We start from the raw sequence: 1,153,433 nt of genomic DNA, 5'->3' as shown, positions 1-1,153,433 counted from the left end.
TTTTCTGCCCGACGACAATCAATCACGAAAGCCGTTGTAGCCAGATTAAACCTAATTCTATTTTTGGGAAGCGACAGTGAGTGGCGTCTTGTTATTTTGTCAATAAAAAGTAAAATAGAAGTAAATAACATATAATAAAAGCTAAGATCATTATTTTGGGCGTTTTTTAAACATGATTAATATTTTTTTTTTTCGCTACTGTTTACTGTAATTTATATTGGTGGCTGCCGCTTTCAAAGTAATTAAGAAGCCAATGCTTGGCTACGATTGTCGTCAAGCTTTGCTTTATTTTGATTGTGATCTGTAGACGCCGTGTTGAATGTAATCAGCCCTATTGGCTGTTTTATATAGGAGCTTACGATTTCTTCTGGAGCACAAGCGAAAATGTCTACAAAACCACAAGTAAAAAACACCGAAATATATAGAATACTGCCAATGCAGCGACTGAATTAAAAGTTGAGAAGCTCGCGAGTATTTCGAGATTCGAGAATCTCGTGAAAAGCCGTGTTCTCGATGTCCTGTTAAAAAAATTAAATATTGTAAACAAAATTATATATATGAGTTAAATATCATTGGAAAGCAAAATAAGTAATAATAAAAAAAAATAATTACAAGTAAACAAAACCAAGTGTATAAATACTGTCCATACAGCGAATAAGTTTGTGTCGAGAAGCTCGCGAGATTTACGGGTCTCGAAGACCCGTGTGTTCGAGAAGAAATCGTAACTTCTAGTTACAATCCACGAAAGCCAAAAACCTTAAATTTTAAAATTTGTTGCTTTCGAATTGAATGGAGGCGCAAAATGAACGTAGTCTGTTCAACGTGACTAGCATCAGGTGTAGCATCAACGATAATAGCATAATACTTGGCTTTCTTGCGTTGATCTAATATAGTTTCCCCTCACGTGTTTTGCACAAATTTATAAACAGCGTTTTGAGCCAGCTGCCAATGAAATATTTATTCTCAGATTTTAAGGAAAAGGAATTTTCAAACTGTTTTTCACACTTCACTATAATATTAAATGCATATATTCGTTGCTTTTGAAATTCGCCTTAAAAATTCCACGTGGAACAACTAAAACCTCTCCTAAATTAAAAAAAATGTCTTAGTACCTCTAAATCGCGGGCCCCCTCAGAAACCCCGGGCCCGGGGAATCCCCCATGCCCCCTCCCAATCGTAGGTACCCATTATTTTTGTTTGTGTAGTTTGAATTAAAGCCAAGTGTCTCATATTCGTTATGTTTATTAAAATTGTATATAAGAAACCATGCAAATATCCTAAAATGTTTACATTTTAAAACGAATTCAACACTCTAGTAAATGGCCGAACTCTATGTATATCAAGAAAGTAAAACTAAAATTTGGTCCTTTTTTTAGATTTTGTCTTTTTTTCGATGAATTCTGCTCCCAAATTAAAACATGGTGTGGCAACCGTGGTTTGCAGGACGTGTTTCCCGATATTTTAGAATTTCTACGTTTAAGTAATTTTCGAGAGTAATTCCTCAAATGTTGATAAATTAGAGGGAATAATATAATATATAGAACCCAAATAAATAAATATAGTTTAAAACAAGTAAGGAAGGCTAAGTTCGGGTGTAACCGAACATTATATACTCAGCTGAGAGCTTTGGAGACAAAATAAGTGAAAATCACCATGTAGGAAAATGAACCTAGGGTAACCCTGGAATGTGTTTGTTATGACATGGGTTTCAAATGGAAGGTATTAAAGAGTATTTTAAAAGGGGACCATAGTTCTTTAGTTCGAGATATCGCCATAAAGGTAGACCAGGGGTGACCTTAGAATGCGTTTGTACGATATGGGTATAAAATGAAAGGTGTTAATGAGTATTTTAAAAGGGAGTGGGCCTTAGTTCTACATCTTGACGCCTTTTCGAGATATCGCCATAAAGGTGGACCGGGTGTGACTCTAGAATGTGTTTGTACGATATGGGTATCGAATGAAAGGTGTTAATAAGTATTTTAAAAGGGAGTGGGCCTTAGTTCTATGGGTGGACGCATTTTCGAAATATCGATATAAGGGTGGACCAGGGGTGACTCTAGAATTTGTTTGTACGATATGGGTATCAAATGAAAGGTATTAATGAGTATTTTAAAAGGGAGTGGGCCTTAGTTCTATAGGTGGACGCCTTTTCGAGATATCGTCATAAAGGTGGACCAGGGGTGACTCTATAATGTGTTTGTACGATATGTGTATCGAATTAAAGTTATTAATGGGGTTTTAAAAGGGAGTGCCCTTAGTTGTATATGTGAATGCGTTTTCGAGATATCGACCAAAATTTGGACCAGGGTGACCCAGAACATCATCTGTCGGGTACCGCTAATTTATACGAACATACTGTAAGAAACACATTAAACCATTAGGGAATAACTATTCGGCCCAGGATGCCGCCCTAGAAATTATAAGCAGTCCAAGTGGGTATTATTGCGTAACTTATAGGTCAAAATAGTATAATCCTACATAATAAATTTTACAAAGACTCTGGATAATTTTTTTTAATGTAGACCCAAATTTGCAGACGTTTGTGCTCGTAACATTGATTTGAGAATTCTTCGTTATAATATTTAAGAATGAAAGTCGAACGATTTTAAGTTGAAAGATGTTAATGTTAGGCTCAGTCCAAACTGTTGTTTTCCTGCCTTTTGATACAAGAATTCATTATAAATAACTGCGTAGCGTCAGTTTTCAGCCTAGTTTGACTGTACACTACGTTAGGGTAGTAGCACACGCGGTCACTTGGTAATTATATATGCCTACGTATACACATATGTAACAGGAGCCGTAACGTGTAGGTTATATTCAAACTTGATTGGTAGGCTATAATCAATGTGATTCACTCCACTGGGCTAGTTGAGGATATGTCTACCAACTTTAAGGAGTGTCAAACCAAGAGACTTGGGTATTGAATGATGAAGTATGAAAATCAAAATTAACATTTGAGATTCGCAAATAACAAACAGGAGTTGAGTATAAGGCCAAGTGATTTTTCAAACCCTTCTCATAGGTACAAAAATCTTCAACGTAAGTATAACGTGAGAATCATTCAAAGGAGTGCTTAACCCCCTGAATCCTACTATAGGATTTTGCAGCAATGATTTCGCTTATTATTTAGCCAATCGGAATATAGAATTTTTGAAAAAATTTTAACAACTTAAGGACAATTTGAAAATATGTTCGACTTGGGTCATTTTATTTGCATTCATTGTTTCTTATTAATTTTAAAATTATGCAAAGTGAGCATTAAATTTTTTATATAACATCTTTTAGTGATTTGTGTTAATAACTTGGTGAATGGGGTTATGCAAAATCCATGTGAAACTGGCATTGAAAGCGATTGGATTTTTAAATAACTTCTCCATGGGTGAAAAGAGTTAAATTTCGCAATTGAATTCTTATAACTGGCAGTGATGCGCATCCGTTGATACCCCTTTCGACCATATCGGACCAATTTTCGATATGAACAATAAATGGCCTAGACAGTCTTAAATGAGTAGAAAATATGGTAACGCGCCAAACGCCGCCGCCGCCGCGCCGATATTTTTGACATTCGGCGGCGGAGTGCGAAAAACGACGAAAATCGCGGCGGCGGCGGCATATATCTCTAATATACACTGTGTGAAAGCAAACGGAGTTGGTTGACCACCGAATAATATAAAAAAATGTGACAGCTCATTACTTAATACCACTAAAACGATGAAATTTGATACGAGGGTTGAGTTTGTGACAAAAAAAGAAATTTGGTAAAATTTTTGATTTTTGCAAGTCTCTGCTATTATATACTCATAAACATATTGGCCTGGCGGCCCCGCCCACTTTTGAAAAAATCAATATCGAAATTTAAAAAAATGTAAAAGATCGTATAATTCAATACCAAAGACCTATAAAGTGATGAAATTTGATACGTAGGCTAACTTCAGAATAAGAAATTTTTTAAATTTGGGAATATGGGAGTGGGATCGCTCACATTTATAAGACGAAAATTAACCAGTTTTGCAAGTGTTGAAATTTAGCTAGAGGTTGTCCTAGCTTCTATACATACGCTTTATGGAAATAAACAACTTTTAAAAAACTGTTTTTCAAAATATAATTGTAAGAAAAATTTAATAACTTTGCTGAACGTAACTAAATTCTATTGATTTTTTACGACAGTATTGATATGGTGTAGCAAGGTACGATTATAAAAAATAATCTATCTATATACTATTCATGCCATCTAATCGAACAATTAACTAAAGCTAAAGAAATTTGCTATAACGATTACCTTTAAACCAGAAGCAGAAGAGAGATATAAAATTTTGGAAACTGGGCGTAACACCCCCCACATTAAGGAAAGGAAAATTTAAAAGCTTTACAAGCCGTAAATCAGAAGCCATGAGTTTCACTTTGCAATTTCAGATAACTATTTGTCTTTGTATTATATATTTATGTAGATCTGAGAAAAATTCGGTTGCCCAAAAAATTGGCAATGTATTTATGGCACGCTAGCTCGTTACCAATGTAGATTATTACCAATGCAAAGTACGAAAACTGAAAAAAAGATTGTATATTGTCCTGCGACTAAATTTAATGAAATTCGGTAAGAACATTGTTTCTATGACCGTAACGGTTTTATAGGTACTTACGGAAGATGATATTTACAAAAGTAAATTTAATGTTCTTAAAATTTTCCTTTAAATGTATCCTAAGTATATATTTATATGAGAACACACGCTGGATATATAATGTTCGGTTTCGTCCGAACTTAGATTTTTGAAATTAATTGTTTACGTTTAGCTAGACGATCCTCTGGATTGTTATTGGGTGAATATCCAAACTCGTCCTGAATTTCTGCTGCGGTTTATCAGGAGTATATTCGTGAATTTTTATTCACACCGTTTCACTATCTGGCTGCGTTGGCGGTCATTTAAAGCCTTAGGCCTGCCTGTACATTGGACTCTTTGCAAGGATGAAGCTCCTTTAAAGCGTTGAACAATGCTTCGTATGATGTAGCGGATTTTGTCCATCATTACCAATGCATATGATTTGCTCTGATTATGTAAATATAATATTATTTTCCGCTGAAGCTCGACGGTTTAATTTTTTTTGCTTCTCATTTTGCCAAAATTTAAGCAAAATTCACTATCAGCACAGTTCTAAATATTCCCTCGGAATTTTGTTCTCGCGGATTTTTTCATTCCCGCGGAAAAATTCCTCCAACTCTTTTCTCCTGGGGAGAACAATAATTGGGGAATGGGAGTTTCGAATTATCGAAGTGAGCTGATTTGCCTATTGAAATTTTGTTGCGCATTTGTATTTTTGTTTAACAAATTGAAAAGTTTAGTTATTGGTGCAAATGTCTTGAAAATTGAGAAATAAAATATAAACAAAGCAGAGAATTTCATTTCATATGGTATTGACTGAAATGAGTGACGAATTGGTGCCATAGCAACACCAACAGAGGAGCATAAGAAGAAAACTTCGCGATAACACAAATCCGCTGGAGTTGCCTGTATCCATTCAGCAAAAAAATATTCTGGCGGCCAATTTGAGTTGAATTCCGCTTTCGTATATGCCAAAATCGATTGAAGCCTTCTTAAAAAATTCTTGGGCAATTTCCATATGACTGCATCAAATTCGCTAAGAACTCTTCCGTTGCTTATTTTTATAATACTTTTGGACTGTAACAAAAAGTTTTATGGTAGAATGTTAATGTAATTTAGCACATATTTGTACAAATTAGTGTTTTTTCGTAAAAGAAACAGTAAAGTTAAACTATTTTTATGCATTCCCTTCAATTCAACATCTGAAAAAACTCCTAAAAAACGGCAGAGAAATCTCCCTTTCAATCCCATTCATAATACCTACTTTTCTCCATTAACCGGGTTTCCCTTTTTCGAACATTGTTCAGAATAAGATGAAAGGGAGAATTGAAAAAAACTCACAAAGCTTTTTAATTTAGAATACGAGGAATGGGAGAAGGGAAAAAACTTGCAAGGAATTTTTGTTTAGAATTGGGCTGTATAACTTACATGGGCGGATTCAGAGAGGCATTTTGGGGGTTAACTTCTGGAAAAAATACGATTTTTTCGGTAGACACTATCGACTTATTCGGCGGAAGTGCCTAGCGAATTCTTTAATATCCTACAAAAGTCAACCGGAAAAATCGATAGTCTAAACCGAAAAAAAAGTTTATGTTAACGTTGCCCATCCATTCATTGGTCTTTTCGTAAGCCTACTTGTCGGTGAGGTCACCATCACAATTTTTCTTGCAATAACTTTACTTTAAAGAAATGTATTGGGATGAAATTTAACACACTACGTTTTCTGACCGCGACTAATACACACATACAAATTGGAGATCTGTAGTCTCTACCACTTCTTTCCATGTATTTGGCGATAAAAAATGTACATATATTGTTCATAAAAATACATTTACACAGCAATTTCAGATAATAATAAAAGGAGTGGAGACGATCTACTATCTACTAAACACTATTTCCAGAAATGTTTTTATACCCAGCTAAAAATTTAAATATTTAAAGATCCATAAAAATTTAAAATCTTACCGAAAATTCAACGAAACACGGAAGGTTCTCATTTGTTTTACTTTGTCATAGAAACACCTGTTGATATTCAATTTTTAAATTTCAAGAATATGTTTGTCTTAAATTTTTTGTATATGGTATGAGATTCATTCTTCAAATAAACTTTATATTGAACATTTTATTTGGCGATGAGAATTTTTTTTTATATAATGGAAGCCTCATTGCGGAAATCCTACAAAGGCAACAAGAATTCACGCAAACTATATTTGCTCAACAGCAACATTTCTTTACACAACTATTGAATCAGGGGACAGGGAGTCCTAGTGTGAGCATCACACCGACTTCTACATCAGTTCCCAAATTTCATCCTTTCGAAGATGACAAGCACAAATTCGATGCATATAAGAGGCAGTTGGAGGAACATTTTAAAGCATACTCAATTGATGACATAGAAAAAAAATAATTTTTCCTAGCATGGGATGGTGACACGACGTTTCGTTTAATTCAGAAACTCGTTGGAAAGCATAACATTCAACTATTATCCTTAGATGAGCTGGTTAATAAGTTGCAGGATCATTTCAAGTCAAAAACGCATGTTATTAAATCTAGGTATGAATTTTATAAGAGAAATAAAAGGCATATGGTATCTTATACTCAGTGGGTAGCTGAATTAAAAGGCATGGCTAGAGAATGTAATTTCATATGTAAAAATGAAAATTTTAATGAGGAATTTGTTGACGAACTAATTCGTGATATTATTGTTTTATATGCTCCTGATGAGTCGGTCCGGACAGCAGCGTTACATAAGGATGAGCCAACATTAAAGGAAGTTTTGCAGATAGCAGAAACATATGAAGCAACTCAGAGCACAATTAAAGATATCAAAAATAAATGTGATGAAGTGGAAGTGGAAGTGTATGCAGTAAAGCAGCAAACACAAAAAAATCTGTATTTGAAGAAGTTTCAATCACAGCTTCCAGTTAATCATAAGAAGACTGAGTTACCGTATTGTCCGCGATGTTTTAAAATACACAAAAAAATCAACTGTAAGTACAGAAAAGTGAGATTTCATTTATGCAAACGGATTGGCCATATTTCTACGGTTTGCAATTCTGGTTCTAAAGCAAACTAATTGAGGAAAATAGCGGTGAGTTTGTTAATTGTAATACAATTGACAATATCATAACTAGATCAGCAAATAAAATGCTGATAAATTTACATATAAACGAGTTTCCAGTAGATTGTCAGTTCGATACAGCAGCGAACGAGCAGCGTTCTATAATTGGGTTAGAAACGTATGCTTATTTAAAAAAGCCGAAACTTTATCCAACACTTTTTAAACTATAGCCATATAGTTTCGGCTTATGCCTATGGACCTGCGTGGGTATCGGTCTTCTACCGGGCGCCTCCTCAAGTGGTGGATAGAGGAACGTTTCCCACAAGACGGGAGGTACTGAGTGAATTAAGTACTCAGGGCGAACCAAAACGAGCAATCCAGTAGAAAAATGGGATTGTGTTGCAACACAACCCAAATTTCCGGTGGAAGGGCGATAGGATGCCGCCCTAAAATACCCCATCAAGCATCCACAGGATCGAGACCAGTAAGATCCTGTTGACCAGAACTGGAAATATGATTATGAAATAATTGCTACGGGCTGGCGATGACGATAGGATACTACCTTAATAAGAAATGATGACGCCTTGCCGAAACGACTGGTAGGTTAATATCGTCACCGTCTCCGTCTCGTTAAAACTTTGGCAGGTCTTCAAGTACGTTCGAAGCACGTCGCCATTAAGTTGGTGGTGCAGGCTCAGTTGAGACGACTCCTGACTAACGCTGCATTCTGGCTCTGTACACAGACTCCCATAAGGACCTGTGTCAACCCACGCGTGGCCTCCCTGCTTTTGCAAAGATAACCACGGGAATTGAAGACGGTGACTGCACATCGTGCGGAGATAGCGGCTTGAAGCGGAGACCCAATAGAGCAAACGAACAACAAAATAAAAACAACAAACGCAGATAAAAGTAAAGAAAGCGAGAAAGAAAGGGGCGATGAAGCGGTGTTCAAGACGAGCACTAAAGTGCTGAGATCGCCGGTTTTAACAACCCCCGCTAAAGCGACTTTGTCCGTAATGCCCACACAAGGCATCGAATCGGCGGAAAGGACACCGGCAGCGAAAACACAGCTGCGCGACAACCCCAGCCAGTCAACACCTGCTACTGCAAGCTCCGTTCAGCTCACCCAGTGTCGTTGAACAGCGCGCTGTTGGGAAGGACAAACGTGCTACTCCGCTAATAGGCTCACTTTCATACATAAGCTTCGAAGGGAATAGCCAAGACGAGCTGCTGGAGTACGCGGTATTAGTGCTGCGCGAGATGCAGGAAACCGCTCTCAAACAGAAGACTGTGTCCAAGGACATAAAAACCGGTATGGCTCTTCTCGAAGAAGCGTTAAGCTGCATGGAATCGTTAAGGGCCCAAAAGGTAGATGAGAGCAGAGAATCGGGCCGAAAAAACAAGAGAGCATGAACGAGATCAGATTCCCATTCAGAGGACTTGGAAGCCAAAAAGAAACGAGATGAAAGAACAAATACGCTTTCACAAGGTGAGTCTTGGTCCAATGTAGCGCGCCGAAAGCTGAAACAGCGGGCCCAGCCAGCCAAGCAGGCAACCCCCGTCCAAGCTCCTAAAGCTCAAAAACGGGCGAGAAAGAGGAGACAAGCAGCAACTTTTGTGGTAAAGCCTGTGGAAGGCAAAAGCTATGCCCAGGTACCAAGGGCTATACGCGACCAGCTCCGCCCCAATGACACAGGTACGGTGGTACGGTCAGTACGAAAAACCAAATATGGTAACGTACTGATTGAAACGGCGCGCTGCAGTGACCAGACGGCCTTCAGAGCAGCTATAGGTAGTGCAGTAGGAGAGGTCGGTGAAGCACAACAGCTTTCCAAGCGGATGAAGTTGGAAGTACTTGGCATGGACTTTCTCACAACTGAAACAGAAATCCAAGACAGAAACAGAAGTCTGGGAGATTAATAAACTTTTATTCCAAGCTTGACAGAAGAATCATAGTAAACACGGCAAAGAACTTTGTCGGAAAAGTTCTCTCTATTAGCGGCGCATGTTACCATGAAGAAAATGTTGCCCTCATCAAACAAATATTAACAGACAACGATTTTCCTCTATCTTTAATCAATAGCTACATAAGAGATTTTTACGCAAAAGCGAATACTACTGAGATCAGACAGGATGCCAAGAAAATATTCAAGACAGCCACATACATTCCAGGCTTGTCAAACAGACTGAAGAATTCAAATATGTATGACCAGGACAAGCTCCAAATAGCTTTCACGTACGACAACACTCTACGACAAATATACAGCAACATGAAAAGCAGGATTGAAAAATACGAGAAATCCAACGTAATATACCAAATTAATGCAATGGTGACGGGTCCCACTTATGCAACAAAGTATAAGTGGAGACAACTACATCTTTGCTTAAGACAAGGATTTCCGGACACAAGTCGCATATAAAAAACAGAAATAATTTGAACGATAACAAAACAGCCTTAACACATCATTGTAGCGCTACGGGATATTGTCCAGATTTAGACAATGTGAGAATTTTGCAACAAGAGAAGCAATATAATAAGAGATACATACTTGAGAAGCAATATAATAAGAGATACATACTTGAAATGCTTCATATTATCAATATAGAGAGCGAAAAACGGATAAATTTTAAAACGGACACGGAAAATTGTGCTTCGGCCTATAGGCAGATAATAAGCAGAAACAAAAAAGCGCTTTAAGAGTAATTTGTTAGTTTAATGTCCCACCAATATTCGTATTATAATGTTAGACAACAACAGTTTACCTGTAGCTGATATATGTACATATATATGTATGTATGCTGAGCGCGACGTACAGCTGGAGAAATTTGTACATGGTTGTTTTTGTCAAAATTTGTTTATATTTACGGTATTTATTTGTTTACATTATTTTGGTTATATTGGTTTGATATGTAATCTTTTAAAATTAGTCGATCAGGTACAGCAAAGAGTGTAAGTTGTGTTATGGGGATGTACTTAAAATGCACTTTTTGATGTTTTTATTGTTTTGTAATCTTTATAGTCCTGAGGATGATCTCAGATTGAGGTCGAAATATCGATTAATCATTAAACAAATATATTTATTGAAATATATAAAATATTTTGGTTTTATTTATGCGTGGCTCGAAAAATCTAATAATTCAAATATTGAAGGCCGAAAAACAACAAATAAAAAGTATGGATGGGAGAGCACACCGAAACGACAACAATGCGATTGGAGTCTACAAAAACATCAAGAACAGGTATAACATGCAGACCAGGAGGTGCACAAAACGTTATCAATATAACACACAACAACTGATTGGGCTGACGGAGTCGATAAAGTTTTTGGGTAGATGCAGTAAAAGCGGCATAATACCAAATTTCACCAAAAATGCCAAAAAAAACATTGTATACACCCTTGAATGCAACATCAAAAACGAGAGAATTTCATCAAAGATCAACAAAGCAGCGTCATCATATTTGGTAACAGTCCAAAAAAATTATTAAATATAATTATCAAAATCAAGCACGAACTTCGGAAGAAAAAGGACAAGGAGGTAAATAAACTAACAACAAATTTAAAACAACAATTATATGAGGAAGATTACGTCGTATTTTTCGAGAGTGAAACTCTGCTAACTAACAAACTTACAACAAAAATCAAGAAAACACAAACGAACAAATTTTATAGACTAAAAGACGAACAAAAACAACTACTAAACACCAAACACATTTGTTTCCGCATAACCAAATAAAAACACAATACGCTTATGGTTTAATTTATTTCATTTATTGTCGCCTTGCGGGCTTTCATTTTATTACCGTTCTGATGTACACTCAAATCGCAACTAACTCAAATGGGTATCATCTCGCTCGAACATCCTCCGGCCTTGAGGCTCGATGCATTTCGAGGCTCAACAGGTTCCAATGGTAGGATACAAAGTTTCTGTACTGGTCGACTTATGGTATTTTGCCCAGCCCAAATAGTGACATTTCGAACTAACCCATCACTGCCTGGATGCAGTGCAGTAACCCGCCCCAATTTCCATAAAGTTGGTGGTGTAGCTTCATTTTTTACAACTACCAAGTCGCCTACCTTCATATTCTGCCTAGCTTCTCGCCACTTTGGCCGCTGCTGCAGTTCATGGAGAAACTGTTGCTCCAAAATTTCCAAAATCTCTGCGTTATGAGCTGCCGGGATTGCCAGTAGCTAAGTCGATTCTCCGGCCGTTCCACTGGTATTTGCTCTCCCAATGCTGGGATCAGAGCTTCTCCTATTTTTAAGTGCCCGGGTGTTAAATAGTTTAAGTCCCGTGGATTTGCGCTTTGAGCACACAATGGTCGTGAATTGAGGACTGCCCCTATCTCTGCTAATAGAGTTTGGATGGCTTCTATAGTTAATAATCGAGCTCCCATCACCCGGCGCAAATGATGCTTAGCCGCCTTCACCGCCGCTTCCCATAAACCACCCTGGTGAGGAGCGGATGGAGTAATAAAATGCCACTCGGTTTGCCGTGCTGATAACTGGTCAAAGAGATCGGAGCCGCGCCATGTCTCCAATATTCGGCTAAGCTCGCGCTCTGCACCGGCAAAATTAGTGCCGTTGTCGCTCCATAAATGCAGACAGTGCCCATACCGGGAGGTAAAACGAATGAACGCCATCAGGAAAGCGTTGGTGGATAAGTCGGATACGAACTCAAGGTGAACCGCTTTGGACACCATGCAAACAAAAACGGCAATATAACCCTTCAGAACCACGTTGCCCCTGCGACGGTCTGGGCGTACTTGAATGGGACCTGCGTAGTCTACTCCCGAGTTCAGAAATGGTCGCGCTGGACGCACCCGACAAGCCGGTAAGTTTCCCATCATTTGCTCGCACGTTCTTGCCTTCAGCCTTTCGCATACTATACAGTTCTTTATCAACGACCTTGCTAATCTTCGCATCCCTATGACCCAATACCTTTGCCTTAAGTCAGCTATCAACTGCTGTGCCCCGCAATGAAGTAACTTCAAGTGTGTCGTCTGTGCTATTAGCCAAGCTAGTCTTCCCTTTCCTGGAAGTATGGTTGGGTTCCGCTGGCAGTAGGGTAAATCGGCTTCTTGTAATCGGCCCCTCATACGAAGTACCCCACATTGAAGAAAAGGGGACAAACTCCCGATGAAATTCGACAGACGAACTCCTTCCGTTTTACCTTTCCCCTGCTCAACATGTTTTATCTTAACCCGTTACCCGAGTTAAACGAGTTAAGGATGAATACCGCTCCAGTAAAGACTGGTCTTTCATTAATAATACGCTGACCTCGGCTATAGGTTTACTACGTGCCCCCTTGGAATCTCGACGAACCTTGACTTGGCATTCATTATCCACCTCTGTCCTTACCTTTTCCTGCATGTTGTTGTTGTTGTTGTAGCGATAAGGTTGCTCCCCGAAGGCTTTGGGGAGTGTTATCGATGTGATGGTCCTTTGCCGGATACAAATCCGGAACGCTCCGGTACCATAGCACAATTAAGGTGCTAGCCCGACAATCTCGGGAACGATTTATGTGGCCACATTAAACCTTCAGGCCATTCCCTCCCTCCCTACCTCCAAGTTCCATGAGGAGCTTGGGGTCGCCAGAGCCTCGTCTGTTAGTGAAACAGGATTCGCCGCGGATAGGTGAGGTTGACAATTGGGTTTGGAGAAGCTATATATTGCGCTGGCAACCTGAAAGGTTGCGCTACACAGCCCCTTGAATCTGGTATTTTAGTCGCCTCTTACGACAGGAATACCTACCGCGGGTATATTCTGATCCCCTAACCCGCTGGGGTTCTTTTCCTGCATCTCATTTGGTGGCTGCGGCCATGCTGCTTCCGGGAGACGTCGAAACTCCGGCCCACTCCACCGAAGTCTGGAAGCAATTAATTCGTCCATTGACATACCTCTGGAAATAAGATCGGCAGGATTCACTTCAGTGGGCACGTACCTCCACTTACAAGTCATTGTGTTTTTATACTCAGTTGAGCAGAGCTCACAGAGTATATTAACTTTGATTGCATAACGGTTGGTTGTACAGGTATAAAGGAATCGAGATAGATATAGACTTCCATATATCAAAATCATCAGTATCGAAAAAAAATTCGATTGAGCCATGTCCGTCCGTCCGTCCGTCTGTCCGTTAACACGATAACTTGAGTAAATTTTGAGGTATCTTGATGAAATTTGGTATGTAGGTTCCTGGGCACTCATCTCAGATCGCTATTTAAAATTAACGATGTCGGACAACAACAACCCCCACTTTTTCGATATCGAAAATTTCGAAAAATCGAAAAAGTGCGATAATTCATTACCCAATACGCATTAAGCGATGAAACTTGGTAGGTGAGTTGAGCTTATGACGCAGAATAGAAAACTAGTAAAATTTTGGACAATGCGCGTGGCACCGCCCACTTTTAAATGAAGGTAATTTAGAAGTTTTGCAAGCTGTAATTTGGCAGTCGTTGAAGATATCATGATGAAGTTTGGCAGGAATGTTACTCTTATTACTTTATGTCTGCTTAATAAAAATTAGCAAAATAGGAGAACGACCACGCCCACTTTTAAAAAATTTTTTTTTTTAAATTCAAATTTTAAAAGAAAAGTTAATATCTTTACAGCATATAAGTAAATTATGCCAAAATTCAACTCCAGTAATGATATGGTGCAACAAAATACAAAAATAAAAGAAAATTTCAAAATAGGCGTGGCTCCGCCCTTTTTCATTTAATTTGTCTAGGATGCTTTTAATGCCATAAGTCGAACAAAAATTAACCAATCATTGTGAAATTTGGTAGAGGCTTAGCTCCTAGGACGATAACTGTTTTCTGTGAAAAAGGGCGAAATCGGTTGAAGCCACGCCCAGTTTTTATACACAGTCGACCGTCTGTCCTTCCGCTCGGCCTTTAACACGATAACTTGAGCAAAAATCGATATATCTTTACTAAACTCAGTTCACGTAGTTATCTGAACTCACTTTGTATTGGTGTAAAAAATGACCGAAATCCGACTATGACCACGGCCACTTTTTCGATATCGAAAATCACGAAAAATGAAAAAATGCCATAATTATATACCAAATACGAAAAAAGGAACGAAACATGGTAATTGTATTGATCTATTGACGCAAAATATAACTTTAGAAAAAACTTGGTAAAATGGGTGTGACACCTACCATATTAAGTAGAATAAAATGAGAAGTTTTGCAGGGCGAAATCAAAAGCCCTTGGAATCTTGGAAGGAATACTGTACGTGGTATTACATATATAAATAAATTAGCGGTACCCGACAGATGATGTTCTGGATCACACTGGTCCAAATTTTGGTAGATATCTCGAAAATGCCTTCACATATACAACTAAGGGCCACTCCCTTTTAAAACCCTCATTAATACCTTTAATTTGATACCCATATCGTACAAACGCATTCTAGAGTCACCCCTGGTCCACGTTTATGGCGATATATCGAAAAGGCGTCCACATATAGAACTAAGGCCCACTCCTTTTTAAAATACTCATTAACACCTTTCATTTGATACCCATATCGTACGAAAAAATTCTAGAGTCACCCCTGGCCCACCTTTATGGCGATATTTCGAAAAGGCGTCCACCTATAGAACTAATGTCCACGCCCTTTTAAAATACTCATTAACACCTTTCATTTGATACCCATATCGTACAAACAAATTCTAGAGTCACCCCTGGTCCACCTTTATGGCGATATTTCGAAAAGGCGTCCACCTATAGAACTAAGGTCCACGCCCTTTTAAGATACTCATTAACACCTTTCATTTGATACCCATATCGTACAAACAAATTCTAGAGTCACCCCTGGTCCACGTTTATGGCGATATCTCGAAAAGGCGTCCACACATAGAACTAAGGCCCACTCCTTTTTAAAATACTCATTAACACCTTTCATTTGATACCCATATCGTACGAACAAATTCTAGAGTCACCTCTGGTCCACCTTTATGGCGATATTTCGAAAAGGTGGCCACCTATAGAACTAAGGCCCACGTCCTTTTAAGATACTCATTAACACCTTTCATTTGATACCCATATCGTACAAACAAATTCTAGAGTCACCCCTGGTCCACGTTTATGGCGATATCTCGAAAAGGCATCCACCTATAGAACTAAGGCCTACGCCCTTATAAAATACTCATTAACACCTTTCATTTGATACCCATATCGTACAAACAAATTCTAGAGTCACCCCTGGTCCACGTTTATGGCGATATCTCGAAAAGGCATCCACCTATAGAACTAAGACCCACGCCCTTTTAAAATATTCATTAACACCTTTCACTTGATACCCATATTGTACAAACGCATTCTAGAGTCACCCCTGGTCCACTTTTATAACGATATTCCGAAAATTCGTCCACCTATAGAACTAAGGCCCACTCCCTTTTAAAACACTTATTAACACCTTTCGTTTGATACCCATATCGTACAAACAAATTCTAGAGTCACCCCTGGTCCATCTTTATGGCGATATCTCGAAACGGCGTCCATCTATAGAACTAAGGCCCATTCCCTTTTAAAATAGTCATTACCATCTTTCATTTGATACTGTAATGAACCAAGGTGAAAGTGGGCCTAGGTGAGACTCCGCCAATATAGATCCTTAGGAACTCAACCATGAACCAGGGCACCGACTAATCAACATCTTAGTTCTCCGAGTACATATAGAGTTTAAGGAGCGGGTACTCTGTTTGCTACTACCAGCTAGTCTTCAGCGAATGAGGGTGGGAACTTGCTCCTACACTGACTTTTTCTCGGCTTCACATAAAAATTTCAAACAGAGATTTGAAAAAAAAATTATTTGTGGCCAACAAGGGTTACACCTGCTAAAAATTAAATTTGCCTAATCCTTACCAAATCCTACAAACTCCAAGTTGAAACCTGCTTACCTCCGTTGTCATACCAATAGCCTGGTTAAACTCTTCCGGCCGCGCTGTGGAAGGCTGAAGGTGTTGTTGCCATTCCGTCATAACCCACCCAACCTGCTAAAAGAAATCATATACGTTTGCTCTTTTAGCCCAAAAGAATACCTACCATTGCCTCCGCTAGCAACTATAGAAAAAATTTACACCATCATGTCCATATTAAATTTTTCGACTTAACTTTATTACAAAACTGATGTTATTTCCATTCCCTGATTTCATTCTCCACAACTTACTATTCGATATACACCTACATAGATAAGTAACCTAATAGTTCATGTTAGTGTGCATCATCATACCAATTTTGACACAATATGGTCTCAGCAAATTTCCAGCAAAATAGTCAAATCAAAAAAAATATGTACCATATCAAACAACTTCTTAATATATGTATACACTAGCCTTTACCCGCGGCCCCGTCCGCAAGGAGAAAATAAAATATATGTGCTATTCACGTTAGCCTGCTTATCAAGTTGTCTGTTTAAAAATTTTTTCTGTCAATGTATTTTATTTTTTAATACAGTAAAAAAAAAGAACTAACTGAGCTGATGGGCACGCTTACATGAATAGTACAATACACTTTTTTCGAATTAAAAAAAATACATTTTGTTTCTAAGTTAAATTAATTGATATGACAGGGGTGAAAGAATTACTACTCATAGAACAAAGGAGTGAAACTACAATTAGCTAAAACCAAAAAGAAGTTTTTAAATGAAAGCAGTGTTCCTTTTTCGGGTATTTAGTTGGTTAAAATATTACAAAAATTTTAATTATAGTTGTAATAGTTCGTTACAGGATTCATTTAAAAATAGAACGAAAAAGCTGTGATATATTAAAGATAAAACATACCGAATTTTAATTACGAATAATTTGCCGTAAATCCACGGCCATGTGTACTGAATTACCGGTTTCGAAGAGACCTAAAATGATCCCGGAAGTGTCCATAAATGACACCAAATAGTCACGAAATGATGCCGACGGGATCCTGGACAAATCTCGAAAACTATCCAGAAATGATGCCGGAAGGGTCCCAAAATAATTCCGAAGTAGTCACGAAAAGTCCCGAAATGACCCTGACGGGATCCCGGACGGATCCCGAAAACCATCCAGATTTGATTCCTGAACAGTCCGCAAATGATCCCGATATAGTCCGAAAAAGTCCCGAAAAAACTCTGACGGGATCCCGGACAAATCCCGAAAATCGCCCAGAAATTATCCCGGAGGAGTCCCAAAATGATTCCGAAATAGTAGTCACGAAAAAGGCCCGAAATGACCCTGACGGGATCCCGAAAACCATCCAGAAATGACTCTGGAGGGATCCCCAAATGATCCCGGAAAAGTCCACAAACCATCTAGAATTGATCTCTGAAGGTTCCGCAAATGATCCCGAAATAGTCCCGAAAGTCACGAAAAACTCGGACCCATCCCGAAAATCATGAAGAAATTATCCTGGAAGGGTCCCAAAATTACTCCGAAATAACTCTGACGGGATCCCGGACAGATCCCGAAAATCATCCAGAACTGAGCTCTGAAACGTCCCCAAATAATCCAGAAATAGTCCGGAAAAAGTCCCGAAAAAACTCCGTCGGGATCCCGGACAGATCCCGAAAATCACCCAGAAATTATGCCGGAGGGGTCCCAAAATGATTCCGAAATAGTCCCGAAAAAGTCCCGAAATGACCTTGAGGGGATCCCAGACCGATACCGAAAACCATCCAGAATTGATCTATAAAGGGTCCGCAATTTATCCCAGATAAAGTCGCGAAAAAACTACGAAGGGATCCCGAACAGATCCCGAAAATCATAGAGAAATTATCCCGGAAGGGTCTCAAAATGATCCCGAAATAGTCCCGAAAAGGCGCGAAATAACCCTGACGGGATCCCGGATGGATCCCGAAAACCACCCAGAAATGACCTTTAAGGGCAACTGACCCCGAAATAGTCGTGAAAAAGTCCCGAAATTACCCCGACAGGATCCCGAAAACCATCCAGAAATTATCCCTGAAGGATCCCCAAATGATCCAAGAACAGTTTCGAAACTCCCTGACATTTTCCCGAAAAAGTAAAAAAAAAAACCCGACGGGATCTCGGACGGATCCCGAAAACGATCCAGAAATGATGCCGGAAGGGACCCCAAATGATCCCGAAAAATTCCCGAAATTCCCCCGATGGGATCCCGGACGGATCCCGGACCATCCAGAAATGATGCCGGTTGGTACCCCAAAATGATCCCGAAATAGGCCAGAAATGACCCCGTCGGAATCCCGGACGGATCCCCAAAAGTATACAGAAATGATGCTGGAAGGTGAAATGATCCCCTTAAAGAAAGATGAAAAATGAAATGATCCCCTTATAGTTCCGAAATGATCCTGACGGGATTCCCGACGGATACCGGAAACTATCCAGAAATGATGCCGGAAAGGTTCCCAAGTTATCCCCAAATAGTCCCGAAATTTCAGGGTAATCCGGGTATCCCGGACGGATCACGAAAACCATCCAGAAATGATGGCGAAAGGGTCCCCAAATGATCCCGCATTAGTCGCGGGTTCCGAAATGACCCTGACGGGATCCCTGAAGGATCCCGGAGACTATCCAGAAATGATGCCGGAAAGGTTCCCAAGTTATCCCCAAATAGTCCCGAAATTACCCTGACGGTATCCCGGACGGATACCGAAAACCATCTAGAAAAGTGGCCGGAAGATACCCCAAATGATCCCGAAAAAGTCTTGAAATGATCCAGACGGGATCCCGGACGAATCCCGAAAACTATCCATCTAGGTACCCCAAATGATCCCGAAAAAGTCCTGAAATGACCCCGACGGGATCCCGTACGGATCCCGAAAATCATCCAGAAATGATGAAGGTAGGTACCCAAATGATCCCGAAATAGTCCCGAAATGATCCCGACGGGATCCCGGACGGATCCCGAAAACCAACCAGAAATTATGCCGGTAGGTACCCCAAATGGTTCCGATATGACCCCGTCGGGATCCCGCACGGATCCCTAAAACTACCCAGAAATGATGCCGGAAAGGTCCCCAAATAACCCCCTAATAGTCCCGAAATTACGCCGACGGAATCCCGGACGGATCCGGAAACCATCCAGAAATGATGCCGGAGGAGACCCCAAATGATTCCGCTAAAGTCCCAAAATGACCCCGACAGGGTCCCGGACGGATCCCGTAAACCATCCAGAAATGATGCCGGTAGGTACCCCAAATGGTCCCGATATGACCCCGTCGGGATCCCGAACGGATCCCTAAAACTATTCAGAAATGATGCCAAAAGGGTCCCCAAATGATCCTGTATTAGTCGAGAAAAAGTTCCGAAATGACTCCGACGGGATCCCGGATGGATCCCGAAAACCATCTAGAAATGATGCCGGAAGAGACCCCAAATGATCCCGCAAAAGTCCCAAAATGACCCCGACAGGGTCCCGGACGGATCCCGTAAACCATCCAGAAATGATGCCGGAAGAGACCCCAAATGATCTCGCAAAAGTCCCAAAATGACCCCGACAGGATCCTGGACGGATCTCGTAAACCATCCAGAAATGATGCCGGAAGAGACCCCAAATGATCCCGCAAAAGTCCCAAAATGACCCCGACAGGATCCCGAACGGATCCCGAAAACCATCCAGAAATGATGCCGGGAGAGACCCCAAATGATCCCCCAAAAGTCCCAAAATGACCCCGACAGGATCCCGGACGGATCCCGTAAACCATCCAGAAATGATGCCGGAAGAGAACCCAAATGATCCCGCAAAAGGCCCAAAATGACCCCGACAGGATCCCGGACGGATCCCGTAAACCATACAGAAATGATGCCGGAAGAGACCCCAAATGATCCCGCAAAAGTCCCAAAATGACCCCGACAGGATCCCGGACGGATCGCGAAAACCATACAGAAATGATGCCGGAAGAGACCCCAAATGATCCCGCAAAAGTCTCAAAATGACCCCGACAGGATCCCGGACGGATCCTGTAAACCATCCAGAAATGATGCCGGGAGAGCCCAAATGATCCCGCAAAAGTCCCAAAATGACCCCGACAGGATCCCGGACGGATCCCGAAAACCATACAGAAATGATGCCGGAAGAGACCCCAAATGATCCCGCAAAAGTCCCAAAATGACCCCGACAGGATCCCGGACGGATCCCGAAAACCATCCAGAAATGATGCCGGAATGGACCCCAAATGGTCCCGAAATGACACCGACGGGATCCCGGACGGATACCGAAAACCATCCAGAAATGATGCCGGCAGGTACCCCAAATTATCCCGAAATAGTCCCGAAATGACCCTGACGGGATCGCGGACGGATTCCGAAAACCATCCAGAAATGATGCCGATAAGGTCCCCAAATGATCCTGTATTAGTCGAGAAAAAATTCCGAAATGACTCCGACGGGATCCCGGACGGATCCCGAAAACCATCTAGAATTGATACCGGAAGGTACCCCAAATGATGCCGAAATAGTCCCGAAATGACATCGACGGGATCCCGGACGGATCCCGAAAACCATCCAGAAATGATGCCGGAGGAGACCCCAAATGTTCCTGCAAAAGACCCAAAATGACCCCGACAGGGTCCCGGACGGATCCCGTAAACCATCCAGAAATGATGCCGGAAGAGACAAATGATCCCGCAAAAGTCCCAAAATGACACCGACAGGATCTCGGACGGATCCCGTAAACCATCCAGAAATGATGTCGGAAGAGACCTCAAATGATCCCGCAAAAGTCCCAAAATGACCCCGACAGGATCCCGGACGGATCCCGAAAACCATCCAGAAATGATGCCGGGAGAGACCCCAAATGATCCCGCAAAAGTCCCAAAATGATCCCGACAGGATCCCGGACGGATCCCGTAAACCATCCAGAAATGATGCCGGAGACCCCAAATGATCCCGCTAAAGTCCCAAAATGACCCCGAGAGGGTCCCGGACGGATCCCGTAAACCATCCAGAAATGATTCCGGAGGAGACCCCATATGATCCCGCAAAAGTCTCAAAATGACCCCGACAGGATCCCGGACGGATCCCGAAAACCATCCAGAAATGATGCTGGAAGAGACCCCAAATGATCCCGCAAAAGTCCCAAAATGACCCCGACAGGATTCCAGACGGATCCCGTAAACCATCCAGAAGTGATGCCGGAGGAGACCCCAAATGATCCCGCTAAAGTCCCAAAATGACCACGAGAGGGTCCCGGACGGATCCCGTAAACCATCCAGAAATGATTCCGGAGGAGACCCCATATGATCCCGCAAAAGTCTCAAAATGACCCCGACAGGATCCCGGACGGAGCCCGTAAACCATCCAGAAATGATGCCGGAAGAGACCCCAAATGATCCCGCAAAAGTCCCAAAATGACCCCAACAGGATCCCGGACGGATCCCGTAAACCATCCAGAAATGATGCCGGAAGAGACCCCAAATGATCCCGCAAAAGTCCCAAAATGACGCCGGCGGGATCCCGGACGGATCCCGTAAACCATCCAGAAATGATGCCGGAAGAGACCCCAAATGATCCCGCAAAAGTCCCAAAATGACCCCGACAGGATCCCGGACGGATCCCGTAAACCATCCAGAAATGATGCCGGAAGAGACCCCAAATGATCCCGCAAAAGTCCCAAAATGACCCCGACAGGATCCCGGACGGATCCCTAAACCATCCAGAAATGATGCCGGAAGAGACCCCAAATGATCCCGCAAAAGTCCCAAAATGACGCCGACGGAATCCCGGACGGATCCCGTAAACCATCCAGATATGATGCCGGAAGAGACCCCAAATGATCCCGCAAAAGTCCCAAAATGACGCCGACGGGATCCCGGACGGATCCCTAAAACCATCCAGGAATGATTACGGAAAGGACCCAAACTGACCCCGAAAAAGTCCCGTAATGATCCCGGAAACCATCAAGAATTTATCTCTCGAAGGTACGCAAATGATCCCGAAAGTACCCCGACGGGATCCCGGACGGATCCCGAAAACCATCCAGAAATGATGCCGGAAGGGTCCCCAAATGATCGCGAAATAGTCCCGAAATGATTCCGGAATAGTCCCGAAAATGTCCCAAAATAACCCGACGGGATCCCGGACGGATCCCGAAAACTATACAGAAATGATCCCGGAAGGGTCCCAAAATGATCCCGAAATAGTCCCGAAAAAGTCCCGAAATTACCCCGGCGTAATCCCGGACCGATCCCGAAAACCATCCAGAAATGATCCCGGAGGGTCTCGATATGACCCTTACGGGATTACAAATAAGGTGAAGCTAATTATAAAACCATGTTAATAAGGCAGCAAGCGCATTGGAGCGAATAAAAAGTTACATAGAAACATACAGGTAAAGCTAATAAAAGCGTGCTAATAAAAACAATTGATGGAGGGCGGATGGCGGGAGTAGAGGAGAGGACCACTGATCGTTCCTCCAAAATTGTCTAAATCTCGTTCTGTATGTACCAGATACCAAAAACTATTGATTTAGGAGAAAATTTATATTGAGTTATAACAATTTATAGATTTTACACCAGAGGTGGAGATAAAGGGGGGTGTCACTGCTTACTTTGTAAGCCCTCGACTTATTTGACCCCTTGAGTCTGTGATATTGGTGAAGGCCAGTATACGTAAAGTTATAATGTGTAAAAATTATTGAAAAATAATTTCTCGAAGGGGTCGTGGGACCCCCACCCCTCTTTCCATGTTCGAAAAAAATTTCGCTAGTAGACTACTGTCTGTGTCCCAAATTTCATCAAAATCCGTGTAGCCATTCTGGCGTGATTCAGTCGCAAAGACGAAAAAATATAATAATTAAATTATAACTGTTCCTAGGGGGCGGGGACCACGCCCCTTTTCAAAAATATATAGTTAGTAGATCCTTCTAGACTATTGGCTATATGTGTGCAAAATTTCATCCAAATCGGTCCAGCCGTTTTTGCGTGATTGAGTCACAAAGACAAACGTCTGGACAAACATCCAAACATCCAAACATCCAAACATCCAAACATCCAAACATCCAAACATCTTCACATCCAAACTTTGCCATTTATAATATATATTAGATATGAGTGTCTGAAGTCAACATTCTCTGTTTATATTTATAACAGCTTGCAATCCATCTCTCTGAATATAACATACATATTTCTGTTCTCATTCCATCTATGAATAATGCTGGTTCGAGAGACTCTCAATATTGCCAAATATTTTACTAGTCGCTCTCTATTAAAATTCATACATACTAGAGTATTAAAGTAAAGCTAACAGCTAACATTCCTTTTCCCATTGTTAACATTTCTCGTATCTACAATATATTAAGAGTAGCATAGTCTCTCTATATTTAACTTCAAGTTCACAACATTCATGCTACAGTGTGGTAATTACACATACATTCTAATGCAAAATTTAAACGGTTGTCGTTGAGAGAGTGAGCGAGTGAGCGAGATCAATTACTCCGATTCATTCTCTACGGCTAATAATCTCCGAGTTCTATTACCAAGCTCTCGTTTGCTCACTATATGGTAATTAAAACTTTTAGTGCTTGAAGCGAGCAGACAAAAACAAAAGGCACTGTTAACAGCTGAAGTTAAAGCTACGGCCTTTACGTACTAAGAAAATAAACGACTATGTAAAGACAAAAGGCATATGTTATCGTAGCATACAAACTTGCTACACATTTAATGGCTATGTTGCCACTGGCCTTATTAGATTGGATAGGATACAGTTTAATAAATAATTCAATTTGAGACACAAATTACATTATTTAGTAAACTCTTCCATATAGACTTTTTCTTTTAGATGTTCTAAGTGCCTTTTTAAGCGGTAGGTGTGAATAAAGAAGTTTTCATATATATACATGTATGGTCATCAAATGACTTACCCACTTATCCTCCTTCCACTGGCCAGTTGATGGGGATGATGGCGGCTAGGCATCAGCTAATAAAACTGAAAAAAAAATATAGGAAATCACTTTCACCATTCACCACTTCCGTACGTCGGGGCTATTTGGCTCTCGGTGCAAGCATTCTTCCCCTGTTATGACCGGTCTTTCGATTTTCGATCGCCAATCTTTTGGTACCTTTGGTACGTTACTTAAATTTTACTCCCTTTTTCCCTATTTTACACTCACTCACTCTGACATTACATCTCTCTTCCCTCTATTACTAACTTCACCTTTGTTTTCTAAAATAAAATTTATAATTTATTATTAATACAAAAATTTTTTTTTTCCTTTACAACTTCTAGACATTATGAAATTATGCCTATTTAATTTAAATCCATGACCCCGATCCGCTCGTTTCCGGCTCCTGCGACTGCTTCCTGTGGCTTAGGTTTCAAGTTTCTTCTTCCGAATTACACCCTCCTTTACAAAATAAACTTAACTTTTGGCGATTATTCACGTCTTACGCAATTTTCCCCCTTTTTTTTTTCTTTTTTTTTTTAGTTGCTATTTGTTTATGTATTTACGAATGTTCCTTAATAGCATCCTTCTTTTTCGCAGCACAATGCTCGCAAAATTTTTCTTCGGAAAACATTTTAAAGGTCTTATTTAATTTTTTTTTTTTCCTCTTTTTCGTCACTGAAAGCTTAGTTAACTTTCCTATCCGAATTCTACAAACCAAAACTTTTTAATAGGTAAGCATTTTAAAGTTTTATTTCTTTTTTTTTTCTAAATCCAATCCACGAAAATTCTATGCAAGATTATTGCATAACTTATTATTAATTTAATTAGTATTTCGTGTTTCAAAAGGGTTTTTTTTTTCTCTTTTTTTCTTGGTTTTTTCTTGTTCGTCAGAAAAATTATGTTCCTTCCGCGGTTGGTTTTTTCTTCAAAAAAAAAGTTCACTTTTCTTTTTTTTTTTTTTCTAACTACAACTCAAACAACTTTATTGGATAATTTATTAATTTATTATTAAGTTATCATTTCGGGTTTCAAAAAGGTTTTTTTTTTTTCTTACACCACTTTTTTTTTCGAAAGTTTTTGGTTTAGTTTAAACCTTATATTTATTTTAGTTTCGCGTTTGGTTTTTTTTTTTTTTTTTTTTCCAAAAAAAATGTTCCTTTGTTTTTTCTCTCTCGGACGGCAAAAGCGTTTCTTTTTTTTTCAAATTTTCTTAAACTTTATTATTAAAATGCTTGACAACCGCCCGAACTCACTTATTCACCAGCACGACTTTCACTATTAGATCTCCAACATCAACTGTTCTAAGCTTGCGTTAATATTCGTTTCCTAAGCTAGACTTCAACCGCAATCCCGCTATTTCCTTAAAAAAATTTATTTACGAACTATTTGACTCCAAAAAAAAATTGTTTGCGAACTATTTTATATGCTATTGTTGTTATAATTTTATATCCTATACCAACTTATTGGATCGAACCCTACTCCAATGCTTCTCGCCGTTATTTTCTCATTTTTTCTCGAAACTATTCATCTCACTTCTTCGGTCTCATTTGAGACATTCTCAACCACAGTGCTAGTCCCGCTGTTAAGGTATCTTCTATAAACTGTTCCCACTTTTCGAACTCATCTTCGAGCGTGTACCCTAACATAGCCGAATTCGCTCGACCGCTGTTAACGTACGCGGTCAAATGTTGTTCAATCGTACTGTTAAAGGTATTGGGGAATATCAACATTTGTAATCTATTCCTATTTCCTATGGCGACCGGATGTAAGCAGTAATAGGACTGCCACATAAATCTCCCACCCTACACCACAGGTTCTTTGATATTGCTTAATGGGATGAGCACAAAGCAAAGGACCTGAAAACATGGAGATTTATGAGGGGTAAATAAACATAATCAAGGTGAGCTGTTAGGGTAACTTCAAATTTTTACCATAGATCTTTTGCATGGTAGGTTCCTATCACTTTGCCATGCAGGTCTTCTAAGACATAGTAGCATGATCCTTTAATGGCCTTAATTTTGGCTTTTACTCCGGTTGGTGCAAGCTTCGCGCTAAAATTGTTAGCTAGGTTGCTCTGCACAAAGTTTCGTCGCGTAACGATTTGGCCTACTTGGAAGTTTCTACTACGGCTTCGTAGATTATACGTGTTTGTATTTCGGATATGTGCTTTTTCCAAATTCTTCCTTATGGTATCTCTTATGAGGTGGACGTTGTCGGGGCGGTCTAGTCTTGCAGTATTGTCATTTAACAGTTGTAACTTTCGGAGTAGTCTGTAGTCTGTTCCGTGGGTAATCATGTGTTGTCCGAACACGGCAAAGTATGGGGTATATCCCAGCGATTGGTGTAAGCTATTACGCAGAGCACAGTTAATGCTGCTGGTGTATGCATCCCATTCCCTCTGATCCTTGCGTATGTAACTTCTAAGAGCCTCATTGATTGAACGATTCACTCTTTCTGATGCATTCGACTGTGGCGAATAAACAGCAGTAGTGATATGTGAAACACCATATTTCGTCAAAAATCCCTCGAACTCCTTACTTTTGAATTGGCTACCATTATCCGTGATAACGCTTTCAGGGGTCCCAAAACAATCAAACACATTTTCCTTTAAATAGCCTATTATCAAGTTGGAGGTAAACCTTTTTAAGGGTTTTAAAAATACAAACTTCGTCAAATGATCGAGAATAATCAATAAGCCGATGTTACCTCTCTTTGAACGGGGAAACGGTCCTATCAGGTCCATATATAGTATTTGGAACGGTCTATCTGACACAATTTGTTGTCCCATTGGCGGTCGTAATGTAGTTGTTGGAGCTTTAGAAGTTTGACAATCTTCACAGTTACGTATGTACTCGCGAATTTGTGTAACCATACCTGGCCAATAGAACTTCCGCCGAAGGCGTTCTACCGTTTTGGCTATCCCACCATGTCCTGCAGATGGTGGATCGTGGGCCGCGGATATTACATGTTGGCGTAGTTCGGCCGGCACATATAATTTCCACGCTTTGTCATCTGAATCACTGTTACCGGTAGCAAAGTCTGTACGATGGTAGATGTATCCGTCGATAACCTGAAAGTCGGGTAAATTCGAGTTCTGGAACTGACGCTTCAGTTCTTCGTATTCAGGCGAGTTGAAAGCATCGGAGCCTAAATCAATTTCTGGTAAAATGGTTAGTTCTAATTCATTGATTTCGGTTTCAGACATGTCTTCGGGTATACGCGATAAAGCATCCGCGATTACATTTTCACTTCCCTTTTTGTGTTCAATAGTAAAATTAAATCCCTGTAATTTGATCGCCCATCTGGCTAGTCGACCGCTCAAATCTTTTTGTTGCATGAGCCATCGCAGACTAGCATGGTCCGTCACCACCTTAAACTCCATCCCTTCGATATACATGCGAAATTTCTTTATCGCTAATACTACAGCTAGGCATTCTAACTCCGTCACCGAATAATTTCGCTGGGCCTTATTTAGCTTCTTCGACATATAGGCTATAGGGCGCTCTTGACCGTTATCGTCTTCTTGCAACAGACACGCGCCTATCCCTACTTGACTCGCATCGCATTGTAGTATAAAAGGTTTGTTGTAATTTGGATGAATTAGTACGGGGGCGGAAGTTAATTTCCTTTTGAGGTCATCAAATGCTTTCTGTGTGTCCGGATTCCACGCGAAATGTTTTTTCTTGGAAATTAGTTCTGTTAGATGAAAGGTTACAGAAGAGTAGTCGTCGATAAATCGTCGGTACCATCCGGTCATGCCGAGAAATTTTCGAAGTTGACGTACGGTCTTTGGAACAGGGTAAGTCTCAATCGCAGCAATTTTATCTTGATCTACCTGAAGAGTTCCGTTTCCAACTATAAAACCAAGGTAATTGACTTGGCTTAAACAAAATTTACTCTTTTTGATGTTGATTGTCAAGCCAGCCTTTCGCAATAATGTGGAGACTTCGGACAAATGGATCAAGTGTTCATTAAATGTGGATGATACTACCAACAAATCATCCAAATATACAAAGACCTGAGTTTTTAAATTGTATGGTATTACTTTGTCCATCAGTCTACACATGGTTTGGGGCGCGTTGCATAATCCAAAAGGCATTCTTTTGAACTGATACAGGGGCCTGTTAGGGACGGTAAAGGCAGTCTTCTCCCTCGATTGCTTATCAAGACTAATTTGCCAGAATGCATCCTTTAAGTCAATCTTGGAAATGCAATGAACGGGAGGAAGCCTGCTTAGCAATCCCTCAATATTTGGGATGGGATATGCATCCTTCAACGTCACCTCGTTTACTTTCCGCGAATCTAAACAAAAACGGACCTTTCCTGGTTTCACAATTAAAACTACCGGCGATGACCATGCCGAGCAAGGAGCTTCTTCTATGACTCCTAGTTCCAACATTCTATCTATTTCTTCACATAACAACTTCTCGACTGCAGGGGAGATAGGATAGTGCCTTTGTTTGATTGGCTTTGCATCCCCTGTATCGATAACATGCTCCACTACTTCTGTCAAACCTAGCCCATCTCTCTCAAAACTTGGAAACGAATCTATTATTACTTCTAACTGTCTCTGTTGGTGAGTATTCAACGGCACAACTTCATTAGAATCGTCCTCAATCGCACTTACGTGACTAAATTGAGAATCGAGCTTCACCCCGATGCCAAACTCCTTCCAAAAATCCATACCGCATATGGCTGACTGTACAATCGAGGGTACTATCAAAAATTCTATTGTTTTCCGTTGTCCGTTGAAGCAAACTGGTATAAAAACTATTCCACTTATTTGTTGTCGTTGGCCATCCGCTGTTTTCACGTATCCCTTACCATCTAAAGCAGACGACCTTTTGGCTAACACCGCTTTCGCCAGCTGGCCTCCTATCACGCTTTTGTTTGCACCGCTGTCTAGTAAAGCAAGTACTTGCTCATCGTTAATCCCTATCTGTATAAACGGCCTGTTATCGGAAGGTTTGTATGCGATAGATGAAATAACTATCTTACGCAAACTCTTCTTCTGGTTCCAAAAGTTTTTCATTCGCCGCGTTGAACGAGGAACAACTTTCGGAAGGGTGGAGAAGATGTCGGCGCGGCGCTGTTTGTATTCCGCCAACCGAACATGATAAGGTTTTAGAGGACTTAACTTAGGCAGAACTGTAGGACTTGTGGCAGAGGGTATGGGATTAGTTAAAAGTTGAACATTTTCTACATCCGAGGCTGATGGTTCGGATATCCTCGACGGCGGACATCCTGACCCCCGTTTTCCTCCCTCCTATTACAATGTTGACAACTGGGCTTGTAGGTGTCTAATCTTCCACAGCCGTAACAAAATACCCGTCGCACTGGGTTTGTGCAGTCTTGGTACCTATGCCCCCTATCGTCACAATTCCAACACTTGAGGTTTTCCGTTGACATTTCGGCGATGGCTGCATGTTCCGTAAGGTCCTGGTCATAAGTACCTTCCGTTACTTCGGTTATATTTCTTCTGGCTGGGAAACTTCGAGTTGGATGGCTGGTCACCACGCTAGCCATGAAATTTTCATGCCGGTGGCACTCCCTTCGAAGAATCGATAAATTGGCAATGTCTAAATGTAATAGCTCATACCTAAGATCAGGCTTTAAATTCCTAACCATGGTTTCAATAAGCTCCTGATCTGCCATGGGGTAACGCAGACTGATCTTTATATTTCTGTCTCAAACCTTCACATAACTCCCCCCAATATAATCGTTCAGTTTGGCGATGGTGTCGCCAAAACCAAGCTTCCGCATTATCGCTGAACAACATATGTACGTATCGGCATAATAAAACGAAGTCCCCGTTCAAGGACTGCCGTGTTAGCGCATTAACCCGATATATAAAGTCTTCGACAGACATTCCATTTGGTTTGCCTGTGAAACGCACATGCCAGTTAGAAATAAGATTGGAAATTTTGTTAGCCTGTAGATCGCTGGTCCGGGGTAGAGATCCTCTGTCACGGTACGGTCGGGTATGAGGCTCCTCCGGATCATTCAACGGCATGTCCTGTGACCACCTTGGGATGTCTTGATTCGATGGACGCTCGCGATTCCTTCCTAAATTTAAGTGCTCGAGTAGGGCGCTTAACTCACTGCCGATTTGAGCCGTCATTTGTTCGCGGAAGCCATTCAGGGATTCTTGAATTAAGCCCCGTACCATAGAGTCGTCTACCGCGGTGACCTGCGTTTGAGCACTAGCCGTCGGTCTGGCGATTTATCGCGGTGATCGGTTAAAATTTGGTCTGTTCAAATTTGCTGCCGCGTTTCTAGACGTTTGCGTTACCAAACGCGTGATTGGCCTGTTTCTAGCTACCGCACCCCCTCTCGCGCGGAATGAAGTATTCGACGGTGAAACAGCCGCCTCATTCATACTAGACACGTTTGGGAAATCTGACACTGTAACTGGTTCTCTGCAGGTCGGACAAGAAGCATTGGTTTCTATCCACCTAACTATACATTGCCTGTGAAAGTTGTGCTTGCACGGAGTCTCAACTCGGTCGTGTCGCACAGTATCGCTACAAATGGTGCAGATTAGTTCTTCCTCTGCATTTGTGAGATTCAGATTCTCTGGACTATGACGAACTGCCATTGCAAAAAAAATCTCAGACTTGTTAATTAAAGATAAAAAAAAATTGTAACGTCGCTGTAAAATTTCGAAAAGTATTTATTATTTATATCAATAACCTACTCTTATTTGGGTTTCTTTCTAGAAACAATTTTAATAAAAAAATAAAAAAAATTTTTATTTTATTTTTTTTTTTCCTCCACGTAAAGAAAATTCGAAGTTATTTGTTTGACATAGTTGCTGCATTTGAGGACTTACATGGGGCATTAAAACTGTAATCACTGCCGGTTGAATTCACCCCGGAAATGGTATGACAATCGATAACAAAACAAACTACCTCTTCTGCAAATTCGAGTTACGTGGCGAGAGTTTAGGTACCAACTAACTACCTCTCCAACCACCTACACCCGTATTGCAAAAAAAAAATGATGCGGTGAACAACGCGAGTAGTCTACCGAGGTAACCCAGTAGAGAAAATCTCGAGCGAAGTTTTACCAAAACCAAAAAAAATAAAAGTTAAGTATTTATGTATATCACTTTCTTCGGGTATGACTTCGACATAAGCCAATTGTCATCAATATCTCCGACTAAAGTGCAGTTGGAATCTAATGCACTCTGCTAAAATATCTCCGGTTCACCTCCGAAATAATCCAGATCATGACACTCCAAGAAAGAATCTTTTGGCAGATGCGAAATTATAGAACAAAAAAAATATATACAAAATTTTATGGAAACGTAACCTTCGTTGGCCCCACGTTGGGCGCCATTTATGTAATGAACCAAGGTGAAAGTGGGCCTAGGTGAGACTCCGCCAATATAGATCCTTAGGAACTCAACCATGAACCAGGGCACCGACTAATCAACATCTTAGTTCTCCGAGTACATATAGAGTTTAAGGAGCGGGTACTCTGTTTGCTACTACCAGCTAGTCTTCAGCGAATGAGGGTGGGAACTTGCTCCTACACTGACTTTTTCTCGGCTTCACATAAAAATTTCAAACAGAGATTTGAAAAAAAAATTATTTGTGGCCAACAAGGGTTACACCTGCTAAAAATTAAATTTGCCTAATCCTTACCAAATCCTACAAACTCCAAGTTGAAACCTGCTTACCTCCGTTGTCATACCAATAGCCTGGTTAAACTCTTCCGGCCGCGCTGTGGAAGGCTGAAAGTGTTGTTGCCATTCCGTCATAACCCACCCAACCTGCTAAAAGAAATCATATACGTTTGCTCTTTTAGCCCAAAAGAATACCTACCATTGCCTCCGCTAGCAACTATAGAAAAAATTTACACCATCATGTCCATATTAAATTTTTCGACTTAACTTTATTACAAAACTGATGTTATTTCCATTCCCTGATTTCATTCTCCACAACTTACTATTCGATATACACCTACATAGATAAGTAACCTAATAGTTCATGTTAGTGTGCATCATCATACCAATTTTGACACAATATGGTCTCAGCAAACTTCCAGCAAAATAGTCAAATCAAAAAAAATATGTACCATATCAAACAACTTCTTAATATATGTATACATATGAGTGTCTGAAGTCAACATTCTCTGTTTATATTTATAACAGCTTGCAATCCATCTCTCTGAATATAACATACATATTTCTGTTCTCATTCCATCTATGAATAATGCTGGTTCGAGAGACTCTCAATATTGCCAAATATTTTACTAGTCGCTCTCTATTAAAATTCATACATACTAGAGTATTAAAGTAAACCTAACAGCTAACATTCCTTTTCCCATTGTTAACATTTCTCGTATCTACAATATATTAAGAGTATCATAGTCTCTCTATATTTAACTTCAAGTTCACAACATTCATGCTACAGTGTGGTAATTACACATACATTCTAATGCAAAATTTAAACGGTTGTCGTTGAGAGAGTGAGCGAGTGAGCGAGATCAATTACTCCGATTCATTCTCTACGGCTAATAATCTCCGAGTTCTATTACCAAGCTCTCGTTTGCTCACTATATGGTAATTAAAACTTTTAGTGCTTGAAGCGAGCAGACAAAAACAAAAGGCACTGTTAACAGCTGAAGTTAAAGCTACGGCCTTTACGTACTAAGAAAATAAACGACTATGTAAAGACAAAAGACATATGTTATCGTAGCATACAAACTTGCTACACATTTAATGGCTATGTTGCCACTGGCCTTATTAGATTGGATAGGATACAGTTTAATAAATAATTCAATTTGAGACACAAATTACATTATTTAGTAAACTCTTCCATATAGACTTTTTCTTTTAGATGTTCTAAGTGCCTTTTTAAGCGGTAGGTGTGAATAAAGAAGTTTTCATATATATACATGTATGGTCATCAAATGACTTACCCACTTATCCTCCTTCCACTGGCCAGTTGATGGGGATGATGGCGGCTAGGCATCAGCTAATAAAACTGAAAAAAAAATATAGGAAATCACTTTCACCATTCACCACTTCCGTACGTCGGGGCTATTTGGCTCTCGGTGCAAGCATTCTTCCCCTGTTATGACCGGTCTTTCGATTTTCGATCGCCAATCTTTTGGTACCTTTGGTACGTTACTTAAATTTTACTCCCTTTTTCCCTATTTTACACTCACTCACTCTGACATTACATCTCTCTTCCCTCTATTACTAACTTCACCTTTGTTTTCTAAAATAAAATTTATAATTTATTATTAATACAAAAATTTTTTTTTTCCTTTACAACTTCTAGACATTATGAAATTATGCCTATTTAATTTAAATCCATGACCCCGATCCGCTCGTTTCCGGCTCCTGCGACTGCTTCCTGTGGCTTAGGTTTCAAGTTTCTTCTTCCGAATTACACCCTCCTTTACAAAATAAACTTAACTTTTGGCGATTATTCACGTCTTACGCAATTTTCCCCCTTTTTTTTTCTTTTTTTTTTAGTTGCTATTTGTTTATGTATTTACGAATGTTCCTTAATAGCATCCTTCTTTTTCGCAGCACAATGCTCGCAAAATTTTTCTTCGGAAAACATTTTAAAGGTCTTATTTAATTTTTTTTTTTTCCTCTTTTTCGTCACTGAAAGCTTAGTTAACTTTCCTATCCGAATTCTACAAACCAAAACTTTTTAATAGGTAAGCATTTTAAAGTTTTATTTCTTTTTTTTTTCTAAATCCAATCCACGAAAATTCTATGCAAGATTATTGCATAACTTATTATTAGCTTAATTAGTATTTCGTGTTTCAAAAGGGTTTTTTTTTCTCTTTTTTTCTTGGTTTTTTCTTGTTCGTCAGAAAAATTATGTTCCTTCCGCGGTTGGTTTTTTCTTCAAAAAAAAAAGTTCACTTTTCTTTTTTTTTTTTTTCTAACTACAACTCAAACAACTTTATTGGATAATTTATTAATTTATTATTAAGTTATCATTTCGGGTTTCAAAAAGGTTTTTTTTTTTTCTTACACCACTTTTTTTTTCGAAAGTTTTTGGTTTAGTTTAAACCTTATATTTATTTTAGTTTCGCGTTTGGTTTTTTTTTTTTTTTTTTCCAAAAAAAATGTTCCTTTTTTTTTCTCTCTCGGACGGCAAAAGCGTTTCTTTTTTTTCAAATTTTCTTAAACTTTATTATTAAAATGCTTGACAACCGCCCGAACTCACTTATTCAACAGCACGACTTTCACTATTAGATCTCCAACATCAACTGTTCTAAGCTTGCGTTAATATTCGTTTCCTAAGCTAGACTTCAACCGCAATCCCGCTATTTCCTTAAAAAAATTTATTTACGAACTATTTGACTCCAAAAAAAAATTGTTTGCGAACTATTTTATATGCTATTGTTGTTATAATTTTATATCCTATACCAACTTATTGGATCGAACCCTACTCCAATGCTTCTCGCCGTTATTTTCTCATTTTTTCTCGAAACTATTCATCTCACTTCTTCGGTCTCATTTGAGACATTCTCAACCACAGTGCTAGTCCCGCTGTTAAGGTATCTGCTATAAACTGTTCCCACTTTTCGAACTCATCTTCGAGCGTGTACCCTAACATAGCCGAATTCGCTCGACCGCTGTTAACGTACGCGGTCAAATGTTGTTCAATCGTACTGTTAAAGGTATTGGGGAATATCAACATTTGTAATCTATTCCTATTTCCTATGGCGACCGGATGTAAGCAGTAATAGGACTGCCACATAAATCTCCCACCCTACAATACCCATATCGTACAAAATAAATTCTAGAGTCACCCTTGGTCCACCTTTATGGCGATATCTCGAAAAGGCGTCCACCTATAGAATTTAGGCCCACTCCCTTTTAAAATTATCATTAACACATTTCATTTGATACCCATATCGTACAAACAAATTCTTGAGTCAGGCCTGTTCCACCTTTATGGCGATATCCCTAAATGGCGTCCATCTATAGAACTATGGCCCACTTCCTCTTAAAATACTCTTTAATACCTTCCATTAGATACACATGTCATACAAACACATTCCAGGGTTACCCTAGGTTCTTTTTACAACATGGTGATTTTCCCTTACTTTGTCTCCACAGCTCTCAACTGAGTATGTAATGTTCGGTTACACCCGAACTTAGCCTTCCTTACTTGTTATTTATTTGTCGTACGCGATTAGCCACGAACTGCTTTAGGGTTGCACTATCGCGCCTTAACCAACACAAGACTACCATCGAATCCGACCAGCAGTAGGCCGAATGGATTTGGATCTTATGATGTGCTTGGCACGTCGTAATCACGCGGTGCATTAACTCTCCAATCAATGTTGCTGCGCGCAATTCAAGCCGAGGTATAGTTTCCTTTTTTAGAGGTGCCACCCTTGATTTTGCCAGCAATAGATTTGATGTCACCGATTTATTATCGTATATAACTGCGTATACAGCGGCTCCAAATGCTAGAATGGAGGCGTCGGCAAACCCATGCAACTCTATAACTACTAGTCGTGAGAATCCTATCGAACGTGGAACGCGAACATTGTTGAATTGTTGTATTTGGGAAAAGATTTCCTGCCATGTAGTTTTCAGAGGGTCAGGTAAAACTGCATCCCAATCCAACTTCTGTTGCCATATTCTTTGAAGTAATACCTTAGCATTTATTATAAATGGCGACGTCAGCCCATCAGGGTCATAAATCCGGGCAGTGATACTTAAAACCATACGTTTAGACCAAGAGTCGGGATCTACATGTGATAACGGTTTTACTGCAAACGACAACTCGTCTGTGGACGGGATCCATTTAAGGCCCAGTACTGATGTCTCGTTATGGATGTTAAGCCAATTATCATCATATTCAGATTTAAGATGAAGAGAATGTTGAACATAGCTCGAATTTGACCGCCACTTACTGAGCTCAAACCCACCAGCCGCTAAGAGTTGCTGCAACTGCATACATAAAGATAGTAACTCTTCTTCCGTATCAGCACCAGTCGTCCATGTAAAAGTTGTTAAGTACAACCTCAGGCGCTCTAGGCCATTTGAGCGCATTATCCCTGGCACACTGCTGCATTGCCCTAACAGCACAAAAGGGAGCCGATGCCATACCGAATGTCACTCGAGTAAGCCAATATTCACGTATTTTCTCCGTCTGGACTCTCCAAAATATTCGCTATAAGTCCCAATGATTTGGGGATATTTTTACTTGAGGAAACATTTGCTTAATGTCCGCCGATACACCATAAGCATACATGCGAAACCCCCAAAAGAGATCTATCAAGTCTCGCTGCAATTTAGGCCCTACCATTTGGACATCATTCAAAGAAACCCCAGAATCTGTTGAACAGGAAGCGTCGAACACCACTCGAAATTTCTTCATAATTGCGTGATGGGGAATGTAATATGCCTTTCCTTCTGGTGGTCTCGTTGCCAATTTTAACCAGCCTTTAGCTATGTAGTCCGTTACGAAGGCCTGATATTTCTCTTTCAGTTCTGGTTCCCGATTAAATCGTTGCTCCAACCGTAAATATCTTTGAAGCGCTGTCACGCGATTTGACCCGATACGATCCCAATTACGTCTGAGCGGAAGCTGCACAACATATCGTTTCTCCTGTGGTTCAAAGTTGTGAGTCTCCAGAAAATGATTTTCGCACTCTTGTTGTTCTTCTGTCCAATTTGAATCATCGCCTGCTAAAGCTTCCGACTCGAACAGATTTCGTACTAATTGCTCCAGATGATCATCAGCTTCCGTAGAATTTCGATCGATTATGTTAATGCCAACCACGTGAGAATTAATGGGAGTTTCGCCAAATAAAAGCCAACCCAGGCGAGTCTCCTGTGCTACAAAACCCGAAGCTAGACGACGCATATTCTCCCGCATCAGCTGAGCCCATGCACTAACCCCCAGTAATAACTTCACAGGTGCTGGCTGATAGAAAGCGGGATCTGCTAAGAAACTGGATATGTCCTCCGGTAATTTTTGCGCCTGTATTCGCCCATTCGGCAATAATTTCCCACCCAAGACCGATGGCACCACTAGACATGTGATTGGAATCCGAAATTCATAATCGTAAAGTGACACTAAATCCCCCGAAATTGATTTGTTACAGATATGGGACTCGGTCCCTAAAGCAGAGGAGACACCGACTCGGGCTCGATACATATGAATTTGATTATGAGTGACAATGTCTTTATTAATTAAATTTATTTGTGCACCCGTGTCGCATAATGCTCGCAGTATTACCACCACTCCGTTGTGAGTTACAAACCGCACTTGAGCGGTGGCCAACAAACTATAATGGGGGTTGATCCCTTCTTCCTGCATCCTACTAGAATCATCCAGTTGTATGCCAGATTTGAGCGTGCTGAAAACCCCGACGACGGCTTCCGCGTCGAGCGTTGATTGTTGTGGCTCGGCATCCTGCTCATCTGAAGTTGTTAACATTGATGCTTGAAGAACCTCCCCTTTTGAGGTTGTGCCTAACTTTGGACAAATAATACTATTATGGGGTGCCCTTGCGCACCTAGGACAAAGACTGGATAAGCAGATTTTAGCGATATGCCCCTTTCGCAAACAATTCTGACGCAAACCCAGTTCCAAAATGCGCTTCATTTTCTGTTCGCGATTTAGACGTCCAAGAGCAGGAAATTTATGTACTGCATTATCCCCAGCGCATCTTGCGCATGGCCTATAGTTAAGGTTTGATGAAACGTTCGCTCTGATGTGCTGATTTGTTTGAGGATTATTGGCTTGATTATGTCTGTAGTAAGTGATAGGGTGTGTAGAGTTACTTAGTAGCCCACTACTTCGACGCTCGAGCCATGTAAAAAAATCATCTGTAAATCTGGAATGCGATCTATAGGCCGAACCATTTCCCACTGTAAACGCGATGCGCTATCTAATCGTGACTCCAAAAAGTTTAATATAAAGAGGTCACGTTGCTCCTCGGGTCCCAATTGTCTGGCCACCATGCGAATACTATTTCGCGTTACATCAAGCATATTTCTTATAAGGACATGCGTAGACTTGGGCCAGGATGGCAAGCTGTATATTGCTGAACAATGTGCTGCATAAGATAAGTATTCGTTATCATATGCCAAACATAACGTTCGCCAGGCATCATCAAAGCTGTCGTTTCGCTGGGGCCAATACCCTAGCGCTCTGGATGCATCGCCCCTAACACAGCTTTGGAGTCGACGAAGCCTCTGCAGATCTGTGAGGTGTGGGTTTTGGAGAACTTCAGCTGTAAATATGTCGCGGAATTGCACCCACTCCCGATGATTTCCAACAAATGTCGGAAGACGATCTGCCAACGGCAGCTCTGCAAACGGATATTGCAACGACCGACTAGTGGCAGGTACGCATACAGCTGTAGAGCAACTTGGTTCAATCACTTTTATTTTTGTGCATAACTCTGCCCTAACCCTAACATATACATCCTCAACTTCCTGCTGGCTTACAAACCGAAATCCTTGGTGCGATTCGTCCTGATTTGCCTGCCGAAACTCATCTATCTGATCTATTCCAAGCCCTATTTAGGATATCTAGACGCGTTTTCAGAACCTCAATACTCATTTCATCATAAGTGGCCGAAACCAACCAATCAGACTGACGCTGGATTTGCGCCACAATAAAATCTATTTCCGCTTGAATATTCTTTTCACCACCAGAAACACCGCTCTGTGAACATCTTCCGCGGTCACTGCCGAGTTCCGTTCACCAACTGCTTGCTCCATTAAATCTTGCTCACAATCTGAAAATATAAGAATAAAGTCACAAAGTAAATTGTAAAAATCTAGTGTCCAAAGCTGTATATAATAACGATGCATTCTAACAACAAGAAGTGCATAATTCGCAGATTCCCTTATTTTCAGATATATGTATTTGGAATTAACATAAAGCTATATTCGCAAGATCTTCTAAGCCGTAGATGTGTCAAGGATTATATAAACATCTCAAGTCGCCGATAATTTACGAAGGAAGTTGCAACCCTTTCGCAGCCACAAAAATTATCTAATAGCAATTATGTTTGTTCAGCAACAGCAAACAAATACTTCAATTTGCAGGTATGCAAACAACACATCGAATATACGCACCATCTTTCTTGCTTTTCTTCTTTGCCGCAGATGAATTTGCTTCTCCTGCCCTTTTCTTCCCTTTTCCAGTTGAAGATCCACTTTCCTTCGTTTTTGGCATGCTTTCATCAATGAATCCAAAAGATAATATTGAAAATTTACCCCAAAATGCTAAACGTTTGTTAAACCTCTTGTTATTTTTATTGCAGCCAAAATTTTACGATACAGTTTAAAATTTTCTTTGCCTTCACGACACCTGTACAAGTTTTTAAAGAGAAGCAAAGTCTTTCTTCTGCTACAGACCTATTAATGCGCATCTATTTTCGCCTCGTACATATACATATGCGGCGCCGTTTTCGAGAATATTCTGCTGAATCTTTTGCTTCTATTTGCAAGCACTTTTGTTTCGCCGTACATAGTACGCTGCTAATATTCGCTTTATTTTCATACATACTTCCTCTTCACCGTATGCTATGCGCAGATCGAATAAGTATTACAGTCATACAAGCACTCCAAATATACGAAACGCAGTAATGATACAAAGCCGCTGGTACAAAATATTCCACTCTCACACGAAACGACTCAAATATACTCCGCCGCGAATATATAATACTACAATTCTACTCATGAAACAACTCAAACATGAGACGACTATGCAGAACCCTCTCACTTTCGCATGAAAAACTCAAACACAATGCTAAGCCATCGCACGACGCTGACGATACACATTTATACATATTCGCCGTTCGCCGTTCGCCATTCGCGAAACACAACGCCATCTGGATTAATCAGTTTCTCTTCGCTCAGATCTTTCAAGCAATAACTATATTGTGTTCGCTCAATATTGTCACCACTTTAACGCCATACGCAGTCGTCTGAGCAAATTTGTGACTCTCAGCAGAAACAAAACTCGTGCGCAATACATTCGCACGCTTACGTATTTATATACCCACATAGTCATGAATGTAAGACGCAATACATTATACTAGCGATGGAAGCAACATAGATGAAATATCAATACATCAATGCTTGATTTCATTTAGATTTTCGCCGTTATTTTTATCGGTCTACTATTACCGAGGATTTCTTTATCTTTCTATAGCAAACGAAATATCGCAGCTCATCTCTCTTTTATCATGATTGTAACCCTATTGGCGCAGATTCTTGCCATATTCGAAAACAGTAAACAAGATATTCGATTGTTGCAAGTTTGATACATCGATGTTCCAACAAAACATCGTATAATCGATGTGCTAACATCGAAGTTTTCCACCACTACACAATACACATTATTCTTTCACGATTACGCAAGATGTACAAACTCGTTTGCTTTAGCCCGTTTTGTAATAAGCTTGCACCTTTCCGCAGAAATTTCGCAGCTAATGGGCTGTAAATCCATAACCTTCGGCTCGATGGACCAAAATGTTTCCGCATAACCAAATAAAAACACAATACGCTTATAGTTTAATTTATTTCATTTATTGTCGCCTTGCGCGCTTTCATTTTACTACCGTTCTGATGTACACTCAAATCGCAACTAACTCAAATGGGTATCATCTCGCTCGAACAACATTTCCCAGTGGTTTTGTAACACGACATCAACAAATATACCAGCTGACACTCAGTGGCTTCTCTCGTTAGGTCCAAAATATGCTTTGCCAACAAAAACGAAAAATTTTCCACTTTTTAAGATAATAGCAGACGGAGAGGACTGTATACAAACCATCGGAGACAGAGAAAGGCAAGAGACAGAAAGAAATAATTTAACTACATTAATACGGGATCACCTGAAAACACCAAATTATAATCGAGAGATAATATTGTTTTAGACATCCTACATTCAGAAAAAGAGTTCCTCAATGCAGATAAAGGTAATGTAATGAATGTTACAGTGGTTTTGGAAAAATCTGAATATGAAACCAAGTTAGGGAAAATAGTTAATGACATCACGTCATACAGAGTTCTGAAAAGAGATCCCACCAACAAACTCCAAGAAAAGAATAATGAATTTGTCGAAAAGATGTTTAAAAACAAAATGATTAGTCTGAGTGAAAAATACCGTTTGCTAAGCAAAACAGGTAATGCGCCGAGACTCTATGGTCTACCGAAGATGCAAAAGGAAGGAATTCCATTGAGACCAATATGTTCGTCAGTAAATTCGCCATCATATAGTATGTGTAAATACCTCACTAACATACTTAAGAACATAACAAAATCTTCCGTTTTCAATGTAAAAGACTCAATTGAGTTTAAAGACAAAATAAACAAGTAAGGAAGGTTAAGTTCGGGTGTAACCGAACATTATATACTCAGTTGAGAGCTATGGTATGTTTGTATGACATGTGTATCAAATGAAAGGCATTAAAGAGTATTTTATGAGGGAGTGGGCCATAGTTCTATAGGTGGACGCCATTTAGGGATATAGCCATAAAGGTGGATCAGGGTTGACTCTAGAATGCGTTTGTACGTTATGGGTATCAAATGAAAGGTGTTAATGAGTATTTTAAAAGGGAGTAATCCTTAGTTCCATAGGTGGACGCCGTTTCGAGATAACGCCACAAAGGTGGACCAGGGGTGACCCTAGAATTGGTTTGTACAATATGGGCATCAAACGAATGGTGTTAATGAGTATTTTAAAAGGGAGTGGGCCTTAGTTCTATAGGTGGATGCCGTTTTGAAATATCGCCATAAAGGTGGACCCGTGGTGACTCTAGAATGTGTTTGTATGATATGGGTATCAAATTAAAGGTATTAATGAGGGTTTTAAAAGGGAGTGGTGGTTGTTGTATAGGTGGTCGCCTTTTCGAGATATCGCCATTAAGGTGGGCCAGGGGTGACTCTAGAATGCGTTTGTACGATATGGGTATCAAATGAAAGGTGTTAATGAGTATTTTAAAAGGGAGTAATCCTTAGTTCCATAGGGACGCCGTTTCGAGATATCGCCATAAAGGTGGACCAGGGGTGACCCTAGAATTTCTTTGTACAATATGGGTATCAAAAGAAAGGGAGTAATCCTTAGTTCCATAGGTGACGCCGTTTCGAGATATCGCCATAAAGGTGGACCAGGGGTGACCCTAGAATTTCTTTGTACAATATGGGTATCAAAAGAAAGGTGTTAATGAGTATTTTAAAAGTCAGTAATCCTTAGTTCCATAGGTGGACGCCGTTTCGAGATATCGACATAAAGGTAGACCAGAGGTGACCCTAGAATTTGTTTGTACAATATGGGCATCAAACGAAAGGTGTTAAAGAGTATTTTAAAAGGGAGTGGGCCTTAGTTCTATAGGTGGACGCCGTTTCGAAATATCGCCATAGAGGTGGACCAGGGGTGACTCTAGAATGTGTTTGCACGATATGGGTATCAAATTAAAGGTATTAATGAGGGTTTTAAAAGGGAGTGGTGGTTGTTGTATAGGTGGTCGCATTTTCGGAATATCGCCATAAAGGTGGACCAGGGGTGACCCTAGAATTTGTTTGTATAATACGGGTATCAAAAGAAAGGTGTTAATGAGTATTTTAAAAGGGAGTAATCCTTAGTTCCATAGGTGGACGCCGTTTCGAGATATCGCCATAAAGGTGGAGCAGGGGTGGCCCTAGAATTTGTTTTTACAATATGAGTATGAAAATAAAAGTGTTAATGAGTATTTTAAAAGGGAGTAATCCGTAGTTCCATAGGTGGACGCCGTTTCGAGATATCGCCATAAATGTGGGCCAGGGGTGATTCTAGAATTCGTTTGTGCAATATGGGTATCAAACGAAAGGAGTTAATGAGTATTTTAAAATGGAGTGGGCCTTAGTTCTATAGGTGGACGCCTTTTCGAGGTATCGCAATAAAGGTGGACCAGGGGTGACTCTAAACTTTGTTTGTACGATGTGGGTATCAAATGAAAGGTGCTAATGAGTATTTTTAAAAGGGAGTGGGCCTTCGTTCTATGGGAGTTCGCCTTTTCGAGATATCGCCATAAAGGTGGGCCAGGGGTGACTTTAGAATATGTTTGTACGATATGGGTATCAAATGAAAGGTGTTAATGAGTATTTTAAAAGGGCGTGGGGTTTAGTTCTATAGGTGACCGCCTTTTCGAGATATCGCCATAAAGGTGGACCAGGGGTGACTCTAGAATGAGTTTGTACGATATGGGTATCAAATTAAAGGTATTATTGAGAGTTTTAAAAGGGAGTGGTGTGAAGGCGTTTTCCAGAAATCGACCAAAATGTGGACCAGGGTGACCCAGAACATCATCTGTTGGATACCGCTAATTTATTTATATATGTAATACCTGCCAAGATTTTAAGGGTTTTTTATTTCGCCCTGCAGAACTTTTTCATTTTCTTCTACTTAATATGGTAGGTGTTACAATCATTTTATAAAGTTTTTTCTAAAGTTATATTTCGCGTCAATAAAACAATCCAATTACCTTACCATGTTTCATCCCTTTTTCCGTATTTGGTATAGAATTATGGCATTTTTTTCATTTTTCGTAATTTTCGATATCGAAAAAGTGGGCGTGGTCATAGTCGGATTTCGTTCGTTTTTCATACCAAGATAAAGTGAGTTCAAGTAAGCACGTGAACTAAGTTCATTAAAGATATGTCGATTTTTGCTCAAGTTATCGTGTTAACGGCCATGCGGAAGGACAGACGGACGACTGTGTATAAAAACTGGGCGTGGCATTAACCGATTTCGCCCATTTTCACAGAAAACAGTTAGCGTCATAAAATCTATGCCCCTACCAAATTTCAAAAGGATTGGTTAATTTTTGTTCGACTTATGGCGTTAAAAGTATCCTAGAAAAATTAAATGAAAAAGGGCGGAGCCACGCCCATTTTGAAATTTTCTTTTATTTTTGTATTTTGTTGCACCATATCATTACTGGAGTTGAATGTTGACATAATTTACTTATATACTGTAAAGATATTAAATTTTTTGTTAAAATTTGACTTTCAAAAAAATTTTTTTTTTTAGTGGGCGTGGTCTTTCTCCGATTTTGCTAATTTTTATTAAACGTACACATAGTAATAGGTGTAACGTTCCTGCCAAATTTCATCATGATATCTTCAACGAATGCCAAATTACAGCTTGCAGAACTTCCAAATTACCTTCTATTAAAAGTGGGCGGTGCCACGCCCATTGTGCAAAATTTTACTAATTTTCTATTCTGCGTCATTAGTTCAACTCATCTACCAAGTTTCGTCGCTTTAGCTGTCTTTTGTGATGAATTATCGCACTTTTTCGGATTTTCGAAATTTTCGATATCGAAAAAGTGGGCGTGGTCCGATATGGTTCATTTTAAATAGCGATCTGAGATGAGTGCTCAGGAACCTACATACCAAATTTCATCAAGATACCTCAAAATTTACTCAAGTTATCGTGTTAACGGACGGACGGACGGACGGACGGACGGACATGGCTCAATCAAATTTTTTTCCATCCTGATTATTTTGATATATGGAAGACTATATCTATCTCGATTCCTTTTTATATGTACAACCAACCGTTATCCAATCAAACTTAATATACTCTGTGAGCTCTGCTCAACTGAGTATAAAAAGACATATATATATATGACGATGACAGTCTAGTTTCTTTTGATGTGGTATCTCTTTTCCCTAGCGTTCCAGTAGACCATGCGATGAAAATTATTATTTCGCTTCCCAAGGCAGTCAGTTCTATGTACCGGAGCGACTCGGGATTTTTCCCGACCAAGGACTGTCATTTCAGTGTGACCCCATTTAATTTGTTGCGTCCCTCCCACAAATTGTCATGCTCTCAGCAGCTCCTTGGAGCAGGACTGCTCCATATTCTCTTACTCCGGGAAGGCATCGAATCCAATTCGGGTCCGTCTCCCGACCCCGGTCCTGAGAAATGGTTTTGCTGCATCTGCCGTAAAAGAATCTTTTTAGCACGGTCATACTCTGTTCAGTGTGTCTCGTGCAAGGGATGGTTGCATCGGACAGGTTGTTCTTGGCTTGATCCCAAAACCCGACGTCCACGTAACTTTTATAAATCTTTTGTGGCTCCTTGCTGTTCACGCCCAAGGGCGTCCCGTAGTCTACGCCTAAGCGCCCCCCCCCCCCCCCTACTACCTTCCAGCAGCCCCGCTGCTCAGCAAGCCACAAAAAGTACCCGCTGCTGCTCGCGCCCCACGGCGCCAACAACTCAAACAGCTGCTACCACTCATAACTACTACCTTCGTAGTAGAGTCGGTAGCAATGCTGAGCATCAGCCCCTGCCCCCGTTTTCTCCCCACCCCCCTCTTTTCCGTCAGCAATCGTGCAGGTCAGGGAAACCGACTCTTAGTCCCTACCCCGTTTGCACTGTTTGCCAGCACAGAATATATAGGTTTGCGACACCCACTTGCCACTTTCCTAGATATTCTGGTCTCCGCGACGGCAACCCCCCAACGGGTTTCATCGCGCCATGTTGCCAGGTCGCAAACCCAAATCATCCGGGTACCCCAATGCTTGCCCAAGGACGCCCAGTCCCAGTGCCACAACAGCAATTGCGTCCTGGCCTTCTACAACCCAGGCGTAGTCACCCGTCACTTACCCCCAGATTGGCGGCGTCTCCCCTTATGCACTTCAGAATTCTGCAGTTAAATTGTAATGGACTAACTGGGAGGATTACGGAGATAGTCGATTTCATGAAGCGGCACAACATCCGCCAACTTTGGTCCACCGTAAAGTCCCTATCGAATTCGACTAAGCACAAAGACAAAGCTTCCATCGCATTTGGCGACAAAGTGCTTTCGGATGCGAAAAAATGCGCGAGCGCTTTCTGCCGACAATTTATAATGCATCTTACGGTCGACAAAGATAGACGGAGAGCCAATAGACACGCACATAAACACAAATTCAGCGCGTCACCAATCACCATCACCGCTAAAGAGGTTGAGGACGCCATTGGTCGCGCTAAACCATCCAAAGCAGTGGGCCCAGACGGCATAGCCATGCCGATGCTTAAAAGCCTAGGGTAAGAGGGTTTCAAATACTTAGCGCATGTCTTCAATCTGTCTCTTTCCACCTTTGTCATACCCGAGAAGTGGAAAATGGCCAAGGTGGTCCCGCTACTAAAGCCTGGGAAACCAGCTAACATAGGTGAGTCGTATCGTCCGATATCTCTCCTATCGCCAGTAGCAAAGACGCTTGAAACCATTTTGCTCCCTTATTTCCAAGCAAATTTGCAGCTAGCCTTTCATCAGCATGGCTTCAGAAAGCTCCATAGCACTACCACCGCGCTAAATGCCATTAGCACCCAGATAAATTGCGGTTTAAATCAATACACCCACCACAGAACAGTACTTGTAGCGCTTGACCTATCAAAAGCTTTTGATACGGTCAACCATGGCTCGTTACTGCAAGACCTGGCAGGGTGTACCCTTCCCCCATGTCTTAAAAGGTTGACCGCAAATTATCTGGGTGGTCGGCAGGCATCGGTGCAATTTAGAAACGAAACATCAAAACCAAGGTGAATTAAACAAGGGGTGCCACAGGGTGGTATCCTATCCCCACTTTTGTATTGAGGAAATACGGCACCTGAGAACCCAGCCGTATGAAGCGAAAAAACACAAGCAAGTCCTTGGTGAACTCCATAAACAGGCGTTGGACCTTTATGCCGGGAATTGCCCGGTGAATCCAGTACTTAAAGAAAAGTATCCAAAACTCGCGGAAGAGGAACGCATAGTCCCCAGGGAAACGCGTGTCACTCTTGCTCAACTTCGTTCTGGATACTGTAACAGGTTAAACTCCTTCCTATCCAGAATCAACCCCGACATACAAAATGTATGCCCCGCTTGCAATCTGTCCCCACATTACACCAACCATCTCTTTAATTGTAATGTGGAACCAACGGCTCCTACACCCCTTTCCTTATGGTCCACCCCTGTTGAAACGGCAAGTTTCCTTGGACTTCCGTTAAAGGATATTGATGACAATTTGTTATCGGTCGCGGCTGTTAGGTGGGGCGATGCATTGCTACAACAACAACAACAACATGAAAATTATTGAGAATAAGTGGGATTTGATAAAAAGCCACACTTCGTTAACGAAGGACTTATTTTTTGGGGTAGTACGATTCTGCATAAAGGACAACAGGTATTTTAAATTTAGAGACAAAATATACGAACTGCGCTATGGAATGCCTATGGGATCCCCAGCATCGCCAGTCATTGCGAATATTGTAATGGAGGAATTGCTGAACAAATTCATGGAAGATTTTCCACATAAACCACGTTTGCTAACGAAATATGTGGATGATATATTTGCTATCGTCAAAACAGATAAAGTCCAAGAAACGGTGACCACTATAAATAGCTACATGAAGTCTATAAATTTCACGTCAGAGATGGAAGTTGACGGAAAATTACCATTCTTAGATACGATGGTAATAAGACATTACAATAAACTTACATTCAAAGGGTACAACAAACCATTGCGTCTGGGAGATTAATAAACTTTTATTCCAAGCATGACAGAAGAATCATAGTAAACACGGCAAAGACCTTTGTCAGAAAAGTTATCTCTATTAGCGACGCATGTTACCATGAAGAAAATGTTGCCCTGATCAAACAAATATTAACAGACAACGATTTTCCTCTATCTTTAATCAATAGCTACATAAGAGATTTTTACGCAAAAGCGAATACTACTGAGATCAGACAGGATGCCAAGAAAATATTCAAGTCAGCCACATACATTCCAGGCTTGTCAAACAGACTGAAGAATTCAAATATGTATGACCGGGACAAGTTCCAAATAGCTTTTACGTACGACAACACTCTACGACAAATATACAGCAACATGAAAAGCAGGATTGAAAAATACGAGAAATCCAACGTAATATACCAAATTAATTGCAATTGTGACGGGTTCCCCTTATGCAACATATACTTTGAGGGAACAACTAAATCTAAGCTTAAGACAAGGATTTCCGGACACAAGTCGAATATAAAAAACAGACGATAACAAAACAGCCTTAACACATAATTGTGGCGCTACGGGGCATTGTCCAGATATAAGCTGGAGTCATTGGTGCCGTATATCGTATCGCTGTATCTGTATCCCTAACGTAATCAGCTGTTTATCGTTACGACGGTAAACCAAAACCCAATTGGTTAGCTACGATACGGTTACGACCTTAGCGGCACCAATAATCGATTGCATTGATTCTCATAAGGTTGGTCGAACCAGCTGTTAAAAGGTTACCGATACGGTTACCGATAAAGCACCAATGTCTGCAGCTTTAGACAATGTGAGAATTTTGCAACAAGAGAAGCAATATAATAAGAGATACATACTTGAAATGCTTCATATTATCAATATAGAGAGCGACAAACGGATAAATTTTAAAACGGAAACGGAAAATTGTGCTTTGGCCTATAGGCAGCTAATAAGCATAAACAAAAAAGCAGTTTGACAGTAATTTGTTAATTTAATGTCCACCAATATTCGTTTTATAATGTTAGACAACAACAGTTTACCTGTAGCTGATATATGTACATATATATGTATGCTGAGCGCGACGTACAGTTGGAGAAATTTGTACATGGTTGTTTTTGTCAAAATTTGTTTATATTTACGGTATATATTTGTTTACATTATATTCGTTTGATATGTAATCTTTTAAAATTAGTCGATCAGGCACAGCCAAGAGTGTAAGTTGTGTTATGGGGATGTACGTAAAAGGCACTTTTTGATGTTTTTATTGTTTTGTAATCTTTTTAGTCCTGAGGATGATCTCAGATTGAGGTCAAAATATCGATTAATCATTAAACAAATATAACTATTGAAAGATATAAAATATTTGGTGTTTATTTATGCGTGGCCTTGAGCTCGAAAAATTTAGTAATTTAAATATTGAAGGTCGAAAAACAACAAATAAAAATTAGAAATCCAAAATAGAAGCGAGGTCGGGAAGAAGAAATTACTAGACCTCCCCGTGTCTCTGTGTTCGCAGCAAACTAAAGATGGCAGAAAATGGCGGTCGTCGAAGTGGACGAGAATATTGGCAGCGTCCTACTCAAAAGAGGTAAAATTCCTATCGGATGGATACAGTGCCGAATCAGACAGCGAGCAGAAGTGCAACGCTGTTTTGGGTGTCTCGGCTACGAACACCGGAAGGCTGAATGCAAGGGTCCAGACAGGAGTAACGCCTGCTGGAAGAGTGGGCAAAGCGGCAACAAAGCTTCGGCCTGTACCGCAGCTCCAAAATGTTACATGTGTAATACACAGAAGCTCGATCATGTCCCTGGATCTGGAGCATGCAGCATTTTTAGAGCGGCACTCGCTGTTGCAAAGGCCAAAATCTCAATTCAATAGTGATTAGTTTTATCCAAGGCAACCTAAACCGGAGCAGACTCGCTGATGAGCTACTACAACAGTTGGTCTTAGACCATAAAGCTAACTTCGTTATCATCAGCGAATCTTAGATATAGAGCCCGAAATGATTGGCACATAGACAACACCGGCACCGCCGTAATCTGGATGACAGATGCAAACGCTAATATTGTGAATCGTGTTGCCGGACAAGGCTACATCCGCCTAACTACGAATAATACCACAATAGTAAGCTGCTACTTGTGCCCGAATGATCCCATTCAAAAGTTCAGGGACAAGGTTGAACTTATTGAAGACAACCTGAGGGAAATATGCCACAGGATGCGAAGGCTAGCAACTCACGCGCGCGGCAGGTCTGACGCTCTGGAAAAGTCGGAAGCGTACAAAGGAGCGAAGGAGTGCTGCCATTAAGCAAAGCAAGCTTACGTGCTGGAAAGCGCTTTGCGCGGAAGTGGATAGAGACCCCTGGGGCAGGGATATAAGATATTAATGAAGAAGTTCCGTTCGCCAAACCAGCTGATGGACGAGAACCAAATAAGGAACATTGTGGATGTCCTGTTCCCAACCAAACTACCTAGGGAGGACGGGTACGTTACCCATGAAGTCTGAAACGTGGAACCATTCCAAGAAGAATAGCTTAAAACTGCCGTGCGAACTATGAAACATAGGAAAGCACCTGGGCCCGACGGAATACCTGCGGGGGCAATTAAGCTAGCTGCAAATAACTGCCCAGAACTTATGTTGCACATGTACAACAAATGTCTCGAAGAAAGAACTTTCCCTACCATATGGAAGACAGCACGACAGGTTCTCATTCCAAAAGGGAAAGTAGATCCCAACTCTCCATCATCCTACCATCCCCTATGTATGTTGGACACAGCAGGGAAATTGATGCAGAGTCTCCTGAAGCAACGCCTCACAAGAGCGTTACAGGACGCCGGAGGACCGTCTCCCAGATAGCATGGTTTTCGGAGGGGGCACTCCACAATCGATACCATAGCAGAAGTTATAGACGCAGTCAAGAAAGCCCAGACAGCGTGCCACAGAGCAAGACCTATAGTATTGCTGGTCACGCTGGACGTCAAAAACGCTTTTAACTCAGCTAGGTGGGAGGAAATGCTTGAGGCACTAGAAAGCAATTTCAAAGTACCGCAATATTTGTTAGAAATTTTAAGGGACTACTTAAGAGACAGGTATCTAATATATGAAACCACTCACGGTCAAAAAAAGGTAAAAATAACAGGTGGAGCAGCCCAGGGTTCGGTACTAGGTCCCGATCTCTGGAATATAACTTACGACAGTCTTCTTCGATTAGACATGCCAGAAAGCACCTTCCTCATTGCCTTTGCAGACGACGTGGCAGCTGTGATAACAGCACGAAGCTGCGAGTTGACACAGCTAAAATTAAACCAGGTCATGCGTAATGTAAATAGGTGGATGGCTGAGCACGGTCTCCAGTTAGCAACAGCAAAAACGGAGATCGTCATCTTCACAAAGAGACGTATTCCCCCTACCAGAACCATGATGGTTGGGGACCAGCCAATAGAAACACTCGCTTCAACGAAATATCTGGGAGTGAGGTTAGACAGCAAACTCAACTTCTCGGATCACATAAGAAGGGCCTGCGAAAGAGCTGCGCGCACAATAGCACATTTGAGTAGATTAATGGCAAACACAGGTCGCCCTAAGCCATGCACAAGGAAGTTGCTTGCATCAGCCTCGAATTGTATACTCTTATATGGTGCAGAAATCTGGGCGAACGCAATGAAATACCGGAAGAACCGAGTCGCCCTCACCTCGGTCCAACGCAGAGGGGCGCTGCGAATATCTTCGGCTTACCGCACAGTAACAGCTGAAGCTGTCCTGGTCGTTGCGGGTACCATACCGATATATCTTCTCGCTGAGGAAAGAAAAGCAATATACTACAACGGATCGCAAGCAAGTAGAGCTGCTGTTGCCATGCAGGCGCGAGAAGAATCGATCCGACGCTGACAAGATCAGTGGAGCAACAGCATCATAGGAAAATGGACTAGGGGACTAATCCCTGAACTGAATCCATGGTTGAAGCGACCACACGGAGAGGTAGACTTTTACCTGACCCAGTTTCGAACGAGACACGGTTACTTCCGCAAATACCTACACAGAATGGGTAAGGTTGATAACCCGAGCTGCCTGTACTGTGGGAAAATACACGATGTACGCCACACCTTCTTCGAATACAGACACTTCTCCGATCAGCGAAGGAGGGTAGAAGAGGTACTTGGCGACCTATCCCCGGGCAGTGTCGTCAATAACATGACCTGTTGAAGAGATAGATGGGATAGGTCAGCACATAAGTGAGGCATATATTTATCAGTAAACGAGAAGACGGATGCCTAGCCCATTAGCGTGCGAGTACCTATAGAGCTCACTTAGCGCGCACCCGTACCCGAAGTAATGCTAAACGCGGTCCCAGGTACGGGGATTTGCGTGGGCCGTGGGAGGTTAGGTTTTAGTGGGTAGGCCTTCATGGAAGAACGGAGCCCTACACTCGGAGAGTGTCGCAGTTAGGCTTAAATATCACGGTCAGTGTATAAAGCATTCCACGAAACACAAAAAAAAAAACAAGTAAGGAAGGCTAAGTTCGGGTGTAACCGAACATTACATACTCAGTTGAGAGCTATGGAGACAAAATAAGGGAAAATCACCAGGTAGGAAAATGAACCTAGGGTAACCCTGGAATGTGTTGTTTGTACGATATGGGTATCAAATGAAAGGTGTTAATGAATATTTTAAAAGGGCGTGGGCCCTAGTTCTATAGGTGGACGCCTTTTCGAGATATCGCCATAAAGGTGGACCAGGGGTGACTCTAGAATTTGTTTGTACGATATGGGTATCAAAAGAAAGGTGTTAATGAGTTTTTTAAAAGGGCGTTGGCCTTAGTTCTATAGGTGGACGCCTTTTCGAGATATCGCCATAAAGGTGGACCAGGGGTGACTCTAGAATTTGTTTGTATGATATGGGTATCAAATGAAAGGTGTTAATGAGTATTTTAAAAGGGAGTGGGCCTTAGTTCTACAGGCGGACGGCTTTTCGAGATATCGCCATAAAGGTGGACCAGGGGTGACTCTAGAATTTGTTTGTACGATATGGGTATCAAATGAAAGGTGTTAAGGAGTATTTTAAAAGGGAGTGGGCCTTAGTTCTATAGGTGGACGCCTTTTCGAGATATCGCCATAAAGGTGGACCAGGGGTCACACTAGAATTTGTTTGTACGATATGGGTATCAAATGAAAGGTGTTAACGAGTATTTTAAAAGGGAGGGGCCTTAGTTCTATAAGTGGACGCATTTTCGAGATATCGCCATAAAGGTGGACCAGGGGTGACTCTAGAATTTGTTTGTACGACATGGGTATCAAATGAAAGGTGTTAAAGAGTATTTTAAAAGGGAGTGGGCCTTAGTTCTATAGGTGGACGCCTTTTCGAGATATCGCCATAAAGGTGGACCAGGGGTGACTCTAGAATTTGTTTGTACGATATGGGTATTAAATGAAAGGTGTTAATGAGTATTTTAAAAGGGAGTGGGCCTTAGTTTTATAAGTGGACGCCTTTTCGAGATATCGCCATAAAGGTGGACCAGGGATGACTCTAGCATGCCTGTTTAAGCCGCCTCCTTCATAATTTATACGGCGGCGAAATCCTTATGCGCAGCCGTGCGCGGCGAATGGAAAGGCGCCAACGCGCATACACTACCATCGTCAACAATTATATATGGCATTCGTCAGTCAAGAATTATTACTCGGCAACCGCGGACGCGCTCCTTCTACAAAGTCGTGTATATATATGTACATATTTAAATACTTTGATTTTTTCCAAGTTTGAGGAAAGTGAATAGGAAAGAAATAAAATTAATATTGAATAACAAAATAAAATTTTGAATTTGTAACGTTTATAAAAAAAAAACCAATAAATCTTTTTATTTCGGATTTGAGTGTAGCGAAGAGAGACCAAGTGAAAGTTATTCATGGTCCTTCGCAGCCATCTTTGGCCCAACCCCTAGAATTATAATTAAAATATTAGTGAATTTTAATCGAAAAATTCGTTCGCAAATAAAATATAATATAAAAAAAAAAAACTACATATAAGTGCTATAAACAAAACTGCACAAAAAACAACAGTGTGCTCAAAAATTTACATACGAAAGAAAAAAACCATAACTATAGAACAAATATAAATTTAGTGGAAAGAAAAAAATTTTGCAAAAAGCAAACAAGAAATAAATACATACTTATACATTTCAAAAAAAAAAAAATTTTTAAAAATTGAGAAAATTTTTTTTTGTTCGAAAATTGTGGGCGCACAAATCATAAGTCCCACCTTGGAAACAATTTTGTAAAGATCAACTCGACCCAACATTCAGCTAAGCAGCATCATCACCAAGAGAGCAACAACAAGCAGACCAACATACATAAATAAGGAGGAACAGAATACAACAATCGGTGAGTAGGCAGGTTTTTATTTTTCATAAAAAGTATATAAAAAATAATAAACTTTTTTTTTCACAAAAGTTATATTATTTTGTGTAACTGCAAAAACATATATATATATATCCACATATATACTTGAATATTGCGAATTTTCTTACCGTTGGTTTTACTGCAACTTTTTTGCAACCAAAAATGGTAGAAAATATTCCGCTATACCAATAGGCAAAATCCGCCAATTATATATATATATATGTATACATATTTCTAGTGGTATTTAACCAACAAAAAATTGCAGTTTACTTGCCTACTAAAATCCACTGTGCAAGAACAACATCGGCAAAATCTTCTTCTACAGATGAGTTTACCCAGTTGTTCGCACAGAGCGTTGAACTTGTCGATACAGTTCAACTTCTTCCAAGTGATTTTTTCTTGCTGCCAGCATATACAAAAATCGTAATATTCATACGTACATACTTACATACATGTACAAATAATTTCAAGTTGCTTTTCCAGCATTCATACTTTGAGAACATCATACGTGTTTACTCACACGTTCAAGTCACTCTTCCAGCGACATTCTCCGAGCACATATAGCTACATTAGCAACGAGAGCTGTGTACTGCTGATCAAATTTCTCAACCTCTCTCATATTTGCAATTTTTCATCTTTTTTTGCTGCACTCTCCCAACAGTGCATTCAAGCGCACTCAGCTTCACAAAGACACGCGACATTAAAGCGACGAAGAAGCGAATCAAAACAAACTCTTCTGTTTGTAAACATAAACAGAGAAGCTCATCTGATTCACGTGCATACGTTCGCACAAACAAACATATATACATACGTTTGTATATTGCGCACGTACGTTTGTACTTATTCTGTCGTACAAAAACTAAGTTTGAGATATTTTCGTCCTATAGGAACTTTCAAAAAAATATCCATACAAACTTCAAGTACATTTATTATTTTCTAATATATACATACCTATATATACCAGTAATTTACAAATACACGTTTATTTCCACACGTATATTTACACGTATATATAAGTGAAAAGTGTTTGTGATTTTTTGTAAATTTTATACCTTTTGTTTTTACAAAACAATATACATCCTATTAAATTCCGAATTTTGCGGATTTAAATAATTTAAGGAACGTCCCGTTGTCCGTGCTTGACTCTATTGTTCCAAAAAAAAAAACACAAACACCGCCACCAATTTAAATCCCCTTTTCTAAATTTCTGTGGCACGAAGAGTTTTCCATCTTCGAATTTTGCGAACGTTCTCTGAGCGGACAAATATTTTATTCGGTTTTGAAAACCCAAAAGTTTGCATAAAATGCCTCTCAGTCCCCCAAAAATGTCCGAAACCGGGACAAAACCAAAAGGTGGCCCAAAGGAAGAAACGGCCAAGGAAAGGTCAACATCCCCTCGCCGGAAATCCAAATCAGTTGACCCATCCGCGCAAAAGTTCATAGCGGAAAGTGACAATCTGATGAGATACTGTGCAAAATTCAACGAAGCACCGATTCAGGATCACACTGAATCGTATCTCATGATAAAGGACAAATCACTAGATGATTATTGGGCACGACTCCAATCGGTTTACGATCTGGTTTTTTCGAAACCAGACGAAAGTTTCCCTGAAGACTTCAAGAGTTCAGTGCAAGGCAATCAATGCGCCTGCCTTGATACGTATGAAATGACTAAAGCAAAAATTGCCGATCAACTTTCATTGATCAAAATGATGGCAACGCCGAGTCCACCACCCCGCGTGGAACAACCCCCGGCTGAGGCAAATATTTACCTCAAGGTCCCAGCCTGCGACACGGAGACCTTTTATGGTGGCTATGAAGAATGGCCCGCTTTTCGTGACATGTTCACAGCGGTGTACATTAACCACCCAAGGCTCTCCCGTGCTCAGAAATTGTACCATCTCCGGTACAAAACGCAAGGCAAAGCCGGCTCCATCGTCAAACAATATGCGTTGAGCGATGATAACTTTGACCTTGCCTGGGAAGCTTTACGGTCACGATACGAAAACAAGCGTATCTTGGTTGATAACCAGATAAAATCCTTACTGACTCTTGCCACTATTCCATCCGGAAATAGTGAGCAACTTCAGAAATTGCAAAATACAATAAACAACTGCCTATCCGTCCTTCACTCCCAAGGAGTTACGACAGACAGTTGGGATCCGATTCTGGTGTACATTTGTTCATCAAAGCTCCCAGAAACAACCCTGTCACTTTGGGAACAGTCTCTCTCTTCTCGAAGAGATCTACCCTCATGGTCACAAATAAACGACTTTCTCACCTCGAGATATGAAGTCGTTGAAAGGGTCAATAGGCTTCAACCAAGCAAACAAAAACCAGTCGCTCATCAAAATTCTACACAAAACAGGTCCTTCAACAGGACGCAAACCCTTGTGGCAGAATCTAAAAAGGAAACTTGCCAATGTTGCAACTCCCCGCACGTTATTAGATTCTGTCCACGATTCAAACGAATGTCTGTGCAAAACCGGACACAATTCATAAAACAAGCTAAGCTGTGTACAAACTGCCTTAGCAGCACTCATATCACCAATGAGTGCACGAGCAAGTGGTCATGTTCGACATGTCATCAACGGCATCACACGCTGTTGCATGCGAGCCCACAAGCTCAACGTTCCACCCCGCGAACGAATGCACCAAACGTGCAGCACACAACTGCTGAGTCAACATCTCCCGTTCGACAAACGCAGAATAGCTCCGATTCTGGCGAGCTACCGTGTTGTTCAAAACACGCACCGGTTCAATCATTGCATGCAGCCAATGATAACCAAATTCTCCTTCCTACTGCTATGGTCGCAGTCGAACACGAAAGGGGAATTATTTCAACTGAGAGCCCTTATTGATCAAGGCTCGGAAAGAACTTTCATTTCCTCGAAAGGGCAAAAACGGTTGAAACTTCCATTCCAACATTCAAAGTTCGAAATCTCTGGCATGGGTGGACAAGTCGTACAAAAGTCCTCCAAGCTTTGTCCTTTGACACTGGTTGCATCCAAGGCCATGAAAAGGATAAAGGCTCATGCCATTGTGTTGCCGCAACTGACAAAAAATCTACCAACATCCACCATTAGTCGCAAAATCTGGCAGCAGTTGAAACTCCTTGAGCTCGCTGATCCCAGTTGCCACATACCGGGTCAGACTGACATGGTCATTGGCAGCGACATACTTCCACAAATTCTGCTGGAAGGTATAAAAAAGGTGTGCGGTAGTATACTTGCGCAACAAACCATTTTTGGTTGGATTCTCAGTGGTCCAATAACTGAAAATGTTGTGTCATTCTCGACACAAGTCCGAGCGTCAAACGAGACACTCAGTTCTCAACTGAGAAAATTTTGGGAAGAGGAGGAAATTCCACAACCTCCACAGATATCCCCCGAGGATCAAACGTGTGAGCAGATATATGCAACAACCACGACACGTGCACCAAACGGTCGATACATTGTGCGACTTCCATTCAAGGAAGAGTTTCCTGAAAAACTCTCCCTCGGCAAATCCCGCCCGGCTGCTCTGCAGCAGTTTTTCAGCATGGAGCGATCGCTTCAGAAAAAGGGGGAGTTAGGTACAATGTACAACAATGTGTTGCAAGAATATCTCGACCTTGATCACATGGAATCTGCCGACCCATGCGAAATAACTTCGAAAGGCAAGGTCTTCTCATTTTACTTGCCACATCATGCGGTAGTCAAACCAGATAAGGTCACCAACAAAGTTCGTGTGGTTTTCAACGCCTCTAAAAAATCTGGGTCAGGAAAATCCCTGAATGACGTGCTATACACTGGTCCAACTCTCCAACCAGATCTCATGCTACTAATTCTACAGGGGCGCATGCATAAGTATATGTTCAATGGAGACATTGAAAAAATGTACCGTCAGATCCTTATACACGAGGACGACAAAGATTTTCAGCGAATCCTATTTCGCAAATCGGCCAACTCCAATGTTAGCGATTTCAATCTAAAAACGGTTACATTCGGCGTCAATTGTGCACCATATCTCGCTATCCGTACGTTGCATCAACTATCCGATGACACGAAAGCAACACTCCCGTTGGCTGCAACAATTCTCAAGACGCAAACATATGTCGACGACATCCTATCCGGAAGTCATACCATCGATAACGCCACTGAATCACTCGTTCAAGTGATAAACGCCCTAAAATCAGCTGGTTTCATACTAAAGGAACTAACGGCTAATCACCCGGCCATATTAGAACAGTTTCCGAAGGAGGATCTCCTAGACTCCAACTTCTTGAAATTCGAGAGCACTTCCAATACCAAAACTCTTGGCATTCGATGGAACGCGCTCACGGACAAATTTTCATACACCATTCTGCCGGAACACACCCAAAATGCGGTCACAAAGCGACAAATTTTATCTTCTGTTGCAAAACTGTTTGACCCGGCAGGATGGCTGTCGCCAGTTATGATCCAGGCCAAGATGCTTCTCCAAGAAATCTGGCTGGATGGCAACGATTGGGATGAAAGCGCCAAACCCGCAACATTATCAAAATGGCAACATTTCGCAGAAAATCTGCCAGCCATTTGCCATATCGAAATCCCTCGATGGGTTAATGTCGTTCCAGGTCAAGACACCCAAATCCACGGGTTCTGTGATGCCTCGGAAAAAGCATATCCGCACACATGTGGGCAACCAAATAAAATCTTCGAAAACAGCTCGACTTACAAGCATGCAACATATTCTTATGGTCAGATTCTGAGATTGTACTAGCCTGGCTAGAGAAATCTCCATTGACCTGGAAGACTTATGTGGCCAACCGTACCTCTCAAATTCGAGAATATCTTCCCAGCGGCACCTGGCGCCATGTATCTAGCCAAGACAACCCTGCTGATCTTGGCACACGTGGTTGCAAGCCGCATGATTTGATAGGCTCTTCACTTTGGTGGCACGGACCACAATGGCTTTCTTGCCACGTTTCGGCATGGCCAAAGCCGAAAGCAGGTAGTGCTTCTCCACCCGAGAAACGCAAGGTCGAAGCATATCACGCACTCGAGGAAGAGGACGATATTCTCCAACGCTTCTCCTCATACTCTCGAGCTCTCCGTGTGATTGCATACGTGTTCCGCTTTGCGAACAATGGCTGCAGCAAATCCAAATCGGTGGCAACACATAATCCCCATCTGACGTACAAAGAGTTGCAACATGTGAAAACGCGGCTTGTGGCAATGGCACAATCTCGCCATTTCGGGGCGGAAAAGAGCGCCTTACAAAACAATATGCCAATAAGCAAAAAGAGTTCCCTTCTGGCTCTTGACCCATTTCTGGATGGATACGGGCTCCTACGTATCGGTGGAAGATTGGAACATTCTACAATGCAGTACAACGAGAAGCATCCAGTAATCCTTCCTCCGGATTCAAGGCTCTGCCAGTTGTATCTGGAGTTTTTACACCGCCTGCTTCTTCATGCAGAAATGCGGTTAATGCTCCAAATGGTGAGGCAAGAGTACTACGTACCAAAACTAAAGCCTCTTATAAAGAAATGCATTTTTCAGTGCAAATCTTGCACGCTTTTCAAACAGAAAACGCGCACGCAAATAATGGCAGCTCTACCACCTGAGCGCTGCAATTTCTCACTCCCCTTTTCCACAACAGGAGTAGACTTTGCAGGTCCATTCCAAATAAAAGCATCGGTTCTGAGGTCGACCACTATCATAAAAGGGTACGTGGCTGTATTCGTCTGTTTTTCCACAAAGGCAGTACATCTCGAGCTATGCTCGGACCTTACTACTGAAGCCTTTCGCGCAGCATTCGCCCGATTCGTTGGCAGACGAGGTTATCCCTCAAAAATAATGAGCGACAATGGTAAAACGTTCATTGGCGCTCAGCGCGCACTCGAACGCGACTTCGTTAAATTTCTTAACGAATGCTCTGCGGACATTGTGCAAAAATATGCCCCCCAGGGAATAAACTGGCAGTATATTCCACCCAGCGCTCCTCATATGGGCGGCTTGCGGGAATCCGCAGTAAAAAGTTTTAAAACCCACTTCAAAAAAACCGCTGCATCCCACAAGTTTACATTCGAAGAATTCACGACGCTGCTGGTGCGTATTGAAGCAGTTCTCAATTCAAGGCCTCTAACCTCACTATCCCAGGACCCAGCTGACTTCACAGCGCTCACTCCGGGTCACTTCCTTCGAGGTGCACCGCTATTAGCCATTCCTGAGCCAAACGCGGAAGACCTCTCCTGGATAAATCGATGGGAAAAACTCAAATCGCTTCATCACCAATTCAGTCGACGCTGGAAAGAGGATTATCTGAAGGACCTTCAGAAGCGCTATAAATGGCAAACGCCACAGCGAAATCCTCAACCAGGCGACCTTGTCGTAATTAAAGAAGATTCGCTCCCACCCACCGAGTGGCGTCTGGGACGAATCGAGAACGTTCGCCATGGACCTGACAACCATGTTCGGGTTGTAGAGGTTCGCACCCAAAATGGGCTTGTCATGCGCCCCTTAGTTAAACTGTGCTTTCTTCCAATGGAGTACTCTTCGAGCACAGCGCTCTAACTTATATACGTTTCCCCTGTATAATTAAATTTCCGTATCATCCGCTGTATCCAACTACTTCTCGTTTCTCTCTCTGCTCTTGTACTTTCAGGACGACACCATCATGGCATCTCGACCAGCATGCCCACTGGCTCCCACAACAGAAACCGATAACTGCCTCCAGTGTCGGCTCTGCCACCGCTACCACGCGCTGCGGACCTGCCCGGCTTTCAAGGCGATGCGGCCACCGCAGCGTGCTACAGTGGCCAGGGCACAGGGCTATTGTTTCAATTGTCTGGCACTCACGCACACCACGGGGGAATGCGACTCCCGAGGGTCGTGCAAAATTTGCGGCCTGGCACATCACACCCACCTGCACGAGAGGCCAAAAGGCCGACGTGGGCAGCACAAAGCCCCTCCACAGAAAACCCCCCAAGCACCCCGCAAGCCGAAACCCAAGCCGAAGAAGGAAAAAGAGAGGATACCGACCTGCGCCTGCACCGCCCAAAAGGCGCATCCTGCATTTAAAACAGCGGCAACCCCCAAACTCGCAAAGACGGCCAAGCGCACGATCGCGCGCACCCCTCAAGGCCTGCAAACGGCGCAATGCCAACGGCGCAATACGAATCGCGCCTTAGATACTACCATCCGCGCCCTGCAGGAACTGCAGAAGGTGCTTACTGGCACCTCCCTGCAGGGCGGGCAGGATGTTTGAGCCGCCTCCTTCATAATTTATACGGCGGCGAAATCCTTATGCGCAGCCGTGCGCGGCGAATGGAAAGGCGCCAACGCGCATACACTACCATCGTCAACAATTATATATGGCATTCGTCAGTCAAGAATTATTACTCGGCAACCGCGGACGCGCTCCTACTACAAAGTCGTGTATATATATGTACATATTTAAATACTTTGATTTTTTCCAAGTTTGAAGAAAGTGAATAGGAAAGAAATAAAATTAATATTGAATAACAAAATAAAATTTTGAATTTGTAAAGTTTATAAAAAAAAACCAATAAATCTTTTTATTTCGGATTTGAGTGTAGCGAAGAGAGACCAAGTGAAAGTTATTCAATGCCTTTATACAATATGGGTATCAAACGAAAGGTGTAAATGAGTATTTTAAAAGGGAGTGGGCCTTAGTTCTATGGGTGGACGCCTTTTCGAAATATCGATATAAGGGTGGACCAGGGGTGACTCTAAAATTTGTTTGTACGATATGGGTATCAAATGAAAGGTGTTAATGAGTATTTTAAAAGGGAGTGGGCCTTAGTTCTATGGGTGGACGCCTTTTCGAGATATCGCCATAAAGGTGGACCAGGGGTGACTCTAGAATTTGTACGATATGGGTATCAAATGAAAGGCGTTAATGAGTATTTTAAAAGAGAGTGGGCCTTAGTTTTATAGGTGGACGCCTTTTCGAGATATCGCCATAAAGGTGGACCAGGGATGACTCTAGAATGCGTTTATACAATATGGGTATCAAACGAAAGGTGTTAATGAGTATTTTAAAAGGGAGTGGGCCTTAGTTCTATGGGTGGACGCCTTTTCGAAATATAGATATAAAGGCGGACCAGGGGTGACTCTAGAATTTGTTTGTACGATATGGGTATCAAATGAAAGGTGTTAATGAGTATTTCAAAAGGGAGTGGGCCTTAATTCTATAGGTGGACGCCTTTTCGAGATATCGCCTTAAAGGTGGACCAGGGGTGACTCTAGTATTTGTTTGTACGATATGGGTATTAAATGAAAGGTGTTAATGAGTATTTTAAAAGGGAGTGGGCCTTAGTTTTATAAGTGGACGCCTTTTCGAGATATCGCCATAAAGGTGGACCAGGGATGACTCTAGAATGCGTTTATACAATATGGGTATCAAACGAAAGGTGTTAATGAGTATTTTAAAAGGGAGTGGGCCTTAGTTCTATGGGTGGACGCCTTTTCGAAATATCGATATAAGGGTGGACCAGGGGTGACTCTAGAATTTGTTTCTACGATATGGGTATCAAATGAAAGGTGTTAATGAGTATTTTAAAAAGGAGTGGGCCTTAGTTCTATAGGTGGACGCCTTTTCGAGATATCGCCATAAAGGTGGACCAGGGGTGACTTTATAGGGTGTTTGTACAATATGGGTGTCCAATTAAAGGTATTAATAAGAATTTTAAAAGGGAGTTGTGGTAATTGTATATGTGAAGGCGTTTTCGAGATTTCGACCAAAATGTGGACCAGGGTGACCCAGAACATCATCTGTCGGGTACCGCTAATTTACTTATATATGTAATACCACGAACACTATTCCTGCCATGATTCCAAGGGCTTTCGATTTCGCCCTGCAGAACTTTTTCATTTTCATCTACTTAATATGGTAGGTGTCGCACCCATTTTACAAAGTTTTTTTCTAAAGTTATATTTTGCGTCAATAAACCAATGCAATTACCATGTTTCATCCCTTTTTCGTATTTGGTATAGAATTATGGCATTTTTTTCATTTTTCGTAATTTCGAAATCGAAAAAGTGGGCGTGGTCATAGTCGGATTTCGGCCATTTTTTATACCAATACAAAGTGTGTTCAGATAATTATGTGAACTGAGTTTAGTAAAGATATATCGATTTTTGCTCAAGTTATCGTGTTAACGGCCGAGCGGAAGGACATCTACTGTGTATAAAAACTGGGCGTGGCTTCAACCGATTTCGCCCTTTTCACAGAAAACAGTTATCGTCCTAGAAAATAAGCGCCTACCAAATTTCGCAAGGATTGGTAAATATTTGTTCGACTTATGGCATTAAATGTATCCTAGACAAATCAAATGAAAAAAGGCGGATCCACGCCCATTTTGAAATTTTCTTTTGTTTTTGTATTTTGTTGCACCATATCATTACCGGAGTTGAATGTTGTCATAAATTACTTATATACTGTAAAGATATTTAATTTTTTTTAAAAATTTCACTTTAAAAAAATTTTTTTTTAAAGTGAGCGTGTTCGTTCTCCGATTTTGCTAATTTTTATTAAGCATACATATAGTAATACAAGTAACGTTCCTGCCAAATTTCATTATGATATCTTCAACGGCTGCCAAATTACAGCTTGCAAAACTTCTAAATTACCTTCTTTTAAAAGTGGGCGGTGCCACGCCCATTGTCCAAAATTTTACTTACTTTCTTTTCTGCGTCATAAGTTCAACCCACCTACCAAGTTTCATTGCTTTAGCCGTCTTTGGTAATTAATTATCGCACTTTTTCGATTTTTCGAAATTTTCGATATCGAAAAAGTGGGCGTGGTTATGGTCCGATATCGTTCATTTTAAATAGCGATCTGAGATGAGTGCCCAGGAACGTACATACCAAATTTGGTCAAGATACCTCAAAATTTACTGAAGTTATCGTGTTAACGGACGGACGGACGGACATAGCTCAATCAAATTTTTTTTCGATACTGATGATTTTGATATATGGAAGTCTATATCTATCTCGATTCCTTTATACCTGTACAACCAACCGTTATCCAATCAAAGTTAATATACTCTGTGAGCTCTGCTCAACTGAGTATAAAAAAATATGGCTATGGAAATATAGATATACCTGTACCTTGTGCACTTCGTGTTAAAGTTAGTTTATATAATGAAGATAAAAATCTTGAATTAATAGTTGCAAATTCTACAAAATGTGCTAATATATGTATTTGGATTCAACTGGTATGATGAATATAAGTCAGTGCAAATTTTTCGTGTTGTAGATATTCAACCATTACAATTGCTCTGCGTAGAGTTCAAATCACTTTTTAGTAAAAAACTAGGTCATTGTACTAGTATGAAAGCTCATATTTATATGAAGTCAGAAGCTATACCCAAGTTGTCAAACCAAGGCCGATTCAGTACGCACTTCATAAAATATTTGAAGAAGAGGCTAAAAGATTAACAGATTTGGGGATTTGGAAACCTGTCAAGTCAGTCAATGGGCTTCACCACTTGTAATAGTACCCAAGCCTAATGGGCGGATTAGGATATGCGCCGACTTCAAGATAACAATTAATAAAGAAATGGATGTGGAGCAGTATCCCATTCCTCGTATTAGAGATAAAATACGTAAAGGCAAGTTTTTTAGCAAAATAGATTTATCAGATGCTTATTTTCAGGTTGAAGTTGACGATGAGTCAAAAAATTTGCTTGTTGTGAATACACCTTTAGGCCTTTTTCAGCGTTTGATTGAACAGACAATTAGTGGTATTCCTGGTTGCGTTAATTATTTAGGCGACATGATTTGCCCAGGTGTTACTGACGAGGAACATATTAAGAATCTTAGATTATTATTTCAGATATTATACGAAAGTGGTTTTTCTTGTAATCTTGAAAAATGCTCATTTATGCAAAACAAAATTGAGTATTTGGGACATATAATAAGTGCATCTGGTATTCAACAGTCGAAGGATCGAAGAGAAGCGATACGGAAAATTCCGTATCCGAAAAATTTGGACGAATTACAGTCATTTATGGGTAAAGTGAATTATTGTTGTTCATTCATTAAGAACTATTCTCAGATTGATGCTCCATTGAATGCACTACGAAAGAAAAATAAAAAGTTTCTTTGGGGAAAGGAGCAGGAAGATTCTTTTAATGAGTTGAAATGTCAAATAGTTCAAATGACAGAGTTAGTTCATTTTATTGATTCATTACCTATTATATTAGCAACCAATGTATATTCATATGGCATTGGAGCAGTTTTTTCGCATGTGTTTCCTGATGGTAGCGAACGTCCGATAGCTCATGCATCAAAAACTTTAAATAAACATCAAATAAATTATAGTCAAATTGAAAAGGAAGTACTTTCAATAATTTTAGGAGTTCATAAGTTTCATAACTATCTATATGGTCGAAAGTTTACTCTAGTGACTAATCATAAGCCTTTGGTATCTATCTTTAATCCAAAGAAGGGTATACCAAGTTCAACAGCTCATAGACTACAGAGGTGGGCATTAATCTTATCAGGATATAATTATTTAATTTCATATAAAAGCACAAAATTACACGGAAAAGCTGACGCACTTTCACGTCTTCCATGCGAAGATAATTATGGTTTTAATCAGCATGAATAAGTATATGAAATCAATTTAGTAGAGGACATAAACAATTTTCCAATTGATGCCACTATGATTGCAAAACAAACAAGAAAAGTTTTTCGTAATTTTTATAGCCTTATGCGTTTACGTTATTTTAATAATAATGAGCTTAAAGGCCGTGGTTAAATAAAACACAATGTTTAAAATTTCATTCGTTTTTTTATAATTTGTCAATATTTCGGCTTCAGTCTCAAGCCATCTTCAGGACTGTAAGTACACACAAATGTATAAAAAGGGGGCATTCATTTCAGATACATGGTCATTAAAATTTACGTTATGCAACTAGGTATACATTAAACGAGACACAACTTACACTTGTGGTTATTCTTTAGCGGCTGATAATATGTTCGGAAAACAAAAGTAAAATAAACATCAAAAATGTATACAATTTTAAAGTACAGTAAGTGTAAACTAAAATATGCACAAACAAATATATAGGGATACAAACAATAGAACAACGAATATGTCGTCATCCAACATTATGATTTGTTGATCCCAAGTATGCTGCTAGCGGAATAATTTCTGTACGCTGCTTTCTTTCATGTGCGCCGTGAGACTTGCATTTTGTGTTGTTGCTTAAGCAATAAATTGCGATATGCATATGCGCATTGGTCTGTGTCACTTTTAAAATTAATTCTCTTATCATTAGGCGTGTTCATAATGTGGAGCATTTCCATGGTGAAACGCTTATTATATTGTTTCTCTATGTCCAATATAGTAACATTCTGGAAATCGGGAGAGTGGCCCGTATCCTTACAGTGGGCCGTTAAGGCCGTTTTATTTTCCGAAGCGTTGTTCCTAAGTTTAATATTGGACTTATGGCCGGAAATCCTTGTCTTTAATTTTAATTTTGTTGTCCCCACATATACCTTCTCGCATAAGTGAGACCCGTCACCGTTGCATGGGATTCTGTATATTAGGTTGGATTTCTCATCCTTTGGAATTCTGTACTTTGTATTACTGTAAATTTGTTTCAATGTATTGTTGTATGTGAACGCTATTTTGACCTTTTCTTTGTCATATAAATCCGATCTCTTGATCCTCTCTGCTATTCTTGGGACATAGGTTATCGCTTTGTATATTTTGTTATTTGCTTCTTCGGGTTTACGTTCATTACGTGCTCTGGTATAGAAATTTCTGACCAGTTTATTGACCAAGCTACTTGGAAACTCATTATCCTCTAGAGTTTTTTTGATGATCGTGATATTCTTCTTGTGGTACGTTCTGTCGCTTATTGTAAGTACCCGTCTTTTGAAGCTTTTGGCGGTATTTATTACTGTACTTTTTTCGTGTTTTGAATAATAGTTAATTAGTCTTCCCGAAGCTGTGGGTTTTCTGTACCAGTCAATATATAATTTGTTGTTTCTCCTATTGATTAACGTGTCCAAGTACGGTAGTTGACCATCTTTCTCAACCTCTATTGTAAATTGAATGCTTCTGCTGTAGCTATTGAGTTCAGTGAGAACGTTTCCAATTTCTTCAGTTTTTACAATGGCAAATAAGTCATCTACATACTTTGTAAGTAGGCGTGGTTTGCTAGTAGTTTCATTTTCGAATCTTGTTAGCAGCTCCTCCATGACAATGTCAGCTATGACTGGGGAGGCTGGTGAGCCCATGGGCATTCCTGTACGTTGTGCGTATATTTTTTCATTGTATTTAAAATATCGATTCTCTTTTATGCAAAATTTCACCATTGTGATAAATAGTTCCCTTGTTAAGGATGTATATTCTTGGTCAATAAACTGGTCCGAAATTTCTATACCAGAGCACGTAATGAACGTAAACCCGAAGAAGCAAATAACAAAATATACAAAGCGATAACCTATGTCCCAAGAATAGCAGAGAGGATCAAGAGATCGGATTTATATGACAAAGAAAAGGTCAAAATAGCGTTCACATACAACAATACATTGAAACAAATTTACAGTAATACAAAGGACAGAATTCCAAAGGATGAGAAATCCAACCTATTATACAGAATCCCATGCAACGGTGACGGGTCTCACTTATGCGAGAAGGTATATGTGGGACAACAAAATTAAAATTAAAGACAAGGATTTCCGGCCATAAGTCCAATATTAAACTTAGGAACAACGCTTCGGAAAATAAAACGGCCTTAACGGCCCACTGTAAGGATACGGGCCACTATCCCGATTTCCAGAATGTTACTATATTGGACATAGAGAAACAATATAATAAGCGTTTCACCATGGAAATGCTCCACATTATGAACACGCCTAATGATAAGAGAATTAATTTTAAAAGTGACACAGACCAATGCGCATATGCATATCGCAATTTATTGCTTAAGCAACAACACAAAATGCAAGTCTCATGGCGCACATGAAAGAAAGCAGCGTACAGAAATTATTCCGCTAGCAGCATACTTGGGATCAACAAATCATAGTGTTGGATGACGACATATTCGTTGTTCTATTAATTGTATCCCTATATATTTGTTTGTGCATATTTTAGTTTACTCTTACTGTACTTTAAAATTGTATACATTTTTGATGTTTATTTTACTTTTGTTTTCCGAACATATGATCAGTCGATAAAGAATAACCACAAGTGTAAGTTGTGTCTCGTTTAATGTATACCTAGTTGCATAACGTAAATTTTAATGACCATGTATCTGAAATGAATGCCCCCTTTTTATACATTTGTGTTTACTTACAGTCCTGAAGATGGCTTCAGACTGAAGCCGAAATATTGACAAATTAAAAAAAAAACAATGAAATTTTAAACATTGTGTTTTATTTAACCACGGCCTTTAAGCTCATTATTATTAACATAACGCAAACAAGAAAAGATTTAATTTTAAGTATAGTTCATCAGTATATAAAATATGGTTGGCCTGATATGGGGAATTATAAAGACATTTTACCTTATTTCATTATCGTTTTTAGTATACTACTATTAAAGATGTTGTGGTTCTACAAATTGATTTTAATACAGTAGTAATTCCAAAGCAACTCCATGGAAAGGTTTAAAAATTTCTTCATGAAGGGCATTGGGGTATTGTTCGCACAAAGCAGATTTCTCGACGTTATTGTTGGTGGCCTAAAATTGATAAGGATATAGAAGAAACTGTATCAACATGCCCATCATGCAACAGTTATAAATCAGGTCCTCCAAAAGAATTTTCTACTTGGCCTACAGCATCATCACCATGGGAAAGGATACATTTAGATTTTGCGGGTCCTTTCGATAATTGTATGTGGTTGATATGTGTTGACTCTTTTTCACAGTTTCCATTTGTAAGTAAAATGAAAAAAATGTCTACAATTTCAACTATTGAAGCTTTGCAAATCATTTTTATACATTTCATGAAAATGAAATGGTATATTAATTTCGTCACGAAATCCAAAATTGTAAGTCCTTAAAGGAAAATTAAACCATTAAGTATACCGAAATAATCAGGTTGAAGAGCTGAGTTTATTTAGGCATGTCCGTCTGTCCGTCTGTCTGTTTGTATGCAAACTAGTCCCTCAATTTTTGAGATATCTTGATAAAATTTGGTGAGCGGGTGTATTTGGGTGTCCGATTAGACATTTGTCGGAACCGGCCGGATCGGACCACTATAGCATATATCCTCCATACAACCGATTTTTCAGAAAAAGAGGACTTTTGTAATATCTTACTCAATTTAACAGATTGAAGCTTCAAACTTCACCATATACTTTCGGATATTGCACATATTGTTGCCTGAAAAAATTGATGAGATGGGTCGTATATATAGTATATATCCCCCACAACCGATTGTTCAGATAAGACACTTTTCGTAATTACTGCCCTATTTTAAGAGCTAGAGGCTTCAAATTTCAACGAATGCTTACGTACATAACATATATTGTTGTCTGAAAAAATCATACAGATCGGTGGTATATATAGTATATATATAAAGTATATATATATATTTTCGCAATTTTAGCCCCATTTTAACAGCTAGAAGCTTCAAATTTCACCGAATGCTTACGTATGTATATGGCATATATTGTTGTCTGAAAAAATCATAGAGATCGGTTGTATATATAGTATATATCTCATACAACCGATTGTTCAGATAAGAAACTTTACGCAATTTCTGCCCCGTTTTAACAGCTAGAAGTTTCAAATTTAACCAAATGCTTACGTATATAGCATATATTGTTGTCTGAAAAAATCATAGAGATCAGTGGTATATATATTATATACTTCATATAAACAGTCATTTTTGCCCCTTTTTTACGGATAGAAGCTTCGAAATTCATCAAATTTCATCAAATAGTTGCGCTTACGTCATATATTTTTGAAATACGTGATTTGTAGTCATGATTTTTACATGCAGACCACAAAAAACGTGAAGCTTTGCATCCTCACACAGAGTACCTACCTATTTTTATATCTTTCATGAAAACGAAATGGTATATTAATTTCGTCACGAAACCCAAAATTGTAAGTGTCTGTTTGTATGCAAACGAGTCCCTCAATTTTTGAGATATCTTGATACAATTTGGTGAGCGGGTGTATTTGGATGTCCGATTAGACATTTGTCGGTACCGGCCGGATCGGACCACTATAGCATATATCCTCCATTACAACCGATTTTTCAGAAAAAGAGGATTTTTGTAATATCTTACTCAATTTAACAGATTGAAGCTTCACACTTCACCATATACTTTCGTATATTGCACATATTGTTGCCTGAAAAAATTGATGAGATCGGTCGTATATATAGTATATATCCCCCACAACCGATTGCTCAGATAAGAAACTTTTCGTAATTACTGCCCTATGTTAAGAGCTAGAGGCTTCAAATTTAAACGAATGCTTACGTATATAGCATATATTGTTGTCTGAAAAAATCATACAGATCGGTGGTATATATAGTATATATATGGTGGTATATATAGTATATATATATATTTTTGCAATTTTAGCCCCATTTTAACAGCTAGAAGCTTCAAATTTCACCGAATGCCTACGTATATGGCATATATTGTTGTCTGAAAAAATCATAGAGATCGGTTGTATATATAGTATATATCTCATTGTTCAGATAAGAAACTTTTCGCAATTTCTACCCCATTTTAACAGCTAGAAGCTTCAAATTTCATCGATTGCTTACGTATATAGTATATATTGTTGTCTCAAAAAATCATAGAGATCGGTGATATATATAATATATATAAGATGGTATATATAGTATATATATTGTTTTTTTGCGATTTCGGCCCCATTTTATCAGCTAGAAGCTGCAAATTTCTCCAAATGCTTACGTGTATAGCATATATTGATGTCTGAAAAAATCATTGAGATCGGTAGTATACATAGTATATATCTCATACAACCGATTGTTCAGATAAGAAACTTTTCGCAATTTCTGCCCCGTTTTAACAGCTAGAAGCTTCAAATTTCACCAAATGCTTACGTATATAGCATATATTGTTGTCTGAAAAAATCATAGAGATCGGTGGTATATATATTATATACTTCATATAACCTGTCATTCTTGCCCCTTTTTTACGGATAGAAGCTTCAAAATTCATAAAATTTCATAAAATAGTTACGTTTACGTCATATATTTTTGAAATACATGATTCGTAGTCATAGATTTTACATGCAGACCTCACACAAAGTACCTACCTATTTTTATACCTTTCATGAAAATGAAATGGTATATTAATTTCGTCACGAAACCCAAAATTGTTAGTCCTTAAAGGAAAATAGATAGACCCACCATTAAGTACACCGAAATAATCAGGTTGAAGAGCTGAGTTGATTTAGCCATGTCCGCCTGTCCGTCTGTCTGTTTGTATGCAAACTAGTCCCTCAATTTTTGAGATATCTTGATAAAATTTGGTGAGTGGGTGTATTTGGGTGTCAGATTAGACATTTGTTGGAACTGACCGGATCGGACCACTATAGCATATATACTCCAAACAAACGAATTTTCAGAAAAAGAGGATTTTTGTAATATCTTACTCAATTTAACAATTTGAAGCTTCAAACTTCACCATATACTTTCGTATATTGTACATATTGTTGCCTGAAAAAATTGATGAGATCGGTCGTATATATCCCCCACAACCGATTGTTCAGATAAGAAACTTTTCGTAATTACTGCCCTATTTTAAGAGCTGGAGGCTTCAAATTTCAACGAATGCTTACGTATATAGCATATATTGTTGTCTGAAAAAATCATACAGATCGGTGGTATATATATAGTATATATGATGTTATATATAGTATATATATATTTTCACAATTTTAGCCCCATTTTAACAGCTAGAAGCTTCAAATTTCACCGAATGCTTACGTATATGGCATATATTGTTGTCTGAAAAAATCATAGAGATCGGTTGTATATATAGTATATATCTCATACAACCGATTGTTCAGATAAGAAACTTTTCGAAATTTCTACCCCAATCATAGAGATCGGTGGTATATATATTATATACCCCATATAAACTGTAATTTTTGCCGCTTTTTTACGACTAGAAGCTTGAAAATTCATCAAATTTCATCAAATAGCTACGTTTACGTCATATATTGTTGAAAAACGTGATTCGTAGTCATAGTTTTTAACGCAGACCACAAAAAACCTGAAACTTTGCATTCTCACACAAAGTACCTACCTGTTTTTTATTTTATATTTATCTTAAAAATCGTTTAGGTATGTAGATCTGTTCACTATATATTTCTTATCTTATACATCCGATTATTCGGAGATTACGAACGGGATAAGATTATTGTTCAGCCCCATTCATGAAAGGTATGAAGTCTTCGGCACAGCCGAAGACATTCCCGTCCTTACTTGTTTCTATTGAAGTATTGCCTCAAACAATTGTTACAGATAATGGAACACAGTTTACTTCACTGCAGTTTGCAAATTTCCATAAAGCTCACGGCATTCAACATTTAACATCTGCCGTTTTTCATCCAGCTTCAAATGAGCAAGCGGAAGGATTTGTAAGGTCATTTAAAACAGCCATGAAAAAACAACTGGCTGATGGTAAAAATATTAACAGCGCTTTAATAACGTATTTAACATCGTATAGAATGACACCCACTATTAATGGAAAATCGCCTTCGGAGTTATTACATAATCGTCAACCTAGAACTATGTTATCTTTTTTACAGTCATCTGGAGTCAATAAATCTACACCTTTGAATAAAAAACCAAAATTTTTAATTAATCAAAAGATCTATTTTTTTTATTTTTCTAGAAAAAACAAATCATGGAATAAAGGAAAAATTGTGAAAAATATCGGAAAAATGATGTATCTTATAGATACATAATTGGGAAGAAGTATAAAACGTCATTAAAATGAAATTCGTTCACAACATGTAACAGACCAAAGTTCAGATTTCGTTGAGGCTTCTCAACTGCATACATCTATTGCGGAAAAATCAAAGCGATCTTCGGTTTTAAAATCAACGACATCTAATACACCTGAAAATTCAAATTCTGCATTTCAATCCGATTCTTCACACGATTCTTTAAAGCCAACTGTAATACGGAAATCAATTCGACTTAAACGTAAACCAGACTTTTATACACCACAAATTTGTAAAAAATTGGGGAGGAAAAAATGATATGTTTTACTTTGTGATAGAAACACCTGTTGATATTCAATTGATCTTGTTAACTTTCAAAAATATGTTTGTCTTACATTTTTTATATATGGTATGAGATTCATTCTTCAAATAAACTTTATATTGAACATTTTAGTTTCAAACACGGGTCAAATTTTTACCAGAACGAGAAGGGCGATCTGGTAGTGCACAGATTCAACAGGGATGACGTCTAGGTCTTCTTTAACAAAGGCAGCGGTGAAGCACCCAATGATATTGATAATGTTTCACCCGTTCTTCACAATAATTGCTACTGGAGCATTCCACGCTTGGTACGGGTCAAACAGCGGTGTTGATAATGTTTCACTCGTTTTTCACAATAATTGCTACTGGAACATTCCACGGTTGGTATGGGTCAAATCGTACAAATTTTTTTAATTTTTAGGCCTTAACTAAAAAAATGTTTTTTTAGACAGAGGTATTGGTGCAATATGATTGATTGTATGGTATATGTGTAACTAAAAACAGAAATCTGCTCTTGAAATATTTGTATATATGTGTGAAAAATCGCAAAAAACATCCATTTGTGCGGGACACTAATCAGTCAGGTGAAACTTCGGCGAAACTATTAATATAAAAAAACAACAAATATATACTAAATTTGGTAATAGTTGTATCAAGGTTAGTTAAAATAAACAAAGAAAATTTAAAAATTGTGTTAAAAAATAATTTTTTTTAAGGGAACCGTGTGCAATTCACTTTTCAAATTTCGATTTTCCCTGCACAGCCCCGGGAAAAGCAACTTCAAAAATTTATAAACAAGTTTTCTCAATTAAAAAACTTTCTCTAAGTGGAGTCGCTCCCTGGCAGTGATTTCCAGTGTATTTGTTCCTGGAAAATTGCTCAGCGAAAATTCATCTGCCTTGCAAATGTCGTTCGGAGTCGGAGTAATACATGAAGGACAAGTCCCGCCAATTTGTAGGAAAAAGGAGAGTTACCAACAAATAAATATAATTTGAAAAAAAAAAACAAAAAACATGCTTTTAAATTATATCGAACTAAAAACTTAACAATAATTTTCAAAAAGAAGTTTAAAACAATAATGAATGGAAAATATTAGTATTATTGTGAAAAAAGCGTGGGCGCTTTGTGCCATATTACTTACATAATTGGCGCTTGACCGTTTAAACGGTGCATATTATTTCCTTTATATTAGGCCGGTTGAATGTTTGTAGGCATTTTCAATACAAATCTTGCAATCGTTTTTTAAGTAACTTCTTATTAAGCTACAAAAGTGAAACTTCATATATACATAGGTCAGGACACCGAGACAATGCAACAAAAGGGGAAAAATTCCGTTAGGTGACGCACGGATCGAAATAATTTGATAAGACTTCAAATTGGGAAATTTGAGATCGATTTTTAAATAACTTCTCATTGAGCTACAAATGTGAAACTTCAAATATAGGTTAAGCCACCGTGACAAAGGAACAAAAGGGGAAAATTCCGTTAGGTGGCGCATGGATCGAAATAATAAGATGATAATTTGGAAATTTGAAACCGGCTTTTAGGTAACTTCTCGATGAGCTACAGACTTGAAATTTCAAACTTAATTCAGAGGCCAATAATAATAATAATAATAATAATAATAATAATAATAATAATAATAATAATAATAATAATACCCAACGGATTAAACCCTCCAAAGCCCGCCCGACCGGCGCGAGGGGCGCATCCGCATGACGCACGGATTTGTTATTGCCGAGTTGTTGATAGGCGGAGGTTTGTTAAGCGTCGAGATCTAAAACTGCTCAGCTACAGAATAAAAATCATCAGCTGAGTACTATACATAACAGTTAGAAATTACATAGAAATTATACATATATATACTACATTGTTAAATAAGTGAACATTTTTAATTTATTTGATTTTTTTTTTTTTTTTGTTAAGAGTTAAGATAGGATAAGACAGTTTTCTTTATGGTAAAAAGTGAATCCGTTATATCAAATGAATTAGAATGAGTGTTAAAATCATGACACAAACACCGAAAAGATTCATTTAATTCGAAATTAGTTCTACACTGCCTCAAAAGAAGAGGTTTGTAATGTCTTGACACCCGTGATGGGACGTTGAAATTTACTTCGTTCAAAAGAATTGGACTAGAAATCAGTCCATTCAGGAGTTTAGCCATAAATATAACGCCTAGCATTTCTCTACGACTTGCAAGAGTTGGAAGATTGATAAGCTTTAACCGACTAGTATAAGGTGGAAGATTATACGCAGAGTCCCACTGAAAATTCCTTAAAGAGAAAAGTAGAAATTGCTTTTGTATTGATTCAAGTCTATCTGCATGAACTCGATATTGTGGATTCCAGACTATTGATCCGTATTCTAGTATCGGTCTAACTAAGGTGATGAAAAGGGCTTTAGTTACATAAGGGTCACTAAATTCTTTGGACCACCGTTTCACGTATGAAAGAACACCTCTAGCCTTATTGACAGTAGCATTAATATGAAGGTTGAAACTAAGTTTAGCATCTATCGTGACTCCCAAGTCCTCAAAATAGTTTACTGATAGAAGACAAAAATTATTAATTACGTAAGAGGCTGCTGGCAAAGATCTTCGAGATAGGCACATGAATTTGCATTTATTGAGGTTCAGCGGCATTGAATTTACGTTGCACCAAGCAACTAGGCAGTTTAAATCCCCTTGAAGCAAGGGACGTTCTTCGATAGACGCATAAGACCTAAAAAGTTTTACATCATCAGCATACATTAAGATTTTGGAATATTTTATAGTGGTACAGATATCATTAATAAATAGCAAGAACAGAATTGGACCAAGGTGGCTGCCTTGTGGAACGCCAGAGGGAACATCGATGACATTTGAAAAAGTATTTTTAAAAATAACTTTTTGCGTTCGACCGCAGAGATACGACGAGATCCACTGGGTGAGACCAGGTTGGAAGCCAAGCCGATCCAGCTTGTAGATAAGTAAGGAGTGGGATACTTTGTCAAATGCTTTACTGAAATCAGTATAAATAACATCTGTGTGAAGATTTTCTCTAAATCCCTTAGAAACATGAGTTGTGAATTCAAGTAGATTAGTAATGGTAGACTTGCCTTTACAGAATCCGTGTTGCGGTTCTGCAATCAAAGTAGAAATGGAAAATGTTAGCTGATTGGTAACGATAGCTTCAAACAACTTTGGGATGGCCGACAACTTTGCTATTCCTCGATAGTTCTCTACACACGACCTACTACCACTTTTGTGAAGGGGTATGAGAAAAGATTCCTTCCAAGCAGAAGGAAAGACTCCACTTTTTAGGGACATATTGAATAAATCAGTTAGAGGCTGATAAATGTGCTCAGCGCATTTTTTAAGAAAACAAGTGGGAATTAAATCAGGACCGTACTTGTAAGATTCTTTCAAAGACGCTAAATATGAAAAAACTTCATCCGGATATATTTCTGGAATATTAATGGTGTTAAGTGAGTTAAGCTGAAATGGATATTCATTTGAAAAAGTATTAAATTCATTGGAATAGTTGGACTTGAAAAATTGTGCAAAGAAGTTAGCAATATCTTGATCGTCGCTAGACAAATCACCCTGGTATTTTAAAGCAGAGGGAAACCCTTTAACCCTACGTTTAGAGTTCACGAAATTATAGAAAGCTTTCGGATTGCAAGTTATTTTCCTTTTCATCTTACAGATGTACGTATTATAGCACTTTTTGTTTAATTCAAAATATTTATGACGCAAAATAGAGTAATGCAAGTAATCGGAGTGAGAGCCCGACCTTTTGTATAATTTGAAGGAGCGAGATTTTCTGTTTTTTAAGGACTTCAGCTCTTTAGTGAACCATATTTGGACTGAATTGGTAGACACACGTTTTCGCTTAGGTACGTGTTTTTCCAAAATACCGTAAATGGTGGTATAAAAGTCAGAAACATTTTTGTCAATATCAACACCATATTTGGGCCAAGCCACTGTAGATAAAGTTTGATTAAGTTTACTAAAATTAGCCTTCGCGAATTGAAATCTGAAACTAGAGTCGTATTTAGTAGCAATGCTACTCGGAGAATTTCTTTCGAATTCGTATGCTATTTCCAGGGAAGGATGGTAAGGGTCTTCAGGTACAGTAAGAGGTTCACCCCGGCTTAGAGTATATTTTGAAGTATCATCGACAAATACCAAATCAAGGGTCCTCCCGAACATGTTAGGAATTATATTTATCTGTTTAAGGCAAAGTTCAGGTATTTCGGCTAAAAATTCGTTGTTGGACAGGTTAGAAGAAATAGGTACAATATTCTGATCAGATATGGTCCATAATACATGCGGGATATTAAAGTCGCCCAGGACTATCATCGAATCAATGGGCTTCATCAATGAATTAACAATTTTGAGCAGGGAAATATGATCCATATACACCGAAGGATCAGAAGATGGTGGGATATAGCAGACCGCGATATAGACACAACCCATTCCGAGATTGATTCTAATTCATTTGAATTCTGTAGAATCAATAATGGGTAAATTAACCTCAGCTGAAGGTACAGAAGAATGTACTGCAAGCAAAACTCCACCTCCAATTCTGTTCAAGCGGTCATTTCTGTATATTTGGTAATCATGGCAAAGAATCTCTGAATTAAATACATGAGGTTTTAGCCAAGTTTCAGTTAAAGCGATAATGTTGTAATTGCAGTTAAACGATTTCAAATACAATTCAGTTAGTTTAGTGTTTAAACCTCTAACATTTTGATAAAACAAATTTAGGACCGATTTAACATTCAGTTTTTTGATGCAATATTGTTATGTGGAAGTGTAGCAAGATTTTAAATATTAGTATTACGCCTACGCTCGAATTCCCGCACAAAAGCACCGGGCGGCCAAAAAGAATTATTTAATATAGTATCAAAATGTTGTGCGGATACATCAATCCTAAAAGACGAAATATCCCTAGGATAGTTAAAATTGAATTTTCGAACTGTCACGTTTTCAAATTTAAGCTTAGCGATGATGTACGACTTTAGGTCCTCTTCTGTGGTGTCTTTATCAAATCTTGACACAAAAACAGATTTTTTAATAGGGACAACAATAAGATTGTTAGACGGCGGTTCGGATTCCGTAGAAGGGTTTTGTGGATCTTGATTATCTTTTGCAGAATATTTTTTAGGTTTTGTTAAAGAAACCTTGGATGAAGGTGGCTGAGCTGGTAAGGGATTTGGAGATGCCAGATTTATTAATTCGATAGTTGGGGGTGCTGTAACTACGGGTGGAGGAACTTCAGCAACGGCATTAAGTGTCGGAGCACTTGAGGAGGCATTACAATTTCTATGTTGGTTTACGTTAGTTAAGTCATCCGGATATTTGAAAGACTTAAATAAGTTTTCATACTGGATGAATTTCTTGGACAGTGCGTCAATTTCCCTGCCTATTTCAGAGAACCCATCACGAGCCTGTTTGAAAACTTTGAAAAGATCAATCTCAGTTGGTCTACATTTCAAACAAGCCCAACGAACTCCCTTATCACTATCGTTGAGAGCGTCAACCACTCTTGCTGACAAACCGGCACATTTCATATGGGCGAGCCCGTCGCAAAGCCAGCATGACACGAAGGGATGGGAATCACTTTTTATCAAGCAGTTCGCATATAGGCAAGACATTTTAATAAAAATTAAGAGACAGAAAAAAGAAATTAATAAAATAGTGAGAGTAAGTTGATTAATTGAAAAATAGCACAGCGGGTTATATAGAAAAAATAAAAAAAAAACAGTTTGGATGCACTGTATGAGCAGTTTGAGATGCACTGTGATAACACTGAACAAACCGCGCAAACAGCTGTGACACTAAGAAAGAGAAATGAAGTGTGCGCGCAAAATCAAAAATAAAAACAATTACACTATTAAAACTGATGCCTATCAACAGCAACAACACAATGCAATGCAGAAAACACTCGGCAAATCAGTTGTATGTAAATAAGTGTGTGTATATGCAAATTAATGAAAAATTAGTTTTTTTATATTAAATATTTAACTAAAACAACTGAAATTAATTGAATTTCTTTAATTAGCACACTCAATGAATTCACTTCACTACTTATGTCAACAATAAAACTATCTTTAACAATATTAAACAATTTGTTTATCAAAAAAGACAAGAGCACAGATACAAAAGAAACTATACAGCTTGACGTTTGCAAAGTTAATGTGCAATGACAGTATAAAACATAATAAAAAAGTCTCGATAGGGGCGCACATACTCACTTGTAACAATTCACGTTTGGCATATATGAACAATTTGCAAGTAGCTTAAAAACTAATGTAGCTTTGCGTATTTTTCTGATATGTACTATATTTTATACACTCTGAATTAATAAAAATATTTATGACAAATATATGTAAATATAAAGGTGGATCGCAATTAATTGATAAGTTGACTTGTTTAGTGTTTTTAAACTATATTTATTTTTTGCAATAACTTTAATTTAATGACATTAATTGTAATGAAATTAAACACAATTTTTCTTGACATCCACTGTCTAGTGGACGAAAGCTAGTTTTTTAAACTATATTTATTTTTTGCAATAACTTTCATTTAGTGAAATTAATTGTAATGAAATTAAACACAATTATTCCTCACGCCCACCGTCTAGCCGACGAAAGACGGCTACAAACACCGGGTGTCGGATATAGAAGGAAACCTGGCCAATATGGGTTCCCAAAAGATCCCGTCACGTGTACAATCTAAGTAGGGATACAATTTCCACACTAGTAGGGGCACTAACTGGGCATTGGCTTATAGGCACGCATGCAAAGGTTAGGAGCGCCTTATCGCCGATGCTGCAGAAGTTGTAAAGAGGAAGAGGACGAGGAAACTGTGGTTCGCTTCATTTGCAATTATCCGCCGCTAAGGCAGCGCTTTCCGGGTGCGCCATTTCCAGACAATTTGAGCCAGGTGGTGGAGCATGACTTCAAGGACCTGGTAGCTTTTCTCACGTCCTCAAAATGGTTCGAAGAGGAAAGGCAATCCTGTATTTTTATGACATCACAACGGGCCTAATGTCACTGGCCTAAGTGTGCCCTCGGGCAGCCACCTATCTTCTGACTGCGATTAATAATCCTGTAAAAAATAAATATTATTACAAAATGAAATATAATTCGTTATAATTCAATACTTAACGGGATATTTCACGTCATATACAATGCTACAATGCTAAAACTTTATTTTATCAACTTCTAAAGGTTGACTTAAAAACTGTATTTAACTTTCTATATAAAAGTTAAAAATACACATACAAATTCGAGATCTTTAGCATCTACTGCTTATCCCATGTATTTGGCGATAAAAACATGAACATACATATATTGTACATAAACATGCATTTAACTAGACATCTCAAATATTAATTAATGGAGTGAGGATGATTGACTTCGCTGTTTTCTGAAATACTTTCATACCCACCTAAAAGTTTAAGCATTAAAAGATCCATAAAGCTCAGATTCTAGAGGAATCTCGTCTACGTCATCTTAAACGGAGGTAGCGTTGAGGCACCAGCGAAGGTGATAATGTTCCACCTGCTGTTCAAAATAATTGCTACTGGAGCATTCCACGCTTGGTATGGGACAAATCGTACACAGTTTTTTAACGGTACAGGTGAAGAATCACAGAAACTATGTAAGGTGTCGGGTGTAACCGAACAATATATACTCAGCGTGAGCTTCAATTGTACATTTCATTTCAGATAAATTAATAAATAAAATGTCTCCCCATTTCCTTTTACAATAAAACTTGATAAGTGAAATATCATTGATTGATTTCTTCGAGTTATGGGTCCCGAAACATCGAAAATTGCTTATTCATAAAAGGGGCGGTGCCACACCCATTTTCAAAAATTTTAGTGTTTTCCAATTTAATGTTATAATTCAATTTAGAAAGTAAAATTCTATTGATACAAAGCTTTTTTCCCTAAGATGAGCTTATTATTTTCGTCTACGACCCTTTTAAAAAACTTTTATATAAGTGGGCGTGGTCTTTAACCGATCTCGTCCGTTTTTCCTAGAAATATTTCCTGCTATAGGGAAAATTTGTGTTCCCAATTTTATTACGACCCGTTAATTTTTCTTCGAGTTATGGCTCCCGAAACATAAAAAATTGCTTTGTCATAAAAGGGCGGTGCCATGCCCATTTTTTATATTTGAAGTTTTTCCGATTTATTGTTATAAATCCACTTGGGAAATGAAATACCATTGATATAAAGCCCTTTTTGCAAAAATATAGCTTATTTTATTCGTCCGCGACCCTTTTAAAAATCTTTTATATAAAAGTGGGTGTGGTCCTTAACAGATTTCGTCGATTTTTCTTCAAAGCATTCACTCTGCTGAATTTTGTTACGATAGGTTTAACGATTTTTGATTTATGATTAATAATATTTGTAAAATTGATTTTAGCACAAGTGGGCGGTGCCACGCACAATTTAAAAAATTTTTTCAAAATTTTTATGAAGAGTCTCAATATCAGTCCACATGTCAAACTTCAACATTCTAGGTGTATTATTTACCAAATAATCAGGTTTTTTGTGTTTTCCAAAATTTTATATATATAAAAAGTGGGCGTGGGTCGGGATAAGCTCGTGTACCAAATTTGGTGAAGATATCTCAATACTTACTCAAGTTATCGTGCTAACGGACGGACGGTGGAGGTGTAAAATTCAGTTTTCTTGCAAACGTCGTTCATAATCGGCAAGACCAGTCCTTCCAATTTGTAGGAAAACTTAAAAGGAGCACGACGCAAATAGGAAGAGAAGGTCGGCCTTAATTCTCTTCGGAAGTATATCGCGCCTTAAATTTTATATAGAAAAATCTATGCAGTGGTTATCTAAAGCAATGTTTATCTATGGAAACTTATTTACTTATATTCACAAACATATGCTAGGTATAGGCTGAGTCTGTTTTCAAAAGTGAACATTCTGGAAAGTGCCATGGGCCCGAGAGGCGGTAAAAGTAAGATGAACGCAGTTCAAGGGTTTTGTCGCGAAAAACCTTCGGTACAGCAGCCAGTATGAGAAGCAATTATAACTATCCAAACGGCAATAAAACGATTCTTTTCTGCTACTTCTGATGCTTCCAACGAAAAACAACGTTTGTCACACTGTGAACTGTTTAAGATAACTCCATGTTTTATCGGTCTCTTGACGCTTTTACGAAGTAAAAAAAAAGCTAAATAGATAAAGTGGCAAATTAACATCACTTTTACCTGTAGTTTAAATTCGCACTGTAAAAACTGGCATTAAAATTTAACCAACTGATTACTCCGCCGCGTAAAACAACTCTCCAATCAAAAAACAATACAAGCCTCAGAAAAAGGCAGCCCTTAAATGATGTCGACCATTGCAAACGTTCAAAGGACTTTGATGTGAGATCATGCACTTGGAATTTCCATTCCTTTAATGGGATTTACGCAGATGCCTGGTTGATGTCTTCGTGAAGGCAAAAGCCTGCACCACCGCCTTTCAAAATATGCGATGCACGAATTAAGGAAGAAAGACAGTTAGGGGTTATCCCAAGACATTTACTTGAGTGATCTAGAAAGGACCTAACATCGACTCGGAGCAACCAAAATAGGAACGGCCTCTGAGCGACTAAAAGTAAGAAAATAAAATCACAAAGAAATTTACACTTCGTAAGGCTGCAATTGTAACGGACTGCCAATGACTCCGCAACTCGAATCTCACACCTTCTCTCCGAGAGCACAAGTTACCCCAAAGGACCGCGGAGCACATCTCTATGCCCTTCCTACCGACGCGGAAGAAAAATGGGCTACCGGCGACCAAGAAAAACCAACTGGTATGATGAAAAATGCCGCATTGCAACAGAAAAAAACGACGCCCGCAGTGTTTGAGCGCTACCGCAAGTGGAAAAGAGAAGTGCGGCGCCCTTACAGAAAGAAAGAAAGCAGAGTCATATAGGCGTCCCTCACTAGGGTAGGCACCTTGTCGTTGGTGTGAGGGCTTAGCCGATCTCCATAGCGTCCGACTATAAGGCGAAGCTGTTTAGGATTGGCATCTACGCCGTTTCGCCTCATAGAAGGGCGGCGGGATGTCGGTGACCAAGAACTGCCAACCCCCTAATCCAGGGTCTTATGCGGACCATGCCTACTGGACGATTTGCAGCCAGGGGACAAATTCGGCTGTATTCGAATGGAGCCTTCCCGATACCGGGCCGCCTTGGGAAGTATTGATGGCCATACCACAGTAAGGGGCTCTGCTGTGGCTGACGGTTCTTTCCCCGTACTTAATACTGGACCGCTGAGCCCGCCTTGTCGGGCAGGTGGTCGTACGACCAAGATGAACAACTCATAACCTAATTGTAATAAGGAGGATGATAAGAGGAGGACTGAGTCGCAAGCCAAGGACGACAAATACGAATTAAGCGATGCGTCGGACTCGGGGAGCGAGAGTAGTGCTGATTTAATGAACTCCGTATTGGAAAAGCACACAAATGAAAACGGAATAAAAGGGTGGAAAAGGGTACGGAGTAGAGGAAGTAAAAGAGCTCTCTCGCAGTACCGCGCAGAACTAAGAATTGTCCAACGCCTCGGAGCAGTGGTCGACCCAACAGAAGTGGAGATCGAGCACTTGGAATGGGCCCATGAGGCGGTAGAAGTAGGTCGAAGGCAGTTCAAAAGGCTTGCTGCGAGAAACCCTCGGTTCTGCAACCGGTACGAGGAGGAAGAAGCGTAGAATGGCAGAATGAAGAGGCAACGTTCGGCGGAAGGCCCCAAGGCTTTCAAAAGGCAGAAAGGCTCCAATCCCAGAGCCGCGAGGCAGGGAAGTCCCATAGACAAGATAAGTAGGCCCAATAGCGAGGTACCAACTACCTCAAAAGCTGCGAGTCAGAGGGAATTCCCAACTACTGAAGTAGGAGATAAGCCAAAGGGAGATAACGATAAGACTCCCGCTTTCTCGGAGGTGTTAAAGGGATTTAAAGCTAAGGCTCCGGCTTTCTCGGAGGTGCCAAAGGGAGTTAACACTAAGACTCTGGCTTTTCCCGATATGAGTGATGTGGCGTGTGGATGGTGTGAATGGTGTGAAGATGATAGCGTGCGATAAGATCGCGAGGTTGCAGTGGCTGGAAGAAGTGGTTCCAAACCTCCAAAGCCAAGGCACGAGCGCGAGGTTTGAGGTGTTGGATAAAGCGCAAGTCCCCACGGTACCAAAAGTTAAGGTATGGATACCATGCGTAGTGAAGTCGGAAGATACACTGCGAATTCTGCAGAATCAGAATCCGAAAATACCGACACAGGATTAGAAGGTACTTACTGTATCTCGGCCTACGGAGGAAGGTCAGTTCTACATCTTCCAAATAAAGAAGCAGGGAGAGGATATATTGTACACGCAGCGTGGAAAAATGTCCTTTGGTACAGGCAAAATGTATATGCGACTCAGAAAAAGAAGTCCTGAGGATAAAAATCCTAACACGCTAGAAGTGGGCGAAGTCGAAAAGGACATCAAAATCCTAAGGGAAAAAAGACAGCTGGAGGTAGCCGACGTCACCACGAAGGTGTTAGAAGAGGACCAACAGCCAAATGGTGCTGTGAGTAGCAAGAGGAACACCCGGCAAAACAGTTACAAGAGGCTGAAGGGGGGTTAGAACACTCTAAACCAAAAGGGCAAGGGGAGGACCACGACGTCGCGGCGAAGGTGATGGAGTGGGGCAAGCAGCCCAATGGTGCTGCGAGTCCTACAGATAAACCTCCAACACAGTAAAGTGGCGTCGAGTGAACTCATCCTAACCCTTGGGGAGGGTTCGTTTGACGTGGCGCTGATCCAGGAGCGGTGGCTCTCATCGGGGGGAAATGCTTCTTGACTTAGCGCGCGACGATTTGGCGTTTACTACGCGCGAACGGAAGGACGGGTGCGAGCTGTAGTAATGGTAAGGAAACAGCTGCATTCATATATGCTGCCTAATTACAACACTGAGGACCTCGTAGCGGTGGCCGTTGAGTAAAAGAATAAGCAGGCATTTATCCTGGCGTCCTGCTACACGGCCCATGCTGCGGAGGTTCCACCGATGGAGTGCAAAAGGCTAGTACTGGAGGATGGGCGCAAAGGGTGGTTGATCATAGGCGCGGAAGATACGAACGACAGAGGCGAATCTCTATTTTGTTACATCCTGCAAACCAATTTACAGACAGCCAAAAGAGGAAATGTCCCTACATACATTGATCCAACATCCAGCAATATTCTGGATATTACATTGAGCTCCGAACGTGATATATCAAGGTATGATTGGATGGTTCTTGATAGACCATCCTTTTCCGACCCTGCGTATATCAGCTTCAGCATCCCCCTAAAGAGGGTAGAGAAGGGAGGAACCTTTAGAAACCCTAGGTCAACGAACTGGACAAAATTCCAGAAACAGGTAGAAACAAAATTGGTACAACCCAAAGAGGTTGCCAATATGGAGCAACTGGAGGAGTCTAATGAATTCCTAACAAAGACGCTTATGACTGCGTATAACATAGCTTGCCCTCTAAGAAGATTCAGAGGAAAAGCAAATCCGCCATGGTGGAGCAATGAGCTGAGTCTTCTAAGAAGACAGGTAAAAGAAATGTTTAAGCTAGCAAAAACCGCGGAAAGCGAAGCGTGTCGGGACGAGTACAGGGATCTACTGAGGATCTACAAGCGTGAAATTTCCAGGGCGAAGAAAATCTCATGGAAAAGTTTCTGTATGGACATAGAGTGCTCCAGCGAAACAGCACGGTTGAAAAAAGTCCTAGCAAGGGGAGCCATAGTCCAGGGACTGATAAAGAAAGAGAACGGGAAATGGTACCGTAATGGTGAGGAATCCTTTGAGACGCTTCTCGATACACATTTCCCATCGGGAGATGGTTTAGAAGAGCCAGCAGAAAGCACTCACTCTTTGATAACGGAGCGAGTAGTGCCGGGCTTGGTGACCGATACCAAGATCGAATAGGCAGTGAAGACGTTTTTTAAGTTTAAATCGCCGAGTCGAGATGGTATATTCCCGGCCATGCTACAACATTCAAGTAGGGCGGTCGTGGAATGGCTTAAAATAATATTCGATGGGTGCATAAGACTGATTTATGTACCGCACTCTTGGAGAACTGCTCGTGTAGCTTTCCTACCAAAGACGGGGAAGATCGCTCACGTGTATCCCAAAGACTATAGACCCATTAAATAAATAAATAAATGTAAGGCGCGATAACCTCAGAAGAGATCTAAGGCCGAGCTTCTTTTCAAAATTGCGTCGTGCTCTTCTTGATTTTCCCTACAAATTGGCCGGACGGGACCTACATGTTTTATGCCGACTCCGAGCGGCATCTGCAAGGCAGATGAGTTTTCACTGAGAGCTTTTTCAAGGCAGAAACACCCGGAGCGCTTGCCAAACACTGCCGAGGGGCGACCCCGCTTAGAAAATTTTCTTCTAATTGAAAAACCTTATTTCTAAAATTTTGATGTTGCTTTGTCCGGGGTGCGAACCCAGGGCATACGGTGTGGTAGGCGGAGCACGCTACCATCACACCACGGTGGCCGCCCATTAGCTTACCATCATTTCTGCTCCAAACCTTTGAGAGGCTGATAGATGTGTACATAAAGTCCAACGTGGATGAAAAGTTACTCTCCACAACACAACATTCGTACATCAAAGGCAAGTCGGTAGACACCGCATTGCATAGGATGGTAATAAGCATAGAGAAAGCCCTGGAACATAAGGAATATGCTCTAGGAGTCTTCTTAGACATTTCCGGGGCTTTCAATAATGTTTCTAAGTGGGCTACTATAGATGGTCTTAATTAAATTAAAGTACATCCAGCCTTAACGAGATGGATCGGCTGCATGTTAAATTGCAGGAAGATTACATCACAATGGGATTGTACGAGGCCACGAAATCAACGGACAGGGGAGCGCCGCAGGGAGGGGTGCTATCACCTCAATGGCACTACGCTACCGACTGTCCCACACCCCAAAATCTAGGGTGCGACGTTTGATCAGGATCTACATTTTGGTGAGCACGCAGCCGCAATTGTTCCGAGAATTCAGAGCCGTAAAAAAATCCTCAAATCCCTCGCTGGCAGTACCTGGGGAAAAGATAAAGAAACGCTCATGACCACATACAAAGCAATTAGCCAGCCGATTACGTGCAACGCGTCACCCATATGGTCGCCAAGCCTAAAAATTACCCACTGGAAGAAACTACAGGCCTGCCAAAATACTGCTCTCAGAATCGCCACGGGCTGTCTTCTTATGTCCCCAGAACACCATCTGCATAATGAGGCAAGAATACTCCCCATCAGGGAGAGAAATGAGATGCTGACCAAACAGTTCCTGTTGAATTACCATAAACCTGGGCATCCCAACAGACATCTGATTGATGAACCAGCACCGCCTAGGGGCTTAAGGAGTCATCTCCGTAAGCATTTTGAGGAAATACGGCACCTGAGAACCCAGCCGTATGAAGTGAAAAAACACAAGCAGGTCCTTGGTAAACTCCATAAACAGGCGTCGGACCTTTATGCCGGGAATTGCCCAGTGAATCCAGTACTTAAAGAAAATTATTCAAAACTCGCGGAAGAGGAACGCGTACTCCCCAGGGAAACGCGTGTCACTCTTGCTCAACTTCGTTCTGGATACTGTAACAGGTTAAACTCTTACCTATCCAGAATCAACCCCGATATGCCAAATGTATGCTCCGCTTGCAATGTGTCCCCACATGACACCAACCATCTCTTTAATTGTAATGTGGAACCAACGCCTCTAACACCCCTTTCCTTAGGGTCCACCCCTGTTGAAACGGCAAGTTTCCTTGGACTCCCGTTAGAGGATATTGATGACAATTTGTGATCGGTCGCGGCTATTAGGTGGGGCGAACATTGCTACAACAACAACAACAACAACATCAGCTCTGCTCTGGACGCTGGTCATCAACCAACTGCTCAAGCGATTCGGTGAGGGACCCGTAAAACTTGCAGGTTACGCAGATGACGTAGCAATTGTCATAAGTGGAAAGTGCCTTCCAACGAGCTCTTTGATGTATCGGGCGCTTCGAGATATTCATACCTGGGCATCAAATGTCGGATTGAAAGTCAACGTGGATAAGACGGATATGGTCTTGCTTACAAAGAGGTGCAAGGTCCCAAATTGGATCAGACCTAAGCTAGGAGGGGTGACCCTACAGGAGAAACCTTGCACAAAATATCTAGGAATCATCCAGACAGTAAGCTGTCATGGAAGCTCAACATGGAGGAGAGGGTGGGGAAGGCTTCAACGGCACTTTATGCATGTAAAAGAATGCTGGGGTGTACGTGGAGCTTATCGCCCTCTCTTTCTCATTGGGTTTTTACAGCGATTGTCAGCCCTATTCTATACTATGGATTTCTTGTTTGGTGGAAAGCCACACAAAAAGCAACCTCCCTCAAAAAATTAGAGGGCGTTTGCAGACTATCAATGCTTAGCATTACAGAATCCCTGAAAAAAACCCCGGCAGCTGCACTGTATGCCATTCTGCACATTTCACCTGTAGACCTGGTAGTAAAGAACATAGCGTTAACAACCGCAACCAGGCTCGGTGCCGACCATACGGCCATAGTAGCATAGCGGCATCAATCACAAGACGAACAGACTACCTGATTCCCTATCTGCGCTTCGAGGGCGATCTTAAGGCCGCAATAGGGGTGGACGGTTGGCGCAAGGGTGCTCAAATGGCGGACGAGGCGATACATGTGTACACAGATGGTTCCAAAGTAGTGGAAGGAGAAGGGCCTGCGGTATACTGTGCTCATCCGGAATAAACAGATCCTCCAGGCTGCAGGATTACTGTAGCGTTTTCCAAGCGGAAATAGTAGCCGTAACCAAAGCAGTAGAAACCCTGGAAGAAAATAGCTCAAGCTGCAATCTTGTTAACTTTGTATTCACGTTCAAGCAGCAATTAAGGCAATAAGCTCGCATAGCACAGCATCTAAATGCATGTTAGAGTGTAAGCAGTCCCTTGAGAGAATCGGGACAGGGAGAAGTATACATCTATATTGGGTCCCAATATAGGCTCCGTAGACGTCCCAATTAGACCGGACGAGATTAGGCGAAGGCGAGAGGTGCACATGATCAAACAAGCCGGAAGGGCGTGGGTTCAAGTGCGGGGCTGTAAAGTGTCGAAGATTATGTGTAGGTCTTACAACCTTTGACTAAGAAAGTTGCTTCTATCATTAAAAAGAGAGCACTGTATACTCATGACGGGTATTCTGACTGGACACTGCCTTCTGACGTCACATGCCTTTAAATTAGGCTTGGTCAGTGATAGCAGATGTAGGAAGTGCGGGCTGGAGGAGGAAACGATCGAGCACATTCTGTGCTCGTGCCCTGCGCTTACCAGGCTAAGACTCCAGCTATTAGGAGTGATACAGCTGTCAGATCTAGAATCAGCAAGTGGCTTAAGTCCTAGGAAGCTTCTAGCATTTGCCAGAGAACGGAGTTATTTTATAACATAGGTCCGGGTTTTTGATAGGTCGTTAAAACAAACTTCTGGTAACACTACCGACTTATTCAGTCTATGTGAGGTCCTGATGGACCGGCCAGTTCAACCTAACCTACCCTAACCTACCCTAACCTAATAATTTGTGGTCTAATAAGCAATTTGGCTTTAAACAGCAAACGTCGACAACCGACTCGTTATACAACGCAATCCATCATATAAAAGAAAGAAGAAGCAAGAAATACCAGGTGATTTGCGTCTCTCTTGACATCAAAGCCGCTTTTGATAATGCTTGGTGGCCCATACTTTTTAAACAGCTGGAATGCCAACGTACTCCATCAAATATTTATAACTTAATTAAAAGCTATCTAGATAACCGATCGGTTAGATTAGAATATGCTGATGCCACTGCCAAAAAGTCAATGTCAAAAGGGTGTATCCAAGGTTCCATATGTGGCCCTACATTTTGGAACATAATTTTAGATAGCCTATTTACCATGCCACTACCAAATGGATGCCAAATTCAAGCATTTGCCGATGATGTGCTCCTTACCGTGGCCGCAAAAACACGCGCGGAGCTCGAATGTATAGCTAATGCTGCTTTATACCAAATACATCAATGGGGAAACGATGTAAAACTACAATTTGGTGATGATAAAACGAAGGCAATAGCGTTTACACAAAAATCAAGAACAGCAAAAATTTACTTAAATGGAACTAACTTGCCGTTCGTAGAGTCTATAAAACTTCTCGGAGTTATAATAGATAACAATTTAAATTTTATCAGCCATGCACGCTATATCATTGGAAAAACGCAACGAATTTTTAATAATATATGCAAATATGTGAGACCTACATGGGGAATTCATGCCGAAAATGTTGCGATAATATACAGACAAGTTGTCGAGCCCATGATTACTTACGCATCAAGTGTCTGGGGAGGAACAACTAACTACTACTGCGTCCGTAAGCTTCTCCGATCTTTTCAAAGAAGTTTTGCTATAAGAGCGATACGTGGCTTTCACACTGTGTCCGCAACTTCTGCACTAGCACTAGCTGCGTTCACGCCACTCCATCTTAAAGTTGCAGAAATAAGCAAAGTATACGAGGTAAGAAAACAAGGCGGAAAACCTGGGTTACCAGTAGAAGTTGATTTAGATAGAGATATACATCCGAAAGACTTGCTACACTCAGCCGATCGGCAAACCATTGAATATAGCAAAATCAGTAGACAGGTCGAAATTCATAGCTTAATAGCACATCATACCACACAGATCTTTACAGACGGAAGCAAACTAGAAACGGGAGAATGCGGATCGGCCTTTGTTATCATCCATCCAGATGGAACTTCTGAAAAAGAAATATTTAAGCTTCACAATGTATGCAGCGTGTTCCAAGCTGAAGCGTACGCAATCGATTCTGCGCTATTCTGGGCTCAAAGGTACTTGGCAACACAAAACCTACACATTTTTAGTGATAGCCAATCATGTCTTGAAGCTATCAAAAATAGAAGCAGTACGACGCCATTAATAGCGTCAATACATAAGCGGTTGTTCTTTCTACGTCGAAAAAACAAAATTAAATTCTCTTGGGTAAAAGCTCATACTGGTATCGACGGAAATGAGCAAGCAGATAAAGCAGCCAAGGAAGCGGGAGGTCTGACAACAAGTCCTGTTTACAAAAAGTTTCCAATGAGCTATACTAAAGCAATTATACAACAAGAAACGCAAGAAGCATGGCGTCGTGAATACACAGACGAATCGACAGGCAGTACCACAAAAATGTTCTTCCAGGCGCCAAAAGAAGCAGAGATATATAGTGAAAGATTTGGAATTTCATTCGAAATGACGCAGTGCTTAACTGGTCACAGTTTCTGCAAAGCCTACTTGAAGCGCTTCCATATTATTGATACAGACTTATGTCCATGCAACGAAGGAGAAGCACAGTCAATTAGTCACTTAATCTACTCGTGTCCCAGGTACCAGAATGCGAGAAGAATTCATGAAACCCTTTGCAAGGAGCTCAACATACAACCATACAACATAATAGATATTTCACGGAATCAAGAATTGATCGAGTCTTTCAAGAAATTTATTAGTAATATATTTAGTACACTAAAAATCTTTAATTCATTGCAATAACAAATATTCATTACTGTATGCTAAGTTAAATACCTCAAATTTAAACTTACGTCTGTATCCAGTTGCAGACAGTATTGTTTCATAAAATCATATCACCAACTATACTCACATGCATGTATATATTAAGTTATAATAATTTTAAATTCAAGTTATGTACATGAAAAGATACAAGAAAAGAAATAATACACTTTCTCGAAGCGCGGCTAGCGTGTAGAGACCTAAGGAAAAAAAAAAACCTACCCTAACCAAATAGGCGTGAGTTCGGAGATTGAGCTACTAGCCAGCAGGAATAACTCCCACAAACTATACAAAAAAAGTCGGCGATAGACAGAAGGTTTTAAGCCTGGTGCTAGCTCCTGTAAAAACGAAACCTGGTAACAGATGGAGTGCTTGGAGGGAACATTTCTCCACTGCTCCACTAGTCACTTATCCTACCCATCCTAATATATGATGCAGAAGCATGGGCACTGACAACATCTGATTAGGCGGGTTTGGGAGTATTCCAGAAAAACTGTTTTCGAAATGAACCCGCCTGCTGAAGGAGAAGAGGAGGGCGACCCCCACTCCGCTGGAAGGACCAGGTGGAGAACCATTTAATTTCCCTTGGCGTTACCAATTGGCGCCAACGAAGAAGAGACTTGTGTGACTTGTTGGACGGACACAGCAGTTTAAACGGATAAGCACCAACAAAGTAAGTAATTTAAATATAAAAGTTTTAAAGATTCGGAAGCCATACACATATCTTATATATAAAAATTTCTCACAGTGTTAGTGGTTGAACTCCTTTGAAACGGCTCGACCGATTCTCAAGAAATTTTTTGACCATATTAAGTAGGTCTGAGAATTGGATCATATCTATTTTTCATACTCCAAAATGGTAAGGGTGGTCCGCTCTTTTTATTTCTTTTTTAAACAAAATTGTATGTTTTTATTTTTAACTATGTGAAACAGCATTCAAAAATACATACAACCCTCTGGAACTGGGACTGGGACTAGGAATAGGGTTAGGACTAGGATAAGAATAAAAATGACTAGAGAGAAAACGAGGGCAACAGAAAGAGACTGGGAAGTAATGGAGTTAGGCGAAGATAGAGATATAGTGAAATATGGAACGGAGGGGAGAAGGATAGGGAGCTAGAAAAAAAAGAAGGGATGGACAAGATGGAAAGGGCGGAATAGACGCAGAAGCAGGAGTGAATAAAGGGATAAAAAATTTTAGAGAGGGGGAGCGAGAATAAGAGGTAAAATGTTATTAAAAGTTATGCAGCTAGACCAAAGTTAGGGCAGAAGCCTTGGAAAGCTTCACAGCGAAAACTCATATGCCTTGTAGATGCCGTTCGCAGACGGCGTAAAACGTGTAGGTCGCGTCTCGCCAATTTGTAGAAAAAAAGAGAAGCTCGGCCCAAAATCACTTCGGTGGCTATCGCACCTTGAATTTATCTATTTTTAACGTCACTTAAAGATGAGGTACGTTTTCGGAGCACCCTAACGAACAAAGGAAAATTTTCTGATCCAATACTTGGTATAACTTTTATACTCAAAAGAGTATTTCAAAGATGGAACATCCGTAACGTTGGAAACACCCATGTGTCTATATGTACGCGCATACGTATGTAAAAATATGTACATATATACAGCAGCTTATGATTATAAGAAAAACCGGGTTTACAAATTCCTAAAATTTTTTAGTGAGAATAGGCGGCATAACGCAATCGGCTTTTGAAAATTTTGAACGATGTTATGATGCCACTTCAAGCTTTGCGTTCCTCATCAACTGCGTCTTCGGTAACGTCACTTAAAAAGTGCACTGCAGTTTTGCTTCTTGTCGGTTGCCAGTTGCCAATCACTTTAGGGCAATCGTGTTTGATCTCGCGACTTTGTAATATCGATAGAATCATACAGCTTATAATAGTAGTAATATTTTGTATAGTGCAATGCACTACAGATTTTATAATCACAGGGTTAAAACGGAGACGTTATGGAAAGAAAAAAATTTGCATGTTGTTGGTGTGTTCGTTGCAATATTTATCAGCTCGTTTTAGGATTCAGCAATGTTTTTTAAACGCTTAAAGTAAAAATATATCTGAGGTGTAGGCGACTCCTCAAAAATCCCACTCTGCATTAACGATGCAAAATTGCGTTGGTGAAATATTCCAAATGCGACAGATTTCGCATTTTATCGCATATAGTTGTCTGGTGTTGCATCTATCTATCATTATGCACATATGACACATGTTCAATGCAAGGCTAGGTAGGGTTGAACTAGGCGGACCCTGAGGACTTCACGTAGATTGAGTGAGTCCATAGTATTATCAGAAGAAAGAAAACCAGGACCTATGTTATATAATACCTCCTCCTCCCTCCCCAGTACTAGAAGCTTTCTAGGACCATGCCACTTGCTGCTTCTAGATCTGATAACTGTGCCAGTTCTTATACCTGGAGTCCTAGCGAGCGCAGGGTACGAGGAAAATACGTACTCGATCGTTTCTTCTCCAACACGCACTTCCTTCATCTGCTATCACTAACGAGGCCTAATTTGAAAGCATGTGACGCTAGACGGCATTGTCCAGTCACAATACCCATAATGAGCCTACAGTCGTTTCATTTTGATGATAAACTGTGTATATAACTCTAAGGTTTCGAAACCTGTACATGATCTCCGGCATTTTGCAGTACCGCGCTTGATTCCACGCCCTTCTGACTCCATCGCTCATGTACAACTCTCGCTTTCCTTTAATCTCACCCAATCTGATTGGGACGTTTACGGTACAAGCTTCAAGGGATACATCCTTTTTTGCTACCCCATTCACTTTTTCCTTTCCATTATTTACAAAGCAATTGGTCAGCCACTCATATGCTACGCGTCGGCAGATCTAAAACACACACTTCTTGGCCCCTAAACATCATCTGCATAGTGGGGCAAGAAAGCTCATCATAAAAGAGCATAATGAAAAAAAGACAGTTTTTGATGAATTGTCACAAACCCTGACAACCCAGCAAACAACTGCTTGATCTAGCCCCGCCACCAAGAACGATAAGAAAACATCTCTGATCCAAACAAGCATAAGGAGGCCCTGAACCTAATTCAGGGACGCAATATAGATGTATATTTCTCCCTATACCAATCCTTTTAGTGTTATGCTTTGCGAGATTATTTCCTTGACTGTCAATGTAAGAGACAACGCTGTTGTAATCTGGCAGCTGGTAGCATCTGTTTATTTTCCGACCAGCACAGTTGCAGCAGACCCCACCCTCTCTGAAAGGCCGATTTTTTTCCGAAATGAGAATAATATTGGTAAAAATTTCAAAACCAAAAATTTAAAACTGTTTTTAAAAAAAGTCATTTTGCGTTTTTTTTTAACTTTTGTTAGTTATGAAAATAAACTTAAAGCCTGTTTTTTCTAAAAAATCAATCCTACCATAAATTTCGATTTGCTAATCTCAAATATGTGAAAAAGGTTGCCAAAGTTCATGCCATTGATGGGTTTTCAGTGCATTTTATATGAGCGAACACGTAACTCGTTACAAATTAACAAAACCGCAAAAATTTCAAACACGTTTCTCAATACTAATTTTTGGAACTTTGAGTTGTACTATTAAACCTTTTTTCATATTGAAAACTTTGTGAGTTTTAAAAAAATATTTTAAAATTTTTTAAAGTTAATATGTAATTTGTGACGGAATAAAAATTCGGTCAAATAAATTTTACCTCAGACTAATAGCTTTAACCTTATTTGTATTTAAAACCAACATTTTTATTGGGGGCTATACCGTTTTTTACAAATCACAGTTCAGCATTTCAAAATCGGCCGAATGGTTAGCGGATAGAAGCCTAAAAGTCACTGAAGTTTGTGGTCTAGCAATCTTTAAAATGGATCTATGAAATTTTCTTTCTTTTAATCCAGTTTAAACATTTTTTCAATTAAGAAAAAATATAACATAACAATAATAATGACCAAAAATTATCGATAAGGCCTTCAGCTCATTTCGAACCAATGATTATTTAAATTTGAATTTTATTTTAATATCCGATTTTTCTTATAAAAATAGGCATTTAGAGTGTTTTTTATTTTATAACCGTAGCTCTGCCCGTTTATAAAAAACTTGATCTTGATGCAACTTTTTCAGCTGAAGGCGACAAGCCTTCTTAAGGAGACTGAAGGAATCTTGTCTCAGAGCCGCCATGCAAGCAACAACCTCGAAAGTTAAAATTCTGAGAGAGGACGTGAAAAGCTGCGATTTTTCAAGAACGGATGTGAAAGTAGGGTAGAGATAGCGCTAAGACTCCGGATTTCTCGTAGGGGCCAAAGAGAGGGGCCAGCTCTTTCCGAGAGCATGAAAAGGCAGCTTATTAGCTTAGTGTAAGATGAAGCGGGAAGAGCCGTTCCAATGTGGAGCCCCCAAGCCCGATGCATCGCTTGTAGCGTTTTTATTTTTCTTGGCTTGAGACAAGAAGTGCTGAAAAGGCGGGCTCAGCGGTCTTAAAAATGGTATTAAATATGGAGAAGAACACCGTTCACCACAGCAGCGCCTCATTGCTGCGCTAAGGCCTTTGTTACTTTAAGACGCGACCCGATGAGATGGTTCCGTTGAAAATGGACTTGAATAACACCATGGATGCCTAATCCATGGGGGGGGGGGGGGGGGGGGGGGGGGCTGGCAGTTCCCGCTCACCGACGTCCCGCCGCCCCTATGGGTCGGAACGGCTAAGTGCGACTAAGCCCCCTTCGACGATGTACCAATCCTAGTGAGAGATGTTCACTGCAAGTTCGTAGATTACAAGATGAATTTTATTTTGTTTAGTTTTTTTATTTGGGATACGAAAAGTATTTAAGACTTATGGTGATTTCTTTTCTACACGAAAATGTCGCCACTTTCAGGGGCAAACATTTTTAAGATTCTCACTTCGCCCTGTGAAATTGTAGCCACTTAAAATGTTCAGTGCTACCCTGCGTGACTTGAAAAGAACAAAAATTGTAATCATTTTTACAAAAAATGCAGTTCGTGTGGTTGTTCGCTGTGAGTGAGGCATGATGCGACACATACGTACATATATAGCATTCGCTTCAGCTTCGTGTGATTCATCAGCTAATTGACAGGGCTGTTTTCTGCACCGTCAATGGCAGCGAGGGCAAGTAATTTTGCATTTTTGGCCATTTTTAGGGGTAGGTTGTTGAGAAAAGATAATGATGCCCTCTATTGAGGCTAAGCTGATTTTACAACAGAACACAACCTTTTGAAGGGTTGGCGTTAAGGCGACATTTTCGTGTAGAAAAGAAAACACCATTAAAATAACAATTCAAAACTTAAAATAATATCAGGCTTATATCGGAAATAAGCGCAGAAACCTGCTTTAAATTTACTTTAAATAAAACTGCTTTTTACATTCGCACTCAAAATACGAACACCGAAAAATTGCCTGGCTGAGGCCAATGCTTCAAACTGACGGTCACTGAGTCGAGCTGATCCCTTTAACTTTCCATAGAGATAGCTAGGTATTTTAAGAGAGAAATTCAAAAAAATGCAGCTTTTGACTATGAGGTATTACAAAAAGTTATAGACCAAGAGGCTGTTCCTCCATCGCGAAACGAGTTCAAACATTGAACGGATAGACATAGGCCGTTCTTTGCTAAATAATACGCTTATCTTACGTGAGCAATGGCATACTATATACAAATTCGGCGTATGCTATAATTGGTAAGATAAGCTGTAGAGCAGCCGCCGTGGTATAGCGGGCTCCGCCTACCACACCGAAGATCCTGGGTTCACGCACCGGGCAAAGAAACATCAATATTTCAGAATAAAAAGTTGTTTTTTTCAATCAGAAGAAAACTTTTTAAAGCGGGCACAACTCCGAGTGTACTTCTTCCATCAAAAGCTTCTCAGTGAAAACTCATCCACACAATAAAGAGTCGACCAGTCTTAGAAAAATTGCTTCAAATTAAAAACACGTTTTTTTTAGTCATCGACTAATACTCGTAGTATTCCGTTGTGTTACGAGTATACTCTTCTCTGTGCTTACAACTAATTCTCAGTAAAGTGTCACCTTGTGATCATATTGCTTTTGCTATTTTGTGAGATTTTTTCTTTATATAGAGGTGCTTGTTTAACCTACTAAATAGGCAGTGTAAAATAAGCGAAAATGCCCCAAAAGGGGTCCCCTCTGGGGGATAATAGGTTTTCTATATTAATGGAAAGCCGAAATCGAAAGCGAAAAAACGCTCAACCATTAACGAAGGAAAAATTCCCACCTCTACCTACGGGTAAAAAAGACAGTACAAAATTTTTAGTGGCAAACTCTTTAGATCCTAACAAACCATTAAACAATTACTCTTGTTTTGCTGTGCATAAAGTTTTGAAAGATATCAGCTCGGAAATAACGATCATATCCGAATTAAGACATGGTTCTCTATTCCTACTTGTGAAAAGTGATGATGTGGCAAAGAAGTTTCTAGCTAGTAAGCAACTGCCTGGTGTTTGTGAAGTAAAAATTGATCTACACGATAACCTTAACTCTGTCAAGGGCACTGTATACGCCCCACGCTTTAACAATGTTTCCGAGAGCGAAATTGTTGACAATTTAAAAGAAAAGGGTGTTACAGCTGTTTATAAATTTATGAAACAAGTTGACGGCAAGCACTTCCCAAGCGGAGTCTTGCTCTTAACTTTTGAGCGGTACTACCTACCAGAAAATGTGAAATTTCATGGTACAAAGCAAAAGTAAGACCTCTTTCCTATGAGATGCAAAAACTGCCAAATACTTGGTCATACACTAAAACGGTGCACTAATACTACAATATGTGAATCGTGATACCTCCCTCCACACTTCCCAGAACCTTGCTCACGTATATTATGCGCAAACTGCTCTGGCGCTCACACTGCATCAAGCAAAGCTTGCCCGAAATTTGTACAGCTGAAAGAAATATCTTCTGTATTTGTATATAAAATTCAAATTATGTATGTATGTAGGTATAGATCGAGTTGCGTCCTAAACGGATCGACCGATCACAACCAAATTTGCACAACCCACTAGAAACCTTCCAAGGATGGTCATAGGCTAAAAATAATATCGATATATAAAACGGGCGTGGCACCTCCCATGCAAAATGAATATTTGGAACTACATAACTCTGAAGGTATTCATCCTAGAATATTGAAATTCAGTAAGGAGTTATATGAGGTCAATTCCTAACACCCCAAAAAAAATATGGGGTGAGGAAGAAGGGGCGTGGCACCTCCCATATAAATGGAATTTATCATAAAAAGGGGGCGTGGAACCTTCCCTACAAATGGGATTTTTCAGAACTATGGCTGCCGTACAAACTTAGGTTATTATAACAGTAAAGTTTGACTACAAAGTTGTTTGGCTGTTATTCCTTTTGGATGTTTAGTAATATTCTGCTGTTAAAATTGTTTGTTAACTTCAGTCTATCCACATCTTCTATCTATATATGTATATATAAAGTTAAAATTATGAATGTTTGTATGTAGGTATAAATCGGGTTGCGCCCTAAACGGATCGGCCGATCCCAACTAAATTTGAATCACCCTCTAGAAACCTTCCCAAGATGGTCATAGGCTAAACATAAATATAAAATAAAAAAAGGAGTGTCATCTACCATACAAATGGAATGTTTTATACGGGCGTGGCACCTCCCATACAAATGGAATAATGAAAATTGGAAATTGGAGCTATATGACGTTAAGTCCCAAAAGTACCAGTAATTTATGGAACAGAAAAAAAACAAGACAAATGGGTCTTTCAGAACTATGGCTAGCTTAAAAACTCAGGTTATTTCAACACGTAAAGTTTGATTGCAGAGTTGGGTTTGGCTGTTATTCCTTTAGTACTCTTTTTTGTTATCTTTAGGGTTGGTATTTTTGGATACGCCTGGAGGAAGCGGAAAAAAATGTTTGTTTAATTTGATACTAATTGATGTAAGAGCAAAAAGAGAAATCACTATGGCAGTTGTTTTCTCAGATACCGCGGATACCCTTTGTGTGGTGGACGTACAACTCAGCATTATCACTATCTGCAAACATCTGATACACCGATGTGCAACATAAGCAAACAGTCAGGCCAAAGGAAGGGTGTGCGGGAGTCGCTGCAAGAGTTATACCAAACCCTTAAGAATTTAGGGTGTAATGATCATCCAAAAGTGGTGCTTTCCTGTTACTTGCTGGAACAGCCGCAGTTGAAGTAAATGCGTGCGCTTCGTCTATAGACAGCTTTACGTACAAAAATTTACTTTCTTTAGAAATATGAGAGGGCATTTTGGCGGCAACACTTCAGCAACAGTTTTTGCTAAACAACTTCTTGCAACTAATTATCGCAAAATTCCTATTTCTTTACTTAGAGATTTGATTTCTTTTCCTGCAAGTTTTTGAGAAATTATGACATAACCTGAAGTTTTATTAGCTAACGTTCCTTCCAAATATTGAATCTATCTCTATAAACTTTAAATGCCTTTGAGAAAAGGCATTTTAGGCACCTTAAAATGAGGATGTTAATATCACTAGAACCAAGACAACTTATCACTCTATTAACACAGTCGTGGAAGAGTCCTAAGCTGTGCATATCCGATTGAGTTTATTAGCTCTTTTGAGGCACCAGAAATTTCTCCTCATCGATTGATCCTTGAAAAAGGGCTCATAATATCATAATATTTATGATTCGTTATTTCGATCTCCACGCTTATGTAGTGGGACAAGGCTTTTCATCACAAAAATTTTACGAATATCATTGAAGCAATTCATTTTATCGGAAAATTTCAAAAACAAAAAAGTTTAAAAACAAAGATCCTATTGATACCGATAGATTTGCTTTTTCAAATTTAAATGCCTAAAATTTCCTATCCCTATCAATGAAGCTCAAGGACGAATATTAGCTGCGAAGGGATTGATGAGCGCAATACAAACTTTTATAGCTTCAGAGCTTCTGCAACTCAATTGTCAACCTCACCTACGCGAGGGAATCCTGTTACAAATATGAATATATCATACAACAACAGTCATTAGCTGTAGCAGAAGTCCATCTTACCAACTCATGTTTTACCCATGGCCAGTTACGCGTAGCCTGCATATTTTTATAGAGACGTGGGGTAGAACCCACGGGCATAAGCTAGTTAATTATAAAAACTGATAACAGGTGCTCCATTCGTGAAGCTATTAATCTCCACAAACAAAAAATCCCTCAAAAAATTAACGCACACTCAACGCCTTTTGCAGACAAAACTAAAGAAAACATAAAACATGCTCAAACCAACATAATCCCATTCTCCTTTGCCGATAAAGCAAAAGAAAATACAAATCAAACACAAAACGACCTATACCTATTTCCATATGCCGTAAATACGAATGAAAATTTAAGGGTCTAAATATACTTACAGCGCAAATATTTCTAACAATAAATTAATTCTTCATGCAATGCAATGCAATGCACTGCGTAGTCTAATCAAGTACACGCAAATCCCATTGAACAGATATTGTTTCTGAGAGCAATGTTGCTGTTCCCTGCTATGCTAAGTAAGTATAATTGACACTTAAAACAAACGCAAAGCAATGTATACTCTCTGTCGTCTGCTGAGAGAACAAAAAATGATATCAAAGAACAACAAAACACTGAAAGCTCTCGCTTAGAGAACTCCATCGTTAACAACGAAAAAGAAACACAAAATAACACAAGTAATGTAACAAAAACAAATATTTCTAAAGATACAAATTCATTAAATAATATGCAAACAATAAACTTAGTCGATGACTGGTCATCAAGTAACACCTTTGTTTCTAATTTTATTTCCCAACTTCAGTATATCCCTTCGGACTACGTCCCCCACATACCACCTCTCCTTACCCCCACTTTACATCCATACAAAATAAACTTATCCCTGTGACATCAAATATTCAATCACTGGTAATAGAAATAGGCATAGGCTTCAAGTTAACAATTATCTCTTGCTACATTCCTCCAGAGCAAGTGATTTCAAGTATAGACATTACTTAACTGTGTCCCATCGCCCATAATCTTCTTAGGGGACGTTAATGCCTGGAGTCCCCTCTGGGGACTAGCTACCTCCTATTAGAGGGGAGAGATATTAGAAGACATAATTCAGTCCCGAGATCTGATAGTACTGAACGACGGCCTCCCTACGCACTTTTCAACCCATAAAACCTTTACCAATCCTGACGTTACGTGGTCGTCTGCTTCTGTAGCTGTAAACCTAACATCCAAAACTTTAGAGGACTTACCCAACAGCGACCACTTCCCGATCAACACCACCCTCCACACACCAAAGTCCTACCAGGTCAAACCCCGTCCCAAATTCATGTTAAAAAAGCCGATTGGTTAAATTTCTGCACGATCTCTTCTAATATTTCTGAACAAATTGTGTGCAGCAGCAACATTAATGCCGAGGCTGCCACAGTCAAGCGCATAATCCGCTTTGCAGCTCACCTAACAATACCGCACAGCCGTACCAAAATATTCTCAACGAAACTGCCCTACTGGTCAAACCTTTTAACTACTCTCAGAAATAACAAGCAGTCAGCCTGGAAAAAGTACAAACGAAATGTGTCAGATGGAAACCTTGTAAGTTATAAAAGAGCCAACTCCCAATTTAGAAGAGAACTCAAATCGGCCAAACTATTGTGGAACTCAGTGGAACCTGCGTGGAACATGCGTTTGACACTGAACGAAGTATCAAAATTACCGGGGTTGCTGTCGTTGGAAGCGACGCAGGGAAACAAAAAAAGGAACGGAATATCAGATATGGGTTGCTGTGATGGTAAATTTTTTGAACGAATTTAGTATGTAAATGTAGTGCACCTATATGGGTCCTACAGAAAATTATACAAAAGTCTTGAATTGGGATATCTGAGGACGCGTAGTTATTACAATCACGGGTGCCAAGTTTTTCTACCCGCTCAAAAATTCTCGGCGAAAAACAGTTTGAAACCGAGGTTGACTGCAATAAACCGTCCAAAAATGTGGAAAGAGAAATGAAAAGACGCGTTTTGTCCTGTTATCAATAGTCCAAAGGAGAAAAAGTATTCGAATTATTGGAAGCGAGGCAAAAACGCGTCTATTAATGCCTCCCCCAATGGTTTTGGTCGTGTTTTAGCAATCGTCCCGGTAATAAAGTATCACAATTTGTTAATTAAAATTGTCCAAAACATATGGATTTTAAAGAGGGATGTAATTAAGTGCTCGTTTGAAAATAAATGAGGGCATTTCTTTGTAATCTTACGATAAAAATTTTACGCAGTTTTCGTTAGCAACTACTACACTTTTCTTGGACCTAAGAAGTGCAACAGTGCCAAATAGCATCCACAAAAAAAACCAACAAGAACAAGAATTTTATCAAGTGAGCGAGGCTGTGTATGTGCGTGCTGCTACATATCCTACTTGTAGACCTGTACTATGTTCAATAGATTGATCGAGACCAACTATTATATTTTAAAGTAAAACTTTTATTGAGAAACGCCTAACAGTATATTTTTAACCGAATAAAAATTTTTGATATTTACAAATTCAAAATAATGAAAATAAAATTATCGAACATAAATTATTGAATTCACAAAGTATATAAAGTTAACAGGTAAAATGTATAATATAATAGAAACCCTACATTCTCCCCCTTCCAGAGAATTAACACTAAATAAATTAAATGTGACTTGCGTTTTTGTTCTATTGTTATTGTGATAAGTGTTATAGTTGTTAGGTAACGCTTCAATAATTGCTGGTTTTAGCCTGTCAATTGGAATAGTTTTGATTTCATTATCAATTTCAATTTTAAAATACTTCTTTTTTTTTTCAAGTACCTTGTATGGACCTTCATACGGTTGTTGTAAAGAACGCTTATTAATTAAACGAACAAAAACAAATTTACATGTTTGCAAATCTTTCGGAACATAAAAACCAACATTATTAGACTTATGATGATTTAAACTCGAATAAACATTTCTAAATTTTCCACGTAATTTACCCGAAATTTCATGTCACGATGAATTTTCAGATGTTGGAACAATAAGTTCAACGGGCAATTGTAAATTTTTTCCAAGAACCATTTCAGCCGATGTAGCTGAAATTTCTTCTTTAAATGTTGATCGCAAACCTAACAGTATTAGAGGTAGCTCACCAAACCAATATCTGGTTCCATTTGTAGCCATTAAAGAACATTTCAATTGTCTATGAAATCGCTCTACCATGCCGTTCGCTTGAGGATGATAAGCTGACGTTGTAATTTGATGACTGCCTAATAACTTTGTTGATTCTGTAAACAATTTTGAAGTAAATTGAGCACACTGATCAGTAGTTATTTCTAGAGGTGCACCAAACCGCGGTGTATATCCACGTAAAAATTTATTTGCAATTGTTTCTGCAAAAATTTCCCTTAATCCGTATGCTTCTGGCCAACTTGTGAACCTATCGATAATAGTCAAAATATAGCGATGTCCTTTTGAAATAGATAAAGGTCTTACAATATCTAAATGAATATGTTCGAGTCTTTTCTTCGGTATTGAAATTTTACTCACTGGTGACTTCGTATGTTGATAAACTTTAAATTTTTGACAACTAATACACTATTTTGACCATTTATTAATCTCTTTATTCATATTTGGCCAAAAATATTTTTTAATAATAAGGCGAGTATCTTTAGTGCCCGGATACACTATCCCATGTAACTTATCAAATACTATTTTGCGTAAGTTATTTGTAACAAACGGCCTAGGACATTCTCCGAATTATTCACGCCATATATTGAAATTTAAAAGAGGAATTTTAATTAATTTTAAATTTTGAAACGATTGTTGAGATAAAAGATTGTTTTGTTCATCATCTTGTTGCTGTTCTTTTTCTAAACTTTAAAAATTAAGTTCCGAATTTTGAATTGCCTCTTTTTCAAATGCCCTAGATAAAGTATCAGCTACCACATTTGCTTGTCCAGTAATATGCTGAATATCACTTGTAAATTGTGCAATAAATTCAAGAAGTTCGTCGTTGACTTCGTTCAGTTTTTGAATTGAGAGCGAAATTTAAAGGCTTATGATCAGTAAACACAGTGAATTCTCGTCCTTCTAATAGACATCGAAAATGTTTAATATTAAGATAAATTTCTTATAGTTCTCTATCAAAAGCACTATATTTAATTTCAGCTGGAGAAAGTTTTTTCGAATAAAATGCGAGAGGCTCAGATTTATTGTTGAAATTTTGTTGTAGAACACCACCGACTGCCGTCTTGGATGAATCTACAGTTAAAGTTAATTTTTTATCTTTGCTAAAATGATTTAACAAGACCTTAGATGCAAATTTATCTTTAACGCATTCAAACGCTTTAACAGATTTATCATTCCAAACTAGAATTTTGTCTCGGTTTTTACTTGATTTATTAATTAAATCATATATAACTCCACTAAATTCTGCTAATTGTGAAATATATCTATGGTAATAATTAACAATAGCAATAAACTTTTTTGTTTGTTTAATGGATTTTGGTAGTTCAAAATCTCGAATAGCTTTTATTCTACCTTCAGATGGACATATTCCTAGTTCAGTAATACTGTGCCCTAGAAAATCAATTCCAGTAAGATTTATTTGGTTTAGCATTAAAACCATATTCAGACAAACGTACAAAAAGTATACGTAGATCTTTAAAATGTTGCTCTTCACTCTCACTTGCACCTAAAAGATCATCAATGTACGTGAAAACAAAATCTAATTCACAACTTCATTGATGAATCTTTGAAAAGTTTGTGCTGATTTCCTCAAGCCGAAAAGCATTCAAATGAACTCAAACATACGAATAGGAGTAATAATCGCTGTTTTATAAATAACTTCTTCTGCCATTGGTATTTGGTGATACGCTCTAACAAGATCTAACTTTAAAAATATCTTTTTATTTCTTAGTATCACGTAACCTCTATCCAACACTAAAAATGCCATTAAAATACGACATTGATCTAAACCTACGTCAACCCTACATACGCTACAATTGTCGTTGATGTACAAAGACGAGAGAAGAGTCGAGTAGTAGCCGCCGTGAAGAAAAGTTGAACCTTCAGCAAACAAAGATCATAAATTTTCACAATTATTCAGAAGTAGGGATCGAACTCCCCCACAAACGCAAACGTTTAAGAAAATAAGAAAAAATGCTATTCATGTAAGTGAAGTGAAGTGCTGTAGTGAAAAGTTCGATAATTGCATAAACATTTGTTATATTATTATTTGTTATATGTAATATATATTTGTTTCTAATTTTATTTCCCAACTTCAGTATATCCCTTCGGACTACGTCCCCCACATACCATCTCTCCTTACCCTCACTTTACATCCATACAAAATAAACTTATCCCTGTGACATCAAATATTCAATCACTGGTAATAGAAATAGACATAGGCTTCAAGTTAACAATTATCTCTTGCTACATTCCTCCAGAGCAAGTGATTTCAAGTATAGACATACAGAACTTACTTAACTGTGTCCCATCGCCCATAATCTTCTTAGGGGACGTTAATGCCTGGAGTCCCCTCTGGGGACTAGCTACCTCCTATTAGAGGGGAGAGATATTAGAAGACATAATTCAGTCCCGAGATCTGATAGTACTGAACGACGGCCTCCCTACGCACTTTTCAAGCCATAAAACCTTTACCAATCCTGACGTTACGTGCTCGTCTGCTTCTGTAGCTGCAAACCTAACATGCAAAATTTTAGAGGACTTACCCAACAGCGACCACTTCCCGATCACCACCACCCTCCACACACCAAAGTCCTACCAGGTCAATCCCCGTCCCAAATTCATGTTAAAAAAGCCGATTGGTTAAATTTCTGCACGATCTCATCTAATATTTCTGAGCAAATTGTGTGCAGCAGCAACATTAATGCCGAGGCTGCCACAGTCAAGCGTATAATCCGCTTTGCAGCTCACCTAACAATACCGCACAGCCGCACCAAAACATTCTCAACGAAACTGCCCTACTGGTCAAACCTTTTAACTACTCTCAGAAATAACAAGCAGTCAGCCTGGAAAAAGTACAAACGAAATGTGTCAGATGGAAACCTTGTGAGTTATAAAAGAGCCAACTCCCTATTTAGAAGAGAACTCAAATCGGCCAAACGGCAGTCCTTTCAAAAGCTGACATCTAACATCACTCCATTATCTAGCGCAAAAAAGATTTGGTCAGATATAAAAAGTATAACCGTTAAATTATCATACCTGTAGTACTCGAAACCGTATTAACAAATTCAATAGATTGATCGAGACCACTATTATATTTTAAAGTAAAACTTTTATTGAGAAACGCCTAACAGTATATTTATATTTGATTAAGATTTTTAACCGAATAAAAATTTTTGATATTTACAAATTCAAAATAATGAAAATAAAATTATCGAACATAAATTATTGAATTCACAAAGTATATAAAGTTAACAGGTAAAATGTATAATATAATAGAAACCCCACATTACTCCCCCTTCCAGAGAATTAACATTAAATAAATTAAATGTGACTTGCGTTTTTGTTCTATTGTTATTGTGATAAGTGTTATAGTTGTTAGGTAACGTTTTAACAATTGCTGGTTTTAGCCTGTCAATTGCAATAGTTTTGATTTCATTATCAATTTCAATTTTAAAATACTTCTTTTTTTTCAAGTACCTTGTATGGACCTTCATACGGTTGTTGTAAAGAACGCTTATTAATTAAACGAACAAAAACAAATTTACATGTTTGCAAATCTTTCGGAATATCAAAAACCAACATTAGACTTATGATGATTTAAACTCGAATAAACATATCTAAATTTTCCACGTAATTTACCCGAAATTTCATGTCACGATGAATTTTCAGATGTTGGAACAATAAGTTCAACGGGCAATTGTAAATTTTTTCCAAGAACCATTTCAGCCGGTGTAGCTGAAATTTCTTCTTTAAATGTTGATCGCAAACCTAACAGTATTAGAGGTAGCTCACCATACCAATATCTGGTTCCATTTGTAGCCATTAAAGAACATTTCAATTGTCTATGTAATCGCTCAACCATGCCGTTCGCTTGACGATGATAAGCTGACGTTGTAATTTGATGACTGCCTAATAACTTTGTTGATTCTGTAAACAATTTTGAAGTAAATTGAGAACACTGATCAGTAGTTATTTCTAGAGGTGCACCAAACCGCGGTGTATATCCACGTAAAAATTTATTTGCAATTATCTCTCAAAAAATTTCCCTTAATCCGTATGCTTCTGGCCAACTTGTGAACCTATCGATAATAGTCAAAATATAGCGATGTCCTTTTGAAATAGATAAAGGTCCTACAATATCTAAATGAATATGTTCGAGTCTTTTCTTCGGTATTGAAATTTTACTCACTGGTGACTTCGTTTGTTGATAAACTTTAAATTTTTGACAATTAATACACTATTTTGACCATTTATTAATTTCTTTATTCATGTTTGGCCAAAAATATTTTTTAATAATAAGACGGCGAGTATCTTTAGTGCCCGGATACACTATCCCATGTAACTTATCAAATACTATTTTGCGTAAGTTATTTGGAACAAACGGCCTAGGACATTCTCCGAATTATTCACGCCATATATTGAAATTTAAAAGAGGAATTTTAATTAATTTTAAATTTTGAAACGATTGTTGAGATAAAAGATTGTTTTGTTCATCATCTTGTTGCTGTTCTTTTTCTAAACTTTAAAAATTAAGTTCCGAATTTTGAATTGCCTCTTTTTCAAATGCCCTAGATAAAGTATCAGCTACCACATTTGCTTGTCCAGTAATATGCTGAATATCACTTGTAAATTGTGCAATAAATTCAAGAAGTTCGTCGTTGACTTCGTTCAGTTTTTAAATTGAGAGCGCAAATTAAGGGCTAATGATCAGTAAACACAGTGAATTCTCGTCCTTCTAATAGACATCGAAAATGTTTAATATTAAGATAAATTTCTTATAGTTCTCTATCAAAAGCACTATATTTAATTTCAGCTGGAGAAAGTTTTTTCGAATAATATGCGAGAGGCTTAGATTTATTGTTAAAATTTTGTTGTAGAACACCACCGACTGCCGTCTTGGATGCATCTACAGTTAAAGATAATTTTTTATCTTTGCTAAAATGATTTAACAAGACCTTAGATGCAAATTTATCTTTAATGCATTCAAACGCTTTAACAGATTTATCATTCCAAACTAGAATTTTGTCTCGGTTTTTACTTGATTTATTAATTAAATCATATATAACTCCACTAAATTCTGCTAATTGTGAAATATATCTATGGTAATAATTAACCATGGCAATAAACTTTTTTGTTTGTTTAATGGATTTTGGTAGTTCAAAATCTCGAATAGCTTTTATTCTACCTTCAGATGGACATATTCCTAGTTCAGTAATACTGTGCCCTAGAAAATCAATTCCAGTAAGATTTATTTGGTTTAGCATTAAAACCATATTCAGACAAACGTACAAAAAGTATACGTAGATCTTTAAAATGTTGCTCTTCACTCTCACTTGCAACTAAAAGATCATCAATGTACGTGAAAACAAAATCTAATTCACAACTTCATTGATGAATCTTTGAAAAGTTTGTGCTGATTTCCTCAAGCCGAAAGGCATTCAAATGAACTCAAACATACCAATAGGAGTAATAATCGCTGTTTTATAAATAACTTCTTCTGCCATTGGTATTTGGTGATACGCTCTAACAAGATCTAACTTTGAAAATATCTTTTTATTTCTTAGTATCACGTAACCTCTATCCAACACTAAAAATGCCATTAAAATACGACATTGATCTAAACCTACGTCAACCCTACATACGCTACAATTGTCGTTGATGTACAAAGACGAGAGAAGAGTCGAGTAGTAGCCGCCGTGAAGAAAAGTTGAACCTTCAGCAAACAAAGATCATAAATTTTCACAATTATTCAGAAGTAGGGATCGAACTCCCCCACAAACGCAAACGTTTAAGAAAATAAGAAAAAATGCTATTCATGTAAGTGAAGTGAAGTGCTGTAGTGAAAAGTTCGATAATTGCATAAACATTTGTTATATTATTATTTGTTATATGTAATATATATTTGTTTCTAATTTTATTTCCCAACTTCAGTATATCCCTTCGGACTACGTCCCCCACATACCATCTCTCCTTACCCTCACTTTACATCCATACAAAATAAACTTATCCCTGTGACATCAAATATTCAATCACTGGTAATAGAAATAGACATAGGCTTCAAGTTAACAATTATCTCTTGCTACATTCCTCCAGAGCAAGTGATTTCAAGTATAGACATACAGAACTTACTTAACTGTGTCCCATCGCCCATAATCTTCTTAGGGGACGTTAATGCCTGGAGTCCCCTCTGGGGACTAGCTACCTCCTATTAGAGGGGAGAGATATTAGAAGACATAATTCAGTCCCGAGATCTGATAGTACTGAACGACGGCCTCCCTACGCACTTTTCAACCCATAAAACCTTTACCAATCCTGACGTTACGTGCTCGTCTGCTTCTGTAGCTGCAAACCTAACATGCAAAACTTTAGAGGACTTACCCAACAGCGACCACTTCCCGATCACCACCACCCTCCACACACCAAAGTCCTACCAGGTCAAATTCATATTAGAAAAGCCGATTGGTTAAATTTCTGCACGATATCATCTAATATTTCGGAGCAAATTGTGTGCAGCAGCAACATTAATGCCGAGGCTGCCACAGTCAAGCGTATAATCCGCTTTGCAGCTCACCTAACAATACCGCACAGCCGCACCAAAACATTCTCAACGAAACTGCCCTACTGGTCAAACCTTTTAATTACTCTCAGAAATAACAAGCAGTCAGCCAGGAAAAAGTACAAACGAAATGTGTCAGATGGAAACCTTGTAAGTTATAAAAGAGCCAACTCCCTATTTAGAAGAGAACTCAAATCGGCCAAACGGCAGTCCTTTCAAAAGCTGACATCTAACATCACTCCATTATCTTACGCAAAAAAGATTTGGTCAGATATAAAAAGGCTAACCGTTAAATTATCATACCTGTAGTACTCGAAACCGTATTAACAAATTCAATAGATTGATCGAGACCACTATTATATTTTAAAGTAAAACTTTTATTGAGAAACGCCTAACAGTATATTTATATTTGATTAAGATTTTTAACCGAATAAAATTTTTTGATATTTACAAATTCAAAATAATGAAAATAAAATTATCGAACATAAATTATTGAATTCACAAAGTATATAAAATTAACAGGTAAAATGTATAATATAATAGAAACCCTACATTCTCCCCCTTCCAGAGAATTAACACTAAATAAATTAAATGTGACTTGCGTTTTTGCTCTATTGTTATTGTGTTATAGTTGTTAGGTAACGCTTCAATAATTGCTGGTTTTAGCCTGTCAATTGGAATAGTTTTGATTTCATTATCAATTTCAATTTTAAAATACTTCTTTTTTTTTCAAGTACCTTGTATGGACCTTCATACGGTTGTTGTAAAGAACGCTTATTAATTAAACGAACAAAAACAAATTTACATGTTTGCAAATCTTTCGGAACAGAAAAACCAACATTATTAGACTTATGATGATTTAAACTCGAATAAACATTTCTAGATTTTCCACGTAATTTACCCCAAATTTGATGTCACGATGAATTTTCAGATGTTGGAACAATAAGTTCAACGGGCAATCGTAAATTTTTTCCAAGAACCATTTCAGCCGGTGTAGCTGAAATTTCTTCTTTAAATGTTGATCGCAAACCTAACAGTATTAGAGGTAGGTCACCATACCAATATCTGGTTCCATTTGTAGCCATTAAAGAACATTTCAATTGTCTATGAAATCGCTCTACCATGCCGTTCGCTTGACGATGATAAGCTGACGTTGTAATTTGATGACTGCCTAATAACTTTGTTGATTCTGTAAACAATTTTGAAGTAAATTGAGAACACTGATCAGTAGTTATTTCTAGAGGTGCACCAAACCGCGGTGTATATCCACGTAAAAATTTATTTGCAATTATTTCTGAAAAAATTTCCCTTAATCCGTATGCTTCTGGCCAACTTGTGAACCTATCGATAATAGTCAAAATATAGCGATGTCCTTTTGAAATAGATAAAGGTCTTACAATATCTAAATGAATATGTTCGAGTCTTTTCTTCGGTATTGAAATTTTACTCACTGGTGACTTCGTTTGTTGATAAACTTTAAATTTTTGACAATTAATACACTATTTTGACCATTTATTAATTTCTTTATTCATGTTTGGCCAAAAATATTTTTTAATAATAAGACGGCGAGTATCTTTAGTGCCCGGATACACTATCCCATGTAACTTATCAAATACTATTTTGCGTAAGTTATTTGGAACAAACGGCCTAGGACATTCTCCGAATTATTCACGCCATATATTGAAATTTAAAAGAGGAATTTTAATTAATTTTAAATTTTGAAACGATTGTTGAGATAAAAGATTGTTTTGTTCATCATCTTGTTGCTGTTCTTTTTCTAAACTTTAAAAATTAAGTTCCGAATTTTGAATTGCCTCTTTTTCAAATGCCCTAGATAAAGTATCAGCTACCACATTTGCTTGTCCAGTAATATGCTGAATATCACTTGTAAATTGTGCAATAAATTCAAGAAGTTCGTCGTTGACTTCGTTCAGTTTTTAAATTGAGAGCGAAAATTAAGGGCTAATGATCAGTAAACACAGTGAATTCTCGTCCTTCTAATAGACATCGAAAATGTTTAATATTAAGATAAATTTCTTATAGTTCTCTATCAAAAGCACTATATTTAATTTCAGCTGGAGAAAGTTTTTTCGAATAATATGCGAGAGGCTTAGATTTATTGTTAAAATTTTGTTGTAGAACACCACCGACTGCCGTCTTGGATGCATCTACAGTTAAAGTTAATTTTTTATCTTTGCTAAAATGATTTAACAAGACCTTAGATGCAAATTTATCTTTAATGCATTCAAACGCTTTAACAGATTTATCATTCCAAACTAGAATTTTGTCTCGGTTTTTACTTGATTTATTAATTAAATCATATATAACTCCACTAAATTCTGCTAATTGTGAAATATATCTATGGTAATAATTAACCATGGCAATAAACTTTTTTGTTTGTTTAATGGATTTTGGTAGTTCAAAATCTCGAATAGCTTTTATTCTACCTTCAGATGGACATATTCCTAGTTCAGTAATACTGTGCCCTAGAAAATCAATTCCAGTAAGATTTATTTGGTTTAGCATTAAAACCATATTCAGACAAACGTACAAAAAGTATACGTAGATCTTTAAAATGTTGCTCTTCACTCTCACTTGCAACTAAAAGATCATCAATGTACGTGAAAACAAAATCTAATTCACAACTTCATTGATGAATCTTTGAAAAGTTTGTGCTGATTTCCTCAAGCCGAAAGGCATTCAAATGAACTCAAACATACCAATAGGAGTAATAATCGCTGTTTTATAAATAACTTCTTCTGCCATTGGTATTTGGTGATACGCTCTAACAAGATCTAACTTTGAAAATATCTTTTTATTTCTTAGTATCACGTAACCTCTATCCAACACTAAAAATGCCATTAAAATACGACATTGATCTAAACCTACGTCAACCCTACATACGCTACAATTGTCGTTGATGTACAAAGACGAGAGAAGAGTCGAGTAGTAGCCGCCGTGAAGAAAAGTTGAACCTTCAGCAAACAAAGATCATAAATTTTCACAATTATTCAGAAGTAGGGATCGAACTCCCCCACAAACGCAAACGTTTAAGAAAATAAGAAAAAATGCTATTCATGTAAGTGAAGTGAAGTGCTGTAGTGAAAAGTTCGATAATTGCATAAACATTTGTTATATTATTATTTGTTATATGTAATATATATTTGTTTCTAATTTTATTTCCCAACTTCAGTATATCCCTTCGGACTACGTCCCCCACATACCATCTCTCCTTACCCTCACTTTACATCCATACAAAATAAACTTATCCCTGTGACATCAAATATTCAATCACTGGTAATAGAAATAGGCATAGGCTTCAAGTTAACAATTATCTCTTGCTACATTCCTCCAGAGCAAGTGATTTCAAGTATAGACATTACTTAACTGTGTCCCATCGCCCATAATCTTCTTAGGGGACGTTAATGCCTGAAGTCCCCTCTGGGGACTAGCTACCTCCTATTAGAGGGGAGAGATATTAGAAGACATAATTCAGTCCCGAGATCTGATAGTACTGAACGACGGCCTCCCTACGCACTTTTCAACCCATAAAACCTTTACCAATCCTGACGTTACGTGCTCGTCTGCTTCTGTAGCTGCAAACCTAACATGCAAAACTTTAGAGGACTTACCCAACAGCGACCACTTCCCGATCACCACCACCCTCCACACACCAAAGTCCTACCAGGTCAAATTCATATTAGAAAAGCCGATTGGTTAAATTTCTGCACGATCTCATCTAATATTTCTGAGCAAATTGTGTGCAGCAGCAACATTAATGCCGAGGCTGCCACAGTCAAGCGTATAATCCGCTTTGCAGCTCACCTAACAATACCGCACAGCCGCACCAAAACATTCTCAACGAAACTGCCCTACTGGTCAAACCTTTTAATTACTCTCAGAAATAACAAGCAGTCAGCCTGGAAAAAGTACAAACGAAATGTGTCAGATGGAAACCTTGTAAGTTATAAAAGAGCCAACTCCCTATTTAGAAGAGAACTCAAATCGGCCAAACGGCAGTCCTTTCAAAAGCTGACATCTAACATCACTCCATTATCTTACGCAAAAAAGATTTGGTCAGATATAAAAAGGCTAACCGTTAAATTATCATACCTGTAGTACTCGAAACCGTATTAACAAATTCAATAGATTGATCGAGACCACTATTATATTTTAAAGTAAAACTTTTATTGAGAAACGCCTAACAGTATATTTATATTTGATTAAGATTTTTAACCGAATAAAATTTTTTGATATTTACAAATTCAAAATAATGAAAATAAAATTATCGAACATAAATTATTGAATTCACAAAGTATATGAAGTTAACAGGTAAAATGTATAATATAATAGAAACCCTACATTCTCCCCCTTCCAGAGAATTAACACTAAATAAATTAAATGTGACTTGCGTTTTTGTTCTATTGTTATTGTGATAAGTGTTATAGTTGTTAGGTAACGCTTCAATAATTGCTGGTTTTAGCCTGTCAATTGGAATAGTTTTGATTTCATTATCAATTTCAATTTTAAAATACTTCTTTTTTTTCAAATACCTTGTATGGACCTTCATACGGTTGTTGTAAAGAACGCTTATTAATTAAACGAACAAAAACAAATTTACATGTTTGCAAATCTTTCGGAACAGAAAAACCAACATTATTAGACTTATGATGATTTAAACTCGAATAAACATTTCTAGATTTTCCACGTAATTTACCCCAAATTTGATGTCACGATGAATTTTCAGATGTTGGAACAATAAGTTCAACGGGCAATCGTAAATTTTTTCCAAGAACCATTTCAGCCGGTGTAGCTGAAATTTCTTCTTTAAATGTTGATCGCAAACCTAACAGTATTAGAGGTAGCTCACCATACCAATATCTGGTTCCATTTGTAGCCATTAAAGAACATTTCAATTGTCTATGAAATCGCTCTACCATGCCGTTCGCTTGAGGATGATAAGCTGACGTTGTAATTTGTGACTGCCTAATAACTTTGTTGATTCTGTAAACAATTTTGAAGTAAATTGAGCACACTGATCAGTAGTTATATCTAGAGGTGCACCAAACCGCGGTATATATCCACGTAAAAATTTATTTGCAATTGTTTCTGCAGAAATTTCCCTTAATCCGTATGCTTCTGGCCAACTTGTGAACCTATAGATAATAGTCAAAATATAGCGATGTCCTTTTGAAATAGATAAAGGTCCTTCAATATCTAAATGAATATGTTCGAGTCTTTTCTTCGGTATTGAAATTTTACTCACTGGTGACTTCGTGTGTCGATAAACTTTAAATTTTTGACAATTAATACATTCTTTTGACCATTTATTAATTTCTTTATTCATGTTTGGCCAAAAATATTTTTTAATAATAAGACGGCGAGTATCTTTAATGCCCGGATGCACTATCCCATGTAACTTATCAAATACTATTTTGCGTAAGTTATTTGGAACAAACGGCCTAGGACATTCACCGAATCATTCACGCCATATATTGAAATTTAAAATAGGAATTTCAATTAATTTTAAATTTTGAAACTATTGTTGAGATAAAAGATTGTTTTGTTCATCATCTTGTTGCTGTTCTTTTTCTAAACTTTAAAAATTAAGTTCCGAATTTCGAATTGCCTCTTTTTCAAATGCCCTAGATAAAGTATCAGCTACCACATGTGCTTGTCCAGTAATATGCTGAATATCACTTGTAAATTGTGCAATAAATTCAAGAAGTTCGTCGTTGACTTCGTTCAGTTTTTGAATTGCAATTGTTTCTGCAGAAATTTTCCTTAATCCGTATGCTTCTGGCCAACTTGTGAACCTATCGATAATAGTCAAAATATAGCGATGTTCTTTTGAAATAGATAAAGGTCCTACAATACCTAAATGAATATGTTCGAGTCTTTTCTTCGGTATTGAAATTTTACTCACTGGTGACTTCGTATGTCGATAAACTTTAAGTTTTTGACAATTAATACATTCTTTTGACCATTTATTAATTTCTTTATTCATGTTTGGCCAAAAATATTTTTTAATAATTTTTGTTGTTATATCGGCCTACTGATTTGTAAGATCGCGAGTTTGAATCGAGCTCAAGGCCTAACAATAATTATTTTATCATTATTATTGTTATAATATATTTTTTCTTAATTGAAAAAATTTTTAAATTAGAATAGAAGAAAGAAAAAATTTAGACAACTGCCAAAGCTCGTTGTATAGATCCATTTCGTGAACTGCTAAATTCCTTCATCGGCAACGTTTAGGCGCCGCTGCTATAACCACTCAGCCACCACAGCGGTTTTTTGTTTGTAATGTAATGTAATGTAATGTAATGTATTTATTTATTACGGCTTTCCTAAGCCTAACTTAAATCTATTTTACATGTTTATAATTGTCTTCTGGACTATGCAATCTAGAATAGTTACATCTATGTCCTACCTTGGAGTACTATGAATGGGAGACTTCCAGATCATGCGAACAAAGCGTTGTGATTATGTAGTATGTAGGCATTTTACGCATGTTAGTAAAGCGCGAAGGCAACATCTGCACGGCGATGCACTGAGTTAATCGAGTGATGCGTTTCAGTATGTGCTTCGGCAACCTTTTTTGTATGCGCACAAGAGCTTGGAAGTCTTGGCGCTACACAGCAGTATAGTTTCGCTGCACTTCTATCGATGCTATGGAAGTCCGCCTGTCCAGCACTAAATTGGTAGTGTTCTGCAATAATTGTACAATTTTTGTTTAAATTTATTGGAATGACATGATTTAATATCAATCGGTAGTTCATTATATGATTTAAGACCTTTATAATACAGATTACATTTGTCTGCTTCAGTTTTATAAGCCGGCAGATTAAAATCATTTTTATTACGAGTATTTACAGAGTGCACATCTTTTACATATTTTATATTAGTCCTCAAATACGCAGGCAAAGTTCCTTCTATTATGCTTTTAATAAATTTTATGGTATAATAAAAAAGTTGCTGTCTAATGCTAAGCCAATTAAGAGAGCATAGCATGTCTCTGATAGGTGTGTCATACCGTTTTTTGAGAATGAATCTCATAGCGCGGTTCTGTTGCTTTTGTAGCTTGTATATCTGACTATCTCGCAAGATGAAAAATATAGTTGGGCAATAAATAAAATTAGGTTCGATTATAGATCTGTAGACGATGATTTTATACCTTCTATTTAAATATTTGCAGGTTCGTTGTGTAAAATATAACTTTTTCGCTATTTTTCCTACCGTATAATCCACGTGCTCGTTGAAATTCAGCTTATCATCTATTTTTATTCCCAAGTATTTTATAATGCTGACTTTTTCAATTAGTTCGTTATTTATATTTAAGTTTTGTAGCTCATTGTTTTGAAAATTGCGTCTAGATATAACCATAAATTTCGTTTTATTAACATTCACTTTTAGTCTGTTTACGCATAACCAACCATATACGCTGTTAAGATCTTCTTGTAGCTTAGCATATATTTCAGTAATATTGTTCCCACTTATCATCAGCAATGTATCATCAGCAAACAATTTTATTTCACAGTGCTTAATGGAGCTAGTTATATCATTAATATATATATTGAACATTATGGGTGCCAGCACAGACCCTTGAGGTAGACCAACAGGTACCTCCCTTTTATCCGATACGGACGTTCCAATCACTGTTCTTTGGTATCTGTTAATTAGGAAGTCTTGAAACCATTTTAGTTCTATACCAGAAACGCCAATGCAAGAAAGCTTTTTCAGCATTAATTTTTGGTCGATCGTCTCGAATGCACGCTTTAAATCCAAAAACACAGCTAATATGTGTTTTTTCCTGCTTAAGTCTTCTTTCCAGTTAGCTAAAACCAAATTCAAAGCACTTTCACATGAATGTTTTCTTCGGAAACCAGATTGTTGAGGTATAATAATTACATTATCTTCTAAATATTTTACCAGCTGATTTTTTACCACTGTTTCCAAAATTTTTTCATCACATTGTAACGTGTTAATAGGTCTTATCTCCTCAGCTTTGATGGTATTTTTCACTTTTTCTAATGGCACAACTATAGAAGATTTCCATAAACTAGGAACGAGACCTTTATCTAAGCTCTCATTAACAAGCTGAGAATAGAAAAAACCTGTATACGTTATGGAATCTTTAACGACTCCTTCCGACACAAGTTTCTTCCCTCCAATTTTATTTTTAAACTTACTTACTATATCAACTATCTCTGAAGTGGAAACTTTCTGAAACTTAAAAACATTACGGCCATTTTGCTCATCTATAGTACCTTCATTACTAAAAGAAGTAGGAATATTCATGCTAATCTCCAATATACTATCAATGAAATAGTCATTCAAAGACTGCGCTATTTCATTTTCCTCTGTGTAGAGTTGGTCGTTTATTTAAATTTTTTTAATACCATTATTTTCTTTAGCCATGCTTATGGAATTTTTTAAGTTTTTCCACATGACCTTACTATCACCAGCACTATGGCTGATTTTGTTTTCCATGTACTTGGCTTTTTTTATCTTAATTAGCCGTTTATATTGGCGTTTCGCAATATAATATTCACACCATTCTCCAGTGGATAGGCTGATCTAGTAAAGATTTAGCTTACGTTTATTTAAGTTAGCCAGCTCAAAATCATACCACTTGTTCATAAGTTTGACACTGACTTCTTTAGAGTATGTCAGGGTGGTCACTGCGCTTGATAGCGTGTTACATAGGAATGTTGCCTTATTTTCGATGCTCAGATTTTCAAAGTCAGTGTAGTTAAGCTGTCGTAATTCATTAACAAGGCTGTCGCTTGTATAATTTTCCCAGGAAATTATTGTTCTCTTCGTTCTCATCTGAAATAGCTTATGTAATTTGATTTTGAATTTAATCGTTTCATGATCTGAAATCTGAAACTCTTCTAATTTTAAACATGATATAGAGCTACTATCTGTAAATAACAAGTCGATCAATGTATCTGTCTTATCGCCCTTTCGTGTATAAAAATCTATTTTTTGCTCCATAGCAAAGGATCGAAATAAGTCAACTAACTGTTTACTATAAGTTGTGCTCTTGTAAAGGTCATTATTCCTACTTCAATTGTGGTTCTTGCCAATTGATATTCACAGCACTGCGACATCTGTTACAGAATAGTTGTGAACATTGGACTTTGTTTATGGCGATGATGCCATAGTGTCATATTTTATTGACACTTTTTCCCCGTGCTCTGGGATGTATTAACAATTTTTGTTGTTATATCGGCCTACTGATTTGTAAGATCGCGAGTTTGAATCGAGCTCAAGGCCTAACAATAATTATTTTATCATTATTATTGTTATAATATATTTTTTCTTAATTGAAAAAATTTTTAAAATAGAATAGAAGAAAGAAAAAATTTAGACAACTGCCAAAGCTCGTTGTATAGATCCATTTCGGGAACTGCTAAATTCCTAAATTCTGCTAATTGGCGGCCACCGTGGTGTGATGGTAGCGTGCTCCGCCTATCACAACGTATGCCCTGGGTTCAACTCCCGGACAAAGCAACATCAAAATTTTAGAAATAAAATTTTTCAATTAGAAGAAAATATTTCTAAGCGGGGTCGCCCCTCGGCAGTGTCTGGCAAGCGCTCCGATTGTATTTCTGCCATGAAAAGCTCTCAGTGAAAACTCATCTGCCTTGCAGATGCCGTTCGGAGTCGGCATAAAACATGTAGGTCCCGTCCGGCCAATTTGCAGGGAAAAATCAAGAGGAGCACGACGCAAATTGGAAGAGAAGCTCGGCCTTAGATCTCTTCGGAGGTTATCGCGCCTTACATTTATTTTTATTTTATTTATAAATTCTGCTAATTGTGAAATATATCTATGGTAATAATTAACCATAGCAATAAACTTTTTTGTTTGTTTAATGGATTTTGGTAGTTCAAAATCTCGAATAGCTTTTATTCTACCTTCAGATGGACATATTCCTAGTTCAGTAATACTGTGCCCTAGAAAATCAATTCCAGTAAGATTTATTTGGTTTAACATTAAAACCATATTCAGACAAACGTACAAAAAGTATACGTAGATCTTTAAATGTTGCTCTTCACTCTCACTTGCAACTAAAAGATCATCAATGTACGTGAAAACAAAATCTAATTCACAACTTCATTGATGAATCTTTGAAAAGTTTGTGCTGATTTCCTCAAGCCGAAAGGCATTCAAATGAACTCAAACATACCAATAGGAGTAATAATCGCTGTTTTATAAATAACTTCTTCTGCCATTGGTATTTGGTGATACGCTCTAACAAGATCTAACTTTGAATATATCTTTTTATTTCTTAGTATCACGTAACCTCTATCCAACACTAAAAATGCCATTAAAATACGACCCTGATCTAAACCTACGACAACCCTACATACGCTACAATTGTCGTTGATGTACAAAAACGAGAGAAGAGTCGAGTAGTAGCCGCCGTGAAGAAAAGTTGAACCTTCAGCAAACAAAGATCATAAATTTTCACAATTATTCAGAAGTAGGGATCGAACTCCCCCTCAAACGCAAACGTTTAAGAAAATAAGAAAAAATGCTATTCATGTAAGTGAAGTGAAGTGCTGTAGTGAAAAGTGCAATAATTGCATATACATATATAAGATTATATCTACAAACGTTAAACATGTGCAAAATGCTTTAAAACGAATATACATATGTACGTATATACATATGCATTTGTGATTGAGACTCCCATGAACGTTTGCATGTGAGACTTGCAATAAACGTTTCGAATCGTGTATTTATGCTGTTGTGGGCATACGCTTTGTCCATCGCCAATGCAGTTTTGTCGTGCGCGATTTGAAATAACGTCGGTATGGATCCGAACTTATGAAGTAGCAGCGTTTAAGCTACAAAACGAACTTGGTCAAAGTTACATCGGTTAATTTAAACAAATTTTCACTACACGCATATTCGTGCATAATAAATAAATTCATGTAAAGAAAAAAAACGACCTTACCACATGTTATACCACACGACGTTAAAATAAGTTAGAGAGAACAAAATAGTGCTTTTGTACGAATGAAGTTAAAGCAAACGACGAAAGTAAAGTAAAAGCTTGTGATCTCTTTTATCCCCTCAACAAGTTAAAATAAGTTAGACGGAACATAGTAGTGCTTTTGTACGAATGAAGTTAAAAGCAAACGATGAACTGAAGTAAAAGCTTGCGATCTCTTTTACATTCTCATATGAAAGACAAAATTCTAATTAGATTTTGTGCGAATAAGAAAAAACAAACAAAACAAAACAAAAAACAGAATTGATTATCAGAGTAACAGTGTTCACTCTGTTTAATAAGTGCATTAGCTACCACGATTGAAAGTGGTTGATTTTACGTATTATAATAATCAAAACAAAAGTGCAAATGTCTTTACGAAAAATGAAGGTGCAATAATTGAAAAACGAATGTAAAAAATTTGGTTTGTCTACGTCCGGACGGAAAAACGAATTGTTAGAACGTTTAATGCAGCATACGAATGGTGAAAATAATGAAGGCGATGAAGAAACGTTAATGCAAAACGATTTCTCGGTAATACAGCGCGTTTCTAATTTAGAAAGGACAATGGCGGAATTGCATTTGCAATTATCTACTCCAAGGCCGAATGCCGTGTCAAGAAATTTGGAGCGTTTAATATCGTCGTCTCCTGTACCAGCAGTGTACACTACCGCGTCAAATTATATACCACCCCACAAATTATATACAAGCCATTCCTTCGCAATGGGAATCGGTAAATACGGGTTATGCAACAAGTGCTGTGCCAAATCAAAATATACGAAATAATGCAATATATACCAGTGTGCCAGTGTCATACAGCAACGTGCGTAATGCTGTGCCACCACAAAATGTGCCATATGCTTACTGGCATTACACTCCCGGTTTATATAACAATTCGCCTTATCAAAGTCATATTCGTGACATAATTGAGCTGTTGCCAATTTTTGATGCGACTTCAGATAAATCGTTGAATTCGCGACAATTTGTTAAACGTGTAGAACTATTGAAAGAAACGTACAAATGGACTGAAAGTGTTTTACTTTTTGCATTACAACAAAAAATGCGTTTTTGTTTCGTGGCCACAATTTTTGAACAAGTTTTTATTAGATTTTCCGCATATCGACAACGAAGCCGACGTGCATTTAAAAATGTCTCAAACGAAACGTCAAAACGCGGAGACACCGATGGAATATTATTATCGAATGTTGGCGCTCGGAACAAAAGGTGGACTATCGGAGTCATGTATTGTGCGCCATATTGTTAATGGAGTTAACGATATTGATTTAAAAAGAAAAATTTCTAACGAATATAAGTGTTGTCAAGACTTACTCCGTGATATATTAAGCTATTGTATTTATAATGAACAGAAGACAATAGAAAAGAAAACGAAAAACTTTGCGCAACCGGCGCGAAATAGTACGAATACGCGTGAATCGAATATAAATGAAAACAAACAAAAGACAACGCCGCGTGTAAAGGTAGCATTGGTAAATGTAAAGTGCTATAATTGTGCAAAATTCGGGCATTATTCTACTAATTGTCCAGAGCCGCAGAAAAAGCTACGTTGTGCTAATTGCAATCGTACGTCGCATATCACCACTTAAGATATTAATAAAATTTTAGAAAATACAATGCGGTGTGAAAAATCTGAAATTATCATTAAAATTATGTTAGTAAACGGACAGGAAACGAAATCCATCGTGGATCTGGGTAGTACATGTACTCTAATAAAGAAATCGTTCGCGGAAGAAGTAGGAGTGTGTGAAGAATATAACACCAAACTACACGGTTTTGCGGGTGGTGAATACGTTTGATCGGGAAAAGTAAGAGTTCCTCTTGTGATCGATAACAATCAAATTGTTTCTGACTTACTAATAGTTGACGATAATTTAATTAAAGAAAATGTGCTTTTGGGTAAAGACGTTTTATGTCGCGCTGATAAACGATTAGTTATCGAAGGTGTACAATTGAACGTATACAATTGATTAACGCGTGCGGCGATTTAAACGAAAATGAACGTAAAACGCTTGATAAACTGATAAACATTTACGGCGATGTGTTCGCGAATAATGTTTCCGAAATTGGAAAATGTGCTATTGCTAAAATGAGTATTAAATTGAATACTGACGTACCTATATGTCTCAAACCGTATCGCGTGTCGTTCGCGAAAAGACCTATAATTACGAAAATAATATCGGAATTACTCGAAAACGATATTTTACGACAAAGTGAATCGCCATATTCTTCACCGGTCGTGCTCGTTGACAAGAAGAGTGGTGATCATCGGTTATGCATTGATTATAGATGTTTAAATAAAATAACCATTAAACAACCGTTTCCCATGCCGAACATGGAACAGCAGTGTGCTCAGTTAGCCGGTAATACATATTTCACAACCCTCGATTTAAGAACGGGGTACCACCAGATCGAAATTGAAGAAAATTCAAAAAAAATTTACCGCGGTTGTTACGACAGAGGGACATTATGAATTTAATAGAATGCCCTTTGGTCTCGTTAATGCGTCAGCTGTGTTTCAGTGCGTAATGAACAATATAGTGTCGAAAATGTCAGCAAACGAAGTGCTTGTGTATTTAGATGACGCTATAACCTCGAAGTTCTAGCTGTTGTAGAAACTTTAGAGCGATTCTTAATATACCTATTAGGTAAGCGTTTCCGTGTAGTAACAGACTGCTCTGCTATTGCACACATTAAAGAAAACAAGGAGCTTAAGCCAAAAATTGCTCGATGGTGGCTTAAGCTACTTGAATACGATTTCGAATGTGTTCATCATCAGGGTTCCCGACTTCAACATGTTGATGCGCTTAGCCGCTTGCCAAACGAATCCAGTAGGGAAATTGAACCAGCCGGGTTAGTACTGAAAGTAACCGCAAACGTAGAGGATTGGTTGCTAACGATGCAATTACAGGATGAAAAATTGCACAACATTATATCTGTTTTGAATGGTACAAATAAAGCTGCTGAAGCGAACCAAATTAAACTAGAAACTACTGAAAACAGCCAGATGGACTTAAGTTTGTAGTGCCAAAAGCTGTATGGTGGCGTATATTACAATACTGTCATGACAAAGTAGGGCACCAAGCAGTAGAAAAAACGTTAGAGCGCCTTACAAGCCAACCTAATAAAACCGCACTACGTTTTTTTAGCGCACGCAAACAACCGGCGTTTTTTGCCCTAACCCAAATAAGCATGCGTTGCGACTATGTAAAGCATGTGTGCAAACGTCAAATCTAAATGTCACGCAGAACAAAAATTGGAAATCAAGTTAGGTTTTCACGCAGCATATTCAATTTGGGTTGCTCTCATACAAGTTGTATGTGCATGAGACATTTTTGACAGAAAATGACTTGCGTGCGTTTATATTAGGTTGGCTTGTTAAGCAGGCAAATGCGAAAATATGTAAATCAATATATTTCCGCATGCGTCGATTGCTGCTATAAGAAACAACGCTCAGGAAAAACCGAAGGTAGTCTCCATTACAGCCAAGTTAAACCAATTCCTTTTTATCGAATACATATCGGCCACATGGGTCCACTTGTAAAAAGTAAACGTGGAAATTGCTACGTACTCGCGATTTCCGATTCATTTAGCAAATTTCTCATAGTTAAAGCCGTTAGAGATACAAAAACGGTTCACGTACTTAAAACACTCAACGAAATGACTAGCTACTTTGGACTTCCATCGCAGATCGTATCTGATCGGGGTACGGCGTTCACGTCCAAAACATTTGAGTCTTATTGCGACAACAACAACATACAACATATAAAAACCGCAGTGCGCACTCCAAGGGCAAACGGTCAGGTGGAGCGCGCCAACCAGCTTATACTTTCATTTATACGAACAACAACAGAAGAGCCTAAAGGCTAGGATTTCACGCTCGATACCTGCAATGGTCCGTAAATTCCCAGAAAAATTCAACAACGGGTTTTACCCCGAATCAACTTGTATTTGACTTCAACCTTCGAGACGTTATCCAGAATCAAATTATAGCCGCAATTCAGGATGATATAGAAACAAAACCAACAACGACAATCACCGATAAGCACGAACAAGCCGCAATCAATATAAGCAACGAACATGAAAAGTGGAAGCAGAGATTTGATGGAAAAAATGCAACACCGAAGATATACGTCGAAAACGATATCGTCGTTATTGAGAACGAACCATCGTCTAGGCGAATCACGAAAACTTGAGCCGAAGTATCGTGGCCCCTATATTATTCGAAAAGTTTTGAGCAAGGATAGATACCTCATCGAAGATATACCTGGTTATCAAGTCACGTCAAATAAATTCTGTTCAGTATACACCGTCGATAAAATCAAACCGTGGTGTAACACTTGCCCAGAATTAGATATCGACGATTCAAGCGACGAAGACATCGAGGCCGATATCTAGTCAGGAAAGGCCGAGCTGTCACGTAACCTCTATCCAACACTAAAAATGCCATTGTAATAGATCCTGATCTAAACCTACGGCAACCCTACATACGCTACAATTTTCGTTGATGTACAAAAACGAGAGAAGGGTTGAGTAGTAGCCGCCGTGAAGAAAAGTTCAACCTTCAGCAAATAAAGATCATAAATTTTCAATAAATATATAGTTTTCTAAAATATTATTTACTAAACTCTGTGAATTCTTTTGAACGTTAATTAAAAACACAAACTTATATTATCCACGCTTACATGCGTAGCCATCCATGAATTCAGTGTTACTTTATTTTATACATGAAGAGGTGTGTGGTAAGGTAAGTGCGGAAACTACTGCGTGACATTAGATTCATATTAAAATCCTGAATATGTGGTAAAGTATAGCGGTCAGGAACATTAAAAGTATTAAGTCTTCTAAAATCACTACAGGGACGCCAATCATTACTCTCTTTTTTGATACTAAATTAAGTGGTGATGGTACAGAGGAATTTGTTGGTCTACAAATTCCAGTTTTTACAAGAAAATCAAATTCAGTTTTAGCTACCTTAAATTTGATTGGGTCCAAACGTCTGGGCTTTGAGAAAGGGAGATTACCTTCTGTAACTAGTCTATGAACTGTTGTATGTTTAACTGGTTTTGAATAATTGATTCTTCTATAAGGAAAGGAAACTTTTTCAAGAATTTTGTGTATTGATCTTCTACTGAAAAAATTTTTGGAAGAGAGATGTTACAAAAGTACGAAATTGTGTTAACTGATAAATTTGTTAATGGATCTATTAAACATTTGTTTTTAATATCAATCAGAAGTCCATATTTGCATAAAAAATCTGCACATATAATCGGTTCGCTACATCAGCGATCAAAAACACAAAAGGAAATTCCCGCCTTAAACCTAAATTAACATTTACAATATTTTTCCATATGTAAAAATCGTTGAACCATTAGCTGCTGTTAAAATAATATCTGATGATTTTTTTTGTACACGAGGATTTCGAAGCTGGAAGCACTGAAATTTGTGCCCCACTATAAATCAAAAATTTTAACTTGTTTTCTTTGTCAAATATAAATAAGCGACGAGTTGATATTTCTGAAATTCCGTTATTTGTTGCTGAAACAACGGAAAATTTTAGTTTGTTGGATTACTATTTTTCACAAACGCACATAACAGGACTTCTAAAACTATTTCTTCTTGTTGAACGTTATCTTCAATAATTCTTTCTTAATTCCAAAGATAATTTTTGAAAATTTTCACAAATTAAATATATTGTCTTAACAAGATTAGTAATAATAGAATTTTCTCTTATAGAATTTTGAGAACCGTTTATCAAAGCAATTTCATTTTTACTGATGACTTCCCAAACATTATCAGCTAATTTAGTTAAATCATTTATGTCATTGAAATTCGAACTTGTTAAAATTACATTCAAGTTTTTGGGTCATTTTCGCATCCAAAGTTTCTTTGAAATTTCTTGGCTAAAATTAGAACCAGAAAGTAGAACTAAAGATCGGTAAAATTCCGAAGGTTTACGATCACCCATTTCAGAATCGAACAACACTTTATCTAACTTCGCATTCTCAATCAAAATTTGTTTTAATGCAGAATATTTATTTATTTCTGGTGCATTTTGAATAAAATCTAAAATGGTCATTATGACCTCCTGAGGTAATGCAGTAATAATATACTCGTATTCAGTTGTTTCTTGAGTAATTTTTTTAGTATTAAACTGCATTTCAGCATGTATTAACCATGCTTCAGGACAATTTGTCCAAAACTGAGGAAGTTTTACTGAAGTAGAAAAAATGTCGTTATTGTTTTGATTCGCATATGGATTTATTATGTCATTTTGTGTAATTTCTAAATCAATAAGTGAATCGTTAACCTGATGTGTTGGTGTGGATGTGTTTCTTCGTTTGGTGGTGCGCGAAGCATAATTAAAATATAATATCGAAATTTTAAAAATAACGGTTAAAATTCAACGTTATTAAATATAAAAATATTTTTCTAAACCTCAAAAAGAAGTTTACAAAAATAATAATAATAATAATATATCTATATATTAATATGCATATATAAAAGATGATATCATTATAACAATACTTGCGAATATTCAGTTTGTTTCCGTAATTGATATTTATGCAATGGCTTTTAATTGTGTTGTATTTGTAGTTGTTGCTGTTACTGTAAAATTTGCTGTTGTTGTTGTTGCTACTGCACTTGCTGCTGATGATTATTTTGATGGAAAGATTGATGTTGATGATGCGGCGGTAACGCCTGAAACAATGACACTTCAAATGGAGGCTGTTGTAAGATTGAAAAATTGGTTGTGTATTTAAATTGATTAGATGCTTGTATTTGCACTGATGTGCCACTATTTGTTGTCACTTGTTACTACGTCGGATTCGCTCTGTGACTCTAAAGATTTTGTAAATTTTGAAAAACGTTTTGTATAGGATTATTTAATGCCAATTGTTGTTGCGTCACTGGTAATGTATTTGGTATGTAATTGCTGCTACTGCCGCTTAGTGCAAATTTATTGGTATTATCATGTAACGATAATTGTTGTTCGACAGGAAAAGTATTGAAAATTTTTTTTGTACTTTGTATGCCCGCATTGGGTGTGAATACCACGGATGGACGTATGGTGAAGCTAACAGCTTGTGATTATTGCTGGGTTCGGCAAATTATAGTTGTCGCAAAATCAATTCTTGTTGTGATTTATTGCCCCACTGCAGTGCTACTTCATATGCTAATTTAGCACACACACACAAATTTATTATTTTATTTGACTATTATTTTAACGATTCACAATTTTTGTTACCGGCAGGATCGCCAATGCAGTATTCGAAACCGTATTAACAAATTCAATAGATTGGTCGAAGCCACTATTATATTTTATAGTAAAACTTTTATTGATAAACGCCTAAAAGTATATTTATATTTGATTAAGATTTTTAACCGAATGGAAATTTTTGACATTTAAAAATTTATAATAATGAAAATAAAATTATTGAACATAAATTATTGAATTCACAAAGTATATGAAGTTAACAGGTGAAATGTATAATATAATAGAAACCCTATAATACCCATCCTGAATCCCAATAAAAATAACACAAATATTACAAACTACCGACCGATTTCCCTTCTCCCGTGCATATCCAAGGTACTAGAAAGAATTATTTCCAGACGACTCGTTTGGTACATTGAAACGAAAAGCCACAACAATTCACACCAGTTTGCATTTAAAAAAGGCTTAAGCGTAACGATCCCCTATTAATCTTTGAATACTTTGCCTCAAATGCACTTGCGTCCAGAAACCACGTGTCAGCCCTAAGCTTAGATTTGGAAAAGCTTACGATCGTATAGGTTTGTACGTTATTATGTCAGAACTCAAACGCATGGAATTAGGAGACAAAATTTACAGCATCGCCAAATCATTCATTTGCAACAGAAAATTCCTCGTCCTTTCCAACGGTAAACTATCTAAAACCTATTCTCTTCAAAACGGCATCCCACAAAGGTCCCCGCGCTCTGTCATTTTATTCTCCATTGCGTACGCTGACGACATCTTAATCTTTTCTGATGTTAAAGATTTGACGCAAATAAAAGCCATATTTTCCAGAATCCCAAACGATTTAACTGAATGGTCCCAGATATTTGGTGCCAAACTTTCACCCTGTAAAAGCGAATTGTTTCATATTTGTAGAAAACACAAATGCCTCTCCCCACCCTATCACTTTCTAACCACTCAATCCCAAATACTAACTTCCTCAAAATAATAGGTGTAACATTTGATAAAAAATTTATATTTAAGCAACATTGCGAATATGTAAAAACAAGCTAATTGTCTAGAATAAACATTATTAAATATCTATCGTCTAAGCACTCGTTGGTTAACATAACTACGCTTGTTCATGTTACTAAAGCACTAATATATGTTATGTGCACTAATGTTGGGAAAAATTGACTTTGGGCTCGCAATTTACGGACACTACGCAAAAAAACATATCAAACGCATACAAACACTATACCATGCTGCAGCCAGAAGAAGCATTCGTGCATTTCGCACCTCACCAACCAACCTACTCAATTTCGTGAAGGCCTGCCAGAAAACGCAAAAGGAAAATATGAAACCATCCACAATTTTACGCATGTTAAACTACGTCAAAGAGCTCGAGATCATCTCTGCACCAGCTCTTATGACAACGAGCCACCTGCCACACTCTTACCTGCCTCACTCTATGCTTATAGACGATCTGCTTAAGCATCCGAAACATAATACTAACGCACAGGAATATAAGCAATATTTTCACGCAACGGTTAAGCCTTTAAAGAGAGTGTTGCCATTTTGGTGCTTTTGGAGCCAGATCTAGCCCTTTTTTTTGCGTTTAGCTCCAAAAATTCCGGTTTAGCTCCTAGCTGTTTTTTGGCTCCAAATCTATTTCGGCAAGACGTATTGTGAAATTTGTAATGTGTTTTATTTGTGTCGAAGTTTTATTTTATTTGTTTCGTTATGTATGATGTGGCAACTCGGTAATCAACTGATAACAAAAACTTTAATCGATAAACAATGTCATGAGGTTGTACATTTCAGGCATGCTTAACCAACGAACCGATATCATGTCGTTACGATAATTAACGTTAATAAACGAAACAAAGACATTTCGTTTCGTTTATTAACGTTTAGAACGTCAAATTGATTATTAATTTCAAACTATGCTGGCAAAGCTGATTGATGGCGGAGTCATTAAAGGTGAAATCATTAGCCAAGCTGATTGCAACTTTTCTCATGAATTTTGACAGTACGTACATTTCTCAGAGTATTTTTTACATTACCACCAACGAATTACACAAACAAATTACATGGAGTTTGTGTGTATGTCCGCTCGCTGTTACCACCTTACGGCTTCACCATGGCTATAGCATTGCCAGCACAATTCAAACATAAAGTATCACGTTTTTGTTAACGTTAACGAAAGCTTTTCGTTTCGGTTAAAAACGAGATACAATTTATCTTTATAATTTCTTTATCGATAATATTTCGAAGCGTTTCAACGGAAACGGTGGGAATTTTTGGCTAAACGATTAGCTTAACGTTAAGGTGCATCCCTGTTCCAGCTTGTGCAACAGCATAGTGTCACCTTCTAAGAGTTTCGACCTTTTAACTTCAGATTATAATAAATTTTGGTCTCCCGTACCATATTTTCATTATACCTTTGAAGAACATATACGAATTAAAAAATAAGATAAATTTATAGACGATTTCATTGAAAGAAAGATACGTAATATATGTCGCGACTTCATAATTAAATTAATACAATCATTAAGAAAACGCTTCCCGCACAATATAGAAACGCTTATCAAAATAGATTTCTTTTCGGTTGAAAACACATTGAGAATTGTAAAACCTCAAAAGTTTTCATATTTCACAAATGAAAAAAACAATTATAACACTGATGAAATAGGTTAGGTTAGAGTGGCTGCCTCCGCTGTCCGAGCGGAGACTCATGTAGGCCGTTGTGGCCCGTTGTGCTACCACGCGGGGCCCCTATTTCCCGTTACCCTACTTTCGAAGAAGAGGAAAGTTTAAACCCCAGTGAGGCTAAACCAGCGCGTTTGCCTAATAAAACGCAAGATGTCGTTTGGGTTTATAGATTCAAGCTCCGCAAGGCATCCAAAAGAGTGTCTGTAGAGGCATTGGTACCTGGTTTTTGACAGTGCGGTACGGTGGCACAGATAGTGCTCAGCGCTTTCTATCTCCTCCTCGTCCCTACAGCTGCGGCAGAAGTCATTTGTCTGCAGACCCATATAGGCACCGTGAGTGCCCATGAGACAGTGACCTGTAAGAAGGCCCACTAGTGGGCTTATAGAGATACGGTTTAACAATATCACCGATCGCGATCTCTTTTCATCCAGCTTAGGCCAGATTTGCTTGGATATACTATGCCTGATCCGTGAAAAGAGATCGCAGGTAGTATTTGCAAGTGTTTAGAGGAGGACTGACCCAACCAGCGGAGGTTATTGTTTGCAGGTTGGTGCCTTCCCTAGCTAGCTCATCCGCGGCGCAGTTTCCTGAGATGTCACAGTGACCAGGAACCCATATTATGCTTAGGTTGCAATTTTCAGCTAGTTTGTTGAGGGTTTCTCTGCACTTCAATGCCACTAGTGACGAGGTGTTACTGCATTGCAGGGATTTTATGGCAGCTTGGCTGTCAGAGAAAATTGAAATAGAATTGGTCACCTGCAGGTTAGCAAGATAGCGGGCTGCTTCCCAGATAGCTATGAGTTCATCCTGAAAAACACTGCAGTGATCGGGTAAGCGAAAGCTCTCGCTTAGATTGAGCTTCTCCGAGAATATTCCGCTGCCGACTTTTTTTAGTTTAGAGCCATCTGTAAAAACGGAGATTTCGTGTGATCCCGGCTCCACGCCGTTTGCCCACTCGTTCCTCTCTGGTATTCTTGTGGAAAATTTGTTGTCCCAGCAAGGGGACGATGTTGTATGGTCCAATTTAAAGAAGGTTTCGGGGACTTGCTTCAGGATCCGGGTGTGACCAAACCTGCAGTCCCTCCATTGTTCGATAGCGTTGAGCCTTGCCGCATTGCAGGAGGCACAGTATCTACCATATAGATCAGTTGGGAGAAGGAATAATATGGTTTCAAGAGCTTTGGTGGGAGTGGAGGGAAGGGCACCGCTGGTGAGCATTGCCGCCATCCTCTGCACTCTCGTTACTTTGCTCTTGTTAGATTCGATATCGAGTGCCGTCCACCATATGGTGACGGCGTAGAAGAGTATGGGTCTCACCACTGCCGTATAGATCCAATGGACTATGCGTGGCTGGAGACCCCACCTTTTTCCGATGGCCGACTTACAAGCGTAGAGAGCCATTGTGGCTTTCCTGGATCGTTCCTCCACATCTCGCTTCCAGTCAAGCTTCCTGTCTAGAATAACTCCGAGATATTTAACTTCGTTTGATTTCCCTTCCGTTTAGGGACGGGAGGGTAAATTCCGGTATAATGTGTTTGCGGGTAAAAAGCACCATCTCAGTTTTTTCACTGCTGATGCTGAGTCCGCATTTGTTAGATTAAGAGCATTTTGCAAGAGTTCGCCAAGCACCGGAAGGTGTTTGCCGGTAACTGTCAAGGCTATGTCGTCGACATATGCAATGACTTGGCATCCGGTGCGCTGTAGTATAGATAACAGAGCGCTCACCTTCAGGTTCCATAGTAGAGGAGAAAGAACGCCCCTGGGGGTAGCTCTGTTGGTATACCTTATTAAAGATGAGCTGCCCAGCTCAGAGATAATGATTCTCTTGTTTAGAAGGAGCTCGACGAATTTCACAAGAGGCTCTTCCACTCCTAGTGAACGTAGAGATTGTGTGACCGCTGCGTGGTTGAAGGCTCCTTCTATGTCGAGAAAGATACCCAGCGTAAATTCTTTAAAGGCAAGACCCTTCTCTATCTTATTAGTGATAGCATGTAGAGCTATCTCTACGGATTTGCCCTTAGAGTAGGCGTGTTGGTTGTTGTAGATTAGTGCATTATTTGCCGATCGTCTAATATAGGCGTCCAGCAATCGTTCTAGAACTTTTAGGAGGAAGGAGGTCAGACTTATTGGTCTGAAATCCTTTGGACTGTTGCCCGATATCCTGCCTCCTTTGGGTATGAAGACTACCTTTGCCTTGGTCCATTCCGTGGGGATATAGACCAGGTTGAGGCAAGCCTTTTAGATTTTAGCTAGCAGCGGGCTTATAAGATCGCTTGCAGCTTGAAATTCAGCGGGAAATATTCCATCCGTTCTCGGAGATTTGAAGGGTTTAAAGGACTTGATTGCCCAGATAACTCCTTTTTCGCTTACAATGTGGTTCAGGGGTTGAAACGGCCCTGGGTTAGATTGCGTGTTTAAGAGGTATGTTTGAGATCTGCAGCCTGGAAAGTGAGTGCTGATCATGGTTTCCAGAATTTCCGTACTAGAAGTGGCCCATTCTCCGCTCGTTGTGCGAATGCAGCTTGGAGGTATGGGGTTTTTGGAGAGGACCTTTCGTAGGTGATTGTCCTCTGAGACTTCTTAGATATCATTGGTGAAGTTCTTCCAGGAGTCCCTTTTGGCCTTCTGGATTAACTTCTTAAAACATTTTGAGGCGTCCCTATAATGGGACTAGATTCAAGTGCGCTTAGCCTCGTTAAAGAGTTTCCTGCTGTATTTCCTCTGCTCGGAGATTTCTTGGTTCTCTTGATCAGAGTAGGAGTTTTCGTTGGAAACTCTCCAATTTTTGACAAGGTCAGAGAATGCCCCAGAAACTAGAGTAACATCTAGAACCTCCTTCCTGTTTGAGGTGATGAAAGTTGGTTTGTCTCCAGAGTTGCATATACTTAGATTGTTACTTATAATAGAATCAAAAAGAGACTCACCCCTATTGTTAATATCGGTAGAGCCCCAAGCAGTGTGATGTGCATTGGCATCGGCCCCAAATTATTATCGGGAACCCTTAACTGTGGGCCTCCAGTACCGCTTTGCAGAGCCGGTCCTGTACAGAAGTTGGGCGATCGTGCGAAAGATATGCGGACATCAGCCAGATTGTTTGACCCTGTAGCTCGATGCTAATACAGGTAAAGTCCTCGTCGCTAAAAAGAGATAGTAAAATAAATACTAGATTTTTCTTTATTAGAATACAAAATCTGATTCTACCTGTCACGGGCGGTGTCACCAGCCGGTAGTCCTTAGAAAAGAGTCCACAGACCTTACTGCCAACGACCCAAGGCTCCTGGACTCGAATGACGTCCTCATACGTTGTGCTGAGGCGTAAGATTAGGGCAGCCGATGCTGCCTTAGAGTGGTGCAGGTTTATCTGCAGGACCTGCGCGCCCGTTACGGTTCGTTTGCGGCATCGACGTCCATCCTCTGCTGATCTGCATCGTCGGATGCCTCCTCTACGATAGTATCGTCTAATTCGGCATCCGACGGGTCGGATTCCATCAGAAGCTGCTCGTTCATGCCCGTAAAGAACTGGCCCGCAAACTCAGATACCGAGAGTGTATCGCTCTCGGCATCTGGAGTACTGCGTGCCAGTTCGATATCGGACCCATGTCCACTCAAGGTGTTGCATGGGTCCATGAGATTCGTTGTGGCGGTTGCGGTTTCGCTCGAGGCGGTATCCCCAATCACCAGATCCTCCGGCGCGGTGGCGGTCCCTTCTCCAGTGCCATGGGCAGCAGATCCACTCGGGGTGTTTCTGTCTGACCCCTCGCCCTGAGGTACAGGCTCACCCTCGTCCGGTGTTTCCTCCTTCGTACCATCGCTTCGAATTTTCAACGAGATGTAGTAGAAGCCGTAGCTTAACACTCCACCACATTCGTCAAGCTAAGGGAGAGAAGCCTCGTTTATGATGAAGCCAACGTAAGGCTCCTTCGCCCTTGTCTCGCCGATCCGGACTATCCTCCAATCGCTCGAAGGTAGCCCCTTTATTCGACTCCGCGATGGTATCCAGGATCTCGCCAGGATCCGCTATGCCGTCTGGGACCCAGGCCCAAGCTCTCGGTCTGTTCGGAATTTCTTCCACACCGACCGCATCCAACCTGGCCCCAACCCACAGCTGTCCTAGCGAAGCTATGGCGAGTTTGTAGAGCTCGCACGAGCGTTCGTCGGCGCAGGAAACAAGCTTGACCCTACCCTGGTACCAGCCGGCATCACGGAAAGTGGGAGCCGGCCCCGGATACTTGGTCACGATGTCCTTAAAGATCTTGAGAAGGCCGTTAAGGACATCCTTCCAGTTATTCAGGGTTATGTTCCCATCCGGGTGACCGCGAGTCAAAACCGCCACTGATGAAATAACGATATTACAAATGAAGTGAAAAAAAATAATATCTCCAAAATTGGAAAAAATGTGAATATAATTCCAAAAGCTTGTCCATTTTGTGCTGCCAGTAAGTAATGCTGAAGTTGCAAGAACGTTTTCAAACATGAGTTTGATTAAAGCAAACACAGAAACAAAATGAGTTTAGTTATGTTGAATTCGCTTCTGACAATAAGAAGTGGTCTTAAACGGCGGCATTTTAGCTCTTTTTTCAGCGGGTTTTGGAAATTCTTGAAGAAATTTAGCTCTTTCTAGCCCATTTTTTTTCTAGAATCTAAAGAAATTTTTTTTTGGCAACACTACTGCGAATTTATATTTACAGACGGTTCGAAATTTGACACAGCACATCTTTTGTTGTAACAAATGCGCATGGTGCCACTATAGCCGACGCCAGCCTGCCCATGTACTGATCAGTGTATACAGCCGAGACAACTGTATTGCTAGAAGCGGTACTATATGTTTCCCAAAAAAACTGTCATCTGAACAGACAGCAAGTCCCCTATAGCAGCCTTATTCAACAGTGACAACGATTCATTCATTCATTCATTTCATTTATTTATTTATAATGCAGTAGAAAAATTTCATCTTATATAAAAGCACTGAACACAATTAGTCATATTAAAAATGATTACATATATCGAATATAATATCAGATATACGTCACATTTTATTTCGCAATCTAAACACCATAAAAATAATGTGGACACCCGGACACGTCGGAATAGCTGGCAACGAACATGCTGATGCAAGAGCTAAAAGGGCCGGGAGAGAATCATTGCACACATCCAGTCATATCTCCAAAAGCGATCTTAAACTACTAGCAAAACAACAGATGGAACACAATACCTCAATCTCTTGGAGCATATATCAACCATAGCTATAAAAACTTCAACCCCAACAGAATTAAACCTCTATATCCGCCAAACATATCATGCCACAAGGTAAAAACTTTCGCTTGCCTAAGAATTGGCCACACAGTAACAACCCACTCACACCTGCTCAACGGCTCAGCCATGCCTCCATGCATATATTGCAAGAACTCACAGTAATACATCTACTCGACAAATGCGTGGGACTAAATCAAACAAGAGCTTCCATTTTAAGCACTAAAATACCATCGGATCTCCTTAAATCGACAGATGAAAGCAATATAAATATCATATTTGAAATGTAGTTTAAGTATTTACATCAAGTAACCAGTGCTCAGATATTTTCTTCCAACCTCCTTTTAATTTACGTACAATTAAATTTAAGTAGAGCCGAAGGCCTTGGTAGCCAGTGTTTTTTAGTTTATAAGTAGAATAATCATTTATGATTGTTTTTCTTCAATATATATATGTACATAAATAAAAAATAAATAAAATAAAAACACGTTATTTTAAATATTTTGATGTTTTTTTTTGCATGCTTTGAACCCAGAGCCTTCGGCGTGGTAAGCGTAGCACGCTACCACCACACCACAGCAGTCGCTGTAGAGAAATGGGAGTATAAAATCCAAATCTCAAAAACTTGTCAAAGTTGCATCCGAATTCCAGTAATCACCATCCCCTAACAGCTGAAGCAAATTGGCTCTAGGAAATTTATGAGATTTCGCTTAGTTACGATTATGAAACTAAGGCCGCGAGCTTAATTTAAGTAACGGAATCTTTTTGTTTTGGTGCTAGTGAAGCAGAAAAAGCTGTTAAAATTAGGTTTGTTGGAAACCACAAAAAATTCAAGATTTGTTAGGTTGCTGGATTTGACAGGTTACATTTCTAAAGTATTTCAGCAGACAGTAGCTGGATATAATAAACAAAAATATGTAAATACAAGTAAGTAATAAAGAACAAACACATAATTGAAAACAACATGTCGCACACCTAGATCAATCAAGACTCTTCAAATGCTGAAATGTATGCTCAGTTTACTGCGGCCGCCTACCACGCCGAAGATCCTATGTTCAAGTCCCCGGCAAGGTTAGGTTGAACTGGCCGGTCCATGGGACCTTCCATAAACTGAATAAGTCCAGGATGAAAAACCAAGACTTATGTTATAAAATAACTCCGTCCGCTTGACAAATACTAGAAGTTTATAGGACGTACACCACTTGCTGCTTCTAGATCTGGAATCACTCTAATCTGGAACCTGTATCACTCCTAATAGCTGGAGTCTTAGCCTGACAAGCGCAGGATACGAGTATAAAATGTGCTCTATCGTTTCCTCCTCCAACCTGAACTTTCTACATCTGCTATCACTGACCAAGCCTAATTTAAAGGCGTGTGACGCCAGAAGGCAGTGCCCAGTCAGAATACCCGTCATGAGTCTACAGTCCTCTCTTTTTAACGATAGAAATAACTTTGTTAGTCAAAGGATGTAAGACCTACACACAATCTTCCACACTTTACAGCACCGCCCTTGAACCCACGCCTTTCCCGCTTGGTCGGTCATGTGAATCTATCGCATTCTCTTAATCTCGCCCAATCTAATTGGGACGTCTACGGAGCAAGTTTCAAGGGATGCGCCCTTTTTAGCTAGTTCATCTCCTTATTCATTCCCATCTATTCCCATATACCCTGAGACCCAATATAGATGTATGCTTCTCCCTGTCCCCTTTCTTTCCAGAGACTGCTTACACTCTAACACACTTTTAGTTGCCGTGCTATACGAGATAATTGCCTAAGTGCTGCTTGGCTGTGAATATAAAAGTTAACACAGCCAAAGAGTCACAGGCTCTTCTAAATCATCTCCCGATGGGAAATGTGTATCGAAAAGCACCTCAAGGGATTCACTATTATATTCTCTTTCTTTATTAGTCCCTGTACTATATTTCCCCTTGCTAGGACTTTCTTCAACCGTGCTGTTTCGCTGAAGCACTCTATGTCCGCACGGAAACTATTCCATGATATTCTCTTCGCCCTGGAAATTTCACGCTTGTAGATCAATAGATCCCTGTACTCGTCCCGACGCGCTTCGCTTTCCGCGGCCTTTGCTAGCTTAAACATTTCTTTTACTTGCTTTCATAGAAGACTCAGCTCTTTGCTCCACCATGGCGGCTTTGCTTTTCCTCTGAATCTTCTTAGAGGGCAAGCCCTGTTATACGCAGTCATAAGCGACCTTGTTTGGAATTCATTGCATTCCTCCAGTTCCTCCACATTGGCAACCTCTTTGGGTTGTCCCAGTTTTGTTTCTACGTTTTCTGGAATTTCGTCCTGTTCATTGACCTAGGGTCTCTAAAGGTTCCTCCCTTTTCTACCCTCTTTAGGAGAATGCTGAAGCTGATATACGCATGGTCGGAGAAAGATGGTCTATCAAGAACCATCCAATAACACCTTGATGTATAACGGTCGGAGCTCAGTATAATATCAAGAACATTGCTGGATGTTGGGCCAATGTATGTAGGGACACTTCCCCTGTTGGCTATCTGCAAACTGGTTTACTGGATGTAACAGAATAGAGATTCGCCTCTCTCATTCGCATCTCCTCCTCTGCACGCATTGTGGTGCGCATTTGCATCCGCGCCTCTGACCAACCGCCCTTTGCGCCCTTCGTCCTGTACTAGCCTCTTACACTCTATCGGAGGAACATCCGCAGCATATGCCATGTAGCAGGATGCCAAGATAAATGCCTGCTTATTCTTCTGCTCAAAGGCCACCACTGCGAGGTCCTCAGTAGCGTAATTAGGCAGCATATATGAATGAAGCTGTTTACTTACCATGACTGTAGCTCGCAGCCCTACTTCCGTTTGCGCGTAGTAAACGCCAATTCCGCAAGCGCTGTGCCACAAATCTTTCCTCCCAATGAGAGCCACGGCTCCTGGATCAGCGCCACGTCAAACGAACCCTCCTTAAGGGTTAGGAGGAGTTCACTCGACGCAACTTTACTGTGTTGGAGGTTTATCTGTAAAACTCGCAGCTGTTTGTCCACCTCCAGCACCTTCGTTGTGACGTCTTCGTCCTCCCCTTGCCCTTTTGGTTTAGAGCTTTCAAGGCCCTCGTCGGCCTCTCCAACTTCTTGTAAATAACGATTGGTATCCTCGGCACTTCTTTTCCCGGGTCGTAAATGCTGTGCCGGGTGATCCTCTGCGGGACTCGCAGTCACATTTGGCTGTTGGTCCTCTTCAAACACCTTCGTGGTGACGTCGGATACCTCCACCTATTTTTCTCTTAGGCTTCTGAGATCCTTTTCGACTTCGCCCACTTCTAGCGTGTTAGGATTGTTATTCTCGGGAATTCTTTTCTGAGTCGCATTTAAATTTTGCTTGTACCCCAGGACACTTTACCAAACTGCGTGAACAATATATTCGCCGTCTGCTTGTTTATTTGGAAGATGTGAACTGACCTTCCTCCGTACGCTAAGATACAGTAAATACCTTCCAATCCTGTGTCAGTATATTCGTATTCTGATTCTGCAGAAGTCGCAGTGTATCCACCGACTTCATCACGCATTCTTTAACCGCGCGTTTGTACCTTGCCTTTGGAGGTTTGGAACCACTTCCTGCAGTCACCGCAAGCTCGCATGGTTGTCGAATGCCATTATACAGCCCGCCATTATACAGCCGAATTTATCCCCTGGCTGCAAATCGTCCAATAGGCACAATCCGGAGCACCAAAGGAGATCAAGTCTTATTCTGCCTTTCTCTGCCACACCAATAGGGGTCCCCACCCTCCGCTATAAAATGTGGGTGTCTTCCGGAATAACTTCTGGACCGGAGCGTCTTTACCTATTTCTCAAGCCATGGCCTAGCCTTTAAAGGCTCAAAGGTTTCTTAAAGCTCCCCACTAAACCTGCTTCGACATGCAATTATGTTAAATCTAAAGCCTACGTTCATCACTGAAATAACCTTGAAACTTATTGGTAGATATAAACACATCGGTAAGATTAAGCCCTTTTAGAAGCTGCCGTTTAGTTCTCATATTTTCCAGGAGGAACTTATTGTTATGCAGGTTTACAATCTGGCTGATATCTGTCAAACAGGTTGGGACTTCGTAGTGCAATTTTCTCTATATTAAAACTCTCCTAAACAATGTTTGTTTGTTATCCTTACCGTATGAACACATCTTAGGGCTATCTCTAGTCCACATTGTGCGCTTGTAGCGCCAACTTCTGAAATTGGTCTCATAGGTTCGTATTCTTTCCGCCTAGTAACAGTTTTTTCTTTGATGCCATTGCAGGCGCAGAAATTATTAATACAATTTAATCTCTAAGTAACTCTATTTCAAGTGGTAATAACAACATATCAAATGGAATGTTAAAGAGCATACCATTTAACATTGTTGATATTTTAAAACATTTATTTAATTTAAGTATAGCCTCCGGAATTTTTCCTGCTCACTTAAAATCCGCTGCGGTTATACCACTTTTTAAAAAGGGGAATAAAAATGACAAAAATAACTACAGGCCCATGTCTCTTTTATCTTCAATCTCAAACATTTTTGAGAAAGCAGTGAAAAATAGGGTGCTGTCGTATTTAAAAAAAGTAAAATTTTTTAGCCCTAAGAATTTGGTTTTATGTCCGGGCTTTCTACTGAAGATGCTCTTCTAGATTTTTCTTCCTTTATTTATAAGTCAATTGATGATAAAAAATGTTGTGCGAGTCTTTTTGTAGACATAACTAAGGCATTTATTTGATATGGTTGACCATAGTATTCTAATAAGCAAGCTTAGCTTCGCAGGTTTTCGTGGTAACATTATTAATTGGTTTACGTCATATCTATAGAATAGAGTTCAGAGAGTTAAATTTGAGAATGGTCTAAGTGAACCCAGGGCTATAACCCTAGGGGGGTTCCACAGGGTTCGGTTCTTGGACCAATCTTATTTTTAATATATATTAATTCAATATTCTCTATGCCTTTTATTGGTAAAGTAACAGCCTTTGCTGATGACCTTGCCATCGCATATGGATCTAAAAAAGAATTTAATATTTTTGCTGATATTAATCACGATGTTTACCTTTTAACAACGAAGTTGATGTATTTCAAGCTTTGCGGGAGGGAAATACCTAAGAACGAGGTTGTTTTTCATAGTTCTATATGTATGCGCATCGTTTGTGTTTAACTACTAGTACTCAAAATAAAAAACTGTCAGTTTTGATGAGAAAATAAGTTGTGACAGTAAATGTTTTGAGATCGAAGTCGCCTCTAATTTCAAATATTTGGGTGTTCTTATATGTTATCAGCTCTTCGTTCTTTCTATAACTTAAGACAACTGTGTTCCAATAGAATATTGTCATTGATGTATCTTGGACTAATCCATTCAAAATTACAATACGGAGTCAGTTGTTGGGGTGGGTCCTTCGGTAGTAAGATCCATCCGCTTTTAATCCTACAGAAGTGTCTAATCCGAAGAATATGTAAAGCTGGTAGCTTAACACACACTATTCAAAATATTAAATATTCTTCCTGTGCGGCACTTATACTATTTTAACATTTAAAACATTTTTTTTATAAGGAGCGGGTATACGCAAAGCCTAATATACAACCTTAAAATCTAAGAAATAAGACGTTATCTCAAACAAAAGTTCCTAGCTTTCGCACCACACTTTTTCGTAACTTCTACACCATCGTATCATGTAAGCTATATAACAAACTACCTGCTGAAATACGACTCATTAGAAGGCTACCAACATTTCTGAGGGAAGTGAAGCAGTGACTACTTGGTTTCAATCATGAGGGAATTGAAATTCTTTTGAGACCTATAATATCGAGGTTTTTTTTTCTTTTTCCATTTGATGAAAGTACCATGACATCTGTAATTTTTAATTTTTTTTTAATATACATACATACATTAGTTATAGTTTTTCTTTATACATATTTATATCTTATCAATTGTAAGCAATTATAATTTGTTATTATTATGCGCCCACAAGCATTTATAATACTAAGCGAATGAAATGGAATTCCCACTGCTCTTTGAATGAGCATCTAATTTCATTATCTATTTTCTTATTTGTATTTTTATTTCATATTGTAATACTCTAAAATTTTTTAAATATTTACGAGAAAATAAAGATTATACAATACATACAATACAAGTGTCACGGGCCAGAGTCCATCTTTGGCAGAAACACTTGTGTAAGACTAAGAACTAGAGGTTTTTTGATGAGCATTATATCAAACTTGGATTGTTAGCTTTGTTTAAGCCGTTTTTGGAATGCTTCAGTTTCGAACGTAAGGTTTCTTTAACTCAGTGTGAGTGTTAGTTTGTGCAGAAGACGAAAATGCTTGTTTTTGTCCAGGCCATTTTCCATAATCGGTTTAAAACTAACGAGCTTACTCATCTTTTAAAGCAAAAGAAGGAGTAATTTAAATACCAAATTGAAATCCATTTTTATTCAAAATTTGGTTTAATTCGTACAGTCCTACAGGAAAAACAGCATCATCTCCCAGCTACCCGAGGGCGATATTCTTACAATTATTGATTAATCAAACATATACATAGCAGGCGAGGCTCTGATGACCCCGAGCTCCTTATAGAAGTAAGGCGGAGGGCAGGTTGGCCTAGAGGGTTCAATGTGGTCATATTAAATCATTCCCGAGATGTTCGGGCCATACCTTAATATTGTTGTGTTAACAGTGCTTCGCCCCATTCAGCAGATGTACCAAGCCATATAATGCCGACATCGAGTATTCGTGTGGGAGCACTGTAGTATTGATCCAATTAACGGATGGTAAATTGAAATAACCCAGAACTACTAGTCGGTCCTTGTATTTCAGTTGAGAATACAAACTAGAAATTAGTAAGCCCCAGCCAGCATTTTTTGAAAATTTTGATCAAAAACTGTTTAATTATCATACACAAAGATGATTAAAAACCTTCAAATTTTAAAATATTTTCTGTTCGAAAATTAATGTATCGTCGGTAGAAAAATGTACCCTAATTGTTGTTATTCTTGAATAATCGTTTATGATTCATATTTCGAAACGCTTTTTATTCATATTTGATATCATTATAAAATTGAGCTGGAATTGTTTTGGAGTAATATTTGACTTTTCACAGTCATTTTCTGATCATATTCGTGAACATATTTCAACGGTTTTGGTAGAGATTTTTGAATGCGATTATCGTGCATTTATTCCTCATATCTCATTCAAAATAAGATACTACATGATCATTTTTTTTCATCGGGGGAAGACAGCACGCGAAAGTGAACTATTTGAAGCACAAGTAACTCGCAAACAAACTTGACCGATATATGTACACCTGCGACTACAACATCCAATATCAGCTAATATCGTCAATATCTTAAAATACGATACGATACGGGATGTTGAAGCCGTATTCAGGAATGTCAAGAGAGTTTCACTTACCTGGGGTTCAAATACATAGTTCACAACTTTTTTATTATCCAACCATTATGTATTTTCTGGGAAACCGAAGGTGGAGAAATGGTTTGGGAAATCTTCGATCACGAGCAGCATTTACATAGTACAAATATATGTACATTATTTCTTGTTTTAAAGAATATCTCTTGTATAAATAATACAATTTTTATATATATTTATGATTGAAAGAATGTGTGTATGTGAAAAAAATAAGATTTTCAATGAAAAGACAAATTTTAACAATTATAAAATTCAATATTAAGTCAACAAATATAGTCAGAAAAGATTCAGAAAGCTGAATTAAAAATGTCTATAAATTTTTGGGTGCCCCCCATAACTTCAGAAAAAAAAATTAAGAAACACATTTTTACAGAAAACATTAGTCAGAACTGTAGCATTACAGCATTGCTTGGAATGCACCTCACTTCAAATGCTTTTAATAACACTAATATACATACAAACAAACGTTCATATTTTACTGATTCACAGTTCATTTACATTTGCCAAACTGTCCAATTTATCGGTCAGCCACACCAACCAACTTATGTGCGGATCATATTGACAGTATGTAGGTCAATACAATAATATGCTGACAAACCATTATTCATTGTGATTCATTATGAAATCATGTACTTTAATATGTAAGCATTAATGTAAGTATGTATGCGTAGGTTAAGAACTTTCAAGATCATTCCTGGATTGATTTCGGGATCTGTCCGTGATTCCGTTAGGATCATTTAGGGATCCGTTCGAGATCCCGTCAGGGTTATTTCGGGACTTCTTCGGGACTGTTTTGGGATTATTTCGGAATCCGTCCGGGATCCCGTCGGGGTCCTTTCGGGATTTCATTTCGGGATTTTTTTTGTTAATTTTTCGGGATTATTATGGGGCCCCCTTCCGAGATCATTTCGCGGACTATTCGCGAATAATACGGGATCATTTGGGGACCCTTTCGCCATCATTCTGCAAGGTTTTCGGGATCCATCCGGGACCTTGTCAGGGTAATTTCGGGACTATATGGGGCTCATTTGGGCACCTTTCGGTCATCATTTCTGAATAGTTTCCGGGATCCCTCGGGGATCCCTTCAGGGTCATTTCGGGATCATTTTGGGGTACCCACCGGCATCATTTCTGGATGGTTTTCGGTATTCGTCCGGGATCCGTCCGTCATTTCGGGACTATTTGTGGATCATTTGGAAACCTTTCGGGCACCATTTCTGGATAGTTTCCGGGATCCCTCGGGGATCCCTTCAGGGTCATTTCAGGACTATTTCGGGATCATTTTGGGGTACCCACCGGCATCATTTCTGGATGGTTTTCGGTATTCGTCCGGGATCCCGTCGGGGTCATTTCAAGAATTTTTCGGGCTCATTTGGGGTACCTAGATGTATGGTTTTCGGGATTCGTCCGGGATCCCGTCTGGATCATTTCAGGACTTTTTCGGGATCATTTGGGGTAACTGCCGACAACATTTCTAGATGGTTTTCGAGATTCGTCTGGGATACCGTCTGGATCATTTGAGGACTTTTTCGAGATCATTTGGGGTATCTTCCGGCAACATTTCTAGATGGTTTTCGGGATTAGTCCGGGATCCCGTCTGGATCATTTCAGGACTTTTTCGGGATCATTTGGGGTATCTTCCGGCAACATTTCTAGATGATTTTCGGGTTCTGTCCGGGATCCCGTCGGAGTTATTTCGGGGTAATTTTGGGACCCTTCCCGGATAATTTCTTCACGATTTTCGGGATCTGTCTGAGTTTTTTCGTGACTTTTTCCGGGCTATTTCCGGATCATTTGCTAACCCTTCAGAGGTCAACTCTGGATGGTTTTCGGAATCCCGCCAGGGTCATTTCGGGCTTTTTTCGGGACTATTTCGGAATCATTTTGGGACCCCTCCGGGATAATTTCTGGGTGATTTCGGGATCTGTCCGGGATCCCTTCGGAGTTTTTTTGTGACTTTTTCCGGACTATTTCGGGATCATTTGCAGAACCTTCAGAGATCAATTCTGGATGGTTTGCGGACTTTTCCGGAATCATTTGGGGACCCCTCCAGTCATTTTTGGATGGTTTTCGGGATCTCGTCAGGGTCATTTCGGGCCTTTTTCGTGACTATTTCGGAATAATTTTGGGACCCCTCCGGGATAATTTCTGGGTGATTTTCGGGATTTCTTCGGGATCCCGTTGGAGTTTTTCGGGACTTTTTCCGGTTTTCGCGATCCGTCCGGGATCCCATCAGGGTCATTTCGGGACTTTTCGTGAGGACTTCGGGATTATTTTGGGACCCTTCCGGCATCATTTCTGGATAGTTTTCGGGATTTGTCCGTGATCCCGTCGGCATCATTTCGTCACTATTTTGGTGTCATTCAGGGACTCTTCCGGGATCATTTTAGGTCTCTTCGAAACCGGTAATTCAGCACACATGGCCGTGGATTTACTGCAAATTATTCGTAATTAAAATTCGGTATGTTTTATCTTTAATATCTAACACAGCTTTTTCGTTCTATTTTTAAAGGAATCCTGTAACGAACTGTTACAACTATAATTACAATTTTTGTAATATTTTAACCAACTAAACACACGAAAAAGCAACACTACTTTCATTTAAAAAATTCTTTTTGGTTTTAGCTAATTGTAGTATCACTCCTTTGTTCTATGAGTAGTAATTCTTTCACCCCCGTCATATCAATTAATTTAACTTAAAAACAAAATGTATTTTTTTAATTCGAAAAAAAAAGTATTGTACTATTCATATAAGCGTGCCTATCAGCTCAGTTAACTCTTTTTTTTTAATGTATTAAAAAATAAAATACATTGACAGAAGCAATTTTTAAACAGACAACTTGATAATCAGGCTAACGTGAATAGCGCATATATTTTATTTTCTCCTTGCGGACGGGGCCGCGGGTAAAGGCTAGTTTATTATAAATGGGAAAGTTTGGATATTTGTGCAGACGTTTGTCTTTGTGACTCAATCACGCAAGAACGGCTGAACCTACTTGGATGAAATTTGGCACGCATATAGCCAATAGTCTAGAAGGATATACTAGCTATATTTTTTTGAATATGGGGGAGGTCGCCGCCCCCTAGGAGCAGTTATAATTTAATTATTCTATTTTTTCGTCTTTGTGACTGAATCACGCCAGAACGGGTACACGGATTTTGAAGAAATCTGGGACACAGACAATAGTCTACTAGCGAAATTTTTTTCGAACATGGAAAGGGGGGTAGGGGACCCACGACCCCCTTCGAACAAATACTTTTTAATAATTTTTACACATTATAACTTTACCTATACGGGCCTTCACCAATATTACAGACTCAATGGGTCAAATAAGTCGTCCTCCTCCCCTCTTCTCAGCCCCCCTGATGTAAAATCTATAAGTTGTATAAGCTTCACCTTATTTTTACTCCCCTTAGGGTCATATCGAGAACCTTCCGGGATCATTTGTGGATGTTTTTCGGGATGCGTCGGGGATCCCGCCGGGGTAATTTCTGGACTTTTTCGGGAATTTTTCGGGATCATTTTGGGACCCTTCCGCTATAATTTCTGTATAGTTTTCGGGATACGTCCGGGATCCCGTCAGGGTCATTTTCGGGACTATTCCGGGATAATTTCGGGACTATTTCGCGATCATTTGGGGACCCTTCCCGCATGGATGGGTTTCGCGAACCATCCGGCATCCCGTCTAGGTATTTTCGGGATCATTTGCGTACCTTTGAGAGATAAATTCTTTATGGCTTCCGGGATCACTACGGGACTTTTTCGGGGTCATTTTGGGTCCCTTCCGTAATCATTCCTGGATGGTTTTAGGGATCCGTCCGGTATCTTCCGGCATCATTTCTGGATGGTTTTCGGGATCCGTCCGGGATCCCATCGGGGTAATTTTGGGACTTTCTCTCGACGAATACGGGATCATTTGGGGACCCTTTCGGCATCATTTCTGAATGGTATTCAGGATGCGTCGGGGATCCCGTCAGGGTCAATTCGGGACTATTTCGGGATCATTTGGGGTAACTTCCGGCATCATTTCCAGATGGTTTTCGGGATCCGTCGGGGTCATTTCGAGAGTTTTTCGCGACTAATACGGGATCATTTGCGGACCAATCGCCATCATTTCTGGATGGTTTTCGGGATACGACCGGGATTTCGTCAGGGTCATTTCGGGACTATTTGGGGATCATTTGGGGTCCCTTCCGGCATCATTTCTGGATGGTTTTCGGGATCCGTCCGGGATCCCGTCGGGGTCATTTCAGGACTTTTGATGATCTCGAATCCGGGATCCATCCGGGACCTTGTCAGGGTAATTTCGGCACTATATGGCGATCATTTGGGCACCTTTCGGGCATCATTTCTGGATAGTTTCCGGGATCCCTCGGGATCCCTTCAGGGTCATTTCGGGATCATTTTGGGGTACCCACCGGCATCATTTCTGGATGGTTTTCGGTATTCGTCCGGGATCCCGTCGGGGTCATTTCAAGACTTTTTCGGGATCATTTGAGGTACCTAGATGTATGGTTTTCGGGATTCGTCCGGGATCCCGTCTGGATCATTTCAGGACTTTTTCGGGATCATTTGGGGTATCTGCCGGCAACATTTCTAGATGGTTTTCGGGATTCGTCCGGGATACCGTCTGGATCATTTGAGGACTTTTTCGGGATCATATGGGGTATCTTCCGGCAACATTTCTAGATGGTTTTCGGGATTAGTCCGGGATCCCGTCTGGATCATTTCAGGACTTTTTCGGGATCATTTGGGGTATCTTCCGGCAACATTTCTAGATGATTTCCGGGATCTGTCCGGGATCCCGTCGGAGTTATTTCGGGGTAATTTTGGGACCCTTCCCGGATAATTTCTTCACGATTTTCGGGATCTGTCTGAGTTTTTTCGTGACTTTTTCCGGGCTATTTCCGGATCATTTGCTAACCCTTCAGAGGTCAATTCTGGATGGTTTTCGGGATCCCGTCAGGGTCATTTCGGGCTTTTTTCGGGACTATTTCGGAATCATTTTGGGACCCCTCCGGGATAATTTCTGGGTGATTTCGGGATCTGTCCGGGATCCCGTCGGAGTTTTTTTGTGACTTTTTCCGGACTATTTCGGGATCATTTGCAGAACCTTCAGAGATCAATTCTGGATGGTTTGGGGACTTTTCCGGAATCATTTGGGGACCTCTCCAGTAATTTTTGGATGGTTTGCGGGATCTCGTCAGGGTCATTTCGGGCCTTTTTCGTGACTATTTCGGAATAATTTTGGGACCCCTCCGGGATAATTTCTGGGTGATTTTCGGGATTTGTTCGGGATCCCGTTTGAGTTTTTTCGGGACTTTTTCCGGACTATTTCGGGATCATTTGCGGACCGTTCGGTAACCAATTCTGGATGGTTTTCGCGATCCGTCCGGGATCCCGTCAGCGTCATTTCGGGACTTTTCGTGACTACTTCGGGATTATTTTGGGAACCTTCCGGCATCATTTCTGGATAGTTCTCGGGATTTGTCCGGGATCCCGTCGGCATCATTTCGTGACTATTTTGGTGTCATTCAGGGACTCTTCCGGGATCATTTTAGGTCTCTTCGAAACCGGTAATTCAGTACACATGGCCGTGGATTTACTGCAAATTATTCGTAATTAAAATTCGTTATGTTTTATCTTTAATATCTAACACAGCTTTTTCGTTCTATTTTTAAAGGAATCCTGTAACGAACTGTTACAACTATAATTACAATTTTTGTAATATTTTAACCAACTAAACACACGAAAAAGCAACACTACTTTCAATTAAAAAAATTTTTTGGTTTTAGCTAATTGTAGTATCACTCCTTTTTTCTATGAGTAGTAATTCTTTCACCCCTGTCATATCAATTAATTTAACTTAAAAACAAAATATATTTTTTTAATTCAAAAAAAAAGTATTGTACTATTCATGTAAGCGTGCCTATCAGCTCATTTAACTCTTTTTTTTTAATGTATTCAAAAATAAAATACATTGACAGAAGCAATTTTTAAACAGACAACTTGATAAGCAGGCTAACGTGAATAGCACATATATTTTATTTTCTCCTTGCGGACGGGGCCGCGGGTAAAGGCTAGTATATTATAAATGGGAAAGTTTGGATGTTTGTCCAGACGTTTGTCTTTGTGACTCAATCACGCAAGAACGGCTGAACCTACTTGGATTAAATTTGGCACGCATATAGCCAATAGTCTAGAAGGATCTACTAGCTATATTTTTTTGAAAATGGGGGAGGTCCCCGCCCCCTAGGAGCAGTTATAATTTAATTATTGTATTTTTTCGTCTTTGTGACTGAATCACGCCAGAACGGCTACACGGATTTTGAAGAAATTTGGGACACAGACAATAGTCTACTAGCGAAATTTTTTTCGAACATGGAAGGGGCGTAGGGGACCCACGACCCCCTTCGAACAAATACTTTTTAATAATTTTTACACATTATAACTTTACCTATACGGGCCTTTACCAATATTACAGACTCAATGGGTCAAATAAGTCGAGGGCTTACATAATGAGCAGTGACACCCTCCGTCCCCCTCCCCTCTTCTCACCCCTCTGATGTAAAATCTATAAATTGTTATAACTCAATATAAATGTTCTCCTAAATCAGTAATTTCTGGTATCTGCCTCAAACAGATGGAGATCTAAACAATTTTGGAAAAACGATCGGTGGTGCTCTCCGTCTCCTCCCGCCATCCGCCCTCCTTCAATTTTTTTTATTAGCACGCTTTTATTAGCTTTACCTGTATGTTTCTTTGTAACTTTTTATTCGCTCCAACGCACCTGCTGCCTTATTAACATGGTTTTATAATTAGCTTCACCTTATTTGTACTCCCGTTAGGGTCATATCGAGAACCTTCCGGGATCATTTGTGGATGTTTTTCGGGATCCGTCCGGGATCCCGCCGGGGTCATTTCTGGAATTTTTCGGGAATTTTTCGGGATCATTTTGGGACACTTCCGCTATAATCTCTGTATAGTTTTCGGGATACATCCGGGATCCCGTCGGGGTTATTTTGGAACATTTTCGGGACTATTCCGGGATAATTTCGGGACTATTTCGCGATCATTTGGGGACCCTTCCCGCATAATTTCTGGATGGGTTTCGCGATCCATCCGCCATCCCGTCGGGGTATTTTCGGGATCATTTGCGTACCTTTGAGAGATAAATTCTTTATGGCTTCCGGGATCACTACGGGACTTTTCGGGGTCATTTTGGGTCCCTTCCGTAATCATTCCTGGATGGTTTTAGGGATCCGTCCGGAATCTTCCGGCATCATTTCTGGATGGTTTTCGGGATCCGTCCGGGATCCCATCGGGGTCATTTTGTGACTTTCTCTCGACGAATACGGGATCATTTGGGGACCCTTTCGGCATCATTTCTGAATGGTATTCGGGATGCGTCGGGGATCCCGTCAGGGTCAATTCGTGACTTTTTCGGGATCATTTGGGGTACCTACCGGCATCATTTCTGGATGGTTTTCTTTATCCGTCCGGGATCCCGTCTGGGTCATTTCGGGACTTTCGGGACCATTTGGGGTCCCTTCCGGCATCATTTCTGGATGGTTTTCGGGATACGTCCGGGATCCTATGGAGATCATTTCTTGTCTTTTGCGGGATCATTTGGGGTCTCTTCCGGCATCATTTCTGGATGGTTTTCGGCATCCGTCCGGGATCATGTCGGGATTATTTCGGGACTATTTCGGCATCATTTGGGGTAACTTCCGGCATCATTTCTAGATGGTTTTTGGGATTCGTCCGGGATCCCGTCGAGGTCATTTCAGGACTTTTTCGAGATCATTTGGGGTAACTTCCGGCATCATTTCCAGATGGTTTTCGGGGTCCGTCGGGGTCATTTCGAGAGTTTTTTCGCGACTAATACGGGATCATTTGGGGACCAATCGCCATCATTTCTGGATGGTTTTCGGGATACGACCGGGATCTCGCCAGGGTCATTTCGGGACTATTTGGGGATCATTTGGGGTCCCTTCCGGCATCATTTCTGGATGGTTTTCGGGATCCATCCGGGATCCTGTCGGGGTCATTTCAGGACTTTTTCGAGATCATTTGGGGTAACTTCCGGCATCATTTCCAGATGGTTTTCGGGATCCGTCCGGAATCCCGCAGGGGTCATTTCGAGACTTTTTCGCGACTAATACGGGATCATTTGGGGACCCTTCGTTATCATTTCTGTATGGTTTTCGGGATCCGTCCGGGATCTCGTCATTGTCATTTCGGGACTATTTGCGGATCATTTGGGGTCCCTTCCGGCATCATTTCTGGATGGTTTTCGGGATCCGTCCGGGATCCCGTCGGGGTAACTTCAGGACTTTCTCGGGATTTGGGGTACCTTCCGGCATCATTTCTAGATGGTTTTCGGGATCCGGTCTGGGTCATTTCAGGAATTTTTTCGGGATCAATTGGGGTATCTTCCAGCATCATTTCTGGATGGTTTCCGGGATCCGTCCGGGATCCGGTCGGGGTTATTTCAGGACTTTTTCGGGATCATTTGTGGTACCTTCCGGTATAATTTCTAGATGATTTTGGGGATCCGTCAGGGATCCCGACGGGGTCATTTCGGGACTATTAGGGGATCATTTGGGTATCTTCCAGCATCATTTCTGGATGGTTTTCGGGATCCGGTCGGGGTCATTTCGGGACTTTTTCGCGACTAATACGGGATCATTTGGGGACCCTTTCGCCATTAGTTCTGGTTGGTTTTCGGGATCCCATCGGGGTAATTTCGGGACTTTTTCGCGACTTAATACGGGATCATTTGGGGACCCTTTCGGCATCATTTCGGGATTGTTTTCGGGATCCGTCCGGTATTCCGTCCGCGTCATTTCGGGACTATTAGGGGATCATTTGGGGACTTTTCCGGCATCATTTCTGGATATTTTTCGGAATCCGTCCGGGATCCCGACGGGGTCATTTCGGGAGTATTTCGGGATCATTTGGGGTATCTTCCAGCATCATTTCTGGATGGTTTTCGGGATCCGTCCGGGATCCGTTGGGGGCATTTCAGGACTTTTTCGGGATCATTTGTGCTACCTTCCGGTATAATTTCTATATGGTTTTGGGGATCCGTCCGGGATCCCGTCGGGTTATTTCGGAACTTTTTCGCGGCTAGTACGGGATCTTTTGGGGACCGCTTTGGCATCATTTCTGGATGGTTTTCGAGATCCGTCCTTGATTCTGTCAGCGTCATTTCGAGACTATTAGGTGATCATTTGAGTACCTTTCCGGCATCATTTCTGGATGGTTTTCGGTATCCGTTCAGGCTCCCATCAGGGCCATTTCGGGACTTTTTCGGGATCATTTGGGGTCCATTTCGGTATCATTTCTGGGTGGTTTTCGGGGCCGTCCGGGATCCCGTCGGGGTCATTTCAGGACTTTTTCGAGATCATTTGGGGTACGTTCCTGCATCATTTCTAGATGGTTTTGGGGATCCGTGCGAGATCCCTTCGGGGTCATTTCGGGACTTTTTCCCGACTAATACGGGACATTGGGGACCCTTTCGGCATCATTTCTGGATGATTTTCGGGATCCGTCCATGATTCCGTCAGCGTCATTTCGGTACTATTAGGGGATCATTTGGGGACCTTTCCGGCATCATTTCTGGATAATTTTCGGGATCCGTCTGGGATCCCGACGGGGTCATTTCGGGACTATTTCGGGATCGTTTGGGGTACATACCGGCATCACTTCTGGATGTATTACGGTATCTGTACGGGAACCCATAGGGGTAATTTCGGGACTTTTTCGGGACTATTTCAGGATCAATTGGAGATCCTTTAGGGGTCATTTCATGACTTTTTCTGTATTATTTTGGGATCATTTGGGGACCCTTCCGGCGTCAATTTTTGATGGCTTGCCGGATCCATCAGGATCATTTCGGGACAATTTTGGGATCATTTCGGAACTTTTTCGGGACTATTTCGGGATCATTTGGGGTATTTTCCGGCATCATTTCCAGATGGTTTTCGGGATCCGTCCGGGATCCCGTCGGGGTCATTTCGGGAATTTTTCTCGACTAATACGGGATCTTTTGGGGTACCTACCGGCATAATTTCTGGATGGTTTTCTGGATCCGTCTGGGATCACGTCGGCGTCATTTCGGGACTTTTTCGGGATCATTTGGGCTATTTTTTCCGCATCATTTCTAGATGGTTTTCGGGATCCGTCCGGGATCCCGTCGGGGTTATTTCGGGAATTTTTCTCGACTAATACGGGATCATTTGGGGTCCCTTTCGGCATCGTTTCTGGACGGTTTTCGGGGGATCATATGGGAACATTTCCGGCATCATTTCTGGGATCGCATCGGGTCAATTCGAGATTCGTGATCATTGAAAGATGGTTTTCAGCATTCGTCCGGGATCCCGTCAGGGTAATTTCTGGACTTTTCCGGGACTATTTCGGGATCCTTTTGGAACACTCCTTAAATCATGTCTGGATGGATTTCGGGATCTGTCCAGGATCACGTCAGGGTCATTTAGGAATCCGTTCGATATCCCGTCAGGGTCATTTCGGGACTTCTTCTGGACTATTACGGGTTCATTTCTGGATGGTTTTCGGGACTTTTTCGGGGCTAATGCGAGATCATTTGGGGACCCGTCCAGCATCATTTCTGGATGGATTTCGGGATCTGTACGGGAACCCATCAGGGTAATTCCGGGACTTTTTCGGGACTATTTCGGGGTTAATTTGGGAACCCCTTAGGGGTCATTTCGTGACTTTTTCTGTATTATTTTGGGACCATTTGCGGACCCTTCCGGCATCATTTATTAATGGTTTGCCTGATCCATCAGGGTTTTTTCGGGACCTTTTTGGGATCATTTGTGGACCCTTCCGAGATCATTTCTGGATCCGTCCGGTATGCCGTAGGAGTCATTTCGGGTTTTTTTGTTACTTTTTCGGAATAGTTTTGGGACCCTTCTGGGATCATTTCTGGATCCGTGCGGGATCCCTTCGTGGTCATTTCCGGACTATTTCGGGATCATTTTGGGACCCTTCCGCAATCATTTCTGTATGGTTTTCGCGATCCGTCGTGGATCCCCTCGGTGCCATTTCGGAACTTTTCTTGTCTGTGTCGGGATAGTTTAGGAACCCTTCCTGGATATTTCCTGGATGGTTTTGGAGATCCGTCGGGGAGCCCTTCCGGGTCATTTCGGAACTTTTTCGGAACTATTTCGGGATCATTTTGGTAATCTTCAGGGATGATTTCTGTGTGGTTCTCTGGATAAGTCCAGAATCGTGTCGTTGTCATTTTTGGAACGTTGTTTTTTGGGACTATTCCGGGAACTTTTGGAGACCTTTCCGGGGGATTTTTGGATGGTTTTCGGGATGCGTCCGCGATAGCGTCGGGGTCATTTCGTGGCTTTTTCTGGATAAATTCGGGTTCATTTGGGGATATTATCAGGTTATCAGCTCATTTAGTTATTTTTTTTACTCAATTATAAAAATAAAATGCATTAGACAGAAAAAATGTTTAAACAGATAACTTGATAAGCAGGATCAATAGCCCATATATTTCATTTTCTCCTTGCGGACGGGGCCGCGGGTAAAGGCTAATCTATCTATATATGGGGTATTCCAACCCATTTCGACCAATTTTGAACCCGACCCCTTTAAAATTGGCTGAAAGTTTTTCTTCTTTTCTAGCTTACGAAAGACGTTTTTCAGAATTTTTTCAAATTTTTTCATCCAACTCAAAAAAAGTTATGAATTTAAAAAAAAAAACCGGTTTTGTTTTCAAAATGCTATAACTTTTTCAAAAATTTACCGTTTTTTTTTTTAAATTGTTTTTAAATGTACTTTTCGGAAAAATACAAAAAAAAATTTTAAAGCTTTTTTTTAATTTTTCAGTATTTCGAGGTTTTTCGAATTTCGGCATTTTTTTTTCTGATAAAAAACTTCAATCAATTCTGCAATCATCCCCACTAATCCCGGAGTGGGGCGATTTTTTTTATATTTTTTTTATCAATTTTATTTATATAACAAAAAAAATATAAGAAAATGATTTTTAAGTATTCTTTTCTTTATATATTATGGTAATCTACGATTAAAATAACCAGGATTAATGAAAAGAATACTTAAAAATCAGAAATCAATACTTAGAATCAGAAAAGAATACTTAAAAAAAAAATCGGCCCACTCCGGGATTTGTGGGGATGATTGCAGAATTGATTGAAGTTTTTTATGAGAAAAAAAATGGCGAAATTCGAAAAATCTCGAAAAACTGAAAAATTAAAAAAAAAACTTTAAAAATTTGTTTGTATTTTTTCTGAAAAGTACATTTAAAAACAATTTAAAAAAAAAAAGATCCCAAGCGGTCAATTTTTTAAAAAGTTATAGCATTTTGAAAACAAAAACGGTGTTTTTTTTTTTAAATTTATAACTTTTTTTGAGTTGGATGAAAAAATTTTAAAAAATTCTGAAAAACGTCTTTCGTAAGCTAGAAAAAGAAGAACAACTTTCAGCCAATTCTAAAGGGGTCGGGTTCAAAATTGGTCGAAATGGGATGGAATACCCCATATATAAAACGAATGTTTGTATATATGTCATCGATTAACTCAAAAACTACTGGACCGATTATTATGAAAATTGGTATATATATGTATTTTTCCACGGGAATGGTTTGTATAATGAGTACTTTGATACCGGGTGACTAGGGTCTGGAGATATAGGCCAAAACATGGACCCGGGTAACTCCAGGAAGTGTTTGTACAATATGGTTATCAACTGGAAGCTGTTTATGAGTACTTTGATACTGGGTATTTTTCGTATTTTTCGTACCCCTGGGTGACTAGGGTCTCCAGATATAGGCCAAAACGTGGACTTGGGCACCCTAGAATTTGTTTCTACAATATGGATATCAAATGAAAGCTGTTGATGAGTGCTTTAGTACAGGGTAGTTTTCATACCTATTTGTGACTAGGGTCTCGAGATATAGGCCAAAACGTGGACTCGGGCACCCCTAGAACGTGGTTATACAATATGGATATTAAATGAAAGCTGTTGATGAGTGCTTTAATACAGGGTAGTTTTCATACCTATTGGTAACTAGGGTCTCGAGATATAGGCCAAAACGTGGACCCGGGCACCCTAGAATGTGTTTATACAATATGGATATCAAATGAAAGCTGTTGATAAGTGCTTTAGTACAGGGTAGTTTTCATACCTATTGGTAACTAGGGCCTCGAGATATAGGCCAAAACGTGGACCCGGGCACCCTAGAATGTGTTTATACAATATGGATATCAAATGAAAGCTGTTGATAAGTGCTTTAGTACAGGGTAGTTTTCATACCTATTGGTGACTATGGTCTCGAGATTTAGGCAAAACGTGGATCAGGGTGACAATAGGGTGTGTTTTGACATTATGGGTATCAAATTGAAGCTGTTAATGTGTGCTTTTCTACAGATTATTTTTTATACCGCTGGGTGACTTGGGTCTCGAGATATAGGCCAAAACGTGGACCCGGATACCCCGAGACAATGTTTATACAATATGGATATCAAATGAAAGTTGTAGATGAGTGCTTTACTACAGGTTAGTTTTCATACCTATTGTTGACTAGGGTCTCGAGATATAGGCCAAAACGTGGACCCGGAAACCCTAGAATGTGTGTGAAATATGGATATCATATGGAAGCTGTTGATGAGTGCTTTAGTAGAGGGGACTTTCATATCCCTGGGTGACTAGGGTCTCGAGATATAGGCTAAAACGTGGACCCGGGCACCCTAGAATATGTTTATAGAATATGGATAACAAATGAAAGCTGTTGACGAGTACTTTAGTAGAGGGAAATTTTCGTACCTCTGCATGACTAGGGTCTCGAGATAAAGGCCAAACGTGGGCCCGTGAACGCCTAGATAGTGTTTTTATATTATGGGTATCAAATTGAATTGATGACTGCTTTAGTACAGGGTCGTTTTCATACCTATTGGTAACTAGGGTCTCGAGACATTGCCCAAAACGTGTATCAGGGTAACAATAGGATGTGTTTTTAAAGTATGGATATCAAATTGAAGCTGTTGATGTGTGCTTTAGTATAGAGTAAGTTTTATGTCGCTGGGTGACTAGGGACTTGATATATTGGCCAAAACGTGGAATCGGAAACACCTAGAATGTGTTTTTACATTATGGGTATCAAATTGAAACTGTTGATGTATGCTTTAGTACAGAGTAAGTTTTACACCGTTGGGTGACTAGGGTCTCGAGATATAGGCCAAAACATGGACCCGGATACCCCTAGAATGTGTGTGTATTATGGATATCAAATGAAAGCTGTTCCTGAGATTTTTAAAGTAATTTTCATTGTGATATTCGATTTAGTCGCATTAACCTGGCAAAACTGATAAATATGCATGCGAAGCCGAAATAAAGACATGAATTAATAATACCCACATACCTATTTACATACATCCTATTCGATTTGCCTGAAATATGGTATATAAATTTGCCTATATTAGTATTTACGATGCTTTTTTCCGGGAAGTAGACCAGAAACGGACTGGGACTGTGATTAGAACTAGGACTGGGACTGAGACTGAGCCTGAAACTGAGACTCGGAGTGTGAATGGGACTGAGACTCGGAATGGGACTGGAACAAAATACATACCACCATACCTCTGGGACTGGCAATAAGGTATGAAGAAGAATGAGAAAAACTTTAGAGAAGAGAAAAGAGAGAAGGAGACTGAGAAAGAGATGGAATGAGGCGTAGTCGGAGATAGATGAAGCGAAAAATATGGAGGGAGGAGTGAATACAAAGATTAGGAAAAGTGTAGACGGACGAGGACAGAGTTAGACCGAAAAAGCTTATGAAAATGTATGCAGATAGACCAAATTTAGGGCAGAACAACGTCTGCCGGTGCTCATAGTTCTTCATAAATATCATGACGATGCTGTCTTGGTGGCCACCGCAGAAATCTTATGAAATTAAGATTAAAGATACTGCTGGAAAATGAAAGAGAACATTTAAATATATGAAAACTTTTTGCATCCACTGTACCTTCCAGTTACCCATTAGCTGAACTCGCTCTTCCATCAATTATTAAGTTAAAAAAAAAATTCTTGTTTTATAAGAATTTTATACGGCATTAGGGTAAGAAAATAAAAGCAAATATAAACCATTTCATTTCATTATTCTCTTTTAATTGTTAGAAATACCATTTTAAATAAATAAATATAGGAGAGTTAGCTAGAGAAGAAGCAGCTCATAAGTCAGATAATAGATATAAAGGAAATTATAAGGTAAAAAGTATCGAAAAAAATAATAACTATACGTTAATTGCTAATAGAATAAGAAATAGTGATAGAACAAATAAAATCAAAGAAATAGTAATCCATAAAATAGGCTTAAACTAGTATAAAACGTGTACTTAAATAATTTAAAAAAAAAAGGTTTACTATAAGCATTCCACTTTACTCATAATTATAAGTATACACACAAGATATACAAACACAAAAAAAACGAAACCAAAGTCAAAATAACAATTTAAATTTAAAGCAAATGTAAATAAATACAAAAACAAGGAACACATAAACAAACACAGATATTATTTCAAATTATCAAAAGTAAAATGAAACAGCATGGCACACTTTTATGACAATGGGATGACCGCATGTAGTTAGGCGACAAATTATATACGTTCCGCCCTTAAAAGCATATAAAAAGTGTACACATTAGCAAAAGAAAAAAAAGCAAACAACAACAAGTTATATTGAAAAAAAAAGTCAGCACAAAATCACACATGTGAAACAATTGTAAGCGGATATAAGACTACGTAAACAAACTCTTCACTCTCAATATCAAGTTACCGATATGCAATAAATTACAATAGAAAACAAAACCAACTAAAATTTTATAAACTCAAACAAACCTTAAGTAGGTCATTAAGTCTCTTTAAGAGTCATATACATTTGTCTGCAATTATACACGACTCTTTTTCTCAGGTGGATGGTGTAGCATTACAGCATTGCTTGGAATGCACCTCACTTCAAATGCTTTTAATAACACTAATATACATACAAACAAACGTTCATATTTTACTGACTCAGAGTTCATTTGTAAAAGTAGCACAATCTAAAATTTTAAATTAAGTGCAATGGCAAGCATGTAATTAATTAAATCCTTTTCGGGTTAATATTTTTCAAATGAATTTACTTAGATTCAAGAGGTTTATAAGAGCAATATACAGCTTTATAGCTTTAAAGCTTTCGCAACCCAATTGTCAGCCTTACCTACGCGAGGGGAATCCTGTTACAAATATGAATGTATCATTCACATATTTAGCAGGCGAGGCTCTGGCGACCACAAATTTCCCATGGAACTAGGGGGTGGGAGGGCGGTATGGCCTAGAAGGTTTTATGTGGTTATATTAATCATTCCCGAGATAGTTGGGCTAGTACCTTAATGGTGATTAGTTACCGGAACGTACCTATCTATATCCGGAAAAGGACCATCAACATCGATAACATTCCCGAAACTCACTTCGAATGACGTTGCACATAGGTAGGTTTTCAAGTTTTAGGCGGCAAAAAATATTTTATTGCCTATATCTTCTTAAAACTGTTTAGTAAATGAAAAATTATAATAATTTGTGTAATTAATCGGTTATATATTAAAAAAATAGATATTACACTGTGTAACACTAAAAAGTACTTGCTCAGTGAGGCTATTTTTCTTGCTGTGCAGCGAGAAGTGTAATAATTTAGTTCTGTCTTTATCTAGGGTAAATTTTTAATTGGTTTTATGGAAAGTTATAATAATACAGCAATATACACCCTCTATCTAACCCCCTATCTGCAAGTATCTGTAGTTAAATTTAATGCAGTTAGCAAGATAATTGTGCCAAGTACCATATTCAAAACTAATTTTCATTTGGACGGACTTGGAAACATAACAAAACTGGTTTTGAACATCAAAAATTAAAAAAAAACTGTTATTTTATATTTTTGAGCTCAAGGCCGGATTAAATAAAACACTTTAAATTTGATTTGTTTTATTTTAATTATTTGTCAATATTTCGACCTCAGTCTGAAGTCATTATCAGGACTGACTGCAAAAAACAATACGTAATTTTAATAATAAAATAAAAACATTCATTTATGCATCAACACCAATTACATCTTCAAATGCGCTTTCAAGACTAACATTTAACATAACAATTATAAAAAGAAGCAGCGATTAAAAATCTAAACAAACAGAGTAAACAAATGAAAAACCGTAATTGTAAACAAAAAATTGTTAGACGGCGAATAGTACATCGATACATACATATATATTTGGCATTACAGTGTTGTTGTGAAACGAAGACGACAACTTTTTATGTTTGTGCGGGTATGTAAAAATGCATCACGCGCTTTTGTTGTTTTTTATAAGGTTGCGGTAGACGTGAGAACAATTCGCGATGTCCGTTCACCCTCTTATTATTAGGGGTTTCCACTATATGAAGCATTTCTAATGTGAAGCGTTTGTTATAATTTTTCTCTACTTCTAAAATGGTTACATTGTCAAAGTCTGGATAATGTCCTGTTTCTTGGCAGTGGGATGTTAAAGCCGTTTTGTTGTCTGAAAAATTGTTCCTTAATTTTATATGAGATCTATGTGCTGATATCCTTGTCTTCAATTTTGTTTTTGTAGTCCCAACATATACTTTCTCACATACGTGGGACCCGTAGCCATTGCAAGGAATCTTGTAAACTGCATCCGATTTTTCATGTGTTGAAATTTTATCTTTAAGGTTGCTAACAATTTTTCGTAGGGTGTTGTCATATGTGAAAGCTAATCGCCCGTTCTCTTTATCGTATATGTTTGAATATTTTAATCTCTCCGATAATTTCGGGACATACGTTGCAGACTTGTAAATTTTGGCATCTCTAGTCTCTTTATTACCTACATCACTGGGTCAGGAATAATAATCACGAATTATTTTCGATGTTAACTTTATGGGAAATTTGTTGTTTTCTAGAATCTTTTTGATAGTTTTTATGTTTTTATCGTGATAAATATTGTCGCTGATGGATAGAACTCGTCTGACGAAGTTGTTGGCCGTGTTCAAAATTGTTCTCTTTTCATGTTGTGAGTGAAAGTTTATAAGCCTCCCCGAGGCTGTTGGTTTTTGATACCAATCTATAGTTAAGAAATTATTTCTTTTGATTACCAATGTATCTAAAAATGGTATTTCCCCGTCTTTTTCTATCTCAATTGTAAATTTGATGGATCTGTGATATCCATTCAGTATGTTAAGCAATTTGTTTGTATTTTCTGTTTTTACTATAGCGAATATATCATCCACGTACTTTGTAAGTAATCGTGGTTTGTTAACCGATTCAGTCTCAAATCTGGTTAATAGTTCTTCCATAACGATAGCCGCTATTACCGGTGACGCTGGTGATTCCATTGGCATCCCTGATCGTTGCTCGTATATTTTGCCTCTGTATTTAAAATAACGATTTTCTTTGACACATAACTTAACAACACTTAAGAAAAGCTCTTTCGTGATGGATGTGTACTCTTTTATCTGGTTCCACTTAGAATCTGGAATACTGGGAAACAAGGAAACAACATCGAACGACACTAGACTCTCATCATCATACACATAAGTATCTTTTATCTTTTTCTTGAAATCTATCGCGTCTATTACATTAAATTTGGATGTCATTGTTAGCTTTTTTAATATTTGAACGAGTTTATATAGACTGTAGGACGGAGTGTTAATAGACGAACAAATAGAACGCAGCGGAATCCCTGCCTTATGGATTTTTGGCAGACCATAAATTCTGGGTGGGTTCGCTGTTTTAGAGGTAAGACGGTACTTTTCTTTAAGGTCGGTGGATTTGTTATTGTACAGTTTTTCCACTGTTTCATTATTTTTCTGTTGTAGTCTACTAGTGGGATCACGCTTCAATACTTTGCACATAGAAATATCATTTACTATTGTCCGCATCTTTTTTTTCATATTCGATTTTATCCATCACTACTGCAACATTTCTTTATCTGCGTTGAGAATTAGAAGCTGTTCCTTGTTCTTTAAAAATTGTTTAGTGGAGCGCAGGGTGTCTTTTGTAAATTTATCTCTAACGGAAGTTTTCGTCATATTTAGGTGATTTTGCAGAAGTGTCGTCAAGTTGTTCCTTTCTATCTCTTGTTTTTCTTTTTCTTTAATCGCCTGTATGTAATTCTCTCCGTCCGCTATCATTTTAAAAAGAGGAAAATCACTCACTTCCGTCGGCAGAGCAAGTTTAGGGCCTAGTGAAAGAAGCCACTGAATATTTGTAGGTATTTGTACGTCTGTCGTGTTACAAATCCATTCCGGTATCACCCTAATTTTCAACAGTTGTTCTTGTTTCTGTTTTAGATCTTCATATTTGTTGACTTGTGTAGTTTTTATGTTCGTTTTAATTTGTTTGTCAGTAGTTCTTCACTTATAAAAAATGCCGTAGAGTCTTTTGTGGTGAGATGTTGTGTTATTTGTGTCTTTAATATATTTACCGCTTCTACGTAGAAGTTCGCGTTTTATTGTGATGATTATATTTAAAAGTTTCGCTTTGATTTTTTCAATGTATGTACTTACACTATGTATAAGAGTTTTGTTGGTAGTTTGTGGTTGTTGCTGTTGTTGTTGATGATATAAATAATGTTTTTAGTAGCATTATTGATGAATTTTGGTGTTATTCGATTTCTCCTACACCTCTCCAGAAACAACGTCGACTATGAAAGCCTCGTGGACTGATGTGTATAGCGTTGGTATTGCTTTATCTGATTTCGGGTTTTGCTGTCATAACTCCTTTTTATGTTCTTGTAGACGATGGTAGCATCTTCAACTTCTCGGTGTGCTCTCCGTTTTTGCATGATTTATTTTCTTTTTTGGCCGTCAGTATATACCGCTATTTTATATTTTTGGGCTCAAGGCCGGATTAGATAAAACACTAATTTTTAATTTAATTTGTTTTATTTTTATTATTCGTCAATATTTCGACTTCACCCTGAAGTAATCATCAGGACTGACTGCACAAAGGAATACGAAATTTTAATACCAATATATACAAATGAAAACATTCATTAACGCATCAACACCATATACATCTTCAAATGCGCTTTCAAGACTAACATTTAACATAACAATTATAAAAAGAAACAGCGACTAAAAATCTAAACAAACAATGTAAACAAATGAAAAGCCGTAATTGTAAATAAAAAACTTAAAAAACAACAATACATTAGACGGCGAATAGTACATAGATACATATATATTTGGATTTACAGTGTTGTTATGCCACGAAGACCAAACCTTTTATGTTTGTGTAGGTCTGTAAAAATTCATCACGAGCTTTTGTTGTTTTTTATAAGGTTGCGATAGACGTGAAAACAATTCACGGTGTCCGTTTTGAAATTCATCCTCCTATTATTTGGGGTATCCACTATATGAAGCATTTCTAATGTGAAGCGTTTGTAGTAATTTTTCTAAAATTGATGTTGTTTTTATTTTTATTTTCGGCCTTTCAAAAGTTATATCAAGAAGAATTTCCGAGCTCTAGGCCACACATATATATTAGTAATAAAAATTCAATTGATTATACCATATATGTTGTATTTATTTATTTTGTCGATATTTCGATTTCAATTAGAAATCATCTTCAGGGCTGTAAAAAATACATTTTTCTTTAAAAACCATAAATGCACAAACATAATCTGACACTTACACTTGTGAATGCACCTTGTCGACTAATTTAAAATTTCAATGCAGAACACAGAATATCATAAACAGAAACAAAGATGTATACAAATAATAAACAGTAATAATAAACAAAATATCTGCTAACAACAACGTATATATTAACTTATTGGACACCCTCAGCATTATTGTTGCTAACTTCTCTTCATTACCAAATATCTGGTACATATCTGGGGCTGAACAATAATCTTATCCCGTTCGTAATCTCCGAATAATCGGATGTATAAGATAAGAAATATATAGTGAACAGATCTACATACCTTAACGATTTTTAAGATAAATATAAAATAAACAAGTAAGGAAGGCTAAGTTCGGGTGTAACCGAACATTACATACTCAGTTGAGAGCTGTGGGGACAAAGTAAGGGAAAATCACCATGTTGTAAAAAGAACCTAGGGTAACCCTGGAATGTGTTTGTATGACATGTGTATCAAATGGAAGGTATTAAAGAGTATTTTAAGAGGAAGTGGGCCATAGTTCTATAGATGGACGCCATTTAGGGATATCGCCATAAAGGTGGACCAGGCCTGACTCTAGAATTTGTTTGTACGATATGGGTATCAAATGAAATGTGTTAATGATAATTTTAAAAGGGAGTGGGCCTAAGTTCTATAGGTGGACGCCTTTTCGATACATCGCCATAAAGGTGGACCAAGGGTGACTCTAGAATTTATTTTGTACGATATGGGTATCAAATGAAAGGTGGTAATGACTATTTTAAAAGGAAATGGGCCTTAGTTCTATAGATGGATGCCGTTTCGAGATATCGCCATAAAGATGGACCAGGGGTGACTCTAGAATTTGTTTGTACGATATGGGTATCAAACGAAAGGTGTTAATAAGTGTTTTAAAAGGGAGGGGGCCTTAGTTCTATAGGTGGACGCCTTTTCGGAATATCGTTATAAAAGTGGACCAGGGGTGACTCTAGAATGCGTTTGTACAATATGGGTATGAAGTGAAAGGTGTTAATGAGTATTTTGAAAGGGCGTGGGTCTTAGTTCTATAGGTGGATGCCTTTTCGAGATATCGCCATAAACGTGGACCAGGGGTGACTCTAGAATTTCTTTGTACGATATGAGTATCAAATGAAAGGTGTTAATGAGTATTTTAAAAGGGCGTAGGCCTTAGTTCTATAGGTGGATGCCTTTTCGAGATATCGCCATAAAGGTGGACCAGGGGTGACTCTAGAATTTGTTTGTACGATATGGGTATCAAATGAAAGGTGTTAATGAGTATCTTAAAAGGACGTGGGCCTTAGTTCTATAGGTGGACGCCTTTTCGAAATATCGCGATAAAGGTGGACCAGGGGCGACTCTAGAATTTGTTTGTACGATATGGGTATCAAATGAAAGGTGTTAATGAGTATCTTAAAAGGACGTGGGCCTTAGTTCTATAGGTGGACGCCTTTTCGAAATATCGCCATAAAGGTGGACCAGGGGCGACTCTAGAATTTGTTTGTACGATATGGGTATCAAATGAAAGGTGTTAATGAGTATTTTAATAAGGAGTGGGCCTTAGTTCTATAGGTGGACGCCTTTTCGAAATATCGCCATAAAGGTGGACCAGGGGTGACTCTAGAATTTGTTTGTACTATATGGGTATCAAATGAAAGGTGTTAATGAGTATTTTAAAAGGGAGTGGGCTTTAGTTCTATAGGTGGACGCCTTTTCGGAATATCGTTATAAAAGTGGACCAGGGTTGACTGTATAATGCGTTTGTACAATATGGGTATCAAACGAAAGGTGTTAATAAGTGTTTTAAAAGGGAGTGGGCCTTAGTTCTATAGGTGGACGCCTTTTTGGAATATCGTTATAAAAGTGGACCAGGGGTGACTCTAGAATGCGTTTGTACAATATGGGTATCAAATGAAAAGTGTTAATGAGTATTTTAAAAGGGCGTGGGCCTTAGTTCTATAGGTGGACGCCTTTTCGAAATATCGCCATAAAGGTGGACCAGGGGCGACTCTAGAATTTGTTTGTACGATATGGGTATCAAATGAAAGGTGTTAATGAGTATTTTAAAAAGCAGTGGGCCTTAGTTCTATGTGTGGACGCCTTTTCGAGATATCGCCATAAACGTGGACCAGGGGTGACTCTAGAATTTGTTTGTACGATATGGGTATCAAATGAAAGGTGTTAATGAGTATCTTAAAAGGGCGTGGACCTTAGTTCTATAGGTGGACGCCTTTTCGAAATATCGCCATAAAGGTGGACCAGGGGTGACTCTAGAATTTGTTTGTACGATATGGGTATCAAATGAAAGGTGTTAATGAGTATTTTAAAAGGGCGTGGACCTTAGTTCTATAGGTGGACGCCTTTTCGAAATATCGCCATAAAGGTGGGCCAGGGGTGACTCTAGAATTTTTTCGTACGATATGGGTATCAAATGAAAGGTGTTAATGAGTATTTTAAAAAGGAGTGGGCCTTAGTTCTATATGTGGACGCCTTTTCGAGATATCGCCATAAACGTGGGCCAGGGGTGACTCTAGAATGCGTTTGTACGATATGGGTATCAAATTAAAGGTATTAATGAGGGTTTTAAAAGGGAGTGGCCCTTAGTTGTATATGTGAAGGCGTTTTCGAGATATCTACCAAAATGTGGACCAGTGTGATCCAGAACATCATCTGTCGGGTACCGCTAATTTATCTATATATGTAATACCACGTACAGTATTCCTTCCAAGATTCCAAGGGCTTTTGATTTCGCCCTGCAAAACTTTTTCATTTTATTCTACTTAATATGGTAGGTGTCACACCCATTTTACCAAGTTTTTTCGTCAATAGACCAATACAATTACCATGTTTCGTTCCTTTTTTCGTATTTGGTATATAATTATGGATTTTTTTTTTCACTTTTTGTAATTTTCGATATCGAAAAAGTGGGCGTGGTCATAGTCGGATTTCGGCTATTTTTTACACCAATACAAAGTGAGTTCAGATAAGTACGTGAACTGAGTTTAGTAAAGATATATCAATTTTTGCTCAAGTTATCGTGTTAAAGGCCGAGCGGAAGACAGACGGTCGACTGTGTATAAAAACTGGGCGTGGCTTCAACCGATTTCGCCCTTTTTCACAGAAAACAGTTATCGTCCTAGGAGCTAAGCCTCTACCAAATTTCACAATGATTGGTTAATTTTTGTTCGACTTATAGCATTAAAAGCATCCTAGACAAATTAAATGAAAAAGGGCGGAGCCACGCCCATTTTGAAATTTTCTTTTATTTTTGTATTTTGTTGCACCATATCATTACTGGAGTTGAATTTTGGCATAATTTACTTATATGCTGTAATGATATTAACTTTTCTTTTAAAATTAGAATTAAAAATTTTTTTTTAAAAAGTGGGCGTGGTCGTTCTCCGATTTTGCTAATTTTTATTAGGCAGACATAAAGTAATAAGAGTAATGTTCCTGCCAAACTTCATCATGATATCTTCAACGACTGCCAAATTACAGCTTGCAAAACTTCTAAATTACCTTCATTTAAAAGTGGGCGGTGCCACGCCCATTGTTCAAAATTTAACTACTTTTCTATTCTGCGTCATAAGCTCAACTCACCTACCAAGTTTCATCGCTTAATGCGTATTTGGTAATGAATTATCGCACTTTTTCGATTTTTCGAAATTTTCGATATCGAAAAAGTGGGCGTGGTTATTGTCCGATATCGTTCATTTTAAATAGCGATCTGAGATGAGTGCACAGGAACCTACATACCAAATTTCATCAAGATACTCAAGTTATCGTGTTAACGGACAGACGGACGGACGGACGGACATGGCTCAATCGAATTTTTTTTCGATACTGATGATTTTGATATATGGAAGTCTATATCTATCTCGATTCCTTTATACCTGTACAACCAACCGTTATGCAATCAAAGTTAATATATTCTGTGAGCTCTGCTCAACTGAGTATAAAAACAGGTAGGTACTTTGTGTGAGGATGCAAAGTTTCAGGTTTTTTGTGGTCTGCGTGTAAAAACTATGACTACGAATCACGTATTTCAACAATATATGACGTAAACGTAACTATTTGATGAAATTTGATGAATTTTGAAGCTTCTAGCCATTAAAAGGGGGCAAAAATTAGAGTTTATATGGGGTATATAATATATGTACCACCGATCTCTATGATTTTTTCAGACAACAATATATGCTATATACGTAAGCATATAGTGAAATTTGAAGCGTCTAGCTGTTAAAAAGGGGCAGAAATTGCGCAAAGTTTCTTAACTGAACAATCGGTTGTATGAGATATATACTATATATACCTCCGATCTCAATGATTTTTTCAGACAACAATATATGCTATACACGTAAGCATTTGGTGAAATTTGAAGCTTCTAGCTGTTAAAATGGAGAAGAAATTGTGCAAAGTTTCTTATCTGAACAATCGGTTGTATGGGATATATACTATATATACCACCGGTATCTATGATTTTCTCAGAGAACAATATATGCTATACACGTAAGCATTTGGTGAAATTTGAACATATCTAAACGATTTTTAAGATAAATATAAAATAAACAAGTAAGGAAGGCTAAGTTCGGGTGTAAGCGAACATTACATACTCAGTTGAGAGCTGTGGAGACAAAGTAAGGGAAAATCACCATGTTGTAAAAAGAAGCTAGGGTAACCCTGGAATGTGTTTGTATGACATGCGTATCAAATGGCAGGTATTAAAGAGTATTTTAAGAGGAATTTATTTTGTATGATATGGGTATTAATGAGTATTTTAAAAGGGCGTGGGCCTAAGTTCTATAGATGGACGCCTTTTCGAGATATCGCCAAAAATATGGAATTGGTTTGTACGGTATGAGTATCAAATGAAAGGTGTTAATGAGTATTTTAAGAGGGCGTGGGCCTTAGTTCTATATGTGGATGCCTTTTCGAGATATCGCCATAAAGGTGGGCCAGGGGTGACTCTAGAATTTTTTTGTACGATATGGGTATCAAATGAAAGGCTTTAATGAGTATTTTTAAAGGGCGTGGGCCTTAGTTCTATAGGTGGACGCCTTTTCGAGATATCGCCATAAAGGTGGACCATGGGTGACTCTAGAATTTGTTTGTACGATATGGGTATCAAATGAAAGGTGTTAATGGGTATTTTAAAAGGGAGTGGGCCTTGGTTCTAAAAGGTGGACGCCTTTTCGGGATATCGCCATAAAGGTGGACCAGGGTTGACTCTAGTATTTGTTTGTACGATATGGGTATCAAATGAAAGGTGTTAATGAGTATTTTATAAGGGCGTGGGCCTTAGTTCTATAGGTGGACGCCTTTTCCAGATATTGCCATAAAGGTTGAACAGGGGTGACTCTAGAATTTGTTTGTACGATATGGGTATCAAATGAAAGGCGTTAATGAGTATTTTAAAAGGGCGTGGGCCTTGGTTCTAAAAGGTGGACGCCTTTTCGGAATATCGTTATAAAAGTGGACCAGGGTTTACTCTACAATGCATTTGCACAATATGGGTATCAAACGAAAGGTGTTAATAAGTGTTTTAAAAGGGTGTGGGCCTTAGTTCTATGGGTGGACGCCTTTTCGGGATATCGCCATAAACGTGGACCAGGGGTGACTCTAGAATGCGTTTGTACAATATGGGTATCAAATGAAAGGTGTTAATGAGTATTTTAAAAGGGCGTGGGCCTTAGTTCTATAGGTGGACGCCTTTTCGAGATATCGCCATAAAGGTGGACCAGGGTGACTCTAGAATTTGTTTGTACGATATGGGTATCAGATGAAAAGTGTTAAAGAGTATTTTAAAAGGGAGTGGGCCTTAGTTCTATAGGTGGATGCCTTTTTGAGATATCGCCATAAAGGTGGGCCAGGGGTGACTCTAGAATTTTTGTGTACGATATGGGTATCAAATGAAAGGCGTTAATGAGTATTTTTAAAGGGCGTGGGCCTTAGTTCTATAGGTGGACGCCTTTTCGAGATATCGCCATAAAGGTGGACCATGGGTGACTCTAGAATTTGTTTGTACGATATGGGTATCAAATGGGCGTGGGCCTTGGTTCTAAAAGGTGGACGCCTTTTCGGGATATCGCCATAAAGGTGGACCAGGGTTGACTCTAGAATTTGTTTGTACGATATGGGTATCAAATGAAAGGTGTTAATGAGTATTTTATAAGGGCGTGGGCCTTAGTTCTATAGGTGGACGCCTTTTCCAGATATTGCCATAAAGGTTGACCAGGGGTGACTCTAGAATTTGTTTGTACGATATGGGTATCAAATGAAAGATGTTAATGAGTATTTTAAAAGGGAGTTGGCCTTAGTTCTATAGGTGGATGACTTTTCGAGATATCGCCATAAAGGTGGGCAGGGGTGACTCTAGAATTTTTTTTGTACGATATGGGTATCAAATGAAAGGTGTTAATGAGTATTTTAAAAGGGCGTGGGCCTTAGTTCTATAGGTGGACGCCTTTTCGAGATATCGCCATAAAGATGGACCAGGGGTGACTCTAGAATTTGTTTGTACGATATGGGTATCAAATGAAAGGTGTTAATGAGTATTTTAAAAGGGAGTTGGCCTTAGTTCTATAGGTGGATGACTTTTCGGGATATCGCCATAAAGGTGGGCAGGGGTGACTCTAGAATTTTTTTGTACGATATGGGTATCAAATGAAAGGTGTTAATGAGTATTTTAAAAGGGCGTGGGCCTTAGTTCTATAGGTGGGCGCCTTTTCGAGATATCGCCATAAAGTTGGACCAGGGGTGACTCTAGAATGTGTTTGTACGATATGGGTATCAAATTAAAGGTATTAATAAGGGTTTTAAAAGGGAGTGGCCCTTAGTTGTATATCCGAAGGCGTTTTCGAGATATCGAACAAAATGTGGACCAGGATGATCCAGAACATCATCTGTCGGGTACCGCTAATTTATTTATATATGTAATACCATGAAAAGTGTTCCTTCCAAGATTCCAAGGGCTTTTGGTTTCGCCCTGCAAAACTTTTTCATTTTCTTCTACTTAATATGGTAGGTGTCACAAACATTTTAACAAGTTTTTTTCTAAAGTTATATTTTGTGTCAATAAACCAATACAATTACCATGTTTCATCCCTTTTTTCGTATTTGGTATATAATTATGGAATTTTTTTCTTTTTTCGTAATATTCGATATCGAAAAAGTGGGCGTGGTCATAGTCGGATTTCGGCCATTTTTTACACCAATATAAAGTGAGTTCAGTACGTGAACTGAGTTTAGTAAAGATATATCGATTTTTGCTCAAGTTATCGTGTTAAAGGCCGAGCGGAAGGACAGACGGTCGACTGTGTATAAAAACTGGGCGTTGCTTCAACCGATTTCGCCCTTTTTCACAGAAAACAGTTTTTGTCCTAGAATCTAAGCCTCTACCAAATTTCACAAGGATTGGTAAAATTTTGTTCGACTTATGGCATTAAAAGCATGCTAGACAAATTAAATGAAAAAGGGCGGAGCCACGCCCATTTTGAAATTTTCTTTTATTTTTGTATTTTATTGCACCATATCATTACTGGAGTTGAATTTTGACATAACATCCTTATATACTGTAAAGATATTAACTTTTCTTTTAAAATTTGAATTTAAAAAAACATTTTTTTTAAAAAGTGGGCGTGGTCGTTCTCCGATTTTGCGTAACGTTCCTGCCAAATTTCATCATGATATCTTCAACGGCTGCCAAATTACAGCTTGCAAAACTTTCAAATTACCTTCTTTTAAAAGTGGGCGGTGCCACGCCCATTGTCCAAAATTTTACTACTTTTCTATTCTGCGTCATAAATACAACTCAACTACCAAGTTTCATCGCTTAATCCTTATTTGGTAATGAATTATCGCACTTTTTCGATTTTTTGAAATTTTCGATATCGAAAAAGTGGGCGTGGTTATAGTCCGATATCGTTCATTTTAAATAGCGATCTGAGATGAGTGCCCAGGAACCTACATACAAAATTTCATCAAGATATCTTCAAATTTACTCAAGTTATCGTGTTAACGGACAGACGGACGGACGGACATGGCTCAATCGAATTTTTTTTCGATACTGATGATTTTGATATATGGAAGTCTATATCTATCTCGATTCCTTTATACCTGTACAACCAACCGTTATCCAATCAAAGTTAATATACTCTGTGAGCTTTGCTCAACTGAGTATAAAATTAGGTAGGTAATCTGTGTGAGGATGCAAAGCTTCACGTTTTTTGTGTTCTGCATGTAAAAACTATGACTACGAATCACGTATTTCAAAAATATATGACGTAAACGTAACTATTTGATGAAATTTGATGAATTTTGAAGCTTCTAGCCGTAAAAAAGGGGTCAAAATGACAGTTTATATGAAGTATATAATATATATACCACCGATCTCCATAATTTTTTCAGACAACAATATATGCTATATACGTAAGCATAGTGTGAAATTTGAAGCTTCTAGCTGTTAAAACGGGGCAGAAATTGCGCAAAGTTTCTTATCTGAACAATCGGTTGTATGAGATATATACTATATATACCACCGATCTCAATGATTTTTTCAGACATCAATATATGCTATACACGTAAGCATTTGGTGAAATTTGAAGCTTCTAGCTGTTAAAATGGGGCCGAAATCGTAAAAAAAATATATATATACTATATATACTATCATATATATATTATATATATCACCGATCTCTATGATTTTTTGACACAACAATGCATACTATATACGTAAGCAATCGGTGAAATTTGAAGCTTATAACTGTTAAAATGGGGTAGAAATTGCGAAAAGTTTCTTACCTGAACAATCGGTTGTATGAGATATATACTATATATACAACCGATCTCTATGATTTTTTCAGACAACAATATATGCTATATACGTAACCAATCAGTGAAATTTGAAGCTTATAGCTGTTAAAATGGGGTAGAAATTGCGAAAAGTTTCTTATCTGAACAATCGGTTGTATGAGATATATACTATATATACAACCGATCTCTATGATTTTTTCAGACAACAATATATGCTACATACGTAAATATTCGGTGAAATTTGAAGTTTCTAGCTGTTAAAATGGGGCTAAAATTTGCGATAATATATATATATATACTATATATATATACTAAATATACCACCATATATATACTATATATACCACCGATCTTTATGATTTTTTCAGACAACAATATATGCTATATACGTAAGCCACTGTTGAAATTTGAAGCCTCTAGCTCTTAAAATAGGGCAGTAATTACGAAAAGTTCCTTATCTGAACAATCGGTTGTGGGGGATATATACTATATATACGACCGATCTCACAACTTTTTTCAGGCAACAATATGTGCAATATACGAAAGTATGTGGTGAAGTTTGCAGCTTCAATCTGTTAAATTGAGTAAGATATTACAAAAATCCTCTTTTTCTGTATGGAGGATATATGCTATAGTGGTCCGATCAGGTCGGTTCCGACAAATGTCTAATCGGACACCCAAATACACCCGCTCACCAAATTTTATCAAGATATCTCAAAAATTGAGGGACTATTTTGCATACAAACAGACAGACGGACAGACGGACAGACGGACATGGCTAAATCAACCTGATTATTTCGGTATACTTAATGGTGGGTCTATCTATTTTCCTTTAAGGACTTACAATTTTCGGTTTCGTGACGAAATTAATATACCATTTCATTTTCATGAAAGGTATAAAAATAGGTAGGTAATCTGTGTGAGGATGCAAAGCTTCACGTTTTTTGTGGTCTGCATGTAAAAACTATGACTACGAATCACGTATTTCAAAAATATATGACGTAAACGTAACTATTTAATGAAATTTGATGAATTTTGAAGCTTCTAGCCGTAAAAAAGGGGTCAAAATGACAATTTATATGAAGTATATAATATATATACCACCGATCTCTATGATTTTTTCAGACAACAATATATGCTATATACGTAAGCATTTTGTGAAATTTGAAGCTTCTAGCTGTTAAAACGGGGCAGAAATTGCGCAAAGTTTCTTATCTGAACAATCGGTTGTATGAGATATATACTATGTATACCACCGATGTCAATGATTTTTTCAGACATCAATATATGCTATACACGTAAGCATTTGGTGAAATTTGAAGCTTCTAGCTGTTAAAATGGGGCCGAAATCGTAAAAAAATATATATATACTAAATATACCATCATATATATATTATATATATCACCGATCTCTATGATTTTTTGCCACAACAATACATACTATATACGTAAGCAATCGGTGAAATTTGAAGCTTATAACTGTTAAAATGGGGTAGAAATTGCGAAAAGTTTCTTATCTGAACAACCGGTTGTATGAGATATATACTATATATACAACCGATCTGTATGATTTTTTCAGACAACAATATATGCTATATACGTAGGCAATCAGTGAAATTTGAAGCTTATAGCTGTTAAAATGGGGTAGAAATTGCGAAATGTTTCTTATCTGAACAATCGGTTGTATGAGATATATACTATATATACAACCGATCTCTATGATTTTTTCAGACAACAATATATGCTATATACGTAAGCATTCGTTGAAATTTGAAGCCTCTAGCTCTTAAAATAGGGCAGTAATTACGAAAAGTTCCTAATCTGAACAATCGGTTGTGGGGGATATATACTATATATACGACCGATCTCATAAATTTTTCAGGCAACAATATGTGCAATATACGAAAGTATATGGTGAAGTTTGAAGCTTCAATCTGTTAAATTGGGAAAGATATTACAAAAATCCTCTTTTTCTGAAAAATCGGTTGTGTGGAGGATATATGCTATAGTGGTCCGATCCGGTCGGTTCCGACAAATGTCTAATCGAACACCCAAATACACCCGCTCACCAAATTTTATCAAGATATCTCAAAAATTGAGGGACTAGTTTGCATACAAACAGACAGACGGACAGACGGACAGACGGACATGACTAAATCAACTCAGCTCTTCAACCTGATTATTTCGGTATACTTAATGGTGGGTCTATCTATTTTCCTTTAAGGACTTACAATTTTCGGTTTCGTGACGAAATTAATATACCATTTCATTTTCATGAAAGGTATAAAAATAGGTAGGTAATCTGTGTGAGGATGCAAAGCTTCACGTTTTTTGTGGTCTGCATGTAAAAACTATGACTACGAATCACGTATTTCAAAAATATATGACGTAAACGTAACTATTTAATGAAATTTGATGAATTTTGAAGCTTCTAGCCGTAAAAAAGGGGTCAAAATGACAATTTATATGAAGTATATAATATATATACCACCGATCTCTATGATTTTTTCAGACAACAATATATGCTATATACGTAAGCATTTTGTGAAATTTGAAGCTTCTAGCTGTTAAAACGGGGCAGAAATTGCGCAAAGTTTCTTATCTGAACAATCGGTTGTATGAGATATATACTATGTATACCACCGATGTCAATGATTTTTTCAGACATCAATATATGCTATACACGTAAGCATTTGGTGAAATTTGAAGCTTCTAGCTGTTAAAATGGGGCCGAAATCGTAAAAAAATATATATATACTAAATATACCATCATATATATATTATATATATCACCGATCTCTATGATTTTTTGCCACAACAATACATACTATATACGTAAGCAATCGGTGAAATTTGAAGCTTATAACTGTTAAAATGGGGTAGAAATTGCGAAAAGTTTCTTATCTGAACAACCGGTTGTATGAGATATATACTATATATACAACCGATCTGTATGATTTTTTCAGACAACAATATATGCTATATACGTAGGCAATCAGTGAAATTTGAAGCTTATAGCTGTTAAAATGGGGTAGAAATTGCGAAAAGTTTCTTATCTGAACAATCGGTTGTATGAGATATATACTATATATACAACCGATCTCTATGATTTTTTCAGACAACAATATATGCTATATACGTAAGCATTCGTTGAAATTTGAAGCCTCTAGCTCTTAAAATAGGGCAGTAATTACGAAAAGTTCCTAATCTGAACAATCGGTTGTGGGGGATATATACTATATATACGACCGATCTCATAAATTTTTTCAGGCAACAATATGTGCAATATACGAAAGTATATGGTGAAGTTTGAAGCTTCAATCTGTTAAATTGGGAAAGATATTACAAAAGTCCTCTTTTTCTGAAAAATCGGTTGTATGGAGGATATATGCTATAGTGGTCCGATCCGGTCGGTTCCGACAAATGTCTAATCGAACACCCAAATACACCCGCTCACCAAATTTTATCAAGATATCTCAAAAATTGAGGGACTAGTTTGCATACAAACAGACAGACGGACAGACGGACATGGCTAAATCAACTCAGCTCTTCAACCTGATTATTTCGGTATACTTAATGGTGGGTCTATCTATTTTCCTTTAAGGACTTACAATTTTCGGTTTCATGACGAAATTAATATACCATTTCATTTTCATTAAAGGTATAAAAACAGGTAGATACTTTGTGTGAGGATGCAAAGTTTCAGGTTTTTTGTGGTCTGCGTGTAAAAACTATGACTACGAATCACGTACTTCAACAATATATGACGTAAACGTAACTATTTGATGAAATTTGATGAATTGTAAAGCTTCTAGCCGTAAAAATGGGGCAAAAATTAGAGTTTATATGGGGTATATAATATATATACCACCGATCTCTATGATTTTTTCAGACAACAATATAGGCTATATACGTAAGCATATAGTGAAATTTGAAGCGTCTAGCTGTTAAAAAGGGGCAGAAATTGCGCAAAGTTTCTTAACTGAACAATCGGTTGTATGAGATATATACTATATATACCACCGATCTCAATGATTTTTTCAGACAACAATATATGCTATATACGTAAGCATTTTGTGAAATTTGAAGCTTCTAGCTGTTAAAACGGGGCAGAAATTGCGCAAAGTTTCTTATCTGAACAATCGGTTGTATGAGATATATACTATGTATACCACCGATCTCAATGATTTTTTCAGACATCAATATATGCTATACACGTAAGCATTTGGTGAAATTTGAAGCTTCTAGCTGTTAAAATGGGGCCGAAATCGTAAAAAAAATATATATATACTATATATATATACTATATATACCATCATATATATATTATATATATCACCGATCTCTATGATTTTTTCAGACAACAATATAGGCTATACTCGTAAGCATTTGGTGAAATTTGAAGCTTCTAGCTGTTAAAATGGGGCCGAAATCGTAAAAAAAATATATATATACTATATATACCATCATATATATATTATATATATCACCGATCTCTATGATTTTTTGACACAACAATACATACTATATACGTAAGCAATCGGTGAAATTTGAAGCTTATAACTGTTAAAATGGGGTAGAAATTGCGAAAAGTTTCTTATCTGAACAATCGGTTGTATGAGATATTTATTTATTTATTTATTTATTATTTAAAGTCGACGACAAACTATGGTCGACTGCATAATATAAAAGATATATAAATATACAACTCAAAAGATAAAATTTAAGATATATCGAGATTTCTACAATGTTATATTACAAACAAAGAAATATTAATGAACATTACTATTTAATTTCAAAATATAATAATAATAAGAAATATGAGTAGAAATAAGATCTTATGCCGAAATCTTATACTGGCGGAATGCATCAGATTCCGCTCAGCATGATTTCGGAATGCAGTGGATTCCAATCTCCCTGTTGGAATGCAACAAGATTCCAATCAGCATGTCATGGGAATCCGCCAGTGCTAAGAGTAGTGTAATGAGGATACGCCATCACAAGGCATAAAAAAGTAACATGACCTGTGTTGTTGGAATGCACCGGATTCCAATCAGCTCGATGCCTGACCCATAAGATTATACTGCCGGAATGCATACGATTCCGGTCAGTGACTCATGAAAAAGCATGTTTTTTACGTTGCTGGAATGCACCAGATTCCAATCAACACAGTACTGTCTTGTTCCTTCTTAATGATACATGTTGATAAATGTTCCTCCATCCTTAAGCGAGATAGTTCCTGTTTTTTATCGAAGGAATAAAATGCCAGCAAATTAAATTAGCTTGTATCTCTTAAATTAGATAGGCAAGTAATGCATTACGTATAGTGGCAAAAGTACATTCAAGACTGATGCAGCTATACAAGTCATTGTAGTGCGCGCACCAGATAAGAAGAGGATTATTTTTAGCAAAGTTTCGTCGACAAAGGGGTAAATAGAAAAGAACGTAGTGTCTGGATACTCTAGGGGGAACCGCAAAAAACAAGCGGCTGAGGAGGTCCGCGGAATCAATTTCTCCAATAATGAGCTTATGGATGAACAATACCCCCAGTAATATTCTCCGATTTTCCAGAGTGGGTAAGTTAATAAGAAGAAGTCTACTTCTGTATGGAGGAAGGTGGAGACTTGAGTCCCAATTAAGGCCGCGCAATGCAAATATCAAAAATTGCTTTTGTACTGACTCAAGACGCTTTATATGCTTTTGAGAAACAGGGGACCAAACGCATGAGCAATACTCGAGTATTGGACGAACCAGCGATGTGTAAAGAACCTTTTCATTGAACTCTTTAGCCCATCTTTTAACAAATCCAAGTAAACCCAACGCTTTGTTGGCTATGATGAGAAATATGCATGTTAAAATTCAATTTCGGATCAAAAAGGACACCTAGATCATTGCAATAGATATACGCTCCAAAGGCGTACCATCTATTACATAAGATTTCAATGCTGGCTTCACTCGGTGAAATGTCATATGCTTACATTTAGAGCAATTTAAAGCTAGTAAATTTGTTGTGCACCAACATTGGAACGAGTCCAAGTCGGCCTGAAGAAGATCCAAGGAACTCAAATCGGTAGGACAGTAAGTGTAGCAAAGTTTTACATCATCCGCATACATTATAGTATGGGAATATAATATTGTCTGTGGCAAGTCATTAATGAAAAGGGCAAAGAGCAAAGGGCCTAGATGACTTCCCTGGGGTACGCCGGAGGAAACTCCGAACGATTCCGACAGATTGCACTTGAACAGGACTTTTTGGGTCCGGTTAGAAAGATAGCTTTTCAGCCACATTAATAGGTGAAACGGAAAGCCCAGTAAATCAAGCTTATGAATAAGCAACTCATGGTTGACGGTATCAAATGCTTTGCTGAAGTCCGTGTAGATGACATCCGTTTGCTTGTTCGCTAAAAATCCTTCCATAACTATAGAGGTGAATACAAGCAAATTTGTAGTGGTTGACCTTTGACGAATAAAACCGTGTTGGCATGCAGATAAAAGACTATAACACTGATATTGCAGTTGACTGGTGACAATCTGTTCAAAGACATTAGGAATGACTGAAAGTTTAGCAATACCCCTGTAGTTTTCAACTTTATATACAACCGATCTCTATGATTTTTTCAGACAACAATATATGCTATATACGTAAGCAATCAGTGAAATTTGAAGCTTATAGCTGTTAAAATGGGGTAGAAATTGCGAAAAGTTTCTTATCTGAACAATCGGTTGTATGAGATATATACTATATACAACCGATCTCTATGATTTGTTCAGACAACAATATATGCTATATACGTAAGCAATCGGTGAAATTTGAAGCTTATAGCTGTTAAAATGGGGTAGAAATTGCGAAAAGTTTCTTATCTGAACAATCGGTTGTATGAGATATATACTATATATACAACCGATCTCTTTGATTTTTTCAGACAACAATATATGCTATATACGTAAATATTCAGTGAAATTTGAAGCTTCTAGCTGTTAAAATGGGGCTAAAATTTGCGAAAATATATATATATATACTATATATATATACTATATATACCACCATATATATACTATATATACCACCGATCTTTATGATTTTTTCAGACAACAATATATGCTATATACGTAAGCATTCGTTGAAATTTGAAGCCTCTAGCTCTTAAAATAGGGCAGTAATTACCAAAAGTTCCTTATCTGAACAATCGGTTGTGGGGGATATATACTATATATACGACCGATCTCATAAATTTTTTCAGGCAACAATATGTGCAATATACGAAAGTATATGGTGAAGTTTGAAGCTTCAATCTGTTAAATTTGGTAAGATATTACAAAAATCCTCTTTTTCTGAAAAATCGGTTGTATGAAGGATATATGCTATAGTGGTCCGATCCGGTCGGTTCCGACAAATGTCTAATCGGACACCCAAATACACCCGCTCACCAAATTTAACAAGATATCTCAAAAATTGAGGGACTAGTTTGCATACAAACAGACAGACGGACAGACGGACATGGCTAAATCAACTCACCTCTTCAACCTGATTATTTCGATATACTTAATGGTGGGTCTATCTATTTTCCTTTAAGGACTTACAATTTTCGGTTTCGTGACGAAATTAATATACCATTTCATTTTCATGAAAGGTATAAAAATAGGTAGGTAATCTGTGTGAGGATGCAAAGCTTCACGTTTTTTGTGGTCTGCATGTAAAAACTATGACTACGAATCACGTATTTCAAAAATATATGACGTAAACGTAACTATTTGATGAAATTTGATGAATTTTGAAGCTTCTAGCCGTAAAAAAGGGGTCAAAATGACAGTTTATATGAAGTATATAATATATATACCACCGATCTCTATGATTTTTTCAGACAACAATATATACTATATACGTAAGCATTTTGTGAAATTTGAAGCTTCTAGCTGTTAAAACGGGGCCGAAATCGTAAAAAAAATATATATATACTATATATATATACTATATATACCATCATATATATATTATATATATCACCGATCTCTATGATTTTTTGACACAACTATACATACTATATACGTAAGCAATCGGTGAAATTTGGAGCTTATAACTGTTAAAATGGGGTAGAAATTGCGAAAAGTTTCTTATCTGAACAATCGGTTGTATGAGATATATACTATATATACAACCGATCTCTATGATTTTTTCAGACAACAATATATGCTATATACGTAAGCAATCAGTGAAATTTGAAGCTTATAGCTGTTAAAATGGGGTATAAATTGCGAAAAGTTTCTTATCTGAACAATCGGTTGTATGAGATATATACTATATATACAACCGATCTCTATGATTTTTTCAGACAACAATATATGCTATATACGTAAGCAATCGGTGAAATTTGAAGCTTATAGCTGTTAAAATGGGGTAGAAATTGCGAAAAGTTTCTTATCTGAACAATCGGTTGTATGAGATATATACTATGTATACCACCGATCTCAATGATTTTTTCAGACATCAATATATGCTATACACGTAAGCATTTGGTGAAATTTGAAGCTTCTAGCTGTTAAAATGGGGCCGAAATCGTAAAAAAATATATATATACTATATATATATACTATATATACCATCATATATATATTATATATATCACCGATCTCTATGATTTTTTGACACAACTATACATACTATATACGTAAACAATCGGTGAAATTTGGAGCTTATAACTGTTAAAATGGGGTAGAAATTGCGAAAAGTTTCTTATCTGAACAATCGGTTGTATGAGATATATACTATATATACAACCGATCTCTATGATTTTTTCAGACAACAATATATGCTATATACGTAAGCAATCAGTGAAATTTGAAGCTTATAGCTGTTAAAATGGGGTATAAATTGCGAAAAGTTTCTTATCTGAACAATCGGTTGTATGAGATATATACTATATACAACCGATCTCTATGATTTTTTCAGACAACAATATATGCTATATACGTAAGCAATCAGTGAAATTTGAAGCTTATAGCTGTTAAAATGGGGTATAAATTGCGAAAAGTTTCTTATCTGAACAATCGGTTGTATGAGATATATACTATATATACAACCGATCTCTATGATTTTTTCAGACAACAATATATGCTATATACGTAAGCAATCGGTGAAATTTGAAGCTTATAGCTGTTAAAATGGGGTAGAAATTGCGCAAAGTTTCTTATCTGAACAATCGGTTGTATGAGATATATACTATGTATACCACCGATCTCAATGATTTTTTCAGACATCAATATATGCAACACACGTAAGCATTTGGTGAAATTTGAAGCTTCTAGCTGTTAAAATGGGGCCGAAATCGTAAAAAAAATATATATATACTATATATATATACTATATATACCATCATATATATATTATATATATCACCGATCTCTATGATTTTTTGACACAACTATACATACTAAATACGTAAGCAATCGGTGAAATTTGGAGCTTATAACTGTTAAAATGGGGTAGAAATTGCGAAAAGTTTCTTATCTGAACAATCGGTTGTATGAGATATATACTATATATACAACCGATCTCTATGATTTTTTCAGACAACAATATATGCTATATACATAAGCAATCAGTGAAATTTGAAACTTATAGCTGTTAAAATGGGGTATAAATTGCGAAAAGTTTCTTATCTGAACAATCGGTTGTATGAGATATATACTATATATACAACCGATCTCTATGATTTTTTCAGACAACAATATATGCTATATACGTAAGCAATCAGTGAAATTTGAAGCTTATAGCTGTTAAAATGGGGTATAAATTGCGAAAAGTTTCTTATCTGAACAATCGGTTGTATGAGATATATACTATATATACAACCGATCTCTATGATTTTTTCAGACAACAATATATGCTATATACGTAAGCAATCGGTGAAATTTGAAGCTTATAGCTGTTAAAATGGGGTAGAAATTGCGCAAAGTTTCTTATCTGAACAATCGGTTGTATGAGATATATACTATATATACAACCGATCTCTATGATTTTTTCAGACAACAATATATGCTATATACGTAAGCAATCGGTGAAATTTGAAGCTTATAGCTGTTAAAATGGGGTAGAAATTGCGCAAAGTTTCTTATCTGAACAATCGGTTGTATGAGATATATACTATGTATACCACCGATCTCAATGATTTTTTCAGACATCAATATATGCTATACACGTAAGCATTTGGTGAAATTTGAAGCTTCTAGCTGTTAAAATGGGGCCGAAATCGTAAAAAAAATATATATATACTATATATATATACTATATATACCATCATATATATATTATATATATCACCGATCTCTATGATTTTTTGACACAACTATACATACTATATACGTAAGCAATCGGTGAAATTTGGAGCTTTTAACTGTTAAAATGGGGTAGAAATTGCGAAAAGTTTCTTATCTGAACAATCGGTTGTATGAGATATATACTATATATACAACCGATCTCTATGATTTTTTCAGACAACAATATATGCTATATACGTAAGCAATCAGTGAAATTTGAAGCTTATAGCTGTTAAAATGGGGTATAAATTGCGAAAAGTTTCTTATCTGAACAATCGGTTGTATGAGATATATACTATATATACAACCGATCTCTATGATTTTTTCAGACAACAATATATGCTATATACGTAAGCAATAGGTGAAATTTGAAGCTTATAGCTGTTAAAATGGGGTAGAAATTGCGAAAAGTTTCTTATCTGAACAATCGGTTGTATGAGATATATACTATATATACAACCGATCTCTATGATTTTTGCAGACAACAATATATGCTATATACGTAAATATTCGGTGAAATTTGAAGCTTCTAGCTGTTAAAATGGGGCTAAAATTTGCGAAAATATATATATATATATATACTATATATATATACTATATATACCACCACATATATACTATATATACAACCGATCTCTATGATTTTTTCAGACAACAATATATGCTATATACGTAAGCAATCAGTGAAATTTGAAGCTTATAGCTGTTAAAATAGGGTATAAATTGCGAAAAGTTTCTTATCTGAACAATCTGTTGTATGAGATATATACTATATATACAACCGATCTCTATGATTTTTTCAGACAACAATATATGCTATATACGTAAGCAATCGGTGAAATTTGAAGCTTATAGCTGTTAAAATGGGGTAGAAATTGCGAAAAGTTTCTTATCTGAACAATCGGTTGTATGAGATATATACTATATATACAACCGATCTCTATGATTTTTTCAGACAACAATGTATGCTATATACGTAAGCAATCGGTGAAATTTGAAGCTTATAGCTGTTAAAATGGGGTAGAAATTGCGAAAAGTTTCTTATCTGAACAATCGGTTGTATGAGATATATACTATATATACAACCGATCTCTATGATTTTTTCAGACAACAATATATGCTATATACGTAAGCAATCGGTGAAATTTGAAGCTTATAGCTGTTAAAATGGGGTAGAAATTGCGAAAAGTTTCTTATCTGAACAATCGGTTGTATGAGATATATACTATGTATACCACCGATCTCAATGATTTTTTCAGACATCAATATATGCTATACACGTAAGCATTTGGTGAAATTTGAAGCTTCTAGCTGTTAAAATGGGGCCGAAATCGTAAAAAAAATATATATATACTATATATATATACTATATATACCATCATATATATATTATATATATCACCGATCTCTATGATTTTTTGACACAACTATACATACTATATACGTAAGCAATCGGTGAAATTTGGAGCTTATAACTGTTAAAATGGGGTAGAAATTGCGAAAAGTTTCTTATCTGAACAATCGGTTGTATGAGATATATACTATATATACAACCGATCTCTATGATTTTTTCAGACAACAATATATGCTATATACGTAAGCAATCAGTGAAATTTGAAGCTTATAGCTGTTAAAATGGGGTATAAATTGCGAAAAGTTTCTTATCTGAACAATCGGTTGTATGAGATATATACTATATATACAACCGATCTCTATGATTTTTTCAGACAACAATATATGCTATATACGTAAGCAATCAGTGAAATTTGAAGCTTATAGCTGTTAAAATGGGGTATAAATTGCGAAAAGTTTCTTATCTGAACAATCGGTTGTATGAGATATATACTATATATACAACCGATCTCTATGATTTTTTCAGACAACAATATATGCTATATACGTAAGCAATCGGTGAAATTTGAAGCTTATAGCTGTTAAAATGGGGTAGAAATTGCGAAAAGTTTCTTATCTCAACAATCGGTTGTATGAGATATATACTATATATACAACCGATCTCTATGATTTTTGCAGACAACAGTATATGCTATATACGTAAATATTCGGTGAAATTTGAAGCTTCTAGCTGTTAAAATGGGGCTAAAATTTTGAAAATATATATATATATATATATACTATATATATATACTATATATACCACCACATATATACTATATATACAACCGATCACTATGATTTTTTCAGACAACAATATATGCTATATACGTAAGCAATCAGTGAAATTTGAAGCTTATAGCTGTTAAAATAGGGTATAAATTGCGAAAAGTTTCTTATCTGAACAATCGGTTGTATGAGATATATACTATATATACAACCGATCTCTATGATTTTTTCAGACAACAATATATGCTATATACGTAAGCATTCGTTGAAATTTGAAGCCTCTAGCTCTTAAAATAGGGCAGTAATTACGAAAAGTTCCTTATCTGAACAATCGGTTGTGGGGGATATATACTATATATACGACCGATCTCATAAATTTTTTCAGGCAACAATATGTGCAATATACGAAAGTATATGGTGAAGTTTGAAGTTTCAATCTGTTAAATTGGGTAAGATATTACAAAAATCCTCTTTTTCTGAAAAATCGGTTGTATGGAGGATGTATGCTATAGTGGTCCGATCCGGTCGGTTCCGACAAATGTCTAATCGGACACCCAAATACACCCGCTCACCAAATTTTATCAAGATATCTCAAAAATTGAGGGACTAGTTTGCATACAAACAGACAGACGGACAGACGGACATGGCTAATCAACTCAGCTTCAGAGTGAAGTCGAAATATTGACGAATAATAAAAATCAAAAAAATTAAATTAAAAATTAGTGTTTTATTTAATCCGGCCTTGAGCCCAAAAATATAAAATAGCGATATATACTGACGGCCAAAAAAGAAAATAAACCATGCAACAACGGAGAGCACACCGAGAAGTTGAAGATGCTACCATCGTCTACAAGAACATCACATCAGTCCACGAGGCTTTCATAGTCGACGTGGTTTCTGGAGAGGTGTAGGAGAAATCGAATAACACTAAAATTCATCAATAATGCTACTAAAAACATTATTTATATCATCAACAACAACAGCAACAACCACAAACTACCAACAAAACTCTCATACATAGTGTAAGTACATACATTGAAAAAATCAAAGCGAAACTTTTAAATATAATAATCACAATAAAACGCGAACTTCTACGTAAAAGAGGTAAATATATTAAAGACACAAATAACACAACATCTCACCACAAAAGACTCTACGGCATTTTTTATAAGTGAAGAACTACTGACAAACAAATTAAAAACGAACATAAGAACTACACAAGTCAACAAATATGAAGATCTAAAACAGAAACAAGAACAACTGTTGAAAATTAGGGTGATACCGGAATGGATTTGTAAAACGACAGACGTACAAATACCTACAAATATTCAGTGGCTTCTTTCACTAGGCCCTAAACTTGCTCTGCCGACGGAAGTGAGTGAGTTTCCTCTTTTTAAAATGATAGCGGATGGAGAGAATTACATACAGGCGATTAAAGAAAACGAGAAACAAGAGATAGAAAGGAAAAACTTGACGACACTTCTGCAAAATCACCTAAATATGACGAAAATTTCCGTTAGAGATAAATTTACAAAAGACACCCTGCGCTCCACTAAACAATTTTTAAAGAACAAGGAACAGCTTCTAATTCTCAACGCAGATAAAGGAAATGTTACAGTAGTGACGGATAAAATCGAATATGAAAAAAAGGTGCGGACAATTGTAAATGATATTTCTATGCACAAAGTATTGGAGCGTGACCCCACTAGTAGACTACAACAGAAAAATAATGAAATAGTGGAAAAACTGTACAATAACAAATCCATCGACCTTAAAGAAAAGTACCGTCTTACCTCTAAAACAGCGAACCCACCCAGAATTTATGATCTTCCAAAAATCCATAAGGCAGAGATTCCGCTGAGACCTATTTGTTCGTCTATTAATACTCCGTCCTACAGTCTATGTAAATTCGTTGTTCAAATATTAAAAAAGCTAACAATGACATCCAAATTTAATGTAATATACGCGACAGATTTCAAGAAAAAGATAAAAGATACTTATGTGTATGATGATGAGAGTCTAGTGTCGTTCGATGTTGTTTCCTTGTTTCGCAGTATTCCAGTTGATTTGGCACTTGATATCATAGATTCTAAGTGGAACCAGATAAAAGAGTACACATCCATGACGAAAGAGCTTTTCTTAAGTGTTGTTAAGTTTTGTATTAAAGAAAATCGTTATTTTAAATACAGAGACAAAATATACGAGCAACGATCAGGGATGCCAATGGGATCACCAGCGTCACCGGTAATAGCGGATATCGTTATGGAAAAACTATTAACCAGATTTGAGACTGAATCGGTTAACAAACCACGATTATTTACAGAGTACGTGGATGATATATTCGCTATAATATAAACAGAAGATACAAACAAATTGCTTAACATACTGAATGGATATCACAGATCCATCAAATTTACAATTGAGATTGAAAAAGACGGGGAAACACCATTTTTAGATACATTGGTTATCAAAAGAAATAATTTCTTAACTACAGATTGGTATCAAAAACCAACAGCCTCGGGGAGGCTTATAAACTTTCGCTCACAACATTAAAAAAGAACAATTTTGAACACGGCCAACAACTTCGTCAGACGAGTTCTATCCATCAGCGACAATATTTATCACGATAAAAACATAAAAACTATCAAAAAGATTCTAGAAAACAACAAATTTCCCCCTAAAGTTAACATCGAAAATAATTCGTGATTATTATTCCTGACCCAGTGATGTAGGTAAGAAAGAGACTAGAGATGCCAAAATTTACAAGTCTGCAACGTATTTCCCGAAATTATCGGAGAGATTAAAATATTTAAACATGTACGATAAAGAGAACGGGCGGTTAGCTTTCACATATGACAACACCCTACGAAAAATTGTTAGCAACCTTAAAGATAAAATTTCAACACATGAAAAATCGGATGTAGTTTACAAGATTCCTTGCAATGGCGACGGGTCCCACGTATGTGAGAAAGTATATGTGGGGACTACAAAAACAAAATTGAAGACAAGGATATCCGCACATAGATCTAATATAAAATTAAGGAACAATTTTTCAGACAACAAAACGGCTTTAACATCCCACTACCAAGAAACAGGACATTATCCAGACTTTGACAATGTAACCATTTTATAAGTAGAGAAAAATTATAACAAACGCTTCAGGTTAGAAATGCTTCATATAGTGGGTACCTGGTCCACATTTTGGTCGATATCGCGAAAACGCCTTCACATATACATCTAAGGGCCACTCGCTTTTAAAACCCTCATTAATACCTTTAATTTGATGTCCATATCGTACAAACAAATTCTAGAGTCACCCCTGGCCCACCCTAATGGCGATATCTCGAAAAGGCGTCCAGCTATAGACCTAATGCCCACTCCCTCTTAAAATGCTCAGTAACACCTTTCGTTATTTACCCATATCGTACAAACATTCTAGAGTCACCCCTGGCCCACCCTAATGGCGATATCTCAAAAAGGCGTCCACCTATAGACCTAATGCCCACTCCCTCTTAAAATGCTCAGTAACACCTTTCGTTTGATACCCATATCGTACAAACATTCTAGAGTCGCCCCTGGCCCACCCTAATGGCGATATCTCGAAAAGGCGTCCACCTATAGACCTAATGCCCACTCCCTCCTAAAATGCTCAGTAACACCTTTCGTTTGATACCCATATCGTACAAACATTCTAGAGTCACCCCTGGCCCACCCTAATGGCGATATCTCGAAAAGGCGTCCACCAATAGACCTAATGCCCACTCCCTCTTAAAATGCTCAGTAACACCTTTCGTGTGATACCCATATCGTACAAACATTCTAGAGTCACCCTTGGTCCACCTTTATGGCGATATCTCGAAAGGCTTACACCTACAGAACTAAGGATTACTGCCTTTTAAAATACTCATTACCACCTTTCATTTGATAACCATATCGTACAAACACATTCTAGAGTCAACCCTGGCCCACCCTAATGGCGATATTTCGAAAAGGCGTCCACCTATAGATCTAATGCCCACTCCCTTTTAAAATGCTCAGTAACACCTTTCGTTTGATACGCATATCGTACAAACATTCTATAGTCACCCCTGGCCCACCCTAATGGCGACATCTCGAAAAGGCGTCCACCTATAGACCTAATGCCCACTCCCTCTTAAAATGCTCAGTAACACCTTTCGTTTGATTCCCATATCGTACAAACACATTCTAGAGTCACCCCTGGTCCACCTTTATGGCGATATCTCGAAACGGCGTCCACCTATGGAACTAAGGATCACTCCCTTTGAAAATATTCATTAACACCTTTCATTTGATACCCATATCGTACAAACAAATTCTAGAGTCAGCCCTGGTCCACCTTTATGGCGATATCCCTAAATGGCGTCCATCCATAGAACTATGGCCTACTCTCTCTTAAAATACTCTTTAATACCTTCCATTTGATACACATGTCATACAACCACATTCCAGGGTTACCCTAGGTTCATTTTCCTACATGGTGATTTTCCTTATTTTGTCTCCATAGCTCTCAACTGAGTATGTAATGTTTGGCTACACCCGAACTTAGCCTTCCTTACTTGTTTATACTCAGTTGAGCAGAGCTCACAGAGTATATTAACTTTGATTGGATAACGGTTGGTTGTACAGGTATAAAGGAATCGAGATATATATAGACTTCCATATGTCAAAATCATCAGTATCGAAAAAAAATTTGATTGAGCCATGTCCGTCCGTCCGTCCGTCCGTCCGTTAACACGATAACTTGAGTAAATTTTGAGGTATCTTAATGAAATTTGGTATGTAAGTTCCTGGGCACTCATCTCAGATCGCTATTTAAAACTAACGATATCGGACTATAACCACGCCCACCTTTTCGTTATCGAAAATTCCGAAAAATCTAAATAGTGACATAATTCATTACCAAAGACGGATAAAGCGATGAAACTTGGTAGGTGAGTTAACCTTATGACGCATAATAGAAAATTTGTAAAATTGTTGACACCGCCCACTTTTAAAAGAAGGTAATTTAGAAGTTTTGCACGCTGTAATTTGCCAGTCGTTGAAGATATCATGATGAAATTTGGCAGGAACATTACTGTTATTTCTATATGTATGCTTAATAAAAATTAGCAAAATCGGAGAACGACCACGCCCACTTAAAAAAAAAAAATTTAAGTCAAATTTAAAAAAAAAAGTTAATATCTTTACAGTATATGAGTAAACTATGTCAACATTCAACTCCAGTAATGATATATGGTGCAACAAAATACAAAAATAAAAGAAATTTTCAAAATGGGCGTGGCTCCGCCCTTTTTCATTTAATTTGTCTAGTATACTTTTAATGCCATAAGTCGATCAAAAATTTACCAATCCTTGTGAATTTTGGTAGGGGCTTAGATTCTGGGACGATAACTTATTTCTGTGAAAAAAGGCGAAATCGGTTGAAGCCATGCCCAGTTTTTATACACAGTCTATCGTCTGTCCTTCCGCTCGGCCGCTAACACGGTAACTGGAGCAAAAATCGATATATCTTTACTAAACTCAGTTCACGTACTTATCCGAACTCATTTTGAATTGGTATAAAAAATGGCCGAAATCGAACTATGACCACGCCCACTTTTTCGATATCGAAAGTTACGAAAAACGAAAAAATGCCATAATTCTATACCAAATACGAAAAAAGGGATGAAACATGGTATTTGGATTAGTTTATTGACGCAAAATATAACTTTAGAAAAAAACTTTGTAAAATGGGTGTGACACCTACCATATTAAGTAGAATGAAATGAAAAAGTTCTGCAAGGCGAAATAAAAAACCCTTGAAATCTTGGCAGGAATACTGTTCGTGGTATTATATATATAAATAAATTAGCGGTATCCAACAGATGATGTTCTGGGTCACCCTGGTCCACATTTTGGCAGATATCTGGAAAACGCCTTCACATATACAACTACCAACACTCCCTTTTAAAAGCCTCATACCCATACTCATACCCTTTAATTTGATACCCATATCGTACAACCACATTCTAGAGTCACCCCTGGTCCACCTTTATGGCGATATCTCGAAAAGGCGTCCATCTATAGAACTAAGCCCCACACCCTTTTCAAATACTCATTAACACCTTTCATTTGATACCCATATCGTACAAACATATTCTAGAGTCACCCCTGGTCCACCTTTATGGCTATATCTCGAGAAGGCGTCCACCTATAGAACTAAGGACCACTCCCTTTTAAAATACTCATTAATACCTTTCGTTTGATACCCATATCGTACAAACGCATTCTAGAGCCACCCCTGGTCCACCTTTATGACGATATCTCGAAAAGGCGACCACCTATACAACTACCACCACTCCCTTTTAAAACCCTCATTAATACCTTTAATTTGATACCCATATCGTACAAACACATTCTAGAGTCACCCCTGGTCCACCTTTATGGCGATATCTCGAAAAGGCTTCCACCTATAGAACTAATCCCCACGCCCTTTTAAAATACTCATTAACACCTTTTGTTTGATAGCCATATTGTACAAACACATTCTAGAGTCACCCCTGGTCCACCTTTATGGCGATATCTCGAAAAGGCGTCCACCTATAGAACTAAGCCCCACGCCCTTTTAAAATACTCATTAACACCTTTCGTTTTATACCCATATTGTACAAACGCATTCTAGAGTCACCCCTGGTCCACCTTTATGCCGATATCTCGAAAACGCGACCACCTATACAACTACCACCACTGCCTTTTAAACCTTCATTAATACCTTTAATTTGATACCCATATCGTACAAACACATTCTAGAGTCACCCCTGGTCCACCTTTATGGCGATATCTCGAAAAGGCGTCCACCTGTAGAACTAAACCCCACGCCCTTTTAAAATACTCATTGACACCTTTCGTTTGATACCCATATTGTGCAAACGCATTCTAGAGTCACCCCTGGTCCACCTTTATGGCGATATCTCGAAAAGGCGTCCACCTATAGAACTAAGGCCCACTCCCTTTTAAAATGTTCAGTAACCCCTTTCATTTGATACCCATATCGTACAAACAAATTCTAGGGTCACCCCTGGTCCACCTTTATGGCGATATCTCTAAACGGCGTCCACCTATGGAAATGAGGATCACTCCCTTTTAAAATACTCAATAACACCTTTCATTTGATACCATATCGTACAAACAAATTCTAGATTCAACCCTGATCCACCTTTATGGCGATATCCCTAAATGACGTGCACCTATAGAACTATGGCCCACTCCCTCTTAAAATACTCTTTAATACCTTTCACTTGATACACATGTCATACAAACACATTCCAGGGTTACCCTCGGTTCATTTTCCTACATGGTTATTTTCCCTTATGTTGCCACCATATCTCTCAGCTGAGTATGTAATGTTCGGTTACACCCGAACTTAACCTTCCTTACTTGTTTAAACTTGTGTTACTCAAATAACAAATGCAAAAAAAAGAACAAAAAGAAAAAATTCATTTCAGAATGGTTATCACCGTATAACATACATACATATGTACATGGTGAATTTTAATTTTTGGTCTATCTTTCGGGGCACTCTCCTAAAATACGCCAATAGATCAGAAATGATTATTGCAAAGTTTCAGGTCAATCCGATAATGTTAACACGTACCTCATTGCGGTCAAAATTAGGAAAAACAGCGATTTTTCCGGAAAAGTAAAAGCGAAACCATTTATGCCAGGAACTTCACTTGTATATCATTCGATAGGTAATTTTATTTGCATTAATTTTGATCTTAATAATATTTAAAAAAACGGTTATTTTTAGCAGTATTTGGGATTTATCCGATCAAGGTGGCCGCATTAAGATTAAATTTTTCGTTGCTTTCTTGGAAACTCGCCACTCTTAATTGTCATTCTCTTTTTAGAGTTTATGTTTTCTGCATTTTTGAAAAGGTTTTCTTTTTTCTTCAAGATAATTGAAACAGTAGAAAGTTTTAAATTAAACAATTTGCACAATTCAGAAACGCGTGCTCCTTTTTTGAATTTATCAAAAATTTTTAATTTATCCGCAATGTTTATTTTTTCTGCCACCCATTTTCACGATTTTTGTTAACACTTTAAACGTCACGCCACAAACGAAGAAAATATTCTTTACACATTAATCTTGTCCCCACGAATTGTGAATTGAATACTTTTTAAAGCAGTCATATGTTTTGAATGAAAACTAACGGTTTTTAGTTATTATTTTCGTTTTCTTTTATGTGCAGCTTTGTTTACCTCATTTTTATGATACAAAACACAAAATTTGTTAATTGTTCGTACAACCAAGTACTGTCGATGCACGTTTGTTCATACTATAAAGTACTCAATGTACAAATTTTGAATGTTCGTAAAATCGAAATTTCGTAGAATCGAATGTTCGTAATATTAAGAAACTGCTGTACTTGTAAATTACCAGAATTTGAAGTCAAACTTTAGGGAATGTTGCAAGAAACTACGCCGGAAAATACAGGGATATTTTCATGTAGGCTACGAAAAACCTTCCTCTTAATGTTAACGTGTTGTTATGGTATAATACACGAAAATTAAAAAAAATTACTGGGTATACTCCAGTTTTGGTATTTCCTATTGTACTTATATAAATTCACATGCACATGAAGTATATAGGGTAATTCTATCCCGACGCCAATTCTGTTTAACTGAAGAACTACTGGTAAATTATCTGATAACTACCGAATAAATACGAGGAGTATGTTTGCAGGGATTTGATAATTTTTTTTTTTTTTCAATTGTATGATAACTCATTATTTAGTCAGAAAGAGTAATCAAATCGTATGGATATGTAGGGAAATTCAAAATTTAGTCGCCTAAATGCTGAGTGGGCTATGACAAGTATAAGCATGTATGTATGTACATATATCTGATCGTGCCGGTATATACGAGCAGCAGATAAAAAATTGCGCAATGAGAGCTTCACTGCCTTGCATTCAATGTAAGCTCCGATGTCCAAAATCAACCATTCAGATGGAGGGGTTCAGTCGTCAGCAATGTGGACACCACCTGAAAAGGTGGAAGTAATTGACTGGCGCCTTGTTGGACGGCCATAACCGTTTAAACGGTTAAGCGCCAATTAAGTAAGTAATTGATTAAATACACTACTCAACAAATTTTGATCTACTTTAGTCTCCAAGAATAAAATAGGCCTTTCCTAAAGTGAATTTTTCTCCTGATTCCGAATATGACTTCCATTTTCCTGTGGCAGGTCTAGTTTCCGAGATATATGAAAATTCCCATTTTTGCAGAACACTACTTCATATAGGTACGGCAAGAATTTGTATTTTTCATTTTTTCGTTTTAAGCTGTTGAATTATACATTATACTAATTCCCATAAACATTTCTTGCCTTCACTTCCTTTCAGTATCTTCAGCAGTTTGGCCACTATGCCAAAAAACGTTGAAAAAATTTTGAGAAAAAAAAGAAATTTTTACAAAATTTCAGATTTAACCACTTTAAAATCGGAAAAATTCTATGGACGAAAAAAATTTAGCCCTCCTATGTTGTAGGTAATTTAACTACGAAAATTTTAAGCATACCAGCACAACAATAGGACGTGCCGTTGAGACTATAGCCCCGTTAACTTGTCGCTCTACCTTAGGGTGTAATAAATTTAAAAAGACATCAATTATTTAATTGTCACTACTGTTTGTTGTAAATTTTGTTTTGCAAATTGTAGTGCAAATTTGTGTAGATGTGTTTGCGAAATGGCTTGTTGCAAAAGAGATTTTAAATGTAAAAATAATCCGGATGATTTTTGCTTTATTTGCGGACATTATATTTTCGGAATCTCAGCTCGGAAAATAACTAAGTAATTCTGTCACCGGCCGCCGTGGTGTGATGGTAGCGTGCTCCGCCTACCACACCGTATGCCTTGGGTTCGCATCCCGGGCAAAGCAACATAAAAATTTTAGAAATAAGGTTTTTCAATTAGAAGAAATTTTTTCTAAGCGGGGTCGCCCCTCGGCAGTGGTTGGCAAGCGCTCCGGGTTTTTTTTTAGCCATGAAAAGCTCTCAGTGAAAACTCATCTGCCTAGCAGATGCCGCTCGGATTCGGCATAAAACATGTAGGTCCCGTCCGGCCAATTTGTAGGGAAAATCAAGAGGAGCACGACGCAAATTGGAAGAGAAGCTCGGCCTTAGATCTCTTCGGAGGTTATCGCGCCTTACATTTATTTTTATTTATTTTTAATTCTGTCAAAGATGCATACTTTCATTATTTCGTTTCCGTGTAAAAAATCTCGATAAATCTTGGATACCTCATTTTATTTGCGCCTCTTGTGGATTAACTTTAATGAGATGGGTATCGGGTAAAGATCATAACATGAAGTTTGGTGTTCCAATGATGTGGACTGAACCCTTTAACCACGACCAGTGCTATTTTTGCGTGATAGACCTTAAAGGTAAAACGAGAAGAAAGAGGAAATTAATAAGTTATCCAAATGTGGCTAAAAAACGAAAACTACATGACCATAACTTACCCATACCTAGGCCGCCTATAAGTTTTGAAGCCTCAAGCGAAAGGACTCCGAAGCAGATAATTCAGACAGTGAACAAGAACGAGAGCTCCACATCGAGTCTCACAAGCCGAACTTAATGACTTGGCCAGAGATTTGAAATTATCGAAATTTGATAGCGAAGTTCCAGTATCTCGTTTGCAGCAATGGGGCAGCCTGGGCCCTTCGACAAGTACTTCCAAATTTCGAAATAGACACAAGACTTTCTCTTCTTTTTTACTAAAAGTGAAAATATTTGCTACTGCAATGATGTTGAAGGTTTATTTGAAGCACTAAAATTAGAAAATAAAGTGGATGATTGGCGCTTGTTTATAGACACTTCAAAGCATAGTTTAAAAGCAGCATTATTCCATAAAGGAAATTCGTTACCGTCAATACCAGTGGCATATTCTGAGAATACTAAAGAAAATTATTTAAGCATATCCAATTTACTTGAGCTCATTCAATATAAGCAATTTAATTGGAAAATTTGTGCGGACTTAAAGGTAAGCAGGTTGTAGCTATAATTCTCGGACTTCAAGTAGGTTTCACTAAATATTGCCGTTTTCTCTGTCTTTGTGACAACCGTGCTAGAGAAAACTGGCCACCAAAAGCTGAGTACCAACCAGGTGCCTTCAATATCGCAAACCCGCCTTTAGTAAATCCCGAACGAGTTATTTTGCCAGCACTTCACATCAAATTAGGATTAATGAAAAATTGTGTAAAGTCTTTAAATAAGGACGCGCCATCCTTCCAGTACGTAACGAAATTTTTCCCTAAAATAACTCAAGCCAAATTAAAAGAAGGTATATTTGTTGGTCCGCAAATTAAAAAGTTGCTGAATGACGAAAATTTTGCGAATCATTTATCATCAGTAGAAGCAGCGGCTTGGGACAGCTTTAAGCAAGTCGTTAGTGGATTTCTTGGCAACAACAAAGATCCCAACTATAGAGAGATGGTCAAAGCCTTGTTGAAAACCTACAGTGCTTTAAAATGCAACATGTCCCTCAAAATGCATTTTTTGCATTCACATTTGGATAACTTTCCCGCAAACCTAGGTGCTGAAAGTGATGAACAGGGTGAAAGGTTTCACCAAGACCTCATGATTTTTGAAAAGCGTTACCAAGGTTTTTGGAATGAAGAAATGATGGGAGATTATTGCTGGACAATAATACGGGAGACAAACCCAGAAAATTATAAACGGGTAGTTAAAAGTACCCACGTCCCTCACTATTGACCACCACGGTAAAATCGCTCAATTTGACTTTTTTTAGATGTAGATATGTATGTATTTAATGTTGTTGTGGTTGTAGTTTTTTTACTAAATTGCTGATTTATACTCATATGACTCAATTGAATACAGTTTAACGTGCAAAAATATGTCTATAATAAAACGTTATAAAAAAGTAAAAACGTAGTTTGAATAAAAATTTTCTCTATAAAAAATTTTAGGATAGACACTTGCAAGTTAACGGGGATATAGTCCCAACGGCACGTCCGATTGTCGTACTGGTATGCTTAAAAATTTTCTAGTTAAATTGCCTACAACACAGGAGGGCTAACTTTTTTTCGTCCATAGAATTTTTCCGATTTTAAAGTGGTTAAATCTGATATTTTGTAAAAAATTTCTTTTTTTTTTCTCAAATTTTTTCAACGTTTTTTGGAATAGTGGCCAAACTACTGAAGATACTGGAAGCAGGTGAAGGCAGGAAATGCTTATGGGAATTAGCATAATGTATAATTCAACAGTTTAAGACGAAAAAATGAAAACTAAAAATGTTTGCCTTACCTATATGAAGTAGTGTTCTGCAAAAATGGAAATTTTCATATTTTCGCCGATATCTCGGAAACTAGATCTGCCACAGGAAAATGGAAGTCATATTCGAAATCAGGAGAAAATTTTGCTTTAGCAGAGGCCTATTTTATTTTTGGAGATTTTTTTGTCGAGTAGTGATATTGGAATTTGTAGGAATAAGCGATTCATTTTGTTATAATTAATTACGCTTAATCTGAAATACACATTACCATTGGGAAAAAAAGATCATAAAAGAAACATTCTGGATCACCTGTTAAATCGCTGTTCGATTACTTAAATCATTGATCAAAAGTGTTTTTCAAACATTTTTGTAGACATATTATTTTAAAACTAGCAGGCCCGGCAGACATTTTCCTGCCCTAATTTTAGTCTATCTGCATAAGTTATAGAAGTTGTTACCTCTTACTCTGCTTTCTCTTTCTTCACTTCTTTTATTTTTGGTTCCCTCTCCTTTTCCACCCTTACTCCATCTTTCTCTAGTATATAGATCTCTACCTTCGTGATTACGTGTAGTTCGGGAAGATGGGGATTCGGTCGCACGTAACACCAAAAAGAAAGATAAAAAGGAACTAGTTAGTATCTTAAGGAAAAACCAACACTTTCACTAATCTAATTAATAACAAACTTTCTTTATTAAATAATTCAAAAGTTAGTGGAAAATTTAAATTTGAAAGTATTTGCTGAATCACAGTAGCTTAACTTTATCGATTTTTACACTTGAAAAAAAGGAATTCTTACCTTCGGTTTGGTTGCTGGAGCTCACTTGCAGACGTTCAGAAAGAAAGTGACGTGAAAAGAAAAGAAAAAGTCCATGGCACCCGCCGATTACTAACTTTCATCGAGTTTTCCCCTACTCAATTAGTTCTCGGCGGTGCAAGGACAGTTACCGGTAATAACCAAAGTACGGGTGACCCGAAAGTCGGAAAGAACGTGTTTCAGAGCCACCGACGTGTGATATCTGCTTGCTCCCAGTTGGTCGTACAGCTTCGGTTTCTAATTGCCGTTGTTGTTCGTGCCTTAATAGCGGTCGGAAAGGACGTGTTTCAGAGCCGCTCTGTTGTTTAGGAAGGGTAGCTAATGCCGCTAATCTTGCTTCTTCTTCTTCTTCGGCATCCTGGTCATCCATTTGTTGCGCCCAAGACTTGGTTCTTTCGGTGAGGGCCAGCGATAAAGCCCCGTCTGAGCTTTCTCCGTCATCGAGAAGGTCGCTTGTGGTTTGCCTCCATTCCTTGGTTTCGTCCAGGTGAAGGATAGTATGATGGTGCTCGTTGCATCGATAGCACTTGTCCTTACTTGTGCATACCTCGTGACTGTGGAAAGGTGACAAACAGTTGATGCAGTAGTTATGTTTGCGAACCGCCTGCCACCTCTCTTCAGCGGACATCCTGCGGTATTGTGCGCAGAATCGTACGCCGTGATTTGGAGCGCTCCTCTGTCTTGACGCGAGTTGCCGTGAAACGAGTCATTCTAAAAACATAATCGAGCGTTATTACATTGATTTCGTCTACATGGATGGCTAGTGGGTTTATGTATGAGGACGTTTTTAAATATTTGCTATTATTATTATAAAGAAGGGGCAAAGGGAAAAACCGCTAAACTGATTTTAGCACCCATCATCCCATGTAGATGGTGCTTTAGTATTTTACCTTACATATTTCAGCTTTTGGTCGGTCGATGTCGCTGAGCTGGCGCTACATAATTTGTGGTGTGTTTTAATTTTACCACAAGTGGTGTGCCACCACACATCACGAATTCCGAACTTGACTGTTGTACGTGTATGAAAAAAAATGCTTGCGAAGTTGCGATTTCACCATTCAACCTTATTTTTCGACGTGTATTGTCGATAAAGCTAAGGCCACACTGAGCTGCACTACACTGCGCTGCAAAATATTCTTCGCATGTATTCTTATGGAACAATTCACACCTAGCGGCAGCAGCACTGCGCGGCGCGGCCATGAGCGGCAATGTTGATCAAATAGGCAAAAAAGTGAAGCGCCGCTGCCGCTACATGTCGCAACGCTTAGTGTGCACGCACTTTAATTGCCGTCTTCCAGTGAGTTTTACAGCTCCACCTCACGCTCAACTCTCCCGGGAATGCTCTGGATCATTGGGAGACTTGAGAAGAGATGGCGTGAAATTTGTGCACACGCGAGAGGTGATAGTCAGATGCCGTCGCTGTTTTTCGTTTAACTCATACGGCGAAAGGCCGTGAGAAGAAAGGGGGAAAAAAACACAAGAGCTGAAGGAAAGTGACGTAAAAATTGCCCTTAAAAATTTCGGAACTAATGTTTACATGCGCAGTGCCCCACCTTCGGTAATTCCATCATGGTCAAGCATTGCAACACAGACGTTAACCTCAGGCAATAATCACTTCGAAAACCCCATGTCGCGCTGCCACACTACATGTCGCGTATAAAATATCTCTACCAATCATTCGCTGAAGCAGTCAAGTGTGACGTAGACGCGCAGAACGAAGCAATATTGAGCTCGTGAATGCACAATCTTCTGTGTGTGATTTGTGATGCTTGACTGTCAGAAGTGAAGTGTAGAAATTTTGACATTTACTACACTTTTCCACTTCCTGAATGAGAAAAATCATGAATGTAAAACAAGCGGTGGTGAGTACATACTGATCGATTTTATCTTTTTGTTTAGTCATTACTTTTCCCTTTTTATTTCCAGGAAACGCAGTGGTTTTCTTGGTAGCGTCGCTTGCTCCGGTTTAATCGCCCGAATTTGTTGTGACATTTTTAACATTAAATTTCAGGATTTTATGTGAAGGAAGGGTATAACTTTTAAAAAATAAGACTCATCCAAGCCAAAAACAAGACTAAAAGGTGAGAGTAAAAAGAATTTTATTTTGAAATCTACGGCACCGCTTTTGTTGTACCCGTTTTTTTTAAATTCCGTGTACCAAGCGAATAAAGAATACATTTTTTTTTCGTGTAGAAGTACAATATCTATCCATACATTATCTTATTAACAAGCGAATAAAGAATACATTTTTTTTTTTCGTGTAGAAGTACAATATCTATCCATACATCATCTTATTGAAGAATAAGCACTATGTCTGCAAAACGTAAAATTGGTGGAAACGGTGCTGGCCCTAACAAACGTCGCCCAAAAAGCAAGAGGATTTCAAAGCTGTGTTAAGCGATGCTTCCAGTGAAGACGGCAGTCTACCGCAGACCAGGGGGAGGTTTTAATTCCTAATGAGGATTTAGATCCCCTACGAAATTGCCAGAAGATCTACTTGCATCCCTGGGCAAAACTCCGGGCCAGTTGCTAATTTCCGGAATGGTGACATGGGATTTGACTGGCAAAGGGGATCGCAAAAAATGTGGCAAAAGTTGGACCCAATCTTTATTATAATTTTCATCGATTTACTGATGATAAGTATCGTTATTGTGCAAGTAGTCCGACTTCTGCTCACACCCTTCTACTAAACATGGATCGTAAGGCGATTTCTTTTGGCTGCAATCCTTTCGGTCACTTGGGATTACCTGATGTGAACATATACGAAACACCTACTATTATGCCACGCCGAGTGGCAGCCGTGCTGGTGCTGAAAACGAAATTTTGTTTCGCGCACTCCCTTGCTCTATGCAAATTTCACTCTTTTAATTTGTGTATTGGAATTTTTATTAATTGAGGCTTTTTTATTATGACTGCGTTGGCTTTTGAGACGTTCTGTGTATATACCTTGTGCCTTTGACCACTTCGGAGTTTGAACGCTTTTTATCTCCAGCCTTTGACAATCGTGTTTTCAGTTGATTTAAATTTCGATTGCTACTTTTTTCCTTGGTTTGTGTTTGCGATTGCGTTTGCTTATATGCGTATGCGTTCGATTCTTTGCTTTCTGTGTTATGTCCCAATTGACCGTATTCGGGTAACCCAAATATATGCAAATTACCTTTAATGCCGGGCATCACTGAAAACTCGGCTCCACAGCATATACGAATAATTGGCGGACCACGGTAGTTTATTGGGGTTGGGATACTTACCACCAGCCTAAATATTTTTATACTCAGTTGAGCAGAGCACACAGAGTATATTAACTTTGATTGGATAACGGTAGGTTGTACAGGTATAAAGGAATCGAGATAGATATAGACTTCCATATATCAAAATCATCAGCATCGAAAAAAAATTTGATTGAGCCATGTCCGTCCGTCCGTCCGTCCGTCCGTCTCTCCGTTAACACGATAACTTGAGTAAATTTTGAGGTATCTTGATGAAATTTGGTGTGTAGATTCCTGGGCACTCATCTCAGATGGCTATTTAAAATGAACGATATCGGACTATAACCACGCCCATTTTTTCGATATCGAAAATTTCGAAAAACCGAAAAAATGCGATAATTCATTGCCAAAGGCCGATAAAGCGATGAAACTTGGTAGATGGGTTGACGTTATGACGCAGAATAGAAAATTAGTAAGATTTTGGACAATGGGCGCGACACCGCCGACTTTTACAAGAAGGTAATTTAAAAGTTTTGCAAGCTGTAATTTGGCAGACGTTGAAGATATCATGATGAAATTTGGCAGGAACGTTACTACTATTACTATATATGTGCTAATAAGATTTAGCAAAATTGGACGAAGAACACGCCCACTGTTTAAAAAAAAATTTTTTTAAATTCAAATTTTAACAAAAAATTTAATATCTTTACAGTATATAAGTAAGTTAAGTCAATATTCAACTCCAGTAATGATATGATGCAACAAAATACAAAAATAAAAGAAATTTTCAAAATGGGCGTGGTTCCGCCCATTTTCATTTAGTTTGTCTAGAATACTTTTAATGCCATAAGTCGAACAAAAATTTACCAATCCTTCTTAAATTTGGTAGGGGCATAGAATTTATGACGTTAACTCTTTTCTGTGAAAATGGGCGAAATCGGTGGAAGCCACGCCCAGTTTTTATACACAGTCCACCATCTGGCCTTCCGCTCGGCCGTTAACACAATAACTTGAGCAAAAACCGATATATCTTTACTAAACTTAGTCCACGTACTTATCTGAACTCACTTTATCTTGGTATAAAAAATGACCGAAATCCGACCATAACCACGCCCACTTTATCGATATCGAAAATTACGAAAAATGAAAAAAATGCTATAATTCTATACCAAATACGAAAAAAGGGATGAAACATGGTAATTGGATTGTTTTATTGACGCAAAATATAACTTTGGAAAAAACTTTGTAAAATGGGGGTGACACCTACCATATTAAGTAGAAGAAAATGAAAAAGTTCTACAAGGCGAAATCAACAGCGTTTGGAATCTTGGCAGGAATACTGTTAGTGGTATTGCATATATAAATAAATTAGCAGTACCCGACAGATGATTTTCTGGATCACCTGGTCCACATTTTGGTCGATATCGCGAAAACGCCTTCACATATACATCTAAGGGCCACTCGCTTTTAAAACCCTCATTAATACCTTTAATTTGATATCCATATCGTACAAACACATTCTAGAGTCACCCCTGGCACCCCCTAATGGCGATATCTCGAAAAGGCGTCCACCTATAGACCTAATGCCCACTCCCTCTTAAAATGCTCAGTAACACCTTTCGTTATTTACCCATATCGTACAAACATTCTAGAGTCACCCCTGGCCCACCCTAATGGCGATATCTCAAAAAGGCGTCCACCTATAGACCTAATGCCCACTCCGTCTTAAAATGCTCAGTAACACCTTTCGTTTGATACCCATATCGTACAAACATTCTAGAGTCACCCCTGGCCCACCCTAATGGCGATATCTCGAAAAGGCGTCCACCTATAGACCTAATGCCCACTCCCTCTTAAAATGCTCAGTAACACCTTTCGTTTGATACCCATATCGTACAAACATTCTAGAGTCACCCCTGGCCCACCCTAATGGCGATATCTCGAAAAGGCGTCCACCTATAGACCTAATGCCCACTCCCTCCTAAAATGATCAGTAACACCTTTCGTTTGATACCCATATCGTACAAACATTCTAGAGTCACCCCTGGCCCACCCTAATGGCGATATCTCGAAAAGGTGTCCACCTATAGACCTAATGCCCACTCCCTCTTAAAATGCGCAGTAACACTTTTCGTTTGATACCCATATCGTACAAACATTCTAGAGTCACCACTGGTCCACCTTTATGGCGATATCTCGAAAAGGCGTCCACCTATAGACCTAATGCCCACTCCCTCTTAAAATGCTCAGTAACACCTTCCATTTGATACCCATATCGTACAAACACATTCTAGAGTCACCCCTGGCCCACCCTAATGGCGATATCTCGAAAAGGCGTCCACCAATAGACCTAATGCCCACTCCCTCTTAAAATGCTCACTAACACCTTTTGTTTGATACCCATATCGTACAAACATTCTAGAGTCACCCTTGGTCCACCTTTATGGCGATATCTCGAAAAGGCTTCCACCTAGAGAACTAAGGATTACTTCCTTTTAAAATACTCATTACCACCTTTCATTTGATACCCATATCGTACAAACACATTCTAGAGTCACCCCTGGCCCACCTTAATGGCGATATTTCGAAAAGGCGTCCACCTATAGACCTAATGCCCACTCCCTCTTAAAATGCGCAGTAACACTTTTCGTTTGATACCCATATCGTACAAACATTCTAGAGTCACCACTGGTCCACCTTTATGGCGATATCTCGAAAAGGCGTCCACCTATAGACCTAATGCCCACTCCCTCTTAAAATGCTCATTAACACCTTTCATTTGATACCCATATCGTACAAACAAATTCTAGAGTCAGCCCTGGTCCACCTTTATGGCGATATCCCTAAATGGCGTCCATCCATAGAACTATGGCCTACTCTCTCTTAAAATACTCTTTAATACCTTCCATTTGATACACATGTCATACAACCACATTCCAGGGTTACCCTAGGTTCATTTTCCTACATGGTGATTTTCCTTATTTTGTCTCCATAGCTCTCAACTGAGTATGTAATGTTTGGTTACACCCGAACTTAGCCTTCCTTACTTTTTTAAAATAACTTTTAGTTCACCCTAATGCGGCCCGTATACTTAACTATTACCGGTAACTGTCCTTGCACAGCCGAGAACTAATTGAGTAGGGGAAAATTCGACGAAAGTTAGTAATCGGCGGGTGCCATGGACTCTTTCTTTTCTTTTTACTTCACTTTCTTTCTGAACGTCTGCAAGTGAGCTCCAGCAACCAAACCGAAGGTAAGAATTCCTTTTTTTCAAGTGTAAAATTCGATAAAGTTAAGCTAGTGTGATTCAGCAAATACTTTCAAATTTAAATTTTCCACTAACTTTGAATTATTGAATAAAGAAAGTTTGTTATTAATTAGATTAGTGAAAGTGTTGGTTTTTCCTTAAGACACTAACTAGTTCCTTTTTATCTTTCTTTTTGGTGTTACGTGCGAACGAATCCCCATCGTCCCGAACTACACGTAATCATTGGGTTACCCGAATACGGTCAATTGGGACATAACACAGATGCAAAGTATGTCGTCCATGCGAACAAATTATCTTTTCACTTTGAAGCGTCTCCAAAAAAAAAAAATCGTACTTTATATGGAAAAGAGCAAAGAAGGACATGTAACACCTGTAGAGAGCGTTCAAATTGTCGACTTCGCCTGCGGTAATAATCATACGGTCGCCATTGATTCTAAGAAGCGTGTGTATAGCTGGGGATTTGGCGGCTTTGAATTCCTTGGTCATGCAGAGCCTACGGACGAGATGGTACCTCGTTTAGTAAAAGTTTTCGACATTCAAGGACGTGGTGAACGTAATGTATATTTATTTATTTATTTATTTATTTATTATTGTCTACCGAATAGTTCTAACAGACTCATTAATTAAAAAGTATAAAGAGACTAGTCTTAAAGCTACTTATCTCTAAACTGAAATTCAAATTTTTAGCATATGAATTGCATATTCGAACGCATCTTGTGAGTGGCTCATTGAAACCATAATTGGTTGCATGAAAAATTACATCGAATAAACGAGTTGTCCTTAAATTAAGACTTGATGAGTGAACATGTATTAAATTAGAAATGAGTTCACAGCTGATTCTAGAATTCATCACATTATACACAAAAATAATAGAAAAATAAGACCTTCTCTCTTCCAAACTTTGTAGACCTAGCAACTTGCGTCTGCCAATATAGTTTGGAAGCCCATCAGGCCATGACAAAGGACGCAAAGCCATTCTAGTGAACACCCTTTGCACCTTTTCAATTGTAGAAGTAAGATTTTGATAGTAAGGGTTCCAAATTATACAGCAATAGTCCAATTGACTACGCACTAAAGATATGTACAGCGCTTTGAGAGTAAGTGGGTCAACAAAATCCACAGTGTTTCTGCGTATAAAACCAATCATAGAAAAAGACTTCGACACCACATGGTCTACATGGTTGGTAAAGGTCAACCTAGAGTCGAAAATAACCCCTAGATCCTTAATAGTATCTTTACGGCACAATTTTTGTCCATTTAGTACATAGTCGCAAGTCACTGTCTTAGACTTTTTAGCAAACGTGATGACGCAACATTTACTAACATTTAGATGGAGATGATTTAATATACACCAATTAGAAAGATTATTTAGATCAGACTGAAGACTAGAACAGTCAATTGTATTTTGAATTTTTAGGAATAATTTAACATCATCCGCAAACATAAGACAATCCGCAGTTGAAAATTGATCAGGAAGGTCATTAATAAATAGTAAAAAGAGGAGAGGCCCAAGATGTGTACCTTGGGGGATACCTGACCAAGCATGTATGTAAGTTTGAGATCTAGCGGATTCCATTTGGACGAAAAGTTTTCGTCCCATAAGAAAACTTGAGAAAAAATCTAGAAGGTTTCCGTTAATGCCGAATGCTTTGAGTTTTTCCAAGAGAATGGAGTGGTCTACCTTGTCGAATGCCTTAGAAAAGTCAGTGTAAACTACATCTAACTGTGCTTGGCTCTCAAAGGCGTTAACTATTTTGTTTGTAATTAAGACCAGATTTGAGCAAGTTGATCTCGAGGGTACAAATCCGTGTTGATGTATAGAGATATATGATTGAACGTGATCGTACAGTTTAGCTTTGACCACGTGATCGAAGATTTTTGCAAAATTACTTTGTTTCACAATGGGTCTATAGTTAGATGCGTCATTTCGGTTACCCGATTTGTAGACTGGCAATATTGTGCAAAGCTTCCAAGAGTCTAAAAAGATACCTTTACTTAAGCACTTATTGGATAATTTAGCGATGGGAGTAGATATGATTGAGTTAAGTAGCCTGAAAAATATTGGAGGAAACCCCTCGTGAACAGCTTTTGAGCTGTTTTTTAGAATAGATATTGCGTTCGCAACATCCTGTGGCGAGACGCTAAAGCCATCAACTTGATCCAATGTCAAGGCATTGGGCGTTGCATAGTCACTAGGTGCATGAACTTTTGAAAAAAATTTGCGAAGAGATTACAAGAATCAACTATGTTGTCGGATACAGTACCATCGTAGGACAGGGTAGTTGGAAACCCACAACTTTTCCGTTTCGTGTTGATGTATTGCCAAAAACTTTTAGGATTTTGTCTCAAGTTGGATTCAATTCTAAACATATGTTGCTTGTAGAGAAAATTATTCAAACAATCAAAGTCCTTTCTTAGACTGATGAAGACTGAATGGTCGGCCTCTGAAGCCGTTGTTTTATACTTTTTGTAGGCTTTATTTTTTAAATTTTTGAGGTGACACAATCTGTGATTGAACCAAGGAGGCTTATTGTTGGACCTTAATTTATGTTTAGGAACAAAATTTGAAATCATAAGAGTAAATATCTGGGTTATCTTGCTGTATAATAACTGTGGATCATCTAGGGAGTCTAGAAATGACCAGTCAACATTATTAAGATAATTATTAATTCCAGTAACATCTGCTTTATTATAGTTATATGACTTGGTATCATCAACGACATTCTTATCGAATTCGTAGAATTAAAATTCTATGGTTAGTGCTTTGTGATGAATACTATTATTTAATAATGGTGCAATGCATTCCCCACAAGAAAAATTCAAATCAGCAGAAATAAAAACTAGGTCTAAAAAGCGATTTAAATAATTAACAATAGAATTAATTTGATTAAAGTTATAAGATAATATATTGCTCACAAACAGTATATCGATATCTGATCTCAAATTGGATGGTGAGGTTAAATTATCAGTGGATATCCATTCAATATTACCTAAATTAAAGTCACCAAGGTAAATAAGTTCATCGAATTGAGTTAAATTATTGTATACCAAGATTAGGTTGGCTAAATGCTTTTCATAAACATCAATAGTACTATTGGGAGGAATATAAGACAATACAATGAAAATACATTTTGATTTAGAAAATTTAACTTTAACACAGATCTGTTCAATCTTATTGCCATATGAGTTAAGATCCACAGCACTACTGCACAAGTCATTTCTAATAGCAATCAGCACTCCACCGCCCCGCTCAAGCCCTGAACTTTCAGGACAACGATCCAAGCGATAAACATGGTAGTAATCATCAAAAAATTCACAGGATGAAATATGTTGATTTAACCACGTTTCACATATCACAGCAATATCATAATCATGAGCACATACGTTACGCCGAAATTGCGTTGATTTTGTTCGCATGCCGCTGACGTTGTGATAATACATTGTATACTTTGATGTCATGTTAGTTGAAGAAGTAGACGCATTGTGGTTGTCATTGTTCTTGGACACTTGGTTTGGCGGGTCGAAAAACCCGAAATGGTTGGACCCTTACATTGTTAGGCCACAACTTAGCATTAAACAATGATTCATACTGAGATTCATAAATACCCAGTTTAAAGCTTATTCTGTTGGGAGAAGCCTTTTCGGTATTATTGCTACTATCACTATCGGCGATTTTTTTTACTAATTTAAAGCACCGCAAAGAATTCTTATCCAGATTTGTTTATTGTGGCGCAACTTTTAGTCTTGTCCTCAACGAGCTTGGCGTACTCTCTCTATTTGGGCAAAATAAGAAGACGGGAGAAGCAAATAGGTACCCAAAACCTGTTCAGGACTTATCTGGGTGGAACATTACGGATATCGGATGCGGAAACACCTCTATTATCATATCAGCTGATGATACCTTAATTGCATGGGGCGCTTCTCCCACCTATGGGGAATTGGTTATTGGCGAGTTCCCAAAGGTCGTTCCCAAAATGGATAATATGAAAATACCTCAGGTCGCTGTGGGTTATTCTCATGCTATACTACTAATAGATACTTATCACGAGTCAACTAAGCAAAAATATGATAAGTTACTAGGATATACTATCGGTGACTGAGTAATGGAGTTGCAAAAACCGTATTTATTTAAAACTTATCCAACATTTATTAAACATATTCAGGGTGGCGTAGAAAAATAAATAGACAGTGACGGAGGAAAGTCTACATACACCCCCTTTTTCCGCTGGATTGAAAGGCTAATAATTTTTCTAAAAAATGGGATGATACAGTTGTATAACTGACTCTTTTTGTTTTATTGATTTTCATAATAAACTACCAAAAACCTCACTTTAACATAAAATAGGAAAGTTATGGATAAGAAACAAAAACCAACGTACATACAGTACACAAATAACTTGTTTTAGTGTGAATAGCTTCACGTAACTATAAGTAATATTGTTTTTTAATAACATCTTGAAACCGTCGTGACGTTGAGGCTACTAAATTCGTTAACAGGTGTTATACTGTTCTAAATTTCTATGATGCGTTCTTTGAGGATAGCAGCGCTAGAAACCGGGTTTTTTCCATTTCTAAAGCCATTTAGTATGCTTTGGAGCCTAATTTCGGAAAACATAAGTTCCCCAAAATTATCGTTTTGCTCCAATACCCTAATCGGTGCTTCATAGGGTAATTTTCCTTTTTTTTGGAATAAAGTTAAAATAAAAAATGACTGGAAACCTTTTGTGCTCCACGCACGTGAGAAAAAACTTGGTGCACTAAGCTATCAGCTTTTAAATTTTAGGGAAAAAACTTTTTTTGTCAGCCATGAAAGTCTTAGAGGAGCATGTTGAAGATGTTCCATTATCATGAGTAGAATTTTGGGAACGTGTTGGTTTGGCCCCCATTTTGTTTGTTTGTATGAAGGTGACTCCGCCAAATAGGAGGTGTGTGAATGGCTCCGCTAAACATAGGAGCGTATAGTTCACTCATGCCAAAACATAGGCAGTTGTATGAATGTGACTCCGCCAAATAGGAGGTGTGTGAATGGCTCCGCTAAACATAGGAGCGTATAGTTCACTCATGCCAAAACATAGGCAGTTGTATGAATGTGACTCCGCCAAATAGGAGGTGTGTGAATGGCTCCGCTAAACATAGGAGCGTATAGTTCACTCATGCCAAAACAAAGGCAGTTGTATGAATGTGACTCCGCCAAATAGGAGGTGTGTGAATGGCTCCGCTAAACATAGGAGCGTACATTTCACTCATGCCCAAAGCAAGACCATGGGCGCATGAAAGCAAGTCTTGCGCCGAGGTGAATTAGTTAAGTTGTATATATAGGTATGGCCTAACCCACGCGTTCCCACTTGAGCTCGTATTCACCTTTATAACTAAACATTAGACAATATTAACCCAATGCCATCTGCAAAGGTGTACTACTGTTTAGATAAAATATAGGTTTGCAGACAGGAAATTCTCCTGTTGTATAATAATTTCATGGCTGATAGGAAAAAGCTTTTAAACCTAGACCTATTTTAAAGAGCAATGCAATTGGCCAACCGCATCGTTGTTTGAAATTTGTTCCTAAGGGGTGTTGCATGAAGGGTTTGCTGGTCTTGGATAATTTGTAATAGGAGAATAAGAATTGTAGACAAGCTTCAGATCCCTAATTTGGTGTCACACCCTGACTAGAAAAGAAGTGGAATTAGGGAGAATGAGAAGTGGGATATTAAAGATCTCCGACCCTCTCCTCGCAAGGAGGAAGCAAGACCAACTTTGTGATTGGTCTCGTCGTGTGCCCTCTCGCCGTATCAAGCTCGACGACTCGAACTCGATTGTCGGCTCCATAATGGAGTTTGGTTATTCGTCCTAATCTCCATTCGTTCGGAGGTAAATTTTCCTCTTTTATGACTACCAGGTCCCCTTGTTTCAGATTGGCTTGTGGGTGTTTCCACTTGGTGCGTTTTTGCAATTCGGTGAGATATTCGGACTTCCACCGTTTGCAAAACGTTTGATGTAATGCCTTCAGCTTCTCCCAGCGGTTGACAAGTGAGGCACGATTTTCACTGACGTCAATCTGTGGTGGGACTAGTAGATGACCGCCAATGAGGAAGTGTCCCGGAGTGAGTGGCTCCAGGCTGGACGGGTCGTTGGAGGAGGGATCAGAGGCCTCGAGTTGAGACAAGACTCAACTCTGCAAAGAAGGGTACTGAACTCCTCCATAGTAAATTTATAGTCCAACGCTATCTTTTTTTTTTAAACTTTTAACTCCAGCTTCCCACAGTCCGCCCATATGAGGGGCGGCTGCAGGTATGAAGTGCCATTGAAGGGTTTGGTGAGGGTACTTCGATACGGTTTGGTTACGCGCATCGGCGAGGAAAGCTTTGAGTTCGGATCGAAGTGCTCGAGAGGCACCGACGAAGTTTGTTCCGTTGTCGGAGTATATGTTCTTCGGACATCCTCGCCTGGCGACAAACCGATCGAAAGCTGCTAAGAAGGCGGAGGTACTGAGGTCACTCGCGACTTCTAAATGAATCGCCTTGGTGGCAAAGCAGACAAAAAGGCAGACGTAACCCTTTGATATGCGGCATCCTCTTCCGCTATAAGATTTAATGTCAAACGGTCCGGCAAAATCTACCCCCGTATTGGTGAAAGCCCGGGAAAAGGTGGTTCGCTCTGGAGGTAGATCTCCCATCAGTTGGGTTTGGGTCCGTTTGCGGAATATGGTGCAGGTTTTGCAATTATGTATGACCGATCGGATCATATTTTTTACCCTAGGGATCTAATATTCTGTGCGTAGGCGACGAAACATCAGTTGGTTCTCACCATGCAGGGTATCTTTGTGGATGAACTGGACAAGAAGTCGTGTGAGCCGGCAGTCATACGGCAGAATGATCGGGTGCCATTCACTGTAGGGAAGATCCTTGGCCCCTGAAAGACGACCGCCCACCCTCAATATGCCCTTTTCATCGACAAGGGGGGTAAGAGGCAGGATTTCACTTTTTGAACCGATGAGTTTCCCGGATTTTAAACTCGAAAGTTCCTCCGAATAATGCTTCCGTTGGTAGAGAGTTATTAAACGACTTGTCGTGACCTGAATTTCATTTGGTGAAATGAAGTACGATTCCGCTTTAAAGGAGGATTTTGTTTTAGTATTGGTTCTTTGCGAAAACCTTATAATATATGATATGACCCGCAAGGCTCTTGAAAGTTCTGAAAACCTTTCTCGGATATTCTCATTTCCATTTATTTTTGATATGGTAAAGACTTTTACGCGCTTTTGCTCAATATTCGTCTGATACTCCTTTTCTTGATTTGGCCACTTTGAATTGTCTTCTTGTAACCAAGAAGGACCCTGCCACCACAAGGAGCTTGCGACTAGGTCTTTTGCTGACATCCCTCTGCTGGCCAAATCTGCTTGGTTTGATGCAGACTCTACGTGGTGCCAGGCACTGTTCCCTACCTTTTCTACGATTTTGGTTACTCGATGAGCCACAAATGTTGACCAATAGCAGGGAGGTTTTTTAATCCACGCTAAAACGATCGTTGGGTCAGTCCATAGATGTGTATGGAATTTTCCCAAGTTTATGTTTTCGCGCACTGATTCTAAAGTTTCGGCTAACAAGACTGCTTCACAAAGTTCTAATCTGGGTAGCGAAATTGTTTTTACGGGAGCTACTCTTGTTTTCGCCATTAGTAGACTGACGTGGACCTCCTCATTAACCCTTGCCCAAAGAAATATTGTAGCTGCATAGGCTTTTTCGGATGCATCGCAGAACCCATGTAATTCAACGTCCGCATTTGGTGTAAAATTTACCCATCTTGGTATCTGAATATTGTTAATATCCGGGTAGTCCTCCAGAAAGGTTTGCCATTTATCTAGGGTACGCGTGGACACTGTCTCGTCCCAGTCAGTTCCTTCCAGCCAGATGTTTTGCATTATGATCTTGGCTACTATGATGACTGGCGCGAGCCATCCCAAAGGATCGAAGAGTTTGGCGATCGCTGAAAGTATTGCCCTTTTCGTCAGGACCTCACGATTTTCGATAGGTTTTGCGGTAAAATAGAAATAATCCGAATGCGCGTTCCATCTGATGCCTAATGTTTTGACTGTACTCGCATCCTCGAATTCCAGAAAATCTTCGTTTAGCAAGTGGGATTTTGGGATTCCTTTCAGTATTCGGCTGCAGTTCGATGTCCACTTTCGCAAAGAAAAACCTGCTGACCGTAGTGCGTGGGAGACTTCCTCCCGAGCTTTAATTGTTGACTCGATGCTGTGGCCTCCTGTTAGCACGTCATCGACGTACATGCTTGTACGCAGAATGCTGGCTGCTATGGGTGATGAAGTCTCTACACCATCTGCTAGTTGGTGCAGTGTCCTTATTGCCAGATAAGGAGCACAGTTAACTCCAAACGTTACTGTCTTTAATTCATAGACGTTGATAGGATCCCCTTGATTATTGCGAAATACTATTCTTTGAAACTGGGTTTGGTTGGGCATTACCCATATTTGGCGATACATCTTCTCTATGTCGCTGTTAAAGACATATTTGAAGAATCGCCAACGAAGGAGCAGAATTGTTAGGTCGGCCTGCAGTACTGGGCCGGTGTATAACACGTCGTTCAAACTAGTGCCATTGGCAGTGGGACACGATGCGTTAGAAACTACTCTTACTTTTGTAGTCGTGCTCTCCTCTTTTATTACCGCATGATGAGGCAAAAAGTAGCAATTTGTTGAATGGGGAGGGATAATTGTGGGAACTTTTGTCACATGCCCTAGTGTTTCGTATTCCGATAATACTCTGTTGTATTCTGTTTGTAGGGCTGGCGTTTTCGATAGGCGCGTCTCGTTTCGGTAAAACTGAGAGCAAGCGCTTTTCAGAGAGGGCCCTAATGTGATGCTATTTGGAAACCCCTGCTTGAATGGTAGGGCTACGATGTATTTCCCATCGGTATTCCTTTTTGTTGTCGCTTTGTAAAGTGCCTCGCAATAGACATTATCCTCAGTGAGGGACCTTTTCTTAGGGATATCTTCTAGCTCCCAAAAGGCAGTCAATTGTTTCTCGATGCTGATTTTATTAAAAAAAGATACTCGGTTATTAATTGGCTGAGTTGCTTCTGTGCGACCGGTTAATATCCAACCGAAGACGGTTTCTTGGGCGAGAAGCGTATTTAAGACGTTCTTCCGTATGCCGTCTAGAATTGCTTGAGGATAAATGTCGCCTCCTAGGATTAGGTCAACTGGTTCGTTAACGAAGAACCTTTTATCCGCCAGAACAAGATCAGGGAACTCTTGTCGAGTCATTGCGTCAACTTGACATGTTGGAAGATCCCCTGTTAACTGAGGTAAGACCAGAACGACTGTATCAATGCATACTAAGGGGTCTATAAGGGAACCCAGTCTTATGAAGCAGGATTCTTTCACCTGCGCAGATGGTGTATTATTAATGCCTGAAACTTGGACGTGCAATCGTTTCGATGGCAGATGTATTCTGTTTTTGAGTCTTTCTGTTATAAACGAACATTCAGACCCAGAGTCTATAAGTGCTCTCGCGGAGAAATCCACTACATTATAGTTTATTTTCACTCGTGCTGTGCCTAGTAATACCCCCTTTGTTGTATGTGCATGACAGGAAGAGACGCTATTAATATTCTCTTTTCAGAGTCCATCCTTGCCCTTGCCTGTTGTGAAGTGGAGGGTACGTTATCATTGTTATGTTGGTTGCCCCTTTGGGACGTTGTTGATGTTGTTTTTGGATTAGCTGTCGGAAGGTGGAGCAAGGTGTTGTGCCTTGAGTGACATCAGTTGCAGTTGAATGGACTCGTGCATCTTGTCACTGTGTGCCCAGCCGACAAGCAGTTCAGACAACAGTTGTTGCTTTTCACATAAGCTATTTTGTCTGCCGTGGACAGCTTACGGAATTTTTGGCAGTTTCGTAATTTGTGCTCCTTACTGTTGCACATCTTACATGCCGTTTTTGGAACGGCTTGGTAGTTTTGTAGGCATTTCCTTTGAACTATTCGTGTGAGTTTTGGGCGGCTTGGATGGTTTGCTACCCTTTATGTCAGACACAGTTTCTAGAGTCTGAAAACGGCTGGACAAGAATTTGTCCATATCTTCCCATTTTGGGATGTCCGTTTTCTTCATCGGTATCGCAAGGGGGCAGCCGGATTTTATGTCCATGATTCGGATTGGTTTCCACTTTTGTGGCAGGGGCATTTGCAGGTGGTGCTAATTTTTCCACTTCAGCAGCGATTGTAGCCATGCATTTCATATAGCATGCGAAACAGCTTTTATTTTTCTGCTTAATGGATTGCAGGTCCTCTTTCATTATATCTGTAGAGTTGAGGAGACCTTCATAAAGTGACTTTGTCTTCTTCCATAGTGATTTCAGCTCCTCTTGCTGTATTGCAAGGGTGTGTTTGTTTTGTTCAGCGATTGGCTTCGCATTGAACTACTGCTCAAACTCCACTATGGAGTCTGTCATTCTTATGTAGGTCTCCATTTTTTTTATTATTTTAAATATCTTGTCTCTTTTAAGGAACGAGAGCGGAAGTAATGACTCTGGAGTATTGTGCTTGCAAGGAAAGCGAAACTATAAGAATTGACACAGATACAAATCTGTTTCAAGATTTAATGTGCCTAATTATTTGTGTATTGTCGTTGAAATTTCTAAGAGTGACACAGATAGAAATTTGGATGCAAATTTAATGTGTCAAAATTGTTTTTTGATGAAAAAATGAAGTGGGCTAATTGTGCCAAACCAAATTAGTATTCCAAGAAAAAAGGTATTGAATGCAATTGTGTACTTCTTCGACCGTGAAAAGCGTAATAAACTTATTTATTTTGATTTGTTTTCCTGTTTGATACACAATTTTGAAAATAACTTTATATGGACTGTAAGTAAATAGTGTCTGCTACCAGCCACTAGCCATCCAATGGTGTATATAAGTCGCAGTGGCTTGGATATTGTGTACAAGTGTATAAATTGAAGTGAATTTGTGACAAGTTTACAAAAAACATCAACCAGGTGGAAATAAAGGTGTTTTGTACTTCTTATCGAAATTTGGAATGAAAGGAGACTATCCCTAAGTCTTATGTTGCTTAGTGCAGTGGAGGTGAGGAGAAAAAAAAAATTTTTTTTGTATCACTGCCTGTCTGCCTTGAGCTGTGTCGGAGGACTCTTACCACTGGTGGGGGAGTCAACCGATAGTCAAAAGGCGATTGGTGTGTTTAAAAAACACGAAATTTCCACCTACTTCCAATTACAAACCTATCACAAGTTCACTTCTATACGTTCACGTATTGCAAAAAAAAAATGGTGGTGCATGAACCAATAAAACCAACGTACCTTGTGTCACTTAAGTGATGATGTGTTTTATGATATGTGGGTAGATGTGCGGACTGTATGAAGTGTTGACTGTATGAAGTGTTGACTGTATGATGTGCGGACTGTATGAAGTGTTGACTGTCTGATGCGATGACTGTATGATGTGCGGACTGTATGAAGTGTTGACTGTTGATGCGATGATGATGTGATGTGCGGACTGTATGATGTGATGACTGTGCGTATATAATGCTCGCTATTACCACTCGTCGCTCATTAATGGCTGATCGCTGGTATTTCTTTTAATTCCCACTTATTTTCTTGCAAATTTTCACCATCGATTCTAAATAATTTGTTGACAAATTTGCACTTTAAATTTTAATGCGCTGGCTGAATATTGTATTCACTTCGGTTTTCCTGGCGCGATAGGACCAATGATTACGTGTAGTTCGGGACGATGGGGATTCGTTCGCAGGTAACACCAAAAAGAAAGATAAAAAGGAACTAGTTAGTGTCTTAAGGAAAAACCAACACTTTCACTAATCTAATTAATAACAAACTTTCTTTATTCAATAATTCAAAAGTTAGTGGAACATTTAAATTTGAAAGTATTTGCTGAATCACAGTAGCTTAACTTTATCGAATTTTACACTTGAAAAAAGGAATCCTTACCTTCGGTTTGGTTGCTGGAGCTCACTTGCAGACGTTCAGAAAGAAAGTGATGTGAAAAGAAAAGAAAAAGTCTATGGCACCCGCCGATTACTAACTTTCGTCGAGTTTTCCCCTACTCAATTAGTTCTCGGCGGTGCAAGGACAGTTACCGGTAATAATCAAAGTACGGGGCGCATTAGGGTGACCCGAAATTTCTTAAAAAAATATTTAGGCTGGTGACCTAAACACTTCGTCTAACTACATTCTTCCTCAGTCCCTTTCTCCTTCCCTGTTCCCGCTAGTTCTTCTTATCCTTCTCCATCCCTTATTTCTCTCCCAGCCTCCGTTCCAGTTCTAACCCGAGGCTAAGTCTCAGTGTCTAAAATAAAGTTAGGTGGTGGTCCACCCTTACCATTCCGGGGTATGAAAAGTAGATTTTGGCCGACTCTACGACCTAATCAATATAAATAAAAATAAAATAAATGTAAGACGCGATAACCTCCGAAGAGATTGTAGGCCGACCTTCTCTTTCAATTTTACGTCGTGCTCCTCTTAATTTTTCCTACAAATTGGCGGCACAGGACCTAAATGTTTTATGCCGACTCCAAACGGCATCTGTAAGGCAGATGAGGTTTCACTGAGAAGCTTTTCATGGCAGGAATACACTCTTAGTGCTTGCTAAATCACTGCCGAGGGGCGACCCCGCATAGAAAAATTCTACTCTAATTGAAAAAACTAGTTTCTAAAATTTTGATGTCGCTTTAACCGGGGTATGAACCTAAAATTTTCGGTGTGGTAGGCGGAGCACACTACCACCACACCTCGGCGGCCACCTAAACAATATGCTCGCAAAAATGCATGAGAATCAGTCGAGCCGTTTCGAAGGAGTTCAACGACACTGTGACAGGAGAATTTTATATGTAAATAGATAATACCCCCTGAACCACATTTTAGGCTATGCCTCGTAAACAGGTTGAGATATCGCAATAAGTTTACCTTTGTATTAAACCTGTCATCAATGTTTCTAAATTTTTGATTCTTCTTTGCCCGGGGCGTGATTTTCGGTGTGGTAGGCAAAGCACGCTACGACAACACCTCGGCGCCGCCTTTCGATTTCGGCTCTGAGTCCAACTCCGGTCAAGCAAATTTATAAGTTCCGACTTCGGTTGCGGCCAACTCATATTCGTTACATCCCTAATATATTTATGTAGATTTTTCTGCAGTGCAAGAGATAAACTAAGTATAGAATGCTTACATTGGCTAGCTTATATATGACGTGGAACTCATATTCGCTTGCATTTCTGAAAGTATTATCCTGGCATACGTGATTAGAATAATAAATCTGTCGAATACTCAAAGCGCAGTAAAATTTGAAGTTTATGCAAATTTTCTAGATTACGCTGTTATTATGAGTTGTTACGAGATGATTGAACACCCTTTTCAAATTTGCGATAAATTTCCGCATTTAGTTATTTACATAGCAAACCCACCAGCAAAGGCTACACGAATATGTGTAACTATTTTTCCATACAAAACGTATTTAATTGCCGTATTACTGTTTAAATACCAGTAATTTCGACTCAAGATAGGACTTCGATATTTATAGAACTTCACTTCGTGCTTTGGTATTATCCCGTTTCCTTCATGGAGTGATTGCGATGGTAATACCTTCTGAGCTAGACCATCTTCATCCATTTCCATAACATGGCCTAGCCAAGGCATTGGCTTTGTTTTGATGTAATCCCGGTCGCCAACACGTTGAGCTCCATAAATCAATAAATCATAGTGGTATTATCTGATGTTGTCAGCGTCCATGTATCTGTACGACGTAGTAGGACAAGTATGGGAGCTTGGTTTTCCTTTGCCTAGAAAGTACTTTACTTTTCCTAGTAAATGCAAAAAAGATATGTTAGGCAGAGTAATCCTTCGCTGGATCTCTAGGCTGACACTTTTGTTTGTATTAATACCGGTTCCTAGATAATAAAGTCCTTCATTATTTCGAAATTGTGACTGCCCTATATTAAATGACACTATACTGCTAGAGTGCTGAAAAAAATGTGATCACATAATTTAGAAATGAGAATTTGCCGCTTGCCTTACAATAGCGCTGCAAAACTATCGATGCACGGTGAGGTATTTGATCAATGTAGCTGGCCAAAACTAAAACGACAGTTATTTCTGTTAAAACAGTAGTTGTCCCACTTCATTGTTACGAAAGGAAATATTTGACAGAAAATTCACGGTGTTCCCCGCAGTATTACTATGGAACGAGCCCCCGGTTTCGGAGGGACCCGGCGTAATTTTTTGGCATGACATGATATATGTATGTCAATATGGGTATCAAACGAAATGTATTTTACCCCGAATTTCTAATGACACTTTTAAGTAGGGTTGCCACTTAGTGTTGCCACCTCACCTTCTTTTTTATATTTCTTTGTATATCCACTACCATCTCGGAAACGGCTTAACCGATTTTAATCAAATTTGGTACGTCGATATAGTTTTACATTTTAAGACTTTTGACCTAGATGATGCCACTGAGGATGTTTTCACAAGGTTGCCACCTTTTGCCAATAGGGGTATCACTCTCTCGCAAATTGATCACCACTCGAAAAATCGCGGGTATGCGCAGCCGTTTTTGTTATTAAACTTTGAAACAAACACAAGCTTATGTATTGCCAAAAAATTATAGACAAGATATGCCATAAAAAAAATGTTTTTTTTTTTGTTTGCAAGGTTTTTAAATAATTTAATATTGAAAAGTAGTAGTATTACAAGTAGAATAACTCAGTTAAACATGCGGTAGAAAAAATCTAACATATGAATTAAAAACACATTTAATTCAATTCAATTCAATGCACTTTATTAAGTCTATGATTACATAAATTTTACAGACTAGCAATTCTAAATTATTGTTTACAAAGAAATATATTTCAATATATGAAGATTAAGTATAATATGATTCAACTTTAGTTCCAAAACAAGAGTAGAGAAAATCTTGTTAAACTCCGCGAGAGCCCTTGAAATAGTGTCATAATTAAAATAGTTAGCTCTGATTACTTTGACGTGAAATGGATATTGCGTACGAAGCGTTCTGCACGGAACATTGAAGGTAATTTTCCCCAGAAGTTCCGGGCAGTCAATCAAACCACAAACTAAATCATAAATAAACATGAGGGATTGGCTAGACCGTCTAGACACAAGTGACTTCATGCTTATGAGGGCGCATCGAGCACTATACGAAGGTATAGGATCAGAAAAATGAAGGGGTTGAAGAGCAAGTCGAACGAATCTCTTCTGTACTCTTTCCAGTCTTAGTGAATGAACAGAATAAATTGGATTCCAAATAATAGAGGCATTTTCCAGTTTTGAACGCACCAATGAATTTTATAATGTTTTTCTTGTGTATGAATCTGTAAAATCTTTGCCATAGCGCCGTATGAAGGCCAGATTCGAATATACCTTGGGCAAGATGTAGCTGATGTGATTAGCAAAAGTGATGATATGATTAGCCCACAGATCGATGAGCTTTGCAACAGAATAAACGGCTACTTCCCTGATCTCTCCAGTTTTTTCGCCTCGCGAAACCTGGCATTATCTCCGACTAAATCATCCGCGACCTTATTTACAACTTGGACGTCCCAAATGTCGACCATTTTGAACATCCACGTCAATGGCACTACGCTACCGACTGTCGTACACCCCACAATCTTGGGTGTGACGATCGATCAGGATCTACATTTTGGTGAGCATGCAGCCGCAATTGTACCCAAAATCCAGAGCCGTAATAAAATTCTCAAATCTATTGCTGGTAGTACTTGGGGAAAAGATAAAGGAATGCTCATTACTACTTACAAAGCAATTGGCCAGCCGATTGCATGCTACGCGTCCCCTATATGGTCGCCCAGCCTTAAAACTACTCACTGGAATAAGCTACAGGCCTGCCAAAATACTGCTCTCAGGATCGCAACGGGCAGCGCGAGTCACTCTAGCGCAACTTCGATCTGGATACTGTAACAGGTTAAACTCTTACCTATCCAGAATCAACCCCGACATACAAAATGTATGGCCCGCTTGCAATGTGTCCCCACATGATACCAACCATCTCTTTAATTGTAATGTGGAACCAACGCCTCTAACACCCCTCTCATTATGGTCCACCCCTGTTGAAACAGCAAGTTTCCTTGGACTCCCGTTAGAGGATATTGATGACAATTTGTGATCGTCCGCTCCTATTGGATGAGGTGAAGCACTGCTACAACAACAAGGCCAGATTCGAATATGCCTTGGGCAAGATGTAGCTGATGTGATTAGCAAAAGTAAAGCCCTAATGGAACATTACACCAAGATCAACAAATTCGCTTACGGTAGAAAGGCTGTCACCAAAAAGGGTGTACGTGGACTCAATTGTATAAAGGTTTTTCGAAGTTGTCATATGAAAGCACTTCTTTATATTCAGTCGTAGGTTGTTTTTAATACTCCAACTAATTAGATTATTAAGATCATTTTGCAAAAGAATTACGCCAAACACACTCGCAATGGTTTTGAAAACTTTCAAATCATCTGCATTTATAAAAAGAAGAAAGAGAATCGGTCCAAGAATGCTCTCTTGTGGAACGCCATAAGTGGCTTTAAAGGAATAAGACTTGAGATTATCTATTTCAACAAAAGAATTTCTATTAGAGAGATATGATCTAATCCAGCACAAAAATTTTGAATGGAAACCCATCAATTCTAGCTTACGCAATAAACAGTGTCAAACGCCTTTGCGAAATCGGTGTAAACAACGTAACAATCTTAAATGCACTGACGCAAAATTGGGAGAATGATGCAAGGTTCGTAACAGTGGAGCGCCCACTGAGAAAACCATGTTGGTATTCATCAATGGTACCCTTTATTGCGAAGGTAAGTTTTTCTTTAATGACTTTCTCAAAGAGTTTCGAGCAAGTAGACAGTTTAGAGATGGGTCTATAGTTTGTCACATCGCTTTTATTGCCTGACTTAAATATTGGGGAAATCGAGACTATTTTCCATTTGTCAATAAACTCACCACTTGATAGGGAAAATATAGTTTAATGGAATACAGAGAGACGACCTGCGTTTCTTTAAAATAAATGAGGACAGACCATCAATGTCACTTTTTAAAGAAGATTGTAGAGCGGTGATGCCTTTAATTACATCTGTCATAAAAGAAAATGTAACTAGATTTGATTAAGGCTAAACAAGTGAACAAGTATTTAGGTTAGAAGGGTATATTGCTTTTTAGTCCAAAAATACATCGAACTGCACATAATTTTTATACAAATTTATATGTGCGCGGTTAGTTCCTTTGAAGTTGCAGATGGGTTTTGGGGTATGTATACTATTCAGTGGACGTATAGGAACCCCAGGGAGTATATTAATATTGGAATATTTTGAAAATTCGACTTTCGCCAGCTAGATTGATAAAATACCCCACCGTGCGATGGCACTACCGATAGTTTTATTTTTGGAAAATTGAGTTTTTCAGGAAAAGATTTTTAAGTATACTTTCATGTATGTAACCTTCTTTCATTTCTCGAACTATATACATATCTATACCTTTCATGAAAGTGAAATGGGGTATTAAGTTTATCACGAATCTCAATATTGTAAGTCTTTAAAGAAGAAGAGATAGACCCAGCGATAAGTATACAGAAAATATCAGGATGACGAGTTGAGTAGATTTAGCATATATTCCTCATACAACCGATTTTTCAGATAAGAGAATTTTTGGTTATGTCTTCCCAATTTATCAGATTGAAGCTTCAAACTTCACCATATGCTTTCATATATAGCACAAAAAATCGAAGAGATCGGTCATATATCAAGGCATTCATTGTTGTCCGAAAATATTGTATAGATCGGCCGTGTATATAGTATATATCCCATATAAACGATTATTCATATCAGAAACTTTTCATAATTTCAGCCCCATTTTAACAGCTACTTAACCCCAATGATACCGACGAAACGATTATACCGGAGCTCCAGTCTCAGATCTTGATAAAGTTCCGGACATAGTACGCAGTATCCGATATTTCAACGGAAACCCAGGCGAATATAGCTCCTAGAAGAAAAGCGTAGATAGGTTCTTAAAGATTTACGATTCATTAAGGGGAACCCCTAGATATTTTGGTATTCTATCAGTTATTAGAAATAAAATTGTCGGCAGTGCTGGCATTGCCCCTTGACTGGAAAGCAATTTCCAGATATTTATCACAACACTATGCGGATAAGAGAGATATTACCACTCTCGAATGCCAACTCACATCACTGGTACAAGGAAATTGTACGATCCAAGAGTTCTATCAAAATGTTTACAAGGACAAGTTCGTCCTTAATCCTAAACAAAGTAACAAGTCTGGAAATGAGCCAGCCGTCGCAGCCAGGAGTCACATAGACATAAAGCCCTTTACACATTTATTAGAGGTTTAAAAGGCGATCTCCCTCGACTCCTAGAAATAAAAGATCCCGGGGATCTTCCACAAGCCCTACATTTATGTCTCAAACTTGTGCCTTTACACAACCAAGCACGACTCGAAAGCCTAATCCCATTATCACACCTCCACTGCCACCAAGAAACCCGCAGTACAAACCTCAACCATTCTATCGGCAACTAGCGTATATCCCAGGCCTGCACATGCAACCTCGACAGCAACAGTTGCCCATATATTACCAACAACTCACCCAGCCAAACCATCAACTTCAGCAACCTTAGCAAAACTAAGACCAACGGCTCCGAAGCCGCAACCTCGTCCAGAGCCTATGGACATCGATCGCTCCACCTAGTCGAGAGCACTCAACTACATGAATAGGCCAAATTTAAATAAACCAGCAGAAAAAAAGACGGTAAACCTTTCGTATAAACACAGACGCACAAGACGAACAATATTCCCAATTGTTTAGGTCAGGGAAACAGACTCTTAGTCCTACCTCCCTTTGCACCGTTTGCCAACACAGAATATATATGTTTGCGACATCCGCCCAATGCAGCTCCTGCTATGGATGGTGCCACTTTCCTAGATATTCTGGTCTCCGCGACGGCAACCGCTCGACGGGTTTAATTGCGCCATGTTGCCAGGCCGCATACCCAAATACACCGGGTACCCCAAAGCTTACCCAAGGACGTCCAGTCCCAGGGCCACAACGGCAGCTGCGACCTAGCCTTCCACAAACCAGGTGTAGTCACCCGTCACTTACTCCCAGAGTGACGACGTCTCCCCCTATGAACTTCAGAATTCTGCAGTTAAACTGTAATGGATTAAATGGGAAGATCGCGGAGATAGTCGATTTCATGAAGCGGCACAACATCCGCATTTCTGCGATTCAAGAGACTAATCTCACAGCAAGATCTGCACTGCAGATCTGTTCTGGGTATAATGTCCACAGAAGAGATCGCGAGAGCGGAAGTGGAGGCGGCCTCGCGTTTATCACACACCACTCTGTGCAATATCATATATTTGATCCCGACATCGACCGCAGGGACAGTGTCTTAGAACGTCAAGGCATATCTGTCCGGTCAGGCAATGCAAACCTAGAAATCATCAACATCTACATCCCTTCTTCCACCTGTTGCCCCGGTGGATACCGCCCTAATATCAGCGCCTTACTGGCAACAATCGCATTATCTTAGGCGATTTCAATGCCCATCTCGATCTTTGGCATTAAAATTTGCGGGCGGACAGTAGGGGTGAGATGTTGGCGGATCAAATAGAACAAGCGGCGTTCTGCACAATAAACGGAGACGCCCCACCCGTATGTTAGGAAGCTGTCACAGTTCGCCGGATATTTCAATCGTGAGCAGAGAACTCGTAAATTGCGTCAACTGGCAGCCGATTGTAACATTGGCATCCGACTACCTGCCTATACTTATTTCGCTCGAGCGTACCGCCGATTTTATCGTCACAGAAATACGCACTTTCATAAACTTTAAAAAAGGAAAGTGGGACGAATACAAATCCTTTACAGACAACCGCTTTGCTGCCCTCCCTATCCCGACTGATGCCCGCCAAAGAGAGTGTGCTTTCCGCAAGGTCAGTGAATCCGCCGCGGTTCGTTTCTTTCTCGAAGGTAGAATTCCCGAAATTCGGTTTCACTTCCCAGCGGAGGCGGCAAATTTAGCGAGAGAACGTGACTTTATAAGACAGCTCGATCCCGGCGACCCCCAAATAAGAGATATAAACCAACATCTAATGCGGATGAACACAAGCGGGCGAAATGGGAGGACCACCTGAGCGGTTGTAACCTCTCTGCCGGTGTAGATAAACTTTGGTCCACCGTAAAGACCCTATCGAATCCGTCTAGACACAATGACAAAGTTTCCATCGCCTTTGTCTATAAAGTGCTGTCGGATACGAAAAAATGTGCGAGCGCTTTCTGCCGACGATATATAATGCATTCTACCGTCGACAAAGATAGACGGAGGGCCAACAGACACGCACATAAACATAAATTCAGCGCGTCACCAATTACCATCACCGCCAGAGAGGTTGAGAATGCCATCGGTCATGCTAAACCATCCAAAGCAGTGGGCCCAGACGGCATAGCCATGCCGATAATAAAAAGCCTAGGGAAAGAGGTTTTCAAATATTTAGCACGTGTCTTCAACTTGTCTCTTTCCACCTTTGTCATACCCGAAAAATGGAAAACGGCCAAGGTGGTCCCGCTACTAAAGCCTGGGAAACCAGCTAACATAAGAGAGTCATATCGCCCGATATCTCTCCTATCGCCAGTAGCCAAGACGCTTGAAGCCATTTTGCTCCTCTACTTCAAAGCAAATTTGCAGCTAGCCTGTCATCAGCATAGCTTCAGAAAACGCCATAGCAGCACCACCGCGCTGAATGCCATCAGCACCCAGATAAATTGTGGTTTAAATCAAAACCTCCACCATAGAACAGTTCTCGTTGCGCTAGACCTATCAAACTCTTTTCATACGGTCAACCATGGCACGTTACTACAAGACCTGGAAGGGTCTACCCTTCCCCCCTGTCTTAAAAGGTGGACCGCAAATTATCTGGGTGGTACCACAGGGTGGTGTCCTATCCCCATTTTTGTTTAAGTTCTACATATCTAAGCTACCTTCGCCACCAGAAGGAGTTACTATCGTTTCCTACGCCGATGACTGCACAATAATGGCCACAGGCCCAGGCCCACAGATCGATGAGCTTTGCAACAGAATAAACGGCTACCTCCCTGATCTCTCCAGCTTTTTCGCCTCGCGAAACCTGGCATTATGACCGACTAAATCCTGCGCGACCTTATTTACAACATGGACGTCCCAAATTCGACCATTTTGAACATCCACGTCGATGGCACTACGCTACCGACTATTCTACACCCCAAAATCTTGGGTGTGACTTTTTATCAGGATCTACATTTTGGTGAGCACGCAGCCGCAATTGTTCCGAAAATCCAGAGCCGTCATAAAATCCTCAAATCCCTTGCTGGCAGTGCTTGGCGAAAAGACAGAAAAACGCTCATTACCACATACAAAGCAATTAGCGAGCCGATTGCATGCTACGCGTCCCCTATATGGTCGCCAAGCCTAAATACTACCCACTGGAAGAAGCTACAGGCCTGCCAAAATACTGCTCTCAGAATCGCCACGGGCTGTCTTCTTATGTCCCCCGAACACCATCTACATAATGAAGCGAGAATACTACCCATCAGGGAGAGAAATTAGATGCTATTTTGAGGAAATACGGCACTTAAGAACTCATCCGTATGAAGCAAAAAAACACAAGCAGGTCCTTGGTGAAATCCACAAATAGGCGTCGGACCTTTATGCCAGTATTTTCCGGTGAATCCAGTTCGCAAAGAACAGTACCCAAAACTTGCGGAAGAGGAACGCATACTCCCCAGGGAAACGCGAGTCACTCTAGCTCAACTTCATTCTGGATACTGTAACAGGTTAAACTCTTACCTATCCAGAATCAACCCCGACATAAAAATGTATGCCCCGGTTGCAATGTGTCCCCACATGACACCAACCATCCCTTTAATTGTAATGTGGAACCAACGCCTCTAACACCCCTTTCATTATGGTGCACCCCTCTTGAAACAGCAAGTTTCCTTGGACTCCCGTTAGAGGATATTGATGACAATTTGTGATCGGTCGCAGCTGTTAGGTGGGGCGAAGCACTGCTACAACAACAACAACAACAATATTACCAGGAAGATCAGCACCATCGCCAAAACTGGACATAAACTGAAGAGGAATACGAAGGACACGTGGCCAATGCAGAGCACGAAGAACTACTGCAGGAACACCGTGATGATAACCAAGCAGACTACATTGGCGATAATTTTTTAGGATGAAGACTTCTTCGCTACCCTACGTTGAGTTTAGAACGAAGACGAAAAAATCCTTAAAATATTGGTAGACACCAGTTCAAGCAAAAACTATATACAACCTCAATTTGTCTCGAAACCCATCCCCAACATAAAACCCTTCTTCGCAAATTCAGTAGCGGGTCAAATTAAAAAATTGGAAAAGATAATGCAAATTTAAATTTTTCATTTTTCCGGAATTAAAATACCTTGATGGTATCATCGGCAACGATAGTATCAAAGATCTCCATGCAACTATTAACGTTCGTGATGATATAATGAAGTTAGGTAATGGTAAAGAAGTTAAAATTAAACAAATGCTATCCCCTGCAGTAAACAAAATCGAAGTTAGGACCTAACATATGACATCCTCTCAAAAATTGTATATGCAACAACTTGTAAAAAATACGATGAATTATTTACTGATCCAAACGAAAAGCTAACCTACACCACTACCGTAGTAGGCGAGATAAGGACGTTTTCCGACATGCCCGTATACACTAGATATTACCCATATCCTGTTGGAATGAGAGAATTTGTCACCGATGAAATTCAAAGCTTAGTTAATGATGGCATAATAAGGCCATCGCGTTCCCCATATAACTCACCTGTATGGGTGGTCCCAAAAAAACTAAATACCTCTGGGAAAAAAGTGTAGACTCTTAATCGACTACAGGAAACTGAACAACGTAACTGTGACCGATAGTATCCAATACCCGAGACTAACGAAATAATCGCGCAACTAGGAAATAAACAATACTGTTCAGTACTGGACTTAAAGAAGCCAAACGCCGTGCTAACATACGAGCTCATAAACATAAACACGACGTGCCACCCATTCATAACACCACAGAGGTTGAAGCAGCCATCCACAAGACTAAGCCCTCCAAGACAATAGGCGCAGACGGAATAACCAAGCCAGTACTAAAACACCTTGGCGCTGAGGAAATAAAATACCTAACACATGTTTTCAACCGGTGGAATCCTTTGTCATTCCCGAACAATGGAAAATGGCAAAGATAATTCCTCTACTAAACCCTGGCAAACCAGCTAACGAAGGCGAGTCGTATCGAACGATATCACTCCTTTCGCAAGTAGCATAGACATTGGAAACCGTTTTACTCCCTCATTTCACGGCAAATTTTCGCCTAGCCACGCACCAACATAGCTTCCGCAAAATGCACAGAACCACCAAAGCGCTCAATGCCATAAATACTCAGATTACTTACGGACTAAATCAGGAAAAACCCCTATAATAGGACCGTGCTCGTGGCACATCGACAACAGCAAGGACCAAATTTCCAAAAACAGGACCATATATGTGGTTTATTTTATGTTTACAAACAATTCGGCAATGCACAAGAGTATCTTATTCGTTGTAAAATATCAAATTTTAAAATGTTTCCATGGTTGCCTATATAAAATTTTATATCTTCCAATTTGCGTCGTGCTTCTTTTAATTCTTCCAACAAGTTGGCGGGACGGTACCTACTTGTTTTATGCCGACTCTGAACGGCATCTGCAGGGCAGATGAATTTTCACCGAGAACTTTTTATTGCAGAAATACACTCGGAGTGGTTGCCAAACACTGTGAGGGGTGCCCGGGACGTGAACCCAGGCCAGGATCTTCGGTGTGGTAGGCAAAGCACGCTACCACACACCACTGCGGCCTTCTAACAAAAATAAAGTGCACTATTAGGCATTACTTTGCACGTTTCTAGGATTGGCCTATCTCTTTCACCAACCAAATGTTTTGGACATAGTTTTGCTCAAAAAGCTCTGCTTCCAGCATTATGTTGTTTATTGTAATTGAATAAAATTTATAGCGCAGTCAGGTTTTAGCAAAGTATATTAAACAAAGTAATAGTGAACTTGACAGTTCTCTCTTTTCTGTAGGAAGGAATTTAATCCTTGGATTTCATGGCGGAACCATACAAGGTGGCAGCACTGTGACATACCTACAAACATAAATAAAACTTCCATGTACTTTGGTTTTGTAAATCGATGCACACTAAAGTCAAAATCGTACTGCGCCGGAAGTTGATATTTGATATAATCATATTAAAAAAGTACAAATCAGCTGTCACCGTGCTGCCACCTTGTATAGTTCCGCCTTGTTGTATTTCAAAGATATTTGAATTTTACATCAAATTTTTCGTTTGAAAAATTATTTTCAAATATAGCGCGGAAATCATATACATGTACATTGTAAAAGTCGACAAGTAGGATATGTAGCAGCACGCACATACACAGCCACGCTCACCTAATAAAAGGCTTGTTCTTGTCGTTTTTTTTTTTTGTGGATGCTATTTGGCACTGTTGTACTTCTTAGGTCTAAGAAAAGTGTAGTGCTGCTAATGAAAACTGCGTAAAATTTTTATTGTAACATTACAAAGAAATATCCTTATTTACTTTCAAACGAGCACTTAATTACATCTCTCTTTAAAATTCGCATGTTTTGGACAATTTTAATTAACAAATTGTGATAATTTATTACCGGGGACGATTGCTAAAACACGACCAAAACCGTCCGGGGAGGTGTTAATAGACGCGTTTTTGCCTCACTTCCAATAATTCGAATACTTTTTCGCCTTTGGACAGGACAAAACGCGTCTTTTCATTTCTCTTTCCACATTTTTGGACGGGTTATTGCAGTCGACCTCGGTTTCAAACTGTTTTTCGTGTTTGTATTCTTAATACTGGAATAACTACGCGTCCTCAGATACCCCAATTCAAGAATTTTGTATAATTTTCTGTAGGACCCACATAGGTGCACTACATTTTCATACTAAATTCGTTCAAAAAAATTTACCATCACAGCAACTCATATCTGATATTCCGCTCCTCTTTTGTTTCCCTGCGTCGCTTTCCACGACTGCAACCCCGGTAATTTTGACACTTCGTTAAGTGTTAAACGCATGTTCCACGCAGGTTCCACTGAGTTTCACAATAGTTTGACACTGACCGAAGTGTCAAACAGCAGTGTGTTAGAAAGAGAAAGGAATTGTTTCCTTCTCACACATATCATACTTGTAAACCTGTACTACATATGTACATGTATTCGAGTGTAACGGTCCTTGGTGCATACAATAAATGGAAACTTGATTATTTTTATTAAAAAATATGTTATGCGTATTCGTAAACAAAATTAATTAACATTGGCGCGTTGTGCCGTTTGCGGAGTTTTCTAGTATATAGCAGTCGTTTGTCGCTTTTAAAAACCCAGTTCTTATTAAATGCGACGCCGGTGGAAAAAGAGCTGTGGTTAGCGCTAGGCTACTATTTTGCGAAAAACATTTCAGTTCAAAAAATTTTATTGACTTCCCAACGCAGAAATTGATTTTAAGAAGGTGGGCTTATTCCCCAGTGCGGTACCGGGACTTTGTCCATTGTATAAAGACGCGCGTACGAGTACTATCTAGTTATCTAGTATGGTTTTGCACTTGTGGACTCCACTCCAACGACTTTGTTCAAATTTTAATTTGGATACGCATATCGTACAATTTAAGAATGTCGGTGCATTTTTAGACGAAGGTTTCAAAACTTCGTTAAAAAAATATTAGCACAAACGCATTAAAAATGGCGACTTGGTGGCAAGACTGTTTAAGTGGGTTCCCAACTAGACAAAAGGGCCCATTACTGATACGTAGCATAGACTTGACTTGACTTGGCGTAAACTTGGCTGTAAGTGAAAGTTCTCAAGTCAAGTCAAGTCTATGCTAAGTATCAGTAATGGGCCCTAAAGTGTTAGGCAAGTACGTCGGCTTGACCTTATTCACTGCATGACCTACTTTTTTCGCCCCTTAACCTTACGGTAAATATGGCATTGGTTTATTCATTTTTTATTCTATCGTAACATAGTAACCTAAGTTAACATCATTTGAATGAAAATGAAATATAAGAAAAAAGGTAAAGCATTCTATACATTATGATATAATAGTGTAGAATGCTATACTCGTACCTATATCAATTATTAAATCTAATGTATGGGGTTATAATGACACTTAAAAATCAATTAAATATAGTATTGTCACGGATATTAGCATCACTAAATTATCCCATCACTAAGGCGATGCTAAGGCCATGCCAAGCAGTATTTACGTTAATAATCAAATCAAGTATACACATATATAAGGCAGCCCAGAGAGATGTCACACACAGATGCATTTACTTATATGCCTATGTGCGCGCAAGAGACTGTAAACTACAAACATTCACATCAATAATTCAATCTTTATGTATCTACATAAACGAATAAATAATTCCGTCTACACATATGTACGTATACGAGCAGCGGAGCGGCAATGCACAAACACATGCATATATTTTATCTGAGTTGTCACAAGAGAGAGCAATAATTTGTGCACGTAGTTGTGGCTGGCGATTTTGTAGCCGAAACAACTAGTAAGTTCTGGAAATCGAAGAGCCTAGAAGTATGCAGCGTAAACTATAAAAGCGGGGCAAGCGAGTAAGAAGTAATTCAGTTTGATTTGAGTTATCAATCAGTTTGGTTATTAAGCCAGCGAGTAGCAAAGTATAAGTGTTATTGTGAAGTACTTTAATAAAGGCCATTTTTCCATTATTCAATATTGGAGTTATTTATTCAACAGTTTAGTGATTCGAACTTAGCAGAGGATTGCAAATAAGAGGATTTGCAAGTAAATTCGTTACAATTGGTGTCAGAAGAGGAATTGTTGAATAAATTCCAGAAGACAACAAGGACATGGCAAAGTTCAGTGAATTAAAGATCCAGCAACTGAAGAAGGAGTTGGAGAGCCGAGGATTGAATACAAGCGGCGTTAAACTCGAACTTCAGGCACGGCTACGAGAGGCAATGGAAGCAGAAGAATTGATGTGGAAGAGTATGTCTTTCACCTTGATGGCGAGGAGACAACAAAAATTGAAGAGAAAAACGAAATATCGCAGACGGTTACCAGCACAGACTTGAACATGATATTGGCTGCAATATCTGCACAAACATCGACAGTAGCATCAATGTCGTCGCAAGTGTCATCTCAACTGGAAGAACAGAAGACATATATGGCATCACAATTGGAAGAACAGAAAACACACATGGCGTCACAAATTGCAGAACAATTAAAAGAACAAGAGGCACGCATAACATTACATCTCGAAGCACAAGAAGAACGTATCTCAACAAAGCTGGAGGCACAGGAAACAAAATTCTCATCGCAGCTGGAGGCTGTTAGTGAACGACAAAATAAAGTGGAGGCCGAGATGGATGCTTTGAAAGATCGGATTCAGGAGTTACAATTGAACCGCCCAATCACTTCAACGTCTACTCTGAAGGTAAAATCCCCAACGTTTGATGGTTCTGTTCCATTCCAGGTATTTAAGCTCCAATTTGAGAAGACGTCGACAGCGAACAACTGGAATGATGAAGATAAAGTTGCAGCTCTGTTCGTGGCATTGAAAGGGCCAGCAGCCGAAATCCTACAGACGATTCCCGAAGGAGAGCGGAACAACTATGAAGCATTGATGGCCGCTGTCGAGAGACGTTACGGAAGCGAGCATAGGAAACAGATATTCCAAATTGAGTTGCAAAACCGCTACCAAAAAGCAAATGAGACATTGCAGGAGTTTGCTTCAGATGTTGAAAGGTTGGCTCATCTCGCAAATGCGGACGCACCCGTGGAATACACCGAGAGGGTAAAAATCCAGAGTTTTATAAATGGCATACGAGACATGGAAACGAAGCGAGCTACATACGCGAACCCAAAACTGACATTTGCTGAAACGGTATCACATGCATTGACTCAGGAAACTGCCTCCCTATTAAGTAAACCAGCATATAAGGCTCATCGTGTAGAAGTAGAAAGGCCAGAATGGGTAGACACAATTTTGGAAGCACTGAAGGGATCACAACAGAAAAATGGCGGAGTTATTAAATGTTTCAAGTGCGGCAACCCAGGTCATATTGCACGACATTGCAGCACCGGTCCCAATAGCTCCAACAATGTGGGTGGCCGTAAACGCAGAGCTGAAGGAGATGAGCAAATTTCCAAGTCCACTCAATCGTTAAACTAAAGCGAGTCAGCCGCAAGGGGCGACAGCTGGCTCCCTCAATTGAATGCCCCATAATCTCTATCTCACAAATTGGAAGAAGGTCAAACAATCTTACTGTCGGAGGACATGTGGATGGAAAGGAACGTTTACTGACTGTAGATACGGGTGCATCTCATTCCATCATTCGAGCGGATTTAGTCAACAAGAAGATAACACCATTGCATGGAGCAAGATTGCGTACAGCCACTGGAGAAGACAGCACGGTTCTAGGAGAAGTATCATGTGAAGTCGCAATTGGGAACGTCACGGTAGTACACAATTTTATAGTGGCAGAGATTGTTGATGAAATCATAATTGGAGTGGACTTCTTAATCGACCAGGGCATCAAGATCGACATGCAAAGCAAGACGATGCGATATAAGAACATGGATGTACCACTTAATTTCGGCTACGAGAGAGGCTACAGCAGTAAACGAGTGCTGGTGGAAGAGAGTCAGCGAATACCACCAAAATCCGAAGCAGTCATCTGGGCAAAGGTTGATGGAGATTGTGGGACAAACAAATTGTGGATTGTCGAAGCAGCAAACAAATCAGCACTGAAAATACTTGTAGGAAAAACCCTGGCTATGACAAAACAAGATGGACGTGTTCCGGTAAGAGTACTCAATGAGTTCAATTCACCACTCAAACTGACTAAAGGAGCTATTTTGGGAAGATGCCAAGAGGCTGAAGTAGTTATTAACTGTGAACAGCTCCAGGAACACGTTTCAGCTAGTAATACTAATCTTTCAAATGAAATCACGGCATGGACGCAGGGGCTAGAGGAAGCATATCAGAGTAAGGCAAAACAACTGCTCCTAAAGTACGCGAACATATTTGACCAGGATGGTTCTAAACCAGGCCGCACCAACGTTGTGAAACATCAAATTGACACTGGAGATGCGAGGCCGATCCGTCAAGCTCCCCGTAGTGTTCCACTGGCGAAGCGGGAAGTTGTGAGTCAAATTATACAAGAAATGAGCGACATCGGCGTCATCGAACCATCAGCTAGTCCCTGGAGCTCACCGGTAGTACTTGTAAAGAAGAAGGATGGAAAAATGAGGTTTTGCGTGGACTACCGGAAGTTGAATGACGTTACGAAAAAGGATAGCTACCCATTGCCAAGAATTGACGACACTCTGGACTCGCTCTCTGGTACGAAATGGTTTTCCACATTGGACTTGAAAAGCGGCTACTGGCAAGTGGAGGTAAAGGAGGAAGACAAAGAGAAAACAGCCTTCAGCGTCGGAGATGGTCTTTGGCAATTTACAGTAATGCTCTTTGGACTATGTAATGCACCAGCTACTTTCGAGAGACTCATGGATCAGGTATTGAAAGGACTACATTGGAAAACATGCTTGGTGTACCTGGACGACATCATCGTATTGGGCAAGAATTTCGATGAACATCTTAAGAACTTGGAGGAAGTTTTCCAAAGAATAGCTGGCGCTGGTCTGAAGTTAAGTCCCAAAAAGTGTGCGCTGTTTAAAAAGGAAGTAAATTATTTGGGTCACAAGGTAACGACAGAGGGCATCTGCACTGCGAACGAAAAGATAGAGGCTGTAAAGGATTGGCCAAGACCACAGAACCTACATGAATTAAGAAGTTTCCTTGGGCTGTGCACATATTACCGCCGATTTGTACAAAATTTTTCCAGCGTAGCCCATAGCCTCCATGAGCTTACAAAAAAAAATAAAGCTTTTGAATGGAAGAAGGAGCAAGAAGTGGCTTTCCAAACATTGAAGGAGCGTTTGTGCACTGCCCCAATGTTAGCATATCCGATTCCAGGAGCAACATTTATTCTAGATACAGATTCGAGTGGATATGCTATAGGAGGCGTTTTATCACAACTGGTCGATGGACAGGAGAAGGTAGTTGCATATTACAGCCGTTCGATTGGAAAACCAGAGAGGAACTACTGCGTTACGCGGAGAGAGCTGTTGGCATTGGTAGAGTGCGTTAAACATTTTCACAAATACCTCTACGGCCAGCGATTCCGTGTCAGGACAGATCACGCAGCTTTAAAATGGCTACTGCAGTTCCGTAATCCGGAAGGACAATTGGCACGGTGGATCGAGCGACTACAAAGCTATGACTTTTCCATTGAGCATCGAAAAGGTAGTACCCATGGAAATGCCGATGCAATGTCACGAAGACCATGTAGTTTGGAATGCAAGCACTGTTCAAAAGCCGAGGCTAAAGAAGACATTATAGATGTCCGGCTAATGACTATAACATGTACAGATGAATGGGACAAGGAACAGCTAAGAAAGTGCCAGCTAGAAGATGCAGATCTGTCACGTGTTATGCAAGGGCTCGAACGAAATGAAAGACCAAACAGAGAAGAGATGTCAGCAGAGAGTCCCATTGCGAAGTCATATTGGGCACAGTGGAACAGTTTAGAATTGATATCCGGTTGCCTTCATCGAGTATGGGAGAGTGAGGATGGTAAATACAAGAATAAACTGATAGTTGTTCCCAGAAAGAGGATTCCTGATGTGCTCAGAGAGCTGCATAATGGTCCAAGCGGAGGTCATCTTGGAATCACGAAGACGCTCGAGAAGATTAAACAGAGATTCTATTGGGTTGGTTGCCGTCAGTCGGTCACTGAGTGGATTGCGAACTGCGAGGTTTGCAGCAGAGCGAAAGGGCCCAGAACACGAAGTCATGGCCAGATGAAGCAATATAACTCAGGTGCGCCATTTGAAAGGATCGCTATGGATGTCGCCGGTCCATTTCCTACTAGCAACGGCGGAAACAAATATGTACTGGTAGTTATGGATTATTTCAGCAAATGGCCAGAGGTATACCCAATCCCAAATCAAGAAGCGGAAACGGTAGCAGAAGTGTTTATAAACAATTGGGTTGCAAGGTATGGTGTACCAATGGAGTTACATTCTGACCAAGGCAGGAATTTCGAATCAGCTGTGTTCCAGGAAATGTGTAAGTCATTGGGCATTCGAAAAACACGGACAACTGCATTGCATCCTCAATCCGATGGTATGGTAGAACGATTCAATAGAACATTGGAGGAGCACTTAAGGAAAGTAGTGGACAAGTACCATAAAGAATGGGATACCCGCATACCATTATTCTTGATGGCTTACCGATCAGCAGTGCATGAGACAACGGGCCGAACCCCTGCAAAAGTAATTATTGGCCATGACCTTAGACTTTCAGCTGATTTGAAGTTTGGGATAGATGCCAATGCGGAGAGAAATGTCAGGAAATCCACTAGTGATTTGGAAGAAGAGCTAAGAGAAATACATGATCTGATAAGGCAACGAACAAAGATTATGAGTGACAAGATGAAAGCCAGATATGATAAAGCAATTAATTCAGAAGGTTTTCAGGAAGGAGATTTGGTGCTGTTATACAACCCACAACGTAAAAAAGGTTTGTCCCCGAAATTGCAGTGTAATTGGGAAGGCCCATACAAAGTTGTAAAACGGATCAACGATGTAGTGTACCGCATACAAACCATCGGTAAACCACGAACCAAAATGAAGGTGGTCCATTTGGAAAGGCTAGCAACGTTTAGATCGAGAGATTTGTCTGATCGGGACGATCAGACTTAGGTGGAGGGCAGTGTCACGGATATTAGCATCACTAAATTATCCCATCACTAAGGCGATGCTAAGGCCATGCCAAGCAGTATTTACGTTAATAATCAAATCAAGTATACACATATATAAGGCAGCCCAGAGAGATGTCACACACAGATGCATTTACTTATATGCCTATGTGCGCGCAAGAGACTGTAAACTACAAACATTCACATCAATAATTCAATCTTTATGTATCTGCATAAACGAATAAATAATTCCGTCTACACATATGTACGTATACGAGCAGCGGAGCGGCAATGCACAAACACATGCATATATTTTATCTGAGTTGTCACAAGAGAGAGCAATAATTTGTGCACGTAGTTGTGGCTGGCGATTTTGTAGCCGAAACAACTAGTAAGTTCTGGAAATCGAAGAGCCTAGAAGTATGCAGCGTAAACTATAAAAGCGGGGCAAGCGAGTAAGAAGTAATTCAGTTTGATTTGAGTTATCAATCAGTTTGGTTATTAAGCCAGCGAGTAGCAAAGTATAAGTGTTATTGTGAAGTACTTTAATAAAGGCCATTTTTCCATTATTCAATATTGGAGTTATTTATTCAACAGTTTAGTGATTCGAACTTAGCAGAGGATTGCAAATAAGAGGATTTGCAAGTAAATTCGTTACAGTATGTATGTATATGGCGAAATAACAAAAAAAATTTTATTCAGGGGCAATTAAGTAACAGGGTCCAGCAAATTTTTCATATCATTGTGTGAAAACTCAATAAGATAGGGTTTTATGTTTCGTAAGAATATGTTCAAATTTCTAATGAGGCGTATATTAGCAGGCAGAGCATTGAACAATTTACAAGAGACTATGGTGAAGAAGTTACCGAAATGAGTTGTTCGATACGCAGGGATTTCCACTAAACCATGAGTGTTTATCCTCAGATTATAATTATCAGAAGCTAGGCTATGTAAATAACCGCATCGAATGAAAAATATTCTTAAAGTCTTATAGTAGTACATGTGCCTTATTGGCAGAATTTCTATGTTCCTAAAAAGCTCCATGGAGTGATGACATCGGTTAGCATTGTAAATTTTTCTGATAAAACATTTCTGACTGATTAAAAGGGGCTGTATTTTATTGTTAGTTGCACCACCCCAACAAATAATGCCATACTGAAGTCTAGAGTGAACTAGCGCGTAGGACATAGTTTTAAGGGTTTTATTTGTATACACCTTCCTAAGGTTATAAAAGTAACGAACTGGTGATCGCAAGTATATCTCCAAGCGGGATATGTGTGACGACCAATTTAGACTTTGGTCCTGGGACAGACCTAAGTATTGGAATTCCTTCACTTTATCTATTATGAAGAAGGAATCGCTACAAGGAGCATCGCAACCGAAAAATCTTTTAGGGCAAAACAAGCCATGTCGGAGAAACAAGTGCAATTGGAATGCATTTTTTACTCACAATGAGCTTATGCTTAGCAATCCTTGCCCTTAGCAAGTACACGTCATTATTGATGTATAATACAGTTATAGATCAAAAATATGCCACCTTACGAAGAGATTAAATACCTGGAAGCAAGTTTTGCAGATCTTTAAGCGCAGCTAGTCATGAAGGACATCTGTGGAGAAATTGTTACTTTGAAAGTTCAGAATCTGCTGTAGAGAAAATTAGCAATTGTTGGCAATAGGGATTTTCCATTATTTTGGCTTGTAATGTTGGGGCCAAGGAGACAAAGCCGTTTTTCTTTCTCTAAAAAAGGAGCTAAAATAAACAAATATGCTACAATTTATTGTTCTCTAAAAAGCTGCATCTACTTCAACCTCTTTTGGGGGATTTATCATACATAATCTGGGTTTTGAATAAAATATATATGTATATACAAAGGGTTTATACGATTTTGTACAATTTTTTGAAGTAAAAACTCCTACAAAAACAAAATATTTCAGTTGTCACTTCTACCTTGTTTGATTTGCCTTAGGTTTTACATGGTGGAATCACCAGGCGAAGTAAATAAAAACGACAGAAGATGTACGCTATCTGAAACGGTAGGAATGTATTTTCAACTGTAAAAAAACAGAAAAAATTTTACCCGCTACGAAAGCCATTACAGAAACTGTTATTTTCAGCATATCAGTGCCACCTAACGCCAATGCAAAAGGGATACACAGGATCAGTACTAGTTAACTTTACTTTAAACACCGAATAAAATTAAAAAACTCAATTTGGCCACTTAAAGCGCTGACACATAAGCACTTTTTCATATAGATGGGTTTAACATATGCTTATGCATAATGAGTAACGGTAGATTGAGCGACACTAGCGCCATCTGATATGAAAAAGTAGCCAACTCTCAAATTTTGTTGGGTGTTGGCACATTCTGCAAGTGAAATTATTTTTCCCACTCGTTGGTAGGTTAGGTTAGGTTGCAAGGGCTGAGCTGAACACTATGGTAACAGCTCACTACTTAGGCCACCAATGGGCTCATTGTAATACCCTATACTGTCTCAAAAGAGGACCCCTACCCTGCCTAAAGCGGGTCAAACCACCTCGTGGAAATTATAAATTTTGCCAGAGCCTTTACTTCATAGCAAGAGACCTCAGCGAGGTCATGTAGAAAAGGTTTACCAAGGATAACCATGCTACGCCTACTAAGCGCTGGACAGTGACAGAGAAGGTGCTGGACGCTCTCTTCCTCTTCTGTACATCTGCAGCTGCGACAATAGTCGAAGGTCGTTACCCCCATTCTAGCACTGTGCGTGCCTATTAAGCAATGCCCTGATAGAACCTTATCAGGGACGATAGAGCTTATTTGTTTAAAATCAGAAGCGCTTCTGTGCGCCCCTTGTCATATGAGGGCCAGGTTTGCCTGGATGTCTCACACGATGATATGGCTGACCATAGTCCATTTGCGATTCTTATAGTGCTTGTGTTCACACGAAGCCTGAAAGTGGCCATGGGTATGCCTACCGAATCATTTCCCGGAAGGATATCGTCGGTGGTGCCTCTTCTGGCCAGCTCGTCTGCCCTGCAATTGCCTTCGATATCCCTGTGCCCAGGTACCCATATAAGGCTGATACTTAAGTGCTGAGCCATCTCGTTAAGAGATCTGCGGCATTCAGTGACCGACTTTGCGTTGTCGACGAATGAGTCCAGGGCCTTTAAGACGGCCTGGCTGTCTGAGAAAATAAACACCCGTTTACCATCCTTAGGCACAGCCCTGTGTATCGCCAGCATTTCCGCTTGGTAAACACTACAGTAATCTGGTAGGCGAAAAGAGACCTCTAGACCCAGATCCGGCGAAAAGAGGCCTGCTCCCACCTTCCCGTCAAGCTTAGAACCATCCGTGAATATGCTGATGGCACCCGGTACCGTATGTTGTCTGGTATTCCAGTCCTGTCGCGATGGTATATATATACTATAATTTTAAACGAAGACGTTATTTGGCGTGCAGTAGTCAGTGCGCACCGGTATTGGGACTGGGGCGCTCGTGGCCAGGATTGTTGCGTGTCCACTAGATCCATTTGACCAGAGACCTATTTCCCTTATGCGTAGAGCGGCGATGACCGCTATTTGCTTCGCCATCAGGTCAAGAGGTGGAAGGTATAGCATTGTGTTGAGTGCTTCAGATGGAGTGGAGCCGAGAGCTCCGGTGATGTAGAGCTCCGAACTCCTTTTGAAGCGTCTTAAGATAGGTAGTTTTAGCTAGTGCAGGCCACCAGACCAAGGCACCATAAAGAAGAATCGGGCGCACAATGGGTGTATAAATCCAGTATGTCACCTTGGGGGAGAATCCCCAGGAGGTGCCAATTGCCCTCTTGCAGGTGAACAGCGCTGCTGCTGCCTTCTTGCATCGCTCCTCTATATGGTCACTCCATAATAGCTTCCTATCCAGAATTATTCCCAAATACTTGACTCGATCGCTAAACGCTAAAAACGTACCCCCAATTCTTGGCGGTGTTAGATTTGGTACCTTATACCTCCTCGTGAAGAGGATAAGCTCGGTTTTATCCGGGTTGACTTCCAAGCCTGTGGCTGTGGCCCAGTGCGAGATTTTGGATAGTGACCCTTCCATTAGGTTGCAAAGGGTTTGCGGAAATTTCCCCCGCATGGTGAAGCAGATGTCATCTGCATACGCGATCACTTGGTGACCTTCCGATTCCATGAGGCGGAGTAGTTGGTTGACGGTAACCACCCAAAGTAGCGGAGATAGAACACCTCCCTGCGAAGTGCCTCTGCCGACCGGTCTGCGGATCACGCATCCACCTAGCTCAGTTTTAATCTGCCTACGCGTAAGAAGATTGTATATAAACTCCACCAGGCTCGCGTCCAACCCCAGATCGGTCAGCGCCGAGGTGATGACTTCCGGGAGAACGTTGTTGAAGGCACCCGCTATATCTAGAAATGCCACCAATGTGTATTCCTTGAGGTCTAGTGACCTTTCGATAGCTGATACCAGTGAGTGCAAGGCCGTGTCAGTTGACCTGCCCTTAGTATAGGCATGCTGTGCTTGCGAAAGAAGCGACGGCTCAATCCTCCTCCTGATATGGTCCTCTACAAGTCTTTCGAGCGCTTTAAGCAGAAAAGAAGATAAGCTTATAGGCCTATAATCATTTGGTTTAGAGTGGGAGGGTTTCCCTGCCTTGGGGATAAGGACCACGTTGACTTCCCTTCACGATACTGGTACGTAATTGAGCCTAAGACAACCTATAAATATCCCTTTAATCCAGGGCCTTATAAGTTCGGCAGTATACTGGAGCTAAGCCGGAAAAATTCCATCCGGCCCCGGCGATTTATAGGGCTTGAAGGTCTGTAAAGTCCAATCTATCCTTTTATCATCTGTGATTTCGCTTATCAGCTGATCATTAGGTGACCCTCCGCTGACAATAATTGAAGACACGCCCTTACTTGCTGGGAAGTGCGTATCCATTAGCAAGTTTATGGTTTCAGCGCTGGAGTCCGTCCAGTACCCATCCGGCTTTTGGACGTAACTTAGCTGAGTTGGAGATTTCGATAGCACCTTCCTTAACCGGGAAGCCGCGGATGCGGATTCAATCCTGCCGCAGAAATCCCTCCAGGAGGGATTCCATTCCGGATTGCTTTTTATATATATTTATCTTCGCTTTATAAGCAGCCCATGAGGATTCATGTCCATCATGCTTTGCTTTATTGAAGGCCGCCCTACATGACTTCCTAAGTTTATCAAGATCAGACGACCACCATGTTGGTTTGTGAGTTTCCAAAACCTTTTTAGCAGGGCAAGCCCTGTCTAAAACATTCCTGCAATTTTGTCTGAAATTATTTACAAACACGTCCAGCTCCTCCTCGCTTTCTGGGACTCGTACCTCCTCAGATAGCTTTTTACCTATAATCTTCTTATAGTAGCCCCAGTTAGTTCTTCTAACATTTTGTATATACTAAGGACTTGCGTGCGCCTGCGATATAGAAAAACTTATATATCTATGGTCAGAAAAGGAGTGCTCCTTAAAACCCTCCATGAAACGATCAGGTCACTGAAAGGGGCTGTCTGACCAGTGTTATGTCAAGAACTTTTTCGCGGTTCCTCGTAATGAAAGTGGGATCATTTCCCCTATTACATATACTCAAATTAGTGCCTAACAGATAGTTGAATAGAGACTCACCTCGGTCATTTGTATCTCTGCTGCCCCACTGGGCGTGATGAGCATGGGCGTCGCCTCCGAGTAGGATAAAATCGTTTCGTGGATTTGCCGCTCTCACGAACTCCTTGAAATTATCCGGTGGTAATGAGCCTTGGTGATCGTGCGCTAGGTAGCAGAAGGCAAGTTTAAAGCTCCTCCCTAGCACCTCGACGCTGACCGCTGTCAAATCCCCATCGCTATAATTTTATTTTTTTTTTATTTTTTATTTTAAGAGTAGACTTAGCCAATATACATGTGCGAGGCTTACCCTTTTCCTGAGCGCTATAAAGCTTATACGTTGGTGTCCGCAGGCCACAGATCCTATTGCCAGCGATCCACGGCTCCTGGACTAGAACGATGTCTACCGCACCTGAAGACAGGTGCAGTAGGAGTGCAGCTGATGCTGCTTTGCAGTGATGCAGGTTTATTTGGAGGACCCGGATTACTGCTTGTTTGTGCTCTCCTCCGTGAGCGTCGCGTCGGAATCGCCATCCTCCAGAAGCTGACCCTCAGAGTACAACCCTCTGAGAGCCAAGCTTCCGCTCGAACCTGACGAAGCATAGCCACCAGCTTCTTCGCCCTCGTCTACCTCCATCTCGTCTTCACTGGGGGGAGTTCAGCCACCTCCGTGCGAGATGCAAGGTTTACCAAGGCTTCGACGTCAGCCTTATAAACCTTAAGGCTTATATTTTTGAAGCCGTAGCTTACCCTGAAATCCTGCGTTTTCAACGCTTCGACGCTTGCGCTGTCGAGCAGCAGGACTATCTGCATCGTGGCCCGTTCAGTCTTCTCCACGTTAACCACCTTCCAGTTTTTGGTCGGTAGACCCGGGTTGTACTCCTGGAGCAGTTCCAAGATATCAGCGGGGTCCGTTGGCGTCACTGGAACCCAGGCTCTCGCCCTTGGTCGTGAGGGGATATCACACGCCTCCACTACCTTGAGGTGCGCGCCCGGATACACCTCCCCTATCAGCGAAACGGCGGCTTTATAAAGCTTCGCCGAGCTGGCGTCATCACACGCAATTAGTTTTATATTGCCCTGGAACCACCCCGCATCGGTATAAGAAGGCGGCGGACCAGGGATATCTTTTTTGACCTTAACGGCCACAGTAGCGAGCGCTGCCTCAATCCAATTACACTGCTGTTTCGGGATCCTGCCATCTTCGCTGCTCTCGTCCATAACACCAATGATCTGCCGATCCTTGGCTATTTCGGCAAAAGACCGAGTCCAGTCTCCCTGCATCTTGGCTCTTTTCGGCGCCGTAGGGTTGGATTCATCCATAGACCGCTGGCGCTTCGAGGCTTCATCGCTCTCGACCCAGTCCGGCCTGAACTCCGGCAACATCTGCTTCGCCCAAGCAAGATCGCGCTGAGCCTTCGCCCAGTTCTCCGCGGAAATTTCCCCCTCCCTTATCGGCGAGGAGGCATTCCTACGCAGGATCCGGGCAGCCCAGCGCTTGTCCTGATGACTGGGCTTTTTGACTCCCTTGACCCTAGAGCCGCCCCCACACCCCTGGAGCCCCCATCAGCCAAGCCGCCAGACGCTTGACGCTGAGTGGCAGCGGCGCTGGTGGCACCCCCCCCCCCCCCCCAGAGGTACCGGCCTTTGGAATACCCTGGCTGGATTTTCCCTCAGCCCGTTCCTGCCTAGATTGGCCCTTGGCCCTATAGCGGACCCCCCCCCCCCCCCCCCTCTCCCTGAGGCCCCCAGCAGTTGACCCACCAGACGCTTGTCGCTGGCTGGAGGGTTTGCTGGTGGGGCCCAAGGGAGGGGCGGTAGTGGCACTGATGGCCTCCCGGTCAGTACCTCCTCCATGAGAGGTACTGGCCATCGGACTGCTCAAACCGGATAAACTCTCGGCCCTTTTCTGCCTATCTTCCGCTGCAGCAGCGAACCTCTGAGGAGTTCTCTCAGCTAATTTTAGGCCCAGCTGAGCCGTAGCCTTTGCGGAGCAAGCTCCTAACGACTTCTTATTTGGAGAGTCGCCCTCCTTACCAATTTTTGAAAATTTTTCCTCCATACTTAAAATCCCACGAGTAGCGGAGAAGGGGAAAGGTACACCCGGACAGAGATCCGCGATGTCCGGGTAAGGCTTAATAGCATCGAAGGTCGCCCGGTATTCGATGCACTCCGTTAACGACTGGGCTATTTATGGGCCCCCATCCAGGCTGATCCTCGGCACGGGTCGTATAACACCTTGATCCAGCCCATTAAGGAGAAGGGGAGAGAAAAAGGAAAAGGAAGAAGAAGGGAAAATAGGGTTGAGGGTAGTGGGAAGAGAGGTCGCCGCTCGAATTAGCCGCCGAAGCGTTACCAGGTGCCACCACGAGGAGACTCCGCCCCTACATGAGGGAGGGAGGGTGTAAAAACACCTACGAGTCGACGGTTTGGGTGACGCCGGTGAGTGCAAGGCGCAAACACCCCCATGAAAGGCACCGTTGGTAACTTTTATAACATTTTTCACAAGTAAAATCCGCAATATAACAAATCCGTCATTCGGCTATCTGAAAAATTTAAACCAGTGCTGTACCTGCAAAAGTGTTGTTTTTTGCATTTTTCAGGAGTGAAATATGCTACTTTTAGTATTTTTTTTTACATAAACTATGAGGTGAATATCGTTGGACCTTTACTGTATTTAATTACAGAGACTCATTATTTGGGTATCTTTGTTGTTGGATTCCACAAGTAAGGCCGTTCTAAACTATTACGTCTATATTTTTGATGTTTACATTAAATATGAATATTGCCATAAGCCTTCTGGCTAAATGAAATCAGCCTTATTAAGGTTCTAATTATTTTATGGGAATCTATGTATGTACTTCATATTCTGCAGATTACGATTAATGAATTTGGCATATGGCGCTGCAGACTACATCTTCATAAAGTACATATGCAAACATTCGAAAAAAAGAATTGAATTTAAGATTGACAGATTCATTTGCTAATTCTCTTATTTTTAAATATATTAGCAGGTACATACGTCCATACATACATAAATATCTATGAACATTTTTGTCGACTGATTATAATAAATTTTGAAAACAATGTTTGCTCTACCTATTCTAAGTTAAAAACTTTTTCAAATATATTTGCTACATTTACTACGCTTCCTGAGATAACAGGTCTAAAGCGGGAGTCATTGGTGCCGTATGTCGTATCGCTGTAGTCGTATCCCTAACGTAATCAGCTGTTATCGTTACGACCTTAGCGGCACCAATAATCGATTGCATTGATTCTCATAAGGTTGGTCGAATCAGCTGTTATAAGGTTACCGATACGGTTACCGATAAAGCACCAATGTCTCCAGCTTAATGATAAAAAAGTATGTTTGGGCCTAGAGCTCGATTCGAACCCACGATCTTATAAATCTTGAAAAGTTCCCAAGGTCTGTGCTATTTTTCTGCTACCACTTTAATACAAACTGTTGTACGAAGACATTGGTGGCACACTGTAAACTTTTCCTGAGTTGACAAGCAAATTCATCAATTATATCGCAAAAGTTTATCATTTAAAATTTGTATCTTTCCATACTTAAAAATGTCAGGACACTTATGCGATCTTGTACCATCGTTGATCATAGATACGGCAAATTTGTGGAGGACACAACATATTAAATGGGGTTACACTGAAATGGCAGCCCTTGATCGGAGAAAAAATCCAGTACAAAGAACCGGCTGCCGTGGAAGGGGCGCAGCCCTTCAAGCTTGTATTGTAGACGCCCAAATTCCAATCATACTGCACATGATCAACCAGGACGTAGAGACAAAGAACATTCTATCTATTTTTCAGTCTATCAGTCCATGTGACGCCCTTAAGGACCGTGCAATGCGACCTAACCCATCCATAAGGTTAACTTTTAGATAAACCTTATGCCTCTTCATTTGACTACAGAAAAACAAGATGTTATAAAAGGAATATTGCGAACAATTTATAGATTTAAAGCCTCATGCCATAAGCCTTCTGGCTAAATGAAATCAGCCTTATTAAGGTTCTAATTATTTTACGGGTATCTATGTATGTACTTCATATTCTGCAGATTAAGATTTATGAATTTGGCAGATGGCGTTGCATACTACATCTTCATAAAGTACATATGCAAACATTCGAAAAAAGAATTGAATTTAAGATTGACAGGTTCATTTGTTAATTCCCTTATTTGTAAATATATTCGCAGGTACATACGTCCATACATACATATCTATGTACATTTTTGTCGACTGCTCACTTTATTGTCCGCGATGCTCATTTTGCGGTATTCCCCTCAATACATTCGTATTCGGTAAGCATAAGTATTAGAACTCAGTAAATAAATAAAGGGCAGTTAACAATACAGGGATTATACTTATGAAACACCACATACACATTTCCTGCATCGGCTACAATTAACAGCCTAGCAAGTTGAGTGGCTATATCTGTATTATTATCATGTTTATCCTGTTACGCAAGCGGTTGAAATTGCATAAAGATGAGACCCTTTTTAATTTTATTACCTCCACTTGACTGTGTGAATTCACGTTTCTCAACGTACAACCTTATTATGTATCTACATAAATATCTACATGTTTGTATGCATACGTTTTTTACTTCGTTTATATAAGTTTCGTTTCATGTTTTTCAAGATTGCAATAGATTTTTGAGTAACTTCCTGTTGAGACTTGGAATATACTTCAGTACCCGATTATAGTTTAACATGAGTCAAAAAAATTTAGCTAGGCCGCGTAGGGATCGTAAAAATTTTAAAAATCTTCTGACTGGAAATTTTACTTTCTAGTTTTAAGAAAGATCTAAAACTTTGACACAGCTTGGGTTCAACTGTAGAAAAACTGTAGAAAAATTAAAATAAACAAAAATAATTATCATAAAAATTATTGTTATAGGCCTTGATAGCCGATAAAACAAAAATTATCAGGGAACCCAATGACAATGTAACAATTGAAAATTTATACAAAGTTCAGGTCACCGTGACAATGCAACAAAATAAAAATAAATGTCCGCTAGGTGATGGCGCAGCGTCGAGATAATTCATACGAAATTTCCTATCTTGAGATCGGCTTTTAGGTGACTTTCCGATAACACAGGAACCTGAAACTTTAAACATAGCTTCGGGCCCTATTTTTCTGTAATACTTAGAATACAAAATTCTTTTAGATGCAGCAGCCGCCCAGAAGTTTAGAGGTATTAAGAAATTCCATTTAGAGCATGTGGAATCTTGCGATCGATTTTGAAGTACCGTTTCATTGAGTTAGATAATTGACACCCTGCACAACGCACTGTGAGAACGCAATAAAATGAGGAAAACTGTTCGGTAGGTGGCGCATGCGTCGTGATAATTGAAAAAATGCATACGAGATAACAATAACGCAATAACAATACACACTGGGAAAGGTGGACAAGCTTCAAAAAAGGATTTTTTACGGTTCTTCCTACCAGTCAGGTATTTCGAGCGTCTCGAGGACGACATACGCCAACGGAGGCAGCATAACAAGGAGAAGTATGAGGACTACGTGCTAGCGATACGGAGCTTGATGAGACACGTAGGCTACACCAACCAACAGCGGTTGGAACGAATCTTCCGTAACAGCCGCCCCGATTACCAACTTTACATCCGTCGGAGGGACTTAACCAATCTCGCGGATTTTTTAACCCTTGCCTAGAAATACGAGAGCATACGTGAGGACTATCGAAGACCATCAGGCGGGCACCACCGCGAAGTTACCCGACACATCGCAAGTGACACGACCCTGGTATCACCACCACCACCGAACATACCGCACCACACGCCTCCCGGCAATCAGGGGTTCGACCCCAACAACGTATGCAGGAGGTGCGGCGAACAAGGACACTACGCCAATAGATGCCGAAACCAACGGAAAATTTTTTGCTGGGAGTGTGGCCGCGTATATATGTGGCTGCGTATATCACTACGCACAATCGAATGCTGCCGTCGACGACAGGGAAACGACAGAGGGCTTCACGAAGAACAAGGCGCAGTGAGCCCAAAGAACCCAGCGCCGAATCGGCAGTGGTAATGTACGAACAGCATGGGCGCCTTTACGCCGTAGCCAGGCTCGGCGCGGAATCAGCCGAGGCGGTTATCGACACAGGGGCATCGAGAAGCTTCGTTTCAAGCAGCCTTTCAGAGCGTGTAGTTAACTCTGGAAACGAAGAAATGGAGCGACGTCAGAAACTATTCAGAGTATAACACCAGCGAGAACGAGTACGAGTAACGCCAGGTACGACACCCCTGGGACTATTCAGGGTATAAAACCAGCGAGAACGAGTAACGCCAGGTACGACACCCCTGGAACTATTCAGAGTATAACCCCAGCGAGAATGAGTACGAGTAACGCCAGGTACGACACCCCTGGGACTATTCAGAGTATAACACCAGCGAGAACGAGTAACGCCAGATACGACACCCCTGGAGCCACGTCAGGAACCATTCAGAAGGTAGCACCACCGAGCAGTAGTAACCACAAGCACAATAACATTGATGATAGGATCAACGAGGCGGAGCGAGTGCGCGGTTTTCTGGCAAAAGAGCTCCGGAAATGCGAGAGCATGAGTCGGGTGACGACAAGAGCCGAGCACAAGATTTTCCTGAAGGACGACCACCCTATCAAGCAACGTTACTTCCCACGCAACCCAGTTATGCAGACCATCATCAACAATGAAGTCGACGAGTTACTGCAGAAAGGATGCATCGAGCCGTCCCGTAGCCCACACAGCGCACCGATGGTCCTAGCCAAGAAGAAAAATGGGAAGTGGAGGTTACGCATGAACTATCGGCAGCTCAAAACCCGATCCGTACCCAATGCATACGCCCTAACCAGAATACAACATATACTGGACAAGCTACTACGAGCGAAGAACACAGCAGCTTGGACTTGAAAAATTGCTACTGGCAAATACCCCTGTAGCCCCAGAGCCGTCCCTACACAGCTTTCACGGTACCGGGACGCGGGTTATTCCAGTGGCGCATTATGCCGTTCGGCCTACACTCCGCACTTGCAACATTTCAAAGAGCACTAGATCAGGTTATTGGACCGGAGATGGAACCCTACGCTTTCGCATACCTCGATGACATAATCGTCATACTCGTCCACCTTGGAGGAGCACATTCGCAACTTGAAAGAAGTAATGCTACGACTGCAGCGCGCCAACCTCAGAATAAATCCGGAGAAAAGCGATTTTTTCAAGAAGGAAATCCGATACCTATGACACGTAGTAAGCGACAGGGAAATTCACACAGACCCCGAGAAAGTTGTAGCCATCAAAGGCCTGAAACCATCAAGAAACGCGAAAGAGGTGCGTCAATACCTCGGTATAGCATCTTGGTACCGACGGTTCGAACCTGACTTCGCCACGATCAGCCAGCCACTCACATCCCTGCTGAAAAAGGGCAAACACTGGAAGTGGGGGGCCGAACAACCGGAGGCATTCGAGGCCTTAAAGCAAAAGCTCACTGAAGCACGGATACTTGCCTGCCCGGACTTCACCAAGACCTTCACCTTGCAAACGGACGCAAGCAATTTCGGGCTGGGCGCCGTATTGACACAGGACTTGGAGGGTGGAGAACGCGTGATCGCCTACACCAGCAGGAAACTAAACAAGGCGGAAACCAACTACTCGCCCAACGAGAAGGAATGCCTCGCGATAGTCTGAGGCCCTACTTGGAAGGATACCGATTCAAGGTAATCACGGACCATATGTCTCTAAAGTGGCTAAACTCCATCGAAAGCCCCTCAGGCCGTATAGCACGATGGGCCTTGGAACTTCAGCAACACACTTCCGACATCGAGTACAGGAAAGGGAAGTTGAGCCTGGTAGCGGACGCAATATCACGACAGCCACTGGAGACCCTACGACTGACAACGACAACAGAGCCACAATGCAAGTGGTGGCACAAGCGCGTCGGCGAAGTACGCACCAACCCGGAAAAATACGCCGACTACATAATACAAGGTGGACAACTGTACCGCCATATTCCCTGCCGGTCACACGATGAAGAAGCGGTCCCTTGAAAATTTTGTGTACCCACACCACTGCGACAACGAGTATTAGAAGAAAACCACGACATCCAAGCGCTGGACACATGAGCATCCACGGGACGGTAGCGCGGATTGCCAACCGGTATTACTGGCCCGGCATGTTTCGGGACATCAGTTGATATGTACGACAGTGCGAGTCTTGCCAGAAATACAAGGAAGCACAGCAAAAGCCAGCTGGAAAGAATGGGTGGAATTGGTCCCCATGAGGCGTGCTACAGCAGAGGGCCTTCGCCGCGCGTTCAGAGAACGCATCCTCGCAAGGTTTGGTGCTCCCAAGATACTGATATCGCACAACGGCGTTCAGTTCACCAGCACAATATGGCAACGTTACCTCAGGGAAATGGGGATACGACAACAATTCACGGCGCCCTACATACCGCAAGAAAACCCAACGGAACAGGCGAACAGAATAGTCAAGAGGATCATAGCGCAACTCACCAGATCACAGCACAACAGATGGGATGACTTTCTCCCAGAGAACGAGCTGGCCATCAACACCAGTGTGACCGCGTCCACCGGATACAGTCCAGCTTTCCTCGTACAAGGACGGGAGCCGCGACTACCAGGGGCATTGTTTGACGAAGTCAACCTGGGGACGGGCACAGCCCCCACCACGGCTGAAGAAAAATCCGACAGAATGCAAGAGGCATTCAGAATAGTGAGGCAGAACCTGGAACGAGCGGCGGCAGACGAAGCACGGCATTACAATCTACGACGGAGAAAATGGACCCCCGTAGTCGGCGAACTAGTGCTCGCAAAGGAACACCATCTCTCCAAGGCCGGGAAAAATTTCGCGGCAAATTTAGCCCCCAAATATGACGGACCCTACCAAATCCTAGGATATGTGTCCCCAGTGATACTTAAAATTGGAAAACCCAACGGAGGAAAGGAGAAAACGGTGAACATCGCAGAAATAAAGGCATATCATACAGTAGATATTATCGCGGGAAATTAAAATTATTTCAGGGAGATTAATTTTTAAATTATTAATTAATATCAAGGATAAGCAAGCACCGGCCATCCTATCGCAAACCACCGAGGTGACAACACCGTTTACTTTTGCTGCGAATTTTTTTTTTCATAAACCAACAATCTACAATGCAGAGCTATAAAACTAAACTGACCAACAGCGTCAAGCGTATGCGCCAGCGCTAAAAGGAGGAGGAAGCAAAACGCCCTAAGGCCGTACTGCTGGAAGGAGCTACTGGCGCCGACGTCAGCAACATGCGTGTAACTCTACGCGCGAACACGTATGCTGACGTCGCACGCATCATTACACCATTAAACACTACAGGCAGCGACGTCAACAACATGCGTGCAACTATACGCGCAAACACGTACGCTGACGTCGCACACATCTTTACACCATTAAACACTACAGGCGGCGACGTCAACAACATGCATGCAACAACACGCGCAAACACGTACGCTGACGTCGCACGCTTTGCACACAGAGTAAACTAACTTTGATTGGATAACGGTTGGTTGTATAGGTATAAAGGAATCGAGATAGATATAGACTTCCATATATCAAAATCATCAGTATCGAAAAAAAATTTGATTGAGCCATGTCCGTCCATCCGTCCGTTAGCACGATAACTTGAGTAAATATTGTGATATCTTTACCACATTTGGTACACGGGCTTATCTGGACCCAGAATAGATTGGTATTGAACATGAGCGCAATCGGATGACAACCACGCCCACTTTTTATATATACAAAATTTTGGAAAACACAAAAAACCCAATAATTTAGTAAGTAATACACCTAAAATGTTGAAATTTTGACTGATATTGAGACTCTTGATAAAAATTTTGAAAAATTTTTTAAAATGGGCGTGGCACAGCGCACTTGTGATAAAAGCAATTTTACAAATATTATTAATCACTAGCAGACCCGGCATACGTTATTCTGCCCTAAATTTGGTCTATCTGCATACATTTTAATAAGCTTTTTCAGTTTTTCTCATTCTTCTTCATATCTTATTGCCAGTCAAATAGGGTGGTATGTATTTTGTTCCAGTCCCATTCCGAGTCTCAGTCCCAGTCCCAATCCGAGTCTCAGTCTCAGTCACAGTTCTAGTCCTAATCCCAGTCCCAGTCCGTCTCTGGCCTCCTTCCCGGAAAAGAGCATCATAAATACTAATATAGGCAAATTTATATAACAAATTTCAGGCAAATCGAATAGGAAGTATGTAAATAGGTATGTGGGTATTATTAATACATGTCTTTATTTCGGCTTCGGATGCATATTTATCAGTTTCGCTAGGTTGATGCGACTAAATCGAATATCACAATGAAAATTACTTTAAAGCTCTCAGCAACAGCCTTCATTTGATATAAATAATACACACACATTTTAGGGGTATCCGGGCCCATGATTTGGCCTATATCTCGACACCCTAATCACCCAGCGGCATAAAACTAACTCTGTACTAAAGCACCATCAACAGCTTCAATTTGATACCCATAATGTAAAAACACATCCTATTGTTACCCTGATCAACGTTTTGGCCTATGTATCGAGACCCTAGTCACCAAAAGGTATGATGAAAACGACCCTGTACTAAAGCACTCATCAACAACTTCAATTTGATACCCATAATGTACAAACAAATTCTAGGTGTATCCGGGTCCACGTTTTGGCCTATATCTCGAGCCCCTACTCACCCAGCGGCATAAAACTTACTCTGCACTAAAGCACACATCAACAGCTTCAGTTTAATATCCATAATGTAAAAACACTTCTTAGTGTTACCCTGATCCACGTTTTGGCCTATATCTCGAGACCCTAGTCAGCAATATTTATGATAAATCTCATGTACTAAAGCACTCATCAACAGCTTCAATTTGATACCCATAATGTACAAGCACATTCTAGGTGTATCCGGGTCCATGTTTTGGCCTATATCTCGAGACTCTAATCACCCAGTGGTGTAAAACTTACTCTGCACTAAAGCACACATCAACAGCTTCAATTTGATACCCATAATGTAAAAACACATTCTAGGTGTATACGGTTCCACGTTTTGGCCTATATCTCGAGACCCTACTCACCCAGCGGCATAAAACTTACTCTGCACTAAAGCACATATCAACAGCTTCAATTTGATATCCATAATGTAAAAACAAATTCTAGGTGTATCCGGGTCCATGTTGGCCTATATCTCGATACTCTAGTCACCCAGCGGTGTAAAACGTACTCCGTACTAAAGCATACAGCAACAGCTTCAATTTGATACCCATAATGTAAAAACACATTCTAGGTGTATACGGTTCCACGTTTTGGCCTATATCTCGAGACTCTAATCACCCAGTGGTGTAAAACTTACTCTGCACTAAAGCACACATCAACAGCTTCAATTTGATACCCATAATGTAAAAACACATTCTAGGTGTATCCGGCTCCATTTTGGCCTATATCTCGATACTCTAGTCACCCAGCGGTGTAAAACGTACTCTGTACGTAAGCATACAGCAACAGCTTCAATTTGATACACATAATGTAAAAACACATTCTAGGTGTATACGGTTCCACGTTTTGGCCTATATCTCGAGACCCTACTCACCCAGCGGCATAAAACTTACTCTGCACTAAAGCACACATCAACAGCTTCAGTTTGATATACATAATGTAAAAACACTTCTTAGTGTTACCCTGATCCACGTTTTGGCCTATATCTCGAGTCCCTAGTCAGCAATAGGTATGATAACTACCCTGTACTAAAGCACTCATCAACAGCTTCAATTTGATACCCATAATGTACAAGCACATTCTAGGTGTATCCGGGTCCATGTTTTGGCCTATATCTCGATACTCTAGTCACCCAGCGGTGTAAAACGTACTCTGTACTAAAGCATACAGCAACAGCTTCAATTTGATACCCATAATGTAAAAACACATTCTAGGTGTATACGGTTCCACGTTTTGGCCTATATCTCGAGACCCTAGTCACCCAGCGGCATAAAACTTACTCTGCACTAAAGCACACATCAACAGCTTCAGTTTGATATCCATAATGTAAAACCACTTCTTAGTGTTACCCTGATCCACTTTTTGGCCTATATCTCGAGACCCTATTCACCAATAGGTATGATAACTACCCTGTACTAAAGCACTCATCAACAGCTTCAATTTGATACCCATAATGTACAAACACATTTTAGGTGTATCTGGGTCCATGTTTTGGCCTATATCTCGATACTCTAGTGACCCAGCGGTGTAAAACGTACTCTGTACTAAAGCATACAGCAAACGCTTCAATTTGATACGGTGTATACGGTTCCACGTTTTGGCCTATATCTCGAGACCCTAGTCACACAGGGGTATGAAAATCACCCTCTACTAAAGCACTCATCAACAGCTTTCATTTCATATCCATATCCTATAAGCACATTCTAGGGGTACCCTGGTCCCCGTTTTGGCCTATATATCGAGACCCTAGTCATCCAGGGGTATGAAAATTACCCTCTACTAAAGCACTCTTCACCAGAGTTCTTTTGTTATCCATATTCTATAAACACATTCCAGGGATACCCGGGTCCACGTTTTGACCAATATCTCGAGACCCTGTGCGTCGATCCTGAATTTTCTTTACTATAAACCTCACGGTGCCAGAGACCTTTCTTACGAATGCAAAACCGTGGAAATCGGTTCGGGCGTTCTGGAGTTATAGCGTCACGAAGGAAAACCCGACTTATTTTTATATTATAGATAAATCAAAAATCGTTAAACCTATCGTAACAAAATTCAGCAGAGAGGTTGCTTTTACTATAAGGAATGCTTTGAAGAAAAATTAACGAAATGGGTTAAGGACCACGCCCACTTTTATTTAAAAGATTTTTAAAAGGGTCGTGGACGAATAAAATAAGCTATATCTTTGCAAAAAAGAGCTTTATATCAATGGTATTTCATGTGGATTTATAACGATAAATAGGAAAAACTTCAAATTAAAAAAATGGGCGTGGCACCGCCCCTTTTATGACTAAGCAATTTTCTATGTTTCGGGAGCCATAACTCGAAGAAAAATTAACATATCGTATCGAAATTGTGTACACATATTTTCCTTACAACAGAAAATTTCTAGTAAACATGGACGCGATCGGTTAAAGACCACGGCAACATAGACAAAAAACAAGTTTAAAAGGGTCGTAGACTAGAAGACTAAGCTATAACTTAACAAAAAATAGTTTTCAATCATTGATATTTCACTTATCAAGTTTTATTGTAAGAGGAAATGGGGACACATTTTTTTTAAACGGGCGGTGCCAGGTGTTATGTAGAAAATTAATTTATCTGGAATGAAATGTTCAATTGAAGCTCACGCTGAGAAATTTTTTGAATAAAGAAATCACTTTCCCAATTATCACTAAACACTTTTAAATTTTACGTATGTATTTCTTTTACAACGCACGGATTTGACAACTTGCACGAATGAAAAGCTATAGAATTTGTTCTTGATATACAATGTCGCCCTACTAATGCGAAAAAATTTTGCTACGCAATTGAGTAAAGCTTAGGTAAGAGTAATGGCGATTGCATCGAAATCAAAATATTTTTATTTCGGTGTATGTGATTTACTCGCAATTCTATTTCATACATTTTCGAGGAAATCAAGCCTTTGCATACACACAAAAATATAGAATTTTTTCCCGGCATACATACATATGTATGTACATATGTATGTATGTTATTTACTCACCCATAAGAAATCTGTGGGCATCGTTAATTTATATTGAATTTTTATACTCAGAGTGCTTTGCACACAGAGTATATTAACTTTGATTGGATAACGGTTGGTTGTACAGGTACATATAAAGGAATCGAGATAGATATAGACTTCCATATATCAAAATCATCAGTGTCGAAAAAAATTTGATTAAGCCATGTCCGTCCGCCCGTCCGTCTGTCCGTTAACACGATAATTTGAGTAAATATTGAGATATCTTCACCAAATTTGGTACACGAGGTTATCTGGACCCAGAATAGAATGGTGTTGAAAATGAGAGAAATTGGAATGATAAACGCGCCCACTTTTTATATATACATAAACACAAAAAACCTGATTATTTAGTAAATAATACAGCCAGAATGTTGAAATTTGACATGTGGACTGATATTGAGACTCTTGATGAAAAATTGAAAAAAAAAAATTTTAATAGGCGTGGCATCGCCCACTTGTGATAAAATCAATTTCACAAATGTTATTAATCATAAATCAAAAATCGTTAAGCCTATCGTAACAAAAATCGGCAGAGAGGTTGCCTTTACTTTTTGTGCTTCCCAACAAATGATGGTCATCAAGTGTGCGATGCTTTTAAAGTGAGTAAATGCGAACAGCTGAGATTTAGTACTCATTCAGTTGTTGTTGTTGTTGTTGTTGTTGTTGTTGTTGTTGTTGTTGTTGTAGCAGTGCTCCGCCCACCTAACAGCCGCGACCGATCACAAATTGTCATCAATATCCTCTAACGGGAGTCCAAGGAAACTTGCTGTTTCAACAGGGGTGGACCCTAATGAAAGGGGTGTTAGAGGCGTTGGTTCCACATTACAATTAAAGAGATGGTTGGTGTCATGTGGGGACACATTGCAAGCGGGGCATACATTTTGTATGTCGGGGTTAATTGTGGATAGGTAAGAGTTTAACCTGTTACAGTATCCAGAACGAAGTTGAGCAAGAGTGACACGCGTTTCCCTGGGGAGTATGCGTTCCTCTTCCACAAGTTTTGGGTACTTTTCTTTGAGTACTGGATTCACCGGGCAATTCCTGACATAAAGGTCCGACGCCTGTTTGTGGAGTTCACCAAGGACCTGCTTGTGTTTTTTGCTTCATACGGCTGGGTTTTCAGGTGCCGTATTTCCTCAAAATGCTTACGGGGATGACTCCTTAAGCCCCTCGGCGGTGTTGGCTCATCAATCATATGTCTGTTTGGATACCCAGGTTTCTGGGTATTCAACAGGAACTGTTTGGTTAGCATCTCATTTCTCTCCCTGATGGGGAGTATTCTGCCTCATTATGGAGATGGTGTTCCGGGGACATAAGAAGACAGCCCGTGGCGATTCTGAGAGCAGTATTTTGGCAGGCCTGTAGTTTCTTCCAGTGGGTAATTTTTAGGCTTGGCGACCATATGGGTGACGCGTAGCACGTAAACGGCTGGCCAATTGCTTTGTATGTAGTAATGAGCGTTTTTATCTTTTCCACAGGTACTGCCAGCAAGGGATTTGAGGATTTTATTACGGCTCTGGATTTTCGGAACAATTGCGGCTGCGTGCTCACCAAAATGTAGATCCTGATCAAACGTCACACCCAAGATTTTGGGGTGTAGGACAGTCGGTAGCGTAGTGCCATCGACGTGGATGTTTAAATTGGTCGACATTTGGGACGTCCATGTTGTAGTATCAAATATTTGATAAACGTGTATAATACCAGCTCTAAAATAAAAAAAATGTCTGAAAAGAATGTGAAACAATTCTGCAATCGAACTTTTGTTTTGTGTGCGCTAAATTTAGTATTTAACAAGTAAGGAAATCTAAGTTCGGGTGAAACCGAACATTACATACGCAGCTGTATACTTGAAATGCTGCTGTTGTTTGTTTTGTGTGCTCAATAGTGTTACAATGCTGCGCAATAATACATATACATATGGTTCTATTCTGAACTAATTTTTCTTCGAGTTATGGCACCTGAAACATATTTGTAGTTTTTCCTATTTGTTGTTATAAATGCACTTGGGGAATGAAATACCATAGATAAAAAGCTCTTTTTTGCAAAGATATAGCTTATTTTATTCGTTCACGACTCTTTTAAATATCTTTTATATAAAAGTGATCCTGGTCCTTGACCGATTTCGTTAATTTTTCTTCAAAGCATTCCTTATAGTAAAGGCAACCTCTCTACCGAATTTTGCTACGATAGGTTTAACGATTTTTGATTTATGATTAATAATATTTGTAAAATTGATTTTATCACAAGTGGGTGGTGCCACGCCCATTTAACCCATTATTAAATTTAATTTTTATATACTATATTTTATTATTTATTAATATTAAGTATTAATTTTTAAAAATTTTAAATTTAATTATTTTATTTTATAAAAAAGAATTAAAATTTTAGAATTATTGATCTTTTTTATTTAATATTTTATTACGAAATTGATTTTTATTAAAAATTTTATAATTATTGATTATTTTTAATTTTATTGAATAATTAATGAGGGGTTAATTATTAATCATTTATTTTATTAAAAATTTTAGAATTATTAATTATTTTCATAGTATTTATATTTTTATTATTTTTTATTAAGAGCCTCAATATCGGTCCACATGTCGAATTTCACCATTCTGGGTGTATGATTTACTAAATAGTCAGGTTTTTGGTATTTTCCAAAATGGTTTATATATAAAAAGTCATCCGGTTTCGCTCATTTTCAATACCAATCTATTCTGGGTCCAGATAAGCTCGTGTACCAAATTTGGTGTAGATATCTCAATATTTACTCAAGTTATCGTGTTAACGGACAGACGGACGGACGGACATGGCTCAATCAAATTTTTTTCGATACTGATGATTTTGATATATGGAAGTCTATATCTATCTCGATTCCTTTATACCTGTACAACCAACCGTTATCCAATCAAAGTTATAATACCCTGTGTACAAGTACAGCTGGGTATAAGCTGGTTGGAGTTCCTGCAATTTGGTATAAACCAGGTAATTATGTACTTAAATCAATGGTCACCATTTAGTTGAATAATTATTGGCGCCACTTCACACGCATTATTATTCTCTTTCGTCTTTATTCGGCTTTAGTTGTCGCTGAACAAGCCATTGTACAGGTCTACAAGCATTGTACAGGTCTACAAGTAGGATATGTAGCAGAACGCACATACACAGCTACGCTCACCTGATGAAAATGCTTGTTCTTGTTCGTTGTTTTGTGGATGCTATTTGGCATGATTTGGCACTGTTGTACTTCATAGGTGCAAAAAAAGCGTATTAGCTGCCAAAGAAAACTGCGTAAAAAATGTTGAAATATTGGAATAAAGTTTTTAAAAACTATAATTTATAGTAAATTCTTACAAGAGATATAGTTTGTGTCAAAAATTTCCATGTTTTCTTAAATTTTTTTGATAATTATATAAAATTTGTTTTAAGTTGGCGAAGTACGGAAAAAGCAACCATGTACGAAGAAAAACAATTTCTCTTGTTCTTGCTTGTTTACAATAAAATGTCTTAAAGATATTGATTGTTGTGGATTGTAAATTAAAATAAATGCATTTTGCGAGTTGCACCAAGAAATGCACCGAAATTCGGGAATTTTGCACTGTCCGGCTGGTAATTGACTCAGGCGCTTGTTATGAAGTTACATATCCAACCGGTGCTTCGTACTTTTTAGAGAAGTTAGCGTTTAATGTAAGTAAACAATATATATTGGCAGACCTTTATTTCATTAAAATTTTTATAGTCTACCGACAAATTTCCAAATAAAGATGCAGTCTTGAAGGAGCTTGAAAAAAATGGAGGTATATGTGATTGTTAACGTTCACGAGACACTCACGTATGTAGCAAGTATAGATAGCAGAGCTATTGAATCAGCGACAAGATTACTTGCCGATATAACTGCGTCCAATATAAAACTCGTCTATATCGGAAGGGGTGTCAAAAGACCTAGGAACACGAATCCGAAAGCGGAAATTAAAAATTGTATAACTTTCCGGAGATATTTGCAAACAGAATTGCAATTTTCATGTGGTTGAAGTAATTTTGATTATTTTGGGTAGTAGTGCAGTTTACGGTACCCACCCTAAAGTTGGGCCAAGATTTTCGAGTGAGGTATCAAAAGACGCGTATTAATCTCGAGAATAATACTACGAAGGCGGAAAAGAAAAATTTTATCTCTGTCCGGAGATATTTGCAGTTGAAGTTGGTGATTTTAATGTGGTTGTTGTTGTGTTTATACCCACAAAAAAATTGTGCATCACCGTGGCGGTAGCCACGGTTATACCACACACCCGGACTTGGCATGGCGTAGCCCAGGGTTATTTTTTATAAGCGCGGCCGAAGGCCGCCAACGCAGAAAGGTGTTCTGCGCAAAAATACTATGGATCCCACCCCCGGTTTCGGAAGTACCCGCGGGTCTTTTTTCGGTTTTTCGTTAATATCTTTTGAACGGGTAAAAAAAGTTCACTTCCGCTTCCGAATTCTTGATCTAGATGTGAATACGCGTCTTTTGATACCTCACTCAAGAAAAAAAGGCCCAGTTTTAGGGTGGGGCCCCTAAACTGCACAATTACCATATATCTTTATGTATAAACCTTATTAACTGCAAGTAGACGTATTTATCAATTAAGTAATTATTTTAAATCTTAATTGGCTCAGAATAGGTAGTCCATTTATGCACGTTTGTACAGTCGGCCGTCATACAATGCCAGTGGCACAGATAGGTTTGCTATTGCTCATTTTTTATTGTTTTTGAATAGTAAGTAGATAGGTTTAATGTAGGTAGGGCGGCAATGTCTATTCACAGCTGTTGTGGGCACATTAACACTGCAGCAGCAGCCATGGTGGGCGAGGCAAGGTGTTTGTTTTAGATTATTTTGGATGCCGTACTTTATAGTTTTGTGCACAGTTTTATGTACTTGAGTATTTTGTACGATCATGCATGTGGAAATGTCCTGTTACAAATATGAATGTGTCATACACATATTTAGCAGGCGTGGCTCTGGCGGGCCCAAGTTCCTCATGGAACTAGGGGATGGGGGACGTTATGGCCTAGAATGTTTAATATTTTCATATTAATAGTTCCAGAGATGGTCAGGCTTTGTTACCGAAACGTTCCTGTTCTAGATACTGCAAAGGACCACCAACATCGATAACACTCTCCAAAACCTTCTGGGAGTGTCTTTATCGTTAATACAACAACAACAACATGCATACCGTTAAAACAATTTCAAATATATATTCTAATTTTGTTATGATTATTCTAGGTCGCTACAATCCCCATACAAATACTTGGAGCCCAATAGTAGCTATGACTTCGCGTCGCAGTGGCGTAAGTTTGACTAAAATCTAGGAAAAAGTAAGAAAATTAGGATTTACTTAATTGACCTTCTTTTAGGTTGCATTAGCCGTAGTTAATGGTCAGTTGTATGCAGTTGGCGGCTTTGATGGCTCCGCAATTGTTGTATATGATCCTGAAACAAATCAATGACGTTTGTGCGGTGTGGTAGACGTTTAGGTTAGGAGTTGGTGTTATGAGGGCACCACAGACCGAAAATTATATGTGGTAATTTTAATAGCATTTCTTAATGTTTACACAAATGAATAAATAAATTAATAAATCATTTTAGGATACGCAAAGATTCTGTGGTTTGATTAGATGCCGCAGAGAAACGTTATTAAAGCCATAACCATGTCATAAGCAAGCTTAAACTGAAAAAATCGAATCTGAACGAGATGCATTGTTTAATCTGTGATGATGATGATGTGGATTGTATCACATCCCAAGATTCAACTACAAAAAGCGCAGTCATATATCATGTTATTAAATTCTTAATAAAACACTTTCACATAGTATGAGTTGTTGTGAAGAGCTATATATCCTGTGTAGTGTTATATCAAGTAAAACAAGAAATTTTGAACATTTGGTTGCTATTGCAATGCACGGGACTAGACGAAAACTTACTTACATATTTGTAAACGAACAAAATAGGCAAAACATAAAAATACTATGAATAAAACTTGATAAATCCACAGTAGTTAAAAAAAAGTTTAACATATATGTATGTAATACCATACTACTATATTAAATAAAAAACTCAGATTTTATCAATTATCGCTTTATTTATTATAATTGCTTTTCCACACCACCCAGGAGGTTGCAATTTAGGCGCGTTACCGATTTTTTTTGGGTGTTCGGTTCCCCTGTAGGCCAATTTTCACCCGTATAAATAATATACATAATATTTACATTAATACATAAAAAAAACAAAACAAAACAAACTACTTGTTTAACAAAAATTGCACATTTCAAGCAAATAAAACTACTTAATAAAAACAAATCAGGTACATAATCCAAAAATGAATATTTACAATATATACAAAATCACCCACAGCGAAACTCTATATTGGGTGGGGGCTATTGCTAAAAAAAAATACCCGAAATCTGCTTAAGAAAAATTTAAGGTTAAGGTTTAGAATTAAAGATTCAAGGTTCGATTCGACAAAAACAATTGTTTAGAATTAAAAGTAAAAAATTCAAGCTCTTTCAAATGTTTAAATAAATATATAAAAAAATACGATTCTATTAAATTATTTCTCACAAAACTTCTCACTAAAGCAGACAGACCCCAGACTGAAAGCTGGAATTAATTGCGTTTTAAAACATCAAATTCTCTATTTTTTAAATTTGGCTCATTAGCCTTTTTATTAAAATAGTTTACTAAAAAGTATGTTCTAATTCTAATAAAAACTATTTTAATTACGTCTGGTTTGCAATTTTCGCAACAAAAATAAGGCTCAACATCCACCATCTTCTCAAATAGTATTTGGGAAAATCCGACTCTATGGCAGGTGGAATCGAAATTCTCTGAAAAAATTTGCTCTATCTTTTTGATAAAGTCAATAAACTCGGACGGAGGCTCAACAAGTTGACAGTTACTAAACTGCTTACCCATCGTGAAGAGGAAGTCTTTTTCACTTATATCACCATCGAATCTGGGTAAAGGCATTAAACAGTTATGCATTTTGAAATATTTGAAATATAAATAACCGCAAAAATATATAAAGGCACTTCGATGAAGAAAACTGCTTTCATCTATATCAACATATACGTCAACTTGAACATTTTGAAAAGAGCTTGGGGTGCGCCTAGGAAGACCTTGAAAAGTCTGCCAGGAGGTGTGGAGGACCAAATCGTCATTACATGCTTGCTCAAGGGTGCTAGTCGAAAGTGACGCCCCCAGATCTGGAAGCAATTCGCAATTTCCTTTATCAACACATCTTATGTATCCTACGCCCCAGGCTTGTCTAAAAAGGTATGTAAAACGCTGTGGAGTTATTTTTGGATTAAAAGACCCACCTCTACGGATGTGTCCGAAAAAATTCTCTAGTTTGTCCTGATTTAATTTCCGTGTCATTAAATGGGTAAATCCCTCACGTGACCAAAATCGCCAAAAATATCGCAAGCTACTTATATTGAGGAGCCACCCCTTAATGAATTGAAAGCTATTTGTGATATCATGATCTACATTACTATTATCGGTTTCATAGACTCTCATGGATTTTAAAAAAAGTTCAGCTTCGTCAAGGAATCTTAGTTGCTCCGCAGACGCAGTGAAAGGTTCTTTGAAATTTCCAGTTGCTCCAAAAACAAGACTGTTAAAAATATTAAATAATTTATCAAAAAAAAAGTACAAATTCGGCTGTATTAAAAAATGAAGAAGATTCTGCGGAATTTAAAAGCCCGGAGCTATAAAGGGCGAACATTGCACTTGCAACTGAGTTGCTGAAAACCTGTGAAGCTAATTTCACACTCGTTTTATTTTGATTTTTTGGTCTAATATGTACCGATGTCAACTTATGTGTGCATAAGAAATCGCTATTTTTCCCCTGATTGTACAAATGGATGATGTCCTTCCAATTTACAGGACGTCCTTGAAAACTGACGTGGTTTTTTTTTGTTCTCTAAACAGTTTCGGGTATTTTTAAGAAGATGGTGAGCGTCAAAGAAGTAAACGATCTCTTGACCATTTACTTCGAAGAAAGGCCTATCATTGGTCACACCAACTAACCTAGAAAACCCTACGAAATTTGCTCCTTGATCGGAAACAATTTGGCACGGACGCAGACCAATACCCTGGAGCTGTCCAATGGCTTCGAATATATATTTTTTCACAATATCTCCTATGCACGTTTTGTGGACAAAAAAATAAGCTAGGGGGTGAGTCCAAGTCTCCCCACCGATACCTTGGACCAATATCGTCAAAACACTTGAAGCAACTCTGGAGGTGCGATTTTCGTCACCATAATCTTCCAGACCTATAAATACATCTCTACTTCTCTCATACTGGACATGGGTTTTCAGAGACATTTCATCAATGCATATTGAAACATATCTCTGCGCGTCCGTGAAGCCACGGCTTTTAAGCTCCAGGGCTTTAATACTGCTAGAGTTGCAGCCAGGATTTCGAGGCCATCCTTGAACAAATAGTTCAAGAGTTTTCCTCGAAGGAAAGTTTAGAATGGGCCTTAAATATCTATATACGATAGGTGCTAAAAACTTTACGACCAGAGCTAAGGTTTTTAATTCCCTATCAAATCTATAACCTTTCGGAGTGCGGGGTGTGTTTATCAGGCAATTCTTCACACATGCCTGAAGATGTTTGGGCAAATTGCCAATTAGCTCTGTTATTTGTGTATCCCGATCAAGGACAGCAGCACTTCTACTCCCTTCTAAAGCTTCAACCTTCTCTTCTAAAAATTGCACCTTATTGTGGAGTCGAACATTTTCCTCAACTAATCTATTTATCTCTTCCCGATACTTTCGTTTTCTAGGAGTGCCATCGCTTAAATATTTATTTGTCTGGGTTTGTCGACTATTAGCCCATGTCCTCATCAAAGTAGAATTTTCTAAAGTGGAAGCATATGGATGCTCTACATGGTCAATTGGTTGATTAGCCTCCTCCAAGGATCCCTCAGATTCAAATTCGTTACTATTTGAAGCCAAGAGCTTGCTATTAGTACTGTAGAAGAAAGTACCGGGGCGAAATCATCACTACCGATTTCAGGTGGCCTATCAACTATCGCTATGGGTGAACATAAACTTAAATTTATATCTGGAACCGCGTTTTTCCTTAGGAATCGTCCCAGTCGCATGCGTTCGGAGAAATGCCTCTGGCATGCAAAAATATTCTTAGCTGTTGGGCCAACCACACCCAACAAACGAAGCCATTCAAGCCGCCTGTCGAAAAAAAAGCTGGAATTAGTAAGATTAATTACATGCGTACTCATAATATAATTCAAGATTTAAGCCGTTTTAAGTTAAGCGGTTAGTTAAAAAAGTATTGTGTTGCTTATATCAACCTGAGCTCATGAAACATGTTAATATATGAATGAAATGAAAAATTGAAGTAGAAAACAAAGTGAAATTTTAAATAAAACAGGAAAACAGTGCGGGAATATTAAGCAAAAAAAGGAATTGTTATAATACCCATTTTTCTCCGCTTGGAATAACATCTGTTCTGGAAAAAAAACAACAAACGTTATTAAAAAACAAACTTAGATGTTAAAATTATTTAATCTCGGGACAGAGATAAAATTTTTCTATTCCGCCATCGGATTATTGTTGTCAAGGTCAATACGTGTATTTTGACACCACTTCAGATATTTTTGGATGCGTATTAGTAGTTTTATTTTTTTTTTTAACGGGAAGTTGCGTTTTGGGATCATTTACATGACACACCAGCATATGATATACATATATATTGTAACGAAGGTATGGTAGGTACAATGGAGATACCATTACCTACAAACCCACAAATTTTGCTTAAACCAAATCCATATCTGCGCAAAACACTTTTGTATTTGGTATTTTATTAAGTTTTTCCTAGCACAACAATTTGGCAAAATTATTTTATAGTGCTAGTCAGAACAGTAACAGAACAAGAGCGAAAAATTCAATAATTTACAATAACATATAAACAATAAATAATTTGTAAACTAAGACATTATAAATTTATAGAGCTTAGCCTAGCTTTTACCCACAGTGTTTGTTTTTTTTTGGGTACCACGAAATCATCAAAATTACAAATACCACATGAAATTTTGAACCGATTTTTTGCTTATATCTTTTAAAATTTTACATTTTCGGTTTCGGGTTCTAAAAACAGAGGTCAAGACGCGTTTTTTGATATCACATTTGATAATTTTTGAGGTAATTCTATACGACAGCATGACACTGCTAATACGTGTCCAAAAATATCGAGAGAGGTGTCAAACGACGCGCCTTGACATCAGTATTAATAATCCGAAACCGGAAGATAAAAAATTTAACTCGTTCAAAAGATATTAACGAAAAACCCAAAAAGGACCCGCGGGTCCCTCCGAAACCGGGGGTGAAATCCATAGTATTTTCGCGCAGAACACCTTTCTGCGTTGGCGGCCTTCTGCCGCGCTTATAAAAAATAACCCTGGGCTACGCCATGCCACGTCCGGGTGTGTGGTATAACCGTGGCTACCGCCATGGTAATATCCTTCTGCGTTCACATTTTTTTTGTGGGTACATTTACAACCACATGAAAATCGTCAACTTCAACTCCAAATATCTCCGGACAGGGATACAAATTTTATTTTCCGGTTTTGCATTATTGTTGCCGAGATTAATACGCGTCTTTTGACACCTCTTTCGATATTTTTGGACGCGTATTAGCAGTGTCATGCTGCTGTATAGAATTACCATTTTTAATAAAATATAAGGTGGTGCACCGACTTGTAAAACGTTACCAAAGTTTTTTCTACTCACCTGGGCATTTCATCCTCCGCCGGAAAAGGGTACCGGGGGACTCCTAATCCGCATCCCAAAATACAGCAGTGATCCGGCATTTCTGGAAATAATCAAATGGATTAGTTAAATGTATGCACATATGTATATATAACGTGTAAATTATACTGAAATGTTACTTACCAAGTTGGTTTCTTCAGTCTTCTTGTACAGCAATGTCTGAAATAGAGAATTATATAAACTTTATTGCGTAGAAGGCAGTATAATTGTTATAAATCAAAATAATTGGTTAAAAACTTACGATATCCACAGAAATTTTGTTTTAAAATAACTGTTTTGCACATAAAACATACATATATTTGCGTACAGGGATGATTGCGAAAAGTATCATTCTCAGCAAAAATTCAAAAGGAGCCCTCATTCCTCAATTTAAATATTACAAAGAAATATCCTTATTTATTTTCAAAGGAGCAGTTAATTACATCTCTCTTTAAAATCCATATGTTTTGGACAATTTTAATTAACAAATTGTGATACTTTATTACCGGTATAACGATTGCCAAAACACGACCAAAACCGTCGGGGGAGGTATTAATAGATGCGTTTTTGCCTCGCTTCCAATAATTCGAATACTTTTCCGCCTTTGGACTATTGATAACAGGACAAAACGCTTCTTTTCATTTTTCTTTCCCCTTTTTTGGACGGGTTATTGCAGTCGACCTCGGTTTCAAACTGTTTTTCGCGGAGAACTTTTGAACGGGTAGAAAAACTTAACTCCCGTGTTTGTATTCTTAATACTGAAATAACTAAGCGTCCTCAGATATCCCAATTGAAGACTTTTTTATAATTTTCTGAAGGACCCATATGGGTGCACTTTAAATTTCCTACTAAATTCGTTCGAAAAAATTTACCATCACAGCAACCCATATCTGATATTCCGATCCCTTTTTTGCTTCCCTGTGTCGCTTTCGACGAAGCAACCCCGGTAATTTTGACACTTAGTTCAGTGTCAAAACTCATGTTCCACGCAGGTTCCACTGGGTTCCACGCTAGTTTGACACTGACCGAAGTGTCAAACTGCCGTGTGTTAGAAAGGGAAAGAAATTGTTTCCCTCTCATACATATCATACTTGTAAACCTGTACAATGTCTACAAGTAGGATATGTAGCAGCACGCACATACACAGCCACGCTCACCTGATAAAATGCTTGTTCTTGTTCGTTTTTTTTTGTGGATGCTATTAGGCACTGTTGTACTTCTTATGACCAAAAAAAGTTTAGTAGCTGCTATCGAAAACTGCTTAAAATTTTTTTTTCTTATATTACAAAGAAATATACTTATTTACTTTCAAACGAGCACTTAATTACATCTCTCTTTAATAACCATATATTTTGGACAATTTTAATTAACAAATTGTGATACTTTATTACCGGGGACGATTGCTAAAACAGGACCAAAACCGTCGGGGGAGGTATTAATAGACGCGTTTTTGCCTCGCTTCCAATAATTCGAATACTTTTTCTCTTCGGACTATTGACAACAGGACAAAACGCGTCTATTCGTTTTTCTTTCCGCTTTTTTGGACGGGTTATTGCAGTCGACCTCGGTTTCAAACTGTTTTTCGCGGAGAACTTTTGAACGGGTAGAAAAATTTAACTCCGGTGTTTGTATTCTTAATACTGAAATAACTACGCGTCCTCAGATACCCCAATTGAAGACTTTTTTATAATTTTCTGAAGGACCCATATGGATGCACTTAATAATTCCTACTAAATTGGTTCAAAAAAATTTACCATCACAGCAACCCATATCTGATATTCCGATCCCTTTTTTGCTTCCCTGTGTCGCTTTCGACGAAGCAACCCCGGTAATTTTGACACTTCGTTCAGTGTCAAAACTCATGTTCCACGCAGGATCCACTGGGTTCCACGCTAGTTTGACACTGACCGAAGTGTCAAACTGCCGTGTGTTAGAAAGGGAAAGAAATTGTTTCCCTCTCATACATATCATACTTGTAAACCTGTACAATGGAACAAGCATAGTAACAACATCGAATGAGGCTATTGTTTATTTGCGCATTTGCGAAAAGATATTTTGCAAACAAACGCTCATTCGCAGAATGTTTTCATGGTTTAACGTTAGTAATTTATTTTGTTTAAATTTTCCCTTAGACTCAAGCAATAAAGTGGTATTTATATGGCATATTTACGAATTATTTTTTGCGTGCTAACAAACATGCGTGCATACCTCCTACTCATTGATTTTTCATCAACAACTAAACCACCACCAATAAGATGATTTTAGTTTTACTCACACAGCCACAGTTTTGATTTCGGCGACCCCTGGCTTAGATACGGTATTGTATATGACCATGATTAAATTGTGGTATGGCCAAGAAGGCCGCAGGTGGTCATAACAAATCGTTCCCGAGATGGTCGGGCTTGGTACCGGAACGTACTGGATTCCAAGGCCTTCGGGGAGTGTCCTTATCGCTACAACAACAAAAACAACACAATGATATAAAAATTTTTTTAGATGTACATAACATAAGCACTTGTTATGTATGTTTAAATTACCATATTGGTGATAACCGGATAAAACGCTACAAAAGAGAGGGCATTGAAAGGTTGTATGTACGACTGCCAAGACCACATAGCCATAACATTCCCGCACCTCCCAGAAGAAGCCCTTGTCAAGCAACGCTGGAAACAGCTTCTGTGAATATTCCATACGAAGGTGATGAGACATTTGTTCCATCTGAATCAACTGGATTAGTGAGGAAGTTAGATGAACTGGTGAGAAAAGTCGTATACCAAAAAGATAATCCGAAGAATTGGCACAATTTTTAAAGTATGGAAACCACTTGGCAGCAGATGTAAGAACGTCGGGCGATCGTGACAGGCAAGCATCTATTAAACAATACTTTACTGTAAATGATGCTAACTCGTTTACCTATTGACATGATGTCGCCAGATTGATGAAAGAGATGAGTATAAATCATAATCTACCCGATTGGCGCCTCTTCATAGATTCTAAAGTCAAAAGTTTACCACCATTCCCACTAGCGTATAATACAGACAGACTTGAAACATACAACAACTTGAAAGTCCTTCCCAATTATATACAGCACGAGCAATTCCAGTGGAGAGTATGTGCAGACATGAAGTGGTAGCCACTATCATGGGACTGCCACCGTCTAGATGGCCAAGGAATATATGCTTTATTTGTTTGTGGGATACGCGTTATACCGGAGACCAATACAATAAAAAAGATTGGCCACTTCGATACGAATATACTGTTGGTAAAGCAAACATCATAAACAGTCCTCTAGTAAGTCCTGAGAAGATTTTGATTCCGCCACTACATATAAAATTGGGACTAGTAACAAACTCTATCTCTGAATGACTTATTAAAACTAATGATGCCTCAAAAGCGTGCCTGAGACAAATGTTTCCTAAACTTTCTTGCGCCAAAATTGAAGCAGGTTCGTATTTAAATTACATATTCACATGGCTTTGATTTATAGATTTTTATATATTTTAAAATATTAGGTATTTTTAACGGTCCGCACATTCGAAAGATGATAAAAAAGCGAAGATTTCACTAAAACCTTATATACTAATGCTGCGATTGCTTGGGGTGCGTTCTTGGAAATCAGCGTGATGACAATTTTCGAAAGTATGTCAACAACCTAGTGGAAGCGTTTTTAAAAGAACACGTTCATATGTCTTTAAAAGTGCATTTGATGCATGCTCATCTGGACTCGTTAGAGAGACAACTGTGTACCGAATCCGATGAACAGGGAGAATGCTTCCACCAAACAGCTATACCAATGGAGTCTCGATACAAAGGCAAAAAGCTAAACGCCATGATAGCTGATATATATTGGTGGCTAAAGATTTCTGAGGAAAGCTTGAACAAGAATGAGAACGAATTGACGGTGACCAAGGCCTTAACGGTGTAGATTAAAAAAAATAATCTTGTTTCAAACAATCACCCCTGTTACGGTTGTCAATAGTGAGAAAATTAGTGTCGTCGCTTTGAATTGGTATCGGCGTTGTCAAGGTCGATAACTATTGACGGGTGTTGACGCTTTTTTGGTATTGGCTAAAACAATGTTGAAGTTGTGTTGACGTGACGCGACACAAAATTTGTCAACACAGTTTTTGGTGACGACGAGCGCGGTAATACAGAATTCAGCTATTAAAAATTCAAAAAATAAGCCTTTTTTTATGCTTTTTATGCTCTTAATTTATTAATTTTTTATTCAATTTCAGAAAATAGTTAAAATAACCAGCAACAGTCAGTTTAATAGAATTGTGGTAATGTTCTAGGGCAGAGGTCGACTGCTAAAACACGTCCAAAAAACTCAAGAGAGGTATCAAAAGACACGTATCGACCTCGATTTTAATAATCCGAAGGCGGAAAATAGAAATTTTACTTGCGTTAAGAAATATTTGCAAAAAAAAAAAAACAGTTGCAAGCTTTCTAGTGGTTCATTAAAAGGTGTTTTGTTAATATTCAAGGAGGTATTTTTATACCTATCCCGAATTCGATTCAGTTTTCCATTTGTGCACCACGCTCTGGGAGGTAGAGGAGTCGCTATGGTGTACTAAACAGAAATGCAATTATATATATATATTCACTAAAGTTCGTAAACAAATTCCTTGTGTGTATTTTACATGGAATGCTTATTTGTGCACTAATAGATTTCAGCAATTATTGAGATCCCCAAATTGTTCACTAAACCATAGTACAGGTTTACAAGTATGATAAGTATGAGAAGAAATAATTCCTTTCTCTTTCTAACACACTGCCATTTGACACTTCGGTCAGTGTCAAATTATTGTGGAACTCAGTGGAACATGCGTGGAACATGCGTTTGACACTGAACGAAGTGTCAAAATTACCGGGGTTGCTGTCGAGGAAAACGACACAGGGAAACAAAAAAAGGAGCGGAATATAAGATATGGCTTGCTGTGATGGTAAATTTTTGTGAGCGAATTTAGTGTGAAAATGTAGTGCACCTATATGGGTCCTACAGAAAATTATAGAAAAGTCTTGAATTGGTGTATCTGACGCGTAGTTAATCCAGTATTAAGAATACAAACACGGGTGCTAAGTTTTTCTACCCGCTCAAGAGTTCTCCGGGAAAAACAGTTTGAAACCGAGGTCGACTGCAATAATCCGTCCAAAAATGTAGAAAGAGAAATGAAAAGACGCGTTTTGTCCTGTTACCAATAGCCCAAAGCGAAAAAGTATTCGAATTATTGGAAGCGAGGCAAAAACGCGTCTATTAATACCTCCCCCAACGGTTTTGGTAGTTTTTTAGCAATCGACCCGGTATCAAAGTATCACAATTTGTTAATTAAAATTGTCAAAAACATATGGATTTTAAAGAGAGATGTAATTAAGTGCTCGATTGAAAGTAAATAAGGATATTTCTTTGTAATTTTACGATAAAAATTTTACGCGGTTTTCGTTACCAGCAACTACACTTTTCTTGGACCTAAAAGTACAACAGTGCCAAATAGCATCCACAAAAAAAACGGACAAGAAAAAGCATTTTATCAGGTGAGCTTGGCTGTGTATGTGCGTGCACATCCTACTTGTAGACCTGTACTATGCACTAAACAAAAAAAAAGGACGTGTGGCACTCGGGGACTGCCGCGGTAAAGCTATTGCATATTAACAACTTATGCAATTATAATATTTATGTAACATTTTGGTTTCTTTGATATTAATTCAAGTTTTGTCTTTGATATTAATTCAAGTTAACCCTTTTAAGCGTGGTGACCGATAAAAAAACAAATTTTTTACTTTTATTGAATAAACGAGAAGTTAATATTTAACTTTCACTTTAACTTTAGTTTTAGCTTCAACTTTAACTTTCACTTTAACTTTAACATTCACTTTAACTTTAACTTTATTTTTAACTTTAACTTTAACATTCACTTTATCTTTAACTTTAACTTTAACTTTAGCTTTAACTTTAACTTTAACTATAACTTTAACTTTAACTTTAACTTTAACTTTAACTTCAACTTTAACTTTAACTTAAACTGTAACTTTAACTTTAAATTTAACTTTAACTTTAACCTTAACTTTAACTTTAACATTAACTTTAACTTTAACCTTAACTTTAACTTTAACATTAACTTTAACTTTAACTTTAACTTCAACTTTAACTTTATTTTTAACTTTAACTTTAACTTTCGCTTTAACTTTAACATTCACTTTAACTTTAACTTTAACCTTAATTTTACCTTAAACTTTAACTTCAACTTTAACTTTAACTTTAACTTTAACTTTAACTTTAACTTTAACTTTAGCTTTAACTTTAACTTTAACTTTTACTTTAACTTTAATTTTAACTTTAACTTCAACTTTAACTTTAACCTTAACTTTAACTTTAACTTTAACTTTAGCTTTAACCTTAACTTTATCTTTCACTTTAACTTTAACTTTATTTTTAACTTTAACTTTAACTTTCGCTTTAACTTTAACATTCATTTTAACTATAGCTTTAACTTTAGCTTTAACCTTAACTTTAACTTTGACTTTAACTTTAACTTTCGCTTTAACTTTAACATTCACTTTAACTTTAACTTTAATTTTAACTTTACCTTTAACTTTAATTTTAACTTTAACTTTATTTTTAGCTTTAACTTTAACTTTCGCTTTAACTTTAACATTCACTTTAACTTTAACTTTATGATCCGGGGTGGGCGTGAGCTTAGCACTTGCTAACAAGCCAACCTAATATAAACGCACGCAAGTCACTTTCTGTCAAAAATGTCTCATGCACATACAGCTTGTATGAGAGCAACTCAAATTGAATTTGCTGCGTGAAACCCTACCCCGATTTCCAATTTTTGTTCTGCGTGACATTTAGATTTGACGTTTGCACAAATGCTTTACATTGTCGCAACGCATGCTTATTTGGGTTCGGGCAAAAAATGCCAGTTGTTTGCGTGCGCTAAAAAAACGCAGTGCATAGCGCAATGATACAAGGTGGCAGCATGGAGACATACCTACGAACATAAATAAAAATTCCATGTACTTTGTTTTTGTAAATTCGATGGACAAATGTCAAAATCGTACTGCACCGGAAGTTGATGTATCAAATCAAATAAAAAAAAGTTTATAATCAGCTGTTCAATGCTGCCACCTTGTATCGTTGCGCCATGCTTGTAAGCGACCATATATGTATACGATAAGCGATAGCACAATGGCTACTTCGTGAAAATCAACGACAGCTCTTTTAGTTTGATTTCGACGGTCGTACGGTGAGGAAGTGTCTCACGCGCGCTTAAAACAGAGTACCAAAGAGTGCGTGTGACACGTGTTCACCGTTCAAGCATTGAAATCAAACTAAAACAATAATTGATTTTGCTTTCGTGCTCGCTACGCGTTCGTGTTTACTAACACATTCTCAATTTGGTAACCGTGTAAATGTAGTGGTGCCCACCGCTGTTTATGATAGAGATCCAATTTTATGTATTTGGCCTGTTGCTAACGCCGAACCTTTACGAACCTTTTCGAGCCTTTTCGAACCTTTTTTGAAAAATACCCGTTACGGTTTTTTTTTTGATTTAGTCGCCAAGCCCGCGATGAAATCTATGCAATAGCTTAAAAATAAGCTCAATACAAATTGTAAATAAACAACTGTCAAAAATTTAGGGATCGTAGTTTTATCGATATCACGTCAACATCAATACATTGCCTTAAGCGCCAAATACACAACACGAACATTTCCGCGAATATTCCCGTTATGTCATGTTTCTGCGACCTTTTCTGTTGTGTATGGTGGTGTTTGCCAGTTCGCGCAAATGTTCGCCAAAAATCAAAATATTTAAATTTTTGGCGGACATTTGCGCGAACTGTTCGTGCGTGTATTGCGAAATAGCGTAGTAATTTCTGAACGGAACAGACGTGCGCGGAAAAGTAAAATGGACAATAAAAAATTTCTGAGTGAATTTATTGAAATGTATAAATCTTTGCCATCATTGTGGCAAGTAAAAAGCAAAGATTATTGTAAAAGAATTAAAAAGAATAATGATTATGCGATTTTAATCGAAAAATTAAAAGAAGTAGATCCTGATGCCACAAAGGATACAGTTATAAAAAAATAAGTAGTTTGCGGGCGCAATACCGGCGTGCGATCTTCTCTCTTTTTTACGCTTAATTGCCACAGCGAGCAATATTGCTGCAGCACAATCGTTGTCCGTATTCATCGCTGTCTGAAAGAGAACTAATGTTCGGCAAAAAGTTCGTATGGTGTATGGCCAAAGCTGCGAACAAGATTGCGGAATGTTCGCGGAAATGTTGTGTCGTGTATTTGGCGCTTTAGTAAATATCAATTATGCATTTACGTGACATTGATGTTGATACGACATGATGTCGATGTCGATACGAAGTGATGGTTGACGTTGGCAACCGTAATAGGGGTGAATATGTAAAATCATTTGTAATATGTATATCTTTTAATAAATTTAGCTTAAAAAAACACAAGTTAAATTGCATTTCTACTGTGTAGCCAAGCTTTTTTTGATTTAGTTGTACAAAATTTTTATGTAGGGCTTAGTTGTCGTTTTTACACACATTTAAATCATTGCATAGATGATCGTCATAATTTGTTGGGGAGCACAGTGGACATAAGTACTGTTAAGAGCTCAAAAGTTTAAAAACGCAGTGCTTTCATTTGAAAATAGCACATTTAATGCAAGTTTATGATTTATTTAATATTCAATAGTTTTACCTGCTAGAAATTGTGTTGTTTAAAATAATTTTTTGGTAAAAAAAACGCATTTTTTCGCTTAAACAAGGGTTTTGAGAAATTTTTCTTTAAAGATATGCATATCAAAATAAAGGCCATTTAACCACCTTTACAGCAATATTAAGATTTTTTATATGGGTTGCGAAAATTCGGCAATATGAAGTTAATTGATAAAACGAAGAAGAGATATGTTTTTGTATGTAGAGTTGATTGTGTTCGTAGCGTTAGAGTATTGTGTTACTCCTGTATTAAATATATATTTGTGTTCCCTTGTGCTGGACAGTCTCTGACTGTTTCTTGGGGTACGGGAACAGACTGAACATATCATATGCATTCCAATTAATTTCTTTTGTTCTATTGTCAGATCAAAAAGGGATTGTATCACAGCGGCATTGCCATCAACTTGGCGAAAATGCATAGAGTTATCAAAGAAATTTGAAATCAGGGAACCGAATTTGCCGCGTCGACGAAAAATTTCAAAGCGAAATGACAGTAAAAATGATAACGACCATGTTTTCAATACTCCAAAATAATATTATAGTAAAACTTACTGTGAAATTTATGACCAAGTACTTTGCTCTTGGAAAAGTAGATTCGACACAGATTCAGCCAAATTTTTTCGAACATTGGAACAACTTGCAGTCGGTAAAACAGTTGACGTGGAAAAAATCATCCTGTTTTTAAGGGTGATTTTGACGAGTTCAGGTTAGTCAGTGACAGAGATGTGACATTGAATTTAATAATTTTTTTTATGAAAGAAAATAATTGGTGTAGAGGACTTTTTCCTGGATATTTAAGTTTTATACAATTACTCATTACTATTCCGGGGTTAACTTGCTCTAACGAGAGAAGTTTCTCTGTTTTACGTAGAGTAAAAAATGATTTGAGATCGACTGAACCATGTCGCGATTCTACATTCGTACTCAAAGGAAACTGACGAGCTTGAGCCTGAAATCCTCATGAATAAATTTATTTCTAAAAATTCGAAGCGAGCAGCAATATTCGCGCTTCAACAATGAGATAAGTTTAAATTGTAGTTTTACGAAAATTATTTTATGTAACTTAAAGTGATGAATAAAGTTGGTTGAAAAGAGTATAATGTTACAATTTTATAAGAATAACAGAAAAAGTCAAAATAAGGAGAAGTTTTTCCGGTTCGAAAAATGACCCACCCGAATTTTTTATGTTTCGCCGGCCCTGAAGTATAGCATAATTAAACATGTTTTTTTTTTTAAATCATTCTGTGTGTGAACAACTGGCCAAATAAAAAATTAGCGTGTCAGCATTTAATATGCATACAAAGTGGTTTGCAGTTCTTCAATGATGTTAATTGATTATATGTTTCAATGTCATGCGTGACAGTTTCGTAAAAAGTGAATTCATGATTAAACCTTAATGAAGAAGGGAGTACCGCCCACAAATCACACCTAACATGTGGCAACCGATAATTTGGGTAAAACGTAATTTTTTTACGAGCATTACACCCTCTTAGGAATTTTTTATACTCTAGACGATAAACGAATTTATTATTGCGGTTTTCATACATTCATTAGATGTACCTTGTGCGTGGCAGCAGGTTTTGTTTGCTTAATTTTTGTGAATAAATGTACATACATATACATACGAAATGAAAGTCTGCATATAATAAAAACAAAACTTTTCTTTCTGTCCTGCTTGCGATATTCCATAATACACATAATAAAGATATTAATTTTAAAGTTTCAATAAACGAGATGTTTACACATTAACAGGGGTTCGCTTCCCCTCTTCATTCTCTTCTATTGATTCCTATTCTTGGTCATCCCTAATGCCGTTTATCTTTCCACTTCTACTCCAACTATCGCTCCTGTCACATTCCCAGTTCCACTAATAATCCTTTTTTCGCTCCCACTCCCCCTTTCATTTCTAATCATCATGTATGGAATCTCTATACCAAAAGTTGAATATCTGCTTCACCTGACAGATAGACTTCACTGTTTTTATAAACGTCCCACTTTTAATTTCCTTTCTTTACCTCACCCTCTCTCTACTTATCTTCCTCTTCTACTTCTCTTTCTAAAGAACAGAGAGGGGCAAATTTTTATTCGAATAACGAATAAAAGATACATATATTTTCGATTTATCGCAATTTTTTTTCAAATAGGAGCGTCAGGGAAGTACCCTTTTAGCAAATCGTCCTATAAAAAGGATTTAGTACAGTAGGATTCTTGGATTTTTTGAGAAGGTCGGTCCCTAGTGTCAGGAATGTCCAAATGGATTAAAATGAATAGTCTCACAACGTTTATAAAATTAATACAGGTAGTTGTTTATTTAATTAACAAAAGGTTTAGGTTAAATTATAATTCAAATAATAAGAAAAATGATTGTACCACGAACTGGCTACCGTTCTGCTTCAACGTCAACCAGCGAATGCCCTCAATGCTCTCACAAGCAAACTGTCGGTGACAGCTCCTGACATTTCGTCCTGCATGGACGAATCATCGTCGTCATTGATACCATAAAGTTCAGGAATCAATGCACACCACGGTTTTATGTTGCATTTGTGTATGTGTTGAGTCTGGTAGATCTTCGATAATGTATCTGTCGTAGTTAAGTACTTTCGTAACAATGTATGGTCCTTTAAATGCGGGATCCAGCTTATGGGGGAGACCTGTTGCATTTGGAACATGATCAATGACCACTAAATCGCCAACATCATATTTCTCTGGAGTTTGGTGTTTTGTTATAACGCTCTTTCCACTTATGTCTCTCTGCTATGATATTGTTTGCTGCTTCATCACGTTTCACCTGGATATCTGGATTACCTTTATCATCATCGTTTATAGCTTGTATCATTCGGTTGTATGTTACATCTCTAGGATTGAAATAAAACACAAGTTCATTAGGCGTGTATTTTGTTCTCATTACGTTGGGAATTAATCGTCCATTGGATGTTTGGAAGCATTTTATCCCATGTTTTGGCCGTTTCGTTCATACATTTCAAAGCGTTGATAACTGTTTTATTTACGCGTTCGGCCTGTCCGTTAGCTCTCGGTGTTCGTACTGCAGTTTTGTTGTGTTGAATACCATGATTGGAAATGAATTCTTCAAATTGCTTCGAAGTGAACGCCGTACCTCGGTCTGATGTTATTTTAAATGGTTGACCAAAAATGGCCATGATTTCTTCTAATGCTTTTACGACTGGTTCAGTTTTCATAGTTCTGACTGCCTTTAGGATTACGTACTTACTGGATCCGCATACAACTATTAATATGTACGAAAACCCTGATTTGCTGCGTTTGAATGGATCCACATGATCAATAAAGATGTGCCTAAATGGGATCGGCAACACATCGCTTACGTGCAATTGGCTTTGCGGTTTACCTCACGTCATTTTATTTAAGCACCACTCTTCACAAGCTGCTATGTATGATTTGACATACCTCATATATGATATACCTGACATAACCAAAAATGTTTGCATAGTCGCTGTAATTTTTTTTCTAAAGAAAAATGTCCAGAGTAATCATGACATGACTTAACAACTCGCCATCATACTGCCTTTGGTACCAAAATGGCCAAATGGCATTACATTGTACTCGCATAATCCATCAGGGTTGAAAAACGCTGTGAACTTTTTGCTCTCCTCATGTAATGGAATTTGAAAATATGCTGCAGTCTTATCAAGGGTGGTGAAAAACGTATTACCCCAAGCTTTGACAACTGCTCTTCTACTATTGGCATTGGGAATTGTTATTTTTTATGGTAACCGCATTAAGTGTCCTAAAGTCAACGCACGTTCTATCTTCCCCGTTTGACTTCTTCACTATTACAACTGGAGCTACGTAAGGTGATGAACTCTGACGAGTTATATTGTGCTTAAGCAAGTTGTCAATTATCGTGGAAAGTACAGGTCTTTAGATAAAAGGCACCTGGTACTGCCTACATGTAATTGATTTCTCAGTGCTGACAAGGATTTCCATAGTTGTTCTTTTACAACGTCCAAGCTTTCCTGACTCTTCTGCAAAACAATCATCGTATTTTTCTAGTAAATGAAGTACTTCTTGAATTTCATCTTTGCTTAATGATACATTAGTATTAAAACCCTATTCCGAATTTTTCTGTATGCGCATATTTCCCGACTGTATAACTAGAGATCAGTCTTTTCGACACAAAACATCTCGTCCAATGAACAGATCGTATGGCATAAACTCATCGGGTACTACCTGCAATTTCGTATTCAGTACGCTGCCTTCTATAACTAATTCTATATCAATCTCTTCTTTGATTTCAAACCTTGCACCCCCAAATCCCTCTAACTTTCTAACACATACTTTCTTTTCCGCATTGGTTGGTACTTTGGATTCGGATATGATTAATGTGTCGCTGCCAGTATCGATAAACGCCGAATACTGGTCACCATTCAGCAAGACACTTGACATTAACGGTGGATATAAATTTATGTAAATAACTACCTTCGCAACCGTTGATTTTTCATAGCGGCAAAACTTAGAATCGTGTCCCACCTTGTTACATTTTGCGCATTTTTCCTTTCTTGGAGGATATGGACATTTTGCTGCAATGTGTTCATACTCGTTGCAATTAAAACTTTTGCAGATTTTTTCTCTGTAGTAACATTTCTTGTTCCCTCGTTTATATTTCTATTACCACTATCTGTACCTTTGAACGCACAATATACATTCGCTAAACTATCAAGATATCGCCATAAATCGTTGTATGTTGATAATTTCATTGCCATAAGGATGCGTGTTGAATTATTGTCATTTAACCCCCCAATAATATATGTATTGATTGATTATTCATCAACCTTACCTCGCCTATCAATATTTAACATAGCGTAATAGTATTGACTAAAAGATTCATTTGTTCGCCTCTTTCTTCGTGATAATTCCGTGTGCACTTCTGCCGTACACATTGTGAAAGGAAAATCTGTTTGAAATGCTGATAAAAAAGCTGACCATCGTTGAAATACGGTTTGTGCATCGAGCCATTCTTTGGCCACCCTTTTCAACTTTGATTGAGCGGCTAACAAAATTTCATGCTCAGACCATCCGTATGCTTCTCGTAGCTGTATAACTTTATCAACAAATTCGATGTTAAACTCCGTTTTAATGGATCAAAATCAGGTAATACTGCGATGATGTCGTGTACTACGCTTCTTTTCCATTCACGTTGCGTCATTGGCACTAACAATGGACGATCTACTGCTATTGGTGTACTATTAATATCATGTTCCGATGAACTCCTTTGTATTTCAGCGTGAACCTCAGTTGTGGCAGTTGAATGGTTATCGTGGCAACTAACTTCTGCTGGAATCGTTATGGCGTTCGACGGTGTTAACGTTTGCCTTGTCTGTACCGTCACCAAATCGTTTACAGACTTAGCTAGCCCCGCAATAAAGCCACGCATTTCTCCCATTTGCTTCTGCATAGCTTAGGGATACCAGGTTCCCATGAGGCAAAACCGGGACACTTTGAAAATTCAAGAAATATACACCCCCCCCCCCCCCCCCCCCCACAAAAAAAAAAACATTAAAATGTTTTTTTATTTACGCACATAAGTATTATTTTTTATTTACACAGCACAAAAATAAAACCATAAACAAATGATATACCTTCCAGGTACTCTAAAACAGCTAATCACAACTACTATTCAAAATAAATACTTCTAAGGTAAAAAAAAAAATGTAAGGCGCGATAACCTCCGAAGAGATTTTAGGCCGAGCTTCTCTCCCAATTTGCGTCGTGCTTCTTTTAATTTATCCCACAAATTGGCGGGACGGGACCTACTTGTTTTATGCCGACTCCGAACGGCATCTGCAAGGCAGATGAGTTTTCACTTAGAGCTTGTCATGGCAGAAATACACTTAAAATTGAACACTCATATATTTTCGTTGCACAGAACTTGTTCCAAAACTTCTGGCTATTTTTAATATAATTGTAAAATCCTGTGCAAGTCAGTCCTAAGTTGAATTTGCATTGAATAATACGGTCTAATGTGCTGATATTCAACGAATTCTTTCCTTTGTCCATTGAGATGAAACAAGAGAAAAAATTCGTTCCGCATTAGCATTATAACCAGGTATCGCATATAGATATTGAACTATTTTAAGTAAATTGTTTTTCTCTCCTTTTCTTTAGTTATGTTAGCTAATTAGGAAGAATACTTTACATCTATATAATGTGCTATTAATGTGTGTACTACATAATGTGCAACTATCTAGCGACGCTAGATTTTTACAATTAAAGTCGGTCGTTGGTACTTGTATTCAGACTAGTTGGAGCGCACATTATAAGCAAACCGAATAGTTGGTAGACTTCATGACTCTTTATTTAGATTTAAAAATCGGGACACCTAAACGAAAACCGGGACATATTAGGGTTGGACCGGGACACCGGGACAAATGGCCTAAAACCGGGACGTCTGGCAGCCGTAGCATAGCTGTAACTTCGCTGCTTACCTCCAAATCTTCAGCATCAACTTCATCAGCGCCGTACATTTCTGCTAATTTAAGAATTTTTGTTGCTTTATTGCCCATTACCGTCGCACCTTGGTTTTTTAGCAATTTGTTGATTTGATCAACCCTTAAAGTGTTTAATTTGATCATTTTTCCCATATTATAGTGTAATTAACTTTTCTGCATGCAATTGTCATCCAAAAAAATGAAAAATTTACTTGCTTTTTTTTTAAGTTGTGCAGATATTCACTTGTAATCACGTTGGTTTTTCTTGAACGTCTCGCCGTTGTTCAGCCCGTATGGCTCACAATAATTCTCCTCAATAGAATTCCAGAACATTCTTCAATATTGCAGCTATAAACACCACTGCCCCTTGTACGTTGCTATTAAGGCTAAGTTTATGGTCGAACGTAATCGCATCGCGCGATGCGACGAGAAACGCTCCATCGCTTATTACATTTTCGCTAGCGTTATCGCTGGCGATTTTGTGTTTATAGTAAAGCGAAATCACAAGCGATGGAATGCTCAACAATATAACTCAACATCTTTTTATTCACGTTGTGGCAGTATAGAGAAAGCAACATGCGTACATTAACTCGTAAAATTTTATTATTAGAAAATATCATTTGTTACGAAAAAAATATTTAAAAAGTATACATAAGAAACAAAATATCAAGTGCATCCAACCGCCAAGGAAAGAAAATATTGTGGTGAATTCCATAATTTACATGTTCGCCTTTTTACATGTACGCTTTTTTAATTATATTACGATTGTGGTAATCTGGATAACGCAAATTCCATAAGCTCTGCTTGTCACGTACCCTCTCAATAAAAACAACCATATTGTTTCACTAATTTCGCTCAACTGAATCAAAATATTTTGGTTGCAAATTTTCGTCGCTTGTAATCGCTCAATTCGCTTTACGCTAAATCGCTTTGTCATAAGCATCTCCGTAATATAATATATCGCTGACAGTGATTCTTGTCGCATCGCGCGATGCGATCACGCTCGATCATAAACTTAGCCTAGGCCGTTGCAAAAAACACAAAACAAAAAAATCTACTCTTGCTTTTGTCTTGTTTTTGTTGTTGCGTTCTCGTCGTAACAAGAATGACGCTTGGACGATTTTGTAATGAAAAATGACGATTTAAGCATGCCTTCTATGTAAGATTTATTCAAACACCAAGGAGTAGATCCAATAATGTTTATTTTAGATGGACACTACAGTAATATATATTGAAGTGATCAACTTATCTCGAGAAAACGGAGTGGTGATGATATCATTGCCTCCGCTTTCCACTCATAAAATGCAACCGCTAGACAGAGCATTCATGAGCCCACTCAAGACTTATTACAGTAACGAACTAAAGCGTTTTATGAGGGAAAATGGACGAAAAGTTACTAAATTCGATTTAGTTTGTCTCTTTTCCAAAGCGTGTTATAAGGTTCAGAATGGCCAGGTTGCAGTTAACGGTTTCAGGTGTACATTCGATCCAAATATTTTTACTGATGCAGACTATATTGGTGCAAAGTTTCCGCGCAAAATAATGCAACTTCGGGGACTGGACGTACTCTTACTTCACCGACATCTAATAAAAATCGAGTGACTCCTCCAGAACCTGTGGCATCAACTAGTAAATGAGTCGTTTCACCATGCCAGATTTTACATTGCCAAAGATTAGAAAGCCAGTTGCCAGTTGGAAGAGGAATAAAGTAAAAAGAAACAGTATTAAAAAATCACCATATAAGAATCAGTTGGAACAAAGCATTCGGGAAAAAGTGAAGTCAAAAATTAAAAAAGAAAAGCAACCTTCAAAAAATCAGCAGCGAAAGCTAGAAAAGCTGAATGTGAAGAATTAACCAGCGACTCCGAAGTAAGCGTCGTCTACGCAGAATCGAACCAAAGGGATTTTGTTGAAATACCTCCAGACGGAACAATTTGCTCCTTTTGCGAAAAGTTAGGGAAGGACGAAGGAAATATATCAGAATCGAGTGCTTTTTTACAGTGCGAGACGGTTTGGGCTCATAACGTCTGCATTCCCAAAAAAAAAAAGTTCAATTTTTATTTGCGAGTCTTGCACAAAATGAATTTTTTAAGCAATTTTGATATTTCCAATAACACGCCTCTACAAAAAAAATGTCGTTCCTTGTCCTAAAGTTTATTTCATGATTGTCTATTATAAACAAAAACGAAAAGAAAATAGCTTTTTTCGGTATAACGTTTGTTTTCGTAATAGTTATTGAAACAATACTAAACAATGATCAGGTGTTTTGTACAAATCTAGAATAACCTAAAATGTCGTCGCGGTATGTGCATAACGTAGATGACATTCTAAAAGATATGCAGATGGTAGTGAGCAAAAATGGCAAACAACTATCTGAGTACAGGAATGAAATTGATACTGCTCTCAAGAAACATGAAAGAGAAATAAAGCAAGTTTTAAAAGCAGTGGAAGTTGCATTTAGCGACAGAATTAAGGCAATGCAAAAAGCGCAAGAATCATGCGAAAAGAGTGTTGTAGAAGTGAACAAAATACGGGAAATTGCTGAAGGCTTCAAGCGAAGCAGCGAGCAGGTCTGTGATGAGTTGAAAACAAACAAGGATGACAATAAGAAAATGATTGAAGAAATAAGTAAAGAGAATAAAAAAATGTGCAATGAAATAAAGAAAAATGTTAATAGTGTTGAAGCCAAAGTGTCATACGCAGCGATAACAAAAAATGATGGACAAAAAAAAGAAGTTTACCAGACATTAGAAAGAATCATCCCCTAATTGTCAAGCCGAATAAAAAGCAAAATATAGAAATAACCAAAACTGACCTAAACTCGAAAGTTGATCCTAAAGGGCTGCAAATAACTAATATAGTAGCAAGGCAAAGCGGAGTTGTTATTGTTGAAAGCGAAAATGACCATGAGCGTGACAAAATAAAAAATGCCATTGAGAACAATCTGGGAAATAACTATGAGGTTAAGATTCCCAAAAAAGTGAAACCAGCAGTCATGGTGACTGGTATAAATTTTAAATATAGCGACGAGGAACTGGTGCAAAGAATTAAACGACAAAACATTTGTTTAAGTGAAACGGACATCAAAATTGTTAAGCAATATGAAGTGAAAAAGAACGCGAAAAACTATTATAATGCTGTGATAGAAATGAATGTTGAAGCGCTCGCAAATGTACTAGCTGGAGAGAGGCTTAATGTAGGTTGGGAATGTTGCCGAGTATATGATGCAGTGCAGGTATTGTGTTGTTTTAAATGCAAAGGCTTCAATAACAAAGCGGCTGACTGCAAGGAAAAGGAAGTATGCACAAAATGCTTGGGTGAGCATAAACATACACAATGCATAAAGAATGCAGTAAACAAGTGCATTAACTGCATACGAACAAACAAGGAGCTGAATCTAGGACTTGACGAAAACCATGATACTCTGGATAGAACTTGTCCCGTATACCACCGTGTCCGTGTCCCGTGTAAACAAAAGCTAGATGCAAGGAAAAGGAAAGTTGTTTATTAGCAACCAAAGAAAATCCTTACTGCAGCGCAAAAGTCAAAATATTATTTTAATCGAGATAGCAATATATTCAACTTGGAATGCATTTATTTTAATATTAGTAGTATCATAGCAAATAAAATCAAGCTGGAACGTCTTATTGAAATAAGAAGACCAAGTATTGTGTTATGTACGGAAACGTGTACAAAAGAACATATCTTGGATTCTGAACTTAGTATTCCGACATACAAATGCATTCGTTGCGACTCTCAAAGTAGGCATACTGGCGGTGTTGTCATGTATGTGAATGAAAATATACAATTTAGCATAGTTTGTAATAAAGCTATCAACATGAATGTGTGGTGCATTATTGTAAAAATAAACAAATGCGCGTTAAAATGGAAAATCGGTGTACTATATCACTCACCAAGTAGCAGTGACTCCACCTTTATTACTTATCTAAATGAAATCATCACTGAACATCTCAAGGAGGCAGATAATAATTTAATAATTGGTGATTTTAATATCAATGTAAAAGTATCGTCAACATACTCAAACCAGCTAACAAGTTTATTTGCACAAATGGCAATGATACAAAGGATAAACTTCGACACAAGGATAACAGAGTACTCGTCTACAAGAATTGATTTGCTATTCAGTAACAATGATAAAGTTAAAGCAGTAAATATAGGTGAACATCGCATTTCTGACCATGAGACAATCTACTTCGAAGTGCCAACAACAAAGCTTTGTAAAATGAGAAGGTATGCTACTGTTACATGTTGGGAGTACTATAGTGCTGAAAATCTTTTAACTTTGCTACGAACATGCGATTTCAGCTTTATGTCAATTTCCGGAGTAGAAACTAAAACTAAAGCCCTAAACGAAGTTTTAACTGTGGCTATGCAAGCACTGACTTATATAAAGAGGACCCAAATACAGATAAGAAATAAGTGGTACGACCGAGAATTAACAAACCTGCATAAAAGAAAAATAGAATCTTATAAAACTGCTCGAAATACTGGATTTTGGGACGAATATAACGTCATTAAGAAAATATATAAAAGAACCATAATTTATAAAAAAAAGAAATACATGGAAGATAGAGTAAATCATAACAATGGCGATATGAAACGTATGTGGAAGTGTCTAAAAGACCTCGTCGAGCTTAATGATGTTAAAAAACATATCACTAAAATTGTAATTAACGGTGAATGCCTGGAAAATGAATATGATATAGCTAATGCCCTAAATAACTTTTTTATACAAAGTATTGTTGAAATTAATGATAGCATCGAAGAAATTGTAAATGGGGATGAAATAAGCGCAAATCATAGTAATCCATTTGAAACATTTAAATTTACTGACATTGTAGTGGACGATATTATTATTATCACAAAATCACTTAAAAACAAATATGGCGGCGACAAGCTTTTATCGGAGGGTGTCGTTAAAGATGCCATGACATATACTGCTAATTTCTACAAAGACATAATTAACGAATCCTTAAACAGCGGTATTGTACCTAGTTACTGGAAAATTTCAACAATAATACCTGTTGAAAAAGTAAAAAATATAATGAAACCTGAGGAACTACGTCCAATTAACACGTTACCTACAGATGAAAAAATTATGGAGACAGTGGTAAAGGATCAACTTGTGGCATACTTAGAGAAGCACAATGTGATTATCCCAGAATAATCGGGATTCAGGAAGAGCCATTCTTGTGAAACAGCGTTGAATATGGTAATTGCAGATTGGAAAGAAGACATGGCGGACAAAAAATTTACGGTGTCTGTCTTCTTGGATTTAAAACGGGCTTTTGAAACTGTCGATAGATCTGATCTATTGGACGTTATGTTTAAAATTGGTATAAGAGGAAAGGCTTTGGAATGGTTGCGGAGTTATTTGGGTGACAGAAAACAGAGAACGATAATTGGAAAGGAGGTTTCATCAGTGGTGGATGTTAACATTGGTTTACCACAAGGCTCGGTCTTGGCGCCAATATTGTTTACATTGTATATCAATGATATCAAAAGATGCTTAAAATATTGTAAAATACGTCTATTTGCGGATGATGCATTGCTTATCATAAGTGAAAAATATGCAGAATGTGCCATGCTGAAAGTACAAGAAGACCTGGACTCGCTATACAAATGGTTATGCCTTAGAAAACTGAAATTAAATGTCGAAAAAACTAAGTTCATGATATTTTGTAAAAACACTAATATCATAAGTAACAACAGTTTAAATAATATTACGCTGATGGTAAAAAACATGGAAATCCAAAGAGTAGACAAAATTAGGAGTTTTGATTGATGATAATCTAAATTTTGGAGAGCATGTAACTTATCTGGAAAGGAAAATTGCACAGAAAATAGGCTTCATGTATAGAACATGTAAACATATCAGTCATAGTCACAAAATATTGGTATATCGTTCAATTATTGAACCACACTTTATTTATTGTCCTACTATTCTGCTATTAAGTAATGATATATATTGTAACGAATTTCCTGCAAATCCTCTTATTTGCCCTTTTGCTAGGATCGTATCGCTAAATTGTTGAATAAATAACTCCAATATTGAAAATGGAAAAATGGCCTTTATTAAAATACTTCACAATAACACTCAAACTGTGCAACGAATAGCTTAATAACCAAACTGATAGCTTAAAGGAAACTGACTTTCAGAATAATAGTGCTATTGCTCGCTAGATATCGTCTTACTCGTAACTGCTTGACAATTCAAATCAAACTGAATTACTTCTTACTCGCCTGCACCGCTTTTATAGTTTACGCTGCATACTTCTAGGCTCTTCGATTTCCAGAAGTTACTAGTTGTTTCGGCTACAAAATCGCCAGCCACAACTACGTGCACAAATTATTGCCCTCTCTTGTGACCACTCAGATAAGATATATGCATGTGTTTGTAGTTTACAGTCTCCCGCACACACATAAGCGTATAAGTAAATTCATCGGTGTGTGACATCTCATCTCTCGCTGCCTTGCATGTATATGTTGCTTGTCGGAATGTGTACATATGTGTAGACGCAATTATTGATTCGTTTATGTAGATACATAATGATTGAATTATTGATGTGAATTCACGTCACTGCTTAGCATCGGCCTGGAGATGGCAGCACTCCTCAGTTTTGCTAATATTCGTAACACTGCCCTCCACCTAAGTCTGATCGTCCCGATCAGACAAATCTCCCAATCTAAACGCCGCTAGCATCTCCAAATGTACCACTCTTCTAATCCGTGGTTTCCCAGTGGTTTGTATGCGGTAGATGGTATCACTGATCTTCTTCACAACCTTGTACGGGCCTTCCCAACTGCACCGAAATTTGGATGGAACACCTTTCCGCCGGTGAGGGTTGTATAACAGTACCAAATCTCCATTCCGGAAACCTTCCGAATTATTTTCCCTGTCGTACCTGTGTTCCGTCTTACTACTCATTATTCTGGATCGTTCCCTCGCAATCTGTTTCTTGGCCAATGAAGAATTACTTCGCAGAGCTTGCGCTGGACGGATTTCCTTTGCATAATCAGTATCGTTCCGACGCTTCACAACAGTAGTGTGCCTTGGCTTGAAACCACCATTGCATTCTTTCTTGGTTTTAGTACGTCCGTTAGGGCTTTTCAATGCCAGTGTTTCTCTCGCAGGTACTTTTGATTTTGATTTATTTGGCCCATTCGATCTATCAACCTTTACCTTTGAATTTCGTGGCCTTCGTTGAGTATTCTCCACCAGTACCCGATTACTGCTGAACCCTTTTTCCAAACTAAAGTTAAGTGGCACATCTTGGTTCTCATAACGCATCACCCTTCTCTGCATAGCGATCTTGATGTCATGGTCAACCAAGAAATCCACTCCCAATATAACTTCATCAACAATCTCCGCCACAACAAATTTGTGTAGGACCATGACCTTCCTAATCAATACTTCACATATCACTTCTCCCTGAACTTGGTTATACTCGCCAGTGACTGTACGCAACTTTGCTCCAGGTAACGGTTTTACTCTCCTGTTGACCAAGTCAGATCGGATCAAGGAATGAGATGCGCCCGTATCTACAGTCAGTATTCGTTCTTTGCCATCCACATTCCCTATGACGGTAAGACTGCTCGATTTTCTACCAATTTGCGACACAGATATCACAGGGCATTCAATAGCTGGATCTAGCTCTCTACCTCTTACTCGCTCTTGCTCATCTCCTCCAGTTTTGCGTTTACGGCCACCCACATTGTTAGAACTATTAAGACCAAGATCGCAATGACGTGCTATGTGACCGGACTTCCCGCATTTGAAGCATTTGATAACTTTTTCACTTCGCTTTTGCGATCCTTTCAGTGCCTCCAATATTGCGTCTACCCACTCTGGCCTTTCTACTTCCACACGGCGTGCTTTGAAAACTGGCTTACATAGAAGCGACGCCGTTTCCTGAATCAGAGCTTGTGACACCGTTTCTGCGAATGTTGGCTTTGGGTTCGCGTATATGGCTCGCTTTGTTTCCACGTCTCGTATGCCATTTATAAAACTCTGGATTTTTACCCTCTCGGTGTATTCCACGGGTGCGTCCGCATTTGCGAGATGAGCCAACCTTTCAACATCTGAAGCAAACTCTTGCAATGTCTCATTTGCTTTTTGGTAGCGGTTTTGCAACTCAATTTGGAATATCTGTTTTCTATGTTCGCTTCCATAACGTCGTTCTACAGCAGCTATCAATGCTTCATAATTGTTCCGCTCTCCTTCGGGAATCGTCTGTAGGATTTCGGCTGCTGGCCCTTTCAATGCCACGAACAGAGCTTCAACTTTATCTTCAGCATTCCAGTTGTTAGCTGCCGGCGTCTTCTCAAATTGTAGCTTAAAGACCTGGAAAGGAACAGAACCGTCAAAGGATGGTGTTTTTACCTTTGGATTGCTTGCTGAAACAGCTGGGCGGTTTAATTGCAACTCTTGTATACGACCTCTCAAAGCATCCACCTCGGCTTCGATTTTTTTTGTTTTCTCGTCCCCATCAGGATAAAAGGCATACTCGTCCACATCAATTCCTTGCGACTCCATTACCTCTCGTAGCCGTGCTTGAAGTTCGATCTTATTGCCGGTTGTATTTAATCCACGGTTCTCCAACTCCTTTTTCAGTTGCTGGATCTTCAATTCACTGAACTTTGCCATGTCCAAGTTGTATTCCCAATCTTCGGAATTTATTCAACAATTCCTCTTCTGACACCAATTGTAACGAATTTCCTGCAAATCCTCTTATTTGCCCTTTTGCTAGGATCGTATCGCTAAACTGTTGAATAAATAACTCCAATATTGAAAATGGAAAAATGGCCTTTATTAAAATACTTCACAATAACACTCAAACTGTGCAACGAATAGCTTAATAACCAAACTGATAGCTTAAAGGAAACTGACTTTCAAAATAATAGTGCTATTGCTCGCTAGATATCGTCTTACTCGTAACTGCTTGACAATTCAAATCAAACTGAATTACTTCTTACTCGCCTGCACCGCTTTTATAGTTTACGCTGCATACTTCTAGGCTCTTCGATTTCCAGAAGTTACTAGTTGTTTCGGCTACAAAATCGCCAGCCACAACTACGTGCACAAATTATTGCCCTCTCTTGTGACCACTCAGATAAGATATATGCATGTGTTTGTAGTTTACAGTCTCCCGCACACACATAAGCGTATAAGTAAATTCATCGGTGTGTGACATCTCATCTCTCGCTGCCTTGCATGTAAATGTTGCTTGTCGGAATGTGTACATATGTGTAGACGCAATTATTGATTCGTTTATGTAGATACATAATGATTGAATTATTGATGTGAATTCACGTCACTGCTTAGCATCGGCCTGGAGATGGCAGCACTCCTCAGTTTTGCTAATATTCGTAACAATATATTAAGAAACTTCAAATACAGCAAAACAAGGCAATGCGATTTATTTTAAAATGTCCTCCAAGAACGCCAAAAATTGTAATGCTCAATAAATTAAACTGGCTTAGTATTAAACAGTCAGTTAGTTATTTCACATTGAAATTTATACACCAACTTAGGTTAGGAATGTTACCGAATTACCTGAGTAGTAAAATACATTATAATCATGAAATCCACAATTAAGGAACAAGAAATTGCAATAATATAAGACTGCCTAGAATAAGAACTGAGTTCGCCAAAAGGTCTCTTGAATATTTAGGGTATAAAATGTATAATAAGTTACCTTCTGATTTGAAAGACTGTGAAAATATTAGTAAGTTCAAAGAAAAATTGTTTTTATATTGTACGTCACTAAATGTGACATGAGTATTTATGTTTAATCTCTTATTTTTACCTAAACTAGGTCTTAAAGACCGTAATATTAAATAAATAAATGAAAGTGTAAATATGAAGCTGTTGCTTTTTGCCATATGTGGGCAATTTATTAAAGTTCGAGATATTAAATATGAATTAAATATATTTCTCAGCCTCTGTGAAGCCTACGAAGCATATTTTGGCTGTCCTGTTTGGAATCAGTACAAGACACATGTTGCTCGTAGTTATTGTAAAAGATGTTTGGAAGGTATGCAAATTTTATTTAAGTAGTAAATTAAATAAAGTAGACATATTGATTTCTCTTTCTATATTTTAATTTGGTATCGAGTTAAGAAAAGACCTAAGAAATTTGCAACACCAAGAATCTGGCGAGAACGAAAAGACTACGTTAAAGACTGCTACTTTTGCATTGTGAATCCGAGTAAAAGACATAGAGGTAAAAATTCTATCGAACATCCTGATCTTGAATCTTCTTCTGCTCCAGTCGCACACGATCTGACACGACCAGTACCAGAGCCACCGAAAAAATTATCGCAGAGAATTGGATCATTTCTTAGTTCTTATAAAAGCTATGCCGATAAGGAGTTTTTACCGACATAAGAACAACCAAAACACCATTTCATCACTACTGAAGATTTTAATGATTTGATTAGAGATTTAAATTTACCAAAAAGTAAATCAGAGCTTTTAGGCTCTTAAATAATTTTCCACTTTTTTGTAAGTTATTTCGATATTAAAACTTAATAAAAATATTTATTTGAATTGTTTCATTTCCAAGTAAAAATTAAAATCACAGATTTTGAAAAATTTCATTCAAGCGGTTTCCTAAACAGGAAAGCAAACTTTTTAATGCCATATATTTTTTTCGTCAAATTACGACCTAAAGAATTGAAATTTGATGCTTTGAAGTCAAAGTCAAATTTTGTGTTGACCCGTGTAACTTATTCATTTTTAATATCAACCAGCCAAGGAGGCATTTTATTTTATCTTTTATTAATAAAATGGGTAAGTTTTAAAAGTTATTTAATATTTTCTTTAGTAAAACTGATCTGGTTATTATTCGGGTTAAATGGTATATTATACCAAAATATCCTACATTTGCGTACCACATTACCCGCCAGTATTTGGGGAAGCGGCATTTCGGGCTCACCCGTATTTCGTCTTATAAATTGTAAACTGTTGGTGGTATACAACTTTTAATAAAGTACGCTATAGATGATATTTCACAAAATAAAATGTGACGAAAAATAGGTGAATTGGACTTTTGGCTAGGCCAAAATTACCCAAACAACAAACGCTATACCACAAATGGCGCAGTTCCTCTATTTTGAAGACATTTCTTCCTCCAGAAGTTTGTTGGAAAACTACTTCTACTATCAAAAGAACTGACTCTACATACGCTTTTTCTAATTTATGTGCATTCGTTGCAGATTTAATGTAGAACGAATTTTTTCTAAAATAAATTTAAACCGTCTGGAAACTGATACATTAAAAGGAATATTGTTAGCCCGAGATTATTTAAAATTGAATAGCTTTTCCTGTCAAAATATTGAACCGCATTTAAATAATAATAAAATGTTTAACTAAGAAACTAAAATGATATAGGTGGTTCGATTCGAGCACAAAGAAAACAAACAAAAATTGGTAAAATGACTGAAAACATGTATGTAATACAAAATTTATGTTTTAAGACGCTTTTGTTATTTATAAAATAAAACGAAATGAATTGAAGACGATTTTATATGTTCTATGTGGCAACAAAAATAACAATCAAAGCCAATTTTCAGAAAAGCGCTTTTAAAGTTAATATTGTCGAATGAAATCCGGCGATCTCATTTTGCTTTTCGGCGCATTCGCTTTACGCTACGTACGTCCCCTGGTAATAACCCAACATCGTCCTAACTCAACTTTGGTTTTTATTGGTTGTTGCCATAGATATGACGATTTTTGATGATTTTTTTTGCAACGTCTGACGACTTGAAAAAAAAATATATGGCAACGCTGTTTGCGTTTACCTTTTGTTGTGTACGTATACAAAGTCACTCGCCGTTGTAATTTTCCGTATGTAACTGTTGCAAATGATCTCTTAAATATGTTAAGAAACGTTTGAAGCAATTTCGTTTGCTCTTTTTATACTCAGTTGAGCAGAGTTCACAGAGTATGTTAACTTTGATTGGATAACGGTTGGTTGTACAGGTATAAAGGAATCGAGATAGATATAGACTTCCATATCTCAAAATCATCAGTATGGAAAAAAAATTTGATTGAGCCATGTTTGTCCGTCCGTCCGTCCGTTAACACGATAACTTGAGTAAATTTTTAGGTATCTTGATTAAATTTGGTATGTAGGTTCCTGGGTACGCAACTCAGATCGCTATTTAAAATGATCGATATCGGACCATAACCACACCCACTTTTTCGATATCGAAAATTTCGAAAAACCGAAAAAGTGCGATAATTCATTACCAAAGGCGGATAAAGCAATGAAACTTGGTAGGTGAGTTGAACTTATGACGCAGAATAGAAAATTAGTAAAATGTTGGACAATGGGCGTGGCACCGCCCACTCTTAAAAGAAGGTAATTTAAAAGTTTTGCAAGCTGTAATTTGGCAGTCGTTGAAGATATCATGATGAAATTTGGCAGGAACGTTACTCCTATTACTATATATTCGCTTAATAAAAATTAGCAAAATCGGAGAACCACCACGCCCACTTAAAAAAAAAATGTTTAAGGTCAAATTTTAACAAAAAATTTAATATCTTTACAGTATATAAGTAAATTATGTCAACATTCAACTCCAGTAATGATATGGTGCAACAAAATACAAAAACAAAGTAAAATTTCAAAATGGGCGTGGCTCCGCCATTTTTCATTTCATTTGTCTAGGATACTTTTAATGCCATAAGTCGAATAAAAATTTAGCAATCCTTGTGAAATTTGGTAGGGGCTTAGATTCTAGAACGATAACTGTTTTCTGTGAAAAAGGGTGAAATCGGTTGAAGCCACGCCCAGTTTTTAAACACAGTGGACCGTCTGTCCTTCCGCTCGGCCGTTAACACGATAACTTGAGCAAAAATCGATATATCTTGACTAAATTCAGTTCACGTACTTATCTGAACTCACTTTTTTTGGTATAAAAATTGGCGAAATCCGACTATGACCACGCCTACTTTTTCAATATCGAAAATTACGAAAAATGAAAAAATGCCATAATTTTATACCAAATACGAGAAAAGGGATGAAACATGGTAATTGGATTGGTTTATTGACGCAAAATATAACTTTAGAAAAAAACTTTGTAAAATGGGTGTGACACCTACCATATTAAGTAGAAGAAAATAAAAAGTTCTGCAGGGCGAAATAACCCTTGAAATCTTGGCAGGAATACTGTTCGTGATATTACATATATAAATAAATTAGCGGTACCCAACATATGATGTTCTGGGTCACCCTGGTCCACATTTTGGTCGATATCTTGAAAACGCCTTCACATATACAACTACCACCACACCCTTTTAAACCCCTCATTAAAACCTTTAATTTAATACCCATATCGTACAAACACATTATAGAGTCACCCCTGTCCACCTTTATGGCGATATCTCGAAAAGGCGTCCACCGATAAAACTAAGGCCCACTCCCTTTTAAAATACTCATTATAACCTTTCGTTTGATACCCAAATTGTACAAACGCATTCTAAATTCAACCCTGGTCCACCTTTATAACGTTATCTCGAAAAGGCGTCCACCTATAGAACTAAGGCCCACTCCCTTTTAAAATACTCATTATCTTCTTTCGTTTGATACCCAAATTGTACAAACCCATTCTAAAGTCAACCCTGGTCCACCTTTATAACGTTATCTCGAAAAGGCGCCCACCTATAGAACTAAGGCCCACTCCCTTTTAAAATACTCATTATCACCTTTCATTTGATACCCATATCGTACAAACAAATCCTAGAGTCACCTCTGGTCCACTTTTATGGCGATATCTCGAAAAGTCGTCCACCCATAGAAATAAGGTCCACTCCCTTTTAAAATACTCATTAAAACCTTTCGTTTGATACCCATATTGTACAAACGCATTCTACCTGGTCCACATTTATGACGATATCTCGAAAAGGCGTCCACCTATAGAACTAAGCCCCACTCCCTTTTAAAATACTAATTAACAACTTTCATTTGATATCGATATCGTACAAACAAATTCTAGAGTCACCCCTGGTCCACCTTTATGGAGATATCTCGAAAAGGCGTCCACCCATAGAACTAAGGCCCATGCCCTTTTAAAATACTCATTAACACCTTTCATTTGATACCCATATCGTACAAACAAATTCTAGGGTCACCCTTGGTCCACCTTTATGGCGATATCTCGAAAAGGCGTCCACCTATAGAACTAAGGCCCGCTCTCTTTTAAAATACTCTTTAATTCCATTTGATACACATGTCTTACAAACACATTACAGGGTAACCGTAGGTTAATTTTCCTACATGGTGATTTTCCCTTATTTTGTCTCCATAACTCTCAGCTGAGTATGTAATGTTCGGTTACACCCGAACTTAGCCTTTCTTACTTGTTATTTTTGAACTTATTCGTTGATTCACTTACTGGTGGTATTTTTCCCCTCACTTGTGTCGTTGATTGAAAATTCAATTCGTATGTAGGATAGAGTTGGCAAATATCCGTGTACCTGTGATTTTGTCACAGCTACTGAAAAATCACAGTACAGCACAGCGACAGCTTAGAAGGAAAAACCGTGACAGATTGCCGGTGGCAGCATTTATTTCCCGTTACCAATCACGCTTACCAATAAACTCAATCATAGACTAAAATAAAGCTCAGCACAGGAACAAATTGCTTCTATGCTATGAACCAATAAAATGAGCGTATTAGTTTAGCTGTGACTGAATAGCAGTACATGTCGCAGAAAATGATACAGAGGCGGCTATAGAAACACCCTCGCTAACAGAATATATCCACTGTTGAATCGATGGTCGCAGTAATAGCAATGTTATGTATGTATATATAAGCTACTACCGAGTGAGTTAGTACAGGCTGTTCCTTAGAGTTTTTCTGTGACATCTGCTACTTATTCGCAACACAATCCGCAGGGAAAAATATAAATTAATTTTCGTTGTTTTTGTTTTGTTACAGTTACAGTCACGAGTAAAAACCGCTGTGACTGAGAGGTCACAATCACATATAACGTTGTTCCTCAAAAATCACGGGATCGGCCAACATTAATGTAAGAATGGATGTAAAATATGTTCATCTCACATCTGAGATGTCAGGAATGTCCAAATGGATTAAAATGAATAGTCTCACCACGTTTATAAAATTAATACAGGCAGTTGTTTATTTAATTAACAAAAGGTTTAGGTTAAATTATAATTCAAATAATAAGAAACTTGATTGTACCACGACCTGACTACCGTTTTGCTTCAACGTCAACCAGCGAATGCCCTCAATAATCTCACAAGCAAACTGTCGGTGACGCTAGTCCAAATCCTGGAAAACAAATCTTCTAAAATAATTTGCTAGTCACGGAGGTATCCCTTCGGCAAATTTTAAACAAATCGCACCATACACTATTTTTACTTAGAACAGGTCGGCTCCTGGTCCACTCACTGGAATGAAATATTTCTCAAATATTATCTTGGCCAAAAATGTACCCCTTAACTAAATTTTAAGCGAATCACACCAGAAATTAGATTTTATGGATCAGGTCGGTCCCTAGTCCACTTCCTGGAAAGAAATGTGTCTCATTTAATGAGTTAGTCACGGAAGTACCCCTATGCCAAATTTCAGGTAATTTTTGTTTAGAATAGACCAGCCTCTGGTCCACTTTCAGGAATGGAAATTTTTTTAAATTATATTTTGATCAAAAAGGTACCCCAATACCAAATTTCAAGCCAATCGCACTATACACTATTTTTATTTAGAATAGGTCGCCCCTAGTCCTCTTCCCGGAATGAAAAATGTCTCAAATATTACTATCTTGATCCAAAAGGTACCCTTCAAACGATTGAAATTCGTCCTCAGTCCAATTCCCGGACCTCAAATAATCTTGAACACACACACAAAACTTCATTAAAATCGGTTCAGTCGCTTAGAAGTTCAGCCACAAACATGCGGACAGAAGAAATACATATAATAAAAAACGTATGTTGAAAACTTTTGCACCCCTTTTGCGGTAGTTTATATATTTAAATCTAAATAAGCAATAACCATACGTATCGATAGGTCTTCTCAAGGAGCAGTGCAGGCCAATAAAAACAGTAGGCTAAAATATCAATTCAAAACCGCCACTCTCCAAGTTTCAAAGACGTATTTAAACCACAGACGCTCTTTTTCTTGCCCCAGGACTAAGCTCTAAGCGTACAGATACTCTCTCTGTACTGTCAGATAAAAGGTTATAATTGGGAAATAATTATTTTTTAACTATTGAAAGTGAAACTCCTTAAGTTAATGTGTGTGCGATTAATATTAAAGGGAGGGGAAAGCTTTGACTTAAATAAATGTATACTATTTACTGATTAAGTGCCCGTACTTTGATCGTTAAATTTTAGCAGTTTTTTAAATTAAACAAGTAAAGAAGGTTAAGTTCGGGTGTAACCGAACATTACATACTCAGTTGAGAGCTATGGTGACAACATAAGGGAAAATAACCATGTAGGAAAATGAACCGAGGGTAACCCTGGAATGTATTTGTATGACAGTGTATCAAATGAAAGGCATTAAAGAGTATTTTATGAGGGAGTGGGCCATAGTTCTATAGGTGCACGCCATTTAGGGATATCGCCATAAAGGTTGATCAGGGTTGACTCTAGAATTTCTTTGTACGATATGGGTATCAAATTAAAGTCGTTAATGAGTATTTTAAAAGGGAGTGGGGCTTAGTTCTATAGGTGGACGCCTTTTCGAGATATCACCATAAAGGTGGACCAGGTAGAACGCGTTCGTACAATATGGGTATCAAACGAAAGGTTTTAATGAGTATTTTAAAAGGGAGTGGGCCTTATTTCTATGGGTGGACGCCTTTTCGAGATATCTCCATAAAGGTGGACCAGGGGTGACTCTAGAATTTGTTTGTACGATATGGGTATCAAATGAAAGGCGCTAATGAGTATTTTAAAAGGCAGTGATCCTTAGTTCCATAGGTGGGCGCCGTTTCGAGATATCGCCATAAAAGTGGACCAGGGGTGACCCTAGAATTTGTTTGTACGATATGGATATCAAATGAAAGGGGTTAATGAGTATTTTAAAAGGGAGTGGGCCTTAGTTCTATAGGTGGACGCCTTTTCGAGATAGCGCCATAAAGGTGGACCAGGGGTGACTCTAGAATGTGTTTGTACGATATGGGTATCAAATTAAAGGTATTAATGAGGGTTTTAAAAGGGAGTGGTGGTAGTTGTATAGGTGATCGCCTTTTCGAGATATCGCCATAAAGGTGGACCAGGGGTGAGTCTAGAATATGTTTGTACTATATGGGTATCAAATGAAAGGTGTTAATCAGTATTTTAAAAGGGCGTGGGGCTTAGTTCTATAGGTGGACGCCTTTTCGAGATATCACCATAAAGGTGGACCAGGGGTGACTCTAGAATGTGTTTGTACGATATGGGTATCATATTAAAGGTATTAATGAGGGTTTTAAAAGGGAGTGGTGGTAGTTGTATATGTGAAGGCATTTTCCAGATATCGATCAAAATGTGGACCAGGGTGACCCAGAACATCATCTGTTGGATACCGCTAATTTATTTACATATGTAATACCACGAACAGTATTCCTGCCAAGATTTCGAGGGTTTTCTATTTCGCCCTGCAGAACTTTTTATTTTCTTCTCTAAATATGGTAGGTGTCACACCCATTTTACAAAGTTTTTTTCTAAAGTTATGTTTTGCGTCAATGAACCAATCCAACTACCATGTTTCATCGTCCTAGAATCTAAGCGCCTACCAAATTTCACATGGATTGTTAAATTTTTGTTCGACTTATGGCATTAAAAGTATCCTAGACAAATTAAATGAAAAATGGCGGAGCCACGCCCATTTTGAAATTTTCTTTTATTTTTGTATTTTATTGCACCATCCATTACTGGAGTTGAATGTTGACTTAATTTACTTATATACTGTAAAGATATTGAATTTTTTGTTAAAATTTTTTTTTAAAGTGGGCGTGGTCGTTCTCCGATTAAGCTAATTTTTATTAAACATACATATAGTAATAGGAGTAACGTTCCTGCTAAGTTTCATCATGATATATTCAATGACTGCCAAATTACAGCTTGCGGAAATTTTAAATTGCCTTCTTTTAAAAGTGGGCGGTGCTACGCCCATTGTCCAAAATTTTACTAATTTACTATTCTGCGTCATAAGTTCAACTCACCTACCAAATTTCATCGCTTTATCCGTCTTTGGTAATGAATTATCCCGCTTTTTCGGTTTTTCGAAATTTTCGATATCGAAAAAGTGGGCGTGGTTATAGTCCGATATCGTTAATTTTAAATAGCGATCTGAGATGAGTGCTCAGGAACCTACATACCAAATTTCATCAAAATACCTCAAAATTTACTCAAGTTATCTTGTTAACTGGCGGACGGACGGACATGGCTCAATCAAATTTTTTTTCGATCCTGATGATTTTGATATATGGAAGTCTATATCTATCTCGATTCCTTTATACCTTTACAACCAACCGTTATCCAATCAAAGTTAATATACTCTGTGAGCTCTGCTCAACTGAGTATAAAAAATGTTTTAGCTGATACTTAAAAACGGTTTGACCGATTTCAATAATGTTTTCTTTCCTTTATTCAATTTAAAGCAAAAAAAAAATGTATGTAAGTATATGAGTCAGAGTGGATGAGAATGATTTTGTGAGATGTCGCCCTTAATAAATTTCTTCTATACAACTGCTTTGTATATACAACATAAATTAAAATTTTTCCCATGTCAACCTTTGAGAATTTTACAAGACTTTTGTAATCTATATATACATACGTACATATGCATATAATTGAATTTGTGGCGTACGTTCAAAGCTGAAAACCGGCTATCCTATTTTAATAAATTTTTCTCTGTTCTTCTCGATCTGATTCAGGGATCATTAACGGCAAACAATTTTTTTTTAAAACATCAATTGAAAAATATTTCAGCTAATACACAATAATTTTGTCTTTCTTTTATTCATTTATAAATATTTTAGCTAATAGAACTAATTTGGCTGTTATTATTCCTGTTGCTTTGGTTATTTTTATGCCTGCTGTTACACCCCTTTCCTATATGCAACATTTCTCCATTTCGTATATGCAAAGAAGTGATATAAATTTAAATTTTTCCTATGTAACAAATGTTGGCGCTCACATATTTTTCTTCGTGCTAAGAAACGGACCAAAACGCTTTAGAGAACACCAAAATAATTTTTCCCAGTGTAATCTTAATATACGTATACAAATTTCGTGTCACGATGTTTGTCCGCGATGTACTATTAAGCTACGATTTCAATCAAATTTGCACACCGTGTGCAGTTTGATCCAAATTGATAGATAGGATAGCGTTCCTGTGAAGTTTCTTTCCGGGAAGTGGACCGATATATTCGAACAAATTTTATTCACGGTTCGATTTGCCTGAAATTTGGTATATAGGTAGCCTTTGCCTAGATTAGTATTTACTATACCTTCTTTCCGGGAAGAGGACCAGGGACCGATCTCTTCTAACAAATTCTGTTCTTGGTTCGATTTAACTGAAATTGGGCATATAGGTAGCCCTATGCCTAGATTAGTATTCATGCCTTTTTTTGGGAAATTAAGCAGGGGCCGACTGGCAATGGAAATGAAACTTGGAATTGGGGTGGGACTGGAACTGGGGAAAAGGGATGAAGGAGGACAATAATAACTAGAGAGAAGAGAAAAGAGGGAAGGAGGAAAGATAGAGTTGTACGAAGATAGAGAGATATGGATAGATGGAGAGAACATTTATGATACTCACTGACCCTTTTAACATTAAAAATGTTAAAATTTACCACATAACCAATTTAACCTTGTGAGCATCCCTTTATACATCAACAGTTTACGATTGACAATTTGAAACTATTAGCATATTGTAACGAATTTTGAGAAATTCCTGATAATTATGTACCTTCTGTTAAGGTTCGAATCGCTGAACTGTCGAACAAATATCTCAAATTCAGTATGGCAAATTGTTCTTTATTTACAAATCTACTGTGGCAGTAGTACAATTACAATATTCGCCTTTTTGAATTATAGCGTTTAAAATCAAACTGATTGATCATTCCTCAGCTTGCGCTGTCTTTATAATTTTTGTTGCCTCGTTTGCATTTCTCTCCAAGGATCTAGCCTTTTCACGAACAACCTTCCGAACAGCTGCCTACTTATTCCTCCTTTATGTATCTGGTATTCACTTTTGTCTTCTAGTTTTATGCCTGTGTATGTATGAGTATTTACTTCCGCTCTTAGGTGATGACTACATGTGTGTAAAGCGCCAAATACACGACACGAACATTTCCGCGAACATTCCGCAATCTTGTTCGCAGCTTTGGCCATACACCATACGAACTTTTGGCCGAACATTAGTTCTCTTTCAGACAGCGCTGAATACGGACAACAATTGTGCTGCAGCAATATTGCTCGCTGTGGCAATTAAGCGTAAAAAAAGAGAGAAGATCGCAAAAAAAGAATTTGGTGCAAAGAATGGTTTAAAAAACGAGCAGTTCTTGGACAAAGTGAGCTTATTAAAGAACTGGAATTCACGGCACAAAATGATTTTAAAAATTACGTTCGTATGAGCAAGGCAACATTTGACCAACTTTTACAAAAAATTTTCCCACTCATAACGAAACGGGATACAATAATGAGAGAAGCGATTCCCCCTCATCACCGCTTTGCTTTAACTTTGCGCTTTCTAGCTAGTGTCAATAGCTTTGAAGACTTAAAATTTTTGAGAGCAATTGCGCCCCAAACGATTGGGAAAATAGTTACAGAGTTGTGATGCCATAATAAGTCAATTGAAAGATTTTATTAAGGTAATTATTTATTGATTAAATTATTTGTTTTCGACTAAACAAGAAACGTTTCATGTGTACATATGTGTGTCTGAAAATTATTGGTTTTTTGAAGTAAAAATAAAAATAAATTATTCGTCCGTTACAAACGATGCAAAGAAATTTTGTAAGTTTTCTACCGAGCTCGAATTAATGGATGATGTATATTCCACGATTCGTACGTTTTGTGTGACTTGAGGTGACATTCTACTACTGTTTATGGACGAGCCGCTACTTAAAGGAGTCGGAACTCTTATTGTATAATTCTGCATGTGTTGGGGCACCGCGTAGTTAAGTTGCGTAGACGTGCGCATTGGGTATTGCGGAATGACATTTGGTGTTAATATTTGACTTGGGTTAAATGAATTTTGGCTTTGAATCGCATGTCTAAATTCCAATGCTCCCAAGCAACCTTGAAATAAAACATCTGATATGATTTTTCGCGTAATCGTTTTCTGGGAGGCCTCCATTTCACTATATTGCGAAGCCCACGATTGAGCCAAGGAGTCACCTTCTGTGGGTTCGCGGCTGTTGGCAAGTCTCTCGCATGCAATTTTAATAAGTGTATCTTCTTCAGAAACTTTTCTTTTGCTTGGTCGAACAGTGAATTCCTAAAAAGAAAGATTTATAAGTTTTTCATTACTTTTCAGCTTCCACAAACAGAAAAAGATTGGAAGGTAGAAGCGAAAAATTTTGATGCACACTGGAACTTCCCAAATTGTATAGGCGCAATTGATGGGAAACACGTCCATATAACAAAGCCACCTGGATCTGGATCTTTTTATTATAATTATAAAAAAAATTTTTCCATCATTTTAATGGCAGTGGTTACGAATTTTTGATGGTGGATGTTGGCACAAATGGAAGAGCGTCTGATGCCGGTCTTTTTAGCGAAACAAAATTTTTTTCATCTCTAAAAAATAAAACATTGAAAATTCCTGACCCTCAGCCGCTTCCAAACTGCGAAGAAAAACTACCATTTGTATTCGTAGCTGACGATGCTTTTCCCCTGTTAGAAAATATCATGAAGCCATTTACTCACTCAAGGAAGAAGAAATTATTTTTAACTACAGGCTTTCTCGGACGAGAAGAATTGTTGAAAACTGTTTTGGCATTTTAGCATCAAGATTTAGAATTCTCCTAAAAACTATTAATTTATCACCAGTAAAAGTCACGAAAATTGTGTTAACCTGTTGCTACTTGCATAACTTTTTACGGAGGGAAAATGAGGAGACGTATTTTGAAGGTGGATTCGATGTTGAAGAAACAGATCCCGGAGCGATAGAATACGCCGATTGGCATAATGACCATGGACTTACAGCTCTTCAAGCTTCAAGTGCAAAGAATGCATCCAATTTAGCAAAAACTACTCAAGAAAAATATTGTAATTATTTTAATACATTGGGAGCAGTTCCGTGGCAGAACAATATATTAAATATAAGAAAGTGAATCATTTACGGAATAAAAACAAAATGAATGTTTGTGTTCACAAAAAAAAAGAAACAATAAAATTTTGACTTTTTTTCTTAACTCAAATGTGTTTGTATTTTCATCCTGCATTGTGGTAACGCCTGCCAAAGGTTCTTCTTGATCTTTCAAAAACATAGCAAATCATAGCACCAAAGAGTAAGAACATATTCATCCTCAGCACCAGCACCAGACTTCAAATTATCTCTCTTTTTTTTTTGATTCACGCCGGTATTGCGCCCGAAAACTACTTATTTTTTTTATAACTGTATCCTTTGTGGCATCAGGATCTACTTCTTTTAGTTTTTCGATTAAAGTCGCATAATCATTATTCTTTTTAATTCTATTACAATAATCTTTGCTTTTTACTTGCCACAATGATGGCAAAGATTTATACATTTCAATAAATTCACTCAGAAATTTTTATTGTCCATTTTACTTTTCCGAGCACGTCTGTTCCGTTCAGAAATTACTACGATTATGAGCTATTTCGCCATACACGCACGAACAGTTCGCGCAAATGTTCGCCAAAAATTAAAATATTTTGATTTTGGGCGAACATTTGCGCGAACTGGCAAACACCACCATACACGACAGAAAAGGTCGCAGAAACATGACATAACGGGAATGTTCGCGGAAATGTTCGTGTCGTGTATTTGGCGCTTAAGTGAAATAATCTCTTCGATGTTTGCATGTATGTATGTGTGGCTGCTTGCTTTAATGTTTACATGCCCATATGTGTGGTTCCTTACTTTGCTGTTGTTGTGTATTTATTTACTAGCAGCACAGTGACGCATCGAAACTGATAACATTCGCCACACTGACTTTACCTAAGTCTGATGGTTCCCATCAGACAAATTTCCCGATCTAAACACTGCCAGCCTTTCCAATTGAAAAACTTTCATTTTTTTCCGTGGATTGTTAATGGTTCGTATGCGGTAAACAACATCGTTGATCTGGCACCAAACCTCCTTCCAGAAAATCTTCCGAATTAATTTCTTTATCGTATCTGGCTTTCATCTTGTCACTCATAATCCTGGTTCGATGTCTTACAAGATCTTATATTTCTCTCATCTCTACCTTCAAGACACTAGTGGATTTCCTGGCATTTGTTTCCGCATCGACATTTATCCCAAACTTCAAGTCAGCTGGCTGGCGAAGCTCGTTTCCTTCAATTGAGTCCTTCCACCATACCATCGCACTGAGGATGCAACAGTTGTCCGTGTTTTTCTAATGCCTAATGTCTTACACATTTCTTGGAACACAACTGATTCAAAATTCCTGCTTTGGTCAGAAAGCAGCATCACCGGAACACCATACCCCAGCGGGTTAGGGGATCAGAATATACCCGCGGTAGGTATGCCTGTCGTAAGAGGCGACTAAAATACCAGATTCAAGGGGCTGTGTAGCGCAACCTTTCAGGTTGCCAGCGCAATATATAGCTTCTCCAAACCCAATTGTCAACCTCACCTATCCGCGGCGAATCCTGTTTCACTAACAGACGAGGCTCTGGCGACCCCAAGCTCCTCATGGAACTTGGAGGTAGGGAGGGAGGGAATGGCCTGAAGGTTTAATGTGGCCACATAAATCGTTCCCGAGATGGTCGGGCTAGCACCTTAATGGTGCTATGGCACCGGAGCGTACCGGATTTGTATCCGGCAAAGGACCATCACATCGATAACACTCCCCAAAGCCTTCGGGGAGCAACCTTATCGCTACAACAACAACAACAACACCGGAACACCATACCTTGCAGCGCACTTTTTTGTAAACAGTTCTGCCACTGTTTCCGCTTCTTGATTTGGGGTTGGGTAAACCTTAGGCCATTTGCTGAAATAATGCATAGCCACCAGTACGTATTTGTTTCCCCGGTTGCTAGGAGGAAATGGACCTGCGACATCCATGGCGATCGTTTCAAGTGGTGCACCTGAGTTATATTGCTCCATATGATCATGACTTCGGGTTTTGGGCCCCTCTGCTCTGCTGCAAGCCTTGCAGTTGGCAATTCACTCAGTGACCGCCTGACGGCAACCAACCCAATAGAATCTCTGCTTAATTTTTTCTAGCGTCTTCATGATTCCAAGAATACCTCCACTTGGGCCGTTATGTAGGCCAGTGAGAACGTCAGGACCCCTTTTCCATGGAACAACTATCAGTTTCTTCTTACATTGACCATCGTCGCTCTTCCATATTCAATGTAGGCAACCAAATATCAATTGTTAACCGTTCCAAATGTCTCAATACGACTTAGCAACAGGACGCTGCTCGTCGCTCAACTCTGATCTCGGTACTGTAACAGGTTAAACTCTTACCTATCCAGATTTAAACCCGAGTTACAAAATATATGTCCAGATTTCCATGTGTCCCCACATAACACCAACCATCTCTTCAATTGCAATGTGGAACCAAGGCCTCTAAAACCCCCCTCACTATGGTCTACCTCTGTTGAAACTGCAAGTTTCTTTGGACTCCGTTAGAGGATATTGATGACAATTTGTGATTGGTCGCGGCTGTTAGGTGGGGCGAAGCACTACTACAACAACAAAGCAACAGGGCTTGATGGTTCGCGGACTTGTGGACACGGGTGCCGCTCTGACCTTTATTGACGGCAGTATACGCCAACACCTGACATACCGCTAAATACGTTCCCATCCGAACGTTCGAAAAATCCTGCTCCATTATATACATATGTATTGTGATATTTTAATTAAGCAATTAAATTTTTACATGTCTCGAAAAATTTGGTATTCCAAAACTCAACACTGCTTTATGAATGAAGCGATGTACTTTCAGACAATTCTAAGTAAAAGGCTCTTGGTATTCGGTTAGTCGAGTAACCGAATTATTCGAAAATGTTATTTGTCGACCATTAAAAGTCGACTACTACTATTCTTGTAGTGAAAATATTTAGACTATTCTGTTAGCCGCCTACTTACGCCTAGTCGAATAGCTGTTAAATTACGGCTAATCGATTTTTTTAAGCGTCGACTACAGGCCACGTACGTACATATAAGCACAGCAGTATCTGCCATAACTCAGTTCAATGTACTAGGAGCTCAGAATTTATATGTAAGCGACTATAAACCAAAGTCAATGAAGTCAGTTTTACAGTATGGTGCAAAATACTTAGATTCCATCCGGAATTTTAAATTTCATAAACTAGTGATACAATTGTGTAAACTTTATTTATTTATTTATTTAACAGGCGAATCTCTATTTTGTTATATCCTGCAAACCAATTTTCAGATAGCCAAAAGGGGAAGTGTCCCTACATACATTGGTCAAACATCTAGCAATGTGCTTGATATTACATTGAGCTCCGAACGTGATATATCAAGAGGCTGATAGATGTGCACATAAAGTTCAACGTGGATGAAAAGCTGCTCTGCACACCACAACATGCGTACACCAAAAGGTAATTCGGTAGACACCGTATTGAATAGGGCGGTAATAAGCATAGAGAAAGCCCTGTGGTTAAGGGGTAGGCGATATAAAATTTACTGGGTGTTCCTGGCGGGATGTAGCTATGGTGGATGCGGCGACGATGTCGATGATGTGGTGGTGATGGTTGATTTTGGTGGTTGGACAATTTCTCCTGAGAACTTGTCAATGGTGGAGGTATGTCCACGGAGTTTAAATACCTTTGGATTGTGTTGCTTTTTTCAGATGGATTTTTAATTTATAATAAGCACTAGAACCGGCTGCAAAAAAGAGTACACTTTTTTCTTTAAAGAAACTACTTCTTCAATAAAAAGAGATTTTACAAAACTTTATTTAGTTTTCGGCAATTCAAATGCGCACACACGAGATGAGATAAAATTTCGAAAGTAATAAAATAATGAAATGTCAAACCAATAATAAATATATGTATGTGTGTACATAGTCACATCTGTCAACCCATTCTTGGGGTTGCCAGAGAGGTGAAATACGCTTGCGTGTTAGGGTACAATACAAACACTTGAAATACTTAAATTTAATAAAGAATATGTACTTAATATAGGATATTACGTATTTGTACATGCAAATAATTCAGGATGCGTACTTATACGTAAAAGGTACATATGTAAATAAATTCAAAATTAAATATTCAAGTTTTCTAAGACTAATTTCTATTAAATAGACGAGTTGGCTGTTGGCGACTACGACAGTCGCTCAAACATCGTCCCCGCCCTAGGCGCGTTCAGCGGCTAGAGCCTCTTGCAGCTCTTGAAGAGTCCGTAACGCATCTCGCACGAAGATTTGGGACACCTTTCCTCTAGCGTTGGCGGTCTGCAGCCCTTATGCGGTGCATGGAATGGTGCGTCGTGCGATGCTGGGTGCTGCTGAGGGAATGTTGTTTCCCGGGCGAGAACGGGGTTACCCGGCGGCGGCAGGGGGTGCCGGTACGGCGGATCTGCCAGGCTGGGGTGCGTGGATGGCGCGTTTGGCGCTTGGGGTAGCGTCCCGCCCATGGAGTGGGGAGTGATGTCGCGCTCAACAGATCCGGCATATGTCGTACGAGCTGCACTCGCTGGTGACGTGAGATAATGCCAAGCAATTTAGGCAAAACTTATGGGCTCGTGCAAGCATCCATCTCTGGGGTGGTTTCATTTTTTTGAATATGACGCAGTTCCGAAGAGCGTGCTGATGGGTGCATATGCGGCACCGTCGGTAATCGGTTATTAGTGTCGAGCTGCGTGCTTCATTGGCGCGGTTGGGAGCAACGATCTCCGACCGCACTGGTCTTCGTGACGACGATTGATTTGCACGATCCATAGCGATCTGTAATTACAGTTGTAAAAGTATTTTAGTGGAGAGAAATACTGATACAGGGGATTTCAGCTGGCATTATGTTGCGAAATACGACATATTAGTGACGGTGATGTGGTAATAGTGGACAGAGGTGGTTTGAGAATATCTACGAATTCTCCGGGTTTGCCCGAGATGGTGGGCTTTCAGTCTGAGTGAGGAAACAGAGCTTAACAAGTGGTCGTGTTTGCGTACGAACGTCAACAACACTTATATGGCCGTCAGGACCTGGATGTATTTTTCCAAGGCGCCATTCAGTCGGGGGAAGGGAGTCATCGTGAATGCAGACACACTCACCGACCTTGGGTTCGGGTTGTGGATTTTTCCACTTCTGCCTTTTCTGGAGATCCTTTAGGTAGTCTTCCTTCCACCTTTTGCTGAATTGATGATGTAAGCCTTTTACCCTGTCCCATCGGTATATAAGAGATATCTCCGCGTGATCCACTTCAGGGATAGCGAGGACGGGGCCACCTCTGAGAAAGTGGCCGGGGGTCAGCGCGGTAAACTCGGTGGGATATTGGGACAAAGGTGAGATAGGAAGAGAGTTTAATACGGCTTCAATTCTTACCAAGAGGGTGGTAAATTCTTCAAATGTGAACTTGTGGGCTCCTGCAGTCCTTTTGAAGTGCAGTTTGAAACTCTTCACTGCAGACTCCCACAAGCCGCCCATGTGGGGAGCTCCGGACGGAATGAATTTCCAATTGATGCCCTGGGGAGAGTATTTCGCGATTACTCTTTTGAGAAGCAGTTTCATGAATTGATCGATGCATCTCTTGATGAGGGGTTTGAGTCGTGGAATATAGAGATCCTGTCTGAGGCATTGCTGCATTAGACATATTTCGGCGTGGAGGAGAATTTCGTGGAGGTACTGTATATAGAGGACAGCGAATCTAGATTTCTCCGATATAATAACGGGGTGTTTTTCATTGTATGTCAACGTCGAATGAACTAGTCTACCATGAACCCTGAGGAGCCCGTTTTCATCGAGGTATGGGTTGAGGGTTAGTAGAGAGCTTCTTTTATCAATGGGTTTTGCATTTTCCAAGCATGCTCTTTCGCGAGGAAAATATCGGGTTTGCGTTAACGTCACAAGTTTATTTTTCATTTTGCGGAGATCTTCATGAGACAGAGAGGGAGTGTAAGCGGGTTTAATGCGTCCAATTGGGTGCTTGAGATTATTGATGAACCTGAAGGCATATGCCATGACCCTGAGGGTGCGAGGAAAAGAGGAAAATCGATCCAATACATCAGGGCCATCTTCAGTTGAGTGTAGTGCTTAGACTCGGCGCATTTCAGGCGGGTTGATGCTGTGGGTAGATGGTTTTGGCCAGGCTTCGGGGGGGCTGGGTCAGCCACGCAGGGCCATTCCACCACAGCGAAGAATTTGCCAAGTCCATGGGTTTGCATTCTCTTGTGCCCATATCTGCTGGATTGTCGCGACTGCCTACATGCTTCCAGGAGGCGCTTCCGACGAGATCCATAATTTCAGCTGTTCGATTGGATACGAAAGTTTTCCAAGCGTGGGGAGGCTTTTCGAGCTATGCTAACACAATTTCCCAGTCAGGCCACATGTAAAGATTTTGAAGAGAAAGCTCGAGTTGGGATTGTACGACGGCGATTACTGGGGAAAGGAGTAGAGCTGCACATAGTTCTAGTCTTGGAAGACTGGTAGTGCGAAGAGGGGCAACCTTGCCTTTAGCGACCAGAAGGTGGGACGACGTGGTGGCACCGTGGGTTGTTCGCAGATATATAGTGGCGCAATATGCCTTTTCTGACGCATCGCAGAAACCATGCAGTTCAACCTGCTGGTTCGGGATGTAGTCAACCCATTGAGGTATCTTTATGTTTGAGATGTTGGGTAAATTTTTTGTGAACTGCGTCCATTTAATGAAGCGGAGGGCTTCACTGGTTCGTCCCAGCCAGTTCCGTCTATCCATAGCTCTTGGAGTAAAATCTTGGCCTGAATCATAATCGGCGTAAGCCACCCTGCGGGGTCAAAAAGTTTTGCGACCGAGGAGAGAATTTGTCTTTTTGTACTAGCGGACGAGAAGGGTATTGAGTCCACTGTATACGAAAACGTGTCGGTCAGGGCGTTCCACTGTATGCCGAGTGTTTTGGTGTTGCTTGCTTTCTCGAATTCCAAAAGATTGGTGTCCAGCAAGTCCTTTTCTTTAATATTTTTTATTATGTTGGGGTGATTGGCCGTTATTTTCTGTAATGGAAATCCTGCTGACGCTAACACTTGGATGACTTGGGAGAGAGATGTTTCAGTAGAGAGAATTTCATGGCTGCCAGAGAGAATGTCATCTACATATGTTTCTTTCGTCAAAACAGGGACGGCTTTGGGGAAAGTTTCTGCTACATCTTTGGCCAGTTGGTGAAGAGTACGTATGGCGAGGTAGGGGGCACAGTTTACACCAAATGTACCTGTTTTCAGACGATAGTCTTTTATGGGGTCGCTCGGAGATGAGCGAAAGACGATCCTCTGATAGTCTCTGTCGTCTTCGTGCATTATAATTTGACGATACATTTTTTCTACGTCTCCGTTGAAAACAAACTGGTATGTCCGCCACTTGAGAATCAGAAGCATCAGATCGGGCTGGAGGGTAGGGCCGGTATAAAGAACATCATTAAGCGCATATCCAGATGCCGACTTTTTTGAGGCGTTAAACACGACCCGCACCTTTGATGTCTTTTTCTCGGGCTTAATAACTGCGTGATGGGGAAGATAAAATTAGACGCATTTACCTCCGTCAAATTTTTCATAGGAGCCGGTTTCCTCCATATGATCTAGGGTGATGTATTCTTCTAGGACACTATCATATTGAATCTTTAGATCCCCCTTGGAAACTGGCGTAGAGCTGAAGACCGAGAGTGGGATAATGAGATTGACTCTGGGAAGCTGGGTTTAAACGGCAGCCTTACGATGTAACGACCGTTATCATCGCGTGAGGTTGTGACTGCGTAGAAATTCTTGCGAAACTCGTTTTCTGGGGCTATTTGGGGTTTGGTGGGAACTTCCTCCAATTCCCAGAATTTTCGCAATAGAGAGTTAAGATCTTCGTTCGTCACTTCTGACACTTGCATACAGAAAGCGTTGACCATCACAGGGGCTCTACCGCTCAGAATCCATCCAAAAATGGTTTTCTGCGCTAGAAGATGGGGGGAAAGTTTCTCAACGCCATTTTGGATGATTTGCGGTATTACATCACTTCCTAGGACGAGATATATTTGCGAGGAGGAGTGACAGTTCGAGTCTGCGAGGTTGAGGTGTGCCCATTTTGCTTGAAGCTCGCTAGTGAGCTTAAGCGAGGGGAGCATTTTTGTTAGCCGGGGTAATACTATTGCCTCTGCACTTATTCTGGTTTTAAAATCGGGGGATACCAAAGTCAGAGAGCACAATTTGTTTGAGGTCTGAACTGCCTTGCCGCCCATCCCTGATATTTCAAATCTAGAGGGTTTGAATGGGAGTTTGAGTCTATCTTGGGCTCTGGTAGAGATAAAGGTTCGTTCAGATCCCTGATCTACAAGCGCTCTGAGTTTGAAAATTTCTTCTCTATGCTCTACGGGTACGATAGCCGTTGGTAAAATTATTTCACAATCGTTTTCGGAATAAAACGATTAGACTTGGCTTTTCTGCGAGCATGAAGGGCTTTCATCCAGGGCATTGGCTTGATCGGGAGTATTGCGGGTGAGACTGTGGAATTCGTGGTCGTGGCTTGTGAGGCTGTCTTTTGCAATCGTGAGGGTTGTCTTTTCGGCACTTGAGATGTGTCTTCGTGAAGAACTGAGTTGTGCCCATTTTGACATTGATTGCATGTTTGAGTACTGGAACAGTCTTTCAATATGTGTGACTGAGAGAGACAATTGAAACACATATTGTTTTCTCTCACAAACCTTCAGCGATTAGAGGTCGACAGCTGCTTAAATTTGAAGCAACTTATAAGGGGGTGAGATGAGGTTTTACACATAGCGCACTTGTACACTGTCCGCTGCTCTGTCATATGAGACTGGGTGTGGGAGGTCGATCTATTTTGAAAGAGATGCGACTGCTGGGGTTTAAATGATGGCCTAGCTTGTGGGGTGGCTTTAAATTTATTTGGTCGCAATTGATCGACTCGCTCTACGACTTCATATCGAGTTGTGAGGAACTGGTCCATTTGGGCCCAGTTAGGAAGTTCTCTTCTTGAAGTCAGAGACTGCACCCATAACGTGACTGTATTTTCAAGGAGTTTAGAAGTCACGAGATAAATAAGTATGGGGTCCCAGTTATCTGTGGATACTTGTTGCGTAGCGAGAATTTGAAGGCAATTATTTACCGACGATTGCAACCTTTGTATATCCTCACTGTTTTCGGTAGTGATGGTTTTTAAGTTCATCATGGCCCGTATTTGGTTATCTATGAGAACTCGTCTGTTCTCGTATTGAGACTTTAGGGCTTCCCACGCTAAGGCAAAGTTGTCATCAGTCAAGGGAAATTGGTTAAATATTTGAGCTGCCTTTCCTTGGGTTTTGTATCTGAGGTGATACAATTTTTGCGCTTGGGAGAGTTTGGGGTGGTTAATATAAACCGCTGTGAACAAGTCACGAAATGAGGGCCATTTTTCATAACCACCATAAAATATTTCGGTATCTCAGGGAGGGAATTTTAGCGAAATACCGGAATTGTCGGGTGGACCTGGTGTGACGGTAGGGGGCGCGGGTGCATTTGCTTGTTTAAGCAACTGAAACTGGTCTTTTGTGTCTGGGCTTTTGTGTCTTCATACGCTATTAGACATGACCTGTATTTGCTATTAGCAGATGTTGGAAAATCTTCGTGCAGTTCCTGATCTGGGGTTTCGACAATTTTATCGAAGACGTGTTGGACTCTATTCCAAAATTTATCTATATTCGAGTTTTTTATGTTGAGAGAAGACTCAGTGTTGTCTTGGAGGGACATCGACCTGAAACGAGCAAAATATTCCATGAAATTGTCCGTTTCGGATATAAATTTTTTGGGGGCAGACGAGAGTTTAAATCTTTTAACTCCTTGAGTTTTGGAGCCACTTTGTTTGGTTTCATCGTCACTCATTTTTGAGCTTTGTTTTATGACGCTTAGAGTTTAGAATTAATAAAAAATTAACTTCAGAGAGAAAAAAGCTTTTTTTTTGAATAGAGAGTATTTGCTTTTAACTATATGAGGGAGTTACGTTTAAATATTCACGTTAAATGCAAGAGAAAATAATTTTCAAAACCAAAAAAGTTTTTAGATAAATTTATTTGAGGGTGAGACTGAGCAAATTTGACCACTGTGCTGCGTTTGCACTATATTTAATACATTTAATATGTATATGAGGGTGGTTTAAATATACGGGAAAAATTATGTGAGATATATGTATATATGCGTATTAAAAAGTATATCGGGGGTAAATTATTATAATTTTGATACGGGAAATTAATTCATATGAGATTATCTAAAAAATGTGTTTTTTTTTTTTTTGTGTTTTCGGTGTGACTTAGAGGAGTCTTATTTAGCTTCGATTTGTTGGACTGTAGAGGCTTTGAGAAAGAAATTAGTAGCTTATCGAAATTCTTAATGGGGATTGAGAATTTATAGCGTGCAAATTTAATTCGAGAAAAGTGCTATTACACGCACTGCACCACTCTTGTACCACTGTGCACGAGATTTTATTCTTATGTCGTTTTCTTTCTTTTGTATATCTGTATGTATGTATACGCAAGTATGGAGATGTAAAAATATTTTTTGCGTTTTGTATTAATTTAAATAGGGATAAATGAGAAAACTTTAGAGGTTTTGCTATGTTTAGGGGAGCTGTCAATACAAAATTTACCTTCCTTTTTTTGGAATGCGGATGGCACGGCTGGGATGATGGTGGTATTGCTTGGATGATTGTGGTGGCGGTAGATCCTGTTGAATTCGGTCGGATGATGGCCAGAGCTATTCTCTTTGATATGTACAAAACACTTTGCGTATAACCTTTTGCACAACCTTGTGGCTGCCTTTGTATAGACACAAACCAATATTAATTTTGGACTTTACACAAGAGAAAAGGCACTTGGGGTTTGTTTAAACTTTAAAGCAAATTTAATTTTTTATATATAAAGAGGTTTTACAATTATAAACCGATTTTTTACAAATTCAAGTCACACCGCGAGATGAGATAAAATTTCGAAAGTAATAAAATAATGAAATGTCAAAACAATAATAAATATATGTATGTGTGTACATAGTCACATCTGTCAACCCATTGTTGGGGTTGCCAGAGAGGTGAAATACGCTTGCGTGTTAGCGTACAATACAAACATTTGAAATACTTAAATTTAATAAAGAATATGTACGTAATATAGGATATTACGTATTTGTACGTGCAAATAATTCAGGATGCGTACTTATACGTTAAAGGTACATATGTAAATAAATTCAAAATTCAATATTCAAATTTTCTAAGACTAATTTCTATTAAAAAGAAGGGTTGGCTGTTGGCGACTACGACAGTCGCTCAAACACCCTGGAATATAAGGAATATGCTCTAGGAGTCTTCTTAGACATTGCCTGAAAGTCCCAATGTTTCTAAATGGGGGATTATGGATGGTCTTAATTACATTGAAGTATATCCAGCCTTAACCAAATGTTTCGGGTGCATGTTAAATTGCAGGAAGATTACATCACAATGGGAATTGTATGAAACCGCGAAATCAGTGGGCAGGGGCACGCCGCAGGTAGGGGTGCTTTCAGCTCTGCTGTGGATGCTGGCTATCAACCAACTGCCCTGGCGATTCGATGAGGGACCCGTAGAACTTACGGTTTCAGCATATGACGTTGCAATTGTCATAAGTGGAAAGTGCCTTCCAACGATTAGCTCTTTGATGGACGGGCGCTTTGGGATATTCATACCTGGGCATCTAAAGTCCGATTGACAGCCAACGCGAAGAAGACGGATATGGTCTTGTTTACAAAGAGGTATAATGTCCCAAATTGGACCAGGCCTCCACAGGGAAACAAGTTGTGAAGCGATGATTAATAATGTGCGTGAAAGTCCCTAAAATGAATCGCAGAAAAAGTTTAATATACTTCAAGGAGATTTGTATTGACTGTAATGAAGTATATAATACAAATATACATAGTAGTTTCTTATCACAAAACGGATTTTTACTAATTTTTAATGTTTCTTGCTTTTAGGGGGGGGGGGGGGGGGTGTGGACTTTTTTAATATATATAATAATAACGTAAAAAAGCAAGAAAAAATAAAAATGAGTAAAAATCCGTTGTGTGATAAGAAACTACTACCTTGCTACCTTTATACCACGTATAATAATATACATGTGTGGATTCTTACCTTTGTCACCCCTGTTTCTCCGTATTCCAATTAAAGTTTAGCACTTTTGATTTAACAATATAGGTAAGTTTAATAGATTTAAGGTTTAAGTTTAGTTTATATTACACTTGCAATAAAGTTAAATTTAGGTTATTCGCAGTAACATAAGTAATTACATTAGTTATTAATAGCACAAAGGCACAGAAAAACGGCGCGGTAGTGGAGCGTTTCACTTTCGATGTTAATGGTAGCGGATCTTGTAAAAAACTAATTATTCAAATGTTCTGTTGGGTTTGCGGCGATGCGAAAAGCTCCCATTACTGATACTTAGCATAGACTTGACTTGACTTGGCGTAAACTTTGCAACTTAGCCGCGATTATACTCCACTTGGCGCATACAACCTGGCATCATAATCAGCGTTGAAATTTATTTTTAAATAAATGTCAATTTGTATGACAAAATGTCAAAATGAAATGGAAACAAACAAATGGCATCTCAAAATGTAAACGTCACTTAGAACTTACGTAGAAAATCAAAATTCAACAGACTTCTAAGTCAAGTTAAGTGTTGCCAAGTTTTGAGTAATCAGTAACATGCAATGTTCATTTAACAGAACTGTAAGTGACAGTTCTCAAGTCAAGTCTAGTCTATGCTAGGTATCAGTAATGGAGCCTAAAGCTGGAGACATTGGTGCTTTATCGGTAACCGTATCGGTAACCTTTTAACAGCTGATTCGACCAACCTTATGAGAATCAATGCAATCGATTATTGGTGCCGCTAAGGTCGTAACCGTATCGTAGCCAACCAATTGGGTTTTGGTTTACAGTCGTAACGATAAACAGCTGATTACGTTAGGGATGCGGATACAGCGATACGACATACGGCACCAATGTCTCCAGCTTAAAGGGTCGCGCAAGTGGTCAACCAGTGTTGATATGATTGGCACGTATGCAAATGTTGCCAGATATTGATAGCAAAGCACGACACAAAGGTGTTGCCTACATATGACCATACAGTCGCTGCCGCTAATATTATCCTACAAACTCGGCTATCCTGACTATCGTTCGTCCTCGGACGATGGCTCCCATCTCTTCATCTGCTCAGCCACAGTTGAAGTAGACCTCGGACCCTCATGTTCGCCTACCTTGGTCACTTCATACCTACCGTGACGTAAAACTCTGGTCACCTTATAAGGACCTAAAAACTTTGGTCTCAATTTAAGTCCTGTTCCGAACTGTGTTCGTTTAATAGCTACTAGGCCATCTCTTTTGACATCAATTTCGAAAGTTTTTGAGAACGCTGTGAAGTGTAGGGTCATGGCTTATTTGGAAAAAATTAAATATTTCAGTCCTATGCAATTCGGTTTCCGGTCAGGAGCTTCTACTGAAGATGCTCTTGACCTATGTTGCTTTATGTATAAGTCCATGGAGGAAAGAAAGTCAGGTCAGAATTGAGGGTCAGAATAGACAATTCTTTAAGCACAGCTAGATCGATGGATTTGGGGGTCCCTCAAGGTTCAGTCCTTGGTCCAGTTTTATTTTTAATTTATATAAATTCTATATTTTCAATACCTTTCCTGGGTAAAGTCACTGCTTTTGCAGATTACTTGGCTTTGCATATGCGACAAACAATCATTCAATCTTTTTGCGTATATAAATCATGATGTGTACCTGCTGAGTCAATGGTTCGCTTCTCATAAGCTGATTGTTAACAATAAGACCAAGCTGATGTATTTCAGCCTCTCAGGCAAGGAAGTGCCAAGCAGTGATATTACTTTTCGTTCTGCAAGTTGTATGCGGTATGAACTTTATACTCATACTTGTATTGATCCGGGGTCTCGAGTTGGCTATGCACCTGAATTTTACTGCTACGGAAAATGCTTTAAGATCGAAGTGGTATCCAATTTTAAGTACCTGGGTGTTATAATAGATCAAAATTTGAGTTGGTCGTCCCATATCTCTACTATGAAACAATATCTGTTATCAACTCTGCGCTCATTTTATCGTCTTAAAAAACTAGGTTCACGCAGTGTGCTGAAAATGGTGTATTTTGGACTAGTACAATCTAAATTACAATATGGTATAAGTTGCCGGGGAAGTGCGTATAATAGTAAAACTCGTCCGCTCTTAATTCTGCAGAAGTGTCTCATAAGAATAATATGTAACGCGAACCGCCTATCGCACACTATGAACCTTTTTAAACGGTTAAATATTCTGCCTGTGAGGCAGTTGTATTTCTATAAAGTTTTAAAAATATTTTTTATGAGGTGTGGGTATCTACGTAGTCCAGTTTGAATCATGATGATATAGAAGTTCTGTTGCGGCCTGCTACGTAAAGTGTTTCCCTTTAAAAATTTTAAAATTTAACAAATTTTATAATTAATTAATATAATATAATTACTAGTATTTTCATTATATTTTTTGTCTTTCACTACCTCTGTATAATTCTTTCGTAGTAAGCACACTTGTAAATTGGAATTTGTTTAATTCTTCAACTTCTGTAACTATTTTACTTCATTACATAGATTTTGTATTGCACCCCACAATGTACAACAAAGATTTATAGTTATTTAAGGAAATGGTGTTGATCTCTGTCCTATTATTTGGACACTAAACACCATTAACTGTTATCTTTTGCTAATTTTATATACATAAGTATACTTCTGTTTTATAAATTGTATAAATTTAAGATTGCACAAGATAATAATGAATAAAAATGAATGAATGAATGAATGCGGTACTTTGTATCTGCGTGCCTCTTTGAATTAAATGTTTTCCCGATTTTCAGCCTGAATCTTCTCAATATTCTCTTTGGCTTTCTTACGTATACTTTCCCTCTCATCCTCAAACTGCTTAGTGGCGTCTTCCTTCAACATCTCTGCAAATCTGTAATACCCTGAATGCGCATATCAACCCCTGTTAATAGCTTAAATTGAGAAACCTTCATACTCCTTGGCGCTGTATTATTTATTGTTTTCTGCACGTTGTCTACATACTTGTACCAAGAGCTCGGACTATCACCACAATTTTTGGCTAACATTGGTACTACCACTTTATGCATCCGTTCTACTTGACCGTTTCCTCTTGGAACCCCAGTAGCTATGAGAAGATGCTGTATATTTTCTTCTTCACAGTACCTTTTAAATGCATTAGACGTGAACGCTGCTCCCCTGTCAGAAATAATACGCCTAGGGTTACCAAATACTGCTGCCTGTTTTCTCAACTTATCAAGGACTTCGTCGGTTCCCGTTGTTCTTGTTGGGTAAAGCCACACAAACTTGGAGAAACCATCTACAATTACGAGTATGTAACTATAACGCTTGTTTGTTGCCTCCATCGGCCCGACATGATCTATATGGTAAGTTTCCAACGGTATGTCTTGTTTCTGTATTGGTGAAAGAAATCCTTCTTTCTTACCTTTTTTGCTCTCTGATACTATACATTCTATGCAACGCTTTACAACTTCTACAACTTTAGGAGCTAGATTTGGAATATAAAAATTCTTCTCTACTGCCTCTTGGGTACGCTTGGCTGCAAAATGACCCTGCTTATGCGCTAGTCTGATTATTTCATCTTCCATAGAGCTCGGTACAACAACAAGTTCCTTGATTGAATCCTTAAATGATACACCCTGTTTGACATAAAAATCTTCGTACTCCTCTCGTCCTACGACCTTATACACTGCCCTAACCCAGTCGTCACTTAACTGTGCCTGCCTTAGCCGATGTTGCAATGAGTCCTCCAACATTAGACAGGAAACCCTGCTTAACGCGTCCACGTGACGCGTTTTGCTACCTGCTCTATGCTCAATTTCGTACTCAAAATCCTGCAAAAATAATGCCCACCGCGAAATCCTTGATAATTTTGATTTTCATACCCAAAAGGTAGACTCGCCATTTTTTCAAAGCCTCTACAATAGCTAGAATCTCAAGCTCGTAAGAATGATAACGCTCTTCTGCTGGCTTTGTTTTTCGGCTCATGTACTGTATGGGATGAAACTCTTGATCGTCGCTGCATTTTTGCAATAGCACCGCGCCGTAGCCGTATTTGGATGCATCTGCGTGAACTTCAGTCTGAGATTTTGGATTGTAAAGGTTAAGAACAGGTGCGTTAACTAATGCCATCTTTAGTTGCTGGAATGCTACAACCTCTGGTTCCCCCAAACAAATTTTTTTATCCTGCCTAAGAAGATCTGATAATGGCTTAGCTATTATTGCATAACCAACAAAATACCGCCTAAAATAAGAAGTTAGTCCCAAAATCGTTGAACGGACTATAGTGTTAACTACTTTGTATTCTTTACTTTAATTTTTAAAATAATTTTTAATTGAGTGTTCGTGTTAACTTAAAATTTTTGAATAACTTCAAAAAAAGAAAATTCTAATTAGTTGGAAAATATTTAAACTCAAAAATAAATAACATAATATTTTTAAAAAATAAATATTTATATATTTGGTTAACTACCAAATATATTGGCGATTCTACCAACGGACCTAAATTTTTTTATAAGTCCATATGTGATACAATTGCTGAATGTGACGCTTTACGTATCACAAAGCTATTGACCAATACAATACCGCAAATAAAAGTGCAACTAAGTGACGTACTACCAAAGAAAATTTGTTTAAAGTTACATGGACCAATTACAAACTATCTAGCGATTTCAGCAAATGTGCACATGGTCCTGCTCCGAATCATCACATCCTTGAATGCTGTTTAATATAAATTTTAAAAGTATATTCAGTGTATTTTCATACAACAAGAACAACCATTAAAATTTAAATAAAAAATCAAAAACCGAAATTCACAGAATAGAAACAAAAAGTATTTTACCATTTTTGAAACCCAAACGTCTTGATCCAATCAAACTTAAAATTGCTAAAACTGAATTTGAATTTTTAGTTAAAACTGGTACATGCAGACCCTCAAATTCTCCTATTGCATCTCCACTTCATCTCGTTCCTAAAAAAGAACCAAATGATTGGAGACCTTGAGGAGACTATCGAAAACTTAATTTTATTACTATACCAGATCGGTATCTTTACCACATATTCACGATGTAACAATTGATTTAAAAAACAAACAATTTTTTTCCAAAATTGATCTTGTGCGTGCCTACCACCAAATTCCAATGGCAGAAGAATACATTCATAAAACTGCAATAACTACCCCTTTTGGAATGTTTGAGTTCGTAAGAATGCCTTTCGGTTTACGAAACAGTGGTCAAACTTTCCAACGCTTTATTAATGAAGTATTTTCTAATTTCGATTTTGTATTTACATACATTGATGACATTCTTATTGCCAGTGATAACGAAGATCAACATATAAATCATTTAAAATCAGTTTTCAAAAGACTTGAAGAATATAATTTAAATATCAAACCTTCAAAATGTACTCTCGGTTTAAATAAATTAAATTTATTAAGTTAAGAAATTTCAGGCGAAGGTATTAAACCATCTTTAGATCGAATTGAAATTATAACAAATTTTGAAAATCCAATTTCTATAAATAAGTTACAAAAATTTTTAGGTATGATAAATTACTATCACAGATATATTAAAATGTTAGCAACAGAACTTAGTCCTCTGCATGAAATGTTAACACATGCAATTAAAAACAAACTCAAACAAATAAATTAGACAAATGAAACCACAACAGCTTTCGAAAATGTTAAAAAACTTTTTGCTAAAAATACTTTACTTACACATTTCGACAAAAATGGTACTTTATCATTAGCAGTAGATGCATCAAATGTTGCTATTGGAGCAGTTCTTCAACAAGGTAGCAATAATATACTAGAACCTTTAACTCATTTTTCAAGAAAACTAACTACAACAGAAACTAAATATTCAACATTTGATCGTGAACTTTTGGCAATTTATAATTCAATTAAACCTTTTAAACATTTTCTTGAAGGTAGAACTTTTACTATTTATACTGATCATAAACCTTTAATCCATGTTGTAAATTCTAAAGTAGATAGATCTCTTCGTCAACTACGTCATCTTGAATATATTGCTCAATTTACAAATGATATTCAATATATACGTGGAAAAAAGACAACATAGTTGCCGACAAACTTTCCCGCATTCCAGAAATAAATGCAATTTCAACTCAAGATATAAATTTAGAAACTTTATATAAAGAACAACAAACTGATACATTTTTACAAAAAACCATTTCTGATCCAAATTCTAAAAATAACTTAAAAGAAATTCATATTCCAGTTATTAATTTAAACATATGGTGTGATGTTTCTCTACAACCTTTTCGACCTTATGTTCCCCATTCTATGAGAAGAATTATATTTGACAAAATTCACTCATTATCTCATCCAAGTATAAGAACAACTAGAAAATTAATTCAAAATAAATATTATTGGCCTAACATGCGTAAAGAAATTAACGATTGGACTTCATCTTGCATCAATTGTCAAAAATCCAAAATTTCAAGACATACTAAATCTCCTATCCAAAAAATTCAAATACCATCAGGCCGTTTTGAACATATTCATATGGATATTGTTGGACCTCTTCCAGTTTCAAATGAAAATTGTTATATTTTAACAATTATTGACAGATTTTCACGTTGGCCTGAAGCTTATCCAATTAAAGATATTTCAACAAATACTATAGTAAAAACTTTTATTCAAAATTATATACCAAGATTTGGTATAACATTGAATATTACAGTAGATCAAAGTTCACAATTTACCTCAAAATTTTTTACGGAATTACCTAAACTTTTAGGTTCTCATAAAATGCATACATCTCCTTACCATCCCCAAGCAAATGGCATGATAGAGAGATTTCATCGATTATAGCATCAAACGACTCGGTTCATTGGTCTGACATTTTACCATTCATTCTACTTGGTTTACGAACTTCTATTAAAGAAGATTTAAAATGTTCATCTGCTGAACTTGTTTATGGTCAAACACTTAGAATACCTGGTGAATTAATTATTTCAAATAGTAATAAAGAACATGATTTTTCTAATGACTCTCTTCATAAAATAAGAGAATATTTTTCGCTTGTTCGTTCTAAAGTTTTTCATCATAACAAAGAAAATTTTTTCGTTCCTAAAAAATTAGAAAATTGTGAATATGTTTTTGTTAAAATTCTTCGTAAATCTAATTTAGAATCACCATATGAAGGACCTTTTAAAGTTATTTCTAAGAAACATAAAACATTTACAATTCAATACAAAAATACTATTAAACATATTTCAATTGATTTACTTAAACCAGCAAACATACTTATTAACACTAATTTAAATACAAATACAAATACATTAAACAACAAAAAACAAAAAAATGTTACATTTAATATGAAATAATAATTTGTTTTTTTTTTTTAATTTTCTTGGAGGGGGAGTAAATATAGTGTTAACTACTTTGTATTCTTTACTTTAATTTTTAAAATAATTTTTAATTGAGTTTTCGTGTTAACTTAACTTTTTTTAATAACTTCAAAAAAAGAAAATTCTAATTAGTGAGAAAATATTTAAACTCAAAAATAAATAGCATAATATTTTTAAAAAATAAATATTTATATATTTGGTTAACTACCAAACGGACTTACGATCGTGAGGTAATGGAAAGTTATCTACGGTACGTGTTTTCTCTACCGAAGGTTTGATAGTGCCGTTCTCTATACCATAACCCAAAAATTCCACCATTTCCTGTAGAAACTGACACTTCTTCCACTTTATTTGCAAGTTATATTCTTCAGCTCTTTTTAATACCCTTCCCAATTTCTCTATACCCTCGTCTATATTTTTTGAAGGAATGATTATATCATCCATATATGTGATTAATGTACCGTCTTGAGCCAAATCTCTCAGAACTGCAAAGATGTACCGCGAAAATACTGCTGGCGAGTTCGAAACACCGAAAGGCACGTATCGAAACTCGTACTGACCACAATGAGTCACAAATGATGTATATTTACGCGAATTAACTTCAACAGGTACATGAAAGAAACCATTTGCTAAATCAAGTGTTGTGAAAACTAACGAACCTTGTAATTTGTCGACTACATCGTCTATGAGAGGCATAGGAAAATTATCTCTCATAATCTTTTTGCTGAGACGCCTGTAATCACAACAAAGTCGTTTAATCCCGTCTCTCTTTTTCACTAAGACGATTGGGGACGCATACTCTGACGTGCTTTGCTGAGTTATACCCTTCTCGAGCCATTCCTGTACTTGGTCATCTACCTCACATTTCTCACTATAAGAAATTCTTCTTGGTCCTTGATAAACTGGTATATCATCTACTAACGTAATCTTCATCTCTACCGGTGATTCGTATTGCATTTTCGGTGAATAATTATTTATCAAATTTTCTACTTTTGCTGATGTCTTTTTATCGAGATGTTCTAGATTAGGTTTTGTCAGCTTACTGTCGCTAATATCTTCAGCTATGCACACACTTTCAAACTCTTGGAGAACTTCAAGCCTCTGCTCATTTTTAGCTGTATTAGCCCATGTCAACTACTTCAGTACTTTGTTTTTTCCGAAAAACTACCTCATCTTCTGTTACTAACAAGTCCACAAATTTTAATACATTGTTCCCTATAACGGCTGCATAAACGATATCTTTTTGCTTGACGACATGGATGGTAATATTCAGTCTCAAGCCGTTGACTACTACATCCATTACAAAACTACCCATTGTTGCGGTTGTTCCTTCGCCAACATCCATCAACTGTCTTATATCCTGTTCTAATTCGATATTACCAAACCTTTTCCAAACATCTTCCCTGACCAAAGATAAATCGATACCTGTATCTAACAAGGCTCCGAAGGTGACCCCCTTGTACGAAATGTCCTTAAAAATCGAACAATTTCCTTTACCAAAAACCCAACGGTACCATTCGCTACTCATTATGTTGGTCCTGTTCTTCTCGAGTTTTGTTTCTTGTTTAACGTCTTTGCTATTTGATGTACATGCTGAAGCAAGGTGTCCGGTCTTGTCAGAAGTTGACTGATTACTGCCAGTTCGTTGGAATTCCCCTGCCTTAAAACCCTGTTTACCCACCTGAATTTTTTCATAAATTTGTATTTGATCTTTAAGTTCCTGCAGGGTGCGTGCTTGGTATAAGTTACTTTTGCCCATTTTTGAATCAGGAATACCTTCGATAAAATATTCGATTAAGCTTTTCTCGTCTAATCTGATTGGCGCACCTATTTCCATTAAGCTGTACAAATATTCCCTATAATCTTCGTTTGCTCGCTTACGGCGATTCCTTAATGCCCGATGAACATCTATAGAGGAAACATACACCCCAAATTCCTGACGCAGTGCTTCTTTAAGCATGTTCCAATTTAAGACGTTACGTTGACTCCTAATAAACATCTTGGCTGCTCCCTTCAATAACTGTTTAGAATAAACGTATTTCTGCAGCTCATCCCAACCAACAGCCGTAGAATTGCTTTCAAACTCTAAAAGCCACTCCTCGATTGATTGGTTACTATTGCCACTGAATGCGGTCAGTGAGTCTTCAATATCACGCAAAGTAAAATTGAACCCCCCTAATACTGCCTGAGGAACTGCGCTAACACATGAATGAGCTGAAGCATCATCGCACGAGTCCGAGCTATCATCATTTAATAAGCCGTAATATTCGCAAAGCCTATCTTGAAGAGTTGCCTTCCGGCCGGTAATTGAGCATCCTAATTCTTCTAATTTTTTCTTAAGCCCGTCTACCGTCAATCGAAAAATTTCTTTACGCTCCATTACGACCAGTTAAATTTAAAAAAAATTTCAATTTTAAATATTCAATTATATTTTAAATGATAAATCAGTTAAATTACTAGTAAACTATATAAATTCAAAATATTATTGTACGGTTATTTTAAGTTAATCTAATTTTATCTTTTATTTATTAGTACTTATTATTCAGAGAGTACTGTAGAATACACAACAGTAGAACTGTGCTAAGCGACAGACAACAAACAATTTCACTCGAGAATGCTTCTTTAAACATTTTGTATTTCTTTTAAATCTTTGCAAACTGTTTTATATTCTTTTTTCCTCCTTATTAATTTCATATAGATTTATTCTTTCCTTTACATTAGCTCTAGACATTTTCGTTTTAATTTATGCTTTGCTTTAGCAAATTTTATTTAATCAACTTTAATTAGTTTTATGTATTTGTTAAAAAAAAAATTAAAAGGTAAGTACTATATACATAGAATTAATTTTCTGTACTACAAAACATGCATTATTTACCCATACGAATCTTATATATTTTGCCACCAACTGTATCCGCTGCTACTGTTGCTTTTGCTGATATTCTTCCTTTGCTTAACCTCTGCTCGCTGCTTACTTCGCTTATGATTTCATATGTTGATGCTTATATGACGCTTACATTACTGTACACACAGCACAGTCAAGTTGATTTTTGATATTTTATTATATTTTGTTTTTGTATGAGAATATTTGCAATGGCGTATTTGAAATTTTTGTTTTTACTCTCACTATCTCGCTCACACCACTTATAGTGCTTTATCCTTCGAACTTAAGTCGACAAATTCAAGCCGAAACCTTTGTTGTTATGCACAGTTTTCAGAGAGTTGCTATTATTTTTGAATTGCCGCTGCCTACTATCTCTCTCTTATGCACTAATTATTATTTTCGTTTTTCTTTTTCTAAACGACGCCACAGTTTGACGCTCGGTTACCGTTTTGTGGGCTCGAAGCCTACTTTTCCCGTTCGTGACCTGATGCCACTTTTTAAAACTGTACTTTCGAAAGTATAGAATTTTCACAATATGACCGCTTTTTTACGTACAGGCACTGTAGCTACTATCGTACTTGCTGAGAATTTACAGCACTTTTCCCTCTAACAGGAAATTTCAAAATTATTCACCGCACTTTGCATTTACATATATGTGCTTACACGTCCACTAAGGACTATTCTTACGCATATTTATTTGCCACGTACCGTATGCTCGAAGTATGCCGGCACCCAATTGTAATATGTTCTTTTACATGTATTTACCGCGCACAATCTTACTTTTTTGCACGCCACTGTCTCTTAATACACTGCAATTTGCGCATCAAATCTGCAGCTGTACATTTATATATTTTCTCTCGCACGCTCAAATGCATGCCCAGCCTACAACAACTGCAAAATGGTGGTTATCGCCAACCAAATTTTCCACTTCATGAAAAATTATTTTTTTCGTACAACTTTTCCGCACTTTCACCGCACAAACTATTTTGAGAAATTTTTTTAAAATGTTTCTTCTATTTGTTCTCATTTAGTATTTTTATTATACCTTTCATGAAAATGAAATGGTATATTAATTTCGTCACGAAACCGAAAATTGTAAGTCCTTAAAGGAAAATAGATAGACCCACCATTAAGTATACCGAAATAATCAGGTTGAAGAGCTGAGTTGATTTAGCCATGTCCGTCTGTCCGTCTGTCTGTCTGTCCGTCTGTCTGTTTGTATGCAAACTAGTCCCTCAATTTTTGAGATATCTTGATAAAATTTGGTGAGCGGGTGTATTTGGGTGTCCGATTAGACATTTGTCGGAACCGACCGGATCGGACCACTATAGCAAATATCCTCCATACAACCGATTTTTCAGAAAAAGAGGATTTTTGTAATATCTTACCCAATTTAACAGATTGAAGCTTCAAACTTCACCATATACTTTCGTATATTGCACATATTGTAGCCCGAAAAAATTGATGAGATCGGTCGTATATATAGTATATATCCCCCACAACCGATTGTTCAGATAAGGAACTTTTCGTAATTACTGCCCCATTTTAAGAGCTAGAGGCTTCAAATTTCAACGAATGCTTAGGTATATAGCATATATTGTTTTTTGAGAAAATCATAAATATCGGTGGTATATATAGTATATATATGGTGGTATATATAGTATATATATATAGTATATATATATATATTTTTGGCAAATTTTAGCCCCATTTTAACAGCTATAAGCTTCAAATTTCACCGATTGCTTACGTATATAGCATATATTGTTGTCTGAAAAAATCATAGAGATCGGTTGTATATATGGTATATATCTCATACAACCGATTGTTCAGATAACAAACTTTTCGCAATTTCTACCCCATTTTAACAGCTAGAAGCTTCAAATTTCACCAAATGCTTACGTATATAGCATATATTGTTGTCGGAAAAAATCATAGAGATCGGTGGTATATATAGTATATATCTCATACAACCGATTGTTCAGATAAGAAACTTTGCGCAATTTCTGCCCCGTTTTAACAGCTAGAAGCTTCAAATTTCACAAAATGCTTACGGATATAGCATATATTGCTGTCTGGAAAAATTATAGAGATCGGTGGTATATATATTATACACTTCATACAAACTGTCATTTTTGCCCCTTTTTTACGGCTAGAAGCTTCAAAATTCATCAAATTTCATCAAATAGTTACGTTTACGTCATATATTTTTGAAATACGTGATTCGTAGTCATAGTTTTTACATGCAGACCACAAAAAACGGTAAGCTTTGCATCCTCACACAGATTACCTACCTATTTTTATACCTTTCATGAAAATGAAATGGTATATTAATTTCGTCACGAAACCGAAAATTGTAAGTCCTTAAAGGAAAATAGATAGACCCACCATTAAGTATACCGAAATAATCAGGTTGAAGAGCTGAGTTGATTTAGCCATGTCCGTCTGTCCGTCTGTCTGTTTGCATGCAAACTAGTCCCTCAATTTTTGAGATATCTTGATAAAATTTGGTGAGCGGGTGTATTTGGGTGTCCGATTAGACATTTGTCGGAACCAACCGGATCGGACCACTATAGCATATATCCTCCATACAACCGATTTTTCAGAAAAAGAGGATTTTTGTAATATATTACCCAATTTAACAGATTGAAGCTTCAAACTTCACCATATACTTTCGTATATTGCACATATTGTTGCCCGAAAAAATTGATGAGATCGGTCGTATATATCCCCCACAACCGATTGTTCAGATAAGGAACTTTTCGTAATTACTGCCCCATTTTAAGAGCTAGAGGCTTCAAATTTCAACGAATGCTTAGGTATATAGCATATATTGTTGTCTGAAAAAATCATAAAGATCGGTGGTATATATAGTATATATATGGTGGTATATATAATGTATATATATAGTATATATATATATATTTTTGGCAAATTTTAGCCCCATTTTAACAGCTATAAGCTTCAAATTTCACCGAATACTTACGTATATAGCATATATTGTTGTCTGAAAAAATCATAGAGATCGGTTGTATATATAGTATATATCTCATACAACCGATTGTTCAGATAAGAAACTTTTCGCAATTTCTATCCCATTTTAACAGCTATAAGCTTCAAATTTCACCGATTGCTTACGTATATAGCATATATTGTTGTCTGAAAAAATTATAGAGATCGGTTGTATATATGGTATATATCTCATACAACCGATTTTTCAGATAAGAAACTTTTCGCAATTTCTACCCCATTTTAACAGCTATAAGCTTCAAATTTCACCGATTGCTTACGTATATAGCATATATTGTTGTCTAAAAAAAATCATAGAGATCGGTGGTATATATAGTATATATCTCATACGACCGATTGTTCAGATAAGAAACTTTGCGCAATTTCTGCCCCGTTTTAACAGCCAGAAGCTTCAAATTTCACAAAATGCTTACGGATATAGCATATATTGTTGTCTGAAAAAATTATAGAGATCGGTGGTATATATATTATACACTTCATACAAACTGTCATTTTTGCCCCTTTTTTACGGCTAGAAGCTTCAAAATTCATCAAATTTCATCAAATAGTTACGTTTACGTCATATATTTTTGAAATACGTGATTCGTAGTCATAGTTTTTACATGCAGACCACAAAAAACGAGAAGCTTTGCATCCTCACACAGATTACCTACCTATTTTTTATTTTATATTTATCTTAAAAATCGTTAAGGCATGCAGACCTGTTCACTATATACATATTTCTTATTTTATACATACGATTATTCGGAGATTACGAACGGGATAAGATTATTGTTTAGCCCCATTCATGAAAGGTATGAAGTCTTCGGCATAGCCGAAGACAGTCCCGTTCTTACTTTTTAATGTAATTTTCGTTTTCTATTAATTTGCAAAATTTGTGTATCTATTTTTGTGCACAGTAATGTATTGCTTCTTAGAATCTTTGATTCTTTTCTAAAATTACTTTTTTAAAAGGCTTTCAAGTTATTTTCTTTTACACAAATACCTAGATAGGCTCTTTTTAGAAAATTTTTCTTTCTTTTTAAACTTTTTCTTAACTTTTCTTTCACTTCTGACACCACTGTGGGGATTCTTACCTTTGTCACCCCTGTTTCTCCGTATTCCAATTAAAGTTTAGCACTTTTGATTTAACAATATAGGTAAGTTTAATAGATTTAAGTTTTTAGTTTAGTTTAAATTACATTTGCAATGAAGTTAAATTTAGGTTATTCGCAGTAACATAAGTAATTACATTAGTTATTAAAAGCACAAAGACACAGAAAACCGGCGCGGTAGTGGAGCGTTTCACTTTCGATGTTAATGGTAGCGGATCTTGTAAAAAACTAACTATTCAAATGTTCTGTTAGCTTTGCGGCGACGCGAAAGGGTTGCGCAAGTGGTCAGCCAGTGTTGATATGATTGGCACGTATGCAAATGTTGCAAGATATTGATAGCAAAGCACGACACAAAGGTGTCGCCTACATATGACCATACAGTCGCTGCCGCTAATATTATCCTACATACATATGTACATAGTTATGTTCAAAAAAGAAAACGTATAAAATAAGTTCTATTACCGTCCTTATTCCAAAGCTATGATGGAAGAAAGTACCACACTTAACAAAATTTCACAAGTCTTCCTCTTCTTTTATTCCCCTTCCTCTCATCGTTTGTATTGCAAGGGGCGCTGCAGTAAAAATCCAAAATTTTCTGTAAACATTCTAGTTCATTGACTAGAATTTTCTAAGCTTATTTATACTGGTTAGTTTGTGACAAGAATTGGAACCAGTCGCAAAAAAAGTGTAAGCCAACATTTTTGTATTTACATATGTAGGTATATGATAAGCAATCTCACGCTTTTAGCTGTTAATTGATGTGTTTGGTTTTGATGAACATTTCCTTATCTGACCATCCAGTAGCATGGCTTATATGGTAAATATAGCTCAGACCTAGATGATTTTCTTGTTCAGTTGTTTGATTTTCACCAAAAAATCTTGCATGTACTATTTGTTTTACTACGAAGTATTTCTTTTCTATCGGTGAACATGTATAAGAATAGGCCAAATCATCTTATGTGAGGATTTAACTACATATATGGGGAACATATTGTGACGAATATTAGCAACACTAAGGGATACTATCATCTCTAAGCCGATACTATGCAGTGACTTGAATGCACATAACCAAATCAATCATCATTTCTACACATATGTACGTACACGCAGCGGAGAGACACAAACTCCTGCATATATCTTATCTGAGATGCTCACAAAAGTATGCAAGTATCACTCACATATACCCGCGTATATGAGAAGCTATAAACGTAGTTATAGCTGGCAATTTTATAGCTGGTGACTAACTAGTAAATTCTAGAAATAGAAGCGCTTAGAAATATGTCAATGAGGAAACCGAACACTATAAAAGCAGTACCAGCTGAGGCACTACCTTTCAGTTTGATTTAAGCACGCTATCTGTCGAGAAGTTAAAGTGTTATTTTGAAAGTAGTCTAATAAATACCAATTTGCATTATCGAATATTGGAATTATTTATTCAACAGTTTAGTGATTCGAACGTCCGCAGAAGGTTGCAAATAAGAAGAATTTCAGTAAATTCGTTACAATTGGTGTCAGAAGAGGAATTTTTGAATAAATTCCGAAGATTTTGGGTACAACAGGGACATGGCAAAGTGGAGTGAATTGAAGATCCAGCAACTGAAGAAGGAGTTGGAGAGCCGTGGATTGAATAAAACCGGCAATAAACTTGAACTTTAGGCACGATTACGAGAGGCAATGGAATCAAAAGGATTTAACGTGGAAGAGTATGTCTTTCATCTTGACTTGAACATGATATTGGTTTGCAATATGTGCACAAACATCGACAGTGTCATCTCAACTGGAGAAACAAAAGACATATATGACGTCACAAATGGCATCTAAACTAGAATCACAGGAGACACGCATAACATCAAAAGATTGAAGCACAAGAAACGCGTATTTCAGAAATGTCGACACAGATTACACCAAAGATGGAAACACAACTGAAAAAGCAAGAGGCAGGCATAACAGTACAACTCGAAGCACAAGAGGCGCGTTATCAACAGAACTCGAAGCGCGTATGGACGAGAAAATAACGCAGTTTGAGGAAAAAATCCAAGCCGAGGTGGATGCTATGAGAGGTCGTATACAGGAGTTGCAATTAAATCGCCCAGCTGTTTCAGCAAGCAATACGAAGGTAAAAACTCCATCTTTTGATGGCTCTGTTACTTTCCAGGTCTTTAAGCTACAGTTTGAGAAGACCGAAGCAGTGAACAACTGGAATGCTGAAGATAAAATTGCAGCTCTATTCGGAGAGCGGAACAACTATGAAGCATTGATGGCCACTGATGAGAGACGTTATGGAAGCGAGCATAGAAAAGAGATATACCAAATTGAGTCGCAGAACCGTTACCAAAAAGCGAATGAAACTTTGCAGGAGTTTGCGTCGGATGTTGAAAGATTGGGTCATCTCGCAAATGCAGGCGCACCCGTGGAATACACCGAGAGGGTTCAAATTCAGAGCTTTATAAACGGATTACGGGATGTCGAAACGAAACGAGATACACATGCGAACCCAAAGCCAACATTTGCTGAAACGGTATCCCATGCACTGATTCAGGAAACTGCCTCACTTTTGAGTAAGCCAACGTACAAAGCCCATCGTGTGGAAGTAGAAAGGCCAGATTGAGTGGACACAATTTTGGAAGCTCTGAAGGGACCACAACAGAAAAACTCTGGAGCTATGAAATGTTTCAAGTGCGGAAACCCAGGCCACAATGCACGTCATTGCAGCACCGGTCCTAATAGTTCCAACAATGTGGGTGGCCGCAAACGCAGAGCTGACGGAGATGAGCAAATCTCCAAGTGCACTCAATCGTTGAACTAAAGAGGGTCAGCCGCAAGGGGCTCCCTCAATTGAATGCCCATAATCTCTATCTCGAAAATTGGAAGAAGATCAAACAATCTTACTGTCGGAGGACATGTGGACGGAAAGGAACGTTTAATGACTGTAGATATGGGTGCATCTCATTTCATCATTCGAGCGGATTTAGTCAACAAGAAGATAAGACCATTGCATGGAGCAAGATTGCGTACAGCCACTGGAGAAGACACCACGGTTCTAGGAGAAGTAGCAAGCAGTCAAGGTAGTACACAATTTTATAGTGGGAGAGATTGTTGATGAAATCATAATTGGATTGGACTCCTTAATCGACCAGGGGATCAAGATCGACATGCAAAGCAAGACCATGCGATATAAGAACATGGATATACCACTTAATTTCGGCTACGAGAGAGGCTACAGCAGTAAACGAGTGCTGGTGGAAGAGAGTCAGCAAATACCACCAAAATCAGAAGGAGTCATCTAGGCAAAGGTTGATGGAGATTGTCGGTCAAACAAATTGTGGGTTGTCGCAGCAAACAAATCAGCACCGAACATACTTGTAGGAAAAACACAGGCTATGACAAAACAAAATGGACGTATTCCGGTAAGAGTACTCACTGAGTTCAAGCCACCGCTCAAACTGACCAAAGGAGCTATTTTGGGAAGATGCCAAGTAGTTATTAACTGTGAACAGCTCCAGGAACATGTTTCATCTAGTAATACTGAGCTTTTAAATGACATCACGGCATTGACAGAGGGGCTAGAGGAAGATTATCAGAGTACGGCAAAGCAACTGCTCCTAAAGTACGCAAACATATTTGACCAGGATGGTTCCAAACCAGGCCGCACCAATGTTGTGAAACATAAAATTGACACTGGAGACGCGAGGCCGATACGTCAAGATCCTCGTAGTGTTCCACTGTCGAAGCGGGAAGTTGTGAGTCAAATCGTACAAGAAATGATCGACAGCGGCGTCATCGAACCATCAGTTAGTCCATGGATCTCACTTGTGGTACTTGTTAAGAAGAAGGATGGAAAAATGAGGTTTTGCGTGGACTACCGCAAGTTGAACGACGTCACGAAAAAGGATAGCTACCCATTGCTAAGAATGGAAGACACTCTGGAGTCGCTCTCTGGTATGAAATGGTTTTTCACACTGGACTTGAAAAGTGGCTACTGGCAAGTGGAGGTGAAGGAGGAAGACAAAGGGAAAACAGCCTTCAGCGTCGGAGATGGTCTTTGGGAATTTACAGTAATGCCCTTTGGACTATATAAGGCACCAGCTACTTTCGAGAGACTCATGGAAGAGGTATTGAAAGGACTACATTGGAAAACATGCTTTGTGTACCTGGATGACTTCATCGTATTGGGCAAGAACTTTGATAAACATCTTAAAAACTTAGAGGAAGTTTTCCAGAGAGTAGCTGGCGATGGAGCCGTGTGTAGAAGTCCACGAAAGTGGGGAAAGCTTCTGACCGCCTTTCACCTGGCAATGGCCAGAGCGATTCTTTTGCATGCGGTTCAAGCAGCTCACTACTGCCGGTCGCTTGTGGCCAAGTATCATCTGGGTAACCGCTAAACATCCATTTAGCGGTGAGCTAATTTGAGAAGGCGACAACCTGGCTAGACCTAATCGGTTTAAGGGCTAGCCGGGGGTATACCCCTAGGTGCGGCTGCAAGCGGGCGTCTGTCTTGGAGCAAGCGGCTCGCTATATAAATATGCCAAGTAATTTTTTCACCCCCGCTGAACGGGTTGTGCGCTGGGCTTGGGACCCGCCACGTAAAACCATACTCCAATGAAATATAACAACAAGCCTCAGATAAATACACTCTCTATTTATGACCATGGCAAATGTTTGAAGGACAATGAATTGAGGGCATGTACCTGGAACGTCCGCTCCCTGAATGGGATTGGATGCTAGTTGATGTCCTCGTCAAAGCAAAATCTGACATCACCGCCATCCAAGAAATGCGTTGGACGAAGCAAGGAAGAAAGAAGATCAAAACTTGTGACATCTATTGGAGTGGCCATACGAATAAGCGCAGTTTCGGCGTCGGATTCGTGGTGGGAGAGAGACTTTGTCGCCAAGTTCTGACGTTCACACCTGTGGACGAACGTCTCGCCGCTATCCGAATAAAAGCAAAATTTTTTAATATAACATTCATCTGCGCCCATGTGCCGACAGAGGTGAAAGACACTTTTTATGAACAATTAGAACGCACATACGAGCGCTGCCCCCGCCATGATATAAAACTCGTGCTTGGCGACTTTAACGCCAGGGTGGGCAAAGAAGGTGTTTTTGGTTCTACAGTCGGAAAGTTCAGCCTACACAATGAAACTTCTCCTAACGGACTAAGGCTGATTGACTTTGCCGGTGCTCGAAACATGGCCATATCCAGCACGAAGTTCATGCATAAAAAGATACATCAAGCTACTGGCTGTCTCCTGATCGAAATACTAGCAATCAGATCGATCACGTTGTGACAGACGGACGGCATGCCTCCAGTGTTTTAGATGTGCGCACGATCCGAGGACCTAACATCGAAGCGGACCCTTATCTCGTTGCAGCCAAAATACGCACCCGCCACAACGCGGCTAAAACCAAGGAACAAAAAACACAAGGAAAGCTAGACGTCGAAAAGCTTCAATCACAACAGACTGCCAATGATTTCGCAACTCGACTCCCACACCTGCTCTCTGAGAGCACAACTCATCCTGAAGGAATACAGGAGCAGTGGGAGCATATTTCCAAAGCACTTTGTACTGCCGCCGAGGAAAAAATTGGTTACCGGCGACCACGAAAAAACAACTGGTACGATGAAAAATGCCGCGTTGCATCTAAAAGAAAAGACGCTGCCTACAGGGCTACGTGAAAAGCGAGCGCGACAAGAGGAGTGTGTGAACGCTATCGTGAGTTGAAAAAGGAAGCGAGACGCCTTTTCAGGAAGAAAAAAGCAGCAAACAGAAAGGTGTGAGTGCGAGTAGCTTGAGCTGCTAGTCACCAGGAATAACGCCCGAAAATTTTACCAAAAAATACGGCGACAGACGGAAGGTTTTAAAACCGGGGCAAACTCCTGTAGCAACGAAAACGGCTACCTTGTAACTGATGTCCTGAGAGTGCTTAGATTATGGAGGGAACACTTATCTGTTCTCCTAAATGGAGGCAGCAATTCACCGCGCAGAGATGAAGAACCCGATCCCGCTATCGATGATAATGGAATATATGTCCCCCCGCCCGATTATGACGAAGTTAGAATAGCAATAACCAGATTGAAAAACAACAAGGCCGTGGGCGCTGTCGGATTGCCTGCGGAGCTATTCAAAAACGGCGGCGAGGAGTTGGCAAGGCGCATGCAGCAGCTTCTTAGCAACATATGGGCGGAAGAGTGCATGCCCGACGGTTGGAATCTAAGTGTTCTTTGCCCAGTCCACAAGAAGGGGGATACTGCAAAATGCACCAACTATGGTGGAATCAGCCTTCTTAATATCGCATATAAATGTATTGTGAACCGGCTGATTTGACCTTATCAGTGCGGCTTCAGACCTGGTAAATCTACCATCGACCAGATTTTCACAATGCGCCAAATCTTGGAAAAAACCTGTGAAAAGAGAATCGATACACATCACCTCTTCGTCTAATTTAAAGCCGCCTTCGACAGCACGAAAAGGAGCTGCCTATATGCCTATATGCTATGTCTGAATTTGGTTTCCCCGCAAAACTTATACGGCTGTGCAAAATGACGTTGAGCAACACCATCAGCTCAGTCAGAATTGCGACGGACCTCTCCGGGCCGTTCGAAACTAAACGAGGTTTCAGACCGGGTGACCCCCTATCCAGAACTTAACCGCACTGGAACAATATACTATAAAAGCGTGCAATTATTGGCATATGCTGATGACATTGATATCATCGCCCTAAACACCCGCTTTGTTAGTTCTGCTTACTCCAAACTGGAAAAAGAAGCGGTAAAGATGGGTTTGATGGTGAATGAGGACAAAACGAAGTACCTGCTGTCATCGAGCAAAGAGTCAGAGCATACGCGCCTTGGCAACCACGCTACTGTTGGCAGCCATAATTTCGAAATAGTAAAAGACTTCGTTTAGTTGGGAACCAGCCTCAACACTAGCAACATCAGCACTGAAATCCAGCGAAGAATCACATTGCCAATAAATGCTACTTTGGACTAGGTGGGAAATTGAAAAGTAAAGTCCTCTCTCGACGAACGAAAATCATAATCTACAAGTCACTTATCGTACCCGTCCTGCTATATGGGGCAGAAGCGCGACAACAGCAGATGAAGCGGCTTTGGAAGTGTTCGAAAGAAAAGTTCTTCGAAAGATTTATGGACCTCTACGCGTTGGCGATGGCGAGTACCGAAGAAGATTTAGTGATGAGCCGTACGAGCTATACGCAGAAATCAACATAGTCCTGCGCTGGCTAGGCCATGTTATGCGAATGAGAGATGATGCTCCGGCCAAGAAAGTGTTTCTATCGGAACCCGCCTATGGAAGCAGAGGTAGAGGGCGGCCCCCACTCCGTTGGAAGGACCAGGTGGAAAACGATTTAAACTCCCTTGGTGTGACCAATTGGCGCCGGTTGGCGAAGCGAAGGAGCGACTGGCGCGCCTTGTTGGACGGCCATTACCGTTTAGACGGTTAAGCGCCAATTAAGTAAGTAAGTAAGCTGGCGCTGCTCTGAAACTAAGTCCCAAAAAGTGTTCGCTGTTTAAAAAGGAAGTAAATTATTTGGGTCACAAGGTAACGACAAAAGGCATCTGTACTGCGAATGAAAAGATAGAGGCAGTAAAGGATTGGCCAAGACCACTGAACCTGCATGAATTTAGAGTTTCCTTTGGCTGTGCACATATTACCGCATATTACAACAAAAAATACAGCTTTTGAATGAAAGAAGGAGCCAGAGGTGGCTTTCCAAACATTGAAGAGGCGTTTGTGCACTGCCCCAATGTTGGCATATCCGATTCCAGGAGCAACATTTATTCTAGATACAGATGCGAGTGGATATGCTATAGGAGGCGTTTTGTCACAACTGGTTGATGGACAGGAGAAGGTAGTTGCATATTACAGCCGTTCAATTGGAAAACCAGAGAGGAACTACTGCGTTACACGGAGAGAGCTGTTGGAATTGGTAGAGTGCATTAAACATTTTCACAAATACCTCTACGGCCAGCAATTCCGTGTCAGGACAGATCACGCAGCGTTGAAATGGCTTCTGCAGTTCCGTAATCCGGAAGGACAATTATCACGGTGGGTAGAGCGACTACAAAGCTATGATTTTTCCATTGAGCATCGAAAAGGTAGTACCCATGGAAATGCTGATGCAATGTCACGAAGACCATGTAGTTTGGAATGCAAGCACTGTTCAAAGGCCGAGCCTAAAGAAGACATTATAGATGCCCGGGTAATGACTATAACATGTACGGATGAATGCGACAAGGAACAACTAAGGAAGTGTCAGCTAGAAGATACTGATCTGTCACATGTTATGCAAGGGCTCGAACGAAACGAAAGACCAAATAGAGTGGAGATGTCACCAGAGAGTCCCATTGCGAAGTCATATTGGGCACAGTGCAACAGTTTAGAGTTGATATCCGGTTGCTTGCATCGAGTATGGGAGAGTGAGGATGGTCAAAGTAAGAGGAAACTGATAGTTGTTCCCAGGAAAAGGATTCCCGACGTTCTCAGTGAACTACATAACGGTCACAGTGGAAGTCAGCTTGGAATCACGAAGACGCTCGAGAAAATGAAGGGTTGGTTTCCGTCAGTCGGTCACAGAGTGCATTACCACCTGCGAGGTTTGCAACAGAGCGAAAGGGCCCAAAACACGAAGTCATGGCCAGATGAAGCAGTATATTTCAGGTGCATCATTTGAAAGGATCGCCATGGATATCGCAGGTCCATATCCTACTAGCAACTGCGGGAACAAATACGTGCTGGTGGTTATAGATTATTTCAGTAAATGGCCAGAGGTATACCCAATCCCAAACCAAGAAGCGGAAACAGTAGCAGAAGTGGTTACAAACGATTGGGTTGCAAAGTATGGTGTACCAATGGAGTTACATTCTGATCAAGGCAGGAATTTTGAATCAGCTGTGTTCCAAGAAATGTGTAAGAAATTGGGCATTCGAAAAACATGGACAATTGCATTGCATCCTCAGTCCGATGGTATGGTGGAACGTTTCAATAGAACCTTGGAGGACCATTTAAGGAAAGTAGTAGACAAGTACCATAAGGAGTGGGATACACACATATCATTTTTCTTGATGGCTTACCGATCGGCAGTGCATGAGACAACGGTCCAAACTCCCGCAAAGGTAATTTTTGGCAATGACCTTCGACTGCCAGCTGATTTGAAGTTTGGGATAGATGCCGATGCGCAGAGAAATTTCAAGAAATCCACTGGTGTCTTGGAAGAAGAGCTGAGAGAGATACATGATCTTGTAAGGCAACGAACAAAGATTATGAGTGACAAGATGAAAGCCAGATACGATAAAGCAATTAATTCGGAAGGTTTTCAGGAACGAGATTTCGTGCTGTTATACAACCCACAACGAAATAAAAGGTTATCCCCGAAATCGCAGTGTAATTGGGAACGCCCATACAAAGTTGTAAAACGGATCAACGATATAGTGTACCGCATACAAACAATTGGCAAACCACGAACCAAAATGAAAGTGGTTCATTTGGAAACGCTGGCAACGTTTAGATCGAGAAATTTGTCTGATCGGGACGATCAGGCTTAGGTAGAGGGCAGTGTGACGAATATTAGCAACACTAAGGGATATTATCATCTCTAAGCCGATACTGAGCAGTGACTTGTATGCACATAACCAAATTAATCATTATGTCTACACATATGTCCATAGAAGCAGCGGAGAGCAACGCACAAACACATGCATATATCTGAGATACTCCCAAAAGTAGGAAATTATTTGTGCAAGTATCACTCACATATACACGCGCATATGAGAAGCCAAACACGTTCACCTGTAGTTATAACTTTATAGCTGGTAACTAAGTAAATTCTGGAAACGCCTAGAAGTATTAAACGAGGAAATCGAAGAGTGTAATAGAGCGCAATCTGAGCAATCAGAATTAGTTTGATTTAAGCACGCTATCTGTCGAGAAGTAGTAGTGTTATTTTGAAAGTAGTCTAATAAATACCAATTTGCATTATCGAATATTGGAGTTATTTATTCAACATTTTAGTGATTCGAACGTTATTAGAAGGTTGCAAATAAGCGGAATTTCACTAAATTGGTTACACTATGAATGAACCTATTGCTAGGACTATACATCTAGCAAATCGATTCAGTAATGTTATTAATTTTTATAACACCTTATACCTAGTACCTTAAAAGTGCTTTGTTACCGGAACGTACCGGATCTATATCCGGCAAAGGACCATCAACATCGGTAACACTCCCCAAAGCCTTCGGGCTTAACACAACAACAAGAAAGCATGTACTTTGGACTGAGTGAATTAAATAAATAAATAAAATGCGCGCACAAAGAAATGACTAATAATTCAGATTGATACACACGTTATTTTTAACAGCTGACGACTTAGCACATTTATACATCATTGCCCACAGAACGTAAAAATGAAAAATTAAAATATTTTTATTTTGTGATCGATGTATTTTGAATTCAGTTTTAAAACTGCATTAAAATAAAATAAAAAAAGTGACTTAGCACATTTTCACATTAAGCTAACTATATGTATGTATATGTCAATAATCTTAATGATTTATGTTGAAGATACCCAAAACACAATACTGAAATATAATAAATTCGAGTATTTATTAAAGTATATTTGAGCAGCAATTTTCACACGTTTATTGAATTCAGATGTCTATAAAGAATTGAACATCAGCTTATTATCATTAGTATGTATATCCTCTCTCGGATTCAGAGGCTGGTATATCTTAGGCGATCCACCGGTTTCTTATTTCGTTCGGAACGTTGCAACTGAGGGGTCTGTGGCGGTGCATCATCTACTTCGGTACTCACCGGTAGACCTGAAGTTTGATGGGCTTGCGGTCCTTGGGTTGGTGACGTAATTGGCTTGACACTGGGTGCCGAAGACTCGATATCCCAATCGGGCGATTGGGGTTGAAAACTTGTATTAGGTTGTTTTTTGGAACTTGTACTGGTGCTCTCATTTTCGTTCCTCCTTATTTGGCTTTGGTGACGACGAATGGTGTATTTAGGTGTCTCTATGACATACATCATCCTACCGCAAGTTTCAATGATTTTACCTTGTATCCAGCGTTCTCTCCCTGCATAATTACGAGCGTAAACGAGTTGTCCCACTTGAGACTTGGATTGCTTGGTTTTACTATGGTGTTCCTTCGGTAGTAATGCTGAGAAAAAAGCGTACGTGGTTGTCTTCCATGTAATAACTCCGCTGGTGATTTTCCCGTGCTCGGGTTTGGAGTGGCTCTATAAGTTACGAGATATTTTAAGAGGGCTGATTCGGTGCTTCTTGTTTCTTTTAACAATTTCGTTATCGACTCCTTGCAAGTCCTCACAAACCGTTCGGCCAAACCGTTAGATGAAGGGTGGAACGGTGCGCTTTTCAAATGCTCGATATTATTTAGCTCACAAAATGTTTGGAACTCCGATGAGGTCAACCGACTACCATTATCTGAGACTAACGTCTGAGGTAGTCCTTCAATTGCAAACATTTTTTGTAGCGTGGAAATTGTTGCGTCGGTTGTGGTAGAGTTCATTTTTACTACATACGGAAACCTGGAGAACGCATCTACCAGGATGCACAAAAAGGGCCAGCAAAGTCTACATGTACCCGTTCCCACGGTGTTGTGGCCTCCGGCTATGAAGAAAATTCACGTTTCGGTTGACTAGCCGACGACTGGCAAACAGTGCATACTCTACCAACTTTTTCGATAGCCTTTTCAATTTCCGGGAACCACACATAACGACGCGATATCTGCTTCATACGCGCAGTGCCCCAATGACGATCGTGTAGCATGTTTAATGTGCACTGCTGTAACTTAAAAAAAAAAAATCATTCTTTTAACGAGTTTAAGGTTTTCGTCCTTTTCAATATGTTCCGCTATGACGGCAGCACTAAGCGGAATAGACTCAATGACGACTGAGTTTATTTCTTGCACATATTGCATTGCCAATTCCTTGGAATAGAAGTCCTTGTCGCTTCCCGCTGGTAATCTTGAAAGAGCGTCTGCGTTTCCATGTAGAGACGTGTGTCGATATTTGATAGAATAATCGTAGGCCTGTAAGAGAATCGCCCATCTTTGAAGACGATGCATGGTCATAACAGGGGTTTCTTATTCGGACTGAAGATCGTTGTTAAGGCTTGGTGATCGGTGAGTAACTCGAAATGCCGACCGTAAAGAAATTGATGGAATCTAGTAACCCCGAATATGATGGACAGGGCCTCTTTTTCAACTTGCGAGTAGTTCGCCTGACTCTGTGTAAGTGTTTTGGACGCAAATGCAATTGGTTTTTCTTGGCCATCGGGGTAGCGGTGAGATATCACTGCCCCAATGCCATTTTTAGAGGCGGTGGTTGCTAAAATGATGGGCAGATTCCCGTCATAATGCACTAATAGTGTGGCTTTAACAATTTAATTTTTCAAGGTTTTAAACGCTTCTTCTTGCTCACTGCCCCATTGGAATTTCGCTGTCTGCCTACGTAAGACATTCAATGCGCTAGACTTTGATGAAAAGTTAGGAATGAATTTGTTATAATAATTAAGTTTTCCAATGAATGTTTCCACTTCTCTAACACTCGTAGGCCTAGGCATCATTTTAATTGCTTCAAGTCTTTTTTCGGAAGGTTTAATACCCTGACAACTAATTACGTGACCCACATATTCTATATGTTCGCTTGCAAATACACATTTATTGTATTCGCAGCGAAGCCCATATTTCACAAATCGTGTAAAAAGCTCACGCACGTTTTCGACGTGCTCCTTATGTGTACGTCCTGTAACTATAACATCATCTAGATACGTGGCACAACCTATCATTCCTATCACTCCCTCCATAAATCTTTGAAAAATGCCTGGAGCGCTGGCAATCCCGAATGGCAGTCTTTGATACTGATATAACCCGAAGGGTGTGCTTATGACCAGGAATTTCTTAGATTTCTCACTGAGAGGTAGTTGATGATAAGCTTCGCTTAGATCAAACTTTGAAAAAAATTTTCCTCCACGGACCTTCATAAACAACTCCTCTACTTTGGAGATTGGATACCGATCAATTTCGATCTGAGGATTTATGCCTTCTTGAAAATCTGCGCATATTGGGTTTTTCCCATTAGGTTTTCGCACGGTGACAATAGGAGCAGCCCATTCACTCGCATTAATTGGTTTTAGAACACCTACTGATACTAATCGTTCGATTTCGGCACGTACCTCATTAGCAACGCAAATGTTATACCATATGGTTTATTGAACTTCGGTGTGGCGTTTGGTTTGAGGGCTATATTAGCTTCGAACAACTTACACTGCCCGGACGGTTCTGATTTGAATATACCTGGAAACTCCATGCTGAGGTGTTTTAATGTTAAGGCTAACGATTCGGTACATTCCTTGCCTGTGTGAGAAAGCGAAAGGTTATTGCATTGCAAATTTGTAGGTAACGATATTTGAAAAATTAGTTTACGAAACCAGTTTAAACCGAGAATATTGGTTGCGTCTTCGGAATCCGCAACTAGCAGTGGTAAGAACTCGTCAATATTCTTGCCCTGGACTTGAACTGTGGTTGCTCCTCTAACAAGAACGATAGTCCCCCCCGTATGCTTTTAGGTGTTGATTTGTAGGTTGGCACGGTGGTTGGCCGATTTCCCTATAGCCAGCAGATCCAATAACCGAACACGACGCTCCCGTGTCTACTTGGAACGTGAGTTTTGTTTTATTTACGTGTAAGTCCACCATTATTTTCTTTTTGTCATTTTCAAAAGTATGTACTGTATCCAATGTACAGATTTCTTCCATATTTTCATCTTCACCGGACTCGATGGCATTGATGTTGTTGTTTCGAACAGGTTTCTTTGCTCCCATCGCCGACTTACATACCGAGGCTAGGTGCCCAATTTTTGAGCAGCGATTATATTTAGTTTTGTTCTTATAATGATAACAATCTTCTCGTTTATGGGAATTGGAGCATCCGGGACATGATTGTAACATCTGCTCACTTACTTTGCGAGTTGATGTTCGAGACAGCTGTCCGGATTTCGTTTTTTGAACCACATTGACGGTGGCTGCTTCGGCTCCCTGAATTTCGTTGCATGTACGTACGGTGGCTTCGTATACTGTCGCGATATTAAGTATTTCCTCTAGAGTTGGATTTACTTTTTGTAACGCAGCTGTTCGCACTTTCTCATATGGAGCATGGATAACGATCATATCACGGATTTTACTGTCCGCGTATGATTCTTCACAGCCCTGCTTAGCACACTTAAATAGGCAGTCTTTTGCTGCCCCTTTTAGTTCAGCCACCCAGTCACTATACGATTGCTCTGATTTCATAAGGGTACGATAAAATTTAAATCTTGCGCTTAGAACGTGTACCTTTTCGACGAAGTGCTGAGTCAGCGCGGAAGTTATTTCTTTGAACGTTTTCTCCTTCACCTTCCCATCAAACAACTTCTGGAGAAGCTCCACGTTTTCAGCTCCGATCCAGCTTAGGATACAAGCGCGTTTTGCGTTATCGTCATTAACCCCATGAGCTTCAAAATGTTGTTCCAACTGTAATAGGTATGTACTCCAGCGATCTTGTGTTTTGTTGAATTTAAAACAAATGGGTATAGCAGTGTTTTGCCTCTCGCCACTAGAATGCCGCTCCGCAATCAAGTCCTGCATCATTTTTGTATTTGCTTCTATTACGCTTTTGATGAATGCTTGATTGGACGTTTGTAAGTTCTCCATAATAGCTTTTTCGTCCACCATGTTAATAAATTGTGGTTGTATTGTTTAGCGTGTGTATACTTTTCTCGAATTTGCATAAACTCGTCGCCAAATGTTGAAGATACCCAAAAGACAATACTGAAATATAATAAATTCGAGTAAAGTAAAAGGAAATGTTAAAAACAAGAGTTGCCATTAGTGTACTAATTTGATTATACATAACAATTTATCAAAAGAAATTTGTATTATCTGTTGGCAAAAAGCTGCCGAAATTCCAAGGTTGTAGCTTTCTAAACGATCAACAGGCAGGATGACGTATGAGAGTTATTCAGGGTTTCCCCGAAAAAAATCAGACACTCATGTTTGGCTCTTAACGGTCTAACACGCTCCTGCCTCTGCTTCCTCTACGCTTGTAATTGGACGTCCTTTTTAAATATAAAATATTGTCCTAGAGCGGTTTAGTTCACAGTTTATATTATGTTATCCAGTATAACTGCCTATAGCAAAGCTGAGGAGCACACGTATAACGGCTGCCCATTCATATACCTCTGAATGACTTAATGTCATTTCTTTATAAACAGTCGACTAAATAAAAATGTTATGTATCTGGATCGAAAGAAGCAATTCACGTGAGGAAACGTCCCAATAACGAGCGCAGTTTAATTCCTAAATTAAATTATCAAGGAAGACACATAATGGTTTGAGGTGCGTGACTGCCTTGGGCCTTGTTGTTGTTGTTTTTGTAGCGATAAGGTTGCTCCCCGAAGGCTTTGGGGAGTGTTATCGATGTGATGGCCCTTTGCCGGATACAGATCCGGCACGCTCCGGTACCACAGCACCATTAAGGTGCTAGCCCGACCATCTCGGGAACGATTTATGTGGCCACATTAAACCTTCAGGCCATTCCATCCCTCCCCACGCCCAAGTTCCATGAGGAGCTTGGGGTCGCCAGAGCCTCGTCTGTTAGTGAAACAGGATTCGCCGCGGATAGGTGAGGTTGACAATTGGGTTTGGAGAAGCTATATATTGCGCTGGAAACCTGAAGGGTTGCGCTACACAGCCCCTTGAATCTGGTATTTTAGTCGCCTCTTACGACAGGCATACCTACCGCGGGTATATTCTGCTACCCTAACCCGCTTGGGGTTGGGCGTTGTTGGTTGTTTGTATATTATCTACAAAGCAGACGCGAAAACAATTTTAACACCCTCCAGCATAATCCAGGTCCAACCTTGAATTAACTGGGCTTAAAACGCAACCGCTTTATTTGAAAAGAAGATGACGCCCCAAACATACGTCGTTTTAGAGCCGTCAATGGCGTTTTTATAATAGCAAACAACTAGATAGTTACATAGTTAGAGCACCTGTGGGATTTGTTGAACAAAAGTATCCAAAAACATAATATTTCGTACAAGGAAGCGTTGGATGACTAAATGGAATCCTATATTTTAGTAAAAACCATGCGCGGCTGTTTGCTAGCCTGTTTTATTTAAATTTTTTACAATGAATATTGACCTTACAAAAACGAACCATTGGTGTGGTAGGCGGAACATGCTAACACCACACAACAGCGACCAAGGCGAAACGTATGCACCACAAAATTTACAAGCGTACCTACAGTGAGATTTTCTGAATATGAGTTGTAACTTTCTGAATATGAAATTTAAATTCTGAATGTTAATTGTAATTTTCTGAATACTAAATGGAACTTTCAGAATATTAATTGCAATTTTCTAAATATGAATTGGAGCTTTCTGAATATAAACTGGAAAAGGTGAAGAAAACATGGAATATTTTCTACGTTTACTACGCTTCCTAGAAAGAGATTTTACGTGTTTTTTTTTTATTATGTTTGGTAATAGATATCACCAATCCATCTGTTACAGATTGATGCAACAGTTTTACAGCTTTTATTTGGTAATGTACTAGTTCCATATCAGTTGAATGGTAAAATGAAGGATAAGCACGAAATTACCGTTGTGGCATAATTTTGAATGAAGTTCAACTGCTGTGTACTAGATCCTGCAGCTCATCAGATTTTGCGTGGAAACAGAGCTGGTGGAAACGGGCGACCGTTGCATGAGTGTGTTTCAAAAATAACACACATATGTACATTTATGTAAGGTAGTAGTGCCGTTTATGGTAGCCACCGAAATTTGGGCTAAAGTTTTCGAGGAAGGTATCAAGAGACGCGTATTGACGTCTATTCATTTAGATGTGTGTTCATTGCAACTTGAATTTCTTTGCAATATTTGTTTTGATCTGTTATGAGTAAATGGTGAAATTTAGCATAATTTGTTCGTTAATTCTTGTAAATTAGATTATATTTATATACTAAATATCGAAAGGGAAGTGATTTGTGCGGTTAAAAGAACGTCAATTTGCGGAAACAAAATGTACCCGAAGAACCGGTTTTGCGGATAACTTTTAAATTAGTAAAAAAAGTTATAACTTCCGCTTTCGGATACTTGATCTCCATTTTTTTATATTTGAATTTTTTACCTCACTCGAAAAAGGCTCAAATTTCGGTGGGTACCATAAACTGCATGACCTTATGTTATACTAAAATAAAATGCAATCATTGAATTGTGTCATCAATATTCTTATATTGCCCAAGCAGCTGACCTTCGACGCTTAACTGCTCTTCAACAGCTAACGAATTTTCTTGCTTGTCAATTGATGACCAGTTCAATTATTCAATCTCTCAGCCGTCCTTTTTCGCAAATACAAGGGCGAAAATTTGGTAATCAGCATATTTTACGTATTTGCATTTCGTCTGACACAGGTCATACATATATCCTCCGAAATTGCTGGGTTAAGTATCTAAATTTTTTAACTCTGCGTTAACTCGCAGTTTAGCAAGGCAGTTTATGTTTTAGTCCCCCATGTCAAGTTAACTCGTGAGTTGAAAAGGTAGCTTGCCGTTCTTCAAGGGGGTCAATAGTATCAAATACTTTTAATCAGTAAAAGTCGAAACGAAATTATTACTTTGCAATATGAACAAAAAAATGTTGTTTATAATAATGAGTGACGTACAATTGTATGAATCATCAATAATTATTTTTCTAGGTCTTTTTAAAGTAACTAATAATTATCAAACAATTCATATTATAAAAGTCCCAATTGTGTCATACATGCCTCTTTAAAGCGCTTTTCATGAAATTGTGGTGGCGATTTATCCAGATACTTTATACATATACATAGCAAAGGGGCGTGGTTATCTTGGGATATTTATTAGTTTTTGCTAGAACAGATCAACCCTAAATAAGGAATCTGCACACCAAATTTCGCAGATTTTACCCTTAAGCGCTCCGAAGATATCGCCGGCGAAAGCAGACCAAAATTTTTTTCAATAAGTAGGCGCTGCCACGTGCTTTTTTCAAAGTTTTTATGTTTGTTGAGTTAGCTTTATGTTGCGAAGCTACATGCCAAATTTTAAGACAATAGCACAGTTAGGCAACTACACTTGGTTTTCCGATGCTTACCCGGGGACACCCAGGGCCAGGTCCCCAACAGCACTTGCACCCTAGCCTCCCTCAACCCAGGCGCAATCACCCGTCACTTATCCGCAAAGTGACGATGTTTTCCTCGTTGCACTTCAAAATACTGCAGTTAAACTGTAATGGGTTGACTGGGAAGATCTGGGAGATAGTCGATTTTATGAAGTGGCACAACAACCGCACTACTGCTTTGCAGACCTGCTCTGGGTACAACGTTCAAAAGATCGTGGAAATGGAGGCGAACTCTCTAATATCACCCACCGCTCAGTGCAATATAATCTATTTGATCCCGACATCGGCCGTAGGTACAGCGTCCTGGAACGTCAAGGCATATCTGTCGGTCAGGTGAAACAAATTTACAAATTATCAATCTCTACATCCTTCCTGTGAACTGCTGCCCTAGTGGATATTGCCCTGACGTCAGCGCACTATTCACCGGTTAAAATCTCATAATTTTAGGCGATTTCAATGCCCACCACGATCTGTTGAATTCTGAGCTACAGGCGGACAACAAGTGTGAGATGCTGGTGCACCAAATAGAAGAAACGGCGTTCTGTGCGATAAACGGGGACGCCCCCATGGGTATGGTAGGAAGCAAGACCATATAAGACAGCACCACCCTGGCGACCCCCAAATTAAGGACATAAACGAACGCATAAGACAACTTGTAGATAAACACAAGTGGGCGGGAGCTCTCTTCGCCACCAGAAGGAGTCACCATTGTATCCTTCGCCGATGCTAGGTAATAAAATAAACAACTATCTCTCTTATCTCTCCAGTTTTTTCGCGTCGCGAAGCCTGACATCGTCACCGACCAAATCATAGGTGAAGTTATTCACAACATGTAAATGGCAAATATCGACCATCTCGAACATCCAGGTTGATGGCATTACGCCACAGATTGTCTTATACCCGAAAGAAATGGGTGTGACGTTTGATCAACACCTACATTTTGGCGAGCAAGCATCAGCAATCCTACTTAAAATCCAGAGCCGTAAGAAAATCCTCAAATCTCTTGCCGGCAGCACTTGGACTAAAGTTAAAGAGGCGCTCATTACCGCTAACAAAGCAATTGGCAGGCCACTCGCCTGCTACGCGTCCCCGCTATGGTCGCCAAGCTTAAAGGTTACTAACTCGAAGAAAATACAAGCCTGCCGAAACACTGCTCTCAGGTTTGCTACGGGCTGTCTTCTTATGTCCCCAGAAACCACCTACACCGTGAGGTGAGAGTACTCCCAATTAGGAAGAGAAAAAAATGCTGAACAGACGGGGTATCCCAACATACATCTACAGGGACTAAAGAAGTTATCTCCGCAAGCATTATGAGGAAATACGGCATCTGAGAACTTAGAAGAAAAATACAAACAGGTTTCCGTGGTATCCGCAAAAAGGCGTCGGGCTTCAATACCAGGAATTGCCCGGCGGGCCCCGTTCTTAAAAATAAATACCCTGAACTCGCAGGAAAGGAAAGCAGTCTCCCTAGGGAGACGCGCGTAACTCTAGCTCAACTTCGATCTGGATACTGTAACAGGTTAAGCTTTAACCTATCCAAACTCAGCCCCGATATACATAACGTATGTCCTGCTTGCAACGTGTCCCCACATAACACCAACCATCTTCTTAATTCCAATGTGGAACCAACGCCTTTAACAACCCTCTCACTCTGCACCGCCCCTATTGAAACTGGAGGGATCCTAGGATCACCTATTGGAGGGGCCGAAGCACTGCTACAACAACGACAACAACAACAGCAATAATTATAGCCAAAGGTGGGCCTTAAAGAATATTTTTAAAATTATTGCCTGCTGTTTTTAAATAATTTTCATTTCTGAGCCAAACCTTGTTCTAAATTATCGAGCTTATCATATTTGTAATTAATTCATGTTCCGTTTCAATAAAATAATTCATTTTATTTATAAAAATCGACTAATTGAAATTATACAATTCAGTTACTTCAGATAAAAAATTACTTTTTAGTATATTGAATGAAAATATTGTTACGAATATTAGCAAAACTAAGGAGTGCTGCCGTCTCTAAGCCGATGCTAAGCAATGACGTGAATGCACATCAATAATTCAATCATTATGTATCTACATAAACGAAACAATAACTGCGTCTACATATATGTACCATGTACGTATACGAGCAGCGGAGAGTCAATGCACTAACACATGTATATATCTGAGATACTCCTATAAGTATGCAATGAGAAAAACTATAAAATTGTGCAATTGTAGTTACAGCTGAGAAGTTTGATAGCTGCTGGACTAGTAGATTCTCGAAGCGACTAGAAGATGCGAATGTTAAAATCAAAGAGTATAAAAGGCGATAGATGTAGAGGCGCTGTAATTCAGTTTGATTTGAGTTGTCAAGCAGTTACGATTAAGACGATATCTAGAGAGCAATAACAGTATTATTTTGAATAGTAGAGTTTCATTGAGCTATCAATCAGTGTGGTTATTAAGCAAGCTATTCGTTGCACAGTTTGAGTGTTATTGTGAAGTACTTTAATAAAGGCCATTTTTCCATTATTCAATATTGGAGTTATTTATTCAACAGTTTAGTGATACGAACTTAGCAAAAAGGCAAATAAGAAGATCTGCAGCAAATTCGTTACAATTGGTGTCAGAAGAGGAATTGTTGAATAAATTCCAGAGGACAACAAGGACATGGCAAAGTTCAGTGAAGTGAAGATCCAGCAACTGAAGAAGGAGCTGGAGAGCCGTGGATTGAATACAAGCGGCGCTAAACTCGAACTTCAGGCACGGCTACGAGAGGCAATGGAAGTAGAAGGAATTGATGTGGACGATTATGTCTTTTATCCTGATGGGGACGAGACAACAACAAAAATTTAAGAGAAAAACGAAACATCGCAGACAGTTACGAGCACAGACTTGAACATGATTTTGGCTGCAATATCTGCTCAAACATCGACAATGTCATCTCAACTAGAAGAACAGAAAACGTATATGTCATCTCAACTAGAAGAACAGAAAACGTATATGTCATCTGAACTAGAAGAACAGAAAACGTATATGTCATCACAGATGGAATCCCAAGAGACACGTATTACATCCAAGATGGAAATTCAACTGGCAGAACAGAAGACATATATGGTATCCCAAATGGAATCACAGGAGATACGTATATCCGAAATGTCGTCACAAATAACATCCAGGATTGAAACACAGGAGGCACGTATATCCGAAATGTCGTCACAAATAGCATTCAGGATTGAAGCACAGGAGGCACGTATATCCGAAATGTCGGGACAAATTTCAGCACAGGTATCATCGCAGATCTCTGTACAACTAGAAGCCCGTATGGACGAAAAAATAATGCAGTTTGAGAACAAAATCGAGGCTGAGGTAGATGCTTTAAAAGGTCGTATACAGGAGCTGCAACTAAATCGCCCAGTTATTTCAGCAAGCAATACGAAGGTAAAAACACCATCCTTTGACGGTTCTGTTCCTTTCCAGGTCTTTAAACTACAGTTCGAGAAGACCGCAGCAGCGAACAACTGGAATGTGGAAGATAAAGTTGCCGCACTCTTCGTAGCATTGAAAGGACCAGCTGCCGAAATCTTACAGACTATTCGAGAGTACGAACGGAACAGTTACGACGCGTTGATGGCTGCTGTAGAACGGCGATACGGAAGGGAACACAGGAAACAGATATTTCAAATAGAACTGCAAAACCGTTACCAAAAAGCTAATGAGACTTTGCAAGAGTTTGCTTCGGATGTTGAAAGGTTGGCTCATTTGGCAAATGCGGACGCACCCGTGGAATACACCGAGAGGGTAAAAATCCAGAGTTTTATAAATGGCATACGGGACGTGGAAACGAAGCAAGCTACATACGCAAACCCAAAGCTGACATTTGCTGAAACAGTATCACATGCATTGACTCAGGAAACGGCCTCACTATTGAGTAAACCAGCATACAAAGCACACCGTGTGGAAGTAGAAAGGCCAGAATGGGTAGACGCAATATTGGAGGCGCTGAAAGGATCGCAAAAGCGGAATGAAAAAGTTATCAAATGCTTCAAATGCGGGAAGTCCGGTCATATTGCACGTCATTGCGATCTTGGCCTTAATAGTTCCAACAATGTGGGTGGGCGTAAACGCAAAGCTGGAGAAGAGGAGCAAGAGCGAGTAAGAGGTAGAGAGCTAGATCCAGCTATTGAATGCCCTGTGATATCTGTGTCGCAAATTGGTAGAAAATCGAGCAGTCTTACCGTCAGAGGGAATGTGGATGGCAAAGAACGAGTACTGACTGTAGATACGGGCGCATCTCATTCCTTGATCCGATCTGACTTGGTCAACAGGAGAATAGAACCGTTACCTGGAGCAAAGTTGCGTACGGTCACTGGCGAGTATAACCAAGTTCAGGGAGAAGTGATATGTGAAGTATTGATTAGGAAGGTCATGGTTCTACACAAATTTGTTGTTGCGGAGATTGTTGATGAAGTTATATTGGGAGGGATTTCTTGGTTGACCATGACATCAAGATCGATATGCAGAGAAGGGTGATGCGTTATGAGAACCAAGATGTGCCACTTAACTTTAGTTTGGAAAAAGGGTTCAGCAGTAATCGGGTACTGGTGGAGAAGACTCGATGAAGACCACGAAATTCAAAGGTAAAGGTTGATGGAACAAATGGGCCAAACAAATCAAAACCGAAGGTACCTGTGAGAGAAACACTGGCATTGAAAAGCCCTAACGGACGTACTAAAACGAAGAAAGAATGCAAGGGTGGTTTCAAGCCAAGGCACACTACTGTTGTGAAGCGTCGGAACGATACTGATTATGCAAAGCAAATCCGTCCAGCGCAAGCTCTGCGAAGTAGTTCTTCATTGGCTGAGCAACAGAGTGCGAGGGAACGATTCAGGATAACGAGTAGTAAGATGAAACACAGGTACGGCAAGGAAAATAATTCGGAAGGTTTCCGGAAGGGAGATTTGGAACTTTTATACAACCCTCACCGGCGGAAATGTGTTGCATCCAAATTTCGGTGCAGTTAGGAAGGCCCGTACAAGGTTGTGAAGAAGATCAGTGATACCATCTACCGCATACAAAGCATTGAGAAACCACGGAGTAGAAGAGTGGTACATTTGGCGATGCTAGCAGCGTTTAGATCGAGGGATTTGTCTGATCGGGACGATCAGACTTAGGTGGAGGGCAGTGTTACGAATATTAGCAAAATTAAGGAGTGCTGCCGTCTCTAAGCCGATGCTAAGCAGTGACGTGAATGCACATCAATAATTCAATCATTATGTATCTACATAAACGAAACAATAACTGCGTCTACATATATGTACCATGTACGTATACGAGCAGCGGAGAGTCAATGCACTAACACATGCATATATCTGAGATAATCCTATAAGTATGCAATGAGAAAAACTATAAAATTGTGCAATTGTAGTTACAGCTGAGAAGTTTGAGAGCTGCTGGACTAGTAGATTCTCGAAGCGACTAGAAGATGCGAATGTTAAAATCAAAGAGTATAAAAGGCGACAGATGTAGAGGCGCTGTAATTCAGTTTGATTTGAGTTGTCAAGCAGTTATGATTAAGACGATATCTAGCGAGCAATAGCAGTATTATTTTGAATAGTAGAGTTTCATTGAGCTATCAATCAGTGTGGTTATTAAGCAAGCTATTCGTTGCACAGTTTGAGTGTTATTGTGAAGTACTTTAATAAAGGCCATTTTTCCATTATTCAATATTGGAGTTATTTATTCAACAGTTTAGTGATACGAACTTAGCAAAAAGGCAAATAAGAGGATTTGCAGCAAATTCGTTACAATATGATATCTTTCTTTGAGTAAAATAACGACAAGTATTTAAACGTACTGAATCCGAATCAGAGTTCCACAAACCTCGTACACATCTAAAATTTATAAAAGTAGACATTTTAAGATAATTTTGCAGTTTATGGAATCTATTTATTTAAGAAATCGAACGATTGTAGGACCGTGATAAACTTTTTATGTGATATTCTTGACTTTGATATTATAGTTTGAGGGGTGAGACTGACCTGTTACGCGTCCCCGATATTGTCGCCAAGCTTAAAGGTTACTAACTCGAAGAAAATGCAAGCCTGCCGAAACACTGCTCTCAGGTTCTCTACGGGCTGTCTTCTTATGTCCCCAGAAACCACATACACAGTGAGGTGAGATTACTCCCAATTAGGAAGAGAAATAAAATGCTGAACAGACGGGGTATCCCAACATACATCTACAGGGACTAAATAAGTAATCTCCGCAAGCATTATGAGGAAATACGGCATCTGAGAACTTAGAAGAAAAACACAAACAGGTTTCCGTGGTATCCGCAAAAAGGCGTCGGGCTTCAATACCAGGAATTGCCCGGCGGGCCCCGTTCTTAAAAATAAATACCCTGAACTCGCAGGAAAAGAAAGCAGTCTCCCTAGGGAGACGCGCGTCACTCTAGCTCAACTTCGATCTGGATACTGTAACAGGTTAAGCTTTAACCTATCCAAAATCAGCCACGATATACATAACGTATGTCCTGCTTGAAACGTGTCCCCACATAACACCAACCATCTTCTTAATTCCAATGTGGAACCAACGCCTGTAACACCCCTCTCACTCTGCACCTCCCCTATTGAAACTGGAGGGATCCTAGGATCACATATTGGAGGGGGCGAAGCACTGCTACAACAACGACAACAACAACAGCAATAATTATAGCCAAAGGTGGGCCTTAAAGAATATTTTTAAAATTATTGCCTGCTGTTTTTAAATAATTTTCATTTCGGAGCCAAACCTTGTTCTAAATTATCGAGCTTATCATATTTGTAATTAATTCATGTTCCGTTTCAATAAAATAATTCATTTTATTTATAAAAATCGACTAATTAAAATTATACAATTCAGTTACTTCAGATAAAAAATTACTTTTTAGTATATTGAATGAAAATATCATATCTTTCTTTGAGTAAAATAACGACAAGTATTTAAATGTACTGAATCCGAATCAGAGTTCCACAAACCTCGTACACATCTAAAATTTATAAAAGAAGAAATCTTAAGATAATTGTGCAGTTTATGGAATTTATTTATTTAAGAAGTGGAACGATTGTAGGACCGTGACAAACTTTTTATGTGATATTTTTGACATTGATATTAAAGTTTGAGGGGTGAGACTGAAAAAAAAATCGTTTGGCTTACTTATAAGAAACACGCTAATGTACATACCCAACAAACATTTATGTTAGAGAACGATTAGAAGTCGAATCGAGCTGTAATGTATTTTTCTAAAGTAGAAGGTTGGCGGCCACCGTGGTGTGATGGTAGCGTGCTCCGCCTACCACACCGAATGCCCTGGGTTCACACCCCGGGCAAAGAAACATCAAAATTTTAGAAATAGAACACTTTTCTAAGCGGGGTCGCCCCTCGGCAGTGTTTGGCAAGCAATCCGAGTGTATTTCTTCCATGAAAATCTCTCAGTGAAAACTCATCTGCCTCGCAAATGCCGTTCGGAGTCGGCACAAAACAAGTAAGTCCCGTCCCGCCAATTTGTAGGAAAAATTAAAAAGGAGCACGATGCAAATTGGAAAAGAAGCTCGACATTAGATGTGCGAAACTGTCAAAAATTATAGCATTCTCGACAAAGAAGAAACTTTTTTCGCGATATCGAGAAAAGGGTTAGAATTCTATTCGAACTTTAGCGTCAAATTCAATTTGTTTTTTAATGTAAATTTTAAATTGAAGATAAATTAATTTCAATTATTTAAAATCAATTAAATTTTCACTGTTTTATGCCCCCTTGCAGAAGGTTAATTCTACAAATTTAGAGTTCAGTATCACAAAGTCAAGTAGCATTTTTTTTAAATCGAGCAGTTTCTTGCAGAACAGACAATTTTAAGAGTTTAACTAACGCGGGCCTTTATCAATTTTTCTTGCAACATTGAATTTTTTTCGACGTTCACTTTTGTTTTTATATCAGTTTATTAATTCATATATTAGAAAATATTCCATTTTACTGTCAAAAGTTTACTACGCGCAGCAACAACAAAGTACATTTGTTAAAAATTGTCCAAGGCTTCTATATTTTCTATACCCAACCCTATGTATGTTTGAATAGAAAATTTATAAATTTGACAGCAACGTTTAAATTGAATTCTTAATTAAAACAAAACAAAAAACTTATGTCTGCCGCAGCTCTGTAAATATTTTGAATCTATAAAATCAAATAATTCGCCGTGCAGAAGAATGTCAAGTCAAAAGAAAGTTTTCATTGATTTCGATTAACTGACATATTGCTGTACAAGGCGTTGTATGGAAAATAATCAAGAAAAATAAATCAGCTGTTGTGATAACAATACCTGATACTGAATTCGCCTTGCTATAAAATATAAATTTTTCATTCAACTTTTGGCGTTAAATGCATGAATAGATCGAAAGTATATGTTTTTTGTAAGTGTTCTCTAAGTGTTTAAGTTTTGGTTCAGTTCACATTCAGAAAATTGCGATTCCCATTTATAATTTCCATTTCATATTTAGAGAAAAAACAATAGAATTGTCAATGACATGTACAAGACCCACAATATTGATGCAAAACTGAAGCAGTATTTAACATGCTCGGCTGCCACAGCCCCACGACTTTATGGCTTACCGAAAGTGCACAAGGAGAACACACCACTTCGCCCAATTTCATCCTCGATTAATGTTCCCTGCTCGAAACTATCCAAATTCGTGGGAAAAATTTTAAAAAACATTATTTCCGAAAAATTCAATATTAAAAATTCAGTTCAATTAAAAGAAAAAATAAAAGCGGTAACCATTGACGAGGAGGAAATACTTATATCCCTAGACGTCGTATCATTATTTACGAATATCCCCATCCATCTAGGGATCAGCACAATTATGAAACAATGGTCGAATCTAAAAAGTCATACTAAAATTACTAAAACCCAATTCCTCAATATACTAGAGTTCTGCCTGAGAGAAAACAACTACTTTGTATACGACAATAAATATTACCAGCAAGTTTATGGGATGCCGATGGGAAATCCTCTATCACCAACAATAGCAGATATAGTCCTCGACAAAATTATTGACGACAGCATCATTGAGCTAAAATCTAAAGACATAAATATAAAATACATAACGAAATATGTAGATGATATTTTCGCTATTGTTAGGGCAAAAGACGTAGACGAAATTCTAAAAACTTTCAACGAGCAACACAAAAAATTAAAATTTACACTAGAAAAAGAAAAACATCACAAATTAGCTTTTCTGGACTTGGAAATCCACAACATCGGGAACAAAGTAAAAACGGATTGGTACAAAAAAGCCGTGGCATCATCTAGAATGATCAATTACCAATCAAACCACCCATGGAATCAAAAAAGAAATACAGTAATCAACTTTATTAACAAAGTTTACTCCTTGAGTGACCAGGAGTTCATGGAGGAGAACAAGAAAACGATTCAGATCATACTTGAAAAAAATGGATATCCAAATAAAATAATACACGGTTTAATACGCACGGCGAGAAACAAAACTAAACAAAAAACGAGCAACAATACGACAACACCAAATGAAGAAAACAATAGAAAAATATACACAGGCGTCACATACATACCAAAACTAACTGACAACAATACATTACATAAAATTATTAAAGCCAACAACATAAGCTATGCACACAAACCAAATCACACAATCCAAAACATATACACAAAAACCAAAGACAAAATCAAAAAGGAGCAACTACACAACGTAATCTACGAAATACCATGTGGGGGAGGAAAAGAGGGGGAATTTTGCGGGAAGGTATACATAGGACAAACAAAAAGATCGGTCAACACGAGAATAAATGAACACAGGTTAGACGCAAAAAACAACAAAAACACCACAGCTTTAGCGCAGCACCTGACGGATTGCAAGCACACAGCTGATTTCGATAATGTAAAGATTTTGGACGTGGAGAACAGAATAAGAAGAAGGTTGACGTTAGAAGGGCTGCGCATACAACAAAATATATCGAAAGTTGTAAATTATCGAGAAGATGTAGACAGCATAAATTGCGCGTATGAAAGCGCCATCACATTAAATGTTTAGCTTTTGAGAGGGAATGATGTCACAGTGTTTTTATATTGTGTGGTTATTATCTACTGATGTAATGATATTATATTTAAATTTCATACAAAATTTGTGCATTAAGTAGCAAAAAGATGTAAGTCCAATATGTTCAAAACTGTGTATCGTCTTATGACTAAGCTAATTTCAAACAATTTATATGTTTTTCGTTTTTGTGTAATAAATAGAAATCCCTGAGGAAGACGCAATACAGCGTCGAAACGCGTAGGATGAAGAAGTAAACATTTGTTTTATTTTAAAGGAAAGCCGGCCAGAAAGCTCCAAAAAGTACTATTTAGAAAATTACATTTCATGTTCAGAAAGTAACAATTCATATTCAGAAACTTTCAATTGATATTCAGAAAGTTGCGATTGATATTTTGAAACTTAAAATTCGTATTCATAAGTTCCATTTTTAAACGATTTTATTTAGCTTGAGTTGACAGGCAAGCCGCATGCACGGCCGTACGGCCGTAGTGAACGAATCTTGTAATTGAAATTTAAGTAACTTCCCGATAAGCTACAAGCTTGAAACTTGGAATATATTTCAGAACCCAATGACAATGCAATAATAAGAAAAACATCGCCGCTAGGTGGCGCATGGATCGAGATATTCGCAAAATTCGCATTTGTGGTCCGATTTGGCTCACATTTTGAACACATAATACATGCAAGAATAGAAATCGACCTATGAAAAAAAAATCGCCGCTAGGTGGCGCATGGATCGAGATATTCACAAAAAACGTATTTGTGGTCCGATTTGGCTCATATTTGGAACACAAAATACATGCAAGAATAAAAAGCGACTTATGAAAAAAAAATCGCCGCTAGGTGGCGCAAGGATCGAGATATTCACAAAAATCGTATTTGTGGTTCGACTTGGCTCATGCTTGGAACACATAATACATACAAGAATAGAAAGCGACCTGTATAAAAAAAATGCCGCTAGGTGGCGCAAGGATCGAGATATTCACAAAAATCGTATTTGTGGTCCGATTTGATTTGGTCCATATTTGGAACACATAATACATACATGAATAGAAAGCGACCTATGATGCCCGATTTGGCTCATATTTGGAACAAATATTGCATACAGTCCAGTAGAAGTGACATCAAAATATTTTGGAGTTGGAGGAGGGTAAAGTCGAGTAAAGTCTTTGGAAGGATTATGTATTGAGGACTTAGGTTGTAACAAATTGTCAGGAAAGAGTCCTTGTAATAATGAGTCACTAAGTGAACTAAATAGAATGAGAAATAATAGTCAATTAAATAAAGACTAAAAACTTGAAAATAAAATAATTTTAAAAAAATGTTTAAGTTAAACGGTTTTATTGAAAACAATACTTACATGAAATAATAATAATACGAAAAGCTAGAAAATAATTAGGTAGGTCCTAGGTACTAGTCATCACACTCCTTGTCAATCTAGGGTGTTGATCAGACCATTAAATAAAAGCGTTGGACGCTTCATATTTCTATTGATAGTCATAAATAAAGCCAACTGAACCTTAATCAGGTTATGCTACGCCTCACATTTTTAGAAATTTCACGCACCCAACGCTTTTGTTTAGTTGTCTGATCAACGCCCTAGATTGATAAGGAGTGTGATGACTAGTACCTACGATCTACCTAATTATTTTCCAGCTTTTCGTATTATTATTATTTCATGTAAGTATTGTTTTCAATAAAACCGTTTAACTTCAAAAATTTTTTTAAATTATTTTATATATTCATAAGCTTACAATTAATCATATATGTATGTATGTAATACTCCTATATTGGTAATAGAAAATGCTCGCAATGTGTTTTGAATTCGGAATCAAAAAAAGACAGCCTATAAAATGTATGTCATTGTAGCAGCATAAGTGTGACAAGAAAAAATTTAAATTTAGGTACATTAATCGAATGTACATACAAAATCAAAAACGTTATACACATTGCAATATATCGGCACTCTGATGTTTGGGAATGTACCCAGCCTTTTGTAGCAATATAGGAGTATTACATACATATATCCAATTAATATTTAGAAAATAGATTACATATTCAGAAAACTACCGTTCTTATTCAAAAACTTTCAATTGATATTCAGAAAGTTACAATTCTTATTCAAAAAAACTTTAAAGCATCTTTTTATCTTACATTCAGTGGATATTTAGACACTGAGTACTTAGAAATTGATGCAGGCTCTTAATGATCTTAAAGGACATGGCGGACCACCGTGGAAAACAGTGTTATATAAATAAAGTCTTCCAATTTGGACGTTTTTGCAGAAAGTGTTAGAGTAGGAGGGTGGTGGAGAAATAGGGGGATAGAGAGAGGGAGACGCAGAAGGATATGGATAGAAATAACTTTATTTTATACCATATTGCTTTACTGGGATCAACATTAGGGAAGATGGTCCCAGACGAAGTATATTTGCTACATAGTCCATTGGAATACTCGTTAAAAGCAGTTTGCCTGTTTAATTTTAATTTTTTACAATGAATGTGGACCATGCAAAAACCACAGAACCATCGGTGTGGTAGGCGAAACACGCTACAACCACACCACGGCGAAATGTATGCAACATAAAATTTACCAGCGTACAGTGAAATTTTCTGAATATGAATTACAATTTTATGAATGTGACATTAAAATTCTGAATCTTAATTGTAACTTTTTTAATATGTGTTGGAACTTTCTAAATTTCAAATGGAAATTCTAAATATTAATTGCCATTTTCTGAATTATAAATGGAGCTTTCCGAATATTAATTGTAATTTTCGAAATATGAATTGGAACTTTCTGAATATAAACTGGAAAAGGTGAGGAAAACGTGGAATATTTTCTACGTTTACTACGCTTCCTAGAAAGAGAGAATTGCCCTATTATTTATGGAAATTTTACGTGTTTTTGTTGAATTTCATTTCACTTCGTTTCAATTCAGTTATTTGTTTATAATTCAGTCCAAAGATTTCATCCTATACTATCAAGTACCTGGCTTACTTCGTTATGCCGCAAAAAGTAAATCTATTGAGTTTTTGCTATATGGGTATAGGTTAAAAGAAGAAATACACATACATATGTCATGTATTTTTTTGCTGCGATATTAATAGTGCATAATATCTACCCTATGTTTTATGAAATGCAAACACGTTAGCGTTATAAACGATTTATTAATGAACAACTTTGAAAGAAATCAAAACGCAAAAAGATAACAATTCAAATAACAAACAATTTATTAATGAACAACTTTGAAAGAAAACAAAACGCAAAAAGATAACAATTCAAATAAAAGAGTCAAATTCTCAGGTAGGAGGTTTTTAAAAACAATTTTGAATAGGGTGCTATTCAACTCAGCAGTAAATTGGATTGTAGAACGTAAAAAATTAATACATAAAATAAGGTAATTTTTTTCATTAATTAAAAACTTGCGGGAATATAACATTCTTTGTTCTATTATCATTTCCAGGAATGAGAAAACTTTGGTTCTGTGGGAACCAATTCTTGAAATAGCGACATACAGTTGACCGTGAGAAAACACATCACTACGAAGGTCTACGCCAACATAACTAAATGTTTGTCCTTGCGACTTATTAATTGTAATTTATTAGTCCAAGTGTAATAGACGGTTACATCGGCGTAAAGCGTAAAGTCTTTGCAAAATCGTCAACTGAACAAAGGGAAAAAAATGCTGTCAAAGTGGTTTGTAGTGGTTCCTGCAGTACCATAAACCCTTTGTCCATTTTCTAAGTGAACAGATAAATGTACAACCGTTGGTAATTGCTCATGGAGCGAAAATCCCAGTAATCTTCAAATACCTTCTGATGTGCTTAAATATCTGCCATTCAAAAAATTTTGCACTTCGTCCTTATTATCTTGATCGGAAAATGTTGCTGCGTCGCTACCTTTGTTGATATACTTACAAATATATTTTATTGCTTACACTGAATGACAGTACTCTACATTTATGTGAGCGGAGAAACTTCTGGAAAGAACGGGGCAATATGGAACGATCCGTCGTTTGTCGACGTTGTCCCATTAGAAATTACATGGGTATAGCCACCGTCCGCTGAAAACCTTCGTCTATGTTTTGGATATACATCTTCCCCGGTCTGCGTATGTTGCTGGAGCTCGCGTGGGTATCGTTTTGAGCATCGTCCATTCAACATGCTGGGCGATGATAAATTATCAACCCCACATGGGCCGTGGGATCATATTTTTAGTAATTATATCATACAACATTGGATCTTCGTCTTTATTTGGAATTTCCGCTGATATAATGCGATCCATGTCATCGGGAAGAATTGTATCTATTAGCCAAATTAAAATACATATGCGCATGAGGTAAACCTCGCTTTTGCCATTCAACAGTAAACATATGGCATCTGGTATGCAAACATTTTTTATAAGCTTTTCTGATCTGATTGCTGATAGTGCGAATAAAAGAGACTTATTCCACCTTTTAACTCAACGTTTCGCCAAATTTCCTTGGCATCATCAGGAGTTAAGATATCTCTATTTATTTAGTAAAAGAAAGCGAACATTACTAAAAACATAAATAAGTTTTTTGTGTTTTATTACATACATATATATACAGATATGTAAGAAGAAGGTGAACATGATTACACATAAAAGAAAAATTACACATTACACAAAATACATTGATAGTGTATGTTTGTTTGCATTTATGTCGACGTGCCACCACCTTATAATGTTCTACCAAGATAAAAAGATATTGTTGCGGAGCTGGCAACACTATTCACCACCTTCATTTGTTTTCGTTTGTTTAATTGCAACAATGAAAAAAGCGACAATAGTACCGACGGGTTTTCGGCGAATAACTTTTAAACGAGATAAAAAAATATAGTTTCTGCTTTCGGATTCTGAATCTCGACGCAAATACGCGTCTTTTGATACCGCTATCGACATGTGCGACCCGAATTTTAAGTGCAGGGCTTAAGTTAAAATTTTACTAAATTTGGAAATTAAAAAGCTTATATTTCATAAACTAAGAGCTTCCTAGAGTTGCGGATGGTAATTTTGTGATTTTTGGGACTCCCGCTACCCCTCAAAAAAAAAAGTTGGAAAATCGTGGCACCTTATTCAAAATATTCCCCAACTAACGAAATACAAGAAAAATACAACGTAGTTCATTTAAAACAAACAAGCCAGTTTGTATTTCGATAGGATTTTTTAACATTAGGCCGTTTTTTCTTTATTTTTCTCACAAATGAAAATTTTGTTTTTAATTTCGAAATTTTGTGCATAAAAACACAACTAAATTCAAAGTGTAAATTGTGTGTGCAAATGAGTTTTCAATAAGTGTACATTTTGCAGTTTTTCATAGTTAAGGAATTGACCTCCAGATTCTTGTGTTACACAAATATAGTGGACTTGAGTACAGAAATTGAAATTAAAAATTTTTCACAATAATTTAAAAAACTCTACGTTTTCTCTGCTTTTTACACTTGAAGGAGTAACCCTCCACAATAAATTAAACTTTTAATGAAATTCGATAACTCTGAACTGAACACTTTTCGCCATGATATAAAATTAAAATGCTGTGGAACAGGAGATATACTTTTGTGACTACATAAACCCTTTTCAATCTTTTGCGTCTCTGCATAGAACCCTAATTGACCGTTTTCAACCGAAACAACAATGGCAACCCAGATTTTCCCGTTATGCTCACTTAAACGAGTGCCTGTCAGAAAGAACATTGTGTACAGTACCAGTGTGTCAACTTAGCGATAAATGTCAAAATTACAAACAGCCTCGCTCACCTGATGCAAATCTCAGGTCTAGAGTTGCATTTTTGGTACCTAAGAGTACTTTAAGCTGAGTTGAATTTGATAGTTTACAAAAACTTTTGTAGTTTTAACAGATGAAATAGTTGCATATATTTCCGCGGAAACATAAATAATAGAAGATTTGTAGCCTCCAACAATGCGGAAAGATACCAAATGCAAAATTTATTTAAATTAGAGTCAAAAAGGTTTAGAGAAACCTAACAAAATATAAAGTGTGAAAATTTGAAATGGCAACCCAGATTTTCCCGTTATGCTCACTTAAGCGAGTGCCTGTCAGAAAGAAGTCAACACACTTGTACTTGTACACTATGGGAACGCTTTCGTTTTTCTATATGTTTCTAATATGAATTTTTCCACAAATGGTGCCTGATGTTGCACTTAAAATTCACAATTCTGTTGCTAAGTTTATTTCTTGCTACTTCCTTTTCTTTTCCTATTTCTAAAGTCTCAAAAACTTGTTCCATTTCGGCTATTGTGTGGACAGAGGAAAAATTTGTTGTTGTAGTTGGCAATGTAAAATTCTATATTTGTAGCGTTGAAAAACCATTCGGAGTTAAGGCTGATGCCTAATTTCCGAATTTGCTCGTGTTTGAGAGGAAATGGTTGTTTCACTTTGTTTACTGATCTTATTGCTTAGAGAGTTTTGCTTGACGACGACTGCCTTAAATTCATCTTCGTTGAGAGTCCTGCGTATTTGTTGATGTGCGTTATATATCGCATCTTTAGTTTCTTTTATGTTCATGTTTCTTTGTGTGATTTCAATATTGAGAATTTTTAAGAAAAATTGGTGTTTTGTTTTTTCTATTTGTTGCTTTACTTTGTCGGATGTTGTGTCTATTAGCCGCTTTAGTGTTTAATTGTCTCTTTACTAAATTGTCTTAAGTACATGCAAATATGTTCACCGTAATTGTATTTCATGTGATTGTAGAAGTTCTTCATTTTCAGGTTTCTTATGTTGCTTTCTGTTGTTGTTGGTTAAATAAATAGATAGTACTAATTGTATTTGTACGGTTGGCTTTCCGTGATTGAAGTTCCAAGATTTTGTTACCGATCAGTTTGTTTGGAATGCAAACATTGGGGGGACTCGTGAAAGCATATAAACTTATAAGGTGTAAAATTATATCCATTTACACACGCTGTTATATGAACGCACCTAGAAATACTCTTGATAAACTTGATTGTTTATCAGCTGTAATATTGCCAAACAAAAATTTTTTGATTGTTATACAAATTAAAAAATGCCAAGATTAAGTGCAAATTCAAAACTAAAACGTCTTTACTAAGATATTCTTGTAAATGACTTGCTGATGTTGGAGAGTTCTGATGAAAATGCCTGCTGTAATGTCTGCAAGGTTGCAATCCTTTGAGTTTACCGCGTTTACACAATGAAATGTGCGCGTAAATTTATACAAATTGTGTAAATGATTTTTCATACAAAATTTGACAGTTCGTTTACGCACTAGATAAATTTATACGTTTACATACTTTATAAGGCATTTATACGGTTACATGAGTCCCCGTATTTTTTATAAGCTTTTCAAGTAAGAGCAAAATTAACATTATTGTCAAGTGTGTAATTTTTCTTTTATGTGTAATCATGTTCACCTTCTTCTTACATATCTGTATATATATGTATGTAATAAAACACACAAAACTTATTTATGTTTTTAGTAATGTTCGCTTTCTTTTACTAAATGAATAGAGATATCTCCTGATGATGCCAAGGAAACTTGGCGAAACGTTGAGTTAAAAGGTGGAATAAGTCTCTTTTATTCGCACTATCAGCAATCAGATCAGAAAAGCTTATAAAAAATGTTTGCATACCAGATGCCATATGTTTACTGTTGAATGGCAAAAGCGAGGTTTACCTCATGCGCATATGTATTTTAATTTGGCTAATAGATACAATTCTTCCCGATGACATGGATCGCATTATATCAGCAGAAATTCCAAATAAAGACGAAGATCCAATGTTGTATGATATAATTACTAAAAATATGATCCCACGGCCCATGTGGGGTTGATAATTTATCATCGCCCAGCATGTTGAATGGACGATGCTCAAAACGATACCCACGCGAGCTCCAGCAACATACGCAGACCGGGGAAGATGTATATCCAAAATATAGACGAAGGTTTTCAGCGGACGGTGGCTATACCCATGTAATTTCTAATGGGACAACGTCGACAAACGATGGATCGTTCCATATTGCCCCGTTCTTTCCAGAAGTTTCTCCGCTCACATAAATGTAGAGTACTGTCATTCAGTGTAAGCAATAAAATATATTTGTAAGTATATCAACAAAGGTAGCGACGCAGCGACATTTTCCGATCAAGATAATAAGGACGAAGTGCAAAATTTTTTGAATGGCAGATATTTAACACATCAGAAGGTATTTGAAGATTACTGGGATATTCGCTCCATGAGCAATTACCAACGGTTGTACATTTATCTGTTCACTTAGAAAATGGACAAAGGGTTTATGGTACTGCAGGAACCACTACAAACCACTTTGACAGCATTTTTTTCCCTTTGTTCAGTTGAGGATTTTGCAAAGACTTTGCTTTACGCCGATGTAACCGTCTATTACACTTGGACTAATAAATTACAATTAATAAGTCGCAAGGACAAACATTTAGTTATGTTGGCGTAGACCTTCGTAGTGATGGGTTTTCTCACGGTCAACTGTATGTCGCTATTTCAAGAATTGGTTCCCGCAGAACCAAAGTTTTCTCATTGCTGGAAATGATAATAGAACAAAGAATGTTATATTCCCGCAAGTTTTTAATTAATAATATTTAATAATTTTATGTCCTTCTGCGTAGTACACCCTTCTGCGCAGCACCCCAAATAACATTAGACTACAAATTATTAAAAGTGTTTTACAAAAACAAAATACATTGATAGTGTATGTTTGTTTGCATGCATGTCGACGTGCCACCACCTTATAATGTTCTACCAAGATAAAAAGATATTGTTGCGGAGCTGGCAACACTACTCACCACCTTCATTTGTTTTCGTTTGTTTAATTGCAACAACGAAAAAAGCGACAATAGTACCGACGTGTTTTCCGCGAATAACTTTTAAACGAGATAAAAAAAATAGCTTCTGCTTTCGAATTCTGAATCTTGACGGAAATACGCGTCTTTTGATACAGCATTAACATGTGCGACCCGAATTTTAAGTGCAGGACTTAAGTTGAAATTTTACTAAATTTGGAAATTAAAAAGCTTATATTTCATAAACTAAGAGTTTACTAGAGCTGCGGATGATAATTTTGTGATTTTTAGGACCCCCTCTACCCCTACAAATCAACAAAAGTTTGAAAATCGTGGCACCTTATATAAAATCCAACCCGTTAGTTTTTTTAAATATAGTTCACACACTTACACCAGTACTGAAACCTTATTGGCTCCCTCGACAAAAAATATAAGAGAAAATACAAGAAAAATACATAGAAAATAAAGTAATGTCATATAGGAGTTTGATTTGTTTGCACTAACAGCACCATTTTATTTGCAGGAGACTTTCACAGCTACAAAAATTAAGGCGGATTTACACAGATGCTTTGGTTGTGTTGCATTCATTAATTCATCTGTCGGGCGAAGTATCGAAAAATTTACATAAATGCTTTAGTTGCGTGCCTACACTTTGAAAACGCCATACGAAAAAAATGAAACGCCGTACGTTATCTTTGCTTTGAAGTGACCAAAGCCTTTATATAATTTTGCCCTTATGCATTTGTGTAAACAGCCCTAGAAGTGAAAATTTTCCTTGTTACACGTGTGGCGCTTCATATTTTGACTCTAATTTAAATAAATGTTGCTTTCCGTATGTTTCCGCATTGTTGCAGGCTACAAATCTTCTACTATTCTTATTTCCGCGGAAATATATGCAACTATTTCATCTGTAAATACTACAAAGTTTAATTAAACTATCAAAAGCAACTCAGCTTGAGGTACTCTTAAGTACCAAAAATGCTACCAAAAATGCTAGACCTGAGATTTGCATCAGGTGAGCGAGGCTGTTTATAGTTTTGACGTTTATCGCTTAGTTGACACACTTGTATAGGTACACTATGAGCGTTCCTTAAGATACACAAAGAGGACATAGTCATCACAGACACCGACAAAGGAAACAAACATAGCGGAATGATACAAGGTGGCAGCATGGTGAAATACCTACAAACATAAATAAAAGTTCCATGTACTTTGTTTTTGTAAATTCGATGACCAAATGTCAAAATCGTACTGCGCCGGAAGTTGATGTATCAAAACAAATAAAAAAAGTTTATAATCAGCTGTTCCGTGCTGCCACCTTGTATCGTTGCGCCATGGAAACAAAACAGTAGCACTCTACAAAATGGACTACAACACTAAAATGGAAAATCTACTAGGAGACAAGAATACTTACAAAGTAGTTAGAGGCGATCCAACAAACACACTACAAAGGAAAAAACAATAACATACTATACGAACTATATAAAGGCAAACACATTAACTTAAGAGAAAAACAACAATTGCCCAGCATAGCAGCAACTGCCCCTCGTTTATATGGGCTACCAAAAAATCCATAACCTGAATGTCCACTACGCCCAATTCTTTCGTCCACCAATGTCCCATGTTATCATCTGTCCAAATTTATAGGAAAAATACTCAAATGTTGTTATTGTTGTGGCAGTGCTTCGCCCCACCTAACAGCCGCAACCAATCACACATTGTCATCAATATCCTCTAACGGGAGTCCAAGGAAATTTGCTGTTTCAAGAGGGGTGCACCATAATGAATGGTGTGTTAGAGGCGTTGGTTGCACATTACAATTAAAGAGATGGTTGGTGTCATGTGGGGACACATTGCAAGCGGGGCATACGTTTTGTATGTCGGGGTTGATGCTGGATAGGTAAGAGTTTAACCTGTTACAGTATCCAGAACGAAGTTGAGCAAGAGTGACACGCGTTTTCCTGGGGAGTATGCGTTCCTCTTCCACAAGTTTTGGATACTTTTCTTTGAGTACTGGATTCACCGGGCAATTCCTGACATAAAGGTCCGACGCCTATTTGTGGAGTTCACCAAGGACCTGCTTGTGTTTTTTTTGCTTCATACGGCTGGGTTATCAGGTGCCATATTTCCTCAAAATGCTTACGGAGATGACTCCTGAAGCCCCTAGGCGGTGTTGGCTCATCAATCATATATCTGTTTGGATGTCCAGGTTTCTGGGTATTCAACATGAATTGTTTGGTTAGCATCTCATTTCTCTCCCAGATGTAGATGGTGTTCTGGGGACATAAGAAGACAGCCCGTGGCAATTCTGAGAGCAGTATTTTGGCAGGCCTGTAGCTTCGTCCAGTGGGTAATTTTTAGGCTTGGCGACCATATGGGTGACGCGTGGCACGTAAGCGGCTGGCCAATTGCTTTGTATGTAGTAATGAGCGTTTCTTTATCTTTTCCCCAGGTACTGCCAGCAAGGGATTTGAGGATTTTATTACGGCTCTGGATTTTCGGAACAATTGCGGCTGCGTGGTCACTAAAATGTAGATCCTAATCAAACGTCACACCCAAGATTTTGGGGTGTAGGACAGTCGGTAGCGTAGTGCCATCGACGTGGATGTTCAAAATGGTCGACATTTGGGAAGTCCATGTTGTAAATAAGGTCGTGAAAAATTTAGTCGGTGATAATGCCAGGTTTCGCGAGGCGAAAAACTGCAGAGATCAGGGAGGTAGCCGTTTATTCTGTTGCAGAGCTCATCGATCTGTGGGCCTGGGCCTGAGGCCATTATTGTGCAGTCATCGACGTATGAAACGATAGTGACTCCTACTGGTGGTGAAGGTAGCTTAGATATGTAGAAATTAAACAAAAGTGGGGATAGGACACCACTCTGTGGCAGCCCTTGTTTAATTCTTCTTGGTTTTGATGTTTCGTTTCTAAATTGCACCGATGCCTGCCAACCACACAGATAATTTGCGGTCCACCTTTTAAGACATGGGGGAAGGGTAGACACCTCCAGGTCTTGCAGTAACGTGACATGTTTGACCGTATCAAAATCTTTTGATAGGTCTAGTGCTGCAAGTACTGTTCTATGGTGGGGGTTTTGATTTAAACCGCAATTTATCAGGGTGCTGATGGCATTTAGCGCGGTGGTGGTGCTATGGAGTTTTCTGAAGCCATGCTGATGACATGCTAGCTGCAAATTTGCTTGGAAGTAGGGGAGCAAAATGGTTTCAAGCGTCTTTGCTACTGGCGATAGGAGAGATATCGGACGATACGACTCTCCTATGTTAGCTGGTTTCCCAGGCTTTAGTAGCGGGACCACCTTGGCCATTTTCCATTTTTCGGGTATGACAAAGGTGGAGAGAGACAGGTTGAAGACATGTGCTAAGTATTTGAAACCCTCTTTCCCTAGGCTTTTAAGCATCGGCATTGCTATGCCATCTGGGCCCACTGTTTTGGATGGTTTAGCGTGACCAATGGCATCTTCAACCTCTCTGGCGGTGATGATAATTGGTGACGCGCTGAATTTATGTTTATGTGCATGTGTGTTGGCCCTCTGTCTATCTTTGTCGACCGTAGAATGCATTACATATTGACGGCAGAAAGCGCTGGGGCATTTTTTCGAATCCGACAGCGCTTTATCGCCGAAGGCGATGGAAACTTTGTCATTGTGCTTAGACGGATTCGATAGGGACTTTACGGTGGACCGAAGTTTACCCACACCGGCAGAGAGGTTACAACCTCTTAGGTGCTGCTCCCATTTCGCCCGCTTGTGTTCATCCACAAGCAATCTGATGCGTTTATTTATATCCCTTATTTGGGAGTCGCCTGGTTCGAGCTGTCTTATAAGGTCACGTTCTCTCGCTAAATTTGCGGCCTCCGCCGGGAAGTGGGGCCAAATTTCGGGAATTCTCCAGGCGGGAATGAAACGCGCCGAGGCGGATTCAATGACCTTGCGGAAAGCACGCTCCCCTTGGTGGGGATCAGTCGGGATAGGGGGGCAGCAAAGAGGTTGTCTGTAAAAGATTTGTATTCGTCCCACTTTCCTTTTTTAAAGTTTATGAAAGTGCGTTTTTCTGTAACGATGAAGTCGGCGGTACGCTCGAACGAAATAAGTATAGAAAAAAAAAAAAAAGTGTGAGGCAAGCTTCACAAAATTCTAGTAGGTCACATTCGCCACTTACCACAGCAGAATTTGTTAAACTACCACTGTCTGTATTTGTTATTTAATAATTATTTGTACACTTTTTATTCAACTAATGTGTTCAGAATTTTAACTTTTACTCACTAAAACTCCAATCAGTGTATTTCTGTGCTTAAATTATGTTAAAAATTGTGTTAAAGTTTTTGGTGTGGTGAAAGTGACCTACTAGAATTTTGTTACGCTCCGCTGCTTTCCACCGAAGTTCGCGCATGCAATATCTTTATATTCCAAAATTTTTGGTATAGGCAGGTAGTCGGATGCCAATGTTACCATCGGTTGCCAGTTGACGCAGTTTACGAGTTCTGCGCTCACGATTGAGATATCCGGCGAACTGTGACAGCTTCCTACCATTCGTGTGGGGTCGTCTCCGTTTATTGTGCGGAACGTCGTTTCTTCTATTTGATCCGCCAACATCTCACCCCTTCTGTCCGCCGCAAGTTGAATGCCATAGATCGTGATGTTGTGCCGCTTCATGAAATCGACTATCTCCGTGATCTTCCCAGTTAGTCCATTACAGTTTAACTGCAGAATACTGAAGTGCATAGGGGGAGACGTCACCACTCTTGGAGTAAGTGACGGGTGACTACGCCTGGTTTGAGGAAGGCCAGGACGCAACTGCTGTTGTGGCCCTGGGACTGGGCGTCCTTGGGCAAGCATTGGGGTAGCCGGTAGATTGGGGTTTGCGACCTGGCAACATGGCGCAATGAAACCCGTCGGGGGGTTGCCGTCGCGGAGAACATCTAGGAAAGTGGCACCGCCCAAGGCAGGAGCTGCATTGGCGGATGTCGCAAACATATATATTCTGTGCTGGCAAACGGGGTTAGGGACTAAGAGTATGTTTCCCTGACCTACACGATTGCTGCCAGAAAAGAGGGGGGGGGGGGGGGGGAGAAGACGGGGCAGGGGCTGATGCTCAGCATTGCTACCGAATCTACTACGAAGATAGTAGTTATGAGTGGTAGCAGCTGTTTGAGTTGTTGGCGCTGCGGGGCGCGAGCAGCAGCGGGTACTAGTTGTGGCTTGCTGAGCAGCTGTGCTGCTGGAAGGTAGTGGGAGCGCTAAGGCGTAGACTACGGGACGCCCTTGGACGGGAACAGCAAGGAGCCACAAAATATTTATAAAAGTTACGTGGACGTCGGGTTTTGGGATCAAGCCCAGAACAAGCTGTCCGATGCAACCATCCCTTACACGAGACACACTGAACAGAGTATGACCGTCCTAAAAAGATTCTTTTCCGGCATATGCAGCAAAACCATTTCTCAGGACCGGGGTCAGGAGACGGACCCGGATTGGATTCGATACCTTCCCGGAGCAAGAGAATATGGAGCAGTCCCGCAGCAAGGAGCTGCTGGGAGGATGACAATTTGTGGGAGGGACGCAACAAATTAAATGGGGTTGCACTGAAATGACAGTCCTTGGTCGGGAAAAATCCTGAGTCGCTCCGGTACATAGAACCTAATGCCTTGGAAAGCGAAAAAAAAAAATAAAAATACTCAAATCGCTGATTTCGCATGAACTCAACATTAAAAACTCATATGAATTAAAAGAAAGACTAAACGATATAAATGTTTGTGAAAAAGATGTATTAGTGTCGTTCGATGTTGTCTCCTTGTTCACCAACATACCAACGAATTTAGCGTCAAAAATCATAATGCGGAAATGGGCATTCCCATGGGCAACCCCCTCTCCACCACTATTGCCGACATAGTCATGGACGATGTACTCAACTTCACATTCATGGAACTCCAAAAACAACACAGCATACAAATCAAATTTCTAGTCAAATACGTAGACGACATCTTCGCTATTACTAAAAAGGACGACGCAAATATAATTTTAGATACACTCAACAAATACCACAAGTTAAATTTCACTGTCGAGAAAGAAGTAAATGACAGTATCCCTTTCTTGGACACCCGCATTCACAGCAATACCAATAATTTGATTTTAGATTGGTACTCTAAACCAACGGCTTCTGGGCGCCTAATTAACTATTTTTATTTTCAGCCCTTTAAATATAAAACTAATGCAGCAAAGAATTTTATACATAAATTATTATCAATCAGCCATCAACAATTTCATGAGGCCAATGTATGCAAAATTAAAAAGATGCTTAAAAAGAATAACTATCCTGACTACTTAATAACCAATTTAATGGACATAAAAAACACAACAAAACAAACCCCAAATATAGACAACCGAACAAAGCGATACTTCAGTGTCACATGCATTCCCAGGCTCACAGAAAATCTCGCACATGATCGTAATAATAAGAAAACATCCCACACAACACCCCCAGCGAGTTAGGGGGTTAGAATATACCCGCGGTAGGTATGCCTGTCGTAAGAGGCGACTAAAATACCAGATTCAAGTGGTAGTGTAGGGCAACCTTTTCAGGTTGCCACCGCAATATATAGCTTCTCCAAACCCAATTGTCAACCTCACCTTCGAGCGGCGAATCCCGTTTCACTAACAGACGAGGCTCTGGCGACCCTAAGCTCCTCATGGAACTTGGGGGTGGGGAGGGAGGGAGGCCTGAAGGTTTAATGTGGCCATATAAATCGTTCCCGAGATGATCGGGCTAGCACCTTAATGGAGCTGTGTTACCGGAGCGTACCGGCAAAGGACCATTACATCGATAACACTCCCCAAAGCCTTCGGGGAGCAACCTTATCGCTACAACAACAACAACATCCCACACAACATTGGCATTTAAATCGAATTCCACTCTAGCGAAGTGTTTCACAAAAACAAAAAGCCCTATAGATATCCAACAACAAAGTAATGTGGTATATGAAATACAGTGCAAAGGCAATTTTGTATATGAGTATTTATTTAATTAATGAAATAAGTTAATTGTTACATTCTAAAGTTAATGCGTAAAATTATATCAATTGAAAGATAAAAAAGTAATAAAGAAGAAGATAAAGAATGTTCTGGCAACACAGTTGCCAGATGTATATATAAATAATTTATTGTCGTGGCGCTGCCATCTCGTTTCATACATAACATTTTTCCCTCCTCTGCAAGGGCTAAAATGAGTATCCGACAGGTGCCCTTCTCTGTCTGGTTGATCTCCGTGGAATTTGAGGTATCCTACTTGTTTCGGGTGTTGTATGCGGTGTCGATGTAGGATTTTGCTCTATTGTACTATTGGCCGAAGCAAAGCCTTCAAAATCTTCCGATCCCCACGATTCGTTTTGCGCCGTTTCAGTAACCACCGGTTGCGTTATTGCTTCAGTGCTATCTGCTTCAGTTGATGCCTCGGTTTCATTAGTGTTGTCTTCGGTTGACAGCCTCGCCTTGTAATAATCAACTTCCCGAGCTGTTTTATCAGGTCCAACCGGGGCTTTGCGTATTTGGTCCACATTCCGTTTTACACTTTTCCCATTGAAGAGTATTTCATAGTGAAGATCACCTAGACGTGCGTTTATGGTTCCCCTGAGTCACTTACTAATTCGTGGATTCCCAGACAAAAAGTAAACATTTTGATTTAGTTCAAACTCTCTAATAGTTTTCTTGGACTTTATGTATTGCTTCTCTTCTACCTTCTTTGAAATTTCCTCTGTTCGAATCAGATTCAACCTTGTGCGCAACTGTCACCCCATAAATAGTAGTGCTGGTGATGACCCTGTGGCTGCATGCGGTGCGTTTTTGTATTGCCTCAAAAATTCATTCAAATTTCTCTTTAATGAACTACTCGTAATACCCATCGCTTTCAATGCTTTCTTGACTGTTTGTACGCTACGCTCTGCTTGTCCGTTAGTTGCTGGGTGATACGGCGCTGAATATTTGTGATATTTAACACCAACTGCTGTCAAAAAGTTGTTGAATTCTGCAGAAGTGAAATTTGTTCCATTATCAGAAACGACAGTTAGCGGCACGCCGTAAGCCGCAAACACTTCATCCAACAACGCAATTGTCGCCGTTGCTGTTATAGATTTAGTAACTCTCACTTCTAACCACTTACTGTATGCGTCCGAGATTACCAGCAACATCGCTCCCTCGAAAGGTCCCGCATAGTCGATATGAATACGTTCCCATGGTCCCTTGGGGTATTCCCAATGATGATCCTCACTTTTTGCCGGTTTGTTTGCTTGTCTTGCACATGCATCACATTGGTTCGCAATATTCTCGATATCATTGTCTATGCCCGGCCAGTATATGAATGAGCGAGCAATCCCCTTCATCTTAACAATTCCTAAATGCCCCGTGTGTAAATTGTCAAGCAGTTTGTTTTGATATTTTGGTGGAATAACAACACGATGTTCGAACGTCAAACATCCGGAGGACAACTTATAATTGATTTCTGGGGATATGTACCCTGCCCTCTTCAAGCACTGGTCACTTTCCAGTAGTTTAATTATTTTACCCATTCGTTCATCTTTTCTGGACTCTCTTGCTATGTGTTCTGAACTTAGCGGTAATTGGTTGATTTGGCGAATCATGAAGTGGTCGAACTCATCATACTCGTCTAGATTCGCCATTGCTGTCTGTTGCAATTGCTTAATTTGTAATGATTTCGGTGGCTGAAAGTGGACGCGTGAAAGATAGTCGGCATTCGCGTTTGCCTTTGAGCTCTTGTACACTACCTCGAAATCAAATTTGCTTAAAAAGTCTGCGTAGTTCGCCATTCTAATTATGCATAATACTGGAAGTGATTTGTCAGGTTGTAATATTTGTGACAATGGCTTATGATCGGTGATTAGTGTCCAATGACGTGCGTACAAATATTTGAAAAATTTCTGAACCGCCCACACAATTGCCAATGCCTCTTTGTCAATCTGTGGATATCGTTGTTCTGTAGCATTCAATGTTCGACTTGTTTATGCAATTGGTCGTTCGGTCCCGTTCTCTAAACGGTGTGAAAACACGGCTCTTAGTCCTGTTGGACTCGCGTCTGTTGCCAGTAGTATAGGTAGTGTTGGGTCGTATGGAATCACGAAACCAACGTCTCTTTCAATAGGGCAAACGCTGCGTTTGCCTCCATAGTCCAGTAACATTTCTCTCTTTTCAGTATATCCCGCAATGGCAGTGCACTTGTGGCCAAATCTGGAATAAATGCTCTATAATACGTGGTTTTTCCTAAAAACAACTGTAACTCTTCGAAAGTCGTTGGCTCGGGAACGTTTAGTACCGCTTCAATGTGTTTTTCGGATTTATGTATGCCCTGTTCGTCGATGCGGTGGCCAAGGAACTCCACCGATGGTGTCGCAAAGATACACTTGGACTTGTTCAAATGCAAACCATGTGATTTAATGCGATTTAGTGTCGTTTCCAAAACTATCAGTAGCTGCTCGAAGTTTTCAGCAAACACCAAGATATCATCAAAAAATTTTAAACATTTGGGACTCCCTGTAACACAGTCTCCATTTTACTTTGCCAGATAGCTGGAATATTTGCTGCTCCATATACCGCACGAGTAGGTCGTATTAATCCATGCGTCACTGTATTTAATGTCAATACATGCGCAAACTCCTCGTCAATTGTTAAATGCGTATATGCATCTGTTATATCTAAGTGACAAAATATTGTAGCGTTTTTCATTTTATTAAACAAATCTTCTGCTTTTGGAATCGGGTGTTCGTCGATGATCATTTTTGGATTGACAGTGGGCTTATAATTACCGGTAATGCGAATACCCCCATTCTTTTTTGCTACTACGTGTGTTGTTGAGACCCATTCTGATTGCTCCACTCTCTTGTAAAAACCTGACTGAATTTTACGATCTATTTTCTGGGCATAATCCTCTCTCAGCGCCATCGGTACATCGCACGCTCGCGCGAAAACTGGTGTTGCTCCAGCTTTGAGCTTTACTTTTGCAGGTGGCCCACTCAACTTCCCAGCTGTCGTACTGAAGATGTCTTCAAAACGCGTAATGAGATGTTGCAGTCGCGTTTGTTGGTTTATTGATAGTTTTGGTGCTGTTGAATTTATAGTATTGATTCGGTTAGACGATGAAAACAGTTCAGTGAAGTTTATTTCTCGTGCGAATTGCGATATCCGTTCTCGGCCGAAAAGTGTTTCACAATCTCCTTGAACGACATACAAATTAAGTCGTCGTTAAGTTTTCCCCATTGTCGCACTTACCACGACCCGTCCAATGCAGTTCACCATGTGGCCCGTATAGCTTATAAATCGTCGATCTGTCTTTAACAACCTAACATTTGGTTTAATCGAACGCAACGTTTTGCAATTCATTACTGCACATGGTGCACCCGTATCTAATTCCATCTGAATTTGTTTCCCATCTATATATATAGGAACCATTTTTCTATCTACTGCATTGCATGCATTAACACTGTTTAGTTTTTGAACTGATTCAATTCATCCTCTGAAATCTTATCTAATTTGGTCTTACACACTTTGGCGATGTGGCCCACTCTTCCACATGCAAAGCATTTGGAATTGTTAAATTTGAAGTTTTTTAAGCCGCCTCCTTCATAATTTATACAGCGGCGAAATCTTTATGCGCAGCCGTGCGCGGCGAATGGAAAGGCGCCAACGCGCATACACTACCATCGTCAACAATTATATATGGCATTCGTCAGTCTAGCACTATCAATCGGCAATCGCGGACGCGCTCCTATTTTAACGTGCCATAAGCATATATATATATACAATTATAATATATATTTTTTATATGATCAGCCAAAGTTGTTTTTAAAGTTTAAAGTTAATTTACTCAACCAAGTTTTCTGTGCAAAGTGAATTTTGTAAAATCATGGACAATTAAAGGAGAAATTAAAAATTAAAAATTTATAACGTTTTAAGAAAAACCCAACAGCTTTTTATTTAGCGAAGTGAAGAGTGTAGCGAAGGAAGGCCCGGTGAATTTGTTCATGGTCCTTCGCAGCCATCTTTGGCCCGCCCTAAAAACTTAATTTTAATTATTAAAATCGAATTTTTCGTTCGACAAAAACATTCAAAAAGCAAAAAAAAAAAGTGACAGTGTGTGTTCAAAACATAAATTGCAAAAAAAAAAATATTGACAAAACATTATAATCGAAAAGTCGTACAGTCTCTGAGGGGTTTCACAGTGCTTAAATATATATATACACATACACTCGTATTCAAAAACAAAAAAATTGCGAGAGCATTAAAAATTTAAAAACAATATTTTTGAAAATAGTTTTCGCACAAGCACTTACATATATTCACAAAAAATTGCCAAAAAAAAATTTTTAATTTGTTTAAACAAAAGAAAGAAATCATTATTTTTCATAAAAAATATATTAAAAATAATAAAACTTTTTTTCCACAAAAGTTATATTATTTCTGTAAACTGCAAAAACATATATATATATATCCACATATATACATGAATATTGCGGAAATTTTCTTACCGTTGGTTTTACTGCAACTTTTTTGCAACCAAAAATTGGTAGAAAATATTCCGCTATACCAATAGGCAAAATCCGCCAATTATATATATATATATATGTATACATATTTCTAGTGGTATTTAACCAACAAAAAATTGCAGTTTACTTGCCTACTCAAATCCACTGTGCAAGAACAACATCGGCAAAATCTTCTTCCACAGCTGAGTTTACCCCGTTGTTCGCACAGAGCGTTGAACTTGTCGATACAGTTCAACTTCCTCCAAGTGATTTTTTCTTGCTTGCCAGCATATACAAAAATCGTAATATTCATACGTACATACTTACATACATGTACAAATAATTTCAAGTTGCTTTTCCAGCATTCATACTTTGAGAACATCATACGTGTTTACTCACACGTTCAAGTCACTCTTCCAGCGACATTCTCCGAGCACATATAGCTACATTAGCAACGAGAGCTGTGTACTGCTGATCAAATTTCTCAACCTCTCTCATATTTGCAATTTTTTCATCTTTCTTTGCTGCACTCTCCCAACAGTGCAATCAAGCGCACTCAGCTTCACAAAGAAACGCGACATTAAAGCGACGAAGAAGCGAATCAAAACAAACTCTTCTGTTTGTAAACATAAACAGAGAAGCTCATCTGATTCACGTGCATACGTTCGCACAAACAAATATATATACATACGTTTGTATATTGCGCGTGTACATTTGTACTTATTCTGGCGTACAAAACTAAGTTTGAGATATTTTCGTCCCTATAGGAACTTTCAAAAAATATCCATACAAACTTCAAGTACATATTATTATTTTCTAATATATACATACCTATATATACCAGTAATTTACAAATACACGTTTATTTCCACACGTATATTTACACGTATATATAAGTGAAAAGTGTTTGTGATTTTGTGACGGACTTTTCCTTGCGCCGGGGTATGCTCAGTCCGTCCAGGATCCCTGTGGAATTAGAGAAGAATCCCTATCGTCTCCTTTTAAAGAGAAAGATCCCGTTTTGTTGTTAAAAAGAAACGTTATAAACTCTATTCCGAAATATTCAAACTACCCTTAAAGCTATGGCGACGGAGGTGGGAAACCACCGTCGGTTCTACGCCGATGGGGTTGGGAAAACCCCCACCGGGACTACGCTTAAACTAAAAATCTCAGACTACTTCGTAAAGAAAGTGGAGGTGGAGAACCACCACTTCCTCCCAGTCGGTGGAGTTGGTAAAACCCCAACCGAGTATATAGCTTAAGAATACCCTGCTCTTTCTGAAGGTTGCGGAGGTGGAAAAACCACCACAATCCCTCTAACGATGGGGTTGGAAAAACCCCCAAAGTTGCTAAAATAAAGAACTCGTGAGATGGAAAAATCCCAGGAGTCCCATTCACCGCTAAACAAGGCGTTAGCAGGCTACTATACCTAGCTGGCTACTGTCTCAATTCGCGAAATTTGTCGCCCTTTTATACTTGTCCACGCGCAGGTGGACAGTTAACCTGCAACAATAAATTTTACTTATTATATGTATTTACTTAAGGTATCTTACATTTAACTGTATTATTCTACCCATATATCGCATTATAAGTATTTATCTCCAAATTGCGTATGTAAAAATGCCTCTTGTACTGCCCCCCTAACATGTGAGTTCGTTGGTACGCATCTCCAGTTAGCTAGCATAGTTATTTTTGTTTTCCCTCTGCTGCTTGCTTATTGGGTATTGTTGTTGTCGACGAGTTGGTTGCCCTTCGTAGGTAACTTATGTCTAGTACCCACGCTGTGTTGTTGGTATGCTAACGTGACCGCTTCCTAGTACATTGCATTTTTTCGTTTCTCTTTGTGCGATGTCCGCCCCGACGGTTCGCTTTAATGCCTGCTGTGCTTGGTCGCAATGGCTTGGTATACGTATGTTTGTATGTTTTTGGTGTTCTTGCAATGGGAGCTTATGTGTGTTGCTTATTGCATTGCTGTATTCCCAGCATTATTTACAATTCCAGCCGGTTATGGGTTATCTGTGGAAATTATAATGTTCAACCGAAATATTTACCGTATGCGGGCAGAGACAATTATTTAAACGAAGAAATTAGATGTTGTCATGAATGTTCATATGTATATTAAGGTAATTCAAAAATGATTATTTTGTATGTGTAAATTTAATTCATATAATTCAGTTTTGTACATTTTACATGCTATATGTATAAATTCATTGTAATTCAAGTAGGATTTATACACGTTTTAATGAGTTTTGATAAATATTTGTAGGTTCGAATATGTGGGCTCCAAAGCCGGTGGATTTGGGTCCTCACACTCTCCCCTCACCTGCCGTAAGCAGGGTTACCGTTACCAGGCCCGTCCTAGTGATTCTCACTCGGTACGTGTGACCGTCTATGTTCCGATGGAACGTCCTCTTCCGCCGCTTCGTCCGTACTACCTGTACGTGCTCCCTGATGTCTCTCGCTAATTCCTCGGGGAGGGGTTCGACTCCGGTTCGGTTGGCCCATGTCTCGGTCGCCTCCGCTGTTGTCTTTTCGAGCCACCTCTCGATTTCTGTGAGCACATCCTCACCTTCGCCTATGTTGCCATCACTCGCGTTGAGACTTAGTACGTCGCTGTCGTTGAGGCTGCCGTTGACCTCGTTGGTCAAACGGCTAAATATTTCTTTGTCGTCGTTGAGGCTGCCGTTGACCTCGTTGGTCAAACGGCTAAATACTTCGTCGTCGTCGTTGAGGCTGCCGTTGACCTCGTTGGTGGTCCCATTACCGCCTCCAAGATCCTCCACTTGGTCGGTTTGGCGTATGGAAAGCTCGCCCTGTTGCTTCGGTGGTGGTTCGTCGCCTTCTTCCTCGCTGTCTGAGGAAATGGGAATTGGGGTAGAGTCCCGGACCACGGCACGCTCCTCGGGTTCATATCCGTACTCAGTACTGTATGTCGGGCTCTGGATCTCGTTACCCATGTCGATGAGTGACCCTGCCGACTCGCACTCCGACACCGTCTCGTACCTCGGGCTAAGTATCGGGCCGCCCTCGTCGCCCCTGAGATACCCGAAATTTTCCGTGCCCTGACTGTCGGTCTCGCCGTCGTAGGCAACTTCCTCCTCTTCTAGTGGCACTGGGCCCGTCGTATGGTGGTTTTGCTGGCTTAGGTCCCGCCGGATTCTGATACGGAGTGAACCGTCCTTAGCACTCTCGGTGGTATAACTTGCGTTGTCGCTTTTGTCCATGTTTAGAAACTTTTGATTTATTTTCGGTGTTGTGCTCCCTTTTTATAGGAGTCCTCGCGGATCGTCTAACGGTATTATTCCCGGCAGCGCTCATCATGATTACCTGGGTACGTTGTCTTGTTGTTGCAGGATATTTGGATCTCTTTATGTGCTTTGGATTTCGCTGTATATGTGGTCCTACTGCTGCGGAATGATGATGTACCAATATACGAATGTAAATTCAAAGTTATACGTATATGTACATTAGGGTATTTCAAAAAAATTATGTCGGTAAATTTAAATATTGTAAAATTTGAAAAATGTGGTTTTGCGTGTGTGGCCCCAAGGCCGATGGATTTGGGTCCTCACGCTCTCTCCTCACCTGCCGTAATGTGACTTACTGTCACCATTGTAAAATTCAATTTCTCGTAGCGGTCAATACTTGCGTTATTTATAGGGTAATCTCTCGCGATCTGGGTCTTGTTCTAAAATGAAATGTTATGCAGAATTCCGTCACCAGGTTATAGCATTGGCTGGCTATGTGGTTGACGTAGTTCATCGTCGTCAGGATCCCGTTGTCTAGGGTTGGGGCTTGCGCGCGTGCTGTGTGCCACCCACTCCGGTCTTCATCTACTACCTGTTGGTTGTTGATTATGTCTGCGCGTTCGATTCCGAAACCATTTGCACCTGAATTGGCGAGTGCTAGTGAACCACACGTCGCTACCGTGCTGTAATCCGTCTGATCTTCTTCCGTGACCTGGACTGTTTGCGATGTTGGCGCGCGTGGCGTTGCTCTTACCACGGCCAGTTCTCTGTGTGTTCCTCGGTGGAATGTTGGTTCGAGGTTCTACTACACGATGCTGATGATGGCGCGCGTCGTGTTGTTGCTATCGTCGTCAGTCGTCCCGTTTGTTCCCCGATGGGAACTTCGGCGAAGCCCCCATTCGGGGCTTGGCGGGGCGCTTTTGACTTACCACGTTCGCGGGGTGAACGTATTCTTCTTTCTGTTTCTGGACTTGCTTCTTCTTCGACTGTCGCTTGATGGTATGCTTTTAGCTCGCTTATGTGTGCCGTCCTCCTTTTTCCGTTATGCACCTTGTCTAGCTCGACGATTACGGGCGATACGAAGTTTGTTACACGATGAGGCCCACTGTATCTTGGTGCTAACTTTGCTGCGAAATTGTCCACTGCCTTGGACAGCTGATGCTCTTTTACTAGTACCAAGTCGCCCACCGCCGGTTGCCATTGTCTCCTACGTAAATTATAATGCCTTGCCTGCTCCGCTGAAGCTTGCTGTTGTCTACGACGTGCCATCTGATATACCTCTCGCATTTTCGCCATCTTTTCACTGAGAGCCACCTTCTCCTCGCCTGTGCCAAGTGTTTGCTCATCGTAGAGGGCGTTGGGAATCCTCGGTTCCCTACCCTGTACCACGAATGCTGGACTGTAGCCTGTTGACTCGCATACGCTCGTATTCAGTGCTAGTGTCATCTCTGGCAACAACTCATCCCATGTCTTATGCTCCTTCCCAGTGAATTGTGCTATCATCCTCTTGATGTTACGATTCGCTCTCTCCGTCGGGTTCTCTTGCGGTGTGTACGGTGCCGTTAGCTGGTGCTTTATGCCGGCTTCTTGTAAAAACTTCTTGAAATTCCTGCTTGTGAACTGTGCTCCATTGTCTGTGATTAGAATTTTTGGCGCGCCAAATCGGGCCAAAATCCTCTCCCTCATACCTCTAATCACATTCTCCGTCGTCGCCTTCCGTATTGCTATGATCTCTACCCATTTCGAGAATTTATCCACGAAAACTAATGCCATCGTATTACCATGCTTCGAACGTGGGAGTGGTCCAACGAAATCTGCACAAACGGTAGCAAAAGGTTCATCTGAAATCTGCGTTAGCATCTTGTTGCTGGCTGGGTTTGTAGACTTGGCATGCGTGGCATTGTTGCACGTACTTCCGTACGTCCCTGAACATCCCAGGCCAGTAATACCGCATCATTGCACGCGCGATGGATTTCCGTATCCCCATGTGCCCCGCGCTTGGTGTGTCATGAATCTCGTTAAGCACTCTTCGCCTCTCCGATTTCGGTACGCATAACTTCCACGGTACCGCGTCCTCACCATCCATTTGACGTCCAATTCGTCTGTATAGTCTTCCTTCCTCTATGACGTATTCGGGAAACTTCTCTGGTGTCCTCGTTACTTCAGCCATCTTTGACGTGTACCACTTACAACTCAAACTTTCTTCATGTGCCGTAAGGCTACCCAGCTGTTCCTCCAGTGGCTGCCTCGACAGTGCATCTGCGACCACGTTCATCTTGCCCTTCCTATACTGCACGTCGAACGAATACTGCTGTAACTCGAGCGCCCATCGAGCGATCCGGCCTGACGGACTTTCGATCGCGTTCAACCATTTCAAAGCCAGGTGATCGGTGATAACCGTGAAATTGTACCCTTCTAAATACGGTCTCATTTTCCTTATTGCCCACACGATTGCTAAACATTCCTTCTCAGTTGGTGAGTAGTTCATCTCGGTTTTATTCAGCCGGCGGCTAGCATACGCTATTACTCGCTCTTCGTCATCCAACCCCTGTGTGAGAACTGCTCCGAGACCATAATCGCTCGCGTCTGTCTGTAATCGAAATCTTTTCGAAAATCCGGGCAAGCTAGTGCTGGTGCTTGTATTAGTGCATTCTTCAACGCTTCGAATGCCGCCTGTTGTTCTTCGGACCATTTCCACCTACTTCCCTTCTTCAACATTGACGTCAGTGTGTGCGCAACTTGTGAAAAGTCGGGTACGAACCTCCGGTACCAAGAAACTATCCCCAGAAATCGCCTTAGCTCTCCTATGTTGTGTGGTGGCGTCAGCTCCTTGATAGCCGCAACTTTGTCGGGATCCGTGTGTATTCCTTCCTCGCTGACGACGTGGCCTAGATATTTCAAACTTTTCTTAAAAAACTCACATTTCTCTGGGTTGATCTTCAGATTCGCCCTCCGTAGCCGCCGAAATACCTCTCCTAGGTGCTTTATGTGCTCTTCCAAAGTTGTGCTGGTGATGATGATATCATCCAGGTAGGCAAACGCATTTGGTTCCAACTCTGGGCCAATAACACGGTCGAGTGCTCGCTGAAACGTAGCCGGAGCGGAATGTAGACCGAACGGCATCACTTTCCAGTGATACAACCCTCGGCCGGGCACGGTAAATGCTGTATACTTCTTGTTATCTTCTTCCATCGGGATTTGCCAATAACCATTTTTGAGGTCCAGACTGCTGATAAAACGCGCGCTACGTAGCCTATCTAAGATATGCTGTATTTTTGGGAGTGGGTACGCATCTGGCACTGAGCGAGCGTTGAGCTGCCGATAGTCAACGCAGAGTCTCCATTTACCGTTCTTCTTCCGGGCTAGAACTATTGGTGCACTGTGTGGGCTGTGGGATGGTTCGATGCAACCCTTCTTTATTAGCTCGTCTACCTCCTTGTTTATGATCTCCTGCATATTTGGGTTCTTAGGGAAATACCGCTGTTTGATTGGACGGTCATCTCGCATCACTATCTTATGCGTGGCAATGTTGGATACTCCTGTCATCTCTTCGAAAATCTGTAATTCGCGCTTTAGAAACGTACTCACCGCAACGTCACTCCTCACGTCTTTCTCGATACTTGCGCTACCTTCGTCCTCCATCATGGTTGTACACGTCACCATCTCCTGCGCTCTCTCTTCTGCTCGTAACGTCATTGTTTCGTTGCCACACCTCAGCTCAAATTTAGCCTTTGCCAGATAATCTGTCCCGATCACCACGCTGTCGACTAACCCAGGCAGAACTAACAACTCACTCTGATGCACTTGATCCCCCAGTTTTACCTCTGCGTCCACTGCCTCCGCTATCCATGCTGCGCTGCCATCGCCCATCACCACTCGTGTATGTATCTTCTTGAGCTTCCGTGCGTCTATTTTCGCCGCTGTCTTCTCGCTGATGAAACTTCGTGTCGCCCCCGTATCTACTGACGCCATGACTTCCTCTCCATTCAGGGTTACTGCAGCCAAGATTCGCCCTTGGGTCTGCCTAAATGTACTTACTGAGTACGAGGTTGGGTTTGTTGAGACGCCACCCCTCGATACCAATGGGGTCTCTGTCCGTTTCCCTGCTCTCCACGACAGCAGTCACGCGTTAGTATACCTACTCGGCCACACTGCCAGCAGAAATCTCTTCGTTCGTTTCGACACCCATGTGCGTAGTGTCCGCTTTCCCCGCATCGCCTGCATGCGTTCCGTGGATCGATGGGCCCTTGGCGTGGTGTCGTCGCATGCTCTGGCGTGCTCGCTTGTCGTTGCGCCTCCGTTCTCCGATATCTTTGCTTCTCATCTTCGTGTATATATTGATAATGCTCGGTTGGCCGTCGCGGCACAAAAGGTTTCGCCGCCGGCCTTAGCGGTTCTTTCTCCGGTAAGATGTTCTCGTAATCCTCGGCCATGCTTACCAGTTCCTCTAATCTGGCGAACTCGCTCCGTTTGATGTAAAGTTGGTACTCTCGTCGACAATTTCTGTAAATCCGGTTCAGCTTCTGCTCGCCGTTGTAGTCAGCGTGACGCATGAGTGCCTGTAACGATAAAACGTAATCCTTAAACTGCTCACCTGCGCGCTGCGTACGCTGACGGATCTCGTCATCTAGCTTCTCGAAATACCTCGAGCTCAGGAAAAATTTTAGAAAGTCCTTCTTGAAAGCTTCCCACTCTTGCCACTGCCTGTTGTTGTTCCGGTACCACACCAAGGCCTTGTCCTTCAGCAACTCAGGTAGCGCTCGTGGGATGGAATCGCGACCAACTTCGTAACTGTCGGCCAGCTCCTCCACCCGTTCAATAAAACATAGCGGGTCCTTACCACCGTCATATTTCAGACCCCACTTACGTACTCGGTCCATTATATTTGTTTGTGATGCTGGTTGGTACGCGATGGCGGTGTTCGTGACCCCTCTTCGTGCCTGGTTGTTTCGTTGACATTTTCCTGTGTGTTGCCGCCTGGCGATGTTTGCTCGGCGTTTTCTATCGGAGTTGGTGGTCTTACCGTGATTACTGGTCGGACGTGCTGTAGGGCTAATTCTGTGAATCGTTCCTGGAATCTTGTGTCGGTACCTTTCGTCTGGATGAAGCCTGCTAGGCGCTTGCGTAGCTCTTCCACCGTTCCGCTGTCCTCCAGCCCAAACTCGGATGCGTATTTGAGAAGTTCCTCACGATTGAGGTAATACAGCCAAGTTACCTTCACCATGCTTGCTAGGTATTTTGCTTTCTCTCCGTGCCTTACCTGTGGATGTTTTGTATCTCGCAATCCTCTGTGGTTTGTGTCTCGAAATCCTCTGTGTGGTTATCCTCGTGTTGTTACTTGTTTACCATGAGTCTATGTATTCAGAGTCCCTGCTCGGGCGCCATTTGTGACGGACTTTTCCTTGCGCCGGGGTATGCTCAGTCCGTCCAGGATCCCTGTGGAATTAGAGAAGAATCCCTATCGTCTCCTTTTAAAGAGAAAGATCCCGTTTTGTTGTTAAAACGAAACGTTATAAACTCTATTCCGAAATATTCAAACTACCCTTAAAGCTATGGCGACGGAGGTGGGAAACCACCGTCGGTTCTACGCCGATGGGGTTGGGAAAACCCCCACCGGGACTACGCTTAAACTAAAAATCTCAGACTACTTCGTAAAGAAAGTGGAGGTGGAGAACCACCACTTCCTCCCAGTCGGTGGAGTTGGTAAAACCCCCACCGAGTATATAGCTTAAGAATACCCTGCTCTTTCTGAAGGTTGCGGAGGTGGAAAAACCACCACAATCCCTCTAACGATGGGGTTGGAAAAACCCCCAAAGTTGCTAAAATAAAGAACTCGTGAGATGGAAAAATCCCAGGAGTCCCATTCACCGCTAAACAAGGCGTTAGCAGGCTACTATACCTAGCTGGTTACTGTCTCAATTCGCGAAATTTGTCGCCCTTTTATACTTGTCCACGCGCAGGTGGACAGTTAACCTGCAACAATAAATTTTACTTATTATATGTATTTACTTAAGGTATCTTACATTTAACTGTATTATTCTACCCATATATCGCATTATAAGTATTTATCTCCAAATTGCGTATGTAAAAATGCCTCTTGTACTGCCCCCCTAACATGTGAGTTCGTTGGTACGCATCTCCAGTTAGCTAGCATAGTTATTTTTGTTTTCCCTCTGCTGCTTGCTTATTGGGTATTGTTGTTGTCGACGAGTTGGTTGCCCTTCGTAGGTAACTTATGTCTAGTACCCACGCTGTGTTGTTGGTATGCTAACGTGACCGCTTCCTAGTACATTGCATTTTTTCGTTTCTCTTTGTGCGATGTCCGCCCCGAAGGTTCGCTTTAATGCCTGCTGTGCTTGGTCGCAATGGCTTGGTATACGTATGTTTGTATGTTTTTGGTGTTCTTGCAATGGGAGCTTATGTGTGTTGCTTATTGCATTGCTGTATTCCCAGCATTATTTACAATTCCAGCCGGTTATGGGTTATCTGGCTCCATCGTCAAACAATATGCGTTGAGCGATGATAACTTTGACCTTGCCTGGGAAGCTCTACGGTCACGATACGAAAACAAGCGTATCTTGGTTGACAACCAGATAAAATCCTTACTGACTCTTGCCACTATTCCATCCGAAAATAGTGAGCAACTTCAGAAATTGCAAAATACAATAAACAACTGCCTATCCGTCCTTCACTCCCAAGGAGTTACGACAGACAGTTGGGATCCGATTCTGGTGTACGTTTGTTCATCAAAGCTCCCAGAAACAACCCTGTCACTTTGGGAACAGTCTCTCTCTTCTCGAAGAGATCTACCCTCATGGTCACAAATGAACGACTTTCTCACCTCGAGATATGAAGTCGTTGAAAGGGTCAATAGGCTTCAACCAAGCAAACAAAAACCAGTCGCTCATCAAAATTCTACGCAAAACAGGTCCTTCAACAGGACGCAAACCCTTGTGGCAGAATCTAAAAAGGAAACTTGCCAATGTTGCAACTCCCCGCACCTTATTAGATTCTGTCCACGATTCAAACGAATGTCTGTGCAAAACCGGACACAATTCATAAAACAAGCTAAGCTGTGTACAAACTGCCTTAGCAGCACTCATATCATCAATGAGTGCACGAGCAAGTGGTCATGTTCGACATGTCATCAACGGCATCACACGCTGTTGCATGCGAGCCCACAAGCTCAACGTTCCACCCCGCGAACGAATGCACCAAACGTGCAGCACACAACTGCTGAGTCAACATCTCCCGTTCGACAAACGCAGAATAGCTCCGATTCTGGTGAGCTACCGTGTTGTTCAAAACACGCACCGGTTCAATCATTGCATGCAGCCAATGATAACCAAATTCTCCTTCCTACTGCTATGGTCGCAGTCGAACACGAAGGGGAATTATTTCAACTGAGAGCCCTTATTGATCAAGGCTCGGAAAGAACTTTCATTTCCTCGAAAGTGCAAAAACGGTTGAAACTTCCATTCGAACATTCAAAGTTCGAAATCTCTGGCATGGGTGGACAAGTCGTACAAAAGTCCTCCAAGCTTTGTCCTTTGACACTGGTTGCATCCAAGGCCATGAAAAGGATAAAGGCTCATGCCATTGTGTTGCCGCAACTAACAACAAATCTACCAACATCCACCATTAGTCGCAAAATCTGGCAGCAGTTCAAACTCCTTGAGCTCGCTGATCCCAGTTGCCACATACCAGGTCAGACTGACATGGTCATTGGCAGCGACATACTTCCACAAATTCTGCTGGAAGGTATAAAAAAGGTGTGCGGTAGCATACTTGCGCAACAAACCATTTTTGGTTGGATTCTCAGTGGCCCAATAACTGAAAATGTTGTGTCATTCTCGAACCAAGTCCAAGCGTCAAACGAGACACTCAGTTCTCAACTGAGAAAATTTTGGGAAGAGGAGGAAATTCCACAACCTCCACAGATATCCCCCGAGGATCAAGCGTGTGAGCAGATATATGCAACAACCACGACACGTGCACCAAACGGTCGATACATTGTGCGACTTCCATTCAAGGAAGAGTTTCCTGAAAAACTCTCCCTCGGCAAATCCCGCCCGGCTGCTCTGCAGCAGTTTTTCAGCATGGAGCGATCGCTTCAGAAAAAGGGGGAGTTAGGTACAATGTACAACAATGTGTTGCAAGAATATCTCGACCTTGATCACATCGAATCTGCCGACCCATGCGAAATAACTTCGAATGGCAAGGTCTTCTCATTTTACTTGCCACATCATGCGGTAGTCAAACCAGATAAGGTCACCACCAAAGTTCGTGTGGTTTTCAACGCCTCTAAAAAATCTGGGTCAGGAAAATTCCTGAATGACGTGCTATACACTGGTCCAACTCTGCAACCAGATCTCATGCTACTAATTCTACAGTGGCGCATGCATAAGTATGTGTTCAATGGAGATATTGAAAAAATGTACCGTCAGATCCTTATACACGAGGACGACAAAGATTTTCAGCGAATCCTATTTCGCAAATCGGCCAACTCCAATGTTAGCGATTTCAATCTAAAAACGGTTACATTCGGCGTCAATTGTGCACCATATCTCGCTATTCGTACGTTGCATCAACTATCCGATGACACGAAAGCGACATTCCCGTTGGCTGCAACAATTCTCAAGACGCAAACCTATGTCGACGACATCCTATCCGGAAGTCATACCATCGATAACGCCACTTAATCACTCGTTCAAGTGATAAACGCCCTAAAATCAGCTGGTTTCATACTAAAGAAACTAACGGCTAATCACCCGGCCATATTAGAACAGTTTCCGAAGGAGGATCTTCTAGACTCCAACTTCTTAAAATTTGAGAGCACTTCCAATACCAAAACTCTTGGCATTCGATGGAACGCGCTCACGGACAAATTTTCATACACCATTCTGCCGGAACACACCCAAAATGCGGTCTCAAAGCGACAAATTTTATCTTCTGTTGCAAAACTTTTTGACCCGGCAGGATGGCTGTCGCCAGTTATGATCCAGGCCAAGATGCTTCTCCAAGAAATCTGGCTGGATGGAAGCGATTGGGATGAAAGCGCCAAACCCGCGACATTATCAAAATGGCAACATTTCGCAGAAAATCTGCCAGATATTTTCCACATCGAAATCCCTCGATGGGTTAATGTCGTTCCAGGGCAAGACACTCAAATCCACGGGTTCTGTGATGCCTCGGAAAAAGCATATTGCGCAGCGATTTACATCCGCACACATGTGGGGAACCAAATAAAATCTTCTCTTTTGGTTGCGAAAGGCAAAGTTGCCCCCATAAAAACTGTAAGCTTACCCCGCTTAGAGCTATGTGGTGCAGTCCTACTCGCAAAACTGGCTTCAACTGTTCGAAAACAGCTCGACTTACAAGCATGCAACACATTCTTATGGTCAGATTCTGAGATTGTACTAGCCTGGCTAGAAAAATCTCCATCGACCTGGAAGACTTATGTGGCCAACCGTACCTCTCAAATTCGAGAATATCTTCCCAGCGGCACCTGGCGCCATGTATCTAGCCAAGACAACCCTGCTGATCTTGGCACACGTGGTTGCAAGCCGCATGATTTGATAGGTTCATCACTTTGGTGGCACGGACCACAATGGCTTTCTTGCCACATTTCGACATGGCCAAAGCCGAAAGCAGGTAGCGCTTCTCCACCCGAGAAACGCAAGGTGGAAGCATATCACGCACTCGAGGAAGAGGACGACATTCTTCAACGTTTCTCCTCATACTCTCGAGCTCTCCGTGTGATTGCATACGTGTTCCGCTTTGCGAACAATGCCTGCAACAAATCTAAATCGGTGGCAACAACACATAATCCCCATATGACGTACAAAGAGTTGCAACATGTGAAAACGCGGCTTGTGGCAATGGCACAATCTCGCCATTTCGGGGCGGAAAAGAGTGCCTTACAAAACAATATGCCAATAAGCAAAAAGAGTTCCCTTCTGGCTCTTGACCCATTTCTGGATGGATACGGGCTCCTACGTATCGGTGGAAGATTGGAACATTCTACAATGCAATACAACGAGAAGCATCCAGTAATCCTTCCTCCGGATTCGAGGCTCTGCCAGTTGTATCTGGAGTTCTTACACCGCCTGCTTCTTCATGCAGAAATGCGGTTAATGCTCCAAATGGTGAGGCAAGAGTACTTCGTACCAAAACTAAAGCCTCTTATAAAGAAATGCATTTTTCAATGCAAATCTTGCACGCTTTTCAAACAGAAAACGCGCACGCAAATAATGGCAGCTCTACCACCTGAGCGCTGCAATTTCTCACTCCCCTTTTCCACAACAGGAGTAGACTTTGCAGGTCCATTCCAAATAAAAGCATCGGTTCTGAGGTCGACCACTATCATAAAAGGGTACGTGGCTGTATTCGTCTGTTTTTCCACAAAGGCAGTACACCTCGAGCTATGCTCGGACCTTACTACTGAAGCCTTTCGAGCAGCATTCGCCCGATTCGTTGGCAGACGAGGTTATCCCTCAAAAATGATGAGCGACAATGGTAAAACGTTCATTGGCGCTCAGCGCGCACTCGAACGCGACTTCGTTAAATTTCTTAACGAATGCTCTGCGGACATTGTACAGAAATATGCCCCTCAGGGAATAAACTGGCAGTATATTCCACCCAGCGCCCCTCATATGGGCGGCTTGTGGGAATCCGCAGTAAAAAGTTTTAAAACCCACCTCAAAAAAACCGCTGCATCCCACAAGTTTACTTTCGAAGAATTCACGACGCTGTTGGTGCGTATTGAAGCAGTTCTCAATTCGAGGCCTCTAACCTCACTATCCCAGGACCCAGCTGACTTCACAGCGCTCACTCCGGGTCACTTCCTTCGAGGTGCACCGCTATTAGCCATTCCTGAGCCAAATGCGGAAGACCTCTCCTGGATAAATCGATGGGAAAAACTCAAATCGCTTCATCACCAATTCAGTCGACGCTGGAAAGAGGATTATCTGAAGGACCTTCAGAAGCGCTATAAATGGCAAACGCCACAGCGAAATCCTCAACCAGGCGACCTTGTCGTAATTAAAGAAGATTCGCTCCCACCCACCGAGTGGCGCCTGGGACGAATCGAGAACGTTCGCCATGGACCTGACAACCATGTTCGGGTTGTAGAGGTTCGCACCCAAAATGGGCGCATGACACCCTTAGTTAAACTGTGCTTTCTTCCAATGGAGTACTCTTCGAGCACGGCGCTCTAACTTATATACGTTTCCCCTGTATAATTAAATTTCCGTATCATCCGCTGTATCCAACTACTTCTCGTTTCTCTCTCTGCTCTTGTACTTTCAGGACGACACCATCATGGCATCTCGACCAGCATGCCCACTGGCTCCCACAGCAGAAACCGATAACTGCCTCCAGTGTCGGCTCTGCCACCGCTACCACGCGCTGCGGACCTGCCCGGCTTTCAAGGCGATGCGGCCACCGCAGCGTGCTACAGTGGCCAGGGCACAGGGCTATTGTTTCAATTGTCTGGCACTCACGCACACCACGGGGGAATGCGACTCCCGAGGGTCGCGCAAAATTTGCGGCCTGGCACATCACACCCTCCTGCACGAGAGGCCAAAAGGCCGACGTGGGCAGCGCAAAGTCCCTCCACAGAAAACCCCCCAAGCACCCCGCAAGCCGAAACCCAAGCCGAAGAAGAAAAAAGAGAGGACACCGACCTGCGCCTGCAGCGCCCAAAAGGCGCATCCTGCATTTAAAACAGCGGCAACCCCCAAACTCGCAAAGACGGCCAAGCGCACGATCGCGCGCACCCCTCAAGGCCTGCAAACGGCGCAATGCCAACGGCGCAATACGAATCGCGCCTTAGATACTACCATCCGCGCCCTGCAGGAACTGCAGAAGGTGCTTACTGGCACCTCCCTGCAGGGCGGGCAGGATGTTTAAGCCGCCTCCTTCATAATTTATACGGCGGCGAAATCCTTATGCGCAGCCGTGCGCGGCGAATGGAAAGGCGCCAACGCGTATACACTACCATCATCAACAATTATATATGGCATTCGTCAGTCTAGCACTATCAATCGGCAATCGCGGACGCGCTCCTATTTTAACGTGCCATAAGCATATATATATATACAATTATAATATATATTTTTTATATGATCAGCCAAAGTTGTTTTTAAAGTTTAAAGTTAATTTACTCAACCAAGTTTTCTGTGCAAAGTGAATTTTGTAAAATCATGGACAATTAAAGGAGAAATTAAAAATTAAAAATTTATAACGTTTTAAGAAAAACCCAACAGCTTTTTATTTAGCGAAGTGAAGAGTGTAGCGAAGGAAGGCCCGGTGAATTTGTTCAGAAGTCTTTTCTAAGGTGCTGCCCCACACATCCGTAACATTTGGACCCTTTCTCTTTTGCCCTCTGCATAGGTTCTTCGCCACTCGGGTTTTTCGAATTTGTGTTTCTTTTTGTTTTAACTCGTGCGTATCCCAGTTTATACGTTGGCTCGCTTGTTTGTATCACTTCTGTGCACTTTAGGTCTGTTGTGGCGTTTTGTGTTAATTCGATTGTATGCGCAATTTCGTATGCTTCAGCAAAATTTTTTGGTTTCTTTGCAATAACTTCATTACAAATTACTCGTGATTCTACGCCATACAACAATTGCTCTAGTAGCATTCTATCTAAGAATTCTCCATACTCACAGTGTACAGCCGCTTCTCTTAACCGAATTGCGAACTTGCAAATCGGCTCTCCCTTTTCTTGTTTGTTTTGCCGGAACTTGATACTTTCAGCATACTTTTACCTACAGCCATAAAAATGGCGAATCAAGATATTTTTTATTTCGCTGTAGTTGAGCGAGTCTGGTGTTTTTGGGCTAACAAGAATTTTTAGCGCTGTATTAAGCTCTGTCCCAATGTGTACACGTACGAACTTGTGCTGTTCCGCTTCTGGAACCTTGCTCAACTGTAATGCCCAATCTACACGTATGAAATAATCCTGTACTGAGGATTTATCTTCCGATTTGTATTCCGTAATACTAAACGGTGGTGGTTTGGGTGACAACGAACGATTTACATTTGTATTTGCCGCAACATTCTGTGCAGCCTCCTCCACAGCTCCTCGGATTGCTCCTGCTACCGCATCCAACACTGTTTTTAAATCCTCCGGTGTAAGGCTCATTTTTAAATACACTTCTGACACCACTTTTGATTATGAGTATTTATTTAATTAATGAAATAAGTTAATTGTTACATTCTAAAGTTAATGCGTAAAAGTATATCAATTGAAAGATAAAAAAGTAATAAAGAAGAAGATAAAGAATGTTCTGGCAACACAGTTGCCAGATGTATATATAAATAATTTATTGTCGTGGCGCTGCCATCTCGTTTCATACATAACAGGCAACGACAGCGAAAACTGCAACAAAGTGTATATCGGCAAATTTAAAAGTACTCTAGGTACGAGATTAGCTGAACACGAAGCCGACATACGCAAACAAAAACAAAGCACAGCTTTATCTCAACACGCGGTAACAAACAACCACACAGCTGACTTTGCAAATACAAGAATAATGGACAAAGAGAAAAGAGAAAAAACGCGATACACCATAGAGAGCCTTCGAAATCTTCAAAAAAGGGAACAGACGATTAACGGAAGAGAAGACACTGACAATCATTGTAAATTTTACCAAGTAGCGCACCTAACAGATGATCGGTGAAATTCGCACATTCACACGCACAGTTCTCGACTGAATTTCAAAAAAAAAAAAAACTTTAGATTATTTAGCTTAAATTTTAAAGTGAGATAAGCCTTACCAATTGATTTATAAATAGAATATATAATGCGTATTTGTTGTATTAAAAGCAGCTTTTTATTTATATTAAAGTTTTTAACATTTTTTTTCAACTTTAATTTAACAATTTCATGCGTTTTTAAAGCATTTTCGTGCATTGAAATACAACCATGTGCCTATACGTTTTGACATTATATTTCATACTCGTTCGTGTTTGCCATTCTCATTGTTTCTAAATTCGTAAACAAGGACTGCAGTTATTCGGTGTGATTTTCAAAAAATTTATTATTTTTGTGAAATTTTACACTTAATCTGTGGTATTGTGGTGGTCAAAAAGGTTTTATGCAAAAATACTTTGGCTTACAACGCGACAATGTATTTCGTAATGTCGAAGTACTTATATGTGTATGTATTTGATGTGGAAGCTTGCATTTGAGAACACGGTTGCCACCTCAGTCTATTTGGATAAAAAATGGCCCTTTTCAACCCCATATGGTCCGCTGGTCCCTTTTTCTCAATTTTGGTAATTTTTCGCCACGGATTTGGTACTTTTATTTCTTTTTCACTGAAACAAAAATTCAAAATGCTGCTAATAAAATATTCGGCAAATCGATTACACACACACAATTTTCAATTTACTTCTGTAAACCCATTATGTACATGTAGCTTAAGTTATTAGAAGTTAAGCAACTCTATTGTAAATATTGTAAAACTGTCGATATAAAAAATAAAAATAGAGGGCAACCTTGAAAATAAATATGGTGGCCGGCACTTCCGGTAAATCTAAAGACTAGAAAAGTCGTATTTCAACTTAATCATTAACCATCGTATAAAATAATTGAAATACCTAACCAATTTACACTTCAATGGAATTCTTACCACGAAAATTGCTCTATCTATAAAATTTAGCAGAACAATCACATTTCACCCGGTAGATAATTTAGGCAAGGCATCAAAAAGGGAAGTGTTGAATGTTCGGGCAAACACATTGTCATTAATTTTTGATGAAACAACTGACTTATCAGAGAAAAAGACTTGTTTTAGTGGTTAGATATTTCGATCGGTATTCAGTTATTACACAGTTGAAACTTTTAAGACGCTTGATTTTTAGTCTGAGTTCCAACTCACACTTACTGAATCTAGGCTTTGGTATGAAGTTTAAACTGTTAGGGAAAAAGTAAACATCGGTAAAAGTCTAGTTGAGCGGTCGACTGCTAAAACGCGTCAAAAAATATCGAGAGAGGTGTCAAAAGACGCGTATTAATCTCGAGAACAATAATCCGAAGCAAGAAAAATTGTATCTCTGTCCGGAGATATTTGCAGTTTGGACCATTGAAGTTGGCGATTTTCATGTGGTTGTTGTTGTGTTGTGTACCCACAAAAAAATTGTGAACATAAGTGTTTTGTGCTGATATAGTTTTGGTCTCCGAACCGGTGTTGGACCCACCCAGGGTAATTTTTTATAAGCGCGGCCAAAGGCCGCGAACGCAGAAAGGTGGTCTGCGCAAAAATACTACGGATCCCACCCCCCGGTTTCGGAGGTGCCCGCGAGTCTTTTTTCGGTTTTTCATTAATATATTGTAACGAATTTGCGGCAATCCTCTTATTTGCCCTTTTGCTAGGTTCGTATCGCTAAACTGTTGAATAAATAACTCCAATATTGAATAATGGAAAAATGGCCTTTATTAAAATACTTCCCATTAACACTCAAACTGTCCAACGAATAGCTTAATAACCAAACTGATAGCTTAGATGAAACTGACTTTCAAAATAATACTGCTATTGCTCGCTAGATATCGTCTTAGTCGTAACTGTTTGACAACTCAAATCAAACTGAATGGTTTCCTCGTTCGCATCTTCTAGAATCTACTAGCATTGTCCATGAGCACTAAAACTTCTCAGCTATAACTAAAATTGCACAATTGTATACATCTTCTAGGCGCTTCCAGAATCTACTAGTCCAGTAGCTCTCAAACTTCTAAGCTGTAACTACAATTGCACAATTTTATAGTTTTTCTCATTGCATACTTATAGGAGTATCTCAGATATATGCATGTGTTAGTGCATTGACTCTCCGCTGCTCGTATACGTACATGGTACATATATGTAGACGCAGTTATTGTTTCGTTTATGTAGATATATAATGATTGAATTATTGATGTACATTCACGTCACTGCTTAGCATCGGCTTAGAGACGGCAGCACTCCTTAGTTTTGCTAATATTCGTATCACTGCCCTCCACCTAAGTCTGATCGTCCCGATTAGACAAATCTCTCGATTTAACCGCTGCTAGCCTCTCCAAATGAACCACTTTCATTTTGGTTCGTGGTTTGCCAATGGTTTGTATGCGGTACACTACATTGTTGATCCGTTTTACAACTTTGTATAGGCCTTCCCAGTTACACTGCAATTTCGGGGACAAACCTTTTTTTTCGTTGTGGGTTGTATAGCAGCACCAAATCTCCTTCCTGAAACCCTTCCGAATTAATTGCTTTATCGTACCTCGCTTTCATCTTGTCACTCATAATATTTGCTCGTTGCCTTACCAGATCGTGTATCTCTCTCAGCTCTTCTTCCAAGACACCAGTGGATTTCTTGACATTCCTCTCCGCATCGGCATCTATCCCATACTTCAAATCAGCTGGCAGTTGAAGGTCATTGCCAAAAATTACCTTTGCGGGAGTTTTGCCCGATGTGTTATGTACTGCCGATCGGTAGGCCATCAAGAATAATGATATGTGTGTATCCCAGTCCTTATGGTACTTGCCTACTACTTTCCTTAAATGCTCCTCCAATGTTCTATTGAAGCGTTCCACAATACCATCGGACTGAGGATGCAATGCAGTTGTCCGTGCTTTTCGAATGCCAAACATCTTGCACATTTCTTGGAACACAGCTGATTCAAAATTCCTGCCTTGGTCAGAATGTAACTCCATTGGTACACCATACCTTGCAACCCATTCGTTTTTAACCACTTCTGCTACTGTTTCTGCTTCTTGGTTTGGGATTGGGTATACCTCTGGCCAATTACTGAAATAATCCATAACCACCAGTACGTATTTGTTTCCGCGGTTGCTAGTAGGAAATATACCTGCGACATCCATTGCGATCCTTTCAAATGGTGCACCTGAAATATACTGCTTCATCTGGCCATGACTTCGGGTTTTGGGCCCTTTCGCTCTGCTGCATACCTCGCAATTGGCAATCCACTCGGTGACCGACTGACGGCAACCAACCCAATAGAATCTCTTCTCGAGTGTCTTCGTGATTCCAAGATGACCTCCACTTGGACCATTGTGCAGCTCGCTGAGCACGTCAGGAATCCTCTTCCTGGGAACAACTATCAGTTTCTTCTTGCATTGACCATCCTCACTCTCCCATACTCGATGCAAGCAACCGGATATCAATTCTAAGCTGTTCCACTGTGCCCAATATGACTTCTCAATGGGAATCTCTGCTGACATCTCCTCTCTGCTTGGTCTTTCGTTTCGTTCGAGCCCCTGCATAACATGTGACAGATCTGTATCTTCTAGCTGACACTTTCTTAGTTGTTCCTTGTCCCATTCATCCGTACACGTTATAGTCATTAGCCGGATATCTATAATGTCTTCTTTAGCCTCGGCCTTTGAGCAGTGCTTGCATTCCAGACTACATGGTCTTCGTGACATTGCATCAGCATTTCCATGGGTACTACCTTTCCGATGCTCAATGGAAAAGTCATAGCTTTGTAGCCGCTCGATCCACCGTGCCAATTGTCCTTTCGGATTACGGAACTGCAGAAGCCATTTCAACGCTGCGTGATCTGTCCTGACACGGAATCGCTGGCCGTAGAGGTATTTGTGAAAATGTTTAATGCACTCTACCAATGCCAACAGCTCTCTCCGTGTAACGCAATAGTTCCTCTCTGGTTTTCCAATTGAACTACCAATTGCAACTACCTTCTCTTGTCCATCGACCAGTTGTGAAAAAACGCCTCCTATAGCATATCCGCTCGCATCTGTGTCTAAAATAAACGTTGCTCCTGGAATCGGGTATGCCAACATTGGGGCAGTGCACAACCGCTCTTTCAATGTTTGGAAAGCTACTTCCTGCTCCTTCTTCCATTCAAAAGCTTTATTTTTCTTGTAAGCTCGTGGAGACTATGGCCTACGCTGGCAAAATTTGGTACAAATCGGCGGTAATATGTGCACAGCCCAAGAAAACTTCTCAATTCATGCAGATTCTGTGGTCTTGGCCAATCCTTTACTGCCTCTATCTTTTCATTCGCAGTACAGACACCTTCTGTCGTTACCTTGTGGCCCAAATAATTTACTTCCATTTTAAACAGCGTACACTTTTTGGGACTTAACTTCAGACCAGCGCCAGCTATTCTCTGGAAAACTTCCTCCAAGTTCTTAAGATGTTCATCAAAATTCTTGCCCAATACGATGATGTCGTTCAGGTACACCAAGCATGTTTTCCAATGTAGTCCTTTCAGTACCTGGTCCTGGTCCACGAGTCTCTCAAAAGTAGCTGGTGCATTACAAAGTCCAAAAGGCATCATTGTAAATTGCCAAAGACCATCACCGACACTGAAGGCTGTTTTCTCTTTATCTTCCTCCTTCACCTCAACTTGCCAGTAGCCGCTTTTCAAGTCCAGTGTGGAAAACCATTTCGTACCAGATAGCGAGTCCAGAGTGTCGCCAATTCTTGGCAACGGGTAGCTATCTTTTTTCGTAACGTCATTCAACTTCCGGTAGTCCACGCAAAACCTCATTTTTCCATCCTTCTTCTATACAAGTACTCCGGTGAGCTCCATGGAATAGCTGATGGTTCGATGACGCCGCTGTCACTCATTTCTTGTATGATTTGACTCACAACTTCCCGCTTCGCCAGTGGAACACTACGTGGAGCTTGACGGATCGGCCTCGCATCTCCAGTGTCAATTTGATGTTTCACAACATTGGTGCGGCCTTGTTTGGAACCATCCTGGTCAAATATGTTCGCGTACTTTATGAGCAGTTGTTTTGCCTTACTCTGATAGGCTTCCTCTAGCCCATGCGTCCATGCCGTGATATCATTTGAAAGATCAGTATTACTAGATGAAACGTGCTCCTGGAGCTGTTCACAGTTAATAACTACTTCGGCCTCTTGGCATCTTCCCAAAATAGCTCCTTTGGTCAAATTGAATGGTGACTTGAACTCATTGAGTACTCTTACCGGAATACGTCCATCTTGTTTTGTCATAGCCAGGGTTTTTCTTACAAGTATGTTCAGTGCTGATTTATTTGCTGCTTCGACAACCCACAATTTGTTTGTCCCACAATCTCCATCAACCTTTGCCCAGATGACTGCTTCTGATTTTGGTGGTATTTGCTGACTCTCTTCCACCAGCACTCGTTTACTGCTGTGGCCTCTCTCGTAGCCGAAATTAAGTGGCACATCCATGTTCTTATATCGCATCGTCTTGCTTTGCATATCGATTTTGATGCCTTGGTTGATTAAGAAGTCCACTCCAATTATGATTAGACACTTGAGTGAAGTGGTCGTGTTTTCTTTGTGCTGTGGGGTGCGCGCTTGGTAAACACAATCAGTTAACTGTACAATCTAAATATTCGTAAAACAAATTTAACTAAAAGTATTAATTTTTATTATAATCAAATTAAAATAATGAATTGTGTTATATGCAAAGGAAAGGTTGAGCGTGCGGATTCAACCAAAGTTGTGTGCATCGAATGCAAATTCTTTTTCCACGGAACTTGCGTAAAAATTACAACAGCGGAAATTGATTATATGAAGGCGAACAACGTTAAATATCGCTGCAATCAGTGCACATCTGCCCGACGAGGTTCTATGCATCGAGATGCTTTCTCAGCAGTTCAACCACCGCAGCAACAACTTTCATCAAGATCGCAGCAACAATGTAAGTCTAAAGCAATACAATCAGACATAACAAATGCGCAAAAACCTGCTCAGTCACAGCAACAACAAAACAAATCAACAAGCAACAATAAAAAACCGAATAGCAATGACAATGCAGGTACGGAAAACGAAAAGTCTGTGAGCAGCGACGAGAATGGAGAAGGTGTAACTCTTCAGCTGCTATACAAAGAAATTATGAGCCTAAAAGCAATCAATATTGATTTTTTGGCGACTATTAACACCTTGAAAGATGAGAATAAAGTATTAAAAGAGAAGGTTGCTAAGCTTGAACGTCAGGTGAATTTCAATGCACAAAAGCAGCTGGAAAATGATATAGAGATAGTTGGTGTACCTAATGCAGAGGCGAATAACTTAAGCGAATGTCTTGAGTGTATTTTTACGAATGCACTAGGCTTATCAGTACCAACCCATCAAATTGAGCGAAGCTACATCAAGAAACTAAAACCGATCAGTGCTTCCTCTGCCCCGCGCACCGCTATATGTGTACGTTTCAACTCACATCTTATCAAGGAGAGTATAATGCGCGCGAAATCGTTAGCAAAGAAAAAACTCACGTCTGGGCTTTTCTCTTCCGATAACAGTAGGCAAAAAATATACATTAATGATAGCCTTAGTTATTATAATAGAGCTCTGTACGCTGCTGCCTATAAAATTAAGAAAGAGAAGCATTACAAATATCTGTGGGTTAGAAACTCAAAAATAATGTTAAGAAAGGCAGACAAAAGTGATGTTGTTGTTGTGAGATCTTTTGATGATTTGTCTGGGTTACCAGACTAGTTTTTTTTTTTATTATTATTTTTTTTTGTGAATATCCTTTTTAAGATTTAAATGATGAATTTATTGCTCCCTCTCAACAGCAACAATCCTTTTGTTGACAGCCCTATTAACAGTATCGATTTTCTAACTCCATATAATAATTGTCTTTACATTGTCCATCAAAATATTCGAAGTCTACGGCAAAACTTTGATTCCTTAATATGTAATTTAGAAGCATTTCCAACTTTTCCTGATCTAATTTTTGTATCGGAAATATGGATTTATTCCCATGAGAGTGAATTGTTCCATATACCCAATTTTAATTTTTATGCAAGTAGTAATGATGAATACTCTGCAGGTGGTGTTGGAGTTTTTGTACGAGACACATTTGATTGCAACATAGAGAGGTTTATTCTGCGAAGTGCAGATGTTGTAAAAGTTCTTCTAAAAAATAATAATAAGAATGTGACCATAATATTCGTTTACAGACGACACGCTGAATCTAGTCAGAGTTTTCTGGAAGAATTTTCCAACTTTTTAGATGATGAGAGATCAAGCAATACAGTCTTATTAGGTGACCTAAATCTGGATATACTCCAGTCAAATACAACAGAAAACTATCTAACCCTTATGGCTAGTCATGGTTTTATTCCTTATCTCAACGAACCAACCAGAATTTCTTCGGAAACCTGTTTGGATCATGTCTTTTGTAGATTTACTAGCATGTGTACTTCCAGGGGTCTAAACTTGGATCTTCAAATCACTGATCATACCATGACCGGGATTAAAATAGAAAACTTATACCAGAGAAATAAACAATCAAAAAAACTAGGTACTATACATAAAATAAATTATACGTTGCTGAATGACAGTCTTCGTCACGAAGATTGGGTTGTGGTGTATACGGAACATGATATCTCAAAAGCGTACTCGCTGTTTATAGGTATATTGCAATTTCATATAAGATGTGCAAGCTACACTTGTACCCCGCGAAGACACAAAACCAAACTAAAACCCTGGATTACCCTGAATTTAGTTAAAAAAATTAAACTTAAAAATAAGTTAGGCAGTAAATGTCGTAAACATCCATTCAATCGGGAACTCCACTCTCGCTTTAGCAAATTATGCAATGATTTAAGGAAAGATATCGCTGTACAGCGTGATAACTATTTCCGGAATAGATTTGTAGATTGCCAAGGGAACTCGCAAAAAGAATGGAAACTTATTAATAGCGTTGTCAATAGGAACGGCGCAAGTGATGAGCAAGTAATTTGTTTAAACGAGCTGGGCAAAACTATTTCAGATCCGTCCGGCGTTTCCGCGGTACTTAATGAGTTCTTTGTAGCAGTAGGGCAGTCGCATTCTACCCCATGCAATTGTATTTTGTCGAGTAATGACGTATCCGGTTCCAGAAATAGTTTTTTGTTTGAACCCATCACAGGGTTAGAGATTCTAAAAATTACTAAAAATCTAAACAACTCCAGTTCGTGTGGTTTTGATGGGATATCAAATAAACTGCTTAAGAACACAGCCCTTAATTTAATAGACATTTTGAAATATCTTTTTAATACCAGTGTTTACACCGGTGTCTTCCCTGACCAGCTGAAATGTGCGATAGTTTTACCCCTATTTAAAAGGGGTGACAAGAAGGATAAAAATAATTATAGACCGATTTCTCTGTTGCCATCGATCTCTAAAGTTTTCGAGACAGCACTAAAAAACCGTATATTACTATTTCTTGAAAGCAAAAATTTCTTTAGCTCGAGGCAGTTCGGGTTCAGGTCGGGCCGTTCATTCATTTGCAAAGGGTTGGATAGCAAAAAAAGCTGCGGGGGTCTCTTCGTTGACATTACGAAGGCTTTTGATACAGTTGACCATAAATATTTACTGAATAAATTATACTGTGCCGGTTTTCGTGGGTTTATACACGACTGGTTCAGATCTTATCTAACAGGTAGGGTACAAAGGGTAAGAATTCAAGACTCTCTCAGTGATCCTAAATCAATAATAGTTGGGGTTCCACAAGGTTCCGTGCTGGGCCCTATTCTTTTCCTAGTTTATATAAATTCCATTTTTGACTTACCCTTTAAAGGAAATGTTACTGCATTTGCTGACGATCTTGCATTAGCATATGGCTCAGGTAGTTTTTTTGACCTAATTGCTAATATAAATTATGATGTCTCTCTATTAAGATCTTGGTTCGCAAAACATATACTCGTCATCAGCAGTAAAACTAAGTTAATGTTTTATAGCTTGAATTCAAGGCAACCTCCAGATGTCAACATAACTTTTCACTCTTCAGATTGCGAACGCTTCACCCTTCATCAGCATTTATGTTCTGAGCTAAAGTCTTGTACTTTCAATTCTCTTACATCCTGTAGCGCCAATTGCTTTGTAATTGGCATAGTAGAGGAATTTCAATACCTAGGTATAATCGTTGACTGTAATATGAATTGGTCTAGGCACATTTCCCGTTTGAAAAAATATTTGCAATATTCACTACTCTGCTTCTATCAACTCAGGAATTACTGCTCTAGTAAAACTATGAAAACAGTTTACTACGCATTATTTCACTCAAAATTGCTACATGGAATCACCTGTTGGGGAGGCGCCAGCTTGAACAAAATTCAACCACTTATAACATTGCAAAAGTGTGTAATACGGAAAATATGCAAGGTGAACCGAATGCACTCCTCAAGGGAGCTTTTTAGAAGGTTACTCATTCTTCCAGTGAGAGACCTATATTATTTTAAAGTTTTAAAAGTTTTTTTCCTTAGATGTGGTTATCTGGAAAGCATGGCATCTGAAGTATATAATCTGAGGAGAAACACAAACAACACCGTCGCTGTGCCTTCTTGGAGAACCACACACTCTAACAAATTTTATACAATAGTTTCTCGTAAACTATTCAATGCACTACCAGCAGAAGTTCGGGCTTTAAGGAATCTTCGCCCGTTTTTAAAATATGTGAAATCCTTCCTTCTAAGCAGGTCGTATCTCGAAATCGAAGTTTTGCTTCGGACAGATAATTAAAAATTTGATTTCTTAAGAGTTGTAATTTAATTAATTTCTTCTGTTTATTTTTGAATACTATTCACTTTTACGCAACCCACCTTATTTATGTACACAATTTTGTTATGAATTTACAAGTTTTGTTATTTTGTTATCTTTATAACCTCATGTAAAAATTTACCATTAATTTAACAGTCCACCCCACTGTATTATTAACAAAAATAGGATTGGCATTTGACGCTATGTTCTGCATATCATATAAAATGCCCTAACTTTTCTTATATCTTGAATTTATATTAATACTTTGCCTTATTGTAATTATATTTAAAATTTGTGTAGATATAAGCAAAATGAATAATAAACTACTACTACTACTACTACTACTACTACAATATCTGCCACTATAAAATTTTGTAGTACCGTGACGTTCCCAATTGCTACTTCTCATTCTACTTCTCCAATTACCTGGGTGTCCTCTCCCGTGGCTGTACGTAATATTGCTCCAAACAATGGTCTTATCTTCTTGTTGACTAAATCTGATCGAATGATGGAATGGATGCACCCGTATCTACAGTCAGTAAACGTTCCTTTCCATCCACACGTCCTCCAACAGTAAGATTGCTTGATCTTCCAATTTGCGAGATAGAGATTATGGAGCATTAAATTGAGGGAGCCAGCTGTCGCCCCTTGCGGCTGACTCGCTTTAGTTTAACGATTGAGTGGATTTTGAGATTTGCTCCTCTCCTTCAGCTCTGCGTTTACGGCCACCCACATTGCTGGAACTGTTAGGATTGGTACTGCAATAACGTGCAATGTGCCCTGGCTTTCCACATTTAAAGCATTTGAAGGCACCATCGTTTTTCTGCTGCGTTCCTTTTAATGCTTCCAAAATTGTGTCTACCTAGTCTGGCCTTTCCACTTCCACGCGATGAGCTTTGTATGTGGGCTTACTCAAAAGTGACGCTGTTTCCTGAGTCAGCGCATGGGATACCGTTTCTTCGAATCTGGATTTTGGGTTTGCATATGTTGCTCGCTTCGTTTCTATGTCCCGTATGCCGTTTATAAAACTCTGGATTTTTACCCTCTCGGTGTACTCCACGGGTGCGTCCGCATTTGCCAAATGAGCCAACCTTTCAATATCTGAAGCAAACTCTTGCAAAGTCTCATTAGCTTTTTGGTAACGGTTTTGCAATTCTATTTGATACATCTGTTTCCTGTGTTCGCTTCCGTACCTTCGTTCTGCAGCAGCCATCAATGCGTCGTAACTGTTCCGTTCGTACTCTGGAATAGTCTGTAAGATTTCCGCGGCAGGCCCTTTCAGTGCCACGAACAGAGCTGCAACTTTATCTTCAGCATTCCATTGGTTCACTGCTGCGGTCTTCTCAAACTGTAGCTTAAAGACCTGAAAAGGAACAGAACCGTCAAAGGATGGTGTCTTTACCTTTGGATTACTCGCTGAAACTGTTGGGCGATTTATTTGCAACTCCTGTATACGACCTCTCAAAGCATCCACCTCGGCCTCGAATTTTTCTTCAAACTGCATTATTTTTTCGTCCATGCGCGCTTCGAGTTTTGATGATATACGCGCCTCTTGTGCTTCTAGTTGTACTGTTATGCGTGTCTCTTGTTCTTTCAGTTGGATTGCGATATATGTCTTTTGTTCTTCCAGCTGTGATGACATATTTGTGGATATTTGTGATGATATTTCTGTTATACGTGCCACTTGTGCTTCAATCTTCGCTGTTATACGGTTCTCCTGCGATTCCAGCTGAGCTTCCATCTTGGCTGTAATCTGTGTCGACATTTCTGAAATGCGTGCCTCCTGTATTTCCAATTGTGATGCCATATATGTCTTCTGATCTTCCAGTTGAGATGACGCCGTCGATGTTTGAGCAGATATTGCAGCTAAAATCATGTTCAAGCCTGTGCTGGTAACCGTCTGCGATGTTTCGTTTTTCTCTTCAATTTTTGTTGTCTCCTCTCCATCAAGATGAAAGACATACTCTTCCACATCAATTCCTTCTGCTTCCATTGCCTCTCGTAGCCGTGCCTGAAGTTCAAGTTTAACGCCGCTTGTATTCAATCCACGGCTCTCCAACTCCTTCTTTAGTGCTGGATCTTCAATTCATTGAACTTTGCCATGTCCTTGTTGTCTTCTGGAATTTATTCAACAATTCCTCTTCTGACACCAATTGTAACGAATTTGCGGCAATCCTCTTATTTTCCCTTTTGCTAGGTTCGTATCGCTAAACTGTTGAATAAATAACTCCAATATTGAATAATGGAAAAATGGCCTTTATTAAAATACTTCACAATAACACTCAAACTGTGCAACGAATAGCTTAATAACCGAACTGATAGCTTAAATGAAACTGACTTTCAAAATAATACTGCTATTGCTCGCTAGATATCGTCTTAGTCGTAACTGTTTGACAACACAAATCAAACTGAATTCCAGCGCCTCTACATCTGCGGCCTTTTATACTCTCTGGTTTCCTCGTTCGCATCTTCTAGAATCTACTAGCATTGTCCATGAGCTCTCAAACATCTCAGCTATAACTAAAATTGCACAATTTTATACATCTTCTAGGCGCTTCCAGAATCTAATAGTCCAATAGCTCTCAAACTTCTCAGCTGTAACTACAATTGCACAATTTTATAGTTTTTCTCATTGCATACTTATAGGAGTATCTCAGATATATGCATGTGGTAATGCATTGACTCTCCGCTGCTCGTATACGTACATGGTACATATATGTAGACGCAGTTATTGTTTCGTTTATGTAGATACATAATGATTGAATTATTGATGTGCATTCACGTCACTGCTTAGCATCGGCTTAGAGACGGCAGCACTCCTCAGTTTTGCTAATATTCGTAACAATATTTTGAACGAGTTGCAATTTTTATTTTCCGCCTTCCGCATATTAGCAGTCGACCCCTAAACTAGACTATTACCTAAACATCTATAAAAAGAGCATTAACACCACTGCTTAATTTTATTTACGATTTACTGAGTTTGCCACAACGCAAATTTTTTAAACGTTCTTTAATAAAAGCTAACTGCGCTATGCACTTTATTCCATTGCAATCAAGCAAAACTAGGTTCACAACGTTTGGTTGGTGAAAGACATAGACTAATCCTAGAAATGTGAACATATAATACTTACACTTTATTTTTGTTTGTGCAGTTTGAATTAAAACAAGTTTCTACTTTATAAAAATTTTATATATTTAACCATTGAAACATCCCAATTGTTTGTATACCAATAAAAAACCTAAAATTTGGTCCTTTTTTTTGAGATCTGGTCTTTTTTTCGATGCATTTTGGTCCTAAATGAAAACATGGTGTGGCAACCGTGTTTGAGAACGCATGTGACAAGGTTGCATTTTTCAGAACTAATTTTTTTTAAATAATGAAATAGTAGTATGTAAGCGACAGCCATAGTAGTAGACATGTATGTGAATATTAGCAAAGTTTAAAAAACAAAGCATTTTTTCTTTGAAAATAATCCAAGGGAAGCTGCACACGAGGCGTATCTTCATAGACGCGTATTAGGTACAGCATAAGAAATCTTGAGGCGTAGAAAATCGTAGCTGCATTCCATATTTTGTACGCATCTACGAAGCTATGTCTCGTATGTATCTTGCCTAAGTTTAGCTTCTTACGAGATCCATCATTTTTAATTAATAATGATAACTAACACGTGAAGCAACTAAGCTTAAGGTGACTTTTGAGTCGTTTGGCACTTGCGTTGCGTCTACATCTGACTTTGAACACACGCGCTTTAATTGCTTCAATCTATAAGCAACGCACCGCCAACGTCAAAGCAAAACACAAATAATTAAAAACTTAGGGTTCTTCTTGAAGTTTCCTGGATTTCTTGAAAAATATAAGAATTTCTATCGCCGTTCAACTAAATAAAAAACATAATTTTGTATTCATGTCGATTTTGTGATCGATCAGGAGAGACGGTGGAACATATCCACCTGGAACGCGACGTAATCTGATGAGGGCACAATAGATCAACGGTCGCAGTGCAATCCCCAATAAATTTTTGTAAAAAAGGGGCTTCAATATATGTATATTTCAACAAGCCGTCTTGCTGCTATCAATATTATACATTAGGCTATTTCGTTCTCCAAATGAAAAAGGAAGCTTTTGTTTTCCATTAGTATTATACAATTTTTATTGTTTTAAGAACTCCGCAGAATAGCATTACCGAATTGTGTTGAGTGCGCAGATATACGTATGTAAATGAGCCCTTAGTGACCAAAAAGCGACAAAAAAAGCAAATAATGCCAACTGGCAACTACGAATTTCTCATGCAAAGAACTAAAGGCTCCATTACTGATACTTAGCATAGACTTGACTTGGCTTGCGAACTGTCACTTACAGTTCTGTTAAATTAACATTGCATGTTACTGATTACTCAAAACTTAACTTGACTTAGAAGTCTGTTGAATTTTGATTTTCTATGTAAGTTCTAAGTGACGTTTACATTTTGAGATGCCATTTGTTTGTTTCCATTTCATTTTGACATTTTGTCATACAAATTGACATTTATTTAAAAGTAAATTTCAACGCTGATTATGATGCCAGATTGTATGCGCCAAGTGGAGTATAATCGTGGCTAAGTTGCCAAGTTTACGCCAAGTCAAGTCAAGTCTATGCTAAGTATCAGTAATGGGAGCTTAACAGTTACAAAATATGCGTAGGCGCCACGAATGGCATAAATTGAAAACAAATCTAGTTAGCGGCCGCAAGAGCTGATATAAGTAAAATTTACAAAATTGATATTATTTCAACACCAATAGCAGCCAACCCAGTACTCATATTTTGTTTACTTCATCAAAAATCTACTTCGTTAAAAACTTGAAATAAGTAAAATTTTGAAAAGGTTTATATATGGCTTGTTCATGCTAATTCACTTTAAATTATTTTTAAAAACGTTTAAAGAAATGCTTGTTGGGATGTATGTATAAGTATATTTTTATACATGTTTATTTGAATTTTTTTCATTTCAAAAATATGAATTCTTCGCCTTGTTTTTTTTTTTTACTATTTATGTAAATAATGTACTTTGTATGGCTGCAGCCCATGCTTAAATAATAAATACATCAAGCCTTGTATTGTATTTGTTGTCCTTTTCATTGTTTAGTCGACTAAACTGAGATTTTATAACAATGAATATGCAGAAGTTGGGTAAAGGGGATAGTGACCCGTTGTAACCCCTTTAATACTTTTTTTACACACGCTACTACAATTCACTAACACTAACAAAACCCGCGCATGCGCAGAACATACATTTGCACAGTTTCAGCAAATAATGATTGACAGAAAATTTGCACATTAGAAAGATTGGAAGGTATTGATATAGAAGTATTATATATATGGTTTACCACAAAAAACGATGGTATCGGTTTTTGATTCAGTTTTAATAGTTTAATTGTTTTTACATATTTGAGTAGTTAAATCAACACATTTTTATATAAGTAAGTGCAAAATTAACATTATTGTCATGTGTGTAATTTTTGTTTTATGTGTAATCATGTTCACCGTCTTCTTACATATCTGCATATATATGTATGTAAAAAAACACACAAAACTTATATATGTTTTTTGTAATTTTTGCTTTCTTTTACTAAATAAATAGAGATATCTTAACTCCTGACGATGCCAAGGAAATTTGGCGAAACGTTGAGTTAAAAGGTAGAAAAAGTCTCTTTTATCAGATCAAAACAGCTTAAAAAATTTTTGCATGTGGCATCTAACTTTTCCAAAAATATCTTGCTTTGTAATTAACTACAAACAATTTATATTATAAAACTCCCAATATAATAACTATAGGTGAAGTTCATTATGGGAATTCAGAATATTGTGTATTTGACTTTGGAAACGTTGCTACAGCAATTATAAGCTTTGGATCGTGAGCAACTTTTTATACCTTTCATGAAAATGAAATGGTATATTAATTTCGTCACGTATTGTAAGTCCTTAAAGGAAAATAGATAGACCCACCATTAAGTATACCGAAATAATCAGGACGAAGAGCTGAGTTGATTTAGCCATGTCCGTCTGTCCGTCTGTCTGTTTGTATGCAAACTAGTCCCTCAATTTTTGAGATATCTTGATAAAATTTGGTGAGCGGGTGTATTTGGGTGTTGGATTATACATTTGTCGGAACCGACCGGATCGGACCACTACAGCAGATATATCCCCCATACAACCGATTTTTCAGAAAAAGAGGATTTTTGTCATATCTTCCTCACTTTATCAGATTGAAGCTTCAAACCTCACCATATACTTTCGTATATTGCACATATTGTTGTCTGAAAAAATTGGTGAGATCGGTCGTATATATAGTATATATCCCCACAACCGATTGTTCAGATAAGAAACTTTTCCTAATTACTGCCCTATTTTAAGAGCTAGAGGCGTCAAATTTCAACGAATGCTTACGTATATAGCATGTATTGTTGCCTAAAAAAATCGTAAAGATCGGTGGTATATATAGTATATATATGGTGGTATATATATTATATATATATATATTATATATATATTTTCGCAATTTCAGCCCCATTTTAACAGCTAGAAGCTTCAAATTTCACTGACCACTCCCACTTTTTCGATATCGAAAATTTTGAAAAACCGAAAAAGTTCGATAATTCATTACCAAACACGGATAAAGCGATGAAATTTGTAGGTGAGTTGAACTTATGACGCGGAATAGAAAATTAGTAAAATTTTGGACAATGGGCGTGGCACCGCCCACTTTTAAAAGAAGGTAATTTAAAAGTTTTGCAAGCTGTAATTTGGCAGTCGTTGAAGATATCATAATGAAATTTGGCAGGAACGTTACTACTGTTACTATATGTATGCTTAATAAAAATTAGAAAAATCGGAGAGCGACCACGCCCACTTTGAAAAAAAAAATGTTAAGTCAAATTTTAACAAAAAATTTAATATCTTTACAGTATATAAGTAAATTATGTCAACATTCAACTCCAATAGTGATATGGTGCAACAAAATACAAAAATGAAAGAAAATTTCAAAAATGGGTGTGGCTCCGCCCTTTTTCATTTCAATTGTCTAGGATACTTCTAATGCCATAAGTCGAACAAAAATTTACCAATCCTTGTGAAATTTGGTAGGGCTTAGATTCTACGACGATAACTGTTTTCTGTGAAAAAGGGCGAAATCGGTTGAAGCCACGCCCAGTTTTTATACACAGTCGACCGTCTCTCCTTCCTCTCGGCCGCTAACACGATACCTTGAGCAAAAATTGATATATCTTTACTAAACTCAGTTCACGTACTTATCTGAACTCACTTTGTATTGGTATAAAAAATGGCCGAAATTCGACTATGACCATGCCCACTTTTTCGATATCCAAAATTACGAAAAATGAAAAAAATGCCATATTTCTATACCAAATACGAAAAAAGGGATGAAACATGGTAATTGGATTGGTTTATTGACGTAGAATATAACTTTCGAAAAAAACTTTGTAAAATGGGTGTGACACCTACCATATTAAGTAGAAGAAAATTAAAAATTTCTGCAGGGCGAAATCAAAAGCCCTTGGAATCTTGCCAGGAATACTATTCGTGGTATTACATATATAAATAAATTAGCAGTACCCGAAAGATGATATTCTGGGTCACCCTGGTCCACATTTTGGTCGATATCTCGAAAACGCCTTCACATATACAACTACCACCACTCCCTCTTAAAACCCTTTATTCCTTTAATTTGATACCCATATCGTACAAACACATTCTAGAGTCTCCCCTGGTCCACCTATAGAACTAAGGCCCACTCCCTTCTAAAATACTCATTATCACCTTTTTTTTGATATCCAAATTGTACAAACGCATTCTAGGGTCAACCCTGGTCCACCTTCATAACGATATCTCGAAAAGGCGTCCACCTATAGAACTTAGGTGCACTCCCTTTTAAAATACTCATTTGCACCTTTCATTTGATATCCATATCGTACAAACAAATTCTGGAGTCACCCCTGGTCCACCTTTATGGAGATATCTTGAAAAGGCGTCCACCATTAGAACTAAGGCCCACGCCCTTTTATAATGCTCATTAACACTTTTCATTTGATTCCCATATCGTACAAACAAATTCTAGAGTCACCCCTGGTCCACCTTTATGGCGATATCTTGAAAAGGCGTCCACCTATAGAACCAAGGCCCACTCGCTTTTAAAATACTCATTAACACCTTTCATTTGATACTCATATCGTACAAAAAAATTCTAGAGTCAGCCCTGGTCCACCTTTATGGAGATATCCCTAAATGGCGTCCACCTATAGAACTATGGCCCACTCCCTCTTTAAATACTCTTTAATACTTTCCATTTGATACACATGTCATACAAACACATTCCAGGCTTACCCTAGGTTCATTTTCCTACATGGTGATTTTCCCTTATTTTGTCTCCATAGCTCTTAGCTGAGTATGTAATGTTCGGTTGCACCCGAACTTAGCCTTCCTTATTTGTTTATTTTATATTTATCTTAAAAATCGTTTAGATATGTTCAAATTTCACCAAATGCTTACGTGTATAGCATATATTGTTCTCTGAAAAAATCATAGAGACCGGTGGTATACATATATAGTATATATCTCATAAAACCGATTGTTCAGATATGAAAGTTTTCGTAATTTCTACCCCATTTTAACAGCTATAAGCTTCAAATTTCAAAAATTGCTTACGTATATAGTATATATTGTTGTGTGAAAAAATCATAGAGATCCGTGTTATATATATTATATAGATATATATACTATATATATATTTTTTTTTTGCAATTTCAGCACCATTTTAACAGCTAGAAAAATCATAGAGATCGGTGATATGTATAGTATATATCTCATACAACTGATTGTTCAGATAAGAAACTTTGCGCAATTTCTGCCCATTTTAACAGCTATAAGCTTCAAATTTCAACAATTGCTTACGTATATAGTATATATTGTTGTCTGAAAAAATCAAAGAGATCGGTGGTATATATATTATATACCCCATATAAACTGTCATTTTTGCCCCTTTTTTATGGCTAGAAGCTTCAAATTTCAACAAATTTAATCAAATAGTGACGCTTACGTCATATATTGTTGAAATACGTGATTTGTAGTCAAGTTTTTACATGCAGACCACAAAAAACCTGAAACTTTGCATCCTCACACAAAGTACCTACCTATTTTTATACCTTTCATAAAAATGAAATGGTATATTAATTTCGTCACGAATCCCAAAATTGTAAGTCCTTAAACGAAAATATATAGACTTACCATTAAGTATACCGAAATAATCAGGATGAAGAACTGAGTTGATTTAGGCATGTCCGTCTGTCTCTTTGTACGCAAACTAGTCCCTCAATTTTTGAGATATCTTGATACTGAGTGAGCGGGTGTATTTGGGTGTCCGATTAGACATTTGTGGGAACCGACCGGCTCGGACTACTATAGCTTATATCCTCCATACAACCGATTTTTCAGAAAAAGAGGATTTTTGTCATATCTTCCTCAATTTATCAGATTGAAGCGTCAAACTTCACCATATACTTTCGTATATTGCACATATTGTTGCCTGAAAAAATTGATGAGATCGGTGGTATATATAGTATATATCCCCACAACCGATTGTTCAGATAAGAAACTTTTCGTAATTGTTGCCCTATTTTAAGAGCTAGAGGCTTCAAATTTCAACAAATGCTTACGTATATAGCATATATTAGTATGTAAATATTAATGTAAGTATGTACATATGTATAAGTTAAGAACTTGTTTATAAATAGTAATGAATTTCGTCAATAAGGAACAATTGCTATCCAACGCTACTCATCAGCGTTCGTCTCTTAATCATTTGTTTAACATTTATTATTAAATGGCGATCTTGCCAGCCTAGATCAGAATTAGCAAAATTGCTAAAGATCTATCTGGTCAAAAGAGCCTGTCGCGTTAATAACCAAGCAGGATTCGCCTTATTACATGGTGATCCTGCCAGTTTAGATCAATAATTAGCAAATCTGCTAAAGATCTAGCTGGTCAGAAGAGCTAGCAGCTCACGTTGAAAACACAAAGGACTAATTTTTAAAAGGCCTCGAAAACTACACATTGGCAACAAAAACAGAACATTTTTGAGAAGTTATTATAAGCTAAAGGAGATACAATGAACTACTACTTTCGCACAGGCACTTTGTCGTATCGCAGCAAAAGTATAGTGATGGCAAAAAATTAAATCAAAAGGAAGCAAGTTCAACAGAATAAAAAGCAGTGGAGTATTACATTCACAGCAAAAGCATAGTGCTGGCAAAAAATTAAATCAAATGGAAGCAATTTCAACAGCATAAAAAGGAGAGGAATATTACAATTGACTGGAGGCAGTAAAAAACAACAACTGAGACTGACAGCAATTAGTTTAAGAGTAAATATAACCAGAATAAATTGAGCGGCCTCGAGACGCTTCATTATTCTGTTTTTGCTTAGGAATTTGTTTTATGAACAAATTCTTTTTACAAAAGTTTGATGTCAGCTTTGAAAATGGCACAAACTCAAACTAAAAATAGAGAAAAAATTAAAGCCCAAAAGGGCATAGAAAAAAAAAAATAACAGCATAAAATTTAATTTTAAACCATACTATGCAAAAAAAAATTTTCAATTTTAGGAAAACTAGAAATGTCAAAAATAGTAACTTTAGAAAATTTTTTTAAGAAAACCAAAAATTTTAGAAACAAATTTTAAACAGTATTTTCTATAATATTAATTAAATAAGAAAAAATAAAGTTAGATTTTTTTTTTAAGGAAACATTTTAAATATCTAAATTAGAAATAAAAAATACCAAAGTAAAACAAAAATTGTTAAAATAGCTATTAATTAAATAAGGTAAATTTATTAAATGGCTGCCACCGTGGTGTGATGGTAGCGTGTTCCGCCTACCACACCGTATGTCTCAATTGACAGTAAAGTCAGCTTTATTAGTCCCGCCTAAATTCAACGGCAAATCAAGAATTTGCATAATTTCTATGAGTGCTCCTGATATCTTTAAAAACAAAGATAATCAGGAAGCAATAGCAGTAATACACAGTATTTCAAATGAAAATACCAACCACAAAAGCTATAGCGGTAGAAAATTTATACCAAAAATAACAATCCTTTCAAATTACATTTGAAAAGAAACTCCATGTCGGTGGAAGTATGCAAAATTGAAAAATAAAATAATAATATTACCAACAACAGCAAAAATGAAGACTTGGTCACTTAGGTCAATATTTGACCACGCATACAAGAAATGCCGGCAATCCAGGACTTGAAAGTTATAAGGAAAAACACATTTGTCCTGAAGGACAAATTGGTGAAAAATAATAGGCAAATTTAAAATAATTAAAGTAGGTACCCAAGTTCTCTAAGATCAAACAATTGCACAAACCCAAAAGGTTGTGAAAGTGACAAATCCCGGTTAAAAATAAAAATAATTCTTCATAAAAGTCATGACGATTCTGCCTTGGTGGCCGCCGCAGAAATCGTATGACAAATCGCAAGTTCAAAGAAATTGCTGGAAAATAGAGAAAATATCAAAAATATAACAAGAACATTTAAAGATACGAAAATTTTTTGCATCCACTGTACCTTCCACTTACCCATTAATAGAACTACTACCAATGCATAGCTACCCGCTCCTCCGTCAGCAACCCCTCAATAGTCAATGCAATTTATTACAGATTTACCTTATTATGAATGAAAAAAGATCAAGTGAAAAAAAAAATTTTTTTTTCTTGAATAATATGTGGAATTAGTTTAGGAAAATAAAATAAATACAAACATTTATTGATTGCCTGGGTCCCATTTAAGAAAACCTCACAATTTTACATATAAGGAAAAATACTTTTACTTTAACCACCAATAGATATAAGTATGACCTGTTTCAGTTAAGTAAACCTATTTCTTTTAGAGATATCATAATTTTAAAGAAAATATCTTTAACTTAAACCTCAATAGAATAGGAAACACAAAAAAAATATTTTCATTTTAACCCCAAATCGATTAGAAAATGGTAATAGGAAATATTTTTACTTTAACCTACCTACAAAATAAGGAAATAATAGACCATAAGAATAGGCTTACCCAATATAAAAATATGCCAATGACTCACAATAATTTAAAAAAAAAAAACAGTTTCAACAATAGCATTCCACTTTAGTCGTCATTCAAAAGTCAGCACATAACAAATACGAAAATAAAAATGAGAAAACAAAAACAAACAATTCATATTGGTATCCAGTTACCATTAATTCAAAAACGTTAATTTTTAAACATAAGCCGATTTTTAAGTGAGTCGACCCTCTTAAGGTACGGCTGTGCAAAACATTACTCATCATAGTAAATATACGAAAAAAATAGCAAAAGTCAGCTTATTATGAAAAAGCGAAAATCAGCATAACGGGCACTGTATGTGAAACAAATGCAAGCGAATAAAAACAACAAGAAAGCACATAAGCAAAAAGTTCACTACTTATAGTATAACGTTACCATTATGACATAAATTACAACTAAATTCAAAAAAAAAAAAACAATTTTATTTGGTAACACCAAGCAAGTTGACTGGGTCATTCAACGTAAAATGAAACAACACGGCCCACTTATAACACTGACATTAGAGTGACCGTCTATAGTTAAGCATAAAATATATACGCTCACTTAAAAGGCCGATGGTGTAGTAGTGCGTGGAATTCACCTCACTTTAAACACGCTTAACGTTACAAATATACTTACAAAAACATTCATATTTAATTGACCCAGATAACCACCATGAGTTGATTCGCATTTGCCAATATATTGATGCGTCAATGCGTCATACCAAACTGTTCAAGGGGAATCATATTGACAATATGTAGGTCAATATAATAATTTGCTGACAAACCATTTCTCACTATTGAGTCATGCACCTCGAGTATGTAAATATTAATGTAAGTATGTACATATGTATAAGTTAAGAACTTTTGTATAAATAGTAATGAATTTCGTCAATAAAGAACAATTGCTATCCAACGCTACTCATCAGCGTTCTTTTCTTAATCATTTAATCAACTCAACATCTCATCGGTTCCTGAGCGCGATCGCATCCTGCAAACCTATAATGCGGACCATCTACAAGTCAGAAATGCAGTAAAAGGATATAAACGAAACTTTGCCGAAAGCACAGCAAACGAAACAGAAATAGCAACAAACAGCAATAACCTACGCGGCGTGTACACTGCCATTAAGAAGCTAACAAACTCAAAGCCTAACGTACCCCCCATCAAAGCAGAAAATGGCACCATTTTAACCTCAGTTGAAGACCTACTGAACCGATGGGAGGAGTTCTTTAAATACAACTCCTCCGCGAAGAAGTGGCATCAAACTCACTAACAATGCAGAAAAGAAACCCCAACAAAAATATTCCACCAGCACCGCCGTCATACGAAGAGTTTCTAGAGGCGATAAACAAATTGAAAAACAATAAATCTCCCGGTCCCGATGACCTTCCAGCAGAACTTCTCAAGTATGGTTCGGACGTTACTGCTCTTGTCCTACATCCTATTATACAGTCAGCGTCAGGGCATTTTTTAAGTAATACGAACGTGGCCAAATGGCCACGTAGTAGTCCGCCGTGGCCACGTAGTAATCATAATCTGGCCACAACTAAATTTCGAAAATGCGTGAACAGCACCTAACTGAAATAATGTCAGAAATTTTCTGAACATACATGATTTCCCCAAAATGTCAAAAAATATATAACTTGCTAATTCTAATGAAGTTTTTGGTACTAATCGAAGAAATTTATCAACGAATGAATGATAGTTAGAGATGGGAAAGGGGTAAATACCCAAATGGTAAATACACGGTAAATTGGTTATACATGGTAAAAATGGGTAAAGTCCCAAATATTTACCCAAAATAAATACCCACGACGGCCACCGTGGTGTGATGGTAGCGTGCTTCGCCTACCACACCGGATGCCCTGGGTTCAAACCCCGGGCAAAGCAACATCAAACATTTTAGAAATAAGGTTTTTCAATTAGAAGAAATTTTCTCTAAGCGGGGTCGCCCCTCGGCAGTGTTTGGCAAGCGCTCCGGGTGTATTTCTGCCATGAAAAGCTCTCAGTGAAAACTCATCTGCCTTGCAGATGCCGTTCGGAGTCGGCATAAAATCATGTAGGTCCCGTCCGGCCAATTTGTAGGGAAAATCAAGAGGAGCACGACGCAAATTGGAAGAGAAGCTCGGCCTTAGGTCTCTTCGGAGGTTATCGCGCCTTACATTTATTTATTTATTTTTAAGGGTAAAAATTATCTTTTGGAAAATATGGGAAACCAACACACAAATTCATTCCAAAATGTATCCAATTTGTCCTATATTGGTGGGTAGTTATCCATTATGCTATCGGTTGAATTAGTTTTAATCTGTAATCCAGCGTTTTTCAAAAATATTTAGCCAATAATGCATGCCGTTGCAAATATTTAAGTTTACCCAGTAAACATTTTGACTCGAAAAAGAGTCGGAAAAATATCTAAATTGGAGCCTTTACAGCCGGTATGTGCTCATTTGGGAGGCCGAAACCAATGTATTTCCTTCTTGCAATGGTCGTCCTATATGAGCCTATTAACGTAAATCATTTGAGCCTAAAAAAGATGCTTATACAATAGGGCGGGTCGATTTAAAAATCGCTCATTGCTCTGTGAAAATCGTATTCTAGGGATCAAAATAAGGAACTTTGACGAAGGAACCATACCTCTAAAACGAATTCTGATGTCCCCCCTTTGGGTCGAACTTTTGGGTAGGGGCAATTTTAATTCTACCTGCTGTGTCTTGTGGTGGCTTAAAAACAACAACACAAGTAATTTTACGATCTGCAATTGTGTCACAGTGATACCTTCATTTTTTAAAATGGTTGAATAAAAAACCCACACAACTATGTTTACGACATGTAAATGCATCACAGTGATGCCTTGCTTTTAAAAGGGGGTTGTAAAAACGCTAATTTCTAATAATTTTTTAATTTCTTTTCTATTACTAAGTTAAATTCATTTTTTCATTTACATATGTTCTGACTAAATAAATTTCTAAAGAGAAAAATAAACTCCAAAAAGAAAAAAAAAACATAGGCATTTCAAAGTGGGATTTTTCAAAATTTGCAAGTTCGACCCAAAGGGGGGGCATCAGAATTCGTTTTAGAGGTATGGTTCCTTCGGCAAAGTTTCTTATTTTGATCCCTAGAATATGATTTTCACAGATCAATGGGCGATTTTTTTGCCTCCCCATAAATCGACCCGGCCTATTATACAATAAAAGAATAGGAAGGGTAAAAATAATGTACAAATGTAATTCATTTTGTATTAAAATGAACAGTGATCGTAACAAAGTTTCAAAATTTGTTCCAAACTCGCTGTGACGAACATAAATAGTTGATAAATGATAATTTTTGCATGCAAGATTAGGAGCTTTTAGGCCGTTAAATAAAAGGCAAAAAATAAATTTTCTTTTACCCTCCTACTCGTTTCGACGCTTTTCTGATTCCTATATTGCCCACTTATTTTGGATTCGTTTCGGATTCTTAAATTATGAGCGCCGTGAGCCTGTTTGTTTGGGAAAATGTGTGTCCCTTATAAATATTCTCTTACAGTTCTGGAGTTTAATATGGTTCAAAAGCTTCAAAAATGCTATCACCTTAGAGTCTTTTATGACTCCGATTTGATGAAATTATAAACAAACGAAAAATATTAGAATTAGTAAACTAGGCAGCTCCGGAAAAAAACTCTGAAATTTTTCTGCGACAATTTATTCTAAATAAATAATTAACTCAACTAATACTTATTTCATTTCTATCTTATCCTCATGTGAGTTTTATCACATTCTCCCCTATGTTTTCCGCTTCGGATATATGTCAAAAATTCTTCCTAAAAGCCCTGAAGTAGTGTCATTAAAAGGCTCAAAATTAGCAGTATATGACGCCAATAAGGCTCATATATGATATCGGAAGGTCTGTATAAGACTTATGTTAGAGACAAAATATAAGCATATAGCATTCGCTTCAGGTTCCTAAATGAGTTCATAACGAGTGCAAACGATCCAAAGTTTGGACTCCTTTCAGACTAATTGTTGACTCCGAGTGTTTGCTGGGTTGTTTGTTTAAAATAAAAACGAAATTTTTTTAATTTCAAATGGCATATAAATTTAATTGCTGAATTGTAATTCCAAGCAGCCTCGATTCAAACGATTTTTAAATACGCAAAAAAAGATACAAAAAAGGAATATTCCGGGTATTTTCCCGGTATTTACCCATAAAAATGGTAAATACCCGGTAGAATCCCAACTCTAATGATAGTTCATCAAATATACTATCAATGAGGATTTATATGGAAAAGAACATAGGTACTCACGACTTCCGTGACATATATAAATTCTACAAATTCTGCACGTGCTCGAGGGTTTTTTGTCAGCATATAATAAAAAATTTTTGGCCAAGTATATAATAAGTTGGATATGAAAAATAACTATTCCTGGGATTACTTGTTTTATTGCAAATGTTTTGGTATGAGTGAGTCACAACCACGGTTGCCACAGCATGTTTTTTTTTTTGACCAAAAATGGCAATATTCAAAAGCTGACCGGTATGGTCAGTCATGTCGAGGAGATATTTTTCTTTTGGCCACCTAGTGAAAAATCCTTAAAAAATGCCCTGGTCAGCGTGGACAGGCTCCACAATTCCTGGTGAATGGAAAGAAGGAGTTATAATCACTATCCCAAAAAAAGGCGATCTGAACCAATGCAAAAACTGGAGCGGCATTACATTGCTAAACACAATCCATAAGGTTCTAGCATTCATCATACTGGCAAGAATATCGCCCACGCTCAATGCACAATTACGTAAAGAACAGAACGGCTTTAGACCAAATCGATCTTCCGTGGACCACATCAATACCCTACGAATAATCATAGAATAGTCTAATTAATGGAGATCGTTACTATATCTTCTCTTCGTTGACTTTGAACGTGCGCTTGACACAATCTTCCGTGACGCGATATGGAGTGCGCTGCAAAACTGCGAGGTCCCAGAGAAAGTCATACATGATTAAGGCCCTCTACAAAGATGCAATGATCAGCGTACGCTTCAAAGGAAAAAACAGCAACAAATTTAGCATAAACAAAGGCGTACAGCAAGGGCACGTCCTATCACCGCTGCTTTTCATAGTGGTGCTGGACGATGTCCTGAAGCGCGCAAACGCAGAAACCCCATATGGGTTACAATGGAGGCTGAATCAGAAACTAAGCGATTTAGACTACGCTGATGATATCGTCTTCACTACTCACACACTAGCTGCTGTTGCCGCAAAACTCCAGCGACTCGAAATCAACGCTCGCGTAGTCGGTTTGAAAATCAACTAAGGTAATGAGACTGCAAACAACGAACACATCTCCTCTCTAACTTGTATCAAATGGCGGCACTACCGTCATTGAGGATGTAGAAGAATTCTGCTACCTTGGTAGCCAAATTACTAAAGATGGCGGCGCAGAATCGGATGTATCTGCAAGGATCTGTAAGGCACGAACTGCAATCCACAAGTTAGGCCGAGTATGGCGCTCACGCATACTGTCGATGAAAACAAAACTGAGGATTTTTAACACCAGCGTGAAATCAGTTCTGTTATACGGATCCGAAACCTGGCTTGTCTCTGACCGCATTAACCGACGACTGCACAAGTTTTTTTAAACAAGTGTCTGAGAATAGTCTGCCGTATCTTCTGGCCAAGAACAATCAGCAACGCCGATCTACTGTCACTTACAAACAACCACCCCCCAATCTACACTGAAATTAAAAAAACGTAAGTGGGGTTGGATCGGTCACACTCTCCGCAGAGAAGATGAGAACGTTACCAAAATGGCCTTCCAATGGAACCCACAAGGAAGCCGGCGCAGGGGACGTCCTCGACAAACTTGGATGCGTACGATTTTCAATGAGAGCTCTTCCACCAGCACATGGAATGAAATAAGATGTTTAGCGACTGATAGAAATCGCTGGAGAGCGTTTGTCTCCGCCCTATGCTCCGACTAGGAGCGATAAGTTGTGCTTCTGGATGGCTATGGTAGTAGTTTTAACTTTTGCGATTGTCAACTAGATGTTCAATTCTATCTAGGAATATAATAATAATAATATATATTAGGGCGGTCGCTCATTGCTCTGTGAAAATCGTATTCTAGGGATCAAAATAAGAAACTATGCCGAAGGAACCATACCTCTAAAACGAATTCTGATGTCCCCCCCCTTTGGGTCGAACTTTTGGGTAGGGGCAATTTCAATTCTACCTGCTGTGTCTTGTGGTGGCTTAAAAAAAACAACACAAGCAATTTTACTATCTGCAATTGTGTCACAGTGATACCTTAATTTTTTAAAACGGTTGAATAAAAAACCCACACACCTATGTTTACGACATGCAAATGCATCACAGTGATGCCTTGGTTTTAAAAGGGGGTTGTAAAAACTCTAATTTCTTTTGTATTACTAAGTTAAATTCATTTTTTCATTTACATATGCTCTGACTAAATAAATTTCTAAAGAGAAAAATAAACTCCAAAAAGAAAAAAACATAGGCATTTCAAAGTGAGATTTTTCAAAATTTGCCCCTACGACCCAAAGTGGGGGACATCAGAATTCGTTTTAGAGGTATAATTCCTTCGGAAAAGTTTCTTATTTTGATCCCTAGAATATGATTTTCATAGAGCAATGGGCGATTTTTTGCCTCCCCACAAATCGACCTGGCCTAATATATATTGTTGTCTGAAAAAAGATCGGTGGTATATATATTATATACCCCATATAAACTGTCATTTTTGCCCCCTTTTTTACGGCTAGAAGCTTCAAATTTCAACAAATATCATCAAATAGTTACGTTTACATCATATATTGTTGAAATACGGGATCGCAGTCATAGTTTTTACATGCAGACCACAAAAAACGTGAAGCTTTGCATCCTCACACAAAGTACCTACCTATTTTTTATTTTATATTTATCTTAAAAATTGTTTAGATATATTCAAATTTCACCAAATGCTTACGCGTATAGTATATATTGTTGTCTGAAAAATCCATAGAGGCCGGTGGTATATATAGTATATATCTCATACAACCGATTGTTCAGATAAGAAACTTTTCGCAATTTCTACCCCATTTTAACACCTATAAGCTTCAAATTTCAACAATTGCTTACGTATATAGTATATATTGTTGTGTGAAAAAATCATAGAGATCCGTGGTATATATAGTATATATATAAACTATATATATATATATTTTTTCCAATTTCAGCACCATTTTAACAGCTATAAGCTTCAAATTTAACCAAACGGTTACGTGTGTAGCATATTTTGTTGTCTGAAAAAATCATAGAGATCGGTGATATATATAGTATTGTAACGATTATTAGCAACACTAAGGGGTACTGCCATTTCTAAGCGATGCTAAGCAGTGACTTGCATGCTCATCCATAAATAAATCATTATGTATCTACATAAACGAATCAATAACTATGTCTACACATATGTAAATACACACAGGGAGAAGCAACGCACAAACACATGCATATATCTTATCTGAGGTGCTCACAAGAGAGGGCAATAATGTGAGCAAGTATTACTCACGCACATATGAGAAGCAATAAACATATTTAGTTGTGGCTGGTGATTTTGTAGCTGATAACTAGTAAATTTCGGAATAGAAAAGCCTAGAAGTATGCAACGAGGAAATCAGACAGTATAAAAAGGCGACAGTAGAGGCGCGAGAGTTTAGTTTCATTGAAGCTATCAGTCAGTTTTGATTAAGCACGCAATCTGTCGGGCAATAGTAGAGTTGTTTATTGTGAAGTACTTTAATAAAAACCATTTTGCATTATTAAGTATTGAAGTTATTTATTCAACAGTTTAGTGATTCGAACTTAGCAGAAGGTTGCAAATAAGAGGATTTGCAAGTAAATTCGTTACAGTATATATCTCATACAACCGATTGTTCAGATAAGAAAATTTGCGCAATTTCTGCCCCATTTTAACAGCTATAAGCTTAAAATTTCACAAATTGCTTACGTATATAGCGTATATTGTTGTCTGAAAAAATCATAGAGATCGGTGGTAATATATTATATACCCCATATACACTGTAATTTTTGCCCCTTTTTTACAGCTAGAAGCTTCAAATTTCAACAAATTTCATCAAATAGTTACGTTCACGTCAGATATTGTTCCAATACGTGATTCATAGTTATAGTTTTTACACGCAGACCACAAAAAACCTGAAACTTTGCATCCTCACACAAAATACCTACCAATTTTTATTTTATATTTATCTTAAAAATCGTTTTGGTATGTACATCTGTTCAATATATATTTTTTATCTTATACATCCAATTATTTGGAGATTACGAACGGGATAGGATTATTTTTCAGCCCCGTTCATGAAAGGTATGAAGTCTTCGGTAAAGCCGAAGACATTCCCGTCCTTACATGGTTCATTTTAAATTTTTTCTTTCCATTTTTTGTTTTGTATTGACCATTCATGATTTGCTATTCAATATTGAAAAAATCCTGAACTTCCTCAATGAGGCTTTACAATTTTTCATTGCAACTGAATATACACAAGTCTAGTCTGCGGCTGTATTGAAAAACGTTTTAGGACTTGTTACAAAATTCGCTGGTACTATTTCCAACATTTTCCGAATCAGTTCTGCCCTAGTTTGTAGCAAATCTTTTTGAGTTATATCGACGTAAATAGCATATTCTAGTTTAGGATTAGTGTTTATGCGGTACCGCTAGCGGTTCAGCAGCTATCGACCCAATTTGGACAACAAAAAGCTAAGAAGTCTTAGTACAATTTGGGTATAAGAGTAGAGAAGAATATCAGTGCTTCGGCATGGGTTCGCGATTTTTGCGAAACCTCAAGCGGTTCATGGACTATCGACCAAGGTTTGAACCACAAGAAGCTAAGAGGTTTTTGTACAATATGGGTATCTACCAAAATGCCTAATTTGAAGATGATAGAGCAATTAGGTATGGGATCATCGCGGAAGTTTTTTTACTTTTCCTTTTTACTTCTAAACTTATCGTGATATTTCTGCAACATTTACATTTGTATATATTGGTAAAATATTAGAGGGCCAAGCCGGTAAGTATACCTAAAATAAATATTAAACAATTTTGAACAAGTAAGGAAGGCTAAGTTCGGGTGTAACCAAACATTACATACTCAGCTGAGAGCATTAAGATACCTCAAAATTTACTCGAGCAGGAATGCTGTTCGTGGTATTACATATATAAATAAATTAGCGGTACCCGACAAATGATGTTCTGGGTCACCCTGGTCCACATTTTGCCGATATCTCGAAAACGCCTTCACATATACAACTAAGGGCCACCCCTTTTAAAACCCTCATTAATACCTTTAATTTGATACCCATATCGTATAAACGCATTCTAGAGTCACCCCTGGTCCACCTTTATGCCGATATCCCGAAATGGCGACCACCTATAGAACTATGGCCCACTCCCTTTTAAAATACTCTATAATACCTTCCATTTGATACCCATGTCATACAAACACATTCCAGGGTTACCCTATGTTCATTTTCCTACATAGTGATTTCCCCTTATTTTGTCTCCAAAGCTCTCAGCTGAGTATGTAATGTTCGGTTGCACCCGAATTTAGCCTTCCTTACTGGTTTTTTTTTAAGTGGGCGTGTTCGTTATCCGATTTTGCTTTTTATTTGGAACACATATATTAATAAGAGTAACGTTCCTGCCAAATTTCGGAAAAGTGGGCGTGGTCATAGTCCGATTTTGTTCATTTTAAATATCGATCTGAGAGCCCGGATCTCATTAAGATAACTTCAAATTTTCTCAAGTTATCGTGTTTACGGACAGACGGACGGACGGACGAACGGACATGGCTAAATGAATTTCTTTTTTCGCCCAGATCATTTTGATATATACGTTACGGGGTACCGTTGTGCGAACAAAATGAATATACTCTGTGAGCTCTGCTCAGCTGAGTATAAAAATTGTTGTTGCAACGTCTACTAGTGTCATACATGCCTCTTTAAGAAGCTTTTCATGAAATTGTAATGGCAATTTATCGAGAAGGGTTGAAGATATACATAGCAATGAAGTTTGGTTTGCATCTTCGATATTAAAATAAAAATACCTTTGACTAAAAATAATAAAAATCGGTTGATAACGACCAAGTTTACCCATTTCTCAAAATTGTTTAATATTAATTACAGGTCTATCTACGGGACTTGTCTTCTAAAATGTCAGCCTTGTATCTTTATAGCTAATAAGAGATGTCACGGTATGTGCCCCAACACGGATATTTGTACTTTATATAGAAAAGGGGCGTGGATATTCCAAGATTATTTTAGTTTTTAATGGGACAGATCAACCTTAAATAAGGAATCTGCACACCAAATTTCGCAAATTTTGCCCTGAAATATCTTTTTTAATAAGTAGGCCCTGCCACGCCCATTTTTCAAAATTTTTATGTTTGTTGAGTTAGCTTTATGTAGCCAACATACATGCCAAAGTTGAAGATAATAGCTCGATTAGGTATCGGAATATAGAACAAAACAGTTTATAGGAAATATTTGATTTATAAAAAGTGGGCGTGGTCATAAACCGATTATGCCTACTCGTAGTACAAACCTTACTCGTTTTCAGAAGAAGTATTATGTCAAACTAGCGGCCCGGTACGTGCTTCGCTACGTATAAAGTGAAATATTATCTCAAACTCATTTATTACAAAAAAATATTTTATTATTTGCTAGCTATTTTAAAACTTAATCCAAAACATTTGGATAAACAATATTTTTTGTTTTTCCATTTTGAGCATGAATAAACAAACGGCTGGGGGTACCGACTCTGGAACAGTCAACATAAAGTTGGCCATGTGAAAAACATGATTCCTCCAAATTCACACCACAAACGTTAAGTGTTTGCCCTTGGGCTTTGTTGATGGAGATCGCAAATGATAAACGCACAGGATATTGTAATCGTTTGAATTCAAATGGTATATCAGTTGGGATCATAGGGATACGCGGTATTAAACAAACTTCTCCTTTTGATTTACCAGTTAAGATCGTAGCTTCAATCAAATTTTTACTGCCAATCTGGTGCCATTACACAGTTTTGGTGGATTAATATTTCGCAATAATATAATCAAAGAACCCACTTTCAGATTCAAACAATGCGGTGACATTCCAGCCGGTTCTAATGAATTTAAAAATTCAATTGGATAATTCATTGCCTCATCTTGATTCATAGCACTGTCAATTGATTTATATGTCGTGACTACAAAAAATGTTCGGTACAGTGATCAATCCATTGGTTCTGTCGATTTGTATTTTGCCATCACCAATTTCTAACAATTGTTTTGAAAACTCATGAGCAGCTGGATCGTTTTGTAGGTGAATACGCATATTAGTGTTCAGTGTCAATTTTGGTACATATCTCCAAAGAACTGATGACTTCAAACAGTCATTTATTTCATCAGAAGGAGTTGATCGAGGAATGACAGGCAATGTTTGTCGAAAATCCCCTAACAGTAATATCAAAGCACCACCAAAAACTGTTGATTACCACGTAAATTTTGCATTGTTCGATTAAATTCCTCTAGTAATTTTTTATTCGCCATTGTACACTCATCCCATAAAATAATTGACGTTAATCGCAGAGCTTTTGCCATAGAAGAATTTCTTGAAATATTGCAAGTTGTAGTTTCAATCACCTGTACATTCAATGGCAATTTTAATACAGAGTGTGCTGTCCGACCACCTTCTAATAATGTGGCAGCAATCCCCGAAGATGCAAGTACCAATGCAATTTTATGTTCCGACCGAATAATCGCTAAAATCCGTGATATAACGAACGTTTTGCCTGTACCACCAGGTGCATCCAAGAAATATAATTCACCTGCATTATTGGAAATGGCTTGCATGATTGTGTCATATACATGTTTTTCATGAATATTAATTTTGGTTGTATTCGATTGAACAAATAATCGCAAATCATTAGAATTGAATTCCTGCTCACGTTGCAATTCACGATCAAAGAGATCATGCATCTCACGATTTGGTGCGATCATACCCAATTGTACTAATGTTTTATTTGCAATCGTTAGACACATATCTTCAATTATTATCAAAGCTTCGTTGTACATTTCCAAAGTTATCAACAAATCAGGATTTCTTGCAGGATGACGCATACGAATTAAAATATCTTCTGCAATATAATGTTTATATTTGTTCCATAATTGAAGTGGATTTTATGGCATACATGTTGATAATATAATGGCAAATAGCATTCGTATTTGTTGAGGATGAGCCGAAATAGGTGCATCATGAAGTGTTGAATCCCAACGTGCATCATCCTCCAACAAATGCAAAGTTGGCATGCTTCACGGTATGTTTGACACAAATGACCGTTGACTGTTCTCAATTCTTGAAATGATTTTGGGCCATTGACGTTAACTAATAACAATTTCAAATAAAAATACACAACATTGTTTGGATGTATTGTATATATTCTCTCAACTGCATCTGTTTGGAAAACGCCAGGATGCCGATGTACTGCTGTTCCTTGTTTACGTCTTTGAAATTTTTTCGAAGACACATTCCATGTGTAATACTGAGGCATTTCAGAATATAACAAAGTTATCGCAAATGTATCAGTTTCGCATAATTTGAAAAAAACTGTTAACGTAGTTGCTGGTGGTTGTGCTGCTCTTTCCAATACATTTGGTACATTAAAACGTTGGCCATTCTCAAGATGTACAGCCAAGTGAACAACCGCAGGATGTCTTTCGTGCATTGGAAACGACATAATCCTCCAGACAGCTTCATTGCTACTAATATAGCGCCCCATTTGATACTGAGTAATTTCGTCATTTGTATTATCACCAGCAACACCGAAAATTGCCATATCGCTCCCTTTATTTATATATTTAATATATTTAATGGATTTGACAGAATTACAATATTCCAAATTTATATGAGCATTGAATCTTTTCGATAATAATGGACAATACGGAACCACCCAACGATTATCAACTTCAACTTCCTGGTTATGCATTCTAATGGTTGCCGTTTTGCCATTATCATGAGGTGATCTACGTCGATACAACGGATATCCGTCATTGCCCGTTATTGTGTCTGAAGTAAATTGCCTTGGGTATCGTTTCGAACACTTTTCATCAATCATACATGGTGAATTCACATTTAGTTCACCGCACGGTCCATGTATCATGTTTTTAACGACAACTTGAAATAACTCAGGGTCAGCAGTGTGATCAGGAATTTCAGCTGATATAAGGTTATCGATTTGACCCGGAGTTATTTTATGTACCACCCAAATTAGTATATATGCGTGCGGCAATCCCCTTTTCTGCCATTTGATGGAGTACATATGGAAACGCACCTCCCCAAATACACATAATTTCACAATTAAATTCATAAGTGCTTTACATTTTTGCAGAATTGTCATGACGATCGGTTGTCGACTGTCCTGCAAGTAAATTGTTTTTGATGTCATCCCACTGCGGATTACATGTAAATGTAATGAGCAGATCCAGTTGACCGTATTTTCGTACATAACACATTGCGTCTTGTGCATATTCGCCCTTATTACGATTTTGTGATGATCAGATGGCATACGAGAGCAATTTTGAACAATTGAACTAATGCGTTATGCTGATGGAAACACTTTTGTAGCTCACAAATAATTTCTCGTCTTGTATTCAAAGCAATTACACAACGTTGAAAAATAATCTATACTATAGCAATCATCAACAACTCCCATTTGCTACCCATATTGTACAAACACATCCTAAAGTTATCCGGTTCCACGTTTTGGTCTATATCTCGAGACCCTAGTCACGGAGGGGCATGAAAAATAATCTTTACTATAGCAATCATCAACAGCTCCCATTTGCTACCCATATTGTACAAACACATCCTAAAGTTATCGGGTCCACGTTTTGGTCTATATCTCGAGACCCTAGTCACGGAGCGGCATGAAAAATACTCTATACTATAGCATTCATCAACAGCTTCCATTTGATACCCATATTGTACAAACACATCCTAGGGTTACCCGGGTCCACGTTTTGGCCTATATCTCGAGGCCCTGGTATCCGATTCTTAAAATTTCAAACCACAAACCAACTACTGAATAGTCAGAACAAAGCCTAAAAATTTGGTTTAGATACGTGAGCCCGTTCATGAGTTATAAAATCACAACGAAAAATGGAATTTATTTATATTGTAACGAATTTACTGCAAATCCTCTTATTTGCAATCCTCTGCTAAGTTCGAATCACTAAACAGTTGAATAAATAATTCCAATTTGTAATAATGCAAAATGGCCTTTATTAAAGTACTTCACAATAACACTCAAACTGTGCAACGAATAGCTTGCTTAATAACCACACTGATTGATAGCTCAATGAAACTCTATTATTCAAAATAATACTGCTATTGCTCGCTAGATATCGTCTTAATCGAAACTGCTTGACAACTCAAATCAAACTGAATTCCAGTGCCTCTACATCTGTCGCCTTTTATACTCTTTGGCTTCCTCGTTCGCATTTTCTAGAATCTACTAGCATTGTCCATGAGCTCTCAAACTGCTCAACTATAACTAAAATTGCACAATTTTATACATCTTCTAGGCGCTTCCAGAATCTACTAGTCCAGTAGCTCTCAAACTTCTCAACTGTAACTACAATTGCACAATTTTATAGTTTTTCTCATTGCATACTTATAGGAGTATCTCAGATATATGCATGTGTTAGTGCATTGACTCTCCGCTGCTCGTATACGTACATGGTACATATATGTAGACGCAGTTATTGTTTCGTGTATGTAGATACATAATGATTGAATTATTGATGTGCATTCACGTCACTGCTAGCATCGGCTTAGAGACGGCAGCACTCCTTAGTTTTGCTAATATTCGTGACACTGCCCTCCACCTAAATCTGATCGTCCCGATTAGACAAATCTCTCGATTTAACCGCTGCTAGCATCGCCAAATGTACCACTCTTCTACTCCGTGGTTTCTCAATGCTTTGTATGCGGTAGATGGTATCACTGATCTTCTTCACAACCTTGTACGGGCCTTCCCAACTGCACCGAAATTTGGCTGGAATACCTTTCCGCCGGTGAGGGTTGTGTAACAGTACCAAATCTCCCTCCAAGAAACCTTCCGAATTTTTGTTCTCATTGTACCTGCATTTCATCTTACTACTCATTATTCTTGATCGTTCCCTCGCACTCTGTTGTTTGGCCAATTTCGCAGAGCTTGCACTAGACGGATTGACTTTGCATCATCATTATCGTCTGGACGTTTCACAACAGTAGTGCGCGCTGGCTTGAAACCACCCTTACATTCTTTCTGAAAAATTCTTTCAGTTATTTTAGTGCGTCCATTAGGGTTTGTCGATGCCGGTCGTTTTCTCGCAGGTACTTTTAATTTCGCTTTATTTGGCCCATTCGATCCATCAATCTTTTCTTTTGACTTTCGTGGCCTTTGTCGAATCTTCTCCACCAGTACTCGATTACTACTGAACCCTTTCTCCAACTTGAAGTTAAGTGGTATATCCTGGTTCTCATAACGCATCACCCTTCTCTGCTTGTCGATCTTGATGTCATGGTCAACCAAGAACTCAACTCCCAATATGACGTCTTCAACGATCTTCGCCACAACGAATTTGTGTAGAAACGTGACCTTTCCAATCAAGACTTCACATATCATTTCTCCCTGAACTTTGTTATACTCGCCAGTGACCGTACGCAACCTTGCTCCAGGTAACGGTTTTATTCTCCTGTTGACCAAGTCAGATCGGATCAAGGAATGAGATGCGCCCGTATCTACAGTCAGTACACGTTCTTTACCATCCACATTCCCTCTGACGGTAAGACTTCTCGATTTTCTACCAATTTGCAACACAGATATCACAGGGCATTCAATAGCTGGATATAGCTCTCGATCTCTACTTCTTACTCGCTCTTGCTCATCTCTTCCAGCTTTGCGTTTATGGTCACCCACATTGTTGGAACTATTGGAATTGCTACTGCAATGACGTGCAATGTGACCTGGGTTACCGCACTTGAAACATTTCATAACTCCGGCATTTTTCTGTTGTGATCCCTTCAGAGCTTCCGAAATTGTATCTACCCACTCTGGCATTTCTACTTCCACACGATGAGCTTTGTATGCTGGTTTACTCAATAGTGACGCCCTTTCCTGAGTCAATGCATGGGATACCGTTTCAGAAAATGTTTGCTTTGGGTTCGCGTATGTGGCTCGCTTCGTTTCGACGTCCCGTATGCCATTTATAAAGCTCTGAATCTTCACTCTTTCCGTGTATTCCACGGGTGCATCCGCATTTGCAAGATCAGCCAATCTTTCAATGTCCGAAGCAAACTCCTGCAAAGTCTCGTTAGCTTTTTGGTAGCGGTTTTGTAATTCTATTTGGTAAATCTGTTTCCTGTGTTCGCTTTCGTATCTTCGTTCTACAGCAGCCATCAGTGCTTCGTAACTGTTACGTTCGTACTCTGGGATGGTCTGTAGGATCTCAGCAGCTGGTCCTTTTAAAGCCACGAACAATGCTGCAACTTTATCTTCGGCATTCCAGTTGTTCACTGTTGCGGTCTTCTCAAATTGTAGTTTAAAGACCTGGAAAGGAACAGAACCGTCAAAGGATGGTGTTTTTACCTTTGGATTACTCGTTGAAACTGCTGGGCGATTTAGTTGCAACTGCTCGATACGTCCTCTCAAAGCATCCACCTCGGCCTCGATTTTTTCTTCAAACTGTAAAATTTTTGTATCTTGCGCCTCCAACTTCGAGGAAATACGTTCTTCTTGCTCTTCCAGTTGAGCAGAGATCTGCGATGATATCTGTGCTGAAATTTTCGCCGACATTTCGGATATCTGTGTTTCTTGTGCTTCAATCTTTGATGTTATACGTGTCTCTTGGGATTCCATCTGTGATGACAGTTGAGATGTTATTTCTGTCTTTTGCGATTCCAGTTGGGATGCCAATTGTGACGACATTTCGGACATTTGTGCCGATATTGCAACCAACATCAGGTTCAGGTCTGTGTTCGACATTGTCTGCGGTGTTTAATTTTTCTCTTCAATTTTTGCTGTTGTCTCGTCCTCATCAGGATAAAAGACATACTCGTCCTTCTGCTTCCATTGCCTCTCGTAGCCGTGCCTGAAGTTCGAGTTTAACGCCGCTTGTATTCAATCCACGGCTCTCCAACTCCGTCTTTAGTTGCTGGATCTTCAATTCACTGAACTTCGCCATGTCCTTGTTGTCCTCTGGAATTTATTCAACAATTCATGCATGTGTTAGTGCATTGACTCTCCGCTGCTCGTATACGTACATGGTACATATATGTAGACGCAGTTATTGTTTCATTTATGTAGATACATAATGATTGAATTATTGATGTGCATTCACGTCACTGCTTAGCATCGGCTTAGAGACGGCAGCACTCCTTACTTTTGCTAATATTCGTGACAATATATATATAGATTTCATTACCGTACCTTCATTCAAATAAAAGTTATTGCAAAAATCGATGTGAGGATGAGCTTTCGGACGAATAGGCGGAGGGATAGGCGAATGAATGAGTATTGTTTATATTTAATTTCTTTCAGTAAAGGCTACCGTTTCTCGGTTGACTTAAATCGCTGAAGGCGATGAAAAAATCAGATTAGGATACCGCGAAAATTGGATGACGCTACCAAAGAAATGGTAGGGGCTGCCGATTTGAAATATATAAGTATAGTCAAAGACGAATACGACATTCATTCCAACAAATACTCGAGTTCGGTTTAGATAATGCAAAAAAATTAACTATTACTTGTCCATCTTGATCCCTTAGGTTCTGGCTTCGGTACCTACTATAAGTCACTACCAGACCGGTTCAATATTCCATGAAGCACACTGTAATAATTATTTTTGTAGACCCAAACAAAGTACGAATTTATAAAAATAATATCGGATGACTTAAAAAATATTTATTGGGCAAAAGGGCAAAACTATTTTGAAATATGTTTTTCATATTTAGATATTGAAATTTGATTATTATTTTGGGTGTCTGCTTTTAATGGGTTACAAACTTATATACTTAATATTAATATAATTCAAATGCTTCGTTTAATAATTCAAAACCTAACTTAAACGACATTTTTGCCACCACTTTTAGCTTCAGTAGTCGGCTCTGCGCTGATTTGACGTTTGGATGAGAGCAGGTTTTCTTCATAATGCCAGTCAAGTAGCATTACAACAGTTTGCTCACTTTCGCTCTTTAACTTTTTTTTTATTAATTTTTACATACTAATTTAAATTATTACTAATGAAAAATTGATTTGCATCTACCAATATTTTCGTACAACTTTTCGCGATTTTTATTACTTTTGTATAACACTAAGGATGCGAGGATGTCGTACAAATAATCGATAACTGTGACAACATCGCATTTCTAGTGTCTCTCATATCCAATTTTAACCTAGTTTTGGTTAGAGATGCATGGGAACTACATTAGAATTCTAATGTAAAATCACGATATTTCTCTAACGTGTTTGCTGGGTATTTAGTACCCATCCTATACTTTGCTGCTGAGGTAACTGCCGACGAACAACCAACTCAATCAACAAATTGTTTGAACTCTTTATTGGAACAAAGGATTCTAAAGATTACAAAGTATATTTTTCTCATCTGTAAAGGATAAATCGTAACAAGACTCTTGCACACATTCACGTCTGCCTACCTATGAATGCTTGTATGAGTGTGTGTCGATTCATTGCACATAGGAAGGTACTTGTTATTGTAAAGTGGTGTCGTGAATTTTGACAGATGGTTATTTCAATTTGTGTTTTTTGATCCGGCAATTTGCGTTTTCTCTTTTCTAAAATTGTTGTTCTTCCCAAAGTGGGGTAATTTAAATTAGTAAAAAAAAATATAACTGAATCGATTAAAGGGTTTGTCAACATGATGTAGTTATGGAAACGATAATAAGCTGTAAATTTTAATTGACATTTAATGTTGGCGAATGTAAGTCTGTCAAAATATTGTTACATAAGCTGTGAAAAGCTTTAACAGTATATAGGAAGAGCACTTTGTTAAATTGATTTGTTTTAAAAGGCCGGGCAATTTCCGATTGTGCCAATAATCGTGAGCCTGTGATGTTGGCGGCTTTAGGACTCTACTTGAATTATGGAGGGAACTCTTCTCCTCAATGTTAAATATGATCGACCCGATATTACGACGAAGTTGAAATTACATATGACAAATCGAGAAAGAATCGAAGCGCTAAAGGGAGGCTCCATGGGAAAGTCAGCCTTGGTGCGGAGATTATTTTTCTTATCAAACTGGAGAGAGTGTGAAACCTTCAATGAACTTAAAAATATTAACTTTGATCTTTTAATGTATTTTTAATACCTTTTTTCTCTTAAAATAAAGTGCTTATTAACCTATTTCAATTAGGTTGAAATAGATTGTTTTGAATAAGCTGTCAAACAATTTGTGATTTACCAATCGAGTGATTAATAAAAATAATAACCACTCTAACTCATATTTATTTAATAAAGCTGATTAAATACCATTTTATATAAGTCCTATATTCTTATTATTAGATGTATCGAACAGTATTGCTAATACGCCTTATAATCCTAATAGAGGTATACCTGATATAGTTTCGCCCAGTAGAAATTTTAATCAAAATGCGACATCTATGAAGAAGGTTTTTTCATGGTCCATGAATCTAAGTAAATGCCTTAGAGAGGGAAAATTCTTAAAAATCTCCGTAACTTAAATTTATCTAACCCGTAAAATGATTCCAACGCGTGAACCATATTTTGAAATAGTTTGTTAACTATTAATAAGTTCATCAAAGGCTTTTAATTCGAACATGTCCCACGCGTGGCAAATGCTGTCCCACCCTTGACTGTTTTAATTTACATTATAGTAATAAAATCTTTAAGGAAAAAAACCTTTACGCTGTTGGATTCCCCAAATATTCCTTTATCTAAAAGCTAAACAAAACAAGCTGCTGCCATATATTAGCAGAATTTTTATAATTAATAAATTCACTAATGGAAAGCGTCTTTTCTTTGTCCTACCCGTGATAACTATAAAACTTATTATAATTTTCATTTATACTAAGATATTTTTTTTTTTTTTTTATATAACAGTACTGATTTAATGTTGAGTGTCTAAACCTATCTATTAAAACCTGAAATCTCCATCTGGTTTTATCAAAATTCTTCAACAAATATGAAACATTGCGTACAACTGTCCCACCCGTGACGATGAACCATCCCTAAATTATGACTAACTTACAGAATGCCGGAAGAGGAAACAAATTGTTCGGCGGTGAAATTTTTTACTTACAAACTTAAACTTGAATTAAGGAGTAACGAAAGTGTACCGCACCGATAAGAGAAATGAATTCAAACGTTGAAAATGTTTTGATGTGTAAACATCTTTGCTCGCTTCATTATTTATTTATTTAATAGTCTACAAATGGAGCTATTTAAACAGACTAAATAGCAAATAGCAGTACATTTACAAATAGTATGTCTTATACAAAACGAATGTGGAGTGTAAAACATTAAGTAAACGATCTTAAGACTTATAGTTACATATTTGATATTAAGAGGTGACATGTATACTTATATGTACGATAACTTAAATAAATAACATAACTTTACATGAGGGTATGAGTTTTGTATACGTATGCCCAGTAAGGTGCAGGCGAAGGTGCTCAGAAGGGAGCTGACGCGAATTGCTCAGAAAGGAGCTGATTGCCAAATTGGGGGCTTACGATAGGTGCTCAGAAGGGAGCTGACGCGAACCGCTCGGAAAGAGCTGCCATATTATATATACACAAAATGGAGTAACAGTAAGTTATAGTTAGTTATTTGAAATATGTATACATATATACTTATTTAACTCAAATAAAATACACCTCCTTATTTTCAAAAGCCAGTCCGACGTATGAAAATTACGATAATGCTTGTTAAAATCCAGACACAAACAACGAAGAGCTTCGTGCATTTCGAGATTCGACCTACATGTGCTCAAAAAAAGGATGGAAATGCCTTGATAGCCTCATGGGAACATTAAACTTGATTTCGCTAAGTAAAAACGGTCTATTCACCGTTCCTCTCAATAATTACACCATAAACAACACACCACGCATTTCCCTGCCACTCTCGAGAGAAGGTAGGTTTATAAGCTTTAACCGACTGTTGTAAGAGGGAAGATTTCTTGTTGGATCCCACGCCATATGACATAAAGCAAAAAGTAAGAATTGTTTTTGAACCGATCCAAGCTTGTCACGATAGATTTGGTACCGCGGGTTCCAAACGATTGATGCATACTCCAATATTCGTCTCACTATAGCAGTAAAGAGAGACTTTGTAACGTAGGGGTAATTAAATTCCTTATACCATCGTTTAACAAAAGCAAGAACCCCTTTCCATCGGGAGACGCAATTTTCAATATGAAATTTAAAGTCAAGTTTTGGGTCAAATGTAACACCCAGGTCAATAAATCTAGTGACTTGCTCCAGCCGGTAGTCACCAACCGTGTAATTGTACACTTGAAACGATTTTCTACAAAAACTCATGAATTTACATTTATTTAGGTTAAGGTTCATATCATTAATGTTGCACCACTTGACTAAACTATCTAGATCTTCTTGAAGGAGCAATCTGTCCTCCGGAGTGAGTATAGGTTTAAAAAGCTTTACATCGTCGGCATACATCAAAATCTTGGAATGAGATAACGCGCTTGGAAGATCATTAATAAATAGCAAAAATAGCAAAGGACCAAGGTGACTACCTTGCGGTACGCCAGAAGTAACCCTAATGAATTGCGATTCGCTGTTTTTAAATAACACCTTTTGTTTCCTTCCTTTTAAGTAAGAGGAAATCCAACTCAGAAGTTAGGTGGAAACCCTAAACCATTAAGTTTATAGGTGAGAATAGTGCGGGAAACCTTATCGAAAGCTTTGTTGAAATCCGTGTAAATTACATCGGTATGTAGGATATTTCTAAAGTTTCTGGAGACATGAGTAGTAAATTCCAACAGGTTCGACTCAGTTGACTTGCCTTTGCAGAAGCCATGCTGAGCTGGGTTAATGATAGGAGAAACTGAATGAGCTAGTTGTTTAGTTATAATGGATTCGAAAAGCTTAGGTATTTCGCTAAGTTTTGCAATGCCTTTATAATTTGCAACACATGATTTACTGCCACTTTTGTACAGTGGTATAATAAAAAACTCTTTCCAGAAACAGGGAAATACACCTTGCTTTAGAGAAGCATTAAAAATATTCGTTAAGGGCCGATACAAATATTCCGCGCAACTTTTTAGAACAACAGAAGGAATGCTGTCGGGACCACTAGCATAAGAAATTTTTAGGTTTTCTATGTGTAAAAGCACGTCGTTACAGGATATCGAAAGGGCTCGTACACCGCGAAGCAGTGGCGAGCTAAAAAGAACATTCGGTTCGACGGGCGCGCAATTTTCTGCGTATTTGATTTAAAGAAATCAGCAAACATATCGGCAACTGTGGCATCGTCACTTGAAACCACGTTTGGTGTAAACAAAATTGAAGAAAGACTTGGGATTAGAGGAAAGTTGCAGCTTAATCTTATTAACGTAGTCTTTGTAACACTCTTTTCAAAGAATTATATTTATGACGTAGAATAGAATATCTGCTATAGTCATTTGCAAGTCCAGATTTTTTATATCTCTTACACCAAAGTGTTTTCTGATTTTTTAAGCAGTTTAGTTCCTTGGTGCACCAACCAGTATTTACTGAAACTCTAACGCTATTAGTTTGGGGGCACAAGCACGGAATATGAGGTGTAAAGCACTAGTAAAATGATGAACGCTCTCGTCAACATCTCACAATAATCGGGCCAAACTATAACGGAAAGCTCATTTCTTAACTTCCTGAAGTCAGTTTTCCTAAATAAAAACCTAGCAGCAGACAAATTATTATAGGTGTTACGTTGTTTTGGAAGGCTAAAGGTTTCAGCAATTAACTCCAATGCAGGGTGATATACATCTTCAGGTAGTACCAACGGGTCAGTTCGGACTAAAGAGAATCTAGAATTATCACTGACATATATTAGGTCCAAGCATTTACCAAACTTATTCAGAATGCCGTTAATCTTAAAAAGCCCACTATCTGCAAGGTTGTTTAAGAACTCGTTAAAGATTTCTCGAGAGGAACAGGGAACCAAACAACCGTCAATCATATTCCACCCTACACACGGTAAATTAAAATCACCGAGAACTACAATCAAGTCAGAAGAAGTAGCCAAAGAAGTCACAGACATTATAATCGAAGCGTGTTTGTTGTATAACTGTAGGTCAGATTGCGTAGGAAGGTAGCTAATATTAATGTATAAATGCATAGGTAATAGTTTGAGACGAACGGAAAGAAATTCAATTTCATCAGCTTCAGTAATCAGAATTTCTTCAGCAGATAGGATAGCATCTACGGAGATTAAGACACCACGACGGACTTTACTTTGACGATCTTTTCTAAAAACTTCGTATCTATTACATAGAATTTCAGAGTTGAGCACATGAGGTTTTAGCCAGGTTTCGGTAAATGCCGGTACCTTAAAAGTAAGGCCATGACTGCTAAGAGAATGATATATTAGGTTCAAGCCACTCACATTCTGGTAATAGAAGTTGATGCCAAGGTCTACAACTAGTTTTTTGAGGCAGGAATAGGTCGTGGAGTGCGAGCGACATTTCGAGACCTAGACGTAAATTCGTGGAGATATGGAGCGTTAGACAGACTTATCCAAAAGCATCTCGAAACAATCTGCACAAACATCTATCTTGAAAGAAGAGATGCATCTTCCATGGTCAAATGTAAATTTTCTTATATGTAGTTCATTCGGCTTCATTTTTGACGATATAAAAGAATTCATATCATCTGCAGTTGTATCACTTGAGATCGGGATACAAAGATAGCTTTTCTTGGACGAACAACTATAAGTTGTCTTCTAGCCATTATTTCCGCATTATTAGGGCTTGGTAAATTATGAGTTGATGGCGCCATCAAAGTAGTCATATTTTCTGAAACGCTGGGTCGTAACAACTGATTTCCAAAAGTTATGGATGAAATAGGAGCAGAGGAGTTCGACGGCGTCATCGTTAACGCCGTCGTAGAAGGTGTAAGTAGTGGGGATACCCCTGATTAACATCTGATTTAGACCTTGTGGTAGCCCCTGAAGTTTCTTGTTGAGTGCCTGGCGAATTGAAGATGGTCAATTCGTTGCCAAGGCTAGAGGTAGAGACAGGAATAGGTAAAGCAGCGAGCCCAAGGCATCATCCGCAAACTTCCGCTTTTTAGTAGTTTGATTCCCCTTTCTTGCCGGTGATGTCTCTAAACATTTGAAAGATTTAAATGCCGCTTCGTAAGTCTGAAATTTTTGGTTGAAGATCTCAAGCTCCTTACCGATTTCAAGAAACCCGTTTCTTGCTGTTTTAAAGACCCTGAAAAGATCCACCTCAGTAGACCGACACTTTGGACAGGACCAGCGAACCCCCTTACCCTCATTCAAAGCGTAAGCCACTCTACATCATCATACCATCCAAAATCTATCTCTGTCTCACTTTATGATTTCATAAAGCTTTAGCTGAAACTACGCTAAAAACTATATTTATAATTCGTACGTGTAGCATGGCTGTGATTTTTTGCAGCGTGGCAGTGGCCAGAAATACTGCCATAAGATATATAGAAATTGGATTATAACGAAATAGCAAGTCTCTGGCCACGGCTTGATATCTTGTCTGCGGAATACAGGAGAGGGAATCGTATCCCTTGTACCAGTTCGCAGATTTTTCCGAAAAAGTGTAGTAACATCTTAACACTCTTCCAAAATTGCGTAGCGTGGCAGTGCAACAAAATCCACCATTACTTTAAAGCCATGAACGGCACATCGAAATTTAAATAAAAATATTAATGCCTTTTGGAATCCTTTCGAAAGGCGCTTAGAAAGTCCTACTTTAGTTAAATAGTTTAAAAGATATGCGCAAAATCAGTGTACGAATGTAGCGTGGAAGTGAAAAATATTGGCCATATGTAAATATATGAAAAAAAAAACAAAAAAAATACGCTTTAAAATAATATCGAACTAAAAAGTTAAATATAATTTTAAAATAAGTTTAAAACAATAATGAAAAAAAAAATACCAGTATTAAGGCCGCGACACAATGACATTTTTCATACAGATGCGTTTAACATTCCAATAACATCGCCACAATCAACCAAGATGTTGCGTTCGTAAATATTGAAGTTTATTACGCCTTGCCCATTCACATTCGATTGTTATATTGCAGTTTTTAATTGCGAAAAATGTTAGAAAATTTACCAACCAATGGGAAAAATAATTTCACTTGCAAAATGTGTCAACACCCTTAGCCAAAGCAAATGTCAAATTCTTCTTCTTATGACTTGCTTGCAACAAAATTTGGGAGTTGGCTACTTTTCAATATCAGATGGCGACAGTGCCACTCATTCTACCTTTCTCCATAAAAATACGTGCAATCTACTCAAAATGCATAAGCTTGTGTTCTTACATACTTACTTACTTAATTGGCGCTTAACCGTCTAAACGGTTATGGCCGTCCAACAAGGCGCGCCAGTCGCTCCTTCGCTCCGCCAACCGGCGCCAATTGGTCACACCAAGGGAGTTTAAATCGTTTTCCACCTGGTCCTTCCAACGGAATGGGTGCCGCCCTCTACCTCTGCTTCCATAGACGGGTTCCGATAGAAACACTTTCTTGGCCGGAGCATCATCCTTCATTCGCATAAGATGGCCTAGCCAGCGCAGCCGCTGCGTTTTAATTCGTTGGACTATGTTGATGTCATCATTAAATCTTCTTCGGTACTTGCCATCGCCAACGCGTAGATGTCCACAAATCTTTCGAAGAACTTTTCTCTCGAACACTACCAAAGCCGCTTCATCTGCTGTTGTCATGGTCCATGCTTCTGCCCCATATAGCAGGAAGGGTACGATAAGTGACTTGTAGAGTATGATTTTCGTTCGCCGAGAGAGGACTTTACTTTTCAATTGCCTACCTAGTCCAAAGTAGCATTTATTGGCAAGATTGATTCTTCGAAGGATTTCAGTGCTGATGTTGTTCCTAGTGTTGATGCTGGTTCTCAAATAAACGAAGTCTTTTACTATTTCGAAATTATGGCTGCCAACAGTAGCGTGGTTGCCAAGGCGCATATGCGCTGACTCTTTGCTCGATAACAGCAGGTACTTCGTTTTGTCCTCATTCACTATCAGACCCATCTTTACCGCTTCTTTTCCAGTTTGGAGTAAGCAGAGCTAACAGCGCGGGTGTTTAGGCCGATGATATCAATGTCATCAGCATATGCGAGTAATTGCACGCTTTTATAGTATATTGTTCCAGTGCGGTTAAGTTCTGCAGCTAGTATGCTTGTGTTAAACTCATCTATATGAAAAACTGCTTATGTTTCCGGGCTTTTATTGTGAAAAAAGCTTGGGCACTTTGTGCAATATTGTTCGTATATCGAGCGCCCGGCGCTTTTTTCGTTCATTATTATTTTAAACTTGTTTTGAAAATTATTTTTAACTTTTAAGTTCGATATTATTTATATCGCGCCATCGATTTTTCGATAGGATTTGGGCTCAGGAACAAAAAGTTCCACTACGGATACCCAATAAAATAATTTTTGAGCCTCCAAAATTTCAACGATTTTTTATGCATTTTTTCATTTTCAAGGCTCCAAATCATTTTGTATGTATTTTTTTTCGTGTCAATTGACAAATGCAAAATTGGTAAATGCAGTTTTTTGAAAAAAATTTCTTGTATGGAGATTTAGAAGAATTTGGGTCGAAAAATCGATTTTTTTTTGCAGACTCATAAATTATTTTTGTGGGTATACAGAGTGGAACTTTTTTTCCCTGAACACAAATCCTATCGAAAAATCGATGGCGCGATATAGGTTAACTTTCGTCCATACAAATCGACCCAGATTAATGTATACTCATTTGATTTGATATCTAAGTCAAGAACCTTAAGTCTAGTTTTTCGATTTTTTGAAATATTTAAGTAACTGATAGCGTTTTCTTTTCTGGCTATAGTGTTACGCTTTTTGTACGCCGCGCAAGGGTTGATGTTCTATTCTAAAAAACAGGCAACGCCTTTAGGGGGTATTTCGTTCTTTTGTGAAAATTGTTGCCTGCTCGCAACGCAAAAGCGTTACACTTTTACCCTGTAAAAAATGGCGGTGTGGAATTGCAACTCTGTGAAACTCTCAATTCGCTCTTGAGTTCCACATATACTCTGTTAAGATGAGTGCATATCACATACCAGATTGCGCATTGACGAGTTCAAAATTGCTTCGTTTTGCGCAGCTACGTCACAATTGACTGAGCGAATGTAAGTTTTTTCTTAAGTTTTGTATTGACTGCTAAGTGTTAAACTTTATCTACACCACTGAAATTGTTGCGCCGAAAATTAGTACTGCAAAATTTCAGCATGCATTATACTCAGTTGCAACTGAAATGTTTCTCTCCATTTTATCTCTACACTATTCTCCACTATTGTGTGTGTCCACGATTCACCGATCATTCCGCTATAGGTTATACATTATGGCCAACAGAGGTTCGTGTCTCCGCTATTAATCACAACTCGTTTTGTAGCTAGGTATTTAACCACTGTCTATAAACACACATACATACAAGTGGAGCTAGTATAAAGGCTCCATTACTGATACTTAGCATATACTTGACTTGGCTTGCGAACTGTCACTTACAGTTCTGTTAAATGAACATTGCATGTTACTGATTACTCAAAACTTAACTTGACTTAGAAGTCTGTTGAATTTTGATTTTCTATGTAGGTTCTAAGTGACGTTTACATTTTGAGATGCCATTTGTTTGTTTCCATTTCATTTTGACATTTTGTCATACAAATTGAAATTTATTTAAAAATAAATTTCAACGCTGATTATGATGCCAGATTTTATGCCAAGTGGAGTATAATCGTGGCTAAGTTGCCAAGTTTACGCCAAGTCAAGTCTATGCTAAGTATCAGTAATGGGGGCTTTAGGGTGTTAAAAAGAAAAAAATTAGTAAGTACAAAATACCAGTCTAGAAAACAAGCGTTTTGTCATTTGACGAGATCAAAGTCCGGGAAGAATGGACATTTGGTCGCAATTTCGACACCTTCGCGAAAGGTTTCGCTGCGAGATTGGTGAACCTTTTTTCAAACATTCGTTTGTTCAAAATAAGTTTTGTGCGTCGTAACAGCATAAACGAAACGTTAACGATATAAATGATATAGACTTCTATGGGTTGAGGTGCCATTATTTTATAAATATTTCTCAAATTACATGCTTTACCTTATTCTCAACAGATAAGTGTACAAATAAAATGCTTTAAGCATACAGTTATTGTCACGGTATGGCAACGTTGCTAGCAAATCAAAAAACTCTGTGCAACTTCAAAAATCCCAAAATACGTCAAAAAATTTTAATTTTTTATACCATGAACAAAACAGTTGTTCTAAATTGGCTCATAACAATTTCTCGCGTTAATCTCGAAATAGCTCATAAACGGTTAGTCTGGGCCCGTATTACGTGTTAGGATCAGTGACCGAAACTAAATTTTTAAATCACAATAGCTCTGAAATGGTGGATCGAATTAATGGCATATTTGAACTAGCGACAAGTAGTACTCGTTAGATCCATAACTTATGATAATTTTTATAAAAAGTTTAACAGTTGCATAGTTATCGCTTGAGTGAAAATGGTTTTCAGTCACTGATCGTAATACGTGATACGGGCCCTGATTGAAAAACATTATGTGGCTGGATGTTAGGGCTATAGAAAGTCTTGAATGGGGTGAAACTCGTTTTCGCAATTGTTATTGAAAATCAAAAATGGTTAGATTTTATTTTTATTACTTCGCAATGATATGGATAAAAAATCATTAATTAAAAAAATAATAATAAATACTTGGTGCGATTCCCCTCGAGGACGGCAGCTGCAATGCAGGGTCCGTATCACGTGTTACGATCAGTGACTTAAAACCATTTTCACTCAAGCGATAACTATGCAACTGTCAAACTTTTTCTAAAAGTTATCATATCGCTAGTTCAAATATGATATTAATTCGATCCGCCATTTCAGAGCTATTGTGATTTAAAAATAAAGTTTCGGTCACTGATCGTAACAAGTGATACGGGTGCAGATAAATTTTCACTAAAAAACCTGAAGGAATAATATCGTACTAGAAGCAATATGTAAAATTTCGGACCAGTTCAGAACCAAAGAAATAGCGCCAAGAAAAGAACTAGATCTTAGCTGTAGACTTGTACACTAGTTCGGAACTATCGAAAAAGTGCCATTAGACAACTTGTTCTAAAGTGGAAATTTGTATCTAGTTTGGAACTAGAAGGAAAGTAATGTAGCGGGGACAACTTCCACCGCCTAAGGCATCGCCATGTTAAATTCGCAAGTTGAAAGCATGTAAAAGAGATAGAAGGTGCACTAGTAGTGGTTCCCAATGCACTAGAAACCCACCGGTTTTGGGCTAGAGGGTTTCCCTACAGGGAAGCTTTTCATGGCAGAAAAGCAGACGGAGTGTTTGCCAAATCCTGTTAAGGGGCGACCCCGCTTAGAAAAACTGTTTTTTTTTTCATTTTTGATGTTGCTTTGTCAAGGACATGAACTCAGGGTCTTGGGTGTGGTAGGGGCAGCACGCTTCTATTACGCTACGTTGGAAGCCATTTATAGTTGTTGTTGTTGTTGTAGCAATGCTCGCCCCACCTAATAGCCGCGACCGATCACAAATTGTCATCAATATCCTCTAACGGGAGTCCAAGGAAACTTGCCGTTTCAACAGGGGTTGACCATAAGGAAAGGGGTGTTAGAGGCGTTGGTTCCACATTACAATTGAAGAGATGGTTGGTGTCATGTGGGGACACATTGCAAGCGGGGCATACATTTTGTATGTCGGGGTTGATTCTGGATAGGTAAGAGTTTAACCTGTTACAGTCTCCAGAACGAAGTTGAGCAAGAGTGACACGCGTTTCCCTGGGGAGTATGCGTTCCTCTTCCGCGAGTTTTGGATACATTTCTTTAAGTACTGGATTCACCGGGTAAATCCCGGCATAAAGGTCCGACGCCTGTTTATGGAGTTCACCAAGGACCTGCTTATGTTTTTTCACTTAATACGGCTGGGTTCTCAGGTGCCGTATTTCCTCAAAATGCTTACGGAGATGGCTCCTTAAGCCCCTAGGCGGTGCTGGTTCATCAATCAGATGTCTGTTGGGATGCCCAAGTTTCTGGGTATTCAACAGGAACTGTTTGGTCAGCATCTCATTTCTCTCCCTGATGGGGAGTATTCTCGCCTCATTATGCAGATGGTGTTCTGGGGACATAAGAAGACAGCCCTGGCGATTCTGAGAGCAGTATTTTGGCAGGCCTGTAGTTTCTTACAGTGGGTGATTTTTAGGCTTGGCGACCATATGGGTGACGCGTAGCACGTAATCGGCTGGCTAATTGATTTGTATGTAGTCATGAGCGTTTCTTTATCTTTTCCCCAGGTACTGCCAGCGAGTGATTTGAGGATTTTGTTACGGCTCTGAATTCTCGGAACAATTGCGGCTGCGTGCTCACCAAAATGTAGATCCTGATCAAACGTCACACCCAAGATTATGGGGTGTAGGAAAGTCGGTAGCGTAGTGCCGTCGACGTGGATGTTCAAAATGGTCGACATTTGGGACGTCCATGTTGTAAATAAGGTCGCGGAAGATTTAGTCGGTGATAATGCCAGGTTTCGCGAGGCGAGCCATTTATAGTGTTCCCTATCTATACAGTGGGGGTGAGGATCTGGAACTTATAAAATTATAAAAGTTTGTTTTAATTACATATAAAATTTTAAAAGTTTTTAGCTGTTATGTATGTACAATCTATAAGATCGTCTTAATCGCCCCCCCCCCCCCCCCCCCCCCAAGATCTGCAAGTTATAATACTTCGGTTGAAATATTTTATGAAATTAATATTTTAGCTATATATTCATTTCCAATTTCCATTTGTTTCGCTGTGGGTAAAATCAGCAGAAAAAATGTACCATTCTGGTATTTGCTTACCGAAAGTTGTTGTGCCGTGGATTCCATTTCGTTCCGCTTTATTCTCGTTTGAGAAAAAGTTGAGAATCCAAAAATTATCAATTTGAAAATAAAGAAAAATTCCATATTAAAAATATGCCTTTTAGCTTAAGAATGCTATCAACGGTTATTTGAAATGCATTTGAAAACTAACGTTTGAAATGTGAGAAATGGAGTGATTCTCAAATGTATCTCTAACTGAGAATTGACAAAAATCCTTGTGACAAATATCTTAACGTTCAATATGAAATAAATATATGTAAATATACAATCACACATTAAATAGCGATAAGGTAATTGTGCAGTTTAGGGGCACCACCCTAAAATTGGGCCTTTCTTTTTGAGTGAGTTATCAAAAGACGCGTATTCACATCTAGATCAAGAATCCGAAAGCGGAAGTTTACTTTTTTTACCCGTTCAAAAGATATTAACGAAAAACTGAAAAAAGACCCGCGGGTACTTCCGAAACCGGGGGTGGGATCCATAGTATTTTTGCGCAGAACACCTTTCTGCATTGGCGGCCTTCGACCGCGCTTATAAAAAATAACCCTGGGCTACGCCATGCCAAGTCCGGGTGTGTGGTATAACCGTGGCTGCCGCCACGGTGATGCACACTTTTTTTTGTGGGTACAAACACAACGACAACCACATGAAAATCGCCAAATTCAACTGCAAATATCTCCGGACAGAGATAAAATTTTTCTTTTCTGCCTTCGGATTATTGTTCTCGAGATTAATCCGCGTCTTTTGCTAGCTCACTCGAAAATCTTGGCCCAACTTTAGGATGAGGCCCCTAAACTGCACTACTACCAGCGATAATATACTTACAGCAATACCAAAGAAAGTCTTTCTTCAGGATCAATCCTTTGCTTTGGTTTCCGCAGGGAACTGCTGACCAAATTTAGAAGTAATTCAAACACCTCAGGTGTCATTCTTGTATGGGAAAAGACCTCCGCAGGCTCCAACGTTTTTATTTGGCGAAACACTTGCAGTTGGTAACCACTTGTGGTCCAATTTTGATTGATTGGACGCACAGCATATCGTCTTTGCCTTTTGTTGCTATTGTTGTACTCTTCGTACAATTTGTACAGCTCACATAACTCCATAAATAAATCACTTATTTCTTTGTTTTCACTGTTAATTTTCACAATTTATCTTCACTTTCGTTTTTAGCAAAACTTTCGTCAACGTAAATTTTGCTTGTCAAATGTAAATAAAAGAAAACAGCTGATTTCTGCGTTGCCACTACGGCATGGTTCAATTATGTACAGGTTGGCTCATCTCATCAGCTGATTTTATTTATGTTATTGCATGGTCGAAGGAATTGTCAAAAGGAGATTGCAAACTCAAAATGAAACCAACACATTGGCAACATTTTACTTACGCATACAAAAACTGCTAAGTTTTATGTTTCCATTCCATACCATTCGCACCAACACCAATACACAGATTTTGACAATTTGAACAGACATATTTTGTTGCTTTACAGATGAGCCAACCTGTATATAGTTGAACCATGCCACTACGGGCATAAATTTCGCTCAAATGTGTATACGTACGGCATACGTATACGTACGTTATACACGTTGGTGGGTAATTAAGGCTTAAGTTAAGCTAAATAAAACGGTCGAAAAAAGGAAAGAGACGAAAGGGAATGAGAGGAGAGGAGAGAAATACAAAATTATTAACAATAACTCCTTCACTGTTATTGGGAAGTAAAAGGCAGTTTTTTATTGTTGTCATTCCTAAATCATCTCTCTATTTGCGTTATTGAGGGTAAAAAATATCATGCGATTACTCAGAGGTGGATATGGTGTACTCCGGTGCTACTGGAAGAGTAGATACTTCCCAATTCAACTAAGCTTAATTAGGAGCTATTCGTAATATTTAAAAAAGTTTTTCCATCAAAATGATAAGTTTTATACAAAAATAGAAACTCTTAGAGCCCTTTTCCAAAGGGGAACTTGCCTGAAACGGCCCTTACTCATTCCACAGAAATTTTCCTTAATTCAAACAATTTTTTTTTTTGAGAAATATTTACCTAATTAAGGTCTGCCTTTTCTGAGTGTTTGCGTCAAGCGTGACTATTATTTTTGTGAAAACACTTTAAGTAGAATTTTTTTAAAAAATAATATAATAAATAAATATATGACGCGATATACCTCCGAGGAGATTTAGGCTTAAAGCTTCTCTCCAATTTGCGTCGTGACGGGACGGGACGAAGCCTTTTTTTTTTTTTTTTTTTGCGGGGAGGCTGAAAAATGCCTAATGCACCATAATTGCTGCCGTCGCAGCAACCGTGTGTCCGTAGACTAAAAAACAGCCCCGTTCTGGAACCGTCGCCCACCCCGGCACCACTTTCGCATTACTTCAGGATGGCGTTCCATATTTCTCATTTTTTAAGAGCCTACTGTTGTCCCTGCGTCCAGGTTCCCGCTATTTGCTCTGAGTGTCCATTTAATCGCCACTGCTTCGCATGCGCATTTCTCTGCGCTCCCTCTCAGCATCCATCAGGCGTGTCATTACTATAAATGCCATTTTGCTCACTGCAGTCCAGCATTCTTTCCTGCTGCACATATGTGAAACTAAATTTCTCGTGGTAGGTTCCTCCCAAAAGACTCCATGCAAGGTGAGTCTTTCTTCGTGGAAACGGGGGCAGTAGAACATGACGTGTTCTGCGTTTTCTAACACATTGGGCAATGAGGATCTTCCTCTATCATACGCTTCCATAAATACTCTTTGAAACCGCCATGTCCACTCATTATCTGCGTGAGATGGTAGTTCAGTTCGCCGTGCTTCCGCTCATTCCATTGAGCTACGTTCCAAACTAGTGTGAAAGTCCAACGCCCTTTACTCGGGGCCTCCCACCGTTCTTGCCACTTAGCTATTGTTTGTGTCCTTGCTCTTTTCTTGTCTTCTTCAGATGGTCGCTCGATATTAGTGTTATACAGATGGCCATTTCGCTTGCCAGTAAGTCCACTGGGATTTTCCGGGTTAGAACCAGGATCGCGTCGTCGGACACCGTCCGATAAGCACTTGCTATTCTTAAAGAAGCAAGTCGGTACGCTGCTAATATATATTTTTGATGGGTCTGTTTAGATCCATACCACACTGGTGCTGCGTATAGTATTATTGAGCTGGTTACTGTGGACAATAGCTGACGTATAGCTTCGCTCGGACCACCAATGTTAGGCATTATTCGCATAAGTGATCCATTAACTTTGGTTATTTTCTCCCCCAACGCTCTGAAGTGCTCTTTGAAAGTTAACTTAGAGTCAATGTGCACTCCTAAGTATTTTAAGGAATCCTTTGAGGTGATTTGATGATCCCCGACAGTTAAGACTAACTCGTTCGCCGACCGTTTGGAGCTTACTAATACCACTTCCGTCTTTTGGCTAGCCAACTCCAGTCCTGTATTGGTCAGCCATTCCTTTATTCTTGCTACGGCGTCATTACATAATGCTTGAAGCAGGTCCAGTTTCTTGGCCACTACTACCACTGCAATATCATCAGCATATCCCACAATTTGCGTGTTTTCTGGTAGATCAATCTTAAGCACCCCGTCATACATTACATTCCAAAGCGTTGGACCGGGAACAGATCCCTGTGGGACGCCTCCTGTGATTTTGTACTCTTTAGCTCCTTGATCCGTGTCAAAAAGAAGTACTCTGTCTTTAAGATAGCTACCTATAATTCTGCCTAAGTAAGCTGGAGTGCCGAAGCTTTGCAGCGCTGCCATTATCTGCATCCAGTTCGCAGTGTTAAAAGCATTCTTGATGTCCAACATAATCAGTGCACAGAACTTCCTTTTATTTTGGCCTCCAGAGATAGCTTCTCTAGCTATATTGACGACTGTTTGTATTGCATCTACGGTGGATCTTGATTTGCGAAATCCATATTGACTATTCGATAAGCCACCTGGTCTTTCTAGAGTCAGCTGTAGGCGCTCACTAATTATACGCTCGAAAATCTTCCCTAGGGAATCCAGCATACAAAGTGGCCTATATGAGGATGGTTGGTCCGGCTGTTTACCACGTTTCAGCAATAGGACAAGTCTTTGTCGTTTCCACGGGCGAGGGAACACGCCTTCTTGCATACAGGCATTAAAAAGATCAGTAAATAATGTAGCCCTAGTTGTAATCGTGGCTTTAAGGGCTATGTTTGGTACTTCTTCGGGTCCTGGGGATTTGTTATCAGCAACTGTTTTTGCAGCGTCCAGCACATCTTGCTCTGTAATTTGCGGAATTTCCGTACTTTCTAGATCCTCGCTTGGATAAGTCCAGCGATCTTGCGCCGGGAAAAGTGTTTCAACAATAATATTCATCAGTATCGGGCACGTAGGTTGCTGTGATATCGGTCACAGTTCTGTAGGCTGATCCCCAAGGATCTAGGTCAACATTATCCAGCAGTTCCTAAAGCATAACTTCTTGCTCTTTTTTATGGTATTTTTAAGTGCCTTTCTTTGTGCGACATAGGTGCTGTGTAGCTCTGCATATCGTGGTGATGAGCGTGCCCTCTGCGCTATTCTTCGTGCTTTGTGGCATTTTCTACGCTCTTCCGCAATTTCGTCATTCCACCAATATACCGGAGTGCGCTGTGCTTTTCCGCGACTTCTGGGCATGGCAGCATCACATGCCATACATAGCAACTTAGTGATTTGAACCGAGTGGTCTTCCGCATGCGATTCTCGTACTATGGCGTCCTTCCAGATAATGTCAAATATTTGTGGGTCGAAAAGGTGCTGTTTCCATTTCCTACTTTGTCGATGTCTTGCTGCTACCGTTCGTGGAGTTTCGAGCAGCTCTACGCTAATAGCTTTATGGTCGCTGTGTGTGTAGACGTTGCTTATGGACCATTTTGTTGTCTTGCTATTTCGCTGCTAGCGAAGGTGAGATCTATAATCGATCGTCTGGTACCTGTATCGAAGGTATATATCCCTGGTTCATTTAGCAGTTCTAGCCTCAAAGAAGTAAGACTTTCGAGGAGAACTCTCCCTCTTTCGTTGGTTCGTCTACTTCCCCACACAGATGACCATGCATTGAAGTCTCCACACACTAAAAGTGGTTGTTTACCTCGTGCTTCAATGGTGATCCCGTATATCATGTCTTCGAACTCGGCGATGGTCATGCTCGGAGGGGCATAGCAACTGAAGACGTATATACCGTTGATTTTTGCCCACGTGAATCCTGCTACCGTTGGCGTCATAATTTCCTGTGGGAGAAATTTCCCTGGTGCCCAAATTGAGGCTTTCCCTGCTGAATCTGAGAGCCAACCCTGCTCCTGGCGATTTTTGTATTGTTCAGAGAGTACCACTATGTCATATCCTCCTTCATAGACTGTTTGGGATAATAGCTCTTGGGCTGCCTCGCAATGGTTTAAATTGAGCTGCAATACCCTCATGAGACAGTCATTTTGCTGCCCTCTCGTTGTGGGCATTTAAAACTGCCTGCTGAATGTTGTCCCCCACATAGCGCGCATTGCGGTGCATTTTCGCAACTTGCAGCCTTATGACCTTCCTGGCCGCATTTCCTGCATAGGCTAGACCTATCTACAGCCGTTTTTCTTGCTTGAGCTCTCTAATTCGGCAGGAAACCCATCCTACCCGGATTCTTTGCGTATTAAGAACCTCCTTGGCATCATCCGCTGTAAGGCTTATAAGTGCCGACTTCGTGCCACTGTACCCTGTGCGTATGCTTTTTATGGCAGCCACATCTGGAAGTTTGATGTTGCATTGCTGGTGGAGGGCGTTGCAAATCTCCTCGGGCGTAGTAATCTCATCGAGATCTCTGCACTAACTTTAGCGGAGTCCTTTAGTACCGCTTCAATTTCTGCTTGGTACGCGCTTGTTTTCCCATCTTGCGATTTTTTCAGCTCTAGTAACAGCTCTCCTTTCGCCGTTCTTCTAATCGTTTTGACGTCATCACCCAAGGATTTTAATTCGTCGCATCTTCTCCCTTTACGCAATATGTCGGCGTACGTCGCATCCCCCGCCTTGGAAATGATGATTGCATCCGGCCTAGCCTTAAGTGATTTTTTCTTGCTCTTCTTTTTGGCTAACTGCCACTCTCCCGTCTTTTGGGCTGCAGTTTCCTCTTTCCGCTCCGTCTTCTCTTGCGTTTCTTGCCGTCGTTTGTGACCACCCACGTGCCCTGGTAAGACATCTTTTAGAGTAGTAGTGGGTTTTACCACGTTGTTCTCCTTGGTTGAGTACGAATTATTCCTCGGTCGCTTTCCTGGGGGTGATGGACTTCTATCCTTGGCGCATTCGCTTGCACGCAATTTATGTTCTAAATTCTTTACCTCTAGGGCCGACTCGATGTACAGCACTTTTATTACGGAGGCCAAGCGCTTGATTTCCGCGTGTATATTATTACGCCCTATGAAGAACTGCATCAAGTCCTCAATCGCCTTGCCTAGCTTGGTCATCTTTTTTTCTCCAGGGGGGTTTTGCTGATTTAGCGCAGCTGACGCCTGCTTAATTAGCTCACTTAATAATGGTGTGCCCGTTTGAGCCTTGCTGTCGGAGTTCTTTTTGCAAAGCTTCGGTGTAGCACCCGGCGACAACGCTCCTTGCTTGCTTTCGGCCTCCGCTCCTTTGGGTTTCGTTACTACTTGCGACGAAATGTTAAGGCCCCCAGCCGATGGGCCACGCCCTTCTGGAGAGCGAGCTAGCTTCCTTCCTACAAATGGATTGAACGCCATTTCATTCTCCTGAGTTTGGTTTTTTATTTTAGTATTGTTGTTGCTCATCATTTATTTAATTGGGTCCCCACTTGAGGCCGCTATCTTGGTCCGAGTGTGCAGTTACCTATATAGATCCCGTGGTTGTCTATGCGAAGGCAGGGAGGCCACGTGAAGGTTGACGCAGTCCCTCATGAAGACTGCGTTCAGAGCCAGATCAGTATTAATCGGGAGGATCTCAACCGAACCTGCACCACCAACTTAATGATGACGGACTTTGAACGTACCCCAAGGCCTGCCAAGGTTTTAACGGACGGAGACGAATGGGACATTAACCGGAAAGTCATTTCGACGGTGTGTCAAGCCGTGTACTGAGATTTCCGAATGCCAATTCGCCAGCCCTTAACAAACATATCCGAGTCGTTGATTCGAGTATACCTTAATTAAGACCTTACTGGGCTCAGTCTTATGTGACAATCACCTTAAATTTACAAATAATTTACCTCTTTACCTTCCTGAGTGTGTATCCCACGTCGTATAGTTGCCTCTCTATCTTGGGTAGGTATTCCCTCGAAGCAACCCCGCACTAGGCTGTGGATGCTTAATTCAGGGCGGCATCTACTCGCCCTGCCACTGGAGGTTCTCAGGGTGCTTTAGGCCTTTTAAGCCAAACCCTCCTCACCAGCCGCTCTTGGTCGAGGGCTGCTTATTTGATATTCGCAGCTAACCTAATTAATAGGCCGTTCACTGTCCGCCAGCAGTGACCCCCTTGGCCTGAGCTCAGCCATGAGCTGCACGGGACGGAGCCTATGTACTTATTTTATGCGACTCATAACATCATCTGCAAGCAGATTTTTTAGCTGCGAAGATTTCATGGCAGAAAAACAGTCGGACCGTCGGCCAAACCCCTGCCGGAGAGCGACCCTGTCTAGACAAACTTCTTCTACAATTTTTGGGTGTTTGTTTTTATCAAGGCTTGAACCCAGGACCTGAGGTATGGAAATGCTACCACCACACCACGGCGGCGAATTACCAAGTACCTAATTTTTTATGTAATCTTCGTTTCCCAAATGTCCCAATTGTACATATGTACATATGTAGATGCGCGGTTAACGAAGAAACGGGACGATATACAGACGCAAACACCAATGCGAGCAATTAAGTTTCGGCGTAGGTAATTATTTATTTTATACTTTTCTCCCTTCCTTCAATTGGTTTTTAGATAGAGTGTAACATGTTAAAGTGGTCTAATGTCAAATGAATGGCATGTGGATATCTGATTATATGTACAATACCATGTAGATATGTGTATTCAACGACATGTTATTGTTTTCCGGAGGGTGGAGGATTTGCGTATTATTTATTTAAAGTTCGAATTGGTGTTGCTTTTAAATAGCGCTATTACACCCCCAATTAGTTTGCAAACGGCCAGCCACTCAAAGGAAATAATGGGGTGGGCAATTTTCAAGATTAGTATTGTTGTTGTTCCATTCTGTTAAGCATATGCATAAATATTTTTTTTATGATAGAGGGTAACCAATCTTTTTCAGAATTGAAAATTATGATCTCCCATCGAAGAAATGAGTTCACGTACATATATTTTTTGTTTAACAAAGTATAGGCAAAACTGCTAAGGTGTTAAAAAAGAGTTTTTAAAATGAGGGATTCGTTGTGCCTTTGTAGCGATAAATACACTCCCCAAAGGTTTTGGGGAGTGTTATCGATGTTGATGGTCCTTTGCCAGATATACATATGTAGATACGGTGACAAGCACATTAAGGTACTAGTCCGACTATGTCGGGAACGATTTAATGTGACCTTTTAGGCCATCCCGCCACACCCCCTTGTTCCATGGGGAACTGCCAAAGAAACAGGTTTCGGCACGAATAGATGAGGTTGACAACTGGCCTAGAGAAGCTATACATTGCGCTGGCAACCGCTTGAATCCCATAAAATCCATAATTAGTAATTTTTTTATGAAAATATTTTTACCCTGTGCTGGAAAAATTGTTTTTAAATTTTCATCAACATCAATTGAAAGTTCATAAAAAAAATCTGAAGAAAAATTCCTTTGTCGAAAGTGCATTTTGGTATAAAAAAAAATTTCCAAAATTTAATTTGAATTTGATAAATCTAAAGCGCGGTATCCATATCACAAGAAAACGCACAAAATTTTTTTTTAATTTTCCTCTTGTAAGCATGGAAGTACTTCTTGAGCCTTTCTTGAACCCTTGTAACAATATAAATAATAGGAACAGTTGATTTTTTTATGACAATTTTCAGTTACTGAAAGCCAATATGTGGGTGTTAGTTTTATTTCCAGAAATATTTGATAAATAGTTCAAAATAAACTGAAAACTTTTAATTTTTTTTTTAAATTTTCATTTTGAGCAAATTGTCGGGAAAGTTCACACATATTCTTACTCTCCATCGTCAGTCGTTAGCGAGACAGCTAGCTACCCAGCGGACGAAGTTTGATTAATTTGCGAAACTGTCGCAAAATGCTTAGAAGTGAGTTCATATGTGAACTAAAGAAGATAGAAACTTTATTTTTTATCGCAAAAAGCCTGCAAAAAAACTCCTACGCGAACAAAAAGCGATAGAAAATTTATTTACCGCATATTATTCGCTTAATGTTTGCAGGAATTCTGGAAAGTGAGCAAAGAACCATGCTCATTTTTGTGGCGCAAAACACTTTCTTATGAGCATTGCAACATGTGTTTTGTGACAAAAACCAAAATGCAGACAAAATAACGGTTCATAATTTCGTATATAGCGTCAACATAGATTTTTGAAGAATAAATATGTTGCATGCGCGAAAAATAGTGTGAAGCAAACTTCACAACAAAACTCTAGTAGGTCACATTCACCACACACAATAGCAGAATGTGTTAAACTACCACTGTCTGTATTTATTATTTAACAATTATCTGTACACTTTTTATTCAGCTAATGTGTTTAGAATTTACATTTTTTCACTCTAAAACTACAATCAGTGTATTTTGTGTGCTTAAATTATGTTAAAAATTGGGTTAAAGTTTGTGGTGTGGTGAAAGAGACCTATTACATTTTTGTGAAGCTCCGCTGATTTCTTCAAAAATCTTTGTAAGAAATAAAACAATTTTTAATTCTATGATATCCGTGAAAGTCAATACCTGAGTGCTGTGTTTTAAAAACTATTTAATATTTATTATATGCAAATAAGTACTGTACAACTGCGCTTCAATGTATTTGTGCCCCTATTTCGGCTTACAACTCAACTTACTGGGATTGTAATTAAAACAACTCAACTCGGAGACAACTCCACTCCTGTTTGGTATAAAGCATTACAACTTATTGCAGTCGAAGTTGAATTGATGTTGCCAACCTAAAAAAGTGATGATTTGACAGATAAATGAAAAGCTGATCAATTTGTGGTGGAAATTTAAGCATTTGCAAAAGTGATTTTTTTATTAATAGAAAAATGGATATGAGATTAAATTTATTTTATAACGACCAAATTTTTGGTGACAAAATTGACATGTCGCGAAAACGGAAAAATTCACATGAATATTGCTCGAGGGACGGCTGTACCCCTATTTTAAAACTACACTCCTTGCTGACGGCAGCTATCAAAAATGCTGTGGAAATGATTTTAGTGTTGGACTGGACAACACCTACAGTTAATAAAGAGATAGATATTATAGTATGCTCAAAAGACACGTTTTGATATCCGTTTTTATAATCCGAATGTGGAAATTAAAAATTTTATTTCTATCGAAATATATTTACAAAAACCCACAAAATGGCCCCGATGGGGTCTGAAATATGGGGCCCGATCCATAGTTTTTTTGCACAGAACACCTTTCTACATTAGTGTGTACAACAAATCTGGCAAACCGCATGAAAATCTGAACCGAAATAAGACAGAAATGAAATTTTTAATTTTTGCTTTCGGAGAAAATTTTTGTTAAAAATTAGGTGGTGAACCGCCTTTTATAATTTTACTTTTTTTCCATACAACTGCAAAATTTTCTGAGACAAATGCTAATAATCAGTTGTCAGATTTTGATGTCTTTGACAACTACACCAACACAAGGTTGTAAATGGTAATGCCATAAAAAGTTGTTAGACCAGGGGCCCTATTCAGTAACTATGAGTTTTGAAATGTACATTTTTCTTTCATACAAATTATACGAAGAAAAAGTGTACATTTTAAACCTCACAGTTACTGAATAGGGCCCAGGCAACTTCAACCGACACTGTTTCTGACAGGTTGAGTTGTAATCTGTAATACCAAATTGCAAAATTTCAACTCAAACAGAGTTAAGTTGTAAACGGTAATAGGGGCATTAATATAGAGGAACACAACGGGAAACGGAACAACTGAAAAATTCGCTCATCCCATTCTTGTGATCATTTTGCAATATCCTTTTTATACCTATATAATATTGTTCCCGACTCGGGGCAAAAATTATTTCAGTATCTAAATTGAGTCGAAAATGTATCAAATGAAATATTTTATCCGACTACGCAGAAGTATCAAAAAAGTCTATACAAAATATTACTTAAAATTCGGTAGCCTTTTTTTGTAAAAAGTGTAGTACCCGCTAACGAAAACTGCATAAAAATTTAATTGTAAAATTACAAAGAAATATCCTTATTGTATTAACTTGGATTTTTTGTTAGGCAATTTTGACCATTTGGCGTTTGGTGAAAATAAAACAACTTATTTCACCTTTCAACCCCGACTAGTCTCTCTAGCTTTTTCAAGGGTGATCTCTGTATTTAATAACAAAAACAAAATACAATACATTAATATGAGAAATATAACATTCAAACAGTATTGATCACAATATTACATACACCCAAATATCACAAAAAAGAGGAAAAAAACCCTGAATAATTGCATTTTATAACACATAAAACATTACATAAAACATTCACTTAATTGGAATATTTTAATTTTTAAAACCTTAAAGCTAATTCCGGTACCAATTCATAGTAATTTGTTTATTGGTAGAGACAGAGGGTGTAGGCGGCAGCAACGTCATCTCTATCTTCCTTTTTGTTTATCTCTTTGTCTCTCCTTTGCAATATTCTCAGGCTTTCCAATGTGTACCTGGCTTTTCCTCGTTTGTTTTTGTCTATTATTTTTGTGTTACTTAGATCAGTTGCGTGCCCAGTTTGTGTGGTATGTTGACATAATGATGTGCTTTGTTTTTTTATTCCGTATGTCTTCTTCATGTTCTGCAAGCCGAACTCCTAGTCATAGTACAGGTCTACAAGTAGGATATGTAGCAGCACGCACATACACAGCCACGCTCACCTGATAAAATGCTTGTTCTTGTTCGTTTTTTTTGTAGATGCTATTTGGCACTGTTGTACTTCTTAGGTCCAAGAAAAGTGTAGTAGCTGCTAACGAAAACTGCATAAAATTTTTATCGTAAAATTACAAAGAAATGCCCTTATTTACTTTCAAACGAGCACTTAACTACACCCCTCTCTAGAATCCATACGTTTTGGACAATTTTAATTAATAAATTGTGATACTTTATTACCGGGGACGATTGCTAAAACAAGACCAAAACCGTCGGGGAGGTATTAATAGACGCATTTTTGCCTCGCTTCCAATAATTCGAATACTTTTTCGCCTTTAGACTATTGATAACATGACAAAACGCGTGTTTTCATATCTCTTTCCACATTTTTGGACGGGTTATTGCCGTCGACCTCGGTTTCAAACGGTTTTTCGCGGAGAACTTTTGAACGGGTAGAAAAACTTAGCACCCGTGTTGGTATTCTTAATGCTGGAATAACTACGCGTCCTCAGATACCCCAATTCAAGACTTTTGTATAATTTTCTGTAGGACCCATATAGGGCACTACATTTTCATACTAAATTCGTTCAAAAAAATTTACCATCACAGCAACCCATATCTGATATTCCGCTCCTTTTTTTGTTTCCCTGCGTTGCTTTTACGGCAGCAACCCCGGTAATTTTGACACTTCGTTCAGTGTCAAACTCATGTTCCACGCAGGTTCCACGCTAATTTGACACTGACCGAAGTGTCAAACTGCAGTGTGTTAGAAAGAGAAAGGAATTATTTCCTTCTCATACATATCATACTTGTAAACCTGTACTATGTTACTGTGTTTAATGCGAATTCAATATTCTATGTATTCATTTTCCAAACGTTATTTTAAAACACAACACTTGCCTTGCAAAATGAATATTTAGGTGTGCGAAATGTCAAACATTTAGTTCGAATTCAATATTCTATGGATTCATTTTTCAAACGTTATTTTAAAACACAACACTTCCCCATGCCAAATGAATATTTAGGTGTGCGAAATGTCAAACATTGACAATATTCAGAACCACAGTAAGGATGAATTTTTCTTCTTTACAGAGTAGCATGCAATATCCTAATAGCTGAATACAATCGAAGGCGCAAATATGGCCATGTTTCGTAGCAGATTATAATTTATTAATTTTGATATTGTGAAAATGACGGGAGATATCATTTCCCGGCGGGTCACTTTAAAATTTGTGATAAATACGGGATGTCCCGGCGAATACGGGACATTTGGCAACGCTACTACCAACTTGCTTGAATTTACGTCTTTTGTTATGAATGGTTAGAATACCAATAACCAGATTCAAAAACAACAAGGCCTTGGGCGCTGATGGATTGACCGCGGAGCTATTCAAGTTCGGCGGCGAGGAGTTGGTAAGGCGCATGCAGCAGCATCTTAGCAAAATATGGGCGGACGAAAGCATGCTCGACGGTTGGAATCTAAGTGTTCTTTGCCCAGTCCACAAGAAGGGGGATACTGCAAAATGCACCAACTATCGTGGAATCAGCCTTCGTAATATCGCATATAAGGTCCTTTCAAGTGTATTGTGCGAAAGATTTAAGCCCACCGTGAACCGGCTGATTGGACCTTATCAGTGCGGCTTCAGACCTGGTAAATCTACCATCGACCAGATTTTCACAATGCGACAAATCTTGGAAAAAACCCGTGAAAAGATAATCGACACACATCACCTCTTCGTCGACTTTAAAGCCGCCTTCGACAGCACGAAAAGGAGCTGTCTATATGCCGCTATGTCTGAATTTGGTTTCCCCGCAAAACTTATACGGCTGTGCAAAATGACGTTGAGCAACACCATCAGCTAAGTCAGAATTGGGAAGGACCTCTCCGAGCCGTTCGAAACTAAACGAGGTTTCAGACAGGGTGACCCCCTATCGTGCGATTTCTTTAATTTGATGCTGGAGAAAATTATACTAGCTGCAGAAGTTAACCGCACTGGAACAATATACTATAAAAGCGTGCAATTACTGGCATATGCTGATGACATTGATATCATCGGCCTAAACACCCGCGCTGTTAGTTCTGCTTACTCCAAACTGGAAAAAGAAGCGGTAAAGATGGGTTTGATCGTGAATGAGGACAAAACGAAGTACCTGCTGTCATCGAGCAAAGAGTCAGCGCATATGCGCCTTGGCAACCACGCTACTTTTGGCAGCTATAATTTCGAAATAGTAAAAGACTTCCTTTATTTAGGAACCAGCATCAACACTAGCAACAACATCAGCACTGAAATCCAGCGAAGAATCAATCTTGCCAATAAATACTACTTTGGACTAGGTAGGCAATTGAAAAGTAAAGTCCTCTCTCGGCGAACGAAAATCATACTCTACAAGTCACTTATCGTACCCGTCCTGCTATATGGGGCAGAAGCATGGACCATGACAACAGCAGATGAAGCGGCTTTGGGAGTGTTCGAGAGAAAAGTTCTTCGAAAGATTTATGGACCTCTACGCGTTGGCGATGGCGAGTACCGAAGAAGATTTAATGATGAGCTGTACGAGCTATACGCAGACATCAACATAGTCCAGCGAATTAAAACGCAGCGGCTGCGCAGGCTAGGCCATGTTATGCGAATGAATGATGATGCTCCGGCCAAGAAAGTGTTTCTATCGGAACCCGCCTATGGAAGCAGAGGTAGAGGGCGGCCCCCACTCCGTTGGAAGGACCAGGTGGAAAACGATTTAAACTCCCTTGGTGTGACCAATTGGCGCCGGTTGGCGGAGCGAAGGAACGACTGGCGCGCCTTGTTGGACGGCCATAACCGTTTAGACGGTTAAGCGCCAAGTAAGTAAGTAAGTAAGTTATGAATGGTTTTTTAAATTGCAAACGAACATATGTATGTCATTTACACCGCCTTTAGTAAAGCGGTTGACTCTGTTAATCACGAGCTCTTAGTTCACAAACTAGATCTTCTGGGCTTTCCAATGCCTTTATTAAGTTGGATTTCAAGTAATCTGCGAAATAGGACTCAACGAGTTTTCTTCGAAGTCATTGATGTAACTTCTGGCGTGCCCCAGGGTAGCCATTTGAGTCCATTACTTTTTACCCTGTTCATTAATGATTTACCACAGGTTATCTTACATACTAGAGTTTTTATGTACGTAGATGATGTAAAACTTTGTTACACATATCTGCCGTCAAACTTGTCCTATTTTGATCAGCTTCAGGCCGATCTTGACTCATTTCAAAGCTGGTGTACTGCCGTGGGTGAAGCCGGTCCTGACATCGTATATACTTAACGGCAACCCTTTGGAGCGGATATCTGTTGTAACTGATCTAGGTGTTATTTTTGATCCGAAATTAAGTTTTACCATACATACATATGTATTTCAACCACTATAAATAAAGCAACTGGTGTAATAGGATTTATCAAACGTTGGGCTAAAGAGTTTCATGACCTGTATTTCACCAAGATTATTTTTACCTCGCTGGTACGTCCTATTCTCGAGTACTGTTCATGTGTTTGGTCTCCAATCTATCAAAGCCATATAGATCGGATTGAGTCGGTCCAGAGACAGTTTTTAATTTTTGCTTTACGAGGTCTCAACTGGGAATCAAGTGCTCATCTTCCACCATACAGGAATAGGCTTCTTCTAATTAATTTGCCATATCTACAGAATCGTAGAGTATTACTCGGCGTTATGTTCATTCACAAGCTCATCATCGGCGTGATTGACTCCCCTGACCTAATCAGTCAACTAAATTTTGCTGTTCCTGCTAGGGCCTCCAATTATTTTGTGCCTTTTCATTTACCTCTATGCCTCTTGGCTTTGAATGTTCGTTTGCCGCTTTACATACTGCCATACTCTTAGGTTTAGCCTGATATTTCAATTTTAATTTTTCTTATGCAGTCAAAGTTTTATAACATATTAATTTTCTATGTATCTCTTTTAAACTCTTTAATTATGCTCAGTTGAGCAGAGCTCACAGAGTATATTAACTTTGATTGCATAACGGTTGGTTGTACAGGTATAAAGGAATCGAGATAGATTTAGACTTCCATATATCAAAATCATCAGTATCGAAAAAAAATTCGATTGAGCCATGTCCGTCCGTCCGTTCGTCCGTCCGTCTGTCCGTTAACACGATAACTTGAGTAAATTTTAAGGTATCTTGATGAAATTTGGTATGTAGGTTCCTGGGCACTCATCTCAGATCGCTATTTAAAATGAACGATATCGGACAATAACCACGCCCACTTTTTCGATATCGAAATTTTCGAAAAATCGAAAAAGTGCGATAATTCATTACCAAATACACATTAAGCGATGAAACTTGGTAGGTGAGTTGAGCTTATGACGCAGAATAGAAAACTAGTAAAATTTTGGACAATGGGCGTGGCACCGCCCACTTTTAAATGAAGGTAATTTAGAAGTTTTGCAAGCTGTAATTTGGCAGTCGTTGAAGATATCATGATGAAATTTGGCAGGAACGTTACTCTTATTACTTTATGTCTGCTTGATAAAAATTAGCAAAATGGGGGAACGACCATGCCCACTTTTAAAAAAAAATTTTTTTTTATTCAAATTTTAAAAGAAAAGTTAATATCTTTACAGCATATAAGTAAATTATGCCAACATTCAACTCCATTAATGATATGGTGCAACAAAATACAAAAATAAAAGAAAATTTCAAAATGGGCGTGGCTCCGTCCTTTTTCATTTAATATGTCTAGGATGCTTTTAATACCATAAGTCGAACAAAAATTAACCAATCCTTGTGAAATTTGGTAGAGGCTTAGCTCCTAGGACGATAACTGTTTTCTGTGAAAAAGGGCGAAATCGGTTGAAGCCACGCCCAGTTTTTATACACAGTCGACCGTCTGTCCTTCCGCTCGGCCTTTAACACGATAACTTGAGCAAAAATTGATATATCTTTACTAAACTCAGTTCACGTACTTATCTGAACTCACTTTGTATTGGTGTAAAAATGGCCGAAATCCGACTATGACCACGCCCACTTTTTCGATATCGAAAATTACGAAAAATGAAAAAAATGCTATAATTATATACCAAATACGAAAAAAGGAATGCAACATGGTAATTGTATTGGTCTATTGACGCAAAATATAACTCTAAAAAAAACTTGGTAAAATGGGTGTGACACCTACCATATTAAGTAGAAGAAAATGAAAAAGTTTTGCAGGGCGAAATCAAAAGCCCTTGGAATCTTGGAAGGAATACTGTACGTGGTATTACATATATAAATAAATTAGCGGTACCCGACAGATGATGTTCTGGATCACCCTGGTCCACATTTTGGTCGATATCTCGAAAACGCCTTCACATATACAACTAAGGGCCACTCCCTTTTAAAACCCTCATTAATACCTTTAATTTGATACCCATATCGTACAAAAAAATTCTAGAGTCACCCCTAGTCCACCTTTATGGCGATATCTCGAAAAGGCATCCACCTATAGAACTAAGGCCCACTCCCTTTTAAAATACTCATTAACACCTTTCATTTGATACCCATATCCTATAAACAAATTCTAGAGTCACCCCTGGTCCACCTTTATGTCGATATCTCGAAAAGGCGTCCACCTATAGAACTAAGGCCCACGCCCTTTTAAAATACTCATTAACACCTTTCATTTGATACCCATATCGTACAAACAAATTCTAGAGTCACCCCTGGTCCACCTTTATGGCGATATCTCGAAAAGGCGTCCACCTATAGAACTAGGGCCCACACCCTTTTAAAATACTCATTAATACCTTTCATTTGATACCCATAACGTACACAAAAATTCTAGAGTCACCCCTGGCCCACCTTTATGGCGATATCTCGAAAGGGCATCCACCTATTGAACTAAGGCCCATTCCCTTTTAAAATACTCATTAACACCTTTCATTTGATACCCATATCGTACAAACAAATTCTAGAGTCACCCTGATCTACTTTTATGGAGATATCTCGAAAAGGCGTCCACCTATAGAACTAAGACCCACGCCCTTTTAAAATACTCATTAACACCTTTCATTTGATACCCATATCGTATAAACAAATTCTAGAGTCACCCCTGGTCCACCTTTATGTCGATATCTCGAAAGGGTGTCCACCTATAGAACTAGGGCCCACACCCTTTTAAAATACTCATTAATACCTTTCATTTGATACCCATAACGTACACAAAAATTCTAGAGTCACCCCTGGCCCACCTTTATGGCGATATCCCGAAAGGGCATCCACCTATAGAACTGAGGCCCACGCCCTTTTAAAATAATCATTAACACCTTTCATTTGATACCCATATCGTATAAACAAATTCTAGTGTCACCCCTGGTCCACCTTTATGGCGATATCTCGAAAAGGCGTCCACCTATAGAACTAAGGCCCACGTCCTTTTAAAATAATCATTAGCAACTTTCATTTGATACCCATATTGTACAAACGCATTCTAGAGTCACCCCTGGTCCACGTTTATGGCGATATCCTGAAAAGGCGTCCACCCATAGAACAAAGGCCCACTCCCTTTTAGAACACTTATTACACTTTTCGTTTGACACCCATATTGTACAAACGCATTCTAGAGTCAACCCAGGTCCACTTTTATAACGATATTCCGAAATGCGTCCACCTATAGAACTTAGGCCCACTCCCTTTTAAAATACTCATTAACACCTTTCATTTGATACCCATATAGTACAAACAAATTCTAGAGTCACCCCTGGTCCACGTTTATGGCGATATCTCGAAAAGGCGTCCACATATAGAAATAAGGCCCACGCCCTCTTAAAATACACATTAACACCTATCATTTGATACTCATATACTACAAACAAATTCTAGAGTCACCCCTGGTCCATCTTTATGGCGATATCTCGAAAAGGCGTCCACCTATAGAACTAAGGCCCACACCCTTTTAAAATACTCATTAATACCTTTCATTTGATACCAATAACGTACACAAAAATTCTAGAGTCACCCCTGGTCCACCTTTATGGCGATATCTCGAAAAGGCATCCACCTATAGAACTAAGGCCCACTCCCTTTTAAAATACTCATTAACATCTTTCATTTGATACCCATATCGTATAAACAAATTCTAGAGTCACCCCTGGTCCACCTTTATGTCGATATCTCGAAAAGGCGTCCACCTATAGAACTAAGGCCGCCCTTTTAAAATACTCATTAACACCTTTCATTTGATACCCATATCGTACAAACAAATTCTAGCGTCACCCCTGGTCCACCTTCATGTCGATATCTCGAAAAGGCGTCCACCTATAGAACTAAGGCCCACGCCTTTTTAAAATACTCATTAACACCTTTCATTTGATACCCATATCGTACAAAAAAATTCTAGAGTCACCCCTGGTCCACCTTTATGGCGATATCTCGAAAAGGCATCCACCTATAGAACTAAGGCCCACTCCCTTTTAAAATACTCATTAACATCTTTCATTTGATACCCATATCGTATAAACAAATTCTAGAGTCACCCCTGGTCCACCTTTATGTCGATATCTCGAAAAGGCGTCCACCTATAGAACTAAGGCCGCCCATATCGTACAAACAAATTCTAGAGTCACCCCTGGTCCACCTTTATGGCGATATCTCGAAAAGGCGTCCACCTATAGAACTAAGGCCCACACCCTTTTAAAATACTCATTAATACCTTTCATTTGATACCAATAACGTACACAAAAATTCTAGAGTCACCCCTGGCCCACCTTTATGGCGATATCTCGAAAGGACATCCATCTATAGAACTAAGGCCCACTCCCTTTTAAAATACTCATTAACACCTTTCATTTGATACCCATATCGTACAAACAAATTCTAGAGTCACCCCTGGTCTACTTTTATGGAGATATCTCGAAAAGGCGTCCACCTATAGAACTAAGACCCACGCCCTTTTAAAATACTCATTAACACCTTTCATTTGATACCCATATCGTACAACAAATTCTAGTGTCACCCCTGGTCCACCTTTATGGCGATATCTCGAAAAGGCGTCCACCTATAGAACTAAGGCCCACACCCTTTTAAAATACTCATTAGCACCTTTCATTTGATACCCATATTGTACAAACGCATTCTAGAGTCACCCCTGGTCCACGTTTATGGCGATATCCCGAAAAGGCGTCCACCCATAGAACAAAGGCCCACTCCCTTTTAAAACACTTATTACACTTTTCGTTTGACACCCATATTGTACAAACGCATTCTAGAGTCAACCCAGGTCCACTTTTATAACGATATTCCGAAATGCGTCCACCTATAGAACTTAGGCCCACTCCCTTTTAAAATACTCATTAACACCTTTCATTTGATACCCATATAGTACAAACAAATTCTAGAGTCACCACTGGTCCACGTTTATGGCGATATCTCGAAAAGGCGTCCACATATAGAACTAAGGCCCACGCCCTCTTAAAATACACATTAATACCTTTCATTTGATACTCATATCCTACAAACAAATTCTAGAGTCACCCCTGGTCCATCTTTATGGCGATATCTCGAAAAGGCGTACATCTATAGAACTTAGGCCCACGCTCTTTTAAAATACTCATTAATACCTTTTATTTGATACCCATATCGTACAAAATAAATTCTAGAGTCACCCCTGGTCCACCTTTATGGCGATATCTCGAAAAGACGTCCACCTATAGAACTTAGGCCCACTCCCTTTTAAAATTATCATTAACACATTTCATTTGATACCCATGTCGTACAAACAAATTCTCGAGTCAGGCCTGGTCCACCTTTATGGCGATATCACTAAATGGCGTCCATCTATAGATCTATGGCCCACTTCCTCTTAAAATACTCTTTAATGCCTTTCATTTGATACGCATGTCATACAAACACATGCCAGGGTTTCCCTCGGTTCATTTTCCTACATGGTTATTTTCCCTTATGTTGTCACCATAGCTCTCAACTGAGTATGTAATGTTCGGTTACACCCGAACTTAACCTTCCTTACTTGTTTTAAGGATGGCTTTGTATTTACATTCTATTACAATAATTAGTCGACCGCTTTGTGTTTGCGACGACTTTAAATAAATAAATAAATAAAAATAAATAAATTATACGATTATGAGATGATAAGCGTTTTTTTTTTTACCCGCAAACGTAGACGTACATATGTATATACGTGTAAAAAAAATCACGGCTATTGTTATGTTCAACACTGTACGCAAGTACTTATGGCTTATTACTTCTTTGAAGATTATGAGAACTGAGTACTAGGAGAGGAAGTTATTATGTTGAGATATTTTCTATATGCGGTACAAAGTAGTAGTACTCGCCTGTTGAACTATTTGAGTCGTTCAGTGGATAAAGGGAATGAGTCCATTTTTGGCGTTTTTGAGATTTAGCATGGATACACTTCCTATTATAAATAACAATGTATGGTAAAAATTTTGCAAGTAAAAATTTTGTAAAAAAAAATTTACTAGTAGTACCAATTTTTCTATCGATATATAATTGCTAGTGTACTATTTGTGTGCACAATTACTGTTTTTTAGTTGTTTACATTTTTTCTATCTATTTTAACTACTTGTTCTTGATTACTCGCCTTGTGCAATCCACAGTCGCAATTTATGTGGTGTTGATGCTGCAGAATGTTGTACGGCTGCAATTACTTTCTTCGGAGGTGTACAAAAATGTTTTACTATTTTCAGCAGCTCTCCAAAACGATGAGACATCCTAAAAAAATATACCGAGCTCTCTTCATAGTTTTTCAGACAAAAACCAAATTTTACTGCGCAAGCATACGGAGATGTTACCGGTATTCTCAAGTAGATCAACAAGTTCGAATGTATCTTGCTGTCCTCAATTTGGTTCAAAATACTGACTACCATTAATGAAAGAAACCTGGTCCTCCAAGCTAGAGACGCCACTATAGATGTTGAGGTCCGACATCTAGATGCCTTATTAGCTGATTCGAAGTTGATCAGGAACCAATGGGAAACAATTTTAAACGAATATGAAACAGTTGCTGTTCAATTGAAAATCTCGCCAAAGTTTCCGGAAAGAGAAAACCCAAAAGACGTTCTGAAGATAATTTAAATGAGATGTTTACAGATGATTCAGATCAGATTCAGATGATCAAAGCCAGGAAAGAAGTAGTCGTAGTAATGGACTATGCAGGATTTTCGCTCTTGAAATCGACAGACAACTGCGACGAGGTATTACAGGGCATCCCAAGATCCCATCTCCTTAATGAAGACTTCCTGGATTTCGAAGACGGGAGAATGGTCAAAGCATTTGGCATTCGATGGAACGCTCTTTCGGATAACTTTTATTTCACAGCGAACCCTTTCGAGGAACAGGCTAGCAATTGTGTTAATGCTATTTTTATAGATGCTTACTTCTTCCCTAACAGTTGTGAGTGCGAGTCAGTAGAACTAAACAATATACGTATTGTGATATTACTGAGTAGGTACTTTGAGTTTGCTTTGCTTAAAATTTGTTTGTACTGACTTGTCCACCCTGTACAAACATCTGCAAGTGAGGTGAAATATTAACAGCTGATATGTCAATTGAAGGCGGTTGGGCGATGTCAAACGGAATTTCCGCTATAGATCGGCCTTTTTCTACTTGGAGCATTGATGGAAGCAGACATGAAAATTTTATCGCGCGGAATCGGAGAAGCTAAAGTTTATTTGCAAACGCAAAAGTTCAGGTCAATGTTTCGAACTTAAAATAAAGTAATCTCGCGAAATATATTTGTGTATAATCGCCGGCGGATAATATTCCGCAATCACGTACAAACTTTAAAAATATCGGGAGGTTCGCAAATCATATACCGTTCCTGTATCCAGCTTCAGGGACTGTTAGCACAAATTGGTTCCTGGGCGTCATCAATCAAAAAGAAGGGCTTGGAGATACCATCGATATCAGCTTAAAATACATGACCCTTTAAAGCAATTAGGGATCTGATGAAACGGCTATTATTTCTGCCTAAAACTTGGTGCACCTAACCTTTTAATCCACGTGGACCAATAACTCATTGACTTGGTGGCCACAACAATTTTTTCACAGTCAAATTTCCATCAGAAGTTAAAGTGATAAAATTTACTAAGTTGGATAGTTTAGCCTAAATAACTAAAGTAGTGATTACATACTCGCGAGCGAAGGAAAATATATGTATATACATATATGGATATTTATATAGGCTTCATACTTATAAACAGAGATGCCCACGAGACCAGTGAGCTTAAGCAAAATTTTATAGATATCATGAAGATACGTTGGGAAGCTATATAATTGCAAAATACAGAAAAACCAAAGTGCAGAAAAAAACATTGGATTATCAATAAAGGGAAAGTTTTTCTTTGCTATAAATCACATAGGCTGTAATAACTCAATTCGGGTTTTCATATTAGAAACTGTTATTATTTAAAGAAACAAAAAAAAAACATATTTTTCATTGCCTTTGTAAAGAATAACACCTAAAGATGTATCGAGGGTAATGGAATACTTATAATAAAGTTTGTAGGTACTTACCCAATAAACATTTTTGTCCATTCTCAGTTTGAGATACATTTGAGAATCAGTCAATTTCTCAGATTTCAAACGTTAGTTTTCAAATGCATTTAAAATAACCGTTGATAGCATTCTCAAGCTAAAAGGCTCATTTTTAATTTGGAATTTTTCTTTATTTTCAAATTGAAAGTTTTTGGATTCTCAAAGTTTTCTCAAACGATAATAAAGTGGAACGAAATGGAATATAATCACTCTAATTTAATTGTTTCTTCAGTTTTACCTATGCTGTAAATGAAATACCCAGTTATACCCAATAATAAGAGTTCTTTTTTATGAGTTTTGACAAATTTTTTAAATTTTCTTTATTCAGTTAATTCAAAAAAGTATATCAATGCAAAAAATTAGTTACATACCAGTTTTTCAACCATCTTTCTATTGTATTAAAATATACTGTAACAAATATGTATACATTTTATATTATTTAATGTTGATAGATACGTGAATAAAAAAATTAAAATTATATTATAAAAAAGTTATTATTTCATGAAAATCCAAAAAATAAGCATTAAATGCAAGGTTACAAAAAAGCATAGGATGTAGAGAAACTCTCACTAGGTATACATATATGGTGAGTACATTAAAATATTATTTCTTGTTGATTAAGTACACATATAGGTAAACAAAAAACTTAAGCACAATAATTTTAGGTTGCAAAGGAAAGTGCAGATGAGGTACAAAAGTTCCCATTAGTGACATGTATACAAGCCTAACATATTAAGTCTGTTCATCTACAAAAAAATTAGTACTGGAAGTTACGAATTTCTGTCATTGCTCATACAAAACATTAACAATTAGTAAATTCCAGCAACAATTTTTTTGTAAAGAAAATGGCCTATTATTTCACATAAATAAAAAAAAGTACATAAAAGGTTACAAAAAATGCATAAGAGCTAGAAAAACTCCTACGGGTTACACATATAAATGTTCTTTCAATTTAGTTGAAGAAGTGAAAAGAATTTAATATAAAAATTCAAATTGCATTTTTGTAGTTCAAAAATACAAGAGAAATATCCTGTGTTTTTAAGAAAAAGAAACATTAAATAATAAATAAATAAAATTCATCTAATAATTATTATATATAGATTATAATCTATTGCAAGCTGGTATTCTTCTGTTTTTCTTATTCAACCTCTTTATTTAGCCTAGTACTAGCGTGTTGGAAGAAGTTGATTGTCGCTCGTTCAAACTCACTGTCGTTGGCCACATTAAGAAACTTGAGATAAAAGGCTTCTAAATATAATCAACAAAATAACTAAAGCCACACCATAAGATCATACGCGTAATTAAGTTTCAGTGCTCCTGTTACACTTAGCGCCATAGCTGGTGTCTTTGTTTTAGTTCCTTGCCAGGAATACGATTGCGCAACATTGTCAGTTATTATTTTGCGCCAAGCCATTTTCATGAATTTAGTTGTACTTGCACAGTCTGCAGTTCGGCCACCTGGAAAAAATAAACATGTATAAAATAGCTGCATTTTAATTGAATAGCTAAATTGTTAGGATATTCACCAAATCGTTATATTTATTCTCAGAGCTTTGAATTTTTACTTCAAATTCATGCACTTCTGAAAAATGTTTTTGCGGTAAAATATGTTTCCTTTTTACAGTTGCAGAACTAGAGCATAATTTAACTTCTTCCAATACCCTCTTTAACAACTATTATGTTGATTGATTTTCTGAAATTATTGAATTTATAGATATGTATGAATATTAGAAAAATAATTGCATGAAATAAATATATATATGGAAAGCACGCCTCGTTTCAAGATTTTCTACTGGGGTGCCACAAATTTGATTTTTTTTAAGTATTCAGCAAGATATGCCATAGGGGTATCAAATGAAAGGTATTTTAAGTCGTATACCAACTAAAGTACTTTCAAGGAAGCTTATCATTTTATATACACGGTTTGACTGATTTGGAGTAAGGATAAAATTCTTCATTCCAAAATTGTTTTAACTTTTCAATCAAATTTTTCACAATATTTTCGAGTATTCCATTTATTCCATACAACGTAAGGACAAAATTTAAACTTTGTATACTAAAGTTATACTAAAAAGTGCATACTCGAAAATGTTATGAAAAACCTGACTAAAAATATAAAAAAATTGGGTATTCAAATTGAACATATCGCACACTAATTCAAAAAATTATAATAAATAAGTAAACAAATATTGCCCTTTGATAAATTTGATCTCCATTCGTCTATTTCCTTGTCTAAGGCATCACTATTCCTCTTCAAATTATCCAAATCTGAAAAATGAACTGTAATAGACTATTAGTTTAAACAATTTCAAATAAACAATGAATAGTCAAAAACCTTACCTTGTTTGGTAACTTGGTTATCTCCAGTAGACAAAAATGTGCTGTTAAAATCCATCTATGAGCGAATAAGTGGTAAAAATGGGAATTCGTTATTTTCACAGTTATGAAATAAAACAACTTTTTTTAATATTTCATCTACAGAATGCTCAAATCGATAACTGGAAAAGTCTAAAGTGGCGCAACAATAAATATTAAAGTTTGATGCCTTTATTGGTGTAATAAAAAGATAATTTAAATTTGCTAGTGGAAGGCCATCAATATTTATGTTGAGGTGGATTTCAGAATATATGAACGATTTTCTCATTAAAGAATCTGTAAGGAATCTTCAACACCGTAGTGGAAATATTCTCCTGACCCCATTTTTTACACTGGCGGTATTTTGGGAGTACATTTCAATGTCCTGCCATCTTTTGGAATGCTAGTAATATATTTCCGAAGTATTCCTAACAAACCATTAGTTGCATCAGTGGAAATATTAAAATGGACGGCCCATCCAGCTAGCTCTTCTCGTATAACACTTTCCATTTCACTTTCTGCATCAATGTCAGATTCCGAATAGTCGCAATCGACACTTTCGGACTCACCTCGATCATAAATAACACTATTGGAAATAGAAGAATCTTCGCCCAAGTTGGCGCCTATTCCTGAACTTTCTATTATTCCTGGTGCCTCTGTTGTGCCACTTTCGGTAAGCAAATTTATTATTTGCCTCACTTCACTTTTCACTCGTTTAGATTTATGCATAATGTAGTACAATATCACTTAATATTATTAAAATGTATAAATACTTCCTTATTTTTTTACTTTATGTCCAACTTCGCTCAATAAAATCGCTTGTTTACATTTCCAACTAAAGTATGCAAATTAGAGATCGACGAATATCCACCGATTCGACAGATTTCGATATCTTTGCTATGTTAACATTTCAGGGATGGAACGAAATGCAAGTATATCTCAAAACATTCTCAAGTTGAAGAACAACGTCTGAGAAAAAGGAGAGAGAATATTTAGTTTCAAATGATTAATAATGCTAAATATCAAACTGAGAATTAATGTTTTCTCAAACATTTGAGAGAAAAAAAATTTTCAAGTATGTCCCAAATTATTCTCAAGTTGAAGATCGACGTTTGTCGAGAAAATATTTTGTTTCAAATGATAAATAATGTTGAATATCAAACTGAGAATCAATGTTTATCTCAAATATTTGAGATTTTTGGTTTCAGTGCTTGTTGGGTATATAAAGTATACACAACCACAAGCAAGCAATATGTGCTACTCTGAGAGTGATGCTCATTTTTCCACTCTTTGCAATAACAATGTTAACAGCACGGTTAGTGAGAGAGTCGCGCGCATAGCACATACATGAAAATCAAAATTCAATAGACTTCCATGCAATGCAATGCAATGTACTGCATAGTGTAATAAAGTACACGCAAATTTCATTGAACAGATATTGTTTCTGAGAGCAATGTTGCTGTGCCCTGCTATGCTATGTAAGTATAACTGACCCTTTAAGGTGTCTAAGTTCGGTTGTAACCGAACATTATTTACTCAGCGTGAGCTTTATTTGTATATTTCATTTCAGATAAATTACTTTTCCACATAACACGTGGCATCGCCCGTTTAAAAACAATGGGGCATATTCATAGTCAAGTTAAAGTATGCACTAAAAAAGTTAGAGCATATTTCAATAAAAAGTACACTTTATCTTTATCATAGTCGCAAAAAAGTCGGATACATCGGTTAGAGCCATCGCTAAAGTTAGAAAGGCGAAAAGCTGATACTAAAGCTATTACTAAAATCTGTCAAATGAAATGAAATTTCAATTTATGTGTATAGTGTATTGTTTTTTATCTAAGTTTCCGTGGTCTTTAACCGATCCCGTCCATGCTTACTAGAAATATTTTCTACTATAAGGAAAATATGTGTACACATTATTGCGATATGTTAATTTTTCTTCGAGTTATGGCTCCCGAAACATAGAAAATTGCTTAGTCATAATAGGGGCGGTGCCCCTGCCATTTTCAAAAATTTTAGTTTTTTCCAATTTAATGTTATAATTTAATTTAGAGAGTAAAATTCTATTGACACAAAGCTCTTTTTCGCTAAGATATAGCTTATTATTTTCGTCTACGACCCTTTTAAAAATCTTTTATATAAAAGTGGGCGTGGTCTTTAACCGATCTCGTCCATTTTTCCTAGAAATATTTCCTGCTCTAGGGAAAATTTGCGTACCCAATTTTATTACGATCCGTTAATTTTTCTTCGAGTTATGGCTCCCGAAACATAGAAAATTGCTTAGTCATAAAAGGGGCGGTGCCAGGCCCATTTTTTAAGATTTGAAGTTTTTCCTATTTATTGTTATAAATCCACTTGGGAAGTGAAATACCATTGATATGAAGCTCTTTTTTTGCATAGATATAGCTTATTTTATTCGTCCACGGCCCTTTCAAAAATCTTTAATATAAAAGTGGTCGTGGTCTTTAACCGATTTCGTTAATTTTTCTTCAAAGCATTCCTTATAGTAAAGGCAACCTCTCTGCCTAATTTTGTTACGATAGGTTTAACGATTTTTGATTAATATTTGTAAAATTGATTTTATCACAAGTGGGCGGTGCCACGCCCATTTTAAAAAATATATCCAAACTTTTATCAAGAGTCTCAATATCAGTCCACATGTCAAATTTCAACATTGCAGGTGTATTATTTACTAAATTATCAGTTTTTTTGTTTTTTCCAAAATCTTATACATATATAAAGTGGGCGTGGTTATCATCCGATTTCGCTCATTTTCAATACCAATCTATTCTGGGTCCAGATAAGCTCGTGTTTTTGGTGAAGATATCTCAATATTTACTCAAGTTATCGTGCTAACGGACGGATGGACATGGCTGAATCAAATTTTTTTTCGATACTGATGATTTTGATATATGGAAGTCTATATCTATCTCGATTTCTTTATACCTGTACAACCAACCGTTATTCAATCAAACTTAATATACTCTGTGTGCAAGCAGGCTGAGTATAAAAATAGCGGAATAATTTGTAATTTTGTAAAGCCGTGAGTGAGATTTCTTTTGGTACATATTTATCTTCATATTAGCATACATATCAACTTAGTCGGTCACAAGAGTGATTAACAGCCCACCAACAACTCAACAGCGCCAGCAGGAGAGTATTGCGATTAGCAGAGATTTCGTAGCGTTTGTTATTGACATTGTAGGTTATTTTGCAAAATCAAGCTGCTCTCCTAGGTTAGTTTTTTTTTTATTTTGTCTCTACAATACATTATCAATAGCTTTCAATTATCATTAGTAGGCTAAGTTAATTATTAGTTTTATCCCATTTTCTTACGGGATAACCATATGTTTATGCCTTTTCACTTTAGTGTTACTTTGATACGAGGGCTGCCTAACAAGTCAAGAGTTTTGTAAATATTTAAAGTAAATTATGCCATTTTCTTTTAAAAAAACATTAAATAAATGAATTGTATGTTTTGAAATTAAAATAATGTGGTAGTGAGTTTTGTTTATGTTTGATGATTCAGCCTTAGACCGGTTGTTTGGTTGAGTTTGGCGATGCGAAAAACCTATATCTCTAAGGTTGGGTAGGGAAGAGGGGAGGAGCAACTCCCAGGGGTTAAATAACGTAATCTCTACTCCGCTTAGTGTCGGTGGGCTTTAAATAGATGGGTATTTTAAGTCACTTCGGTAGGTTAAAAAATAAATAAATGTAAGGCGTGTTTGCGTCGTGCTCCTCTTGATTTTCCCTACATATTGGCCGGACGGGACCTACATGTTTTGTGCCGACTCCGAACGGCATCTGCAAGGCAGATGAGTTTTCACTGAGAGCTTTTCATAGCAGAAATATACCCGGAGCGCTTGCCAAACACTGCCGAGGGGCGACCCCGCTTATATAATTTTTCTTCTAATTGAAAAACCTTATTTATAAAATTTTGATGTTGCTTTGCCCGGGTTGCGAACCCAGGGCATACGGTGTGATAGGCGGAGCACGCTACCAGCACACTACGGTGGCCGCCAGGTAGGTTGCTTTTGGTTAATCTACGGTTTCATTTTCCTAATAATTTTTATGTATGTCTATGATTCTTTTGTGTGGTCATTTTCGTGCAAAAAGGGTAGCGGGCAAGAACCACTCCCGATCCGACGAACTAAGATCCCGGCTAACGCTAACATGCACAAAGCCCTGCCAGCACGCTCCAAGTTGATGACTTTATCACACAGCTTAAACTTCATACCGGAGCTTAGATTCAGAAAGTGTCGGTTTTGAACTCAGACTAATAATCGAGCGTCTTAAAAGTTTCAACTGTATAATAACTGAATACCTACCGATCGAAATATCTAGCCACTAAAACAAGTCCGTTGTTTCATCAAAAATTAATGACAATGTGTTTGCCCGAACATTCAACACTTCCCTTTTTATTGTCTTGACTAAATTATCTGAAATGTCATTGTTCTGCTATATTTTATTGATAGAGCAATTTTCGTGGTAAGAATTCCATTGAAGTGAATTGAAAATAATATGCGTAAAATAGATTTGCGGACTTTTATTAGCAGTATTTTAAATTTTTGCTTCAGTTGCGCTACTTGGTAAGATTTACAATAATTAAAACTACCCACGAAAACGCAACGTTCGCCTAATTATCGTCCGCCCGCCGTCGCTCCAATTTTATTTTCTCCATTTTTTAGTTATTGTATTTTTTATATCTAAATTAAATAAGTGAAGTAAATAAACAATCAATATATATATTTCAATAAACGAAGGGGGACGTTCATAAATAAAGTGCATTGTGAGAAATTAGACATAGTCCTTTTTTGCTAAAATGGCAACCAGCGGGAAAAACAAAAAAAAAAAATAAATAAATAAAAATTATAGTTTTAATACCTACATATATATTACAAAGAACGGATGCAAAAACAACAAAAAAGTGTCACAAACCATGAATAAAAATACTTAATTTATACAAAAAAAGTGTTTAATCGAAAAAAAGGAAACAGGAAAAGAAACATACAAAAATACTTACATATATACATACACCCAAACGTGTGTACCCAAAAATAAAAAATAAAACAAAGATTAAGGTGTGAAAAACATTTTTTTTATTTTATTTACAAACATCAAGTGCTAAACCTGAGGGTAGTGAAAAAATAAAATTTTAAGAAAAATAAAATTGAGAAATCAAAAAAAAAATATATAAGAAAAAAGTGGAGATTTATTTGAGGAAAGAAATAAATTTTATTTATTAAAGTAATTAAATAAATTTAATTTATTTTTTTACAAAAAAAGAAGAAAGCTAACAAAGAAAAAATAAATAAAAATATAAAATAAAATGTTTGAATATTTAGATACACAAAACTTGTAAAAACACATGTATATCTGGTGGTTAACCAAATATTTAAATATTTATTTTTTAAAAATATTATGTTATTTATTTGAAGTATAAAATATTATTTTTGTTTATTTTTGAGTTTAGATATTTTCCAACTAATTAGAATTTTCTTTTTTTGAAGTTATTCAAAATTTTAAGTTAACACGAAAACTCAATTAAAATTATTTTAAAAATTAAAGTAAAGAGTACAAAGTAGTTAACACTATATTTACTAATTTAATTTAATATTAAAATAAAAATTGTACTTACATAAAATTAAATTTAATAAAAAAATATTAAAATTAATAAGTAGTTGATTGATGATTGGCAATGGCATTTACGTTATTCGAGAAATTTTGATTGTTGATAAATATTTTCGTTTTGATTGTAGTTGGAAGTCTGGCCAGTCTGGTGACTAGAAGGTCTATTGAGTTATGTATATCGATTTCTTTTAACATTTTTTTTGCTTTCGCAAATCGCAAATCAGTTCGTGCACTTAAAAATGTTGTATGTACATAAATAACTGGTTGTTTGCAATTTTGTGTATTGCATAAAATGTTCTAGTTTACGAGTTACACTGGATTGTTTTCATTTTTCTTCATATATTTTTAAGTTGCGTTAAACAATTCATGATAACTTGAACCACACGTGTCTTTTATATTTTAAGTTTTGCATTTAATATTGGCAAGATGGCGGTTGATATCTGGTGGTTAACCAAATATTTAAATATTTATTTTTTAAAAATATTATGTTATTTATTTGAAGTATAAAATATTATTTTTGTTTATTTTTGAGTTTAGATATTTTCCAACTAATTAGAATTTTCTTTTTTTGAAGTTATTCAAAATTTTAAGTTAACACGAAAACTCAATTAAAATTATTTTAAAAATTAAAGTAAAGAGTACAAAGTAGTTAACACTATAACATGCTGACATAAAAAAACACTAACATTAAAACACAACATATCAACGAGGAGCACACTACAACAAATGATAAAGAACAGCAGAAACTACTTTTGTACATTTTACATAAAAAGACCGTAAACACCTGGGGATTGTACCTCTTCAAGTCCCACAACAAGTCTCACAACAAAAGAGGATCACACTTCAACAACAACATAAAGAACAGCACAAACTACTTTTGTACACTTTACATAAAAAGACCATGAACATCTGGGGATAGTACCTCTTCAAGTCCCACAACAAGTCTCACAACAAAAGTTCGTGTTGCCTTTAATGCGTCTTCAGCAACATCAAATGGAGTTAGCCTCAAGAACGTCCTCCACCCCGGTCCAGTCCTACAAAGCGAATTAACCATTTTAATACTACGATGGCAATTTTTTATGTATGTTTTCAAAGCGACATTGAGAAAATGTACGGCCAAATCCCTTTAAATCCCGACCACGCGAATAGTATTTCGAACAGGCCCCTCACAGTCCACGCAACTCTACGAGCTAAAGACAGTCACTGTGCCACCTACCTTGTTATCAAGATTCTACTTCAATTGGCAGAGGCTGTGGAAAGCGAATACCCAATTGCAGCCGACATACTGAGGAGGACCATGTACGTGGATGACGTGCTAGCATGAGGACACACCATCGACGCAACGATCAAAGCCAGGAAAGAAGTAGTCGTAGTAATGGACTATGCAGGATTTTCGCTCTTGAAATCGACAGACAACTGCGACGAGGTATTACAGGGCATCCCAAGATCCCATCTCCTTAATGAAGACTTCCTGGATTTCGAAGACGGGAGAATGGTCAAAGCATTTGGCATTCGATGGAACGCTCTTTCGGATAAATTTTATTTCACAGCGAACCCTTTCGAGGAACAGGCTAGCAATCGTGTTAATGCTATTTTTATAGATGCTTACTTTTTCCCTAACAGTTGTGAGTGCGAGTCAGTAGAACTAAAAAATATACGTATTGTGATCTTACTGAGTAGGTACTTTGAGTTTGCTTTGCTTAAAATTTGTTTGTACTGACTTGTCCACCCTGTACAAACATCTGCAAGTGAGGTGAAATATTAACAGCTGATATGTCAATTGAAGGCGGTTGGGCGATGTCAAACGGAATTTCCGCTATAGATCGGCCTTTTTCTACTTGGAGCATTGATGGAAGCAGACATGAAAATTTTATCGCGCGGAATCGCAAACGCAAAAGTTCAGGTCAATGTTTCGAACTTAAAATAAAGTAATCTCGCGAAATATATTTGTGTATAATCGCCGGCGGATAATATTCTGCAATCACGTAAAAACTTTATAAATATCGCGAGGTTCGCAAATCATATACCGTTCCTGTATCCAGCTTCAGCGACTGTTAGCACAAATTGGTTCCTGGGCGTCATCAATCAAAAAGAAGGGCTTGGAGATACAATCGATATCAGCTTAAAATACATGACCCTTTAAAGCAATTAGGGATCTGATGAACCGGCTATTATTTCTGCCTAAAACTTGGTGCACCTAACCTTTTAATCCACGTGGACCAATAACTCATTGACTTGGTGGCAACAACAATTTTTTCACAGTCAAATTTCCGTCAGAAGTTAAAGTGATAAAATTTACTAGGTTGGATAGTTTAGCCTAAATAACTAAAGTAGTGATTACATACTCGCGAGCGAAGGAAAATATATGTATATACATATATGGATATTTATATAGGCTTCATACTTATAATCAGAGATGCCGACGAGACCAGTGAGCTTAAGCAAAATTTTATAGATATCATGAAGATACGTTGGGAAGCTATATAATTGCAAAATACAGAAAAACCAAAGTGCAGAAAAAAACATTGGATTATCAATAAAGGGAAAGTTTTTCTTTCCTATAAATCACATAGGCTGTAATAACTCAATTCGGGTTTTCATATTAGAAACTGTTATTATTTAAAGAAACAAAAAAAAACATATTTTTCATTGTCTTTGTAAAGAATAACACCTAAAGATGTATCAAGCTTCACGTTATTATCGAGGGTAATGGAATACTTATAATAAAGTTTGTAGGTACTTACCCAATAAACATTTTTGTCCATTCTCAGTTTGAGATACATTTGAGAATCAGTCAATTTCTCAGATTTCAAACGTTATTTTTCAAATGCATTTAAAATAACCGTTGATAGCATTCTCAAGCTAAAAGGCTAATTTTTAATTTGGAATTTTTCTTTATTTTCAAATTAAAAGTTTTTGGATTCTCAAAGTTTTCTCAAACGATAATAAAGTGGAACGAAATGGAATACAATCACTCTAATTTAATTGTTTCTTCAGTTTTACCTATGCTGTAAAAGAAATACCCAGTTATACCCAATAATAAGAGTTCTTTTTTATGAGTTTTGACAAATTTTTTAAATTTTCTTTATTCAGTTAATTCAAAAAAGTATATCAATGCAAAAAATTAATTACATACCAGTTTTTCAACCATCTTTCTATTGTATTAAAATATACTGTAACAAATATGTATACATTTTATATTATTTAATATTGATATATACGTGAATAAAAAAATTAAAATTATATTATAAAAAAGTTATTATTTCATGAAAATCCCAAAAATTAGCATTAAATTCAAGGTTACAAAAAATCATAGGGTGGTTTTTAAGTCCTATACCAACTAAAGTACTTTCAAGGAGGCTTATCATTATATATACACGGTTTGACTGATTTGGAGTAAGGATAAAATTCTTCATTCCAAAATTGTTTTAACTTTTCAATCAAATTTTTCACAATATTTTCGAGTATTCCATTTATTCCATACAACGTAAGGACAAAATTTAAACTTTGTATACTAAAGTTATACTAAAAAGTGCATACTCGAAAATGTTATGAAAAACCTGACTAAAAATATAAAAAAACTGGGTATTCAAATTGAACATATCGCACATTAATTCAAAAAATTATAATAAATAAGTAAACAAATATTACCCTTTGATAAATTTGATCTCCATTCGTCTATTTTCTTCCATTCGTCTATCGTCTTGTCTTGCATCACTATTCCTCTTCAAATTATCCAAATCTGAAAAATTAACTGTAATAGACTATTAGTTTAAACAATTTCAAATAAACAATGAATAGTCAAAAACCTTACATCCATCTAACCTGTTAACATCCATCTATGAGCGAATAAGTGGTAAAAATAGGAATTCGTTATTTTCACAGTTATGAAATAAAACATCTTTTTTTAATATTTCATCTACAGAATGCTCAAATCGATAACTGGAAAAGTCTAAAGTGGCGCAACAATATATATTAAAGTTTGATGCCTTTATTGGTGCAATAAAAAGATAATTTAAATTTGCTAGTGGAAGGCCATCAATATTTATGTTGAGGTGGATTTCAGAATATATGAACGATTTTCTCATTAAAGAATCTGTAAGGGAATCTTCAACACCGTAGTGGAAATATTCTCCTGAACCCATTTTTTACACTGGCGGTATTTTGGGAGTACATTTCAATGTCGTGCCATCTTTTGGAATGCCAGTAATATATTTCCGAAGTATTCCTAACAAACCATTAGTTACATCAGTGGAAATATTAAAATGGACGGCCCATCCAGCTAGCTCTTCTCGTATAACACTTTCCATTTCACTTTCTGTATCAATGTCAGATTCCGAATAGTCGCAATCGACACTTTCGAACTCACCTCGATCATAAATAACACTATTGGAAATAGAAGAATCTTCGCCCAAGTTGGCGCCTATTCCTGAACTTTCTATTATTCCTGGTGCCTCTGTTGTGCCACTTTCGGTAAGCAAATTTATTATTTGCCTCACTTCACTTTTCACTCGTTTAGATTTATGCATAATGTAGTACAATATCACTTAATATTATTAAAATGTATAAATACTTCCTTATTTTTTTACTTTATGTCCAACTTCGCTCAATAAAATCGCTTGTTTACATTTCCAACTAAAGTATGCAAATTAGAGATCGACGAATATCCATCGATTCGACAGATTTCGATATCTTTGCTATGTTGACATTTCAGGGATGGAACGAAATGCAAGTATATCTCAAAACATTCTCAAGTTGAAGAACAACGTCTGAGAAAAAGGAGAGAGAATATTTAGTTTCAAATGATTAATAATGCTAAATATCAAACTGAGAATTAATGTTTTCTCAAACATTTGAGAGAAAAAAAATTTTCAAGTATGTCTCAAATTATTCTCAAGTTGAAGATCGACGTTTGTCGAGAAAATATTTTGTTTCAAATGATAAATAATGTTGAATATCAAACTGAGAATCAATGTTTATCTCAAATATTTGAGATTTTTGGTTTCAGTGCTTGTTGGGTATATAAAATATTATTAGTGAGAGAGTCGCGCGCATAGCACATACATGAAAATCAAAATTCAATAGACTTCCATGCAATGCAATGCAATGTACTGCATAGTGTAATCAAGTACACGCAAATCTCATTGAACAGATATTGTTTCTGAGAGCAATGTTGCTGTGCCCTGCTATGCTATGTAAGTATAACTTACCCTTTAAGGTGTCTAAGTTCGGTTGTAACCGAACATTATTTACTCAGCGTGAGCTTCAATTGTATATTTCATTTCAGATAAATTACTTTTCCACATAACACGTGGCATCGCCCGTTTAAAAACAATGGGGCATATTCAAGTCAAGTTAAAGTATGCACTAAAAAAGTTAGAGCATATTTCAATAAAAAGTACACTTTATCTTTATCATAGTCGCAAAAAAGTCGGATTCATCGGTTAGAGCCATCGCTAAAGTTAGAAAGGCGAAAAGCTGATACTAAAGCTATTACTAAAATCTGTCAAATGAAATGAAATTTCAATTTACGTGTATATTCGGTAATTTAAGCTGGATTTTTGATTCAAGAAGAGTGAAAATGTCTTACTTTGAGGAAATCGAAAAAGATTTTGAAATTATTGACGATGCGCGATTAATGAGAAACCAAAAATATATAAAGAACGATTTGATCCATTTGTTTTAGGGTACAAGGTTTCTTTAAATACTAAAAAACATAATTCGTTTTGCGAGCAAAGCTCATTATTTAATACAATTTGTATTCTTTTTGGTATTAGACAAAAAATGCACACGGCGATGGTTACTAGGGCATGTTTCTGAATTTCACTTCTTCATCGGATGGCGAGCTTCGAACCCAAGTACCTGCATTTGAAAAACAAGCTGATACCGAAGTGAAATTCAGAATCAAGTCCTTGTAACCATCTCTCTAATATGAATAACAAACGTAATTCAATTTAAATATTTCAAATATACTACATGTTAAAACCGTTCTATCATTTGGTGGTAACCACTTCCTATTGTATTTGTATCTGGATTTGTGTATTAAATGAATAATAAAACTAATTACTACAAAATACTTAAATGGAATCATTCTTCCAAGCAGATATGAGTATATATACATATAAAGCAGCGAACAGAAAAATAGCAGTGCAATTTTTATTAAATTTCGTCAATTTTCTATAATATCTATGTGGGAGTTTATTAGTTCCCGCAAGCAGTCTTTCTCGCGGTCACTCCAGTTTTGTTCTTTTATTGTTCTATAGTAAAAAATACAAATTTTAATTAATTAACGAGGTTAAAATACATTTTTTATTAATAAATTGCTTACTTTTTGCATTTTTAGCAATCAGGCGCAAGAAATGAATAACAACAAGCAAACGTCCAGACGAGTGATTTGACAACATTGCGTAATAGATTTTTTTTTATGTAATAGAATTTTGCCTAAAGTAAGCTCTCGTTACAGCATGCCACTAAACTGACTATAATATACTTAGATTTGAAATGTACTCTATCTTTTTAGTGCCGTACCAAGTGAAGCATACTCTAACTCAAGACTATGAATATGCCCCAATGTCTCCCCATTTCCTCTAACAATATAACTTGATAAGTGAAATATCATTGATTCAAAACTATTTTTTGCTAAGTTATAGCTTATTATTCTAGTCTACGACCCTTTTAAACTTGTTTTTTATCTAAGTTTCCGTCGTCTTTAACCGATCCCGTCCATGCTTACTAGAAATATTTTCTGCTATAAGGAAAATATGTGTACGCATTATTGCGATATGTTAATTTTTCTTCGAGTTATGGCTCCCGAAACATAGAAAATTGCTTAGTCATAATAGGGGCGGTGCCCCTGCCATTTTCAAAAATTTTAGTGTTTTCCAATTTAATGTTATAATTTAATTTAGAGAGTAAAATTCTATTGATACAAAGCTCTTTTTCGCTAAGATATAGCTTATTATTTTCGTCTACGACCCTTTTAAAAATCTTTTATATAAAAGTGGGCGTGGTCTTTAACCGATCTAGTCCATTTTTCCTAGAAATATTTCCTGCTATAGGGAAAATTTGTGTACCCAATTTTATTACGATCCGTTAATTTTTCTTCGAGTTATGGCTCCCGAAACATAGAAAATTGCTTAGTCATAAAAGGGGCGGTGCCAGGCCCATTTTTTAAGATTTGAAGTTTTTCCTATTTATTGTTATAAATCCACTTGGGAAGTGAAATACCATTGATATGAAGCTCTTTTTTTGCAAAGATATAGCTAATTTTATTCGTCCACGGCCCTTTCAAAAATCTTTTATATAAAAGTGGTCGTGGTCTTTAACCGATTTCGTTAATTTTTCTTCAAAGCATTCCCTATAGTAAAGGCAACCTCTCTGTCGAATTTTGTTACGATAGGTTTAACGATTTTTGATTAATATTTGTAAAATTGATTTTATCACAAGTGGGCGGTGCCACGCCCATTTTAAAAAATATATCCAAACTTTTATCAAGAGTCTCAATATCAGCCCACATGTCAAATTTCAACATTCCAGGTGTATTATTTACTAAATTATCAGTTTTTTTGTTTTTTCCAAAATCTTATACATATATAAAGTGGGCGTGGTTATCATCCGATTTCGCTCATTTTCAATACCATTCTATTCTGGGTCCAGATAAGCTCGTGTTTTTGGTGAAGATATCTCAATATTTACTCAAGTTATCGTGCTAACGGACGGATGGACACGGCTGAATCAAATTTTTTTTCGATACTGATGATTTTGATATATGGAAGTCTATATCTATCTCGATTTCTTTATACCTGTATACAACCAACCGTTATCCAATCAAACTTAATATACTCTGTGTGCAAGCAGGCTGAGTATAAAAATAGCGGAATAATTTGTAATTTTGTAAAGCCGTGAGTGAGATTTCTTTTGGTACATATTTATCTTCATATTAGCATACATATCAACTTAGTCGGTCACAAGAGTGATTAACAGCCCACCAACAACTCAACAGCGCCAGCAGGAGAGTATTGCGATTAGCAGAGATTTCGTAGCGTTTGTTATTGACATTGTAGGTTATTTTGCAAAATCAAGCTGCTCTCCTAGGTTAGTTTTTTTTTATTTTGTCTCTACACTACATTATCAATAGCTTTCAATTATCATTAGTAGGCTAAGTTAATTATTAGTTTTATCCCATTTTCTTACGGGATAACCATATGTATGTTTATGCCTTTTCACTTTAGTGTTACTTTGATACGAGGGCTGCCTAACAAGTCCAGAGTTTTGTAAATATTTAAAGTAAATTATGCCATTTTCTTTTAAAAAAACATTAAATAAATGAATTGTATGTTTTGAAATTAAAATAATGTGGTAGTGAGTTTTGTTTATGTTTGATGATTCAGCCTTAGATCGGTTGTTTGGTTGGGTTTGGCGATGCGAAAAACCTATCTCTCTAAGGTTGGGTAGGGAAGAGGGGAGGAGCAACTCCCAGGGGTTAAATGACGTAATCTCTACTCCGCTTAGTGTCGGTGGGCTTTAAATATATGGGTATTTTAAGTCACTTCGTTAGGTTAAAAAATAAATAAATGTAAGGCGCGAAAACCTCCGAAGAGATCTAAGGCCGAGCTTCTCTTCCAATTTGCGTCGTGCTCCTCTTGATTTTCCCTACATATTGGCCGGACGGGACCTACATGTTTTGTGCCGACTCCGAACGGCATCTGCAAGGCAGATGAGTTTTCACTGAGAGCTTTTCATAGCAAAAATACACCCGGAGCGCTTGCCAAACACTGCCGAGGGGCGACCCCGCTTATACAATTTTTCTTCTAATTGAAAAACCTTATTTATAAAATTTTGATGTTGCTTTGCCCGGGGTGCGAACCCAGGGCATACGGTGTGATAGGCGGAGCACGCTACCATCACACTACGGTGGCCGCCAGGCAGGTTGCTTTTGGTTAATCTACGGTTTCATTTTCCTAATAATTTTTATGTATGTCTATGATTCTTTTGTGTGGTCATTTTCGTGCAAAAAGGGTAGCGGGCAAGAACCACTCCCCATCCGACGAACTAAGATCCCGGCTAACGCTAACATGCACAAAGCCCCTGCCAGCACGCTCCAAGTTGATGACTTTATCACACAGCTTAAACTTCATACCGGAGCTTAGATTCAGAAAGTGTCAGTTTTGAACTCAGACTAATAATCGAGCGTCTTAAAAGTTTCAACTGTATAATAACTGAATACCTACCGATCGAAATATCTAGCCACTAAAACAAGTCCATTGTTTCATCAAAAATTAATGACAATGTGTTTGCCCGAACATTCAACACTTCCCTTTTTATTGTCTTGACTAAATTATCTGAAATGTCATTGTTCTGCTATATTTTATTGATAGAGCAATTTTCGTGGTAAGAATTCCATTGAAGTGAATTGAAAATAATATGCGTAAAATAGATTTGCGGACAATTTTATTAGCAGTATTTTAAATTTTTGCTTCAGTTGCGCTACTTGGTAAGATTTACAATAATTAAAACTACCCACGAAAACGCAACGTTCGCCTAATTATCGTCCGCCCGCCGTCGCTCAAATTTTATTTTCTCCATTTTTTAGTTATTGTATTTTTTATATCTAAATTAAATAAGTGAAGTAAATAAACAATAAATATATATATTTCAATAAATGAATGGGGACGTTCATAAATAAAGTGCATGGTGAGAAATTAGACATAGTCCTTTTTTGCTAAAATGGCAACCAGCGGGAAAAACAAAAAAAAAAAAATAAATAAAAATTATAGTTTTAATACCTACATATATATTACAAAGAACGGATGCAAAATCAACAAAAAAGTGTCACAAACCATAAATAAAAATACTTAATTTATACAAAAAAAGTGTTTAATCGAAAAAAAGGAAACAGGAAAAGAAACATACAAAAATACTTACATATATACATACACCCAAACGTGTGTACCCAAAAATAAAAAATAAAACAAAGATTAAGGTGTGAAAAACATTTTTTTTATTTTATTTACAAACATCAAGTGCTAAACCTGAGGGTAGTGAAAAAATAAAATTTTAAGAAAAATAAAATTGAGAAATAAAAAAAAAATATATATAAGAGAAACGTGGAGATTTATTTGAGGAAAAAAATAAATTTAATTTATTAAATTAATTAAATAAATTTAATTTATTTTTTTACAAAAAAAGAAGAAAGCTAACAAAGAAAAAATAAATAAAAGATATAAAATAAAATGTTTGAATATTTAGATACACAAAACTTATAAAAACACATGCTGACATAAAAAAACACTAACATTAAAATACAACATATCACCGAGGAGCATACTACAACAAATGATAAAGAACAGCACAAACTACTTTTGTACATTTTACATAAAAAACCATAAACACCTGGGGATTGTACCTCTTCAAGTCCCACAACAAGTCTCACAACAAAAGTTCGTGTTGCCTTTAATGCGTCTTCAGCAACATCAAACGGAGTTAGCCTCAAGAACGTCCTCCACCCCGGTCCAGTCCTACAAAGAGAATTAACCATTTTAATACTACGATGGCAATTTTTTATGTATGTTTTCAAAGCGACATTGAGAAAATGTACGGCCAAATCCTTTTAAATCCCGACCACACGAATAGTATTTCGAACAGGCCCCTCACAGTCCACGCAACTCTACGAGCTAAAGACAGTCACTGTGCCACCTAACTTGTTATCAAGATTCTACTTCAATTGGCAGAGGTTGTGGAAAGCGAATACCCAATTGCAGCCGACATACTGAGGAGGACCATGTACGTGGATGACGTGCTAGCATGAGGACACACCATCGACGCAACGATCAAAGCCAGGAAAGAAGTAGTCGCAGTAATGGACTATGCAGGATTTTCGCTCTTGAAATCGACAGACAATTGCGACGAGGTATTACAGGGCATCCCAAGATCCCATCTCCTTAATGAAGACTTCCTGGATTTCGAAGACGGGAGAATGGTCAAAGCATTTGGCATTCGATGGAACGCTCTTTCGGATAACTTTTATTTCACAGCGAACCCTTTCGAGGAACAGGCTAGCTTTAACAAGCGATTGATACTTCCAGCTATCGCCAAATTATTCGACCGTATATGCTGGTTAGCGCCCTTCGTAGTAGTTGCAAAAATTTTAATGCAGGGCATCTGGTTATAAGGTACAGGGTGATGAGGATATATCAACTGTCTCCCTTGAGCGTTGGCAGAACTTAATGGAAATCTACAGATATATTGAAGAAATACGTATGCCACGGCGGGTACATTTTTTCCAAGCGCTAAAGTAGATATATGTGGGTTCTGCGACGCCTCGGAGAAAACGTATGTAGCTTGTATTTATCTTCGCGCTGAGATAGATGATACAATCTTCGTAGGTTTGCTACTTGCTAAGTCTAGAGTAGCGCCAGTAAAACCCGTTTCCTTACCTAGGTTGCTGGGCAGTGTTACTGGCAGAAACTTTAGATGCAATTAATAATAATTTCAACGTAGGCCAACACCCAACCTTCTTATGGACGAATTCCACTATTGTTCTGGCTTGGATGCGAAATCCTCCTTGCTCGTGGTCAACTTTCGTAGTTCACCGTATCACAAAAATAATTGACCTCGCGTCATGTGGACACAGCTTCGAACCCCTCAGACATCGCTAGCAGGGGTTTACCAGCCGAAGAACTGGTCAACAATTTCCTGTGGTGGGAAGGCGCTTCTTGGCTACAACAAGATGTGACCGAATGGCCAACTCAGGATACAGTTAATGTCACGAATATAGAGGAAAAAATGGTATAAGTACACATCGCAAAAACCAGTCCTCAGTCCTGCTGAGGAAGATGCTTTAGACAGGTTCTCCGACCTCCCTCGGGCCTAAAGGGTCCTATCGTATATTGGGCGTTTCTGTCTCAGAACGATCTACTGATAACGTGCACAAACGCAGCTCATGGGGATTCTTCCGAAGGAACAAACCTCCTTTTCTCGCACTTTTACGAATACTGGCACCAATTTTGCACGACCCATTGAAATTAAAAATTACTACGGATCTAAGCACTCAGTATTTCCTAGCAGCTTTTGCCAGATTTATTGCACGACGCGGTTGTCCGAAAAACGTTTATTCCGACAACGGAACTAATTTTCTAGGAGCGCCTCCGTCACTAAGGGCAGAGTTCAAGGCATACTTATCCGACGCCCGACCCTCGCCTTCTACTCCCATCAGGAAATAACGTGGAATTTTATTCCCGCCGCAGCTCCTCACATTGGCGGACTGTGGGAAGCGGGAGGGAAAAGTTTTTAAAGCCACTTTACCAAAATAGATTCTAATAATAAATATACATTCGAGGAGTTCGCTACATTATTGTGCAGTATTGAGGCTTGCCTCAACTCACGACCGCTAACTCCCTCATCGAACAATCCAGCAAATCTGGAACCACTAACGCCAGTACATTTCCTAATTGGAGAACATTTCCTAATTGGGAACCTACTTGATCCTCCATAACCCGACGCTAGTGGAAAATTCCAAAGACTAACATTGAGGTCGGGGATTTGGTTGTTGTTAAAGAAGACAACATCCGACTTAACGAATGGCGATTGTGAAGGGTTATTAAGGTACACTCCGGACCCGACGACAGAGTACGAAAGGTCAATATCAAGACCTCTAAGGGCCAGGTTGAATGGTCGGTCCATGAGGACCTCACATAGACTGAATGAGTCCGTAGTGTGACCTATAAGGGCCAAGTGACAAAAACCCCTCATGAAACTCGTTTTGCTCCCATCCGGCAATGAAAATCAAACCTTCACAACAACACAACAATAAACTTTCTCGGCTTTTGCTAGTGGCGGAATTCCACTTCATTAATCACCTCATCGAAATTCCACTTCACAAATTCGTTAGGAGAAGTCGAACCATCAAATACAGTCCACTAAAACCTCGAAGAAGCCCGGTCTCTAGAGGAAAATCGTCAAACCTAGAACCTAGGAGCCATTCCCACCCCTTTAGTCACATGGGCCCCCCAGCTTCAAAGCAACATCCCCATCCACTTCAATTATTTCTTTATTTTTCACAATTCATAATATTTATAAAGAATCTTACATGCTAAGACGGTGACTACATACTATATGCGCAGATGTCCATGCCTAAGCGCAGTACAACCTGATCCAAGGGTAAACGGGGAAACGAGGCCCATACCCCCGATCAGGGCCGATTCACTGTCAACCGAACCGTTCCGGAGAAGACGGTAACTGTCGCTGAGCGTCGCGTCGGCAGCCGCACTTCCGCGAACGGTGGGGCGTCATTGGCCGTGCTATTGATCGGAAGGGACCAGGAGGCCCCGCTTGCCGCAGCCTGCGGAGGAAAAACCTCCTGGGACCCAATAAATTCGGCCGCCCGTTTGGAAATGCCATAGTTCGGCGCTTTCGCTGCTATCGGCGCCGCCTTGAGTTTCACGGGGTAGACCTCCCGCACCTGTGGATACTCATAATAGAGGACGTACAACTTCCATCTCACCCGGTCCTGGATCATGCCATCCTGAATTACGTCGATGCCCGTCGCGTGCGCATATCCGTGAGGATGGCGCGCACCGTCCGCTCCCAAAAGATCACCTCCATAAAGCGGTGGAATGGAATTGGGAACCACAATACAAACGTATTATAGCTGTAATGTTAACACTATGTATGTATTTGCAAAGCAATTTTTGGCTAAGGTAAAAATTTAATGTTGAATAGGTTTGGCGTTAATTACTTACTTGGAGGAGTGTGGCTGCTGATCCGCGTAGATGCTGAATTAGAAGTGACGAACGACTTCTTCCTAAGGTGCCGCAGGTCCCTTAAATCTGCGGTCGGCAGACGGAAACCGTTTTGAGGGGCAAATTTAAGCTCAAAGCCAAGGCGAATTCAGTAGAGGTCGTGTTATCCCAACAGCTCATTGCTTCTTCTTGATAATTTTCCATACAAAGCCTTGTACAACAATATGTGAGTTAATCGAGATCAATGAAAATTTTCTTTTGACTTGACATTCTTCTGCACGGCGAATTGGTTGAATTCGCTTTGCCACCACCTGGTATGGATTCGCCTTGCTCAAAACGCATAAGAAAGGGAAAGAACCGTACGTCTGATATATACGTATATCAGGATATGTATCTTCATGATTACTGGCAGAATATGCAGAAAAAAGATCCGTATCTTTGATATCTACGATTATCGGGATGTATATCCCTACATGGGTACTGGCGGAATATGCCAGCACATGAAGATATGGAATTCGTACGAACGGTATGTACGTACCCATACATCTGCTGGCAGTAATCAAGCGCATATATGCTATTATAATAGTTTATGCAAAACCAAAGAGGATAGAAATAATAAGAGACGTCAGTTCGTACTTTTTGCAAGTTTAATTTGTAATGTCCCAACTGAGGGGTAATTTTAAATTGCTTCAACACATTTTCATGAGGTATAATTGTTTGTTTTAAGGGATTGTATTAATTAAACAATTCATCCTCTTTCCAACAATCACAATATATATTAATATAAACTTCTTGAAAATGTCGAACTGATGCCTCTTATTATATCTATCCTCTCTGGCAAAACCAAAACTGTGCGTACAGTTCAATGTTCTGCGCTTGCTTATATTTGTTAGTACTAGACCTGTTAAATTGGAATTAGCATTAGTAATCAATCAATAAGGCGCCTATTTTAATGGCCAATGATTATTTCAATTGTTTTCCAAAAAAAACAATTACTAATTGATTACCATTAGAAAAAAATCAAACAAAATCATGATTTTTAACGATTATTAAAAAAAATCTCTAATAATCAGAAGTAATAAAAAAGGCGTTTTTGATTACTTTTAAGTAATTTTGATTTTTCGATTTTTTTACTTTTTTTCGCTTTGTTGAAAGAAAAACTCTCGTTTGTGGCATGCACGGGATAATTTCTGCATACAAGTACATTTAGGATGCAATAGTAAATCGTAAGCGTTGATCGAGGCGTATAGATACATTGATAATCTACAGTGCGTGTATGGAAGGAGTCTGAACAAAGAGGATTTAAAATCTTTGAAAGTACTGGTTACAAATCATCCAATAGGCACAGTCCGCATAACACTCTAGATTAGGAGGTTGGCAATGAATTGTCACCGAAATTCGCTCAGTCCCACAGTCGGGCGCTTTGGAGTTCAGCTAAGCTACGACAATGTGATGGCAATAAAGAAAGCAATTCGAATAAATAATAAAAAACTCGAATAAATATTATTATTCGAAGTAAGCATACATGGCGATTAAAAGAGTTTACTCTTCGAATAGTCCCACCCACAGTCAGTAAACGTTTATTTCCTTCCAATTTGCGACACAAAGATTATGAGGCATTCAATTGCGGGAGCAAGCTGTAGCCGCTTCTGGCTGTCTCGCTTTAGTTTAACGATTGAGTTGACTTCGAGATTTGCTCATCTCTTTCCGCGCTGCCTTTACGCCCACCCACATTGTAGGAACTACTAGGGTTGGTAGCTACTGCAATAACGTGCAATGTAACATTGCTTTTCACATTTAATGCATTTGACGGCACCATCGTTTTTCTGCTTCGCACAGATAAATTTCGGATTGAATCAAAAGCCTCACCCCAGAACAGTACTCGTAGCGCACGTAACTGCAAGGCTTGGAAGGGTTCCCTCTTCCTCCTAGTCTCAAGAGGTGGACAAAAATCATGTGTTTGTTCGGTAAAATTCGGGAACGTAATATCTAAGCCCAGAACAAAGGTTGCCACAATGTGGTGTCCTATCCCCGCTTTTGTTTCACTTCTTTCGAGGTTCCCTTCGCCACCAGAAGGAACTACCATTGTATCCTACGCCAATGACTGCACGATAATGGCTACAGGTCCTGACCCACTCTGTATGGGCGGGACTGTCTTCTTATGTCCCCAGAACACCATCTAGACAGTGAGGCGAGAGTACTCCCAATTAGGGAAAGAAATAAAATGCTGAATAGTTTCTGTTGAGTACCCTGAGACCTCAATATACCAACAGACATTTGATTGAAGAACTCCCGCCTTCCAGGGATTTAAGAAGTAATCTCCGCAAACGTTATGAGAAATAACGGTACCTGATAATTCAGCCCTATGTAGAAGAAAAACTCAAAAACGTCCTCAGTGATATCCACAAAAAGCCGTCGGACCTCTATACCAGGAACTGCCGTCGAACCCCGTTCTTAAAATTAAATACCCTGTGCTCGCAGAAGAGGAAAGCAATCTCTCCAGTGAACACCTCTCTCTCTCTGGTACATTCCTGTTGAAACTGTAGATTTAATTGGGCTTCCGTTAGAGGATGAAAATGTGAGTAGTGGATGGGGCGAAGAACTGCTACAACAACTCAAAGGCGCGTTCAGAAAGTTATCACTCAACAACTGCTCAACATTCGTGTTTGCTGACAGCGCCCAATGACATTATTGGCCTCAACAACACCGCGAGTTCTGCCTTCTACGGATTAGAAAAAAGGCAAACAAGATGTCTTGCTTTCAATGCGGACAAGACGAAGTACTTACTGTCATTCAAAAAATAATCGGTAAATTCGCAACCTGGCAATTATGACCCCCTTGACGGATATACATTCGAGGCTGTGTATAACTTCGTCTATCTGGGAACCATATTAATAGCGAAAACAATTTCATCTAATGAATCAAACGGAAATAACTATTGCTAGTCGTGCTACTTTGAACTGAGTAGCCAATTGAAAAATAATATCATATCTTTACGAACACAAATTACGCCCTACAAGTCGCTCATCAAAGCTCTCCTGATGTATGGTTCGGAATCATCGAGAGAAGATGAGATGGCTCTAGGAGTGTCAAGAAAAAATTTCTCCGGAGGCGAGGCAGGCGAAGGCAGACTTGACTTTTCCTGGTGCTGCTAACAGGGATTTCTAGCGTTATTTGTTACGAAACGTCAATGATCGCTTAGGTGGGTAAGCGCCAATTACTCCTTATGATGTTTCCTTCTTTATACTTTAGTGATAGGCGTAAAAAATGAGAAATAAACAAATAGTTTTCATTTTAAATGTGTTTATATTAAAGATAAATAAATATGTGTATCTAAAAAATAATATAAATAAATCGACATAATAGACAGAAATTACTTAAGGCAAGTGCATGAATCAAACACCTTGCCAAATTCTGATTTCCAAGAAGAACAATTTGGTTTTGTTTGAGTTTCTGTGATGGAGTGATTTGGTTTATTCTCAGGTCGGAAATTCCATATTGTCAAAGTTTCATCATTGCCACAGGTTGCCAGTTTAGTACCATCAGGGCTCCACACAACAAATCGTGCACCACTTCCCGGAATATTTATCAAATCTACAACGCGATTTAATGAAGCCATAACGAGAATTTTGAAATCCCAACGGCCATCGTCAGCTTTCATAAAAAAAGAAAATACATATATGTATAAAATAAAAATATCTTTAGACTTTCGAGATTTGGCAATAACATAGTATCTACGTCAATAATGAAGTTAAGCATCGTAAATTTATTGCCAATTTTATGATGGTTAAAACTTAAAAAAAAAAAAAATGGAGTGGTCGTTGACGAATTTTCCTCAGATCTACATACATAATACCAAGAATCAAAATTCTGCAAAATTGCAAATTGATTCCACTCACAATTTTAAAAATTTTATTGAATTTCTATTTGGCTTTTTCTTAAAAGCAGTCCTTATCTCAAATTTCGTTAGGATTGTTCGATGTATGGCATTATTAAAGAGTGGTTACCTAAAAAAGGCTTCTAGATTTTATCATTACTGACGTGAAACATAAACAAATGAGCCAAGATCACGCATTCCGGAATTCTTGTATTTGTAATTGAATTTGAAAAAAGTTTGATGACGTAGCGTTTTTGAAAATTTTCTATTTATTACATTTCTCTCATATTTCGATACCAGTGTTCGCAGTATTTAAAACTGTTACCTGAGTAAACGTCTACGCTGGAGTAAAAATTAAATTTTAGGAGTATATTTTCTTCCTTTTTGGAAAAAGGGCGAACAACTAACATTAAATTGATTTGGTGGCTTGGCAAACCCTTCGATTGTGTTTCTGCCATGAAATGTTTATCAGCAAAAAAGTTATCTGCCTCATCAGATGCACATGGAGTCGACCTATGACCAATTAATGTTCCCATTAGCACACCACATTCTGGAAGGAAAGTGGACTCTATCTCCCCGGATATTTATCGCGAAAAATATTATTATTTTCGGTTTACCATACATATTTCATGCCCCTTTAATGTCGGAAGGTGTCAAGACTATTTCGGGATCATTTGGTGACCCTTGCGGGACCGTTTCTGGATGGTTTTGGGATCCTTCCGGCATCCCATCGGGGTAATTTCGTAACTTTTCATGGACTATTACAGGATCATTTTGGTATCTTTCCGAGATCATTTCTGTATCCTTCCCGTATCCTGTCGGGGTCATTTCGGGATCATTTTGGACTCTTCCTGTACACTTCTGAATTATTTGCGTTATCCGTCCGGGATACAGTCGGAGTCATTTCGTGAGATTTTCTGGACTGTTTCAGGATTATTTTGGGACACTCACAAGATAATTTTTGGATCCGTCCGGGATCCCGTCGTTGTCATTGCGGTACTTTTTCGCGACTATTCCTTGATAATATGGGGAGGGTCCCGGATCGTTTCTGGATGGTTTTCGGGATCCCGTCGGGGTAATTTATTTAATTTTTTTGGACTATTTCAGGATCATTTGGCGACTATTCCGAGATCATTTCTGGGTCAATCCTTGATCCCGTCGGGGTAATTTCGGAACTATTCCGGGATGATTTGGGGACCTTTCCGGGATCATTTGTGGATGGATTTCGGGATCCGTACGGGATACCTTCGGAGTTATTTCGGGACTATTCCGGGATCATTTGGGGACCCTTCCGAAATAGTTTCTGGATGGTTTCCGGGATCCGTCCGGGATCGCCTAGGGGTAATTTCGGGACTATTCCGGGATCATTTGGAGACCCTTTCGCGATCATTTCTGAATGGTTTTCGGGATTCGTCCGGGATAAGCAGGCTTACGTGAATAGCCCATATATTTTATTTTCTCCTTGCGGACGAGACCACGGGTAAATATGCTGATGATAATGGCCGCTTTCAGATAACACAATTTTTGTTGATACGTTGCAAACATGTTTCCGTCAATTAAGTGATAGAAATTTTGATTTATGAACGGCGAGTTGAGCCAACTGTCAAATGAAATTACTATCCTTAAATTTTAAGGAAAAGGACTTCCTTAAAAATTGTTTGTTGAGAGGAAAAAGTTTATTCATAACCAACACTTTAAAATTTCAAAGAACTGCCAGATAGACGAATAAACACGTTGAGCAAATTTAGCGGAACATATTGTGACGAATATTAGCAACACTAAGGGATACTATCATCTCTAAGCCAAAACTAAGCAGTGACTTTTATGCACATCATTAAATCAATCATTATGTCTATACATATGTCCATACAAGCAGCGGAGAGCAACGCACAAACAGATGCATATATCTGAGATACTCCCAAAAGTAGGCAATAATTTGAGCAAGTATCACTCATATATACACGCGCATATGAGAAGCTATAAACGTAGTTATAGCTGGTAATTTTATAGCTGATAACTAACTAGTAAATTCTAGAAATAGAACCGCCTAGAAATATGCCAACCAAACCAAAACGGTATAAAAGCAGCAACAGTTGAGGCACGACCAATGAGTTCGATTTAAGCACGCTATCTGTCGAGTAGTAGAAGCGTTATTTTTAAGTTGTCTAATAGAGGCCATTTTGAATTATTGAATAGTGGAGTTATTTATTCAACAGTTTAGTGATTCGAACGTTAGTAGAAGGTTGCAAATAAGGGGAATTGCAGTAAATTCGTTACAATTGGTGTCAGAAGGGGAATTGTTGAATAAATTCCGAAGACTTCGAATACAACTTGGACATGGCAAAGTGGAGTGAATTGAAGATCCAGCAACTGAAGAAGGAGTTGGAGAGCCGTGAATTGAATACAACGTCAATAAACTCGAACTTCAAGCATGACTACGAGAGGCAGTGGAATTAGAGGGAATTAACGTGGAAGAGTATGTCTTTCATCTTGATGGCGAGGAGGCAACAAAAATTGAAGAGAAAAACGAACCATCGCAGACAGTTACGAGCACAGACTTGAACATCATTTTGGCTGCAATATCTGCACAGATATCGACAGTAACATCCAAGATGGAAGCACAGAAGGCACGCATTGCAGAAATGTCGTCGCAAATGTCATCTCAACTGGAAGAACAGAACACATATATGCAGGGCCATAGAGAGAAAATCCGGGACCGGGACTAAACAATTTACGGGCCCCCTATAAAAAATCCACTAATACATTTGATTAACGTGAATTAATGACATCTCATTCATGAATCATTATTGATGGATTACATCAAAAAAAAATGTTTGCCACATCAACTAAATGATTTTTGGACTAAGAGCTGAAAATAAAATTAATACAGAATATTTACTGTTTATACTATTTTATTGAAACGTAGAAATAAAATTCTCTTTTAACAGCCACATATTGTTTAATAATCATATTGTAATAATCTTTTCTAGTTATTTGGTAACATTTTAATACATTTCTGATAAGTTTAATGATGATTATCAATTTTAATTAATGCGGCCAACGTGGTGTGATGGTAGCGTGCTCTGCCTACCACACCGAATGCCCTGGGTTCACACCTCGGGCAAAGCAACATCAAAATTTTGGAAATAAGGTTTTTCAATTAGAAGAAAATTTTTCTAAGCGGGGTCGCCCCTCGGCAGTGTTTGGCAAGCACTCCGAGGGTATTTCTGTCATGAAAAGCTCTCAGTGAAAACTCATCTGCCTCGCAGATGCCGTTCGGAGTTGGCATAAAACAAGTAATTCCCATCCCGCCAATTTGTAGGAAAAATTAAAAAGGAGCACGACGCAAATTGGAAGAGAAGCTCGGCGTAAAATCTCTTCGGAGGTTATCGCGCCTTACATTTATTTTTTTTTTATAAATTTTAATTATTCAATATAGAAAGTTCGGATATCAAAGGGTGGCTTTACTTGCTTTTTGCGCTGCAAAATTTTTATAATAATATCAAAATTTAACTGTCTGGCCAAAACGGATTCAACACAAAGCGTGGCAAGTCCTAAAACTCGCTCTTTAGATGAACACGATCTATGCAAGTTTTCGATTCTTGAAAGGACGATGAAGGAACGTTCTGAACTAGCTACAGTGACAGGTATAGTGCAAAAGATACATAAAGCAACACAAATGTTGGGGAAAATTGTATACAGATTTTGAACATATGAAGATAAAATTTAGCAATTCCAATGGTGACAGACCTTTATCGAAATTTGCTTCGTAAATGTGTTTCAAGTGAATTATTTCGCATTCTAAGCTTTGAGAAATGTCCGACTTGTATTTTTCGACAAATTTTGCTGCGCTCGCCCGAACAGTAGTTTCATCCATGTCTTCAAATTACCACAAAAAGGAACACGTCTCGCTCAAATTTCTCATAGCTGCAAATCGTTCAATAATGCCATTGATTACAGAATCAACGATCACCAGGAATGTGTTGTTTTTAAAATCAGACTCTGAATCATCCGTAATCATCTCATTTAAATTATATTCAGAACGTCTTTTGGGGTTTCTCTTTTGAATGTCCGGAAACTTTGGCGAGATGTTCAATTGAATAGCAACTGTTTTGCATTCGTTTAAAATTGTTTCTCATTGGTTCCTGATTAACTTCAAATCAGCTAATAAGGCATCTAGATGTCGGACCTCAACATCTATGGTGGCGTCTCTAGCTTGGAGGTAGGCCCAACGAACGGGGGAAGGGCTTAGGGGTTCATTTGCCCCGGACCCGGGCTTTGGAGGGGTCAGGGAATCTCAAAATGCTATCCAAGCTTTTTGCTTACAGAAAATAAACAAACTACACCTTTAATCACCTTTCGTAGATAGCAATCATTTTAAATTTCGACAAATTTTATAAATGTCTTAACGTGTCTGCACCCCGCATAAGGTGTTGTTGGTTTTTGGCGTCGGCTTTGTCGGCTTTTGAGAACGAGACGATCAACGACAATAATGAGATTGATTTCAAAAACAACACCTTTTTGGTGACAGTTGATTCGGTTATTGCAGGTATTACCGAACGGTTTGCTATCATGAAAAGTTTGAATAACACCTTTTCTTTTTTGTGGCAATTTGGATACATGGATGAGGTTTCAATACGAGAAAATGCCGTTCAATTTGTCAGCAAATACAATTCAGACGTTTCCGAGAGTTTAGGAGATGGAATGATCCACTTGAAGTACATTTGCTCAGCAAATTTTAACCAAAATCTGTCCCCATTTGAATTGTTGAATTCTATCTGTGCTCTAAATCTAGCTACAATTTTTCCTAACATTTTTGCTGCTCTACGTATTTTTTGCATCATGCCTGTTACAGTAGCTAGTGCGTTCCTTCAGTGTTCTTGCAAGGATAAAGAACTTCCATCGATCGTATTCAACTCAAGAACGCCTTACAGGACTTGGCATGCTCTGTGTTGAAGCACCAACTGCGAGGCAGTTGGATTTTGACACTATCATAGATAATTTCGCAGTTAAGGTCAGGAAAGCCCACTTGTGTTAATTAAACTACTTTAATATACCAAATTACTACCAAAAAATATTTGTATTGCAATCTAAAGAAATTTATTTCATACAATTAATGCAATGTTTAAATAAAACTCTATAAGTAATAAACTGTACTTATTTTTTCATTAGTTTTCACACCTCTATTTACCGATTTTTAAAGTGTAATATTTCTCGCAATCAATATAATAATTTATTTTCTACAAATATATTAATAATTTATGAAGAATATGTATATTTCTATGTAAACATATTTACTCATATGTTGATCTGTATGAATGTGTAGATAAATTAAAGTTCGTAACTATATATTCATTGAATATAATATACATATATGCATGTACACGCTTAAATATACATGTATATACAAATGCATATAAATATGTAAAATATGGTAATTTTGATTTTGAGAATTTGTTCATTTTAGTATGGCGGCCCGTATTTTTTTGCCCCCGGGCCCGGATTTTCTCTCGGCGGCCCTGTTTGGAGCACCACGTTTCTTTCATTAATGGTGGTCAGTATTTTGAACCAAATTGAGGACATCAAGATATATTCGAACTTGTTGATGTACTTGAGTATGCCAGTAACATCTCCGTATGCTTGCGCAGTCAAATTTGGCTTTGGTCTGAATGAAGAGAGCTCGGTACATTTTTTTTGAGGATGTCGCATCGTTGTGGAGTGCTGCTGAAAATAGTAAAACATTTTTGTACAACTCCGAAGAAAGTAATTGCCGCCGCACAACATTCTGCAGCATCAACACCACATAAATTGAGAGTGTGGGTTGCACAAGGCGAGTATCAGCATTTGAGTTTTTATCGAGAATGTGACGTAGTGCTCCGTTGTAAGCTTCTTTCACATTGCCGTCGTTATCGTACCATGTGCACGACCATCTTTTAATGGGATTTCATGTTTGCCTAGAGTAAGGCAAATTAGATCAGCGATTTCCTGACCAGTTTTTTGGTTACGATCCACGAAAGCCAAAAACCGTTCTTGAATTATAAAATTTGTTGCTTTCGAATTGAATGGAGTTAGCGCAAAATAAACGTAGTCAACGTGACTAGCATCAGGCATAGCATCAAAGATAATAGCAAAATAATTGGCTTTCTTGCCTTGATCTAATATAGTTTCCCTCAAATGCTTTGCACAAATTTCTATAAACTCGTTCGGAATGTCTGGGGAAAGATAGTGAAGTTATAAACATTTGTGCTGCTGTTGTGAAATCCTAACTATCTCCAAATGATCTCTAAGTATCGGATCATAATGGCTTATTAGATCTTAGATGCCCAAAAAATGTCCATTGTTTCCTTCACGAAGATATACATATACTTTCGCCTTTGAAAGCTAGGCCTCGTTGACCGAAAAAAAAAATAGTGTCCAAAATTCGATATAAAATTTCTTTCCACTTTTGAATTTTACTGATTAGCTGTTCATTGATAGGTGTATCAATTGTAGCTTCCTTTTGAATTAGATTTTGTAAAGATCGCCATTGAATATAACATTTAATGTGATCTTGAGTATTTTCGTGTGATGGCAGTTTATCGTATACTTCTTCAATACCTGGAATTTCGAATATACGCGAAGACAACAAATTTTAGGTCGATTTAAATTATTGGTGCTTAACAGACGACATGGTAGGCAATAAAAATCATTGCTACTGACACTCCACACTAACCAGTCACGTTTCACTTTCTCTCCATTTGGCAAGATTATGTTACGAGGTAGGAAATGCCTCGTCATGACAATCACGTGGAAAAATTACAGGACACTTTTGATGATCTCGACGAATTATTTCGTTGACTTCTTCAGATCGCAAAAACTCATTATTCACGGTACCGATATCGAAGTCGTTTAAATAATCTGGACTTTGATACAGAGTTGGTGGCATTGTTGGAAGACTTTTTGAAGATGAACCTTCATCAGTGTCGCCACGAAAACTTTACGATTTCGGATTCACGTAAACATACATTTTAGTTTCATGTTTTTATTTTCTCGTCAGGTCCAGGCAAAAAATCATTATCAATATTCGTTACTTTTGAAATTCTGCTTAAAATTTGCACATGAAAATAAAGACTCTCCTGAATTAAAAAAAACATATTTTTGTTTGATGTTTTTATCGTCTCCTCAGGACCATGTAAAATATCATTATCAATATTCGTTGCTTTTGAAATGGTAAAAACACCATCCTTTGACGGTTCTGTTCCTTTCCAGGTCTTTAAACTACAATTTGAGAAGACCGCGACAGTGAGCAACTGGAATGCTGAAGATAAAGTTGCTGCACTCTTCGCAGCATTGAAAGGACCAGCTGCCGAAATCTTACAGAGTATTCCAGAGTACGAACGGAACAGTTACGACGCATTGATGGCTGCTGTAGAACGAATGTACGGAAGCGAACACAGGAAACAGATATATGAAATAGAATTGCAAAACCGTCCCAAGAAGCTAATGAGACTTTGCCAGAGTTTGCTTCGGATGTTGAAAGGTTGGCTCATTTGGCAAATGCGGACGCACCCGTGGAGTACACCGAGAGGGTAAAAATCCAGAGTTTTATAAATGGCATACGGGACGTAGAAACGAACATACATAGCTGAAGGAGATGACCAAATCTCCAAATCCACTCAATCGTTAAACTAAAGCGAGTCATGCGCAAAGGGCGACAACTGGCTCCCCCATACTTTCTATCTCGCAAATTGGAAGAAGGTCAAGCAATCTTACTGTTGGAGGACATGTGGATGGGAAGCAACGTTTACTGACTGAAGATACGGGTGCATCCCAATCCATCATTCGATCAGATTTAGTCAACAAGGAGATAAGACCATTGCTTGGAGCAAGATTACGTACAGCCACGGGAGAGGACACCCAGGTAATTGGAGAAGTAGCATGTGAAGTAGCCATTGGGAACGTCACGGTACTATACAACTTTATAGTGGCAGAGATTGTTGATGAAATCATAATTGGAGTGGACTTTTTAATCGATCGAGGCAACAAGATCGATATGCAAAGCAAAACGATTCGATATAAGAACATGGATCTGCCACTTAATTTCGGCTACGAGAGAGGCTACAGCAGTAAACGAGTGCTCGTGGAAGAGAGTCAGCAAATACCACCAAAATCCGAAGCAGTCATCTGGGCAAAGGTTGATGGATATTGTGGGACAAACAAATTGTGGGTTGTTCGAGGCAGCAAACAAATCAACGCCGAACATACTTGTAGGAAAAACTCTGGCTATGACAAAACAGGATGGACGAATTCCGGTAAGAGTACTCAATAAGTTCAAGTCACTACTCAAACTGACAAAAGCAACTATATTGGGAAGATGCCAAGAAGCTGAAATAGTTATTAACTGTGAACAGCTCCAGGAACATGTTCCAACAAGCAAGATTGATCTTTCAAATTACATCACGGCATGGACGGAGGGGCTAGATCAAGATTATCAGAGTAAGGCAAAGCAACTGCTCCTAAAGTACGCAAACATATATGACCAGGATGGTTCCAAACCAGGCCGCACAAATGTTGTGAAACATCAAATTGACACTGGAGGCGCGAGGCCGATACTTCAAGCTCCTCGTAGTGTTCCAATGGCGAAGTGGGAAGTTGTGAGTCAAATCGTACAAGAATTGAGCGACAGCAACGTCTTCGAAGCATCAGCTAGTCCATGGAGCTCACCGGTGGTACTTGTGAAGAAGAAGGATGGGAAAATGAGACTTTGCGTGGACTACCGCAAGTTGAACGACGTCACGAAAAAGGAAGAGCTACCCATTGCCAAGAATTGACGATACTATGGACTCGCTATCTGGTACGAAATGGTTTTCCACACTGGACTTAAAAAGCGGCTACTGGCAAGTTGAGGTGAAGGAGGAAGATAAAGAGAAAGCAGCCTTCAGTGTCGGTGATGGTCTTTGGCAATTTACAGTGATGCCTTTTGGACTTTGTAATGCACCAGCTACTTTTGAGAGTCATGGATCAGGTAGCATTGGAAAACATGCTTTGTGTACCTGGACGACATCATCGTATTGGACAAGAACTTTGATGAATATCTTAGAACTTGGAGGAAGTTTTCCAGAGAATAGCTGGCGCTGGTCTGAAACTAAGTCCCAAAAAGTGTTCGCTGTTTAAAAGGGAAGTAAATTATTTGGGTCACAAGGTAACGACAGAAGGTATCTGTATAGCAAATGAAAAGATAGAGGCAGTAAAGGACTGGCCAAGACCACAGAACTTGCATGAATTAAGAAGTTGCCTTGGGCTGTGCACATATTACCGCCGATTTGTACCAAACTTTTCCAGCGTAGCCCATAGCCTCCATGAGCTTACAAGCAAAAATAAAGCTTTGAATGGAAGAAGGAGCAAGAAGTGGCTTTCCCAACATTGAAGGAGCGTTTGTGCACTGCCCCCATGTTGGCCTAACCGATTCCAGGAGCAACATTTATTCTAGATACAGATGCGAGTGTATATGCTATAGGAGGCGTTTTATCACATCTGGTCTATGGACAGGAGAAGGTAGTTGCATATTACAGCCGTTCGATTGGAAAACCAGAGAGGAACTATTGCGTTACACGGAGAGAGCTGTTGGCATTGGTAGAGTGCATTAAACATTTTCTCAAATACCTCTACGGCCAGCGATTCCGCGTCAGGACCGATCACGCAGCGTTGAAATGGCTACTGCAATTCCGTAATCCGGAAGGACAATTGGCACGGTGGATCAAGCGACTACAAAGCTATGACTTTTCCATTGAGCATCGCAAATTCTGATTCAATGTCACGAAGACCGTGTAGTTTGGAATGCAAGCCGGGGCTAAAGGAGACATTGTAAATGTCCGGCTAATGTCTATAACGTGTACGGATGAGTGGGACAGGGAACAACTAAGGACGTGTCAGCTAGAAGATACAGATTTGTCACATGTTATGCAAGGGCTCGAACGAAACTAAAGACCAAGCAGAGAGGAGATGTCAGCAGAGAGTCCCATTGCGAAGTCATATTGGGCACAGTGGAACAGTTAAGAATTGATATCCGGTTGCTTGCATAGAGTATGGGAGAGGGAGGACGGTCAATGCAAGAATAAACTGATAGTTGTTCCCAGAAATAGGATTACTGACGTGCACAGCGAGCTGGATAATGGTCCAAGTGGAGGTCATCTTGGAATCACGAAGACGCTCGAGAAAATTAAGCAGAGATTCTATTGGGTTGGTTGCCTTCAGTCGGTCACCGAGTGGACTGCCAACTGCGAGGTTTGCACCAGAGCGAAAGGGCCGAAAATACGAAGTCATGGCCAGATGAAGCTGTATATTTCAGGTGCACGATTTCAAAGGATCGCAATGGATGTCGCAGGTCAATTTCCTACTAGCAACCGCGGAAACAAATACGTGCTGGTGGTTATTGATTATGTCAGTAAATGGCCAGAGGTATACCCAATCCCAAACCAAGAAGCGGAAACAGTAGCAGAAGTGGTTACAAACGATTGGATTGCAAGATATGGTGTACCAATGGAGTTACATTCTGACCAGGGCAGGAATTTTGAATCAGCTGTATTCCAAGAAATGTGTAAGAAGTTGGGCATACGAAAAACACGGACAATTGCATTGCATCCTCAGTCCGATGGTATTGTGGAACGTTTCAATAGAACATTGGAGGAGCATTTAAGGAAAGTAGTAGACAAGTACCATAAGAAGTGGGATACACACATATCATTATTCTTGATGGCTTACCGATCGGCAATGCATGAGACAATGGGCCAAACTCCCGCAAAGGTAATTTTTGGCAATGAACTTCGACTGCCTGCTGATTTGAAGTTTAGGATATATGCCGATGCGGAGAGAAATGTCAAGAAATCCACTGGTGTCTTGGAAGAAGAGCTGAGAGAGATACACGATCTGGCAAGGCAAGGAGCAAAGATTAGGAGTGACAAGATGAAAGCCCTATACGATAAAGCAATTAATTCGGAAGGGTTTCAGGAATGAGATTTGGTGCTGTTATACAACCCACAACGCAAAAAAGGTTTGTCCCCGAAATTTTAGTGTAATTGGGAAGGCCCATACAAAGTTGTAAAACGGATCAACGATGTAGTGTACCGCATACAACCCTTGGCAAACCACGAACCAAAATGAAAGTGGTTCATTTGGAGAGTCTAGCAGCGTTTAGATCGAGAGATTTGCTGATCGGGACGATCAGACTTAGGTGGAGGCTAGGTGACGAATATTAGCCACACTAAGGGATACTATCATCTCTAAGCCAAAACTAAGCAGTGACTTGTATGCACATCAATAAATTTATCATTATGTCTATAAATATGTCCATACAAGCTGCGGAGAGCAACGCACAAACACATGCATATATCTTATATATATCAATAATTTGTGCAAGTATCACTTACATACACAAGCGCATATGAGAAGCTATAAACGTAGTTATAGCTGGTAATTTTATAGCTGATAACTAACTAGTAAATTCTATAAATAGAACCGCCTAGAAATATGCCAACCAAACCAAAACAATATAAAAGCAGGAACAGTTGAGGCACGACCAATGAGTTTGATTTAAGTACGCTATCTGGCGAGTAGTAGAAGTGTTATTTTCAAGTAGTCTAATAAAGGCCATTTTGCATTATTGAATAGTGGAGTTATTTATTCAACAGTTTAGTGATTCGAATGTTAGTAGAAGGTTGCAAATAAGCGGAATAGCAGTAAATTCGTTACAATATTTTTGCTCGGTAATATGACGTAAAATTCCAACCGTTGGACGGGAAAAATTCTGAGTCACTTCTGTACATAGAACCGGCTGCCTTGGGAAGCCTGCCTAGCTATCCTAACTCATTCCCGTACGGTTCGTTGAATCTGCATCGTCTTGTTATGTTTACGCTGGAAGAATCCCGGATATCGAACCATACTTTCCTGAGGGACGCAACTTTACAGAGAAATCGTGACCTTATAAGATAGTACGGCCCTGGCGACCCCCAAATAAGGGACATACACCAACGTATCAGACAGCTTGTGGACAAACACAAGCGGGTGAAAAGGGAGGAACATTTTGAATTGTAACCTCTGCCGATGAAGGTAAACTATAGTATACCGTAGAGTCTTTATCAAACCCAACTAACTACAATGACAAAATAAATATGGGATTCAAGGGGTTGTGTAGCGCAACATATAGCTTCTCCAACCCAATTGTCAACCTCACCTTCGAGCGGCGAATCTCGTTTCACTAACAGACGAGGCTCTGGCGACCCCAAGCTCCTCATGGAACTTGGGGGTGGGGAGGTAGGGATGGCCTGAAGGTTCAATATGGCCATATAAATCGTTCCCGAGATGGTCGGGCCAGCACCTTAATGGTGCTGTGTTACCGGAGCGTATCGGATCTGTATCCGACAAAGGACCATCACATCGATAACACTCCCCAAAGCCTTCGGGGAGTAACCTAATCGCTACAACAACAACAACAACAAAATAAATATCGCCTTTGGCGATAAAGTTCTGTCGCATGCGAACAAATACGCGAACACTTTTTGCCAACAATACGTAGTTTATTCTATACAACTTTCACAATTTAAGAAGTGCAATGCTGCCTCTAGTAACAGTTCCTAGATTTCGCACCACACTTTTTCGTAACTTCTACACCATTGTCTCGTGTAAAACCTGCTGGGATACAGCTTATTGGAAGGCTACCAGGGCTTCTGAGGGAAGTGAAGAAGTTGCTTTTTGGTTTCAATCATGACGAGATAGAAATGCTGTTGATTCCGATCTCATAATTCTTGCTGTTTATTAAAATCTGATGTATTTCATAGTAAAAAATAACTTTGTATCTCTAATTATTGTTTTTATTTGTAATAGTTGTATCACTGAATTCTTTATTCATGTTTATCATATAAATTGTACCTTTTTAATATACATTGTGATAGCAAGAAAAGGAAGTCCTAAATGTTTTTAATAATACCATCAAAATTTAACACGCTTTTATTAGAACAATTAGGACTGTGATATAAACTGTAAGATTTAATAATTTAGGTGTAAAGTTTTAATGTTAAAAATATATAATTATGTAAAATATGGAATCTTTTTGTCGCAGACGAAGAAGCCTAATTATCGTTAAAAGTTACAATGAACTTATAAAGTGTTATACTTCTTTACAGTCAATTTATTTTTTACTTTTTAGTTAATTTTATTAACTAATAATAAAAGCTTATTTTTAAAATAGTTTTTTTTTCTTTAATTTTATTTACTTTTTAGTTAATTTCATTAACCAATAATAAAAGCTTATTTTTAAAAAAGTTGTTTTTTCTTTAATTTTATTTGTTCATTTTGTTCCCACGAGTATAGGACAAAAACGGTCCATCCCCCAGAGGTCCATTTTAGAGGGATAAGGGCTTCGCCCTGGTACCCTGAAGCGCAACGTTAGCGATATGAAATTTTTATACACCCTCATATCATTCAGCCCTCGGCACGTGCTCACTTCGGCATAGGGTCATAAATACTAATAATGAATCAGAAAAAATCTACATTCATAACCGACAAATTTTCTCTGTGGCAGAGATCGGCATCAGGTAACTTTTTTGATACTCTAATATATCCGCAGAAATTTGAGTATGAGTATGTATAAAGCAACCAATAGCAGATAGCCTGATATATTCGTTTACATACAAAAATTGTTGTGTAAGTATAAGCTATGATGCATATGGATAAAAGCGACAACGGTCTCTCACGAACTATTCTCGTGTTTGGTCTGCTTTCGTATGAAATTTTAATTGAAATACGAGGCAAAAGTTTGCTTCAATGGGGAATTTCAAAGCGCAACTACTAGCTCAGCTAATCAGTTATCAGCTGAGTGAGAGAAATTGTGCTTTTGAAACGATACGTTGAGCCAACTGTCAACAACCAATCGATAAAAACGTTGAGTGAATGGAGCGGAATATTTTTATGCTCACCAATTTGTCGTAAAGTTGCTACTGTGCGTTCCAAGAAGTTATCACTAATCAACTTCGCCAGCAGTTGTGCTTTTGGAATGCGCCCCATGCTTTGTTCAACTTATTCAAATGAATTTGTATATATGTGCATACACATGTTCACGTGTTCTTGCAACAACAAAACGTTAAATACATACATACATACATATGAATATACAGATTTTCGAGAAAACATATCGTATGTGTTTGCCAAAAGTGGCTTCACTTCGGATATCAGCATCTTCGGTTGTCAGATCTTTCGCGTTCAACGCTAACGCGGTGTCAGGATGAAAAAGACTCTCGCAAGTATACCGCCGAAGCAGAAACATCGTTTTTCTCTTAGAGATGTCCGCGTAACTATTACATAGTCGTTTTTATGTAGTATGTGTTTGGTTAATAAAATGTGAATTGTGTGACTTAAAAAACTATGTTTTGTCTGTTTAAATAAACTTTCGTTTATAAAAATAAAAATTTGAAATTATGTGCAATATAAAAGTTGAATTTACCTAAATCACCAAAGTCGTATGCTATAACTGAGATACAAAATGCAAAATGTTGCCGTATTGCAAAACAAATTTAGTATAATTGATATATAAGAACTGTACCTAAAACGTATTATCATTGTTGTTTGATATAATGGAGGAGCTACAAAACGGGAATTACCCAAAACGGTGCATGATATAACGGAACTATAAAAATGTAAAATGAAAACTAATTGTGTGGATAATTCGACAATCATTTAACACAAATTTAAAACAAATAGAATTAAAACAATAAATGACTTTTATCAAACAAATACATTAATTGCAAAATTACTCTAGTTTAGCACACATATATTATATTAAAAAATGTAAAAGTAAATAAGAAATGAACTGAGTGACTAGTTATGGACAACATTTAATACAAAATCTTTGCATGAAGCTACATGGATAATTAAAAGAGATATTACATCTATTTCACTGGAACTTATTAAATTGTATGTGAATACAAATTGGCATGAGACATTAACTATAAATTGGAAAAATATAAACAAGTTAAATTGGACAAACATACAAACAAACGTAATTGCAAACGAAAATTGAACATAATATGATTTTGAAGATTGGATACGACAAAATTTTGTGACAATATATACATACACTCACTAGGGTAGGCACCTTGTCGTTGGTGTGAGGGCTTAGCCGAACTCCATAGCGCCCGACTATGAGGCGGAGCTGTTAAGGACTGACATCTACGCCATTTCGCCTCATAGGAGGCGCCGGGATGTCGGTGACCAAGAACTGCCAACCCCCTAATCCAGGGTGTTATGCGGACCGTGCCTATTGGACGATTTGTAGCCAGGGGATAAATTCGGCGGTATTCAAACGGATCCTTCCCGATACCGGGCCACCTCGGGAAGTATTTATGGCCTTATCACGGTAAGAGGCGCTGCTGTGGCGCACGGTTCTTCCCCGTATATAATACTGGACCGCTGAGCCCGCCTTGTCGGGCAGGTGGTCGTACGACCAAGATGAACGACTCATTACCTGATTGTAATAAGGACCATGATAAGAGGAGGACTGAGTCGCAAGCTAAGGACGACAAATACACATTAAGCGATGCGTCGGACTCGTGAAGCGAGAGTAGTGCCGATTCAATGAACTCCGTGTTGGAGAAGCACACAAATAAAAACGGAGTAGAAGAGTGGAGAAGGGTACAGAGCAGTGGAAGTAAAAGAGCTCTCTCGCAGTATCGTGCAGCACTAAGAATTGTACAACGCTTGGGAGCAGTGGTCGACCCAACAGAAGTGGAGATCGAGCGATTGGATTGGGCACGTGAGGCGGTAAAAGTAGGTCGAAGGCAGTTCAAAAGGTTTGCTGCGAGAAACCCTCGGTTCTGCAACCGGTACGAGGAAGAAGCGTCGAATGGCAGAATGAAGAGGCAACGTTTGGCGGAAGGCGACAAGCCTGATTTCAAGAGGCAGAAAGGACCCAGTCTTAGAGCTGCGAGGCATGGCAGTCGCATAGACAAGAAAAGTAGGCCCAAACCTGTAAAACAGATGGGCCCCAATAGCGAGGTAGCAAATACCTCGAAAGCTGAGAGTCAGAGGAAGTTCCAACTGCGAAAGTAGGAGATAAGCCAAAGGGAGATAACGTTAAGACTCCGGCTTTCTCGGAGGTGTTAGAGGGAGTTAACGCTAAGACTCCGGCTTTCTCGGAGGTGCCAAAGGGAGATAACACTAAGACTTTTCCATGAGATTCTCTTCGCCCTGGAAATTTCACGCTTGTAGATCCCTGTACTCGTCCCGACACGCTTCGGTTTCTGCGGTCTTTGCGAGCTTAAACACTTCTTTTACCTGTCTTCTTAGAAGACTCAACTCATTGCTCCACCATGGCGGCTTTAATTTTCCTCAGAATCTTCTTAGAGCGCAAGCTTTGTTATACGCAGTCATAAGCGCCCTTGTTAGGAATTCATTCGTCTCCTGCAGTTCCTCCACATTGGCAACCTCTTTGGGTTCTCCCAGTTTTGTTTCTATATGTTTCTGGAATTTAGTCCAGTTCGTTGACCTAGGGTTTCTAAAAGTTCCTTCTCTACCCTGTTTAGGGGGATGCTGAAGCTGATATACGCATGGTCGGAGAAGGATGGTCTATCAAGAACCATCCAATCATACCTTGATATGTCACGCTCGGAGCTCAACGTAATATCCAGAACATTGCTGGATGTTGGACCAATGTATGTAGGGACATTTCCCCTGTTGGCTATCTGCAAATTGGTTTGCAGGATGTAACAAAATAGAGATTCGCCTCTCTCGCCACGTCAAACGAACCCTCCTCAAGAGTTAGGAGGAGTTCGCTCGACGCCACTTTACAGCATTGGAGGTTTATTTGTAGGACTCGCAGCACCATTGGGCTGTTTTTCCCCCTCCAGCACCTTCGTCGTGCCGTCGTCGTCCTCCCCTTTCCCTTTTGGTTTAGAGTATTCGGGGCTCCCTTCAGCCTCAACATTTGGAACCACTTCCTCCAGCCACCGCTAATTCGCGATGTTGTCGCACGCTATTATCTTCACACCATTATACCATCCCCCCGAATCAAAGGTTGGAAGGGGCTTACTTGGTTGTTCCCGCATCATGTTAAGCACTAAGCTTGTAAGCTCCCTTTCAACACATCTCTACCTTTCAGTAGTCATTTGTCCGAAAGGACTGTTCGATCAACCAGCGCCACAGTCAATGACTGCTTTGCCACATCACTCATCTTCTCCGTAAAAGTCTGTACGGATATAGAGTGCTCCAGCGAAACAGCACTGTTGAGAAAAGTTCTAGCAAGGGGAGACATAGTCCACGGACTAATAAAGAAAGAGAACGGGCAATGGTTACGTAATAGTGAGGAATCCCTTGAGGTGCTTCTCGACACTCATTTCCACTCGGGGGACGGTTTAGAAGAGCCAGCAGACATCACTCACACTTCGATCATGGAGCGGGTAGTACCAGGCTTGGTGACCGATACCAAGATCGAATGGGCAGTGAAAACGTTTTCTAAGTTTAAATCCCCGAGCAAAGACGGTATATTCCCAGCCATCCTACAAGTTTCAAGTATGGCGGTCGTGGAATTGCTTAAAATAATATTCGATGGGTGCATAACGCTGAATCATGTACCGCAATCTTGGAGAACTGCTCGTTTAGCTTTCCTACCAAAGGCGGGGAAGATCGGTCACGTGTATCCCAAAGACTATAGACCCATTAGCTCAACATCATTTTTGCTCAAAACCTTTGAAAGGCTGATAGATGTGTACATAAAGTCCAACGTGAATGAAAGGCTGCTCTCCACAACACAGCATACGGACACCAAAGGCAAGTCGGCAGACACCGCATTGCATAGGGTGGTAATAAGCATAGAGAAATCCCTTGAATATAAGGAGTATGCTCTAGGAGTCTTCTTGGACCTTGCGGGGGCTTTCAATAATGTTTCTAAATGGGCGATTATGGATGGTCTTAATTACATTAAAGTTCTTCCTGCCTTGGAGTTCCTGTTTGGTGGAAAGCCACACAAAAAACAACATACCTCAAAAAATTAGAGGGGGTATGCAGACTATCGATGCTTAGCATTACGGGAGCCCTGAAAACAACCCCGGCGGCTGCACTGTATGGCATTCTGCACATTCCACCTTTAGACCTGGTGGCAAAGAACATAGCATTAACAACCGCAACCAGGCTCGGTGCCTCGGGGCAGCTTGAACGCCGACCATACGGCCATAGTAGTATAGCGTCATCAATTACAAGACGAACGGACTACCTAATTCCCTATCTGCGCTTCGAGCGAGATCTTAAGGCCACAATAGAGGTGGACGGTTGGCGCAAGGGTGCGTAAATGGCGCACGAGGCGATACATGTGTACACAGATGGTTCCAATGTAGTGGAATACTGTGCTGATCCGGAAATAAGCAGATCCTGCAGGCTGCCGGATTACTGTAGCGTTTTCCAAGCGGAAATGTTAGTCGTAACCAAAGCAGTAGAAACCCAGGAAGATAATAGCTTAAGCTGCAACCGTGTTAACTTTTATATTGACAGTCAATCAGCAATTAAGGTAATAATCTCGTATAGCACAGTATCTAATTGCGTGTTAGAGTGTAAGCAGTCTCTGGAGAGAATCGGGATAGGGAGAAGCATACATCTATATTGGGTCTCAAGGCATATGGGAATAGATGGGAATGAAAAAGCGGACGAACTAGCTAAAAAGGGCGCATCCCTTGAAGCTTGCTCCGTAGACGTCCCAATTAGACTTGGCGAGATTAAGCGAAGGCGAGAGTTGCACATCATCGACCAAGCGGGAAAGGCGTGGGTTTAAGCGCGGGGCTGTAAAGTATCGAAGATTATGTGTAGGTCTTACAACCTTAGACTAACAAAGTTGTTTCTATCTTTAAAAAGAGAGGACTGTAGACTCATTACGGGTATTCTGACTGGACACTGCCTTCTGGCGTCACATGCCTTTAAATTAGGCATGGTCAGTGATAGCAGATGTAGGAAGTGCGGGCTGGAGGAGGAAACGATCGAGCACGTTCTGTGCTCGTGCCATGCGCTTTCCAGGCTAAGACTCCAGCTATTGGGAGTGATACAGCTGTCAGATCTAGAAGCAGCTAGTGGCTTAAGTCCTAGGAAGCTTCAAGTATTTCCCAAGAGGGCGAAGTTATTATATAACATAGGTCCTGGTTTTTGATAGGATTTTTCAGTTTGGTTGTTAAAACAAACTTCTGGTAACACTACGGACTCAATCAGTCTATGTGAGGTCCTCATGGACCGGCCAGTTCAACCTAACCTAACCTACATACACGTTTTTACTACCCTTGTTGTATGGGTGGCCTGCCCCAACCATCTCAAATCTAAAACCAAAAAAAAAAAAAGACTCAACCAAATTACTGATACGAATCGCTTCGTTTAAATAACCCTGACTGAGTATGAGTACACGATTTTTTATATCATGATGCGAATATATTGGGGCATATTCATAATCGAAATAAAATGTGAATAAGTTAGTTGAAGCATTTTTGACGGAGAACACATATAAAATTGTGTCAAACAGTGCTAGCTAACTTAAAATCATATTTTATTGTGACTTTGCCTATGTCGCGTTCAGGCTACAACTACTCATTACAGAGATCTGCTCTGTGGGTTAAATCTGTAAAACAAAATCAAGTGCGCATAACAGCCCAACTTCTACGTTCGTTGTATACACAAACAAAGCGAAGTTACCTGCGTTCTTGAGCCGCTGTAGGTTATTAACCATCCCTCTAAACAAAGAACATGGGAGTAAGCGTGGGATTCACCACGTGGTAAGAAAATTTTCTCATATAAAATGACATGGTGAATCCCATACCCGCGTAGTAATGGCATGGAATTGCTACAGCGGTTCGTGTCCGTGGTTCTCGCAGTTCGTTAATATGCAATATAAATATCTATGGTTACAAGCAACAATCAATCGCCTAAGTCTGAGACTCCACGGATTGGTACCGCTGTAGCTAGGCCGGGTTTGTCTGGGACATAGGCTTTTATTGCTTGTGAGCACAAATTTTTACCGATAACTCTGTTATCGATTAATTTATCGAATTCTCGCAAAGTAATATTGCATTGTCATCGGAGTTATACATGCGTGCAAAATTTCAGCTCAATCGGACACCGGGAAGTGTATCAAATTTAATTTGCAAGATATGATTACAGACATCGGCCAAGTAGAACCAAATAAAAGCTTATAAAATAGCTAATACAAAATGGAGGAAATGATTGTACACTGCTCATAAAACGAGCTTTTAATGTCGTTATTTATTTTCTTATTTAATTATTAATTTAAATTATAATACTGCATAATTATTAATTTTTATAAGAAAATAAAGAAAACAAACAAACAAACAATTCTACGGTTGACAAATCTAGACGGCATGCCAACAGACGCGCACGCAAGCATAAAAAGAGCTCGTCCACTATTACCATCTCCGCCAAAGAGGTTGAAGATGCCATCGAACATTCTAAAATACCCAAAGCAGTAGGCGCAGACGGTATAGCCATGCCGATGCTTAAAAAACTTGGCAATGAGGGATTCAAATATCTAGCCAAGACACTTGAAGCCAATCTTCAGCATGTCTTTCGAAAACTAAATACATACATAGCACTACCACCGCGCTAAACGCCATCAACGCACAGATAAATTGCGGATTGAATCAAAAGCCTCACCCCACAGTACTCGTAGCGCACGTAACTGCAAGGCTTGGAAGGGTTCCCTCTTCCTCTTAGTCTCAAGAGGTGAACAAAAATCGTGTGTTTGTTCGGTGAAATTCGGGAACGTAATATCTAAGCCCAGAACAAAGGTTGCCACAGGGTGGTGCCCTATCCCCGCTTATGTTTCACTTCTTTCGAGGTTCCTTTCGCCACCAGAAGGAATTACCATTGTATCCTACGCCGATCACTGCACGATAATGGCTACAGGTCCCGACCCACTCTGTACGGGCGGACTGTCTTCTTATGTCCCCGGAACACTATCTACACAGTGAGGCGAGAGTACTCCCCATTAGGGAAAGAAATAAAATGCTGAACAAAAAGTTTCTGTTGAGTACCATGAGACCTCAATATACCAACAGACATTTGATTGAAGAGCTCCCGCCTTCCAGGGATTTAAGAAGTCATCTCCGCAAACATTATGAGAAATAACGGTACCTGATAATTCAGCCCTATGTAGAAGAAAAACACAAAAACGTCCTCAGTGATATCCACAGAAGAGGAAAGCAATCTCTCCAGAGAACACCTCTCTCTCTCTCTGGTACACTCCTGTTGAACCTGTAGGTTTAATTGGGCTTCCCTTAGAGCATGAAAATATGAGTAGTGGATGGGGCGAAGAACTGCTACAACAACTCAAAGGAGCGTTCAGAAAGTTATTAGTCAACGACTGCTCAACATTCGTGTTTCCTGAAAGCGCCCAATGACATTATTGGCCTTAACAACACCGCGAGTTCTTCCTTCTCCGGATTAGAAAAAAGGCAAACAAGTTGTTTTGCTTTAAATGCGGATATGATGAAGTACTTGCTGTCATTCAAAAAATAATCGGCAAATTCGCAACCTTGCAATTCTGTCCATGTTGACGGATATACATTCGAGACTGTGTATAACTTCGTCTATCTGGGAACCATATTAATAGCGAAAACAATGTCATCTAATGAACCAAACGGAAATAACTATTGCTAGTCGTGCTCCTTTGAACTGAGTAGGCAATTGAAAAGTAATATCCTCTCTCTACGAACAAAAATTACGCCCTACAAGTCGCTCATCAAAGCTCTCCTGGTGTATGGCTCGGAATCATCGAGAGAAGATGAGATGGCGTTAGCAGTGTCGAGAAAAAATTTCTCCGGAGGCTTTGTGGCCGTGTCAGTGATGCCAATGGCGAAGAAGATGATGATGCTGTATGCAGCTTCACGCTGTGGTGCAGCGAATAAAGTCCCAAAGACTTCGCAGGCAAGGACATGCTATGCGAATGGTTGTAGATCCTCCGGTCAAGAAAGCATTTCAATGGATACCACAGTATGGAAGCAGAGGAACGGGGAGACCTCCACTGAGTTGGGCGAGGCAGGCGAAGGCAGACTTGACTGTTCCTAGTGTTCCTAACGGGGATTTAAAGCGTTATTTGTTACGAAACGTCAATGATATCTTAGGCTGGTAAGCGCCTTATGATGTTTCCTTCTTTATTCTTTAGTGATAGGCATAAAAAATGAGAATGAAAGAAATAGTTTTCATTTTAAATGTGTTTATATTAAAGATAAATAAATATGTTTATATAAAATAGAATATAAATAAATCAACATAATAGACAGAAATTACTTAAGGCAAGTCCATGAATCAAAAACCTTGCCAAATTCTGAGTTCCAAGAAGAACAATCTGATTTTGTTTGAGTTTCTTTGATGGAGTGATTTGGTTTATTCTCAGGTCGGAAATTCCATATTGTCAAAGTTTCATCATTGCCACAGGTTGCCAGTTTAGTACCATCAGGGCTCCACACAACAAATCGTGCACCACTTACCGGAATATTTATCAAATCTACAACACGATTTAATGAAGCCATAACGAGAATTTTGAAATCCCAACGGCCATCGTCACCTTTCATAAAAAAAGAAAATGCATATATGTATAAAATAAAAATATCTTTAATCTTTCGAGATTTGGCACTAGCATAGTATCTACGTTAATAATGAAGTTAAGTATCGTAAATTTATTGCCAATTTTGTGATGGTTAAAACTTAAAAAAAAAAATGGCGTGGTCGTTGACGAATTTTCCTCAGACCTACATACATAATACCAAGAATCAATATTCCTCAAAATTGCAAAGTGATTCCACGCACAATTTCTAAAATTGTATTGAATTTCTATTTGGCTTTTTCTTAAAAGCAGTCCTAATCTCAAATTTCGTTAGGATTGTTCGATGTATGGCATTATTAAAGAGTGGTTACATTTTATCATTACTGCTGTGAAACATAAACAAATGAGCCAAGATCACGCATTCCGGAATTCTTGTATTTGTAATTGAATTTAGAAAAAAGTTTGATGACGTAGCGTTTTTGAAATTTTTCTATTTATTACATTTCTATCTTATTTCGATACCAGTGTTCGGAGTATTTAAAACTGTTACCTGAGTAAACGTCTACGCTGGAGTAAAAATTAAAATTTCGGAGTATATTTTTTCTTCATTTTTGGAAAGAGGGCGAACAACTAACATCGAATTGATTTGGTGGCTTGGCAAACCCTTGATTGTGTTTCTGCCATGAAATGTTTCTCAGCAAAAAGTTATCTGCCTTATCAGATGCACATGGAGTCGACCTAAAACGTGTAGGATGACCAATTAATGTTTCCATTAGTACACCACATTCTGGAAGAAAAGTGGACTCGGGGAGATATTTATCGCGCAAAAATATTATTATTATTTTCGGTTTACCAAGCATATTTCATGCTTTTTTAATGACGGAAGGTTTCAAGACCGGGCAGATTCCTGCAGGAAAGATAAGGGCGACCTGGTAACTGACGTGCAAAGTGTGGGGGAAGACGAACCCGATAGCCGATGATGAAAAAAAACGCTCCGACATCCAACTATGGTGAAGTGAGAATGGCAATATATCGGCTAAAAAAACACATGGTGCCATGTAATGACGTGATACGCCGTTTAACATAAAGAAGCAAAAAAAGTGGGTTTTGCGGTAAATGAGGACAAGACGAAGTACTTGCTGTCATCGTAGCCTTTGTAGTCACGTTACTGTTGACGGATATAAATTCGAGACTGTGAAGCATTTCGCCTATTTGGGAAGCAGCATTAAAAGCAAAAACAATGTGGCCTAGAAATTAAACGGAGAATAACTCTTGCCCACAAGTGCTTCTTTAGGCAATTGAAAAGTAGAATCCTCTCTATACGAACAAAAATCTCGCTCTACAAGTCACTCATCACATCTATCCTGATGTATGGCTCGAAATCATGGAAGGTGTAGAGAGACGCACACGTCATTATAGCTGTGAAGTTGCGAATTGTAATACTAGTTTGTGACAAAAATAAGTGCGAATTTAATGCAATTGGTTTTTTTAAATGTTCAGATTTTGTGAATTTTAAAGTCTTTAATCAATTTTTTATTATAAATTTTGTGTTTGCCGAGTCATTGTGCATTTGTGTTTTTGTTGCAGTTTTGATTGGCATATTTTCACCTTGCAATTGTTTTTGTGCGCACTCTTTTTTTCTCGCTATTTACCACTTACTCTCTTCGCAGCTGTTTGCGTCGCTATTTTTGTCATGTGACAGTGACTCTAAAACTGCTGGCTACCGCTAAGCTCCCAAACTTTCATAGTTGCTTTAATATATAACTTTCTCATTCTCAGTTCTATTTCAACAATTTTTTTCTTTTTAATATACTAACATATCTTTACTATGTCTAAATTCTTATACTAGTCTATTTTTATCACCTTACTATAAAAAATGACGTGCATTTTCAAAATCTGTCAGGTAAAAAGCGAATCCGAACGTTTTGTCTCTTGCTGGCTTTGCGATAGACTCGCCCATGGAAAGTGCGTTGGACTGACGGCTAGAGTTGTTGACACTATCAATGATGGGGAGAAGGGAGTACCCTGGTCATGCATTAAATGCAGATCAACTAAAATTTACCTGTTTAAACTGTTTAGACAAACTCGAAATGCGTTTACTGAAATTACTAAAGAGTTTTCCATAATCACAGAAAAATTCAATCAATACGATAACTTGTTCAAGTCTTTCAAGTGTTTGGATGAGTTACCGCATTGCCTAAATATAAACAGAGACAACCGCGATAATAAACAAAAATGCTCTGACGATTCGCCTAACGTTTTGAATATTAATCCCGCTCAGAACATTAATCTTCCGCAAATGGAGCTCATAGACTTGGCTTCCCCTAATCCGCAAGCTGTGTTTCCATCCACTTCTAAGGCCGCGGAAAAAACCGTAGAGTCTCAAACCGTAACTTCTGAAACTGTAACTTCCCAATCTGTGACTTCTTATTCAAAAGCACCGGCTAAGCAGCTAGTTGTAGTCCCGCTCAAAAAATCGATTTTAGTATCTCGCTTTGACAAAGACATTTTCGTTGAGGATATCAAGTCTTATGTCACTTCGAAAATTAAGGCTAACGGCATGACTTTAAGAAAATTAAAATTTGATTACGAAAGAAACATTTCTTCATTCAGAATTGATGTCTACTCAAAAGATTTTGATAAACGTTTGGAACCATTTTGGCCCCCAGGTGCCTTTGTTCGCGAATTTGTGCACAAGACTATTGAGATTACTCAAAATGTAGCAAAAATTCCTCCTCTAAGTTCCGATCCAAAAAACTTAATTTAATATCTTGCTTAAGCATTTACTTTCAGAACGATAGAGGCTTCAATACTAAATTAACTGACTTATATTTGAAATCCATTCACTGTAACTATAATATTATTGCTTTTACCGAAACATGGCTGAAGCCCAATGTTTTAAATTCCGAAAATTTTTGGAGTGAGTGGCAGTCCTATAGAAATGGCCGCTTAAATAGAACCGGAGGTGGTGTCTTGCTAGTTGTACATTTTTCAATTCCATCTGAAGATGTTAATTTACCCGAAGTTGATTCCATCGAGTTTAAATGCATCCGAATCTTTCTAGGCCGGGGTCATATTTACTTAGCCGTTTGCCATATTGCAACGTCTTCTGATCTATCAGTGTATATGCACCATATTTCACTGTTACAAACAGTCAATTCGATGATAAAGCCCACGGACTCAATGATTGTATTAGGTGATTTTAACCTGCCACATATATCTTGTAACACCGTTGATCTTAAGATTGTGCCCGTATCATCCAATATGCATAACAATGACTTTTTGGATGGTATTACTGATCTTTGCCTTAATCAGCTCAACTTCTTTCCGAATAAGTATGGAAAATTCTTAGACTTAGCATTTGTTGACGACATATCTAAATTCTATATAAATCGGTGTGAACCTCTTGTTATGCCAGAAGACGTTTACCATCCTTCTCTTGAGATAACTTACGAACTCATAAGCAATCAAGCTCTTGCTTGAAATGTACCTGGGCTTGAGAAAACGACACTAACAGTTTTTTGTATCTAATAACCCTTCGAAAATCTACCTGCTAACTAACAGATATACGAATACTAACACATATGTACCAGTAGGTTACTTAAGTATTAAATGGAATGCTTATAACTTGAAAGCTAATAACTTTTGTATTAGTCCATCGATTTTGTTGAATGAAAGTTATTTTTTTTTTTGTAATAAAACAGAGCTTAGAGAGAAAAAAATCGCAGAAAAATAAAAAATTCCTCCCTCGCAAAGTACAAATTGTTTTATATTTTTACAAAAAAAAAAAAAAAATGAAAAATACGTAATGATTGTTCGTTATCTTTGAATATGCAGGGCCTAGCAAAAAGTATTGTATGCACAGTTTATAGCAAATTTTGTTGCATTTTAAAAGCTTCAAACCGTTTTGGAATTGCTCAATTTGTTCTTGATATACATATATATGATTAAGTAGACCCAATTTTTAAAAAAACGGTAATTCGAAAATATCTCAAAAACGTTACCATAGAATTAAAATTAACCTCGATTTTCGGAATCGGGGGGTGATTTTATATAGGAATTTCATAACGGCGTCTCTGGTGCAGAAACAAAATTGGAATTTGTGATCTAGTGTAATTGTTCAGGGCTTCTAAGATCTGTTCCACGTCATTTCTTTTTATTATCACGAAGATATCGTCAACATAGAATAGAAATTTTATATTAATGTCAAGTTTTTCATTAAGTGCCTTAATTGTGTTGTCAAGTAGGCCGTCCATAATTATATCAGCTATTGTCGGGGAGAGAGGGTTACCCATTGGCATGCCAAACCTTTGTGCATAAATTGTGTCATTGTATTTAAAATAATTGCTGTCTAATAAGTAGAATTTTCATATGTCATGGAATTTGATCTTTGGTATATTTGTTGTGGATTTTATTTGGTCCCATTTTTTGCATCATTATTCGGATGGCGAGATTGGCGGAGATATTAGTGAACAGGGGCGCTACATCAAATGACACTAGCAATACTTCATCATCCACATGAATATTTTGGAGTATTTCCTTTAGTCTAAACACATTCCTGACACTATACTCTTTGGACGTTACATTTTTAATTTTATGTCCTATATATTTTGCTAAATGGTAACATTTACCGACGATGCGATAGGACGTAAGGGTGTGTAGGGTTTATGAACTAGAATTTTTTAATGTTGAATTCCTTGCATTCGTGTCAAAAAAAAAAAATAAATACAAGCCGCGATCTTTCAATTTGCGTCATGCTTCTTTTTGCTTTTTCCTACAAATTGGCAGGCCGCACACTTTTACGCCAACTCCGAACAGCTATTTATGCACATTTATGGTGGAAACTACATCAGGTGCACTGATACTGAGAGGAGGCGTAAACGCGCACCACTCCACCTGGGGAAGTAATGACGAAAATGAAAGGGGTAAGTAACTATTTGATTTCATCCTAAACTGTGGATTAATCATAAGAAATAGGGGAACTGAACCAACCTTTATTACAAAAACAAGAAGGGAAGTTCGCGATGTCACCCCAGTCTCAGAAGATGTGGAGGAGTTGGTCAGAAACTGAAAGGTCCTTAAGGACCACTCGTTCTCTGACCATCGTTACATCCAATTCGACTTAGACTTGGTGAAAAAGCAGAGCGCAGGCACCAGAAATATTAAAAATGCAAACTGGCAAGAATACAATAGGGAACTAGTTAAGATATTGCCACTTGAGAGCGTACCCGAAACGCCAGGTAGCATACAAGAACTGAAAAGACTGGTAAATAACTTCACGGGGGCATGCCGTAAGGCACCAGATAAAGTATGTCCCAAGAGAATTCAAAGGGGTAAAAAGAAGCCACCATGGTGGAATTGACAAATCGAAAACCTTCGCAGGTTAAGTAGGACTGCTTTCAATTCCTGTAGCAGCATGGAAACAGTGTCTGAAGGGGGGAGGCTCAGGAAAGTACTTTCCAGATCGGCTAATACGGCCCCAGGATGCTTAAGAAGGCCTGATGGTTCGTGGACCGAAACTGGGGAGGAAACCTTGGGCCTACTGCTGAATACACACTTTCCAGGTGCAACTAGGAATGAAGCAGGGGATACACAAAGCATGACACAAGCAACAGTGCAACCTATACTGCACAACCTAATTACAAGAGATAAGATATATTGGGCCATTCAATCTTTTGAACCATTCAAAACTCCAGGGCCCGCCGGAGTTACACCTATACAATTGCAACAATCACTAGAATGCAGCACTAACTGGCTATACGCTATAATAGGAGGTGTCGTGGCACTAAACCACATCCACGTATATGGAAAATATTTAAAGTGGTATTTATTCCCAAGGCAAGCAAAGCGTGCCACGCGAAGCCTACATACTTCAGCCCCATCAGTCTATCTTCGTTTCAACTAAAGGTGATGGAGAGGCTGATGGAAACATATATCAGGGAGGCAGTGAATGACCAACTCTCTGAAGCACAACACGCCTATATGAAGGGTAAATCAACGGAAACGGCATTGCACGAAATTGCATCGTGCATGGATAGATCGTTCTCCTTCAAGGAATACTGCCTGACTGCCTGACAGCCTTCCTAGACATAGAAGGGTCATTCAATCACATCAAACCCGACTTAATCATTAATGTACTGACTTATCTGGGCATCGAATCTCAACTGGTTGGTCTTGTGCACCAATTATTGCATATTATGACGACCTTGCCTTGATGATAAGTGGGAAGTTTCCACAAACTCTCTGCGATATTATGCAGGTGGAATTAAGAAGGGTCAAAGCATGGGCAGTTGATAATGGTCTGGGCGTGAACCCAAATAAAATGGAGCTGGGGCTCTTTACGAGGAAGTATAAGATATCATCTCTCTCAACTCCAGTGCTGGCAAACGCAGTGCCTAAGTTATGTGAGTCCGCCAACTATCTAGGACTCACACTTTATAAGAAATTGAACTGGACACAAAACACCACCGAACGTGTCCGTAAGGCCACGGTTGCCCTCTAAACATGTAAAGTGGCAACTGGACGGAAATGGGGTAAGTCCCCCATGATAGTGCATTGGATATACACGGCCATGGTTAGGCCAATATTGCTATACGGGGTGGCGGTATGATGGCCCGCCCTGAGTAAATCTTCGACGGTTCCTGCTCTTCAAAAGGTGCAAAGATCTGCACTACTATGCATAAGCGGAGCCATCCACACAACGCCAACGGAGGCTATGAATATAATACTGAGCCTACTACCCATAGACACAGTAGGCATAAAATATGCAGCATGTGCAGCTATTAGGCTGAGAAAACTGACTACATGGTCTCACTGCAACCATACTGAAATTCTCTCAGATTCTGCATACCAGGATGCATAGATTTCTGTAAACCACATACCAACTTTAACAAGGGATACGAGGTATTAATCCCTGAGAGGGAACAGTGGGTGAATGACCCTGATTGGCCCGCTAACAGCATTAAGATCTACACAGATGGATCTAAACTGGATAACAGGGTCGGAGGGGTGTCTATTCGGAAATATTTGACATATAAAGATCGTTTCGCCTTCCGAATCACTGTAGCGTATTTCAGGCCGAGTTTGCGGCCATACAAGACGCTACGGACTGCCTTAGGCAGAAGGTAGTGTATTAGAAGCACATTTATTTTTTCTCAGACAGTCAAGCAGCACTGAAAGCCCTTGACTCTGTCACAACTAATTCTGAAACTGTAGTAGGCTGTCACAGATCACTTAACGTGATGGCTGAACAGTTTACTCTGCATCTGGTATGGGTTCCAGGACATAAGGGCATACCAGGTAATGAGATGGCGGATGAGCTTGAAAGAAAGGATACCTCCCTTCCTCTTTTTCCATCCTGGAAGAGGTTGGGCATGCCGCTCTCGACCTGCAAGCTCAAGATAAAGGAGGCGCTACTGATGGAAGGGGGAGGCAGGTGGAAGCATCATCATAGATGCCACACGGCAAAAATCGCATGACCGGAATGGAATGACAAGAAATGGCGAAAGATTCTCACCCTCCATAAGAGGGATCTTTCCTTAGTTGTATGTCTTCCCACTGGTCACGATTGTATTGGAACGCATGCGATAAGGATTGGCGCTCGATTTAGTGATTATTGTAGAAGCTGCAGCAAAGAAGAGGATCCTGAAACTGTTAGGCATGTACTCTGTGAATGTCCAGCGCTCGGTAGAAAAAGGTAACATTTTATGGGCAAGATATTTCTCGTAGATCTGGCTGATATAGCTGAGGTCAATACACGACGCTTAGTTAGCTTCACAAACTCAACGAATTGGTTTGATTAGGAGAGTTGGAACAAATGCGTTTGGTTTTACAATGGGCCTATAAAGGCCTAGGTGTGCCAGCTCCGATGCGCACGGCAGCCACTTAAACCTAACCTAACCGACGCATTGCAACGAATTTAGGGAACCTCCACTTATTTGACACCTTCTACTAACGTTCGTATCGCTAAATTATTGAATAAATAACTACAATTTTCAATAATGCAAGACGGTCTTTGAAACTACTTCACAATAACACTTATACTTCGCAACCAATAGCGTGCCTTAATCAAACTGAGTACGGACTACTCAACTTTTGCTGCTTTTATACTCTCTACCCAAATGTCTAGACGTTTCTTCTTCTAGAATCCTCTACCTGGTCACTAGCCATACGCGCGTGTATTTGTAGTGTGTGACCATATGCGTGTGTATATGTGAGCGAAGTAATAGCTGATGATGACATGCGTTTGTGACTATCTCTCTGCTGCTTGTATGTATGTGTGTACATGATGATTAATTTGTTTACGTACATACAAGTGTGGCAACTTGCTTTATTGTTGTTGTGGTTATATTTACTTAGTATCAGATTAGTTATGTGAGTATCACTTAGTGTTACTAATATTCGTCACAGTATTGTTTTCAATAAAACCGACTAACTTGAAATTTTTTTTACATTTTTTTATTTCAAAATAGAATTGCCCTGGACAATAACAACAAAATCGGTTGATTACTACGCCAACTTCCAATATAACAAGTAAAGGTGTCTAAGTTCGGGTGTAACCGAACATTATATACTCAGCGTGAGCTTCAATTTTACATATCATTTCAGATAAATTACTTTTATACATAACACGTGGCCCCGCCCGTTTAAAAAAAAAATGTCTCCCCATTTCCTCTTACAATAAAACTTGATAAGTGAAATATCATTGATTGAAAACTATTTTTCGCTAACTTATAGCTTATTTTTCTAGGCTACGACCCTTTTAAACTTGTTATACTCAGTTGAGCAGAGCTCACAGAGTATAAACTTTGATTGGATAACGGTTGGTTGTACAGGTATAAAGGAATCGAGATAGATATAGACTTCCATATATCAAAATCATCAGTATCGAAAAAAAATTTGATTGAGCCATGTCCGTCCGTCCGCCCGTCCGTCTGTCCGTTAACACGATAACTTGAGTAAATTTTGAGGTATCTTGATGAAATTTGGTATGTAGATTCCTGGGCACTCATCTCAGATCGCTATTTAAAATGAACGATATCGGACTATAACCACGCCCACTTTTTCGATATCGAAAATTTCGAAAAACCGAAAAAATGCGATAATTCATTGCCATTGCGTTATGACGCAGAATAGAAAATTAGTAAGATTTTGGACAATGGGCGTGGCACCGCCCACTTTTACAAGAGGGTAATTTAAAAGTTTTGCAAGCTGTAATTTGACAGTCGTTAAAGATATCATGATGAAATTTGGCAGGAACGTTACTACTATTACTATATATGTGCTAAATAAAAATTGGCAAAATTGGATGAAGAACACGCCCACTTTTTAAAAAAAAAAATTTTTTTAATTCAAATTTAAAAAAAAAATTTAATATCTTTACTGTATATAAGTATATTACGTCAAAATTCAACTCCAGTAATGATACGATGCAACAAAATACAAAAATAAAAGAAAATTTCAAAATGGGCGTGGCTCCGCCCATTTTCATTTAGTTTGTCTAGAATACTTTTAATGCCATAAGTCGAACAAAAATTTATCATTCCTTCTCAAATTTGGTAGGAGCATAGATTCTATGACGGTAACTATTCTCTGTGAAAATGGGCGAAATCGGTGGAAGCCACGCCCAGTTTTTATACACAGTCCACCGTCTGTCCTTCCGCTCGGCCGTTAACACAATAACTTGAGCAAAAACCGATATATCTTTACTAAACTTAGCCCACGTACTTATCTGAACTCCCTTTAACTTGGTATAAAAAATGGCCGAAATCCGACCAAAACCACGCCCACTTTATCGATATCGAAAATTACGAAAAATGAAAAAATGCCATAATTCTATACCAAATACGAAAAAAGGGATGAAACATGGTAACTGGATTGGCTTATTGACACAAAATATGACTTTGGAAAAAACTTTGTAAAATGGGTGTGACACCTACCATATTAAGTAAAAGAAAATGAAAAAGTTCTACAAGGCGAAATCAACAGCCCTTGGAATCTTGGCAGGAATACTGTTAGTGGTATTGCATATATAAATAAATTAGCAGTACCCGACAGATGATTTTCTGGATCACCTGGTCCACATTTTGGTCGATATCGCGAGAACGCCCTCACATATACATCTAAGGGCCACTCGCTTTTAAAGCCCTCATTAATACCTTTAATTTGATATCCATATCGTACAAACACATTCTAGAGTCACCCCTGGCCCACCCTTATGGCGATATCTCGAAAAGGCGTCCACCTATAGACCTAATGCCCACTCCCTCTTAAAATGCTCAGTAACACCTTTCGTTTGATACCCATATCGTACAAACATTCTAGAGTCACCCCTGGCCCACCCTATTGGCGATATCTCGAAAAGGCGTCCACCTATAGACCTAATGTCCACTCCCTCTTAAAATGCTCAGTAACACCTTTCGTTTGATACCCATATCGTACAAACACATTCTAGAGTCACCCCTGGCCCACCCTAATGGCGATATCTCGAAAAGGCGTCCACCTATAGACCTAATGCCCACTCCCTCTTAAAATGCTCAGTAACACCTTTCGTTTGATACCCATATCGTACAAACATTCTAGAGTCACCCTTGGTCCACCTTTATGGCGATATCTCGAAAAGGCTTCCACCTATAGAACTAAGGATTACTCCCTATTAAAATACTCATTACCACCTTTCATTTGATACCCATATCGTACAAACACATTCTAGAGTCACCCCGGCCCACCCTAATGGCGATATCTCGAAAAGGCGTCCACCTATACACCTAATGCCCACTCCCTCTTAAAATGCTCAGTAACACCTTTCGTTTGATACCAGAGTCACCCCTGGTCCACCTTTATGGCGATATCTGGAAAAGGCGTCCACCTATAGAACTAAGGATTACTCCCTTTTAAAATACTCATTACCACCTTTCATTTGATACCCATATCGTACAAACACATATCTCGAAAGGGCGTCCACCTATAGACCTAATACCCACTCCCTCTTAAAATGCTCAGTAACACCTTTCGTTTGATACCCATATCGTACAAACACATTCTAGAGTCACCCCTGGCCCACCCTAATGGCGATATCTCGAAAAGGCGTCCACCTATAGACCTAATGCCCACTCCCTCTTAAAATGCTCAGTAACACCTTTCGTTTGATACCCATATCGTACAAACATTCTAGAGTCACCCTTGGTCCACCTTTATGGCGATATCTGGAAAAGGCGTCCACCTATAGAACTAAGGATTACTCCCTTTTAAAATACTCATTACCACCTTTCATTTGATACCCATATCGTACAAACACATTCTAGAGTCACCCTGGCCCACCCTAATGGCGATATCTCGAAAAGGCGTCCACCTATAGACCTAATGCCCACTCCCTCTTAAAATGCTCAGTAACACCTTTCGTTTGATACCCATATCGTACAAACATTCTAGAATCACCCTTGGTCCACCTTTATGGCGATATCTCGAAAAGGCGCCCACCTATAGAACTAAGGATTACTCCCTATTAAAATACTCATTACCACCTTTCATTTGATACCCATATCGTACAAACACATTCTAGAGTCACCCCTGGCCCACCCTAATGGCGATATCTCGAAAAGGCGTTCACCTATAGACCTAATGCCCACTCCCTCTTAAAATGCTCAGTAACACCTTTCGTTTGATACCCATATCGTACAAACATTCTAGAGTCACCCCTGGCCCACCCTAATGGCGATATCTCGAAAAGGCGTCCACCTATAGACCTAATGCCCACTCCCTCTTAAAATGCTCAGTAACACCTATCGTACAAACACATTCTAGAGTCACCCCTGGCCCACCCTAATGACGATATCTCGAAAAGGCGTCCACCTATAGACCTAATGCCCACTCCCTCTTAAAATGCTCAGTAACACCTTTCGTTTGATACCCATATCGTACAAACATTCTAGAGTCACCCCTGGCCCAACCTAATGGCGATATCTCGAAAAGGCGTCCACCTATAGACCTAATGCCCACTCCCTCTTAAAATGCTCAGTAACACCTTTCGTTTGATACCAATATCGTACAAACACATTCTAGAGTCACCCCTGGCCCACCCTTATGGCGATATCTCGAAAAGGCGTCCACCTATAGACCTAATGCCCACTCCCTCTTAAAATGCTCAGTAACACCTTTTGTTTGATACCCATATCGTACAAACATTCTAGAGTCACCCTTGGTCCACCTTTATGGCGATATCTCGAAAAGGCGTCCACCTATAGAACTAAGGATTACTCCCTTTTAAAATACTCATTACCATCTTTCATTTGATACCCATATCATACAAACACATTCTAGAGTCACCCCTGGCCCACCCTAATGGCGACATTTCGAAAAGGCGTCCACCTATAGACCTAATGCTCACTCCCTCTTAAAATGCTCAGTAACACCTTTTATTTGATTCCCATATCGTACAAACACATTCTAGAAACACCCCTGGTCCACCTTTATGGCGATATCTCGAAACGGCGTCCACCTATGGAACTAAGGATCACTCCTTTTCAAAATACTCATTAACAGCTTTCATTTGATACCCATATCGTACAAACATATTCTAGAGTCACCCCTGGTCCACCTCTATGGCGATTTCTCGAAAAGGCGTTCACCTATAGAACTAAAGCCCATTCCCTTTTAAAATACTCATTACCACCATTCATTTGATACCCATATCGTACAAACACATTCTAGAGTCACCCCTGGTCCACCTCAATGGCGATATCTCGAAAAGGCGTCCACCGATAGGCCTAAGGCCCACTCCCTCTTAAATGCTCAGTAACACCTTTCATTTGATACCCATATCGTACAAACAAATTCTAGAGTCAGCCCTTGTCCACCTTTATGGCGATATCCCTAAATGGCGTCCATCCATAGAACTATGGCCTACTCTCTCTTAAAATACTCTTTAATATCTTCCATTTGATACACATGTCATACAACCACATTCCAGGGTTACCCTAGGTTCATTTTCCTACATGGTGATTTTCCTTATTTTGTCTCCATAGCTCTCAACTGAGTATGTAATGTTCGGTTACACCCGAACTTAGCCTTCCTTACTTGTTTTTTATCTAGGTTGCCGTGGTCTTTAAACGATCCCGTCCATTTTTACTAGAAACATTTTCTGATATAAGGAAAATATGTGTAAACATTATTGCGATATGTTAATTTTTCTTCGAGTTAGGGCTGCCGAAACATAGAAAATTGCTTAATCAAAAATTTTACTGTTTTCCAATTTAATGTTATAATTCAATTTAGAAAGTAAAATTCTATTGATATAAAACTCTTTTTTGCACAGATATATGTAGCTTATTTTATTCGTCCACGACCCTTTTAAAAATCTGTTATATAAAAGTGGGCGTGGTCCTTAATTTCGTTAATTTTTCTTCAACGCATTCCTTACAGTAAAGGCAACCTCCCTTTTGTTACGATAGGTTTAACGATTTTTGATTTATGATTAATAATATTTTTAAAATTTGTGAGGACCCAAATCCACCGGCTTTGGGGCCCACACATTCGAACCTAGATAATCTGAATTACAAATTATATATCATTTTTCGAAACACCCTAATGTATATGACAATGAATTTATATCAGCGCATATAGCACGTAAAACATATAAGCCGGAATTATATAAATTGAATTTACACACATAAAATAATAATTTTTCTGAAACACCCTAATATACACTTATATATTTATTTTCGCAAAAACATAATTTTCTCTGCCCGCATACGGCAAATATTTTGGTTGGATATTATATTTTGCATAGAGATCTAACGGAAAAAAAAAACTTTGGCTTTGCATTGAGATCAAAGAACCTGCTGGAATTCTAAACAACGATGGGAATACAGCAACGCAATAAGCAACACATATAAGCTCCCATTGCAAGAACACCAACAACGTACAAACATACGTGTACTAGGAAATTGCAACCAAGCACAATAGGCATTGAAGCGAGCCGTCAAGGCGGACATCGCGCACAGAGGAAACAAAAAAAAAAAGCAATATACTAGAAAGACGTCACCTCGGCATACCAACAACACAGCATGGGTACTAGGCAGCTATAAACATTACACTTGCATGTTACTTACGAAGGACAACCAACTCGTCGACAACAACAAGGCACAATAAGCAGTCAGCAGAGGGAAATTGAAAGTAACTATGCTAACTAACTGGATATGCGTACCAATGAACTCGCATACTAGGGGGCAGTCCAGGGGAAATTACTACATATGTAATTTAGAAATAAATACATATATGCAAGTAAATAATTGAATATATGGGTAGAATAATACCGTTAAACGTAGGATACCTTATGGAAATACATAAAATAAGTAAGATTTATTGTTGCAGGATAACTGTCCACCTGTTCGTGGACAAGTATAAAAGGGCGACAAATTTTGCGAATTTGAGCAGTAGCCAGCTAGGTATAGTAGCCTGCTAACTCCTTGTTTAGCGGTGAATAGGAGTCCTGGGATTTTTCCATCTCACGAGTTCTTTATTTTAGTAACTTTGGGCGTTTTTCCAATCCCATCGTTAGAGCGATTTTGGTTATTTTTCCACATCCGCAACCTTCAGGAAGAGCAGGGTATCTTTAAGTTTTATACTCGGTTGGGGTTTTACCAACTCCACCGACATGGAAGAAGTGGTGGTTCTCCACCTCCGCTTTCTTTACGAATAGGTTGAGATTTTAGTTTAAGAGTAGTCCCGGTGGGGGTTTTCCCAACACCATCGGCGTAGAACCGAAGGTGGTTTCCCACCTCCGTCGCCTTAACTTTAAGGGTAGTTTTTCAATTGATTTGAATAAAGAGTTTATAACATTTAAACAAGAAACAGGATCTTTCTCTTTAAAAGGAGACGATAGGGATTCTTCTCTATTCCCACAGGGATCCTGGACGGACTGAGCATACCCCGGTGTAAGGAAAAGGCCGTCACAAATGGCGCCCGAGCAGGGACCCTAAACAAGGAATACACAGAGCCGGAGTACAATCAGAATTCATAGTAGACGCACACGATGGGAAAGGTAACATGGGTATATTACCTCAACCGCGACGAGCTGGTGAAATATACCACGGAGTTTGAAGTGGAGAGCACAGAAACGGTAGAAGAGCTACGGAAACGCTTAGCGAACTTCATCCAGGCACAGGGCAACGACTCAGCGTTTGAGACACGTTTTGAAGCTAGCTCTTCAGCATACCCGGCCGGTCAGGCCACCAACCCAAACAACAACGAATTAGTAGTGCCCGCCGGCAGCGGCCCCGCACCAAAAGTGATAAATCAGACGGCGGATCCAAGAAGACATTTGCAAACGCCGATATACGCCACCCACCAGCCGGTGTCGCACGCCAACGTAGTGGGCCGAGTACGTAAGTGGGGGTTGAAGTACGACGGCGGTAAGGAGCCACTTAGTTTCATTGAGCGGGTGGAGGAGCTGGCCGACAGTTACGAAGTTGGTGGCGATTCCATCCCACGAGCGTTACCTGAAGCAGAGCTGAACCGGATTTACAGAAATTGTCGACGAGAGTACCAGTTTTACATCAAACGGTGCGAGTTCACCATCCCAGAGGAACTGGTAAGCATGGCCGAGGACTACGAGAACATCTTACCGGAGAAAGAACCGTTGAGGCCAGCGGCGAAACCTTTTGTGCCGCGACGGCCAGCCGGGCATTATCACTATATGCACGAAGATGAGAGACAAGGAGATCGGAGGCCGGAGGCGCAACGACAAGCGGGCCCGCCAGAACATGCGACGATTCCACACGAAGGGCTCATCGATCCACGGAACGCATGCAGGCGATGCGGGGAAAGCGGACACTACGCACATGGGTGTCGCAATGAACGAAGGCATTTCTGCTGGCAGCGTGGCCTAGTAAGTATACAAACGCGTGACTGCTGTCGTGGACAGCAGAGAAACGGGCAGAGACTCCATTGGTAACGAGGGGTGGCGTCTCAACAAACCCAACCTCGTACTCAATAAGAACATTTAGGCAGACCCAGGGGCGAATCTTGGCTGCAGTAACCCTGGATGGAGAAGACGTCATGGCGTCTATAGATACGGGGGCGACACGAAGTTTCATCAGCGAGAAGACAGCGGCGAAAATAGACGCACGGAGGTTCAAGAAGATACAGACACGAGTGGTGATGGGCGATGGCAGCGCAGCATGGATAGCGGAGACAGTGGACGCAGAGGTAAAACCGGTGGATCAAGCGCTTCAGAGTGAGTTGATAGTTCTGCCTGGGTTAGTCGATAGCGTGGTGATCGGGACAGACTATCTGTCAAAGGCTAAATTTGAGCTGAGGTGTAGCAACGAAACAATAACGCTACGAGCAGAAGAGAGAGCACAGGAGATGGTAATGTGTACAAACATGATGGAGGACGAAGTTAGCGCAAGTATCGAGAAATACGTGAGGAATGACGTGGCGGTGAGTACCTTTATAAAGCGTGAATTACAGATTTTCGAAGAGATGACAGGAGTATCCAACGTTGCCACGCATAAGATAGTAATGCGAGATGACCGTCCAACCAAACAGCGGTATTTCCCTAAGAACCCAAAGATGCAGGAGATCATAAGCAAGGAGATAGACGAGCTGATAGAGAAAAGTTGCATCGAAACATCTCACAGTGCACCAATAGTTCTAGCCCGGAAGAAGAACGGCAAATGGAGACTCTGCGTTGACTATCGGCAGCTCAACGCCCGCTCAGTGCCGGATGCGTACCCACTCCCAAGAATACAACATATCTTGGATAGACTACGTAGCGTGCGTTTTATCAGCAGTCTGGACCTCAAAAATGGTTATTGGCAAATCCCGATGGAAGAAGATAGCAACAAGTATACAGCATTCACTGTTCCCGGCCGAGGGTTGTATCAATGGAAAGTGATGCCGTTCGGTCTACATTCCGCTCCGGCTACGTTTCAGCGAGCACTCGAACGTGTTATTGGCCCATAGTTGGAGCCAAATGCGTTTGCATACCTGGATGATATCATCATCACCAGCACAACCTTGGAAGAGCATATAAAGCACCTAGGAGAAGTATTTCGGCGACTACGGAGGGCGAATCTGAAGATAAACCCAGAGAAATGTGAGTTTTTTAAGAAAAGTTTGAAATATCTAGGCCACGTCGTCAGCGAGGAAGGAATACACACGGATCCCGACAAAGTTGCGGCTATCAAGGAGCTGACGCCACCACACAACATGCGAGAGTTGAGGCGGTTTCTGGGGATAGTTTCATGGTACCGGAGGTTCGTATCCGACTTTTCACAAGTTGCGCACACACTGACGTCAATGTTGAAGAAGGGAAGTAGGTGGAAATGGTCCGAAGAACAACAGGCGGAATTCGAAGCGTTGAAGAATGCACTAATACAAGCACCGGCACTAGATTGCCCAGATTTTACTAAAAGATTTCGATTACAGACGGACGCGAGCGATTATAGTCTCGGAGCAGTTCTCACACAGGGGTTGGAGGACGAGGAGCGAGTGATAGCGTATGCTAGCCGCCGGTTGAACAAAGCCGAGATGAACTACTCGGGTTGGTGTCGAAATTCTGTATGTACAAGATTCTGCTTTTTAAAATTCTGCTTTTTTTAAATTCTGCTTTCTAAAATTCTACTTTCAAAATTCTGTATTAAAATATAACATTAACAATGTTAAAGAGGTCATGTAATTATTTTGAAAAAGTGCGCCATGCACAGTAATTCTGCGTAGAATACTTTTCTGCATAGGCGGCCTTCGGCCGCGCTTATACATAATAACCCTGGGCTACGCCATGCCAAGTCCGGGTGTGTGGTATAACCGTGGCTACCGCCACGGTGATGTCCTTCTGCGTAGTATACCCTTCTGCGTAGGCGGCCTTCGGCCGCACTTTAAAAAAATAACCCTTAGCCGATCTAACACCGGCTACGCCATGCCATGATTCCGGAATTTTTACTTCCAGAATTAAACATGCAGAATTTTGAAAAAGCAGAATTTTAGAAAGCCCAGACGAATTGGAAGTCAAATGGATGGTGAGGATGCGGTACCATGGTAGTTATGCGTGCCGAAATTGGAGAGGCGAAGAGTGCTTAACGAGATTCACGACACACCAAGCGCGGGACACATGGGGATACGGAAAACCATCGCGCATGCAATGATGCGGTATTACTGGCCTGGGATGATCAGGGACGTACGGAAGTACGTGCAACAGTACCAAGCATGCCAAGTCTACAAACCCAGCCAGCAACAAACTGCAGGTAAAATGCTCATGCAGATTTCAGATGAACCTTTTGCTACCGTTTGTGCAGATTTCGTTGGACCACTCCCTCGTTCGAAGCATGGTAATACAATGGAATTAGTGGTCGTGGATCGATTCTCCAAATGGGTAGTAGCCAGCTAGGTATAGTAGCCTGCTAACGCCTTGTTTAGTGGTGAATAGGACTCCTGGGATTTTTCCATCTCACGAGTTCTTTATTTTAGTAACTTTGGGGGTTTTTCCATCCCCATCGTTAGAGGGATTGTGGTGGGTTTTCCACCCCCGCAACCTTCAGTAAGAGCAGGGTATCTTTAAGTTTTATACTCGGTGGGGGTTTTGCCAACTCCACCGACTGGGAGGAAGTGGTGGTTCTCCACCTCGGCGTAGAACCGACGGTGGTTTCCCACCCCCGTCACCGTAACTTTAAGGGTAGTTTTGCAACTGATTTGAATAAAGAGTTTATAACGTTTAAACAACAAACAGGATCTTTCTCTTTAAAAGGAGACGATAGGGATTCTTCTCTCTTCCCACGGGTATCCTGAACGGACTGAGCATACCCCGGCGTAAGGAAAAGTCCGTCACAAATGGCGCCCGAAATGGGTAGAGGTCATAGCAATACGGAAAGCAAAGACGGAGAATCTGATCAGGGGAATGAGAGAGAGGATTTTGGCACGATTTGGCGCACCAAAAGTTCTAATAACAGACAATGGAGCACAATTCACGAGCAGGCATTTTAAGAAATTTTTACGAGAGGCTGGTATAAAGCACCAGCTAACGGCACCATACACACCGCAAGAAAACCCGACGGAGAGAGCGAATCGTAACATCAAGAGGGTCATAGCGCAACTCACTGGGAAGGAGCGTAAGGCATGGGATGAGTTGTTGCCAGACATGACACTAGCACTGAATACGAGCGTATGCGAGTCAACAGGCTACAGTCCAGCATTCGTGGTACATCGTAGGAACCCGAGGATCCCAAACGCTCTCTACGATGAGCAAACATTTGGAACAGGCGAGGAGAAGGTGGCTCTCAGTGAAAAGATGGCGAAAATGAAAGAGGTATATCAGATGGCGTAGACAACAGCAAGCATCAGCGGAGCAGGCAAGGCATTATAATTTACGTAGGAGACAGTGGAAACCGCCGGTGGGCGACTTGTACTAGTAAAAGAGCATTAGCTGTCCAATGCAGTGGACAACTTCGCAGCAAAATTAGCACCAAGATACAGTGGGCCTAATCGTGTAACGAACTTCGTATCCCAGGTAATCGTCGAGCTAGACAAGGCGCATAACGGCAAAAGGAGAACGGCACATATAAGCGATCTAAAAGCATACCGTCACACGACAGTCGAAGAAGAAGCAAGTCCGGAAACAGAAAGAAGAATACGTTCACCCCGCGAGCGTGGTAAGGTAAAAGCATCCCGCCAAGCCCCAAAAGGGGGCTTCACCGAAGTTCGCATCGGGGAACAAACGAGACGACCGACGACGATAGCAACAACACAACAGGCAGCATCGGGTAGTAGAACCCCGAACCAACATTTCACCGAGATATCCACCGAGGAACACACAGAGCAACTGGCCGTAGTAAGAGCAAATCCACGCGCGTCAACATCGCAAGCAGTCCAGGTCACGGAAGAAGATCAGACGGATTACAGCACGGTGGCGATATGTGGTTCACTAGCACTCGCCAATTCAGGTGCAAATGGTTCCAGAATCGAACACGCAGATATAAGCAACAATCAACAGGTGGTAGATGGAGACCGGATTGGGTGGCACACAGCACAAGCGCAAGCCCCAACCCTGGACAACGGGATCCAGACGGCGATGAACTACGCCAACCACATAGCAAGCCAATGTTATAACCTGATGACCGAATTCTGCATAACATTTCATTTTAGAACAAGGCCCAGATCGCGAGAGATTACCCCATAAAGAACGCAAGCATTGACCGCTACGATAAATTGAATTTTACAATGGTGACAGTAACTCCGCTTGAGGTAGATTAGAGGAGAGGCTGAGGACCCAAATCCACATGCTTTGGGGCCCACACACGCAAACCCACATTTTTCAAATTTTAAAATTTTCAAATTTACCTACATAAATTTTTTCTGGAATACCCTAATGTACATATACGTATAACATTGAATATACATTCGTATATTGGTACATCATCATTCCGCAGCAGCAGGACCACACAAACAAAGCGCGCTGGAGCATATGAAGAAGTGGAATTATCCTGCAAAAACAAAGAGGACATTCCACCGGACTGTCGATGGTCGCATTTATCGGGTGAGAATCACGAGGACAGGCCTGGTCACAGTAACTCCGATTGCGGCAGGTGAAGGGAGAGTGTGAGAACCCAAATCCAGAACCCAAATGCACCGGCTTTGGGGCCCACACATTCGAACCTAGATAATCTGAATTGCAAATTATATATCATTTTTGGAAACACTCTATTGTATATGACAATGAATTTATATCAGTGCATATAGCATGTAAAATATTGTCACGGATATTAGCATCCCTAAGCTATACCATCACTAAGGCGATGCTAAGCGGTGTTTACGTCAATAATCAAATCATGTATACACATATATAAGTCAGCGAAGAGATGTCACACACAGATGCATTTACTTATACGCCTATGTGTGTGCGAGAGACTAAACTACAAACTCACACACATCTGAGAGACGCTGAAAAGTAGAAAATTGTAAACAAGTAGAAACAATATGAGAACTATAAACACTCGAAATGGTTGGTAAGTTCTGGAAATAGAAGAGCCTAGATGTATGCAGCGTAAACTATAAAAGCGGCACAAGCGAATAAAAAGTAATTCAGTTTGAGTTGAGCAATCAATCAGTTATTGATTAAGAACGCTATCTGGCGGCCAATAGTAGAGTTTAATTTGAGTTATCAATCAGTTTGGTTATTAAGCCAGCGAGTAGCAAAGTATAAGTGTTATTGTGAAGTACTTTAATAAAGGCCATTTTTCCATTATCCAATATTGGAGTTATTTATTCAACAGTTTAGTGATTCGAACTTAGCAGAGGATTGCAAATAAGAGGATTTGCAAGTAAAATCGTTACAATTGGTGTCAGAAGAGGAATTGTTGAATAAATTCCAGAGGACAACAAGGACATGGCAAAGTTCAGTGAATTGAAGATCCAGCAACTAAAGAAGGAGTTGGAAGCCCGTGGATTGAATACAAGCGGCGTTAAACTCGAACTTCAGGCACGGCTACGAGAGGCAATGGAAGCAGAAGGAATTGATGTGGACGAGTATGTTTTTTATCCTGATGAGGACGAGACAACAGCAAAAATTGAAGAGAAAAATGAAACACCGCAGACAATGGCGAACACAGACCTGAACATGATATTGGTTGCAATATCGGCACAAATGTCCGAAATGTCATCACAAATATCTACCAATATGTCATCACAATTGGAAGAATAGAAAACGTATATGTCATCACAGATGGAATCCCAAGAGACACGAATAACATCGAAGATTGAAGCACAAGAAACGCGAATGTCAGAAATGTCGACACAGATTACATCCAAGATGGAAACGCAATTGGAAGAACAGAAGACATATATGGCATCCCAACTGGAATCGCAGGAGACACGCATAACATCAAAGATGGAAGAACAAGAGGAGCGCTTATCATTGCAGGTGGCACAAATGTCTTCACAGTTAGAAGCACAGGAAGCAAGGGTAACATCAAAGCTGGAAGCGCAGGATGCAAATCAGGCAGAAGTCGATGATTTGAAGGGTCGTATGGCGCAGTTACAATTAAATCGTCCAGCAGTTTCAGCGAGTAATCCAAAGGTAAAAACACCATCCTTTGACGGTTCTGTTCCTTTCCAGGTCTTTAAGCTACAGTTTGAGAAGACCGCAGCAGTTAACAACTGGAATGTGGAAGATAAAGTTGCCGCACTCTTCGTAGCATTGAAAGGACCAGCTGCCAAAATCTTACAGACTATTCCAGAGTACGAACGGAACAGTTATGACGCATTGATGGCTGCTGTAGAACGGCGATACGGAAGTGGACACAGGAAACAGATATTTCAAATAGAATTGCAAAACCGCTACCAAAAAATTAACGAGACTTTGCAGGAGTTTGCTTCGGACATTGAAAGATTGGCTCATCTTGCAAATGCGGATGCACCCGTGGAATACACGGAAAGAGTGAAGATTCAGAGCTTTATAAATGGCATACGGGACGTCGAAACGAAGCGAGCCACATACGCGAACCCAAAGCAAACATTTTCTGAAACGGTATCCCATGCATTAACTCAGGAAACGGCGTCATTATTGAGTAAACCAGCATACAAAGCTCATCGTGTGGAAGTAGAAAGACCAGAGTGGGTAGATACAATTTTGGAAGCTCTGAAGGGATCACAACAGAAAAATGCCGGAGTTATTAAATGTTTCAAGTGCGGCAACCCAGGTCACATTGCACGTCATTGCGATCTTGGTCCTAATAGTTCCAACAATGTGGGTGGCCGTAAACGCAAAGCTGGCGGAAATCAGCAAGAGCGTGTCGAATGTAAAGAACGAAAACTTGCCCCGGCTATTGAATGTCCTGTGATATCTGTGTCGCAAATTGGAAGGAAATCAAGCAGTCTTACCGTCAGAGGGAATGTGGATGGTAAGGAGCGTGTACTGACTGTAGATACGGGCGCATCTCATTCCTTGATTCGATCTGAATTAGTCAACAGGAGAGTAAAACCGTTACCTGGAGCAAGGTTGCGTACGGTCACAGGCGAGTATAACCAAGTCAAGGGAGAAGTGATATGTGAAGTACTGATTGGGAAGGTCATGGTTTTACACAAATTCGTTGTGGCGGAGATCGTTGATGAAGTCATATTGGGAGTGGACTTCTTGGTTGACGATGACATCAAGATCGATATGCAGAAAAGGGTGATGCATTATAAGAACCAGGATGTGCCAATTAACTTCAGTTTGGAAAAAGGTTTCAGCAGTAATCGAGTACTGGTTGAGAAAAGTCGACAAAGGCCACGAAAGTCAAAGGTAAAGGTTGATGAAACGAATGGGCCAAACAAAGCGAAATCAAAAGTACCTGCGAGAAAAACACCGGCATTGACAAACCCAAATGGACGCACTAAAACGACTGCAAGAATTTTGCAGGAAGCATGCAAGGGTGGTTTCAAGCCATCGCGCACTTCTGTTGGGAAACGGCGAAACTGTCAAGCCAATCCGTCAAGCGCAAGCTCTGCGAAGTAGTCCATTGGTCAAACAACAGAGTGCGAGGGAACGACTAAGGATAATGAGTAGTAAGATCAAACGCAGGTACAATGAGAACAATAATTCGGAAGGGTTCTTGGAGGGAGATTTGGTACTGTTAAACAACCCTCACCGGCGGAAAGGTGTTCCAGCCAAATTTCGGTGCAGTTGGAAAGGCCCGTACAAAGTTGTGAAGAAGATCAGTGATACCATCTACCGCATATAAACCACTGGGAAACTACGAATTAGAAGAGTGGTACATTTGGAGATGCTAGCGGCAGTTAGATCGGGACGATCAGACTTAGGTGGAGGGCAGTGTCACGGATATTAGCATCCCTAAGCTATACCATCACTAAGGCGATGCTAAGCGGTGTTTACGTCAATAATCAAATCATGTATACACATATATAAGTCAGCCAAGAGATGTCACACACAGATGCATTTACTTATACGCCTATGTGTGTGCGAGAGACTAAACTACAAACTCACACACATCTGAGATACGCTGAAAAGTAGAAAATTGTAAACAAGTAGAAACTATATGAGAACTATAAACACTCGAAATGGTTGGTAAGTTCTGGAAATAGAAGAGCCTAGATGTATGCTGCGTAAACTATAAAAGCGGCACAAGCGAATAAAAAGTAATTCAGTTTGAGTTGAGCAATCAATCAGTTATTGATTAAGCACGCGATCTGGCGGCCAATAGTAGAATTTAATTTGAGTTATCAATCAGTTTGGTTATTAAGCCAGCGAGTAGCAAAGTATAAGTGTTATTGTGAAGTACTTTAATAAAGGCCATTTTTCCATTATCCAATATTGGAGTTATTTATTCAACAGTTTAGTGATTCGAACTTAGCAGAGGATTGCAAATAAGAGGATTTGAAAGTAAAATCGTTACAATATATAAGCCTGAATTATATAAATTGAATTTACACACATAAAATAATAATTTTTCTGAAACACCCTAATATACACTTATATATTTATTATTTCGCATAATTTTCTCTGCCCGCATACGGCAAATATTTTGGTTGGATATTATATTTTGCATAGAGATCAAACGGAAAAAAAACTTTGGTTTTGCATTGAGATCAACGAACCTGCTGTAATTCTAAACAAAGATGGGAATACAGCAACGCAATAAGCAACACACATAAGCTCCCATTGCAAGAGCACCAAAAACGTACAAACATACGTATAAGCTCGTGTACCAAATTTCGTGAAGACATCTCGATATTTACTCAAGTTATCGTGCTAACGGACCGACGGACATGACTCAATCAAATTTTTTTTCGATACTGATGATTTTGATATATGGAAGTCTATTTCTATCTCGATTCCTTTATACCTGTGCAACCAACCGTTATCAAATCAAAGATAATATACTCTGAGTGCAAAGCACGCTGAGTATAAAAAAGAAAAATACACATATGAAACACACATCTACCGCTGCTTTCCATGTATTTGACGATGAAAAAACGTATAACTTATTTTATCGTAACTTCTTATATCTTCTTATCTTATTAATATTGTGACGAATATTAGCAACACTAAGGGATACTCTCATCTCTAAGCCGATACTAAGCAGTGATTTGTATGCACATAAACAAATCAACCATTACACAGATGTCCATACAAGCAGCGGAGAGAAACGCACAAACACATGTATATATCTGAGATACTCCCAAATGTAGGCAGTCATCGGTGGAAGTATCACTCACATATACACGCGCATATGGCTATGCGAGAAGCCATAATCATGCATCTGTAGTTATAGCTGAGAAATTTATAGCTGGTAAATAAGTAGTAAATTCTAGAAATACAAACACCTAGAAATATGCCAACGAGGAAACCTAAGAGTATAAAAGCAGCACCAGCTGTGGCACTACCAATCAGTTTGATTTAAGCACGCTATCTGTTGCGAAGTATAAGTGTTTTCAAAATAGTCTAATAAAGACATTTTGCATTATTGAATATTGGAATGTTTTATTCAACAGTTTAGCGATACGAACGTTGCTAGAAGATTGCAAATAAGCGGAATTTTACAAAATTCGTTACAAAATTATGGATGTCTAGATGTTGGGATGTCCAGACGATTGTCTTTGTGACTCAATCACGCAAGAACGGTTTGACGGATTCTGATGAAATTTGGCACACATATAGCCAATAGTTTAGAGGGATATACTAGCTATATATTTTTGAAAAGTGAGGGGGCCACGCCCCTTAGGAACAGATATAATTTAATTATATTTTTTCGACTTTGTGACTGAATTATGCCAGAACGGTTACACGGATTTTGATGAAATTTGGGGCCCAGGTAGAAAATAGTCTACTGGCAAAAATTTTTCGAAAATAGAAAGGGGGGATGGTCCAACGACCCCTTCGATTAATTTTTACTTATTAAATATGTATGTACATCTATTTAAAGTAACAAATCATTTTTCTAAGTTAGGCCTCGTTTTGGAGATGTTGGTGACCCTAAGAAATTTTACTCCAATATCACACGAAAGGAGCTATGTATATGATACTTTTGATTTGTATATAGCAACCGGTTCTGGATATATCGACCAAAATACACCAAAAAACTAACCATGTCCCGCCCGTTACATTTTATAAGCAACCGCCGTGGTGTATCTACTACCAGGATATAATATTTGTTATGTTATTATTTTTACACTGTTTATTTAATACTTTAATTTTATACACTTTATCACATGATAAAACTATAAGAAGGTAAAATCCTTCTCCCTTCTCGGCGAACGACATAGTTTTTTGATTTTAAAAAAAATTTTAAAATCACTCTCTTAAACTTTGTGGAAATGCCAAGCCAAAGGGAACACAATCAAAATATGTGTTGGTTTGTTCATGGTTGGCTCATCTGTACAGCAACTATTTTGTCTGTTCAAATTGTCAAAATCTGTGTATGGGTATTAGACGAATGCAACAGAAACGTCACTTGTTGTGTCAAGCATTGCAACATTGTTGTCAACAAACAAATTTATAAAAAGGTTATTTAATATTAAAAGCATTAAAATTGATGTTCAACTTATTTATTAATCAAAAACCATTACCACGCCATTAAATAAAAAAAACCCTGAGAGTGCATCCACAATCGGTTTGGGATACAAAATTACCACCGAAGACGTGGCAAGGCGGTAGATGGACGTTGAGTTTTATTTTTATTTATTTATCCGATGGCGGCCAATGGAACATGTATGTAAGTTAATTTAAGAACCAAGGCCAAAGAAATGCTTTCCAGAGACTATAGTTTTGAGGGGTGCATGCCCATGAATGCCATATTAAAAGGAAGCTTCGTGAATAAGAGAAAAATCGCCCACCGAGGAAGAGGTTTCACATAAGATTGAAGAAATGATGGGAAGTATTTATAAGGAGTTGGCATCTGTCTGAGGATTCTATGTGGCCGTTTTACCAGTGAGTATTATGATAAAACCAGGTTTTGTCTAGGTAATGACCCATGCCCATTTAGTCTTTATGATCAAATGTATACAGTCGATTTTCTTGGCAACGTTGTGAGTAGCCGTCAAGTACTACGTACGCGTCGGAAAATTATTACAGCTTGTAGCAGCAAGTTTAAAAGCTGTTGAAGCCGTTTGGTGTGGTTGTGAAGTTAGAAAACCTTTTGGACCAAAGCAGGGCTTTTGAAGGTTTGAATGTTCATGAAGTATTCCATGTTGACACTCAAACACCTTTATCGAAAGCAGATAGACTTATATTTGGAGAATCAACATTGACACACGTTACATTATCCAATTCTGTATCGGTTGACGCAAATGGTGACGTGAAAAAACTGCGCGTAGAAAATTCAAGATTGTGGTGAAAAATTCGCAAACATAATACATACATATATATAAAATAGTTTGTGTACGCTTTTCAAGCTATGCGAAATAAATTACTGCAATTCTATTCTATAAATGTTTATTCACCTAGAGGACATCTTTTTTGGGTAATTCTATATGGCATCATGATAGATAGATAATTTATTGAGGATTGCACAGCGACCGTTGTTATATTGTGCCCTCATCTCCTTCACAGTACCTTCGTCTTGAGATTGCGTCACATTCAAGGAGGATATGGTCCGCCGTCTCCGCTGATCGAACAAAAGGGAATGTGTTATTCGATAGTATGCCCCGTTTCTACATGTGGCTGTTCAGTCTACAATGTCCTGTAAGAATAGCTGTTAGGATTCTTAGGATATATTTCGAAAGGCCTTTTATTGCCCTATAGCGAGTTATGCTATAACCTCCAAACAGTAACTTAGGTTGTCGCACACCTGGCATATTGCGAAGGTGTTCTTCTCTCTTTTCCATCTCTTCTACTAATAAGTGCCCTCTTATTTCCTGTGGGCCAACTGGCAGGAACGGCTCGGGATCGATGGGTCGTGCCGTGGCTGCTTCTCTGGCCAGGTTGTCTCCCTGCTCATTACCCTCAACTCCCCTGTGACGTGGAACTCAGGCCAACAGTACTACGTTGTGTGCTCCTAATTGGTTCAGCTTTTCAATGCATTCAAGGACCAGTGCGGACTTTATTTCGAACGCCGATATTGCCTTGAGTGCGGCCTGATTGTCATTGAGTATGGCAATTATTTCACGACAGTATGACAGTCTTAATCAGGGCATTTTTTAAGGATTTTTCACTAGGTGGCCAAAAGAAAAATATCTCCTCGACATGACTGACCATACCGGTCAGCTTTTGAATATTGCCATTTTTGGTCAAAAAAAAAAACATGCTGTGGCAACCGTGGTTGTGACTCACTCATACCAAAACATTTGCAATAAAACAAGTAATCCCAGGAATAGTTATTTTTCATATCCAACTTATTATATACTTGGCCAAAAATTTTTTATTATATGCTGACAAAAAACCCTCGAGCACGTGCAGAATTTGTAGAATTTATATATGTCACGGAAGTCGTGAGTACCTATGTTCTTTTCCATATAAATCCTCATTGATAGTATATTTGATGAACTATCATTAGAGTTGGGATTCTACCGGGTATTTACCATTTTTATGGGTAAATACCGGGAAAATACCCGGAATATTCCTTTTTTGTATCTTTTTTTGCGTATTTAAAAATCGTTTGAATCGAGGCTGCTTGGAATTACAATTCAGCAATTAAATTTATATGCCATTTGAAATTAAAAAAATTTCGTTTTTATTTTAAACAAACAACCCAGCAAACACTCGGAGTCAACAATTAGTCTGAAAGGAGTCCAAACTTTGGATCGTTTGCACTCGTTATGAACTCATTTAGGAACCTGAAGCGAATGCTATATGCTTATATTTTGTCTCTAACATAAGTCTTATACAGACCTTCCGATATCATATATGAGCCTTATTGGCGTCATATACTGCTAATTTTGAGCCTTTTAATGACACTACTTCAGGGCTTTTAGGAAGAATTTTTGACATATATCCGAAGCGGAAAACATAGGGGAGAATGTGATAAAACTCACATGAGGATAAGATAGAAATGAAATAAGTATTAGTTGAGTTAATTATTTATTTAGAATAAATTGTCGCAGAAAAATTTCAGAGTTTTTTTCCGGAGCTGCCTAGTTTACTAATTCTAATATTTTTCGTTTGTTTATAATTTCATCAAATCGGAGTCATAAAAGACTCTAAGGTGATAGCATTTTTGAAGCTTTTGAACCATATTAAACTCCAGAACTGTAAGAGAATATTTATAAGGGACACACATTTTCCCAAACAAACAGGCTCACGGCGCTCATAATTTAAGAATCCGAAACGAATCCAAAATAAGTGGGCAATATAGGAATCAGAAAAGCGTCGAAACGAGTAGGAGGGTAAAAGAAAATTTATTTTTTGCCTTTTATTTAACGGCCTAAAAGCTCCTAATCTTGCATGCAAAAATTATCATTTATCAACTATTTATGTTCGTCACAGCGAGTTTGGAACAAATTTTGAAACTTTGTTACGATCACTGTTCATTTTAATACAAAATGAATTACATTTGTACATTATTTTTACCCTTCCTATTCTTTTATTGTATAATAGGCCGGGTCGATTTATGGGGAGGCAAAAAAATCGCCCATTGATCTGTGAAAATCATATTCTAGGGATCAAAATAAGAAACTTTGCCGAAGGAACCATACCTCTAAAACGAATTCTGATGCCCCCCCTTTGGGTCGAACTTGCAAATTTTGAAAAATCCCACTTTGAAATGCCTATGTTTTTTTTTTCTTTTTGGAGTTTATTTTTCTCTTTAGAAATTTATTTAGTCAGAACATATGTAAATGAAAAAATGAATTTAACTTAGTAATAGAAAAGAAATTAAAAAATTATTAGAAATTAGCGTTTTTACAACCCCCTTTTAAAAGCAAGGCATCACTGTGATGCATTTACATGTCGTAAACATAGTTGTGTGGGTTTTTTATTCAACCATTTTAAAAAATGAAGGTATCACTGTGACACAATTGCAGATCGTAAAATTACTTGTGTTGTTGTTTTTAAGCCACCACAAGACACAGCAGGTAGAATTAAAATTGCCCCTACCCAAAAGTTCGACCCAAAGGGGGGACATCAGAATTCGTTTTAGAGGTATGGTTCCTTCGTCAAAGTTCCTTATTTTGATCCCTAGAATACGATTTTCACAGAGCAATGAGCGATTTTTAAATCGACCCGCCCTATTGTATAAGCATCTTTTTTAGGCTCAAATGATTTACGTTAATAGGCTCATATAGGACGACCATTGCAAGAAGGAAATACATTGGTTTCGGCCTCCCAAATGAGCACATACCGGCTGTAAAGGCTCCAATTTAGATATTTTTCCGACTCTTTTTCGAGTCAAAATGTTTACTGGGTAAACTTAAATATTTGCAACGGCATGCATTATTGGCTAAATATTTTTGAAAAACGCTGGATTACAGATTAAAACTAATTCAACCGATAGCATAATGGATAACTACCCACCAATATAGGACAAATTGGATACATTTTGGAATGAATTTGTGTGTTGGTTTCCCATATTTTCCAAAAGATAATTTTTACCCTTAAAAATAAATAAATAAATGTAAGGCGCGATAACCTCCGAAGAGACCTAAGGCCGAGCTTCTCTTCCAATTTGCGTCGTGCTCCTCTTGATTTTCCCTACAAATTGGCCGGACGGGACCTACATGATTTTATGCCGACTCCGAACGGCATCTGCAAGGCAGATGAGTTTTCACTGAGAGCTTTTCATGGCAGAAATACACCCGGAGCGCTTGCCAAACACTGCCGAGGGGCGACCCCGCTTAGAGAAAATTTCTTCTAATTGAAAAACCTTATTTCTAAAATGTTTGATGTTGCTTTGCCCGGGGTTTGAACCCAGGGCATCCGGTGTGGTAGGCGAAGCACGCTACCATCACACCACGGTGGCCGTCGTGGGTATTTATTTTGGGTAAATATTTGGGACTTTACCCATTTTTACCATGTATAACCAATTTACCGTGTATTTACCATTTGGGTATTTACCCCTTTCCCATCTCTAACTATCATTCATTCGTTGATAAATTTCTTCGATTAGTACCAAAAACTTCATTAGAATTAGCAAGTTATATATTTTTTGACATTTTGGGGAAATCATGTATGTTCAGAAAATTTCTGACATTATTTCAGTTAGGTGTTGTTCACGCATTTTCGAAATTTAGTTGTGGCCAGATTATGATTACTACGTGGCCACGGCGGACTACTACGTGGCCATTTGGCCACGTTCGTATTACTTAAAAAATGCCCTGGTCTTAATACACGTCACAGACGCAAATTTTTGTATTTATGTTTTTGGATTCGCGAATCTGAGTCCAAAGCTCCGCTTTCGACACCCCTCCCGATATTTTTGGATGTGTATTAGGGAGTGTCTTGCTGTCGTATAGAATTACCCTTTATTGGATAGGCAAATTAAGTTTCCGCCTGGGGCTAGATATTGTAAGTGACAGTTTTGAAATGTACATTTTGTCTAAATTGCAAGGCGAATCTATACCAGTGGTGGCAAAGCGAATTCAATTAAATCGCCGTGCAGAAGAATGTCAAGTCAAAAGAAAATTTTCATAGATTTCGATTAACTGGCATTTTGTTATACAAGCTTTGTATGGAAAATTATCAAGAAGAAGCAATCAGCTGATGGGATAACACCATCTGAATTGAATTCGCCTTGGTAAATTGTATGAATGTTTTATGTAAATTGTATTTAAAAACTCTCGGTTACTGAATCTAGCCCAGCACATTCTTTCTTTTACTTATGTACATACATATGTATGTTGGTTTATTTATTAACATAAAGTTTAGATACATATATTGACATTAGGCCGAGTCGATTTGTGGGGCGGCAAAAAAATCGCCCATTGCTCTGTGAAAATCATATTCTAGGGATCAAAATAAGAAACTTTGCCGAAGGAACCATACCTCTAAAACGAAATCTGATGTCCCCCCCTTTGGGTCGTAGGGGCAAATTTTGAAAAATCCCACTTTGAATTGCCTATGTTTTTTCTTTTTGGAGTTTATTTTTCTCTTTGGAAATTTATTTAGTCAGAACATATGTAAATGAAAAAACGAATTTAACTTAGCAATAGAAAATAAATTAAAATAAATTATTACAAATTAGCGTTTTTACAACCCGCTTTTAAAACCAAGGAATCACTGTGATGCATTTGCATGCCGTAAACATAGTTGTGTGGGTTTTTTATTCAACCGTTTTAAAAAATGAAGGTATCACTGTGACACAATTGCAGCTCGTAAAATTGCTTGTGTTGTTTTTTTAAGCCACCACAAGACACAGCAGGTAGAATTGAAATTGCCCCTACCCAAAAGTTCGACCCAAAGGGGGGACATCAGAATTCGTTTTAGAGGTATGGTTCCTTCGGCAAAGTTTCTTATTTTGATCCCTAGAATACGATTTTCACAGAGCAATGAGCGATTTTTAAATCGACCCGCCCTAATTCACATATACCAATTACACGCTTAATCTTGCCTAAAATTAAATTATTGGGTATGCCTTGGCATGCTTCGAAATCCGTGACGACTTTTTGTTTCTCGCAGATTTTAGTGGCGAAATCCTTTCACTGAGACCCTTTGCTTGGCGACGTTGCATAATTATTTTGCCAAGTTCAATCGAAATTTCATCATGCTTGAGTTCTTCATTCTCACGATCCAATTTTGTAATAATCTTTGTGGTTATATGCTGCTTATTAATACCAGCACTATAATTTGTGTTCCCCAGAGCTGCCCCTTACGTAGCACGGTAACTATGTCCCAATCAAACATTTTTATACTCAGTTGAGCAGAGCTCACATAGTTTATTAAATTTGATTGGATAACGGTTTGTTGTACAGGTATAAAGGAATCGAGATAGATATAGACTTCCATATATCAAAATCATCAGTATCGAAAAAAAAAAATTGATTGAGCCATGTCCGTCCGTCCGTCTGTCCGTTAACACGATAACTTGATGAAATTTGGTATGTAGGTTCCCGGGCACTCATCTCAGATCGCTATTTAAAATGAACGATATCGGACTATAACCACGCCCACTTTTTCGATATCGAAAATTTCGAAAAACCGAAAAAAGTGCGATAATTCATTACCAAAGACGGATAAAGCGATGAAACTTGGTAGGTGAATTTAACTTATGATGCAGAATAGAAAATAAGTAAAATTTTGAACAATGGTCGTGGCACCGCCCACTATTAAACGAAGGTAATTTAAAAGTTTTGCAAGCTGTAATTTGGCAGTTGTTGAAGATATCATGATGAAATTTGGCAGGAACGTTACCCCTATTACTATATGTATGCTTAATAAAAATTAGCAAAATCGGAGAAAGACCACGCCCACTTTAAACAAAAATTTGTTTAGCTAAATTTTAACAAAAACTTTAATATCTTTACATTATATAAGTAAATTATGTCAACATTCAAATCCAGTAATGATATGGTGCAACAAAATACAAAAATAAAAGAAATTTTCAAAATGGGCGTGGCTGCGCCCTTTTTCATTTAATTTGCCTAGAATACTTTTAATGCCATAAGTCGAACAAAAATTTACCAATCCTTGTGAAGTTTGGTAGAGGCTTAGATTCTAGGACGATAACTGATTTCTGTGAATAAGGGCGAAATCGGTTGAAGCCACGCCCAGTTTTTATACACAGTCGACCGTCTGTCCTTCCGCTCGGCCGTTAACACAATAACTTGAGCAAAAATCAATATATCTTTACTAAACGTAGTTCACGTATTTATCTGAACTCACTTTATCTCGGTATTAAGAATGGCTGAAATCCGACTTTGACCACGCCCACTTTTTCGATATCGAAAATTACGAAAAATTAAAAAAAATGCCATAATTCTATACCAAATACAAAAAAGGGATGAAACATGGTTTAAGGTTGGCCTTTTAACGCCAACCATTTTTCCTTTGATTTGGGAAATACTCACGCTTGCTCGTGGGTATGCTGCCCACTCGCACACCTGGGCACACAAACCTTCTTCGCTTTCCTCTTTTTTCAATAAAGTACACTTAGTTCAGTTTTACAATTTTATTTAGTCTTTATTTAATCGCAACCTTAGTTTTAAATGTTCTTTAGGATAACGCAATAACCATAGCTTTATATTTTCACAATAAATTAACTTATAGCTTCTTTCACAAACTTCTGTTTCGTTTCTTTTTGTTTGAGCTATAAAAATGTGGTAAGCCTTTTGTTTTCTTCGACTTATTTTTAATTTACAGTTCACTCATCCACTACTTAGTTTTATTTTATTCTTTAACTTTTCTTTTCAGTTTTTAACTATTTGCGCGTGCTGAGGAGATGGCCGGTTACCTTGACTGTCGAAACGAAACTCATCGGGTTCGTTTTTTCAGCCAAGCTCAGCGGCCTTCATTTTACATCGCTGAATGTTATTGCCACTGCTGAGTGCAATTGGCATTGCTTTTCAGCAACGCTGACGGCGATGCCACTTGCACTCAGGGGTGCATTTTGTTGCGTAAAGCGTGTAACGCAGTGCGGTTATACCACCCTTCCTTAGAAAAAGAAGAATCTGACAAGTTGATCAGATATGTCATATTCTTCTTGTTCTCTGACTTTCAAATTGTTTTGGTTGAATGAATGTATGATATTAGGGTGTTCCTCCCCTTATTTCTCATTCGTTCAATCAGAACAATTTTTTCCTTTCACATATGAAATTTAGTTAATATTAATTTAATTACTTACATGTAATTTGTTTTCTAATTTCTATTGCACTAAATTAATGTATTATATATTTATTACAAATAGTGCGTGCATATTAATTTTTTATTTTATTTACATGCAAATTGAAATTTTTGTTTTTGTATATTAATATTAATATAAATTTTAATTTGATATTTCATGCTTTAATAACAAAGTAATGAAAATTTAAAATTAGTTACAAGCTAGTTTGTAAATTTGTATGAGAAAAAAGTTTTAATTTACCTTATTGATTCGGTTTTTGTGAACGGTTTTTTCCTTTTTATTTACTTCATCAAAAACCGTAACATTAACTCCATCAATTTTTGTGACTATATATGGTCCTTGATAAATGCTTTCATGTTTATTTCTAGGTTCTTTTTGTATTACTACCTTATCGTTTATATTAATTGCTAACGGACGCGCCCTCTTATCATAAAGATCCTTATTTTTAATTTTATGTTTATTAATTAAATCTTTTGCTAATTTATGCGTTTTTTGTAGTCTATATTTTACTTCTTTTGCATAACTTTCAACATTGTAAATTGGATCGATTTGTTCCTTTTGAACTTCATTTGGTAAGGTAACATTTCTACCGAATACTAATTCGTATGGAGTGAATCCATTATCAAAAACTGTACTAGGAGTTGTATTATGCAAAAATGTAAAATACTTCAAATAAACGTCCCATTCGGGGAAGTTATCATTTAAAAAAGCTCGTAAATATTCATTAAACACCCGATGATTTCTTTCAATTGTACCTAGGGTTTCATGATGGTAAGCTGTAGAAAAATTATGTTCGATTTTTAGGAGTTTGGTTAATTCAGTGAAAATTTCGTTTTTATATTCGGTTCCTAAATCGGTTTTAATTGATTTCAGTATGCCATAAATGAGGATGAAGCTTTCAAAAATGGCTGTTGCAATTGTTTTTGCTGTCTTATCAGGGATTGATATGGTAACAAGGTATTTGCTAAAGTCGCACATAATGGTAACCGCGAACCTATTCCCATTATTCGACTCAGGCAAAGGTCCTATTGTATCTACAACTACGACATCGAAAGGTTTGCAGGGTGTTGGTGTAAGCACTAAATTTTCTTTGGTTTTTGGCTTGACTTTATTCAAAAGGCATTTTTTGCAATTTTTGACGTATGTGACAATATCACGGGTCATACCTTTCCAATAATATTTTGTACGTATTTTTGCGTAAAGCTTTTTATTTCCGCAGTGACCTCCTGATATCGGGTCATTGTGGTAAATTTTCATTAATTTAAGTTTTTTGTCGTTGTCTGTAACTGTTTCGACAGGTTCTATTAATAGTATTTTTAAATTTGTTAAAATTGAATTCCCTGTACTTTTAAAATTTGAAATAGAAAAATATTTAAATATTTGATCATCTTTGTGCCATTCTGCTTTCTTAATGTTGTGTTTACCAGCTTCTTTTTCAAGCTTCAAAAGTAAGTCATCTAATTGCATTATTTTGTTAGTACACACAATATTAAGTAACTCGAGCTTTTTATGTTTTAAATGCGCATATATTTTTAAATTGATTTTATCATTATCGTTGTCATGACATATTTGGCTTTTTATCCTATGGATTTTCTTGGAAAAATTATATGAAAACTTGTCGAATACGTGTAATTTGACTTTTTCTTCGTTTATGTCTTCAGCTGATTGTTGTAATTGTTCGTGACGTTTCGTCATAGATCTCGTCTGTACCGCTAAAATTTGATTATTGGAATTTTTAAGTTCTTGGATTGAAATTCGCGATAATGCGTCTGCACCTACGTTAGATTTTCCTTTAATATATTCTATGGTGAAATTATATTCGGACAATTCCAAATGGATTCTGGAAAGTTTCGACGACGAATCTTTCATATTAAATAGATAAACTAGTGGACGATGATCTGATTTAACTTTGAAGTGAGTGCCATAAATATATGGACGAAATTGCTTTATTGCAAAATATATTGCCAAAAGTTCTAATTCTATTATTGCTTTATTTTGTTCTGATTTGCTAAAGGATTTTGAAGCAAAACAAATTGGCAAGTCGTTACCATTATGATTTTGACTCAGTATCGCACCACACCCTAATTTTGAAGCATCAACCGTAATTAAAAATTCTTTGGTGAAATCTGGATATTGTAAAAGTTTTGGAGAAATCAGACTTTTTCTTAGTTTTCCGAAAGCTAACTCACATGCCGTATCCCAATTAAATTCAACCTTCTTTCTACTCAAACGATTCAGTGGAGCTGCTAAAGAAGCGAAATTTGGGATAAATCTCCTATAATAATTTGCAAATGCCACAAATCTTCGGACAGCGTCTTTATCGCGTGGCTTAGGATACCTTTTAATTGCTTCAATTTTTGAATCGTCTGGTAGCAAACCATTTGCTGAGCATTTATGCCCTAAGAAAGTTACTTCAGGTCTAAGAAAATTACACTTTTTTGGGTTAAGTCGCAAGTTGAACTTTCTACAGGTTTCGAAAACTTTTTTTAGATTATTGAGGTGATGTGCTTCGCTACATCCAATTACTATTATATCGTCTACATACATAAAGGCTTGGTTGGGTGAAATACCAGAAAATGCAATTGACATCATTCTTGAAAATGAATTTGGAGCTACGTTTAGACCAAATGGTAAAACCTTCCATCGAAAAGCTCCGCGGTCAGTACTAAAAGATGTTATGTCTCTTGAATCTTTGTGAAGTGGGATTTGGTGAAAACCCGAAAAAAGATCTAATGTAGAAAAGAATTTCGCACGGCCAAGGTCGAAAGTCGTTTTTCAAGGCGAAAATTCTATAAACTTCGCAACGAGGTGGAATAACAAATGTATCGCTTTCCATTCCGTGAAGGATAGGAAGTGCGATCTTTTCATTGCCTATCCAGAAGGAAATGCAGTTTGTTGCATAGCTGATATCGCATTTATTTGTTTTTAGGAAATCCTTACCAAGTATTCCATCTGATGGAATGTTGAAATCATTATCTACCACGTGCAACGTGTGTTTGATATAAAAATTTGAAAAGTGTAGGTTAGTTGTAAAAGTACCTAATGGAGAAACTGTATCTGTAGTTACTCCAGTAATATTAATTGTATCATTGTTATTGATTGCCAAATTTTTATTAAGAGAGGAAATTTTAATTAACGAAATGTCGGCTTGTGTATCGACTAGGAATGTATAAAATTTGTTAGAACCAGTAATATTTATTTGTATAAAATCAGAATAATTTAAGTTAAGACAATAAACGTTAGAACGTTTAGAAGAGAAATTGTGAGCTGAATCAGTTAGTAATTTGTTTCGTCCTCCCTCAGTGTTCGCTCCTGAGGGGCTTCCCTGTTTAAAGCCCGCACGCTTGCATTTCTACCTCTATTATTGGAAGTGTTAGAACCGTTGTTATTGCTAGTACGACTATTGTTGCTATTATTATTATTAGGCTGATTCCGATTTCCGCCGCTGGAACGGAAATTTTGCCTTTGATTGCCGCGATTGAAGTTGTTGCCATAATTACTGTTACTAAAGGGTGGTTTATTTTGTTTATAATTGTTAAAGTTACGAATTTGATTTTGGAAATTTCGACCTCTGTTATTACTTTGAAAATTTCTAAAATTGTTATTGTTCCGCGCTCTAAATGCCAAAACTTGACGTTTTTTATTTCATTTGATTGCTCTACAATCAGTTTGGCTACTACGTCCTTGGAATCAGAAAAATTGGTTGAAGCGAGGATTGATTTTACTAAACTGGTTTTTGCGTTCAATCGGCAAACGTTAACTGTTTGCTCGATGGCCATTTCATGGGCTTTGGTCTGAGTAATCCCTTCGATAATGAGTGAACGCTCTAAAGCATCAGACAATTCCTCAACGCGTTTTGCAAAATCGGTATAATTGTTATTATTAACTTGCAAAGCTGCAATTTTTCCGGCCACAATTTTGGAGTTGTCGGGTTTTATACGGTTACGTAGTGCTATTTTTATATCGTTAACTGAAAGTACTTGAGTTGGTATCGCTTCTCGAGCTTTACCATCGAGTTTGGATTTAGTATATGAAATACAAATGCTAGTTAAATTTTCGTCGACAAATTGTTCGATTAACTCAATTTTAGTAATGAAAGATTCGAGACCTAGGGGCTCACCGCTATAATTTTCACGCATAATACCAGCACATATGCCGATAAACGTTCTTTTTTCTTCAGAAGTCGCCATATTTGTGTCTGAATTAGGATTTGAAATATTAGTTTCGGGCAATTCCTCAAATCCGTGAAATTCTCCGGACAAAGAAAGTCTAACAACAAGGTTTTTGATTGTAATGGGCGAGTATGTGGTTGCGCCTTCGGAAACTGTGCTTTTAAAATCGAGATTATCGGAATCGGAACTTTCGGAATTAAAATTTTTGGAATTGGAATATGAATTTTTAGAATTTTCGGAATTTTCGGAATCTGAGTCTTGTTCTGAAATTCTGGGAACTACTTTTTGGTTTCTAAGGAACATATGTAGTAAGAAGTAAAGGAGAAATATTTAAACTGATTAAAGTCGAATTTGTAGAAATTGCTTACGAAAATTTAACAAAAATTGAAATTGAATTGAATGTTGATGTGAAATTGAAAGAATTATCTGGCAATTTAATGAAAGACTGAATATTTGATGATAAATTGAATGTACATTGAAGTAATTTAATTTAAATTGATTTTAAAGGAAAATATTTTATTTTGGCAAAAGGACTTGGCTGTTGATAACGGACGCACCGTTTTTATTAAAAAGATCTTAATGTGTTTGTGTTATTACGGACGCACCGTTTTTATTAAAATTGTATGGTTTTATTTTTATAGATACGGGCGCACCGCATCTTTTCAAATTTATAATACGAAGATCCTCGGACGCACCGGGATTAAAAAAAATTCATTGGTTGTTTACGGGACCACCGTTTACGCAAAAAAATATTTTTCATGTTATTTTTTCCTCTTTGATGGAGCCCACTGTAGGGCAGAGTGGGACTAAAACTAGAAAACTTTTTAAAAATGTATTTAATTTCAGCAATTATTATGCAAGTCAAAAACCAACAACGCCATTAATGATGACTAAAAAAGTTTCGGTTTTTGTCCGACCCTGTCCCACAGTGCCTACCTTCACACATTTTGCGCACATCTATATGTGTATGTATACGTCGGGAAATTAAATGTTTTATTTTTTTTTTTTTTTTTGTTTAATGTAATTGAATAAGTATGATAAGAATGGTAATTTTGAAAATTTGAAGTATAATTTAAAATGTATTACTTTGTAGTAGAAAAAGGTTAATAAAAATTTTTTTTTTGATAGAAAATGTAAGAATGTTCATAGGAAATTGACAAAAATGTAAGTTTAATTTATTTATTATGTAAGTCAAAAATTATTTCATACCAACTGCTGCTGTTTCGATACCGTTTGCTCGCTTGCCGTTATGTTGCTGCTGCTAATGGACTGCTGCTTCGGTTGCTGTTTCGCTGCAGCTGTTGCGTTTGTGCTCTGCCATGTACTGCAAGGTGTTTGTTCCTTTTTTTTTTTTTTGCTTACGGTGGTTTGCCGCTATGTTGGTAGCGAGGCTAGGGCCGTTATATGTGGCGTGGCTAATGCCGTTTTTATAGTAAAAATTTTTGGGTACAGTCTTCAAATTATTCGTTTTAATTTTGATATATTTTTTTTGGATTTTTAGGTTTTTGTAAATTTTTTGTGTTTGTTTTTCAATTTTATATTTTTTTTTGTAATGTTTAACCGTTTTTTATTTTTTTTGTAATTTTCTACATATTTGTAGGGTTTTTGTAAATTTTTGTAAATTTTTTTTTTTGTAGATTTTATGGTTTTTTGTTTTTAAAGAAAAAATTTTTTTGTGTAGTTTTTAGTTTTTAAATATATTTTTTTTTGTAATGGTTTTTAAATTTTGTAATTTTTTTGTAATTTTTGTAGTTTTTTTTTTTAGAACGTGTTTTTTTTTTGTATAGTTTTTGGAATTAAAACATTTTTTTTTTGTAAAATTTTTGCATGTTTATATTTTTTTGTAGGGTTTTTTTCGTTTTGTATTTTTTTTTTTTTTGATTTTTATTTGGTTTTATGATTTTTTTGGTGATTTTTTTGGATTTTTATTTGTAACTTTTTCTTGTATATGTGTATTTTGTTGTAATTTATTAATAATTCATTTTGATTCTCTTTGTAATTTTTGTAGGTTTAATTATTTTCAATTAAAAAAAATTTGATTTTAAATTTTAATTTGAGGTTTTTTTTTTTTCTTTCTAAGAGGCCTGCCTCTTCGCCACTATGGCCACCATTTTGAGGCCCGGCGTCACGGTCGCCATTTAAGGTTGGCCTTTTAACGCCAACCATTTTTCCTTTGATTTGGGAAATACTCACGCTTGCTCGTGGGTATGCTGCCCACTCGCACACCTGGACACACAAACCTTCTTCGCTTTCCTCTTTTTTCAATAAAGTACACTTAGTTCAGTTTTACAATTTTATTTAGTCTTTATTTAATCGCAACCTTAGTTTTAAATGTTCTTTAGGATAACGCAATAACCATAGCTTTATATTTTCACAATAAATTAACTTATAGCTTCTTTCACAAACTTCTGTTTCGTTTCTTTTTGTTTGAGCTATAAAAATGTGGTAAGCCTTTTGTTTTCTTCGACTTATTTTTAATTTACAGTTCACTCATCCACTACTTAGTTTTATTTTATTCTTTAACTTTTCTTTTCAGTTTTTAACTATTTGCGCGTGCTGAGGAGATGGCCGGTTACCTTGACTGTCGAAACGAAACTCATCGGGTTCCTTTTTTCAGCCAAGCTCAGCGGCCATCATTTTAAATCGCTGAATGTTATTGCCACTGCTGAGTGCAAGTGGCATCGCCGTCAGCGTTGCTGAAAAGCAGGGGTGCATTTTGTTGCGTAAAGCGTGTAACGCAGTGCGGTTATAATGGTAATTGGATTTGTTTGTTGACGGAAAATATAACTCTAGAAAAAAACTTTGTAAAATGGGTACCATATTAAGTAGAAGAAAATGAAAAAGTTCTGCAGGGCGAAATCAAAAGCCCTTGGAATCTTGGCAGGAATACTGTTCGTGGTATTACATATATAAATAAATTAGCGGGACCCGACAGATGATGTTCTGGGTCACCCTGGTCCTCATTTTGGTCAATGTCTCGAAAACGCCTTCACATATATAACTCCCACCAGTCCCTTTTAAAATACTCATTAACACCATTCATTTGATACCCATATCGTACAAACAAATTTTAGAGTCCACCTTTATGGCGATATCTCGAAAAGGCGTCCACCTATAGAACTAAGGCCCACGCCCTTTTAAAATACTCATTAACATCTGTCATTTGATACCCATAACGTACAAACAAATCCTAGAGTCGCCCCTGGTCCACCTTTATGGTGATATCTCGAAAAGGCGTCCACCTATAGAACTAAGGCCCACTCCCTTTTAAAATACTCATTAACATCTTTCATTTGTTATCCATATCGGTCAAACAAATTCTAGAGTCGCCCCTGGTCCACCTTTATGGCGATATCTCGAAAAGGCGTCCACCTATAGAACTAAGGCCCACGCCCTTTTAAAATACTCATTAACATCTGTCATTTGATACCCATAACGTACAAACAAATCCTAGAGTCGCCCCTGGTCCACCTTTATGGTGATATCTCGAAAAGGCGTCCACCTATAGAACTAAGGCCCACTCCCTTTTAAAATACTCATTAACATCTTTCATTTGTTATCCATATCGGTCAAACAAATTCTAGAGTCGCCCCTGGTCCACCTTTATGGCGATATCTGGAAAAGGCGTCCACCTCTAGAACTAAGGCCCACGCCCTTTTAAAATACTCATTAACACTTTTCATTTGATACCCATATCGTACAAACAAATTCTAGAGTCACCCCTGGCCCACCTTTATGGCGATATCTCCAAAAGGCGTCCACCTATAGAACTAAGGCCCACGCCCTTTTAAAATATTCAGTTACACCTTTCATTTGATACCCATATTGTACAAACGCATTCTAGAGTCACCCCTGGTCCACCTTTATGGCGATATCTCGAAAAGGCGTCCACCTATAGAACTAAGGCCCACGCCCTTTTAAAATACTCATTAACATCTGTCATTTGATACCCATAACGTACAAACAAATCCTAGAGTCGCCCCTGGTCCACCTTTATGGTGATATCTCGAAAAGGCGTCCACCTATAGAACTAAGGCCCACTCCCTTTTAAAATACTCATTAACATCTTTCATTTGTTATCCATATCGGTCAAACAAATTCTAGAGTCGCCCCTGGTCCACCTTTATGGTGATATCTCGAAAAGGCGTCCACCTATAGAACTAAGGCCCACTCCCTTTTAAAATACTCATTAACATCTTTCATTTGTTATCCATATCGTACAAACAAATTCTAGAGTCGGCCCTGGTACACCTTTATGGCGATATCTCGAAAAGGCGTCCACCCATAGAACTAAGGCCCACTACCTTTTAAAATACTCATTAACATCTTTCATTTAATACCCATATTGTACAAACGCATTCTAGAGTCACCTCTGGTCCACCTTTATGGCGATATCTCCAAAAGGCGTCCACCTATAGAACTAAGGCCCACGCCCTTTTAAAATACTCATTAACATCTGTCATTTGATACCCATAACTCAAACAAATTCTAGAGTCGCCCCCGGTCCACCTTTATGGCGATATTTCGAAAAGGCGTCCACCTATAGAACTAAGGCCCACTCCCTTTTAAAATACTCATTAATATCTTTCATTTGATACCCATATCGGTCAAACAAATTCTAGAGTCGCCCCTGGTCCATCTTTATGGCGATATCTGGAAAAGGCGTCCACCTATAGAACTAAGGCCCACTCCCTTTTAAAATACTCATTAACACCTTTTATTTGATACCCATATCGTACAAACAAATTCTAGAGTCGCCCCTGGTCCACCCTTATGGCGATATCTCGAAAAGGCGTCCACATATAGAACTATGGCCTGCTCCCTCTTAAAATACTCTTTAATACCTTCCATTTGATACCCATATCGTACAAACAAATTCTAGAGTCAGCCCTGGTCCACCTTTATGGCGATATTCCTAAATGGCATCCACCCATAGAACTATGGCCTGCTCCCTCTTAAAATACTCTTATACCTTCCATTTGATTCACATGTCATACAAACACATTCCAGGGTTACCCTAGGTTCATTTTCCTACATGGTGATTTTCCCTTATTTTGTCTCCATAGCTCTCAGCTGAGTATGTAATGTTCGGTTACATCCGAACTTAGCCTTCCTTACTTGTTCTTATTAATATTTCTTCAACTGCTAACCGCGTTTTGCTGGGTTCCACACATCGCGGCGTTTAAAACCTTTATTTATAGTATAATTGCTAACTTGTAAACATTAAAATTGGATATGAATTTATTAAATTTCCGAAACACAGCCACGTCAAAAACTTAAATGAAAACAATAGCTTTTTGGTGGTTTTTGTAACCTTTGTTTACGTTTTGAATTCTCTATTTCCTTTTGACAATCCCATGCAATGACAAAAATAAAATCAGCTCATGAGATGAGCCAACCATATAGTTGAGCCATGGGTTTGTAATTTTTCACTTTTTTAAACGCCAAATGAATTAAAATTTATGATATTAATGGAAATTTGTAAGGAATTGTTTTAAAGTCGATTTTTGTGTTTCGCGATAACTGACGCACATTTGGAGCAACAAGAAGATCAAGTCATCCTCTGCCTGCTAACCTCAACTCCCATAATTTGCCCACGTCAGCAAAGACGCTGTAGCTCCTTGCAGCTTATCTGAACATCATCGTCCAGTTGAACTTTGTTAGTTCGTGGAGGCTGAGATCACCAGATGTACACCCAAATCCCGTCGCCATGGTATAAAAGTAGTGTGCTGGTCCATCCCTCAAAAAAAACCGATTGTCCGCCCGCATTGCTTTGGCACCAAGAGTTCGTCCGCCTTAGCATATTAAGTTTTGCGTGGGCATAAAACATATATAGAGGTCCGCCAATTTATAGATAAACGAACACTCCAAATTGGCCTTGATCTCTTCGGAGATATAAATTTCTAAAGAATTTCTTGAAGAAAATCCATCAGGAGACGATCGTGGAATGATGCGGGAAATTAGAATATAATGTGTGAGCTGGAAAGTCTGGAATGCGGCTGGCTGTTTGATTCCTTGTCCCAAAACAAATTCCCCCTAATGACTGAAAATTCTGGTCTGCATAAAATTACAAAATTTGTATATAACAAAAAATATCTTTCATTTTTTTGTTTTTTTTTTTTTATGAAAAAAGAAACCAATATAAACAAGTAAGGAAGGCTAAGTTCAGGTGTAACCGAACATGACATACTGAGCTGAGAGCTATGGAGACAAAATAAGGGAAAATCACCATGTAGGAAAATGAACCTAGGGTAACCCTGGAGTGTGTTTGTATCACGTGTGAATCAAATGGAAGGTATTAAAGAGTATTTTAAGAGGGAGCAGGCCATAGTTCTATGGGTGGACGCCATTTAGGGATATCGCCATAAAGGTGGACAAGGGCTGACTCTAGAATTTGTTTGTACGATATGGGCATCAAATGGAAGGTACTAAAGAGTATTTTAGGAGGGAGCAGGCCATAGTTCTATAGGTGGAAGCCTTTTCGAGATATCGCCATACAGGTGAACCAGGGGTGACTCTAGAATTTTTTTTACGATATGGGTATCAAATGAAAGATGTTAATGAGTATTTTAAAAGGGCATGGGCCTTAGTTCTATAGGTGAACGCCTTTTCGAGATATCGCCATAAAGGTGGACCAGGGGTGACTCTAGAATTTGTTTGTACGATATGGGTATCAAATGAAAGGTGTTAATAATTATTTTAAAAGGGAGTGGGCCTTAGTTCTATAGGTGGACGCCTTTTCGAGATATCGCCGTAAAGGTGGACCAGGGGTGACTCTAGAATGCGTTTGTACAATATGGGTATCAAATGGGAGGTGTTACTGAATATTTTAAAAAGGCGTGGGCCTTAGTTCTATATGTGGACGCCTTTTGGAGATATCGCCATAAAGGTGGACCAGGGGTGACTCTAGAATTTGTTTATACGATATGGGTATCAAATGAAAAGTGTTAATGAGTATTTTAAAAGGGAGTGGGCCTTAGTTCTATGGGTGGACGCCTTTTCGTGTTATCGCCATAAAGGTGGACCAGGTGTAGTGTCATGTAGTGCCAGCCAACTAAAAACTAAAAATAAAACTAAAAAGAAAATAGCTGGCATCACCCCCACATGCAACCATGCATGTATGCACTTGGCGTTACTGGGTGAAAGAGTCGAATGACGGAGAGAATTCTGATTGGCTGAATATCCCGTTACTCGACTCTATCACGCCATTGCATTATGCGATTTTCCCGTTATGCACTTTGGCATACCGGCAAAGCTGCTTTTGAAGCGTCAGCAGTTTTTCAGTATTTTTGAGTAGAGTTGAGTTGAGCCGCGCTACACGTGCAAATTAAGAAAATCGGAAACACGTTTTGTATAAGAATTAAAAGGCGTATTTCTGTGAACATAAAAGACATAATTAAATGAAAGAACTAAAGAATAGTTACAAAGAAAAGTTATACAAAGAAACCAAAGTGTTAAGACTAAAATGTAAGGAACTTAAATTATCAGTGATAAAACTAAACTAAAGTGTTAAGAGTTTAAGTATACATAAAAACTAAATGTGTAAGTGTAATCATAAAAGGTTATAAATAAAAGAATTTAAATATCCATTAAAATAACAATTTTTAGTAAAAATAAACTAAAGAGGTGAGCTCGTATTGCGTGGGGCTAATCGCCCAAAAATAAGTAGCATCGAAATGCCACGCTACATGGCGACCGTGACATTTCCATAGAACAACTGCATCATAAAGAATTGTGTAAAGTGTTGAAGAGTCTACACAAACCGATAAATCAAAAAATTTCAATTGTTAAGAGCATGTAATTTCTGTACACAAGGGCTTCACATTTTTGTATTATAAAATTTTTAGCAACAGCAACTTCGCCGGCACGGAGCTAGCGCAGTGCGCTACCCACGCGTGTGAGAAAAAAATGTTTGTTAAACTTAAAGAACCATTTAAAAATAAACTTGGGAAATTTATTTAAGTCCCACTTGTAAAAAACTATATACATATATTAAAGAAACTAAGAAATTAATCAACTTTTAATAAAACAAAATTATACAAAAGAAAATAGTTAGTGGCCAGTGCCAGTGTGTAGATAGCGTGTGTGGGTGTGCTCGCAGAACATATTTTCAAAGTTTCCTAATTTGGAAACAACAAAATACAAATTTAACATTGCCTTAATTAAGTACAGGTGCGGTTGTAACAAAATTCCGCTGGTGTAGTAAACGCATATTTTATTAAATTACATACAAAAATACGAAAAATTAAAAATTTACAAAAAAAAAAAACACAAAAATTTAATTATATACAAAAAATGATACACAAAACATTTAAAACTTCGACATAAACTACAAAACTTTTAAAACATTAAAATAAAATTTAAAATCTACCGAAAATGTTGAAATTGAAATAACCAAAAACTACAAAAATTCAAAAATCCTACAAAAAAAAATATTTCAAAACTATAAAAATCAACACTATTAACAAAACCAATGAAGTTTTGAAAACAGCTGTACTTCAGCTACCAAGCTACTTGCATAACGGCATCACTACATTAATAACGGCACAAACGCCAAGAATTTTATATATATGTACATTTATAACGGCGAATGAAGCAACGCCACAAATACCAAAACATCGACAGAGGCATTACATTCCCAGAAAGTCAGCAGCAGCGGGAAAATACCGTAAGCACTGAAATTTCCAGCAGCGCAGCAACATCAAACGCAACACCATTCCGCAGGAAAGGGATGACAGCAATACTGTATGTATGTCTATTTCATTTAACTGTACTTATTTCATTAAATTATATTTTACTTATCATAATTTTCTATCACATATTTTTCTAACAACTAAATTGGTTAAGATTTGCATTTTGAATTTTTCCCATGAATAATTTTATATAAAATCCCAACAAGCAAGTAAACATATTTAAACGTAATGTAAGTTTCAAACCACTTTCACAGAAAATTTTTTTGTAAAAATAAAGCCTTTTTCTAAATAACTGTTCAAATGCTTTTCCAATCGATAAATTTTTATTTCAATCAATTCATTCAAACATTTATACCTTTTTATCAATTTAGTTTCACAATTTATATATTAATAAACATTTACCCTAAAAATAAAAAATATATTATTAAAAGTAATAAAGTATAAATTTAATATCGGATTTATTATTAACAAAAAAAAATAAATAAATTTTTGAATTAAGACAGTTCAGAAATTTTGTGCATTTGATAGCCTATGGAATTGTAAGCAATTCAATTAAAAACATTTCTCCAAAAAAAAAAATTTTAATTTTACCATTTGCACAAAATTCTGAACTCTCCCATTTTTGATATGTCATCAAATGAAATTTTTGCCTTTAAACCACGTGAATTTAATAGTGAAAAATTAAAATATTTTCATTGTTTAAATTTTTAAACAAGTGTTTCGTTTGCTGTAAAAATTTTATTAATAGCGGTGCGTCCGCGAAAAAAAAACACGTTTTTATACTTTCGATATAAAGCGATGTAGACGTAAACATCGCTGTATATTCGAAAAAAAAATTTTTTTGGTTAGGCTTGTGGAAACAAGTGCGGTTTTTTTATATTTTTTCCAATAGTCCGGAAAAAAATATACCAGCCTGTTTCGGTTTTTCACAAAATAAATAAGACCGGAACACGCTTGCCTATTTCCTTTTGCAAAGCCCATTCTGGGGGGCGAGAAACCACAGACCAAGTGTCCTTTTTAGGACAGCCTGTCCATTGGTTAGCTAGCGGGGCTAACCTAGTGGGGGACAGTCGGTAAGTCCGACTAAGTTCGGCACGGAAGGAGAGTAGGCATTTCTCTAGCCTATAATTTAGAGAAAATCCGCAGACCGGATGTTCCCTTGTTTTCAAAAAAAAAAAACAATTCTATAATTTTCTTAACCAGACTTACCATTTTATAAAATTTATACCAAACGCGACAATTATTTATCGGATTTTCAAAACACACTGGGATTTACAAAATATTCACCTCATTTACAAATTTTTTTTCTTTTAAAATAATAATTTTCAATAAAATTACCCTGTTTCAAACACATGTCCGATTCTGAGGGCAATTCCTACGATAAATCAAGCTCTAAAGGAAGGTGTTCACTAGCTCGTCAAGAAGATTTTTTAGGATTTAATGACTCAGATATCGCAGAAAATAATAATTCAAATTTTCAGTCAGTAACTAATATTATAAACACTCAGCCTTCAGAAAATTCATCTAATAATTCAGACAACCTACTAACTAGCACTTCCAATTTTCAGTCGGGAGCTGACTTTTCCAATTCTCACTCTACTTCAAATTCTTCTACTTTGCCTTCAACAAATAATTTTTCAGATTTACAATCGAATAACAATATTTCTATCATGGCAACCTCAGAACAGAAAAAGGTGTTCATTACCAGTTGCGCCTCAATTATTAGGGACAACTACAGCGGCGATCCACTGGCACTAGAATCTTTTATCGACAAAATAAAATTAATTGAAGTCTTTTCAGATGAAAATTTAAATAGCACTTTTATTGCATTTTTGAAATCCAAACTTGAGGGAAAAGCACGCGAAGCATTGCCAACCGTGATAAATTCAGTTGAGGACATATAGACTGCCTTGAGAAATAGAATAAAACCGGACAACTCGAAAGTTGTTTCTGGTAAAATCGCGTCCTTACATGTCATCAATAACAACTACTCGGACTTTGCTAAACGCGTTGAAGAACTATCCGACGCATTGGAACGTTGTTTGATTATTGAAGGTATGACACAAGCCAAGGCACATGAAATGGCCGTAGAGCAAACAGTGAATTTGTGCAGGTTGAACACTCGTTCAGAGTTGGTCAAATCCATCCTGGCTTGAACTACATTCAGTGATTCAAAAGACGTAGTTGCAAAAATGATAGTCGAACGTAATAATGAAGTTAAAGAAAGACAAGTACTAGCATTCCGTACTCGTGGTAATTGGCAAAGTAGTTTTCGAGGAAATTATAGAGGTAATAATTTCAATAATAGGTACAACAATCCAAATGCAAGATTCAACAATAACAATAGAAATAACTAAAACAATAATAATTACCGGTACAATAATTCTAATAGAGGTAATAATGACAGATATAGCACTAATAGAAACAATCAGCCTAGTAATAGTAACAATAATGCTAATAATAATAATAGACGTTCAAATTCGCGAAGTAATGACAATGTAAGCGCTTTAAACGTGAACGACCCTCAGGAGCGAACACTGGGGGATCGGGATCACGATTTAGACAACTAAACGAATCTTTTCCAAAAATATTAAAATCCATCTACTGCTTTAACCTTAATTATTCGGATTTTATTGAACTTCAATGTAGCGATTCCTACAAACCATGTACTTTTCTAGTAGATTCTCAAGCAGATGTTTCTTTAACCAAAATTTCTAGTTTATCGCAAAATTGTAACTTTAATAGTAACGAAATAACCAACATAACAGGCGTAACACCTGAAAATATTTCAACTTTAGGATCCTTAAAAACCAACTTAATTGCATATACATTTTTAATACCGCATACCTTACATGTAGTTAACGACGATTTCAATATACCTTCAGACGGAATACTCTGCAAAAACTTTTTAAAATTAAATAAAAGCATTATTAATTATGCAAGCGATAGCATAACTATTAACACCGGCTTAAAAACACTAAATATTCCAATTTTGCACGGCACAAGTACCGATTCTTTAGTTATTCCTCCGAGATGTGAAGTTTATCGGTTATTTAAATTACCAAAATGCGATAATCCTGTTTTTGTAGACTCGCAAGAAATCTGTAGTGGTGTTTTTACGGCAAAGTGCATTGTTGACACAAAAATCCAGTTCTAAAAATTTTAAATGTTACCGACGAAGTAAAACATGTCAACAATTGCAATATCGTAACGGAAGATATCACCAACTACAATGCCTACAAAATCAATGAAACTTCAAAAGATTAAAAGCGCTTAGAGGAATTAACGAAAATTTTGAAAAATCAAAATCCGGATTATGCTCAAAAACAATTACTTGATTTATGCTTAAAATATGCCGATGTATTCGCTTTAAAAACTGATCGTATTACTTTAAATATTTTTTACGAACAAAACTACGTTTAACTGATAAAAATCCAGTCTATATAAAAAATTATCGTTTACCATATACACAACGTGAAGAAATTAATAAACAAGTCGAAAATGTAATGCGAAATGATTTAATAGAACCCAGCTTTTCTAATTATAACAGTCCTTTAATTTTGGTGCCGAAAAAAGATCATTCAGGCCAAAAGTCTTATCGTATGTGCGACAAATTTCCGTTGGCACGCGTAGACGACATACTCGACAATCTTGGCAGAGCCAAATACTTTTCAACTTTAGATATTTTTTCTGGTTTTCACCAAATACCACTTCATGTCAATACTAGATACGTTACATCTTTCAGTACAGATCGAGGAGCTTTTCGTTGGAAAGTTTTACCTTTCGGTTTAAATATAGCACCAAACTCTTTTTCACGTATGATGTCATTAGCATTTTCAGGCATTTCGCCAAATCAAGCTTTTATGTACATTGACGATGTTATCGTCATCGGTTGTAGCGAGACACATCACCTCAAAAATTTAGAAAAAGTTTTCGAAACTTGTAGAAAATTCAATTTAAAGTTAAATCCCAACAAATGCAATTTTCTTCGTTCTGAAGTAACTTTTTTAGGCCATAAATGCACCTCAAAAGGCCTGCTGCCAGATGACTCAAAAATGGACGCAATTAAAAAATATACTAAGCCTAAAGACAAGGACGCTGTTCGTTGCATTTGCAAATTATTACAGGCGTTTTATACCTAACTTTGCGTCACTGGCAGCCCCTTTAAATCGTCTAAATCGCAAAAAAGTTGAATTTGTTTGGGATGATGCTTGCGAAAATGCTTTCGAAAAATTAAGATTATCATTAATGTCTCCTCAACTATTACAATACCCTGATTTTTCAAAAGAATTTATTATCACTGTAGATGCATCTAAGAGTGGTTGTGGCACTATATTAAGCCAAAAGCATGGAGATAATGATTTCCGATTTGCTTCGCACCAAAATTTTTCAATAAAGCCGAACTGAAGGAGGCAATCATAGAATTAGAACTTTTAGCAATACATTTTGCTATAAAACATTTTCGGCCGTATGTTTACGGTACACATTTCACGGTAAAATCAGACCATAGGCCATTATTTTATCTATTTAAGATGAAAGATCCTTCCTCGAAAATCTCTAGAATCAGATTAGATTTATCAGACAACATTTTTACAATTGAATATATTAAAGGAAAATCGAATGTCGTGGCTGATGCTCTTTCGCGTATAAGTATAGACGAGATTAAAGATTCGACAAAACACGTTTTAGCCGTTAAAACGCGATCACAGACTAAACAAGAATTACAAAACGGAAAAATAAGTTCAAATGATACGACTTCTAATGATAATAAAGTACAAGTTTATGATAAATTTTCATACAATTTTTCAAAAAAGATACCGCGAGTAAAATCAAATATACAATATAATAAAAATAAGGAGATCTCCAATTTACAAATTTATGCGCATTTAAAACATAAAAAATATAATTTACTTAATCTCTGTGACTGTTAATGAAATAGCGAATTTAGATGAGTTACTTTCGAGGCTGGAAAAAGCAGCCGACAATCACAATATTAAACAATTAGAATGGCCAAAAAATGATATATTTTTCAATAATTTTTCAATTACGAATTTTAAAATCCGCGGAAATGAAATTTTAAAATCATTACAAATAATATTGACGGACCCTGTAGAGACCGTAACAGACAATGAACAGAAACAAAAACTTATGACAATTTATCACGAAGATCCAGTGTTAGGAGGTCATTGCGGAACAAAAAGGTTATATGCCAAATTAAGAACTAAGTATTACTGGAAAAACATGACACGTGATATAGCGAAATTTGTGAAAAATTTCAATAAATGTCTTCTAAATATAGTGAGACCAAAAACAAAAGAAAATCTTGTCCTTACTCCAACATCCTGTAAACCATTTGACATAGTAATTATCGATACAATAGGTCCACTTCCAGAATCAAACTGTGGTAACAAGTTCACTGTTACTATGTTTTGTGACTTTTCTAAATACCTGGTAACAGTAGCTGTACCAGATAAATCAGCAAAAACTATCGCGTGTGCTATTTTTAAAACCTTTATATTAACATATGGTACAATGAAAGCCATTAGATCCGATTTAGGGACGGAATACAAAAATTAATTATTCTCGGAATTAACAGAACTTTTAAAAATTAATCATGATTTCTCAACAGCTTATCACCACGAAACTGTTGGTACTGTTGAAAGAAACCATAGAGTCTTTAACGAATATTTACGTGCATATCTAGATGAAACGTATTCAGATTGGGATACGTATTTGAAATACTTTATATTTTTACATAATACTACAAGTAGTTCGATTTTTGATAATAAATTTACTCCTTTCGAATTAATATTTGGCAGAAAATCTACAATGCCACATGAATTACAAAAGGAACAAATCGATCCGATTTATAATGTAGAAAATTATACAAAAGAGCTAAAATATAGAATGCAAAAATCTCATAAAATGGCAACAAATTTGATTAACAAACATAAAATTAGAAATAAAGAACTATACGATAAAAAGGCTAAGCCTTTAGATATTAAAATTAATGATAGGGTTCTAGTAGAAACAGAACCGAGAAATAAACATAGAAATATATATCAAGGTCCCTACATAATAAAGCATATCGATGGACCAAATGTAACAATTTACGATGAAATTAATAAAATTGAAAAAACTGTACATAAAAACCGTATCCAAAAATTTTATTAAAATTGATAGTACTTTTAAATTTTACTAATTAATCTTTAAATATAAATATATTTTAAGAATGCGGCAAGGAATGTAAAAAGGAAAAACAAAAAAAAAAAAAATTTTTTAATGTTAATTTCGATACAAGCTAATTTACTAAATATATGTCACCTAAATAATATAAAAAGATAGCAACTTACTTACGTTAAGTAGTAGTAATAGTAGTAGCTTATACAATAAGGTTACCATACAAGATAAAATATCGGCTCACTTCAAACTAAACTAAATTATCAAAATCTACAAATTAACTTTTCCTACATATTTCTTTTTGCAAATTTCAATTTTAACTCTTTTGGATATAGCCTAAAGAAGAATGTGGCAAGACTGATCAGAAAATCTTGTCCTTACTCCAACATCCTGTAAACCATTTGACATAGTAATTATCGATACAATAGGTCCACTTCCAGAATCAAACTGTGGTAACAAGTTCGCTGTTACTATGTTTTGTGACTTTTCTAAATACCTGGTAACAGTAGCTGTACCAGATAAATCAGCAAAAACTATCGCGTGTGCTATTTTTAAAACCTTTATATTAACATATGGTACAATGAAAGCCATTAGATCCGATTTAGGGACGGAATACAAAAATTAATTATTCTCGGAATTAACAAAACTTTTAAAAATTAATCATGATTTCTCAACAGCTTATCACCACGAAACTGTTGGTACTGTTGAAAGAAACCATAGAGTCTTTAACGAATATTTACGTGCATATCTAGATGAAACGTATTCAGATTGGGATACGTATTTGAAATACTTTATATTTTTACATAATACTACAAGTAGTTCGATTTTTGATAATAAATTTACTCCTTTCGAATTAATATTTGGCAGAAAATCTACAATGCCACATGAATTACAAAAGGAACAAATCGATCCGATTTATAATGTAGAAAATTATACAAAAGAGCTAAAATATAGAATGCGAAAATCTCATAAAATGGCAACAAATTTGATTAACAAACATAAAATTAGAAATAAAGAACTATACGATAAAAAGGCTAAGCCTTTAGATATTAAAATTAATGATAGGCTTCTAGTGGAAACAGAACCGAGAAATAAACATAGAAATATATATCAAGGTCCCTACATAATAAAGCATATCGATGGACCAAATGTAACAATTTACGATGAAATTAATAAAATTGAAAAAACTGTACATAAAAACCGTATCCAAAAATTTTATTAAAATTGATAGTACTTTTAAATTTTACTAATTAATCTTTAAATATAAATATATTTTCAGAATGCGGCAAGGAATGTAAAAAGGAAAAACAAAAAAAAAAAAATTTTAATGTTAATTTCGATACAAGCTAATTTACTAAATATATGTCACCTAAATAATATAAAAAGATAGCAACTTACTTACGTTAAGTAGTAGTAATAGTAGTAGCTTATACAATAAGGTTACCATACAAGATAAAATATCGGCACACTTCAAACTAAACTAAATTATCAAAATCTACAAATTAACTTTTCCTACATATTTCTTTTTGCAAATTTCAATTTTAACTCTTTTGGATATAGCCTAAAGAAGAATGTGGCAAGACTGATCACCTTGCCAAATTCTTCTTTTCCAAAGGAAGATGATGTAGTGTCATGTAGTGCCAGCCAACTAAAAATAAAACTAAAAACAAAATAGCTGGCATCACCCCCACATGCAACCATGCATGTATGCACTTGGCGTTACTGGGTGAAAGAGTCGAATGACGGAGAGAATTTTGATTGGCTGAATCTCCCGTTACTCGACTCTATCACGCCATTGCATTATGCGATTTTCCCGTTAGGCACTTTGGCATACCGGCAAAGCTGCTTTTGAAGCGTCAGCAGTTTTTTTTTTTTTTTTTTGAGTAGAGTTGAGTTGAGCCGGCCGCCGCGCTACACGCGCAAGTTAAGAAAATCGGAAACGCGCTTTGTATAAGAATTAAAAGACGTATTTCTGTGAACATAAAAGACATAATTAAATGAAAGAACTAAAGAATAGTTACAAAGACTAAAATATTTGTTATACAAAGAAACCAAAGTGTTAAGACTAAAATGTAAGGAACTTAAATTATCAGTGATAAAACTAAATTAAAGCGTTAAGAGTTTAAGTATACATAAAAACTAAATGTGTAAGTGTAATCATAAAAGGTTATAAATAAGAGAATTTAAATATCCATTAAAATAACAATTTTCATTAAAAAGAAACTAAAGAGGTGAGCTCGTATTGTGCGTGCGTGGGGCTAATCGCCCAAAAATAAGTGGCATCGAAATGCCACGCTACACATGGGTGACTCTAGAATTTGTTTGTACAATATGGGTATCAAATGACAGATGTTAATGAGTATTTTAAAAGGGAGTGGGCTTTAATTCTATAGTTGGACGCCTTTTCGAGATATGGCCATAAAGGTGGACCAGGGGCGACTCTAGAATTTGTTTGTACGATATGGGTATCAAATGAAAGATGTTAATGAATATTTTAAAAGGGAGTGGGCCTTAGTTCTATAGGTGGACACCTTTTCGAGATATCGCCATAAAGGTGGACCAGGGGTGACTCTAGAATTTGTTTGTACGATATGGGTATCAAATGAAAAGTGTTAATGAGTATTTTAAAAGGGAGTGGGCCTTAGTTCTATATGTGGACGCCTTTTCGAGATATCGCCATAAAGGTGGACCAGGGGTTACTCTAGAATTTGTTTGTACGATATGGGTATCAAATGAAAAGTGTTAATGAGTATTTTAAAAGGGAGTGGGCCTTAGTTCTATGGGTGGACGCCTTTCCGAGATATCGCCATAAAGGTGGACCAGGGGTGACTCTAGAATTTGTTTGTAAGATATGGGTATCAAATGAAAGGTGTTAACGAGTATTTTAATAGGGCGTAGGCCTTAGTTCTATAGGTGGACGCATTTTCGAGATATCGCCATAAAGTTGGACCAGGGATGACTCTAGAATTTGTTTGTACGATATGTGTATCAAATGAAAGGTGTTAATAAGTATTTTAAAAGGGAGTGAGTTTAGTGACTCTAGAATGTGTTTGTATGATATGGGTATCGAATGAAAGGTATTAATGAGGGTTTTAAAAGGAAGTGGCCCATAGTTTTATATGTGAAGGCGTTTTCGAGATACCGACCCAAATGTAGACCAGGGTGATCCAGAACACCATTGTCGGGTACCGCTAATTTATTTATATATGTAATACCACGCACAGTATTCCAGCCATGATTCCAAGGGCTTTTGATTTCGCCCTGCAGAACTTTTTCATTTTCTTCTACTTAATATGGTACCCATTTTACAAAGTTTTTTCTAAAGTTCTATTTTCCGTCAATAAACCAATCCAATTACCATGTTTCGTCCCTTTTTTCGTATTTGGTACAGAATTATAGCAAATTTTGAATTTTTCGTAATTTTCGATATCGAAAAAGTGGGCGTGGTCATAGTCCGATTTCAGCCTTTTTTAATACCGAGATAAAGTGAGTTCAGATAAATACGTGAACTACGTTTAGTAAAGATATATCGAGTTTTGCTCAAGTTATTGTGTTAACGGAAGGATAGACGGTCAACTCTGTATAAAAACTGGGCTTGGCTTTAACCGATTTCACCTATTTTCACAGAAACACAGTTATCGTCATAGAAGCTATGCCCTTACCAAATTTCACAAGGATTGGTGAATTTTTGTTCGACTTATGGCATTAAAAGTATTCTAGACAAATTAAATGAAAAAGGGTGGAACCACGCCCTTTTAAAATTACCTTTTATTTTTGTATTTTGTTGCAACATATCATTACTGGGGTTTACTCTTGACATAATTTACTTATATATTGTAAAGATATAACATTTTTTGTTAAAATTTGACTTTTAAAATTTCTTTTGTTAAATTGGGCGTGTTCGTCATTCGATTTTGCTAATTTTTATCTAGAACACATATAGTAATAGGAGTAACGATCCTGCCTTATTTCATCGTGATATCTTCCACGAACTGCCAAAGCAGCTTGCAAAACTTGTAAATTACCTCCTATTAAAAGTGGGCGGTGTCACGCCCACTGTCCAAAATTTTACTAATTTTATATTCTGCGTCATAAGGTCAACCCACCTGCCAAGTTTCATCGCTTTATCCGTCTTTGGTAATGAATTATCGCACTTTTTATGTTTTTCGAAATTTTCGATATCGAAAAAGTTGGCGTGGTTATAGTCCGATTTCGTTCATTTTAAATAGCGATCTGAGATGAGTGCCCAGGAACTTACATACCAAATTTCATTAAGATACCTCAAAATTTACTCAAGTTATCGTATATATATATATATGAATTTCTTTTTTCGCCCAGATCATTTTGATGTATAGAAGTCTATATCTATCTCGATTAGTTTATGCCGTTACGGGGTACCGTTATGCGAACAAAATTTATATACTCTGTGAGCTCTGCTCAGCTGAGTACAAAAAGTTGTTGAAAATGCACGTGCACTTAAAAAAAATTGGACGGAGTCTGCCACTGATGAAGCCATTCTTGAATTGAAAACTAAATCAATGCACGAGACTAATTTGTTTTATATTACGTGCACTTGCCACTCCCTTAATTTATGTTCAAGTTATGCGTGCATGCCTACCGATGGGTATTTAGAGTTTGTGGAACAATTGTAACGACAGCCTGTTGTAGTGGATGCAACATAAATATATCAGAGCCCTAAAGCCGGAGTCATTGGTGCCGTATGTCGTATCGCTGTATCCGTATCCCTAACGTAATCAGCTGTTTATCGTTACGACGGTAAACCAAAACCCAATTGGTTGGCTACGATACGGTTACGACTTTAGCGGCACCAATAATCGATTGCATTGATTCTCATAAGGTTGGTCGAATCAGCTGTTATAAGGTTACCGATACGGTTACCGATAAACCACCAATGTCTCCAGCTTAAAGGCTCCATTACTGATACTTAGCATAGACTTGACTTGGCGTAAACTTGGCAACTTAGCCACGATTATACTCCACTTGGCATAAAATCTGGCATCATAATCAGCGTTGAAATTTATTTTTAAATAAATGTCAATTTGTATGACAAAATGTCAAAATGAAATGTAAACAAACAATAGCAATAGAAATAGTATTGTCCATTTTCTAAATGAATTAAATTTATAACCACTGTCATACTATAAATTAAATAAATAAATTAAATAAATAAAAGTATGAAATAATTAATGCGAATAAATAAGACACACATTTACGTAGCCACATATACATATATACACATAATAACATCCAAATAAATAGAATTAATAAATACAAACAAATAGAAGTCTTAGTAAGGTTTTGTTCTATTTCTATAACAGGTCCCCACCCGGCGGGGTTATCCCTGGACCGCATCCACCCAAGAAGTTTGATGTTAATTTAATTGCGTCAAAGCCGACGGCAAATCCGCATAGAGGAAACATTGTAGATATTAAATTAAATAAAAACCTAGCGCAATGTTATTTTGAGCAGTCGGATGGAAAAGCAACCACCAATAAGCCAAAGAAGGAAAAACACGAAGGCAGCGAAAACCACAACATCCACAGAGAGGACGGAGAGACTGGCAGCGCTTTGCTTTTTTTAATAACTTCTATATATTTTATGTATATGTGTATAATTTTTGTTATATGCGCCAGCGAATTTATTGTATTTTTGCGAGGAGAATTTAGTGTGGGGGCAATTCCACGTTTGGGGTCTGATTTTATTTTTGCACTAAACTTTCGGTGCATGTTTGTTCTTTTGATTTTTTTTCTTCATATATTTTTTTATTACACAAATCGTTTGTGAACTCAATAATTTGATTTTTGAGATAGCATTCTCTTACTTTTGCCGAGTTTTGAATTTAGATTTCCACTTGTTAGTTGCACCAACTTCAGGGCCTTGTAGCTTACCACAGCTCAAAGCAAAAAAAAAAAAAATATATAAGCGTTAAGGAACAAACCAACAAATTAATTAAAAGTAGCTTTTAAATCGCAGTTTATATAAATATGCATGTATACATATCTGCACATATATATATATATATATATATATATATATATATATGCATTTTGTAAAACACTTCTATAAGCCAGAAGGCTCATTCCACTGGGCAAATATTTATAATTTGTTATCACGATCTACTTCACTACTATTTACTTAGTTAATCACTTACAATTATTATTTAAATGGTTCCGGAACCAAGTTAAATACATGTTTTTTTTTGACCCCGTAATTTGGCTACGGCGTTTCAGCCCATGACCGCGTGACTAAAAGCGGAAACTCATCCAAAGTAGCTCCTCTCTATAATACATCTCGTTAGGCATTGGAAGGCAGATATCTTTACTATCTGTCCTTATCCATCGTTAGGTAAATACATAGGTGCTTTATTGTAACTTTTCAGCACGGATCTCCGAGATGCGGCGCCTCATCGTGGGTTAAAGCGGTAAGTGCAAGACAATAATACACATTTACCTATTTAGTACACGCGGTTTTTTTGCGTGCGTATGTATATTCTTTTGCTTTGGTTTGCTATTTTTTTTGCAACTGCTTGGGAAAGGGAGAGGAATTAGGTTGGATTGGGAGAAGCCTACAGCAGCGGCCGTGTTTATAGAACCACGTAAATGAACGGGCGATAAGAATCGCGAATATTAATATTCCTTTATATAATTCTTTTTACACAATTTTTTTGCGGTTATCTTTATATTTCTAGCTTGAAATTTAATGTTAACGTAGCAGTTTTTCTTTGAAGTAAGGCACATATTACAGATAGATTTTGGTAACAATTGGAGAAAAGTTAGAAAATACCTCTGAGCTAGTTTAAGCATAAACTAGAAATTTGAGTTGAATTCTTCGTTATATAATTGTTAGAGGTTTAGGCACATAGGCTTAAGAACCATTAAATTGCTTTTTTTTTGTTGGATTTGTTTATTATCTGAAATATACTTTAAGAAATACGTTTATAACGTGCACAAAAAAAAAATCGATTTGGATTATTTCTATTCTTCGGTATTTTCTTTGGGTTAATGGGTTGAAATACCACTATGAGTAGATAGGATTCCACTTTTGTCTGGTGTAGGCGTTGCGCAGGTGCGGAAGAGAGGGCGTGGGTATGTCGACTTACATGGACAAATGTGAGGGTAATTAGGGACTTTTTAGACTTTTGACGGACGGACTAGTGTCAGGCTAAGGGGGCTTAGCTCGGGATAAGGAGTCATAGCGAAGCCCAAGGCTACATTCCATATGTAGAAGAGGGAGGGTAGACTCCACCTGACCTGAACGGGCCTTCACTTTACTATCACCTTGTCTATTTCTCACCCTATCTCTATGAGCACACACAGGCATGAATCCCTCTATTTTTGTTTACGGGTACTGTAGGCGAGGGCGGTAGAAAAGACCCCCCCCCCCCCCCCCCTTCAATCGACGAGCTAGCCAGGGCTCGCAAGCATGCCTGCTTGTCACCGTCCCTTACCACAAAAACAGGCAGTAACGTAACACAATATATCGACATGCAAAACAAAAAGTCACCCTTAAAAAAATTTTACAAAGACGTCCTATGTAAACATTTTGAAAGTGGTACTTTTCGTTCGGGATGTCGATATTTAAATTTTATTCACACAACCCGAAGCAAATTAATGAGTTTAAGGAATTCCATGACTATTGTGGTGTTAAGCCACGCAAGATACTAGGCATTTATTTAACTCGTTGGCTCACTCTGGAAAGTGTGTTCTTGCGTACACGCCACACTGCGATGCGGCTATATTTTCTATCTTTGTGTCTGGAAGTTAATAGCGTTTCTAATATACAGTTGTAAAATTCAATACCAGTTACAGATTTAAAAGTTTATTTATGTATATTTCCAGCCTGCACTAAAGAGTTCAATCGTAAAATTTTTCTGCCGATATTATACCATCAATTTCAGTGTACATAATTTAGAATACTAATTATCTTCACCCAAGGAATATTTTTATTGTAAGTAAGGCAGAAATATTTTTTGAAAGCGATAACTTTACAAATGCTCAACGTACATCTTTTATAAACGCTTTGTGCCAAATTATTCCCATTGGAGAGGGGTTCTGCCCAAGCCCGTAGTCAGACCTAACCAACTGTACGGGCAGACACTATCGATGGACGGGCAGGATTAAAAGTTTGCAAAACCAAATAATTAAATGAATAATTGGTTAAAATTATTTGTGTAATACATTTTTTTATAATGTATAATTTTATTATATAATTAAATAGTTATAAATAAGAAAATTAAATTTTTAATTAATGCTTAAAAGAAACATACAAAAAATATTGTTAAGAATAGATACTTAGTACAATGGCGGTTTACGATTTTTGTTATTATTAAATTTTCGGAGAATCATATCGATATAAATTGCACGTGTGCGATGTCTTTCAAAAGCTAAGTAGACGAGATCAGCCATGCGGGCATGGGTCATGGACAGGCGTTGCGGCCTATTAATTGCGGTCAATGCCGAAAACGTTGATTCGCAAGTTGCTGTACTGCACCCAAATGTCTCAACAGCTGCCATCAGCTCGAACGTATCACTGAAAGCTTCAAGAAATCTGAAAAGTACCTCCCACTTCGTTCCATCGTTAGCCTCTTCTTTTCGATTCTTGAAAAAGTTTTTCACGACTGTCAATTCTTCTTCGCTGGGAACTTTCAAACCTGTAAACATGTAAATTTATAAGTTCTAGTAAAATGGAAGGGACAAATTTTGTGTTGATTGTAAATGTTTCGAATTACCTAATTCTCTAAAGCTATTGAAATCATCCGCTTTGAATTCGATAATGTTGGAAATCGCAGTAACTAGCTCTTGATATCGGAGAAGCGTCGCTTGATTTCGTTTATTATAAGATCAAGGCACTCATTGTAAATTCCTTTCAGCTTCTTATTTGACTCTTTTAGGTTCCCATCAGTTGCGCGATTCGCAGAGTATTAAGGTAATCTAGTCTCAGTTATGTAGCTCGATGCTCAATTTTAATTTTTCGTTTGGACATTGTTTCATTCATTGGTTCAGTCATGGGTATGAGCTTATACGCATATTCCAAAATTAATTCAAATTCCTTCCGGCTTGATCTCATAACTTGAAGTTGATGAAGAACTCAGGGGGCCTACTCTGTATTGCGATGCGAAAGGCAGTGCACACAGTTGCATTATGCTCCAACAGAAGTGGTGCAAATGCTTATTGGTTGTTGTGCTCTGCACAATATTTGTATAATGTTCAATGTTCAAAATCCTCCCAGTTCAGAAATTGAACCGGAAGAAGTGACCGTTAATTTTTGACCCAGTGGAATATACCCTCACCTATCCGCGGCGAATCCTATTTCACTAACAGACGAGGCTCTGGCGACCACAAGCTCCTCATGGAACTTGGGGGTGGGGAGGGGGGAATGGCGTGAAGGTTTAATGTGGCCACATAAAACGTTCCCGAGATGGTCGGGCTAGCACCTTTATGGTGCTGTGCTACCGGAGCGTACCGGATCTTTATCCGGCAAAGGACCATCACATCGATAACACTCCCCAAAGCCTTCGGGGAGCAACCTTATCGCTACAACAACAACAACAACCGTTAATTTTATTCTTAAATTCTCACGGTCCATTCTTTGATTATGGACAAATTGTTCTTTGGCAAAATTTAGCTTTTTTTTCTATTTTGAATGTAATTCCCATGTTATTCATTTCTTTTAGGACTATTATTGCTTTGGTTGGGTTGCATTTAGTTGGGAAGTTACTCTCTTCCATAAATTATTGGCCGTTGTCTTTGCGTTGGGCGTTTTAAGTAACCCTTTGGCCAAATCTGGGTGTGTTGCCATGAAGTCCACTAGGATTTCAAATTGTTGATTTTGTGTTTGTTTAGTCTTTGGAGTTGCTCTATATATTTTTAAAAGAATGTACAATGAATATAAAGATATCAATTTATAAAATCATCAATTAATACTTACATATTTGAACAATGCGAATGCCTATTAGTTGTACCAAGAAAAATGCGAAAATCACTGCTGTTTGACATTCGCTTTCGCTATACAGAGTGCTGGCAATGCGAAAAGGGAGAAAAATTGCGAATGGGAAAAATGTGAATGTGAATGTCAAAAAATGCATGCGAATGTCAAGGTACAGAGCCCCGATTTTGCGATTTCGCGTATTATTTCTTTCAATCACAGACTCTATGACGTCTAGTCCGTCTTTCAAGCTCGCTGATCGTGACTGCATTGCAGCGTCCGCTGGATGTAAAATCCCCAGAAACTTTTTAGCAAAAATTTAACAAAATCGAAATTATTCCGTTTTCATGACTGTTTTGATTCCAATACTTTTTGCTATTTCTTCTCCATTGAACAATTTAGACTAGGTAACTAATTCATCAAGCACTCGATTTATTTCAGGGTAATTAGATAACACAACCTGTGTAATTGCACAGTGACCGGACCATCCTTGCGGTAACAATCGCACTATGGATTTTCCTTCATATAAAGAAGAAATTTTGGGATGGTGAAAAAATTCATGTAACATCACACAATATCGAAAAAGTTCCTCATCGAATCATTGTCAGAAACCGTTTTTACAACAACGAGATGGAGACGATGGTTGAAGCAGTGTGTGTAAGGAATTTTACGATTTAGGTGCTGTTCCAGGAGACGAGAAACACCTCCTGTTTTACCACTCATCACATTATCATTGGATCACGACAAATCGATACTATTCTCACGAAATGTTTCATTTGTTTTTTCGGTGAATGTTTTAGCGTCTAATTCCTTAGTTGTAATAATATCGAGTAATGATTCTCGAGCTTTTCCTTCGTTAACGTATCTGAGAACGATAGCTATATTCTCTCGGTTGTTTTTGACTTTGGTTCCGTCTACAATTAGCGTAAGCCATGGCACATCAGTATTTTTCACATCAGAAACTACTGATTCTCTAATTGATTTAGCCATGATTTCAATTACTTCATTTTGTATTTCTGGAGACGTGTATTTAGCAGTTTTGGGAATAGTTTCGTTGAGCTTAGCTAAAAAACTATCCTTTTTTAACGTGAACTTGAAAACTTGTATGAATAAAACACGTTCAGCTTTTTCATTAACGTCAGAAGATCCGCGAAAGGGAAGTTCATTGGTCGCGAGGAATTGAACGACTATAATAATATATTGTAACGAATTTACTGCAAATCCTCTTCTTTGCAACCTTATGCTAAGTTCGAATCACTAAACTACAGATGCACGTGTGTAGCTCTCATATGCGCGTGTATTTGTGAGCGACACTTCCACAATTACAATTGCATACTTTTGGGAGCATCTCAGATAAGATATCTGCATGTGTTTCTGCGTTGCTTCTCCGCTGCGTGTACGTACATATGTGTAGACAAAATGATTGATTCGTGTATGTAGATACATAATGATTGATTTATGGATGTGCATACAAGTCACTCTTAGCATCGGCTTAGAAATGATAGTATCCCTTAGTGTTGCTAATATTCGTCACCTAGCTTCAACCTCGTCCCGATCAGACAAATCTCTCGATCTAAACGCTGCCAGCCTTTCCAAATGAATCACTTTCATTTTGGTTCGTGGTTTGCCAATGGTTTGTATGCGGTACACTACATTGTTGATCCGTTTTACAACTTTGTATGGGCCTTCCCAATTACACTGCAATTTCGGGGACAAACCTTTTTTTCGTTGTGGGTTGTATAACAGCACCAAATCTCCTTCCTGAAGCCATTCCGAATTAATGCTTTATCGTACCTCGCTTTCATCTTGTCACTCAAAATCTTTGATCGTCCTTTACAAGATCGTGTATCTCTCTCAGCTCTTCTTCCAAGACACCAGTGGATTTCTTGATATTTCTATCCGCATCGGCATCTATCGCAAACTTCAAATCAGCTGACAGCCGAAGGTCATTGCCATTCCCTTTGCGGGAGTTTGGGCTATTGTCTCATGCACTGCCGATCAGTAAGCCATTAAAAATAATGAGATATGTGTATCTCACTCCTTATGGTACTTGTCTACTACTTTCCTTAAATGCTCCTCCATTGTTCTATTGAATCGTTCCACCATACCATCGGACTGACGATGTAATGCAGTTTTCCATGTTTTTCGAATTACCAATGATTTACACATTTCCCGGAACACAGCTGACTCGAAATTCCTACCTTGGTCAGAATGTAACTCCATTGGTACACCATACCTTGCAACCCAATTGTTTATAAACACTTCTGCTACTGTTTCCGCTTCTTGATTTGGGATTGGGTATACCTCTGGCCATTTGCTGAAATAATCCATAACCACCAGTACATATTTGTTTCCGCAGTTGCTAGTAGGAAATGGACCTGCGACATCCATAGCGATCCTTTCAAATGGCGCTCCTGAGTTATATTGCTTCATCTGGCCATGACTTCCGGTTTTGGGCCCTTTCGCTCTGCTGCAAACCTCGCAGTTCGCAATCCACTCAGTGACCGACTGACGGCAACCAACCCAATAGAATCCCTGTTTAATCTTCTCGAGCGTCTTCGTGATTCCAAGATGACCTCCGCTTGGACCATTATGCAGCTCGCTGAGCACGTCAGGAATCCTCTTTCTGGGGACAACTAGCAGTTTCTTCTTGCATTGACCACCCAGACTCTCCCATACTCGATGCAAGCAACCGGATATCAATTCTAAACTGTTCCACTGTGCCCAATATGACCTCGCACTGGGGTTATCTGCTGACCTCTCCTCTCTATTTGGTCTTTCGTTTCGTTCGAGCCCTTGCATATCATGTGACAGATCAGTATATTCTAGCTGACACTTCCTTAGTTGTTCCTTGACCCATTCATCTGTATATGTTATAGTCATTAGCCGGACATCTATAATGTCTTCTTTAGCCTCGGCCTTTGAACAGTGCTTGCATTCCAAACTACATGGTCTTCGTGACATTGCATCAGCATTTCCATGGGTGCTACCTTTTCGATGCTCAATGGAAAAGTCATAGCTTTGTAGTCGCTCGATCCACCGTGTCAATTGTCCTTCTTGATCACGGAAATGTAAGAGCCATTTTAACGCTGCATGATCTGTCCTGACGCGGAATTACTGGCCGTAGATGTATTCGTGAAAATGTTTAATGCACTCTACCAATGCCAACAGCTCTCTCCGGGTAACGCAGTAGTTCCTCTCTGGTTTTCCAATTGAACGGCTGTAATATGCAACTACCTTATCCTGTCCATCAACCAGTTGTGACAAAACGCCTCCCACAGCATATCCACTCGCATCTGTATCTAGAATAAATGTTGCTCCTGGAATCGGATATGCCACAATTGGGGAGTACACAAACGCTCCTTCAATGTTTGGAAAGCCACCTCTTGCTCCTTTTTCCATTCAAAACCTTTATTTATTCTTGTAAGCTCATGGAGGCTGTGGGCTATGCTGGAAAAGTTTGGTACAAATCGGCGGTAATGTGTGCATAGCCCAAGGAAACTTCTCAATTCATGCAGGTTCAGTGGTCTTGGCCAATCCTTTACTGCCTCTATCTTTTCATTCGCAGTACAGATGCCTTCTGTCGTTACCTTATGACCCAAATAATTTACTTCCTTTTTTAACAGCGAACACTTTTAGGGACTTAGTTTCAGACCATCACCAGCTAATCTTTGGAAAACCCCCTCCAAGTTCTTCAGATGTTCTTTCCCAATACGATGATGTCGTCTAGGTACACTAAGCATGTTTTCCAATGTAGCCCTTTCAGTACCTGATCCATGAGTCTTTCAAAAGTAGCTGGTGCATTACAAAGTCCAAAAGGCTTCACTGTAAATTGCCAAAGACCATCACCGACACTGAAGGCTGTTTTCTCTTTGTCTTCCTCTTTCACTTCCACTTGCCAGTAGCCACTTTCCAAGTCCAGTGCGCAAAATTATTTCGTACCAGAGAGCGAGTCCAGAGTGTCGTCAATTCTTGGCAATGGGTAGCTATCCTTTTTCGTAACGTCATTCAACTTCCGGTAGTCCACGCATAATCTCATTTCCTTCTTCTTTACAAGTACTACCGGTGAGCTCCATGGACTAGCCGATGGTTCGATGACGCCGCTGTCACTCATTTCTTGTATGATTTGACTCACAACTTCCCGCTTCGCAAGTGGAACACTACGTGGAGCTTAACGGATCGGCATCGCATCTCCAGTGTCAATTTGATGTTTCACAACGTTGCACAGTGTTTCGTGTAGAACAAGCTAGCTGGACAAAAACAAAGTTCTTATTCTAAGAAAAGTGTAATGAGAAATTAAAGAAAACAAACAAAATAACGGGATGTTTGCTTTTTTTTGATATTTTTGCTCATATATATTGAGTAATTGAAGTAAGAAGGCAGGAGTGGCCGTAAAATGCATTGATTAATTTGCAAAATTCTTGGTGAATATTAAGCTTCATATTTCTTTTAAGTGAACATTTTGATATAATTTGTTTGCTGGATTCTAAGCTCGTAGGTAAGTAAAATTTTTTAATAGTAATTCTTTCGCAATTAGGGTATTTTAAATATATTTAACATTCCGTTATTAAGAAGAAAAGGTATTTTTTCTCTATATTTTTAAATTTAGGGACAAAAAAGTTACATACATCCGCGGACATCCGGGCTAAATTTTACGTATGTTATAGTCGCAAGTATTCTCTAATAGTCGAAAGAAAAAACCGTTGCGAATTCTTTGCACATCTATTTTTAATTTTTTTTTTGTAGATTTAGTTATCTCTACATATAAAATAGGATGTATGTACGTACCAGCTTCGACAACATATTTGAACCTTTAAAGCTGATCTACAAACGGCAAAACCAATTCCCAGGTACAGGGAACAAACATGTAGCCATGAAACACACAAAAATAAACGCGCAAGGACAACAAGAGCACACCAAAAGCAAAAAGGCGAAGATCACTGACTTCAACCTGCCACAGCCTACCGCACCAGTCACCAAGGCATAAAAACAGGTACATACAAAGCAATCCAAATGCAGGTATAACCACACAGGAACGCTACACAAAACAACCCCATTTGGTAACATCTACGCCAATACCTGAATGTAATATAAATACTGCACAACTGATAACAAATCAGAACGATCAACGACACTTAAGATGGCAGCACAACAATCATCAACTATTCACCTTGTCGGAAAATCAACAACACAAAGCAGTTTATAACCGTAACAAAAACGGAGTTTTTTAGCATGTGGGTTCAACATTCGAAGGAAACCAGATATAAAGAATTATTGAGTTTTATTGTACTTAAGTACGATTTAAGAGAAGCAGCCGAGTATTCGATAAAAAGTTTAAGCTTACAAATATCGGCATATTCGTCGAAGCTGGATCAAAAGTGGAACACTTCCGGAAGACATAAGGAGCGATTTTTGAATAAAAACTCGGAGTGGCTTTCGGGTCCAGACTTCACATTTACAATAACGGCGGATTCAAAGTTGCCATGAGACCAACCAACCACTTCTTCAGGTAACCCCGGCCCCGGAAGACGAAAGAAGGACTTTGTTAGCTGCAGTGAAAAAACCAAACGGCGTCGAGTGGATGACCTCTTGCAATCTAGAAAACCACTCAAATATACGGCAAAAAGATGACATGTGAGCCAGGTGCAAGATGCTTGAGCAATGTAGAAGCTTTAGCATACTACGTAGATAGCAAGTCGACAACTCATGGGTACAAAACGACTCGGAAGTGGGGCATCAAGGCAGGCCATAAGGTTTATCCACCATTTTATAGTCTAAGAAAAGCTAAGGCAGAATGCTATCCAAATTAAATTGATGTGGGTGAAACAAGTGCTGAAATTAAATTCCAGTCGGTATTAGATAAAACTGTTGAGCATTTAGTTTTAGCAAATCAAAAAGTTTTTGTTAGTTTATTACCTACAAACTTGACGTATACTTTAATCAGCAAGTGGGGTTGCGATGGAAGCTCTGGCCATAGCACATATAGGCAAAAGTTTACATGCAGTTCTGACACTGACGAGTTTTTGTTTATATTTTCTTTCGTTCCTCTTCAATTACAGGATGAAAAAGGTAACGTTGTTTGGCAGAATCCTCGACCTTCTTCTACCATGTATTGTCGTCCAATTGAATTTTTTCTAAAGAAATTTTTCTAAAGAAACAAAAGATTTTATTGTTTTTGAAACGAACAATGTTTTAGAGGAGATAAATGCGTTGTTGCCTACAAATTACATGCTCGAAAAATACGAAGTTTTCGTAAATCGCAATATGCTTCTGACAATGATTGACGGAATAGTTTGCAATGCTTTGACTGAAACTTTTTCCGCACAAAAGTGTTATATTTGTGGTGCCACTCCAAAAGATATGAATAATGAGTTACATGACTTTACGCCTACCGAGATAATCTTGGTTTTGGTTTGTCTACTCTCCATGCATGGATAAGATGTTTTGAGTGCTTGCTTCACATAAGCTATCGCTTCGAAGTAAATGGCAGCTTAGGATGAGGTAGATAAAGATAGTGTAAAGCTACGTTCCAACGAAATCCACAATAAATTTAAAAGTGTACTTGGATTGATAGTACATAAACCAAAACCAGGTTTCGGCAATACCAATGACGGCAACACTGTTCGTGGGTTTTTCGAAAATTCTGAGGCTAGTGCTGAGATTACGGGATTGGATGTAACGCTCATCAAAATATTCAACACTCTCCTTCGCGCATTAGCATCTGGGTACAATATAAATATCCAAAGATTTGAAAAATTTGCGGTCGACACTAAAAAACTATATATAGATCTCTATCCATGGTTTAATATGCCTGTTACAGTTCATAAAATCTTAGTGCATAGTACTGATATTATAAAATCAGCAATTTTACCTATTGTTCAACTTTCTGAGGAAGCACAGGAAGACCGTAACAAAGATTTGAGACGATTCAGGGATGATAACACACAAAAGCAGTCGCGTGAAACCACGAATAGAGATCTTATGAATATGTTGCTTATAACATCGGATCCTTTAGTTAACAATTTTAGGGAGATACATAAGAAAAAATTTAAAAGTCTGACTTCAGAAGTCTTAAATTTACTGTCCCCCGATAATGTTCATGAGTCAATAAATACACCAGTTGTTTCAAGCTTTCACAGTAGTGTTGCTGATGCTCATGACTATTCCACAAGTGACTCATTGACTGAAAGTGATGATAGCGAATAATAACATAATTATAAAAGATAACCTACCCTATAACTTTTTGCTGGATCAGGTTTTATTTAATTTAAATCTTTTGCCTTTTCTACTTTGTATGATACTTTACTTTTAAGTTTTTGTAATAAGTAATTTTCACATAATTAATTTAATTATTTACATTGTTATTATTATTATTGTAATTCACTTTTACATTCCTGACTGGTACTATAAAATAATTTTGTAAAAATTGTAGTGCCAGGATAAATACTCAAATAAGTACAAAATATGTATGTACATATGTACAATCACTCACATAAATAAGTAGACACCCCTTTTTGGACAATTCTTACAATTTTCGCTTTCGCAAATTTATTTTAACTAATTTCAAATAAGAAAATTTGTCACGATCTGTAACAAAAACTAAATTATATTTACAATTTTTGTTGTTATATCGGCCTACTGATTTTAAGATCGCGGGTTCGAATCGAGCTCAAGGCCTAACAATAATTTTTTATCATTATTATTGTTATGATCAATTTTTTCTTAATTGAAAAAATTTTTAAATTAGAATAGAAGAAAGAAAAAATTTAGACAACTGCCAAAGCTCGTTGTATAGATCCATTTCGGGAACTGCTAAATTCCTTCATCGGCAACGTTTAGGCGCCGCTGCTATAACCATTCAGCCATCACAGCGGTTTTTTGTTTGTCTTCATTAATCCTACTTCTATTCTGGTTCGTGCCAATTGATATTCACAACACTGCGACATCTGTTGCAGAATGGCTGTGAAAATTGGACTTGTTTGTTGGCAATGCTGCCATAGTGTCATATTTTATTGACACTTTTTTCCCCGTGCTCTGGGATGTATTAACAATTTTTGTTGTTATATCGGCCTACTGATTTTAAGATCGCGGGTTCGAATCGAGCTCAAGGCCTAACAATAATTTTTTATCATTATTATTGTTATGATCAATTTTTTCTTAATTGAAAAAATTTTTAAATTAGAATAGAAGAAAGAAAAAATTTTTTTAGACAACTGCCAAAGCTCGTTGTATAGATCCATTTCGGGAACTGCTAAATTCCTTCATCGGCAACGTTTAGGCGCCGCTGCTATAACCATTCAGCCATCACAGCGGTTCGATTCGAACCCGCGATCTTAAAATCAGTAGGCCGATATAACAACAAAAATTGTTAATACATCCCAGAGCACGGGGAAAAAAGTGTCAATAAAATATGACACTATGGCAGCATTGCCAACAAACAAGTCCAATTTTCACAGCCATTCTGCAACAGATGTCGCAGTGTTGTGAATATCAATTGGCACGAACCAGAATAGAAGTAGGATTAATGAAGACAAACAAAAAACCGCTGTGATGGCTGAATGGTTATAGCAGCGGCGCCTAAACGTTGCCGATGAAGGAATTTAGCAGTTCCCGAAATGGATCTATACAACGAACTTTGGCAGTTGTCTAAATTTTTTCTTTCTTCTATTCTAATTTAAAAATTTTTTCAATTAAGAAAAAATTGATCATAACAATAATAATGATAAAAAATTATTGTTAGGCCTTGAGCTCGATTCGAACCCGCGATCTTAAAATCAGTAGGCCGATATAACAACAAAAATTGTTAATACATCCCAGAGCACGGGGAAAAAAGTGTCAATAAAATATGACACTATGGCAGCATTGCCAACAAACAAGTCCAATTTTCACAGCCATTCTGCAACAGATGTCGCAGTGTTGTGAATATCAATTGGCACGAACCAGAATAGAAGTAGGATTAATGAAGACAAACAAAAAACCGCTGTGATGGCTGAATGGTTATAGCAGCGGCGCCTAAACGTTGCCGATGAAGGAATTTAGCAGTTCCCGAAATGGATCTATACAACGAGCTTTGGCAGTTGTCTAAAAAAATTTTTTCTTTCTTCTATTCTAATTTAAAAATTTTTTCAATTAAGAAAAAATTGATCATAACAATAATAATGATAAAAAATTATTGTTAGGCCTTGAGCTCGATTCGAACCCGCGATCTTAAAATCAGTAGGCCGATATAACAACAAAAATTGTTAATACATCCCAGAGCACGGGGAAAAAAGTGTCAATAAAATATGACACTATGGCAGCATTGCCAACAAACAAGTCCAATTTTCACAGCCATTCTGCAACAGATGTCGCAGTGTTGTGAATATCAATTGGCACGAACCAGAATAGAAGTAGGATTAATGAAGACAAACAAAAAACCGCTGTGATGGCTGAATGGTTATAGCAGCGGCGCCTAAACGTTGCCGATGAAGGAATTTAGCAGTTCCCGAAATGGATCTATACAACGAGCTTTGGCAGTTGTCTAAATTTTTTCTTTCTTCTATTCTAATTTAAAAATTTTTTCAATTAAGAAAAAATTGATCATAACAATAATAATGATAAAAAATTATTGTTAGGCCTTGAGCTCGATTCGAACCCGCGATCTTAAAATCAGTAGGCCGATATAACAACAAAAATTGTTAATACATCCCAGAGCACGGGGAAAAAAGTGTCAATAAAATATGACACTATGGCAGCATTGCCAACAAACAAGTCCAATTTTCACAGCCATTCTGCAACAGATGTCGCAGTGTTGTGAATATCAATTGGCACGAACCAGAATAGAAGTAGGATTAATGAAGACAAACAAAAAACCGCTGTGATGGCTGAATGGTTATAGCAGCGGCGCCTAAACGTTGCCGATGAAGGAATTTAGCAGTTCCCGAAATGGATCTATACAACGAGCTTTGGCAGTTGTCTAAATTTTTTCTTTCTTCTATTCTAATTTAAAAATTTTTTCAATTAAGAAAAAATTGATCATAACAATAATAATGATAAAAAATTATTGTTAGGCCTTGAGCTCGATTCGAACCCGCGATCTTAAAATCAGTAGGCCGATATAACAACAAAAATTGTTAATACATCCCAGAGCACGGGGAAAAAAGTGTCAATAAAATATGACACTATGGCAGCATTGCCAACAAACAAGTCCAATTTTCACAGCCATTCTGCAACAGATGTCGCAGTGTTGTGAATATCAATTGGCACGAACCAGAATAGAAGTAGGATTAATGAAGACAAACAAAAAACCGCTGTGATGGCTGAATGGTTATAGCAGCGGCGCCTAAACGTTGCCGATGAAGGAATTTAGCAGTTCCCGAAATGGATCTATACAACGAGCTTTGGCAGTTGTCTAAATTTTTTCTTTCTTCTATTCTAATTTAAAAATTTTTTCAATTAAGAAAAAATTGATCATAACAATAATAATGATAAAAAATTATTGTTAGGCCTTGAGCTCGATTCGAACCCGCGATCTTATAATCAGTAGGCCGATATAACAACAAAAATTGTTAATACATCCCAGAGCACGGGGAAAAAAGTGTCAATAAAATATGACACTATGGCAGCATTGCCAACAAACAAGTCCAATTTTCACAGCCATTCTGCAACAGATGTCGCAGTGTTGTGAATATCAATTGGCACGAACCAGAATAGAAGTAGGATTAATGAAGACAAACAAAAAACCGCTGTGATGGCTGAATGGTTATAGCAGCGGCGCCTAAACGTTGCCGATGAAGGAATTTAGCAGTTCCCGAAATGGATCTATACAACGAGCTTTGGCAGTTGTCTAAATTTTTTCTTTCTTCTATTCTAATTTAAAAAATTTTTTCAATTAAGAAAAAATTGATCATAACAATAATAATGATAAAAAATTATTGTTAGGCCTTGAGCTCGATTCGAACCCGCGATCTTAAATTATATTTAAAAAATGTTTGAAAAATTCGACGAATTTTCATAAAAAATTTTAATTTTTTTCCGAATTTTTTGAATTTTTTAGAGTATTGAGATTTGTAGTCCATTCAATTTAAGTACAATAAAGTAATATTCTTAAGTCCTTTAAATTTTTTTGGATCTATGTCACTTATTCAAATGAGTTACTGTATATGAAATAAGCAAATGTATGCATATGAAGTAAAATTTTGGAAAAAAATAAAAAAAAAACATATGGCTGAAAAAAATTACGTAGTTGTAATAAATGACTGCACATGAAACGGAAAATCTCATAAAATAATTTTGTCCAGCTAGCTTGTTCTACACGAAACACTGGTGTGCGTGGTTTGGAACCATCCTGGTCAAATATGTTCGCGTACTTTAGGAGCAGTTGTTTTGCCTTACTCTGATAGGCTTCCTCTAGCCCCTACGTCCATGCCGTGATGTCATTTGAAAGATCAGTATTACTAGATGAAAGGTGTTCCTGGAGCTGTTCACAGTTAATAACTATTTCAGCCTCTTGGCATCTTCCCAAAATAGCTCCTTTGGTCAGTTTGAGTGGTGACTTGAACTCATTGAGTATTCTTACCGGAATACGTCCATCTTGTTTTGTCATAGCCAGGGTTTTTCCTACAAATATGTTCAGTGCTGATTTGTTTGCTGCTTCGACAGCCCACAATTTGTTTGTCCCACAATCTCCATCAACCTTTGCCCAGATGACTGCTTCGGATTTTGGTGGTATTTGCTGACTCTCTTCCACCAGCACTCGTTTACTGCTGTAGCCTCTCTCGTAGCCGAAATAAGTGGCACATCCATGTTCTTATATCGCATCGTCTTGCTTTGCATATCGATCTTGATGCCTTGGTCGATTAAGAAGTCCACTTCAATTATGATTTCATCAACAATCTTTGCCACTATAAAATTGTGTAGTACCGTGACGTTCCCAATTGCTACTTCACATGCTACTTCTCCAATTACCTGGGTGTCCTCTCCCGTGGCTGTACGTAATTTTGCTCCAAACAATGGTGTTATCTTTTTATTGCCTAAATCTAAACGAATGATGGAATGAGATGCACCCGTATCTACAGTCAGTAAACATTCCTTTCCATCCACATGTCCTCCGACAGTAAGATTGCTTGACCTTCTTGCAATTTGCGAGATAGAGATTATGGGGCATTCAATTGAGGGAGCCAGCTGTCGCCCCTTGCAGCTGGCTTGCTTTAGTTTAACGATTGGGTGGATTTGGAGATTTGCTCATCTCCTTCAGCTCTGCATTTGCGGCCACCCACATTGTTGGAACTACTAGAACCGGTGTTGCAATGACGTGCAATGTGACCTGGGTTGCCGCACTTGAAACATTTCATAACTCCAGCATTTTTCTGTTGTGACCCCTTCAATGCTTCCAAAATTGTGTCTACCCAGTCTGGCCTTTCCACTTCCACGCGATGAGCTTTGTACGCTGACTTACTCAAAAGTGAGGCTATTTCCTGAGTCAGTGCATGCGATACCGTTTCAGCAAATGTTAGTTTTGGATTCGCATATGTAGCTCGCTTCGTTTCCACATCTATGTCTGCCATTTATGAAGCTCTGGACTTTTACCCTTTCAGTGTATTCCACGGGTGCATCCACATTTGCAAAATGAGCCAACCTTTCAACATCCGAAGCAAACTCCTGCAAAGTCTCAATAGTTTTTTGGTAATAGTTTTGCAACTCTCTCTCTGGAGCGCTCAGCAATGCTCCCCTTCGGGAATAGTCTGTAGGATTTCAGCAGCAGATCCTATCAATGCCACGAATAGTGCAGCAACTTTATCTTCAGCAATCCAGTTGTTCACTGCTGCGGTCTTCTCAAACTGAATCTTAAAGAGCTGGAAAGGAACAGAGCCGTCAAAAGATGGAGTTTTTACCTTCGTATTGCTTGCTGAAACAAATAGGCGATTTAGTTGCAACTCCTGTATATAACCTCGCAATGTTTCAATCTCGGCATCGATTTCGTTCTCAAGTTGCAAAATTTGTGTGTCTTGCGCCTCGAAGAAATACGTCCTTCTTGCTCTTCCAGTTGTGCAGAGATCTGCGCTGATATTTGTGGCGACATTTCGGATATTCATGCCTCTTGTGCTTCAATCTTCGATGTTATACGGTTATCCTGCGATTCCAGTTGAGATGCTATACGTGTCTCCTGTGATTCCATCTGTGATGACATATATGTTTTCTGTTCTTCCAGTTGAGTTTCCATCTTGGATGTTATCTGCGTCGAAATTTCTGAAATACGTGTTTCTTGTGTTTCAATCTTCGATGTTACTGTCGAATTTTGTGCAGGGCTTGCAGCCAATATAATGTTCAAGGCTGTGCTGGTAACTACCTGCGATCTTTCGTTTTTCTCTTCAATTTTTGTTGTTGTCTCGTCCCCATCAGGATGAAAGACATCATCGTCCACATTAATTCCTTCCGACTCCGTAGCGTCTCGTAGCCGTGCTTGAAGTTCAATCTTATTGCCAGTTGCATTCAATCCACGGGCTTCCAACTTCTTTTTCAGTTGCTGGATCCTTAATTCACTTAACTTCGCCATTTCCTTGTTGTATTCGAAGTCTTCGGAATTTATTCAACAATTCCTCTTCTGACACCAATTGTAACGAATTTACTGCAAACCCTCTTATTTGCAACCTTCTGCTAAGTTCGAATCACTAAACTGTTGAATAAATAACTCCACTCATCAATAATGCAAAATGGCCTTTATTAAAGTACATTACAATAACACTTATACTTCGCTTACTGATAGCTTGCTTAACTCAAACTGATTTTCGCGCCTCTACTGTTGCTGCTTTTATACTGTGTGATTTCCTCGTTGCATCTTCTAGGCGCTTCCAGAATTTACTTAGTTACTGGTATATAATTATAACTACAGATGCACGTGTGTAGCTCTCATAAGCGCGTGTATTTGTGAGCGACACTTCCACAATTACAATTGCATAGTTTTGGGAGCATCTCAGATAAGATATCTGCATGTGTTTGTGCGTTGCTTCTCCGCTGCGAGTACGTACATATGTGTAGACATAATGATTGATTCGTTTATGTAGATACATAATGATTGATTTATGGATGTGCATACAAGTCACTCTTAGCATCGGCTTAGAGATGATAGTATCCCTTAGTGTTGCTAATATTCGTCACAATATTTAATGTAATATATATGTTTACCAAGTGTTTCGTCATTGACAAGAGTTGAAATTTCTGTGTTTGTATTTTGCCGATTATTTTTTTCCTCCCACAAAATCATAGCTTCAACATGCGATCCTCTCCTTTCATGTCGTGGAAAACCTCTTTTAGCATCTTTCGCATTTTTCCAGTTTCTAAAGCCACTCGAAGTAAATGCCACATCTATCAAATCCGATGGTTAAAACTAGAGCTTACGATTTCTCGAACAGGTTCGAGAAGAGATTTCTCGCGAGATTCTCGAATTACTCGTAAGGCTCGCGAGCTTCTCGACTTTCAACTTAATCTATTCATTGGCTGTTTTATATAGAGCTTACGATTTCTTCTGGAACACAAGCCAAAATGTTCGCAAACCCACAAGTAAAAAATCCCGAAATGTATAGAATATTGCCAATGCAGCGAATGAATTGAAAGCCGAGAAAATCACGAGTACTACGAGAAATTCGAGTAATTCGAGATTCGAGAATCTCGCGAGAAGCCGTGTTCTTGATATTTCGTTGAAAAATAAAATATTGCGAACAAAATTATATGTATAGTAAATAAGTTTTGAGTTAAATCTCAATGAAACAAAATAATAAACAAAAAAGTCACAAGTAAAAAAACCAAGTGTATAAATACTGTCCATACAGCGATTAAGTAAGAATGTCGAGAAGCTCGCGAGATTTACGAGTACTTCGAGACACGAGAATCTATCGAGAAGTCGAGTTCTCTGTTTGGATGAATAGCATTCCTTTCCTAGATGCACGCATGCATAAAGTTAATAAAGGCCTCATATTTGATTGGTACTCCAAACCATCAGCTTATGGGCGCCTAATCAATTTCCTATCAGCGCAACCACGAAAATACAAAATTAATACTGCCAAAAATTTTATAAACAAAGTTTTGACAATAAGCCATAGCCAATTTCATGCGCTTATATACAGAAAACAAGAATGACGCTGACAAGAAGTAATTACCCAAACCACCTCATATCGGACCTAATACAATACAAATTACATGAAATGCAACAGACCCCAAATCAATCACCAACAACAACCAATAAAGAAACAAAGCAATACCATAGTGTCACTCACATTCCCAGGCTAACAGAAAATCTAGCACAAGACATAATTAAACAGAAAAATATCACAATAGCCTACCGATCTAACTACACGTTATCGAGATGCTTCACAAAAACACAAACCCCACTCAACATAGAACAACAAAACAACGTGGTTTATAAAATAGAATGCAAAGGAAACAACGATGAAAATTGCAATAAAATTTACATAGGCACAACTAAGCGCGCATTGGGCACGCGAATAGCCGAACATGAAGGAAAAACAAAACACAGCTCTCTCGCAACACGCAACAACACACAAGCATATGACTGATTTTGCAAACACGAAAATTATAGACAAGGAAGCCAAAGAAAAAACACGATACACATTAGAGAGCTTACGGATTTTGCAAAACAGAGATAAAACGATGAACAAGAAAGAGGACACAGACGGTATCGCGGCTAGCTACCTATTATGCTTATGAGCTTTAATATTATTTAGTTAGTTTTAGTATGACAAGTGTACCACATTAAATGGTATCGTTTTTAATTGTAAAAATCAGTTTTTTAGTTTAATGACAACAATCAATGTCTAAATTCGTATTTTAGCTTCAATGTTTAAATACCAATGTAAATGAATGTTTTCAATTTATTGGTGTATGAAACTATGTTCTTCTAGGGATTATTTTAAATCATTAACTGTTGTTGTTTGGTATGTTTTATTGTTACAAATATAGATCCGCCCTGAAGATGCCAAGGAAAGTTGGCGAAACGTTGGGCCGTAAGGTGAAATAACTCGTTTTATTTGCACTCAACCCATTTAGATCGAACGAGCTTAAAAATACACAAAAAATAAGGCTTTTATGTAAATAAAACTGAACCAGTTTGGCGGCCACCGTGGTGTGATGGTAGCGTGCTCCGCCTACCACACCGAATGCCCTGGGTTCACACCCCGGGCAAAGCAATATCAAAATTTTAGAAATAAGGTTTTTCAATTAGAAGAAAAGTTTTCTAAGCGGTGTCGCCCCTCGGCAGTGTTTGGCAAGCACTCTGAGTGTATTTCTGCCATGAGAAGCTCTGAGTGAAAACTCATCTGCCTCGCAGATGCCGTTCGGAGTGGACATAAAACAAGTAGGTCCCGTCCCGCCAATTTTTACGAAAAATTAAAAAGGAGCACGACGCAAATTGGAAGAGAAGCTCGGCCGAAAATCTCTTCGGAAGTTATCGCGCTTGACATTTATTTTTTAATTTTAATTTGGCTTGTCAAACGGGCTTTCCCCTAAGGTTTTTCGTTAAGACATATATGTATTTATATAAGGGTTTTTGTTAAAATGACAGTATGTATGACATTAATCTCTACCACATGCTGAAATTAAAGGCTTTATAAGGAATTCGACACATTTATGAATTGCCATTGTTTGTAAACAAATTAAATAATACAAAGATTTGGTATTTTTTTAATATATCCGCTATTTTGGATGAAGTTATGGCATATCATCGCCACTATGTGAGTATTGTTCGTCCGACACTTTTAGAGAGCTTTATCATAAATAAGCATTTTTATACTCAGCTGAGCAGAGCTCACAGAGTATACTAATTTTGTTCGCATAACGGTACCCCGTAACGGAATAAACTAATCGAGTTAGATATGGACTTATATATTTAAAAATTATCTGGGCGAAAAAATAAATTCATTTAGCCATGTCCGTCCGTCCGTAAACACGATAACTTCAGTAAATATTGAGGTATCTTAATGAAATTTGGTACGTAAGTTTCCGGGCACTCATCTCAAATCGCTATTTAAAATGAATGAAACCGGACTATAACCACGCCCACTTTTCGATATAGAAAATTTCGAAAAACCGAAAAAGTGCGATAATTCATTACCAGAGAAGGATAAAGCGATGAAACTTGGTAGGTGGGTTGACCTTATGACGCAGAATAGAAAACTAGTAAAATTTTGGACAATGGGCGTGGAACCGCCCACTTTTAAAAGAAGGTAATTTAAAAGTTGTGCAAACTCTAATTTGGCAGTCGTTGAAGATATCATGACGAAATTTGGCAGGAACGTTACTCCTATTACGTGCTAAATAAAAATTAGCAAAATCGGATAACGAACACGCCCACTTTAAAAAAAAATTTTATCAAATTTTAACAAAAAATGTAATATCTTTACAGTATATACAGTAAATTATGTCAGCATTCAACTCCAGTAATGATATGGTGCAACGAAATACAAAAATAAAATAAAATTTCAAAATGGGCGTGGCTCCGCCCTTTTTCATTTAATTTGTCCACAATATTTTTAATGCCATAAGTCGAGCAAAAATTTACCAATCCTTGTGAAATTTTATAAGGGCATAGCTTCTATATACTGTTGTCTGTGAAAATGGACGAACTCGGTTGAAGTCACGCCCAGTTTTTATACACAGTCGGCCGTCTGTCTTTCGGCTCGGCCGTTAACACGATAACTTGAGCAAAAATCGATATATCTTTACTAAACTTAGTTCAATTACTTATCTGAACTCACTTTATGTTGGTATTAAAAGAGAACGAAATCCGACTGTGACCACGCCCACTTTTTCGATATCGAAAATTACGAAAAATAAAAAAATGAAAAAAACGAAAAAAGAGCGAAACATGGTGATTGGATCGGTTTTTTGACGCAAAATATAACTTTCGCCTTCACATATACAACTATGGGCCACTCCCTTTTAAAATACTCATTACCACTTTTCTTTTGATACCCATATCGTACAAACACATTCTAGAGTCACTCCTGGTCCACCTTTATGGCGATATCTCGAAAAGGCGTCCACCTATAGAACTATGGCCCACTCCATTTTAAAATACTCTTTAATACCTTCCATTTGATACCCATGTCATACAAACACATTCCAGAGTTACCCTAGGTTCATTTTCCTACATGGTGATTTTCCCTTATTTTGTCTTCAAAGCTAGTATGTAATGTTCGGTTACACCCGAACTTAGCCTTCCTTACTTGATTTGCGTTAATATTGTGACGAATATTAGCAACACTAAGGCATACTATCATCTCTAAGCCGATACTAAGCAGTCACTTCTATCTACATAAACAAACCAATCATTATGTTTACACATATGTACATGCCAGCAGCGGAGAGATGCTCACAAAAGTATACAATCATCAGCAAAGTATATCTCACACATACGCATGCATATATCTGAGCTCACAAAAGTAGGCAAGCATTTGTGCAAGTATCACTCACATATACACGCGCATAAGCGAAGCTATAAACGTGCATCTGTAGTTATAGCTGGTAAACAAGTAGTAAATTCTAGAAATAGAAACGCCTAGAAATATGCCAACGAGGAAGCCAAAGAGTATAAAAGCACCAGCTGAGGCACGACCAATCAGTTTGATTTAAGCACGCTATCAGTTGCGAAGTATAAGTGTTATTAAAGTAGTCTAATAAAGACCATTTTGCATTATTAAATATTGGAGTTATTTATTCAACAGCTCAGCGATACTAACTTTAGTAGAAGGTGAAAAGTAAGTGGAATTTCCCTAAATTCGTTACAATTGGTGTCAAAAGAGGCATTGCTGAGTAATTCCAGAGGACAAAAAGGATATGGCAAAGTTAAGTGAATTAAGCATCCAGCAACTGAAAAAGGAGTTGGAGAACCATGGATTGAATACAACGGGCAATAAGATCGAACTACGAGAGTTAATGGGGTTGGAAGGAATTAATGTGGACGAGTATGTCTTTTATCCTGATGTGGAAGAGCCAGCGACTAAAATGGAGGAGAAGATAGAGACTCCGAATCCATTGGCAAGTGTTGACACTAACGCGATACTAGCAGTTTTGAAACAAATATCAACCGAAATGTCATCTCAACAGGAAGATCAAAAGACAAGTACAACATCTCAACTGGCAGAATAGAACACACGTATAGCATCCCAACTGGAATCACAGGATACACGTATAAAATCCAAGATTGAAGCCCAAATGGCATCCCAACTGGAATCGCAGGAGACACGTATAGCATCTCAACCGGAAGAGCAGAAGACATATATGACATCGCAACTGGAGTCGCAGGAGACACGTATAACCACCAAATTGGAAGCACAGGAGGAGCGCTTATTATTGCTGGTGGCACAAATGTCTTCGCAGTTAGAAGCGCAGGATGCAAAAATCGCTGAATTTCAGGCAGAAGTCGATGAATTGAAAGGTCGTATGGAGCAGTTGCAACTAAATCGCCCAGCTGTTCCAACGAGTAATCCAAGGTAAAAATACCATCCTTTGACGGTTCTGTTCATTTCCAGGTATTTATGATTCAGTTTGAGAAGAGCGCAGCAGTGAACAACTGGAGTGCTGAAGATAAAGTTGCTGCACTATTCGTGGCATTGAAAGAATCTCCTGCTGAAATCCTACAGACTATTCCCGAAGGATAGCGGAACAACTACGAAACATTGATGAGCGCTTTAGAGAGGCGATACGGAAGCGAACACAGAAAGTAGATTACCAAATAGAGTTGCAAAACCACAACCAAAAATAGAATGAGACTTTGCAGGAGTTTGCGTCGGATGTCGAAAGGCTGGCCCATCTAGCAAATGCTGACGCACCCGTGGAATACAACGAGAGGGTAAAAATCCAGAGCTTCATAAATGGCATACGGGATGTGGAAACGAAGCGAGCTACATACGCAAACCCAAAGCTGACATTTGCTGAAACTGTATCACATACATTGACTCAGGAATCTGCCTCCCTATTGAGTAAACCAGCATACAAGGCTCATCGTGTGGAAGTAAAAAGATCAGAGTGGGTAGACACAATTTTGGAAGCATTGAAGGGTACGCAGCATAAGAATAATGATGCAGTCAAATGCTTTAAGTGTGGTAAGCCACGGCACATTTCGCGTTATTGCAACACCAACCCTAACAGTTCCAACAGTGTGGGTGGTCGTAAACACAGAGCAGAAGGAGACGAGCAAATCTCCCAGACCACTCAATCGTTAAAATAAAGCGAGTCAACCGCAAGGGGCGACAGCTGGCTCCCGCAATTCAATGCCCCATAATCTCTATCTCGCAGATTTGAAGAAGGTCGAGCAATCTTACTGTCGGAGAACATGTGGATGGAAAGGAACGATTACTGGCTCTAGATACGGGTGCATCTCATTCCATCGCTCGAGCGGATTTAGTCAACAAAAAGATAAGAACATTGCATGGAGCAAGATTGTGTACAGCCACTGGAGAAAACACCACGGTTCTAAGAGAAGTAGCATGTGAAGTCGCAATTGGGAACGTCACGGTAGTACACAATTTTATAGTGGCAGAGATTGTTGATGAAATCATAATTGGAGTGGACTTCTTAATCGACCAGGGCATCAAGATCGACATGCAAAGCAAGACGATGCGATATAAGAACATGGATGTACCACTTAATTTCGGCTACGAGAGAGGCTACAGCAGTAAACGAGTGCTGGTGGAATAGAGTTAGCAAATACCACCAAAATCAGAAGCAATCATCTGGGAAAAGCTTGATGGAGATTGTGGGACAAACAAATTGTGGGTTGTCGAAGCAGCAAACAAATCAGCACCGAACATACTTGTAGGCTATGACAAAACAAGATGGACGTATTCCGGTAAGAGTACCCAATGAGTTCAAGTCACCACTCAAACTGACCAAAGGAGCTATTTTGGGAAGATGCCAAGAGGCTGAAATAGTTATTAACTGTGAACAGCTCCCGGAACACGTTTCATCTAGTAATACTGATCTTTCAAATGACATCACGGCATGGGCGGAGGGGCTAGAGGAAGCCTATCAGAGTAAGGCCAAACAACTGCTCCTAAAGTACGCGAACATATTTGACCAAGATGGTTCCAAAACAGACCGTACGAATTTTGTGAAACATCAAATTGACACTGGAGACGCGAGGCCGATACGTCAAGCTCCTCGTAGTGTTCCACTGTCCAAGCGGGAAGTTGTGAGTCAAATCGTACAAGAAATGAGCGATAGCGGCGTCATCGAACAATCAGCTAGTCCATGGAGCTCACCGGTGATACTTGTAAAGAGGAAGGATGGGAAAATGAGGTTTTGCGTGGACTACCGCAAGTTGAACGACGTCGCGAAAGAGGATAGCTACCCATTGCCAAGAATTGAGGACACTCTAGACTCGCTCTCTGGTCCGAAATGGTTTCCCACACTGAACTTGAAAAGTGGCTACTGGCAAGTGGAGGTGAAGGAGGAAGACAAAGAGATATCAGCCTTCAGCGTCGGATGTGGTCTTTGGGAATTTACAGAAATGCCTTTTGGACTTTGTAATGCACCAGCTACTTTTGAGAGACCCATGGATCAGGTATTGAAAGGACTACATTGGAAAACATGCTTGGTGTTCCTGGACGACATCATCGCATTGGGCAAGAACTTTGATGAACATCTTAAAAACTTGGATGAAGTTTTCCAGAGAATAGCTGGCGCTGGTCTCAAACTAAGTCCCAAAAAGTGTGCGCTGTTTAAAAAGGAAGTAAATTATTTGGGTCACAAGGTAACGACATAGGGCATATGCACTGCGAAGGAAAAGATAGAGGCTGTAAAGGATTGGCCAAGACCACAGTACCTACATGAATTGAGAAGTTTCCTTGGGCTGTGCACATATTACCGCCGATTTTTACCAAAATTTGCCAGCGTAGCTCATAGCCTCTACGAGCTTACAAGAAAAAATAAAACTTTTTAATGGAAGAAGGAGCAAGAAGTGGCTTTCTAAGCATTGAAAGAGCGTTTGTGCACTGCCCAAATGTTGGCATATCCGAATCCAGGAGCAACGTTTACTCTAGATACAGATACAGCGGATATGCTATAGGAGGCGTTTTATCACAACTGGTCGATGGACAGGAGAAGGTAGTTGCCTATTACAGCCGATCAATTGGAAAACCAGAGAGGAACTATTGCGTTACTCGGAGAGAGCTGTTGGCATTGGTAGAGTGCATTAAACATTTTCGCAAGTACCTCTACGGGCAGCGATTCCGCGTCAGGACAAATCATGCAGCGTTAAAATGGCTCTTGCAGTTCCGTGATCCAGAAGAACAATTGGCACGGTGGATCGAACGACTACTAAGCTATGACTTCTCCATTGAGCATCGAAAAGGTAGTACCCATGGCAATGCTGATGCAATGTCACGAAGACCATGTAGTTTGTAATGCAAGCACTGTTCAAAGGCCGAGACTAAAGAAGACATTATAGATGTCCGGCTAATGACTATAACACGTACGGATGAATGGGACAAGGAACAACTAAGGAAGTGTCAGCTAGAAAATACAGATCTGTCACATGTTATGCAAGGGCTCGAACGAAACGAAAGACCAAATAGAGAGATGTCAGCAGAGAGTCCCATTGCGAAGTCATATTGGGCACAGTGGAACAGTTTAGAATTGATATCCGGTTGTTTGCATCGAGTATGGGAGAGTGAGGATGGTCAATGCAGAAGATAATTGTTCCCAGAAAGCGGATTCCTGACTTGCTCAGCGAGCTGCATAATGGTCCAAGCGGAGGTCATTTTGGAATCACGAAGACGCTCGAGAAGATTAAATAGACATTCTACTGGGTTGGTTGCCGTCAGTCGGTCACTGAATGGATTGCCAACTGGATTTGTAGGAAAGCGAAAGGGCCCAAAACCCGAAGTCATGGCCAAATGAAGCAATATAACTCAGGTGCGCCATTTGAAAGGATCGCTATGGATGTCGCAGGTCCATTTCCTACCAGCAACTGCGGAAACAAATATGTACTGGTGGTTATGGATTATTTCAGCAAATGGCCAGAGGTATACCCAATCCCAAATCAAGAAGCGGAAACAGTAGCAGAAGTGTTTATAAACAATTGGGTTGCAAGGTATGGTGTACCAATGGAGTTACATTCTGACCAAGGCAGGAATTTCGAATCAGCTGTGTTCCATGAAATGGTTAAATCATTGGGTATTCGAATAACACGGGCAACTGCATTGCATCCTCAGTCCGATGGTATGGTGGAACGATTCAATAGAAAATTGGAGGAGCACTTAAGAAAAGTAGTGGAAAAGTTCCATAACGAGTGGGATACCCGCATACCATTATTCTTGATGGCTTACCGATCAGCAGTGCATGAGACAACGGGCCAAACCCATACAAAAGTAATTTTTGGCAATGACCTTCGACTGCCAGCTGATTTGGAGTTTGGGACAAATAATGATGCGGAGAGGAATGCCAAGAAATCCACTGGTGGTTTGGAGGAAGAGCTGAGGGAAATACATGATATTGTAAGACAACGAACCAAGATTATGAGTGACAAGATGAAAGCCAGATATGATAAAGCAATTAATTCGGAAGGTTTTCAGTAAGATTTGGTGCTGTTATACAACCCACAACGAAAAAACGGGTTGTCCCCGAAACTGCAGTGCAATTGGGAAGGCCCATATAAAGTTGTAAAACGGATTAACGATGAAGTTTACCGCATACAAACCATTGGTAAACCACGAACCAAAATGAAAGTGGTTCATCTGGAAAGGCTGGCGGCGTTTAGATCAGGAAATTTGTCTGATCGGGACGATCAGACTTACGTGGAGGGCAGTGGGACGAATATTAGCAACACTAAGGCATACTATCATCTCTAGGCTGATACTAAGGAGTCACTTGTATCTTTGTATCTGCATAAACAAACCAATTCTTATGTCTACACATATGTACATGCCAGCAGCGGAGAGATGCTCACAAAAGTATGCAATCATCAGCAAAGTATTTCTCACACATACACATGCATTAATCTGATAATCTCACAAAAGTAGGCAATCATTTGTGCAAGTATCACTCACATATAAACGCGCATATGAGAAGCTATAAACGTGCATCTGGTGAGCTTAAAGCTGGTAAACAAGTAGTAAATTCTAGAAATTGAAACGCATAGAAATATGCCAACGAGGAAACCAAAGAGTATAAAAGCAGCACTACCTAAGGCACGACCAATCAGTTCGATTTAAGCACACTATCAGTTGCGAAGCATAAGTGTTATTAAAGTAGTCTAATAAAGACCATTTTGCATTATTAAATATTGGAGTTATTTATTCAACAGTTCAGCAATACGAACTTTAGTAGAAGGTGTAAAATAAGCGGAATTCCCCTAAATTCGTTACAGTATCTTTTAAACGACTCAACATTTTTGTTTTCGGCCTTTGGATTATTAATACTGAGATCAAGCCGATTATTTTAGGACCCGTATTAGCAGCAGTGCACGGACCTTACCACTTTATTGGTAGATCTACCAACTTTTTAGCCCATTTTCATTTTCTACCACTTCTACCGCCAAACCCCAAAAATCTACAAACATTTCAATATATTCGCATTGAAGCCAAATACTGCGATCATTAGGTAAACGTATTTAATTGCTGAGCACACCCAAATAATAGGTGACACTAACCAAACTAACCAATTTTGAAAAATGTGTGCACAAATTCAAACAAGAAATAAATTTTTAATAATCGGGGATTGCCCATATTGCTTTTTTTTTTTTTAAATGTATGAAAACATTTATTTGAAGCAATTTTTTAATTTTATAATTTATTTAATAATTTGGGAAAAATTTAAACAACGTGACATCAGGACGGACAAGGCGACAGCTGTTTCGATTATACCTTGTAAATCTCTTCAAAGCCTTTTCTCCCGGGAGTGGGAGTCGAACTCGCACCCCTACGATAGTTGAAATGGTTGTAAACGCATTCAGCTACGTCATGCCTGTTGTTGGCAATTGGGAAAGACTTCACAACAGGCATGACGTAGCTGAATGCGTTTACAACCATTTCAACTATCGTAGGGGTGCGAGTTCGACTCCCACTCCCGGGAGAAAAGGCTTTGAAGAGATTTACAAGGTATAATCGAAACAGCTGTCGCCTTGTCCGTCCTGATGTCACGTTGTTTAAATTTTTCCCAAATTATTAAATAAATTTGTTTATGAAATAAATGCGCACGCAAATATTTTCCTGTGCTATTTTCTTCAGTTTTTTGTGAATAATTTTGAACGAAAAAAAATAACAAGTAAACGATAACATGCCGAAGTCGATTATTTTGTGGCAGAATTTTTGGTACATTGGAAAATTGTTGTTGTAATTAGACGTTTCGGTAAATTTTCGTCAGTATTTCAAGCTCGAAATTCAGGAAAAAATCAAGTATCATATAGGCATAAGCTATCTATATACAAATTTACATGTATTTTCTTGTTTTGTTTACATGTTTTTTGCAGTGTCATTTCCATGAAATCTGCTTTATATATTTTACAATAAATTATGAATTGTTTTGTACAAATATAAAGTGTAGCTATTATTTTGTTGGAAAAAAATCTACCAACTTCTACCACTATTCAAATTTTTCGTCTGCCAACATTATCTTTTTAAAGGTCCGTGCACTGATTAGCAGTCGTCAGCTGTTATAGATTTTTACAATGTGTGGGAAGCGGAGAGTTAAACTCCTGAAGCAGAGAGTTATGCGGCAGTTACCCACCGACGTGTGCCGTACGTACGGACGTTTGTCGTACGAAGCACGTTTGACCGAATTCTCAAGCCCGTAGGAATCAATGTGTGCGTCTGTGTACATGTACATAACATATTTGTGTGTGTATTGTTTACAACAAAGCACTGTTGCCATTGGCCAGTTTGCATGCATGCTTATGGAAACATCAACTTTTTCCAATTTAATTTTTGGTATTGTAAAAGGCCGGAATAAATATTAAATAAGTATAAATAGATTACATATTTATAATCTGCACTTTTACATAATTATTTCGAATTATTTTCACAATTTTTCAAACTTTAATTAGGTGTTTTTGCATAAAAGTGCAAACGGTCAAAAATTAGCGCACAAAAGTTTACTAGGCAACTCTGTCTAGTGAGAGAGCGATCAGCTGACATGTTCTTACGGAAAAAATCAAAATTGTTTTGATTTCTACGTTCCGGACTACGTACGTACGGGCGTTGAACGTCGGTGAGTTTTCGTTTACATTGTACACTCATAAGATAGGTCGTGTCAGCTGACACTTTTTGGTACGTACGTTCGTGAGTAACTGCCGCATTAAACTACTGCAGCAAGAGAGTAGAAATGAGCAGCGACAAAGGAACTAAAAAGAAAACGACGCGAGAGGAGTAAAGACGTTCATCTGACGATGCGAATTATGTAGCTCTGTCAACTTTTCATTTCTTATTAAATCACTTAACTAAAACTTTTTATTAAACTTATTTAAACATTCATTATACTTTCAACATTTCATATAATTAAACATTGAATTTACTGTCCAAAACATGAGACATTGATACGCTTTCTTAATTGTGTTCAGGTGTACGGGTCGTAGTCCAACGCGACTAATGCGGCAGTTACCCACCGACGTGTGCCGTACGTACGGACGTTTGTCGTACGAAGCACGTTTGACCGAACTCTCAAGCCCGTAGGAATCAATGCGTGCGTCTTTGTACATGTACATAACATATTTGTGTGTGTATTGTTTACAGATAAGCACTGTTGCCATTGGCCATTTTGCATGCATGCTTATGGAAATATCAACCTTTTCCAATTTAATTTTTGATGTTGTAAAAGGCTGGAATTAATATTAAATAAATATAAATAGATTACATATTTATAATCTGCACTTTTACATAATCACCCCTATTCTGCATTTCGATTACGTTCCCGTTCTACGCTCCGCTTTAATCGAAGTTTGGTATTCTGCATTACGACGGAATCGTAAAGAGAAGAGGAAGAGCAAATGTTTTTTCGAAATCAGCTGTTAGTACGGAATGTGTGAACATTGGAACAAAATAAATTAAAGAAAATTTGTAAAAAACACTGAACAACTTTTATATTTTATTATCCACGCCATTTTGTACAAAAAAAGCAATAGAATATATTGCCGCAGTATTATATTTTTTTGAGTGAAGTGCTTTCATAATTGTAAGCGTGTTTTTGTCGTTCTTTTGACCAATTCCCTGCCGTGGCCACCAAGTTTTGTTAAAACGGATTCCTGCACGAATATAGTTGATATTTTCTGAATTTTAAGGATGCTAATTTCATTGCACTGGCCTAAAATACTTTATAAAGGTTTATTTATTCTTTCCGCAAGGATTGTTTACGTTTTCGCTTCACCTTACTCTACGCCGGCAGCTTGCTTTGGCATATAACTGGACCCAACGAACAGACACAAATTATTGTTGTCTATTATAATGGAATCAATAGCCGCGGCATTATTTATGGAGTTGGAAAGCAACGCATACGAAAATTGCCAGGCGAGAATGGAAAGGCAAATATTGCGAGATTTGTGTAATCCATTTGAGATGAGTGGCGAATTGCAAGAAATTGAACTTAAAAGTGGTAAAGTTTAATGACTTATTTTCTTATTTAGGTTCAAAAAAAACTTCCGACTTAACAAGGATGCTTTCAGGTATGTGTTGGATACTTTTGCGGGGCAAATACGTCCAAGGACTTCGACATCGACATGTTGTTTTTGACCTGGAAACATATAAAAAACAATCATCATCAAGCCTTCTACGTTTCTTAACAAGTTTTACTTACATTTTTGTTAAAATTTTGTTATAAATTAATAAAAAAATAAAATGAAAATATTTTTCCGCCAACTAATTTGCAACTTAGAAAAACGGAACTACGATCGAAATGCAGAATACAAAAAATCGAACGATTCGAAGTTGGATCGAAAGAGATTGGAACACAGAATACCAAAATTGCCAAATCGAAAAAATTCCAATCCAAGTCGAAATGCAGAATAGGGCTGAATTATTTCGAATTATTTTCACAATTGTTCAAACTTTAATTAGGTGTTTTTGCATAAAACTGCAAACGGTCAAAAATTAGCGCACTAAAGTTTACTAGGTAACTCTGTCTAGTGAGAGAGCGATCAGCTGACCGTTCTTACGGAAAAAATCAAAATTGTTTTGATTTCTACGTTCCGGGCTACGTACGTACGGGCGTTGCACGTCGGTGAGTTCTCGTTTACATTGCACACTCATAAGATAGGTCGTGTCAGCTGACACGTTTTTGGTACGTACGTTCGTGAGTAACTGCCGCATAAGTATAATCCCACATATATTGGGGGCACAACCGAAGAAAAAACGTAAAAATCGGCATGCGTATACGGGTAAAAGACTAAGCTGAATCGAATTGTGCTATTACTTGTGAAAATTGCTGCGATTAAGCAAAGCAAAAAGTGTATAATTACCCTAGAAACGAAGCGAAACTTAAATTTATTGTTATTGGAAAGTTTAAGACGCGCTAAAAGAAATAATAGGAAAAACTCGTACGTGCATACATACATATAATTAGTTTTCGCATTAGCAAAATGGCATGCCTTGCGCAGTAGCAACAAAACCAAAATCGTATTAATACACAAATTCATTTTTGAAAACGACGGCGACAGAAGTAACCGTCAACGACTCCGAGAATTCGGTGGCTTTACATACGACGAAAGCATCATCAGCATGGCTTCAGCAAACTCCATACCACCACCACAGCGCTAAATACCATTAGCACCCAGATAAATTGTGTTTTAAATCAGAAGCCCCACCATAGAACAGTACTCGTTGCGCTGACCTATCAAAAGCTTTTGATACGGTCAACCATGGCATGTTACTGCAAGATCTGGAAGGGTATACCCCCCTCCATGTCTTAAAAGGTAGACCGCAAATTTTCTGGGTGGTCGGCAGGCATCGGTGCAATTCAGAAATGAAACATCAAATCCCCACTTTTGTTTAATTTCTACATATCAAAACTACCTTCGCCACCGGAAGGAGTTACTATCGTTTCTTACGCCGATGACTGCACAATAATGGCCACAGGCCCGGGCCCACAGATCGATGAGCTTTGCAACAGAATAAACGGCTACCTCCATGATCTCTCCAGTTTTTTCAATTCGCGAAACCTGGCATTATCACCGACTAAATCATCCGCGACCTTATTTACAACTTGGACGTCCCAAATGTCGACCATTTTGAACATCCACGTCGATGGCACTACGCTACCGACTGTCCTATACCCCAAAATCTTGGGTGCGAAGTTTGATCGGGGTCTACATTTTGGTGAGCATGCAGCCGCAATTGTACCGAAAATCCAGAGCCGAAATAAAATCCTCAAATCTCTTGCTGGCAGTACTTGGGGACAAGATAAAGAAACGCTCATTACCACTTACAAAGCAATTGGCCAGCAAACCGATTGCATGCTACGCGTCCCCTATATGGTCGCCAAACCTTAAAACTACTCACTGGAAGAAGCTACAGGCCTGCCAAAATACTCTTCTCAGAATCGCAACGGCCTGCCCTCCTATGTCCGCAGAGCACCAACTACATAATGAGGTGCGAATACTCCCCATAAGGGAGAGAAATGAGATGCTAACCAAACAGTTCCTGTTGAATACCCAGAAACCTGGGCATCCCAACAGGTATCTGATTGATGAGCCAACACCGCCTAGGGGCTTAAGGAGTCATCTCCGTAAGCATTATGAGGAAACATGGCACCTGAGAACTCAGGCGTATGAAGCAAAAAAACACAAGCAGGTCCTCAGTGAACTCCACAAACAGGCGTCGAACCTTTATGCCAGGACTTGGCCGGTGAATCCAGTACTCAAAGAACAGTACCCAAAACTTGCGGAAGAGGAACGCACACTCCCCAGGGAAACACGAGTCACTCTAGCTCAACTTCGATCTGGATACTGTAACAGGTTAAACTCTTACCTATCCAGAATCAACCCCGACATACAAAATGTATGCCCCGCTTGCAATGTGTCCCCACATGACACCAACCATCTCTTTAATTGTAATGTGGAACCAACGCCTCTAACACCCCTCTCATTATAGTCCACCCCTGTTGAAACAGCAAGTTTCCTTGGACTCCCGTTAGAGGATATTGATGACAATTTGTGATCGGCCGCACCTATTGGATGGTGCGAAGCACTGCTACAACAACAACAACACGAAAGCAGCGAAGAATTCAAAGCAAGTCTGAATATGTGAATGCAAATTTGAGCTGACGTGAATTGGTAACGATTTGCAATATGTTGGAACTTGACTACGATGTAGCAGACGTTAAAATTTAAAAATGTACGACGAAATCACTTGTTCGCTGGACGACACAGCGGAGAAGCTGATCAGAACGACGATGAAGATGATGAAGTGAACGAAAACGACGATGCTGAGAACGAGAGCTAAGCAAACAACGAATATGTGGAGAACAATAGCATAGATGAATGGATTTGCAACTCTTTGTTTCGAGAGAGCGCTGTCAAAATGCACATTTTTGTCAAAGATGCCACTCCAAACAAAAATGAATAGATCTGAATATTGGGATTTTTGACATACATTTCGGCGATTATAGTTTCAATCATTTAATAAAATGATAGTCGTAAAATATTCATTTCTTTAAACTTATTTTTCAATAATACGACCAGTTAGAGTTAAATATAAGCAAATCTAAGTAAAATTTACATTTTGATTAAATTAATTAGTCAAATATTGTAACGCATTTAACTCACAGTGAAATCCATATATTCTTTTGAAATTTCAGTAAATCGGACCTATGATATAATAGTTAACATCACTTAATGGATAGGGCTTATCCTACATGTCTGACGTTCCAGGTTCTGTGATCAAAATGGACTGGTTGCATCGGGACTTCATATTTATAAAACCTGTTTTTAGTGATACCTTTTGAATGGGAAATAATATTTATCCTCCGCCTTCGAACTAATAATATTTACACTAAAACAAGTATTTTTATCCTTTTTCCCATAATTTTTGAACGCTATTCTACAGTTGTAGGTCAAACTAAACTTTACCGAAATTTCTGGCCCGTTTTTCGTTTTATCTCGCACATTTTTTATTCTGGCACCCGCTTCAGCTGGCGCGAGGGATTTATCTGTGATTGTTGCCAGCACAAATGAGATAAATCCCTCGTGAGAGCGCAAAAAATGAGAGAGTTTCGTATCAAGTCATCTTTGACAATAGTAGAGTGAGCGTAAAGAGCCCATTACTGATACTTAGCACAGACTTGAGTTGACTTAAGAACTGTCACTTACAGTTCTGTTAAATGAACATTGCATGTTACTGATTACTCAAAACTTAGGAACACTTAACTTCACTTAGAATTTGATTTTCTATGTAAGTTCTAAGTGACGTTTACATTTTGAGATTCCATTTGTTTGTTTCCATTTCATTTTGACACTTTGTCATACAAATTGACATTTATTGATTATGATGCCAAATTGTATGCGCTAATTGGGGTATAATCGTGGCTAAGTTGTCAAGTTTACGCCAAGTCAAGTCAAGTCTATTCTAATAGGTAAATTCTGTAAGCTGTCTCTAGTCACTAATAGAGACATTTCGTGGTCAAATTTAGTTTTGATACAATCTGGTATTCAGCAAACTGTCTCCCATCTCAAGTCTCAAAAAAAGAGTCACTATTTTGTGAGCTGGTTTAAAGTCGGTCACAAAAACCAAAACATGGAGGAAGAAACATATATTTTGTATCTAATGCCCCTATTACCGTTTACAACTCAACTTAGTTGGGTTGTAATTAAAATAACTCAACTTTAAGACAACTCAACTCCTGTTTGGTATTACGAATTACAACTTATTTCAGTTGAAATTGAATTGAGTTGCCAACTTCAGAAAGTGATGATTTGACAGATAAATAAACAGCTGATCAATTTGTGGCAGAAATTTAAGCATTTTCAAATGTGATTTTTTTATTAATATTATATGAAATCTATTTTATAATGACAAAAATGTTGGTGATTGACATTTCGCGAATACGGAAAACATTCGCGTAATCATTCCAATTCCTTGGAACTACCAAACATGTTTAAGTGACAAATAATGAGTTTCATATGAAGTTATTTTGCAGATTTGAAGGGAAGCGTTTTACTCAGTACTAAACAAAATTAAGGACCTTTTCCGCATACGCGTTCGTATTTTAAAATTATGCACCATACTCCGATTCCTTGCTGACGGCAACTATCAAATATGATGTGGAAATGATTTTGGTGTTGGACTGGTTTTAGATATTATTGAGGAGCGTATTTGTGCGAAGTAGATTTAAACCCAAACAGAAAAAACTGTATTTTACTCAAATAGGATTCCCAGGAGTAGTGATAAGTATCAATGGGACTCGCATAATTTCACCTATTTTGGCTGCATCCGAACTGCGGCCAGCCTCGTCCAACTAAAGTCAAAAAGTTATTCAATGTAATTCGTTTAAACGTTGTTTTTTCTAGAAATGTGTACGAAATTGTTGATTATTGTTTGATTAAAAAAGGTTTAACTACCGGCTTTAAATTTTTTGCTTTTTTTTTGGTAACGTTTTATAAGCCCGTGCACCATCTAACTCTTATCAAAGGTGGTATCAAAAGACGGGTTTCCATCTCCGTTTTTAGGATTCGAAAGCGGAAATTAAAAATTTTATTTCTTTTGAAAGATATTTACAAAGACCCATAAAATGGCCCGAGAGGGTCCGAAATATGAGGCCCGTTCCACAGTTTTTTTGCACAGAACACCTTTCTGCGTTGGCGGCCTTTGGCCGCGATTCGTAAAAATAACTCTGGTTGGGTCCAACACCTTTCTGCATAGCTGTGTACAAAATACAACAACCACATGAAATTAGATTTTATTACAAATAAAATTTTTAATTTTTGTGGTAATTCTTTACGACAGCATGACACTGCTAATACGTGTCCAAAAATATCGAGAGAGGTATTAAACGATGCGTCTTGGCATCAGTATTAATAATCCGAAGGCGGAAAATAAAAATTTTAACACGTTCAAAAGACATTAAACAAAAACCGAAAAAAGACAACAACATTACAACAACCACATGAAAATCGCCGACTTCAACTACAAATATCTCCGGAAAAGAGATAAAATGTTTCTTTTCCGCCTTCGGATTATTGTTCTCGAGATTAATACGCGTCTCGATATTTTTGGACGCGTATTAGCAGTGTCATGCTGTCGCAAAGAATTACAATTTTTGTTTTCGGATTCTTAAATCGGAGGTCGAAACGTGTCTTTTGATACCAACTTTGAACATCTTTGTTAAAAATTAGGTGGTGAACCGTCTTCTATAACGTAACATTTTTCAAAACAACTGCAAAATTGCATGAGACAACTGCTAGTAAGCAGTTGTAAGATTTTGACGTCTTTGACAACTACACCAACACAAGGTTGTAAACGGCAATGCCACAAAAAGTTGTAAGACTAGACAACTCAACCGAAATTTTTTTTGACAGGTTGAGTTGTAATCTGTAATACCAAATTGCGAAATTTCAACTCAACCAGAGTTGAGTTGTAAACGGTAATAGGGGCATAATTTTACAAAAACGTAAAAATGAGGAAAGGTAATAGTGTTAAAGCGTAAAAAACTTTTGTAATTAATAGTTTTTTATTGATAAACCATAGTTTACGAAAGTTTTGGTGAAACTAGTAACTTGTTTATGCTATTATTCATTGCCAAAACTTTTGTTTACAAAAACTATTAATTAAAAGCATTATTTATAAAAGTTCTGGTTGTTTGGGATGTAGAAATTTCCGCAGGCTTAAGCTGGCTAGTTTGCGGGACACGGAAGACACTTTTTTGCTGCAGGAAGAAACTTTCCAGAGGTTTTTGCGATTTCCCAAGACGCTGTGCTGGGAACTTATTCAGAGTTAAAGCCGCATGACAACTATGTGCGGAACTCGAGAATTCCGTTTGAGATACGAGTAAGGAAAAAGCTCTTATAAAACGTATGCACATCACTTAAAACTTTGTTCTTTTCAGTTTATTTCAGTACTTTATTTCCTAGCCAATGGTTCATACCAAAGCTGCGTTGGAAACAGCCATTTTGTAGCTGTTAGCCAATCTTCCGTTTCCAGGAACATCAAAGATATTTGTAGGCTAGTTTTTGAGCATAAAAATGCTGAAATTAGTATTCCAAACACGGCTGAGCATTACAACAGCAGTAAAATAGGGTAATTTGGGTTTAACATTTACAGGATTAACTTAATTCAAGCTTTTTTAGTTTTCATAGCAAATTTGGAATTAAAGGCGTAATAGGTGCTATTGACTGCACACATGTTGCCATAATTGCGCCGTCGTCTTCGACTGTTGGTGTAGTGCCTCACGATTACATGGACAGGAAGGGTTACTACAGCGTGAACGTTGAAGCTGTAAGTATACAAAATGCATGCTTCCACAAAAACACGTTGAAATATTTACAATTAAATAACGTCATTCATATATTTGCGATGATGAGCTTATTTTCCGCCATGTTAACGCGCGATTTCCTGACTCATGCCACGACGCCGGTATATGGACGACATCGCCAGTACGTATTAAGCTCATAAGGAAGCATGTTGCGGGGTCCTTCACATGGCTCTTGGGGGACTCAGGCTATCCATTGGAACCGTGGCTGCTTACTCCAATAGGAACCCCTTCGTCAGACAATGAAGAACGGTATAACAAGGTACACGTCAATGCAAGAAACCCAATAGAGCAAGCCTATGGGGTACTAAAGTCACGCTTTAGGTGCTTGTCCAAAGAGCGCGTTCTCAGGTACACCCACAGAAATGCCGCTTTTATTATTTATACGTGTGCTATATTGCACAACGTCAGAGGATGTAATGGCAGAAAGCACAGCTCCTGGTGATGCAGGCACGGCCACTTCATTTGCATCGACGGAGTATTACACCGGAGGTAGAAGGGCACGTCAGAGCTGCCTAAACGCTCTGGGGATGTAAGTCGTAGCCACTACCCAGTGGGAACGTGGGTAATGTATTACCTTTTTTATCAATAAAAATAAGCATGAAGCAGTAATCAATGAAAACATCTTTGAAAAAGCAAGCGAATGTATAAAATGTAATGTATGCTGTAAGGTTTATGTCATATACAGTACTTTCCTATGACATCGCTGTAGAAAAATTCATGCATGTTTTCGTTCACAAAGTAAGTTTTGGCAATATAAGCTATGAACGAAAACAGGCATGAATTTTTCTACAGCGATGTCATACGAAAGTAATGCATATGACATAAACCTTACAGCATACATTACATTTTATACATTCGCTTGCTTTTTCAAAGATATTTTCATTGATTACTGCTTCATGCTTCTTTTCATTGATGAAAAAGGTAATGCATTACTCACTTTCCCACTGGGTGGCTTATGAGAATACATTTAAAAAAAAAGTTAGACGTAACAACTTTGGTATAGCTTACAAATTTGTATATTTTAAATGAAATAGAAAAATAAAATGAAATGCTTTTGAAAACAGCTTTATTATTCATAGCTTTAAAGTTTAAACATTTCAATTCCATTTTTGATAAATATTATATTATATAATAAATAAAAATTATATTATTAAACACAGTCACTTATTGTTTTAATTTTCTTATTGCTTATCCAGGTTCCGAAGATGGTCTCACACTGTAGCCGAAATATTGACCGAATAAAATTAGAATATAAAACTTAACTAAGTTTTTGTTTCAAAATATTGGCCTAAAGCCAGGCATGCTTAACCAACGAAACGATATCATTTCGTTACGATAATCAACGTTAATAAACGAAACGAAGTCATTTCGTTTCGTTTATTAACGTTAAGATCGTCAAATTAACGAAATGATTTCGTTTCGTTTTCTGCCATATCAAAACGAAATCAAATCGTTTATGTTGATTATTAATTTCAAACTATGCTGGCAAAGCTGATTGATGGCGGAGTCATTAAAGGTGAAAGCATTATCCAAGCTGATTGCAACTTTTCTCATGAATTTTGACAGTACGAACATTTCTCAGAGTATTTTTGACATTACCACCAACGAATTACACAAACAAATTACATAGAGTTTGTGTGTGTATGTGCGCTCGTTGTTGCCACCTTACGGCTTCACCATGGCTATAGCATTGCCAGCACAATTCAAACATAAAGTATCACGTTTCTGTTAACGTTTTTAACGCTAACGAAAGCTTTTCGTTTCGGTTAAAAACGAGAGACAATTTATCTTGATAATTTCTTTATCGATAATATTTCGAAGTGTTTCAACGGAAACGGTGGAAATTTTTTGATAAACGATTAGCTTAACGTTAAGGTGCATCCCTGCCTAAAGCTCAACAAAAACTCAACAGGTTATTTCAATTCAATAGTAATATCTTAACTACATAAAGAAAACAAATGGCTTCAAGCCTTTAAACATTTCATTTTGATAAAGGAAACATCGGATTCATCTACTATTATTTTTAGCGTAGATGTATGTAATACTTCTTTTATATTGCTAAAAAGCACATAGTATATCAAAGTACAGAAATAGAAAACAATACAATAACAAATTCACAACCGGTATATAAAATGACAGTTTTTAAAAAATCCTTGATGAAAAAAAATTGCATACATATAATATCAAAAATACCTAAATGAATAAAAAAATATTCAGGGGATTCATTTCAACTTATAAAAGCTACTTCATAGAAAATTTTGCGAAATTATTTAAAAAGAAGTAATTTAACAAAAGTAATTACCGAAAATAAATATTGGCACACTTTATTTTTGAAATTTTCACAAATTTCTTCTTCAGTAAAATTATTTTAAATAATTTTGTTAAAAACTGTGTATTAGATTCAATACAAAAACTATAAACTTTGTTTTAAAATTGTTTGCCAAACTTTTTTCTCAGACTTTCTTAAACTTTTTTCTCAGAATTTTCAGAATCTTTTGGAGTATGTAGTTTTGCAGCCCATTTAGTTTTTTTGTGTCTTAGAATTTAATGCGTTACAACACTGCATACCCAAAAAATTTGGCGAATTTTGCAAACATTTTTTAAACAAAGTTTATAGTTTTTGCAATGAGTCTTAATATATAGCTTCTTAAAAAATTATTCAAAATAATTTTATTGAGGAAGAAATTAGTGAAAATTGCAAAAATAAGGTGTGCCAATATTTATTTTCGGCACTGTACACATAGTATTTTACGAAGAACATAATTTTCTATTTTGTACGTATTGGTGTGGACGGTTGGTATTTTCGATCCAGTTTGATTATCGTCAATCCACTTCACTTCATCCCTAGTTGTTGATTTGGGATCGCGTAATGGACAAACTGCATTGGCCATGTGGTTCATGGCAGCGCAAAACTCTGTCATGCAGTTCAGTGACTCTTGCCGAAATAGTTGTTCCGCTTCCTTTCTTCGTTGAATACTTCCCATCATCTTAGAAAACATCTCTTCAGAAGTTGACGATGATTTGTTGCGGCGACGTGAATTGGTCGGAGTCCCAACAATGGCGTCATGTACCTCACCCGGTAGTCTAAAAGGGTGACATGATGGGGACGGGGTCTCAATAATGGGTTCATCGAACTCAACCGGTGGACTGAGAGGGTCGCATGTAATTACCATTTCAGTCTAAAAAAAATCAAGGAAGAATGTTAGTTTTTTATTCATATACATTTTATGGGAGTAAAGTCGTACCTCTGCACCAATAGTTGGTACGCCTGGTTACCCAAGTACTATCGTCGTACCGATGGCATTTAATGCCCTCTGCTCACTTTCAGAAACATCTTCTTCTACCAACGGTCCTCCTCCCGTTACCAATCGATTGGCTTTGTTTTTCCTCGACCTGGATCACACCTGGTTTTTCCAATAATTAAGAGACTGAAATAAAAATGATTTGAATAGGACTAATTTTACTGTATATTTTAAGGGGTTTTTATATTTTTCAAGTTCCAAGCCTTCAATCGGCTGCATGTTAAAGTGCAGGAAGATTACATCACAATGGGGATTGTACGAGGCCACGAAATCAGGGGGCATGGGCACGCCGCAGGGAGGGGAGCTATCACCTCTGCTACCACAGCGGGTATGGGGTCAGAATATACCCGCGATAGGTATGCCTGTCGTAAGAGGCGACTAAAATACCAGATTCAAGGGGCTGTGTAGCGCAACTCTTCAGGTTGCCAGCGCAATATATAGCTTCTCCAAACCCAATTGTCAACTCACCTATCCGCGGCGAATCCTGTTTCACTAACAGACGAGGCTCTGGCGACCCTAAGCTCCTCATGGATCTGTACACAGATACGGCAAAGGACCATCACATCGATAACACTCCCCAAAGCCTTCGGGGAGCAACCTTATCGCTACAACAACAACATCACCTCTGCTGTGGACGCTGGTCATCAATCAGATGCTCAGGCGATTCGATGAGGGACCCGTAAAACTTACGGTTTACGCAGATGACGTGGCAATTGTCATAAGTGCAAAGTGCCTTCCAACGATTAGTTCTTTGATGGATCGGGCACTTCGGGATATTTATACCTGGGCATCTAATGTCGGGTTGAAAGTCAATGCGGTGAAGACGGATATGGTCTTGTTTACAAAGAGGTACAAGATCCCGATGCTTAGCATTACGGGATCCCTCGCTTCCCAAGGCAGTCGGTTCTATGTACCGGAGAGACTCGGGATTTTTCCCGACCAAGGACTGTCATTTCAGTGTGACCCATTTAATTTGTTTCGTCCCCCCCCACAAATTGTGATCCTCCCAGCAGCTCCTTGCAGCAGGACTGCTCCATATTCTCTTACTCCGGGAAGGCATCGAATCCAATCCGGGTCCGTCTCCTGACCCCGGTCCTGTGAAATGGTTTTGCTTCATCTGCCGGAAAAGAATCTTTTTAGGACGGTCATGCTCTGTTCAGTGTGTCTCGTGCAGTGGGGCGAAGCATTGCTACAACAACAACAACAACAACATTACGGGATCCCTGAAAACAACTCCGACGGCTGCGCTGTATGCCCTTCTGCACATTCCACCTGTAGACCTGGTAGCAAAGAACATAGCATTAACAACTGCAACCAGGCTCGGTGCCTCGGGGTAGCTTTGTGCGCCGACCATATGGCCATAGTAGTATAGCGTCATCAATCACAAGACGAACATACTACCTGATTCCCCATCTGCGCTTCGAGGGTGATCTTAAGGCCACAATAGAGGTGGACGGTTGGCGCAAGGGTGCTCAAATGACGGACGAGGCGATACATGTGTACACAGATGGGTCCAAAGTAGTGGAAGGAGTAGCGTCTGCGGTATACTGTGCTGATCCGGAAATAAACAGATCCTACAGGCCGCCGGATTACTGTAGCGTTTTCCAAGTGGAAATATTAGCCGTAACCAAAGCAGTACAAACACTGGAAGAGAATAGCTTAAGCTGCAACCGTGTTAACTTTTATATTGACAGTCAAGCAGCAATTAAGGCAATAATCTCGCATAGCACAGCATCTAAATGCGTGTTATAGTGTAAGCAGTCCCTGGAGAGAATCGGGACAGGGAGAAGCATACATCTATATTGGGTCACAGGGCATATGGGAATAGATGGGAATGAAAAAGCGGATGAATTAGCTAAAAAGGGCGCATCCATTGAAGCTTGCTCCGCAGACGTCCCAATTAGACTGTGCGAAATTAAGCGAAGGATTTCCGTAATATGCATAGCACAACAACAGCATTAAATGCCATAGCCTCAGTATTTCTATGCATGTGGGTCTACAGTACACGCATGAGTTACAGGAAAGTTTCCGGTATTATATACGACAGAACTTAAGTGTTAAAACACGTCGGAAAAGGTATCAAAATATGCGTTTTGTCCTCGATGTCAATAGGCCGAAAGTGAAGATTCGTTTATTTATTTCTGTCTAGAGATATTTGCAATGGAAGTTGACAATTTTTTGTCAATTTCTTATTGGTGTCATCACACATAAGCGTCTTTCGCATCAATTTTTTTTGCCAATAACTCTTCACTAAAAGAAAAAATTACTTCCGCTTTTTGATTAATGATATCGAGGTCAAGACGCGTCTTTTAATACCCCTCTCAACGTTTCCGGCCGTGCTTTAGCATTTGCAAGCTGTATTATAAAATTAGCTACACGACATTCATATGTTCATTTTATTTTTCACTATTTCATAATTATATAGCAACTTACCTCTTTCCATTTCGGCGGAGTTCGCGTCGGTCCTTTTAGTGCGTTAAGGTGCTCTGCCAATTCCGCCCACAGCTCCTCCATTCTCTTAGGATTCGTGGGGTCGTTTTTGTTTTGCCTTATACGGGGGTGGCTTTGGACAAAGGACAAATAGCAGTCTATTTGTTCTTTACTTGTCCGATACTGTTTATCCATAACTGTAAAATAATTTATATTATTTATTTGCATGAAAATTAACAAAATGTAAACGTTTTGCATTTGTTTACATTACTTACCATTTCCAGCCATTTTTTGCAGCACATAAAATTATAATGATACAATGCAAATAGTGATGCAAACCGGCTGTTAGCGATTACTCATTCTCTGGCCCCATGGCATTCGTTCAATTCATCGATTCGGGCTAAACATTTTTTAAACACACATTTCAATCGTGTGTGTGTACATGCTTATTACAAATCATATTCTTCAAGTTTTAAGTAAATAATTTTGTTTATTACATGTGTTTGAAAACCTATTTTCATATGAAATCGATAAAAAATCATTTTGTTGTCATCTTCAATGTAAGATGCAAACAGCTGACTGTCTCAGTGTGTTCTCACCACATATAATTGGTGAATTTCTTGTGATTTGGCCTTATAGATTACCAATATGATACCAAGTCACAAAAATTGTCTCTAAAGAAAAATCTCAAATTTAGTGACTTGAGATGAGACTGAATTACAGAATCCAGCCATAAGTATCAGTAATGGGCCCTTAAATCGTGGTGAAGTTACGCATTATTATAGTTTTCCTTCTGCTGACGACGAAAGACGAGACGAAGCGATTGGTGTAAACAAAACAAATGAAAAGCATAGTGGCACAAGTACAAACAGCATTAGTATATGTCAAATACCAAAATTTACGATGACATTACGCGACATCGAAGATTCTATTAGAAAATTTGATGGGTCTAACAAAATTCCAATAGAAATGTGGTTAGAAGAGTTCGAAGAACAAGCTATTTTGATGCATTGGGATAATTTGCAAAAGCTAGCAAATAAGTCACTACGCGGTATTGCTAAATTATTTGTGTTAAGCGAAAGAGGCCTAAAGTCGTGGCAAACATTAAAAGAAGCGTTAATAAATGAGTTCAACGCCCGGATTCTATATGTGGTAACAATATTCTTCACCACGGTAACGAAATCATGCGGCAACTTTTACACGATTTTGGTATTCTACCCGCGAAAGTAGCGGGAAAATTGTTTACTCGCAAAAGTAGGTGGTTACATGGAAATAACCACACAACAGCTGTTGTTTAGAAAAAGCAAAACTGAAAAATAAAGAATTGTGTTTAGGCCAAATGCCTAACTTTTACCTGATTGACGGCGCCCCTCCCTAACGTTTTAATAATATTTCCAGCCACCCACACTCACGCCGCATTTGTGTGCATGTATGCACATGCATGCGTTTCATTCACATGCACGTGTGTGTGCAGGTTGTCAGCACCCATGCACGTATATGTGGGGGTTGTTGTGTGTGTGGCTTTTTTCCCCTCCTTAATACCAGAGGACTTTTTCGTGGCTTAGCGGTTGTCCTCAACGGGATAACCGGCCTCTTTCTCGATTAACCGCCAAGCAGTTCACATCGCCCAGGATCATCACCGCCAGCATTTTGTACGTTAAGGTAACATTATACCCATTCTATAGTTTTCTTTTCACTTTGGAATTAAACATTATTTTATAACGAGGAATTCCTCTTTTGCGTTCTTCTTTATTTATTCCGAGTGACCCATCCATTCCGAGATCGACCCGTGTGCGCCTACCCACTGCCGGTTTCAGACGCACCCAGGCCGAACATTGGTCCTCCTCACCAGGAACTAAAAGCGCCTCTTTGTTATACAGTCCACAACACAGCACAATTTATCAACCTCAAAAACTTTTGCCGAAGGATTTTGCCTACTACAAAACTTGCGAATTGCCACAAAAACTCATTAAAGGATTTATTTGCCAAAGCACATTCCAGTAGACCCACCAAAGAAGTTTGGGAGTTACATACTAAACAATTTGTCAAAGGATTGCCGTAGCAGCCAAACACAACAGCGAGAAAAGTGGGATTATATTATACAAATACCGAAGCCACAGCACAAAGAGAAGTAAGTGTTATATTTCTTGCCATTTTTTTTTTTTTTTTTAAGTGTTATTGAAGAAAAATAAAGAAAACACCTGTGTTGTGCGCGAAATATTGAAATCGAGAAGAAGTGTAAAAAGTGAAATTACTTAGTGGGCACCATTTTTCCATTTTAAAAGTCAAACCACTTGATTTGTTAATTTATTTCAGTCCTTGTGATTATCTGGTCTATCCCCCCACCAGTGGTAAGGTTTTCCAGACACAACACAAGGAAGAGGGTAACCTAACCTCATTTTCCGCACCATACTAAATAGGTTTTTGTTGTTGTTTATTTGCACAACACAAACACGAAATCAAGTTCAATTTAATTTAATTAATCCGGTGCTCACTTCACTTTTTAAACACTTTTTACACTTTTTTCTTGCGCTTACTTGCGTATATTGCACGCATTTTTTCACTTTCACCAAAATACACCCATTATTTGTGGAGGTGGCGAGTGGTCCCCTTTTTTGTTGTTGCCGCTGAGACAAAAAGTCTGTAAATTAAACCTTTTTCTGTTGTCGCTGCTGTGACAAAAAGTCCATAAAATAAACCCTTTTCGTTGTCGCTACCAAGACAAAAAGTCTGCAATAAACAAAATAAATAATAAACTCGAAGTTCAATAGTTTTTATTTAGGGCTGGGCAGGCATATTAACTCAGAAGAGTTCTATTTTTCTAATCGGAAATTTTCTCGTTAATAAATGTAAATAAAACAATGGAAACCTACATCCGTTTAGCAGAATCAATCGCAGAGTTTGATAAAGATTACAGCCTTATTCCGGAGAGCGACCATAGCAAACACACCCTTGCAATACAGCAGGAAGAGTTGCGGCTCTTGTGGAAGAAGGTAAAGTCTGCGTTTGATTCGCTATTGGGATCTGATGAGGTGTCAGCGGATGACGTTATGGCGATCAGAAAGAAGCAAAAGGCAGCATACGCAATCTACGTGCGATGTTCAGCGTCTATATCTGCTGAGGCAGAAAAATACAAGAAGGATGAAAAGAACGTCAACCCTGAGCAAGAACCTCATGGGCATAAAATTCGCCTCCCGGCTTGCGACACGGAAGTTTTTAAAGGGGATTATCTGTCTTGGCCAACTTTTCGCGACCTGTTCACGGCAATATATATAAACAATTCTAGTTTGAAAGGGGTGGAAAAGTTATTCCATCTCAACAACAAAACGCAGGGCGGAGCAAAAGATATCGTAAAAAAATGCCCTCTCACAAATGAAGGTTTCGAGATGGCCTGGAAAAACTTGTGTGAAAGATACGAAAACAAACGTATCTTAGTTAACACACAACTACAAATTTTATTTAACTTAAAAAAGGTAGAAAGTGAGTGTGGCAGTTCAATAAAAAAGCTGCAAAATGATATAAATAATTGTATTTCGTCCCTCAAATGCCACAAAATTGACACTTCCAATTGGGATGCAATCCTGACCTATCTATGCTCAACCAAGTTACCAGAGAGCACGCTGGCTCTTTGGGAGCAAAGTATAGACCATAAAATGGACATATCCAAGTGGGAGGATATGGATAAATTCCTGTCTAATCGGTTTCAGACACTTGAAACAGTGTCTGGTTTTACAGGGCATGCCACTTCGAAATTGCAAAAACCAAACGCGTCGCGACAATCAACGGAAACCCCTACGAAAAGACTTGGTGCTTTTCAAACGAAAGTATCCAAGCAAACAATAAAATCAATTTGTAAAATGTGTAAATCCCCTGAACACAGATTACGCAACTGTTCACGCTTCTGCGACTTAACCCCAGTAGAAAGGATTAAATTTATAAAATCCACAAGTGGCTGCCTGAATTGCTTATCCCCAGGACACACCGTGACGAAGTGCACCAGTTCCTACAACTGTTCCAAATGCCACTCTCGTCACCACACGCTCCTGCATGCGGATACATCTCAGCACACGGCTGTACGCAATCCTTTCAAAGATGCGGATAATAGCACAACAACTTCGGCACAGGCGCGACAATCTGCGAACCAGAATGTAAAATCCTGTCATGCCAATTCCAGCACAGGCGTGCTATTAGGAACTGCTCGCGTACACATTCGCTATAATGGTACCGACTTCTCCGCACGGGCATTAATTGATTCAGGGTCTGAATGTTACTTTATAACTGAAAGACTGAAACGCAGAAACAATTTGCCAGCGAGAAAAATGCATGCCCAAGTTTCAGGCATCACAAATTCGGTGTCAGCTCAGGTGAAAGAAGCATCCAAAATTGAATTACGTTCACCAGTGGATGCCTGCTTCAGCCTGACTACACCCGTTCTAGTCCTAGCCAAACTCACTGGGAATCTTCCATCCTGCCATATCAACGTCATGACTACGCAGGCATTCCCAGACTTGGTTTTGGCAGACAAGAGGTTCTACATCAACGAAGATGTAGACCTCATACTTGGAGAAGACATATATCCCCAAATTATACTGAGTGGTCTGAAAAAGAATGTACTAAATACACTTTTGGCCCAAGAGACAGTGTTCGGTTGGATACTAACCGGTCGCATCGAAGCACCGAGTCCAACGAAGAGCATCATGTCATTCTACAACGAGGTTGCGTTGGACAACCAATTAAAAGCTTTCTGGGAGGTAGAAAATGTTCCCAAAAACAAAATGCTTAATGAAGAAGAAAGGTATTGTGAACAATTATTCAAGGACACAACAAAACGTGATGAAAGTGGAAGATATACAGTCTCGCTACCATTCAGGCAACATTACCCTGAGAAGATTGCATTAGGACCGTCTCTAAAGCGCGCATGTTCACAATTCTTCAGAAATGAGGGGCGATTACTGAAAACCCAAGAGTTAAGGAAAGAGTATGTTCGGGTGTTATCCGAATACGAAACGCTTGGACATATGAGAAAAATTAAAAATAATGTACCATCCGACGATTCGGATAATTATTTCCTGCCCCACCACGCCGTTGTAAAGGCGGAAAGTACCACTACCAAGGTGCGCGTCGTCTTCAACGCGTCAAGTCCGACAGCAAATGGCATTAGTCTAAACGACATACTCCACCCAGGTCCAGTACTCCAAGCAGACTTGCCTATTTTAATTTTACGTTGGCGACTGTATCGCTTTGTCTTTAATAGTGACATAGAAAAGATGTATAGACAAATTTGGGTGACCGATAATCACGCCAAATTTCAAAGAATTGTCCATCGAACATCCCCCAACGAACCTATCAGTCTTTACGAACTAAAGACTGTCACATTTGGTGTAAACTGCGCCCCCTACCTCGCGATACGGTCACTTCTAAAATTGGCTAATGATGTAGAAAATACCCACCCAATAGCATCGGGTATATTATGCGAAAGTATGTATGTCGACGACGTTTTATCTGGAGGGCATACAATAGCGTCAACTATCAAAGCAAGGAACGAGATTCGCGAAGCATTACACTCAGCTGGCTTTCCATTGCGCAAGTGGACATCCAATTGTGAGGAAGTCCTTCAGGACATCCCCAAAACGGATTTGCTCAGCGAGGATTTCCTAGCGTTTGAAGAGGCTAGCTCGGTGAAGGCACTCGGAATACGATGGAACGCGCATTCAGACATGTTTTACTTCACCGCAGGAGTTTTAGAGAAGGGCGAGAACATCACCAAACGCGCAATCCTATCCGCTATAGCCAAACTTTTCGACCCTTTAGGCTGGCTTGCACCAATGGTCATAGTAGCAAAAATATTAATGCAGAATATTTGGTTAGAAGGCACCGGATGGGATGAGCCTGTCTCACCAAATACATTAGAACGGTGGAAAACCTTCACCCAACACTATGGCGAAATAGATAACATACGGATACCGCGGTGGGTAAATTTTTCCCCGGAAGGCGAAATAGAAATCCACGGCTTCTGTGACGCTTCCGAGAAAGCATATGCTGCAGCGATATATATGCGCGTAAAAAGAGACGATCAGGTTTTCATTCACTTACTCTTAGCAAAAACCAGAGTAGCTCCAGTGAAAACCATCTCGCTACCACGTTTAGAACTCTGCGGCGCCGTGCTTCTCGCAGAAATGATGGAATCAATATTCCGAAATATTCATTTGGGACCCGTAAAAGTTCACCTCTGGACGGATTCAACCATCGTACTCGCATGGATAAGAAAGCCGCCCTGTTCCTGGTCAACCTTCGTCGCACACCGAATCACTAAGATCATCGATATGGTCGGTAGCAAGGACTGGCTTCACGTGGACTCGGAATCTAATCCAGCGGATCTAGGAAGCAGAGGATTACTTGCATCAGAGTTGGTCAACAATTCGTTGTGGTGGCAGGGACCTTCATGTCTGCAAGAAGACAATTCTCACTGGCCAGCACAAGAGATCGAATACAAAACGTCCGTTGAGGAGAAGAGGGCACAAACATATGCCACGACAAGGGTAGATCATGTAGATATTCTCGACCGATTCTCAAATTTGCCCAGGGCTTTAAAGGTTCTATCCTATGTTAGGAGGTTTTATAAAAGAACTCACCCAAAAACAAAATTCTCGTTCCACGAAAAAGCGTGTATAATCTCAGCCGATGAGATTAAGGCAACGACTCAAGCATTAATACGAGTCTGCCAGAAACAGTTTTACGGGACAAAATATTTAAAATTGAAAAATAGGGAACCGATCGACCGAAAGAGTGAAATACTGTCACTCAACCCATATATCGACAAAGATGACATTATTAGAACAGGGGGGCGTCTAGGGGCGTCAAAAGACATGTCATACAACGAGCGTCATCCGATCATCTTGCCTTACAATTGCAGGCTGTCTCGCCTTACAGTTATGATGGCTCATCATGACTCCCTTCATGGCGAGAACCAGCTCATGATCCGTCTCATCCGAACCCAATACTGGATACCGAATGTCAAGACCATGATCAGAGCCATCATCCACAATTGCAAAACCTGCATTATTCACCGAAGGCAGGCACAGTCCCAACTTATGGGGACCCTTCCCTGCGAGCGGACTACTTTTACCCGCGCGTTCACCAATACCGGGGTAGACTTTGCAGGGCCTTTCGACATCAAAAGCTACCGCGGTAGGGGATGTCGACTGTCAAAAGGCTACGTATGCCTTTTCGTATGTTTTTCCACTAAGGCCATCCATTTAGAAGCCACTAGTGACCTTAGTACCCCAGGCTTCCTCGCGGCCTTTTCGCGTTTTATCGCGAGAAGAGGATGTCCGAAGAACATCTACTCCGACAATGGTACGAACTTTGTCGGAGCTTCCAGATCTCTACGATCGGAATTCAAAGCCTTCCTGGCAGAAAGCCGAGACAAAACAGTCTCCAAGTATAGCCATCAAGCACTAACTTGGCATTTTATTCCCGCCGGCGCTCCACATATGGGCGGCCTGTGGGAAGCGGGAGTGAAGAGCTTCAAAAGGCACTTCAAAAAGGTCGCGTCTCTCCATAAATATACCATGGAGGAGTTCCAAACCCTTTTGTGCCGGATTGAGGCATGTCTAAATTCACGGCCTCTCAGCCCGGCGTCCAATGACCCAACGGACTTGGAGCCACTAACCCCAGGACATTTCCTAACCGGCAGCCACCTGCTGGCTCCACCCGAACCAGATGCCAGTGAGAGCTCTGCCTCGATGATCAATCGATGGCAGAAACTCAAAGCCCTCCATCACACTTTCTGCCAACGATGGAAGGTGGAATATCTATCCGAACTTCAAAAACGAGTGAAGTGGAAGCATCCCAAAGAAAATATAAAAGTGGGAGATCTCGCTGTCATCAAAGAGGACAACTTATCTCCCAACGAGTGGAGGCTCGGTAGAGTCGTCAACGTACACCCCGGTGAAGACAACCGAGTACGTGTGGTCGACCTCTTTACCGAGAAGGGTCAAGTCCGACGACCTTTGGTCAAACTGATCCTTCTTCCCACGGAGGAGATAGATTGCGAGAGGACCAAGAGCTCCTCCTAACAATCCCTCCGTTCCTCCCTACTTTCGAAATATCCCAAACCATCCCACTCACTCGTTATTCCATAACGAGTATACCAGAGAAGCCTTTACGCAGACCCTCGGTCTGCCACAGAAAACAAGGGCACTCGGCCCATAATCCTTTTAAATTTTTAAAATTTCAAAACCCAGCGCTCGTTCACCGAAACAAGGCCAATCAACCACCCTAATGCAGATCTCCATCTGCCACAAAACACTTTTTTTTTAATTCTTAAAAAATCAACCCCAATTCACTCGCTCACCCCGAGCGAGGACAACAGAAAAGCCTACGACAGAAGGGCGAACCGATCTGCCAGATAATCTATTCATATTTTTAAATTTCAAAAAAAATCAAACCCGAAATTCACTCGCTCACCCCGAGCGAGGACACCAGAAATCTTCCCACTCACTCGTTCTCCCATAACGAGGATACCAGAAAAGCCCGCACGCAGATCCCCTATCTGCCACAAAATTCTATTTTTTCATTTTCAAAAAAAACATCCCAAAATTCACTCGCTCACCCCGAGCGAGGGCACCAACAATTAGAAAAGAAGTTAAGTAACGAAAATATTTATGGAAAAAATGGAATTAGTTGTAGGTCCGCATTTCCTATTTTATCACGTTTAAATCTTATTCAGATGTATTCACTTAAGATTCTTGCTAAATCTTTAAAATAGAGTTTAGGCAGAATCTTAGCTGTTTAAACGAAAACCACCAATATTTTATTAAGGAGAAAAAAAAAAAATTCAATCAATAACCTTTTTGCTCTAGGAGTCTTTCTAATGAAACCTATAATGGCCTCTTATCTCGTCAATTTAACATGTGATAAAATACGAAAATTTCGCATTAGCTGTCTACATTTTTAAGAATATGTGATGAACTTTGCATAATCTATTGATTCCTTAAAAGATTATTAAGGTAATAAACTGTTTAAATTATATCCATACCATGATCCATACGTAACAACAGGTTCATTGTTTTGCTGGAATTTTTGACTAATGTAGACAGGTATGCGTATATCGTTGCTAATATGATTTATATGTATATTGACAGCATTTTAAAAAGGAAATAAAGCAAAAATAGGGTTTTTATGATACTTACCCCTGAGATGATTGGCTAGACTGGGACTTGGATTCACGAATAGGACGTTTTCGGGAACGCTTTGGAGACTTTTCGCAATCCATTTCAGTATAAGTTTGTTGAGTAGCACGCCATACCATTTCTTGGCGTTGCACAAGTTCTGGATATCTTTGTTCAAATTCTTTGTTAGGAGCTAGTAATAGCTCCCATTTTTTTTTCTGAATTTAAACGCGCAACAGAATGAAGAACCTCAGCAGCCTCGTCAGGCGGTAGCCGCGTGGCAGAGATGACTTGACGCCGGTATACGTACTTAACACGAGAAAATCTGTAAAGCACATAATTTCGGGCACGTATCATAAGATCGGATGATACACCAGTTGAATTTGATATTGTATCTGCAGGATAAACTATATCGGATCGCGGTACCCAATTGCCATGAATCAATACCCCCACTTGGGGTAAAACACGTAAAACTTTCTCGCTTGGAATTTCACTATCACTGCATTCCTGTAGTATGGCATTTATATCTTCAAAACCTATCATTCGTACGTCTTTTAAAATGACTTTCAGTTGGTCTGCAAGGGGCAGTGACTTCAAACTTGATTTGCTGATAACCTTAGGAGGAAGTACCGCGTCTATTCCTAAATCTTCTCCGTCGTCCGGTAAAAGTTTTTTTTTTTACATATTTATGTGAGTCTAGACCCAACGCTAAGTTTATTTATTGGTTTGTTGCAAATAACCTTTGCCTTTCAAGTTCTGCGGTAAGAGATATTCGTGGATGCCAACACGTTTCGCACCACGATTCTTCATTGCTTCTTTTAACATAATTTGCATAGCCTAGCTTTTCTTTGGTTTTTGTCTTTTTATTTCCAACGCTGGATTTTGCGAACTTCACTGTTACCTGCTGCAATTCTTCCTCATCATCTTCATCATTTAATGCCTTTGTTCGGCGTTTATACGCTTATCTTCATTATCGAAGTGTAAGAACGATGGCCGTAACTGCAATATGTTTGCCAAAGGCGTGAGGTGCAACTCTTTTCAGAAAGAATTCCAACCACCTATTTGTCAACATTGTCCAGGGAACGGCTGCTACTAAACGCTTTATATAAAACGCAGTTATATAAAACCAAAGAAGAACTAAAAAATCTTTACACTGAGCGTGATTGTTTAAATCAGCAACTCAAATCCTTAAATTTGAAATTTGATTCCGTTACGGGCTCACTTGTAAAGACTAAGGAGGAATTTGAGTTTATAATGCATGAACATAAGATTCTAAAATAAGCCCACGATACACTTACCCATGAAGTACTACAGCTACGCGAACGATCCTCACGTTTAACCACCGAAAATGAATTATTACATGAAGATTTGACTGCCTGCAAGGAGCAACTGTTTCACGCAAACTTGGAGCGCAAAGAATTACATAACACTATAATGGATTTGCTTGGCAACATACGCGTATTCTGTCATGTAAGGCAGCCATTAGATTTTGAAGAAGATAAAGTACTCTGTGGCTGGAATTATATTGATGAATCCACAGTTGAAATACAAAACTACGACAAGAATAAAGGTGGAGCGCACACTTTCTCCTTTGATCAAGTCTTCCATCCTAATTCAAAACAGGAGGATATTTTCGAGATGGTATCACCTGTAATACAATCTGCCTTGAAAGGTTAAAATATTTGTATATTTGCTTATGGACAAACCGGCAGCAGAAAAACATATACAATGGACGGTGTGCAGACAAATGCTGGCGCTATTCCACGCACAGTCGATTTACTTTTCGATTCCATTAAAAATTATAAACGTCTTGGTTGGGAATATGAAATACGTGTAACATTTTTGGAAATCTATAACGAAGTCTTATATTATTTGCTGAGCAACGAACAGGAAGATATGGAAATACGCATGGCTAAACATAATAAGAACGATATATGTGTCAAATATAACTCAGGAGACTGTAACCTCTGCTTCACGTTTACGCGATTTGATGCATGTGGCAAAAATGAATCGCGCCACGGCTTCAACAGCAGGCAATGAACGTTCATCACGTTCTCATGCTGTTACAAAAACTGAACTTATTGGGTTTCATGCAGAGAAAAATGAGACGTCAGTCGGAACGATAAATCTTGTAGATTTAGCTGGCTCTGAGTCACCCAAAACTAGTACACGTATGAACGAAACTCAAAATATAAATCGTTCCCTATCCGAACTCACAAATGTTATATTAGCATTATTGCAAAAACAGGATCATATACCATATCGCAATTCCAAATTAATGCATTTGTTAATGCCTTCATTGGGAGGTAATTCAAAAACGTTGATGTTTATAAATGTAGCTCCATTTTTGGATAGCTTCGTAGAGTCTGTGATATCATTACGTTTTGCGGCATTGGTTAATTCATGTAAAATGGCTAAGGCGAAACGCAATCGCTACTTGAATACATCTAGTAATAACTCACTCTAGATATTAATATATTTATTAAATTGCATTTATTTTTGTAAAATTTTTACGTTGTTTCGTTCGTTGTTTATCCCTTATGCCACGTTTATACGTTGGACGCCCACCTTTCAATTGACCTTTACCATCGGAAGCCAACGCTAATGCTTCACCTTTGAAGCGATCATGGAATGGTGACTCGGTATTTAATGCAAAATCAACTTTACCTCCTGATTTACAGGTTTCGCACAGCAATTTACCACCGCCGCATTATCAAAGTTGCTTATCTGAGTTTTGGTTGGGTATTGAAAGAAATTCAGGTTTTCCTGTAGATTTTTTGGATAAGCAAACGGGAATCTCTTCCACTATCACATCATCGTCACACCCGATCCAACAATACCAACAGCAGTGCCACAAAACAGATTTTGTTGACCGATTCAAATTGTGTATAGCGTAGCGCACAAAAATTTTATTGTATTAAAAAAAAAAAAGGAATTTTTTCCTTCTTGCCGTTTGTAAAGCCCACGAGTACGACGAATTCAATTTTCGCAGCAAGCGTACTCCACCACGCGTAAAACGAAAAGAATGAAACAAACGGCGCCATGAATCGAACGATCCGTTTACCGTTTGCTTCAATTCAGAGAAATGTACATATTTACGCAGGAATGTTCATATTTTCTTGTCTGGTATACATATACCAGGGCGCGGACTTTTTATAAAAGGAATGTTGGTAAACGAGAAATGAAAATAGCAGTAGGAATTGGTAGTTTATTTGCGTGAAAAACAATACGTGTTATTGAATCATCTTGAATTATTCATCATTTATTGTAAAACAAATAAAGCAAATGTCGGGGAAATAACACTTGTAAAAACATGTACACCAGACAAAATCAATGTAAATTTGTACATACACAGCTTAGGTCTTAGGATACTCATTATTTCCTGAAATACACAAACAAAACATACCAAAACGTCTGACAACCACAACAATTTTCCAATGTACCAAAAATACTGCCGCAAAATAACCGATTCGGCAGTTTTCGTTTACGTAAAACTTTATTGTAGTTCAAACTCTTCACCAAAAAAAAAAAAAAAATTTAAAAAATAGGGCAGTAAATACTCACGTGCTCAGTTACTATATTTCTCTAATCAAAAAAATGCATTTCCTGTTTAAGTTATTCACAAATTTGTCAAAATTGACTGATTTGGTCATTATCGCCTCCTAATATTAGTTGGGTAGGCTCGGCAATTCAATACTTTAAAATTATCGCAGTATACGTTTACAGAGCGAAAATACGGAAATATTGGTAGCTTTTGGGCCTCGGTAGTAGTAGTAGTAGAAAATGAAAATGGGCCAGAAAAGTTAGTAAACCTACCAATGCGGTAAAGTCCGTGCGCTGACTGTCCATATACTTACACCAACGTATGTACATATATGCCGAGTTTTAAATGTACATTATATTAGGGATGCATAAAATGATGCAAACGGGTACCGAAGAACCCGTTTCCGAAAAAATCGGTACCAGAACCAAATACCCTTCGGGAACCGTGCCATTTGCTAACGGCCATCAATAAAACAGGACTACAAGCGTACTTGGGGAAAAGTTGAAGAAATAAGTGAAGGGCAATACAAAAAAAAAAAAAAATGATTCATTCTACAAGATTTTTTTTTTTTTTTTATTTTTTCTTTACATAGCATACAATTTGCTGTCCAAACATATTTTTTTGTGTGGCGGGCAGGGAAGTTGTTGATTTTTAGCATCAACAACACAAATAACAGCGACTCAAAAGAACCCACGCTACACACTTTCTACCCGGTTCGATACCAGAATGTGCGAACTGAAAAATCGTAAATGCTCATTCTTCTGCAGCACTAGTGTGCCCGTGGCTAACTAAAACGCTAGCGGGTGACACAAAATAAACGAAATAAGGCACTAAAGACCCAGGCACATAACGTGCGTTGAAAGAGGCTATGCACATGATGTGCGCCAAATACGAATATTTATACTGCTACAGATGGTTGCCCCCTACGCACGCGCTACTAAAATTTCCCAAATCTCAACCATACAATTAGGGACCACTCGCCCCTGCACTTCGACAATGACCCGACCCATTGAAACCTATTTCACTCCTTTCAGGAAAATGGGTCGTTTTGCCGCTTTAAAACGAAATGCTGCCACGAACGCAGCGCGTTATTCGTCGGAATGCCGAGTGTGTCTTGAGCGACACCCTATCCGCTTGTGCCCAGCATTTAGGGCGAAAAGGCCAGAAGAGCGCCTCTACGTAACCATTCGCGAAAGCTACTGCGGAAATTGTTTGGCGCCTGATCACCGCTCTAACGCATGCCCAAGCCAAGGGCGATGCAAACGGTGCGGCGAGAAGCACCACACGATGCTGCACATCGCCTCGATCGACGAAGAGGAGCAGCTATTACAAGAAGCCCGCTCCAAGCCATGGAGCGTCCAAGTGGAAGAGGAGCTAGATTCACCCCGAGAGCGGATAGACGACTCAATCTCGTTATATGCGTCGGACGCTGGAACGGAGACTGGACCTCTTCGTCCACCCCGAAACCGAGATGCCAGCCGAACCGGAGCGGAGACGCGGTCTCTTCGCCCGACCATAACGCCTACAGCCAAATCGTTTCGACCACTTCTGCAGCACGAGAGGAAGCGGCTCCAACAAGGGACAGCGACAGCCCAGCGCCGTACATATAACGGCCGAGCGGAGACCCGGTCTCTTCGCCGGCAACCCAGGAACCCCCAACGGAGACGAAATTCGCGCGACCGCAGAGCGGAGACACGGCCTCTTCGCCTGCACCAACGACATCAGCCACAAGATCGCAGCCACGGAGGCAACACGCTGCAGCTCACCACCGTGTCCACTTTCCGGTCAGGGCTCGTAGCCCAGCATCCAGCGGCCACCGCCACCATGATACCAACGGTAGCGATCACACCCACCGCGGTCGTGAAGATAGAAGCTGGGGGGCGGCTACACCTCGTCCGGGCCTTAATTGACGGATGCTCCCCCACCACCGTGATAGCATATGAGCTCGCCCAGGAGCTCCAACTCCCTGCCAGCAACATTGGCGGGCAAGCAGGATGCCTACTACGCATACGAGGAAGACACGGCCAAAATAAACGAATTGCAACCCATGCGGCGGTCGTGTCCAATTTTCGGCGAATGGCCCCCACGACCAGCGTCGACAGCGCCATCGCATCCCCGTACGCACATCTCCGTCTGGCGGATCCACAGTTTTATTCATCCGCCCCGATCCGCCTCGTACTAGGGACAGACGTATATGCCGAAATAATGCTACCAGGGATTCTGCCCACCACGTTTGGCCCTTTGCTGGCTCAGAGTACCATCTTCGGTTGGGTACTCTCGGGCACAACCAAGGCCTAACATGAAAATGTTCGGAAACGACCGAAATCCATGAATTTTTACACTTTTTTATTTTTATTGAATTTCTGCTGTACACAGTCGCAAGAGGTGTGAATTGTAATTTCGTACAAGTGAAAAATCTTTCTATCCCTCCATTGCCATACCTACGTGTCAAATCATAGCTGACAGGGAGAACGGCTGTCGCGAATGGAAGAAAGGTTTCTTTTTCTTGTGTTCGCCGTTATTGAATTGAAGTGCCATGAATTTCACATTCGTTTCAAATCAGCTTTTCCTTTAAATTTGTATACAGAAAATCAGACTACATATTAATACTCACTCGCTGTTCACTATTGTTAACGTTTTATCGAAAATTCGCCACTTGTATGAATTCACAATGGAGGTGTGCGTTTTAAAAGCTTGTATCATTACAATAAGCTATTTTTTATTAAATTTTCTTCATACAAAATTCACAAGCATAGAATTTCCAATGAATTTGTAATAAACGGCAAGAAATATGAACACGTATATCTTCTTACTTCTTTTCGCTATCCCTAGCTCTAGGCAAGCCTGGCTTAGGCCTTGAATCATAACGGGAAAAGTGCCGAATGACAGAGGCATCAGCAACCAAGCTCACCCATTGCGCAAACCATCTTGCGTGCCGCCAAGCCGGCGGACTGACCGGCGTTTATGTTAAGTTAGATATAATTAGTTATAAGTTTTTACTTTTTTTCTTCTCTTCTTCACGGTCGGTGATCCTTGGCGGACTGTGATGTTGCGTACCGCAAGGGGGGCGGCATGTTGTGCAGGTTGTCAGCACCCATGCACGTATATGTGGGGGTTGTTGTGTGTGTGGCTTTTTTCCCCTCCTTAATACCAGAGGACTTTTTCGTGGCTTAGCGGTTGTCCTCAACGGGATAACCGGCCTCTTTCTCGATTAACCGCCAAGCAGTTCACATCGCCCAGGATCATCACCGCCAGCATTTTGTACGTTAAGGTAACATTATACCCATTGTATAGTTTTCTTTTCACTTTGGAATTAAACATTATTTTATAACGAGGAATTCCTCTTTTGCGTTCTTCTTTATTTATTCCGAGTGACCCATCCATTCCGAGATCGACCCGTGTGCGCCTACCCACTGCCGGTTTCAGACGCACCCAGGCCGAACAAATTGTAAGCCCAAATAAGTAAAGATAATAGTAAAAAAGTGTTGCCTTTTGCTATACATATTTGTTTATATTATGTACTTTCATAGAATAAATTACAATATACCTATGTAGAAACTTAGCATGCATAATATACACATAGACATCGTCCCGTTTATTCGTTAACCTCGTATCTACAAGTGAGACATTTTCGGTAAAGCGAACACGGTTACCACACCATGTTTTCATTTGGGATCAATATTCATGGAAAAAAAGGACCAAATTTTTGTTTTAACTTATTAGTATAAAATACTAAATTTTAGGATGTTTCCATATAAAATTTTACTAAACATATTGAAGACTTCAAGCTGAACAAACAAATATATGTGCATGCAATCAAAAATGGTTCTATATTTTGACATAGGATTTATCTTAAATATCTTTCACCAACCAAACGTTGTGAACCTAGTTTTGGACACAAAACTTTTGGTTCTACCATTATGTTGTTGATTGCAATGAAATAAAATTTATAGTGCAGTTATGTTTTAGTAAAAATCGTTCAAAATTTGCGTTCTCGTTTTGCCGAACTATGTATGTGGAAAACTCAGTAAATCATAAATGAAACTAGGCAATTTTGTTAGTGCTATTTTTATAGATGCTTACTTTTTCCCTTAACGTTTAAACTTCATATCAGAGCCTAGATTCAGTAAGTGTGAGTTTTGATCCCAGGTCTCAGGGGTTCTGCTAGCACCTACGGGAATAATTTCATACAAAACATTTCTTCCGAAATCAAATCTCTTTTGCATTTGCTTCCTTCTGTCGTTGTGCCAAGATACTTAGTTTTCAATTAACTTGCGTGGCTTAACACCACAATAGTCCTGGAATTCCTTGAACTCGTTGAGATGGGTGAGAAAGATTTAAATATCAACAATCAAAACGAGAAGTAATGCATAGAATTTCTTTGTATAAATTTTGAAACAGTTAGACTCACGGCAGAGTGCTCGCTATAAGCTATGCTAGGCGAGAAGCAATTTTTATTTTCATATATTTTACATAGTGTTGTATATCCGACCGAAATATCTAGCCGTTATTAATATTATTATAAAACAAGAGTTTTTTTTTGATTAGTCGGTTATTTCATCAACAATTAACGACAATGTGTTTGCCAACACTTTTCTTTTTAATGCCTGGCATAAATTATATCCTAGGTGAAATGTTATTGTTCTGGTACATTTCATTGATTGAGCAATTTTGTATGGTGAGAGTTCCAGTGAAGTAAATTCAAAATTATATGGGGCTAACGAAAGTGTGGCGAATTTTTGGGCAATATTGTGAATTTTTACCTGAGTGAAAAAGAAAGAAAAGTACCAATCGTGGCTACTGCCTTAAAAGGACCAAAATTGAAGAAAAGGGACCAGCGGCCAAATGGGATTGCAAGGGACCATTTTTGGTCCAAATGGACCAAAGTGGCAACCGTGAAAGCGAAGAAGACTATCTTTCAAATTTCTCCATAGACACTGGTGAGTTTTTCGGTGATGACAAAGTTACCACTTGGGCCAGAATAGCGGATAAAAGAACTGGTAACGATATTTGGTTACATAATGTTCTGGGTCTATTTTACCGGTAACGCTCAGAATCGGGGCGTAAGTGTGTTACAAATAGCGCATAGTTACATAAGCGGTTATGCGTAAGAAAAATGAAGGAATCACAAACAATTCAAGAATATTTTTACAGTATGAGGGAAATGGCCTCCCAAGGTAATATTGAAAATGATGCGCTGATGCAATATATAATTGACGGAATAAACGATTTCAGTGTAAACAAGGATATGTTATACGGTACTAAAAACTTAAATTAATTCAAAGAAATATTGAAGTGCTATGAAATAATGCATAAGCGTGCTACGAATAACAGTGCCAAAACAAAAGATGCAAAAAGTAATGCACAAAAGAGCGAGAAAAAAGGAATTAGGTGCTTTAACTGTGGTGAAAAAGGACATCTGTGAAAAGATTCCAAAGGCAAAGAAAAAGGAAGAAAATGTTTTAGGTGCAATCAGTTCGGGCACATTTCAGCGAATTGCGAAGAGAACAAAAATGACGTAAATGCAAATACTCGCCAAATAGTGATAAAACGTGGACTCAATAACAAAAGTGTGAAAATCGGTGACAAAATGTATACAGCGCTATTTGATACCGGTAGCAAATTTAATATTGTGACGGAAGATGTATATAAAAATTTGAATATGCCTAAAGTAAAACCTTGTAGTATTACTTTAATCGGATTCGGTAGTAACAAAAACGATAACAAAATTAAACCTAGTGGATATTTTGAACGCGATGTAGAAATAGACGGTCAAATATTTTACTTACGATTTTACGTTGTTCCGACAAAATGTATGGATATGAAAGTGGTGAAGAATTGTGTTTGCAAGCGGAAAAGAAAATCAATGGCCCTGGCATGCAGAAGGATAAAGGGAATACATTCTGTGGAAAAAATTGCTCAAATGATCAAAGATATCAATAGTACATTCGGCCTTACTTGCTGTAGTGTAATTATGACAGTTACTGATAACGGGTCTAGTTTTATCAAAGCGTTCAAAGATTATGGAATCGCTCAAAGCTTCGAGCAACTTGCAGACGAAAACGAAGAAAAGTTACCAGTTTTCATGATGAATTTTTGGGAAAACACCACCGATGCTCGAGCCACACCTTTAAATTTACTACATGACTACATGAAAATTTTAAAAAGCAACGAATCTCTGTATAGCAGACATACAATGGTAAATATTTTAAAATGAAACAACTCATGCAGCGACCTGTATTTCAACGTGCTAAGTCCGAATTTAAAGCAACTCCCAGTACGTCGAAATACATGTCAAATGTGCAGTCCACTTTTTTATTTTGTGTGCTGGTTTAATTTTTTTAAATATTCTTTAAGAAAAACCAAAGACTCAAGACACGAAATTACACTCACATTGTAATTTTTTGAATTTTCGAACTTTCCTGAAACGGGTATGAAATTAGTTTACATAATTTACGTTATACCATTCATTCATAAAACTTGTTTGAAGTTATTAATGCTATTTTTGCGTGCATCGGAATTAGTATGGTGATAACTTTATACAATGGCGGCCACATTATTGCCTTCAGATTGAATCGATCCCACTTCATATAGTGCGCCCTAAGCAAAAATTACAAATTTTTCGTTTCTTATTTAACTTGCTTATCACAAGTCACGCTCGTCACTCGTATGTATGTTTTCGATAATCACATAAATGAAACACATTTTTTTACAGGTTTTTGAAAAGTGCAATAATTTGTGGAAGCAATGTAAGTGGCCAAAGACATCGGAAATATTTATATAGACTTTAGGCTGTTCGTTGTTTATACCAGTGTTTAAACGTTGGAACTCCCTCTAAGGTTCTGTTTCAAAGCTTCTTTGTTATAAGGAAACTCTGAAGGAGTTTAACGATAGACTAAGTCTTTCGCATATATCGTAAGAGGAGATTGATTATTTGGAGTCTTTTATATCTTTAATGAAGCCAATTTCCGAGGATTTGGATTTTTTACAAGGGGAAAATATGTATTTTATGGATACCTTTTACCTATACTCATGACCTTAAGTAACAAATTAATGAAAATAAGTAAAATAAATAACAATCTGCAGAGTTTTATTGCTGGGAAATTGGAGATGCGTTTAAGTCAACGTTTCGAATTTTTTTTTTAAATTGTCATCTGAAGCAAACATTGCCATCACTGCATCGGTTTTGACACCTGATGTTAAGTTAAACTAGTTAAGAGTATTGCAAAAGGACAACAAAGAAGCCAGCGAAGAAAACATTATTTTAAGAAGAGTATTGCAAACAATAAACTTGCACATCCACAATGGAAATTTCTTTTCCTAACGATTACATAAAAACAGACTGTTCTACAACATGGAGTGCATATTTCAGTTTCGATGACGCATGTGCATATCAAATTGAAAATACCTATTTTCCCTAGTGTGGGGCAATGTTCTCCAACAAAAGATGGGCTGAAAAATTTGGTACAAAATACTACGCATTATGAGTCAATTAGCAGGATGCCAGGAAAAGTGCATTTTCCCTCAATGGAAATGAATCCGCGAACCCAGCCCAGAAATCTACCCCACAGAAGAGAGCCATGGAGAGCCTAAGCCTTTAGGAGGAACTTGAACTTACAAATTTTATACTGACAATCTCTTTGCTGCCCTCCCTATCCCGACTGATGCCTGCCAAGTCCTTTCCGCAAGGTCATCTAATCGACTCGTTTTATTCCCACCGGAAGAGTTCCGGAAATCCAGCCACATTTTCCGGCGGGGCCGACAATTTAGCGAGAGAACGTGAGCTTATAAGAAAGCACGACCCCGGCGACCCCCAAATAAGGGATAAAAACCAACGCATCAGATTGCTTCCAAAGTCCCTATCGAACCCGTCTAAGCACAATGGTAAAATTTCCGATGAAGTACTGTCGGATGCGAAAAAATGAGCGAGCGCTTTTTGCCGACAATATGTAATGCATTCTACGGTTGACAAATTTAGACGGCGGGCCAACAGACGCGCACACAAGCTTAATACAACGCGTCCCCAATTACCATCACCGCCAAAGGGGTAAAGGATGCCATCGTTCATGCTAAACCATCTAAAGCAGTGGGCCGAGACAGCATAGGCATGCCGATGCTTAAAAACCTAGGCGAAGAGGGATTGAATTATCTACCTTCGCCATCCCCGAAAAATGGAAAATGGCCAGGGTGGTTCCGCTATTGAAGCCTGGGAAACCAGCTAACATAGGAGATTCTTATCGTCCAATATATCTCCTATCTCCAGTAGCCAAGACACTTGAAACCATTATGCTTCCCTATTTTATTGCAAATTTGCGTCTTTCCAATCATCAGCATGGCTTCCGAAAATTACATAGAACTACTACCGCGCTAAACGCCATTAGCACTCAGATAAATTGCGGATTAAATCAAAACCACCACCAGTCAGTACTCGTTGCATTAGACCTGTCAAAAGCTTTTGATACGGTTTACCACGGCACGTTACTGCAAGATCTGGAAAGGTCTCCCCTTTCCCCAAGTCTCAAAAGGTGGACCGCTAATTATCTGTCTGGTCGGCAAGCATCGGTGCAATTCAGGAACGTAACATCCAAACCAATTAAACAAGGGGTGCCACAGGATTGTGTCCTATCCCCACTTCTGTTTAACTTCTACATATCACAGCTACCTTCCCCGCCAGAAGGAATTACTATCGTTTCCTACGCCGATGACTGCACAATTGTGGCCACAGGCCTAGGCCCACAGATCGATGAGCTTTGTAACAAAAACAACAGCTATCTCCCTGATATCTCCAGTTTTTTCGTCTCGCGAAACCTGACATTGTCACCGACCAAATCAACGGAGATCTTATTCACAACATGGACACGCTAAATGTCGACCATATTAAACATCCACGTCGGTGGCATCACGCTACCGACTGTCTTACACCCTAAAATCTTGGGTGTGATGTTCGATCAGGATCTACATTTTGGAGAGCATTCAGCCGCAATTGTACCGAAAATCCAGATCCGTAATAAAATCTCCAAATCAGTTGCCGGCAGCACTTGGGGCAAAGATAAAGAAACGCTCATCTCCACTTACAAAGCAATTGGCCGGCTGATTGCATGCTACACGTCCCCGATATGGTCGCCAAGCCTAGAGATTACTCACTGGAAAAAATACAGGCCTGCCAAAATACTGCCCAGACCCGCTACGAGCTGTCTTCTTATGTCCCTAGAACACCATCTACACAATGAGGCGAGAGTATTCCCCATTAAGGAGAGAAATTAAATGCTAACCAAACAGTTTCTGTTGAATACCCAGAAACCTGGGCATCCCAACAGAATCTGATTGATGGGGCTATACCGCCCAGGGGCTTAAGGGGTCATCTCCGTAAGCATTATGAGGAAATACGGCACCTGAGAACAAAGTCGTATGAAGCCAAAAAATCACAAGAAGACCCTCGGTGATATCCACAAACAGGCGTCCCAACTCTATGTCAGAAATTGCTCGGCAAATCCGATACTCAAAGAAAAATACCCAGAACTAGCAGAGGAGGAATGCACTCTCCCTAGGGAAACGCGCGTCACTCTAGCTGAACTTCTATCTGGGTACTGTAACAGGCTAAGCTCTTACCTATACAGAATCAACCTCGACATAGAAAATGTATGTACTGCTTTCAATGTGTCCCCACATGACACCAACCATCTCTTCAATTGTAATGTGGAACCAACGCCTCTAAACCCCTCTCATTATGGTCCACCCCTGTTGAAACAGCAAGTTTCCTTGGACTCCCGTTAGAGGACATTGATGACAATTGTGATTGGTCGCACCTATTGGATGGGGCGAAACACTGCTACACAACAACAAGGACATGTTTCCAAAGGTTTGCATACCTGATCCTTTATCTGAAATATGTAGTGCTGAAAGGAATTATCATGTTCAATTAGCACTGTTTCGCTCTTCCGGTCGGTTATATCGACCAAGGTTCCCAAGGGCGGGACAATTCTTAATGTTTCCCTGTACTGTTAGGGGACTATATTAATCTCTCCACTTCGTACCCTTCTCCACTCTTCGACTCTGCTCGTACTTGCGTGCCGCTTCCTCGCGGAGATTATGGACTTGTCTTTACCTTCACTCGATTTTTTATTCGATGCATGGTCGACTTTTTATGCAATATTTTGCCCTGCGGCTCTCCTTTTCAGGTTTCTTTACAGTGCAAAATCGGATCAAAAGCTGGGCCGTCGTAGATTCCTTTCAAATAAGAATTAAATATTCAACTAAACGCCTATCCTATCCTGCGGAAGTTTTTTGACTTTGTGCTGGATTTGAATTGTTGTATATGGTTATGGCCTTTTTTCTATTTGAAGTGGTCATAGGGCCAATTAGCAACAGGTCTTAGGTAGTCCAATATAATGTTTTTATGAAAAATGAAAAATATGGTTAGCATAATTCCACATAGAGGTTGTGTAACTTCAGAGACATATAATTTATATATGAATTTTAGTCTTTTTTCACTCACCTGCCATGCAGACACTCACAAGTAACTCCGCGGTAATCTTACTGAAAGTCAAATAATTTATAACAATTCTTCGATCCATTCTTTGATAGTAGGCGACGATCTCTTTGCTTGGAACGTGAAGCACAACTATTGAAGCTGGAACAGTTTCAGCTGGAAATTGAAAAAAATTAAAAAGGTTACGTATTAGGTTGCGTAAATGCATATCGAACTCGTATTTACATATTTATAACCTCGATTAATGAGACCCAGGCTAAATTTTAAGAGTTTTTTAGGATAGGGTTTTGAAAGTCAAAATGTGTACCTGAAGTCTATTGGGGTATTCACTTCTGCTCGTTATCAATTTATCTTTTTAATAATGATTTGTCTACAGTGTATTTTGTTTTTGTAAACTATGCTGGCGGCCGTCGTGATGTGGTGGTACATGCTCCGCCTACCAGACCGAAGTTCCTGGGTTCGATTCCGGGAAAAACAAGATCAAAAATTTATAGAAATTTTTTTCTAAGCGGGATCGCCCCTCGGCAGTGATTTTCCAAACACTCCGAGTCGGTGTAAAACATGCAGGTCGCCTCCCTCCAATTTCTAGGGAACATTGAAAGGAGCAGGTCGCAAATTGGAAGAGAAGCTTCGCATAAATCTCTTCGGAGGTTTTCGCCTTGCATTTTTTTTTAATTATGTTGAAAATATAACAACAACCAGGGTCAGGTAGAAGGGCAAACTTCAATTATTAGTTTAGTATATTGTTAAAGAAGAAGGGAAAGCTGAGTTCGGGCGAAACCGAAAATTATTTACCCAAGTTTGCTTTCTCATGTATTTGGGCATACATTTAAAGAGAAATATCCCGACATTATTAGATATAAAATCTGAAATATGCTACTTATACACATGTAAATATGGTTTTCGATTCTTACCAAATCTCATTAAAATTGGTCGCTTTTTGTTCGAATTTGGTATTGAAAGTTTTGCCAAGAGCTTAACTAAAAGAAGCATAATCGTTTAATCGGTCTTTGGTAATGTATTATAACGAATTTACTGCAATTCCGCTTATTTGCAACCTTCTGCTAACGTTCGAATCACTAAACTGTTGAATAAATAACTCCAATATTCGATAATGCAAAATGGTCTTTATTAGACTACTTTCAAAATAACACTTCTATTGCTCGACAGATAGCGTGCTTAATCAAAACTGATTGTCGTGCATCTACTGTTGTTGCTTTTTATACTCTTCGATTTCCTCGTTCCATACTTCTGGGCGTTTCCAGAATTTACTTAGTTACTGCTATAAAATTATAACTACAGATACACGTGTATATCTTCTCATATTCGCGTGTATATGTCAGTGACACTTCTACAGATAATAGCCTCCTTTTGGGAGCATCTCAGATAAGATATATGCATGTGTTTGTGCGTCTCTTCTCCGCTGCGTGTACGTACATATGTGTCGACATAATGATTGATTCGTTTATGTAGATACAAGTGACTGCCTGCTTTATTGTTGTTGTGGCTTCATTTACTTAGCATCAGACTAGTGATGTGGGTATTAATTAGTGTCACTAATATTCGTCACAGTATAACCGCATTGAACGAAATTTCAATATCGATTTTTTAAGTGGGTGTGGCCGCTGCCGATTTTGTTACTTTTCACAAGTTGTATATGTATATAATATCAAGGAAAAACTCCTTTCCAAGTTTCAGCTTGATATCTTTAACAGATTTTGATTTTAACCAACATTTAAATTGCATTACGTTATCAGTCTTTAATAATGAATTGTCGTTTTTTACGATTTTTCGATTTGAATTTTTTTTAAGTGGACGTGGTCGGCGACCGATTTTGTAAATTTTCATTAGGTGTATACATATGTATATATTCTATAGAGCGTAACATGCCAAGTTTCAACATAATATCTTCAACGGTTATCAAAATTTTTTTAAAGCTGATAATTTTGATATAGGAAATTCTAAATCTATCTCGATTCGTGTATGTCATTGCGTAGGTACCACCGTCATCCATTAAAGTTATTGTGTACATGTAGACGCTGGGTATAAAAATATATTGACATTAGGGGGATAAAACATACATATGTACGTATATAGACTTACATGTTGTAAAATTATATATATCCGTTTAAACACACTGTTATATGAACGCACCTAGTAATATTCTAGATGAGCTTATTTGTCGAACTTCTGTATTATTGTCAACAAATTGTGATTATTATTTAAATTAAAAAATGCCATTATTAAGTGAAAAATCAAAACTAAAACGTTTTTATAAAGATCTTCTTGTAAATGACTTGATGCTGGAGATTTCTGTTGTGTCTGCAATGTTGCATTTATTTGAGTAAGTGCTTACACGATGAAATGTGAGCGTAAATTTTTACAAATGGTGTAAATGATTTTTCGTACAAAATTTGACAGTACGTTTAGGCACTAGATAAACTTATACGTTTACGCACTTTATAAGGCATTTTTAAGGTTTAATGAGTCCCCCTGTTATTTTGAAGAATTTGATTGATTTATTTTTGCTACGCGCTATTCATTTATAGTTAACCACTTGGCCATGGTTTCGCCACGCGCTTAATTTGCAATTTATATCATTTGGGCAATTTATTACGCAATTTATCATATAATAAATTCCCAATTTAAAAAAAAAAAAAAACGTAATAAGTTGTTTTAAACTTCAACTGTAACCTTGTAAACTATGTTTAGTGAGTAGATCTAAACGTCAGTTTTACGAAAAAAACCAAAATGTCAAAGTAACAAACCGTCACATAAAAATAAAATAAATCAATATTTTGTTAAAAATGATGGCGAACAACGTAAATGATGAGTAAATTTGAAATTTTAACTGCCAACCGTGAATGCAAAATTGATTCTATGGCTTTAAATAAGAATTTTCCATATTTTTTGTTATTTTATTATTTTTTCCATAAATAAATTTTAAATTCAAAACACCACCAGCTGTCAAATTACTATTGTGTGAGCTAAACTGAGTTGTATGAACAATACTCAATTTAAATTGAAATTGCTCCAATTTATTTTTCTGTTTGAACATATTAGCCGTTTTTTCTACACGCGTATACGTTTACGTTTGCGCGTAAAAAAATACGCTTATCCTCGCTTAGATAATGCTTAGGAGACCCATCTAGTGGCAACTAGGTACATGTTGTACCGAAAAGCGCAGACACAAACCTCTGCTGGGCATAGTGTATATTATACATATTATCCACTGGATAACATATAACTGAATCGGTTGCGATGAAAAGTGGACACACACCATTTGTAGAAGTGATACATAGAATTAGTGTACAGGTGTCTATTTCAGTTGCATCTGAGTATAATGCGTATTGAAAGTTAGGACTACTAATTTTATGCGCAGCAATTTCAGAAGAGTAGATAAAATTTACCGCTTAGCAGTCAATATAAAGTTTAAACGTAAACGTAGATAGATGTAAAACAAGACACAGCTAGTATTACGCCTAACCAAAGTAAATACATCGTAAGTAATTTCTACATATTAGGGGGACTCATGATAGCATATAAACTTATAAGGTGTAAAATTATATCCATTTACACACGCGGTTATATGAACGCACCTAGTAATACTCTTGATAAACTTGATTGTTTTTCAGCTGTATTATTTCCAAAAAAATTTTTTTGATTGTTATACAAATTAAAAAATACCAAGATTAAGTGAAAAATCAAAACTAAAACGCCTTTACTTGCTGATGTTGGAGATTTTTGATGAAAATGCCGTCTGTAATGTCTGCAAGGTTGCATTCCTTTGAGTTTACCGCGTTTACACAATGAAATGTGCGCGTAAATTTATACAAATTGTGTAAATGATTTTTCATACAAAATTTGACAGCTCGTGCGTAAACTAGATAAATTTATACGTTTACACACTTTATAAGGCATTTATACGGTTACATGAGTCCCCCTATTGTAAAGTAACATACAAACGCACGCAATCAGCTCATACATGAACGCGCGACACTGCATAGAAAATATAGTGTTCCGGCCTTTGGTGTACACACACATATCCATGTAAGTAGAAATTACTTACGATGTAAGTACTTTGGTTAGGATATATTTCGATTTTCTATTTACTTAGCCTTATTCCATAAACAAAAACTCATATATCTCTATGAAAATTGATGATGCATACAACTCATCCCGCATTTTTTGAAAATCTTGACCAAACAATATTGAAATATCATACGTCCAGATGATTAAAAACGATCAAATCGAAAAGTACTTCCTATTCGAAAATTATTGTATCCTCGCAAGAAAAATATCCTCAAAAATGTGATTATTCTTGAAAATTTATTTATATTATATTTTGAAATACTTTCTATTCTTCTTTGCTATCATTTTCATATCATTAGAGGATTGGACTTTACTCTTTTTGGAGCAACAATTGATAAGTTTTCAGACATTTTCTGGTCATTTTAAATTTTGTTCATGATCATAATTGGTTATTTCTCATAATCACTTTTTATACTCAGTTGAGCAGAGCTCACAGAGTATATTAAGTTTGATTGGATAACGGTTGGTTGTACATATATAAAGGAATCGAGATAGATATAGACTTCCATATATCAAAATAATCAGGATCCAAAAAAAATTTGATTGAGCCATGTCCGTCCGTCCGTCCGTCCGTCCGTTAACACGATAACTTGAGTAAATTTTGAGGTATCTTGATGAAATTTGGTATGTAGGTTCCTGAGCACTCATCTCAGATCGCTATTTAAAATGAACGATATCGGACTATAACCACGCCCACTTTTTCGATATCGAAAATTTCGAAAATCCGAAAAAATGCGATAATTCATTGCCAAAGGCGGTTAAAGCGATGAAACTTGGTAGATGGGTTGACGTTATGACGCAGAATAGAAAATTAGTAAGATTTTGGACAATGGGCGTGGCACCGCCCACTTTTACAAGAAGGTAATTTAAAAGTTTTGCAAGCTGTAATTTGGCAGTCGTTGAAGATATCATGATGAAATTTGGCAGGAACGTTACTACTATTACTATATATGTGCTAAATAAAAATTAGCAAAATTGGATGAAGAACACGCCCACTTTTTAAAAAAAAAATTTTTTAAATTCAAATTTTAACAAAAAATTTAATATCTTTACTGTATATAAGTAAATTAAGTCAAAATTCAACTCCAGTAATGATATGGTGCAACAAAATACAAAAATAAAAGAAAATTTCAAAATGGGCGTGGCTCCGCCCATTTTCATTTAGTGTGTCTAGAATACTTTTAATGCCATAAGTCGAACAAAAATTTACCAATCCTTTGGAAATTTGGTATGAGCATAGATTCTATGACGTTAACTGTTCTCTGTGAAAATGGGCGAAATCGGTGGAAGCCACGCCCAGTTTTTATACACAGTCCACCGTCTGTCCTTCCGCTCGGCCGTTAACACAATAACTTGAGCAAAAACTGATATATCTTTACTAAGCTTAGCCCACGTACTTATCTGAACTCACTTTATCTTGGTATAAAAAATGGCCGAAATCCGACCATAACCACGCCCACTTTATCGATATCGAAAATTACGAAAAATTAAAAAAATGCCATAATTCTATACCAAATACGAAAAAAGGGATGAAACATGGTAATTGGATTGGTTTATTGACGCAAAATATAACTTTGGAAAAAACTTTGTAAAATGGGTGTGACACCTACCATATAAAGTAGAAGAAAATGAAAAAGTTCTACAAGGCGAAATCAACAGCCCTTGGAATCTTGGCAGGAATACTGTTAGTGTTATTGAATATATAAATAAATTAGCAGTACCTGACAGATGATTTTCTGGATCACCTGATCCACATTTGGTCGATATCGCGAGAACGCCTTCACATATACATCTAAGGGCCACTCGCTTTTAAAACCCTCATTAATACCTTTGATTTGATATCCATATCGTACAAACACATTCTAGAGTCAACCCTGGCCCACCCTAATGGCGATATCTCGAAAAGGCGTGCACCTATAGACCTAATGCCCACTCCCTCTTAAAATGCTCAGTAACACCTTTCGTTTGATACCCATATCGTAAAAACATTCTAGAGTCACCCCTGGCCCAACCTAATGGCGATATCTCGAAAAGGCGTCCACCTATAGACCTAATGTCCACTCCCTCTTAAGATGCTCAGTAACACCTTTCGTTTGATACCCATATCGTATAAACATTCTAGAGTCACCCTTGGTCAATCTTTATGGCGATATCTCGAAAAGGCGTCCACCTATAGAACTGAGGATTACTCCCTTTTAAAATACTCATTACCACCTTTCATTTGATACCCATATCGTACAAACACATTCTAGAGTCACCCTGGCCCACCCTAATGGTGATATCTCGAAAAGGCGCCCACCTATAGACCTAATGCCCACTTTCTCTTAAAATTCTCAGTAACACCTTTCGTTTGATACCCATATCGTACAAACATTCTAGAGTCACCCCTGGCCCACCCTAATGGCGATATCTCGAAAAGGCGTCCACCTATAGACCTAATGCCCACTCCCTCTTAAAATGCTCAGTAACACCTTTCGTTTGATACCCATATCGTACAAACATTCTAGAGTCACCCTTGGTCAATCTTTATGGCGATATCTCGAAAAGGCGTCCACCTATAGAACTGAGGATTACTCCCTTTTAAAATACTCATTACCACCTTTCATTTGATACCCATATCGTACAAACACATTCTAGAGTCACCCTGGCCCACCCTAATGGTGATATCTCGAAAAGGCGTCCACCTATAGACCTAATGCCCACTCCCTCTTAAAATGCTCAGTAACACCTTTCGTTTGATACCCATATCGTACAAACATTCTAGAGTCACCCCTGGCCCACCCTAATGGCGATATCTCGAAAAGGCGTCCACCTATAGACCTAATGCCCACTCCCTCTTAAAATGCTCAGTAACACCTTTCGTTTGATACCCATATCGTACAAACATTCTAGAGTCACCCTTGGTCAATCTTTATGGCGATATCTCGAAAAGGCGTCCACCTATAGAACTGAGGATTACTCCCTTTTAAAATACTCATTACCACCTTTCATTTGATACCCATATCGTACAAACACATTCTAGAGTCACCCTGGCCCACCCTAATGGTGATATCTCGAAAAGGCGCCCACCTATAGACCTAATGCCCACTTTCTCTTAAAATTCTCAGTAACACCTTTCGTTTGATACCCATATCGTACAAACATTATAGAGTCACCCCTGGCCCACCCTAATGGCGATATTTCGAAAAGGCGTCCACCTATAGAACTAAGGATTACTCCCTTTTAAAATACTCATTACCACCTTTCATTTGATACCCATATCGTACAAACACATTCCAGAGTCACCCCTGGCCCACCCTAATGGCGATATCTCGAAAAGGCGTCCACCTATAGACCTAATGCCCACTCCCTCTTAAAACGCTCAGTAACACCTTTCATTTGATTCCCATATCGTACAACTAGAGACACCCCTGGTCCACCTTTATGACGATATCTCGAAACGGCGTCCACCTAGGGAACTAAGGATCACTCCTTTTCAAAATACTCATTAACAGCTTTCATTTGATACCCATATCGTACAAACATATTCTAGAGTCACCCCTGGTCCACCTTTATGGGGATTTCTCGAAAAGGCGTTCACCTATAGAACTAAAGCCCATTCCCTTTTAAAATACTCATTATCACCTTTCATTTGATACCCACATCGTACAAACACATTCTAGAGTCAGCCCTGGTCCACCTTTATGGCGATATCCCTAAATGGCGTCCATCCATAGAACTATGGCCTACTCTCTCTTAAAATACTCTTTAATACCTTCCATTTGATACACATGTCATACAACCACATTCCAGGGTTACCCTAGGTTCATTTTCCTACATGGTGATTTTCCTTATTTTGTCTCCATAGCTCTCAACTGAGTATGTAATGTTCGGTTACACCCGAACTTAGCCTTCCTTACTTGTTAATTAATGTTTCAATCACATTTGATATAATTTTATGATCACAGTGAATGAATTTTTATGATCAATTATTAACCTTCTTCTACTACTTTTTGTGTTCTTGTTTTAATCATATTTGTTATCAACTTAGAATCGCTTTAAATTGCTTTTAACGCCAGGTTTTTTAATTATTCTTTGATACTTCTTATATTACTTTTATGAATATATTTGGAATATTTTATGATCGCTAAAAGCTTTTTTCCGTAGTCTTTTTATGCTCGGTTTTACAGCGCAAGTTCCAACTCCAGCTAAAGTTGACTAGAGTTTAATCCTACCACTTCCGCCGTTTAAGCTGAGCTGAAAAACCGGATATTAGATGGCAAAACTCTTAATTTTTTGTGTCATTTAAAATGTATATATGTAGATATATTCATTGAATTCAAGACTATTTATATGAATAATATTTATATATATTATCAATTTAATATAACAAAAAAATCTTAGTAAATAGTAGATAATAGCAAAACAATTTTAAATATATTTACATATAATGGTTTTATTGATCTAAATATCAATGAAGATTAATAATGAATGTAAGTGAATTATAAGATTATGACAATTTTTTAGTTTCTTTAAAGACGTTTCTTTCCTCCGTCGTTTTTATTTTTAACATACGTTCTTTTACATGTGCAGTAGGGTGGGTCGATTTGTATGGACGAAAGTTAACCGATATCGCGCAATCGATTTTTCGATAGGATTTGGGCTCAGGAAAAAAGTTTCACTACGCATACCCAAAAAAATAATTTTCGAGCCTGCGAAATTTCATTTTTTTGACTTTTTTTCGACTTTGATATTAAAGTTTTTTTCATGACCTACTAAAAAAATTTTCATATTTAAAATAAAAACTGTTATCGACAACGTTTTTAGCGGACATTTTTGGGTCTTTTTAGGTTTTTTTAGTAGGTCATGAAAAAACCATAAAAATCAAAGTCGAAAAAAAGTCAAAAATATGAAACTTCGCAGACTAGAAAATTATTTTTTTGGGTATGCGTAGTTGAACTTTTTTTTTCCTGAACCCAAATCCTATCGAACAATCGATGGCGCGATTTCAGTTAATAAATCGACCCAGTCTAATATGCATGCCTCCGTTCATATCCTTCTCATCCTTTTAAAATTTCAAATAGCTAATAACTCTAAATAAAGATAAAAATTTTGCATTAGTAAATGACTTAGTGTTCCTCAATAATAAAAGTTAATAATACCTATGTAAATAATAAAAATAGTACCGTATTACCTACTTGTCCTACTTTTAATAATAGATGTAATAAAGAGTTTTTCCGTACTTTTCGCATCGCAGCTCTAAACAACTCAGTCTGCCCATCGACGCAAACTTTTTATACTCAGCTGATCAGAGTTCACAGAGTATATTACTTTTGTTCGCATAACGGTACCCCGTAAGGGCATAAACCAATCGAGATAGATATAGACCTCTATATATCAAAATCATCTGGGCGTAAAAAGAAATTTATTTAGCCATGTCCGTCTGTCCGCCAGTCCGTCCGTCCGTAAGCACGATAGCTTGAGTAAATTTTGAGGTATCTTGATGAAATTTGGTATGTAAATTCCTGGTTACTCATCGCAGATCGCTATTTAAAATGAATGAAATCGTACTATAACCACGACAACTTTTTCAATATCGAAAATTTCGAAAAACCGAAAAAGTGCGATAATTCATTACCAAAAATGGATAAAGCGATGAAACTTGGTAGGTGAGTTAACCTTATGACGTATAATAGAAAACTAGTAAAATTTTGGGCAATGGGCGTGGCACCGCCCACTTTTCAAAGAAGGTAATTTAAAAGTTTTTTTTTTGGCGGTCACCGTGGTGTGATGGCAGCGTGCTCCGCCTACCACACCGTATGCCCTGGGTTCACACCCCGGGCAAAGCAACATCAAAATTTTAGAAAAAAGGTTTTTCAATTAGATGACAATTTTTCTAAGCGGGGTCGCCACTCGGCAGTATTTGGCAAGCTCTCCGAGTGTATTTCTGCCATGAAAAGCTCTCAGTGAAAACTCATCTGCCTTGCAGATGCCGTTCAGAGTCGGCATAAAACATGTAGGTCCCGTCCGGCCAATTTGCAGGGAAAATCAAGAGGAGCACGACGCAAATTGGAAGAGGAGCTCGGCCTTAGATCTCTTCGGAGATTATCGCGCCTTACATTTAATTTATATATTTTTTTTTTATTTAAAAGTTTTGCAAGCCTTCCTTACTTGTTTTTTATAATGCTTATGAAGAAAGCAGTATATGCTAATACGTACAAACTGTTCTAATAAATCTTCGTTGTTCTCTAAATCATTATTTAGAAGAAATAAACCTTCCGAAGTTGTGCATGCCGAGTTACTCAGCTTTGATTAGTTTTGGCGTCTCCTATTCTCTAGTTTCACCGCAGTTTTTTCTTATGTTATTTTTATACTCAGTTGAGCAAGCTGTAATTTGGCAGTCGTAGAAGATATCATGATGAAATTTGGCAGCAACGTTACTCCTATTACTATATGTACGCTTAATAAAAACTAGCAAAATGGAGAACGACCACGCCCACTTAAAAAAAAAAATTTTAAGTCAAATTTTAACAAAAACTTTAATATCTTTACATTAGATAAGTAAATTATGTCAACTTTCAACTCCAGTAATGAAATGGTGCAAAAAAATACAAAAATAAAAGAAATTTTCAAAATGGGCGTGGCTGCGCCCTTCATTTTTCATTTAATTTAATTAATTTTCTTTCATTTAATTTGCCTATAATACTTTTAATGCCATAAGTCGAACAAAAATTTACCAATCCTTGTGAAATTTGGTAAAGGCTTAGATTCTAGGACGATAACTGTTTTCTGTGAAAAAGAGCGAAATCGGTTGAAGCCACGCCCAGTTTTTATACACAGTCGACCGTCTGTCCTTCCGTTAACATAACAGCTTGAGCAAAAATCGATATATCTTTACTAAACGTAGTTCACGTATTTATCTGAACTCACTTTATCTCGGTATTAAAAATGGCTGAAATCCGACTATGACCACGCCCACTTTTTCGATATCGAAAATTACGAAAAATTTTAAAAATTCCATTATTCTATATCAAATACGAAAAAAGGGATGAATCATGGTAATTGGATTGGTTTATTGGCGGAAAATATAACTTTACAAAAAAAGCTTTGTAAAATGGGTATCATATTAAGTAGAAGAAAATGAAAAAGTTCTGCAGGGCGAAATCAAAAGCCCTTGGAATCTTGGCAGGAATACTGTTCGTGGTATTACATATATAAATAAATTAGCGGTACCCGACAGATGATGTTCTGGGTCACCCTCGTCCACATTTTGGTCAATATCTCGAAAATGCCTTCACATATACAACTACCACCAGTCCCTTTTAAAATGCACATTAACACCTTTCATTTGATACCCATATCGTACAAACAAATTCTAGAGTCGCCCGTGGTCCACCATTATAGCGATATCTCGAAAAGGCGTCCACCTATAGAACTAAACTCACTCCCTTTTAAAATACTCATTAACACCTTTCATTTGATACCCATATCGTACACACAAATTCTAGAGTCACCCCTGGTCCACCCTTATGGCCATATCTCGAAAAGGCGTCCACCCATAGAACTAAGTCCCACTCCCTTTTAAAATACTCATTAACACTTTTCATTTGGTACCCATATCGTACAAACAAATTCTAGAGTCACCCCTGGTCCACCTTTATGGCGATATCTCCAAAAGGCGTCCACCTAGAGAACTAAGGTCCACGCCCTTTTAAAATATTCAGTAACACCTTTCATTTGATACCCATATAGTACAAACGCATTCTATAGTCACCCCTGGTCCACCTTTATGGCGATATCTCGAAAAGGCGTACACCTATAGAACTAAGGCCCACGGCCTTTTATAACACTCATTAACATATGTCATTTGATACCCATATCGTACAAACAAATTCTAGAGTCGCCCGTGGTCCACCATTATAGCGATATCTCGAAAAGGCGTCCACATATAGAACTAAGGCCCACTCCATTTTAACATACTCATTAACATCTTTCATTTGATACCCATATCGTACAAACAAATTCTAGAGTCGCCCTGGTCCACCTTTATGGCGATATCTCGAAAAAGCGTCCACCTATAGAACTAAGGCCCACTCCCTTTTAAAATACTCATTAACATCTGTCATTTGATACCCATATCGTACAAACAAATTCTAGAGTCGCCCCTGGTCCACCTTTATGGCGATATTTCGAAAAGGCGTCCACCCATAGAACTAAGGCCCACTCCCTTTTAAAATACTCATTAGCATCTTTCATTTGATACCCATATCGTACAAACAAATTCTAGAGTCGCCCCTGGTCCACCTTTATGGCGATATCTCGAAAAGGCGTCCACCTATAGAACTAAGGCCCACTCCCTTTTAAAATAATCATTAATACCTTTCATTTGATACCCATATCGTACAAACAAATTCTAGAGTCACCCCTGGTCCACCTTTATGGCGATATCTCGAAAAGGCGTCCACCTATAGAACTAAGGCCCACGGCCTTTTAAAATACTAATTAACATCTTTCATTTGATACCCATATCGTAAAAACAAATTCTAGAGTCGCCCCTGGTCCACCTTTATGGCGATATCTCGAAAAGGCGTCCACCTATAGAACTAAGGCCCACGGCCTTTTAAAATACTCATTAACACCCTTCATTTGATACCCATATCGTACAAACAAATTCTAGAGTCAGCCGTGGTCCACCTTTATGGCGATATCCCTAAATGGCGTCCACCCATAGAACTATGACCTACTCCCTCTTAAAATACTCTTTAATACCTTCCATTTGCTACACATGTCATACAAACACATTCCAGGGTTACCCTAGGTTCAGCTGAGTATTTAATGTTCGGTTACACCCGAACTTAGCCTTCCTTACTTGTTTTAATAGGTTTTTTGTCAGTTTTCAAGCACTACTTGTAATTTATTCATTTTTTTACAGGCCTCACCTAAGTTTTTTACCTCCTTCATTTCTTTTATCGTCTCAATTATTTAATTTTGAGGACAATTGGCGCGCGGCTCATAAACATTGTCTACTAAAGTATATTTAACAAGTGAGGAAGGCTAAGTTCGGGTGTAACCGAACATTACATACTCAGCTGAGAGCTTTGGACACAAAATATGGGAAAATCACCACGTAGGAAAATGAACCCTGGAATGTGCTTGTATAACATGGGTATCAAATGGAAGGTATTAAAGAGTACTTTAAAAGGGAGTCGGCATAGTTCTAAAGGTGGACCAGGGTTGACTCTAGAATGTTTTTGTATGATATGGGTATGAAAGGAATGGTGTTAATGAGTATTTTAAAAGGGAGTGGGCTTTAGTTCTATATGTGGACGCTTTTTCCAGATATCGCCATATAGGTGGACCAGTGGTGACTCTATAATTTGTTTGTACGATACGGGTATCAAATTAAAGGTATTAATGGGGGTTTTAAAAGGAAGTGGCCTTTAGTTGTATATGTGAAGGCGTTTTCGAGATATCTACCAAATGTGGACCAGGGTGACCCAGAACATCATCTGTTGGGTACCGCTAATTTATTTATATATGTAATACCACGAACAGTATTCCTGCCAAGATTCCAAGGGCTTTTGATTGCGCCTTGCAGAACTTTTTCATTTTTTTCTACTTAATTTGATACCCATTTTACAAAGTTTTTTTGTAAAGTTATATTTTCCTCCAATAAACCAATCCAATTACCATGTTTCATCCCTTTTTTCGTAACTGATATAGAATTATGGCATTTTTAAAATTTTTCGTAATTTTCGATATCGAAAAAGTGGGCGTGGTCATAGTCGGATTTCAGCCATTTTTAATACCGAGATAAAGTGAGTTCAGATAAATACGTGAACTACGTTTAGTAAAGATATATCGATTTTTGCTCAAGCTGTTATGTTAACGGAAGGACAGACGGTCGACTGTGTATAAAAACTGGGCGTGGCTTCAACCGATTTCGCTCTTTCGCTCAGTTATCGTCCTAGAATCTAAGCCTTTACCAAATTTTTTCTACTTAATATGGTAGGTGTCACACCCATTTTACAAAGTTTTTTCTAAAGTTATTTTTTGCGCCAATAAACCAATCAAATTACCATGTTTCATCCCTTTTTTCATATTTGGTATAGAATTATGGCATTTTTTTCATTTTTCGTAATTCTCGTTTTCGAAAAAGTGGTCGCGGTTATAGTCGGATTTCGGCCATTTTTTGTACCAAGATAAAGTGAGTTCAGATAAGTATGCGAACTGAGTTTGGTAAATATATATCGGTTTTTGCTCAAGTTATCGTTTTAACGGCCGAGCGGAAGGACAGACAGTCGACTGCGTATAAAAACTGGGCGTGGCTTCAACCGATTTCGCCCATTTTCACAGAATACAGTTGCCGTCATAGAGCCTCTACCAAATTTCAGAAGGATTGGTAAATTTTTGTTCGACTTATGGCATTAAAAGTATTCTAGACAAACTAAATGAAAAAGGGCGGAACCACGCCCATTTTGAAATTTTCTTTTATTTTTGTATTTTGTTGCACCATATCATTACTGGAGTTGAATGTTGACATAATTTACTTTTATACAGTAAAGATATTCAATTTTTTGTTAAAATTTGACATTTAAAAAAATTTTTTTTTAAAGATGGACGTGTTCTTGATCCGATTTTTCTAATTTTTATTTAGGACATATATAGTAATAGTAGTAACGTTCCTGCCAAATTTCATCATGATATCCTCAATGACTGCCAAATTACAGCTTGCAAAACTTTTAAATTACCTTCTTTTAAAAGTGGGCGGTGCCACGCCCGTTGTCCAAAATTTTACTAATTTTATATTCTGCGTCATAAGGTCAACCCACCTACCAAGTTTCATCGCTTTATCCGTCTTTGGCATTGAATTATCGCTTTTTCGGTTTTTCGAAAATTTCGATATCGAAAAAGTGGGCGTGGTTATAGTCCGATATCGTTCATTTTAAATAGCGGTCTGAGATGAGTGCCCAGGAACCTACATACCAAATTTCATCAAGATACCTGAAAGTTTACTCAAGTTATCGTTTTAACGGACAGACGGTCGGACGGACGGACGGACGGGCATGGCTCAATCAAATAAAATTTTTTTTCGATACTGATTATTTTGATATATGGAAGTCTATATCTATCTCGATTCCTTTATACCTGTACAACCAACCGTTATCCAATCAAAGTTAATATACTCTGTGAGCTCTGCTCAACTGAGTATAAAAATGTTTGATGCACAATTTAAATACTTATATTTACAGTGTGGCACAAAAAACAACTAAACATAATGACATACTAGCTGTGTTTTTTTTTACATCTATATACATTAACCTGGGTCGATTTGTATGGACGAAAGTTAACCGATATCGCGCCATCTTTTTGGTCGAAAAATTTGCCCCTTCGCCATTTTTTTTCGCAGGCTCCAAAATTATTTTTTTGTGTATGCGTAGTGGAACTTTTTTCCTGAGCCCAAATCCTATCGAAAAATCGATGGCGCGATATCGGTTAATAAATCAACGCAGTCTAATATACATATACGCTTAAACTTTATATGGACTGCTAAGCGTAAAACTTTATCTACCGTTCTGAAATTGCTGCGCAGAAAAGTAGTACTCCTAAATTTCAATACACATTATACTCAGATGAAACTGAAATATGTATCTGTTAGCGTTTTTTTTGTCTGGCTATAGTGCTACGCTTTTTGTACGCCGCGCAAGGGTTGTTGTTCTATTCTAAAAAACAGGCAACGCTTTTACGGGTTATTTCGTTCTTTTGTGAAAATTGTTGCCTGCTCGCAACGCAAAAGCGTTACACTTTTACCCTGTATAAAATGGCGGTGTGGCAAATGCAACTCTGTGAAACTCTCAATACGCTCTTAAGTTCCACATATACTCTTTAATATGAGTACACAAATCACCTACCCAGATTGCGCATTCACGGGTTCAAAATTGCTTGGTTCTGCGCATATTCGTCACAGTTGACTGTTTGAGCGAATGAAAGAAAGAGAGAAAAAACAAGAGCTAAACGAAAATGACGTAAGAACTGCCCACAAAAATAATAGTTTAAAAAAACTAAAAAACACGCTTTTATAGCAAACCGAGCTAAAAAATAGAAAATAATTTTCAATTAAAAAGGGTTTATATAACAGTAGTAGAACGTCAAACAATCGTTTATAGTTAATCACCTCAAAATAAAATTATAATAAAATTTAAGTTATTAACAGAATAATTTAATTCAGATTAAAAAGCGTGGGGTGCATTTTACTATATTTCATATCTTTCCTCTCAGATAGTTGCCAATAGAATGTTTTGTTGTTTTTGCGGTCAGTTTTAATTAAATATTAGTAAGGGTCGTAGGCTTGATTGTAACATTCAATATCAAGCACACCACGCTTTTTACTATAAATTAAATTATTCTGTTAATAACTTAAATTTTATTATAATTTTATTTTGAGGTGATTAACTATAAACGATTGTTTAACGTTCTACTACTGTTATATAAACCCTTTTTAATTGAAAATTATTTTCTATTTTATAAGCTTTTATTTAGTTTCACTTTTGTTGTCTGTAATGGAAACTTGCAAGTTAAATTTGATACACTTCCCGGTGTCCGATTGAGCTGAAATTTTGCACACATGTATAACTCCGATGACAATGCAATATTACTTTGTTAGAATTCGATAAATTAATCGATAACACAGTTATCGGTAAATATTTGTATTTACTTTGGCATAACAGCCTAAGTCCCATACAAACCCGCCGGTACCTATCCGTGGCTTGTGATATTTGGACGTGGTGAATCACGCGTGTCACGCGTGGTGAATCTCAACGCTTGCGAAAAGCGGAGACACAACCCTCTGTTGTATTTCTGTGTATAACCAACATAGCTGAATTTTTAAGGCTGTTTAACTCTGTAATCTTTTCTGTAATTTATTTTGCTTTTGGAAAAATTACCTATTTGAAAAAAGCTGGCTGAAAAATATTGGCATAACAGCTTAAGTTAAATCAAGAATGGAAAATCTTGGAAAATTTGAGCAGATGTGGCAATTTCGCGCGTCCGTTGAACGAAATATTGACAATCTGCTGATCATCGCTAGGAAATTAGCGACATTCCATCAACTAAGCAGCACTTTAGCAATACTACTGTTATTATTTGGCCGCTCAAACACACATATATTAATTGTGCATTAAATCTAAAATATACAAATACACCATAATAATTTACACGGCCAAAGCCATAATAATTTACACGGGTCATCAATTCTTTCTCTGATTCAAAATATGAACTACCAGCGCTACCGTCAACAGCTCAGTGTCATCATTGCCAGTAGCGCCAATAACACCAAACTCGTGCCTGACACACAAAAGTCGTTTCACTCAATAGCGCAAGTAAAATGTACTACGCACTCACTACTAAGTAGCGTCAAAAATTCGCTTGGAGTCATTTCGTCAATGAGCTACCATTGAGCTGGCACCGCATTGGCGCTGGCGCCATGCAATTTACATCACTAAAATTGCGCGAATGCCCAGGCTCATGACTTCAATACTTATATTTACTATGCTTTAAACTTTGAATACACCGCTGAAGTTGCTGCGCATAAAATGTGTACTAATAAATTCCAATCCGCATTATATCAAAAATTTTTGAATATAAAGATATTGCATGCGCGAACTTCGGTGGATAACAAAATTCTAGTAGGTCACTTTCACCACACCAAAAACTTTAACACAATTTTTAACATAATTTAAGCACAGAAATACACTGATTGGAGTTTTAGTGAGTAAAAGTTAAAATTCTGAACACATTAGCTGAATAAAAACTGTACAAATAATTATTAAATAACAAATACAGACAGTGGTAGTTTAACAAATTCTGCTGTGGTAAGTGGTCAATGTGACCTACTAGAATTTTGAGAAGCTTGCCTCACACGATTTTTCGTCTATGCAATGTCTCTATATTATATCGTTTCTGATTATACGCAGATGTAACTGAAATATGTGTTTTTGTTTCACCTCATTTACTTATATTTAAAGCTTTTCTAAGAACAAGCTTCTATTACTTGTTAATAAAACGAACTAAAAAGTAAAAAATAAAATTAAAGAAAAAAAGCTTTTTTAAAAATAAGCTTTTATTATTTTGGTTAATAAAATTAACTAAAAAGTAAACAATAAATTGACTCTAAAGAAATATAACACTTTATAAGTTCATTGTAAGCTTAAACGATAATTAGGCTTTTTCGTCTGCGACAAAAAAATTCTATATTGTACATAATTATATATTTTTAACATTAAAACTTTACACCTAAATTATTAAATCTTACAGTTTATATCACAGTCCTAATTGTTCCAATAAAAGCGTGTTACATTGCGATAGCAAGAAAATGAGATCCTAAATGTTCTTAATTATACCATCAAAATTTAACACGTTTTTTATTAGAACAATTAGGACTGTGATATAAACTGTAAGATTTAATAATTTAGGTGTAAAGTTTTAATGTTAAAAATATATAATTATGTACAATATAGATTTTTTTTTTGTCGCAGACGAAAAAGCCTAATTATCGTTTAAGCTTACAATGAACTTATAAAGTGTTATATTTCTTTAGAATCAATTTATTGTTTACTTTTTAGTTAATTTTATTAACCAAAATAATAAAAGCTTATTTTTAAAAAAGCTTTTTTTCTTTAATTTTATTTTAGTTCGGTTTGCTATAAAAGCGTGTTTTTTAGTTTTTTTAAACTATTATTTATTTTTAATTTTTTAGTTCAAGTAATTTTAAAAGTTTTAGTCGAGAGTGATGAAACCTCGAAACGCCAGCGGTCCATGGATGAATCCAACCCCACGACACCGAAAAGGGGCAAGACGCAGGGAGGCTGGACGCGGTCTTTCGCCGAAATTGCCAAGGGTCGGCAAATCATTGGCATTATAGACGAAAGCAGCGAAGATTGCAGGATCCCGAAACAACAGTGTAAGTGGATCGAGGCCGCGCTCGCTACGGTGGCCGTTAAGGTTAAAAAGACAACCCTGGTCCACCGCCATCTGACACCGATGCAGGGTGGTTCCAGGGCAATATCAAGCTAATTGCCTGTGACGACGCCTGGTCGGTCCACCTCTATAGGGCCGCCGTCACGCTGATAGGGGTGGTATATCCGGGCGCGCGCCTCAAGGTAGTGGAGGCGCGTGATATCCCCTCACGACCAAGGGCTTGAGCCTGGGTTCCAGTGACGCCAACGGATCCAGCTGACATCCTGGAGCTGCTCCAGGAGTACAACCCGCCACAGCTTTGGAAGTCAACCCGGATAAAACCGATCTTCTTCTCTTCACGAGGAGGTACAAGGTACCAAATCTTACACCGCCTAGAATTGGGGGTACGTTCTTAGCGTTTAGCGATCAAGACAAGTATTTGGGAGTCATTCTGGATAGGAAGCTATTATGGAGTGACCATATAGTGGAGCGATCCAAGAAGGCAGGATTCACCCCTAAGGTGACGTGCTGTATTTACACAGCCATTGTGCGCCCGATTCTTCTTTATGGTGTCTTGGTCTGGTGGCCTGCACTAGCTAAAGTACCTATCTTAAAATGCTTCAAAAGGTGCAACGGAGTTCGGAGCTCTGCATTGCCGGGGCTCTCGGCTCCACTCCAGATTCCGTTACATACATACATGGATACATAGATAGATACAGGCCAAGCTAATAAAAGCGTGTTAAAAAGGGCTCCAGTATACTCTTTCGTAGATGTGCCATGCATCCAATTCTATCGTTAATAAGGGAATGCGTTTATCGCATTATGTGCATGGCTTCAAATCTATGGCCATTTGGGGTAGTCACAAGTTCAATTGACCTTATGTCCGTTAACCTTATGTGACCCCACCATCACATTATTGCATTGCCATCGAGCCTTGATACGCGCGCAAAGTTTCAATCAAACTTATGGCCATTCAAAGTGGTAATAAGGCCAATTGACCTTATGGCCGTTGACCTTATGTCACCGCACCATCACATTAATGCACTGTCATCGAGACTTGATACGTGTGCAAAGTTTTAATCAAACTTATGGCCATTCAAAGTGGTAATAAGGCCAATTGACCTTATGTCACCGCACCATCACATTAGTGCATTGTCATCGAGCCTTGATACGTGTGCAAAGTTTCAATCAAACTCGTGGCCATTCAAAGTGGTAATAAGGCCAATTGACCTTATGGCCGTTGACCTTATGTCACCACACCATCACATTAATGCATTGTCATCGAGCCGTGATACGTGTGCAAAGTTTCAATCAAACTTATGGCCATTCAAAGTTGTAATAAGGCCAACTCACCTTATGGCCGTTGACCTTATGTCACCACATCATCACATTAATGCATTGGCATCGGTCCTTGATATGTATGAAAATTTTCAAATTAATTAGACTTCTAGAAACCGGTGAAACTTAAGCTCAAAGATTCCGTTACATACAGTCCAAGCTAATAAAAGCGTGTTAAAAAGAGCTGATATAATGTTTACATGCGCAATGCTCAATCTTCTTGTGTGCTTTGTGATATGAGTGAATATGCTGAGTTGAAATGTTCTTTGTATGCACTATAAATGTTGACAAATTTCAGGGATTTGAGTAACTCTATTAAGGCTTTACCATTTACTTACATCGCCCGATACGCACACAACTACCATGTTGCTAGGTAACCATCAAGCAAATTTTGTGCGTTGCCCGGCAGCTTTAGGCAACAATTTATTTCAGAAAAGAAAACGCTATATGTTTCACCTCAACACTAGCTCTATGTGTTACCTCTACAAATGTTGTGTGTCCACTATTCACCGCAACCGATTCAGCTATAAGCCGGAGTCATTGGTGCCGTATGTCGTATCGCTGTATCCGTATCCCTAACGTAATCAGCTGTTTATCGTTACGACGGTAAACCAAAACCCATTTGGTTGGCTACGATACGGTTACGACCTTAGCGGCACCAATAATCGATTGCATTGATTCTCATAAGGTTGGTCGAATCAGCTGTTAAAAGGTTACCGATACAGTTACCGATAAAGCACCAATGTCTCCAGCGATAGGTTATAAACCAGGGCCATTCATTTCATAGCACAATTGTGCCCTCTCAATTCACACGCATATGATTCGCTCTGGCGTCGTTAATTGAGTTAGTCGTCGCTTGGCACTTGGCGTAGCAAAATCGGTGAAGGGTATTGGCTGATCGGTATCAAAATATGTATAAAAAATTATGCGCGATATTTATGCCTGTTATTAGCTCGTTGCTTGCTAGTAAGCGACTAAATGAAAAATCAATTCGACCGCACGATCATCGCGACGATTGCGCTCTCACTAATACAGGTGCACTTTCAGTTTTGAATAGCCCTGATTTAAAATATTATTAGAGCTTTCCAAGATATGTATATGGATAAAAATCAGACTGGACATATTGGGATAAATAGGTTGTTTTATCCTCACTTAGATAATGTTTAGGAGACCCATCAAGCGGCAGTGATTAAATAAGTAGCTACAGAGCATGTTGTACCGAAAAGCGGAGACACATACGGCATAGTTTATAACAGGGCTATTCTAAACTGAAAGTGCACCTGTATTAGTGAGAGCGCAATCGTCGCGATGATCGTGCGGTCGAATTGATTTTTCATTTAGTCGCTTACTAGCAAGCAACGAGCTAATAACAGGCATAAATATCGCGCATAATTTTTCATACATATTTTGATACCGATCATCCAATACCCATCACCGATTTTGCTACGCCAAGTGACAAGCGACGACTAACTCAATTAACGACGCCAGAGCGAATCATATGCGTATGAATTGAGAGGGCACAATTGTGCTATGAAATGAATAGCCCTGTTTTAAACCCATTTATTGATAAAGATACTGTTCTTCATAGTCTTCTTACATTGAAACCGATATCTTCACCGGGTCCAGATGGTGTTCCTAGTTGTGTACTTAAGTACTGTGCTGTCAGCTTATCTGAGCCTATCTTTAAATTATTTAAACTCTCTCTGGAATCCACATCATTCTCATTTATTTGGAAACAATCGTTTATTATACCTTTGCATAAAAAAAGTAGTAGGTCTAATATTGAGAACTACAGAGGCATAGCTAAGCTCTCAGCTATCCCTAAAACTTTTGAGCAGATAATTGCATACCAGCTTCAATATCTATGTAGCTCTGTAATATGACCTTGTCGACATGGTTTTGTGCGTCGGAGATCAACAACTGCCAACTTGATTGTATTTACGTCTTTTGTTATAATTGGTTTTTTAAATTGCAAACAAACATATGTATGTCATTTACACCGCCTTTAGTAAAGCGTTTGACTCTGTTAATCTTGACCTATTAGTTCAGTAACTTGATCTTCTGGGCTTTCCAATGCTTTTATTAGGTTGGATTTAAAGTTAGCTTGAAAATAGGACTCAACGAGTTTTCTTCAAAAATAATCTTTCAAAGTCGATTGATGTAATTTCTGGCGTGCCCCAGGGTAGCCATTTGAGTCCATTACTTTTTACCCTGTTCCATAATGACTTACTGCAAGTTATCTTACATTCTAGAGTTTTTATGTACGTGGATGTAGTAAAACTTTGTTACACATATCTGCCTTCAAACTTGTCCTGTTTTGATCAGCTTCAGGCCGATCTTGACTCGTTTTAAAGCTGGTGTACTGCCGTGGGTGAAGCCGGTCCTGACATCGTATATACTTAACGGCAACCCTTTGGAGCGGATATCTGTTGTAACTGATCTTGGTGATATTTTTGATCCGAAATTAAGTTTTACCACACATACATATTTCAACCACTATAAATAAAGCAACTGGTGTACTAGGATTTATCAAACGTTGGGCTAAAGAGTTTGATGATCCTTATTTCACCAAGATTCCTTAAACCTCCTACCAAGCACTGTTCATGTGTGTGGTCTCCCGTCTATCAAAGCCATATAAATAGGATTGAGTCGGTCCAGAGACAGTTTTTAATTTTTGCATTACGAGGTCTCAACTGGGAATCAAGTACTCATCTTCCACCATACAGGAATAGGCTTCTTCTAATTAATTTGCCATCTCTACAGAATCGTAGAGTATTACTCGGCGTTATGTTCATTCACAAGCTCATCCTCGGCGTGATTGATTCCCCTGACCTAATCAGTCAACTAAATTTTGCTGTTCCTGCTAGGGCCTCTAAATATTTTGTGCCTTTTCATTTACCTCTATGCCTCTTGGCTTTGAATGTTCGTTTGCCGCTTTACATACTGCCATACTCTTAGGTTTAGCCTGATATTTCAATTTAATTTGTTCTTATGCAATGCGATGTCAAATTTTTATAACATATTAATTTTCTATGTATCTCTTTTAAAATCTTTACTTTTAAGGATGGCTTTGTATTTACATCTATTCTATTACAATAATTAGTCGACCGCTTTGTATTTGCGTCGACTTTAAATAAATAAATAAAAATAAATAAATTATACGATTATAATATGATAAGCGCTTTTTTTTACCCGAAACTTAGACGTACGTAATAAAACACTGCTACTATTATGTTCAACACTGTACGCAAGTACTTAATGGCTTATTGCTTATTTGAAGATTATGAGAACTGAGTACTAGCAGCGAGGAAGTTATCATGTTGAGACATTTTTTATATGTGGTACAAAGTAGAAGTGCTCGCCTGTTGAACTTGTTCAATAGAGTGTCGGTCCCTAATTGACCCATTATTCTCTTTGAGCGAGACACGCCTTACAAAAAATCCTACCCTACAAATGGAGTACAATGGAGTCGTGACCGAATACGAGGAGTTAGGACATACGTCAATGATCAACAGCATCGTGCCACCAGACTCCTCTGACCCTTATTTCCTACCTCACCACGCCGTCATCAAAGAAAAAAGTACCTCCACTAAAGTTCGCCTCGTATTTAACGCATCTAGTCCAACTGAAAGCGGAGTAAGCCTGAACGACGTTCTTTATACGTGCCCTACCCAACAAGCGGACTTGACGATTCTCATTCTTCGCTGGAGACTATACAAATACGTCTTCAACAGTGATATTGAGAAAATGTACCGACAAATTATGGTACATCTGAACCAAACAAAATATCAGCGCATAGTATTCCGTACTAGCCCTGAAAATCCCATAGGTCTTTATGAATTGAAGACTGTGACATTTGGGGTAAACTGCGCTCCCTATCTCGCAATAAGGACGCTTTTACAATTGGCAAGGGACGTCGAAAACACCTTTCCAATTGCATCCACAATACTCAAAGAGTATATGTATGTGGATGATATTCTTGCTGGTGGACACTGCATCCAATCAGCAATTTCTGCCAGAGATCAAATATCCCAAGTCTTGCAATCAGCCGGCTTTCCACTACGAAAGTGGACAGCCAATTGCGAGCAAATTCTAAAAGATATTCCTAAACAATATCTACTTAACAAAGATTTCCTGGAATTCGAAAATGCAAGTTCAGTGAAGGCACTAGGAATAAGATGGAATGCACACAATGATGAGTTTTACTTCATCGCAAACTATGGAAAATTGCGACAATTTAATAAAAAGAGCGATCCTATCGGCAATCGCTAAACTGTTCGACCCATTAGGATGGCTTGGTCCCATTATAGTTGTAGCCAAAATAATCATGCAAAACATTTGGCTTGAAGGTACAAAATGGGATGAAGATTTATCACCAACTACTACGGAACGTTGGAAAACCTTTATGGAAAACTATCATGAATTTAATAAAATTCGGATACCGCGATGGATACACTTTTCCCTGCACACCAAAGTGAAAATTCGCGGTTTTTGTGACGCATCAGAGAAAGCGTATGCCGCGGCGATATACCTACGAGTGGAAAACAACGACCAAGTTTTCATCAATTTGCCTGTGGCAAAAACAAAAGTAGCTCCGGTAAAAACCATCTCGCTTCCCCGACTGGAATTATGCGGAGCCGTACAACAATTGCAACAAATCTCAACTTAGGGAATCCAAAAACCTTCTTATGGACCGATTCAACGATTGTACTGGCATGGATACGAAAGCCCCCTTGTTCGTGGTCAAATTTCGTAGCGCACCGTATTACGAAAATCGTTGAAAAGGTTGGAAAGGATAACTGGCGCCATGTGGATTGGGGATCAAATCCAGCCGACTTGGCAAGCAGAGGACTTCCAGCGCATGAACTGGCCAACAATTCGCTGTGGTGGCAGGGACCTTCTTGGTTTCAAGAAGACATCTCAAAATGGCCGATAAAAGATACAAATTACAACACGGTGATCGAGGAAAAAGGGTACAAGCTCATACAGTCACGACCAAAATGAATTGTGAAATTTTGGATAGATATTCGAATCTACCCAGGGCTTTGAGGGTGATATCTTATGTCTTGAGATTCTTCGAAAGAACACATCCAAACACAAAAGATTCCTTCAAGAAAGCCTCGCGTCTGGTTTCATCAGATGAAGTACAAACCACGATACAACTTTTGGTGAGACTATCTCAACTGCAATTTTATACTACAGAATACAAAAATCTCAAATCATGGAAACCGGTCGATTCTAAAAGCGAAGTGCTCCGTCTTGACTCTTCCTTAGATAAGGATGACATCATAAGGACTGGTGGTCGCTTACGGGCGTCTCTTGACTTACCATATAATGAACGCCATCCAATCATCTTACCGTACAAATGAAAATTGTCTCGCCTTTTAGTTCAGTTTATCCACGACATCTCTTTGCAGGGGAAAAATCAACTAATGTTTAGGCTTATTAGAACCCAATACTGGATTTCTAGAGTTAAAAATATGATACAGTCCATTATTCACAGCTGTAAGGTCTGCACGATCTATAAGGAAGGGGTACAAACCCAACTTATGGGAATCTTCGTCAGGAACGCACCACATTTTCCCCGACCATTTACCAACACCGGGGTAGATTTTGCAGGACCATTCGACATCAAAATTATCGAGGTAGAGGGTGCCGTATTTCAAAAGGTTGTGTCTGTCTATTTGTCTGCTTTAGTACAAAAGCCATACATTTGGAAGCCACGACAGACCTCACCACCCAATTCTTCCTTGCGGCATTCTCAAGGTTTATTGTCAGGAGAGGATGCCCAAAAAATGTCTACTCCGACAATGGAACTAACTTTGTCTGAGACTCACGAACTCTGAGCTATGAAGATAAGGTGTTTATAGCAGATTCGCGTGAGAACGCATTGTCTAAATACGAGCATCAACTTCCACATATGGGAGGTCTGTGGGAAGCAGGAGTAAAAAGTTTCAAAAGCAACTTTCTAAAAGTGGCATCTGGGTATAAATATACCTTCGAGGAATTCTCAACCCTACTCTGCCGAATTGAGGCCTGCCTCAACGACTTAGGACCACTAACCCCTGGTCATTTCCTGGTGGGCGGACATCTTCTCGCCTCGCCTGAAATAGATTCCAATGAGAATCCTGCCTCCATAGTCAATAGGTGGCAAAAATTAAGGCTTTGCATCAAACCTTTTGCAAAAGATGAAAAAGAGAGTATCTCATAGAAATGCGAAAGTGGGTTAAATGGAAGCACCCGATAGCCAACATTAAATTAGGTGAACTCGTCGTCTTGAAAGAAGACAATCTCGCTCCAAATGAATGGGGGCTGGGACGAGTAGTCAAACTACACCCCGGATCAGACGACCTTGTTAGAGTGGTCGACATCGCGACTGAAAAAGGTCAAATCACAAGGTTTTTGGCCAAGCTGGTCCTTCTTCCCCCGCCATTGACACAAGTGGAGAAATATCCACTGAAGGTTAAGCCGAATCTGAAACTTAAGACGTTCCACTTCGTCAGAATAGGTAATGCCACTTCCAATTATCGGCGTACAAAATAAAAAACTTTTATTTCAAAATTAAAAAAAAGCAAAAGTCAACAAAAGGGCGGAGATAGCAGATAGGCTTGGTCTAGAAATGAAAACTAAAAACGAAATCCGAGAAAAATAACCCATATCCCCAGCGGAAGCATAGATAAACTACAAAATAAATTACATAAATAAACTACAAAACTAACTACGCGCAAATTACCACGTACAAACGTTCGGTAGCCGCCCATCCATTTATACTTTTTGTTTTCATCTTTGGTTCAAATCCTTCTCAGCCATCTGTTCCTAAAGACAAAACGGTTTAATAATGTTTCAGACAAATAATAGTCCAACTAGATTAACTTGACAAAGCATTGGTTAACACAACCGGCATCATTCCTTACCAAGTTAATTTATAATGTTAAGGTAAATAACGATTGTCAAGAAATTAAAATCAAGTTGCTGGAATTGGACTAACGACATTAGAAAAACAACGACATATATTACAAATTTTGCTAATTTTAATTCCTATTATACCCATTCGCTGGCGGGTATAATTAGTAGATATCAAACCGAAATCATTAAAACTACTGAATTAAGAGTAGAAATAATGCCCTTGCATTGAGTTTTATACAATGGCTCTTAATCATTGCATTAAAAAATTAGTGTAATGTAATTTTACAATACCTAACGAAAAAAACAGATTTGCAGTTACTACGTTAATGTAAATAAACAGAATCCATATTCGTAAACTATACATTTCTTCTTTTTCAATAATAATATTTTTTTTTCAGTTTAAGTGCTATCTCATTTCTCACAATAACACAACATTTTTTGTTGGGTATTTGAAATAAGCAAAAGTACTCCAAAACCAATATTGCCATTAACTTTGCATAAACCCACTCATATAACTGACCGCTTCTGCGAATATTTCTGGCTTTTCTAGCCCAAACTAGAAAGAAAACATACATGCACCCTTTTAAACGATCTTACATTATTCCTGGACGTAGAGGGTATATATTCCTGGGTTTTGGCTTCTTCCCGAAAACCTCAAACCATTCACCCTTATCGCGAAGTTCACCCCGAAAAGTGTTCGCCTTCACTTTTTTTGTTCGGGTGAACCTTTTCCCTCTATCGGAAATTTCGGGCGGGCGAAAGTTCACTTTGAAACAGCTGATGCTCTATTGTGAACTAGCAGTGAATAAATAAATTACTTGCAATTGTGTAAATTTTGTAAACAAGCATATATTTCTTTAAAATACAACAAAAATAGAATTAAAAAATTTATAAAATAATGTTTAGTATTGCACTTAGGTTGGTATTGATTGAGCGCGAGGAGAATATACTAAATGTGAAAGCGATTCGGAGGCAATTAAGGAACAGTTCTAACCCTTTGAAGCTAAATGATTCACTGTAAGTCAAAAATTACTATTTTCAGCAGTTTTGAATAACAAGTTATATTTTTTCAATTAGCTTTCGCCAATATTACAGGGTAAACAAACCGACATTCTAATATTTGCTAGATATCTTACCAACTCCTTGCCCCCATTGAAGCACAAATTTGGAGTTCCACCAATTGTAAAGTTTAGTACATGTCTTCGTTTTTTCGCATAGGGAAAGGCGTTGGAAAGGACCAAGGAGTGGGTCTTTACCAATCTTGTTTCAGCGAGATGCTCAACATTTTGGAACCGTTGCTTTGTCCACAATGGATAACTTGGCCGACTGATACGTTGTCATAAAAAAATAGAATTTACCTACTTAGCAACACAGGAATTTCACTTTTTTCCACTCAGCTTCCGATTGTGCATTATTTATTGATTTATTTTTAATAATAAAAGTACATATAATTATAACAGTACCAAATTTCAAAACAAAAAATTACTTATGTACATTTTGTTTTCCTTTCGTTCGCCTGTAAAATACAAGTGAACATATTTGGGTTTCCCCGCTGTTCATTTCGCCCGAACAAAGAGTTGCCGATAAGGTGAAATATATTTCGAACACGAAAAATTCTTTCGCCACCCTCTGCGATAGGGTGAACAAAAACTGTAAATATTTTCGGGCGAAAAAACAACTCGCGATAAGGATGATTGTTTCTGAAAAGAAAACAAGAAGTTAATAAAATTATTAATTTAACACATATTATACAAATTTACAACTTCTTATTACTTACCATCATGTTTATTATGTAATGACATTCTCCTTCTTCCATTTGCTATTATTTCACTTTCCTTCACTTGACACTTCAATTTCGCCGTGTGGTGTTGCCATATCAGCAAAATAAATTAACACCAATTTTCAGTATGCGTGTTCCCGAGGCGCATCACAGGCACCAATTTATTTCATCAATATTCACCATTAAATGTTTCATGAATATTTTACTGAATATTTTTGTAAAAATAACCACGAATGGCAAATGAAATATGGAAAAACGTGAAAAGTTAAGAATAACTTACAATTAAAAATTATTTAGCATGAGTTTTTATCGAATACCAAAAAAACTGACCTGAAATGCGAAACTTTTCTTGGGTGACAAAGATTCCTGTCACAAAAATAGTCACAAAATAAAAATAAAGCTACAAACTTTCGATCATATTCGAAATAACAAATTTTTGACCGTAGTCGAAATTACAAGTTTTCGACCTTAACACAGAAAGTGGAAAATAATTACGATTAAACTTTAATAAATGTTAGAGGGTCAATATAATTTTACGAAATATCACGAAATTATTAACCCAACCAAAATTCATTTTAAAATAAAACATTTCATAAAAATTAAAACCAAAAATAACAAAATAAATCCAATCTGGTATGGAGACCCATCCTTTCCGTCTGGATATAACCTTAAATCTCATAAAGTTAAAATCTGGAACGGAGACTTGGCCTCTTTGTCCAGATAGAAAACAATCTTACAATCGTCGAAATCTGGAACGGAGACATATCCTCTTCGTCCAGACTACGAAGAACTCGAAATCCAAACGAAGTTTATACTAATAATGTGCGTTGAATTGTAACCCGTTCTTGTTTTCAGCTTTTATGTTTTGCTTCTTTTCTTCCTACAGCGGCCTCTATTATCAATCAAGTACGGGCGCGATCAGCCAATACATATTTTTTCAAAACAAACAAAAATTATATTTAGTTTTTAAGTACTACATTTGCGTGACAGCTGAAGCATGGAATTCCTCCCACAGACCTACCTAATTATTTTCTAGCTTTCAGTATTATTATTACTTCATGTAAGTATTGTTTTCAATAAACCGGTTAACTTAAACATTTTTTTTAATTATTTTATTTAATGTAATTCTCAAATTTGAATGCACCTACTCTTTCGAAAGAGCCGTATACATACACGTGAATGTGCGAAAGACAGTGAAATATAAAAGGCTTTGATTGTATAATGACGACACGTCCTTGAAAAATGATTTTTGTAAATTTTTAATTTTGGAATCCGTATCATCCAAGAAAACTCCTGAGGCCAATGACTATATTAAAAAATGGATATATCTTGCTGGGACTATACTTATCTTTTAATTTCAAAGGTCCGGTATATAGTATGAATTGTCGCAGTTCTGTGGCCTTCCATATCGACAGTACTTGCAATTCTCGTGGTTTTCTTTTAAATTCTTTTGTAATAGAGTGTTTATTGAAAATCACGTCTTTAGATTTACTGTTTAATTTCCCTGGACGTTTAAGAAAAATCATCACCCTTATTTTTAGCCCATACTTTCAAAAGGCTTCGGATTATACCCAAGCATAAAACCTCCATGTATGTCAAGTGAATACTAAAAATAATATTAATAGCAAGTACCTCAAATTGTGACGGAGATGGTCTAACATCACGAAGCATGTTATTTTTAATATAAAAAACATATCTCCGAAAACTATACCACCTTACATTTGTCAATTACTACCTCAAATTTGTAAATAACTGTTTCTTTAAACAATTTTAAATATGAAAAATCAAAAACCAATTATGTATTTGCACGAATGTGTTTCTTTTGTTTTGCACAACACTGTCCATGTAGATAGACATATTCAGGAAATTTTTTCTTTCTCCAGTTTTCTCGCCTCGCGAAACCTGACATCACTGACTAAATCATCGGCGACCTTTTTACAACGTGGACGTCCCAAATTTCGACCATTTCGAACATCCACGTCAATGGCACTACGCTACCGATTGCCTTAAACCACAAAATCTTGTGTGTGATGTTTGATCAGGATCTACATTTTGGTGAGCATGCAACCGCAATTGTACCGAAAATCCAGAGCCGCAATAAAATCCTCAAATCTCTTGCTGGCAGTACTTGGGGTAAAGATAAAGAAATGCTCATTACCAATCATTACAAAGCAATTAGCCAGCCAATTGCATGCTACGCGTCCCCGTTATGTTCTCCAAGCCTAAAGACTATTCACTGGAAGAAGCTACCGGGCTGCCAAAATACCGCCCTCAGAACCGCCACGGGTTGTCTTCTTATGTCCCCAGAACACCACCTACATAATGAGGCGATAATACTCCCCATTAGGGAGAGAAATGAAATGCTAACCAAACAGTTCCTGTTGAATACCCAGAAACCTGGGGATCCCAACAGACTTTTATTTATTTATTTATTTAAACTTGTTTGTACAAGTAAGACTATATCTTTTAGATAATACATCAATCAGATCTTACAACTACAAATTACATATAAAATCGAGTTTTCTTGAAGAATAAAAAGAAAGGAAAATAATAAAATTTGAAAAAGAAAATATCTTAATTTTTATTCGTACATTGTGTGAAAGGAACATCTTTGGCCCATTAGTTGAATAACACGACTCTACAAAAAAAATTTTTTTTCTTTGTCCTAAAGTTTATTTCATGTTTTTCTGTTTTATTATAAACAAAAACGAAAAGAAAATACCTTTTTTCGGTATAAAGTTTGCTTTCGTAATAGGTAATAGTTATAGTAACAATACTTACTCATGGCGCTACAGTGATAACTAAATAACGATCAGGTATTTTGTACAAATCTAGAATAACCTAAAATGTCGTCGCGAAGGTGTAAATATGAAGCTGATGCTTTTTGTTATATACATCTGTGGGCAATTTATTAAAGTTCGAGATATAAAATATGTATTAAATACATATATCTCTCATCCTCTGTGAAGCCTACGAAGCATATTTTGGCTGTCCTGTTTGGAATCAGTACAAGACACGCGTTGCTTGTAGTTATTGTAAAAGATGTTTGGAAGGTAAGCAAATTTTATTTAAACAGTAAATTAAATAAAGTAGACATGTTGATTTCTCTTTCTATATTTTAGGTTGGTATCGAGGTGAGAAAAGATCTATGAAATTTGCAACACCAAGAATCTGGCGAGAACTAAAAGACCACGTTAAAGACTGCTACTTTTGCATTGTGAATCCGAGTAAAAGACGTAGAGGTAAAAATGCAAAACCTATCGAATATCCTGATCTTGAATCTTCTTCTGATTCAGTCGCACGCAATCTGACACGACCAGTACCAGAGCCACCGAAAAAATTATGGCAGAGAAGTGGATCATCTGTTAGTTCTTATAAAATCAATGCGGATAAGGAGTTTTTACAGACACCAGAACAACCAAAACATCATTTCATCACTACTGAAGATTTTAATGATTTGAGTAAAGATGTAAATTTACCAAAAAGTAAAGAAGAGCTTTTAGGCTCTTCTTCGAACAACGTTATCAAGGCCAATATAACACCGCATTACACATATTCTGTCCTATGAACCAAATATACTTTTTCGGAAAGGGGAGAAAAAATAAAAATACACGTACATCGGTGATTTTCATGTACACGCAAGAACTTTTTTTTGATGTATAAAGTATAAAGCTCGTAGTGCTTATACTTTATACATAAAAAAAATTCTGACGTGTACAAGAAAATCACCGATACACGTGTATTTTTATTTTTTCTCCCTTTTCCGAAAAAGTATATTTGGTTCATAGGACAGAACTAAAGCTCGTTTTTGTAACGCAGTATAATGAAAACATAATGGGAGACTATATTTGGGTTTTATTGAGGGATAGTACCTATGAACATAAAAGAAAAAGTAAAAGTGTACACTTTGAAGTAATTTTCCATTTTTTTTTTGTAAGTTATTTCGATATTAAAACTTAATAAAAATATTTATTTGAATTGTTTCATTTTCAAGAAAAAATTAAAACCACAGATTTTGAAAAATTTCGTTTAAGCGATTTCCTAAATAGGAAAGCAAACTTTTTTATGCCATATATTTTTTTCGTCAAATTACGACCTAAAGAATTGAAAATTAGTAATTTGTGTTTGCCCGTGTAATCAATGATAGAATTATATAATTTAAAGTAAGTTGATAGAATTATATAATTTAAGGTAAGTTATGAATCAGGGAAGGATATTACTGCTAGTTTGAAACGTCTGGCTTTTCTGATTGCCTTCGTCTTGGAGGGTAGCGAGTTCCAAAGACGGATTGTACTGACAAAGAATATTCTGGAGGATGTTACGTATTTAAAGTTCGGGATCAATAGATTCAGAGTTCGAATAGACTGACACAAATTTAGTTTATTAAATAAGTAAGGCGGATATTGAAAAAAAGTAATTTGTGTAAGAAACAAAAAATTTCTAATTTTAAGGGAAATTACAAACGTCGCTTACAAGAATTTGGGCAGCGTACCAAGATATATGGTCAAATTTCCTCTTAGAAAAAAAAACGAGCCGGGCAGTATTGTTTATGACTAGCTGCAATTTATTAAGCGAAATCGAATCAAGGCTACCGTAAATAAGTTCTATATAAGAAATGTGAGGTATTTGAGAGCTTTGACTAGTTTCATTTTAGCGTCTCGCGGTAATAAATAGGCAGTACTGTGTAAGTTACGAAGGCTATTATAGATTTTACCAACCACAAAGTTTACATGGTCAGTGCAGATCAGATTTGAATTGATTTTGTATCCTAAATTGGTTGCAGCATCGTGAAAAAATATTTTATCGCCATTCAGCATAATTTCAGGAAGGCTACTTAAATCATATCGTCGCCCGCTAGCCAGAAGCATGAATGTGCAATTTTTCAGATTTTGTGTTCAAGGCTTCTTTGGATTACCCTTTAGATTCTCTAGGTTCTACTTAAATCTAGAGCTTCCCACGTACATGGAAACCCCAATAATTTGCAATGCCATTTTCACGAATGTATGTATACTTCAATCACACAAAGTTGAGCCAGAAAAATGAATGTGGCACATTGTATGACACATTCGTTGATATGGCTAAACAATTTTTGAAAAAAATAAGAACAGCACACATCCGTATGTTCGAATGTTCGGGTGTACGTGCCTGGTATTCTTCAAAAAAAATTATACCGATGAAGAATATTTAATAGCTTAATATCCAAAAAAAATAGTTGTTTAATTGAAGGCAAACCGGTTCATTCGAAGCCGTTGCCTTTTCCCGAATCAAAACTAGAATACTTGGAAAAATTGTGTGAAAAACTGGTTATACCAAAATAATATCATTATTTTTATAAAAATCTTGAGGGCAACGCTTTTCCCGAACCCAACATTTCAGGAGATTCTGGTTCTGATGAAAATAAGAATTAGTTCTATGTTTGAAATAATATCTTAAATAAAAACACATTAGTGTATATGAAATTGAATTGAATGTGTAACTTTTTTCATTTACATACATGTCTGTGGCAATTTGAAAAAATAACATATTTCGAGTTAGGATAATGGCGATACATAGACCTATATCTAAAAAGCTAGCCGCAATTCACCAATGTAACTTCCTATATTTTGTAGCAGCCATTTGGTGCTAGGTCTATGAGTAAGTAGCGCATGGAGATCTGTAACGGATTTCTGTTATGAACCCAGAATATAACTTTTATCCTAACTCGAAATAGGTTGTTTTTTCAAATTGTCACAAGTATGTACTTTCGATAAGTTAAAGCCGCGGATGTTTTCCCAAGTACTGTGATGCTCTGAATCCCATTCCGCCAACGGAATTGGCCTAGCAGGTCTTGGCTTGGCCCTAACCTTATTTTAAAAATCAATCTGTAGTGATTTTTTTACGTCTTTTGAGGTTAAGACCATACCATGACCAGTTGGGCCAATTCTTATAGCTTATTCGGATACAGCGCATCAAAATGCATAGAAAGCATGAACAGATTAACCTGATCCGACTACTTTTAATTTTTTTCTATGGATTAGTTAACAAAAAATATATCAGCTTTTCAAATTTTTGTTGTGCTAGAAAAATGAATATGCTAAATCTCGGAGCAGCACAATTATCTCAGTTAAAAGAGCATAGTTGAGTATGATATGTAAGTACATATTTACACTAGAAACGAATTCTTCTAATTTTGAGAGAGCAATAAACTTTGAAACTCGATTTCCCAACATTTTCATTTTGGCACATTCATGCTTCTGGCAAGAAGGCGACGATATGTTGCGTTCGATATTGCCACCGCCTTAGATTTTGTAGCAAATAAAGGCAATTTATTTAAAAGAGCCCAGTTCCCGGGACGTCCTAGTTCATCATTCAGCCTAATAAATAAATCTTCGGAAAGCCCGATCGGACGAGACATATAAATTTGGGTATCGTCAGCATAAAGATGAATAGACGCATTATGGCAGCAAGTGACTATATCAGCCTGGGATGAATCCTTGCGGAACACCAGCCATTATGGGCTTCAAATCAGATAACTTATCATCACATTGAACCCGCTGAAAGCGGCCAGTGACATAGCTTTGCATTAACTTAATTTCAAAAGGTCTGAAGTTATAGGCTGTTTCGAGCTTGCGAAGTTATATTTTATAATCAACCATGTCAAAAGCTCTTGAGAAATCTAGAAGAACTAGAGCAGTGGGTTCATTATGGTCGTAGGCTGGACGTATATCCTCAAGGATTTTTAACATAGATGTAGCAAAACTATGCCTTCTTCTAAATCCAGATTGAACCTCAGATAGTAAATGGTTATTATAAACATAGTCACTTATCTGCTTTGATAGTAATTTCTCGTATACTTTGGATAGCGCAGGCAGCAACCCTATTGGTCTAAAGTTTTTGCATGAAACCGGAGCCTTCGATTTAGGAACTGGAATGGCATTAACCCTTTTCCACTGAGTAGGAAAACCACAGGATATGATTGAAAAATTAAATATATACGTTATCGAGGACGTTACAAAAGGAAGAAGAAGCTTGATAAAACGTACGCTAATATCATCGATTCCTACTGCATTGGACCTAATAGCCAAAATAGCATCCACCACATAACCCTCTGTTACTACTGTGAAATCACAAATATTGGTTTTCGGCCTATTTTTTACCGCAATCATATCTTCGTTTTCCTTATTGACGTTAGCATTAGCTGTACTATGGTTTGCATAATCACACAAGAAATGTGCATTAAAAACATTGGGGTCTACGTTGCATTAAAGATAATAATTTTTAGATATTCCGAAGCAGAGACGATTTTTCCAGAGAATTTTGGAAGGAAGTTTGGCATCAAATTTAATGCTGAAGTAAGCTACCTTAGCATTTCGGATGCAGAGGTTTGGTTCCGTAAGAGACGGTAGGATTCCCAGTGGTAATCATTCTGAAATCGCTTCCACACCCTGTAAGCTCTCTCTCGTTTTTATACCTTTGATGAACATGAAATGGTATATTAACCTTGGTCCGATGTTTGTAACGTTGAGAAATATAGAAGATAGACTCACCATCAAGTATACCGAACTGATCAGGGCGACGAACTGAGTTGATATAGCCATGTCCGTCTGTCCGTCCGTTTGTCCGTCCGTCTGTCTGTTTGAACGCAAACTAGTCCCTCAAATTTTGAGATATCTCAATGAAATTTGGCACAAGGATGTATTTTTGTATTATTTAGACATTTGTCGGATCCGGTAGGATCGGGCCACTATAACATATATCTCCCATACAACCCATCGTTCAGATAAGTCGATTTTGGTCATTCCTGCCGCAATTTAGAAAGTATAAACGTGAAACTCGGTGATAAATATTCTAATATATCTTAGAAGATATCCTGAAAAAATCACTTGGACGGAGCTATATATAGTATATATCCCATACAACCGATCGTTCAGATAGAAAGATTTTTGGCAATTTCTCCCCTAATTTCCAATATAAAAACGTTAAACTTGGTGATATTTATTCTAATATATCATAGAAGATTTCCTGAAAAATCTTTTTGATCGGATCTATATGTATATAGTATATACCTATCCCATACAACCGATCGTTCAGATAGAAAGATTTTTGGCCATTTCTCCCTTAGTTTCGAATATAAAAACATGAATTGTGTAAAAATCGTGTAAAAATCATTTCGATAGGAGCTATATATAATATATATCCCATACCGATCGCTCAGATAAGGGGGTTTTTTCCATTTTTATACTCAGTTGAGCAGAGCTCACAGAGTATATTAAGTTGGATTGGATAACGGTTGGTTGTACATATATAAAGGAATCGAGATAGATATAGACTTCCATATATCAAAATAATCAGGATCGAAAAAAATTTGATTGAGCCATGTCCGTCCGTCCGTCCGTCCGTTAGCACGATAACTTGAGTAAATTTTGAGGTATCTTGATGAAATTTGGTATGTAGGCTCCCGAGCACTCATCTCAGGTCGCTATTTAAAATGAACGATATCGGACTATAACCACGCCCACTTTTTCGATATCGAAAATTTCGAAAAACTGAAAAATTGCGATAATTCATTACAAAAGAGAGATAAAGCGACGAAACTTGGTAGATGAGTTGAACTTATGACGCAGAATAGAAAATTAGTAAAATTTTGGACAACGGGCGTGGCACCGCCCACTTTTAAAAGAAGGTAATTTAAAACTTTTGCAAGCTGTACTTTGGCAGTCGTTGAAGATATCATGGTGAAATTTGGCAGGAACGTTACTCCTATTACTATATGTACGCTTAATAAAAATTAGCAAAATCGGAGAAGGACCACGCCCACTTTTAAAAAAAATTTTTTTTAAAGTAAAATTTTAACAAAAAATTTAATATCTTTACAGTATATAAGTAAATTATGTCAACATTCAACTCCAGTAATAATATAGTGCAACAAAATACAAAAATAAAAGAAAATTTCAAAATGGGCGTGGCTCCGCCCTTTTTCATTTAATTTGTCTAGGATACTTTTAACGCCATAAGTCGAACAAAAATTAACCAATCCTTTTGAAATTTGGTAGAGGCATAGACTTTATGACGTTAACTCTTTTCTGTGAAAATGGGCGAAATCGGTTGATGCCACGCCCAGTTTTTATACACAGTCGTCCGTCTGTCCTTCCGCATGGCCGTTAACACGATAAAAAAAAAAATAAATGTACGGCGCGATAACCTCCGAAGAGATCTAAGGCCGAGCTTCTCTTCCAATTTGCGTCGTGCTCCTCTTGATTCTTCCCTACAAATTGGCCGGACGGGACCTACATGTTTTATGCCGACTCCGAACGGCATCTGCAAGGCAGATGAGCTTTCGCTGAGAGCTTTTCATGGCAGAAATACAATCGGAGCGCTTGCCAGACACTGCCGAGGGGCGACCCCGCTTAGAAAAATTTTCTTCTAATTGAAAAATCTTATTTCTAAAATTTTGATGTTGCTTTGCCCGGGAGTTGAACCCAGGGCATAGGCGGAGCACGCTACCATCACACCACGGTGGCCGCCAGTCACCGCCGTTAACACGATAACTTGAGCAAAAATCGGCATATCTTTAATGAACTTAGTTCACGTGCTTACTTAAACTCACTTTATTTTGGTATGAAAAATGAACGAAATCCGACTATGACCACGCCCACTTTTTCGATATCGAAAATTACGAAAAATGAAAAAAATGCCATAATTCTATACCAAATACGAAAAAAGGGATGAAACATGGTAAGGTAATTGGATTGTTTTATTGAAGCGAAATATAACTTTAGAAAAAACTTTATAAAATGGTTGGGACACCTACCATATTTAGTAGAAGAAAATGAAAAGTTCTGCAGGGCGAAATAGAAAACTCTTAAAATCTTGGCAGGTATTACATATATAAATAAATTAGCGGTATCCAACAGATGATGTTCTGGGTCACCCTGGCCCACATTTTGGTCGATATCTGGAAAACGCCTTCACATATACAACTACCACCACTCCCTTTTAAAACTCTCATTGATACCTTTAATTTAATACCCATATCGTACAAACTCATTCTAGAGTCACCCCTGGTCCACCTTTATGGCGATATCTCGAAAAAGCGCCCACCTTTAGAACTAAGGCCCACTCGCTTTTAAAATACTCATTAACTCCTTTCGGTTGATACCCATATTGCACAAACGAATTCTAGAGTCACCCCTGGCCCACCTTTATGGCGATATCTCGAAACGGCGTCCACCTATGGAACTGAGGATTACTCCCTTTTAAAATACTCATTAACACCTTTCTTTTGACACCCATATTGTACAAACAAATTCTAGAGTCACCCCTGGTCCACCTTTATGGCGATATTTCGAAAATGCGACCACCTATACAACAACCACCACTCCCCTTTAAAACCCTCATTAATACCTTTAATTTGATACCCATATCGTACAAACACATTCTAGAGTCACCCCTGGTCCACCCTCATGGCGATATTTCGAAACGGCGTCCACCTATAGAACTAAGGCTCACTCCCTTTTAAAATACCCATTAATACCTTTCATTTGATACCCATAGCGTACAAACATATTCTAAAGTCACCCCTGGTCCACCTTTTTGGCGATATCTCGAAAAGGCGAACATCTTCAGAACGAAGGCCCACTCCCTTTTAAAAATACTCATTAACACCTTTCATTTGATACCCATATCGTACTAACAAAGTCTAGAGTCACCCCTGGTCCACCTTTATTGCGATACCTCGAAAAGGCGTCCACCTATAGAACTAAGGCCCACTCCCTTTTAAAATACTCATTAACTCCTTTCGTTTGATACCCATATTGCACAAACGAATTCTAGAGTCACCCCTGGCCCACCTTTATGGCGATATCTCGAAACGGCGTCCACCTATGGAACTAAGGATTACTCCCTTTTAAAATGCTCATTAACACCTTTCTTTTGATACCCATATTGTACAAACAAATTCTAGAGTCACCCCTGGTCCACCTTTATGGCGATATTTCGAAAATGCGACCACCTATACAACAACCACCACTCCCTTTTAAAACCCTCATTGATACCTTTAATTTGATACCCATATCGTACAAACACATTCTAGAGTCACCCCTGGTCCACCTATATGGCGATATTTCGAAACGGCGTCCACCTATAGAACTAAGGCCCACTCCCTTTTAAAATAATCATTAACACCTTTCGTTTGATGTCCATATTGTACAAAAAAATTCTAGGGTCACCCCTGGTCCAGTTTTATGGCGATATCTCGAAACGGCGTCCACCTGTGGGACTAAGGATTACTCCCTTTTAAAATACTTATTAACACCTTTCTTTTGATACCCATATTGAACAAACAAATTCTAGGGTCACCCCTGGTCCACCTTTATGGCGATATCTCGAAACGGCGTCCACCTATGGAACCAAGGATTACTCCCTTTTAAAATACTCATTAACACCTTTCATTTGATACCCATATCGTACAAACGCATTCTACAGTCACCCCTGGTCCACCTTTATGGCGATATCTCGAAAAGGCGACCACCTATACAACAACCACCACTCCCTTTTAAAACTCTCATTAATCCCTTTAATTTGATACCCATATCGTACAAACACATTCTAGAGTCAACCCTGGTCCACCTTTATGGCGATATTTCGAAACGGCATCCACCTATAGAACTAAGGCCCACTCACTTTTAAAATACTCATTAACACCATTCGTTTGATGCCCATATTGTACAAACAAATTCTAGGGTCACCCCTGTTCCACCTTTGTGGCGATATCTCGAAACGGCGTCCACCTATGGAACTAAGGATTACTCCCTTTTAAAATACTCATTAACACCTTTCTTTTGATACCCATATTGTACAAACAAATTCTAGAGTCACCCCTGGTCCACCTTTATGGCGAAATTTCGAAAATGCGACCACCTATACAACAACCACCACTCCCTTTTAAAACCCTCATTGATACCTTTAATTTGATACCCATATCGTACAAACGCATTCTAGAGTCACCCCTGTTCCACCTTTATGGCGATATCTCGAAAAGGCGACCACCTATACAACAACCACCACTCCCTTTTAAACCCCTCATTAATACCTTTAATTTGATACCCATATCGTACAAACACATTCTAGAGTCAACCCTGGTCCACCTTTATGGCGATATTTCGAAACGGCATCCACCTATACAACTAAGGCCCACTCACTTTTAAAATACTCATTAACACCATTCGTTTGATGCCCATATTGTACAAACAAATTCTAGGGTCACCCCTGTTCCACCTTTGTAGCGATATCTCGAAAAGGCGTCCACCTATAGAACTAAGGCCCACTCCCTTTTAAAATACTCATTAACACCTCTCATTTGATACCCATATCGTACAAACAAATTCTAGAGTCAGCCCTGGTCCACCTTTATGGCGATATCCCTAAATGGCGTCCACCTATAGAACCATGGCCCTCTTAAAATACTCTTTAATGCCTTTCATTTGATGCACATGTCATACAAACACATTCCAGGGTTTCCCTCGGTTCATTTTCCTACATGGTTATTTTCCCTTATGTTGTCTCTCAACTGAGTATGTAATGTTCGGTTACACCCGAACTTAACCTTCCTTACTTGTTTATTTTATATTTATCTTAAAAATCGTTTAGGTATGTACATCTATATATTTTTTATCTTATACATCCGATTATTTGGAGATTACGAACGGGATAAGATTAATGTTCAGTCCCATTCATGAAAGGTATGAAGTCTTCGGCACAGCCGAAGGCAGTCCCGTCCTTACTTGTTTTTATTAATTTCAACATCTCTGATGTAAACCAAGCTTTTTATGGCTCTGGATTTTTCCGGTCTTTAGCGGGACGTATGTATTACACAAATACTTAACGTGGTTATTAAAATATTCTAACTTTTCGTCTAACTTAGAAAATGACAAACATCCACTCCAGTCAAGAACGAGAGGTCTCTTCACTAAGGACTTCTAAGTTTACACCATTCTAATTCCTATACGTTATTTCAAAGCTGGGTTCTTTTACATTGAATTGCAAATCATACGATAAGAACAGCATTTCATGGTCACATATTCCTTCCATAGGGAGTTGGTCAAAATGATTTACGTAATTGACATTGTTATCGCTGATTAAGTCAAGCAAGATAGGCTTACTGTTATTAGCTTAGCGGGTTGCTAATGGATTTATAATATCCAAATCACACGCCATAAAGTTATTTATAAGAGACTTACTACGGGAGTCATTATTAAGGATATCTATATTAAAATCCCCGCACATAATCACATGCTCATAATATATAGAAAACTCCGATAATTTCTTAAATAGGACCCATTAGGGTTTTAGACACAAGCAACACAACATTTAGCCCGAGCATCACCTATCTCATGCTATCAACCTCACTTCCATGCTCTGACCGATACACTATTCTTGGATTTAGAAAGCTTTACAGTATATATCAACACGTCCAACATGAACGTTGTCTTTCCTGTCGTTTCCCAATAATACATAATTACCCATTTTGTGCGTGATCATCCACACTGGGGCTAAACCAAGTCTCCGTAATACAAATCAAGTCAATGTTGTGACCATCAAATAAATACGAGAGGTAGTCTAATTTATGTGCCGTAGGTCTACGAGTATTTAAATGGCACATATTAAATGTTTTATGTCTGTTGCAAATTTGACCCAAAATATACATCACATGCCAGCTGTCAGCACAATCATTATTCAAATTACTTATTAATATCAAAGAGGATAGATATATAGATATATATATCTATCTATTTTGCTTTAACAACTAATTACTAGTAAATTGTTAATGACAATTAAAAATTACTCACTGATTCTCGTTGGGGAACTCCCTGAGAACCGATGTGAAAAATTTCAAAGGTCAAACCCCTTTGGTTTAGGAATAAAACCAATTGGTCCCTTAATGTATAGCCAACCAAAAAAAAGTGCAAAATAGCGCAAAAAATTTTCGCTCCCTACTACATTAAAATTTATGACCAGTAGCGCTATTCACTAACTTTTAACGTATCTAAATACGAGATATTTAACATAAACACATTCGTTTGTTATATCACACATGCGATTCACTAACTTAGTTTTAACAACAATTGTTAACTATCATTTCGATGTGGCAATGCTGGTAGTGAAATGTCAAAATTTAGGAAAAGTTCAAAGAGGAATCGAAAAAAACAATCAAGTTTTTGTAAGCGCCAGTAATTTTATGCAGCTATTTTAGCAAAGGGAAGTATTTATATATATTTTATATTTAGATCATTTACTGCTTTTATTTCTCATTTTGTATTTCAGAATGGCACCAAAAACTGCATCATCCACAAAACGAAGCCGAGCAACAGCAGAGCAGATAAGAATGATGGTGGACCTGCTTGAAGAGGTCCCTGGGTTAGTGTCCGGCAGATTCCAACGGATGCACGGCAAGTTGGAGCAGCAGAAGCAGTGGAACAAGCTAGCGGGCAAGCTCAACGCCGTTGGAGGAGCTTCACAGAGTGCAGAGCAATGGCTTACGGTAAGTACTGAGGAAAAAAGGGGGTAAATTTTATGGATCTGAAAATCCGTTTTTAACTAACTTCCCGGTGACCTAGGGACTCCAAAATCACCACATAGTTCGTGGCGTAGTTATACTACAACTTGCAGAAAACAAAATTGAGTTAGGTGATGCAGGGACCGAGACATCTAAAAAATTTGTTTTCCTATAATATATTGTTCATGTGGGATATACTATATGTTTTAGTGAATGTGATGCCCAGAGTTCAAATAAAAAAAAAATAAGGTTCACCCTAATAGTTAATACTTTTTTACAGGTCTGGCGCGATCTAAAAAATCGCACGAGCAATCGAGTGAAGGACATAAATAACCAGCGGGCCCAAACGGGAAATATACCGATCTCGGTGGCACCTTTGACCGATACAGAGAATCGCATCGTGGAGCTAATTGGGGACCGATATGTTGAAGGCGCAGACATATGTAGGGACAATGTGCCTATGGATGAGGTCAGTATATAGTTATACAGCTATACCTATTATCATTATTAACTTATGATTCATTCTATTTTAAATTTTTAGGAAATGCATTTGGTGATGGAGGAGGATGAAGGAGAAGTGGAGTACCTCGTGGAGCTAGATGCCAGTAGCGAGGTGCAATCCCAAGGCGAGGGTGAATAGCAGCCAACCACATCTTCTGCTGCCATTGCAGTAACGAAAAGATGTGCTGCAACCACCCCTACAACTCCTGCAATTCGCCCTCCCACAACCACCCAACCCACAACCACCCAAAGAACTTCTGCACAAACTCCTCGCAGGTCCTCGAGAACGAAATTCAACGACGAGGAGGCCGAGCGCCAAAACAGGTTTTTGGCGATTGCTGAGAAACAGGCAGATACTATGAGGGTAAAAAATAATTGAAAGTTCAATATATTTTACAATATATAAAATCCTTAGTTAAATAAAAAAATCCCAACAGTGTCCTTACAAATTTAAAATATAAATTTTCTCATCCTCTAGATGCTGGCCGAAAACCAAACAAAGTTGGCTGAAAATCAAGAAAAGCAGACGGAGGCAAGGTTTGCAATGGCCAAGGCAATTGAAATAATGGGAAAAGAATTGGAAGTGTGTGCCGAAGCTTTCAAAGAACTGTCAGGTGCATTGTAAATTTTACCAAGTAGCGCAACTAACAGCTGATCGGTGAAAATTCGCACATTCACACGAACAGTTCTCGACTCAGTTTCAAAACAAAACTTTAGATTATTTAACTCAAATTATAAAGTGAGATAATCTTTACGAGTTTATGTACATAGAATATATAAGGCGTTTTTGTTGTTATTAAAACAGTAGTTTTATTTTTATTAAAGCTTTTATCAATTTTTTTTTTAATTTTGAAAAAACTCCGAACACCATTCCTTCATTTTATGACATTCGACTGCCTAGTCCACTGCCTTCCACTCTATTCGCAACATAACCTCTGTTTAAGTTGCCAAACTATATAGTAAACAATGGTCAGGTGCAATACTAAACAAAGACTGATTTACCAAATAATTAAGTGTAAGATATTTATAAATAGGTTTAAAGTGTGTATATCCATACATACATACATATTTGCCGAGTCACTTTGCATATTTGTTGTTGCATTTGATTGGCATTTATATATTTTCAGTTTTCAATTGTTATTTGCTCGTGCACATTTACTTCATTTTCTTTTCACTGCCACAGCTGTTTGCATTGTGTGTTGTTAAGCGTCAGTTAATAGCGATCTTAAACTACTCATACAGTGATCTTCAAACTGCTCAAACAGTGATTTTCTTACTGTGATCTCCAAACTATTTTCACTGCCTCCGTCTGTTTAATCAATTTTTCTTTAACTTATAATGTCTTGCAATTTTGTTAACTGCCAATTGAAAGGTGATACTGAGCGTTTCGTGTCGTGCTGGCTTTGTGATGAGCTTGCTCATATGAAGTGCGCTAGTTTGACAGCTAGGGTATGTGATGCGATCAACGATAACAAGGGTGTGCGTTGGTCGTGCTTGAAATGCAGATCCACCGAAGTGGATCTTTTTAAGCTTTTCAAACATACCCGAAACGCATTCTCCGAAATCGGTAAGGAACTTTCTACATTAGGGGATAAATTCAAGTATTATGAAAACTTGTTTAAAACTTTCAAATGTATTACCGATTCAGCTGCTAATGCTAACAGCGACAGTCGTGACAGCAAACGAAAACGAACTGATGTCTCGGCTGGCGTATTGACCCTAGACCCCGTTCAAAACATCCAGAACCCAATCGTTCCTACACCTAGCACGATAGAATTAATAAACTTAGCATCTCCACGTCCTCTTACAGTAGAGCCTTCAACATCAAAGGCACCTCCAACAAAACTAGCAGCTAGAAAAAATATTGAACCTGCAAACCGTTCTCAGGCGACTGAGCCTGGAACTAGGAAGTTGGTTGTAGTCCCTCCTAAAAAATCGATATTCGTGTCAAGATTCGAGAGGGATACTACTGAGGAGGATCTGAAATCGTATATCTTCTCAAAAAGGAAAACCCATGACGTAACAATTCGGAAATTTTATTTTAGTTATGAAAGAAACGTATCTTCCTTTAGATTAGATGTACCTATTGACCATTTTGACACTATCTTGAGTAACGATTTTTGGCCCTCTGGGGCACTTGTGCGGGAATTTGAATATAGGCGGAATAAGAGTGTTCCAAACTTGGCAAAGATCCCTGTTAATAACACTGAGTCAAAAAACTGAACGAAAAATCTGCTTTAGATATACTTTACCAAAATGCTAGAGGCTTAAACACCAAGTTAACAGAACTGTTTTTAAAATCATTTAACTCAAGCTACGATATAATTGCTTTAACCGAAACCTGGCTGAAACCTCATGTTTTTAACTCAGAGATCCTCTGTAATGACTACCAGATATATCGAAATGACCGCCTGAACAGGGTTGGAGGTGGGGTTCTGCTTGCTGTACACTCTTCAATACCATCTGAAGAGATTTGCGTAACCGCCACCGATACAACTGAGTTCTTGTGCATACGCACACAACTAGCAAATTTCCAAATTTATTTGGCCATCTGTTATATCCCGCCATCTTCTGAACTGTCCGTTTATATGAATCACATTTCCTTGCTAAGAACTGTTAATTCGATGCTAAAGCCTTCCGATTCCATTATTGTCTTGGGTGACTTCAATATGCCACACATATCATGGTGCATCTCTGACTTTAATATCGTACCAGTTTCGTCAAAGTCTTCCAACAATGAATTTCTAGACGGAATGTCTGAGCTGTGCCTTCAACAAATCAACATACAATCGAATAAATTCGGAAGAGTGTTAGATTTAGCCTTTGTGGATGATGAATCTAAATATTCCATTAGTCGATGCGAACCCATTATTGAACCTGAAGATGCTTACCACCCTTCCCTCAAAATAGTTTACGAAGTTGTAAATTATGCTTGTAACAGCGGAAATAAACGACACGACTCCAGTTATCGCTTCGACTTTGCGAAGGCCAATTTTAAAAAATTAAATCGTGATCTATCTCGAATAATGTGGCCAATATTTAATGCTGATGTGGAGCAAAGCGTTTCTCACTTTTACAATACCATTTACTGTCTTTTTGAAAAATACGTACCTAAGCGGATTTGTGTACATTCCGATACAAGCCAAGTATGGTTCACTAAAGAGCTGTGTATAAAATCACTAGCACTCTCTTCTAGGAAAAAAGGGAGCACACGGGTTTAAAGAAATATATATACATATATTTAATTCAAAATTAATTTCAAGTACACGCAAGATTATAAAAAAATGAATTTGTTTAAATATTTAAAGAACTAAAAACTACGCGACGGTGGGCGGGCGAAAAACCGAACGACTGATCGATGCGTAGCGAACGGGCTGGTAGTTAAGGACAAACTAAACTCAATTGAGAGTGAGCGCGGTGGTGGTTGGCAAGCCACAGCTGAGCTGCACTGCTTGCGCTTGGCCGCACTGGCCGGGTGTTGCCAGACGGAGGGGGCGGACTTAGTCCGAAAACTCGATCATGTCTTCAACATGCTCCCCCCCCCCGCCCGACGCGTTGATGGGTTAAGGACGGCATCAACCCTGTCCAGGGCCGCCCGTGCCTCGGCTACTAATTGTCGTATTCGGTCGTCGCGCTGTCTAGCCGACCGGCTTCGAATTGCCCGTTGGCGATGTTGGGCTGTTGCGCGCTGTGGTCCTCTGTCGGTGCGACGCGGGTTGGTGGGTGTGCGTCGAGCTCGGTGTAGGAGCGTGTGATGGCCGAGGGAGCATTTGCGGCAGCTTGATTTTGAGTCACACGCCCCGGTGCTGTGCGACACTGCCAGACAGTTGATGCAGTACCGGTGGTTCCTCGCGCACTCGTAGCGCTCCTCCGGCTTCATCGCGAGGAACGCCCGGCACTGCCTTAGCGCGTGTCGCTGGCCACACAGCCGACATTTTGGCATCTCCGTGCGTCTGCGGGTCCTGTAAAGACAAGAAAAAAATACGTATTTTTCAAAACAATGGGTTGGTGAGGGTAGCTTAGATATCTTTCCAGATTGCTAGGGGCATGTAGCAGAGCGTATCAGAGGTAGGGTTGGCACTACTAGGCAGTTGGTAGCACGCACAGTTTGGCAATATTTCGGGTTATTAGTCCGTTTTGTGTTTTGAGTTCCACAACTCGAACATGTTTATCCGATCCAGGGTGTAAAGTGATTACCCGTCCCAAACGCCATTCGTTCGGGGGTAGTAAATCATCCTTTACCACGACTAAATCTCCAACTTGAATATTGCGTTGAGGGCATTTCCATTTGTACCGCTTATGCAGCTCCTTGAGATACTCGTTCTTCCATCGTGTGCTGAATTGGTGGTGAAGCACTTTCAGTTTCTGCCATTTGTTGACCAAGGTGAGATGCTCTGCAGTTGGCTCCGGTAACGACAAGAGCGGCGCGCCACGTAGGTAATGCCCTGGGGTGAGGACTAGGGGATCCATTGGATCTTCGGACATAGGGGAGAGCGGTCGGGAGTTGAGGACCGCCTCTATGCGTACTAAGAGGGTAGTAAGCTCTTCGAAGGAGAACTTCTGGTTTCCTGCTACTTTCGTAAAGTGTATCTTGAAGCTTTTCACGGCCGCTTCCCACAGACCACCCATGTGGGGAGCGTATGGTGGGATGAATTTCCATGAGAATCCGTGAGTTGCATACTTTTCGGCGACGTCTGTAGCGACTTCCTTGAGGAATGTGGTGAATTCTCTTTGTAATCCGCGTTGTGCGCCGACGAACGTCTTTCCGTTGTCAGAATATATCTGGTGGGGTAGGCCACGGCGGCCAGTGAATCGGGCAAAGGCTGCGTTGAAGGCATTCGTGGTGAGATCAGAGCACACTTCTAAATGTACAGCCTTTGTGGAAAAACAGACGAACACACAAACGTAAGCTTTGACATACGAAGCTCGGCGAAGGGGAGAAGTTTTTACCATAAATGGTCCAGCAAAGTCGACTCCTGTTGTATGAAAGGGTAGGGAATACGTTGACCTCTCGGGTGGCAAGGCTGCCATTATCTGCGTTTTCATCTGCTGTTTATAGATGGTGCAGGTTTTGCAGTGGAAGACGAGCTTTTTGACCTTTTGCTTCAAACGTGGAATGTAGTACTGTTGCTGTACCATTCGGATCATCAGCTGTTTGTCGGCATGAAGCAGGTTCGAATGGAGGAAGTCCAACAGAAGAGAACAAAATCGAGAGTTTTCGGGTATGATAATTGGGTGCCGCTCATTAAAGCTATAGGTGGCATATGCTAATCTTCCAGAAACTCGCATGATTCCTGAGTCATCTAGCATGGGGTTTAATGTCAGAAGGGTGTTCTTTTTGGGTAAGGGTCCTGACGTTTGAAGCAGCTCTATCGTGTCTCCGTAATGATTCCGTTGAGTTTGAATGATGATTTTGATTTTGGCATCATTCACTTCGGCGTGGGTGAGGTTAAGCGTGGCTGGAGCTTTCAGTTTCCTTGCTTTCTTGATAAACCGCAACATATAGGCCACGACTCTAAGCGCTCGAGAAAATGACGAAAAACGGTGGATTATATCTTTATTTTCTTCCTGCAGGGTGTGGAATACTTCCACATGTCGTTGTTCGGGGGGAGTTGGGTGGTGAGAAATATCCTTTGGCCACGAAGTTGATGGATTGATAAGCCAATTAGGTCCTTCCCACCATAATGGACATTGGACTAAATCCTGAGGCTTGCAGCCTCGAGTGCCCAAATCCGCTGGGTTATCCTTACTGGAAACGTGCCTCCAAGTGGCGTTGTCAACGTTCTTAAGAATTTCAGAGGTTCTGTTGGCGACATACGTTTTCCAGGTATGGGGTGGTTTTTCTAACCAGGCCAGTACGATGGCAGAATCGCACCAGAGAATGAGTTCGTGTTGGGGTAGATTCAGCTCACTTCGCAGCTGTTTCACTATCTTGGAGAGTAAAACTGCTCCACAGAGTTCCAACCGTGGAAGACTCACGGTTTGGAGGGGTGCTACTTTGCTTTTAGCAGCTAGCAAATGGGATGAAAAACTATTTTCATGGGTTTGTACTCGTAAATATATACAGGCACAAAATGCTTTTTCTGAAGCATCTGAGAATCCATGCAGCTGGATTAGTTTATCGGGGGAATACTGTACCCACCTAGGGATTTTAATGTCTCTGATATGAGGTAAATTTTCATAAATTGAGGTCCATTTTTGGAGAGCTCCGGGCTTCACGTCTTCGTCCCAATCCGTTCCTTCCATCCAGAGTTGTTGCAGCAACATTTTGGCAAGAATCATTATTGGTGAAAGCCATCCTGCGGGGTCAAACAGTTTTGCAACTGCTGATAAAATCTGCCATTTTGTAGTCGTGTTTTCTGCTGATGGTGGATCATACGTGTAGGTGAAGGTGTCGGTTAGCGCGTTCCACTGAATTCCAAGGGTTTTTGTGGAACTCGAATCATGGAATTTAAGGAAATCGACGTCTAGCAAATCAGGTTCGGGAACGGGTTTTAAAATTTCAGGGTGATTTGCCGACATCTTCCTCAAAGGGAACCCTACCGATTTTAAGGCTTCGATAACTTGAGTCATAGAGTTCAAAGTGGACTGTATATTATGACCGCCTGACAAAATATCGTCGACATACGTTTCATTCAACAAAATGTCTTTAGCGAGCGGATATTCATCTTGACAGTCGTGGGCGAGTTGGTGTAGGGTTCGAATCGCCAAATATGGCGCGCAATTTACACCAAAGGTTTTTAGTCGGAAATCTTCTATCGGCAGAGTTGGGTGTTTTCGAAAAACGATTCGATGAAAATCTTTATCTTCTTCATGGATGAGTATTTGGCGATACATTTTCTCAATATCGCCGTTGAAAACAAACTTATAAAGTCGCCATTTCAGTATGACGAGCATTAAGTCATTTTGTAGAATGGGGCCTGTATGAAGCACGTCGTTCAACGAGTTGCCAGAATGCGACATTTTTGATGCGTTGAAGACGACTCGCACTTTTGTGGTTTTGCTGTCGGGTTTTATGACAGCATGATGGGGTAGATAAAACGATAGATATTTACCATCTCTAATCATCTCTTGTTGGGAGGCGGGTTCCATGTGATCCATGGTTAAATATTCATTAAGGACTTCAAAATATTTGTCTCTTAATTCGGGTTTTCTTTCGAGGGTTCGTTCGATGCTGATGTACTGCTGTTGTGCTGCGGGTCGTGAATGACCGAGTGCCAGATTGGCTGGAAATTCCAATTTGAAGGGTAGTTTGACTCTGTAGCGTCCATCTTCCTCACGAATTGTGGTTGTCCGGTAGAGTGCCTCGCAGTATTCATCATCTGCTGATCGTTGTTGGGTTTGGTGAACTTCTTCCTGTTCCCAAAATTGTCTCAAAGTTGATTGATGGGGTCATCGGTGCATTCCGTGACATGAGTGCTGAAGGTTGATACCTTTTCAGCTACAGGGCCGCTTAATATCCATCCGAATATTGTGTTTTGGGCAAGTAATGTTCCACTTACATTTCGTAGGAGCCCTTCGATGAGGATTTGCGGGGTGATATCGCTGCCGATTACCACATCGATTTTTGATGGTATCGAATACTGCGGATCGGCTAACGGTAAATGGGACAGTTCTTCGAGATCGATGCTTGAAACTCTGACTGTGGGCAAGAACTTCGTTAGTTTGGGCAAAATTATTGCTTGTGCGTCTATCATTTGGGTTAAGTCTGCTGAACAGAATGTTATCTGGCAGACTTTATTGACATTTTTCACAACCGTTCCACCCATTCCAGATATCTGGTGGAGCGACTCTTTTGTTGGTAGACCAAGAACCTTTTGTAAACGGGATGATACAAAGGTTTTTTGTGAACCTTGGTCTATTAGGGCACGAATTTTATGAAATTCGCCAGCAAAGTATACTGATACTATTGCTGTGGGTAGTAGGGTGGTTCCATGATTACTCGAGAAGAGTGAAGAAACCGGGTTTTTGTCTTGAGACTGTAGGGAGGAGGTGGCTCTTGCGGCGGCTTTCGATGTTGAGGCTCGCTCGTCGTCCGTTCTCCTAGGGGTGCCGGCTTGGGCATTTTGAGCTCTGGGGTTTGGTTGTGATTGTTGGGGTTTGGGCTGCAAATGCAGTAGCGAATGATGACGCTTTTGGCAATAAACGCACGTGAAACTACTTTTACATTCGTTCTTGGGGTGTGACGTAGACAAACAGTTTTCGCAATAACTATTTTCTCTCACAAATTTGATTCGGTCTGATACCGATAAATTTCTAAACCTAACGCAAGATTTGACTGCGTGGTATTGATTGCATAATCTACACGAAGCCGTTTTATTGAACTCCGTGTGATATGCATGGGTTCTATTATTGTTAGATTGGGTCGAGTTTTGATTCACCGTTCGTGGCGTAAAACTCGAAAATTGGGGTTTCGCCTTGCCTGGTCGATAGGTACTTATTCTCTCTACTACCTCGTATCTGCTGGTCAAAAATTTATTCATATCCTCCCAAAGTGGGAGTTCTTTTCGGGAGCTGAGGGATTGTTCCCATAGTGAAAGGCTTTCACTTGGCAGCTTGGATGAGCAGAGGTAAACGAGGATTGGGTCCCAGTCCGTTGTCGGGATTCCTTGGGTGTTAAGGGTTGACATGCAGTTGTTGATTGTTGTCTGCATCTTCTGTATTTGTTCTCCGCTTTCTGCGAATATTGTGGGTAGGTTGAACAGCGTCTTCAGTTGGTTGTCGACGAGTATCCTTTTGTTTTCGTACCTAGATCTGAGCGCTTCCCAGGCAAGCTCGAAATTATTATCGCTCAGTGGGTATTGTTTCACAATAAGCCCAGCTTGTCCTTTTGTTTTCAGGCGTAGATGGTATAATTTTTGAGCGGGTGATAATTTAGGGTGGTTTTTATAGACTGCCGTGAACATATCTCTAAAGGATGGCCAGTCTTCGTATCCACCATGAAATACTTCGGTGTCGCATGGTGGTACTTTTAAATAAAAACCGTTTGCGTCTGAATTGTTTATTGGGTGGGCGGGTATTTGTTGTTGGTTGGTGCTAGCAGTATTAAACAGCTGTAAGGCTTCTAAAATTCCTGATTTGCATGTTTGGTAAGTTTCCAAGCATTTAGCGAATTTTTGCTCAACCGAGCCGCTAACATCTGTGTAATTATCTGAGAAACTTACTTCTCGATGGGACTCTAGCACCTTTGCCCATATTTTATCAAGGTCTTCTAATTTGACCTTAAGCATACACTCTGATAAATCGGTAGCTTGGGAGGGTGACCATCTTGAGCAGTAAACCTCTACTTGGTTACCGTCATATATGAATTTCTGCAGGCATTTATCTGCAGGGGTCAGTTTTTGGGTTTCGTCCGACGATTTTGGCATTATAATTAGTTTGGTTTCTTAATAGAAATGGGAGCTTTTACTAAGCTGTGAAAATCGAAAAAATTTGTCAAAAGGAAAAAAAATTTTTTTTTTTTTTTTTTTTTTTTGAAACCAGCCTAATGTACGCTTGGTTCTTTATACGGGCTTGTCTCAGCGCTTCTGAGTCCAAGTAATGTGGGTATATAATAATATAAATATTATAATATTTGTGTTCACTGGGATTTTATTTTTTATTTTTTGAGACCGGCCTAATGTGTACCGGCTTTTTGCTTTGTTATATGTACTTGTCTCAGCGCGTCTGAGCACAAGTAATATGGGTATATAGTACGTATGTATGTATTTATATATATAGGTGAAATATATTTGCCGACAAACTGTGGTGTACCAACAACCTTTTGTTTGCCGTGCCAATGCACTTGATCTATTGTTAACAAAGTAAATGTATGCAATATGTGATCGATGATCTTTTGTTGTTTCCTTCTATTATGTAGTTACATATGGTCATGCAATTACTTTGTTGAGGGTGGGTTTTGGCTTATGCAAAAAGATGTACAAGTGCGTGTGGGTATTATGGGTGCATATAATTGTAGGTTTGTATGCAAAATTAATATTGGGTGCACCGGTAAAATAAACTTTGAGAAAAGTGACAAAAATTTCGCAAAGTTCGTTGCTATGGGTTTTTTATAAAATATACTTTATGTAATATATGTATATATGGGTAAATTGGGCAGCGGTGAATTTCACGCTGGAAAAATATATATAGCTCTTGGATGATTACCGAACTAAGTGGGTATATACATATATTACATATATACGTATATACTTTTATAATTAAGTAGGTATTTAGCGCAACGAACTTATTGGGTATATAGAACCGGGCAATAGATTTTCCGTTGGTACGGGAATGCAAATTTATTTGGTGAAAAATTTATGTGTTTTTTGAAGGGACTGTACCTGTTGGTAACAGTGAGTAAGCAAATGAAAATATTTTACCGTTTAGGCTTTTTGATGTGGGTTATATACCCAGGGTCCGGATCTTTAGATCGGAGGGGTATATAAATTTTGGGATTTTAGATTTGGGGTCCGTACGTTAGACGGAGGGAATATATATGGGAATATATTGGGTAACGAGAGTACTTACTCAGACATTTTTATATGAGCTGTGTGTGACTTGTTGGTTTTGTAGAAGTTCCTGGTTGATATTTTGTGTTGTAAAGTTGTACCTCCTTTCTGTTGTGTAGTTGGTTTATGTTGTAATAGTGATGTTATTTTGATGTATGTATGTGTTTTTTCCACTTATGTTTTTCAACTTCTATTTTATTTGAAAATTTGTATTTTTTCTCTGGTTTTTTCTTTCAAACAATTATATTTTTTATTTTTTCAAATAAATTTTTATTTGCTTTAAACTTTTCTTTCCTTTCTTCACCCACTTTTTTCCAAACCTTAATATTCTTTGATTTTTTGTAAATAAATCTTATGTTTTTTCAAAACTTTTTCTTTTTTTTTCTTCAAAACTGTTTCTTTTTCAACCCCTCCTATGTTTTTCTTGGCTTTCCCTTTTTATTTCCAGATATTGTGTTCACTTTTGTGTTGGATTTGTATGTATTTTTAATTTTTTTGTAACGCTTTTTCTTTTCACTTTTCTTTTTTCCAATGTAAATTTTATTATTTTTTGTAAAGTACGAAAATTTTTTCTTTTTCTTAAAAATTTTTTCTCTTTTTTTTTTTTTTTTTATTTTCCAAAAATTTCAAATTTTTTAAATTTTCTTGCTTTTTCTAAAACTGCTTTTATTTTCTTTAAGCTTTTCCTCTCTTCACCCACTTTTTAAATTTGTAATTTCAAAAAATTTTATTCCACCTTAATGTAATTTTTTGTTTTTCTTTTGTATTTTGTGTACACCAGTTTTTATGTATGTATGTTTGTAAATATTTTTATTTAAATCCCTCTGTATAATTTAGCACCTTTTTTTTTTTTTTGTTTTCACCACCTTAATGTGTTTTAGTTATTTATGTATTTATATGTGCACGTACCGAGCGCGTATTATTTAAATGTAAAAAAATTTAGTTTTTTTTGTTTTTATTTTTGGGTCGCTGGTTGCCTTTTTCGGCTCGAAGGACCATGTATAAAATCACTAGCACTCTCTTCTAGGAAAAAAGGGAGCACACGGGTTTAAAGAAATATATATACATATATTTAATTCAAAATTAATTTCAAGTACACGCAAGATTATAAAAAAATGAATTTGTTTAAATATTTAAAGAACTAAAAACTACGCGACGGCGGGCGGGCGAAAAACCGAACGACTGATCGATGCGTAGCGAACGGGCTGGTAGTTAAGGACAAACTAAACTCAATTGAGAGTGAGCGCGGTGGTGGTTGGCAAGCCACAGCTGAGCTGCACTGCTTGCGCTTGGCCGCACTGGCCGGGTGTTGCCAGACGGAGGGGGCGGACTTAGTCCGAAAACTCGATCATGTCTTCAACAAGCTGAAAATTTTAAAGAATAAAAAGTCTCGATCTTTCAAGTTGTTCAAAAAGACGGGTTTACATAGCCATTACTTACAGTACTCGATTCTACGCCGCAAGTATTTTCAATTGAACAAAAAGTGTTACAAAGCTTATCTTTGTAAAATGAAAAGAAATATAACTTGCACCCCGAAGGCATTTTACGGATTCGTAAACTCTAAACGCAGGGTGAAAGGGTTTCCATCATCCATGAAATTCCAAGATAATATTTCCAGCGATGATCAAGAGATCGCCGACTTCTTTGCGGAATTTTTCAAATCAAATTACTCTATTGAGACCAACGTTTCACCTAATGAATACCCATACCATATTGATTCATGTTATTCAATCAGAGCTCCATTTATATCTTCAGAAGATGTATTATCTTATTTAAAAACTTTAAAAGTATCATATTCATACGGCCCCGACAGGATCCCGACACACTTTCTTAAAAAATGTGCCGCAAACATCTATCAGCCGCTAACAGATTTATTTAATTTATCTTTAATTTATGGCGTTTTCCCAACAATATGGAAGGAATCTTTTCTTATTCCGCTTCATAAAAATGGAAGCAGGTCTTCAATAGAGAACTACCGGGGCATAGCAAAGTTATCCGCTATCCCAAAGTTATTTAAGGCTATTGTTACCCACCACCTAACATTCTCTATTTCCCCCATAATTGCAAGCTCGCAGCATGGGTTCTGTAAGGGCAAATCACCTATCACCAATTTACTAGAATTTACCACCCACGTTTCTAATGGATTTAGAAAAGGCCTTCACACTGATGTAATTTACACCGATTTCAGTAAAGCTTTCGACAAAGTATCACACCCATTACTTATTCATAAGCTCAGTCAACTCGGGTTTCAACCCCGTCTTATATGTTGGATTTCTTCGTATCTTGGTTATCGTACGCAAAAAGTAATCTTTAAAAATACACTTTCTGGGGTCATCAATGTTTCTTCTGGTGTTCCTCAGGGCCGCCATCTTGGTCCGATTCTGTTCTTGTTGTTCATAAACGATATATCTGGTACAATTAAATACTCAAAAATCTTGATGTACGCAGACGATGTAAAACTTTTCAAATCATGTGCCTCGGTTGAGGAACATTCCTTGCTTCAAATGGATTTAAATCACTTGGTTACCTGGTGCAATGTAAATTATATGCCGCTCAATCTCAAAAAATGTAAATTCATGTGTTTTTCTCGGAGAGCTTCGCCACCAGCTTCATATACAATTAACAACTATAGTCTAGAAACTGTAAATAATTTTATTGACTTGGGAGTCATGATGGATTCCAAACTTAGTTTCAATCTTCATATTAATGCTACAGTGAATAAAGGCAAAGGTGTTTTTGCATTTGTTAAACGGTGGTCAAAAGAATTTAACGACCCTTTCATAACTAAAGCACTTTTTACAACATTAGTTAGGCCAATATTAGAATACGGCTCGATAATTTGGAATCCGCGTTATCAAGTCCATGCAGACAGTCTCGAATCAATACAAAAACAATTTTTACTATTTGCCTTAAGAAATTTCCAATGGGACTCTTTAACTAATCTTCCACCTTATACTAATCGATTAAAGCTTATCAATCTTCCAACTCTTGCTAGTCGAAGGGAAATGCTTGGTGTGATATTTATGACAAAACTTTTAAATGGATCAATTTCGAGCCCATTCCTTCTGAATGAAGTGAACTTTTGCGTTCCCTCTCGGACATCGAGACACTTCAAACCTCTTCTGCTGAAACAATGTAGAACGAATTTCGAACAAAATGAACCTTTTCGGCGTTTATGCCAAGATTATAACTCTCACTCAAACACATTTGATAGCTCGGACTCCCTTTTTTCTATAAAAAAGATTGTTCTCACCTCTCTAAATTAATGTATAATACGTTTGCTTCTGTTCTCTTTAAGTATTACGCTTGGCTGATGAAATTTCTTCTGTAGCTGAGCAGTCTCAGATCGTGACGCTTGACAAACCGCTGCCCATCAAAGACTCGGCAAAATAAAAAAAAAAAAGTTATTATATATATATATAAATCGATCGCGTGAACAGGATTAGCCTGGTTTCATTGGGCCACTTGAGGGCAGCGCGCTGCCACAACGTCCATTAAAAAAAAAAAAAAAAAAAAAATATAAATATATATTTTTAGTTTATATGTATCGCTTACATCAACCATAAAGCCATTTTAGAGTTAGTTTAGTTTTTTACATTCGCTTGCTTTTTTTTAACTTTTCATAGATTACTGTTTCATGCTTATTTTCATTGATGCATTACCTTTTCCCACTGACTATGTAAATACTTTTTTGTTGTTGAAAATGAGCTTTATATTTGACGATAGCGATACTATTAATACTATGTTCAAACAGAAAAATAATTTGGGGCAATTTCAATTTAAATTGAGTGGTGTTCATACAAGTCAATATAGCTTACACAATAGTAATTTGATAGCCTCTCTCATTTGATGGCTCATCTCTACAGCAACAACATACCTTTGTTCAGAATGTCAAAATGTGCGTGTTGGGATTAGGCGAATGGGATGGAATGAAAACATAAAACTTTGAAATTTTTGTGTGTTGTAAGAAAATGTGTCCAATGTTTTGGTTTCATTTTGAGTTTGCCATCTTCTTTTGACAATTCCTACTACAGTGAAATGAAAAAAATAATATCAGCTGATGAGATGAGCCAGCCATATAGTTGAGCCATGCGCAACTGACGTTTACATCTAATCAATAAACACACCTTACAAGGTTGTATTTGCAGTTTGAAACAATTTATTACGCACTTTTTTTTTAGATTGGCAATTTGTTATTACAATTTATTATATGATAAATTGTGTAATAAATTGCACAAATGGTATAAATTGGCAATTTGGTGTGTGTTTGTACCTAGTATAAGGTTGACTTTCTAGTCATTTTAAATGAATTTCCTTTTTTAATTTTCGACTTGAAATGAATTGTACCTGTTTTGTTATTCGTTTTATATAACGTTTGATGTTGACGTTTTTGTTAAATATGTCAAGATATTAAAGATGTTTAGTTTTGAAAAATATGTTTAATTGTTACGCGAAACGTATGCAACTTTTTTTAAGGAAACCGTTAAACTCTTTTAAAATCTTAATTTAATAAAATCTTATTGTATTAATCATAAATTATTTAAAACATAAATAAATACGGTACTGTTTAATGGCTTACTTGAAAAAAGGTGCATATGTTTCGAACTATACTTACTTTATAAACCAAAATAAAATAAAAAAATGTGATACGAAAGTTCTATATTATAGGTCTGCATAATAACAAATTAGTTTTCCTATGGGAATATTGAAAATTCCTTTTAACTAACTTCCGCAGTATTTTTAAAACTTGCAACTTTTTCAATGTGTTTAATAAATTCAAAACAAAATTCCATGAAATAAAAAAAATGTAAATGTTTCTTATTCAATTCATTTTTGTTTTATTTGGATTAATAATAATAATTAATATATGAATATTTATATATTATAATACTCGAATGAATTTGGTACTTAATAGAAGGTAGGTACTAAATTTCATGGCAATATAAAAATTGGAAGTAATGAAGCTTGAAAAAACCCAGGTTTTGTAAAATTTCTCGTTTGGCTCACACGTCTTTTTTGTGCACAGGGCTCGATAGGCACGTTTGCTTAGGAAAAGAAAGTATTTATCAATCTCTATTGGACACGTTTGGCGGAATACACTGAACTTATATTATCGGATTTGTCGTCCGTCAGCGGGCCCAAGACTAAGTTCATGTCTTCATTTTCAGTTGGCTGGTCGCCCAAACGAATAGTATGCAAGATTGCACACGCATTTACAATGTTACCAGCAAAACCTGGCTCATATTGAAGAGTCCTGTGTTGCGACAAACAACGCCAAGTTCCTTTTAATACACCAAATAATCTCTCGATAGGATTTCTGGCTTTGCATAGCGCCTCGTTAAACCGAAACTTGGGCGTACCTTCGGGTTGGTTCGGTAATGGCTTCATAAGCCACGGCTCCAAGGGACATCCAGAATCTCCTGCAAGTTGCGTATCAAAAAATTACATGGATTTCACTGTAAACTGGATAGAAATACCTATCAGAAACAAGTTCCGGTATCCATTTTGATGGTCTCCCTGCAAAATTCGACGTACAGCACAGGAGCTCCATATGAAGGCGTCATGGCGAGCCACGGGAGATTTGGCATTTATGTTTAAGATTTTTAGATTCGGGTTACATATCTACGAAAAAATGTACATGTTATATATATAGGCCAATATATTTTATATTAAATTTACCATTTGAACACAACATGATGGTTCACGTACGCTTCCTCGTGATGTTTCGGAGCCAAAAAGGCAATGTGCGTACAGTCAATTGGGCCTATCGTACCCCCAACGAATGGAGCAGGTGCGGCACTAAAAACCTATTTTGCTGCTTGACGATCCGCCTCAGTCACAGGGAACTTAATCTTCTCATAAAGCATGGCGGAGTTTATGGCATCGGTTACTCGGTGAATGCAGCGGCTTATTGTGGATTGGCTCATTGAGATGCCCCACTGTTCTCCCACAGGCCTTTGGTAGCATCCCGTAGCATAAAAACGCAATGCACACAAAACCTGTAAAGGAAAGGTATGCAACCAAATTGTTAATTTCCAATAAGGATAAATAAATGTTGGCAATCATATGCGACAGCACGTATCTGCTAAAGCTGGTCCAAAATTCACGTTTTAGCCCCGGTATTTATAATCGGAAATCAATGCAGTTATTGGAAAACTCCAAAAATAACCCTTAGCCCATCTAACACCCTTTACGTGACCCCCAATATTTCCGGGCAAAAAGCCCTTCTGCACTCTTTGGAACAGCTAATACGTGTGACTGCAATAACCACATGACGATGACTGGAAATTTACACTTTGTTTGCAAATATTTCTTGACAGGAATAGGATTCTTCATATACGTATTTTTTAACTTTTTTGGTAGCAGTTGCGTGGTGCCACATAGAATAACCTAAATATTACCTGCTTCTCTGGAGAAATTGCTGTGGTCCTCTGTCCCGTAAATGTTCCTGCAGGCGCTCCGCAACGTCTTTGGGAATGTCAGGACTCACCCGGTACAACTTCCTAAACTCGGAAGAAGCTAGGTCAAACGGATTGTCTATGTCCATCAGTAAACGCCGATCTACTGGTGCGTGCCTTGCAACTGCATTCCGGGACATACTAAAGGCAATAAACTCGAAGACCATATTTAAAAAAAAAATGTAATTTTGCACAAAACAAACGAAAGTAAACAATGTTTTAACAGCGTAGACAACATCTGCATTAAAATAGCACATGCCAAATCGACTACGTTAAATTATCGGATTTGGAGTTGGCAAAAAGTTAGTGAATCAAAAAAGTGTTAAAATTTATGTTAAGCTAATTTAACATCTCCAAATGTAGTTAAAAAGTTAGTGAATAGCGCTACCGTAGTGGAATTCACTAACTTTTTTAACCACACTTGCCATCGCTTTATTTGCGAATCGATAACTATAACGATTTCGTTATTCAGTAGCAATTTTGTATCGATATTTGTTTATAGACGATCAGCTGTGTTGTTAATTAAACGGCAAGTAAATTGGCTGCGTTGAAAACCACGAAATTAATTTCTGGCAATCTTAGTTACAAAAGAAAATCGGAACTTTAAGTAAATACTTTCATACACGAAACGCTGATTTATAAATCAAATGGCATTTGAGTACTTGGCGTACGTTTTATCACAAGATGAAGAATTACTAAGTCCATCGCCAGTGGACAGTCACCTTCTTAGAGATGTAGATAACCCATTCACTTGAATGCACCGGAGTTTCGAAAGCTAGTCGGTACAGCTTTCCCCAGCCTTGGCTCATCATATTATTTCTCAATTTGATGGTCAATTAAGGCTATAAGAATAACTGCGATATCAACAGAGAAAAAAAGAAATTAATACCGCATTTACTTTCCCTTTGTTAAAATATGTAAAAACTTGTACAATAATGGCTTTAAAAGTAGTTAGTACACGGAATTTATTTATTTTTAGCATTCCTTTTGTGCTTTTCGCATTTTTTAGGTTTCGTTAAGCTGTGCTGCCACCTTTCTACTATTAAAACGAAATTTAAATGTCATTTATTTCGAGTCGTTAAAATAAAGTTAGTAAAAAGTACAATCGATAAGGCAAGCGACAAAATCGTTAATTAAAATCTCTACAAATCGCATTGTTATAAGTTAGTGAATTCCACTACAGATTGTCGCCATTTTAGTTACATTTTTGTTGTTCTACATAAGTATTGGCTTCACCTGTCTGTTTTATTGCATAATGCACTGACAACCTCTTCCATAGTTTTTCACTATACATTGCATAAAAAAAAAACTAATAATAAAAAATGTATTTACCTATTATCAAATCATCTCCGTTCCAAGGATGCCAATCGAAATCCGTATTCAGTTTTCTCTTTGAACGCACAACAAAATAAACATCACAGGAAGGCCAATTATAAACGACAATGTCACCGCAAGTATCTCCACTAGCAAGATATCCTCTATTCGGCGATAACTTAATTCTTTCGATGGGCATTTTATGACGTCGTACTTTTTTCATTACATTTAAATCAGGCACAGAAAGTACATATAAACATCCCAATCCAGTTCCGCATATAACTTGTGTGCTATTGTGGCTCCAAACTATGCTATGCACTTCACCATGAACTGAAGAAAAGACTTTTCCATTTAGGATCAAAAATTTTGTTGACAAACCAACTTCCCATAATTCTAAAACTTTAAAAAAGATAATTAGTTATTGAAGTATGTAAATTTGAAGTGTTTGTGACGCAGCAAATAATGCATCTGCCTTTGCAGATGCGATCGAGTGCGGCCAAAATGTACCTACATGGTATAATAATCTCAAGGTAAATTCCATAATGCTATAATAAAGGTGATGTCAACTACATAACCTCACTTTTTGGCAGCTCTATTTGCATGCATTTCAAAAGCAATAAATTTTGATTACTTAATTTTTCGTACAAACTCATCGAAGAAATTAGTTTTCTGCAAAATTTTGTCTATATTCTGTTGGGTAATACAAAGTTGCGGCTTATATAGTTATTATATTTCTAAGCGTATAGTAAAATCTACTCGTATCGATCGTAGTAGAATGCAAAGACAATTATGTATGATAGACAACCCTCTAAAATATGCATGCCGAACTTGTTAGAAAAAGGGAAAACGTCAACGGGATGAGAACACCTGAATATTCATTTCATAATTGATAAATTCATTTGGAAATTTTTGGGGGGAACAGACATTTTTTGAAATCTATCCTGCAAAAATTGTTGGATTACGTGTTCCATTTTTTTCATGTCGGAGTACTCTAACAATACTCCTTTGCAATGCGTTTGCCATCAGCCGATCATTGCTCGTGTTTTAACGACCGTGATCACGGCACGATGACGATCGAAGAGAGTTGCCAAAAGTAAAATATTGCATAAAAATAACTGACAATAAAATTTTACTATGGCAACTCTGATAAAATGCAACCGCGCAAATGGTTTTATGTATACATACTATAGAGGAATTGTGTCGGAAAGAATTATCGGAGTGTATTTAATTTAAAAAGTAAACAATTTTATTGGTGAAAAATAAAATAATTATAACCAAATATATAAAGGTAATATGTATATGGAATACAGCGCACGTCACAAAAGACGTATTCAGAAAATGAAGAGAGAAAAGTTTGCGCGTAGATTGAAAAATGGAGAAAATGCGACGCTCAAAATTATGCCGCAGGATCAGAGGCTATGGAATTGGCTCTCCTAGCATAGGGCCAGAAGGTATTCATTTTTCGCCACCTTCGGAATTTAGTTATTATTATATTAGCATTTGCGTGAATTAAGAAAGAAATATGATTTTTTTTTTAATTTTATGTTTTATTTTGGGTGGCTTCTTCTCTAGCGATGGTTTTAAAAGTACTCTTCCATAGCTACTCCAAGGAGTAATGCTTTGAGAGTACTTTCTTAATTAATCTCCTGTAGGTACTCCATTAGGTAATAATCGAGGGTGGGTTAACGATTACTCTTTTGCTAGTATTCCAAGGAGTAATGTTTTGAGAGCAGTTTCGCAAGTAATCTCTTGTCGGTACTCCATGGAGTAATATTTCAGGAGCAGTTTACAGAGTACTGGTCCGCAGATACTCCATAGAGTAGTGTTTCTGGAGTATTTTTGCATATGATTCTGTGTGGGTGCTCCATGGAGTACTACAGTGAAATTACTTTGGAAAGTACTCTCACGTATGTACTCTATGGAATACTCACAAACAAAGCGATAGTGGGATCACCTACTACTCTCCTAGGACATCGCAATATTAATTTGAGCACATTTTTGTATGAATACATATTAGTTTTCGAGCACTCCTATACTCCTAAAGGAGTATTCCTTACACTATTTATGGAGTACTCGCGTTTTTGAAGGGTAATCTATGTAATTCAACTAGCCTTGCCATATTGGTTTAATTAAAAAATGAGAGTTTTTAACGATTTTGGTGGGAGTTTTACTGGTAAAGTGTTACAAGACGGTGCACCACCTAATTTTTATCAAAAATTATCAAAGGCGGTATCAAAAGACACGTTTCGACCTCCATTTTTAGAATGCGAAAGTTAAAATTTAAATTTTTATTTCTGTATAAAGATATAAGAAAAAAATCGGTTCGAGTTTTGATGTGAATGTTGTATTTTGCCAGATATGTTGTATACACCCACACTAATGCAGAAAGATGTCATGCGCGCATTTAGGTTTGATCCCAAACCGCTGTTGGACCCACCGAGGGTTATTTTTTTTAAATCGCGGTCAAAGGGCGTCAACGCAGAAATTTGTTCTGTATAAAGAATTGTGGATCGGACCCTCTCGGAGTCATTTTATGGTTTTTGTAAATATCTTTCGACAGAAATCAAATTTTTTATTTCCGCTTTCGGACTGTAAAAAAGGAAGTCGAAAAGCCTCTTTTCATGTCACCTTCGTAATTTTTGGTAAAAATTAGGTGATGAACCGTCTCGTAAAACGTTACCGTTTTACTTCTTCAAGATTCAAAAAAGAGGAAAGCCGTTCTGTTCCCTTATATTGGTTACCAAGCATCAGCATTGCCTTCGAAAATTACGAAGCTCCGCCCCAACACTACAAGCACGCATTAATACTCAAATAAATTTCAGATTGAACCAAGAATCCAACCATAGAACAGTAATCGTTCCGCTAGACTTGCCAAAAGTTCTTGAAACGGACAATCACGGCAAGTCACTGCAAGACTCCAAATGTGAACTGCAAGCTATTTGTGTGGTCGCCAAGCATCGGTCCAGTTTAGGAATGCAACATCCAAGCCAAATAAAATGTCTAGCACAGTGGTCTAAACAGGGTGTCTAACACAGGGTGGTGTTCTATCCCCACTTTTGTTTAGTTTTTATACCTCCATACTCCCTTTCCCTCCAGAAGGAGTTGTTATTAATTCTTGCGCCTATGAATGCATTGTAATGGCAACATATTGTAACGAATTTACTGCAAATCTTCTTATTTGCATCCTTCTGCTAAGTTCGAATCACAAAACTGTTGAATAAATAACACCACTATTCAGTAATGCAAAATGGTCTTTATTAGACTACTTTCAATAACTCTACTAATGCTCGACAGATAGCGTGCTTAATCAAAACTGATTATCGCGCCTCTACTGTTGCTGCCTTTTATACTCTCTGATTTCCTCGTTCGCATCTTCTAGGCGCTTCCATTTCCAGAATCTACTAGTTGGTTATCTGCTATAATTATAACTACAGATGGACGTGTATAGCTCTCATACGCGCGTGTATTTGTGGGCGACACTTCCACAATTATAATTGCATATCTCAGATAAGATATCTGCATGTGTTTGTGCGTTGCTTCTCCGCTGCGTACACGTACATATGTGTAGACATAATGATTGAATTATTGATGTGCATACAGTCACTGCTGAGCATCGGCTTAGAGATGGCAGTACCCCTTAGTGTTGCTAATATTCGTAACACTGCCCTCCACCTAAGTCTGATCGTCCCGATCAGACAAATCTCTCGATCTAACCGCTGCTAGCCTCTCCAAATGAACACCCTTTTATTTTGTGGTTTCCCAATTGTGTGTATGCGATAGATGACATCACTGATCCTCTTTACAACTCTGTACGGGCCTTCCCAACTGCAACAAAATTTGAATGGAACACCTTTCCGCCGGTGAGGGTTGTATAGCAGTACCAAATCTCCCTTCAAGAAACCTTCCGAATTATTGTTCTCATCGTACCTGCGTTTTATTTTACTACTCATTATCCTGGATCGTTCCCTCGCACTCTGTTGTTTGGCCAATGAAGAACTACTTCGAAGAGCTTGATCTTGACGGGTTGACTTTGCATCATCAGCATCGTCTTGGCGTTTCACAACAGGACTGCGCGCTGGCTTGAAACCACTCTTGCATTATTTCTGGAAAATTCCTTCAGTCTTTTAGTGCCGTCATTAGGTTTTGTCAATGCCAGTATTTTTCTCGCAGGTACCTTTGGTTTTGATTTGTTTGGCCCATTCGTTCCATCAACCCTTGCCCGATCTGCTGCCTTTGACTTTTGTGGTTTTTGTCGAATCTCTTTCACCAGCACTCGATTACTGCTGAACCCTTTTTCCAAACTAAAGCTAAGTGGCACATCCTGGTTCTTATAACGCATAATCCTTCTCTGCATATCGATCCTGATGTCATAGTCAACTATGAAATCCACTCCCAATATGACTTCATCAACGATCTCTGCCACAACGAATTTATATAGAACCATGTCCTCCCCAATTAAGACTTCACATACCACTTCTCCCAGGACTTAGTTATACTCGCCAGTAATCGTACGCGATCTTGCTCCAGATAATGGCTTTACTCTCCTGTTGACCAAATCGGATCGGATTAAAGAATGACATCCACCCGTATCTGCAGTCAGTACACGCCCCTTGCCATCCACATTTCCTTTCACGGCAAGACTGCTCGATTTCCTTCCAGTTTTCGAGATAGGTATCACACGACATTCAATAGCTGGGGCAAGTTCTCGATCTTTACATTTGACTCGCTCCTCCTTATCTCCTCCAGCTTTGCGTTTACGACCAGCCAAGTTGGAACTACGATGACCGGTGCTGCAATGACGTGCAATGTGACTTGGGTTACCGCACTTCAAACACTTCATAACTCCGGCGTTTTTTTGTTGTAATCCCTTCAGTGCTTCCAAAATTGTGTCTACCCAATATGGCCTTTCCACTTCCACGCGATGAGCTTTGTATGCGGGCTTACTGTTGTTGTTGTTTCCTGAGTCAGTGCATGGGATACCGTTTCAGCAAATGTTGGCTTTGGGTTCGCATATGTAGCTCGTTTCGTTTCGGCATCCCGTATTCCATTTATAAAGCTCTGAATTTTAACCCTCTCGGTGTATTCCACGGGTGCGTCTGCATTTGGGAGATGAGCCAATCTTTCAACATCCGACGCAAACTCCTGCAAAGTCTCATTCGCCTTTTGGTAACGATTTTGCAACTCAATTTGATATATCTGTTTCCAATGTTCACTTCCGTAACGTCTCTCTAGAGCGCTCATCAAGCGTTTCATAGTTGTTCCTTTCGTACTCTGTAATTGTCTGTAAGATTTCAGCTGTAGGCCCTTTCAATGCCAAGAACAGTGCAGCAACTTTATCTTCAGCATGGCCCTTTCAATGCCAAGAACAGTGCAGCAACTTTATCTTCAGCATTCCAGTTGTTCACTGCTGACGTATTCTCAAATTGAAGCTTGAATACTTCGAAAGGAACAGAGTAGTCAAAAGATGGAGTTTTTAGCTTCGGATTGCTCGCTGGAACAACTGGGCGATTTAGTTGTAACTGTTGCATAAGACCTTTCAACGCTTCTATCTCGGCATCAATGCTGTCCTCGAGTTGTAAAATTTTTGCATCCTGCTCTTCCAGTTTCGCAAAGAACTGCGATGATACCTGTTCAGAAATTTTTGTCGACATTCCAGATATACATACGTGCCTCTTGCGCTTCCAGTTGAGATGACATATATGTCTTCTGTTCTTCCAATTGAGATGACATTTGCGACGCCATTTCTGAAATGCGTGCCTCCTGTGACTCCAGCTGAGATGCCATTGTCGATGTGTGTGCAGATATTGTGCTCGTCACTGTCTGCGGAGTTTCGTTTTTTTTCTTCCATTTTTGTTGTCGCTATCATAATGAAATACATACTCCTCAGCATTGATTCCTTCAAATACCATAGCTACGCTTAGTCGCCTTTGTAGCTGGGATTTATCGCCAAAAGTTGCCAATCCACGGACTTCCAACTCCTCCTTCAGTTGCTGGATCGTCAATTCACTCAACTTTGCCATGTCCAAGTTGTATTCGAAGTCTTCGGAATCTATTCAACAATCCCACTTTTGACACCAATTGTAACGAATTTACTGCAAATCCTCTTATTTGAAACCTTCTGCTAAGTTCGAATCACTAAACTGTTAAATAAATAACACCACTATTCAGTAATGCAAAATGGTCTTTATTAGACTACTTTTTTGCCTCCCGTACTTGAAACTATCGCCGATCAACTCTTCGGTAGATTTATTTGTGTCGTGGACGTGTCAATTGCACCTATAGTTCAGAGCCGTACAAAATCTTTAAGCACTTGGGGCAAAGACAAAAAAACGCTCATAGCTACTGTTACCGAGCCTAAAATATACATATTGGGGGAACTGAAAAAACACCGCGCTCAGAACTGACAAGGAATGCGTTTTTATGTCGCCGGAACATTATCTATACAGTGAGGCAGAAATACTCCCTATAAAGAAATAAACTAATTTAATGAACAAACAGTTTCTGTCAAATACTCAGAAATCTCGGCATCCTAACAGACTTTAATTGAAAAGGCACGCCTTATAAGAGCATAAGTACTATGAAGAAATCTGAACCATAAGAATGCAGTCGTTTGAACCAATAGAGCATAAAAATGCCCTCAGAATCATCCACAAAGAACCGGTGAAGTCATATGTCGATAAATACGCAGGGAACCCACTTCTCAATTTCAAATGGCCGGAACTCACAATGGGGGAAAGTAGCCTCCCAGGGAGACGAACGTCACTCTCGCACAACTTTGATCTGGATATTGTAATAGCAAAACCCCGATATAAACAATGTTCATATGTCCCGCATGTTATGAAACCCATACTTTTAATTGTAACGTGGAATTTGCGTCTCTAACACTCTTGCTTTGGTTCAACCACGTCGAAACTGCAAGTTTCCTTGGACTCCTTTTTTTTTTAATTATTTAATTTATTGATTTTGTGATCTGACACGTGTGTCAGCATTGTAAATCTTACCAACTAGCGCAACTAACAGCCAATCGGTGAAAATTCGCACATTCACACCCACAGTTCTCGACTCAGTTTCAAAAAAAACTTTAGACAATTTAGCTTAAATTTTAAAGTGAGATAATCCTTGCGAATTTATGTATATATAGAATATATAAGGTGTTTTTCTTGTTATTAAAAGATTATTTTTATTTATATTAAAGTTTTTGTAATTTATTTTTTTTTCAACTTTACTTTAACAACTTCATGCGTTTTTAAAGCATTTTCGTGCATATAAATACAACCATGTGCATATACGTTTTGACATTACATTTCATACACGTTCGTTTTTGCCAATGTCATTGTATGTTAATTCGTAAACAATGGCTGCAGTTATTCGGTGTGATCTTGCAAAATTTTTATTATTTTTGTGAAACTTTATACTTAATCTGTGGTATTGTCAAAGAGTATATACCCTGCAAAAATCGTGTGACCAAAAACGCACACAGCCACACGAATTTTTGACAGGGGTGACGATTTGGAATGAAAAATTCTCCAAATGAAATAGCATATTGAGAAATTTAGCTTTGCCACAATGTATCGTGCTGCCTCGCAACTACTTTATTCATAGGTATTGTGAAATATGTCATTTTTGTGTGGAAAAAAATTTTCAGCGAGTCCGCCATTTTCCGCGAATTGAGCTGCAGGCCTTTGCTAATTTTGGAGCATTAAATTAAATTAAATTAAAATAAGTTAGCGATGTTAGATGTAAGTGTTTGGAAAGTGAATTTAATATGTATTTATGTTTGTAGTTGTACAATATTACAAATTCTAATATTTTTCCAGAAAACAATTGTTGCACTTCGTGCACGTCTCCAACAAATGGAATCAACAACACAATACGCTTCGTTGCCTGGAAATCGAGCACAAATGGAAAACCTCAACAGCCAGGTTATCCTCTACAACAACCAGGTGCACCACGTGGTTACATGGGTCAAATGATGCCACCAACACAACCTGGACAGGCGCCGATGCCCAGTCAACCACCCCATTGGGGTTAACCCCCAATACCCGGGCACGTCCGGACGTCCTGGTTATGTATGCTAATACAACTAATATATTTAAAAATTTGCTGATGATTATTTTTGTGTTATTTTCTTTAGCAATCACATGCACCTGTTACTGGTAAATATCAACAGCCACAACAGTATGATCAAGCCCAAGGCCGTTAAGATCCCGATCAGATGCCAAATCCGATAATAAAATAGCGCTGGCGGTGCTTTCATTACTAATGAACAGGGTTTATTACTACCATTGGTGACCACAAAATATGTGGTAGAAGATCAGGGTAACTCCTCGCCACGTTACGTTAGGTATCGCTATTCGAAATTAATGTTTTGTTTGGCAATTACATTGATCTTTCTTCTTTGCAGGTCCTCTTTGTATTGCATACCTGCAATAGCTGATTTATTAAAAACAACAGCTTTGTCCATTACACTTACCGTCTAACCAATGGCACGAACGGTTGAGGGTGAATATAAGCCACCCATTGTAAATTTTGGTGAATTGGGTCCAATTCGATGTAATCGTTGCAAGGCTCATATGCAATTTGTAGATGCTGGTCGTCGTTACCAATGTCTTATGTGTAAAGTAACAACAGATGGTAAAAAAAATCTTCCACTTTTACTTGTTTTCATTGATCCATATTTTTTCTCAACAGTGCCAACGGTACATTTGCAACATTTGGGGCACACCGGACGGCGTGTCGATAAATATGAACGTCCTGAACTTTTATTGGGTACAAATGAGTTTTTGTGTAAAAAATGTGTGGGTACCGATAGCTCTCAAGGTAAACCTCAACTCATATCCAACATCAATGCCTCGCAATCAATTGTGGCCGCTGTACGCACTACATTGGGTCCACGCAGTATGGACAAGCATATTGTTGATTCCAGTGGTAAGGCCACAATTTCAAATGATGGTGCAACTATAATGAAACTATTGGATATTGTGCATCCAGCCGTAAAACTCTAATCGACATCGCCAAATCTCAAGATGATGAGGTAAGTTTTTAGTTATATTAAAATGTGTAAAATAAAAATGTTTCTCTTATCAGGTGGGCGATGGCACCACTTCAGTAGTACTTTAAGCAGGTGAAATGTTAAAACAAGTTAAAACATATGTTGAGGAAGGCGTACATGCACGTATCATCATTAAAGCTATACGTAAAGCATTATAATTATGCATGACCAAAATATGACATGGCTGTACATGTCGAAGCGCCAATCAAAGGAACAACGTGCTTTATTGGAAAACACGCTGCCACAGCAATGTCCTCCAAACTTATACATCACCAAAAAGATTTATTTTCTAAAATTGTTGTGGACGCTGTACTTTCCTTTGATGGACCCAACGTCATACAAAAGATGTAAAATCGCATTATTAAATATAGTTTTGGAATTCAAGGCTGAGCGTGATAATTCTGAAAAGTACGTGTTGATAATGTTCAAGAGTATCAGAAAATTGTTGATGCTGAATGGCGTATTCTGTACAATGAACTAGCTAAGTAGGGCGTCAATGTTGTGTTATCTAAACCAATTGGTGATGTTGGTACACACTATTTTGCAGATTGTTATATGTTCTGTGCTGTTCGTATACCAGAAGAAAATTTGAAACGTATAATGAAAATTTGTGGTGGTGCTGTTATGACTACAGATAATGATATTAATTCAAGTGTTTTGGGTCAATATGATTACTTTGAAGAACGTCAAGTTGGTGGTGAACGTATCACCGTTTTCCAAGATTTGATAGTGGGTTTGACATTGATTTTATTTTCATAGTTTATAATTATTAAGAGGTTGCGTTAATGCCAGAACATGTACATTGATTTTACGCGGCGGTGCCGAGCAATTTTTGGAAGAAACTGAGCTTCGTTACATGATGCTATAATGATTGTGCGGCGTACAATTAAACATGATTCTGTTGTTGCTGGTATGTCAAAATACTAATTGAAAAAAAATGTCTAATCTTAGGGCCTCATTCTCTATTACGAAACGAACTTTCGTTGCGGATCAGAGACGAATCGCTAGTGTATTTGCACTATGTTAAACGATGGCAACTTATCACTTGACAATTACTTTTGCCTTCCTGTTAGTTAGAAACGTAAAGACCGAACAAAAATGATAGAGAATACCATTGCTAGACGAAATCGTTTGGAGGCGAATCGTTCGCAATACAGAATGAAGTCTTTAAATTGATAAGTAATATAATGAAAAGATTGTGTCCAACTCCCGAACAAAAAAACTATAAAATTTGTGTCAGTGAAATGATAATTATTGCTTTTGGTTGTTAGTTTTGAGGCATCGTCTTCGAGTGCCTTCTGATCGTATATGCCGATTCTTTTGCATTCTTTTACATGCATAAAGTGCCGTTGAAGCCATCCTCACCCTCTCCCCACGTTGAGCTTCCATGACAGCTTACTGTCTAGGATGATTCCTAGACCATATGCAACGTCATCTGCGTAAACCGTAAGTTTTGCTGGTCCCTCGTCGAATCCCCTGAGCAGTTGGTTAATGACCAGCGTCCACAGCAGAGGTGATAGCACCCCTCCCTGCGAAGTGCCCCTGTCCTCTAATTTCGTGGCCGCGTACAATCCCCATTGCAATGTAATCTTACTGCAGTTTAACATGCAGTCGATCCATCTGGGTAAGGCTGGATGTACTTTAACGTAATTAAGACCATCCATAATCGCCCATTTAGAAACACTGTTGAAAGCCCCGGAATGTTTAAGAAGACTTCTAGAGAATATTCCTTATATTCCAGGGCTTTTTCTATGCTTATTACCACCCTAATCCACGTTGGACTTTATGTACACATCTATCAGCCTCTAAAAGGTTTTGAGCCGAAATGATGTTAAGCTATTGGGTCTATAATCTTTGGGTTACACGTGACCGATCTTCCCCGCCTTTGGTAGGAAAGCTACATCCACGAGCAGTTCTCCAAGATTGCGGTACATGATTCAGTCTTATGCACCTATCGAATCACTCATCTTCTCGGGAAATGCCGGCGTGCACCTCCGAGAAAGTCGGAGTCTTAGCGTTATCTCCCTTTGGCTTATCTCCTACTTCCGTAGTTGGAACTTCCCTCTGACTCGCAGCCTTCGAGGTAGTTGCTACCTCGCTATTGGGGCCCATCTGTCTTATAGCTTTGGGCCTACTTGTCTTGTCTATGCGACTGCCCTGCCTCGCGGCTCTGGGACTGGGTCCTTTCTGCCTCTTGAAAGCAGTCTTGTCGCCTTCCGCCGAACGTTGCCCCTTCATTCTATGATTCGACGCTTCTTCCTCGTACCGGTTGCAGAACCGAGGGTTTCTAGCAGCAAACCTTTTGAACTGCCTTCGACCTACCTCTACCGCCTCATGGGCCCATTCCAAGCGCTCGCTCTCCACTCCTGTTGGGTCGACCACTGCTCCCAGGTGTTGGACAATTCTTAGTGCTGCACGGTACTGCGAGAGAGCTCTTTTACTTCCCCTTCTCCACTCTTCTACTCATTTTCCAACACGGAGTTCATTGAATCAACACTACTCTCGCTCGCCGTCCGACGCATCGCTTAATGCGTATTCGTCGTCCTTGGCTTGCGATTCAGTCCTCCTCTTATCATTATCATTACAATTTGGTAAAGAGTCTTTCATCTTGGTCGTACGACCACCAGCCCGACAAGGCGGGCTCAGCGGTCCAGTATTATATACGGGGAAAGAACCGTCAGCCACAGCAGCGCCCCTTACTGTGGTAAGGCCATCAATACTTCCCGAGGTGGTCCGGTATCGGGAAGGCTCCGTTCGAATACAGCCGAATTTATCCCCTGGCTGCAAATTGTCCAATAGGCACGGTCCGCATAACACCCTGGATTAGGGGTTGGCAGTTCTTGGGCACCGACATCCCGCCGCCCTCCTATGAGGCAAAACGTCGTAGATGCCAGTCCTAAACAGCTCCTCCTCATAGTCGGGCGCTATGGAGATCGGCTAATCCCTCACACTAACGACGAGGTGCCTACCCTAGTGAGGGAGAGATTGGGGAGATAGCTGTTTATTTTATTACAAAGCTCAGCGATGTAGGAAACAATTGCATAGGTGCAGAAACAATAGTGACTCCTTCTGGTGGTAAAGGTAGCTATTGATATGTAGAAGTTAAACAAAAATTTGATGAATATGAGTTTTTTTTTAAGTTATTGCAAAAAAAGCGTTGAGGATTTTTAATATTGTACGAGGTACCTTCGTACATGTTTCTAAGAATGAAGAATGAGACCTATTCAAACTTCGCTATACTTTAACATACAATACTTTACCCCATTTTAACACAACTATCATTCTTTGATTTTATTAAATTTTATAAAATGTTTCTACAGTTCCATTTCCGTATTGGATGGTAAATATGGCTTTCGCATTTTCTCCATCAATAACTGTGACAAGGTGGAAGAAATCTATGCGCGTAAATCGCAACATATTATCTTGGTCGAGCGTTTCTTCAATAGCTCTCTAGTGGTGATGGTGACAGCAGAGAAACCCAACTAAATATTCACTTCAAAAAGAGTCAAAATATCTGCGTCTACGGCTCAAATACCCACAGTATATGAATGAATCGAACGCACCCAATTGTCTGCCTAACGGATAGTATACATATCCATCAACGAACTGGGTTTGAATACTGAAACCGTAAACATATTCAAAATTGATGAGAAGGCTGTGATGATGGTATAGAGTGAGTTGTTGAATAACATACGAAACCCACTTTAACCCATCTATATATATGCACTACAGCTAAAGCTTTACAAACAGCAAAAATTGCTGGCGCCAAGCAATTGGAAAATGCAGTGAAGCATTCATCACACTGTACGCTGTACGGATGGTGCAAAGTTAGAAACTGCTGTTGTAAATGCTGCCACCGACACAACGGTCATCTCTACTTCGCCGAGTAGCGGCTCGTCCGACTATCTATCGAAGACAGTATAATCATATCTTTTGCCAACACATGTTAGCGATGTGCTTGCACAGGAAAATATTTTAATTGGAAAACAAAAATCAATTAAGAGAGTTTCTTTATTATTAAAGTACTTACTTTTCTTTATATCAACTGTATTAATTTAAGTTGCGATTTCATGTGCATATATAATAAGGGATGTCGTGATACAATTGCTGTCGGAATTAGATTTGAAACCAATCAATGCTCCTGCTAAGGGTTGCAGAATTATTGCTTGAATTATTAGATTTAGAACAATAATAAGTCTGACTCAATTACTAGTCGTACATTTTTAAGTTCATCAATTACGACAGCATTCGGATTCCACGACACCTTTGAATAATCTTGATCTCAAAACGGAGTAAACCTAATCTGAATTTCTACTAAGCTTTAAGTTGTAGATTATTCAAATAATTGGAGTTTTTTCTAAAGTTTAAAATTATTTTCTGCTCGTTTAGAAAAGATTTCAATTGGAAAACAAAAACCAATTAAGCGAGTTTATTTATTATTAAAGTACTTACTTCTTTTTTATATGAACTGTATTAATATAAGTTCCAATTTCATGTACATAGATAATAATATTGAAAATAATAAATATTGAAAATTCAATTTTTTTCGTTCATATTTTATTCATATGGCTGCTCCAGGTAAAGTAAATCTGCAGGTAAAATTAATGTTATATGGCGGTTATATAAATGGTAAAACCGCAGTAAAATTGTCAAATGACTCGAAAATGTAGAGTGAAATAACGGAGAATATGACCGCCATTGGACGAGCATTGTGACGTATGTGAGCAGCACAGTACTATGCTCACATCCTATAGGTGGGAGCGGAATGCACGATCACATTAATGGGAACGAAAAGGAAAATTTGGTCAAAAAACCTACTCACGCCCATGCAAATGTGACTATGAATATAACCCCTGGGAAAAGTCACAATGACCGTAAAATTACTAGTCAAATGACGTGGAGCGTTTTTGCAGGGTATTCATAGGAGACGTCGGAACGCATACTTTGGCAAATTACTCGATGTTTTCTCAAGGTAGTCGTTGGTTTTTTTTGTCAGATGTATTTATAAAAACGCCTTCTATACATTTTCGTGGGGTATTTGTGTTTATTTAAATAATTGCATTAAATTCATTAATTAATTCTCTTTCCAAAAATCGAAATTATGCAAAGCCACTTCACCGCATAAATATATAGGATGCAGTTAAAGAAAACTAAACAAAACTTCCTTGAGAATCAAGGCCCCAATACTGATACTTAGCATAGACTTGACTTGACATGAGAACTGTCACTTACAGTTCTGTTAAATGAACATTGCATGTTACTGATTACTTAAACACTTAACTTGACTTAGAAGTCTGTTGAATTTTGATTTTCTATGTAAGTTCTAAGCGACGTTTACATTTTGAGATGCCATTCGTTTGTTTCCATTTCATTTTGTCATACATATTGATATTTATTGATTATGATGCCAGATTGTATGCGCTAAGTGGAGTATAATCGTGGTCAAGTTGCCAAGTCAAGTCTATGCTAAGTATAAGTAATGGGGCCTTAACATTCGACATGACAGGGTTGCTTTGGCAACAACAAAGGTATCGAGTGACGCCTCTTAACAAATATATTCTCTTTGGTATTGTGGTGGTCAAAAAAGTTTTATGCAACAATACTTTGCCTCACAACGTGAAAATGTATTTCGTAATGTCGAAGTACTTATGTGTATGTGTTTGATGTGGAAGCTTGCATTTGAGAACACGGTTGCCACTTCCATCCAGTTGGACCAAAAATGGTCCCTTCCAACCCCATATGGTTCGCTGGTCCCTTTTTCTCAATTTTGGTTCTTTTTCGGCACGGTTTTGGTACTTTTATTTCTTTTTCACTGAAACCAAAATTAACAAGTAAGGAAGGCTAAGTTCGGGTGTAACCGAACATTACATACTCAGTTGAGAGCTATGGAGACAAAATAAGGAAAATCACCATGTAGGAAAATGAACCTAGGGTAACCCTGGAATGTGGTTGTATGACATGTGTATCAAATGGAAGGTATTAAAGAGTATTTTAAGAGAGAGTAGGCCATAGTTCTATGGATGGACGCCATTTAGGGATATCGCCATAAAGGTGGACCAGGGCTGACTCTAGAATGTGTTTGTACGATGTGGGTACCAAATGAAAGGTGATAATGAGTATTTTAAAAGGGAATGGGCTTTAGTTCTATAGGTGAACGCCTTTTCGAGAAATCCCCATAAAGGTGGACCAGGGGTGACTCTAGAATATGTTTGTACGATATGGGTATCAAATGAAAGCTGTTAATGAGTATTTTGAAAAGGAGTGATCCTTAGTTCCCTAGGTGGACGCCGTTTCGAGATATCGTCATAAAGGTGGACCAGGGGTGTCTCTAGTTGTACGATATGGGAATCAAATGAAAGGTGTTACTGAGCGTTTTAAGAGGGAGTGGGCATTAGGTCTATAGGTGGACGCCTTTTCGAAATGTCGCCATTAGGGTGGGCCAGGGGTGACTCTAGAATGTGTTTGTACGATATGGGTATCAAACGAAAGGTGTTACTGAGCATTTTAAGAGGGAGTGGGCATTAGGTCCATAGGTGGACGCCTTTTCGAGATATCGCCATTAGGGTGGGCCAGGGGTGACTCTAGAATGTTTGTTTGATATGGGTATCAAAGGAAAGGTGTTACTGAGCATTTTAAGAGGGAGTGGACATTAGGTCTATAGGTGGACGCCTTTTCGAGATATCGCCATTAGGGTGGGCCAGGGGTGACTCTAGAATGTTTTTACGATATGGGTATCAAACGAAAGGTGTTACTGAGCATTTTAAGAGGGAGTGGGCATTAGGTCTATAGGTGCACGCCTTTTCGAGATATCGCCATTAGGGTGGGCCAGGGTTGACTCTAGAATGTGTTTGTACGATATGGATATCAAATCAAAGGTATTAATGAGGGTTTTAAAAGCGAGTGGCCCTTAGATGTATATGTGAAGGCGTTCTCGCGATATCGACCAAATGTGGATCAGGTGATCCAGAAAATCATCTGTCAGGTACTGCTAATTTATTTATATATTCAATAACACTAACAGTATTCCTGCCAAGATTCCAAGGGCTGTTGATTTCGCCTTGTAGAACTTTTTCATTTTCTTCTACTTAATATGGTAGGTGTCACACCCATTTTACAAAGTTTTTTCAAAGTTATATTTTGCGTCAATAAACCAATCCAATTACCATGTTTCATCCCTTTTTTCGTATTTGGTATAGAATTATGGCATTTTTTTTAATTTTTCGTAATTTTCGATATCGATAAAGTGGGCGTGGTTATGGTCGGATTTCGGCCATTTTTTATACCAAGATAAAGTGAGTTCAGATAAGTACGTGGGCTAAGCTTAGTAAAGATATATCAGTTTTTGCTCAAGTTATTGTGTTAACGGCCGAGCGGAAGGACAGACGGTGGACTGTGTATAAAAACTGGGCGTGGCTTCCACCGATTTCGCCCATTTTCACAGAGAACAGTTAACGTCATAGAATCTATGCTCATACCAAATTTCAAAAGGATTGGTAAATTTTTGTTCGACTTATGGCATTAAAAGTATTCTAGACACACTAAATGAAAATGGGCGGAGCCACGCCCATTTTGAAATTTTCTTTTATTTTTGTATTTTGTTGCACCATATCATTACTGGAGTTGAATTTTGACTTAATTTACTTATATACAGTAAAGATATTAAATTTTTTGTTAAAATTTGAATTTAAAAAAAATTTTTTTTAAAAAGTGGGCGTGTTCTTCATCCAATTTTGCAATTTTTAGCACATATATAGTAATAGTAGTAACGTTCCTGCCAAATTTCATCATGATATCTTCAACGACTGCCAAATTACAGCTTGCAAAACTTTTAAATTACCTTCTTGTAAAAGTGGGCGGTGCCACGCCCATTGTCCAAAATCTTACTAATTTTCTATTCTGCGTCATAACGTCAACCCATCTACCAAGTTTCATCGCTTTAACCGCCTTTGGCAATGAATTATCGCATTTTTTCGGTTTTTCGAAATTTTCGATATCGAAAAAGTGGGCGTGGTTATAGTCCGATACCGTTCATTTTAAATAGCGATCTGAGATGAGTGCTCAGGAACCTACATACCAAATTTCATCAAGATACCTCAAAATTTACTCAAGTTATCGTGTTAACGGACGGACGGACGGACGGACGGACGGGCATGGCTCAATCAAATTTTTTTTGGATCCTGATTATTTTGATATATGGAAGTCTATATCTATCTCGATTCCTTTATATATGTACAACCAACCGTTATCCAATCAAACTGTGAGCTCTGCTCAACTGAGTATAAAAATACTGCTAAAAAAATTTGCCGCAAATCTATTACCCACATATAATTTTCAATTTGCTTCAATGGAATCCTTACCACGAAAATTGCTCTATCAATAAAATGTAGCAGAACAATGACATTTCACCATGGAGATAATTTAGGCGAGGCATTAAAAAGGGAAGTGTAGAATGTTCGGGCAAACACATTGTCATTAATTTTTGGTGAAACAACGGACTTATCAGAAAAAAGGCTTGTTTTAGTGGTTAGATATTTCGATCGGTATTCAGTTATTATACAGTTGAAACTTTTAAGACGCTTGATTTTTAGTCTGAGCTTAAAACTAACATTTACTGAATCTAGGCTCTGGTATGAAGTTTAAACTGCTAGGAAAAAGTAAGCATCTATAAAAATAGCTATAAATTGCTTAGTTTCATTTACGGTTACTGAGTTTGCTACAACGCAAATTTTTTAACCTGTCCCTACTAAAACCTAAATGCGCTATACATTTTATTTTATTGCAATCAAGCAAAATTAGGTACACAACGTTTGATTGATGAAATACATAGACTTATCTTAGAAATTTGCAAATGTATTACCTAAAGGTACACTTTGCCTTTGTTTGTGCAGTTTGAACTAAAGCCAAGTGGCTCCTTTATTAAAATTTTATATAGGAAATCACGGAAACATCCTACAATTTTTGCTTTTTATAACGAATACGACACTCTGGTAGGTTGCCGAATTGTTTATACACCAATGAAACCAAAATTTGGTCCCTTTTTATGAGGTCTGGTCCTTTTTTCGATGTATTTTAGTCCCAATTGAAAACATGGTGTGGAAACTGTGTTTGAGAATGCATGTGAATTTTTCAGAACTTATTTTTTTTTTTTTTATTAAGGAGATAGTGGTATGCAAGCAACTGCCATAGTAGTACACATGTACATGAATATAATTTTTTTTTATTTTTATACGAAGCTACGTCTCGTGTGTATCTTGCCTAAGTTTAACTTTTTACGAGATCGAACATTTTTAATTAATAATGATAAATAAAACGTAAAGCAAATACGCTTAAGGTCACTTTTGCGTCATTTTGGCACTTGCGTTCCGTCTACATCTGACTTTGAACACACGTGCTTTAATTGCTTCAATCCGTAATCAACGCAACGCCAACGTCAAAGCAACACGCAAATAATTCAAAACTTACGTTCTAATTGAAGTTTCTTGCATTTTAGAAAAACAACCGAGTTTCTATCGCCGTTTAACTAAATAAATAACATAATTTTGTATTCACGTCATTTCGTGATCGATCAGCGGAGACAATGGAGCATATTTTCCTGGAACGCGACGCAATCTAATGAGGGCACAATAGACAAATGGTCGCAGTGCAGTCCCCAATAAATTTTCGATCTATCTCCATGTTATAAAAGTAGTTGTATTTATTTCATTTTTCATCATGACAAAAAATCAAAACGTGACTCTCTTTTTTCCGTTTATTGTCACAGGGAAACTTTTTACGTCAGTTATTCCAAAGTGACACTTTATTTAACAAATCACTAAACGATTTCTGTCAAATAGTGCTTGTTAAGGCTTGATTTCCTGCAAAAGCGGTAACGTTATGTTACGACCGCTAAAGAGTGGCCGGTATACTCACCGGTTCTAGCGGCAACGCTTTGTTGGAAACTACGAACAGTTACGGCAGACGTGTTGCAAAAGTTAGTTTTACATTTGGATGTTTTTTAGTTTTTTTACAATTTTTCTTTAATAAACTCACAGGAAAAAAATTTCAATTCAAAAATGTTGTTTATTTTATAAATAGTTTGAAATATTTGACAAAAGCGGTGAGAAAAACGGTGATGAACGAGTTTACCCCGTCATGACAGCAGGGTTGTTTTATGCCCGGCCGCTATATTACGTTACGGTGAACTTCACCGTCTTCTTAGTTTCCACATAATTACTTTTATATTGCATTATTTTTGACAACGTACTCTACCGCTATCTAACGGCCGCTATATAGCGGTACCGCTTTCGAGGAAATCGAGCATTTAGCGTTCACCGAAGATGGTGAAAACGGCTCCTTGAATTGTTATCTTATGTAGCACAAGAAAGTTATTTATACAGAAAGCAAAAATTAGCCAGCACCAAAACGAAAGTTAGAGAAATTTTAAGATATAATGCATAAGTATAAAATGCTTGCATGCATAAAATCATTTTTATTATATAAAAGTAGTATGACATAGAAATTTTAGTTCTGCTATTTTTAACACAGAGTTATTATTTAACATAAAGTAAGAAGTAAAAAACATGATTAGTGACTACATTTGAATGTATTTCATTTATTTTCATTGGGGAATAAATCGTAGAAATAAATATCATGTTATTATAAAGTATATGTGAAGCCCCATAGATAAAATGAGTAATGTTCATTCTGGTTTATATATTACATTTTTAAAATGAAAATCTCAAGCTAAAAAAGGAGCAAATCTTAAGTACATTTTTTATTTTCGTACTTTTAACTACTGTCAGAAATTATTTTAATTCAAAGTTAATAATATAATATTTTATTTAGTCAGGATTTCAATTACAGTTTTATTATTAAGAACATTACAAAAAGACAACGTTGTTACTCTGCGACTACTCGTTTCTCACTCTCTTTTATGACTGTCCAAAATGAAGAAGTACGTGTCAACATGGTGGGCATTACGGCATTGCCACCTTAATAAAATTATGTGACAGCTCGGCTTCTCCTGATAATGGCATCGCCCCGATGTCAGCAACTTCGCTATCTTCTTCGTCGGATGAATTATCGTCGATAGATGTATCAAGTTCAGGTGGCATAGAACACCACGGTTTCATTTTGTCTGCCGAATAAACGGATGCAAACTTTTTCTGACTGATTTGCATACCGTCGATATCGGTAAGTAGGTAACGATCTTTACCAAGTATTTTAGCCACCACAAATGGACCACGATACTTTGGTTCTAATTTACGGGATTCACCTGTTGCGGAAGGTTCATTTTGAATTACAACTAAATCATATTCCTTATAACCAGTGGGCGTTTTATGTTTTTTATCAAAACGCTCTTTCCACAAATTACGTTGTTCTTGAATTGAAGACCAGGCGATGTTACGTTTATCTTGTATAGTCGTTTGTTCATTCTCTTCGTTGACAACTGCAGCAAGTAGTTGATTTCGTATGATATCGTTTAATTTAAAATCGAATATAAGTTCATTGGGAGTATACCCAGTTGTAGAATTTGTTTGGAAATTTACTGACCATTGTAATTTACGCAAATGGTCGTCCCATTCTTTTGGATTTGAAGACGTAGTACGGAGATATGTTAAAATTAGCTGGTTGGCACGTTCAACCTGTCCATTAGCGCGTGGAGTTCGGACAGCAGTTTTAATATGTACTAAATTGTTGTCAGTGCAATACTTCACGAACTGTTTTGAAGTAAATGCTGAGCCACGGTCGGTGACTATGCGAGCAGGTAACCCAAAATAGCTAGATACCTCGTTCAACGCTTGTATAACCGGTAAAGTTTTAGTACTACGTACCGGTTTCACCACTATGTATTTTGTAAAAGCGTCACTAATTGCAATAATATGTGTATTGCCTCGTTTACTTTTAACAAATGGCCCTAAATGATCAATATGTAAAAGTCGAAATGGAATTGGCTCCATGGGTTCGGTGTATAACACACCTTCTAGTTTTCCACCTTTCGATTTGGAGTAGCAGCATTCCACACATGATGCCACGTAGTCTTTTACATACTTTCTCAGTTTTGGAAACCAAAAATGTTGAAGAATTCGTCTTATGGTTTTCTCGATACCAAAATGACCAAAATCGTCGTGACAATAACGAGCTACATGCCATCGTACTGCCTTAGGAACAACAAACAATAAATTACCATCTATGCGCCGATATAGGCGATTTCGCTGAAGACAGTAATCCTTTCGAATCTGTTTTGATTGAGGTGATTCGTTCTCGCCTTTCAACACTGCTATTACATCTCGTATGGATTGGTCTTTTAGTTGCATTGTCAACAACCAATCATCATCAGCATCATCAATACGAAGAATTTTGTTCGAAGGTGCAGGAGCACGACTCATTGCGTCGACGTGAGCCATTCTAGTCCCAGATCTATGAATTATTTCAGCGTTGTATTCCATTAGACGGACTAACCATCTCGAAATACGTGGTATGGGTGGAGTTTTAGCTTTTAGAGACGAAATCGCAGAACAATCAGTGAAAATTTTAAACGACTTACCTAGTAAGTATATACGGAATCGCTGTAATGCTTCAACAACTGCCAATACTTCGAGTTCATAGCTATTATAACTCGATTCTGCAGGTGTACAGTGACGACTAAAATACATAACCGCTTGCCACTTGTCACCTTCACCTTTCGCTTGCAACAAAACTGCTGCGATACCTACACTGCTTGCATCAGTGTGTACTTGATGTTGCGCATTAAAATCGTACAAAACTAGCACTGGTGAGTTACAGAGTCTGTCAATTAAAGTGGCAAATGCTCTCTGTTGACACTCGCCCCATTCAAATTTTTCACTACAAGCTTTCGTTGTTAATTTCGTTAACGGTCGTGCAATTAAAGAATAGTTTTCCACGAATTTTCTAAAAAAACCGGTTAACCCGAGGAATCTTCTAATTTCAGTTTGTGTCGTGGGTACCTTAAAATCCTTTATCGCTTGCACTTTTCTTTCACCCGGTTTTATACCGTCACATGATATCTTATGTCCAAGAAAATCAATTTCATCTTTCAAAAATTCGCATTTGTCTAAACGTAAAGTTAGACCGTTTTCTTTAACAACACACAAAAAATTGTCTAGTTTTCGTATACCCTCTTCTACCGATTGACTTGGAATAATTACATCATCCAAATACGCAATAATGTTCTTCGATTCACACGATTTAATAAGTTTGTTCATAGTTTCTTGAAACACGGCAGGGGCATTCACTAACCCAAACGGCATGCGATTGTATTCGTAGTGACCTTCGGTGGTCACAAATGCAGTGTATTTCTTCGAACACTCACTTACTTCAATTTGGTGATAACCCATTTTAAAATCTAATGTAGTAAAGAAGTTATTACCCGACAACTGTGCAAAAAGCTCATCAATAATCGGCATCGGATACGGCTGTTTTACAGTAATCTTATTCAATTGGCGATAATCAACACACATTCGGAAGTTGTTATTTTTTTTTTCCACGAGCACGATTGGAGACGCGTACGGAGAACTCGATGGACGGATTATTTCGCATTTCAATAAGTCTTCGATAATGTTCTTTACAATAGACCGGCGTGCGAACGGAAGTCGATAGGGTTTCACATTAACAGGTATATCTGACGTTAATAATATATTCATTTTTACTATATTTGTTTTACCTACTGTACCCATTTCATTGCTAAAACACTGTTTATATTTTTGCAACATCTTGCTCAAGTTACCAAATTCACCATCTTTAAGTTTCAATATTTCGTTATTCGGTTTTTCAATAACCCACATTTGATTGCCTTTGAACACGAAATGTTTATCGTTACCATGTATTACGTTGATACCCAGTAGCACCGGATAATCAATCATATTATCGTCTACCACTAACATTTCCGTGTTACACATATTACCGTCTATATTCAACGCAACATTAAGTTTCGAAGTACACTCATATGATGCTCCTCCGAAACCCTTCAATGTTATACAACAATTATCCAATTGTCCAAATTTACACGCCAAAGATTTTCTAATCAACGTACGACAACTACCAGTATCTACGAATGCATTAGTTTTCAAACCATTTACTTCGATTTCTTTAATAGTAAAATCATTCTCAATTTTATTCACATAATTACAATTTGTTTTTGCTACCGTCGTCTTGCAATTATTCGTGGAATGACCCACCTTCAAACATTTTGTACATCGTTCACGTTTTTGCGGCTCTGAACAATCTCGCGAAAGATGTCCGGGCTTATTACAATTATAACAAATAATTTTCTTCGTTTGATTATCTTTCTTTGCACTGGCCTGAATTGATTCTTCAACGCGCTTTACCGCATTTGATGTTTTCACCGTATTATATTTGCAATAATTAATTATCGCCCGTAAAAGTTCATTACACGTATTGTAGTTATTAACCGATACACTTTTCTTTATATCAACGTCATTCATTCCGTTTAAAATCTATCTTATTATAGATGCATCGTCAATATTACCACGTCGACCCGTCGCTAAAACTCTATAGTAAAAAGATTCGGCACTTTCACTACAATTTCGCTTCATATTTATTAGTTCCATATGAACATCAGCAGCATTTACAAAACATGGAAATTCATTCAAAAATTCATTAGCAAAATGTGACCAATTTAGAAATATTTCTGCCCTGGCATCTATCCACATTTTTGCTACACCCTCAAGTTTTGTTTGCACTGCATACAACAATATTTTATCGCTCCAATTATACACATTTCGTAGTTGTTCGACACGCTTTACAAATTGTTCAGAAGTTAAATTCTTTTTACTTGGGTCGTATTTAGGCAAAATTGCAATAATATCGCGAACATCACCAAAAATCACTGATTTATTTGTATTCGTTTCATTGTTTACATTTCTATACACTTCGTGTGGCAACATTCGTTCTTCTAATGTTGTCATTCCATTATTTCTTATTTCGTTGCTTCTCGCATTCGTTTGTTGTATTGGATAATCACTCGGTGCTTGATTTCCCCAACAAAAATGTTGACCGTTGTCATTTAAAATTTCGTTTCGACCGAATATGTTAGGCATTCCAACATGTTGCTGCCTGTTCGCGTTGTAGCTATACTGAAGCTCGTTTCTTACCACGTCGTTTCGCTTTCGATCCGCGATGACTGCGCTGTCAGCAGAGAACGTCGGCTGCGACATTATCGTTTGCGTACCCCAATGAACATGCCTGTGATTTTCGCTAGCAGCTGAAAATTGCATCGTAGGCTGGCTTTGAACACCAGCCATAGCGTTGTTTGTGTATGTATGTGCCACGGTTGGTACATTATATACGTTTGTACTTACATTTACTCGACCATTAGCGTCGGCCGATGACATATATATTTTCGCTTGCCCGTGAACGTTGGGCAAAGTGACTGGGCAAACCGGCGCCGCGCCGCCATAATATGTCGGCAGCGAGATGCCATCGTTGGTTCCCCAACTACTTTTATATATATGCGTTTGCAAAGGCGCCATAAACGTTGCACCATTTGCCGTTGTGGTAACACACCTATTCGAACTTGAAGGCAACGTCACTGGAACTGGAGACGAGCTACTCAGTGGCCTACCTTCATCATGCGTCTGCTGAAAGGAATTTTCTAACTCCTTACTTTCATTAAATACCGCACTATTATTCATAGCACTTGTAAAACGCTCTTCATTAAAATGTTCACACAGTTTTTCTACCAATTGCGCTTTATTACCGGCGGCAGATAAGCCTAAATCTCGCAATTTCTGACGCAATTGCTCCACTTTTAATTCGCTGAATTTCGGCATATTGTATGTATGTATTAAAATAATTTTTTCACGACGTTACAAATGTATTTTTGTATGCACGAGTGTATGCACAATCTACCGCTCGACCTATTGTCGTTCATGCGCACGTATTAACAAGAACTTTTCTTTTTTTATTTTCGCGTAGGCGCAAGCACATCTCACTTATGAAAATTGTCAGAAATTATTTTAATTCAAAGTTAATAATATAATATTTTATTTAGTCAGGATTTCAATTACAGTTTTATTATTAAGAACATTACAAAAAGACAACGTTGTTACTCTGCGACTACTCGTTTCTCACTCTCTTTTATGACTGTCCAAAATGAAGAAGTACGTGTCAACATGGTGGGCATTACGGCATTGCCACCTTAATAAAATTATGTGACACTACACTCCCTTTTGTGATTCAGGATTTTGGGCCTATTTTGAAAAAGCTCCGAACATCATTCCTTCATTATATGTCAATCGACTGCCTACTCCACTGCCTTCCACTCTATTCGCAACATAACCTCAATTTAAGCTGCCAAACTATATAGTAAACAATGTGTTTCAGCTTAAGAACCAAAATTAATGTGTTCGTATTCACTCTGGTAGCATGATTTGCCATCATGCCAGCTAAACTCGATTTTAATTTTTTTTCATGGCGAAAATTGTTCAGTTCAGAGTTATTGATTTTCGTTAAAAATTTAATTTATTACATGAGGTTACTCCTCTAAGTGTAAAAAGCATGGAAAACGTACAGTTTTTCAAATTTTTGTGAAAAACTTTTTAAACACAACAACAAAGTATATCGGTAAAATATTTTCTATGATTTCTGAATTTCTGTACCCAAGCTCATTATATTTGTGTAATACAATAATCTGGTAACAGCATTTTTAAATTAAAAAACAATAATGTTACACGTGCGGCGCTTTATATTTTGTTAAGTTTTTCTAGACTTTTTTGACTCTAATTTAAATAAATTTTGCTATGTACGTATGTTTATGCATTGTTGGAGGCTAAAAGTTTATATTATTTATATTTCCGTGCAAATATATGCAACTATTTCAACTGTAAATACCTACTACAAAGTTTTAATAAACTATCAAATGCAACTCAGCTTAAAGTACTCTTACGTACCAAAAATGTAACTCTAGACCTGAGATTTGCATCAGGTGAGCGAGGCTGTTTGTAATTTTGACGTTTGTGGCTTAGTTGACACACTTGGTATTGTACACTATGACTATGATGAAATAAAACCAGATAGTGAAGTCATTATTACAAAATGGAGTCGCATTTGACAATACTCTCCCTCATAATTCAAGTGTAGCTTCTAGTCTTATCTGCAGCATTGAATATTTCAGTATCATAATAAAATACTACATTAATACTTATATTTTAAGAATTCATGAGCTTAACACCGGCTTATAATAATTGAATTTCAATTATTATGTTTTTTCTAAGAGAAACTGAAAAGAAAGAAACATTTACTGGCATATTGCGATGAACCATTTCGAAAACCGCCAACGTAATCATCATCAGGCAATTTTTGTAATGTTATCAAAGGTTTCACCGGGATTCGAACCGTGAATCACATGGTGAAACTGCAGTAGCCTTTAACCACTAGGCCATCTGCAATAAATATGTACAACTGAGCCCGAGTTGACAAAGCTTCTCATTCGCAACGAAGAAGAACTTTACAAAAAACAAATCTACATGGCACACAAACCAATATAGAGACAGAATGTCTCAATTGTGTTGTTAGTGTAGAAATGAGAAAACCTGAATTAAGCATGAAAACAAATACCAGCAGGATGGCCTAGTGGTTAAAGGCTACTGCAGTTTCACCATGTGATTCACGGTTCGAATCCCGGTGAAACCTTTGATAACATTACAAAAATTGCCTGATGATGACTACGTTGGCGGTTGTCGAAATGGTCCATCGCAATATGCCAGTAAATGTTTCTTTCTTTTCAGTTTCTCTTAGAAAAAACATAATAATTGAAATTCAATTATTATAAGCCGGTGTTAAGCTCATGAATTCTTAAATATAAGTATAAACTGAACACACCAATAAACAAACATACATAAATACTACATTAATTAATTACTTACTTAATTGGCGCTTAACTGTTTAAACAGTCGCTTCTTCTCTCTGACAACGGGCGCCAATTACACCAAAGATTAATCGAAGAGTAAAGATGTTGCATGCGCGAACTTCAGTGGAAAGCAGCGGAGCTTCACAAAATTCTAGTAGGTCACTTCCACTACACCACAAACTTTAACACAAGTTTTAACATAATTTAAGCTCACAAAATACATTGATTGTAGTTTTAGAGTGTAAAAATTCAACATCTTTACTCTTCGATCAATCTTTGACGTGAACGTGCAGAAAAACTCTGGGGTCCGTACTTTATTTTGAGGGAGGGGACTATTTTCTTTTCCTAAGTGGAAATGGAAAAGTTTTAGTCAACCCAACTGAATAGCTGGATCTTCATAGTATACCATTGTCCACCACTAAGGAATATGGAAACAGACTTTTGACGTCAATGAGATGATTATCTACCTGGAACAATGTTATGAAATCTGCGAAGAGTATCTGGGAGGCTTTTTATACAAAAGCTAGGGATCGGCCGTGCCAATAATTATTTCACTAGCTGAGGACCGCTGTTCTAGACTAATGCTAGACTTCAAAGCTGATGTTGTTAATGTTTGTTCCCAAATAAACGTATACCTTTACTATTTTCGGCTGCCAAAAGTGGCGTGGTTGCCAAAGCACAAATGCGCTGGGTCTTTGGTTGACAATAATAGATACTTTCGTAGCCTTTATTTATCATCAAATCCATATTACTTCCTTTATATTAGTTTCGTTTCGACGAAAATTTCCATACGAAATTGGAGAATCTTGCATGTCACTTTTAAGTAACTTCCCGTAGAGGTAGATTTTCGAAACTAGAACATACTTCAGAATCCCATTACAATGCAACATTAGGTAAAAAATTTTCACTAGGTGGTCCAGGGATCGTGAATACTTAAAAAGTCGTCCGAACTTGGAAACTTTGAGCTTTATTACGGGGCCAACCAGTTATTATTTTTATAAAAAAGTCTCAAGAAAACAGTTTTTTTTATTTAAACAATAAATTTGTTACAAAGTTTCAGTAAATAATTGACTTTTATTTTTTAAACGGTTTTATTTAGGTTGACTTGGCAGGCTGGCTGGTTGGGTGGCTGGCACGAATTTTGTAATTGAAATTTAAGTAACTTCCCGATAAGCTACAAGCTTGAAACTTGAAATATAGTTCAGAACCCGATGACAATGCAATAATAAGAAAAAAATTGCCGCTAGGTGGCGCAAAGATCGAGATATTCACAAAAATCGTATTTATGGGCCGATTTGGCTCTTGTTTGTAACACATAATACATACAATAATAGAAAGCGACATATGAAAAAAAGCCGCTAGGTGGCGCACGGATCGAGATATTCACAAAAATCGTATTTGTGGCCCGATTTGGCTCATATTTGCAACACATAATAAATAAGATAAGAGAAAGCGACCTATGAAAAAAAATCGCCGCTAGGTTGCGGAAGGATGGAGATATTCACAAAAATCGTATTTGTGGTCCGATTTGGCTCATATTTGGCACACATAAAACATACAAGAATAGAAAGCGACCTGTGAAAAATCGCTGCTAGGTGGCGCAAGGATCGAGATATTCACAAAAATGTATTTGTGGTCCGATTTGGCTAATATTTGGAACAAATAAAACATACAAGAATAGAAAGCGACCTATAGAAAAAATCGCCGATAGGTGGTGCAAGGATCGTGATATTCACAAAACTCGTATTTGTGGTCCGATTTGGCTCATATTTGGAACACATAATACATACGAGAATGGAAAGCGACCTATGGAAAAAATCGCAGCTAGGTGGTGCAAAGATCGATATATTAAAGAGAGTCGTATTTGTGGTCCGATTTGGTCCATAATTGGAACACATAATACATACATGAATAGAAAGCGACCTATGATGTACGATTTGGCTCATATTTGGAACAAATATTACATACAGTGTTATGATTTTAGTTGGCTTTAAAAGTCCGCGTCCGTGGAGTCACCCATTTTTTATACCTGCTCACTTAGACACCGTACAAGACACCATGAAAGGTTGTGATATCCAATACTAATACTAGTAATGAATGTACAATGACAATTACATTTTCATAAGAGAGAAAAAAAAAGAAAAAAAAAACAAAAACGGAGAGCTGGATGGTTGAGGTGAAGCATCAGAAAATTTTCTGCCTTCTTTGAGTAGATTTACAAAATAGGTTTGAAATGCTTACGCAGACAATTCAAAACTTGACCCGACAGGTTAGTCAGATAAATGTTAGGGTTATACCAGAACCTGAATCGCCTCAAAATGAACCGATAAATGATACCGCTTTTGCCGCGGAAGCGAATAGTAATAGCCAATCACGAATGGATGGACAAAACCACCTTATTAACAATCGAGAAAGAATTTCTATTGTTCCGCATAGTGTGAACAATAGTGGTAGAATCGCCCAGCTTATTCAAAGTTGGAATGTTACATTTAATGGTAGTGCAGAAAAAATGCCGGTTGATAAATTCATTTACATGATTACGTCACTGACAAACGATAGTTTAAACGGAGATTTTAGGATCCTGTGTGAACATTCACATATTCTGTTCGTAGGAAAGGGACGGGATTGGTACTGGAGGTATCGCCGATCTGTTTCTCACGTAGATTGGGTAGCATTGTGTGACGCGCTTCGTTCACATTTCCGGGATCATCTCACCGACAGTGATGTTCGTGAGCTAGTGCGAGAACGCAAGCAAAAAGAACATAAAAGTTTCGATGAATTTTATTCTTCAATTTTACATATGTGTGACAGACTTCGCTATCCCATGCCAGATCAAGAACTCTTAGAAGTGTTGAGAAGGAATTTGCGCCCAAAAATAAGAAATGAACTTTTCTATAAAACTATAACTTCAGTAGCTCATTTACGTTACCTACTCCTTCGTAGAGAATCTCTTTTAGAAAATGGTGAAAGCGTACCAAGTCGACCTGTAAGACGACAAGTAAATGAACTCCAATCGAATAAAAAAAAAATAAATGTAAGGCGCGATAACCTCCGAAGAGATCTAAGGCCGAGCTTCTCTTCCAATTTGCGTCGTGCTCCTCTTGATTTTTCCCTACAAATTGGCCGGACGGGACCTACATGTTTTATGCCGACTCCGAACGGCATCTGCAAGGCAGATGAGTTTTCACTGAGAGCTTTTCATGGCAGAAATTGTAACGACAGCCTGTCTCCATACTGGCTTGAATGAGTGGCAGAGTGTATATGCGTCTATGTGTTTATGTGTTTTGTGTCCAGGTCCGTGCCTTAGCCGCAATGTTGCCATTAAAATAATATTAACATGATAACATTAACATTGACAACATTGTGCCTGTAGGGAACACAATGTTGCAACGGAAATTAGATGTTGCGCTTGGCATCATGTTGTTACAATAAGAAAAATTTCACCATGTTGCTAACAACCTAGCAGCCTTGACGAATGGTATGTAACTATGTGTTTGTTCTGTTCGGTATTATGTAGGTGGATGGGTATTTGTGAAAGGCTATGAACGTGTGGATGCATCAGTGTAAGCGGCCAAGGCGCGAACCAAATGTATCTGTGTAGGTGTTCGTTTTGTGGAGCGGTAAGCGTGTGAAGGTATGAGTGAAAAATACGTATGGATGAAAAATACGGGAAAGCCGAGAAGAAAGTTTGGCATGTATAGGTAGGAATTTTCCGTTTCTGAGCAACATTCCCCTGCCACGGCGGTAGCTATAAAAGGGCGCAACGTTAGGCAACGGACAAAGTATTACGTTATCAAGTGCCCAGTGCGAGTGAGTAAATATTTAAAAAGTTTGTGCCCCGAAAAAAATATTTTAAAAAGTTTGAAGTGCGCGGCTTAAAGCGAAAAAAAAAGGTTGTAGTGCGTGAATAAAAGCGAAACTTTAAGTTGTGTGCGCCGAAGGTTTCGCGAAACGTGAGAAAAAAAAAAAAAAAGACGCACAAAGAAGTAAAGGCTAGGGATATCCTGCCCACCACCAAGCAGTCCCCAACTCAGGACAGCAGCAGAAGTTCCTGGTAAGTACAATGGTTTTCGCTGCCCTTGAATTTTTTTTATCTCCCACCAACTTGGCATGCCCACTGGGAAGCTGGCGTCCACAAAGCCAATTTTCCAAGCAAGCCAAAAGCAAATTTGCATGCATATATGCACGCCTCCGTACAGACATATGTATGTCGGTGTGTATATTAATCATGCAAACAAAAAAAAAAAAAAAAACACAAAAAAAAAAATAGCTTTAGCATCACCAGGCTTCTTGCATTAGGAATTCCCCAAGAATAATGTTTTTCTTTCCTTATATTAACAGGACACTCCCTTTTGGAAAGAACGCACTGGGCAGAGCATTGCAAATTACGGTTTGCGGCCTAAAGGCTGAATTAGCGACATACCGCTCCAACAATAGCAACCACGAGTTTTGGTATTGGCGGCGCAACGCCAACAGTAATCGTCACAACACTTTAGTATTTAGCCGACAGCAAAGCAATTTTAGCAACATGTCTTATTGGAGGGGTTAGAACGCAGCAACAACAGCAACTCCATTGGTACCGGCAAACAACATCCACTACAGCATTTTTTTTGTTGGCAACGCACGGCCGCAACAACCACAACTTGTATCTATTTCTACCTCAGTAACATACCGCTCGACTACAACAACACTATTTTTGTGAGATTGGCGGCGCACGGCCCAACAACCAGTACAACAACGTTCGTATATCGGCGACGTATCGCCCAACCACTATTACTACACATCCAAAAGCACTACACTATAATTTTATTTGGTGGCGCACACCACTACAACCACAGTGAAAACACAAGAACTTGGCAATATCGAGGAGGAGCATTTTCCACCAGCGGCATTGGGTCGCAACAACAATACCCACAAGCGCTACACTGAGTCGTTATGTATTGGCGCGCAATACAACAACAACGGCAACGACACCACAGGTAACTAAAATCCTTGGGAGCTAACACAACAAATAAAGAAAAACGGCAGCAACCGTCACAATAAAGTTGGCAGCAACATTTCCATATTTTGGCCCTTGAAACTACAACAAGCACAGGCGGAGAGAGGAACGGCCTCGGCGTTGGATTTGGTCACCACATTGTTTTTGTATATCGTATTTTTTTATTATTACGTTTATTTATATCTCTTTTATATTGTCGGAAGGAGCATACTTTTAGTAGGAAACAGGAAACAGGGGTCATTTAGTTTCAGGGGTCACACATATATGGTGTTAAAGTGAATCCCAAACTTTAACACCATACTTCCTAATGGTGGCACTCTCGCTCCCATTTAAATTTCCTCATTCGTTTATTGCTTTCATTCCTTTTTTTTTTTTGTTTCTTCGGTCTGACATTCCATTGTCTTTTTTTTTTTTTTTTTTTTTTGTTTCCCTCCCTTTTTGTTGATCTTTCCTTACCAGATACATATTTTTTCTTACGTGTTCCTTTCTTTTGGCTATGCATGGTAGCCGTAACTCAGGATTGTTAAATTTTGAGTTTTTAAAATTTTCTTTTGCTTTTTTTGATTTTTTTGGAAAAAAAAAAAAATTACATTTTTTTATTTTTATTCCGGCCAATATACCGCGTTATTAGGCTCACACCCTGAAATTGTAATGATGCCTTCAGCATAATAGGCATTCTTTGTTTTGCTGGTGCGAATATACTTTTTTTAAACACGTTTCACCATCACGTTGATAGAATTAATACTACCAAAGCACTCATTACTAAAGATCACTAGCGAGTGATCTTGGCTGAGTGATTGTGGGTGGCCAACGTGGGCGTGGCCTGTAGAATTGTATGCATGCTAGGAGTATTCCTTTTCAGCATTTTCAGCAAATCTACTCAACTGCAGCGGCGCCGTTGGATAAGGAGAGTAACTTGGTGAGTGTTTTGAGTGAAATATAAAAATTTATCAATATACACCCGTTTAGTTGTATGTACATGTGTTAGTACAGATTCCTGCTCTTGCAAAAATAGAACAGGAATTAGCAAAGCAGAAAAATAGAAACAGATTGCAACGAACATATGTGCATGCATGAAAAACGTCACAAACGTATATTTGCACTTACATACATACCATTTACTTCCATATACACATAAATTCTTTTCCTTGTTGACCTACTTTTGCTGTGTACATAATTGATCTTATGTTTATTTGAGCGGTCGCGGTAGGTCAGGGATTAGGGTACTTAATTTTTTTTATTCCCCCTCTTATTTTATTTTATTTGAATTTGTACCTTTAGAATTAGAATTAGCTCCTATTAATAATACCGCATTAGGGTGGCCCTAAAAGTTTAATTTTTTCTTTGAGACCAGACACTTTGTCTATTAGTCGTAGGTATTTTTTTTTATAGAATTGAATTTGGAATGTATCTACTGGTTCTTGCACTCTTATGAATTTTTGATGTTCGCCAGTAATAAAAGTTAGCATTAAGTTTGAGCAATTTTTTTATTGTTACTTTGACTAAACTTTTGAAGCCCTTGGAAAATTATTTTGTAGTAAACTTTGAGTTTAAAGTTTTATTGAAATTATTGAACTGGTAGTAGGGTATTAGTCGGTAATTTGTAAACCAAAAATTTTGTAAATAAATTATAAGAATTATGCTTGGATGAAATTTTAAGACATTCATAATGCAGGGCTAAGTCGAATTCTGGTGTTGGTGCTGCGCTTGCGCGCGGTAAGGTAAGGTGAAGGTGAGTAATAGGGAAATGACTTATTGACGGATGGACAGACTCAGGTCAGGTTTGGGGGCACTGTAAGTAGATAGGAGTCAGCACAGTGCCCACGGTGCAGTACAAGTTGCACTGCAGAGGGAGGGTAGACTCCACCTGACAGGACAGGCCTCCAGCTTTTTCTGTCCCTTATGCTTTCCCCTTCTAACTTTGCCCCTCACGTGTATTTCTATTTGTTTCAGCTTTTCTCCCCTTTATATATACATGCAGGTATGAACCCTTTTTGTTCATGTGGCTGCGGGTGAGGTCGGTGGTGCAATACCCCGCCCAAGACGACGAGCTAGCCTGGGCCCGCAAGCATACCTGCTTGCCGCCGCTCCTCACCACCCAAACAGTCAGCCACGTAACAATGGCGCCCAACGGCAATAGCCCGATCACCTTTTCACTCTTCCATTTCCGTTTTTATCAATTTTAAATTTGTATTTTGTTTTGCAGTTTTTTTTCTCGATCCCGATTAATCCTTCAAGTTCCGCTTACATTTTTTTTTTTAGTTTCCAAAATTTTCTATCAGTTTTTAGCGTTGGTATTACGAACGTTAATAGCTCGACCAATTTTTCATTTACACGTTAATTAATGATCTCTTCTTTTAAATTTCCCATTTTTACTTTAATTAATTATTTCCTATTTGTCATTTTTGAAATTCTTAATTTTTTCCCAACCTTTCCTTTCTTAGATTTTCCATTTTTTTTCTTTTACCCTTCCAAACCCAATCCTTATTTCCGTCTTTTGACAGGACAGGGACAGTCAGGATGCAACGCCGGTTGGGTTCACCTGATCGACAAGTGTCATCATGACCAGAGGATAGGGATTAGCTGAGTGTCCATGTCAGGGTTCCTTTGTTGAACTTCAACAGCTCAACAAAGTGGTAACTGGTATGACACTTAGCTAGAGACGGACTTAGGTAGGAGATCGTGGCGAGCTGTTCAAGCTACCTTACCGGGAGTCCAGCACTGCCGGTAAGTGAGGTTTACAGTCGTCGCCACGATATTTAGGAGTAGGAGGTGTGGCATCCACGCTTAGGAACAAGTTCTCGAACGTGAAGTGCCACACTTCCACGGACAGCACGATTGACCAGACTTCAAATACATAGAGACGGACTAAACACTTTCGCTGAACCTTCGCCAAGGCAGCACCACGGACACCAATACAAATACATTAAATCTCATTTCTTAACTTTTTAGTTCGAAGTCAAAATTAAATATTTTTGAAGTTTCGAAGTTATAAACTATTTTTGTTTTTTCTATGTTCTTACGGATTATTTTCGTATTAGGATTGTTTCCAAACAGTTTTTTTTGAAATTGTGTTTTAAAATTTTTGGGTTTGGAGTAATCCACTACAAATACAACCACTAACAAAGTGCCTGGATAATAACAAACTGTTTCTTATTTTTATTTAATTTTAAGATTTTTACTATTTTGGGTTCATAGAAGGGCTAGAGTAGTACCATTTTTTTTTTTTTTTTTTTTTTTTGTTCTTGAATTCGGAAGCATTTTCTCTATTTATATATTTTTTTTTTTATTTGTTTCCTTCATACCTTTGTATCGTAGTTTACCAACTTGAATTTGAATATTTTTTGGTTTCAACTACATATACCCCCGGTTATTTTTTTTTTTTTCGGCTTTGGGGTAATTTTTATAGGTCTGCCTACTGGACATATAAGGCATAAAATTTAATCCTGTTAAACATATACACTAATTGAATTACATACACATACACACTAACATATTACTTTTATACATATAAACTGAATTCTTTTGGTATCTTTATATTATTTATTATTTTTTTTGAATCACATTACCTGGTTGTTTTATATTTACTTAAGCCTATTTCGATCTGCAAATATACACAGATTGTTCTTATTGAAATTAATTCTTTGGGTCACATTTTTAAATTTTCCTTCTTTTTTCCATTTGAGTTGAACGTCGGTGGGTACTCGCAGTTTGGGATATCGTGCCCGTTGATACATTAGGGCGTCCGGAGCAAAATTTTTATTCCATTCGTTTTTATTTTTCCAATTTTACTTGGGTTTACTTTTGTTTCTGGGTTTCCTTCAGACAGTGAATGTCTGACAAGGACGAGGAGGCCGAGAATCGTGTTGCAGGGGGATTAGGTATACTGAGCACTGCTAGACCAGTCACTAGGAGCGTTACGAGGGCCGCACTAGAAAACCAGATCGCTGGTTCGGTGTTCAATCAAATCGACACTGGTATTCCCAGGGCCGTCGACTTTGTGCCCACAGACTATTTCAATAGGTGCGCGTCGCGGATTTTCGGATCGTTTGGCCCTGAACGTCCGCTGAGGGTGTCTTTCGCGAACGGGGTGTCGTTCAACGACTCGGAAAATAGTTTAAATTTCTCGCAGAAAATCGATTTGGTGTGCCAAATGTCCGACAGCGAGAACGTGGGTGCACAGGGGGGCGATGTTCATTCGCGAAACGCACCAGCAGTAGTTCACGGTGGCCTAAATGCTCCTCGCACCGACGCCAGTGATCACGCAACCAATGTTGAACAGCTGAGCCGCATGATGGCGATGATGGCGCAACAACAGGATTTGGTGGTGCAAATGGCGGGTGAAGTGCGGAGCATCAAGACCAACGTCGATCATCTTGGTGGTCGCGTGGCAGAGATGGAGGCATCCAGTCACGCGGTGGGACATCGGTCCGCTGTGGCATCCACGCCTGAGCCGCAGAACCGTAGGGGGGAGCCTGCTACCCGCAACGGTATTCCGAGTGGCAGTCGGATTGCTGAGCGAGATAGTAGTGACCCTCCAAGGTGGAAAAAGTTAGATCTGGAAAAATGGCACATCAAATTCGATGGAACAAGTAAAGGTATAAGCGTCGAAAGCTTCATCTTTCGGGTGGAAAGGATGCGCGAGCAGCATAATATTTCCTACTTCCAGCTCTTCACGGACTTTCATAGTCTGGTTTCCGGCGGTGCTTTGAAGTGGTATTGGCAGGTCCTTGAGGACCACGCGGACGAACCCGATTTCGGCTATTTCGGGCTGAAAGCAGAAATGCTAAGCCACTTCAAATCCGCCGAGTCCGACTATGAAATCATCCGTGAAATCATGGAAAGGAAACAGCTGCCCGCGGAAGCTTTCGATGACTTTTATGCCGAAGTCCACAATATGACATTCCGTTTGCGGAAGAGGATCCCTGAGAAGGAGTTGGTTGGCATCATCAGGGGCAACCTTAAACCGTACCTGGCCAACTTGACCTTCGCCATAAAAATGGACTCGTTGGCGGAGCTCAAGTCGGAATGCAAGAGAGCCGAAAAACTTATTAAAGAGAACAAGAGTAGGGCTAGGGTAGTTAACGAGGTCGATTTTGAGCAGTCAAGGGTAGGAGAGGCAACAAAAGTCGAAGCCTTTGATAGGAAACCCCAACACCAATCCCAATCCTTACCCCAGCACCAAACCACAGCCAATCCCAATATTGTTCGTCCTTCTGTTAGTCCCGCGTCCAAGTCGACTGTGAATTCCTTTTGTGCATCACCCTTCCACTTGATGTTGTGTTTTTCGTGCGGTATGCCGGTGGATCACTTTGTGAAAAACCCGGCAGAAGCACAAAAACCAAATAAGTGTTCGTCCTCGTTCCACAACATGGTCTGTTTTGCGTGTGGAAGTGATTCGTCCTTTTGTGTTTTTAAACCGAAGCAGGGAAACCCCAGGCTGGCGGAGTTGACCGGGGACTTCAGCCAGAAGCCAGGCAACCCGGCAGCACAACCGTAAAGATTTTGAGCAGGGAAGAGGGAGATAGAAGAGTTGAAAAGGTAGAGGGAAAGTTGAAAATGCGCGAGGGAAAAAGTTTACATCAGAGGAAAATTGAATATGAAGAAGCTAGGAAAAGAATATTTTGTGATACAATAAATGCAAGTAGGAAAAACAGAAATTTCAAGAAAATAGAAAAGATGAGGGAGAAGAGAAAATATTTCAAAAGGTTGAAGAATAAAATAGTTGCAACAATTGTTACCGTGAAAGGAGATAACAGATTTTACGCCAAAACAAAGATAGGAGGTCATGAGGTTCTGGCTCTCTTAGACTCAGGGGCGAGTGCCAGCTGCTTAGGCAAAGACTCAGCTGCACTCCTTCGGGGAAAGGAAGCCTCGATTGTGCCAATCAGGGGCCAAAATATCCGAACCGCGAACGGGGAGGAAACCGCCGTGGTAGGAGTAATAAAGTTACCGGTTGTGTGGGATAATTCGATGGAAGAATTAGAATTTTTGATAGTGCCAGGTCTACAACAACAAGTTTATTTAGGTATAGACTTTTGGCAGGCATTCCGTATGAGTGTCGTGAGTAAAGGTATGAATGGGAATGTGTGTCCAAATATAGCCAGTGTGGCGGAGCTCGTGCCTGCCGAGGGTGACTTGTCTTTTGACGCTGTGCAGCACGTTTTATCGCCGGAGCAAGATGATATGTTGGAGCGCGTGAAGACCCAATTCCCGTCCTTCGCGGTACTGGGGTTAGGCCGGACAGACAAAGAGGAACACGTCATCGAGGTGGTGGACGAGAATCTGCCGGTCAAGCAACGCCATTATCCAATTTCGCCGGCCATACAAAAACTCATATACGCAGAGTTAGATCGAATGTTGGACATGGGAGTCATCGAGGAGTCCAACAGTAGTTGGAATTCCCCCGTATCACTGGTCATTAAAGGAACGAAGAACCGGCTGTGCCTAGATGCTCGCAAGGTGAATGAAAGAACTATAAAGGACGCATACCCCTTACCACATATTGATGGAATTTTGAGCCGCCTACAAAACACGAGATATATCTCTGCAATTGATCTCAAGGACGCTTTCTGGCAGATTCCCCTCGAGAGAAAATCACGTGAGAAGACTGCCTTCACTGTCCCTGGCCGACCCCTTTACCAATTTACCGTCATGCCTTTCGGGTTGTGCAATGCAGCACAACGAATGTGTCGTCTCATGGACAAGGTCATTCCGGCCGCTTTACGTGAATGTGTTTTTGTTTATCTTGACGATTTGTTAGTTTGTTCTGTAGATTTCGAGTCCCATATGTGTTTATTGGAAAAGGTCGCTCGGTGTCTTCGCGAGGCTAAGTTAACAATTAACGTAGAAAAAAGCAAGTTTTGTTTTAAAGAAGTTCGCTATTTAGGATACGTAGTCGGGGATGGTTGTATCAGAACGGACGCCAACAAAGTGGTAGCTGTGAGGGACTTTCCAGTTCCGAAAACCCCGAAGCAACTACGCCGGTTCCTGGGTATGTCGGGCTGGTACCGACGTTTTATACAGGACTATGCGACTATTGCAGCCCCGCTGCACGACTGCCTCAAGAAAGACAAAATCAAAAGGTTTGCAATGACGGAAGAAGCAATAAAATCATTTGAAATTTTAAAGCAGAGTTTGGTTACTGCACCGGTGCTCACACATCCTGACTTTAAGCGTCGTTTTTATATTCAATGTGATGCATCAACGGACGGAGTGGGAGGGGTTTTGTTTCAACTGGACGATGACCAGAACGAAAGACCGATTGCCTACGTTTCGGCAAAACTTAATAAGGCACAGAAAAACTATAGCATTACTGAACTTGAATGCTACGCCGCGATCGTGAGTGTGAAAAGATTCCGACCTTATGTGGAAGGAACCCCGTTCACCATCATAACTGATCATGCCAGCCTCAAATGGCTCATGAATCAGAAAGATCTTTCTGGGAGGTTGGCAAGGTGGAGTTTGAAACTCCAGGGTTATGATTTCGATATCCAACATCGAAAAGGTGCGCAAAACGTGGTTCCCGACACACTCTCACGAATACACATGGACGAAATACTGACGAACGACAGAGCCATAGACGTGTGTCTCGAGTCACCGTGCTTCGAGTCGGAGGAGTATACGGAGTTAAAAAAGACGGTGACCGAGAACAAAGATAAGTTGCCAGACTTATGCATATCGGACGGTTACGTTTATAAACGGACGCAATTCGACAGGGGGGACGATCTTCTAGCGGACCAGACCTGGAAACTCTGGGTACCGTCGGAATTGCGACCGGGGCTGGTAGAGTTGTCTCATAGTTCACCGTCCGCTGGTCATGGTGGCATCCACAAGACACTGTCCCGACTACGTCAAAAGTATTACTGGCCAGGTATGGTTACAGACGTATACGCATATATCAAAGATTGCGAAATTTGTAAAGTAAATAAGACTCAAAACGTTTTTAAACAACCGATGATGGGTAAACAGAAGCTAACAGAACGACCTTTCCAACGTTTATTCATTGATTTTATGGGTCCTTATCCTCGTTCTAGTGATGGTAACGTGTATGTCTTTGTTTGTCTAGATCACTTTACTAAGTTTGTGTTTTTAAAACCCATGAGAAGGGCCACTTCAGCTGAGGTTATAAAATTCTTAGAGAAAGAAGTCTTTCACGTGTTTGGTGTGCCCGAATATGTCCATTCGGACAACGGCAAACAATTCGTCTCGGAATTATTCAAAGAGTTTTTGGAGAAGTACGGCACGACACACGTGAAAACTGCATTTTATTCACCTCAGGGTAACGCTGCGGAAAGAGTCAACCGATCTGTGCTGCAGATAATTAGGTCCTTCATAAAGGGCAACCAAAAGAACTGGGACAAATGCGTCAGCGATGCCGCATTTGCACTACGCAGCGTTACTCACTCAGCCATCAACATGTCACCATACTATGCCACTTTCGGTATGCCTATGATACAGCATGCTGCATCATATGAGCTATATCGAAAGTTGGCGGCGTTGAAGGATGGTGACGTGGAGATAGACACGGCTGGTGATAAAATGCAGCTCATAAGAAAGAGAATTATGAAGGAGCTGAAGCTGGCCCACGATAGAAGTCAAAAGGTCTACGACACCAGGAGTAAGGATATAAAGTTTCAGATTGGACAAGTGGTATATCGCCGAAACTTTAAACAAAGTTCCCAAGCCGAAAATTACAACGCTAAATTAGCTCCAAAACAAGTAAGATGTATTGTTTTAAACGTTATAGGGAACTCTATGTATGAACTTGGCGACAGCAATGGGAAAAAGATCGGCGTATACCACGCTAAAGACATTTTTGCAAAATAGTTTAATGTTTTTTTTGTAGTGCGAGTACTCTTGTTCTATGTTATTTATTTGTTTATCGACGTATGTGATTATATTATTAAATTATTTTTATTTATATTTTTTTTTTGACCTTTTGCTTTATTTGATTATTTTTGCATTTATTTATTTTTTTATTTATTTTACCTACTTGACTATTTGATCTGTGATATTTCTTTTCATACATTTTTTTTTGCCATCTGTGATATTTTATTTTATAAATTTTTTTTTGTTCTGCTAACTGTGATATTTTATTTTATTTTATTTTAGTTTTATTTATGGTTTTTGTTATTTATTTTATCTGTGATATCTTATTTACTAGTTGAGATGCATAGCAGTATCTGTGATATAGGTTTAAGTAGTAGCATTAGCCCAGTGATGTAGTTCGTAGTTAAGCAGTGTGAAAATTTAAAGGCGTGAAAAAAAAATAGGCCCGGCATTGAGTCGTGGGTCGAGGCCACACGTTGGACGCAGGAAATAATACTTAGCAGGCTGCGTTTGGATTCTTTACGCACACGCTCCATAGTGCAGACACCATCGGCGGTTGCGAGCCTGTAACGACAGCCTGTCTCCATACTGGCTTGAATGAGTGGCAGAGTGTATATGCGTCTATGTGTTTATGTGTTTTGTGTCCAGGTCCGTGCCTTAGCCGCAATGTTGCCATTAAAATAATATTAACATGATAACATTAACATTGACAACATTGTGCCTGTAGGGAACACAATGTTGCAACGGAAATTAGATGTTGCGCTTGGCATCATGTTGTTACAATAAGAAAAATTTCACCATGTTGCTAACAACCTAGCAGCCTTGACGAATCGTATGTAACTATGTGTTTGTTCTGTTCGGTATTATGTAGGTGGATGGGTATTTGTGAAAGGCTATGAACGTGTGGATGCATCAGTGTAAGCGGCCAAGGCGCGAACCAAATGTATCTGTGTAGGTGTTCGTTTTGTGGAGCGGTAAGCGTGTGAAGGTATGAGTGAAAAATACGTATGGATGAAAAATACGGGAAAGCCGAGAAGAAAGTTTGGCATGTATAGGTAGGAATTTTCCGTTTCTGAGCAACATTCCCCTGCCACGGCGGTAGCTATAAAAGGGCGCAACGTTAGGCAACGGACAAAGTATTACGTTATCAAGTGCCCAGTGCGAGTGAGTAAATATTTAAAAAGTTTGTGCCCCGAAAAAAATATTTTAAAAAGTTTGAAGTGCGCGGCTTAAAGCGAAAAAAAAAAGGTTGTAGTGCGTGAATAAAAGCGAAACTTTAAGTTGTGTGCGCCGAAGGTTTCGCGAAACGTGAGAAAAAAAAAAAAAAAGACGCACAAAGAAGTAAAGGCTAGGGATATCCTGCCCACCACCAAGCAGTCCCCAACTCAGGACAGCAGCAGAAGTTCCTGGTAAGTACAATGGTTTTCGCTGCCCTTGAATTTTTTTTATCTCCCACCAACTTGGCATGCCCACTGGGAAGCTGGCGTCCACAAAGCCAATTTTCCAAGCAAGCCAAAAGCAAATTTGCATGCATATATGCACGCCTCCGTACAGACATATGTATGTCGGTGTGTATATTAATCATGCAAACAAAAAAAAAAAAAAAAAAACACAAAAAAAAAATAGTTTTAGCATCACCAGGCTTCTTGCATTAGGAATTCCCCAAGAATAATGTTTTTCTTTCCTTATATTAACAGGACACTCCCTTTTGGAAAGAACGCACTGGGCAGAGCATTGCAAATTACGGTTTGCGGCCTAAAGGCTGAATTAGCGACATACCGCTCCAACAATAGCAACCACGAGTTTTGGTATTGGCGGCGCAACGCCAACAGTAATCGTCACAACACTTTAGTATTTAGCCGACAGCAAAGCAATTTTAGCAACATGTCTTATTGGAGGGGTTAGAACGCAGCAACAACAGCAACTCCATTGGTACCGGCAAACAACATCCACTACAGCATTTTTTTTGTTGGCAACGCACGGCCGCAACAACCACAACTTGTATCTATTTCTACCTCAGTAACATACCGCTCGACTACAACAACACTATTTTTGTGAGATTGGCGGCGCACGGCCCAACAACCAGTACAACAACGTTCGTATATCGGCGACGTATCGCCCAACCACTATTACTACACATCCAAAAGCACTACACTATAATTTTATTTGGTGGCGCACACCACTACAACCACAGTGAAAACACAAGAACTTGGCAATATCGAGGAGGAGCATTTTCCACCAGCGGCATTGGGTCGCAACAACAATACCCACAAGCGCTACACTGAGTCGTTATGTATTGGCGCGCAATACAACAACAACGGCAACGACACCACAGGTAACTAAAATCCTTGGGAGCTAACACAACAAATAAAGAAAAACGGCAGCAACCGTCACAATAAAGTTGGCAGCAACATTTCCATATTTTGGCCCTTGAAACTACAACAAGCACAGGCGGAGAGAGGAACGGCCTCGGCGTTGGATTTGGTCACCACATTGTTTTTGTATATCGTATTTTTTTATTATTACGTTTATTTATATCTCTTTTATATTGTCGGAAGGAGCATACTTTTAGTAGGAAACAGGAAACAGGGGTCATTTAGTTTCAGGGGTCACACATATATGGTGTTAAAGTGAATCCCAAACTTTAACACCATACTTCCTAATGGTGGCACTCTCGCTCCCATTTAAATTTCCTCATTCGTTTATTGCTTTCATTCCTTTTTTTTTTTTGTTTCTTCGGTCTGACATTCCATTGTCTTTTTTTTTTTTTTTTTTTTTGTTTCCCTCCCTTTTTTGTTGATCTTTCCTTACCAGATACATATTTTTTCTTACGTGTTCCTTTCTTTTGGCTATGCATGGTAGCCGTAACTCAGGATTGTTAAATTTTGAGTTTTTAAAATTTTCTTTTGCTTTTTTTGATTTTTTTGGGAAAAAAAAAAAATTACATTTTTTTTATTTTTATTCCGGCCAATATACCGCGTTATTAGGCTCACACCCTGAAATTGTAATGATGCCTTCAGCATAATAGGCATTCTTTGTTTTGCTGGTGCGAATATACTTTTTTTAAACACGTTTCACCATCACGTTGATAGAATTAATACTACCAAAGCACTCATTACTAAAGATCACTAGCGAGTGATCTTGGCTGAGTGATTGTGGGTGGCCAACGTGGGCGTGGCCTGTAGAATTGTATGCATGCTAGGAGTATTCCTTTTCAGCATTTTCAGCAAATCTACTCAACTGCAGCGGCGCCGTTGGATAAGGAGAGTAACTTGGTGAGTGTTTTGAGTGAAATATAAAAATTTATCAATATACACCCGTTTAGTTGTATGTACATGTGTTAGTACAGATTCCTGCTCTTGCAAAAATAGAACAGGAATTAGCAAAGCAGAAAAATAGAAACAGATTGCAACGAACATATGTGCATGCATGAAAAACGTCACAAACGTATATTTGCACTTACATACATACCATTTACTTCCATATACACATAAATTCTTTTCCTTGTTGACCTACTTTTGCTGTGTACATAATTGATCTTATGTTTATTTGAGCGGTCGCGGTAGGTCAGGGATTAGGGTACTTAATTTTTTTTATTCGCCCTCTTATTTTATTTTATTTGAATTTGTACCTTTAGAATTAGAATTAGCTCCTATTAATAATACCGCATTAGGGTGGCCCTAAAAGTTTAATTTTTTCTTTGAGACCAGACACTTTGTCTATTAGTCGTAGGTATTTTTTTTTATAGAATTGAATTTGGAATGTATCTACTGGTTCTTGCACTCTTATGAATTTTTGATGTTCGCCAGTAATAAAAGTTAGCATTAAGTTTGAGCAATTTTTTTATTGTTACTTTGACTAAACTTTTGAAGCCCTTGGAAAATTATTTTGTAGTAAACTTTGAGTTTAAAGTTTTATTGAAATTATTGAACTGGTAGTAGGGTATTAGTCGGTAATTTGTAAACCAAAAATTTTGTAAATAAATTATAAGAATTATGCTTGGATGAAATTTTAAGACATTCATAATGCAGGGCTAAGTCGAATTCTGGTGTTGGTGCTGCGCTTGCGCGCGGTAAGGTAAGGTGAAGGTGAGTAATAGGGAAATGACTTATTGACGGATGGACAGACTCAGGTCAGGTTTGGGGGCACTGTAAGTAGATAGGAGTCAGCACAGTGCCCACGGTGCAGTACAAGTTGCACTGCAGAGGGAGGGTAGACTCCACCTGACAGGACAGGCCTCCAGCTTTTTCTGTCCCTTATGCTTTCCCCTTCTAACTTTGCCCCTCACGTGTATTTCTATTTGTTTCAGCTTTTCTCCCCTTTATATATACATGCAGGTATGAACCCTTTTTGTTCATGTGGCTGCGGGTGAGGTCGGTGGTGCAATACCCCGCCCAAGACGACGAGCTAGCCTGGGCCCGCAAGCATACCTGCTTGCCGCCGCTCCTCACCACCCAAACAGTCAGCCACGTAACAAAATACAATCGGAGCGCTTGCCAGACACTGCCGAGGGGCGACCCCGCTTAGAAAAATTTTCTTCTAATTGAAAAATCTTATTTCTAAAATTTTGATGTTGCTTTGCCCGGGAGTTGAACCCAGGGCATACGGTGTGATAGGCGGAGCACGCTACCATCACACCACGGTGGCCGCCAATCGAATACTAACGACCTAATAGAGAAAGATGTACTAGATATCGCGGAGATAGGGAATACCCAGCTACGTTGTTGGAATTGTAGAAAGGATGGCCATCGGTACGTAGACTGTTTAGAGGAGCGTACTATATTTTGTTACGGATGTGGAGAAGCCAATGCCCTGAAACCCAAATGTGTAAAATGTAAGGGTTCGGGAAACGTGCAAAGGAGCGTGGAGAATTCTCGTCTACGCTCGCCTCAGAATTAGTTCAACCCTCGCAAGATATAGTTACTAAAACCAAAGACCAACCACTTCATTTGTTATTAAATTCTACACGTACCAATATTGGTACGACGACTCCACAATTTCATCACATTTTGCCGTATCATAGAAGACTTTCAAACTATGAAACCATACGTGCACGATTGTTTACTGAAGCTCTTATCAAACCACCTAACAAAACCGCAAGAGTACCAATAAAACGGTCAACAATACGATTAAAATCATTTTGGGCTATAGTTAAAAGAAACCGGAAAAATTACGTGAAGTTTTTATCTTCCATTACTTTGAGTCAAAACGATAACCGTCCCTATGTCAAGATTTCGTTCTTTAATATGGACATTTACGCACTTTTGGATTCAGGGGCAAACATTTCCTGTATAAGTGTAAAAGCCGCAAAAGATTTTCTAGATAAAAATTATCCATTCAAAGTTTAGCATGAACACATAGAAACAGCTGGAGGAAAGAAATATAGGATAATCGGTAGTGTCCTATCTAAAATAACCTTCAACGGAGCGAGTAAGGAATTAGAAATTTTTATAATACCCGACCTAAAGCAAGACATGTATTTAGGAGCAGATTTCTTTCACGAGTTTAATTTAATGAATAAAATCTTGGAGACATTTTCAAAGGAAGAAAATGAGATTCTGGAAATTCCTGAAATGCATACCTTGAGTAGTACTGAACGCAGTCAGTTGTCAAAGGTTGTCTCTCTTTTTCCATCCTTCGAAAAGGAAGGATTGGGTAAAACCCCTTTGTTGAAACACACAATTGAGATTATTAAAGATGTTAAGCCGATAAAGCAACGGTATTTTTCAGTGTCACCTGCGGTAGAAAAGAAGCTACATGCGGAAGTTGACAAAATGTTAGAATTGGGTGTTATCGAGTTAGCTCCCCCAAATTGCTCCTGGAGTAGTCCCGTGGCTATTGTGCAGAAGGAAAACAAGACCAGACTATGCTTGGATGCACGCAAGTTGAACAGCGTCACGGTCAAAGATGCTCTTTTCCCTTGCCAAAAATCAATGGTATATTCAGCCGTTTGCCGAAAGCCAGGTATATGTCTTCTCTTGATCTCAAGCATGCCTTCTGGCAAATAGAATTAAGCCCTTGTTCCCGTGACTACACAGCATTCACCGTACCAAATAGACCCTTATACCGATTTTGTGTAATGCCATTCGGGCTTTGTAATGCACCTATGACCATGAGTCGCTTAATGGACATGATGATACCACCTCATTTAAAACATTGTGCATTCGTTTATTTGGACGACCTTCTTTTGTTCTCGGAAGACTTTGATTCTCATCTTTTACTACTAGCTGAAATAGCGCAACTGTTAAGGAAAGCCAATTTAACAGTGAATATCAAAAAATTTAAATTTTGTGTGAGTGAGTTACGATATCTTGGCTTTATAGTTGGAGATGGTGTCATTAAAACTGATCCAAAAAAGGTGTCTGCCATAAAGGATATCAACCCTCCGAAAAGTGTTCGAGAGATGCGACGATTTCTAGGCCTAGTCGGCTGGTACAGGCGTTTCATCGACAACTACGCTAGTCTGACAGCGCCTTTAACGGATTTGACATCCAAATCTCATTCTTTCAATTGGACAGACGAGGCCCAAGCCGCCTTCCAAACCCTTAAGGAAAAGCTGTCATCAGCGCCTCTCCTGATAACTCCTGATTTTTCACTTCCTTTCATCATACAGTGCGACGCTTCCGGAACTGGTGTCGGAGGAGTGCTTGCTCAAGAAGTCGAAGGAGTCGAACGGCCCATAGCATATTTCTCTCACAAGTTAAATCGCCCGCAACGGAATTATTCCATCACAGAATTAGAGAGCTTGGCAGCGGTACTAAGTATCTACAAATTTCGGGAATACGTTGAAGGACATCCCTTTAAAGTTATAACAGACCACGCCAGTTTGCAGTGGTTAATGCGACAACCCGACTTGAATGGGCGATTAGCGCGATGGTCATTGAAGTTACAGGGATTTGATTTTGAAATACAACATCGAAAGGGTAGTCTTGATGTCGTACCGGATGCACTTTCGCGATTAGAGGAGATTTCGAGAGAAGTTAAAGATGATGAAACACATCCCGTTCCATTAGTTGACTTGAATTCTCCTTATTTTCTGACAGGCAGCTATGAAAAACTCCGAACCAGTATTCTAGAAAATCAGAATAAACTTCCGGATATACGAGTAATAGACCAATTTATCTATAAACGTACCGATTATGCTAATGGCGATGCTGTAGTGGAAGCTTTAAACTGGAAATTGTGGATTCCCGAGGAATTGAGAACAGATGTTATAAATCGTGCACATTGCCCTAGTACGGCCGCGCATGGAGGCATTGCAAAAACTCTGGAGAGGTTAAAGAGAACATTTTATAGGCCAAAAATGGCAGCAGATGTACGAAATATTGTTTCTAAATGTGATGTTTGCTTACAGTCGAAAGCCCCTAACTCAATCTTGAGACCCCCGATGGGTGATCAACCAAAATCTGCTAGACCGTTTCAAAGAATTTACCTTGATTTCTTAGGTCCTTATCCTCGGTCAAAAGGAGGAAATATAGGGATGTTCATTGTGTTAGATCACTTATCGAAATTTCCTTTATTAAAGACCCTGAAGAAATTTTCTACCGGTACTATATGCGAATTCCTAGAAGACAACGTATTTATGGTTTTTGGAGTACCCGAAGTGGCAGTAACCGACAACGGTTCTCAGTTCAAATCAAATCAATTTAACAACTTTCTATCTAAATATGGAATCGTTCACACATATACTGCCATATATTCTCCTCAATCCAACTCCTCCGAGAGAGTAAACAGATCCGTAATATCCGCTGTACGTTCATATATAGGCAAAGATCAACGAAGTTGGGATTTACATTTACCAAAAATTGCAGCGGCACTTCGATGTTCGGTTCACAGCACTATAGGTTATTCACCATATTATGTGCTATTTGGTCAACATATGATTACTCATGCGGAGACATATGCGCTGTTAACTAAGCTATCCTCCATCGAAGTTGGTGAAGATATAGCTAGAGACGACATGTTACAAATGGTTAGATTAGAAGTGCAAGAAAATATGCGCAGGTCCTACGAGTCCAGCAAGATTAGATATAACTTGCGATCCGCACCTATACACCTACTTCCAGGTCAAGAAGTATATCGCCGAAATTTCGCGCAAAGTAATAAAGGAGCCAATTTCAGCTCAAAGTTAGCTCCGAAATTTATAAAGGCTAAAGTGGTGAGGAAAGTAGGAAATTGTTATTTTGAGTTAGAAGATGTCAATGGGAAGAGTAAAGGAATTTTTCATGGGAAAGACATCCTAAGAACACGTTAAAATCCACCAAGCAAAAAAAAAAAAAACAAATCGAAATATCATTCTCCAGTAAATTTGGAATTGTCAGGCCCTTCCAGAATTCCCTGTTTTGTTATGATTTTAGTTGGCTTTAAAAGTCCGCGTCCGTGGAGTCACCCATTTTTTATACCTGCTCACTTAGACACCGTACAAGACACCGTGAAAGGTTGTGATATCCAATACTAATACTAGTAATGAATGTACAATGACAATTACATTTTCATAAGAGAGAAAAAAAAAAGAAAAAAAACAAAAACGGAGAGCTGGATGGTTGAGGTGAAGCATCAGAAAATTTTCTGCCTTCTTTTTCGATTTGGATGCTGCTGGTGTAAAGTTGTTCTCGTCTAAGAAAAAAAAACAGTTTAAGTATTTGGCACTAAAAAAATTTTGTTACACCTGGAGAACACGAGGTGCACAAGTACCACCCATGTAAACCTTCGAGATTATATATTTTGGGTCTTCCCAACCAATTCTTGCCGGCTATCAGAAGGAAGCCAGAAACATCCATGATGTTCCCGATCCGAGCCATCCCTTCTACAAGTGTTCAGCAGTGATCAGGCCTGGATAAGTGTTAATGATTATAAGGAAAAATTTTAGAAAAGGGAAAAAATATATACCCATATCTATGGTATATATTCCTATATTACTGGAAGTGACTTAATATATAAAAGCGTTTGAAATTAAAGTAACAAGAAAACAATATATTAACAGATTTTTTTTCAACGAAATTTGTAAGAATATGAGTTTCTGTTAATGAAACTGAAAATTTTGCGAAAATATAAGTATATAAAAAAAGAGTTTATTAAATACTTAAATATATATGTGAAGAAAAGTATATACCTACATAAATAATTATATTTTGTAAAGTATAAATTTTGAAGTTCTGTTGCCATATACATACATATATAGCGTTTCATAAATTCATGCAGCGTACTTCGTGCATCTTATCGCCTGGCCAGCCGAGGGATACCACGTCAAAATCATGTAAGTGCAAATTCCATATTTTCGTTTTCTACACCAAACTAGGTATTATAGTGTGTATATGCTAGATAGAATTTGCAAATTTAACTTAACCTATATATAAAAATATCAGTTTGAATTAGCTATAAGAAGAGAAGAAATTATTTTTAGAATTTTCATTTAAACTGAGTTCAATTAGAATACATAAATATTCAGGAAATATACATATTAAGCGTTAATCCTTAATTATAGCAGTTTCATAATTATATAATTTTCATGTCACATACTTATATCCTTTCAAAGACCTAAATTCCAAAAAGAAGTTAGAACGTAAATTTTGATGCCTATGGTGAGATAAGTGCCCCACTGTACCCATGTATATAAGCAAATAAGGTAAAGTGCTCACGAAAAACTTTAACTCGCACCACACTTACGTATCCTAAGAGTTTACCGTAGTTTTGCCTACCGTGCTCATTTAGTAATAGAGCCTCTACATACAACTTCTCATTGGAAAAAAAAAATCAAGCGTCATATTTATATACTTACATAAGAATGAGCACCACTCATTGATAAAGAACAAAAGACCTAATTATATGCATAAAGAAAAAAATATATATATATATGCAAGCGCAGCCCAACCAACCATTATGTTCATTATGCAAACACATTGTTACAAAATCTTCGGGTAGATATTAATTGTAATTCTAGGTATACATTTATAATTTGAAGTAAATAAATTTATATTTGATGGTAGTGTGAACTTAATCACGGGTTATTATTATGAAGTGCTAAACTAGTAAAGTAGGGTTTGAGTAACCGAACCTAGCACTAGGGTGTTTTCAATACATAGTTTTGGTGCCGGAAACACAAGGTAGGGAGGGCATACCCGGAGTTTACCATCTCGTCCGGAGGAAAATCATACGTACGCGAGTATTCATAGTGTCCGATATCTACATTAGGGATGTAATAGTGGTTTTGAATTTTAGTTAGAATGTCTACAAAAGCACGTAGATTTTTGTTGTTGGCGATATTAATCCAAGTGATGTGACAAGGATTCCATCCCATTCCGACGAGCTAGATCCGAACCAGTACGTGCTGCAGTCTCCTCTCACTGTGGATAACATACCATCATTTTATAAGTGCACAACAACAGTCCGGTAGAAATGACATCAAAAAATCTTGGAGTTGGAGGAGGGACAAGCTTACGTGGCGCAGAGTCGAGTAAAGTCTTTGGAAGGATTATGTATTGAGGAATTAGATTGTAACAAATTATCAGGAAAGTCCTTGCAGTAATGAGTCACTAAATGAACTAAATAGATTGAGAATTAATAGGCAATTAAATAGAGACTAAAAACTTGAAAATAAAATAATTAAAAAAAAATGTTAAGTTAAACGGTTTTATGGAAAACAATACTTACATGAAGTAATAATAATACTAAAAGCTAGAAAATAATTAGGTAGGTCCTAGGTACTAGTCATCACACTCCTCATCAATCTAGGGCGTTGATCAGACAATTTATTAAAAGCGTTGGACTCGTAAATTTCTATTGATAGTCATATATAAGACCAACCGAACCCTAATCACATTTTTAGAAATCTCACGCCTCCAACGCTTTTATTTAATTGTCTGATCAACGCCCTAGATTGATGAGGAGTGTGATTACTAGTACCTAGGACCTACCTAATTATTTTCTAGCTATTAGTATTATTATTACTTCATGTAAGTATTGTTTTCAATAAAACCGTTTAACTTAAAACATTTTTTAAATTATTTTTTAGTCCAGTATAAAAGAAATTTTAATTTTAATACTACAAACGAACCTTTAAGTCTATAAAAAATAATTTTATACCAATCGATTGGTATATTTGTCTCCAATTCAATGATTTGTATAAGATCAGGTGTTTCGTTTTTAAGATATAAATGAAAAAATTACTGATTTATTTGTATATGCACCAACCTCTAGGAAATGAAGTCGAGGCATTGACATAAGGACCAACACATGAAAAATCATATATACTTTAAGCTAAAAGTGCTAGGGCAAAGCATTATTACTGTAGCAATAGAGAGGTGTAAGTGAAATTGGAAAAGGAAGAGTGGCACCTCCCATACACATATTTATTGCCATATCAGATATAACGTGAATAGGGCAAGGCACATAGCTGCAACTATATCCCTTTTTGTTTAAGCCTTTTTGATTAAGCAGAATTGCTGTGCACCTACATAGATTTTCAACACACTCATTTACACTACGCAAAACTCATATATCGCTGCATGCTAAGCAGCGGCTGCATGGCCATTTCAAACAGAATTTTCTGCATTAAATCAGTGTTGTGTAACAAAAAACTCAAACAATCACGAACAAACACAAAACAAAATTCCAAAAAAATAAAATTTTTCCGTAGTTTCAGTTGTTTTACTAATTTAAATTCTTAACTTTATACTTAAAACAATAGGGGAACTCATTAAACCTTATAAATTCCTTATGAAGTGTGCAAAAGCATATGTGACCTGGAATCATCAAACGACCCTATTGTGCGAAAATACCGTTTTCACTTTTTGATTCGCTCTTATGGCAAATTTAACGATCTTTCCAATGGAATGAACCGAAGTTTCCTACCTTTCTTAGTTTTTCACAAATCGCATGTAAAGTAAAAAATTACAATAAACGGAAAATTATTGGTCGATGTAATTTTTGTAATATTCTCTAGAAAGGCCTGTAGGTGGTGCTGAGTACCCCCCTACACCATAATTCATACCGCGGTTGCCATAGAAACATGTAAACACTTTCCCCCCACTCGCCAATCTTTAAACAAGTTTTCTCGTAAACTTCTTTTCGCACGAGAGGATTGTTTGATGATGCCAGATCACATATAAGTATTTATCTAGTGCGTAAATGAGCTGTCAAATTTTGTATGAAAAATCATTTACACAATTTGTATAAACTTACGCGCACATTTAATCGTGTAATCGCGGTAAACTCAATGGAATGCAACCTTGCAGACATAACAGCCGTAATTTTCATAAGAAATCTCCAACATAAGCAAGTCATTTAAGGCCGCGGCACAATGAAATTTTTCATATAGATACGTTTAACACAAGCTTATGCACTCCACTAAGACGGCCCATACATGACACAAAAGTTATGCGCAAATATAAAACGACGGAATTTGTGCAAATGATAATTTTGACATACACGGCTCAAAAACACTGCGCAATATTCATTTTTAGAGTAGCGCAACAAATGAAACATGTGTTTTAATTGTATAAAAAAGGCACTAATTGTATAAAAAATCACTATTTACTTTCCACAGTGCTGGTAATTCACGGTATAAGTCGAAAAACTTGCACCAGAAGCGTTTATTATCCATTGTATTTATAAAATATATATTTTAATTGCAAGACCAACTCAACTCATTGCAGCACTGCGCAATATTCATTTTTCAACTAGCGCAACAAATGAAACATGTGTTCTAATTGCATAAAAAATTATTATGTATTATTGAATTTGTGTAAATTCCTGTTACAAGCTAGAGATGGTCCTTACGCCTTCGATATTAACATTTTTAAGCAATAATTTCTGATGTTATATTATCAGGAACCACAGGTAAACTGTGTAAGATTCACCACACACGAAGAAAAAAGCATGTGCAATATTTGCAGACATGCGTAAATATCAAAATCGTTTTGATTTTAGCGCAGTTCTCTTCGCAAATAGCGCAACCAGTGCACACACCGGGCAAATACTTGTTCAAATTGGTAATTGGCACAAGGATACTTGAGCCGTGTAATTGGCGTATAACATCGCCATAATCAACGAAGATGTTCCGTTTATAAATATAAAAGAGAACTTCAGACTTGTCTATTGAAGTTTATTTCGCCTTGCCCATTCACATACAAAATTTTGCAAATCACTGTTATAAACATTCTCACTGTACAAGAAATATATTTGCTAGCACATTTTGTGTAGTATTCATTTGTTATATGGCGAAAAATATTAGCCCTGTAGGCAGCGTCTTTTCTTTCGGTTGCAACGCTGCGTTCTTCATCGTATATACATATATGTATACGATATACATATATATATTGAAAAATATCTCTTATTCGGATAGCGTCGAGACATTAGACCACAGGCGTAAACGTCAGTCCTTGGCGACAAAGTCTTTTTATCCGGACATCTCGAGGAGTAGGCCCCCAAATGATAGCCTATTAAACGTTGGCATGGGTCGTCATCAGTAAAAGGTTGTCTTTTTATCCGAGACTATGTTTGGGTTTTCGTTGGAGTCGAAGCGCAGCGCATTATTTAATATATGTGGCGCGTTATTTTTGATCGGCACTAAAAATATAGGACCCTTACCCTTCTTGTACCGTTGCAAATAAGTAAATCGTTTACAAAGAGTTTTATGTGAACTAATAGACTTAAATTATTATTAAATTATAGTTTTAGAAATTCTAGGAAGCGTGTTTTACACACTGAGTGTACCAAAGCGAATTGAATAATAAACTCTTGTTTTATTAACTGTATAAGCTTACAAAATGAGTAATAACAAAAAAGAAGAATGTCAAAAATATATGATATGGTGAAAAGATGTTGAAAAAGGGTGCTCCGCATATATTAAACTCTAAATTTGCAAATTATGTGGTTTATGTGTATCAATAAAGTTCTCCCATCGGAATAACACTCCTGGGAAATAAACCCGTGTTTCGATACATGTTTTAACATTTTTGGGCGTATTTTAGCAGTCAAGTGCCAAAAGTAAAGAATAAAAGGTTTTTATTGTTTTCATGTTTGTCTAAGTGTATCCAGGGTTAGCCAGAGCTGTATAAATAATTTTCTGATGAGCCATATATTTGAATTTCTTCAAGCTCTGATTTGAAGCTTTGTTGCTTTAAGACCTCTGCGGCTTTATATTCTTACGCCAGCCACTTTTTTCTGCTTAATGAGCCTACCTCTTAATGCTTCGTTTACATATGTAGATAAATGTTGAGTTTTGGGACCGTATACCGTCAATTCCCAATTTTCGTATCACAAGCAACTTCATGATATTGTTCCAGATCGTCAATCATCTCACTCTCTTCAAAAGTCTGTTTCCATATTCCTTAGTTGTGGAAAACGGGACTCAGTTCCGTTTACTAAAACTTTTCCATTTCTACTCAAGAAAAGGAAATAACACCCTCACACACAAAAGGAAATAAAAGCGTAGTTTTCCTGCACTTTAATTCATTATTGAGAATGGCATTAATGTAGTATTTTTTTATGATTATGAAAAATTCAATGCTGCAATAGGTCAAGAAGCAATACTTAAATTTATGAGGGCTAGTATTGTCAAATGTGACTCGATATTGTAATAATGACTTCACCTGTCTGGTTTATTGCATCATGCGCCGCAGTATTGTGTTTTTTTGTAAGCGAAATACCTGGGCGTTATTTGGGAAATGTCAGCGCATGACACGAAAAATGTAATAACCAAAATTTATAACTTTTGTAATGCTTGGTTTTCATTAGGTCAAAATGAAATTTTAATATCAAATTGTTCATGCCGTTGGACAAGCTTCGTCTTTTTCACCTATTGGTCAGTTTAATTTTCTAAGGTGCCAAAACGGGCGGCAAACGCATTTGTCGTTGTATTTTTTTTATTTCCATTTTCATGAAATGGCCAAGTCTGTTGTCAAATCTGACCAAGTGAAAAAAATCATTATAATACATGTAAATACTGGCAATAGAGCTGCCTTGATTATGTGATTGCCTTCATCTTTATAATAATTAATAATTATTACACTTCCCACTTTTATACTAATATAAGCCAAATGCGGAATTACAAAAAAAAAGATAATGTGAACGGAATTTTGTTGTGAATTCTTCAACTTTAATATGGCTACACCTTTTTTCAACCAATTATTACTTAAAGCATGCCATTTTGCGTGGTAACAAGAAGCGACTTCCTATTTTGGTTACAACGTTATTATCCCCAACCAGAATATTAAAAGTTGCTCGCCATTTTCGTAATAGGTTAGGAGTGGAAAATTACTACTGAAAACTAATTATGAAAAAAAATCTCAAGTGTTACTTTTTAAATTGGTTCTGTAAGATGCACCTTCCAACAATTAGCTCTTTGATGGATCGGGCGCTTCGGGATTTGTATACCTAGGCATCTATTTCGGGTTGACCGTTAACACGGAAAAGACGGATATGGTCTTGTTTACTGAAAGGTACAAGGCCCGAATTGGACCAGGCCTAAGCTAGGAAGGGTGACCCTGCAGGAGAAACCCTGGGCAAAATATCTGGGAATCATTCTAGACAGTAAGTTGTCGTGGAAGCACAACGTGAAGAAGAGAGTGAAGAAGGCCTCGATGGCACTTTATGCATGTAAAAAAATTCTGGCATGTACGTGGAGTCCATCACCCTCTCTCTACCTCTCATTGGGTATTTACAGCGGTTGTATAGCCTATACTATACTATGGAGTCATTGTTTCGTGGACAGCAACACAAACAAGGAAAAATGAGGAGTATAGAGGCTATCAATTATTACATTACGGGAACCCTCAAAATACCCCCGACGGCTGCACTGTAAGCCATTCAACACATTTCACTTGTAGATGGCAAAGCGTTAACAACTGCAACGAGGCTCAGTGCCTTCGGGCAGCTTGAGCACAGACCATATAGCCATAGTAGTGCTGCGTCATCAATAACAAGATGAAAATACTACCTGATTCCGTATCTATGCTTCGAAAGGTCTCTTAGAGCCACAATGGTGGTGGATGGTTGTCGCAAGCGTGCCCAAACGGCGGACGAGGCGATACAAGTGTACGGTGGTGGTTCCAAATTAATGGAAGAAGTATGGTCTGCGGTATACGGTGCTGATCTGGAAATAAACAGATCATACAAGCTTAAACATCACTGTACTATTTTTCAGGTGGAAATAGCAGCCGTAACCAAAGCAGTAGATACACTGGCTGAAAATTGCTTAAACTGCAGTCGCGTCAACTATTATATTTACAGCCAAGCAGCAATAAACCAATAATCTCTCATAGCACAGCATCTCAAAGTGTGTAAGCGATCCCTGAAAGAATCAAATAAGAAGAAGCATAGATCTATATTGGGTCACAAGGCAGATGGGAATGAAAAAGCACACTAGCAAAAAATGGCGCATCCCTCGAAAGTGGCTCCGTAGATGTCCCAATTAGATTGGGCGGGATTAAGAGAAGGCGAGATGTGCTTGATCTGCCAAGAGGAAAAAAGGCGGGTTCATCCATCCATTTCATTTTATTCTAAATCCAAAGAGATTTGATCTCTGAAATTTTGCATACATATTTTTAGGGGGTTTCTCGACGTGTATCAGCATTATTAAATTCTTATTAACAAATTATTAGTAATTATTTATATACACTCGGACCGTTTAACAAATTTTTTGTATAACTACATACATACGTTTATGTTTACAAAACCACAAACAACTATTTTATTTTCATGGTGCTAACAGATGTTGTAAATAGTCCTAACGAATTAAAAAAAAAGAGAAAATGATATTTTTCAATAAATTACGTTTATTTATTTATTTACATATTTAGAATTTAAGGGTGTACATATAAGACTGAGTATTTTAAAGTACATTACAAAAGTGGAAATTCAAAAATTTTTAAACTTAGGTCTATTACAATTCGCATGTAACTTACAACATCAACCTAGTATTTTAAATTCAGAAATTGTTTAATATTAATATTATATTTGTAATTTTAAAGTTAGAATTTGAAAAATTTAGTAAAAGGAAAAAAGAAAGGAAGGAATATGTATAGAGAGTCAGATTGCAATCACTTGTAGAAATAAAATAATTGTGAATTACCCTCCTGTAGTTACATCTACCCATAACAGCTTTGACATCTTGTGGAATTGAATTCCAGAGCCTAGCAGCATTAACGAAGAAAATCCGTGAAGAGGACATGTATTTATATTTAGGGCTTATCAGAGTTTGATGCCTTCTGGATCTTTTTAGTATTAATTTAACGTAAAGGTATTCCGTAGCGTTATATTCTAAAATCGTATACATGAACGTACAATTTCTAGCAGCAAGATAGTCGGAAATAATGCACCCCAGAATTTTGGTATTCCATTCAGTGATGTGATCATGTCTCTTGAGTCCTTAGACGTAACGCGTAACATTGTTAAACGCAACGTCGATTTTGTGAGACGAAGCAGAATCCAGCTTGCTATGTCGAGCCCTTCCCGCAATTTAAGTGTAACCAACAAAAAGTAAATTTTACAGTAGAAGGTTTTTTGTAATTATCTTCTGACAAAAAATAGATACTATCATAAAATTTGGTATGTGTATAAAATATTTCTTGAGCCTACAATTAAGACTTCGGTTTTTGACCACACTGTACCGAAAGTCCTGTTACGTTTTTTTTTGCTGTCATGTTCGCTCACTTTCCAAACACTATTTTGTTGGCTACCTTAAATTTTAAGTTATTCAGTTATATAAAGGCGTATTTATTGTAATTTTTTAGTACATACATACATTTGAAATTAAAGGAAACTTATACAATTACAAATTTGAGCACAATATATTAAACAGTATTGTTTTAAACAAAATAATTCAGTTGTTGTTGTTGTTGTAGCAATGCTTCGCCCACCTAACAGCCGCGACCGATCACAAATTGCCATCAATATCCTCTAACGGGAGTCCAAGGAAACTTGCCGTTTCAACAGGGGTGGACCATAAGGAAAGGGGTGTTAGAGGCGTTGGTTCCACATTACAATTAAAGAGATGGTTGGTGTCATGTGGGGACACATTGCAAGCGGGGCATACATTTTGTATGTCGGGGTTGATTCTGGATAGGTAAGAGTTTAACCTGTTACAGAACGAAGTTGAGCAAGAACGACACGCGTTTCCCTGGGGAGTATGCGTTCCTCTTCCGCGAGTTTTTGATACTTTTCTTTAAGTACTGGATTCACCGGGCAATTCCCGGCATAAAGGTCCGACGCCTGTATATGGAGTTCACCAAGGACCTGCTTGTGTTTTTTCGCTTCATACGGCTGGGTTCTCAGGTGCCGTATTCCCTCAAAATGCTTACGGAGATGACTCCTTAAGCCCCTAGGCGGTGCTGGTTAATCAATCAGATGTCTGTTGGGATGCTCAGGTTTCTGGGTATTCAACAGGAACTGTTTGGTCAGCATCTCATTTCTCTCCCTGATGGGTAGTATTCTCGCCTCATTATGCAGATGGTGTTCTGGGGACATAAGATTCTGAGAGCAGTATTTTGGCAAGCCTGTAGCTTCTTCCAGTGGGTAATTTTTAGGCTTGGCGACCATATGGGTGACGCGTAGCACGTAATCGGCTGGCTAATTGCTTTGTATGTAGTCATGAGCGTTTCTTTATCTTTTCCCCAGGTACTGCCAGCGAGGGATTTGAGGATTTTGTTACGGCTCTGAATTTTCGGAACAATTGCGGCTGCGTGCTCACCAAAATGTAGATCCTGATCAAACGTCACACCCAAGATTTTGGGGTGTAGGACAGTCGGTAGCGTAGTGCCATCGACGTGGATGTTCAAAATGGTCGACATTTGGGAGGTCCATGTTGTAAATAAGGTCGCGGAAGATTTAGTCGGTGATAATGCCAGGTTTCGCGAGGCGAAAAAACTGGAGAGATGAGGGAGGTAGCCGTTTATTTTATTGCATAGCTCATCGATCTTTGGGCCTGGGCCTGTGGCCATTATTGTGCCGTCATCGGCGTAGGAAACGATTGTTACTCCTTCCGGTGGTGAAGGTAGCTTGGATATGTAGAAATTAAACAAAAGTGGGGATAGGACACCACCCTGTGGCACCCCTTGTTTAATTCTCCTTGGTTTTGATGTTTCGTTTCTAAATTGCACTGATGCCTGCCGACCACCCAGATAATTTGTGGTCCACCTTTTAAGAAATGGGGGAAGGGTAGACCCTTCCAGGTCTTGCAGTAACGAGCCATGGTTGACCGTATCAAAAGCTTTTGATAGGTCTAGCGCTACGAGTACTGTTCTATGGTGGGAGTATTGATTTAAACCGCAATTTATCTGGGTGCTAATGGCATTTAGCGCGGTGGTAGTGCTATGGAGTTTTCTGAAGCCATGCTGATGAGAGGCTAGCTGCAAATTTGCTTGGAAATAAGGGAGCAAAATGGCTTCAAGCGTCGTTGCTACTGGCGATAGGAGAGATATCGGACGATACGACTCTCCTATGTTAGCTGGTTTCCCAGGCTTTAGTAGCGGGACAACCTTGGCCATTTTCCATTTCTCGGGTATGACAAAGGTGGAAAGAGACAGATTGAAGACATGCGCTAAATATTTGAAGCGCTCTTTCCTTAGGCTTTTAAGCATCGGCATGGCTATGCCGTATGGGCCCACTGCTTTGGATGGTTTAGCGCGACCAATGGCGTCCTCAACCTCTTTAGCGGTGATGGTGATTGGTGACGCGCTGAATTTGTGTTTATGTGCGTGTCTATTGGCTCTCCGTCTATCTTTGTCGACGGTAGAATGCAAAGCGCTCGCGCATTTTTTCCCATCCGACAGCACTTTGTCGCCAAAGGCGATGGAAACTTTGTCTTTGTACTTAGTCGGATTCGATAGGGACTTAACGGTGGACCAAAGTTTACCCACACCGGTAGAGAGGTTACAACCTCTTAGGTGCTCCTCCCATTTCGCACGCTTGTGTTCATCCACAAGCAATCTGATGCGTTGGTTTATATCCCTTATTTGAGGTCGCCTGGATCAAGCTGTCTTATAAGGTCACGTTCTCTCGCTAAGTTTGCGGCCTCCGCCGGGAAGTGGGGCCGAATTTCGGTAATTCTCCCGGCGGGAATGAAACGCGCCGAGGCGGATTCAATGACCTTACGGAAGGCACGCTCCCCTTGGCGGGCATCAGTCGGGATAGGGAGGGCAGCAAAGCGGTTGTCTGTAAAAGATTTATATTCTTCCCACTTTCCTTTTCTGAAGTTTATGAAAGTGCGTTTTTCGGTGACGATGAAGTCGGCGGTACGCTCGAGCGAAATAAGTATGGGCAGGTGGTCGGATGCCAATGTTACCATCGGCTGCCAGTTGACGCAGTTTACGAGTTCTGCGCTCACGATTGAGATATCTGGCGAACTGTGACAGCTTCCTACCATACGTGTGGGGGCGTCTCCGTTTATTGTGCAGAACGTCGTTTCTTCTAATTGATCCGCCAACATCTCACCACTACTGTCCGCCCGCAAGTTTGAATGCCATAGATCGTGATGGGCATTGAAATCGCCTAAGATAATGCGATTGTTTCCAGTGAGTAAGGCTCTGATATTAGGGTAGTATCCACTGGGGCAACAGGTGGCAGGAGGGATGTAGATGTTGACGATTTCTAGGTTTGCATCGCCTGACCGGACAGATAGGCCTTGACGTTCTAAGACATTGTCCCTGCGGTCGATCCCAGGATCAAATATATAATATTGCACAGAGTGGTGTATGATAAACGCGAGGCCGCCTCCATTTCCGCTCTCGCGGTCTTTCCTGTGGACATTATACCCAGAGCAGGTCTGCAATGCAGATCTTGCTGTGAGTTTAGTCCCTTGAATCGCAGAAATGCGGCTGTTGTGCCGCTTCATGAAATCGACTATCTCCGCAATCTTCCCAGTTAGTCCATTACAGTTTAACTGCGGAATTCTGAAGTGCATAAGGGGAGACGCCGCCACTCTGGGGGTAAGTGACGGGTGACTACGCCTGGGTTGTGGAAAGCCAGGACGCAATTGCTGTTGTGGCCCTGGGACCGGGCGTCCTTGGGAAAGCATTGGGGTACCCGGATGATTTGGGTTTGCGACCTGGCAACATGGCGCGATGAAACCCGTCGGGGGTTGCCGTCGCGGAGACCAGAACATCTAGGAAAGTGGCACCACCCAAGGCAGGAGCTGCATTGGGCGGATGTCGCAAACCTATATATTCTGTGCTGGCAAACGGTGCAAACGCAGGTAGGGACTAAGAGTCTGTTTCCCTGACCTACACGATTGCTGCCGGAAAAGAGGGGGGGGGGGGAGAAGACGGGGGCAGGGGCTGATGGTCAGCATGGCTACCGACTCTACTACGAAGGTAGTAGTTATGAGTGGTAGCAGCTGTTTGAGTTGTTGGCACCGTGGGGTGCGAGCAGCAGCGAGTACTTGTTGTGGCTTGCTGAGCAGCGGGGCTGCTGGAAGGTAGTGGGGGCGCTTAGGCGTAGACTACGGGACGCCCTTGGGCGTGAACAGCAAGGAGCCACAAAAGATTTATAAAAGTTACGTGGACGTCGAGTTTTGGGATCAAGCCCAGAACAACCTGTCCGATGCAACTATCCCTTACACGAGACACACTGAACAGAATATGGCCGTCCTAAAAAGATTCTTTCCTGGCAGATGCAGCAAAACCATTTCTCAGGACCGGGGTCAGGAAACGGACCCGGATTGGATTCTATGCCTTCCCGGAGTAAGAGAATATGGAGCAGTCCTGCTGCAAGGAGCTGCTGGGAGGATGGCAATTTGTGGGAGGGACGCAACAAATTAAATGGGGTCACACTGAAATGACAGTCCTTGGTCAGGAAAAATCCCGAGTCGCTCCGGTACATAGAACCGACTGCCTTGGGAAGCGCAAAAAGTAATTCAGTCATCTTCGTCTGTCTCAAACAATGTATCTATTATCTTTCCAGTATGGAACAAGCTAATATATTCATAGTGAAATTCTTTTGGTATGATATTCTTTTCGCAAAGAGCTTTTAGGTCGTTATATTTTGAAGATGAAATGTGTAAGAAGTGATTATACAAGAAAACAGGACCCTAACTAAGTATGAGAGAATTTCGTCTTGACCGCACAATTGTACTGAGATCGTATACCTTTTTTTCACTATCGTCAAAATAACCATAGTGTAGTTTAATCAATGAAGAATTTATTTTCGAAGATAGCGCAACGCAAAGACGTAAATAATATTTTAACTGAAGCTGGAAGCAAAGCTTGAGAAAAGGGTTTCCAATCTTTAAAATCCGAATTGTGAATTGAAATGCATGTATAATTTTCTGGTATAGTTCTTGCGTTCGAAATAATTGTATACCATTCACTTGGAGCCCAAACATTTCTATCGCGAATAAGACTCAATAGTGCTATGTATGGAGCCCACGGGCATCATGGTATGCCCAGGCAACAGGTAAGTTAATTTAATGTGTCTTATGTTAGCAGCCTTCTCTAAGAAATATATTATCATTGCTTGCATAGCTCTGTTCCTGTTCTGCCCAATACAACTAACAATATAGGCTTATATCAGAATGAGTCCCCCTTTCATCCACGATATTTAAGTATTGAAAAATTGCACTGGAACGTTTTCCATCCGATTCACCCCATAAAAAGCAACAACCCTTTCTTGTGCCGTTTTCGTAAACGCTTTCATTATAAAAAGCATATTTTCTTGAATAGAAAAGGTTTACGCTTTTTCCGTGTGGTGTATTCAATACTTTCTGAAGGTCGAAGTTGGCGCAGATATACGTCCCATTCTCTTTGCTTTTTGGTCCTCTAAGATAATTTCTTTTGATTTATCTCTGTCCCGTATGTGTATTTCAGTTTGTTGTAAGAGGTTTTGTGCTTTTCTGTCCGAGTAGTATGTAAATACCGGTTCTAGCTCAAATGGTGCAAGGAAAAGTATATACACACACGCACATATATATGCTAGGTGTCGCATCCGCTCTTCCGGTTTGTGTTCTGGCTGATCTCACCGCTAGGTGGCGTGTTCTGACTGATCTTCCGCTAGGTGGCGCATAAGAAAAAGCTTAGTGGTGTATAAGAAAAAGCTTAGAGCTTTTTACCTTTAGCAGAGAGTTGCCGTAAACATGACAGCATATATATATATTAGGCCGGGTCGATTTGTGGGGAGGCAAACAAATCGCCCATTGCTCTGTGAAAATCATATTCTAGGGATCAAAATAAGAAACTTTGCCGAAGGAATCATACCTCTAAAACGAATTCTGATATCCCCCCTTTGGGTCGTAGGGGCAAATTTTGAAAATCCCACTTTGAAATTCCTATGTTTTTCTTTTTGAAGTTTATTTTCCTCTTTAGAAATTTATTTAGTCAGAACATATGTAAATGAAAAAATGAATTTAACTTAGTAATAGAAAAGAAATTAAAAAAAATTATTAGAAATTAGCGTTTTTACAACCCCCTTTTAAAACCAAGGCATCACTGTGATGCAATTGCATGTCGTAAACATAGTTGTGTGGATTTTTATTCAACCGTTTTAAAAAATGAAGGTATCACTGTGACACAATTGCAGATCGCAAAATTGCTTGCGTTGTTTTTTTTAAGCCACCACAAGACACAGCAGGTAGAATTGAAATTGCCCCTACCCAAAAGTTCGACCCAAAGGGGGGGACATCAGAATTCGTTTTAGAGGTATGGTTCCTTCGGCAAAGTTTCTTATTTTGATCCCTAAAATACGACTTTCACAGAGCAATGAGCGATTTTTAAATCGACCCGCCCTAATATATATATATATATATATAAATCAACAAACCGCAAAATGCATACCGACACAGAAGCACCCATCCATATACATACATTTAGATAAGGGCTACTTGTCTCAATGTATATAAATTTGACATCTTTTCAGTAAAAAAATGTAGTAAATTGTTTAAAGCCGCTCAGCACTCATCTATATTTCACGGATATACATTTTATAAGGATTTTCAGCCGTGTTTAACCAGGATCACTTCTAATAAACAGTAATAAACTTTAATACTTATACATCGTTACTTCTTTAATACCGTTGATTATTGTAGGAATATTCCACATTATGAATCAAGCTCTTAAGGATTTAAAAGCTCGAAAAATCCAATTAATAAAAAAATAAATTTGCATCCGTGTAGTTCTTGTGAAAAGATATATACTCGGAAGAGGAGTTTAGTTAGACATAATGCAATGAAACATCAGGTTATAAAAAAACCCGACATTTTTTTCGAGCAGTGTAAAATTCAAGTGAAACAAAATGTATGGACAGCACACTTGAGAACAAATATACATAAGGAAAATTGTATGTATAATGTAAATAGTAATGTTAAATGTATTAACGCTATGTTTAATAAACTATTGAGACATACGTTTTGGAAAACGATCAACCCAATGATTTAATTGTTGAAAAACATTTTAACGAATTATCTGCACTTTTACAGAAATCTATAGAAAAGCATGAAAGCATCAAATTAGGAAAAAATTAGGTGCTAGGGCCTTAATAGCAAAACCAAATTTCCATAGTCTAAGCAAATTTTCTAATGATTTAATAGCGATTCAATTGAAACAAGTGTCAACTCTGTACATTAAACCGATACATATTGGTTTTACCGAACATTAGCAGCAAATTCGCTTATAATCCATATTGCTTAGAGCTGCTTTAAAAATATTTTATGTATAAACCGTATGTAATTTAGATGTAAATGTATACATTGATGCATTATACAATTTATTTTCCAACATACATTTTCTAAAATCACTTAAACTCAATGTAGAAGTTACACACTTTTTTATTCCCTTAATTTTTTTAGTTTCATTTATATCGTTATCAATTTTAAGTGAATACATTTTTGCTCTTAAACCTATAAACTCTTTTATTAAATTCCCATTACATTCATCCTTCATCATACCTAGAACCTTCTTATTCAACTGAGGAAAATTAAAAATATGTTCCTTTGGATATGAGGATATATCGAAAAATTTTGAAGTATCATCAAGAATATCATTATAAATGTCATCAGTTTGAATATCATAAATGAATGAATCAGTATATAATTCAAAGCAATATTATTTTTATATTTCTCTTTGATATAATCATAATGAAAACTATACATTTTAAATTTAGAAAGTTCTGATACGGTAAAACCAATATGTATCAGTTTATTGTACAGAGTTGACACTTGTTTCAATTGAATCGCTATTAAATTATTAGAAAATTTGCTTAGACTATGGAAATTTGGTTTTGCTATTAAGGCCCTAGCACCTAATATTTTCCTACCTCTTCCCCCAATACTAGTATTTTCCCAATTTTGTTCTAATTTAACATCTACTCTTTTATCAACATTTTCCATAGATTTCCCATACACAGTATTATTCAATAATTTAAAGAAATTTTCCTCAAACTTATTTGCTGCTAATGTTCTATGATAATTATTTAAATCAATATATTTTTTTAACCAATCTGTTTGATTAATTTGTAGAATACTATGAATTTTTTTTAAATACAAGTCCATGTTTAATACATTGTTGTTAATTTCTACAATGAATAATATATTTTATTTTGTTTCTCTAATCACCAATCAACTTTGAGTTTTTCATTGAGCCAACTTTTTTAGTTTCAAAACAAAATGGTAAATCATTATGAATATTGTGAGTGGTTATGGGATAATCTAAATCTACTTCTAATATATATCCGGCTAAAGAATCTTCTGGTATGCTAAAAACGTCAAATTCCTCTACGTTTTCAATCAATTCAAAATTATTATGAGGGAGATATTGTGACATAGCATAACCATATAAATTATTAACATCTAAATAAATTATATAATTTGAAGCCTTAGTCTCATCGTAATCACTTAAATAGTTATTGTTAGCAACTTAACGCCGATTGCAACATTGAACAATCCCGCCCCTAATACCCGACATTATAAAATTATGCATGTTTTCATCAGTAAACAATTCTAATTCTATTCTAGTTATTTTGAGAATTGCGTCCCAAGATAATCCTGGAGATGTATAATATTGTCAAGGGTCTAGTCGATAAATTCCTTTACATAATTTTGAAAAATTTTCAAAAATGTCACTGAGGGGTAGCACATCTACTTTTAGTTATAATAATAAATAATCTAATAAATTGGAACAATTAAATGTTGTCAAACATTTTGCGCATGCTGATAGTCATCGGTACTACACGATTCAGTTGATAATTTATTAAAGAAAAGTGAACGATCAGGTAATTGTGTTTCATTGAGACGTTCTTCTGAATCTAAGTAGTCATATGGAAAAATACCTTTACGTTTCATTAAATCAAAATGATGATCGTTGGGGAAATAAGCCTTTGTTATTTCTAAATCATTATTACTTAAATTCTTAGCTAAACGCGGGAGTCAAGAGTTTCAAAACTCATTTCAAAAAGATCGCATCGGATCATAAATTTACTCGAGAGGAGTTTAGCACCCTTCTGTGTAGGATTGAATCTTGTCTCAACTCCCGACCCCTGAGCCCATATTCAAATGACCCGTCCAACCTGGAGCCGCTTACCCCCTGGCACTTCCTAGTCGGGGCCATCTACTAGCGCCACCCGAGATTGACGTCAGCGAGAATCGCGCTTCACTCGTCATTCGATGGGAAAAACTTAAGGCGCTGCATCAAACCTTCTGCAAACGGTGGAAAACTGAGTATCTCACCGAATTGCAGAAGCGCGTTAGGTGGAAGCATCCACAATCGAATCTCAAACAGGGGGACTTAGTCGTCATTAAAGAGGACAATCTGCCTCCCAACGAATGAAGACTAGGTCGGATAGCCAACCTTCACTATGGCCCCGATAAACGAGTTCGAGTCGTCGAACTGGATACGGCAAAGGAACAAACCACCAGACCAATCACGAAATTGGTCCTACTACCACCCTCCAGTCAGGGCGAGGGAGACTTGTAACTCCCACCCGTCATAACAAACCCCCTTAACCCCGCTCTCTTCACCCCGAACGAGGCCAACAAACCGCGTAACCAGCTCTCGTTCACCCCGAACGAAGCCAACAATCCTAACGCAGATCTACTATCTGCGACATAATACCAATGAATCGGCAATTACCCGCCCACACACGCATGTGCAATTGTGTGTACACCAATTGCGAGATACTCAAAATTCCTCATATCACCTAAAATCCTGAAACAATTATGAAACATCATTCCTTACATGGTTTAACCTAACGCGGTTATCTCGCAAGGCGGGTTTGATAATCAGGATATCTATTATATCTCTATATAACCACCCAACAAAGTAAGGGGGTTCAAAGGGTCAGCAGAAATAGGTACAAAGCGCCGGTTGCTTTTGCGTACACATTGTCGGTTTTAAATAATACAACATATCGTGGGTTTTCAATCGAATTGTATATTCACAAATTACGTCAGCAAACTTATACCTTTAAAGCAAATTTTTTCGATTAATATGATTTCGCTTTATTGAATCAAATCGCAATATTATAGGATCAATTTGCTCATCATAGAAGGCACCCTACAACACGTCCTTGGGAATTAATGTGACTGTAAAGCACTGTGCCTTGGTTTTTTTGATGGTGACATGCCTAGATGATGGCACATAACTATCAGAATGTATACAAAGAGGCACAGAATAATATTCTCTTGCAAAAATTTAAATGAACAACGAAGGTCGAATTGTGCGATTTCTAGGCAATTCACAACTGAATAAATGTGACTCTTGATTGGATATTTTTTAATGTCAATAGACACATAAACAATGTTAACTAAAAGGCTAAAATCAAAGAAGATCAGCCTTGCCATGGTAAGAGTAGCTCACCTGTGTAGCTGCTCTGACCTTAACAAAATATTTGGCCAGTATGTAAATGAATTGTCTATATACGACGTGATGTGAGACTGCACGAATTACGCAATGGCTTGTTTCCACCCGTTTCTATTTCTAAAACGATAAGCGTTTTGCCTGTGTATAAATGAATTATCTAAGCTTAGCACGACCTTTATCGCAGATGGCAAATGCTTTACAAAGTTTAAATACCCAGTAACCTTATCAATATCATCAACCTCTGCTGGACCAATGGCCAATATAGTTTGAATTGGGTTAAATTTGTGTACGTCCGGCGTCGTGTATTAAGCACGCTACGAGATTGCTTGCCTCTGCAGCACATTCTATCGCCACCATTTCACGTTCGCTTTCATTTGCATTTTTGGCACAGCCCGTGGTTTCCCATGCGCGTACGATACGTGATGTGGTGCATTGCTTTTGGTACTCACCTACAGCACCATTAATAATTCTTGCGAAAGCTAGCAAAACGAGCCCCCCAGACGTCACCGGTGCGTTTCCCTCACATGCCGTCACCTTTAGTGTCTTCATTAATATCATGCCCCTTTACGGCATACTTGTATCCGGCTCGAAGGACCAAATGTTTTGCGGGGCAGTGTGGACCCGGGGAAGTCGGGCGTGTGCGTCGCAAATAAAAAGAAAGCAAAGAAAAGAATTAGCAGCGAGTAATGACAAATGTATTCACGTTATAAACAATATAAATTCTTAACTTTATTTATTATCAAAAAAGGAATTACTTCACAAACCAATTCGAAAATTCAATGTTCTTAAAGTTGTTAATTACACATTCGTGCACGGCAAATATTAATAATATGACGACCGCAAATTGTTGGATAAATTACAATTCAAACTAAAAATATTGGTGGCCGATTGCCAGACAATTGCAAAGTGCAAATTCTAATGCTATAATCGCAATTATTAAAAGGAATCACAATCGTAAAGTGCGATTATAGCGTAAATTATATGCACAAACTATGAAAGATACGTAATATGATAACTCACCTGTGAGATAGCTGCTGGCTCGTGAACGTTCCAAAATAGAAGAAGGAGCCAAGACCGCGAACAAGTGCGCGGCACCTGCCGATAGCTAACTTTCGTAGAGTTTTTCCCCTTCAAAGTTAGCTCTCGGCTGGTGTTAGGCGTTACCGGTATTAATAACAAAATAATTAATGTGCGTGTTAGGGTGGTCCGAAATATTTAGGCTGGTGGCCTAAACACTGTGTATGGGAAAACTATGGAAAATGTTGATAAAAGAGTAGATGTTAAATTAGTACAAAATTGGGAAAATACTAGTATTGGGGGAAGAGGTAGGAAAAAATTAGGTGCTAGGGCCTTAATAGCAAAACCAAATTTCCAAAGTTTAGGCAAATTTTCTAATGGCTTAACAGCGATTCAATTGAAACAAGTGTCAACTCTGTACAATAAACCGATACATATTGGTTTTACCGTATCAGAACTTTCTAAATTTAAAATGTATAGTTTTCATTATGATTATATCAAAGAGAAATATAAAAATAATATTGCTTTGAATTATATACTGATTCATTCATATATGATATTCAAACTGATGACATTTATAATGATATTCTTGATGATACTTCAAAATGTTTCGATATATCCTCATATCCAAAGGAACATATTTTTAATTTTCCTCAGTTGAATAAGAAGGTTCTAAAAGAGTTTATAGGTTTAAGAGCAAAAATGTATTCATTTAAAATTGATAACGATATAAATGAAACTAAAAAAATTAAGGAAATAAAAAAGTGTGTAACTTCTACATTGAGTTTAAGTGATTTTAGAAAATGTCTGTTGGAAAATAAATTGTATAATGCATCAATGTATACATTTACATCTAAATTACATACGGTTTATACATAAAGCATTTAAAGCAGCTCTAAGCAATATGGATGATAAGCGAATTGTACGAGAAAATCATATTGATACTTATGCTTATGGACATTTCGAAACCTTGTAGTAGTACTTTACTGTAATACATATAAGAAAAAATAATAATAAACAATTTATATTTTATATAATTTATTTTTATTAAATAAAAATTTTAAACATAATTGACCACATGTTACTGTGTTGTATTTTTCTTTCTGCTCATAATTGTAATGTATTGATGGCTTCAGATAATTAACCAGTTCAATCGGTGGCTGTAAATTTCCAAAACTAACAAAATATTCTTTTTAGTTTTTCTTAATACTTTCATGGTCTTAGCAACATTTGCTAATGCAGTCATATGATTATTTAACATGATTTTAAACGAGCGATCAAAAACATATGTTACCCATCAGCTGTGTATCTGATAAGAATCTGCTAAATCTGTTACCTATCAGTTGTGTATCTGATCTGCGGAGAAATCAAAAAGAGACATGAGTTGTATGTGATCCATCAAGCAGGAAAGGTTTTTGTGGTTGTTGTTGTTTCAACGATAAAGCCACTCCCCGAAGGTTTTTGGGAGTGTTATCGATGATGATGGTCCATTGCGGGACATAGACCGGGTATGTTCCGGTAACAAGGCACCATCTCGATAACGATTAATATAACCTCACTAAACATCCTAGACCATGCTTCTGACATCCCATACTTATAAGTTAGGATTCGTCAGTGACAGCAGATGTAGGACGTTCGAGCTGCAGGAAGAAAGAAGAAAATGTGCACCTGTCAACGCAGCAGTTAAGCTAGGTTCTAGATATCTTCTATATTTGTAATGAGAACGGAGTTATTCTATAACATATGGCGCATAATTGGGCCTGTTCCGTTTTAAATCTGTTACCTATTAGTTGTGTATCTGATAAGAATCTAGTCTGATACCAATTTTACTTATTTTGAACTGTTATATATTAAACTTGTATCGGGGTTTCCTCACAAGGTCACTGTAACCTTTAATAATGTTACCGGTAATTTCTTTGTACATATTTGTTGTGAAGATCTCGTCTAATTACGATTCAATTTTGTTTTTGCAGATGGTAGGTTTTTATGTGTATATTAATCCACAAATTGATTAAGTATATACACAAATTGATTAAGTATATACACACCGACACACATATATACAGCAAAACAATTTCGTTGCCTACATTTAGGTGCATCCGTTCTTTCGGTTTGTGTTCTGGCCGATCTATATCATTTAGGTGCATGCGTATGACACCGCAAAATAATTTCGTTGCCTATATTTAGACGCATCCGTCCAAAACCGCAAATGTGTGCATGTGTGTGTGTGTGTGCGTTTGAACTTTGAAAACCCAGCAAATCGAGCGACTGATACTGATCAGATCAGATCAGTATCAGTCGCTCGATTTCTTGCTGCATTTACAAAGCTCAAACGCACACACACACACACATGTACACATTTGCGGTTTTGGACGGATGCGTCTAAATGTAGGCAGTGACCTTGTGAGGAAACCCCGATACAAGTTTAATATATAACAGTTCAAAATAAGTAAAATTGGTATCAGACCAGATTCTTATCAGATACACAACTGATAGGTGACAGATTTAAAACGGAACAGGCCCAATTATGCACCATATGTTATAGAATAACTCCGTTTCCATTACAAATATAGAAGATATCTAGAACCTAGCTTAACTGCTGCGTTGACAGGTGCACATTTTCTTCTTTCTTCCTGCAGCTCGAACGTCCTAACTTATAAGTATGGGATGTCAGAAGCAGGGTCTAGGATGTTTAGTGAGGTTATATTAATCGTTATCGAGATGGTGAGACAAGTACCTTAATGGTGCCTTGTTACCGGAACATACCCGGTCTATGTCCCGCAATGGACCATCATCATCGATAACACTCCCAAAAACCTTCGGGAAGTGGCTTTATCGTTGAAACAACAACAACCACAAAAACCTTTCCTGCTTGATGGATCACATACAACTCATGTCTCTTTTTGATTTCTCCGCAGATCAGATACACAACTGATAGGTAACAGATTTAGCAGATTCTTATCAGATACACAGCTGATGGGTAACATATGTTTTTGATCGCTCGTTTAAAATCATGTTAAATAATCATATGACTGCATTAGCAAATGTTGCTAAGACCATGAAAGTATTAAGAAAAACTAAAAATAATATTTTGTTAGTTTTGGAAATTTACAGCCACCGATTGAACTGGTTAATTATCTGAAGCCATCAATACATTACAATTATGAGCAGAAAGAAAAATACAACACAGTAACATGTGGTCAATTATGTTTAAAATTTTTATTTAATAAAAATAAGTTATATAAAATATAAATTGTTTATTATTATTTTTTCTTAAATGTATTACAGTAAAGTACTACTATAAGGTTTCGAAATGTCCATAAGCATAAGTATCAATATGGTTTTCTCGTACAATTCGCTTATCATCCATATTGCTTAGAGCTGCTTTAAAAATATTTTATGTATAAACCGTATGTAATTTAGATGTAAATGTATACATTGATGCATTATACAATTTATTTTCCAACATACATTTTCTAAAATCACTTAAACTCAATGTAGAAATTACACACTTTTTTATTCCCTTAATTTTTTTAGTTTCATTTATATCGTTATCAATTTTAAATGAATACATTTTTGCTCTTAAACCTATAAACTCTTTTATTAAATTCCCATTACATTCATCCTTCGTCATACCTAGAACTTTCTTATTCAACTGAGGAAAATTAAAAATATGTTCCTTTGGATATGAGGATAGATATATCGAAAAATTTTGAAGTATCATCAAGAATATTATTATAAATGTCATCAGTTTGAATATCATATATGAATGAATCAGTATATAATTCAAAGCAATATTATTTTTATATTTCTCTTTGATATAATCATAATGAAAACTATACATTTTAAATTTAGAAAGTTCTGATACGGTAAAACCAATATATATCAGTTTATTGTACAGAGTTGACACTTGTTTCAATTGAATCGCTATTAAATTATTAGAAAATTTGCTTAGACTATGGAAATTTGGTTTTGCTATTAAGGCCCTAGCACCTAATATTTTCCTACCTCTTCCCCCAATACTAGTATTTTCCAAATTTTGTTCTAATTTAACATCTACTCTTTTATCAACATTTTCCATAGATTTCCCATACACAGTATTATTCAATAATTTAAAGAAATTTTCCTCAAACTTATTTGCTGCTAATGTTCTATGATAATTATTTAAATCAATATAATTTTTTTAACCAATCTGTTTGATTAATTTGTAGAATACTATGAATTTTTTTTAATACAAGTCCATGTTTAATACATTGTTGTTAATTTCTACAATGAATAATATATTTTATTTTGTTTCTCTAATCACCAATCAACTTTGAGTTTTTCATTGAGCCAACTTTTTTAGTTTCAAAACAAAATGGTAAATCATTATGAATATTGTGAGTGGTTATGGGATAATCTAAATCTACTTCTAATATATATCCGGCTAAAGAATCTTCTGGTATGCTAAAAACGTCAAATTCCTCTACGTTTTCAATCAATTCAAAATTATTATGAGGGAGATATTGTGACATAGCATAACCATATAAATTATTAACATCTAAATAAATTATATAATTTGAAGCCTTAGTCTCATCGTAATCACTTAAATATTTATTGTTAGCAACTTAACGCCGTTTGCAACATTGAACAATCCCGCCCCTAATACCCGACATTATAAAATTATGCATGTTTTCATCAGAAAACAATTCTAATTCTATTCTAGTTATTTTGAGAATTGCGTCCCAAGATAATCCTGGAGATGTATAATATTGTCAAGGGTCTAGTCGATAAATTCCTTTACATAATTTTCAAAAATTTTCAAAAATGTCACTGAGGGGTAGCACATCTACTTTTAGATATAATAGTAAATAATCTAATACATTGGAACAATTAAATGTTGTTCAAACATTTTGCGCATTCTGATAGTCATCGGTACTACACGATTCAGTTGATAATTTATTAAAGAAAAGTGAACGATCAGGTAATTGTGTTTCATTGAGACGTTCTTCTAAATCTAAGTAGTCATATGGAAAAATACCTTTACGTTTGATTAAATCAAAATGATGATCATTGGGGAAATAAGCCTTTGTTATTTCTAAATCATTATTACTTAAATTCTTAGCTAAACTGTCTAAGCTAGAAGGCATGAATCGAAATGAATCTAAAAACCTAAGTTCAATGGTATTTTTATTATTAACATATATTCTCTTTGATATTGAAATATACAACTCTTTGTTTAAGGGAATAATATTTATATCCCCCTCTACAGATGACAACCCTTTAATAAATAAATGATAATCAAATTTAGATAAATTATGAAAAAATACTGGATTAAAATTTGATATCTGATATTCTAAATTACATTTATTATATGCTGGACCTCTATATTCACCAGTTAAATGGCAATGGTCTGCTACCCTATCATTTAATAAAAGTTCCATTCTACAAATATGACAAACTATACCCTTGTTTTGACGTCTAAGTTGATTGGCAGTTAATGGATGCATTCTAACTATTTTACTCAAATATAGGTGGTAAACATCTAAAACATCATCGAAAATACTTTTAAAAAAATGTTTTGGAGCATCAACACCGCTATATATTTTAAAACGATTCAGTTGGTTATTATATCAGCACTTAATAAAATAACAATAGGCATAAGGAATATGTTCTTGTACACATTGAGTCCTACTAGAATTTTGAATATCTATTGGTTTTAGAATACATTCGAAATCTGCATATATAGTAAATGGTACATCTAATTGATTTTTGAAATTTTCAAATTTTAGCATTCTTTTCTCAGGTGTAGGCATGCGTGTTATTATTTTTCTACAATGCTTTTTATGGGTTAGTAATTTTTCTTCCTTATCAAAATGTATTAGACATGTATTGCAAAAATATAATTTATGTTCATCTCTTGTAACTTGATGCCCCATTAATTTACTTAAATTTTTTATCCAAACATAATGGCTTTCATTGAAAACATCACTGTATAAAGAAATAAGATTAATATGATGTGATTTTTCTTCTTTTGTTAAATAATAGGGCCTTACTACCAAATTGTCTTCTATACCAAACACATTTACACTAATATCTGGACTATTTGATTCAAATATTTCAATATCTTTTATTCGTAATGGGAAATTAAAATTTTCAAAATTGACTACTTTATCATTAATTAAAGTTATAATGGAATCTTTGATATTTCTAATGTGATATGAAGAACACCTTTTTCTATTTTTTGAGGGTGGGTAAAGAGATGAAATTATGGCCCACTTAAAGCAATATATATCATTGCTAACAATGTTAATACAAGCTTTTTTATCTGCTATTACTTTTGGCAGTGGTATATATAATGAGCCTCTAATTGGTTGATATTTATTTATGTTTACTTCTAGATGGATAATTTCACTTAGACTCCAACCACTATCTCGCTCTTGAAATGTTTTCATTTTTTTAATCAATTTACTTAACTTTTCCTCAATTACTTCACCAACATTATTGTTCTCCATAAATGCTTCAGTCGTTAGTGTTTGGTGTGACATTATAGCGAATTCTTCAATATTTTCTTTTATTTGAATATATTTACATAATAACTCAAAGTTAAATTTATTGCTTTCATGCTTTTCTGCAGATTTCTGTAAAAGTGCAGATAATTCGTTAAAATGTTTTTCAAAAAAATGTTCAACAATTAAATCATTGGGTTGATCGTTTTCCAAAACGTATGTCTCAATACGATTATTAAACATTGCGTTAATACATTTAACATTACTATTTACATTATGCATACAATTCTTTTTATGTATATTTCTTCTCAAGTGTGCTGTCCATACATCTTGTTTCACTTGTTTAACTAAACTCCTCTTCCGAGTATATATCTTTTCACAAGAACTACACGGATGCATTTTTATGTTTTTATTAATTGGCTTTTTCAAGCCTTTTTCCTTTGAAATTGCTTTTAAATCCTTAAGAGCTTGATTCATAATGTGGAATATTCCTACAATAATCAACGGTGTTAAAGAAGTAACGATGTATAAGTATTAAAGTTTATTACTATTTATTAGAAGTGATCCTGGTTAAACACGGCTGAAAACCCTTATAAAATGTATATCCGTGAAATATAGATGAGTGCTGAGCGGCTTTAAACAATTTACTACATTTTTTTACTAAAAAGATGTCCATTCTATATACATTGAGACAAGTAGCCCTTATCTAAATGTATGTATATGGATGGGTGCGTCTGTGTCGGTATGTATTTTGCGGTTTGTTGATATATATGGGGTATTCCATCCCATTTCGACCAATTTTGAACCCGATCCCTTTAGAATTGGCTGAAAGTTTTTCTTCTTTTTCTAGCTTACGAAACACGTTTTTCACAATTTTTTCAAATTTTTTCATTCAACTCAAAAAAAGTTATGAATTTTTAAAAAACACCGTTTTTGTTTTCAAAATGCTATAACTTTTTCAAAAATTGACCGTTTGGGATCTTTTTTTTTTTAAATTTGCTTTTAAATGTACTTTTCGGAAAAAATACAAAAAAAAATTTAAAGTTAATTATAATTAATTAAAATTTAATTTTTCAGTTTTTCGAGATTTTTCGAATTTCACCATTTTTTTTTTCTCATAAAAAACTCCAATCAATTCTGCGATCATCCCCACTAATCCCGAAGTGGCCGATTTTTTTTATATTTTTTTTTTATGTAATTAATATTTTTTGTTATCAATTTTATTTATATAACAAAAGAATGTATTCTTTTCTTTATATATTATGGATTAAAATAACCAGGATTAATGACTGACACAGTAAACGAGTCATTTTAATCGTAGATTACCATAATATATATGATAAAAAAAATTTTCAAAAATAAAAATATTAAATAAAAAAATATAAAAAAAATCGGCCCACTCCGGGATTAGTGGGGATGATTGCAGAATTGATTGAAGTTTTTTATGAGAAAACGAGTAAGAACGGGACTGTCTTCGGCTGTGCCGAAGACTTCATACCTTTCATGAATAGGGCTGAACAATAATCTTATCCCGTTCGTAATCTCCGAATAATCGGATGTATAAGATAAGAAATATATAGTGAACAGATCTGCATACCTTAACGATTTTTAAGATAAATAAAAAATAAAAAACAGGTAGGTACTTTGTGTGAGGATGCAAAGTTTCTGGTTTTTTGTGGTCTGCGTGTAAAAACTATGACTGCAAATCACGTATTTCAACAATATATGACGTCAACGTAACTATTTGATGAAATTTGATGAATTTTGAAGCTTCTAGCCGTAAAAAGGGGGCAAAAATTGAGTTTATATGGGGTATATAATATATATACCACCGATCTCTATGATTTTTTCAGACAACAATATATGCTATACACGTAAGCATTTGGTGAAATTTGAAGCTTCTAGCTGTTAAAATGGGGAAGAAATTGCGCAAAGTTTCTTATCTGAACAATCGGTTGTATGGGATATATACTATATACACCACCGGTATCTATGATTTTCTCAGACAACAATATATGCTATACACGTAAGCATTTAGTGAAATTTGAACATATCTAAACGATTTTTAAGATAAATATAAAATAAAAAATAGGTAGGTAATCTGTGTGAGGATGCAAAGCTTCACGTTTTTTGTGGTCTGCATGTAAAAACAATGACTACGAATCACGTATTTCAAAAATATATGACGTAAACGTAACTATTTGATGAAATTTGATGAATTTTTAAGCTTCTAGCCGTAAAAAAGGGGCAAAAATGACAGTTTATATGAAGTATATAATATATATACCACCGATCTCTATGATTTTTTCAGACAACAATATATGCTATATACGTAAGCATATGGTGAAATTTGAAGCTTATAGCTGTTAAAATGGGGTAGAAATTGCGCAAAGTTTCTTATCTGAACAATCGGTTGTATGAGATATATACTATATATACAACCGATCTCTATGATTTTTTCAGACAACAATATATGCTATATACGTAAGCAATCGGTGAAATTTGAAGCTTATAGCTGTTAAAATGGGGTAGAAATTGCGCAAAGTTTCTTATCTGAACAATCGGTTGTATGAGATATATACTATGTATACCACCGATCTCAATGATTTTTTCAGACATCAATATATGCTATACACGTAAGCATTTGGTGAAATTTGAAGCTTCTAGCTGTTAAAATGGGGCCGAAATCGTAAAAAAAATATATATATACTATATATATATACTATATATACCATCATATATATATTATATATATCACCGATCTCTATGATTTTTTGACACAACTATACATACTATATACGTAAGCAATCGGTGAAATTTGGAGCTTTTAACTGTTAAAATGGGGTAGAAATTGCGAAAAGTTTCTTATCTGAACAATCGGTTGTATGAGATATATACTATATATACAACCGATCTCTATGATTTTTTCAGATAACAATATATGCTATATACGTAAGCAATCAGTGAAATTTGAAGCTTATAGCTGTTAAAATGGGGTATAAATTGCGAAAAGTTTCTTATCTGAACAATCGGTTGTATGAGATATATACTATATATACAACCGATCTCTATGATTTTTTCAGACAACAATATATGCTATATACGTAAGCAATAGGTGAAATTTGAAGCTTATAGCTGTTAAAATGGGGTAGAAATTGCGAAAAGTTTCTTATCTGAACAATCGGTTGTATGAGATATATACTATATATACAACCGATCTCTATGATTTTTTCAGACAACAATGTATGCTATATACGTAAGCATTTGGTGAAATTTGAAGCTTCTAGCTGTTAAAATGGGGAAGAAATTGCGCAAAGTTTCTTATCTGAACAATCGGTTGTATGGGATATATACTATATACACCACCGGTATCTATGATTTTCTCAGACAACAATATATGCTATACACGTAAGCATTTAGTGAAATTTGAACATATCTAAACGATTTTTAAGATAAATATAAAATAAAAAATAGGTAGGTAATCTGTGTGAGGATGCAAAGCTTCACGTTTTTTGTGGTCTGCATGTAAAAACAATGACTACGAATCACGTATTTCAAAAATATATGACGTAAACGTAACTATTTGATGAAATTTGATGAATTTTTAAGCTTCTAGCCGTAAAAAAGGGGCAAAAATGACAGTTTATATGAAGTATATAATATATATACCACCGATCTCTATGATTTTTTCAGACAACAATATATGCTATATACGTAAGCATATGGTGAAATTTGAAGCGTCTAGCTGTTAAAAAGGGGCAGAAATTGCGCAAAGTTTCTTAACTGAACAATCGGTTGTATGAGATATATACTATATATACCATCGATCTCAATGATTTTTTCAGACAACAATATATGCTATACACGTAAGCATTTGGTGAAAGTTGAAGCTTCTAGCTGTTAAAATGGGGAAGAAATTGCGCAAAGTTTCTTATCTGAACAATCGGTAGTATGGGATATATACTATATATACCACCGGTATCTATGATTTTCTCAGACAACAATATATGCTATACACGTAAGCATTTAGTGAAATTTGAACATATCTAAACGATTTTTAAGATAAATATAAAATAAAAAATAGGTAGGTAATCTGTGTGAGGATGCAAAGCTTCACGTTTTTTGTGGTCTGCATGTAAAAACAATGACTACGAATCACGTATTTCAAAAATATATGACGTAAACGTAACTATTTGATGAAATTTGATGAATTTTGAAGCTTCTAGCCGTAAAAAGGGGCAAAAATGAGAGTTTATATGAAGTATATAATATATATACCACCGATCTCTATGATTTTTTCAGACAACAATATATGCTATATACATAAGCATTTTGTGAAATTTGAAGCTTCTAGCTGTTAAAACGGGGCAGAAATTGCGCAAAGTTTCTTATCTGAACAATCGGTTGTATGAGATATATACTATATATACAACCGATCTCTGTGATTTTTTCAGACAACAATATATGCTATATACTTAAGCATTTGGTGAAATTTGAAGCTTCTAGCTGTTAAAATGGGGTAGAAATTGCGAAAAGTTTCTTATCTGAACAATCGGTTGTATGAGATATATACTATATACAACCGATCTCTATGATTTTTTCAGACAACAATATATGCTATATACGTAAGCAATCGGTGAAATTTGAAGCTTATAGCTGTTAAAATGGGGTAGAAATTGCGAAAAGTTTCTTATCTGAACAATCGGTTGTATGAGATATATACTATATATACAACCGATCTCTATGATTTTTTCAGACAACAATATATGCTATATACGTAAGCAATCGGTGAAATTTGAAGCTTATAGCTGTTAAAATGGGGTAGAAATTGCGAAAAGTTTCTTATTTGAACAATCGGTTGTATGAGATATATACTATATATACAACCGATCTCTATGATTTTTTCAGACAACAATATATGCTATATACGTAAGTATTCGGTGAAATTTGAAGCTTCTAGCTGTTAAAATGGGCTAAAATTTGCGAAAATATATATATATATACTATATATATATACTATATATACCACCATATATATACTATATATACCACCGATCTTTATGATTTTTTCAGACAACAATATATGCTATATACCTAAGCATTCGTTGAAATTTGAAGCCTCTAGCTCTTAAAATGGGGCAGTAATTACGAAAGGTTCCTTATCTGAACAATCGGTTGTGGGGGATATATACTATATATACGACCCATCTCATCAATTTTTTCAGGCAACAATATGTGCAATATAAGAAAGTATATGGTGAAGTTTGAAGCTTCAATCTGTTAAATTAGGTAAGATATTACAAAAATCCTCTTTTTCTGAAAAATCGGTTGTATGGAGGATATATGCTATAGTGGTCCGATCCGGTTGGTTCCGACAAATGTCTAATCGGACACGCAAATACACCCGCTCACCAAATTTTATCAAGATATCTCAAAAATTGAGGGACTAGTTTGCATACAAACAGACAGACGGACAGACGGACAGACGGACATGGCTAAATCAACTCAGCTCTTCAACCTTATTATTTCGGGATTCAAGGGGTTGTGTAGCGCAACATATAGCTTCTCCAACCCAATTGTCAACCTCACCTTCGAGCGGAGAATCCCGTTTCACTAACAGACGAGGCTCTGGCGACCCCAAGCTCCTCATGGAACTTGGGGGTGGGGAGGGAGGGATGGCCTGAAGGTTCAATGTGGCCATATAAATCGTTCCCGAGATGGTCGGGCCAGCACCTTAATGGTACTGTGTTACCGGAGCGTATCGGATCTGTATCCGACAAAGGACCATCACATCGATAACACTCCCCAAAGCCTTCGGGGAGTAACCAAATCGCTACAACAACAACAACAACAACAACCTGATTATTTCGGTATACTTAATGGTGGGTCTATCTATTTTCCTTTAAGGACTTACAATTTTCGGTTTCGTGACGAAATTAATATACCATTTCATTTTCATGAAAGGTATAAAAATAGGTAGGTAATCTGTGTGAGGATGCAAAGCTTCACGTTTTTTGTGGTCTGCATGTAAAAACTATGACTACGAATCACGTATTTCAAAAATATATGACGTAAACGTAACTATTTGATGAAATTTGATGAATTTTGAAGCTTCTAGCCGTAAAAAAGGAGCAAAAATGACAGTTTATATGAAGTATATAATATATATACCACCGATCTCTATGATTTTTTCAGACAACAATATATGCTATATACGTAAGCATATGGTGAAATTTGAAGCGTCTAGCTGTTAAAAAGGGGCAGAAATTGCGCAAAGTTTCTTAACTGAACAATCGGTTGTATGAGATATATACTATATATACCATCGATCTCAATGATTTTTTCAGACAACAATATATGCTATACACGTAAGCATTTGGTGAAAGTTGAAGCTTCTAGCTGTTAAAATGGGGAAGAAATTGCGCAAAGTTTCTTATCTGAACAATCGGTAGTATGGGATATATACTATATATACCACCGGTATCTATGATTTTCTCAGACAACAATATATGCTATACACGTAAGCATTTAGTGAAATTTGAACATATCTAAACGATTTTTAAGATAAATATAAAATAAAAAATAGGTAGGTAATCTGTGTGAAGATGCAAAGCTTCACGTTTTTTGTGGTCTGCATGTAAAAACAATGACTACGAATCACGTATTTCAAAAATATATGACGTAAACGTAACTATTTGATGAAATTTGATGAATTTTGAAGCTTCTAGCCGTAAAAAGGGGCAAAAATGAGAGTTTATATGAAGTATATAATATATATACCACCGATCTCTATGATTTTTTCAGACAACAATATATGCTATATACGTAAGCATTTTGTGCAATTTGAAGCTTCTAGCTGTTAAAACGGGGCAGAAATTGCGCAAAGTTTCTTATCTGAACAATCGGTTGTATGAGATATATACTATATATACAACCGATCTCTGTGATTTTTTCAGACAACAATATATGCTATATACTTAAGCATTTGGTGAAATTTGAAGCTTCTAGCTGTTAAAATGGGGTAGAAATTGCGAAAAGTTTCTTATCTGAACAATCGGTTGTATGAGATATATACTATATATACAACCGATCTCTATGATTTTTTAGACAACAATATATGCTATATACGTAAGCAATCGGTGAAATTTGAAGCTTATAGCTGTTAAAATGGGGTAGAAATTGCGAAAAGTTTCTTATCTGAACAATCGGTTGTATGAGATATATACTATATATACAACCGATCTCTATGATTTTTTCAGACAACAATATATGCTATATACGTAAGCAATCGGTGAAATTTGAAGCTTATAGCTGTTAAAATGGGGTAGAAATTGCGAAAAGTTTCTTATCTGAACAATCGGTTGTATGAGATATATACTATATATACAACCGATCTCTATGATTTTTTCAGACAACAATATATGCTATATACGTAAGTATTCGGTGAAATTTGAAGCTTCTAGCTGTTAAAATGGGGCAAAAATTTGCGAAAATATATATATATATACTATATATATATACTATATATACCACCATATATATACTATATATACCACCGATCTTTATGATTTTTTCAGACAACAATATATGCTATATACCTAAGCATTCGTTGAAATTTGAAGCCTCTAGCTCTTAAAATGGGGCAGTAATTACGAAAAGTTCCTTATCTGAACAATCGGTTGTGGGGGATATATACTATATATACGACCGATCTCATCAATTTTTTCAGGCAACAATATATGCAATATAAGAAAGTATATGGTGAAGTTTGAAGCTTCAATCTGTTAAATTAGGTAAAATATTACAAAAATCCTCTTTTTCTGAAAAATCGGTTGTATGGAGGATATATGCTATAGTGGTCCGATCCGGTCGGTTCCGACAAATGTCTAATCGGACACCCAAATACACCCGCTCACCAAATTTTATCAAGATATCTCAAAAATTGAGGGACTAGTTTGCATACAAACAGACAGACGGACAGACGGACATGGCTAAATCAACTCAGCTCTTCAACCTGATTATTTCGATATACTTAATGGTGGGTCTATCTATTTTCCTTTAAGGACTTACAATTTTCGGTTTCGTGACGAAATTAATATACCATTTCATTTTCATGAAAGGTATAAAAATGGCTAAATTCGAAAAATCTCGAAAAACTGAAAAATTAAAAAAAAAACTTTTAAATTTTTTTTGTATTTTTTCCGAATTCATAACTTTTTTTAAATTCATAACTTTTTTTGAGTTGGATGAAAAAATTTGAAAAAATTCTGAAAAACGTGTTTCGTAAGCTAGAAAAAGAAGAAAAACTTTCAGCCAATTCTAAAGGGGTCGGGTTCAAAATTGGTCGAAATGGGATGGAATACCCCATATATATTGTTACGAATATTAGCAAAACTAAGGGGTGCCATCTCTAAACCGATGCTAAGCAGCGCCTTGCATGCACATCCATAGTTCAATCATTATGTATCTACATAAACGAATCAATCATTATGTCTACACATATGTACGTACACGCAGCTGAGAGCAACGCACAAGCACATGCAGGAAATTGAAAATAAGGGGAATTGCAGTAAATTCGTTACAATTGGTGTCAGAAGAAGAATTGTTGAATAAATTCCGAATATTACGAATACAACTTCGACATGGCAAAGTTGAGTGAGTTGAGGATCCAGCAACTGAAGAAGCAGTTGGAGAGCCGTGGATTGAATACAACCGGCAATAAGATCGAACTTCAAGCACGGCTACGAGAGGTAATGGAGTCGCAAGGAATTGATATGGACGAGTATGTCTTTTATCCTGATGGGGACGAGACAACAACAAAAATTGAAGAGAATAACGAAAGTCCGAGTCCAGTCGCAAGCGGCTAGAATAATGCGATATTGGCTTTGTTATCACAGATATCGGCAAAAATGGAAACCCAGCAAACACGCATAACAGAAATGTCATCACAAATATCCACAAATATGGCATCCCAACTAGAATTCCAGGAGAACCGTATAACTTCCAAGATGGAAGAACACAAGACACTTATTGCAGAAATGTCGTCAGAAATAACATCGAAGATTGAAGCACAAGAAACGCGTATTCAGAAATGTCGACACAGATTACATCCAAGATGGAAGCACAAGAGGAGCGCTTATCATTGCAGGTGGCACACATGTCTTCGCAGTTAGAAGCACAGAATACAAAAAATGTACAGCTCGAGGACAAGATGGATGCCGAGATAGAAGCTTTGAGAGGTCGTGTACAGGAGTTGCAACTAAATCGCCCAACAGTTTCAGCGAGTAATCCAAAGGTAAAGACACCATCCTTTGACGGTTCTGTTCCTTTCCAGGTCTTCAAGCTGCAGTTTGAGAAGACCGCAGTAGTGAACAACTGGAATGCGGAAGATAAAGTTGCTGCACTGTTCGTGGCATTGAAGGGGCCAGCAGCCGAAATCTTACAGACGATTCCCGAAGGAGAGCGGAACAATTATGAAGCATTGATGGCTGCTGTAGAACGACGTTATGGAAGCGAGCATAGAAAACAGATATTCCAAATTGAGTTGCAAAACCGCTACCAAAAAGCAAATGAGACATTGCAGGAGTTTGCTTCAGATATTGAAAGATTGGCTCATCTTGCAAATGCGGACGCACCCGTGGAATACACTGAAAGGGTAAAAATCCAGAGCTTCATAAATGGCATACGAGATGTGGAAACGAAGCGGGCTACATATGCGAATCCAAAACTAACATTTGCTGAAACGCTATCGCATGCACTGACTCATGAAAAAGCCTCAATTTTGAGTAAGCCAGCGTACAAAGCTCATCGCGTGGATGTAGAAAGGCCAGAGTGGGTAGACGCAATATTGGAGTCGCTGAAAGGATCGCAAAAGCGGAGTGAAAGAGTTATCACATGCTTCAAATGCGGGAAGCCCGGACACATTGCACGTCATTGTGAACTTGGTCCTGGTAGTTCCAACTTGGTGGCCGTAAACGCAAAGCTGGAGGAGATGAGCAAGAGCGTGCCAGATGTAAAAATCGAGAGCTAGCTCCAGGTATTGAATGTATTGTGATATCTGTGTCGCAAATTGGAAGGAAATCAAGCAGTCTTACCGTCAGAGGGAATGTGGATGGCAAGGAGCGTGTATTGACTGTAGATACAGGCGCATCTCATTCCTTGATTCGATCTGATTTAGTCAACAGGAGAGTAAAACCGTTACCTGGAGCAAGGTTGCGTAAGGTCACAGGCGAGTATAACCAAGTCCAGGGAGAAGTGATATGTGAAGTCTTAATTGGGAGGTCATGGTTCTACACAAATTCGTTGCGGCGAAGATCGTTGATGAAGTCATATTGGGAGTCGACTTCTTAGTTAACCATTAACATCAGGATCGATATGCCAAGAAAGATTATGGGCTATGAGAACCACGATGTGCCACTTAACTTCAGTTTGGAAGAAGGGTTCAGCAGTAATCGAGTGCTGGTGAAAGAGATCCGACAAAAACCGCAAAAGTCAAAGGCAGCAGATCGGGAAAAGGTTGATGGAACGAATGGGCCAAACAAATCAAAACCGAAGGTACCTGTGAGAGAAACACTGGCATTGAAAAGCCCTAACGGACGTACTAAAACGAAGGAAAGAATTTCGCAGAAAGAATGCAAGGATGGTTTCAAGCCAGGGCACACTACTGTTGTGAAGCGTCGGAACGATACTGATTATGCAAAGCAAATCCGTCCAGCGCAAGCTCTACGAAGTAGTTCATTGACCAAACAACCTAGTGTGATGGAACGAACCAGGGTAATGAGAAGTAAGATGAACCACAGGTATGACAAAACTTTAATTCGGAAGGTTTCTTAGAGGGAGATTTGGTACTGCTATACAACCCTCACCGGCGGAAAGGTGTTCCATCCAAATATCGGTGCAGCTGGGAAGGCCCGTACAGAGTTTTGAAGATGATCAGTGATGTCATCTACCGCATACAAACAATTGGGAAGCCACGAAGTAGAAGGGTGGTTCATTTGGAGATGCTAGCAGCGTTTAGATCGAGAGATTTGTCTGATCGGGAATCAGACTTAGGTGGAGGGCAGTGTTACGAATATTAGCAAAACTAAGGGGTGCTGCCATCTCTAAGCCGATGCTAAGCAGCGCCTTGCATGCACATCCATAGATCAATCATTATGTATCTACATAAACGAATCAATCATTATGTTTACACATATGTACGTACACGCAGCTGAGAGCAACGCACAAGCACATGCAGATATAGATATCTTATCTGAAATGCTCCTAAAGTTATGCAATTGTGATTGTGGAATTGTCGCTCATACATACAAGCGCATGGGGTATGAGAGAAGCTATAAAAATTATATATCTGTAGTTGTAGCTGAGAAATTTATAGCTAACTAAGTAAATTCTGTAAGCGCCTAGAAGATGCCACGTGGAAATCACAGAGTATAAAAGCATCAGCGGTAGAGGCGCTATGGGCAGGTTCAGTTAAGCACGCTATCTGTCGGGCAATAGATCAGTTTCATTTAAGCTATCAGTAAGTTTGGTTATTAAGCAAGCTAGTTGCAAAGTATAAGTGTTATTGTGAAGTACTTTAATAAAGGCCATTTTTCCATTATTCAATACTTGATTTATTTAGTCAAAAGTTTAGCGATACGAACGTTGCCAGAAAATTGCAAATAAGCGGAATTGCACTAAATTCGTTACACTCTATATATATGCTGCCATGTTTACGGCAAAGCTCTGCTAAAGGTGAAAAGCTCTAAGCTTTTTCTTATACACCAGTAAGCTTTTTCTTATGCGCCACCTAGCGGAAAATCAGTCAGAACACACCAGCGGTGAGATCAGCCAGAACACAAACCGGAAGAATGGATGCGCCACCTAGCATATATATGTGTGTGTGTATATACTGTGTGTATATACTTTGTGTGTGTATTACTTTTTTTTACATACTACTTGTTGGAATTCTTATACTTTTCACAAATAATGCATTTGTTCTTTTTTGGAAAATGGCAGCCTATATGGTATTCATTTTTGAAAATGGTACGAAAAACTTTTACGGATAACTTAGCTTGCTCCTGATTTGTATTTATCAAGTGCTGCGTGTAACACCTATACAAAGTTGGCACGTTTCGAAAGTACTGTGGAAGATATAACTTCGTACTTTTGTTCCTACAATAGTGGGAAGGAACTGCTGGTAGGTGCTCAATGAATGATTTCAAAAGAGCCACATTTATTTCGTCAGACTTATTATGGGGAGGAGGTCTTTTTTTGGTCAGGCAAGAGGTATTTGAAGAGTTATGTTTTTTCTAACACATATTAACGTGTTTTGGGAAAAATTAAGTGTTTTCAGTAAAAGCTGCTGACAAACTTTAAAACGCTTTTCGTTATATGTAATGAAATATGCATAGCTCCACTATTTTTGAAGGCTTTCTGATGTTCTCCTTTGAACGCATTTCCGGGTCATGCACGATAGAAGCCAATCTCTTTGTCGCATCTTGTTGCCTAAGACCCAAAAGTGTTCATTTAGCACCAACCGATCTTGCTCACTAAGCTTTTCACAACACTTTTTACCTACGCAGTGATTTGGGTCAACTTCATACAGCTTTCGTTTTTTACCCCGAAGTCTTTTAGGAAGTCTTCGTTTCTTCTTGTACCCTTGTTCCAACGCATATCTCGTTTTCTTATTCCCCAGAATATGTCTTTTCAGACTCAGTATCGCTATATGGCACCAGTGAGTTTTTCTTGATCGTTCATTGGTATAACAAGTAAGGAAGGCTAAGTTCGGGTGTAACCGAACATTACATACTCAGTTGAGAGCTATAGAGACAAAGTAAGGGAAAATCACCATGTAGGAAAATTAACCTAGGGTAACCCTGGAATGTGTTTGTATGACATGTGTATCAAATGGATGGTATTAAAGAGTATTTTAAGAGGGCCATGGTTCTATAGGTGGACGCCATTTAGGGATATCGCCATAAAGGTGGACCAGGGCTGACTCTAGAATTTGTTTGTACGATATGGGTATCAAATGAAAGGTGTTAATGAGTATTTTAAAAGGGAGTGGGCCTTAGTTCTATAGGTGGACGCCTTTTCGAGATATCGCCATAAAGGTGGACCAGGGGTGACTCTAGAATGCGTTTGTACAATATGGGTATCAAACGAAAGGTGTTAATGAGCATTTTAAAGGGGAGCGGGCCTTAGTTCTATGGGTGGACGCCTTTTCGAGATATCGCCATAAAGGTGGACCAGGGGTGACTCTAGAATGCGTTTGTACAATATGGGTATCAAATGAAAGGTGTTAAAGAGTATTTTAAAAGGGAGTGGGCCTTAGTTCTATAGGTGGATGCCTTTTCGAGATATCGCCATAAAGGTGGACCAGGGGTGACTCTAGAATGCGTTCATGCAATATGGGTATCAAATGAAAGGTGTTAATGAGTATTTTAAAAGGGCGTGGGCCTTAGTTCTATAGGTAGACGTCTTTTCGAGATATCGCCATAAAGGTGGACCAGGGGTGACTCTAGAATTTGTTTGTACGATATGGATATCAAATGAAAGGTGTTAATCAGTATTTCAAAAGGGAGTGGCCTTAGTTCGATAGGTGGACGTCTTTTCGAGATATCGCCATAAAGGTGGACCAGGGGTGACTCTAGAATTTGTTTATACGATATGGGTATCAAATGAAAGGTGTTAATGAGAATTTTAAAAGGGAGTGGGCCTTAGTTCTATAGGTGGATGCATTTTCGGGATATCGTTATAAAGGTGGACCAGGGTTGACTCTAGAATGCGTTAGTACAATATCAAACGAAAGGTTATAATGAGTATTTTAAAAGGGAGTGGACCTTAGTTCTATATGTGGACGCCTTTTTGAGATATCGCCATAAAGGTGGACCAGGGGTGACTCTAGAATGTGTTTGTACGATATGGGTATCAAATTAAAGGTATTAATGAGGGTTTTAAAAGGGAGTGGTGGTAGTTGTATATGTGAAGGCGTTTTCGAGATATCGACCAAAATGTGGACCAGGGTGACCCATACCATCATCTGTCGGGTAACGCTAATTTATTTATATATGTAATACCACGAACAGTATTCCTGCCAAGATTCCAAGGGCTTTTGATTGAAGGTGTCACACCCATTTTACGAAGTTTTTTCATAAGTTATATTTTGCGTCAATAAACCAATCCAATTACCATGTTTTATCCCTTTTTTCGTATTTGGTACAGAATTATGGCATTTTTTTTAATTTTTCGTAATTTTCGATATCGAAAAAGTGGGCGTGGTCATAGTCGGATTTCGGCCATTTTTTATACCAATACAAAGTGAGTTCTGATAATTACGTGAACTGAGTTTAGTAAAGATATATCGATTTTTGCTCAAGTTATCCTGTTAGCGGCCGAGCGGAAGGACAGACGGTCGACTGTGTATAAAAACTGGGCGTGGCTTCAACAGATTTCGCCCTTTTTCACAGAAAACCGTTATCGTCCTAGAATCTTAGCCCCTACAAAATTTCACAAGGATTGGTAAATGTTTGTTCGGCTTATGGCATTAAAAATATTCTAGACAAATTAAATAAAAAAGGCGGAGCCACTCCCATTTTGAAAATTTCTTTTATTTTTGTATTTTGTTGCTCCATATCATTACTGGAGTTGAATGTTGACATAATTTACTTATATACTGTAAAGGTATTAACTTTTTTTTTTTAAATTTGACTTAAAAAAAAATTTTTTTAAGTGGGCGTGGTCGTTCTCCGATTTTGCTAATTTTTATCAAGCATTCATATAGAAATAGCAGTAACGTTCCTGCCAAATTTCGTCATGATATCTTCAACGACTGCCAAATTACAGCTTGCAAACTTCTAAATTACCTTCTTTTAAAACTGGGCGGTGCCACGCCCATTGTCCAATTTTTTACAAATTTTCTATTCTGCGTCATACGTTCAACTCACCTACCAAGTTTCATCGCTTTATCCGTCTTTGGTAATGAATTACCGCACTTTTTCGATTTTTTGAAATTTTCGCGTGGTTATAGTCCGATATCGTTCATTTTAAATAGCGATCTGAGATGAGTGCCCAGGAACCTACATACCATATTTCATCAAGATACCTCAAAATTTACTCAAGTTATCGTGTTAACGGACGGACGGACGGACGGACATGGCTCAATAAAAATTTTTTCCGATACTGATGATTTTGATATATGGAAGTCTATATCTATCTCGATTACTTTATACCTGTACAACCAACCGTTATCCAATCAAAGTTAATATACTCTGTGAGCTTTGCTCAACTGAGTATAAAAACACAGTTTTTTTATTTTATTTTAAAGATAATATAAAACAAGTAAGAACGGGACTGTCTTCGGCTGTGCCGAAGACTTCATACCTTTCATGAATGGGGCTGAACAATAATCTTATCCCGTTCGTAATCTCCGAATAATCGGATGTATAAGATAAGAAATATATAGTGAACAGATCTGCATACCTTAACGATTTTTAAGATAAATATAAAATAAAAAACAGGTAGGTACTTTGTGTGAGGATGCAAAGTTTCTGGTTTTTTGTGGTCTGCGTGTAAAAACTATGACTGCGAATCACGTATTTCAACAATATATGACGTAAACGTAACTATTTGATGAATTTTGAAGCTTCTAGCCGTAAAAAGGGGGCAAAAATTGAGTTTATATGGGGTATATAATATATATACCACCGATCTCTATGATTTTTTCAGACAACAATATATGCTATACACGTAAGCATTTGGTGAAATTTGAAGCTTCTAGCTGTTAAAATGGGGAAGAAATTGCGCAAAGTTTCTTATCTGAACAATCGGTTGTATGGGATATATACTATATATACCACCGGTATCTATGATTTTCTCAGACAACAATATATGCTATACACGTAAGCATTTAGTGAAATTTGAACATATCTAAACAATTTTTAAGATAAATATAAAATAAAAAATAGGTAGGTAATCTGTGTGAGGATGCAAAGCTTCACGTTTTTTGTGGTCTGCATGTAACAACTATGACTACGAATCACGTATTTCAAAAATATATGACGTAAACGTAACTATTTGATGAAATTTGATGAATTTTGAAGCTTCTAGCGGTAAAAAAGGGGCAAAAATGACAGTTTATATGAAGTATATAATATATATACCACCGATCTCTATGATTTTTTCAGACAACAATATATGCTATATACGTAAACATATGGTGAAATTTGAAGCGTCTAGCTGTTAAAAAGGGGCAGAAATTGCGCAAAGTTTTTTAACTGAACAATCGGTTGTATGAGATATATACTATATATACCATCGATCTCAATGATTTTTTCAGACAACAATATATGCTATACACGTAAGCATTTGGTGAAAGTTGAAGCTTCTAGCTGTTAAAATGGGGAAGAAATTGCGCAAAGTTTCTTATCTGAACAATCGGTAGTATGGGATATATACTATATATACCACCGGTATCTATGATTTTCTCAGAAAACAATATATGCTATACACGTAAGCATTTAGTGAAATTTGAACATATCTAAACGATTTTTAAGATAAATATAAAATAAAAAATAGGTAGGTAATCTGTGTGAGGATGCAAAGCTTCACGGTTTTTGTGGTCTGCATGTAAAAACAATGACTACGAATCACGTATTTCAAAAATATATGACGTAAACGTAACTATTTGATGAATTTTGAAGCTTCTAGCCGTAAAAAGGGGCAAAAATGAGAGTTTATATGAAGTATATAATATATATACCACCGATCTCTATGATTTTTTCAGACAACAATATATGCTATATACGTAAGCATTTTGTGAAATTTGAAGCTTCTAGCTGTTAAAACGGGGCAGACATTGCGCAAAGTTTCTTATCTGAACAATCGGTTGTATGAGATATATACTATATATACAACCGATCTCTATGATTTTTTCAGACAACAATATATGCTATATACGTAAGAATTCGGTGAAATTTGAAGCTTCTAGCTGTTAAAATGGGGCTAAAATTTGCGAAAATATATATATATATACTATATATACCACCATATATATACTATATATACCACCGATCTTCATGATTTTTTCAGACAACAATATATGCTATATACTTAAGCATTTGGTGAAATTTGAAGCTTCTAGCTGTTAAAATGGGGTAGAAATTGCGAAAAGTTTCTTATCTGAACAATCGGTTGTATGAGATATATACTATATATACAACCGATCTCTATGATTTTTTCAGACAACAATATATGCTATATACGTAAGCAATCGGTGAAATTTGAAGCTTATAGCTGTTAAAATGGGGTAGAAATTGCGAAAAGTTTCTTATCTGAACAATCGGTTGTATGAGATATATACTATATATACAACCGATCTCTATGATTTTTTCAGACAACAATATATGCTATATACGTAAGCAATCGGTGAAATTTGAAGCTTATAGCTGTTAAAATGGGGTAGAAATTGCGAAAAGTTTCTTATCTGAACAATCGGTTGTATGAGATATATACTATATATACAACCGATCTCTATGATTTTTTCAGACAACAATATATGCTATATACGTAAGAATTCGGTGAAATTTGAAGCTTCTAGCTGTTAAAATGGGGCTAAAATTTGCGAAAATATATATATATATACTATATATACCACCATATATATACTATATATACCACCGATCTTCATGATTTTTTCAGACAACAATATATGCTATATACCTAAGCATTCGTTGAAATTTGAAGCCTCTAGCTCTTAAAATGGGGCAGTAATTATGAAAAGTTCCTTATCTGAACAATCGGTTGTGGGGGATATATACTATATATACGACCGATCTCATCAATTTTTTCAGGCAACAATATGTGCAATATACGAAAGTATATGGTGAAGTTTGAAGCTTCAATCTGTTAAATTAGGTAAGATATTACAAAAATCCGCTTTTTCTGAAAAATCGGTTGTATGGAGGATATATGCTATAGTGGTCCGATCCGGTCGGTTCCGACAAATGTCTAATCGGACACCCAAATACACCCGCTCACCAAATTTTATGAAGATATCTCAAAAATTGAGGGACTAGTTTGCATACAAACAGACAGACGGACAGACGGACATGGCTAAATCAACTCAGCTCTTCAACCTGATTATTTCGATATAATTAATGGTGGGTCTATCTATTTTCCTTTAAGGACTTACAATTTTCGGTTTCGTGACGAAATTAATATACCATTTCATTTTCATGAAAGGTATAAATATAGGTAGGTAATCTGTGTGAGGATGCAAAGCTTCACGTTTTTTGTGGTCTGCATGTAAAAACTATGACTACGAATCACGTATTTCAAAAATATATGACGTAAACGTAACTATTTGATGAAATTTGATGAATTTTGAAGCTTCTAGCCGTAAAAAAGGGGCAAAAATGACAGTTTATATGAAGCATATAATATATATACCACCGATCTCTATGATTTTTTCAGACAACAATATATGCTATATACGTAAGCATATGGTGAAATTTGAAGCGTCTAGCTGTTAAAAAGGGGCAGAAATTGCGCAAAGTTTCTTAACCGAACAATCGGTTGTATGAGATATATACTATATATACCATCGATCTCAATGATTTTTTCAGACAACAATATATGCTATACACGTAAGCATTTGGTGAAAGTTGAAGCTTCTAGCTGTTAAAATGGGGAAGAAATTGCGCAAAGTTTCTTATCTGAACAATCGGTAGTATGGGATATATACTATATATACCACCGGTATCTATGATTTTCTCAGACAACAATATATGCTATACACGTAAACATTTAGTGAAATTTGAACATATCTAAACGATTTTTAAGATAAATATAAAATAAAAAATAGGTAGGTAATCTGTGTGAGGATGCAAAGCTTCACGTTTTTTGTGGTCTGCATGTAAAAACAATGACTACGAATCACGTATTTCAAAAATATATGATGTAAACGTAACTATTTGATGAAATTTGATGAATTTTGAAGCTTCTAGCCGTAAAAAGGGGCAAAAATGAAAGTTTATATGAAGTATATAATATATATACCACCGATCTCTATGATTTTTTCAGACAACAATATATGCTATATACGTAAGCATTTTGTGAAATTTGAAGCTTCTAGCTGTTAAAACGGGGCAGAAATTGCGCAAAGTTTCTTATCTGAACAATCGGTTGTATGAGATATATACTATATATACAACCGATCTCTGTGATTTTTTCAGACAACAATATATGCTATATACTTAAGCATTAGGTGAAATTTGAAGCTTCTAGCTGTTAAAATGGGGTAGAAATTGCGAAAAGTTTCTTATCTGAACAATCGGTTGTATGAGATATATACTATATATACAACCGATCTCTATGATTTTTTCAGACAACAATATATGCTATATACGTAAGCAATCGGTGAAATTTGAAGCTTATAGCTGTTAAAATGGGGTAGAAATTGCGAAAAGTTTCTTATCTGAACAATCGGTTGTATGAGATATATACTATATTACAACCGATCTCTGTGATTTTTTCAGACAACAATATATGCTATATACCTAAGCATTAGTTGAAATTTGAAGCCTCTAGCTCTTAAAATGGGGCAGTAATTACGAAAAGTTCCTTATCTGAACAATCGGTTGTGGGGGATATATACTATATATACCAACGGTATCTATGATTTTCTCAGACAACAATATATGCTATACACATAAGCATTTAGTGAAATTTGAACATATCTAAACGATTTTTAAGATAAATATAAAATAAAAAATAGGTAGGTAATCTGTGTGAGGATGCAAAGCTTCACGTTTTTTGTGGTCTGCATGTAAAAACAATGACTACGAATCACGTATTTAAAAAATATATGGCGTAAACGTAACTATTTGATGAAATTTGATGAATTTTGAAGCTTCTAGCCGTAAAAAGGGGCAAAAATGAGAGTTTATATGAAGTATATAATATATATACCACCGATCTCTATGATTTTTTCAGACAACAATATATGCTATATACGTAAGCATTTTGTGAAATTTGAAGCTTCTAGCTGTTAAAACGGGGCAGAAATTGCGCAAAGTTTCTTATCTGAACAATCGGTTATATGAGATATATACTATATATACAACCGATCTCTGTGATTTTTTCAGACAACAATATATGCTATATACTTAAGCATTTGGTGAAATTTGAAGCTTCTAGCTGTTAAAATGGGGTAGAAATTGCGAAAAGTTTCTTATCTGAACAATCGGTTGTATGAGATATATACTATATATACAACCGATCTCTGTGATTTTTTCAGACAACAATATATGCTATATACCTAAGCATTAGTTGAAATTTGAAGCCTCTAGCTCTTAAAATGGGGCAGTAATTACGAAAAGTTCCTTATCTGAACAATCGGTTGTGGGGGATATATACTATATATACTACCGATCTCATCAATTTTTTTAGGCAACAATATGTGCAATATACGAAAGTATATGGTGAAGTTTGAAGCTTCAATCTGTTAAATTAGGTAAGATATTACAAAAATCCTCTTTTTCTGAAAAATCGGTTGTATGGAGGATATATGCTATAGTGGTCCGATCCGGTCGGTTCCGACAAATGTCTAATCGGACACCCAAATACACCCGCTCACCAAATTTTATCAAGATATCTCAAAAATTGAGGGACTAGTTTGCATACAAACAGACAGACGGACAGACGGACATGGCTAAATCAACTCAGCTCTTCAACCTGATTATTTCGGTATACTTAATGGTGGGTCTATCTATTTTCCTTTAAGGACTTACAATTTTCGGTTTCGTGACGAAATTAATATACCATTTCATTTTCATGAAAGGTATAAAAATAGGTAGGTAATCTGTGTGAGGATGCAAAGCTTCATGTTTTTTGTGGTCTGCATGTAAAAACCATGACTACGAATCACGTATTTCAAAAATATACGACGTAAACGTAACTATTTGATGAAATTTGATGAATTTTGAAGCTTCTAGCCGTAAAAAAGGGGCAAAAATGACAGTTTATATGAAGTATATAATATATATACCACCGATCTCTATGATTTTTTCAGACAACAATATATGCTATACACGTAAGCATTTGGTGAAAGTTGAAGCTTCTAGCTGTTAAAATGGGGAAGAAATTGCGCAAAGTTTCTTATCTGAACAATCGGTAGTATGGGATATATACTATATATACCAACGGTATCTATGATTTTCTCAGACAACAATATATGCTATACACGTAAGCATTTAGTGAAATTTGAACATATCTAAACGATTTTTAAGATAAATATAAAATAAAAAATAGGTAGGTAATCTGTGTGAGGATGCAAAGCTTCACGTTTTTTGTGGTCTGCATGTAAAAACAATGACTACGAATCACGTATTTAAAAAATATATGGCGTAAACGTAACTATTTGATGAAATTTGATGAATTTTGAAGCTTCTAGCCGTAAAAAGGGGCAAAAATGAGAGTTTATATGAAGTATATAATATATATACCACCGATCTCTATGATTTTTTCAGACAACAATATATGCTATATACGTAAGCATTTTGTGAAATTTGAAGCTTCTAGCTGTTAAAACGGGGCAGAAATTGCGCAAAGTTTCTTATCTGAACAATCGGTTGTATGAGATATATACTATATATACAACCGATCTCTGTGATTTTTTCAGACAACAATATATGCTATATACTTAAGCATTTGGTGAAATTTGAAGCTTCTAGCTGTTAAAATGGGGTAGAAATTGCGAAAAGTTTCTTATCTGAACAATCGGTTGTATGAGATATATACTATATATACAACCGATCTCTATGATTTTTTCAGACAACAATATATGCTATATACCTAAGCATTAGTTGAAATTTGAAGCCTCTAGCTCTTAAAATGGGGCAGTAATTACGAAAAGTTCCTTATCTGAACAATCGGTTGTGGGGGATATATACTATATATACCAACGGTATCTATGATTTTCTCAGACAACAATATATGCTATACACATAAGCATTTAGTGAAATTTGAACATATCTAAACGATTTTTAAGATAAATATAAAATAAAAAATAGGTAGGTAATCTGTGTGAGGATGCAAAGCTTCACGTTTTTTGTGGTCTGCATGTAAAAACAATGACTACGAATCACGTATTTAAAAAATATATGGCGTAAACGTAACTATTTGATGAAATTTGATGAATTTTGAAGCTTCTAGCCGTAAAAAGGGGCAAAAATGAGAGTTTATATGAAGTATATAATATATATACCACCGATCTCTATGATTTTTTCAGACAACAATATATGTTATATACGTAAGCATTTTGTGAAATTTGAAGCTTCTAGCTGTTAAAACGGGGCAGAAATTGCGCAAAGTTTCTTATCTGAACAATCGGTTATATGAGATATATACTATATATACAACCGATCTCTGTGATTTTTTCAGACAACAATATATGCTATATACTTAAGCATTTGGTGAAATTTGAAGCTTCTAGCTGTTAAAATGGGGTAGAAATTGCGAAAAGTTTCTTATCTGAACAATCGGTTGTATGAGATATATACTATATATACAACCGATCTCTGTGATTTTTTCAGACAACAATATATGCTATATACCTAAGCATTAGTTGAAATTTGAAGCCTCTAGCTCTTAAAATGGGGCAGTAATTACGAAAAGTTCCTTATCTGAACAATCGGTTGTGGGGGATATATACTATATATACTACCGATCTCATCAATTTTTTTAGGCAACAATATGTGCAATATACGAAAGTATATGGTGAAGTTTGAAGCTTCAATCTGTTAAATTAGGTAAGATATTACAAAAATCCTCTTTTTCTGAAAAATCGGTTGTATGGAGGATATATGCTATAGTGGTCCGATCCGGTCGGTTCCGACAAATGTCTAATCGGACACCCAAATACACCCGCTCACCAAATTTTATCAAGATATCTCAAAAATTGAGGGACTAGTTTGCATACAAACAGACAGACGGACAGACGGACATGGCTAAATCAACTCAGCTCTTCAACCTGATTATTTCGGTATACTTAATGGTGGGTCTATCTATTTTCCTTTAAGGACTTACAATTTTCGGTTTCGTGACGAAATTAATATACCATTTCATTTTCATGAAAGGTATAAAAATAGGTAGGTAATCTGTGTGAGGATGCAAAGCTTCATGTTTTTTGTGGTCTGCATGTAAAAACCATGACTACGAATCACGTATTTCAAAAATATACGACGTAAACGTAACTATTTGATGAAATTTGATGAATTTTGAAGCTTCTAGCCGTAAAAAAGGGGCAAAAATGACAGTTTATATGAAGTATATAATATATATACCACCGATCTCTATGATTTTTTCAGACAACAATATATGCTATACACGTAAGCATTTGGTGAAAGTTGAAGCTTCTAGCTGTTAAAATGGGGAAGAAATTGCGCAAAGTTTCTTATCTGAACAATCGGTAGTATGGGATATATACTATATATACCAACGGTATCTATGATTTTCTCAGACAACAATATATGCTATACACGTAAGCATTTAGTGAAATTTGAACATATCTAAACGATTTTTAAGATAAATATAAAATAAAAAATAGGTAGGTAATCTGTGTGAGGATGCAAAGCTTCACGTTTTTTGTGGTCTGCATGTAAAAACAATGACTACGAATCACGTATTTAAAAAATATATGGCGTAAACGTAACTATTTGATGAAATTTGATGAATTTTGAAGCTTCTAGCCGTAAAAAGGGGCAAAAATGAGAGTTTATATGAAGTATATAATATATATACCACCGATCTCTATGATTTTTTCAGACAACAATATATGCTATATACGTAAGCATTTTGTGAAATTTGAAGCTTCTAGCTGTTAAAACGGGGCAGAAATTGCGCAAAGTTTCTTATCTGAACAATCGGTTGTATGAGATATATACTATATATACAACCGATCTCTGTGATTTTTTCAGACAACAATATATGCTATATACTTAAGCATTTGGTGAAATTTGAAGCTTCTAGCTGTTAAAATGGGGTAGAAATTGCGAAAAGTTTCTTATCTGAACAATCGGTTGTATGAGATATATACTATATATACAACCGATCTCTATGATTTTTTCAGACAACAATATATGCTATATACGTAAGCAATCGGTGAAATTTGAAGCTTATAGCTGTTAAAATGGGGTAGAAATTGCGAAAAGTTTCTTATCTGAACAATCGGTTGTATGAGATATATACTATATATACAACCGATCTCTATGATTTTTTCAGACAACAATATATGCTATATACGTAAGCAATCGGTGAAATTTGAAGCTTATAGCTGTTAAAATGGGGTAGAAATTGCGAAAAGTTTCTTATCTGAACAATCGGTTGTATGAGATATATACTATATATACAACCGATCTCTATGATTTTTTCAGACAACAATATATGCTATATACGTAAGTATTCGCTGAAATTTGAAGCTTCTAGCTGTTAAAATGGGGCTAAAATTTGCGAAAATATATATATATATATACTATATATATATATACTATATATACCACCATATATATACTATATATACCACCGATCTTTATGATTTTTTCAGACAACAATATATGCTATATACCTAAGCATTCGTTGAAATTTGAAGCCTCTAGCTCTTAAAATGGGGCAGTAATTACGAAAAGTTCCTTATCTGAACAATCGGTTGTGGGGGATATATACTATATATACGAACGATCTCATCAATTTTTTCAGGCAACAATATGTGCAATATACGAAAGTATATGGTGAAGTTTGAAGCTTCAATCTGTTAAATTAGGTAAGATATTACAAAAATCCTCTTTTTCTGAAAAATTGGTTCTATGGAGGATATATGCTATAGTGGTCCGATCCGGTCGGTTCCGACAAATGTCTACTCGGACACCCAAATACACCCGCTCACCAAATTTTATCAAGATATCTCAAAAATTGAGGGACTAGTTTGCATACAAACAGACAGACGGACAGACGGACAGACGGACATGGCTAAATCAACTCAGCTCTTCAACCTGATTATTTCGATATACTTAATGGTGGGTCTATCTATTTTCCTTTAAGGACTTACAATTTTCGGTTTCGTGACGAAATTAATATACCATTTCATTTTCATGAAAGGTATAAAAATAGGTAGGTAATCTGTGTGAGGATGCAAAGCTTCACGTTTTTTGTGGTCTGCATGTAAAAACTATGACTACGAATCACGTATTTCAAAAATATATGACGTAAACGTAACCATTTGATGAAATTTGATGAATTTTGAAGCTTCTAGCCGTAAAAAAGGGGCAAAAATGACAGTTTATATGAAGTATATAATATATATACCACCGATCTATATGATTTTTTCAGACAACAATATATGCTATATACGTAAGCATATGGTGAAATTTGAAGCGTCTAGCTATTAAAAAGGGGCAGAAATTGCGCAAAGTTTCTTAACTGAACAATCGGTTGTATGAGATATATACTATATATACCATCGATCTCAATGATTTTTTCAGACAACAATATATGCTATACACGTAAGCATTTGGTGAAAGTTGAAGCTTCTAGCTGTTAAAATGGGAAAGAAATTGCGCAAAGTTTCTTATCTGAACAATCGGTAGTATGGGATATATACTATATATACCACCGGTATATATGATTTTCTCAGACAACAATATATGCTATACACGTAAGCATTTAGTGAAATTTGAACATATCTAAACGATTTTTAAGATAAATATAAAATAAAAAATAGGTAGGTAATCTGTGTGAGGATGCAAAGCTTCACGTTTTTTGTGGTCTGCATGTAAAAACAATGACCACGAATCACGTATTTCAAAAATATATGACGTAAACGTAACTATTTGATGAAATTTGATGAATTTTGAAGCTTCTAGCCGTAAAAAGGGGCAAAAATGAGAGTTTATATGAAGTATATAATATATATACCACCGATCTCTATGATTTTTTCAGACAACAATATATGCTATATACGTAAGCATTTTGTGAAATTTGAAGCTTCTAGCTGTTAAAACGGGGCAGAAATTGCGCAAAGTTTCTTATCTGAACAATCGGTTGTATGAGATATATACTATATATACAACCGATCTCTGTGATTTTTTCAGACAACAATATATGCTATATACTTAAGCATTTGGTGAAATTTGAAGCTTCTAGCTGTTAAAATGGGGTAGAAATTGCGAAAAGTTTCTTATCTGAACAATCGGTTGTATGAGATATATACTATATATACAACCGATCTCTATGATTTTTTCAGACAACAATATATGCTATATACGTAAGCAATCGGTGAAATTTGAAGCTTATAGCTGTTAAAATGGGGTAGAAATTGCGAAAAGTTTCTTATCTGAACAACCGGTTGTATGAGATATATACTATATATACAACCGATCTCTATGATTTTTTCAGACAACAATATATGCTATATACGTAAGCAATCGGTGAAATTTGAAGCTTATAGCTGTTAAAATGGGGTAGAAATTGCGAAAAGTTTCTTATCTGAACAATCGGTTGTATGAGATATATACTATATACACAACCGATCTCTATGATTTTTGCAGACAACAATATATGCTATATATGTAAGTATTCGGTGAAATTTGAAGCTTCTAGCTGTTAAAATGGGGCTAAAATTTGCGAAAATATATATATATATATATACTATATATATATACTATATATACCACCATATATATACTATATATACCACCGATCTTTATGATTTTTTCAGACAACAATATATGCTATATACCTAAGCATTCATTGAAATTTGAAGCCTCTAGCTCTTAAAATGGGGCAGTAATTACGAAAAGTTCCTTATCTGAACAATCGGTTGTGGGGGATATATACTATATATACGACCGATCTCATCAATTTTTTCAGGCAACAATATGTGCAATATACGAAAGTATATGGTGAAGTTTGAAGCTTCAATCTGTTAAATTAGGTAAGATATTACAAAAATCCTCTTTTTCTGAAAAATCGGTTGTATGGAGGATATATGCTATAGTGGTCCGATCCGGTCGGTTCCGACAAATGTCTAATCGGACACCCAAATACACCCGCTCACCAAATTTTATCAAGATATCTCAAAAATTGAGAGACTAGTTTGCATACAAACAGACAGACGGACAGACGGACATGGCTAAATCAACTCAGCTCTTCAACCTGATTATTTCGGTATACTTAATGGTGGGTCTATCTATTTTCCTTTAAGGACTTACAATTTTCGGTTTCGTGACGAAATTAATATACCATTTCATTTTCATGAAAGGTATAATAATTAATCACCTCATTTTGTAAAAGCTCCATGTTAAAATAATAAAATAATTTTATTGGATCTCACGAACTTAAGCAGAAATGATTTGTATCGAACTAAAATATATATTTTCGTTTTCAGCCATATTTTTTTCTTTTTGCAAAATGGTTGCTTAAATCATGCATATACAGTATAATTGCAACAAGTGCTTTTGCGAACAATATAAATATACACGATAAAAGTGAAAATAAACGTTACTCGTAAGATACCACAGAGAAGCACTTTTGAGGTAAGTACATGTATATAATACTTCTATATCAATACCTTCCTATCTTCCTAATGTGCAAACTTTCTGTCAATCATTAGGGGGACTCATGTAACCGTATAAATGCCTTATAAAGTGTGTAAACGTATAAATTTATCTAGTGCGTAAACGAACTGTCAAATTTTGTATGAAAAATCATTTACACAATTTGTATAAATTTGCGCGCACATTTCATTGTGTAAACGCGGTAAACTCAAAGGAATGCAACCTTGCAGATATTACAGCAGGCATTTTCATCAGAAATCTCCAACATCCAAGTCATTTACAAGAATATCTTAGTAAAGACGTTTTAGTTTTGATTTTTCACTTAATCTTGGCATTTTTTAATTTGTATAACAATCAAAAAATTTTTGTTTGGCAATAATACAGCTGATAAACAATCAAGTTTATCAAGAGTATTTCTAGGTGCGTTCATATAACAGCGTGAGTAAATGGATATAATTTTACACCTTATAAGTTTATATGCTTTCATGAGTCGCCCTATTATTTGCTGAAACTGTGCAAATGTATGTTCTGCGCATGCGCGGGCTTTGTTAGTGTTAGTGAATTGTAGTAGCGTGTGTAAAAAAAGTATTAAAGGGGAAGCAACGGGCCACTGTCCCCTTTACCCAACTTCTGCATACTAATTGTTATAAAATCTCAGTTTAGTCGATTAAATATTGAAAAGGCCAACAAATACAATACAAGGCTTATTATTTAAGCATGGGCTGCATTAGTTACATAATTAGTAAAAAAAAACTAGGCGGAGAATTCATATTTTTGAAATGAAAAAAATTCAAATATACATGTATAAAAATATACTTATACATACATCCCAACAAGCAACGTTTTTAAAAACAATTTAAAGTGAATTAGCCTGAATAAACGACATATAGACGTGTTCAAAATTTTAGTTATATTGAGTTTTTTAATAAGTAAATTATAATAAAGTAATAAAGTAAACAAAATATGAGTACTGGGCTGGCTGCTATTGGTGTTGAAATAATGTTAATTTTGTAAATTTTACTTATAACAGCTGAAAATCTTACGACCGCTAACAAGATTTGTTTTTAATTTATGCCACTCGTGGCGCCTACGCACATTTTGTGACTGTTAATTCTGAGCATGAGAAATTCGTAGTTGGCATTATTTGCTTTTTTTTTGTCGCTTTTTGGTCACTAAGGGCTCATTTACATACGTATATCTGCACACTCAGCACAAATCGGTAATGCTATTTTGCGGGGTTCTTAAAACAAAAGCTTACTTTTTCATTTGGAGAATGAAATAGCCTAATGTACAATATTGATAGAAGCAATGCGGCTTGTTGAAATATACATATTTTTAAGCCCCTCTTTTACAAAAATTTAACGACAGCCTTGAGATTTTGTCTTCTTCTCTCGTTGTACTTATATCTGTACTGTAATGTTTGACATGCTCCACAGTTCAGTAGTAGTGGTATAGAAGTATTACATATATATGGGCAAGTAGCAATTTGCGGTCACAAAAAAAGTAAACAAATCTCAAAATTCATTTACACTAAAATTTCTTTTTGATTTAGCTTGATAACGCTACTATTCTCTATTAAAAAAATTTATGAGATGATTCAAATCATGCAAAACTATCGGTTTTCAGCAAAAAACTAATATCTGTATTTTTGTTGGTTACACTTAAATTGCGGGAAGGACTCGATATACAAGCTCAGAATAGGTGAAGAGGCGTAAATGAAGCTGTCATTCGTAATCTACGTAGAACAATACACACAATGCTTACAACTTTGTTTATATGGTCTGAGCAAGTCATCGTCGAGTTTACAACAAATCCCAAATTTTTAGCCTTTTCAGTAAATACTAAATCAGCGTTACCAGTATACAACTATGGAATATCTTCTACATGCACTACACTGCTACTTATAGGCAACACATATGACTTAACAGCATTCAAACAAAGACAAATAACAGTAGCCCATTGTGACATAGATGATAGATCACAATTAATTGTATAGCACGAATCTTCAGCAAGACCAACACGACTGGACAAATACAATTGTATATCGTCAGCATAGACGGTAACCTGTACATGCTGATACACAGAGAATACATCATTGACAAAGAGACTAAATAAAAGGGGACCAAGAACGTATCCTTGCGGTACACCAGCGGTAACGATACTAGACATAGAGGAAGTAGAGCTGCAGGTCACTTTCTGAGTTCTTCCAGCAAGGTAGCTAACCATAAGGTTAAAATGCTTTCGAAAAGTCTAAAAGGCAAAGAACTCCATCTTTATGTCGTCCATTATTTTTATCATAGCTGTAGAACGGCTGTGTTTAGGCCGAAATCCAGATTGCAGTGGGGAAATTAGTTTATTCCGTATTACAAAAGCAGAAATTTGCATTGCCATTAAGGATTCACACACTTTCGAAAAAGCTGGCAGTATGCTTATCGGCCTATAATCACTTGGGCTCGTGGCATTCCTCTTTTTTCGAATAGGTATTATGACAGCTTTTTTCCATTCCGTTGGAAAATTGCAGTTTATTTCTTAAAAAATATAAAATTAGGAATACAAAATTTTTTCACGCCTGGTAGCACCATATTTGGTAACTTCTACGCACTTTCTTACATTATAAAATTGTAGGCAAACTATTTCCCTCTTATTATCCGGACAGGTGCTCTTAGGAAGGGGCTCACTTAACACACTCAAAATATCCTACCTGGAAATTCGTTGGTCTTACATCCAATAGCGAGAAAGGTTCCAGCCGGAGAAAAAGCCAAGGATTTTATACTTTTGACATTAAATAACATGGTAACATCGTCGCACCGTTTCCATATGATGACATCTTGTCCAAATGATGCCACGATTTGTTCATTTACTGACCAGTCCACCATATTCGGATCTAAAGTAAAAAGTATTGAGGCATATTATGTTAAACTAAATAAAAAAACTTTGTTTGTAGTCCTTAGAGTTTAAGGGCTCAGCAAACAAAAAAAAAAAAAAACAATGAGGACAGCATTAGTCCGATCAACTTAAGTCCAGGTACATAAAATGGGAACTGAAGCTTGCGTTCATTACAAGGTTTTAGGCCATGAAATTCCCTACAAGTACTGTCTAAAATATTTTTTCATGCTCTCAACCGGAAATGGCGAACTGTTATCCAAATTTACATCATCAGTGATTACCCTGTAGAAATTCCGACATACCACTGCCATTATCTAGTTGCTGAAGACATTCAGCAATAATACAGATTTTGGGAATAAAAGACGAAATAATAAAAAACAATGTGCAGACGCCCGTCGGTAATTCAGATAACTAGCGGAGCACCTTATCGGAAAAGGTACTTGGTGTCAAGTGGTACATACCTTAAGTATGTTGGGGTTGATTGGCGATAAGTAGGAGTTCATAATAAGGAAGAATAAAGAAGTGGTTGACGAGCATGGGGCTGGAGATGGCTGGCAATAAGAAAGTTTGGTGAGCTCAAGCGGACTGTGGATTAGTTAGTCCTAACCACGGGCGCCTTTCTTGAATTATTATGGAGCAAACATGGACCCAAAACTAACATTTAAAGAGCATTTCAGATCGGTGGGAGAGAAAGTTTCTAAATTTAGTGGAGCCCTAACGCGAATGATGCCCAATATCGGCGGCCTAGGTGAATCTACCCATCGGTAAATGTAACAAAGCTCGATAATATTATATGCAGCACCAGTATGGCACGGTTCTAAAATGATCCACCAAACAATTTACTAGCAGTCTACTGTATTACTGCTATACGAATAGCAAGTATTTATCGAACGGTGCCCGACGACGAGATTCTTTTTTATTTGGAGGAGTCCCAGTAGATCTACTGTCAAGTGAAATGGCTTTGGAATCGGCCGACCTTCTGAAGATACCAATAAAAGTGCAAGGTTGCGAACAATAGTTAGGTAACAAGAACGGTGGGAAGAATCGAAGAAAGGGCGCTGGACCTTCTTGTTAGTTCGGGATATAGCGGAATGGTAGGGGTGGAAGCACGGTGAACTAAACGACAACCTAGCGCAGATATTGAGTGGGCATGGTTCCTGTCCACACTGTCCCACACAATTGTAAAACGCAGATCACGTAATGTTTCATTTCCTTAGATTTCACGGCAAAAGACTCGCTGTACACAGAGTTTTTGGAGAGGATCCTTCCAAGAGAAATTTAGTTCCACTTATACGGAGGGACATATATTGTTGAACTGTTGTGAGTAAAATGGCATTTCTAGTGATGACGCGATTGATGCATGCCGAAAAGTAGCGCAAAGATATGCGCATGTGAAGTAGTGGCGACTAAACTGCCGTATACTAATAACTTGCCATGGTGGATGGTGTAAACTTGTGGTATGAAATAAGGGATATGAAATATGAGAAAAATGAAATATGAAAAAGAGGGAGTAGTTCGATTTCCAATGTCTTAGCTACTGGTGACAAAAGAGATACTACAGGCTTTAAGCCAGTACCACCCTAGCCAGTTTCAATTTTTCAGAGATCCCAAAAATAGACAAAAAAGAGTTTGACAATATGCGCCAGCTAAGTGAATCCCTCATCGCCAAGGTGTTGTTTTCTCTGCTTCGTAATCTCTCCTATGGTTTCTTGTGCTTTTTGACGTATTTGCTCATAAGTGTCCTTGTTTCTACACTCTACATTTATAGCCCCTTTATTAATTTCTTTAACATTTCTGACGGGGTTATATTTAGGCTCAAACTTCTTTAAAGCTTCCTTAGTTTCTTTCACCTTTTTGTTAGTTCTTTGAATTCATAACAATCATGTTTTCATTTGCTTAACGGTCTGAGAAAATATCATACTCTAAATTACCGATAACTACATTACTCTTCTGAAATTCATTACCCACATGTGTATATTAGACCGGGTCGATTTGTATGGACGAAAGTTAACCGATATCGCGCCATCAATTTTTCGATAGGATTTGGGCTCAGAAAAAAAAGCTCCACTACGCATATCCAAAAAAATAATTTTCGAGCCTGCGAAATTTAATTTTTTTTTGAATTTTTTTGGACTTCGATTTTAAGGTTTTTTTCATGACCTACTAAAAAAATTTTCATATGAATACCCTGTCCGACCCAAAAATGTCCGCTAAAAACGTTGTCGCTAACAGTTTCAAAAAAAAAAAAAATATACATATCTATATATAATATGTGAAAATTTTTTAGTAGATCATAAAAATCAAAGTCGAAAAAAAGTCAAACAAATGGAATTTCGCAGGCTCGAAAATAATTTTTTTGGGTATGCGTAGTGGAAATTTTTTTTCCTGAGCCCAAATCCTATCGAAAAATCGATGGCGCGATAACGGTTAATAAATCGACCCAGTCTAATGTATATACTGTACAGTTTCACTTTTCATTTTATTTATTGCTCCAGAAGAGAGTTTAAATATGTAGGGATACTACTTTTCAATTGAGAACTCTTATTGACAAAAATTTGTGCAACAATTTTGTTCGGGACTTTCATCTTTGATTGCTCACATTTATTTATAAGGTGTTTAATCTCAATGAACTTTGTGCTCGTACCCGACAAGGTGCATTGGTTACAAAACCATTTTAAATTCAAATTTTGTGATATAATTTTTATCTCGTTTCTTTTTATGTTACTACATTTGATACTTGTTTTGTTTATTTAATTTATTCGGTTGGTGTCCAGGATGGTATTATGAGTATTTTTTCGTTGTTTACGCGTTTATATCCTTGGATATCATTTTCCACCCACTCAAAATTTTGTCAATATCGGCCTTAGCCGTCACAACTTCACCGACGCCTTTAAGCTGAGATGGGCGAAGAAATCTGGGTTTTTGTGCAATCTCCACTATATTGTATACCCCCCATTTTTTAAATAAGAGGTTTTTGTCATATCTTCCTCAACTTATCAGATAAAAGCTTCTAGTATAACCCAATGCTTTCGTATATAGCACATAATGTTTGATAAATTCGTACAGATCGGTCGTATATATAGCATATACATATGTGATACAACCGATTGTTCAGATAAGAAGCTTTCCTAGTTTCTGTCCCATTTTAACAGCTGGAAGTTTAAAATTTTACCAATGATTACGTATATGGCATTTATTATACATTTAAGTTAAGGCAGATTAGAAAACGAATAGTATTCTAATGTGTTTCTATAAAGTAGGAGATTAGAAGACGATTTGCGCAACTGTGAAAATTATAGCATTATCAATAAAAAGGGGACTTTATTCTCGATATCGAGAAAACGGATAGAACTCTAAACGTCGAATTCTAATTGGTTTCTTATAATACGAGGTGTGTTAAAAAACTGTAGGAGGGTGGAGCCGTGTGTAGAAGTCCACGAAAGTGGGGAAAGCTTCTGACCGCCACTCACCTGGGAATGGCCAGAGCGATTCTTTTGCATGCGGTTCAAGCAGCTCACTACCGCCGGTCGCTTGCGGCCAAGTATCCTCTGAGCTGATGTGAGAAGGCGACAACCTGGCTAGACCACTCTGACATAATAGGTTTAAGGGCTAGCCGGGGGAGATCTTATCGGCAACGTCTGTACATCTCTAGGTGCGGCTGCAAGCGGTCGTCTGTGTTGGAGCAAGCGGCTCGCTATATAAACGTGCAAGTAATATTTTCACCCCCGCTGAGCGGGTAGTGCGCTGGGCTTGGGACCCGCCACGTGAAACCATACTCCAATGAAATATAACAACAAGCCTCGCATAAATACACTCTCTATTGATGACGACCATGGCAAACGTTTGAAGGACAATGAATTGAGGGCATGCACCTCGAATGTCCGCTCCCTGAATGGGATTGGTGCAGATGCCCGGCTGGTTGATGTCCTCGTCAAAGCAAAATCTGACATCACCGCCATCCAAGAAATGCGTTGGACGAAGCAAGGAAGAAAGAAGATTAAAAATTGTGACATCTATTGGAGTGGCCATACGAATATGCACAGTTTCGGCGTCGGATTCGTGGTGGGAGAGAGACTTTGTCGCCAAGTGCTGGCGTTCACGCCTGTGGACGAGCGTCTCGCCGCTATCCGAATAAAAGAAAAAATGTTAATATATCATTCATCTGCGCCCATGCGCCGACAGAGGAGAAATACGATGAGGCGAAAGACACTTTTTATGAACAGTTAGAGCCCACATACGAGCGCTGTCCCCGTCATGATATAAAAGTCGTGCTTGGCGACTTTAACGCCAGGGTGGGCAAAGAAGGTGTTTTTGGTTCTGCAGTCGGAAAGTTCAGCCTACACAATGAAACTTCTCCTAACGGACTGAGGCTGCTTGACTTTGCCGGTGCTCGAAACATGGTCATATCCAGCACGAATTTCATGCATAAAAACATACATCAAGCTACATGGCTGTCTCCTGATCGAAATACTAGCAATCAGATCGATCACGTTGTGATAGACGGACGGCATGCCTCCAGTGTTTTAGATGTGCGCACGATCCGAGGACCTAACATCGACTCGGACCATTATCTCGTTGCAGCCAAAATACGCACCCGCCCCAACGCGGCTAAAATCAAGGAACAAAAAACACAAAGAAAGCTAGACGTCGAAAAGCTTCAATCACAACAGACTGCCAATGATTTCGCAACTCGACTCTCACACCTGCTCTCTGAGAGCACAACTCATCCTGAAGGAATACAGGAGCAGTGGGAGCATATCTCTAAAGCACTTCGTACTGCCGCCGAGGAGAAAATTTGTTACCGGCGGCCACGAAAAAACAGCTGGTACGATGAAGAATGCCGCGTTGCAACCGAAAGAAAAGACGCTGCCTACAGGGCTAAGTTAAATCGAGCGCGACTAGAGGAGTGTGTGAACGCTATCGTGAGTTGAAAAGGAAAGCGAGACGCCTTTTCAGGAAGAAAAACGCAGAAGCAGAAAGGCGTGAGTGCGAGGAGCTTGAGCTGCTAGCCACCAGAAATAACGCCCGAAAATTTTACCAAAAAATACGGCGACAGACGGAAGGTTTTAAGCCGGGGCAAACTCCTATAGGAATGAAAACGGCGACCTTGTAACTGATGTCCAGAGAGTGCTTAGATTATGGAGGGAATACTTCTCTGATCTCCTCAACGGAGGCAGCAATTCACCGCGCAGAGATGAAGAACCCGATCCCGCCATTGATGATGATGCAATATATGTAACCAGATTGAAAAACAACAAGGCCGTGGGCGCTGATGGATTGCCTGCGGAGCTATTTAAGTACGGCGGCGAGGAGTTGGTAATGCGCATGCTGCAGCTTCTTAGCAAAATATGGGCGGACGAGTGCATGCCCGACGATTGGAATCTAAGTATTCTTTGCCCAGTCCACAAGAAGGGGGATACTGCAAAATGCACCAACTATCGTGGAATCAGCCTTCTTAATATCGCATATAAGGTCCTTTCAAGTGTATTGTGCGAAAGATTGAAGTCCACCGTGAAACGGCTGATTGGACCTTATCAGTGCGGCTTCAGACCTGGTAAATCTACCATCGACCAGATTTTCACAATGCGCCAAATCTTGGAAAAAATCCGTGAAAAGAGAATCGACACACATCACCTCTTCGTCGACTTTAAAGCCGCCTTCGACAGCACGAAAAGGAGCTGCCTATATGCCGCTATGTCCGAATTTAGTTTCCCCGCAAAACTTGAACGGCTGTGCAAAATGACGTTGAGCAACACCATCAGCTCAGTCAGAATTGGGAAGGACCTCTCCGAGCCGTTCGAAACTAAACGAGGTTTCAGACAGGTTGACCCCCTATCGAGCGATTTCTTTAATTTGATGCTGGAGGAAATTATACTAGCTGCAGAACTTAACCGCACTGGGACAATATACTATAAAAGCGTGCAATTACTGGCATATGCTGATGACATTGATATCATCGGCCTAAACACCCGCGCTGTTAGTTCTGCTTACTCCAAACTGGAAAAAGAAGCGGTAAAGATGGGTTTGATGGTGAATGAGGACAAAACGAAGTACCTGCTGTCATCGAGCAAAGAGTCAGCGCATACGCGCCTTGGCAACCACGCTACTGTTGGCAGCCATAATTTCGAAATAGTAAAAGACTTCGTTTATTTGGGAACCAGCATCAACACTAGCAACAACATCAGCACTGAAATCCAGCGAAGAATCAATCTTGCCAATAAATGCTACTTTGGACTAGGTAGGCAATTGAAAAGTAAAGTCCTCTATCGGCGAACGAAAATCATACTCTACAAGTCACTTATCGTACGCGTCCTGCTATATGGGGCAGAAGCATGACAACAGCAGATGAAGCGGCTTTGGGAGTGTTCGAGAGAAAAGTTCTTCGAAAGATTTATGGACCTCTACGCGTTGGCGATGGCGAGTACCGAAGAAGATTTAATGACGAGCTGTACGAGCTATACGCAGACATCAACATAGTTCAGCGAATTAAAACGCAGCGGCTGCGCTGGATAGGCCATGTTATGCGAATGAAAGATGATGCTCCGGCCAAGAAAGTGTTTCTATCGGAACCCGCCTATGGAAACAGAGGTAGAGGGCGGCCTCCACTCCGTTGGAAGGACCAGGTGGAAAACGATTTAAACTCCCTTGGTGTGACCAATTGGCGCCGGTTGGCGGAGCGAAGGAGCGACTGGCGCGACTTGTTGGACGGCCATAACCGTTTAGACGGTTAAGCGCCAATTAAGTAAGTAAGTAAGTAAGTTCAAAAAGTGTGGCGAATTTTGAATTTTCGCGGGTTACGTATATTCGAATTTCGATTTTTTTTATGGCGTTATGTTGGTACTCATGTCTCTCACTTATGTCGACAAGCTCCGCCATTTTGAATGTTCACTTAATTGTTGACAGCTTCTTTGCTTGCACGTGTTTTGGCTCGTCTTCGATTTTTACCTATTAAAACAAAAATGGATCAAAGAACCTGTATCAAATTTTGTGTGAAAAACGAAGTTAAGTGCGCTGATGCATTCCGAATATTGACTGTGGCATACGGAGAAGCTACCTTGGACGTTGCTATCGGTGGTACAACAAGTTCTCAGAAGGTCGAGAAGATGTGAACGACGAAGACCGTGCCCGTCGCCCGAGCACTTCAACAACAGACGAAAAAATTTATGAAGTGAAGAAAATGGCATTGGCCAAAAAGATTTCCTATAATAATCCAAATCTAACTTAAATGAAATTTTCACTGACACTTATTCCTTCAGAATTTAGATCTGCGTTGAGTTATGAATGAGTACACGTTTTCTTCATAACAAGGATGCATTGTTAACTTAAGGTTTACGTTAAGCAAGAAATTTCAATCACTTCCGTTGAAACACTTGCGAGTGTTTTTGTTAAAGCAGTTACCAAAATAAATTTCATTCCGTTTGTTAGGCTTTTACACGGAGTGTGCTTTCAAAGCCATAGCATGCGTTCGGATGTGTGTGAGTGAAATTAACGTAAGGAGGCGAACATTTCGTAACGTTATCGAAATCGTTTCGTGAAGTTAATTTTGATTTTTAACACAGTTATATTAGCTTCACTTGTATGTATGTTTGTTTGTAACTCTCTAGGCTAGGCGCGCAAATAAATATAGGTAAAAAAATTTTAAAACCACCTTTTAAGTTATATCGAACTAAAAAGTTGAAAATAATTTCCAAAATAAGTTTAAAACAATAACTATCAAACTATATTTAATTGTTTGTAACTCTCCTTTGCGCAGCTGGCCAGAATTACAAACAAACATACATAATATAGTTTAAAAAACTTAAAAAAGTTTAAAATAATTTTCAAAATAAGTTTAAAACAATAATGAACGAAAAATATTAGTATTATTGTGATAAAAGCGTTGGAGCTTTGTGTCACATTTTTCGTATATCGAGCGGCGACGCTGTTTTCATAATAATACTAGTATACGGCCACCGTGGTGTGATGGTAGCGTGCTCCGCCTACACACCGGATGCCCTGGGTTCAAACCCCGGGCAAAGCAACATCAAAATTTTTAGAAATAAGGTTTTTCAATTAGAAGAAAATTTTTCTAAGCGGGGTCGCCCCTCGGCAGTGTTTGGCAAGTGCTCCGGGTGTATTTCTGCCATGAAAAGCTCTCAGTGAAAACTCATCTGCCTTGCAGATGCCGTTCGGAGTCGGCATAAAATCATGTAGGTCTCATCCGGCCAATTTGTAGGGAAAATCAAGAGGAGCACGACGCAAATTGGAAGAGAAGCTCGGCCTTAAATCTCTTCGGAGGTTATCGCGCCTTACATTCATTTTTTTTTATTTACTAGTATTTTCCGCCCATTATTGTTTTAAATTTATTTTGGAAATTATTTTTAGCTTTTTAGTTCGCTATTATTTAAAAGCGTGTTTTTTTTTAACATTTCTTAACCATATTTATTAACGAAGCGAAATGGTATCGTTTCGTTTGTTGAGCATCCTTGCTTCATAGTGCAAGTCAAATAACAGCATGTCAATAGCGTGTCAGTTTGCTCACTTTCCTTCTCTTTTTATACTCAGCTGAGCAGAGCTCACAGAGTATATTAACTTTGTTCGCAAAACGGTACCCCGTAACGGCATAAACTATCGAGATAGATATAGACTTCTATATATAAAAATGATCTGGGCGAAAAAAGAAATTCATTTAGCCATGTGCGTTCGTCCGTCTGTCCGTAAACACGATCACTTGAGTAAATTTTGAGGTATCTTAATGAAATTTGGTACGTAGGTTCCTCGGCACTCATCTCAGATCGCTATTTAAAATGAACAAAATCGGACTCTAACCACGCCCACTTTTTCGATATGGAAAATTTCGAAAAACCGAAAAAGTGCGATAATTCATTACCAAAGACGGATAAAGCAACCACACTTGGTAGGTGGGTTTACCTTATGACGTTGAATAGAAAATTAGCACCGCCCACTTTTAAAATAAGGTAATTTAAAAGTTTTGCAAGCTGTAATTTGGCAGTCGTTGAAGATATCATAATTAAATTTGGCAGGAACGTTACTCCTATTACTATATGTATGCTTTATAAATATTAGCAAAATCGGAGAACGACCACGCCCACTTAAAAAAAATTTAAGTCAAATTTTAACAAAAACTTTAATATCTTTATATTATATTAGTAAATTATGTCAACATTCAACTCCAGTAATGATATGGTGCAACAAAATACAAAAATAAAAGAAATTTTCAAAATGGGCGTGGCTGCGCCCGTTTTCATTTAATTTGTCTAGAATACTTTTAATGCCATAAGTCGAACAAAAATTTAGTAAGGGCATAGCTTCTATGACGATAACTTTTTTCTGTGAAAATGGGAGAAATCGGTGGAAGCCACGCCCAGTTTTTATACACAGTCGACCGTCTGTCCTTCCGCTCGGCCGTTAGCACGATAACTTGAGAAAAAAATCGATTTATCTTTACTAAACTTAGTTCATGTACTTATCTGAACTCACTTTATCGTGGTAATAAAAATGGGAGAAATCCGACTATGACCACGCCCACTTTTTCGATATCGAAAATTTCGAAAAATGAAATAAATGCCATAGATCTGTACCAAATATGAAAAAAGAGATGAAATATGGTAATTGGATTGGTTTATTTACGCAAAACATAACTTTGGAAAAAACTTTGTAAAATGGGTGTCACACCTACCATATTAAGTAGAAGAAAATGAAAAAGTTCTGCAGGGCGAAATCAAAAGCCCTTGGAATCTTGGCAAGAACAGTATCGTGGTATTACATATATAAATAAATTAGCGGTACCCTACAGATTAGGTTCTGGGTTACCCTGGTCCACATTTTGATCGATATCTCGAAAACGAATATACACATATACAACTAAGGGCCACTCCCTTTTAAAACCCTCATTAGTACATTTAATTTAATACCCATATCGTACAAACACGTTATAGAGTCACCCCTGGTCCACCTTTTTGGCGATATCTCGAAAAGGCGTTCACCTATAGAACTAAGGCCACCTCCCTTTTAAAATACTCATTAACACCTTTCATTTGATACCCATATCGTACAAACACATTCTAGAGTCACCCCTGGTCCACCATTAGGGCGATTTCTCGAAAAAGCGTCCATATATAGAACTATGGCCTACTCTCGTTTAAAATACTCTTTAATACCTTCCCTTTGATACCCATGTGATACAAACACATTCCAGGGTTACCCTAGGTTCATTGCCCTTATCCCTGGTTATTTTCCCTTATTTTGTCTCTAAAGCTCTCAGCTGAGTATATAATGTTCGGTTACACCCGAACTTAGCTTTCCTTACTGGTTTATATTAATTTTCACTTACTAATTTTACCTATGACTAATGGAAAACTGGTTTTGCAGCTACTAATATTTTCGTACAACTTCTCCCGATTTCTATTTTTTTTACAACACTCAGGACGAGCGACCATGTCGTACAAATAAACGATAACTGTGACAACATCGCATTTCTAGTGTTTCCCAAATCCTTCCCTAATCGATTTCTGACCTAGTGTTCGATTAGAGGTGCCTTTGAGAACTTTATTAGAATTCTAATGTAAAATCACAATATTTCTCCAACGTTATACATTTTTTTTGCTGGGCACACACAGCCGATTGTTCAGATAAAATGCTTTTCGTAACTTCTGTCCCATCTTAACAGCTAGAAGCTTCAAATTTCACGAAATGCTTACGTCAGTCGTAGTGTATAACGCATATCAAAATTAAAGTTGGAGAATAGTGGAGGCACACAATTTTTAGTACTTATTTAATGTGCAACAATTTCATAAGTGAAGATAAAATTATGCGCTCAGCAGTCCACATAAAGTTTAAGTGCATATGTATGTGTGTATGTATATAGATGTAAAAAACACAGCTTTTGTTATCTAAAAAATTGTAGGGATCGGTCGTATATATAGTATACATCCCAAACAACCGATTGTTCAGGTATGAAGCTTTTCGTAATTTCTGCCCCATTTTAACAGCTAGCAGGTTCAAATGTTATTATTGAGAATGGTATATATGTAAATATATTGTATATATGTAAATATATTGTATATATCCCATATAAACTATTGTTTAGATAAGAGATTCATGGTCATAGCTATCTTATGATATTTATCGAAATTGTCGCTTATACACATCTGTTCCGTATATATTACACATCTTATACAGCCAATTATTCGAACAGGAAAATATTGATTTATAATTTACAAAACGCCCTCAAAATACGAAAAACTACCTAGCAAATTCAAATGTGAAAAAACCTGTACCTTAAGCGACCCACGATTACCATATTGTAAGGAATTTACTGAAATTCCGCTTATTTCATACCTTCTACTAACGTTCGAATCATTACACTGTTGAATAAATAACTCCACTATTCAATAATACAAAATGGCCTTTATTAAATAACACTTCTACTGCTCACAGATAGCGTGCTTAAAACAAACTGAATGCTGATTGCTCAGATTGCTCTCTTTTATACTCTTCGATTTCCTGTTGTTGTTGTTGTTGTTGTTGTAGCAGTGCTTCGCCCCACATAACAGACGCGACCGATCACAAACTGTCATCAATATCCTCTAACGGGAGTCCAAGGAAACTTGCTGTTTCAACAGGGGTGGACCATAGGGAAAGGGGTGTTAGAGGCGTTGGTTCCACATTACAATTAAAGAGATGGTTGGTGTCATGTGGGGACATATTGCAAGCGGGGCATACATCTTGTATGTCGGGGTTGATTCTGGATAGGTAAGAGTTTAACCTGTTACAGTATCCAGAACGAAGTTGAGCCAGAGTGACACGCGTTTCCCTGGGGAGTATGCGTTCCTCTTCCGCAAGTTTTGGATACTTTACTTTGAGTACTGGGTTCACCGGGCAATTCCCGGCATAAAGGTCCGACGCCTGTTTGTGGAGTTCACCAAGGACCTGCTTGTGTTTTTTCGCTTCATACGGCTGTGTACTCAGATGCCGTATTTCCTCAAAATGCTTACGGAGATGACTCCTTAAGCCCCTAGGCGGTGCTGGCTCGTCAATCAGATGTCTGTTGGGATGCCCAGGTTTCTGGGTATTCAACAGGAACTGTTTGGTCAGCATCTCGTTTCTTTCCCTGATGGGGAGTATTCTCGCCTCATTATGTAGATGGTGTTCTGGGGACATAAGAAGACAGCCCGTGGCAATTCTGAGAGCAGTATTTTGGCAGGCCTGTAGCTTCTTCCAGTGGGTAATTTTTAGGCTTGGCGACCATATGGGTGACGCGTAGCACGTAATCGGCTGGCTAATTGCTTTGTATGTAGTCATGAGCGTTTCTTTATCTTTTCCCCAGGTACTGCCAGCAAGGGATTTGAGGATTTTGTTACGGCTCTGAATTCTCGGAACAATTGCGGCTGCGTGCTCACCAAAATGTAGATCCTGATCAAACGTCACACCCAAGATTTTGGGGTGTAGGACAGTCGGTAGCGTAGAGCCATCGACGTGGATGTTCAAAATGGTCGACATTTGGGACGTCCATGTTGTAAATAAGGTCGCGGAAGATTTAGTCGGTGATAATGCCAGGTTTCGCGAGATCAGGGAGGTAGCCGTTTATTTTGTTGCATAGCTCATCGATATGTGGGCCTGGGCCTGTGGCCATTACTGCGCAGTCATCGGCGTAGGAAACGATTGTGACTCCTTCCGGTGGTGAAGGTAGCTTTGATATGTAGAAATTAAACAAAAGTGGGGATAGGACACCACCCTGTGGCACCCCTTGTTTAATTCTCCTTGGCTTTGATGTTTCGTTTCTAAATAGCACCGATGCCTGCCGACCACCCAAATAATTTGCGGTCCACCTTTTAAGACATGGGGGAAGGGTAGACCCTTCCAGGTCTTGCAGTAACGAGCCATGGTTGACCGTATCAAAAGCTTTTGATAGGTCTAGCGCTACGAGTACTGTTCTATGGTGGGGGTTTTGATTTAAACCGCAATTTATCTGGGTGCTAATGGCATTTAGCGCGGAGGTAGTGCTATGGAGTTTTCTGAAGCCATGCTGATGGGAGGCTAGTTGCAAATTTGCTTGGAAATAAGGGAGCAAAATGGCTTCGAGCGTCTTTGCTACTGGCGATAGGAGAGATATCGGACGATACGACTCTCCTATGTTAGCTGGTTTACCAGGCTTTAGTAGCGGGACCACCTTGGCCATTCTCCATTTCTCGGGTATGACAAAGGTGGAAAGAGACAGGTTGAAGACCTGCGCTAAATATTTGAAACCCTCTTTCCCTAGGCTTTTAAGCATCGGCATGGCTATGCCGTCTGGGCCCACTGCTTTGGATGGTTTAGCGCGACCAATGGCGTCCTCAACCTCTTTAGCGGTGATGGTGATTGGTGACGCGCTGAATTTGTGTTTATGTGCGTGTCTGTTGGCCCTCCGTCTAACTTTGTCGACCGTGGAATGCATTATATATTGTCGGCAGAAAGCGCTCGCGCATTTTTTCGCATCCGACAGCACTTTGTCGCCAAAGGCGATGGAAACTTTGTCTTTGTGCTTGGTCGGATTCGATAGGGACTTTACGGTGGACCAAAGTTTACCCACACCGGTAGAGAGGTTACAACCTCTTAGGTGCTCCTCCCATTTCGCCCGCTTGTGTTCATCCACAAGCAATCTGATGCGTTGGTTTATATCCCTTATTTGGGGGTCGCCTGGGTCAAGCTGCCTTATAAGGTCACGTTCTCTCGCTAAGTTTGCGGCCTCCGCCGGGAAGTGGGGCCGGATTTCGGGAATTCTCCCGGCGGGAATGAAACGTGCCAAGGCGGATTCAATGACCTTGCGGAAGGCACGCTCCCCTTGGCGGGCATCAGTCGGGATAGGGAGGGCAGCAAAGAGGTTGTCTGTAAAGGATTTATATTCTTCCCACTTTCCTTTTTTAAAGTTTATGAAAGTGCGTTTTTCGGTGACGATGAAGTCGGCGGTACGCTCGAGCGAAACAAGTATAGGCAGGTGGTCGGATGCCAATGATACCATCGGCTGCCAGTTGACGCAGTTTACGAGTTCTGCGCTCACGATTGAGATATCTGGCGAACTGTGACAGCTTCCTACCATACGTATGGGGGCGTCTCCGTTTATTGTGCAGAACGTCGTTTCTTCTATTTGATCCGCCAACATCTCGCCCCTACTGTCCGCCCGCAAATTTGAGTGCCATAGATCATGATGGGCATTGAAGTCGCCTAAAATAATGCGATTGTTTCCAGTGAGTAAGGCTCTGATATTAAGGCGGTATCCACCGGGACAACAGGTGGCAGGGAGGATGTAGATGTTGATGATTTCTAGGTTTGCATCGCCTGACCGGACAGATAGACCTTGACGTTCTAAGACGTTGTCCCTGCGGTCGATGCCAGGATCAAATATGTGATATTGCACAGAGTGGTGTATTATAAACGCGAGGCCGCCTCCATATCCGCTCTCGCGATCTTTTCTGTGGACATTATACCCAGAGCAGGTCTGCAATGCAGATCGTGCTGTGAGTTTAGTCTCTTGAATCGCAGCAATGCGGATGTTGTGCCGCTTCATGAAATTGACTATCTCCGTAATCTTCCCAGTTAGTCCATTACAGTTTAACTGCAGAATTCTGAAGTGCATGAGGGGAGACGTCGCCACTCTGGGGGTAAGTGACGGGTGACTACGCCTGGGTTGAGGAAGGCCAGGACGCAATTGCTGTTGTGGCCCTGGGACTGGGCGTCCTGGGGCAAGCATTGGGGTACCCGGATGATTTGGGTTTGCGACCTGGCAACATGGCGCGATGAAACCCGTCGAGGGGTTGCCGTCGCGGAGACCAGAACATCTAGGAAAGTGGCACCACCCAGGGCAGGAGCTGCATTGGGCGGATGTCGCAAACATATATATTCTGTGCTGGCAAACGGTGCAAACGGATGTAGGGACTAAGAGTCTGGTTCCCTGACCTACACGATTGCTGCCGGAAAAGAGGGGAGAGAAGACGGGGGCAGGGGCTGTTGCTCAGCATTGCTTCCGACTCTACTACGAAGATTGTAGTTATGAGTGGTAGCAGCTGTTTGAGTTGTTGGCGCCGTAAGGCGCGAGCAGCAGCGGGTACTTGTTGTGGCTTGCTGAGCAGCGGGGCTGCTGGAAGGTAATGGGGGGGCGCTTAGACGTAGACTACGGGGCGCCCTTGGGCGTGAACAGCAAGGAGCCACAAAAGATTTATAAAAGTTACGTGGACGTCGGGTTTTGGGATCAAGCCCAGAGCAACCTGTCCGATGCAACCATCCCTTACACGAGACACACTGAATAGAGTATGACCGTCCTAAAAAGATTCTTTTCCGGCAGATGCAGCAAAACCATTTCTCAGGACCGGGGTCAGGAGACGGACCCGGATTGGATTCGATACCTTCCCGGAGCAAGAGAATATGGAGCAGTCCTGCTGCAAGGAGCTGCTGGGAGGATGACAATTTGTGGGAGGGACGAAACAAATTAAATGGGGTTACACTGAAATGACAGTCCTTGGTCGGGAAAAATCCCGAGTCGCTCCGGTACATAGAACCGACTGCCTTGGGAAGCGCTTCGATTTCCTCGTTCTATACTTCTAGGCGATTCCAGAATTTACTTAGCTACCAGCTATAAAATTATAACTACAGATGCACGTGTATAGCTTCTCGTATGTGCGTGTATATGTGAGTGATACTTACACAAATTATTGCATACTTTCGGGAGTATCTCAGATAAATGCATGTGTTTGTGCGTTACTCTCCTCTGCTTGTATGGACATATGGATAGACATAATGATGATTTGTTGATGTGCATACAAGTCACTGCATATCGGCTTAGAGATGACAGCACCCTTAGTGTTGCTAATATTCATCACACTGCCCTCCACCAAGTCTGATCGTCCCGATGAGACAAATTTCCCGATCTAAACGTCGCTAGCATCTCCAAATGAACCACTCTTCTAATTCGTGGTTTCCCAATGGTTCGTATGCGGTAGATGGTATCACTGATCTTCACAACTTTGTACGGGCCTTCCAAACTTCACCGAAATTTGGATGGAACAGCTTTCCGCCGGTGAGAGTTGTGTGACAGTACCAAATCTCCCTCCAAGAACCCTTCCGAATTATTGTTCTCATCGTACCTGCGTTTCATCTCACTACTCATTATCCTGGATCGTTTTCTCGCACTCTGTTCTTTGGCCAATGAACTACTTTGTAAAGCTTGCACTTGACGAATTGGCTTCACATAATCAGTATCGTTCCGACGTTTCCCAACAGCAGTGCGCCCTGGTTTGAAACCACCCTTGCATTCTTTCTGGGAAATTCTTTCGTTCGTATTAGGGTTTTTCAATGCCAGTGTTTCTCTTGCAGGTACCTTCGGCTTTGATTCGTTTGGCACATTCGTTCCATCAACCTTTGCCCGATCTACTTTCCTTGACTTTTGTGGTCTCTGTCAAATCTCCTCCACCAGTACTCGCTTACTGCTGAACCCTTTCTCCAAACTGAAGTTAAGTGGAACATCCTTGTTTTTATAGCGCATAATCTTTCTCCGCATATCGATCAGGCATGGTCAGCTAAGAAGTCCACTCCAAATATGACTTCATCAACGATCTCCGCCACAACGAATTTGTGTAGAACCATGACCTTCCCAATTAAGACTTCACAGATCACTTCTCCCAGGACTTGGTTATACTCGCCAGTGTCCGTACGCAACCTTGTTCCAGGTAATGGCTTTACTCTCTTGTTGACCAAATCAAGGAATGAGATGCGCCCGTATCTACACGTTATTTGCCATCCACATTCCCTCTGACGGTAAGACTGCTTGATTTCCTTCCAATTTGCGACACGGATGTTTTTCTATGCGGGGTCGCCCCTCGGCAGTGATTTGGTATGCACACCGAGTGTATTGCTGCCATTAAAAGCTACTCAGTGAAAACTCATCTGCCTTGCAGATGCCGTTCGGAGTCGGGACCTACATGTTGGTCCCGTCCTATTAAGCAATACATTAGGATAAAATTTGTTAAAATTAACAAATTCGAATTCAAAATGCATTTTAGTTAAATAAAAAACACTAAACAAGAGAAAAAGAACACTTGTGTTCAAATAGAATCGCAAATCCCTCTCAACAAACTCATAAATTCAGTCACTGTTAGCCCTAGTATTTAACCGTCTGTGTTTTCACGGGGCGAAACCAGAGCTTCCCCGTGCACGTTTGCTTCAAAATCTTTAGAAAAAGGTAGCAGAAACGTGGCAGCTGTCGTGATTTGGTGATTGCGTGCTCCGCCTACCACACCGGACAAAGAAGCATCAAACATTTAGAAACAATTTTTTTTTAATTAGAAGAACAGTTTTTCTAAGTAATCGCCCCTCGACAGTGATGCGCAAACACTCCGAGTATATTTCTGTCATGTATTTCTAATCCACAATGGGCATGTACCTGGGTCGATTTGTATGGACGAAAGTTAACCTATATCGCGCCATCGATTTTTCGATAGGATTTGGGCTCAGGCAAAAAAGTTCCACTACGCATACCCAAAAAAATAATTTTTGAGCCGGCAAAAAAAATCGATTTTTCGACCAAAATTCTTCTAAATCTCCATAAAAGAAAATTTTTTTTCAAAAAAACTATATCTACCAATTTTGCATTTGCCAGTTGACACGAAAAAAAATACATAAAAAGTGATTTGGAGCCTTGAAAATGAAAAAAATGCATAAAAAATCGAAAAAATCGTTGAAATTTTACAAGCTCAAAAATTATTTTTTTTGGGTATGCATAGTGGAACTTTTTTTTCCTGAGCGCAAATCCTATCGAAAAATCGATGGCGCGATATAGGTTAATAAATCGACCCAGTCTAATGTACATAATCGACTTTTAGCTGTAACAAAAACTCTACAATTTTCAATTATCTGGGTTCCGGGTCATAGTGGAACCGAAGGTAACAAGCTGGCTGGTGAGCTGTCACGTAGAAGATCAGTGGTAGGAAACGAGTTGTCATTATTCGTAATACCCAACTTTTCCGCATGTGTGCCTACATCCCCATGACTGCTGATGGCCGCTATAAGTTTATAGGTGTCGGCTATAGCTCTATTCATTAGACTCTTTGTAATTCACTCGCAGCCTTCTTTGGCACTGGTTATTCCCTCATTGGCTTCGATTCCACTATGACGGGGGAACATTTTTTTCGAATATTTTTTTTATTTGAAATTTAAAATGTTATGTTTAGTTTTACTGGTCTGTAAATAATTAATTGTTATATTAATTTATTGTCTTCAAAACCAAGTTTGATATCTTTGTAAAATGTATATTTTACAAGTTATATTATATTGTGGCGAATGTTGACATCACTAGGCTAAAAAGAAAATATTTTTTCGGGCACCTTTTGAGGGCAGTGTTTTGGACGAAAAATTATTACCCTTTCGCCATTTTTTTTCGCTGGCTCGAAAATTATTTTTTTGGGTATGCGTAGTGGAACTTTTTTTCCTAGAGCCCAACTCCTATCGAAAAATCGATGGCGCGATATCGGTTAATAAATCGACCCAGTCTAATGTATATGGCTAGTAACCAAGCAGGAGATTCTAGAAGGTGAAACGTCTAGACCTTTGGAGAAATATGCAGACGAGGCAACAGAGAGTATAAAAGCAGCGCAAGCTGAGGAATCAGTTTGATTTAAGCACGCTGTTGTGAAGTACTCCCAATTAGACTAAATATAGCCCATATTGCAATACTGAATATTGGAGTGATTTATTCAACAGTTTAGCGATTCGAACGTAAGCAGAAGGTTTGGAATAAGCGGAATTTCCCAAAATTCGGAACAATATTAAATTATTATACATAGAAAACGAGTAAATTAAAAAAAAAAAAAAGAGCTCTAGGACCGTGTAGCCGACTATTTCAAAACCCATGACCATTGTGAATGATAACTAAGTGTGATATCTTCTGCATAGACGTCAAAATTCCAAAATGATTGGATCACCTGATTTGTAATTGACTATCGCTATCTCATTCTGCATTTCTTTCTACCACCCGCTGAAGATATGCGCCGCCATATTGAACACCCTGTCAAAACACTTAAAAGTAGCCATATTAAACATCCTGTCAGGCAGTTGACAGATAAGATATCACACTTAGTTATCATTCACAATGCCCATGACGGTTTATCATCAGCGATCCACACATTGAAGGCTTGACGTTTAGCGCATCAGGCCATCAATGCGCTTTGCAAGTTTCTATTTATAACTCGTTTTCTACTGTTCCTTGTTTTTATTATTTACCACTGTCAATTGAGTGCGCCAATCAGGTGCTATTATCTCATTAGACGAGGATTTTTGTTGCAGCCCATATGGTTTTTCTTTTTTAAGCTCTCGCTTTTGTTAGAATGAGTGCTTTTTCCGTAGACTGTAAGTATATAATGTTATGTTTGGTTTTGCTGGTCTGTAAATAATTATTATATTAAATTGTTGTCTTCAAGACCAAGTTTGTTATTTTTGTAAAATATATATTTTACAAGTACAAGTATATAGTACAAGTGTAAGTTTCAAACGTGCATATTACATAGAATTTTTCCAAAAATGCAAGGAAATAAATTTATTTTTATTTCCTTTTTGTGTGGACATTTAAATTTTGTAACATATTCGTTATGAAATATTTACTTAGAGGCGGAAGAATAGATTTTCCAAATATTTTCCCATTTCTTTTAGTTTTGTACACAAAAATGTATATAAACTAACAAAAATATAAACAAGTAAGGAAGGCTAAGTTCGGGTGTAACCGAACATTACATACTCAGTTGAGAGCTATGGAGACAAAATAAGGGAAATCACCATGTAGGAAAATGGACCTAGGGTAACCCTGGAATGTGGTTGTATGACATGTGTATCAAATGGAAGGTATTAAAGAGTATTTTAAGAGAGAGTAGGCCATAGTTCTATTGATGGACGCCATTTAGGGATATCGCCATAAAGGTGGACCAGGGCTGACTCTAGAATTTGTTTGTACGATATGGGTATCAAATGAAAGGTGTTACTGAGCATTTTAAGAGGGAGTGGGCCTTAGGTCTATCGGTGGACGCCTTTTCGAGATATCGCCATTAAGGTGGACTAGGGGTGACTCTAGAATGTGTTTGTACGATATGGGTATCAAATGAAAGGTGGTAATGAGTATTTTAAAAGGGAATGGGCTTTAGTTCTATAGGTGAACGCCTTTTCGAGAAATCGCCATAAAGGTGGACCAGGGGTGACTCTAGAATATGTTTGTACGATATGGGTATCGAATGAAAGCTGTTAATGAGTATTTTGAAAAGGAGTGATCCTTAGTTCCATAGGTCGACGCCGTTTCGAGATATCGCCATATCAAACGAAAGGTGTTACTGAGCATTTTAAGAGGGAGTGGGCATGAGGTCTATAGGTGGACGCCTTTTCGAGATATCGTCATTAGGGTGGGCAGGGTTGACTCTAGAATGTGTTTGTACGATATGGGTACCAAACGAAAGGTGTTACTGAGCATTTTAAGAGGGAGTGGGCATTAGGTCTATAGGAGGACGCCTTTTCGAGAAATCGCCATTAGGGTGGGCCGGGGGTGACTCTAGAATGTTTGTACGATATGGGTATCAAACGAAAGGTGTTACTGAGCATTTTAAGAGGGAGTGGGCATTAGGTCTATAGGTGGACGCCTTTTCGAGATATCGCCATTAGGGTGGGCCAGAGGTGACTCTAGAATGTGTTTGTACGATATGGGTATCAAATGAAAGGTGGTAATGAGTATTTTAAAAGGGAGTAATCCTTAGTTCAATAGGTGGACGCCTTTTCGAGATATCGCCATAAAGGTGGACCAAGGGTGACTCTAGAATGTGTTTGTACGATATGGGTATCAAACGAAAGGTGGTAATGAGTATTTTAAAAGGGAGTAATCCTTAGTTCAATAGGTGGACGCCTTTTCGAGATATCGCCATAAAGGTGGACCAAGGGTGACTCTAGAATGTTTGTACGATATGGGTATCAAACGAAAGGTGTTACTGAGCATTTCAAGAGAGAGTGGGCATTAGATCTATAGGTGGACGCCTTTTCGAGATATCGCCATTAGGGTGGGCCAGGGGTGACTCTAGAATGTTTGTACGATATGGGTATGAAACGAAAGGTGTTACTGAGCATTTTAAGAGGGAGTGGACATTAGATCTATAGGTGGACGCCTTTTCGAGATATCACCATTAGGGTGGGCCAGGGGTGACTCTAGAATGTTTGTACGATATGGGTATCAAACGAAAGGTGTTACTGAGCATTTTAAGAGGGAGTGGACATTAGGTCTATAGGTGGACGCCTTTTCGAGATACCGCCATTAGGGTGGGCCAGGGGTGACTCTAGAATGTTTGTACGATATGGGTATCAAACGAAAGGTGTTACTGAGCATTTTAATAGGGAGTGGGCATTAGGTCTATAGGTGGACGCCTTTTCGAGATATCGCTATTAGGGTGGGCCAGGGGTGACTCTAGAATGTTTGTACGATATGGGTATCAAACGAAAGGTGTTACTGAGCATTTTAATAGGGAGTGGGCATTAGGTCTATAGGTGGACGCCTTTTCGAGATATCGCCATTAGGGTGGGCCAGGGGTGACTCTAGAATGTGTTTGTACGATATGGATATCAAATTAAAGGTATTAATGAGGGTTTTAAAAGCGAGTGGCCCTTAGATGTATATGTGAAGGCGTTCTCGGGATATTGACCAAAATGTGGACCAGGTGATCCAGAAAATCATCTGTCGGGTACTGCTAATTTATTTATATATGGAATACCACTAACAGTATTCCTGCCAAGATTCCAAGGGCTGTTGATTTCGCCTTGTAGAACTTTTTCATTTTCTTCTACTTAATATGGTAGGTGTCACACCCATTTTACCAAGTTTTTTCCAAAGTTATATTTTGCGTCAATAAACCAATCCAGTTACAATGTTTCATCCCTTTTTTCGTATTTGGTATAGAATTATGGCATTTTTTTATTTTTCGTAATTTTCGATATCGATAAAGTGGGCGTGGTTATGGTCGGATTTCGGCCATTTTTTATATCGAGATAAAGTGAGTTCAGATAAGTACGTGTGCTAAGTTTAGTAAAGATATATCGATTTTTGCTCAAGTTATTGTGTTAACGGCCGAGCGGAAGGACAGACGGTGGACTGTGTATAAAAACTGGGCGTGGCTTCAACCGATTTCGCCCTTTTTCACAGAAAACAGGAAACAAGGATTGGTTAATTTTTGTTCGACTTATGGCATTAAAAGCATCCTAGACAAATTAAATGAAAAAGGGCGGAGCCACGCCCATTTTGAAATTTTCTTTTATTTTTGTAATTTGTTGCACCACATCATTACTGGAGTTGAATGTTGGCATAATTTACTTATATGCTGTAAAGATATTAACTCTTCTTTTAAAATTTGAATTTAAAAAAAATTTTTTTTAAAAAGTGGGCGTGGTCGTTCTCCGATTTTGCTAATTTTTATTAAGCAGACATAAAGTAATAAGGGTAATGTTCCTGCCAAATTTCATCATGATATCTTTAACGACTGCCAAATTACAGCTTGCAAAACTTCTAAATTACCTTCATTTAAAAGTGGGCGGTGCCACGCCCAATGGCCAAAATTTTACTAGTTTTCTATTCTGCGTCATAAGCTCAACTCACCTACCAAGTTTCATCGCTTAATGCGTATTTGGTAATGAATTATCGCACTTTTTAGATTTTTCGAAATTTTCGATATCGAAAAATTGGGCGTGGTTATTGTCCGATATCGTTCATTTTAAATAGCGATCTGAGATGAGTGCCCAGGAACATATATACCAAATTTCATGAAGATACCTCAAAATTTACTCAAGTTATCGTGTTAAGGGACAGACGGACGGACGGACGGACGACTGTGTATAAAAACTGGGCGTGGCATCAACCGATTTCGCCCATTTTCACAGAAAACAGTTAACGTCGTAAAATCTACTCCCCTACCAAATTTCAAAAGGATTGGTTAATTTTTGTTCGACTTATGGCGTTAAAAGTATCCTAGACAAATTAAATGAAAAAGGGCGGAGCCACGCCCATTTTGAAATTTTCTTTTATTTTTGTATTTTGTTGCACCATATCATTACTGGAGTTGAATGTTGACATAATTTACTTATATACTGTAAAGATATTAAATTTTTTGTAAAAATTTTACTTTAAAAAAAAAAATTTTTTAAAAGTGGGCGTGGTCCTTCCCCGATTTTGCTAATTTTTATTAAGCGTACATATAGTAATAGTAGTAACGTTCCTGACAAATTTCATCATGATATCTTCAACGACTGCCAAATTACATCTTGCAAAATTTTAAATTACCTTCTTTTAAAAGTGGGCGGTGCCACGCCCATTGTCCAAAATTTTACTAATTTTCTATTCTGCGTCATAAGTTCAACTCATCTACCAAGTTTCGTCGCTTTATCGGTCTTTTGTAATGAATTATCGCACTTTTTCGGTTTTTCGAAATTTTCGATATCGAAAAAGTGGGCGTGGTTATAGTCCGAAATCGTTCATTTTAAATAGCGATCTGAGATGAGTGCTCAGGAACCTACATACCAAATTTCATCAAGATACCTCAAAATTTACTCAAGTTATCGTGTTAACGGACGGACGGACGGACGGACGGACATGGCTCAATCAAATTTTTTTTCTATCCTGATTATTTTGATATATGGAAGTCTATATCTATCTCGATTCCTTTATATATGTACAACCAACCGTTATCCAATCAAACTTAATATACTCTGTGAGCTCTGCTCAACTGAGTATAAAAATACTTTGCTTTTACGAAGTCCGTCAAACTGGACCCCTCATAAGCAATGCCCTGTAGGGAAAATCTTTATTTTAAACTGGTGCGCCTCTAGTGCATTCTAGTGCATGTTCTAACTCTTTTCACGCCTTAAAATGGCGGGTTTAAATAGCGATGTTCTAGGCGGTGGAAATTGTTTTCACTTTCGAACTTGGGTAGCTCCTTCAAGCTAGTAGGCTTTTTTTTTTGTAAATAGCGTATTTACCAAACATGGCCGCCGTGGTATGGTAGCGTTCTTCGCCTACCACACCGAAGATCCCGGGTTCAAGCCACGGATAAAGCAGCATCAAAAATGTAAAAAAAAGTTGTTTCAATTAGAAAAGGGTTTTTCTAAGCGGGGTCGCCCCTTGGCAGATATTTGGCAAACACTCCTAGTGTATTTCTGCCATGAAAAATTTTATAGTGAAAACTCATCTGCCTTTCAGATGCCGTTCGGTGTCGACATAAAACATGTAGGTCCAGTCAAACAAGTTTGGAAAAAAATATATAAGTTAGAACAAGCACGAAGCAAATTGGAAGAGAATCTCTTCTTAAAATCTCTTCGGAAGGTTAACGCGCCTTGCATTTATTTATTTTATTAACTATAATATGTGAAATATAAAATATAAAAGCCACAATGTCGATTAAGGACTAGAGTAAATGTAGCTACAATCGAACTAGCACTTATTTGGTACTTCAGGTCTAGTTCTGAACAAGAAATTTGTATGTTACTGACTTTCCTACAAAGTAGGTACAAAAAAGTATTTGTGGGAATTATGTGCTCCAACGTTACTGGTAAACAAAAGAGGCAAAGAATTACTCTTTTTTAAAACAATAAAAGTTGTCCCAAAAACATTATTTTAGGAAATACTGAGCACATGAATAGCACAATTCTGCACATATCCAATTTTGGCGATTTTTGTTACTGTGTTACATATTTCACTTCTTTATAACAGCATGGTTCTCGATATTTTCTGTCGTTTGTTCCGCTACGCGTCACACTTAATCCATTGTAAACCTTACCAAGTAGCGCGACTAACAGCTGATCGCTCAACATTTGTACACACACACACATTACGAAGGTATTTAAGAAAATTTAAGTAAATTTTTAAACCGACATAAACTATAATAATTTTGGAATATATACATTAGACTAGGTCGATTTATTAACCGATATCGCGCCATCAATTTTTCGAAAGGATTTGGGCTCAGGAAAAAAGTTCCACCACGCATACCCAAAAAAATAATTTTCGAGCCTGCGAAATTTCATACTTTTTTCGACTTTGATTTTTAAGGTTTTTTTCATGACCTACTAAAAAATTTTCATTTGATTGTAAAATTTTCATGAATACCCTGTATATATATATTTTTTTTTGTTCAAAAAACTGTTATCGACAACGTTTTTAGCGTACATTCTTGGGTCGGACAGGGTATACATATGAAAAATTTTTTAGTAGGTTATCAAAAAACCCTAAAAATCAAAGTCGAAAAAAGTAAAAAAAATGAAATTTCGCAGGCCGGAAATTATTTTTTTGGGTATGCGTAGTGGAACTTTTTTCCCTGAGCCCAAATCCTATCGAATAATCGATGGCGCGATATCGGTTAACTTTCGTCCATACAAATCGGCCCCCCTAATATACATGGCATTTAGGACACCTTATTTGCAGTAGTTATATAATTAGTTAGTTGTGAAAAATAAAGATGTTGCATGCACGAACTTCAGTGGAAAGCAGCGGAGCTTCACAAAATTCGACTATCAAGTCACTTCTACCACAACACAAACTTTAACACAATTTTTAACATTCTGAACACATTAGCTGAATAAAAAGTGTACAAATAATTGTTAAATAACAAATACAGACAGTGGTAGTTTAACACATCCTGCTGTGGTGAGTGGTGAATGTGACCTACTAGAGTTTTGCTTCACGCTATTTTTCGTTCCTGCAACATTTCTATTTTAAAATTGTCTCTGGTATTTAGTTGATGCAATGCGACTCTGCTCTTCCTGCTGTTCCTTATTCCACTCCATTCGACTGTCTTCTTTCACTTTCTTCCAATCTATTCGCAACATAACCTCAATTTAAGCTGCTAAATTATATAGTAAACAATGCTAAAAGTCTCCATGCTTTGTGCATGCAGGTAAAAAGTTAATGGCTTGGTGTATTGACCATTAAACAACCGTATTTACCGAAAGTCGAGTCAAATCCTGGTGAATCATGAGTAGTTTCAGCAAACGCAAGTGGTTTTGATCGAGGAATGCAGTGCCAATCGTAATCAAAACAAGGAAATTTTGTATGCCTATCCGACTTCTTCAGGGTGCGTTCGCTTAGCTGCAGGATTCGTTCTTCTTCTAACTCTAGAGTTTTATTTATCGCAATCTTTAGACTGTACTGCCTCCAATAATTTGAATCGAAAAGCTGTTCAAAAAAAAAATCGTATAATTATAAATTCTTAATTGCATAAACATGTAGTACTTACAACTTTAAGAACATCCCTCTCTATATTCGTATTAACTAATTTAAGATTCTTATTAAGGGTTTTGAAGGAATTCCGGCGCGGTATAAACCGATCACCATAGTACAATGAAAAATTGTTGAAAGGTGATCGTAATATCTAAAGAGCATAAATAGAAACCAATTAAAAATAATAATAATACAAATATTAATAACATTAATAATAATAATAACTTGGCGTGTTATACCAGGTAGCGATTTAGGCCGAGCTTCTCTACCAAATCCCGTCGTACTCGTTTCCTACAAATTGGCAGGACGGAACCTACCTACTTGTTTTATGCCAACTCCGAGCTCTGCCGGGTATATGCATTTTCGCTGACAAACTTTTCATGAATGAGAAACACTCTGCGTGCTTGCCAAGCCACTGTCGAGTGTTACGCTACTATTTTTTTTCTCAAGTTCTTCGATGTTGCTATTGAACCCAAGATCTTCGGTTAATAAGTCTAGCCTATGAAGCAAAAAATGCTTGAGATTCAATTTTTTGCCAATATGTGACAAATCGGATATTGGTTAATATTTCAAACAGAAATATGGAAAAACTTTTTGAAAAAAACTGGTTTCTTGTTTTTACCCTTTTTAAAACGCTTATGTAAATATATTAGCTTCACTTGTATGTACATATGTATGTATGTTTGTTCGTAACTCTCTAGGCTAGGCGCGTAAAGGAGAATTAAAAAAAAACTAAAAAACACGCTTTTAAATAATACCGAACATAAAGTAAAAAATAATTTTCAAAATAATATAATTTTAAAACAATAACGAATGAAAAATACTAGTATTATTGTGATAAAAGCGTCGTGCGTGCGATATACGCTTTTTTCACAATAATACTAGTGCTTTTCGTTCATTATTGTTTTCAACTCAATTTCAAAATTATTTTTAACTTTTTAGTTCGATATTATTTAAAAGTGTGTTTTTTAGTTTTTTAAACTATATTTTTATTATAAAAAAAAAGAATCTCATCTTCTTAAAAATCAAAGCTTTTGTAGGTTTTGAGATGCTGAACTCGAATATGTAAAAAAAATGGATCGCTTCCAACAAAATTGTTTACAAATAAAGCTTAAACTATTTGTTTTCGGTACAATTTATTTGACCACATTTTTATTCCGTTACGAATTACCAATTAATTTTAAAGAATTTTCAAATAATACCATTAAGTTTACAAAGTTTCTAATATGAATAAAGGCGGATAAATCTCAAAGTTTCATTCAATGTTAAAGAAAAACGTGTTTGGATGTGTAGTTTTATAATTTTCTGCTATTTTTTATTGTAAAATAAAAACCAAAGACATTTTTTTTATTTCAAATCCTATTATTTATGGATTTTGAGATGCTAAACTTCAATGAGTAAAAAAAATATCTATTAAAATCATGGCGGAACCATACAAGGTGGCAGGTGTAGGAATTAAAATATATATAATTAAAATATATATAAAAAATGAATAAAAGTTCCATGTACTTTGTTTTTGTAAATTCAATGGACTAATGTCAAAATCGTAATGCGCCGGAAGTTGATGTATCAAATCAAATAAAAAAAGTTTATATCAGCTGTCCCGTGCTTTCACCTTGTATAGTTCCGCCATGGTTAAAACAATCATTTTGCTGAAATTAAATGTGTAACAAAAAATATCTAAAATATCTGTTCAAACAATACACGAAAAAAATCCGATTTTTCTGGTAGCCTATATCGACTTGATCAATGTTAGCGTCTAGCGATTTTGTTATAGCCGATTTAAGTCAACCTAAATAGATGCCATTGCTAATCCATTCATCGGTCTATCCGTCAGCCTTTCCGTCCGAGGAGTCATCCTCACATGTCTTTTTGCTATAACTTTCATTCAAAGAATTGGATTGTGATACAATTCAACCAATGTAGTACTTTTCTGAACGCTAATAAGATTCCTGCCGAAAATTGGCATAATAGACATGGAAATTCTTTATACATATATCAAGTTTTAGTGAGAGGTTTTTAACATTTTTTTAAACGTCTTTTGTCTCTCACCGGTGTTACCTTGTAAGTTTTGTATCATGGTTTAAACTTGCACAGATAAAACTGGTATTAAATAAAAAAAAATAGATACACGTAAAGTAATTAACAACCAAGTGATTTTTCTTAAACATTATCTTCATTTTACAAACAGTTGCATGCTTGCTACAATTGTAGACAGGCCACCCAATTTTTATCATCCGGTCACATGACGGTTAAGGGCGGCAGCCGTGGTGTGGTGGTAACGTGCTCTGCTTAACACACCGAAGGTTCTGGGTTCAACCTTCGGACAAAGCAACATCGAAAAAAAGTCTTTTCAATTAGAAGAAAGTTTTTCTCGGCGTTGTCACCCCTCGGCAGCGACTTGGCAAACACTGCCAGTGTATTTCTGCCATGAAAAGTTTCTCAGTGAAGCCTTGCAGATGCCGTTCGGAGTCGGCGGAAAACACGGCGGTCCCATCCCGCCAATTTGCAGGAAAAACTATTAAAAGCACGACACGAATTGGAACAGAAACTCGGCCTAAATCTGTTCCCAGGGAAATCGCTTAATTTAAGTTTTTTTTTTTACATTAAGGTTAATATCGCATTTACACATCACTAAATGCGTCATTTTGGGAGAAAAATCCCAAATGCGTCGCATTTCCTCATACAAATGGCATTTCCAAAATAACTCACTTGGACGCATTCGGCCTGCAAATGTAATCCACTTAATCTATATAGACACGCTTTTGACATTTTCTTACCAAAAGAACCCCGCAAGAACACGAATGGTTAAACATAGTGTTGTACCAGAGTTTCCACTAGTTTTTTAAAGCAAAACTGACAATTATAGCCGAAACTGCTTTGTATTTGTGATACTTTTTATTTTTTTGTTTAATGTCGTTTAATCAATTACGTCAGTGCGTTTACTTGTTATGGATTGGAGTCGTCGCAGTAGTGTGTTGCAGGGAAAGTTAAGCCAGATAAGAATGCGGCCAACGAAAACGTTTTCAAATGACTCATTTGGAAGTACGCATTTGACGCATCTCTAAAAGTAATACAAGGAATATTTCCTTAATTTATATCACATTCACACTGCATAAAATGCGTAATTTTGGGCATAATCATACAAATCGCATTTCTGAAATGACTCATTTCAGCGCATTCGGTCTGCCAAATGCAATCCACACCCATCAACCTAAGTATTTAATATTTTTTACAATGAAGGGTAATATCAGATTTACATAGCACCAAATGCGTCCTTTTGGGAGAAAAATCCCGGCGCATGCTTTGGACGTTTTCTTACTAAAAGAATCCCGACAAGAACAGGAATAGTTAAACAACGTATCATGTTTCCACTAGTTTTTTAAAACTCAACTGATATTTTTACCAGAAATTGCTTTATATTTATATTTTTTTATGATAATATTGTTTAATCAATAATCCATTGAATTTTCTTGCTAGGGATTGGTGTCCTCACAGTCGAGTCTTGCACGGAAGGTAAAGCGAAATGCGAATGAGGCCAATGTAAACACTTTCAAATGACTCATTTTGAAGTACGCATTTGAGGCCCGTGTAAATGTAATATTATAAAGCTATAAAACTAAAAATAGAAATAACTTTGTAAGGTTGATTTAAATTTCGTATTTAATAAAATTAAAATAAAATCATTTAAAAATTTTTTTTAGTTAAACGGTTTTATTGAAAACAATACTTACATTAAGTAATAATAATACTAAAAGCTAGAAAATAATTAGGTAGGTCCTAGGTACTAGTCATCACACTCCTCATCAAGCTAGGGCGTTGATCAGACAATTAAACGAAAGTGTTGGACGCGTCAATTTTCTATGTATACCTAGTCATAAGTCACATTTTTAGAAATTTCACGCGCCCAACGCTTTTGTTTAATTGTCTGATCAACGCCCTAGATTGATGAGGAGTGTGATGACTAGTACCTAGGACCTACCTAATTATTTTCTAGCTTTTAGTATTATTATTACTTAATGTAAGTATTGTTTTCAATAAAACCGTTCAACTTAAAATTTTTTTTAAATTATTTTATTTTCAAGTTTTTAGTCTTAATTGCCTATTATCTCTCATTCTCTTTAGTTCATTTAGTGACTCATTATTAAAGGGCTCTTTCCTTTCAATTTGTTACAATCTAAGTCCTCGAACTCCAAAGTATTTTGATGTCACTCCTACCGGACTGTATGTAATATTTGTTCCAAATATCAGCCAAATCAAACCACAGACACGAGTATTTTTAATATCACGATCCTTGCCGCACCTAGTGGGAGGTCGCTTTCTATTCATGAAGGTATTATGTGTTCCAAATATGAGCCAAATCGGGGCACAAATACGATTTTCTTTAATATCTCGATACCTGCGCCATCTAGCGGCAATTTTTTTCATAGGTCGCTTTCTATTCCTGTATGTATTATGAGTTCCAAACATGAGCCAAATTGGACCACAAATACGATTTTTTGAAATATCTCGATACATGCGCCACCTATCGGAGTTTTTGTTTCTTATTATTGCATTGTCGTCGGGTTCTGAACTATATTCCAAGTTTCAAGCTTGTAGCTTATCGGGAAGTTACTTAAATTTTAATTACAAAATTCTTGCCGGCCGGCCTACCAAGTCAAGCTAAATAAAACCGTTCAATAAAAGCGGGCGTGCCAACGCCTTATTCGGCCGCTCGTATCTTTTAAAAAAAGCTTTGCATCGATTTGGAGAACGCTGAAGATATAGTGATGCAATTTTTAATCCGGTAATAACTAATACGAATCCAAAAGTCGGGAGAAAACCTAAGCATTAATAATCTAACGGAAAAGAAAAATGTGTACTATGTTAGGAGCAGGGATGCACCTTAACGTTAAGCTAATCGTTTATCAAAAAATTTCCACCGTTTCCGTTGAAACACTTCGAAATATTATCGATAAAGAAATTATCAAGATAAATTGTATCTCGTTTTTAACAGAAACGAAAAGCTTTCGTTAACGTTAAAAACGTTAACAAAAACGTGATACTTTATGTTTGAATTGTGCTGGCAATGCTATAGCCATGGTGAAGCCGTAAGGTAGTAACAGCGAGCGGACATACTCACGCAAACTCCATGTAATTTGTTTGTGTAATTCGTTGGTGGTAATGTCAAAAATACTCTGACAAATGTTCGTACTGTTAAAATTCGTGAGAAAAGTTGCAATCAGCTTGGCTAATGCTTTCACCTTTAATGACTCCGCCATCAATCAGCTTTGCCAGCATAGTTTGAAATTAATAAATCAACATAACCGATTTGATTTCGTTTTGATATGGCAGAAAAATAAGCAAAATCATTTCGTTAATTTGACGTTCTTAACGTTAATAAACGAAACGAAATGACTTTGTTTCGTTTATTAACGTTAATTATCTTAACGAAATGATATCGGTTCGTTGGTTAAGCATGCCTGGTTAGGAGATACATATTTGCAGTTGAAGTTGACAATTTTCATGTGGTTCTTGTACTTTTGTTGTACACAGAGAAAAGGGATTATGCACGTATTTAATTATGATCCCGCACCATTGGTGGACCGGCCAGGAGAATTTTTTAAATTATTCTGGTTCCCCCGGGTTTCGGAGGGAATATTTTTTGATTTTTCGTGAAAATTTTTTAACGATTCAAATTTTTTTTCCGTCTTCGGATTATTAATACTGAGGTCAAGACGAGTTGTTTGACACCTGCCGATATCTCTTGGAAGCGTAAAAGCAGTGGGACACGGTTTTCCCACGTATCTGGCTATGAAAAAATGTTTATCGTTCGTGTATCGATGTGTATCGATTTCATATATTAAATAATATATTAATTAATGGATTGAGGGCAATCAACTTGCCCGAAATATTGTCATATCCATCTCAAAGTTATAGGATTAAATTATCAAAGCAGAATTCTTTAGTTGGTCACATGTCATATCAAATAACTGGCAGTAAATTGCCATCAAACTATTGTAAAGTCCTTCGTTGTTTGTTTTATAATATGCGCGAAATTAAATTAAATAATAGAGAAGCTACCAAACTAATAATAGAGGAAGTTCTCTTGTTTTGGGAGAAAGCAAAGGAATTAGCCATTCTGTCGCCAAGCTAGAAAAACTGTATGATAAGTGGAAAAAATTTCAAAAAAAAAATGCTTCAAGATCTGTAAGCGCTACTCGATATCAAAAAGTGGAAAATTTCAAGTCAACCCTTGAAGACCTAGCCCACCAGGATGCTCTAACTACACAAGTATACACGGTTTTGGATCTGGACAACTAAAAGTGGTTTTTAAGTCAATTTATGACGCTGAATCCGAATCTGCATTCCGTTTTTTAAGATTGATTCTAGTTTTTAATATAGTCAATAAATTCATTTTTTAAGATTTTTGTCAAATAATATTCATTTTATTAACTTAAAAGTAACAAATCAGAAATGAAGATTGGTGGAACTTTGCCTTTTGTATTGTTTAGAATCTGTTTCGCGTATTAGAGTCCAACAATAGTCGCTCATCATGCCTTCATCCCAAAATCCTTGATATCGTCTTTCAATGTTGGCTAGATCTTGGTGTAACCGCTCTCCCTGTTCGTCGCTCGTGTCACCCAAGTTTTCGGGAAAAAAATCGAGATGGGAATGCATCTTTAGAGACATCCGAGCTCCAATCTTGCGATAATTTTCCAACATATCGCCAATAATTTCCTCAAAATTAGGGGATTTGTGATTACCAAGAAAGTGGTGAACGATATTTTGAAAAGATGCCTACGCGGCTGCTTCATCGGGCGTTAAACATTTTGTAAATTCTTTATCAGCCATTAGTTTTCTAATATCAGGTCCGACAAATATTCCTTCTTTGATTTTTGCATATGACAATTTAGGAAACAACTTGACTAAGTACTGAAAAGCCGGTCCTTCACGGTTTAATGCTTTGACGAAGTTCTTTATAAGACCAAGTTTAATGTGAAGAGGTGGCAGGAAAATGTCTTGTGGATTTACAAGTGGTTCAGCGGAGACGTTTTGCTGTCCAGGCTCATATTGAGTACGACTTTGCCATTCTTTCCTCACATAATGATGTTCAGTTGCGCGGCTATCCCACAAGCATAAGAAACAACAAAATTTGGTGAATCCAGATTGCATCCCAGTTAAGATGCCAATTACCTGTTGAAATAATATAAAAAATAAGTGTTTTCGATTTAATTGGAATTAATGTTTATACCTTTAGATCACCACATATTTTCCATTTATGATCATTGTATTTGATGAAGCACAGGGTCTTCCGCATTGTTTCGTAGCATGCCTTCGTTTGTACTGCATGAGCAATCGGAATAGATGGTTTGTTATTCCCGTTGTGGAGAAGAGCAGCTTTTAGGCTGTATTTGGAACCATCAATGAATAAACGCAATTCGTTTCGATCGTAGGGTGCATTCATTTCATTAAATAAACCATTAATATCGTTACAGAAACTTATGTTGTCTTCTTTTTTGAAGAACGGTCGAAGTGCCTCATTTCTGTTTCTGTATACAGTAACTTTTGTTCGAGAGTCTAGATTTTTCCATTGCTGCAGCCGTGATCCTAGCTACTCTGCTTTTTGTTTGGACAAATTCAAATCACGAATCAAATCGCATGACAAAGTCGCTTTCACTGCTCGGGGGTGATGGAGTTAAAGTTTCCAGGACATTTGCACTTATACTTCGATAAACTGGCAATGGATCATTAGCAGTACGTGGAACTGGTTTGGATACTGATGATACATCAGGATAATTATATTTTGCTAATTTTTTTGCATTTATACCCGTAACTTTCATCAAACAAAAGTAGCAATCATCTTTATGGTTTTTAGGTTCTCTCCAGAGCGCTGGCATTGAAAAGGAAAAGTACTCACGTTCTCCCGATGACCACTTATACAGCTTTGTTTTGCATGCGTTACAAATAAATTTCGGTCTCCATGACTTACGAGTGTCTGCTACGCTGAAACCAAAGTAGTGCAGATACGCATCTTTGAGCGCATTTGTTATTATTTTGCCACTTTTTTTAATCATATAACCACCACAAACGTAACAAAAACACTTTGGATCAACTTCGCAACACTGTCTCTGCATTTTTATTTTTATATAATGGTGTTGATGGTTTAGAATATATTTTAATTCTGAGTCTTAAACTATTTTACATTTGCTTATATACTAAATCTTAAAACTATGTTCCTAAACGTAACTATACTTGTAAGTGCGTTTGTGTATCTAATGTTAGACAAAGGACTAATTTTAATGTCTTCTTAGTTTATTCCAGGCATGCTTAACCAACGAACCGATATCATTTCGTTACGATAATTAACGTCAATAAACGAAACAAAGTCATTTCGTTTCGTTTATTAACGTTAAGAACGTCAAATTAACGAAATGATTTTGTTTCGTTTTCTGCCATATCAAAACGAAATCAAATCGTTTATGTTGATTATTAATTTAAAACTATGCTGGAAAAGCTGATTGATGGCGGAGTCATTAAAGGTGAAAGCATTAGCCAAGCTGATTGCATCTTTTCTCATGAATTTTGACAGTACGAACATTTCTCAGAGTATTTTTGACATTACCACCAACGAATTACACAAACAAATTACATGGAGTTTGTGTGTGTATGTTCGCTCGCTGTTAGCACCTTACGGCTTCACCATGGCTATAGCATTGCCAGCACAATTCAAACATAAAGTATCACGTTTTTGTTAACGTTTTTAACATTAACGAAAGCTTTTCGTTTCGGTTAAAAACGAGATACAATTTATCTTGATAATTTCTTTATCGATAACATTTCGAAGTGTTTCAACGGAAACGGTGGAAATTTTTTGATAAACGATTAGCTTAACGTTAAGGTGCATCCCTGGTTTATTCTATTGTTTGCTTCTATTGTTCTATTGATTCTATTGTTTGTTTTCTCAAGGGCATTGCTTGAATATTAAGAAACCATCTGTTTTGTATGAGGGTGGTACCTTATCCTGTTTGTTTTGTAAGTATGTATGTATGACAATATTATCTTAAATTCTAGTGGACTGTATAAATTTACTTTTTTTTAGAGCGGCGTAGTTATATGTTCATACTTTTATGAACATTCTGCCATTTTTACTTACTTATCAAGCAGTGCCACGATTTAAAAGCTGCTATAACAGCACAATGGTGCTATCATGCGAGATCTCGGAAACTAGAATGAATCTTGAAAAACTGAATGCAGATTCGAATTCAGCATATCATATATAGTTAAGAATCGCTCTTATCTGCTCAGATCCAAAAGTTGACCTGAATTTGTAAACTTGTGCTATGACCACGGAAGAAGATAACACGTTTTTTTCGCTTCCAAAGACAGTCGGTTCTATGTACCGGAGCGACTCGGGATTTTTCCCGACCAAGCGCTGTAATTTCTGTGTAACCCCATTTAATTTGTTGCGTCCCTTACACACATTTTCATCTTCCCAGCAGATCCTTGCAGCGGGTCTGCGCCATATTCTCTTGCTCCAGGAAGGTATTTTACCCAATTCGGGGCTAGTACCTGATCCCGGTCCAGAGAAATAGTTTTGTTGCGTGTGCCAGAAAGGAATCTTTTTAGGACAGTCACATTGCCAGTGTGTCACGTGTAAGGGATGGTTACACCGCACGAGATTTTCTGCGCTAGACCAAAAAACCCGTCGTACCAGTAACCCCACGGCACCACCAGCGCATACGGCCACTCCAAATACTATTTTCACACAGAAACTTAATGATCTCATTTCACCTTCTAATGAAATCGTAAATTTTTTGCTTTCAGACAGAAGTAACTGCTCGATTAGTATGAAGGTTGAAATGTCAAGCGAATAAAATGGCAATGCTATATGACAGACAATCATGGCGGAACGATACAAGGTGGCAGCATGGTGACATACCTACACACATAAATAAGAATTCCATGTACTTTGTTTTTGTAAATTCGATGGACAAATGTCAAAATCGTACTGCGCCGGAAGTTGATGTATCAAATCAAATAAAAAAAGGTTATAATCAGCTGTTCGATGCGGCCACCTTGTATCGTTCCGCCATGCAGGCAATGACATTTAATTTGACAAATGACATTTTTAAGCACTGAACACACCAAAAACTAAGAAATTGAACGCTCCCAACAGAGTTGCATTGTGCTTTTGACTTCATTAGGCATTCGATTAGCTACTAATGAAATAATTATAGATTCGAATTTTGTAGGGAAGATTGAGCTAAATAAGCGTCTTAATGTAGAAAACTGTCATTATTATTCAATAAGCCGTATGTGTGAAAACAGTTTAATCGTAGCTCCAATCTCCGTAACAGGCTAGGTAGCAATGCCAAGTATCAGCCCCTACCCCATCTTCTTCTCTAGGTAAGGGAAACAGACTCTTAGTCCCTGCCAGCTTGTGCACCGTTTGCCAGCACAAAATATATATGCTTCCGACATCTGCTCAATGCAGTTCCTGCCTTGACGGTGCCACTTTCCTAGATGTCCTGGTCTCAGCGACCGTGTTGCCAGGCCGTAAGTCACCCTAACTTACCCACAGAGTGACAACGTCTTCCCCGTTGCATTTCAGAATACTGCAGTTAAACTGTAATAGGCTAACTGGGAAGATCACGGAGACAGTCGATTATATGAAGCCGCACAGCATCCGCATTGCTGCGATCCCAGAGACCAAACTCACGGCAAGATCTGCTTTGCAGACCTGCTCTGAGCACAACGTCCACAGAAAAGATCGCAAGAGTGGAAATGGGCGCAGACTCGCATTTATCACCCACCACCCAGTGCAATATCATCTATTTGATCCCGACATCGGCCGTAGGGACAGTGTCCTGGAACGTCAAGGCATATCTATTCGGTCAGGCGATGTAAATTTAGAAATTATCAACATCGACATCCCTCCTGTCACCTGTTGCCCAGTGGATACTGCCCTGGACCAAATCGTAACATCCGTGATCGTAGAACTCGTCACGTAAAAATATGATTTTCGGATTATGACATACGTGAACGTACTACATCGATCGTAATTTTGGATCGCAACATACGTGACGAGTGACTGAACGTACACATTACGTTCCACTTTCATTCGAACACAAACTGGCGGTCGTATACACACAAAATTTCATTGAAAATTTAGGTATATAGTTAAAATAGATGAATAAATAAAATATAATAACAAATTTGAAACTCTCATTAATAAAGGTCGAATTCAAACAAGCTTAATCCAAGCCAAAAGGAAATAATGGCGGAATTCATGGCGATACTCCCGCTTTGGCATCGGCTTGCTTCCAATTTAACTTCTCCATAAGGTTACTAAAAGCTTATTTAGGCAAGGTGGACATGAGGCTACGCGTAGATATTAGATGCTGCAGGCGAAATCTGTACGCTTTCATGTCGAATACATGTACTTGAATGGAGAGCTGCGTACGACGCGTCAGCTGCATGAAAGCGACAAAGCATGAAAGTTTCATGTAGCTTGGCGTACAGCAATGTTGGTCGCTAGACGTAAATCCGCCTAGAAGAAGCAAGGAGAAGATGTTTGTTTACAATTTTTCGTTTGCAAACTTGCGAAATTTTTTTCCACTTATGCACGGGGGTGAAAACTTTTCTTTTTAATTTTATACACAATCAACTTTTGTATAATGGCAATTTGACAGCATAAATTAATTTGTTTAATTTTTTAGTAATATTTTTCACTTTGTAGCGACGCATGGGAGTAGCTTCATACGTATGCAGATATTGAAGCGTAGAGGAATTGTAGCCACATGAAATATCTTGTTTACGTTATACCTAAAGCTTATTCTAACTTGTCTTTTGTAAAGCGCTATGCTAAAGATTTTAACGATCCGTATACTCGTAAAGTGCTCTACAATTCGTTAGTGCGGTTTAAATTGGAGTACGTGTCAGTAATTTGGAATCCAATTTATCTCTCATATTCTTTTAGGGTGAAAAGAGTGCACAAGTGTTTCATTTGGTTTACTCTATAACCACTTCATTTTAGTGAACCTGTCCCATCATACGCTGACAGGTATATGTATGCTTATAAATGTTAATTCCCTCGCTGGTAGAAGAACTGTGAGTTTAATAATATATAAATGTAAGGCGCGATAACCTCCGAAGAGATTTTAGACGGAGCTTCGCTTACAATTTGGCTCGTGCCGCTTTAAATTTTCCTACAAATTTGCAGGACTAGACCTAAATGCCTTCTGACGACTCCGAACGGCATCTGCAAGGCAAATGAGTTACACTGAGAAGATTTTCATGGCAGAAATACACTCGGAGTACTTGCCACTTCACCCCCGGGGGCGACCGCGCTTAGAAAAACTGTCTTCTAATTGAAAAAATTTGTTTCTAAAATTTTGATGTTGCTTTGCCTGGGACGTGCACTCAGGAACTTTTCTGGCAGACTGTTCATGTTTATATTGTTAATGGTTCCACTCATTCTACAGATACCTAGTAAACGCTAGCACTCAATTTGCTATTTAATTTAAAAATTATGAAATGCAATTATTTTAATTGTGCCCCCATAAGTAAATCTCAACTTAACGATGTCGATATTTTTTTCTAGGATTTCATCCCCCAACTCTTACTTTATATTAGATACTTATTTGTTAGTGTTAAGTAAATTTTGTGATCTTGTCTGTAAAGTTTTTGTAACCATAGACTTTAATAAATAAATGAAATGAGACGAAATGAAACAAGTAAGGAAGTCTAAGTTCGGGTGAAACCGAACATTAAATACCCAGCTGTACACTTGAAATGCTGTTGTTGTTTGTTTTGTGTGCTTAATAGTGTTACAAGGCTGCGCAGTAATACATATACATATGGTTCTATTCTGAACTAATTTTCGTTTAAAAGAAGCAACAAGGATACAGAGGTTAACACCAATGACCTTGCGTAGTGTCTCTGCATGGTCATTAATTTATATATACTTTGTTTAATAACTATTTGTTATTTGTTTTCTTTTTTGTTTATCATAAACATTGATTTTTATGATACATAAAATTTGGATGATTGAAAATAAAATTATACGTGTGAGATATTTTTAAAATAAAAGACATATAAAATATTTTAATTTACGCAAACAAATATTTAAAATATATTTATATTTTAAATATTAAATAGCTTCACTATATTTGGCGATCCTGCCATTTTTAAAATCATGAATTACAAACCCAAACATATTTAAAACTAAAATAAAGAATGATTTCTAATAATTCAGGATGTTCGGTGAGATAAGCGTGTTCAACATATAAACACAAAAAAAAAACAACAAAAAAAACGACCCAAAATGTATCTAGTCTTGAAAATATAAAAAGACGAACTGTCATGCGCTGATATTAAATTTGACTAAATAAATAATATAGACGAAGATGTCCAGTGATTAAAAATCCAAATTCATATATGAGAAAGGGTATAAAATGTGCAATAGTTGCAGCTAAAATGAATTCTCTGCACTAAGTGAAATTGGAAGTTATCAGTAAAAAAGGAATAAACAATTGTAATTGGAAGTGATCAGTAAAAAAGGAATTGACAACCGTGAAATTGGAAGTTATCAGTAAAAAGAAGTCAACAATTGTAATTGGAAGTGATTAGTTAAAAATCGACAACCGTTTTTCAGCGGCCAACATTTAATATCGGAGCATAACTTGGAATAATTTAACACAAATTTTAAAACTGCTTTTCTACACCATTGTGCCTGTATTATCTATCAAATATCTTAACGAATGAGACTTACTAAATTAAATTATATATTTTTGTTTAGTTTAGATTTAATTTAATTCGAATTCAAAATGACAACTGGGTCACCTACATGTTCTGATTCTTGCAGACAGATGGTTAGAACATCTCAGGAAACACCACAGCAGACGCAATCAGAAACACAGACACAGCAACCAATTATAACACAAACAAATGCTGAAATACATGCTGCTTCGATCGAACTGCCTAATTTTTGGATAGAACATCCTGAAGCATGGTTTGTTCATATTGAAACACAATTTGCTTCAAAAGGAGTAAGTTGTGATAATTCGATATATGAATATTTAATAATATCGTTATCACAAGAAACAATAATGACAGTGTTTGACATTATTCAAAATCCACCTACTAGTAACAAGTATGAAAACTTGAAGAGAATTTTAATTGAGCGTCACTCTTCGAGTGAACAAGAACGGTCTGATGCGGATATTGGCGATAGAAAACCATCGGAGTTATATCGCTATCTTTCTTTTCATGCCGGATCATGTTTCGGATCTGATCTCATTAAAAAACTTTGGTTTAGAAGATTACCTAAAAATTTAAATATATTCATCTAATATACAAAATATTATTGACTTAATAAAACGTGCTGATGATATGTGGGAGAATAGGAAGCGAAATGAAATGTGTGCTTTTAGTTCGGAAAAACAAAAAGACATAAATTTTGAAAAGAGATAGAAAATCTTCACAAATTTTTCTAAGTTGTCAACTGAAGTTTATTCAATGCGACAAGCGTTTCATAATCAAAAACGGCAGTCACGACCATTTAGTCGAAATCACGTACGAGATAGATCAGTATCGCGTGGTTGGGTATGTAAATATTGTAACGAATTTACTTGCAAATCCTCTTATTTGCCCTTCTGCTAAGTTCGAATCACTAAACTGTTGAATAAATAATGCAAAATGGCCTTTATTAAAGTACTTCACAATAACACTCAAACTGTGCAACGAATAGCTTGCTTAATAACCACACTGATTGATAGCTCAATGAAACTCTACTATTCAAAATAATACTGCTCTTGTTCGCTAGATAGCGTCTTAATCGAAGTCTCAAATCAAACTGAATTCCAGCGCCTCTACAATTGCCGCCTTTTATAACCCCCTTAGTTTTGCTAATATTCGTAACACTGCCCTCCACCTAAGTCTGATCGTCCCGATCAGACAAATCTCTCGATCTAAACGCTGCTATCATCGCCAAATGTACCACTCTTCTATTTCGTGATTTCCCAATTGCTTTTATGCGGTAGACGACATCACTGATCGCCTTCACAACTCTGTATGGGCCTTCCCAACTGCAACGATATTTGGATGGAACACCTTTCACTCTCTGTTGCTTGGCCAATGAACTACTTCGTAGAGCTTGCGCTTGACGGATTGGCTTCGCATAATCAGTATCGTTCCCACATTTCACAAGAGTAGGCTTGAAACTACCCTCGCATTCTTTCTCGGAAATTCGTTGCTTCGTTTTCCTGCGTCTTTTAGGTTTTGTCAATGCCAGTGTTTCTCTCGCAGGTACTTTTGGTTTTGCTTTATTTGGACCTATTAACCTTTGTCTTTGACTTCCGTGGTTTTTGTCGAGTCTTCTCCACCAGTACTCGATTACTACTGAATCCTTTCCACAAACTGAAGTTAAGTGGTATATCCTGGTTCTCATAACGCATCACCCTTCTCTGCATATCGATCTTGATGTCATGGTCAACCAAGAAGTCCACTCCCAATATGACTTCTTCAACGATCTTCGCCACAACGAATTTGTGTAGAACCGTGACCTATACTCGCCAGTGACCGTATGCAACTTTGCTCCAGGTAACGGTTTTATTCTCCTGTTGACCAGGTCAGATCGGATCAAGGAATGAGATGCGCCCGTATCTACAGTCAGTACACGTTCTTTACCATCCACATTCCCTCTGACGGTAAGACTGCTTGATTTCCTTACAATTTGCGACGCAGATATCACAATAGCCGGGCCAAGTTTTCGTTCTTTACATTCGACACGCTCTTGCTCATTTCCGCCAGCTTTGCGTTTACGGCCACCCACATTGTTGAAACTATTAGGACCAAGATCGCTATGACGTGCAATGTGACCTGGGTTGCCGCACTTGAAACATTTAATAACTCCGGCATTCTTCTGTTGAGATCTCTTCAGTGCTTCCAAAATTGTGTCTACCCACTCTGACCTTTCTACTTCCACACGGCGTGCTTTGAAAACTGGCTTACACAGAAGCGACGCTGTTTCCTGAATCAGAGCTTGTGACACCGTTTCTGCGAATGTTAGTTTTGGATTCGCATATGTAGCCCGCTTCGTTTCCACATCTCGTATGCCTTTTATGAAGCCCTGGATTTTTATCCTTTCAGTGTATTCCACGGGTGCGTCCTCATTTTCCAAATGAGCCAACCTTTCAACATCCGAAGCAAACTCTTCCAAAGTCTCATTAGCTTATTGATAACGGTTTTGCAATTCTATTTGAAATATCTGTTTCTTGTGTTCGCTTCCGTATCGCCTCTCTAGAGCGCTCATCAGTGTTTCGTAGTTGTTCCGCTCTCCCTCAGGAATAGTCTGTAAGATTTCAGCAGCAGATCCTTTCAATGCCACGAATAGTGCAGCAACTTTATCTTCAGCACTCCAGTTGTTCACTGCTACGGTCTTCTCAAACTGAATCTTAAATACCGGGAAAGGAACAGAACCGTCAAAGGATGGTGTTTTTACCGTTGGATTGCTTGCTGAAACAGCTGGGCGATTTAGTTGTAACTGGTCCATACGACCTTTTAAATCATTTACTTCTGCCTGAAATTGAGCCATTTTTGCATCCTGCGCTTCCAGTTTTGATGATACCTGTTCCAAAATTTTTGCCGACATTTCAGATATACGTGCCTCTTGCGCTTCCAATTGAGATGCCATATATGTCTTTTGGTCTTCCAGTTGAGATGACACTTGTGACGTCATTTCTAAAATACGTACATCCTGTGATTCCAGTTGGGATGCGATATATGTCTTCTGTTGTTCGATCTGTGTTTCCATCTTGGATGTAATCTGTGTCGACATTTCTGACATACGCGTTTCTTGTGAGTAACGAATTTACTTGCAAATCCTCTTATTTGCCCTTCTGCTAAGTTCGAATCACTAAACTGTTGAATAAACAACTCCAATATGTAATAATGCAAAATGGCCTTTATTAAAGTACTTCACAATAACACTCAAACTGTGCAACGAATAGCTTGCTTAATAACCACACTGATTGATAGCTCAATGAAACTCTACTATTCAAAATAATACTGCTCTTGCTCGCTAGATAGCGTCTTAATCGAAATCTCAAATCAAACTGAATTCCAGCGCCTCTACAATTGCCTCCTTTTATACTCTCGGATGTCAACGTTCGCATCTTCTAGGCGCTTCCAGAATCTACTAGTCCAGCAGCTCTGAAACTTCTCAGCTGTAACTACAATTGCATGATTTTATGGTTTTTCTCATTGCATACTTTCAGGAGTATCTCAGATATATGCATGTGTTTGTGCATTGGCTCTCCGCTGCTCGTATACGTACATGGTACATATGTGTAGACGCAATTATTGTTTCGTTTATGTAGATACATAATGATTGATATATGGATGTGAATTCACGTCACTGCTTAGCATCGGCTTAGAGATAGCAGCACCCCTTAGTTTTTGCTAATATTCGTAACAATTTTATTATCGGTTTGGTAGTGTGAGAAGCCATGCTCGTATAATTCTAAGGGAAACTAAATTCACCCATCATTTTTACGGCAGATGATGGGTTAAAGAATTGCTCTGCAGGCCATCTGTTTATTTATGATAAGAATAATAAATTGAAGTTTCTTGTAGACAGTGGTGCAGAAATATCTGTGTTACCATCGTCAAAATTCAAAGCATTTAAAAAACCTTCTGACTTATTCTTAACTGCTGCAAACGGAAGTAGTATCAAAACTTTCGGTAAAAAACTTGTTAATGTGAACTTGTCTTTACGTAGAGAGTTCCCGTTTATTTTTGTTATAGCTGATATAACAAAGCCAATCATAGGAGCAGATTTTCTAGCAAAGTTTGGACTTCTTATTGATCTTAAAAATAACTGTCTTGTTGATCACTTAACTAAAATGTCTGCTGGTGCAATTTCTAGCTACGAAAAAAATTCTTTACCAAAACTTTTTTCAATTGATAATAAATATACACTATTACTTAAATCATATCCTTCTCTTTTGTCAGAGCCGGATTATACAAAACCGGCTAAACATTCCACTGTTCGTCGAATTGTGTGTCATGGGGATTTACCTTTTTCAAAACCCCGCCAAGATTAAATTCGATTTTTTAGTTAAATCAGGAATTTGTCGCCCCTCTTCAGCACATGGTGCATCACCGTCTAGTTTCTAAAAAAGAAGTGAATGACTGGAGACCTTGTGGTGATTATCGCTAGTTAAATTTTGTTAAGGTGCCTGATAGGTATCCACTTCCTCATATTCATGATTTGAATATGAATCTTCGTGAAAAAAAAAACATTTTTTTCAAAAATTGACTTGGTACGAGCTTATCATCAGACACCAATGTCAGAAGATGATATTTCTAAAACTGCTATCACTACACCATTTGGGTTGCATGAATGTGTTAGGATGCCGTTCGGTATTCGCAATTCAGCTCAAACGTTTCAACGTTTTATTAATGTAGTGCTGGGTGATTTAAATTTTGCATTTGTATATTTGGATGATATTTTAATAGCAAGTAGCGATGAGGAACAACATATTTTAGATCTTGAAATCGTTTTTAGGAGAATTCATGACTTCGTGCTAAATATTAAACTAAATAAATGTATATTTGGTGTTTCTGAAATAAATTTCTTGAGTTATAATATATCTAATGCAGGAATTAAACCGACAGGAGAAAATGTAAAGGGTATACGCGAATTTGAACAACCTAAAACAGTTAAGCAATTGCAGAAATTTATTGGTATGATAAATTATTATCATCGCTGCATTCCAAATTTAGCAAAATTATTATTACATACAATAGCAACAAATGCATTGCAGAAGAAAATTCAAATTCTTGTTTGGAATACTGATGCTAAAACAAACTTCATAAAAGTAAAAGAAGTACTTGCCACATAAGTTCATTTAAGCCATTTTGATATTAATGCTAGACTTTCAATTTCAACAGATGCTTCAACAATAGCTATGGTGCTGTTCTTCAACAACACACTAAAAATTGCCTAGAACCCTTAGCATTTTTCTCAAAGAAATTAACGGCTGCAGAGTCAAAGTACAGCGCATTTGATAGGGAGCTCTTAGCGATTTATCAAAGAATTGAGCATTTTAAACATTTTTTAGAGGGGAGAAATTTTACTGTGTATACTGATCACAAACTCTTAATCTACGTTCTCAATTCGAAAACAGACAGAAGTCCTCGTCAAATTAGACATCTTGAATATATTTCTTAATTCACAAATGACATACAACATATTTCTGGTAAGGATAACATAGTTGCAGATACGTTGTCTAGAACACCAGAATTTACAACATTGGAACAAGAATTTAGTTTAAAGAGATTATACGTAGAACAAAACAAGGATCAGACGCTTCTTCAGAACTCTCCGTGCCCATATAATTTTAAAGGTATTCAGATACCTCTTTTAAAATTTAATATTTATTGCGAAGAAAATAATGGTTTGACAAGACCATATATACCAAACAGTCTACGTTTGGATGTATTTCATAAATTACATTCAATAAGTCATCCAGGTATTAGATCTACTCGCCATTTAATAACATATAGGTATTTCTGGCCATTCATGAATAAACAAATTGATGAATGGACGAAGTCGTGTGTAGACTGCCAAAAATCTAAAGTTTATAGACATGTTAAATCTCCAGTTCAGAAGATAACAATTCCAAAAGGAAGATATGCATATTGATATTGTAGGTCCTTTACCAGTTTCAAATGGATTTCGATATATCCTAACAATAATTGATAGAAATACTCGATGGCCTGAGGCATATCCTTTAAAAGAAATTACAGCAAAATCTATTGCTCAAAAGTTTATTGAACAATATATTCCGCGTTTTGGTGTACCCACGCATATAGCAACTGATCGAGGTGCTCAATTCACTTCGAGTACTTTTCTTGAACTCGCAAGATATATAGGGAGTGAATTAGTTAGAACTTCATCATATCATCCACAAGCAAATTGAATGAGAGAACGCTTTCATCGGCAATTAAGATCTTCAATCCTTGCACGCGGTAGTTCAAGCAATTGGTCGGACGAATTGCCAATAGTTTTATTGGGTTTACGTTCTTGTTTCATGGAAGATTTAGGGTCCACTCCTGCGGAAATGGTTTATGGACAAACTTTAAGGTTACCTGGAGATTCAGTAGTAAATTTAAATAATGAGTTTTATAATACTGAATTTGTAACAAAGTTAAGAAATCAATTTATGAATGCAAGATCTAATTTATCTCATCATAACAAACATGAAAAATTTCGTATGCCAAATGATTTGAGCACATGCAAACAAGTTCTTGCTCGTGTTCCAATTACAAAGAAACATTTTAATTATCCTTATGAAGGATCTTTTGAAGTAATCGAGAAAAATCCAAAATTTTTTAAGATTATTAGGAATGGTATATCTGAAAATATAACAATTGATCGAATCAAGCCAGCTTACATTGATCAAAATACATTTCAAAACACAAACATGTCTTTCAAACAAAAGAAGAGAGTTACATTTTCTTTACTTCAGTATGATAAAACAATTATTAGTGTTATTAGTAATATTTTTTCTTTATGGAGGGGGAGTATATGTAGTGTCTCTGCATGGTCATTAATTTATATATACTTTGTGTAATAACTACTTGTTATTTGTTTTTTTGGTTTATTATAAACATTGATTTTTATGATACATAAAATAAAATTATACGTGTGAGATATTTTTAAAATAAAAGACATATAAAATATTTTAATTTACGCAAATAAATATTTAAAATATATTGATATTTTAAATATTAAATAGCTTCACTATACTTGAGCGGGTAAATAATGCAGTTTTCCTTCAGATATGGGGATTTCCCTACTGTTTATTTTAAAATAAAGATATAACAGAACAATAAACATATACACACAAGTGCCATTGTACTAAAAAGCGTTATTACAAAAAAAGGGCAGGGTTATTAACGAAATTTTCCAACTTTTACTAGAAATAGCTTACCTGCATCTGAGCATTTTAACAAAAGTGTTTATATAAAAGAACGCGATTTAACCGATTTAGTCCATTTTTACTGAAAATATTTCCTGTTAAACACCAAATTTTTCCTCGAGTTATGGCTCCAGAAACGTTGGGAAATGCATTGTAAGAAAGGGGCATTGCCACGCCCATTTTTCAAGAGTTGAATTTTTTCCCATTTCTTGTTATAATGGCGCAAAATACGATTGGTACAAAACTATTTTTCGCTAAGATTTAACTTATTATTTTTGCCTACAACCCTTTTTAAAGTCATTTATATAAAAAAGGGCGTGGTCCTTAACCGATCTTATCCATTTTTACTAGAAATATTTCCTGCTATAAGGAAAACATGTGTACCCAATTTTGTTACGATATGTAAATTTTTCTTCGAATTATGGCTCCCGAAACATTGAAAATAGCTTAGACAAAAAAGGGGCGCACCACACCCATTTTCAAAAATTTTAGTGTTTTCTAAATTAATGTTATAATTCAATTTAGAAAGTATAAGTCTATTGATACAAAGCTCTTTTTCGCTAAGATATAGCTTATTTTATTCGTCCACGACCATTTTAAAAATATTTTATATAAAAGTGGGCGTAGTCCGTAGCCGATTTCGTTAATTTTTTTCAAAGCATTCCTTATAGTAAAGGCAACCTCTCTGCCGAATTTTGTTACGATAGGTTTAACGACTTTTGATTTATTATTAATAATATTTTTAAAATTGATTTTATCACAAGTGGGCGGTGCCACGCCCATTTCAAAATTTTTATCAAAAGTCTCAATATCAGTCCACACGTAAAATTTCAACATTCTAGGTGTATTATTTACTAAATAATCAGGTTTTTTGTGTTTTCCAAATTGTTATATACATATATAAAAAGTGGGCTTGGTTATCATCCGATTTCGCTTATTTGCAATACCAATATATTCTGGGTCCAGATAAGCTCGTATACCAAATTTGGTGAAGATATCTCAATAATTACTCAAGTTATCGTGTTAACGGACAGACGGACGGACGGACGGACATGGCTTAATCAAATTTTTTTTCGATACTGATGATTTTTATATATGTAAGTCTATATCTATCTCGATGCCTTTATACCTGTACAACCAACCGTTATCCAATCAAAGTTATAATACACTGTGTACAAGCACAGCTGGGTATAAAAATATAACTTTTCAAGGATCAGTTTTTGTTAACTGATTTAGAGAGAAAAAGTATTGGAGATATATGTGTATTTATAGTCAATATGTGGTTTGGTACCCACAAAATCCCCCAACCAATACCTACAATTAATTAAATCGTTAGTTCAATACAGAACAGTTGACAAAGAAATTGCGCACAAACCATTGTCTAAACAATTAATTTGAAAATAATCGCCAAAGCATAAATGGTCAGAAAATTGAAGTCTGAAGTGGAAATCGACAAAACTAATTCCGACCAAAGATTTTTAAAATATTTTAACCTCATTTGATCCAGCTGAAAATCGACTACAAGCTGCCTACCATAACCGTAAATAAAAGTTTAATGCTATAATCATTGTGGACAAACCAAGTGTAATATTAATCATTGGTTTGTCGCCGAAAAGTGTACTATTCGAAATTAATATAATGAAATAGTGCGCCTAAAATCAGACAAACAGACAATAAATACCGGAAACAATTTTTTTTTTCTATAATCTCAAATTTACAGAATTCGTACGCAGTGTGCGAATTCTATAAAAACGAAAAATTCAATATAATTTTATGGTTAATTGTTGTATAACGTGTTGACATGGTTGGGCGGATCAAGACGTACCGAATTAACTGCGGCGGCGCGCGGCTTCAATATGCGATGTATTTTGTCGTCACTGGCTGCTATAGAAAGTTCTGGCGAAAATCTGACAAATATAGCAAACATGTACAATTTGGTTTGTTAGAGGAGGCCGCAGGTGTTGCAGGTTCGTGTCTCAGTTGAACATTTTTTTTATGAAAAATTACGAATTACGAAAAAAGTCAAAAAGTCGATGCCATTTTTTGCTCATTGCAAAACGTTTTCTTTAAAGTGCGATTCGGTTGCGGATTCGAAAAGTTATGCGAGTTTCAACAAAATTCAATTAATTATCTATAATGTCGCGCGCACGTAAATATGTAGTTAGTGGGTGTTTAAAAACCGATAAAGTTTTTCCGGTCTTCGAATGGCCGGTAAAGCTTTTTCCAGACTTAAAGTGGAGGGCGGCTTTGGGCATTGCCCCTGACGCCGATATTGCTAAATGCAATACATGTGTGTGCCGGGCACACTTCATGGAACGCGACATACTCCATAAGGCCATAAGGGCAACCGCCTGATGGAGGATGCTGTGCCATACATAATGCCATCTGGTAAGTAAAAAATAAAGATTTAATTAATGTGTGAAAGTGGTAAAAGAGTGTGAAATGCGTGTGATGTGTGTGTTTTCGATATCATATGCGGGGTAAGGTGTGTAAGTATGTTTGTTTATGGGTAGGGGTATTCGTGCTCAGCAAATTCCCCAAACTAAATTTTGATTTTGCTGGGCTTATTTCTAATACAAGACTTTGAGCCTTATGAGTTATTACGTTGTAATTTTATGTTTCAATATTTCATTTTATTTAAATACTTTTTATTGAAACAATGCGCTATAAGCTTTATTAATTTCATTACATTTTTATATAAATAAATATATTTTTGAAATAAATTTTATTAATTTTTTTGGTTTATTTTATTTCGTTGCTGTTTTGTTTTATTACATTTCATCCTTATATTCAAGTTTTTTTTTAAATTCAATTTATTTTTTTCTAATTCCTTTTATTAAGTTTTTTAGTTTAGGTATGTTGATTTATGTTTTATTATACTTTTATTTTCATTTATTTTACTAACATTTTTTTGTTTTTTAATTTTTATTCTCTAAAGTTTTTTTATACAATTTTTTGAGCGGCATTTTTTTGTTAAATCCAAGCGATGATGTGTTCGAAGTATGGCATCCCGAAATTTTCTGGTATAAACAAATATTTAGCCAGAGATCTCATTACCCTTGTTTAAAAGAGAACATAGTTGGCATTTTCACCCGTTTGACCGAAAAAGAGTTTCCAAATTGGTTTTCGGAAGCTGGGCGTTGTGTAGAGCACCGTAAGCAACTATTAGACTCTTTAGTTGTTGGTTTATTATTCACAAATGCGAGAAGGTTGGCTAGGGATGACTTGATTGCTGCTCGAGAGCGCCGTAAAAGCAATAAATAAAAAGGACCCAATGCTCAACCTAGGAAAATTGACAATTTAGCTCATCCATAGCTAAACGTAATTAACAGTAGTAGTTGCTAGAGATAATCGGATAGTACGTAAAATGTATATTTAATTGTTTAATGTAAATACTGATACAATTTTTTTTCTTTTCAGATCACTTCTTAACACACGTATATTTCGTAGATGTAGATTTAAATATATGAATATATTTCATAAATGTAGATGTAAATATGTAAATAAATATCGTAGATTTAGATGTAAATAAATTTCGTAGATTTAAATGTAGATGTATTTCGCTTATTTAGTATAAAAAAATGAACTTTGATTTATTTAATTTATGTTAATAAAATGAACTTGTAAAAACATTTGTTAATACTGTGAATTATTTTCTTTTTTTCAGCTATTACGAGCCTAGACGAGTTGGTGTCAGGTGAAAATGATGTATTCTTCATTGATACATCGTGTGAGAGGTTGCTATTAAGTGTTAGGCGAACTCCCAAATCATGTTTACTTTTAAACAACATTTGACACACGAGCCTAGGTTTTCAAAATCGATTATATTAGTCGTTTCTGTAAACCAGGTGAAAAAATCAGAGAATATGCACCCTTGCTTCTCTGAGAAATGATTTAATCTTAATTGATTTTATCCTGAGAGAATTCGCCATTAAGAGTTTGGCGAATTCGTAAACCGCGCCTATTTATACCAACTTTCATTAAACTGATTAAATATTTTAAATTAATTCTTCCTTTTTTATTTTCAGATTTTTAATAATTATTATTTTTTCTTTTCAGCGTTTTTATTTATTATTCTTGTTTTCCTTTCAGGTTTTTGAGCAGTTATTATTTCTTCCCTTTTCTAATTGTTTTGTATCTTATTTTCTCTATTCGTTTTAGGTTTTCCAATAATTGTTTTCCTTTTTTTTCGTTTCAGGCTTGCTTAAATTATTTTTGTTAAGCATAGAGCATAGGTTAATAAAATAAAAATGTATGAAAAACTTAAGTTTTGTTAATTATATTTATTAAGTCTGGACTATTTTTTCTAATTTGAAATAAATTTTCAAGTATGCAGTTTTATAGCCCTTTCAATTCTATACTGACAAAGTGCAAATGACAAGTTCCTAAAAAATTCCGCCGATTTTTGGCCTTTTTTCGCTTTTCGACTATTTTGCGTTTAAAATCTTACCGTATCAACTGACCGTGTACAATTTCAAATGCATTGCGCTTGCGAGTGTTAACGACCTCAAAAATATTTCACGTTGGCTATTTTGTTTGTCGGTCATGACGCAGACTAAAAATTGTATATTGTTTTCGCGCGAATTGCGAACAGAGAAGATAATCAAACTAATTCTAAATATTCTCGCAGAATTTTGTTCTCACGGATTTTTTTATTCCCGCGGAAAAATTCCTCCAATTCTTTTCTCCTAGGGAGAATAATAATTGGGGAATAGGAATTTTCGAAGTCAGCTGTTTTGCCATCTGACAGTTCATTACGCATTTCTGTTTTTGTTTAAGAAAATAAAATTTTGCTTCTTTTGACCCATTTATCGTAAATTAAAGAAAAATATAAACAAAAAATGAATAGTATGGCATTTCATATGGTTGTGAACGAAATGAATGATGAATAAGGTTCCCAGCAACACCAACAGAGGAATATAAGAAGAAGGTTGCGCGATAGTACAAATCCGTTGGAGTTGGTATTAGAACATCTTCTGTTTTGCTTTTATATTTCATTAACTTTCTGGAATTTACAGATTTCAAAAGTATTATAGGGCTTACAAACCTGCATTTCGGTATTTGTTGGAATTTCTCACATCGCACACACGGCATCGCAAAAACAATTTGCGATATCGCCGCTTATGAAACTGAGTGCAGTTTTAAAATTTTTTGCTGAAGGTGGGTATCAAACAAGGATCGGAAAAGATGTGGACGTTTCTTTAGCGCAACCCACCTTCAGCAAAGTTCTGGACGAAGTCGTTGAGACCTTTGAAAGTGAGCTGTGCGAAGGATGGATAAGTGTTCCAATGAGCAGCGACGAAAGAAGGAGAATTTCACGTGCATTTTACATGAAGCATGGGATTCCCAGTGTTATCGGCTGCATTGATGGAACTCATGTCTGTATCATCGCACCCGCGGAAAACAAGCATCTCTACTACAATAGGAAGGACTACTACAGCTTAAATGTAATGTTGGTAAGCTTTTTATAATAGTTCAATTGAAATATATTTGACTATGGTATTGAATTTTCTTAGATGTGTGAGGATGAGCTGAAAATTCGGTACGTTGATGCTTCCCAACCCGGTGCCTCGCATGACTCCTTTATTTGGAATGTGAGTGAATTGAGAACTCACCTTAAAGACCAGTATTTGCAACGTGAAGCCAATTTTTGGTCACTGGGTAATAATAAAATGTTCAAAATGTAAATATTTGTGTTGATATAAGACTTTTTTAAACTAGGTGATGCCGGGTATCCTTTAGAACCATGGCTTATGACATCACATCGGAGTCCCGACGAAGGCTCTATACAGATGAAATTTAATGAATCCCATTCGAAATGTCGCAACATTATTGAAAGAACCAATGGAGTGCTGAAAAATCGATAAAGAGATGGAGGTGTCTCCTTGGTGCAAGGGAATTACATTACACAACAAAAAAAAAAACAGCAAAAATTGTAAACGTGTGCTGCGCGCTGCACAACATATGCATACATTTCAAGGCATACACAGATATGACAGAAGTACAATCCACAGAAGAGCAGGCAACTCAAAATAGAAATCAAGATTTAATACATTGGAAGCTCGCTCTAAATTTTAATGAATGAAAACACACACTATGAGTTGTTCCTCCACTCATGCGTCTATTAATGATGAAGGAAAGGGGGCAAATGTGTTTAAAACTAGAACCAAAATGAAGAATAGTAATTCTCGAATTCTTATTAGAGGATCTAACGCATCGAGCGATCTGGTGGTTGCCGATCGTTACAAATGGCTACATATATCGTCTTTTTCGCCATCTGTAACTGAAGATAATATAACTGAATATGTGGCTAGGCAAGCTAATTTAAATAAAACCACGTTAAGTTGTACCAAGCTAGTAAAAAAAGATGCTGCGTTGGCAGATCTGAATAGAGTTAGCTTCAAGTTGGGAGTTCCTGAGTCATCATTTGACAAATTGCTCAGCTCCAAAATTTGGCCGCCTAATGTTACGATGAAGCCTTTTCAGTTTTTTCGGAAGAAAAAGCCACCTCGCACACAGTAGGGAGAAATCTCCCCACTAATAACGGCAATAACGACTTACAAGATATATTTTCACAATGTATCTAGAATGAGAACCAAGTCTGATTTTGTGTATAATTTTAGTGCGCAAATGGATTACGATATCTTTTTCTTCATCGAGACATGGCTCAATGAAAAATTTTTTGATAGTGAGTTATTTGACTCAAATATTTTCAATGTCTATCGCAAGGATCGGGATGTTGGGAAAACTGGTTGCATTCGCGGTGGTGGTGTTTTAATTGCTGTCAAGCGCCAGCTGCGTTCATTTTTATTTCCGCTCAACAATAGGGCCGTTCCATTGGTTTATCGAGCTCTGGCTCTGGCTCAAATCTCATTGGAACGGTCTGGACCAACTTTATGAGAGCTGGCAGCACTAATATAAAACATCTGTTTTGTTGAAAATAAGAAGAAACGTACACAAAATTGTAAGATACTGATAGAAATATTGACATTTAAATAGTTTCGCACGTAAGCAAACTATTTATTTTCATTACATCATCCTCAAGTTGTTTACTCTTTCAGTGTTTTTGCTCTTAAATATGGTGAAATCTTTTATGTATAAACAAATGTACACATATTTACATTGTTTACTATAGAGTTTGGCAGCTTAAATTGAGGTTATGTTGCGAATAGAGTGGAAGGCACTCAAATTCAGTGAAAGAGACACTCGAATGGAGTGGAATGAATAACAGTAGGAAGAGTAGAGTTGCATTGGATTAATATAACTTCAATCATTGCATCAATGTTAAAGATAAATTTAGAAAAAATAATTAAATACTGGAGTATAAGCAAACATTTTCTTTCAATTACTGCGGTGTCCTAGATGCTATATAATCCAAAATTATAACATTTTATGTTTGTTTAAAAACTTAACTTCAATTTCCCTAAGATTTCCGTAATATGGCCATTAGTGATGTTTGTGTGTGTGTGCAAATTTTGAGCGATCAGCTGTTAGTTGCGCTACTTGGTAAAGTTTCAAATGCATATTTAGTTCAGTGCTACAATGGCTCAACTATACGGTTGGCTCATCTCACCAGCTGATTTTATTTTTTTCATTTCACTGGACATTTCACTGAAAATCCCTACAGAAGGAGATGGCAAACTTAAAATGAAACCAACGAATTTACAACATTTTCTTACTACTTACTTTATTACAGCCAAAAAACGGTATGGCGAACACAGTAATAACAACACAAAGGTAATTGCTGATCTGTCCCGTCTTCTCATTAATTACCAAAATGTTCGTGGTTTACGATCAAAACTTGTTCCATTCTTCCTTAATTCTTTCAACTTTGCTGCACAAGTTGTAGCTTTTACGGAGACCTGGCTAAAGCCTGATAATTACAATTCTGAGGTTTTTTCAAATAAATATGCTGTTTATCGGCGTGATCGCATCTCTAGAGCGGGAGGTGTCCTTCTTGCTGTTGAATCTAACCTATCATCTGAGTTGATTTCGCTGGACAATATCTCTTATATCGAATTCATAGCAGTTACGCTTTCATTCGGTAGCTATAGCGTAATTGTTTGCTGTTCGTATATACCACCTCGTTCGGATATGGATGTTTATGCTAGTCATAGCTCGGCCATCTGCGATTTGCATTCGCAGTTGGGAGATAACGATCGACTTGTTGTTGTTGGTGACTTTAACTTGCCAACAGTTGGTTGGGTTAGTATAAGTGATTCAAACTTTTTAACTACCACTGCTGAACATGAGTTTCTCAATTGTTTGTTAGACTAATCTCTTTTACAGATTAACAATGTTCCAAATAGTGGAAATAAAATGCTGGATTTATTATTTGTGGATGGCTCGGTGGGTACTGCCCTTACGCAAATACCACCTTTATGCCTTCCAGAAGACCTTCTTCACCCTACGCTAGAGATATCACTTGATATCAGCCTACCCCGTAGGATTCAAGTACAGTATCGTCCCCGATCTAGATGCTTCTACAAAGCGAATTTCATTATGCTCAATGATCTGTTGGCTTCCCATGATTGGTCGGATATCTATGCTTGCACTGATGTCGATTCGGCTATCTCTATATTTTACAGTACGCTTGATGGCTTCTTTGATACCTGCATTCCTTCTCGCTATACCCTATGTTCGAATAAGCCCCCCTGATTTTCAAGGCAACTTATCATATTTAATAACATTAAATCTAGGCTTTATAAGAGATTCAAGAAATCTGGAGCATCTGCAGACCTCTCTAAATATCTAATAGCTCGCTCTAAATTTCACCGTCTTAATCAGCTTTGTTATAAAATTACTTGAGTTGTTGTAAAGCCCAATTTTTTAGAAATCCAAAAAAGTTTTACAGTTTCGTAAATTAAAAGCGGAAAGCTTCTGATTATCCTTCCTCATTAACCTTTGGAGGTAAAAAAGCTTTAAGTCCACGCATTCACCCAGTGGTCGATATCCCTATCGCTTAGATAGCTCGAATTCCATTAGGAGTCCTGCTATTGGTGGTAATATTGTTCTTCAGAGTCTTCAATCTTTGAAGCCCACCTTTTCTCCGGGACCGGACGGTGTTCCTAGTTGCGTGCTTAGGTACTGCGCCGAAAACATGTATGAGCCTATTTTAAAATTATTTGAGCTATCTCTGGGATCTGCGCCATTCCCGGCACTTTGGAAACATTCTTTTATTATACCCTTGCATAAAAAAGGTAGTAGGTCAAAAGTTGAAAACTACAGGGGTATTGCTAAACTTTCAGTCATTCCTAAAGTCTTTGAACAGATATTACCAGTCAACTTCAATATCAGTGTTCTAGTCTTTTATCTCCATGCCAACACGGTTTTATTCGTTAAAGCACAACCACTACAAATTTGCTTGTATTCACCTCTATAGTTATGGAAGAATTTTTAGCGAACAAGCAAACAGATGTCATCCACACGGACTTCAGCAAAGCATTTGATACCGTCAACCATGAGTTACTTATTCATAAGCTTGATTTACTGGGCTTTCCGTTTCACCTATTAATGTGGCTGAAAAGCCATGTTTCTAACCGGACCCAAAAAGTCCTGTTCAAGTGCACTCTGTCGGAATCGTTCGGAGTTTCCTCCGGCGTACCCCAGGGAAGTCATCTAGGCCCTTTGCTCTTTGCCCTTTTCATTAATGACTTGCCACAGACAATATTATATTCCCATACTATAATGTATGCGGATGATGTAAAACTTTGCTACACTTACTGTCCTACCCATTTGAGTTCCTTGGATCTTCTTCAGGCCGGCTTGGACTCGTTCCAATGTTGAGGCACAACAAATTTACTAGCTTTAAATTACTCTAAATGTAAGCATATGACATTTCAGCGAGTGAAGCCAGCATTGAAATCTTATGTAATAGATGGTACGCCTTTGGAGCGTATATCTATTGCAAATGATCTAGGTGTCCTTTTTGATCCGAAATTGAATTTTAACATGCATATTTCATCTATAGCCAACAAAGCGTTGGGTTTATTTGGATTTGTTAAAAGATGGGCTAAAGAGTTCGATGACCCGTACCTCACTAAGGTTCTTTACACATCGCTAGTTCGTCCAATACTCGAGTATTGCTCATGCGTTTGGTCCCCTGTTTCTCAAAAGCATATAAAGCGTCTTGAGTCAGTTCAAAAGCAATTTTTGATATTTGCATTACGCGGCCTTAATTGGGACTCAAGTCTCCACCTTCCTTCATACAGAAGTGTACTTCTTCTTATTAACTTACCCACTCTGGAAAATCGGAGAATATTACTGGGGGTATTGTTCATCCATAAGCTCATTATTGGAGAAATTGATTCTGCCGACCTTCTCAGCCGCTTGTTTTTTGCGGTTCCCCCTAGAGTAACCAGACACTACGTTCCTTTCTATTTACCCCTTTGTCGACGAAACTTTGCTAAAAATAATCCTCTTCTTATCTGGTGCGCGCACTGTAATGACTTGCATAGCTGTATCAGTCTTGAATGTACTTTTGCCACTATACGTAATGCAATACTTGCCGATCTAATTTAAGAGATACAAGCTAATTTAATTTGCCGGCATTTTATTCCTTCCATAAAAAACAGGAACTATCTCGCTTAAGGATGGAGGAACATTTATCAACATGTATCATTAAGAAGGAACAAGACAGTACTGTGTTGATTGGAATATGGTGCATTCCAACAACGTAAAAAACATGCTTTTTCATGAGTCACTGACTGGAATCGTATGCGTTTCGGCAGTATAATCTTATGGGTCAGGCATCGAGCTGATTGGAATCCGGTGCATTCCAACAACACAGATCATGTTACTTTTTTATGCCTTGTGATGGCGTATCCTCATTACACTACTCTTAGCACTGCCGGATTCCCATGACATGCTGATTGGAATCTTGTTGCATTCCAACAGGAAGCTTGGAATCCACTGCATTCCGAAATCATGCTGAGCGGAATCCGATGCATTCCGCCAGTATAAGATTTCGGCATAAGATCTTATTTCTGCTCATATTTCTTATTATTATTATTTTCTGAAATTAAAGAATAATGTTCATTAATATATCTTTGTTTGTAATATAACATTGTTGAAATCTCGGTATATCTTAAATTTTATCTTTTGAGTTGTATATTTATATATCTTTTATATTATGCAGTCGACCATAGTTCGTCGTCGACTTTAAATAATAAATAAATAAAATAAAAATACAAATGCTGCTAAGTTTTATGTTTTCATTCCATTCCATTCGTCTAACACCAACACGCTGATTTTGGCAATGTGAACAAAGGTATGGTGTTGCTGTAGAGACCAGCCAACCATATAGTTGAGCCATGAGTGCCACCAACTCAAAAGTGGGTAGCTGTCAAAAAATCTACTACAAAAAACGAAACGAACAGAACTGCTATACGGATCAGAGAGGATCACAACGTTGTTGTTGCATTTGCCTGTTAAATTTCTATCCATATCTGGTTCACGCACCAATGGAACGTAATAAATGAGGACTCGCTACTTGACCAAATCTGCGTGTGTATAAATGGTTCTGGTTCTAGTGCACAAGGCTCCCTATATCTGCTTGCCTCGTATGTTCCACCAGGCAGCGCATTTGATGTATACAAAGCACATGCTGATAACATAATCTCTCTTGTTTTACGAAACCTAAATGATGACCACCTCTGCGTGCTTGGTGACTTCAACCATTGTAATATTCACTGGTCATCAAATGTTTCCAGTTATGGTCTCATACCTAAAAATCTTTTTTTGAATATCGAACTGTATTTCATTGATAATTTATTGAGTCTCAATTTAAAGCAAATTAGTAATTGTGTTAATGCCCTAAATAGATTATTGGATCTAGTATTTATAAGTGACAACATTAATTGTGAAGTCAGTGAATGCTCTAATGAAGTTATTCCCATGGATAGGCATCACCTACCCCTGGTCATTACTTGTAGTTTTTATTACTATTCGTCGGATACTTCAGATAGCAGATTAACCTTCAATTAATTCGTGCGATTTTCCTAGATTTAACGATTTTTTAATGGAAATAAACTGGGACGAATTACTGGAGGGACTTTATACCCATAACTGCTTCTCCACGTTCAAATCCATTCTATTTAGTCACTGTTTGGATAAAATTCCGGTAAAGCGAAAGAGGTCGTATAAACTTCCGTGGTATTCGAAAGAATTAAAAAAACTGAAGAATATAAAAACTAAATACTTGCGTAACTTCAAACGCCCAAAGAGTCATATATTTTTTACTAAGTACAAGCACTATTTAAAGATATTTAATCATTTAGATAAGGTTCTGTACAATAACTATATTCATAACATTGAGTCGGTGGCTCCAGTATACGCTCTGGAGTTTTCCTTGATGATCAGCCTGAGCGATCTCTAAGTGAGGCAGCGAACTTATTTGCTGAGTTGTTTAAGTCAAATTTTTCTCAGGATGATAATAATAAAGCGTTTGATTTTTCATTGGATGCCGTTAGTATCCTGAACTTCGTTACGCTTACTATCTCCTGTGAGGATGTTAGTAAAGCTATTATTATACTTAAATCCTCATCCCAAACTGACGTTGATGGATTTTCTTCTGTCTTGTTAAAAAGCTGTCCAGCTTTGGTCTATCCGTTGAGTCTGATTTTCAATTAATCATTATCATCCGGGACGTTCATTGATGATTGGAAGCTCACTTCGATTACGCCCGTTTTCAAATGTGGAAATAAGAACGATGTGCGTAACTATAGACCAATGTCCAAGCTCTCCACAATCTCTAAAATTTTTGAGCATGCTGTGAATGCCAAGTTGAGTTTTGCTGTTAAATCCCTTATATCCCCCACTAGCACGGGTTTGTTGCTGATAGGTCCACGGTTTCAAATCTTGCTGTTTTTAGCGAATACTGTGTAGAGTCTTTCTCTGCTGGACTACAGGTGTATTGCAATTTACACTGACTTTTCCAAAGCTTTTGATAGAGTTCCTCACACAGTTCTAATAAAAAAATTAAGCTGTCTCGGTTTTCATTCAACGTTTCCTTTGTGGATTCGTTCTTATTTTAGTAATAGACACTGCATTGTTACCATTGATGGGAAAATGTCTAGTCTGTTCGTTGCGACTTCTGGCGTTCCCCAGGGAAGTATACTAGGCCCAATTTAATTTATATTATTTACTAATGACATCAGCAATTGTTTTTCGTTTGCAAATTGTTCACTTTAGGCTTATGACTTAAAAATATTCGCAGCTATTAAATCGCCAGAAGATGCCATAAAGCTGTAGGATGATGTAAATAAGCTTCACCAATGGTGCTTGAATTCCTGTCTCTCCTTGAGTAAGCAAAAATGCTCCCAAATTATTTATTCAAAATCAACTAAAATTTTGTCAACAAAATACAGTATATCTAATTATGAACTTCAATGTGTTGATGAGATTAAATACCTGGGTGTCGTTTTCGATAAAATATTTTCTTTTATAATCACATTAACTACGTAACATCGAAAGCATATTCTATGCCGGATTTGTACGGCGCAATGCTTCAAAATTCTCAGACCCCTATGCCTTTAAGCTACTCTACGTTAGTACGTTAGATCTCATCTTGAATATGTTGTCTTCATTTGGAGACCAAGCAACCAAACAGCCATTTGTAGAATTGAGAGAATTCAAAAAATTTTCCTTAAATATGCCCTTCGGCCATTAAACTTTTCGTAGCCGATTCCTTCCTACTCTGCACGTCTTTTACTTTTAAGCCTCAAATCTTTGGAAAATCTTAGATCTATACTGTGCTTGTCATTCATGTATAATATTATTAATGGCTACATTGATTGTCCATATTTGCTGGAAAGGATTCGATTTAATGTTCCCCAGAGATCTCTCAGAAAATCCTTTCCATTTTATTACGATTATTTCAAAACGAACTACGCTGGTAATGCTCCCACATGTGCTATTCGGGAGCTTAACTCAATAAATAATTCCGCTGCTCTTGATTTTTCTATACAAAGGGCTGAATTTATGAATATCTTGAAGTCTGCTTTCTAGGTACATCGATTACACTGGACCACGAATTTCAACTTTTTCTCTTTACCAGAAACGCCGTTATGAAATTCGTATGTAAAATTACCCCCTGATTTCGAAAATTGAGCTCATTTTTGATTCTATGGTACCCTTTTTGAGATATTTGCAATTTACCGTTATTCGAAAAAACCAAAAAGATGGCTCCGTTTAATTACGTATATCTCACGAACGAGTCAAGCAGTTGCAAAGAAGTTTACAGAATCGGAAAGACGATACAATTTTCTATAAACTCATGATATATTGTTTTTTGCTCAACAAGACAGTTGTCGAGATATTAGCTTATCATTTCAGATTTTTGTTTTTTTTTATGAAAAAATATGAAAAAAATTACTTTTTGCGAGGGCAGCATTCCAAAACCAAAACCTTTTTGCAAGATATTTTTTCTTTACGTAAAGCTCTGTTTAATGAAAAAAAAGACAAGCTATCATCGAAGAAAATCGATGCAAAACTGCGTAAGTTATAAGCGATCAAATAAAAATACCCAGGTTGCGCAACTTCAATGTATGTATACATACATACATATATTAAAGGTATAAAGTGCAAATGGGATATTATCCGGACAAACGATTAACACCATATCAATGATAATACTTGTTCTTTAAATAAATCAAATAGTACTTTTAATACTCGAATTGTTTTATAGTAGGTAGAGTGGTTGCATCGAAAGGAAGAGCGGTTGGGTTCGAAACCTGCTGTAGGCATGTAGTTATAAACATGTATTTCCGGTAGATTTTCAAAATTATTAGACGCAGAAAATTTTTAAAGGTAGTATTTTCTTTTCCCGGCTTCGTATAAAAAGGAGCCTTTCTGTCTAGGTAAAATTTGATTTTTTTCAATTTTATTCTTGTTCCGAGTATAAATATGAGTTAATGCGCCTTGAAACTTCATAACATCTGCAAGTCTCGCCGAAGATAGTTCAGTTCATAAGTCAAATTTCAAAACCGTGATTTATTAAAAAAAATAAAATGAGTAAAAGGACCCGAGAATTTGAGTGTAATAACGATCCAGATATGTTCTGTTTCATGTGTGGCCAATATACTATCATAAGGCGACGACGAGTGTTCTCAGATCATATCAAAACTTTATACTCCAAGTATTTTGGCATTGAGCCTACAAATGCTGAAAAACCATGGACACCGAACACTTTGTGTACATCGTGTCGAGTAGAATTGATTCAGTCGGAATCAGGACAAGAAATAAAATTTGATACACCAATGATATGGAGAGAACCTACTTGCCATTCAATATAGTGTTATATCTGTCAAACAAAAGTACTTGGCATTGGAAAATCAAGAAGAGTAACCTATGCCAGCGTACCTACAGTGACATTACCAGTACTACATTCAACGGCAGTTGCGGATCCAGTTCCATTGTCAACAGTAATATCTGAGTGTGGGGAATCAAGTTGTACTGAATTTCGCATGGGAAACGAGATAAACATTCTGTCACAAGCACAACTTAATGATTGTATAAGAGATTCGGAACTATCCAAGGAAAAGGCCGAGATCCACACTTCTCGTATGCAACAATTTAAATGTGGGTTATCCGATGTTAAGGTGATATATTGTAGAACTCGTCACGAACCATTTTCCAAACCCTATACCAAGAAAGCTACTGCAACGACATTCCTGGTTTATTCAAAGAGTTTGGTCAAACATATGATTCAAAAGAGTGGCGATTGTTCATAGACAGCAATAAACTGAGTTTGAAGGCTGTATTACTGCATATTGGTAACAAAAAGCCTTCTATCCCGATCGCACATGCAGTAAATACAAAGGAAACCTATGAGGAAGTGCAAAAACTACTCAAATGTGTCATATATGAAGAGCATCATTGGAAAATTTGTTCTGATCTCAATGTCGTTGCAATGCTATGCGGTCTACAAAGTGTCTACACCAAGCACTGCTCCTTCCTCTGCAAGTGGGATAGCCGAGCTCGTAAGAGCCACTACGTCAGAAGGATTGGCCAGAAAGAGTCGAGTTTACCGTTGGTGTGGATAACATCAAATACACCCCTCTTGTCAAGAAAGAGAAAATCATAATTCCACCCTTACACATCAAGCTCGATCTCATTAAAAACTTTGTTCAAATATTTGAAAACAATTTTTCCAGATATTTCTCAAGTCAAGATAAAGGAAGGTATTTTTGTTGGACCACAAATAAAAAAGTTGATCAACAATAATCAATTCAAAAGACTGCTCTCATCAGTTGAGGCAGCAGCGTGGGAATCCTTTGAAAAGGTCGTTGCTTCTTTTCTCGGTAGACACAAAAGCCCTAACTACGAGCAGATAGGGAGCGACTTAATCAATAATTATGCGAAAATGGGTAAATATTATTAAAATTAGTTTCCCAAAATTCTATAACTTGTTTACCTAACTAATATTTTCTTTCCAGGCGTAAATATGTCCTTAAAAATTCACTTTCTGCCCTCAGGTTTGAGCTTTTTTCCGGCAAATTTTGGCGACGAAAGTCACGAACATGGCGAAAGGTTTCATTAGCAAATGAAATTAATTGAGAATCGATATTAAGGATTCTGGGGCGTCGCAATGATGGGTGATTACTGCTGGTTTGTCATAAGAGAAACCGATCCTAAACTGAATAAGCATCAAAGTAGAACACATAATTATTTCGACTACATAGTAAAATCAAATTAAGATAAAGATTGTTAGAATATAGTATAAACATAAATAAATTTAAAAAAATGTTAAAAATATGGGTAATTTCATTCATAAATTGAACTTTTAACTAAATGGAAACAGAGCATATCTAGATATTTCACTCTTCTTTATACCATACATACGTTTTGAGGTATACGTTGAAATTGCGTAACCTGGGTATTTTTATTTGATCGCTTATAACTTACGAAGTTTTGCATCGATTTTCTTCGATGATAGCTTATCTTTTTTCCAATTAAACAGAGCTTTACGTAGAGAAAAAATATCTGGAAAAAGAGTTGTGGTTTTGGAATGCTGCCCTCGCAAAAGTAATTTTTTTTCATATTTTTTCATAAAAAAAAAACAAAAATCTGAAATGATAAGCTAATATCTCGAAAACTTTCTGGTTGAGGAAAAAACAATGTATGATGCATTTATAGAAAATTTTATCTTCTTTCTGCTTCTGTAAACTTCTTTGCAACTGCTTGACTCGTTCGTGATATATACGTAATTAAAGGGAGCCATCTTTTTGGCTTTTTCGAATAACGGTAAATTGCAAATATCTCAAAAACGGTACCATAGAATCAAAAATGGACTCGATTTTCGAAATCAGGAGGTGATTTTACATACGAATTTCATAACGGTGTCTCTGGTAAATTTTGGCCGTGGACCAGTGTTACTTTTAGGCATAAGTATTTTCTAATTTTCATTGTATCATAGTCTGTAAGGATTACAATTCATAGACTTAAACAAATAAATAAATATTTTATTTTCTCTTTTAAATTCATTTTTTCTGCCTTTAAATTTAGGTATCACAATTTAGTACATTTTACTTAATTCCTAAGAGTTTCAGTCTCATTTTCTCACAAAAATAAGAAATATCACAAATAGTTTTTTTTTTGTTCGTCATAACACAGTCTTAAATTAAGTAATATTATAGTCTACAAAATAAAAATAGTTCACATAAGCATGTATAGTACTGATATTAATACTACTATGAAATAAAATAAAAAATAGTTCATATTAAAAAAATTAACTAGTCTTATATTTTAGTAAATATTAAAAAGGACTATAAAAAAATCATAAATTCAGGTAGCTTGCTATATACGAGTGTCATGCGACTAGGTATTTTTCTATTATTTTTCTAGCTGGCGGAGCATAAGGTTTTCCATTGCTAAATTATGCCTTTTCAATTCATCTATTTCCTCTCTTTTTAATTTTTCCATTTCCTTATAATGCTTTTTATTAATTTCATATATTTTGTCAATCACCCTATATATTTTTTTAATATTTTGTTTTTGCTCAGTGGAATCTGACACTGCAGCTTTTATGGTATCACAGAGCTCGCGTTGAATTTACAATTCTTCTTGAAGAATGTCAGAGGAAGATCTCTTAGATGGCACCATTTTTAAGGAAGTGGGCCTTTCAATCAAAGCATTTGGGGGACTCTCATTCATACAAACACTAATAACTGGGTCCTCATGCAATACCTCATGATCAATCCCTACCACAGTCTCACTCAATACCTCAAATCCGTTAGCTAACTCACACTCATTCACCTGGACAATGTCGTCCACAACACCACATTCCCTAACTGCAGTTCCATCTTCAATTTGAATGTTGCCATCAATTTGCTGCAATTCTTCTTCCTAGATGGCAGTCCAAATTTATTTCCCACTCCCTCCAAGGATTCCTTCATACCGATCAACTCAAATATTGCCCTTTCTGTTGTGGAAACCTTGTATTCGTTATTTGGGCCACCGCCAGTGCCTCTAGAACTCTTATGGTTGTTCGCTGCTTTTTGATGCACGTATTTTTTTTTTTTTTTGATCAGCCCACACCTAGAACACATAAGTTTTAGTCAGCTTGTATGTATACAAATTTTTCATGAAAATAAGCACCTTTTTTCATTCTGCAATGCATTTTGCTGGTGGTACTGCTGAGTTCAGCTCTTCCTCAGCTTTGCGCCAAAATCTGTGTAAGGGGCTTCTTTGCCTCCTTCAAAACAACCTTGCGCAATTGCCGGATGACTTTGCATCATATCGATTAGCAGCTCTATCTGTTGCTTATTTGGACCTGAAACCAAGAGTAATATAAGAGAATAATATTTTATTTATTACATATCTAATAAAATAAGTAATTTTCGAGGCAAAAAAAACAATGTACTTACATTTTTATGAAGCATTCCTTTCAGCTTATCAATTGAACGATTTCTTTTAAAATGAAGGAAAAATCTCCCTCTCACTCACATTCATAATACCTACTTTTCTCCCATAGCAGGTTTCCGCTTTTTCGAATATTGTTCAGAATAGGAGGAAAGGGAGAAGTGAAAAAACTCACACAGAATTTTTATTCAGAATACGAGGAATGGGAGAAGGGAAAAAACTCCCACGAAATTTTTGTTTAGAATTGGGCTGAATATGATAAGTAATTGCAGAATTTGAATTTGGGGAAACATGGTGAATCGCAAGACGTTTTTCTGGAAAAATTACATAAGTTTGCTATATTTGGCTGATTTTCGCCACAACTTTTTATAGCAGCCAGTGACAACAAAATACATCGCATATTGAAGCCGCGCGCAGAGTTAATTCGGTACGTCTTGCTTTTCACCACCAACAAAGGAACACAGTTTTAGAGCCTTTGAACCAATTCAATACCCAAACGAACCGCTTAACGTCGAATACACAAACCTTGCGCACTTGAAAAGCAGAGGTCGTGGTAATAAACTAACAGCAACATCTGCCTATCACAACTCGTGTACTGTAATCTGAATTTTTATTTGAGAGGAATAACAGAATTCTCTGCCCCCACAAAGAATAGATTTCTTGTGCCTACATGGAAATGATAACATTTATGAAGTTATATGTTATTGTCCAAAAGCAAAGTGATTTTGCTAGAGTTGTGCTTTTTCGTTCATTTCAGAGATTCGAATCTTTCGTTCTTTTTCTGATGAAGGAACAAGTTGTTCTTTTTGTTCATCTGATCTTTTTTATTTTTTCAAGCAAATTTGTTCACTGCTGCTCGCACCCGCGAAAAAAGCCAACAAGTATAGATGGGGGTGTGTATGCAGCAATGCTTTGTGTAGGTATATTTAAATGTCTTATGAATAAATAAGTTAATATATATATTTTAACGAATTTACTTGCAAATCTTCTTATTTTCCCTTTTGCTAGGTTCGTATCGCTAAACTGTTGAATAAATAACTCCAATATTGAATAATGGAAAAATGGCCTTTATTAAAATACTTCACAATAACACTCAAAATGTGCAACGAATAGCTTAATAACTTAATTGATAGCTCAAATGAAACTCCACTATTCAAAATAATACTGCTATTGCTCGCTAGATATCGTCTTAGTCGTAACTGCTTGACAACTCAAATCAAACTCAAACTCCTCGCCTTTACTGTCGCGCCTTTTATACTTTTTGATTTCTAATTGCATACTTCTAGGCTTTTCCATTCCAGAACTTACTAGTTAGTTTCGGCTACAAAATCGCCAGCCACAACTACGTGCACAAATTATTGCCCTCTCTTGTGACAACTCAGATAAGATATATGCATGTGTTTGTGCATTGCCGCTCCACTGCTCGTATACGTACATATGTGTAGACGCAATTATTTATTCGTTAATGTATATACATAATTATTGAATTATTGATGTGAATGTTTGTAGTTTACAGTCTCTCGAGTACACATAGGCATATAAGTAAATGCATCTGTGTGTGACATCTCTCTGGGCTGCCTTATATATGTGTATACTTGATTTGATTATTGACGTAAATACTGCTTAGCATGGCCTTAGTGATGGTATAGCTTAGTGATGCTAATATCCGTGACAATATGTATAATTAACTTCAAAAAAAGTTACAAAATTTCGGAAGATCCAGGAAATTGAAAGAGTAGAGACACAAATTGTAAATATGAACTTTTCAAGATTAATAAATGTAATAATTAGTTTCTTACAAAAGATGTTTTCATAAATATTCCATAAATAATTGTTGTAGCAGGGCCACACACACATGACCACACATATCTTTAGTGTAAGTGGCATCATCGACATTCGTGCTCAATGTGAATTTCAGCGTATGTGTGTAGGAATTTACAATGTTCGCGAACGAGAAGAGAGAAAGAATAACTTTAGATAAAATGAACTAAAAGAACAAATGAACTAGAAGAACAAATAGAACCGAAATCGAAGATCTAGTTCACTTGTTCAGTTGAGAGACCCGGTCAGTTGAACAAGTTCAGAACGAAACGACCCAACTCTAGATTTTGCTGTCGCCAAGCACGATATCGTGGCAGAGCAGCGCGCTCGTATGTGCCCTTCTATTAGAATGCATTTTTCACCCCATCGTCTTTCTCCTCTGTCGGTGCATGGGCGCAGATGAATGGTATATTAAAAAATTCTGCTTTTCTGGTTTACGATTGGACATTGAACATACATGGTTTGAAGCATTGTTACTTTACTTTACTTTATTTACTTTAGTCACTACAGATTATAATTTCAATAATATTTACATTTTTATATAACAAAAAATAACTTAAATTACTTTAACAATAGTTTTGCTTGAGTAGACAAAAATATATCATATATAAAAGAAAAGTAGGTTTAGTAGCTTACGAGCTAAAATATTTCTGTAATTCACGCTTATTAAGTTTTGTGGAAGAGAATTCCAGAGTCGTACCGCTTGCACAATGAACTGTCTTTCAGACGTCATTGTCTTGTACCTAGCTGAGATAAGTTTCGAGTTTCTCGCAGATTTCGTTGTAGTTACTCTTTGGTACAGATACTTTGGTTCTTTGGTGTAGTATATTGTATGCAGAAATACAAGTATTCGAAACTGGAGAAGCTTATCAAATGGCATGGAATAAAATAGAGTCGGCATGATGGGAAACATGATCCCTAGCCTTGATTCCGAATACATATCGCGCAATATTATTAAAGAGTACCTTTAACTTTTGCGTACATGCAGAGCTACGATTAGCGAAAATTACACACCCATATAACAACGACGGCACAAGATATGTTTTGGCAAGTGAAAGTCGAATTCCATGAGGGGTAAAACGTTGCGAGGACCAAATGGCGTGAAGCATGCTATAAAGGTTTCCTACGACTATGTTTATGTGACTATCCCACGTTAATGCCCTATTGAAAACTATTCATAGGTTTTTAGCTGTGTGCACGTAGTTAATATTTACGCCACCAATTAAAACTTGAGGAAAGGTTTATATGTCTATTGGTTTTCTAGCGATAACAAAAACTTGAGACTTCTTTGGATTGAGCGATAAGTCGTTTGCCAAGGCCCATTTGTTGATTTGACATTTGACATAATGTTTTATTTATTTCCAAGACACGGGTAGCGATATCGTTGAGCCTGCACGATCTATAGACCTGCATCGTCTGCATAAAAGTGAGAGCTCATGTCCGTAATGACAGCTGGTAAGTCATTCATATACATAGAGAAAAGGAGGGGGCCCAGGATTGACCCTTGTGGAACTCCCTTCACCAGTTCTAATGCAGATGATGCCGTGGTCCTATTGAAGACACACTGAGTTCTTAGAAAATCTAAGTAGGATGCTATTAATTTTGTGAAGGTGGCAGAAAAACCGAACAACTTTGTAAGTTTCGTTGTAAGAATGCCATGGTTAATCGAATCGAAAGCTTTCGAATGGTCGAGTAGGGCTAAGAAGGTGAGTTCATCTTTGTCAATGGCCTCACGAATATTTTCAATCACGTCAATCAAGGCAGTTATGCAGTTATGCGATTTTCGGAAACCGGATTGCCGTTTGTGTAAAAGATAGTGATTTGAAAGAAACGTGCGTATCTGTATATATATGATCAACTCAAATACTTTTGAAAGATATTGTAGAATAGCGATTTGCCTGTACTCACCATCTGCTTTGGGAGTGGGAATAATTTTGGCAACTTTCCAATATTTAGGGAACACTGAGGTAGTTAGGATTGTATTAAAACAACATGTAAGGTGTATAAGAAGCTTCGGCAGCAGAGCCTTTGCGAAAACTGGATGAATTCCTTCAGTCTGGACAGCATCAGATTTAATTGAAAGGAAGCACTGTAGTACTTCATATTGATCCAAGCACTAGAAACTGAAATTCACATCGTTATCCAAAGAGAATGGTAAGTCCAGACTAGAATTAGGGACAGAAGGTGCCGAGGTGCTTACAAATTTTCGGTTTATTGCATCAAAGTCTCCCAGGGCTGGGGAAAGACTTTCCTTGCCTTTAACTATACCAATATTTTTAATTTTCCTCCATGTATCTTTGATATCGATTGCCCTTGAAAAACTTTGTTCGAAAAACTTGGTTTTAGCCTGCCTAATCATTCTGCATACATCTTTTCCCATAGTTAAAAATTTATCATGCAAATATCCAGTTTTGTATCTTTTCCAGAGATCATAAACTGCATTTCGCTTAGCTATAGCTTCCTTTATTTTAACATTAAACCACACATTGTCCACTGAAAGAAAAATACTGGTAAAATCAACCGAAATACGGGTCAATTCAATTGAAATTTGTGTTAATTTTTATCCATCGCAACAAGATGTTGAATCAACTGCGCACAAATCGTTGATTCGTAATTGACCGTTTTAGTAGTCAAATGAACAAAAAAAGTTGTTGCGACAGCTTTGTACGAAAGTACCTATGTTGCCATATAAATAAGAAAATTTAAAGCGCGATAACCTCCGAAGAGATCTAAGGCCGAGCTTCTCTTCCAATTTGCGTCGTGCTCCGCTTGATTTACCCTACAAATTGGCCGGATGAGACATACATGTTTTATGCCGACTCCGAACGGCATCTGCAAGGCAGATGAGTCTTCACTGAGAGATTTTCATGGCAGAAATACATTCGGAGCGCTTGCCAAACACTACCGAGGGGCGACCACGCTTAGAAAAATTTTCTTATAATTGAAAAATCTTATGTCTAAAATTTTGAGGGTGCCTTGCGCGGGGTGCGAACCCAGGGCATACGGTGTGGCAGGCGGAGCACGCTAACATCACACCACTGTGGCACTTACTAACTGAACGTCAATTGGGCTTACATCAAATATTAAACATTAAACATTATACACTTTACTATTTTGTTTTATTAAACGCACTTTCACCAAATTTTATATTTTCTGCCCAATTCTGCATTTCGACTTGGATTGGAATTTTTTCGATTTGGTAATTTTGGTATTCTGTCTTCCAATCTCTTTCGATCCAACTTCGAATCGTTCGATTTTGTGTATTCTGCATTTCTATCGTAGTTCCGTTTTTCTAAGTTGCAAATTTGTTGACGGAAAAATATTTCATTTTTATCTTGTTATTAATTTATAACAGAATTTTAACAAAAATGTAAGTAAAACTTGTTAAGAAACGTAAAAGGCTTGATGATGACTGTTTTTTATATCTTTCCAGGTCAAAAACAACATGTCGATGTCGCACATTGGGGACGATCTTTTCAAAACCACCTACATATCACAAATATTAACCGATTTTAATCATTTTTGTACAGAAATTTTTGTAATTGACTTCTGAAGAGATACTTCGCCCGATTTTTTAAATTAATTAGAAAAAAATTTAGAAAAAAAACAATTTTGCAAAATGTTCTTTACAAAATTGTTTAAACAAATTAATTTTGCAAAACGAATGTCAATTAGCAATACCTACTATCTTTTAAAGTGTATATCATTGAGTGTATGTATTGAGCAAAAATTGTATGTCACGAAAGTGATACATAAATACGTATTATAATATAAAGTTCAGCAAAGAATAGGCTATTTTGCAACAAATTGTTTAATATACAAATTAAATTGAAGAATCAAGCGATGTGAGTCTCTCCAGAATTCAATTACGAAAATTTCTGTGTAAACATTGTTGCAATCGGTTGATTTTTCGAACCTGTAAGTGGTTTTGAATTAAATTAGTGCTTAATCCCCAATGTGTGTCGAAGTCCTTGGACGAATTTGCCCCGAAAAGTATCTAACACATACTTGAAAGCATCCTTATTAATTTGAAAGTTTTTTTTTAACCCAAAATAAGAAAAAATGTCATTAAACTTTGCCACTTTGAAGTTCAATTTCTTACAATTCGTCACTCATCTCAAATGGATTACACAAATCTCGCAATATTTGCCTTTCCATTCTCGCCTGGCCATTTTCGTATGCGTTGCTTTCCAACTCCACAAATAATGCCGCGGCTATTGATTCCATTATAATAGACAGCTACAATCTGTCTGTTCGTTGGGTCCAGTTATATGCCAAAGCAAGCTGCCGGAGTAGAGGAAGGTGAAGCGAAAACGTAAACAATCCTTGCGGAAAGAATAAATAAATTTTTATAAAGTATTGTAACGAATGTTAGTAGCACTAAGCGATGCTATCGTCTCTAAGCGATGTTAAGCAGTGACGTGAATTCACATCAATAATTCAATCAGTATGTATCTACATAAACGAATAAATAATTGCATCTACACATATGTACGTATACGCAGCGGAGCGGCAATGCACAAACACATGCATATATCTTATCTCAGTTGTCACAAGAGAGGGCAATAATTTTTGCACGTAGTTGTGGCTGGCGATTTTGTAGCCGAAACTAACTAGTAAGTTCTGGAAATCGAAGAGCCTAGAAGTATGCAGCGTAAACTATAAAAGCGGGGCAGGCGAGTAAGAAGTAATTCAGTTTGATTTGAGTTGTCAAGCAGTTGCGATTAAGACGATATCTAGCGAGCAATAGCAGTATTATTTTGAATAGTAGTTTCATTGAGCTATCAATCAGTGTAGTTATTAAGCAAGCTATTCGTTGCACAGTTTGAGTGTTATTGTGAAGTACTTTAATAAAGGACATTTTGCATTATTACAAATTGGAGTTATTTATTCAACAGTTTAGTGATTCGAACTTAGCAGAGGATTGCAAATAAGAGGATTTGCAGCAAATTCGTTACAATTGGTGTCAGAAGAGGAATTGTTGAATAAATTCCATAGGACAACAAGGACATGGCAAAGTTCAGTGAATTGAAGATCCACCAACTGAAGAAGGAGTTGGAGAGCTGTGGATTGAATACAACCGGCATTAAACTCGAACTTCAGGCACGACTACGAGAGGCAATGGAATTAGAAGGAATTGACGTGGAAGAGTATGACTTTCATCTTGATGGCGAGAAAACAACAAAAATGGAAGAGACAGTTACGAGCACAGACTTGAACATGATTTTGGCTGCAATATCTGCTCAAACATCGACAGTGGCTTATCAACTAGAATCCCAGGAGAACCGTATAACATCCAAGATGGAATCCCAAGAGACACGAATAACATCAAAGATCGAAGCACAAGAAACGCGTATTTCAGAAATGTCAACACAGATTACATCAAAGATGGAAACACAACTGAAAGAACAAGAGGCACGCATAACAGTACAACTCGAAGCGCAGGAGGCGCGTATATCATCAAAACTCGAAGCGCGTATGGATGAGAAAATAACTCAGTTTGAGGAAAAAATCGAAGCCGAGGTGGATGCTTTGAGAGGTCGTATACAGGAATTGCAACTTAATCGGCCGGCTGCTTCAGCGAGTACTACGAAGGTAAAAACTCCATCTTTTGACGGCTCTCTTCCTTTCCAGGTCTTCAAGCTACAGTTTGAGAAGACCGCAGCAGTGAACAACTGGAATGCGGAAGATAAAGTTGCTGCACTGTTCGTGGCATTGAAGGGGCCAGCAGCGGAAATCCTACAGACGATTCCCGAAGGAGAGCGGAACAATTATGAAGCATTGATGGCTGCTCTAGAGAGACGATACGGAACTGAGCATAGGAGACAGATATACCAAATGGAGTTGCTGAACCGCTTCCAGAGGCCTGGTGAAACATTGCAAGAGTTTGCGTCGGATATTGAAAGGCTAGCACATTTAGCGAATGTGGACGCAACCGTGGAATACACTGAAAGGGTAAAGACTCAGAGCTTTATAAATGGCATACGGGACGTCGAAACAAAGCGAGCTACATACGCAAACCCAAAGCCAACATTCGCAGAAACGGTGTCACATGCTCTGATTCAGGAAACAGCGTCGCTTCTGTGTAAGCCAGTTTTCAAAGCACGCCGTGTGGAAATATAAAGGCCAGACTGGTTAGACACAATTTTGGAAGCACTGAAGGGATCACAACAGAAAAATGCCGGAGTTATTAAATGTTTCAAGTGCGGCAACCCAGGTCACAGCTGGCGGAAATGAGCAAGAGCGTGTCGGATGTAAAGGACGAAAACTTGCCCCGGATATTGAATATCTTGTGATATCTGTGTCGCAAATTGGAAGGAAATCAAGCAGTCTTACCGTCAGAGGGAATGTGGATGGCAAGGAGCGTGTACTGACTGTAGATACGGGCGCATCTCATTCCTTGATCCGATCTGATTTGGTTAACAGGAAAGTAAAGCGGTTACCTGGAGCAAGGTTGCGTACGGTCACTGACGAGTATAATCAAGTCCAGGGAGAAGTAATATGTGAAGTCTTAATTGGGAAGGTCATGGTTGTACACAAATTCGTTGTGGCGGAGATTGTCGATGAAGTTATATTGGGAGTGGATTTCTTGGTTGACCATGACATCAAGATCGATATGCAGAGAAGGGCGATGCATTATGGGAACCAAGATGTGCCACTTAACTTCAGTTTGGAAAAAGGGTTCAGCAGTAAGCGAGTGCTGCTGGAGGAGATTCGACAGAGACCACGAAAGTCAAGGAAAGTAGACTGAGCAAAGGTTGATGGATTGAATGGGCCAAATAAAGCGAAATCTAAAGTACCTGCGAGAAAACCACTGACATTGACAAACCCTAATGGACGCACTAAAAAGACTGAAATAATCTTCCAGAAAGAATGCAAGGGTGGTTTCAAGCCAGCGCGCACTACTGTTGGGAAACGTCGGAACGATACTGAGTATGTGAAGCCAATCCGTCAAGAACAAGCTCTACAAAGTAGTTCTTCATTGGCCAAGCAACAGAATGCGAGAGAACGATCCAGAATAATGAGTAGTAAGATGGAACACAGGTTCGACAAGGAAAATAATTCGGAAGGTTTCCGGGAGGGAGATTTGGTACTGCTATACAACCCTCATCGGCGGAAAGGTGTTCCATCCAAATATCGGTGCAGTTGGGAAGCCCGTACAGAGTTGTGAAGACGATCAGTGATGTCATCTACCGTATACAAGCAATTGGGAAATCACGAAATAGAAAAGTGGTACATTTGGCGATGCTAGCAGCGTTTAGATTGAGAGATTTGTTTGATCGGGACGATCAGACTTAGGTGGAGGGCAGTGTAATGAATGTGCACTAAGCGATGCTATCGTCTCTAAGCGATGTTAAGCAGTGACGTGAATTCACATCAATAATTCAATCATTATGTATCTACATAAACGAATAAATAATTGCGTCTACACATATGTACGTATACGAGCAGCGGAGCGGCAATGCACAAACACATGCATATATCTTATCTCAGTTGTCACAAGAGAGGGCAATAATTTTTGCACGTAGTTGTGGCTGGCGATTTTGTAGCCGAAACTAACTAGTAAGTTCTGGAAATCGAAGAGCCTAGAAGTATGCAGCGTAAACTATAAAAGCGGGGCAGGCGAGTAAGAAGTAATTCAGTTTGATTTGAGTTGTCAAGAAGTTGCGATTAAGGCGATATCTAGCGAGCAATAGCAGTATTATTTTGAATAGTAGTTTGATTGAGCTATCAATCAGTGTGGTTATTAAGCAAGCTATTCGTTGCACAGTTTGAGTGTTATTGTGAAGTACTTTAATAAAGGCCATTTTGCATTATTACAAATTGGAGTTATTTATTCAACAGTTTAGTGATTCAAACTTAGCAGAGGATTGCAAATAAGAGGATTTGCAGCAAATTCGTTACATTATTTTAGGGCAGTGCAATGAAATTAGCATCCATAAAATTCAGAAAATGTCAACTATATTCGTGCAGGAATCCGTTTTAACAAAACTTGGTGGCCACGGCAGGGAATTGGCCAAAAGAACGACAAAAACACACATACAATTATGAAAGCACTTCACTCAAAAAAATATAACACTGTGGCAATATATTCTATTGCTTTTTTTGTACAAAATGGCGTGGATAATAAAATATAAACGTTTTCAGTGTTTTTTTACAAATTTTCTTTAATTTATTTTGTTCCAATGTTCACACATTCCGTACAAACAGCTAATTTCGAAAAATCATTTGCTCTTCCTCTTTTCGTTACGATTCCATCGTAATGCAGGATACCCAACTTCGATTAAAGCGGAGCGTAGAACGGGAACGTAATCGAAATGCAGAATAGGGGTGTTTATAATTTATTTAATTTATAGTTTTTAACTTCGCTTTGCAAATAGAAATGAAAATAGTAGTCACAAAACTGATTCTTAATTCTTTCGTTGGAGCTCAGCTCATTCTCAATTTCTTCTCTCGCATGTGGTTGCCACACTTGGTTGTTTCGAACAAAATATTTGACATAACATTTTAAATAGTGAACTTGTAAGTTATAGAAAAGTAAAGAATCAAATCGCTAGAAGGTAATTCCCCACTGGAGTAACTTTACATGTAATTCGGTAAGTTTAATTTTCGTAACGCTTTAAGTTTAAACGATTCCAAAACAACTCAAACTTTTATGTTGTCGGAAACATCAACATTAAAAAAGGATGTTCTTTATTATCTTATTAAATTCGTTCGCGTGAGTGGAAATTCGTAAAAACTTCAACAAATTGTTACTAACTTTGGAAAAATCCTGTTCGTTCAAACAAAACTTTGCAACAAGAGGGCGCAATTTTGCATTTCGCTTGGAGGAGAAGTTGCAAAATTGTACCCGATAAATAGGCGTCATAATTTTTTGCACAGTAAATTCAAAAAAGGTTTTTTCGTTTTGTATTGATAAGCGAAAAACTAGTTTTCTGTTGTTTTCCCATTTTGTGTGTTTTTTCGATTTGGTGGTTTTCTTATTTTGGTATTTTTTTTTAAACAAGTGGCACCATCGTCATAAGTACAAAGTAGAGAGCGCAGTGAGCGTAAGATTCTCTTTGAAATTTGCTCATATATTGACTGTTGATCGCTGTTGAAATGACCAGTGAGATCAGTTGTGTTAACAGAAAATCAATTAGATTGACCAGGAATCTGTCAATTTTACAGAATTTTGTTAACTTAAGAGCGACAATTTCTCTTCTGTTGAAATTACTAAACTAATTTGTTCGTTTGACAAAGAACTCGGCCGTAACAATCATCATCATGTACACATATACATAAAAGCAGCAGAGAGATACTCACAAACGCATGTAGTCATCAGCCGAAGAGTTGCTACACATACACACGCATATGATTATTTAAGAGTTGCTACACATACACACGCATATGATTATTTGAAACGCACAAACTACAAATATAGATGTATATAGCTAAGTAGGAGATATGTACAGAAAATCAGTTGGATTTAAACACACTATCAGTTGCGAAGTGTTTTCAAAGTAATAAAGATCATTTTGCATTATTGAATACTGGAGTTATTTATTCAACAATTTAGTGATACGAACGTTAGTAGAAGTTGTAAAATAAGTGGAATTTCCCAAAAATCGTTACAATTGGTGTCAGAAGAGGAATTCTTGAATAAATTCCGAAGATTGGGAATACAACTTGGACATGGCAAAGTTGAGTGAATTGACGATCCAGCAACTGAAAGAGGAGTTTGAGGAAAGTTGGAAGTCCGTGGGTTGGCTACTACTGGCAATAAACCCCAGCTACAAAGACGACTAAGTGTAGCTATGGTATTTGAAGGAATCAATGCTGAGGAGTATGTTTTTCATTCTGATAGCGACAAAACAACAACAAAAATGGAAGAAAACAAGTAAGGAAGGCTAAGTTCGGGTGTAACCGAACATTACATACTCAGCTGAGAGCTTTAGAGGCAAAATAAGAGAAAATCACCATTTAGGGAAATGAACTTAGTGTAACCCTGGAATGTGTTTGTATGACATGGATATCAAATGGAAGGCATTAAAGAGCATTTTAAAAGGGAGTGGGCCATAAAGGTGGACCAGGGGTGACCCTAGAATGTGTTTGTACGATATGGGTATCAAATGAAAGGTGTTAATGAGTATTTTAAAAGGGAGTGGGCCTTAGTTCTATAGGTGGACGCCTTTTCGAGATATCGCCATAAAGGTGGTAAAGGTTATGGATATCAAATTAAAGGTATTAATGAGGGTTCTAAAAGGGAGTGGTCCTTAGTTGTATATGTGAAGGCGTTTTCGAGATATCGACCAAAATGTGGACCAGGGTGACCCAGAACATCATCTGTTGGGTATCGCTAATTTATTTTATATATATAATACCACGAACTGTATTCCTGCCATGATTCCAAGGCCTTTTGATTTCGCCCTGCATAGCTTTTTCATTATCTTCTACTTAATATGGTAGGTGTCACACCCATTTTACAAAGTTTTTTCAAAATTTATATTTTGTGTCAATAAACCAATCCAATTACCATGTTTCATCCCTTTTTTCATATTTGATATAGAATTATGGCATTTTTTTCGTAATTTTCGATATCGAAAAAGTGGGTGTGGTCATAGTCGGACTTCGGCTATTTTTTACACCAAGATAAGGTGAGTTCAGATAAGTACGTGAACTAAGTTTAGTAAAGATATATCGATTTTCGCTCAAGTTATCGTGTTAACGGCCGAGCGGAAAGACAGACGGTCGACTGTGTATAAAAACTGGGCGTGGCTTCAACCCATTTCGCCCATTTTCACAGAAAGGAGTTACTATCATAGGAGCTATGTCCCTACCAAATTTCGCAAGGATTGGTGAATTTTTGTTCGACTTATGGCATTAAAGGTATTCTAGACAAATTAAATGAAAAAGGGCGGAGCCACGCCCATTTTGAAATTTTCTTTTATTTTTGTATTTGTTGCACCATATCATTACTGTAGATGAATGTTAACATAATACTTACTTATATACTGTAAAGATATTCAATTTTTTGTTAAAATTTGACTTTATATTTTTTTTTAAGTGGGTGTGTTCGTAATCCGATTTTGCTAATTTTCATTTAGCATACATATAGTAATAGGAGTAACGTTCCTGCCAAATTTCATCATGATATCTTCAACGACTGCCAAATTACAACTTGCAAAACTTTGAAATTACCTTATTTTAAAAGTGGGCGGTGCCACGCCCATTGTCCAAAATTTTACTAATCTTCTATTCTGCGTCATAAGATCAACCCACCTACCAAGTTTCATCAATTTAGCCGTCTTTGGTAATGAATTATCGCACTTTTTCGGTTTTTCGATATCGAAAAAGTGGGCGTGGTTATGGTCCAATTTCGTTCATTTTAAACAGTGATCTGAGATGAGTGCCCAGGAACCTACATACCAAATTTCATCAAGATACCTCAAAATTTACACAAGTTATCGTGTTTACGGGAGGACGGACGGACGGACGGACATGACTAAATGAATTTCTTTTTTCGCCCAGATCATTTTGATATATAGAAGTCTATATCTATCTCGATTAGTTTTTGCCGTTACGGATTACCGTTATGCGAACAAAATTAATATACTCTGTGAGCTCTGCTCAGCTGAGTATAAAAAGACAAAAGATGTACGCTGTCTGAAATGGTAGGGATGTCAGAAGAGGGTAACATTTTTACCCGCTTTGAAAAAATAGGAGTAGAAAAATAAATACCTTGCTACAAAAAACCATTACAGAAACTGTTTTTTTCAGCATATCAATGCCACCTAACGCCAATACAAAAGGGGATACACAGGACCAGTGCGAGCTTATATTACTTTTGACATCGAATAAAAAAACTGCGATGAGCAGTAAAATTCAGTAATGCATCTAAAGTAAACTGACCTCAATTTCAACTGCAGTTGAAGCTTTCATCAAAAAACCGGACATAAAAGAGAGAGGTGTTATCCATTATTTAGTTGAACTGTAGTAACTTTGCGCACATAAATGGGTTTGTGGTTTCATGAAAAGTTTTACAGTCACACTTGGAAGTGGTCGCAATACCCTTAAATGTGTTTCCATCCCTAAAAATCCATTGTTCTTTCCAACTACTCTGTTGATTTGTCGTTGAGAGTCGAAAGTAAAACATATGCCCTTCTGATATATCATACAAACTTGATCAGAAGAAAGCGCTTGGCAGTTGAATTAATGATGTATTACTAATGTTACCAAGTTATTAGCCGGGTTTTTTTACACGTATATACGTCTACGTTTGCGGGTAGAAAACCCTTAACTTCACTTAGATAATGTTTTGGAGACTCAACTAGCGCAGTGGTTAAATAACTAGCTATAGAACGGGTTGTACCGAAAAGCGGAGACACACACCTCTGTTGGCCATAGTTTATAACCTATAGCTGAATCGGTTGCGGTGAATAGTGGACACATACCATTTGTAGAGGTAGGTAGAGGTGAAACATGGACACATTTTTCAGTTGCATCTGAGTATAATGCGTATTGAAATTTAGGAGTACTAAATTTTTGCGCAGAAGTCCAGATAAAGTGTAACGCTTAGCAGTCCATATAAAGTTTAAGCGTATATATATAGATGTGTAAAAGGGGGTATAATAGCATTCGGCCTAGAACCAGAAGATGCTGATCAGATCGTTACGGATTCATATACTCTAAATTACAATCCATAACTGTAACATTCCTCTTATCTTAGTAATCTTTTAGATCAAAAGAACGATAGTGAGTTACACTTTTTTGTAACTTTATTTAGAAATCCATTGTTTTTGAGAAATTTTTACATAAATAAGGTGTAATACGACAGTTTTGGTGTTCTTGATGCAGGAATGACAAAAACATTTCTCGAGAGTCTTCAGTAGCGCGGCGCAGGCGAAAATCCCTGTTGGATATGACGTGAATACAAGTCGTTTGTTTTAACAAAAACCTGTTTCATTCTTTTTTGGAACAAATTAAACATACATATTGTTACGAATATTAGCAAAACCAAGGAGTGCTGCCAGCTCTAAGCCGATGCTAAGCAGTGACGTGAATGCACATCAATAATTCAATCATTATGTATCTACATAAACGAAACAATAACTGCGTCTACATATATGTACCATGTACGTATACGATCAGCGGAGAGTCAATGCACTAACACATTCATATATCTAAAATACTCCTATAAGTATGCAATGAGAAAAACCATAAAATTGCACAATTTTATACAACTTCTAGGCGCTTCCAGAATCTACTAGTCCAGTAGCTCTCAATCTTCTCAGCTGTAACTACAATTGCACAATTTTAGAGTTTTTCTCACTGCATACTTATAGGAGTATCTCAATTATATGCATGTGTTAGTGCATTGACTCTCCGCTGCTCGTATACGTACATGGTACATATAAGTAGACGCAGTTATTGTTTCGTTTATGTAGATACATAATGATTGAATTATTGATGTGCATTCACGTCACTGCTTAGCATCGGCTTAGAGCTGGCAGCATTCCTTAGTTTTGCTAATGTTCGTAACACTGCCCTCCACCTAAGTCTGATCGTCCCGATCAGACAAATCTCTCGATATAAACGCTGCTAGCATCGCCAATTTATATAGATATGTATGTGAACTAAGGTTTTGAAAGATATGTAAATTGTAATTTAAAGTGCTATAGAAATTTGCTAAATTTGCAAACTTTAACAACAAATAGCTTTTAAATTATAAGGTTGCGCACTTTAAAATATTGTAACGAATTTACTGCAAATTCTCTTATTTGCAATCCTCTGCTTAGTTCGAATCACTAAACTGTTGAATAAATAAATCCAATTTGTAATAATGCAAAATGGCCTTTATTAAAGTACTTCACATTAACACTCAAACTGTGCAACGAATAGCTTGCTTAATAACCAAACTGATTGATAGCTCAATGAAACTCTACTATTAAAAATAATACTGCTATTGCTCGCTAGATATCGTCTTAATCGAAATTGCTTGACAACTCAAATCAAATTGAATTACAGCGCCTCTACATCTGCCGCCTTTTATACTCTGCAATGAGAAAAACCATAAAATTGCACAATTTTATACATCTTCTAGGCGCTTCCAGAATCTACTAGTCCAGTAGCTCTCAAACTTCTGAGCTGTAACTACAATTGCACAATTTTATAGTTTTTCTCATTGCATACTTATACCGTGGTGTGATGGTAGCGTGCTCCGCCTATCACACCGTATGCCCTGGGTTCAACTCCCGGACAAAGCAACATCAAAATTTTAGAAATAAGATTTTTCAATTAGAAGAAAATTTTTCTAAGCGGGGTCGCCCCTCGGCAGTGTCTGGCAAGCGCTCCGATTGTATTTCTGCCATGAAAAGCTCTCAGTGAAAACTCATCTGCCTTGCAGATGCCGTTCGGAGTCGGCATAAAACATGTAGGTCCCGTCCGGCCAATTTGTAGGGAAAAATCAAGAGGAGCACGACGCAAATTGGAAGAGAAGCTCGGCCTTAGATCTCTTCGGAGGTTATCGCGCCTTACATTTATTTATTTTATACTTATAGAAGTATCTCAGATATATGCATGTGTTAGTGCATTGACTCTCCGCTGCTCGTATACGTACATGGTACATATATGTAGACTCAGTTATTGTTTCGTTTATGTAGATACATAATGATAGAATTATTGATGTGCATTCACGTCACTGTTTAGCATCGACTTAGAGCTGGCAGCACTCCTTGATTTTGCTAATATTCGTAACAATGTGTATATAAGGGAAGCATCAACAATATGGATATAATAGTTTAGCAAGGCCTTTTATGGAAGCCAACACCAAAGATACCCAAATGATGAATATCTTTAATTAAATCCAGTAAAGGTAGTAACTGGGTCCTAATGCAATACCTCACAATTAATCCCTACCACAGTCTCACTCAATACCTCACATCCGTTAGCTAACTCACACTCACTCACCTGGAAAATGTCGTCCACAACACCACTTTCCCTAACTGTAGTTCCATCTTCTATTTGAATTTTGCCAGCTATTTGCTGCAATATCTTCTTCCTAGGTGGCAGCCCAAATTTATTTCCCACTCCCTCTACGGATTCCTTCATACCGATCAACTCAAATATTGCCCTTTCTGTTGTGGAAAACTTGTATTCGTTATTTGGGCTACCGCCAGTGCCTCTGGAACTCTTATGGTTGTTCGCTGCTTTTTGACGCACGTATTTTTTTTTTTGATCAGCCCACATCTAGAACACATAAGTTTTAGTCAGCTTGTATGTATACAACTTTTTCATGAAAATAAGCACCTTTTTCTATTCTGCAATGCATTTTGTGGTGGTCCTGCTGAATTCACCTCTTCCTCAGCTTTGCGCCAAAATCTGTGTAAGGCTTCTTTGCCTCCATTAAAACAACCTTGCGCAATTGCCGGATGACTTTGCATCATATCGATTAGGAGCTCTATCTGTTGCCTATTTGTACTTTTAGACCTGAAATCAAGAGTAATATAAGATAATATTATTTTATTTATTACATATCTAATAAAATAAGTAATTTTCAATGCAAAAAATACAATTTACTTACATTTTTATGAAGCGTTCCTTTCAGTTTATCAGGTGAACAGTTTCTTTTAAAATTAAGGAAAAATCTCCCTCTCTCTCACATTCATACATGCCAACCTAATAAAACCGCACTGCGTTTGCATCAAAATAGTTAAAGTACATTGGTTCTTTTAAGAAAGAACACTTATTTGTACAAATTTTTGCTAAAATACGTATTTAGATTCTACCACAATATTCTCACTGTTAATAAAACAACAACCACAATATTTTTTATTTTAAGTCGAAAAGTATATCAACGGAAGAGCTCTTCGTATATTTGATGCAGCCATCCAGAAATTGCGCAAGGATTTTTTAAGAAGGCTTAAATAGATTTTGGCATATGGCGAAAGGCGAACTCAACTCGACTTGGCCGCCAGAAAATTGCTTTGCAGAATGAAAGCAGGCAACTCCGGATTTGTGTTATCCCGCCGTCTTCTTCATATGCTCCTCTGTTGGTGTTGCTGTGGCACCAATTCATTACTCATTTCAGTGAATACCACATGAAATGCAATAATGTGCGTTGTTTATACCTTATTTCTTAATTTCAAACAAATACGCAACAATAATTAAACTTTTCAATTTTTTAAATAAAATAAGAAATGTGGAACGAAATTTCAATTGACAAAACGACTGTCTTCGAAAATTAAAATTCCTATTCCCCAATTATTCTTATCCTTAGGAGAAAAGAATTGGAGGAATTTTTTCGCGGGAATAAATAAATCCGCAAGAACAAAATTCCGCGAGGATATTTAGAATTGGTTTGAATACCTACTTTTCTCCCATAACCGGTTTCCGCTTTTTCGAACATTGTTCAGAATAGGAGGAAAGGGAGAAGTGAAAAAGCTCACACGGAATTTTTGTTTAGAATTGGGCTTAATTTGGGCCCATTTCTAAACGAAAATTCCATGCGAGTTTTTTCCCTTCTCCCATTCCTCGTATTCTAAATAAAAATTCATTGTGATTTTTTTCACTTCTCCCTTTCCTCCTATTCTGAACAATGTTCGAAAAAGCGGAAACCGGTTATGGGAGAAAAGTAGGTGTTATGAATGTGAGGGAGACGGAGATTTCTCTGCCATTTCATAGGAGTTTTTTCACTTGTTAAATTAAAGGAAATGCATCAAAATAGTTAAAGGAAATTGGTTCTTTTAAGAAAGAACACTTATTTGTACAAATTTGTGCTAAAATATGTATTTATATTCTACCACAATATTCTCACTGTTAATACAACAACAACTACAACCACAATATTCTTTATTTTAAGTCGAAAAGTATATCATAAGCAACGGAAGAGCTCTTCGTATATTTGATGCAGCCATCCAGAAATGGCGCAAGGATTTTTTAATACGGCTTAAATAGATTTTGGCATATGACGAAGGACGAATTCAACTCAACTTGGCCACCAGAAAATTGCTTTGCTGAATAAAAGCAGGCAACTCCGGCAGATTCGTGTTATGCGGCCGTCTTCTTCTTCTTAGGTTCCGCTGTTGATGTTGCTGTGGCACCAATTCATTACTCATTTCAGTGAATACCACCTGAAGTGCAATAAATACTGTGCATTGTTTATATTTTATTTCTTAATTTCCAACAAATTTGCAACAATAATTAAACTTTTCAATTTTTTAAACAAAATAAGAAATGTGCAACGAAATTTCAATTGACAAAACAGCTGACTTCGAAAATTCGAAATTCCTATTCCCCAATTATTATTCTCCCTAGGAGAAAAGGAGAAAAATTAATTGGAAGAATTTTTCCGCGGGATTAAAAAAATTCGCGAGAACAAAATTCCGCGAGAATATTTAGAATTGGTCTGAATAAGAGAAGTATTTGCAGAATTTGAATTTGGGGAAACATGGTGAATCGCAAGACGTGTTTCTGGAAAAATTACATAAGTTTGCTATATTTGTCTGATTTTCGCCACAACTTTTTATAGCAACCAGTGACACAAAATACATCGCATATCGAAGTCGCGCGCAGAGTTAATTCGGTATGTCTTGCGATTTCACCATGTATCCCAAATGATGCTAATTCGGTACGTCTTGCTTTTCACCACCAACAAAGGAACACAGTTTTAGAGCCTTTGAGCCAATTCAATACCCAAACGAACCGCTTATCGTCGAATACACAAACCTTGCAGACTTGAAAAGCAGAGGTCGTGGTAATAAACTAACAGCAACATCTGCCTATCATAACTCGTGTACTGTAATCTTTTATTTGAGAGGAATAACAGAATTCTCTGCCCCCACAAAGAATAGATTTCTTGTGCCTACATGGAAATGATAACATTTATGAGGTTATATGTCATTGTCCAAAAGCAAAGTGATTTTGCTAGAGTTGTACTTTTCCGTTCATTTCAGAGATTCGAATCTTTCGTTCTTTTTCTGATGAAGGAACAAGTTGTTCTTTTTATTCATCTGTTCTTTTTTTATTTTTTCAAGCAAATTTGTTCACTGCTGCTCGCACCCGCGAAAAAAGCCAACAAGTATAGATGGGGTGTGTATGCAGCAATGCTTTGTGTATGTATATTTAAATGTGTTATGAATAAATAAGTTAATATATATATGTATAATTAACTTAAAAAAAAGTTGCAAATTTCGGAAGATCAAGGAAATGGAAAGAGTAGAGACACAAATTGTAAATATGAACTTTTCAATTTTAATAAATGTAATAATTAGTTTCTTACAAAAGATGTTTTTCATAAATAGTCCATAAATAATTGTTGTAGCAGGGCCACACACACATGACCACACATATCTTTAGTGTAAGTGGCATAATCGACATTCGTGCTCACTGTGAATTTCAGCGTATGTGTGTAGGAATTTACAATGTTCGCGAACGAGAAGAGAGGAAGAATAACTTTAGATAAAACGAACTAAAAGAACAAATGAACTAGAAGAACCGAAATCGAAGATCTAGTTCACTTGTTCAGTTGAGAGACCTGGTCAATTGAACAAGTTCAGAACGAAACGACTCAACTCTAGATTTTGCTGTCGCCAAGCACGATATCGTGGCGGAGCAGCGCTCGTATGTGCCCTTCTATTAGAATGCATTTTTCACCCCATCGTCTTTCTCCTCTGTCGGTGCATGGGCGCAGATGAATGATATATTAAAAAATTCTGCTTTTCTGGTTTACGATTGGACATTGAACATACATGGTTTGAAGCATTGTTATTTTACTTTACTTTATTTAATTTAGTCACTACAGATTATAATTTCAATAATATTAACATTTTTATATAACAAAAAACAAAAAATAACTTAAATTACTTTAACAATAGTTTTGCTTGAGTAGACAAAAATATATCATATATAAAAGGAAAGTAGGTTTAGTAGCTTACGAGCTAAAATATTTCTGTAATTCACGCTTATTAAGTTTTGTGGAAGAGAATTCCAGAGTCGTACCGCTTGCACCATGAACTGTCTTTCAGACGTCATTGTCTTGTACCTAGCTGAGATAAGTTTCGAGTTTCTCGCAGATTTCGTTGTAGTTACTCTTTAGTACAGATACTTTGGTTCTTTGGTGTAGTATATTTTATGCAGAAATATAAGTATTCGAAACTGGAGAAGCTTATCAAATGGCATGGAATAAATAGAGTCGGCATGATGGGAAACATGATCCCTAGCCTTGATTCCGAATACATATCGCGCAATATTATTAAAGAGTTACACGCAGAGCGACAACTAGCAAAATTACACACCCATATAACAACGACGGCACAAGATATGTTTTGACAAGTAAAAATCGAATTCCATGAGGGGTAAAATGTTGTGAGGACCAAATTAGCCTGCATCGTCTGCATAAAAGTGAGAGCTCATGTCCGTAATGATAGCTGGTAAGTCATTTATATACATAGAGAAAAGGAGGGGGCCCAGGATTGACCCTTGTGGAACTCCCCTCACCAGTTCTAATGCAGATGATGCCGTGGTCCTATTGAAGACACACTGAGTTCTTAGAAAATCTAAGTAGGAAGCTATTAATTTTGTGGAGGTGGCAGAAAAACCGAACAACTTTGTAAGTTTCGTTGTAAGAATGCCATGGTTAACCGAATCGAAAGCTTTCGAATGGTCGAGTAGGGCTAAGAAGGTGAGTTCATCTTTGTCAATGGCCTCACGAATATTTTCAATCACTTCAATCAAGGCAGTTATGGGATTTTCGGAAACCGGATTACCGCTTATGTTAAAGAGAGTGATTTGAAAGAAACGTGCCTGTTTATATATATGATCAACTCAAATACTTTTGAAAGATATGGTAGAATAGCGATAGGCCTGTACTCACCATCTGCTTTGGGAGTGGGAATAATTTTGGCAACTTTCCAATATTTAGGGAGCACTGAGGTAGTTTGGATTGTATTAAAACAACATGTAATGTGTGGAAGAAGCTTCGGCAGCAGGGCCTTTACGAAAACTGGATGAATTCCGTCAGTCCCGACAGCATCAGATTTAATTGAAAGGAAGCACTGTAGTACTTCATATTGATCCACGCACGAGAAACTGAAATTCACATCGTTATCCAAAGAGAATGGTAAGTCCAGACTCGCATTAGGGACATAAGTTGCCGAGGTGCCTACAAATTTTCGGTTTATTGCATCAAAGTCTCCCAGAGCTGGGGAAAGACTTTCCTTGCCTTTAACTATACCAATATTTTTAATTTTCCTCCATGTATCTTTGATATCGATTGCCCTTGAAAAACTTTGTTCGAAAAACTTGGCTTTGGCCTGCCTAATTATTCTGCATACACCTTTTCCCATAGTTAAAGATTTATCATGCAAATATCCAGTTTTGTATCTCTTCCAGAGATCATAAACTGCATTTCGCTTAGCTATAGCTTCCTTTATTTCAGGCATGCTTAACGAACGAAACGATATCATTTCGTTACGATAATCAACGCTAATAAACGAAACGAAGTCACTTCGTTTCGTTTATTAGCGTTGATTATCGTAACGAAATGATATCGTTTCGTTCGTTAAGCATGCCTGCTTTATTTCAACATTAAACCACACATTGTCGTATACTGAAAGAAAAAGACTGGTAAAATCAACCAAAATACGGGTCAATTCAACCGAAATTTCTGTTAATTTTTATCCATCCCAACAAGATGTTTAATCAACTGCGCACAAATCGTTGATTCGTAATTGACCGTTTTAGTAGTCAAATGAACAAAAAAAGTTGTTGCGACGACTCCGAACGGCATCTGCAAGGCAGACGAGTAGTCACTGAGAGCTTTTCATGGCAGATATACACTCGGAGCGCTTGCCAAACACTGCCGAGGGGCGACCCCGCTTAGAAAAATTTTCTTATAATTGAAAAACCTTATTTCTAAAATTTTGATGTTGCTTTACCCGGGGTGCGAACCCAGGGCATACGGCGTGGCAAACGGAGCACGCTAACATCATAACACGGTAGCACTTACTAACCGAACGTCAATTGGGCTCACATCAAATATTAAACATTATACACTTTATTATTTTGTTTTATTATACGCACTTTCACCAAATTTTATATTTTGTATTTATTTAATTTATATAATAATTTGGGAAAAATTTAACCAACGTGACATCAGGACGGACAAAGCGACAGCTGTTTCGATTATACCTTGTAAATCTCTTCAAAGCCTATTCTCCCGGGAGTGGGATTCGAACCCACACTCCTACGATAGTTGAAAGGCGACAGCTGTTTCGATTATACCTTGTAAATCTCTTCATAGCCTTTTCTCCCGGGAGTGGGATTCGAACCCGCACTCCTACGATAGTTGAAATGGTTACAAACGCATTCAGCTACGTCATGCCTTAGTTGTTGTAAAGTGTATGAAAACATTTATTTCAAGCAATTTTATAATTTATTTAATAATTCATACATTTAAAAAAGCAATACGGGCAATCCCCGATTAACTCATACATAAGAGACAACATTTGGTTAATTCGTTGTAGTTCTATAAATAGAACAAAAATAGCAACGATACCAAGTTTCGCTGAAACCGCCTTACAAACATGCATAACTTCAACGCATAACTACATACGAAGTATGTGATGTGTAGAAGATTAATATATGCAAAAGAAGGCAATTGGAAAAACTTTACAACAACTAAGGCATGACGTATGTAGCTGAATGCGTTTTTAACCATTTCAACTATCGTAGGAGTGCGGGTTCGAATCCCACTCCCGGGAGAAAAGGCTTTGAATAGATTTATAAGGTATAATCGAAACAGCTGTCGCCTTGTCCGTCCTGATGTCACGTTGTTTATATTTTTCCCAAATTATTAAATAAATTAAAAATTGCTTGAAATAAATGTTTTCATACATTTAAAAAAGCAATACGGGCAATCCCCGAATAACTCATACATTTAATTTATAGTTTTGAACTGCGCTTTGAAAATAGAAATGAAAATAGTAGTCACAAAACTGATTCTCAATTCTTTCAGTTGCAGCTCAGCTCATTCTCAATTTCTTCTCTCGCATGTAGTTGACACACTTGGTTGTTTCGAACAAAACTTGTATAAATGTTTGACATAACATTTTAAATAGAGAACTTGTAAGTTATAGAAAAGTAAAGAATCAAATCGCTAGAAGGTAATTCCTCACTGGAGTAACTTTGCATGTAATTTGGCAAGTTTAACTTTCGTAACGCTTTAAGTTGATACGACTCCAAAACAACTCAAACATTTATGTTGTCGGAAACATCAACATTAGAAAAGGATGTATTTTATTATCTTGTTAAATTCGTTCGCGTGAGTGAAAATTCGTAAAAACTTGAACAAAATGTTACTAACTTTGGAAAAATCCTGTTCGTTCAAACAAAACTTTTGCAACAAGAGGGCGCAATTTTGCATTTCGCTTGGAGGAGAAGTTGCAAAATTGTACCCGATAAATAGGTGTCCCGGTATCTCATAATTTTTTGCTCAGTAAATTCAAAAAAGGGTTTTTCGTTTTGTATTGATAAGTTAAAAACTAGTTTTTTGTTGTTTTCCCATTTTGTGTGTTTTTTCGATTTGGTGGTTTTCTTATTTTAGTATTTTTTTTAAACAAGTGGCACCATCGTCATAAGTACAAAGTAGAGAGCGCAGTGAGAGTAAAATTCTCTTTGAAATTTGCTCATATATTGACTGTTGATCGCTGTTGAAATGACCAGTGAGATCAGTTATGTTAACAGAAAATCAGTTAGATTGACCAGGAATCTGTCAATTTTACAGAATTTTGTTAACATAAGAACGACAATTTCTCTTCTGTTGTAATGACTAAACCAATTTGTTCGTTTGACAAAGAACTCGGCCATAACAATCATCATCATGTACACATATGCACACAAGCAGCAGAACATACGCACAAATGCATGTAGTCATTAGCCGAAGAGTTGCTACACATACACACACATATGATTATTTGAAACGCATAAACTACAAATATAGATGTATATAACTAAGTAGGAGATATGTACAGCAGTTCTAGCAGGCGAAACGTCTTGACTGTAGTAGAAATATGCAAATGAAGCAGCAGAGATTATAAAAGAGCGCAAGCTAAGTATTCAGCAAATCAGTTTGATTTAAGCACACTATCAGTTGCGAAGTATTTTCAAAGTAGTATACTAAAGACCATTTTGCATTATTGAATATTGGAGTTATTTATTCAACGATTTAGTGATACGAACGTTAGTAGGAGGTGTAAAATAAGCGGAATTTCCCAAAAATCGTTACAATTGGTGTCAGAAGAGGAATTGTTGAATAAATTCCGAAGATTGGGAATACAACTTGGGCATGGCAAAGTTGAGTGAATTGACGACCCAGCAACTGAAGGAGAAGTTGGAAATCCGTGGGTGGCTACTACTGGCAAAAAATCCTAGCTACAAAGACGACTAAATGTAGCTATGGTATTTGAAGGAATCAATGCTGAGGAGTATATTTTTCATTCTGATAGCGACAAAACAACAACAAAAATGGAAGAAAACAAGTAAGGAAGGCTAAGTTCGGGTGTAACCGAACATTACATACTCAGCTGAGAGCTTTGGAGACAAAATAAGGGAAAACCACCATTTAGGGATATGAACCTAGTGTACCCCGGAATGTGTTTTTATGACATGGGTATCAAATGGAAGGCATTAAAGAGCATTTTAAAAGGGAGTGGGCCATAAAGGTGGACCACGGGTGACCCTAGAATGTGTTTGTACGATATGCGTATCAAATGAAAGGTGTTAATGAGTATTTTAAAAGGGAGTGGGCCTTAGTTCTTTAGGTGGAGGCCTTTTCGAGATATCGCCATAAAGGTGGACCAGGGGTTACTCTAGAATCTCTTTGTACGATATGGGTATCAAATGAAAGGTGTTAATGAGTATTTTAAAAGGGAGTGGGCCTTAGTTCTATAGGTGGACGCCTTTTCGAGATATCGGCATAAAGGTGGACCAGGGGTGACTCTAGAATGCGTTTGTACAATATGGGTATCAAACGAAAGGTGTTAATGAGTATTTTAAAAGGGAGTGGGCCTTAGTTCTATAGGTGGACGCCTTTTCGAGATATCGCCATAAAGGTGGACCAGGGGTTACTCTAGAATCTCTTTGTGCGACATGGGTATCAAATGAAAGGTGTTAATGAGGATTTTAAAAGGGAGTGGGCCTAGTTCTATAGGTGGACGCCTTTTCGAGATATCGCCATAAAGGTGGACCAGAGGTGACTCTACAATGTGTTTGTACAATAGGGGTATCAAATGAAAGGTGTTAATGAGTATTTTGAAAGGGAATGGGCCTTAGTTCTATAGGTGGACGCCTTTTCGAAATATCGCCATAAAGGTGGACCAGGGGTGACTCTAGAATGTGTTTGTACGAAGTTGGTATCAAATGAAAGGTGTTTAATGAGTATTTTAAAAGGGAGTAGGCCTTAGTTCTACAGGTGGACGCCTTTTCGAGATATCGCCATAAAGGTGGACCAGGGGTGACTAGAATGCGTTTGTACGATATAGGTATCAAATGAAAGGTGTTAATGATTATTTAAAACGTAGTGAGCCCTAGTCCTATAGGTGGACACTTTTTCGAGATATCACCATAAAGGTGGACCAGGGGTGACTCTAGAATGTGCTTGTACGTTATGAGTATCAAATTAAAGGTATTAATGAGGGTTCTAAAAGGGAGTGGCCTTTAGTTGTATATGTGAATGCGTTTGCGGGATATCGACCAAAATGTGGACCAGGGTGACCCAGAACATCATCTGTTGGGTACCGCTAATTAATTTATATATGTAATACCACGAACAGTATTCCTGCTAAGATTCCAAGGGCTTTTTTCATTTATCGTAATTTTCGATATCGAAAAAGTGGGCGTGGTTATAGTCCGGTTTCGGCCATTTTTTATACCAAGATAAAGTGAGTTCAGATAAATACGTGAACTGAGATATATCGATTTTTGCTCAAGTTATCATGTTAACGGCCAAGCGGAAGGACAGGCGGTCGACTGTGTATAAAAACTGGGCGTGGCTTCAACCGATTTCGCCCATTTTCACATAAAACAGTTATCGTCATAGAATCTATGCCCGTACCAAATTTCGCAAGGATTGGTAAATTTTTGGCATTAAAAGTATTCTAGATGAATTAAATGAAAAAGGGCGGAGCCACGCCCATTTTGATATTTTCTTTTATTTTTGCATTTTGTTGCACCATATCATTACTGGAGCTGAATGTTGGCATAATTCACTTATATACTGTAAAGATATAAATTTTTTGTTAAAATTTGATTTAAAAAAATTTTTTTTCTAAAAGTGAGCGTGTTCACCATCCGAATTTGCTAATTTTTATTTAGCATACAAATAGTAATATCTTCAACGACTGCCAAATTACAGCTTGCAAAACCTTTAAATTACCTTGTTTTAAAAGTGGGCGGTGCCACGCCCATTGTCCAAAATTTTACTAATTTTCTATTCTGGGTCATAAAGTCAACCCACCTTCCAAGTCTCATCGCTTTATCCGTCTTTGGTAATCAATTATCGCACTTTTTCTGTTTTTAGAAATTTTCGATATCGAAAAAGTGGGCGTGATTGCAGTCCGATTTGGTTCATTTTAAATTGCGATCTGAGATGAGCGCCCAGGAACCCACATACCAAATTTCATCAAGATACCTCAAAATTTACACAAGTTATCGTGTTTACGGGCGGACGGACGGACGGACATGGCTAAATGAATTTCTTTTTTCGCCCACATCATTTTGATATATAGAAAGAAGTCTATAACTATCTCCATTAGTTTATGCCGTTACGGATTGCCGTTATGCGAACAAAGTTAATATACTCTGTGAGCTCTGCTCAGCTGAGTATAAAAACGAAACACCGCAGACAGTGACGAGTACAATATCTGCACAAAAATCGACAATGGCATCTCAGCTGGAGTCACAGGAGGCACGCATTTCAGAAATGGCGTCGCAAAGGTCATCTCAATTGGAAGAACAGAAGACATATATGTCATCTCAACTGGAAGCGCAAGAGGCACGTATGTATATCTGGAATGTCGACACAAATTTCGGAACAGGTACCATCGCAACTCTTTGCGAAACTGGAAGAGCAGGATGCAAAAATTTTACAACTCTAAGACAAAATTGATGCCGAGATAGAAGCGTTGAAAGGTCTTATGCAGCAGTTACAACTAAATCGCTTAGCTGTTCCAGCGAGCAATCCGAAGGTAAAAGCTCCATCTTTTGACGGCTCTGTTCCTTTGCAGGTATTCAAGCTTCAATTTGAGAAGACTTCAGCAGTGAACAACTGAAATTCTCAAGATAAAGTTGCTGCACTGTTTGTGGCATTGAAAGGTCCTGCGGCTGAAATCTTACAGATTATTCCAGAGTACGAACGGAACAGTTATGAAGCATTGATGGCCGCTGTCGGGAGACGTTATGGAAGCGAGAATAGAAAACAGATATACCAAACTGAGTTGGAAAACCGTTACCAAAAAGCGAATGAGAATTTGCAGGAGTTTGCGTCGGATGTTGAAAGATTGGCTCATCTCGCAAATGCAGACGCACCCGTGGAATACACCGAGAGGGTTAAAATTCAGAGCTTTGTAAGTGGAATACGGGATGCCGAAACGAAACGAGCTACATATGCGAACCCAAAGCCAACATTTGCTGAAACGGTATACCACGCACTGACTCATGAAACAGGGTAACTTTTGAGTAAGCCCGCATACAAAGCTCATCGCGTGGAAGTGGAAAGGCCAGATTGGATAGACACAATTTTGGAAGCACTGAAGGTATTACTACAGGAATATGCCGGAGTTATGAAGTGTTTCAAGTGCGGTAACCCAAGTCACATTGCACGTCATTGCAGCACCGGTCACGGTAGTTGCAACTTGGCTAGTCGTAAACGCAAAGCTGGAGGAGATAAGCAAGAGCAAGTCAGATGTAAAGATAGAGAACTTGCCCCAGCTATTGAATGTCGTGTGATACCTATCTCGCAAACTGGAAGGAAATCGAGCAGTCTTACCGTCAAAGGAAATGTGGATGGGAAGGAGCGTGTACTGATTGTATATACGGGCGCATCTCATTCTGTAATCCGATCTGATATGGTCAACAGGAGACTAAAGTCATTACCTGGAGCAAGATCGCGTACGATTACTGGCGAATATAACCAAGTCCAGGTAGAAGTGGTATATGAAGTCTTAATTGGAGAGGTCATGGTTCTACACAAATCGTTGTCGCAGAGATTGTTGATGAAGCCATATTGGGAGTGGATTTCTTAGTTGACCATAACATCTGGATCGATATGCAGTACAAGAACAAGGATATGCCACTTAATTTCAGTTTTGAGCAAGGGTTTAGCAGTAAGCAAGTGCTGGTGAAAGAAATTCGACAACAGATCCAGGGCAATGAGTAGTAAGATGAAACACAGGTTTGACAAGAACAACAATTCGGAAGGTTTCTTGGAGGGAGATTTCCTGCTGTTATACAACCCTCACTGGCGGAAAGGTGTTCCATCCAAATTTTGGTGCAGTTGGGAAGGCCCATACAAAGTTGTGAAGAGGATCAGTGATGCCATCTACCGCATACAAACCATTGGGAAACCACGGAATAGATGGGTGGTTCATTTGGAGAGGCTAGCAGCGGTTTGATCGAGAGATTTGTATAATCGGGACGATCAGACTTAGGTGGAGGGCAGTGTGACGAATATTAGTATCACTAAGCGATACTACCATCACTAAGCCGATACTAAGCAGTATGTACGTAAACAATCATCATCATGTACACATATACATAGAAGCAACAGAGAGATACTCAAAAACGCATGTAGTCATACATATACACATGCATATGATTATGTGAAACGCATAAACTACAAATATAGATATATTTAGCTAAGTAGGAGAAATGTACAGCAGTTCTAGCAGGCGAAACGTCTAGACTGTTGTAGAAATATGCGATGAAGCAGCAGAGAGTATAAAAGAGCACAAGCTAAGTAGTCAGAAAATCAGTTTGATTTAAACACACTATCAGTTGCGAAGTATAAGTGTTATTGTGAAGTATTTTCAAAGTAGTCTAATAAAGACCGTTTTGCATTATTGAATATTGGAGGTATTTATTCAACAATTTAGTGATACGAACGTTAGTAGAAAGTGTAAAATAAGCGGGATTTCTCTAAATTCGTTACAATATGTATTTATATAAAATTAAAGTCCGTAAAGCGCCAATTGAATACCTAACGGGTGGTGTGAAATAAGCTAAATTCCTTTAGCACATTACTTCGTTTTTAACTAAAACTTCATGTTTTTTGAATTATGACACTATTGAAGTAAATGGCAGATATATGTATGTATGTATATGTAGATTATATGGGTGATATAGGCCTACTGGGGAACCGAGCACCCAAACTAACTTCGGTAGCGTAAAAACGGCGTACCTCCCGGGTGGTGTGAAAAAAGCTATTTTTCAATTCAATTTAAAGTAATTTCACCATAATTTTATGTCAATTTCATTTGATTTTACATATTTTTTATATTTTTGTTTAAGGAGCTCCATACCCATGGTGGAATCACCAAGTGAAGTAAATAAAACAAGTAAAGAAGGCTAAGTTCGGGTGCAACATTACATACTCAGCTGAGAGCTTTGGAGACAAAATAAGGGAAAACCACCATGTAGGAAAATGAACCTAGGGTAACCCTGGAATGTGTTTGTACGACATGGGTATCAAATGTAAGGGGTTAATGAGTATTTCAAAAGGAAGTGGACCTTGGTTCTATAGGTGGACGCCTTTTCGAGATATCGCCATAAAGGTGGACCATGGGTGACTCTAGAATGTGTTTGTACGATATGGGTATCAAATAAAAGGTCTTAATGAGTATTTGAAAAGGGAGTAGCCCTTAGTTCCATAGATGGACGCCTTTTCGAGATATCGATAAAGGTGGACCAGGGGTGACTCTAAAATTTCTTTATACGATATGGGTATCAAATGAAAGGTGTTAATGAGTATTATAAAAGGGAGTGGGCCTTAGTTCTATAGGTGAACGGCTTTTCGAGATATCGTCATAAAGGTGGACCAGGGGTGACTCTAGAATATATTTGTACGATATGGGTATCAAATAAAAGGTGTTAATGAGTATTTTAAAAGGGAGTAGCCCTTAGTTCTATAGATGGACGCCTTTTCGAGATATCGATAAAGGTGGACCAGGGGTGACTCTAGAATTTCTTTATACGATATGGGTATAAAATGAAAGGTGTTAATGATTATTATAAAAGGGAGTGGGCCTTAGTTCTATAGGTGGACGCCTTTTCGAGATATCGCCATAAAAGTGGACCAGGGGTGACTCTAGAATGCGTTTGTACGACATGGGTATCAATTGAAAGGGGTTAATGAGTATTTCAAAAGGAAGTGGACCTTGGTTCTATAGGTGGACGCCTTTTCGAGATATCGCCATAAAGGTGGACCATGGGTGACTCTAGAATGTGTTTGTACGATATGGGTATCAAATAAAAGGTCTTAATGAGTATTTGAAAAGGGAGTAGCCCTTAGTTCCATAGATGGACGCCTTTTCGAGATATCGATAAAGGTGGACCAGGGGTGACTCTAAAATTTCTTTATACGATATGGGTATCAAATGAAAGGTGTTAATGAGTATTATAAAAGGGAGTGGGCCTTAGTTCTATAGGTGAACGGCTTTGATATCGTCATAAAGGTGGACCAGGGGTGACTCTAGAATATGTTTGTACGATATGGGTATCAAATAAAAGGTGTTAATGAGTATTTTAAAAGGGAGTAGCCCTTAGTTCTATAGATGGACGCCTTTTCGAGATATCGATAAAGGTGGACCAGGGGTGACTCTAGAATTTCTTTATACGATATGGGTATAAAATGAAAGGTGTTAATGATTATTATAAAAGGGAGTGGGCCTTAGTTCTATAGGTGGACGCCTTTTCGAGATATCGCCATAAAAGTGGACCAGAGGTGACTCTAGAATGCGTTTGTACGACATGGGTATCAATTGAAAGGGGTTAATGAGTATTTCAAAAGGGAGTGGGCCTTGGTTCTATAGGTGGACGCCTTTTCGAGATATCGCCATAAAGGTGGACCAGGGGCGACTCTATAACGTGTTTGTACGATATGGGTATCAAATTAAAGGCACTAATGTGGGTTTTAAAAGGGAGTGGCCCTTAGTTATATATGTGAAGGCGTTTTCGATATATCGACCAAAATGTGAACCAGGGTGACCCAGAACATCATCTGTAGGGTACCGCTAATTTATTTATATATGTAATACCAAGATATTGTTCCTGCCAAGACTCCAAGGGCTTTTGATTTCGCCCTGCAGAACTTTTTCATTTTCTTCTACTTAATATGGTAGGTATGACACCCATTTTACAAAGTTTTTTCCAAAGTTATGTTTTGCGTCAATAACCCAATCCAATTACCATGTTTCATCCCTTTTTTCATATTTGGTATAGAACTATGGCATTTTTTTAAATTTTCGTAATTTTTGATATCGAAAAAGTGTGCGTGGTCATAGTCGGATTTCGGCTATTTTTTATACCAAGATAAGGTGAGTTCAGATAAGTACGTGAACTAAGTTTAGTAAAGATATATCGATTTTCGCTCAAGTTATCGTGTTAACGGCCGAACGGAAGGACAGACGGTCGACTTTGTATAAAAACTGGGCGTGGCTTCAACCGATTTCGCCCATTTTTACAGAAAATAGTTACTGTCATAGGAGCTATGTCCCTACCAAATTTCACAAAGATTGGTGAATTTTTGTTCGACTTACGGCATTAAAGGTATTCTAGACAAATTATTTTTGTATTTGTTGCATCATATCATTACTGTAGATGAATGTTGACATAATTTAATTATATACTGCAAAAATATTAAATTTTTTGTTAAAATTAGACTTAAAAAATTTTTTTTTTTAAAAAGAGGGCGTGTTCGTAATACGATTTCGCTAATTTTTATTAGCATACATATAGTAATAGGAGTAACGTTCCTGCCAAATTTCATCATGATATCTTCTACGACTGCCAAATTACAGCTTGCAAAACTTTGAAATTACCTTCTTTTAAAAGTGGGCGATGCCACGCCCGTTGTCCAAAATTTTACAAATTTTCTATACTGCGTCATAAGGTCAACCCACCTAATAAGTTTCATCACTTTAGCCGTCTTTGGTTATGAATTATCGCACTTTTTCGGTTTTTCGAAATTTTCGATATCGAAAAAGTGGGCGTGGTTATGGTCCGATTTCGTCCATTTTAAATAGCGATCTGAGATGAGTGCCCAGGAACCTACATACCAAATTTCATCAAGATACCTCAAAATTTACTCAAGTTATCATGTTTACGGGCGGATGGACGGACGGACGGACATGGCTAAATGAATTTCTTTTTTCGACCAGATGATTTTGATATATAGAAGTCTATATCTATCTCGATTAGTTTATGGCGTTACGGATTACCGTTATGCGAACAAATTAATATACTCTGTGAGCTCTGCTCAGCTGAGTATAAAAAGACAAAAGATGTACGCTATCTGAAATGGTAGGGATGTCAGAAGAGGGTACATTTTTACCCGCTTTGAAAAAAAAGGAGTAGAAAAATAAATACCTTGCTACGAAAAACCATTACAGAAACTGTTTTTTCAGCATATCAATGCCACCTAACGCCAATGCAAAAGGTGATAATACACAGGACCAGTGCGAGCTTATATTACTTTTGACATCGAATAAAAATAAAAAACTGTGATGAGCAGTAAAATTCAATAATGCATCTAAAGTAAACTGACCTCAACTTCAACTTCAGTTGAAGCTCTCATTGAAAAACCGGGCATAAAAGAGAGAGGTGGTATCCAATATTTAGTTGAACTGTAGTAACTTTGCGCACATAAATGGGTTTGTGGTTTGATGAAAAGTTTTACAGTCACACTTAGAAGTGGTCGTAATACCCTTAAATGTGTTTCCATCCCTAAAAATCCATTGTTCTTTCCAACTGTTTTGTTGATTTGACGTTGAGAGTCGAAAGTAAAACATATGGCCTTCTGATATATCGTACAAACTTGATCAGAAGATCCCCCAAAAGCCCTTGGCAGTTGAATTCATGATGTATTACTAATGTTTACCAAGTTATTAGCCGTGTTTTTTTACACATATATACGTCTACGTTTGCGGGGTAAAAAAAACCTTTAACCTCACTTAGATAATGTTTTGGAGACTCTCTAGCGGCAGTGGTTAACTAGCTACAGAACGGGTTTGTACCGAAAAGCGGAGACACACACCTCTGTTGGCCATAGTGTATAACCTATAGCTGAATCGGTTGCGGTGAATAGTGGACACACACCATTTGTAGAGGTAGTGTAGAGGTGAAACATAGACACATATTTCAGTTGCATCTGAGTATAAGGAGTACTAAATTTGTGCGCAGAAGCGCAGATAAAGTGTAACGCTTAGCAGTCCATATAAAGTTTAAGCATATATATATATATATAGATGTGTAAAAAAACACAGCTATTATTTACTAAAATATGTCAGGGGGTATAATAGCATTAGGCCTAGAACCAGAAGATGCTGATCAGATCGTTACGGATTCATATATTCTAAATTACAATCCATAACTGTAACATTCCTCTTATCTTAGTGATCTTTTAGATCAAAAGAACAACAGTGAGTTACACGTTTTTGTAACTTTATTTAGAAATCCATTGCTTTTGAGAAATTTTTACATCAATAAGGTGTAATACGACAGTTTTGGTGTTCTTGGTGCAGGAATGACAAAAAAAATTTTCTCGAGAGTCTTCAGTAGCACAGGCGAAAATCCCTGTTGGATATGACGTGAATACAAGTAGTTTGTTTTAACAAAAACCTGTTTCATTCTTTTTTGGAACAAATTAAACATACATATGTATATAAGGGAAGCATCAACGATATGGACGTAATAGTTTAGCACGACCTTTTATGGAAGCCATCACCAAAGATACAAAAATGATGAATATCTTTAATTAAATACAGTAAAGGCCCATCGATATTCACGTACTGGTTTAATTGAAAAAAAAAAATTACTAAAACTACCATATTTTACTCCTGAAAAATCCAAAATACAACACTTTTTCGGGGACAACATTGGTGAAAATTTTTCAGATAGCCGAATGACAGATAAAACAGAATTTAGAGCGAGACAATTGTCGGTTTACTTCACCTGGTTATTCCACTATGTCCATGGTGGAATCATGTCCATCACAAATCACACACAGAAGATTGCGCATTCACGAGTCCAAAATTGCTTCGTTCTGCGCATCTAAGTTACACTTGACTGCTTAAGCGAATGAAAGAAAGAGAGAAAAACCAAGAGCTAAAGGAAAATGACGAAAAAATTGCCTATAAAAAACAATTGATCTTTTGTTTACATGCGCAATGCGCAATCTTGTGTGTTTGATTTGTGCATGTCCATGGTGGAATCACCAGGTGAAGTAAGCCGTCAATTGCCTCGCTCTAAATTCTTCTTTGTTCTGTCATTCGGCTATCTGAAAAATTTTTAACAATGTTGTCCCCGAAAAAGTGTTGTTTTTTTGCACTTTTCAGGAGTAAGATATGGTAGTTTTTTCACATAAACTAGTAGGTGAATATCGATGGACCTTTACTTGATTTTTTTACAGATATTCATTGTAGGGTTCTTATTATTTTTATTTAACTTTGTATTTTAGTTACTTTGAACCTTGTAATTTTTAAATGTATTATCAATATTTTAAGTTTCAATATTAATTTTCAATTTTCAAAAATTTTCTTGATTGTGAAAAATAAAAAAATATTGACGCATACATTTAGGCGTATTAAAAAAGTTTTTGTTAATGTAGTTATTGAAACTACGTTTTTATTTTATAACAAAAACTTTTTTAATACGCCTAAATGTATGCGTCAATATTTTTTTATTTTTTACAATCAAGAAAATTTTTGAAAATTGAAAATTAATATTGAAACTTAAAATATTGATAATACATTTAAAAATTACAAGGTTCAAAGTAACTAAAATACAAAGTTAAATAAAAATAATAAGAACCCTACATTCATCATTTCAATATCTTTCGTGTTAGCTTTCATAAGTAAGGCCGTGCTTAACTATTAGGTTCATTTTGTTGATGTTTCCATTATATATAAATTGAAACAGGTCTTTGTTAAAACAAACTATTTGTATTCACGTCATATCCAACAAGGATTTTCGCCTGTGCAGTGCTACTGAAAACTTTCGAGAAACGTTTTTGTCATTCCTGCATCAAGAACACCAAAACTGTCGTATTACACCTTATTTATGTAAAAACTTCGCTAAAACAATGGATTTCTAAATATAGTTACAAAAAATAAAATTTGTAACTCACTGTTGTTGTTTTGCCCTAAAAATTAAAACCCTAAGATAAGAGTAATGTTACAGTTATGGATTGTAATTTAGAATATATAAATCTGGCTCGATCGAATCAGCATCTTCTGATTCTAGGCCGACTGCCGCGGGGCTAGTATATCCCCTGGCATAACGGCGGCCGCAGTGGTGTGATGGTAGCGTGCTCCGCCTACCACACGGAAGATCCTGGGTTCACACCCCGGGCAAACCAACGTCAAAATTTTAGAAACAATGTTTTACAATTAGAAGAAAATTTTTCTAACCGGGTCGCCCCTCGGCAGTGTTTGGCAAGCACTCCGAATATATTTCTGCCATGAAAAGCTCTCAGTGAAAACTCATCTGACTTACAGATGCCGTTCGGAGTCGGCATAAAAAGAAGTAGGTCCCATTCCGCCAATTTGTAGGAAAAATTAAAAGGAGCACGACGCAAATTGGAAGAGAAGCTCGGCCTAAAATCTCTTCGGAGGTTATCGCGCCTTACATTTTTATTTTATTTTAATACATCATGAATTCAGCTGTCAAGAATTTTTGGGGGATCTTCTGATCAAGTTTGTATAATATTGTAACGAATTTTACTTGCAAATCCTCTTATTTGCGCTTCTGCTAAGTTCGAATCACTAAACTGTTGAATGAATAACTCCAATATTGAATAAGGGAAAAATGGCCTTTATTAAAGTACTTCACAATAACACTTATATTTTGCAACTAGCTTGATTAACAACCAAACTGATTGATAGTTCAAATGAAACTCTACTATTGCCCGCCAGATTGCGTGCTTAATCAATAACTGCTTGATCTGAACTCAAACTGTATTCCAGCGCCTCTACATTTGCTGCCTTTTATACTCTCTGATTTCAACGTTCGCATCTTCTAGGCGCTTCCAGAATCTACTAGTTACCATCAGCTCTCAAACTTCTCAGCTATAACTACAATTGCACGATTTTATAGCTTCTCTCATTGCATATTTTCATGAGTATCTCAGATGTATGCATGTGTTGGTGCATTGATTCTCCGCTGCTCGTATACGTACATGGTACATATGTGTATAGGCAATTATTGTTTCATTTTTTTTTAATTTTTCGATTTCGGCTATTTTTTATACCAAGATAAGGTGAGTTCAGATAAGTATGTGAACTAAGTTTAGTAAAGATATATCGATTTTCGCTCAAGTTATCGTGTTAACGGCCGAGCGGAAGGACAGACGGTCGACTGTGTATAAAAACTGGGCGTGGCTTCAACCCATTTCGCCCATTTTCACAGAAAAGAGTTACTGTCATAGGAGCTATGTCCCTACCAAATTTCACAAGGATTGGTGAATTTTTGTTCGACTTATAGCATTTAAGGTATTCTAGACAAATTATTTTTGTATTTGTTGCGTCATATCATTACTGTAGATGAATGTTGACATAATTTACTTATATACTGTAAAAATATTCAATTTTTTGTTAAAATTTGACTTTCAAAATTTTTTTTTAAAAAGTGGGCGTGTTCGTAATACGATTTTGCTAATTTTTATTTAGCATACATATAGTAATAGGAGTAACGTTCCTGCCAAATTTCATCATGATATCTTCTACGACTGCCAAATTACAGCTTGCAAAACTTTGAAATTACCTTCTTTTAAAAGTGGGCGGTGCCACGCCATTGTCCAAAATTTTAGTAATTTTCTATTCTGCATCATAAGGTCAACCCACCTAATAAGTTTCATATAAATGGGTTTGTGGTTTGATGAAAAGTTTTACAGTCACACTTGGAAGTGGTCATAATACCCTTAAATGTGTTTCCATCCCTAAAAATCCATTGTTCTTTCCAACTGTTTTGTTGATTTGTCGTTGAGAGTCGAAAGTAAAACATATGACCTTCTGATATATCATACAAACTTGATCAGAAGATCTCCCAAAAGCCCTTGGCAGTTGAATTCATGCTGTATTACTAATGTTACCAAGTTATTAGCCGTGTTTTTTTACACGTATATACGTCTACGTTTGCGGGTAAAAAAACCTTTAACCTCACTTAGATAATGTTTTGGAGACTCATCTAGCGGCAGTGGTTAAATAGCTAGCTACAGAACGGGTTGTACCGAAAAGGGGAGACACACACCTCTGTTGGCCATAGTGTATAACATATAGCTGAATCGGTTGCGGTGAATAGTGGACACACACCATTTGTAGAGGTAGTGTAGAGGTGAAACATAGACAAATATTTCAGTTGCATCTGAGTATAATGCGTATTGAAATTTAGTAGTACCAAAAATTTTTTAATATAAAGATATTGCATGCGCGAACTTCGGTGGAAAGCAGCGGAGCGTAACAAAATTCTAGTAGGTCACTTTCACCACACCAAAAACTTTAACACAATTTTTAACATAATTTAAGCACAGAAATACACTGATTGAAGTTTTAGTGAGTAAAAGTTAAAATTCTGAACACATTAGCTGAATAAAAAGTGTGAAAATAATTATTAAATAACAAATACAGACAGTGGTAGTTTAACAAATTCTGCTGTGGTAAGTGGTGAATGTGACCTACTAGAATTTTGTGAAGCTTGCCTCACACGATTTTTCGTCTATGCAATGTCTCTATATTATTCGTTTCTGGTAGTACTAAATTTGTGCGCAGAAGTGCAGATAAAGTGTAACGCTTAGCAGTCCATATAAAGTTTAAGCGTATACATATATATATAGATGTGAGATAATATTTATGAGTAAGGATTTTACCAATGTATAAATCCAAATTATTCACAGAAAATGAAAAGCGTTGTGTGTAATTCGTCTATTGAAAATCGTCTGACCTTTACAAGGAAAATTTTGAAATATTGTAACGAATTTGCTTGCAAATCCTCTTATTTGCAATCCTCTGCTAAGTTCGAATCACTAAACTGTTGAATAAATAACTCCAATTTGTAATAATGCAAAATGGCCTTTATTAAAGTACTTCACAATACACTCAAACTGTGCAACGAATAGCTTGCTTAATAACCACACTGATTGATAGCTCAATGAAACTCTACTATTCAAAATAGTAGTGCTATTGCTCGCTAGATATCGTCTTAATCGCAACTGCTTGACAACTCAAATCAAACTGAATTTCTTACTCGCCTGCTCCGCTTTTATAGTTTACGCTGCATACTTCTAGGCTTTTCGATTTCCAGAAGTTACTAGTTAGTTCGGCTACAAAATCGCCAGCCACAACTACGTGCACAAATTATTGCTCTCTCTTGTGACAACTTAGATAAGATATATGCATGTGTTTGTGCAATGCCGCTCCGCTGCTCGTATACGTACATATGTGTAGACGCAATTATTTATTCGTTTATGTAGATACATAATGATTGAATTATTTATGTGAATGTTTGTAGTTTAGAGTCTCTCGCGCATACATAGGCGTATAAGTAAATGCATATGTGTGTGACATCTTTCGGCTGCCTTATATATGTGTATACATGATTTTATTATTGACGTAAATACTGCTTATCGTGGCCTTGGCATCGCCTTAGTGATGGTATAACTTAGTGCTGTTAATATCCGTGACACTGCCCTCCACCTAAGTCTGATCGTCCCGGTCAGACAAATCTCTCGATCTAAACGCTGCTAATCTCTCCAAATGAACCACTTTCATTTTGGTTCGTGGTTTGGTAGTGGTTTGTATGCGGTACACTACATCGTTGATCCGTTTTACAACTTTGTATGGGCCTTCCCAGTTACACTGCAATTTCGGGGACAAACCTTTTTTTCGTTGTGGGTTGTATAGCAGCACCAAATCTCCTTCCTGAAACCCTTCCGAATTAATTGCTTTATCGTACCTCGCTTTCATCTTTTCACTCATAATCTTTGCTCGTTGCCTTACCAGATCGTGTATCTCTCTCAGCTCTTCTTCCAAGACACCAGTGGATTTCTTGACATTCCTCTCCGCATCGGCATCTATTCCATACTTCAAATCAGCTGGCAGTCGAAGGTCATTGCCAAAAATTACCTTTGCGGGAGTTTGGCCCGTTGTGTCATGTACTGCCGATCGGTAGGCCATCAAGAATAATGATATGTGTGTATCCCAGTCCTTATGGTACTTGTCTACTACTTTCCTTAAATGCTCCTCCAATGTTCTATTGAAGCGTTCCACCATACCATCGGACTGAGGATGCAATGCAGTTGTCCGTGTTTTTCGAATGCCCAACTTCTTGCACATTTCTTGGAACACAGCTGATTCAAAATTTCTGCCTTGGTCAGAATGTAATTCCATTGGTACACCATACCTTGCAACCCATTCGTTTTTAACCACTTCTGCTACTGTTTCTGCTTCTTGGTTTGGGATTGGGTATACCTCTGGCCATTTACTGAAATAATCCATAACCACCAGTACGTATTTGTTTCCGCGGTTGCTAGTAGGAAATGGACCTGCGACATCCATGGCGATCCTTTCAAATGGTGCACCTGAAATATACTGCTTCATCTGGCCATGACTTCGGGTTTTGGGCCCTTTCGCTCTGTTGCATACCTCGCAGTTGGCAATCCACTCGGTGACCGACTGACGGCAACCAACCCAATAGAATCTCTGCTTAATTTTCACGAGTGTCTTCGTGATTCCAAGATGACCTCCACTTGGACCATTGTGCAGCTCGCTGAGCACGTCAGGAATCCTCTTCCTGGGAACAACTATCAGTTTCTTCTTGCATTGACCATCCTCACTCTCCCATACTCAATGCAAGCAACCGGATATCAATTCTAAACTGTTCCACTGTGCCCAATTAGACTTCGCAATGGGACTCTCTGCTGACATCTCCTCTCTGCTTGGTCTTTCGTTTCGTTCGAGCCCTTGCATAACATGTGACAGATCTGTATCTTCTAGCTGACACTTTCTTAGTTGTTCCTTGTCCCATTCATCCGTACATGTTATAGTAATTAGCCGTACATCTATAATGTCTTCTTTAGCCTCGGCCTTTGAGCAGTGTTGGCATTCCAGACTACATGGTCTTCGTGACATTGCATCAGCATTTCCATGGGTACTACCTTTTCGATGCTCAATGGAAAAGTCATAGCTTTGTAGTCGCTCGATCCACCGTGCCAATTGTCCTTCCGGATTACGGAACTGCAGAAGCCATTTCAACGCTGCGTGATCTGTCCTGGCACGGAATCGCTGGCCGTAGAGGTATTTGTGAAAATGTTTAATGCACTCTACCAATGCCAACAGCTCTCTCCGTGTAACGCAATAGTTCCTCTCTGGTTTTCCAATTGAACGGCTGTAATATGCAACTACCTTCTCTTGTCCGTCGACCAGTTGTGATAAAACACCTCCTATAGCATATCCGCTCGCATCTGTATCTAGAATAAACGTTGCTCCTGGAACCGGGTATGCCAACATTGGGGCAGTGCACAACCGCTCTTTCAATGTTTGGAAAGCTACTTCTTGGTCCTTCTTCCATTCAAAAGCTTTATTTTTCCTTGTTAGCTCGTAGAGACTATGGGCTACGCTGGCAAAATTTGGTACAAATCGGCGGTAATATGTGCACAGCCCAAGGAAACTTCTCAATTCATGCAGATTCTGTGGTCTTGGCCAATCCTTTACTGCCTCTATCTTTTCATTGGCTGTACAGACACCTTCTGTCGTTACCTTGTGGCCCAAATAATTTACTTCCTTTTTAAACAGCGTACACTTTTTGGGACTTAACTTCAGACCAGCGCCAGCTATTCTCTGGAAAACTTCCTCCAAGTTTTTAAGATGTTCATCAAAACTCTTGCCCAATACGATGATGTCGTCCAGGTACACCAAGCATGTTTTCCAATGTAGTCCTTTCAGTACCTGGTCCATGAGTCTCTCAAAAGTAGCTGGTGCATTACAAAGTCCAAAAGGCATCACTGTAAATTCCCAAAGACCATCACCGACACTGAAGGGTGTTTTCTCTTTATCTTCCTCCTTCACCTCAACTTGCCAGTAACCGCTTTTCAAGTCCAGTGTGGAAAACCATTTCGTACCAGATAGCGAGTCCAGAGTGTCGTCAATTCTTGGCAACGGGTAGCTATCCTTTTTCGTAACGTCATTCAACTTTCGGTAGTCCACGCAAAACCTCATTTTTCCATCCTTCTTCTTTACAAGTACTACCGGTGAGCTCCATGGACTAGCTGATGGTTCTATGACGCCGCTGTCACTCATTTCTTGTATGATTTGACTCACAGCTTCCCGCTTCGCCAGTGGAACACTACGTGGAGCTTGACGGATCGGCCTCGCATCTCCAGTGTCAATTTGATGTTTCACAACATTGGTGCGGCCTGGTTTGGAACCATCCTGGTCAAATATGTTCGCGTATTTTATGAGCAGTTGTTTTGCTTTACTCTGATAGGCTTCCTCTAGCCCATGCGTCCATGCCGTGATATCATTTGAAAGATCAGTATTACTAGATGAAACGTATTCCTGGAGCTGTTCACAGTTAATAACTACTTCGGCCTCTTGGCATCTTCCCAAAATAGCTCCTTTGGTCAAATTGAATGGTGACTTGAACTCATTGAGTACTCTTACCGGAATACGTCCATCTTGTTTTGTCATAGCCAGGGTTTTTCCTACAAGTATGTTCAGTGCTGATTTATTTGCTGCTTCGACAACCCACAATTTGTTTGTCCCACAATCTCCATCAACCTTTGCCCAGATGACTGCTTCTGATTTTGGTGGTATTTGCTGACTCTCTTCCACCAGCACTCGTTTACTGCTGTAGCCTCTCTCGTAGCCGAAATTAAGTGGCACATCCATGTTCTTATATCGCATCGTCTTGCTTTGCATATCGATCTTGATGCCTTGGTTGATTAAGAAGTCCACTCCAATTATGATTTCATCAACAATACCTGCCACTATAAAATTGTGAAGTACCGTGACGTTCCCAATTGCTACTTCACATTCTACTTCTCCAATAACCTGGGTGTCCTCTCCCGTGGCTGTACGTAATCTTGCTCCAAGCAATGGTCTTATCTTCTTGTTGACTAAATCTGATCGAATGATGGAATGGGATGCACCCGTATCTACAGTCAGTAAACGTTCCTTTCCATCCACATGTCCTCCGACAGTAAGATTGCTTGACCTTCTTCCAATTTGCGAGATAGAGATTATGGGGCATTCAATTGAGGGAGCCAGCTGTCGCCCCTTGCGGCTGACTCGCTTTAGTTTAACGATTGAGTGGATTTGGAGATTTGCTCGTCTCCTTCAGCTCTGCGTTTACGGCCACCCACATTGTTGGAACTATTGGAATTGCTACTGCAATGACGTGCAATGTGACCTGGGTTACCGCACTTGAAACATTTCATAACTCCGGCATTTTTCTGTTGTGATCCCTTCAGAGCTTCCAAAATTGTATCTACCCACTCCGGCCTTTCTACTTCCACACGATGAGCTTTGTATGCTGGTTTACTCAATAATGACGCCGTTTCCTGAGTCAATGCATGGGATACCGTTTCAGAAAATGTTTGCTTTGGGTTCGCGTATGTGGCTCGCTTCGTTTCGACGTCCCGTATGCCATTTATAAAGCTCTGAATCTTCACTCTTTCCGTATATTCCACGGGTGCATCCGCATTTGCAAGATGAGCCAATCTTTCAATGTCCGAAGCAAACTCCTGCAAAGTCTCGTTAGCTTTTTGGTAGCGGTTTTGCAATTCTATTTGAAATATCTGTTTCCTGTGTTCGCTTCCGTATCGCCGTTCTACAGCAGCCATCAATGCGTCATAACTGTTCCGTTCGTACTCTGGAATAGTCTGTAAGATTTCCGCGGCAGGCCCTTTCAGTGCCACGAACAGAGCTGCAACTTTATCTTCAGCATTCCATTGGTTCACTGCTGTGGTCTTCTCAAACTGTAGCTTAAAGACCTGAAAAGGAACAGAACCGTCAAAAGATGGAGTTTTTACCTTTGTATTACTCGCTGAAGCAGCCGGCCGATTAAGTTGCAATTCCTGTATACGACCTCTCAACGCATCCACCTCTGCCTCAAATTTTCCTTCAAACTGCATTATTTTTTCGTCCATGCGCGCTTCGAGTTTTGATGATATACGCGCCTCTTGTGCTTCTAGTTGTACTGTTATGCGTGTCTCTTGTTCTTTCAGTTGGGTTGCCATATATGTCTTTTGTTCTTCCAGCTGTGATGACATATTTGTGGATATTTGTGATGACATTTCTGTTATACGTGCCTCTTGTGCTTCCATCTTGGATGTTAAAAGTGTCTCCTGCGATTCTAGTTGTGATGCCAGTTGAGATGACACTGTCGATGTTTGAGCAGATATTGCAGCTAAAATCATGTTCAAGTCTGTACTGGTAACCGTCTGCGATGTTTCGTTCTTCTCTTCAATTTTTGTTGTCTCGTCGCCATCAAGATGAAAGACATGCTCTTCCACATCAATTCCTTCTGCTTCCATTGCTTCTCGTAGCCGTGCCTGAAGTTCGAGTTTAACGCCGCTTGTATTCAATCCACGGCTCTCCAACTCCTTCTTCAGTTGCGGGATCTTCAATTCACTTAACTTTGCCATGTCCTTGTTGTCCTCTAGAATTTATTCAACAATCCCACTTCTGACACCAATTGTAACGAATTTGCTTGCAAATCCTCTTATTTGCAATCCTCTGCTAAGTTCGAATCACTAAACTGTTGAATAAATAACTCCAATTTGTAATAATGCAAAATGGCCTTTATTAAAGTACTTCACAATACACTCAAACTGTGCAACGAATAGCTTGCTTAATAACCACACTGATTGATAGCTCAATGAAACTCTACTATTCAAAATAATAGTGCTATTGCTCGCTAGATATCGTCTTAATCGCAACTGCTTGACAACTCAAATCAAACTGAATTTCTTACTCGCCTGCTCCGCTTTTATAGTTTACGCTGCATACTTCTAGGCTTTTCGATTTCCAGGAGTTACTAGTTAGTTCGGCTACAAAATCGCCAGCCACAACTACGTGCACAAATTATTGCTCTCTCTTGTGACAACTTAGATAAGATATATGCATGTGTTTGTGCAATGCCGCTCCGCTGCTCGTATACGTACATATGTGTAGACGCAATTATTTATTCGTTTATGTAGATACATAATGATTGAATTATTTATGTGAATGTTTGTAGTTTAGAGTCTCTCGCGCATACATAGGCGTATAAGTAAATGCATATGTGTGTGACATCTTTCGGCTGCCTTATATATGTGTATACATGATTTTATTATTGACGTAAATACTGCTTATCGTGGCCTTGGCATCGCCTTAGTGATGGTATAACTTAGTGCTGTTAATATCCGTGACAATATCATTCTTTACATTTCATATGCTAACTCAATTATAATCAATAAAGTAATTAATATGAAAGTATATAGGAATTCATTTGTATAAACCCACATTCGGCCATTCTGATCAAGTACTCGACCCGAGTACATCTCCGTCTTCTTCTAATTGCTCATCATCACTTCGGAAAACGTCCTCATCATCATCAAATGTCCATCTTTTCATAGAATCAGCTGCGGTAGATGTTTGTTTGGGATCATCAGTCTCACCAATTCTATATACAACATATCGTTTCGTAAACACTTCACTATTTGATAAGGGCCAAGAAACGTGTGCGGCAACTTAGATCTTGGTGTTTACTGCGTTTTTCGAATAGCAACCAAGTATCCTTCACGATAAATATATGCCTTTTTTCTGCCTCTATTAAAATGTCGCCTATTTTCGTCCTGCAAAAGTTGAATGCTCTTATGTGCCTCCTGTAGGAAATAACTTCTTTCGTGGAGTGCCTCTACTTGCCTCTTTCCAACGATTTCATTCATTCTTTGCTGTTCCGTTAAATTTACGTAATGCAGATTATCACTATTGTTTTGCCCTTCGCAGACAGACTGTTCAGCTTCACTTTCCACAGGATCTGTTTGACATTCCGGACCGGGATTTGTTAAATTTAATTCGGAGTTATATACAGAAACACCTTCTTGATAGCTCAATTCACTCTCTTCAGGCTCATTTTCTTTCAAAATTACATTTTCCTGTTTGGCTCTTAGCTTCTTACTTAGTTCTGCAATGACGCAATGCATTTCCGTTATGCGACATTCATGCGCGGCACTAATAACTTCTAAACGACGTAAGCACAATTCTTTTTCACCAATAAATTCCTCCAATTTGTGTTGTAGCTCCATACGTTGCTGTTCAGAACTTTGAAGGCGTTGTATCAAGTCTTGCACTTGAACTTCCAATTATTGAAGTGACAGGTTTTCCACCGTCGTGTTAACATTTTGTTTCGGCTTATAATGAGTAACTCTTCTCTCCACTTCAGATTTAACTTCATGTACATCTATATGAGAAAGGTCAATCTCCCCATTATCATCCTCATCATAAGATTGAATTTGAAAAATTTCAGAAACTTCGTTATCCTTGTCAATATAAATCACACCCTGTTTGGCATGGAAATTTCTTCGTACAAGGAAATCATTTTCAATCAAAAGACGATGCCTTGCAATAACATTGGAAATCACTCTGATTCGGATCGGAAAAATATGCCCATCTATGACTATTTCTGTGTCAAATTCTCCCATTACATCGTGCGCCGGTGATCCCAACCCAGAAAAACGTACTTCTGAAGATTCCAACATCGGTGACCCAATCTTTTCATATTCATTTTCACACATTAATGTTAAGTCACTGCCCGTATCAATAAGTGCTTCAATTTTGTGGTCATGTATCAAAACAACTTTCATGTAACGTGTACAGGGTTGCCAGGTTATTATATTTGATTGTTTTGTTTGTTTGGCTTTCTCAAAACATTTTAATGCAATGTGTCCATGCTCTCCACAGTTAAAACATTTTGGACCTTTTCCTTTCATTGGGCATTCACCGCTTTCGTGCCCTAACTCTCCGCAGTTATAACAATTTTTCCTCTTCACTGTCCACTTCTGCAAGACACTAGCATCATAACCATCTTTATAACCTTCACCAGTTTTATTTTTCATCAACTTAACACTATAATGCGTGGAAATGGTTGATTCTTTTAAGAAAATTCTGTCAAACGCTTCTATTAGAGATTCTACTGTAATTAATTGTTGCATACGTGCTTGATTATAAAGAGTGCGATCCGGTATTCCCTCTATAAGGTACTCCAACATGTCCTCATCTGCAATAGGAATGCGACTTCCGATCACGATCTTATCATGAGCGTATTCTCTGAATGGTTCTTCTTTTCTCCATACTCGATTTTCAAATTGTTTTCTTTGCACGATTATGCTTGTTTTTGGCTTATACATTCGCTCAATTTCAGACAATAAATGAGTAAATGTCATTTCTAAATGCTCAGCTTTTGAATGAAGCCACTCAAATGCTTTTGCCTTAAGTTTCAGACTAATCAAAATTTTTATTTCGTTCTCACTGAGATCATGTGCAGATTTCAGAAAAACTAATTGCTTCTTCCAAACGTTGAATTGATCAGGTGATCCATTAAAATCATTAATGAGCTCACCTAATGTCTTAATACTCATCTTGGATGTTTGTGATGATATACGTTGCTCCTCTAGCAAGTCTTCTCCAATAACTGCTGAGGGATGCGAATCCTCTAGTCTGTTTGCATTTCTACTAGCTCGTAGGAACTCAACCTCACGACGAGATAGTTCAAGCTCCCGTTTAAGAAGCTCTCTCTTAAGCCTTCCCAAGTCAATTTCCTGCTGACTCTTTATGAGTTCTAACTCGAAGCCACGTCATTCGTCGTCATTGCTTGCAGATGCAAGTTCAAAAGCTGCAGCATCTTCTTCCCCTTCATCGTCGCAATGCAACCAATTCCCGCTCGGATCATATTCCATTAGGCGTGCAATAATTTCAGCTTTAGTACCGCCCATAGCCAATCCCACTTCCTTTGCCTTTTCTTTTAACTGATGCAAGATCCATTCACACACATTCGGTATTTTTTCTGACTGCATGCTTTTTGTCATCATTTAAAATATTCCCAGCTTTAAGATTCACCTTTTTTCGTCTTTATCCAAATTTCGTCTTTATACTCCTTTAGAAGATTTTTGCAGTTGATTCCTCTTTCGTCTTTATACGTCTTTAGTAAAACACACAACGTTGGACGAGCCCCCAAATGCGAGATAATATTTATGAGTAAGGATTTTACCAATGTATAAATCCAAATTATTCACAGAAAATGAAAAGCGTTGTGTGTAATTCGTATATTGAAAATCGTCTGACTTCTTTACAAGGAAAATTTTGAAATATCATTCTTTACATTTCATATGCTAACTCAATTATAATCAATAAAGTAATTAATATGAAAGTATATAGGAATCGTCATTTGCATAAACCCACAAAGATGTGTAAAAAAACACAGCTATTATTTACTAAAATATGTCAGGGGGTATAATAGCATTCGGCCTAGAACCAGAAGATGCTGATCAGATCGTTACGGATTCATATATTCTAAATTACAATCCATAACTGTAACATTCCTCTTATCTTAGTGATCTTTTAGATCAAAAGAACAACAGTGAGTTACACTTTTTTTGTAACTTTATTTAGAAATCCATTGTTTTTGAGAAATTTTTACATAAATAAGGTGTAATACGACAGTTTTGGTGTTCTTGATGCAGGAATGACAAAAACATTTCTCGAAAGTCTTCAGTAGCGCTGCACAGGCGAAAATCCCTGTTGGATATGACGTGAATACAAGTAGTTTGTTTTAACAAAAACCTGTTTCATTCCTTTTTGGAACAAATTAAACATACATATGTATATAAAGGAAGCATCAACGATATGGACGTAATAGTTTAGCACGGCCTTTTATGGAAGCCATCACCAAAGATACAAAAATGATGAATATCTTTAATTAAATACAGTAAAGGCCCATCGATATTCACGTACTGGTTTAATTGAAAAAAAAATTACTAAAACTACCATATTTTACTCCTAAAAAATACAAATAACAACACTTTTTCGGGGACAACATTGGTGAACATTTTTCAGATAGCCGAATGACAGATAAAAAAGAATTTAGAGCGAGACAATTTACGGTTTACTTCACCTGGTTATTCCATTATGTCCATGGTGGAATCATTTCCATCACAAATCACACATAGAAGATTGCGCATTCACGAGTCCAAAATTGCTTCGTTCTGCGCATCTAAGTTACACTTGACTGCTTGAGCGAATGAAAGGAAGAGAGAAAAACAAGAGCTAAAGGAAAATGACGAAAAAATTGCCCATAAAAAACAGTTGATCTTTTGTTTACATGCGCAATGCGCGATCTTGTGTGTGTGATTTGTGCATGTCCATGGTGGAATCACCAGGTGAAGTAAGCCGTCAATTGCCTCGCTCTAAATTCTTCTTTGTTCTGTCATTCGGCTATCTGAAAAATTTTCAATAATGTTGTCCCCGAAAAAGTGTTGTTTTTTTGCACTTTTCAGGAGTAAGATATGGTAGTTTTTTCACATAAACTAGTAGGTGAATATCGATGGACCTTTACTTGATTTAATTACAGATATTCATCATTTCAGTATCTTTCGTGTTAGCTTTCATAAGTAAGGCCGTGCTTAACTATTACTTTCATATTGTTGATGTTTCCATTATATATAAATTGAAACAGGTCTTTGTTAAAACAAACTATTTGTATTCACGTCATATCCAACAAGGATTTTCGCCTGTGCAATGCTACTGAAAACTTTCGAGAAACGTTTTTGTCATTCCTGCATCAAGAACACCAAAACTGTCGTATTACACCTTATTTATGTAAAAACTTCGCTAAAACAATGGATTTCTAAATATAGTTACAAAAAATAAAATTTGTAACTCACTGTTGTTGTTTTGCCCTAAAAATTAAAACCCTAAGATAAGAGTAATGTTACAGTTATGGATTGTAATTTAGAATATATAAATCTGGCTCGATCGAATCAGCATATTCTGATTCTAGGCCGACTGCCGCGGGGCTAGTATATCCCCTGGCATAACGGCGGCCGCAGTGGTGTGATGGTAGTGTGCTCCGCCTACCACACGGAAGATCCTCGGTTCGCGCCCCAGGAAAAGCAACATCAATATTTTAGAAACAATGTTTTTCAATTAGAAGAAAATTTTTCTAACCGGGTCGCCCCTCGGCAGTGTTTGGCAAGCACTCCGAATATATTTACGCCATGAAAAGCTCTCAGTGAAAACTCATCTGCCTTACAGATGTCGTTCGGAGTCGGCATAAAAAAAGTAGGTCCCATCCCGCCAATTTGTAGGAAAAATTAAAAAGAGCACGACGCAAATTGAAGAGAAGCCCGGCCTAAAATCTTTTCGGAGGTTATCGCGCCTTACATTTTTATTTTATTTTAATACATCATGAATTCAGCTGTCAAGAATTTTTGGGGGATCTTCTGATCAAGTTTGTATAATATTGTAACGAATTTTACTTGCAAATCCTCTTATTTGCCCTTCTGCTAAGTTCGAATCACTAAACTGTTGAATAAATAACTCCAATATTGAATAATGGAAAAATGGCCTTTATTAAAGTACTTCACAATAACACTTATATTTTGCAACTAGCTTGCTTAACAACCAAGCTGATTGATAGTTCAAATGAAACTCTACTATTGCCCGGCAGATTGCGTGCTTAATCAATAACTGCTTGATCTCAACTCAAACTGTATTCCAGCGCCTCTACATTTGCTGCCTTTTATATTCTCTGATTTCAACGTTCGCATCTTCTAGGCGCTTCCAGAATCTACTAGTTACCATCAGCTCTCAAACTTCTCAGCTATAACTACAATTGCACGATTTTATAGCTTCTCTCATTGCATACTTTCAGGAGTATCTCAGATGTATGCATGTGTTTGCGCATTGATTCTCCGCTGCTCGTATACGTACATGGTACATATGTGTATACGCAATTATTGTTTCGTTTATGTAGATACATAATGATTGAGTTATTGATGTGAATTCACGACACTGCTTAGCATCGGCTTAGAGATAGCAGCACGCCTTAGTTTTGCTAATATTCGTAACACTGCCCTCTACCTAAGTCTGATCATCCCGATTAGACAAATCTGCCGATCTAAACGTTGCCAGCCTTTCCAAATGGACCACTTTCATTTTGGTTCGTGGTTTACCGATGGTTTGTATGCGGAACACTACATCGTTGATCCGTTTTACAACTTTGTATGGGCCTTCCCAATTACACTGCAATTTCGGGGACAAACCTGTTTTACGTTGTGGCTTGTATAACAGCACCAAATCCCCTTTCTGAAAACCTTCCGAATTAATTGCCTTATCGTATCTGGCTTTCATTTTGTCATTCATGATCTTTGTTCGTTGCCTTATCAAATCATGTATTTCTCTTAGCTCTTCTTCCAAATTACTAGTGGATTTCTTGAAATTTCTCTCCGCATTGGCATCTATCCCAAACTTCAAATCAGCTGGCAGTTTAAGGTCATTACCAAAAATTACTTTTGCAGGGTTTGGCCCGTTGTCTCATGCACTGCTGATCGGTAAGCCATCAAGAATAATGGTATGTGGGTATCCCACTCTTTATGGTACTTGTCTACTACTTTCCTTAAGTGCTCCTCCAATGTTCTATTGAATCGTTCTACCATACCATCGGATTGAGGATGAAATGCAGTTGTCCGTGTTTTTCAAATGCCCAATGATTTACACATTCCTTGGAACACAGATGATTCGAAATTCCTGCCTTGGTCAGAATGTAACTCCATTGGTACACCATACCTTGCAACCCAATTGTTTATAAACACTTCTGCTACCGTTTCCGCTTCTTGATTTGGGATTGGGTATACATTTGGCCATTTGCTGAAATAATCCATAACTACCAGTACATATTTATTTCCGCCGTTGCTAGTAGGAAATGGACCGGCGACATCCATAGCGATCCTTTCAAATGGCGCACCTGAGTTGTATTGCTTCATCTGGCCATGACTTCGGGTTCTGGGGCCTTTCGCTCTGCTGCAAACCTCGCAGTTCGCAATCCACTCAGTGACCGACTGATGGCAACCAACCCAATAGAATCTCTGTTTAATCTTCTCGAGCGTCTTCGTGATGCCAAGATGACCTCCGCTTGGACCATTATGCAGCTCGCTGAGCACGTCAGGAATCCTCTTTCTGGGAACAACTATCAGTTTCTTCTTGCATTTACCATCCTCACTCTCCCATACTCGATGAAGGCAACCGGATATCAATTCTAAACTGTTCCACTGTGCCCAATATGACTTCGCAATGGGACTCTCTGCTGACATCTCTTCTCTGTTTGGTCTTTCGTTTCGTTCGAGCCCTTGCATAACACGTGACAGATCTGTATCTTCTAGCTGACACTTTCTTAGCTGTTCCTTGTCCCATTCATCTGTAGATGTTATAGTCATTAGCCGGACATCTTTAATGTCTTCTTTAGCCTCGGCTTTTGATCAGTGCTTGCATTCCAAACTACATGGTCTTCGTGACATTGCATCGGCATTTCCATGGGTACTACCTTTTCGATGCTCAATGGAAAAGTCATAGCTTATTAGTCGCTCGATCCACCGTGCCAATTGTCCTTCCGGATTACGGAACTGCAGAAGCCATTTTAAAGCTGCGTGATCTGTGCTGACACGGAATCGCTGGCCGTAGAGGTATTTGTGAAAATGTTTAATACACTCTACCAATTCCAACAGCTCTCTCCGAGTAACGCAGTAGTTCCTCTCTGGTTTTCCAATGGAACGGCTGTAATATGCAACTACCTTCTCATGTCCATCGACCAGTTGTGATAAAACGCCTCCTATAGCATGTCCGCTCGCATCTGTATCTAGAATAAACGTTGCTCCTGGAATCGGATATGCCAACATTGGGGCAGTGCACAAACGCTCTTTCAATGTTTGGAAAGCTACTTCTTGCTCCTTCTTCCATTTAAAAACTTTATTTTTTCTTGTTAGCTCTTGGAGACTATGGGCTACGCTGGCAAAATTTGATACAAATCGGCGGTAATATGTGCACAGCCCAAGGAAACTTCTGTCATGCAGATTCTGTGGTCTTGGGCAATCCTTTACTGCCTCTATATTTTCATTCGCTGTACGGATACCTTCTGTCGTTACCTTGTGACCCAAATAATTTACTTCCTTTTTAAACAGCGCACACTTTTTGGGACTTAACTTCAGACCAGCGCCAGCTATTCTCTGGAAAACTTTATCTAAGTTTTTAAGATGTTCATCAAAGTTCTTGCCCAATACGATGATGTCGTCCAGGTGCACCAAGCATGTTTTCCAATGTAGTCCTTTCAATACCTGATCCATGAGTCTCTCGAAAGTAGCTGGTGCATTACATAGTCCAAAGGGCATTACTGTAAATTGCCAAAAACCATTTCCGACGCTGAAGGCTGTTTTCTCTTTGTCTTCCTCCTTCACCTCCACTTGCCAGTAGCCGCTTTTCAAGTCCAGTGTGGAAAACCATTTCGTACCAGAGAGCGAGTCCAGAGTGTCGTCAATTCTTGGCAATGGGTAGCTATCCTTTTTCGTAACGTCATTCAACTTCCGGTAGTCCACGCAAAACCTCATTTTTCCATCCTTCTTCTTTACAAGTACTACCGGTGAGCTCCAGGGACTAGCTGATGGTTCGATGACGCCGCTGTCGCTCATTTCTTGTATAATTTGACTCACCACTTCCCGCTTCGCCAGTGGAACACTACGTGCAGCTTGACGTATCGGCCTCGCGTCTCCAGTGTCAATTTGATGTTTCACAACATTGGTGCGGCCTGGTTTTGAACCATCCTGGTCAAATATGTTTGCATACTTTAGGAGCAGTTGCTTTGCCTTACTCTGATAATCTTCATCTAGCCCCTCCGTCCATGCCGTGATGTCATTTGAAAGATCAGTATTACTAGATGAAACAAGTTCCTGGAGCTGTTCACAGTTAATAATTACTTCAGCCTCTTGGCATCTTCCCAAAATAGCTCCTTTGGTCAGTTTGAGTGGTGACTTGAACTCATTGAGTACTCTTACCGGAATACGTCCACCTTGTTTTGTCATAGCCAGGGTTTTTCCTACAAGTATGTTCGGTGCTGATTTGTTTGCTGCTTCGACAACCCACAATTTGTTTGTCCCACAACCTCCATCAACCTTTGCCCAGATGACTGCTTCGGAGTTTGGTGGTATTTGCTGGCTCTCTTCCACCAGCACTCGTTACTGCTGTAGGCTCTTTCGTAGCCGAAATGGTACAGTGGTACATCCATGTTCTTATATCGCATCGTCTTGCTTTGCATGTCGATCTTGATGCCCGATGTTGATTAAGAAGTCCACTCCAATTATGATTTCATCAACAATCTTTGCCACTATAAAATTGTGTACTACCGTGACGTTCCCAATTGCGACTTCACATGATACTTCTCCTAGAACCGTGCTGTCTTCTCCAGTGGCTGTACGCAATCTTGCTCCATGCAATGGTCTTATCTTCTTGTTGACTATATCCGCTCGAATAATGGAATGGGATGCACCCGTATCTGCAGTCAGTAAACGTTCCTTTCCATCCACATGTCCTCCGACAGTAAGATTGCTTGAACTTCTTCCAATTTGTGAGATAGAGATTATGGGGCATTCAATTGAGGGAGCCAGCTGTCGCCCCTTGCGGCTGACTCGCTTTAGTGTAACGATTGAGTGGATTTTGAGATTTGCTCCTCTCCTTCAGCTCTGCGTTTAGGGCCACCCACATTGCTGGAACTGTTAGGATTGGTACTGCAACAACGTGCAATGTGCCCTGGCTTTCCACATTTAAAGCATTTGACGGCACCATCGTTTTTCCGCTGCGTTTCTTTTAATGCTTCCAAAATTGTGTCTACCCAGTCTGGCCTTTCCACTTCCACGCGATGAGCTTTGTATGTGGGCTTACTCAAAAGTGACGCTGTTTCCTGAGTCAGCTCATGGGATACCGTTTCTGCAAATGTTGGCTTTCGGTTTGCGTATGTGGCTCGCTTCGTTTCGACGTCCCGTATGCCATTTATAAAGCTCTGAATTTTTACCCTTTCGGTATATTCCACGGGTGCGTCGGCATTCGCCAAATGTGCAAGCCTTTCGACATCTGACGCAAACTCCTGCAAAGTCTCATTAGCTTTTTGGTAGCGGTTTTGCAACTCTATTTGGTGTATCTGCTTCCTGTGTTCGCTTCCGTATCGCCGTTCCACAGCAGCCATCAATGCGTCATAACTGTTCCGTTCGTACTCTGGAATAGTCTGTAAGATTTCGGCAGCTGGTCCTTTCAATGCTACGAATAGTGCAGCAACTTTATCTTCAGCACTCCAGTTGTTCACTGCTGCGGTCTTCTCAAACTGAAGCTTAAAAACCTGGAAAGGAACAGAACCGTCAAAGGATGGTGTTTTTACCTTTGGATTGCTTGCTGAAACAGCTGGGCGATGTAATTGCATTTCCTGTATACGACCTCTCAAAACATCCACCTCGGCTTCGATTTATTCCTCAAACTGCGTTATTTTCTCGTCCATACGCGCTTCGAGTTTTGATGATATACGCGCCTCCTGCGCTTCGAGTTGTACTGTTATGCGTGCCTCTCGTTCTTTCAGTTGTGTTTGCATCTTTGATGTTATTCGTGTCTCTTGGGATTCCATCTGTGATGACATATACGTTTTCTGTTCTTCTAGTTCAGATGACATATACGTTTTATGTTCTTCTAGTTGAGATGCCAGTTGAGATGTTATATCTGCCTTCTGCGATTCCAGTTGAGAAGCCACTGTCGATGTTTGAGCAGATATTGCAGCCAAAATTATGTTCAAGTCTGTGCTCGTAATTGTCTGCGTAACTGTTTCTTCCATTTTTGTTGTTTCCTCGCCATCAAGATGAAAGTCATACTCTTCCACGTCAATTCCTTCTAATTCCATTGCCTCTCGTAGTCGTGCCTGAAGTTCGAGTTTAATGCCGGTTGTATTCAATCCACGGCTCTCCAACTCCTTCTTCAGTTGCTGGATCTTCAATTCACTGAACTTTACCATGTCCTTGTTGTCCTCTGGAATTTATTCAACAATTCCTCTTCTGACACCAATTGTAACGAATTTAACTTGCAAATCCTCTTATTTGCCCTTCTGCTAAGTTCGAATCACTAAACTGTTGAATAAATAACTCCAATATTGAATAATGGAAAAATGGCCTTTATTAAAGTACTTCACAATAACACTTATATTTTGCAACTAGCTTGCTTAACAACCAAACTGATTGATAGTTCAAATGAAACTCCACTATTGCCCGCAAGATTGCGTGCTTAATCAATAACTGCTTGCTCTCAACTAAAACTGTATTCCAGCGCCTCTACATTGCTGCCTTTTACTCTCTGATTTCAACGTTCGCATCTTCTAGGCGGGGCTAAGATACTTGGCTTGGATATCATAAGTGGTTTCAGGCTCTGGATCAGGGACTGATATCAGTCTTAGACCGGCCATAGTGACGAATGTCACGCGTGATTAGTTATCACGTCCTGCAGGAGGTGCCCCTGCTTCTACTGATAATGGCGGATCTAGAGAGGACAACTCGATAAAACCCGCACCCCTTGAGTCATTGTGCCGAGCTCAGGGGAGGGAGACTCAAGATCGGTACACAACGGTGACGAACTGGACTGTTTTAGGACTTTGATTTCACATTACATTTTGACTTGATGACATTGGGCTGGTAGGTGCGGTATTCTGCCACTTTAGTAGGTCGGGGTGAAACCCTACCAAAATGGCTGGTAGGCTAATGCTGCACCTGCCCACGTCCCGTTAAAACCGTGGCGGGCCTCAAGGTACGTTCCGGCTCCGTCGCCGTTAAGTTGGTGGTGTAGGTGCGGTTGAAGATTTTCCCGCTTCGCGTCCGGTCTGGCTCTGAACGCATTACTCATAAGGTAATGCGTCAACCCTCGCGTGGCCTCCCTGCGTAGCATAGATAACCACGAGATCGTTAAAGGGCGACTACACAATCGGCTCCGGATAGCGGCCTTGAGGGGGGACTTTTTTAGAATGGACAATACTAATACGAATCCGCCAAGGATGGGGTGCGGAAGAAGAGCGCTTTTGATGGAAATCCGTCAAATCAATCTTCAGCACTCTAAGGCGACTTCCGCAAATTTGTTGCTCTGCCTTGAAAAAGGCGGAGTGGATATAGTCCTTGTCCAGGAGCCGTGGCTGAGTAGTAACGGCAGTAAGATTTCTGGATTAAGGACTGGAAAATTCAACACCTTGGTGCATGGGGAGGCAAGTAGGCCTAGCTCCTGTGTGCTTGTTAAAAAAGAGATTAAAGCTTTTATTCTCTCTAATTTCAGCAATGCTGACGTAACCACGGTCTGCCTCGAGCGAGGAAGTAATGAAATGTGGGTGGTCTCAGCGTACATGCCCCACGGGGACGTAGTGGGACCACCAGCTGCGATACTGGGTGAAATCACCGCTGAAGCAAGGCGGAGAGGTGTTGGCGTGATCATCGGTGCCGATGCAAATGCCCATCATAGCATTTGGGGAAGCTCGGATACCAACACTAGAGGTGAGTCTTTATTTACGTTTATTGTAGATGAGGGACTTTGTATATGTAATAGGGGGAATGACCCGACTTTTATTACTGCGTTAAGGGAGGAGGTCCTGGACCTCACCCTGGTTAGTAGAGAACTGGAAGGTCGGATATCTGGATGGAGGGTTCTCAACGAGCACTCCTTCTCTGATCACCGATATATTCAATTCTCAGTGAACGAAGAACGTCCCGGTAAAATATCTTTTAGGAACCCTAAAAGTACTAACTGGGACTTGTATTGTAGGAAGCTGGGAGAGCTACTGCCTGCGGTGCCTATCATTAGTTCGGGCCTGTCCGAATCTGAGATAGACGTTCTGGTGGAAAACTTCACCTCGGCAAGCAATAGCGCCTTTCAGCTGTCCTGCCCATTGAAAACTTACAGGGGGAAGGGCAAGCCGCCCTGGTGGTCGGATTCTCTTGACGACCTAAGAGCGTCCAGTCGGCGGCTCTTCAACAGAGCCAGGAGGAGTAAATTACCCTCGGACTGGGAGCTCTATAAGGTGAGTCTGGGGATTTATAAATATGAAATAAGGATAGCCAAGCGAGATGCATGGCGAAGCTTCTGCGAAAACGTAGAAGGCTGCAATGAATCCGCGAGATTTAGAAAAATACTCTCTAGGAACCCCGCTCCTCTGGGGTATCTGAGAGATGATGGTGGGGACTGGTCGATGAGTAGCGAGGAGTCCCTAAGGCTTTTACTGGACAATCATTTTCCCGATGTCCCAGTTGCGCAGGGATCTTCGCCTGCATGGTCGGCGGTCGTTGGCCATGCAGAAGTGCCTGCCATTCCAATACGGGAAAGTCAGATAACCTGGGCTATAGGGTCGTTCAAGCCCTATAAGTCTCCGGGCCCGGATGGAATCATTCCTGCGCAGCTTCAAAGGTCTTTGGGGATTTCCTGCCGCTGGTTGGCCATCATATATACTAACTGCCTCAGGCTTAACTATATCCCGAAGTCTTGGCACACGGTTAGGGTTATTTTCATTCCGAAGGCCGGCAGAAGCTCTCATGTATCACCTAAGGATTTCAGGCCAATCAGTCTCTCGTCGTTTCTTCTTAAGACGTTTGAGCGGTTGATTGACCTGTACCTACGGGAAAGGATACCTCGGGGGTTACTGTCGGCTTCACAACATGCGTACTGCAAGGGCAGATCGACGGAAACGGCTCTCCATTCGATTGTAAAGCAAATAGAGGGGTCCCTAGAACACAAAGAGTATGCTCTGGGTGCCTTTCTAGACATCGAGGGAGCTTTTAACAATGTCTTACCGGGGTCAATCGAAAGAGCTCTGGTGGGTTTAGGAGTCGAGGCGGCTCTGGTTGAATTTATTAGCAAACTTCTATGCGGCAGAATTGTCGCAGCGGAGTGGGGAGGGGCCATAATTAAGAGGAAGGTGTGCAGGGGCACGCCACAGGGGGGTGTCCTATCTCCTCTCCTCTGGGTTGTGGTAGTCAACGAGCTTCTTGTGGAGCTGGAAGCCAATGGTTGTCGGGTGGTTGCCTATGCAGATGACCTCGCTATCATAGTCAGAGGCATATTTCTGGGCGCCCTGCGCGATGTTCTTCAGGGCTACCTGGATACTGTGGCTAGGTGGGCTGAATCATGTGGGTTGGCGGTCAACCCGGGAAAAACGGAATTGGTCCTTTTCACAAGAAGATATAAGGTGCCCGATTTCAGAACTCCCTCGATTGGAGGGGTACCGTTGGTACTTTCTGATAGGGTTAAATATTTGGGGATTGTTTTGGACAAGAAACTGTCCTGAAGACCCAATGTGGAAGATCGGGCCAGGAAGGCCGCCATTGCCTTGTACTGCTGCAGAGGAGCTATCTGAAAGAGATGGGGACTCTCGCCAAGAATAGTACACTGGCTTTATGAGATGGTGGTCAAACCGATTCTGCTATATGGGGTGCTGGTCTGGTGGAAAGCACTGGACACGCCTCCAAAATGTTAGTGTCAGTGCAACGGACGGCGCTGATCGGTATCAGTGGTGCTCTCAGAACAACGCCTACCTTGGCACTGAACGTCATGCTGAACATATACCCAGTAGATATTGCGGGAAAGGCGGCCGCGGCAAGGTCGTTGGTCAGGCTTCGTGATATGGGATATAGACTTTCTGACCGCGGACACTCTAGCCTTCTTACCAGTTTCGACTTCATCCCGGACAGAACGGACTACTGTATGCCGATAACAGCTCCCTATACAACCTTCACCCCAGTTATTCCAGAGAGAGAGGATTGGGGAAGAGGAATTATCTGGGGCATGGGACCGGTTAACTTGTTCACGGATGGGTCAAAGCTGGATGGAAAGGTTGGTGGGGGGGTCTTTTGTCAAGAGCTAAATTTAAGCCGCAAGTTTAAGTTGGCTGATCACTGCAGTGTATTCCAAGCGGAAATTGCTGCGATTAAGGATGCGGTGGATGGAATGCTATCCAGTGCTACCACGGTTAGGGAATTTAACATCTACTCTGATAGCCAATCGGCTATCAAGGCCTTGAGCTCAACTACAGTGCGATCGAGGGTGGTCTGGGAGTGCCTGACCTCGCTTGCGATTGCATCGAATTATTTTACAATTAAGATTATCTGGGTCCCGGGCCATAGTGATATCCCGGGTAACTGTCAAGCGGATCTCTTAGCCCGCATCGGTACAACTGAACCGGATGAAGATGGCTGTAGGGACTTCGGGATCCCGCTGGCCACCTGTGGATTGCTCCTCCATAGCTGGGCCTCGAATCAGCTCAGCAAACGTTGGGCGGATACCACGTCTTGCAGGGTAGCAAGATCTTTCTGGCCGAAAGTAGATGGCAGGAGGTCTGCTGAAATAATTGGGTTCACTAAGGCTCACCTATCAATGGTCATTGGGGTTTTGGCAGGGCACTGTCCCATGGGTATCCATGCGGTACGTCTCAATATACTGGAAACTCCATCCTGCTGCAGCTGTATGGAGGATGATGAGGTGGAATCACCAAATCACTTTATGCTTGATTGTCCAGCTTTTGCCAGAATTAGGCGAAAGTACTTCGGTCGCGACTCACTTGGATCTCCCGAGGATATATCCAAAGTTGAGATCGGTATCATTCGGAGCTTTATCGTTGCTACCCAACGATTCTCTAAGTAGCTGGATCTAGGTCACCGTTATTTTTGGTGTATGTGGTATCACAACGGACCTTCGTGTTGTCCAAGTGAGCTATCCTTATCAGGGCAGCTACCACCTAACCTATCTTCTAGGCGCTTCCAGAATCTACTAGTTACCATCAGCTCTCAAACTTCTCAGCTATAATTATGTAACGTAGCGTTACAATAGTATGACCCCCACTGTAACCCTTTTTCTCCTACGCCTGAGACCCCACTCTAACCCTTTTTCACCTACGCCTGAGAGTATACATACATAGTACATTAACAGGTAGCCAACAGCAGCAGCTACATACCAGTGCATGCGAATAGCATTTGGCGATAACAATAATATGCACACAGTACCCCAACTCACAGTAAATGGCAAACTGAAGTACCCAATTAGCGGTTCATTTCTCACTGGCATCATAGCAGAAGCAGTATAAAAGAGAATGAATTTGCTGTTGTCACTTCATTCCTCGCAGGTCCCTCCGCCGCCGCCACTGAGACAGCGTCCTCGCAGGAAGCCGCCATCCGCAACCGCCCCTACTGGTAACCCCCCTAAAAGGTAATCAGGTAGAACGTTTGTACCGACACCTCGCCTTGGCTACGCCACTGGTACGCGCTCCGTCACTCTGTTGTTGCCGTCGCTATCCTACCGCCGTTGCGCCGCTGCTCCGACGACCGTTGGCCGCCCGCTATCCTACCGCCGTTGCGCAGCTGCTCCGACGACCGTTGGCCGCCCGCTATCCTACCGCCGTTGCGCTGCTGCTACGACGACCGTTAGCCGCTGATACCTCAACAACGTCCCACCAGCTCGCTGGTACCGTCACTGCGTCCATACCACTACATCTATCCGTCCGCTAATACTGTCCGCCGTGCTTATCCCGCCACTGCATACCGCTGTACAAACCTGTCCGCTAATACTGTCCGCCGTTCAACCGCCGTACCGACCCCTCTTCTATTACAACAACCGTTAGCCGCCGCTCGCCTCCCTACCCCGCCATCTTTGTACAGAAAGCTGCTGCCCTCACTACCCGTCAAGCCGTGAGTGTGTGCGTGTATTCGTCATTAACACATAACAACTGTGTTCTTATTAAGTGGGGATTTGTGAGACCTTTACTTGACCCTGGATTGACTGAGTGCTACCTCAGCCTTCGACAAAACCCACCTCGTTCGGAGAGGACATGTTTTTTAATCGCGCCCTAATTATGTCTTAATAACTAATAATTTTGCAATGTTTTTATGCACGGTGCATAATAAACTCTTTGAGATATTGACTCTTATAATGTGAATAGTTCATTGCGATCGCAGTGTGTATAGAAAAAAAAAACAAACAATTTAGTAATTATATCTATTCAGTTGTGCATGGATTTGTCTATTTATTTAATTAAATATGACTTGCCGTTGTGGAACGAAAGTGGAACGTGCTCAGGCCAAAAGCCCCCATTACTGATACTTAGCATAGACTTGACTTGACTTGGCGTAAACTTGGCAACTTACGACACGATTATACTCCACTTGGCGCATAAAATCTGGCTTAATAATCAGCGTTGAAATTTATTTTTAAATAAATGTCAATTTGTATGACAAAATGTCAAAATGAAATGGAAGCAAACAAATGGCATCTCAAAATGTAAACGTCACTTAGAACTTACATAGAAAATCAAAATTCAACAGACTTCTAAGTCAAGTTAAGTTTTGAGTAATCAGTAACATGCAATGTTCATTTAACAGAACTGTAAGTGACAGTTCGCAAGCCAAGTCAAGTCTATGTTAAGTATCAGTAATGGAGCCTAAAGTGCAGTGCTCTAATTGTAATAAGCTTTTCCACCTACATTGTGTTGCTATGCAACAGTGTGACTTAGAGTACCTCTTGAGTTCAAATACCCCATTTCTGTGCGATGAGTGTAAAGCTGTGCGCCGTTGTTCTCTTCGGTCTCCGCTTAAAAATAATACAACAAGTAATGAGCGCCAATGCAACCAAAACATTGACAATCAATCCCTTGCGTTGTTGATCGATGAGCTCGCTGAAGTTAAAGCTCTTAATTCTAATATTCTGTGTGTGGTTAATGCTGTGAGAGAAGATAATGAATGCCTTCGCAATAAAGTTGAGACTCTTCAAACTGAAATCATTGAATTGCGCTCTATGCTTGCTGAAAATAAATCGATTGTGTCGCACTTGCTATCTGAATTCAGTGAAGTGCGTGGTATTGTTAGTGGCCCTTTGGCCAAAGAGAAGGATAGTGGAAAGGAAATAATTGTGTCTGATGGTAATGGTGTACTCAGTGCAGTCAATACTTCTTATTCTGCAGCTGAGACAGCTTCTGTTCCAACAACAAATATGCTATACGCCTTCGTTGCTGCTTTGTCAACTAGTGTAGTTACTAATACTTCCTCTTCTTATACCTCTTCTTCTGCTTCTACTGGCCAAGAGACAATGCTGCCGCCCCCTCATGTTGCTGCTCCTGCTAGTGGTACTCCGACTGCGGCGCCAGTGTTTCCAACCCATATGAGTGCAACTAATTTAGACGAACCATCTGCAGGTGCTGATAACCAAAGTGATTGGAACACTGTGCGTAAAAAAAAGAGGTCTAATAAAAGCAAAATTAAGTCGTCTGGTTCTAGTACAGCAAATTCTTCCCAAAGCGATTCAAATTCAAATCTGTTGCAAGATTCTGGTAACAATGCTGATTCCAGGGCAAATATCAACGCTAGCCCCCCAAAAAATGCAAACACTCGAAAATTAATTAAACCCTTAGTTATTGGGTCGAGCTCCAGTAACGAGTTACGAGCTGTTGTCAGAAGAAAATGGCTCCATATATCTCCCTTTTCTACTTCAGCAACAGCTGACCAGGTAAAAAATATATTGCTAGACATACTGGTATGGAAGAAAACTCCATTATTTGCAGTAGTCTTAGCAGGAAAGGTGTGGATCCGAGCTCTTTGAGACACCTTAATTTCAAGTTAGGCGTTAATGCCAACTCATATGCGATGCTGTTGCGGTCTGAACTATGGCCTGCAAATATTGTTGTGCGCCCGTTTAAATTCAAGCCAAAAAACGACGAAAACCAACCGATGTCCGACGGCAATCGGTTGGGTTAGATGGAGGAAATAATCACCTAAGATTATATATGCAGAATATGGCTGGTGTTAGAACAAAATCCCAGCTGGTGCGGCTATTTAGCTCCCATGAAGAATATGATGTTTTTGTCTTCATTGAGACGTGGCTAAATGAAAACTTTTTCAGCGAGGAATATTTTGATCCTATGTTATACAATGTTTTTCGCAAAGATAGAAATTCAAACCTTACTGGTTGTGCACGAGGTGGTGGAGTTCTCATTGCGGTACTTTCCAAACATCATGCTTCTGAAATCATACTGGAAAATAATAGTGCGCTACTTGACCAGCTATGTGTATGCATTCGAGGCTCATCAGACCCTATTTTTGTTTGTGCTTCATATATACCGCCCAATAGTAGCTACGACTTATACACTGCATATGTCGATAATATTACGTCACTGGCATTGAAAAAAGTTGGTGGTGATCATCTCTGCGTGCTGGGTGATTTTAATCTGGGTAATGTTAAATGGTCACAGACTCTATCAAACTCGGCTCCAGTGAAATATATTTAATAGATAGTTTTTTAAGTATTGATATTAAACAAGTTAATCGTTTTTCAAACAGACTAGGTCGTACTTTGGATTTGATATTTTTATCTAATAATCTAAATTTTTCACTTTTTGAATGTATTTCTCCTATTAAAAATCCGATTTGCATCATGTTCCATTAGTTCTTGATCTGGAGTTTTATAAATTTGCCGAAGCGAGTACTACCAGCTCTAATTTTTCTTTTAATTTTAAGAGATGCGATTTTTCGAACTTGAACAATCTTTTGCTGGAAATAAATTGGGATAATTTGTTTTGCAGTCTTGATACCACTAAAAGGTTTGAGATATTTAAGTCTACTGTTCTGCAAATTTGTAGAAATGTCATTCCCTTGGCTTCCAAAAAGAAAGGTGCCCTGGCATAATAGAGCCTTGATGAAACTCCGGAATTTGAAAAATAAATTTTTCCGTAAATGTAAAAGAACTCAAAATCCAACGTTTTTCAACTTGTATAAAGAGTATGATAAGAAATTCGCATGTCTGGATAAATTCTTACACAGTAATTATATTTTAAATTTTGAGGAAAATCTTAAATCTAACCCAAAATCATTTTGGAACTTTGTCAACTCGAAGAAATCAGTTTCGAATATTCCGTCCTGTCTTTTTCTTGCTGAAGAAGCTGTCGATACTCCGGAGGACGCTGCAAATCTTTTTGCTGAATACTTTATGAACAATTTCACTTCTGACTCTGTCAATCATGATAATATTACTTTTAATATTCAGGCTTCTATTGACTTCGGTAATGTAGTACTGTCTAAGGAAGATGTTCTTAATGGGCTTATTCGGCTTAAGACGTCGACGAGTGCCGATGGGTTCTCTGCAATTTTGTTTAACCAATGTGACTCCCTAGTCTATCCACTGTTGTTAATTTTTATTAATTCGTTATCTACAGGTACTTTTATTGATGCGTGGAAAGTAGCGTTCATTACACCTATTTTCAAGAGCGGCAATAAAAATAATATTACTAATTATAGGCCTATTTCAAAACTTTCCACCATTGGGAAGCTATTTGAATGTATCATCAAAGATAAATTACGTTTCTGTGTAAAGAATTTTGTGTGTCCAGAGCAGCATGGATTTTTTCCAGGACGTTCAACTGTGTCTAATCTGACTATTTTCTCGGATGACTGCCTCGCAGCTTTTCAGGCAGGATATCAGGTTGACGCTGTGTATACTGACTTTTCCAAGGCATTCGATCGGGTCTCCAATGTTATTTTGATTAAAAAGTTAGCCTGTTTGGGCTTTCACAGAGTATTTTTGAGTTGGATTGAATCCTACTTATACTTATTTAATCGTCGTTGCATGGTTGTAGTAGTTGATGGTGTTAGGTCTCGTCCATTCGTTGCTTCCTCCGGTGTTCCACAAGGTAGTATCCTGGGTCCACTGTTTTTTGTCATGTTTATTAATGATATTCGCTCTTGCTTCTCTAAAGTTAGATTCTTGCTGTATGCAGATGACCTTAAGATATACTTGCCTATTCATAGCCTTCATGATGCGGTATTGTTGCAAGAAGCTTTGGATAAACTAAGTAACTGGTGTAATAATAATCGGTTATCACTTAACCTAAAAAAGTGCTTTCAAATATCAAAATTGCCCCTGTTGCAGGTTAGTGAAATTAAGGACTTGGGAGTAATATTTGACTCGAAGTTTTCGTTTTCAAGTCATATTAATGTGTGCAAGTCGTATGCCATGCTAGCTTTTGTTAGGCGTCATAGCTTGTTTTTCAGTGACCCGTATACACTAAAGCTTTTATATTCTGCGTTTATGCGATCCAAACTTGAGTACGCTTGTTTCATCTGGTCTCCGTATTATTCCTGCCATGTTGCAAGAATTGAACGAATCCAAAAAGTATTCGTACACTTTGCATTACGCAGTCTGCGCTTCTCGGATCCTATCCCGACTTATAAAGCTCGTTGCTTATTGATTAACTTAAAATCATTGCAGGACAGGAGGACAATTTTATCGCTGTCGTTCGTTTTCGATTTGTTACGTGGGGTTGTTGATTGCCCTGTGCTCTTGGAGAGGATTTTCATTAATATACCGGCTAGAGCTCTTCGAGCTTCTGAGTTTTTTCATATTGGTGTTCTCAGGGCTCTTTATGCGCAGAATGCTCCAATTACTAGAGCCTTAATTGAGTTCAATAGAATTTCTAAATTTTGTGAGATAGATTTTTCTTGTTCGAAAGATGGCTTTCTGAGTATTTTAAATACTTTTTATAAGTAAGGTAATTTATATTATTATACATTGTTAACTACTTTACACTTTTATAATTAGCCTATAAGATTATTTTTTAATTGGCTTAAATAAATAAATAAATAAATGGCACCCGAGCAGGGACCCTCCTCCGCAGACGAACGTGGAAAACCAAATACAAAAACCACCAACACTGCCGGGGCGGGTTCGACGAACACACCATCAGAAATAACAAACACACTGGCCCCCCAAGTTACGACGCTGAATACCGACTCACTCAATTGGATCTACTTACTGAAAAGGGAGAGGCTGATAGAGGAGTGCAAGAAGCATAAGATTCGCGTGGAAGGCCAAACCGTAGCCGAGCAGCGCCGCACACTAAGCACTTACGTACGAGCGAAACGCACCAGAAATTCAAGTGAAGACCTACTTAAGGAGCTGGAAAGGGAAGTGAATGAAGAATAGGGGAAATCCGTTATGCTACCGCAGCCAACAACAAAGCCGAGCCCTTCGATCCAGATTCATACTCCCCAACCGCATGCGCATGAGAGAGAATGCGCACCACCGAAGCGAGACGAAATGAGCGACGGTGAGCTAATGAATACCGTTCGCGGCTGGGATTTGCATTTTTCGGGTGAAGAGTCGCTGCACAAATTTCTGGAGAGGATAGAGGAGCTTGCCGAATGTTGCCGCATCCCCGTCGATCGGCTCCTCCCAACGCTGCGAGAAATTCTACGAGGCAAAGCACTTAAATTATACCGCATCCGTAAACAACAAATCAACCAATGGAGCGGTTTTCGAACGGTGGTGCAACATTTTTTCCTGCCCAAGCGTCATCTTCGACATTTGGAAGAGGCCATCCGACAACGCAAGCAACACGGCCGTGAAAAAGCCAAATACTACATCCTCGCATTAGAAACACTGATCCGCCAGCACCCGACAATGTGTAAGGAAAACCACATCGAACAAATATACGATGGCCTACGCGTTGAATACCGCCTCTTCGTCAAACGCAGCGAGTTTAAGACGATCGATGAGCTCCAGGAAATAACGGAAGAATATGAGCTGCTACAAATCGAGGAATCGAAACAGGGCAAAGTGGCGATCCACAGCCTGTATCATCTTCAAACGGAGTACGATAGAAAGGAGTGCTGCTGGCGCTGCAAGGAACGTGGACACCGCCGCTTCAAATGCAGGGGCCGCTGGAGAATGTTCTGCTCCAGGTGTGGACAAGACAACATCCTCTCCAGGGACTGCCTATGCCCTTCGACCAACCAATCCACCGACAACAATACATCCAGGATGCCGCCAAGTTATGTGAGAGGAAGCCGCCAAGCATTATTTGTGCGGCCACAGAAGTATATGGAACCACCAGCCTGTAATCCCGCTGCCGAAATGCAAGTAGATGACCGTCTCTGCATACCGATAACCACCGAGGGCATGAGCGTGCGCGCGCTAGTAGACACCGGCGCCACCCTCTCATATGTCGACGAGTCAATACGAAACCACATGGAGAGGAACAACATCAAACCACATCTTCACAGGCGGAGCGTCCAATTGGCAGACCAGACGTGTGTCTATACCTCAAATTCGTACCCAGCAAGGATTACGTACCAAGGACGAACTGCTAAAACAACGATGTCCGTATTCCGAACCTGGCAGGACGGATGATCTTAGGAATGGACTTTCTACGGGAAAGGGGAATCACCCTCACGCTAGATGGCCAGCCGTTAGAAGTCACCTTGACTAGGAGATCAGCCGAGCTAGACACACTATGTGCAATGACCAGCCGGGATCATGTGAATAATAGTCAAAAACCGGAGCACCACCAGAAGTGATTGAGTAAAACCGGTACCCCAATTACCGCAGCCGAATATTCGACCATCCGTAAACATAACCGACCGCTGAAGCAACGCTTCTACCCCGTTACCCATCTATGCAAACATACAACGTCAATGAAGATTACAGAAAAAGAGCGCCGCACGCGATATGCATTGCGCTCCCCCGCCGCCCGTTACAAAACACCGAACCACACATATTTTACACAATAAAAGGAGACAGAGAAGAGCCCGGTGAGATTATTGGAAACCATAAAATATCCGCAGCCACGGGAAATAGTAACCGCCAGCTTCGTGCCGCTGCTACCACGTTCCAAGCAAAGAAGCACTTACCTCCTCGCCATGAATTACAAATTCTACAAGTGGGTGGAGTTAATTCCGGCGCGCCAAGCAACAATGGCAAGCGTGCTCAAAGCGCTACAAGAAAAGGTCTTATACCGACTTGGTTGTCCGAAAACCTACCCCACCGACAATGGGGAGCAGTTCGGCGAAAAAGCGTTATCACCGTTCCTGAGCAACCACCGCAAATGGGAGTAGGAGACTCCACAAATGGCATTTGCAGTAAATGCAGTCAGCAAAGAGGGTACAAAAGCATCTTCAGCAGACATAAACTTCGGCGAAATAAAGCGACGTTAGAGCGGGTGCACACGGAGGGAGCAGTACCAGGCCTGGTCAACCGAGTCAAAATACAAAGGGTACCACATTTTTTTCCGGCCCATATATTACCGAATACCGAATGGCCATAATGCAATCACAACACGAGGTAGATGAGAGCAACGCCAATATGTCAAGGATGGAAGAAGAAGGAGAAGGATGGCAACTTATTTATAATATTCATGAATTTCGCATTATTTTAAAATTAAATATTCTGTTAGTTTTAAGAACAATGAAATTTTAATTAAACCTGATATGTAAACATTTTTTTTTCGAATCAACTTTGTTAGGTATAAGTGGAATGACTCTGTATATTTTATGAAAAAAAAAAATGTTAATAAAACGATGCACGCATACACCCCGGAAAAGCCGGCATAACGGCACACATACAACTGCTAGGCCAGGCCTGGCGTGATACTCCTGTTCCTCACAGCAGCTTTCCGTGAACCGAAGTGGGAGGGGGACTGTAACGTAGCGTTACAATAGTATGACCCCCACTGTAACCCTTTTTCTCCTACGCCTGAGGCGCCCACTCTAACCCTTTTTCACCTACGCCTGAGAGTACACATACATAGTACATTAACAGGTAGCCAACAGCAGCAGCTACATACCAGTGCATGCGAATAGCATTTGGCGATAACAATAATATGCACACAGTACCCCAACTCACAGTAAATGGCAAACTGAAGCGGAGAGCTCTGTTAGGGACATTGAAAGTCAACTGCCCAAGTAGTTCTGAGCAGTCAATGGCACCGGATATTATGTGAAAAATAAACATTACGTTTTGAACAAAACGTCTTACTTCAAGTGGCAATACGTCATGTGATAGCATTTATTAATATTGAGTCCCAGATTATTTTGAAAGGCCCAATTATTTATAGCATTCAGATCTTGCAGACGCAAGACATAAATCAAAAGGCGTTGAAGATATCATGATAAAATTTGACAGGGGGTTGTCCTTGCTGCTACATATGCACATATAAACTAAATGAGAATTTACTTATTTATTTTTGTCGTAATCAGCGGCCGATGTGGTGTGCAAATAGCGAGCTCTGCCTACCACAACGAAGATACTGGGTTCACGTCCAAGGCAGAGCAACATCAAAAATTCAGAAAAAATCTTTTTCAGCCAGAAAAAATCTTTTCTAAGTGGCAAACACTCCGAGTGTATTTCTGCCATGAGAAGCTTCTCAGCGATAACTCATCTGCATCGCAGCTGTCGTTCGGAGTTGCCATGGTCCCGTCCCGCCCATTCGTAGAGAAAATTAAAAGGAGCACGAGGCAGATAGGAAGAGAAGCTCCAGCCAAATACGGTAAATTGCGCCGAGTACACTACTTGCAAAAATTAAGGGATAAACAAATTTTTTTTTTAAATTTTGTTGAAAAAGTGAATAAGCAAAAAAAAAAATAGCATACGAAATTATAAAGTTCTAATCCAAAAACAAGACACTTGGAGCTACAACTTCTTTCTTTTAGGTTCCCTGTACAACAATCTCTCTCCATGTTACGGTTGTGTTGAATTTAAAGATAGGCGAGCATCGACCAAAATGTCCAAAGACTTCACTAAAGAGCGCCTCATTTCACTTGATATATGTACGTAATAGCGCTGCGAGCGAAAGTACAGTAGAATCGCGAAAAAGTTACCTCACGAGAAAGTTAAACGCTCGGCTATGTTGACCGAGCTTGAGCGTCCACGTAGCGCTCTAAAAAGTTAACTATTCTAGTTATTAACTTTTCTGAGCTCACCAATATTTTTTCACATCCAACCGTTTGTTTGGCAGCAAAAAACAAGTGCGGGTATTCCCCGAATTTCTGTGTGAAAATTAGTGTCGGTGTCGCGAGGCGCAAAAGTAGTTAGTCATGAGGATTTAAACTTGTGAGTTGTGTAAAACTTATGTTAAAAAATGGGGAAAAAACAGAAAAAATCATCGCGACTCAGATTAAATTAGCATCAAAAAATAAATTCAATGGCGCATAGTCATAGTCAAAATAAAATAGGTTTTAATTTTATTTGCAGCTTTTTTGACAGATATCTCATAGAAAATTATGTCAAATAGCTGCAACTAAATTTAAAACCTATTTTATTTTCACTATGACTATGCGCCAATGTGTTACATCCCAAAAACTATGTTTATTACTGTATTTTTTCAAATTTGAGAACCGCTTGGAAAAGTTAATATTTCGGAAAAGTAAACTACCCTTGGGACATTTTGGTTAACTTCTTCGCGATTCTACTGTATATAAATATACTACGTTTGAATAACATTCAAATAATTGGTTTTATTTATGTCGAACTTCTGAAAAAAAATTTAAACCTTTGTTGGCTACACTTGGGAAATGGGAATAGTTTGAAATCTAAGTCATTAAGTTTTAATCCCAAACTCAACTCAGAAATGAAATATTAAACCAAATTTGGTTTGGTCATACGTATATGTAGTCCAAAAAAATTCTAAATTGGGGCTAAGATATTTCATATTTCATATTCTTTTATTCAGTCTATAATTTACAATAATCTTACAGACTATATTAACAAAAATTTCATATATATAAGTAGAAAGTGTTTAAAAATTAACATAATATAGAGAATAACAAATTTTTAAAATAAAAGCGTGATACGGAAAAAATCAATACAATGATCATCGTTGAAGAGTTGATGGCAATTAGAGCGCGTGTGATCGGCCCATTTAGAGCATAATTAGACTTAAACTGATCAATAGAAAACATGTTATGTTGCCGCAAATTCCGTGATGGAACATAAAAGTTCAAAGACTTCAAAAGCATGGGACAATCGACATTGCCATTAATAATGTCGTAGATAAATATTATCGATGAGATAACCCTTCTACTCTCTAACGTATGCAGATTTATTAGCCCACACCTTGAGATATATGAGGGGAGGGGAAATCGAATCTTATATCAGATAAACAGTATTTCATAAATATTTTTTGTACACGTTCAATTCTTTTATTATGTACCTCATAATAGGGACTCCAAATTATGGAACCATATTCAAGTCTAGATTGTATAAAGGTATCGTACAATAGCTTTTTAGTATATGGGTCCTTAAACTCAGATCCATTTCTCTTAATAAAGGCCAATAAGGAATATGCCTTGGGGATTATAAAATTTAGATGCTCAGTAAATGTAAACGATGAATCGAATACAATACCCAGATCTCGGATTTTGTTCACCCTAACTGAAGGCATATCACTGACGTAATAAATTGAAATCAACTTATTATAAAATTATGAGTACGTTACGCAGTAACACTTGTTGGCATTAAGTGCAAGCATGTTTTTACAGCACCAGCCATTCAAGTTATTTAACTCTGATTGAAGACTGAGAACATCGGACTCATTCTTAATTTTTAAAAAGATTTTTAAGTCATCAACGAAAAGGAGATAACTGCGTTTCTTGAAACAAACACTCACGTACTTTATAAAAAGAATAAAAAGAACAGGACCTGGGATACTTCCTGAGGCACATCTGAGGTTGCTGCGTATGGTGATGATCTTACATTTTCAATGACAACAAAATTTACTCTGTTAGATAAATAGGAATATATCCACTGCAAAAATGCGGATTGGAAACCCAGTTTTTGTAATTTTGCCAATAGAGCTCTGTGAGATACTCTATCAAAGCTTTGGATACGTCTGTATAGATGCAGTCTACTTGACAGCCATCTGTGAAAGCCGAGATACAATAATTTGAAAAAATGGCAAGATGATAAAAATTTACTCATCACCGTTTTCTCAAAAAGTTTTGAAATAACCGGAATCTTCGATATTGGACAATAGTTGGTAACATCATTTTTACTACCACTCTTATGAATAGGTTGGACAAAAGTAGTTTTCCATTCATCTAAGAAAGTTCCAGACCTTAACGATAAGTTGAATAAATGCAAAAACGGCTCAGAAATGGAACCAACACATTGCTTTAGAAAGAACGATGGAATTGTTGAAAATCTCATTGCTTTGAATTTTTTATGGTCAGAATACTTAGCGTAATGTCCTCAATATTAAGAACTAACGAAGAGAAGTTGAAGCAAGAGATTATCCCATTTAATATGGCTCCATCGTCAGTCACAAATTATCAGTGGCAAAGTTTGCTTTAAAAAATTCTGCAAACAAATTAACAGATTCACTAGGCAATGACGAAATCTTGTCTTGATAAGTCACAGACAATGGAATTACTGAAATGGACTGCTTGGAAGGAATAAAGTTCCAAAACGATTTAGGATTCGATTTAATATTATTCTAAAAGTTAAGAATATATCGATTATATAGAAATTTATCAAGGCAATTAAATTCTTTCACATACTTCAAGTATTCTTGCTTGAACTGAAGGGATCCCGAATTTTTAAAAAGTTTATAATATTTATTGCGGAGATTTTTTAGTCTCTTTAGGTTTTTATTATACCATGGCAATTTGTAAACCCCAGCTGGAAAACGAGGGATATTGTTGATAACTATTTCCAAAATACAACTTTTAAATAAATCAAAGCAGCTAGCGAGATCACAGTCACGGAGAAGAGACTGCCAATCTATATTTGAGATTAAGTTATTAATCAAACTAAAATAAAGCGACTATAATTGAAACCAACATCATTATTGTATTCCATACGTCCAAACTCATAAAATGTAAGTTCCAAGATCAATGGTACATGATATTTATCAATATAAGATAACGGACAACAAGCGCGATCATTACTAAAAAATATGAGATCTAGGATTCTATCATATTGGCTTGTACTAATTGTAAGCTATAAAAACCATCAACGACATACATTTCATTAGCTTGATTTATATTCGTAGGTATGAGAGTAGATATTCTCACCCGGAAGGTAACTCAAGACAATTTTATTTAGATTATAGTCTCCCAAAATACAGAGTTTGGACTCCAAGTTTGTCCTAGAAACATGCAATATATTATCGACATGAGCTTCGTATACCCTATCTGGACTATTTGGTGGAATATAAGATGCACTAACAATTAAACTCTCTTTGCCTCTTACATAGACTATGACCAGATCAAGAGATATTTCAGCAATATCAAGGGCAACCACGGAGGATTGTAGCTCTTTTCTCACAGCAATCAGTACTCCTCCTCCTCGGGAGAGTCCCGTACTTACACTATCACGATCTTTGCGAAAAATATTGTATATATTTTTTTCAAAAAATTCATTATCAAAGAAATCTTTGGTTAACAGAACTATCAGGTCATAGTCCTCACTTGAGGTAGCAGAATATACAGCAGAGGCTTTAGTTCTCCTGCCTGATATATTTTGAATATATATTGACAACGACGTCTTGGAAGAACGAGCAGTTCCATTTGAAACAATTATGAACTCACTTTCTGCGTCAGACCTCTTTGAAAAAAAAAAAAAAACGAAAAGGCCTAATTTTTACGTCCGATGGCCAAATTGACGCATCAAGCTGTTTGTTATAGGTGGAAAGGGAGATACAAAGTATAAAATTAACATTAATTAAAGACTTAACATCTACGTCCTTTTTTTACCAATCTTTGGCATCGAATCAATGAAGGCGATATGTTCGCAGCTTTTGAGACACAGCCAACAATTGCTTCCTCACTTACAGTTGACTTAAATGACGATAAATGCAGCCATTTGTACCGTACACAAACATCTAAATTAGCATTGGTGTTACTACCAAGAACTAAAGGTCGCGCTTTTTGGGTGTTCTTGATCACATTTTCAGAATTTTTCTTCTTTTGTTTACTGGGATGCGCAATAACTGAAGAAGCAGAAGTAAGGGAAGCGGCCGGTTCAGCAACGTCAGAAGCAGCGGCAGCGCCACTAGCATAACTCGAACATCGACAGCAGCAGCTACACCGTCAGTATGACTCGTGCTTACAGCAACAACATCAATAGCATTCGGCACTAAGCACGTGGGAGATTTCAATGCTTTTTGTTGGCATTGCGTTTTAATTGTTGCACTTTGTGGTTGTTTCTCATTAGGTTCAATGCCTTTGGTTTTCGACAGCGTTTGACGAACATTGTGTGTATCATTAGATCAGGCACCGGCATTTAGTGGCACAATTGTGCACACTCAATTCGCACGTATTCTTATTCTCTTTAGTTTAGTAGTCACTGATCATTGGGCGCAGCAACATCGATTGTGTGCGTCGCTCGCAATGTTGACGATGTTATTAGCAAGCAACAAGCAAAGATCGTTTGTTAATTTTTTCAAAGCACACAAGCGAAAAATATTTAATGTTGACCAACCCTTTTGCACAAATACAGTGTATTTAATTGTATAAACCTTTTGCTTCCCATTGTGCGTATTAAAAATATAATAACAAACGATATTTTCTTGTTGTTTCTAATAAGCGAATGAACTAATAGCTCCGACACATAAGCAGTTTTTCATATAGATGAGTTTAACACAAGCTTATGCATTATGAGTAGATTGCACGCACTTTTATGGAGAACGGTAGAATGAGCGACACTGGCGCCATCTGATATTGAAAAGTAGCCATCTCCCAAATTTTGTTCCAAGCAAATCATAAAAAGAAGAATTTGACATTTGCTTTGGCTAAGGGTGTTGGCACACTTTAGAAGTGAAATTATTTTTCCCACTGGTTTGTAAATTTTCTAACATTTTTCGTAAATAAAAACGGCAATATAACAATCGATTACGACACAAAATATGTTAGCAAGTATTTTTGTTGTATAAGGAGAATGTTTATAACAGTGCTTCGCGAAAATTTGTATGTGAATGGGCAAGGCGTAATAAACCTCAATTGCCAAGTCTGAAGTTCCTTCATATTTACAAACGCAACATCTTGGTTGATTGTGGCGATGTTATTGCATAAGCTTGTGTTAAACGCATCTATATGAAAAATGTCATTGTACCGCGGCCTTAAGCAAACCGATGCATCAACTGATGTGCGCGATTATCGCGCTCTCACTAACACATCTGCATTTCCAATTTGCCGATGCCTGCATTAGATTTACTTTGCTGAATATCATAGAACTGGATTCGATTCGATTTTTTTAAGAATCGATTTTTTCGATTCCATTCTAGAAAAAAATCGATTTAATCGATTAAATCGAACCAAACAAAGTTTATTTAAATTTTGTTTATTCTTTGTAACAGTGTACTTGCTTACGTATTTAACCATTTACACGATTTTTTCCGACAAATAAAGCTGGACAGTTTCTCTTTCGTTTCGTTGCCTGCCGACAAAATTGGAATCATCAAGGAATGGCACATGGGTCTTAACTTGATCCTTTCATCGGATTGAGATAATTAGTATAGTCTTTACCGAAATGTTATACTTTTTGCGCTTTTTTGAATCTTTTACTTCAAAATGTAGGTAAACCAACCTTGGGAATATTAACCAATATTCTTTCTTCTTTAATTATTATTACAATATGTATAATGTTCCCGCTTCGTTTACGGCATTGGAATCGATCTATGTTCAGCGTCATATAAAAAGGAAGTATTTATTACATACGTAAGGTAACATATTCTCAGTATACGTTTGCAGCTTTTTAATCAATGAGGTATACGTAACTTTCAATTAACAACATACGGCAATTTGTGTCATTGTTTGCGTAGTTTCAGTTAAAAATTTTATGGAAGTATTTTCTTAGCTTATTGAAAATAAAAAGGAATAAGGAATGTAATTGACGAAATTTCATAAAAATTGCCACTTATGTTTTCGTGTTTGCTGCTGTCTATGTCATAAAAAGTATTGATTTTATATATTTGTTAAAAGTGTGTTTTTTAATGTTACTCGTTAAGGCAAAACGTACAGAGGATCCAAGCATTGTGTAAAAGATCTGAATCCGTTATCTTCGACAATCCTAAAAGGTTGCATATCTGTGGCAATCATTCTAATCAAAGCACAATCCAGTTGTTTATTTCGCTCATCTACAGACTGAGACTTCCTTATGTTGTTGTTATTAGGTTCAAAGAAGGTGTATATAAGAGCTGTTGATGAAGACATTTCTGCAGTTAAACTGTAATGGATTAAATGGGAAGATCACGGAGATAGTCGATTTCATGAAGCGGCACAATATCCGCATTGCTGCGATTCAAGAGACTAAACTCACAGCAAGATCTACATTGCAGACGTGTTCTGGGTATAATGTCCACAGAAAAGATCGCGAGAGCGGAAATGGAGGCAGCCTCGCGTTTATCATACACCACACTGTGCAATATCATATATTTGATCCCGACATCGACCGCAGGGACAGTGTCTTAGAATGTCAAGGATTATCTGTCCGGTCGGGCGATGCAAACCTCGAAATCATCAACATCTACATCCCTCCTTCCACCTGTTGCTCCAGTGGATATCTCCCTAATATCAGCGCTGCACTTACTGGCAACAATCGCATTATCTTAGGCGATTTCAATGCCCATCACGATCTATGGCATTCAAACTTGCGGGTGGGGGTAGGGGTGAGATGTTGGCGGATCAAATAGAAGAAACTACCTTCTGCACAATAAACGGAGACGCCCCCACACGTATGGTAGGAAGCTGTCACAGTTCGCCGGATATTTCAATCGTGAGCGCAGAACTCGTAAACTGCGTCAACTGGCAGCCGATGGTAACATTGGCATCCGACCACCTGCCTATACTTATTTCGCTCGAGCGTTACGCCGACTTCATCGTCGCAGAAAAACGCACTTTGATTAACTTTAAAAAGGAAAGTGGGAAGAATACAAATCCTTTACAGACAACCGCTTTGCTGCCCTCCCTATCCCAACTGATGCCCGCCAAGGGGAGCGTGCTTTCCGCAAGGTCATTGAATCCGCCTCGGCTCGTTTCATTCCCGCCGGTAGAATTCCCGAAATTCGGCCCCACTTCCCGCGGAGGCCGTATGTTTAGCGAGAGAACGTGACCTTATAAGACAGCTCGATCCCGGCGACCGCCAAATAAGGGATATAAACCAACGCATCAGATTGCTTGTGGATGAACACAAGCGGGCGAAATGGGAGCAGCACCTAAGCGGTTGTACCCTCTCTGCCGGTGTAGGTAAACTTTGGTCCACCGTAAAGTCGCTATCGAATCCGTCCAGGCACAATTAGAAAGTTTCCATCGCCTTTGGCGATAAAGTGCTGTCGGATGCGAAAAAATGCGCGAGCGCTTTCTGCCGACAATATATAATGCATTCTACGGTCGACAAAGGAAGACGGAGGGCCAACAGACACGCACATAAATATAAAGTCAGCTCGTCACCAATTACCATCACCGCCAAAGAGGTTGAGGATGACATCGGTCGTGCTAAACCATCCAAAGCAGTGGGCCCAGACGGCATAGCCATGCCGATGCTTAAAAGCCTAGTGAAGGAGGGTTTCAAATATTTAGCACATGTCTTTAACCTGCCTCTTTCCACCTTTGTCATACCCGAAAAATGGAAAATGGCCAAGGTGGTCCCGCTACTAAAGCCTGGGAAACCAGCTAACATAGGAGAGTCATATCGCCCGATATCTCTCCTATCGCCAGTAGACAAGACGCTTGAAGCCATTCTGCTCCCCTACTTCAAAGAAAATTTGCAGCTAGCCTGTCATCAGCATGGCTTTAGAAAACTCCATAGCACCACCACCGCGGTAAATGCCATCAGCACCCAGATAAATTGCGGTTTAAATCAAAACCCTCATCATAGAACAGTACTCGTAGCGCTAGACCTATCAAAAGCTTTTGATACGGTCAACCATGGCATGTTACTGCAATACCTGTTAGGGTCTTAAAAGGTGGGCCGCAAATTATCTGGGTGGTCGGCAGGCATCGGAGCAATTTAGAAATGAAACATCAAAACCAAGAAGAATTAAACAGGCGGCGTCACAGGGTGGTGTCCTATCCCCACTTTTGTTTAATTTCTACATATCTAAGCTACCTTCGCCACCAGAAGGAGTTACCATCGTTTCCTACGCCGACGACTGCACAATAATGGCCACAGGCCCAGCCCCAGGGATCGATGAGCTCTGCAACAGAATAAACGGCTACCTCACTGTTCTCTCCGGTTTTTCGCCTCGCGAAACCTGGCATTATCACCGACTAAATCATCCGCGACCTTATTTACAACATGGACGTCCCAAATGTCCACCATTTTGAACATCCACGTCGATGGCTCTACGCTACCGACTGTCCTACACCCCAGAAACTTGGGTGTGACGTTTGAACAGGATCTAAATTTTGGCGAGCATGCAACCGCAATTGCACCGAAAATCCTGAGCCGTAATAAAATCGTCAAATCCCTTGTTGGCAGTACTTGGGGAAAAGACAAAGAAACGCTCATTACGACCTACAAAGCAATTGGCCAGCCGATTGCATACTACTTACTTACGTACTTAATTGGCGCTTAACCGTCTAAACGGTTATGGCCGTCCAACAAAGCGCGCCAGTCGCTCCTTCGCTCCGCCAACCGGCGCCAATTGGTCACACCAAGGGAGTTTAAATCGTTTTCCACGTGGTCCTTCCAACGGAATGGGGGCCGCCCTCTACCTCTCTTTCCATAGGCGGGTTCCGATAGAAACACTTTCTTGGCCGGAGCATCATCTTTCATTCGCATAACATGGCCTAGCCAGCGCAGCCGCTGCGTTTTAATTCGCTGGACTATGTTGATGTCTGCGTAAAGCTCGTACAGCTCATCATTAAATCTTCTTCGGTACTCGCCATCGCCAACGAGTAGAGGGCCATAAATCTTTCGAAGAACTTTTCTCTCGAACACTCCCAAAGCCGCTTCATCTGCTGTTGTCATGGTCCATGCTTCTGCCCCATATAGCAGGACGGGTACGATAAGTGACTTGTAGAGTATGATTTTGAGAGAGGACTTTACTTTTCAATTGCCTACCTAGTCCAAAGTAGCATTTATTGGCAATATTGATTAATCGCTGGATTTCAGTGCTGATGTTGTTGCTAGTGTTGATGCTGGTTCCCAAATAAACGAAGTCTTTTACTATTTCGAAATTATGGCTGCCAACAGTAGCGTGGTTGCCAAGACGCATATGCGCTGACTCTTTGTTCGATGACAGCAGGTACTTCGTTTTGTCCTCATTCACCATCAAACCCATCTTTACCGCTTCTTTTTCCAGTTTGGAGTAAGCAGAACTAACAACGCGGGTGTTTAGGCCGATGATATCAATGTCATCAGCATATGCCAGTAATTGCACGCTTTTATAGTATATTGCTTTTATAGTATATTGTTCCAGTGCGGTTAAGTTCTGCAGCTAGTATAATTTTCTCCAGCAACAAATTAAAGAAATCGCACGATAGGGGGTCACCCTGTCTGAAACCTCGTTTAGTTTCGAACGGCTCGGAGAGGTCCTTCCCAATTCTGACTGAGCTGATGGTGTTGCTCAACGTCATTTTGCACAGCCGTATAAGTTTTGTGGGGAAACCAAATTCAGACATAGCGGCATATAGGCAGCTCCTTTTCGTGCTGTCGAAGGCGGCTTTAAAGTCGACGAAGAGGTGATGTGTGTCGATTCTCTTTTCAGATTTGGCGCATTGTGAAAATCTGGTCGATGGTAGATTTACCAGGTCTGAAGCCGCACTGATAAGGTCCAATCAGCCGGTCCACGGTGGGCTTCAATCTTTCGCACAATACACTTGAAAGGACCTTATATGCGATATTAAGAAGGCTGATTCCTTGATAGTTGGTGCATTTTGCAGTATCACCCTTCTTGTGGACTGGGCAAAGAACACTTAGATTCCAACCGTCGGGCATGCTTTCGTCCGCCCATATTTTGCTAAGAAGCTGCTGCATGCGCCTTACCAACTCCTCGCCGCCGAACTTGAATAGCTCCGCAGGCAATCCATCAGCGCCCACGGCCTTGTTGTTTTTCAATCTTGTTATTGCTGTTCTAACTTCGTCATAATCGGGCGGGGGGACATATATTCCATCATCATCGATTACGGGATCGGGTTCTTCATCTCTGCGCGGTGAATTGCTGCCTCCATTTAAGAGAGCAGAGAAGTATTCCCTCCATAATCTAAGCACTCTCTGGACATCAGTTACAAGGTCGCCGTTTTCATTCCTACAGGAGCTTGCCCCGGTCTTATAACCTTCCGTCTGTCGCCGTATTTTTTGGTAGAATTTTCGGGCGTTATTCCTGGTGGCTAGCAGCTCAAGCTCCTCGCACTCACGTCTTTCTGCTTCTGCTTTTTTCTTTCTGAAAAGGCGTCTCGCTTCCCTTTTCAACTCGCGATAGCGTTCACACACTCCTCTTGTCGCGCTCGCTTTTAATGTAGCCCTGTAGGCAGCGTCTTTTTTTCGATTGCAACGCGGCATTCTTCATCGTACCAGTTGTTTTTTCGTGGCCGCCGGTAACCAATTTTTTCCTCGGCGGCAGTACGAAGTGCTTTGGAGATATGCTCCCACTGCTCCTGTATTCCTTCAGGATGAGTTGTGCTCTCAGAGAGCAGGTGTGAGAGTCGAGTTGCGAAATCATTGGCAGTCTGTTGTGATTGAAGCTTTTCGACGTCTAGCTTTCCTTGTGTTTTTTGTTCCTTGGTTTTAGCCGCGCTGAGGCGGGTGCGTATTTTGCCTGCAACGAGATAATGGTCCGCGTCGATGTTAGGTCCTGGGATCGTGCGCACATCTAAAACACTGGAGGCATGCCGTCCGTCTATCACAATGTGATCGATCTGATTGCGAGTATTTCGATCAGGAGACAGCCATGTAGCTTGATGTATCTCTTTATGCATGAACCTCGTGCTGGATATGACCATGTTTCGAGCACCGGCAAAGTCAAGCAGCCTCAGTCCGTTAGGAGAAGTTTCATTGTGTAGGCTGAACTTTCCGACTGTAGGGCCAAAAACACCTTCTTTGCCCACCCTGGCGTTAAAGTCGCCAAGCACGACTTTTATATCATGACGGGGCAGCGCTCGCATGTGCGTTCTAATTGTTCATAAAAAGTGTCTTTCACCTCATCGTCTTTCTCCTCTGTCGACGCATGGGGCAGATGAATGATATATTAAAAAATTTTGATTTTATTCGGATAGCTGCGAGACGCTCGTCCACAGGCGTGAACGCCAGCACTTGGCTACAAAGTCTCTCTCCCACCACGAATCCGACGTCGAAACTGCGCTAATTCGTATGGCCACTCCAATATATGCCACAATTTTTGATCTTCTTTCTTCCTTGCTTCGTCCAACGCATTTCTTGGATGGCGGTGATGTCAGATTTTGCTTTGACGAGGACATCAACCAGCCGGGCATCTGCACCAATCCCATTCAGGGAGCGGACGTTCCAGGTGCATGCCCTCAATTCATTGTCATTCAAACGTTTGCCATGGTCGTCATCAATAGAGAGTGTATTTATCCGAGCCTTGTTGTTATATTTCATTGGAGTATGCTTTTGCGTGGCGGGTCCCAAGCCCAGCGCACAACCCGCTCAGCGGGGGTGAAAATATTACTTGCACGTTTATATAGCGAGCCGCTTGCTCCAAGACAGACGCCCGCTTGCAGCCGCACCTAGAGGTGTACAGACGCTGCCGATGAGATCTCCCTCGGCTAGCCCTTAAACCGATTATGTCAGAGTGGCCTAGCCAGGTTGTCGCCTACTCACATTAGCTCACCGTTAACGGATGTTTAGCGGCTACCCAGAGGATACTTGGCCGCAAGCGACCGGCAGTAGTGAGCTGCTTGAACCGCATGCATACTACGCGTCCCCTACATTGTCGCCAAGCCTAAAAATAACTCACTGGAATAAGCTACAGGCCTGCCAAAATACTGCGCTCAGAACCGCCACGGGTTGTCTTCTTATGTCCCCAGAACACCATATACAATACATAATGAGGCGAGAATACTCCCCATCAGGGAGAGAAATGAGATGCTAACCAAACAGTTCCTGTTGAATACCCAGAAACCTGGGCATCCCAACAGACATCTGATTGATGAGCCAACACCCCCTAGGGACTTAAGGAGTCATGTCCGTAAGCATTTTGAAGAAATGGGACACCTGAGAACTCAGCCGTATGAAGCAAAAAAACACAAGCAGGTCCTTGGTGAACTCCACAAACAGGCGTCCGACCGTTATGCCAGGAATTGCCCGGTGAATCCAGTACTCAGCGAGCAGTACCCAAAACTTGCGGAGGAGGAACGCATACTCCCCAGGGAAACGCGAGTCACTCTGGCTCAACTTCGTTCTGGATACTTTAACAGGTTAAACTCTTACATATCCAGAATCAACCCCGGCATACAAAATGTATGTCCCGCTTGCAATGTGTCCCCACATGACACCAACCATCTCTTTAAGTATAATGTGGAACCAACGCCTCTAACACCCCTTTCATTATGGTCCACCACTGTTGAAACAGCAAGTTTCCTTGGACTCCCGTTAGAGGATATTGATGCCAATTTGTGATCGGCCGCAGCTATTAGGTGGGGCGAAGCATTGCTACAACAACAACAACAACAACATGAAAACATTTCCATCAACGTTGGATGTGACCGCTTCAAGTGATTTAACAAATTGGTTGTATTTCCACTTGTTTTGCATTTCGCAGAATCGCCCTGCACTTGACTAAAATACTTCCAGAGAACAGATCTGCGAATCTTTGGATTACTTATAAGATTGAATTCCCCTTCAGTCACTTTCAATTGGCTTAGTATAATCTAAAACTGTGGTATTAATTTCGTACTGAACACAATATCATACCACAAAATAATAAACCCATGTTAAATATATTGCTTAACAGAAGTGCGAAGAAATTTCTTCATCGTTCTCCTTTCTCTCGAAGCCACCAACACAATAAAGCTAAGTTTATAAAAACAAAAATTACAGAATATGTATTTCCCAAGCATCCGTAAAGTAGATAGTGATAAAAACTTCGATGCCTAAAGAATCGAACGATTTAAAAAAAAAAATCGATTCTACATTTCTAAAAAAAAGATCGATTAAATCGATTAAGCATCGAATCGAAATCCAGCTCTAGAATATCACAATTCAAAGTTTTTATAAAGCTACTGAGAGCACTAAGACTTTATTGAGTCTCCGCAATTTTCGACTGCATAATTGACGGCAGACCAACAACACAATTGTCACATCTGTAAAACAGATTATTGTGTTTTTTTTTAAATGTTTATTATGCTTTCACTAATATTCGCACATTTAATATGCATTTTAGCATTACAAATGCCACAAATTAGGTGATCAACATCACCACACGAACCTGTGCATTTAACACAGTTTTTCATTGCATTAAATTAGTGAAATACACAGAGCGAAGTTTAAACACGTCTACTCCTGACGACTTAATCAAGAATCGTCTATGTTTCTCAGCAGAAATCCCGAGTTTTTCGGGACCTTGAAAATACTGGGATCCTGGAAGTGAACCACCTGTGTTATTTACGCATGATCGATTTTAAATGTGACCGTGACGGGGTTGTGGGTTTGCATTTGAATTGTGGTTTTATCTTACAACCTGCTATCATAGCCGTGAGTGTACGTACTGAATCGTATAATTTAAGCATCAATGAAATAAAATATACGTATGTACATATACTAGGGTAAAATATTTGCATGTAGTAATAGTGGTCTACTAAAATGCGCTTTTAATTAAACCGAAATTAAGTTGGGGAAACGATTTATACATAGATACATATGTGTCAATATACACTGGTGTGAAAAAATAGACTTTTATTCCATCGTTCGCAAGCCCTTAAGAATGCATTGATGATAAACGGCACATTTTTTTGTAATTTTATTTTCCTTAAAAGCAACCAAAATTTTTAGTTTTATTTTAAAATATAATGGAAAACGCTAAACGAAAATACTAAAACGTATTTTAATAAATTAAACAAAAAGTTGCAAATTACATCGAAAATTTAAACAAAAAGGTGCAAATTCAATCGAAATGTAGGAAAATTACAAATCGTCCCGTTTCTGCGTTAACCTCGTATCTACAATAGAACAATTTTTCAGAACCAAAAAAAAACGTTGGTTTTTCTTCAGTAAAACAAAGTTAACTACTTAAATGCTTTTTCGTTTTCGTTTTATTGCAATTGATAGCTAGCCACTTTATCTTGTGACTAGAGTTAAACGTAAAAGCTCATTTTGTTAGTTACGAGTTTACTGTGTGCATATCTTGGTGCATGCAAACAGCAGATACGAGGTTACAGCATACTTAGAAATACATGTATCTACAATTTTTGTGCAAATAAAGAGTATATTTATTCCACTTCAAAATATAGTTGTATTAACTAAAAACAGAAACAAATTAGTTCAACATAACTTAATCGAGACTTAATTTAATTTATAAGTACTTCAAAACTAAAAGTTTAATTTCTTATTCTACCTTTGTCATGAGTAATTAGACATAGCTTAAATTGTCATAGAAGCTGTGATAATCTTGTTTTTAAGATCTTTATATTTCCTAATTGGTATTTGTAGTGAGTTAGAATAAAGAGGCGAAATATTTTTAGATATATCAAATTTTGCTTTTCTTTGAGTGGACATAGTCCAATTGTTGTCATAATCCAATCCAATTACTTCAAATACCAGAATAATTATATTTTACTTACTTACTTACTTAATTGGCGCTTAACCGTCTAAACGGTTATGGCCGTCCAACAAGGCGCGCCAGTCGCTCCTTCGCTCTGCCAACCGGCGCCAATTGGTCACACCAAGGGAGTTTAAATCGTTTTCCACCTGGTCCTTCCAACGGAGTGGGGGCCGCCCTCTACCTCTGCTTCCATAGGCGGGTTCCGATAGAAACACTTTCCTGGCCGGAGCATCATCTTTCATTCGCATAACATGGCCTAGCCAGCGCAGCCGCTGCGTTTTAATTCGCTGGACTATGTTGATGTCTGCGTATAGCTCGTACAGCTCATCATTAAATCTTCTTCGGTACTCGCCATCGCCAACGCGTAGAGGTCCATAAATCTTTCGAAGAACTTTTCTCTCGAACACTCCCAAAGCCGCTTCATCTGCTGTTGTCATGGTCCATGCTTCTGCCCCATATAGCAGGACGGGTACGATAAGTGACTTGTAGAGTATGATTTTCGTTCGCCGAGAGAGGACTTTACTTTTCAATTGCCTACCTAGTCCAAAGTAGCATTTATTGGCAAGATTGATTCTTCGCTGGATTTCAGTGCTGATGTTGTTGCTAATGTTGATGCTGGTTCCCAAATAAACGAAGTCTTTTACTATTTCGAAATTATGGCTGCCAACAGTAGCGTGGTTGCCAAGGCGCATATGCGCTGACTCTTTGCTCGATGACAAATTAATTATATTTTAAGCATTTTAAATATGTTACTTGGGGATCGCCTGCCTTGATACCTGGTCTTAAAGTTGTGCTTTTTCGTTAATTTCAGAGATTCGGTTCTTTCGTTCTTTTTCTGATGAACGAACAAGTTGTTATTTTTGTTCTTCTGTTCCTTTTTTTCAAGCTAATTTTTTCACTGCTGCTCACACCCACGAAAAAGTCAACAAGTATAGATGGGGTGTGTATGCAGCAATGCTTTGTGTAGGTATATTTAAATGTGTTATGAATAAATAAGTTAATATATATATGTATAAATAACTTCAAAAAAAGTTATAAATTTCGGAGGATCCAGGAAGTTGAAAGAGTACAGGCAGAAATTGTAAATATGAACTTTTCAAATTTAATAAATGTAATAATTAGTTTCTTAAAAAGATGCTTTTCATAAATACATACACACATATCGCATAACTGGCATCATCGACATTCGTGCTCATTGTGAATTTCTTTGTATGTATGAATTTACATGTTCGCGAACGAGAAGAGAGAAAGAATAACATTAGATAAAACGAACTAAAAGAACAAATAGAACCGAAATCGAGCATCTACTTCACTTGTTCAGTTGAGAGACCCGGTCAATTGAACAAGTTCAGAACGAAACGACCCAACTCTAACTGGTCTAATAGATTTGTAAAATTGTACTCCAGAACAGTTTTTGAAGAATTTGTGATCAATATAGAACACTTTATACGGCTTTAAGGTTCTAGCGTCTGTTACAATCTGAAAGAAATCAGCGGGAACATAGTACCTACATTTCTTTTGATTTCTTTTTTCTTTCGATCATTGAGTGTACTGAGTCACATTCCATCTGAGTATGACCAACAGTTAAATATTTCTGATATATGGTCGTGTTATATTTCATCGCAATTTCTTGCAATGCATTGGCCAATGTAACACTACGGTTTTGAGCACTGCAATCATCACTAAATAAAACTTTTGGAATGCTCAGATTTTTTGTGCGCTTTTCCGTGCTCTCTGGCTTTTCTGACTAAGTTTTTCTCCGATTTATCTGGTTTTCATTGCCCTTTCTTCCTATTTTTTCTAGTGATTACACCTGAACCTTCATCTACCTCCTTTCTTCGCAAATGGCAATCGGCTGAGTCGCTAAAGTATTGTAACGAATTTAGTGCAATACCTCTTATTTGCAACGTTCTACTAATGTTCGAATCACTAAACTGTTGAATAAATAACTCCAATACTGAATAATGCAAAAATGGTCTTTATTAGGCTACTTAAAAATAACACTTACACTTCGTAACTGATAGCTTGCTTAAAATCAAACTGACTGATTGTGCCTCAAGTGTTGCTGCTTTTATACTGTCTAGTTTCCTCGTTGCATATTTCTAGGCTTTTCTATTCTAGAATTTACTAGTTAGTTATCAACTATAAAATTACCTGCTATAACTACGTTTATAGCCTCTCATATGCGCGTGTATATGTGAGTGATACGTGCGCAAATTATTGCCTTCTTTTGTGAGCATCTCAGATAAGATATATTCATGTGTTTGTGGTTTTCTCTCCGCTGCGTGTACGTACATATGTGTAGACATAATGATTGATTCGTTTATGTAGATACAAGTGACTGCTTGCTTTATTGTTGTTGTGGCTTTATTTACTTAGTATCAGATTAGTGATGTGAGCATCACTTAATGTCACTAATATTCGTCACACTGCCCTCCACCTAAGACTGATCGTCGCGATCAATTTGTCTGTCCCGATCTAAACGCCGCCAGCCTTTTCAGATGAACCACTTGGTTCGTGGTTTACCAATGGTTTGTATGCGGTAAACTACATCGTTGGTCCGTTTTACAACTTTGTTCTAGTTACACTGCAATTTCGGAGACAAATCTTTTTTCCGTTGTGGGTTGTATAACAGCACCAAATCTCCTACCTGAAAACCTTCCGAATTAATTGCTTTATCGTATCTGGCTTTCATCTTGTCACTCATAATCTTTGTTCGTTGTCTTATCAGATCATGTATTTCTCTCAGCTCTTCTTCCAAAACACCAGTGGATTTCTTAACATTTCTCTCCAAATCGGCATCCATTCCAAACTTCAAATCAGCTGGCAGTCGAGGGTCATTGCCAAAAATTACTTTTGCAGGGGTTTGGCCCGTTTTCTCATGCACTGCTGATCGGTAAGCCATCAAAAATAATGGTATGCGGGTATCCCACTCTTTATGGAACTTGTCCACTACTTTCCTTAAGAGCTCCTCCAATGTTCTATTGAATCGTTCCACCATATCATCGGACTGAGGATGCAATGCAGTTGTCCATGTTTTTCGAATGTCCAACGATTTACACATTTCCTGGAACACAGCTGATTCGAAATTCCTGCCTTGGTCAGACTGTTACTCCATTGGTACTCCATACCTTGCAACCCAATTGTTTATAAACACTTCTGCTGCTGTTTCCGCTTCTTGATTTGGGATTGGGTATACCTCTGGCCTTTTGCTGAAACAATCCATAACCACCAGTACATAATTGCTTCCGCAGTTGCTAGTAGGAAATGGACCTGCGACATCCATAGCGATCCTTTCAAATGGCGCACCTGAGTTATAGTGCTTCATCTGGCCATGACTTCGGGTTTAGGGCCCTTTCGCTCTGCTGCAAACCTCGCAGTTGGCAATCAACTCAGTGACCGGCTGATGGCAACCAACCCAATAGAATATTCAATTCAATTCAATAATATTAATCTTCTCGAGCGTCTTCGTGATTCCCAGATGACCTCCACTAGGACCACTATGCAGCTCGCTGAGCACGCCAGGAATCCTCTTTCTGGGAACAACTATCAGTTTCCTCTTACTTTGACCATCCTCAGTCTCCCATACATGTGACAGATCTGTATCTTCTAGCTAACACTTCCTTAGTTGTTCCTTGTCCCATTCATCTGTACATGTTATATTCATCAGCCGGACATCTATAATGCCTTCTTTAGCCTCGGCCTTTGAACAGTGCTTGCATTCAAAACTACATGGTCTTCGTGACATTGCATCAGCATCTCCATGGGTACTACCTTTTCGATACTCAATGGAAAAGTCGTAAATTTGTAGTCACTCAAGTCGCTTGCCGTAGAAGTATCTGTGAAAATGTTTAATGCACTCTACCAATAACAACAGCTCTTTCCGTGTAACGCAGTAGTTCCTCTCTGGTTTTCCAATTGAACGGCTGTAATATGCAACTACCTTCTCCTGTCCATCGGCTCCTATAGCATACCCACTCGCATCTGTATCTACAATAAATGTTGCTCCTGGAATCGGATATGCCAACAATGGGGCAGTGCACAAATGCTCCTTCAATATTTGGAAAGCCACTTCTTGCTCCTTCTTCCATTCAAAAGATTTATTTTTTCTTGTAAGCTCGTGGAGGCTATGGGCTACGGTGGCAAATTTTGGTACAAATCGGCGGTAATATGTGGACAGCCCAAGAAAACTTCTCAATTCATGTAGGTTCTGTGGTCTTGGCCAATCCGTTACAGCCTCTATCTTTTCGTTCGCAGCGCAGATGCCCTCTGTCGTTACCTTGTGACCCAAATAATTTACTTCCTTTTTTAAACAGCGCACACTTTTTGGGACTTAGTTTCAGACCAGCACCAGCTATTCTTTGGAAAACCTCCTCCAAGTTCTTCAGATGTTCTTCGAAGTTCTTTCCCAATGTAGTCCTTTCAGTACCTGATCCATGAGTCTTTCAAAAGTAGCTGGTGCATTACATAGTCCACGCAAAACATCATTTTTCCATCCTTCTTCTTTACAATTACTACCGATGAGCTCCATGGACTAGCTGGTGGTTCAATGACGCCGCTGTCGCTCATTTCTTGTATGAATTGACTCACAACTTCCCGCTTCGCCAGCGGAACACTACATGGAGCTTGACGGATCGGCCTCGCATCTCCAGTGTCAATTTGATGTTTCACAACGTTGGTGCGGTCTGGTTTGGAGCCATATTGGTTAAATATGTTCGCGTACTTTAAGAGCAGTTGTTTTGCCTTACTCTGATAGTCTTCCTCTAGTCCCTCCGTCCATGCCATGATGTTTGCATGTCGGTCTTTCAAAAGTAGCTGGTGCATTACATAGTCCAAAAGGCATCACTGTAAATTGCCAAAGACCATCACCGGCACTGAAGGCTGTTTTCTCTTTGTCTTCCTCCCTCAATTCCACTTGCCAGTAGACGCTTTTCAACTCCGGTGTGGGGAACTATTTCGCACCAGAGAGCGAGTCCAGAGTGTCGTCAGTTCTTGGCAATGGGTAGCTATCCTTTTTCGTAACGTCATTCAACTTCCGGTAGTCTACGCAAAACCTCATTTTTCCTTCCTTCTTCTTTACCAGTACTACCGGTAATTGTATGGTATGATTTGACTCACAACTTCCCACTTCGCGAGTGGAAAATTACGTGGAGCTTGGCGGATAGGCCTCGCATCTCCAGTGTCAATTTGATGTTTCTCAACGTTGGTGCGGTCTCGTTTGGAGCCGTCTTGGTCAAATATGTTCGCGTACTTTAGGATCAGTTCTTTTGCCTTACTCTGGTAGTATTCCTCTAGTCCCTCCGTCCATGCCATGAAGTCATCCGAAAGATCAATATTACTAGTTGAAACCTCTTCCTGGAGCTGTGCGCAATTGATTATTACTTCAGCCTCTTGACATCTTCCCAAAATAGCTTCTCTGGTCAGTTTGAGTGGTGACTTCAACTCATTGAGTACTCTTACCGGGATACGTCCATCTTCTTTTGTTATAGCCAGGGTTTTTCCTACAAGTACGTTCGGTGTTGATTTGTTTGTTGCTTCGACAACGCACAATTTGTTTGCCCAAATGACTGCTTCTGATTTTGGTGGTATTTGCTGACTCTCTTCCACCAGCACTGTTTTCTGCTGTAGTCTCTCTCGTAGCCGAAATTAAGGGGCAAATCCATGTTCTTATATCGCATCGTCTTGCTTTGCATGTCGATCTTGATGCCTTGGTCGATTAAGAAGTCCACTCCAATTATGATTTCATCAACAATCTCTGCCACTATAAAATTGTGTAGTACCGTTCCCAATTGCGACTTCACATGATACTTCTCCTAGAACCATGGTGTCTTCTAAAGCGGCTGTACGCATGGTCTTATCTTCTTGTTGACTAAATCCGCTCGAATGATGGAATGAGATGCACCCGTATCTACAGTCACTAAACGCTCCTTTCCATCCACATTTCCTCCGACAGTAAGATTGTTTGACCTTCTTCCGATTTGTGAGATAGAGATTATGGGGCATTCAATTGCGGGAGCCAGCTGTTGCCCTTTGCGGCTGACCCGTTTTAGTTTAACGATTGAGTAGTTTTGGAGATTCGCTCATCTCCTTCAGCTCTGCGTTTACGTCCACCCACTTTGTTGGAACTATTAGAACCGGTGCTGCAATGACGTGCAATGTGACCTGGGTTGCCGCAACATTTCATAACTCCAGCATTTTTCTGTTGTGACCCCTTCAGTGCTTCCAAAATTGTGTCTACCCAGTCTGGCCTTTCCACTTCCACGTGATGAGTTTTGTACGCTGGCTTACTCAAAAGTGAGGCTGTTTCCTGAATCAGTGCATGCGATACCGTTTCAGCAAAGGTTAGTTTTTGATTCGTATATGTAGCTCGTTTCGTTTCCACATCTCGTATGCCATTTACGAAGCTCTGGATTTTTACCCTCTCGGTGTATTCCACGGGTGCGTCCGCACTCTCTAGATTGGCCAGTTTTTCGACATCCGGCGCAAACTCCTGCAAGTCTCATAAGCTTTTTGGTAGCGATTTTGCAACTCATTTTGAAATATCTGTTTCCTATGCTCGCTTCCGTAACGTCTCTCGACAGCGGCCATCAATGCTTCATAGTTGTTCCGCTCTCCTTCGGAAATCGTCTGTAGGATTTCGGCTGCTGGCCCCTTCAATGCTACGAATAGAGCTGCAACTTTATCTTCCGCATTCCAGTTGTTCACTGCTGCGGTCTTCTCAAACTGTAGCTTAATATCTGGAAAGGAACAGAACCGTCAAAGGATGGTGTTTTTACCTTTGGATTGCTTGCTGAAATAGCTGGGCGATTTAATTTCAACTCCTGTAAACGACCTCTCAAAGCATCCACATCGGCTTCGATTTTTTCCTCAAACTGCGTTATTTTAACATCCATACGTGCTTCGAGTTTTGATGATATACGCTCCTCTTGCGCTTCGAGTTGTACTCTTATGCGTGCCTCTTGTTCTTTCAGTTGTGTTTACATCTTTGATGTTATACGTGTTTCCTGTGATTCCAGTTGGGATGCTATACTTGTATTCTGTTCTGCCAGTTGAGATGTTATATTTGTCTTTTGTTCTTCCAGTTGAGATGACATTTGCGACGACATTTCTGAAATGCGTGCCTCCTGTACTTCCATTTTGGATGTTACTGTCGTTGATATTACAGTCAAAATCGTGTTCAAGTCTGTGCTCGTAACTGTCTGCGATATTTCGTTTTTCTCCTCAATTTTTGTTGTTGTCTCGTCGACATCAAGATGAAAGGCATACTCTTCCACGTTAATTCCTTCTGCTTCCATTGCCTCTCGTAAACGTCCCTGAAGTTCAAGTTTAATGCCGGTTGTATTCAATCCACGGCTCTACAACTCCTTCTTCAGTTTGCTGGATCTTCAATTCGCTTAACTTTTCCATGTCCTTGTTGTACTCGAAATCTTCGGATTTCATTCAACAATTCCTCTTCTGACACCAATTGTAACGAATTTAGTGCAATACCTCTTATTTGCAAGCTTCTACTAATGTTCGAATCACTAAACTGTTGAATATATAACTCCAATATTGAATAATGCAAAAAGGGTCTTTATTAGACTACTTGAAAATAACTTTTATACTTTGTAACTGATAGCTTGCTTAAAATCAAACTGACTGATTGTGCTTCAACTGTTGCTGTTTTTATACTGTCTGGTTTCCTCGTTGCATATGTGTAAGCTTTTCTATTCTAGAATTTACTAGTTAGTTATCAGCTATAAAATTACCAGCTATAACTACGTTTATAGCTTGTCATATGCGCGTGTATATGTGAGTGATACTTGCACAAATTATTGCCTACTTTTGGGAGTATCTCAGATATATGCATGTGTTTGTGCGTTGCTCTCCTCTGCTTGAATGGGCATATGTATAGACATAATGATTGATTCGTTTATGTAGATACAAGTGATTGCTTGGTTTATTGTTTTGTGGCTTTATTTACTTAGTATCAGATTAGTGATGTGAGTATCACTTAGTATCACTAATATTCGTCACAGTATGTAGTTGTAATTGGTTCAGAATTGCAGATAGACTCCTGGTCGGAATTGTTCTCACTGGCCAAAACGTTGTGGCAATCTTTTTCAATAAATCTTCCGGTTTTCTCAACTAGAATAAAGCTTGCGTGGTCTAGAGATATTCAATCACTTTCAGTAAGATTAAACTCGCCCGTGCTTTCATCCAGGATTAATACTTCTTCACCGTCCATCGAGTTTTGGGTCTAATTATAATTTAAAATATAGTAAATGGCGAAATTAAATTATTTAAATGGTTTAAATTACGAGCTGTTCTATCATTACAAATAAAGGATCTAAACTTTCTTTGCAATTTTCTTTACTTGACATTTTTAGTCTGTATATATAATATACGCGTCTACTAAAACAAAATAAATTTAGGTTAGAAAAATTTACACGCTTCTAATTATGACAAAATGTGCATACATATATATACAGCATTAATACACGAACTGCACCACTTTAAGAAAAAAAAAAATGTTTATAGTTTCACTTTTTTATCCAACTACTTATAAAGAAATTAATTTTTAATCAACCAACTAATAATTTTAGTTTAATGTACTAGGTGTGTAGATACGAGGTATTTTTTTTAACTCACGCATTATGAATGTAGTTACGAGGAAGTAGAATTAACAAAAAAAAAGTACTACCGTTATATTATTTTGACATACAATTGCCAGGCCACATCCAGTGATAGCTTCTCAGTGATGCCAAATCAAAAAACGAATTTCTCAAAAAAGTGTAGATACGTGGTTAACGCAGAAACGGAACGAAATGTGTCCTAACAATTAATTATTGGTCCTCTGGCTAGGATATTAGCAATGCATACTTTGGGCACAGTGTTCGTCTGTTCGCCCGTCTGAGAATACCATAACGTGAGATATCTTGTTGAAGTTTGGTAAGTGGGTTCCTTGGTACTCAACTTCTATCGCCGCAAACGAAATCGGACGATAGTCACGTCGACTTTTTGTATTTATAAAATTTTGTAAAACACCAAAAACGTGATTATTTTGTAAATAGAGCGGCTACAATAACCAAATTTCATGCGTGGGTGGAAATACTAACCTTTGTATTGACTCAAAAACGGGTTAAGTTGTCTTTGTAAACTTGTAGTAAGGAATATATGAATTAAATCGGCAAACTTTTAAATAAAAGAGATGTAAAAAGACCCGAGGCGAATATAATAGGATATATCTTTGCGCAATACAACTTTGTTCCAATGTTACTTTCTAAAGCGTATTTATAACAAGAAAATGAATAGATAAAAAGAATTTCGAAATGTTCGTGGCACATTGGAAATTTCGCTGTAAATATTATATCGAAAGTCTCCACCTTTATACTTTTGTTCCTCATGTTAAGAAATGTTTAAAAACCGACAATTGTTTAATATGTAATATGGAATTTAATTTAATAAAATAATTTAGAGAAGTACAATACAAAGTTTAATTATTTTAATATATCAAAATTAAGTACGTTTGTCGTGATGGCCGTTCATCTACCAACTGACTAGCTGCTCTTCGTCTCACATCTTCGCTGTCGTCGTGACTTCGCTCTCTCTCATCTCTTTATTCTCCAGGCTTGCCATCTGACTTTGACAGCTCGGCCTTTCCTGACCGATCGTATCTCCGGACGATTCTTCGCTGTCGTACCCATCGATATTATTGCAATTGTTGTGGCGATCGGATTTTTCAATCTCCAAGTCGTCGTCTACTAAACTTTGAGTACACCATGGTTTCATGTTTTCATTTGTGAATACGCCTATATAGGGTTTTCGTCGAGTTAAATTATCTGGGAGATCTTCTACTACGTAGCGGTTGTTAGGTAAAACTTTGGTTACCAAATACGGTCCTTTGTACGACGGATCAAGCTTGTGCGAGGTACCAGTGGGTTGAGGTACATAGTTAACCATGATCAAATCTCCTTCGTTGTATGGTTTTGGCGTTTTATGGTTCGCATCAAACCGTCGCTTCCATTTGGCCCTTTCAGAATTAATTCGTTCAGCCACTGATTCCATTCGGAAGTCGTCGTGGCGACTAGTATCATCACGTTCATCTTGCACGGCCTGAATCAATCGATTTGTGGTGACGTCACGAAGTTTATATGTAAAAATGAGGCTATTTGGACTCTGCTTGGTCGTTGCATTACTTTGAGAGTTGATGCACCACTGAAGTTGTGGCAGTGCTTCGTCCCAATCCTTGTCGGATTTAGTGCTGCATTTAAGCGATGCCAAAATAGTTTTATTAACACGCTCTGCCTGACCGTTGGCACGAGGTGTGCGTACTGCTACTTTTGTATGACGGATGTTGTATCGTTCGATAAAGTTTTGAAAATCTTTGGAAGTAAATGCCGTTCCTCTGTCCGAAACAATTTGCCTGGGACATCCGTAAACCGTCATAAAATCACGTAATGCCTTTAAAACTGGAGTTGTTTTCGTATTCCGTAATGGTCGGATAACTACATATTTCGTGAAAGAACAAACAATTACAAGAATGTACAAATTACCGTGTTTACTGCGTACGAATGGTCCTAAATGATCTATATGTACGCAACGGAATGGTATTGGGACAACATCGCTAATATGTAGCTGGGCTTCTTTTTTACCCCCTGTGACTTTATTGATACAACATTCTGGACATGATGCTATGTAAGATTTCACATATTGACGCATACGAGCAAACCAAAAGTCTTTGGATAACCGTTCACAAGTCTTTTCCAACCCGAAGTGACCTGCTTCGTCATGGCACGCTCTTGTTAATCGCCATTTCACGCCCTTCGGAACTACCAGTAGTTTATTTCCATTGACTTTACGATATAGACGTTGACCTTGTAGTACGTAGTCATCCTTCAGTTGACGTGCGTTAAATGTTTCCTTACCGTTAAGAACATCGACGATCTCTTTTAGGGTTTCATCCTGTCTCTGCATTGCCGACACCCAATCGTTGTCGATATTGACCAATTGGTATACTGATTCCGCTATCGTTATTGGTTCCGTTGGTGGAAGAGTTGGACTTCGGCTTAAGCCGTCAGCCAGTGTATTCTTTGCACCTGCCCGATGGATACATTGAAAATCAAACTCCTGTAGTTTGAGCCACCATCTAGCCACTCTGGGTAACAATGGGGTAGTTGCTTTTGTCACGGCTATAGCATTACAGTCCGTGATTACGTTAAATTTCTGTCCAATTAAATACATTCTGTATCGTTGCAAAGTTTCAACTATTGCCAGAACCTCTAGCTCATGGCTGGCATAGTTTCGTTCAGCTTCGTTACATTGTCTACTAAAATAAAATACAGGTTTCCATTCAGTGCCGTTGTCGTTTTGTAGTAATACTCCGGATAGTCCTATGGAACTCGCATCCGTATGCACCTCATGTGGCTTAGTTGCATCGTATATTGTTAGTACAGGCTTCGTGATTATCATCGTTTTTAGTTTTTCAAAAGCGTCGTTTTGTTCCTGATTCCAAACAAACTCTGCATTCTTTTTAAGCAACATCGTTAATGGACGAGCCAATATACAATAATTTTTAACAAATTTTCTGAAATAACCTGTCACTCCTAAAAACTGTCGCACCTCTTTGGTTGAAGATGGTTTTGAATATTCTTCGATGACCTTTGTCTTATTTTCGCCGGGGCGTATTCCCTCACTGTTGATATCGTGACCAAGAAACTGAACCTGTTTGGCCATAAACCTACACTTAGATGGTCTAAGCGTTAGACCTGCTACTTCGATAGCTTCCAAAAACTCTTTAAGTACCGTGACACCTTCGTCGACTGTCTTCGTGGCTATAATGACCTCATCAACATAGCTTACCACCTGTTCACGATGCTTAAGTGACTTGATTAAGTTTACAACTATTTCCTGAAAAACCATCGGCGCGTTGACTAAACCAAAAGGCATAACGTTATGCTCAAACAAACCCTCGTGAGTTAAAAATGCTGTATACTTTTTTGATTCTTCGTTCATCGGTACCTGGTAATAACCGGACGTCATGTCTAATGTCGTATAATATTTATTACCCGAAAGACGTGAAAGTTGTTCCTCCACTATTGGCATTACGTAGTTTTTCCTTACCGTAACTTCATTAAGTGCACGATAGTCGATACACATTCGATTTTCGCCATTGGATTTTTTTACTAGAAGTACTGAAGCTGCATGTGGTGAACTACTTGGACGTATAATATCGTTGTCCAACAGCTCTGACAAAATTCTCGATAGCTCTGGGCGTTGTGAAAAGGGAACTTGATATCGTTTACCAAGTATAGGACCTGATTTAGTTACCTCTATCGTCATTTGTGCGTTTTTGCATCTACCAATGCGGCTTATATCTTCCGCAAAACAATTTTGCTTAGCAATTAAAAGATTACGTACCTTGTTTTTCTCTTCTTCAGATAAGTCGCTGAATATATTAAAATTATTTGACTTAGCTTCATCTAGATGTAATACATCTCTGTCTATAACCATGTTATACCCATTGTTTTGTAAGATATCCCGACCCAATAAAATTTCGTAGGGCAGTAGTCTATCCGCGACAACATAAAGAGTTATTTCTTGTTTAACGTCATTAATATTTGCGACGACGTTGACTTGCTTTGTCACTTGCACCTTGGACCCGCCGAATCCCGTAAAGCATCTGTTAGCCTCCAGTATCTCCATACCATCTGTAGCTGATTCGCGTATCAAGGAACAAACGCTTCCGGTGTCAATAAATGCTTCGAACTGTTTTCCATTTAACTCAACCGATTTCATGACCGGAGGAGCTTCGTTGCTTTCATTGTGGTTACCAATCTTTGTGACTGTTGGTTTCTTGTTGCAGTTCTTGGCTTCGTGCCCTATTTTCGTACATACAGTACAACGTATCTTTCGTTGAGGTTGTGGACACTTGATTGCGATATGACCGTTCTCATTACAATTGAAGCACTTTATTTGCGTTGGCTTCGAATTAGATTTCGTTTCGGACTTCAATGCTTGCTGCGTTGGAACTGTGGATGTTGTTGAAATACTACTTGTCATCGTTAAGTTCTTGAGTGCAAGTAATAATTGACTACATGTACCAAAGCTCATTGCTGCTAGTGCTTTTGTTAATGCACCGTCGTTGAGACCACTAATTATATGTGTATTGATGGAAACATCATCCACCAAACCCTGTCTACCTATAGTTAGCATAGAATAATAATATTCTACATAGTCTTCACCATTTTTCCGCTTGCGTCTCATAAGCATTTTATGTGCCTCAGCTGCATTGTGTGTTGAAGGAAAATCGATTTTAAATGCGTTCACGAATTGCGACCATGACTGAAAAACAGGTTGTGCATCCAGCCAACGTTTGGCCATACCCTTCATTTTGTGCTGAACTGCAATCAACACCATTTCTTCTTTCCAACCGTGGCATTTTTGCAACTGCTCAATTCGAATTAAAAACTGCGTTGGTGATGCTGACGTTTTGAGTGGGTCGAATTCGGGCATCACCCCGATCATATCTTGAATAGTTACTCTTGGATACGATACTCTACGTAAATCATCAGCCGACGCCCAAACTGGTTCATTTACAACTGACTCAGCATCGTCGTTATCGTTAAATACTGGTTCAGGTGCGCTGTTGTTTGGTACCTGTGGTGGATTTAAATTGAATGTCGCAAGTGCTGACGTTAACCCCGCCATTGCTTCCCTCAAGCTGTTGAGTTGTGTTCTTAAATCATTTGTTGACTCGACACTCTCGTCTTCAAGTTCTGCCGGATCTATTTCATCGACGCCTAAAATTTCTTGAAGCTTCGATACTTTGGCTGCCTTAATACCAGTCGTTGGCAAACCATTAGCCCGCAGCAGTGTATTCAACTGAATTACCCTTAGCGTATTCAGTTTAATCATTGTGCATGTAAAATAAAATATTTTATTCCTAGAAAATACAATTCGTTTATATTTTATTTCACCCTCCTTGTAAATTTTAGCATTTGCCGTTCGCTAAAATTACACTACCCGTTCTTATTTCTTTCCCTTCCGCTGTATTTTACTTTGATTTTTCGTCGTTGTATATTCCTATTCGTATTAATTTGCTTTGCTACAAATTATGTTACCGATTTTCAATGCTGTATACACACTAATACCTATGGCTGTGTGTGTTTCGCTCTTCAAATGGGTACGTTGGTTCTTTTCAGCAGTGACGATGAGTTGAAGTCGATTCGCTTCGTAGCTGCGCAGTCGAAAATGTATGCGCAGTGAAGTTAGCGCCTCTGTTGGTTTGCGACGTCAACTGCTCTGTCGTTTATCTGCTGATCGTTGTTTGTGAACTTAAGCGTAAAAGTTCTACAAAATTTTACGTTTTCCGTATTTGCAATTCGTTGCAAAATTCGTGTATTAAATAATTTTCGTTATACAACGTTGACGATACGTTGTTGCGTTTTATTGCAGTACTAATACCTGACTGCGTCGTTGAGACTTCTCTGTCCAAAAGCTGCTGCCGTTTAGCAACCACTTGCAATTTGCGCTGCTTTTCACGTTGAAAGTTCTCGAAGAATTTTTCTTATACGTACATACATATGTATATTTGTACAACGTTTCGTTTTGTTGTAGGCGTTTGGATATACAATCCCGCTGTCTGAGTTGTTAAGAAATGTTTAAAGACCGACAATTGTTTAATATGTAATATGGAATTTAATTTAATAAAATAATTTAGAGAAGTACAATACAAAGTTTAATTATTTTAATATATCAAAATTAAGTACGTTTGTCGTGATGGCCGTTCATCTACCAACTGACTAGCTACTCTTCGTCTCACATCTTCGCTGTCGTCGTGACTTCGCTCTCTCTCATCTCTTTATTCTCCAGGCTTGCCATCTGACTTTGACACTCATATACATTTTTACAGTAGTTATGTTAAAATTTGAATATCAAATTTCAACCAAATTATGTCTTTCTTTAAATAGAAATTTTTCTTTTCTTTTGGCTCATTTATATAAAGACAGTACATATTAATTGTTTATATTCCAGTTGTAAATGAGAAAGCGTCATTTGGAAATGAGAATAGTGACTTTAAGAGGGGAAAGCGTCATTAGAAAATGCGAATAGTTACTTTAAAATGAGAAAGCGTAATTTGAAAATAAGATTTGTAGATTGTTAATGAGATTAGTCATTGTAAATTAGAAAGCGTCAAATGCATATGCGAAAACGTTATATGGAATTGAGAATAATCAATTGTAATTTCGAAAGAGTGACTTCGATATGAGATCAGTCACTTGTAATTGTAAATGCGAAAGGGTGATTTGTAATTGAGAATTGTGAATTGTAAATGTGAAAGCGTCATTTGGAAATGAGAATAGTCAACTTTAAATGCGAAAGCGTCACATGGAAATGCGAATAGTAACTTCTAAATGATAATAGTCAGTTGCAAATGATAACAGTTAATTGTAAATGCGAAAGCGTTATTTGGAAATGAGATTAGTCAATTGTAAATGCGAAAGCGTCACATGGAAATGCAAATAGTTACTTGTGAATGAGAAAGCGTCATTGGAAAATTAGAAAGCGTCCGATGTAATTTCGAAAACGTCAGTTGTAAATGGGAATAGTCAATTGTAAATGCGAAACCGTAATCTAGAAATGAGATTAATCAATTGTAAATGAGAAATGAGAACAGTCACTTGTAAATGAGAAAGCGTCATTTGAAAATTAGAAAGCGTCAATTGTAATTGATAATAGTCACTTGAAAATGAAAATAGTCAAACGTAAATGCGAAAGCGTAATATGTAAATGAGAATAGTCATATGTAAATTAGAAAACATCAAATGAGGAATGCCACATGGGTCTTCACTTGATCCTTTCATCGGAGTGAGATAATTAGTATGGTATTTACCGAAATGTCATACTTTTTGCGCTTTTTTGAATCTTTTATTTCAAAATGTAGGGAAACCAACCTTGGTAATATTAACCAATACTCTTTCTTCTTTAATTATTATTACAATATGTAGTCATATAAAAAGGAAATATTTATTACATACGTAAGATAACATATTCTCAGTATACGTTTGCAGCTTTTCAATCAATGAGGTATACGTAACTTTCAATTGACAACATACGGCAATATGCGTCATGGTTTGCGTAGTTTCAGTTAAAAACTTTATGGAAGTATTTTCTTAGCTTATTGAAAATTAAAAGGAATAAGGAATTTAATTGACGAAATTTCATCAAAATTGCCACTTATGTTTTCGTGTTTGCTGCTGTCTATGTCATAAAAGGTATTGATTTTATAATTCGTTAAAAGTGTGTTTTGTAATGTTACTCGTTAAGGCAAAACGTACAGAGGATCAAAGCATTGTGTAAAAGATCTGAATCCGTTATCTTCGACAATCCTAAAGGGCTGCATATCTGTGGAAATCATTCTAATCAAAGCACAATCCAGTTGTTTATTTCGCTCATCTACAGACTGAGACTTCCCTATGTTGTTGTTATTAGGTTCAAAAAAGGATTCTATAAGAGCTGTTGATGAAGACATTTTCATCAACGGTGGATGTGACCGCTTCAAGTGCTTTAACAAATTGGTTGTATTTCCACTTGTTTTGCATTTTTTCCGTACAATTTGCATTTCGCAGAATCGCCCTGCACTTGACTAAACTACTTCCAGACAACAGATCTGCGAATCTTTGGATTACTTATAAGATTGAATTCCCCTTCAGTCACTTTCAACTGGCTTACTAGAATCTAAAAATGTGGTATTAATTTCGTACTGAACACAATACCATACCACAAAATAATAAACCCATGTTAAATATATTGCTTATCAGAAGTGCGAAGAAATTTCTTCATATTTCTCCTTTCTCTCGAAGCCACCAACACAATAAAGCTAAATTTATAAAAAAAAAAAAATTATGAATATGTATTTCCATGTATTTATTTCAAGCATTCGTAAAGTAGATAGTGATGAAAACTTCGATGCCTAAAGAATCGGACGATTTAAAAAAAAATCGATTCTACATTTCTAAAAAAAAGATCGATTAAGAATCGAATCGAAATCCAGCTCTAGAATATCACAATTCATAGTTTTTATAAAGCCACTGAGAGCACTGAGACTTTTTTGAGTGTACGCAATTTTCGACTGCATAAATGACGGCAGACCAACAACACAATTGTCACATCTGTAAAACAGATTATTGTGTTTTTTAAAAGGTTTATTATGCTTTCACTAATATTCGCACATTTAATATGCATTTTTATACTCAACTGAGCAGAGCTTACAGAGTATATTAACTTTGTTCGCATAACGGCAATCCGTAACGGCATATATCAAAATGATCTGGGCGAAAAAAGAAATTCATTTCGCCATATCCGTCCGTCCGTCCGTCTGTAAACACGATAACTTGAGTAAATTTTGAGGTATCTTGATGAAATTTGGTATGTTGTTTCCTTGGCGCTCGTCTCAGATCGCTATTTAAAATGAACGAAATCGGACTGCAACCACGCCCATTTTTTCGATATCGAAAATTTCAAAAAACAGAAAAAGTGCGATAATTCATTACCATTGACGTATAAAGCGATGAAACTTGGTAGGTGGGTTGACCTTATGACGCAGAATAGAAAATTAGCAACATTTTGGGCAATGGGCGTGGCACCGCCCACTTTTAAAATAAGGTAATTTAAAGGTTTTGCAACCTGTAATTTGGAAGATCATGATGAAATTTGGCAGAAGCGTTACCCATATTACTATTTGTGTAAACAAAAATTAGCAAAATCGGATGGCGAACACGCCCACTTTTAGAAAAAAAAATTTTTTAAATCAAACTTTAACAAAAAATGTATATCTTTACAGTATATAAGTAAATTATGCCAAAATTCAACTCCAGTAATGATATGGTGCAACAAAATATAAAAATAAAAGTAATTTTCAAAATGGGCGTGGCTCCGCCTTTTTTCATGTAATTCGTCTAGAATACTTTTAACGCCATAAGTCGAACAAAAATTTACCAATCCTTGTGAAATTTGGTAGGGGCATAGATTCTGTAACGGTAACCGTTTTATGTAAAAATGGGCGAAATCGGTTGAAGCCACTCCCAGTTTTTATACACAGTCGACCGCCTGTCCTTCCGCTTGGCCGTTAACATGATAACTTGAGCAAAAATCGATATATCTTTACTAAACTTAGTTTACGTACTTATCTGAACACACTTTATCTTGGTATAAAAATGGCCGAAATCAGACTATAACGACGCCCACTTTTTCGATATCGAAAATTACGAAAAATGAAAAAAAAAATGCCATAATTCTATATAAAATAAGAAAAAAGGGATGAAACATGGTAATTGGATTGGTTTATTGACGCAAAATATAACTTTAGAAAAAACTTTGTAAAATGGGTGTGGCACCTACCATATTAAGTAGAAGATAATGAAAAAGTTATGCAGGGCGAAATCAATAGCCCTTGGAATCTTGGCAGGAATACTGTTCGTGGTATTACATATACAAATAAATTAGCGGTATCTAACAGATGATGTTCGGGGTCACCCTGGTCCACATTTTGGTCGATATCTCGAAAACGCCTTCACATATACAACTAAGGGCCACTCACTTTTAGAACCCTTATTAATACCTTTAATTTGATACCCATAACGTACAAACACATTCTACAGTCACCCCCGGTCCACCTTTATAGTGATATCTCGAAAAGGCGTCCACCTATAGAACTAAGGCCCATTCCCTTTAGAATACTCATTATCACTTTTCATTTGATACCCATATCGTACAAACACATTCTAGAGTCACCACTGGTCCACCTTTATAACGATATCTCGAAAAGGCGTCCACCTATAGAACTAAGGCCCATTCCCTTTCAAAATAATCATTAACACCTTTCATTTGGTACCCATAACGTACAAACATATTCTAGGGTCACCCCTGGTCCACCTTTATGGCGATATCCCGAAATGGCGTCCACCTATAGAACTATGGCCCACTCATTTTTAAAATGTTCTTTAATACCTTCCATTTGATACCCATGTCATACAAACACATTCCAGGGTTACCCTAGGTTCATTTCCCTAAATGCTGATTTTCCCTTATTTTGTCTTCAAAGCTCTCAGCTGAGTATGTAATGTTCGGTTACACCCGAACTTAGCCTTCCTTACTTGTTAGCATTAAAAATGCCACAAATTAGGTGATCAACATCACCACACGAACCTGTGCATTTTTCATTGCACTAAATTAGTGAAATACACAGAGCGAAGTTTAAACACGTCTACTCCTGACGACTTAATCAACGACTTGAAAATACTGGGATCCTGGTAGTGAACCACCTATATTATTTACGCATGATCGATTTTAAAAGCGACCGTGACGTGGTTGTGTGTTTGCATTTGAGTTGTGGTTTTATCTTACAACATGCTTTCAAAGCCGTGATTGTACGTACTGAATTGTATAAGATAAGCATCAATGAAATTAAATATACGTATGTACATATACTAGAGTAAAATATTTGCATGTAGTAATAGTGGTCTACTAAAATGCGCTTTTGATTAAACCGAAATTAAGTTGGGGAAACGATTTATACATAGATGCATACATATGTGTCAATGTGTGAAAAAATAGGCTTTTATTCCATCGTTCGCAAGCCCTTAAGAATACATTGATGATAAACAGCCCATTTTTTTGTAATTTTCTTTTCCTTAAAAGCAACCAAAATTCTTAGTTTCATTTCAAAAGATAATGGAAAACGCTAAACGAAAATACTAAAACGTACTGGCATAATTTTAGTAAATTAAACAAAAAGGTGCAAATTATATGAAAAAAGGTAAACAAAAAGGTGCAAATTCAATTGAAATGTAGGAAAATTACAAATGTGTCGTAACAATTAATTTTTGGTCCTCTGGCTAGGATATTAGCAATGCATACTTTGGGCACAGTGTTCGTCTGTTCGCCTGTCTGAGAATGCGATAACTTGAATAAATTGTGAGATTTCTTGTTGAAGTTTGGTAGGTGGGTTCCTTGGTCCTCAACTTCTATCCCTGTAAACGAAATCGGACGATAGTTACGTCGAATTTTTTTATTAATAAAATTTTGTAAAACACCAAAAACGTGATTATTTTGTAAATAGAGCGGATACAATAACCAAATTTCATGCGTGGGTGGAAATACTAACCTTTGTGATGACTCAAAAACGGGTTAAGTTGTCTTGGTAAACTTGTAGTAAGGAATATATGAATTAAATCGGCAAACTTTTAAATAAAAGAGATGTAAAAAGACCCGAGGCGAATATAATAGGCTATATCTTTGCGAAATACAACTTTGTTTCGATGTTACTTTCTAAAGCGTATTTATAACAAGAAAATGAATAGATAAAAAGAATTTCGAAATGTTCGTGGCACATTGGAAATTTCGCTGTAAATATTATATCGAAAGTCTCCACCTTTATTGTTTTGTTCCTCATATACATTTTTACAGTAGTTATGTTAAAATTTGAATATTAAATTTCAACCATATTATGTCTTTCTTTAAATAGAAAATTTTCTTTTATTTTGGCTAAACACCAAAGACAGTACATATTAATTGTTTATATTCTGTAAATGGGTCCTTGCCCCATCTACACCATTTCCAGTTGTAAATGAGAAAGCGTCATTTGGAAATGAGAATAGTGACTTTAAAAACAGAAAGCGTCATTTGAAAATGCGAAAAGTTACTTGAAAATGAGAAAGCGTAATTTGAAAATAAGATTTGTAAATTGTTAATGGGATTAGCCAGTTGTAAATTAGAAAGCGTCAAATGCAAATGCGAAAACGTTATATAGCATTGAGAATAGTCAATTGTAATTGCGAAAGAGTCACGTCGATATGAGAACAGTCACTTGTAAATAAGAATAAGCAATTGTAAATGCGAAAGCGTCAATTGTAATTGAGAATAGTGAATTGTAAATGCGAAATCGTCATTTGGAAATGAGAATAGTCAATTGCAAATGCGAAAGCGTCACATGGAAATGCGAATGGTCCTTGTAAATGAGAAAGCATCATTGGAAAATTAGAAAGCGTCAATTTTAATTGATAATAGTCACTTGGAAATGAGAATAGTCAATCGTAAATGCGAAAGCGTAATATGTAAATGAGAATAGCAATTTGTAAATTAGAACACATCAAATGAGGAATGCCACATGGGTCTTCACTTGATCCCTCCATCGGAGTGATATAATTAGTATAGTCTTTACAGAAATGTCATACTTTTTGCGCTTTTTTGAATCTTTTTTTTTTCAAAATGTAGGGAAACCAACCTTGCGAATATTAACCAATACTCTTTCTTCTTTAATTATTATTACAATATGTATAATGTTCTCGCCTCGTTTACGGCATTAGAATAGATCTATGTTCAACGTCATATAAAAAGGAAGTATTTATTACATACGTAAGGTAACATATTTTCAGTATACGTTTGCAGCTTTTTAATCAATGAGGTATACGTAACTTTCAATTGACAACATACGGCAATTTGTGTCATGGTTTGCGTAGTTTCAGTTAAAAACTTTATGGAAGTATTTTCTTAGCTTATTGAAAATAAAAAGGAATAAGGAATTTCATTAAAGAAATTTCATAAAAATTGCCACTTATGTTTTCGTGTTTCCTGCTGTCTATGTCATAAAAAGTATTGATTCTAAATTTAATGATAAAATTTACATACAGCTTAAAGGAATGCCGATGGGATCGCCTACATCACCAGTAATCGCGGATATAGTTATGGAGGAGTTTCTTAACCGAACAATAGAAAAACTTCCACGTGTACCAAATTATGTTGATGATTTGTTTGCAATTATTCAGGAAGATGAGGTTGAAAGAACACTTAATGCATTAAATTCGTTTGATAATAATATTAAATTTACAACAGAACTTGAAAACGATGAATGATTACTGTATTTAGACTCCATCGTGATAAAACGCGGAAATCAATTAAAAACGAAGTGGTATCAAAAACAAACAGCATCAGGACGAATCATTGAATTCAATTCAAAACACCAGAAGTCTATGATAATTAATACAGCGAAAGGCTGTATACGAAGAATGTTGGATATATCAGATAAAAGTTGCCATAAGGAAACCAAAAAAGAAATTTTCACTTTATTAAAGAAAAACAATTTTCCCTAAAACATTATAAAGACATTAATAATAAATATAAATAACAGAAATCAACAAAGCGAAACAAAAAAACCTACAAATTTCAAGTCTGTAACCTACGTTCCCAATCTTTCAGAGCGTTTGGCAAAGTCTGACTGCTACAATAAAAATACGTATAAAATAGCTCATAAACCGAAAAACACATTAAAACATATTTTTAACAATACGAAAGCTAAAATACCTCACACGGAAAAGAGCAATGTTGTGTATAAAATACCATGTAATGGAAGTGAAGGTGAATCATGTGATCGCGTCTACGTAGGGACGACCAAGTCGAAATTAAAAACAAGTAAGGAAGGCTAAGTTCGGTTGTAACCGAACATTACATACTCAGTTGAGAGCTATGGAGACAAAATAAGGAAAATCACCATGTAGAAAAATGAACCTAGGGTAACCCTGGAATGTGGTTGTATGACATGTGTATCAAATGGAAGGTATTAAAGAGTATTTTAAGAGAGAGTATGCCATAGTTCTATGGATGGACACCATTTAGGGATATCGCCATAAAGGTGGCCCAGGTCTGACTCTAGAATTTGTTTGTACGATATGGGTATCAAATGAAAGATGTTACTGAGCATTTTAAGAGCGAGCGGGCCTTAGGTCTATGGGTGGACGCCTTTTCGAGATATCGCCATTAAGGTGGGCCGGGGGTGACTCTAGAATGTGTTTGTACGATATGGGTATCAAATGAAAGGTGGTAATGAGTATTTTAAAAGGGAGTAATCCTTAGTTCTATAGGTGGACTGCCTTTTCGAGATATCGCCATAAAGGTGGACCAAGGGTGACTCTAGAATGTTTGTACGATATGGGTATCAAACGAAAGGTGTTACTGAGCATTTTAAGAGGGAGTGGGCATTAAGTCTATAAGTGGACGCCTTTTCGAGATATCGCCATTAGGGTGGGCCAGGGTGACTATAGAATGTGTTTGTACGATATGGGTATCAAATGAAAGGTGGTAATGAGTATTTTAAAAGGGGGTAATCCTTAGTTCTAGAATTGGACGCCTTTTCGAGATATCGCCATAAAGGTGGACCAAGGGTGACTCTAGAATGTTTGTACGATATGGGTATCAAACGAAAGGTGTTACTGAGCATTTTAAGAGGGAGTGGGCCTTAGGTCTATAGGTGGACACCTTTTCGAGATATCGCCATTAGGGTAGGCCAGGGGTGACTCTAGAATGTTTGTACGATATGGGTATCAAACGAAAGGTGTTACTGAGCATTTTAAGAGGGAGTGGGCATTAGGTCTATAGGTGGACGCCTTTTCGAGATATCGCCATTAGGGTGGGCCAGGGTGATTCTAGAATGTGTTTGTACGATATGGACATCAAATTAAAGGTATTAATGAGGGTTTTAAAAGCGAGTGGCCCTTAGATGTATATGTGAAGGCGTTTTCGCGATATCGACCAAAATGTGGACCAGGTGATCCAGAAAATCATCTGTCGGGTACTGCTAATTTATTTATATATGCAATACCACTAACAGAATTCCTGCCAAGATTCCAAACGCTGTTAATTTCGCCTTGTAGAACTTTTTCATTTTCTTCTACTTAATATGGTAGGTGTCACACCCATTTTACAAAGTTTTTTCCAAAGTTATATTTTGCGTCAATAAACCAATGCAATTACCATGTTTCATCCCTTTTTTCGTATTTGGTATAGAATTATGGCATTTTTTTCATTTTTCGTTATTTTCGATATCGATAAAGTGGGCGTGGTTATGGTCGGATTTCGGCCATTTTTTATACCAAGATAAAGTGAGTTCAGATAAGTACGTGGACTAAGTTTAGTAAAGATATATCGGTTTTTGCTCAAGTTATTGTGTTAACGGCCGAGCGGAAGGCCAGACGGTGGACTGTGTATAAAAACTGGGCGTGGCTTTCACCGATTTCGCCCATTTTCACAGAAAACAGTTACCGTCATAGAATCTATGCCCCTACCAAATTTAAGAAGGATTGGTAAATTTTTGTTCGACTTATGGCATTAAAGGTATTCTAGACAAACTAAATGAAAATGGGCGGAGCCACGCCCATTTTTAAATTTTATTTTATTTTTGTATTTTGTTGCATCATATCATTACTGGAGTTGAATTTTGACTTAATTTACTTATATATAGTAAAGATATTAAATTTTTTGTTAAAATTTGAATTAAAAAAAAAAATTTTTTTAAAAAGTGGGCGTGTTCTTCATCCAATTTTGCTAATTTTTATTTAGCACATATATAGTAATAGCAGTAACGTTCCTGCCAAATTTCATCATGATTTCTTCAACGACTGCCAAATTACAGCTTGCAAAACTTTTAAATTACCTTCTTGTAAAAGTGGGCGGTGCCACGCCCACTGTCCAAAATCTTACTAATTTTCTATTCTGCGTCATAACGTCAACCCATCTACCAAGTTTCATCGCTTTATACGCCTTTGGTAATGAATTATCGCATTTTTTCGGTTTTTCGAAATTTTCGATATCGAAAAAAGTGGGCGTGGTTATAGTCCGACATCGTTCATTTTAAATAGCGATCTGAGATGAGTGCCCAGGAATCTACATACCAAATTTCATCAAGATACCTCAAAATTTACTCAAGTTATCGTGTTAACCGGCAGACGGACGGACGGACGGACATGGCTCAATAAAATTTTTTTTCGATACTGATAATTTTGGTATATGGAAGTCTATATCTATCTCGATTCCTTTATACCTGTACAACCAACCGTTATCCAATCAAAGTTAATATACTCTGTGAGCTCTGCACACAGCACAAATCAGACTTTAAACAAAATCCACAGTCAAATACTTATAAAACAGATTTAATGGTCCACTGTGCGAGTAGCGGCCACTCTCCCAATTTAAACAATGTAACTATTCTCCAGCAAGAGTCAAACTATAGCAAGCGCCCACATTGGAAAAGCTGCATATAATTAACACACCACCTAACATACGACTAAATTACAAAACCGATGTTGACGGCTCCGCCCACATATTTAGACATTTATTAACTAACAAATCGACAGTAGAAAGCTCCGCGTCAAACAGAACGGACGTGTAAAACAAAATGTATGTTCTTTATTTTATTGTCAATATTTTAAGTTGGTATTATAAATAATGTTATATTTGTTATATTTGTTATAGTTCCCTTGAAGATGATTACCGAAGGTTGTAATCGAAATATATCGGAACACAAAATTAAAACTTTGTTGTTTTTATTATAAAATCAACATTTGACCTCGAGCCGGCAAAACCATCTCTGAGTTTTATATATATGTTAAAAGTGTGTTTTTTCATATGCAGCAATGCCTTGTGTAGGTATTTTAAATGTGTTATGAATAAATAAGTTACTATATATATGTATAATTTACTTCAAAAAAGTTACAAATTTCGGAAGATCCAGGAAATTGAAAGAGTACAGACACAAATTGTAAATATGAATTTTTCAAGTTTAATAAATGTAATAATTAGTTTCTTACAAAACATGTTTTTCATAAATAATCCATACATATATTGTTGTACATGATGGAATTATAGAAGGTGGTGTATTGCGCATGTAAAAATTATTTTAAAGGTAATTTTTACGTCATTTTCCTTTCGCTCTTGTTTTTTCCTTTCTTTCTTTCGTTCGCTGAAGAAGTCAAGTGTGACGTAGATGCGCAGCAATTTTGAACCCGTGAATGCACAATCTTATGTGTGTGAATTGTGATTGTGTAGCAGTGCCACACACAAAGATGACAACACATATCTTTAGTGTAAGTGGCATCATCGACATTCGTGCTCACTGTGAATTTCTGCGTATGTATGTATGAATATACAATGTCGCGAGCAAGAAGAGAGAAAGAATAACATTAGATAAAACGAACTAAAAGAACAAATGAACTAAAAGAACAAATAGAACCCAAATCGAAGATCTAGTTCACTTGTTCAGTTGAGAGACCCGGTCAATTGAACAAGTTCAGAACGAAACGACCCAACTCTAATCACCACACTAACCTGTGCATTTAACACAGTTTTTCATTGCATTAAATTAGTGAAATACACAGAGCGAAGTTTAAACACGTCTACTCCTGACGACTTAATCAAGAATCGTCTATGTTTCTCAACAGAAATCCCGAGATTTTCGGGACCTTGAAAATACTGGGATCCTGGAAGTGAACCACCTATATTATTTACCCATGATCGATTTTAAAAGCGACCGTGACGTGGTTGTGGATTTGCATTTGAGTTGTGGTTTTATCTTACAACCTGCTTTCATAGCCGTGATTGTACGTTCTCAGCAGAAATCCCGAGATTTTCGGGACCTTGAAAATACTGGGATCCTGGAAGTGAACCACCTATATTATTTACCCATGATCGATTTTAAAAGCGACCGTGACGTGGTTGTGGGTTTGCATTTGAGTTGTGGTTTTATCTTACAACCTGCTATCATAGCCGTGATTAGATAGATACGTACTGAATTGTATAAGATAAGCATCAATGAAATTAAATATACGTACATATTTACATATACTGGAGTAAAATATTTGCATGTAGTAATAGTGGTCTACTAAAATGCGCTTTTGATTAACCCTTAATTAGACGCATGGGGTCAGGGCAACTTGAAATTAAAAAAATAATGGCTTACAGTCTTCAGAGCATACTAACGCTCTTTCTACCTTCCTCACTCCACGCGGGGTATGCAAATTAGTCGCGTTCAGAACATCAACGCGCGCACACCCATCGCTGCCCTTTAGAGCGCTGACCCCATGCGACCAGTTACGTTCCATTTTTTGGCGGAGGTAAGTTTTACTTTTGTGATTTTTTTGTGTTTATATTAGTATATTGTTTAATATTTATCTTTGTACGTGTGTATTTTTATACTGTATGATTTCTTGGAAGTGAACCACCTATATTATTTACCCATGATCGATTTTTAAAGCGACCGTGACGTGGTTGTGGATTTGCATTTGAGTTGTGGTTTTATCTTACAACCAGGGATGCACCTTAACGTTAAGCTAATCGTTTATCAAAAAATTTCCACCGTTTCCGTTGAAACACTTCGAAATATTATCGATAAAGAAATTATCAAGATAAATTGTATCTCGTTTTTAACCGAAACGAAAAGCTTTCGTTAACGTTAAAAACGTTAACGAAAACGTGATATTTTATGTTTGAATTATGCTGGCAATGCTATAGCCATGGTGAAGCCGTAAGGTGGCAACAACGAGCGCACATACACACACAAACTCTATGTAATTTGTTTGTGTAATTCGTTGGTGGTAATGTCAAAAATACTCTGAGAAATGTTCGTACTGTCAAAATTCATGAGAAAAGTTGCAATCAGCTTGGATAATGCTTTCACCTTTAATGACTCCGCCATCAATCAGCTTTGCCAGCATAGTTTGAAATTAATAATCAACATAAACGATTTGATTTCGTTTTGATATGGCAGAAAACGAAACGAAATCATTTCGTTAATTTGACGATCTTAACGTTAATAAACGAAACGAAATGACTTCGTTTCGTTTATTAACGTTGATTATCGTAACGAAATGATATCGTTTCGTTGGTTAAGCATGCCTGCTTACAACCTGCTTTCATAGCCGTGATTGTACGTACTGAATTGTATAAGATAAGCATCAATGAAATTAAATATACGTATATACATATACTAGAGTAAAATATTTGCATGTGGTAATAGTGGTCTACTAAAATGCGCTTTTGATTAAACCGAAATTAAGTTGGGGAAACGATTTATACATAGATGCATACATATGTGTCAATGTGTGAAAAAATAGACTTTTATTCCATCGTTCGCAAGCCCTTAAGAATACATTGATGACAAACAGCACATTTTTTTGTAATTTTCTTTTCCTTAAAAGCAACCAAAATTCTTAGTTTCATTTCAAAAGATAATGGAAAACGCTAAACGAAAATACTAAAACGTACTGGCATAACTTTAGTAAATTAAACAAAAAGGTGCAAATTATATGACAAATTTAAACAAAAAGGTGCAAATTCATAAAAGGTATTGATTCTAAATTTAATGATAAAATTTACATACAGCTTAAAGGAATGCCGATGGGATCGCCTACATCACCAGTAATCGCGGATATAGTTATGGATGAGTTACTTAACCGAACAATAGAAAAACTTCCACGTGTACCAAGGCTACTAATAAATTATGTTGATGATTTGTTTGCAATTATTCAGGAAGATGAGGTTGAAAGAACACTTAATGCATTAAATTCGTTTGATAATAATATTAAAATTACAACAGAACTTGAAAACGATGAATGATTACCGTATTTAGACTCCATCGTGATAAAACGCGGAAATCAATTAAAAACAAAGTGGTATCAAAAACCAACAGCATCAGGACGAATCATTGACTTCAATTCAAAATACCAGAAGTCTATAATAATTAATACAGCGAAAGGCTGTATACGAAGAATGTTGGATATATCAGATAAAAGTTACCATAAGGAAACCAAAAAAGAAATTTTCACTTTATTAAAGAAAAACGATTTTCCCTAAAACATTATAAAGACATTAATCAGAAATATAAATAACAGAAATCAACAAAGCGAAACAAAAAAACCTACAAATTTTAAGTCTGTAACCCACGTTCCCAATCTTTCAGAGTTTGGCAAAATCTGACTGCTACAATAAAAATACGTATAAAATAGCTCATAAACCGAAAAACACATTAAAACATATTTTTAACAATACGAAAGATAAAATACCTCACACGGAAAAGAGCAGTGTTGTGTATAAAATACCATGTAGTGGCAATGAAGGTGAATCATGTGATCGCGTGTACGTAGGGACGACCAAGTCAAAATTAAAAACAAGAATAGCACAGCACAAATCAGACTTTAAACAAAATCCACAGTCAAATACTTATAAAACAGATTTAATGGCCCACTGTGCGAGTAGCGGCCACTCTCCCAATTTAAACAATGTAACTATTCTCCAGCAAGAGTCAAACTATAGCAAGCGCCCACATTGGAAAAGCTGCATATAATTAACACACCACCTAACATACGACTATATTACAAAACCGATGTTGACGGCTCCGCCCACATATTTAGACATTTATTAACTAACAAATCGACTGTAGAAAGCTCCACGTCAAACAGAACGGACGTGTAAAACAAGGTGTATGTTCTTTATTTTATTGTAAATATTTTAAGTTGGTATTATAAATAATGTTATATTTGTTATAGTTCCCTTGAAGATGATTACCGAAGGTTGTAATCGAAATATATCGGAACACAAAATTAAAACTTTGTTGTTTTTATTATAAAATCAACAATTGACCTCGAGCCGGCAAAACCATCTCTGAGTTTTATATATTTTGTTCGGCCTGGGTGCGTCTGAAACCGGCAATGGGTAGGCGCACACGGGTCGATCTCGGGTTGATAATGCACTCGAAAGAAATACGAGAAAGAAAACACCAAGAGGAATTCCTCGTTATAATAATGTATTTAATTGAATTGAACGGAAATGTACAATGTAAAGATGACAAGGGTTATTTTACCTGTGTAACAAAGTACAGCGTTGATCCTTGGACGATGCGTATCGGTAGGCGGTTGATCGAAAAAGAGGCCGGTTGTGCCGTTGGTGACAACCGCTAAGCCGCGAAAAGGCCCTCTGGTATTAAGGAGGGGAAAAACCACACACACAACCACCCTTACGTATACGTGCATGGGTGCTGACAACCTGCACACACACATGCATGTGTACGCAACGCATGCATGTGCATGCATGCACACAAATGCGGCGTGAGTGTGGGTGGCTGGAAATATTATTAAAACATTAGGGAGGGGCGCCGTCAATCAAGTGAAAGTTAGGCATTGGGCCTAAACATGCCGCCCCCTTGCGGTACGCAACCTCACAGTCTTCCAAGGATCACCGACCGTAAAGAAGGGGGAAAAAAATTAAAAAACTTATAACTAACTTAACCTAACAACGGCCAGTCCGCCGGCTTGGCAGCACGCACGATGAGTTGCGTAGTGTGCGGGCTTGGTTGCGGATGCCTCGGTCATTCGCCACTTTCCCGTCATGGTTAGAAGCCTGAGCCATGTTTGCCTAGAGCTAGGGATTGCAAAATAGTAAAAAGATATATATGTTCATATTTCTTGCCGTTTATTACAAATTCATTGGAAATGAACAAGCATAGAATTTTGTATGAAGAAAATTCAATAAAAAATAACTTATTGTAATGATACAGGATTTTAAACGCACACCTCCATTGTGAATTCATACAAGTGGCGACTTTTTGATAAAACGTTCACAATAGTGAACAGCGAGTGAGTCTTAATCTGTAGTCTGATTTTCTGTATACAAATTTAAAGGAAAAGCTGATTTGAAACAAATGCGCAATTCATGGCAGTTTTTTGGCCCGAAAGATTGGGCACAGGCGTATGGGATGTTGCTTAAAACAAGCGCGGCATTCCGACGTATAACGCGTGACGTTCTTGGCAGCGTTTCGTTGCATAGCGGCAAAGCGACCCATTTTTCTGAAAGAAATGCAATATGTTTGACTGGGTCGAGTCATTCTCGAAAGTGCGGGGGCGAGTGGTCCCTAATTGTATTGTTGGGGATTTGGGAAATTTTATTAGCGCGCGCATAAGGGGAAACATCTGTCGCTGCATAAAAAACAAAAAAAAAATGCATATGGGGCGCGCATTATGTGCCTGGGTCCTTAGTGCCTTATTTTGTTTATTTTGTGTCGCCCTGTAGCGTTTTAGTTAGCCACGGGCACACTAGTGCTGCCGAAAAATGAGCATTTACGATTTTTCGGTTCGCACATTCTGGTACCGACCCGGGTAGAGAGTGTATAGTGTGGGTTCTTTTGAGTCGCTGTTATTTGTGTTGTTGGTGCTAAAAACCAACAACTTTCCTGCCCGCCGCAAAAAAAAATGTCTGGACAGCAAAATTGTCTGCCAATAAAGAAAAAATATGTTCGTTTTGGAAGAGGGGAGAGATTTATAAAATGTATAATTTTTTTATTTGTTGGTATTGCCTTCCGCTTATTTGTTCAACTTATCCCAAGTACTCTTGTGGTCCTGTTTTATTGATGGCCTTTATCAAACGGCACGGTTCCCGAAGGGTATTTGGCTCCGACACCGATTCCTCAGACTCGGGTTTTTGGGTACCCGTTTGCATCTTTTTATGCATCCCTAATATAATGTACATTTAAACTCGGCATATATATGTACATACGTTGGTATAGGTATATGGACAGTCAGTGCACGGACTTTACCGCATTGGTAGGTTTACTAACTTTTCTGACCCATTCTCATTTTCTACTACTTCTACTATTTCTGCCGCCAAGACTTAGATTCTGCCAATATTTCAGAATACGTATACTGCGATCATTTTAAAGTGTCTAATTGCCAAGCCCACCCAACTAACATTAGGAGCGAATACTGATTAAAATCAGTAAATTTTTGAAAAATTTGTGAACAACTTTAAACAAGAAATGAATTTTTGATGAGATAAATATAGTAACTGAGCACACAAATATGATCTGCGCTATTTCTCTCAGTTTTTTTTTTTTTTGTGAATAATTTGAACGACAATAAAAAGTTTTACGTAAACGATAACATGCCGAAATCGGTTATTTGGTGACAGTATTTTTGGGTACTTTGGAATATTCTTGCTGTGATTAGACGTTTTGGTACATGTTTGTCAGTATTTCACACTCACGATACAGGAAAAAAGTGAGAATCGTATAGGCATAAGCTATGTAGGTATATACAAAGGTACATGTAATTTTGGCTTGTTTACGCGTTTTAAAGATGTCATTTCCTTGAAATGCGCGTTATTAGTTTTACAATGCATTATTAATTGTTTGGTACAAATATGAACTGTAGCTGTTGTTTTCTTGGTAAAAACTACCAACTACTATTATTTTCATTTTTTCGTCTACTACCATTCCCTTTTTAGAATTCCGCTCACTGGTACCAGCATACCAACGGCAAAGACAAAAAACGCACATTCATACATACCCGTGTATAGAATGTAAAATTCCTATGAATTGAAACAACGGGAAATGTATCAAGTGATTTGCAATATCGCACGCATTTTTTCACTTCTTCAAAAATACACCCATTATTTGTGGAGGTGGCGAGTGGTCCCCTTTGCTGTTGTTGCCGCTGAGACAAAAAGTTTGTACATAATATCGTTTGCTATTTTTCACTGCTGTGACAAAAAGTCCAAAAAATAAACCCTTTTCCGTTGTAGCTACACTGACAAAGTCTGAAATAAAAGTAATAAATATAAAACGTCGAAATTCAAAGTTTTTTAATTCACTGCTAGGCCAGGTATCTTGATTCAGGAGACTCTCATTATTTCTAATCGGCAATTTTCTCTTTAATAAACGTAACCAAGACCATGGAAACCTACATCAGACTGGTAGAATTAATCGCAGAGTTTGATACAGATTACAGCCTTATTCCGGAAAGCGACCATAGCAAACACACCCTTGCGATACAGCAGGAAGAGTTGCGGTCCTTGTGGAAGAAGGTAAAGTCTGCGTTTGATTCGCTACTAGGATCTGAGGAGGTGTCAGGGGATGACGTTATGGCGGTAAGAAAAAAGCAAAAAGCAGCATACGCAATCTACATGCGATGCCTAGCGTCTATATCTGCTGAGGCAGAAAAATACAAGAAAGCGGACAAGAACGTCAACCCTGAGCAAGAACCTCATGCGCATAAAATTCGCCTCCCTGCTTGCGACACGGAAGTTTTTAAAGGGGATTATCTGTCTTGGCCAACCTTTCGCGACCTGTTCACGGCAATATATATAAACAATTCTAGTTAGAAAGGGGTGGAAAAGTTATTCCATATCAACAACAAAACGCAGGGCGAAGCAAAAGACATCGTTAAAAAATGCCCCCTCACAAATGAAGGTTTCGAGATGGCTTGGAAAAACTTGTGTGAAAGATACGAAAACAAACGTATCTTAGTTAACACACAACTACAAATTTTATTTAACTTAAAAAAGGTAGAAAGTGAGTGTGGCAGTTCAATAAACAAGCTGCAAAATGATATAAATAATTGTATTTCGTCCCTCAAATGCCACAAAATTGACACTTCCAATTGGGATGCAATCCTGACCTATCTATGCTCAACCAAGTTACCAGAGAGCACGCTGGCTCTTTGGGAGCAAAGTATAGACCATAAAATGGACATATCCAAGTGGGAGGATATGGATAAATTCCTGTCTAATCGGTTTCAGACACTTGAAACAGTGTCTGGTTTTACAGGGCATGCCACTTCGAAAGTGCAAAAACCAAACGCGTCGCGACAATCGTCAGAAACCCCTACGAAAAGACTAGGTGCCTTTCAAACGAAGGTATCCAAGCAAACAATAAAATCAATTTGTAAAATGTGTAAATCCCCTGAACACAGATTACGCAACTGTTCACACTTCTGCGAGTTAACCCCAGTAGAAAGGATTAAATTTATAAAATCCACAAGTGGCTGCCTGAATTGCTTATCCCCAGGACACACCGTGACGAAGTGCACCAGTTCCTACAACTGTTCCAAATGCCACTCTCGTCACCACACGCTCCTGCATGCGGATACATCTCAGCACACGGCTGCACGCAATCCTTTCAAAGATGCGGATAATATCCCAACAACTTCGGCACAGGCGCGACAATCTGCGAACCAGAATGTAAAATCCTGTCATGCCAATTCCAGCACAGGCGTGCTATTAGGAACTGCTCGCGTACACATCCGCCATAATGGTACCGACTTCTCCGCACGGGCATTAATTGATTCAGGGTCTGAATGTTCCTTTATAACTGAAAGACTGAAACGCAGAATCAATTTGCCAGCGAGAAAAATGCATGCCCAAGTTTCCGGCATCACAAATTCGGTGTCAGCTCAGGTGAAAGAAGCATCCAAAATTGAATTACGTTCACCAGTGGATGCCTGCTTCAGCCTGACTACACCCGTTCTAGTCTTAGCCAAACTCACTGGGAACCTTCCATCCTGCCATATCAACGTCATGACTATGCAGGCATTCCCAGACTTGGTTTTGGCAGACAAGAGGTTCTACATCAACGAAGATGTAGACCTCATACTTGGAGGAGACATATATCCCCAAATTATACTGAGCGGTCTGAAAAAGAATGTACTAGATACACTTTTGGCCCAAGAGACAGTGTTCGGTTGGATACTAACCGGTCGCATCGAAGCACCGAGTCCAACGAAGAGCATCATGTCATTCTACAACGAGGTTGCGTTGGACAACCAATTAAAAGCTTTCTGGGAGGTAGAAAATGTTCCCAAAAACAAAATGCTTAATGAAGAAGAAAGGTATTGTGAACAATTATTTAAGGAAACAACAAAACGTGATGAAAGTGGAAGATATACAGTTTCGCTACCATTCAGGCAGGATTACCCTGAGAAGATTGCATTAGGACCGTCCCTAAAGCGCGCATGTTCACAATTCTTCAGAAATGAGGGGCGATTTCTGAAAAACCAAGAGTTAGGGAAAGAGTATGTTCGGGTGTTATCCGAATACGAAACGCTTGGACATATGAAAAAAATTAAAAATAATGTACCATCCGATGATTCGGATAATTATTTCCTGCCTCACCACGCCGTTGTAAAGGCGGAAAGTACCACTACCAAGTTGCGCGTCGTCTTCAACGCGTCAAGTCCGACAGCAAATGACATTAGTCTAAACGACATACTCCACCCAGGACCAGTACTCCAAGCAGACTTGCCTATTTTAATTTTACGTTGGCGACTGTATCGCTTTGTCTTTAATAGTGACATAGAAAAGATGTATAGGCAAATTTGGGTGACCGATAATCACGCCAAATTTCAAAGAATTGTCCATCGAACATCCCCCAACGAACCCATCAGTCTTTACGAACTAAAGACTGTCACATTTGGTGTAAACTGCGCCCCCTACCTCGCGATACGGTCACTTCTACAATTGGCTGATGATGTAGAAAATACCCACCCAATAGCATCGGGTATATTACGCGAAAGTATGTATGTCGACGACGTTTTATCTGGAGGGCATACAATAGCGTCAACTATCAAAGCAAGAAACGAGATTCGCGAAGCATTACACTCCGCTGGCTTTCCATTGCGCAAGTGGACATCAAATTGTGAGGAAATCCTTCAGGACATCCCCAAAACGGATCTGCTCAGCGAGGACTTCCTAGCGTTTGAAGAGGCTAGCTCGGTGAAAGCACTCGGAATACGATGGAACGCGCATTCAGACATGTTTTGCTTCACCGCAGGAGTTTTAGAGAATGGCGAGAACATCACCAAACGCGCAATCCTATCCGCTATAGCCAAACTTTTCGACCCTTTAGGCTGGCTTGCACCAATGGTCATAGTAGCAAAAATACTAATGCAGAACATCTGGTTAGAGGGCACCGGGTGGGATGAACCTGTCTCCCCAACTACCTTAGAACGGTGGGATAATTTCACCCAACACTATAGCGAAATAGATAACATTAGGATACCGCGGTGGGTAAATTTTTCACCGGAAGACGACATAGAAATCCACGGCTTCTGTGACGCCTCCGAGAAAGCATATGCGGCAGCGATATACATGCGCGTGAAAAGAGACGATCAGGTTTTCATACACTTACTTTTAGCAAAAACCAGAGTAGCGCCAGTGAAAACCATCTCGCTACCACGTTTAGAACTCTGCGGCGGCGTGCTGCTTGCAGAAATCATGGAATCAATATTCCGAAACATTCATCTGGGACCACAAAAAGTTCACCTCTGGACGGATTCAACCATCGTACTCGCATGGATAAGAAAGCCGCCCTGTTCCTGGTCAACCTTCGTCGCACACCGAATCACTAAGATCATCGATATGGTCGGTAGCAAGGACTGGCTTCACGTGGACTCGGAATCTAATCCAGCGGATCTAGGAAGCAGAGGACTACTTGCATCAGAGTTGACCAACAATTCGTTGTGGTGGCAGGGACCTTCTTGGCTGCAAGAAGACAATTCCCACTGGCCAGCACAAGAGACCGAATACAAAACGTCCGTTGAGGAGAAGAGGGCACAAACATATGCCACGACAAGGGTAGATCATGTAGATATTCTCGACCGTTTTTCAAATTTACCCAGGGATTTGAAGGTTCTATCCTATGTTAGGAGATTTTATAAACGAACTCACCCAAAAACTAAAGCAATGTTCCACGAAAGGTCGTGTATAATCTCAGCCGATGAGATTAAGGCAACGACTCAAGCATTAATACGAGTCTGCCAGACACAATTTTACGGGACAGAATATTTAAATTGAAAAATAGGGAACCTATCGATCGAAAGAGTGAAATACTGTCACTCAACCCATATATCGACAAAGATGATATTATTAGAACAGGGGGGCGTCTAGGGGCTTCAAAGGACATGTCATACAATGAGCGTCATCCGATCATCTTGCCTTACAATTGTAGGCTGTCTCGCCTTACCGTTATGATGGCTCATCATGACTCCCTTCATGGCGAGAACCAGCTCATGCTCCGTCTCATCCGAACGCAATACTGGATACCGAATGTCAAGACCATGATCAGAGCCGTCATCCACAATTGCAAAACCTGCATTATTCATCGAAAGCAGGCACAGTCCCAACTTATGGGTACCCTTCCCTGCGAACGGACTACTTTTACCAGCGCGTTCACCAATACCGGGGTAGACTTTGCGGGGCCTTTCGACATCAAAAGCTACCGCGGTAGAGGATGTCGACTGTCAAAAGGCTACGTATGCCTTTTTGTCTGTTTCTCCACTAAGGCCATTCACTTAGAGGCCACTAGTGACCTCAGCACCCCATGCTTTCTCGCAGCCTTCTCGCGTTTTATCGCGAGAAGAGGATGTCCGAAGAACATCTACTCCGGCAATGGTACAAACTTTGTCGGAGCATCAAGATCTTTACGATCCGAATTTAAAGCCTTTCTGGCCGAAAGCCGAGACAAAACAGTCTCAAAGTATGGCCATCAAGAATTGAGCTGGCATTTTATTCCCGCCGCCGCTCCCCATATGGGCGGCCTGTGGGAAGCGGGAGTGAAGAGCTTCAAAAGCCACTTCAAAAAGATCACGTCTCCCCATAAGTACACCATGGAGGAGTTCCAAACCCTTTTGTGCAGGATTGAGGCGTGCCTCAACTCGCGCCCACTCATTCCAGGGTCGAATGACCCAACGGATCTGGAACCACTAACCCCAGGACATTTCCTAACCGGCAGCCACCTGCTGGCTCCACCAGAACCGGATGCCAGTGAGAGCTCTGCCTCGATGATCAATCGATGGCAGAAACTCAAAGCCCTCCATCACACCTTCTGCAAACGATGGAAGGTGGAATATCTGTCCGAACTTCAAGAGCGAGTGAAGTGGAAGCATCCCAAAGAAAATATAAAAGTGGGAGATCTCGCTGTCCTCAAAGAGGACAACTTATCTCCCAACGAGTGGAGGCTAGGAGAGTCATCAACGTACACCCCGGCGAAGATAACCGAGTTCGCGTAGTCGACCTCATAACAGAGAAGGGTCAAGTCAGACGACCTTTGGTCAAACTGATCCTTCTTCCAACGGAGGAGATGGATTGCGAGAAGGCCAAGAGCTCCTCATAACAATCCCTCCGTTTCTCTCCCTTCTTTCCGAACTCCACCTCCCTATCAATAATCCACCAAAAACCCAGCTCTCGTTCACCCGAAACTAGGCCAACCAATAACCTACCGCAGAAGTGAAAACTCATCTGCCCCAGATATTAGCATTGGTTTATAATTTTAGAAATCCGAATTAATAATGAATACTTAACGGAAGAGTGCTTTCCGAACTTTCAGAATAAAAAGGTTAATACTCCCTGTGTAACAGGACCGCACAAAAGCTTGACTCTTCTGTCATAATCAAATTTATAACTACCAAAGATACTTGTCTACTACCATTTCATTGAAGGGGATTGAATTATTCCCCGGTGCCCTACTTCGTATAAGTAACCCGTCCAGATTGCACATCGAAGAACAAACCTCTAGTAATTGAATCAAACTCACCCACTCACTGAGACTGGTTAAAGCTGTTGCTGCCACACTGAGACGTTGTTTCGGCGGCACCCAATAAAACTTCTAATATACCCACAATGCTTGAAGTTACGCCGTGCTCCTTAGATCCATTGGATCCAACAGCACAATTGACTATTCTTGAAATTGAAGCAATTTTTTCATGCACTTAGACATTTACTTGCGAGTAGTTGAATATGCCGCATTTTCAACTTTACCAGGCTTCCGCGAAATTATTGGCCCTAAAATTGTAACCGCTCTACGCCGTAAAGGTTTGGCAGTGACATATGCTGCAATCGATATGATAAACTCACTATTGCATTCAGTGAATCATTAACTGCTAATGATCATTGCAACAACAAGTTTTTTCATTTAGAAGAAAAGTTTTCTAAGCGGGGTCGCCCCTCGGCAGTGTGTGGCAAGCGCTCCGCGCGTAATTCTGCCATGAGAAGCGCTCAAAGAGGGCTCATCTGCCTTGCAGATGCTGTTCAGATTCGGCTCAAAAGAAGAGGAGCACGACACAAATTTAGAGAGAAGCTCGACTTAGAATCTCTTCCGAGGTTATCGTGCGTTACATTATTTATGTCTATAATTGCGCATTTCACGAGAGAGTATTCATGCACAATTTTAAGATTTGGATTGTTTTCATGGTTTCCACTATAAAATTTGACCGCATACGGCTAATAGGATACCTTTGAATTGCCAAAATTATTTCTTAGCAAACGGCTCTTAATACCGAACAGTGATTACTCGAAATTGCATTTCATTAACATTTGCGCTATTAAATAAGAAAACCTTATAAAATATTCGACTTCATACTCTGGCCCACGGTGTCACTAAACCCCCATTATTTTAAACCCTAGGCAAGAGGCTTTCCTCAGCCTGTAAAAGGGCCTGCGACCTTTGTGGAGCTGTCGTTGTTGAATTTGTTTGTCCAGATTTTTTAGGATCATAACCATAAGAATATTGATGCGATCACTTAACCTGCTCCTCCAGCAAAACTTAACGTTAAATTTAAAATCAAAAATATATAGTGAAGCTACACACGATATAACAATTGCGAATGATGTGGCAAAACCTTTTAATATATTATCAGCATATTTAACAACGACAGCAACAATTAGGCCACCACCAGCTTTTTAAAATATTAAATACCCAATAAATAAATCACAACCTAAGAACTTCTTTCAAAATTTGACGTCCATCATTAACGAAACATGTTAGTATACCGAATGGTGTACTCAATAAACTTCATCGTACATTACGCATCCCTACCGAAAAGGGAGCAAACGAGCCCATATCTATCACCAACTGGTAAGTAAGTTGGTAAGTCGTGGTAAGACTTTGCTACAGAAACACCGCTTAGTGAATAGTGCGCTTGCTGGGGAGTTAAAAGAAATTCACGCATTCTCACAGAAATCATATACACCCGAAGAGTGGGAAAAGGTGTCACAAACATCACAATAATAATAATACACTACAAAAGCAGCAGCTAAATTTAAAAGGCTGAAACAGTGGTAACAAAGAGCTGTATATCTGCAGATAGATATCGTTACTGTAAGCTCTCGGCTACTGAAAAATTAAAGTTTACTAGCTGCTGCATGCACACCCATACATACCTTATGTATATCTATGAAAAAATCAAATGCGCAATAAAATACCCATGTGCAACAGGGTTGGAGTAGCTTAAATTTAAAAGAGAGTAACAAATTTAGAAGCGTTCATATAAAATAGAAGCTTTTATATTTATTAGTTTTATTTCAGACTTTGTCAGTGTAGCGACAACAGAAAAGGGTTTATTTTTTGGACTTTTTGTCACAGCAGTGAAAAATAGCAAACGATATTATGTACAAACTTTTTGTCTCAGCGGCAACAACAACAAAGGGGACCACTCGCCACCTCCACAAATAATGGGTGTATTTTGGTGAAAGTGAAAAAATGCGTGCGATATTGCAAAACAAGCGCCAAAAAAGTGTAAAAAGTGTTTAAAAAGTGAAGTGAGCACCGGATTAATTAATTAAAGTGAACTTAATTTCGTGTTTGTGAAGTACAAAAAAACAACAACAAAAACCTGTTTAGTATGGTGCGGAAAGTGAGGTTAGGTTGCCCTCTTCCTTGTGTTGTGTCTGGAAAACCTTACCACTGGTGGGGGGATAGACCAGATAATCACAAGGACTGAAAATAAAGGCTAACAAACCGAGTGATTTAACCTTTGAAATTAGAAAAATAAAGTGGTGCTCACTAAATCACTTCACTGCTTTCACTTTTATTTTCAATTTTTCGCGCACTGCACGAGGTTTTTTTTCTTTATTTTGCAAAAAAAAAACAACACTCAAAAAAAAAGTGGCAAGAAATATAAACTTACTTCCCTTTGTGCTGTGGCTCCGGTGGCTCTGCTAACATGTGTTGTGGCAAACAAATTTTTTGTAGGCAAAATGTGCTGTGGCTCTGGTATTTGTCTAATATAAAAGCTCCAACTTTTTCCTTGTCAACAATTGGTGGCAAATAAATTTTTATTAGGCAAAATCCTTCGGCACATTGTCTAGTAGGCAAAATTGTGCTGCGTTGTGGACTGTAATTTGTAGGTGCTTTTAGTTCCTCTTTCGGGGAGTAAGGACCAATCTTCGGCCTGGGTGCGTCTGAAACCGGCAATGGGTAGGCGCACACGGGTCGATCTCGGGTTGATAGTGCACTCGAAAGAAATACGAGAAAGAAAACACCAAGAGGAATTCCTCGTTATAATAATGTATTTAATTGAATTGAACGGAAATGTACAATGTAAAGATGACAAGGGTTATTTTACCTGTGTAACAAAGTACACCGTTGATCCTTGGACGATGCGTAACGGTAGGCGGTTGATCGAAAAAGAGGCCGGTTGTGCCGTTGATGACAACCGCTAAGCCGCGAAAAGGCCCTCTGGTATTAAGGAGGGGAAAAACCACACACACAACCACCCTTACGTATACGTGCATGGGTGCTGACAACCTGCACACACACATGCATGTGTACGCAACGCATGCATGTGCATGCATGCACACAAATGCGGCGTGAGTGTGGATGGCTGGAAATATTATTAAAACATTAGGGAGGGGCGCCGTCAATCAAGTGAAAGTTAGGCATTGGGCCTAAACATATTTATTAAAAGTGCGTTTTTTATTGTTACTCGTTAATGCAAAACGTACAGAGGATCCAAACATTGTGTAAAAGATCTGAATCCGTTATCTTCGACAATACTAAAGGGTTGCATATCTGTGGCAATCATTCTAATCAAAGCACAATCCAGTTGTTTATTTCGATCATCTACAGACTGAGACTTGCTTATGTTGTTGTTATTTGGTTCAAAAAAGGATTCTATAAGAGCTGTTGATGGAGTCATTTCCATCAACGTTGGATGTGACCGCTTCAAGTGATTTAACAAATTGGTTGTATTTCCACTTGTTTTGCATTTTTTCCGTACGACTTCCATTTCGCAGAATCGCCCTGCACTGGACTAAAATACCTCCAGACAACAGATCTGCGAATCTTTGGATTACTTATAAGATTGAATTCCCCTTCAGACTCTTTCAACTGGCTTACTAGAATCTAAAAATATGGTATTAATTTCGTACTGAACACAATATCATACCGCAAAATAATAAATCCATGTTCAATATATTTCTTACCAGAAGTGCGAAGAAATTTCTTCATTTTTCTCCTTTCTCTCGAAGCCACCAACACAATAAAGCTAAATTTATAAAAACAGAAATTACAGAATATGTATTTCCTCAATCATCCGTAAAGTAGATAGTCAGGAAAACTTCGATGCCTAAAGAATCGAACGATTTAAAAAAAAAATCGATTCTACATTTCTGAAAAAAATATCGATTAAGAATCGAATCGAAATCCAGCTCTAGAATATCACAATTCAAAGTTTTTATCATAGTACAGGTCTACAAGTCGGATATGTAGCAGCGCGCACATACACAGCCACGCTCACCTGATAAAATGCTTGTTCTTGTTCGTTTTTTGTGTGGCTGCTATTTGGCACTGTTGTACTTCTTAGGTACAAGAAAAGGGTAGTAGCTGCTAACGAAAACTGCGTAAAATTTTTATCGTAAAATTACAAAGAAATGCCTTTATTTACTTTCAAACGGGCACTTAATTACATCCCTCTTTAAAATCCATATGTTTTGGACAATTTTAATTAACAAATTGTGATGCTTTATTACAGGGGACGATTGCTAAAACACGACCAAAACCGTCGGGGGATGTATTAATAGACGTGTTTTTGCCTCGCTTCCAATAATTCGAATACTTTTTCGCCTTTGGACTAGTGATAACAGGACAAAACGCGTCTTTTCATTTCTCTTTCCACATTTTTGGACGGGTTATTGTAATCAAACTGTTTTTCGTGGAGAACTTTTGAACGGGTAGAAAAACTGGGCACCCCTGTTTGTATTCTTAATACTGGAATAACTACGCGTCCTCACATATCCCAATTCAAGACTTTTGTATAATTTTCTGTAGGACCCATAGAGGTGCCATACATTTTCATACTAAATTGGTTAAAAAAATTTACCATCACAGCAACCCATATCTGATATTCTGCTCCTTTTTTTGTTTCCCTGCGTCGCTTCCAACGACAGCAACCCCATTAATTTTGACACTTCTTTCTGTGTCAAACGCATGTTCCACGCAGGTTCCACTGAGTTCCACAATAGTTTGACACTGACCGAAGTGTCAAAATCCAATGTGTTAGAAAAGGAAAGGAATTGCTTCGTTCTCATACATATCATACTTGTAAACCTGTACTATGGTTTTTATAAAGCTACTGAGAGCACTAATTGACTAATTGACGGCAGACCAATAACACAATTGTCACATCTGTAAAACAGATTATTGTGTTTTTTTTTGTTAATGTTTATTATGCTTTGACTAATATTCGCACATTTAATATGCATTTTAGCATTACAAATGCCACAAATTAGGTGATCAACATCACCACTAGAGTTGTGATTTTTCGTTCATTTCAGAGATTCGAATCTTTCGTTCTTTTTCTAATGAACGAACAATTTGTTCTTTTTGTTCATCTGTTCTTTTTTTCAAGCAAATTTGTTCACTGCTGCTCGCACACGCGAAAAAAGCCAACAAGCATAGATGAGGAGGGGGGGGGGGGGGGGGGGGGTGTGTGTGTGTGTATGCAGTAATGCTTTGTGTAGGTATATTTAAATGTGTTATGAATAAATAAGTTAATATATATATGTATAATTAACTTCAAAAAAGTTACAAATTTCGGAAGATCCAGGAATTTGAAAGAGTACAGACACAAATTGTAAATACGAATTTTTCAAGTTTTGACATTTGTCCATCGAATTTACAACAACAAAGTACATGGGATTTCTATTTATGTTTGTAGGTATGTCACCAAGCTGCCACCTTGTATCGTTCCGCTATGAGTGGCATCATCGACATTCGTGCTCACTGTGAATTTCTGCGTATGTATGTATGAATATACAATGTTCGCGAACGAGAAGAGAGAAAGAATAGCATTAGATAAAACGAACTAAAAGAACAAATGAACTAAAAGAACAAATAGAACCCAAATCGAAGATCTAGTTCACTTGTTCAGTTGAGAGACCTGGTCAATTGAACAAGTTCAGAACGAAACGACCCAACTCTAATCACCACACAAACCTGTGCATTTAACACAGTTTTTCATTGCATTAAATTAGTGAAATACACAGAGCGAAGTTTAAACACGTCTACTCCTGACGACTTAATCAAGAATCGTCTATGTTTCTCAACAGAAATCCCGAGATTTTCGGGACCTTGAAAATACTGGGATCCTGGAAGTGAACCACCTATATTATTTACCCATGATCGATTTTTAAAGCGACCGTGACGTGGTTGTGGGTTTGCATTTGAGTTGTGGTTTTATCTTACAACCTGCTATCATAGCCGTGATTAGATAGATACGTACTGAATTGTATAAGATAAGCATCAATGAAATTAAATATACGTACATATTTACATATACTGGAGTAAAATATTTGCATGTAGTAATAGTGGTCTACTAAAATGCGCTTTTGTTTAACCCTTAATTAGACGCATGGGGTCAGGGCAACTTGAAATTAAAAAAATAATGGCTTACAGTCTTCAGAGCATACTAACGCTCTTTCTACCTTCCTCACTCCCCGCGGGGTATGCAAATTAGTCGCGTTCAGAACATCAATGCGCGCACACCCACCGCTGCCCTTTAGAGCGCTGACCCCATGCGACCAGTTACGTTCCATTTTTTGGCGGAGGTAAGTTTTTACTTTTGTGATTTTTTTGTGTTTATATTAGTATATTGTTTAATATTTATCTTTGTACGTGTGTATTTTTATACTGTATGATTTCTTTATGTATTTGTGAGTTTTTTTATCCATTTTCTTTTTTTTTTTTAGTTTTTTTTACTGATTTGAAATGCCTAACTACAAACATATATTGCAATATATAAAAAGAAGCCTGATATTTCAACTGAATTTTTGCCAAACAAAAATAGACCAGTATATAGTTCAGTTTTCGGATGTCGTAATCAAATGGCTATAGTCCCATATGTTCCTAAGCCAAACAAAGCTGTTGTTTTACTTTCAACCATGCACAATGATAACGCCATTGAAGAAACAACAGCAAGCGCTCAGAAACACGAAATAATTACTTATTCCAATAGTACCAAAGGTGATTTGGATTGTAATGACCAACTTTGCAGCAATTATAATGTTGGAAGAAGAACAAAAAGATGGCCACTGACTGTATTTTTTCATCTTATAAAGATATATGGCATCAACGCATTTGTCATACACAAAGCGAATACTGAGAAGACTATGACACCTACAAGACGGATTTTCTTGAAGAAAGTAGCAGCAGAACTTGTGGAAGATCTCCAAAAGCATCGCATATAACTACGTGCTGTACCAGTGACAACAAAAAAACGGCTCAGTCAAATTCATGATGATCAATCGACAGCTAAGTGCGGGGGCTGTTCATAATGTCCCAGAAAGGACGAAAAAAAGTGCCAACAAAATGTTTTCAGTGTCGCAAATTTATTTGTCAGCAACACTCAATGGTCTACTGCGTCGGATGCAGAACAGAAGAATCCGCTGATGAGACTGAATAATTTTTATTTTTTAATTTGATCTCGGCTACGCCAAAAAAATTAGTTTTAAGAGAGGTTTACTGTTTTCTTCTTTGTTTTTAATAATTTGAATGTTCCAGTCAGTTTTTGTTTCTTATAGTGAGGTATTTAAAGAATTTTATTAATCACTATAGAAATCTATTTAGTTTTATTCCTTTTTGATATTCCTTTTCCAATGTTTTTTTTGGGGTCACTCAAGACCCCATGCGCCAAATTGGGTGATTTTCTTAATGCGCCTAATTAAGGGTTAAACCGAAATTAAGTTGGGGAAACGATTTATACATGGATGCATATGTGTCAATATACACTGGTGTGAAAAATAGGCTTTTATTCCATTGTTCGCAAGCCCTTAAGAATACATTGATGATAAACAGCACATTTTTTGTAATTTTATTTTCCTTAAAAGCAACCAAAATTCTTAGTTTCATTTCAAAAGATAATGGAAAACGCTAAACGAAAATACTAAAACGTACTGGCATAAGATTAATAAATTAAACAAAAAGGTGGAAATTACATTAAAAATTTAAACAAAAAGGTGCAAATTCAATCGAAATGTAGGAAAATTACAAATGTGTCCTTACAATTTATTTTTGGTCGTCTGGCTAGGATATTAGCAATGCATACTTTGGCCCGTCGCCCGTCTGAGAATACGATAACTTGAATAAATTGTGAGATATCTTGTTGAAGTTTGGTAAGTGGATTCCTTGGTACTCAACTTCTATCGCTGTAAACGAAATCGGACGATAGTCACGTCGACTTTTTGTATTTATAAAATTTTGTAAAAAACCAAAAACTTGATTATTTTGTAAATAGACGGGCTACAATAACCAAATTTCATGCGTGGGTGGAAATACTAACCTCTGTCATGACTCAAAAACGGGTTAAGTTATCTTGGTAAACTTGTAGTAAGGAATATATGAATTAAATCGGCAAACTTTTAAATAAAAGAGATGTAAAAAGACCCGAGGCGAATATAATAGGCTATATCTTTGCGAAATACAACTTTGTTTCAATGTTACTCTCTAAAGCGTATTTATAACAAGAAAATGAATAGATAAAAAGAATTTCGAAATGTTCGTGGCACATTGGAAATTTCGCTGTAAATATTATATCGAAAGTCTCCACCTTTATACTTTTGTTCCTCATATACATTTGAATATCAAATTTCAACCAAATTATGTCTTTGTTTAAATTGAAATATTTCTTTCCTTTTGGCTCATTTATATAAAGACAGTACGTATTAATTGTTTATATTCTGTAAATGGGTCCTTGCCCATCTACACCATTTCCAGTTGTAAAAGAGAAAGCCTCATTTGGAAATGAGAATAGTGACTTTAAAAGGAGAAAACGTCATTTGAAAATGCGGAAAGTTGCTTGAAAATGAGAAAGCGGAATTTGAAAATAAGATTTGTGAATTGTTAATGGGATTAGTCAGTTGTAAATTAGAAAGCGTCAAATGCAAATGCGAAAACGTTATATGGAATTTAGAATAGTCAATTGTAATTGCGATAGAGTCACTTCGATATGAGAACAGTCACTTGTAAATAAGAATGGACAATTGTAAATGCGAAAGCGTCGTTTGTGATTGAGAATAGTGAGTTGTAATTGAGAAGAGTGAATTGTAAATGCGAAAGCGTCATTTGGAAATGAGAATAGTCAATTGCAAATGCGATAGCGTCACACGGAAATGCGAATAGTCACTTGGAAATGAGAATAGTCAGTTGTAAATGAGAATAGTGAATTGTAGATGCGAAAGCGTTATTTGGAAATGAGATTAGTCAATTGAAAATGCGAAAGCGTCACATGGAAATGAGAATAATCACTTGTAAATGAGAAAGCGTCATTGGAAAATCATAAAGCGTCAGATGTAATTTCAAAAACGTGAATTGTAAATGCGAGTAAGCAATTGTAAATGCGAAAGCGTCATTTGTAATTGAGAATAGTGTATTGTAAATGCGAAAGCGTCATTTGGAAATGAGAATAGTCAATTTTAAATGCGAAAGCATTACACGGAAATGCGAATAGTCACTTGTAAATGAGAATAGTCAGTTGTAAATGAGAATAGTGAATTGTAAATGCGAAAGCGTTGTTTGGAAATGAGATTAGTCAATTGTAAATGCGAAAGAGTCACATGGAAATGCGAATAGTCGTTTGTAAATGAGAATAGTCAGTTGTAGATGAGACTAGTGAATTGTAAATGCGAAAGCGTTATATAGAAATAAGAGAAGTAAGTAAATTTTGAATGAGAAATCATTAAATGAAAATTCGAAAAACTTATTTGTTATTAAGAATACAATTTATCAATTTTATATTAAAGTATAATGTAATGGTTCCCTCTCATTACCCATTTCCCACCACTATACAAGAACTTGGACTTTTCGCCCCAGCGGGTTAGGGGGCTTAGAATATACCCGCGGTATGTATGCCTGTCGTAAGAGGCGACTAAAATACCAAATTGATTCAAGGGGTTGTGTAGCGCAATATATACCTTCTTCAACCTATTTGTTAACCTCACCTACCTGTGGCGAATACTATTTCATTAGCAGCCGAGGCTCTGGTGACCCCGAACTCCTGATGGATCTAGGGGTGGCAGGACGAGAATGGCCTAGAAAGTTGCATGTGGCCATACCAAATAGTTCTCGAGATGGTCGGGCTAGTACCCTTATAGCGCTTGTTACCAGAACTTACCGGATCTGCATCCTGCGAAGGACCATCCACATCGATAACACTCCCCTGGACCTTCGGGGAGTGTCCTTATCGCTACGATAACAACAACAACAATTTGGACTTCTCTTAAAAAATTGCATAAGTAGTCCGAAGTCCGAGGGACACAATGGGAATAATCAACAAAGCCTTATTAATACCTAGTGTTATTTTACTGAAGTAAATAGTGGTTAAATACCACCCAAAAAGCTAACCGCGGTTTTAAGTTATTTAAGCAAGAAGTTTGGATCTGCTTCCCCAACTACAAGTGACTATTCTCATTTCCATAAGACGATTTCGCATTTTCAAGTGATACTTTCTTATTTATAATTGACTACGTATTCTCAATTACAAATTACGCTTTCGCATTTTCATTTGATGCTATCTCATTTACAAGTGACTATTCTTATTTCCATATGACGCTTTCGCATTTACAATTGACTATTCGCATTTACAACTGACGTTTTCGAAATTAAAGCTGACGCTTTCTAATTTTCCAATGACGCTTTCACATTTAAAATTGACTAATCTCATTTCCAAATAACGCTTTCGCATTTACAATTCACTATTCTCATTTAAAACTGACTATTCTCATTTACAACTGATTATTCTCATTTACAACTAACTATTCGCATTTCCATGTGACGCTTTCGCATTTAAAATTGACTATTCTCATTTCCAAATGACGCCTTCGCATTTACAATTCACTATTCTCATTTACAACTGACCATTCTCAATTACAATTAACGCATTCGAAATTTCATGTACAGTTTTCTTATTTACAAGTGACTATTCTCATATCGAAGTGACGCTTTCGCATTTACAATTGACTATTCTCATTTCCATATGGTGCTTTCTCCTTTATATCTGACGCTTTCTCATTTACAACTGGAAATGGTGTAGAAGAATTTTTTATTCTGAATACTAAGAAAAGGCCCAAAGCTATGTTCAAAGTTTCAGATTAATAGGATTGCGGGAAGTCACCTAAAAAGCAATCCCAAAATTCCAAATCTCGTATGAATTTGTCAATAATCTCGACCCGTGTGCCACCTTTTATTTTGATTTTATTTTTATACTCAGTTTGACTCAGTTTTTATACTAACTTTGATTGGATAATTATACTCAGTTGAGCAGAGCTCACAGAGTATATTAACTTTGATTGGATAACGGTTGGTGTTACAGGTATAAAGGAATCGAGATAGATATAGACTTCCATATATCAAAATTATCAGTATCGAAAAAAAATTTGATTGAGCCATGTCCGTCCGTCCGTTTGTCCGTTAACACGATAACTTGAGTAAATTTTGAGGTATCTTGATGAAATTTGGTATGTAGATTCCTGGGCACTCATCTCAGATCGCTATTTAAAATGAACGATATCGGACTATAACCACGCCCATTTTTTCGATATCGAAAATTTCGAAAAATCGAAAAAATGCAATAATTCATTACCAAAGGCGTATAAAGCGATGAAACTTGGTAGATTGGTTGACGTTATGACGCAAAATAGAAAATTATTAAGATTTTGGACAGTGGGCGTGGCACCGCCCACTTTTACAAGAAGGTAATTTAAAAGTTTTGCAAGCTGTAATTTGGCAGTCGTTGAAGATATCATGATGAAATATGGCAGGAACGTTACTACTATTACTATATATATGTGCTAAATAAAAATTTGCAAAATTGGATGAAGAACATGCCCACTTTTTAAAAAAAAAATTTTTTTTAATTCAAATTTTAACAAAAAATTTAATATCTTTACTGTATATAAGTAAATTAAGTCAAAATTCAACTCCAGTAATGATATGATGCAACAAAATAAAAAATAAAAGAAAATTTCAAAATGAGCGTGGCTCCGCCCATTTTCATTTAGTTTGTCTAGAATACCTTTAATGCCATAAGTCGAACAAAAATTTACCAATCCTTCTTAAATTTGGTAGGGGCATAGATTCTATGACGGTAACTGTTTTCTGTAAAAATGGGCGAAATCGGTGGAAGCCACGCCCAGTTTTTATACACAGCCCACCGTCTGGCCTTCCGCTCGGCCCTTAACACAATAACTTGAGCAAAAACCGGTATATCTTTACTAAACTTAGTCCACGTACTTATCTGAACTCACTTTATCTTGGTATAAAAAATGGCCGAAATCCGACCATAACCACGCGCACTTTATCGATATCGAAAATTACGAAAAATGAAAAAAATGCCATAATTCTATACCAAATACGAAAAAAGGGATGAAACGTGGTAATTGGATTGGTTTATTGACGCAAAATATAACTTTGGAAAAAACTTTATAAAATTGGTGTGACACCTACCATATTAAGTAGAAGAAAATGAAAAAGTTCTACAAGGCGAAATCAACAGCGTTTGGAATCTTGGCAGGAATACTGTTAGTGGTATTGCATATATAAATAAATTAGCAGTACCCGACAGATGATTTTCTGGATCACCTGGTCCACATTTTGGTCGATATCGCGAAAACGCCTTCACATATACATCTAAGGGCCACTCGCTTTTAAAACCCTCATTAATACCTTTAATTTGATGTCCATATCGTACAAACACATTCTAGAGTCATCCTGGCCCACCCTAATGGCGATATCTCGAAAAGGCGTCCACCTATAGACCTAATGCCGACTCCCTCTTAAAATGCTCAGTAACACCTTTCGTTTGATACCCATATCGTACAAACATTCTAGAGTCACCCCTGGCCCACCCTAATGGCGACATCTCGAAAAGGCGTCCACCTATAGACCTAATGCCCACTCCCTCTTAAAATGCTCAGTAACACCTTTCACTTGATACCCATATCGTACAAACATATTCTAGAGTCACCCCTGGTCCACCTTTATGGCGATATCTCGAAAAGGCTTCCACCTATAGAACTAAGGATTACTCCCTTTTAAAATACTCATTACCACCTTTCATTTGATACCCATATCGTACAAACACATTCTAGAGTCACCCCTGGCCCACCCTAATGACGATATTTCGAAAAGGCGTCCACCTATAGACCTAATGCCCACTCCCTTTTAAAATGCTCAGTAACACTTTTCGTTTGATACCCATATCGTACAAACATTCTAGAGTCACCCCTGGCCCACCCTAATGGCGACATCTCGAAAAGGCGTCCACCTATAGACCTAATGCCCACTCCCTCTTAAAATGCTCAGTAACACCTTTCACTTGATACCCATATCGTACAAACATATTCTAGAGTCACCCCTGGTCCACCTTTATGGCGATTTCTCGAAAAGGCGTTCACCTATAGAACTAAGGATTACTCCCTTTTAAAATACTCATTACCACCTTTCATTTGATACCCATATCGTACAAACACATTCTAGAGTCACCCCTGGCCCACCCTAATGGCGATATTTCGAAAAGGCGTCCACCTATAGACCTAACGCCCACTCCCTTTTAAAATGCTCAGTAACACCTTTCGTTTGATACCCATATCGTACAAACATTCTAGAGTCACCCCTGGCCCACCCTAATGGCGACATCTCAAAAAGGGTCCACCTATAGACCTAATGCCCACTCCCTCTTAAAATGCTCAGTAACACCTTTCATTTGATACCCATATCGTACAAACATATTCTAGAGTCACCCCTGGTCCACCTTTATGGCGATTTCTCGAAAAGGCGTTCACCTATAGAACTAAAGCCCATTCCCTTTTAAAATACTCATTACCACCTTTCATTTGATACCCAAACACTTTCTAGAGTCACCCCTGGCCCAGCTTAATGGCGATATCTCGAAAAGGCCCGCTCCCTCTTAAAATGCTCAGTAACACCTTTCATTTGATACCCATATCGTACAAACAAATTCTAGAGTCAGCCCTGGTCCACCTTTATGGCGATATCCCTAAATGGCGTCCATCCATAGAACTATGGCCTACGCTCTCTTAAAATACTCTTTAATACCTTCCATTTGATACACATGTCATACAACCACATTCCAGGGTTACCCTAGGTTCATTTTTCTACATGGTGTTTTTCCTTATTTTGTCTCCATAGCTCTCAACTGAGTATGTAATGTTCGCTTACAACCGAACTTAGCCTTCCTTACTTGTTTATATTAGGTTGTAATATTGTCCTAAGCTATGCTCAACATTTCAGGTTCCTAGGCTATCTAGGCTTAATGGAAAGCTACTTAAAAATCGATTGCAAGATTCCACATTCTCAATACAGATTTTCAAACTATCTCGAATCCTATCGAATCTAGCGAAATTTAGTTTCAGTCATTATAAATTATCCATGGGAACATACTCAAAAATCGATTGAAAGATTCCCCAATTTTGTACCAAAATCGCTAAAAACATGAAACCAACCTAACACCTAATACAAAGGAAGTAAAAATGAGCAAAATTCATTAATAAATACGCCCACTTCTGGCAATACTGAGAGCTGTTTTATCAATGTGCGGTTAATGTTGCATTTAACCTAATCACAGGTCGAAATAACACCTTCCTTTTCACCATAGCCTGATTAATCAACCGCCGGTTGATTTGCTCGTTGTGAATATTTTTTGGAAGTAGTTCACAAAAATACGATTGTGAATGCAAAAAACCAACAAACACTTGACTTTTGTTTACATCATTTATAGCTGTCACTTTTCACTCCGGTTAATAGTTAACGCCACTCCCATCCTGCGGTCAACTTTACCGATGGATTTCTCTCAAATCGGACATTGTGAAAATCACTTTTTACCAATCTCTCGGCAAAGAGTCAACAAGATGCTTAACCGCACATTGAGAAAACGGCCCTGAATCTAAATGAACTGTACTATAGAACTTCTCAGCTAAGTATTTAACGTTCGGTTACACCCGAACTAAGACACCCTTACTTGTTTAATTATTACTTATTCCGGCCTAAACCCCAATACACTGTACAGAAATATAATACATACTTGAATTTATAATTTTTTTTATTGTTTTTTAAACTACTCAGCAGGAAAAGGCATTAACTGTGAGCTAACTTCAAGTTGGTCTTCAACTAACAACGTGCACTATGAGCTCTCCGTTTTCTATTAATAAACAGATACTTTTGTATGGCAATGGCCGAAAAATAATCAGAGTTGATTATTTCTGCGCTACTTTTCAACTAATTTTTGTATAAATAAGTAAGCCCACTATCAATTGTTTGATGTAACTGTTATACTTAAAATGTTCCCGATCTGCTATGCATTACATTCAACTAAAAGCCAACAACACAGCTTTTATTCGGGATGCATGAAATCAGTAGCGCGATTCACTAACTTTTGCCGGCTCTTAAAATCGACATTTTTACCGTAGTCCATTATTGGTTTAAATGTCGATTTAGTGATTCATTAACTTTGTTTTTAAGCAACACGATAAGTGCCGATTCCTTTTAACAAAAAGTGCTATCTCTGATATGTCAAAATTTACGAAAACATCAAAAAGGAATTGAAAAAAAGTAACCATTTGTTCGCGCAAATTTTGTGCAAATTGAAGTATTTTTTACATTATTTGAAGATTTACTGCCCTTTTCTATATTTATCAGAATGGCGTCCACCATCAAGGCAGCAGCAAATTTCACCACTATTGCATTTTTTGGAGTTGCGTTCCGCATCAAACTATACTGCAAAAACTCTAATGCCATTTTGTAAAAAAAAATTACAAATTAAGCATCAATATAACGATAACAACAGTAATTAAGTCGGTAAATAAATGTTAACTACTTTCTCGACTTAACCACATCAACAAAGACCACGTTGTCCAAAATGGCAGCGATAAAAGTTTGGTTTATTTTGCCGAGTGAAAAGTGTGGTTGGTGCGCGGCGTTGGTGTGGTGATTGAAATTTGCTTGAGTGGTGGCTTGGCAAACCCTTCGATTGTGATTTTGCCATGAAATGATTCTCAGCAAAAAAGTTATTTGCCTTATCAGATGCACATGGAGTCGGCCTAAAGCGTGTAGGATGACCAGCTAATGCACACCATATTCATACATATTTCATGCTCTTTTAATGACAGAAGGTTTCAAGACCGGGGCAGATTCCTGTAGAAACGATAATGGCAACTGACGTACAGAATGTGGGGGAAGACGTCCCCAATACCCCGATCGCCGATGATAAAAAACACTCTCCGGCGTCCAACTATGGCTAAGTGAGAATGGCAATATCACGGCTAAAAAATAACAAGGTGCCAAGTAATGACAGGTACCCGCTGTTCAAACATGGAAACGAAGAGTTGGTATAACATAAAGAAGAAAAAAAGTGGGGTTTGCAGTAAATGTGGACAAGACGAAGTACTTGCTGCCATCGTGGTCTGTGTAGCCACGTCACTGTTGATGGGTGTAAATTCGAGACTGTGAAGGATTTTGTCTATTTGGGAAGCAGCATTAAAAGCAAAAACAATGTCGGCCTAGAAATCAAACGGAGAATAACTCCTGCCATTAAGTGCTTCTTTAGGCAATTGAAAAGTAAAGTCCTCTCTCGACGAACAAAATTCTCGCTCTACAAGTCACCCATCATACCTGTCCTGATGTATGGCTCGGAATCATGGAAGGCGTCGAGAAAAGACGAGATGGCTCTTGGAGTATTCAATATATTCGAGAGAAAACTTCTCCGAAAGATTTATAGTCTTATCCGTAATGTCGACGGCGAGTATCGAAAGAAGTATAATGATGAGATATATAAATGAGCTTTTCGCAGCTATGACGATAGTGCAGCGAATAAAAACAGAAAGCTTCGCTAGCTATGTAGGTCATGTTATGCGGATGAACGAATGCGCTGCGGCAGTGTGTAAACAGAAGAAAGAGAAGACCTTCACTGAGTTGGGAGAGACAGTTGGAGGAAGATTTGACCTCGCTTGGTGCTCCTAATTGGCGACTGTTATCACAAAACAAGGTCAGCTGACCTCACTGACTCAACGTACTTCATTTTTATATAAAACTTCAAGAAATGTTGTATGTTGAATTTTGGCATTCCGTACAAAAAACGTACAAAAAAGGTGAACAAACATGTCTTAAGACACGAACAATGAATTCACGTCATTTCATCCAATCGTCACTTGTAAACAATCAGCTTTTCATACGTATACAATGAAAACTTCGACCAAAAGATATTAGGTAGTAATACTATTTAGTTTTCAACTCGACTCAAATAAACCTTTGAGATAAAAAACGTAGTAGGAGGTAAGAGCGGAGCAAAATACTCCGATTGGAAAAAAGTGTGAACATTGCGTCAGCAATGAAACATGTTTTTTTTACGTTAGTTATTTAATAAGTTGATACGGTCTTATGTGCGCTAGTGCAAGAAAAACAGATAAAATTTTTCTCCACTTAACTCCCTACGTTTTGCCCATCTCCTTGGCATCTTCAGGGGCAGATCTTTATTTTATAAAAAACAAAAAAAAAGATAATACATAACAGACAATATTGTGGCTAATTTTAGCATCACTATGTTCTTAGTAGATAACTCGAACGAAACGATAGACCAAATAAAGAAGAGATGTCAGCAGGGAGTCCTATTGCGAAGCCATATTGAGCACAGTGGAAGGCGAGGTGTAATAAAGCCTTTTGAGATAAGGCCTTATATCGCAACCAAAGTGAAATAAAGCCTTTATTTTGTCATTTTCAAAAAAAAGGTCTTATTTCACATTTAAAACGCAATTAGGTCTTTTTTGAAATGTGCAATAACCCCTTTATTTATTTACGCGATAACTTATGAGAATTCCAAAGAGCAAATAACTGTTATATTCATATGAACAGTAATTCTGCGTAGAACACCTTTCTGCATAGGCGGCCTTCAGCCGCACTTATAAAAAAAAAAACCCTGGGCTACGCCATGCCAAATCCGGGTGTGTGGTATAACCGTGAAGGGTGTACTACGCAAAAGGAAATCACCGTGGCGGTAGCCACGGTTATACCACACCCGGACTTGGCATGGCGTAGCCCAGGGTTATTTCTTATAAGCGCGGCCGAAGGCCGCCTATGCAGAAAGATGTTCTACGCAGAATTACTGTGCATGGCGCAGCCGGTGTTGGATCGGCTAACATAACAATAAACTTGGTATGGATTATTAGCCTTTTTTGGTCGTTGTCCCTTATACCAGGCACTTGCCACCACAAAGTCAAATAAAACCTCTAGAACCTTATTTCACATTTCAAGTGAAATAAGACCTTATTCTTAATAAAGGCTATATTTCTCAATCGATAGCGATATAAGGCCTTGAAGGCGTTATTTCAAAAGGCCTTATTACACCCCGCCCAGTGGAACAGTTTAGAATTGATATCCGGTTGCCTGCATCGAGTATGGAAGAGTGAGGATGGTCAAGGTAAGAGGAAACTGATAGCTGTTGCAAGAAAACGGATTCCTGACGTTCTCAATGAGCTACATAACTGTCCAAGTGGAGGTCATCTTGGAATTACGAAGACGTTCGAGAAGATTAAGCAGAGATTCTATCAGCTGTGTTCCACCAACAACTGCATTGCATCCTCAGTCCGATGGTATGGTGGAACGATTCAATAGAACATTGGAGGAGCACTTAAGAAAAGTAGTGGACAAGTTCCATAAAGAGTGGGCTACACACATATCATTATTCTTGATGGCTTACCGATCGGCAGTGCATGAGACAACGGGCCAAACTCCCGCAAAGGTAATTTTTGGCAATAAACTTCGACTGCCAGGTGATTTGAAGTTTGGGATAAATGCCGATGCGGAGAGAAATGCCAAGAAATACACTGCTGTTTTGGAAGAAGAGATGAGAGAAATACACGACCTTGTAAGGCAACGAACAAAGATTATGTGTGACAATATGAAAGCCAGATACGATAAAGCAATTAATTCGGAAGGTTTTCGGGAAGGGGATTTGGTGCTGTTATACAACCCACAACAAAAAAAGGTTTGTCCCCGAAATTGCAGTGTAATTGGGAAGGCCCATAAAAAGTTGTAAAACGGATCAACGATGTAGTTTACTACATACAAACCATTGGCAAACCGCGAAACAAAATTAGTGGTTCATTTGGAAAGGCTGGCAGCGTTTAGGTCAGAAAATTTGTCTGATCGGGACGATCCGACTTAGGAAGAGGGCAGTGTTGCGAATTTTAGCATCCCTATGTTGTTAGTAAATAAAGGCACAACAACAATAAAGCAAGCTGCCACTCTTGTGTACATGAACAGATCAATCATCATTTACACGCATACATACAACGCAACGAAGAGGTATCTGACAAACACATATAATCATCAGTCGAAGTAGTTACTCATACATACACCCGCATATTGCTATAAGAAAAACATAAACTACAAATGTACATGTATATAGATGGTAACCAAGCAGGGGATACAAAAGTGCGAAATATGCGAACGAAGCAACGGAGAGTATAAAAGAAGCAAAAGCTGAGTAATCAGTTTGATTTAAACACGCTATTAGTTGCGAAGTGCAGTATAATTGTACTACTCCCAAAGTAATCTAAATAACGACCAGTTTGCAATACTGAATATTGGAGTGATTTATTCAACAGCTTAGCGCTTCGAACGTTAGCAAAAGTGCATAAATAATCTTAAATCCCCAGAATTCGTTACAATATCATAAAATCATGTATGTATGTATAACATTATTTATCTGTACCATCAATGTCAGGTACATTTGTCAGACTAATTTGTTACCATAAACATAATAAGTATGCTGCCACGATTTCGTCGCTATCTTACATTTTGTTCATTGTTTTTTCTCTGTTTTTCAACACACGTAGGCTCTCCAGTGTGCATCTTGTTCGATCTCTTTTCTCTGTGTCTAAAATTCTCGCATTTTGTATATCAGCTGTATGCGCATGTACCGGTATATGTTGCGCAAGAGCTGTACTGCTTTTGTTTCTTCTTATGTCCGATTCGTGTTCTTGTAATCGCACTCCTAGTGGCCTTTTTGTCGTTCCAATGTATATTTTGTTGCAGTTGTTGTTCTCTCCTCTGTTGCGTGTAATTTCATATAGACGTTATTTCTATGTTGTGATTCTATTGTGCTTTTTGTTTTGGATTATACAGTTGAGAGTGTGCAATTTGATTTGTACGCCAGAGATATGTGTTGTTTGTGTTCTTTTTAGTTTTTGTTTAGCTCTTCTTAGAACTTTGGGATGTATGTGATGCTGTGGTATCGTTCTGTCTCATTTGTTGTTTGTGTAGGGGTTATTTGTTTGGACTTATTATTAATTTCTCTTGTTTTTTGTTCAATGAGGGTATTTACTAAATTACGAGGGTAGCTGTTATTTATAAGCAATTTGCAAATTTTCCCTTGTTCGATTCCATAAATTTTTCATGGCTAGGTTAGGCTGAAATGGCCGGTCCATGAGGACCTCACATAGACTGATTGAGTCCGTAGTGTTACCAGAAGTTTTTTTTAACGACCAAACTGAAAAACCCTATCAAAACCAGGACCTATGTTACAAAATAACTCCGTCCTCTTGGCAAATACTAGAAGCTTCCTAGGACTTAAGCCACTTGCTGCTTCTAGATCTGACAGCTGTATCACTCCTAATAGCTGGAGTCTTAGCCTGGCAAGTGCAGGGCCGAGCACAGAACGTGCTCGATCGTTTCCTCCTCCAACCCGCACTTCCTACATCTGCTATCACTGACCAAGCCTAATTTAAAGGCATGTGACGCCAGAAGGCAGGGTCCAGTCAGAATACCCGTCATGAGCCTACAGTCCTCTCTTTTTAATGATAGAAGCAACTGTGTTAGTCTAAGGTTGTAAGACCTACACATAATTTTCGACACTTTACAGCCCCGCGCTTGAACCAACGCCTTTCCCGTTTGGTCGATCATGTGCACCTCTCGTCTTCGCTTAATCCCGCCCAATCTAATTGGGACGTCTACGGAGCAAGCTTCAAGGGATGCGCCCTTTTTAGCTAGTTCGTCCGCTTTTTCATTCCCATCTATTCCCATATGCCCTGGGACCCAATATAGATGTATGCTTCTCCCTGTCCCGATTCTCTCCAGAAACTGCTTACACTCTAACATGCATTTAGATGCTGTGCTATGCGAGATTATTGCCTTAATCGCTGCTTGACTGTGAATATAAAAGTTAACACTGTTGCAGCTAAGCTATTCTCTTCCAGGGTTTCTACTGCTTTGGTTACGGCTAATATTTCCGCTTGGAAAACGCTACAGTACTCCGGCAGCCTGTAGGATCTGCTTATTTCCGGATCAGCGCAATATACCGCAGACCCTACTCCTTCCAATACTTTGGAACCATCGGTGTACACATGTACCGCCTCGTCCGCCATTTGCGAACCCTTGCGCCAGCCGTCCACCTCTATTGTGGCCTTAAGGTCTCCCTCGCAGCGCAGATAGGGAATCAGGTAGTCTGTTCATCTTGTGATTGATGATGCTATACTACTATGGCCATATGGTCGGCGCTCAAGTTGCCCCGAAGCACCGAGCCTGGTTGCGGTCATTAATGCTTTGTTTTTTGCTACCAGGTCTACAGGTGGAATGTGCAGAATGCCATACAGTGCAGCCGTCGGGGTTGTTTTCAGGGCTCCCGTAATGCTAAGCATCGATAGTCCGCATAACCCCTCTAATTTTTTGAGGTATGTTGTTTGTTGTGTGGCTTTCCACCAAACAAGAACTCCATAGTATAGAATAGGGCTTACAATCGCTGTAAAAATCCAATGAGAAAGAGAGGGCGATAGGGCCCACGTACACCCAGCATTCTTTTGCATGCATAGAGTGCCGTTAAGGCCTTCTTGACCCTCTCCACCACGGTGAGCTTCCATGACAGCTTACTGTCTAGGATGATTCCTAGATATTTTGTGCAAGGTTTCTCTTGTAAGGTCACCTCCTAACTTAGGCCTGGTCCAATTTGGGACCTTGTACCTCTTTGTAAACAAGACCCTATCCGTCTTCTCCGCATTGACTTTCAACCTGACATTAGATGCACAGGTATGAATATCCCGAAGCACCCCATTCCATCAAAGAACTAATCGTTGGAAGGCACTTTCCACTTATGACAATTGCAACGTAATCTGCGTAAGCCGTAAGTTGTACGGGTCCCTCGTCGAATTGCCTGAGCAGTTGGTTGATGACCAGTGTCCACAGCAGAGGTGATAGCACCCCTCCCTGCGGCGTGCCCCTGTCCACTGATTTCGTGGCCTCGTACAATCCCCATTGTGATGTAATCTCTCTGCAATTTAACATGCAGCCGATCCATCTGTTTAAGGCAGGATGTACTTTAATGTAATTAAGACCATCCATAATCGCCCATTTTGCAACATTATTGAAAGCCCCGGCAATGTCCAAGAAGACTCCTAGAGCATACTCCTTATATACCAGGGATTTCTCTATGCTTATTACCACCCTATGCAATGCGGTGTCTACCGACCTGCCTTTGGTGTACGCATGCTGTGTTGTGGAGGGCAGCTTTTCACCGTGGGTCTTTATGTACACATCTATCAGCCTCTCAAAGGTTTTGAGCAGAAATCATGTTAAGCTAATGGGTTTATAGTCTTTGGGATACACGTGTCCGATCTTCCCCGCCTTTGGTAGAAAAGCTACACGAGCAGTTCTCCAAGAGTGCGGTATATGATTCAGTCTTATGCACCCATCGAATATTACTCTAAGCCATTTCACGACCGCCCTACCTGAGACTTTTAGCATGACCGGAAATATACCATCTGGGCCCGGCGATTTAAACTTAGAAAACGTCTTCACTGCCCACTCGATCTTGGAATCGGTCACCAAGCCCGGCCCTACTAGCTCCGTGATCGAAGTGTGAGTGATGTCTGCTGGCTCTTCTAAACCGTCTCCCGATGGGAAATGTGTATCGAGAAGCACCTCAAGGGATTCCTCACTATTACGTGACCATTCCCCGTTCTCTTTCTTTATTAGTTCCTGTACTATATTTCCCTTTGCTAGGACTTTTTTCAACCGTGCTGTTTCGCTGGAGCACTATGTCCGTACAGAAACTTTTCCATGAGTTTCTCTTCATCCTGGTAATTTCACGCTTGTAGATCCTCAGTAGATCCCTGTACTCGTCCCGACACACTTCGCTTTCCGCGGTCTTTGCGAGCTTTAACATTTCTTTTACCTATCTTCTTAGAAGAGTCAGCTCATTGCTCCACCATGGCGGCTTTGCTTTTCCTCTGAATCTTCTTAGAGGGCAAGCTTTGTTATACGCGGCCATAAGCGTCCTTGTTAGGAATTCATTCGACTCCTCCAGTTCCTCTGCACTAGCAAACACTTTGGGTTGTCCCAGTTTGTTTTCTACATGTTTCTGGAATTTAGTCCAGTTCGTTGACCTAGGGTTTCTAAAGGTTCCTCCCTTCTCTACCCTCTTTAGGGGGATGCTGAAGCTGATATACGCATGGTCGGATAAGGATGGTCTATCAAGAACCATCCAATCATACCTTGATATATCACGCTCGGAGCTCAATAATATCCAGAACATTGCTGGATGTTGGACCAATGTATGTAGGGACATTCCCCTTGTTGGCTATCCGCAAATTGGTTTACACGATGTAACAAAATAGATATTCGCCTCTCTCGTTCGTATCTGCTCCTCCCCACGCATTGTGGTGCGCATTTGCATCTGCGCCTATGACCAACCGCCCTTTGCGCCCTTCCTCCTGTACTAGCCTTTTGCACTCCATCGGTGGAACCTCCGCACCATGGGCCATGTAGCAGGACGCCAGGATAAATGCCTGCTTATTCTTTTGCTCAACGGCTACCGCTACGAGATCATCAGTGGTGTAATTAGGCAGCATATATGAATGCAGCTGTCTCCTTACCATTACTACAGCTCGCACCCGTCCTTCCGTTTGCGCGCAGTAAACGGCAAACCCGCGCGCGCTAAGTCCAGAAACCTTTCCTCCCGATGAGAGCCACGGCTCCTGGATCAGCGCCACGTCAAACGAACCCTCCTCAAGGGTTAGGAGGAGTTCGTTCGACGCCACTTTACCGTGTTGGAGGTTTATCTGTAGGACTCGCAGCACCATTGGGCTGTTTGTCCCCCTCCAGCACCTTCGTCTTGACGTCGTCGTCCTCCCTTGCCCTTTTGGTTTAGAGTATTCGAGGCCCCCTTCAGCCTCTCGTGACTGTTGTGCAGGGTGTTCCTCTGTGCGAGTCACAGCACCATTTAGCGGTTGGTCCTCTTCTAGCACGTTCGTGGTGACGTCGGGGACCTCCACCTGTCTTTTTCCCTAAGGATTTTGAGGTCCTTTTCGACTTCGCCCACCTCTAGCGTGTTAGGGTTTTTATCCTCCGGACTTCTTCTCCTGAGTCGCATATAAATTTTGCCAGTGCCAAAGGACATTTTGCCAAGCTGCGTGTACAAAATATCCTCCGCCTGCTTGTTTTTTTGGACGATGTAGAACTGACCATCCTCGGTAGGCCGAGATACAGTAAGTACCTTCCAATCCTGTGTCGGTATGTTCGGATTCTGATTCTGCAGAGTTATCCTCCGACTTCATCACGCATGGTATCCATACCTTAACTTTTGGTGCCGTGGGGATTTGCGGTTTATCCACCACCTCAAACCGCGCGTTCGTGCCTTGCCTTTGGAGGTTTTGAACCACTTCCTCCAGCCACCGCAAGCTCGCGATGTTGTCGCACGCTATCATCTTCACACCATTATACCATCCCCCCGAATCAAAGGTTGGAAGGGGCTTACTTGGTTGTTCCCGCATCATCTTAAGCATTAAGCTAATAAACTCCCTTTCCACAGATCTCCACCTTTCAGTAGTCATTTGTCCGAAAGGACTGCTACGATCAACCAGCGCCACAGTTAGTGACTGCTTTGCCACATCACTCATCTTCTCGGGAAAATCAGGAGTCTTAGTGTTATCTCCCTTTGGCACCTCCGAGAAAGCCGTAGTCTTAGCGTTATCTCCCTTTGGCTTATCTCCTACTTCCGTAGTTGGAACTTCCCTCTGACTCGCAGCTTTCGAGGTAGTTGCTACGACGCTATTGGAGCCCATCTGTCTTACAGCTTTGGGCCTACTTGTCTTTTCTATGCGACTGCCCTGCCTCGCGGCTCTAAGACTGAGTCCTTTCGCCTCCCGCCGAACGTTGCCTCTTCATTCTGCCATTCGACGCTTCTTTCTCCTCGTACCGGTTGCAGAACCGAGGGTTTCTCGCAGCAAACCTATTGAACTGCCTTCGACCTACTTCTACCGCTTCATGGGCCCATTAAAAGCGCTCGATATCCACTTCTGTTGGGTCGACCACAACTCCCAAGTATTGTACAATTCTTATTGCTGCACGGTACTGCGAGAGAGCCCTTTTACTTCCTCTGCTCAGTACCCTTCTCCACTCTTCTACTCCGTTTTCATTTGTGTGCTTCTCCAACACGGAGTTCATTGAATCAGCACTACTCTCGCTCCCCTAGTCCGACGCATTGCTTAATTCGTATTTGTCGTCCTTGGAATGCGACTCAGTCCTCCTCTTTACATCGTCCTTATTACAATCAGGTAATGAGTCGTTCATCTTGGTCGTACGACCACCTGCCCGACAAGGCGGGCTCAGCGGTCCAGTATTATATACGGGGAAAGAACCGTCCGCCACAGCAGCGCACCTTACTGTGGTAAGCCATAAATACTTCCCGAGGTGGCCCGGTATCGGAAAGGCTCCGTTGGAATATAGCCGAATTTAATCCCTGGCTGCAAATCGTCCAATAGGCACGGTCCGCATAACACGCTGGATTAGGGGGTTGGCAGTTCTTGTTCACCGACATCCCGCCGCCCTCCTATGAGGCGAAACGGCGTAGATGTCAGTCCTAAACAGCTCCGCCTCATAGTCGGGCGCTATGGAGTTCGGCTAAGCCCTCACTCCAACGACAAGGTGCCTACCCTAGTGAGGGGTTCATGGCTAATACTATGTGCTATGCATTTGCAGTTTGAAACAATTTATTACGCAATTCCTTTTAAATTGGCAATTTGGTGTGTGTTTGTTCATGGCTAATATTATGTACAAACACACACCAAATTGCCAATTTGCCATTTGCAATTTATTACGCAATTCTTTTTAAATTGGCAATTTGGTGTGTGTGTTCATGGCTAATATTATGTACAAAAACTCATCAAATTGCCAATTTAAAAAGAAATGCGTAATAAATTGTTTCAAACTGCAGATGCAACCTTGTAAAGTGTGTGTATTGAATAGATTTAAACGCCAGTTACGCATGGCTCAACTCAGTCTGAACAAAGGTATGTTGTTGCTGTAGAGATGAGCCAACCAGCTATCAAATCACTATTGCGTAAGCTAAATTGATTTGTATGAACACCACTCAATTTAAATCGAAATTGCCTCAATTTATTTTTCTGTTTGAACATAGTCTAAGAGTCAGAACTTTATTGATCATATTTTTAGCTGTTATAATTTTATATTGTTTCGGCTGAGCTGAGAGGAAATTGACAATTTTCATTGTTGTTACTATGTACAAGGACATCCAAAATCGGGATCTTTTGGTTTTCTTCTTTTTCCATAGTAAAATGTAATTTATTATGATACTGGTTGAAAGTGTTCAGAATAACCTCAACGTCGCTTTGTTTTACAATGGCAAAAATGTCGTCTACATATTTTACTATAAAATTTATGTTTATGTTGTGATGTTTCTTTAATAGCAAAATGGTGGCATCGAGTAAATCGGCCATGATTACGTCCGCTATTGTCGGAGATAGGGGGTTGCCCATGGGCATTCCAAAGCATTGCGTATAAGTTTTGTCATCGTACATGAAATAGTTATTGTCCTTCAGACAGAAGTTCAGTGTTTTCAGAAACTTATTTCTCGGTATGATTGTTTGGATCTGATGAAACTTACTTATTATAATTTTGATAGCAAGATATGTGGGTATGTTAGTGAATAATGGCACCACATCGAAAGATACCAATAAGTCGTCTTCGCATATTTGAACTTTCCCCAACCTATCTTTGAGTCTAACAGAGTTTTTTATATTGAACTCTTCCAATATAAGTCTTTCAGCAATTTTCCAACAAATTTAGACAAACCATAGCAGGGAAAATCGGGGGTGCTATTGGACGTAGAGGTAGATACGGCTTACGAGTTTTCGGTAAGCCGTACAGCCGTGGCGCATTAGGAACTGTGCATGTAAGGTGCTGTTTGTCTTTAAAGTTAATTAGTTTCCTTTTGTAGAGTTCGTCTACGAGGTTGTTGTTCTGTTTCTGTAGTTTGTTAGTTGGGTCATTTCGGGCTACTCTATAAGTGCTTTTGTCTCCAAGAAAATGAACAAGTTTTTTCTCCCTGTAATCAGCTTTGTACATGACCACTGTTTTGTTTCCCTTGTCGGAATCTGTTATGATAATATCATTATACTCTGTTGAGCAGAGCTCACAAAGTATATTAACTTTGATTGGATAACGGTTGGTTGTACAGGTATAAAGGAATCGAGATAGATATAGACTTCCATATATAAAAATCATCAGTATCGAAAAAAAATTCGATTGAGCCATGTCCGTCCGTCCGTCCATCCGTCTGTCCGTTAACACGATAACTTGAGTAAATTTTGAGGTATCTTAATGAAATTTGGTATGTAGATTCCTGGGCACTCATCTCAGATCGCTTTTTGGACAATGGTCGTGGCGCCGCCCACTTTTAAAAGAAGGTAATTTAGAAGTTTTGCAAGCTGTAATTTGGCAGTCGTTGAAGATATCATGATGAAATTTGGCACGAACGTTACTCTTATTACTATATGTCTGCTTAATAAAAATTAGCTAAATTGGAGAACGACCTCGCCCACTTTTAAAAAAAAAAATTTTTTAATTCAAATTTTAAAAGAAAAGTTAATATCTTTACAGTATATAAGTAAATTATGTCAACATTCAACTCCAGTAATAATATGTTGCAGCAAAATACAAAAATAAAAGAAAATTTCAAAATGGGCGTGGCTCCGCCCTTTTTCATTTAATTTGTCTAGGGTACTTTTAATGCCATAAGTCGAACAAAAATCTACCAATCCTTTTGAAATTTGGTAGGGGCATAGATTTTATGACGTTAACTGTTTTCTGTGGAAATGGGCGAAATCGGTTGAAGCCACGCCCAGTTTTTATACACAGTCGTCCGTCTGTCCTTCCGCATGGCCGTTAACACGATAACTTGAACAAAAATCGATATATCTTTACTAAACTCAGTTTACGTACTTATCTGAAGTCACTTTATCTAGGTATAAAATATGGCCGAAATGCGACTATGACCACGCCCACTTTTTCGATTTCGAAAATTACAAAAAATGAAAAAATGCCATAATTATATACCAAATACGAAAAAAGGGATGAAACATGGTAATTGTATTGGTCTATTGACGCAAAATATAACTTTAGAAAAAAACTTTGTAAAATGGGTGTGACACCTACGGGCAAAGCAACATCAAAAAAAGAAGAAAATGAAAAAGTTTTGCAGGGCGAAATCAAAAGCCCTTGGAATCTTGGAAGGAATACTGTTCGTGGTATTACATATACAAATAAATTAGCGGTACCCGACAGATGATGTTCTGGATCACCCTGGTCCACATTTTGGTCGATATCTCGAAAACGCCTTCACACACACAACTAAGGGCCACTCCCTTTTAAAACCCTCATTAATACCTTTAATTTGATACCCATATCGTACAAACAAATTCTAGAGTCACCCCTGGTCCACCTTTATGGCGATATCTTGAAAAGGCGTCCACCTATAGAACTAAGGCTCACTCCCTTTTAAAATACTCATTAACACCTTTCATTTGATACCCGTATCGTACAAACAAATTCTAGAGTCACCCTTGGTCCACGTTTATGGCGATATCCCGAAAGGGCGTCCACCCATAGAACTAAGGCCTACTCCCTTTTAAAACACTTATTAACACCTTACGTTTGATACCCATATTGTACAAACGCATTCTAGAGTCAACCCTGGTCCACTTTTATAACGATATTCCGAAATGGCGTCCACCTATAGAACTAAGGCCCAGTCCCTTTTAAAATACTCATTAACACCTTTCATTTGATACCCATATAGTACAAACAAATTCTAGAGTCACCCCTGGTCCACCTTTATGGCGATATTTCGAAAAGGGGTCCACATATAGAACTAAGACCCACGCCCTCTTAAAATACTCATTAACACCTTTCATTTGATACCCATATTGTACAAACGCATTCTAGGGTCACCCCTGGTCCATCTTTATGGCGATATCTTGAAAAGGCGTCCACCTATAGAACTAAGGCCCACTCCCTTTTAAAATACTCATTAACACCTTTCATTTGATACCCGTATCGTACAAACAAATTCTAGAGTCACCCCTGGTCCACCTTTATGGCGATATCTCGAAAAGGCGTCCACCTATAGAACTAAGGCCCACGCCCTTTTAAAATACTCATTAACACCTTTCATTTGATACCCATATCGTACAAACAAATTCTAGAGTCACCCCTGGTCCACCTTCATGGCGATATCTCAAAAAGGTCTCCACCTATAGAACTAAGGCGCACGCCCTTTTAAAATTCTCATTAACACCTTTCATTTGATACCCGTATTGTACAAACGCATTCTAGAGTCACCCCTGGTCCATCTTTATGGCGATATCTCAAAAAGGCGTCCACCTATAGAACTTAGGCCCACACCCTTTTAAAATACTCATTAATACCTTTTATTTGATATCCATATCGTACAAACAAATTCTAGAGTCACCCCTGGTCCACCTTTATGGCGATATCTCGAAAAGGCGTCCATCTATAGAACTGTGGCCCACTTCCTCTTAAAATACTCTTTAATACCTTCCATTTGATACACATGTAATACAAACACATTCCAGGGTTACCCTAGGTTCTTTTTACAACGTAGTGATTTTCCTTTACTTTGTCGCCACAGCTCTCAACTGAGTATGTAATGTTCGGTTACACCCGAACTTAGCCTTCCTTACTTGTTTTTGTATTGTTTTATAAAGTTTTTTGTTTTATTGAAGGTCGCGATTATAAATTTGTCTACTGGGTTGTGCTTTATGCTACGCCTGTATTGATTTATTCTGCTGCTTGGCAGAGATGTCGATTTCTTTCGTTCTCTCATCCTCAAATTGTTGTATGACTTGCTCAATCTCAGCTATAATCTTTAGCGGGTTAAAGGTGGCATTAGTAGTTGGTAAGGTTAATTCCTTACCAAGAGAGAACAACCATTTAACGTCCTCCGGAAATTGAATGTCTCTGTTTGTTGATAAACCAATTGTTGTTCATATATATACCTAGAGATTGCATTTGTATTTGTTTCAGTTTCTCGAGCTTAGATGTTTGTGGCTTTTATAAATCGTTCGCCGCTCTCTGGCTTATCATGTTCTGAGTGTGGATGATGGAGTTGAAATCACTTTCACTGAGGTTTCGCTTTAGTTGTTGTTCAGCATATAGAATTTGATCCCGTATAGATTTTATATTCATGTTCGTTTGTGTGCTTTCTATGTTCAGTATTTTATTCTCGAACTGTTTTTCTCTCTCTATTTGTTGCTTTAGGGCCCATTACTGATACTTAGCATAGACTTAACTTGAATTGAGAACTGCCGCTTACAGTTCTGTTAAATGAACCTTGCATGTTACTCAAAACTTAGCAACACTTAACTTGACTTGATTACTGATACTTAGCATAGACTTGACTTGACTTGGCGTAAACTTGGCAACTTAGCCACGATTATACTGCACTTGGCGCATAAAATCTGACATCATAATCAGCGTTGAAATTTATTTTTAAATAAATGTCAATTTGTATGATAAAATGTCAAAATTAAATGGAAACAAACAAATGGCATCTCAAAATAAGTCAAGCTAAGTTTTGAGTAATCAGTAACATGCAATGTTCATTTAACGAATTGTAAGTGACAGTTCGCAAGCCAAGTCAAGTCTATGCTAAGTATCAGAAATGGAGCCTTTAGAAGTCTGTTCAATTTTGATTTTCTATGTAAGTTCTAAGTGACGTTAACATTTTGAGATGCCATTTGTTTGTTTCCATTTCATTTTGACATTTTGTGATACAAATTGATATGTATTGATTATGATGCCAGATTGTATGCGCTAAGTAGAGTATAATCGTGGCTAAGTTGCCAAGTCAAGTCAAGTCTGGTGGCACCGCCCACTTTTAAAAGAAGGTAATTTAGAAGTTTTGCAAGCTGTAATTTGGCAGTCGTTGAAGATATCATGATGAAATTTGGCAGGAACGTTACTCTTATTACTATATGTCTGCTTGATAAAAATCAGCAAAATCGGAGAACGACCTCGCCCACTTTTAAAAAAAAAAATTTTTTTAATTCAAATTTTAAAAGAAAAGTTAATATCTTTACAGTATATAAGTAAATTATGTCAACATTCAACTCCAGTAATAATATGTTGCAACAAATTACAAAAATAAAAGAAAATTTCAAAATGGGCGTGGCTCCGCCCTTTTTCATTTAATTTGTCTAGGGTACTTTTAATGCCATAAGTCGAACAAAAATTTACCAATCCTTTTGAAATTTGGTAGGGGCATAGATTTTATGACGCTAACTGTTTCCTGTGAAAATGGGCGAAATCGGTTGAAGCCACGCCCAGTTTTTATACACAGTCGTCCGTCTGTCCTTCCGCATGGCCGTTAACACGATAACTTGAACAAAAATCGATATATCTTTACTAAACTCAGTTCACGTACTTATCTGAAGTCACTTTATCTAGGTATAAAATATGGCCGAAATGCGACTATGACCACGCCCACTTTTTCGATATCGAAAATTACAAAAAATGAAAAAAATGCCATAATTATATACCAAATACGAAAAAAGGGATGAAACATGGTAATTGTATTGGTCTATTGACGCAAAATATAACTTTAGAAAAAAACTTTGTAAAATGGGTGTGACACCTACGGGCAAAGCAACATCAAAAAAAGAAGAAAATGAAAAAGTTTTGCAGGGCGAAATCAAAAGCCCTTGGAATCTTGGAAGGAATACTGTTCGTGGTATTACATATACAAATAAATTAGCGGTACCCGACAGATGATGTTCTGGATCACCCTGGTCCACATTTTGGTCGATATCTCGAAAACGCCTTCACACACACAACTAAGGGCCACTCCCTTTTAAAACCCTCATTAATACCTTTAATTTGATACCCATATCGTACAAACAAATTCTAGAGTCACCCCTGGTCCACCTTTATGGCGATATCTTGAAAAGGCGTCCACCTATAGAACTAAGGCCCACGCCCTTTTAAAATACTCACTAACACCTTTCATTTGATACCCATATCGTACAAACAAATTCTAGAGTCACCCTCTGGTCCACCTTTATGGCGATATCTCGAAAAGGCGTCCACCTATAGAACTAAGGCCCACGCCCTTTTAAAATACTCATTAACACCTTTCATTTGATACCCATATTGTACAAATGCATTCTAGAGTCACCCTTGGTCCACGTTTATGGCGATATCCCGAAAGGGCGTCCACCCATAGAACTAAGGCCTACTCCCTTTTAAAACACTTATTAACACCTTACGTTTGATACCCATATTGTACAAACGCATTCTAGAGTCAACCCTGGTCCACTTTTATAACGATATTCCGAAATGGCGTCCACCTATAGAACTAAGGCCCAGTCCCTTTTAAAATACTCATTAACACCTTTCATTTGATACCCATATAGTACAAACAAATTCTAGAGTCACCCCTGGTCCACCTTTATGGCGATATCTCGAAAAGGGGTCCACATATAGAACTAAGGCCTACGCCCTCTTAAAATACTCATTAACACCTTTCATTTGATACCCATATTGTACAAACGCATTATAGGGTTACCCCTGGTCCATCTTTATGGCGATATCTTGAAAAGGCGTCCACCTATAGAACTAAGGCCCACTCCCTTTTAAAATACTCATTAACACCTTTCATTTGATACCCGTATCGTACCAACAAATTCTAGAGTCACCTCTGGTCCACCTTTATGGCGATATCTCGAAAAGGCGTCCACCTATAGAACTAAGGCCCACGCCCTTTTAAAATACTCATTAACACCTTTCATTTGATACCCATATCGTACAAACAAATTCTAGAGTCACCCCTGGTCCACCTTCATGGCGATATCTCAAAAAGGCCTCCACCTATAGAACTAAGGCGCACGCCCTTTTAAAATTCTCATTAACACCTTTCATTTGATACCCATATTGTACAAACGCATTCTAGAGTCACCCCTGGTCCATCTTTATGGCGATATCTCGAAAAGGCGTCCACCTATAGAACTTAGGCCCACACCCTTTTAAAATACTCATTAATACCTTTCATTCTAGAGTCACCCCTGGTCCACCTTTATGGAGATATCTCGAAAAGACGTCCACCTATAGAACTTAGGCCCACTCCCTTTTAAAATTATCATTAACACCTTTCATTTGATACCCATATTGTACAAACGCATTCTAGAGTCACCCCTGGTCCATCTTTATGGCGATATCTCGAAAAGGCGTCCACCTATATAACTTAGGCCCACACCCTTTTAAAATACTCATTAATACCTTTCATTTGATACCCATATCGTACAAACAAATTCTAGAGTCACCCCTGGTCCACCTTTATGGAGATATCTCGAAAAGACGTCCACCTATAGAACTTAGGCCCACTCCCTTTTAAAATTATCATTAACACCTTTCATTTGATACCCATATTGTACAAACGCATTCTAGAGTCACCCCTGGTCCATCTTTATGGCGATATCTCGAAAAGGCGTCCACCTATAGAACTTAGGCCCACGCCCTTTTAAAATACTCATTAATACCTTTCATTTGATTCCCATATCGTACAAACAAATTCTAGAGTCAGGCCTGGTCCACCTTTATTGCGATATCCCTAAATGGCGTCCATCTATAGAACTGTGGCCCACTTCCTCTTAAAATACTCTTTAATACCTTCCATTTGATACACATGTCATACAAACACATTCCAGGGTTACCCTAGGTTCTTTTTACAACGTAGTGATTTTCCTTTACTTTGTCGCCACAGCTCTCAACTGAGTATGTAATGTTCGGTTACACCCGAACTTAGCCTTCTTTACTTGTTTTTGAATTGTTTTATAAAGTTTTTTGTTTTATTGAAGGTCGCGATTATAAATTTGTCTACTGGGTTGTGCTTTATGCTACGCCTGTATTGATTTATTCTGCTGCTTGGCAGAGATGTCGATTTCTTTCGTTCTCTCATCCTCAAATTGTAGTATGACTTGCTCAATCTCAGCTATAATCTTTAAGGTTAAGGTTAATTCCTTACCAAGAGAGAACAACCATTTAACGTCCTCCGGAAATTGAATGTCTCTGTTTGTTAATAAACCAATTGTTGTACATATATATACCTAGAGATTGCATTTGTATTTGTTTCAGTTTCTCAAGCTTAGATGTCTCTGGCTTATCATGTTCTGAGTGTGGATGATGGAGTTGAAATCACTTTCACTGAGGTTTCGCTTTAGTTGTTGTTCAGCATATAGAATTTGATCCCGTATAGATTTTATATTCATGTTCGTTTGTGTGCTTTCTATGTTCAGTATTTTATTCTCGAACTGTTTTTCTCTCTCTATTTGTTGCTTTAGGGCCCATTACTGATACTTAGCATAGACTTGGCTTGAATTGAGAACTGCCACTTACAGTTCTGTTAAATGAACCTTGCATGTTACTCAAAACTTAGCAACACTTAACTTGACTTAAGCCCCCATTACTGATACTTAGCATATACTTGACTTGACTTAGCGTAAACTTGGCAACTTAGCCACGATTATACTGCACTTGGCGCATAAAATCTGACATCATAATCAGCGTTGAAATTTATTTTTAAATAAATGTCAATTTGTATGATAAAATGTCAAAATTAAATGGAAACAAACAAATGGCATCTCAAAATGTAAACGTCACTTAGAACTTACATAGAAAATCAAAATTCAACAGACTTCTAAGTCAAGTTAAGTTTTGAGTAATCAGTAACATGCAATGTTCATTTAACGAATTGTAAGTGACAGTTCGCAAGCCAAGTCAAGTCTATGCTAAGTATCAGTAATGGAGCCTTTAGAAGTCTGTTCAATTTTGATTTTCTATGTAAGTTCTAAGTGACGTTAACATTTTGAGATGCCATTTGTTTGTTTCCATTTCATTTTGACATTTTGTCATACAGACTGATATGTATTGATTATGATCCCAGATTGTATGCGCTAAGTAGAGTATAATCGTGGCTAAGTTGCCAAGTTTACGCCAAGTCAAGTCAAGTCTATGCTAAGTATCAGTAATGGGCCCTTTTATATTTTGTGATGTGGTTTGTAGCTGTATTCCTTTGCTAAGTCCGTCAGGTGCTGTGGTAGTATATCAAACTTCCTACATTCCAATAGGAATTTCAGCTGAGCTGACTGTTTTTTAGTTTTTGTTTTTGTTTGCTGTGGTGTTTTAAAGCGGAGTCTTGGGTGCCGTTTCTCGTATCGCTGTAGTCGTATCCCTAACGTAATCAGCTGTTTATCGTTACAGCGGGAAACCAAAAACCAATTGGTTGGCTACAATACCGTTACGAATATTAGCAAAACTAAGGGGTGCTGCTGTCTCTAAGCCGATGCTAAGCAGTGACGTGAATTCACATCCATAGATCAATCATTATATATCTACATAAACGAAACAATAATTGCGTCTACACATATGTACCATGAACGTATACGAGCAGCGGAGAGTCAATGTACAAACACATGCATATATCTGAGATACTCCTATAAGTATGGAATGAGAAAAACTATAAAACTGTGCAATTGTAGTTACAGCTGAGAAGTTTGAGAGCTACTGGACTAGTAGATTCTGGAAGCGCCTAGAAGATGCGAAGGTTGAAATCAAAGAGTATAAAAGGCGGCAATTGTAGAGGCGCTGGAATTTAGTTTGATTTGAGATTTCGATTAAGACGCTATCTAGCGAGCAAGAGCAGTATTATTTTGAATAGTAGAGTTTCATTTGATGAGCTATCAATCAGTTTGGTTATTAAGCAAGCTATTCGTTGCACAGTTTGAGTGTTATTGTGAAGTACTTTAATAAAGGCCATTTTGCATTATTACATATTGGAGTTATTTATTCAACAGTTTAGTGATTCAAACTCAGCAGAAAAAGGGCAAATAAGAGGATTGCAAGTAAAATCGTTACAATACAGTTACGACCTTAGCGGCACCAATAATCGATTGCATTGATTCCCATAAGGTTGTTCGAATCTGCCGTTATAAGGTTACCGATACGGTTACCGATAACGCAACAATGTCTGCAGCTTTAGATATGTGTGTGCATTCTCTCCGTATTTGTATTTCATATGTTTGTAGAAATTCCGCATCTTTACCTCTCTTATTACTTTGTTTGTGTTGATAATGAAATAAAATAAAGGTGATGAACAGTTTAGCCCCCATTACTGATACTTAGCATAGACTTGACTTGACTTGGCGTAAACTTGGCAACTTAGCCACGATTATACACCACTTGGCGCATAAAATCTGGCATCATAATCAGCGTTGAAATTTATTTTTAAATAAATGTCAATTTGTATGTCAAAATGAAATGGAAACAAACAAATGGCATCTCAAAATGTAAACGTCACTTAGAACTTACATAGAAAATCAAAATTCAACAGACTTCTAAGTCAAGTTAAGTTTTGAGTAATCAGTAACATGCAATGTTCATTTAACAGAACTGTAAGTGACAGTTCGCAAGCCAAGACAAGTCTATGTTAAGTATCAGTAATGGAGCCTTTTGTCGGCAGCTCATATATGAATGGATTTGCGACTCTTTTATTCGAGAGAGCGCTGTCAAAAAGCATATTTTTGTCAATGATGCCACTCCAAACAAAATTGAATAAATCTGAATATGTTATTTTTGATATACATTTCGGAGATTTTATAGTTTCAATCATTTAATAAAATGATAGTCGAAAAATATTCATTTCTTTAAACTTATTTTACAACAATACGACTAGTTAGAGTTAAATATAACAAATCTAAGTAAAATTTACATTTTATTAAATTAATTAGCCGAATATTTTAACGCATTAAACTCACAGTGAAAACCAAATATTCTTTCGAAATTTGAGTAAATCGGACCTAGGATATAATAGTTAACTTCACTTAGTGAATAGGTCTTATCTTACATGTCTGACGTTCCAGGTTCCGTGATCAAAATGGACTGGTTGCATCGGGACTTCATATTTACAAAACCTATTTTTAGTGATAACTTTTGAATGAGAAATAATATTTACCCTCCGTCTTCGAAATAATAATATTTACACTAAAACAAGTATTTTTATTTCTTTTCCCATTATTTTTGAACGCACTTCTACAGTTGTAAGTCAAACTAAAGTTTATCGAAGTTTTTGGCCCGTTTTTCGTTTAAGCTGGCCCATTTTTTGTTCTGGCACCCGCTTCAGCTGGCGCAAGGGATTTATCTGTGATTGTTGCCAGCACAAATTTGACATAAATCCCTCGTGAGAGCGAAAAAATGAGAGCGTGAACAAATGTTTCGTATCAAGTCATCTTTGCGGCAAGCGTTCCGATGTGAATAAATTATGATAAAGATATTTGCAGACCGCTTTATGGATTTTTTTATGTTAGTTTTTTAATAAGCTGATACGGTCTAATGTGCGCTAGTGCAAGAAATACAGATAAAATTTTTCTCCACTTAACTCATGTTGTCAAAAGCGTAACGTCACGCCAAGCAAATTTATTTCGGAGCTAACTATTATTTTTTGCTCTCTAAATTTTTAATGCGGGATCTGTTTATTGGTTCATGGATATAACATACCCCATGCTTATAAATTTTAAATAAACATGAAATTTCAAAAATATTAGTTAGTGTTTAATTATTCTTTAATTAGTTTTCAATTGTGTCAATAAAAAATAACAAAAAAATTTAAATTATGTAGTTCAAAACAGTGTGGTTCATGGTATAATAATTTCAAGGTAAATTCATTTGGAAATTTTCGAAGAAAAAAGAAATTTTTTGAAGTCTTATTGTTTTTATACATTATGACTAACCTTGCCGCATTCACTAAATTGAAAAATGGGAATTTTTAACCATTTTTGTGGGAGTTTTACTTCTTCAAGATTCAAACAACAGGATTGGCGTTATTTCCTTTTCAAAAAGAAACTAGCGCCCGTGGTCGTTTTCCTTTTTCAGTCGTTAGTACTGTTAACAACAGCTGTGCTCTCGGAAAGTAAACAAATAAATTATTTAATTATACAACAATACCTAAATTTAGAAAAATTTAAATAGTGGTTATTTCCATTTCTCGACTGGCATTATGTCCCTTTTGAAAATTAAAAAAATCTGCAAAGGCGAAAATTTGGAATAAAAAGCCCAAATTTTATTTTTTTTGTAAATTGAATATATACACGGAGTTTAATGAAAAAGTTGTAAAAAGTAATGTTACTACCGTAATAACTTTAAACACAAATTACTTATAAACTGTATATAGCAATTGAACTGATTGATACTCAATGGGAAGTAGGCGTTATTTCCTTTAAAAATGCTTTATCTCCCTTTAGTAAGAAAAAAAAAAATAAAAACCGCGTGCATTATTTTCTTTTGTATGCGGGTGTTATTTCCATGTTAAAAAAGAAATAACACCCGCAGACGTTATTGCCTTTTTCTGATGGGCGTTATTTCCTTTTTGAAAAAGAAATAAAGCCCGCCGGCGTTAGGTCCAAAAAAAAAAAGAAATAACGCCCGCGGCGTTGCAAACCTGCAGGTTGCCAAGCATTAGCAAATTACAAAGCAACGCCCTAACTCCAAAAGGCATTAATACTCAAATAAATTACGGGTTGAACCATGAATCCAACCATAGAACAGTACTCTTGCCACTAGACCTGGCAAAAGCTTTAGATATGGTCAATCACCGCAAGTCACTGTAAGACTTGGAAGGGTCTACCCCTCCACCTAGCCCCCAAATGTGAACGGCAAGCTACCTGTGTGGTCGGCAGGCATCAGTACAGTTTAGGGGAGCAACATCCAAGCCAAGAAAAATATAACAATGGGTACAACAGGGTGGTGTCCTATCCCCAATATTGTTTAGTTTTTATACTTTGAAGCTCCCTTCTCCACCAGAAGGAGTTGCTATTGTTTCTTGCGCCGATGACTGTCTTGTAATGGCAACAGGTTATGTCCGTTCCATAGATGGGCAATGCTGTAAATTTAACAACTATCTCCTTAGTACTTCCAGTGTTTTGGTCCCCCGTACTTGAACCAATCACCGACCAACATTCTTATTTGTGACATGGAAGTGTCAAGTGTCGGCAATATTGGCCATTCACGTCGATGGCATTGTGGTACCAACTGTCCGCCAACTAAAATTAATGGGTGCGACGTTCGACAATGACGTGCATTTTGGCGAGCATGCAATAACAATTGCACTTATAGTTCGGAATCGTAACAAAATATTTAAGCACTTGGGGCAAAAACAAAGAAACGCTCATAGCTAATGTTGCCGAACTTCAAAGAAGCACACTGCATTGTGAATGATAACTAAGTGTGATATCTTCTGCATAGACGTCAAAATTCCAAAATGATTGGATCACCCGATTTGTAGTAGACTATCGCTATCTCATTCTGCATCTCTTTCTATCACCCGCTGAAGATATGCGCCGCCATATTTAGCACCCTGTCAAAACGCTAAAAAGTAGCCATATTGAACATTCTGTCAGGCAGTTGACAGATAAGATATCACACTTAGTTATTATTCACAATGGCACACTGAAGGAAACTGTCAAAACACCGCGCTCAGAACTGGCACGGGATGTCTTCTTACGTCGCCGGAACTTTATCCACACAGCGAGGCGTAAATACTCCCAACAAAAGACAATACCGAGTTTGACACTGAACAAAGGGTCAAAATTACCGGGGTTGCTGTCGTCGAAAGCGACGCAATGAAGTAAAAAAAGGAGCAGAATATCAGATATGGGTTGCTGTGGTAGTAACTTGTTTTGAACGCATTTTGTATGAAGATGTAAAGTGCACCTATATTGGTCCTACAGAAAATTATACAAAAGTTTTGGATTGGGGTACCTGAGGACGCGTTGTTATGCCAGCATTAAGCTGCAGACATTGGTGCTTTATCGGTAAGTGTATCGGTATCCTTATAACAGCTGATTCGACCAACCTTATGAGAATCAATGCAATCGGTTATTCGTGCCGCTAAGGTCGTAACCGTATCATAGCCAACCAATTGGTTTTTGGTTTACCGTCGTAAGGATAAACAGCTGATTACGTTAGGGATACGACTACAGCGATACGACAAACGGCACAAAGGACTACAGCTTTAAGAATACAAACACGGGTGCTACGTATTTGTACCCGTTCAAAAGTTCTCCGCGAAAAACAGTTTGAAACCGTGGTCGACTGCCGTAACCCCTTCAAAAATGTGGAAAGAGATATGAAAATACGTGCTTTGTCATGGTATCAATAAACCAAAGGCGAAAAAGTATTCGAATTATTGGAAACGAGGCAAACACGCGTCTATTAATACCTCACCGGACGGTTTTGGTCGTGTTTTAGCAACAGCCTCGGTAATAAAGTATCACAATTTGTTAAATAAAATTGTCTAAAATATATGGATTTTAAAGAGAGATGTAATTAAGTGCTCTTTTGGAAATAGATGAGGGTATTTCTTTGTAAATTTACAACAAAATTTGTACGCAGTTTTCGTTAGCGGCTAATACGCTTTTTTGGCCTATGACGTACAACACTGCCAAATAGCATCCACAAAAAAACGAACAAGAACAAGCATTTTGATCAGGTGAGCGTAGCTGTGTGTGTGTGCTGCCACAAATCACACCCAGAAGATTGCGCATTCACGAGTTCAAAATTGCTTCGTTCTGCGCATCTACGTCACACTTGACTGCTTGAGCGAATGAAAGAAAGAGAGAAGAAACAAGAGCTAAAGGAAAATGACGTAAAAATTGCCAATAAAAAACAGCTGATCTTTTGTTTACATGCGCAATGCGCAATCTTGTGTGTGTGATTTGTGGTGTGCTGCTACATATTCAACTTGTAAACATAATGGATAAAACAAGTGTGATATCTTATCCGTCAATTGGCTGACAGGATGTTTAATATGGCTACTTTTGAGAATTTGGCAGCGTTAACCAGTTAACAGCAGAAAATTCTCTGTCCACAGTTTCAGCTGGTGTATAAATTCTCTGGATTTTCTCTTAATATGATTTTTTTGTGGGAATATAGGTATTTAGTAGGATTAATTAAATTTAAATTTTATTACTTGTAGCAATATATTTGCTTGTTTTATGATTTAATATGAATTTGAACTTAATTGATATAATAATAGCAATATATTTGCTTGTTTTATGTTGATGCAAATTGCAGACATTTTGCTTATTTCTTTACAAACAAAAACCTATTCATATACCCAAAATATGCCCTTTCATGAAATGTATGTAAATTAATCATACATTTATGAATTATCCCATCCCTTTTTGTTAATAAATTAAAATGTTAGGAAAATGTATGCAAATTGAAATATGCATGCAAATAGTGTTTTGCCGACGGCATTTGCACACTTGGAATTTCTGTGCACACGAAATCCATTGCATATTTATAAAACGTTAATTTGCATAAAATGTATGCATATTAACCATGAAGTATGAATTATTAATAAATTGAAAAATTGAAATAAATAAAATATTTGATAACAATTGAATAAATAAAAAAATATTTAGTTATTATTTGGACTATGGGTGGGAGGGGAGGTACCTATAAAGAAATTTCCTAAAGCATTTTATATGTGTTATTCAGTACAATGATGTAAGTACATATGTACTTGTATATTTTCAAAGGCAGGTTTGATAAGCCAAGTCAAACTTAAATACATTTGACCTGCCTCAAATCAACCCTTAAATATGTAAATAACACCATAAGCATTGTATCATTGAATATATATGTATGAAAATACAAACCAAAGCAAAAAAGTACAAATGTACATACATATATACATATTCAATAATACTCCAATTAAAGGCAGACATGTATAAAAAGCGTGGTCGCTTTGATGCTGTGGCAGTGTCTTAAGTTATTAATAAAACAACTTGTCGCTTTCCGCGTTATGAAGCGACCAAATCAATTATGGCAATCCGCGTATACGGCCATGGATATGTAAATATCAATGCTCGTAGCAATTAGCCGACGAAATACAATAGGCACGAGCCAAATTATGTGTCGTCGGTGGTTAAAAGTGTTGCCGTTTATACCTTTAATAGCTCACAGCTAAAAGGGGAATTTATTATAAAATTAAAATAAACGAATTTATTGCTCTTTTGCGAAATAATGTTATATTTCTTCGCAAAATTACTTTAATTTATTTCGCCGCTCCCATATATTAATTTTTATCTATGAAAATAATGTAAAATTCTTACTTTGTACTGACATGTGATAAACAAGTCAGCATATACAGTATGACGTCACAGTGAGAATTCGGGCCAGAAACGGGTAAAACCCCACTCTTATGTAGCAACTGCAACACAGTTGCTGCAAATTTGGCTGCGTGACTGCGCGAACAATTTTTCGGCAGAATATGATAGGGGGCTTCAAATAGCAAATAAAAATGTCCATAAGCTGTGACAACTCGGCAATTCAGGATATGAGAAAATTATTTGCAATAATTTATATGAACAATGGATGGAAATTTTTAGATTATATTGCTAATATGTTAGTGGACATTTACTAGGCAATATCTGTGCATCTTTATTTGCATTTTTTACTACCATATTAGTACTTTCATACAGGCTTATAAATAGTTTGGTATTATTTCAAAGGAAAAGTGCGGGGTTATGAAAGTAGTTATGCTCGTCATAATGAATACCCCCAATATGCATCGAAGTTGGAATTTATAAAATCGCAAAAATTTGTCTTCTGACGATTTTATCAAATGCCATGTTGCCGAATTGCAAAATGCTATGTTGCCGAATTCTCTTAAATTCTCTGCCATGACGTAGCAAATGCAAAGCCGTATATAATTTTTTGGAGAATGCAATGCTAAATATCTATTGCTTTTGGAATGGAATCCACAAAGCATGTTTTTTGATCGAAATTGTGTGGTATATTTACAGGCGCGCATCAATAGAGCCTAGTTACATTGGATTTTTAGCAGCGCTTTATTTAATAATGCCTCCGCTGTATTACTACTTACTTACTTAATAGGCGCTTAACCGTTTAAACGTACATATATCCTTCGTTTATATTTTGTTTTGTCCAATAATCCACCATATAAATTAGCATCTTTTTTATACTCAGAGTGCTTTGCACACAGAGTATATTAACTTTGATTGGGTAACGGTTGGTTGTACAGGTATAAAGGAATCGAGATAGATATAGACTTCCATATATCAAAATCATCAGTATGGCAAAAAAATTTGCTTGAGCCATGTCCGTCCGTCCGTCTGTCCGTTAACACGATAACTTGAGTAAATATTGAGATATCTTCACCAAATTTGGTACACGAGCTTATCTGGGCCCAGAATAGATTGGTATTGAAAATGAGCGAAATCGGATGTTAACCACGCCCACAAAAAAACTGATTATTTAGTACATAATACACCTAGAATGTTGAAATTTGACGTGTGGACTGATATTGAGACACTTGACTAAAATTTGAAAAAAGTTTTTAAAATGGGAGTGGCACCGCCCACTTGTGATAAAATCAATTTTACAAATATTATTAATCATAAATCAAAAATCGTTAAACCTATCGTAACAAAATTCGGCAGAGAGGTTGCCTTTACTATAAGGAATGCTTTGAAGAAAAATTTACGAAATCGGTTAAGGACCACGACCACTTTTATATAAAAGATTTTTAAAAGGGTCTTCGACGAATAAAATAAACTATCTTGGCAAAAAAAGAGCTTAAAATCAATGGTATTTCATTTCCCAAATGTATTTATAACAATAAATAGGAAAAACTTCAAATTTTAAAAAATGGGCGTGGCACCGCCCTTTTATGACTAAGCAATTTTCTATGTTTCGGGAGCCATAACTCGAAGAAAAATTAACGGTCGTATTTGTAATATTTGTAGAAAAAAAAATGGACGAGATCGGTTAAAGACCACACCCACTTTTATATAAAAGATTTTTAAAAGGTTCGTAGACGAAAATAATAAGCTATATCTTAGCGAAAAAGAGCTTTGTATCAATAGTATTTCACTTTATAAATTGAATTATAACTTTAAATTGGAAAGCACTAAAATTTTTGAAAATGGGTGTGGCACCGCCCCTTTTATGACTAAGCAATTTTATATGTTTCGGGGGCCATAACTCGAAGAAAAATTAACATATAGTAATGAAATTGTGTACACATATTTTCCTTATATCAGAAAATATTTCTAGTAAAAATGGACGGGATCGGTTAAAGACCACGGCAACTTAGATATAAAACAAGTTTAAAAGGGTCGTAGACTAGAATAATAAGCTATAACTTAGCAAAAAATAGTTTTGAATCAATGATATTTCACTTATCAAGTTTTACTGTAAGAGGAAATGGGGAGACAGTTTTCTTTTAAACGGGCGGTGCCACGTGTTATGTAGAAAAGTAATTTATCTGAAATGAAATGTACAATTGAAGCTCACGCTGAGTATATAATGTTCGGTTACACCCGAACTTAGACACCTTTACTTGTTTTTATATATTTTTGTAAATCAAAAAAGCATTTCTTGAAGGGTCCGAGAACGGCTGAAAAAATACTTACAGGCTTAAACTTAGGGTTGCAGCGTGCATCTCGGAAGAACTATTGAAAAGAAAATGAATAATAAAAAAAGAAAATACATGTTTTCGAGCAAAAAATTTTCAAGTTAAGGAGCGAAATAATCAAGTAAGAAAGACTTAGTTCGGCTGAAACCGAATATTACATACCCAACTGTGCACTTGAAACGCTGTAGTTGTTTGCTTTGTGTGGTTAATAAGGCTGCGCAATATTACATACTTATATGGTTCTATTCTGAACTCATTTCCGTTCAAAACAAGCAAAAAGGATACAGAGGCTACCACTAATGAACTTGAGCGGGCAAAAATGCAGTTTTTCTTCAAATATGGGGATTTTCCTACAAAAAATGTTTATTTTAAAATAAAGATATTATTGAACAATAAACATAACAAGTTCCATTATACTAAAAAGCGTTATTACCCGTTAAGTGCTTTTTTTACTTGAGCTTAGTATTGTATAATATTGGAGGGGTGGTTGTGATTCGACTTTTCCCCATTTTGTAAGCGAAGGTACCTAAATTCATTTCAATATTGTTCAATATCAATACACTTTTTGCTTTTTAAATGAGTACTGTTTTTAACCGACTTAATTCTAACTCTCAAACTTTCTTTAGTCGGTAATTAAGGTTTTTTAATGAAATTTTTTATGTATTTGTACGATAATTGGGTTTTATCTCTATTCGGTCTGGAAATATCGCTCCCATCAAATCACTACCAAAATCTACGAAAAAAGCAGTTTGAAAAAATGTGTTGGTTAGGGCCTTTGTCAATTACGGTGCCGATATGGGTATCAATCAAAAGCTTGATGAAGGTATCAATGTCTGAGGGTTATTATTTCAAAAATTAACTTAGGTTTGGGTGTCTTTACCTAAATTTGGGCCCCAGAATGTGTTTTTGAAATAAGGTGTCAAACAAAAATCATTGGCGAGGACATAAATATAGGGTGCTTTACTTTCAATACTTCATTTGCTACATACCTTTAATACCTTTTTCTGTGATTTCAATCGATTTGCTTATTTTTTTGCACAAATATACTCTAATGATATATAGTACGTTTACCATTCCTAAATACAACTTCTCTTTAAACTTGGGAGCAATCGTTCTCTAGAGACAACATAAAGTGTGTACCCCAAATTGGGCGGCCCACTAACAACAAAAATTTAATCTATTTATGTAAGTGAATTTTGTTTTAATGACTTAATATTCGTGAAAAACCTTATTTATATAAATTTAACCGTTAGCGAAATATAGCTTTTCGAATTTTACATACACATTTTTAGAGCTATTATAAAAAAGTAGGAGTGGCGTCGGAACGAAAAATTTCATGGGGGGCTGGCCCAAAAGTTTTGACAAACAACATTAACATACATAGAGAATTAAAATTTTTATTATCATCACAATCTTTTACCATCGAGTTTTTGCTGCAAAACAGAAGATTCTGGAACTTGACCACGTTCTACATCGAGAAGAATTTCCTCAAGTTGACTCAGCACATGGAATCTTTCTTGATCGAAACGGCGTTCTAGTTCGTTCACTAGCAGATCGAGAATTTCGTAAAATTCTTTTCTGTAAATCGTCTTGAAATTGAGATCAGCTGATTCTGTTGCCTGTGAGTTATGCTCTAGTCGCTTGGGAATTTTTTCCTTCGAGGCTGAATGGGGAGGTTGAACTCTAACATACTCGCTTCTTCCATTGTTTTGTCATAAATTTTATCAAAAGATGATTCCGATCGCATGTCGGAAAATTCTTGAATGATTATTTTTGCAGGGCGGAAGAACGATGTTTTCGTAAATTTTCTTTCTTTTTGAATAGGATTCTTTGACGAGGCATAATAAATCACACATTCCACTCCTGGTTTTAGTGACTTCTTGTAACGCGAGATCAGCAGAATGGTTTGAACAGTGAACGTAAATTGATTTCGGCTGTTCATCCTTCAACATTTTTTGTACGCCTTTAAAACGACCGGACATACATCGTGCACCATCGAAGCAATAACCGCATAGATCGGAAAGAGGAAGATTGAATCTCAACAAAGGATCTTTAATCGTGGCAGCCAAATTAAAGCCTTGAGAATTTTCCGGATTGTACAGTTCCAAAAACATCTCATGTATTGTCAGTGTTTCAGGGGAAACAAATCGAATGCAAACTGAAAATTGCTCTGTCCCAGAAATGTCAGTTGTCCCATCTGCAATAATGTAGAAGTAAGGAGACAACTTGATTAACGAACCTTCTCAGCAAAGAATAAGCCATGATCTATAATATTTCATTTTGAATATCAGGACTCAAGTAATTGTCGCGTTTTTTTTAACCATGGATGAAGTTCTGGAATATCAGATGCTCTTTCTTGCAGCAAGTCCATGAGATTTCCTCCATCGCTTTTATGTCCTCTAATAGCTATTCCAGATCGAGCTAAGAAACGAAGAGAGCTTATAATTGCCTCTAAACATTTTGTGAAGTATTGGAACAAATACTATAGTAAATGGGGTCCCTTTTTGTGTGCGGTATGGCTGTCTGCAGCACGTGGCAGGGTTAAGGAGCACTCTACTTTTCGTGTGGCAATTACAATGTAAAGAAATTAACTCACCGAAGCAATATGGCGTATTTCTCTGTCGCTAAAATGTTAGCACTTTTTGTTGTCGAAAGAATAGAATGAAAACACAGATTTAGTGTGCATTCAACTTATTATTATTATTGTATAGATATTTTTTAAAGTTTAATCTAGTTTTATTGTATAGCAATTACACGGTTTTGTAGGTATTCGATTAATTTTGCCAGTAGGTATCCAGCATGTATCCAGTTGAAAAAGTGCTGATGCGTGAAGTGAGCTGCTTAGCCCGAACTTTATTTTACAAACTATGCCGCGTCCCACTGAGTTCGAACTTTATTGTACAAACTATGCCGCGTCCCCATGAATTGGAACTTTACCCATCAGATCAACTACAAATTGGAAATCTTGATTGGTGATGGGTAGTCAATTGTAATGAATAGATTAATGTTGTTCGTTGCGTATTGTACACACTTTCTTCCGCCCTTTTGCAGTTTCTCTTTTTATTATTAAATCTGCGCACTTTTTATGGAAAACGCTGTTTTGATGGGCGGACAATTTAGCGTTGGCATCTTTCCAGTTTCTAAATCCAACATTTAAAAGCACCAATTCTGCATCAGAATACCACAAATAGCTATTTGTATAACTATAGTTATTCTCGCCCACTAATCTTTGGAACCTAGAATGCTGAATACTCCGATTGGGACTTAGTCTACTTGTTTGTTTTGGGAAAACAAATCGATTGTTTGAATGATATTTTGATAATATGTTTGGAATTTCTGGGCAATTACTGTATTGGGAGTGACGTGTGTTTCACAGGCTTGGCAGTATTGATTTACTCGATGATTCTTCGATCGATGGTCCTGGTAATGAATCATTTTCCAAATCTGCTAGAGCGATACCAGGGTCAGTGGGAGCCATTGACGTTGAATTCAGCAAAGGTCATTCCTTTTTGGGTGGAGGAGACGTGCTTGAGTCACGATTATGAATTTGCTTTTTCCAAAAATCCATTAGATTTTTTTGCGCCATTATTAATGTTATTATCAAACGCAAAAAATATCAAGTACTTAATTAGATGACTTGAGTGATACCTGTGATAAAATTTAATAAAATCAAACTTCAATACGCAACTGCTATAATAGGGTTTTAAAAAACAGAACTACATGAGTGAAGAGATTGAGATGTTTATCTAAGCATACTTACTTTTTTTGCAAACGGCTTTTACGGCTCTTTTAATTATAAACAAGTAAGGAAGGCTCAGTTCGGGTGTAACCGAACATTACATACTCAGCCGAGAGCTTTGGAGACAGAATAAGGGAAAATCACCATGTAGGAAAATGAACCTAGGGTAACCCTGGAATGTGTTTGTATGACATGGGTATCAAATGGAAGGTATTAAAGAGTATGTTAAAAGGGAGTGGACCATAGTTCTATAGGTGGATGCCATTTCGGGATATCGCAATAAAGGTGGACCAGGGGTGACTCTAGAATGTGTTTCTACGATATGGGTATCAAATAAAAGGTGGTAATGAGTATTTTACAATGGAGTGATCCTTAGTTCTATAGGTGGGCGCCTTTTCGAGATATCGCCATAAAGGTGGACCAGGGGTGACTCTAGAATGCGTTTGTACAATATGGGAATCAACTGAAATGTGTTAATGAGTATTTTAAAAGGGCGTGGACCTTAGTTCTATAGGTGGACGCCTTTTCAAGATATCACCATAAAGGTGGACCAGGAGTGACTCTAGAAATTGTTTGTACGATATGGGTATCAAATGGAAGGTGTTAATGAGTATTTTAAAAGGGAGTGGGCCTTAGTTCTATAGGTGGATGCCGTTTCGAGATATCGCCATAAAGGTGGACCAGGGGTGACTCTAGAATGTGTTTGTACGATATGGGTATGAAATGAATGGTCTTAATGAGTATTTTAAATGGGAGTGGGCCTTAGTTCTATAGGTGGATGCCTTTTCCAGATATCGCTATAAAGGTGGACCATGGGTGACTCTATAATGTGTTTGTACGATATGGGAATCAAATGAAAGGTGTTAATGAGTATTTTAGAATGGAGTGGGCCTTAGTTCTATAGGTGGACGCCTTTTCGAGTTATCGCCATAAAGGTAGACCAGGGTGACTCTAGAATGCGTTTGTACGATATGGGTATCAAATGAAATGTGTTAATGAGTATTTTAATACGGAGTGGGCCTTAGTTCTATAGGTGGACGCATTTTCGAGTTATTGCCATAAAGGTGGACCAGGGGTGACTCCAAAATGCGTTTGTACGATATGGGTATCAAATGAAAGGTGTTAATGATTATTTAAAGGGAAGTGGGCCTTAGTTCTATAGGCGGATGCCTTTTCGAGATAACTCATAAGGGTGGACCAGGGGTGACTATTGTTGTTGTTGTTGTAGCGATTAGGTTACTCCCCGAAGGCTTTGGGGATTGTTATCGATGTGATGGTCTTTTGTCGGATACAGATTCGATACGCTCCGGTAAAACAGCATCATTAAAGTGCTGGCCCGACCATCTCGGGAACGATTTATATGGCCACATTAAACCTTCAGGCCATCCCTCCCTCCCCATCCCCAAGTTCCATGAGGACCTTGGGGTCGCCAGAGCCTCTTCTGTTAGTGAAACGGGATTCGCCGCTCGAAGGTGAGGTTGACAATTGGGTTGGAGAAGCTATATATTGCGCTACACAACACCCCAGGGGTGACTCTCTAATGTGTTTGTACGATACGGGTATCAAATTAAAGGTATTAATGAGGATTTTAAAAGTGAGTGGCCGTTAGTGGTATATCTGAAACCGTTTTCGAGATATTGACCAAAATGTGGACCAGGGTGACCCAGAACATCATCTGTCGGGTACCGCTAATTTATTTATATATGTACTACCACGAACAATATTCCTGCCAAAATTCCAAGGGCTTTTGTTTTCGCCCTGCAGAACTTTTTCATTTTCTTCTATTTAATATGGTAGATGTCACACCCATTTTACAAAATTTTTCCTAAAGTAATATTTTGCGTCAATAAACCAATCCAATTACCATGTTTCATTCCTTTTTTCGTATTTGGTATAGAATTATGGCATTTTTTCATTTTTCGTAATTTTCGATATCAAAAAGTGGACGTCGGATTTCGGCTATTTTTTATATCAAGATAAAGTGAGTTCAGATAAGTACGTGAACTAAGTTTAGTAAAGATATATCGATTTTTGCTCAAGTTATCGTGTTAACGGCAGAGCGGAAGGACAGACAGTCGATTGTGTATAAAAACTGGGCGTGGCATCAACCGATTGCGCCCCTTTTCACAGAAAATAGTTAACGTCATAGAATCTATGCCCCTACCAAATTTCACAAGGATTGGTAAATTTTTGTTCGACTTATGGCATTAAAAGTATTCTAGACAAATTAAATGAAAAAGGGCGGAGCCACGCCCATTCTGAAATTTTCTTTTATTTTTGTATTTTGTTGCACCATATCATTGCCGGAGTTGGATGTGGACATAATTTACTTATATACTGTAAAGATATTACAATTTTTGTTAAAATTTGCCTTAAATATTTTTTTTTAAAGTGGGCGTGGTCGTTCTCCGATTTTGCTAATTTTTATTAAACATACATATAGTAATAGGAGTAACGTTCCTGCCAAATTTCATCATGATATCTTCAACGACTGCCAAATTACAGCTTGAAAACCTTTTAAATTACCTTCTTTTAAAAGTGGGCGGTGCCACGCCCATTGTCCAAAATTTTACTAATTTTCTCTTCTGCGTGATAAGTTCAACTCACCTACCAAGTTTCATCGCTTTATCCGTCTTTGGTAATGAATTATCGCACTTTTTCGGTTTTTCGAAATTTTCGATATCGAAAAAGTGGGCGTGGTTATAGTCCGATATCGTTCATTTTCAAAAGCGATCTGAGATGAGTGCCCAGGAACCTACATACCAAATTTCATCATGATACCTCAAAATTTACTCAAGTTATCGTGTTAACGGAGAGACGGACGGATGGACGGACGGACATGGCTCAATCAAATTTTTTTTCGATATCCAATCAAAGTTAATATACTCTGTGTGCAAAGCACGCTGAGTATAAAACATCGATGTTGAAATCGCTGAGGTTATTTTAACTTTTTTGTTAAGGCAACAATAACAGAGAAAAATGGTTGCTGAAATCAGCTGCTATTGAAACTAGCGTTTCAAGTCAGTGTTGCCAGATGCTTTTGTAAAAAATTCGTTCATAGGTAGACCCAAAATCGCCACAATCGCCGGGCCAATGAGATTCTTCGCCTTATTAAAAACCTTATTTAAAACCACTAAGTCCACTAAATTGACGGATTTTAGTGGGGGGGATTGATGGATGGGCTCTGGCACACCCAGGCCCCCCGGTTCCTACGCCACTGAGTGGCTTTCAGGCGATCTCGCTCATTTTTAGAGCAAACAGTTGTAGCTATGAAAAAAACATTTATGCCAAATTTCGTTCTGATTGGGAGATTTTTGTTCGACTTATGGCTTCAAAAGTATTTTGGAAAGAGCAACAAAAAAAAAGGATTCCTTCATACCTGTATAATCAACCGTTATCCAAACAAATTTGTAATACCCTGTGCACAAGTTAAGCTGAGTATAAAAAAAGTATAGGGAAAATGCTAATATTTGACCCCCTATCAAACACGCATGTTTAAGCCTGGACAAGAGAAGATGTGCGGTGTTTTTTATATATTTAATTTTGCATTGATTATACCCAGATGTGATATTTAAATAATTGTTAACTTAGTAAGTGTAATATTGAAAAAAAATGTTATTTGTTTCAATGTATGATGTAATTAGATTACTATAAATATCTTGTTTTTCTTATATTTATTAAAGCCTTCCTGAGGAAGACACGAATTTGCGTCGAAACGCGTAGAAGATAAAATAAACGACTGTTTTATTTAAAAAAAAATCGGCCGAAAAGCTCCATAATTTAATAATTAAACTTTACGACCTGGCCAAATATAAAATAATATGTAATGTATGTTCTGCATGCGATGTGTCCCCACATGACACCAACCATCTTTTCAATTGTCATGTGATGTAGAGCATACGCCTCTAACCCCAATCCCACAATGGTCCGCCCTGTTGAAACTGGCAGTTTCCTTGGGCTCCCGTTAGAGGACTTTGATGAGAATTTGTGAGTGGTCATGCCTATTAAATGGGGCGAAGCACTGTTATCATAACAACAACATTCGCGTTAACTTTCATCTATTTTTCTTGAAAGCAAGTGTGAAACAAAAAATGACATACAAGCAGAGTGGGGAAGAGATGGCAAGAAAAAATTTAAACGACTTGAAGGTACGGATGCTGTTGTACTCTTCCCTTCTCCACTTCTTCTTCCCTCGTGCTACTTAACTTCAGTTTGGAAAAGGGGTTCAGCAGTAATCGACTGCTGGTGAAAGAGATTCGACGACAAAAACCACAAAAGTCAAAGGCAGCAAATCGGGCAAAGGTTGGTGAATCGAATGGGCCAAATAAAGCGAAATCAAAAGTACCTGCGAGAGAAACATTGGCATTGACAAAAATAAATGGACGCACAAAAACAAAGGAACGATTTTTCCAGAAAGAATGCAAGGGTGGTTTCAAGCCAGCGCGCACTACTGTTGTGAAACGTCAAGACGATACTGATGATACAAAGTCAATCCGTCAAGATGAAGCTCTGCGAAGTAGTTCTTCATTGGCCAAAGAACAGAGTGTGAGGGCAGGTCCCAGGGTAATGAGTAGTAAGATGAAACACTGGCATGACAAGAACTTTAGTTCGGAAGGTTTCTTGTTACTGCTATACAACCCTCACCGGCGGAAAGGTGTTCCATTCAAAATTCTGTGCAGTTGGGAAGGCCCGTACAAAGTTGTGAAGAAGATCAGTGATACCATCTACCGCATACAAACCATTGGGAAACTACGGAGTAGAAGAGTGGTACATTTGGAGATGGTAGCGGCGTTTAGATCGGGAGATTTGTATGATCGGGACGACCAGACTTAGGTGGAGGGCAGTGTTACCAATATTAGCAACACTAAGGAGTACTGCCATCTCTAAGCCGATGCTAAGCAGTGACTGTATGCACATCACTAATTCAATCATTATGTATACACATATTTACGTACACGCAGTGGAGAAGCAAGGCACAAACACATGCAGATATCTTATTTGAGATATGCAATTATAATTGTGGATGTGCCGCTCACAAATACACGCGCATATGAGAGCTATACACGTACATCTGTAGTTATAATTATAGCAGATAACCAAGTAGTAGATTCTAGAACAGAACCGCCCAGAAATGCCAACGAGGAAACCAAACACTATAAAAGGCAGCAACAGTAGATGCGCGAGAATCAGTTAGATTCAAGACGCTATCTAGCAAGAAATAACAGTATTGTTTTAAAAATCAGTTTCATTTAAGCAAGCTATTGGTGTTATTGTGAAGTACTTTAATAAAGGCCATTTTGCATTATTAAATATTGGAGTTATTTATTCAACAGTTTAGTGATTCGAACTTAGCAGAAGGTTGCAAATAAGAGGATTTGCAGTAAAATCGTTACAGTATTTTGAACCAAATTGAGGACAGCAAGATACATTCGAACTTGCTGATGTACTTGAGAACGCCGGTAACATCGCCGTATGCTTGCGCAGTCAAATTAGGCTTTTGGCTGAAAGAAGATGAAGAGAGCTCGGTAAATTTTTTTTTTTTTTTGAGGATGTCCCGTCGTTGTGGAGTGCTACTGAAAATAATAAAAAATGTGTACAACTCCGAAGAAAGTAATTGCAGCCGTACAACATTCTACAGCATCAACACCACATAAATTGAGACTGTGGGTTGCACAAGGCGAGTAACCAGCATTCCAGTTTTTGTCGAGAATGTGACTTAGATCTCCGTTGTAAGCTCCTTTCATATTGGCGCCGTTATCGTACCCTTGTGCACGACAATCTTCAATCAAGTATGGCAAATTAGATCAGCGATTTTCTGGCCAGTTTTTTGGTTACAATTCACGAAAGCCAAAAACCGTTCTTGAATTGTAAAATTTGTTGCTTTCCAATTTGAACTGGAGTTAGCGCAAAATGAACGTAGTCGACATGACTAGCATCAGGCATAGCATCAACGATAATAGCAAAATACTTGGCTTTCTTGCCTTCATCTAATATAGTTTCCCTCACGTGCTTTGCACAAATTTCTATAAACTCGTTCTGAATGTCTGAGGAAAGATAGTGGACTTGTAAACGTTTGTGCTGCTGTTGTGAAATCGTAATATTCTCCAAATGATCTCTAAGTATCGGATCATATTGGCTTATGAGGTCTTAGATTCTCAAAAAATGTCCATCGTTTCGTTCACCAAGATATATACTTTCGCCATTGAAAGCTAGGTCTCTTTCACCCAAAAATAAAATAGTGTCCAAAATTCTATATAAAATTTCTTTCCACTTTTGAGTTTCAGTGATTGGCTGGTCATTGATAAGTGTATCATTTGTAGCCTCCTTTTGAATTAGATTTTGTAAAGATCGCCATTGAATATAACATTTAATGTGATCTTGAGTATTTTCGTGTGATGGCAGTTTATTGTATAGCTTCTTCCATACCTGGAATTTCGAATATCCGCAGAAAAAATTTTAGGTCGATTTAAAGTATTGGTGCTTAATAGACGACATAGTAGGCAATAAAAAGCATTGCTACTGACACTCCACACTAACCAGTCACGCTCCACTTTCTCCCCATTTGGCAAGATTCTGTTTAACAACGAGGTAGGAAATGCCTCGTCATGACAATCACGTGATCACAAAAATAACAGGATACTTTTGATGACCTCGACGAATTATTTCGTTGCCTTCTTCACGGTACCGATATGGAAGTCGTTTAAATAATCTGGACTTTGATACAGAGTTGGTGGTATTGTTGGAAGACTTTTTGAAGATGAACCTTCATCAGTGCCACCACGAAAACCTTACGTTTACGGATTCATGTAAACATACATTTTTGTTTGATGTTTTTATTGTCTCCTCAGGCCCAGGCAAAAAATCATTATCAATATTCGTTGCTTTTGAAATTCGGCTTAAAATTTGCACATGGAATAACTAAAGACTCTCCTGAATTAAAAAAAAAAATGTTTAGTACCTCTAAATCGCGGGCCCCCTGAGAAACCGCGGGCTCGGGGGAATCCCGCCCCCCCTCCCTCCCTTGTCGGGCCTGTTCAGCAGTATATATAGTGTAGTGGCGCTTGTAGCCGAATTACCATTCCTATCTTGCATTAACCATATTGCATTAACCAGTTGCAAGTCTAATTTTTGTTGTGTAAGATAAATGGAAAGCAAATTTTTCAATCATAATCTTCCAATCAAAATTTTGGATTGAATTTTAGTACAACTATATCTACATTTTTTTTTTATATCTACCATATCTATGCTATTACACTATGCGACAAAATCAACTTTTTTTCTGGGTATTGGACCAAACCAACTTTTTTGAGGAGATTGAGGCTTAAGTATAAAAAGTACTATCTCCGTTTTCTAAGTTTGCCTCTTAAAAATAGATATCGGCTTTCGAAGTTCGAAATTCTACATTTCGAAATTTTATTTTTTTGTTAACGCGTTCAGCAAATTAAAAAAGTAAAAATGTGGCCGCGGTCCGCTCTTTTCCCTTATTTGAAGGGCTGAATTCTTTTTTTGAGAAATTTAATATAACATATACTACATCTAATCTTTCTTAAGGAAGAAGAAGCATAAATAATGTAATGATTATTTGTGGATAAAAATTAATAAAGTTAAATTTTGATTTCCTCTTGTAAAAAAAGGGGGGTAGAAATTATCCTTTAGATCATTTTCTTCTAAAAATTGTGTTAAAACAATTAAAAACTAAACATAAAACATAAAATAATGTGAAATAAAATATGTACATACACCTAAATATTCACAAAGTATTCACGAATAAATATGTCTACTAGTACATACTTATATTAGTGAGTAGCCGCTTGCTACACTGAACGAAAAATTACAATGTAAATTCAACATTTCGCCATGTTAATTGCAATGTAGGGCAAACATTATCAATTTCCGTAGGAATAATGCTTAGTTAACGTATTTCACGTTAAATTTGCAGCAGAAATGTCGAATTAACAATGTCATGTTTTACATTATAATATCAATTTTCAACGTTAAAACCACATTAAAACTTATACATTCGAAATTACACTTTTGTTGTAAATTTCTCATTGGACCATGTTACTTTAACATCAAAAAATGTTAATAAAAGTAAATTTCTATTTTCGTTGTCATTTCCACATCATTTAATGTTGTTTTAACGTTAAAAATGTTAACAAATTCAAATTTCCATTTTCTTTATCATTTCCACATCGTGTCATGTTGTTTTAACGTTGAAAAATGTTAGTAAATTAAAATTTTCATTTTCGTTGTCAATTCGTCATTGTGTCATGTTGTTTTAACGTTAAAAAATGTCAAGGTCTCACATCTGTAAAAGTACATATATCAATTCGCCGTGCAATTGTAAAGAGCAAAATAATATAAGAAAATAAAGTAAAAATGGAAAATATATTTGTGCTGGGTGAAAGAAATGACACACTGCCATCGTCGGAGTCAATTTTGGAATTCGTGCAAGAGGATTGCGGCGATATCTCCATTGAAACTGCTGAATAGCAAATGTACGATGGCGAAACAAATATGAAGGAGTTGCTCGATCGTTCAACTTGGGAGATACCTTCAAGGCGTTTATTGGTAGGTATTCGACATTACTCGAAATTAAACTAGCTTAATGTTCTATCTTGCGAAAACAGATTGCGGTTTCACATACGAAAGACTGAAGTTTATAAATGAGGAGGACTGAAAAGCAGTTTTTCCGGGACAAGCAAACATTGGCCTAAGAGCTCAATTACGTGAACAAATTTTTATGTGGAAATCGAAAAATGTAATATACTCAATATTTTTAATTTTCATTTTGTCGCTGGACTAATGAAACAGTATAAGTTCACATACGATATTATTAAGTAATTGTACCTTTAGGCAAGTGCGTTTAATCTACTAGAAAAATTACGCGCTCGCAATTGAAACTTAAAGGTGGGTTATAAAAAGTTCAAGCTCATTTTTGTCGACACTATTATTTTAGAATAATAATAATATAAATAAGGTATTTTAGGTAAATATATTGCAATCAAATGCAATAAATATAAATGATAATAAATAAGTAATGAATTCAAAAGTAAATTTTTCACTGTGTTTTATTTAACATTTTTTCTTATTCGTTTTACATTAACCTCATATCATATTAACATGTCAAGCTAACATTATTTTTCATATCAATCTTACGTTGAAAAAATGTTAATATGACATTTTTCATATCAATAGTACCTTATTCTATAATCATTTTCCTACATTTTTAATCTCTTTTCTACATTATAGCAATGTTGACTCTACGTTTTGCACTTATCACTTCATAATGTAAAATTAACATTGGCAAAATATCAAAAGTAACATTTTGTAACGTTGGACGACTTTTGTAACCAAAAAATGCGGTTTCACGTACTTTTTTCGTTCGGTGTAATGAAGCACGATAATGTTTTCTATTCAATATAATGTTTTTAGACTTTAACTAAAAAGGATGGTCGAACACCAATTCGAATAAAAAATAAACTTTGCACTTTCAGTTTATAAGTATTTTTATTTTTAAAGAATGCAAAATTAAAGTATTAAATATCTCGATCCCTGCCACGTCTAAAAAAAGTTTGTATATTAAAGATTACAACTAAGCTAAATATGTATAAAGTTTCAGATCTCTAAGATCTTCAATTTGCAAAATTTCCATGTTTAGAAGATTTTTTAAATTTTCACGATCCCTGAACCAATTAGCGAAAATTGATTTCCGTCATGTTGCATTGTCATGGGGTTCTAAGGTGTGTTCTTAGTTTAAAGAATCTAGATCTATGGGAAGTTATCAATAGCGGCCGCAAGGTTCCACATGTAAATAATAAATGGACATCGGCAGCTTCGATTGTATCCTTGAATGCCAATACATGTTCAGCCAGACGAAGACTATCTTGAAATTACACACATCTACATCCCTTCCAGTTACCTGATGCACCAGTGGCTACTGCCCTGACATTCTGGCACAGGTCCCATTAATTTTGGCGATTCGAACGACTCACGTGTAGCAGAAAGCTGTTACAGCCCCCAAGACTCGTTCATCCTGGACTCATAAGCCACCTATATTCCTGCATGATCTACTAAATTCATTACATTTGAACACCGCACATTAACTTCAAAAAAAGCACATATAAAGCCTATTCAGACCGTTATTTCGCAGGTCTGTTTTTACCGACTGATGTTCGTCAAGGAGTATGCGCTTTCCGCAGAGTCCTCCGTTTAGCATATACAGTGACCTTAGCGAGAGAAAGCCCCCAACGGGTTAGGGCGCTTAGAATATACCCGCGACAAGTATGCCTGTCGTAAGAGGCGACTAAAATACCAAATTGATTGAAGGGTTTGTGTAGCGCAACCCATTCAAGGTGCTGCCAGCGCAAAATATAGAATATCCAACCCAATTGTCAATCTCACCTACCCGTGACGAATCCTGTTACTTTAACAGCCGAGGCTCTGGCGACCCCAAGCTCCTCATGGATGTAGGGGGTGGGAGGGCGTCATGGCCTTGATGGTTTCATGTGGTCACACTAAAGCGTCCCAGAGATGGTGTCTGTTACCAGAACGTACCGGATCTGCATCCGGCATAGGGTCATCAACATCGATAATACTCCCCAAGGCCTTCGGGGAGTGTCTTTATCGCTACAACAACAACAGAGAACGTAAACTTATGTAGAAGCATGACCCAGACGATGCTAAACCCCAGTGGGTTATAGGTTTTAGCATATTTTAGCAGTCGGCAACCGTAAAGCCCCTTTTTAATTATAAGAAACGTTATGATCATCATCGTTAACTGGGGCGTGACCGCTCAGGCGAATATTCTTTAATGAGCAAGATGTTTTCCGAAATAAAATTAACAAGAATAAGAATACAGCCGCATAATTTTTAACAGGTAGTATGTGAACTCAGGAACAATAATGAAGAAAAATTTGGACAAAAAACTTACGCAAAAGCTCAGGAAAACAGTTCACTTTTCACCTAATTGTCATGCAAGGGCAGCGACTGAGATTCAGTAAAGCATGGAGGGATCTTTCCATGAGGACAGAGTAAATTTCTGACGCTCTATGAAGCATCTTATCTCTTTCCTCTTCCCATTGGTGCGATCCCTCACAATATCCTCTAACGGTGTCAACAGGTTTGGACCATAGAGAAACGGAGCTAAGTTCCTGAATGTCTAATCTACGTATGATGCTTACGACGTTGTGTTCTTATTTGCATGGTTGCGGGGTCACATAAATCACCTGTTTGATTGAACGCCCAGCTTTTGCACTTTTTCTTGTGATTGCTGACTTATCGTTGTACAGGGTTTCGATACAAACGCAACGTTTTTGTAGCAATATGTGTGAACAGCAATGCTTAAGCATAGGCTTCAAGCCGTCTACATAATTGTGTCGAACTTACCAAAAGTTATTGTTTTAAAGCTCGGCCGAAGCTTATCTATTCGGAAAGGCAGCTAAACTGCCAATCGGTATCCCGATTTTAGATCGGCCCGAAGTTACTTTTGGGTTTTTGTTACCTCTAGGTATTTGGATGGGCTTTAGCAGGTGGCCCATTCGGAAGCCCCAGCGGGTTAGGGGGCTTAGAATATTCCCCCTGTAAGTATGGCTGTCGTAAGAGCCGACTAAAATCCAAATTGATTCAAGTGGTTGTGCAGCGCAACCCTTTCAAGGGCGAATTCTGTTTTATTAATAGCCGGGACTCTGACGACCCCGAACTCCTGGCGGACCTAGGGGGTGGGAGGGCCTAGAAGGTTGCATGTGGGCATACCAAATAGTTCCCGAGATGGTCAGGTTGTACCTTTATGGTGCTTGTTACCGGAACGTACCGGATCTGCATCCGACAAAGGACCATCAACATCGGGGAGTGTCCTTATCGCTACATCAACAACAAAAACCCCATTCGTATTCAAGGGAGGGAGGTTGGAGGTGAGATTATCATATCATTCGTAGAGCCCCAATGTTGCACTTGAAATTAGGGTTTGGGTGAACCGGTAGAAATTTTATATGGTGAGACATTTTTTTATGACTTTTTTTTTCAATAGCAATTAACAAGGACTACAAATTCTATTCATCTCATATCTTTCAAAAATGTCCATTTCAAGACAATTTGCTACCCATTTACCTAATAAGAATATGTCAGCTCCCAGTTCTATGGTTCCCTTTACGGCCCTGTCCTCCAAACCAACAAAACATGAAGCTCCTAACTTTGTAGGATGGCAACTTTCATACCTTTTTAATAGTAGGGTTTAGTCTGGAGACATCTGCGTTGATTGAGTGTATGTAATCGCGTACAAGTTATGCTTTAGTTATGGTTGGGATTTTTTGGATCAGCAGTTAAACAATATTCACTCATATGTGTTTATTAATCTACTGGCCTATCAAGTCCCAACATAATCACGGCAAACGCCACAGTTAGTACATATGTATGTATATGCTTTGGCAGAAATAATCTCAAGCCATGTAAAAGTATTTTCGCTGACTTGAAATTTTCTAGTGGCATCAGCGTAAAAGTTTAATCCTAATGCCCTTAAAAGTTTCAAATAATGGTACAATATATAACTTAACACATGCATTTATGTATCTGTATACAATTTTTAAATAAAAAGTTAACCTTAAGGACTTCATTTTCCCATTGGCTGCCTATTCACGGCAAATTTATCTATTTGATGTTTACATTAGTTGCGTTCCATTTGACAGTAATCAAGATCTGTATAAAAATTTAACATGCCAATGCAACAACATTACGAAAGTTTTCAGGGTTGGAAAATGAGATACCAGGAATTGTTCTAAACTCAGTTAGAAATTGTCCTTAGGCATTAAAAATCTACCAAATTAAAAAAAAAAAATTGTTTTGTTTTGGGAGAAAAAATTTACATATGTAGGCGTAAAAAAATTTAACACTTGTTCGTATGTAGTATATAAATTTGATATTAAATTATATTTTATTTATTTAATAAGATTTTGTTTGAATCCGATAATAGTTAGGCAATTAACAGGGTCTCTTATTGTCTTATGGAGTATTTCAACTTTCTTTAAATTGGGAAATCTTTCCGCAGAGCTAGAGTCTTAAAACTTGGAACATGCATCATAACCCTATGACAATTTAACAGGAGGGCAAACAAGTTTTGCTAGGTGGCCAAAGATTTTGAAAATTCAAAAAATCGACCGAGCTTGGAATTTTCGCTTACAAATTTTAAGGAGCTTCCCTAGAACCCAGAGACATGAAACTTTGAACGAGACTTTGGCCTCTATTAGGTTGTAATAGTTGGGGTAAACAAGTTTTCTAGAAGGGACATCTATCGAGAGACTTGAGATATTTAGAAAGTCCATTTAGAAAATGTGAAATCTTGTGAACGATATTTAAATAACATCGCCCAGAGATTTATTCTTGAAACGAAGAACATGCTTGTGAACTCCACGATAACGCAACATGGGGGAAAAACTTTCTCTAGGTGGTCTATCGATCGTGGAAACTCAAAAAAATCGGCCGAAATTGGAAATTTTACTTTCGACTTTAAGACCCTCCGCGATAACCCAGAGACCTGAACTTTTCAACAAAACTTTGGGCTCTATCGAGATGTAATATTTAGGATATAAAAGCTTTCTGGATAGGACAGGGATCGAGGTTATTAGAAAGTCCATTTAGAACATTGCGACTGCCATTTGAGTGACATTCCCGTGTTACCAGAAGTTTATTTAACGACCAAACAGAAAACCCCCAGGAACTTTGTTATAAAATATCTCCATCCTCTTGGCAAATACTAGAAGCTTTCTAGGACCTATGCCACTTACTGCTTCTAGATCTGACAGCTGTATCACTCCTAATAGCTGAGTCTTAGCCTGACAAGCACAGGGCACGAGCACAAAACGTGCTGTGTCCAGTCAGAATACCAGTCATAAGTATACAGTCCTCTCTTTTTAATGATAGAAGCAACTTTGTTATTCTAAAGTTGTAAGACCTACACAAAATCTTCGACACTTTACAGCCCCGTGCTTGGACCAACGCCTTCCCCACTTGATCGACATATGTACCTTTCGCTTCTCTTAATCTCGCCCAATCTAATTGGGACGTCTACGAAGGAAACTTCAAGGGATGCACCCTTTTTAGCTAGTTCATCCGCTTTTTCATTCCCATATATTCCCATAGGCCCTGAGACCCATTATAGATGTATGCTTCAATATGTCCCGATTATTTATTTATTTATTAAGTCTATGAACACATGTTCTTACAGACTACCAATGAAAAAACTTACAGCATATTATTAACAAAATTCTTACAGACTACTAACAATTTTCATACAATTAAAAAACTGACTACAATTAAGAAATACAAAAAGTAACAAGTCAGTGAAAAACTAGCACTTACAGACTAATATAAAAGAATTGATAACTAAAAAACACACTTTAATAAATTAATAAAAACGTTCTTCGACAAAGAGAAATCAAGTTCGACAAAATATGAGATCTTATTAAATTCATTCATAGCGCGGGTAATTGGGGCATTTCTCGCATAATTAGTTCTACTATTAATGCCATAAAAAGGGTAAAAGCTTCTAAGTTCTCTTCTTGGAACATTAAAATTAATTTTCTCAAGAAGAGCAGCACAATCTGTATCCCCATGGATGATGCAATATAAAAAGGTCAAAGAAATAATAGACCTTCTCGCTTCTAAAGTTTTAAGATTTAAAAGAAGTAAACGTGCATTATATGAGGGAAGAGGGCTAGTAAATCTAAGTGACCGCAGACAGTATTTAAGAAAAACTTTTTGAACTCTCTCAATCCTATTAATTGCAAACTGTTGGAACGGTCGCCAAATGATAGTGGCATACTCGAGATGAGATCGTACAAATGAATTGTAGAGCAATTTGAGTGTATACGGGTCAGAGAACTCTGCACTATTACGCCGAATAAAACCAAGCATTGCATACGATTTGGCTATGATAAAGTTTACATGGCTGTTGAAAGAAAATTTGGTATCATAAACCACACCAAGGTCCTTGATTTTATCAACAGTCTGCAGTGGTTTGTTATCAATGGTATATGAACTATTAAACTTAAAGCGCAATTTAGAGTAGGTTACGTGAAAGCATTTATTAATATTTAAAGAAAGGTGCGATCTAACGCACCAGGAATAGAGATCATTAATTTCACACTGAAGTTCGAACATATCACGCGAAGACTTTATAATGGAGAAAACTTTAAGATCATCAGCGTACAAGAGAAACCTAGCATACGAAAAGCAAGTGCTGATGTCGTTGATGAACAGGATAAAGAGCAAGGGTCCAAGAATACTGCCCTGCGGAACGCCGGAAGTTGCAAGGTATGGATCGGATGATACACCATCAATGCAGACAATACACCATCTGTTAATTAAATAAGAATTTAGCCACTGCAGAAAATTTGAGTGAAAACCAAGACAGGAAAGTTTATGAATAAGGATCTCATGTGATACCTTATCGAAGGCTTTGGAGAAGTCAGTATAAATACAATCCACCTGGTATCCAGATGCAAAAGCAGATATACAATACTCACTAAACTCCACTAGATTGGTGACCGTCGAACGTCCCGCAACAAAACCATGCTGTTTGGCACAAATTAGGCTCTTCACTGAAAAGTATAACTTGTCTTTTACAACACATTCAAATAACTTCGAAACAGTAGTGAGCTTTGATATAGGTCTGTAGTTACAGACATCATTCTTATTTCCAGATTTGTAGATAGGAGTTATCGATGCAAGTTTCCAAGCATCAATAAACTCCCCGCACTGAAGTGACATATTAAACAGGATCTCAAGAGGTAAAACTAAGGCCGGACAACCTTTAAACAAGGCACTTGAGAGACCATCAGAATCTGTCTTGACCGACTGCTTTAAATTAGTAATACCACTTGAGATCTCATCACATGAAATCGACATTGAACCGAAATCCAGAGCAGAATTTACATCAGATGCAAAGTCGAAAGAAGGGGCATCATCATAGGATGCAAAATTGGCACTAAAATAGTCCGCAAACAGGTTCACTACCGCATTAGGATTTGTAGCTACACTATCTTGGTAAAAGACAGAAGCAGGAACCGAGGAGCAGGTCCTTTTGGATTTAATAAACTCCAAAATGTTTTTGGATTGGACTTAATATTTGTCTCAAAGCTAAGAATATAGTTTTTGTAAAGAAACTTATCCAAGCAGTTAAACTCCTTAAGGTACTGCTGATACTTCTCGTAAAAGAACAGATTCTTGGTCTGACTAAACTTTTTGCAGTATTTGTTTCGCAAATTCTTCAATTTTTTAAAACCCTTAGTATACCAAGGTAATTTATACGGGTTTTTCTTAAAGACTGGAACATGCCTGAAACATAGGTTAAAAAGCGTTGATCTAAATATCTCATAGCAAATGCTAATATCTGAGGAGGAAAAAAGATCAACCCAGTTAATTTCCGAGAAAACATGGTTAAGTATAGACATGTCGCACCGTGCAAAATTAAAAGCGATATCATCATTTACAGAGGGTACACAAAACACATAAAACTCAAGTTTAAGAACAATAGTAGTGTGATGCATATCCGACGGAGCAAATGGTGCATGGCATTCGGAAATGTTAAAATTAATATTATCACTGAGGAATATAAGATCTAATATTCTGTCAAGCCTGTTAGTGAAGTTATTGATTTGCAGCAAGTTTAAGCTTAGCATGTTATCTATAAAATAAGTCTCATAGGACTTCAATATATTATTTGGCATGAGGCCCGAACCACAGAAACCCTGAGACCAAGTGACATCACTTAGATTAAAGTCACCTAAAATACATATATGATTATCACCAAGCTTATTAAGAACTACAGATGAAATATTGTCAGCATGAGCTTTATAAAGATCTTCAGAACTATTCGGCGGAATATAAGATGCCATCAAGAATAGAGAGCCGGAGTACGTAGAGCCACTAACTTTAACACAGAGTTGGTCAAGTAGCGAATCGATATTATCCAGCTGAATTAGGGAAGCATTATACTTGCGTTGAGCTGCAATAAGTACACCTCCACCTCGAGAACGCCCAGTTTTTTCGGCATCCCTGTCTTTACGGAAGACGACAAACAAATTGGGATCGAAGAATTCGCCATCAAAAAAATCTGGAGTCAGCCAAGTTTCAACAATGACAAAAATATCATATTCTAACTGCGAGCTCAGCGACTTAACATCATGCGCTTTTGTTCTGATGCCAGAAGCATTTTGAAAATAGATATTTAGTTGCTTGCTGACAGGATTAGTATTGCCACTGGCAACTAAGGGCAATTCGATTGCCTTACCTCTTTGGGAAAAAAACGAAATGACCGAACGTTCACCCCAGCAGGCCACAAATCTGGCGATAAAACGGCATCATATAGTGATTCTGTAACACCAAGCTTAAAGTTGACTTTTGTTAATGAGTCAAGCGGAGTGTCATTTTTTATAAGCCTTTTGCAGGCAAAGTTAGACTTATCAGCCTTCAGATGTCTTACCAGATAACTAATGATATCGTTAGAGGAAACTGATGGCTGAAATGATGATAAGTGCAGCCAACTCATACTAACTACACCCAATTCTGTACTTATATTTGATCCAACAAAATTTGGCTTACGGCGGATAAAATTTTCGTTGCGTTTACTTTGTACAGAAGGAGTTGTAGTTACATACTTCACAGTAGTAGAAGATGCAGATACTATAGTTGATGCCAAACTCGAAGACGAATTTGAAATTGAAGTCGAACACGAAGCAGCAGTATTCAACTGCTTGTGACGCTTATTTACAGCATTACGCATTTTGTTATTATTTCCATCACTTTCACAAGTATCATTGGAAAAGGCAGGATCAGATCTGAGTACCGAAGAAAACAAGCTAATGTTATTAGCAGAGGCATTAACAGTATTTGACTGTAAGTTCGGATTAGAAGATGGAGCATTTATGTTATCAGCACCTTCTGTTGCTAACATATTAATGCTTACAATTTCAACAGTAGAAGCATTCATGTTGACAACGGTACCAGCAACATTAGATGTTACTTCATTCATGTTAGCAGCAGCGTTTATATTATCAACAGCACCAGCCCTGTAGTCAGGACTGCCGTCAACAGTATGAGCACACTCCGCAACAGTTTGTTTAGAAACAGAGCCAAAAGCAGAATTCGAGAAATTCAACGGCAATTCTGCATTAAATTTAGCAATATCAGCTTTTAAGTGCCTGAGCTCATTAGAAACGACTGTGTTATTGTCACACAGTGACTGGTACATAGAGCGAAGCTCAATTTGCAAGTCACTAACTTGAGTACGTAGGGGTACCTTCAGCTACCGATGATTCAAGCAAACACAAGAGCTTTGCATTATTAGACTTTAGCGAAACAATTTCTCTCATTAAGCACTTAAGTGTTGATTCGACACTGAACATATTATTAGTATTATTGCTTTTGATTACAGCATCACCATCCGATTCGTTCGAAAAAGTATTGTTTAGAGAGAGAGGCGGTGAGCGAATAAAACTGCGACGCTCACACGCACAAGCATTACAATAAAAAGCACTATTGGATTCGTTTAAAAAGTCGAGATCGGTCTGCAACACACCCACACAAGGCAGATGAAAAAAATTGCAGCACTTAGCACATTGAACCTTTGGTTGAGTGCGATCAACCCTAAGACCACAACTACACGGCATTTTAGGAGTATATATGTAAATACTTAGAAAATTAAAACAAAAAAGCGCAAGCAAGCAATTACAAAACACGTCCGTATTACTGCGAGTATGAATCTGAACTCTCCAGAGACAGCTTACGCTCTTAGATGCTATGATATACGAGATGATTGCCTTTTTGTAGTAGTAATTTGCCTTTATAAAGGTATGAAAATTTAAATTCGTACAATAATTCTTAAAAATATAAATTTTTTTAACAGAGATGGTAACTAAGTACCTTACTACTGGAATATATATATTATGGGGGGGAAAAGATGAATTAGTGAATATAGAAATATAGAAGGAAAACCATACCAATAGAAAAACCTGCAATGATTAGCTTAGCCTAAATTTTATACATAGTGACTAGATTTTCTAATTTTAACTGATTTAAAGAAAGTACAGAAATTAGCTTGTTATCGGACATTCCACATAATAGTTGGAACTTGGCTGTTATTTTTGAGATACGATCTTCAACCTGGCTAAATTTTGAGATTTCGTGAAGCTTTTTCGCTGAGAAGAACTATGGAAGCTTTAACATCATTTTCAAAAGTTTATTTTGACAAACTTGTAGTTTTTTAATATGCGTTTTCGCGCAGTTTCCCCATGCAGGACATGCATAGATTATTTTTGCGTGAAATGTTACTTTTATTATTATTATTTTATTGTCAGGACTTAGATCTGACTTTCTGTTTATTAAGGGGTATAACATTCTTTTACCAGTGTTGACTTTATTAATGATGTTTTTAATATGAACCTCAAAGGTTAAACTACGATCCAAGTATACTCCAAGATATTTAACATTATCACACTAGGGAATTTCTACTCCATTAATGGATAGTTTGGAAGCTGGTAAAAAGCAAGGACTTCTTTTTTCGTGAAAAAGATAGCTTGGGTTTTTCCAGTGTTTATTTTGATTTTCCATTTGTGGAAAAATGCTGTGATACTGTGGAGCGATTTCTGCAATTCATTTATTATATTTTGGGCAAATATATGTGAGCAGAAAATTGCGGTATCATCTGCAAGGAATGCGTATTCGCAGGTACTTACTTTAAGTATATCAGAACAATAAATTATATAGAGAAGTGGAGCAATTTTCGATCCTTGAGGCACTCCGTTTGGAATTCGTTTAAGATCTGAAAAGTCATTGTTTATGGCGACACAAAAATAGCAATCCGAAATGTAACTTTTAATTATTTTAATGAGAAATTGGGGGAAATTGTGATTCATTAGTTTAAAAATCAGGGCGTCATGCCAAACGGTATCAAACGCCTTTTCAATGTCCACTAGCAGTAAGCGAGTGGATTTCTTAGAATGAAAATTACTTTTAACGTGGTTATGTATTCGATTGACATGATGAGTTGTGCTACGGAATTGAACTGAAGCCGAACTGTTCGTCGGGAATCACATTCATTTGATTTATAATTTTCATTAATTTATCCTTCAGTACTTGCTCTAAGATTTTACTCAAACCACTAAGCAGACTAATAAGACGATAGCTGCTGCCTTCGTTATTAGGCTTGCCTGGTTTTAGAATTGGTATTACTCGCGCTGATTTCCAAGCACTAGGAAAATACTGATGCTTTAAACAAGAGTTTAATATGAATATCAAGAAATTTATAGCAATTTTGGCAAATTCCTTAAGCATTGCATTTGTTAAAAGATCAAGCCCGACGGCTTTTTTGGTACGAAGCATCTGAATTTGCTCCTGTATATACTCTGAAGTAACATAAGCCGACTCCTCGGTTTGACTGGATATTGAGTCGAGCTGTATAACAGCCGAGCTGACCGTAGCTTCATGTTGGCGAGCTTAGATTATCTGAGACCGCGTAGTAAAGAAATTCGCTAGCAAATGCGTTAGCTTTGTCCACTGTTGAATAAAGTATATCGTTGTTGAATTTAATCGGGGGAATCAGTTTTACTTTGTTTTTCACAATCTTAGTTATATTCCAGAAGGGGTTCGAACACTTTTCTAATTTGGAAAGCTTTTTATTCCAGCTCCTGTTTTTAAAGTTGAAAATTTCATTACGAATTCTTACATTTAACGTACTCATTAACCTAAAGTCTCCTATTTGTCGAAACCTTACCCAGTTGCGCCGATGGTAGTTTCTGGTTTTTATCATATTTATAATAAAGGGTGGGAGCCTTAGATAGTTTTTATTAGGAATAATTCTAGGAGTAGATAACGTGGCCGATTTTAGTGCATTCGTTGTTCAAAATTCAATGCTTTCGTCTATTTGATTTGTGTTTATCACCTTGGCAAGTACCATGGTACCATTGTAAAATTTGGTGCTTTCCAATTTGAACTGGAGTTAGCGCAAAATGAACGTAGTCGACATGACTAGCATCAGGCATAGCATCAACGATAATAGCAAAATACTTGGCTTTCTTGCCTTCATCTAATATAGTTTCCCTCACGTGCACGGAAAGATAGTGGACTTGTAAACGTTTGTGCTGCTGTTGTGAGATCCTAACATTCTCCAAATGATCTCTAAGTATCGGATCATATTGGCTTATGAGATCTTAGATTCTCAAAAAATGTCCATCGTTTCGTTCACCAAGATATATACTTTCGCCTTTGAAAGCTATGTCTCTTTCACCCAAAAATAAAATAGTGTCCAAAATTCTATATAAAATTTATTTCCACTTTTGAGTTTCAGTGATTGGCTGGTAATTGATAAGTGTATCATTTGTAGCCTCCTTTTGAATTAGATTTTGTAAAGATCGCCATTGAATATAACATTTAATGTGATTTTGAGTATTTTCGTGTGATGGCAGTTTATTGTATAGCTTCTTCCATACCTAGAATTTCGAATATCCGCAAAAGAAATTTTAGGTGGATTTAAAGTATTGGTGCTTAATAGACGACATAGTAGGCAATAAAAAGCATTGCTACTGACACTCCACACTAACCAGTCATGCTCCACTTTCTCCCCATTTGGCAAGATTCTGTTTAATAACGAGGTAGGAAATGCCTCGTCATGACAATCGCGTGATCACAAAAATAACAGGACACTTTTGACGACCTCGACGAATTATTTCGTTGACTTCTTCAGATCGCAAAAAGTCATTATTCACGGTACCGATATGGAAGTCGTTTAAATAATCTGGACTTTGATACAGAGTTGGTGGTATTGTTGGAAGACTTTTTGTAGATGAACCTTCATCAGTGTCACCACGAAAACCTTACGATTTCGGATTCATGTAAACATACATTTTTGTTTGATGTTTTTATTGTCTCTTCAAGCCCAGGCAAAAAATCGTTATCAAAATTCGTTGAAATTCGGCTTAAAATTTGCACATGGAACAACTAAAGACTCTCCTGAATTAAAAAAAAAATGTTTAGTACCTCTAAATCGCGGGCCCTCTGAGAAACCCCAGGCTCGGGGGAATCCCCTCATCGTGGCGCTTGTAGCCGAATTACCATTCCTATCTTTCATTAACCATATTTCTACTTGCAAGTCTAATTTTTGTTGTGTAAGATAAATAGAAAGCAAATTTTTCAATCATAATCTTCCAATCAAAATTTTGGATTGAATTTTAGTACAACTATTTCTACATTTTTTTTTTATATCTACCATATCTATGCTATTACACTATGCGACAAAATCAACTTTTTTCTGGGTATTGGACCAAACCAACTTTTTTGAGGAGATTGAGGCTAAAGTATAAAAAGTACTATCTCCGTTTTCTAAGTTTGCCTCCTAAAAATAGATATCGGCTTTCGAAGTTCGAAATTCTACATTTCGAAATTTTATTTTTTTGTTAACGCGTTCAGCAAATTTTCCCTTATTTGAAGGGCTGAATTCTTTTTTTGAGAAATTTAGTATAACAGTTGTTATACGAGGTGAAAAGTCAGAACTTCAAGAATATGAAAAACCTCATATTTCAGAATTTTCGCTACACATATCAAACAGCTGTTATACAAATTTTTTCAAAAAAAGAATTCAGCCATTCCAATAAAAGAAAAAGGCGGACCACGGCCACATTTATACTTTTTTAATATGCTGAACGCGTTAAAAAAAGAAATGAAATTTCGAAATGTAGAATTTCGAACTTCGAAAGCCGATATCTATTTTTTTGAGGCTAACTTCGAAAAACGGAGATAGTACTTTGTCTACTTAAGCCTCAATCTCTATAAAGAAGTGGGTTTGGTCCAATACCCAGTCGCTTGTTGCACAGTGTTATTATTACTTACAACTATGTTATCTATATCTACTATATCTGTATTATTATATTATATGATGTTAGTTCTTATTAAGTTATAGCCGCATGCAAATTATTTTACCTTATTAAGTTTAAATTATAATTCGAAGTACCGAATTTCGAATTAATTTTATATCGAAAAATTCGAACTTCCGGTTTTGTTATTTGCTAATCTAGGAATTGCCACTTGATGTAAACAATATTATTGTTTACACTGGCATTTATCATTATGTCTTTTTAAGATTTTTAGAATCATGCCACTCGCTATGATTAAGCAAAAAACGAAAAATTCCGGAAGTTATGGCTAAGCCAAACTGAAAAACGCGGTGGTTCGTCCCCTTTTAGTTTGATCTTTCAAAAAGTGAGGATCTCACTTTTAATTCATAAAATTCGCGTCATTTTAATCCACAAAATTAGTTATAAACAAGTAAGGACGGCTAAGTTCAGGTGTAACCGAATATTACATACTCAGCTCCCAAATTACAGCTAGCAAAACTTTTAAATTACCTTCTTTTAAAAGTGGGCGGTGCCCCGCCCATTGTCCAAAATTTTACAAATTTTCTATTCTGCGCCATAAGGTAAACCTACCTACCAAGTTTCATCGCTTTATCCGTCTTTGGTAATGAATTATCGCACTTTTTCGGTTTTCCGAAATTTTCGATATCGAAAAAGTATGATGAGTGCCCAGGAACTTACATACCAAATTTCATTAAGACACCTCAAAATTTACTCAAGCTATCGTGTTTACGGATAGACGGATGGACAGACATGACTAAATGAATTCCTTTTTTCGCCCAGATCATTTTGATATATAGTCTATATCTATCTCGATTAGTTTATGCCGTTACGGGGTATCGTTATGCGAACAAAATTAATATACTCTGTGAGCTCTGCTCAGCTGAGTATAAAAAAATCTTTGGAAAGCAAAACAACATCCATATTAAAATTGTTAAAATGGTATGATGAAGCTGCGTGGATCGATTCCAAGATTAAAACACGATAGGAATTCTATGAACTAACCATTATTGAATTCACTGATAGAAGCCACCGGAAACTCTGCCTTCTTTCTATCTCTCATTATTGACATTTATATATAACGTGTTTAACTTGACAAATAAAGAGTTACCAGATTGGCTCTAACATTTCCCCCCACTTAAATTTGGATATGCCCCTAAATTTACTTAGGCCGTTAGGCTGCAAATTTAATGCTTGGATCAAACCTAACTGGCTGCTTTCGTGTGCGCTCAGATCTTCGGAGTCCAGCGGATTCGTTATCTGTCGAACCAGAGGTGACATCTCTCGGTGGTGATTTTTTTACAATTTCCTCCACTTCTCTGTTGCCGTTTAATGCGTCAGTATCTACTTCGTCATCTGGGTTCAAATATTCGCTCGAATGTTTGGATTTATCGAGACGCATTTGGTTTTGATGACGTTTGAAAACGCCTTTAGTTGTTTGAACTGTGTACATTTTTCTACCCACAAGTTTAACGATTTTTCCCCGAATCCATCGTTGAGAGCCGGAATAGTTACGGGTGATTACCTTTTCCCCTACTTCAAATTTTGCTTTGTTTTCACTATTTTTATTTTTGCCCGGTAATAACGCTGCCAATATGATCCTCGTTCAGTGTGATGCTCCTCTCTCATTTTCTTCGTAAATGCCTCTTTGAATGTACGTACTCCCCGTTCTGCAAGTCCGTTTGAAGCCGGATGAAAAGGGCGGTTGTGAGATGTTTTATAGTGTTGCGTTCACAAAATTGTTTGAATTCATGCGATGTAAACTGAGTGCCATTATCTGTTACGGGGTTACCGGCAGCCCTTCCACGGAAAATATGCGCTGAAGTGCCGCGATAGTTGTCATTGTGGTTGCTGCGGACAACTCTATTGTATATGGAAATCTTGAATATGCATTTACCACAATGAGCCACATACGGTTAAAAAATGGACCAGCGAAATCCAAATTAATTCTTTCCCAAGGACACGTCGGTTCAGGCCAGGGTGAAAATGATTGTTTCGGTGAAGTTGCCGTTTCTTTGCAGATACGACAAGTTGCATGTACGTTCGCGATCTCTTTGTCAATACCCGGAAACCAAACATATCGTTTAGCCAACTGTTTCATGCGTTCCTTACCCCATTGCCCTTCGTGAAGAAGTCTAAGTACCTTAGGTTGCAGCTCTTTGGGAATCACGACCCTTGTGTGATCAGTTTGCAGAAGTATAATGGTGTTGCCAAAGGCGCTGGCCATCCGGTTTCAATGTATTTTGAAACAAGTTGTAAGACGTCATCATTTCGTGTAGACTTGGCGATCATGTCAGCTCCTAGCGGAAACTCCTGAATTGTAGTGCTGTAGATGGATTCGACATCTAACATTTTCTTTTCCGAATTGTCAAAAGTGGGATCTAACCCAGACGGAAGTCTAGATAGAACTTCTGCATTTGCGTTCTCCGCTGACCTTGTAATCGTATGCTTGCAGAAGTATTGCCCAACGTTGTAAACGGTGCAATTTCATGATAGGAAGTCGTTTTTCAGGATGAAATAGCGTTGTTAACGCCTGGTGATCAGTCACCAGCTCGAAGTGACGCCCATACAAATATTGATGGAATTTCGTAACACCATATATGATTGCTAGTGCTTCCTTTTCGATTTGCGAATATTTGACTTGACTGCTATTCAGTGTTTTTGATGCGTGCGCGATGGGTTTCTCGGAGCCATCTTCGTATCGATGGGAAACAACAGCGCCAATGCCATACTGTGAGGCATCCACAGCGAGAACCAGCGGGTAAGAATCATTGTAATGCTCGAGTTGAGTAGCTTTAATCACTGCACTTTTAAGAGCCTGAAAGGCAGTTTCCTGACGTTTAGTCCACTTAAATTCGACGTTGTTTCGCCTGAACTCATTTAGTGGTGCAGCGACAACTGAAAGTTTTTTTTACAAATTTGTTGTAGTAATTTAAGCTGCCAATAAAGGCTTCTAATTGCTGAATATTCTTTGGCCTTGGCATGTCTTTAATAGCATTGACTCGTTTTTCTGTAGGCATGATGCCATTTGCGTCGATTTTATGTCCGACGTACTCGATACTCTTCTCTGCGAAGTAACATTTTTCCGTCCTACATTTTAACCCGTGTAGTTGGAGCCGCTTTAAAATGTTATGAACATTGTCTATATGATCCGCATTGTTTACTCCGGTGACGATGATATCGTCTAAGTATACAGCGCTATGATGTACTCCTGCTATAACCTTTTCCATGAGCCGTTTAAACATACCTGGTGCGCTTGCGATGCCAAAAGGTACACGCTCATATTGATACAATCCGAAGGGTGTGTTGATAACCATAAACTTTTTTGAACTTTCTGATAACTTTATCTGCAGATATGCGTCGCTCAAATCGATTTTTGTGAAATATTTTCCGCCTTGTAGTTTGCGGAACAAGTCCTCAATTCTTGCAATTGGGTAACGATCAACTTCTATTTGCGCATTGACACCGACCTTGAAATCTGCGCATATACGCAACTGCCCATTTGCTTTTTTTATACACACTATAGGCACTGCCCACTCGCTTGCCACAATTGGTTTAAGTACACCTATTTTTACGAGACGATTAAGTTCGCTATGAACTTCTTCAGTTTGCGCAAAAATAATATTATATGGTTTGCAAAATTTTGGTATTGCTTTGGGTTGCAGCGCGATATTTGCTTCGAAAGTTTTAAACATGCCTAGACCGCTTGAAAAGACATCGGCATATTAAGCCGCAACATGCTTTAAATGCGAGAGAAGAATTTTTTGTTGATCCAATTCTGTGCCAACCGCAGTACATTCTTCATTGTTTTTGTGTGTTACTGATGTATCCAACAAAAATCCTAGTTGCCAAAACCAATCCATACCTAGAATGTTTGCAGACGCTTCTGAGACGACTACCGCTATTGATAACTTTTTCGATACTTCCCCGCACTGAACATCTACGTCAATAATACCTTTCATTTTCAACGTTCCACCTCCGTACGTTTTGAGAACTTTGCTTGTTTGTTCACAAGCTGGAACTCCTAATCGGGAATACGAAGTAAGGCCAATTAGCGTGTGGGTTGCGCCTGTGTCCACTAGATTTTCGAATATCTCACCATTAATTTTAATATTTACAAAAACTTTCGCTGCGCCTGCTTCTACTACCGCACAATGATGTGAATTATTATTTTCAATGCTTTCTGAAGCTAATTCTACAGAACTTATGTTCTCAAATGATGAAATATTAACACTTTCGTTGTTTGCTGCTTGTTTTGATTTATGTTCGCTCGTTGATTTTTTTGTTGACTTTTGACAAACAGCTGATAGCTGTCCAATGTTGCCGCACTCTCGGCACTTGGTTTTATTTATGAAATGAAAACACTCTGATCGCTGATGCGAGATGCCACATTTTGCGCATGATTTAAGTATTGTTTGATATTTGGGTTTACTTTTTGAGCGATTACTAATACGCCGACGATTAGGTTGTGTAGTTGTACGAACGACGTTGACGCTCGCATTATTGCCTGCCTCTCCTTTAAGCTCTGAACAAGTTTTTACTGTCGTTTCATACAATGAGGCGATTTGCATAACTTCTTCCAATTTGGGATTTGTTTTCTGTAACGCGGCGCTACGGACTTTATCATACGGAGTGTGCATTATGATCATATCGCGAATATGGTAATCTACGAAAGATTCGTTGCACCCTTGATTGGTACATTGAAATGAACACTCCTTCGCCGCCCCTCGCAGCTCAGCAACCCATTCTGCATGTACTTGATTTGGCTTCATTCGAATAGAATAGAACTTGAAACGCGCTGCTAAAATGTGTTGTTTTTCGACAAAATGATTGGTTAACTTATCAACTAGTTCACTGAAAGACTTTCCGCTTAAATCGTTGTCACATAGCTTTTGAAGCAACTCAAAGGTTTCGGCGCCTATCCAGGACAGAAGGCACGCTCTCTTAAGATTTAAATCTATGACTACGTGTGCTAAGAAATGTAATTCCATTTGTTGAATATACGTGAGCCATTTTTCCACACTTTTGTTGAAATGCCTGAAAATTGCCGTAGCGCTTGTGTGACTTTCACTAGCGAACATTTTCTGCATTACCTGCATGGTTTGCTCTAGGATTTTTTGCAACATGCTAGAGCTCGACTCCTGATACTTTTGCAGGATTGAATTGAGTGTTTTTTCGTCCATCCTCGTCGCCACTGATGAAGGTGCGTGGATCGATTCCAAGATTAAAACACGATAGGAATTCTATGAACTAACCTTTATTGAATTCACTGATAGAAGCCACCGGAAACTCTGTCTTCTTTCTATCTCTCATTATTGACATTTATATATATATATAACGTGTTTAACTTGACAAATAAAGAGTTACCAGATTGGCTCTAACAGGTATGGATTCCCGAATTCCAGCATGCAGGCTCATCATCCTCTGAGGACGAGTTCCTGTGGATATGCAGTGTTTTCCCCCATTTTATATTTTCTTTGGATGCGGCATATTTCCTAGTGTATAAAACAGTGAAGTTCGCTGCCAAGTTTTTACTTAGCTTTGAAAAAAAAAAAAACTGAATTGTTTTTACTCCTAAATCCTTTAATTTAAATATAAATTCTGATATCTTACAAATTAAAAGAAAAGAAAATTCCATAGTTTTTAATTTTTAAAGAAAAAATATGTGGAAAAATAAATATAATTATCTATATAAATGTAGGTGTACATACCTTTAATTATTACAGATATTGGCGTCTACATCTAATCTTTCGTAAGGAAGAAGAAAAATAAAGTTAAATTTTGATTTCCTCTTGTAAAAAAAGGGGGGTAGAAATTATCCTTTAGATCATTTTCTTCTAAAAATTGTGTTAAAACCATTAAAAACTAAACATAAATCATAAAATAATGTGAAATAAAATATGTACATACACCTAAATATTCACAAAGTATACACGAATAAATATATAGTAACACTGATAGCTGCTGTTAGTTTTCAATTGAAATTTTCTAAGGTAAGTCTTCAAGTTTCTATCTCAATGAGAAGTTACCCAAAAATCGATCGCAAGCTTCCAAATGTTCTAAATGGATTTCCTAAATATCTTCATCGTAAAATTTTACATGTTTTTTTTTTAATTTACAAGCCAAATATGTATTTTATTAATAACTAAAAGTTATTGAAAGTGGTTCAATGAAATTTTATTTGAGCTAAAGATTAAACAGCCAACGAATTTTGGGAAAAGGGAGTGGAACTGCCCATTTATGCTAAAACGTTTGATCTTAGTAACCACTTTACCAATTTGTACTCGATAGACGTATTGATTTCTATAAAAATTTAATACTCGTTTGAAGGCGAAATGCCTAAGCTTTAAAATAAATTTGATAAACTTTAGAGAAATGCAATAACGAAAATTATATATTTATAAATAACTAAATTAATTCTTTTTTTTTGAAATAAAAAATTAACTTGTACATAGATATCTTATTTTTCAGTAAAGTAACAAAATTGATTAGTAAATCTCTTTTTCATTGTTGCGATAAGAAGTGGGAAACCATTTCTGAGCTATACGCATCTGTAAGATCTTTCTGTGTTCTTACATACCACATAGATGATATGACTGGATCAGAAGAGATAGCTAACATGTTGATAAGGTCTTCGTTTTGTCTAACTCGTAATACTTTGCAGGTGTTTATACATCTATATCTTTTGTAGTCCTTGTTCTTTGATTCTTGAGCTTCTTCAGACAATTCTCCCAATGGTAAGCACTGGTACTATATTAAATCTTTTCCATGTGCTAAAATTTTATGTACCGTTGGTGTAAGTTTCTTCTCAGGTTACTTTTGATGCAGCAACTCTTTAGTTTTAGATGCATATTCTCCAAATTTGGGTCCATTAACTGGTTCATGGCAGTTTAAAATATTTAAAATTACTCCCAATCTTTTCACAATATCTCTATCAACTCCTGTTATGCGAGCAGTCACTTCATCGTTTTCAAAAAATCTTCTTGAGGAGTTACCATCATTTGTATTTCCGTATCCATACTTTGGACAGTCAACTCTAAGGCTAATCTCTTTATAGAATGCATCCTGAATTATTATTTTTTTCTCCTGTTTTGTTTCTCCTTACATGTTGTATTGTCGTCGAAAACTTCTCCTTGTTGTGGTAGTGTATAAGCCAGCTTCAAAACAAATTCCATACATCTTATCCTAGCATGCAAAGTAGATATTCCATACTCATAATTTAGTTCGTCAGTTATTGAATCATCAAGATTTTCAAGACTCCTTCTCGTATTTAAATAATATCGGGTGGCGCAATATAGTTGATGACAGACGTGGATTTTTCCAATATTCTGAAGCTTCATATTTTAGTCGTAATGGAACAATAGAAGCCATAAACATATTCAGCCCAATTCTAAACGAAAATTCCGTGCGAGTTTTTTCCCTTCTCCCATTCCTCGTATTCTAAATAAAAATTCCTTGTGAGTTTTTTCACTTCTCCCTTTCCTCCTATTCTGAACAATGTTCGAAAAAGCGGAAACCGGTTATGGGAGAAAAGTAGGTATTATGAATGTGAGGGAGAGGGAGATTTCTCTACCATTTCATAGGAGTTTTTTCACTAGTTAAATTAAAGGGAATGCATCAAAATAGTTAAAGGAAATTGGTTCTTTTAAGAAAGAACACTTATTTGTACAAACTTGTTCTAAAATATGTATTTACATTCTACCCCAATATTCTCACTGTTAATACAACAACAACAACAACCACAATATTTATTTTAAGTCGAAAAGTATATCATAAGCAACGGTAGAGCTCTTGGTATACATATTTGATGCAGCCATCCAGAAATTGTGCAAGGATTTTTTAATAAGGCTTAAGATTTTGGCATATGAAGAAGTAGGAATTCAACTCAACTTGGCCGCCAGAAAATTGCTTTGCTGAACGAAAGCAGGCAACTCCGGCAGATTTGTGTTATGCGGCCGTCTTGTGTCTGTGGCACTAATTCATTACTAATTTCAGTGAATACCACATGAAATGCAATTAATACTGTGCATTGTTTATATTTTATTTCTTAATTTCCAAAAAATTTGCAACAATAATTAAACTTTTCAATCTTTTAAACAAAATAAGAAATGTGCAACGAAATTTCAATTGACAAAACAGCTGACTTCGAAAATTCGAAATTCCTGTTCCCCAATTATTGTTCTCCCTAGGAGAACAGAATTGGAGGAATTTTTCCGCGGGAATAAAAAAATCCGCGAGAACAAAATTCCGCGAGAATATTTAGAATTGGTCTGATTACTATCTGTAATTTTTCCATCGTCTACATTTATTCTTTGTTTATATGCGCTTTGTCCTGATGATCCATCACAGCCCCACTTAGTTATCAATGCTAGCTCCTTTGGCAGTGATTTCAACTTTTCTTCAGTAAAACTTTGAAGGAGTCGTGTAGACGTATGATCCATTAGGTTTTGTAGCTCAATTTCAGCTGATAATTCGGTTATTTTGGGACTTAGAGGAACTGCTTCTTTCTTGGCTTGAGTAATTTTTTTGTATCCAGGTAAAATATCGGCATTACGTTGCAATAATGACTTACGCAATATAATACATTTTTTCTTCGTTAAACCGATATCTATAAACAGCGCCAAAGCTTCTTCGGGAGTGTATTTCATAGGTAGCGCATTTGGTGGTGTGGGAAAGTTGTTTTTGATCCTCGTCAGGCGCACTTGACTTGCTACCGCAACTGCTTCTGTTATATGAGACTTCACGATTTCTTCGTCTTTTTTATATTTAATAGCCAGTGCTTCTGAAAGATGAGTCGTGGCCATAGCTTTTGTGGTATCAGACAGCTTCCTTTCCCTTGTGTAGGTAGAACACTTTTCTATGGATTTTGTTGGTCTCCCTCTAGTTGGATTGGTTGACGAGCTAGGCGTTTCTTCGTCCAAAAAAGTTTTGCCAGCTAGCCACTTTTTATGCTTACTTAGAAATTTTGATTTGTTACGATAGACGTCCTTCCATTTTCTTTCTATCATAATGTATTGTAAACAAATTTTTTCTTCCAGGCCTTCCTTCTCATATAGCCTCAACGAAGTCCCGTCTTCACTTTGTAGATTTAAACACCGCAAATAGTTTCGAGTTTTCTAGATACATATTACAACACCCTGAAGGAATTCGAGTCGAAGGTGCATCAACAGACTGCCCAGTTGCGGCTTTTGGTAGAGGGTGTCTCTCAAAGATTAGATGAAGTGGAGAAACAAATAAATAAACGTATCGAAGAGGAGATCTCGTTACTTACCAACACTCTGTCTGCCTCATCCACGCAGATTTCTTTGTTGACGGAGAGATTAGAAAAGTCTGAGTTCGAAATAGAAAATCTCAAAAAAGAGTTGGCAAAAGGACTTCAGCAAAAACTGACTGCTGATGTCGCTGCTGATGCTGTCGCTTTTGGTGTCCCGTATAAGGAGGGCGAAAACCTAAAAAGTATTTTTAACGTGGTGTGCATGTCCATTGATTTTCAGTCACCGCAAATAAGGGACATTTTCCGCACGAGACCCTCACGTGCAGGCAACAACAGTGCGATTGTGATCATGTTCCATTCGCCGCTGGATCGCAATCGTACTCTCCGTGCGTTTGGGGAGCACCGTAGGCATATGAAAAGCGCTGTTTCTCTGTAACCCCTTGGTATCCAGGGAAACTTCCACCTATACGAGAGCCTTACCAAGGAAAATAGGCTTTTGCTACAAGCGGCTATCCAATTAAGGCGGCAGGGAAAGCTGCAGGCGGCATTCACGCTCCGTGGCTGCGTCTACGTTAGGCATGGACTTGATACATCCGCACAGCCAACAAAAGTTACCAGTGAGGCTGATCTGGATCGATTTCGCCAACCTTAAGTTCATATGCTTATTCATTGTTTTTTGTTATGTAAAGATGGCGCAAACATTAATTTATTTTTTTTTCTTTTACTTCGGCTTTGTCTATAACTTATTTTAAAGTTGCTTTTAATTCGATTGTACTCAGTGTTTGGAGATAGTAGAAATGCGAATGGCATTGCGAATAATAGCCTAGCTTTGCTTAATGTCCTATGCAGACACCATAAAGGTTTCAACGTGGTGCACTTTAATGCTCGTAGTTTAAATGGTGAAAAGATGGATGTAGTCAGAGCGATATTTGAACAATCTAGTGTTGATATCATTTGTGTTTCCGAGACTTGGTTTAAACCTGAAATACGTGATGACCATTTTGGCATAAAGGGATACGTACTCTATAGGATGGCCAGAAAGGTAAAGAAAGGTGGTGGTGTTGCTATGTATTGTAAAAAACATCTCAAGTCCAGAATCATATCAAGTATAGCTGTTGGCGTCACTGAGAACTTGCTAGTTGAAGTGTCTAGTTCAATGTCCAAAGTCCTTTTTTCGTGCGTCTATAACCCTAATAAATTGTGCAACGTGAAGGAATATTTTACAATATTGTCCTCGGTCGCAGTTGATTACACTGATATAATTATCTGCGGAGATTTTAATGTTAATCTCTTATGTAGTGACCCGTATACCTGCCGTTTGTTAGACGATGTTTCAAGTGTTGGTCTTGAAGTGGTTAATGTGTGCGTACCAACAAGGTATGGACAGAACTGCTGCCCCAGCCTTCTTGACTATTTCATTGTGTCCGATACGTCTAAAGTCTTAAAGTTTGATCAATTATCCTTTATCTCAGACCATGATCTAATTTTCTGTTCATTTGATGTAGTGCTCGATAACCACAGTGCAGTAGCTAGACCATCAATTTCACCAGATTATCGACGACTGGACGTAAATAACCTTCTTGGAGACATCTCCAGCATAAATTGGTCTACTTGTTGGAGCTTGAGTTCGGTGCATGAAAAGCTGAGATTTTTAAATGAAATTATTTTATACCTCTATACAACTCACGTTCCATCTCGGGTATATAGCAACAGATCTTCCTCTTGCCCTTGGTTTAATAGATCCGTCCGTGCTATGATTATCAAGCGCAATAAGCTTTATTCCCTTTGGAAGAAAAACCGAAGCGACGCAAATTGGCGTGCATACAAACTTACACGAAAGAAAAATGCAGATACTACAGTAAAATGTTGAATATATCGTTGCCTAATCATGTTTTGTGGCGTAATCTGAAAAAACTTCGTGTACATGTGAGTGAGAGTTCTGACTGTTCCCTTAATCCTGAAGATCTTAATGCAGCTTTTGTGAGCCAAGCTAACCCGTCTTGTCTCAATACCAGTTTCTCAACCCCTCCCTTATATGTGGTTCCTGTTTGTCAAGTATTTGAGTTTACAGCTGTTTCGGAACTTGATGTGGCGAGATGCATAAATAAAATAAGGTCCAACGCAATCGGTCAGGACAATATACCGCTCAAATTTGTTAAAATAATTGCCCCGCACATTCTTCCTACATTGACGCATATTATCAACCACAGTATTACTACCTCCTGATTCCCTGATATGTGGAAGATTGCCACGGTTATACCTATTGCAAAAACTAAGTTTGCAGATTGTCCTAGTGACTTTCGGCCTATCAGCATTTTGCCAGCACTCTCGAAAGTCTTTGAGATATTGTTGTCGGAACAAATTCAAGACCATGTTTGCAAACATAGTCTGCTATCACCATTCCAGTCAGGCTTCCGATCAAAGCACAGTTGCTCCACGGCTATCATAAAAATTTTAGACGACGTCAGGGCACCCTTTGACAAAAACCAGTTGACTTTATTATGCCTGCTTGACTTCTCAAAAGCCTTCGACTCTGTGAACCATGACCTGCCGTGCTCAAAATTAAAAAATTATTTTGGTTTTGATGACTCCGCAGTGCGGCTCATGCGAAGTTATCTGACGGGTAGATCCCAGCTTGTCAAAGTCGGCTCCGAAACTTCAGGTCTAAAACCACTATTGGCAGGGGTACCCCGAGGCTCTATCTTGGGTCCACTACTTTTTAGTATTTTTATTAATGACATATTTAATGCATGCCAGCATGCTCATATGCATGCATATGCTGATGATGTCCAACTATATTTGTCGGGAAATCATGAGGGGACAAACGATTTATGCTCAAGATTGAATAATGACTTAACATCCATATTTGAATGGGCTAGGAAAAATGACTTATGCATGAACAGTGAGAAATCATACGTGTTGCCTATATCTAAAAAACGAATAAGTTTCTCAAGTATTCCGCCCTTGCGCGTTGCCAGTAAATGTCTCAAACTCGTTTCAAAAGTGACTAATCTTGGTTTTGTTATTAACACGACGTTGTCCTGTGATGATCATGTAAATTCGGTGGTTAAGAAAGTATACTATATCTTAAGAAACTTACGAATGTCTGCTATTTATACTCCGGTCAATGTTAGAAGAAAACTTGCAATTCAATTGATTATGCCGATCATTTGCTACTCTGAGCTAGTGTACAGTAAACTGAGCTCCCAGTCTGCTCATAAAATTGATGTAGCATTTAATCATGTTACACGTTATGTATTCGGCTTAGCCAGATTTGATCATATATCCAGCTGGAGAGCGCGTCTACTGGGCTGCGAAATCTTCGAATATCTGAAAGCTAGGAACAGCATTTTCCTTTGTCAACTTATCATGTATAAGGAGCCTAGTTACCTATATGATAAGCTAATATTCCCCAGGTCTGCTCGAATCAACGACCTAATAGTACCAACTTATAACTATCTAACATCTGGACGGCTATTCTTTGTCAATGCCATTCGCCTATGGAACTCTATTCCAGTATCCGTACGTAGTAGTCTAAATAAGAGCAACTTTAAAAATGTCCTTTATGCTCATTTTAGTTGAAACCATTACACTTCTTGAGTTTTCGCCATCAATATGTATGAGTGTATACAATGTTTTGTTATTGAATTTAATTATTTGTTTATTTTATATACTAGTAAATTACGATAATTCTCTATGTTTGATGTGATTATTTAACCTACATAACCCTCTGTTATGACTTTTGTTCTTTTTTACATTGCGATTTATCTTTTTGTTGTACTATAAAAGATCCTAGATCTTATTGTACTAATACTATTTTTGCAATAAATGATGATGATGATGATGATATTAGAATTGGCTTCGAGTGTATCTGACTAAATATTAATCTGTGAATTATATTTATAAATACTATTCACTTTATTTAAGTAAACAGAATACTTAGTTCCTTAATCTCCAAAAGACGAATGATAATGTGCATTGTATGATGGATAGCTTTATATACCCACTCAAATTATTAAAATTAATTTCAGGTATACAATTCGTAACTAAAAAAATGTATGTTGTTAACAAGTTCCAATAACAAAAACGACCTTACGGCCGTACTGAATTATATATACCTGCTCAGGCGCGTATTTATGCCCAAGGTGGTTTAACTTTATTTGATATAAAAAGTGAAGTTGCAGCTGGACCCAGGTAGACTTTATGAATTTAGGTAACTGAATATTTCACAAATAACTACTGTTAATTTGACGGAGCACATATTATTTTAACATTTTTTTTTTTTCATCAAAGTTTTAAAAGGGCCTAAAAATAGGCATTTCGAAAAAGAGGTATATCCGCCAACTTAAAAAAAAAAAAAAAAAATCTTTTTTATGTTTCAATCCCAAATTAAATTATCTTTAATTGCTATACAAGAAAACGACAACCGGGCGCCTTATTTACTCACAAAACCTTTTTAAATGCAACGAAGAAAAATTTAAAATTTTTCCAAATGTTGAAAATTGGTCAACTTTGAGCGGCTCTACCTGGTAAACTATAATTTTCTGTGAAAAAAAACTTGTATACTCTTGATCCCTGAAAATTCTCTATTAGAAACATGTATTAGATTTAGCGAACGCTTTCATGATTTTTTTTGATTTTTGCCATGCTTTAACGGCAGAGGCGCCACTGTGCGTCGCTTCTTGCAAAGCTGAGACACAGTAGCCGCTTGCTACACTGAACGATAAATTACAATGTAAATTCAACATTTCGCCATGTTAATTGCAATGTAGGTCAAACATTATCAATTTCCGTAGGACTAATGCTTAATTAACGTAAGAAACGCAGAAATGTCGAATTAACAATGTCATGTTTTACATTATAATATCAATTTTCAACGTTAAAACCACATTAAAACTTATACATTCGAAATGACACTTTTGTTGTAAATTTCTCATTGGACCATGTTACTTTAACATCAAAAATGTTAATAAAAGTAAATTTCTATTTTCGTTGTCATTTCTACATCCTTTCATGTTGTTTTAACGTTAAAAAATGTTAACAAATTCAAATTTCCATTTTCTTTATCATTTTCACATCGTGTCATGTTATTTTAACGTTAAAAAATGTTAATAAATTAAAATTTTCATTTTCGTTGTCAATTCGTCATCGTGTCATGTTGTTTTAACGTTAAAAAAATGTCAAGGTCTCACATCTGTAAAAGTACATATATCAATTCGGCGTGCAATTGTAAAGAGCAAGGTAGGTAGGTTGAACTGGCCGGTCCATGAGGACCTCACATAGACTGATTGAGTCCGTAGTGTTACCAGAAGTTTGTTTTAACTACCAAACTGAAAAACCCTATCAAAACCAGGACCTATGCTATAAAATAACTCCGTCCTCTTGGCAAATACTAGAAGCTTCCTAGGACTTAACCCACTTGCTGCTTCTAGATCTGACAGCTGTATCGCTCCTAATAGCTGGAGTCTTAGCCTGGCAAGTGCAGGGCACGAGCACAGAACGTGCTCAATCGTTTCCTCTCCAACCCGCATTTCCTACTTCTGCTATCACTAGCCAAGCCTAATTTAAAGGCATGTGACGCCAGAAGGCAGTGTCCAGTCAGAATACCCGTCATGAGTCTACAGTCCTCTCCTTTTAATGATAGAAGCAACTGTGTTAGTCTAAGGTTGTAAGACCTACACATAATCTTCGAAACTTTACAGCCCCGCGCTTGAACCCACGCCTTTCCCGCTTGGTCGATCATGTGCACCTCTCGCATTCGCTTAATCTCTCCCAATCTAATTGGGACATCTACGGAGCAAGCTTCAAGGGATGCGCCCTTTTTAGCTAGTTCGTCCGCTTTTTCATTCCCATCTATTCCCATATGCCCTGGGACCCAATATAGATGTATGCTTCTCCCTTTCCCGATTCTCTCCAGAGACTGCTTACACTCTAACACGCATTTAGATGCTGTGCTATGCGAGATTATTGCCTTGATTGCTGCTTGACTGTCAATATAAAAGTTAACACGGTTGCAGCTTAAGCTATTCTCTTCCATGGTTTCTACTGCTTTGGTTACGGCTAATATTTCCACTTGGAAAACGCTACAGTAATCCGGCAGCCTGTAGGATCTGCTTATTTCCGGATCAGCGCAGTATACCGCAGACCCTATTCCTTCCACTACTTTGGAACCATCGGTGTACACATGTATCGCCTCGTCCGCCATTTGCGCACCCTTGCGCCAATCCGTCCACCTCTATTGTGGCCTTAAGATCTCCCTCGCAGCGCAGATAGGGAATCATGTAGTCTGTTCGTCTTGTGATTGATGACGCTATACTACTATTGCCATATGGTCGGCGCTCAAGCTGCCCCGAAGCACCGAGCCTGGTTGCGGTAGTTAACGCTTTGTTCTTTGCTACCAGGTCTACAGGTGGGATGTGCAGAATGGCATACAGTGCAACCGTCGGTGTTGTTTTAAGGGCTCCCGTAATGCTAAGCATCGATAGTCTGCATACCCCCTCTAATTTTTTGAGGTATGTTGTTTTTTGTGTGGCTTTCCACAAAACAAGAACTCCATAGCATAGAATAGGGCTTACAATCGCTGTAAAAACCCAATGAGCAAGAGAGGGCGATAGGCCCCACGTACATCCCAGCATTCTTTTACATGCATAGAGTGCCGTTGAGGCCTTCTTGACCCTCCCCTCCACGTTGAGCTTCCATGACAGCTTACTGTCTAGGATGATTCCTATATATTTTGTGCAAGGTTTCTCCTGTAAGGTCACCCCTCCTAACTTAGGCCTGGTCCAATTTGGGACCTTGTACCTCTTTGTAAACAAGACCATATCCGTCTTCTCCGCATTGACTTTCAACCCGACATTAGATGCCCAGGTATGAATATCCCTTGTAAAGAGCAAAATAATATAAGAAAATAAAGTAAAATTGGAAAATATATTTGTGCTGGGTGAAAGAAATGCCACACTGCCATCGTCGAAGTCAATTTTGGAATTCGTGCAAGAGGATTGCGGCGATATCACCATTGAAACTGCTGAAGAGCAAATTTACGATGGCGAAGCAAATATGAAGGAGTTGCTCGAATCGTTCAACTTGGGAGATACCTTCAAGGCGTTTATTGGTAGGTATTCGACATTATTCGAAATTAAACTAGCTTAATGTTCAATTTTGCGAAAACAGATTGCGGTTTCACATACGAAAGACTGAAGTTTATAAATGAGGAGGATTTAAAAGCAGTTTTTCCGGGACAAGCAAACATTGGTCTAAGGGCTGAATTACGTGAACAAATTTTTATGTGGAAATCGAAAAATGTAATATACTCAATATTTTTAATTTTCATTTTGTCGCTGGACTAATGAAACAGTGTAAGTTCACATACAATATTATTAAGTAATTGCACCTTTAGGCTAGTGCGTTTAATCTACTAGAAAAATTACGCGCTCGCAATTGAGGCTTATATGTGGGTTATAAAAAGTTCAAGCTCATTTTTGTCGACACTATTATTTTAGAATAATAATAATATAAATAAGGTATTTTAGGTAAATATATTGCGATAAAATGCAATAAATATAAATGATAATAAAAAAAAAAAAAATAAATGATAATAAATAATGAATTCAAAAGTAAATTTCTCACTGTGTTTTATTTAAAATTTTTTCTTATTACACAATATATATTATTCGTTTTACATTAACCTCATATCCTATTAACATGTCAAGCTAACATTATTTTTCATATCAATCTTACGTTGAAAAAATGTTAATATGACATTTTTCATATCAATAGTACCTTATTCTATAATCATTTTCCTACATTTTTAATGTCTATTCTACATTACAGCAATGTGACTCTACGTTTTGCACTTATCACTTCATAATGTAAAATTAACATTTGCAAAATATCAAAAGTAACATTTTGTAACGTTGGACGACTTTTGTAACCAAAAAATGTTAATTTTACGGCGGTTTCACGTCCTTTTTTCGTTCGGTGTACCGAACGAACGATAATGTTTTCTGATCAATATAATGTTTTTATACTTTAACTAAAAAGGATGGTCGAACACCAATTCGAATAAAAAATAAACTTTGCACTTTCAGTTTATAAGTATTTTTATTTTTAAAGAATGCAAAATTAAAGTATTAAATATCTCGATCCCTGCCACGTCTAAAAAATGTTTGTATATTAAAGATTACAACTAAGCTAAATATGTATAAAATTTCAGATCTCTAAGTTATTGGGAGGTTCCCTGAAAGGCGAAAATAAAATTTCCATGTTCGGACGATCTTTAATTTGCAAAATTTCCATGTTTAGAAGATTTTTTGAATTGTCACGATCCCTGAACCAATTAGCGAAAATTGATTTCTTCATCTTGCATTGTCATGGGGCTCTAAGGTGTGTTCTTAGTTTAAAGAATCTAGATCTATGGGAAGTTATCAAATAGCGGTCGCAAGATTCCACAGCATCGATTGTATCCTTGAATGCCAATACAAGTTCAGTCAGACGAAGACTATCTTGAAATTACACACATCTACATCCTTCCAGTTACCTGATGCCCCAGTGGCTACTGCCCTGACATTGTGGCACAGGTCCCATTATTCTTGGCGATTCGAACGACTGACGTGTAGCAGAAAACTGTCTCAGCTCCCAAGACTCGTTCATCCTGGACTCATAAGCCCCCTATATTCCTGCATGATCTGCCAAATTCATTACATTTGAACGCCGCACATTAACTTCAAAAAAAAGCAAATATAAAGCCTATTCAGACCGTTATTTCGCAGGTCTGTTGTTACCGACTGATGTTCGTCAAGGAGTATGCGCTTTCCGCAGAGTCCTCCGTTTAGCATATACAGTGACCTTAGCGAGAGAAAGCCCCCAACGGGTTAGGGTGCTTAGAATATACCCACGACAAGTATGCCTGTCGTAAGAGGCGACTAAAATACCAAATTGATTGAAGGGTTTGTGTAGCGCAACCCATTCAAGGTGCTGCCAGCGGCAAATATAGAATATCCAACCCAATTGTCAATCTCACCTACCCGTGGCGAATCCTGTTACTTTAACAGCCGAGGCTCTGGCGACCGCAAGTTCCTCATGGATGTAGGGGGTGGGAGAGCGGCATGGCCTTGATGGTTTCATGTGGTCACACTAAATCGTCCCAGAGATGGTGTCTGCTACCGGAACGTACCGGATCTGCATCCGGCATAGGGTCATCAACATCGATAATACTCCCCAAGGCCTTCGGGGAATGTCTTTATCGCTACAACAACACCAGACAACGTAAACTTATATAGAAGCATGACCCAGACGATGTTAAACCCCAGTGGGTTATAGGTTTTAGCATATTTAACAGTCGGCAACTGTAAAGCCCCTTTTTAATCCTAAGAAACGTTATGATCATCATCGTTAACTGGGGCGTGACCGCTCAGGCGAATATTCTTTAATGAGCAAGATGTTTTCCGAAATAAAATTAACAAGAATAAGAATACAGCCGCATAATTTTTAACAGGTAGCATGTGATCTCAGAAACAATAATGAAGAAAAATTTGGACAAAAAACTTATGCAAAAGCTCAGGAAAACAGTTCACTTTTCACCTAATTGTCATGCAAGGGAGCGACTGAGATTCAGTAAAGCATGGAGGGACCTTTCCATGAGGACCGAGTAAATTTCTGACGCCCTATGAATCATCTTATCTTTTTCCTCTTCCCATTGGTGCGATCCCTAACAATATCCTCTATCGGTGTCAACAGGTTTGGACCATAGAGAAACGGAGCTAAGTTCCTGAATGTCTAATCTACGTATGATGCTTACGGCGTTGTTTTCTTATTTGCATGGTTGCGGGGTCACATAAATCACCTATTTGATTGCACGCCCAGCTTTTGCACTTTTTCTTGTGATTGCTGACTTATCGTTGTACAGGGTTTCGATACAAACGCAACGTTTTTGTAGCAATATGTGTGAACAGCAATGCTTAAGCATAGGCTTCAAGCACCTTTATGGTGCTTGTTACCGGAACGTACCGGATCTGCATCCGACAAAGGACCATCAACAACGGGGAGTGTCCTTCTCGCTACATCAACAACAAAAAGCCCATTCGTATTCAAGGGAGGGAGGTTGGAGGTGAGATTATCGTATCATTCATAGAGCCCCAATGTTGCAGTTGAACTTAGGGCTTGGGTGAATCGGTAGAAATTTGATATGGTGAGACATTTTTTATGACTTTTTTTTTTAATAGCAATTAACAAGGACTGACTACAAATTGTATTCATCTCATATCTTCCAAAAATGTCCATTTCAAGACAATTTGCTACCCATTTACCTAATAAGAATATGTCAGCTCCCAGTTCTATGGTTCCCTTTACGGCCCTGTCCTCCAAACCAACAAAACATGAAGCTCCTAACTTTGTAGGATGGCAACTTTCATACCTTTTTAATAGTTGGGTTTAGTCTGGAGACATCTGCGTTGATTGAGTGTATGTAATAGCGTACAAGTTATGCTTTAATTATGGTTGGGATTTTTTAGATCCGCAGGTAAACAATATTCACTCATATGTGTTTGTTAATCTACTGGCCTATCAAGTCCAAACATAATTACGGCAAACGCCACAATTAGTACATATGTATGTATATGCTTTTGCAGAAATAATCTCAAGCCATGTAAAAGTTTTTTCGCTGACTTGAAATTTTCTGGTGGCATCAGCGTAAAAGTTTAATCCTAATGCCCTTGAAAGTTTCAAATAATGGCACAATATATAGCTTAACACATGCATTTATGCATCTGTATACTATTTTTAAATAAAAAGTTAACCTTAAGGACTTCATTTTCCCATTGGCTGCCGCGTTTTTTTAAACATGCTGGTGTCTTTTGTGTTTTTGGGTTATCGAACATTTCAGATTTCAAACAATTTCGGAAACTATAAACATTCATACCGACAAAATACAAATACCACTTAGAAAATTTATAACACAACAACGTATGCAACTTAAAAAATAAATGTTCCAATTTCCACACTCCGTTAAAAGTTTAGTGCTGCCTATTCACGGCAAAACTTATCTATTTGATGTTTACATTAGTTGCGTTCCATTTGACAGTATTCAAGATATGTATAAAAATTTAACATGCCAATGCAACAACATTACGATAGTTTTCAGGGTTGGAAAATGAGATACCAGGAATTGTTCTAAACTCAGTTAGAAATTGTCCTTCTGCATTAAAAATGTACCAAATTAAAAAAAAAATTGTTTTACTTTTAGGAGGAAAAATTTACATATGTAGGTGTAAAAAAATTTAACACTTGTTCGTATGTAGTATATAAATTTGATAATAAATTATATTTTATTTATTTAATAAGATTTTGTTTGAATCTGATAATAGTTAGGCAATTAACAGGGTCTCTTATTGTCTTATGGAGTAATTCAACTTTCTTTATATTACTTTCGTTTCATGTTTTTCCGCGAATTTCCATTAAAAATTGGGAAATCTTTCAATAAATTTTGAGGAAATTTCCGCAGAGCTAGAGTCTTAAAATTTGGAACAGGCATCATAACCCTATGACAATTTACCAGGAGGGCAAACAAATTTTGCTAGGTGGCCAAAGATTTTGAAAATTCAAAAAATTGACCGAGTTAGGAATTTTCGCTTATAAATTTTAAGGCCTCTATTAGGTTGTAATAGTTAGGATAAACAAGTTTTCTAGAGGGACATCTATCGAGAGACTTAGAGATATTTAGAAAGTCCATTTAGAAAATGTGAAATCTTGTGAACGATATTTAAGTAACATCGCCCAGAGATTTATTCTTGAAACGAAGAACATGTTTGTGAACTCCACGATAACGCAACATGGGGGAAAAACTTTCTCTAGGTGGTCTATCGATCGTGGAAACTCAAAAAAATCGGCCGAAATTGGAAATTTTACTTTCGACTTTAAGACCCTCCCCGATAACCCAGAGACCTGAACTTTTGAACAAAACTTTGGGCTCTATCGAGATGTAATATTTAGGATATAAAAGCTTTATGGATAGGACAGGGATCGAGGTTATTAGAAAGTCCGTTTAGAACATTGCGACTGCCATTTGAGTGACATTCCCGTGTTACCAGAAGTTTATTTAAGGACCAAACAGAAAACCCCCAGGAACTTTGTTATAAAATATCTCCATCCTCTTGGCAAAGACTAGAAGCTTTCTAGGACCTATGCCACTTACTGCTTCTAGATCTGACAGCTGTATCACTCCTAATAGCTGGAGTCTTAGCCTGACAAGCGCAGGGCACGAGCACAAAACGTGCTGTGTCCAGTCAGAAGTCTACAGTCCTCTCTTTTTAATGATAGAAGCAACTTTGTTATTCTAAAGTTGTAAGACCTACACATAATCTTCGACACTTTACAGCCCCGTGCTTGGACCAACGCCTTCCCCGCTTGATCGTCATATGTACCTTTCGCTTCTCTTAATCTCGCCCAATCTAATTGGGACGTCTACGAAGGAAACTTCAAGGGATGCACCCTTTTTAGCTAGTTCATCCGCTTTTTCATTCCCATATATTCCCATAGGCCCTGAGACCCATTATAGATGTATGCTTCAATATGTCCCGATTATCTCCAGAGACAGCTTACGCTCTTAGATGCTATGATATACGAGATTGTTGCCTTTTTTGTAGTAGTAATTTGCATTTATTGAGGTATGAAAATTTAAATTCGTACAATAATTCTTAAAAATATAAATTTTTTTAACAGAGATGGTAACTAAGTACCTTACTACTGGAATATAAATATTATGGAAAAAAAAAGATGAATTAGTGAATATAGAAATATAGAAGGAAAACCATACCAATAGAAAAAACCTGCAATGATTAGCTTAGTCTAAATTTTATACATAGTGTCTAGATTTTCTAATTTCAACTAATTTAAAGAAAGTGCAGAAATGAGCTTGTTATCGGATATTCCACATAATAGTTGGAACTTGGCTGTTATTGTTGAGATACGATCTTCAACCTGGCTAACTTTTGAGATTTCGTGAAGCTTTTTGGCTGAGAAGAACCATGGAAGCTTTAACATCATTTTCAAAAGTTTATATTGACAAACCTGTAGTTTTTTAATATGCGTTTTCGCGCAGTTTCCCCATGCAGGACATGCATAGATTATTTTTGCGTGAAATGTTACTTTTAATATTATTATTTTATTGTCAGGACTTAGATCTGACTTTCTGTTTATTAAGGGGTATAACATTCTTTTAGCAATGTTGACTTTATTAATGATGTTTTTAATATGAACCTCAAAGGTTAAACTACGATCCAAGTATACTCAAAGATATTTAACATTATCACACCAGGGAATTTCTACTCCATTAATGGGTAGTTTGGAAGCTGGTAAAAAGCAAGGACTTCTTTCTTCGTGAAAAAGATAGCTTGGGTTTTTCCAGTGTTTATTTTGATTTTCCATTTGTGGAAAAAGGCTGTGATACTGTGGAGCGATTTCTGCAATTCATTTATCATATTCTGGGCAAATATATGTGAGCAGAAAATTGCGGTATCATCTGCAAGGAATGCGTATTCGCAGGTACTTACTTTAGGTATATCAGAACAATAAATTATATAGAGAATTGGAGCAATTTTCGATCCTTGAGGCACTTCGGCTGGAATTCGTTTAAGATCTTAAAAGTCATTGTTTATGGCGACACAAAAATAGCGATCCGAAATGTAACTTTTAATTATTTTAATGAGAAATTGGGGGAAATTGTAGTTCATTAGTTTAAAAATCAGGGCGTCATGCCAAACGGTATCAAACGCCTTTTCAATGTCCATTAGCAGTAAGCGAGTGGATTTCTTAGTATGAAAATTACTTTTAACGTGGTTATGTATTCGTTTGAAATGATGAGTTGTGCTGTCATGAAGCTGAACTGTTCGTCGGGAATCACATTATTTTGATTTATAAAACGCCATAATTTATCCTTCAGTACTTGCTCTAAGATTTTACTCAAACCACTAAGCAGGCTAATAAGACGATGGCTGCTGCCTTCGTTATTAGGCTTGCCTGGTTTTAGAATTGGTATTACTCGCGCTGATTTCCAAGCACTAGGAAAATACTGATGCTTTAAACAAGAGTTTAATATGAATGTCAAGAAATTTATAGCAATTTTGGCAAACTTTTTAAGCATTGCATTTGTGAAAAGATCAAGCCCGACGACTTTTTTGGTACGAAGCATCTGAATTTGCTCCTGTATATACTCTGAAGTAACATAAGCCGACTCCTCGGTTTGACTGGATATTGAGTCGAGCTGTATAACAGCCGAGCTGACCGTAGCTTCATGTTTTGGCGAGCTTAGATTATCTGAGACCGCGTAGTAAAGAAATTCGCTAGCAAATGCGTTAGCCTTGTCCACTGTGGAATAAAGTATATCGTTGTTGAATTAAATCGGGGGAATCAGTTTTACTTTGTTTTTCACAATCTTAGTTATATTCCAGAAGGGGTTCGAACACTTTTCTAATTTGGAAAGCTTTTTATTCCAGCTCCTGTTTTTAAAGTTGAAAATTTCATTACGAATTCTTACATTTAACGTACTCATTAACCTAAAGTCTCCTATTTGTCGAAACCTTACCCAGTTGCGCCGATGGTAGTTTCTGGGTTTTATCATATTTATAATAAAGGGTGGGAGCCTTAGATAGTTTTTATTAGGAATAATTCTAGGAGTAGATAACGTGGCCGATTTTAGTGCATTTGTTGTTCAAAATTCAATGCTTTCGTCTATTTGATTTGTGTTTATCACCTTGGCAAGTACCATGGGCGTTTTTTGGGGTGAAAGCTTTAAACTAGTTTTATATTTGTTCCAATCGGTTCTGTCAAAATCAAGAATTGATTCATCTAATTGACCAGCATTTGCTTTCAGACTAAACGTTATCGGAAAATGATCAAAGCTAAGCTCGTTCAACGTTATTGGTTGACTAATATGCGAAGGGCCGTTTGAAATAATTAAATCGGGAGTTGACGGATTTGCTGAGAAGGTTTTCGGGATGTAAGTTGGAGTAGTTGTATGGCTAATGGTATAAGGTGACCGAGATAAAAAATCTGATATATTTCCCCAAGCATTAGCATGTGTGCACCCCAATTCGCTATGTCTACTGTTCAGATCGCCACAAATAATAATCTTCGGAAATCTTCGAAACTTTACAGCCCCGCGCTTGAACCCACGCCTTTCCCGCTTGGTCGATCATGTGCACCTCTCGCATTCGCTTAATCTCTCCCAATCTAATTGGGACATCTACGGAGCAAGCTTCAAGGGATGCGCCCTTTTTAGCTAGTTCGTCCGCTTTTTCATTCCCATCTATTCCCATATGCCCTGGGACCCAATATAGATGTATGCTTCTCCCTTTCCCGATTCTCTCCAGAGACTGCTTACACTCTAACACGCATTTAGATGCTGTGCTATGCGAGATTATTGCCTTGATTGCTGCTTGACTGTCAATATAAAAGTTAACACGGTTGCAGCTTAAGCTATTCTCTTCCATGGTTTCTACTGCTTTGGTTACGGCTAATATTTCCACTTGGAAAACGCTACAGTAATCCGGCAGCCTGTAGGATCTGCTTATTTCCGGATCAGCGCAGTATACCGCAGACCCTATTCCTTCCACTACTTTGGAACCATCGGTGTACACATGTATCGCCTCGTCCGCCATTTGCGCACCCTTGCGCCAATCCGTCCACCTCTATTGTGGCCTTAAGATCTCCCTCGCAGCGCAGATAGGGAATCATGTAGTCTGTTCGTCTTGTGATTGATGACGCTATACTACTATTGCCATATGGTCGGCGCTCAAGCTGCCCCGAAGCACCGAGCCTGGTTGCGGTAGTTAACGCTTTGTTCTTTGCTACCAGGTCTACAGGTGGGATGTGCAGAATGGCATACAGTGCAACCGTCGGTGTTGTTTTAAGGGCTCCCGTAATGCTAAGCATCGATAGTCTGCATACCCCCTCTAATTTTTTGAGGTATGTTGTTTTTTGTGTGGCTTTCCACAAAACAAGAACTCCATAGCATAGAATAGGGCTTACAATCGCTGTAAAAACCCAATGAGCAAGAGAGGGCGATAGGCCCCACGTACATCCCAGCATTCTTTTACATGCATAGAGTGCCGTTGAGGCCTTCTTGACCCTCCCCTCCACGTTGAGCTTCCATGACAGCTTACTGTCTAGGATGATTCCTATATATTTTGTGCAAGGTTTCTCCTGTAAGGTCACCCCTCCTAACTTAGGCCTGGTCCAATTTGGGACCTTGTACCTCTTTGTAAACAAGACCATATCCGTCTTCTCCGCATTGACTTTCAACCCGACATTAGATGCCCAGGTATGAATATCCCTTGTAAAGAGCAAAATAATATAAGAAAATAAAGTAAAATTGGAAAATATATTTGTGCTGGGTGAAAGAAATGCCACACTGCCATCGTCGAAGTCAATTTTGGAATTCGTGCAAGAGGATTGCGGCGATATCACCATTGAAACTGCTGAAGAGCAAATTTACGATGGCGAAGCAAATATGAAGGAGTTGCTCGAATCGTTCAACTTGGGAGATACCTTCAAGGCGTTTATTGGTAGGTATTCGACATTATTCGAAATTAAACTAGCTTAATGTTCAATTTTGCGAAAACAGATTGCGGTTTCACATACGAAAGACTGAAGTTTATAAATGAGGAGGATTTAAAAGCAGTTTTTCCGGGACAAGCAAACATTGGTCTAAGGGCTGAATTACGTGAACAAATTTTTATGTGGAAATCGAAAAATGTAATATACTCAATATTTTTAATTTTCATTTTGTCGCTGGACTAATGAAACAGTGTAAGTTCACATACAATATTATTAAGTAATTGCACCTTTAGGCTAGTGCGTTTAATCTACTAGAAAAATTACGCGCTCGCAATTGAGGCTTATATGTGGGTTATAAAAAGTTCAAGCTCATTTTTGTCGACACTATTATTTTAGAATAATAATAATATAAATAAGGTATTTTAGGTAAATATATTGCGATAAAATGCAATAAATATAAATGATAATAAAAAAAAAAAAAATAAATGATAATAAATAATGAATTCAAAAGTAAATTTCTCACTGTGTTTTATTTAAAATTTTTTCTTATTACACAATATATATTATTCGTTTTACATTAACCTCATATCCTATTAACATGTCAAGCTAACATTATTTTTCATATCAATCTTACGTTGAAAAAATGTTAATATGACATTTTTCATATCAATAGTACCTTATTCTATAATCATTTTCCTACATTTTTAATGTCTATTCTACATTACAGCAATGTGACTCTACGTTTTGCACTTATCACTTCATAATGTAAAATTAACATTTGCAAAATATCAAAAGTAACATTTTGTAACGTTGGACGACTTTTGTAACCAAAAAATGTTAATTTTACGGCGGTTTCACGTCCTTTTTTCGTTCGGTGTACCGAACGAACGATAATGTTTTCTGATCAATATAATGTTTTTATACTTTAACTAAAAAGGATGGTCGAACACCAATTCGAATAAAAAATAAACTTTGCACTTTCAGTTTATAAGTATTTTTATTTTTAAAGAATGCAAAATTAAAGTATTAAATATCTCGATCCCTGCCACGTCTAAAAAATGTTTGTATATTAAAGATTACAACTAAGCTAAATATGTATAAAATTTCAGATCTCTAAGTTATTGGGAGGTTCCCTGAAAGGCGAAAATAAAATTTCCATGTTCGGACGATCTTTAATTTGCAAAATTTCCATGTTTAGAAGATTTTTTGAATTGTCACGATCCCTGAACCAATTAGCGAAAATTGATTTCTTCATCTTGCATTGTCATGGGGCTCTAAGGTGTGTTCTTAGTTTAAAGAATCTAGATCTATGGGAAGTTATCAAATAGCGGTCGCAAGATTCCACAGCATCGATTGTATCCTTGAATGCCAATACAAGTTCAGTCAGACGAAGACTATCTTGAAATTACACACATCTACATCCTTCCAGTTACCTGATGCCCCAGTGGCTACTGCCCTGACATTGTGGCACAGGTCCCATTATTCTTGGCGATTCGAACGACTGACGTGTAGCAGAAAACTGTCTCAGCTCCCAAGACTCGTTCATCCTGGACTCATAAGCCCCCTATATTCCTGCATGATCTGCCAAATTCATTACATTTGAACGCCGCACATTAACTTCAAAAAAAAGCAAATATAAAGCCTATTCAGACCGTTATTTCGCAGGTCTGTTGTTACCGACTGATGTTCGTCAAGGAGTATGCGCTTTCCGCAGAGTCCTCCGTTTAGCATATACAGTGACCTTAGCGAGAGAAAGCCCCCAACGGGTTAGGGCGCTTAGAATATACCCACGACAAGTATGCCTGTCGTAAGAGGCGACTAAAATACCAAATTGATTGAAGGGTTTGTGTAGCGCAACCCATTCAAGGTGCTGCCAGCGGCAAATATAGAATATCCAACCCAATTGTCAATCTCACCTACCCGTGGCGAATCCTGTTACTTTAACAGCCGAGGCTCTGGCGACCGCAAGTTCCTCATGGATGTAGGGGGTGGGAGAGCGGCATGGCCTTGATGGTTTCATGTGGTCACACTAAATCGTCCCAGAGATGGTGTCTGCTACCGGAACGTACCGGATCTGCATCCGGCATAGGGTCATCAACATCGATAATACTCCCCAAGGCCTTCGGGGAATGTCTTTATCGCTACAACAACACCAGACAACGTAAACTTATATAGAAGCATGACCCAGACGATGTTAAACCCCAGTGGGTTATAGGTTTTAGCATATTTAACAGTCGGCAACTGTAAAGCCCCTTTTTAATCCTAAGAAACGTTATGATCATCATCGTTAACTGGGGCGTGACCGCTCAGGCGAATATTCTTTAATGAGCAAGATGTTTTCCGAAATAAAATTAACAAGAATAAGAATACAGCCGCATAATTTTTAACAGGTAGCATGTGATCTCAGAAACAATAATGAAGAAAAATTTGGACAAAAAACTTATGCAAAAGCTCAGGAAAACAGTTCACTTTTCACCTAATTGTCATGCAAGGGAGCGACTGAGATTCAGTAAAGCATGGAGGGACCTTTCCATGAGGACCGAGTAAATTTCTGACGCCCTATGAATCATCTTATCTTTTTCCTCTTCCCATTGGTGCGATCCCTAACAATATCCTCTATCGGTGTCAACAGGTTTGGACCATAGAGAAACGGAGCTAAGTTCCTGAATGTCTAATCTACGTATGATGCTTACGGCGTTGTTTTCTTATTTGCATGGTTGCGGGGTCACATAAATCACCTATTTGATTGCACGCCCAGCTTTTGCACTTTTTCTTGTGATTGCTGACTTATCGTTGTACAGGGTTTCGATACAAACGCAACGTTTTTGTAGCAATATGTGTGAACAGCAATGCTTAAGCATAGGCTTCAAGCACCTTTATGGTGCTTGTTACCGGAACGTACCGGATCTGCATCCGACAAAGGACCATCAACAACGGGGAGTGTCCTTCTCGCTACATCAACAACAAAAAGCCCATTCGTATTCAAGGGAGGGAGGTTGGAGGTGAGATTATCGTATCATTCATAGAGCCCCAATGTTGCAGTTGAACTTAGGGCTTGGGTGAATCGGTAGAAATTTGATATGGTGAGACATTTTTTATGACTTTTTTTTTTAATAGCAATTAACAAGGACTGACTACAAATTGTATTCATCTCATATCTTCCAAAAATGTCCATTTCAAGACAATTTGCTACCCATTTACCTAATAAGAATATGTCAGCTCCCAGTTCTATGGTTCCCTTTACGGCCCTGTCCTCCAAACCAACAAAACATGAAGCTCCTAACTTTGTAGGATGGCAACTTTCATACCTTTTTAATAGTTGGGTTTAGTCTGGAGACATCTGCGTTGATTGAGTGTATGTAATAGCGTACAAGTTATGCTTTAATTATGGTTGGGATTTTTTAGATCCGCAGGTAAACAATATTCACTCATATGTGTTTGTTAATCTACTGGCCTATCAAGTCCAAACATAATTACGGCAAACGCCACAATTAGTACATATGTATGTATATGCTTTTGCAGAAATAATCTCAAGCCATGTAAAAGTTTTTTCGCTGACTTGAAATTTTCTGGTGGCATCAGCGTAAAAGTTTAATCCTAATGCCCTTGAAAGTTTCAAATAATGGCACAATATATAGCTTAACACATGCATTTATGCATCTGTATACTATTTTTAAATAAAAAGTTAACCTTAAGGACTTCATTTTCCCATTGGCTGCCGCGTTTTTTTAAACATGCTGGTGTCTTTTGTGTTTTTGGGTTATCGAACATTTCAGATTTCAAACAATTTCGGAAACTATAAACATTCATACCGACAAAATACAAATACCACTTAGAAAATTTATAACACAACAACGTATGCAACTTAAAAAATAAATGTTCCAATTTCCACACTCCGTTAAAAGTTTAGTGCTGCCTATTCACGGCAAAACTTATCTATTTGATGTTTACATTAGTTGCGTTCCATTTGACAGTATTCAAGATATGTATAAAAATTTAACATGCCAATGCAACAACATTACGATAGTTTTCAGGGTTGGAAAATGAGATACCAGGAATTGTTCTAAACTCAGTTAGAAATTGTCCTTCTGCATTAAAAATGTACCAAATTAAAAAAAAAATTGTTTTACTTTTAGGAGGAAAAATTTACATATGTAGGTGTAAAAAAATTTAACACTTGTTCGTATGTAGTATATAAATTTGATAATAAATTATATTTTATTTATTTAATAAGATTTTGTTTGAATCTGATAATAGTTAGGCAATTAACAGGGTCTCTTATTGTCTTATGGAGTAATTCAACTTTCTTTATATTACTTTCGTTTCATGTTTTTCCGCGAATTTCCATTAAAAATTGGGAAATCTTTCAATAAATTTTGAGGAAATTTCCGCAGAGCTAGAGTCTTAAAATTTGGAACAGGCATCATAACCCTATGACAATTTACCAGGAGGGCAAACAAATTTTGCTAGGTGGCCAAAGATTTTGAAAATTCAAAAAATTGACCGAGTTAGGAATTTTCGCTTATAAATTTTAAGGCCTCTATTAGGTTGTAATAGTTAGGATAAACAAGTTTTCTAGAGGGACATCTATCGAGAGACTTAGAGATATTTAGAAAGTCCATTTAGAAAATGTGAAATCTTGTGAACGATATTTAAGTAACATCGCCCAGAGATTTATTCTTGAAACGAAGAACATGTTTGTGAACTCCACGATAACGCAACATGGGGGAAAAACTTTCTCTAGGTGGTCTATCGATCGTGGAAACTCAAAAAAATCGGCCGAAATTGGAAATTTTACTTTCGACTTTAAGACCCTCCCCGATAACCCAGAGACCTGAACTTTTGAACAAAACTTTGGGCTCTATCGAGATGTAATATTTAGGATATAAAAGCTTTATGGATAGGACAGGGATCGAGGTTATTAGAAAGTCCGTTTAGAACATTGCGACTGCCATTTGAGTGACATTCCCGTGTTACCAGAAGTTTATTTAAGGACCAAACAGAAAACCCCCAGGAACTTTGTTATAAAATATCTCCATCCTCTTGGCAAAGACTAGAAGCTTTCTAGGACCTATGCCACTTACTGCTTCTAGATCTGACAGCTGTATCACTCCTAATAGCTGGAGTCTTAGCCTGACAAGCGCAGGGCACGAGCACAAAACGTGCTGTGTCCAGTCAGAAGTCTACAGTCCTCTCTTTTTAATGATAGAAGCAACTTTGTTATTCTAAAGTTGTAAGACCTACACATAATCTTCGACACTTTACAGCCCCGTGCTTGGACCAACGCCTTCCCCGCTTGATCGTCATATGTACCTTTCGCTTCTCTTAATCTCGCCCAATCTAATTGGGACGTCTACGAAGGAAACTTCAAGGGATGCACCCTTTTTAGCTAGTTCATCCGCTTTTTCATTCCCATATATTCCCATAGGCCCTGAGACCCATTATAGATGTATGCTTCAATATGTCCCGATTATCTCCAGAGACAGCTTACGCTCTTAGATGCTATGATATACGAGATTGTTGCCTTTTTTGTAGTAGTAATTTGCATTTATTGAGGTATGAAAATTTAAATTCGTACAATAATTCTTAAAAATATAAATTTTTTTAACAGAGATGGTAACTAAGTACCTTACTACTGGAATATAAATATTATGGAAAAAAAAAGATGAATTAGTGAATATAGAAATATAGAAGGAAAACCATACCAATAGAAAAAACCTGCAATGATTAGCTTAGTCTAAATTTTATACATAGTGTCTAGATTTTCTAATTTCAACTAATTTAAAGAAAGTGCAGAAATGAGCTTGTTATCGGATATTCCACATAATAGTTGGAACTTGGCTGTTATTGTTGAGATACGATCTTCAACCTGGCTAACTTTTGAGATTTCGTGAAGCTTTTTGGCTGAGAAGAACCATGGAAGCTTTAACATCATTTTCAAAAGTTTATATTGACAAACCTGTAGTTTTTTAATATGCGTTTTCGCGCAGTTTCCCCATGCAGGACATGCATAGATTATTTTTGCGTGAAATGTTACTTTTAATATTATTATTTTATTGTCAGGACTTAGATCTGACTTTCTGTTTATTAAGGGGTATAACATTCTTTTAGCAATGTTGACTTTATTAATGATGTTTTTAATATGAACCTCAAAGGTTAAACTACGATCCAAGTATACTCAAAGATATTTAACATTATCACACCAGGGAATTTCTACTCCATTAATGGATAGTTTGGAAGCTGGTAAAAAGCAAGGACTTCTTTCTTCGTGAAAAAGATAGCTTGGGTTTTTCCAGTGTTTATTTTGATTTTCCATTTGTGGAAAAAGGCTGTGATACTGTGGAGCGATTTCTGCAATTCATTTATCATATTCTGGGCAAATATATGTGAGCAGAAAATTGCGGTATCATCTGCAAGGAATGCGTATTCGCAGGTACTTACTTTAGGTATATCAGAACAATAAATTATATAGAGAATTGGAGCAATTTTCGATCCTTGAGGCACTTCGGCTGGAATTCGTTTAAGATCTTAAAAGTCATTGTTTATGGCGACACAAAAATAGCGATCCGAAATGTAACTTTTAATTATTTTAATGAGAAATTGGGGGAAATTGTAGTTCATTAGTTTAAAAATCAGGGCGTCATGCCAAACGGTATCAAACGCCTTTTCAATGTCCATTAGCAGTAAGCGAGTGGATTTCTTAGTATGAAAATTACTTTTAACGTGGTTATGTATTCGTTTGAAATGATGAGTTGTGCTGTCATGAAGCTGAACTGTTCGTCGGGAATCACATTATTTTGATTTATAAAACGCCATAATTTATCCTTCAGTACTTGCTCTAAGATTTTACTCAAACCACTAAGCAGGCTAATAAGACGATGGCTGCTGCCTTCGTTATTAGGCTTGCCTGGTTTTAGAATTGGTATTACTCGCGCTGATTTCCAAGCACTAGGAAAATACTGATGCTTTAAACAAGAGTTTAATATGAATGTCAAGAAATTTATAGCAATTTTGGCAAACTTTTTAAGCATTGCATTTGTGAAAAGATCAAGCCCGACGACTTTTTTGGTACGAAGCATCTGAATTTGCTCCTGTATATACTCTGAAGTAACATAAGCCGACTCCTCGGTTTGACTGGATATTGAGTCGAGCTGTATAACAGCCGAGCTGACCGTAGCTTCATGTTTTGGCGAGCTTAGATTATCTGAGACCGCGTAGTAAAGAAATTCGCTAGCAAATGCGTTAGCCTTGTCCACTGTGGAATAAAGTATATCGTTGTTGAATTAAATCGGGGGAATCAGTTTTACTTTGTTTTTCACAATCTTAGTTATATTCCAGAAGGGGTTCGAACACTTTTCTAATTTGGAAAGCTTTTTATTCCAGCTCCTGTTTTTAAAGTTGAAAATTTCATTACGAATTCTTACATTTAACGTACTCATTAACCTAAAGTCTCCTATTTGTCGAAACCTTACCCAGTTGCGCCGATGGTAGTTTCTGGGTTTTATCATATTTATAATAAAGGGTGGGAGCCTTAGATAGTTTTTATTAGGAATAATTCTAGGAGTAGATAACGTGGCCGATTTTAGTGCATTTGTTGTTCAAAATTCAATGCTTTCGTCTATTTGATTTGTGTTTATCACCTTGGCAAGTACCATGGGCGTTTTTTGGGGTGAAAGCTTTAAACTAGTTTTATATTTGTTCCAATCGGTTCTGTCAAAATCAAGAATTGATTCATCTAATTGACCAGCATTTGCTTTCAGACTAAACGTTATCGGAAAATGATCAAAGCTAAGCTCGTTCAACGTTATTGGTTGACTAATATGCGAAGGGCCGTTTGAAATAATTAAATCGGGAGTTGACGGATTTGCTGAGAAGGTTTTCGGGATGTAAGTTGGAGTAGTTGTATGGCTAATGGTATAAGGTGACCGAGATAAAAAATCTGATATATTTCCCCAAGCATTAGCATGTGTGCACCCCAATTCGCTATGTCTACTGTTCAGATCGCCACAAATAATAACTTTTCCGTTCGTATTTGTCAATTTACGATGGTCGCTTTTGTATTTATTTCGAATGATGGGCGTACTTCGACCAACTGGGAAATATACACTAATTATTTTAAGGTTGACGTTATCATTTATATTTCTCTCGATTCCAACGTTTTCGATGACATCGGTATTTAATTTTGGCAGTTTATTAAAAAGTAAGGTTTTCCTGATCAGAATTGCTACTCCACCAACAACAGTGCCTTCTCGGTCAAGCCTTACACAATGATAAACCGGGTGTGATACTCTAATATGGTTGTTTAACCAAGTCTCTGAGAGGAAACAGATGTCTATATTCTCTCTTGTAAGAAGAGTGAATAATTCTATATGTTTACTACGTTCCAGTTCCAAAATACCATGTTAAGATGTGCTACTGACACTACTTAGAATACAAATATTTAATAGCTAATTGAGCTATGACATTAAATTGCTGCTCTTTAGAGTTGCATTATCTTAATTTAGTTAACATTTCCATTGTTAGTTTCGCGAATTCATCTTCGGAAAATAAAGAAGAGTTGTGATCACTGGTTGTACCTTGTGTACTTGGTGTGTTGGTGTTATTTTTTTTGATTGGGCGTTGTTGTTCCTCTGCCCGCGTCGCTGGCCAAACACGAGTAGGAGTTTCGTTATTAATAGAGTTATGCGGGTTTACATTTGATTTTCTCATTGGCAACGAGGGAAAATGATTTGATTCGTAAGCAAATTATATCTTTGGCAAGTTCAGATGACGTGGTGTTTTGCTAAGTTTCTCTGTAATTTGTACAAAAGCAGCACGGCTTGGATATGCAGAATCGGATGATTTGTGATTACCGTTGCAATTTGCACAGAGAATTTTATCAGGCGATTGGCACTCGCTTGTTTTGTGTATAACTGCACAATTCATACCTTTTGTTGTTATATTACAACCGCGTTCGCTATGTCCATACATTTGGCAATTTCTGCACTGTACTAGTCTGGACTTTAGCCTTTTTTGAAACTCCCATTTAATAATTGTACGAAACATGGATTTCACTTTTTTTCGAAGATCATTTAGTCTTCCGAACCAATTTCTAAACTTACAATATACATGTAGTCTGTAAAGTTGCCATATGTTCTTGTGACGATTTTAACTTCTTTGCATTTTAGCGCTCTCCGGTGTGAGTCCCAACAACACTGTTTTGAACACGCGGTCTTGTTTTTGATCATGTGTATAGAATTGACACTTGTTTTCGGTGAGAATCACCTTTATAGCATTGAAAGATTCCATGTATTAACAAACTATTTTAGTTCCAATTGATAATTTTTTAACACAATAATAATTTATTGCCTTTTTGGCTAGAATATCATAAATGAATTCGCGATTTTTAGCAAGAACTTTAATAGGAGATATCAACACTTTCTTATTAATTTTTTCACTTTCCATAGTGTCTTCTGAGTCGGAGCCATCATTATCGGCTAGAGCCTGGAGAGGTGTCCAGTAATTGCGGTTGCTATCCGCACCAGTTTTACGAGATTTGAATGAGGACATTGTGTCTACATCTTCAAAAGTCGCGTGCCGTTTTAGAATTTTGCTGCTTCAAATTTAATATAGCTTTAATTTATTGTCACTGCGAGAGAATAGAGTACGTGATGCACGATCGGTTATCAACAGACGACTCGAGATTATGGCCTTAATTGCTGCTTGACTGTCAATATAAAAGTTAACACGGCTGCTGTTTAAGCTATTTTCTACCAGTGTTTCTATTGCTTTGGCTACGGCTAATACTTCCGCTTGGAAAACGCTACAGATATCTGGCAGCATGTAGTATCTGTTTGTTTCCGGATCAGCACAGTATACCGCAGACCCTACTCCTTCCACTACTTTGGAACCATCTGTGTACACATGTATCGCCTCGTCCGCCATTTGAGCACCCTTGCGCCAACCGTCTACCTCTATTATGGCCTTAAGATCTCCCTCGAAGCGCAGATAGGGAATTAGGTAGTCTGTTCGTCTTGTGATTGATGACGCTATACTACTATGGCAGTATGATCGGCGCTCAAGCGTCCCCGAGGCAACGAGCCTGGTTGCACTTGTTAACGCTATATTCTTTGCTATCAGGTCTACAGGTGGAATGTGCAAAATGGCATACAGTGCCAGTACGTCGGGGTTGTTTTCACGGCTCCCTTAATGCTAAGCATTGTCAGTCTGCATACCCCTCTAATTTTTTGAGGTAGGTTGTTTTTTGTGTGGCTTTCCACCAAACAACAATTCCATGGTATAGAATAGGGCTTACAATCGCTGTAAAAACCCACTGTGCAAGACCATATCGGTCTTCTCCGCGTTGACTTTCAATCCGACATTAGATGCCCAGGTATGAATGTCTCGAAGCGCCCGATCCATCAAAAAGCTAATCGCTGAAAGGCACTTTCCTCTTATGACAATTGCAACGTCATCTACGTAAGCCGTAAGTTTTACGGGTCCCTCATCGAATCGCCTGAATAGTTGGTTGATGACCAGCGTCCACAGCAGAGGTGATAGCACCCTTCCCTGCGGCGTGCCCCTATCCACTGATTTCGTGGCCTCGTACAATCCCCATTGTGGTGTAATCTTCCTGCAATTTAACATGCAGCGGATCCATCTGGTTAAGGCTGGATGTACTTTAATGTAATTAAGACCATCCATAATCACCCAGTTAGAAACGTTATTGAAAGCCCAGGCAATGTCTAAGAAGACTCCTAGAGCATATTCCTTATATTCCAGGGTTTATCTATGCTTATTACCACCCTATGCAATGCTGTGTCTACTGACTTGCATTTGGTGTACGCATGCTGTGTTGTGGAGAGCAGCTTTTCATCCACGTTGGAGTTTATGTGCACATCTATCAGCCTCTCAAAGGTTTTGAGCAGAAATGATGTTAAGCTAATGGGTCTATAGTCTTAGGGATACACATGACCGATCTACACTGCCTATGGTAGGAAAGCTTCACGAGCAGTGCTCCAAGAGTGCGGTACACGATTCAGTCTTATGCACCCATCGAATATTAATTTAAGCCATTCCACGACGCTCTACTTGAAACTTGTAGCATGGCCGGGAATATACCAACTGGGCCCGGCGATTTAAACTTAGAAAACGTCTTCACTGCCCATTCGACCTTGGTATCGGTCACCAAGCCCGACACTACCCGCTCCGTGATCGAAGTGTGAGTGCTGTCTCCTGGCATTTCTAAACTATCTCCCGATTGGAAGTGTGTATCGTAAAGTACCTCAAGGGATTCCTCACCATTACGTGACCATTGCCCGTTCTCTTTTTTATTAGTCCCTGGACTATGTTTCCCCTTGCTAGGACTTTTTTCAACCGTGCTGTTTCGCTGGAGCACTTTTCCATGAAATTCTCTTCGCCCTGGAAATTTCACGCTTGTGTATCCTCAGTAGATACCTGTACTTGTCTCAACACGTCTTTGTTAGCTTAAACCTCTCTTCTTAGAAGACTCAGCTCATTGCTCCACCATGGCGGTTTTGCTTTTCCTCTGAATCTTCTTCCTTCCTTGTTAGGAATTCATTAGACTCCTCCAGTTCCTCCACATTGGCAACCTCTTTGAGTTGTTCCAGTTTTGTTTCTAACTGTTTCTGGAATTTAGTCCAGTTCGATGGCCTAGGGTTTCGAAAGGTTCCTCCCCTCGCTACCCCCTTTAGGGGGATGCTGAAGCTGATATACGCATGGTCGCAGAAGGATGGTCTATCAAGAACCATCCAATCATACCTTGATATATCACGTTCGGAGCACAATGTAATTTCCTGAACATTGCTAGATGTTGGGACATTTCACCTGTTGTCTATCTGCAAATGGGTTTGCAGGATGTAACAAAATAGAGATTAGCCTCGTTCGTGTCTGCTCCTCGACACGCATTGTGGTGCGCATTTTCATCCGCGCCTATGACCAACCGCCCTTTGCGCCTTTCGTCCTGTACTAGCCTCTTGCACTCCATCGGTGGGATTCAAGGGGTGTGTAGCGCAACCCTTCAGGTTGCCAGCGCAATATATAGCTTCTCCAAACCCAATTGTCAACCTCACCTATCCGCGGCGAATCCTGTTTCACTAACAGACGAGGCTCTGGCGACCCCAAGCTCCTCATGGACTTGTGGGTGGGGAGGGAGGGGATGGCCTGAAGGTTTAATGTGGCCACATAAATCGTTCCCGAGATGGTCGGGCTAGCACCTTAATGGTGCTGTGGTACCGGAGCGTACGGGATCTGTATCCGGCAAAGGACCATCACATCGATAACACTCCCCAAAGCTTTCGGGGAGCAACCTTACCGCTACAACAACAACAACAACAACTCCATCGGTGGAACCACCGCAGCATGGGACATGTAGCAGGATGCCAGGATAAATGCCTGCTTATTCGTTTGCTCAACGGCCACCACTACGATGTCCTCATTAGTGTAATTAGGCAGTATATATGAATGCAGCTGTTTCCTTACCATTACTACAACTCACACCCGCTCTTCCGTTTGCGCGTAGTAAATGCCAAATCCGCGCGCTAGGTCCAGAAACCGATGAGAGCCACGGCTCCTAGATCAGCGCCTCGCACCCTTCTAAATGGTTAGGAGGACTTCGCTCGACGCCACTTTATTGTGTTGGAGATTTATCTGTAGGACTCGAAGCACCATTGGGCTGTTTCTCCCATTCCAGCACCTTCGTCGTGACGTTGTTGTTGTTGTAGCAGTGCTTCGCCCCACGTAACAGCTACAAATTGTCATCAATGTCCTCTAACGGGAGTCCAAGGAAACTTGCAGTTTAACCAGGGGTGGACCATAGTGAGAGTGGTGTTAGGGGCGTTGATATATGGTTGGTGTCATGTGGGGTACATTTCAAGCGGGGCATACATTAGGTATGTCGGGGTTGATTCTGGATAGGTAAGAGTTTGACCTGTTACAGTATCCAGAACGAAGTTGAGCTAGAGTGACTCGCGTTTCCCTGGTGAGTATGCGTTCCTCTTCCGGAAGTTTTGGGTACTGTTCTTTGAGTAATGGATTCACCGGGCAATTCCTGGCATAAAGGTCCGACGCCTGTTTGTGGAGTTCACCAAGGACCTGCTTGTGTTTTTTGCTTCATACGGCTGAGTTCTCAGGTGCCGCATTTCCTCAAAATGCTTACGGAGATGACTCCTTAAACCCCTAGGTGGTGTTGGCTCATCAATCAGATGTCTGTTGGGATGCCCAGGTTTCTGGGTATTCAACAGGAACTGTTTGGTTAGAATGTCATTTTTCTCCCTAATGGGGAGTATTCTCACCTCATTATGTATATGGTGTTCTGGGGACATAAGAAGACAGCCCGTGGAGGTTCTGAGAGCAGTGTTTTGGCAGACCTGTAGCTTCTTCCAGTGGGTAGTTTTTAAGCTTGGCGACCATATAGGGGACGCGTAGCATGCAATCAGCTGGCCAATTGCTTTGTATGTGGTTATGAGCGTTTCTTTGTCTTTTCCGCAAGTACTGCCAGCAAAAGATTTGAGGATTTTATTACGGCTCTGTATTTTCGGTACAATTGCGGCTGCATGCTCACCAAAATGTAGATCCTGATCAAACGTCACACCCAAGATTTTGGGGTGTAGGACAGTCGGTAGCGTAGTGACATCGATGTGGATGTTCAAAATGGTCGACATTTGGGACATCCATGTTGTAAATAAGGTAACGGGGGATTAAGTCGGCGATAATGCCAGGTTTCGCGGGGCGAAAAAACTGGAGAGATCAGGGAGGTAGCCGTTTATTCTGTTGCAAAGCTCATCGATCTGTGGGCCTGGGCCTGTGGCCATTATTGTGCAGTCATCGGCGTAGGAAACGATAGTAACTCCTTCTGGTGGCGAAGGTAGCTTATATATTGTAACGAATTTACTGGAAATCCTCTCATAAATAACTATAATATTTAATAATGCAAAAATGACCTTTATTAAAGTACTTCACAATAACACTTATACTTTGCAACCAATAGCTTGCTTAAACCAAACCGATTTTCGCGCCTCTACTGTTGTCGCCTTTTATATTGTCTGATTTCCTCGTTGCATACTTCTAGGCTTTTACATTCCAGAACGTACTAGTTAGTTATCAGCTACAAAATCACCAGCCGCAACTGCGTTTATAGCTTCTCCTATGCGCGTGAGTTTTCCGCGTTGCTTTTCCGCTGCGTGTACGTACATATGTGTAGGCATAATGATTGAATTATTGATGTGCATCAAGTCACTGCTTAGCATCGGCTTAGAGATGATAGTATCACTTAGTGCTGCTAATATTCGTTACAATATGTAGAAATTCAACAAAGAGCTAAAGAACAAACCTATATAAGACAAAAAATGTCGTGTTCCAATGAAATGTAATCCGGATACGGCTAGATATTTAACATGCAAATTCAACAACAATGTGAAGCATATGGATCAATTTGTTGTTGCATTTGCATGTTAAATTTCTATCCGTATCTGCATCACGCTTCATTGGAACGTAACAAAAATTTTAAATATGACTGAAATGGTATAAATTTTGCTTCAAGTAAATAATGAAAATATTCAATTTAAATGCCTTTGTTACATGTTATGCAAAGCGCATGCATAATGTGCAATGAACCTTGTGGTTCGCAACCCTACCACCACTTCACCACTTCATATGGTCAATATGTCAAACCTGTGGGTAGATTTTATGCCGCAACAACAACAACAGGAAAGAAGATTACTTAAAATGGATTTTTATCTGTATTATTCAACAAAGACTATAGACCCATTAGCTTAACATTATTTCTGCTCAAAACCTTTGAGAGGCTGATAGATGTGTACAGCCCAACGTGGATGAATAGCTGCTCTCCACAACATAGCATGCGTACAGCAAAGGCAAGTCGGTAGACACCGCATTGCATAGGGTGGTAATAAGCATAGAGAAATCCCTGGAATATAAGGAGTATGCTCTAGGAGTCTTCTTGGACATTGCCGGGGCTTTCAATAATGTTGCAAAATGGGCGATTATGGATGGTCTTAATTACATTAAAGTACATCCTCCCTTAATCAGATGGATCGGCTGCATGTTAAATTGCAGAAAGATTACATCACAATGGGGATTGTACGAGGCCACGAAATCAGTGGACAGGGGCACGCCGCAGGGAGGGGTATTATCACCTCTGCTGTGGACGCTGGTCATCAACCAACTGCTCAGGCAATTCGATGAGGGACCCGTAAAACTTACGGCTTACGCAGATGACATTGCAATTGTCACAAGTGTAAAGTGCCTTCCAACGATTAGTTCTTTGATGGATCGGGCGCTTCGGGATATTCATACCTGGGCATCTAATGTCGGGTTGAAAGTCAATGCGGAGAAGACGGATATGGTCTTGTTTACAAAGAGATACAAGGTCCCAAATTGGACCAGGCCTAAGTTAGGAGGGGTGACCTTACAGGAGAAACCTTGCACAAAATATCTAGGAATCATCCTAGACAGTAAGCTGTCATGGAAGCTCAACGTAGAGGAGAGGGGCAAGAAGGCCTCAACGGCACTCTATGCATGTAAAACAATGCTGGTGTGTACGTGGGGCCTATCGCCCTCTCTTTATCATTGGGTTTTTACAGCGATTGTAAGCCCTATTCTATACTATGGAGTTCTTGTTTGGTGGAAAGCCACACAAAAAACAACATACCTCAAAAAATTTAAGGGGGTATGCAGACTATCGATTATTGGCATTACGGGAGCCCTGAAAACAACCCCGACGGCTGCACTGTATGCCATTCTGCACATCCCACCTGTAGACCTGGTAGCAAAGAACAAAGCTTTAACGACCGCGATCAGGCTCGGTGCATCGGGGCAGCTTGAGCGCCGACCATTTGGCCATAGTAGTATAGCGTCATCAATTACAAGACGAACAGATTACCTGATTCCCTATCTGCGATTCGAGGGAGATCTTAACGGTTGGCGCAAGGGCGCGCAAATGGCGGACGAGGCGATACATGTGTACACCGATGGTTCCAAAGTAGTGGAAGGAGTAGGGTCTGCGGTATACTGCGCTGATCCGGAGATAAGCAGATCCTACAGGCTACCGGATTACTGTAGCGTTTTCCAAGCGGAAATATTAGCCGTAACCAAAGCAGTAGAAACCCTGGAAGAGAATAGCTTAAGCTGCAACCGTGTTAGCTTTTATATTGACAGTCAAGCAGGAATTAAGGCAATAATCTCGCATAGCACAGCATCTAATTGTGTGTTAGAGTGTAAGCAGTCTCTGGAGAGAATCGGGAAAGGGAGAAGCATACATCTATATTGGGTCCCAGGGCATATGGGAATAGATAGAAATGAAAAAGCCGACGAACTAGCTAAAAAGGGCGCATCTCTTGAAGCTCCGTCGACGTCCCAATTAGACTGGGAGAGATTAAGCGAAGGCGAGAGGTGCACATGATCGACCAAGCGGGATATTCGTGGGTTCAAGCGCGGGGCTGTAAACTGTCGTGGATTATGTGTAGGTCTTACAACCTTGGACTAACACAGTTGCTTCTAACATTAAAAAGAGAGGACTGTAGACTCATGACGGGTATTCTAACTGGACACTGCCTTCTAGCGTCACATGCCTTTAAATTAGGATTGGTCACTGATAGCAGATGTATGAAGTGCGGGTTGGAGGAGGAAACGATCGAGCACGTACTGTGCTCGTGCCCTGCACTTTCCAGGTTAAGACTCCAGCTATTAGGAGTGATACGGCTGTAAGATCTAGAAGCAGCAATTGGCTTAAGTCCTAGGAAGCTTCTATTATTTTCCAAGAGAACGGAGTTATTTTATAACATTGGTCCTGATTTTTGACAGGGTTTTTCAGTTTGGTCGTTAAAACAAACTTCTGGTAACACTACGGTCTCAATCAGTCTATGTGGGGTCCTCATGGACCGGCCAGTTCAACCTAACCTAACCTAACAACGTGAAATTTTCCGATTCAAACAAGTTGCATTTAAATAGTAATAAACTAAGTTGAAATAAAAGATAATATAATAAAATAAAATAAAGAATATCAAAATAAATTAGCATAAAAGACAATATGCAAATTTTAATGTAATATCTTTGTAGCCTATTTAATATACAACGTGATAAAAGATAATATAATAAAATAAAATAAAAAATATCAAAATAAATTAGCATAAAAGACAATATACAAATTTTAATGTAATATCTTTGTAGCAAATTTATTTATTTGTTGTTCACTATAAGACGTGCTATATATAAAATGAGCATAAAATCTGGAAATGCAAAAAACATTTGGGTCAAATTTGCAATTAATTGTTATAATAAATAAGTTTAGTGAGTTTGAACAAAAGTTGACTCATTATTTCTGATTTCATTTTTTTAAAGCAACTAAAATGAAAAACAAAGATTCTGTTAAATAAAGACCTATGCTTTTACGTGTAAGTAAATTTGTCCAAAAAAATAGACCGGTTAAGTTATTACTTCCTTTAAAGTTTTTCTGTGCGCTAACAATTATTTTAGAACAATTTTTTAGGGATTTTGGTACAGACCAATATAAGCAAGTGGCAACTATCGGAATCAATTTTTTATTTGAACTGAAAATGAGTGAAGCATTAGTTCTCTCACCGTTTGGCGGGTACGAATATATACATATATAGAGATGAAACATTTGAGCAACGCGACAATGCATTTGAACTGAAAATGAGCGAAGCAGTTTGGCGTGTACAATATATACATATGTAGAGATGAAACAATTGAACAACGCGACATTGCAGCATTTGGAGATTTGTACTCAGGGGGGTTTGGGATAATAATGGGTCCCACAGATGGCAATTTCGATATTTGCACAGATTTTCGAATTTACAAAAAACTTTCTCTATTAATTATAAACAAATAGAGTAATATTTGTTAACAAAAATAGGCCTATGCACTGCGGCTGATCAATACGAATCGATTCATATAACTTTTCCGATTCAATCAAGTTGCATTTAAATAATAATAAACTAAGTTGAAATAAGAGATAATATAATAAAATAAAATAAGAAATATCAAAATAAATTAGCATAAAAGACAATATACAAATTTTAATGTAATATCTTTGTAGCAAATTTAATATACAACGTGATAAAAGATAATATAATAAAATTAAAAAAAAAATATCAAAATAAATTAGCATAAAAGACAATATACAAATTTTAATGTAATATCTTTGTAGCAAATTTATTTATTTTTTGTTCACTATAAGACGTGCTATATCTAAAATGAGCATAAAACCTGAATATGAATTTACAAAAACTTTTCCTATTAATTAATTATAAACAAATAGAGTAATATTTGTTAACAAAGATAGACCTACGCACTGCGGCTGATCAATACGAATCGATTCATATAACTTGTATATGATTTTACGTATGCTAAATATGCGAAACAGCCTGTCAATTGATTGTATGGAAATTTTATTAGCGTATTATTATATAGATAATAAACTTGTATTTATTGATTTCTTTTTTTTTCCAATAAAATAACAAAACTAAGTACTAAATGAGTACTTAAATAATTTTTTTTTTTGTGATAGAAAAAGGTGGATCATTTATTTAATCTTAACGTAGTCTTCGTCACTTGAAAATATATCTAACAAGGAAGCCATTTCTGAGCTGTAGGAGTCCGTAAGATCTTTTTGTGATCTTACATGCCTCATAGATGATATGACTGGTTCAGAAGAGATGGCCAACATGTTGAAATGTTCCTCGTTTTGTCTAACTCGTGAGATTTTGCAAGCGTTAGTACTTCTATATCTTTTGTAGTCATTGTTTTTAGATTCTTGAGCTTCTTCAGACAATTCTCCTAATGGTAAACACTGGTATTCTATTAAATCTTTTTTATTCAATAAAAAAAAAAAAAAAAAAATGTATGAAAATTAATAATAATAAGTAGAACGTATAAAAATGTATTTATATTAAATTGTCAATATTTAATAATAATTAATTAATTATTATTAATTATTAATAATTAATATTTAAATTATCAATATTAATATGTATGTTCAAAGGAACTTAATAATACTAACTAAAACGAATTAAAAGTCACTTTAACATTGCAGCATATTGTTTTTGCCCAAAAAGTAGCATGGACTTTTCCATTTGCATTCACTGTTGATTTTATTGAGTGACAAACGAAAGCAAACGATCGTGATCACAAGTTTTAGACCGGGTCGCAAAAAAAGTTGTAAAAGTCTGCCCCTAAATAAAGCTTATGTTGAGAGGGGTTCAGAATTTTTTTTATCCCACGAAATACAGACAAAATTTCTTTTTTATTGTAACTTGGATATTTGGAATCGATACGTAATTATTTTAGTCGTGGAAATCTGCACAATTGCTTTCGATGTCCTTTCGCGCTGGAAAGTCGTTTTCACATGATAGATATGATAATAAACCAATAAGTTATAAAACTTTTAATGCTATTTACATCTACTAATCAACCTGACTTTAACTAATGACTCCGATATGATGAAAATTATGAGCCATATCCTAAAAGTATAATTTTAGCAAAGCAACTTTGGAACAAATAATCATATGTATATTATTTTGAAAACTTTTTCTTTTGAATTAAATTTGAATCAATTACTTGTTTATAACGTATCTTGCTTTTTCTGTTTGATATTGACGTTTGAAATGACATTAATTGCCACTAGAGGTTTTTAGTTATTTGTATCTTAACAATGTAAGTATCATAGTAAAAGTAGGATATGGAGCAGCACGCACACACACAGCCACTGTCACCTGATCAAAATGCTTGTTCTTGTTCGTTTTTTTGTGGATGCAATTTGGCACTGTTGTACTTCATAGGTAGGTACAAAAAAAGTGTAGTAGCTGCTATCGAAAACTGCGTAAAATTTTAATTGTAAAATTACAAAGAAATTCCCTTATTTACTTTCAAACGAGCACTTAATTACATCTTTCTTTAAAATCCATACGTTTTGGACAATTTTAGTTATCAAATTGTGATACTTTATTACCGGGGACGATTGCTAAAACACGACCAAAACCGTCAAGGAAGGCATTAATAGATGCGTTTAGGTTTCAATAATCCGAACATGTTTTCGCCTTTAGATTATTGATATCCGGACAAAACGCGTCTTTTCATACCTCTTTCCACATTTTTGGACGGGTTACTGCAGTCGACCACGGTTTCAAACTGTTTTCCGCGGAGAGGGAAATGCGATAAATAGGCTTTGAGAGGCTGATAGATGTGTACAGCCCAACGTGGATGAATAGCTGCTCTCCACAACATAGCATGCGTACAGCAAAGGCAAGTCGGTAGACACCGCATTGCATAGGGTGGTAATAAGCATAGAGAAATCCCTGGAATATAAGGAGTATGCTCTAGGAGTCTTCTTGGACATTGCCGGGGCTTTCAATAATGTTGCAAAATGGGCGATTATGGATGGTCTTAATTACATTAAAGTACATCCTCCCTTAATCAGATGGATCGGCTGCATGTTAAATTGCAGAAAGATTACATCACAATGGGGATTGTACGAGGCCACGAAATCAGTGGACAGGGGCACGCCGCAGGGAGGGGTATTATCACCTCTGCTGTGGACGCTGGTCATCAACCAACTGCTCAGGCAATTCGATGAGGGACCCGTAAAACTTACGGCTTACGCAGATGACATTGCAATTGTCACAAGTGTAAAGTGCCTTCCAACGATTAGTTCTTTGATGGATCGGGCGCTTCGGGATATTCATACCTGGGCATCTAATGTCGGGTTGAAAGTCAATGCGGAGAAGACGGATATGGTCTTGTTTACAAAGAGATACAAGGTCCCAAATTGGACCAGGCCTAAGTTAGGAGGGGTGACCTTACAGGAGAAACCTTGCACAAAATATCTAGGAATCATCCTAGACAGTAAGCTGTCATGGAAGCTCAACGTAGAGGAGAGGGGCAAGAAGGCCTCAACGGCACTCTATGCATGTAAAACAATGCTGGTGTGTACGTGGGGCCTATCGCCCTCTCTTTATCATTGGGTTTTTACAGCGATTGTAAGCCCTATTCTATACTATGGAGTTCTTGTTTGGTGGAAAGCCACACAAAAAACAACATACCTCAAAAAATTTAAGGGGGTATGCAGACTATCGATTATTGGCATTACGGGAGCCCTGAAAACAACCCCGACGGCTGCACTGTATGCCATTCTGCACATCCCACCTGTAGACCTGGTAGCAAAGAACAAAGCTTTAACGACCGCGATCAGGCTCGGTGCATCGGGGCAGCTTGAGCGCCGACCATTTGGCCATAGTAGTATAGCGTCATCAATTACAAGACGAACAGATTACCTGATTCCCTATCTGCGATTCGAGGGAGATCTTAACGGTTGGCGCAAGGGCGCGCAAATGGCGGACGAGGCGATACATGTGTACACCGATGGTTCCAAAGTAGTGGAAGGAGTAGGGTCTGCGGTATACTGCGCTGATCCGGAGATAAGCAGATCCTACAGGCTACCGGATTACTGTAGCGTTTTCCAAGCGGAAATATTAGCCGTAACCAAAGCAGTAGAAACCCTGGAAGAGAATAGCTTAAGCTGCAACCGTGTTAGCTTTTATATTGACAGTCAAGCAGGAATTAAGGCAATAATCTCGCATAGCACAGCATCTAATTGTGTGTTAGAGTGTAAGCAGTCTCTGGAGAGAATCGGGAAAGGGAGAAGCATACATCTATATTGGGTCCCAGGGCATATGGGAATAGATAGAAATGAAAAAGCCGACGAACTAGCTAAAAAGGGCGCATCTCTTGAAGCTCCGTCGACGTCCCAATTAGACTGGGAGAGATTAAGCGAAGGCGAGAGGTGCACATGATCGACCAAGCGGGATATTCGTGGGTTCAAGCGCGGGGCTGTAAACTGTCGTGGATTATGTGTAGGTCTTACAACCTTGGACTAACACAGTTGCTTCTAACATTAAAAAGAGAGGACTGTAGACTCATGACGGGTATTCTAACTGGACACTGCCTTCTAGCGTCACATGCCTTTAAATTAGGATTGGTCACTGATAGCAGATGTATGAAGTGCGGGTTGGAGGAGGAAACGATCGAGCACGTACTGTGCTCGTGCCCTGCACTTTCCAGGTTAAGACTCCAGCTATTAGGAGTGATACGGCTGTAAGATCTAGAAGCAGCAATTGGCTTAAGTCCTAGGAAGCTTCTATTATTTTCCAAGAGAACGGAGTTATTTTATAACATTGGTCCTGATTTTTGACAGGGTTTTTCAGTTTGGTCGTTAAAACAAACTTCTGGTAACACTACGGTCTCAATCAGTCTATGTGGGGTCCTCATGGACCGGCCAGTTCAACCTAACCTAACCTAACAACGTGAAATTTTCCGATTCAAACAAGTTGCATTTAAATAGTAATAAACTAAGTTGAAATAAAAGATAATATAATAAAATAAAATAAAGAATATCAAAATAAATTAGCATAAAAGACAATATGCAAATTTTAATGTAATATCTTTGTAGCCTATTTAATATACAACGTGATAAAAGATAATATAATAAAATAAAATAAAAAATATCAAAATAAATTAGCATAAAAGACAATATACAAATTTTAATGTAATATCTTTGTAGCAAATTTATTTATTTGTTGTTCACTATAAGACGTGCTATATATAAAATGAGCATAAAATCTGGAAATGCAAAAAACATTTGGGTCAAATTTGCAATTAATTGTTATAATAAATAAGTTTAGTGAGTTTGAACAAAAGTTGACTCATTATTTCTGATTTCATTTTTTTAAAGCAACTAAAATGAAAAACAAAGATTCTGTTAAATAAAGACCTATGCTTTTACGTGTAAGTAAATTTGTCCAAAAAAATAGACCGGTTAAGTTATTACTTCCTTTAAAGTTTTTCTGTGCGCTAACAATTATTTTAGAACAATTTTTTAGGGATTTTGGTACAGACCAATATAAGCAAGTGGCAACTATCGGAATCAATTTTTTATTTGAACTGAAAATGAGTGAAGCATTAGTTCTCTCACCGTTTGGCGGGTACGAATATATACATATATAGAGATGAAACATTTGAGCAACGCGACAATGCATTTGAACTGAAAATGAGCGAAGCAGTTTGGCGTGTACAATATATACATATGTAGAGATGAAACAATTGAACAACGCGACATTGCAGCATTTGGAGATTTGTACTCAGGGGGGTTTGGGATAATAATGGGTCCCACAGATGGCAATTTCGATATTTGCACAGATTTTCGAATTTACAAAAAACTTTCTCTATTAATTATAAACAAATAGAGTAATATTTGTTAACAAAAATAGGCCTATGCACTGCGGCTGATCAATACGAATCGATTCATATAACTTTTCCGATTCAATCAAGTTGCATTTAAATAATAATAAACTAAGTTGAAATAAGAGATAATATAATAAAATAAAATAAGAAATATCAAAATAAATTAGCATAAAAGACAATATACAAATTTTAATGTAATATCTTTGTAGCAAATTTAATATACAACGTGATAAAAGATAATATAATAAAATTAAAAAAAAAATATCAAAATAAATTAGCATAAAAGACAATATACAAATTTTAATGTAATATCTTTGTAGCAAATTTATTTATTTTTTGTTCACTATAAGACGTGCTATATCTAAAATGAGCATAAAACCTGAATATGAATTTACAAAAACTTTTCCTATTAATTAATTATAAACAAATAGAGTAATATTTGTTAACAAAGATAGACCTACGCACTGCGGCTGATCAATACGAATCGATTCATATAACTTGTATATGATTTTACGTATGCTAAATATGCGAAACAGCCTGTCAATTGATTGTATGGAAATTTTATTAGCGTATTATTATATAGATAATAAACTTGTATTTATTGATTTCTTTTTTTTTCCAATAAAATAACAAAACTAAGTACTAAATGAGTACTTAAATAATTTTTTTTTTTGTGATAGAAAAAGGTGGATCATTTATTTAATCTTAACGTAGTCTTCGTCACTTGAAAATATATCTAACAAGGAAGCCATTTCTGAGCTGTAGGAGTCCGTAAGATCTTTTTGTGATCTTACATGCCTCATAGATGATATGACTGGTTCAGAAGAGATGGCCAACATGTTGAAATGTTCCTCGTTTTGTCTAACTCGTGAGATTTTGCAAGCGTTAGTACTTCTATATCTTTTGTAGTCATTGTTTTTAGATTCTTGAGCTTCTTCAGACAATTCTCCTAATGGTAAACACTGGTATTCTATTAAATCTTTTTTATTCAATAAAAAAAAAAAAAAAAAAATGTATGAAAATTAATAATAATAAGTAGAACGTATAAAAATGTATTTATATTAAATTGTCAATATTTAATAATAATTAATTAATTATTATTAATTATTAATAATTAATATTTAAATTATCAATATTAATATGTATGTTCAAAGGAACTTAATAATACTAACTAAAACGAATTAAAAGTCACTTTAACATTGCAGCATATTGTTTTTGCCCAAAAAGTAGCATGGACTTTTCCATTTGCATTCACTGTTGATTTTATTGAGTGACAAACGAAAGCAAACGATCGTGATCACAAGTTTTAGACCGGGTCGCAAAAAAAGTTGTAAAAGTCTGCCCCTAAATAAAGCTTATGTTGAGAGGGGTTCAGAATTTTTTTTATCCCACGAAATACAGACAAAATTTCTTTTTTATTGTAACTTGGATATTTGGAATCGATACGTAATTATTTTAGTCGTGGAAATCTGCACAATTGCTTTCGATGTCCTTTCGCGCTGGAAAGTCGTTTTCACATGATAGATATGATAATAAACCAATAAGTTATAAAACTTTTAATGCTATTTACATCTACTAATCAACCTGACTTTAACTAATGACTCCGATATGATGAAAATTATGAGCCATATCCTAAAAGTATAATTTTAGCAAAGCAACTTTGGAACAAATAATCATATGTATATTATTTTGAAAACTTTTTCTTTTGAATTAAATTTGAATCAATTACTTGTTTATAACGTATCTTGCTTTTTCTGTTTGATATTGACGTTTGAAATGACATTAATTGCCACTAGAGGTTTTTAGTTATTTGTATCTTAACAATGTAAGTATCATAGTAAAAGTAGGATATGGAGCAGCACGCACACACACAGCCACTGTCACCTGATCAAAATGCTTGTTCTTGTTCGTTTTTTTGTGGATGCAATTTGGCACTGTTGTACTTCATAGGTAGGTACAAAAAAAGTGTAGTAGCTGCTATCGAAAACTGCGTAAAATTTTAATTGTAAAATTACAAAGAAATTCCCTTATTTACTTTCAAACGAGCACTTAATTACATCTTTCTTTAAAATCCATACGTTTTGGACAATTTTAGTTATCAAATTGTGATACTTTATTACCGGGGACGATTGCTAAAACACGACCAAAACCGTCAAGGAAGGCATTAATAGATGCGTTTAGGTTTCAATAATCCGAACATGTTTTCGCCTTTAGATTATTGATATCCGGACAAAACGCGTCTTTTCATACCTCTTTCCACATTTTTGGACGGGTTACTGCAGTCGACCACGGTTTCAAACTGTTTTCCGCGGAGAGGGAAATGCGATAAATAGGCTTTCGATATAATCTTGAACTATGTGTAAGGTTACATGTTCCTAGCTCAAGGAGTAGTTACTCAAAAATGGATTTAAATTTAAATATTAATATCTAATAAAGCCCGAAAGCTCGTTCAAAGTATCGGGAAGTTCCTTAAAACTCAAAAGCCAAATATCCAAGCTCAGACCATTTTACCCTAGACCACCTAGAAAAAATTGTTTTCCCTCATGTTAGATTGTCATGGGGTTCTTAATCCCATTCATAGTTTTAAGAATCTAGCTCTACGAGAAGTAAATCAAATAGCAGTCGCAGGATTCCACATGTTGTAAATGAACTTTCTAAATATCTCATAGTATCTCGAACCTTGCCCCATCTAGAAAACTCTTATATCCCAATATTACAGTCTGATGAAGCCCAAAATTTCGTTCAAAGTATTAGGTCTCTGGGTTATCGGGAAGCTCCTTAAAATTCGAAAGCCAAATATCCAAACTCGGACGAATTTTAGTTTTAAATAGCGGTCGCAAGGTTCACATTTTGTAAATGGGCTTCTAAATATCTCGATTCCTGTCACATATAGAAAAATCCGTAACCCTAGGTATTACAACGTAATAAAGACCAACGATATCTCTAAGTTCCTTAAAACTTGAAAGCAAAATTTCCAAGTTCGAACGTTTTTTATATTTTTCACGATCCCTGGACCTAGCAAGGTTTTTCCCTCTCATTTTAAATTGTCAGCGAGTTTTTCGAAGTTACTTCGCGAAGTTATTCATAAATTCAGAGCTGCTCAACCCCTATACACTTGTAGCACTTTTGTTTTTGTTTCGCCCTGAATCATAGGCACAGATTCAAATTCACACTTTGAATATAAAAAAAAATTTTCATATCACTCCCATATGCCATCACATATAATTTCGAACAGGGGCCGAAACTGTTATTCCTTTTATAATATAATTCCTTGCAAAACTATTAATTTTGGACTTTTAATATATTTGGATCAAGATAAAAATTATTTTCGGATTTTAATTTTTTGAGTCCGATAGAACTAGTTAAACTCGGACTTTTAAAAATAAAAGTAAGGAAATAAAAGCTAAATCCGGACTTTTATTTTTTAGGCCAAAATAAAAGTTCCGCTTGATAAAAAAGAAACGGCTTATCCGAAACAAACTATTTTTTTTATTCGGATAAGCCGTTTCTTTGTTATTAAACCGGGCTTTTATTTTGGCCTTATAATATAAAAGTCCGGATTTAACTTTTATTTGCGGACTTTTATTTTTAAAAGTCCGACTTTAACTAGTTCTTTCGGACTAAAAAAAAAATACAGATTTTACTTTTATATGTGAACTTTGATGGAAAAAGTTCGAAATATAAAAAGGATGCATGATTCGACATGATATTGCTATAGGGATACCTGGAAACTCAAACATTTTCACATAGGACAATTTTTTGACCAAGACTTTCTCGACTGCGAAAATAAAAATAATAATTATTTTCCGCTCCTGATTTCGAATCATATGAAAATGCTTGAATTTCTTATGAAAGTGCCAAGAAAAAAACATTCCCGTATGAAGCTCAGGCGCTTGCAAAGAGTATGTCGTCGCTGCGCCAACGAAAACAGTTATGTGTTTTTTTTTTTCAATTTTTTTTTATTGCATATTTTATTATCACTATATAGAGCCCACATTTCTGCATATGCTGTTTTTTTATATCTCTTTTGGTTTAGAAGTGTTCGAAAACAGCTATGTACTCGCAGTACTAGAAGTACTCTGAAAAACAGTTATGTACCTACTTACTTGCTTATAATGTAAAAAATAATTACAAACCATCTACATACATACGCAAATACATACTGTATATACTATGTAGGTTCTACAATTTTATTTGCTCGAATGCAATTGGAAGTCAACCATTGCAAAGGTAAATATTGTTTAGCCATCTCCAAAAATATTTCTGTTTTTAATCTAAATATGGAATAATATGGCATTCTTAATGACGAAACTGGCTTGTTTGAAAGAATAGAGGAAGAGGAAGAATGCGAAGAAATTGACGCTTCCCAAGGCAGCAGGTACCGGAGCGACTCGGGGGTTTCCCGGAAAAGAATCTTTTTAGGCGGTCATACTATTGTCAGCGTGTCACGTGCAAGTGATGGTTGCATCGGACAGGATGTTCTGGGCTAGACTCCAAAACCCGACGTCCTCGCAACTTTTATAAATCTTTTGTAGCTCCTTGCTGTTCACGACCAAGGGCGACCCGTATTCTGCGCCTTAGGGAAACACACTCTCAGTCCCTACCACCTTTTGCATTATTTGCCAGCACATATTATATATGTTTGCGAGATCTGGCCAATGCAGCTCCTGCCTTGGACGGTGCCACTTTCTTAGGTGTTCTGGTCTCAGCGATGGCAACCCCCCAGGATTTCATCGCGCCATGCTTCCAGGCCGCAAACCTAACTACACCGGGTACCCAAATGCTTACCCAGGGACGTCCAGTCACAGGGCCACAACAGCAATTGCGTCCTGGCGTCCCTCAACTCAGACGTAGTCACCCATCCCTTACCCCCAGAGTGACGACGTCTCCCCCTTGTATTTCAGAATTCTGCAGTTCACCCGTAATGGGTTAAGTGGGAAGATCACGGAGATAGTTGATTTCATGCAGCGGCATAACATCCGCATTGCAGCAATCCAAAAGACCAAACACATAACGTCCACAGAAAAGCGTTTATCACCCACCATTCAGTTAAATATAATCTATTTTATCTCGACATCTTGACGTTCGATCAGGATCTACATTTTCGAGAGCATGCAACCGAAATTGTACCGATAATCCAGAGCCGTATTAAAATCCTCAGGTCTCTTGCCGGCAGCACTTGGGGTAAAGACAAAGAAATGCTCACGACTACTTACGCGTCCTTGATATGGTCGCCAAGCCCAAAGGTTACTCACTGGAAGAAAATACAGACCTGCTAAATACTACCCTCAGAACCGCTACGGGCTGTCTTCTTATGTCCCCAGAACACCACATGCATAATGAGGCGAGAGCACCTACTCCCCATTAGGGAGAGAAATTAAATGCTAAACAGTTTCTGTTGAATACCCAGAAACCTGGGCATCCCAACAGACATCTGATTGGTAAAGCTACACCTCCCAAGGGCTTAAGGGGGTATCTCCGTAAGCATTATGAGGACATACGGCAAAAATTGCATACATTTCCCTACCGTCAAAAGCAAATTTGAATCATGATTGAAAGCAGCTATGTGCTATAAAAAGGCGCAAATATTTATCACGTCGTAATGGGTTAAAAGACATGATTTTTTCCTTCACACATCATTAACATACTTTCCATAAAATATTTCAAAAATACAAAATTTTGCAAATGGACACCAGAAATTAGATTTATTGATCTCCTGAAAAGTTACTGAAAAACACATAACTGTTTTTGTGAGCGCAGCGACGATATATTTGTTAAGAGGCGTCACTGGATACTTTTGTTGTTGCCAAAGAAACCCTGTCATGTCGAATGTGATTCTCAAGGAAGTTTTGTTTAGTTTTCTTTAACTGCATCCTATGTATTTATGCGGTGAAGCGACTTTGCATAATTACGATTTTTGGAAAGAGAATTAATTAATTAATTTAATACAATCAATAAAATAAACACAAATACCCCACGAAAATGTATAGAACGCGTTTTGATAAATACATCTGACAAAAAAAAACCAACAACTATCTTGAGAAAACATCGAGTAATTTGTCAAAGTATGCGTTCTGACGTGTATGCTAAAAAACTTACACTAACAATTTGACAACTAAAAATTATTCAAAAATATTATAGCACTGAAACAAACTTGTAATCAAGATTGATGCATAAATAAAATTAAAATATATAATTGACCGTGGAGCTGAAATATATGGGGCATATGACCAAAGAATGTAAGCAAAACTGTACCCGAACAAGAGGAGCCTATTCTAACTTTATATGATATTAGTTAATTACCCTCAAAGGAAGTCAGTAACTAGTGATAAAAAATTTTGGTTCAGAACTAGACCTAGAGTGCCAAATAAGTATTAGTTCGTTAATAGCTATGTAGATTTTCAGTTATAAAATCGAGAAAAAACACTGCTACCAGCTGCGGCTACATATGAGCATGCCTCTTTCTCAACACTATTCCACCAGTACACAACTATCGAAAAAGTACCAAAAAGAAATTTTAATATAGTTAGCAACTGGTGAAAAGTTAAAGCAGCGGGGACAATTTCCACCGCCTAGGACATCGCCATGTTAAATTCGCCAGTTGAAAACATGTAAAAGAGATAGATGGCGAACTGTTAGTGGTTCAGACTGCAGTACGGGGTACTCTTTACGGGGTAGTTTCTGTGACTTTTTCTTTCAATTCGGTATATTATTTTTCTTGGTTTTGATACATTTTTTGACTGGAAGGGTGGTGGGAGGGGGGGGGGGCCGTAAAGTAACCATGCCTATCATATAAACATTTTATTAAATTCAAATGGTATTTCACCACCTCAGTGGTCTCTGTTGCTAATATATATATGTAAATTTGAACACAAGTTTAAAACAAACCACGCGGAGCCCTTTAGTTATGCATTTCAAAAGTTTTCAAATTCAATTTCCAATGCAACATTCGCGGAAATCTCTACATTCACTTTTAGTATGATTATTGAAACCCAAATTCCGACGATATATGTATGTGTATAGAATATGTTCCCACAAAACTTGAGGCTAGAGGTCAATGTAATTTTCGCTACTTTCAGAATTAAATTTATTGGCTCTTGTAAGTTGGTGATATAACTATTGATGTAATTTTTTAAGCAAATATTTTGTAACATGAAACCAAATATTCAACTTTTTCCGACCTCAAACAATTAAAATTTTTTTAATATATTTTTTTAAATACAAAAAAAGTTTCAGTGCACATACAATTTTGTACATTTATTGTGATTCGCAGTTCCATATAAAAAATTTTGAACAGCACTGCATAAATTGATTGCATGGTTCTCTACTTGTATATGGAAATTGGCGGTAAAACATAAAACGAAACTAATACAAAGAAAGTAAATAGAGGAAACAGAGTAAGAAAGCTAGAGGAAGTCGGAACAGTAAGAGGAAGACTATGGAGAGTGGAAGTAAAAATTAGAATAAAGGTAATGGTTTGAGAAAATTAGGAATAAAAGTAAGAATAACATTACCCTGAGATGAGTAGAGTAGTGAGAGTAAGACCTAGAAGGAAAGAGCAGGGAAAGGAGGAGCTTTTACAAAGGAATGAACGTAATAGGAAAACTGAGTGGGTCGAATAAGGAAATTGGAAAAACGCCGAGGGAGGAGAAAGTAGAGATAAGCGGCAGGTGTACAGATAAAGTCAGAACAATGTCTGTCGGGGTCGTTCATGAGGCTGGAAGTACTTCATGTGGTTCTAAATGTTTCCACATTTAGAAAGAACTGTTTAAAATAAAGATATTATAAGCCAAATAATTCTAAGCAGTAAAAGCAGCTATATATTTGTACAATATTTATCTCTTTCTGCTTAATGAGTCTACCTCTTAAAGCTTGATTTACATATGCAATTATTGGGTCTTAGGACCGTATACCGTTAACCCCTAGTTTTCGTATTACAAGCCTCCTAGATACTCATACCTTCATGATATTGTTCCAAATTGTCAGTCATTTCATTGACGGTGTGTTTCCATGTTTTTTATTTATGTACAACATGATACTATGAAGATCAAGCGATTTCATTTTGAAATATTGGCTGGCGATAATTGCGTATTCGCAGATTCGTGGTAAGCTAAAGGAGAAGAATTCCTTGCAGTGGGTTTGCTAGAAGAAAGATATCTGTTGATTTGGCTCACCTTGATAATCTTATTTGCAAGGTTAAGTAAAATACCATTATCGACTGCTTTAATATATTGGAATTGACTGTTTTAATGCAATGGAATCTGAATCTTTTGCATTCTGTTTGTACTTCTTCTTGTAGCAGTGCTTCGCCCCATATAATAGGTGGTATCACGGAATTCTAAGCAGTTTCAACAGGGTTCGCCCAAGGAGATATTAGTGCTAGAAGTTGAAAAGATTCGTGTCATGTGGAGGTGAAAAACCCGGAACAGCTATCTGGCTTTGCTTGCAAATTATAAAACATAACAAATTGGTTAATTCGTTGTAGTTCTATAAATAGAACAAAAACAGCAACAATACCAAAGTTTCTTTGAAAACCGCCGCACCAACAAGCACAGCTTTAACACATAATTGGCTTGTGGCCAAATTGTGGTGCATCTGTTGTTGCAGTTGGTTGGTGAACACGTAAGAAATGTGCATAGGTTTGGATGAGGTATGTAAATTTGAAACTTAAAATATATTGCGGGCGTTAAAACAGAAAAATAAACAATAAAAACTTCAAAATTTCAAAGTTAAAAAAAAATGTGAGTAAAGGATTCATTACGAAAAGGTCATAATAAAGACGGTGCATAAAAAGGGAAAATTAGTGGATTCTTCTAGAAACCCAAAAGGCCGAGCCATTAAAAATAGCGGCAGTTTTGTATATAGGTCCCGGTAACTTTTATATAACGCCACCAAAGAGTTAGCCACAGGTATACAAGAGAGCAGGAATATATATATATATAAAGAGCGGTAAATGTATAAGGGCTGACTATGTAAAGAACGCATGATATTGCGGTGTTCAAAATTTGCACATATAATTTCAAAAGTATGCCTTAAAGTAGTATATGTACATATACACATACATAAATATATGTTTTTCAATAAAGACAAGTTAGCGGGATCATACGATTTTAATAAATATATGAGACTAATATGGTACTGTGAATGCAATTATGCTAGCAGTAAGCCCAATATTGAGTTGGTATACTAATGTGGCATTAGGGTGGTCATATGTTTAACAAAATTGATTTTCAACTTCGATAAGTTGACAATGCGCTAATATTAGCATTCAATTAATAATTTGATGGTTTAAAATTGAGTTATTGTAACCCAATTTTTACATCGGAAATTCTTGAGCAGAGTTGCTACTAAATTAAATCGAAAATTTGTTGATATTTTCGAGCCAAAGGTTTATTGCAAACCTTTTCATAAATTTGAGAATAAATCGAAACCAAATCAAACCGAAAAGTAAATTTCATACAGTTCGGGCTGGGTGTGGAACGAGGGTATATTGAATCCCTGTTCAATTGTTGCTTATTATTACATTTCGTTTATTACATTAAAGTCACTTTGCTCAAAATGCCTCTTTCAAGCGATAACGCCGGTGATTCAGTAGCCAATTCTCTTGCTACCCTGAAACAACAGCGTGCTTCTTCTCGCAAAAATATAACTCGCATCAAGAATCTTCTTGATGATTCTTCAGCTGCTTCGAACCCAATAGACCTTGATTGTAGGTTAGACGTTCTAAACTCGTATATGAAGCAAGTTATGGCATATCAAACGGAGATAGAAAAAATTTACTCTGAAGATGAGAAACGAGGTGAAATTGAAGAATTATGTGTTTCGACAAAATCCAAGTTGCTTTCGTTGTTGGGTAGAAACAGATTACATGATAACACAGCACTGGAAACTACGTTTAGTGCTACAATTGCACCTATAAATCGCTTGCCAAATTTAAAATTGCCAATTTCAACGGCAAATATGCGGACTATAAAAATTTTATTGGAACTTTTACAACTTTGGTTCATGATGAAACGTCCCTCTCGAATATTGAAAAGTTTAACCATTTATTGAGCAGTTTATCTGGTGAAGCTCTACATACAGTAAAAGCGTTTCAGATTACTGCCGAAAATTACCCGAAAGAATTAGAACGTTTAGCGGAAAGATATGACAAAAAGTGTCTAATTTTTTTTGACAGTGTAGAGGAAATGTTTAGCATACCTAAAATTTCTCACCCAAACGCGTCCCTCCTCCGCAATGCCGTTGATACTATATCTGCCACATATGATTCATTGCATTCGTTGGGTAACGATAAGGACATAACAAATGCGCTACTTTTTCTTTTAGCCATGTCTAAAGTTGATGGTGCAACAAGGGCAAAATGGAATGATCAATTCGATTACTCTAAACTGCCAACATGGAATGATTGCGCTAAAGTTCTTATAAGGCGCTGTCAGTCTCTAGAAGTAAATGACCATAAAAATTATAAGCCCTCATCGCTCAAAGAAAATAAGCCATCGGAAAAGCGATCTGAAAGATCTACATTTAGTATTACCGAAGCTAAAGTTAACAAATGCGCATATTGCAAATTAAAAGGTCATTTTATCACTAATTGTGGATCATTTGCTAATTTAACGGTTACCGATCGATTTAATTTTGCAAAGAAAAATGCGCTTTGCATTAATTGTTTAAAAACAGGTCACAGCGTGTCTAGTTGTCGTGATGGACGATGTCGGGTTTGCCAACGCCCACATAACTCACTGCTACACAAATACCAAGTGGCGTCCGTTTCTGCAGCAAATAATGATGCACCCGTTACGTCTCAGGTTGCATCAAACACTGCTTCTGTAACCTATCCGACCAATGGTGCAGTCAGTCATGCTTCGGTCTCAGATGACGTAGTAGTATGAGCAACTGCAGTGATCCAAATTAGAAGCCAAAACGGTGAATACATGGTAGCTAGAGCGTTATTAGACTCAGGGTCGCAAATCAATTTAATCAGCGAAGAAAACGGCCAAAAGACTAAAACTGAAAAAAGATCGCAAACAGTTGCAAATAGCGGGTGTTGGGCAAATCGAGGCAAATATCAAGGGCAGGGTATCAACCTTTATTAAATCTCGTGTAAATGAATACAAAGCTACTGTTGATCTTTGGGTTATCAAGTAAATTTCAGGATATCAACCACAAGGCAATATTACCATGACAGATTGGAACATACCTTCAAATATAAAATTAGCCGACCCATTCTTCTTTAAACGACAAAAGGTTGATATTTTAATTGGAGCTGAAATTTTCTTTAGCCTATTATCAGTGGGTCAAATAAAGCTGAACGATTAGTTACTGACTTTACAAAAGACCCAATTGGGATGGATTGTTTCAGGAAAATGTAAAGCTAGCCTAAAAATGATAAGAGCGGGTTGCGATCTAACAGTTGCCACTGTACAAGACCTTGATAAAAAAGATAACACCATAGGTGAGGCGCTTAAAAAATTTTGGGAAATAGAGGCGGTTGCAAGTTGCGCTTCAAAGTTAACGCCAGAACACATAGAATGTGAAGCCCACTTTAAAGAGAACGTAAAACTGTTGCCCAGCGGGAAATTTGAGGTAAAACTGCCATTCAAAAAAGACCCATCAAACCTCGGGTTTACATATGAAATTGCCCAAAAAAGATTCCTTTCATTAGAAAGACGATTACAAAAAACGCCTGAAGTTTATAACATGTATAAAGAATTTATGAATGAATATATTAACTTAGGTCATATGACTCAAATCGAAGATATTGATATAAATTCACCACATTATTTTATTCCGCATCAATGCGTTTTAAGACCAGACGCCGCAACTACCAAACTACGAGTAGTTTTCGATGCGTCATGCAAAAGCTCCACAAAAGTTTCATTCAATGATACGTTAATGGTTGGCCCTACCATTCAACCAGAATTATTCAGCGCATTGATACGCTTTCGCTGTCGCAAATATGCAATTACCGCTGATATTACGAAAATGTACCGGCAAGTAGCCATAACAAACAACGACGATGACAAAAGGTTCCAACTCATTTTATATAGAGAAAGCCCATTAGATTCAATCCAAACATTTTGCCTAAACACCGTCACATATGGTACAGCGCCAGCGCCATACCTAGCCATTCGATGTTTGAAAGAGTTAAGCGAAATGTACGCTCAACAATATCCGCTAGGATGTAAGGTAATACGCGAAGAATTTTACGACGATGACATGTTATCGGGCGCTGACAACATAGATGATTTGCAACAAATTGAAAAAGAGGTCGTTACGATTTTAAGGGCCGGGGGATTCAGCCTTGCAAAGTGGCACTCCAATCATCCAAAATTATTTAGAAACGACGATAAAGAAAAATCGTTGGAAGTGGATGACAGCGGCACAATCAAGGCCCTCGGAGTTACTTGGTCTCCGAAAAAAGATACAATAAAATTTAAAATCGACCGACATTCACTCAAAATAAAGGCCACAAAAAGAAATATACTGTCAGTGTCGTCACGAATATTTCACCCATTAGGTTTGCTCTGTCCAATTATTATCAAAGTTAAAATACTATTGCAAGAATTATGGCTATTAAAGTTGGCTTGGGATGAATCAATTCCCCAAAGTATTGAGACAATATGGCAAAAGCTATCAGAAGATTTGGCTCAAGTAGACAAGATGGAAGTATCTCGGTTTGTTAATATATCGCCAAATAATGGCATTCAGGTTAATGGGTTTTGTGATGCTTCGCAACGCGCATATGGTTGTTGCATATATATTCGAAGCTCACATAATAACGTTGTAACATCACGGCTTTTAACAGCCAAATCTAAAGTAGCGCCTTTAAAACCCAAAAGCCTTCCGCGGCTTGAACTTTGCGCTGCGTTACTGCTCACAAGACTCTGCAAAGTAATTGAGCCACTGTTCAAATCTTTATTAGTTCAAAGCGTATATTTTTGGTCGGACTCAGAAATAGTGCTATATTGGTTGAAAAATCACTCATCAACTCTATCAACATTCGTAGCGAACAGAGTAGCTGAGATCCAAGAAAAAACAACCAATGTTGTATGGAAACATGAGCAAAGTAAACCAAATCCGGCTGACCTCGCCTCACGCGGTTGTGACATTGATCAACTTATACAACCTCTGTGGCGTGAAGGGCCAAATTTTCTATTAACCGATTCGACGAATTGGCCAAAAAACCCAAAATTTGAACTAGCAGAGAGCAACGCACAGTTAGAAATTAAACAGGTTAAAACCACACTGAATCTAGGGTTAAAGGAAAATATAATATTAAATATTATTAACTCAATATCATCCTTTAACAAAATTGTGCGAATCGTGGCATATCTTTATAGATTCATAAGGCCGTTAACAAATACAAAAAATACAAATATAACTGCAACTGATATAATTGGGCATTTTTAAAAATTGTAGAAAGAGTTCAAAAATTTGAATTTGCAGAAGTAACGGAGCAATTGAAGAAGGGCGAATATCCAAAAGCAAACATCCAAAAGCTGAACCCTTTCATAGAGGAGCATAGCGAAGAAAATCGAAGTTTGTCTCTGATTCGCGTTGGAGGCCGCCTCAAACATTCAGAGTTTCCAAACGATGTAAAATTTCCATTGTTGTTGTCAAAATCATCAACCTTTGTGCACAAATATATTGAACATTTGCATAAAAAGAATTGTCATGCAGGTCCAAAGATTTTAATCGGTTTGATACGACAAAAGTTGTGGGTCATAAATGCCAGAGATGTGGCTAGGAAGGTAGTTCATGAATGCGTTCGCTGTTTTAAATACAGGCCTAAACTGATGAGCCAAATAATGGGTGACTTGCCACGAGATAGGTTGCGCTCCGTTAGACCGTTTCTTATTTGCGGAGTTGATTTTTGTGGACCCTTTTATACCACACACAAGTTAAGAGGCCGACCACCTTATAAAGCTTATGTTGCTATTTTTGTTTGTTTCAGTTCAAAAGCTGTACATATAGAACCCGTTTCTGATATTTCAACTAATGCATTTTTATCTGTACTTAAAAGGTTCGTCGGACGTCGCGGAATACCGGAGAAGTTGTATTGCGACAACGCAACGAATTTCGTCGGCGCCAACGCACGCCTCAAAGAACTCACTAAACTAACCGAAGACGACGCCAAACGCAAATAAATATACCTATTCGCAGCAGAGAAATGCATGGAGTTCGTTTTATACCCCCACGCACACCGCATTTCGGCGGACTATGGGAGGAAGCCGTGAAGAGCGCCAAGCACCTATTAGTGCGCGTAATCGGCGACACAGCACTAACCTTCGAAGAGCTAGGCACCGTGTTAATAGGGGTAGAGGCAATCCTCAATTCGCGTCCAATCGCAGGCGCATCCGACGATCCGAACGACGGCGAAGCAATAACTCCGGCACATATGCTCATCGGAGACTCGCTCACAGCAATGTCCGAAACCCACAAATCAACCGAGAAACTGCGCTTCTTAGGCCGCTGGCAGCGGCTCTCGTCCCTGAAGGCACAGTTCTGGTCCGCCTTCCAACGGGACTACACACTGAGCCTGCAGGCGCGAACTCGATGGGACAAGCCGCAGCCCAATTTGGAAATTGGCACCCTCGTACTGCTGCACGAAGACAATTTGCCACCCCAAAAATGGATGGTGGGAAGAGTAATAGGTATCAAAACCGGCGCCGACGGTAAAGGACGTGTGGCAGACGTAAAAACGGCAACCGGTGCGATGCTCCCAACAAGCGTATATTGAAGACCGCAGATCGTTCAACGGGGCCGGAATGTTAGAGAACATCAACCATATGTATTTCTCATATTTCATATATAATATTACTACTATTATCGTACACTGCATATGTCCATATTTCATTTCGCTGTTGTATTTCATCTTTATAGCTCGCATGTAATTACTAACTTATATCAAATGAATTCATAATCACAAGTGAAAGAATTGTATTAACGAGTTTCTTGAAGTAACCAAATTTGTATAAACGTATATCTGCACTCTATACATACCTTAAGTATTAAATTGTATACTTTTATATTTTATATGAATACATCTCTGCATAGTTACAATTACTTATACATTCATTCTCATGCAAATTTAAACACTCATTTTCTCATTTGAATTATATGTATTGATTTATTGAATTCGTTTTATGCTCATCAATCACAAATACACATATAGATGCGCTCATTACTGTCTTTATATTTAACCTATGTACATACATATTCATATGAACATATGCAAAGAAACAAATGTTTGCTGATAAGCTTCTAATTTGAATAAAATGAATTATTATATGTTAAACCACCCACGCGGCAACATTGAATTGATTGCGACGGCAATTTGATAGTGACAGTTTTTTTTTGTCTAGTTGCACAAACGAGTACAAATACATAAACCTTTATAGAATATTGAATTTCCAATTGGTTTGTGAAGTAATTCCTCTATTTATAATAAATACAGCTAAAAAATTTAAATTGTTTTTAAAGTGAATAAATTTGTCATTATTCGTTGCTAATTCTTTTCTTTACTTTCTTTTTATTTGCGACGCAGACGCCCGCCTTCCCCGGGTCCACACTGCCCCGCAAAACATTGGTCCTTACGCGCCGAGAAAGCAAAATTTCGGAAATCAATACCCCTTTTAATAAACCAAAACACAGGAATTTGGAGATTGCAGAGAAAATTAAAACAGGATATTTAATCATTAAAACCAACCAGCACACAGTGTATCGTGTAGAACAAGCTAGCTGGACAAAAACAAAGTTCTTATTCCAAGAAAAGTGTAATGAGAAATGAAAGAAAACAAACAAAATAACGGGATTTTTTATATATTGAGTAATTGCAGTAAGAAGGTAGGAGTGGCCGTAAAATGCATTGATTAATTTGCAAAATTCTTGTTGAATATTAAGCTTCATATTTATTTTAAGTGAACGCTTTTATATAATTTTTTTTTTTGATGGATTCTAAGCTCGAAGGTAAGAAAAATTTTTGAGTAGTAATTCTTTCGCAATTAGAGTATTTTCAATACACTTAACATTCCGTTATTAAGAAGAAAGGCTTTTTTTCTCTATATTTTTAAATTTAGGGACAAAAAAGTTACATACATCCGCAGACATCCGGGCTAAATTTTACATATGTTATAGTCGCAAGTATTCTCAATAGTCGAAAGAAAAAACCATTGCGAATTCTTTACACATCTATTTTAAATTTTTTTTTTGCAGATTTAGTTATCTCTACAAATAAAATAGGATGTATGTACGTACCAGTTCCGACGAGATATTTGAACCACTAAAGCTGATCTAAAAACGGCAAAACCAATCCCTAGGTACAGGAAACAAACACGTAGCCATAAAGCTCACAAAAATAAACGCGAAAGGTCAACAAGAACACACCAAAAGCAAAAAGGCGAAGATCACTGACTTCAACCTGCCACAACCTACCGCACCAGTCACCAAGGCATAAAAACAGGTACATACAAAGCAATTCTAATGCAGGTATAACCACACAGGAACGCTACACAAAACAACCCCATTTGGTAGCATCTACGCCAATACCTGAATGTAATATAAATACTGCACAACTTGGATTGATAGAAGATAAACCAAAACCAGGTTTCGGCAATACCAATAACGGCAATACTGCTCGTAGGTTTATCGAAAATTCTGAGGCTAGTGCTGAGATTACGGGATTGGATGTTACGCTCATCTTCATCTTCATAAAATCTTAGTGCATAGTACTGATATTATAAAATCAGCAATTTTACCTATTGGTCAACTTTCTGAGGAAGCACAGGAAGCCCGTAACAAAGATTTGAGACGATTCAGGGATGATTACACACAAAAGCAGTCGCCTGAAACCACGAATAGATATCATATGAATATGTTGCTTATAACATCGGATCCTTTAGTTAACAGTTTTAGGGAGATACCTAAGAAAAAATTTAAAAGTCTGACTTAAGAAGTCTTAAATTTACTGTCCCCCGATAATGTTGAGGAGTCAGTAAATACCCCAGTTGTTTCAAGCTTTCACAGTAGTGTTGCTGATGTTCATGACTATTCCACAAGTGACTCATCGAATGAAAGTGATGATAGCGAATAATAACATAATTATAAAAGATAACCTACCCTATAACTTGTTCTTGGATCAGGTTTTATTTAATTTAAATCTATAGTCTTTTCTACTGCGTATGACACTTTACTTTTAAGTTTTTGTAATAAGTAATTTTCACATAATTAATTTAATTATTTACATTGTTATTATTATTATTGTAATTTACTTTTACATTCCTGACTGGTACTATAAAATAATTTTGTAAAAATTGTAGTGCCAGGAGAAATACTCAAATAAATACAAAATATGTATGTACATATGTACAGTCACTCACATAAATAAGTAGACACCCCTTTTTGGACAATTCTTACAATTTTGGCTTTCGCAAATTTATTTTAACTAATTTCCCATAAGAAAATTTGACACGATCTATAACAAAAACTAATTATATTTAAAAAATTCGACGAATTTTCATATTTTAACTAATTTCCCATAAGAAAATGTGTCACGATCTATAACAAAAACTATATTATATTTAAAAAATGTTTGAAAAATTCGACGAATTTTCATATTTTAACTAATTTCACATAAGAAAATTTGTCACGATCTATAACAAAAACTAAATTATATTTAAAAAATGTTTGAAAAATTCCACGAATTTTCATAAAAAATTTTAATTTTTTTTCCGAATTTCTAGAATTTTTTAGAGTATTGAGATTTGTAGTCCATTCAATTTAAGTACAACAAAGTAATATTCTTAAGTCCTTTAAATTTTTTTGGATCTATGTCACTTATTCAAATGAGTTACTGTATATGAAATAAGCAAATGTATGCATATGTAGTAAAATTTTGGAAAAAAATAAAAAAAAGAACATATTGCTGAAAAAAATTACGTAGTTGTAATAAATGACTGCATATGAAACGGAAAATCTCATAAAATAATTTTGTCCAGCTAGCTTGTTCTACACGAAACACTGTGCAGCAGTGAAAAAAGTTGGCAATAAAAACGAGACAAGCAAGCAACTCGTTAACTCACACATACATTAAAATCATCCCATCATCAAAATCATTACATACAGTCCATTAGTATTTACATCACAACATACAATATCACATCATCATCACATCCATCCAACATCACATACAGTCTATCAACATCACAACATCATACAGTCGATTACAGTCAACAGCATATCATACATTTTCAACATCGCAGTACACTCTTCAAGTTCACATACAACATCCCATCAGACAAATCATCACTTCAACACAGCGCCGATCAACGACTCACTTAAAGAACTTAAGGTACGTGGTTGCTTGGTTGCACAACCTTTTTTTCAGGCATGCTTAACGAACGAAACGATATCATTTCGTTACGATAATCAACGTTAATAAACGAAACGAAATGACTTCGTTTCGTTCGTTAAGCATGCCTGCTTTTTTTTCTATTTACGTGATTCACGTAAAAAAGTGCACTCTGTGATTGATACAAGGCAAAACAAGTGAAATTGCTAAATTTCGTGTTTTTAAACACACCAACCGCCTTTTGACTATCGGGTAATTCCCCCACCAGTGGTAAGGGTTAACCGACACAGCTAAAGGCAAGACAGTCAGTGAATTTTTTTGTTTTTTTATCACACACTCATCACTGCACTGTGTTGTACCCCTCGTCTCACTACGTTGACAAAAACTTGCTACAGGAACCATATTTTCACTTGGTTGATAGCCTTAACTTATCTATCACAGAATTCACTTTATTGATCAGTTTACGAGCTGAAATAACACCAAAAAGCCGAAAAATTAGCACTGCGTTGGGTGGCTAGTGGCTTTTTAAATTGGTTGCAAACCACAATTACTCACAAACATAATTTATCTATACTGCTTGTATTTTTCAACGCTGCTTATAATAAATAAATAAAATCGTAATTTTCCACATTAAGTTGGATAAACAAATTTATTTTCTTGTTGGGAAAGATACCCTGGTTGGCTACTCGAGGATACTCATCAGCGTTCACATCACACTTTTTGTATACACATTAAATCCTCTTCAGGATTTCTATCTGTGTTTCACATCACTAGGTATACACATTAAATCCTCGTCGGGATTTCTATCTGTGGTTCAAATTTCTAGGTTAAACACATTAAATCCACAAGATTTCAATTTGTGTTTCAAATCTCGAGGTTGACACACTATATTCACATCGGGATCACATCTGCGTTTTTTTAAACTTTTTTTTAGACACGCTAAGTTTTCAGAAAATATTTCTATCTGCGTCCAACATACCCTTTAGACACATTAAATATTTGCAGACGATTTCTCTTCTCTGCATTGCACATCACTGTAGACACATTAAATCCTCGTCAGGATTTCTATCTTTGTTTAATATCACTTTGTACACACTAGAACCTTTCAGGATTTTTATCTGTGCTGCATATCACTACATACATAATAAATCCTCCTCAGGATTGCAATCTGTATTTTATATCACTTTATACACACTAAATCCTCGTCAGAATTTCTATCTATGTTTATTTCTATATCACTGTATACACATTAAATCCTCGTCAGGATTTCTATCTGTGGCTTACATAATCCTCGTGAGGATCTCTATAAGTGGTTCATATCACTGGCTACACATTACATTCACGTCAAGATTTAGATCTGATTAAAATTCTTGCTTATCACTAAATTCACATAAGATTGCTATCTATGTTAACACATTCAATCAGATCAGAATTTCAATCCGTGTGTTTTAAAGATTCTACTTATACAGCACAATCACAGCAGGATTGAAAGCTGGACTATGTTCAAAAAAACAAAACACACTTATAGTTTTTGCTGCGGTTGCATATACACCAACGCCACTAAGTCGTTTACCTCCAAGCTCGACACCTTTAAAGAAACAAGATATTCCAATTAATAAAATCAATGGAGACTTATATTAGATTGGCTGATTTCATAGTCGAGTTTGAACAAGATTTCAACTCCGCCCCGGCCGAATCCCGGAACAAGCACACCCTTGCACTACTGCGAGCGAGAAAGGATGAATACTCTTCGCGCCGTGGACATAAAATGCGGCTTCCGCCCTGCGATACGGATGTATTTAAAGGCGACTACCTTTCCTGACCGGCCTTTAGAGACATGTTCACGGCAATTTACATCCACAATACCTATCTGAAAGATGTCGAGAAATTATATTATCTGAAACAGAAAACTCAAGGGGAGGCAAAAAAAATAGTGGGCAGGTGCTCGTTAACAAACGAGGGTTTTGCAACCGCCTGGAAAAATCTAAGCGACAGGTACGAAAACAAATATTTTAGTCAACACACAACTTAAACTTTTATTTAACCTGACAGCAGTCGAACAGGAGTGTAGAACCTCAATCAAAAAACGGGAGATAAACAATTGCATCTCTGCGCTACAATGTCATAATACTGACATCACAAATTGGGATGCAAACATAACCTACTTATGTTCCACAAAACTCCCTGAATCTACATTGGCTCTTTGGGAACAGACCGTAGATCGAAATACAGATATCCCGAAATGGGAGGATATGGACAAATTCCTGTCCAGACATTAGAGACGGTTTCTGATCTTAGGGATAACAAAACCACAAAAGCACCCAAAAGTCAAAATTCGAATTCTAGGGAAAGTTCTACAAAACTTGGGGTTTACCAAGCCAGCGTACCAAAATCAGCATGTAAGATGTGCAACAGTACGGAGCACAAATTACGAAATTGCCAAAAATTCCGTAGGTTGTCCGCGTCAGGAAAAATCGAATTTGTAAAAAACAATAGTTACTGTCTGCATTGTCTGTCGGGTGGACACACCGTGACACGATGCACCAGCCAATTCAACTGAAGCACGTGCCACGCAAGGCACAAGACCTTGCTCCATCTCCCGACAGCACAACCAAAGACAACTCCTCAAAGGTGGACTCAAACCGCCACCGACAACACACCTTCAACCTCACAACAGGCTAGAGCAAGACTAGAAGCGGAAAAAAGGCAAGAAAATGCTAACAACGTCACGTCGTGTCATGCTAACATAACTAAATGGGTGTTATTAGGAACAGCGCGGGTTAATATACACTACAACGGAGTGAAATTTTCCGCCAGAGCGCTGATAGACTCTGGGTCCGAGTGCTCCTTCAAAACAGAGAGACTTAAGAAGAGAATAAACCTGCCATCCAAACGTTTGCATGTGCAAGTGTCGGGAATAAACAATACGCTATCGGCGCAGGTAAAAGAATCGTGTTCGATTAACTTAGGTTCACTTACAGACCCCTTAGTCAGCATCTATATAGTGGTCCTAGTCCTGCCTCAATTAACAGGGGACCTTCCGACTTGCCAAGTTAGCACAACGACTCGGCAAGCGTTCCCTGATCTGATTCTGGCAGATAAGAGGTTCTTTATTAATGAACCAGTCGACCTCATACTTGGAGGCGACATTTATCCCCAGATAATACTAAACCGTATACGGAAGAACGTTCTAAATACGCTTCTCGCCCAGAGAAACCGTCTTCGGTTGGATTTTAACCGGTCGTGCAGAAGCACCTCACCCAACTAATACACGGGTATCCTTTTTTAACGAAATTAGCCTAGACAAGCAACTAACCGCTTTCTGGGAACTTGAGAACGTACCTAAGAAAAGGGCACTTAACGAAGATAATGCCGATTGCGAGGAACTTTTCAGAGCTACAACAGAAAGAAACTTCGATGACAAATATCTTGTCGCCATTCCATTTAAACAGGATTTTCCTAACAACATCTCCTTAGGGCCTTCCCTAAACGGCGTCTGCTCCCAATTCTACCAGAATGAGACGCGCCTAACCACAGACGGGCATACCATCGAATCCACACTCAAAGCTCGCGATGAAATCACAGATGCTTTACAGTCCGCAGGTTTTTCCCTTCGCAAATGGACGTCAACGTTCTGCTTATTATTATTTTTACTTCACCGCAAAACCAATTGAAATCGGGATATGTTAACGAAAAGGGCAATACTTTCTGCAATCGCTAAACTTTTCGATCCTCTAGGTTGGCTCGCCCCGGTCGTCATTGTTGCCAAAATCATTATGCGAAACATTTGGCTAGAAGGGACTAACTGGGACGAATCAGTGTCGGCAGGAACCCTAGACCGATGGCATAATTTTATGTAGGAATACCCCTCCATTAACGAAATTCGTATCCCACGTTGGGTGTATTTTACGCCAACCAACGACGTTGAAATACACGGCTTTTGCGACGCCTCGGAAAAAGCTTACGTCGCGACAGTCTTTTTACGAGCAAAGATAAGGGATGAGGTCTACGTTAACCTATTAATAGCAAAAACAAGAGTAGCACCCGCTAAAACAATTTCCTTACCCCGATTAGAGTTATGCGGTGCAGTGTTGCTGGCCGAAACCATCGAATCAGTGGGCGAAAATCTGAGTTTAAAAAATTTCAATCTACACCTATGGACAGACTCCACGATTATTTTAGCTTGGATAAGAAAACCCCCTTGCTCCTGGTCAACCTTTGTCGCTCATCGAGTAACGAAAATAGTAGAAAAGGTAGGAAACAAATCCTGGCACCACGTAGAATCCCCATCCAATCCTGCAGACCTGGCTAGCCGAGGACTACCAGCGAAGGAGTTAGACAATAACTCTTTGTGGTGTCAGGGACCTTCTTGGTTACAAGAAGATAAGACAGAATGGCCAATAAAAGGAAAGCACTATAGGACTAACATAAAGGAAAAACGGGTGCAGGTTCATACAACTTCAAAAATAAAAGAGAAAGACGACATCCTCGAACGGTTTTCCAATTTATCCAGGGCCTTGAGGGTCATATCTTATGTTCGAAGATTTATCAAAGAACCAATCCTAAGACAAAATCTTCCTTTAAAGCGGCATCGCACTTCATTTCACCCGATGAAATTCAGGCCACGACAAGTCGCTTAATAGCTTTCTACCAACGGAGGCATTATTCGGAGGAACTTTCGAGTTTAAATTCCGGGAAAATCATCGGTTCAAAGAACGAAATCCTGCCTCTTACCCCACTTGTCGATGAAAGGGGCATATTGAGGGTGGGCGGTCGTCTTTCAGGGGCAAAGGATCTTCCCTACAGTGAACGGCACCCGATCATTCTGCCGTATGACTGCCGGCTCACACCACTTCTTGTCCAGTTCATCCATAAAGATACCCTGCATGGGGATAACCAACTTATGTTTCGTCGCCTACGCACACAATATTGGATCCCTAGGGTCAAAAATATGATCGGATCGGTCATACGTAATTGCAAAACGTGCACAATATTCCGCAAACGGACCCAAACCCAACTTATGGGAGATCTACCTCCAGAACGAACCACCTTTTCCCGGGCTTTCACCAATGCGGGGGTAGATTTTGCCGGACCATTTGACATCAAATCTTATAGCGGAAGAGGATGCCACATGTCAAAGGGTTACGTCTGCCTCTTTGTCTGCTTTGCAACCAAGGCTATTCACTTGGAAGCCACTAGTGACCTCAGTACTGCCGCATTCCTGGCAGCTTTCGATAGGTTTGTTGCTCGGCGAGGATGTCCAAAGAACATCTACTCCGACAACGAAACCAATTTTGTCGGAGAATCCAGAGCTCCCCGATCAGAACTCAAAGCTTTCCTGGCGGACGCTCGCAACCAAACTCTATCCAAGTACAGTCACCAAAACCTGACATGGCATTTCATACCACCAGGAGCTCCTCACATGGGTGGACTATGGGAGGCAGGAGCCAAAAGCTTCAAGAAGATCGCTTTGGATCAAAAATTTACCCTTGAAGAGTTCAGCACCCAACTTTGTCGAATCGAGTCCTGTCTCAATTCTCGACCGTTAAGCCCCTCCTCCAACGAGCCGTCTAACTTGGAGCCACTTACTCCAGGACATTTCCTCGTTAGAGTAGATGCCACTAGCGCCACCCGAGATTGACGTTAGCAAGAATCGCGCATCACTCGTCAATCGATGGGAAAAACTTAAGGCGCTACATCAAACCTTCCGCAAACGGTGGAAAACGGAGTATCTCACCGAATTGCAGAAGCGCGTTAAGTGGAAGCAACCACAATCAAACCTTAAACAGGGAGACCTAGTCGTCATTAAGGAGGATAATCTGCCCCCCAACGAATGGAGACTAGGTCGGATAGCCAACCTTCACTATGGCCCCGATAACCGAGTTCGAGTCGTCGAATTGGATACGGCAAGGGGACAAACCACCAGACCAATCAAGAAATTGGTCCTACTACCACCCTCCAGTGAGGCTGAGGGAGACTCGTAACTCCCAAACGTTATAACAGCCCCCCCCCCTCTCTATCAAATGCCTGCCGGGTGCCCGCCATGAGGCTGCCGAAGGAAAGGGAGAACCCAGCTCTCGTTCACCCGAACGAGCCCAAAAACCCGCTTAACCCAGCTCTCGTTCACCCCGAGCGAGGCCAACAACCCGCTTAACCCAGCTCTCGTTCACCCCGAACGAGGCCGACGGAAGCCTAACGCAGATCCAATATCTGCCACAGCATACAATTACCCCACCAAGGATAGGAAAGTACTGGTTTTAAATATGCTTCAGAGAATTTAAAGGTGAATAAATAGTATTTCGTTTTTTCCATGAGCACTCATTATATTATATCTCTTTGTTATTAATATTGCTTTTTTTAGATACAAAGATACATTACTCATGTAGGAGTATGAAAACTAGTGCTCTCAAGCCATGCGACTACTAAACGCACGTTCCATTGTTGATTTTT

General features: G+C 38.2%; 2 protein-coding genes, 1 long non-coding RNA gene and 5 pseudogenes across 11 annotated transcripts; 6 read left to right on the top strand and 2 right to left on the bottom strand.

Annotated features, from left to right (window-relative positions):
• The first annotated feature begins 72,984 nt into the window (after positions 1 to 72,984).
• On the top strand, positions 72,985 to 74,630 carry LOC137253270 (uncharacterized). Of its 2 annotated transcripts, none has more exons than XR_010953758.1 (3): positions 72,985 to 73,995; positions 74,064 to 74,272; positions 74,332 to 74,630. It is a non-coding gene; the product is annotated as an uncharacterized lncRNA (long non-coding RNA). The 2 variants fall into 2 exon arrangements; XR_010953757.1 differs by having other exon boundaries at positions 72,985 to 73,999.
• A 127,298-nt stretch (positions 74,631 to 201,928) lies between these two features.
• Positions 201,929 to 210,192, top strand: LOC137254207 (protein RCC2 homolog; annotated as a pseudogene).
• Positions 210,193 to 260,941: 50,749 nt separating this feature from the next.
• On the top strand, positions 260,942 to 263,589 carry LOC137252014 (mitochondrial-processing peptidase subunit alpha-like). Of its 3 annotated transcripts, none has more exons than XR_010953428.1 (5): positions 260,942 to 261,146; positions 261,199 to 261,485; positions 262,721 to 262,785; positions 262,852 to 263,019; positions 263,084 to 263,589. XR_010953428.1 is itself a non-coding variant. In XM_067787140.1 (5 exons), the coding sequence occupies exons 1-4, from the start codon at positions 261,006 to 261,008 to the stop codon at positions 262,942 to 262,944; spliced, it is 357 nt and encodes a 118-aa protein (XP_067643241.1). In that variant the 5' UTR covers positions 260,946 to 261,005; the 3' UTR covers positions 262,945 to 262,971; positions 263,084 to 263,589. The 3 variants fall into 3 exon arrangements, 2 of the variants coding, with proteins under 2 accessions (XP_067643241.1, XP_067643240.1); XM_067787140.1 differs by having other exon boundaries at positions 260,946 to 261,146; positions 261,199 to 261,256; positions 262,852 to 262,971; XM_067787139.1 differs by having other exon boundaries at positions 260,946 to 261,146; positions 262,852 to 262,971.
• A 219,833-nt stretch (positions 263,590 to 483,422) lies between these two features.
• cort (cortex) lies at positions 483,423 to 1,099,826 on the bottom strand. Of its 6 annotated transcripts, none has more exons than XM_067787571.1 (7): positions 1,099,606 to 1,099,826; positions 844,825 to 844,959; positions 844,535 to 844,763; positions 818,373 to 818,555; positions 712,064 to 712,444; positions 649,706 to 649,855; positions 483,423 to 483,491 (listed from the first exon to the last, which is right to left on the bottom strand). In XM_067787571.1, the coding sequence occupies exons 1-7, from the start codon at positions 1,099,723 to 1,099,725 to the stop codon at positions 483,463 to 483,465; spliced, it is 1,227 nt and encodes a 408-aa protein (XP_067643672.1). In that variant the 5' UTR covers positions 1,099,726 to 1,099,826; the 3' UTR covers positions 483,423 to 483,462. The 6 variants fall into 6 exon arrangements, with proteins under 6 accessions (XP_067643672.1, XP_067643671.1, XP_067643669.1 ...); XM_067787570.1 differs by lacking the exon at positions 483,423 to 483,491 and adding an exon at positions 492,712 to 492,974; XM_067787568.1 differs by lacking the exon at positions 483,423 to 483,491 and adding an exon at positions 499,505 to 499,850.
• On the top strand, positions 605,525 to 621,983 carry LOC137252777 (putative nuclease HARBI1; annotated as a pseudogene).
• LOC137252772 (DNA-directed RNA polymerase III subunit RPC5-like) lies at positions 635,500 to 638,493 on the bottom strand (annotated as a pseudogene).
• On the top strand, positions 636,774 to 638,133 carry LOC137252774 (protein claret segregational-like; annotated as a pseudogene).
• LOC137252770 (T-complex protein 1 subunit eta-like) lies at positions 719,776 to 722,024 on the top strand (annotated as a pseudogene).
• Positions 1,099,827 to 1,153,433: the final 53,607 nt, after the last annotated feature.

The sequence above is a fragment of the Eurosta solidaginis genome, chromosome 5, assembly GCF_040869045.1.
Source record: "Eurosta solidaginis isolate ZX-2024a chromosome 5, ASM4086904v1, whole genome shotgun sequence".
In the NCBI taxonomy this organism is placed as follows: Eukaryota; Metazoa; Arthropoda; class Insecta; order Diptera; family Tephritidae; genus Eurosta; species Eurosta solidaginis.
This window is presented reverse-complemented; position numbering and strand designations above follow the sequence as displayed.

Bases quoted from the DNA above. Each gene is read 5' to 3' on its own strand.
- LOC137252014 (XM_067787139.1), top strand. From the start codon at position 261,251: ATGGAGGTATATGTGATTGTTAACGTTCACGAGACACTCACGTATGTA. The intron at 261,486-262,720 runs GTTGAAGTAATT...TGATTATTCTAG, and splicing joins AGAATTGCAATTTTCATGTG to GTCGCTACAATCCCCATACA. The intron at 262,786-262,851 runs GTAAGTTTGACT...ACCTTCTTTTAG, and splicing joins TGACTTCGCGTCGCAGTGGC to GTTGCATTAGCCGTAGTTAA.
- cort (XM_067787568.1), bottom strand. From the start codon at position 1,099,725: ATGAATGTTTATAGTTTCCGAAATTGTTTGAAATCTGAAATGTTCGAT. The intron at 712,445-818,372 runs GTAGGATATTTT...TCTTTTTTAAAG, and splicing joins TAAGACCAACGAATTTCCAG to TTTTAGAATTATGGGAAGTT. The intron at 499,851-649,705 runs GTGAGTGAAAAA...TTTTTATGAAAG, and splicing joins TGTGAGTGTCTGCATGGCAG to CTGACGATGGCCGTTGGGAT.